General features: G+C 39.6%; 8 protein-coding genes, 2 long non-coding RNA genes and 1 pseudogene across 34 annotated transcripts; 6 read left to right on the forward strand and 5 right to left on the reverse strand.

The window, feature by feature from the left end:
• Positions 1-21,418: 21,418 nt before the first annotated feature.
• Positions 21,419-700,350, reverse strand: LOC103061032 (tetraspanin-4). Of its 6 annotated transcripts, none has more exons than XM_088146072.1 (9): positions 700,221-700,350; positions 538,003-538,075; positions 272,420-272,499; positions 104,602-104,793; positions 85,006-85,080; positions 38,201-38,302; positions 32,434-32,565; positions 29,752-29,835; positions 21,419-28,072 (listed from the first exon to the last, which is right to left on the reverse strand). In XM_088146072.1, the coding sequence occupies exons 3-9, from the start codon at positions 272,480-272,482 to the stop codon at positions 28,004-28,006; spliced, it is 717 nt and encodes a 238-aa protein (XP_088002198.1). In that variant the 5' UTR covers positions 272,483-272,499; positions 538,003-538,075; positions 700,221-700,350; the 3' UTR covers positions 21,419-28,003. The 6 variants fall into 6 exon arrangements, with proteins under 6 accessions (XP_088002198.1, XP_088002199.1, XP_088002197.1 ...); XM_088146073.1 differs by lacking the exons at positions 538,003-538,075; positions 700,221-700,350 and adding exons at positions 345,197-345,301; positions 354,159-354,378; XM_088146071.1 differs by lacking the exons at positions 538,003-538,075; positions 700,221-700,350 and adding an exon at positions 354,159-354,377.
• Positions 698,889-707,100, forward strand: LOC107326199 (uncharacterized). 2 transcript variants are annotated; one of them, XR_015797119.1, is made up of 3 exons: positions 698,889-699,214; positions 699,327-706,274; positions 706,670-707,100. It is a non-coding gene; the product is annotated as an uncharacterized LOC107326199 (long non-coding RNA). The 2 variants fall into 2 exon arrangements; XR_003085017.2 differs by lacking the exon at positions 698,889-699,214 and having other exon boundaries at positions 700,701-705,145; positions 706,046-706,274.
• A 51,955-nt stretch (positions 707,101-759,055) lies between these two features.
• On the reverse strand, positions 759,056-802,782 carry CD151 (CD151 molecule (Raph blood group)). Of its 2 annotated transcripts, none has more exons than XM_007431057.4 (8): positions 802,572-802,782; positions 781,825-781,926; positions 780,371-780,562; positions 772,214-772,288; positions 768,782-768,886; positions 766,040-766,192; positions 763,838-763,924; positions 759,056-761,300 (listed from the first exon to the last, which is right to left on the reverse strand). In XM_007431057.4, the coding sequence occupies exons 2-8, from the start codon at positions 781,906-781,908 to the stop codon at positions 761,241-761,243; spliced, it is 756 nt and encodes a 251-aa protein (XP_007431119.1). In that variant the 5' UTR covers positions 781,909-781,926; positions 802,572-802,782; the 3' UTR covers positions 759,056-761,240. The 2 variants fall into 2 exon arrangements, with proteins under 2 accessions (XP_007431119.1, XP_015744072.1); XM_015888586.3 differs by lacking the exon at positions 802,572-802,782 and adding an exon at positions 802,224-802,412.
• LOC148214995 (heat shock protein beta-6-like) lies at positions 791,627-793,269 on the forward strand (annotated as a pseudogene).
• Positions 802,783-817,279: 14,497 nt separating the features above from the next.
• CRACR2B (calcium release activated channel regulator 2B) lies at positions 817,280-849,147 on the reverse strand. Of its 10 annotated transcripts, none has more exons than XM_088146078.1 (14): positions 848,817-849,145; positions 842,654-842,692; positions 837,346-837,377; positions 835,332-835,382; positions 834,603-834,679; positions 833,521-833,776; positions 829,787-829,898; positions 827,680-827,839; positions 826,953-827,099; positions 824,365-824,455; positions 824,134-824,226; positions 820,970-821,157; positions 819,569-819,640; positions 817,280-818,084 (listed from the first exon to the last, which is right to left on the reverse strand). In XM_088146078.1, exons 6-14 carry the CDS (start codon positions 833,740-833,742, stop codon positions 817,928-817,930), a joined length of 1,242 nt encoding a protein of 413 aa, XP_088002204.1. In that variant the 5' UTR covers positions 833,743-833,776; positions 834,603-834,679; positions 835,332-835,382; positions 837,346-837,377; positions 842,654-842,692; positions 848,817-849,145; the 3' UTR covers positions 817,280-817,927. The 10 variants fall into 10 exon arrangements, with proteins under 10 accessions (XP_088002204.1, XP_025024232.1, XP_088002205.1 ...); XM_025168464.2 differs by having other exon boundaries at positions 849,001-849,143; XM_088146079.1 differs by lacking the exon at positions 842,654-842,692 and having other exon boundaries at positions 849,001-849,147.
• On the forward strand, positions 848,990-865,537 carry LOC107326198 (uncharacterized). Its single transcript, XR_015797121.1, has 3 exons — positions 848,990-849,128; positions 851,594-851,638; positions 864,813-865,537. It is a non-coding gene; the product is annotated as an uncharacterized LOC107326198 (long non-coding RNA).
• Positions 852,913-913,313, reverse strand: PNPLA2 (patatin like domain 2, triacylglycerol lipase). Of its 2 annotated transcripts, XR_015797120.1 has the most exons (10): positions 912,822-913,313; positions 877,267-877,499; positions 876,988-877,053; positions 872,105-872,314; positions 870,478-870,538; positions 868,286-868,456; positions 867,015-867,147; positions 860,165-860,287; positions 854,578-858,309; positions 852,913-854,455 (listed from the first exon to the last, which is right to left on the reverse strand). XR_015797120.1 is itself a non-coding variant. In XM_088146076.1 (9 exons), the coding sequence occupies exons 1-9, from the start codon at positions 913,006-913,008 to the stop codon at positions 858,045-858,047; spliced, it is 1,449 nt and encodes a 482-aa protein (XP_088002202.1). In that variant the 5' UTR covers positions 913,009-913,313; the 3' UTR covers positions 852,913-858,044. The 2 variants fall into 2 exon arrangements, 1 of the variants encoding a protein (XP_088002202.1); XM_088146076.1 differs by having other exon boundaries at positions 852,913-858,309.
• An 8,821-nt stretch (positions 913,314-922,134) lies between these two features.
• Positions 922,135-931,992, reverse strand: RPLP2 (ribosomal protein lateral stalk subunit P2). 2 transcript variants are annotated; one of them, XM_088146087.1, is made up of 5 exons: positions 931,857-931,992; positions 930,599-930,722; positions 926,858-926,906; positions 923,457-923,552; positions 922,135-922,244 (listed from the first exon to the last, which is right to left on the reverse strand). In XM_088146087.1, exons 2-5 carry the CDS (start codon positions 930,719-930,721, stop codon positions 922,171-922,173), a joined length of 342 nt encoding a protein of 113 aa, XP_088002213.1. In that variant the 5' UTR covers position 930,722; positions 931,857-931,992; the 3' UTR covers positions 922,135-922,170. The 2 variants fall into 2 exon arrangements, with proteins under 2 accessions (XP_088002213.1, XP_007433233.1); XM_007433171.4 differs by having other exon boundaries at positions 922,135-922,247.
• A 1,548-nt stretch (positions 931,993-933,540) lies between these two features.
• Positions 933,541-961,832, forward strand: PIDD1 (p53-induced death domain protein 1). 4 transcript variants are annotated; one of them, XM_088146089.1, is made up of 17 exons: positions 933,544-934,094; positions 935,198-935,342; positions 936,164-936,516; positions 937,912-938,325; positions 938,832-939,035; positions 939,986-940,040; positions 941,245-941,446; positions 943,540-943,662; positions 944,386-944,565; positions 945,884-946,031; positions 946,412-946,547; positions 949,518-949,668; positions 950,503-950,626; positions 951,431-951,549; positions 952,800-952,907; positions 956,254-956,459; positions 957,650-961,832. In XM_088146089.1, exons 3-17 carry the CDS (start codon positions 936,252-936,254, stop codon positions 957,885-957,887), a joined length of 2,673 nt encoding a protein of 890 aa, XP_088002215.1. In that variant the 5' UTR covers positions 933,544-934,094; positions 935,198-935,342; positions 936,164-936,251; the 3' UTR covers positions 957,888-961,832. The 4 variants fall into 4 exon arrangements, with proteins under 4 accessions (XP_088002217.1, XP_088002215.1, XP_007433236.1 ...); XM_088146091.1 differs by lacking the exon at positions 935,198-935,342 and having other exon boundaries at positions 933,541-934,094; positions 957,655-957,851; XM_007433174.3 differs by lacking the exon at positions 935,198-935,342.
• An 8,101-nt stretch (positions 961,833-969,933) lies between these two features.
• On the forward strand, positions 969,934-1,043,904 carry SLC25A22 (solute carrier family 25 member 22). Of its 4 annotated transcripts, XM_025169802.2 has the most exons (11): positions 994,591-994,650; positions 1,000,019-1,000,134; positions 1,003,583-1,003,785; positions 1,005,590-1,005,715; positions 1,010,151-1,010,206; positions 1,015,298-1,015,388; positions 1,024,272-1,024,390; positions 1,027,723-1,027,894; positions 1,028,537-1,028,691; positions 1,029,837-1,029,912; positions 1,031,753-1,043,904. In XM_025169802.2, exons 4-11 carry the CDS (start codon positions 1,005,702-1,005,704, stop codon positions 1,031,904-1,031,906), a joined length of 837 nt encoding a protein of 278 aa, XP_025025570.1. In that variant the 5' UTR covers positions 994,591-994,650; positions 1,000,019-1,000,134; positions 1,003,583-1,003,785; positions 1,005,590-1,005,701; the 3' UTR covers positions 1,031,907-1,043,904. The 4 variants fall into 4 exon arrangements, with proteins under 4 accessions (XP_025025569.1, XP_088002218.1, XP_025025570.1 ...); XM_025169801.2 differs by lacking the exons at positions 994,591-994,650; positions 1,003,583-1,003,785 and adding an exon at positions 969,934-970,149; XM_007433172.4 differs by lacking the exon at positions 1,003,583-1,003,785.
• Positions 1,043,905-1,047,107: 3,203 nt separating this feature from the next.
• Positions 1,047,108-1,062,811, forward strand: CEND1 (cell cycle exit and neuronal differentiation 1). The gene is made up of 2 exons (XM_007433173.4): positions 1,047,108-1,047,397; positions 1,060,523-1,062,811. The coding sequence occupies exon 2, from the start codon at positions 1,060,736-1,060,738 to the stop codon at positions 1,061,156-1,061,158; it is 423 nt and encodes a 140-aa protein (XP_007433235.1). The 5' UTR covers positions 1,047,108-1,047,397; positions 1,060,523-1,060,735; the 3' UTR covers positions 1,061,159-1,062,811.
• The last annotated feature ends 9,757 nt before the right edge of the window (positions 1,062,812-1,072,568 follow it).

A 1,072,568-nucleotide genomic window follows, 5' to 3' on the forward strand; every position in this document is an offset into this window, starting at 1 on the left:
CTGAGTTCACACCTTTTTCCTTGTGTGTGTGTGTGTGTGTGTGTGTGTGTGTACCTTTGAGTCAGTGTTGATACTTGGTGACTGCCTGGTCTAGTCCCTGCAACTTTCTTGGTAAGATTTTCAGAAGTGGTTTGCCATTGCCTGCTTCCTAGGGCTGAGAGAGAGTGACTGGCCCAAGGTCACCCAACTGGCTTCATGCCTAAGGCAGGACCAGAACTCCCAGTCTCCCGGTTTCCAGCCCAGTGCCTTAACCACTGCACCAAACTGGCTCTTGAGTTCACACTTAAGATTGCTAAATAACAGAGAAGGTGAAAGTGGTGGTCTCTTCCATTATCTTGCCTGCATTTAAAGGTACAAAGATGAACTATGATTGGCATGGCAAATTATAGCATCCTTGCTGTTTGTGCAATCTCCTTAAACTGTTTCTAACCATAGTAAGTCTAAGATTATAAACCATTTTGTCGAGTTAAGGATAAATTCTGTAAGCATTTGTCTGTAGCTTTGTTCGGGACCATTTCAGGCTGCTTCAGACTGTGTTAGTCGTAAAGTATTTAAGGAGGACAAACATGTTGTAGAGTCAAAATAAACCTTTGGTCAGTTGAGATGGTTAATTGGACAAGGGGAAAATAAAGGACGGAGGTGGCAGACGCTGCAAAGCTAATAAAGCATATGAAACTGCTGTAGAACAAATCAGCCTCTTAATTGTTCCAGCCATTGATTACTGTCTTCTTGATGGGCAGGGGCACCTCAAGCTCTTCCTCACTTTTCTAGTCCTGTGATCAGTGTCTTTTTCTGGACAGAGAGCGATAAGCACCAGCTCTTCCCCTGCCCCCATTTCTAAATTGAGCTCATACTTGGCACAATTGTAGTTCTTTTCAATGATATACAGATTGAGCCTATAGCAAGCAGAACTTATCAAGATGTACCTATCTTTGTTCTCTTATATATTGACTCTTCTTGTCAGAAGCAAGCATTTATAACCATTTAAAGGGAGAGATGGAACTGGGAACAGAGATGCCCTTAATTCTAATCTTAGCAATACTATAAATTCAGTTGATAGCCTTAGGTAAATTCCTTTCTGTCCGCAACATTGTCAGCTTCCTGTCTGCTTTATAGAGATAATGCTGAAGCTATCAAAAAGGGCTCTTGCGAGGTATATTGAGATCATGGGTGGGAGTTGCTTCAAATATTTTCAAGTGCTACATACATTCCAAACAGCAATTATTTGTAGATAGCTTAGTTGTAAATTAAGTATTTAACATGTCTATTAATGGGGGTGGGTGGGTGTCAGATATTACAGTTCAAAAAGCTTCCAGACTTAAAGGAACCAGCAAGATAATTTATAAGCTTCATTCCCATGTTACTTGTCTCTGGAGAAACTTACAAGAGAAAGGGCCATGTTCTGCTGAGCCCACTTTGATGGTGCATCCCAAGTCTTGAACACTCCAGTGTTTGTTGAGAGTAGAGGTCTGCCAAAGAAATGCTAAGGAGTAAGCTGTTCCCGCATGTGAGATTTTGCAGGGTCTCAGTTATTGAGTGTGAGCTTTTTGAAGTTAGGCTTCATTTCCAGGTGAAGAGTGAGGGAAGCTAGGAAGATGACAATCAAGAGAAGAGCTAGCAGGTTGGTCCTATTGTTTTTCCTTAATGTGTAATGAGCTCAACTTGCAGTATGTGACCAGCCAATGAAACCAGTAGGAAGTTGACCACCTAGAGTTGCTGGGAGTCGGGCAGCATATACATTTAATCAATAATAAAAATAACATTATTATCATTTCCAGAAGACGAAGAAAAAATCGAGCCACTGCTATCTTTTACACAGCACAGAAAAAGGAAGGTGAATGTTATGGATAGAGTGCTGTGAAACACACACACAGCTAGATATTTTAAATTTAAACAGGATTCCTGTAAGGAGCAGCACCTTATTTTTAGCTCCAGGGCTTGAATAACAACAGATAAAAGCTTTTAAAATATTTATTGTGAGGCTTGCTTTTCTTAAAAAAAACCAAAACCCAAAACTTATCTAGACAGAATGAATTATTCCTTCATCTGGAATCTTATTTACACGTATAGGACTAATAGATATCTTGGAGGGCTTTGGGAATTGTATTGAGAGGGCTCCGTACAATGGACTCTAAAACAGGCAAACATCCCTATTTTCACTCCCTCAGACACAAGGGAAACTACTGCTTTCAGTCTATCAGCTGCTGCTTCAACAGACACTTTACCAAACTGCTCTGACGTCACCTTTCATGATGAGGACAGAATAGAACTGGACGGTTCCCCTTCCAACACCAGTGTGGAAGACGTGTGCCAGGGCAGTAGCATCGACGCCTCTTTTTCTCGCAGCCCAAGTGCTACTGATCTGTCAATATCAGCATCCTTTTGCCCAAAGGGAAATAGATAAAATGGATGCTAGAGACTCTGGATCAGCGGAAGCCCTTCTGCTACCAGAACCAAAAGGTGGCACCTCTGAACTCTCTTGAATGTCAGTGAAAGGGCAGCATCTTCTGCTGTATCTGAACACAGCAGCAAGCTAGCTAGAGGAAAGGGGATACCCAGCTCTATCCCCCGAGGCTTCACAGCAGTCCTGCCCCACCTCTGTTATCTGAGGCAGCCTCTTTGCCTAACAGTAAGGCTGGTTCTGAACAAAAGCCTTTCGGGTGTTGAAATGAAGGAGCAGCTGTTTCAGCAAGAGAGAATTTTAGGGGGTGAGCCATAACACATGGTGAGGTGGTTCAAACTGATGACAGTTTGAAGCTGCAGTCTTGTGTGACATAGTAGTACAGGTAGTCCTTGCTTACCAATGGTAATTGGGATTGGGAACTCTGTGTCAGGTTTAGCCCAGGGAACTCCAGGAGACCATGCAGATTCAATCCAACAAGGTTTATTAGCTGCAACCTCTATCAAGAATCTTCCCAGACTGAAACCTCAGTTCCCAAAGTCAGCCAGTCAAAACAGAGTGAATTCCTCAGGGAGGTGCCAGCCTCATCCGCTTATCTCTCCCCCGCGCTTTGGGAGATGAAAGAGCATTCTTTACTCCCCGATTCTGGCCCCCACAATTCCAGTCCATCACACTCTGTCACTAAGCAATATAGTCATAAGGTGCTACATCATGTGACTGCATCAACTTATGACGGCAGTCCCAGCAGTCCCAGTTGCTGTCATTAGGCAAATCCCATGCAGTCACAGCATCCCGTGGTCACATGATCACTGTTTGCGACCTCCTGCCAGCTTCCCCATTGACTTTGTTGGAAGTCAGTAGTGAAGATCACAAATGGGGATGCTGCAATATCATAATTGTGAGCCAGTTGCCAAGCACCTGAATCACAATCAGGTGACCATAGGGATGCTGCGGTGGCTACAACTATGAGGACCCATTTTAAGTCCCCCTCGTTCAGTGCTGTCATAAGTTTGAACAATCACTGAACGAGTGGATGTTAAGCAGGGACTACCTCTAATGGCAATTAACCAAAAAAGGATGTCGGCAAATAGTTCATGTGGCAAATAGGAATGATCAATTAAGTCTTGCCAATGGTCTCTCGCAACAAAATTTGTGATTTCTTTTTCCTTTTCTTCAAGCTTGCTGTTATTTTAAATCTACCTTTCCAGTAACTGTTTAATATTTTACAGCTGTATATGTTATTTTCTTCATATCAGCTGCACATGGATAACTTATGTTAACAACAGCTACCATATTCAGGAACTTTTGACAGTTTTGAGCCTCCTTCACTGGCCTTTGTGACAAAATCTGAGCACAAAGCTATGCATTTTACAGTAGCTGCCATAATGGGATACAGAAAATGAAATGAAATATGAATGCAGAGGAAGGTTGAGCTATGATGGATTGATATTACTGAATCCTGTCATCTTTGCTAGCTGTTTTGTAACTAAGTGAAGTGACAAGATCATTATGGATGAAATTTGCTTTTAAAATCCCAGTGCTGTCTTTATTAGCAGGGGTCAGTTTTGACACTTGCTTTGATGTCCAATTTTCTGTTTGGACTGGATGGTGAATTTTGAAACCTTTAAGAAATGCCTTGGTGCCTTTGGTGACTGCAGCTGTCAAAAGCCTGAATACAGGAGTCACCAATTCAGTGCAGTCTTTGGAACACATCAATAGTAGACCACAGCCAGTGTGTCAATTCGGTTGCATATAATTAGCATAAGTTAAATAAAATCACATAGCACTTTTTCTTCAGCTGTAAACTCCTATGCACAAAATTCCTCAATCGTTCAAACATATAGCAGGTTAAAACTAGGGCTGCTGATTCAAAAACTTAGTATGGTTTGAAATGTGGAGATCTAAAAAAACCCTAACAATCTGCATATGTTGGACATCTAATAGAAGTCAAAATGTTTTTAGGTGCAGGGGTGGGAAGAGTGTTTCTGGTTCCTTTCTTCCCACAGCAAAACAGAGGCTGATTAACAGTGAGATCCTCAAGCTCTTGAAATGCCTCTTTTTCTTCAGAACTGAACTCAGGATACTGTCTGACACAGATTCATATCATTGGCTCTTCTAGCTTAGAGCTCTCTATACCAGAGGTGGATAACTGTCTGAAAATCTCATGAGCTGTTGCGACCTGATGCCCTTCAGATGTTTTGGACTTCAACTACCATCAGCATGATAAATGGCAAGAGATTATGGGACTAGCAGACCAAAACATCTGGAGGGCATCAGGTTGCCTACAGTTACTAGCAATTGCTCATTGAATTTTCAGAAAAAGAGTATTTCTCAGCCAGTGCTGGAATTATATAAGAATTCAGATGCGCTGCCTCCTGTTTATGAATAGTTCTGCCTTATATTTTTGGCTGAATCCATTTTATCCTAGAAAGAGCATCAGAACCTTAGATAGTTGTTTAGAACAAAAGTAATATCTTAAAAGACTACGTAAGAATCGGAATGTCATTGTTTGTATAGTTCCTTCCGTGATGAGATTCAACAAAATCTATCTTGGCAGCTTTACTTACATCATGTTTAGAATCCTGAAATGTGTTTTGTGAGGGATTAGAAAAAGATCTGGAAGCTTCAGATGGTGTAAAATATAATCTTCTAATCATCACAGCAGATGGCAGCACCTAACCAACTTCGGCTGATCTCAGGAAAGCTAAGCAGGGTCAGAATTGTTACAACATGGATGGGAGATCACTAGAAAATCCTTGAGCTGTAGATAAGACTGGGAAGTAAAAAAAAAAAAAAAAAAATCCAGAACAGACAGCTACTTCCATATTGTTGCCAATAAAACAATATAGACACCACAGACATGTCAACGTAGTTGCTAAAAGTCAAAAGAGAATTTACTTTGTCTACTAAATGAAATGTAAAGAAAATACAGAAATGCTTTCACTCCTATAATGGAAGATCTGCACCTACTACCAGTTGTTTTCTGAGCTCAATTTAAGGACTTGCAATAAAGCTCTAAGCAGCTTAGAGCAGTGTTGTCCAAACGTGGCCACTTTAAGATGAGTGGACTTCATGGCTGGCTGGGGAATTCTGGGAGTTGAAGTCCACTCATCTTAAAGTGGCCAAGTTTGGACAACACTGGCTTAGAGCATGGCTATCTGAAGGAATTATGGTCATAAGCTTACCCAGGTTTGAAGATACTTAGAAAAGGCTTCCTAGAGATTTGTCTGTAGAGGATCCACTTGCCAGATAAGCAGGGGACAGCTTTCTCCTATGGTGCTTCCAAATTGTGGAACACCTCTCTTTGGAGTTGTGATTAGTTCCCCACTCTACTTTTAGAAAGGCTGACTGCCAAGACATTAAAAAAGAAAGCAGCATTTGAAGCCATCTTAGTAGTGTTCATGTTGCTTTTAATATTATGGGTCTTTTGTATGATGGAGGATACTGTCTCACTGCACACCACTTGATCGTTTTCAGAAAGGAAACATGGAATATTTGAATAAATAAAACAGACTTGGTGCTTCCATCATCGCCAAATTAAAGAGAATCAGACCCTGAGAACTAATGATCCAGGTGGCTATCTGTTTTAAGGCTCCATGTTGGTCCTTGTCCTTGTTTGTGGGACCAGAATCCTTGGCTGATTTCTATGAATCAGCATGTTGCCATGTTTTCCTAGCACGAAAGAGAGATTTGCACTGAACATTCAGAGAAGACATTTCATCTCCTGGGAAAAAGCTTACCGAATCCAAATTCTAATCCCAGATAACCTAACACTATGAGCTTTCTGCTTCTACTTTTGATGTTCCACTGGCTGCAGCTTTATTACAGTTATTTAAGTCTATGTTTTATGAGTCACCATATAGATAAATGCTCCCAGGATTATGTATTATATAAACAAAACAAAATCCATACATATAGAAACATCATAAAAGGGCAATACATTAAAATAGCAGTTAAAGGCAACAAGGACAAAAACAGGCAGCCCTGGAAAAAAAAAAAGAATCTAAGACTATCACTAAGATCAACTACTTAAAACCCAGCGTAACAGCAAAGGTAGATAAACATTGAAAGATCCAAAAGAATAAGAAAGGTATATACATGTGCATGCATGCATGCATGCATTTATAAGTCAATAATTTTGTGTCTAACATGGAGGTCAATATGTTTACACTGATCAAATGAGAAATTTGAACCATTTAGGAAGTTGGTAGTAAAGGGCTTGAGGCAAGGGCAAAGTCTATCCTTGCTCAAGAGTCTAGTGCAGTGTTGTCCAAACTTGGCCACTTTAAGATGAGTGGACTTCAACTCCCAGAATTCCCCAGCCAGCATGGCTGGCTGGGGAATTCTGGGAGTTGAAGTCCACTCATCTTAAAGTGGCCAAGTTTGGACAACACTGGTCTAGTGGCTCCAGTAACCTAATAAAGAGACCCCGTTTATCTTACAGAAGAACCTGTCGGGTCAGAACTGTTTCTCAGATACCTCATTCAGGTGCTGTTTCGTTAGATTAGTCTCTACGTTGCTTGAGGCATTTGGCTTCATGAAATTAATAACCCAAACCTTGGAGACAACAAAACAGTCTCCACCCAGGACATCTGCAGTCTATCTAGAAGAATTTTGCATGCCTCCTACTCTAAGACGGGTAACTTCATCTACTTCTGTTTTCTTCTTTTGCTTCTATAATGCATCAGCAATCAACCTTCCTTGCAACACTGTATCCTAGTAGAAATGGGTTATTTCAAAGATGTAGTCATAAACAGAACAATCACTTCAGGCTATTGTCTGAAGTTAGCTTCTAGCACATTAAGATGGGATTTTGCTGGTTGTTCTTTTGAGTCATTTGCCAGTATCAGATAGCACTTGTCACTAAATGCAAGAGTTACCAGCTGATGGAACAGAAGGTTTTCAGAGGTGAGGAAATACACAGGTTTTCCAGTATGGAGAATGGCAAACACTGGAGATCTATTAAAGCTAAGAAACTGCAAATCGTGATGTGAACGTCCAACAGTGAGCAGTCAGCTGACTCACAAACTTCAGCTAATGCACATTTTCTTCGCTTTGCTCTTTCTTACTCTCTGTGCTTTTTATAACCCTGCTTACCCCAAAAGGGAATAGCGTGATAGATATATATGTATGTAAAACAAGCAAGAAGTCCTTTCTGTACAGAAGATGCAATCAGCGAAATAAATTAATTGCTTTATAGGGTCGTAATGTCATGAGACTGGGGCAGATTTAAAAATGGCTGAAACATTGGCCTGTAATAACACTTATGCTTGTGTGCTTTAGCATAATATAATAAAAACACATGCTTGAGGGGGTTAACTGATTTGTGCCAGAGTGAACAATGTCTTCTCTGTCACATTTATAGCGTTGTTCCTTTGCTTAGAGTCTAGCCATGCTCCAAACTGCATTTTTAAAAATGGACGGGCACGATCATGTTTTAAAATACAGATTTTTGACAAATTTGTTTAACTTCTGTTAAAATTAAACGCAAGAAGCTCTGTATCATTATCCTATTTTTATCCTGTCTTTTTTCATATATAACTCAAAGCAGCAAACATACCTAATCCTCCTGCCTCCTATTTCCCTCACAACAACCCTGTGAGGTGGGCTGGGCTAAGGGGGAGCGATTGGCCCGAAGTCACCCAGCCGGCTTTCATGCCTAAGACGGGACTAGAACTCACCATCTCTTGCTTTCTAGCCTGGGGCCTCAACCACTACACCAAACTGGCTCTGTGTGGGATGGGTTTACTAAAAGAAGAGTCGATTGATTGATTTTGATGTACATTCTGCTGTCTAGCCTCAAAATATCTCCAGGCTGGTTTTAATAACACAAGAATTGAAAAGCAATCCATTGAAAAATTCACTCCAAATCAAAACTGCAAACCTTATGTATAAGGAAGTGAAATAAACACACGCAGCTACTCAGCTTGCTTTCCAAATCCTTTCTGAACTGGGAACTCCCTGACTCCTCTTCTGCAGGTGAGCAGGCAATGAAGTCTTTCCTCAGAAAGGAAATCCACTGCTCTTGGTGTGTTAGCATTAGAGAGTCAATGGGTAATTTGCACAGTACTGAGTCATAACCAGGACCCTCGATGTTCACATATTGGTCTTAGTTGTATTCCACCCCTCACACCTATTATCATATCCAGGCAAGGGAGGGACCTGAGATTCCATCTCTATATGAATGGTCATTTCATGACCGTACATTTTCAAGGAGTACAATTTCTTCAATGATTACTTTGTACAAGTCATTTTTTTTTTTTGAAACTTTAATTAGATAGGACAGAAAGAAATGAATCTGGAAGTACTCCTTTGTGTTGTATTAAGGAATCCAATAATTTGTTAGTTATTTATCACAGGTAGTCCTGGTTTAGCAACTGCCTCATTTAGTGACTGTTCACAATTACGACATTGATGAAAAAGCCATTTTGTGACTGATCCTCACATTTACAACCTTCGCAGGTCTATAAAGCAAAGGAAAGCTGAAGTAAGATCATAAGCACAGTTGCAGTTTCACCTGGAAACCACTTTGCTTAACGACCAAACTGCTAGTCCCAACTGTGGTCACTAAATGAGGACTACCTGTAATTAGATTCATAGCCCACCTTTCGCATAGGAACCCATGGCAGGACAAACACATTCCCTCTTCCTATTTTTCTCCACAACAGTCCTATGAGGTAGGCAAGATAGAGAGAAAGTAATTGACCCAAAGCCACCCAGTGACCTTCTGTGACTGAAGGCAAACTTTAACCTGGCCTCCCTGGTGTCAGTCTTGCACTTTAACAAGGACACAACACTGGTTCTTTTAAGGATGTATTCTCTTTCTCTTATCCCATTTTATGCTAAAGTTAATTTAAAAATCATTTTCATTTTCATTTTTATTCCCAAAGTGCCTTATTTGTGGAAATTCATTTTCTGATAACTTCCCCTGCATTACATTTATTTTCACTATAAAGAATTCATAATAGTTGATCATGTAACATTCTCTTTATTCTAAGAGTGATTCATTGATGTGATTGCTCAAGTATTTCAAGTTTTGGCTCTCTGAAAGTTGAGGAACATGCTCTTGATTATAACTGAGAATTGGTCTTAAAGAGTAAATTCCATTTTGTTTCTACTCTTATCAGCTGTCAAAGGTGCTGAAACATCAAGTATTTATCTTCTTGATAAATGCTGCCCACTTGGATTTGAGCTGAGCTCTTCCAATTTATACCTGCCAAGGTGAAGCTAGATATCAACATCTAAAGCGATAAGAAAATGGAATTTCATTATGACTAGAAAGGTCTTCCAAACCTTGTACAAAGGCAAACAAAGAGATGTTAAAGCAAATTTGTCTAGCTGTTGTTGAATGTAGATTGTAAAACAGTTCAATAGTTGAGATGCCAATAAAGAAATGCTATCGTATTTCATTTGATGTTTCAGCTGTGCTAGTTTTTCAAGATAATTATTTTTGAGAGCTTACACAGTAATGTGATTTTGTCATTTCATGTCTCAGAAAGATTACTATATGAAAAAAAATTCAGATAAGATTTTAAAACATTTTTTTGGCATGAAACTACCTTAGTACATATCTAACTTTTAAAATTACAATCCAAGCTTAGAATAATTTTATCATGAAGTTGTATGTAGAATTATCATCCTCACCTAAAACTGCAGGGACTGTAGCAGTTTTTAAGATTAATATTCCTTAAAGAGAAATCATATTATGTCTAATGAAGATTAGCTATTACTCGCGCTAGATTGACATAGTCGGTTTTCTTCCAGTATAGCTGAAAGTGACAAACCAACACGATGCAAGATGAAAGTGGGCTTTGTAAGAGTAGCCCAAATCTGACTTGGTTTTGTTGTAAGTTAATATTTATATATTATTTAAAAACACTGACTACATTTCCATGTTGTAAGCACATATGCAGAGTTACAACAGAAAAAGATGTACATAGAGTACATATATAAATATAATTCATACTACTCAAAGAAATAAAGCTATGGAAGTCCAGCGCTGCATTCCTACAGTCAACTGGCAGCTTTGTTTAGAGTAATGAACTTCCTCTTAGAGAGGGATGACCACAAAGATCTCCTACCTGACTACTGCGCCTGTGTTTGAGCAACACATTGCTGATAAAGCCACTGAGATTTGCCAGTCAAGATTCTTGATTCTTCCTGGGCACAGTCTGTTGTGGTGACCAGGGCATGCGTTAATTACACAATTCTACTTATACAGTGATATACAATAATACTGTTCTGGCTTACATACAAATTCGACTTAAGGACAGACCTTGAGAACGGAACTCGCTCTTAAACTGGGGACAACCTGTACCACTCTTGATCCTATTGGACCTCTTGGTAGCTTTTGATATCACTGACCATGATATCCTCCTGGAACACTTGTGTGGAGGCTGGGGACTGGAGGACTTTTTTTTTTTTGCAGTGTTTCTTTTTCCAGATCTGCAGGTGATTCCAGTCAGTAGTCGTGGGGAAGGAGTGGTTGGCCCAGTGACTAAATTTGGTGACTAAATGTGCTCACCATCTGTCATCCATTAGCAAAGAGAGGGTTGCAGCACTGTGCATCAGCTTAGGCTTCCCATCGACTTGGTGCTTAGATTTTGCCAATGTGCTTATAATGAGATGTGGCTAAACTGTGCCTGCGTTCCAGTGTACTGATAAATATTTGGCCTGTGGGGAGGTTTTCTCTGTTTAGATTAAATTCAATCTTAACCCTTAACTAGTACTGCATTAGTAAAATGGAGCCAGTTTCATAAACAATGATCTAAAGTTGCCTTCTCTCTATTAATCATCATTAAAATTGATCATGAATGGAATGAAACAAGTTTTAAAAGGAAGGAAAAGCATAAGGACTCCTTCCTGTAGCAGTGCTAGAGTGGAAGAAGAAATGGATGAGCCCAAGGGTTCCTGCAGTTCATTCTCATAAAGCTTAACTGGGATTTACTTTTCCTCTGTCCATTAAATGAATTCCTAAAATTCTGAGCAGAGCAGATCTATTCCTCCCCACTCCTACCTTTCAATACAGATCCCATATGGTATATTTTACCATATATGTATTACTTGGTGTACTTTTACTGTACCACCAATTCTGTGAAGGTGGATCCTATTGAGTACCATTAAAGTTTAATATTATTCATTTTCATTTCCCATAAATTATTATCAAGGGGATGCTGGTCTCCTAATGGGTAATAGTGGCATAGCTGTAAATTTTAATGCAGGTGCGATACACATGCAGTTTCTTCAGGGACCCAACTATCACCTGCTCTGTGTCAGCTGAAACTTTACATCAAATGATCCATGAGTGCAAAGGAAATTGTTCAAGAAATATTCATGAAGTAATTAACAGTTATTTGCAGCTGCTGTCTCCTTTGCTGCCCACAAGGTCGCTCAAATAACAAGAGGAGAGTTTAGGACTGGTCCTAGCAGTATCTTCAGTGCTTCCTCTCCATTTGCCCAACTTTTAAATAACGTTTTCATTGTCTTTGCAACCTATTTTACAGATCATATGCACAATCTGTATGCATGATTTATCTTGCCACAGGATATGATTATTTTTCATCCATGCGTGTGATCATAATCACTCACTTGGACACCATTGATTAAATGGACATTGATGTAAAGTGGTCCAGGAATTTAAAAAGAAAAAGAAACCAACAGTTTAACAGTCTCACATGAGATCCTGGTAGAAGATGGCACAATGGATTATGCCTGCAGTTAGATCGCTGTACTGCTGCCTGAACAACTGTACCCAATGAGTACAGCGATGGCTGCATATCAAGCTAGAAGGGAAGGTTGAGTGGCGTGCCTCATGGCCCTGCATGTTCAACGTATTTATGAATGATTTGGTTAAACACTTAGAAAATATCATTTGCAAATTTTGTGGACACTTCTAAGATGGTGCCAGCTGCAATGCCTGCATCAACACAAAGGTAGGAGGCAGAGCAAACATCTTGGAGGACAGGACCAAATTTCAGGAGGATCTTAACAACCTGGAACTATGGCTAGGAACCAGCAGGATCAATTTGTAACAAGAACAAATAGAAAATCCTTCATTTGGGTAGGAAAACTCAAAAGCACGATTATTAAATGAGGGAGACCATAATGGGCAGCAAGACATGTAAAAAGAATCTGGGTATCTGGGTGGATCAAAAACTGAATAGGAGCCAACAAGGTGATGTAGCTGCAAAAAAAAAAAAAAAAAAAAGCAACACAATCCTATGGTGAATGAACAGAAGTATGATATCAAGAAAAGAGAAGTAATAGTTCTTATGGTGGGTTGATAAGATCACGCCTAGAATATAATATCTAGTTCTGAGCATTGACAAGCTGGAAGATGTAAGATGTCCAGAGGACAGCAAACCACGATGATGAGGGGTCTGGAAGGAAAAATAAGGAGTGGTGGTGGAGATACTGAATATGTTTACCCTGGAGAAGAGAAGACTATGGGAAGACATAGTAACTATCTTTAAATATTGGAAGTGCTGTCATTAGAAAACAAGGTAGACGTATTCAGTGTGGTTCTAGAAAGTAAGAAAAACAAACAGTGGCTTAAAAATACAAGGAGGCAGAATTTGACTGGATATCAGGATGAATACACTAATGGTTTAACTGTTCAACAGTGGAACTGGCTGCCTCAGGAGGTAGTAGACTGTCCTGCCCTGGATGTATTTAAGCAGAGACTGAATGGCCATCTTTTGGGGATGCTACAATAGTAAATTCCTGCACTGGCCAAGGGTTGGAGCAGATGGTCCCTTCCAATCCTTTCATTTTCTGATTCTACAGTCTTGACCATATAGGACAGGGTTGCTAATTGTAGATGTCACTGAACTGTCCCTTCTTCCGTCCCTCCTTCCCTCTGCAGGTAATCTCATCTGCCTGTGATAGACAATAGGAATGCTAATCACACTGAACTAATTCCCTTATGCTATATGCAGCAAGACTTCCATAATGCTGGAGACACCACCAAAAAGGCCCTTCTGCCACTTGATAGGCTTTTATCTGAAGTATGCAAATCCCAGACCACTACATACAGAAGAAGGTGTTTCTTCAGATAACGTGTGACCCAAGCCATTTAGAGATGTAGATGTAATAATAAGCATTTTGAATCTGACTCAGAAATCTATTGGGAGCCAATATAGTTTAGCCAGAACAGGAGTCACATTCTCCTGCCCAAAAGAAACATGACCATTGTATTTTAGACCTGTTGCAATGTCTGGCTCTCCTTCAAATGCAGCTCCACAAAGAGCACATTGCAATAATCTATTTGGTAACCAAAGTATGATAATGGTAGCCAGATCAGATCTTTCCAAGAAGGGGAAAAAATCATACACAAAATCTTATGAAAATAATACACAGATGGATAAAGTCACTCCTAGCCATTGTCCTGACCAGTGCACTCAAGGGTAGTACAAATTCCAAGAGTACCCCCAAACTACCGACCTGATCCTCCATGAGAAAAATACCCCCTTCCAGAGCAGGAGTTGCTCCTTCCAGTCACTGGAGACCACTCCAAACCACCAATCCCTGCAATTTGTCTGGTTTGGGTTTTAACATGTTGTTCCTCATCAAGGCCACAGTCTGATCCAAGCAAGAGTCAGTTTAAGGAGCTCAGCACACCTGATAATGATGGAAAGGAGAGGTAAACTTGGTGTCATATGCAAAAAGGTAATACTCAGTTCCATAACCACTGACCAATCACTTCCAGCATGTTCATATACATGTTAAACAGCATGGAGAATAGAATGGAACCCTGTGGCCCCTCAAAACATAAAATATGGTATAAAAGCAAAAGTCCTCCAATGCTATCATCCAGAATCTATCCTCGAGATAGGAGCAGAACCGCCATGTCTCTGACCTCCAACACCTGAAGGCAGTCCAGGAGGACATAATAGCCAATAGTATAAAGGGTTGTGCAAGCAGAGACAAATTATCTATCTTGCTCCCTCAGTAGATCATCCATCTACACAATCAATGCCACTTCCACGCCATGACCCAGGCTGAAACCAGATTGAAATTGAACCAGAAAATCCATTTCTTGCAAGTTATTCCACCATTACCATGGTCTGAACCACCTTGGCCAGGAGTAGTAAATTTGACACTGACCTACTGTATAACTGTTAAAAAGGAAGGATCTAAAGACTTATGACAATAAATTTTGCATTCGTAGGAATAAGGAGGAAAAAATAGTTTGCATTTTGTGTATGGATACAAGGTTCCTTCTCACATTCTGCAATGCATTATCAGGCTGGGGGAAAAGCACTGCATATTTGATATTGAAAGGGAGGAGAAGAACAAACCTCAACACATAACAAGCTAATCCTGCAGCTAAAACTTTTTGCCAGTCATGGGACTAACACTTCCCACAGGTTGTAGGGATCCTGATTAAAGTGAAAGAGATAGTTCTTGGTGGCTTGCTTTTTGCCTTCTCTGGAAGATAACTTTTTGGGTAGTGGGAATATGTTTGCTGCCCTTGCAGTGTTTAGAACTCTTCCATCCCACAGCAGTACTTAAAATTAAGGCTCTAATATTTAACAAAGCTGTCTTTGGCACATAGAGAGTGTGTTAGAGTGAGATTGGGCCAGCAGCTCTGTGGAATAATGGAAATGTAAAGTAGGATTTAAAAGCCCCCAGTGATAATCTATAAATACGTTTGGACACTGTTGCTCTGTAATACCTCTAAGGAATCCTCTCTTCTTCATAATATAAATCATTGTTGCAGTTCCTCACCTTCACTACTTGTTTGTGGAGTGGGATTTGGAAGTGCTGTGAGTACTGCAGCATCAATCTAGCCTGGACATGTGTTTTACATTAATTCTTCATCTCCCAACCTTATTTTAAATGGTGTCAGTATAACTGGAGGAAATGTGGTGAGGACACTTAGAACAATTTCTGGGATTTTGGAATAAGTAGACCCTGTCTGTTTGTAAGCAAGTGGGAAATCTGATAAGAAAGCTAAAATAAGTCTGGACAAATTTGAGACACAGAGGTTTTAATCCTTCTACAAAGAATGTTTATAAGAATGAATCTTATAAAGATCAAGAATAAATGTTGCATTCTACAATAAACAAAACCCAAATTTTCAATGACGTTCTAGCAGCAATTAAATTTACATTCCTGACTGTGTTGCCACGAGATTAGCTTGCCCATATTTATGGGAAGCCCAGCACTTTCAATCTTACTTTCAATTTGGGGGTTGAATGTGCAGCAAAGCATTGAGGGGAAATGGTTCCATCAGTGAAGAGCCAACCAGATCAAAACACAAACACTTTGAGCACCATCAGTAATGACAATAGAAGTGTCACATCTGTATACAGCAATATGTCTTCCTATAAACAAGGCACTGATGCATTCGGTAAATCAATAGACCGGATTGGCTGTACATCCTTAGATTCTCTTTTGTAAGAGTTTTGTTTGTCAGGTTTCTCCTTCCTGGTGCTGTAGAGTCTGACCAGTTTGCAAGAGCAGAAAGTTGGCCCTGCACCAGCTTATTTTTTATGTGTGGTCATAGTAGGTCAACACTATATTTGGCAACTTCCCAGTATTACCTTAGTATTTCTTGCTTACCTTCCACATTGACACAACTTTGGTCTCTTCCATTTTCTCTCCCACTTTCTTCCTTATTCCACCAGTGAATCTGTTTATGTGTGCATTTCTGCTATGGAAATGCACCTGTGAATCTACATAGAGATTCTTCTCTAAACATGTTAAGTAGCACCAGCAGAAATCCTGTACTGGTGGCCTACAACCTTCTCCTTCAGTGATCTGTGTGAATCTATGTCCATTATAATGAGTTTTGATGCCATTTTTAAAACCATTAGACTCCATTTTGGAGACAGCATATCTGTAAAATCACTAGTAAATGATGAAAGGAATATTATCAATGGAGACTGTGTCAGATCCTACTAGGATCTGTCACTATCCCCCCTGGAAAATTGACCAGCTGGGAAGTTTGACCTTTTTATCCTTTTAGCAGCTCAGGATAGATAAGGTGCAACTTTGCCAAACAACATACTATGCAGAATCCATGGGGGTGAATTGAATAAAAGGTCTTTAAGTTTTCTGAGGCATTGCTGTTGTTAAGATTTGGAGACTCCCCAAAGACTCTGGGCAGCTTACAACAGCTTGGCAAATAGCCTTTGCTAAATAAAGAAGGTGGCTAGCTGGAAGCCGTGATTATGAGTTATTACACAGGGGCATAAAATATTTTTTACTTATTAGAAAGAAAAAATCTTTACCATGTCTCATGAACATGTACCTTCACTGTACCAAAAACATGGATCATTTGTTTGAGCATGTTCTAGTAATGCAAGCAATTCTCCTGCATATCCCTGGGGCTGCTTCCAGAAGTAATAGGAAGATGCAGAATGAATCAGATGTTCCTGCCCCCATAGAATGCAAAAGCAAGCTATTTAAGGATTAAATCTATCCATCAGGAGTATGTCTTGTGCATCACATTAGAGGAATAAATTAACTATGTGCTAAATAAGAAGGGCACTCAGCTGTCTATATTATGTGAAGGTGGCTTTGAAGCTCAAGAATCTATTTATTTGTTAGATTTATATCCTGCCTTTCCTTCAGAGTTCAAGACAGGATACATGATGCTCCCACAACAACATCTGGTGAAGTCAGTTGGGCTGAGAGGGAGCGACCTTAAATCAGCCAGTGAGCTTCTATGGTTGAGGAGGGACTTGGAGCTGGGTCTCCTACTGCCAGCCTGTCCCCTTCACCACTGCACCACCCTGATTTGTGTTACACTTCCCTGAACAGTTTTTGAAACTCTTTAAGCTCTATCCAGAAGGGTGAACACAAAGTAACCTTTGATTTTCCAAGCTTTTAAGGCAAATTTGACCAAAGTAGCCAAGCTCTTTCAAACAACCAAGGAAAAACAGCTAAAACAAAATGCTGATCCATACAAGAGCAAATATTTTGTCCTCCCCCGCCAATGCAGTAAATGGGTACTATATTATGAAACTGGAAAAATCCAGATGGTAATTTATAATCAGTCAGACCTTAAAAATGTGTAATTAGTTTGAAAAGATCAATCATATTTGGGGAAAATAGCTCATTGCCACCACATTTAAACATCACAGAAGCTAAAACAACTTTCAGTTTTAGCTTTTAAAATTATGAATTTTAATCAGAGGTCATTCAAGCCACTGGTATTTTTACCCAATAGCCAAGCAAGTCTGTAACTGAAGGGATCAGAGTAACAATGATGGGGATTGTGTCCTGGATTGCAAATACTGCTCCTCACGAGCAATTTTATTCTCTGCTTTTTTACTTGATCAGCCTTCTGAAGTACTAGAATGAGTATGTTAACAAACAAGTTAACTTTAAAAGGTTGTGGGCAAGTATATTTGTGAAATTTGCCACAGCTGAACTCATTTCAGAAGCAGCAGGGCCTGAATTTCCAAGGCAGAAAATGCTCCATGTTGTTAGCTTCCCGATGTGAGGATAAATTATGATAGGCAACTCCGTTTGTCTCTTTGCATTAATGAAGTCCAAGCTTCTTCCATGTTTCTCTCTCCTTTTTTAAGCCTTTGTATTGAGATGACTAAAGATAGGTTCAGTAAGCAGCAGAACTATTCAATTCATTTGAAGGAAACAGGAGTCATAAACTTGCATTTTTAAAATTGAACTGTAAATGCCTCAGATAATTTGAAATGTCTCTGGGGGAGCCTCTGAATAAGACTTACATACTGGTGCCTTCCAAATGTTTTAGACAGCAGCCTAACCATTGACAAGAGGTTATTGGCATTGTCCAAAACAACTACAGGCACTAGATTGTCTGCTTTTTAACCTAATGCAAACCTTTAACCATTATCCACAGAGGAGAACTGATACAGAAACAATAGTATACTTAACATTATTTCTTTGTGTTGTACAAGCCCCTCTCCTTTTTTCAAATTAACTATGGTTTAACTGCCATGAAATGAAGTTATATTGCAGTTCTGGGCAAAAATGCATTTAAAAAATATCAAAAAAGGATTCTATCTGAAATTAGTAACAGATAAAAGATATGCCTACATTAACATAACAGTTCTTCAGAACTGAATGCATACCAAAACGGTGCTGTTTTTATAGCATTTTACATTGTCCATTAGCAAGGATTCTGTAAAGCAGTCTTTATAGCTTTTGAACCAAAGATCCTCCACTTAAACCCAGTTTACAACATTTGTTCTACATTTAATTTTCTACTACACTCTTTTTTCTTTCTTTATATCTATACATTAGCTTTTTTCTTTTCAGAAAAATAATACTCTAGATGTGACTTGGAACAAAGATAACTCATTAATTGAAAGTCACAGATTGCTTTTACTAGCTGACCTAATATGACAGATGTAAAGGCAATTCCTGTGCTATTAAATTGTTAATATGCATTTTATGATCTGACAAATATGCATCTTTGTTGAAATGTTATATATAACTGTTAGAACTGAAGGGCAATATACTGTTAAGGTCTTGCTGATTTCCAACATCTCTCTCATAATGTCAATATGCCCTTGAAAGTGTACATAATGCTTCTTATTATGCCTTAATAGTGGAGATTTTAAATCCATTTAAGTATACTTAACAATGTATAATAAATTTATCATTGAAACCAAAGGGGAGGGATTCTGATGTTTAAAATGGAAAGTCCTTATTGGTTTCTACATCTTACTGACTTAGGAACATCCCTAACATCAAAACCTGGAAAGATGTTAGAGCAGATACTAAAACAGGCCATCTGTAAGCCCCCTGAAGACAAGGATATGATTGGTGTGTACAATTCTGGGTACACATTTCCACAAAGATATTGACAGGCCAATATCCACAAAGATATTGATCCAGGGGTGGGTGAAAAAAGATGATACAGGGACTTGAGGTCATGCCCTATAAGGAACGACTGAAGGATCTTGAGCTGTTCAGCCTGGAGAAAAGAAGACTTTGGGAGACATGATATCAGTATTCAGGTACATAAAATATTCCACGGAGAAGATAGTCAGGACCTATTTTCTATTGCCACAGAAAATATTTTTTGTTAACATCTCTTCTTAATCTTAAAACTTAGTGTTTCTACTCCCTCTAGTGGATCTTCCAAAACTAACATCAAATTATCTGCAACTGCCCTTAACTTATAAGTTTCTTTTTTAATCTTAACTCCCCTTATTCTCTCATCTTGCCTTATGTCTCTATTCAGTACCTCAAAAACTAAAATGAACAAAAGTGGAGACAGCAGATATCCTTGTCTTGTCCCTTTCTGAATCTCACAAGGTTTTGTTAGTTCTCCATTAACAATTATTTGTGCTTTCTGAGAAGTGTAAATCAATCTTACCCATTTAATAAAATTATTTCCAAGGTTCATATGTTCCAGAATTCTAAACAAAAAACTCCAATTCAAATTGTCAAAGGCCTTCTCTTCATCTAAGAATATAAACACAGCTTGTTTTTCATTATGTTGCTCCAAGTATTCCAAAATATCCAAAACATTTCTAATATTATCTCATAATTGTCTTTTAAGTAAAAGACAATTATGAGATAATTGATTCATTGATCTTCATGAATAAAATCCTGTAAAATTATCTTCAACCTTTCAGGCAACATCATTGTAAACAACTTATAGTCATTATTCAATAACAATATTGATTGATAGTTTCTTGTTAAAGTCAAGTCTTGTCCCTCTTTAGGTATTAATGCTATATTAGCCTCTTTTCAGCTATCCATTCTGTAGAATAATATTCACTGTTTGTTGTAAAGGTTGTAAAAGCTCATCCTCAAAACATTTATAGTGAGAGGCTAGAAACCCATCTGTACCAGGTGTTTTTCTTGTTTCAGTCTTTTTGATAGCTTCACACAGTTCTCTTATTGTTATAGGTCCCTTCAAAATTTGTCTCTGATTCTCTGTAATCTTCAGTAAATTCTGTTTATACAAATATTCACCCACTTTTTCCAAAGAAATTTCTTGTCCTTTGTATAAAGTAATATGGAACTGATGGAGAGAACTGGTTTTAAGCTTGAGAAAAAAGTAAAATCATGGTCTTATCTTTGCTGTAAACTGCCCAGAGTCATTTCAGTGAGATAGGCAGTGACAAATTTGATACATAAATAAAAATAAATAAATAAATAAATAAATAAACAAACAAACTTCGGTATTACTATGACAAATATGAATTGTATGCTATTTCAAAATACTTATATTAAGACAGGAATGAAATTAAGAAGGACATGTTAAGATGGGAGAAATTAAAATTGTCACTGTTGAGGATTAATTAAATTAATGTTTTGCCAAGAATGATATTTTTGTTTCAGACAATACCTGTTTGACAACTGATGTGCCACAGTTAAACAATGGCATAAAGATATATCTAATTTTATATGGCAAGGGAAAAAAACCACAAGTTAAATATAAAGTATTACAAGATGCAAAAGAAATAAGAGGACTAGGTTTACCAGATTTGTAATTTTTTTCATTATATGTTTCTTTTCTCTTTCCTTATTATATTCCTACTTTTCTCTTTCTTCTCTTTTTTCCTGCACTTTTTACTCCTTTCTATTCTCTTTTCTTTAAGTTTAGTTTGTATTAGATTTTACTATTATAATCAAAATTCTTAATAAAAATTAGATGATAGATAGATAGATAGATAGATAGATAGATAGATAGATAGATAGATACTAAAGATTCCATTCAGTGGATTATGGGATCATAATCTAGTAAGCAAAAAGCTGATATATTCAGTCATCAACCATATATACAGTATTTGCTTATATTTATTGCCCTTTAATGCAATGAAGCTCCTAGGTTGAGAGATGGTACCATTTTCCATAAAGCTGCTTTTTATTTGGATGGTTGTATTGATATTTTTGTCTGTATAGTGGCTTCCAGGCATGACATACTTTAAATACCACACATATTAATTATATTAAGTTCCTGAATTATTCAGTTATGCATATATTAAAACCACAAACTTCTGAACGTTTGATTGAACATATAGCACATATGCAACCATATAAATGTCAGCACCAGAGCGGGCCAGAGAAGTTCCAAACCAATTTTATTCAAAGGTGTAAACAAATTCTTACAGGTTCATGTAAGTGCAGTAACCCAAGTTGTGTAATTTTTAAGCCAAAAAATTGAATTGCAGCAGGTTGTTTTTAATGAAAAATTGACCTCATACAAAACAATACTAATTATTGTAGCACCCCATCACACAAATAGGAATAAAATGAATATAGAGAAAATGTGCTGTGTACTTCCCCCACATAAATGTAACTTGAAAGTGTTTTTTAGTAAGAGAGTATTAGTATTATTGTATACAGAAATATTAAAGAATACAAAACACAATCTGCTGTAAACTTTAAAGAATATTTAATAAGCTTTTAAAAAATAATGTATAGCTTTATTTTCCTATGAGGTGCATGAAAATATACCATTCCTTTTTGCTGCTGCAAGAATACCCAAGGAACCAAGAAAAGCTACAATGAACAGGAACAGGTAACATTAAAAAAAAGTTATATTAAAACTGGAATATGAAAAGAAGTAGAGCCACATAATAAAAACGTTTTGTAAAATGGAGAGCAACATTTACAAAACTGTAAAATGGAGATACCAAGGCGCTCCAAACTCTCACATCCTCATTAGGACTTTGGGAATTCTTCATGTTATGTTTGATATCGTTTCCATGAGCTCATCTAGAAATACCAAATGATTTGCAAATATATACATAGCCACGTGTGAATGATTGCTGCAAATCTCTGACCTAAACTGGATGTGACTTGTATCTGAATAGGTGACTTGCCTGGGTCTTGTTTTTGTTGGGTTTTCAGATGTGAGAGGTCGCACATTTGAAGGAGTGACCAGTGTGTGTGCGGCAGTGGAGATCAGGGAGAGAGAAAAGCCATTCATATTCCTTCTCGCTCAGAATGTGCTTCTATCTTAAACAGATTTTCTTACAGAGGGTACATTGAGTGGATAATGCTGAGAAGAAAAACATTTGGGGTGGCACTTTGAAAGAAAGAAAATAGCTGACGAGGAAATGGCAGCGTCTTTCTCCTACCCCATGGTTTTCTTGTAGCTGCTTTTTGTGTTTAAAAAACGTGGAGGATAAAGCCAGGGATGGATTGATGATATGTCACACCTACTGTTGAGCTTTTGTCAAGGGCATCCACTGTAGCAAACTCATGTTTGCCTGATATAATCTGGAAAACAGCTTTCAAGATATGAAGGCTGCAGTCTTGTGCATCAGTTCTGGGGAGTAAATTCCACTAAGTTCTATGGGACTTCATGCAGGACATCCACTGAATAATTTACATGTCATTTGTGGAGTTTTAAAAACTTGGATTGCTATACACTCTTGTTCTGATGCTGTTTAAGCAGAATCTTATTACATTATTATGAAACTCCAACCCACCTTTTTCTAACTGGGTGCTTCTGGATGCCTTGAGTTCCAATATTCCACCAGCATGAAGGTTGTAGTTCAGGAGAACTGGGGAGTACCAACTTGCCCCAACTCTAGTCTTTCCTGGTGCCCTCCTGATGCCATTGCTGGTGGTTGTGTTGGCTGGAAAAGTCCTGGGAGTTAATTTGTGCTATCAGCAACATCATTGCACTATTTTAAAGAAATCTGTATGCTCCTATTTCTAAGGTGCATATTCTTCCATAGCATATGTGGCAAATGTACCTTTTTAGTACGGCAAATCAGCTATCCAACTGAAAGAGAAATCCTAATATAATGTACAAGAAAAACCATATTGTAAATTAGAAACCTATTATTTAATTTGTGCTGAATATTCTTTCTCCTAGCCACCCCCCCCCCCCAAAATAGGTAACAAAACCAGGTAGCTATTAATAGCTATTTTACAGTATATTAAAGCACACATCATTTTAGGAATATTCACAGTAGACAAAAGACACATTCCTAGCAAGTAAGACAGAAATATAAACTCACATCCCTAATTTGCATTGACTTTAATAGGATTACCACAAGTCTTTGGGACATGAAACAGAAATTAAGCACCCTGGACCCAAACCTGTATCTTTAGGGGCAGGCTTCACATGTGATTCTAAATGGCTTTGGTCATGTTGTATGTTTAAAAGCCCTGTGCTTATAATATAGAAAAGGAATTGCACTGGCTTCTTGAATGCTGCGTGAAATACACATGTCACTAAAGAGCTAGTAAAGTATCACAAACATTGCCTTGTTTCTTGTGGACTTGTAAGAATTGCTTACTGTTGCTTATTCAGGCACTAAATTATTTTCTGTCCCTAAAAAGAAAACCATTGAACAGGGATTTGAGTGGCCGTTTAATGAAGCATAATGAGAATATAGTAGTCCATTGTGTTAAGTCACTGGTATCTGGTTTGATGGCTGGTGGTGGTTTTCTAAATTTGTCTGGTTTCTGTGTTACAGGCAGTCAGTATTTGCTTTAGCACCAAGGTTTTCCAACCTGCATGAGGAGGAAGCTTCTGATAAGCAAGTAATTCCCCAGGTATACAGCCTTAGTTCCTTTCATTTTAAAGTAAAAGACTCTGTATGTTGCATTCTGCCCTGTACGCTTTCTTTTATCAGCTTTAAAGAAATATTTGTAAGTGCATTGTTATGTAACAATGCTCCTTGGATTTTCAGCGCCTACCTTCATCATGACAGTATCCTGTGAACCAAAGAGAGCAACATATTCCCTGGATAACGTGATGGTGATTCAGGCTTCCTAGGAAGATACTTAAAATTACTAACATGATGGTGTTTTTAAGGTTAGTGCTACTCAGTAGGTGTTGAATTGTTTATATTGCAGGTGTGCAGAAAGGGAGGTTAGAATCTGTTGCTAGGTATCTAGGTGACCTACAGTATACTGAAAAGAGGTTCCAATAATTTAACAATAGCAACAAGACAGTCTTTCCATGAAAATTAATCTCCTGAAACAAAGCAAGCTTTAGAGATCAAGAAGTGGCCTTTCAAATGCCCTTAGTGATTAAAACAGCCTATGAACTTAGAAAATAAATAATAAGATTAAATACGAAAACATTACTAGCTTGGTTCAGTTTGGGTACTGAAAATAAAATCCTAAGCTTAGAACTATCTTGGCCTTCTCAACAGAAAGAAAGATTCAACAAGCATGAAGCCCACCTATCTTGGTGTGATGGTGTGGAAACAGCAATGCCTCCATCTTCGCAATGAATGGCCAGGATGCACAAAATATATAGCAGGGCAATTCATCTACATTTCCAAACTATGATACGCATGTTACTGTTTGTTCTGTAGAATTCAGAAGGTCTTTGCGGTTATTGTTTATGTTATTGGGTTATGTTATTAGTTTCTTCCTTTTTGAATCCATATTATGAAATGATTAACTCTAACCCTACTGCCTGCTGGGATTCTCCCATCCTACTCACTTCCATGACTTAATTTCTGTGAGTAATTCTGCTGAGTCACCAGAACTACTGCTTTAATTTGTAATAATGGGGATTTCTGGGAGTAGATTTAGTCTGTCTTTAATCTTTTTAGAACCCATCTTTTATTTTTAGGACCCATCTTTTATTCATATCTTCATTGTTCTATGATACTGTTCTTCAGAGATGGGAATCTAGAAGCTATCAGTAGGTGTACTTGTCATACAGTCAATGGTAATGTATAATGATGAGTAACAGCAATGGAACTTCAAAGTTGCTTCTTATTCCTGTGTAGAGGAAAGAAGCAAAATCCACAAAAGAATTGGAAAACAACATATAAATTATTGCTTGAAGTCACAATCATCCATTGCATGCACATTTAATAAGAGAAGAGAAAGCAAAAGAGTCAACTGCAGGGTGGAATAGGAATTTGTACATGTTTCCCATAATTGGCTGCTGCTGGACTGTTTATGACTCTTCACTCAAGCATGAATATGGTAAGCAATATGTTAATTGATAAACTCTAGAGCATGGACACCAGCTGAGCCAGGGTTCAAATCTTAACCTCTACTTCTTCTTCTTTTGAATGATAGCCCTAAGGTAGTGCTTCTTTACAGAAAATGGTAAGAAAATTCTAGATTCCCTGTCACAGTCAAGATATTATCACATTTCATGTTCTTTCTTTGTATATTAAAAGTTTGTACTGAAGCTATTTATATAGTTCAAATGGATTATACTGTACCCTAAATTGGCTGCTTTGTCTTCAAATATGTGTGTCAGGTGTAAGTTAAAAAAACAGATCGCCCCCACATTGCATGGAATCATGAAACTTTAGTTTTGCAGAGGGACATATCGGTTATTTTAAAACAGTGTTCAGTATATGCCCTTCACTAGAATTCAATTTGAAACTTATTTGAGGACAGGAAGAGCAGTTAAGTTGGGATAAAACAGGATTTGTCATAGATCTGGGCATGTGTATTCTGCTTTATTTCTGGACTGCAAGCAGTTTGCAATTGTAGTTCCTATTAGAATTCTATCTACGGAGATGCATCAAATGGACCTTACACACTTTTATCCTATGAGATGCATTTCAAGAACACAGAGCTCATCCGCATCTCTGATCAAACTATCTTTGTGTACATCCATCTGATTTAAGCTGGAGGCTGAGTGCCCATCCAGCATTAGAAGGGTAATAGGTTTTACTGACACGGATAACCTTGATTTATATGTTGACCCTCCTTTTGCAGTTGCAGACTTTCATTCCTATATACTTCAAAAAGCTATGAATGCTAAATAGGGGGAAAATAACTTGTATAAAACCTACAGACCTCAGCACAGGGTTGCATGTTCTTGTCTTTCTTTTTGGGGGGGGGAGGGTACCTTTGAGTCAGTTTTTTACTCCTGGTGACTGCCTCGACAAGTCCCTACAGTTTTCTTGGCAAGATTTCAAAGTGATTTGCCCTTGCCTCCTTCCTAGGACTGAGAGAGAGTGACTGGCCCAGGGCCACCCAGCTGGCTTTGTGCCTAAGGTGGGACTAGAACTCATGGTCTCCCAGTTTCTAGCCTGGGGCCTTAACCACTACACCAAACTGGCTCTATTGTCTTCCATTACTGACAAAATAAACAGTGACCTACTGTATGTAAAAGGGTAGAAAGAAAGGGAAGGACTGAATTAAGTCCATTAGCTTTTTTGAGCAGAACTGACTTTTTTGAGTGGATTAATAATAATACATACACACCTATCTCAAATTCTACTTGGATATTAAGATCATGGACAACATATTCATGATCAAGGCCAATTTCAGTTATGACTGCCACAGATTTAATGGTATATTGTTTCTCTTTCAATATTGGCTTACAACTATGCATTCTAAGTCTGGTCAATCCTCTGTCAGCATGCACAATTTTATTAGTGCTCACCTACACTGATTACCCACTCATTTTTGATCATATATTATTTATTACAGCAGGACAGAGAGAGCTGACCCACCAAGCGTCTTGATCTAAACCTTCATTGTTGAGATGGAGGGCAAATATTCTGGAACTTCTTGTAGTCTATGCTGGCCTCTCACTAGCCTATGCTGGTAAGCAGTGATGGGAATGTACTTGAAAACATTTCCCTACATGTTCTTTCATCTATATTAATGCAGAGAAAAGAAACAGGGAAATGAATGTCTGTGTAAAATCTTTTTTGTTAGTGGGGAATTTCTTCAAACCTCCCAATTCCTTCTTGGAATAATTTGGTTCCTTAAAAATCAGCTACAAAGCATGTTTACAGAGTGGGCTTTTTTCCTAGTGAATCTATCCTATTTAAAAGTGAAAATACGACAAAGCAAATTATGGAGAAGGCGAAGAGCTGAAGTACAGAAACGAATGACACATGGGACACCAAAACTGGAATGACACTTAAAAGAAAATCCAGAGGACAGGGACAGAAAGGTGGCTACTTATTCACTGAAGAGTAGATCTGTTTGATGTAACTGCTTGTTTCTTGGTGGCCTAAATTTCTTCCCCAGGAAATATTTCCATTTGTCTCCATGGTCCCTTGGAATACAAAGGAAGAGAGGACTGCTCTGCTCCTATCAGCAGCTGCTAGAATGATCTGTGTGTGTATATGGATATGGATGTATGCAGACATCATTATTTGAACGCTGTTACACTGGTTTAAGCGTAAAGATTCCATTTCTGTTTACAGGCCAGATCTGACCTGACATCAGAAACCACTTCTTCGAGTAGAGGCTTTCCCCAAAGACCTCTCATTCCGTGATGCAATTTTGAGAGTCCAAAGCATACTCCTGGGCTGATGTGCTAAGCTGTCTAAAACCAAATGTTAAGAAATGGCTACTCCATATCCTCTATATCCATCTTGAGAAAGGGCTGTCTGTACTTTGAGGAATTTACTGGATTCCCTGTGCTAGATGGAACATTTCTATTTGTCAGCAGCCTGCAGGGAAAACAAGATTAAACTCAGCCTCGAACTAAACCATAGTCTGTGCAAAAGGGAGCCACTTCTTTCTTTGTTTTCTTGTCATTTAGAGAGAAGAATTTATTTTGTCTGAGCAAGTCTGAGTTCCATGATGATTCCTTTTGAGTGGTGTGACAAACTGGGGTGATCCACAATTTTTCCATAGAGGATTATACAGTTTATTTTACATAGAAAAAATATGACAACATGATGAAGAGTCCTCTCTCTTTCGTCTTGTGGAGAGGTGGTTGACGGACTCTAAAGATGTTTTTTATGCACAGTAGGTATCTGCCTTGACAACCTGACAATACATGGTCATTGCAAATGTCAGTCCAAGAATCTGTAGATACAAAAATCATTGTCAAGATTAACAGCATGCAGCATAATCTCAATTCTTGTACAATCTCAATTATATGTACAGTTGCAAACTATTGATCCAGAAGGAATAATGCATTTCCCATGCCGCCCATTGTATATCAATTCCATGCAAAACAGCCCTGCATAATCAACAGTTTGGAGCTAACCTACATGAGAAGCTGAAGGACAGTTATGAAATGTCTTTGCAATCAGAAAGAAAAAGGAGGAAAGAAACCTGGATTATAACTCAACCAAAGCTTTATTCAATATTGGTGAAAAACAATCTATAAATCAGATAATTGGAGGAGGTGCAAAAGGCCCCCTTCTTTCTACTTTTATCTAGCCTGGCTGTCTATGCCATTCTTGTTGCTTGCCCATCCTGTCCCCCCCCCCCCCCAGACTTTCTGTCTAGGGAAAAAGGTATTTAGGGGGCAATCATTAGGCTGGGTGTTGACTCCATCTGTAGCCATCACCAAAGATCAGCTGAACCCTCCATGTTCTGCCTGCCAAGCTCTCTCCTCAGTCTTTTGTCCCTGCACAGAAGAAGTAAGGACTTGTGCTGCATAACTGGTCCTCCTTTTTCCTCTTCTCTGTGCAAAGTTATGATTGTGTGCATCCATTATGGTTTATAGCTTTGTTCTTACTGAAACTACTGTAAGTAGTCTGCACAAGACTGTGTGCTACAGAAAGGCTGACGTATGGTACTTCCTTTAGCTGAGAAATCCTGGGAACTGAAATCTTCAGAGGCATGTTATGGATCTATAATAAAGAATAGCTAGTTCTGTATCTAGATTTCAGTTTCTACAACTTTCTGGGAAAACCATGACAATTAAGCAGGTATAAAAATAACAGAGAATTGTAAAGTAGAAATATATTTCCTCTACTTTCATTCTAGAGAGTTAGGCATACTTAAATCCACTGATTTCAACAGGATTAACCTTGCTTAATTCTGTATTAAACTGTGACATTAATTTGGAAAGGGTGAAAAAAAAATCTTAACCCTACAGGATTAGTTATAAATGGTGATGATAAGTTTAAATTGCTGGGGCTGTAAGTTAACAATATATATGCCTATTTTGGCTCAAATGTGGTACAATAAGCGGTTTTTCATCCTAGTTCTTGTTTGTTAATTTTAAGCAGCTTTATACTTTTCGTAGGATCTCAGAACAACTTTCTGGGGATTGGAGGAAAAGATTTAAAGTATAAGAGGCAGTGAAGTGATCAAGTAAAAATGTGCTAATTATTGAACAGGCCTACTGCCAAATAAAAATTCATTATGAGGGATCTCCTGTACTTTAGGCTAAGGCACAATAAGTCAGTTACTCTCCCCCATTAACTTAAGCGTAACCAACTTTATATAGAAACCATTGCCATTTTATATCTTCAGATACTCTAGTTAAACCAAAGAAAGATCATTAAACAGCCATGACTTGTTGATGTTTGCATGTATATATGCACATAAGCAGGACGAAACAAAACAGCATTCAAAGAGAAAGACAACTTCTCTTTAGATCAATCTTCTTGCAGGCCCGATACGTAGGCTATAATCTTGTACCCATTTATCAATGAATAAAGTCAATGGAATTTCCTTTTGAGAAGAGATTTATCTGTCACTGTGCTAATATAAACAGAAGCACTCAGGTAAATAAAGGGAAATTTTACCTGAACCAATGCTGTGCACAATCCAAAAATTCCCACTGCTAACAGGTTCTCCTGAAGCCATAGTTTCACTGTTTCATAGCAAGGCTAGAGAGAGATAAAAATATTTTGCTATAAGGAAGCAAAAGATGTAAGTAGAACCTACAAGTCATATCAAACTTGGTAATCGGCAATGTCAATTTAAGCTTTCCAGTGGAGGTGAAAAGTATCTCAGGGGACTTTCTTGCAATGAAATACGGCTTTAAAGACCTAGAAAGGCTGAACAGCTGAAGATCAAGTGGATACTTTGTGCAAGATTCATTAACCAAAAAAAAAAAGAAGAACAATGTCTGCTTCTCATTTAGGCATTCCAAATCAGGCCGCTGCATTTCTAAATCCAGTAGTAAATCATAGTGCTTGAAACAGAAAGGCAAGGCAAGAATGTGAGAAGGCAATTATAGGCCAATTATTGCTTAAACAAAACAAAGCTGTCCCCAAATACTTCACCTTGCTTTGTAGGAACCACAAAGTGGCAAGATGACATTACATTTGGTGCAAACATATTAGTCCCGCTGTCAGTATGTCAAACCTTAGCACTGATAGGTTCCTAGAAGGATTTGCTAGCTCACAAAAGAAATAGTTTTAAGAATAACAGTTGAATAACAGCAGAATTTAATTTAGTTTTGATACATTCCTGTGACGGATCACCTTGGACATATTTTTCAGCATAAGGTAACTGGTTGAGTTGGCCCGCCAAGGGTGTGGTTGAGCTTGAGTCTCCAAGCCCATACTCAAACTACACTCCGGACCTGGTACCTTTTTGCACTCCTGGATGGATGCCAGAGTCCTTCTCTGCAATGGCAGGAATGTTTCTTAGGAAAGATGCTGCTTTTTTTCCCCTGTAGAAAACTGTTATGGACTGATTATTTCATCAGAGCTGCTTCCGCAGTGATTATCACGGTCAGGGTTTCTCAACTTCAGCAACTTTAAGATGAATGGACTTCAACTCCCAGGAGTTGAAGCCCACCCATCTCAAAGTTGATAAGGTTGAGAAATGCTGGTATAGGGTCAGCCACCTCTGCAGACTGGATGCTGGGTATGTAATCTCCTGAACTGGCAACATAAACTAGGCAGCATTGTCTCATACCGTAAAGTCATGTTTTTGTGCTTCCTGGTGTCATCTTGGGGACATTCTGCAAGATGTACAAGTTTGACCCTACAACTCACTAAGTGAAATTCTGTCTCAGTGCTGCAGTTCTCTGGATCTTTTATACACACACACACACACACACACATGTAAGAAGGAACCTCCACCCCAAAACAATATTTGAAGAGGATTCTGGGATCCAAGGAGGAAAGGCATAATCAGAGAAAACAGCTATTCCCTCCCTTTCCTCCTCCACAGAACCTTTAGTTCCAGTCAAAGCAGCATTTTTATTTATGGAGTAGCTACTCTAAATCCTACTCTATATAACAAGGGTATTTTTCTTCATACAACTATCAATATTCAGCAAATATTGTTGTGGGAAAAACAAGTACAAGGAGTTAGCTAATAGGTTACTATATATTAGCCACTGCCATTTAAGGTGGCTGCTAGTTGTTGTAGCAATTCAAATTAGTGATCATAAAACATTTAGAGAGGCTCTGTTAGGGCCTCTGCTCCTGCTTATTTTGCATTTTTATTCTGCCTTTATAATTCCTTTCAAAGATACTTCAAAATAACCTTGCTGTCTATTCATCAACTTGGTGCTGAACTGAGGGAAAGGGGCAGTTTCAAAGGATTAGGAGGGGCCAACAAGGCCCTCAAGTCCAACCTCCTGTTAGATGCAGAAATCCATATTAAAGCAACCCTGAAAGATGGCGGTCTGCACACATACATGCGGTGAAGGAAGCCACTTGAGGAAGAATAAAACGGGGGGGGGGGGAGGGAACCACCAATGCAAAATAAAGCTTCTTCTGCCATCCCTGGGCTCTCCTCCCCATGAACCACCACCTCATTTCATCCCCCAAATCTCCTTTCACTGCCTGTTGCCTCCTTTCACTCTCCCTTTTCCAATCTGTCTGTTCAGTCTCCTCTCTCTCCCTTTGATCCCTGCACCATCCTCCTTTTGCCCCTGCTCTGCTCCGCACTTGCTCAGCAAGTGGCTTTTTATTCCTTGCCCATCCTTGTGCCCTTTGCCATCTGTTTTTATTCCACGCTTGGCTCCTTTTGCTCCTCATGATACTGTATATCCTTGCTTCCTTTGTGTTATGTTTGCATGTGAATTTGTAAAGAGTATATCTTGCACTTGTCTATTTATATTTTCCTTAATTAAAATGACCCTCTCCATTTTACCTTGGCCTGCCTGCTTTGGAAGTGTATCCCTCTCTGTGCCTTTCAAAAGCATGTGCAACCTTTAGATTACCAGAAGTTGCACACTCTTGCCTTCACTCACATTCCTGAGCTCTGTGCTTTTACTTCCCCTTCTAACATTTAAAGGTGAACTACTTATTAAAAGCCTTCTTCTCTTGATTGGTTGTCTGAGAAGTATGCCAAGCTATGATGAGTGAGTTAGAATAGCCTTTCTGATAGATGTTAATCACCCCGCAGGATGGCACAACAGCATGTAGCAAATGGGCAAGGCTATGACATTTTTCTTTCTCCAGTAGATTCTAAAAATTCCAGGCCATCTTAGCTGACTTTTGATTTACATTTTAACTACTCACAGCTTTCCACCAGGTCCCTGGGGAATGAAGACCACAGTTTTCACTGAATTCCAAGCAGCATGAATCTGGCACCCGTGTGGTATTGTACACTTCAAACCAGTCGGTGTAGTTGGAGACACCACAGCATCTGAACTGGAGGGGAATAAGAGAATTACAAGTCACCTTGGCCACGTGGCCCATTCAAGGAACAGGTTTAGTGGGCCCAGCATGGCAGAAGGTGTACGTCTTCTGGATTGCCCATCCAGAAAGGGGAAGTACAATATCTTTTAATAAAGTTCATTCACTTAGGATTAAAACATTATGCAAATTTCCAAAAATTAGCTAATTGACCTGAGAAAGTTAGAGTCTCCCAAGTCTATTACAGATAGTTCTCCCTTAATTACCCTAATTGGGACCAGAATTTCCATTGCTAAGTGAGGTGGTTGTTGGGGGAAACATCACATGATGGCACTGCTTAGGGACAGCAGTTCCGTTGGTCCCAGTTGTGGTTGTTAGACAAGGACCTCATGTTTCTCCTGCCCTGCCATGCTCACCTCTGCTTCAACTCCCTCTACCCACTTATCTCCCCCCCATCTCTGCCCTTTTGGCTGCCCTGCACTCTGCTTCCCCTGCTGCCCTGCTCTCTGCCCTGCACCCTCACCACCCTGCACTCTGCCACCCCTGCTGCCCCTCACCACCGCCAGTTGAACTTTGCCATCATCTTCCTCCCGCTGCTGACAAGGCAGGTCCGGCCTGGCCCTTCGCAAGGCAGATGCTGGCCACATCCAGCCTCAGGAAGGCCTCGCACAGCTTTGGGAAGGCCTTGTAAAGGGCCAGGCCAGGTGTGCTCATCAGCAGTGGGAGCAAGAAGATGGCAAAGTCACCTGGGGGTGGTGAGGGGCAGCAAGGGACAGCAGGGGCGGTGGAGTGTAGGGTAGTGGGGGTGCAGGGCAGAGGGAAGGGTGGCCAAAAGGGCAGAGATGGGGGGAGATAGGTGGGTAGGGGAAGTTGAAGTGCACCCTGTGGTCATAAATGCAAGCAGGCTGCCAAGCACCTGAATTTTGATCACATGATTGCAGGGGCTCCACAACAGCCATAGCTACAAGGACTGGTCATAAATACCATTAATTCAGTGATGCTGTAACTCCAAACAGTCACTGAACAAATGGTCGTTAAGCAGGGACTACCTGTATTGGTTACTCAGTTCCTTTGTTATTCCAGAGCAGAGAGCCCAGGGTCATCAGAAAGCCCTATGTCTCTTTACATCCATTGTAATATCAGAACAGATCAACAACCAATGGATAACTGTTAGATAAGAGGAAGATCACTTTGCTTCCAGATATACTATACCCCTTCAGACACTCCATGGGAGTATAGTATATATGGGGGGAAAAAAGAGTAAAAAAAATGGCTTTGCCTAAAATAATCACCATAATCCTAGTCATTCTGAAATGCTCCCAACAATTCAACATGGCTTGGAGAGTCACTGAAGGAAGCAGATATATCAGAAGCTGGAGGAGTCCTGTCCCATCTTTGTACAACAGAACAGCAACAGAACTAATCTTCAGTTGTGTGGAAACTAAATAAAACATGTTATCAAGATCCATGCATTTTACAACAAAAGTGAGGAGAACTAAAATGGGGAAAAAAGCCAAGAAAAATATTTTCACCATTGCTTCTCCTTGGCACTTTTTTTAAAAAAGAAAGGAAAACATGACTCAGAAAATTGTTTGCCATAAGAACATGATATTATCAGCAGTACAGAGTGCAGTCATATTATTTTTTGAGTATGCTATTACCATCCAAAAACTGTTCAGGTTACAGCAATGACACATGTTTTATTATATTTTGTAAAGATGAGTGGCTTCAAATTCATATATGCTCTGCTTTGAAATTGTCTTTGACATTTAGTAATAAAGTCATGATCTGGAAATTGAGACTGCAGGCAGCCAAGTTTTCCAAATAGCAGAGTGTTAAATGTTGATTTATATATCTTCCATTGCAGCTATTCAGCACGTGGATGCGAATCTTAGTTTTAAGAAAGTGAGAAATCTGTAGATTGTTGTAGGAGTTCAAGATCCTTTTGTGAGATCTCCTGTGCAAAGCTGAAAAAATGTAATCACACTGTGCAACTGGGAAGGTGAGTCCATAGATTGCTTTCAGATATGCCACCCTTGGGACCATATACAGTAGTATTTCACTAATGAGCAGCATCCACTGAATGTGGGTTTCTTTATTCATTACATACATACATACATACATGCATGCATGCATACATACATATATTGCTGCCCATCTCATACATATGACTCTGGACAGCTAACAATTACTGTGGTGTTGGGTTGTGGGACAATTCTGATTCTGCAACTCTTAAATTATAATGTGGCTGGAAATTTTAATTGCCTACTTGCACATGAATCTACATATATCTGGCAAATTAGCATTCCAAATTGTTCCAAATGGTCCAACGTGTTTTTTTGCTTTAAGGCTGAGAAAAATGAGGAAATTATGAAGCTCCTGCATTATTTTTGTTTCACACTTTTAAAGGACCTTGCCCCTTGTCCAAATGCAAGTAAATTTCTTCATGTACAAAACTATGCCCTCCAACCCTTCGGAAGCAACTACAGGCAAAAGCTCTACATAGCTCTATTTTCAAATGTTGCCCAAAGCAAGTTTCCTGTGGCAGAAGTGACTAAGGAGGATAAATGCGAGAAGCAGCAAATCTTTGATCTTGTCTCCAAGTATACTTAGATATATATGGGAAATTGGACTCTTTCCTCTGTAGAGATACCAAGGCAGTTATGTTATTTATTAACTAGTCAAGTCTCACAATGAACTGATTGTGAATGTGAATATTTGTGGTTCATAATCTTAGCCTGAAAATAGGTAAGCATCACAAGCTGTCTGCAATTCTTCTCCAGTTCAGGATTTTAATTGTACAGGGGAGGGGAGAAAATAAACAATACAATGGGACTCCATCAGAGAATGGCCCTTAATTGGATTGAAATAAACCGGGCTATTTCCAGTTTGAAGGGAAAGGACCTTCTGAACTTATCTGAGATAAAAGGTGGGGGTGGTTTTGCTTTGGACACATTAAGCACAGGCTGAATTGAAGATATGTTTAAAATAACCCTGAGCATCCAGGCCATAGCAAATTAAGGCAAACAAATTCTAACATATTAACATTTCTGATGGCAAGGCCCAATTGGTCAATTTAGATGAAAGTTTTTGAAGAAATTAGGAGAAAATAATTCAACAGATTTTCATAATGAAGCCTGTTGTTAGATTATTATTTGTATTTCCTGGCATATAAATTGATGCAACATAAGACATTGATTCAATTCTTGTTATTTGGGGCTATGTTGGTTATGACAAAACATTAGAAAATTAAATATACTTTTGATTGGACACTGGCACTTATAACTGTAGGAAATTGTGTTGGTTGAAAAATTAACACACATACAAAGGCACACACAAAGAGTCCTGGGAAAACTTACAATGAAGGGAAACATTATTTAAATCTGATCACCATTTATTGATTGTATTAATATTTTCCCCCTAGTTTGCTTTCACCTGCTGGAATATTAATCTCTAGACCTTTTTCATTTCTACTTAAGACTGCATATGGATTCATATATTCTCTTCTTCTTCTTTTTTTTCTTTTCTTTTTTCCCTGGTCTTGGTTTATATTAACTTTTTTAGTTTTGTTGTGAAGTTTTGTTTGTTCAAATAAAGCAGGAAAAGAAAAAAATGTGTAGCAGTTTACATGCCAACATAGACATATTGTACGCAACCATATTAGTCATAGAGAAAAAGAAACTCAGAGAATATCACATATTGGAATCAGATGCATTTAGTTCCTATCTAATAATTTTTCAGACAAGTATTTTAAGAAAAACAGCATACAGAGAAACTGTGAGTTGGAAAGTTTAGGTTGTATCTGCTCATTGAAATGAAGTCTTCTATTTCATGGCTGGAGAAAACTTTCTGTACTTACAAAAGGAGATCAAACAGAATCAATATTTCAACACTGAAATCTAATTGCATTGCTTAATAATTTAATTGTGCCAGCAAATTAAAGTCGTCTTATTACTATAATATATTTTAAATTCTATTTCTATTTTCCCCTGGGTCTTGGTGAACAGGTCACTAATCTTCTGTTACCTCCATATTTTTTTTTCTATCTTGGTGTTCATAAAATTAATGCCTTCTATTTGTGCAAAGCAACATGTCACAGCAATTTGGAACTGAGGATGTACATCCATACAAATGTAAAAGAGGCATTTGGACAGACAATGTAGCTTCTTCAACTGGAAAGAAAACAAGCCATTGGGATTGTGATTAACCATTCCTATTATAAGATTACAAAAGCAATATTTGAACATAGTGATTAACTGTATGAAAACTTGAGCAATTTCAAGTATCAATGGAAGGTACAGACTAATTCAGGTGACCTAAAATATAGCCCATAATAACAGGAATATTTCAAACATTTTTTTTTTAATCAAGAGAAAGAAATAGAGATGTCTCACATACATCCAGATGACTAAATTCAAAATTGTAGTTTCATCTTTTCAGAAAATGGACAGCTCACTGCTCTTAAGGGAACAACCAGAGAGATATTGTTGCATAATCAACACAATTTTTATTTTGTTTACTGAAAACAGTTCAGGGCAGAGATTCAAGGGTTTTAGAATCCTTAGTAAGAACTTTGGCTCTCTAGAAAAAACACATTTCTAGAGTTCTTGGATCCTGCATTCCAATCAAGCTTGCAGCATTCCCCAAGCATATTAGTACCTATAAAATTGCTGCCACCCTATGAAGCAGTAGTCAACTTTATTGTAAAAAAATATTTCAGTGGAAACAAATGGTATGGCAATCCTGGGGCAGAGACCAGGGCAAAGTTAACTGTGAGACCAAAATGGTCTCAATGTCTAATATACATCAAAGCCTCAAACTGTTGAAGTTCATTCTTCTGACTTCCAGAGTTTGCTAATCACTAAAATCTTTGGGATTCATTTGTATGCAAACTTTGTTGACCTGTGAAATGAAACAATATAGTAATAATATGTGCTCAGGGAAATGTTAACCAAAATATTACTTTTTTGTAGCAATATAAGCAGTATATGAAGTATATATACATGCCATATGCCAGAGGAAGACTGTCTTGATCTCTTATTTGTGGGCTTCCTAAGTGTATCTGGTGGGCCTTGTGTGAGATGGAAAGCTGATTAGAAGGGCCTAACCCTGATCCTCATGTTCCTGTGTTCTCAAATATATAGATAGAACAGCTATGTTCCTTCTCTTGACCCTGTCCTGTTGAACGGTGCCTTGGATGCAAAACAGGAGGAAACAAAGAAACAAAAAGGTTCTGTTGAAGAAAAGTGCCAGTGAGCCATTCTGTCTCACTTCTTCCAGTATCACTAGTGTTCTAGCATGATGATAGAAATGTGGTATCTCCTGTGCTCTGCAATTACTTGAGGGATTGTCTATGCATTTTGTCTGTTTGCATGTGTGCCTCTCTGCATGCTGATGAGCACCAAAGCATCAGATTAATCCCTTATCAGCAGATTTCAAAGCAGGCTGGGGAAAGACCCATTAAGCATCAGGGCCTTGACTACAGGTAAGATACAGTGCAGTGGTATTCTATAAGCATTTTTCAGGCAAATGCTTATAGAAAACAAAATTAAATTTTCTCCATTGAAAATTCAAAGACAGGCAGATGGGTGTGTAGGTGTTAGCACATGCCGGTGTTAATGGAAAGAACAATGAAGAAATACACGCTTACATCTGTTTGTATGATGCTCCATGCATTAGTTAAACCAATATTTCCATCAGTTCCATACAAATGAAGCCCTTTCTTCAGGTCCCGCTGAGCGTACTTATCAATCTGAAAATAAAGCAAGAACAGTTACGTATGTGCATCCTAGATGGTGAAATTGTGAAATGGCACTTTTTGGCTGACTTTTCCTCTAGGAGGCCATGACAATGGTTGAACTGAAAGCGAGGCACGTTAAAGCGACAACATATAAAGAAAAATAGGTATCTGAACAACATATTTTCCTAACTTCCCTATACAATTCTCCAACATTAAAAATGATAACTGAAAATAACACCTAGCTATTGTAATGACTTCCAGCTAGTCTGTTCATCAAAAAGTAGAGATTTGTTTTACTATATAGACATTATCATTATTTCACCTTCTTCTGCAAATTACATCCACTGCACTCATATTTTTGTATGTTTTTTTTTAATGGGGTATAGTGTTTACTGGAAATTTGAAGGGATAGTATCTCCTTTTTTATTATTATTATCTGTAGTTTTCTTTATCTGTGTATTCCTTTGGCTGAAAATCCACCCCAAAATCAATTTTACACAGATCTAAACATTGTTAGAATCTTATTACTGCTCACTTTTGTGGCAAAGCTGCTTTCTTCTATTATATTTTTATATAATTCCACAGTACTATAAGGAGAAAAGACTTCAACAAAGGGTGTATAGAGTAGCTTGATATTATGAAAGATTTAACCATACAGTAGAATGGAATGTATTATTCTTTCCAATTTATTTCCAATAGTCCTTATTAAAAATATTTCTTCAAAGAAACAGCAGTTTGTGATTTATACTCACTTCCATTCAAAGGTTCTTTTATGGAACAACTGAAATTCAGTGGTCACTTTTCATACAGTAAATATTTAGAACCTGTAAAAAGCACTAGTCTTAAAGAACTGAAAGGAGAGCTATGAATGGCGATAATACTTTTACAGCATAGTGAGATGTTATCTTCCTATTATATTATTACAGACAAATTTATTAATGAAGGGACTAAAGGTCCCTTTAGCGACTGCCTCAGACAGCGACAGTTCACAGTTACGATGGTGATGACAAAGTAACTTTGCAACCAATGCCCACATTTACAACCTTCACAGCATCTCTCTCTCAGTCGTGTGTTCACCATTACAGTCAGTTAGTTCATGTTATCCTGTATCTGACCTGTTTTTTTTTCTCCCCCATCTCCCAGGATGGAGAGATTGCCTAAAAAACTGTCTCTTCCTGAGCTGCTTTTCTGCACAGTGCATCCCTATAAAGTGCTAACTGCACATTAACAAGCTCAGCTCTGTGACCTTGATTAGAATGTTCAGTAGGCTTGCAGCTGCTGCCTGAAATTGACAAGACCCTAATCAGTTTCACACTAAAAGCTTTTGTTTGCCTCCTAAGCAAACTCACAGCCTCAAGCACTCTAGGCAAACAGCCAGCACTAGTGCATTCCTTTCCATATGCATTCCCCATTGTGTGCCTGCTTACTCTCTGGTAATCCCTTCCTCTTCAATGAATGTAAATACAAACATTAATCCCCTTGTTGCTAATTATCCAGTGTTGGGGTGAGCATTCCAAAGGGCGGGGGAGTGGAGAAATGTATCAAGACGATAAGATTTTCCCTTTTACCCAGCTTCCTCGTGAATCAAGTCTCCCTGCTGTATGGGATCACCCTGCTGTTTGGGGTCATATCCTTATGACACTATAAAACAAAGGAAAGCTAAAGTAAAATCAGAAGCCTAGTTGTGGTCACATGATTTTTCACTTAGTGACCATTTTGCTTAATGACTCAGTTGTCAGTCCCAACTGTGGTCGCTAAACAAGGACTACCTGTATAAAGCCAATTTAGGACAGTAACAGAAAATACTGCCTTTACATGCATCACTTCATGTTGAATTGGAAACAGTCACCTGGGATTACTCTGCAAACTGCACTGGGACCATGTAACAAAGAAAAACAAATTTAAAAGATGCAATGGGGAGAAAAGAAGTAGTGAAACAGAAAGCATTGGACAAGTATATATATGTGCTAATTTGAAAAAAACTGTTCTTTATAATAGATTACTACAATATTGGCCCATAATTTTTCTGCAAAATAATGTGTGACGGGTACATCCAAGTTGAAAACATTCTAGGAAAATGAAAAATGCCAGTACTGTTTTTCTTTGGTGAATTCTGCAGCCATTCTGTCATAGCTACATACTTTCAGGGTTCTTACCAAGACTGAAATGTTGCTCTACTTAATGTAATCTTTGTGACTTGTTTCAGATTAATATGTTCTACTAACAACAAATCAACCTTTATAAATTGTCTGAAAGGTCCAGAGGAATATTTTATTAACTCAGATATACCTTAATAGACTTTCACATTTTACCATAATAGTCTGCTTTACCATATATTTCTGCTCATTAGGGAATCATTGATTACAACTTACATAAATCAAAATCAGTAGCAATAAGTGAGAACTGCTGAGAGGCCTTTACCTAAGATAGAGGTGATCAGCAGATAATCTGACAATATATATCTTTCACGGGTAGAGTTAAGCTGCTTGTCAGGAGGGGATGAAAATTAATGGAGTATTTTCTAATAGAGAAAAAGATGCATGGAGTGATATCTGCCTCAACTCTCATGTTTCCTCTCCCTTCCACTGGCAGACAAAAAAGACTTGACAACACTGTTTTGCAGCAGACCTGATCCTTCTATCAAGCTGTATTCAGAAGGTGGTGCTAGTGAATATTTGACACCCTGGTTGGTGACCTTGGTTGTCCCATTCAGTTCCTTCTTGGCCCCAGTGCTCTTCATTAGCTACATGAATCTACTAAGGTGAAGGTCATCTGGAGCTTTAGGATGGATGGGGGAAAATAAGCAGAAACGGAATCAAGAGAAGTCTGAGATGTAGGGCCTTGACTGTATATGGGATTAATTCTCCTATCGTGAATCTGGCCATTAAAATTTCCAGACAAAATCCCCACATCCCCACGGTGAGAGGCATTGTTCTCAAGTGATGGAATGCACACACACACACACACACACACACGATTCCCTTTTCTCTCTGTATTTACAAATGCATCTCTTCTGCCAGGCACTTCACTGCTAACTGATTTTAGCTTTGTTTTCATTTTTTTGCTGCCTGGCATACTTGTTTGAGAAAAAAAAGTGGAATAGGCCTTCAGTTTGCTTCTGATCCTCCTTGCAGAGACATGTCAGTTCCCCTCAGCATCATAGGGTGCCTCCTGGAGTGTGTGGCTCTGCCCTGTCAAAGAATCATGGTGGGGGCCAATTCACCAGAAACACCCCATTTTGCTAGGGAGGCATTTCAGTCTGTGGCTTTACTTCGAAAGGATGCTTTCATTGAAATCTCAGTGAAGCAAAGCTCCCCTGAAGAGCTGCACAGTTCCGGGAGAAACTGAATAAATAAATTTAAAAAACAAGGCTTCCTTTGTCATATATTCCTCATTCCTAACTGCATTTGAGATTATATATGCAAAACTGGCATATTCTTGTTCAGGGGATCAGGATCTCATGAACAATAATGTACAATACATTTTAAGACACTCAAAAGAGGTTTCTATAGTAATACAGTTCATCTTCATCTAAGTAATGACAATTTCAGCCTTAGGTTTCATATTCACTTAGACTACGGGTAGTCCTCACATACCACTCATTTGTTCAGCAACCATTCGAAGTTACAATGGTGCTGAAAAAATAACTTTATGGCCCATTTACGACCCATTTAGACCTGATCCTTCTATCAAGCTGTATTCAGAAGGTGGTGCTAGTGAATATTTGACACCCTGGTTGGTGACCTTGGTTGTCCCATACAGTTCCTTCGGTTTCATATTTTTGCAGCGTCCCTCAGTCATGTGATCACCATTACAGTCAGTACGTATCATCCTGTGGTTGACCTGTGTTTTTTTCTTCCCCTCCCTCCCCTTGCAGGGCAGAGAAATTGGAGAGAAAGGATTTGCAAGAAGTAAGCTGTTTGCTCTTCTACACATCAAAAACAGTGCAATCATACTTGCATCCCAGGGCTTGGAGTCATGGGCATGCTATACAAACATCTTACAGCACTCCCTTGAAATCTCTTTCTCTCCAATCTCTCTGCTCTGCAAGGGGGAAGGGGAGAAAAAAAGCGATTTCTATAGGCAATTTCTCCTTTGCTTGATCCTTTCCCCCCTCCCGCAACAAAGCAATGAGACTGGAGAGGAAGAGATTTTAAGAGAGTACTGTAAGTTGTTTGCGTAATGCACCCGTGGCTCCCAGCCCTGGGCTGCTGGCATGATCCCACTGCTTTCAATTCCAAAGGATGGGGAGTGGTTAGGAGGCAAACAAAAGCCAAAGATGTGAAACTGACTAGTCTTGTCTCTTTCCAGCCAGAAAGCACAGTCACAGTCGCGTGATTTCCCACTTAGCGACTGCTTCACTTAGTGGTGGTGTTGCCAGTCCCAGTTAGGGTCGTTAAGCAAAGTCTACCTGATTTGTCAATAATGTGAGATAAAATTTAAAAATTTACCAACTGGCACCAATACTGAATGTCTTATTTTTCACCTGTTCAAATGTACTCATATGCTTGAGGCTTATTTTTAAAATTCTGCACTGGAATATCAATGTGGTTGTATCTTCAGATTAATTTGACACACACACACTCTCTTCAATCCCATGTAAAATTATTAGTCAATTGTGTTCATACTACCTCTAAACTACAATTTTTTTGTACAAGTGAACATTAATTGAGTTCACACAACATTCTAAGGCACAAACCACAAGCAAACAAATGACAGCTGAGCACATGGCATAAATACAGCCATTCACTGGACACAAGACATGAGTCATTCTCCTAGGATGCTTCAGTTGGAATGCTGTTGATGGACCAGACCTTGTGCCATGTTCTCATGTTTTTCTTCTTAACTGATAACTTTAAAGAATAAAAAGGAAGGTGCTGTAGGAAAATATGGAAGGGCTATAAATAAAAGATAATGTTATCTTGATCTCTTCCCCCCACCCATCCCCCACATAACATTTGGTGAACAAAGAGAGCCTCAGACAGAAAACCAGACAGATAGATTAAAATAATAAATCTAATCTAATCTAATCTAATCTAATCTAATCTAATCTAATCTTTCCTTATTCTGTTTTTTTTATTGCTACTTGTTTTATCTCTGTGGATTTGAAGCAGTTGACAAATATAGTTAAATAAATAAATAAATTCCAATTCTCAGATTGAAATTCTACCAGGATGAAAGAAGAAGTAAAAACTTCTGTACCTTTTAAAGGCAAAGATAGTTGCTGTTTAAATGCAAGAGTCAGGCTAGTTGCCAGGTTCTTTGCAATTTAATTTCCAGGGCTTTCTCACTCACACACACAGACACACACAGACCCTTCAGAAAGTATTTCCTAACAGCTGTTATTAGTACTGTCCAGCCCAGGGCTAAATGGGTTGGATAAAGAGAAGTGGAAGTGCCGGGGTTAATTGTTGTTGCTGAACTCCCCAGCAGCTGCCCTCTTATCTCCCTTTGGGCCCCAAACTCTCATTTCAGGCGCTACTGTCTCAACCACATCACACACACTTGGCCTTCCCCAGTTACCAAGATCCCAGGTAGCAATCATTGCATGCTGTAAAAACTGCCTAGGCAGCATCTCAATATTGGTAAATAAATATTTCTGACCTTTCTGGTGATTGCTTCTCTTCTCCCACTAATAAGGGAGAAGCAGCAATAGAGAAATGACAAAATATCCAATTGTTTCCCACTGGGTGAAACTTCTAATTTCATGCCTTGATAATCATTCTCTACAGATAGCGCAGAGCTGGAAATTGAATGTAAATACAGAGCACCTAATCTAGAAGGTCATTTACAGGAGCCTTGCTGCTTTCTGGGGGAAAAAATGTGATTGAATGTAGTACCAGGGAAGACACCTTAATGTTGGGGTGGGACGTTATTCAGTACATGAGTTTGCCATGAAGATGAAAGATGCCCAGAGTCCCATTTCAGAATGGAGGCTGCAATTAAGTCCTGGCCATGAGAAAATACCACATGCCTATACTTAAAAGGGGAGGCTAATTAAAGATAAAACTTTAATATTTTAAGCAAATTTGACCATATTGCTTGAAAGTCTTTTTCTTTGCCCTTAATCCAAATATTGACAGACAACACGTATCAACAAACCATTGCTGCAAATAAGGCATAGATTTCTTTCAGAGTTATACAGCAATTCTTTTAGGAATCCCCCATGCCTGAAAAATTCATAGTTTTTGATATCTCTTTTATATATATATATATATATATATATATATATATATATATATATATATAAATGTTTGATTATAATAGTAAAATCTAATACAAACTAAACTTAAGAAAAGAGAATAGGAAGAAGGAAAAACTGTAAGAAAAAAGAGAGAAAAGTCAGAATAGAAGAAAGAGAAAAGAAACATATAAAAAAGTAACTTCCAACCTTCATCACAATGAGTATAAACAAATTTAGTGAATCTTCACCCCCTCTAAGGTTACACACATTTATCTCTTCATCCCATAACTCATCTCTTATCTATGAACAAATCCATACAACATCATCTTTTGAGTCCTAGTGTCAGCAGAAAAGTCCATAAAAGGTTGCCAGAAGTAACAACATATCTTGTTTTAACCTTGATCAAATAAACTAACTTTATATTCCTTCGTTTTACTTCTAACAGACTTAATCTTTAGCTCATTCAAATATTGTCATAGGATTTGATTTCTCTTCATTTCTTCATTGTCCCATTGCACAGATTTCTTCAAGGCTTTATCAAGCCTCTTTTGTAAATCCAGTAGGAAAAAGTTATCCAGGTCACTCTCTTGGTTTGTCATTTGTATTTCCCTTTTAAATTTTAAAGCCTCAACTAGTTTCTCTTGTATATCCAGTGAAACATCCTTTTCTAAGTCATTCTCTTGGCCTGTCAGTTGTTAATCCACTTTTGATATCATCTCTATCTTGTCAACTAAAATTTTTCTACATCTGTCATTTCTTCAATAACATCTTTTGGACATAGTCTATCCATAGAAGCAGACATCATTACTAACATTGTTGCTACTGTGGCTACTATTTTCTGATTCCATTCTTCAAAAGTCTCTTTCAATATTTTCATTGTTATAACATTTTGCAACATTTTACAGGCTTGTAGATCTTTCCTCTACCTAAAAACTTTAGTCCCCTCTAGTGTCCAGTTTTTGAAATCATGAAATTGCTTATCTTTGTTGTGTCTTGTAAAAAACAAAGCAGAATCTATTTCCCATTAGAAGCTGTTTGTTCTTATAATTAATTCCAAAATCTTATTGTAAAAGTTTCAATATTCCAATTTTATCTGACCCTTAATCTGTTTATAACTTTCTAAGATCAAAATCTTATTTAGCTTATTGCTGTTTATTTCAGATTCTTTAAATTCTTAAGCTTATGATTATGATTTTCTTTCAGGATTGAAGGCAGACTCACCTGGCATTTTCACACTTGGTCCAAAGATCTCTAATAACTTAGAAGTAGTTAATGAGCAATTTCCAAAAGTGATTAGAACGTCTCCACCATGGTTGCAAACAAAATAGCTAATCCTGTCATCTCCCAGCACTCAAACCCAAGGAAAACAGCTTTTTTGTGGTCTCTTCATGAGAAGCAGCCATCTGAAGCACATCTGGGTGATCTCCTGTCCTCTCCTTATTCAGAGAGGTTCCAAGGAACTGGCCTACTCACTGGTTCCATGGTCTTTGCCATGGTTGTCGGCTCCACTTTCACAGAGTCACCTTCAGTCTGTCATACCTCTCCCAGAGGTCCATAGTTTTTGATGTGTCAGTTAGACTAAGAAGTTAAATCCATATTTCTCATTGGGTAACTGTAATTGGTCCAACAAAAATCTCACAGGATGACCTTGTCAAAATCAGTGTCCTATAAATTAATTTAAAATAATGTGGTAAAATAAACATAAGCCTATTAAAATGTAAATAATCTTGGATAGAAATTTGAAATAGGGGATAATTTCAAGTTTATGGTTGAGAAAAGTTTCTGGAAATTCTTATAATAACATAAACCAAGGAGTCAGGACATAGCCTAAAGACCCAATTCTTGTAATTTTCTAGTTTTTTACAATGGCCCACAGCATCAAATCTGATTTACTCCAATTTCTACAATAATCAGACTGAATCCCAATCTCATATAGTAATGAAGTGAGAAGCAACAGGATGCTGGCATATGAACATAACATATGTGTGTAGCTCCTTAAAACTGCCACATCTTTTCCCAGAATTGCACAGCCACTTTAAGGTGCAGGTAGTCCTTGCTTAATGACCACAACTGGGACCAGAATCTCGATTGTTGAATGAAGTGGTCATTAAGCAAGATGCCCATGTAACTGCTTTGCTCAACAACCACAATCTGGGCACTCCCAGTTGCAGTCATTAAGTGATCTCCTGGGTCATTAAACAGATGAAGTGAAAGGGCTGCATGCTGAAGGATTTCAGCTCCACACAGAACTGAAATCATCCTGGCAGGCAGCCCTTTTGTTCTCAAATGTTCCTGCAGCCCACCGAAGGGTTTCCCCTCCCCTCCATGAGCAGAGGGGAAATCCTTCATGGGGCTGGAGGAATGGAGCTCCAATCTTCAGGATTTGAGGTCTGTTCCTGCAGACCGCAGAAGGATTTTAGCTCCCCTTATCCCCTCCACTTGCAACCTTCCCTGCCAGCTTCCCCATTGACTTTCTGGGGAAGCTGGGAGAGGAGATTGCAAATGGTGATCACAGGATCACGTGGGGCTTGGCAACTGGTCATAAATGCGAGCCAGTTGCCAAATGCCTGAAATTTGGCCACATGACCACGGGGAGGGGGCAGGGGGGCATGACATTTTATGACTGTCAGAAGTGCTTTATGAGCCATAAAGCACCCTTTCCAAGGCTGTCTTAACTTCAAACCATCGTTAAACAATCAGTCATTAAGCAAGGACTACCTGTATTGCAAACAGATGCTATGTTTGCACTCTGAAGCTTTTTTTTTTTGGTAGATTATATCCAAAGTGCTGCATAACCTGAGTGTTTATTAAAGTTACTATTATGTGAATTGGGGAAGGGAAAGAAAGAATATGCAGGACATACCAATATATCTGGCCACTGTGTGCTTCAGACCTAGAGATAAGGAAGTTTCAAAGCCTAGATATAAGTAAGCATAATAGCAAAGCTTATAGAAAAAAATAAATCCCCCTTATTCATCAACAGTTTAAGGAGGTGAGATATTTTTGTGTCCTCATGATTATGAAATCATTTCTGATTACTGAATTATTGTTTTATAATTTCAAAATGAAGTTGGCCAGAGACCTGGTGAAGTACTAAAGATTTTTCTCTCCAGCAATATTTCTCACAGTGTGTTGTTAAATGTGCTAGTCGCTTCAAGGGAAAAAAAATTATGATACTTATATCTTCCCATTCAGGTACAATGAGCAGCTCCAGTTACTTGTAGAATTTCATTTCTTATGATAAATCTAAGGAATTTCACAATGAAAAGCCAGAGCTTATTAGCACAAAGACTACCAACCACATTTGATTCTTTACATTATTATCTTATAGATGAGGATGATGAGGATGATTGACTTTTCTTAAAATATTAATGTGTCTCTGGCATTTCCACCAGCCTTGCATGTAGTAGTATATCGATGACCTTTGGAATGTTTGTAGAAGTGTACATTTTAATGAAGTTTAGTATTTTTAAACATTATTTTAAATTTCTAACCTTTCAAAATGGAGAAAAAAAATCTTTGGATAGTAAGAGAAAAATTAAACCAGCCTTTAGTAATGCTTATTAAACTTTGCAGGACCCTATTTGTATAATTCAGGCTTTTCTACAGTTGCTGAAATAAAGAGTTTATATTGGTCAAAAATAAATGCGGAACAAGAAATGAAAGCAGTTGACTCAAATATGAAATCCAGATTTCCGGAATTATGCAAGGAAGGAAGCTCACCCTTCCCATTAAAAATGGTCTTAAATTAATTTATTTGTTGATCATATCCAATGACAGTTTTATTTTGTAAAACTCTAGTATTTTATCATTATTGTATTTGATATATAAACAATAATTATTGAAAGTAAGTGGCATATTTAGTTCTTGTCCAAGTGTAGCCCCAATGAAGCTTTAGTTAATTAAGGGCGGGAGAGAGAGGTGCATTAATGTATCATTTTAGGAGGGGTCACAGTTATATAATATTTTATGGGACCCCTTCACAGAAACCATACTCCTGAACATGAACACCAGCGCACACCAATTGGAGTATATTGTCTAATCAGGAATCTCTTCCAGCTGAAACCAAACTTGAAGCATACACAGCAATGGCAAAACTAATGGTATACACAGACAACAGAAGCTTAACTAAATTCAGGCAAGAATGCTTTCTTAAACATCATATATGACATAAGGCAAATCCAGATATTTAGAATATAGTTTCTAAGAGGGAAAAAAACCCAAAATAGATGAAAGGACTTAAATATAAATCAGAAACAACCCTAATGCTTTCAAATATATTGATTGTAACTATCAGTTGGGTTACAATGGGAAATAAGATTATAACTTGTAATTAAGTATTTTCCTAATGTTTTTATTGATTTTTTTTCTTTTCTTCTTTTTCTTTTCTTTTTATATCAGTAGCCATTTTTCACTCCTTTCTACATGATTGTTTGTATTTACTTTCTGAATAATAATAAAAATAGAAATGTAAATTATCTTCCAGCTAATAAATATAATTTTCCTAATTTCCTTACCCTCTCCCTGATCCCCAAATGAGTTCCACATCTACAGTATGGTTCAGAGGTGGGAAACTACAACTAAATCTAGGATGTGCTTTCCAGTGGTTTCTAGTGGTTTAGAGTCCTACATTATCCAGCAAGGTGTTTTGGTATTTCACATAAGATATTTCACCCACCTACTACTTTTTTAGCTGTTATAATTTTCTTCAGGAAAATAATGCCCTCTGTCTAACTGTACACATTATTCTCCCTTAAGTAGTGTACATTACTTTTTAAACTTGGTCTTACAATAAAGTTTTTGTGCTTTGACCTGTGTGTTTAACCAATACCAAGTAAAACAGGGTGTTGGTTTTTTCCAAGATTGCTGAGATCAACTCATCCTCCTATCTGTAAAAAGAACAAGTCATGCTATTAATTAGCAAACTGTATCATTTTTCTGTGCAATCAAAAGCTTTAATCTGATCAAAGCCATTTCAGCTGAATCCCAAACTTAAACTGAATCTGAAACTTAATCTGAAAAGATGAAATAAATACATTTCTTATTTTTAAAAGGCTGAAAATTAATGTGAACTGCTGCTCTGAATGAGTGACAACAGATTTGCTCCCAAGAGAGATCATTAGTCTATCATCAGCTTTGGCACATCAAAACCTACACAAGGTGAAGCCATGCTATATATCAGTTAAACACCAAGCAACTTGATATGTCAAAAGTACAAGAGGAAATACAACAATCCATGATAAATATGTCAATAAAGAGAACATTCCAATTAGCCCTCATAAAGGCTACATGAGGCAGAAGCAAATCAACAGGGTAAATCATAATGTCTACTGTTAAACCTAATGACCGCTGTATGATTTTAAATTGAGCAGAACAAAAATACTAACTGGATAATCCTTAGCAGGAATTGTCAGCTAGCAAGAAAAGAACTGTTGGTTTATGGAGACATGAAAGATTTGGCCATATGCCTGCAGAGTCATTCAATGGAACAATCTCCGGAGAATAACTTTTGTATCAATTATTTGTATTATTCATTTAGCTAATTTGGAAGGAAACGAGTACTAAAATTGCCTCGTCCTTTTTTACTGCAGATCTACATGCACAGTGTAAATTGACCTAATTCTATTGTGATCAGAGTAAACAGTGACATTTGCAAGTCTTTGTGTTTCTACTTTCTTCCTGATTACTGGTCCCTTCCATGTAGATTTCACCAGTAATCTAATCTGTACTGCTGATCTCCCTTGGTGATAATTCAGATGTGTTCCTCATACCTGGATGCAGTGATGCATTATGTGCAACAAAAAATGAGGGCTGCTTTTGTGTAGTGGGGCTCAAAGGAGCCAGGGGTCTAATTTAGGGATGGATTATGACAGTGTTGTCCAAACTTGGCCACTTTAAGATGAGTGCACTTCAACTCCCAGAATTCCCCAGCCAGCCATGCTGGCTGGGGAATCCTGGGAGTTGAAGTCCACTCATTTTAAAGTGGCCAAGTTTGGACAACACTGGATTATGACAAGGTGACTGGGTAAGATAGCAGTGGCTTGACAATGACAAGAAGCTTCAAGTCATGGTCTTTTGTGGAAATGTCATAAAACAATCACAAAGTTTGTGTCTTTGGCAGAAGTGTTCCTACTTTATCTCTTTTGCTCCTGTTTCGGGAAAATTTATATTAATATTTTATCCCTTTTGCTTCCAATTGGGGAAGATTATAGAAGATGATTGATGAAGAGGAAAAGAAAAATGGCAGAGTCCTATCGTCATAGAACAAAGTCATGTGTTGAGACAAAGATAGCATTCAGGTTTTCTGTCATGGTAAGTACTGAAACAGGAGGAATGATCAGTTCACTGCCATGTCCCCTGAAGTCACTTTCAACCCTCACCTGCCCCCTTAAAACAATTTTAAAATGCAGCTCTTGGTTGTAAAAAGGTTGCCCCCTGCTATACACACTTAACTAAGAATTAATCCCACTGAAAACCAGTCCAATTATCTATTTCTTCCATGCACCCTACTTAAAAAAGCAATCAATGCTAAGAGCTTGATAGAAGTAGTCTAAAAGTCAATAAGGTCATTCCACCTCGGAGCAAATAGGAGAACTATGCCAGTCCATGATATACATTAACTCATGGCTGGTAGCTAAGTAGAGCTGATCATTGTTTTTTCTCAAAAGTTGGTTTCTTTTCCCAAAGGGAAAAGAGTGCAGCATGAAAATCACAGGTAGGACTACCTCCAAGGCAAAGCAATGGCAATTTCTTTTGTGATTCTGTCAGGACATCAGTGCATAGCAGCCCATGAAATTCATGCTCAAATTCTGCATGGGTCACGTATTTCAGATTCAGATCTGTCTCATGCAAGAGGCCCTATGAAAAGAGACAAGATGAAATTCACATTCATAATGTGAATTGACACAGTGTCCTAAATAGGGGAGAAAGATAAGCTCTGGAGATTCCAACTGCATACCAAAATCACTTGGGGACTCTTTCACTAGACACACAGCAAACCAAACTGCTACCCTGAAAGCAAATAAAACCAAACAAAAAGCCACTATAACAGGAAAAAAAGCCCACAGGTTTTTCCTTTCAGATTGTGATCAGGAACTATGCCTGCAAGACTCCAGTCCAGGTGTACTGATGTAGTTCACTGAATTCTCACTTCTCTGCCTTTTGCAGAAGTGCATAAAGTCCCCATTATTCATTGACAGGAGGGGAGGGGAGGGGAGGGGAGGGGAGGGGAGGGGAGGGGAGGGGAGGGGAGGGGAGGGGAGGGGGAGGGGGAGGGGGAGGGGGAGGAACCAATTTCAACATTAAGAAAAAGGAAGACATGGATTTGCATTAAAAGCTTCACATTCTCTTATGGGGCAGGGTAAATTAACTGGAAGTTAACTAAATACATTAAGGCTAAGTCCCATGGAAATAGACTTTTTCTAATTAACAATATTGCAGTTTTCCAATACCCTGGATTTCTGTCACCAAAGCAGAGATAAAAGATATATAACTATGTTATATTAATAACATGCATTTTCAAGAATCAATCACCATCTATGGATATTTGTTGGGACTTAGATGGAACAACACCCAAAGAAGAAGATATTTCTCTGTTACAGAGAAGATTTAATGGAGTTATGATGTCTTTTGAAAAGTTTCTATTTGGCCATAACAAATGTAGTACAGATAAGCTGGAACTGATTTGGGTCACATTAGAAACCCAGCAATACATCTTAGTTTGTTCACTCAGAGATGCCAAAGTTCATCAGAAAAACGGAGCCATCTAAGGGCCAGTAGGCAAACAGATTTGCGTGTGATCAACACTAGTGGTAGCAAATTAAAAATGATGAGCACCATCTGGGAAAGCTGGCAGGGAAGAAAAAACACAATGGACAGCTGCTTTCACCCAGTAATGAACACCTTTTAGATTTCAGATGCTCAGCCAAAAAGGCGTGCGTAGCATGCTATGACATTAAATATGGCTCAGACAAAAGGATCATTGCTTAGGTCTGCTTCTAATATAACCTGGGTATGCTCTTCCTTTTTTCCTGCTAATATGTTTGGAAGAAAACATGAGCAGCAGTCTACGCAGATCTCCTAAACAAATTGCTAGTTTATAATGCCAGTCAAGAGAATTGGATTTTTCTATCACTCCCAACCACCTCCTTTGCTTATTCATCCGTATAGCAGTTAAGCAGACAATTTTAAAATCCTCTCAAACATCTGAGAAGGTTGTAGCTCATTGTATACAAAACATAATCATATAAAAATATAAAATATATAAAAGCATGAAAATATAAGAGCCATTGGGATAGGCTATACATCGATCTAATCCAGCATTCTGGTTTCACAAGGTCAAACAGATGCCTAAGTAGGACATGAGTATAAATGGTTAGAAAGGAAGGGTGGTGTGGTTAAGGTGCTGGGCTAGGAGTGGGAAGCCCCAGATTCTACTCCACTCTCAACCACAGGAGGTCACTGGGTGACTTTGGGACAACCTCTCTCTCTCATCCCAACCCACCTCACAGGATTGTTGTTGAGGGGAACATTTGGAGGAGGAAGACCAGCATATACTACCTTGAGCTCCTGAATGAAAAGCCAGGAATAAAAACATAAAGAAATGCAGATAACCATCTTTTGTTTATATAATCATTCTGAATGCCACCAGCATTGGTACTACTACATAGACTAGAGAGGAAATCAGTAGCCCAAGGCTTATATGATGCCTCCCAGACTGTTCATGTTCCTCCCAAATCATGCTACTGAAATCCAGCTGCAAAACACAAATCTTCAGCAGTGCAATTTAAAAAAAACAAAACATAGGTGCACTAAGCTTATTCCTAACCTACGTTTAGTCCATCTGTCCCCTTATCCAGCCCAGTTTAAAGATTTCACTCTAGAGACATCACCTGCTATTCTTCTGGAATAGCCAAATAATTAAAAAAATTCAGCAATGGTTACCCGGAGATTTGTAATCCCCTCTCAAAACTTGTGGCCTTCATGACATCTTGTAGTAGCAAATTTCAGAGATTAATTATGCCCTGTGTGAAGCTTACCTTTTATCATCTTGAAGCGTTCCCTATTTACTTCCATTCTAGTATTTGGAGAGAAGAAGAACTTCTCCCTCCCCATTTTCTCTACGCCATGCATAATTTGAGATGCCTCTGTCATGGTCCATCTTGCTCATCCTTCTTTGGTAAAAGCCTAGCAGTATCATTGCATTAAGCTTATTTAGAATGATGCTCTAAGTTGCTGAACAAGCGGTCATCCCTGGATCCAACCATCTTGAACAACTTTCGTCCAGTCTGTAAATTTTCCTTTTTGGGGAAGGTGGTGGGCACTCACCTTCAAAGGACCTTGGAAGAATCAGATTATCTAGAGATTTTTCAGTCAGGATTCAGTACTGAGTGAGTACTGAGAATACTGTAGTAATGAGACCACATAGTACTGGGACAGCATCACTCATACGTGTGGATGGGAGTGGTGAATCTGTTTTGCCCTCCTGGATCGCTCAATGGCTTTCTAAATCATTGACCATGGTATCCTTCTGGATTGGCTTAGGGGGCTGGGAGTGGGGGATACTGCTTTGCAGTAGTTCTCCTTCTTCCTCTGAGGCTGGTTCCAGCTGATGTTGATGGGGGGAAGAGATCTAACCTTAAGCCCCTCCTATATGAGGTGCCTCAGGACTCAATTCTCTCACCACTCCTATTTAACATCTAGATGAAGCTGCTGGGTGACATCATTCAATGGCATGGGGTGCAGTATCACCAGTATTTTGATGATACTCAGTTGTATTTCTCCATCCCCTGGCCAGACAAGTAATGCCATAGTGCCTGACGGTTGTGAGGGTCTGGATGGGGATGAACCAGCTGCAAGGTGGAGTAGTTCTGGGTTTTTGGATCTTGAAAGTTGTAATCTTTAATTCTCAACAGGGTAGCACTCCCTCAAAGAGCTGGTACACACTTTGGGGGACAAATAGCGCCCATTCCTGGACCAGAAGGCCCTGCTCATGGTCACTCATACCTTAGTCAGTCCCTGACTGGACTACTGCAGTATGCTCTACATGGGACTGCCCTGAAGACTATCCAGAAGCTTCAACTTGTCCAGAATGCAGCATCTTATAAAAATGGCCAGCATCCCAAGAAACTTCAAATTAAGTTCTTTATTTGCTTAAGGGATTTGCACCAGACTAATTAACTAATCACCTAATTAACTAATTAACTAATTACCAGACTAAGGGATTAACACCAGGGATTAACACCAGACAAACAATCAAGCAGAAAACAATACCTAATCAAGGAACTACCAAGGAGAAAACCACACCCCCATCAACACTGGCAGGGCAAGCTACTTTATATATACACAGGGAGCAAACTCCACACTCACTAGCACTGATGATGTTACCTAGTCGGTTAATGAAACATCTACAAGAAAACAACTAAGCTCAGAGAGCACCAAGGACTCCATAGTAGCCACTCACAGCCCTATCCCCCAAGAATTAGTGATCCCCCCGAAAACTATTGAAGTATTGACTGCCATTGCTGCATTTTATAGAATTCAATTCTATAAAATGCATTAAACAGTACTTCCTTTTATCTTTCCTGAACCTTCTACCATGCTCTTTATTGAATCATCTAATGTTTTAGTATTAGAAAAGAGAGGGGGATATACAGGGGATATCCTTTGTCCACCGTACATACAGAAAAGAAGTGTTATAGGTGGAAATAAAAAAAAAATCTTATACATTGCAAATTTGATTTCTTACATTTCTTTCTCTCTCATCACACAGAAAACTGCAGCAATAAAATTATTTCAATTCCTTTCCTTCCAAAGGTTAACTGCAATTCTTACAGAGCAAGTTTCAACCACTTTGTAATGCTTAGAGGGGGGGAAAAAAGCGGGGGGGGGGGAGGTTGCTGCTGCAGAAGGTGCTACTGTTGAAATTACTTTGGCCCTTTGTTTTTTAACTGTCACAGGCAATTCCTCTGAAATGTAATTCCTGATTTGCTGGCTTCATTAAGTATTCACAAGTAATTTTAAACTTATATTATCATTGGCAAATCCATCATTTATTGATAGAAACATTAGGATACTAATAGACTATGACTTGTGATGAAATAAGACAGGAAGGTTTGAGAGTTGGATGCAGAAAAAAAATCCCTGTTTTCCTCACTGAAATTTCCCTATGTGAGATCACACAGCTCAGCCTGAGCCTTTTTACCTGAGTTCAAAATGATGCTGTAAACCTGCAAATGGAGATGGGGTGTGTGTGTATGCGTGAGAGAGATTACTGACTTTCCAGCATGTTTAAAAGCTCCTTCTCAAATATGGTATAAATAACTCCAGGAGAAATTACATACTCAATTTTTATTAAAGAAAAATCCCATATACACTAATGCAAAACTAATCTGTGCCTGTTTCTTTAACACCATAATCTGAAACTGATGGGAATCTGCTTAAAGCAATGATCTCATCTCATCAGGTTCAAGGTGGCTCTCAATACTTTTGCAAAATACCAAGTCACTTTTGATAAACATATGGAAAACCCAGTTTCTGTAAAGCATGTTTGTAATAGCAGCACAGCCTGGTGAGAGGTGTGGGGGCAGAGAATTTGGAGCAATAATTATACACAATGAGGCCAGAGTGGATTAAAGAATCCATTTTTTTTTTAACCAAACCTAAGAATCCTAATTCTGGTCTGCCTGAACCTATCTACCTGATAGGTTCTACCTGATACCAACTGACCAACCCATGTGATGGGCTCATGCAGATGGGAGAGACAAGAATCTTGGCCTCAGCAGGGTGTAGACTGGTTCACAGAAGCCCATCCTGCAACAAGGTATGATTCAGACATACGGGGCTGCTCTGCTGTCCCATGTCCTTGAAGCCACACACTTCCACAATTCATTATGGGAATTCCTCCTATGGACAAAGGGAACCATGTGCCCTGCATATGCCCTGCTTACTCAGTTGAATGGCCTGTTCTATCAGTGACAGAAGCCAAATAAAAGCAATTTAGTAGTTCTGAACAGCATTAAGTACCTGGAGGGGAGAAATGATGTGGAGGCAGGAAAGTATACAAGTCCTCCAAAATATCAGCTTACCACTGTTCACTATATTTTAAGCGTAATTAAAAGAGCTGGCTCATCCTCTTTAAAGCTCTAAGGGGATCAACATGTGGACCCTGAAAGTCTTACCTTCACCCACATAATTCTACCTGTCCACTTGGGATGACCTGGCAAGCCATTCACCACCCAACCAGTAGACGGGTGGGCAGGCATATGAAAACATTGCTGGCAACCATGACAGCTAAAGCATTTATTCCATCTGCCTTTTAACTTGAGAAGTAAGTGAAGGCTTCTGTGTGCTCAGTTCTACTGCCTGAAATGTTATATGTTCCTGTGGCTCACAATGGATAGATTACTCAGTGGAGACATTCCTCTCCCATAAATGCTTTTCCTTACATGTCCTGGCAAAAGGCTGCAAGAAAAGTGAAGGAAGTTTACTGAGAAATTTTCAGAACAAAAGTAAGGTGACATCACATAGCTTCCCTAGGCCAATTCCTGGCTCTAGGCCAGTGTGTTTCTCAATCTTGGCTGGAGAATTCTGGGAGTTGAAGTCCACACCTCTTAAAGCTGCCAAGGTTGAGAAACACTGCTCTAGGCATAGCTGGTGGAGTGGGGAGAGGAGAAGCCTGTGCAAGTATAAACCAGAGTTCCAGTCAGGCAGGATTCCAGTAATACAAGAACCTCCATCCATACGCAAACTATGGGCATTAGAGATTTAGAAAGCCACCCAGCATCAGGTAATACAGGCAATGACATGGCTGAACTTCCTCTGAATCTTGTGAAGGCAGCTACCTCCCTCCAAAGAAAAACCCCAAACCCCAAACAACACCGAAAACCAGGTTGCTTAATAACCTGAGGATTATCTGTACTGATATATGAAGTAGGTATAGGAATTTAATGACATGCAAATACGAGCTTATTACAGTATGAAAAATGTGCAAACTGTTTACCATTTTTAAAGGCTTGTAGGGAAAAACAAAATCAAAAACCAGAACTTCAGGAATCTGCCAGGGCTTGTTTTACTGAAGAAATGGAAATATATCATATAACATAAAGACCAAAAAAAAAAAAAAAGGAAAATATTAAAAAGAATGAGGCTTTCTGTGTGGATAAACAACTGGACAGTAATCAAGTCCATTACTGATTTTAAATGAGCTGAGATTGAATTCCCTCAGCCAAACCATCTATCTAAGCAAAATTAGCTGCTGGACAGGAGTTTGTGCTACTTAAAAAAAAAAAAAAAAACCTTTTTAAAAAATTGACATCTGTACTTTCAATAGCTATGCCTGGAGCAAAGTCAAACAAAGTTACTGATAAGTTCTGAGAGAGATGTCCTGCAGAAGGTCCTGCCTCCAAGAGCCTTCCATCTACACGGACCCTGTAGCAGGGCCTTCTCAGCATGCCCCCCTTCTTATAAAAGACCTTCCCTTTCTTCCTCCCCAATGAGTTTCTGTGAAGAAGTAAACACGTGGCTCTAGGAGAGAGCATTTGAGAGATGTTAGATGTTGGTATCTATACACTTTAGTCAGTGCAATTATAATGCATACTGTTGGGTCTTGTTGTGCTGTTTTTGATGATTGGGTTTTGTTTTGTTTTTTTTCTGTGTGTGCTGGTCTGTGCTGTTGGATGTAGAATGGCAGGAAAATGTTAGTAAATAAATAAAGGAATAAATACTCAGACTGCCTTAGTGAATGGAAAAGAACAGAACAAGCAAGAACTGTTGTGGAGCGATTTCACAGTTAATATCCAACAGATAATGCATAGTCCAATGAAGCTTTATTTACAGGCACAGCCTTAAAAAAAAACAACAGAGACAATATTTCTGCCACCCATTGCTATACAATAGGAAAGATTTCCAAGAAGCATTGCCCCAAATGAAGACAAACTTTTTCATTTCTATAACATAAATAACAATACATATTGATAAATTTATGCTTATATAAATATAAATAATACTTAGAAATAATGTAATATTTATTATACATTTATAATAAATCATCTCAAATTTACATAATTCAAAGAATTGCTATGGTTAAAAGAGATTTAAATTCAAGTTTCCTTTAGGTCCAAATATTTACTTATTTACTTTGTATGGAGGAGTGAAATGTTATGTATGCCACTTTCAGGTCCTGAAATAAAAGGTTCTCTTAGTAATCTTACCTCATTTCAGTATCTAAGGCTCAAGATTTTATGTTCTAACTTCTTTTTAGCCGTTTTATACTTTTCCTGTTCTGTATAGTTTTACATTGTTCGCCTTTCGTGTTTATACTCCAGCGCACTCTGGACTGGTCTTACCCTACTGCAGTTTTAGCCTAATCCTATTTTAGTATGTATACTGGTCCTGGATTGCAATAATATACATTTGACTAACAATCTTATCTGAATATATGTCGGAATTCCTGCAGAAGGTAAGTGGCAACATTTTTTGAAGGTGAGACAAAATGCCAGTGCAGCCACCCTTAAAAATTTTCCTTTTAAAGACAGCAAATGTTGGATAGATTTTCTTCCACTTCTTCAATGAGTGCACAACAACATCGACAACAAATGTGGAGAGCATGTTGCCTTCCGACATGCAGACATGATATAATGTGCATGCAGATGTACTCTAAAATGGCCATTTCTCTCATCATCACACATCCATCTGTTTTTAGTGGTTCTTAAGGAACATGTACCTGCTTGAAAGACTGGCTTGGCTAGTCTCTAAAGAAATGGCATACAAGATAAGTCATACGCACTACATAATCATCTATGAATCCATCTCTCTTGCTGTTGCCATCATTCATTTTATTGGAGTGAGATTTACACAGGAAACATTGCATTGCCACAAAAATTTGGATGGCAGGAAGAAATGTGGGGAAGGATAGTGTGTCAGGATGCATGCAGGCAACTTTCCTGATACCACATGAATAACAGACATCTGAAATACACAGCTGTTAGACAGAATGGGCGTGACAAATTACTGCTCATGCTGGTAAAATACTGGAGCGGGAGCTTCTCTGGGTGTGAGGTGGTCCAGGACAACATGGGGCTCTTCTCCTCTGTCAGTATGCTCTAATGGACTTACCTAATGGAAATGGTGGACAACAGAGTGTCCTCAGAAGCATCAAACACTTCTGTCTTGCTGTCATTTGAATTTCCTCATTGCCCCTGAAGTAGCATTAATCTGGGGAACTGTTTGAAATCAAAGTGATGGTTAAATGTAACTGCCTTTTGCTGCTTCAAGTGCTGGTCCAGGAAAAAATTAGCCCCCCTGTGTTTCAGGCCCCAGGCACTGCCACTACTACACTGGAGCAATATAGTTATACAGTATCTTCTCTCACCAATTATAAATCAGAAAAGATATTTGAAAATTAAGCTATGAGGAAATTATTACAATGCAATGCAGTCATGGATTCCACATCTCCACTTCGCAGTTGTCTGCTATCAGAATTGGGAAAGTTTTCTACTGAGATCTACTAGAAAATACCCCAAGATGAACAGGAAATCAACAGGCTAGCTCAGCTAGTGGTCTGACTCATTACAAGCTACCCCAGAGGTTGGTACCAGCTAGATGGGTTGAACTTTAATTCATGTAATACTGTGACCCACCTATGCTAGCTGAATACAGTATATATAAAGGACACCAGATTGGGGAAGGTTGCTCTAAATCCATCACATACACACATATTCTTGAAGTGAGCAGCTTATTGTGAACAGTGTAGACTCATGTTCTATATTTTCTATAAATCACTTGAGCCTACAATATCTTAAAGAGTTAATCTCATCTTCATTTGTGTCAAATAAACCTAAAATGAAAATCTTGATATTAATATCATTTTATACTTCCGCCTGCTCTGGGACTTTGTTATGTTAAAAATGTAAAATGAATTAAATTTGGAGGATTCATTTTCTTAATTGATAATTTTTCATCTAAAAAAAGGAAGCCTGCTTAAGATTGTGCCTTCAAACTCATAACTGCTGAACGCCTCCTCCGTTCTCCCTCCCTCCTGTCTCTATATGTTTAGAGAGATTTCACAAAACTTAATTGCAATAGTTTGCTTTTATGAATTTTAATAGTTTTTCCCTAGTCAGAAAAGCAAGATCTTTTACCAATAGGGTGAAGGGATTCATGAGCAGACCTGCTCAAGATTAATGAAGAATAAGTAGAAAATGCTCATTGGCACTCTCTTGGGAGAATCTCACTTTTAATCACACACCATCATTTTGATCTGTTGTCAGTCCACACTGATGTAGATGCAAAGGCTATTAATGTAGCAAATGAGTCCTATGAATTGAGGACAGACTTTTTTTTCCTTTGTGTCATTTTTCAAAGAGCAGTCAAAGGAAAAAAAAGTCATTTCTGCAGCTAGCAGCAGAGTTGAGTAAATGTTTCAAAGGGGCTACTCCTACACTGATCTCCTCTGGGAATGAATTTAGGATATGGTCAAGCCCTTCAAGGCAGAACCACTTGGATTTCTGGGATGGTCTTAACTGCTAATAGGGTAACATAACAGAACACTGAAAGCCCACCAGAGCATTTCTCCAGACCAACTTATACCTAGCAGAATTCAGGCAGAGTTACTCTGAGTTCCTTTCTTATTCCCCCTGCCTCCCCTGGACTAAGGAATCTTTTCTGTAACAGTCCCTCATTCTTGTTCCCAGGCTCTGTTAGACATTCCAACACAGATGTTCTCTTATCTCCAGTTTAATCCCAGCAAGCATATGGCATTCTTCTCTATGACCCAAGCACATGGGGAAGATATAACCAGTATAAAATACGGTGCTTGCCTGTGCAGAAAGATGGGCTGAATATCAAATACATAACTCAAAATTCAAGTCATACTTGCAACTCCCCCCCCCAAAAAAACCCCACAAAATAAATCACAATAAAACAAAGACAGAAACAAAGAAACAGGTTTCCAGAATTAATACAGTGGCTTAGCAAGGATAATGGACTTCGTTTTTCTGACTATTTTCTCCTCCTGCCTATTGTTTTGACTTGAGAATTAAGTTGGCAAAACTGAGAATTAACTTGAGAGTTAAAATGACAAAGAGTAATTGGCATCTCAAGAAACAAGTTGTGGTAGAAGCTCTTGAGAAGCACAGCCCACTTTGATGAATACATGAAATGTCATTGATGCCAAGGTACCAGAGGGCTGTGCTGTGTTGGCTGTATCAGATTAAGATGGCACTATCTCTTGAATGCTGGTTAAAGAAAATATCAGCTTTGTCCCACATTATAAGTATAGAAATCATTTCTCATATATTGTCAGGTTTAGCCCAAAGAACTCCAAGAGACAATGCAAATTCAGTTCTGCTGTGTTTATTAGCTACAACCTCTAGAAAGAATCTCCCCAGACTGAACCCTAGCTCCCAAACCAGCCAGTCACAACACTGTGAATTCCTCAGGGAGGTGCCAGCCTCATCCTCTTGCACTTCCCATGCTCTTGCGGTGAACTAAGAACGCGCTTATCTCCCTGAGCCTGGCCTTCGTAATTCCATTCCATCACATATATTCATCAATCTATCTACAATCATGCCTTTCTATCTGGCTATGCTATGATTTTGGTATGATGCCCCTCAAATCCCTACAAGACATGTGTGAACAAGAGGGGGAAATGGGCAGAAGTGTTCCCCCCCCCCTTCCCTCTAAACACTGGGACCAAAGCCATCCAATAAAGCTGATTGAAAGGAAATTTAAAGCTGACAAAAGAAAGCACTTCTTCACACTGCACATAATTAACCTGTTGAGTTCATTGCTAAAAGATATAGTGACAGCCCCTATAGACAAGTCTATCAAGACAAGTCTATCAAGAGCTATTGGTAACTCAGTGTTACTTATAGGTTAGGAATACCATACCTCCACTTATCAGTTGTAGGGGAACAATAGTGGGGGAAGACCATGTCTCTGTCTCCTGCTTGTAACCATCCTTGGAGTATCTGGTTTGCCACTGTGAGAAACCAAATGCTGAACTAAGATAGGCTTTAGCCTGCTCCAGGTAGGCTATTCTAATGTTCTTGTGATAAAGGCAACCACAAGCCTTTATAGGCAGACCTTTGGGGCCACATAGTTCAACCTGTTATCTGTTGGTAAATTACTGTCTAATTTCAGTTTAGTTAGCACCCAGCACCCTCCTAATCAGTCCCTATACCCAGATCAGAGCAAGCAGACACACCGCTCAGTTCAGCTAGCAAAAATATAGTGTCATGTTTATTAATTAAGCATCATCAAACATCAAAACAGTTAACTGGCAAAATGGGGTAAAAGGCAAAGTCACACACACACACACACACACACAATAGGCAAGAATTTACATTATCTATTTATCTAAATAGCAAAAAGCACAAAACATTCCAGAACCACTGAAAATAATTCTGTGGGTAATCAGCATTGATAGTCCCAAAGGGTTAGCCTTTGGTTACTCCAGCCTTAACCCTTTTATGTACATAATAGCAGCAGAATAGAGATGTGAAGTAGGACACCAGCTGATCCCTCCTCTATTCTGCACCATTAAGGAAACAACTTGGTGATTGGGGATGATGTATCCAACTCTATCAGTGTAAAAAATCTGCAGCTCAGTTATCCCCAGAAATGGCTCTCCAGCCTCTACATGAAGATCTCTAGTGAGGATAGTTTACCACCACAATAGATAATTGATTCTTTTTCTTATCTTAATGTTCAAATGAAATTGTTACTTAAATCTCTGATGTCTAGTCCTGTCCTCTGGAGTATCAGAGAACTAGTCTCTGCCCCCTTCTTTTGCATCAGACTCAGAAAATACTCCACCCATTACTCCTCAGCCTTCTAACCTCTTTGTATCTCTTCATACAATATATCATCTAATGGGTAATGCTGGAGAAACCACTGCCACATTCAATGGGCAAACAGAACACATGGGGCTATTCACAGGATACTGTGCTGAATTTCTTCTTCCATCAGTTGATTAATTTCTCAGACAAACTGTTGCAGAAGGTAGAATACAAAAACAAGAAAGAAATAGGACTTTTTTAATGGCAGACATTACAAGATGGTGATCAGAACCCTGGAGTCAGGGACAATTTTGCAAAAATTCAAGGACCTGCAAAGTGTAATCCATGACTAATGATGACTGATTGGATTCTGACTCAGTACCCAAGAGATATCCAAAAACTGATGTCATACAGCGGCTGTTTACTAGTGCTGAGAAACAGGAAACAATCCATCATTCCTCCTTCAGCTACATAATTATCTTGGATAAGCAAAACTGACACTTTCCAGAACAGGGAAGAGAACACATTGTCATCCCTTTTATTTCTTAAAAAAGCCATTCTCCATCACCTCTTTGTGTTCATCTGCGATAACAACCATCATTATGAAAATATTGCCTGTGCTACCAGAATCTCAGACAATCAGACTCAGACAAAGCTGCAGCCTCTAACAATGAGACAGCTTTTCACTAGGCATTTGTGGACTGGCACCTGATTCCTGAATGGCTTAAACTCCTGGGGGGTAGCAGCAGGGGTAGCATAGTGGGCATTTACTTATATGTTGTGATATTTCCAATACATTAAAAAATATATTTTCCTTCTGTTTTCTTCTTTTGCCTCCATCCCTCAGTCCCACTGCCAAATAATGGCTTGTCAATTGCTTATCTCCTTTGTTTGACTCCTCTGCCCTTGGAAAGTTTTAAACTCTACTTTGTTAAAATGTATCAGGTGCTTCTCTGTTGACTGCTGTTTTCATTAATACACAAATCGTGCAACCTTAGCACACTCTTTCCTTTAGCGCTCTGAAAGTACATTACTTTTCCTGAATCTTCAATTGCATGTCTGCATTTAAATATCTCTTCAATGATTTTGGTTAATTGCAGTCTTATTATAGTTTTTTAAAAAGTCTAAGAAAGAAAAACCAGTGCTTTTAAGTGGAAGATCGAACTAACATCTGTTTCCCTGTCTCTTTCATTAATCTCTGAGGGTGGGGGAGGGAGAAGGGTAGAGTAATCTATTCTTTTTCCCCCAAAGGACTTTAGTGTTTTAATTTTTCACCATTTCTTCTAATTTAAATATTTCCCAGCTTTTATTATTTAATGCTTTAATTTGCATTTCTTGTAGAATCTGCCAAGTGAGAATCTTAAAGTGCTATTGCCTTAAAAAAACATTAATAAATGTTGATTCTATGTCATTTGTGGCTAGGAGACATTTTAGCAAAAGGAATGAGAAGGTAGTGGTTGTGTTCATATAATTCTCTTAATTTAGTTAACTTATTCACACATGTTTTTCTGATTCTCACAATATACTGAACCATAAATGAACCAAATGGATGGATTTCCACAACCTGCTGTATCAACCTAACCCAACTTAGCATATTGTGTGAACCCATCTCACTCTTCTCCCAGCTGGAACCCTTCAAGTGTCTTCTCCAACCTGGTGCATTGGGCATTTTTGGAAAAAAATGTAGTGGGAGCAGGTCTGAAGTTGATTCATTAAAGATTGGAAGGATTTGTCACAGTATTAAGAAAGGCCTCAAGATCTCCCTTCTCTTTGTTCCTCCATGGGATTCTTCCTCTTTCCTAGAGCCAGCCTTGGTGTTCCAGTGTAGATCAAGTGGCATAACATAGTTGAAAGAATTCAAGGCAATCCTTTATTTATCCAATTTATCTACTGTCTTTCCCTCCAAAATGGCACTCAAGGCAGCTAGCCTTTCCCAGTCTGCACTTTGATTGACCAGGAACATCTCTGGCTTAACAGCATTAAGAACAAGGTGTTTTTTTAATCTAGGGACTGTTTTAGAACTTAATCACCTTCTTTAGAAGTGTGAGGATTTTAGTCACAGATAGAAAGTGATTACTTTGAACACAGGTTGGCCTGTTGAAAGGAAGGGGAGCCCTAGTATACCAAGACCAAAGTTAGACCTATCTGTTTTGATAGACCTCCTCTCAATCACTACATGTAACAGAAATATTACACCTGTACTCAAATGTTATTAAGCCTCTTTTAAAATGTAAAATCAGCCATTCCAAGAACAAATATGTAGTCCAAGAACACTTGTGGAGAATTGTAGTGGTATATGGGAATGACCTTGGGAGACAGGGGGAAGAGATGCTGCCTAGGGAACAATCAGATAAAAGGGGAGGGGGCCTGCAGCTGTATAAGAGAGCACAGAAAGCAACTCAGAAAGGATCCTCCCTAGCTTATCAGGCTTGAAAAAGAGATGGCAGGAGATTTGTACTTTCAGACTTGCAAGATAGATGTCAGCCTTCCCAGGTAGACCAGACAGGAAACACAACAAGATGAGCTAATTCTACTTTATTGAAAGGCTACATTAACAGAATCTACATCAATTTTCCCCTATTCCCTCTGCAAAAGACACCCATTGCTACTCTTTCCTGAAAGCTTATCAATGTTTCCATGATGAAGGGAAGGGCTGCAGATCAATGGCAGATCCACTGGTTTGCTTGGAGAAGGTCCTAGGTATAACTGGCCTCTCCATGTATGGCTGGGATAGACTCCAATCTGAAGCCTGGAGAACTCTTGTCAATGTGGACAATGCTGAGCTTCATGGATCAATGGTTTGACTAATTATAAGGTAATTTCATAAGTTGATATCCTACAGCACAGGAAAAAGTTTGGTCTTCCTCTCCACCCCCCAAATACAACTTATTCTTAAGTACAGTACATTGTGTTCCTGTAATGGAATATAACACATAAAGCACAAAGTACACATATAGGAAAAATGGTCAGGTGGGTTACAGCAGCATATGCTACACATGTGCACACTGCAATCACATCCTATACTGTAGCTCTGCCTGCTCACACCTATCCCTGTAAAAAAATTTCTGTGAATGTCTCTGCAGAGATAACAGAAATGCTAACCAAAAACAAGCTCTTGACACTCCTGCAGTTCTTCATTCAACAGAACATTCACAAACATGTTACTCTGAACTCAAACATTATGCCTTGGATAAAAGGATCTATTGGTGAAGTCTAGTGGAAAGTACTATGGCAAGTAAAGAACTTCCTGACTTTTCAATAGACGATCTTGCTTATCTAGCCACAAAGCACAAAATTAAGCAGAACACCTGGAAAACTGAGATCCAGGAAGCTGGAGATATAGCTTACCATTCAAAAGCTCCGTCCTCAGCACTTTCAATAGCTACCAGCTCTTTTAGAATGTCTCCATGGTCGCTAGCTAACTTATGCTTCTGCATCTCTGAGATAGCATTTAATGACTTTTACTGTCATGGTTCATGGCGGTTGACATAATTCTCCACAAATCCACTCAGACAAGTCCCACTGAGTTCAGAGGCTTTACTCATAAGTAACTGAGTAAAAGACTGTAGTCAAAATAATATAAGCTACAGAAATCTCCTACACATTTATAATTCAGGAACAGTAATAGAATGTCTCCCTTCCCCCCCCCCCTTTTTTTTTTTTTATAAATCAGACCAAACGTCAAGGGAAACCTTACTAAGGAATGTTTAGCTGATGTCTTAAAAATATTAAATAGTAGACACAAATATGCAACAAGGATTAGTAACAAATCTGTTCTTACGATGTAAAGGAAAGGTACTTAAACTGGAATCATATTGATTTGGCCTAGCATTACCATTTTTAATTCCTTTTGTTATTTTTCAATTAATCAAAATGTAATTGCAGTTTTACAGTGGCCATAGATAACAGCAGTCAATAAAAAGCAAGTACTCCTTATCTCCACAGAATGTTAGTTGAACAAGGAGATAATTATATTTTTACAGTAACAAATATTGCAATATTGAGTGTTATGAAAATGTTGTTTCCTTGCTAAGGGGAAAAAACCCAGAAAACTAAATCTGGATCCCACATGAAATACCCAAGCTAAAATTACAGAATTATTGTTTCATAACCACCACTCCGAAATCTGAAAAAAAAATTGCAATTATGTGTCACTGAAATCAATGGGACATGTTAGCTAAAAATAATATGTTTGATTAATTTTAATGGAGATGTGTATGCTTATGGAGTTTTAGCTTGGACCTATTGATCTTAGTTTCCCTTTCTAGAGTTACTAAGCTGTCATTGAAAACACCTCTAGTCCTGGTGATTCAAAGGTCTCCAAGCTAAACTGTGTTTATTTGTGTCTATATGTTATATATCTCATTCATTTATTGTCTTTTGTTGCATTCTACAAACACTACTGCATTCTGGCTTTTAGAAAAAAAATCTGTCAGCTATTATATTTTCTTACACACCTATTTATTTTAAGAAGTCATTGGATAAATATAAGGGTGAGAGAAGACAGGGAACCATTACCATTTCCCTTTGTGGGTTTGCATCAAGGATATAGTCACACGTTCCTTGTGGGGCAGAACAGCCCAGTAAATCTATTGCGGCAATTGCCATCCAGATTTGCTAAAACTTGAACATGTCCAACCAAGCCAAATTGGTGGAGCTTCATTCATGGAGAAGACAGACTGACAGTATGTGGTATTTAATTATCTAACATCTTGAAGCAGGGACAGAGGGTTAAGACAAGAGAGTGACACCTTACATCCTGTTTTGGCCAACATGCTTGGCAAACAGTAGTATATAGTAAGTTTCCAATTTGTAATACTTCTGTTAGAGTTAGTCCAGAAGGTAATATGCAAATAAAAAAGAGCACAATCTAACTGATTCTTTTACTTACATGGATTATACAGGATCTGGGGAGAAAATTAACAGTGTTTCTTCAGGCAAAACGAGCAGCACCCACAGCAATTATTTTATCCATGGTGCATCCTGATTCCAGGAAGTAACCTAGGCAAATGCCAATATTTAATCAAGTAGGATTCTGCATTGTCTCAAAGAGCCCACTGAAGAAAAAGGGCCAGCAGAAAACTAAGCTCTTCTTCCTCCCTTTTCAGGGGTTTAAGAGTAATTCAAGTGACTTATAGTCCACTCCCTGTTGATGGACAACCCCAGGGTAGGCAAAGGATTGTCAAGAATTTTGGCATTAGTCTGTTACAGAGCTATATCATGAATTTATATTACATACACATGGTAGATACAGACTGAGAGTTGAATAACAGCAGACTACATTACTCATAATTTGAGAAGTAGTGAAAACAAATAGAAACTGCAAATGGAATTCTCATACATTTCATTGTTGAGTTAAAATAAAGGAATACATTGGCTTCAAACTGGATTTTTTCAATAGTTCTAGTTAGAGCATAACATTTGCACTAATGGCTGTCAAGTGAGAGATGATGGTTACTCTCCATGGGTCCATCTATATTTTCAAAACATGAGTATTCATTTTATAGTCTGTTTTGTGTATGCAAAACTGTTAAAGAGTTAGTTCACTGTCAACACATAATGTTGGCTTAAATATATAGTGACACTTCAAAAATGCTCTTGGAATCAATAAAAACATGCTGTCTGTTTCAATATATAATCCTAATCATTCCGTTTCATTTTATGCATTCAGATCATCCTGTTGGTGAATTCGGTCTCAGTTATTAATTTATTTCAGTAGGTTGCAAAAAATTGTTTTCATGGTAGCTGCTTCATGCTCTTGGACTTGACTACCTAATTTTGAAGAAGGATGTGAGAGGAACAGCCCAGATAAAAATGCAGAATGATGTGATACATCTGCTAAAATCCATACAAATGAGTTTTTGGTATTACTGTTGTTTTTAGTATTATTTTTCAGAATGCACGGTAACATCAAGAAGAAGGACTAGTATTGCTCAGCCCAATCTATCTCATAGGTTTTTGTGCATGGAGAATGAAGTATGCATGTTATCCTGAACTTGTACAGCAGAAATGGGTAACCTGTGACCCTCCAGGTGTTGTTGAATCGTAACTCTCAGCAGACCAATCAGGCAGGCCAGTGGTGAGTGATGAAAAAAGTTCAACAACATCTGGAGAACTACAGGTTGCCCAGCAATGTCTTAAAGGAAAATTCAGATATCACAAACAGACAAGAAGAGGAATAAGGGTAGATTAGCCTGACCAAAATAGCTGAATTAATCTGAATACAGGTTATGCATACCTACATTTCTATAAAAAATATAGCTTACACTAGTCAATGCAGATTGCATTAAGTTTAAGACATTACCATAAAATACATTCTATATCTATACCTAGAATACAGCTAGCCCAAGTACTTGATTTGTTGAAGGTTGAGCACACATGCTCAAATTCTTTAACGGAATATCTTGTTCTTTTTAGGATATGATATCTAAGTCAAATGCAAGCTTGTATACTTAGCCATGTAAAGATGGTTTTGAATTTCAGGAACATCATTAGCCATAAGATAAAGGAATGTCCTGATGCAGTAAAAAAAATAATCCCTCTCTGTGATTATCCCACACAGCTCTTAAACTTTAAATGCAGCCTCTGTATGTGCCCAGGAATTTTATTTTAATTAAGCCATGACTGATTCTGTTGATAATCTGACTGGCAACCAGCTCCCCCCCCACCAACCCCCCCCCAAAACCCTTTAACAGCTGGCTCACACAAACTTCTAGACTAAACTGGCTATGCAACATCCCTGCTATTATTAAAAGGATGATGCTATACAAATTGAGCTGCAGAACTCACTACTCTTTCCCACAAAAACACTTCTATGTTAAAAAAAGTGTAAGCATTTTGTAACAATCATCATGTGCCACTCGACTATATAAACATATTAATGTGACCTTCATATGGTGTAAAAACGTTTCTATGGCTGGCCCTACCATTTCACAGAGTTAAATAGATACCACAATGGCAACTTTCTAGCTATTTTCCCCTACTGGAGGAAACAACTGTGTGTACTGTGTAACTTATCTTCCACCCCCTAAACTATCTTAGTCCCCTTACATATAGCAGTGGACACCCTCCCCACCCCCAGCTGTCAGTACAGATGGAGGATTCAATTGTCAGTCCTGCTTGTTTCTATGGGGGACACAGCACCATCTTGTTTTTTTTCCTCTCAGTAGTCTACAGAAATGTTTTCCCTTTATGTAACTGTCAGAAGAGCAAAAGTGGGAAACACTCCGGAGGTTAGTAAGTAGAAAGGAATGTAGAGCTGACCTTGGGGATAGGGAAGGAATGAGCAAGTGGCTTTGAGGAAAGATAACTGAGTCCTGAGAAAGAAGAAACTCAAAACAACCCCACTTGGATTTTGTTTAGTATAAGATGGGACACAGAAACTTGAACAGGCTTTCAAGGTTGATGTCAGTATTTTAAGGTAGGCCAGCTCAAGAACAAGCATGGCAGGGATTCAGGAATGTTCTTTATTATAGTAGGGTAGAATAACAGTGGGACGCAGTGGCGCAGCGGCTTAATGATGCTGAAAGTTGCCGGCCAGAAATGGTCGACGCTTCAGCGGTTCGAGTCCAGCCTTTGCGTTAGCAGGGTGAGCTCCTGTTTCCTCCCCAGTTCCTGTCAACCCAACAGGTCGAAAACTCACGTGAGTAGATAAATGGGTACTCTCACTCCGGTGGGAGGAAAAATGCTGGCAGCGCCTTACAAAAGGAGTCAGGAGCAGTTGCTGGTAAGCGCGAAACCGCGCTCACCCGAAAAGGGCGCGAAGCAAGGGAAACCCCGCCTCCTGCGCTCGCCAGATGGGCTTTGCTCTAGGAAGGAGGCTCTGGAAAACCACTTCTGAAACAACTTGCCTTGAAAACTGCAGGGACTCGTCCAAGCAATCACTGCAGAGTCAGTAACAACTGAGCGCAGATTAAAAAAAAAAAAAGAATAACAGAGTCTTGAAAAAGTCTGATTTGAGCAGCAGTAGTGAACAAAAATGCTGAATGAGTGCTGGGTTGGAGTCCATGACAAATAAGACCTCACTGAGGAGCAGGGCCATCAGACGTTTGGCAGTAGCTACCTAATTGGCCCATTAGTTAAGGATATTTCTCAGAGAGGCAACAGCTGGAATGGAATTCACTGCCACTAAAGATCTGTAATGCCCACAGGTACCCAATGTTCTTCAAAGTCCTGTAATCTTTGTAATAACTACAGTTAAAAAATGGCTGGCAATAGCTTATATAATCACACATTTATGGCATAAAAATTGTTATTGATCCTTGAGATGCCAAAAGACTCTCGCAGTATCTCTGAAAAGAACTAGCCTCTCTAACACATAATGTCATGGGGATTTATAAATAATCTAAGAAAGCAATTCTGAATGAGACTTTTTCCCAGAATAGCTGCATCCGCATTTTTCCAATGTAAATATGTTGCCACTGAGATGTGTATTTTCTCATGGGATCATTGTCATTTCAGCCTTTTGCTGATTAAACCTCTGACTAATTTGTAATCTGGCTTATTAGACACCATATCCTACTAATGTTTCAAATAAACATAGTTTGGAGCAGATTATGGGGAAAATCTTCTACAGGGCACAGCAAACAATATTTTCATTTCCTTTTCTTTAACAATTTAGTCATTTAGATTACTTAATCACCTTCCCACAACAAGAAGTTTATTAGGACAACTCACAGTGTAGAATTCAGGAAATTAAAAACAGCAAAAAGCAACAGTTAAAGCACCAATTAAAATGAAAGCAAGTAAAAGAAATTTTAAAAGTAATAGAGTTAAAACAAGAAATGCTGTGAGATGATTGAGAAGGCCTGAGAATGAAGACTTTGCCTGTTGCTGAAAATGCATTAGAATAGGTATCCAATGCATCTTCTCTGGGAGGGTTGTGACAGGGTGGAGATACGTGACCTTTCAGACATGCACACTCTTTTGTACTGTGATAAGGACAGGCTGCAAAACTAGCCTGGGAAAGTGCTAACTAAGGAGATAAACGATTATACTTACACAGAATCTAGGGGGAGGGGAGGAAGTGAAAAGGAGCCAATGTGCAGGCAGAAAGGAGAGCTAATTTGCTGCAGTGGGCTGGAGATGTGGAGGAAAACAAGATAACTAGGGAACCATGAAGGATTTAGCCAACTTTAGTTATGTTCTGTGTGAGGCAAGTTCACTGAAAAGTTCCAGAACAGCATGAGATGAGACCACACAAGAAAGAAGATGGACAGCAAGAGCATCAGGCTAGGGACGTATCTACTCTGTACTCTGCACAGACAGACTTGATGGTGAACATCCAAGACAGCAATATTCTTCTAGCTGAGAGATTGCCAGCAAAGCATAATTAATGCCCTTGATTAACTCTAACAGAGGAGTTAGAGACAGCTGCACACACATAGTCACAAGCTAAAGCTAAACATGCTGCAGCCTAGAAATATTAGAACAGGTCATCATAAATTACTATTTTTGTGGCATTTCAATCTTTTTGTGGCAGAAGCAGTAAGGGAAGGGAGAGCTGGAGAAAATCTTTATATGTTTTAACCACTTATATGAATAGTTCTGCAGGGTTAAAAGGGAAAGCAATGGTTTCTAATATAAACCTGGGTTAAATTCAAATAGAGAAGAAAACGTCACCAGAAGGTTCTTGTAAGCTGGACTTACCTAATGAATTCTCAAGAACCTAAAGGCTTGTGACATGATTTAGAAGGCCTGAGAAACAGACGACTTTGTGTTCAGTGCTGGAAATGCATTAAAGGATCTCCCTGGGGAGGGTATTTCACAATTAAAAAGGCCCACTTGCCATATCCTATCTGATAGGGGCACTCAGAGAATGGCCTTTCATCAAAATAGATATATTAAGAAAGAGGCAGTCCTTTACATGCCAAGGTTTGAAGTTCTTAAGGGTTTTAAAGGTGAAATACTCACTGAGTTCCATCTGTAAATAGACTGGGAGTAGTGAAGTTGATAAAGTACTGATGTAAAATGCATGTCAGCTTCCAAATGCAATGTACATTGCCCTGCTTTAAATGGGAGCTGAAAATGGTGTACAAGAGGTTTCCAGTGGATTATGATCATTGTCTTGATCATTGGGATGAGGAAATGGAATAATGTAAATGAGTAGCTTTAACAGCGTAGAATATAAAAATATGAATGGAAATTATACTGCAAAATAAACATGGAAAAATGTCAATTTGACTTATGTGTCTACGCGTCCAATGTTTAAACTTCAAGAGTGTATGATCCTCTAGGAACTTTAACAAATTTAAAAAATGGACACTGAGCTATATGAATGATAAAGGCACACCTCTCTGAAGTGGGATACTCGAACATTTGATATGGAGCTGAAATTTGCCTTTTAAATGCATTAATGCTTTTTTCTACTAATGCTTTTAATGAAGATCCTGTGAACTTCCAAAGACAGACATTCCGGAAGGAGTTTCATGCATATTACAGATCTATTTCTATTTTTCTGTATTTACGTAATACCTAATTGTACTATACATGCACCCTTCCTTCTCTCTGATATTCTCACTTCTAATGCTACAATAACATTTCATAGTGTGCTGTGCTTTGTATGAGTGGATATATCAAATAAACCTTTGCCTAATGCATTTGGGAAATAAAACCGATTTTTCTTAGGTTCATACAAACCACTAAAGAATCTTCTGTTATTAAATTAAAATATTAATTCTCACAACCACAGGAATATGTCACAGAATTTACCTCATGAAGCACTTGCTTAATAAAGTTCTTTTTCTTTTTATTGCAGAATGAAACAAAAAGGCAAATACAGACCCAAACATGTAAAAAAAGCAAATAAAAACAATAAACTAAGAATATAATTGTATATACATATGTAATCTTAAGGAGATCTGCAAGCATTTTAAACATCCTTACTGAATATTCAGTACTGAATAAGGATACATAAATATTGAATATACTTTTAAAAATATTTATCCTGAATATTTATACAAAGAATTATATTAGGATAAGCACCGTTAATACAACTAGGAAAAGTAGGTGCAAGTAAATCTACAGTATACTTTATTGTAAGGTTTTTCAATTTTGTTCCTGTGTCAGTTTTTCAGTCAGATCAGTTTCCCACCCTGATCGAATCAAAGTTGTATTTTAATTTTCTACTGTTCTGCAACAATAAACCTGACAGGTAACAACAGGAATTGGGTCAATTTCTTATGTGAGATCGATTTATATGTTTTAGGTATAATGACAATACATCAATAAGTAGGATTCATTTTGTAAGACTGATGGGTTTTCATCCCAATTTCTTCAAAACCTGACAGCCTAAAGAGCTAAGAAACCTATTATGTACCAATTTGTCTGCAAGTCCACCAATGCAGCCTAGAAAGCTTACAATTTTTATTGTTTCATTTCGGTAGAGTATACTGCAATCAAGGGATTATTTTCTAGTCAATTCTTGATTACTTGCTGAAATAGATTTAGAAAAAATTCTATGTCACAAAGAGTTCTAATGAGAATCACTGCATTCAGGTCTTAATGTATATAACTTGGATAGATTCTCTTACTATTAAAAAAAGTAGATATACCCCTTTGTTCAAATGTTGTTAATGTCATAACTGGTAAGATCTAAAGATCTGATGAAGGAATAATTGAACTTAACTCATTTGAAACTGGGTTGGGTGTTGTGACCACTCCTTTTGCAAAGTATTCAGCAGCAACAGGGTTTCCTTCAACACTTAAATATCTAATTAAAAAAAAAATCCTCTATATTCTCCTACGATTGAACAAATTTAGTCTCATGCTTGAAAAGAGAGTGAAAAAGGAATGAGAAAAGGGAAGGAAAGTCAACAGCCAAAACTTGTCTTTTACCCTCTCCAAGCTTTTAAATTAAGCCGTTCATATTAATTAGAAAAGAATTCTTTGCTTGGCAGGAGGCAGCATCAAAGATTAAATTTATCAAGAATAAGTCATGCCAAATCAATCTGCTTGTCTTTTTTGACAGAGTGACCAGTTTAGTTGGCATGGGAATGTAGTAAACATAGTATACTTAATCTTCAGCAAAGCATTTGACAAATCTCCCATGAAAACCTAGTAGAGAAGATGGGAAAAAATGGGCTGGATTATTCATGGATCACCCATTAAATGGATGAAGAGCTGGTTAAACAGTTGTACACAACAAGTCTATGTCAATGGCTGTGCCTCAAGATGGAAGTAAGTGTCAAGAGGCATACTACAGAGCTCTGTTCTAGGCTCTCTGCTGTTCAACATATTTATATATGACTGGGACAATGGGATAGAAAATATGATTATCTGATTTGCAGAGAACACATAGATGGGATGATAGCAAACGTCTTAGAGAACAGTATCAAGATTCTGAAAGATCTTGACAAGCTGGGTCAATGACAAGCTGGGCCAACCAGCATGATGAATTTCAACAGAGACAAATGCAAAGTTAATCATTTGGGGAGGAAAATCAAAGACATGCATGGAGATGAAAGAGACCATACTAGGCAACAGTCCGTGCAAAAAGGATCTGGGTGTCTTGGTGGATTACAAACTGAACATGGGTTAACAAGGTGATTTAGTTGCAAAAAGAAAAAAAAAAACACAGATGGCAAGAGATGGAGCGCAACACTGAGGAGGAAGATCATGTTTTATTGCAAGCAGTGATGATTGGGTTCCAGTTCACAGAAGAAAGAGGAACAAGAACAAAAGAAAGTAAAACATTTTATAGAAGTTGGGACCTGGAGAGTGGGAAATTCTAAGACTTTGATTCGCTGGTCTGTTCCTATGGCCATGGGGGTGGGGGTGGTGGATTGTTTTTATTCCATGTAAATGAGAGGAAGGATTGCATCTTTTCAAAGGAGGGAGTGGCGCTGGCAATGGTCTTTGTTCTCATGTTAACAAGCAGTGGAACATCAGGAGATTAGACACCTGTCCTCAGTTTAGGATGGAATGTCTGCAGCTTTCTGTCCAGCTACACTGTTGCAATTCTCTCATTAGTTCCGCTGCTGGGCAGTTGCGAGGGCTGAAACATTGCTGTCTTTTGTTGGTTTCATCCAGGTGAATAATGCTCCTTTTCTTCCTGCCTGGCAAGTTTAGGGGGACTTTATTTTAGGGCAGGAATAGTCTCTTCAGGTCTGATGGGATTATGTAAAGGAGGGGGTGGTGGGACTGAACTTGGCCCGGATCTTGTTCATGAGGTTCTAGGAAAGATCCTCCAGTTTTAGTTTGCTACAACAGAAAAAAACAAAAGAAAACAAACAACAACAACAACAAAAAACCCAAACTTACCAAATGTAATTCTAGGCCACATCAGCAAAAATATAGTGACAAGACCAAGATAAGTCATTGCCTTCTCTATTCTGTGTTGGTTTTAGAACACTGAAATATGTGTTCACTTCTGAGCTTTGCATTTTAAGAAGGATATTGACAAACTGGAGCATGTCCAGAGGAAAGCAGCTAAAAGGATTAAGGAGCTGGAAGGAATAAATTTAGGAGGAACATTTGAAGATGTTTTAAGAGCCAGTGTGGGTTAATAGTTAAGGGACTGAGCTGGCAATGGAGAGACCCAGGTTAAAGTCCATCCTCAGCCACAGAAGTTCACTGGCTGACTTTGGGCCAATCACTGTCACTCAGTCTTAATAGATAAGATCTATTAAGAATACATCTGTACTCTGTCACTCAGTCTAACCTACCTCACAGAGTTGCTGTTGTGCGGGAAAATGAACCAAAGGAGGTCTGCTACGCTACCGTGAGGTCCTTAACAAAAGGTCAGATATAAATCCAACACGTAATTAAAAAAAAGAAAAGAACCTGGAGAAGGCTGCAGAGAGACATGACAGCTCTCCAAGATGGGGTAGACTTGTTCAGTGTCGTTCCAAAAAACAAGGCATAAATAGTAGGCTTAATTTACAAGGAAGCAAGTTTTGCTTGGACATCGGGAGGTTCTAACAGTCAGAGCTGTTCAACTGCCTTGGGAGATGGCCGTTGTTCTTCACTTGAGATATTTGTCCATAGGCTGAATGCCATCTGTCAGGGATGCGGTAGTAGTAGATACCTGCACTGGGCAGGGAGTTGGATAAAATGATCCTCAAGATCCCTTCCCTCCTTTACATTTTATGGTTCTATGATTTTAATTTCTTAATATCAGAGGAACAGTTTCATCCTAACCAACAGAGTCCAATGCAACTCAATTCATACTCATTGAACATTATAATTCATAATAATATGAATAGATCCTATTACCATATTCTCTAAAATGAAGACGATCCTTAATTTAAGACAATCATCCCAAGAGCGAACAAGAAATGTTACCAACCCAGTGAAAATTGTTCTTCACTTGAGATATTTGTCCATAGGCTGAATGCCATCTGTCAGGGATGCGGTAGTAGTAGATACCTGCACTGGGCAGGGAGTTGGATAAAATGATCCTCAAGATCCCTTCCCTCCTTTACATTTTATGGTTCTATGATTTTAATTTCTTAATATCAGAGGAACAGTTTCATCCTAACCAACAGAGTCCAATGCAACTCAATTCATACTCATTGAACATTATAATTCATAATAATATGAATAGATCCTATTACCATATTCTCTAAAATGAAGACGATCCTTAATTTAAGACAATCATCCCAAGAGCGAACAAGAAATGTTACCAACCCAGTGAAAATTCCTAAGCGATGCTTTCTTAACCTGTCAACCTAGGATTGCTGATTCTAGCTGAACACCATCTTCCCCTCAACAAATGCATGTTTATAACATGCATATATATCGAGATACTTATGTGTGTGCATAGAAACCTAATGGTAGCCACACTTCAAAAATGGCTGGCCAGAACAAAACATATCTATTAACTGATTCCCCATCTACAAATATCAACCATTCTTTTTCACAACTGAGTCAAGGAACGAGAGAGAAATAGAGGAAAAAAACTGGATGGAATTGAGGTAGGAAAAAAAGCAAAGGAAGGAAAGCAAAGAAAGAGAAGACAAAAATGTCAATTTTAGCAGGCTATTTAGCTCTACCAAACTCCGGCTAATCTTCAGGCTAACATTTAAAGATATCCAAGCTTTTAAAAAATGATATTTCCAGCCCCTTACAACTCTGCCCAGCAAATTATCTGGGCAAAGAACCTATCCAGAAAGTGCAGTGCTTGAAAGACACTGACACATTTCCAATTTGGTATGCTTAATAAACCTCCGACAGGGTTTTGTTTACATTGCACAGTTTGCAAAATTATTGATTTTAATTGTTATGTATACATGAAAAAAAATATATTTACATATACAAAGCCAAGTAGTAGGCAATAGAATCAGAACTGCTGAAACATTAACAGGATTTGAGGGAGAATGGCCATTTTAACTTCAGTCTTACTAAGCCATAATAATGAAAAACGTTGCCATGATTTACGTTCCATTTTAATCCTGAGCAGAGGAGGGTCATAATATGATGCTTTAACTGGTGCCAATCCTCTAGAATAACTACTTCTCCATGTCTAATCCAATTGGACTTACACGGAGTTCTGTAATTTTTCCTGTTTCTGTAATTCTTATTGGTAGTAATTAACACAGTGGATTATTTGTCCAAGTGAACTTCTAAACCTGCTACTCTATGAAATCTGAAAGTAAGCCGAGAAGCCTAGGGAAGCAGGCATCTGCCAGGGATGAATGGCAGGAGCCAAACTTGCAATCCTTTCCTGTCAACTACCTTTATCCATTTTCTTATATTATTCTGACTATATTTGCCAAGACAATGTTTTATTCTGTTCTAAGTACAGTAATCCTTTATTGGATTTCCAATCTACTAAGTTCATTTGCAATTTTTTAATTCTGAAACCACAACTTGGGTCCAATAATATGCATAATCTTCATAATGCAGCTACTTTCTGATTACTTTTGACCTTTTTTGTTTTTGTTTTTAACTCCTAGAATTATGATTCCCAGTTTGCAGCACCAAAGTCCTTTGTATAAATCAGATGAAGAAAGGGAAAAATCTGAATAAACGTATCTATTGAAGAATGATAAATAATGTTGCAAAGGCAAGTAAATCTGGCCTTTATTTTTGCCTTTGGGAAAGCATACATAACAGAAATATAAATACAGATGTGAAAAGTGGAAGAGCAGAATAAGTTATTACTGATGTATTATTTAGAGAGTTAACATCTGAAACTATGTATTTCTAATATCCTTGTTACTGTGAAAATATAGCACTCACACTTGCCCTCAGGCAGGGATGGAGACTCTCCACAGGTCTGAGGTAGGTCTCTTAAAGTGACATGTGTTTTCCTCTTTGTGGAGCAGCAGTACATTTACCACAGGGCTGGGGATCTGTCACCCTCCAGATTAAACTGGACTGGATTCCAGTTTTCCCTATCCGCCATGCTGGATGGGCTGATAGGAGTCTACCATCTGTGCTATATACCCAGTACACCTCGATCTAGAACAGGAGCCTCCTTCACCCAGTCCTCAAGAAAACCAGCAATGATGGGTGAAAATTCAGAAGATGAAGAGACATAGAAATGGCTATACCAAGAAACAGCTGAATCAGGCAGGGGTACATGGGGGTAACCTGCTGAAGGAAATTACATCTGACCAGCAGCATAATTTGAATATTTAGGGAGCAATCTGGAGATGGCAAAGGATGCTGAAACAGTGTTGATCCATAGAGGTCAGCCTGACTCCCAGTTCAACTGGTTCCTTGCTACAAAGACACACCTAGCATTTGACTTTGGATCATCTCATGTCTTCTCAATTTGTTAACCTTTACAGCTGTTTTTCAGTAAGCTTGCTTTTGTGTTCTGAAGTTGGACAGGATTTACGACAATGTGATTAGTTTAACAGATTGGTTATTGCAATAACCCAAATAATCAGCTGTTATTCTGAAACTAGGACAGCTTGCAAGAAGGAGATATGTTGTACATTTGACACCAATTTTCTATGTGTGTAATAGACCTCATAGTCTAGATGAAGAAAATCAAGCACGTGGGTGTGGGGACAAGATCATAGAAGACAGCTAGATGTGGAGAATAAATTACGATGAAAATGGTCATTAAAACTTTATCTGGAACGGAAAGGAGCTGAATGTGGAAAAGAACTTTGTTTAAAAAGCAGCAAGATTATTGTATGCAAAAAGTCAGAAAAGCAATGAAATGCCCACAGTGGAAGATTACATTATTAAATCAACTGAACTTGCAGAAATGGTAAAGCTGACCAGTTTGGTCAGAGAAAAAATGATAAAGACTTTTTTAAAAGACTGGAAACCTTATATGGACTTTTTGCTGACAGAAGAGAAACATGAATTGATGATCTGGGGATTAAAAATGAGGCAAAGAGGTTGGAGAAAAGTTTGAGATGATAATCATTTGATAGAAAAAAGGGCAGAAGGCACAATTACATTTTTTTTCTTTTTCAATTCCTTACTTGTATCTCTGTTTCTTATTTTCTATCTTTGTTCTTGCTTGTTTTGTATCGTTTAGTATATTAAAAAATTCTAACCAAAAAGAAAAAGAAGCTTCCTTGGGATTGGGTGGGGCTCTGTTTGACAAATAAGGAACATGGGAGATTTGGAGAAGAAAGTGGGAAGAAAATATAATGGCACAACCGTTCTCAATTTGGAGCCATCCAATGAAGTTGGAACTAAACTTTGCTCCTGGTGATTATGGAAAATCAAAAATCAGTAAGAGTTCAATATTCAAGTTGACTGCTGCTTTCTGAGGCAGAATGAAAATTTATTTTGTCCATAATCACAAGGGAAAGCTCTGGAAAACAATCAAATTGAATGCAGTGACCTAGAGAAATATTAATTACTTTTATCATTAGATCAGAGATAGCATACAGATGTTGCATGCATGAAGCCCCATCCTAATTTCTAGTACTTCTAGTTAATGGATTTCCTGTAAACTATCCGTGACTCAGATAGTCACAGAACTATCTGTGACTCAGAAGAGCTGAGCCTTGTGAGTGATAGTACCGATTACAACTGGACATTGATCTGGTTCAGTGTAAAACTCAATTTCTTACTTTCAAGGAAATAAATACCTAAGTCAGAAAAGTTCCCCAATAAAAAAGAAGATATTGATGTAAGTGGACAAGTCTTTTTTTTTCCTGTGCTCCATTTCTTTAGCTTCAACATCTTCTTTTATTCTTATCAGGGAATGTAAAAATATGCCATCAATTCATTCAGGAGGAAAAAAAAAACACCTAAATACATTTAAACAAGTGCATACCACACGTTAGTTGAAATGTAAATATTTATGCTCTGTACCTGATGTTTGTTTAATCCTGGCACCCCTGCCTACCTTCCTTTCTGCCAATGGGGCAACAGTTTACATTGCAATGAGGATTAGTCTTTGTTTAATTCCATCCAATATCCTATAGACCAGCGGTTCTCAAACATTTTGGTCTCAGGAGCCCTTTACATTCTTAAAAATGATTGAGGACCCCAAAGAGCTTTGGTTTATGTGGGTTGTATCTATCAATATGTAGTGTATTAGAAATTAAAACTGAGAAATGTTAAAACATATATTTATTTGACCTCATGGACCCCCTGAAAGGATCTTGGACCACACTTTGACAACCGCTGCTATAGAAGAGTGGGATACTATGTCTGGCCAAGATAGGCCAAAACCTATACAACCAAGACCCATTGCTGGTCTTGCTCCCTCCAGTCTCCACTGTATCTTCTGCCAGATAACCAAGATAACAATTTGATTACGGATGCTTACTTATTATGGATATGGTACAGCCTATGATACTACCTTGAAATCTAGAACCTAGATTTTCTTTGTTTATTTGGCTGGAATTTAACAAGATACATATTTTATTTCTTGCAACTATTCTGATCTGGAGAAATTCCATGTTGTTGCTTTGGGCCTCCTAGGAAGTTACATATAGCATTATTTGTTTATTAAATAGATATATCTTGCTGTTCTGCTTATATAAGCACTCAAGGGAACTTACAACAATTAAAATATAAACACAAATATGAAATATTCTCTTCTATTGGAATAAAATATTGCCTTAAAATCAACACAGTTAAAATCAATTAACAGTTAAAAGCATGATGGAAGAGATCCCCCCCCCCCAATTTTCCTTATACTAGAAGAAGAGGAGCCCAACACATCTCCCTAGGAAAGGCAATCCACAGCCTGGGAGCCATTTAGGAGAAGACTCTCTCCCACAAGCTTCTGGCAGTAGGGGCATTCTCCTACTCATCTAAGAAGCTAGCAGGTTCATAGTGGGAAAGGTGGTTCCTTAGGTCTTAAGGGGAGCCATCAGGCTATTCAGGGGAGGTATCCTTCTATATTAAAAACCCAACTGCTTTGATAACTCAGTAGATAGTGATAACTTTAAGGACTATCAACTTCTACTGCTAACCAAATAAAGCTATAGTTTCCCTCAAGTTGAGCTCAGCTCCTGATAATAACATGAGCGCATCCATACGGCTTTCTTGGCAGTAACAAAGAAGTGCTTTGCTGTTTCTTCTTCTTCCAGGATTGCACTTTTTGTCTGTTTGTGTGTTTGCTTTTGTTTTAGTTCCCTATCTAGTCTACAGCTCTGGAATCTCCTGGTGATCTCTCATCCAAATACCACTTAAGCCCAATCCTGTTTAGCCTTTTTGGAGATCAGCCAAGCTGAAATAGTTGTTGCCCCTTGCTGAGAACAATGGGCAATAAGTCATTCCTTAAATTCAGCAGGCCAAGTGAATTTTTGCAGTACCTGGTTACAGAGGAGGATAAGAGTCCTCAGAGGATCCAGGTGTGTCAGACAGGATGAGGATCTTGTTCTAGCCAACACTGATCTTAAATCTAATATTTAACTTGAGGTTTTGGGGGGGGGGAGGGGGGGAGCATTTCATAATGAAATTTTCCACCGGCTAGTTATCTGTACAGTGCTTGTCTTTGTCAGTGGCACACATGAAGACAAGTGAGCCATCCAACCGTAGCTTTGTTCAGGCAGGAAGACTACCAGGAGAGGATAAGAGAAGGAAAGGGCACAGTCTCGGCTAATCTCTGGGGTGGGAGTGGGGATGGGGTGAAGTGTCATAATGAATCTCTCCCACTGTTCCTGGTCAGGGGCATTTGTACACAGCAGCACAGTACAATTGGAACTGCAACCACCATAATGCCAGGTAGCAAATACTCAAATAGACAAATATAAAAAAAGGTTTAAAATCCATTTAATACTTCATGTGTGATTTATCACTCAACGTCATTTTAACATTTTATTTTCCCAAATAACCTCAATGAAATTTAATCCTTCTAATATTGTTCATTGTTTGCACAAAAATTCGGGTGAGAATTGGTACATGAGAAGGGAGGGATCACTAATTTCCCAGTACAAGTGATATTATAATGTCCTTCAATGTTTCCTCCTCTTTTTAGCATACCATGGGTACTGTTAGTTTGTAAAATATACAGATTCATACTATACAGAAACCTATGTTAATCTGTCTTCTATTATGCATGTTTCTCTTCTTAAGAGGGTGCAATTTATTCATATGCCTTCATAGCAGATGAAGTTAAAATGATCACTGACAACATAAATTATCTTCCATACAACTTGATTTAGTACTTCCTTTTGGCACAAAGTTAATCTCTTTTTATCATTATTGCCCATTATCTTAAAAGATATCAGGGTGTACATTTTCTACCACTGTAACAAACAATTCTGGCTTTTTCATAACTACCAGTGAAATTCAGCAGCAAAATTATCCATTTTGAATGGGGGAACCATCAATATTTACCAACCTAACCTGTTTAAAGAAAAGGAATATAAAAATCAATCAATGAAATTTAAACATTATTATCCTATCACTCCCAAGAAAAAGAGAGATGATAGGCTGTTTCCTTTTGTTACTCAATGGAGCTTGTTATGAGATGTGGAACTTAAGTGGTTACTGAATCTTTGCTTCGGGCAGGTAGTGCCAGGTGGTAGGGAAGAAAGCGGGGATCTTAGCCTTTATGCTTGGGCTGGGAAAGGGAAATGAAAAGAAAGAGCAGATAACTGAAAAAAGAAAAAAACCTTTCCTTAATCACAAGGAAATTGTGATTAAGACTTACCCTGACATTTCTGGGAAAACCCTGTTCCCAGCTCTGTAGGTAGGAGACATCTACGGAACATGATGGGACCCTCTCTTCTCTGGAATGCCATCAAAGCAGCCTTCTCTGTTCAATGCTAGCAAGTATTATCACCACTACCAGTTACCTATTGTCAAACTTTATTCTTGCCTATCACAACATCTAATTCATTAATTTCATATTTTTTAATTTGTATCTACAACATCTTTCCTGATTTGCCACCTCTGAGACGTGCTAAGACTGTAATTCCAGAATTCCTTAGCTGAGATTATGCAGTCCCAAAATCTTTGGGAAAGGCTGATTTTATTATGGCCAATTTGGGATTTTCAGCACAACATTTATTTCTTACTAATGAACTTCTTAATGTGATGATTATTATCTGCTTTTTAGTGCATGAGTTTTCATCAGCCTTTCCTCATTAGACTGCTCTATATTTAAATAGCGACTGTGTTGCCAAGATGCCTGACCTTGAAATGGAAGCAAGCGCTAAAGAAGGGAAAAGGAAGAGGGAACCCAGAGCATTAAGTATTTAGGTATTCAGAATAGATGATTCCTGAAAAGCGGGGGGGGGGGGGGAGGGCGGGAGAGTCTGGGAAAACATGATCTGCATGCCAAGGGAAAGACTTCATGACTTACTGATGAAGGGAGAGGCAGAGGCATTTGCCGAAAGGGACAGAAGACTGTGAAAGAAAATCTTTTGACGTACCTTGTCGGTGTAGACGAAGAAGAGAATCACGACCATGAGCTCCAGCACAAATATAATTAACAGCATGATAAAAAACTGTCAAGAAAAGAGGGAGTGGGAGAGAAACAAAAGTCCAGAAACATCAAAATCTGGTTTGTCTTCCTGACACTGAGCAACACATAAATCCATATACAAAAGTACTGGGCTCATGCCTAGCTCTGCTTGGGGAGAAAAACTTGTATCTGGCTAGTACCATTTTAAATGCAAGTGGAGGATCCACTTTTTGGATGTTCCTCCACACAGGAAAACTAGCATGTCAAACAGAAGGGTTGAATACAGCTTTTCTTCTTGCCACACCATATCCTAAGTGGAGAGAACACTTTTAAAAATAGCGTTCAGTGATTTGATCCTCATCTATAGACTGAAACAGGACACCTAGACCAGTGAGAACAAGGATGAGGTCATCTAGATGCAGACCAACATTCCCCTATCCAGTGGGCTTCCTTCAGATGTGCAAGGACTATAATCCCCAGAGTTCCCAGCAAGCATGGCAGTCATACTGATTGGGAATCCTGAGAATTGTAGCCTCTCAATATCTGAAGGGCACCAGATTGGTGAAGTCTTATATTTACATAAGCTCAATGCCAGCTGTTTGAAGTTGTATGAAAAGAGACCATACAATTGAGGACGAACAAGGATCCAAAGTCACAATGGACCTGCTAGCACAAAAGTTAAGGCAGTTAGTTCCAGCAAGAACGCAATTAGGCCATTTGTGGCATTTACATCAGTAGCATCCTTGACTAAGGCTACTGCATTTTCCAAATTCACAGGGGCACTTGACCATCTTGCTTTACAGCAGTGTTTCTCAACCTTGGCAACTTTCAGAGGTGTGGACTTCAACTCCCAGAATTCCCCAGCCAGTTTGGGGAATTCTGGGAATTGAAGTCCACACCTCTGAAAGCTGCCAAGATTGAAAAACACTGCTTTAAAGACAGGCAGGTGTTCCTTTATGCATATACACATCTGCTACACCTTTCCCAACCCCCAATATATGGCTTTAGGGGGAAAAAATAAATGTCTTAAACTTCTAAGATAACAATATGCAGCCAAAGACATGTGATAAAAACTCCCCAAAACACTAAAAACATAAGATAGTTTAAAATATGCATCCAATATTGAAATAAGCCTAAAACTATAATGATAATGAATCTAGAGACAAAATCAGTTATTAAAAACTAGCTGTGTGTATCGTTCTGCTGATTTATTTTGTTTTGCATTTTTTTGGTAATGAAAAACAGTCTCAGATGACTTTGAGCTGAACAGATGAGCCAAGTATTTTTCTACCCCAAAAGAATTTCCTTTATTTATTGAATTTATATTCCTCCTTTCCACTAACAGTTCTGCAACACACGTAATACTGTCCCTTCCAGCCATTTTTCTGCTTAAATCACTATACATGTTGTTCTTTTTCCCCTCCAGGGAAGAAGGTATTTCAAGGAAACAGCTGCAGAATGGTGCTTAGTGGCAAAATAGATTAAGAAAGAATTAAGCACCCTTGCTTTGGCTTTATCCTCCACTCAAGTCTGTAGAATGTCAGGCTTCGGATTTTTTTAAAAAGAAGTCAGCATAAAGATACAAACAACTGTATCTAGGAATGGGGAGAAAATTGTTTAGATCATTAATGATTAATTAATTCATATTATCCAGGCATATAAATACATAATTCCCAAATCTATATGTTAACCAGAAAACAAGAACACATTGATACTTGCACTGTTCCTAATTTTGGGATACAATTTGCCATTCAAAATTTGCACATAAAAATGTATCTGTTACAGAAAATGAGCACAAAAATGCATTATATTAGAGGAAATCACTTACAAAAATATGAATTTTAGGGAAAAGGTGCATGCAAAAAATGTATACCTTAACAGAAATGTGCATTAAAAGGTGATGAATACAGACACAGGAATAGGACAAAATGAATTTAAGGATGGAAAAAAATGAGAAATGGAGGGGAATTCTATTTGACATCATCTCAAGATTTAGTTTAGCCCTGAAAGAGCTAAAAGGTAAATTCAAAATGATGTGATTTAAAATATTTTCAGAGTCATGGCTTCTGAGCACACTATATGATTTAAAAAGTAAAGATATAAGAAAAAACAGAGTTTTATATCACATAGGGTTTTTTGGTTTTAATAAGTTTTAAGATTCATCTAAGAGAAGATGAAGAGGCTATATTGCCAGTATTTTAGTTTCCTGTAACTGTTGCATGGTCTCCTGGCTTCACAATAATGAACTATGAACATATCCTATCTATATTTTAAAAATCATATGCACCTTGAAATATGTTTAATTGTAGCTTTTCGCTTCTCTACAAGTTCAACAGTGGTACAGAATCTATAGCTTGTCAATTTCTGTTGAACTACAACTCCCAGCAGCCCCAGCCAACAGTGAGTTATGGTAGAAGTTGTAGTTCAGCAACAGATTCCTATCACTGCTCTAAAAGATCCCATGGTGTTGAGCAAAATCTTCCTTCCTGTTTCAAAGACTTTCTGAAAGGCTTTAAAAGTAGAAGCAATCTGGACTATCTCTATGGCGGTATAGCCAAAACTGACTTCCAAAATAAAAGGCAGCATAAGTTTAAACAGCAGTGATAGTAGATGGTGACGAGCTAGAACAGAACGGGACATCCCAGATGCTGATGGGGACAAACGGTTCTGCAAATGTGACATCTGTAGTTCACCAGTTGCCTATTTGCTTCTAGATTCCATTTAAAGAAGTATTGAGTTTGGTTTTCACTTTGAAGGGTTAAGCCTAACCCTTTTGCGTTTTAAAGACCAACAACCATTACTTAGAACAGAGCTTAGGTGCACTGCTCCTTGTGTTTATTTCAGTATGCCCTTGGTTAAGAAAATGGATTTTTGCCATTCATGTTCAGGCTGTTAACAGCTTTTACCAATTCATTTGGCTTGAATATGATTGCTTAATGCTTTAAATGTTTAATAGTAAGTGCAGAGTTGGGCTTTTCTAAAAAGATCTGCATTATTTTTTAATGTAAAGATGGCCGGGGGCAATATCTATATGTCTGCCCGTCTGACAGTTTGTAGAAATCCCTTCCTTACCAGGGGCAGTCTGGATTGGTTTCTCTGTCCATCACCTGCCCCCCGCTCTCCTTCTCAAAAAGTGGATTAGTCTGTAAGATGGCAACTGCCACAAGACCACCCAGTCAGTGTCATGAATGAGCGCTGACCTGAACCTGGATCGCCCTGCTTTGATACCAACACCAAACCCCGCACCGTTCTGGCTCCCACTATTTTGCATGCAGTGTGTGTGATACGTAAATAGACTTTCTCTCTCCTCTTCCTCCTCCTCCCCCTCCCTCTCATAGATTTGTTTGCTAAAATTATACTGAAAATATAATGCATAGAATAGCTAAATCCATCACAATAGGATATATGGAATAAGGAAACAGCATGGGAAAATGACTTTTTGTTATTTAGAGCTTTAATTTCTCCCTTAGGCAACTCAAGTAATACATGGGTAACAAAATGGATAGATTATCTTCCCTTGCATTCAGCAACAGAGGAAGTTGTGAGCAAAGGTGAGTTAATCAGATTCTTAATTTAGCCACTTGCTTTAAAGAATCTGAAGCAATTTCATATTTGGTTCTCCCTTACTCCTGCTCATCCTGTATATCCCATACCCTACCCTCAGCCCACCACAATTCTACACTTTCTTCAGCCACCTCTCTAGTCTTTTTGCTTGTTCTGTAGGGAGCCACTTTTGCTAAGCAAGCCACTTTATTTCCATAAAAATAATATTGGAATGGATCCATTGGAAAGAAAAGATCTACTATCTTTCTGAAGGCCTCACTTAACTACAATTCTGCACTGAAGTATCTTTTTTCCAGTTCAGCTAACACACTAGGAACCTGCTTCCCTGAACCCACCAAGACTAAGCCAAGAAGCTGATTGCTTGTCTTCACCTGTCCTGACTAGCCAGGACTTGATCGGGTTTAACCAGATGGACTTGCCTTAGATCTGATTTACAATAGCATGCTTCAATCTGCATTATTTTAATTGGATCCATTCAACACAGGCTACTTCATCCTTCACCAACCAAGATGCATTATTAATTTGCAGTCTGATTCTTCGTGCTTATTGGGAAGCAACTTCCCCTGATTTCAGTGAAATTACACCTCAGTTTGAAACACTGGAATTTTTCTGGGGAGGGTGAGAAGCTGCAGTGGAGAATGTGTTTGTAAGTTGTATACTCAGAGAATGCTGCACAACACACGTGCACATTCTTTCCTTGCATGGTGCTCTTGGATAGTTTTGCAAACACCATCATTTTCCTTCTAAGTTTTAGAACTTCATATGATTTATTAGGGAAAGGATCTGGTGCTTTAGAATTGTGCATACAGAATATGCCCCTTGTCCATCTAGTTCAATATCGTTCTCATTGGCTGCCAGTAGCTCTCCCAGGCTTCAGAATAGAAACTGTCCAAGTCAGACATGGAGATGCTCAGGATGAAATCAGGGTCTTTCTGCATGCAAAGCTGTGGCAGGAGGGAGAAATTGGTCTGCTTGATTCCTTTATAGTTCCTTTGTGTCCACATTTTTGATCAGCCATGTTTTCAGCACTAACACAACTATTGACAGAAAACTGCAAATATGGCCCAAAATATATTTTTTTATTGCAGATATTTACATTGTTTATTAAGCTGGCTGACAACTAGCTTATAGATTCAACTGTGCTAGTGGCTACAGGGGACAAAATACAATCAACTGCATATGAAATTTTCTCCCAGATGCATAAATTGATAGAACTAAAGTCAATCCAGCAGTGGCTAATCTCTTTATTTAACAGATTCACAGTATATTTGATTGTATCTATTAAAATTTTACATCCTATTCCTAATATAATAACAATATAACTCCTTGTATTTAGGAAGCTAGAATTGCTGTTGATGAGCAAAGGAAAGGAATGGGGAGGGGAGTTAATAAGAGACCAATATTCATAAGCTTGGAGCAATACTCTAAAAATTGGGAATAAAAAAAACAAACTATAAACACATTTATCTGAAAGTAATCCTCAAAGGACTTTGTGGGATTTATTTCCAAATAAGCATGCATAAAATTTGGCTATAAATTAACTTTCTAGAGCAAATGTTCTTATTTGCCAAGGTCTTCTCAAACAAAAAAGAAATCTGAGCAGGTTACAATGAATTACAATTCCGAACCATTCAGAAGGCAATAACTCATTTATTCCACCAAATGTCTTGAAATCTCAGCAGAGAATTTTCCTTTGTGAACTGCAGGCCCTTAGGAGGGAATACATGTGTTCACGTATGTGTGCTGCAGATGTTTTAAATTATGTTGATATTGTACACAGTTTTGCATTCTCTCTCCTTTTTATTGTTTTGCTTTGGCTTTGGGATTCACCATACGAAAGAAAAGTAACACATAAAGCTGATTAAATGAATGTGACCCGATTAAAATAAAGTACACAATGGAACAATGATAGAAGAATAATGAAATGTTCTATAAAGATTGCAAGTGGATATAGGAGCATATTTGTAATGTTGCATTACAAGAGTATGCAAGTTGTTTATCTTGCATTCTTATATTATCTATCCCTTTCAATATTTTATTTTATTTATTTATTAAATTTCTCCCCCACCCATCTCCCCCCAATGGGGGAACTCTGGGCGACTCACACAGAACATTAAAACCACAACTATATATAAACACATAAAACATTAACTTAAAAACATTTCTAAAAAAGGGAAAGGAGAGTCCAAGAAAATATTATATATTTATGTCATCTCCAGTAAGAAAAAAAAAGAATACTATTTTAAGAAACAAAGAGAAGATGATATCACAGTACCAAGACAATAGATGGCTTACAGCAAAGTTCTACATGTACAAATAGCCTTCAGAAATGTCTCAGTACCACACTTTTGGGCAATTAAGCATCTACATACACTGAAGTAAGTGTTAAAGAACTGTTCCCTCCCTCCAGTGCCAACACCCATAAATGGAACCATGCACCAATATAGTTCAGCAGTATATTTTAAACATGATGGAATGGCTTGACTGAAACTCATTCCTGCAAATTTAAAACCACTGCACTTTCATTTTCAAGCTCCCAATTTCAAGCCTGTAGAATTTCAATGGCTAAAAAAAATAATTTGATGAATGAAAGTCTAATCTTTCAACCAACACATTTTCCATAATAAAATAAAGGTCAAACAATCTGGAATGAAAAACAGGACTTGCCACTATTCCAACTGTGATCTTCTCCAACTCTTATTATTAAGAGGCTTAAATTAAGGTTTATCTTTTTTCTACTAGGTTTGATGAGCAGAATATTCTCCTCTGGGTAGTATCACCCAATTGCATACAAATTGGCATATAAGTGTAATCATTTCTCTATTATCCAATTGTCTTGATAGGTCACATGAGAACATTCTCTTTTTTCTACTAGACCTACCTCCAGAAGCTGTGCTAAATTCTGTTTGTAACTACTGATCTTCAGGGGGAAGAGAAAATAATTATTAGGTGTGATACAGATATAGATATTGCTATTTACACAAGTTAAAGATTATTTCATTTAATTGTTTGAGAATGTTATTTTCCTTTTTTATTATCCTTTTGATTATGTATAATATATAATTGATGGCTGGACTTTTTATACTAAATCAAGGAATAAGACTAGGAGACTGCAACTCTAATAGCTACAAATATGGACAGCCATGTTACTTTTAGTTTGTGGAATCCTTGGGGTTCTCTGAGCTTGGTTGTTTTCTTGCAAACGTTTCATTACCTGGCTAGGTAAGATCTTCAGTGCTAGAATGGAATGGGGTTTGCTCTCTGTTTATATACTGTGGCCTGCCTTGCCAGTGTTGGTGGGGGTGGGGGTTTTGTTTTGTTCCTCTGGTAGTTCCTTGGTTAGGGTATTGTTTACTGCTTGATTGTGTGCCTGGTGGTAATCTTGGTGTTAATCTCTGCTTATCTGGGTGATGACTGCTGGTGACATGTTCTGGTCCTTTGTCTTCCTTTCTATTGTCTCTTTTGAATAGTGTGTAGATGTTGCTTATCTCTGTGCCTGTTGATGGCTGCCTTGTCTAAATACCAAGCTTCCAAGAATTCCCTCGCATTTTTGGATTTAGCTTAGTCTAAAATGCTGACAGTTTCCCAGTTGAAACTATGGTTAAGTCTGTCCATGAGTTGTGAGATTAAGGAGTTTTCATCATGTCTTCTGACTGCTAGTTGGTGTTCATGGATGCGCTCTGCAAGCCTTCTGCCCATCTGTCCTACGTAGTGATTGTTACAGTCCTTACACTGTATGTTGTAGATGACTCCTGTTTTTTCTTCTTGAGCTACTGGGTCTTTTGGTATGCTTAAGATGTTTTGGGGGGCTTTAGTTGGTTTCTGTGCTACAGCGATGCCATGTAGTTGTAATAGTCTGTTGGTAGTTTCTGAGACATTTCTGATGTATGGCAGTGTTATCCTTCTGATGTATGGCAGTGTTATCATTACAGCAGGCTGAACAGGGTGGAGGGTGGCTCCAGATGTGTAGTGTTACCAGCCAAAGAATATTGTATGGGTATTCTATCTTTTGTGGGAAGACAACCCACACTAATCAAGTACTCCATTACCAAAGTAACAACCCAACCTCCCACAAGAGGAGGTGTGTAAGAACATTATTCAAATGAGCACAAATGCATTGCAGCAACCTAGAACAGCAGAAAAAGGAAACATACAACATCTTCCAACAAAATGGATATCTACACAACTTTATCAAAAAGTGCCTGAGCACTCAAGCTATTACAACACAACCAACACAAGCTATGAAAAGAATAACACTGCCATACATCAGAAACGTCTCAGAAACTACCAACAGACTATTACAACCACATGGCATCGCTGTAGCACACAAACCAAATAAAGCCCTCCAAAGCATCTTAAGCATACCAAAAGACCCAGTAGCCCAAGAAAAAAAAACAGGAGTACTCTACAACATACAGTGTAAGGACTGTAACAACCACTATGTAGGACAGACAGGCAGAAGACTAGCAGAGCGCATCCATGAACACCAACTAGCAGTCAGAAGACATGATGAATCTCACAACTCATGGACAGACTTAACCATAGTTTCAACTGGGAAACTGTCAGCATCTTAGACTAAGCTAAATCCAAAAATGTGAGGGAATTCTTGGAAGCTTGGTACTCAGACAAGTCAGCCATCAACAGGCACATAGAGATAAACAACATCTACACACTATTCAAAAGAGACAATAGAAAGGAAAACAAAAGACAACATCTCCTCACCAGCAGTCATCACCCAGATAAGCAGAGATTAACACCAGGCACACAATCAAGCAGTAAACAATACCTTAATCAAGGAACTACCAGAGGAAAAAATAAAACAAAACAAAACCCACATCCCCACAGCATATAAACAGAGAGCAAACCCCATTCCATTCTAGCACTGAAGATGTTACCTAGCTGGGTGATGAAACGTTTGCAAGAAAACAACCAAGCTCAGAGAATCCCAAGGACTCCACAGTTCAACCCTGAGCTACACATATTCACTTCTATTGGTATTTTTAGTTTGGCATGGTTGAAAGCAACCCTACCAGCTTCTGATGGTCTTTGATCAGTGTTTGTATCTAACTGATCCCGTCAAATATATTCAAACAGACAATCTCCAAGTTAGATAGCAAATAATTCCGGAAGATGGGAAGCACTGACATATCATGTCAATGTCAATTGAAAACTGATCTATAATTGACCTTTCATGCATCAAATACTTTTTTCTGATTCAAATCTGTTATACTTATGATCTATGTTCAACACAGGAGATTCACTGTTTCCATCAGAAGTTACCACTGATATTGGAGAAGGTTTTTATGATGATGACACATCACAGAGCATTTGATGTTAGATGTTTTTCCAGAGGACTTGAAAATTCATTACAAGTGGAGTAATAGTCAAATCTAGGCTTACGCCAAGGTTACATCACCCAAGGCAGTCATAGTGATTTATTTTTATTTTTGAGGGGGAAATCAAATAACTTGTGGATGAAGGTTGGGAAACATATATTTCCTTAATTTTTCTCTTTATACCTTCAAGAAATGTGATAGTAAATTTGCCTGGGTAGGATTCTAAACTTGTAACTTCAGTCATTTCCACTTTAAAGGAGTTCAAGTAGAAAGGATGAGAAATACTTCTGCTACTGCATTCATGAATCAATAGTCCAGATTGGCACACACCAGTTTCACAGGCATTAAGTAATTCAGACCCAAACTACAAATGCCGCTACTTCTGTCTGTTATTTTCTGACAACCATTATTGTCAGAATTAGAAACTCCATTATTTCTGTTTTGATCTGACCTGAAATACGCAATCCCAGTACCCCATCCCAATTTTATACACAGGTTCCATGTTTAAATGGAAGGAATAAAAGGAAAATCAAGATTATACAGCTCATGGAATAGCGCAGTTAAGTAAGCTTCCCAGACGAAATGCTAAAAATAAGGAGGAGAATAAAAATGAGCTTTGCTATGGTTCCAGGGGACTGCAGACAGCTGATAGAAGAACGATTTATGTCCTGAGACAACACAATCCCAATGCAAAGCGTTCACACAGAACCTCATAAAGAAGATTAATCTTACATTGCAGTGAGTTATAGTTCACCTTAGAAGTTTTTGGTAGCTAAGACGGTATCTGGACGAGGTTTCTGAGGATGAGAATCACTATGCTACTTATTTTTCAAAAGACTTATGTATGTTAGGAGAAGGAAGGGAAGAGGAAGTATACTGTTCTTTAGAATCAAGTTAAATTTCTAAATACTAAACTTTGTACCTTTTTCTATTAGGAATGTTTATTTGTTTTTTGTTAACACACTGACTGATAACTGGTAATGGTAAAACATAGTTAGTGCAGTCTATGTGCACCTTAGACTTTCATATATTCCTTCCTCCAGTGTAGGTATAGAGAGGTCAGAAGATTCTGCTTCCATTTTAAACAACTCCCCCTGCCCCAACTGATATCTGCAGTTTGCTAAAGTTATACAGTATACTTGGCAGAACCACAACTTGATTCTGACTGAAACGCCGAATCATTCACCTTAGATCTTATATCACCACTGCAAACATTCACTCTCATTTTCCCTCTATATTTCATCCCTTCCTTCTTAGGAAAGAGATGTTTTGTTCAATTTCCAATTTTTGACTGACAACCTTTTTCCCAACACCTACTTGGATATTCTAATCCAGGACATGATTAGAATTGCTTGAAGAAAAGCAGAGGTGAGCAGACTTGCTTTGCTCCTGTCATTCTTCCAGCTGTCCTCTGTAAGGTGGAGAATGGAGTCTGCCCTAATCATGAACAATTTTGTATAAAATGATAGCCAGCTCCCCACTGCAAACATGCAGCCATTTACTCCCAGACCTGTGGAAAGTGACAATGGAATAGAACTACTATACTCATTTCAGTTACCCTCATGAATAACTGAATAATTTGAATAACAGGAAGAGGGGATTGTAAATCTCCAACTCAGCTTCTCTTTAATCTGTTCATCTAGTATTTAGTCACTTACTTCCTGAGCCTCATCTTTCTCTTCCTTGGTTGCTTGTGTTCCTGAAGGTTAGCCTTTCATAGTTAGATCCCCTGGCTGCCCTGGAATTTGAGTTAGAGCAGTACGCTGCTAAGTCCAGAATGAGCACTGCTATTCTACCCAGATAATGCCTCTCTCTTCTGTGCTCCTGTGACATCCTATCTCAATGCATGGTGTCTCCTGTATATTCTTTTCTTTCTGAATTTGGATTTGATTGCTCCTGTGCATGTAGCCATAAGCTGTTCTCTTCCCATCACCAATGTACTCCTCCCACAAACATATTCAGAAAGTGAAAGCCTTGGCATCAGGGATGCCAGCCAATGTCTCTATCTGCCCACTACTGATGCTTTACCTTCTGTTGCTTAATCTTTCTAATATGCCTTCTGAAGGGCTTAGACAGCAAGTTCCTTGACTAGCAGTTTCAAGCCACATTCATGTAGAGAATGTAAATTTTAGGTCTCAGTCATGTCTAAAGCATATGTTTTCCCAGTCTAACAGAGGGTGATTAAAGTCACTTAATAAAGTTAATATTTCTTTTGTTAACATTTCTTAGATTTCATTTCCACCTGAAGATTACCCCAAGAATCATGTCCAAAGCATAATGTGACAATATACCCACAGTTCCTTTCGTTTAACATTGGTTTCAACATCTTGAATGATTCTTTGTAAACTTCTGCCTCCTTTGCTACTTCTAGTATGCTCTCTTTGACATACAGGGTAGTACCATTCTAGTGTGTCTTTCTCTGCAAAGTATGTATCCACAGAAAATTGCATTCTTTTAGTCATTTCCATTTCACAAGTTTCTACAGAATTCCATTTTGAACAGAGTCATTTTCACTCTCATCCTCTGAGGATGATTCTTTGCCATTCAGATACCCCTCAACTCTTGTCTCCTTTCCCTGAACATCAGTTCAAAAGTGTCTTGCCTCCTTTTTAATGCTAAGTGCTAGCAGTCTAATTTCATCCTGATTCCAATGGAGATTGTACTTTCTGTACAGAGTTGGCTTGTAAAGATACCCCAGTACCTAATAAACCTACTTCTCTCTTCTTTATTCCATAGCAAGATCTCCATGGAGTTAAACTTTCACAAAATTTACATGGAAGCAAGAACCATTGAAGTCTTAAGAGTTAACATGCTGGAACACTGGAACTAGAAGTTAGGCAAAGTATAATTTACAGCACTACCCTAAATTATGCAGTTCTATACATTTTGCTTTAATCTTTGGCATTACTGTAAGATGTCAGTCTTCACGTGTTATCTAAAATGGTACAGACCAGTCAGATTTACACCTAGATATTCATTGGGAATGATACATACCTTTGCCAGATCAGGAAGGATTATTTGCACAAATGCCAGGGCTGAAGTTCTAGGATTAGAACATCACAGAGAGATTGCGAACAAGTGCTCCAAAGTTGGATATACGCTAGGAATGTGTAACAGGACACCAAAAGTCTGTACATTAGCTGTTATAGTATAAGGTCTATATCATTTATTACTAGTTTCCCAAGGCAAAAGGAAAGAAAAAAGTGTTTCTAAAATGCAAAAGCCACATCAATCAAAATGTATGCTTTCAGAGAGTAAATTCACACCTTTTCTCACTTGGGCTTCTAACATGAATCATTTGGTAGCATTAGTCCAGCTAGTGGAATGAGAAACGAATGGTCCCTTGAACTGTATGTCAGGCAGCTGATTTAATTAGTATTTTATGGCATTTTCAGTACTTTATGACTTTTGGAAGAAAATAGACTCCTAATCAATAAAATGTCACAAAATACCAAAGCTACAGATCTCTGTCACAATCTCACTATGATCATTCCAGCTTTTTCTAGGTAACCATAGGCACAGACCATCAGAATATCCTTTCTCTCTTTTTTAAAAAGGAATTTGGCTTTAGCATTCATCTCCCTTAGTATAAACATTTCCCAGGACACAAAATCTCTAAGAAGCTATAAAAGTCTTGACCTCCTTGAGCATACAACTGCTATAACATCTGCCTCTCTATGCAAGGAACTGGTGAATTAGACATATAACACCAGTAGTACATTTTTTTTTTTACCCATCTCAAAACCTACAGTTAGGATTTTTAAAAGAATTAAAGGAGGTCAAGAAACTCTGGCATGTTCAGCTAGGTATTTCTTTGGAAATAAAAGATAAAAGTTTTCAGTTCAGTGAAAAATGTGCCTTTCAAAAATGTCTGAAACATCTACTCTGAAGAGGCAGTTCTAGGAAATGTTGATGCCTAGTTTCAGTCTATTTGTCTTTTAGTTTTTAAAAGATATTTGAATTGTTGTATAGAGATACTGTTGTTTTATTGTTTTGCACATAGCCCATTTTGCTGGTCAATGACTGAAATAAAGGGCTGACTGATGAATTCGCTTTGAACTCTTTTAAGAAGATACTAATAATATTGGTAGCAGTAATAATACATGACAATAGTTATTGCAGAAAGAAGCAAACACCTTCAAAAAATGCAAATCAATGATGTTATCCTTCATGCATGTTCATGCACATACGAACATGCATATGTGCATGTGTACACACACAAATAATTACTTCAATAGAGCAAACAATCCAGTACTTCTGTAGAAGACTGTAGTCAGTATGCCAAATCTTAAACATTCTTTTTCTGAATTTTATGGGGAGTTTTAGGCTTCAAGGCATGTGAGGGGTGTGGAAGGCTGGTCTGGGACACATATCCAACAACAACTCTTCTGTACCCCACAAAGTCTCTTCCCAGAAAGGGTGAGATCAAAACTTTGCTTAAGATATTTCTTTCACCCATAAAAGCTTCTGATAGCCCATCCCTAAATGGGCCCATATTCTGCTCACTTTTGCTATGCAAAGACTAATATGACCTCAAGCAAGTGGAAGTGGCACATCTCTAAAGTAAAGAAAACAAAGTTGTTGTTTTTTTCATGGATAGCCCTAAATGGTTGTATTGATCCTACACCTGAACTTAATGGAAACGCTGGCTGCGATACGTAGAATGCCATTTCCCAAGAGGCATTTGCATATCAAACTTCTGAAACACTTGCACAAAGGCAGAGTATTCTCTGAAGTAAAGACGTGTAGAGGCCAGGATATGAAACATCTGACTGAATCCCTCTTCCTGCTGCAGAATTTTAAAATCCTGAACTGAAAAAAGATATAGAACAAGAAGTTGGCAGCTCTGGAACAATGTGTCTCTCTGCCAGAGTATACAACTCCTAGGCCAGGGAAGAGTGCCAGTGAAAATGTTAATTATGGCAACTGGCCATGATCATTCATTCATTCATTCACTCACTCGTTCATTCATTAAATATATACACCACTGCAATCAGACTCTAAGCACTATGCAGTATATACAACATATTCATATATACCGCAATATATACAATACAATATTCAATATTATGCATGAACGAGATCTTATTGCATGGATAGATTTTTTTTTTTTAATAAGCAGAGAAATCACAAGGGGCAGTGAGTAGCCTTCTAAAAATAATCTTTAATAACTTCCTCTAAATTTGCCTGAGGATTTCACATCCTCTCTTCTCCTCTCCTCCAAGGCAGCAAAAAATGGATTTAATATGTAGAGCAAAAGATGTTAACTTCCCACTGACTCTGTTTTGTTAGAAGTTTTGACATGTATAACAATTAGAATTGCTCTTCAAATCCTAGCTTAAAGGTCTGAGTTTCCATTACATTATTCAGGTCAGTCAGAATAAGTGGAGGGAAGGTGAACAGGAAAAGAATACCTCAAGAATACTTGAATTTTACATTTCCTTATCTGACCCTTCAGCAATGACCCCCTCCACTAATTAAAACAAATGAGGAGTTAAAAAAGGATCTTAGTTTATTTGGCTGTGAAAAATAAGGATCAGGGAAACTTAGATAATGAGAAGTGCAACTTAGTAACATTAGAGCTCCATTTATAATTTCTCATAGAACCTAGTCTTTGTTTTTTAACAATTCGATCTTTACCATTTATGTCTAACCGAGAAGAAAACTACAGTTGAGAAAAAGTGCATACTTCACACAGACAAAAGTCCCAGTTCTGTCTCTGATGTCTCTAGGAAATATTTGGGAATGTCCCATCTAAATCCAGAAGCGGCTGCCTAAAAATTGACTAGATAGGTTTGACTCAAGAAAAGGTATCACTAGGAAAGATGTATAACTCGTTGTGAGAAGAGTACCCTTACCCTTCTTTCCCTTTTTATATTTATTTAGTCAAATTCCCTGTTGCTGGTGGAGTTTGGGGGTGTCAGTTTTTCAGTGAAATCTAGAAACAATATTTTTCATGAAAGTTCTTGCAATACATCTGCCACAGATAAGCCTTTGAAGCTTGCACGTTTTTTAAAAAATTAAAAGCCAGTTTATACAATTGGTAGACCTGAGTTGCCTTCACTTTTTTTATCTGAATCATGGCATTGCCTTGTTTTTTATTAGCAGACTGAAACCAAAGAACAAATGTTCAAGCCAAAACATACTGCAGTCTTTGAAGTGCTGTACAAAAGAACTGTTCAGCAACATGGCCAATTACCAGAAAAGGAAAGGATCTCTCATTTGTTGTCAAGAAGGTCTGTCAAACAGTCACATTGGAGATGTTCAAATTTTGGACTTCTGCTTAAAGATCTTCTCCAATTCTATATTTCTAGGGACATCCCTGAGTCATAAATCATAACTAGAGAATGATCACTAGCTAAAGAATTATGTTGCTGTGATATGTAAAATAACAGGTGTTGAACTCTGATTAAGAAGTTCATATCCCCATTCATCTGACCTCACTATACGATCCTAGTTTAAACCTAAACTTTTCAGTTTATCCAATCTCATAGATTTGTTATTCAGGTAAAAGAGATACTTTTTTTGGATCTAAGTTCCTTAAAAGAAAGACGAGAGACATATGTAATAAAGAAACAAGTAACCAAGTCATCAGTCTGGCAAATAAAACTGACCAAATAAGTCTGGTTGAGCACACTCCGTAAAGGATTATTCCGCATGTTCTTTATTTAGTAACATATTTAGTGAATATGTGACACTAAATCACTTCTAGCAAACAACATTCCAGTAGCAAATAACAAACAAAGAATCAGAAGCTTGCATTGTTCCATTTAGCATGAGAGCCTTTTCTTCTCCAATCCTGGCTGTTCTCATTAACAGGGCTTATATTATCCAAGAATAGATACCATTTTATTGTACTGTAATGACTATGACCTGCTTAAAGGACTTTTTCTTGAAAAGATCCTATGCTCCTTCCATCCTGGGAAAACTTTTTACTCTGGAATGATTCTGCACAATTTCCATGCATGGTCTGGGCGACTAAGGACATGGAGGTACAAAGGCTCTTGGTCCAAGTCATGATGACATCATGTACACCATGACATCATCACACAACACACACTTCTTATGTCATTTCAATTTCCATCCACAAATTAGATAAATGACACAATTCACATCATTTGCATAATGACAACATGGCATATGTGACATTATTTCCCCCACTCCTTGCCACACCAAGTGAAAGCCCATGGGGAAGCATTGTATGCCTTTGCACATGTAGGAAAAGAGGTACAAGGTTCTGGATGCATACATGAACTACCAATCAGTCTAAAATAGGATGCAGACTTATATTTGAAGAGAGAGACTTTTGTGAAATAAGCTGGTGGTAAACCATATGAAAAATTGTACAGTTTTCCCCAAGATGTTTTATGCTGGGCAAACATCTTTCAAGCGTCTGAGCTATTCTAATCCCAACAGTGCTAATGAGATGCAAGTAGTCTGGGACCGAGCAGTCTCCAGGATTAGTCCAAAAAATCAAAAGCCAAGGAGCTATCCAACTAGGGAAAAATTGGAAGCACAAATCTCAAGTTCTCCTTTAATGTGAGATTTGAGGATTGCAATGCAACTGGAAGTGAACATTAGCAAAAGCATTTGAGAGGGCTGCTGAACTTTAAAACCAACAAATTAGAAATGACTCTATGGAGAGAATTTAGCTCAATTTTCTATTTATAAGTCTGATTAGAAAATGCAAGCATTCCTCATCTCGGCTGTGTAGGAACTGGATTGTCTACATTTATGTACTTTCTAACTAGGGATTTACACCCTCGTGTACTGAAGCCAATCTTATTATAATATCTATATAGCTGAATTTCAGGAACCGATCTAGTGCTACTCCAAGGAAATTCCTAAAATTATTTTTGCTATGTGAAGGAAGAAAACAGCACATGCTGCCTTCATATCAATGCACTGCACTCTTTACGAAACACAGGAGAACAAAATGACAGCTTTCTTTTCTTATATGAAAGAGTTCAATTTAAGGTGTGCCATATTTCAAGTGTACTTTAAATTGTGCTGACCGAGACAATTTAAAGTGAACATCTGCTCTGGAATGAACAGTTGATTTCAGTGTTTCTTTTTCCCCTTACCTCAAAGCAGGCCAAGAATATTTAAGATCTCAAATACATAAGACTTGATGCTTATCCAGTTCATCAATGAGGACAGTTAAGCTTATTCCCAAACACTAATGTTGATCTCCTATCAGAAATGCATTTCTTAAAATACAAATACACTTCTTACATACAGTGGGTGATTCTGCAATAAATTATGGACACAATATCACAAAGGTACAACAGAAAATAGAAGATTGCCCCTTAACGAAGCCTGCCTTGTCTTCTCCATTTTTAAGGAGATACTTCTTAACGATCTTTAATTTCATCATGGTCAAACATTTCAGTCGGTCTCTCATATTGGTTTCAAGGCTACACAGATATTCTCCTGATACTTGATATCATTATTATTATTGGTAAACAAATGGAAATCGTTATACTGGGTTACAGATACAGACATTTAAATTTTGTAGAAAAATACAATGGATTGGATTGGCACTGCTCATGCTTTAATCCCACTCACATCAATGAGAGAAGCTTGCTAGCATGGTTGGGGATTTCTTTACAATACCCTACTGATTCACGAAAAGTGACACTTTATTTGCTCTTCCAGGGAATCAAACCAGAGGATCAAAAACAAAAGGGATGAACATTTGTTACAAGTACCCTTCTTGAGATAGCACCGGAAAAAAGTATAGCTTATGGTATTTTAGGGAATGTGCACATGCACCATCTTCCAACAGATGGGAACAGGGAATAGCAAGCAAATTTAAAAATGGCTTGCTCATTTACAGAATGGGATGGCAAGAGAGAGAATAGATGGATAAGGACTCCGCTTTGACCAGAGGGTGGTGGAATACATTCTCCTTGCCAGCAGGCAGACTCAGATGCTTAATGCACATAGAAATCACATCTTCATAAGGGAGAGATGTTCTGTGTCATATAGGCAGAGAAAGATACTCCTAACTCCTCCATCACATAGAGAGAAAATTTGAGTGGTTTTAAAACAAAGGCAGAATTGGAAGAGGGATGGAGGTTGGGCACCAAGGCTGAGAAGATGAATAGAATTTTTTCCATCTCCCCACAGCCTCAGAATTAATTTACTGGAATCCTCAGGGAAAGGGACATCTATAAAAAAAGGAAGCAGGGAGTTGTTGCTTCAAGAAAATTGATATTTCTGTAGACATAAGTAAATATGTTGTGGCTAGGAACTGTTGATTTTTTGTTTCTCTGTGCCACTGCCTCAAAATACAAGAGGAGGAATTCTTTGTTTTGTTATTGGGACAGTGGGATGGGAAATCCTAATCGTAATTGGTGCCATCTTATGGGCTACTTGGAGCATTAGATTGTCTACTGGGTTTCTCTCCTTCACCACTGAGTTGAAGGGAAGGGGTGGAGAGATGGGCTAATTCTCTAGCCAATGCCTCAGTGCTATATGGCTAGGAGATGGCAATATAGAAATGATTTCCTTTCACTTTTTAATGGGCAGAATGGCAGTACAGGGTGTGACAGTCCTCTCTCTCCTATACACCTGATGCTGGAGAAGGATGCCAGATGAGACTTCACCTGGAGGATAGGTGGTAGCTGCAAGAACTACCAAGGTATTGCTGTAAAGCAGGAGGTGGGGCCACGATTTGAAGACCAAGAGGGTTTCTGGGAGAGGTCTGAGACCTCCAGCCTTCCAATCTACAGACTCACCCAACAATTCCTTTACATTTCTCTATCATCTATCTATCCCCACATCTGATAAATAAATCAGTTCCAAAGCAAGCATTCATGCTATTTATTATCCAGACGTGAATTTGTTTCCATCTTCTATTTTCTATGTTAGTATTGGTCTAGGGCTGGGAATATCACATTCAAGTCCACCCTCAGCTATTAGAAGCTCACTGGGTAACTTTGGGCCAATCATATTTTCACAGCCCAACCTACCTCACAAGCTTACTTGGTAGGAATAAAATGAAGGGAGATTCCTTTGTGAGCTGCCTTCTTCTCCTGGAGAAAAGGCAGGGTGTAAACCTAACAACCAAAAACTAATACATTATCCACTGCTGTGTCAGACAAAGTTCAAAATGTCTCTCCGGTCTATTGCTAAGAGGAGAATATACCTAAAAGTGAAAAATAGGACCATTAGTTTTGCAAACAGAAATCTGCTTATAACAAGGGGACTGCTCCTCACTCTCCTCTCCAATTTCCTGAGCAGATCTGGGGAAGGAATCTGTCTTGCTGGCAAATACCATTCCATCAGCAAATAAAGATACCGACTGTATCTTTAAAGGCATTAATATATAAGGTCAAGAAGTAATAGCTTTACCTTTGACACTGTTATTTAGTTATTTTACATGGTTATTTGGTCTACTTGATGGCTGCCTCAGGTGTTCATAAGCATGCATCTAATTTTTTATAATCAACACATAGTACAAAACATTATTAAAGATTCTAGATAAAGGGGTCTTACTCCAGATGAAAACAAGTAGCAACTTTCAATACAGTGCAGCAGGGGAATTGCTTGTATTAGATGCTGGTATATACTCCATGTGAAGTTGGCAATCTGTTAGGCATTAACGTATGCAAAATCCCTCTGAAGTCACAAGTAGATAAGACATGTTTCATACTCACACTGAGCAGGAGGCACTTGTTTTCTTTGATGGCTCCTATGCATCCCACAAAGCCAATGATCATCACAAAAGTCCCTGTGATGATCAACAGGTTGGCAGCTGACAGAGAAGGGAAGGAAGAAGAGAGGGTAGCGAAGTTCCCTTGAGTAACAGCTAGCCATATGCCAACTCCAAGGATCCCACAGCCTCCCAGCTAGAAAAAACACACAAAAACAAAGAAAAACAAGCTCAGTTATACTGTTAAGCAAGTGTTATCATGATCAGCATCACTACTGCTCTTCATTAGCAGCAGCAGCAGCAGAAACAGCATCATCTAGAAGAGTGTGATTATTTTTGAATGCAAGCATATTTCTGTCCATTGAAGTTACGCTGGGTACCTAAATTGGGAGAGGAGTGCCCATAGAACCACTGATGCACATTCACCTCGGGGTACAGATCACATAAACACAGCATGGAACTCTCTGGTCCTCTAAGCCTTTTCATAAAACAGCAAGGAACAAGAAACAAGGTTAAGTTCCTCTGGGAAGAAATTAAAGTAATTTAAATCAGCATCACAAAGCGAGCTGCCACATAGTTAGGATTAGAAATTAAGCTCAATGACCTCATCCAAGTGCCTTTGCTCCAACTGACATGCTTTTGCTTAAAGGAAATGCACCCACCGCAAGAAACTAATAAATCCATGTGTAGCTGAACACTAAACAAACCAGGGAATAATTTAGGCGACTCAGAGATTTGAAAAGTGGAGTCAGTGTCAATTGTAAAACTCCTCACTGCTATAGGCAAAGAACTGCCAGAGGCTTTCTTAGCTGTTCAACTTCAGCTGCAATATATGTTAGGGGCAATTTTTCAAAAGTGTTCTGCCTTCCTGTCTCCCTTCCAATGGGAGGTAGGCTCCCAAAAAGGCATCAGTAGGCATGTCTCTCTGCTTCCACAGCCTTTAGCCATGCCACTGTGTATGTGAGTTGTAGCTTTGCACTGCAAACATGTGGCTTTGAAATACAAAGGTTCCTTCTGGGTGCCAAGACTCCTGATTTGGAGTAGGGAGGAATTCAGGAGCTAAGAAAAATCAGGGCAGATATGCCAAAAACAGGCATGTGCAAATGGCCAACACTGCCTCATCACAACACGAAAGAGTGGAAGGAGGGAGATCATCATGGCCCCTGACTTCCTCTTTGCCAATCCACCAAGGAGCTGGTTGACAGTATATATTACAATTCCAAAAGCTTGCATCTGCTAAGTAACAAGCAGGCTTTGGTTCTAAGCCCAGACCACAATTCAATTGGCTAACAGTACGAAAAAAAACCTAATTATTTTCCCGCAACTGCCTTGTCCCCAAATATACTTTCAGTATCTTATAACAACACAAAACAACTGTAAAACTGACAATGCAAATATCTACAGCCCAATTAATGAATATTCTTGACCAGCATGATCTATGGGCTGGCAATTGCTAAACCTAATTTCACTGAACAGGAACCCCATACATAGTAAATTATAATGTACAATTGTATGTATGCTTCTAAACGGAGTTGCCTTCAAAAGTCCTTAGAAATGTCATTTCAGAACAAAGCAGCAAGATTGTGGGAAGTGAAAGATATCTAAAAATGGCAGCTGTGTTGGCTTTCAATTCATTTTGCGTGCAGAGTTTAAACTGCTGGTGATTCTGCAAAGCCCTGGGTGGCTGAGTCCAGATTTGGTAAAGATTTGCCTTCTTCCAGATCTGTATCCTAATGTTTTGAAGCGTTTTTGGGGCACATGCAAGGGTACAAACAGCGCTCCTGTCCTTGACCCCTTAAAAACAGCTGTTCTTTTCCCTGAATCCCATGGTATTCTGTGAAAAGTCATTTGGTTTAAAGAACTGCAAACAGCTGCTAAGTTTATATCCACCCTAAATGCTCCAAAATATTTTTGTTAACTTCAAATCCAAAGCCCTGCACAGCCCTATGGTATTATTTGTGTTGAGATATCCTAAATTATTTATATCCCTAAAAGTAGATTAGGCTGCTAACCAAATAAAGACATGAACACAGATATAAGGAAACAGCCATCATCAAAGAGCAAGCATCAAAGTAGAGCAAATTAAGATCCTTAGGAATGAATGAAGAGGCAGGTTATGATGGCTTTGAAACTAAGAGCCTTCCCCAAAATAAGTTCATCTCTTTTCACAACTTGGCAGGTTTCACTACAGCTCCATGATCAACATATAGCAGCCGGCTCATAATTTGATCCCCCTGCTCTGCATCTGGTGCCTGCAACAAACAGGGCAGTCAAACACCAGGGAGGTCATAATATGATGGACTGCATTTGACTTCATGGGTCACAGGCTTGATAAAGACAGAAGCATTATAAAATATAGATCAAACACTAAAAGAAAGGAAGCAAATGACCTGACAATATAAAAAGGTCTGCTCTCTTGTTTTATTCTGCAGCTTTAAGTATATTCTCCCAGAGCGTAGTCAGCAGAGCCCTTTAGATTAAATAATGGGCTGTTTTTGTTTCAACAAAACAGAGCAACATAAAGGGGAGCATTCTGATCGGTAACTTGCTTGATAGCATGGAAATGTGGCATCCTGTATTAGGATCCAAAAGATAAGTATTTTGGGCATTCTTTACCCAACCAAGGGCACTTGAGATTGAATGAGGAGCACTGAGCATAGCTTTAAAAACTTAGATTGGATAGCTTCCAAAATAGAAATATCCTTATATATACAGAGCTTTCCATCGCCAATTGTTTTAGATTTTATTTTCTTGCACTTTTAAGTATTGTATTTGTATTTCATTGTTCTGGGACAATAAATAAACAAGTCTGCAGACATTAGTACTGTCAGTTGATACTCATTTCTAAAATGCAGAAGCCTCTAAAAGGTACAGAAAGAATCAAACTCTCCAAACAAACCACCAAGACCGTCTCATCTGGTTTATCAGCAATAAAAGAGAATGTTTTTGCCAAGGCAGTGGGCTCCTGAGACAAAACGTGGCAACGAAATGTTGCTTCTCTTCAGTATTCCAACTACCTCATTCCATTCTTTCATTCTTGCACCCCATCCTCAAAAGAACACATATATGATTGCATTGGATTAGATCCACCTAGCCCAGCATTTTGTTTCCAAGGATGTTCAGACAGATTTCTCGGGTGCACTCCTAAAACACGGTATAAATGTGCTGCCCATCCCTATTGTTCCTCCCTTGTCCAAATGAAACAGAGACCACTATATTATACTGAGCCAGAAGGCTACAGCACTTAATCCACGACTGTTGAAATTGACTAGCAGTAGCTCTCCACAGAAGTCAAAGAGGACTATCAGGAGATGCCCTATCAGGAAAAGGAAGATACTGAACTTGGGAACTTCAGCTTGCAAGCTAGAGACTTGAATCTTGAACTGCATCTCCTCAGATCACTAGTATATTAAACAAAAAGGTACAGTTACCTCAGAGGATATTGAGATCTGCAAGGCTGGCAAGATCTGGGGTATAAGATCTGAGCTGCAAAAATCTAGACCATCGCTAGATAGTAGCAGAGAATCAGTTTTCCCTTTCAAACAAATTGCCCTCAAGGGCCCTATAAACATCATTCTGAAGGGTGGAACATTGTGAGTTGCCTATGCAAGTCAATAGCACAAACTTCTTACAGTGCAACTGGTCTAGCAAGCAGTACTGGAGAACTGCACACTTCAGGCTAAGTGAGGCCTTGTCTTAGGCAACATGTTGAAAAGGTACCCAGTAGAAGCTGATCCCCAACATATTGTTGTCCAAGCCCATGCCCAGGGTAGCTGCTTTCTTCCTCATAAAGGACAGGTTGGTCCCATCTCTGGGATTGTTCCAAGAAGGCCACATGTAGCCTTCTGATTCCATCCAATTTCTTAGTTTATTGTATAGTCTTAAAATTGCCATCTTGAGTGGATTCTCTGGTGAGGAGGGAACATATAAATAAAACAAATCGGGAATAAGGAACAGACATTAAAGTTTTGCTTCTGCTGCTGTCAACTACTCACCTATTTCCCTCTATCACTTGACACCTAAATATTTATAATCCATGGCATTACTGCTCTTTTAATGGGTTGCTCCCCCACCCATCCAAGAATTTCCCACCACTCCCTTGTGCTGCCAAACAATTCACAGAACGGTGATGAGACAATGATGCCTGTGAGTTTTCAGAGCTTGCTACCGTACAAAAGAGAACAAAAACAGAACTCCTAGCATGGGCTGGAACTGATAGCTTTACTATCTCAGGGAAGGCCCCCCAAATTGTCAGAGTGAAAGGAGACACTAATCACTGAAACAAAAGAGTGACCAAAAAAAAGAAGCCAACACACAAAAAAGGCCTTCAGAAATGGCATGATGCATTAGCAAATAAGTACCAGGCCTGTATTGATTTTGTAGGAAATGTGTGAAGCAGGGCTTGTTTATCAAAGATGACACCTTCAGCTAGTTTCCTGATGACGGCAGCATTTATCCACCTTGAATTAAAATGAAGCAGGTCCTGAATGCTGGTCCTCAGTAATTATTTTTGACACCTCCTCTATCCCACACAATTACGACAGATACATTACCACCTCTCTTCCTTATCTTTATTCTTGAGCCAAAACGTAGAGGGATAATGGGATGTGGGTATTTATGTGAACAAGGCCATTCTTATCAATTGTGAGCCACCTTGGGGAGGCTGCAAGATGAAGGACCAGCTTCATTTTGACAAAGTGGTCTTGAGGGGTGGGCAAGGGCAAGCTTCACATTTTTGAATATTCAAAACTTAATCTGTCTTCTGTTGGACATAAGCATACATATCTGTTTTAATGCGCTCATTTTTTTATTTTTTATTTTTTTGCTGCCAGATGCCATCAATTTACATCTTTCTGTCTTCTCTATATGCTGAATGACATGTATAAATAGGCAGGACAGAAACTTCCCACCATCACACCCATTATGCCACATGCAGGCTCCATCAAAAGTCTGCAATGTCAGCCTCTACAGATGGGCAAGAACACCTCTCTGTGCAGTCGGGAACCATGTACAATGATCCACAAGAAGAAAGGGAAGCTGCCACCACTGAATAAAAACATGCAGAGGAGAACCTGAATAACTGGAGAGGGCTCCTGGGCACATTACAGTTGAAACCTTTGAAACTCCCACTGTGTCTCCATCCAAACTGGAAGAAGGTGTAGTTATGAGCATATATACTGTATATCTAAATCCATCACTGCTCTGTCAAATACAGATCTACACACAAATAATGTAAAGTGACATTATGAGTAAGTATGATACCTTTCAAGGATTCTAAATTTGCTTTTATTATTGAGCTGTATCATTTTTACTGAGTGGTTCTTCTCCTTCCCTCCTTGTCTTGCCTGTGATGATTGAGGTGGCCAAGATAACAGTCTTCTCAAAACCTCCTGGAATGCTGGGAATCCGATTTCTTCATAACTCTGCTGTTTCCCAGCAACCCACATGTCTGAGAAGGAAGGGAGGGACGGGCAGAGAAAGGAGTAGGAAAAATAGGATGTGGCAAAGACAATTCCTTCCTTTCTGTTGCCATCATTGGTGATCAAGAACTGTTTTCTGTCACCTCAGAATACCGAAATGGAACGTAATACTGAAGTTAGAAGAATGCAGATTTGGGTTGCACGTTAAATAAAAATTCCTAACTACTATGCATTATTTAAGCACTGAGCGGGTTGTCCCCTCCTGACTCTACCATTCTGTAAGTAGGGATGGTAGAGATGTATAATTAAAATCCAAACCAAATCAAACTAAGATCCTTGTGTTTCAAATAGGTAACTAGGATTTATATTCTGAATAGGATGGCTGTTAAAATGCCTTAGAAAGAACATGTCAAAAAAGGAAGGGCAGTGATGAGGAATGTTTTTTTTAACAACTAAACGCACCTCCAACTAAAAATCTACAATAATAAAGAGTAATGTTAGATGTGTAAACACCAAATCTATACGAGCTACCATTGTTATTTATGCTCTTTCCTGGCACTCCATTCTTTCCTGTTGTCTCAGAAAATTTTGTACATGTCTTTACACTCTTCTGAAAATTGAAGCAAATTTGGATTTTTCCTTTCACCAAATCCACCTTGGGTCTCTTCTCATTTATCCACACCATCCCCTTTATTGAAAAAACCTCTGTGAGAGCATTGCTTCTTGGTATACAAAAAGAAAAATGGAGGAGCTGATCATCTTCATGCTCTTTAATGGAATCTGGACCACTTTGGGGTATTGCTCCACACTTGTCTAGCAACAATAGTTCAGAAGAGCTAACATCATGTTCTGCAATACCATCTTCCTAATGCAGCACATCCAAATCAATTTGTTTTACGCTGTATCTTGACTTCATCAAAATATAGATCTGAAATCTTAGCATTCCAGCATAATTAACACATATCATTCCATGTTTTTCTTCTAGTCCAAACTAATTTTATTATATATGGCTAGTTTAATCTGAAGACAGTCAATTAACCATTATATTAGGATGCAGACAAAGGTCCTGTCAGTTTGTAGCATGGATGAGATGATGAAATGATGGGTAGATTGCAAGGGAATACACAAAATGAGGTTTAAAAAAGTTGTAATATACCTGGCACAAAGAGCTGCTGATCATGATGATCACATCTCAGTAAAGGAGGGTATCAGATGTCTGTTACCAGCACAGAACTCTTGGCTCTCCTACAGTCAGCTTGTTCCAAGACTTAGCTAATTGGAGGAGGATATAGGATTGAAGTGGTTGTGATGTGGATTGCCATACATGGGGCGATCTATGCTAAATAGCATACATTAAAGAGTCTGAGCAACATGGAGACTAAAAGACAGCAGGTAAAGAGGCGTTGGAGACCGAATGGATTGCAAGCCTGTAGTACATTACAGCATTCTTCAAAAGGAATGAGGTGGCCCCCTGGAAATTTTCAGAGAAATCTTATCTGCCATTCAGGTATTTCTTGGCTTGAAAAATTATGAAGAAAATTAGGAAGTTACCGTCATTTTTTTTTTTTAATAACACCTTGTGTTAGGTGTTTGAGTTAGGTATTCCCTGCAAACCCACAGAAGCAGTTCTTAACTCTTATTTCAGGTTTCTTGTAGATACCAGTGATGAGTTCATACACTTGAGATGCTGCTGAATTACTGCCAACAGTTCAATATAGTCTATAAATAATTTCACAGTATGGCTGCGGGCAGGGAAAGGTAACATTTTGATAAATTAGCTGCGTATACCTAATCACGGAAACATTTCTATAGTGTCCTGGGATATTCCCTGTTTCTTAAAGCCTGCAAGTAACTTGCCTAGGGGTACCAGAATTTTAACAATTGGTCAGTAGCTACAACACGCTCATATACATACACCCCTTTGCTTGTTGCCTTTTTCTCTCCACAGATTCTCTCTCCTGCGTACACATACACAGAAACACACACACAGAGGAGTTTTATCTTTTTTATTAGCGGGGCACGGCAATATCAGTTGACCTGGTAATAAACTTTTTAAATTTCCACTGGCAGCTGTCAAGAGAAAGAAGACTGGCTTGGAAGTTGATCTCAGGGCTTTTTTCTTCCACCCTGCCTACTTCCTTTCTACTCAGACCACTTCTGCCTCACCCCATGCAGACTTCCTGGAGGCCAGCCAAGTCAGCCTTGCATTATGCACAATCTTAATTCCTCCAAATCCTCTCCATGAGATGTTGGGAGAGGAAACAAAAGCAAAGCAGACAAAAAAGCAGACCATTCTGGATGGAAGGAAACCAAAACATCTGAACGGTCTGGTATAATTTTGGACAACTGGCTACTTTAATCCTAAACTACAGTTTAAATATTTACATTCAACTCTAAATATAACTATGAATTCAGTAGACATTCCTTTCACAGTTACACATAGACAGAGGTACACTCCGGAAGATGAGGAGAAGAGTGGTGGAATTAAATATGTTTGGAAAATAAATTATTCAGATTTAGAATGCATATTTTTCTGTTGAACTTGCATTATTCTAAATAAGATAATCTCAAGTAACATTAAACAAAAGAACACAGTTGAAGGCTTTGTTTGGTCACACCCCCCCCATTGGATAACTTTACCTCATTGTTAATTCTAACTAGACAGCCTATGATCCGTTGGGTCGTCCTTTATCAATATTTACTTACCTAAAAAGATAAACAGAGTGACCATGGGCAGGGGAAAAGGCAGTGGGAGTGGGAGCGATTTCTGACTCTCTGCTGGCTTGACTTTGCTTGCGGCAAGCTGGCAGGGAGCGTCGGAAATCACGATCATGTGACTGCAGCTCACTGTGGTGGCGCGGTGGTGCTGCAGTGCCCACAACTTTTCCAATACAACTGGTCTGAAGATCCCTGAAGTTTCAATTCTATGGGAGTCATGGGTCCCATATTTTGGATGCATTCTTTAAGTTAGCCCATTTGAGGTACCTTGCTTCAAAAATGGTTGCCCTATGATGCACCATTTCAGCCAATTAAAGGTTACAAACAGATAGGAGAGTTTAGTAGTATATAGATAGTGGCTCTGAGTTATTTTTATTCATTGTTGAAACATACATTTAATCAACCATTTTTTTACTTTAGTCCAGTGTCCAATCTTCCCTTTCTAAGGAAAGTTGTAGAGAAGGTGATCTTGCAGCAGCTTCAGAGGACCCTGGATGAAGCAGATTACCTGGACCTCTTTCAGTCAGGATTCGGGCCCAGATAAGGGATGGGAACAGCACTGGTCACACTTTTGGATGATCCCTGGTGGGAGCAGGATGAGAGTAGTGCATCCATCCTTGCTCTACTTGACCTCTCAGCAGCTTTCAATATCATTAACCATGGTATCCTTCTGGACTGGCTTCAGGGATTGGGAGTGGGTGGCACAGTGTTGTGCTGGTTCTCTTCCTTTCTCTGAGGCCAGTTCCAGTCGGTGTTGATTGGGAGCAAGAAGTCCCGCTCTTGGCCCCTGTTATGTGGGGTGCCACAGAATTCAGTACTTTCTCTGTTCCTGTTTAACATCTACATGAAGCCACTGGGTGAGTTCATCCATCATCATGGGGTGAGGTATCATCAATATGCTGATGACACCCAGTTGTATATCTCTGCCCCTGGTGAGTTAAGTGATGGTATTGATATCCTTTCTCAGTGCCTGGAGGCTGTAGGGGTCTGGATGGGGAACAACAGGATTCAGCTAAATCCTGGTAAGACTGAGTGGCTTTGGGTTTTGGGGCCTTCTGTATCTGGGGATTTATTGTCTTTAGTCCTGGATGGGGACTAAACAGACCCAGTGCACAACTTGGGGGTTCTTCTGGACTTGCGACTCCTCCTTGAAGAGCAGGTGGCAGTCATGGCCAGAAGGTCCTTTGCACAGTTTCATGTTGTATGCCAATTGTACCCATTCCAAGATCAGGAGGCTCTACTCACAGTCACTCATGCCCTAGTCACCTCTCGGATGGATTACTGTAACACACTCTACCTGGGGCTGCCCTTGAACAGTATCCAGAAGCTTCAGCTGGTGCAAAATGAAGCAGTGCGGATAGCTATATGTGCTTCAAGAACTGCACACCGTACATCTTTGCTTTGCAAGCTGCATTGGTTACCAGTTTTCTTCTGGGTCCAATTAAAGATGCTGGTTTTGACCTGGCAGGGTAGTAGGTTATTTGGGGGACTGCCTCTCCCCAGTGACATCTACCCATCCCATCAGGTCTGGCAGGAGAGGCATGTTGCAGTCCCATCAGCTGGGAAGTTTTGTCTGGTGGGTCCTAGGAGGAAAGTCTTTTGTGCCATAGCCCCAACCTGTGGAACATCATTCCCCCCAAGGTGAGGCTGGCCACAACCCTGTGGGCCTTCTGGAAGGCCCTCAAAACATGGTTTTGTCAGTGAGCTTGGGGATCCCATGGTAGAGTGGAGCCTGTTGGATGGTTATATGATTGTTAACTGATACACTCTCTGTATGCTGGCTGCCATTTTGTTTTTATGTTGTTTTTATTTTTAATTTAAATCATGGCTTTATTGGCTTTTATGTATTTTACTTTTACATATTTCATTTTATTATATATGCATAGAGTCACTATGTGAGATGGGTGGCTATATAAATATGATAAATAAATAAATAAAATTCACCAATGGAGAATGTAGACCACAGAATTCTCACCCATCTTCTTTAAGACTCTCATAAGCCCTTGCACCAGGAGAGCTGTCTTGACATCTCTCACTTCTTCCCCTCTGACAAGACAGTGAGGCAGGAGTAGGCAATCAATGATCAGTGTGGTTTTTGTGTATGTGTGTGTATGTGCATATTATGTGCTTCCAGGCCTTGACAATACATGCTGTAATTGTAAGAATTGTCTTTTCTGCCACTCTTTCTCTCCAACTCCTTTTCCTGGAAAACTAGATAGGCAAAATTAGTCAACTGACTAGGATTAACACCACTATTAACTGGGTGATGTCAGTCTAACCTAATACATGTCTGTTTGAGGTTAAATTTAACATCCAGAAGTTAACTGGGTCAATTGACTCTTTTTTAAATTTCTACCTTCCCCCACAAATGTGCTGTGGGAAAACAGCTACAGTTGATAGGGAAAATCTATCTTCTATTGAGTTGTATTTTACATTGACATATAAATCCTAGCTTAAAAACACTAAGCTTGCTGAATAATGTTAATCAATTATCAGATACCAGATGAAAAATTACTCCAATGACATCAATAAGATTTGTATCAGCAACAACTGTCCCAGTTTGGCTATTCAGAAACCCTAAGTTGTTGTTCCTTTAATTTCCCAGCTTCACCACATACCCTGACAACAATTCTAATGGGTATTAGAACATTTTAAGGCAACGGCTCGCTTAGAAAAAGAAAAATCCTTGGAAAATACAAAGACAAATATTTGGTTCACAGAGGGAATGGAAAACAAATAAAAGCTGCCTCTTTAAGCTCTAGCCTGTTTTCTAGACATGTTATCAGTGACTTTGTCCTAGATCTTGACACCACCATTTTAAATTATAACAATCATATTCTGAGCCCAGGAACAAAACTTTTTTCTTTTGCCCCATTCAACAACTCAAATTAACTTATCTTCAAAGTCTGTAAAGAGATCAGAGTAAATGATATGAATAAAGCAAAAAAAAAAAAGGCAAGTAGCATTTTTTTCTGGCGGCTATTCTGTAGACCAGGAATGAACAGAAGATATATTAGAATCACTGGCAGGTACTTGGATCCAATAAGGTTTTTGATTCCAAACAGCAGTCATTGAAAAATTTACCTTACCCCCATTTAGGATGCTGAAAAAGAATGTTTGACTAATGTGTGAAATTGTTGGATTAGAGATGTGCTCAGAGGCACCCCGATTTGAGCACATTTAATCTGATGTTTCACATATGGCCCACCAGGCTCCATTCACATTTAAGAAAGAAGTACAAATGGGAGATTTTGCAGATTAATTTAAAAAAAAATTTTTCATTTTATTTGACAGCAATAAGGGTAATTAAGAGATGGGGACAAATTAATCAAACCATCCTCAGAGTTACCTTTCCCAACTGAATTCAATTTTTATTACTATATAAGCAATGATATAAATCTTGCATCCTTAATTTGCATCGTTAAAACCTTCCTATGGTTACTTAAGATGAAACCATTTTTTTGCACTTTCCCCTCTCCAATGCAATAAACATCTAAACCAGAGTGTTCTTTAAGTAGCCATAAGGAACTTAATCAAGCTTGCCTGATTTCACAGTCATCATGAATAAGTAGCTCTTCTACAGCTCTTGTGTATTGTGAAGCTTGGCAATAGATGTGGATCAAAAGCTAAAGGTTACTGAACAACGAGATCTGTATTCTCGGCTCTTAAGATTCACTCGGAATTAGGAACTGAAGCTGGTTGCTCTAATCCATACTGAAGAATACAGTATGGATTATACAGGCATAATTAAATAGGTCGACTTAATCTTTCTTTTTTGGTGTTTACGTCACAAGTTAAATCCAAAGAAATGGGAGTTTACTGTGGTGTATTTTACAAAAAAGATGCAGCTGCTGCAATCTTGCCCCGATGAATCATGTATATGGAATAGGGTTAAGGAACACAGGTCCAATTCTGTGCCATAGCTAGAGTCAAGGCAGCAAGAACAAGTGGCAGTGTCAGACACAAGTAGGAGGCACCACTGGCCTGATTATGATACAGTGGGGTCAACCTGGGACACAGGAACTAGGCTATATTAGAAGTTAAATTAAGGATCAGTAAGAAAACACAGGCAATGTCTGGGCATAAGAAAGTCAGGGAAACGTAACTCTGAAAGTTTTACACTTTAGTTATACCTTGTTTTAGTGATTTCCTAATAGTATGTTCCATATGATGAGCTTCTTTTCAGTCATAGCTTCTTGCTGACTCTTCACATGTCCATGCAGACACCCAAATTCTGTGTACTAACTCTGTGTTAAGCTTTGCTGATAAAGAGCTGGGAACAGAAGGTAGTTTAAATTCTCATAGGACAGAAGTTCTCATAGAAGCAGGAAGGGAGACAGAAATAGGGCTGGCAAAGGGGGAAGTTTTAAAATACCCAGAAGGCTAATAGAAAGGAGGAGGATGGAAATGGAGATGGTAGTTGGCAACTAAAATGGGTGAAATGGACTTAGACAATTCTAGGGCTGTGGAAAATAGCTTGCTGGTTTTAATCTGGAGAAAAGGTGGCTAGTCATCCTAGAATGGAGTTTTTGTGCTGCTGAGGACTTGTGTTTGTGAGTGTTTAGAAGTCCACGAAGCATTCAATGATGAGACCTGGGAGAAGACTCATTAACGTTGAAAATCATTGTGGGACCTAACATACCAATGCAGAGGGCATGGTCAGGTGCCAGAAGATAAAGATCATCAAAGGTTTTACCTATCAGTGGACTACTTGCCAACTCATCTGACTGAGAGAGGAAAGAAAATGGTCAATGTTCTGCAAATCCTTTCCTTAAATCTGAATAAAACTAGTTCTAGCAGCACATATGTTAAGCTCATATCATAACTAGCTAAGGTATCCATGCTTAGAATTGCATTGAACTGATAGCTGGAGTGCAAAACCCCACTCACTTGGCTGTCTCTTGTACTTTTACAACAGGCTACTGCATTGGGAGGGAGATGGAGAATGATCCACTGTAAAATGCAACGCGATTAGTGGGTCATGAATCACTTGTAAAGCTTGGTTGAAACTGCTTATCACTGTCTTTTAAGTTAAATAACTTAACACTGCCTCTTTCAATCAAATACTTTGAATGCATGTATGCATCCAGTGACATTTCCCTTCATGTATTTTTAGCTCTTAGTGATGAAAGGACTCATGCATTCTGGTGACACTGTGAGTTATAATACTGGGAGTGTATACTCCCAGAACAGTCTCATATAGGTCATAGATGAGGGGTTAGACTAAATGTGAAATACTGGAGAAGATAATGGCAACTCATTCCAGTTTTCTGCCAAGAAAACCAAATGAAGCAGGAGACAGACGAACAGAGTTCTACCAAGAAAAACTGATGACCAGAAAACAACAGTTAGAATGGTATGTGGTTCAAAATTGGGAAAAAGTGTGCCATGTTTGTATACTTTTCCCTTTATTTGAAGAATATATCTTTAGTAAAAAGTGAAATATTTATGATCTGAAGAGATCCAGAGTCTTTGACCATAAAATTATGTATGTACTGTATGTATAAATAAATAAACTAGCAAGGAATCTGGCATGTTGGACCAGAATAAATAGAAATTGGAACTAAAATTGCAGGGGAAAACATCAATAACCTCTTCTATGCTGAGGGCTTTGATGGTGGGAAGCAAGGATTCTCTGGTTGAAGGTGAAAGAAAAGAACCTAAAAGCCAGATTGCTGATCAATATTTTAAAAAAACAAACCCAAGATTAGGTCAATCCAATGCAAACAAGTGGAAAACAAGTTGAAATGAGAACAGATTTTATTTTTCTAGGCTTAAAAATTCACTGAGAGGGTAACTGTAGCCATGAAATAAAGAGACATCTGCTATGTGGGGAAAATAGTATGTCAGATCTAAACAAAAACATTCAAGTGCAGAGACTTCACACTGGCAACAAAGGTACAGTACATACTGTTAAGGCCATAGTTCTCTTAGTGGTACACATAACGCAAAAGGAAGAATCACTGAAGACCCTGATCCTTGAAAAAACTGAAGGCACTCAAAAAAGAAGTTGACAGAAGACAAGGTGGCTAGATATTATTGCTGATGACACAGGCATGAGCTTACAGGAACTCAAAGAAGAGGTTACTAACCAACAATCCTGGAGAAATTATGTCCAATGGGTCACAAAAAGTCCAAAGGGACTGAACAACAAATGTTGAGTTATGGGCTTCACCCACTTACTGATTTCAATCAGTCTGCCTGTTTGTGAACAGTTTGAATAGAGGGATGATAGTAATTCTGGAGGGGATACATAATGTGGTGAGATTTTAATTTTTGGTTTTAAACTGTATTTTATATAATATTTATGTTTTTACATGTTACTGTAATTGACCAATGGAAAAGTGAGTTATATTTTCATAAATTAAAGAAATAATTAGTAGGAAATGTTACTCAAACTAAGCAGAAGTTACATGCAAGCTGTCATGATACGTTGTGCCAAACTAAAATAGGATAATCTGCCCCCTACAAACTGTGCTCTTCCTCTTGCCTATTTTGCTTCCAAGCCACACAGAAATTTCTGTTCAGACTAAGGGCAGTTCTGCCAGGACCTAGTAATAAATAATAAGACATCATGGAATAGGTTCTCTCTATGGAGTGTCTCATGCCATTACTTTACGGCCAGATTTGCTCTGGCCTGTATTTCCCTCTCCCTTTTAACATTTTTATCCTGGTGTCACTTGTTTCTCCTTTGTCCTATTGCACTGAGATTTGTTATAGCCCTGAAGAAGAGAAAGCTTCTCAGAGGCATGGGATTTACTAAATTACAGAGAACCACAACTGCCGCTCCTTGCAGCTCTGAAGATGATAAACAGTGAAGGATGATGAAAAATTAAAAGCTCTCAGGAACTAATTGTTTAGCTTCCCATCCTATATCCTTGCTTTCTGCTTCAAAAATTAGTTGGAGACACCATGCTACAATCTTCAGTCTTAATATAACTGAGAGCTTGGAAATCAGCACAAATTGAAATCGTGCAAAACAATCCAATTGCCTGCAAAACATAAGCATGCCAAAATATTATTAATAATAGTTTTCTACTTATCTTTCCACCCTTGAGGAATTACTATAATATTTTTCTATCCTCCCAAAAATATTGGAGGCTATTCCCCATTTTTTTCTATCCACAGGAGAACCCTTATAGGTTGCCCAGAGACTTTCATGTATATTTTAGTAATTTGGACATGAGAAGTGTACCATGCCGCTGTTATTTAGCCTGCAGAGTGATTTTTTTGGAAGCAAAAACCAGCAGCACAGGTCATTGGACTGAAAGATCTGGAAGGAATAGGGTGGAAATTCTGCCCTGGATTCTTCTGCCTCTGAATCATGCCTTATTCCTATCTTATTTCTTGCTGAGTCAGTCACAGCCCAATTAGTCACTTGTCCAACTTGGCAAGTCTTCTGGGAAATACTGACAAACTTTACAGACAAACTCCACATTTCTTCAGAAGATGAGGTTTTTGATGTATTCTTCAAGGTGCTTATGTATATCCATGCCTTTCCAGTCATGTCTTTTTTCTGGAAATGTTGTCTATCTACCTGAGCTGTTTCCCAGCCTAATGATTCAACTGGGAGCTGCAATCACATTAATCAAACAGCTGCTTGGAGATCCCAAGATACTAAGTTGCAGTTTGTTGGATTTGCTGAGAAATTACATATACCAGCATACCCAGCTAACTGCAATATTGGGTTTGGTTTCCAGTCTAATTCTGATTCACAGTTCTGGGACTAAGCCTTGCCAACACACCTCTAACATAACAGTGCAGGATGGCAGACCTGTCTCAAAACCATTGTCTTGTCTCTTTTTCCAAATGTCTGCGTATAATCCATCTCTGCTATAATGCCAATCCTGGGTTTTATTCTGTTTATCCATGAAATAATATTACCAAGACAAACAAACCTTCATTAGGTTTGTCTAAAGTATTTGATCACTATTTTTACTCACAAACCCACACAAGGACACTTAGTAGTGCACATACTCTCTTCTGAATGCCCTGTCATTTGCTGAAGATAAGAAATGGCTATTCTCTGGCTATTCCTCCCCCATAACCAATTTGGGCCTCCTTTTCAATCCTTGTATCCCTCTGAAGGATTGGTAGAGAAACTGAGATGGGGTGTTTATCATTTGCACTGATGATAAACAGTGAAGGAAGATGTTTCTTACTCTTCCCAAACTGCAGAGGAAATCCCATAAAACAGTGTACCCTCTGTAAACAAATGCAGACAGTTTCAGAGAGAAGCATATTAAGATTAAGGCAAGAAAGAAGTGTCTCTTAAACCTTTCCTACCTTCCTATTCACAATGAGATTTGCATTCTTCATTTTTCTTGAACCCATATCTGACAGAGGATGGGAAGGGCTGGCTACAAGATCAAATACAAACCCAGATGTTATACGAGATTAGTGTTAGTCTACGGTAGGCAAAAATCAGAAGGGATCTGGTAGCACCTTTTCAGACTTCTACCTATAGATGATGTTCAGTAAAGAAAGGCTGAAATTCGGCCGTGTAAACATGCTTTGTGTGGCTATCTTCCCAAGTGAAATCTTAGCATTTCTAGTTAATGGAACAACTAATGGTGGGAAAGATCTTAAGATAACTGAGTTATCCAGGAGATCCTGCTGCCTGTCAGGATGTGAGACCTTACCGGTGAAGTTGGGTGCTAGGGATTAGATGGGATCGCTGCTGTCACGGCAGTCTCCCTACCAGTGCTGCTCAGTTCTTAGGACAGGTTGGCAGTGGAGTTCTCCAAGCTATTGGGTCTGGAGGAATTTAATTTGCCTTCCTTGGGCCACAGATGGCTTGGAATCCCAGCCCAGACTGTTGAAAGCCCTGTGTGTGTGTGTGTGCATGTGTGTATCAGTCACACATTAGATCTGTTGTTGTTGTTGTTGTTTTATCTTGGGTCAGTGGCTATGTAATCTGGATCTGGGGGATACTACCATCAGTCCTTTGTATGGACAGATCAGTTCCTATTAACCATGGAGTTTTCTGTGGCTGTTCTCTGTCATAGGGAGGAAGGGTGGATCTAGCTGAGCTGCAGAAGGAACTTGGGATTGTCACTGAGGTTCTGATGAACTGAAGCTTTCTATAAATTTTTAAGGTCTCTGTTGGTTTTGCTACAACGGCTAACACAGGTACCTCTCTAGAATAAGTACTCTGAAGCTACTGATTTAATCTGGTAAGACTGTTCATCTTGCATATTCTTAAACTTTAATTAAAATGAATTTTCAATAAACACATGTATGTGTGTATGCACACACACACACACATGGAAGGGGAATATAAAGCTAAGGGAAATTCCGCATCTGCATAATTTTAAACTATGCCAAATAGAAAATGTACTCATCTATTTCTGAAATATAATTTCTCAAAATACAGCTGGGATTGACCATTATTAACACAATATGATCAAGAGGAAGTTTGGGTTTATGAGCTCTGAAACCAAGTTCAATTTGTGAAATGGCAATCAGAAGTGAAAGGTTGCTGGCTATCTGAAGATTTCTTATGCCTTATAAGAGCTCCAGAGACTTTGTATCAGAAAGCAAATTGATGAAACAGAACCACTTTAGTTTAAATCAGGGATGGCTAACTTGCAGTGCTATGGGAAAATCTGGCCTTTCAGATAATTTTACCTGCCCATTGGGGATCCTATCACAGTTACATTTTTACAAAGAAAAAGATAATATTTTCCAACTGTAAGTTAAAGTGATAGTCCAAATTCTATTGTTACAGGTTTCTCAGCTCTTTTTTTTCCCCCCCAGATAGTACATCATCTTTACTTTGGTTTCAAAATGGTGAAGCTATGCAATATCTTACTGCTGTGTAAGATTAATCTTATTATGGAACTTTGTTCTCAGTAAATTATGTGCCCAGCAAAATACTCTTCTGACCTTTGACTACTATCAGAAGAATAAAAAAAAAAAAAAAAAAGTTGGCTGCATCCTAATGGTAAAATATGCCTTAAAATAAAATATAGATTTTAAATAATTAGATTATAAGTAATAAAAATTCATTAAATGCAAAATATTCCAATGTTTTCCAAGTAGTTCTGGTAGAACAAGGAAATATTTGTCTGGAATACAAATCATCCCATTGATCTGCTTATGAAATCTAATAATGTGCACATCGTAAATAGCCTGACAGTAGAGATTATGCTTTAAAATGCTGGGAAAAAATAAGAAGAAAAAAAGACCTGTCACTGCAGACATGTAAAGAAAGTAAATGTACAGCCCAACATGATCTTGAGAGTCATTTAATTAGCTTTAAGAGTTATTTTACAGACAGAATATACAAAATCTCTGATTGATTGATTACATGCCATAAGTTGTTGTGAACTCTTAGCGACCGCATAGATTTTCTCCACGAACAAAATCTCTGACAGTGTAAAAATGAGAGACTTACAGGAGTCTGTGTTGCTGTCCTTGGTGCTGAAGTACTTTGAAAGACAGTGCATTGCTGCCTTTATTATTATTTTTAAAACCTCCAGATGGGTTTCAAAAGCAAATTTTCATCTTTAGCAGACTGATTTATGACTTTATACTTATGGATAAAGGAAATTTAAAAGATTCACTTCATTTGCAAAATAACTTTCAAAATGTAGTAAGATATTTTCTGGATCCCTGAACTACAAAAGGTTTAGCAGCTTCTATGGCAGCAGTATCCATTAGAATGTCTTATGTAACAATAAAAGACAATACAATCCTGGAAATATTTATAGCCCAAAAATATGAAAAGGATCAAGGGATTAGAAAGGCATCCGTGTTAGCATGTTTTGTGTATATTATTCAAAGAGACATCTTATTCTTTTACTGGGTTGGAGCCAAATATTGTAATTCCATGAAGGGAAGAAGTTTTCATTTACAAAACACTTCATTCTGTGAACACAACTCTAGTTCTCTGAACGAAAGCACTGATGCAAATCACATCATAATTATACTAATGGAGAGTGGAGGGAGGAAGGGATAGGAATGGTAGTTCCAAAAGGAGGAACACTGGTTTCTGTGGCTTGGTAACAGACTGAGTTTACAAGTAGTGATTCATCAGTACTTGCCAGAAGAATGTAATAATACTTTGGCACTATAAAAATTCATTGCCAAAATCTGGGGTCTTCAGAAGCCACACTTAAACCGTGGTGGGTCAACATGCAGATTGTGTGTGTGCACATGCATGCATTTCTATTGTATATAATGCACTGAATGGAAGTTGCTGAGTTTCTGAATGAGAATTTTATACCCATTTGTACTTAATTTTCCTATAGAAGGCAGCATATATTTCTAGCAATACACCTCTATCTGTATAAAAGTAACCTCTCCCTATTTCTGAATAGAGATGATCTAATCTGTAATGTTTAATATAATTGGGAAATATACATCAATAAAACAGAAATAAATTAACGTAAGGGAACATATACTCCATTTGCCTTCTCAGATCAGGCATTGTAAGCCACACTTTGCAAAATACTGTGAAGACTTAAACATCTTGTTTCTTGTGAAACAACATGGAAACCAGGGTTTCCATGTTCAAGTGTTGGACTAGGACTGGAGAGAAAAAATAAATAAATCTTCACTTAACTATGGAAACTTACTGGGTGACTTTGGGCCAATTGCTTTCAACCGAACATACTTCAATGGGACATTCATTCAGTGATAAAAATGAAGGGAGATCCCCTTGTAAGTTGTTTGAGGGAAGGGGGAATATAAATCAAATAAATAAAACAAATAAATACCTGCTAATATGTATTTTATAAAACATATCAAAGATTGTCTGACAAAGCAGCTTCACAGAATAGCAGTCTTAATAGTCTAAAAGAAATGCACATCCATGAACACATACAATTGTAAATTCTGTCTTTTTGTATATTTACTAATAGAGTAAAACTTTATTTTAACAGATCCTACTTACTGGACTTTGGATGAAACACACAACATCTGTGTCCAGACAATACACCAACATAACAGACTGTCTTCTCTAAAGCAGCCCAGATTATTCACTTAAATTTCAATTATTTTTGTCAATCTGTATTACTTGCATTTGGATGTAAGTATGCAAATAACACAATTTGTGCCATTTTGCATTTATTTACATGATTTGTACAATGGTATCATTATGCAAATGTGATAAAAAGACATAAATTGATGCAAATGATATACATTTGGACTTAATGTACATTTGAGAGTAATGGACAGTCCCTTCCTTGAATGGTCCATTAAACTTAGGTTTTACTGCACACTCTTGAAGAAGCCCTCTCTTGCAATGCAAATGTTGCAAATGAAAATGATTAGTGAAGGACCTCCAATTTCTTCTCCTCATTATTATTATTTGCTAGATTTGTTATGGCTGTGCACTCCAAAAGACTCTGGGGCTCTGAACTCTACATCTCTCTCTCTCTTTCTCTCTCTTACCTGCCAACCATAGGAATGAAAAGCATACTTCAAGAAAGTGAGGGTCAATCACTTACTTTCCACTCCAAACACACGAACATGTTTTGTTATGACTGCAATTATTCATAATGATAACATATGGAATGCTAATGTGCCTCCACATATGAATAACATTCAATATACCCATGAAATAAATAGGTTGATAGGAACTACTTTCTACATCTCCTGTATGAGGGCAAACACTTTTATGGGGGAATAGGTTTAACACAAACTCTTCAAACACTATATTGCTTCCTTAGCTTGTGACAGGAAACATCCCTGCAGCAGGAGGCATTGATTGACTTGATCAATAGCAGTCTTCTGAACAACAATAACACTGTAATAACAAGTAGAAACATTTCACAAAGCAAATACTTTGTCTGAGTGCTTTGAACTGCACAAAAAAAGTTAAGAAATATTAGGAATCATTTTCAAATTTCTTCTTAAATTCTAAAGATTGATAAAAAATAAAAAGGCAAATCACTGGCATTATTAGAACACATATCATTAATATGTAGCCATGTTATTTGTCCACTCTGAAAGCCATCCATCCAAGAAGGAATTCAGTGACACTATGAGAAAGGTTAGATGATGTGATCATCATTACACTCTACACCGGCTGCCCTCAAATATATAATAACAAAACAGTGAGAGTATAATTCTTCTTTGTCCAGTGTTCTGTGTATTCTTACTAAGGAAGCAGTATACTACAGATTTGGACACTTTGCCCTTGGAACAATTTCAGGGATCTTCATGTATCCCTTTCTTCCAGAAAATATTTTGGGGAGAACCAAAAAAGGAAGATAAATAGCCTTAGATTCACACAAGATTACTTTCATATGTGAAAGTGAAGGCATAAGGAAATTCTTTAAAAAAACAGGAACTGACCAAATTAAATCAGAAGGAGGATACACATTTTTTAAATCAAATACTATGCACTTTCTTAGATATTCAACAGTGGAAAGGTACAACATCCAAGATATTACATATGTTCATGTAATTTTAGCAGACATTTTTGTAATAAATCTTAAATACAAAGTCCAGGCATTAGAATAATATCCAGGTTCCTTCTCAAATTTGATATTTTATACTGGTATATTAAAAACAGCATCTCTTTTTTGCACTCCTTTTATGTCATGCAAACAAAAATCTGCAGTATCAGATTCTCTGAAGTGCTGCCACAGTTATCAACAGCATGCTTCACAATGTACATGCATTTGCCATCACTGTACCATCAGTACATCAGTACCAACATTCATCTGTGCTACGTCTGGTTTTGGCAACAGAAGGAGGACTAAGCAAATGCAATTTAATGTTACAGCTTGAAGTAGTAAAGTTACTAGAATTAGAACTTTATTTCTAGATGGTAAGAAATTTAGACTTACTCAAAACTCCAGTGTGCGCTTCTTTTAGATACAGCTTGCTTGTTTATCTTGGGATTGTTTTCCAAATGGATTATGGATTATCAATTAATGTCCTTCCTATCTATACATATTTCTGTATTTCAAGAGCTGGAATCTAACAACCATTGAATAGGGGCAATTAAATAAACTGGTTGACCAATTTTAAGATGTATATAGGAAAATAAAATATGAACTCAGGTGGAGGGAGCATCAGCAAAGGAAATAACGTTTTAGTCTTACAATATTTGTCAAGAATCAGATAGTTTATGGATTTCCTAAAGTGAAAACATAGAAGATTTGGGGAGTTTTGTTCTTTTGGGTAGGAGTGGGAACCCACAATTTGTTCCAGGTTTGGTGGATGGAGGTCCATGAAAATCTGAGGCAAGACTTGGTTTTCATATATTTTCAGTCTGTTACTAACTTCCCACTTCCTTGATTGCCTTTTACATGTGGTTCTGATAAAAAGCTGCCCATGGAGGGTGAATATACTTTAATCCTCTTATCACATTGTTTGATATACATACTGTTTACACAGACTGATAAGGGATCTTGACTGCAATGAAATTTATAGCTTTTTATTACTTTACTTCTCCATGTTATAAATTCATGAAACTGTTCTATTTTATTGCAATTTTTATGTTTGCCAATTTTATTTACATACTCTTCCTTACTGTCTGAAGAAGACAAAAACGTGGAAAGAATTTTTGCAGATTTTCAATATTACATGGTGATCCTCCTCTTGGGTGGAATTTCTGTAATGAAAATACTACCCTAGGAGAAATTGATATTATGTAACTTTCTTAACAATATCTATATCTCTATATCTATATCTATCTATACACACACACACACGCACACACACACACGTATATAATTATGGAGGTATATTCTGGAAACATTGACAGATCCCTAAAGCACTAAAACAGTGTTAATTCTGCATTTTTGGGGGTTACAGTTAGCTGGCCACCTAACTAGAATGGGAAACTTCTAAGGTGATATAAAGCCTTGGTCAATGCATTTCAGTTCAGCTATACTGAACAGTCATTGCAATAGCAAAGAATGAAACGCCCACTACATGCCCCCATTAAAGCCTTTCCATATGACTTGAACTCTCTCCCCAAAAGGTCGATTGCATGAGTAGCATACCCACTAATGAATCAGCATGCTATTTCCTCTTTATAGATGCAGTATGTGAACTAGATAAGATCACCACCACCATTACTGCCTATTATGGCAGCTTATACAAACTAGCTTTGTTCCATTTATATAACTAGTTTGGATCTATTGAACTGAATTCAGTGCCACTTCTCCACTGTCTTCTCCTTCTACTTTCTTCAAGCTCACCAAACACAATCATCCATATTGTGTTCATTTCACATGCCCAAAATATGCTAGTTTCTACTTGGTGATCATCAAGAGACATCTTCTTTCTCTCAATTTCTAGTTCTCACATCTACTTATTTATTACTGGAAATACCATTGCTTTTCTAACCTACATCCTTCTTCTGTTACTGTCCTCTTCCCTAGGATTAATCTCCCATTTACTTCTCCAGCATGTTCCACCTTTGTCTATTCATAAGCTGTAGAAGACAAAACTGCCTATCACCACCACGTTTTCACCATCAACTAAAGTTCAGTTTCACATTGTCTGAAATTACCTTTGCCTCCTTAATATTTAACATTAAATCATACATTTCACTTTCCATTTTTGCCATCATAATGAGTTCTTTCACTTTCGATAAAATGGTACTGTCTGCCTATCTCAAATTGCTAGTTTTTTGGCCTTCTACTTTGATTCTAGCTATCATTTCTGCTATTTTTACAATATATATGCTGTATTATCAAATATATATGAATTCTTATCTTACTCCCTTCCTTATTATCAACCGTTCTGTTTTTCCATATTTAATTATTCTAGTAGCTTCTTGTTTATTATAAAAATTTCTCAGAAGAATAATCAAGGGTTCCAACGTACCAATTAGTTTTAGAATATACCACATTCCGGTACAGTTATAGAAAACTCTTGCTGTAGTCAATAAAGCAAATGCAAGCCTTCTCCTTGTATTCTCTTGGTCTCTCCATTGTCCACCTTTTGTGAGTGATCCGATCTCATGTTCTCTGCTTTTTCTGAAACCTGCTTGTGCATTTAGCATTCCTCTCTCCATATATGGAACTATTTTTCTTTGTAAGAATTGAAGCACAACTTTACTTGCATGAAGAAGACATGCAACATTTCAGTAATAACTCACCACATATAAAAGAACAGGCTGGCATGCTATTACCACCACCATCATCCATTTCAGTCAGTTTAGGAATCAAGCATACTAACTGTGTGAGATGGATTTTTTTTTTTTTACAATTGTCTTTGCTGCCTGGAGAATAAGAAACTGTGTGCAAAAGATCAGTTTGTATCAAAATGCAAGACTTGAGGATTAATACAAAAGATGTAAAGCAACTGGAATGTTCATACTTTAAGAATAAAGTGCAAATTAATTAAGTATTGAGATAATCTTTTCTCTCCTTAACTTCTATTTGATCCTTGGATTATTATCTGTCTGGAGATAAGGACCAGGCAAATAACTTCTGTGTTTGGCATGTCTGAGCCCTTCCCTCTCATCCTTTTTGATGAATTATTATTATGCCTCTTGAGGATTATTATGAATGTTATTTTCTTCTTGGATGTCCTAAATCACTCCTCTAACCACCCCATCATTAATGTGATTAAGGAAAGAAGGACATTTAAAGACTAGGGATGTCCATCTTATCTTCTCTGCCTTCAGGCTGTGATAAGCTCAGTTTAATATCAATCCAAGGACTCTGATGTGATGAGAAGCCAGGGATATGCAAGTGATCTTTAGATATGCAAGGCCCGGAGGCTTGTCCTGGAGGCCAGCAGCTATTAGCACATGCCCTGTTGATTGCAGAATCCATTCTTGGCTGCTTATAAACTCAAGAGGAGAATCTCTAAGTGAGCCCTATTGGGGTTCTTCTTCATAATTAATACTAGTGCAAAGGCAAACTCCATGGAGAGGTAGGTCCCTTTAATGTAATATATGCATTGCTGCAGGAAACCTTGGGTCTGTAACCTTGCTTTAGGGAAATGTTTCTAATTAATGACTCTTTAAGAACCTAAGTGAAAGTGAATGTGAAGTGCCTAAGGCAAGAGGGTGGGGGTGGGGGTGGGGCTTTCTGAGTGCTCCATTCCTATAGCATCAACTATTTAACAGTTGAAGCTCTGCAAAAGATATAAAGAGGTACTTCTATGTTGGCTTCCTTCTAATAGCTCACTTTCTGATTACTTGAATTCTCCCCTGTGGAGCAACCATCTCAATATTTTGTCTGAGTTTACCCCCCCCCCCAAAAAAAATGACCTGAGTAAAAGCAAATATTCTGAACAAAGGAGAAGATAAAGGGAAAAGAGTCCAGCACAGAAGTAGCAATGGATTGTTCACCTCCATTAGGATATGTGCATTGTGCTGTTTACCAGAATATAATTATTCACATGAAGGGGCATTCCAGATTGGTTCAGAAACATTGGTACCAGTATTGAATCTAGATGGTATTGCACTCTCCCTAAAAGAGCAGGTCCATGACTTGGGGGTTGTCTTAGATTCATGGTTCCTGTGGCCAAGAAATCTTTTGTCTAGATTTGTCTGGTATACCAGTGCATTATTTGGATGAGGAAGCCCTGGCAATACTAAACTGCCCTTACCATTGTGTGTTCTGACTACCACAACATGCTCTATATGTGGCTGCCTTAAAGCTACAACTGGTATAGGATGCAGCTGCTAAATTGGTAGTGGGTAGAATTGGTTATTGAAAGGCAATACCTCTTTTTATGGTTGTTACATTGGTTGCCAGGATGCTTCTGGGTCCCATTAAAAGGTTGAAATTGTGTAGTGCCAGATGATATCAGGAACTGTCTTACCTAAAATTATCCTGGCTGCACTATACGAGCATTGAGAGAGGGCTGATTCAAGATCCCATCAGGGTAAGAGGTAAAAGGGATGTGGGCCAGAAGGCAGGCATTCTCCATGGTTGCTTCACATTGTGGAATACACTGCTTCAGTGATAAGGCTGACCCCTTCACTCTTGGCATTCCAGAAAGCTCTGAAGACTCTCCTGTTTAGGAGGGTGTTTAATCATTGAGAGTGACTGTGCAACCATTTTTGTTACCTTGTAATGGTATAAATGTGTTAAGTTGCTATTCATAGATTGTTCATCCATGAGTCAAATAAAAATGTTGTTAACTCAGTAGACCCAGCTGTCCACAGGTTTGGTTTCATTCTGAAATTTAAAAGCACAAGCAAATACCTTATTCTATTTCAATCCTTTGAAATTGTTTTTAAAAAGTGAAAGCCTTATGGTATAGGGTCATGCTCCAAGCAAATTATTAAACTTTTTCTTCAGAGCCAGAAACCTATGAACTAAGTAGAGTAAAGGTACTGATCCAACAATGACTGGTATTATATGCCAAAACATCAGTTGTTGTTGTTGTTCAGTCGTTAAGTCGTGTCCGACTCTTCGTGACCCCATGAACCATATTGCGCCAGGCCTTCCTGTCCTTCACTGCCTCCCTGAGTTTGCTCAGTTTCATGCTCATTGCTTCAGTGATGCTATCTAACCATCTCATCCTCTGCCGTCCTCTTCTCCTTTTGCCTTCAATCTTTCCCAGCATCAGGGTCTTTTCCAAAGACTCCTCTCTTCGCATTAGGTGACCAAAGTATCTGAGCTTGAGCTTCATTATCAGTCCTTCCAATGAGCAATCAGGGTTGATTTCCTTTAAGATTGACTGGTTTGACCTCCTAGCAGTCCAGGGGACTCTTAAGAGTCTTCTCCAGCACCACAGTTCAAAGGCATCAATTCTTCAGCGCTCAGCCTTCTTTATGGTCCAGCTCTCACAGCCATACATTACTACCGGAAAAACCATAGCTTTGACTATGCGGATCTTTGTCGGCAAGGTGACATCTCTGCTTTTTAATATGCTATCTAGGCTTCCATAGCTTTCCTCCCAAGGAGCAAGCGTCTTTTAATTTCATGGCTGCAGTCTCCGTCTGCGGTGATCTTGGAGCCCAAATAAATGAAGTCTTTTACTGCTTCCACTTCTACCCCTTCTATTTGCCAGGAATTGATGGGTCCAGATGCCATGATCTTAGTTTTTTTAATGTTAAGTTTCAAGCCAGCTTTCGCACTCTCCTCTTTCACCCTCATCAAGAGGCTCTTTAGTTCTTCTTCACTTTCTGCCATTAGGGTGGTATCATCTGCATATCTGAGGTTATTGATGATTCTCCCTGCAATCTTAATTCCGGCTTGTGATTCTTCCAGCCTGGCATTTCTCATGATGTACTCTGCATATAGGTTAAATAAGCAAGGTGACAGTATACAGCCTTGTCATACTCCTTTCCCTATTTTGAACCAATCAGTTGTTCCGTGACCGGTTCTAACTGTTGCTTCTTGGCCCGCATACGGATTTCTCAGGAGACAGGTAAGATGGTCTGGTACCCCCATCTCTTTAAGAATTTGCCAGAGTTTGTTGTGATCCACACAATCAAAGGCTTTTGCATAGTCAATGAAGCAGAAGTAGATGTTTTTCTGGAACTCTCGTGCTTTCTCCATGATCCAGCGAATGTTGGCAATTTGATCTCTAGTTCCTCTGCCTCTTCGAAACCCAGCTTGTACATCCGGTAGTTCTCGGTTCACGTACTGCTGAAGCCTAGCTTGTAGGATTTTGAGCATAATCTTGCTAGCATGTGAAATGAGTGCAATTGTGCGATAGTTTGAGCATTCTTTGGCATTGCCCTTCTTTGGAATTGGAACGTAAACTGACCTTTTCCAATTCCGTGGCCACTGTTGCGTTTTCCAAACTTGCTGGCATATTGAGTGCAGCACTTTAACACCATCATCTTTTAGTATTTTAAATAACTCAGCTGGAATACTGTCATCTCCACTAGCTTTGTTGTTAGCAATGCTTCCTAAGGCCCACTTGACTTCACTCTCTAGGATGTCTGGCTCAAGGTCAGTGACCACACCAGCATGGACATCAGGGACATTAAGATCTTTCTTGTATAGTTCTTCTGTGTATTCTTGCCACCTCTTCTTAATCTCTTCTGCTTCTGTTAGGTCCCTGCCTTTTTTGTCCTTTATCATGCCCATCTTTGCACTAAACGTTCCTTTGATATCTCCAATTTTCTTGAAGAGATCTCTAGTCTTCCCCATTCTATTGTTTTCCTCAATTTCTTTGCATTGTTCATTTAAGAAGGCCTTCTTATCTCTCCTTGCTATTCTCTGGAAATCTGCATTCAGTTGCTTATATCTTTCCCTTTCACCCTTGCTTTTCACATGCCTTCTTTCCACAGCTATTTGTAATGCCTCATCAGACAGCCATTTTGCTTTCTTGCATTTCTTTTTCCTTGGGATGGTTTTAGTTGCTGCCTCCTGTACAATGTTACAGACCTCCGTCCATAGTTCTTCAGGCACTCTGTCTACCAAATCTAATCCTCTAAATCTATTCATCACCTTCACTGTGTACTCACAAGGAATATGATCTAAGTCATACCTGAGTGGTCTAGTGGTTTTCCCTACATTCTTCAATTTAAGCCTAAATTTTGCAGTAAGAAGCTCATGATCTGAGCCACAGTCAGCTCCTGGTCTTGTTTTTGCTGTCTGTATAGAGCTTCTCCATCTTTGGCTGCAAAGTACATAATCAATCTGGTTTCGGTATTGACCATCTGGTGATGTCCATGTGTAGAGTCGTCTCTTGTGTTATGGAAAAGAGTGTTTGCTATGACTAGCTTGTTCTCTTGACAGAATTCTATTAGCCTTTGCCCTGCTTCATTTTGTGCTCCAAGGCCAAACTTGCCTGTTATTCCGATTACTCCTTGACTTCCTACTTTAGCATTCCAATCCCCTAGGATGAAAAGGACATCTTTTTTTGGTGCTAGTTCTAGAAGGTGTTGTAGGTCTTCATAGAACCGGTCAACTTCAGCTTCTTCGGCATCAGTGGTTGGGGCATAGACTTGGATTACTGTGATGTTGAATGGTTTGCCTTAGATACGCACTGAGATCATTCTGTCGTTTTTGAGGTTGTACCCCATTACTGCCTTTCCCACTCTCTTATTGACTATGAGTGCAACTCCATTTCTTCTAAGGGTTTCTTGGCCACAGTAGTAGATATAATGGTCACCCGAATTAAATTCACCCATTCCCGTCCATTTCAGTTCGCTGATTCCCAAGATGTCGATGTTCAATCTCGTCATCTCCTGTTTGACCACATCCAGCTTGCCTTGGTTCATAGATCTTACATTCCAGGTACCTATACAATATTGTTCTTTACAGCATCGGACCTTCTTTTCGCTTCCAGATACATCCACAGCTGAACGTCCTTTCGGCTTTGGCCCAGCCACTTCACTCTTTCTGGAGCTACTTGGAACTGCCCTCCGCTCTTCCCCAGTAGCATATTGGACACCTTCCGACCTGAGGGGCTCATCTTCTGGCGTCATATCTTTTAGCCTTTTAACATTGTCCATGGGGTTTTCTTGGCAAGGATACTGGAGTGGGTTGCCATTTCCTTCTCCAGTGGACCACATTTTGTCAGAACTCTCTGTCATGACCTGTCCGTCTTGGGTGGCCCTGCACGGTATAGCTCATGGCTTCACTGAGTTACGCAAGCCCCTTCGCCACGACAAGGCAGTGATCCATGAAGGGGAAAACATCAGAACCTCCACTATTTTGCCTGCAGACAGAAATCAAATAATGTGGAGGAAGACGAATCTGTAATTTGCCAGTTCTTTCAAGCCAAGAGGGTAGGTTGACAAATGGGTACAGATGGCTTTCAATTGAGATATGGATGAAATAAGATGACAGGCCATACCTGTCAGCCCCACTAGGTAGACCAGATCAGGAAATCAACTCCACAGGAAAGCTAAAACTATTTTTATTGACATGGGCTATAATAACCCAGTCAAGCATGTCTGATTGTGCTGCACCTCCTCATCCTTCTTATATTCCAGTGAATTGGGGAGGCATCTGCCTGATCCACTTCTGAATGTTATCTCATTGTTCTGGACTTAAAAAATGTTTCATCCCCTTTTGCCATAATGGTTCCTGCGTATTGCCATCAAGATGACCTTCCTTACTCTGTACAATAACCAATATTACATGAGGAGACTTCTGCTCACCAAATGGGACATCCTTCTTCTCTCCTCTCTTGTCTTCTAGAAGTACCTTACAATACATCTGGCAAAAGATCTCTCAAACTTCACAAGTCGACTTGGAGAGAATAAAAATGGGAGATTTTGATTTAGCAGCAGTATCCTTTTTGCTGATATGAAGAAGCTATGGGATATCCTTTGCTGATAGGCAGGCAGGCAGCAGACACGTAGATACAAATAGATATCTTAATGAAGTAAAAATGGCCCCTTCAGGAAATTAGTAAAACTTGGTTCTTCCATGAAGCAATCTGGGTCATTTGACTATAATTATGCCTCGTGAGGAGGAATTGCTTTCAGTTTTTTGAGTATCTTTCCCAGCTTTATGTTACCATTTATGTTATTATAACATATGCTTTGTTTTTAAATTTGATTCATATTGTTTTTAACCCAGTTATATACTGGGGAGTTTTATACCACCCAGAGTTGTCTGATTGCAGCAGACTATAAGCCTTGTAAAAAAAAAAAAAATGAATAAAATTTGAGAGATTTTGCAAGGACAAAACAAACGAACAAGCGAAGGAAGGAGATGAACAGAAATATTCTGGATGCTGGCCAATTACCCTATAACTGGCCAAGAGAGATGCCAAGGGTAAAGGAATAATAACAATAGTCAGAAAAATGGGCAATTCTTATATCAACTTGTAAGATAGTCAGGTTTGCAGATTTGCAGATAATGATGTTTGATTGCTCAGTATATTTAAATGTATTGGAATGCAAGAGCCTTTCAGTAATTCTTATTCATTTTTACAAACAACAATATTTTACTGTGCTGAGACCAACTATTTTCCTTTAATAACACAAAATTAATCATGTCAAAATTTCATATCTGTTGAAATAAATGTATTTAATATATAAACACCAGCTCCTGAGTCACACACAAGATAACTAGATGAAATTAATAGCAGCAATATCGATCCCTTATTTCTGGAAAAAGAATTTCCCTACTGAACTGGTAGCATGGAGTTTGGGACCTCACATTGATGTTTAAATTAAAAAATGTAATTTGTCTGTAAGAAAAAAGATAATGCTTATAGAAAAGTTAAATTCATTTACTGCTCGCTGAAAAGAGACATTCAAGAACAGGGTATATTCATACCATGTATATTCAGATTATAACAGGAAAAACAGGCTTTAATTTACATTGTAAAATTATCATTTGATTTATTATGTTCCCAAAATCATTTTCAATCTTTCTTGAAATGTTCTGGTCCTAGATATTTATTATCTTGTTCAAATTTGCACTCTAAGCAACATATTTACATTCTGATTTCTAGTTGTCTGTTTTGCTATAAATCACAGAGGATTAAAAGATAAAATATTGCATTGATAAGAAAAGACTTGATGGAATAGCAAATTGGTTAAAGGTAATTTCCAGGAGAAAGGAAAGTATTTTGCAGTTCAAAGAAATTAGTCATAAAGCTAAAGTAAAGACAGTGAGAATGAAAAATAAGGACTTAAGAGCCAAACTAATTGTGTTGAAACCAGAATGGTTCTGTTAATGCTGAGGAACAGGAAAAATATTTTTAGACTGTAACTTGGTTTAAATAATTTATTCTTGGGAACTGTTCAAATCAATGGTTCTTGCTAAAACATGAGAAAGTAGGCTCTAAATTTGAGATTGTGCAGCCAGAAAGATTAGGAAAGTACCATCAGCTCCTCATACTGATCTCAATCAGACTCTTAATACCTATTATGATAAAATTGGGTCATACTATTGGTTATTTAGCGGAAAAACTGACTGGTTAATATTGTTGAATTTTCTATAACTGTATTTTGGTAAGGTCTTTTTTACACACAACCATTCTTCTTATTTTTCTGAAATGTTTTATAGTCCATTTCATTTCTCAAGTTTTTAATTTTAAAACTGATTGTTCATGCTCACAAAAGAAGCTGTCTGCTCTCGTAATGAGAGATTCACTTAGTTAACTGAATAATTTAAAATTGATCCTGATATTGGAAATATGAAAATTTATCACAGGATTCAGCAAAAGTACTCCAGAATTCACATACATACGACTTTAGCACCTCCCTGTTACTTATGAAAGCAACCATGTCTTTAATTCTCAAACGCACCTACATTTTTTTTTCAGGCTCACATGGAAGTCTGAAGAAGGATATGGTTATTTTAATGAGGGCAAAGAAGTGCTGTATTAATTTAGGTTCCAAAGCTCTTCTTCTGAATCATTTATGAAGCAGGCACATCTGAGATAAATGGTGGAAGGCAGAAATAAGGCTATGGCTACCAGAATATGAACATTTTGGGGTATTTCCAAAAATGCTGGATCTTCCAATGGACAGAAAGCTGGATCTTCCAATCTGAAGCTGTCAACATACTGACATCATGCAATGGGTCCTTCAGTTCAGACTTCTAGCAGATCTCTACCAATAGTAACCTTCATAAATGTTGTATTCCTTGACTTGGAAAACTGCTCCTAGAGTTAGCTAACACTCCACTAATGTACTCTGGGCACAAGGTGGAAGCCACTTTGTCTTTCTAGGTTCTTTAATGCTAGTTCACACCAGCATATGTATAAGGTATTCTACCTTTTTAAAACCAAGCTGTTGATTTATTGTATTTGTAAGTTTTTTTCTTCATTAGTATTTTGAGTGTTTAGAGGTTGAAGCATAGGGTAGAAAGTTTCAGGATAAACAGAATTATTTGCCTCATAATAACAGAAAGTTGCATGTTCAAGAATAAGTATTTATGTCTTCCATAAATCTGAATAAAGCAAAGCTTTAAGGGCAACCAAGTTTAATCACTACAAAATGAATGACTTCATAATAGTATCAGTGTCTGAAACATGGAGATTCTGTTTCTCATTTATTGTTGTTGTTGGTTGCACAGACAGATGTTTAGACTGGATTTGGCATTTTTATCCACCTATCGAGTCCTTCCCAAGGACCTGGGATAGGCAGATGTTGTTTGATTGTGTTAAAGGTATCGTCGCAGGATAGAAGCTGTTCCAAGTAAAGCTGCCTTTTGCAATTGACTGATGGTGATTTTGTCAATGCCGATGGTCTTCGAGTGGTACTCCAGATATTTTAGGATTGCACCCAATGCACCTACAACTATTGGTACTATCTTTACTTTCTTCTGCCATAGTCGTTCTACTTCTGTTTGCAGGTCTTTGTATTTTGTGATTTTCTCCAGTTCTTTCTCTTCAATTCTGTTGTCTCCAAGTATTGCAATTTCCACTATCCAGACAGTTTTGTCTTCTTATCAATAATTGTTAAGCCTGGGGTGTTGTGTGGCAGGTGCTTGTCTGTTTGAATTCTAAAGTCCCAGAGCACTTTAGCTTCTTCATTATCTATTCCTTTGTCTGTTTTGTGGTCCCACCAGTTCTTGCTTGCAGGCAAGTGGTATTTCTTGCAGATATTCTAATGCAACATTGTTGCTCTTTTGTTATGCTGTTGTTTGTAATCAGTCTGTGTGATCTTCTTGCAGCAGCTAACTAAGTGGTCCACTATTTCTTTTGCTTCTTTGCAGAGGCGGCATTTGCTTTCTGTTGCTGCCTTCTAATTTCTGACTTTATCTGCATTTGTTCTTAAGGCTTGATCTTGTGCAATGAGAATTAGCCCCTCTGTCTCTTTCTTCAACTTTCCTGCTCTTAGCCATTGCCAGGTCTTCTTGTTATCTGCTTTGCCTGCTCATATTTTTGTGTACTGGCCATGTAATACTTTGGCTTGCCATGTCTCTTTTCTATTCTTCATTTGGTCTTTCTTGTAGGCCAGTCTGGTTTCTTTGGTATTCAGTAAGTGTTCATGGCATACTAGCTTCAGTGCATCTTCTTCACTGTCCTTCAGATATTCTTCCAATGCCCTTTTTTCTTCTTCAACTGTCTGGTGTACTTGCAACATTCCATGTCCACCTATGCTCCTTGGTAAATAGAGTCTGTCAATGTCATTGCATGGATGAAGGGCATGATTCATTGTCATTATTTTTCTACTCTTCCTATCCAAGGCTTTTAGTTCAACTTGAGTCCAGTCCACTATTCCAACTGAATATCTAATGACTGGAATTGCCCTGGTGTTAATTGCCTTGATGGTATTTCTGCCACTGAGTTTGGACGATCTTCTTCACTCTCATGATGTATTCACTACTAACTTTCTTCTTGATTTCAGTATGCTTGATGTTGTCAGCCTGAAGGATGCCCAGGTATTTGTAGTGATCTTCTTCATCCAGACTCTTGATGTTATTTCAATAGGACATCTTGATTCCTTCAGTTTTCACTATTTTTTCCCTGTTGATGGTAAGGATGGCACATTTGTCCAGTCCAAACTCCACTGTATATCTTGGCTGTATATTTGGACAGTGTTGAGCAGCAATTCCATTTCAGATGGTGTTTTTCCATACAGCTTCAGATCATCCATGTAAAGGAGGTGGGATTACCTGGCAGATGTTTTTGATGTTTGATAGCCATGGACTGACTTGTTCAGTATTGTTGACAGAGGAATCAATGCAATGACAAACAGTAGTGGTGATAGTGAGCCTCCTTGAAAGATTCCTCTCTTGAAGTTAACCTCTCCCAGTCTATCACCATTGACCAGCAACTATGTCTTCCATTGTGCCACTGATCCTTGCACAAAGCTTCTAACGTTTCTACTGACTCCTGTTATTTCTAGGCACTTGATGTGTCATGTGGCAGGGAGTCAAATGCCTTCTTGTAATCAATCCAAGCTACATCCAAGTTGGTCTTCCTTCTCTTACAGTTTTCCAAAATCATCTTGTCAGTTAGGAGCAATTATTATTATTATTTAGATTTTTTATTACATGCATCAAGTCATTTTCAACTTCTAGCAACCACATATATATTTTCTCCATGACAATCTGTTCCTAACCTGGTCTTTCAGATCTTCCAAAGGTGCACCCATCATCACTGTAACTGAGTCCTTCCACCTTGCTGCTGGTTGTCCTTTTCTTCACTTTCCTTCCACCTTTCCCAGCATTATAGCCTTTTCCAGAGAGCAAGGTCTTCACATAATGTGACCAAAGTAGGATACTTTGAGCCTGGTCATTTGTGTCTTGAGTGAGAACTCTGGGTTGATTTGTTCAATGATCCATTGGTTTGTTTTCTTGGCTTTATTATTTAGATTTATATCCCACCATATGGACAGGAGCTCAAGGTTGCATACACATGCTCCCGCCTCCCATTTTATTCCCCACAACAACAACTCTGTGAGCTAATTATATAAATCTCTATTAGGAATAATGTACTAATTAAATTCTAAGCAATCTGTGACAACTATTTTACCACTAGGACTAAAATAATTTTAATGCCATTAATGGGAAAAGTTTAAATCCTATGCATTTTAATTTAGAAAAGGGACACCTGTCCCTTGTCTTTGCTGGTTCTATGTTTTCAGTGAATGTTGAACATAATCCATGCACATCTAGAAGTGGGAAAAATTTTCACCATGTATATTCACCAAAATCTTTTTAGTGTGATTAATTTTCAAAAATACTAAGCTTACTTTCATAAACTGTATATATTAAAAAGGTTCAAAGAATAGAACATTGAAAAGTCTAAAATATAGCTGACTGACAGAAAGAATAATTGTTAATAATTTTTCTTCAGTCATCTTCAAAAAGCATACAATAATTCTGCATGCTATTTTACATGCATGTCATTCATGATACAATCATTTCATCTGCTATTAAGGGAGGCAGTTCATTCATTCTTTGCTGTCTTCTTTGGAACCAAGATTTTAAAACTAAAACTAAGCACCACACTGCCAGAATTGTAACTTCTATAGAAAGACGTATACACAGTACCAACACAACACATAACTACTACTCAATCTGATGGATTTAATTAGGAAGAAAAAATCTTTCCAGGGTTTCATTTGTAAAAACTGAATTGCCAAAGCTCAACTGTGCATGGAAGCCATACCCCTGAGCTTGGAAGCCAGTTGCCCTCAAACCAAATGCTGCATGGGCTCCATATATGCCAATAGAGCTTCCCTGTTTTATTAAGATTAAAGTATTTTAGGGCAGAGGAATATGGTTTTAGTTATTGCTTTTGGTGAATAAAAGTTGACTTTTAATCAGAGGTATGTGTGCCAATCCAAGGTCTTGGATGAGGCCTTAAAGTCCTTCCAAAAGTTGCCAATGTAATTTTTTACATGATGGTAGGGGGAAAATTGCTAAATACATGCAAAGTAATCACTTGGAATGTATTTAACTGATTTAATATTTGTCTTGGCTCCAATTACTATTGAAAATAAGGGTCCCAGCATACTATTCTCAATTGTCAAATGAAGCCCTCGGGCTCAAAAAGTCGTGCATCTGTGATTTAAATCCCTGACTTCCAACTCTTCTCCCTAAATTTAGGAGAACTCGAGTTTGGTGTTTGTTTTGTAACATTCTTTCTGTGCAGATCAACAGGTGGACATAACTGGCAAAGAACAAAGAGGAACAGAGACAATTGTATGCACATCACATATCATATTAGGTTTGCAATTTTTTGTTCATTGGTTTGATACTGTGAGCTGCCCAGAGTCATTTCAGAGTTGGCTGATGCCTAAATGTAATGAAATAGAATAATAAATAATTGGCTTTCTACCCGTAATGGAGTTCCTTCGGTTTCACTATCAAATAACATGGTCAGACAGACTGCCATTACTTTTTTGTTTAGAAAATGTACATGGCCACCCAGCTTAAATGAATAACTGTTGGAGGCCAGTAATCAGTTTGCAAGGAAATCGATATAAAAAGAATCCCCGTCACCATACACAGGTTATGCACCTGTGATCTCCATATACAATATATCCATAGTTATTGAATTGTCTATACGTGTTGAAGTTCAGCATTTTTATCCATGTTTAATTTCTAACCTTTCAAAATGAAAACGTTTCTGTTGAGCATTAAGAGAAAAATGAAAGCAGACCAATCTAATGGAAGTGCTGATAAAGGTAAGCCCAAATCGAGCAAGTATGATGAAAGTTACGCATCTTTTTGTAAGTAGACATTTATTTCTTGCCCAACCCATGGGGGTCAGGTACTTCAAATTCATGTATCATTTCAAAAGGATGCCCTCTCTGAGAACCTCTGGCTTAGAGAATAGTATCTAAGTTCTGTGTCTGAACAAGGTGTTACTCAAGACTCCAACTTCTTCTGCTTAAGAAGGAAATAAGATTGCAATGCATTTCCTTCTGAGGCAGTTGAATGCCAGGGCATTACAAGAGAATTTCTAGAAAAACCGCAGCTGCCCAATTAGTTGGGCAGGGATTATAAGCAAAAGAATGGGCGAAGAGCCAAGCCACGTCCCAGCTATGTTCTGCAGCACCTGCCATGCACACCTGCTGCCTGGGAACAAATGCCCTTGCTTCCTGGCTAGCTTGATTGAAGAGCAGTTTGCTTGTTAGAAAATAGAGTGCTCTTCCCTCCGTGAGTCAAGTTGGCTGTCTCTGGATTCCTGCCAACACTTAAAATCAGTTCTATTTGCTGATATAATTATGCAGCAGGCAAAAGTTAATGCCATATCAGTCTCAAAGTCCCAAGGCTTCTAACCCAATGAAAATGAAGGTTGTGGCAGGTGCATCTTACTCAAGTGAAAATCAGAACAACAGAGCAGATAACGATGGTTGGATAAGATAGCACCTGCTGGATCCCCCTACAGTTTGGTTGATAACTCAAGGAATGCATGACATACAGCTGGATACATTTCTTCTCCTATGCTGGCTTTATAGAAAGTATCCACCTGGAAGATTTTTAAAAAGCCAGCAAGATCTTGACTTTTTGTGTGAAACAGAAAAAAATGAACTTATGACTTATGGTTTTGATGATTAGACAGGATAGATTATAGAGAGTTATGTTGTAACCAAAGAGGAAAATTTATAATTGTACTTATAACTGCTGTAAAGAAGATCAGAAACTACTTCTTTGTATCTTTTTTCTCTCTTTTCTATTTTTCTTTTACTTTTCCCCTCTTTCTTGCACCTTTAGCTTTCTCTATGATTTCCTTCCTTCCTTCCTTCCTTCCTTCCTTCCTTCCTTCCTTCCTTCCTTCCTTCCTTCCTTCCTTCCTTCCTTCCTTCCTCCCTTCCTCCCTCCCTCCCTCCCTCCCCTCCCTCCCCTCCCCTTTTTCTTTTCTTTGTATTAGTTTGTGTTAGATTTATCTTCCTTTTTAAAAAAATCTTTAATAAAAATTACACCACACACACACACACACACACACACACACACACGGAAGCCATACTCCTATATCCAGCAAGATCTTAACATAGCTGGAGGCAATAAAACCTGACCTCCTGGCTGATATTTTGAAAGTTTAACCAGGCTTCCTATAGATGGCTCAGTCCTTGGGTCTTCAATACTGTAAGCAAACCAAAGAAAACTACATGTCATATCAAAAGGATTGTCTTTTTATAACACCAATTTGAAACAAAAGCCAAAGAAAGCTTTTCAATATATGATCCACAAGGGAGAAAGTGAAAAACTGGGTGGTAAAGACCCAGGTTATGCTCCTTGTGTTACTCAACAGTATATCCATTGAAATTGCTCAGTTAAGTAGCTGGAAGACAAAGTGAGAATATTCTGGAAACATTTAATGATAATTTCTAGGGCTTTGAAAAGCATTGGAAAGAGTGTTTTGCAAAGCACATTAGCGTCAGGGAAGCACATCAATTGGAAGCATTACAGTAGCTGTATCTTTTGCTTCACTGACTGTCTCAGTGGAAGTGCAAGGGCACACGTGCACAGACAACTAGAGACAGCTTTCAAAGAGCTTCATGAGTCCTGCAAGAAATGCCAGATGTTTTGAAGAAAAATGCTGGTTTCATACAACTGCACTTTGTGAAACAACTCTTTCAAGTAAGTGCTGTAGCCCTAATCATTTCACATGCTGTAAGTCTGTTTAATATTTTACCCAGCTGTTAAATATTGTTAGATTCAACAAACATGAAAAAATTAATAGTAGTAGTCAGAATTATATTGTGCCAATTCTGCAGAAGCTCAAGATGACTTATATGGGTATCGCCCTTCATTTATTCCCATGGCAAGAAGTTGGGCTGAGAGTGTGTGTCAGGCCAAAAGTCACCCACTGAATATCCATTACTGAGGAGAGATCTAAATTTGGGTCTTCATAGTCCTAGTTCAACATCTTAACCCCTATACCATACTGCTCTTACTGAAAAAAAGAAGAAAAGTGTTTAAACTGGTGAAGCACTGTCAGTGTTTCTTTTCATTAAATTATTTTAAAGTTCTTTCAACAGTTCTTTCATCGAAATCATTAGCAATGTGCAACCAGAAATGTGATCTAGTTTTTTCAGCAACCATCTGTGGTAAACCAACATCAAGCCATGTCTGGAAATGCTCAGAATGGATAACTACTGCAGAAGCATTTGTGGTCTCATCACTACCATTCCCATGAATATGCTCAGATGCTATACTTCCAGATACCACTTCTCAAGAGGCCCATTCCTTGCCTGAATTCAAGATGCATCATTTCCCTACCTCTTTGATAGGGCCTAGCAACCAGGCAAAAGGAATACAGGGGTTTTCAGTTTGCACCCAACCCAAGTGGCAGCAGCTGGTGCACGTCCAATAAAAAGATGTGCCCGGCATGTTGAAATGTCTTACCACTTCCTCCAGTGACCAACTTCCACCAAGGAAAGAGGGAGATTCTGAAGAACAATGTTTCACAGGATTTTCCTGTACATGTTATCTTATATCCTGCTACACACCGTACAACAAAAGGCTGGTAGCCTGGCAGCCTTTGGGGAGAATTGAAACATATTTCATAACATATGAAACGGCTCTTATTGGGTAAATGTATGTGCGCTTTTATCTTCCCCTGCAGACTTGCCTTGGCTTGCCTTCCATGGTGCACCTGCTCTCTGACTGTAGTTACCCCAGCCAGCCAACATCATATTGGGGGAGAGGCTGATGAATGGATGGATGGTTCTGTTTTTTCAACAAGACAGGCTTTCTTCTTTTAGCTCTATGCACCTATTCTTAAGTTCAGTCCACTAAATTAATCTTTTGGGTGGAGAAGCAAACCTGCCCTTCCACCAACACAGATAGATTGTGACAGGGCTTCATGCGTGGGCTCATGAGAGGAAAATGTAATCTGCATCGTTCTAGGAATGTCTGGCAAAGCAAACAGATGCCAAAGCTGAATCCTGCCCATATGCACGGAGGCCCAGTTTGAATAAAATGTCCTTTTACAAAATAAGAAAGGGAGAAGGTGATCTGAACCACAAGTCACATGACAAGATGCACATCCTATCCTGGCTGGAGATTATGGGAGCACATCTGGAAGGGACCAGGTTGGGGAAATCTGATAGGAAGGATAAGAGAAACCAAGAATCTTCTAGGATCTTAGCCTTAAAATAGCAGTGCTAAACTTGCTTTTGCTTTGAAAACAGGTCAGGGTTGGATACTGGGAGCAAATGCCAAGGCCAACAGGAACGCTCCCCGGCAGACCGAAGCAGGCAGGACAGCATTTAACATTGAGGCATATTAGATTTTATTATTCAGTTCATTTGGATTTCCCCTCTTCTTTCTACTTGGGGTCAATTTCATTTTAAAAAATCTGAAAGCCAGATATTATTACTACTATTACTATGACTATTGTTACTATTATTAGAATGTGTATGCAAAGAATACACATTCCACCATTTCTTTTGAAGTTTCCAAATTCAATCTCCCCCTTAACTCAATAGAGGATAAAAATGAAATACCATAAGTTTTCTGTGCACAGTACATTTTATGCTGGAAAGTAGTCTACTGCAGAAAATAAAAGTTTAAAAAGACTTCTGAGTAGAAAGTAGGTTTCCCTTAATTATTTCAGGATTGCTGTCTTGGGGAATTATTTTGGAACCTTATTTACAGTGGTCTAATTTTTAAATGTAATCTTGTTATAGTCTGGAGGTTGAGTCATGGCCACTGGACTTCTTTTCCCTTTGGTTAGAGACGTTTTGCTACTTGTCCAAGCAGCTTCTTCAGTCTGACTGAAGAAGCTGCTTGGACAAGTAGTGAAGTCTCTAACCAAAAAGAAAAGAAGTCCAGTGGCCATGACTCAACCTCCAGACAATTCCACCTGGATGACTAAGAATCTTCATAAACCTAATCTTGTTATAGTATTGTGGAGAAGCATCTCCGTTAGACTGTGTTTGTTCAGAAGTCCCCTTTATACTTCATGGAACTTCACAAGAGATCAGCGTAGTCATTTATATCAAAATAGTGTTATTCTTTCCCAGGGGATGTTGCGCAGGGGGCAGGGAAATTGAGAGAGAAGGATGTTTGTCTCAGACGCAAGGGGGAAAATACACATTGTAAGCTGTTCCTGAAATGGTTACCAACTAGTACTGACCATTTCTAACACCTTAATATTTGTGTATATAAAGCTACAAAGGAAGAGCTTGGCTCTATGACCTGATTCCAACTTCTGCAAATTCCTTATGGAACCAACCTCTTTGCTTAAATTGTAAAATCAGCACAGAACTGGAAAGCATTACAGTGGCCACACATTTATGGCAATCAGCAATCAAAAGGGGACAAGTCTCAACAAACTCTTAATCTTCAGGAAGCATCTCTACAGCCTCAGAGATATCATACTTCTTTACAGAAATGATTATACGCAGCCCTGGATGAGCCATTAAGCAAAAGAAGCACATGCATAGGGCACCAAGGGAAGGGGTGGGGGCACAGAGCTTTTCCTCCTGACTATCATACCCTTAACTCTTTCACTGCCACTCTCAACTTTAGTCCATTTTTAAAAATAATTGTCCTTATCTGTTATGTTCAACTTTAATCTGCATTTTTTTTTGGCATGGTGAGTGACTTGGTTTGGTTTGAAGGATTTTCAGAATTGACAAGTATGCTCTTGAGATCACATCATTTCAGTAGCGATAATATCAACTCTTATTTTGCCTTGTCATCTTTGGGAGGGTGATGATTAGAATAGTTTTCAATATATTTTGTATTTGCATTTTTCTACTTATAACAATGTTATTAAAAATGCATTAAAAAGTGTCGAAAATTTGCATTTTTCTGTTGCCTTAATAATAAGTAAATAACTTGCTTATATTGCTTACTGCTATTTTTAGTGTTAAATTTTTTTTTTTAAAAAGTTTACATTTAATATAGTTGTGGGGTCAGGCCTGGAGGATGACCTGGAAGAAAACTGAATGTTTAATCTCTTATTTCACCTTCAGCACTTATTGGGTCTTAATGTCTTGTCAGCTAAGCAGTGGAAAGGCCAAGGGGCACTATTGTTGGGCTGCACTTAGGGCATCAGTTGGCCTTAACCCGGCCCTGATTATACAGTCCAGATTTCATAAAAGCTGAACTTCAGAAGAATTAGTATTATCAGTTCCAAGAAGTAAGCCAGCTTTTCCAACACCAGCACACATGAAAATCAAATCACTTCAGATCAACTAATATGGAGGATTTATTTATTTTTTTATCAATCCGATTGGTATCCCACCTTTCATTCAGGATTGTGTATGTATCTACAATAACATGGAAAATGACTGCATGAGTACAGACTTCAACTATTATTGTGTCAGCCTTGCAAGGTAGACCAGACAGAAAACATGGCCAGCTGAGCTAATTATACTTTATTGTAAGGTTACATTAACAGAACCTTGCAAGTCTGAAAGTACATTTCTCCCCCCGTTCCCTTTAGAGCCCAAGAAACTCAGGAGGGTCCCTTCTGAGCCTCTTGCCCCACCCACATGCCTGCTGTGAGCTACGTTGCCTTTTATCTGACCATTCCCTTGGCTGCATCTCTTCACCCTGTCTCCCAAGGTCATTCCCACATCCCATTACATACTGCAACTGAATAATACATTTTAGAACACATCATATGATGCAGAAACTGCTGGATCACAATTATCCACACAGTGGAGCTATGTCTGGCTGGTTCACAATTATCTCACCATGGATTATTGGAAGATGACATATCGGGAGCCAAACAAGCCCAAGTATTACCCAGTAACTGGTGATAGCTTAGTGAGCTCAATTCCAGGAAAAGAGACTCATTCAGTTTTATCAACCAAGTGCTCCAAGGAGAGTCTTTAATTCCATTTCAGAACACTCACAATTAATCCCCAAAACTTCCAAAAATTGAATTTATACTTGCTAGATGTGATTTTTTCCCTCTTTTCATATAGCACTAGAACAACCAACATTTTATTTTTTAGTTTTCTGGCTTATCTTATCCCAGGCCTGATGAGAAAAGGTGAATAGATGTCAAAAGCAAAAAGAGCTATCCACTTCCATGATATTTCACTTCCCACTGTAGTACAGTACTATGTTTATAATAATATGGATTGAAAAACAAAAACAAAAAGAGCATCATGAATCCTAACCAACTACCTGTAGGCTAAAATGGCCAGAAGAGCGATCCCACTGTTTACTACCAGAGCATGGAGTGAGCTATAGAAAATAATATGCTATGCTTTATCACTGCCCTCTTCTATGATAAACTTCCCCTTTGGCATATGATACAGGTGGGTCTCAGGAACAGGACTCAGTGAGGCTGCTCTTCTGTTAAAACAGACGCACATACTAACTGGGCAGATGGCAGCTTGGCCCTCGCTACTTCTGGAAAAGATCGTTTTGTATTGCTCCTGGAAATCAAATGTCTGATTCTGCATCAGCAGTTAATGCCACTGGAGGATGCCTGGCAAGTTTGAGGATTGAACTTTCATTCCATGGGGGCCTTAAAGAACTAGACAGTTTCCCTCTACTTGGATATTTCCTTTAAGACAGAGAATCTGTTTTGCATATAATGATCAAAAATATTTTGATGGGAGGAAGTATTTTCTCATAAGGACTATAATGGCAGCTCACTTTCTTTGTCATTAAAGAAAAATCAGAATTCATATTTTAATGACTGGCTTGCAAAATAATTACTTCTCTGAGCCTACATCAAAGTAGTTATCTATGTGTATCAGAAAGAAAACAAGAGGCAGCAATTTAATTACGTGGCAGCTGAAGAATTAGGGTTAATGCTTCTTATTGTGGAAGGCACACTGTTTCTATAATAATCACCATTGAAAGGGGGGTTAGGAGAATTTGGAAAGCAGTATTAAAATCACTGACTGAAAGAGGTTCTTGAGCCATGTTTAGACCACCACTCTAGTCACATTGTCTCAGATGGAGAGTCAAATCAGGGTGGGGTAGAGTGGAGAAAGATCTTTAATCTAGCCAAGGCCAACTGGAACTTCCTTGAATGAAAATAGCCACATCATGCTGCTATATTCATCATAATTTGTCCAAAGAATCCAATATATAGGTATATAAAGAAACCAATTTTAAAGAGGTATAGCTCAAAACCATCAACACCAATCATAATGAAATGTAACATGCTTCACCACCTCATAATGTCCTAGCTTGCTTGCAAATTTCATTATATTCTGAAGAAGAAACAGACATACAGGTATGTGTGCTTTGATCATGTGTTCTATGGCAGGACAGAGCTCCATTTTTCAAAAACACAGTTTGGATTGATCTGTTGAGTCTGATCAGACTACCTTTGAAGGCTCCAGATGGGATCTAGCTATTTTTGAGATTTTCAGTAGCCAGCCCCCGCAAGGTACAGAAAGAACACTATATTGTGCATATGAATGTATATTACTTGAGAAGATATCTCTTGAATGATGATATGGATCTATATAGAAGCATCTGCTTCCCATAATAGTGTATTTATGTATAAGGCATTCTGGCATTTATGTATAAGTCATTTGAAAAAAACACTTTTTTTTCCTGTTTACCCATGTAATTTTATTCATATCACTCAAGGATGCTTCCCTGCTATCTCACGATCACTTCCAGTGCTACTTCAGCAATTAGAAAACTGCTGTATTATATCTCTTGGTGAAAACATCAGGCATCTTTGTACACCATCTTATAGTTCCCAGGAATCCTCCCATGTGACTTGGGATTTCTAATTTATCATCAAAGATAACGTCCTTATTACCAGTATAATGTCAGAAGGGGTTACCAAGTCTTTGAAATGGTTTTGTTCAATGCCTAGGTGACTAAAGGAGTAAAAAAATAAAATGTGAAAATTTCTCCATCTCCTTTAAAGAAGAACAATATGCCTCATTTCTCTGTGACTATGCCTAAATGTATTTCCAGTGAGTGGTTCTATCAGAGTGTAGTATCTACAGTTTAGATATATTTTAGACTTAAAACAGTGGATAGACGCTATTAGAATTCCTGAATATCAGAAGATTCCATTTATTTTTTTACTTTAAAAAAAAAAACAACCTCCCCATAATCAAAGCTCTCTGAATGTTTTACAATAAAACAAACTAAAAAAAAATGAATAAAATTTTTTACAATAAAATGCAAAATAAAAGCACCATATAAACTAGGCAGCTGCAAGGCAGTTATTCAAAAGCTAAAGGAATATGAACTAAAATGTAATTAAAATACAATTAAAAAACTCTCTTTGTTATTCATGAAAATAGCAAAGCAATTATCAAGTGAAAATAGAATGGTAATGTGTAGTTTGTGCCCTTCAGATATATGTATATCTACATACAAACACAGAGTAATTTCATATTCTAGCAGTGAAAAGTCTTGAAAACTCCATGTCAAAGAGAGACCAACCAGCATATAAAATAGTTCAGAAAAAAATAATTAAGTAGCCTTGTAAACTAGGTGCATATTTGAAGCTTCCTTGGTTTTCTACTACATATTTATGCAACAGCATTATCTCAGAGGTACCTGAAATTTAAAAAGATGACAGGTTGCAACTTACAAGTTCAATTCTATATGCCCTCTGGGCATACACAGAACTGCATTATAAAGCTATTTTGCCAAAAAGAAAACAATTAAAGAACAATATATAATTAACAGTTTGCATTTACGAAGAATGGTTTATGTTCGTCACAGAAATATAATGCAAAACGCTTATGCAGGAACATTCCTATGTATCTATCCTGGAAATATAGCGACAGTGTATTTAAACATTACGCATACAGGAGGTGAATCAGCGCTTTGGCAGTCTGCAGTCCAGAAAGCATTCTAATTAGAAGAAACGTTATAAATGTTACTCAGTGTTTTAACATGATGCTAGACTATGTGCTGTATATGTCCATAGAAATAATAAGCCAAGTCAGCTGTATATGTCTACATGGCAGTGGACCCATTTCGCTCCCCTCTCCCAAAGCAGACAGCGTTACTAGCAATTTCCAGGAGGCCAGTGCAGTGCAGCATTTGTAATAAACTGTGAGAATGTCATCACGCAAATGCTGCAATTACATACTTGCACTGTGATGTTTGATGCAAGCAGGTCAGTGGTGGCACTTGTGTCATGACTTCATTTCCAAGGTATCATTTCTTCCCTTCCCTGAGCAACCATGGTCTAATGCACGTGCTCAAACAGCAGTTCAGTCATGAAAGAAGAAGGTGGGCTACTCCTATTGGAAATTGCAGTGCCTCACCTAAATAGAAAAAAGTAGGTGTCAATATCTATTCATTAACTAGTTTGGCCAGTTTCACATACTTTTCTGTGAATCAAGAAGAAGAAGAGAAGAGAAGAGAAGAGAAGAGAAGAGAAGAGAAGAGAAGAGAAGAGAAGAGAAGAGAAGAGAAGAGAAGAGAAGAGAAGAGAAGAGAAGAGAAGAGAAGAGGACAATTTGCCTGTTCTTCCAATTTCAATTTCCAAATGCCAAACCACTTCATTTTTGTTTATTCTTGTTGCTGAAAGTCAGAATGAGAAAGCCAATTCAATTTACTCCAGGAAATTAGTCAAATATGTTGGGGCAATCACAAGAATGGTTCAGCTTCTTTCCAATCTACTATTCTCTATATATTATCATATTACAGTTCAGCTTCTTTCCAATCTACTATTCTCTATATATTATCATATTACAGTTTCTTTGGTCAAAAGGCATGACTGTTAGTGACAATAGCAGTCTGCATGTAACAATATGGGAAAGCATCAGATTGGAGAATATACAGATGCTACCGCTTTCAAACTGGGAATTCTCAGAGGTTTTGGGGGAAAAAGCATCAGTTGAAAGAGAATCTCCTCAATTAACTACAGTTGGCCTCTGTGATTCAGAGCCCCCACCCCCTCCATTCAACATACTATTTTCCAGTATGTGGACCTCTTTTGCTTATATAATATTTCAGAGGAAACTCTATGGTGATATTTTATACAGTGAGAGCACAAGTTGCAAATATGTGCAAAAATCTGTTCTATTTGTATGGAGGATTCCATTTTTCCTCTCCTTCATTGCAAATATTCATGGAAACCCCACTGCTGCTCTCAGAGAGATTTTTTTAGCCATAAACATAGGCTGGATGTATATCTGAATGCCTACCCAAAGATAAATGCTGCCTTTTGCTTTTGCTCCAATGCTCCTCATCCTGATGCTGGCCATCAGACAAATCTAAAGTCCAATAAATCTGAAGGGTAGGCACATACAAAATGTGCGTACATAGAAAAGCCAGTGCTATCTTTTGTTTTAAATGGGACGTGTAATATATGCAGCCCTACTTCTCACACATATTTGATATACACAAACACACAGAGAGATGGTAAGCACAGGTACATATACAGGTGCTTTCCAGTATACTGGAAGAAAAAACAGGAGGACTGAATCTATGTTAAGAAACTGCATTTAGAATACTAATCCATATCATCAGTGGATTTGGTCAGAAATCAGAGTTGCCAAATGATTTCCCCCTGAAAATCCTACACTCCTGCCAATATTGGTACAAGTAGAAAAGGTTGGACAGACATAAAGAGAGAAAATTGTTACTGAATGAGAGCCAATAACATTAAACATTTCACTCTGCCTGGCGAGTATTGGGTATTTGATCAGAGATAAATCTCCTTCACTTCAAACTTTTCTTTGTTACTGGAGGGTAATGTTTTACCCCCACACACATTTAAAGTTAGAACTAAAAGAGCCAAGAACAGTTGCTAGTGATTGTTTAGGAGCCCTTTCCTGATTCTTTTTTTCTTCAAGCATCATATCAGCCCAAGGACTTGATTATCAGCAGCTCATACCTTTTTTAAAAAACTGCCCCATAATAATGCACTCAGTATTTTCCTTTTGAGTGTGACAATCATTCTTGAACTAGTCAGATCCATGGTGCTGATTTCCATATAGCCCCATCACTAGGACTGGATAAATGCGTGTATCTGTGAAGCTGACTCTAGTCTAGTTCTCTTGCCCTGTGCAGCCAAATCACTTACAAAATCAAATCACAAGGTGCTCAAAATAATCTGCTGCCCAACCTCTTTCAAAAAGTGCTCAAGGCCGAGAGGAGGAGCTGCACGCTCTTCATTTCTAGCACCGTACTAGCTGTTATTGCTTTTCTATGAAAAAGAGGAGCTGCTGGATGGTGTAAATGGTTAATATCACTCATTTTTTGCTTATAACAAGGCACTGCTAATGTCTGACTGCTGTGCCTCATGGATAATTCATTGTACTTCTTAATGCACAAGACTCTCCTCTACATTCCATTTCTTAAGATTAAAAAAAATTACCTGTAAAAATTAGATTCCTCATGAAATATGAATATGAACCTGAAGTTTAAGGGAGACCCTGGTTACCTTCATTCATTATTGTAAAAAATAAAAACAAATCCATCAAAAGGCCAGAATGGAAGTAGAGTCCTGGAAAAGAAGGACAGAGCTGAGTACTACTTTTTATCCTCAAGCTTCAAGAATTGCTGCAAAGAAAACAATTCCCAGCTTGGCCTGTTGGGACAATCTCTTAGAGTTCCCATCAGCAGCACTGGTAATAATATAAAAGACTGTCCCCCATAGTATCTCAAATTGAAAACCTTCAAGACCTCTCTCCCTGCAAGATCAAAAAATGTACCACTCAATCCTTCCTTTTCCTGCACCATCATAAGTAGTCAAAGGCCAACAGATATCAACCACACTTTGAGCTAAAGCCCAGAAGGAAGCATGACCAATTACAAGTTAAGTGTAATGGACAGAAGGAATAACCTTGACGAACAGGAGGAAGAGCTGCAACCAAGGCAACAGTCAGATAAAAGAAATCTGTGTCCAGGTCAGAAATCTAACCTGAGTAAGTGTCTCAGGCAAGATCCTAATTCTCAGGAAGATCAAAGGAGGTGGGGAGGGGCAGGGAAGCACATTCAGACTTGAAAGGTTCTGTACTATAACTTTATAATAACAGTAGTGTTAACATGTATAACTGGTTTCCTAGTCTGGTGTATTTTGAAGAGCTGAAAGTTAATACTAGAACCACTAGAACTAGTCACAGTAATAACTACAGTCCCTGGTCAGGAAAGAGTCTTTGGTCCATAGCAGGCACTAATCAATAGCCACTGTGACCACTGCTACCATTGCACAAAACAAGTTGTGATATGGATATTTTCATAACTCTATACATACTTGGTGTCCTTCCAATAGCCTGCTTTTCATCTAACCTGCATTGAAACAGATGGAAGAAAATTGCTTCTGTTACAGTTTTGAATGAATGGAAATGCTCATGAATTGAGTCATTTTCACTCACTGATCCCCCACCCAAACTCATGGCACATCATTCTTTAATCATATGGATAACACTGGCAACTAATTTCAAAGATAAGTTTGGTCTGCTTTTAAAATATTTTGCAATGCAAATTATAAACTGAAAAGGCAAAGGAGAAAAATATATATAGCAAGGGAGGACACCAAACGTGGGATAAATTAAAGCTGATATAATTTAAGAAGTCAGATGCTCTCCAATAATTTGTAAGAAAGGCAAATGCAACAAGGGCATTTGAATGCTATATTACAACAGGAACTGAAAGGAAAAAAGAAATAGTCACAAAAATCTGCATTTTGTTTATTATAATAAACTGTCTTAAACTGTCAATCCGAATTGGCTTTTTGCCTTCAGAAATTAGAAAGCAAAACTTTTAAACAAAAATATCCTCTACTGTCTCAAGATTGATTGTTTGCTTACATGCCATCAGGTCAATTGTTGATCCTTAGCAACCACATAGATAGATTTTCTCCATGATGATCTGTCCCTAATCTGGTCCTTCAGCTCTTCCAATGCTACTGTAACTGGGTCTATCCACCTTGCTGCTGGTCGTCCCCCTCTTCTCTTTCCTTCCACCTTTCCTAGCATTAGAGCCTTCTCCAGAGAGCTACGTCTTTACAAAGTGTGTCCAAAGTAAGATAATTTGAGCCTGGTCATTCGTGCTTTGAGTGAGAACTCTGGGTTAATTTGTTTGATGATCCATTTGTTTGTTTTCCTGGATGTCTGTGATATTCTTAGGAATCTTTTTCAACACTAAAGTTCAAAAGCATTAATACTGTTACTATCTTGCTTCTTCAAAGTCCATCTTTCGTTTCCATACAGTATCACAGGGAATACCATAGCTTGTACAATTCTGATATTTGTAGATATAGATACATCGTGGCATTTGAATATCTTTCCAAGGTCTTCATGGCTGCCTTATCAAATGCTAGCCTACAACATGTTTCTTGACTGCTGCTTCCTTTACTGTTGATAGTTGATCCTAAAAGGCAGAAGCTATCCTCCACTTTGATATCTTCATTGTCAATTCTAAGGCTGGTTGTTCTATTGCTGTCATTAGTTTGGTCTTTTTTAATTTTAGTCCCATTTTTTTCACTGTGCCCCTTGATGTTTATTACTAGGGCTTGCACATCCTTTGGATTTTCAGCTATCAGGGTTGTATCATCAGCTTTGTGCAGGTTATTGATGTTCCTTCCTCCAATTTATTGATGTTTCTTCCTCCACTTTTAAAATCACACTCATCTTCTTCCAATCCAGCTTCCTTAATATATATTCAGTGTATAGATTGAATAAACAAAGAGAAAGTATACAGCCTTTTCTCACTCCTTTGCCAATCTGGAGCCAGTCTGTTTCACCCTGTTCTGCCCGTATTGTGGCTTTCTGACCTGTATATAAGTTTCTCATGAGGACAATAAGCTGTTCTTGCATTCCCATTTTTCTGAGCACTTTCCACAGCTTGATGTGATTGATACAATCGAAGGATTTTCTATAATCAATGAAACACATAGTGACTTTTTAAAAAATATTATTTGGCTTTCTCAATTATCCAGCGTGCATCAACAGTAATGTCTTGTGTTCCTCGGCCTTTTCTAAAGCCAGTGTGAGAGATCAAGGCTGTCAGGAAGGAGGGGGTGCATTCCAGGAAGAGAAGGGAGACAAAAAACAACACAGTCCACAGAGGGAGTGTGGGAAGCAGTTCAAGATAGCCACTCCCTAGAATCTCCCAGGGTATACCCACTTGTTGCAGTAGTATAGATTTAATCTGGCAAGATTCTGCCTATAAGGTGTAACCAAATAAAGGACCTTGACTCAAACTTTCACCATTGTTCTTGGGCTGGGCCTGACAGCCAGCTTGAACATCTGGCATCTCTTTTTCCATGTTGGGGTCTAATCTGCTTTGATGATCCTAAGCATTATTTTGCTAGCATGTGAAATTAAGGAGATTGTATGATAGTTTGCACACTCTGTTAAGTCTCTTTTTTTGGTATTGAAATTAAGATTGACCTCTTCCAGTCTGTTGGGTATGCTAAAGGACTCTAATGGACAGATAGTTACTGATTCAAAGGAGACCAACAAAGATGGAAGGAGTATACTGAAATACTGTACAGTAGAGATGCCAAAATCCAAGGTACCTTAGAAGATATTCCCTACTTACAAGAACATCTAGTACTAGTTAGATCGAAGGCTACAGGAACCGATGGAATCACCCACTGAAATATGGCAAGCAACAGAAGAAGAATCAGTCAAGGTTCTAACCAAGCTATGTCGGCAAATCTGGAGAACGACACAGTGGCCAACAGACTGTCTCAAGTGATCTAGCAAGTATTTCAAAAATATTTGTTTTAAAGATGCAGTAAATCATTAAGCAAATGGGTTCTGTGAAGAAATCAATTCACATCAATGCACTGCATGCTCACATTCATGTACATACAGTATATACACCTTTCGCAATTTTTTTTTAACATTTGGACAGAGCATTTCTCTGCCTACAAGGAGATATTCTTCTGTAAAACCTACATGCATATCACAGATGGACAATTCCTAGCAAGACAACTTTTGGAGGAGGAAAAAAAAACCCCTAATACATGCCTTTTTACATGCATAGTTTCATAAACAGCTTCACAGTACTTCAGTATCTAATTGAAACAGAAAAGCATTTTGCCCTCAACTGCCTGTGACCAAAAAAGAATTATGGGGATTTAGATAATTATTGTGTCATTGCTATATAAAACATTATAGTAATTTCATTCAGGTAACCTGACTGTGATGTGATCAAAGAAACTAGTAGATAAGAATCTCTTGATTTAGTATGAAACAGAGGATTCTCCAAAGGCAGATTTTTTAAAAAGGGCCTTGAAAATTACCTTGTCTGCCTGTATTAATAATAAAGTGACTCCATAAATGGTACAAGCGTACACATTTTTGCAAACTTAAACACATAAAGTCTCTTTTCCAGTCTTGATTTTAGTATGAAATAGAATCTCCAAAGACTGATTTAAAAAAAAAAAAAGACCTTGAAACTTACCTTGTCTCCCTCCATTAATAATGTTATCATGTTAATGTCATGACTTGTTATAGATGCTGCTTTTAGAACACATGCATTTTCTTCCGGTTTCTTATCCAGGTACTGCCCAGATTCAACCCTGATTACCTTTGTTTGATCAGTCAAGGTCACCTAAGTATTCCTGTCACCCATCTAGGCTTAAATTCATTTTGCACTTTTATAAAGAGTAACCAGTCTTCTTTATATTTAATTTTAGTCCCATTTTTTCACTGTGCTCTTTGACTTTTAGTACTAGTAACCTTTAAATTTATAGAGCTACTATAAGTAGGTCTAAACCTTCTCTTTTCACAGCAATGCCAAAGATTGCTTTGGACCATTCACACCCTTGATTCTAACCACTTAGACAAGACAAGAGATATTACTTAAACACATTTTTAATTATCAGTCACAATGACATTTGCATACTAAATCATTTTCATTTTCTTTTTTTTTAATTACTGTTAATTACTTTGAGGTATATTTTGTTTTTAGAAGAATAATAGGAAACAAACTTACAGTACGTAACAAATGATAAACACACACACACTGTGTGTGTACTGTAATATAGCAATAGACTGTAGTACTAAACAACCAACTATGTTCTGCCCTTTAAGTGGATAAAAGCTGGAAAAAAAAATCCCTTTAGTCATTGTTAACTAATGACTAAATGATTTTGATGGACTCATTAAAACAAGTATCAGGGTTTTTTTCCCCCCTTTATTTTAGGAATATGCTTCAGATCTGGCCAACTCATACTGATTCAGACAGATTTGAGAAATGAATTATTTTAAAGATTTGAACCTCAGGTTTGCAGGAACTCAGAGACATACAAATGAGATTCACACATCAAAGTCAAAATGTGATTTATTGGTTGGTTTGCATATGGTATGAATCTAGACAAATCATGGATCACAAAACAACCAGCCAAATTTGGACTTAGAATAATTCTACTAGCTTCTGTTGGTTCTAGGAGTCTTAGAATTCTTAGAATCTCAGAATCTTCTTATCTTGGAAAACATAATGGCACATCACTTGGAATTCTCTTAAAGTGGATCTGATCTTCTTGAAAAACATTGTGAGGGTGTCTGGCAGTTTGCTAGACTGGTGATTTGTCAACCTCCAGACCCACCTGGCTCAAATTAGCGCTCATGTACACGAATACCTCAGAGTCCTTAGAAAGGCACCAAAGCTGCTGACTCAGGGATATCAACCTGCATTCACTTAAAGATGCTCTTAAAAGCTATTCTGCTTTAATATTCAGAAATTCTCATTTACCTAATTATATTCATGTAAGCACTAATTTCCAGGAACCAATACAGGTTTTAAAAGATTTAGTAGCAAGAGGCTCTGCAGTCAGAATGAAAAATTGTAGCAATGGCTGCCCAGAGGAACACTGTACACCGATACAACATCTTCCAACAAAATGGATATCCACACAACTTTATCAAAACGTGCCTGACCACTCAGCCTACTACAACACAAGCAACACAAGCTATGAAAAGGATAACACTGCCATCTCAGAAACTACCAACAGACTATTACAACTACATGGCATCTCCGTAGCACACAAACCAACCAAAGCCCTCCAAAACATCTTAAGCAAACCAAAAGACCCAGTAGCTCAAGAAGAAAAAACAGGAGTCATCTACAACGTATAGTGTAAGGACTGTAACAACCACTATGCAGGACAGGCAGAAGGCTAGCAGAGTGCATCCATGAACACCAACTAGCAGTCAGAAGACATGATGAAAACTCCTTAATCTCACAACTCATGGACAGACTCAACCATAGTTTCAACTGGGAAACTGTCAGCATCTTAGACTAAGCTAAATCCAAAAATGCGAGGGAATTCCTGGAAGCTTGGTACTCAGACAAGTCAGCCGTCAACAGGCACATAGAGATAAACAACATCTACACACTATTCAAAAGAGACAATAAAAAGGAAAACAAAAGACCAGAACATCTCCTCACCAGGAATCATCACCCAGATAAGCAGAAATTAACACCAAGGTTATCACCAGACATACAATCAAGCAGTAAACAATACCCTAATCAAGGAACTATGGGGGGGGGGGGGTTGAACAAAACAAAACAAACCCCCCACCCCCACCAACACTGGCAGGGCATGCCACTGTATATAAACAGAGAGCAAACCCCATTGCATTCTAGCACTGAAGATGTTACCTAGCCAGGTAACGAAACATTTGCAAGAAAACAATCAGAGAACCCCAAGGACTCTAGAGAACACTGTACAGTAACATACTGTAGGCCAGCCATTTTCTCTCTACTGCTTCCAATGTTCCTGTGTCTCCTGCTCTCTTGTTTTGGATAAGCTTTAAAAATCATTTTAATGTCAAGCGCTTAGTTATACGTGTGTGAATGAAAAGTGGCTTAATGACCATTAAAAGTGGATCTTCCCCTTTTAATTGTGTCACATATTCCTAAGTTATGAAAAAAGGGCCTACAATTTTCACATCTTGGAAGATGCAGAAATAGCTTCTCCATCATATCTGAGGAGGTTGAATTAGCAATAAAGAAAATGGTTTTGGTTTTTTCTTTAGAATAACTCTCTTACATGCTTACATGGAATAGTGGTTGCTAGGAAAAAGCTAGGAAAAAAGGTATATTTGCTAAGGTAGTAAAAAAAGCATATTTGATCAAAATACAGTAGATCTCTATGTAAAGGCACAGCAGATAAGCTCAGATGTTTTCCTTTTTAGGGTAACCTTGAATTAAAAACTTCACAATAATAGTTTTATATTAGATAAGACTGCATTATTTTACTCTAGTTTCTTGATTTGCCTTCTACATACTCCCACTGGGAAACAATATAATCCCAGCAAATATGTTTGCAGTGTATCATATCACTCATAAGACAATCTGCAGATGTAATTTCAAGAAACAACGGGTGATGGGAAAGTTTGAACTTTGAAACACTTTTTTCTTGATGTGTACAAAGTCTCCAGAACACCGTTTAGCACATATATTTTAAATTAGAATATTCATGTTCATATTTAATCATGTATTTAATCACTTAAGATAAAAGTATAAAACAGACCCCTGGAATAGCCTCCTAGTCCTCTTTATTCATAGCCTTCTTCAAAACATATTTGAATAAATAATATCCTATAATCTGATTATTTTAACAAGTTTCTTAAGAGGCTCTTACCTCGTTTTTTGGGACAACTTTAATCAATATGTAACTGAAGCCACTGCTGTGTTTCGACACCTGAAACATCAGTTTCTGTAATCAAGGGACATTGCAAACACTTAATGGCATTCTTTCCATGATAAGGAAAGAAAAGGAGGGTCTGACTTAGTGTTGTATTGATCACTATTGACATACAGTGCTCATGGCAGCCTACCCAATCTGGAGCATGTCTATTTTGTTTTTAGAACTATGGATTAGGTAACTTTGACCTGTATCTTTTAAATACAACTCAAAAAGGATTTTCCCCAAATGCATGAAGTAGAAGAACATCAGGGTCCTCACACACTGCACTATCTTTAGCTGCAGGAGAAAGGGAGGAGAAAGCACAGCACTCAGGCAACTGCTGTTTTGTGCTCACCAATGAAAGAAGCACTGAAGAAGGCAGCATTCAGTTCCTCTCCATTTTGTCTCCCAGCATTTTAAAGAATTCTATACTCATTAACCCTGGGAATAGAAGCCTCCATATGGCTGCCAAAGATTCTCTGAGGACATGAAACTATGTTGGAAAATAGTGTGTTGGGGGTGAGAAGATTTAATCTTTTGATTTATAGCCCACCTACCTATACCAATGAGACAATGACGAGAGTTTTCCTTCATTGGTTAGAAAATAGTGGATAGGTCACAATTATAAGATCCTGGGGAGAGGCAGAATGGACTATAGAACTGGAACCCAGGAGACAGGTTAAGAAACAAATGGAATTTGTGTGTACAGTATGTGTACTGCTTCTAAGCAGGTTTTTTTTTTTAAAAAAAAAATCAGAATGCTACAAGCTGCTTTGAGGACCTGGTGGTTAAAAAGCAGGATTTTGGGTGTGTGGGGGGGTGTCTTTAAGTCAGTGTTGACTCCTGGAAGTTTCCTGCAGTTTTCTTGGCAAGATTTCAGTAGTGGTTTGCCCTCCTTCCTAGGCCTGAGAGAGAGTGACTGGCCCACGGTCACCCAGCTCGCTTTGTGCCCAAGGCAGGACTAGAGCTCACGGTCTCCCAGTTTGTAGCCTGGTGCCTTAACTACTACACCAAACTGGTCAGTGCAATCCCCTAGTGGACTTATATCCTATTTATTAACATTAACATTTGAATTCTGCAAACATTCTAAATTCCATGTTGGCTTAGGTAAAATCAAGCCAGGAAGTACAATATACTGGTTAAGGTAAGTTTGCCAACTCTGTAAGTAAACAAAAATAGTTCAGCAAAGATAGCAAAGGACAAAAACTGGATATTCTTCAAAGCAAAACATTTGAGTGTAATTTAAGTGTGTAAGTATCTATGGTGTTCCATCTATACAGGCCACCTTTGAAGACATACAATTCAAAATTCTCTTCACTGTGTGAGTTTATTTTCAACTTTGATGAGTGCAGTTGGTCTATAATTCTGTGAAGTGTTATTCATAAGACACCAATTACAAAACAAGCCATAAACCTCAAAATTGCATTTTTAGGAGTAAGTTGGTTGTTCTCAGTGCTACTACTTTAAAACAAGTGATTTTAAAGCTATTTTCACATTCTCATCACTTTACAATCTGTACTATGTTCACAGTTATATGAGATAAGAAATAGCTATTATCCCATTTTATAGCTGAGGAGCTAGACTTGCCACCAAAGGTCAAATAAGAATTCTGTTGCACAAAAGTCAGTAAAACTGGAAATCCTATATATTCAACTATTATTTATTAACACTTCAATGATGCCCTTACTTTAAAGTTAGAAATAAGCAACATCTCCTTGGTTCAGACAAAGTTGCATTGTGTTAATAGAATTAATTTTCTAATCCTTGCAGCAACTAAGATATTGATCAATTCCCTAATTGATGCTTTTGAAAAAATACAAATAGGCCATCTGTAGCTGAAGTACACATTTACTTACTATTTGTGGTATTTAGCTTGTGTACATTTCATTCAATGTTCAGAATAGTTTTTATGTCAGTAGGAATAAACTAATAAATAATTAAGAAACTATTTTATTCCATTTTTAATCTACTGCTAAGATTCAGGTTTCTACTTCATCTCGATTTTACCTTTTAGTTATCATTTACATATGACACACTTTTTTTCCCCCTCCCTCCCTCTCAGATTTGCCATATTATTGTTTTAAGACAAGTGTCCTCCAGTTAGGTTTCTCATTTAACTATTATCTTTCTATGTCCATTAAACATGCAAAGCTACTTTTCCACTGAAAAACTGCTCAGAGCCTTGTCCATTATTTTAATTATTTTTGCCTTAGGGAAAAGAACACCAGTGTGATAATACAAATTGTGCACTTCACTTTATCCATCCATGGAACTATTAAGGGCATTTTGATTCCATTTTCATAGGACAGATCCAATATATTAAATCATAATGGAAGTCAAGATAATAGCAGAAGTGGATCTCAGTTATAATTAAAAGTTGCTGTCCCAGCAATTACTACCTAGCTATACTATCACAGAGTGTTCTTATAAAAAGATTTCTTCCTGGTGTGATGAAGAAAAGATTATCCTAACGGCATTGCCCACACTCATAATTAAGCAGGATGAACGACAAAGATAACAGATGCAACTAGCCATACTGGATTTTGTTGCCAGCAAAAGGGGAAGAAAATCAATGCAAATGTTTTATCCTTGAGTATTCCATGTGGCAAAGGTCAGATTTATGGTAAAATATGTGTCCATTTTTGTGTAGAGCCCACCCAGCAATACAAAAATTCCATATATATGCTTGGAATGCCACACTTTTCAAGATGACACATTGAATAATCCAATAAATGTACTTGGGGATCTGCTTCAATGTCTCTCAGGATTTCTCTTGCTTACCCCCCTGGAATGCTATCAAGTAGGAGAAACTTTTCCAGACTGAGAGTCTAATCTCAGTTTAGAAATGGTCCAGAAGGCTATATTTTGGTGGTGAGTGGAGCCAAAATCAAGGGAGTGGAACCAAACCTAAAGTATCACAGGTCTGACAAGTTAGTTTTAGGTTAGAGTAATACTGAACTCTAATGCAGGTATTTTGTCTTTAAAACATTTCAAGGACACATCTCAGGAGCATCAACTAAAAGTCCAAGCATCTACCAAGCTTAAACTTCAGTCCTATACATTTTTACCCAAATGTAAGTGCAAGAAGGCCTGTATATATGTATTCAGAAGTACAAGAATCATTTTAAAAATCACACCCTATGTACCTTTATCTAGAAATACGTGGGAGGGGAGGGCGGAGCTGGCGTCACGGCGATATGGCGGGCGATCCTGGGCTCCCAGGATCGCAGCCGATATCTCCCCCCCCGGACAGTCCCGATGGACCTAAGCCGTCCTGTAGAGATGGCGAACGCAAAGGGCGCGTCCCGCGGATCTCAGGGACGCCGCAAGTCCCAGATTGATCCCAGGAGAAACTCTTGAAGCCGGCGGAGAGGCAGCCATTTAATGACTGCAAAAGCCGGGACAGCTCCAAAGGAAGAAGAAGGAGAGGGGTGTCAACTGGGTGAGATGGACCTTTACTATTCAACTATTTTTAGAGAACACCTTAAGTAACTTAAAGAGATTTTTAAAAGTGAAGAAAAGTGGATTAAGCGGCGACATTGAGCCTTATAAAAAAAAGGGGGGGAAAATCTTTTCTTTCTAACTTTCCCTTTTTAGTGGAATTGGCAAGATGTTTTTCTTTTAAAAAAAAATTTTTTTAATTGGACTGGCTTTTTCTTTTCAATACTTAATAATCTTTTATCTTAAGCTTCTTTTTTGACTAAGATTTTTCTATTGTTATAAGAAACTTATATTTTTTGATTTCGAAATGGGGAAAGTGGAGTTAAGAGAAAGTAAATGAAAGAAAGTTGCACTGCCATCTAGAGGCTCGATATAGTGTCTTTTTTTTCCATTGTGACGTATGCTCAAGGACCCTGGGCTTTCTAAAAAGATAGTGGGATGTGCATGTTTATACAGGTGCCATCCGAATAACTATAAACAAGAAAGCGGAGTTGAAAGCGACTTTGAAAATATTCAAGATGGAAAGTTTGAGTTAGTCACAAGAGCCTTGATTAGTGGCAGTAGCTCTTCCTTCTGCTAGAAGCTCTGCTTTGCTCTCTATCCCCCCCCCCAGTTGGATTTTTAAAGAGACCTAGCCTTTCCCCTCCTTTTCTTTTCTTTTCTTTTCTTTTCTTTTCTTTTCTTTTCTTTTCTTTTCTTTTTCTTTTTCTTTTCTTTTCTTCCTTCTCTTGGTAAGAATAAAGATAAAGAATCCTATGACTTAATGAAGGTTTATACAAGATAACAGACTATATGAGAAACACAATGTAGAAAAAGATTTTTAAACTATCGAGGATGACTATAAAAAACTGGAAGAAGAGTTGCAGAAATTCCCGCAAAAAAAAGAAAAAAAAAAGATATTAAAGCTAAAATGGACTTAATTAAACATAAAACGGGATCAATGGAAAAGGAAGAAATAGCACAAGAAATCAGAAACATTAAACAGAATTATTTTGAGGCCTATAAACCGAGAATTAAAAGGGTTAATCAACTGATAAATGAAGAGGGACAGACTTGTTCTTGGTACTGAGGGTGAGAAAAAGATTATTCAAGATTATAATGGAGAATCGTACTAAGAGAATGCATAAAAAGAAGTAAAACAATATTGAAAGAAACTACTCCAGATGCCTAAAGAAAAAACGAGGGGAATACAACAATGATGGAACTGACAGAAGCTTCAAAAAGCAGAATGTTTGAAAGGACATTTATTATTGCTTTCTCTTATCCAATAATATAGAAAAAGGAATAAACAGCTAGATGTTTTGGGATATTGAATGAAAAGGGTGAACTTAAAATTATGCAAGCGTTGCAATAAGGTATAAAACTGAGATATATAGTAAAGAATTGTATTTGATTGTAAATGTTTTAAGAGATTAGACTAAAATTCATACATGGTTGGATATAGTAACATATAGATTTTAAACTAGAGACATTTTTGTTGAAACATGTAGTGAAGAATTAAGTATGTTTTGATAGTGGTTAGAACTGTAACTTTTAAGAATTGGAAGAATGAAAAAGTACCTATGCAGGAGGAAGTTATTGAAAATTATGGAACGTGCAGATATGAGTTAAATTGATATTTGAAATTAGAGTAAGAAGATAAGTAATTTTATATGACACAGGATTTGTTTTATTAATGATTGGATGAGAAAATATAGCAATGTAATGGATTAGGAAATTTTATAATAGAAATTTGATATTAATTATTATATATATATGCATATAATCGATGGATAAAAATGTACTACTAATCCTATTGAAAGTTAAAATTTTTTGTAATAAATGATTCTATAGACTAGCTATGAATGATTAATAATTGTCAATTGATAAGTATACAAGTATATTTTGAATAGATGATAGGAGAATTTAAGACTATGAAAGGGGCACCAACGAGTTGGTAACTGGTTGACACATGGTATAAAATGGAAGATGGTTTTTTTTATGCTTCTGTATGTTTTTGTTTGTTTATGTATGTTTTGTGTTTGTTGTAAAGAATAAAAAATTTTATTAAAAAAAAAAATAGAAATACGTGGGAGAAGCCAAGTACCCTGCTTTACTTAAAAGTAACAGTAAGCAAAAGATCAAACGACTAGCTCTATTTAGATTTACTCAGAAAACAAAAGAGACATTTTTCAAAGAACAAATTCTATGCATACATCTTTAGAAAAAAGGATAATAATCAAATTGAAGGACAATATGAAGTTCCTGTTGTTCAGCAGAAGCAGCACCCATTAAAAAATTAGACAGCTCTGCCCTGGAGAGCAATGAAGAGCTTTTTAACATTAAAGAAAAATAGCAAAGCCACTCTAGATCCTTTTGAGAGTTGGATAACAATTACGAAACAATCTGAAAGTCTCTGAAACCAAACAAAATACTTTGGAGATTAATGAAGTCACCAAGGAGCTGTGTGAATTTGCAATATGCCTGGAAATAGCCCATAGGTCATAGTACAGCCACCAAATTAAGAAACAGCTCTATGTGAACTGTACAAACCATGCAAACTAGAACATATAATGAAAACCAGAAGAAATTGCATAGAGAGGCGCACAGAAAACAGGATCAAAGTGGAGCTCATATAATAGGAGATATGGCATACTGGAAGTCTACAGGCTGAACTGAGAGATACACCTTGATCTCAGAATGTGCAGATGATCCACTATCTAGATGGAGGCTAATCCACAAGTGTAAATACGTTTTTCTCCAACACACAGTACTGGAGGTGGAATGGTTTTGTAAATCTGGTAATTTAGAGGCATGTAAGGATTCAAGACAGGAACTGTTGATCTAACTTTATTCTCAATCCTTGTTACCAGCATTTCTGGATTGAAACATTCAATATATCAAAAGGAATTATCATTTTACCGGCAAACATAAGTCTAATTTATTTGTGGATTAAAGAATTCATGACATTGTATTATTATTTAATTAATATATTGGATTTGCATGCTGCCATAATCACTTCTAACTCCTCTTGGCTAACAAGAAAACCGTACAATACAAATAATTAAAATATTCATGGTAAAAATATAATTTAAAAAACAGAGCAGCAATAAAAAGCAAACACGGATGTGACATCTCATTAATTCCCAAATGCCCTCCAGAAGTTTTTAACTAACTTCCAGAGTTAGGAAGACCCAAGGCTACTGCCAAAGGGCTAATCTAGCTTCTAGGCAGGCTGTTCTAAAATACAGGGAATGTTACTGAAAAGCATGCCATGAAAACAGGACACCACCAGCAGTTTTTCCCCGGATTAACAGATGAGATGAGTCAACTGTGGTTGGAGAAGGTGATCATGGGCCAAGCTTCAGAGGGTCTTACAGGTTAGAACCAGCCTTTAAGGTGTTGGATGAATAGGAACAGGGAGACCCAGGCTCTAGTCTACCCTTGTCAGGCCTACAAGGTAGACCGGACCAAAAAACAGATTCCACATCTGCCTAAAACTATTTTTTATTAAGACTGGCTATACTGTAGTAACAGAATCTTGCAAGTCTGATTGTGCTTCTCCCCCTTGCTCTTTTATCTTCATGTGAATTTGGAGGGGTGGGGGGTGGGAATCTGCCTGAGATGCTTTCGTACCCCTCTCCCCTCATCTAGGCTTCTGCAATGTTTGTCTGTTCGTTGCCTTAGTAATGGATCTCTCCATCAAGATCAGCTTCTTTACTCTCTGCAACCCTCAACCACTTAGTAGCTTTGGGCCAGTCAGTTTCTCTCAGCTCAACCTACTTCACTAGGTTGTCTTTGTGGAGAAAAATGGTAGGAGGGAGCTCTATGTGTCCTCTCTTGAATTCCTGAATGGAAGTAGGACATCAATCTACCAAATAAACAAACTGCACTCAGACACCTATTGGTTGTCAATGCAGAACACACAATACAGGTGTAATATGCTCCTAGCACCGAGTACCAGCCAATACTGCCTCTTAACCAGTTTCCTGGTTGTCTTGAAAGGCATCTCCATCTAGAATACATTGCAATAGTACAGATGAGTATTTTCTAAGTTACTCCATCTGACCTTGAAGAGCTCTGTGAAAAGGAATTAAAGTGTAAAAAAATCCAACACTTCAACATTCAAGAAAAAAACACAACTACTCCTGCATTTATCTTTCATATACATGCGGTTCATTTTATTTAGGGAAACTTATATCCCACTTTTTCCTGCAGTACAGTACAAGAACTGTTGCACCATTCATACAAAATAGGGGTTAATACATTCCCCTTGGAAGGTTGTTTCTGGAAGTAGTTACATTCTTCACCACCACTCTCCTCTTCTATCTATATATGGCTTCCAATGTCTAGAGTAGCCTTTTCCAACCTTGGCCCACTGATGCTGATTGACAATCTCATCATCCCTAACAATACAAATATGAAGGGAATGGTGATCCAGCAGCATCTGAGGACCTAGGATGGGGAACAACAGCTCTGAAGCAAGGACTAATGCTTCCAGAAAGAAAGCATGCCTACTGGCCATTGAGTGCTTTGAAGCTGATACATCTTACTGCGGCTAATATGTTTGGAATTTTTCTTGTCTTTACATTGTGTCAGCAGCCCTATAAATTGTATTGAATAATTAAATATAAATCCCTCAAACACTCTTTGTCATTGCTTTAAGGAAAAGCTCCCCTGTGAGGCAGAATACAGTTATTCACATCATAATCATGTACTAATGAAGAGTCATTCAGCCCGAAAAATAATAATATGGCTGTCATTATTTCTATGTTTCTGCTTATAATAGCTACCATTTTCAGACTGTTCCTTGTTTGTAAACTAAGCATAAAGAGCCATCACAGTGAGACCATTAAAGAACATCTTGAGTTTATATTTGCTTTAGTATATATAATTTCCCATGGAAAAAATCCTCCTGCTTTTAGGACAAGCTAGTTTCATGATGTATTAGGTAAAAATATTATAAATAAAAGAAAAAAGGCAAGAAAGGCAAGACATCTAAGCAGCAAAACAAATAGGTTTTTGGAGGGTGGGGGGAGAGAACCTTGACGAATAGGGTATTGAAAGACTCCACTGCCTCAGCAAAGTATTTAAATCTATATATTGTTCTGTAAAAAAAAAAAAAAACAGTTTTGGAAAACATGGAAACTATTTGGAAAAAGCTTTGGATTTTTTAAATTTTGCAGATCTTTGTCATTTAATATTATCAGAACTTCATATGGCCTTACTGAAATATAAAGGGAGTCTAAGTGAACTCCAAAGTTTCTCTGTTTGCAAGCAACAAATTCTTTCTTTTTCCCAGAAAAAAAACTAAGAAATAGATGTTTTTGGTCTCTACCTGCAGTACTTCAAGTATGTTCCACTAGCTATTAAGTTAGAAGATATGGCCCAAATGATGTAAAGTCAAAAACTGGGATATATCCCTCAAGTGTATCTTAATCTGTGTAGCAAGCATTCAAAACCAATGTCCTACCTACATTTAATCTGTATTACTTGGCTTCTCACAGAGCACAGTACAGTACCTAGAACCCCTGGACGCTGGCTTCAGGGTCTTCCAAAACTTGGTACCAGACTATAATTTTTCATGTGACAGAATGGAGAAATTATTATATGCATAGCTATAGAATAATCTTATTAATTATACTGAATTCAAACAAAACTGAAATACAAATGAAATCAAATTTAGTTTTTTAGTTGGCCTCAGCATTTTTTAAAAGTATGATCTCCCAACATGCTCCTAAAGACCAGGGGTAGCTCTCATCTCAAAATTAAACACTCCTAATCACAGAGAATGTTTCAGATCAAAGATCATCCCTACCAAGAAAAATGATGAAATCTAGGAAAATTAGCAAGTTCTCATTGTGACCCTTGTGTGAATATTGGCATATTCAAGTGAACAACAAGGCGTACATCACATGGTGTCTCCATGACATTCAACTGTTGTTCTGAGGACTTCTTTTTAATAAATTCAAAAGGAACTATTTTAGATCTCTTCATTGCATATTGTTTTAGAAATTCTGATCTGACAGTTCTCACAAACAAATGAAAGGCAATCAACCTGGTCACCATAAAAATCTATTCCTAGGAAAAGTGGTTAGGGTATATGTGCCTAACACTAATATAACCATAAAGACTTTAGCAATAAACAATTATGTCAATAGGATCACCATATTTCAAAATAATGACAACAATGTAAAACCACAATGGATCAAATTATAGGACCAGTTAGCATTTGTTTCTTCCTCCTCCCAAAATTTCTCAGTCGCCATTCTATTTGGTAGCAATATAGGGAGAGATGACCCATCATAAAGTATCGTAGAGCACTAACTGCTCTCCTAAAAAAGACTGCTAAAAGATACTCTGTTTTAATATACATTTTCCCTTTCCTTCCTTACACTTTTCCCCTTTCCTATCATGTATTTTGGATTGCATAACTGAAGATAGAGCCATGTTGTTGATGTTATTGTTATTATTATTATTTTAATATTTGTACTATGCTTAGTAATTCTAGAAATACGATTACTACTATGAAAGATAATAATTACAATGGAGTAAAAATTGAAAGAAGGCTGTGGTAGGTCAAAGAGATTTAGAACAACTGCTCCTCTAACAGGCCATTGATAATCCTCTAGGACAGCAAGCAGAGCCTTGTTCCTGTGAGTTCTGCTGCTCCCAATTAGCACTGTATGCACAGATGGCTAATGACTACATTGCATTACAGATACATCAGTTTATTGCTTTTCATTCACAGTGAAAATATACAATGGGGTATTTCTCCAAGTAAGGTATATCTCTGGGAAATATTAATGCTAAAGGGAAGAAAAATATTGATAACTTGGCAACATAAGGCAAAATGCGATTGTACAGAATAGCCAAATATTTCCATCTGCTCTGCAAACTGGGATGCATTAAACAACCATCTGGTCCAGCACTTTTATTCTGTATGGACACAGAAATGCTGGCAGAGAAAGCCAGGCTTATATTGATCCCACAGAGCCATGGGATACTTGTTAAACGCTGGCAGATGACGGAGTTCAAAGAACACATCTTCTTGGTAGACTTAGTTCTGTAAGGCTCTTCAGATGAAGGAACGTTCTCACCTACCTTGCTGAGTTACAATAGTAGGGCATCTCTCTCAATTATCTTTCTTGTATATTAGGATGATGGGAATACACAAAATGAAAGACCGGTTTAAAAACCTTTTATCTTCCAAAACATACAACAGTATATTACAGTAATTGGGCAAGCTCCACAAAGATATTTTGTTAATGGCAGAGAGAAGTTTGCATTTCCTTTGCATCCTTGAAAACTGTAATGTTATCTTTCTGTATGGCACTTTTATTTCCCAAGTTTCAATAAAAAGCCAATAAGAAGACTTGAGATGAGACTTCTGATGAATAGCAGATGTATTTTGATCAAGACACAGCTGGGTGACCCCAATCAACACATTAACAAGAGATGTTGATGGAATCACCCCTCACAAAACAAACATCAGAGGCTTTATAGACATTTAAATCTGTAATCAGATAGTACATCCCCTCATACCCATACAAGGGATTTTTGGGACGGTCTGAACAAGTGAAAGGTGGTTCTTAGGAAGGTAAACTTAAATGTAACTTTTTCTTCTGGTTACCAAGGGAATGGCATACCAGATTCTTCTTATCTTTTTCTAGAATGTAGGGCCTCACAACTGTTGCAAAAAGCTTGGTACAACAAACCCTGCCAGCAACAGCCTTGTATCGAATTAAGTTATGGCTTGCAGCATCTGCCTAGTTCTAAGGGAGATGGGGTGGGGGATGCTGGGCTCTTTAGAAGGCAACTTTTATTGAGCTTGTACTCGGCTAATTGCTTATTCAAAGACAATCGGGCATTCAGCAAAGAGATAAAGGGGGGGGGAGAAACCAGTGCTCTTTACAAAACAAAAGCAAGTTAACCCTTTAGAAATAAAATAGAGTGCACTGTTACAGGTATGGTTATACATTATGTGAAGCATATATATATATATATATATATATATATATATATATATATATATATAAAATATAAAATTGTGTATATATAGAATATAAAATTGTGTATCAAAATAATGCCCTTCATTTCCAAATGCACATTTGTGGTCCTAATGCAAACATAGAAATAATGGTAACCCTTTGTCATAAACAGGGTGGTTCATATAGATTAATTTCAATCTCTACATTTAGATGAACCCTTGCTGTTTTATATATCCTTTTTCCTATGGAAACAGTTTCAGCCATATACACATGCTCAACACACCTAGGTACACACAGTTTCATGAAAATATTCTTGTGTGCTGGCTTCTGTTCGCTTAAAGATTCATTCAAACATACAATTTGAGCAAGAGTGCCTGAACTTCTACATGAACTATACTTACCCATCATAATATTCCCTCTTTGATTAAGCAACATTATGCACAGCACAGAAAGGAATTAAGAGGAGCAAGAAAAAGAAGAAAAAGAAACATAACTAACTCTAATTTATACCAACAGTACATTATAACTCTCCATACCTTTGTATCCTTGAAAATCACCTTTGCTTCTACCATGTCCATGTGCCACATTATACATTGCCTTTTTCTCTTCAAACTTCTCGTTTTTCTTATTTTGAGGATCTCACCAAGTCTATCCAAACACATATTTCTGAAACTTCCCTGTCCTCTTGTTGCACTCAATCTTCTTTCATATGTTTGTTTTGCAATTTGATCCTCATTCATTCTCTTTATATGAAAAAAACAACAACTCAGCACACTTCTTTCCTACCAGTCCTTCATTCTTGTATTCAGTCTACATTACTTCAGCATCCATTCATTCTGGTCCCTCTCTCTTCTTGTTTTACCGCATATCCTTCTTAAATATTCCATTCTTACTGCATTCAACCTATCTTTAGGTTTTTGTGATATATCCAACTCTCACTTTCATTTAGCAAACTGGGTAGAAAACATCCTTAAACACAAGTCTTTTTCACTTCTTTGCCAAACTTTCTTTGCAGTAAACCACATAGTACTTTCTACCTTTCTACCAGCTCTTGTATATTTTAGAATGTTGTCATCCATTTTTCTAGTTTTAATGAAACAAAATACAAAAATTCATCTACTTCTTCTAATTATTTGCCATTATATGCAAAATGGAATCATCCATTTTTTCTGTCAAAGAGGAAAAATTTACCTAGTCTTTCATACCTTAAATTTTAGATCAATACTCCTTGTTGGATCATATAATCTATCCAACATTCACAACAAATTAATCCAGGTTCTCAACTAAAAAATGTAGCATTGTCTGTATATAAACTACATGTATATTCACATACCCAGCCAACATATTTCTAACATTCCAAGCATTCCTTATATATTTCCCAACATTCATTATACAACCAGGAGATACCACAGTCAGTATTAAACTATTTGTTGAGGATTCCATTTATATATTACTCTTAGGGCATTTAATAACCAACTTTCAACACAAAAATTCCAAAATGCAAGCCTACTGACTTTATCATATGCTTTCTCTAAACCAATAAACATACAGTAAGCTTACTTTCTCACATTCATACATGGCTTAGTAATTTACTGGAGAACACAAATCTGCTCTGCACATCCTGTGCCCATAAAGCCACACTACTCTTCTAAAATTTTGTAATGTTATCTTTTGTATCCTTTCAATCAGAATTCTGGCAAACACTTTCCCAGACACTCTTAACAAATTAATCCTTCTGTAATTTTTGCATTCACTCTTACTACCTTTTCCTTTGTATAGGGGAATAATAATTGCATTATTTCAGTTCTCAGGCCCAGTTGCAGTCTTCACACCAACGTTAAATAAGTTGCACAGCCATTCCATAAATAAACCAAACCCATATTTTAACATTTCTCCAGTTATTCCATCAACACCTGCAGTGGTATCATTTTTCAACATTCTCAAAGCATTTAGGACTTGCTTTTCGTGGTTTTTTCCTTGGAAACTAACACTTATAGCATCCATTTTAATTCTTCCATTCAGCATATTACTATCATTCCCATAAACATCTCTAAAATACTCCATTAAGCATTTCCACACTGCAGTTTCATCCCAAATCATTCCATAACTTTTATTTTTAATTCTATTCACACCATTGGAGGCTCCTTTTTGATGCTTCTTTATCCCCTTCCAAAACAATTGTTTATTTCCATCACAACTGTCCTGCTTGTTCTTTTAATCTTAACGGTTCCTTGTTTTCTTTGACTACATTTTTGCTATGATCTTTTCTGTCTTTATCTCATCCTCTTTTCTTACAGAAATCATTCTCTTCTATGAATGAAGTAAATAAATAAATACACAATTCTTTCTCATCTGCAGCTTCTTTCACTTCCTCATTCCACCGAGCATCATTTTTCATACTTCCAATTAACATAGTGCCATACGCTTCTGTGGCACCCTTAAATATAATTACACCCTCTTTTCTTACATCCATTTCCCATTCATTTTGTTGGAAGATTATTTTCAGATTTTTTTTCACATAATACTTGTACTTTTTCTATCTGTAGTCATTCTACCTTCACTCATTTCTTTCACGTCTTTCCTTTTTTTTATAGTGACTTTTTCTGAAGATCTGCTCTTGACGCTACCCCAAAAAAGGTCTGTCCTGCATTCAGAACCTTTCATCAGCTTTGTCTCTTTCACTAATTCTCTCAATCAAATCTATTACATGTTTAGAGTAATATTTGTTCCTTTGCTATGTATACATATAAACAGAGTTATGGTTGACCTTTTTCTAAACAGCTTCACACAAGCAGTCAACATTCACATTTAGTTTTGGGTCTCCATTTTCTCTGTACTTTCTTGTTTCATTCACACCCAACCATTCATGCCTGTGGAAACTTCTTTTGCCCTGCATCTCATCCTTTCAGAATGTTGCACAATATTCCTCCAAACCCATCCTGATTCTTTCATTCATTGAGCCTAACATGAACTATCATAAACTTATGAATTCCTACTTTCAAACAAATTGATAGTTACCTTGGAGACACCAATTCATCTTTATGACATAAAAGTTAGCTTTCTCATTTATAATTAAACCAATAACCTGCATGTATTCAACAGTTCTACTCTCTAAGACCATTCATTAAGATATATTACATCTAACCTTTTTTTCTTGGTTTCACAGTTACACACTATCTCCATTTTTTACTCTTTAACATTCCAAGATACAATCTTCTATTTCCTGTGGTCATCACCAGATAGGCCCACAGATATTGATCTCTAATACTTATCCTAGTTTTGCTTCATCAAGGATTTCACCTAATGCCTTTTTAATAAGATAGAAAAAGTATTGAGAACTTTACCAGCTTTCCATGTCATACACAGCTTTTCTTGTTAATGGTAAGTACAGTACAAAGTAGAACAATTTGGCATAACCCAGTATGGACCCATTAACCAGTTTGTTCTCAAGCATGTCCATATGATTCTATGCAATCTCCAGAATTTATTGCAAACTAAATTATTGTTGTTCACATCCCACCAACTAGGAGATATATGCAGTGGACTGTGACATTCAGAATACAACTCAAATTATCTAAATAATAAAAACTGCCCTTGTAGACAGCACAGATTAGATATTGGCATTATAGTGTATATATTATATATTGGCATTTGTAAGCAAATTATTTTTATGTGCAATGGTCCCTCAAGTGGATATGATGTCTATGGCTTTCCAAACTAACTATCAATAGTGCCACTCAAGCAAATTCCCTCAGACAGCATTATATGTGGGTTCAGATATTAGGGACATGGACATAGCTGCAAATATTCTAAGTGTGACAGATGGCCACCAAGCCATCTGTCACTATATAAGATTATGATTTCTTCAATAGCCAGATTCATAGTTGACTTTCAACAAAGGCAAATGTAACTTGCAGTAGAAATGCACTTTTTCTTTCTTAATTCAGGGAGAAGTTATGAGAAACCATAAGTGGACAAAATACATTGATTAACAACCATTATTATTATTACTACTACTATTATTATTATTAAAATGTGCATGCCCTTTAACATAGACCAGGTCAAGAAACAGATACAACAAGGATTCCTGGAATGCTACTTTATTGTTATAGGGTATAATAACAGAATTTTGAAAGCATGTCCAAGTTTGTCCCATTTTATACTAAACAAAATCAAGGCAGGGTTATTCTGAGTTTCTATCTCATGCTTCCTTCAGTCTCTGGACTGTGTACAGTAATCTCTTGTCCAAGTACCTTCTTAACTGCTTTTTCATACCTTCTCCAAGATCAGCTCTAAATTCCTTTACACACGGACTCCTGGTGACTTACAACAAAATAAAATATGGTTAGAGTAAGAAAAACAAAAATAAAATCTCCATAATAAGAAAAGGGGAAAAAAAGAATTAAAATTTTACTCCACAATCCTCATAGCGCCAGCGCCCAAAACAACTCAATAACTGAAAACCAACATTAACAACAACAACAATAATAATAATAAATGATGAAGGATCACATCTCAAACACCCTCTAAAAGAATTCTGTAGCTTCTGGGAGATCATTACCAAGGGGCCCAGTTTAATTTCTAGAGGGAAGCTGTTCCAGAGAAACAAAGATGAAAAAAAAATGCTTTCTAGCATCAGCCCCCTCACCTCATAAAAATGGGGCATTACCAGCAGCATCTCCCAGAAGGACCTTCTTGGATGGGTTGACACTGGTTGGAGTAGGCAGTCCTGCAAACACCTCAGTGCCAAACCATGTGGGGGTTTATAAGTCAAAACTAGCCCTTCGAATTGTACTTGGATTAATCACATCTTTACCAGTTCCACAGAGCAACTTTCCAACTGAATTAAAATATTTGTTTTTAAGGAACTGAAGCATACCCCAAGCATGTGCATGCACTCGCACTCTCTCTTTCTCTTTCTCATGGGAGGAAAGATCTGATTAATGGTCCAACCAATGCTATTGCTCAAAAAATAAACTCCCACTATTTTTCAAAGAAACTCTTTTGTTTATTCTTTGAAATCTATCCTGTATGTTTATCCTTGGCACTATGTTATCTGCAGTAGCAGCAAAATATCAGACAAACAGAACATCCATTATATCATGTACTGAAGTAAAGTTAGCACATAGTTTTAGATGGCTTAATATAAGCTGATAACATCCAACCTAGTACAATCCAAATTTGGACTCTAGGTGGAATCATCAGAGTTTTAGTTCAACATATCTGGACTGCAGGGCATTCGACTGGGGGACAATGCAGACAATCTTGAACTATTTGGCCATCACCTACAAATCTTTCTGTCTTTCCAAGCACTGTGACTGGCTGTACAAAATACGACTGGAAGAAGCAAAGATGAATTGTTGCATTACAATCCTGGTAATTTTGCAGATTTGTCAGCATGCAATGAATCTTGTTTGCAAAATTAAAAATGATTGACTTAATTAATATATTAGGAGGAAAAAGCTTTACCGATCTCACACCTGCCTCCAACTTGAAAATGCCAGAAGGTTTCATAACATGATTATGCATCACATACCACAACAAATTCAGCAGTTCTACTAATTAGACTATTAATTAAGATTATTTCCTGTTAATTTTATTGGTGTAAATAGTATTAATAATTCTACTAAGCATCAACATTAACTGGCACTAAGTATGCTAATCTCATTTTAATAACTTGTTATGCTTATGGCACAATATAACTCCCTTCCAACTGTACTTTGTGTGTTTTAGACATTCTTGAATTAATTATTTTGCTTCTTGTCAAAATAATAATGAACTCCTGCAGGGCTTTGAGGGAAATCAAATTCTTAGGCTGAAAAAGGACATGACGATGAGAAAAAAAAAGTGACTAAGATCTCCCCATGATTTATTTGCTTAGATTAATAATGAGTAATCTTATATGACAAATGAAGACTATAGCAAACACTACCTTTGGCACCTGTATGGCAGAGCTAATGAAATCTTTCAGAAAAAAATCAGGGTTGTGTTATAGAATTTATAAGGAAGGGAAGACTTACTGCTGTTTCTGAGTGTCACCTCCCAATTTGCAAAGCATTTGAAGAGGGTTTTTATTTAATAAACAAACAAATATTTCGGCTATAATCCTCTATCTGCCAACCAGAATCCACTGAATTCAATGCAACTTACCTTTGATAGTTATGTGTAAGATTTCTTGTTAATATTGCTACAGTTAAATATTGAAGCTCTTTTTATTGCTTCAAGATGGAGCTAACTTCCTTTTCATACTGACAGTTCACTAATTAACTCATTACTACTAATTCATTCACTTTTAATACTACACTATGAAATTTGTACAGGTCATAAACCTAGGCCCCTTTTTGAACATGCAAACATACACTGTTTTATCCAACTAATCACCATGAAAGTGATTTGTATAACAAATAGGAACAATATTTAGATTTTCTATAGCCCTCAGTCTGGGGGAAACAAAGGAAAACTGAAGGCTTTTAAAGTGAGTCAAATGTGGAAGATGAATAAAAATAACTTACCCTCGCTTAACCCAAGGAATGGTCAAATCACTGCAGGTTTTATCTGCTGAAAACGCAGGTTTTATTTGTTGCAGGTAGAATATTGTTAAGTTTAGGTACCCAGTGCACTGAAATTATCTCTTCTTCCCCCCCTCCCCCCGTAGTCCATCCTCATACTAAAATACCTAAGATTATTCAGAGTCTAGCAGGGATAATTTCTCTGCAGAAAAAGAGATCCTTGTATATACTCAGAGAAGATACAAATACTGGTATTCTGAGTCAATTTTCATTACCTAATTTTTCATTTCCATTTCTTTAAAAACAAATGCAGCCATCTAACAGCACTGACATCGGCATTAGCAGAAGCCAATCATCTCTTTTGTTACCTCTACATGCTTTGTGCAAAATATAAATAAAGATGGTCCTTGCTATTTCTTATAAAATAATAGAATTGTATGATTCATATCTTTGCAACACTGAAGTTCAGGCTGCCGGACTCTAGGGAATATTCCACAACCTTTTCTAACCACACAGCAAATACACTACCTTCACCCCAAATAATAATGAAAGTCTGCCTCTTTTGAGAAAGAGCATTGTCTGGCTTCCTTATTATCATTCCATAGTAACTGACCTTTAGAATCAGAGACCTTTAGAGTCATTGTTGCAAGGCTCTTAAAGAATTGGGGCTTAGCACCAGGATGTCTCTGAATTGTTTCAAACATCTGTGCCTGAAGATAGATAGATAGATAGATAGATAGATAGATAGATAGATAGATAGATAGATAGATAGATAGATAGACAGACAGACAGACAGACAGACAGACAGACAGACAGACAGACAACAGATGGATGGTAAAATATTTTATCCTATGAGTATTATCAAGAGAAATTATATCAAATGAATCAAATAACTCATGAAGTAGTCCAGGGATTTCTGTTATATGAAATGGTTTGCATTCCTGGTGCATGTTTTAATTTATCCTGTCTTGCAATAAGAAAAAAATAATAAAATACAAAAAGTGTGACTATGTTGTTCTAGGGCTTTCAAACCAATCTGCATCTGTATCCTATTATGGATAAAATTATTTAAGATTAAATTGCGTTACAGAAAATGCATATTTGATGTCTTGCCAAAACTTAGATGTCAGAATCAAAGATATTTAAACATCACACTGCGAAGAGGAGATACGTTTAGACTTGGATTAATGTGACCTCATATACAATACAAATCATAACTCAGCTATCACTCTTGCCTTCAAAGCAGCTGTATCAATCCTTCTAGAGGACACTGCTACTTTAATGCTTCAAGGAGAACAGATATTATTTCTTGTGTGTTCTTTATTGCTTGAGTAACATAGACACTCCAGGAATTGATCACAAAAATTGACATTTCCTCCATCAATATGCCAATTCTAAAGTTAGCACCTCCATGTTCAGCCTCCAATTACATGCCTCGTTATTTAAGTGCTATGGCAGATATAATGGAAACCGTCACAGGAAAGCAACTCCCAGACAAGGAAATATTTAAGAACCTCTTGTAGTACACATCAAATTGAAAATTCTTCATAAATGCCAGAGATTAATTTAATGTCTTATGGCAGTGAACCTGGGTTCCAAAAACCAAGATGTCTTCTGGTGTTCTATATTTTAATCATGGTTATGGATGGACAGGGAAGATTTGAACACAAACTGTAATTGCAGCTAAGAATGGCTGCAGTGCTCCATGTGCTTGGGAATCCTGTGCCCTCAGGGTCTAGACTCTATGCAACATAGCAACCGCATTCACCCAAATGCAATTACAATCCTTGTTCAGATCTTTCAATTCAACATGGAAAGATCAAGAGAGGGGGATCTGGGCAGGGTTGGAATATGTATATCTATCTCTACTCCAAAATTAATAATTTAAATGTTATGACATTGGTTAGGATACCTACATTTGTTGATATAAGATGAGGTTGCACCCCTAAAAATAATTGTTCCCAGCAATCTGTCTTCAACTTTCTTTAAATTATAGTATTGTTTGATAATTGTGGAACATTTAAACAATCTGAAACTAAAATTCACTTTATAGATCAGTTAGTACTTTTCTTAGTCCCTCTACAAACCCCTAGCTTCGATATATTCACAGATCCGTCAGGTTCAGAAGCTTCATTTCAAAGCAACAGAAGCAGGAATAGACAAAAGATATATAGGAACACTTCAACAACCTCACAGAATTCTATAATCTAAGCATTTACATGAACTACTAATGCACTGACATGCTGATCCAGACCAATAGAGCTTTTAGCACGTCGCCGTGTTGATAACCCCAATAAAAGAAATGAGAAATGCTGATCATCACTAATGCACTTACTTCATCACACAGTCCAATAAAATACTAATGTACTAATACTGCTGATCTAGTCCGATTGAAGTACCTTTTTCTTCCACAGACATTTTGTGCTCCTACTCCAACATCTTTCTAAGTTCTAGGTCAGACTCCCACAGTCTGATGACTCAGATACATGGGCTACTGTTCTTTTAATTAAGGTATGCGATCCAATCATACCTGGAAGGTGAACAGGTTAAGTCTGCAGAACAGAATTTCACCCTCAGTCATGAGTGAAAGACACAAAAACCAAGAAAAGGAAATATGTTTCTTGCCAAATGACATCAAACTAATCTGATATTGAAAAAGCTAAACAAAGCTGAACTAAGTGGAAACTTGGATTATACAACACCAAGTAAATGTAGTGCTTCAGACTAGACTTGGAAGTTGAAAAAATATATCTGGAACATAATAATAGCACTGTCGTATCATGGCAAGGCAATCTTTGTATAGCATTTTGTTTCTCAAATCCCCAACTAAATGCTAGAGGGTGTTCACAAGCTGAACACATACGCCACTCATACTATTGGTCCTCTGCAACTACAGTATATGTGGAGATATGCTGCCCTGAACCCAGAGATAACATTAAGTCTTCAAGAATGATAGACCCTGATAGACCATCTTCAATGAATTTATTCAAGACAATACCAATACCAATACCAATACTTTAATGGCCAAGTATAAAACATACACAAGGAATTTATCTTCGGTGATAACAGCAAAATCAATGGTGCGTTTGGATAAGAGCAAAAAAAAGATCACATGGTATTCACCAAAGCAATGGCACGAGGGAAAAAACTATTCTGATGTCTGGATGTTTTAACATAAGGAGCTCTATGGCGCCGTCCTGAAGGAAGAAGTTGGAACAGATTGTACCCAGGATGAGAAGAGTCTGCAGATATCCTCTCTGCCCTCCTTTTGACCCTCACTATAGTTCTTCTACAGAAGGCAGATGGATTGCAATGATCCTTTCTGCAGACTTAACTATTCGTTGGAGTCTGAGTCTGTCCTGTTTGGTTGCAGAACCAAACCAGACAGTTATAGAGGAGCAGATAACAGACTCAATAATTCCCCTGTAAAACTGCACCAAGAGCTCCTGGGATAATTTAAACTTCCTAAGTTGCCGCAGGAAAAACATCCTTTGCTGTGCCTTTTTAATAATAGCTGTAATGTTATACGTCCATTTCAGGTCTTGGGAAAGTATACAGCCCAGGAACCTGAAGGACTCTACCACTGATACTAGACTGTTAAGTATAGTAAGGGGAGGAATAGGAGAAGGATTCTTCCTAAAGTCCACAATCATCTCCACGGTCTTAAGTGTATTCAGTTTCAGGTTATTACTACCACACCACAAGACCAGCTGTTGAACCTCCCGTCTATATGCTGACTCATTTCCATTTTGAATTAAACCAATGACAGTTGTATCATCTGCATATTTCAAAATTTTAACAGAAGAGTCCTTTGAAATGCAGTCATTGGTATAAAGGGAAAAAAGCAGTGGAGAAAGCACACATCCCTGAGGGGCACCAGTACTGATTAACCGAGTACTGGAAATAATTTTGCCTAACCTCACATGTTGTTTTCTGCCTGTTAGAAAACTAATAATCCACCTACAAGTATGCACAGGCACAGTAAGCTGGATCAGTTTGTTGTACAGAATTTCTGGTACAATAGTGTTAAATGCTGAACTGAAGTCCACAAAAAGAACTCGTGCATAAGACCCCGAATGTTCAAGATGTTGCAGAATATAGTGAAGGGCCATATTAACAGCATCATCCACTGACCTGTTCCCCCGATAGGCAAACTGCAGTGGATCTAACAGGGGATCCATGATGGCTTTCAAGTGAGCCAACATGAGCCTCTCAAAGGTCTTCATGACCACAGATGTCAATGCAACCGGTCTGTAGTCATTCAGCTCACTAATGGGGGATTTCTTAGGAACTGGGATGATTGTAGAACTCTTAAAACAAGAAGGAACATAGCCCGTCTTCAGTGATTTGTTAAAAATATGCGTGAAAACAGGGGCCAGTTGTTCTGCACAGACTTTCAGACACAAGGTAGTCACACCGTCTGGACCTGGAGCTTTTCCAATCTTTTGCTTTTGAAGCAAACCTCGCACTTCTTTTTCCAGGATCACCAGAGGTAAGGGACCCGGGGGACTGGGGAGAGGTAAAGAAAAATTGAGTACTGATGATGTATCCGAGATACAATTGGCAGCCGCAGATATCAATTGATCATTCTCAAACCTGCAATAAAACCTGTTGAGATCGTCTGCCAGTTGATGACTCTCTTCAATCAGGAGAGGTGGGTGGCTGTAGCCGATGATGTTCTTCAGGCTCTTCCACACAGTCGCAGGATCATTTGCTGAGAACTGACTTTTCAGCTTTGCTGAATAGTTCCTCTTTGCCGCCTTAATCTCCCTCGTGAGTACATTTCTAGTCCGATTATACCTAATCCTGTCCCCACTTCTATGGGCCTCCTCCTTGTCCCGACGCAGCTGTTTGAGCTTTGCTGTGAACCACGGTTTGTTGTTGTTATAAATAAGTATGTTTTGTTGTTATAAATAAGTATGTTTTTAGTGGGCACACACATGCCCTCACAAAAGCTAATGTATGAAGTCACAGCATCAGTATACTCATCCAGATCTGCAGACAATGCACTTCTCTAGTGTTGCCAAGAAAACAACATGGACATACAGTATCCAGTCATCAGAGTCAAACTTGATTTTAGGGAGATTTTACTTTTTAATGATAACACAAGTGAATCAAAGAAATGAGATATGTTTGAAATGGAAACTGAAACCTTTAGATTTGAGGGTATGTCCATATGTTTCCAGCACAATGCACTTTCTCAGAACTGTGCAGGTTTTAAAAAACAGAGACTACAACCTGATTCTTACATGTATATAACTCATTTGATGGTATCAAATATGAACTTCCACCTGAATATATGAACTTCCTCCCACAGAAATGTGTTAAGTTTAAAGGTGATGAGATAAGTTTGTTTAATGAAGAACAGGGAGGTTCCTTTCTCTGAAATAAGGCTGAATTTTATACAGAGTTCCCTTGGCTGCTTTTAGACATACTATTGATTTTCTTATTCAACATTACAACCAGAAATAAAATTGACGTTCCATCTAAAATACTGCACTTTTGTTTAATTTGACCATCCTTCTGTCTTCTACCTAAAGCAGTGGTGAGAAAGAGGAATTACCGATAGTGTTGTTTTAAATATCCGTTACTTAATGCTAATAAAAAGGGATCTAGTAGCATCTTTTCCATAGTATGATTAGCATACTTACATTCTGAAGTATGCAAAACATTCATTTAAATAGTGTTTTTAATATTTTGATTAGAAATTTAATCAAAGCATTTAATGAAGAAGAATGCTAAAATGACAGTGAACAAAAAGGGGTTTTTTTCCAAATATTTTTAAACATTTAAGTCATAATGTCCTTTTGTTTAAGTAAAATTTTGAAAATCCACACCTCTTTAATAAGAAAACAGAATTGTGAATCTAAGCATTTATGCCTCTCCCTCATCTTTCACCATGACTGTGGCTAGTTCCTAAGGTAGTATTTCTCAACCTTGGGAACTTTAAGATATGTGGACTGGCTGGGGAATTCTGGGAGTTGAAGTCCACACATCTTAAAGTTCCCAAAGCTGAACTTTAACTAAGGTAAGAGATGGTAAATAGTAATTGGTAAAGAGGGAAAAGGAACAGAAGAAGCAAGTGCCCCAGGCAGTGAAACTCAGCCTGTCCTGAATTCTTCTCCCTTTGGATTTGTTAGGGCTATTTAGTCAACATAAAACTATTATGACTCTTGACATCTGTTCTGCTTTCCCTTGCAGGTATTGGCAAACTGCAGACTGCTCTAATATTGGAGGGAGCTCAGAGCCTTTGGCTGATGTGAAGAGGACATGGCTCCAAGACCCAGGAAGTTTAAAAATTGTACTGATCAAGAGGCAAGCAAGGAAGTGGAAGAGAGATAACTGCGGCAAAATTGAACAGGAACGCCTAGAAGGAAGAAGGAAAAAGAAGGGCTGAAGGAAGACCTAGAGCAGATAGGAAGGAGAAAAGGAGGCACATGAAACTGTCTCAGGAAGGAGAACAGAGAAGCATGGGTAGTGAAGAGGATGAAAAGCTAGAAAATATTCAAGCATCCTGGCAATGGTGCCAGTATGGCCAGACCTGAATATAGGTGGAAAACCCAAGGTCTTCCACAAGACTGGAATTCTTAAAATGTGCTTAGTTTTTCTTTTCTCTTTTTAAATTCATTGTATATTTAATCCATCCAATAATACCCATTCTTTGGGTGGGTTGGATAAAAATAAAAACACAGAAAGCAACATCAACGCATGTAGAAAACAAAATATTAAAAGTACAAAATAGCCAATTCAGTACACAGTATTCTCTGCAGACTCTACAGTATAATTTATATTACAGTACGACATTTTTAAATGGCTGAGAGGAGGAATGTTTTTGCTTGGTACTGAAAAGATAATCATGCGAACGTCACAGATGAAGCAGTCGGATGGAGAAGGCTGTTCTCTTATGGACATCCACATAAACTCATTCAGATAGAACATCTGAGAAAGATCTCCCCAAGATGACTTGAAGGTATGAACTAGTAAATTTCACTAGAGAGAAACTCTAAGCTATTTAGAACTTATCTGAACCTGGTTTGGGAATCAATTCTGTTGGCAAAGCAAGAGCATCATATGATAATAATATTTTTTTTCTACTAATACTAGTTTTCTCTACTAGTTGTTCTTTTACAACCTATCTGAAATTTCCAAAATGACTGTAGCGCTATATCCAAGATAGACATAATGGCCACTTTAAATGAAGGTAAAGTGATCTTGGCTCCTCAAGTGCAACTAAAGCCATATTAGAGGAGCAGTAAAGTCCTTCCCCTTTCCTATAAATGAGACCAGCTCAGTCCTATCAGTAGAGTATCTTATTCACTGTTGAGAGATTTCTTTTAGAGATGAATCAGAACTAGGAACACATTTCAGAAGAAATGCTTCTGAAATTTCCTGTCTATTTGGGGCTACAGGGTCCCATTTTCCAAGAAAGACATCTTTGCTCCTTTGAATGAGAACACCTTCTGGTAGATCCCATCACACTGCAAGTCACCTGGTCAGCTTTAGGATTTGGTGCTTCTGCTAGGAATACATTATCAGTCTATTTCCAGTCTACATCATTCATTCATTCCATTCTGTTTCTGTTTCTGTATCAATTACCAGGTTTTCCTTTTTTAAAAAAAATTAATAACTGCTTGAAAATACTTACAGTGTAAATGTATTTTTTCTACTGCGTATTGTGTTTTTGCAACTTAAAATGCAGATTTTAGTCAAAAATTAATACTTCAAAATGCCTGCCACAGGATATATGTATAGATTCTGGGGATTTGACTAAACTTCAGTACAAAACAACATTCTAATATTTCCCATTTATTCATATTACTGATGAAGCAGACTCAAGAAAAGAGCAAAACACTTCAAATTTTTTAGCCTCAAAACTTATTTGTCTTTAGAATGCACCAAAACCTTTTTATCCTGAACTCAAGATTTCAGTATAAAGCAACTCTAACCTATTTGTGTGTGTATGTGTGCACAGTGTATTATACAAGCTTAATATGTGTATAACTATTTTTAAACCAACCTATGGCTTAATTCTAGAGTTAAGGAAGGGCATATAGAGATTAATGGCAATTCTCTCTCTCTCTCTCTCTCTCTCTCTCTCTCATGATTTGGCAGCTGGCCGTTTTCTAGCTGGTCAGCTTTGATCTTCTGGTTTTCTGCCACCTCTATCATACTCTCTGCATTGGTTAATAATTGTTCCTCAGCATTTTCAACCACTTTCTTGTCTCCAGCATGTTTCTTTGGACTGTGCCCAGCAGCTCTCTTCGGCACTACAAAGAATGCCTAATCCAACTCAGGATTACCAACCTACACTATTCTTTACTAAAACCAACAAGTAATCTTCAACAGCCACTGATGTCTCCTCTATTTTAGTTGCCAGACACTTTTTAAAATTTCTGTTCCAGATATTCCCTTATAGTTCCACATGATGTTTTTTAAGACATTCCCTTTGATTCCAGTCCAGTGCAGAAGCCTCTCCTTCTATCTCCTATGAAGAATCACATCTTCAGGGCCCTTCAAAATCCCAATAGAGTGGGCCATTTGAAACTTGGGGGGAACCTCATTCCAGAGGGCAGGAGTTGCTACAGAGAAGGCATGCTTCTGGGGTCCCAAAAGTTGACACTGTTTAATCAGTGGAACCTGGAGCACACCAACTCTGCCAGATCAAACCATCCAGGTACATGCTATGGGAGGTAGGCAGTCCCTCAAGTAACCAGGTCCTATGCCATGTAGGGCTTTATATGTAGCAACCAGTACTTTGAATCCCACCTAGAAGCAAACTAGCAACCAGTGCAGCTTGTGAAGCAGCGTGTTACATGGGCATACCAAGGCATGCTCATTACTGCCCGAACTACTGCATTTTGGACCAACTGAAGCTTCCAGGTGGTCTTCAGGGGCAGCCACATGTATACTGCATTGCAATAGTCAAGCCATGAGGTGACCAGGGCATGAGTGACTGTCTGAAGGGCCACCCAATCTAGGAAAGGGTGCAACTGTTGCACCAGATGAAGCTGGGCAGAGGCCATCCTGGCCACCCTGCCAGCTACTCATCAAGGAGGGCTGTGAGTCTGGGAAGACCCTCAAATTGTGAACCACCCTTGAATGGGGGTGTGCCATCCTATCCAAGGTCAAAGTTGGAATAACCCCAGTTCTGGGCAGTCCGAACACCCACAGCCACTCGGTCTTGGTCGGACTGAGTCAGAATCAGTTCTTCCTCATCCAAACTCACATAGCCTCCAGGCACTGGGACAGAACTCAACAGCCTCACTTGGCTGGCCCAAAGTTGAAATATATTGTTGGGTATCATCAACATACTTATAATACCAAACCCCAAACCAGCAGATGACCTCACCCAACTGTTTCATGTAGATGTTGAAAAGGAGGGGAAAGAGACTAGAACCCTGTGGCACCCCACAAAGGAGGGATCTAGGAGATGATCTTTCCCCACCAACCAATAACAACTAGAACTGGACCTGGGGAAAAGAAGAGAACCACTATGATACACTGCCCCCATCCCCAACCAATGGAGCCAGCTCAGAAGGATACTGTGGTCAATGGTATCAAAAGCCACCAAGAGATCCAGGAACACAAGGATGGATGCACCACCACAATTTCAGCTTTGCCACAGGTCATCAACAAGCATGACCAAAGCTGTCTCAGTACTAAATCCTGGCCTGAAACCTGGCTGAAACAGGTCTAGATAAACTGTTTCCTCCAGGGTTCTCATCAGCTGCAGGCCAACCACCTTTTCAACCACCTTCCCCAGAAAGGGAAGGTCAATAGTTAGCAAACACCATTGGTCCCAAGGATGAACTCTTGAGGAGGAGGTGCATCATTGCCTCTTTCAAGGCTGGGGGTACCACCCCTTCTGTCAAAGATAATTAAAAAAAATAAAAAATAAATAAAATCAGTAAGTTATAACGGTACATTTTCCCCAAGCAGCTTAATCACCAGAGCCTTTTAGAAAAGGCTGGAACTATTCTCTGGAAGGCCATAAAAGTGGGGGCCATTCTTACCTCAGGAATAAGCTGTTCCAAAAGAGGGGAGCAGCCACCAAGAACACCCACCTCCATGCCTCTTCAAGTTGTATCTCCTGATGGGGAGGATCTTCAGCAGGCACTTCCTCTTTACCAAATCAGGCAAGCAGGATTTACTTGGGATAGTGAGGAACTCTTCAGACATCCCTAGTCCTTGCTTGGTCGCTCTTTTTAGTACCATAAAGGTTCATATAGTGTTGCACAAAAAGCATGCATATGTCCATGTGAAGGGATCTATTACAAAACATGAGACGAATTCATATTTTGCACGAGCGGATAAAATAATTACTTCCTTCTGTTCCTAAAATAACATGTGAAAGCAGCTTAAAAGGATACTCTGCTTCTTCCTTCTCCCTCTCCCCTTTTTCTGCATAGCCTGATGGTGCTTATTGCTGTGTTGATGATCATTCACCATTATCTCTCAAGTCCCTTACCAAATGTTGCCTAAGTTCAGCTAGTTCCCATCCCAACCAAAACAGTTCTTTTTACTCATTTGAACACCACTAGCACCATGCATTCCTTTTCAAACATGTCACTTGTTAAAATATTCACATATATTTACTATAAAGGACTAAACTTTCCTCATTACATGTTAATTATTTGTTTAATATGCAGAGACATAGCTTTTACGAGAGCCAGGCCAATAAAACTGCCTGCCTTCCTCTACACAGGCTAAATGCCATTATTCAGCAATGTACTAATTGCTACCAGGCATTTTCAACTGGATGAAAGCCAGGAGTGATACACAAAAAACTTGGACGTTTCTCTGCCCAACCACACAGAATATAAAACACCCAAACGCAGGATTATGCTCAAAAGCAATGACTAAAAACTAGTCAGGATTTTGATTAAAAAGTTGGATTTTAAATATATTTATAGACAAAGGAGTTCTTAAATAGCACCATCCATGTAACAACTCAACGTTCATTTGATTCAACAGAACAATATTTTTAATTATTCTGGTAAATGGTTTTTTATTGATGTCCAAAATAATTTGCCTCAATTTTCATTTTTAGATTTTTTTTCAAGGACAGAAGTCAAAATCCAGTCATTTCATTTTTAAAAAATACTGACGTTCAAGAGTCAAGGTTACCAATCCATGTCATACTACTGTATGCCATAACATTATTTTCTGCTCCTCTGTGAAAGCATATTATGAGAACCCCAAGCACAGAACTCCTCTTCCTCTCTCATGTACAACTTGTACCTGTTTTCTGAGGACTCCAATGTTGTGCAAAAGGGATGCCATTTTGAAAAGTTCTTTTCAATGGTTTGTAAAAATGTCACTGAATAACTCCAGGAGACTAACAGAACACCTATGTAAGTCCAAACTATGCAACACTGGCCATGTTAAATTGGTCATTTGGTCAGCTTAGTTTCTTTCTGGGGATTTTCCAACTTAGATGCCTTAAAATATATACAGTGGTACCTCTAGTTACGAACGCCCCTAGTTACGAATTTTTCGAGATACGACCAGCTCCAGCCCCAAAAATTTACCTTGACTTGCGAACTCGCCTCGACTTACGAACCGGATCCGCAGCCATTTTCCGCCCGTTCCACGTGGTCCGCGGCCATTTTCCGCCCGTTCCACGTGGTCCGCGGCCATTTTCCGCCCGTTCCACGTGGTCCGCGGCCATTTTCCGCCCGTTCCACGTGGTCCGTGGCCATTTTTCTGCCCGTGCCACATGGTCCGCAGCCATTTCCCGCCCATTCCATGTGGTCTGCGGCCATTTTCCCGCCCATGCCACGTGGTCCATAGCCATTTTCCGCCCGTTCCACATGGTCCGCGGCCATTTTCCGCCTGTTCCACGTGGTCTGCGGCCATTTTTATGCCCATGCCACATGGTCCGCGGCCATTTTCTGCCCGTTCCACGTGGTCCACAGCCATTTTCCGCCCGTTCCATGTGGTCTGCGGCCATTTTCCCGCCCATGCCACGTGGTCCATAGCCATTTTCCGCCCGTTCCACGTGGTCCGCGGCCATTTTCCGCCTGTTCCACGTGGTCTGCGGCCATTTTTCCGCCCATGCCACGTGGTCCACGGCCATTTTCTGTCCGTTCCACGTGGTCCACAGCCATTTTCCGCCCGTTCCACGTGGTCCGCGGCCATTTTCCACCCGTTCCACGTGGTCCGCGGCCATTTTTCCGCCCATGCCACGTGGTCCACAGCCATTTTCCGCCCGTTCCACGTGGTCCGCGGCCATTTTCCACCCGTGCCACATGGTCCGCAGCCATTTTCCGCCCGTTCCACGTGGTCCGCGGCCATTTTCCACCCGTGCCACATGGTCCGCAGCCATTTTCCGCCCGTTCCATGTGGTCCGCGGCCATTTTCCGCCCGTTCCATGTGGTCCGCGGCCATTTTCCACCCGTGCCACATGGTCCACGGCCATTTTCCGCCCGTTCCACGTGGTCCACAGCCATTTTCCACCCGTTCCACGTGGTCCGCGGCCATTTTTACGCCCCTGACACATGGTCCGCGGCCATTTTTCCGCCCTGCCATGTGGTCCGCGGCCGTTTTTCCACCCCTGACGCGTGGTCTGCGGATGCCGGAACGGATTAACGGTAATTACATTGAACCTTATGGGAAAATTTGCCTCGTGTTGTGACCAATTCGAGTTGCAACCAGAGTCACGGAATGGATTAAATTCATAACTCGAGGTTCCACTGTATTGCAGAGTGCCACAATGGCCTCCTTAATGGGAGATTTTGCTTTTGAGTCCTATGCTTTTTCTTGCGGTACTGTTTCTGGAACACCTAGCTAGAATAATTTAGGCAATATGCCGCTTTCTATGGCAAGATTGAGAAGATGTTTTCAAAATCATGGAGACTATAAAATATATATTTGCCAGGGTTCAATAAACGATCTACCAACCTCTGCATACAGAAGCTGACACAGCATTTAAAAATTGCACCATTTATCTGATAGTTCAATAGATAAATACTGAAAACTTTTCAGTATATATCCTGATATTTTATTATTTAAGCCTCTTCAAATGTGTAAATGTTTTAAAATAGAAGAATACACACACACACACACACACACACACACTGGATATGGCTTCCTCTGTTATAAAAATAAACACTTTTGTGGGTTGATAAGAATATTTTTAATATCAAAAACATATTGTAGTCCCACCATAAAATGGCAGTTATGGGAGGAGTTCATCGAATCACAATATTTGGTTTACCATATTTGAACTTCCTAAAAGGCAGCAGTATGAAAAGCATGTTGTTTTATCTAATGTGCTCCACAGTTAGTTATTTCTACTCCTTTCTCCTACCCTCCGTAGCACATATTCTGTCTCTCAATCCCCAAAGGGAAGGATCCAGCAGAAGAAATTTGTAACTACTGCTGCAGGGAGAGCAGTTTTCCATAAACTCACATCAAAAACACCATATCATAATGCTTTTCTTCCTTTATTCAGGACTTTTTGGAAAAGAGGAAAAATGAGAGGGAGGAAAAGGCATCTAAGGTCTGTCCAGTGGTTCAGACTGAACGTCCACCTACCCAACATATTATCTCCTATGATAGGCAACTACATCCTTTGAGAAATCCACAAAACAGGTATAAGGGTAACAGTAATCGGCAGCTTTCCCCCCCCGAATGTTATATTTCCAGGTATATAGCTTATGTACAAGCACTAAAGCAGAGATGTAGTTGTGGTAAAAATCTTAGAAATGGGTCCTATGTGCAGGTTGGATATAAACATGGGGCTGGGGTCTGTAGAAGTTGAAGATAACAGCAGTACTTCTCTGGGGACTAAAGGGGGATTTAGTCTTTGTGTTGTGTTTCCGTACCCCCTCTTGTTGCATCTATGTATCTTTGTGTATGTGTGAACCAGGAAACTCAGGGTGCGCTCCATATGATCCACTCTGGATCACAGGACCAGGAGGGAAGGGGCCTTGGAAGGGAACAACCAGCAGCATTCTCAGTTGCTACCCTACTGCATCTCCTATCAGGATGCTCTGGAGAAAAAAAAAATGTGGATTTTTTTTTCTCCACCACCCTCGGCTGTATCCAAACCATTTTCAAGCTCAATCTTTCTTTGCCAATTGCTGTCCACACCAAATCTGGTTCCATTCTGTTGTTTTTCAAAAGTTTAAGGGTTGATTGAGATAGATGGCAGGCAGGCAGGCAGGCAGGCAGGCAGGGAGGCAGACAGAAAGACAGACAGACAGACAGACAGACAGATATCACTGTGTGTGTGTGCGCACACATACATGAGATTATGAGATACAGTACAGGGCTTAAGTTAACCCTACAACCCTAACATGGCTGCCATGGTAGATTTCTGCCTGTCAGCCACTCCAGTGTCTCCAGGAAGCGGTCTCTCAAGCTTAGATGAATATATTTCTTTCTGGGCAGAAGGGCCAAGTCTTCCAGACAAAGCACTGGGCTGCAGCCACACACCATTTTTATATCCAAGAAGGGTCATGAGGCTCATGTGGGCTCAGAGGCATTACTGTAAATCAAGATGAAGTTTAAGGCCAGTGAATTGCAATGTTATAACCTCCCATTCAATTTATTTTTAATGAAAAGAATCTTGGAAAAAAATAAGTGAGGTTGGACAGGAAGCCCCGCTCTATTACTATTTTAATATAAACTCAAAGTATTAGTTAGATGAATCTAATAGTACCTAAAGGCTTTTAAAGAAATTAATGGAAACATCCTTACATGATCAGTGCAAGCTCATTTGGAGGGTAAGAATAAAGAAAAGGAAGGGCACACTTATAAAGCACACTGCTGGAAAATTTCCTGTGCAAATAAAAGGATCGGCTTTTATCTGCATAGGTAAGAAAAAGACTAAAAAATCTTGTGCAAACTGTTTATGGTTTCTTTTTAATTGCTTTGCTCTCTAGCGCAATCTTCTTAACACCATTGTGAACAGCAGGGAGAGGTCTAAATATTGTCTCTTAATTCAAGACAGACTGCATGTTCCCCTGTGAGCCCTTCAATCTTCAGACTAACAGCTGATATCGCTGGGAACAAAGACCAGGTAAAAGTCAAAATGACAGCTTTCTGCAAAAGGGCAATGTGGTATTTAGCCTTCGAAACTGAAAGATCCACAGCGTTGTAAATGACTTTACCTAAAAACCTCTTCCATCTCACCAAATCATACCTGCACCTACAAATTGATTCATCAACAAATTAAGTGCTCCAGAACCCAAGGAACAAATGCTGAATACAGTTTTGCAGCTTGCATGCTTGGAATCCATCCTATTACAGCAATGCATTCACATATCATTGAGGGAAGAAGCGGCATTTTATTTCCTATCATCATTTGTATCTGCTGCAATGTTACTGTATCTTTCCTACTCCTTTACCACCTTCAAACTCTAGCTTCCTCCTCCCTTGTTTAATGGCCAACTACTGACCTCTACTGCAATTATGTGTCAGTCCCATCTTTTCTTCCCATCCTGCACTATATTTTTATTGTAATTCAGGGATCAAAAATACTGCCTCAATAGAAGCAAGGAACACACATCTCCTTTGTCTGAACACCCTTGGTTGGATTCAGCTCTGCTGCTCAACTTCCTTATGTGTCTAGTTTTACAGCTATAGCTGACAAGAAAGATTTGCTTTTGACAGCAGGAAAAAGAGAGGTTTCATACGATTTAAAAAATATGTCCTGCAATGTTTTTTTGTTACACTTATTTTTATTTTAACAGGAAAAAAAAAAACTTTCAAGGGACATCTGATGAATACAGTCATCCAGTGTAGTCGGTAATTCAGCATGCTGCTGCCACCACCAAATCTTTCTGAATGGCTCTTTCTGAATGGCTGTCAGGTTATCAGGCTGTTTCTTGATGACAAAAGCCATGATATATGCTCCCCTTATTCCTTTCTTTTCTCCTTGCTATAAGATATGATACCGATTCCCCACGTGAACTTATTTTTTACTTGGTTATATACTTCTGCAACAGTAGCATATCTGTATTAGGTACTTTCAGGAGGCAATGAAGATATGAAGACTAAAAATATGAATGTTCCTACAAACAACTTGTATGCCAGGTCATTGAATGAACCAAAGTCAAGTAATCAGTGGAGATATCCTTACATACACTCACATGAGCATATACTTAGTCTACTTTTCATGCTACTTCAGCAATTCTGATTAGAAAAAAAAGCAAAAAAAAAAAAGCAAAAAAAATTGAATTGAAATTCTAACAAGGGAATCAACGTTCACAAAACGTTGCCAAAAACAAATACAGTATTTTCTCTATTCTCTCACCTTAAACAAGACATTTATTAAGGCATGGCCCGATGGTCCAGGTCAATTATTGTGAAAAGGCCAGGGCAGCAGAGGTCAAATGAAAAACTTTCTGCCTCATTAAAGGTGAAAATCAAAGAGATTTCAGCAACAAAATACTCTTATGCGTTTTCTGATGGGATTCGAGATTTGCTATTGATTTTCAGAGTCAAGGCACTTAGTTCTTCTTACTACTGAAAAGTCATTTTATCATTAAAGCAAAACCTACCAGTTAACAGAAAAGGTTCTCATCTACAGAAAGAACTATTAAGATTTTAAAAGTTGCAGTAAATGTAGTTCTAAGGTATTAATTGCATAGCCTTTAAAAAAAAAACCCTATAATTTCATTTCATAAAGGTTGTAAGCAGTGAGTCACCTGCATTCCCAAGTATTACATAGGGTGAAAACACATACTGAAACTTGGAAATGTTCTAGAGCAGATATAACAGAATAAAGGGCCAGCAAAGTATATTTGGTCTGTTGTCAGCCCTCCATGGTAGACCAAACTAGGAAACCAAAGTTATGCATGCTAATACTACTTGTATTATAAGGTTATAGTAACAGAATCTTGCAAGTCTGAATGTTCTTCCTCCCCTCCCTCTCTAGGGAGGAAGGGTCTTTTCTGAGATGCCTACTTGGGTTACAGATCTGCCCCGGACTCAGATTTCTTTTATTTGACCATTGTCTTCATTGCAGCTCTTCCTCCTGTTCCTCAAGGTTATTCCTTCTTCCCATTACACCCATTGAGGCTTGTACCCTTAATCCACACAGCCTAGCCTCTGCACCCATTCCATAAATGTGATCTAAATTGTGCAAAAAACAGTTCAACAAATGAACTTCGTTGTCCTCTTCTTGCATTTCCCACCCTCTCGTTTGCAAGGAAACTGCAAAACTTCATCTAAGCATCTACACACACAAGTCATTAAACAGTCAATGGCTCCTGTTCACTCTCTTCCTCCCACTTCTAAGTCCATGAGACTATGTGTGCTGCTTATTCCCACCCCTTACATCCTACACTTAACAATAAGGGGACTGTTCGCTCTTCTGCAACCTAATAAAAGTGTGATTACTCCAAGCTGCACAGAACCCTGGCCTTCCACATGCAAGTAACAGAAGAGAAGCAAGAAGTGCAGCCATTAGGCTGCCTGAAGTAGCCCTAGGAACCAGTGTGATGCCCCTCAGGAAGAAGCCTAAGAAGAGCAGGAGAAAAAAGTTAACAATGGGTTCTCATAAGCCAGGCCAAACTGGCTAGAGGACACCCTTCTCTATCTTGCATTTCTAACACAAATGACTCAAAGAAGTTAACTAGACATCTCTATTTTAGCTTTTCAAAATGGATTTAAGACACATCTCCTTAATTTGGTCATTGAAATTGCTTGTAGTGGGTTGAATGTTGTTTTATTATGTTTGATGTAGTTTGCTGCACAGGGCTGTGGTCATCATAGCATTCAAATGTTATTAATGAACAGCAAAAGCCCAGAATCTTTGAAGAATGGGAGTCTTTCTCCAATCTACTATGACCCTAACCATGTTACCTACCAGAATCAATAAATAAATACCCTATAATAGTAAAGCTCAAACATGAAATTATGTTCCCGATTCATTTGCATTCTCTTCATACCATCAGCACTCATCCTAAACTCTGTATAAAATCTCTCCTTAAACAGTTAGAAATTATTTAGCAACTTCATAATGATCGGATGACCCTTTGTACTTTCCAAAAGCCTCCAAGATTTTTTTAGTACCTATATCTCCTCCATATTTCTCTCCCCGGTCCTTGTCCTCTGCTCTTTATTTTGCTTCTACCCCTTGCTTCTACCCCTTTACCAGTTGTTTCTTACATTGATTATATGGATTTACAAACACAACATTTGAACTAACTTTAAATCTTTATCATCTCTTCCACTTACAAATACCCCTTCTCTATCTTACTCACATTTCTAAATCTCTAGATCCTCCTATAAATGATCATATGGAAATTGGGAAAAGTATTTAAGAGAATGACCCAAGAATTAGTAATTTTCTTTCCTACACCAAAAAAAAAAAAAAAGGCAATTCCAGTAATATTGAATGAATGCCTAAAATTTCAAAGTGCATTTTCAAAATTAACAGAAAAAATAAAGCAATCTTTTAAAAAATCCACAAAAACAAATGTCCTCGTATTTTCTTTTCCTAGCTTCAGCAAAAAACAGTTCTTGCAGGAATCTGAAATAATTTCTCCTGACAAAGCATATCACCAACGTTTCAAAATACATTGTTTTACAAAATAAATCCCACTGAAGTCAAATTTTATTTCCATCATGGCCCATAATACAATTAAAACAGTAAAGATGTAGCAGAATATATCCCAATGAAAACTACACTGGTAAGCATCAATGAGGAGAACACAATTTTGGCAGCATTTTGATAAAGTAGGTTTATTATATGATACACTACAGTTAAGGTTTCTTAGCAAAACAAAAGTGAAGCTAAATGAAATAGAAACAAAACATGTGTAAGGCTTTAAACAGTAAACGCCTTAATGGGGAGAACAGGAAACAGCCAATAGTCAATGAAATAATAACTGTGGTCATTAAGAGCTATTATTGTCACAATTTGTCATTTTGGCTATTATTAGTGAAGATGCTCATGAAGGTTACCTCATGCTGAGGCTTGGAAGAAGTTTCTGCTCACCTGAAAGAGTGAGTCAGAAGTGGCCCTGTCTCTCTGTTGGGGGAGGCCTGACACTGTATGGCTGCAACTCCAAGGGAGGCTAAGTGGAGAACAACAGTCACACATAGACCCACAAGTATAGTTCTCAGATCAGTTGGCTCTGGTTCAAAACTAATATTTTTCTGGAGAGGCACTTTGCATAGTTGTAGAGTAAGCAATGAGGCAATGAATGGCATGCCTATATATATGAAATCAGCCCTAGATAATGATGATGGTAATAACAACAACAACAATAATTTATTAAACTTGTATACCGCCTGATTCTCAATGACTCTGGGCAGCTCACAACAATTCATCAAAGAAATTACAATAGAATCAATAAAACATAAAACATAAAGATAAAAGATGGCAAATGCGATGAAGTGAGTGGGTCTTACTCTCCCTCAGTTCTAGACAATGAACTGCTGCCAGAACTGACTTACTGAATCAGACAGATGAGATTACTACTGGATTCAGAAAGGCAGCTGTTCATGTTCTAACACTGATAGTAAGAGCTGTGTCAGCATTATCTTACAATCCCAAAGCAAGCAGTAGTCAAACAAGCTTGGACATATGAAGAAAAAGCATGCAAACTGTAACAATAGTAGTATGTAAAAATTGAAAGGAACTAATACTGCTTTGTTAGAAATAACAGTAGTCCTCTAGAGTCTGATCTGATCCTAGATGCCTTTATTTTGGCCTATTAGTCCTTTTGGAGCCCTCTGTTACTACCTACTGATTCCCAAAGTGTACTGGTAGGAAGGCTCCGGGACATCAGCATCCATTCCAAACCACGATGATGCCAAAAAGACAACATTTACAGCAGAAGATCCACCATTTTCTACTTGTATCACAGTTTTGCATGCAAATATCTAAGGAGAGGAGTTTAACATAGCAATGCATATTTTGTCACATGCAAGTGGGAACATGTCCTATGCTCCCCCATGTCTATGCTCCAGGGAACTTTCATATTAGTAGGACCTTTATGATGTAGGCCCTGGGGACCATGGAAACCTCTTACGGTTGCTAATCAGCTGGATATTGCTTTACATGCCTATAACTGTATTTATTTACTTACTCATTTTTTTTCATGATGCAATTGAGAGACTCTCAGCAGGTTGCATTCACAACAATAAAACATCCACAGTGCAATTACATAACAATAAACAATAAGCAATTCCCCCTGAATTAAACCACAGATAAAATCTTAAGACAAGTTGGGTAGTTACGACCTTATAAGGCTTCCAAACTAACGGTAATTATGATTTCTTTGGAAAGTTTTCCAAATGCCTTTTATGAGAAATAAGTGAAGAGCTGAATTAAATTTGCATAATAAATTGTTTAACTTATACTTTCCTGAAACTGTAGTTAAAGATTCTACAAAACATGTTCCTCATAAAAAATGAAGGAATTCTTTTTTTTATTAGACATTTCAGGAAAAATATATAAACAGGCATAGAAAAGAGTAAAATACAAATGAACAAATAAGTTATAGAGGTTATAATTTTCCAGTATATCATTATTTGATTGTGGAAAATGAATATATTATATTGTTTTAAAAGCTTATAACTCATTATTAAGTTCTAAACAAAGCATAAATATCAGGAACCACAGTCAGCACAGTATAAATCACAGAATGAGATTATGGACTACAATAAATTTATCCATATTACAAAGCCTATTCTAATTTAGAAATCCTATAATCAGATTTAAATATAGACTGTGTATATAGAGAACCAAAAGTTTTGGATGTGATACAAATCCATGGATTGGCCTATAGTCTAGGAATGGTTTCCAATCTAAATTAATGTTCATGTCAAATTTACTTTAAAGATACAAAGTTACAGTATTCCGGATATCAAAGTATATCCCTATAATTTGTTTAGCCATTGTTCCATACAGGGAATGAAATGTCCTTTCTAATAAAAGGTATACAGTATCTTTGCAATAGTTAGCACGTACAAAGCTAATACAGTATATTTTGAGTTTATGGTTTAGTAAAGTTTAATAAAAATATTGCAAGTTGAAATGGGAATTCAACATTTAAGATTTGTTTCTTTTTGGTATGAATAATTTTCCAAAATTGTTGAGTTTTACATCACTGCCACCAGATATGAAAGAATTTTATGACCTGTTCATTACATTTCCAGCAATTTATAGAGAACAAATTATCCATTTTAGCAATCAGGACTGGAGTAATATATCAATAATACATCTCATACCAATTTTCTCTAAATATAATATTCAGAGTAATTTTAACATTCTTTTTCCATTGAAATTCTAATTGTTGCATATTTATTACTGCATCTAAATTCTGCATCCATTTAATCATACAATCTTTGAATTGTTCAGTTTCTGAATCATACTTCACCAGCAGTTTATAAAGAAAAGTGTTGAGCCCAAGAATAAATGAGTTCTACAACTCAAACCAAGTGAGATGTGGCCTTTGCATTGATTATCATAAGATAAGGATGAAGGTGAAGATCATCACCCCAGTTCAGAAGTTAACACAAAATAACTTCCTCATTCTTTATTTCTGGAAAGGCTCCATGCATCTACCCTTACTTTGCACCCATTTCTTCATAAATTAGAGCAAAGTTGCAACTTTTTATTGCTACACATTATAAACAGTCTAGGTATGACCACACAAATGGAAATTGAGATTTTTGGGGGGGGGGCAGCCATTGCATAACTACCCATTTCTATTCTGCTCTGTTTTTATCTGTTTCTATTTGCATTTTAGATGTCCACTGAGAACATTTACATCTGCTTACTGACCATTAGAAGCCATATTCCACAGATCATTGATTTAACACATTTATTGAAATTTCTTCAAACAAAAATTCTACCTTTTTAATAACAAATTTATATTAATTATAGGAAAAAATCAGAAAATGCAATATAAGTTAGGAATGAGTCATTGCAAAGTCAAGCTAAGCATAACAACGTGTCTTATGCCACGTCCGACCATTGGTCCTTCCAGCTTAGTATTGTCAATATCGACTGGCCATCTCTCTAGGGCAGTGTTTCTCAACCATGGGAACTTTAAGATCTGTGGACTTCAGGGAATTCAGGGAGTTGAATTCCACACTTCTTAAAGTTCCCAAGGTTGAGAAACACTGCCCTAGAGAATGTGTTCCCCAGCCTACCTGAAAATTCAAGGGACTGAATCCACAAGTTTCCACCTGCACAATATCTGCTGTCCCACTGGCTTAACCCTGAGATTCCAGTGCCCTGCTACAAAAGCATTTCAATATCTCTTTTATAGTTCTGCTCCCAAAATGTCTTAGATGTTACCTAAAACACTCAAATGATGGGCTAAATGAAAAGGAACAAAATTAGAAGAGTGATTCAAAAAGCTCTTCATTATTTTTTTCTGGTAAGTGATATAAATGTGGACTGTAAATGTAGAATTTAAAAGGGACAAAAGCAACATTGTGGAAACTGGGAGGGAAAGAACATCTGTAAAACAAATCTGTTTCCACAAAGTGAGGAGACCCAGATGGAGTAATGCTTTCCTGGAATGTTCCCTCATGTGGGGCCAGTTAAAGCTGGTTCCAGGCCTGACATCACTGATAAAGACTGGCAACGATCAGTTGCCTTTCTGTTATGAGAAGGAGTAAGATGAGAAGGAGATGAAAGGAGGTGTCGAAGCTGGGTGTGCCAATTAGTGCCACAGATGAATTAAATCAAGGGAGATTTGGATTACAGAATCTGCATACAAAAGTAATTTCTTCTTGGAGCTCATTGTCCATCAAACCAAGAAACAAAGCTATTGGTGGGAAAAGAAAAAGGGGGAAGTAAGGTTAAAGAGAACATTTCAAGTATATTAGCATCACATTTCAGATGGACAGCTAGAACAAAAGAACTGCCTGAAAGAGCTTTTTTTTTTTTTAATGATTCTTCTTAGCATTTAAATAAACCAGTGTTTCCTACCATCTACAACAGATGAGCAGTTAAGCTTTAGTGTAGCAGTAAAATGCAGTAGCAACTGCAACTGGACTGCAATGTAGCCTGTAGTGGAATGGGGAGCCCCCCCAGATGTTGCTGAACCTCAGCTTCCAGTATGCAGCTCAGTCCACAAAGTCCATGGTAAAGAATATCAAGAGCTACAGCTGAGCAGCAACTAAGGAGTCATCGGAATATCCTTCCAAGATTTAATACTCTTTCCCCGCATTCATAGAAATGCATACTAAGCAAGGAAAGAACATACGTGCATACATTTTCTCTCTCTCCCATTGTCTATAAAGTACTCCCAAGCCATAATTCATAACTCAAACTGCAAAGGGGCTTTGTCTTGGCTTTGATTATGATAAGTTACTTCTGCTTGGCAGAGAGGATACAGCCAAACTGAATAAAAGTGGAGTACCAGGGAGATTGCTTATGCATATGTTCCCCAAATGCCCATTCATATGATCCCATGACAATCTACAAATGCTGCAAGATGTGAGCTTTGAATTCTTTAGGAGAATTAAAAGAAGTCTATCTTGACACAGCCTCCTCCTGAATTACATGAAAGAGATATGAAAGAGGTGAAAAGACACATTTAACTTAAGTAAGAGGCATTTAATGCTAGATATCATCATGCAATTAAATTTAATAATATCTATAGCTTGCGTGTTATAATTTAAAATTTATCTTAATGAGATAATTTATATTATTTAATGTATATTAAGTGGTTCATGGGCACCATAAAACTATTTACTCTACTTTTTCTTGCCCATTTATGATTTCCTAGAAATGAAATCTTGGCACTGCTGAGAGTCAAACTAAAAGTTATATGGGAAATCCAGGACTGATTCTCCCAATGGAGTGTCTTGAATCTGAGAGCAGCCATATTGGGAATGGGAGGATATGTCATCCACCGAGGGAGAGAGAAGGGAGAGAGAAATGATATCATGTGGATCATGACATCATCACATCAATGGCATGAATTATGTAATCATATGACTGATGGATATGACAGTTTGTATACTTTGTGTGATGACATCAGGACACATGTGAGGTCACTGTGGCCTATGAATCTAAACTATCATTGCACATTTGGAATATGTACACACATTCTAAACCAGTGTTGGACTATTGTGTCTCTGGCCAAAACAACGCATCACAACTTAAGATCACTACCGGAAATGGAGATCTCTATAATCTGATTCATTCATAAAGTATAGTACAACTGAATCCATATTCTGATGTGGTTATAACTCATACCTGGACTCTTTCTCCTTGTCACTAGAGGGAAAAAAAACTGGCTGATGACATAAGACGAAACAACCAAAGGTAACAGAAAGAAGGCAGAATTTCATATAAATTTCCCCTTTCCTTGTTTTCCACGTTTCTGGCGATGTGTGGGTTCTAGCATGTCAGATATTACCTGGTTATTGGTCTTATATTTCCCTATTAGATGATCAAAATAGGTAACAATTTGCAATACTTTTTTAAAAATTATCTTTTCCCCTTTAATCCAATACAGAAAATATTTTTTAGAAACATATGCTGCCCTTATTATCACCCTTAGCATGCTATATGATAAGGTTGCATTGGGACTTAAAGTAATATAATGAAACTGTCTTGTCTTTTAATTTGTACCAAGTACAAGTGGCTGGGGAAGAACACTAATATTCCCTGTCCTACCCATTATCCCAGTCAGTACTGGGATCACATACTCTTCCCAGAAAAACACATCCACAGACAATGTTTTGCAATGTGTATATTACTTACAGTTTGAAACTAATTGTTCTTAAGCAATGTAAGCATTGCGGCTTAACATAAAACTTGTTAGTTTAAGCCAATTTTCATATATAAATTTCTCAGACTGAGATACTTAGCCTATTCTCTTAAGATCAAAAATCACATTTCAAATAAAGAGGTTCTGGCTATTCAAGCCTTTGAACCCAACTGGCCTTTCTTTTTGTGATGAAAATTAGACAAAATAAATAACAGATGACTGGGCCATTCCAGAAATATATCTGAAATCATCCACATAACCTCATATTGTGCTGCGTGGAAAAATAAATTCTTTGCTTGTCCAAGTTAATAAAGACGGAGAGATCAAACAAAATCTGGTGCAGGAAATGATGCAAGCTGCCTGCTAATGTTTGTACGCACGCATTTTACTGGAAGGCAAGTCCACTGCTTCTGCATGGAGACCCTTTGTGCAAATGAGGTGTGAAGGAGACACTTGCTATGCTCTAAACGGCACAGGCGCGATTGCTTAGGTCATACAATCCTTATCCTGTTCATGATCGTGGAAGACAGTTCTTTCACTTGATTCCCTGTGTGGAATTTGTTGCACAGTCCCACATCCACTGACTCTTTTGAGGCTGAATACAGGCTTAGCAGAGACACACAATCGAGCACAAATGACTAGGGAGAGGACAGCTGCTGAGCACATGACGAACCTTGGCTGCTCCTAATGAAACATTTAAATGCTGATTTCAGGGAGGAAAATGACATTAGGCATTTTTCACAGTTGAATGAAGAAGAAGAAGAAGAAAAAGAAGAAGAAGAAAAAGAAGAAGCTCCCCAAAGTCAGCAATGCATCTTTCACACACTTCACTGATTCCCCTCTAATAGCACAAACCTCTTCAGCTTGAAATACAGATTCCCAGCAGAAAGATTGAGCCAGTCAGATCCCATTACTTCTAAAGGCAGAACAGATTTTTCTTTGAAGCTACAGCCTTAAATTTTTACTGGACCATAAGGATCATCCAGTTGCCTTTCAAACTCTATTCAAATGATTCCAGCTCTTTCTTGTTAGCATTCTAATTATGACCAAATAGATCATTTCCGAGATCTATTGTCATCTTTCTCTATTCTACCACTCTCCAGCTACTTGGACACAAAAATAAATGAAAACCTTTGAAACATTTCTCCTCCCTGTTTTGAAATATCTACTTTCTGGAGCCTCCCATGGAACATTTAACTACAGAAGCAAATTCCCTCCATATTAAAAGAAAACTTCCTTAAGCAATGCATCATTAATGGGTAGTAAGAAGACACCACTATTGAGTAAACACCAACAAGGTGTTAGATGGCAGACCTGTTTGGGTGACCTGACTTGTCCTGCCTTTTCTAAGAAAACCCTGATGGTTCTGCTTCCAGCATTGAAGAAAGTTTTAACTGCCAGCCCAGTTGGACTCTACATATAGAATCAGAAGGGAAGAGGTCATCGTGTTCTTTATCTCAGACAGCAAAATATTTTAGGAGACGTTTCATAATGATTGCTAAAGAAAACACTCAGATTCAGAGGCAGTATGTCCTGTCTGTGGACCTTCCAGGAAATATCTGCTTGGCCATAGGGTGCAGAATGGTGGGTTCCCATTATTTAACTTGTGAGGGATGGTGTCTTTCTTAGGATGTTACAAGGATTCATCTAACTTCAGTATGAATTCCAAGAGTCCTTAAAAACATACTCAGTGGTGAAATGACATAGAAAGAACTGATACACTTTAGCAATAGTTATAGATCACATCTTCCAACCAGATCCAAAATAAGAAACTGTAGCTTCAGAAAGATCAGAACTATTATTTAATTAACCTAATTAATTATATATTACAGCAGCTGTTGAAAAGGAAGGTCACATCCCATTACACATTTCTAACCTTAACTTCCTTGGGAGCACAACCACTGAACGTCTAGAGGGGAAAACATACTGGCAGTCTGAAACATTTCTCAACTATTTTCTCAAGGGACTAACCAAGAATATACAATTTGGCTGTTGTTTTGGTATCTTAATCCCAGTAGACGTTTACATCATTATTTGGAAGCAAGTTCCGTTGATTTCAGTGGGATCCCTTCCAACTCTTCTAGAAGAGATTAACATGCTCTCTAAAACTACCATGCTCAGTTCTACAATTAAACGGTACAATTTCAGACTAAAAATACTACTCTGACCTAGATAGTTCAGAGAGATGTGGACAATGGGATTTTATCTATTTGATGTATAGAATTACTTAAACCCGGCTTTATTGAAATAATTATTAAAATATCTATAGAAGAATAATACAGTAGTGGCTGAATGTGACCCTGTTAGGATATTTCTTTCACTTTAGATATGTTCTAATCCAGCAGCAGTTTCCTAATGTCCAGAAACTTTACATGAATCCTAAAGGTTATAAATGGTTCCACTACAAATTCACTCCCCTTTCTGATATCAATAAAATACCCATAGAATTCTCTGTTAAAATGAATCTATGACTTTACTAAAAATACTTTAAATAACTGTGATTTTTCTTTTAGGTTTCAATCCCCTACAGCTTTCAGGTTTCAACCTCTCCTAACATGGTGCTCAGGAGCTTCAGTATGGTTCCAGTTACATCTCTTAGCATTTATAAGTCTCTCTGCTCTTCCTGACCTTTTACATTGTTTAAAACATATTTTAAACAATAGGAAGCTGGCATGTTGGAAAGCAAAGCACCAGCCTATTGCAGCTTCTTCTGTCACAAATACCAGTTCAAGGCTGCCAGATCCCTCCCTGGGAGCTCTGTCTTGCCCTTCCCCTGTACCAGAGTTCAAGTATATTTTTGTGTGGCTATCCCTCCAGCTGAAAGGGTTTCACTCAGGCAACAATTTATAGTGCCACCATTTGTTCTGGAATGTGAAGAAGCCCCCCACATTTGGAATCTGGAGAGGATAGAACAGGAAATCCTCCTTCTCCAGGACTAAATTTTTAAATAAATGGCTTGTTTTCCCTTTTTGCCAGGGTTATCAGGTCCTAGCAATTCCAAACTGAATGATGAAAGTACAAGCACAACACTGGAATAAAATCAAAGATGGTATTTTTATTTTAGCAAAAACAGCAAAGTAGGGATTTAGCTACACCAAGTTACATGAGTCTAAGGGCTGCATACCAAACTAGCAATTGTGATCTGTAAATAGTCTGAGCAAACAAAGAAAGAGATAACAGAACAGAGAATGGAGGCAGATGTAATACAAACCAAGACTAAGGAAAGCAGCACTGTGAACATTCATGTATTTACCTATCCCTTCTCTGCCAATGCTATCTTACTGGTTCTGGTTCTCCCAGAACTTTTGGGCAGAGTGCTTGAATTCTAGGCCCAATCAGATAAAATCTGTTTCTTAATTTCCTGATTTCTCTGAGGATTTCTAACCATGTCTCTCTGGGGACAAAGAAAGTTCTAACTTCCTCTCCCCCCGAATCCCACCCCCTGCCTCTCACTGGGAGAGAGAAGTGATTTAGGGTTATAGTGTTCTGAGATTCACCAGCTTGACACTATTCAAAACCTGCTTTATAATCATATTTATTTCTAGGAACACTCTTTGTCTCCACTGGATCATACAAACACGCGGTAGTCATCTGTGCTGTAAGGGGAGGAGGGAATACAACCAAGAAAATAACTTGGGCGTGTGCATGTAATCACCAAGTGTTTAAAACTCAACTTGAGAATGACTTTACCTTTTAAACAGGCATGAAGAACCTGTAGACAGTAGAGATTTGGGGAACAGCAGGAAACATCTAGTAAATCAATGCTCGGCAAATGGGCTTTTGCAGCTGATTTATGAGAGCATCCATAGTATGTCTTCAAAATTTCAAATGTGCTGACCAGCCCAATACACCAATATATGTTCTTTTGCAGGGTCAAAAAAAGAAGGTGGAAGGCGAGTTAATTTGCAAATACAATTTTGATAGAAAAGAGGTCTTATACTAGTTCTTCCAGATACATATCTTGGTTAGCATTCTAAAACCCATATAAAAGATGACCTGATCTGTCAGTCAAAGGAACTGATTACAGATTTATATTTAAAAAGAGCAGGAAAGTTAAGGTGAAAGATATCAAGGGCAAGATGGGAGTAACATTTCAAGGCTAATCACCTAAAATGTGCATCTGTATAATGTATCTACACAAGGATGAGCCTGTCTTCAGAATCTAAAGACAAGAGGCGATGGGGTGAAACAAATATTACTTTAATCTATATTCTTTACGTAAGACACACTATTTCCTTCAAAAATATTCATTCCATATCACATACATTTATCTTAGCTGGGATGATCACCACCCACTCTTTCAACCTGCTTTAGAAACTGTTTCAGGTTCAGGAGTAATTACAGAATAAAATTGCTAGATTCCTGTTGCCTAGTATTTCCTGTTTCCTAGGCTATCTAGTTAGTTCCAATAAATGGCTAATTATTATCAAAGCTTTTAAAAAATAAATGGTCCTTGACTTGCACTCTGGGTTACCTCCATTCTCATCCATGAAAGAAAATGACTCTTCAGCACCTCCCTGTTCCTCTTGTGTTGATGGGAGACAGCATTTTTTTTTCCAGACCCTCCCTTTGTCTTTTAAGAAGACATATGAAAATAAGCCATAAGCCACTGAAAAATATTGGTCTTTAGTACTGGAACACAAGGAACCAAAGATCCATAAATCTTACTCTGTTTAAGTGTTTGAAGCATAAACGAAATTTGAGCATTTGTACCAAGATCAAACATAATCTGTCTAGGGATAATAAATTAGTCTATTTCTGACTGGTGAAACTATAGTCATTCATTAATTGATAATAGCTCTATGCTGCCCAAAAACGAATGCTCTTGAGACATTTATATAAGAAACAAAATCATAAAAATAAACACACATATACAAAAAGCAAATAAGATAAAACTAAATCAAATAATCAACAGCAACACATAAATGCTATGGAACTGAATGATCTTAAAAATAAAACATCCTGAAGAACTTAAAGATCTTCCCCTGACACCAAAAAAACTATACTATGAATGACAGCCAAGCCTTTTTGGAAGATGCATTTTTCATAAATCCACCCATACATTTGTTTCATGAATTAATGCATGATTTCCCTATGTGCCCCCTCCCCACCCCCAAAGACTTATACAGCAACCTGCATGTAGGTGAGTATTTAAAAGCTATTTTTGAATCCTATTTTCTCACAAAACATGCATCTTTAAACATATTTTCTTTCAAAATAAACATTTTAAATGCATTATTTCTCAAACTATACTTTGCAGCCATATTTTATTATTTGAGAAAATTATTTTGATTAATTAAAATCCAATCTACATATTAATTCAGTTTCTATCAGAATTCATTAAAAAAAAATCCTCAAAAGTATCTAAACTCAGAATACTGCTTTCATAACCATGTATTCAAGCATAATACTTGTATTAGTAACTTCACCTCTGGGCACAACGGCTGTTGCACTCTTTTCTCTTTGCACCCTACTCTTCTTCTACAGATGGTTAATGAACCACACTTATTCCTCTGTCATTTATTTCTAAAAGGCCAACTTTTGTGAATATGAAGTTAGTTCTCTTTTGTGGATTAGAAATTCAGACTCGTGTTAAAAAAATTACCACAGGTTTTATTTAAAAATAGTGATAATTACTTCACTCTCAGTGGTCAATTGCTTATCAAAAAGTTCTATAAGATCATAGCTAGTTTGTATCACTTTTAAATTCCAGGTTCTTCAAGACTTAGTATTTGACATGACTCCTCTGGGCAATATTAAATCATGTTTATTAGAAAAAATCAATATAAATGCTAAATTGTCATCTGCAATATTCCATCAGTGTCACACCGAGCCACACAGTGCAAAATCATTATTGTATTGCAAGAGCATCTTGTGCAGAAAAGCAGATGATTAGACTGGTAGTGCCAGCAAATCTTTGTCATTCATTCACATTATACTGATTATACTAAATGGGAAATGTCAGGCAGTCCAAACCTAACCGTAGATCTGTAAATTACAAGGTTCACATTCTCCCACAGAATCTTCTGCCTGAACCACACGGTGATGAGAAAACTGATCCACATCTTATGATGAAAAGGTTCTTAAGTGTAAGTTTGGCTTCTAAGAGACATGAGCTATTGCTCAATAAGGAAAGAGGTTTTCTCATTGCCGAGGCTAGAAACAGGCGGCTTGGGAATCAACAGCATATGCTTGTTTTATGCTAATCTGAGCTGGTAGTCTTAGACATCATGTCTCCAGCAGAAACCAAAACATTCTGGATGCCACTTTACCCTGGCTAATATATCCCTGAGCAAGACAATACCTGAATTTAGGATAATTCTCTCAAAGAAGAATGGGTAGGTAGGGGGAGAAAGAGAAAGAGGGAGAGAGGAGAGAGGAGAGGCCCAATGTTCCCACCTAGTCAACCTAGACTTCAAGCTCCAGCTTAAAATCAATCTTGAATATTCCTCCACACACCAATAAATATGTATATGTGATGCCCCTGTGTATATATCAGCATATATGTACAGATCTGTAAAAAAGTATTCATCACCTTTCAGGTTTTCCAAATTTTTATATAGCTTTGCCCCTAAATTTTATCAGAGCTTTGCATAGCTCCTTGACAGCTTCAGCTAATGGATAGATGGCCTGATATTCTCCTTTAGAATTCCCTGATACAAAAGAATTCATGCTTCCTTTAATGGGGGCAAGTCATTCAGCTCCTAATGTTGTGAAACCATAGTTTGTGAGATTTTGATAGGGCAGAGTTTGCCCAAATCATCTCTGATGATTCACACAACTGCTTCTACTAATCCCCTCAACTGAATGATTGAACCAGGAAGGCGATTACTTTTTTCATACTGGCACATCTGAAGTTGGATGACTACTTATGAAATAAATCAAACAAGCACCAAACATTGATGTTATGTCTTCACTTAGATTCCTTTTATATTTCAGTAGGACCTACATCAAGCTTTGATAAAGTTGCATATTTGTATTCATACCTGCCACCAGCATATATCCAAAAGGGGCAGGGCCAGGAAAAATAAAAAGGAAGGTCCTAATTAAAATGTGCTTCCTAAAATAAATTATCCCTTCAATAAAATCAATTAATCCACCTCCTACATATATCATATATCCACTTGTCAATGACTCCGGGAGTCATGCCAGATCACTTTGAATTGGCCTTTGTCTGGCTCAGCAGCGGGCTGGCAACAAGATGGAGGCTCTGTTGGGAGCACATGTCCTGAATAAACAGAAAGTGGGCCCTCTTGGTGCCAGCACAATGAGTGTAGAGAGAAGAGATCATAGGACAGGGAAGGGGAAAGACAGAGAGAGAGGAGCCCTTCTGAAGGGTTAGACAAGGGTTAAATTCAATAGATAATCTCGAATGTCATCCACCTTTTAAGAAGGGAAGTCTGCAGCCACACAATTTCTGTGATGGAATGGAATTATGAAGGCCAAGCTCAGGGAGATAAGCATTTTCTTAGCTCACCGGAACCATGTGGGAGGAACAAAAGGATGAGACTGGCACCTCCCTGAGGAATTCACACTGTTGTGGCTGGAGGACTTTGGGAAGTGGGGTTTTAGTCTGGGAAGATTCTTGCTAGAGGTTGTAGCTAATAAACATAGCTGGACTGAATTTACATGGTCTCCTGGAGTTCCTTGGGCTAGGGCTGACAATTTCTTTATTTTGAGCAGAATCTTCTTCCCAGTGAATGTAACATAATTGCTCCAATCCCAATTTTTTAAAATCTGTTCAATTGTGTCTGATTCTCGGAGACTGCCTGGGCAAGTCCCTGCAGTTTTCCTGGCAAGGGTTTTCAAAAGTGGTCTGCCATTGCCTCCTTCCTAGGGCTCAGAGAAAGTGACTGGCCCAATGTCGCCCAGCTGGCTTTGTGTCTAGGTGGGACTAGAACTCGTGGTCTCCCAGTTTCTAGCCTGATGCCTTAACACTACACCAAACTGGCTTTAGGTAATTATTTATGTAGAGTCTCATTTTTGTATCAAATAAATATGGTAATGCAACTAAGTACAGATAGTCCTTGACTTATAACCATTCATTTAGCAACCGTTCAAAGTTATGATGGCACTGAAAAAAGTGATTTATGATCGGTCCTCACAGTTATGACCATCGCAGTGTCCCTGCAGTCACAAGATCAAAATTCAGGTGCTTGGCAACCAGCATGTATTTACGATCATGTGATTGCCATTTGCAACCTTCCCAGCCAGCCTCCGACAAGCAAACTCAATGGGGGAAGCCAGATTCACTGAACACCCACGTGATTTGCTTAACTGGAGCAGAAAAGGTTGTAAAATCAGACACGACTCAATGACTGCATCACTTAGTGATGGAAGTTCCAGTCCCATTTGTGGTTGTAAGTTGAGGACTACCTGTGAGAATCCAGGTCTACTAAACTGGTCTTCTGATTATTTCCTTTTACCTAGAGCTCTAACACTGATCATGACTGTCTGAAGAAAAGCACTTGGGAAATTGGTTATTGGAGTTCATCCTAATGCAGCCAAAAGATGCCAACTTCTTCCTTAGCAGCACACAAAGACTTGTTTCCCTTGGGACGGAGAGAAAATGTTGCCTTTTTTAGTTTGTGTTAAGGGTCCTTGATTCTAAAAAAACAAACAAACAAAATAAAATCCTCCTGAAGCATTAGCAAGAATGTATTCCCTGATTGGAGAAGAGGTCAAATAAAGGATAAAAACCTGAGAAACTGCCAGTTACTGTGCTGCTTCTCCATGCCAGTACACGAGGAGTAAGAGAGACTGACATAATCTGTCATAGACAATGCAATCTTCATGCTGTCTGTAAGCCTCACCTACCAACAACAGATTAGTAGTGGCAGTTTCATAGCATTTTCTCTCTTTCTCTCTCTTTAAGAAAGGCAACTTCACACCAGGCACAGCAATAAAAATCAATTCTCCAAAACCTCAATTCCATATTCAGTAACATCAAAAGCTTCACAGAACATTATAGCTAGATTAAGTTGCTTCACAGCAAACCAAAAAGAAGTCATATATATGCAGATCTGCCTCCCACAGAACCTAGAAATCCAGCTGTGTATAAAGAGAAAAATAGCCCCAGGGCTTCAATCCTAGGCCTTTTCTCACAACCTTTTGAGTCAATGGACATGTAGGCTATTCTTTTCCTGGCTCTGAGAGTCAGAGGCATCTGTTGCATGTTTTATAGCAGTTCTATCTAGCCTGAGAATAACTGATAACTGCCTTGCCAGCTTCTGCCTTTATAGGTTGGGAGCCCCAACTGGCTCCTCCAATCACAATTTAATTTAATTTAATTTAATTTAATTTAATTTAATTTAGGCACTGTCTGAATCTGAACCAACTCTGGGTGGTATGCAATAAAACCAAACTGAACTCAGTACAATAATTATGAAAGAATACAATGCAATAATTATGAAAGAAATAAAAAATGTCATCAGAAGGATGGTGATATCAGCATAATGGGCAAGGCCAAATTTGTCATCCCTTTTTCTCTTTTTGGGGGTGGAGGAAAAGAGTGAGAATGGGAGTAAAAGTCATCTGGTGTGCTTTTTCCCATTTTTATAAACTACCACCATAGCCAAATGTTCCAAAACACTGCACAAGAATTTAGCTGCAAAATGGCCAAATTTCAGCTATATAAATTTGGACCATAGTGGGGGGAGGGGTGTTTATAGGGTTTTAAATGTGTAAATTGGGCAGGTTGCTTTCTGGAGGCCTCCTATACTCATGTCACATATACACCATCAAACTGGGAGACAGAGAGGGAGAGGAGATCACAATGCCCCCCCACTATTACTGTGGGGCTGCAGCTGGCTACAACACATGGGTTGGCTGCCCCAGTCTTAAAGAATCATTGACTTCTGGGCCATGCTGCCAGGCAATAATGCTGTCTGTCATTTTAACTGAATTACCCCATTCATGAAACTGCTAAAAACATCAATCAAATATTTTTTTCTAGGAAATTATACTAAGATATTGTATTTTTGTGATTTATTTCCACTACTATAGGTTTCACACAATCCTGTGTGAATCATTCCCAATTCAATCCATATTGGCAACATGAAGGAAACTGGTTCCACTTCAGTCACTGTGGAAACTGAAGATTCAGCTGAAAAAGGTTCATCCAGAGGCTACAATGCAAAAGCAAAAAGACTATGCTGCTTCTGCCTTTTTTGGGCCAGAGTGGAATGAAAACAGAAGGAATGGTAGGGCAGTAAAGAATATTAACTTCACTTTGCTGAGATGGCCAAATTGACTTCTTTGATCAGAGAAAAGACGATATCTATGTTTATTGCTGACTGGAAACCCCTTATTGGATTTTTTGTGTAAAACAGAAAAAAATGAACTTACGATTTATGGTTTTGATGATTAGTCATGTTGTAACTTTAGAGAAAGTGATAAATTTATAATTGTACTTATAACTGCTGTAAAGATCAGAAACCACTTCTTTGTATCTTTTCTCTCTACTTTTTTTCTTTCTTACACTTTTAGCTTTCTCTCTGAATTCTTTCTTTTTCTTCCTTGTTTTATATTAGTTTGTATTAGTTTTTATCTTCCTTTTTAAAACATTTAATAACATTATTAATAAAAAGAGAGAGAATATTAATTTCACCCCATTTCAGCTGGATATCTTGAAAGGTTTTACTGCAACATAAAAAAAGCATTGTTCTGCACCTCTTTTAAGGCAGAAATAGCAGAGATGAGGAAAGAACAGTACAGCGGCCTTCAAATTGTCTGGCAGAAACCCTGCTTGCACTGAACCAATGCAGAAGTATTTTATTCCAACTTTAAAATGTTCAAAAAGGGTTTAGAAACTAAATCCTCGCTTTTCTAGGTGTGTGTTCCTGAAGTGTGGCTTACTATGGCACTGAAGCATGACCACAGACTTACTCTCCTGCAGTGCTGTGCTTTGCTCATTCGGATTCCTGGGTTTTGTGGGGTAATTGGTAAATTTAAGGGCTTCCTGGAAGGACCCCTTTTTCCCTGCAGGATTCAACTGTGTCAGGGGTGAGGTTCTTAGTTAATTAGCAGAAGTAGAAGGAGGCCAGCCAGGGAGATATAATGTAACAGAGATAGGCAGGCTGCAGGAAAAGAGGGGGGTCTAGAAAAGGTGGCATTTGTAGCTTTGCCAGCTGCCTTTGTTCTTAAAAAAAAAAAAACGTTAATGAGGCGCTAAAATTCATTGTCTGGCTACTAACATTAATACCAGAGAACCCATCACACCAGATAACTTCTCCTCAGCATTCTTTATTTATGAAAAAGAGGCCGCAACATTGGACGTCGTCTGTAACAAAAGCAGAAGCAGCAGAAAAGCTATCAAACTTGAGAAATACTTGGCTTCATCAAAGCAGGTCCCTGCTTCGATGTCTAAATCTGCTTCAAAATCTTCTTAGATCAAATCATCATCACATCAAAGCGCTCTTTCAGAGCTTTGCATAGCCCGAGCTCTTATTGCTTTGTATCTCTCATTGCTATCATGGCTGGTAGATGTGTTCCGTTTCATCAGTAATTCATTACTACTATTGTAAAGTTACTTTACATATCTGAACTTACTTATTGAACAGATTTAAAATATTATATTTTTTCCATGAAATGAATCATTTGTGAATAATTTCATGTGTTGATGATGATTTTTATTTCTTTATTTTGCTGTATACTGCTGTCTTTATTATTGTTTTATTTGGATGAACAGTTCTGACAAAAAAGATTTGAGTGAAGGAGGAGGGAATCAGCTTTCCTTAGCTACATGAAAAAGCTGTTTTGTTGGGAAAATGTGACTTTATGCCAACTTCCTCTTCTCTGTATCACTGGGACAGTTTGGCTTATAAACTAATAGCAAGGTCACAACTAGCTTGGTCCTTAGAAGGATATGAACACTTACAGAAAAATTCAATTTGTTTCATTCCAACTCTTTTGTAAAATCCAACAGTCTCCCATAGGTATTTTTAATGGAATAGACTGTCTCTTCCACCTATATAGAAGTGGGAACCACCAAAGCAGAAAGGCAAATGGTGGAAAATTGGGCTGCTTGATTTGGGCTGCAAAAGTATTTTATGGGTTAGCTAACTACCCCTAAATGCAGAAAAGAGAGTGTTTTGTCTCTCATGGTTATCATCTAGTGGTCAGTCAGATTTTTGCAGCCCGGATCTGGTACTCTTAGCGGAGAAGGAATAGAAAACCTGCTTAGAGATCGTTGGATGGCACTTCTTTGGGTGTTTTATTAAGCAGGAGTTTCCAAATATATCTCCAATTTTGCTTATGAAAAAAAATGGTGGTTCAACCAGGAGGTAGATGTAAATTTGTCCTTCTACGTGTCATTGATTTTTATTTTTATTTTTGCTTCCTCTGTGTATGTGCTATTCCATGGCTGGCTGACTTCATTATTTGTGGCTGCTCTTTTTCCTTTGTGTCTTTCTCATTATTCAGAAAAAATTAGGCTGAAATACAACAGAAAAAAATATTGATCTGTTGAACAAACAAGGACAAAAAGAAAGGCACGAAAATTTCTGATCAATCCAGATGCTTTATAGTGCCTGTCATCTGACCTCTCCAGATGAGGAGTACATGGTGATCTCTTGCCTGAAAAACCAGATGTACAGTGAAGTTAGCAATGGAACAAATCTCTTCTATCCCTTCAGTAACAACCTCCCTGAAGTTAATAATTCCCTGTACTAAACCTATGCTCCATTATTGACTAATGAAAACTGGATGACTCTTGGTGTTTCCAGTATAAACGATTCTATCAGAATCACAAAAGTGATGGAAATGACATTTATGATAGCCTGGCTTTGTATTCTAATGGTTGGAACCTTGAGCTTGTTTTGTGAAGCCAGACTGTGATGTCACAGTCTGTCTTCTCTGCGTTCCACTTCTAGGCCTACAGCACTGTGCATCTTCAAACCTTGGAGTAAACCTGGATTGCTTTTCTGCTATTAGCCTCTGCTGTGTTCCCAACCCATTTCACTATGCTTTCTCTGTATATTGCTGATATAGGACAAAGCTAACTCTTAGGAATCTCAGTTCCTTGTAAGCCCAAATGGTGTTCTGATGCCTAAGTACAATGTCTAACATAGATTGTTAGGATAAGGTTCCAATCCAAAGTTAAAAGACCCCTATTCCAAATTCCAGAGTACCCAACATGGGATAGCCAAATCATATCTCAATTAGACTAATGAATAGCACAACAGATCCAGATCTCACAATGCAATGCAATTAAAGCAATGGCTTTTGTTCGCTTGCTGACTATTACAAGACATCTCTCTTAGGATAATCAATGTGAAAACTGGCTATTTGGCAACCTTCTCAGAACACCTCCCCATGATAATGAAATGAATGTGCTAATGTGCAATGGTAAGGTATTAATTCACAACCCCAAGCCAACCAGTTCAGTTGGAATAGTGTAATTAAAACAAAAATTCACAGAAAATTCAAATCTGGAACCACATTTCAGAGGAGCAAAGCCACAGGAAGGGGCTTTGTGTGTTTAGAAAATACACAAAATAGCTGGATAAATTGGCCCAAACTTTATGCAATTAGCCTGTAACAGCTTGGCACTACCCATGGAAGGTACAGATAATTGGGTTCAGTTTCTCTGTAAATCTGCCATGTTCCTCATGACAATAAGCTGTTTGTACTTTGAAGCTGTAGCCAATTTCCTAAATTCACTCTAACTTGCAAGGGCTACCAACCCAATAATTTGCTTGTCAAAAATTGTTAAGTCAAGACAGAACAAAAGCAATGAACCACAGTATTAATCTGAGGGACTTTTTTTTTTAATGAAATTTCAGGGCTATTGTTTTTTCTGCTGGAGATCAAGAGAAATTTTGAGATAAACTGGGCATAGCAAATAGAGGAACAATCTAGGAAAAACGTATAAGAAAACAATTATATTTAGTTGATTAAGACAGAAAGAGGACAACAGAGCAAAATTCCACATGACCTCTAAGTGGCAGCAAACAGGTACAGCTTTCTATAACTTTTCACAATGACTGTCTGAATTTTTGCAATCCAGTTGCAGTACCCCTAATACATGCACAAAGATCAACAAAAAATCAGATTATGAAAACAGTTTTGTGTAGAAGCTGCTATAAATTAAATTAGAAACTAATGAGGAAGGATAAGAGACTAATCTTTTAGAGCACCAAAATAAAAAACCAAACATATAATCAGATGCCTGTCCACTGCACCAACAGTAGACAACAAATTATGGGTCATGGAGTAGCCAGGTCTGAATGCCTGAATTGTAAGGCCATAAGGTATTAAAAGTGTGTCCTATGTCCAAGAGTACAATCATGTGATTAGTGATGTAGTGAATAATACAATAATCAAGATCCCAAAATCAACCATGGAAGAGTAGAGGACAGAGCAGTCACCAGGAAGGGCATATACAGATTCGTAATTGTCAACATATGCATATTATAATAAAGATGTTGCAAGATTCTCAGCCAGATTCCAAATATGTATCTGCAGACAAGATTCCAGGATTGAAGATGCTGAAGATTAGTTCAGACATCCAAGGATAAATACTGATCAGAGGCAGGAGAAACAGTAGCCCATCCAATGAGGGATGACTTTGGAAGTGAACAACGGAATTCTTGCCAATATATCCATGCCTGAGAACCTCTATGCCTTGGATTTTAGCCCTGTCAGTATTAAAGGCAATTGTCAAGTTCATCTACCATAACTGTTTAAACTTGAAGAAGCTGAAAAGATTTATAATAATTCTGGGATAAACAGTTTTACAAAGAAAGCTGCTGTTTATTATATTTTGATGTGCACAGTTTGATCCAGTTGCACACACAATCCTTTTCATAAGTATATTCTCTAATTGCATACTTGAAAGCTTACTTGTATAAAAGAATAAGACTTAGAAATATTAACACCAAATACTCACATAATAAGCATTCTAGGCATAGAGCACACATAGAATTAAATGTTTTTCTGTTCTGTATACATGTGTAAAAAGGTGGAAGTAATTCTAAATGCATTTTTCCTAAAAGACAAAAACAATAAAGTTTTTTCAGAGAAAGCTCTCCCCCAACCCTTAAATCCATTAGTATTCAAGCAGAAAAACATTCACACAGGAATTATTAGCTGTTTTTGTTTGTTTGTTTGTTTCAAATGAAAGGCTGTTTATTTTCTTTTAGATAACTCACTTGTTTCTCTTGTTCATTCAGCAGGCATTTGTACTTTAAATAGCTGAAGTCCTAATAAGTGGACATTAAAAGCCTTATCCTAATGATGTCCCAATCCACAACTAACCCATCTATTTCAGGCCACGTATTGCTCAGTGGTTATACTATTGTGTGTTATTTGTGGCACAATCAGGGAATTTTTATGTCTTACCTTGTCTTTGTACCAAGATCAAGGCTTTGACCTCTACTGAATTAGGAAACTGCCAATAATATGAACATTCACATTAAAAAAGCAGAAATCTTTATCATTGACATGCATTTGTTTTTTCAGAACTGAATCAAGAAGCAATTGGTTTACTGCCAACAGGAATTAGTGATAGCCTTAATGCCAGCAAGGAAATAACAAAGATTAAATTAGCATTTCATGCATTTCCAGTGAAAGGAACCAAAAGCAAAACAAGCAATTAAATATATGCAAACAGAATGATCTGAAGGTTCCTGAAGCTGTTTACTTAAGGATGGGGGGAGGGGTGAGTTATTCCATAACATTTCATGTTAGAATATACTTTAAAATGCTTACAGTTCATAATAACTTGAAAAACCATAAAGTACCAAGAAAAAAAACCCCCACTTAAATAACACAATTTGAAATCAAAAGCATTATCTCAGAAATAACATACCCATTTAAGGTTCTAAGTTGGTAACCAACACCAAGTGCTACTACAAAATCTTGCATTTTAGTAAAGTCAAGGAAAAAATTCTCACCCTGGGGAATATCTGGATATCTGACAGCCTGTCAACCTCCTTGAGCTTTCTGAAGGAAGAATTGCATGCGTGTATATATATGAGGGGGGAGGGGGGAGGGGACATCTCCAGGGAATACAAAGAGATGAAAATTAGACTGGAAAGTCTAAAAAATATCCTGGAAGAAAGCAATGGCAAGTCATTTTTGTATTGCTGCCAAAAAAACCCCAACCAACCAACAAAAGCCTCCACTGATGTGTCCATAAAGTCACTAAGAGTCAAGCTTGAACAGAACAACACTTTCATCATTGTTGCGTGTGAGTACCCACAAATACAAATAACAGGAGATATAAAAAGTGCTATTGCGGAAAGATAATACTTTCTAGGTGATTAGCGACAAAAGTTTGTAAAAGGGTAACCATTTGCTCCCTCAAAAACTGAGGCCCTGACTCACTAAGCAAGTTTTCGGAACTCAACGTGGGATGGTTGAAAAGCAACTTCTTGTTCATTCTATCCAGATTTTTCCCATCAGTAACAGCCATTTCCTTTTCTCCCAAGCATTTAAGAACAAGAAAATATATACTGCCAAGCCTTTCTTCCTCTCAAATGATGCGGAAGCAAAAGATTATTTCCTAATGTAAAAAAAAAACAACCAACCCCTATTTAAGGTAATAATATTCTGACACTTCCATATGCTTCACAGCCACCTTATTACTACTTGTTTACAACAGAAGCATGATGAGATAAAGTGAAGTCATTCTCTGCTCATTAGACTTTCAGAAATGGTTTCAGACGAAGTTTCCAGCCTGTACTACAGTTTCTTCCATTTGCAAAGCAGCAAAATAATGGAATCATATTAGAATTCATTATGTATCACACTCTCAAGGTTTAATGTACATCCCTACTCAGATTGAAAACGCTTTACAAGAAGGAAAGGAGTAATAAATTCTAAAACAGGGGAAATGTGTTAGGCTGAAGTACATTCAACTAACGTACTCCACACAATCACTGGACTGTTAATTTCAAATCATGCACAGAAATTCAGTCTATCCATCACCTTCTTCAAACCCTCATTCTCAAAATCACTGAAAGGTCATTAGGCTGGCCACGCTTTTTCTTGACAATAACGCTTTTTCAGCATTTTCCTCTCTACAATATCCAGTATCTCAACCCGATATTTCCCTTTTCATATTTTCTGAACTTTCTGTTTCTCAGATCACTGTCTGTTGCATTTCAATTGTATATATTAACACCTCAGTTTTAGCACACACATATACAAAACCTAACGTAGGAGTCTGTGTTAATCAAACAGTTGTAATTTTGTTAATAAATTTTGCACTTAACCAATGACTTGGTACAAATGTAGGATTTTGTTTTGTTTTTCATATTTAACTCAAAGGTTAAGAAATCACAGGTACCCAACAAGCTCCCACTCTCTGCACATACACACATATTCTTCCTATATGCAAGGAAACAACTTTTTGCTTGGGCTGTATATGAAATAACCAAAATTTAAAAATTGTTAGGATTTTGGAAAAGAAATATCCCCACCATGCATGTTTTGGTTTATATACCACTAGAACAAAACTCAAAACATCTCAAACATTCTGCCACAAAGAAAAATGATAATTTGAAGCAGGCTACTTACTCCTTTATTTTTCATTACCATCATTGTAGATGCCATCTATCTATAGATAAATTAGAGAAATGGATGATTCTTGACTAAGAAAAAAGACTTAAAAAAAAATCCATAGCAAACAATGAAATTAACTATTAAATGTGTTTTTAACACCTTAGCCTTCATGCATAGCCCAGCCAAAACAAAAACAAAAAAACCCAAAAGCAACAGTATTAAATACTGTTTTATTAAATTGTGTATTACTAAATACACAACAAAAACATATTTCTCTGCCTGCAAAGACGAACAAACAAATCACTGTGGGATATCTATCTATCTATCTATCTATCTATCTATCTATCTATCTATCTATCTATCTATCTATCTATCTTGAAAGTTTAACAGCAAAGCAATACCTCAAATGCATGTATGTTGAACAATTGGCATTTGACAAACAAATTTTCCTTATGTCCAAAGTAGTTCTCAGTTTCTGAACAATATATCTGCTTAACTGATTTTTTCTCACTCCTACTGCATCTTCCACTTAACTGGCTCCAGCTAATGACCGTGAGGACAGAATCTCTGCCCACTGTTTTATTGTCTGATCTGTCTCACATCTGTATAGCTTTGAAGAATTTAAAAGAAAATCAGCTGATCCTGGGGCATCAAAACACATAAAACGATGTGGAACAAATCACCTCAATTTGTCCAAAGCTCAGGGACATTTTTGAAGATGGAATAGAGGAGGAGGAGGAGGAGGAAAAAGAGGGGAGGAAGAAAGGGGCATCATACACAATACAACTTCTAACTTACAATAATTTAGGCATGGGGCAGTGACTCTAAAATAAGTTATTAATAGAGCTCCAATAAAATTGACTATATTGTTTGAAAGTCTTTTTTCTTGGCCCTTAAGTTAAAAAAAAATCTAGTTCACATGTTAACAAACAACATGTTTATCAATAATCCTCTGATGCAAACCAGCGGTATTTCTTCTACCAGGGTTGTATAATGCATCTTTTAGCCAGTTCCCATGTCAGAAAAATGTACAAATCTTGAAATCTTTATAAATTCCAAATATTGGGCATATAGCCAAGAAGAAGAAAAGTGTTTTTTTAACCCAGAGAGACCAGCCTAGTGTCAAAGTAACAATCCTGCTGAGGTCAACACAAAGTGTGGCAGTAATAGAACAGGAGCAAACCATATGAGTCACTATTCCAACTCCTGAAGTGCATCTTGAATAGCAAGGTGAATGCAGCCAACCTTTAACATCCTCTGAAGTGTCCAAAATACATAAAGCATTTTTTGTGGTTGTATTTACCTCATTTTAAAATAATGGGAAATTTATTTAACACAGTTTTTCAAATGACCCTCAGTGGCATATTCCAGGTCATTATCTCAGAGGTCATGTAAATAATTATTAATTTCATCAACTCCCTTTAACTTCATATTCAAAAGGCTTAATGGCTTTATATTCAAAAGGCTTCCAGTTAACTCCTTCCTCCAACCACTATGAAACATCACAAGTACTGATAGTCTGAAAAACATACATTTAAGTTTAATAAGCTGTCATGAAGCACTCTGATGTAAACTAAACCTGTTTACCTGTTTTTGCATTTAATTTTGCAAAACTTTTAAGAATCTCTTCCTCAGAACTGGATTATTCCAAACCAATACATTGTGAGAGGACCACTTTGTTTATTAAATGTGTAAAGCCACCCATCTATTTGGGTGCCAAACATACAATATAAAACATCACCAATAATTACGGTGACCATAGGCTCTTAGAAAAAATAAAGGACCAACCTGAAAAAGGGGCCAATCTGAAAGAGGTTCACAAGGATTAAAAAAATTGTTTACATTTATAACTTTGCTTTACAAAGGAAAATCCAAGAGCAAAACCACAAAAGTAAATAATTCAGTTAAATAAATCTAAAGGACAGCTTTCTGAAACAAAGGACTGTCTTTTATAATATGGTCGCTGTAACTATACTGCCCTTCAGGTGGCTTTCCTCCACCTGTCCCAGAAGAAAGAGGGGGACAGAAAGGCTGGTCTCACCTGGGACCTCCCTGCCTGTTAGATAGCCACTTTAGGAGAGGAGGGCAGAGGCAGGAAGCAGCACCAGCAGCAGTCTCTCTCTCAGCAAATCCCAATGAACTTGGCAGAGAAAAGAGCATGCCTCCAAACGTGAAGGAAGGCAGAAGGAGCAGGAATAGAGGGTATTCCTGGTGCAGCTTCTGCCAGCTGTGCTCGGCAACATGGGTCTGAGGTGAAGACACCGCTTCATCCTCCACTGACTCGTCCCTCCAAAGATCTGCTCCCAGGGGGAGGCCCAGTGAGCCTTTGCCTCTTCCCTTCCTAGCACCACATTATGCCCTCCCCCCCCCCATGAATCCCTAAGGAGCTGGGCCAGGTTTCTGCCTCAACCTGGTCACGTTCCCCCCACAACAGCCTGCAAGGTAGGTGAGGTTTATGCTCAACTCTTAAATCTGATTTAAAGCTGCAAGTCTCCACACTTCCCCATTAAGTATAACTGAAGAGCACCAAATGGCACTGGGAGGGGGCATCATAGAGCGTTATTATTTATTTAATCATATTTTAGCCTGTTTTCATTAAAAGTAATCTCAAATGAAACAAAATCTGCAGGAATTATAACCTCTTATGAGAAGGTGACATATGCCAAATTGAAAATAAAAACATGTGGGGTTTTTTTTCCCTTCAAGAACTGCCAATTTTTATTTTTTAATTTCTTGGCAGAATTAGACATACTATTCAGGCATGGTTGACTCTTCTAAAGGGATAATGCCTGCCAGGTTTCAGATGATTAGGTTCAAGGGTTTTATGCTGTTATTCAACCACAAGTATAATAAATATTGGTGTTCTGGTTAATGAAAAATATTGCTGGCTAAATAGCCAAAGTGAAATGGCTGCTTCACAGCTCCATTTTGCAGCATTTTTTAATTCAATAAATTTATGTTTAATGGAATACTGTGATACTCTTGAGTGTTTTCTGTGATCTTCTTTTGACTCACGAGAGACTTTTGTACTAATAAATTATGAGGCTCAGTGTTACAGTTCTTGGGCCAACTTCCTAGTTATGATGACCTCATGCCAATTTAAGTGGGAGACCCTCTGCTGTAAGGCTTTCCTGAGGTCCCTGATGCTGCACTGTTTCAAGACAACAGAGAATGTGATCCTAACAATGGATGGAAACTGTATTCCTTAAGTGAACTGAACAGATGAATAACAAAGATATTGGTATTTATTTTGGTTTCTGCTCTAAGACAGTGTTTCTTAACCTTGACAACTTTAAGTTGTGAGGACCAACTCCCAGAATTCCCCAGCCAGCATGGCTGGCTGGGGAATTCTGGGAATTGAAGTCCACACATTTTAAAGTTGCCAAGGTTGAGAAACACCGCTCTAAGAGCACATCACTAAATGTCTCTTAAACCCTTGAATGTTCTATTTAATACATGAGAGATTTCATTAGCATTCCCCCTGATCTTTGGAGTGACTTGAAAGTTTTAGGAAACCCAGGGAAAAAAAGCCCTTCAGAAAACAGCAGTTCATCAAGGCTACTGGGATCCGTAGAGAATCAACAAATAACATTCCCACTCCCTTTCAAGCCACAAACTGCAGCCCTGTGGTATGGAAATGAAACAAAATCTACAAGGAGGAGGGGGAGAAAAGAATTTTAATTAAAAAGGAAAAGAACAGCTCTTGGTGAGAGGTGGGAAGTAGGGCACTTTTTGAGATGAACCAGGAAAATCTTGGTTCAGTGTGATTCATTTATATCCAAGTAATTTTAATAATGTCTGAGCCAGCAGTTAAAAATGACCTTGAAATGTGATAGCCCAGGAACAGAGAATTAAATACATAGAAAATACCGCACATGGTCTTCCCCCACTTAACATATAATGCAGAGCAGCTAACATTTGGATAAGTGCTCATTTCATCAAATGTCTTTTTCTTCTGTTCAACCCAGAGGTGGGCTGGTAAGTGTCATGGCCCAGGATTCAGACTCTGAATCTGAAGAAGCTGCTCCAGCTGAACCAGTGGAATGCCAGCCTCAGGAGACACCAAGCTAGGGATCACCTGAGTCTGATCAAACACAGGCACCATCCAAACAGCTGGAGCTGTCAGGTGATGAGGTACAGCCTCCAAGCCCGCGGACTTGGCGAGTACAGTGGAGAGCACAGCAAAGACGCTCAATGAGGCTCCTTGCCAAGCAAGGGAGTGACTGCCTTAATTAAAGACAGCTGGCTGCAGCCTGGTTTAAGAGGTAGTCCTGACCCATGTTTCTTTGTTGAAAACAACTGTCTGATCTCCTGCTCTGGCATGTTGTCACTATGTATTCTGCATGTGTAAAAAACCCTAAAACTCTGATCTTTGGGCTATCTGACAAATCTGGTTTGGCTCTCTGAACTTTGGACTGGATTTTGACTTCTCTTCTGCATATTCCTGTTGAAAGCGAAACTACCCAGGCAAACTTTCTTTCCAAGAGACTCTGTTTTGATTTACATACCTTTCCTTGTCTGCCATTTATCTACTCAGCCTTGAGTAAGTTGCTATTTCATTTCATTTCATTTTATTTCAGTGTCTTCAAGTCAGTTTTTGACTCCTGGCAACTTCCTGGAGTAGTCCCTGCAGTTTCTTGGCAAGATTTTGGAAGTGGTTTGCCATTGCCTCCTTCCAGGGCTAAGAGAGAGTGACTGGCCCAGGGTCACCCAGCTGGCTTTGTGCCTAAGGCAGGACTAGAAATCTCAGTCTCCCAGTTTCTAGTCTGATGCCTTAACCACTATACCTAGCAACTATGTGTGTGAGTTTGATACCTGAAACAGGACATTAAGACAAGCTCTTAGATTTCATTCTTACCCCCTTCTCACAACACCCTTCTTGTGTGTGAAGTAATCTTTTTTAAAGTGGCTATTGCAATTGTAGCAGGTAAAGATGCTGTCTAACTTCATGCTAGAATACCCAAGTTTTGGTCATCCAAATTCAAGAAGAATTAATTCAAATTAGAATAGATGTAGACCAGAGCAATTACAATCAATGAAAAAAAAAAATCATCTCATAAGCTGTCACTAAGGGCTGTTGAAGATATAACATGAATAGAAAATGTTTGTGAGGAGTGTTCATCATATATTTCTATGGCAAATGCTGCAGCTTCTGAAGAGAACTCTGCATTTGTAGTCATGTGAAAATGACACAACAAGAACTGAGATTGATCCAGTTTTGGAAATATACTTCTGGTATATTTGTGATCATGTTGGTTTGGAAGGAGGACAGACTGGAAATATTTTGTAAAGTATTGTCCATGAGACATTGATTCTGAAGCAGTTACAAAAAATATTTACCTCACTGACTTCCAAACAAATTTAGAAGTTCTTGAGAGGCAGAGGATAGTGTTTCCATTTTAGTATTTCTTTTGAAAAATACTAGCTTTCCTACTCTATTTCTGAAACAAGTAGAGTCAAGACCCTGGGATGACCTGATATGAAGTTCAGTGTTGTTTTTTTAAAGAAGAATATGTTTTTTAAAATTTTGTTGATATACACGGGATTCAGGAATGGGAAAAGCATTCTTTCTTGATTGCACTGATTAGTTAATTAGTTTCCCCTTAGCTGATTGGGCCTTGACCAGGATAACTGGATGCTTATTCGGGAGACATTTACCTGCTTTTGCTACTTATTATGATTAAGATTATCATAATTATGATTCTTGGTAGCAAATACAGTTTAAAACATCAATATAACAAGAAATATAGAAATACATACATTGCCAGAACACAAAAGCAAAATAATGGCAACCACAAATAAACCAACAATAAATTAACAATACATAACAAGCTTGACTGACCTTCCAAACCCCATGCTTTTATACTATAATCTAGATTTCAAAGCTGACTTTAAAAGGAGAAGAGGGAAAACCCAACTCACAGATATATTTGTATTTTATGATGTAATCTGGGGACCTTTGAGATTACCTGATACTTCCAATCCCATCATTTCAACCTTTATCCATAATTAATTTTCCACCAATATACAGCCATTTTGACATCACTTTGAAGTAAGAACCACCTAGAATGCAAACTTGTGAAAAGGTCCAATCTGGTTTGGTTTTAGATTACACATGTATGGTTAGTATTCGTAGAGGGTTTGGAAGCTGTGTACCTGCTAAACTATCACACAGTAAAACTATGCAAAGCATTTGAAAGAGTTGGTTCACGTACAAAGCACCATTTTTCAAATTGCTAAAGAAGCTGCATTGTTTGCAAGGCTTGGAAGCCACTACTGGCTATCTCCACATAAAGGTACACACCCTAGTACACCTTGCTTAATGACTGCCCTGTTTTATGACCACTTGAGCTGAAAAAGTAATTTTACAACCAGTCCTTGCATTTATGTCCCTGCGGTCATGTGATCAAAATTTGGGCATTTTGCAACTGGCGGGCACTTATGACCATCACAGTGTCCTATGGTCACGTGATTGCCATTTGTATATTTCACAGCTGGCTTCTAGCAAGCAAAGTCAATGGAGAAGCTGGCAGTAAAATCACAAGTCACAGTCACATGATGTCTTGCTTAACAACCTGCAGGCGGTTTGTTTAATGAACATGGCGGAAGTGAAGTAAGTCCATCATGGTCACGTGATTTTATGCCTAATGACCGCATCGCTTAGCAACAGAGTTGCTGGTCCCAGTTCTGGTGGTTAAGTGAGGCTACCTATACAGCCACTTTCCTTTGTTTCCTTCCTAACAACGTGGAAGTAATTTCTGCAGCTACTACAACAAGCTTTGGTTGGTACACACTACAAATGTGTAGTGCATGTGAATGTGATACATCTTCAAATTGTAAATTATGTAATTTGCATCACATCAAAGCTATGACATATTAATGAAGCTTTCTGGGAAGCAGGCTCATAATGCTTTGTCTTACCAATTTTGTATCTGTGGAACTTTCTGTAAGCGTACAAAGTTCACTTTGCAGACTTGACTAATATAACCGCTTGCTTATGTACGTCTAAAATTGGATCATAGCTCTAATAAGCATGGGCTACCAGATCTGGGCTGCCAGTTAGTTCTGCCAAATGGGTTACATGAATCATGAAAAGACACCAAAGAAAGAGAGCAACCACAAATAATGAGTCAGTCATGGAATAGCATGTACACGTAGCAACCAACAATGAAAATATCTTTTATAGTAACTTTATTAAATTTTTAATAAGAAACAGTAAAAACTAACACAAACTAATACTACATAAAGAATAAGAAAAAGGAAAATAAAAATAAAAAAGAAGATAGTAAACATCAGAAGTGCAGAAAAGAAAAACAGAAAAAAGAAAAAAAGAATTGACTTCTGACCCTCCTTGCAACAGATACAGTATAAGTAACAATACACATCAAACTCGCTCTGTTAAATACAGCTTAACTTCCATTATTTCTATTAACTCATGTTATTTCTAATAATCAAATCCATACATCAATTTCATTTTTTGTGTGTGATTCCTGCAAAAAGTCCAAAAAGAGGTTTCCAATTTGCATTAAAATTACACAATATCTTTTCTCGAATCAAAGCCATCAATTTCACCATCTCAACCAACTCCATAATGTCATATCTTTCTACCCTTATCCATATAAAAACATTACTGCTGTTATCATATGTAAGAACAAAAATTAATTCAGTTTAATAACAAATATTTTTTTAATTTTAATCCTTATACACAGATCCTTAAATCCTCATCATTTAGTCCTGGCCAAAAAAAAAAAAAAGTTCCCATTAATAGCTACCAAAAAACCCCAATGTATATATTAACCATAAATCAAATAAGTTCACTTTATAAACCTTGTTTACTTTTAAAAAGCTTAATCTCTAATCCTTTCAAATATGTTCCATCATTCTCTCCTTATCTTCTCCCAAAAACAGCTCCAGTAGTTTCTCTTTGTCTCTTCCCAAGAACAGCCTTCATCCATTCTGGCATTCTTTTCCACATCACTCTTGTCCTTTGGCATTTTTAAATCCATTTTCAAATCCACAGCATCTTTATTTATACCACCTTCATAGTCCTACATTTTTTTGAACTCCAAATCCACTTTCAAGTCAGTCTCCACCTCCATTTCAAAATTAACCATCTTTTTTTCAAGGGACTTAAATTTAGCTCCTAATTCACCAAACACTGATTGAAGTAAACTTAAAAGAGCCATTTTATCTTCTAATGGTTGCCCCAAGAGCCCCATCTTCTAACTATTTTCTTATTATTTTTCCCCCAAAGCAAGCAACTATAGGTATTATATAAGTGAAAGTAAGCAGACAGTTCACACCTTCTGGTGCCTTTCACACTGTAACTGCAGGCCCACATCAGAGGAAACACATAAGGATCATATTACAAACTTCTTCTATTTTAAGAACTCTGCCAAATAACAGGTACCATCTAGTGAAGCAAGAAACTTTCCCATGGAAAAGGCAAACCTCATTACTGCAAATGGAGTTTTGTAAAAAAATAAACTAACAAATAAATCTTCCCTTTTCATAATAAGTAATGTTTAAGTCTCTTTTAAGTTCCAATTTTCCTCCTGCTTTTTGCAAATTAATCAAATTCAAATTAAAGCTCTATTTCTTCTTTTAAAAATATAGTCATAAAAATAAGGATAAGCCCTAAGATAATTACTTATCTTTTGTAAAGGAAGGTCTCCTTTACATTAAAAAATAGTTACAATCCACAGTGTTTAGAAATGAGGTTTGGTCAGCTCTAGTATCCATAAAAGGCTGCACTGCAGTTTCGAACAAAGATGGATCCCCCACCTCCTGGCTGCTCAATTTGAAAGCCATTCGCTGAAGCTGCCATCTCCGTGATTAGCATTTGGAGACTGTATGGGTTGATTTCCTCACTTCCTCCTTAGTCTGGAGCAAGTTGGGCAGCCAACGCTTGCTGCCAGCCTCCAATCCAGCCTTGGTGTCATCTCCCCTCTCGTGGAGAGATAACTAAGCCGCCATTGTCCCGACCGGAAGTCCTCAACAATGAAAATAAATATCAACACATGGAAGGACAAATTTACATCTGCCTCCTAAATAAAGAACCCAATTGGGGGAAAGGGTGGAATAAAGGTGCCATCCAATTATCTGTGAGCAGGTTTTCTACTCCCTCTCCATTAAGACTACCAGATCTGGGCTTCATATAATAATTAGTTGCTGGCAAGGAGATACATAAAATTCTAACCCTTTGCTACCATCTAGTGGTCATCCAGAGTTCTGCAGTCCAGATCTCCTAACCATAAATAACTTCCAATTAGCTATTGGCTACAGATGATGGAAGTTATAGACTAATGTAGCTTTTCTTTTAACATTTAGAAATGCTCCTTCTTAATGTATTATAGATATGTTCAAATATATTAGTTACATTGCATATGTAAGGTTGTTAAGCATGTGCATGTGTGTACAAGACGATGTGTCTGGTTGTGTACAGATGTTGATTAGAAGTTACATTCTGTAGGGAAAGTACTTTTTTTAAAGTATGAAATAAGAATGGTTGGCGGAGGTTCCAAAGGCACAGATGTAAAAAAGCCTACATATTATCATTATGCTGAGCGACAAAATAAATAAATAAATAAATAAATAAATAAATAAAAGTCAATTAAATAAGGACATTTCTGTGAAAGTTATAAAATAGTTTTCAGATTGTGCAAAGCCATGATTTGTTTAACTATGGTTTGTTGAACAAAGGTACAATTTGGCAGAATTCCTACAAAACCAAAGAAATCATAATATGGTTTAATGTGATGTGTGAACCCAAGCACTATGAGCTATAGGCAAATCTACTGTACAACTATAGCCAAATTGATTTATAACAGATACAGCTAAGAATTACTAAGCAATTGTGTCCCAAATTATACAAGAAGGCATTTTATGCAATGGAGATAAGTCAGGAAGGTAACGTATGTTTAAAGGTTCTCGTTAAAAGTTTATAAAAGGTTAATATCAACCAAGGAGGCAATTGGCCAACAGGGACATTGGAGGTATGTTAAGGAGGGCAGGAAAATTGTAAAGAAACTTAACAAATTCTTTGTTTCTATCTTGACTGCTGAGGATATAACAGAATATATTCCTGTTCCTGAGCTAGATTTTTCAGGAGGGGAATCTGATGAGCAGAGTGAATAGAAGTAACAAGAAATAAAGTTACATTTTTAACAGGCACGTTAAACATGAATAAATCCCTGAGTGCTGACAATACCCACAATGGGCTTCTTAAAGAAGTCAAACATGAAATTACTGATCTTTTAACAAAAATATGAAACTCCTCTTTCAGATCGGTGCCTTTTTTAAGGACTGGAAAACAGCAAATGTAGTTCCTGGCTTTTAAAAGGAATTTCAAACTTCATATATACAGTGATGAGATCTAATCTAGCGGTGACTAATAAGAAAAGGGATCTTGGAATCATGGTGGATAGCTAAATAAAAATGTTAACCCCGTGTGCAGATACTGTAAAAAGGCAAATGTTATGCTTGGAATCATTAGGAAAAGAGCAGAAAATAAAGCTGTCAACGCAGTAATGCCTTAGATCAATTTATGTATGACTGCACTTGTAATACTATGTACCTTTCTGGTCACAGCACTTCAAAAAGGACAGATACAGCTGGATAAAAGCAGCTCTCCCATGAGGCAGAATGTAAAGGATAGTATGATCTTTCTTTTTTTAGAAGGAGTATTCTCATTTTTGTAGCTATTCGTCTTAAACTAATATTTATTTATGCAATATTTATATAGCTTCAATCACACATGAACCATGTCAAAATCATGTTGTAAAAAATGAAAAAACTAAAACAATAACATCTCCTGATACATAACCAATGGGAGGCGGAAAAAAAACCTCATTTTATTTCACCAGCAACTTCTGACCATTGAGTCATAAGTGGTAGAACAGACAAATAAGACAACGGCACACAATCTGAAGAATCAAAATCATGTCTTTGACATACCTAGAACAAGACCTTACCCATTCACAAAGAACACTGTCCTCATCTCCCAATTCTTCTACAAACATTAATGTTTAGGTCTTAAAGTGTGGTATTTATTGTATCAAATCAATGCCTTCAGTATTACATTTAAGAACCAGTAGGTACATGGTAGGATAATAACATTTGGGATTTGAATTGTGTGTCACAAGGAGGAATATTGCACTTCTCTCAGTTCTGTTGTCTAGAATACACTATATTCATTGACTTGTTATTGCTGCCGTTACCCTGTCATGGTTCCTGCTCAAGAACCAGAATTTGACTGTAATGAGCCCTTCAGGAGAAACAAAGCAAACATAAAAGCTGACTCAGTAAAGAAGACGGGGGATATTTTCTTACTCAGCCACTTCTGTATCCTTCCCTGCACTTTGGTTAACCAGCAGCCAAAAGTATGGTATCAAGCCCTAGGCAAAATCAACTATTTTTCTTGTTCCACTGAAGGTGAAGGATGGATATAGGTATAGGTACATACACCCACACCCACATATACCAACATATATGGCGTAGTTAAAAAATCCAAGGACTTATATCTGCATACAAAACATCTGAAAAATGAATTAACAACAGCACTGCTGTTGCACAATGCTACAATTAAAAGTGAAAGCATAAGTACATTTCAGCTATTATTTTCCTTTCTGGGAGATACCCTTTATTTTCAAAATACTGGTTTATGACCCAAGTTGCCATACAATATTAGGAATGTCAATGATGCAATCAAACCTTCTGATCAGTGCAGGTTCTGTTATAGGAAGTAAGACTGATCCATCCCCAACTACCTACAGCATGATACAAAATATTCAGTAGGAACCAACCAGCCATTTTCTGAAGGCACAGGGAACTGCAGAAGAAATACAGGCTGTGCTAGCAATCTTCTATTACGCCTTCACTACCTGTATGTATGTATCTCCAGCGTACAAAGTAAAATGGCAACGAATGCTTTCAAAGCAACTGCAATTTGAAAAGCATTCATTTGTTAAGCTTTGTTTAATAATATTCATTTCGTACTTTGCTCATTGCTGAGTAATAGGAAAAACAAATCTCAGAAAACTGCTAATGATGCCAGAAAAATATGAGAGGCATTTGTGATTTAGAAGCTTAAGATAAAAGAAAAATAAATAAAGATAGGAAAATAAAAAGCCATTCAGCAGTTGCCAGTAATTGACTTCAGTCAATTTTTCAATAAATCATTCTACTTTTGTGTTTTTCTCCAATGCCTCTATTAATTGGTTTCCATCACTGAGTTTGTCTTCTTTCTATGGAACTTTCTTTAGGTGAAAAACTCCCTCTCAATCCACAACATCAGTTTTGCATTTTCTGGTAAAAAGCCTTTTCTGTTAAAAGATCTGCCTGCTTTCTTCACATACCAACCTTTATTTATCACCCTTGTTTTCAATGGAGCAATATACTCCATCATCCAACCTGAAATTGGATCCAGACTTCCCTCATACATTTCAACAAGGCTTCGTGTTCAAAATGTATTTAAAAGTTGACAGAAGTTGTATAAATTCTCAGTTTAACATTTAGTAGCCCCAAAGGATTATTAATTCCATTCAAAGGACCAGGGGGTATTTTATTTCACTTCTTCTAGTTTAGAATTATTTTTTAAATTTATAGAATCAGCAAATGATCATGCAAATAGAGACCATTATTCATTAGGTAATTATTTTTGTTGTTAGAAATACAGGTCATCCTCATTTAATGATGGCATTTGGGACTTGATTTTCCGTTGCTAAGGGACATGGTAATAAAGCGTGATGTCATTTAACCATGCTGCTTAGTGACAGAAATTCTGGCACTTCTGGTAGCCGTTGTTAAGTGAATCACCATGAGTTGTTAAGTAAGGACCTCACGTGGTTGCCATTTGTGATTCCTGCCAGCTTCCCTGTTGACTTTGCTTATAGAAATCCGGCAAAGAAGGTCACAAATGGCGATCACATGACTGTGGGGACACTGCAACTGATGTAAGTATGAGGATCAGTCATAACTACCACTCATTCAGCACTGTTGTAAGTTCAAATGGTCACTAAATGAGTAGTTATTAAATGAGGACCACCTGTGCACATACACGAACAGAAAAAAAATCTCACCACTTTTCATGATGTCTAATCTGGATAGTCAGATCAGAGAAAATGGCTTGGCATGCCCAACCCAAACTACAGAAGTTGGCCTGGCAACAGTTAATCGTGATCCAAGCAAAGGCTAATTTAACTCATACCAAGGCCAAAGCAATTCAATAAACAGACTAAGAGTTGCTATTTTTCTCAGTGGAGTACTGCTTTGCCTTTATGTATACAAGATTCACTGTGGGCTTCAACAGATACCATTTCTAAGATTGGGAGAGCCTTCTTCCCTCTACTGTACTAGATTGAGTAGATCTATATCCTCTGCGTAGCAACCTCTTATGGGACCACATTTTAATCTTTTCCTTTAGATCACTAGGTCACATTATGCTGCACTCACAACAAGGATCCGTAGAAATAGTTAAAGCAAGATGGCAAATATGGACAAATCACTATGTTTCATGATTAACATTAAGATTAAGAGATTGTGAGGATCCTAGACTATCATCAGGAACTGTGAATTGATAGGCTCAAGCTATTCCATAGGAATGAAGGCAAAACTGAGCTTATCACAGGCAGTTCTAGGAATTCTACAATCACATGTATTGTAGGAGTAGGCAGTCTCCAGTCCTCCACTTTTCAATGAACTTGGTATGCCAGATTTTATTTTTATTTACATATTTATAAAACATATAGCCCATTTTTTTCATTATTAAAGCCCCTCACAAACTGTGAGGTAAAACATGGGCCAATAATAGCAGCATCAAAACTCATTCACACAGAGCAACACCAGTTTATCAAAAAACTTGGGTAATCAGGTATGCATTAAGCTCTACTTGAATAAAGAAGAAATTTCAGTAATGGGCTGCTTGTACTGCAAATGCCTTTTGTCAGGTATAACATAGCCGACCTGATCTGAGGACAGAGGGAAAAGATGCTCTGTGAGATATATAAGTCTTAAGCCATATAGGATTTTATGTAATTGTTTGTAAATAAAATACAAATAAACATTTGTAAATTGCCCCAGTTGGTAATTCTCTGTGAGTGAATTAGAGCAAGAATAACATAACAGTCAGCTAACACAAAGGGCTTGCACTTTGCTAGTGTGTCTTTCAGAACAGGTGTAACATATGAGTGATAAGCTGCTTCTCAGAAATGTAGACATGGTAACTTATGCTAGCAAAATCAGATGTTCTCTAAAGCTGGCAATAAAGTTGCTGCCTTGACTTTCATTTTTGAAAATCTGTATAATTTTCTGGTTTTGCACCTGCTTGCATGTGCAAATTGGGGATAATTATGGGAATATTTCTCAGCCAAAGCAAAATCACAGGTGGATTTTATGAAAAGTTTAGAATTCCTTATGGGAATAGGAATTATTCCCCATGGAAACTAAGGAACTAGTTTCCTTCATACCTATCTATATATATTTCAAAAAGGATTTAAGGAGGAAAGCTAGTATGCTCAGAAAATCTTCAGCTGAAAAAACTCTGGATACAAGCAAGAAAAGTTTACTTATTCCAAAAAGAAAGAAAGAAAGAAAGAAAGAAAGAGAGAGAGAGAGAGAGAGAGAGAGAGAGAGAGAGAAAGAAAAAAGAAAGAAAGAAAGAAAGAAAGAAAGAAAGAAAGAAAGAAAGAAAGAAAGAAAGAAAGAAAGAAAGAGGGAGGGAGGGAGGGAGGGAGGGAGGGAAGACTGACTGACTGACTGACTGACTGACTGACTGACTGACTGACTGACTGACTGACTGACTGACTGACTTTGTTCCATCTCTATTACTACAGGTATATATCATAAGAATGGGAGGACTGGAAGCAATGGCAACTAGATTCAAAACTGACACCAAAACACTAACAGTTTGAGATACGTAGTTGATACTTCGTTAGCCAGAAGTAAAGATGATTTAGAAGACCTCATTACCAAAGTAAACATTTTAAAAAAATGAAAAATACAGCTTAAAATTAAAAATATCAAAGTAATGTTTATCTGCATGCTTGGTGAATTTTGTGAAAGTAATAGTTTTGTTTGCTTAGGCTCAAAAATAAAGATTGTCAGCCCTTTGAGGTAGGCCAAATCAAGAAATAGGCATGGTGGGAATTCCAGGAATATTTTTATTATAGAAAGGAAGAATAACAGAATCTTGAATGTTTGTCAAAATTTCTGTTTTGTTTTATACAAAACAAAATCAAGCTGGGGTTGTTTTGAGTTTCTTTTGTATGCTTCCTCCTCTCAGGATTGTATAATCTTTTCTCCAAGTTCCCCCTTAACAGCTTACTCTTTCCTTACCCGCAATGGCTCTCTCATACCTTCCCCAAGAACATCTCTAAATTCCTCTATAAAGACGGACCTTATGCTGAAGAAGGAAAGATGCTGTTAATTCTAAGGTGGAGGAACAGGTGGGATTCCAAGCAGGCCCCTCCGTGACAGATCACAGACTGATTCCTTCCCACTTGATTGTGAAATACACTTAGCCACCAAAAGTAGCTCTTTATGCCCTGCTTGTTGACTTTAAGCAAGCCTTTGATCCCATTTCCAAGGAATTTCTGTGGAAGAACCTGAAAATTTCTACCATTGATGGATGGTTGCTTACCCTAGTATATGTACTACATAAAGATACCAGTTAGGGAGTAAGATGTACCACAGCCAGGCATCTCTCAGACATAGTGATAAACAGCAAGTGGGTTAAACAAGGGTGTATTCTGGCCCCATTACTCTTTAATTATTATATTGATACAATGGCTAGCAACAAGGGAGATATTCATTCGATCACACTGGGCAGAAGACTTGTACATATACTGCTTCATGCAAACAACGCAGTCCTACCACAAATTCCAGTAGGCCTCAGAAAGGCCATGGAAACTCTGGCCTTTTCTGTAAAGAACGTTCATTACAGATCGATTAGAAACAAACAAACAACGGGCATGAGTTTTGCAAGGTGTTTTTAAAACTTGTATTAGACTCTCAAAGGACATAAAATAGAGCAGGTTTCCAACTTCAAATACTTGGGCTTTGTGTTGCAGTACTCTGGGAAGCATCACATGCACACTGTTCATGGTGCTTCAGATGCCTAGAGGAGTTCAGCAGCAATTCATTCTTCTTCTCCAGAGGTGCCCAATACATACATATCAGCTGCTCTCAATCTTTTTAAATCCTTTGACTTATGAATCGAGATGGTTACCTTGAGTACCATGGACTACTAGAAGAATTAGTCAATATTGGACCAAATAAAAACTGCTCACTTTAGGCAATTACTAGCAAGCAGACACTCCCATTCTTTGGGCATGTGATGCAAACATGTTATGAAGTAGGAAAAATTATTATGCTTAGCAAGGTTGATGGAAACAGAAGGAGATGACAAAAGATAAGGATGATGGATGAGATGAGATGGATTACTGGAATGTTCTTGGAAAAGCTACAAGATATAGGAAAGCTCAAGATGTCAAAAAATTGTCCATATAGGGACCTAGCTTCTTCCATTCAGTTCTAATGATCTGCACTAATTCTATGATTCATAAGCTTCTACTTATTTCCAAATAACAGAATAGCCAAAATCCAAAGACAGAGAAATCTGGGTAAAATTATTTATCAAGCTTTATATTAGTTACAGTGACAAAGGACACTATATTAGTTACATTGTATTACACTGTATTAGTTACATGGACAAAGGACAGTCTCATTTTTTTCCCCAAGCTAGACCTCTATAACATATTAACTACTTATATGAACTTGCAGAAAATTGCTTTATATCAGAAGCACGTGACAGGACATCCCTATAGAGCACATCACATTATCCATTCATCTGGTCTATCTGATCTGTCAGAACAAACATAGTTACAAGGATTAACATTATCCTAACTTTAAATAAGAATCAACTCAGCAAGTGAAAGGCAAGATAATTTGCTTTTATTCTACTGAAAAAGAAAGTAATTCTTTTAGAGACATAAAATCTGGAGTTGAAAAGAATTCATATGGCTGATGTTTATTTTAATACCAAAAAGCAGATAAGAAGATCTGGGAGCAAAGGGGATGGTTATAAGGAACAAGGATGGTATATATGAATTAATTAAATGTGTATACTGTATGCTGTCTTGATACAAACTGCTTGCTTTATGATCTATTTATAGCTGAAGGGCATGGGGAACATGTATATTTTGAAAAGATCCAGTGAAAGAAGGGGAAATCATGCAGTGACTCAAGAGTTTGCCTGGAGAAGAGGCAAAGTTCATTCATAAAGAGCTGGATGAGTAGCTAAGTGCATACCATCTTTTAAAGAAATATGTTTCTGTAGTGTGAAAACACTAATTAGCAGAAATAATTAATTGGGCATATTTAGGCATTTGTTAAAAACTTTTTGTTTGTTTGATCATGTAATTTTGCTTGGAAATAAAATTAAAAATACAGATTACAAGCAAATTGCTTTATTTATTTATACAGTTTACATCCTTTCTGCCCATAAAGCTGAAATTAACAAAAACAAAATAGAACAGAAAACTGAAAATGATGGCATTTTTAAGATGTCTTCTACCTTTGACTCTAATGTCCAGTTAAGTTCACATGGGGATAGACAACTTTGATACCACAACATTCAAAAGAAAGCAAAAGAAACCTCATCAGTTACACTCTTTAGTATGTCTTGCTTAAGTATACAGAACAAATAAACCAAATCACCCTAGGGAAAGACTCTTAAAAATGTTTTGGAGTGCATCATCAGCTAATACAGCAGAGTTATATTTATGGACTTTAATCCTTGGTTCATCAATATGATTCACTAAGAAATATTATTTTGCAGTGACAGTTGATATATAATTATTATCTTCAAACTTAATATAATGAATATTAAAACCTAAATTTTCCAATATAGTCACTTATTCCAGGTCCTTTCATTTCCAGATGAGCATTGCACCCAAGTTATCACCTCATCTGAATATCCTCTGAGCCTTTATAGAGATCTGATTCTATCTTTGATATACTCTGAGACTTTCCCTTTGGAGAAGTCCACCTGCATAAATTATCTTCTGGAGGCAGGAATATGGTCAATAAGCATTAAATGAATATGTATGACAGCTGAAATACTAGCTTCTGGGCAGTCTTATTAATTATAGCTTATAAAAAGATTCCAATTAAATGGAAAAGGCAAGGTAAGTGACCTGCTTCATTGAAGACCTTGGTTCCAATCAAGTCAGGTGGTCTATTAAACAAGAATCTATCACTGCTTTCTAAGTTTCTAGGTGCTGAATGTTCAAGTGAAATAGCTTTTATGTTTGATTCTTAACCCAAATATGAATAATTTCCCTTCATTAAGAGCTCAGAGCATCAGGAAGAGATGGAATATTGGAAGGTAGGCCTCAAGATTAATTATACATCTTTCTCCTTCAGACTAGGTCAACATTACATTTTGGAGCTACAGAAAATGTATCTTGGTAAAGGAGGTGCAAAGGAGTATTGATTCTTTGCTATTACTACAGCTACTCCTGGCCTGCAGAGGAATTGAAGGAATTAATGAAGCACAGGACAGCACATTTTGCAAAGTTAAACAGGCAGCAGTTGAGAAGATACATACTTTGTGTAGCATGTTGTTCCAACTGCCACACTGTGTTCCAGTTAACTTGGGCACAAAAACGGAGAACAGCAAAACCTAGATGGTCATAGTATATAGAAATCAAATGAATTAATAAAAGTATTTTCCCCAAGTTTTTCTACAGTACTGGCTTGGTTGTGAGAAATTTTGAAAATGGGGCTGGCTTATGTTACAATAAAGATCTAACACAGATATTACAAAGATTTTCTGGAACAATTCGGATTGCTATGTAAAATGGCTTGCTGTCAAAAAGACCTCTCTCTCTCTTCATCCTGATAGGACAATAGCAATATCATCCTGTGTTACAAAGGATTACAAAAGAAATTATAACAGCTATGCAACTACCACTGAAATGCCATTATTGCTATGTTTCAGATGGAAGCTACACAAATATAATAAATGTATTCAAATAATTTCAGCTGACATGTGGTCAGAACCAAACTTGTGAACATGGCACTTTTCAGAAGTCAACAAGGATTCACTTAGAGATCAGCAGGATTCACCACTGATCTTTAGCCAGAGCACAAAATTGCAAGATAACCAATCAGATATAGAAGAGCCATCAAATCAGCTAATTGGTCAAAAAAAGACATCCGAGAAGCTTGGACCCAACAAGAACATCCAGGCAAGGCCTATTTCTTTGATAAGAGATACTTTAGTGCTAATCATATTGCCTTCTAATGTAATGAGTCTCCTTTAGATACTCTGGAGTACAGAGGCCACAGTTGATTATCACTGGCCATATTCGCCAGAGCTAAGAGAGTTTGTCCAAAGCATCTGGAGGACACTAAGTTACCTATTCTTCTTCCCACACATTTAACAGCACTCCATTTCCTTTGTTGTAAAAAAGCAATAGTTCCAAGGAAGGCAGGCAGGCAGGCAGACACACACACTAAGAGAGCCAGTCTTATCCATTATTTCTTCACTTCAAAATTCCATTAGCCCAAGTAATTCCTCCTCCACCAGCAATATTCAAAATTCATATCTTAGAGTACCTGATAGCAAATCAGTGGTGGGTGAGAAAGAATTAAGTGCTTCCTCCCCAGTGTTTCTCATTTATAAATCAGGAGGAGGAGCCTAGAAGGAAGAAAGAAAACAGCTGCTGATCAAGCCACTGCATATAATTCAGTTTAAGTTTTAAGTCCAATTCATCTCCAACTGGCTTTAGTGAAACAAAACCTGTGATTAACTCTGCCACAATGAAATCAATGGAATGGCAAATGATTGTTATGGCAGAATGGTACACAAATTCTACTTTCAGAAAGTATTGTTTTAGAATATGTGGATAACAGCTCCAGCTGCATGTGGATTTGGTTTTAAAATATTAAGCATTTGAAATTTGGAAATAAGTTGTCATCTGCAGTTCATATGGGTTCTGAATTTGTGGTTAACGTAGCAGCAATGTTCTTTAGGAAAACCATGGCATGTCCATATATTATTTAGAAGCATGAAGAGCATTATATATCCAAGTATATCCAAATTGGTACAAGTCAATTAATAGTGCATAGACTGGTTCTGAAGATTATGCAATGCTCTCTTCAGCAGTCTTGCTGTTAAGTGTGAAGACAGTACTTCGTCTTCAAAATACACCTGTCCCTCTAATGCTGAAATGGGCACAGACTTCATAAGTGACCATTCAAGGTCTAAATCACAACCAGAAGATCTAGTGGTAGAGTATTCATATTTCCTCCTGGTATGCTTCAAAGAAAAAATGTAAACTTGGGGGAATGTCACTTCTTCGTCTTTTGTACAGTCATCATATTCTTTCAGTCAATGCAAATGAAAATGGAATACTTACTATTTTTGCTTGAGAGAAAACCTGAGAGGAATGACAGGAATTTATTTACCACTGAAGCAGTAGCATGAATAACAGAGAACTTAACTTTCCCTGACATTAATGCTAGCAATATAATATATTGTTCTTTAAAAAGAAAGGCATGAAAACAAGCACTAATAACTTCCCAGTAATATTTCATACTTGACATTCACTGTAGTGAAAGTACCTAGCTGATCTTGAAAAGCTAAGCAGGGCTAGACCTAGTTAATAGTTATATGAGAAGTCACCAAAAAATGATCAGGACTATAGAGTAGACCCATAAGTTGGGATAAAACAAAAATTCCAGAAGGCAGACCTTGATAGAATAGTTTTTGCATGCAATGGACCAAATTTCTGCAGCTATTTACATAATTTGCATAATGATATCATTACACAAATAATGTAAATGATATAATCTGCATCCTTTGTATAAAATATGCAAATTACATCATTTTGTGTCAATTGACATCCTTTGTGGAATTACTCAAACGATGCAAATTGACATAAATGATGTCATCAGGCAAATGATGTCAATTGACACAAATGACATAATTTGTATCATTTGTATAATGTCACTGTGAAATAACCTAAATCTCTGTGATGATGAATGTTCATTTTTGACAGGCTTTCATGAATAACCTCCTCCCCCATCAGTACATTAAAACAGCATTTTAGTTGTGTCTGTGTGTGGATGTATAATATATATATAATGCACACACACGCAAACATCTAAAAGAAAATGCACACATTTCTCTATGATGCTTTGTGAAAAAGGAAGAGATTCCTTTTCCTATCCCTGGCCCTCGCACCAATGTGCTATATGACACATCCCTTGTGCTTGACAGACTGATTGTTCCTACTAACATTGACCATATTTTTAATTACTTTAATTTTAAAATAGGAAGCCAGCAAAACCTTTAGAGATGTTTGTTTCCAAGAATGCCACTGGGCCTCTTAGAAAATAAAAATACTGGGTCACTGCGGCCCAATCCTTTGTTTGGAACTATACCCACCAGCCAAGAAATGATATTAAGGCCACCTGGGTGGTAGAGAACCGTCTGAGATCTAGAGATGGGGAACAACCTCAGCAGCTTGTCTTCTAGTATATGGATATTTTATGACTGGCCATATTCACCAGAGCAGCCATTCTGTGAGTCCAGCAACAAAATTGCTCTCAAATTTCCAGCTGTGCCCACTTGCCCCAAAAGATTGCTTATCCCATGGTTCAGAGAGAACCTTTTTAGAGGAAAAATGGGGGTATGGATAGATTTAGTGAAACTATTTCTGAATTAGTTTGATCAGTTTTAGGGAGAATTTCATCCACTGTAGCCCTTTCATCTGAGTTAAGCGTCAAGCCTGGCACTGATTTTTAGGAGCATAGCGAGGGGTCCAATTCCCACAATCCCCATTCTCTGCACTTGTGCAAAGTGTTTTCCTCTTGCCGTTTGAGTGAACTTAGCCTTTACCCAAACATTTACAAGCAGGATTTCCATGTTAGCTGGACCAATGGCATTCCCGTTTAGAAATTATGCACTTCATTGGGATAGCTAGATATTTGATTTGTACTCCTTTGTTATGGTTATGTGCTACTCCTGCCTCTCTTTTTGCATTTACCTTTGCAAACTTGTCCATTTCTACCCACACCCATCATAAACTGCAACTGAAGGCATGAATATATGCATTTCTTTTGAAAAAATGGAATCTAAATTGATTCATTATTACATCACAGGCTTGATACACAATTTGGGTAAGTCAGAGTGATTCTGTTCTCCTAGACTCATAATTAGTCCTCAGTTCATACACACATGCACAGTGTTGGACCTCTTACAATCCAACTGTTAAAATTTACATAAAGGGAGCCAGGGACCCAATCTGCATGATTGCAGTATTAAAAATTCAGTTATAATAACAGTATCTTGTTAAAGTGAATTAGTATCTAAAGACGAATTATAAAACATAATTGATGATGTTATTCTTGTAGTACAGGGAGGAATGGAAACAGGGCAAACAGAACATTACATCTGAAGTGGGAAATTCCTAATCCAAAAAACAAACTGATAAAAACTCTAACCGAGTGAGAGCACCGCTTTGGATTATAAATTACTCAGATCATTTGGGATGTGCCAACATCCCAAAATACCGCAAGCTCTTATGCATCCTGAAGGAGGATAAAGGAGGTCATAACTGAAGGGTGTCCTGCAATGATTCTTTATAAAGGATTGATTTCAGAGAGCTGCATTTTAATGAACAATAAAAAAGACATTCCCAAAACAGAATACAGTTATAATGTAGAACCCCAAACCATGATGTGAGAGGAAAATTTTAGTAGCCTTCTATATGTTTTAATGTTAGTTTTGACTGCATTTAATAAAGCCAAGTTAGCTTCTTGTGATCTGTAGGGCAATGACAGGAAAAGTCAAATGCAAGACTAAGCAACTTGCTGATGGGAATAGAACAGGAAAGTATGGTAAAATTAGCACCAAGAACGTTACGAATCAGTTGCTAAACCTAGGAGTCATGTCTGTGGTTTGTGGTTTTAAAGGATCAAAAGGATTGCATCTGAGGGGGTCAGTACTGTTTTGGTCAAGCTGTCTACCTGACGGCTCGATTAAAATGGTCATGACATTGCAATGTGAATCTAAGTGAGTACCATGTATGCTATTGGTTGAACTTTACTTGCTTGTTGAACTAACATTTAATAAAGCTTTTAGAACTTTGAAGTAACTTGTTTTATGGTGTGTCTGCCTCCTGTGTTTAACGTGGTTTCCCCCCTCACAATGACAATAACCTCTAAATATACTCTTATTCATTAATTATATCTCTTCTTGGCCTTATTTTAATTTCAATTCCATTCCATGCAATTTCATATCATCGATAAACTAAGTTCTTCCAAATTAAGCATACTGATATGCAATCTGTATTTGGATTTCCTTGATTATGTCAGAGTGTAATAGACTAGAGCAGAAATGGCCTGAGTCATAGTCCCTTGGAGGGGAGAAGCACTGGAGCAGGTTCAAAAAAAGATGGGGCAACATACTCAGTCTCATTCTCATATTGCCCTTTCTTTCTTTTTCTCATCATCTTTCTCTTCCTGAGATTCTTTTCACATTTTGTTTGTGTGTAAGTCTGTCTCTAACTCCCTCCCATGGAGTAGATTAAACTGTTCCTGCCCAGAGCCCGACTTTATTGCATGCAGTCTCAGGCCTGAAGGCCAAGAGAAACTGCTGAAAGCATTGTGTATGGTTCTCAAATCCTCCAGTACTGGTTACCAAAAATTCCAAAATGGAATTTAGTTGGACAGAAAGAGCAATTTTTTCTGTCAGTTGTTTTACTGGGTTTACCCTTAATAGCCATTGCTGATTTTTTATTCTTCGCTAACATTGTTTTTTTATTGTTTTAATGTGTTGTTATCTGCCCAGAGTAACATTTGATCATATAAAATAGATTAAATAAATAAAACTTGTATTATTATTAAAATGGCTGGAGATTAACTATACTATACTGCTGTTCATTTACATTTACATTTCAATGTAAATGAAATAAAGTTAAAGATTTTATTTGTCCTGGCCCTTTATTTATTTTGAAACGTGGCCCCTGGAATGCCACTCAAAGACCAAGTCTTCGGTCACCAAAAAAACAAAAAAACACCTCTGAATTAGACTGAAGGCCACAGGCAGCCCTAGAGCCATAGTCTGTCTACTTTTAGAATAAGGAGAAACAGTGGTTAATTGAATAAAATCAACATTTTTGTTGTTAATAGGGATCATGAAGAGCCAATGAAGCAATGCCATGTGACTCCAGTAACCTGAATCCAGTGGAATCCTGAAGTGATTGAAGTGTGTATTGAGCCAGACTACACATTACTTTCATTTGAGAAAGGGCAAGGTAAGAAGAGAAGCCCAAGGACTGTCCCATTCATTATCTGTTTGAAAGCTAATAATTGTCCAGAGGAGGTGGAGCTGAAAAGATTAACACTGAGTCTCAATTTCTACTCCACTGAAACATCACTGCTTAAGATAAGAAAAGAGAGACAGGCTGCCACTGCATAAACATCAGAAGAATAAGTAAGGGTGCTCAATACACTGACAGTTAAGGACATGATAGTCTGAAATCTGTATCAGATTTAGCCATGCTGTCACCTTTGAGAGTCAAACACCAGTGACAACTGATAAAGAAAAAGGACAGAAAAAGGTGCTCCAAGTACTGATGGATGAGGAGAGAAAGGAAGGCTTGAGGGAAGAAATTAAATGGCTCTAAGTAATTTGCTTGCCCTTAAGTTTCTTGTTTCAATTTTAACTATTTTCCTTAGAAGTGCATAAAACAGTATTTTACACTTCTCTAGATAGGCCAAAACAAAGTTTTAGTTCTGCTTCTTTTCACACCAGTGATAACTAAGTTGATCTGTTTGATATTTATCTTATTAAGACCTGCATCCCTATCATGATTATCCTATCCCCCAGCAAAATGCAGAATCTGGACGTATCACACACTGAGCTTCCCATTAACACTGGCACTGCAGGCAAATTTGATGTATCATTAACTGCATTAACTGCAATTAATATGGATACTTTTTATTATGGAAACAGCAATCACAGGGAAGTGTAAACAGTTTTAAGATTGTAAAGGATGAGAAGGGAGGAGCTCCTCTCACAGTAGTATCCCAGAAAAATCTTTTTCTCTAAACCTTCCATTTATGTTTTAGATACAGGCTGTGCTGTTGGTATAAAGTCTACTGGAGTTGGGTGGCTATAACACATTGGAATAAATAAGTAAAAATATAGAAAGTGGAAAGAGTTACCTTCCCTATACACACTCCTCATGATCTGACAGCTACTCCATCTTCCCCATGGCTGCTATACATACAACAAAAATGTGCACAGTCATAGATTCATGTCACATATAATTTGGCCCTCATGGCTTATGCTTTTTAATTAAAGGGATTACTAGGCAAAGTTTCTCATCAATGTTTATCAAAATTTCCTTGCAAATGGAAGATGCAGGAGAAATTGAGAGCGGATTGTCTATGAAATCTCCAAATTTTGGGGTGAAGGTATCAGTCCTTATGATTTATAATACAAGTTGATCTAAAGCTTAATTAAATTAATTAAAACTTAACATTCTTGATTTTCTCTTTTTTAACATCCAACCCAAGAAATGAATGGATTAATGCCAAGTGACATGGGACAGCAATGGGCCATAGCGCTAATGCCACTAAGAATATACTAGGTGAATGTAGTGGATTTTCTCAAGAGTTCTCAAGAAAGAGCAACTGAGAGACAAATAGTTATTCCATTGTAGTTATATTGCCAGAGGTTATTTTAGTAAAGTTTTGACTTTTAACTATCCAAAGAAGGAAAAAGGAAGGAAAAATAGGAAAGGACCCCCTAGTCATTGATCAAGTCTGAAGAATCTCAGATGCTTCAATGGGATTTGTTGCTGAAAGTCTCTGCATCAGAAGCGATACCTAGTTATTCCAATCTGGGACTCTCAGCCTAGGATCCCCATCCTATACAACAAGGTGCCACTGCCTACTAACTCTGAGAAGTGCTCCTCAGAAGAAGCCAGAATCAGTGGGGGAAAAGCCAGCCTATTAACTGTGCTGGAGAGGGTTGAATTTCCCAAAAGACTTTCCTGGCTTGCCTACAAAACCTGTCAAAATCTTCCGGTCAGCCCTGAGGTAATCTGTATTCTAGATGCATGGCTGCTCTCCATGGTCCTGACACCTGACCCAAAGTCACCGTCTGATATTTGCAGTATTGCTACGAGCCAGAATCCACTTCATCTCAGCTTATTCCAAACAAGATTCCAGGGTGACATCTGCTGTTATCAGCAGTCTCTTTGGCTAGTCATCTTCACTGTCCCAAAAGCTTTATTAAAAGTTATAGCTAAGGTTATTTTAGGGATAGAGTTAACTTCTTTCTCTGGAGGAGAAGGAGTGCAGACCACAAATCACCAATGAAGGTTGGTTCTGGCATATACATATCAAGCTGTTCAAATACAACTCCTTGGCAATTAAAGAAAGAAGTCCTCCTAGCCTACCTCTTAACATTCCAACTGCATAACAAGAGGAAAAGTAATCATAGAGAAAGAGAATTGAGATCATGGAGAAAAGATTGAGGATCTCAGCAGAAGCAGAGATACAAGGCAAGTGAACTCTTAAGAACATAAGGAGAAGTAATACGTCCCTGTTGGAGAAATAGGCAGAATTGATTATAGAAAGAACAGTATGACAGAAAGCTAAAGGATTCCCAGAAGCATTTCCTACACAAGGCTTTGGAAATAGCAACAGCTCTTTGCCCTGAGAAGGTTTTGCTAAGCAATGGTCAGGCTCATTAATTTTGGTTCCCACTATCTGGATACTGCTTTTAAGAGCTACAGAGGGAGAGAGAAGAGATTGATGGAGCCTACTAGTGTGTGGAAAGTCCGGTGCCACTCTCTGCAACTATCACTGCACCAACAACATTATTCCCAATAAGGCAAACAACCTCTGCTGCAGTGTGCATATAGGCACATATTACTTCACTTTAATGGCACGTAACTTTGGAAAGAGTGTTCCCCCATCTGTTCTACCTTCTAATTATAAAACATAAGATGAGCATAATGCACAATAGTACCATAAACAGTGAGGATGATCCATGATTTTAATGCATGGTACAAGCTTCTTATTTAATGCAGAAGGCATCTGTTAAAATTCTCCCAGCTCCTCTTTCAGACATTTGGTTAGCAGTCCTCCTCTGTTGATATGGGGTAGATGATGTATTTTCTCTGTCCCAAGTCTCCCAGTTGTACAGTTACAAAACTTTAGAGCTGGGGATGGGGGGGGGGGAAAGGCCAACTAGGCAAATAAAGCAAACATGCACCATACTTAAATGAGGGTAACAAATATTCATCTAGTCTTCTCAGTGTCTACTGTGTTTATCAATATATAAATATATCACCTCAAAAGCATCAGAGGTAACTATGCCTATAGACGTAATATTATTTCTTTTGGCAAGCAAAGACTGAAAAGACAATTAACACAAGAAGCCTTTTTAAACTTGGAGCTAGGAAATTTTAGTTTGCCAAGCCAAATGCTACTATGGTTTCTCTTGCTTCAGCAAATGTTAAACCTAGATCTGTGAGGTTGCTTTCCTTTGGTACATTCAAAGGGACAAGTGACAAGTATTATTTTGAGTCATACTCCTCTTTTGCACTATACATCTTCCATGTGAGACTTCCACCCTCATCTCCTATGGGAAACAGAAGGAAGCTGAATTTCTGGATATAAAATGCTTCCTCTTCAGACTGTCCTCTTCATAGTTCTGATATTGCTGACTCCTAAATAATATCAAAATCAAGATTTCTGTTCAGAAGAAACCATAACCTCTGCAGGATCAGCTGGGTCCTGTCAGAGACCTAATCAATTACAATACAATATGTGAACATATAGCAAGAAATTCATACAAACACATAAAAGCACCAGAGAACATTATTATAGACAGGATTTGGTATAAAGTTCAAAAAGCTTCATTCCTTTTAAAATTCTTCTAATCCAGAGAGTAACCAACACTACTGCAGTCACAAACACAAGTATTAAATCATAAATCTGTACTCAGAGGAGCGCTTTAGAAACATCAGATTTTAGAACATAATAAAACTGGTGTTCTGATTTATCTCTTTTTAGTTCCCTAGTCCTTCACACATTCTGTTGCCACAAATACTATGTAATTATCAAAGCTGGCAAATGAGGTTCTCAGGATTTTAACAGGGTACCCAAGGTTACACCCACACATATCACTGAAGAATCTCAATTCAGCGTAAGAATGGTGGTAAAGAAAACATCCTTTTCCTCCTCCCCTGACAGAAAGCTCAGAAAGGCCTGTAAAAAGCCACATTCTGAATAAAAGGGGCTCAGGCAAATTAGGAGCAAAGGCAGAGTCAGTTCACAGCAAGGTGTTCAGAATGTCCAAAACAGTCTCTTACTGATGGAAGGAGACAGACACAACCTAAGTTTTCATAGTTACAATGATACAAATTGTCCTCAGTATTGTTCTCCTTGGAAAATGGTTCATTGCTCATGCAACTCTAATAGATAACTCCAAAGATCAAGCATCTGGGGAAACAAATGAAAAATCCTCTAAATTAGCTCTAAATTCAGTACAAAGTTGTGTCAGGGAATATCTTTAATGTTACTGAATATTGATGAATCTTCAAACTAGCCCAGACTGAAATAGCATCTGAATCTTGGCTAGTTTCAAATGAGGATGTTGCAGTGAGGAAAGGTTGTTAGTTCTCCTGAAGGTCGAAGCTCATGTAACCTATCAAAATGTGAGAAGTGCAAAGGACAAATTTAAGATTAGTAGGAAGGGCTCCCCAAAGTAACAAATGTACGTGGTAGGAAGCTCAGAGGAAGGAAACTCAAAGAAGCTGGCAAAGTAGGCAGCTGACAGATTAAGGATGGCTGCAAATTCTGTATGGTTCTTTATTTATTTTTACCCAAATCCCCAAATTTCTCCATCTATGGGATGGAAAGTATGGGGCTTTAAAAAACTGAAAGTAGAAATATAAAACTGACAGATTGATCTACTGTATATTTTTTATTCAGGAATCAGAGCAAAGAATAGGTAACTGAAAGCTGGAAATCCCCACTCCTAGCCCAACACCTTAACCATTTCACCTTACTGAACACATTTTTCCTCATCTTTATCAACATCATACGAAGAACAGAACTTTTACAGTATTTTTTACCTAAGACTGCGGAATTTGTCCCAAATAGAATAAAGTATGTCTTGCAGAAACAGAAGTAATAATGGCAGCAAACTTCTCTTAATGTACTTACATTACATTACAGCACAGGAGTGAGCAAATTCAAGAGGGTGAGGAGCCACAGTTCAGTTTCCCAGCCTTCTGGAAGGCCAAAGGAAATCAATTACCAAAGGAGTATCTGTGAAATTATTTGGTCCTTGTCCACAGGCGAATGTATCTGTGTGGTGTTTGGAGAGGTTTTTAAGAATAGGAATTGGAGTGGGAATCAAGCTGCTTCCATTCTTTTGCTTAATCCCTAAATGGGGGTCATTTTGTACTGTAGCATGATCTCTGCGCATTGGGACTGTTAATTGCAGGGTACTGGGAGAAGCCTAGCCCTGATTAATACTCAGTAACATATTAGCATTTTTTAATTATTTCAAAGTGAGAACTGAGGGCAAAGTATACAAAACAACTCCTTTATTCAAAGTGTTTCCTGGAGGTCTTGATGGGTGAGGGAACGTTTAGACTACCTGTTGCCAATACTTTTGGCTTCAAGATCTCTTTGTGAGGTAAATATGGGTTCAGAATAGTAGCAGGGGCGAAAGCCTACTAAAGCAATAGAGTTCAGGTTAAAAAGCAAGAGGCAAGGATGAAACACATCCCACCTCCTCTTCCTTTCAGTTGGATGGCAGGCAATGGTATATGATCCAGTAAAGATATTTAAGCTACCTCTAACTTCCAGATCAGAATGCGCTTCATTCTATAATGATAATGCCTCTAAAATTATTCTGATTCCCCATATTGGTCCTCTAAATTCTGGGCCCCAAAGTGGTGTCTGAGAGCACACATGTGATCCTCATCAGGTTCCCTAATCCACCAATTTTTATTTTTAAGGGTTTTTTATTTTTAAAAATACATAGGAAGGTACATACTGAAAAACAAAGTACCAGCCTCACATACTATATTTCCAACAATACCTCACAGGTATTCCTAGAAAAAAAATTAATTGTGGGGGCTTCATGAATTTCAGAGGGGAGGGAATTGCTAACTGCAGGTCCCACAACAGAGAAGACCTCTAATGAGTAACTGCAAAATGACACCTTGGCAATCTCGACAGATGCAGCAGGACCCACCCCAACGTTCTTAGGGAATGACCAAGTCTGTAACAGTAAAGTAGATCTGCCAAGCATCCTTGTCCCCAATGGTTTTGGAACTTGTCTTTTTCTAATTTAACATTTTATTGCTTTTTAATCTATAAGAAAAAAGAAAAAGAAAACAATAACTGAGTAGCATAATAAGCAACAAAAACAAACTGAGATAAGACAGTAAATAATCATAGATTTAAAAAAAAGAAATAAAATAAAAATCTAAAGTTAATATATATTAAATGTGCCATAGCATCACCTTTTAAATAAATTAAACCTTGACCGCACAGAATCATAGTGTCCCATAACATTGCTGGAGTCTTGAATGTCATGAGCAAAACACTGAACCTGGCTCAGGATTTACCAGGCAGTCAGTGCAGATGCTTCAATATGGTAGGTAGGTAGGTAGGTAGGTAGGAAGGAAGGAAGGAAGGAAGGAAGGAAGGAAGGAAGGAAGGAAGGAAGGAAGGAAGGAAGGAAGGAAGGAAGGAAGGAAGGAAGGCAGGCAGGCAGGCAGGCAGGCAGGCAGGCAGGCAGGCAGGCAGGCAGGCAGGCAGGCAGGCCCACCCATCAGGCTACTGCCTTGTAGGATAAGTAACATTATGCAAAGCAGAGAAAAAGGAGGAGGAATAGAAAGCCATGTAAGTTAAAGGCATCAAATAAGAAAACACTTCAAGCTCTTTACAACAGTACAATCAATCAAACTACGACAAGAACCTCCAGCCTGCTTTTTATAGGGTGTTCATTAAGGCAGACTTTTTGAAAGTTTTTAATCTCCTCTTTTGGGACTTTCTGGTCCTTCTGCAACCCAGGCTGAGCTTCCTTTTACTAGGGAAACCACTAATGAACTCTTCCATCTGTTGATTGTTTATATCATCCCATTTCTTGCTCAGCTTCCTTGCAATCTCTCACAATACAACTAAATCTAGATTACACCAATCCCATTCACTCTACACCTTCATACCTTTCTATCCATGCAAACCATTTCTGCTTCCACTATATCAATACACTGATTGTAAATTATCTTTTGTTCTTTAAAATAGTCATATTTCTCTTTCTAAGGATCTTACCAACCTTTTTTAATCAAGATTTCTTAGTCTTCTCCTTCCTCTCAGCCAATGTATTACTTCTTCATATAGGGACATATGCAGGACTGGAGACTTTTGTGAAAATGACATGTCCTGCGGTTGCAGGCTTCATTTCAAATGCAAGCTCTGCTCATTTCTTATGTGCATGCAACATCAAAACACATGTTCAAAAAGGGGGACTTCCGAAGGAAGAAATGGCAGGCTGAAGACAGCTCCATGAAAAGAAGATGTTCTCCATGAAGAACAAAGAGCTGGTGAGTAGACTGGCTCTTTGGAACCTCTCCGGATAAGGAGAGGATGGGAGATCACCCACATGTGCTCCAAATAGTTGCTCTTTGCAAGGAGATTGCAAGACAGCAGTCCCTGGCAGGTTTGGAGCACTGGGAGACAACAGAAATAGCTATCTTGCTCACAACTATGATCAGAACCTTTTAAAGGACACTAAATTCACAAACTTCCTTTTCTAATCACATTTGGAAATTGCTTGTTAACTACTTTTAAGCTATTAGAGATCTTTGAATCAATAAGTTTGAAAATGCTGGGCAAGTTTTCCTTCAATCCTTAATGAAAGAAAATTTTAATCATAAGTTTAAGAATTTTAAAATGTTGAAATAAACAGCAAAAAACTGACTTTGATCCTAGAAAGTTATAAACAGATTAAGGGTCCAGATAAATTAAGAAGATTTTGGAATCAATTATAAAGAATCTTTCCTATGGGAAATAGATTTGTTTGGACTTTTGCAAGACAAAATGAAGATAAACAATTTTAAAAGTTGGACTCTAGAGGGAACTAAAGATTTTAGTTAAAAGAGAAAAATACACAAGCCTGATTAACAGCTAATTAACTGGAACGTATGAAATGAACATTATCACATTGAAAATACTGAAGGACACTTTTGAAAAATGGAAGCAGAAGTTAGTATCAATAATGTCAACAGCAATGTTTGCTTCTATGGATAGACTGTGTCCAAAAGATGTTATGGAAGAAATGGCAGATGAGGAACACGTTTTATTTGACAAGACAGAGATGGCATTGAAAGTAGATCTACAAATGACAGGTTACAAGAATGACATGAAAAAGGATGTCTCACTTTTTCATACAAAAGAAACCAATTGATATTTTAAAAATCAAAAGAGAAATACAAATAATAAACCAAGAGAGTGACCTGGATAATTCTTTTATATTGGATTTACAAAAGAGGCTTGTTAAAGCTTTGAAAAACCTTGTGAAAAGGGACAAAGAAGAAATGAAAAGAAATCAAATTCTATGAAATATTTGAAGGGACTAAAGATTAAGACTGCTCAAAATAAAAGGAATGAATATAAAGTTGGTTTATTTGATCAAGGTTAAAATAAAATATGTTATTTCTGGTAACCCTTAATGGACCTTCTGCTGACACTAGGACTGAAAAGATGATGCTTTATGAATTTGTCTATAGATAAGAGATGGGATGTGAGATGAAGAGATCATTGGTTATAAACTAAGAGGGGGTGAAGGGTTACAAAAACTGTTTATACTTGCTGCGATGAAGGCTGGAAGTCACTTCTTTATATATTTCTTTTCTCTGTCTTTACTATATTCTTTTCTTTTGTCTATGTTTTTTCTTCTCCTTTGCACCTTTCACTCTTTCTTTCTATTCTTCTTTCTTTCTTTCTGTTAGCTTGTATTAGATTTTACTATTGTAATTAAAATCCTTAATAAAAATGATATGCAATACTAAAAAAATGTTCAAAAAGGGTGGAGCTTGCATTGTGATGGTGCAATGCTGCTTTCATAATTTGCCCGACTTGTTCCCGCTGCAGATGCCTCTGTGTTTGTATCTTTGTTTTGCTGTTTGCTATTTGATTCTCATTTATGGCCAAGTCACCTCAACATGCTTCTTTTGCATTGGTTACTTGATTTCTTCTTGATTTTCCACACATACCATTCTTACTGGACACAACCTACTTTTCCTTCTAGATAACAAGGAGGTAAGATCACACTGCTATACATAAGACATTTTTGCTTCTTTTGACACATGTTCATTCCTCACCGCAAGCCATACACAGTCCACTCTCTTTCTACCAGCATTTGCACATCTTGGAGAACTTCTCCATCCAATTTCTCATCTTCAGTAAACGTTACCAAAGAATACAAATTCAGATGTTTGCTATCACAGTCCTTCACTCCATTTTCCCTATGTAATTCAACTAATTTTGATACATTCACTTTCAGATCCATACTTTTTGTTACACCAACAACACAGTTTTACCTACATTTAAAAGTATACATACAAGCATGTCCACAATGAACACACTTCTACCATCACCTCAAGCATTCCTTATATATTGGTCCATAAATAGCTTAAACAACCATGGGGACACAACACACCTTTGATTTATTCCCTGTTCAATGTTGAATCATTTGTTAAGCATTGCATTTATTCTCACGCATGCTTTACTTTCATCATATACCACACTTACTGCATTCAGCAACCAACTCTCAAATCCATATTCACATAAAACACTCCATTATTCAAGCCTATTTATTATATGCTTTTTCTAAATCAACAAATGTATAATAAATTTTCTTTCGTATATTCATACATTTTCTCAGTGCCGTGCTAAAGGGCAAAAATCTGATCTACTCCCAGAATAAAGATACAGTGGACTTCCCAAATTTTGCTCATTATTTTTCAATCAGAATTCTACCAAACACCTTCTCAAGCATGCTTAAAAAACTATTCCTCCTGTAGATTTTGCATTTACTCTTCCTATCTTTCCCTTTGTATTGGGAGGAGGGGGGGACAAGAACAGCAAGGGAAAGAGCTCATAAACATATTAAACTAAAATATAGAATTTCACAGTCATTCTATAAGCAACTTCCTTTACTTTCAAACTTTGCTCCAATTACACTATCTGCAACTGCAGCTTTGCCAGTTTTCAATGTTTTCACAAAGGTTTTTTTTACTTCATTTTCCTTAATTTTTTACTGAATTCTAACACTTAATAGTATTAATTTCCATTCCACTGTTCAACAGATTCCCACAAACATCTTTAAAATACTCTTTCCAGCACTTCCTAATTTCAGTTTCATCCCAAAATATTTAATTGCTGGTATTTTTTAATGCCATTCATTCTGCAGGATCTTCACCCACTTTCAAAACAATTCTTTCTTTCCATCAAAACACTCTGCCTTTTTCCTGCCTCTTTTAATCTTAACTGTTCCTTGCTCTCTTTGCTCATATTATGTGTGTGTGTGTGTGTGTGTGTCTGTTTAAAATCTTTTTCTCTATATACACATTATATACATTTTATACACACACACACACACATTATACAGTATCTTTCTCTCATGCTCATTTTTGCAACATTCTCTTGTATGCATTTTTACAGTTTCTTTCTTAGGTGCATTTTGCCTCATTACCTTTCACTTCACCTTTCAACCAAGCTTCCTAATTCCCATTAGCATCATTCCACACACTTCTGTGACATTCTATAACACAATTCTTTCCAAGCAGCTCCTGCATACTCTTTCCTCACCGCACCTTTCCATTTCTTTAGGTGGGAGATTAATCTAGCTGCTAATACTTATTCATAAAGGATTTATATTTTCTTTTCCTGCAGTTGTTCTACTTTCACTCTTGTTTCTTTCCCTTCTTTCTATTTCTTCTATTTTCACTTTTTTCCCACCATCTGCTCTTGACGCTACCAAATAAATGGGCTAATCTCACATTCGGAACCTCTCATCACCTTTGTATCCTTTACTAATTTTCTCAATCTTTCATCATAAACAACCAAATCAGTCATGCTTTTAGATTTATATTTATTCTTTCCCATGTATACATATGAATAGATTAATGCTTAAACCACACGTTCAGAAGAGATCTTTCCTAAGCGGATGAACAACAACCAATCCCTAATCCCTTTCATTCTTGGTCTCTGAATGACCCAGTCACTTATTCTGCATTCTTATGTCTCATTCCCATCCATCCATTCTTGTCACCTAACAGAGTAACACATCATGCTGACAACATGGTGCCTTGTATTACCCCCTAGCATAGCTGCCCCAGCCCAGGGGAATAGTTACCCAATACTCTTCTTCATTCCTGTAAGTAGGAGCAGAACCACTGTAATATAGGACCAAACTCACACAGACAGCCCAGAAAAAAATATTCTGGTCAACGGTATTAAATGAGAAATCAAGCAGGATTAACACAGTCAGACCCCTCTCTTCCTCTTCTGCAGGAGACATGGCTGGTCCCAGTTCTGATCCAAGAACAAATATGGTAGGGAATATTGGTGTCCTCCAAGAACATCAGCAGCTGATGTGTTAACAGAAGAATACTCAGAAATCACTAAGTACTTTTTCAGGAAATGTGAACATTTTTAGTATTTATCCTGGTCATAGGATATTTGGGGTACTCAATAATTTAGCCAACAATTTAAGTGGTTTAATGCCATGGATCTCCCTGGACCTATTTTTCAACACTGTTTTTTTTACATGGAACATAAAGCAACACTGTTTTTGGTCCAACTCCTCTCCTTCAATCCAACCTCCTCCTACAGTAAAAACATTTGGGCTCTGAAATTGCCAGCTTGTCAGGCAGTCTCTGTGTTCCAGTGGCTCAGTTCACAGTGCCATCTACTGCTGCTGAATAAATTATATACCGGACACAGGAAGATGGATTACTTCCCATTTCATATATATTACAAACCAAAGGAAAGCAATCTGAAAGAGGGTTCACATAATTATTTTCTCCTATATTCAAGCAACCCCCATCTGTCATACAGAATAATAATGAAGAAATGTACAGTATGACTTCTGTCACATTTTTCTAGACGTCACGGAATAAGGTTCACAGTGGCTATATGAGAATACCACCTTGCTCCCACTTAATTTGCTCATGCAATATTAACTTTTTAAAGCAACCGAAGTCTAGATGCTTGTGGAAGTAAATACCTGTGTGCACATATCCTCACCTTTGAGACTGAGAAATTTTTGAAAGAATGTGAGATGCGATTTTTCACTCCTGGCCCTCAAATCTCTTGTCTTTAGTTTTCAACAATGAAATCAATTATTTTCATTGTGTGTCTTGAACTAGAACATTTTGACTCACTTGTATTTTTCAAATATAAATATAAATTCTCCTGTAAATCTCTCCTCAGCAGAGAACTGTTGAAGTAAAGACAGGGGAAAGTCCTATGAATGGATGGCTTCTCCAACATTCACTTCTGTCTCTTCACATGGGTGTCCAATGGCATAATGAAGAAAGTTCCCTCAGTTCAATATTCTACTTTAGTTTCACAACGTTGTGCTGCTATTATGAAGCAAATTATGTCCTGAGTTTTGAACTTACAACATTAAAATGACCCATTTTCAGAATGTTCTAGCAGTCAGCTGGTATAAAAGCATCCTAACTACTTTCCAGGAGATAATATTTCATGCTATTATTTCAGGAAAAAACATGCTCATTCTTATTTTCAGACTTTTTTTATCACTATATCTCAGAATATCCATGTATATCACATTTTAGCCTTCTAGTTTATAGGGAAGTACCCAAAAAGTCAGTGGCACCCAAATCCACCTTCCCAGTTGGTACCCAGATTAATGGGAAATCTGGAAATGATCATTCTAAAACTGCATATCTTTGAGAAATAAAGAAATTCAATTGAAAACCATCAACCCATCAACACCAGAGGTATTTCTCCTGTACTTTGATTAGCCCAATGGAATCAATGATGAGATGTAACTTTGCCACTCAACTAAAAGAACAGTAATTAAAAAAGAGAAAAGAAAAAGAAAAATGAGCACACAGCAGTACATAGAACCTGGTGCTTCTCCCACTTAACCCTAAGTGATTTCAGAGGATGTAAGTGATGCCTCTCTATTGCCACCCTGTGGTTATGTGCAAAAGGACGATACTCAGCACATACAAGAGTGAATTCTTTATCCATTCCACAACCAGTGAGCTATTGGTTTTAGGATTAAACTACCCCCTACAGTTAAGCACAGAGTGGATTGCCTCCACTTTTAGAGGCTTTTTCTGTCCTAGAGATTAAGGAGATCAACCGTGACATTTCAACACAAATCCTAATAAGGGCAGCAGACTGGCAAGCCATTTTAAGTGACGCCCAAAAACAAGATCTTCCCACAATCTTCTATTTATTTCACTTTCTCTAAAGAGGAAATTGATATAGTCCAGACAAGCTGAGTTGGTTAATATATTGTGAGCTTTACATACAATCTCACACACATTTCTTCTAGTTGGACAAAGGGCTATACATCACACACCACACTCTTTGATCAAAGCCAAATGGTAAATAAAGAAGTTTACATTACTGGAAACAAGGTCAATACTACAGACTTATCTAATCTGATTTGACATGAGATGAAGTGGTATTCCCCAAGAGATGGTAGGAAGGCAGGTTTCTGGCAGTTAGAAAATATGGGCCACCTTTTCACTTATACCCATCCCTCTGGCCCAAAATATTTGCTTTCCTATTTGTCTGTTTATGTAAGTTTCAGATAGAAGCAGAAGACTTCCATACAAACAGAACACCTCCATATTCCCATGGAGATGCACTACATTATATTTTCATATAAATGTTTGCTACATCTTTCTTGTGGAGTATCTAGAAAGTAGGGTTGAGACAGTATTAAGCAGCAGTGCCAAATCACAGCATTGACTTCATTACAGCAAGCTTCCAGGTTCAACACTTTTTCGTAGCTATAAATATGGAAGGAAGTAAAGGAGCCCTTCATTGCATCAGTGGGAGTGGATACTAAGCCTAGTCCCTACCAGGACAATAAAAAAGCTATTAAGAAATAAAGCTTTTAAATCTCTTCCATCGTTATTTCATTTTTAAACAAAATTATACTATAGAGTGACAAAAGGTTGGGAAACTGTCTTATTCGGATGCATGGATGGACAGATGGACAGATAAACCGGAGGGTTATAATATACAGACTGGCTGGAAGCTTCAAATTTCAACCCATTTACCAAGAAGCAAATGTTTATTGCTTGGTTATTGCGACACACTTTGTAGTCAGGATCACTCGAAATATTTCAATTGTGTTCTCTAAATACATAATCTGTTTCTTCAGACTCAGCAACATGGTGCTACAAATCAGTGTCTACAACTCACTTGTGTTTGCTGAATTATATAATTAAGGCTGGTATATTATTCTTTCTAGAAACCAGAAAATAGAAGTATTATACCCTTTTTCACAATTAGTATTGCTTAAGATTTTGACAGTTCATGCGGCTAATGTATATTTTATAAACATACTAATGGAGTGAAATACTATTTGCTCAATCAAAAGAAGTTAAAAGAAAGAGAAAGAGGGATGGAGGAATAAATTTACATTAAGCTAAAGTGATATATTCTGAAAACAGATTGGGTCTTTCCTCTCTAATGGTACCCAGCCCTTATTGGGGCAAGTGGTACCCAGCCCTTATTAGTAGTACCCAGCTGCGGTGGATAGCAACAGAGGTCAAGGCTATCAGGAAGGAGGGGGTGCATTCCAGGAGGGGAAAGGAGACAAAAGACAACACAGTCCAGAAAGGGAGCATGGGAAACATAAGAGGTACAGGATAGCCACTCCCTAGAATCTCCCAGGGTATATCCACTAGTTGCAGTAGTATAGATTTAGTCTGGCAAGATTCTACCTATATGGTATAAGCAAATAAAGGAACTTAACTCAACTGGACTACTTCACTGTTGTTCTTGGGTTGGGTCTGACACCGGTCCTTACTGAGGTAAGAGTAAGAGACCCCTGCATTGTCCTGACTCTCTTTGCTCATGCCTGTGTTTTTGCAGAATGGGAAACAGCTGGGTAAATTATGGCCTGGTGTGATGGACTGGAATTGTGGGGGCCAGAATTGGGGAGTAAAGAATGCTCTTTCATCTCCCGAAGCGCGGGGAAGAGATAAGCGGATGAGGCTGGCACCTCCCTGAGGAATTCACTCTGTTTTGACTGGCTGACTTTGGGAACTGAGGTTTCAGTCTGGGAAGATTCTTGATAGAGGTTGCAGCTAATAAACCTTGTTGGATTGAATCTGCATGGTCTCCTGGAGTTCCCTGGGCTAAACCTGACACCTGGGGACAAGAAGACCAGAATCTTGAGAATAATACTGGGTTTGCCAGGCTGTTTCAGAGATATGGTAAATAACTAATGAAGAATGGCAAGCAGTGACTATTTATCTATCACAACCCTGATGAGGACAGCAAGTGGTTCTATACAACATCAAGAGAAATGCTACACAGAAACATGGAAGATGCCCCTTCAGGTTCTTAAAGTTATTCAATGCAGTTTCATACACTACAGAGAAGCAACCATGCTTTTGCCACCAAATAGTCACTGAACAGATAAAGATTGCCAAACCTGTCTTACATCTTAAATAAATGTTGACCTTTTAAGATACATTTTACTTCAGAAGTAAAAATACCGATAGAAACAGTTAAACCATGTTAAACATACCCTAACATGTTAAACCATGTTAAACATACCCTAAGAATGGACCAATTTTTATCTGTTTTCAATCACTGGAGTCTATTGCCCTATGGGAACTTGCCTTGGAAAGACTCCTTAACTTCAAAGGCAATGAGTTTTACAGTACGTAGAGCTGTTGTTCAAAAAATACATTCTAATGTCCCTTAGGTAGGCAGAATAATCTCTACAGTTTGTTGCATCCCAGCCATAACCTGTAAGGAGTCTCTCTGATGGAAATTTGGCATGCATTAATAATAAATATAGCACTACTAAGACAATAGAATTGATATAAATTATACATTTCACAAGATGTTTCAAGGTATAAGTAGCACTCAAAGTAAAGCAGGTTCATCCAGTCTAGGATGAGTACCACTAGTAATTTCAGATATCAAAAGAATTATTGACACAATTATATCTGATTCTCCCCTTGATAGGATCTTAAATGGAAAGGCTTAGAACAGCAAATAACAACAGACTTGAGGTCTCCAGTGTGATGCCCAGAGGTGCCCATGTGCCTGCAGATAACTCCCAGGGTCCTTTTTCTCATCCAAACTTTGCTTTTTTAGTCTTTAAAAAATGATAAATGGATATTCTGCGAAGTCCTAGTTTCCAACATCATCTCTATTTCAAAGGATGCCTCTTTATCCCCAATGAACTTAGTCAGCTTTTTCAGAACAACAGACAGATGGAACCTAGTCATTTGTTTGGAAGTGTGCCCACCTGCCCAGAAAAAAGGACAAAGCAAGGGGAGCAAGGAACATCCTATGTGAGGAAGAAGGTTAGAGGGTTACTCAACAACATTCCAGTAAATTGGTGCTTTTAAATGAGTATATTTCCCATGGAATTTGTGAGACAGTAAGACTTCATAGCAGTTATTTTGGGAAAACACCTATAGCATGTCCTCAAAATTCCAAATAGGCCCACTATCCTCCAGAGTTTAGCCCTCTTGAGTTAGATGTACTATTGAACAATACATGCTTATCACTGTTTTTCCCCACATAAGTATCTCTGTTAACAATTATCAGTGCCACATTACTGATATCTTTGCATATGTTTTGCTAGCAACAGACTGGGTTCACCACTTCAATTGGTGCGAAAATGGGAGAATCAACCATTCTTGAACCAGCAACCTTCTCATCTGCAGAAAGGTTTGAACTGTATTGTTCCATTGCAACCTTCCCCAACCTGATGTAACTCCCAGACTTTCTAGCAGAAGCCTGTTCTAGTCAATCTGACAGAATTACTGCTATGTTTTAAGGTTTGATAGCCTCTTTGAAATACATTCTGACTGAATGATAGGCTTGCAAGCCTTTGTAATAAAATAATAGCATCTTTGGCAAGGAGCTATCTCTGAGTTAAGCAATGAAGAGAAAAGAATCAGCATTCTATTTCCCAGGCACAACATGACCTGCATCTCCAGGCAGACCACTGGTCTTCCATTAACTATAGTAGCACTTTATACATCTAGGCTGGCCTGATTCTCTATTTGGACCAGAACCAACTTGGCCTTATCTTACTTGCCTGACTATCTTTCCTGGTACTGCATCTTACTACACTTACCTTAATTTGCTGTCTGCCAACAAACTCCTGTAGCATATTTCTCCCCAGCTTTGGCCAGCAAAGATCTTCTTTGGGGCTACACTTAGCAAAAGATCTGTTAACCTTCTAGCCAACACTTGCTGGAGATCTCTGCCACTACTCTACCTATCTCTGCTTTAGCTACAAGCAACCTACCACTTATAACGCAAATGTCCCTATAGTGAGACGAATTCCATTAATATGTTTTATTTCAAAGAAATTTAGCTTAACCATTGACTGTAACTTGAAGACTCTCTACTTCTAAATCTAAACTCTCCTATACACCCCCATGCAAGTCTTAAATATACATTCAGTCATATGCATATGCAAACACATATATGCACAAAAAATTCAACAGTGCCATAACCCTCCCCAACAAAACAGTTTGCCCTGCCAATATTAATGCTGACCTGAAAAATACAGCAAAGTTTTATTCTATACTTTGTCTTGATTTCTCTAGAGAAATCCAAAGCATTGCTATATAAAAGCATCACTATATAACAAACAAAAACTAGAAACTGAAAGTAGAGTGTTCCCTGAAGATATGAAATTTTCATATTGTACAGTACTGCAGAACAGCACCAGTACTGGAGAAAATATGTATGTTTTAAAAGAAAAGGAAATCTCCCAGCTATATATGATAGTTTTTATATGAAACCCATCCTGCTGTCTGAAGTGTACATTGTGTATACTCTGGGTACCCATCAACCCAAAATATTGTTCTGGGTATACGTATGTGTATGTATGTATGTAGGGGGGGGGGTGTATCCAAGTCCAAGGTGTACTCCCAATTGCAGTACAACAATACAGTAACAGTAGAGCCACTAACAGCAGAAACTGAACAGTACTGAAAGAACATATGGAAGAAAGAGAAGATCACTGCAAAGTGGCTGCAGGACCTGAAAGCAGACCACAGCAACCTCCCAGAACAGGAACCAGTCACCATCACAGTAACAAACACCCAACAGCAGGTCAAGAACATGAAGAGCTGGAAAGGACCTGGCCCAGACATGATCCACACCTACTGGCTAAAGAAACTAACAGCAGTGCATGAATGCCTAGCAGCACAGATGAACCAGCTGCTAGTAGCAGGCTCCTACCCAGACTGGCTAACACAAGGAAGCACAGTGCTGATCATGAAAGACCCCCATAAGGGAACAGCATTGTCCAGCTATCAGCCAATGACCTGTCTCCCCACAACATGGAAAGTCCTATCAGGCATCATAGCCGTCAAGCTACAGCACCATATGGGCCAGTACATGAGCACAGCTCAGAAGGGCATTGGGAACAACACCAGAGGCTCAAAACACCAGTTGCTCATAGATAGAGCAGTCGCATGAGACTCAAGTTCTAGGCAGACCAATCTGAGCACAGCCTGGATTGACTACAGGAAAGCCTACAACTCAATGCCACACTCATGGGTCTGTGAATGCCTGGTGCTATACAAAGACAACAGGACACTAAGGACCTTCCTCAGGAACTCAATGGGACTGTGGAAGACAACACTGGAAGTCAACTCAAGACAGCTTGCACAAGTGGCCATCAAGTGCGGCATATTCCAAATTGATGCACTGTCCCCACTGCTGTTCTGCATAGGCTTAAACCCCCTCAGCCAGATAATCACAAGGACTGGATACGGGTACAAGTTCAAGAGTGGAATCACCATCAGCCACCTCCTCTACATGGATGACATCAAGCTGTATGCTAAGAGTGAACGAGACATCGACTCACTGATCCACCTGACACGGATCTATAGTGAGGACATTGGGATGTCATTCGGACTGGAGAAGTGTGGCAGGATGTAGTAAAGAGAGGGAAGGTGGTTAACACTGATGGGGTGGAACTACCAGTGGGCCACATAGCAGACATAGAGACCAGCTACAAGTACCTTGGTATCCCACAGTGACATGGGAACCACGATGAGGAGGCAAGGAAGACAGCAACATCCAAGTACCACCAAAGGATAAGACAGGTCCTGAAGAGCCAGCTCAGTGGGAAGAACAAGATTCATGCCACCAACACGTATGCCCTGCCAGTCATCAGATACCTGCCTGTATAGTGAGCTGGCCAAAGGAGGACATGGAAGCTGCTGATGTGAAGACCTGGAAGCTCCTCACAATGTACAGAGGTTTCCACCCCAAGTCCAATGCCCAGAGATTGTACGCCAGCTGCAAAGAGGGTGGGCGGGGTCTGGTGAGTGTCAAAGCCACTGTCCTGGATGAAACCCAGAGCATCAGCTCATCAGTACATCAGTAAGATGGCACCCAAAAATGAGCTGCTGAGAGAATGCCTGAGGCAGCAGCAGACATGGGAGAAAGTTCAAGTGGTGGAAGTACCATGCCAAGACAAGCCTCTGCATGGGATGTACCATTGACAGATAGCTGAGATGGCTGACATTGGGAAATCCTACTAGTGGCTGGAAAGGGCTGGACTAAAAGACAGCACCGAGGCACTGATCATACCAGCACAAGAACAGGCACTAAGCACCAGATCCACAGAACCAGGAGTCTACCACACTAGACAGGACCCAAGGTGCAGATTGTGCAGAGAGGCCTCAGAGACAGTCCAACACATAGGGGCAGGGTGTAAGATGCAGGCAGGAACAGCATACACTGAACAGCATACACTGAACAGCACAACCAAGTAGCTGGCATCTGCACAGTGTATTGACTAGTCCTTCCCAAATTCAGATGGGAGATTCCACAGAAGGTCATGGAGAATAACAGGGCTAAGATCCTGGGGGACTTCCAGATCCAGATGGACAGGCAGATACTGCCTGTCTTAATGCCAGGTTGGTTAAGAACAGGCCCCCTTCATATGTGACTTGATCACCGAGGAGGGGGTGGACCTGGCATGTATTACTGAGACTTGGCGGGGCCCAAGCGGGGGGGTGCCCCTCTTGGAAATGTGCCCAGCTGGGTTCACAGTGTGGCACCAGCCAAGATACCAGGGCAGGGGAGGAGGGGTGGCTGTTGTCATCCGAGAGTCTCTGGTGGCCTTCAGGGGCATTGCCCCACAAGTCTCTGGCTATGAGACATGGTTTCCTAGGTTGGGCTCCCATGAACAGTTGGGAGTGCTGCTGTACCAGCGTCCCTGCTGCATGGCAACCTCCCTGCCTGAGCTGCTGGAGGCAGTCTCGGGGCTGGTGGTGGAGTTCCCCAGGCTTATGGTTCTGGGGGACTTCAACTTGCCATCCCTGGGATGGACCTCAGAGGCGGCCCGGTAGTTCATGGCTACCATGGCAGCCACGGGCATGTCGCAAATTGTGCGGGACCCAACCCGAGACAGTGGCCACATGCTGGACTTGGTTTTCTTGTTGGAGCAATGGTAAAGTGATCTGAGGGGAGATTTACAGCTTTCCCCATTGTCATGGTCAGATCATGTCCTGGTGACCCTGAGTTTCTCCTATGCCAATCCCCTCTGCAGGGAGGCAGGACCCATGCGATTGGTCCGCCCCTGGCGTCTGATGGACCCATCAGGGTTTCAGAGGGAGCTGGGGGGTATTCCCATGGATCTGCTGCATGGTCCAGTGGAGGCCTTGGCTGCTGCTTGGAATAGGGAGGCAGCCGGGGCCGTGGACAGGATCGCGCCTATGCAATCTCTCTTGCCTCATCGTCTCTGACACTCCCCATGGTTTATGGAGGAGTTGAGGGTGCTGAAGAGGGTTAAGAGATGTCTAGAGTGTCGCTGGAGGAAGACAAAGACCATATCTGACTGAACACAGGTTAAAGCTGCTATTAAGGCCTACACTGTGGCAATAAGAGCAGCGAAGCGTCAATACTTCTCCGCCCTTATCGCGTCCTCAGTGTGCCGCCCGGCGGCCCTGTTTGGGATCACTAGATCCCTCTTTGGTAAGGGGGATCTGGGGATGCATTCGCAGGGCCATGGAGAGGAATTTTCAGAGCACCTGCAAGATAAAATCACTCGGATTCGTTCCAAGTTAGACTCCGAGCATGGCCCAGGGTCTGGGGAGATACCAGGGGATCATTCTTTCCCAGCTATCTGGGAACAGTTTGATCCAGTTGTTTCTGAGGAAGTGGACAGGAGCCTTTGGACTGTGAAGGCCACCACTTGTCATCTGGACCCATGCCCCTCCTGGCTGGTGAAAGCAGCTCAGGAGGTGACATGCCATTGGATCCAGGTGATAGTTAATACATCCTTGCAGGAGGGAGTGTTCCCAGCTGCCTTTAAAGAGGCATTGGTGCACCCCCTCCTCAAGAAACCCTCCCTGGATCCTACCATGCTGGACAATTTTTGTCCAGTCTCCCACCTCCCCTTTTTGGGGAAGGTGGTTGAGAAAGTGGTGGCATCACAGCTCCAAAGGGTTCTGGAGGAAATGGATTATCTGGACCCTTTTCAGTCAGGTTTCAGATCTGGTTATGGAACGGAAATGGCATTGGTCGCACTTATGGATGATCTCTGGCGGGAGCGGGATGGTGGAAGTGCGACCATTCTTGCTCTCCTTGATCTCTCAGTGGCTTTCGATACCATTGACCACGGTATCCTATTGGGACGACTCAGGGAATTGGGTATGGGCGGCACAGTCTTGTGCTGGTTCGCCTCCATTCTCCAGGGCCAGTCCCAATTGGTGGTGATAGGGAGCGAGAGGTCCCATCCTCGGCCCCTCCTTTGTGGGGTGCTGCAGGTTCAGTTCTCTCTCCGCTCCTTTTCAACATCTACATGAAACTGCTGGGTGAGATCATCCGTCATCATGGGATGAGTGTGCTGATGATACTCAATTATACATATCCATCCCAGGTGAGATAAGTGATGCCATGACTGCCCTCTCATGGTGCCTGGAGGCTGTAAGGGTCTGTATGGGAAACAACAGGCTTCAGTTGAACCCTGGCAAGACGGAGTGGTTATGGGTTAATGGCTCCTCTGTATCTGGGACTTTGTCACTGTTGGTGCTGGATGGGGGTAGCATTGCCCCAGACAGACCCAGTGCGTAATCTGGGGGTCCTCCTGGACTCATGGCTCCTGCTCAAAGAGCAGGTGGCAGCCATGGCCAGGAGGGCTTTTGCACAACTTCGGGTTGTGCACCAGTTACGCCCTTTCCTGGATCGGGATGCCCTTCAGTCACTCATGCCCTTGTTGTCTCCCAGATAGACTACTGCAATGTGTTCTACATGGCGCTACCCTTGAAGAGTATCCGGAAGCTTCATCTGGTCCAGAATGCAGCCACGCAAGCTATTTTTGGGACCCGAAGAAGGACCCACATAATGCCACTGCTTCGTGAGCTGCATTGGGTACCAGTTTGCTTCCGGGTCCAATTCAAGGTGTGGGTTATCACCTTTAAAGCCCTACATGGCATGGGACCAGGTTACCTGAGGGACCCCCTCTCTCCCATGAGTTCATCCTGTCCCACCCGATCACACAGAGAGGGCATGTTCCAGACCCCTTCGGCAAAAGAACTCTGACTAGCGGGGTCCAGAAGACGGGCTTTCTCTGCGATAGCCCCCGCACTTTGGAATATCTTGCCCCTGGAGGTGAGATTGCCCCCCCTCACTCCTGGCCTTTTGAAGGGATCTGAAGACCTGGCTCTGCCATCTGGCCTGGGGCAAGGAGGGGGATCATCAACTGTGGGGTTGGCTAGTCCCTTAGCGGCTTGGCGTTGCTGCCTTGAACCATCAGCCTCCTGGATTTTTTCCCTTTTATTTCTGTGAATGTTTATTGTTATAGGTTTTAATTGTATATTTATTTATTGTTTTAACGTGTTGTGAGCTGCCCAAAGTCCCCCATTGGGGGGAGATGGGCAGGGGACAAATTTAATGAATAAATAAATAAATACTGGCCAATCAACCAGACATCGTGGTAGTAGACAAGGACCAGAAAACAGCAGTGGTGATAGATGTAGCAGTGCCAAGTGACAGCAACATCAGGAGGAAGGAGTATGAGAAGCTGGAGAAGTACCAGGGCCTGAAGGAAGAACTAGAGAGGATGTGGAAAGTAAAGGCCAAAGTGGTCCCAGTGGTGGTAGGAGCACTCGGGGCTATGACTCCTAAGCTGGGAGAGTGGCTCCAACAGATCCCAGGAACAACATCAGAGCTCTCTGTGCAGAAGACAGAAGAGTGCAGTGCTAAGAACAGCTAAGATACTGCACAGAACCCTCAAACTCCCAGGCCTCTGGTAGAGGACCTGAGATTGAGGAAGACACATACCATCCATAGGGGTGCGAGGGGATACTATTTATACTTATACTTATACTTATACTTATACTTATACTTATACTTATACTTATACTTATACTTATACTTATACTTATACTTATACTTATACTTATATTTATTCATTCGTTCTACTTTCAGTCATTTTCTCTCCGTTCCATTCGTGCAGCACGTTTCCTTTTGGATGGTTGACATTTCTTAGAACATAATCCATATGAATGGCATTGACCACCTTCTAAAAATGTCTAGAAAATCACTAACCAACACTGAGTAAAACCATTTTCCATCATAACTGGTTAGAAATGTTAGCTTTCATGCAACCTGTCTTAGCTCAAAAAATAATTTATTGAGCTGCAATCTGATAGGTATAATTCAGACAAAATGTCCATTCCATCACCTCTCACTTATTCTTGAGCCCAGCTGCTTGACTTCATTTTTCCTCTATTTCAGAAATATAAGGACACATGCACGCATGTCTCTCAATCCCTATTAGAATATGCTTTTAGCCTTGCGAATTGTCAGTTAGCATGTGGGTGAAGTTGTTGTTGTTGTTTAAAAAAAAAGGGGGGGAGGCAAGTACAGGAGAAGCAAAAAGATGTGTGCCTTTGGAATGCAAACATTGGAAATAGGCCAATTTATAGCAATGGTCACTCCTGAGTAGAATTAGTGAGCTGGCTAGAGCAAGATATAGAAATGGAAGGTCTTCTGTCTTCCCTAAGTGACATAACTAGGTACAAAAGTACAAGTAGGGTTAAAATACTCTTCACTTTGAGTGGATGAGAGATGCATAGTAGGCATAAGTGAATATATGGCACTATGAAAATATGACATTACTCCTAGATTCTTCTAGTGCAAAGCTCAGTTCAGTTTATGGTCCAAGACTGATCATAAAAATACATGAGAGAGAGAGAGAGAGAGAGAGAGAGAGAGAGAGAGAAAGAAAGAAAGAAAGAAAGAAAGAAAGAAAGAAAGAAAGAAAGAAAGAAAGAAAGAAAGAAAGAAAGAAAGAAAGAAAGAAAGAAAGAAAGAAAGAAAGAACAGGGAGGGAGGAAGGGAGGAAGGGAGGAAGGGAGGAAGGGAGGAAGGAAGGAAGGAAGGAAGGAAGGAAGGAAGGAAGGAAGGAAGGAAGGAAGGAAGGAAGGTCGCTGCCCATCACACCTAAGTGACATAGGTATGTAGGTAGATAGATAACAACCTGAAACAGTTAATAGTGTAAAAAAAGGCCCCAAACACCTTTTATAAGCCATTGCTATTAATTGAAATTTTGCAACCTTCTTGGAGATATCTGGGAATTGATCATATCAAAGGAGAACTGTACTCTCCTGAGCATAAGAACAGTAAAATTTTCTGACAGCTACTCATAAGAGATCTGTTCACCATTGGGTGTACAGTGGATACTTCAGCAGTACATGTGATACAGATTCAATCTCCATTTCAGCACATACACAAGTGCAATTTTTGTAAGAGAGGCCGGTGTGTCTGCCCACTGTCTCCCTAGTGGGTAGTGCGGCATCATTGGGCCAGAGAGGACAGTCTCCTGTGTGGAACCTGTACAATATTAAAAAATTATCTAGGAATAGTCAAGGAGGAGAAGGAGTCTGCACTGTAATGGAGGTGGAAGCTCTGCACTGCGTTTGCACTAGATCCTTAAATATTGCCCACCAAACTAACAAAACATAAATCCAGTCCCTAAAAAGGTTAAATTATGAAAATGGAAATACTTTTCATACATGGTATACTACAAATATGGCTTAGTACCACCAATAATATGTTCCCTGATCTAACCTTGGGTCACAGGCAGCTCACCGCATCATACCTTTCTTCCCAAGAGTTTGAGAAAAAGAAGATATATCAAAGAGATAAGTCTAGCTCTCATTTTCAAGGAATGCCACAATAGCATTTCTATCGTTAATTAAAAAAGAAAGTTTGTAGTATTCCCGTTATAAGTACAGGCAGCAAAAAGACATGCCTTCTCTGCAGTGCAGGATTAAAGGAAGAATTTCAGAGAATATCCTTTAAGTCTCTGCTGGGCATTATTGTTAAAGGAAGGCTATCTTAATTTTTTTTCTGCATATGCATCTCAGCTGGCTGACTGAGCTATATATTCAGTAAGAGATGGAGAATAGCTGATGGATGAAAGGTCAAGAAAACCATATTCTCTGTCTTTTCAAGAAGCTTGAGGATAAGCTGGCTACACACTAGGACCCTAGCTGTGCAAGAGAATTGGGAGCTGGAAAATTGTCTGATATTTTCTTTCAGCTTATCCAGAGCTTAAATTTACCTCCCTTCCTTGTGTTTCAAAAATTCTATTAACAACTGAATAAACATATCCTCACTGAGGAACACAGACACAAAAGAGGAAAGTATGCTGGAAAAAAAATGGGAATGCTGGGTCAATCTGAGCCTGACCTTTTTAAAGTAGCTAGCAACCCCACCACATACCTTCCCCTCCCCTCCCCTCCCAACAAGGCCACAGCTGTTGCTTTTTCTCCTTCCCCCCCCCCCCATTTAACCTCATTTGTATCTGCTCAAAATGTCTGTTCATGGATTAGTTTTCCAAGCAAACATCACTATAGGCCCTGTTTAGGCCCTGCCAATTTCTCAATCTTAACATTTTTATTCTTTAATCAAATTCTGAGTATTTGTGATGAGAGCTAATATAAGATGCCTTTATCTTTGCTTCATGAAAAGAAAAATCTTTGAAAGAATGCGATACTTGTTCAAATAAACTGCCCCTTTCAACACCTTCTAAAGTAAATTTACCTATGCTTCTCTATTTTTATATAAAAAATATGCTACACAATTGTGTTAAGAAGCGAATTGTGTATTCCATGGCCAAAATAAATTAGCATGCAATTAAAATAACAGCAATACCACTCCAGTTGCTTTAAAAAAAAAACAACTAATATATTCTCCTATAATGAGTTCAAACAGAAGCCGGAAAGCCATCTGTTTGGGATTCTTTAATTTGGATTTCAGCACTGAGAAGGGTATTGGGCTGGATGGCTCCCTTTCACATCTATGAATCTAGAAGTCTTTTTTTAAAAAAAAAAAAAAAAGTTCATCAAGACTAGTGAAGGATTTTCTACCAACACAATATTTCCATACAGGAAACTGAATGAATAGCATAAAAATAAAGCCACTTTCAATTCAGGATTTTCAAATACTGTTTGGAAATAAAGGAATATGACACTTTATCACAGGACTGGAAGTTACTTACCAGGATGTGCAGTTCACATTTTGCCCAGTAAGTGTACTTCTGTGCTGTAAAGTCTCTTCTTACTGCAGAAAACCAGGTACTAGCCTGCTAATCTCTTGAATTCCACCTGCAGTATCACTAACATTGATGACACTATCAGGCACAAGGGCACAACTTATCTTCATATGCACTCCCACAATGTACACATTGATTCAGATTATTCCTGGTCACCACAGAAGAGCATCATCTTGTGGCTTAGTATTTCATGCCAAGAGCCATCTTTAAAACAGACTATGCAAATCCGAGATTAGCTACATGATCCCACACAGCAATTGACAAAACATTTGAGGCTTGAGCAGGGGCACAAATTCATGTGGAACAAGAAATGCAATGAATTCCCAGCCTCCATAACAGTATCTGAACATGCATGCAGGTTAACAAGACTGATGAAGAACACAGAAAAGCAGAACAAGTCAAACACCAATATTTTCTTGGTCCCTGCTAACTCAAGCAATCTAGACAGGAAAAGCCAGACTGGTTCTACCATTATGTAGAGCATGGGGGCCAATGGACATGGCAGAACTCTGGACTCTACCACTTCAGACTAAAGGTTGGGATTCGATCTTTTAAAATGCTCCTTCCCATTAAAAGCTGCCTGCATGCAACAAGCAAGCACATATGCCAATTTCTTGCCGATGTGTTGGCATTCTCTATAAATGACCCTCTTTCTCTCTCATTCATGTGGCAGAGCATTCAAAGACATGAGTTCCACACCCACAGCCTCAAATGGTGTCATCCAAAATTGAGTCACTTCAGTCTACAACTTCAGCGTGCGTGATGTATAACGCCTACCCCAGCTCCCATTTTCCCCATAACTTGCTGCCCAAAAGTTTGAGAGGAAAACTATCTCCAGACTTGTCGAGATACCCAAGGGCTACATAAACCCATGCACACAGATACATACTCACCCAGAAGAGCAAGTTGAAGACAAACATGAGATACTTAATGCACTGCAGGCAGTTGTGAGCCATGCTGCACCTCTTCAGTTCTAGAAGAAAAATAAAGGAGAGATCCAAGTAAAAGACCACATACTTGTTCCCCTTGGGGGATGTGTACTTAGCCTTGGTGGCCTTAGGGCCCGGGTTGGTATGGAATCCAAAAAAAGAGTTACTTGCGGCTCCAAATTGGCCGCCGTACATGCTGCTGTAGCGACGGAAGGCGCCATTGGGAAAACTGTAATCCTTGCTGTCCACTGAAGGGCTCCTGTGATAAGTTGATTCATCGGTGCTAGATCTGCGCATGGTGACGTCAAAAGTGTTCCACAGTTAGTCCTGACAAGAATCTTTGCAGTTTTATTTGATTGGGAGGGACAGGCTTTCAACAATTTCCTTATTTGGGTCCCCCCTAATGTTTTCTGCCAGCTGTTCTTTTGCCTGCCATGATTCTGTCAAGGAATAAAGTGAGCTATAAAAGCAGCCCGTTGGCTAACCGAAGCCGGCTCAGCCAGGAGTTAGGAAACCCCTGCACTTACTTGTTGAGAAGTCTTTCCTGCTCAGAAAACATTGTCTTTGGTGCCACAATCTCCCTCTCCCCACAATCAAAAGCGGGGGAAAGAGAGAGACACCCAGAGAGAGAAACGGTTTGGTTTGGTTTTGAAAAGGAGAGCGGCAGTCTTGCTTATTATCCCAAGTGCCATATAAAACCTGGAATCCACATTGTCCCTAAAAAGACACAAAAACAGTAAACCAGGGATGTTGCACAGAAACGAGGCTAAAATCAGAGATGATCCAAACAGCAAGCAGCTCTCCTGCCCTGCTCCTCTCGGTCACATCACATCGCTCTGCCCGGAGATGGCTCAGCTCACTTTAAACGATTCCCTGTCTCCCCTCGGACAGAGGAAGCCTAGGACAGACGGAAGAAGTGGATGGAGCTTCATTCATAGCGCTGTCACTCTCCTGAGATTCCAATCCAGGCATGCTCCCTCTCCGTGCTATTAACCCAGGCACAGTGCTCCAGCCTGTCCTTGCATCTGAAGTGGGAGGCAGGGGGAAAGACGCTCGCCTTACCGTATCTCATGAATGCCTGCTCAGCACTCTCTCCAGCTCAAGCCCCCTCCTCCAGCCAATCAAATGTACTCTCATGCTCCCCTATTCCCCCCCTCCACATCACCACCTTCTTTAAAATAAAACCCTCCCCTTAGCCTCTTCCCAGCAAATCCAACATGAGCTGCTTTTAGCCAATCAGGCTACAGGTGGGGAAACTACCATTCTGTGCCTAAGCTCTAACCCAGAGTCCTTCCTCTTAGGTAACTGCATTCTCCATCCATCCTGGGCATGATGGTACAGGGGAAGCAAGGGTTTTTTTTTAATCATCCCAGATGACAGTGGTTCCTTGGATTTATAGCCCCTTCAGAAGAGGCTACAAAATTGATGGCTGTACTAAGCGTAATTGCTCCTAAAAAGCAGGGAGCAAATGAATCTCTTGCAAAATGTTGGTTTGGGGATGAGAGATTCCTAAGTTTTCTTGGAGATGTTTTTTGCACTCTTATCTGAGATGTCTGCACTGACACCGTGGACAATTTCCTGTTTCATTTTTGCATACATCTCATCTGACACAACATTCACCCATTCAGTGCTACTGCACCCAATCAAGAGTCCTAGAAATTGTTTCTGGAAAGGGCAGGTATCTTCCCCTTTGCATCTGGGGCATTTCATCTTGATATATGGGGTATCATTTCATCCTCATTTAGCTACGAAGTCACAAGGAAACTTATGCCAGTTATTTTTTCTCAACTTAGCATACTTTTGGGAGGGGAGTAGGGGAAGTGGGGAGGAGTACCTGGAGAAAGGCCAGATTATCAGTGTGTTGAATCAATAAAATGACAATTGGAATGCTAAGGTTAATTCAACCACCCAAGTTGATCCAACCTCAATCTCTATTGGCCAGTACTAATGTCAATGGCAAGTGCACTAAGAAATTCTAATAAAACCAATAGGTGGTTTTCTCCTTCATTTATATATGAAAGAATAAGCATTTCTGCCACTTACTGTCTTGGGTAACCTCTGCATCAGATCACAGAGACTTCATTCATGCTATCATGAGGGTCTACTTTCTCTACTGCCTCACACAGCAAGTCATAGTGATTGTTCACACAAAGACTATAGCCACAGCAATGCTGACAATCTCTGGAGCTGGAATATCAGACAACAATCTGCTGCCTGCCACAACAGTATATGCTGTTCAGTCTTCTCATTTCCTAACAAATACTGCTACTCTTGGGGCTGTGATGAACTCTGGTATTCACTTGCAGCCTTCCTCACCTAGCTCCCCAAACGGCATTGAATTACATTTCCCATCATTCCTAGCCAGCCAATATGGGAACTGTAATCCAAACCTTGTAGAGGATGCCACATTGGGAAAGTTGAAATAAGATCTCCATTCAGAAACTGAAGCACACTAAAACATTTGAGAGTTGCAGCAGAGTACAGCATGAGAAAGCAGTGCAAGTGAAGCAAAAACCATAGGAAGTTAAAAATGGAAACATACTGTATATACAGGTGAAACTCGAAAAATTAGAATATCGTGCAAATGTTCATTTATGTCAGTACGGCAACTCAAAAGGTGAAACCAATATATGAGATAGATGCATTACATGCAAAGCGAGATATGTCAAGCCTTACTTTGGTATAATTGTGATGATTATGGCGTACAGCTTATGAAAACCCCAAATTCACAATCTCAGAAAATTAGAATATTACATGACATCAATAACACAAGGATTGGAAATAGAACAATATCGGACCTCTGCAAAGTATAAGCATGCATATGTACTCAGTACTTGGTTTGGGCCCCTTTTGCAGCAATGACTGCCGCAATGCGGCGTGGCATGGATGCTATCAGCCTGTGGCGCTGCTGAGGTGTTATGGAAGACCAGGATGCTTCAATAGCGGCCTTCAGCTCCACTGCATTGTTCGGTCTCATGTCCCTCAACTTTCTCTTGGCAATGCCCCATAGATTCTCTATGGGGTTCAGGTCAGGTGAGTTTGCTGGCCAATCAAGCACAGTAATCCCATGGTCATTGAACCAAGTTTTGGTACTTTTGGCAGTGTGGGCAGGTGCCAAGTCCTGCTGGAAAATGAAGTCAGCATCTCCATAAAGCTCGTCTGCAGAAGGAAGCATGAAGTGCTCCAAAATCTCCTGGTAGACGGCTGCGTTGACCCTGGACTTAATGAAGCACAGTGGACCAACACCAGCAGATGACATGGCTCCCCAAATCAACACAGACTGTGGAAACTTCACACTGGACTTCAAGCATCGTGCATTGTGTGCCTCTCCATTCTTCCTCCAGACTCTGGGGCCTTGGTTCCCAAATGAGATGCAAAAGTTGCTCTCATCAGAAAAGAGGACTTTGGACCACTGGGCAACAGACCAGTTCTTTTTTTCTGTAGCCCAGGTAAGACGCTTCTGATGTTGTTTGTTGTCCAGGAGCGGCTTGACAAGAGGAATACGACATTTGAAGCCCATGTCCAGGATCTGTCTGTGTCTGGTGGCTCTTGATGCACTAACTCCAGCCTCAGTCCACTCCTTGTGAAAGTCCCCAACACTTTTGAATGGCCTTTTCCTGACAATCCTCTCCAGGCTGCGGTCATCCCTGCTGCTTGTGCACCTTTTTCTACCACACATTTCCCTTCCACATAACCTTCTATTGATGTGCTTTGATACAGCACTTTGGGAACATCCAACTTCTTTTGCAATTACCTTTTGGGGCTTTCCCTCCTTAATGAGGGTGTCACTGATGGTTTTCTGCACAACTGTCAGGTCAGCAGTCTTTCCCATGCTTGTGATTCCTACTGAACCAGCCTGAGAGACCATTTAAAGGCTCAGGAACCCTTTGCAGGTGTTATGGATTCATTAGCTGATTAGAGTGGGACACTTTGAGCCTAGAATATTGAACCTTTTCACACTATTCTAATTTTCTGAGATTGTGAATTTGGGGTTTTCATAAGCTGAACGCCATAATCATCACAATTATACCAAAGTAAGGCTTGACATGTCTCACTTTGCATGTAATGCGTCTGTATCATATATTGGTTTCACCTTTTGAGTTGCCGTACTGACATAAATGAACATTTGCATGATATTCTAATTTTTCGAGTTTCACCTGTACATTAGGAAACACACAAGTAATTGCAAAACCACTGAATGGACTCCCCTTTTCCTGCACCCCTCTACACACACACCTTTTGAAATGTGTTGTGAAGGTTTGAGGAAGCCATGGCACAAGACTTACAGGATGCACAGAACAGATAAGCACTGGAAAGCTTCATTTTGTGAGCAGAAGTAGGCGTGCATAACCTGGAGGAACCCATAATTTGCTCTGAATTTTCTTTATCTGTGAACCTCTGGAGTTGGCAGCAGCACAAATGGCGTTCTGCACCCATTTCTCTGCCCGTGACATTGTCAGCTCAAGATTTCCCCTCCGCTTTGCCTACTTTAGCTCACAACATTCACTAACATGTATGTCCACATATGTTTTTAATCAGACTTTGGCCCACTACCTTCAAGCAGGAAACAGTGATTCCAGAGTCTCAGTCTACAAAGACTTTCTTTCTTTCAGATGGGGAGGACTCATATAAGATTCCAAGAATATCACCCTGGTAGACAGTAGCAAAAACTCCCAATGGATGCTGCAGCCCCTCAGTTAAAATCACTTTTAACACACACAGCTTATGAAATGTATCACCATCAGAAGGAAGAGGTGACTGGTTAGCAATTTAAAGTCTTTGCTGCAGAAACATAATACCGAATACAAAAGGTGTTTTCCTGCCTAAATCATCTTTCTTGAGGAAACATACATCAGGAACACTATTCAATTAAACAGGAAAGCAAAAAACTAGAATTGATGATGTTGCAAGCCATCTTTGCAAGGTCACCTCTGCAAGCCATCTACTTACTTGAACAACACAAAATGTATAAACATGACAGGCTGTAATCTGTTTTCTCACAAGCATCCACAGTGATTCTAGTTCTAGTGCCATTCTTAATTGTATATGCAGAATAACAGAGCATTGAGAAAGTTCCTTATTAAACCTTTCACTTGTGGCAGTTGTTCAGCCAAATAATGCTAGTGAAATGTTCCTCTGTGGCCTCTAGCTGAATTTGAATAAAAAATGTAACTATATAAATGGATGCCTTTTTATGGGTATCTCACTCCTCGTGCATGTCAGAAAGTTAGCCTGCAGTACATGGCTTTATGGTATGCCATCAAGTTCACCCCTAGCCCTCGGGCAATCACCATTCTTGGGCTAATCTACCCAGTGGGGACGTTGCAAGTGTAAGGCAGAGGGAAGACGAGGTATCCTCTGAACTTGTTAAGAGAAAGAATGGATAAAATCTAAATTCCCACTGTATTTTGGGAGGGAGGCATTCCTGCTTACATAGAATTGTTGCTTATATTATTTAGCAATCCATTAGTTCTGGGATTGGATCTTTAAAAAGGAAAAATGTTGACAGTTGTCTTTAGAAACATCATTTAAGCCAGACATAAAAAGGATTATTACTTCTAATGAGGAAGGACAGCCTTTGTAAATTCTGTATTAAAGAAGCAAATATCACTCCCTCATCCAAATAGCAATAATAAAGAGAACAAAGGATCAGAAAAGCAGGTCATATTTGAAATATGACCGATTTAAATTAATTAATTAATTAAAACGTAAAAATATAACGAAAGCCGTTTTTGCTCAAAAGAATTTCTTTGCCAAGCATTTCCATATTTTGGCTGCCAGTTATGATGCTGATCAGCGGGCGCGTCCTCTGATCTGGATGGCTCTGCTGAAGTTCAAAGCATCAGCAATTCAAACATACACAGACTGTACAAGCCCTACCACTGCCTAGGACAAAGCATTCAATCAAGCACAACAATCGGTGTTAACTCCCTAAAGGCATGGTACCTTGAGATGGCAGCCATTTTCAAGGAATCTTAAAAGCAGAGGTTTAAAGGAGAGGGAGGTGGAGAAATTTATTTCAAACAAAGCTAGAGTAGCTGGTAAAAGAAATAACATGCTAGTGCAGAATCTTTACTGCCTTTAAAACAGTCTGATTCAAAATGAACTGTGTTCCTTCTAAACGGGGGATGGGGGGAGGACAGGAGAGAGAGAAAAGAAAAGTTCATAGACAGAGTTTAGATTTCAAGTGTGATGCATGAAAAAGCAGGTAAATTGCTAACTTAAGCCAAATCAGAATATCTGCACACAACTGACACTGAAATAGTCTTCTCTCTGCTTGCTGACTTACTCACTTACTCTTTCTCTCTGAAAAACTGGCAAACCGCTGACATAAAATATGTTTAATAAATCCACAAACCCTGCTACAAAATGAAAAGGCTTGCCTTCACGTATGTGAAGATAGCTTCAGAAGGCTCCACGGTGAAATAAACAACCAAGGGCTGAGTTCACCAATGCGAAGTGTATGTTTCAACCATGGTTAACCAAACAAGCCATAATACTCAGATTCAAACGTAACATTAAACCATCAACCATATCTTAAAAATCATAATGGCTGGGTTATTGTAACTTGGTAAGCCAAAGTCCAACAAGCTGCATTGTGTTTTAACACCTTGCTCGAAAGCACCCGCAACATTCCTAAGCAAATGTACTTAAAAGCCCAGGGATTTACTCATATATAAACTCTGCATAGGCTACAGCCTCAAAGTCTTAATTTTGAATACAAAATGCCTACATCAAATGGAGTATACACCCAATAGGACAAGGTTTAGGAAAGTTGAGCTCATAGATCACCTTAAGGCATGTTGTGACTGGTTTTGGCTTTGGGTAATACATGAGCCCAGCAATTATGGCTTACAAATGTATAAAATTAAATAAACACAGTCATATTCAAGAAATCATGGTTAAACAAATCTTGCTTAGCACAATGTGTGAACCAGACAAATAAGAGTCCAATCAGATCTTAGAGGCTGCTGTAAAATGGGAGTTCGATTTAACTGAACTAAGAATCATTGAATGGGTTATCAGCCTTGGTACAGAAGGCTCTGCTCTTGAAAAGAGCTCTTAAAATGTAAACTCTAATAACACCAGTGTTTCCTGTGTTTTGTTTTAAAAACATCTATCTCTTTTGAAATGTATAACCTGGTTAGAAGTAAATAGCCCATGACAATACATCCAAAGAACATGATTTTAAAGATAAATCCCACTGAATTATCATGGATGTTGCAAACTCTAATGAGGTTATAAATAAAGCCTCAGTGGAGTATTCAGCACTAAAGCAAAAACATGAAACAATCCAGCCCTAGCAAGAAACTAAAAATCAAACCCCATAAAATACTATTAAACATAAACCCTAAAATTAATGTAACTGTATAAAAGGGAAGAATAAAATAAAACAAGTCTCCTTAAAATTATTTTCAGAACATAGCTGGGGTTCTTTTTCTTCTGGACATCTCTGGAGCTTCCCGTATGAAAGAAAAGTTGATCTTCCCTTAAAGAATGCTTTAATTTGCATCTCAGGATACACAAGCATCTACATGCAGACTTCCCTGGATTTCTGTACATATACATCCTGCTTGGAGAGCATTTGCTCCAAGAAATGTAACATGTTACATAAATAGATCATCCCTATGTAAATCGTATTTGCTTTACTTTATTAAGGCCACAAAGTGAAAATGTATTTTTAAAAACTTGTTTCTTGGAAAACATTTCTGATGAAGTGCTATAAGTAGGTAGATTGCATTCATATTAACCTCAGTTGTAGCTTTCCTGGCAAAAAACAGATTTTTCACAGCTGCAAGAGGGCATTAAGCAGAAGTAGTACAGAAATCATTCTTTAAGTGTCATGCAGAAGTGTGATGAAAAGAAGATGCAACCTTACAAGCAAAAAAGTATCTGTGGGACAAGATTTGGATTAAAGAGTAGGTGGTAAAAAGATTAACTCCCATAATTTCTCTTCTCAGCTTCAAATTCCCTTCTTCCTGAAGTGACTTTTCTTATCTTGTATAACAATTTGGATATATTTGTGTACAAAAAGTTCTGTATCTCTTATGGAGGGCCTTAATTCTTGTTTGCTTTTTTTTTTAATCAATCTTTATTACAGTCATAGACCAGTACAAAACAGAAGTTTATAAAACAAGCATAGTCAAACTTGGAATGTTAACAACTTGTAGTGGGAGGCATATATATTAGAATACACTTATTACCTGTTCAGCTCAACGAGTGAGGTCTAGGATATAGCCTATGTTGTTTATACTAACTATGTACTAACTATGTACGGATTAAAAGTATATTAAATGTAAAGTATAAAACTTAAAAGTCTACACTGTGACTATGCTATATGTAAAAATAAGTATAGGCAAAATTATAAAAAGTTTTCTAAGTATACAAGCCATTACAGAGGATAGCCTTTCTCAACTTTTGGTCTCTTGGTGAGGTGGATCTTCATTGCTGCTGCGCAGAATCTTGCTACCCACTCTGTTACTGTAGGATATTCATCTATGAGAAACAGTTGCGTGTGCTCGTGGTCTGTAGGTCCGGGATGTTTGGCGATCCATGGCATTATAAATTTGACACGGGGGTCTTCGTAAAAGGCACAATGCAGGAGGACATGTTCTATAGTTTCAACCTCCCTTGAGCCACATGGACAAAATCTAGCAGCCAGTGGAATTTTTTTATACCTTCCCTCCAAGACAGCAGAGGGGAGGGCATGGCAGTGTGCTAAGGAGAAAGCTCTCCGATGGCAAGTGATTTCAAGGTGGTCAAGATAGCTGGCGACCAAACTGTGTATTTTTTGGATGCAGGGGACAGGAAGAGTGATGTCTTTCCTATATCTTCTTGTCTCTCAATGTCCTTTATTCTTTGTTTTAATTCTTGCTTTGCTCGATTAAGATCCATCTCCAGGAGAGTAGCTGGAGAGTATCCTAATTTTAGTAGATTTGCGTTAATGGCCTTAATCCATGACGATTGAAAGTTATCTTGAAAGATAAAAGGTATAAGACCCTGGGGATGCAATTTAAACTTTAACCAAGGGGTTAGAGACGCTAACCACACTCTAGCTACAACCCTAATCATACCAGTTTCAAGTCGAAGATGAGCATTTGACACACATCTAGGCATCTGAAGAAGTACTCTAAGAAATTTGGCTTGCACTTTTTCCAGCGGCATGAAACAGGAAGAGGAGTTCTTGTATGTTTATGAGAATACTCACGGACTTCCAGGGAAGAAATGGCAAACTGAAGACAGCTCTGCTAAAAGTGGGGTCAATGACCTCAGCGGAATGAAGAGCCAGTGGGTAGACTGGCTCTTCCTAATTCCTCTCTGGACAAGGAGAGGATTTGAGATTGACTACAAGTGCTTCATTCAGCTGGTCCTTGCGAGAAGACCACAAGAGAGCAGTCTCTGGTAGGTTTAGAGCTCTGGGAGATGAGGGAGTGCCATCTTAGCCCAAACCATGGTTGGTGCCTTCAAAAGGACACTGGGTTCTCATACTTCCTTTTCTAACCACTTTTGGAATTTGCTTGTTAACTGCTTTTCAGGTATTTGGTATAGGAACCTTCATTGTGGCAAGTCTGAAAACACCAGGTGAGTTTCCTTCAATCCTTAGTGAAAGAATTTTTAAATACAAGTTTAAGGACATAGATAGATAGATAGATAGATAGATAGATAGATAGATAGATAGATAGGAATAAACAGCAAAAGGGTGACTAGAACAATGATTCTGGAAAGTTACAAATGGACTAAAGGTCCAGATGGATTTGAAATAAGATTTTTTAAATTAACTATAAGAATCCTTCATGTGGGAAAATGCTGCTGTTTTGAATTCTCTTTAAAAAAAAACATGATAGGATGAGACTTTGAAAGTTGGAGACCAGGTGGAACCAGAAGGAACTAAAGATTACAATTAAAGGAGAAGAATACTTAAATTTGACTTACTAATACAGGATGGAGCAAAATACTTTAATACTGGATGATATGTTTGAACAATGGATCCAGAAGTTAATTTTACCCATTATAGATAGACTGTGTTTAAAAGACATTATGGAAAGGGAACAAGTTTTATCAGACAAGACTGAGACTGATCTGAAAGTGGATTTAAAAATGACAGGCTAGAAGAATGACATGGAAAAGGATGTTGCACTGGACATAAAAAGGGATCAATAATTAAAATCTTAATTATTTTTATTAATTATTAAGACAATTAATTATACTTAATTGTCTTAATAATTAAAAGGGATATACAAATAATAAACCAAGAGAGTGACCTGGATAACTTTCCTATATTGGATTTACAAAAGAGACTTGTTAAAACTTCGAAGAATTTAGTGGGAAGGGACAATGAAAAAATGAAAAGAAATCAAGTTCTAGGACATTATTTGAAGGAATTAAAGATCAAGACTGTTAAAAGTAAAATGAAGGAATATAACGTTGGTTTATTTAATCAAGTTTAAAATAGATATATTGTTATCTCTGATAACCCTTAATGGACTTTTCCTGACCAGGACAAACCTTTAATGATTTGTTTATAGATAAGAGATGAGATATGGGAAGAAGACATCATTTGTTGTAGTTTAAGAGAAGGTGATAAGTTACTAACATTGTTTATACTTGTGATGAAGGGGGAAGTAATTTCTTCAGAGATTTTTCTTTTTCTTTACTATATTCTTATTTTTTCCTTCTTTTCCATTTTTCTTTCTATTTTTTCTTTTCTGTACTTTCTATTTTTTTCTTTTTATTCTATTCTTTTTTAGTTTGTATAGTTTTTATCTTTTTGCTGTAATGTTTAATAAAATTACTATAAAAAGAAAAAATTCACTTCTCTATTAACAGTCTTTTTGAACACGATCTTTATAAAGTCCTATTTTCTTGCCTTCCCACGGTTATTGTATTCAATGTTTATCACTCTCTTCTTTCCTCTCAATTCACTCAAGGTGGTATTTCAGTTGTTTACATATGCATCTTGATGTGAAAGTAAAAACTTCAGCATCTTTGGTACTACATTTGTCTTCTTTGAGGAAGAATGTGTATGTGTATATTATTCACAATATTAGTTTTGTGAAGGTTTAATCTTTTAGTATGGCTAAGCCAATATTTCTATCTCTTGACTTTTATCTCTGGAGTGGTCAAGAAGGGGACAGACAGGCAGAAGTTCAAATCAGGGAGATAAAGTTCAGATGGGGGAATAACAATGGTGAATAAGTGTTTATCAGAGGGGACGTAATGGTATGTGGGAAAAAATAATAAATAATAAGTTCTTGTGGAAATGACCTTGGGAGACAGGGCAATGAGACACAACCAAGGAAACAGTAAGATAAAAGGCAGCTGAGCCCGCAGCAGGAATGTGGGCAGGGGAAGAGGCTCAAAAGAAACCCTCCCTAGTTTTTTAGGCTGTAAAGGAGTTGGGGGGAGAGATGTATCTTCAGACTCATAAGATTCTGTTAATGTAACCTTACAATAAGGTAGAATTAGCTCATCTGGTCATGTTTCCTATCTGGTCTACCTTGGAAGGCTGACAAGGAGTGATGCTGCCAGCCTTGAAGGAGGCAGTTGTGTACCCCCTCCTTCAGCCAAACCTTTCTTGGTAAGGCTGGCTGGACTCCAACTGCAGAGGGCCCTGGATCAGACAAATTATCTGGATCCTTTCCAGTCAGGTTCCAGACCATTCTAGGGAAAACCCACAGCAGGATGAGGAGGGGAGTGGAGCACACTTTCTCATCCTTCTCAACTGTGTTCAGTAACATCAACCCTGGAATCCTTTTGGGATATCTGTGAGGGTGGGGCATTGGAGGGATTGTTCTGCAGTGATTCTGCTCCTTTCTGAATGGTCATTCCAATCAGTGTTGTTGGGGGAGGAAAAATGAAGCCCATGCTCCAATGTGATGTGCCTCGGGGCTCAGGACTCTCCCCTGTCCTATTTAACCTTTACATGAAATACCTGGGAGAGATCATCCCTCAGTTTGGAGTTGGATAAAATCAATATTTTGGTGATACCCAGCTAAACATCTCAACCTCAGACTGAAAAGAAGATGGGTTGAAAGACTTGACCAACTAAGACTACAAACAGACTAAGACTGAATCAAAGGAAGACGGACACCCTCTGATTCCATGAGTGTTCCATATATTCTTCTAGAAGGAGTTGCCCTGCCCATGAAGGAGTTGGTGCTCATTTTAAGGGTTCTCCCAGACTCAGAACTCCTGCTGCAACAGCAGATAGAAGCTGTGACCAGAGGAGGAGGGCACGTTAGAAATAATAATCCAATTCTTTGTATATAGGAGGGAGAGTAGAAGTACTGTATGTATTTTGCCATGGAACTAAGATCTCTTGTAGAATTGAAAAAGGTTAGATATACATGTGACAGATATGCCTGTTTTCAGAAACAGAAAACAGAGGAAGGCTCAAACAGCATCTGGCTTTTGAGACCTCTTCGTTGGTCTGCCAGCCATGTGGAACTGACACCAGCCCCAAGAGGGCAATGTGATACTATATTCCACTTAACTTAAAAGTGCTATGGTTAGCTAAAATGGCAACCAAATATTTTTCTAGTGACAGGGCTAGCCAAAATAATGTATGCAACAGCAGAACTATCAAACTTGCATTCCAAACAGTTTTGTAATATAAAAATCTTCCCTGTCCTTATTTCATATACAGTTTTCATCAATCAGATCTAGCTCTGATCAGGAAAATACACTTTTGCAGTTTCATATACAAGATCATTTCTGCATTACAGTGGGGATGAATATCCTTTTTGGAGCAACACACTTGGTCTCTGAGTGGCATATGAGGTGCGTACTGCTGTGAGAGAACAAAACTATGCCAAAACCCCCAATTTAAATAAATATAAATTTTATATTAATTAAATAAGTTAACATGCTTATGCCTCCCGTGTCCCTCTTATGTAACTGAAATGAGAGAAGGAAATAAACTTAACAATTTTACAGCAAATTGGGAAGGGGCTACAGGGAATGCTGCTCTAACAGGTGGCAGCACCTAGCACGCTTTAGCAGGGAAGCTAAGCAGGGTCAGCCTTTGACAGTATTTGGATGGGAGATCACAAGGTTGTTGTCCAGGCTAGAATCTTGACAAACCACCCTGGAAAAAACAATAGCACACCACTTCCATATCATGCCAAGAAAACTGATTAACTCAAAGGTAACTTTTTTTTCCCCAGTTTCAGGATGCACCCAAGAATTGAGGGATAAATAACTGTTCCTGTTAGTAGTACTTCTGTTACTATAAACTGGTGAATCCAAAGGCCATTTCCCTCCATTTATTAAGCACTTTTAACATTTTATTACTTTAGCTGAATGTGTGAGCTGTCTTCGCTTGTTCAGTTTTCTATCTGAAATATAAATATCTTGTATTCCAATCTTTCCCTCTTCCCCTCCTGCCCTGTGTCTTAAAAAATGATAGTCCCTCTTTAAATGCCTTTTCACTCTCCAGAAGATAAGCCTTAGGAAACTCAAGCCTCATAAGAGTCTCTTAATTAAATAAGCACATGGATGAAAACACTAAAATGAAAGAGATAATGAGGTGGGGAGAAAGAGATTGAGAGATTGATTTTCTGACAAATCTCCCTCTTTCCTTCAGCTGCTCAGGTAAGTGTGGGGGGATCCATCCTCCATATTTAATTTTGGGGTTTTGTGATGATGTATTTTTGTTTTGTGTGTTGCTGCACACCTCCTGCAGGAAATTGGGCCAATTACAAGCATCGTAAGCAAATGTTTAAGTAAAGAATACTTTCTCAATCATCAAGGCGCCTGAGGAAGCCTCAGTAAATGTAATGAAAAAATGTTGTGAAGGGGAGCAATATGCTGAAATTATGAAATAATGAACAGGCATACTTCAATTAACCCTAACATCTCTAAGTGGAAGCAGGTGACCCACTTTTTCCTTAGGATATAGTGTGACCTTTTCTGGCTTAGTGCATTCAACCACCTGGTAACAACCAAGCACACAGAAACAAATCCTCTTTTAGCTATTTAACTTTGGCAGAAAGAAGGGCTATCCTTCCCCCCTTCAGAATAGGTGATGGGGAGATTTCAGATGTTAGCTCAGGCATCCCAGTCTCTGGGTGCAACCCAGAGTAAAAATAAATACATCACTGAAGTTGCATTCAGATGGAGCTGAACTCCACTTGTGACTTATCCTGGCACATCCAGGCAGTTCTCCTGGCATGATGTAGAAGTGCTTTGTCAATGGGCGCATCTGACATTTTGAGAGCATGTTGTGAGTGCTCATGGCTGCCTCACAGAGATGAATTCAAATATAAAACTCCAATTTAATGGAAAGAACATTGGATGTTCCCTGACACCCTCTTTAGCCCCCCCAAGATGCTTATTACTAATCCCCACATAACAAAACACCCATTAACTATTGTTATGTTATAAAAGCAACAGGAAGCCATTGGGGAACCCAAGAATTTCTTGGAACTGAAAGGTGATTCTGGAGACAGGTGCTCTCTTTCTCTTTCTCTTCTGTTTAAAATAGTATTTTAAAGATTTAAAAAGTAGAGTAGAGTAGGACTTGTGGTAGAGGCCACTCTGGGAACCCAAACCTTAGACTCTTTGAGAGAAGAAAGAGTAGCAGGTGCTGCTATTGCCAAACATGCCTCGGCCACTGGTCCCCTCTAGCTGCAAGTGGAGGTGTCTGCTAGTGGAACAGCCACTTTAAGAGGAGGGCTGTCCTCCAAATTTCTTTGTAATCCCCAGAGTGCCCCAGAATGGGTTTGGCCCTGTTTGAATTTTTTTCAAATGGGATGAATAAGGGTACAGGAAATGCTTAAGCCTTGCTGAAGCTTAAGGCCCACTTTCTGCTCCTTAACTTGCCACCTCCAAGCCAAAACAGATTCTAGCATGAGCACATCCCTTGACATGCTATGCAACATGCAGTGTAGCCCTCAAGCTAATGGAAGTTGACATCCCTCACTTTAAAGGAGCAGTATCAGCAGCCTTTGCTCTTTGGTCTCACAGTTAAATAAGGACAGCTTCCTCCAGAATAAAGCTCGATTCCTGTAACTTCATGGACACTTTAATGCCATTTTCCTGGCAACAGTATGAAAGCAGCTTTCTTCTGCCTTCTTTCAGGATGCTTTTTGGCTTCCCAGTCTAGCCTACGATCCAACGATCCCTTGGTCTCACATCCAAATACTAACTAGCCCAACTCTCCTTAGCTTCTGAGCCCAGAGAAAGACTGCCCAATACTGTCCGCTGCTAAGACAAATTAGTTAGAGATGGGTAAATCTCCCTGCTATACTTGATATAAGATTCACATTATTTGAAGCTCAAGTTTGTTCTGTCTCATTTCCATGAGTTGGAAGCTTTTTGTAAGTCTGCATGAAAAGTTGTGTACATTTTCATATGTATTTTTGTATGCAGGAACACTGCCACACATTTTCCCCTAACATAAACAGTTTTTGTATCCATATATTAATCAGAGAACTGTACTGTAAAATTTGTAGTGGAAAAAATGAACAACAGTTATGCTCTAATTTGCATATTAACTCAGGAAGGAAGTATTAGATTGGATATATGAAAGCCACAGATCCTCTTCTGTTCCTAGTGATGTCAAGTTATAAGGTGACCCATTGCTTGTCCCCAAAAGTGGTGAATTAAGAGTAGAAAGGATCAATCACAGCCTTGGATCAGGAACTAAGAGGACTTCATCTGGAAGCAAAATGACAGCCAGTGATGTTTGCCAGGTAAAAAGGGGGAATGCTGACTTCCACAAAGCCAACGGTGAACTTAATGTCTTTTATAGACAACACTTGGTGGACAATGGGGCAATACTTCAAGCCCTGGTCATCTGTAAGAGCTGAATACTGAGCACAGAGGGCCCAAGACAGCTCACAAGGCTAAGTCCTGGTCTCTGTCTGTGACATCTCAAGTTCGTAATTGCTATAGAGAACCATACAGATGGGAGGGCTGGTGACTTTGAAAACTGATTCAAGCCCTTTGAGGTCAGCCAGGTCAGGAAATAGACTCTACAAGAAATGCTGGAACTCTACTTTATAGGCTTAATAACAGAATCTTGAAAACCTCCCAGTGTTTTCCCTTCCCTCCACCTTATGCCAAAGAGAGTCAAGGTGGGGTCACTTTCTTTCTAACATCTTTTTCCCTTCCCAGGCTTAGGTTATATTTTGCTAACCACCATCCCATTCCTTCTCCAAGGTCATCTCTGTGGTTCTCAACAATTACTAGATATTTGACAGCCAGATAAGCAGAAGCTTCTCCTGTCTCCATGTTATTCCTTCCAATCCCAACAAGAACTATCATCCATTGGAAATGAATAAGAAATAATAATAATGGCAGTTTGGATGCTCCAATGAGAGTTGGAAAGATGGTAATCTGTGATGGAAGACATGAGCGAGGAGGTCCAAGGTCATAGGGAGGGGGAGAAGAATCCCAAACATCTCCTCAGCCCTCCGCCAGAGCATGTGAAAGTGAAGAGGAGGAGACTGGTGGTACCACCCTAAGGAATTTGGAGTGTTTAGTTGCTGTCATTGGGGGTTAGAGTTAGTCTGCCGAGATTCTGTCTACTAGGTATAAGCTAATAAAGTAACTGAGCTGTTCCTGGATTTGTCTCGCTGTGGTTCTTGGGCTGAACCTGACATCAATCTCGCCAGACTCCTACTCCCAATGAGAGGGAAGAATTTTTAAGCATGGCGACAGATCCCCAGGGGACTAATTTGACACTGCAGCTTTTGGCAGTGGCTGTGCTACAACACTCCTTCATGGATCACTGCCTTGTTGTGGCGAAGGGGCTTGTGTAACTCAGTGAAGCCATGAGCTATTCCGTGCAGGGCCACCCAAGACGGACAGGTCATGACAGAGAGTTCTGACAAAATGTGGTCCACTGGAGAAGGAAATGGCAACCCACTCCAGTATCCTTGCCAAGAAAACCCCATGGACAATGTTAAAAGGCTAAAAGATATGATGCCGGAAGATGAGCCCCTCAGGTCGGAAGGTGTCCAATATGCTACTGGGGAAGAGCGGAGGGCATTTCCAAGTAGCTCCAGAAAGAGTGAAGCGGCTGGGCCAAAGCCGAAAGGACGTTCAGCTGTGGATGTATCTGGAAGCGAAAAGAAGGTCCGATGCTGTAAAGAACAGTATTGTATAGGTACCTGGAATGTAAGATCTATGAACCAAGGCAAGCTGGATGTGGTCAAACATGAGATGACAAGATTGAACATTGACATCTTGGGAATCAGCGAATTGAAATGGACAGGAATGGGTGAATTTAATTCAGGTGACCATTATATCTACTACTGTGGCCAAGAAACCCTTAGAAGAAATGGAGTTGCACTCATAGTCAATAAGAGAGTGGGAAAGGCAGTAATGGGGTACAACCTCAAAAACGACAGAATGATCTCAGTGCGTATCCAAGGCAAACCATTCAACATCACAGTAATCCAGGTCTATGCCCCAACCACTGATGCCGAAGAAGCTGAAGTTGACCGGTTCTATGAAGACCTACAACACCTTCTAGAACTAGCACCAAAAACAGATGTCCTTTTCATCATAGGGGATTGGAATGCTAAAGTAGGAAGTCAAGGAGTAATTGGAATAACAGGCAAGTTTGGCCTTGGAGCACAAAATGAAGCAGGGCAAAGGCTAATAGAATTCTGTCAAGAGAACAAGCTAGTCATAGCAAACACTCTTTTCCAACAACACAAGAGATGACTCTACACATGGACATCACCAGATGGTCAATACCGAAACCAGATTGATTACATACTTTGCAGCCAAAGATGGAGAAGCTCTATCCAGACAGCAAAAACAAGACCAGGAGCTGACTGTGGCTCAGATCATGAGCTTCTTACTGCAAAATTTAGGCTTAAATTGAAGAATGTAGGGAAAACCACTAGACCACTCAGGTATGACTTAGATCATATTCCTTGTGAGTACACAGTGAAGGTGATGAATAGATTTAGAGGGTTAGATTTGGTAGACAGAGTGCCTGAAGAACTATGGACGGAGGTCTGTAACATTGTACAGGAGGCAGCAACCAAAACCATCCCAAGGAAAAAGAAATGCAAGAAAGCAAAATGGCTGTCTGATGAGGCATTACAAATAGCTGTGGAAAGAAGGCATGTGAAAAGCAAGGATGAAAGGGAAAGATATAAGCAACTGAATGCAGATTTCCAGAGAATAGCAAGGAGAGATAAGAAGGCCTTCTTAAATGAACAGTGCAAAGAAATTGAGGAAAACAATAGAATGGGGAAGACTAGAGATCTCTTCAAGAAAATTGGAGATATTAAAGGAACGTTTAGTGCAAAGATGGGCATGATAAAGGACAAAAAAGGCAGGGACCTAACAGAAGCAGAAGAGATTAAGAAGAGGTGGCAAGAATACACAGAAGAACTATACAAGAAAGATCTTAATGTCCCTGATGTCCATGCTGGTGTGGTCACGGACCTTGAGCCAGACATCCTAAAGAGTGAAGTCAAGTGGGCCTTAGGAAGCATTACTAACAACAAAGCTAGTGGAGATGACAGTATTCCAGCTGAGTTATTTAAAATACTAAAAGATGATGCTGTTAAAGTGCTGCACTCAATATGCCAGCAAGTTTGGAAAACGCAACAGTGGCCACGGGATTGGAAAAGGTCAGTTTACGTTCCAATTCCAAAGACGGGCAATGCCAAAGAATGCTCAAACTATCGCACAATTGCACTCATTTCACATGCTAGCAAGGTTATGCTCAAAATCCTACAAGCTAGGCTTCAGCAGTACGTGAACCGAGAACTACCGGATGTACAAGCTGGGTTTCGAAGAGGCAGAGGAACTAGAGATCAAATTGCCAACATTCGCTGGATCATGGAGAAACCACGAGAGTTCCAGAAAAATATCTACTTCTGCTTCATTGACTATGCAAAAGCCTTCGATTGTGTGGATCACAACAAACTCTGGCAAATTCTTAAAGAGATGGGGGTACCAGACCATCTTACCTGTCTCCTGAGAAATCTGTATGCGGGCCAAGAAGCAACAGTTAGAACCGGTCACAGAACAACCGATTGGTTCAAAATAGGGAAAGGAGTACGACAAGGCTGTATACTGTCACCCTGCTTATTTAACATATATGCAGAGTACATCATGAGAAATGCCAGGTTGGAAGAATCACAAGCCGGAATTAAGATTGCAGGGAGAATCATCAATAACCTCAGATATGCAGACGATACCACCCTAATGGCAGAAAGTGAAGAAGAACTAAAGGGCCTCTTGATGAGGGTGAAGGAGGAGAGTGCGAAAGCTGGCTTGAAACTCAACATTAAAAAAACTAAGATCATGGCATCTGGACCCATCAATTCCTGATAAATAGAAGGGGTAGAAATGGAAGCAGTAACAGACTTCATTTATTTGGGCTCCAAGATCACCACAGACGGATACTGCAGCCATGAAATTAAAAGACGCTTGCTCCTTGGGAGGAAAGCTATGGCAAACCTAGATAGCATATTAAAAAGCAGAGATGTCACCTTGCCGACAAAGATCCGCATAGTCAAAGCTATGGTTTTTCCAGTAGTAATGTATGGCTGTTAGAGCTGAACCATAAAGAAGGCTGAGCGCTGAAGAATTGATGCCTTTGAACTGTGTTGCTGGAGAAGACTCTTAAGAGTCCCCTGGACTGCTAGGAGGTCAAACCAGTCAATCTTAAAGGAAATCAACCCTGATTGCTCATTGGAAGGACTGATAATGAAGCTCAAGCTCAGATACTTTGGTCACCTAATGCGAAGAGAGGAGTCTTTGGAAAAGACCCTGATGCTGGGAAAGATTGAAGGCAAAAGGAGAAGAGGACGGCAGAGGATGAGATGGTTAGATAGCATCACTGAAGCAATGAGCATGAAACCGAGCAAACTCAGGGAGGCAGTGAAGGACAGGAAGGCCTGGCGCAATATGGTTCATGGGGTCACGAAGAGTCGGACACGACTTAACGACTGAACAACAACAAAGTGCTACAACATCAACAAGTGGATGCACAAATTAATAATTTACAGGCCACTATGGGTCAACTAGCACAACAGCTTGGACAAGTTGGCCAACAAGTTCCGGCTCCACCACTGGTGTTGTTGCATTCTCCTGGAAGCATGCCGGAGAAGTATGGAGGTAAGGTCAAACAGATGAGAACCTTCCTGGCACAGTGTGAGTTATTCATGGATGGCAGGCCGGCGGAGTTTCCTACAGACCACACAAAGGTGTCCTTTGTACTGAGTTTATTGAAGGGAGCTGCTGCTAAGTGGGCAACCCGCCTAATAGAGGCGGCCGATCCGGTGCTCAACAACTACCAAAATTTCTTCGGCGCCTTTAGGGGGCATTTTGGGGATCCAATATGGAGACTAACTGCCTGTTGGGACATTCGCAAGCTCAAGCAGGGCGGCAGACTGGTAAGGTTATACACTGCAGATTTCAAGTTGTTGGCGGGGGATGTTGAGTGGAATGACACAGCTCTCACTTGACCAATTTCGGGAGGGGTTGGACCCCAAGCTTCAGTGTGAGCTGATAAAGCAGGGCATTCCAAATACTCTGGATGATCTCTATCAGCTCTGTATAGTAACTGATGCCAGACTGGAGGACTTAAAACAGCATTTGCCTTCCAATCCTCTTGGTGCCTTGCAGTCTCCTCTGGCAGTTCTCTCTGCTCCTCGTGTCGCAACAGCCGAATTAGTGGAGGGGGAGACGATGCAGATTGGAGCTGCTAGAAAGGCAGTTTTGGGGGAGGAGAGGCAAAGGAGGAGAGATCTGAACCTCTGTTTTTACTTGGGAGCCCCAGGGCATATGGTGAAAGCACGTCCAGCGAAGAATGTGCTGGCGGGAACCAAGTATATACAGCAAACCTCGACCAAGCGCGCAGGTTCAGTCCCGGTGCCACAGCAGGGAAACTTTCAGAGCCCCTCTCTTCAGAGCTCATCGTTAGTATAATTGCCATCAAGCAATTAAGGAGAGCTCATTCTGGAGATGACAGGCAGGCATTTATACTAGTTCCCATCACAGTAACCTTGGATTCTGGCTCCAAGATAGAGTTGGAGACTCTTATAGACTCAGGGACTACCACAAGCTTCATAGATATTCAAATTGTGCATAAGTGGCAGTTGCCTATGGTGGATTTGAAGAAACCCGTGGAGGTAGAGACTATAGATGCCCAGCCATTGAGGGCAGGTCCGGTGGTGCAGTCTACAGTGCCCCTGCAGTTGACCATCAGTGATCAGACAGAGCTTTTGCCCCCGTATGTTACAGCGTCTTTACAGGTGCTGGTGGTGTTAGGCACTTCATGGCTTAGACTTCACAACTCTACAATAGACTGGACTGTGGGAACAATCTCATTTTCCTCTCCTGACTGTCAGCACCACAAGGCACAGGGAGCCATCCTCCCCATTTCCAACATCCAGGAGCGGGGAGGGCGTTTACCTGCCAAGTATGCTGATTTTGCAGACGTTTTTGGAGAGAAGGAGGCCACAGCCCTACCCCACCATAGAGACTGTGATTGCACAATTGATTTGAATCCAGGGGCAAAAATCCTGGCAAAGAGGCAGTACCCCATGTCTGCAAAGTAGTTGGCTATTCTCAAGGAGTACCTGGATGTGAATTTAAAGAAAGATTTTATCAGATCATCAAAGTCACCAGCTTCAGCTCCCACTTTTTTTGTGCCAAAGAAGCCAGACCTGCAGGCTTTGGGAAGTGGGTCTAGCGGGGGAGCTTTCACGTCCACAGTCCATGATTACAAGGATCTAAATAAGGTAACCATAAGGGATCATTATCCACTGCCGTTGATATCAGATCTTTTAGATCGGCTACAGAAAGCTCACATTTTTACAAAGCTAGACCTTAGAAATGCTTACAACCTCATTCGTGTCAAGGAGGGGCATGAGTACCTGACTGCCTTTGATACAAGGTAGGGAAAATTTGAATACACATTCGGGCTTTCTAACTGTGGGGCAGTGTTTTCCAGATTTATGAATCAGATTTTTTCTGACATAATTGATTCCTATCTGGTTATTTATTTGGATGACATTTTGATATATTCTGGAGATGCTGAGTTGCACACGATGCACGTCAGAAATGTATTGCAGAGGCTGAGAGAAAATAAGCTTTTTGCCAAGCTGCAGAAGTGTGCATTTGATTTGCCTCAATTGGATTATTTGGGATTCAGAATTTCAACAGAGGGGCTGCAAATGGACCCAGCTAAGGTGTAGGTAGTGTTGTTGTGGCACCCGCCCCATAATGTGAAGGATTTGCAGCGTTTCCTGGGCTTTGCTAACTTTTACAGAAACTACGATATTTTCAACAAGGAGTTGCTGGCAATTAAGGCAGCTTTCCAGGAATGGAGGCAGTGGCTGGAAGGGGTGAGATTTCCTGTGTGAGTGTGCATGGACCATAAGAACTTGTAGGCGATGCAGAACTCACAGTCTCTCACCCCCCGGCAGGTTAGGTGGAGGCAATTTTGGACTCTCACGGGAGAGGTAGGAGACTTCAGTATTTGGTTCATTGGAAAGGCTATCCTGAGACAGAGCGTTCCTGGGAGAAGGCGAAGAACGTCCATGCCCCGGAGTTGGTCAGTGACTTCCATTGGCGTTTCCCCAGCAAGCTGAAGCCTCATATGCTGCCCAGTGCTCCAGAGGTTAAGCAGCAAGCAGAGGCTGTTGACAGTGAACTGGAGGAGGGTTTGGTCAGGGCCTTTGAGTCGGAGAAGGCTGGCGCACAGAGCCTGCAGCCTTCCACTTCCGGGTTGCATTGTATAGGGGGAGGGGGGCTGATTCTACTAATGCTGTAGCTGTTTTCCAGGACCAATCGAATGACTTGGGGAAGGCGCCAGGAGATGCAGACAGAGCCTCATCACCTGCGCTTTCATCTCTGCCACCACTACCCAGCCCCCATGAGAACTCAGAGGGAGAGGCTGAGTGTGAGGAGGGGGGTGATGCGATGGAAGACATGAGCAAGGAGGTCCAAGGTCATAGGGAGGGGGAGAGGAATCCCAAGCATCTCCTCAGCTCTCAGCCAGAACATGTGAAAGTGAAGAGGAGGAGACTGGTACCACCCTAAGGACTTTGGAGTGTTTCGTTGCTGTCGTTGGGGGTTAGAGTTAGTCTGGTAAGATTCTGTCTACTAGGTGTAAGCTAATAAAGTAACTGAGCTGTTCCTGGATTTGTCTTGCTGTGGTTCTTGGGCTGAACCTGATATAAACACAGGATGCAAGACTAAATCTAGGTTCTATTTCAAAAGGCTGCATAGACACAAATTAGAAAGTAAACATGCAAATGTTGAAATAAAGCAAAAGGAAATGAGTATAATCTTGCCTGAATACTGTTTTTAATGCTTTGGTGGGAAAGAAGTGATTAATATTCTTCATAAATAAAAACAGCACTAGAGGATCATTCTTCTACCACAGAGAAATTATTCTGTGGGCTTCCTCATTCAATACTGTCACCATGCTATTACCACATTTACATAAAACCTATGGGTGAAATCTTCTAAGGATCTGAAGCATGGTGGTCTCAGTATGTGCTGATGAGAGACAGCTCTATTTCTCTTTTTCTTCAGCTGAAGATGAGGCTGTGACCTCTTTAGCAAGTGCCTGAAATTACTGATGCACCTGAACAGAGTGGAAAAATTGATACTGAATCCAGATGACTGAAACAATTGGACTGGGAACTATTCTTCCTTGGAGTTTAGATTTGCATTGTTCCTGAATGCTCAGATAGTGACGATTGCTCAAAGTAATATTTTCAAAAAATAAATACTAGCACTATTGGGGGATAAAGATCTGGCTATCATCATTCATGTTTTGATAACTTCTTGATTAGATTATTGTGATGTGCTGTGCCTGGAACTGTCAGCTGAAACCACAGCCGCTTCCAAATACAATCCCCTTTCAGTTTAGTAGAAAGGCAATATAAATATATTAACAATAAATACATTTGCCTGCGTATTTTCTCAGGTCTATAAACCACCTAACCTGAAATCTTCACTAGCTGCCCATATATTCAATCTCAGGTTAAAGTGCTGGATTTGAGTTTTATACCCTTAATGTTCTGGGGGTATTGTTTTAAATTTGTTTTTAGTGTATAACTTCTTGGGAGTGATTACATCTAAAAGGCAAATGTATAAATGTAGTAAATTATAAATAATAAATGAAGTGACGTCTTATACATTTTCCTACAATAGGCATGCTCTGATATAGTGTAAATTAGTAGCAAAGAAGATATTATGTGTCATCCATGTGTCCTTTTTTTCTAGGTCAGTCATTCTGCTTCCTGGGGCGGAGGAATGCTTCTTGCTTCCTCAATTTGCTTGTTGTTTAGACCAGGTATAACAGCTCTAAGACAAACCACCACCATATTTCTTATTTATCTGTCTCCTGCCTAACAACAATAACAGCAACTCCAGTGAAAGAAATATGATCATTGGAATGCAGCATTGAATTCCTGGGAGAGACTGAGATATTGCTAATGTGTAAGCAGGCACTAAAAAAATAAAAGCACTCTGCAGCAATAGTGGTCAAACATTTAGGAGGCCTTAAAGACTCCTTTTTATTACAAATTAAATTAAAAAGTACTCTCCATCAACCTTAATTTCCTATAAGACATCTTTAACAACAGAAAAGTAATTCAATAGACTACACCCCGGATAGCAACAACTGAAGTATGAGAAACAACATGCTCCCATTTTTCCCTTTTTCAAAAAGGAGTGGGAAACTCATTTTCATCATTTCTAGAACAAATTACGAATTATGTTTTGAGAGGTTAAACGCCTCACTCAAAAAAGCAAGGTAACATTTCTGGGAAATACTAACGTGGTACAAACCTTAAGAGGCTAGTATATTCTAAAGTGTGGTAAGAGAAATCAAAGCACATAAAATCATAGCATGCTAGAATGTAAGGATTGGAATCACTGGAGTTCAACTACTCCAACCCTCTGCCCGGTGCAGGTATCTTTTACTAGAGCACATCCAACCATGTCCATCTGGCCTCTGTTTAAATACTTGCAGTAGGAAAGAGTCCACTAACTCCTAAGGTGTTCCATGGTTGAACATCTCTGGACACAATCCAGTTTGTCAACATCCTTCCTAAAATAAGGTGCCCAGAACTGGATGCAACATTCCAGGTGAAGTCTGACCAATGCAGAATGGAGGGGAATAATGACTCTCTTGATCTTGACATTGTACTTCTGTTGATGCAGCCTAGAATTACATTTGTACATTTTTGCAGCTGCATGACACCATTGGCTCATGTTCAGCTTCTGATCCTCCATGACATCCATATTCTTTTTGCAAGTACTGCTGCCCATCCCATACTGATGTCTTCAATTTTTATTACCCAAATGAAGGGCTTTACATTTGCCACTATTGAAATCATTCTTGCTGGTTTCTGCCAATTGGTTTAGCTTGTCAAGGTCCTTTGAAATCTCGTCCTCTATGGTGTTTGCTATTGTCCTACATTTGCATTCTTTGCAAATCTGATAATTATATTTCCCAACCCCTCATCCAAATTAAATATAAATATGTTGAACAGTACAGGTCCCCTCTCTTACACCATTTGATAGGAATTTAGTGACATGCACTCATGGTATGATTGTTCAATCAGCTCAGGATTCCTTTAATGGTGGTATAGTCCAGCCCATATTTTGCCGTCTCCTCTATGAGGATTACACAGGACACTTTCTTAAATGCTTTGCTGAAGTCAATGTACAGTATGTCCACTACATTCCTGTGGTCAACTAATCTGGTCACTCTTCCAAAATAGATCAGGTTGGTTTTACATGACTTGTTCTTGATAAACCCACACTGACTCCTGCCAAGCAATGCATTATTTTCTAAATGCTCACAAACAAACCCCTTGATAATCTATTCCAGAGTTTTGCCCAGTATCAACATCAAGTTGACTGATCTCTAATTACCCAGGTCCTCTTTTTTTAACATAGGAACAATATTTGCCCCTCTCCAGTCCTCCGGCACTATACTCATCCTCCATGATCTTTCAAAGATTGCAGAAAGATGCTTCTAACTGACATCTGCAAGGTCTTCCAAGACTCTCTGATGTAACCGATCTAGTCCTGGAGACTTAAACTCATTCATGGTAACTAACTGCTCCCTAACTACTTTTTTTATTTACACTGAGGTATTATTCCTTATTTGCAGCAATTGTTTTACTTAGTTTATTTGAACACAATCCCACTAGAGGAGAAGACTAAAGCAAAGTATGAACAAAGTAAGGAACCTTTTTCCTATCCTATCTCCATGCAGTGGACTTACCCGTCATTTTTAATCTTCTTACATAGCCAGAAAAGCCCTTTTTGTTGCTTTTAGCTTTCACTGATTATACCTGTTCCTTTGCCACTGTAGGCTTTCACTGATTACACCTGTTTTTCATTTCTATAAATATTCCTTTTAACTCTTACCTCAAAGAAGTCAATATGTTAATTCTGCAACACAGCATTTGTATGAATTAGCCAACAGCTTCTCACTGAACATCACTCTGTAATAGAAAATGATTTCCTTTTCTATTTGTGGCTGACTCCACAAATTGTGCTGAGCTATAATGTGGTTTGTTTAGTGCTGCCTGGCAAGCAAACGTCTCAACCCAGCCATTGTGGTATATAAACCATGGCTTATGGCTTAGCAGAATGTGTGAACCTAACCAACTGTAGTTTAATCAACATACAATGGTTAAATAAGCCAAAGTTTAACACAATGCATTAACATATTCTGTGTTTCAACAGAGGAAAGTACATGTTGCTCACATATTAGCAATGACTGGCCACAATATACATTAAAAAGGCAGTCAAATACCAAAGAACAAAACAAAACAAAAACCCTAGTGATCCAGTGTGATTTAAATGCTGGCTGGGGAATTCTGGGAGTTGAAGTCCACACATCTTAAAGTTGCTAAGTTGAGAAACACTGATCTAAAGGAAGAACTATACAAATTTTCTGTGGGTAAGCCTTTTATAACCAGTGAGATAGTATACCATCAATGCTTTCAGAGAGCATCCCCATCCCATCTGCCCAATATTCTACACTGAATGGTGGCTATCTGATATCTCACGAGAAAAAAGCCTTGCTGGAAAACCCTAGTAGCTGACCCTTCCCAAGGGCAGTTGCTGAAGCCTGCAGTGTCATAATCTATCCCATGGGAGATGAAATTAATAAAACTACTCAAGCTTCCCCCCCCCCTTTTAGGAGGTCTCTAGTTTGCTCTCCCAAGGTCAAATTAAATCATGCCATGCGCAGCTCTAGCAGAGCTAAAGGCATCCCGTCTACAAGTTTTAATCCATTTAACTCTAGGGTAATTCTAAGGGCTTCTTTTCTTTTCTATTGCTCTAATGTCTCCTACAAATGTCTAGATCCTCAGTTTTATGATTGGCAATACCAAATATTTATTCCCATTTTCAGTCAATAAAAGTAATTCCTTTTATTGAAGATTGTGCTAGTGTCTCATCTACATTTCTATGGATGATTGCAACCCATCATTCCATCAGAATCCTTGTATTAGTTGCAATTCCCAGCCCTCTCATTATCTGAAGCCAGCCAGCACACCTGCCTCCCTTCAGAAAGCAGATTTTGCTAGATACTTAATATCCATTAATAGAAATTGCCAGAAGGGACACATCTTTCACACAGCAGCTAATATTTTTACTAATAGCCAGAACATATACATAATCCCCCTTTTTGGAAGAGCATAAGATGAAGGGCAGGTAAGCCACCATTTTACTTTAGAGTCAGGCACAGAATTTTTAAGGTCTTGAAGGACTGTTCAGGGCAATTGTTTTAGTGGAAAACTGATAAAAAAATAGAAAAAAGTATTCTTTGACCCAGCATACAGGGACTGTGATAGCAGACCTTCCACTGTTACTGTAGTTAAGCTTCGAACTCAAGCTGATTCATTCTGAATAGAATGAAGAAAACATAGTCATGCATACACAATAAAAACACAGAGTAATCCCAGAAACAAAGCTAATATAAATGTGACTCCAAACAATCTTCTAAACCTGCTTCAAGCCAATTCCTACTGATTTTTTTTAATATTATGGCAAACCTCTATTGTGACTATTTTTCAATTCCACAAAAGCCAAGGTATTTTACCAAGACTATCACTTTGTATCTGAACTATTAACATATTTTCACATTCTTTCCTAGGAGTGTTCGTCTTTTTTGTGTGAATATATTTGTGTCTATGTGTTTATAGAGGTATGTCTACATATACGTGTGTTAATGTGTTTGTGGGGCCCCTCATTTAATTTGATTTGTTATTGTTTCATTGTTTTAGTTGGGGCTGCCTGTGGGGTTGCATGTTTTTAACTGTTTTTATTGTCTTGTATTTGTATTTTTCCCCTTCATGGATCACTGCCTTGTCGTGGCGAAGGGGCTTGCGTAACTCAGTGAAGCCATGAGCTATTCCGTGCAGGGCCACCCAAGACGGACAGGTCATGACAGAGAGTTCTGACAAAATGTGGTCCACTGGAGAAGGAAATGGCAACCCACTCCAGTATCCTTGCCAAGAAAACCCCATGGACAATGTTAAAAGGCTAAAAGATATGACGCCGGAAGATGAGCCCCTCAGGTTGGAAGGTGTCCAATATGCTACTGGGGAAGAGCGGAGGGCATTTCCAAGTAGCTCCAGAAAGAGTGAAGCGGCTGGGCCAAAGCCGAAAGGACGTTCAGCTGTGGATGTATCTGGAAGCGAAAAGAAGGTCCGATGCTGTAAAGAACAATACTGTATAGGTATCTGGAATGTAAGATCTATGAACCAAGGCAAGCTGGATGTGGTCAAACATGAGATGACAAGATTGAACGTCGACATCTTGGGAATCAGCGAACTGAAATGGACGGGAATGGGTGAATTTAATTCGGGTGACCATTATATCTACTACTGTGGCCAAGAAACCCTTAGAAGAAATGGAGTTGCACTCATAGTCAATAAGAGAGTGGGAAAGGCAGTAATGGGGTACAACCTCAAAAACGACAGAATGATCTCAGTGCGTATCCAAGGCAAACCATTCAATATCACAGTCATCCAAGTCTATGCCCCAACCACTGATGCTGAAGAAGCTGAAGTTGACCACTTCTATGAAGACCTACAACACCTTCTAGAACTGGCACCAAAAAAAGATGTCCTTTTCATCATAGGGGATTGGAATGCTAAAGTAGGAAGTCAAGGAGTAATCAGAATAACAGGCAAATTTGGCCTTGGAGTACAAAATGAAGCAGGGCAAAGGCTAATAGAGTTCTGTCAAGAGAACAAGCTAGTCATAGCAAACACTCTTTTCCAACAACACAAGAGACGACTCTACACATGGACATCACCAGATGGTCAATACCGAAACCAGATTGATTATATACTTTGCAGCCAAAGATGGAGAAGCTCTATACAGACAGCAAAAACAAGACCAGGAGCTGACTGTGGCTCAGATCATGAGCTTCTTACTGCAAAATTTAGGCTTAAATTGAAGAAGGTAGGGAAAACCACTAGACCACTCAGGTATGACTTAGATCATATTCCTTGTGAGTACACAGTGAAGGTGATGAATAGATTTAGAGGATTAGATTTGGTAGACAGAGTGCCTGAAGAACTATGGACGGAGGTCCGTAACATTGTACAGGAGGCAGCAACTAAAACCATCCCAAAGAAAAAGAAATGCAAGAAAGCAAAATGGCTGTCTGATGAGGCTTTACAAATAGCTGTGGAAAGAAGGAATGCGAAAAGCAAGGGTGAAAGGGAAAGATATAAGCAACTGAATGCAGATTTCCAGAGAATAGCAAGGAGAGATAAGAAGGCCTTCTTAAATGAACAATGCAAAGAAATTGAGGAAAACAATAGAATGGGGAAGACTAGAGATCTCTACAAGAAAATTGGAGATATGAAAGGAACGTTTAGTGCAAAGATGGGCATGATAAAGGACAAAAAGGCAGGGACCTAACAGAAGCAGAAGAGATTAAGAAGAGGTGGCAAGAATACACAGAAGAACTATACAAGAAAGATCTTAATGTCCCTGATGTCCATGCTGGTGTGATCACTGACCTTGAGCCAGACATCCTAGAGAGTGAAGTCAAGTGGGCCTTAGGAAGCATTGCTAACAACAAAGCTAGTGGAGATGACAGTATTCCAGCTGAGTTATTTAAAATACTAAAAGATGATGGTGTTAAAGTGCTGCACTCAATATGCCAGCAAGTTTGGAAAACGCAACAGTGGCCACGGGATTGGAAAAGGTCAGTTTACGTTCCAATTCCAAAGAAAGGCAACGCCAAAGAATGCTCAAACTATCGCACAATTGCACTCATTTCACATGCTAGCAAGGTTATGCTCAAAATCCTACAAGCTAGGCTTCAGCAATACATGAACCGAGAACTACCGGATGTACAAGCTGGGTTTCGAAGAGGCAGAGGAACTAGAGATCAAATCGCCAACATTCGCTGGATCATGGAGAAAGCACGAGAGTTCCAGAAAAATATCTACTTCTGCTTCATTGACTATGCAAAAGCCTTTGATTGTGTGGATCACAACAAACTGTGGCTAATTCTTAAAGAGATGGGAATACCAGACCACCTTACCTGTCTCCTGAGAAATCTGTATGCGGGCCAAGAAGCAACAGTTAGAACCGGTCATGGAACAACCGATTGGTTCAAAATAGGGAAAGGTGTACGACAAGGCTGTATACTGTCACCTTGCTTATTTAACCTATATGCAGAGTACATCATGAGAAATGCCAGGCTGGAAGAATCACAAGCCGGAATTAAGATTGCAGGGAGAATCATCAACAACCTCAGATATGCGGACGATACCACCCTAATGGCAGAAAGTGAAGAAGAACTAAAGAGCCTCTTGATGAGGGTGAAAGAGGAGAGTGCAAAAGCTGGCTTGAAACTCAACATTAAAAAAACTAAGATCATGGCATCTGGACCCATCAATTCCTGGCAAATAGAAGGGGTAGAAATGGAAGCAGTAACAGACTTCATTTATTTGGGCTCCAAGATCACCGCAGATGGAGACTGCAGCCATGAAATTAAAAGACGCTTGCTCCTTGGGAGGAAAGCTATGGCAAGCCTAGATAGCATATTAAAAAGCAGAGACGTCACCTTCCCGACAAAGATCCGCATAGTCAAAGCTATGGTTTTTCCAGTAGTAATGTATGGCTGTGAGAGCTGGACCATAAAAAAGGCTGAGCGCCGAAGAATTGATGCCTTTGAACTGTGGTGCTGGAGAAGACTCTTAAGAGTCCCCTGGACTGCTAGGAGGTCAAACCAGTCAATCTTAAAGGAAATCAACCCTGATTGCTCATTGGAAGGACTGATAATGAAGCTCAAGCTCAGATATTTTGGCCACCTAATGCGAAGAGAGATCTCTTTGGAGAAGACCCTGATGCTGGGAAAGATTGAAGGCAAAAGGAGAAGAGGACGGCAGAGGATGAGATGGTTAGATAGCATCACTGAAGCAATGAGCATGAAACTGAGCAAACTCAGGGAGGCAGTGAAGGACAGGAAGGCCTGGCGCAATATGGTTCATGGGGTCACGAAGAGTCGGACACGACTTAACGACTAAACAACAACAACAATTTGTATTTTTATTTGTAAGCCGTCCATAGTCTATGAGAGTGGGCAGCTATAATAAATTTAAATAAATAAATAAAATACACATTATTAGTTGGTTGAACTCCATAAATAATCATTCAATTTTGTTAGTCCACATTACAACACACAAAAGAATCTCCAAGAAAACCCCTCTCAATACTTCCAGGAAGAGGTATGAGCCAATGTGTCTTCTGCGCATTTGAAAATCACTGCCAATCCAATCAATGCTTAATGCAAACATTTCTTCCCATACTAGCTTATAAATTATTCAGTACTATTGCAGCTTCAAGAATTCACTTTAGAAGTTTCAATTCTCTCCCTGTTTAGGTCCCCAAAGTCACAGGGAATTTTCTTTCTGGTCTCTGAATAGAGAGGATTTTCAACCCCACCCACTTTACCCCAAAAGGTTTAAAGTGGATGTACTTAGAAGGCACATAATGGTTTCAAGGTGTAATATGTAATGATTCATGGAATCTGGGCATATTCTACTACCTCAATATGCCAAACACTGTAGGACATAGTGCTGAAAATGATCAAGGCTTTGCATGCCAGACATACCAAGTAAGCACCCACAGAGGCAGTCAAGAAGGGCCAATCTGCTGTTATCTCCTTCCAACTCAGCATGTCCAGTTCAGGACAAGGTGCTTGGGCTCACTCAGTGCTACTAGATTTGGGGAATGAAGAAGTAGCAAGGTTTATTTGGCAAGACTACATGTGACAGATTTTTGGAGCAGCTGCAGCCCATACAGGAGTCAAGGCATTAGAAGTTCAGTCCCTTTCTGCACACTCTGAGTCATAAAAGGCCAGTAGATCTGCCCCTGCTGGAGGCAGAGAAGCTCTTAACAGACAGAGGGAGTGAAGACTGTAAGAATAATATCCCACTAACTTTAAAATCTCCTGTGTTGTTTTAGTTGGAAGAGACATATAGGCTTTTGCTGCATTTGTCTGAAATCAGAATGACAAGAGCAATGTTGCAGCATCACACCACAAGCTCCACCACTTTGAAAGCTGTGTGTGATGTTGCAGTGCATATACAAATGAAATGGAGCGGGACTTGCATCACAATACTGTAACGTTGCCATAGAGGGAATGGCCTTGAGGGACAGGAGGAAGAGCTGCTACAAGGACCACAGACAACAGTCAGATAAAAGAGGACTGAGTCTGGGGCAAGAATGTAATGTGAGGAAACATCTCAGACAAGCCCCTCCCTAGTTCTTATGAAGATAAAGGGAGGGAGGGGGAAAACACATTCAGACTTGCAAGATTCTGATATTATACCTTTCCAGTAAAAGTAGTGCTGACCTATATGACATTAGATTCCTAGCTGGATCTACCTTGAAGGGCTGACAGTTGCTTAGGTCACTCTAATTCCCCTTCCCCCTTCCCCCTTCCCCCATAGCTGCCACTGTCTGATGGGCCACAAAAAGATAAAATGTGGAGTTAGAATGGTCAGGTTTTTCAGTAAGTAAAAGTGTGTATGAAACACATTCAGGACATTGACAAATTGGAATATCTCCAGAGGACAGCAAGCAGAATGCAAAGGGTCTGGAAGGAAAAACCTGTGAGGAACGCTTGGAGGAATCTGGTATGTTTAGCGTGGAAAAGAGAAGACTGCATGGAGACATTAGAGCTTTCTTCAAGTATCTGAAAAGCTATCATGTACAAGATGAGCCAGAATTGTTTAAAGTTGTCCCAGAAGTCAGGTCTAGAAACAATGGATTTAAATAAGGAAGCTGCTTTTAGCTAATTTTTTTTTTAATGCCCTAATGGTAAGAACTATTCAACAATAGAACAGACTATTTTGAGACATGATGGACTCTCTTGGTGAAGGTGTTAAAACAGAGGTTGGATGAAGATGCTGAAGTAGTAGACTCCTGCACTGGATAGGTTCTTGAATTACTTGTATACTTTATTGATTAGTCAGTTGACCATATTAAAGTGTTCTTGAATTAGATGAACTCCCTTTCATCCCTTAAATTCTATTATTCTGTGATTCTAATGCTTGATATAGTGTATTTTTTAATAAAAATAGTAACAACTTTTTGTGATGCTCTTACTAATGTATTCTTTTTATTTGTAAGCTAAGCAACTACTTTTCAGGACATCTTTGTTTTGTTTGTTCTCGTTTCTTAATTTTCCAAATGATTGTATCACACGATTGCTTCTTGTTTGAAATAAATGTAATTATTTAGCAAATTTGTACTTTTTAAAGAGCGACGTTTGTTAGGGTTTGCTATGCTGGCAGTGTGGTGTAGTGTCTAAGGTGTTGGACTAAGACTAGAAAAACCCACATTCTAGTACACCCTCAATCGTGAAGCCCGCCGGGTGTTACTATCTCTTTGCTCACAAAGTGATTGCGAGAAGAAGTGGAGGAGGAATTGCTATGTGTGTCACCTTGACCTTCAGGAGAAAATGTGAGATACAGTATACAGTAAAATCTATAAATAAATGAGCAGCCCCTTCCTCACTTGGTGAAGATGAAGAGATCAAGATAGGCTGGCACTGGGCTTGGCACTGCAATCAATATTATTTTAATGAGTTCTGTGCTGGTTGTATGCCAATATGGCCATGCAAAGAATGGAAGAGTCAGGCCAGGACAGCTGGATAGGTAAAGCCAGTAGGAGCGCAAATGGAAGCAGGAGAGGGAAAGCAGGACAAGAGACACAAGACAGGAAACTTTAGCCTTGGGGATTCTCAATTCAGCATGAGGAAGAAGTGAGAGGCCAAAAAAGCAACTCTGAATTGCAACTTCTAACCAGAGCTATTCCTGCTTTCCTGAAAAGTTCCTAAGATGGAGCCCCTTCATAGAGGCTCCTTCCTGGCAAATTTGTTTACGGGCCAGCCCAGCCCAGCCCAGCCCAACAGACATATTGAAAGCTCATAAAGTTGCATAAGTGAGGGCCTTTAATGGATGGCAGAAGATCCAGAGCTGTAATATGGAAGCTATGTCTGAAGTATATAATTAACTTCTGGGTACTCTAAACTGGAATATAGATACCATAACGTATCAAACATATTGGAAACGAAGCTCTTTTGTATGCTGGGTGAAGAGGCATGAGGGGAGTTTAAAGGTCCTATTCCAATGGAGGAAGATGACTCAGACACATTACATTCTTATATATTAGGTCTTGCACATACAGTGAATATAATTAAACATTTGTCCTTGACTTTTATTAATTGTCACTGCAAGTGCTATTTTATAAGACTTTTTTTTTTTTTTTTTAATTTGAAAGGAAATAGTGTCTGAAGGAAATAAATCCAATCTTGGAAGTAATATCTGAGTCACAGATGCTTCCCTTGGGATTATCTTGATTTCTAACCTGTCCATCTGCACATTCGGTTATTGCAATCAGGTTCCCTTCATTAATCCGCTATTTCAAGTTATATTTCTAAGTAATACAAAAGCATTTCAGTTTGGGTTGGTGTTGGGTTGTAGTACTGCTTTCCAATAAATTGAGATATTCTGTGCAGTAATTAGTTTACTCACTAATTTCTTCTGGGATTATTCTAAACAAACTATAATGATCTTTATTTGGTCCCTCTGTTTTTATAAGGGTACCGGATGACTGTTACACAGTGCATATTTTTGGAGACCAAAGTGCAGGTGTTGACTGTGCCTGTCTCAATTCTTCTGATCTCACCCTTCCCAAAGTCTGTTCTACCAAGTCTGTTCTTCACCCCCATTACAGTTACTACTGATGGCTATTCCTTCCATGTCAACAGCATGTTCTTTCCTTTTGTCTGGTGTTTGGGTTTTTTGGGGGGTGGGGGTAGAAGGCTATGTATGAGAGGCTTATACCAAATAACAACTGATGGAATACATGAAAGTCAACCCTCAAGTGTCTTACAATCTATAATGTATGCCTTTGGAAGCTCCAGGGTAATCCACATGCTTATACAATAGGTGTTCAACATTATAACAAGAAATAGACAGACAGATTTCTAAGGCAGCAACCATGGCTTGGCCACCTCATTGGCCATTTTCACTGAAATTGTTCACTTTCATTCTGTTCAAACTTATCTTCTGTTTGGTGGTGTATATAGAACAGCATAGCCCTTCCAGATATATGGCCCAACTCCTAAAAACAAGCAGCCAACGTGGTTATTTCTGAAAATTCTGGAAGTTGAAGTCCACGTATTTAGAGGGCTCCCAGGTTACGGAAAGCTGATCTAATAGAAATTTGTTCATATCTTTGCAATAGAAACGGGATCTATAAATATCATTGTTAGAAGAAATGAATCTCCCTTCTTGTATCTTATCCACTGGAAAAGCAAGCCTGCTCTTGACACAAAACATGTGACACACCCCGAATGTTTGGTGCGTGAAATAAACATTCTACTCCTTTATTCTATTGAAAATATTAACAGTGACTTCCCATCTGATGTACAAATTTTGTTTCATTACACTAAAGCCTGAATCCTGCAGTGTAAACTGATGCTCCAGCAGCACAGAAAAATGTATTTTTTGTGTCCTCTACCTCTTGGCCTAGCAGGTCTTGGACCTAAGTCAGCTTAACAGCTCATATTATTCTGATACAATGAATACCAACGAATCTCAGGTGGCCTATGGTTCAATCATGAATGTTCTTTTTCCTCCTGCACTATTACTCTGGCCCCATTCAACCCCTTTCTTCTTGAAAACATGCTGCTGAGGTGTACCAGAAGCCATCTCATACTGTTATCTTCAGTTTCCAATCCATAAACACAATGTCGTTTCACTGCAATAGAAAAAAGGCTAATTTTATGTTTCACTATATTGCTTCCTAAGCAAAACTAGGCACTGGATGGATATTGCTGCCAAGACTAGCTTTCTTATAATCTTCACATCACTGTATTATGCCCAGAAAGGTAGGAAAAACCATCAATTAATTGTATTAATTTATATATGGAAGTTTCATCAATACATTTATCAATAAATACTAATACCATCTCCAAACAGGGCTATTTTATATTCCTGCCTTGCCAGCTATGACTCTTGGTGCTCTGTCTAATCACACAAGCAAACACTTCCAAACACAAATCAGCTTTTGCTTGTGTTTGTGGGGGAAAAAATTAATCCATTAAAAAAATTCCTAATTGCATAACAGGTATAATTTTATTGGTTCAGGGATTACAGTATATAAGCTTTACTAGAGATGCTGATAAAGCATCAACTACAATCACATTCTGATAAAAATTTAAAAGTTTAGAGGCCAAAATATTTACATGCACATTATACCGTCCTAAAGGAAAACTATCCACCCACACCACTTTATGATTCTGCATATTATTAGGCACAGTATATTTAATTTCTTCCACCCAGACAGATTCAGAAAATAGTTTTTTTTTGTTGTTGTTGTTAACTATCCATATACAAAACATTCAGCAGACAGATAAAAAATCTAATTTGTTTTCCATCAAATCCTTATCTTTTTTTGTAAAGCTCTGAGTAAAATTTTTGCCATTTTAAATGTATGTATGCATTATTATCATCTCGGTCACTGAAATAGAGCTCTGAGCTGGTTGCTACTTTTACTGATATGCCAAAACTTTACCAGGATTGATCTTCATATTTACAAAATATCCCCTGTTATAATGCCAAAAGTGATTTATTCCAGTCATATTTAGCCTTTTGCAAATCCTGTATTTCCTTTTTTTTAATCTGAAGCCTTTACTTTCTTCCTTTAATTTATATACCACTAAATTCATATGACTCATGGCAGTTTCTTTAGCTTGCTGTTTCTTACTTCTTTTCTGTGCCTTTAACATTGGTTATCCCTAAAGAGAACTGCATGATAGATATATATGTATGTTTCTTCAAATCCTTACAAAGATTTGGAGAGAGAAAGATAGCAAATTGAGATAGTAACAGCTGAGCACCCTGTTTATTTTTTCTTCTTGCAGTGTTCTTTTTTCCAGTGTAGAACATAGGAATGATATGCTTTGCATGCTTTCCACTTAATATCACAAGAAGATGCACAATCTTTATTCATACTAAGTATTTTTGAAGCAATAGGCATTAGCTTTCAAAAACTATTGTCATTCAGCTCTGTTGAATTACATGAAAACACCATGTATTCTTTATTTTAGAGAAATTCTTCAGTTGCAAAGAAACTACAACTGGGGCATGATCAAATATTGCAATATGTAACCCTCTGAAGCAAAGATATAGAAATTAAAAACCAGTAATTCAGATGAAAACAGTTCTAATGTATAAAAGAAAGGTATAATTGGTTTCAGGAGATGTAAAAGACCCGTACCACTTTTGCTGGGAACCCTTCACAGACACAACATAAGGACCTCCAAAGCATCTCTGGCCTGACCTTGGATGCCAGAGTACAATTGACTACTATCAACATAGTAATTTTTTTTAAAAAGATTTTAAATATTAGAAGATTGTACATACATAATAAGAAATACATTCAAAGAAAAAAAATATAGTAAATGTGAAAAAGAAAAAAAGAAAGGAAAGAAAAAGACAAAGAAAAAAGGAGATAGGAAAATGAAAAAGAAAAAAAAGAACAGAAAACATGAGAGAGAAGGAGAGGGAGAGGGAGGGGGGAAAGAGAGAGGGACAGAAAGAGAGAGAGAAGTGGCTTCCAATCTTCCTCTCGGCAGTTATACATACAATTCTAATCAAACCTCTCCAAGATTGCATCATAATCCCTTTCTTTCTATAACCTTTTCTTTCTAATCACCAAAACCAAAAGTCACAACATCATTTTCTTTTTTAGGCAAAAAGTCCATAAGGGGTTTTCAGTCATTGATGAATGTCAATAATGACCTTTCTCTAATCAAACAAGTCAGTTGGCCATCTCAGCAAGTCCTGTCAATTTCACCAGCCAACCTCCATGGTGGATAATGCCAAATCTTTACATCTTTGTTTGTATAATAATCTTGCCACCATCAACATATTAATGAAAGTGCACTGCAAATCTACAGATGACCTCCTCCAGAAGTTTCATGTAAATACTGAACAACATGGGGAAATGTTCTGGAATGTCTAAAAGACCATGGGAAATCTGAGGAGGAAACAGGACCATTACAAAAGAGATACCTCAGTCCAGGGAAGGTGGGAAGCATGAGAAAGAGACTCAGAGAAACTCCACTTTAATTACCCTAGGTGTAAGTTCAGTGGGAGAATTGCTATGGCAGGTTTTCAAGATTCTGTTACATTACCCTACTAAATAATAAAGATGTTTCCAGAAATACAAGTTGATTTCATTACTACTCTACCAAGTGCTAATCTGTGGTGTACGTCTTGACTGCTGGTTCCTTTATTGTTTATAATTGATCTTAAAAGGCAAACGCTCCCATCACTTCACTATCTTTATTGTCAGTTCTATGGCTGGCTATTGTACTGGTTGTCATTTGTTTGGTCTTCATATTTAATCTTAGTCCATTTTTTTCACTCTGCTCCTTGACTTTCATTGCTGGTTCTTGCAGATCATTAGCATTTTCAGTTATCAGAGTACAGTAGTGTCATCAGCATAGCACAGGTTATTGATGCTTCTTCCTCCAATTTCAAACCTGCCTCATCTTTTTCAACTCCAGCTTCCCTCAATATTTATTCAGCTCATAGGCTGAATAAATAAAGAGAGTATAAAGCCTTATCTTACTCCTTTGTTGACCAGTCTATTTTGCTATGTCCATTTGGACTTTGGTTTCCTGATCTGCATAAAGACTTTGCATGAGGGCAATGAGATGTTCGGATCTCTGTTTTCCTAAGGACATTCCACAACTTGACATTGTCAACAAAATTAAAGGACTTCTGAAGCAAATATTGACTTCTTTTTTGTATTCTTTGGTTTTCCCAATTATCCAGTGTGCACCAGCAATAATGTACCTTGATCCCTGGCCTTTTCTAAAACTAACTGGAACATCTGGTATTCCCTTTTCCATGTAAGGCTCATCTCTGTTGGATGATCCTCAGCATGTTTTTGCTGGTGTGTGAAATTAAGGATATTCTATGAAGGTCTGCACACTCTGTTACATCTCATTCCCTTCTTTCCTGTTAGTATATAGATTAGTATATAGATTAATTTCTTCCAATCTGTTGGCAACTGCATCCTTCTCCAGATTTGATGGGATAGTTTGGCTAGAATCTTTACAAATGTTCTTGTTAAAATACAAGAGTGTATCTTCCCCAGCATAATATGAAATTATGTCTTTGCCATTGTCAGAAAAGTGATCATCCGCCTCCAGCACCTTCCTTTGTAGCTGCTACCCAATATCGGTGCCTGCTTGTTTTAATTGGGCAGCTGGGATGACCTTCACACCTTGGGTGACTCTGCTGGGAATATATATTCTTGGTGTTCACACACCATCATCCCCATGAGGAGGCATCATAGCAGCACTTTGGGTCTGTATGTTCATATTAATCATAGAAACATTAGAATAGGCTTCCAGTTTACATAAAGGCTCATATTAACAAAACCCAGAATGACTGACCAAGATTTGAAATGATACAAAGAACCCACTTCTATTGGCAAATGAAGAGCCTTTACATTGTCTGCCTGGTAGCCCTATCTCCAATAGGTATCATGCAAAAGAATTTAAAAACAGCGTATTGTTGCCCAGGAACATTGCTAATCAAAACAGCCTGAACATATTATAGCTCCTGACTACTGTGCCAAGAAATGAATGTTGAATTCACCTCTGCTAACCACAGGCCAATCAGTAAGATAACTATCTCAGCCCAGAAGCCACAATTTTAAATTTGAGGTTCAAGAGCGATGAAAGAAAAGCTAATTTATTTGAGAGTTAATTCAGGAAATATATAATTAAAACATCATATGTTTGCAAAACTGTAATATTTTGTATTACCTACTAAGCAGAACTTCGATAGTGACTTCAAGTTTCCAAGTTGCTTAGAGAAAGGATTCATTTTTTTGGTCCTGCTTAGCTCCTAGCAGAAGTTGTATGATGATTCCAATGACAATGAAATTAAGCACATCAGGCATATTGAAGAGATCCTACAGTACATTTATTATATGCCAACATCTGCCCACACACAAAACATGCTGCCAAGAGTATTATGTGCATAAGATACTTTCAAGTGCGAACAATGTGGAATGAAATGTGTGCACTGTGGCCAGGCTCATAGACAACAATGTGCCCACTAAATCTAAGAGAACAGTACCAGATGAAGTAGTTGAGTTTTATGGGGCAGAAAGCCCTGAAAAAGGTGAAGCAGTCTTATAACATATTTTCTTTTCAGTATGATGAGCAAAACACTTTTTAAAGTAGTGTTTTAAAGAAAGATTGTTAAACCAACTTAGGTTGCTATAAAACTCTTATTTCCAGGGTTTAAACTATCTTTTGCAGTACTTCAAAAACTAACAAATGTACTGTGGCATATGGTCCTCTGGGCTAGAATCCACTTCTGCAAATAGAAACCTTATTATGTGCAGAGAAACCAACTGAAAGAAAGGCAGCTAGATTTGAGCACAGGCAGAAGCCAATGGCCATGGAAGGTGGTTATGAAAATGAGGCTCCTCTTCTTAAATGAACTTAGATGCTCAGCCAACTGGAAGGCTATAATGTTAGAGATAATGGCACTGCTACCAGACCTCAGCTGTTTATTAAACAAGCACATCCTTAGATTTGATGCTGAAAAGGTACTTTAAAGGTTGCAGGATACATCCAAAAGCCCTTCCAGATGTATTGCAGGAATATCATTGTACCAGTGGATTTATACTAACAGCCATCAACTCTCCTTGTTTCACATTTCCCTCTGGTACTTGGTCTCCATCAAGTAAAATAACCTGAAAATACACATCAAATACAGTTGGGGTGTAAATTTAAGTTTATCAACCTCAGTGTGAACATTCCAAAACAGAAGCTATCATGTTAAATATTACTTTGAATCATATAGCAATTAATTCAAATACGTTTCTCTCTGGGAAGGCCAGATATTTTAAATAACGCAGATTTGGGATCACTGTTTTTTTCACTAGTTACCATGATCACCAGGGCTTATCCAACACATATTTACCCAGAAGGACACTAGGTTCAAAGGGTTTACTTGTAGGTAGGCCTGCAAAGAGCTTAAGCCTCTTCGTGTGATGTTGATGATAATTATATTATTAAATAATTCAAAGCCATTATATTAATGGTACATATATTTTTATGGGTGCTCGTTTTCTGATATGTTAGATCTAATGGTTATACATAATGTTGATTTTCAATGCATGGAAGCCTCTTTGGAACAGTACAGGGTTCCAAGAAGGGAAGAGAGAAAGGTTTTTTCCCCCAAATTCTCATTTGTTCACTATAGCTACATCCCATCTTTCCTTTAAGAGCTTATATGGTATATATGAGAGCATCCCTCATTTCAATTCTAATGTGGTAGGATGGGCTAAGAGAAAGCAGTCTGGATTTTCTAAGCCCTAATTCAGCTTCAATGGCCACTGTGGCTCTGGTTTTCTCCTGCTGTAGCCGAAAGAAGGAATAATCTCTCCCTATTCCATTTTTCTGGTTCAAAGAGCTAGCTGAGAATGGAAAGACAATATTGGATACAACCCTTTTGCTTCCAGGAGAGTTGGGTAACTTGCATGCATCCCAGACCTCTTTTTTCTACTTCCTAGGGCCATCTCTAATCAATTGCCAAAAATCAGTTGGGGGGGGGGGTTTGCTGAACCATACATGTATACAATATACACCCTAAGCTCTAACATAATCTTAACACATTTTAAGGGATTTTTTAAAAAAAATAACTTCTCACAGGTAAACTCAGGAAAACACAGAAAAAAACATGATTCCACCAATATGCAGGACCTGTCTGTGACAACAAAGTCTATACCCATCCAAAATGCATTAACTATAGTCTTCAACTGCTAGAAGATAGCTTTCCCTGATTTAATTACCATGTTGATTTTTTTATTTCCAATATTTAATTTGTTCCTATTTTCAATCATAGATAGATAGATAATTTAAATAGATAATTTAGATTTATAGGGCCACCCAATTCAATACTGACCCTTGGTGGCATGCAGATTAAAAACTAGGTACTGTGCCTAAAACAAAGCAAAAAGTAAACATGATGGGAAAAACAACAGGTTTAAAGAGATAGTAACAGGACAGGACCATGCCTTGGCTAACTTAACAGGACTTGCCCAGTCAGAGTCTAACTCTGTCAGCTTTATTTGCCAGATGAATATTCTTCATAGTGGTACTGTAGATATTCTTGTGACCATCCCTTCTCAGCAGAGCATAGATCACTTTATGTAAGGCCACCAACCTGCTACCCATGGATGTGATAAGAGCAGAAAAATAACTCTGTTCTGCTGCTCTTATCACCACAATGTAATTCCTAATGTGAGCTCTTAATGTTCTCAGGCAAGCTTGCTCTTTGCTTCAACAGTGCCCTAAGCCTCTCTTCTGTCATTTCATCACCTGAAACTCTTCAGAAAACCAGGGAACTCCACAAAATAAATGAACAGGTAGAGGCTACATAGGAGTAATTTGATTGAAGACCCTCATCATGCACCCATTCCAGGGAGAGATTAAGGCCTCAGTCAAACTGCCTTCTAGATCCCCAAGAAAACCCTCCAGCTCCCTCTGTACCCATTCAGGTCCATTAGTTGCTGGGGTAGACTGAGTAAAAAGGTCCTACTTCCCTGCATGGAACAGGGCAGCACCAGCAAGCCAAAAAGCAATCAGAGAATGATCTGATCATGACAAAGGATTGATGCTAATGTCCCCCATCTTCAGATCACATTGCAACTGTCCCAAGATAAAACACAATCTAGTGTATGACCACTTGTGTGTGCTAGGCCCTCAATAATTTGTGTCAGGGTCATGGTGGCCAGGAACTCCTGACCGACGTCAGACTCTACACCACATGAGAGCAAATTAAAGTCTCCCAGATCTATCAGTCTTGGAGACTCCACTGCCAGCTCAGCAACAGAGTTCAGCAGCTCTGACAGACCAACTTCTTCTCTAGGGCCCAACTTCAACCAAAGGGGCTTACATCCAGCTATCTGCAGCACAGAGCCTCTGAAAGCTATTAGGGCTTCCCAGATAACAGGTATAACCCTGTCACTCTGCCCTGGGATTGTGGATCATGCCAAACCCACAACCCAGGTGAGCCTATCTCAGAGAGTGGGACACACACACACACACATCCCAAGCCTGCCCAATTCTCAGTTGTACACAGTAGGTCAGCTGCCTCATCCACAACAAGGTCATGATACAGATTTGTGATTTTATCTTTGCACAGAATACATTAGTAATGATTGTCTAAAGTTAGGCATTTATACACCTACATTTTGTAAATATACCAAATTATACATGTTATATGCTAAGCTAGAGTTTTTCAAAATTTGTGATACTCTGACTTTTGACAGCACTCCCGCTTGCCTATGAAAGCCTGATCAGGTTAAAAAAAAATGTTGCAATTCCCCCCTCCCCTTTTTTTTTAAGTTGCTGGTGATTCTCTGGAGGACCACAATCCCCAGTTTGAGAAGGCTTGTGCTAAGCTACACTATTTCATATTTTTGAGGTAATAAGGTTAGTTTTGATAAGACAGTTAGTACTGCAAATAATCCCATTTTAAAGTTCTCAATTTGCTATAGTTTTCAGATAGAAAAAGCTTCCCACAGGCATCCATGATTTCAGTGTTTTTTGTTGTTGTTGTTGTTGTTTCATTATAACTTTCTGTGGGATAGTCTTTCCTCAAGGTATGACTAATGACATACCTTGAGGAAAGACTATCCCACAGAAAGTTATAATTAAAAAAACCCAAAAAAAACATTGAAACCATGGATGCCTATGGGAAGCTTTTTCTAGAATAACAACATTATTCTAATTCTCTGGGTCAGGGTATGTATATACATGTGTGCATATACAGTATGTGTGCATGTGTGTTGTTTGTGTATGTGTGCATGTTTGTGTGAAGTAAGAAGAGAGAGAAAGAGAGACTTCAGAAGTAAAGAAATGGATATGAGGACTGAGCTCTTAATAGGCCTTTCATGGAGCTACTATACATTACAAGCATTGCTTTTATTCTTGTATCTTGATTGAATATTGCATAATTCTCATTACTGTTAAACCCTAGAGGTATTTTTTACTGATCTGAGAACAATGGACTAATTACAAAAACACTAATAGTCCACTGTATTACATTTCAACTTGGAAAGTGCCCATGAAAATGGATTGGTCTATGAAAAACAAAGTGGAATTTGAATGCAAAACCATTATTTGTCCAGTATAATGGTAATGATGATGGGCCAAGACAGAGTGTTGGCATGCTACAGTGCTGCAGGCATAGCAGGCTGACAGTCATTGGCCAAGGGTTTTTCAGGAGCAAATCCTTTCTAAGATGAATTTCACTAACTCCAAGATTTTCTTTACTTCTCTTGGCATTCTGAGATGCTATTTGCATTTTTTTTTTTTTTTTTGAGGCTCCCTGCTTAATACCCTCTTATACACAACAGTTAGAAAGATAAATTCTATGGTTATAGAAGACATTTGACTATAAATTCCCAGAAGGCATCAACTGTAGAGGGCAAGCAATTTGATAGAGCTAGAATCCACCTCCTGTAATAAAACTGGGTCTGGAAACTGCAATTAAAAAAAAAAAAAAAAGATTTAGTCCATAAAGTCAGTGACTTATTTAATGGTATAGAATACAAAGACAAACGGTCAATGAAAAGTCATTTTTGGTACCATAGCAAGAATAGGGGCAAAGCAAAAAAGGAATGGACAAATTTGTGAGAGAGGCAGAGCAAAGCAAAGGAAACAAACGAAAAAGATAGAACGCCAGTTCATGGGACAACACAGGAAAATTTGCATTTTTTAAAAAAGTCTCTATATGGACACACACATGTATTTCCCTCCATATTTGTAATATGCACTTCTCTGTGTGTGTGTGTGTGTGTGTGTGTCTGTACGTATATATTTAATTATTTAAATATTAAATATATTGAATTATTACCATATTTTGACAAATGGATTTGGTTCTTGTTCACATATCAGTTTGGGTAATTTGGTAAGATCCTATCAAAATGTAAACCAAACGAAATTTCCCCCATCCCCAGGAAATCAATGAATGGCTAAAGAGATACCAAGGCACTGCAAGGCACGTGATCCATCCATAACCTGCCAGAGCCTTTTCCCTGGCCCCCAAATCTTCTCACTTTGTGAAGTAATCTCTGTGTATCAGTTATTCTTGTGGTAAAACAGTGGATTCAGCTCACAGGCCATACACTGGGAAATAAGAGGCACAATGAGGCCATGTCATACAATTTTCCCTACAAGACTTCTACATTTCAGTAAGTCAAAGCATTGATGTACTATGTGGGTACAATGAATTATCACACAGACTCAAAGTATTAGTAGATATTATAGCATTAGTACTAGTCGATGCTATGGCAGCTCAAACATGTACAACATAGAAGCAGCTGAATTGCATCTTTTAATATTGGGTGCACATCTGATTTTTATAAGTCAGTAACTGACTTTTGGAAACATTCTGCTTCCTCCAGTACATCAAGCATTATTCATAAATCATGTATGACAAATCACACAAGACACAAATATTATTTATATCAGAAGATAATGCAAGAACCTTCCATTACTTTCTCATATAAAGGAAGGAAAATGGGGCTCATCAGTGGGTACAGGTGAATACAATTTATATAACTTTCCATTATCAAAGCTGAAGCTTTCCTGATAGGGTCAATTCACACAGTGAAAGATAAGTCTAAAATTCATCTGTCTTTGCAAACAGATTGGAAATTAATTTTTAAGGGTGCATACAGTATTCTGTTTTTAAAAAACCAACAGAATACTTGTTACTTTTTGTTATAGTACTTGTTTTCCCCCTAACTTCTTTCCCCCTAATAAAGCTTTTCCCATTAGAATATGGAGTTTGAGATTTGGTTGGTTCCCAGACTGATAAAGATTCAGGAAACCATTATGAACACCCACCTGGAAGTTTTTCCCTTATCAAAGACCCACCTCCTTACTGGACCCAGGAAGGCTGTTAGAAGAAAATAAAAAAGTTTCTACCCTAATGGAGATGGGGATTTATTGGCTCTAATTCGGAAATAATCCAGCAGTTGAATTCATGTAAGCCCATACCTTCCATCTCGATAAATCTTACTAAAAAGAACTTTATGAGATTTTTGCTCGGAAAGAATCACTTTTGGTAGCAGCTGTCAAAGAGTCTAACATTTGACAATTGAGGGATCCTGCCACCCAAACATGATTGTGTGATGTGTTTTAATTAAAGGATGGAAAGAAGAAAATAGGCTGATCTTGGTGGTTGGGAAAGGTACTGCAAAAGTCATCTTCCCCAGGTTTTCTCACTCAGTGAAGTTGCTCGGAAACCTGAAAAGTGGTGGTCTTCCTAAGTGTGGAGGATTACAAGCTAGTCTTGCCTTTAAGATAACTTAAGAATCTTCCCACTGCACAACTGTGCAATGTTTTACTTGTGCAGCCATGCTCTCAACAAAAGCTTCTACTTCTGCACATTATAATTTAGCATGGGGGGCATCAGGCAACATCAGAAACAAGCATGCCTAATCCCCCAGAGTAACTGGGAGGAAAGAGAAAAGTGTTTGCGTTCTTACAATGCTTGGGATTCTGGCAAGAGGCACTCAATAATGCAGCTTGAAACATACCACTGAGGAATGGATTGTATTTTACATAATGTTGCTTATGAATTACTTTTAGAGCAATGTGATGTAGAAAAGAATCTCTTCTTCATTCAACAAACCAAATCAGATGAGATCATTTTCAATAAAATCCTTAGTACGCAAACACAGTTTGGGAAAAGAAATCCAATATTCTTTAGAGGGCAGTACATTTTGTAAAAAAAAAAAAGTCAATCCTGAGCTGTTAAGAAAAGCACCCCACTGCAATTAGTGGCATAGGTATATATCACACAAACATTTTCAAGGGACACATTGGCATTAGGGATGTTCATATGTGTTTGGTATATGCAAACCATTATGGTGGCATTCTGCATAACTATTCTTTTTTGTCACATCAACCCCTTCCCTCTTGTACCTATTCCCAAAGGCAATCAATTTCTGACACTCCTAAGTCTCAACTCAGAGCCTGTTGTGATTGGAGGAGTTTATAAGCCCAGTAAAATACATACATACATACACACACACACACACATACATACATAGGAACAGAATTAAATAGGACTTAGTTGCCATGCTTTGGGTTCTATTACTTAGACAAATGTGCTTTCTCTGTTGTGGCTCATACCCTTTGAACAGCATTCTCCCTACAATCCAGCTGCCCTGATCTTGCCTTCCTTTTGAGAGGCATTAAAGACCTGGGGTTTATTTCTCAGACATTGGGTCTGGGAGCAGCATGATTCTTTCTCAGCACTTACGTATTTGTATGTTCCTCTTTTTGGATAACGTTTTTATATTTTGTTTTATTAAATGATTTTTACTGACTTAATACTGTTTATTGGAAATGGGCACCACCCTGAGTCATGTGTTCAGTATGGCAGCTATATAAATCAAATAAATAAAAATCAGTTGCAGCTCATAATAAGCATGAAACATAAACAAGGGTAGGACTTTCTCACTTCTTCACGGATACCCAAAATAGTCATAACCACTATTAAAACTACAAAAAGGATGAAATCATCACTTGAAGTCAACTTGTTGAATATTATTTTAAAATATCAGAGACAGAAATTGTATTCAATCTCTCAATTGTATTATATATACAAACACACAATTCCTACTCATAATCTATTTTCAGAGCACCAAAAAGTAAAACCTTCATGAACATCTAAGATGTTCAATTCAAATGAGCCCTTAGAAAAAGCAACTGCACCCCTCAAATTTGTCTCTTTCCCTGAGTCTATAAGACAATTTACACCTTAATCCCTACTTTTTATATGTCCCACACCTGCTTTTGGGGCAGTAAAATGGCAAAATTCATAGTTCAGTAACAAGAGTTTGGACACAAACTAACAGGCCATAAAATTATGTTGAGTAAAATTATTTAAAGTTGAAAAAAATGCTTAGCATGGAATGCAAACACTTTTTATTGGATAATTAGAAACAGTGTATGTACTGTAATTCAGGAATTGTATGGTTTAAAAATTGTTTTATAAGCTACACTTAAACAAAACACAGATAATAATGTTTCCTAAACTGATCAAGATAGACAAAGATCTGCTCCAAGTATTACACAGCTCTGTATGCTGAAGATGTTTGTATGGTACCTGACATTCCACAGTGACCTTTCTATCATTATCTTAGATTGGCAGGCCACCTCTCCGCTCAGCCCAAAGCAGGATCCCTTGATGCTTAAACTGCCTTTTAAGAGGAATTCCTAACATCTGCCACTTTGGCCAAGGAAATTCCACTAGAAAAACAGTAGATAAAACAAGGCAACACAAACAAGATGAAGGAGGAGGAGGAGGAGGAGCAGCAGCAGCAGCAGCAAAAAAAGACTGTTCTTGCCTCTGTCCTGCTCTTTCTAGCCAGTACCATTTCTCATGGTGTATTAACTATTGGAACATAGTCAAGGAGAAAGTATTTTTGCCTGTTGTTAGAACTTCCAAACTTCTCCTTTCATATGAGACCACTGCAAAGTCCAGTGGAGGCCTTGGCAGCTACCTGGAATAGGAAAGCGGCCAAGGCCTTGGACAAGATCGCGCCCATGCAACCTCTCCTAACCCATCGAGCCCAACACTTCCTGTGGTTTACAGAGGAGTTGAGGGTCTTGAAAATGATTAAGAGATGCCTAGAGTGCCACTGGAGGAAAACAAGGACCAAACACGACTAAACACAGGCTAGAGCCACTATTAAGGCCTATCTTGTGGCGGTAAGAGCGGTGAAATGCCAATATTTCTCCACTCTTATTGCATCCACAGAATGTTGCCCAGTGGCCCTGTTTAAGATCACCTGATCCCTTTTGGGAAAGGGGGGGCCAGTGGCCCATTTACAGGGCTGAGCAGAAGAGTTTTCTATCCTCCAGATTTTATCTGGAGGATAAAATCACTCAGATTCGGTCCCAGTTGGATGCCAAGCATGGGGCATGTTCTATAGAGATGCCCAGTGTACAGACTTACCCTGTTATCTGGGAACAGTTTGATTCTGTTGAAGCCGAGGAAGTGGACAGGGTCCTCTGGACAGTCAATGCCACCACTTGTCAACTAGATCCTTGTCCCTCCTGTCTGGTTAAGGAAGCTTAGGAGGTGACATGTGGGTGGTCCAGGCGATGATGAATTCATCCTTGAGGGAGGGAGTGTTCCCAGCCACCTTTAAAGAGGCATTGGTGCATCCCCTCCTCAAGAAACCATCACTGGATCCCACCATATTGGACAATTTTCATCCACTCTCCCATCTTCCCTTTCCAGGGATGGTAGTTGAGAAGGATCCTGGAGGAAACAGATTATCTAGAACTTTTTCAGTCAGGTTTTAGGCCCAGATTCGGGACGGAAATGGCATATGTTTTTTTTTTTTTAATAATTTTTTTTTTATTTTTAACAACAAACACAAAACATACATAAACAAACAAGAACATAGAAAAGCATAAAAAAAACATCTTCCATTTTATACCGTGTGTCAACCAGTTACCAACTCGGTGCCCCTTTCATAATCTTAAATTCTCATATCATCTATTCAAAATATACTTGTGTACTTATCAATTAACAATTATTGATCATTCATAGCTAGTCTATAGAATCATTTGTTACAAGAAATTTTAACTTTCAATAGGATTAGTAGTACATTTTCATCTATTGATTATATGTGTATATATATATAATAATTAATATCAAATTTCTATTGTAAAATTTCCTAATCCATTACATTACTATATTTTCTCATCCAATCATTAATAAAACAGATCCCGTGTCATATAAAATTACTTATCTTCTTACTCTAATTTCAAATCTCAATTTAACTCATCTCTGCACATTCCATAATTTTCAGTAACTTCCTCCTGCATAGGTACTTTTTCATTCTTCCAATTCTTAAAAGTTACAGTTCTAACCACTATCAAAACATACTTAATTCTTCACTACATGTTTCGACAAAAATGTCTCTAGTTTAAAATCTATATGTTACTATATCCAACCATGTATAAATTTTAGTCTAATCTCTTAAAACATTTACAATCAAATACAATTTTTAACTATATATCTCAGTTTTATACTTTATTCCAGCGCTTGCATAATTTTAAGTTCACCCTTTTCATTCAATATCCCAAAACATCTAGCTGTTTATTCCTTTTTCTATATTATTGGATAAGAGAAAGCAATAATAAATGTCCTTTCAAACATTCTGCTTTTTGAAGCTTCTGTCAGTTCCATCATTGTTGTATTCCCCTCGTTTTTTCTTTAGGCATCTGAAGTAGTTTCTTTCAATATTGTTTTACTTCTTCTTTTTATGCATTCTCTTAGTACAATTTTCCATTATAATCTTGTATAATCTTTTTCTCACCCTCAGTGCCAAGAACAAGTCTGTCCCTCTTCATTTATCAGTTGATTAACCCTTTTAATACTCAGTTTATAAGCCTCAAAATAATTCTGTTTAATGTTTCTGAATTCTTGTGCTATTTCTTCCTTTTCCATTGATCCTGTTTTATGTTTAATTAAGTCCATTTTAGCTTTAATTTCTTTTTTTCTTTTTTTTGCGGGAATTTCTGTAGCTCATCTTCCAGTTTTTTATAGTCATCCTCGATAGTTTAAAGATCTTTTTCTGCATTGTGTTTCTCGTATAGTCTATTATCTTGTATAAACCTTCATTGAGTCAAAGGATTCTTTATCTTTGTTCTTGCCAAAAGAAAGAGAAAAAAAAGCAAAAGGAAAAAAAAAGAAGAGGAGGGGAGAGGCTAAGTCTCTTTAAAAATCCAACTGGGGGGGGAATAGAGAGCAAAGCAGAGCTTCTAGCAGAAAGAAGAGCTACTGCCACTAATCAAGGCTCTTGTGACTAACTCAAACTTTCCATCTTGATATTTTCAAAATCGCTTTCAACTCCACTTTCTTGTTTATAGTTATTCGGATGGCACCTGTATAAACATGCACATCCCACTATCTTTTTAGAAAGCCCAGGGTCCTTGAGCATGCGTCACAATGGAAGAAAAAAGGCACTATGTCGAGCCTCTAGATGGCAGTGCAACTTTCTTTCATTTACTTTCTCTTAACTCCACTTTCCCCATTTCAAAATAAAAAAATATAAATTTCTTATAACAATAAAGAAATCTTAATCAAAAAAGAGGCTTAGGATAAAGAGTTATTGAGTATTGAAAAGAAAAAGCCAGTCCAGTTAAAAATATATTTTTTTAAAAGAAAAACATCTTGCCAATTCCACTAAAAAGGGAAAGTTAAAAAGAGAAGATTTTCCCCCCCTTTTTTTTTTAATAAGGCTCAATCTCGCCGCTTGATCCACTTTTCTTCACTTTTAAAAATCTCTTTAAGTTACTTAAGGTGTTCTCTAAGAATAGTTGAATAGTAAAGGTCCATCTCACCCGGTTGACACCCCTCTCTTTCTTCTTCCTTTGGAGCTGTCCCGGCTTTCGCAGCCATTTTTGGCTGCCTCTCCTCCGCCGGCTTCAAGAGCTTCTCCCGGGATCAATCTGGGACTTGTGGCGTCCCTGAGATCCACGGGACGCGCCCTTTGCAATCGCCATCTCTACGGGACGGCTTAGGTCCATCGGGACCGTCCGGGGGGGGGAGATATCGGCTGCAATCCTGGGAGCCCAGGAACGCCCGCCGTATCGCCGCGATGCCAGCTCCGCCCTTCTCCGGAAATGGCATATGTTGTACTCATGGATGATCTCTGGCGAGAGCGGGACAGGGTAGTGCATCCATCCTTGCTCTTCTTGACTTCTCAGTGACTTTCGATACCATTGACTGTGGTATCTTTTTGGGTCGACTTAGGAAGCTGGGAGTGGGCAGCATAGTTTTGTGCTGGTTCTCTTCCTTCCTTCAAGGTTGATCCCAACTGGTGTTGATTGGGAGCGAGAGGTCCAGCTCACAGCCCCTGCATTGGGGGGTGCCACAGAGTTCAGTACTCTCTGCACTCCTTTTTAACATCTACATGAAACCACTAGGTGAGATCATCCACCTTCATGGTATGAGGTATTATCAATATGCAGATGATACCCAGTTATACATTTCCATCCCAGGTGATTTGAGTGATGCCGTGACCACCCTTTCATAGGCTGTGGGGGTCTGGATGGGGTACAATGGGCTTCAGCTGAACCCTGGTAAGACAGAGTGGCTGTGGATTGGAGGCCCCTCTGTATCTGAGAATTTACCATCTTTGGTTTTGGACAGGGTGGCACTGCCCCAGACAGACCCGGTGTGTAATCTGAGGGTCCTCCTGGACTCACGAGTCCTGCTTGAGGAGCAGGTGGCAGTCATGGCCAGGAGGGCCTTTGCTCACCTTCTTGTAATATGCCAGTTACAACCTTTCCTGGATCAGGAGGCTCTCTGGTCAGTCACTCATGCCCTGGTCATCCCTTGGTTAGACTATTGCAATGCGCTCTACATGGGGCTACCCTTGAAGTGTATCCGGAAGCTACAGCTGGTTCAAAATGCGGACATGTGGACAATAAGACTTTTACTGCCAGTTTGCTTCTGGGTCCAATTCAAGGTGTTGGTTATCACCTTTAAAGCCCTACATGGCATGGGACCAGGTTACCTGAGGGACCGTCTCACCCCCATCACATCAACCCATCCAACCTGGTCAGGCAGAGAGGGCGTGTTGTGAACCCCATCAGCGAGAGAATGTTGGCTGGTGGGGCCCAGGAGGAGAGCCTTCTCTGCCGTTGCCCCCACCCTTTGGAATATTCTCCCCACAGAGGTGCATCGGGCCCCTATCCCCCCAGCTTTCTGGAAAGGACTAAGGTCCTGGCTCTGCCAGCTTATGTGGGGCAATAAGAATTTCACCCAATCCTGGGGGTGGCTGGTGCCCTGATGACGCTCCCTGAGCTACTTGCCAATTCCATCAATTCTTGGAATTTATTTATTATTTATTTAAGACTGCTTTTATATTGTATTTTAATTGATTTTAACTTCTCTGTAACCCGCCCAGTCGCTTTTTAACAAGATGGGTGGTGACAAAGTTGATATATAAATAAACAAACAAACAAACAAATCAATCAATCAATAAATGTCATGTTCGCTTACTATAACTGTAATTAAATGTATTGTCGAAGGCTTTCACGGCTGGCATACGATGGCTGGTGTGGGTCTTCCGGGCTGTGTGGCCGTGTTCTTGAAGTTTTGTTTCCTAACGTTTTGCCAGCACCTGTAGAAGAAAAAACCCTGCCTAATCCCTAGGAAGATACACACAGATGCTGACACCAAAACAAGCAGCCACTCAGTAACTCAACCCCCCACACACACCCCAATCCCCCCTTCCCCCCCCCTCAGATCTCTATAAATACCCACAGAAGGGTCACATCACCCTGGGCACAGAGAGAACTGCTCCTGTCTGTGCTCCTGCACTCTGAAGATGCCGGTCACAGGTGCTGGCGAAACGTTAGGAAACAGAACTTCCAGAACACGGCCACACAGCCCGGAAGACCCACACCAGCCATTGTAATTAAATGCCTACCACTGCAAAATGTTTTCCTCCTTTGTCTACTTGATACGCAAATCAGCCATGCCAGAGAATTCATTTTTATTTTGTTATAGTTAGAAAGGGAGGTCCTATATTGTCTTAGATTCTACATGGCAAGAATCCTTCTATCCTTTAGAAACTCCAATGATCATTGCCTTTTGATCCTAGGCAAGCTTTATGAATGGCTTCTTTGATCTTTCACTTTAGTTATATTGCATAGAGCATTGTAGGCAGTATGGTGGGGTACTACTGGTTGCCTAGGAAACCTACTCCAAACCTTGTTTACTGAGAAAAATTAACTTGACCTTCACCATTTCATCAGATAGGGCCTACAACTCAGTAGCCATTAACACTACACTACAAAGGCATTTGTTATCTGACAAGAAAATAAGAGGGGAAAATTGGCACCTTCACATATCAGCATCCATGTAACATCGGGCACTTATGTAGCATTTGCTGTTTACACAAAACATTATTTGGGTGAATCAGAACAACTTTCTCTTGAAAATTCTTGTAGCAAAAGGCTGATAAGACAGAAACAAAACTGCAGGGTAGGACTAAGATAACTTGCTGTTTGTGATGGAGCAGCAAACAGAATTCACCCCTCCCTGCAATTCAAGCTGGGTAGTAGCTAAGGTCAATCAAAATATTGTGGTATCTGAAGCATATACCTCAAAATGGCTCTTTCCCCACTTTCTTTCCCCCAGCCCCCACACAAATAATAAACTAAAATAACTAAGATTTTGCTGTCTTTCCATGACATCAAAATCTATTGCTTCAGGTAATTGCTTCACGTGCCTCATCATACAGTTAGACCTATAAATTGCTCACAACCAAACTGCCTGAAAACTATGGCTTGTGGTCACACTGTTAAGCAATTAGACCATGAAGAGAAATTCTAGTTCTTCAAAATATGAATCCAGAATTGCCAAAACTATATTACATCTAAGGAAAACTTTAAAAAAAACATAATGAAAGATTTTTTTACTGCACAGGTATGCAGTAAATACGCAGCTACATAAAGCCCATCCATTTCAACCACTTTTTCCATTTTTCCCCCCAGCATTGGTTTTTATTATTGCAGAGTCCATTATGCCCCCCACCCACCAAAAAAACCAAACAAACCCTCTGAAGCAATGTTGTAAACCTTTCATAAACACAGTTCTGGAAAAGTGGCTGAGGAAAGTCAGTAGCAAAGGTGCGACTGGAGGAAACAGCAAGGTATCAAAGCATAAATGTTCTGGGAGAGTTTCCTGAAATTAGAAGTGCCATTTTCTGTTGAGGTCTTGGCCTTCCTACCGATTGGTGTGGCATGGCAGACCGTGCTAAACAATTGTCCCTAACTGCCCCTCTGACCCACCCAAAAGCCTCCATATTTTTCTAGGAAACCTGGGTGATATGACAGGTTAGACAATAGCTGGACCCATTTGACATTGGAGTGACAATGAAAATGCCTTTGTAGATATTATTGTTGTTCTAAAGGTTCAACCATAGCAGTTTGGGTACCAGAATTTCTAATAAGTTGATTGAATATTTTTACTCCATTTTAGAGATAACATGTTAATACACATCTTTTGATGCTAAATATAGTGGATTATACACATATCTAGCTTTGATCTGAATTAACATACAGCGCAATGAGGAAAGTGGTCAGTCTAACATTTTGTGACCCACTGAAGTCTCAAAAGTGAAAAATGTTTAACTACGGTTCATTCCTTAGAAGCACCTTTCCTTCCATCCATTCTTCCATCCTGGCAAACTGGTTCCTACAAAACCCACTTTGCAAAGGAAAAATGGCAGCCAGAATTTCATGACATTATTAACACAGAACAGTTTTACTTTCTTCTCCATCTTTTGTTTTTGTGTTGTACACGTCTGACTAGAACAATTCTTTCCAAATGTTTGAAGTGGGGAGATGTCATCAAACACTTGAGAAGAGCTCACTTATACAGTATTAGATGCCTTTCCATTTCCTGAGACATGAAAAGTTTGATTTCTCAGAAGTCTTCAGAAATCATATGAGTTTACAGCATCAAACACAACTTGAATACTGATTTTAAAATGTGAGGTGTTTCAGAGAATCAAACCTTGCAGTATTTCAAAGTCTGATCCAAGCTAATACATGGCTTGGTTGGGGGCTCTTTGAGCATCATCAGAGAGTAAGATCTGTAGCTGATAGCAACCTATACCAGAGCAAAAAATGTTTGGTGCCTTTTTTTTTCATGCTTCAAGCATCACCATAGGATCTATATAACACCTTCAGTGGTGGCAAGAGATTGAAAATCGAGATGAAAGGCTGCACAAAAACCACAGATGAAGAGCGGCGATGATAAGAAATGTGTCATTTAGGAACCTTATAGAAGGCATTTCAGCCAGTGTCCAATAATGTTGCCTGTTATCTGATTACGGTTTTCTTAAAAATTACTGAAGGGAAAAAGCCCACTTGGCAACTACAATAAGGCACTCACTTTTTTACAAGGAGGAAATGAGCCCTGGCATATGTTAGTTCTGTATGCTCAAAAGAGCCTTTGAATATTATCCTCTGATAGGATATTGACCGGAAGACAATGTGGGTTTGTCAGCATGTGCATATTCTACGAGGCAGGCCTTTGTTAATTTTCAGGGTCCCTGCCGCTTTGTTTTCCTTCTTGCTGCCACTGCATCTGTTCCTCATTGTCTGGCAGTGGCAGCACTGTTCTTTTATGCGCTGGCTTTTCTGCATAACTGACATTTGTTAACATTCATGCGCAGATCTTTTGTAAATGTCAGTTGTACATAAACAAAATTGTAGTCCAAAAGGCAGCAATTTCTTATCTTTATTTTAGATCTCTACTACGCTCTAGAGAGACAGTGCAGCCACTGTTGGATATAATACCTGTGTGGGCTTACCCACAAGCAAGAAAGCTGGAGTGGGGGTCCTTCTGGTGTGTACTTGCTGAAGGGTACCTGATGGAATGGAGAGAGAGAGAGAGAGGGAGGGAGAGAGATGGAGCTACAGAGAATGGGCGGGGTTCTAAAGACATCATCAGAGAAGATGAATATAGGGTTTTCAGGCCTTTTTTTTTTTTTTTAACTTTTAGGTGGTTTGGGAACTTTTCTGAAAGAATGCTAGCTGTGTGAAGCCAGAGAGACAAGAAGAAGTGGTTCCCAACCATTATGCCATGCCTTCCACACCCCTGAAGAGAAGAACCAAATATTCACTGACTCAGAAAAGCTGGAGGAAGAAGCTTAGAGTTTAAACCCTGAAGCATATATGTATGCTTTGACTGCTAAGTACTGTAGTAGCCTGATCTTCTTTGTGTCTGTAGCTGCTCTTTTGTCTGTGAAGAAGAAACCAATCTAGCCAAGTCATGCCTGTGACACAACTCTTGAATAAGTTCCTGAATAAGGAATCTTAAAAGCTGACATTTACACCCATACCAGTGAGAAGCCTGATAGTGTGATCTGCCTACTTTTTACTCCTATCACTGCAGCCCTTGTCTAGAGAGACAAAGGATAAGCTACACAACGCTGCTAACCAGTGATCTGGCTGCCAATCTTGTGCTCTGGTAGCGGAATCAAGTGGCAGCCCAAATGGACCAGTTAGCCTGGCAGGCAGGACATAATCCTACACAATCTGTATTATACTCAGAACCCATCACATATCATACTGTACCTCTACAACTCACCATCAGACTCTCAATCCATACATTAATTTGGACCAGGGTAACTTCACCTTGGTAGTGCCAGCATGCAAGACTTACAGTCATCAGGGACACCACTATCCCTGAGCGACAGTTCCTTCTTACTCTGCCTGCCAAATTTTCAGATTATGATACAGGTAGTCCTTGACTTACAACCACAATTGGGACTGGAACTTCTGTCACTAAGCAATCCGGTCATTAAGTGTGTTGTGCCCAATTTTACAATCGTTTTTGCCATGGTTGTTAAGCGAATCATGCAGTTGTTAAGCAAATCTGGCTTCCTCCATTGACTTTGCTTGTCAGAAGCCAGCTGGGAAGGTCACAAATGGTGATCACATGACCCAAGGATGCTGCAACTGTCATAAATGAGCAATGGTTGCCAAGCACCCAAATCACAATCACGTGACCGCAGGGACACTACAACAGTCAAAAGTGCGAGGACCAGTCATAAGTCACTTTCTTCAGTGCCATCATAACTTTGAACAGTTGCTAAATGAATGATCATAAGTCAAGGACTACCTGTAATATGTTTGAAACCGGGGTAACAGGCCCTGCCCCATATCAGTTTTGTTTGCATTCCAGGAGATCAGATTCCTACAAAATGCCACTATCAGCATCAAATGCACCCTACCTGAAATAATTTGTAAATAAGAACTTACCCACAGGCATTATCTGCCACTTCTTCTTGCCCTCTAGTGTCTCCATCTTTTTTGTTATGGAGAAAGATGGCTCTGTATGTGTAGTTCACAATTACAGCTCTTTGACTTTGTAAACATTAGGGGTCATTACCCTCTTTCCCTAATTTCCAAACTTTTGAAACAGCTGCAGAAGGCATGCATTTTTACCAATCTGGACCTCAGAGGAGCTTACAATCTGATTCACATGAAAGTCAATCATTCTTATTTAACAGCATTTTATTTTATGGGAAGTTTGAACACAGTTCTGTTGTTCAAACTGGTAAGTAGTCCTTCAATTTTCATGAAATGTATTTGTATACAAATAAAATACAAATTTCTTATATACAAATAACAAACCAAGAGAATGACCTAGATAATTTTCCTACATTGGATTTCCAAAAGAGGCTTGTTAAAGTTTGGAAGAATTTTGTGAGAAGGGACAAAGAAAAAATAAAAAGAAATCAAGTTCTAGGACATTATTTGAAGGGACTAAAGATCAAGATTGTTAGAAGTAAAAGGAAGGAATATAAAGTTGGTTTATTTGATCAAGGTTAAAATAGATATGTTGTTATCTCTGGTAACCCTTAATGGGCTTTTACTACATCAGGACTGAAATGACGAGGCTTTATGGATTTGTTTATGGCTAAGAGATGATGGGATATGGGAAGAAGAAATCATTTGTTGTATTTTAAGAGAAGGCGATAAGTTACTAAAATTGTTTATACTTGTGATGAAGGGGTGTGGAAGACAAATAAATTAATAAAATTGCTATTAAAAATGAGATTTATTAATTACATTCTTCATGATTTTTGGGGAGAAATTTGTGGCTGTGTATCTTGAGGAGTTGCTGATTTACTTGGAGGATCCAGCTTTCCTTACCAATCAAGTTCAAGCAGTTCTTCAGTGCCTTTGGGATGACAGTGTAAGAGTTAATTCTCAGACTGAGATAAAGATTCATGAGATCATTACATAAACAGCCAACTGCAAGGTTCTTCATTATCCATCGAAAGACATGTGTCCTTACTGGATCACAGGAAGACTGTTAGAAAGGATTTTAAAAAATATACATCCATGGGGATGTATTAGTTCTAAATGGGAAATAGTTCAGTTGCTAGAATTCTTGTGACCTCATCCCTTTCTTCTCAGTAAATCTGCTAAAAAAATTCTGTGATAAACATGCTTGGAAAGCATCAGCTTTAGGGAGCTGCCAAACAGCCTTATGTGCAGACTGTCTGCTAAATTAAAGAAATGCACTTTTGATCTACCTGTCTTATACTATCTGGAATGCCATATTTCTTCCAAAAGAATCCAGATGGATCCAGCTAAAGTGGAAGCCATTCAGTCTTGGGAGCCTCTCCTCCTATATTATCACAGACATACAGCATTTGGCAGGCTTGTTTCTACTATAAATTTATCCCCAATTCTCCTGCACTAATACTGTTGTCTCATGTTAGCAAGAAGTGGGTCACTTTAAAGGGATTTGGATGCCAATAATCCTTCTTTCATCTAAAACATTCTCAGCCCATCCAGGTCCTACCTGCCCCATTTGTGGTAGAGACTGCAATTGACTTTGGAGTGTACTTTTACAATCCTCCCCAGCATTTTGAGATCTCCACCTCCTCTGCCCATTTTTCCAAGCAGCACCTTCCAGCCAAAAGGGACTGACTTTTTAACAAAGGGGTTTTGGCCATCATGAACATATTTCAGCATTGTTGTCATCACCGTGAAGGTGTGGAATACCTATAGAGATCTGAACTGATCCCAATATTTTGGAATATTCACAAAATTCTCACAAGCTCCCACAGCACCGGTGCTACAGTAGGCAGAACCTTTGTGTGTAGAAGTCTTCATTTGTCTGGAGTAAAGAAACCCATCTAGCTGAGGCAGGGTTGTGAGACTACTGCTAAATCAGTCAGTTTCCAAAGAAAGGTTTAGTACCTAGAAAGCCAAGATTTACAGCTGTGCCAGGATGAAGTCTGACACTTACAAGAATTAATACACCAGTTTTTCATTGTTTTTTTTCCCCCCAAAAAAAATCCAAATTAGAGAGAAATTGTTTTGCTACTCAATTTCAGCAGTATGATCCTCAGGGAGTTCCTGAATCTGAGTTCCCTATTCTTCCCTATGGCAAGAGAGTCATTGAAGATATGCCCCCAAACCTGAAACCATTTTTAAGTCCTTTTAGTGCTACCCTTTACAGAATACTGAAGAGGCAAGAAATTCCCAATGTTGCTTTAATACCATCCACCTTTTATGAATTTAAAAACAGATTGGAATCCAGTAAGTTATTTGAATGTTATTAAAATCCAGTCCCTTCAATAACCTAGAAATGATTGGCAGTTTCTGAACAGTCTTCAGAGACTGTTCAGTGTACAACACATTAGAGAAATCACTCCTAGATATGATCAAATATTATTATTGTGGCGAGGCTGTACATGAGTAGTTGGAGCCAGGGGTACTGCAGGCAGGAGGTACTGTTTCCTTTACTAGACAAAGACCAAGCTCTTAGCATTTGTGCTTGGCCTGACTAATCCAGAGACCACTTAGTGGCTTTTTATTTATATTTTTTCAGGAGCTGAAGGTGGCATACATAGCACTATCTCCACTCATGTTATCCCTATACTAGTACATGGGGTAGGTTGGACTGAGAGAGAGGGACTGGTCCAGAGTTATTCAGTGGGCTTCCATGATGAAGGTGGACTGTAACCTGGATCTCCAGTCCTAGTCCAACATCTTAGCCAATGTACCACACTAGCAGCCAATGATTTTGAAGAGTACATGCTGTTGAAGGCAGCCTCATAGTCCAAAGCTTCTGGTTGAAGCAATGGGGTCCCTGAGTTTCTTTACATTGGATTTACAGGCCTTACTAAGGTTTATTGAATCTCAAGGCCTGGCAAGAGGAATATGAGTTTCCAAACCCAAGAGCATCTTGATACGTAGAAAGGGGCAAGGGAGAAATCAATCCAATATTTGTTTCTGTATCCTTGGCAAAGTGGCAGGGGGAGCAAAACAATCAGATACTACATTCACATGTTGTGTCCATGTTTCCAAATTCCTTTAGCACAATGATAGGTTAAGTTTCTTTTTGGGCCACATTCCCACAAGATTAGTCTGCTGGGAACAAGTGACAGATAGTTTTTTGCTCTTATCCTAAGTCAGGCACCCATTACCTCTGTTTTGGACAACCCTTTTTTTGAGGGGGGGAGTTGCATTCTTTTCTAGCTTTCTTTCTGACACTATCTTTTCTGTCTCCATCTCTACCCAACAAATTGCAAAGGAAGGACAGACCTCTTCTTCCAAGGTCTAGATTAATTGTTTAGAAAGGGCTTGTGCTACTAAACTAAAGTCCACATGAATTAGGCTGAAACCTTCCTGTGGCCCCAGAGTTCCAGGTTTTCAACCCTGCCTTGGAATATCTCCCATCTGATGATAGTCTGAATTCTATTATGGAAAGATGGATTATTTTCCTCATCCAACGTAATTCTGGCAATCAGAAGGAAACCTGGCAAGTAACCCTAAAGAGCAAGGATGACATAATCTGCTCTTGGATGTCTGCTACCAAGAGACTACTCTGAGTGAGATTCCAAATGTGATCACCTTGTCCTACAAGCTGAGCAAACCACTGAATTGTAAGCCATCTGCAATCAACATAAATGGGGTGGGCAAAGGAATCTAAGATGAGGCTGGCAAAAGAAAAACCTTTGTGAATTGTCTTTGCTGTATCTCTTGGCACTTCTCCTTAGGCAAAGACTGTAAGCCCATCACACATTGGTGGATGAACAACTGAACAGCAAGCTTTTAAGAAAGCTGGTACTCCACTTAATAGAAATTAAACTATTTTCTGTGGATTTGTTCTAGAATAGCTTAGAGCCAATTCATGAATAATCTGTTCCTCTCTCTCTCTGGAAATATCCTGAGTTTTCTGACATTTGCAGCGACTGAGCACACTGGCTTGAAAAGAGCACTCCATTTGCTAGAGGATGATATGCCAAGAAGGAGCTGGCTTGTGCATGTATGAGCATGTCTTCAGAACTCACATGATCATAGGAAGCAAAGTGGGCAATGGCCCAGGAGGCAAAATTCTGGTGCAGCTGCCTCAGCTATGTAAGTGTCTTGGGAAGGCAGCTCCTGCCTGCATTTTTTGAAGCAGCCTGGCAGCTCATCATCTGAGCAGCATCTCCCACATTCCAGAGCCTTCTGATCTCTACCAGCTGCTAAAAGAGACAGATAGAATTGCAAAGGGAAGGAAAGAAGTGATTGGAATGAAAAATGCGACATGGAAACATGATTTGGGCCAACTCTTCATCATTCAATTTGCAATTGTTGGCTCTTCAATACTTAGTACTTGAAGTAGAAAAAGTATGGGAGAGTAGGTGGCATTTAGATCAGTCATTGCAACAAACAATATTCTGGCTGACCTTTATTTGATGACTCACAGTTGAACCTCAATGGATTTTGCTGAAAAGTATGACTGAATTAAACAAGTCTAGGCATGTCCTTCAGAAGCAAGCCTTAGGAGCTTTTTTCCCCTATAGTAAGTACGGTTAGGAATACTGCTGTCATCAGTCAATACAGTTACTTTAGACCACAACTCCCAGCATCCACAATCAATATGACCAACCAAACTAGAGGTCATCAGGTTGTGGAAGATTTCTCTCTGAGAGGACCAAGGCAAATACATGAGGTTCCTAGAAAAAGCTCTGAATCTTTTTCACTAAGTCTTACGTCTGAAAGTAATTCTTTGGGATTTTTCTGACAGAGATGTTATGTTGTCCCTGTTGAAACAAGAACTGACAGAATACAGAGTGTACATCTTATTCCCAGAGATGTAGCAGCTAACTATCATGAATACTTTCAAAAATATTACTAGCATGTTGAAAGCAGCGACATACTGCGCACTTATGAATCAAGATTCAGAGCTTACAATAGTTAAGAACAAATGGACTATGATAATAATACTAAATTTGTGCCTGTGTCTATGCTACCTCTTTATGAATCAGATTCAGACTTGTCCAGTGAAGCAATCTGTGTCCCCCAGGAACTAGTCAAAGGCTTTCAGGAACATGGAAAATGATAGAAAGACCCTATTCAATTTTGTACCTAGTACATGTTTATCAATATACATTGCATCTGAATATTTAGGGCCCATTTTGGGATATTTTAGCTAAATAACACCGAAATATTTACACTTCTTAAATTTGCCTACCCTTTTAAGCTACTACAGGACAAGCATATATTCATATAGCTCTCCTGCTTCGTATTTCTAAAATAGAAAAAAATGGCTAGGTATCATTTACATTCAATAGCCAAAAGTAAGTAAGTCAGCATGTTCCTAAGTCAGGAACATGAGGAGTATAGTTGTCATCAGTTAACAGAGAAAACTATGACTTCCATCATCCCCAATAAATATGGACAAGTTGTGGAGGATGGCTTCCACATGAGAACTAACAAGGGTTCTTTCACATCACCCAAAGAGAGGAACTGCATGAACCATACCTGCATATGCTAATTTGTACATATAGAAATAACTACTGTAATTAGAGCAGAAATACAAATAGATCTCATCATGGTGCAGAAGGCTGTAGCTATGTGATCTGAATGCACATTCAAGGTGCTGTCCAGGTGCTAATTCAAGATCCCTCTCCTTTTGATTTTTTATTTCTTAAAGTGGGGCTCAACTGGGCAGCCCTTCAACCAGAGAACTGTTCTTTATAAAAACAACTCTCTAGTTGATAGGCTGTCCAATCCAGCTATGCCCCATATCCTTCTCAATCTTGGCCACTCACAGCTGTCTCTGTTCTACCGGGTCATGTAATACTAGGTTTTGTCAGATGCATTTTAGGAATCCACTCTCAAAGAGAATTACCCTTCTTTTATTAGAACAAATAAAAGCTGTTGGAAAATGCTATTTAATGCAGAGTGCACTCTGAAGTCCTCAGATCTTCCATAGCCTTTGAAAGCCTTGGGTGCAGCTCCTACAACTTAAAAATTTACCATACAGATGTCATTTTTAATGTGGCATGGAGAGTAATTGCATTGCCTGAATTTAATTTCTTCAAATGGATTAAATTTAAATTCAAACTAATTTAACTTTTGTCCTCGCCTCTTCCATATTTTTACTCTAGCTTCATCTACGTTTGGAAATGCTGCTCTTGACCTGAAAAAAGTGTGCATCTCTGATTTAATGCAATACTGTGATTGCAAATACTCTAGTATACAAGTATATAATTTATCCTAGTAGAAGTTAAATATACCGGTAGGAAGGAGAAGTAAAAACAAAAAGAAAGATACGTTGCTTATATAGAAAGCAGAAATATGCTTTAAACTTTAGAAAGCTGAAGATTTCAAGAATTAAGATAAATTAATATGACAAAACCTCAATCTAGTAAGTTATTAAAGATAAGTTTCTACAATATGGAACTTTAGCTTTACTTTCCCTGGATTTAAAATATATGCCACCTGAGCCACAACTGAGACAAACTGAATTGACGGAATCTAATCCTCTTTAATCTAAACCTTTAAAGATAGAGAAAAAGAAGGAGTTTATATATGGGGCTTTTTTCTGGTAATAATATTACATCTCAGTTGATGTTTCTGGGGCCAATCAAAATCAATTCTCTTTGGTCTATTTTGATGGTACCTTGAAACAATACAGTATCAAAGCTTGAAAGTAATTAGAGATATATCTAAAGCCATTACAGTGGTACCTCTAGTTACAAACTTAATCCGTTCCGTGACTCTGGTTGCAACTCGAGTTGGTCTCAAGTTGAGGTAAAGTTTCCCATAAGGTTCAATGTAAATACGGTTAATCCGTTCCGCCCTCCGAATTTGGTCGCACCACGAGGCAAATTTCCTCATAAGGTTCAATGTAAATACGGCTAATCCGCCCTCCGAATTTGGTCGCACCCCGAGGTAAATTTCCCCCATAAGGTTCAGTGTAAATACGGCTAAACAGTTCTGAAACATATGCATTTTATTTTTAAACCTCAAAAACCTTCCAAACGCCACAAAAACCTTCCAAACGCCACAAAACACACCACAAGCCTCACCGAATGTCTCCTTGCTACCGCGATCTCGCCCACAGGAAGCCGCGGCCGCGTGGCAGCAGGGAAAATGGCCGCAAATCCGGTTCGTAAGTAGAGGCAGAGTTCGCAAGTAGAGGTAAATTTTTGGGGCCGGAGCTGGTCGTATCTTGAAAAATTCGTAAGGAGGGGCGTTCGTAACTAGAGGTACCACTGTATATGATTTAAATATCTTATTAGACATAGCAAAGTTTTAGGTAGATGTGGGTGGGGTTTTTTTTGTTTTTTTGTTTTTGCTGCCTTCAAGTCAGTTTTTGACTCCTGGCATCTGGACTAGTCCCTGCAGTTTTCTTGGCAAGGTTTTTTGGAAGTGGTTTGCCATTGCCTCCTTCCTGGCTCTGAGAGGGAGTGATGGGCCCAAGGCCATCCAGCTACCTTTGTGCCTAAGGTGGGACTAGAACTCATGGTCTCCCAGTTTCTTGCCTGATGCCTTAACTACTGCACCAAATTGGCTCACTTAGGTAGACGTGCTTCACTTAAATTGAGAGCTCTTCCACCCAGCAGAATTAAAATATTATTCAGTGTGGGAGCCAGCCCAAAAGTGATGGCTGTACTTTGGAGCCCTAGTCTACCTACCAGGGAAGCAGGACAGGAGTTGTATCTGCTTTGAGTCCCTGGAATGGCCCCTTTGATTCCAGTTACTGGCAGCAGAAGACTTGTAGGATCCCATAGGTGGGATCAGAGAACTGGAATTCTCTGCAGCTTCTCTCCTCACCACTACTCTTGTCATGAGTGGCAAAAGAAGTGACAAAGGAAGGTTGGTCTTTTCATCCTTTCCCACAGAAATGCAGGCTGCAGAGCTCCTCCAGTTAACACTTAGGTAAAGTTTTAGTTGTCCAGACTTACATACGAGGCCTACTTTTTTCTCAGATTAATTAGTAGAAGGTTTTGCCTACTGGAAATGTGCTCTCATAAGTCATATTGGAATCAGCAAGTTTGACACCCATCCTAAGTTATAGGTTGTTAAGCTCCAACTACCTTGGTGAGTGTATATTTCACCTTCCAACTATATTAGCCACTACAGCAGTAGGCATGCAATGGCGTGTCAAACCCTGTTTGATCTTTATGATCATGCTAGGTTAACCTAAAGGAAACCAACCTGAAAATGGCAACAGGACTGAGTGCAGAATTCTTAGATCACTTAATGATTAATTTTAGTTTTCTGAGAAGCTGCAGCACAAGTATTATTTATTGAAACACTCAAGGCAATATCATAATTAAGACATGCATTTTACAAAATGACAAATCTCTAATAACTTGAAACAATAGCAACTAGAATACACTGAAATGGCAGAGGAAGGCATAGAATGAAGAACTGGAGTGTACAGTATATAAACAACAATGGAAGTTTCTTTTGCATTGACAGTATGTGCTACATTTCTGTAAATTTAAAATTACAGTTAATTCAATAAACATGTTATTTCATGTCTGCTGGACACATTTATGCATCTTTTCAGAAATTGCAACATTGTTTCATGTGACAATATTGTCTAATAGTGGGTCATTTTTAACAAAAGTTATTTTATACATTAGTTTTATTCTGGAAGAGTCATTGGCTTTTATATACAGCAATGTTCTTTTTATATACCAATGATTTAGACACTAATAGAAGGACACAAAAAATGAATAATGCACACTTTTATAATCACACACACACAAAAAATCATACAAGAATGGAAGAACACCAGTTCTGCAATTAGTAAACAGTTGGTTAACGAGATTATCTCTCATTCTATATTCATACAAATGTTTAACAATCAGGAGTGCTGATCCAAGGACTATTTAGAAATTAGGGCTCCATTGTGTTTACAGCAGACAAAGAGACTATGATACTGGGAAAGCAAACTACAACTTTTCCCCTTCACTTTGTAGGGGAAACCTATGCAGGTACCCTTATTTCTAAAGCTTTTCCAAAGGATTCTCTTTGCAAAGGACTAGCTATGAAAGCACATATACATGCTTTGCTCAAATAGCAGGGGGAGTTATTCGCATAGGAAGTGTAAGGAGTACGATGGGCATGTCAGTCCTGGACTAATCAAGATCTAAGTGTCACTAGCACCCACCCTTTCTACAGATGTCTCACAGCAAGGCACAGCTTTCCAGCGCCATAGTCAGAAGTCTTTGCTAAAGATATTACTTGACATCCTTTTAAACGGAGATGCCAAATATAAATTCCATTTGACAAAGAAGGGTCCAAATGGTTAGTCTTTGGACAGGAGAGCATCAGAAAATACTAGGGCTGCAGATAGATTGGGAAATTAGAAAGGCATACCAGAGAAGGCAATGGCCAGCCACTTATGTGTTGTTGCCAAGCAAATGGCATGGATACTATATTTCCATGAAGCTGCTAGGAATCAAGTTAGATTCAAAATGTACTTTAGTTACCATGCTAACTTTCTTATGTTTGCAGAGCATGTGTCCTACCACTGTATCACTATCCCTCTGCATTCCCCCCATAAGGAAAGCATTAAATAAGTCTCCCCAAAGTCTTAGAAGATACATTTTCAGAAAGTACTTATTCTCTTTCCCTCCCTCCATTTTTCAGAACATTACAGTTTATTGTAAAATACAATGATTTGCCAATAGGCTTACAACTCTGGAAGGAAGTGTTCCCTTTCACAATGCATAACAAACCTATGGAATGCATTGCTCTAAATTGTGATGATTACTGCTAGCTTAGATGGGCTTTAGAAGAAAAGTTTTTAAAAAATGTATGGAGGACAAATGTATCAAGGGCTCTTAGCCAGGAAAGCTAAGAATGGAACATCTATTTTGAAAGGTCATATATTTCCGCCTATCACATAAGCTACATAAAATAATAGAAGATGACGATTTGCCATCATGTCTCATTTATAAGCTTCCAATTGGCTTCTGGCTGGCTAGAGATGCAGACAGATTCCTGGATTTGATTTATAGTTGATCTGAGAGCTGAAAAAGACAGCCAAAAGAAGGGATCACACAAAGTGTCAATCTTTATCACAGAACATAGCCTGTAATATCACACAGAAAGTGAGGTTGTTTTGACAACAAGTTTTCCACCTCCTCTACAGAAATCAATTTGTTCATCCCTTTTTTGTGATATAGTTTAAAATGACCATTTCCAAGAACCTCAAATTGAATATAAACTAATGATTATGAGAAAGCAGTATTAAATACCCAATAAGAAAATATACAGGAGAGAATATTGTGCTTAATAACTCATACTGTTTCTGTAAAGAGGAATTTTGCCTATGCTAATTTTCCAGAGCTCTGTAATAGTGTCAACAAGCATTTGGGTAAGAACGTCATGACTCCTGGCTCTTGGATCTTTCCAAGTGCAGCAGAAGACACTGATGACCATGTGGCTCAGAGTGATCCATCAAAGAAAGATATTCAGTCCTATATTCGGAGTCCTCCAAATCAGAGCATACCGCCCTCCTATTGTCCTTCAAGGAAAAGCTCCTGGCAAAACCTTCATTTCCATAGCCTTGCAGAAGACAGATTATCAGTTCCTGCATAAGATTGGTGTGAATTCTCCTTTGCTCCTGAGGTGGTATCATATATAGGAAAGTTTGGGCAAGAAATGCTCACCTTCCTACTTCCATTTTCCTGAGCTGAATTATCTTTTACAGAAGAATGGGGTTTTTATTATTATTGTTCCTACTTGATGTATTGGTCTTGACTTGATTCTACCAACTTTGCCTATTTCATTTCACTGTTCTGATGTAATGGGCTGTGAGAATAACCCCGAGAAAGAGGAGAAAGAGCTGCAGCCAAGGCAATGGTCACATAAGAGAAATCTCAGCCCAAAGCAGGAATGTAATTTGAGTAAGCATCTCAGACTGGACTGTCCCTAGTTCTCTTTAGGATAAAGGCAGGGAGGGGAGAAGCACATTCAGAACTGCAAGATTCTGTTACTGAAACCCTATAATAAAAATAGTAGTTTTAGTATTTGTGACTTTGATGTTCAAGTCTAGTCTACCTTAAAGGGTTGACATCTATTGAAAGACTGGAATTTTCTTCTCAGGTCCTTGCTAAAGGATATTATGGGTTTCCCCTACTAACCTCCTGTGATTGCAGAATAGAAGAGGGAATGATGATAAAGAATATTATTTGGATTCTCAAAATGTTCTTGACAATATCATCAAAGTGCCTGAATGTCAGTCACAGGATAAGAGGACGGTTCTCCCAATTATTTGAAGAATAGACAATTCTCACAAAGCAAGGATTCAAAAAGTGGGGTCCTTCCAAACACAGAATCAGTATTTTTTAATTTGTTCATTAAAAGTCCTAAATGCGTAATGGAGTGTTCACATTTATGGATTACACCAGATTATTTAGGGTGATTAAACATTAAAATGGATTGGGAAGGGCTTCAGAATGATATTTCCAAACTAAGAAGATGGCTGTCAGACCTTCAGAGTAGGCCAGGTCAGGAAACAGACACCACAAGAAATATCAAAACATGACTTTATCAATATAAGCTATAACAGCAGAATCTTGAATGCCTGACAGCATTTCCCCTTCCCTCCCTCTTATACCAAAGAGAGTCAAGGTGGGGCAATCTTGAGTTTCTTTATCATAGTCCTGTTTTCCTGGGCTAAGCTCATGTTTTACTAATGGTTGCCACATATTTTCTTCAAGGCCAAATCTATACTCCTCTACACTGGCCCCAAAGAGCAGTTCAACGTAAAGAAGTACAAAGCAATGGTGTGCACAACATTGCCAGATCTGAAACCATTGTTTTGCATTCAGAACAGGCTTTTCAATCATTTGGAAGTATTTTAAAATAACTAGCTCAAACTGGAAATGAGGTACTTTGAATTAAAAATGGTTTAAATTCAAGATGCTGTGCCCAACCAAATACACAGTGACACACTGGGGTAGAGAGAAAATGTTGAAGTTGAACAGAAATGAAGCGTGCGTCTGTGTGGCAGCTATTAAAAATGGATATTTTTGTGGATGCTAGATTCAGTCAGTGTACTCTATATATTTTTTAAAGATTTTTTTTATTCTGCCTTTATTATTGAGTATATTTTTTATATATTATATTATATACTCAAGGTGGTGAACATAGTTAATACTCTTTTCTCCTCCTATTTTCCCCACAACAACCTTGTGAGGTGAGTTGGGCTGAGAGAGAGTGAGAAGCCCAAGGTCACCCAGTCAGCTTTCATAACTAAAGTGGGACCAGAACTCACCATCTCCTGCTGTCTAGCCTGGTACCTTCAGCACTAGACCAAACTGGTTTTCCTAATATCAGATTAAAATGTTGTGTGATGTACTGATTAAGGTAGTGAGAGAACCAGAGAAATCCAGGTTCTACTTCACCATCAATTATAATGACTCCTGGCCAGCCAGTATCTCTCAGCCTAAATTACCTCCCAGCATTGTATCATGGGGAAATTGGAGGAAGAAAATGCTAAGAACGCTGTCACATCATCTGGAGGAAATGTGAAATATAGATCTAATGGAAGGATGAATGAAACTGATTAAAATGTAAGGTTGCATTAGCCACCTTTTAATAGTATTCCTTTGTTCTGACTTGGGATTCAGAGACAGTGAGACTACTCACTTGGCAGTTTCCACTGAATTCAGGAAAAACCAACTGACAAAGCAAGAGACTTGCTGAATCTGACCAAACATCTGTCAAACTTAGCATCTTTCTAGCCACGGTACCCAGATGATTATGGGAAATGTGTAAACAGGGAATGAGGGAAACAACTTTTGCTGGCTTTCATCCACAGCATTTGGAATTTAGAAGTTCTTAGCCTCTGGACACAGAGGAAGTTAATTTAACTATCAGGATCAACAGCCAGTCATCAGCACAATGCCTACAAACACTCTCCTTACTGAGGGCTGAAGCTCTAAAAAGTACTATGTCCAAACGTTCTTCCTTCTTATACTCCTTTGGTAACGATATTCATGTTCTGTACTTAAGGAAGGATTTGCAACTTCCTTCTCTTCAAACATTTGTGCCAGTCATGCACAGAAAAAGCAAATAAAACAGTTCAGACATATTGGGTAATTCTTTCATTTTTTCCCCCCAAACCTTCAGCTAATAGGACTGGCTCATTAGTTATTGCTACCAAAGATGGTAATATGTGTCAATTGCTTACAGGTTTTCGAACAGAGTCTGGAAGGGTATGAATACAAGTCTTTTATAATAAATCCTGCTGTTGGTTTTTTTGTTCATATTCCATTCCTGTTAGCTACTAGCTGGGTATCACAAAATACTGGAAATGAGAGAGAGAGAGAGAGACAGACAGACAGACAGACTGACTGACTTTCAATGAATCAGGGGCATTTAAGCCGGGGCGGGGGGGAGAGGGGAATTGCTCTGGCTGAAAATTTAACAAACAGCATTCAAAAAAAGCTCAGAAAAACTTTAAACAAAGGATATAGTTACTCAAACCTGATCACTTATTTGCTACATTAACAATATTTTCCCTAATAGGTTTCCTTTACCTGAACAAATGCCATTCTAGTCATATATACTGAATATGGATGATTCAAATGTATTAATATATGTACATACCCAATTTTTATTCTTTCTTTTTTCCCCCTTCAACTACTTTTCTTTTTAATTCTGCATATACTTTTAATGTTTGTCTTTTCTTTAAGGCAGGAAGTGCTACTGAAATCCACAACATGAATATAGTATATTTAAGAGAAAAGGCAATTTCCTAGCCTTCTTCTACTTTAGGTAATATCAAGCTAGCAAGTATCAAAATGTTCCACTTCCCTTTGCTTCATGTCATATGAATGAACAGAAGCGTAACAATGTCCCAGTGAAGGTATTCGATTGTGGGCTGAGATCAACAAAAGTCACAGACCCTTTTATGCAGACACACCAGAGATGTGAAACCATGCTTATACCCACAATAAATATGTCTCTTGATTTTTCAGGAACCAGTAGGCCTGGCAAGGGAAATAAAATCTCAAAGACTTTGCTGACAGGTATATAAGCCACTAGACTCTCAAAATCAGGAGAAGAAATTCTCACCAACTGTAGATTTAATTTCATTCTAAAACAGTTGGTAGATGGTCATCCACTTACAAATGAACTTTTACTTCTGTCTTCCTGAGACAAGCCCCCACTCCACATTCAGTTTGTACTGTGAGGTGCAGGGAGGCGTCTTTTTATTCATATGTATTCCCCACCAAGCATAGCTGGAAGGTTCCTCTGAACCTCCACCTCTTTCTCTGTCTCACACACACACACATACTTACACGTGTACAGGTAGTCTTCACTCACCGACTGCTTGTTCAGCGACCGCTCAAAGTTATGATGGAGATTTACGATGAGTCCTCAAAGTTGCAGCTGTTGCAGTGCCCCTGCAGTCACATGATCACAATTCAGGTGCTTGGCAACCAGTGTGCATTTATGACCATCACAGCATCCCGCGGTCATGTGATTGCCATTTGTAACCTTTACTGCCATCTTCCGACAAGCAAAGTCAGTGTGGAAGCTGGCAGGAAGTCACAAGTAGTGGACATGTGATGTTGCGCTTAATGACCAAGGGTGATTCATTTAACAACCATAGCCAGAACTGACAAACTGACATTGTAAGTTGGGTATAGTCATGTGACATTTCACTTTATGACCACATCGCTTAGCAACAGAGTTGCCACTCCCAACTGCGTTCAGTAAGTGAGGACTACCTGTACATACACATACAATCTTCTTCATTCAAACTCATGCATTGCAACAATACAAGAAGTCCAATGTCTTCTATGCTCCTTAGATATCACTCCAGCATTGTGCAGCTGTCTAGAAGTAGCATCTGTTGCTAAAGCTACAGATGTATATGGTGAACTGAAAGGCATCCACTTCTGCAATTTCTACTGAAATACAATGTAAAATTTCCTCTCTCAAATTATTTTCAGTTGGATTTTACACTTTTAGTAACTCTCATGAACTACCACTAACCTCATCTCAGTAATGAGCTCAGTTACATTTTGTTAACATAAAAACCAACTTCTGTGACTTCTTTCCAAAGAAAAATTTACCAGAATTACAAATATATTTCAAAATAATGCATAAAGTAAGAATAATAGGTCTATCATTCCTTCTATAAAAAAATTGGAAAAATTCTCAGTCAGATAAAAAACAACAAGGGGCCCTAATTGTATGTGATAAGTCACTGGCAGATCTCTAGACCATAATATATAAAAGTAGGTGTAGATTAAAAAATATATTCTTTGCCAACTTCACTCCCAGAAAGTTGAATCTTAGTTGCAGAACTTCAAAAGTTGAAACAGAAAATGTAGGCAAAGCAACTGGAAACCTGACAGCAGAACTGAGAATTTTGTCAATTATTTAAAAAGAGGTGTATCTGCGAAGGAGGAATGCCTCAAAATAAATGAGGTTTACAACCACAGCTGCTTGTTCCACATTATGATATGATATTGGCCATATACATCACCATGTGATATTGTGATACTCACAAAAAGTAAAGGTGACTGGCAAGATAAGCGTAATACCCTGACCCATCATCTCCTCAGAGAAACTTGCCATACAAGATTAGAAAGACATTGGAAAAATAAAGATGGAAACTGAAGGGATGCGGCTACTTCTGCCTCAATTTCACCTTGGAGCATGAACTGCAAGATTTTGTGTTTCATTTTCTTGCCTTGCAGCATCCCTTTACAAGACAATTCATTTTAGTACCTGCCATCTGTATTTATTACACTAGGATTTCCAAGCAAATACTTTATGTGGCATTATATAATTGAAGCAAAAACGATTACCAAGCATCTCTGTGTGATAGATTTCCACATGAACTTTTCTCTGAATGGCATTAACTTTCAGTTCTGCCTACAATTTTAGAAATGCAATAGACTTTTGTTGCAATTCCTACTCGTTATTCACTTTCAAGGAAAGCTCATCATCTACTCTTAATATTCCATTAACTCATCATCCAGCAGATAAAATTTTCATTTTTACCCTGGGCAGCTTTTTCTCTCTTTCTGAAAAAGGTACTCATCAGGATAAGCCTCTCCAACTATTAGTTATGTCAACGCCTGATAGAAAATGTGAGGGTGAGCACACTTGTCTCATGTGATGCATTTCTTAGCTCATGATCCATAACAGGATCTTACGTTCTGAGATGAAACTTCTAGCTAGAAATAGCATATCTCCTAGACAGCATATGTCCTGAGATTGCTGATTAGGAGAGGAGGTAGTTGGGTGCTCCAAACAAATCCTTCCTAAGTCTTGTGCTTTCCAGCTGTGCAATTCCCAGAATTTGCAGGTTGCAAATCTCAGTTCATTTGGAGGGCATCAAGTTGGAAAAGACTGCTTCTGTGTGACACATGTTAAAATTGGATAAGGCAACACAAATGCTTGTGGAACCTATCTCCGTAGTTCAGTATCACTACTTGAAAAACCACAGTCAGTAGAAAAACGTATTATCAATTATGGCAAAAGTTGCTTTGAAGATGACTTGTGTATGCATAGTACAGTTTAGTGACTAAGGCATCTGATTCAGGAGCATATGCAGGCCAGCTATTATCCACTTAGTGGCAGGGGGAGAGGTCTTCAGCAACGTACAGTGCTGACCAAAATGCTCAGGCAAAAAGTCCTTCCACAAGAAATGTTTTTCATGCATATGTGTATCCTTGTTTTCATCTGTGAAGTGCAGCAAGTACAGTCTTATACGATAGCAACAGCCATAAACACCAAGGAGTCAGACAAGGAGTCCAACTTCTAGCCGTAAATATCAAAGATTACCTCACAGAATAAGTTGACAAGAAAAAACTTAACAGCACTTTGCATGTTACAGCAGAATGTTATCTGAAATAGCTCTTAGGAAACTGAAGGATATTGGCAAGGCATATGGGTTTCTAAAGAAAAGTGCTGAGATGCTGCACTTCTGGATTCATATTAAAGCAAACACTGAAGTACAGTAATTTAGATAAAACTCAACATTTACCTGAACAAAGCATTGCGATTAACCCAAAATGACCTTAAGCTAGTTAAGAAACATCTCATTTCTTGTTTGACGCATCATGCCCAAAGCAAGCATAGTTCAGTTCCCATTTGTGAATGTGAAGTTTCTGAATACTCTTGGCTTCCAGTTCAACACCTAAGTAAAATAAGAGCTTTCCTAAACAATAAATCAATGTGGAACTCAAGTACAATTTCTCTTAATACAGTGCTATTCCCACAGATGTTTATAGAGATATCAGAAGAGTATTTGGTTGATGCACAATGGAAGGTTAAGGGATGTGATTTTATTGATTTTGATTATGTGCCATCAAGTCAATGTCAAGTCTTAGTGACCACAGGATGATCTGTCTCCAACCTCAGCCTTCCGATCTTCCAACAGTACATTCATTGCCCTGTAATTGAGTCCATTCACCTTGCAGCTGGTTGCCTTTTTTTCTCTTTGCTTCCACCTTTCTCAGCATTATAGACATCTCCACAGAGTTAGGTCTTCATATAATATGTCCAAAACATAATAATTTGAGCCTGGTCATTTGTGCGTTGAGTGAGAACTTTAAATGGATTTGATCTATGGTTCACTTGTTTGTTTTCTCGGCTATCCATGGTATTCTCAGAAGTTTTCTCCAACAACAAAGTTCAAAACTGTCAATATTTTTTTTATCCTACTTCTTCAAAGTCCAATTTTCACATTCATAAAGTGTCAAAGGGAAAACCATTGCCTGTACAATTCTGACTTTATAGGTATAGACCATCACAGCATCTGAGTATCTATTCCAAGACCTCCATTGTTACCCTACCAAGTGCTACTCTACAACAAATTTCTTGACTGCTGGTTCCTTTACTATTGATAGACGATCCTGAGACAGAAGCTATTCATTACTTCAATATTTACATTGTCAATTCTAAGTCTGGTTATTATACCTGTCATGAGTTTGACTTTCTTTATATTTAATCTTAGTTCCATTTCTTTACATCTTCTTTATTTTCATTACCAAAACTTGCAGATCATCTGCATTTTCACCTATCATAGTGGTGACATCAGCAGGTTATTGATATTTCTTTCTCCAATTTTACACCTGGCTCATCTTCCAATCCAGCCTCCCTCAATATATATACAGCACATAGAATAAATAAGAAGAGACTATACAGTCTTATCTCACTCCTTTGCCAAACTGAAGCCAGCATGTTTCACCATATTCCATCCAGACTGTGGCTTTCTGTCCGGTGTATAGGACAATGAGGTGTACTGGGATTCCCATTTTCCTAAGGACATTCCCATTTTTCCTAAGGACATGGCTGAGCCATTCTATGATCAATGAAGCACACATTGACTTCTCAGTATTATTTGGCTTTCTCAATTTCAGTATACATCCACATATCTCGTTCCACAGCCTTTTCTAAAACCAGCTTGAACATGTGGTATCTCCCTTTCCATGTATGTCTCTAATCTATATTGGATGATCCTAAACATTCCTCCTCCTCCTCCTCCTCCTCCTCCTCCTCCTCCTCCTCCTCTTCTTCTTCTGTGAAATTAAGGATATTGTATGATAGCTCGCACACTCTATTAAGCCTCCCTTTTTTTTTGACATTGCTATGTAGATTGACTTATTCCAATTTGTTGGCAACTGCATCATCCTCCAGATTTACCAGTATAATTTAGTTAGAAACTTTGTCAATTCAGCTTCTGTTGCTTGCCATATTTCTGTAGAAATTCCATCAATTTCTATAGCATTCAGATTTAGTGCTGATCTAACTTCATCTTCTAGTACTAAAGTTCTTGGAAATACAGAATATCTTAGATATTGACATCTCCTCTGTACAGAATGTCAGTATACTCCTTCTATCTTTGTTTGATTTTCTTTGAATCAATTACTATTTATCCACTGACACTTTAGCATACCAATTTGAGGTTGGAATCTCCAGAGATCTTCAAGAAGACTTTGCTTGTTTTTCATTTCTGTTTCCCTCTTCAATGTTTTTGCAGATTTTGTTGCTCCTTATTTCTCTATCAGCTCTCTGAAGTCCTCTGTTAAGTTCCTTCCTGAGACCTCTGTCTATCTTGGCTTTGGCTTCTCTTCTTCACAAATTCCACTGTTTGTTCTGACATCCTGTTTAGTTACTTCTGTTTCTTGGTCTTTGGTAGTCTCTTTTCACATTCATCCTTAACAACTTATTTGATTTCATTCCACAGCTCCTCTGGTTCCCTATTAATGAGGTTCAGGACTTCAAAGCTATTACTGATCCTCTTTCTGAAAATGATGGATATGGAAGAACAGATAGTATGTTACTATTTCACATCCAATACCAGGCTATGTTCAGTGCAGGAGAGAAGAGCACACTGCAGGAAGACATAAGAAGGAAACTCTTACCACAGGTCCAGCAACTTTGAGGTTTCCAAAGAACAACAAATTACATCATACTTAAGATGTGTGGTTTTTAAAATGTATCATTTATAATCATAATATTAGTGTTGTGGTGCAGAGAACAGAGAGGAGACACCCATTATAAAGCCTTCAAAACTGAAGATCCCTGTTTCTCTATTTACAAAGGAGTACAAAAATGTGTGCAGTAGGAACCAGTTATTCAAAGACTTCTTATCCACCTTGTTTCATTCTTGCTGAGACTCCTGTGAATAAGTTTGTCAGTTTATTATAGTTGCATATAAATGTTTAGGCAGCCCTGGTCAAATTGTATGTTCCATACAATTTATATGTATGAGCAAAGTGAACAAAAGTTGACACAATATCCACATGGTACAAGGTTACAGACAACATCTTTCTGTAAATTTGAATTCATATCTACTATTTATCTGCAGTTGTTTAGAGATTCAGAATAAAACAACAGTGAATACAGCCAATTAATACATTTGGGTACCATTTCAGTCAGTAGTTTGTAACACTCTCCTTTGGCAGAAGTAACAGTTTCGAAACATTTCCTCCAACCAGCTAGAAGCCTTTCTGTTCTTTCTTTCAAAATTTTTCCCACTCTTCCTTGCAGAACTCTTTTAGTTCAAAAATATTCTTGGGTCTCCCAACACGCACTGCATGTTTGAGGTCTCTCCATAAAATTTCAACATGCTTAGCTATAATTTTTAAATTCATTTTCAAACTTTTCAGTAATTTGACAGGCCTATACATTACCATTAATACATTGTATATATCATTAGAAATGTGTACATTATAACGATTTCCTAAACTCCAAAAATATTCAGTGGCCTGTTCCAGTTTGTTTCACCCTTATTCGTTTTTTATTAACCTTGTAGCAATTTAATAAAATTAGTAAACTTGTCACGTTCACAATATTCTAGATTAGTTTTGTCATGAATCATTATAATAAGGACAAGTATTTAGCATTTTAAATGCCACAGAAATACTGCTAATCTGTCATATTTATCTGTGATGAAATCATTTAAGGAACCTAATAAGGTGTTTAGCAAGTTCTCCAGTTATCTCTAATTGTAGTATCTGTCTAATTGCCTGGATGATTACTTCTTTCCAAAAAAGTCGGCCACATGTGGAGATAATCTCTTGCTTGTTTACAGCCTCTCCAACAACTAGATAATATAGCAGAAGTGCCTATTCTCAAGATATTCTTAAGAATTAAATATATATTGGCCATAGTTCAGTGGAAGGATTTCTGTCACTTTAAGTATGCTGATTAGTGTTGTGTTATAGTTTATTTTAAATGAACTATTTGCTTAAACACTGTTGCAACTGGAAATCATAGAATCTTTTTTTAAACAATTTGAATATTCTGTCCATTTCATGTATGCAAGGCAAATGCTTTTCTTACATGTTAGAATTTCTCTCTCCTAACAGATAGAATGCATGGATGTATGATAAAAACCTTAACTAACTTCTGAGAGAATTACAGATCATAAGGAAAGAAAACATTCCTGATCTTGCCAATGTCACTAAACGTAATAACTTTGCACCAGACCCCAATTATGCAAAATTTAAATTTTGTGTTTTACCTTGGACATACAAATTGAAATAATTGCCATGTGTTTAAAAATAAGCATCTGCTCAGTGCTTTGCAGATATGGCAACAGACAGCTGAATGACAATCCTCTAGTTATCACTAGTGGCAGTATCTCTAATTACAGTATAGCCTGATAACCTAGATGACTTCTGCTTTCCAAAACTTCTCGGTGAGCAAGTCACCCATTGGAGAGGTTAAGAAATACCAGTATTTTACAAGTGAGGTGTGAAACATATGGCACCCGAGCAAAGTTTCCTAGGTCTGAAGGTGCAGGACTGACTCTGAACATAAAATCATGACTCCTCCTTTACACTGTGGATATGAATAGAAAAAATCTGAGATAGATGAAACACCCACACTAAAACTGCCATGCTTTGCTTGTCCTACCATATAGTATTTCAGGGCCTAGGGGGAAATTCTTTGGTGCTGTAACAGAGTATCACAAGAAATAGTGACCGGGGGTGGAGGTAATCTCCTCCTCCTCCTCCTCTTCCTCACCCATCAGTAGAAATGCTATGTGTGAGACTCTTAATTCTGTCTTCGCAAAGCCCTATGAAATGACTACTCCTAAATGAAGAAAGTTATGACAATATCATGTGTCAGTGGAGTTTTTCATAACATAAATGGTTGCTATGACTGCACTATCTTCAGACGACCAATAAAAACAGAAACCATCAAGCACCACATCTCCTGAACTGCCATCAGCCATAATGAAGTAGAGCCATATTTTAGAGCAAGTGATCAGCCTGCTCTGTTGCCTTAATGTGATATAACTTTACCCTTGGTGCTGTTAGGAAACCTTCGTATGATTCACTATTTTGAGGACTGCACGCATTCATGCACTGCACCCCATCATGCACTGCATACAATCCCTTTACATGCAAAGCAAATTCTACGCTGGTCCCTTCCTACAGGACAGAGATGACCACAAAGACTGAATAAAAAATGTTCATTCGGTAAATAAACCCTGGTGGCAATAGAGAAGAAGAGCAATCCGGAAAATACCGAAGGACAGAATTCTGGGTCCTGGCGGGTTGCTAAGGGGATCAACCTGCAGGGCATGTAATTAAAGATTCATTAAAAAGGGGCTCACTGATTAGGGCGTTGATTATAGTACTTGCATTCAGATATGACTATGCAGACTCTCCGCATACCCAAACTGAACCTCATGTCTGACTGCAGGTCTTTCAGCAGTCTCCATGTGTATTTTTCAGCAGTCTCTATATATTGTCCACAATACGTGCTTTGCAGTCAGCCACTCACCCCTGGTAAGATGCCAAAGAGAGATGAACATCCTGTAGAGGAATATATAAGAACGGCTCTGGATTTGATGATAAATGTCTCACTCTACCAAGTCTAGGAACATAGTCTGTTAAGCTCACCCACCGCCAAATTCCCCACAATGATTATTCACAAATCACTGTGTCTTCCGTTGGACTGGGAATTTCTTATTACTCTATCTAATTACTGTAATTTTACCAAATTTTATTTTGTTTGGCCTCAGTCTTAAGTAAATACAATTTCTTTCCTCCACTTGCAATCTCATTTTAAGTATTAGGAAAATAGCAAAGGAAACAGTACTATTTTTTATTATGCTCTGGGGTCTTTTTGGAGGGGGGATTATCTCAATCTTGTCCAACCTCAAAAACAAATAAACAAACATATAAACCCCACTACAAGGAATTTTTATCAGAGCTACGTGCATGAGAAGTAAGAGGAATCTCAGTCTCTGATATGATGCTACAGCCTGAAATGGTATTTTCCTCTGTTGTTCCACCAAATATTTTTGGCACTTATCTGCTACCTTATACCATGCACTAGATATTTCTCATACCCAATTTAGAATCTGTTTCTCAAACCAGTCTATCACTTTCTATTCTAACACATACTGAAAATATTTCTGGCAAATATTTCTCCAGAAGTTCTCTTGCTTAAAAATATTTCGAGTAACCTTAGTAATTGCACCATGCTTTCGATAGAATGAGAACGGTTGGGAATCTCCAAGAACAGAAAAACATACACGCAGTCCTCCCAAGGAAGACTGATTATCTGAAAGCATTCTCCAAACCAAGCTAGTAGTTAGAATACATATCGAAAACAGGCCTCCATAAGGCAACGACACAGACCCTACAGAATAGGACCAAAGGAGAAAAAAAAATCAAACAGTTCAGTTCAGACTAGGTCCTTTGCATTATCATTTATTTTTAACAAGATGGTATGAGGTAGAACCTACTCAGCGTAAACAACATCATCTCACAGTACCTTGCTGGGAATGCAAGAGCAGGACAGGCCCTTCCCAAACGATTAATGAAGCTGTGGGGAGACTCATTGCAGACCTAGCCGGTTGTTGCCCTCCTGCCTTCTGCAGCACAGCTCCCTTGTTCAGTCCTGTACAGTCTGAGTGCTAAGTCCTGATTCATGGTTTCAGGCTCCAATCAGGAATGCAGCCATTGAAAACAGAACTATTTTTACTCTTGACCAGCCACAGCCTCTCTGTTCCATAAAGACTTCTAAAGATAAAACTAGTTAAGAGAGAGAGTATGTGTGTGTGTGTGCATGAACTATGGTTCCCCAGCATTCATGAAGCTTCTAAACCATGGAGCTGTTTACAGGGAAAATTGCGATAAATCAAAAGTTATATATTTGATTCATATTTGATTTGTATTTCTAGCTATAGAAATCATCCTAGAAATAGATAGCAAACAAAACATTTATTTCCCTTTCCCTTTGTACATTTGAGATAAAGCTTTTTCAAAACAAGACATGTCCTATACATAAAGCTGACATATGCAAAATAAATACATAAATAAACAATCCTCTACCTCCCCTTTTTGGTGGGGCACGCATAGCTTACAATATGAAGTAGCAACCCTAAGAGTAAAGAGATCCAAAGTTGGCATATTATGGCCTGGTTCACATTTTCTTCAACTGAGAAGAAACTCTGCACTCTTACAATAACAACTAACCTTTTCTGTACTTCAGCTTCTCTTCTCCAAATTCCTGTTTTTATCTGTCTCTCTCATATGCTGTTTCCCCACAACTCAAGGGGTGTTACCTTCCCCGAGCTCTGATTGTTGTATCCTTCCTAAATATCAACAAATAAAAAACTGGCAGGATCGTATTTTACAAAATAAAATAAATCAATACTTTCAGAGACAATACTTTTCTATCAACTAGGATGCTACAGTCCCTGAAGATGACACACTCACAAAATGCAAAGGCGAGAAACAAAACTATCTCCCAAAAACTCATGGCCATTTGTGAAAGGACAATATAATGAATTCTTATCAGGAGATACATGGATTCTGTACGGCAGAATGGATCCAAAGCTGGGGTCATTGCAAATTCCCATGAATTCTATTGCATTAGAGGCATTGCATTTTGCATCTACAGCATTTTTTCAAAAAGAGTTTCTGTACAGATCCCAAGTCTCAGACCCTGAGCTGCTTCACAAGATAGTCTGCTTGCTGGATGTACAATGTTCAATTACTTTTTGAAGTTCAATTTAAAAAACAAACAAACACGCTTTTCATCAGTGCTTATAGACAAAAAAGAACACATCAGGGACCTCAATAACAACGTGTGTGTGAAACATTGTTCTTTTTTTAAAAAAAGGTCTCCACACTCCTCTTCTGTGAATGCTTAGAGTTATAAAAATGAAGGAAATATGTGGGCCAGCTAAAATTTCCATGGCTTCAAAAGCACTTTGCTTCCAGCTGCTTTCAAAAACTTTCCTCTTCATATTAAAAAGTCAGACACTTTAATCAGAGTGGAACAAGCCTCTTAAAACAACAATAACAAAGGCTCCCCAATACATTGCTCTCCTTATTCATCCCAACTCTCCTGAATGAGGAGCTCCTTTTTATTTCAAAAGCAGCCTGAAAGTAAGTGGGTTATATCTTCCATGCCCAGTACTCTCCCATACCAGAAAATGTCTGGAGTTCACATCCAATCTCAGTCCAAGAAGAAAAGCACTTTCAATTCTGATGCTTCATGAGGGATTAAAGGGATAAGGCACCCCACACAAGGGGTGGAGGGAGCAGAGGAATTCACTTTCTACTGAGTCCAACTATTTGTCCATTGCCTGGCAACAACTATCCATAGTTTCAGGTGGGAGTTTTTTCTAACCCCACCTAGGGATGCCTGAGACTTTCTGCATATTGTATTGAACACATGCTGGATTATGGCTGTGACCCAGAAACCATATGGCTCTGCTTACCCACTCTCTTTTAGGCTTTTAGGCAGCACACTCATGTACCCACAGCCTTGGAGTCCTCCTTCTCACTCAGATAGGCACAAAGATTCTCCAAAGGTTGTAAGATCAGCTCCCATCGTATTCTGAGGAAGCCTATAGAGATCGCAACCTTGTTGATGAACTCCAGACATTTCACCTTTGTCACTGTAATTGCTGGCCAGTATCATGTGAAGTGTTTGTGGCCAAGGTTTGTAGCAGCAGGACAAACTGAAAGTAGAGTTGTTTTATGGTTTAATATGACTCCGAATCTATGGCTATGTGTTAAAGATCCATGCGTTTTCCCTGGCTATGTCTTTTTTTGGTTCCTTCAAGTCAGTTTTTTGTTGTTGTTGTTTTAACTCCTGGTGACTGCCCGGACAAGTCCCTGCAGTTTTCTTGGCAAGGTTTTTTGGAAGTGGTTTGCCATTGCCTGCTTCCTAGGGCTAAGGGAGAGTGACCGGCCCAAAATCACCCAGCTGGTTTTGTTCCTAAAGTGGACCAGAACTCCCAGTCTCCCAGTTTCTAGCATGATGCCTTAATCACTACACTAAAGCTCTTGGCTCTTATTATGAATGACTAATCCTATATATTTTGTGTCTCTACATACAACCAGGTAACCATTTAATATCTGAAGCCAAAGGCAACCATTAAACCGCATATTAGGTAGAAATGTAATACAAAAAACAATGTACCTTATCTTGTTCCTGCTTGCAAATATTATGGACTACAATTCCCATAATCCTTGATCACCGGCTACTATGCCTGCCACAGCTTATTGGATTGGTAGCCTAAAACATCTGAAGAAGACCCAGTTGCAGAAAACTGTTGCAAGGTGAAGCCATGGCCAGTTTGAGGTGCTGCAGAGTACAATCAATGCTTGTTCTGCTTTCCATGAAGCAGCTTTAATGATACACCTGCAGCCCAAGTGAGGTGTATGAATTGAAACGAAATTAGAAACTGGCATGGACATGATTTGTTCAGACTATAACCTAAATAAAATGATGGTTCTATGCACTAGTCTGCCCAGCTAGTATACTACAGGACACTGTTCTAGTTGTCAATGTTGCTCTTCCCAGTTCCTTCTCCTTAATTCATACTCCAAATTCAAATCTGGCATCTTTGGAATGCTAACCATGTACTAATCCACTGAACAATAGCTCCATTTCTAGACTTTTCACAAAGCTGGAGAGTACAGCTGGGACATCAGGGTCCCACTCACGCAAGAAGGCCAAAGAAAGGATCTGACTTATCAAGAGTGTCACTATTATCTGTTACCATACAGTTAAAGTGATGCTCCCTCCCATTTACGGACTGAGTTCTACTTCAGTTCCTTTTCTTTTTCAAGCTAAAACTACCATAGCTGGAAAGACTCCCTAAAGGCCACTTTGTCACCTTGCAGTAACTGGACTCAAAGCTGTATTTCATGGCTTTCTCAGTGCACTGTTCTTTCACGCTGAGCTCAAAGTACTGCTTCCTATGTGGCCGCTATATTTCTCCTTTGATGGTCTTCTCCCACAGATTCTAATGGGAACACATTATGAGATGTACTAATGTACTTAAGGTGGACTTGTCCCTCCTCCAAAAAACAAGAATCCCTTTTCAGATTGATTTACAGCTATGTCTTCTACATATATCTTCTTCTGACCACTCTGCTATGGAGACCCATGGCACAGATCAAACCCATGATAAACTGGGATGATTGTGATGGAGCTAAGCACACACATTTTACTGGAAATCATCTTCCATGCTTTTCTGAAAGCAGATACTAGTCCATGGGTGGTTGAAAACTAAAAAAAATGCACACACTAATTTACTAGTGCACCTTTTACAAAACCCTAGCACAAAAAACATAAGCACATGTTTCGCCTCTGATTATTTCTAAGATGAACATGGCTATCACCTTTCAACCTAATCTATCGAAATCAGCTTGTGCTGATAAAAATGAAGACGCTTTCACTTTGGAAGACAATGTAATCATCCGTAATACATCAATGTTTTTAAAAGTACCTGGAAAATGTAACTAACTTTCTTCATAAATGCTCAAAATGAGCCACCCTAGTGTGTAAAATGGGCTGCAGCATATACATGTGTCAACATGGTCGTGTATGTGCAGCAGAGACCAGAGACATCCATTACATTATTGCAAAGGGACCTTATGGAGATTCTGGGAACAGATAGCCTAGCAGCTAACTCCTGCTGAAATGTCAACATTTGAAGGAAAAAAAAAAGGCTTCTGATATAGCCCGACCATTTTCTATATCACCATCAGGACTGAAGCATCAGAAAAAAAATCAAGTATCAGGTAAGTAGGAATACAATTGCTCTTTAAATCTCTCTTCCCCTGTCCCTTTCCCTATCCTTCAGTTGCTAAGTAATCTTTAATTTTACAGCCCTTACCCACTTCCCACACCCTCTGCCAGGAGACTGGATGTCAGCCTTGAACTGCCAGACTGCACAGATGTAATACGCTATTCTTCCTCTCTCTCAGCAACAACAGTGAGCTACTTTGCAGAACTGATGTAACCCAATTGCCAGCTGCAGTACAACCTCCTGCCGCTGAGCAAAATATGAATATATGTATGTATATTTCTATTTCTATTTACTATCTACTTCTATCTCTACTCTATCTACTTCTATTTCTACTGGGTTTTTTTTCCCCCTCGTGGGAAGGTAACCTCCAGATCCAATGGCTACAATTACTCCACAGATTTTTGTTATGTACACAGACAGTATGCAGGAATCCAGTATTTGCAACTACATATATTTTTTCTAGCATCTTATTTACCACCAAAGAATACTACCACAAATCTTGGCTAAAACATTGTCAGAATTAATTTGCTCCAATGTATCCTCTCAAAGCACTAAAGGCCTTGTGTCTAGCACCTTCAAAATAGTAGAAATAACAATTATGTCCATCCAACGTAAGCATTTGCCACATTAATGAAAGCCAAAAAGTTTGTACTAAATGGGCAAGTCAATTTCCTACTAGAAACTGACTACTGATTAAAACCGTCCTTGCAAATTGCTCTTTGCTTCCCTGTCAACAAGATCGGTCAGTGATCAGTCTTGGTCTGACTTAGATTTACAGATAACAGAATCGGGAGTTGTAAACATTTATTACTGCTAATACAGCCTTTCTATTATGAAGTGCCAATTGTGTGAGATTGTGGGGAGGCTGGAAAAAGAATGGAAGGGAGCAGACATGAACAATCAAGAGGTAAAAGGCAAATCAAGTGGCAGTTTATTTCATAAATGACAGCTCAGCCCATGTGGCAGGGAATCTGGGAAGAAGCATTTCAAATCATGCAAAGAGACTCCACCTTAATAAATTCACTATAAATGAGAGTTGGAAATCCCCTTACAGTTTCCAAGATCGTATATTTACCTCCAAGGTAGTACTAAATATATCTTACCCGAAATCTTTGTAGTTCATGCTTCCATGATTTTGCCCGACTGCTTGGGGCTTGACCAAAATAGTTGCTGCTATTGAATATTTGAACTGGCAATGTCCCAGATAATTTTGTTTCAACAGGAAACATTCAAAAACACTAAAGGCAGGAAAACTAAGCATTAAATTTTAAAACGCTTAGCTAGCATAATGCTAACGCCATTCTATATCAAATCACATGCATATTCTGTACAAGTGTTTTGCATACAAACCTTTTGAGGCTGAGGCATTGTAGTTTCCCAGCACATAATTAGGAACATAAGGTCAGTGGGTGAGAAAGACCCACATAGAACTACAGCTGGGAAAGAACTACAGCTCTGTCCTGTCCTGTGGAGTATGTAGTGTCCAAATTAAAAGCCCACAAAACATTAGCAAACTATCCTGGGATTTTAGCAAACTACTGCATCCTTGGCAATATGAAGGGTGAATTACTGTGCTACTTACTCCCACTACAAATCATTCACCCTTCAAATGAAACATCAAGATCTGTAACACTAATATTAAATTTATGCAGATAGTGTTCTCAAGTATCTTAGACAAGTCATGAGGATTCTAGTCTGGTTGGGCAGCCCCAATTGTACTAAGTACAACAGTATCATTTGATAGAGCTCTGGAAAGCTTTAGATTCGGTTCTAAAAAGCTGCTTCAGAGTATGTGGGGTGTACAGCTAGTCCTTGCTTAACGATCATGCATTCAGTGACCATTTGAAGTTACAGCATGGCAGAACGAATGGTATATATGCCCAGTCCCTGAAGTTATGGCCGTCACAGCGCTCCTACAGTCATGTAATCAAAATTTGGGCACTTTGCAGCCCACCTGCACTTACGACCACAAGGGTGCTTCAACTTCCCCTACTATCTCCCCCCCTCCACCAACTCTGCCCTTTTGGCTGCCCTGCACACCACTGCCTCTGCCTACAGTGGGCTCCACTGGCTCTTATTGAAATTCTGCACGGCCTTCTTGCAAGGCTTTCAAATTGGACAAGGGCTGCACACAATTTGAAAGCCTCACAAGAAGGCCACATGCGATTTGGACAAGGCCATACATGGCCTCAGGAAGAAGAGACAATGCCAAAGAAGACACAAGTAATATGTGAATGAGCTCTTATTATTATTAAACTCGTATGCCACCCAACTCCCAACCACTCTGGGAAAGATGACCCCCCCCCACAAATAAACACAAAAGAGAGCCTTTTATTACTTTGGATCCTGTAATAAACACTGAGAGTTTGGACTCCGGAGGAATTACACAGTGCAGGGAAAGGGCAAAAGGGACACAATAATGACCCGGGGGAGTGCTCAGTTCTGCCCACATTAATGAATGTGGGTTGAGCGATTTGCCAGCACAAAGCAAGGCTTTCGAGGCTCAACCTTATGGAGACAATGGATCAAAAAGGAATGTAAAATGGACATATTTTTAAATGAATGGTCTCTTAGGGCAGCTGACTGCCTATCGGGGGATGAGGACAGCTCAGAATTGGCCTTATTTCCCACTAGGAATCAAAGTGACCTGTTAAAGTTCCCTGTCAGGTTGTTTGAAAGAACGGTTTTTGCATTTATCCAGGGTTTCCACTGTTTGCCTATTCACATGAGGGCAACTCCAGCTAATTCAATTACAGTAGGAGACACAAAGCTTATGAACTTTAAATTCTTCAAATACTAATACCTCACGCATTGTTTTGTCATCACAAAGCTTGGTTCTTGGCTGCCTCCAACATTCTTGTTTTTGTGGCCCCCCAGAACAGAACAGATTCTTCAGCCAGGGCACCGGAGCAATGAGGAAAAAAAAGGAACATGAATACTGCAATGGCTGAGCTTCTTGGTAACACGGTTGAGGTGGACAACAAACAAATGCCAATGCTACATTTGTTGCTTTTCACATGAGGAGTGATGGTTAGAAGGCTTTACCTAAGCCACATATAATACCCTGCCCTCACAAAAACCAATGTTCTCAGTATGTTTCCCATACTTAGAAATGAATGAATCCGTCCTATTCTATGGGGAGAGTAAATCATAGGAAACTTTCCTTTATCTTCTATCCAGATAACCTCTCATCTCCTGCTCGAGTTTAGTGGAAACTTCTTTCCTTCTGTGGCTTGGGTAGATAAAATGGCAGTAGCTGCAGTGCCCATTACAGAGAATAGATAAACCATAAAATGATAGCTGTGGAAGGAAATGGTCTCCCACTTCCTCCTTAAGGCGTAAGTTCCCCAGCAGGATCTTATATTTGACAAACTGATAGAAAAAGGAAGGTGGCTGTGTAAGGATTGTTCTTTATCTCAACTAGATTCTAATTTAGAAGTTGGAGGTTTTAACTTCACAAAATGGAACTGGAGGGCAGAATGCAACAGTGAGCAAAAATAAAAACAAATCACCTTTATCTGCTAGGCATTTTAATTGCATTTTCAGCAGTATATTCAAGATCAACATTTTTAGATTCATACGTATGAACGGTAATATGCATCTTCCTTATTGCAATATTCAATATTCAAGAGATAAACAGTTTTCAACAACATTCACATTTAAAGGAATCAGAAGAGGTGGGAAAATCCACTTTATCAGGCAAGACAGTCAACCTAATAAAACAAAGCAGCTTCTGCTTGATAAGTAAATTCATTTCTACAATTGTTTGCTTTATATTCTGTTTTTTAATACCAAGTGCCTATAATGAGGTAAGCTTCAAGATGATAAAGCAATATTCACCTTTTGGCTAAGCAAACTCTGGATTAGCCTTTTATTTAAAATGAAATAAAGTTTACAGACTTCTGATATGGGCTGCAGATAAGCCATGACATTCAGCTAGAGCTGTTTCCAAACAAGGCCTTTGTTCTGAAATCATAGTCCTTTGTTACTTAATTTGTAAGGAAATCCACAAATATCACAGCCCAATTGAATTCTCTTTGTTCACCCATGTTTTTCAGATCTGATTTATGGCTTTAAAAAAATAAAACTTCCAGCCTATCCAATAAGGGCAAACTGCTATTTACACAAAGAGAGAGAAAGAGAGAGAGAGAGAGAGAGGTTTAAACTGAAAGCTGCTTATTTCAATTTCATCCTGTTTTATTGTTTTCTTGTTCAGGGCAGCTGGCAAGTTAGTGATCAATTATTTCTTAGATGACTACCTTTTGTTCCCCATGTACAGAGATTATTACATTACAAGCATCTTGCTACTATTTTTGACTTTATTCTGTGTATTTTATGGAAATGGTGCAATTTAACCAAATGGAAAGCAACAGCACTGAGGGGGGAGGAAAGAAAGTAGTAATTACATATCCACGGAAAAGAAAGCAGTCAAGTATGGGGCAATTCAGGGGTAATTTTATATTAATCCTATAGGTATGCCAAGTAGGAAAGCAATAAAATGAGCTGAACCTTTGAATATGAAAGTCTCAATTGGTATTTAAAAGACTCTTGACTGAATGAAACATCCTTCTTGTAGGCATTATACAAGGATGGTAGTCATGGGAAGGCAATGGTGGGAAAGACAGTGTTGTATTAAGTGCTTGTGAAAAGCCATCATTTTAATTCTATTTCTAGGGATTGTGGAAAATCAGTACCTCACTATGAGATTATAGGCTTCAATGTGGATGAACTAAATTTATTTAAGAATACTACTGAAACCATTCTGAGAATATGATTAGAGATTATTCATAAAATGTTTCACCCTTTTGGAATTTCATTTCACTACTTAATTTAAATCGTTCATAAATACTTTCTTATCACTTTGATGCAACCTTTCTGTCTCCTCAGTGATGACATGGGACCTCTCTTAATGGATCTTCCAGATACATGCCAGAATTCTGATATTTGTTTTTTAGAATTTTATCTGTAGAGAACCATAGAGATGACCTGGGAGAAGGAATGCAGCAGTTAGCAAAACATGGATTAATCCTGGAAAAGGAAGAAGACATCAGAAAGAAACTTTAAGGGATTCCAACTTCACTCTCTTTTTGTATAAGAGGGAGGGAAGGGAAAATGCTTCAGGCTTTCAAGATTCTGTTAGTATAGCCCCCACCAGTAAAGCAGAGTTCCAATGTTTCTTGTGGAGTCTATTCCTGACATGGCTTACCTTGAAGGACTGACAATATCTGGCTTTTCCCCTGAAGTGTATACAGCACTCACTCCTCCAATTTAAAGCAATAAGGCAGGTTGAGCTGAGCCAATGTACTGGCTTAAAGTCATCTAGTAAGTTCCCATGACTGAGGGTGTAATGGTATCTGGGAATGACCTTGGGAGACAGGGGGAAGAGCTGCAGCCAGGGCAATGGTTGGATAATGTGGGTGTGGCAAAGAAGGGACCCTCCCTAGTTTCTTGGGTTGTAAGGGCTACAGGGGGGAAATGTATTTTCAGACTTGCAAGATTGATGTCAGCCTTGCAAGGTAGTTCAGATAAGAAGCATACCCAGAAGTACCAGTTCTACCTTTTTGTAAGGTTACATTAACAGAATCTTGCAAATCTGAAAGTACACGTCTCTCCCGTTCGCCTTTACAGCCTAAGAAACTAGGGAAGGTCCCTTCTGAGATGTTTGCCATGCCCACATTCCTGCTGGGGGCTAAGCCAGCTCTTATCCAACTGTTCCTCTGGCTGCAGCTCTTCCCCTGACTCCCAAGATCATTCCTACATACCATTACAGAGAGTGAGCCTGAACAGAAGTCTCCCCAGTCCTAGACCAACATCTTAACTGCTCCACTCTATATTTAAAGAATATATCATCTTAAAGGATATCTAGACTAATGAACAGGTCTTCCTAAACTTCCTGTTAATGAAAATTTGTCTTTAGTTTTAGATATAGATTAAATACCTTATTTACTAGGACTTTTCAGGATCCTAAGAAGTGCTTTGGAGCTTGCACAAGGTTGAGCACAGCACCTCTCTACCATTCATTAAAGCAGCTCCTCTTTTTTTCAGGCTTACAGCTTCTTTCAAGCTTTCCTCTGAGCCTAAAAATGGGGCTGCTTTAATGAATAGTAGAATTATCTCATTAAAGTTAATGTAACATTTAAAGCAGCTCCATCTTTTTTTTCCAAACCCACCTATAAGCATGGTCAACAGAGAGGTGCTATATTCATCCTCACACAAGATCCACTTCTGAATCATTTTTAAGCCATGTACAGCCCTAATGTTAACCAGAAAGAAAGCCAATCAGTCACTCATGCCCTGGTCACCTCACAGCTTGACTGCTGCAATGCAGTGTACATGGGATTGCCCTTGAAGACCACCCAGAAGTTTCAACTGGTTCAGAATGCAGTGATGTCAGCATTGATGGGCATGCCTTGGTACGCCCATGTAACATCTCTGCTTCGCAAGTTGCACTGGTTGCCGGGCTGCTTCTGGGTGTGACTCAAGGTGCTCGTTGTTACCTATAAAGCCCTACATGGCATAGGGGTTGGTTACTTGAGGGACCTCCCAATAGCATCTGCCTGGTCAATTCAATCTGACAAGGTTGGTACACTCTGGGTTCCTTCAATTAAACAATGCTATCTATCAGGACCCCAGAAGCAAGACATCCCTGTAGCAGCACCTGCCCTCCAGAATGAGGTTCTCCCTGAGATCTGAGCAGGACCCACCCTGCGGGTGTTCTGAAGGGGCCTGAAGATCTGGCTCTTCACCCAGGCCTTTGGTGAGGATGACTGAAGCCTCCTTTTAACTTAGGTTGTTTTCTTTCTATTCCAACCAGTTTGTTATTTTGTCATCTCTACCTTTTTTTTTTGTTTTTTGTTTTTATTGTCTTCTTTTTATGTTTTAAATTATTTGTAAACTGCCTAGAGTCACTGGGAGTCAGACAGCATATAAATTTAAACAACAATAACAACACTTCTCCAGCACAATTAGAGTAAATAGGAAACAATTGTAAGCACACACACAGAGAAATCCTCTGAAGAGCCACTTCCGGGGAAGCAATGGCGGACTGAAGATGGCTCCGCAAAGAGTGGAATTGACTGCCGCAGTGGAAAGAGGAGCCGGTGAGTGAATCAGCTCCTTGGAACTCCTCTCCTGAGTAAGGAGGGGACTAGGATCACCCACAAATTTGTTCCATACAGAGGCTCCCTACAAAGAGATCATAAAATACTGATCTCTGGCAGGTTTTTTGGTACCTGGGGGGGAAATCATCTTGCCTAAGCCGTGGTTTGGTGGCTTCAAAAGGACACTGGGTTCACCACTTCCTCTCTTAATCATCTTAGAAAATTGCCTGTTACTGATCTTTTGGATGTTAAGGACCTTCAGAAGGGCAAGTTTCATTAAGCCAGGAGAATTTCCTTCTATCCTTGATGAAAGAAGTTTTATGTAAGTTTAAGGATTAAAAAGAAAAATCCTTACTTTTGCAAAAATAGTAAAAGGGGGACTAGAATGTTGACTCTAGAAAGTTAAGGGGCCAGATGGACTTGAAAAAATATTTCTTATGGGTTGTTTAAAATTTTATAAAATATATACTGTATATGAAGATTTTGAAATTAACTGTAAGAAATCCTCCCATGGGAAAATTTTGTTGATTGAAAAGTAAACATATGATAAGAGGGGATTTTGAAGGTTGACTAGAGGGAATCAGAGAGAACTAAAGATTACAATTAAAGGAGAAGAGACCCATTAATACAATGGAGCAATACTATTTGGCTATAGAAGAAATCAAGGATATTTGGAAACAATGTACCCAAAAATTACTCTTAAGATTGTCTGCCACTATAAAAATGGATTTAACAGAGGCTACAGAAAAGGAACAGATTTTACTAGACAAAATAGAGACTGAGGCTGATCTGAATATGGATTTGAAAATGGATTTAAAAATGCCAGACTACAAGAGTGATATTGAAAAAGATGCCACATTGGATTTACCAATGAAACTGGCTGATGTCTTTATAATTAAAGGGGATGTACAAATAATAAAGCTTTCTAAGTCATTCTTCTGATTTATTATCTTGGATTTACAAAAGAGATGTGTTAAACTAGTTAAGAAGTTCCTGAGATGAGACAAAGAGAAAAAATAAGAAATCAACTTATGGAACATTATTTGAAGGGATTAAAGATCAAGCTTTTTAAAAGTAAATGGAAGGAGTATAAAGTGGATTTATTCGAGCAGAGTTGAAATATATATGTTGTAGTTTCTGGTAGCTATTGATGGAACAGGCTGCAAAATCCAGACTAATCCTGGAGATCTTCACTCGATTATTGTGTGCATATATCTGTATCTCTCTGTATGTGTATACACACACGCACACACGCACACACACATCTGCCAAAAACCAGTCTGTAAAAAAGAGCAGGGCCAAGAAAAACTTTTTTAAAAAATTAATAACTACATATTAACATTAGTTGCTTATACAATAAACTACCCCTTTTATAAAACCAATTAGTCCCCATCAGATGGGAAGAAAACAGAACCGGGGGGGGGGGGAACTGGATATAGATAAGTGAAAGAAGAGGTAACTGGCAGTTCAGGAAAGAAAACAGAGAGAAGCCCTTTTGAGACATGACAATTCAGGCAAGTAGCCCAAACATGGAAGAGGCTTCCAGACCACCCCTGCTTTTCAACAATGTCCACCCCTCCACCACTCACTTCTGTTCAACAGTATTTCCCAGTCTCCTTATTAAGTAAAATATGCCCCCACCCCACGTCAATTCATAGATAATAGTTTGAGAAAATCCCTTAATTGTTTGGGAAATGTTTCCTTTTGGATAAATATGGTAGGAAGTAGCATGAGCAAATAAAAAGTGTGTGTGTGTGTGTATGTCCCATATACAAGCCAACATTAAACCAAATTAGTTATATAAGATTTTTAATTAAATTTGATCTCTTAAGTGCCTCTCCATTAGTATCACCTCTTTACTATTATGTGTCTAAACTGTAACATTTAATTCATCCTGTTTTATTAGTTTATCTTGTTTTATGGATTATAGCCCACTATGAGATGAATGAGCTCTATATATTAAGCAAAATAAACTGATAGATACTACGGCAACAGTTAAATACACTTTAAGCCTAAACGTGGATTAAAAAACACAGATGTCATGTCTACATAAAATGCTATGTCTAGACAGATAAAGCATAACATGATGGCCTGGTTTATACTGCAGGCTAAGATACTGTCTGAGTTTCCCAGCCAAAATCTGAGCATTTTTAACTCCACTGAATTCAATGAAGTGTTCCTATGTAAAAATGTTTAACATTACCATCATAATGCTACTTTAACCATTTTATCTAATTTCACATTCATATCCTGTTCTATTTCATTATTTTATTTGCATCTCATTTATTTTATTTTTTACAGTTTATGCAAGATGTAACATCCCTACTAGGTAAATAAACAGGAAGATACTGGAATGGTTACTAGTAAACATGTCTTAATGACTTCACCAATAGAAGAATGTCTGTGCCACACTGAACAGTAGGAATTAAAAAGAATTCTGCTACAAATATTGCTTGGAATGAATTCATATTTTGTTTTCTTTGGATCTCAACAGAACAGTCTTTCCCTGGGGGAGAGGGGAGATTTGGTGGATGGTGATTGCCAAGAAATCACAGCTATCTTTAATTTTTTAAAAGCCAGGATCACTTGCAGTAGAGCTGGAATCAATAGAACCATGTGACCTTACTCTGATTCACACATGTCTATCTAACATTGAATAGCCACTTGTGAGGATGGTAATTATCATTGTACCCTTACTGTATTGCTCTCTTTGACTGAGTTCACAAAACAGTGTCAAGCCAGCCATATTTTAGGCTACTGTGTTGCCAGGGTTAATGGAGTAAATATATATTGTAATTTTAGCCTAACCGCAGCACTTAGGAATGGGTGAAATATCCATTGACAAACACCATACATTTTCCATAATTAGATAATCAATTTTTACCAAGTGCCAATATGTATTTGGAAAAAAATAAACAAAAAACAAAAAAGAAAAGAAAAAATAATAAAGACCACTATATAACATGTTAGGAACATGGTATATAGTGGTCTTACAGAGAAAAACATTTAGAACACTTATATGTAATACTTATATCCAGAATGAATTTTGTAGAGATGAAGATCATCTATTAGAAAAAAAACAAGTAGGTGGTGATCAGATTTGAATAAATGTTTCCTTTGTTGTAGGATTTTTTAAAACCTCTTGGTCCTTATGTTATTTTTTCAGCCAAAGCAATTTCCTACCCCTTTAAAATATCATTGATCCAAACAAAGATATATTTTCGTTTTCCAGTACGTATCATTTGCAAGCAAATTGTTCTCTCTCTAAATAGGCTACAAGGCTAGAAAAGCCATAGGATATGAATTGCAGCATAATATACAACCAAGGAATATTGTGTCTCCGGAATAAGTTAAAAAAAAAAAATCCAACTTGTGCACTGTCACTTAAGTTGCCCCATTAAGGATCCAAATTAACCTCTTACATGACTCGTATCTTGTATGTCAAATAGACCCAATACATTGGAAAACTGTAATGTCACAATCATTCTGGCCAGTGACATTACCCTTTCAGTAGTGTGAAAGATATTTACCCTTCATTTAACAGCTACTTTCACAGAAGATGCTTCCATTATTAATATTAGAGCTGGCTCAGTTCTAACCATGGTCTCAAACCCACTGAAATACTGGTTTGCTGAAAAGAAGAAAACATGTTAATGGTTCAATTTTCTCTGAAATGAGTAATTGTAGAAATACTGAAAGAGTTTATTTATAGAATGTGTCATCCCATTTACAGAATTATATTTTGTTTAAAAATATATACTGATTTATCATATTCTCCTCCCATTATCTTAAAATGTCAGAAAATATTCTTGTTATTGTTATCCTTGATTCCTATACAGTTTTGCAATTCATTGCTTAAATTCTGAAAAGAAGAAACTATTTATTCACAATCTCATTTCCACAAATGATAAGTATGTTTGAAAAGTGGCAACAGCTGGATTCTACCGAAGTCCTTCAGATTATTGGAATGGGGGTCATTCGGGCAGGAGACTGCCTCTCATAGAAAGTGAAGGGAATATGCCAACTTCCACATGAGTTTATCAGTATCTTCAGCCTACAAAGTAGGTTTGGGGAGATGAAGAGAACTGCAGCCGGAAGAGGGAATATTTCCATAAGCAAGAACTGCTCTGCATGGATCTCTGCTCACAGATAATCTGGGTGCAACTCAATGTTTTAATTAATTCTATTTGATAGAAGAACAGAACAGGAGAAAATATGAAATAAAAATGAGGTGGTATCATTGAAAGAGGATTAGGTTTGAGTCAGGAGATGCTTTTTTAAAGCTCTTGCTCAGCTCCAAAGTTAATTGGAGTTTTGAATTGAATTGAATTGAATTGAATTAGCCTTTTGAGCAAAACTACTCATGTTACTGCAGCACCCTATGGTGAAAATAAAAATAAGATAAGTAACTAAATAATATCCTATTCCAATAACATGAGAAAGACATCTTAGAGACATCGAATTCAGCAAATGAGTATTTCATACACTCAGCTGAAGAACTCTGAAATTATTCATATGTTTTCCAGCTTTAACATTCGGTGATCTTTATAGGTATTACTTATTACCCAAAAGATTTTTAGTAATCTTTCAGTCTTGTTGTTACAGCGTCATCATACTGTGAACTCTCAAAAGTTAATAAAAAATTAAAATCATGCCAAACATGGTTTGTGCTGACTAATTTAGAGCACAAACTACAGTTTAATTTTTCTTACCTACTTTTGTTTTCCTCTTGTAGGGCCCCAGTCATATGGCTGACTTATTTTACAGCAACTGAAGTAACTGAAGTTTTGTCAATCCAAACGTGTTAGTGTATCAATTCAGACATTAGTGAAGCAAGAGGGCAAAACTGACTGAAAATTTGTGATGCCCTTTAGAGACACCGAATGTTTAGGTTAGCTTTGAGTTTCTGCACATTGATTCAGTGGTAAAGTTATCAAGAATGACACATCACTCATGCCTTCACTCCTAAATAGCATCAGGTAACAAATGCCTATAGATGACTACAAATACTAGTGGAAACTAAGAAGATAAATTAGACTTACAAAGCAAATTGGAAGGGAAAATCTCCAAAAAAGTATTTATCATACAACATTCATCTTCACCACAAAAAACCTTAACAAGGCTTAACAAGGAATTTAATATTTATTCTAATATAGCCTACAGTCTTCCTCTACTTGTAGCCAGCCTCAAGTTTTTAAGACTTTTTTAACTTAAAATTTTTCCTCAATAATGGTAGTTCCTCTTACCCGCCAATACTCTTTTAATTCATGGATCATTAACTTGAGTATTTCCAGTGCAGCTCATCACTCAGACTGAAAAGACCGAACCCAAGACAAACTGGTCTATCAAATGACAACTATATAGAGGTAATATGATTATAGTTTTAATCTAAGATAACCCACAGTGCAAGTAACAGAACACTTTCTCCAATCCAGTACTGTCTGTTAAAGATAATTACTCCATATAAAAACACCCCTTATTTGTCCACTTGAACCTTGCAGTCCTAGAGAAAACAGTCGGATTATTGAATCTCGTTATCATCCCCAGCCCCACTTTTAAGGCTTTGGATGAAAATTATATACATTACACAAATATGGCTGTTAAACAGAGATATCAGTAGTATTAATGTAATTTGATAACATGGATTGTATGGGGGAATAAAGATGTGCCACTGCAGAAGTTGTAATTTAGAAAATAATTTTACATGTTATCTCTCCTATCTTGCCCAGAAATCATGGGTTGATAATTACGTTTGATTTCTAAGATTTAGCCCAGATTTGTAAAGTAGCATGGGATGAAATAAAAAACATGTTCATCTGGATGTACTCTTATTGGTATTTATTCTGAATTAAGCCAAGGCATCACACCAAATGATAGTTAGGGAGCATCTGTTGTCATGACTTCTGATCTAATTATTGTTTGCCAGCAGTCTATAAACAAATATCAGAACTCTGAACCTGCTGATCCTGAGGAAGCAGGCAAAATCCTTGATGAAATGAGCTCTGTCACCTGAGGGATGCATTCCTGTCCCATCTGGCTTGAACGTGGTACCAGGGAATGGATAGGGACCGGAAGAGCTGTTGGGAGAGGGAGACATGCAGGTATCCCCAAAGAGGGTGCTGGTGTAGCACCTTCTCAACAGGTTTCCCCATAAAGTTGCCCAATGTAAAAAGTGCAACTACAATTGACAACAGGTGGTAGGGCAACAGTTACGAAGGGCTTTGGAAGAAACCAATTATCTGGACCCCTTTCAGTCAGGGTTCAGCCCCAGATATGGGACTGAAATCTCACTGACTGCTCTTGACAATGATTTATGATGACACTAGGATGGGGAGGGGGTGCAACTGTACTTGTCTTCCTAGATCTCTTAGTAGCCTTTAATAACACTGATATAGTATCCTTGTGCAACTTCTATGAGAGTTAGGAGTTGGAGGCACTGTTCTATAGGGGGTTCCACTCTTTCCTGAGTGGTCAGATCCAGTCGGTGTAGGAATGAGAAGAGATCAAGCCCCCAGGCAATATGGAGTGCCTGAGGCTTGATCCTCTGCCCTATCTTACAGTATTTAAAATCTACATGAAGTTGCTGTGGGAGGTCATTTAACATTTTGGGTTATAGTATCACCAGAAAATAGATGATACCCAGCTATATACCTCTACTGCACACCAAATGGGAGATGCAGTAGAAGTCTTGATGTAATGTGTGGAGAGAGTAAGGATGGGGATGGGGAAAAACAGGATGAACTCACCCCAAGGAAAGCAAAGTAGCTGTTGATCCAGAAGCCAACTGAGATTGTGACAGCACTAACTTTGCTCTAGATGGGCTTTTGCTCCCCCTAAAAGACTGATTCATAACTGGAGGTACTCATGGACTCATGCCTTCTGTTGGAACGTTAGGTAGAAGCTGTGGCAAGGAAAACCTTTGCCCAGCTTTAGTTGGTGCTCCATTTGGTTTGTGGCCATTCCTGGAAGAGGAGGTATGAATAACTGTCTCTCATGCCCCTGTCATGTCATCTTTGGGCTTAACTGTAACTTACATTCACTTTTAATATTTAGAAAGCTAGTCAAGACAATGTTTTGAAGAATATTTGGGGACTGATGAGTTGACAAAGTAATGGAATGAGTGTATTGTCGAAGGCTTTCACGGCCGGCATACGATGGCTGGTGTGGGTCTTCCGGGCTGTGTGGCTGTGTTCTTGAAGTTTTGTTTCCTAACGTTTCACCAGCACCTGTGACCGGCATCTTCAGAGTGCAGGAGCGCAGACAGGAGCAGTTCTCTCTGTGCCCAGGGTGATGTGACCCTTTTGTGGGTATTTATAGAGATCTGGGGGGGGGGGGAAACCTGGCTACCAATCCTGAAAAATACAGCCTGCAAAAGGTCAACGAACTCAGCTCAACCACCAGGACATGTGAACAGTTCACACAATGAACTTGCTAATCACCCCCAGCAGCCCCTCATTAACAATTCAATAGAAGAAAAAACCCTGCCTAATCCCCAGGAAGATACACACAGATGCTGACACCAAAACAAGCAGCCACTCAGTAACTCAACCCCCACACACACACCCAATCCCCCTTTCCCCCCCCCAGATCTCTATAAATACCCACAAAAGGGTCACATCACCCTGGGCACAGGGAGAACTGCTCCTGTCTGTGCTCCTGCACTCTGAAGATGCCGGTCACAGGTGCTGGCGAAACGTTAGGAAACAAAACTTCAAGAACACAGCCACACAGCCCGGAAGACCCACACCAGCCATCTAATGGAATGAGTAATGGGCGCTGTATACCACTGAATGCTTCTATAAAATTATTGCATTTATATACTGTACAATTGTTATGTTTAAATTTTATTTGGAAATATTGTTAAAATGCTTAGATTCAGATAATTGGAGCAGACTAGGAGGACTCGTAATCAATCAATCAATCAAAGCATGTTTGGCAGCAGCATACAAATTAGTAAAATTCTGTCAGGCTTATCATGGAAACAGAGGCACTGTATTCAGCAGATGAAAAGGAAAGTACAAAAGCAACTCAGCAGCAACCATAGCCCAAATCTCACGGTTGATTCTATATATATGAGAGGTATCTCAGAGGGATTCCCAGTTCTAGATTGGACACATTCACACAACAGTAAATTAGGCTGGTTTAAGACAGAGCATCCTAAACCATGACTTAAGACACAACACACCTATTCTTGCCCACGTTCTCCTCCCTGTCCATCATTTGAGTTTAGCTTACCATGCAGCCAGAACCAACCAAAGAAAATAGCAGTCAGCTGAAAAAATAGCTCGGTTTTTTATGGCATTGATCCCATGTTAGTTCTGGGGGCATGCCCTGCATTCATACAGTAAGCTTAAAAACAAATCATGGACAGCTGTTTCCTAGCCTCAACTAGTGGAAAGAAGAGGCAAAAATTCCAAAAAGTGATACCTGAAAAGGCAGGAATGTTCTTAATAATCCAGAAAGCTAATTGAAAGATAACAAGCAGGCTCATGATCAAGTAGTCAACCCCCACAGAGTAGCCAGAGTATGAAAATGTGGTGGCAGAACATGTTTTGCTAGCTGTCAGACAAGGCAAATGGAGTTATGAAATGATTATGTTTGAATTCTTTACTGGATCTTGAACTTCCAATAAATCTGCTGTTTGTTCACCTAGACAAAAGGAAAGTGGGTCAAGTGCCCTTCATTTGCCATGATAAACCCACAGTAATCCACATTAATCCATCTTTCTTCCTTTACAGGGAGTCCTCAACTTATGGCCACAATAGGGACCGAAAAATTCGGTGCAGTGGTTAAGTGAGGCATCATGTGAGTGCACCCAATTTTACAACATTTTTGTGGCAGCTGTTAAGCAAATCACCATGGTCGTTAAGTGAATCACATGCTTAAGTTAATCACACAGTTGTTAAGTGAATCATGTGGTTCCCCATCAACTTTGCTTGTCAGAAGCTGGTTGGGAAGGTTGCAAATGTCGATCATGTGACCCTGGGATGCTGCTACTGTCGTAAATAGAAGCTGGTTGCCAAGCGCCTGAATTTTGATCACCTGACCGTGGGGACACTACGATGGTCGTAAGTGCGAGGACTGGTCGTCACTTTTTTCAGTGCCGTTGTAACTTTGAACAGTTGCTAAACAAATGGTCATAAGTTGAGGACTATCTGTATATTTCTGTATAGAGCCAAAAAAGAAACACTTTTCATGAGAAAAAGCTCCAGGGAGTGGATAATGTAATGTAGAAAAGATGACACTCATCCCATCCATCCCAGCACAACGAAAGCAGACTAGCTCGTGCATTGGTTGTGGCTGCAGGCTAACTTTCATCCATCTCCTTTCTGGATGCTAAATGCATTCATTCATCATTCTATTCTGAACCTGATTGTGGGCATCTCTTTCTTTCACAGGCACACAAAAACATCTCTGTCACACGCAGGCATATTCTCAAACCTTCTCCCTCTCTTTTTGCTTTAATGGTGCACAGAAACTAAAGGGCAAGTACTCCAGTTTCATTTTATTACCCACCCAACCTAATTGAACTCAAGGCATATTTCCCTGATGATTTCCTTTCTTATATTCATCAGACCTTTCTTTCCCCGCAGAGAACAAGCCTTGAATATTGTGTTACACTCCTTTTGTTTATAATTTCTTCTCCAAAATGGAGCTCTACATTAATTTTTAATTGCTTGGCCAAGTCACAGCAGAAAAAGGAAACTGGCCTCCAAAACTTTGGAAAACATTTCCTTTCTTTTTTCTTAAAAAAAAAAAAAAATCACTAAAACACAGCATTCAAGAAATTGCTTGATGCTGCAATTTGTGGAGATTTTTAAAATAAGAATGATGAGAGATGATGACCATACTGAGAATTCCTCCATGCCCAGATCAGCCCCTCTTCACTAAGTTATCTCACTGGCAGGGTGAAAAAGCAACCATGCCATGAAGTGGCACAACTGATGCCGCATTTACAAAAGCAAGTCTCTGGCCTCTTCTTCTCTCTTTTTTATTGCTCTGCATGCTACTTAAACCTGCATTCACAAAAGTACTCTTGAGTGTGAGGGTAGCATCAATACAGACTGCTCTTTATCCTTTAAATGCATGATAAATTGAGAAACACACAGCATTTGTGTTTAAACGTATGGCAAATTCAGACGGGCAAACAATTTCTAGGGGGCATCATCAGCAATGAATATACAGCTCTCACAGTCACCCTAATCCAGTGGTGCGCTGGAGCTGGCTTGTACTGGCTCACGAGAGCTGACTGTTAAATTCTGGGGAATTTTGTGAGCTGGTTGAGAGCTAAGCTGAGTTACAATGCCTAATTCACCCATCAGCTGTTCCACAGCAAGTGGCATGGCGTGGCAGCAATGGAGCTAGCAGAGCCGGTTCATAAACATTTACCAGCACACCACTGCCCCAAACATATCACCATAAGACTGGAGGCTAATCAGGGGTGGGAAATGTGCTTGAAATTTTTTTAAAAAATGGCTCCCTGGGGATAGTGAATTATTACATCACCAGAGTAACTTTGGCCAAATGTTTGAGTCTGGTTCAGAGGGGTGGGGATCTGGGGCAAGGATCGCTGCAGGTGGAAGAACCTGGCAGAACTTGGCTTCTCCTGAAAAAAAATAAGCAGGATCAGACCTAGTTAGTACTTGGACAGAAGAGCACCACGGCTATGGGCTAGACTGGGAAGTAAAAAATAAAAGAATCTCAGGAAAAGGCAGTTTATTATAGCTTCCCAGAAAACCAACAAGGTCATGTCCCTTTAGTTGCCAGGAGTCAAGCTAAACTCAAGAGTGATTTCACTTTTTTAAAGCGTTGTGTGATTAAAAACTGAACTGACTTGCAAGCGCTCTGCTTATTGCAGCTGCCCTTTCCAGTTTAAACTTTTTCCAAAGTTGGATGAGATGTCTCAGTCAAAAGGAATGAACAGACTCTACACATGTGGTGAAATTGTATTGAGTGGAATCCCCAGCATTGAGCAGGGCACAAGACAGAGAGAGCTCTCGCAGCTAAGGTGATCCTCCCTCCTTTTTCTCAAATACAGGAGTTCCGCTTAGTGGTGAAATGAGGTACCCCAGTTAGAGAGATGGAAATAATGGTTGATCCTAATCTGGGCAGAACTGAAAAGGTTGTAGGCAAGTCAAGATGTTAATTGTTTGGGGAAACAGGGATGCACAGAAAATAAAATGGCCCATTTCAGGTAACGCAGTAGTGGAGAATACATGGAAACTGAAGGTTGAATTGTGGGCTACTTAAGGATGGCCTTACAGATCTTTCTTTACCAGACTAGATAACACTGCCAGAGCAATAATGCAGTAACAGCCACCACCACCCCCAGTAATGCTTACCTCTCTAACTGAACTGAACTGAACAATGACCATTAATTACAGTACATTTCAAAGTTATGTGTAGGTATTAAATAAATAATTAAATAATTACAGTGCTATATTACAAATGTTTACTTTTTTAAACTCTCACTTTAAACTCTCACTTTTCTCTAGTTTTTCAAATCCAAAATTCATTTTATAAGTATTTTATATAAGTTTCCAAAAGCCATGATATCAGAACTGACATATTTGTGATTCTCTCTGCCTAGGTTAGAAACTTTCCAAGTTCGTGTTCATTCCCCAATCCCTCCAAATCCTTTGGAAGCCAGTTGTTTGATTACTTCACCTTGACAGCCTTGAAATGCCACAAACATGCTCATATCACCGCCAGCCAATCAGCATTGTCCTTCAGCAACAGCACAAAATAAACATAATCCAGTCCCACCCCCAGACTTCTGCATCTCTTTCCTAAAAAATAATCCCAAATCCAAAACTCCCCCCAAAATAAAGGTTTTCAGTACAGGGTTGCATTTTCTGATCATTTGATTCAAGAAGCTACCTAAATGTGATGCTACAATTCCTTCCTTCCTTCCTTCCTTCCTTCCTTCCTTCCTTCCTTCCTTCCTTCCATCCATCCATCCATCCATCCATCCATCCAATCACCTATCGCCCCCTCAATCATGAGTTGTACACACAAGCCAAGGTGAGCAGTAGCATATTTCTTTACAGGTATTAGCAGGACATGTTGAGTATTGCAACCGTATATTCAGCAGTTTGGATAGGGGGCAGTGGCAGAGTTGAGATGGGGTTCAGGATGGGCTGAAGTGCACAGCTGTCACCACTGCCAAGAGGTGTGAAGCTATGCTGGGGGGCTGTTGCTGCAGTTTTAGAAGGGGAGGGAAAGGCACATCATGTTTCAACACCACTAGCACACAGCAGGACAGGGAGGCACTTGCTAAAAGCTACTGCAATTCTCACCTTGCCTCATTTAACCAGCAATCTGATCTCTCTGCCTACTGTTTACTTGACCCCTCTTGTCCACCCATTCTCCTTTTCTTTCCATAGGTAGGATGCAGCAGGATATGAGCTATGATTTGCTTGAACCCAGGACCTGCGATGCATAATGAGGTTAAGTGCTGTGGTTGACAAATAGATCGTCCATAAACTACACTGTTGCAAAACAAGTAAAAAGATATCCTGCTTTGCAAACCGAGCAAGAAAAATGTAATATAGCTCACCTAACACACCATCATGATGTGGGCAGGCAGGTTAGATACCATTCTCACAACTTTATGAGATCCAGTAACCTGTCAGCAATTCTCATATATATGTAAAAAAAAAAAAAAAAAAACCTGCATGACTCAGTACCATGGAAGAATGCAATCACATGGGTTTCCACATCACTGGCAGCTCCTTTATTAGTATAATAATATGGGCAATACATTTAAGCATCCTCCCAAAGTAATCAGAACTGCTGATAAATGGGACTTTCGGGGAACAAATGGTGAACTGAAGATGGCTCTGCTGAAAGTGGAGCCAACAACTGCAGCAGAATGAAGAGCTGGTGAGTAGACTGGCTCTTTCTAATTCCTCTCTGGACAAGGAGAGGGCTTGGGATTGCCCACAAGTGCTTCAGACAGTTGTTCCTTGCGAGAAGACCACAAGACAGCAGTCTCCATCGGGTTTAGATGAGGGAATAGTCATCTTGCTCAAACTATGGCCAACAGTTTCAAAAGGACACTGGATTCACATACTTCCTTTTCTAATCACTTTTGGAAATTGCTTGTTCACTGATTTTTAGCTATTAGGTACCTTTGGATTAACAAATTTTACAGCACCGGGTGAGTGTCTTTCAATCCTTAGTGAAAGCAGTTTTAAATACAACTTTAAGGACTTTAAAAAATTAAATTTAAACAGCAAAAAGGTGATTAGAATTTTGATTTTGGAAAGTTACACATGGACTAAGGGTTCAGATGGATTTGAAATAAGATTTTGGAATTAAGTATAAGAATCTTTCCCATGGGAAAATGCTTTTGTTTTGAATTCTCTTAAAAAAAGAAATGATAAGATTGAGACTTTGGACACTAGAAGAAACCAGAAGTAACTAAAGATTACAATTAAAGGAGAAGAACACTTAAATTTGACTTACTAATACAGAATGAAGCAAAATATTTTAACATTGGACATATTGAAGGATATTTTTGAACAATAGACCCAGAAGTTAATTTTAAGAGTATCTTAAATAATTTTCCTCTATTGGATTTACAAAAGAGGCTTGTTAAAGCTTTGAAGAATTTTGTAAGGGAGAAAGAAAAACTGAAAAGAAATCAAGTTCTAGGACATTATTTGAAGGGACTAAAGATCAAGATTGTTAAAAGTAAACAGAAGGAATATAAAGTTGGTTTATTTGATCAAGGTTAAAATAGATACGTTGTTATCTCTGGTAACCCTTAATGAACTTTTGCTGATCAGGACTGAAATTACAAGGTTTTTACAGATTCGTTTGAAGATAAGAGATGGGATATGGGAAGAAGAGATCATTTGTTGTATGTTAAGAGAAAGTGAAAAGTTACTAAAATTCTTTATACTTGTGATGAAGGGGAAAGTCATTTCTTTTTTCTTCTTTACTATATTCTTATTTTTTCTTTCTATTTTTTTTCTATTCTGCACTTTTTTCTTTTATTTTTCAGTTTGTATTAGTTTTTATCTCTGTAATTGTAATTTTTAATAAAATTACTATTCAAAAAATAAAAAAAGAAATGCTGACAAATAAGCAGTTTCCAAACAAGTGTGAGAATGTCTAAAGGGTGTCAAGCAAAATGTCTTGGCAGAAAGAAAGGTGTGTCATGCCTAAGAACCAAGGTGCAATGAGTAAAATTCTCACACAAGAATAACAAATGAAAAATGTATTTCCAATCTGGTCATTTTTATACCTTTCTAATGGTATTCTTTCTTTAGTGGAACTATAGCCTTTTCCCAGATACCATGGATCAAAAAAAGGTATGGTTTTGGTCTAATATCTGTTTCTTAACAACTGTTTGAACTTGCGACAGCACTGAACAAGTGGAAGTTATGACCAGTCCTCGAAGTTCCAACTGGCACAGCACCCCTGCAGTCATGTGATCATGATTTGAGATCCTCCCTGCCAGCTTCCAAGAAACCTCTCCTTTGCAAGCTGCATTGGCTACCAGTTTGCTTCCAGGCCCAATTCAAGGTGCTGATTTTGACCTTTAAAGCCCTTCATGGCATGGGGCCAGGTTACCTGAGGGACCACCTCTCTCTGATTATATCAGCCCATCCCATTAGATCTGGTAGGGAAGGCATGTTATGGGTTCCATTGGCCAGGGACTTGCATTTGGTGGATCCCAGGAGGTGGGTCTTCTCTGCCATGGCTCCCTCCTTGAAGTTAGGCTTGTTCCTTCCCTGCTATCATTTAGGAAGTCCCTCAAGACCTGGTTATGACATCAGGCCTGGGGGTCTTTGGGAACCAGAGACATTCTTAGATGGCTCCACTATGATTAATATTCTGCTCTCTCCACGGGGTTTGTATATTTTAGAACTTTTAATAATATTTTTATTTTAATAATTACTTTTTATCTTTTTATAATTATTGCTTTTCATCTATTTGCTGTTTTATTAATTTTTGTACACCACCCAGCTTGTGTGAGACAGGCGACTATATAAATGTGACAAACAAACAAACAAGCAAATAAATAAAGCAAAGTCAATGGAGAAGCCAGCAGGAAGTCAGAAGTCGCAACCACGTGAGGTCCTTGATTAATGACAGTAATTGGGGACTGGCGGAACTGCCATCGCTAAGTGGCACAGTCACATTACATCATGCTTTATGATCGCATTGCTTAGTGATGGAAATTCTGGTTCCAGTTACGGTTGTTAACCAAGGACTACCTGTACTTTAGACACCTTCCTCATTGTCAAAAGACAATATTAGTTAACAGAAAAGTACCACTTCCATAACTTGTACATGCAACTCATGAGCAGCTGATATTTTGTATCCATCAAGGTGTAGCACTAACTGAAAATTGTATTGTTGAAAATATTCAAAGCTCATTTTTTGTAACACACACATTTTGCTAAATTGCTACACCAAGGACCACATCTTTTGGTAAGAAGAACAGTTTTGGTTATGCCATTCTAGGTATTTAACAAAGTTGGCATATGGTATTAACCACAGTCCACAATTGGATCATGGCCAGAAAGCAGTTCCTTTTAGCACCCCCCCAGGTTATTGGACACAAAATCATCATGAAGAGAGAAGTCAATTAAATAAATGATTTCTATTGCTGTTACTCAATAGTGCTGGACTTATTAATTGATAGTTAAGAAACTCTTAATTTACTTAACCCAGCTAGTCAAATTCTTTGCCAAGAAAAATTGGGGGGGGGGAGCTGCAAACTTTGAAAGAGCTTTTAATTGAGTTAACGTTAACTTAGAAACTAATTGGATCACTGTTGGCCCGTTTCTCATAATCAAGCAAAAATGAAAATGGTCCATTTACCCTAAATGGAATTTTCTTGGCTACTGATGGTCCCCTGCCATTATTAGACCCCAGATATATCAGGATGGCAGAGCAGCTGCTAAATATGGCTCCTATTACTCCCAAGCCAGGTCCAGTCCCAATACAGCCATTTGCTCTTGGATTTAGCAACTATACTGGAGACACATCTCCAAAAGGACTTTCAATTTCCTGGTCTCTAAACAAGTCAGAGGCTCCTCAAAGAAACCGTGGAAAGGACTTTATGTGTAACTGTCAAGCAAATAATGTGAAATGCACAAAAATGTAACATCTGATGGAAAAACTCTGAAGTGGCTGGTTTGCATTTGACTTTTCAGTAGCCAGTACAAATAAATCATACAGCAGCATGGCCTACACTTTGGTGACTGGCTGTGAAAGGAGTTTTCCTGAAGAGGGAAGATGCTTGTAATCTATAATTTGTCAGATATGTCTAAAAATATCCATGGGTATCAGGTTCCTGGGAAAGGAAAATTCTCCACTATTTTCACTATGCTAATCATTCTGAAAACTGCCCTATGTGCCAGAAAGATCACAACGTGTCTTAATTTAATAAAACTGCAATTTAGAAATAAAAAAGCTGCAGTCATTACAAATGATTTATTAGAATTTTAAAAATGTGCTATGGGCACTACAACCAGCGGGAGTAGTTTTGTTGTTGTTGTTGTTTTGGCCATTGTTTTAAATCTAGTATGGCTATGCAGAGATTTAGACTCAAAGGGGAAAAGGTGAGCAGGAATGCTCACAGACATGCATGTTGCATCTGTTTGGAAATCAACCACATTTTTGCCTGAGACTGTGCAAGCTCAAGAAAAGAACAGAGCTTTTTTAATGAGTTACTGATAGATGTAATGTCATCACTTTTTCCCTTCCAATGCAGATCTCTGCAGAACCCTAAAATCTAGGCCAATTATGTTAGGGGGAACTTGTAGGAGAAACTTTCAAAAGTGATACATAAAAGGACAGTTTTCAGCAAGAATGCCATTAAAAGATCTTAGGGAGGTGGGTCTCCTAATATGTGGATCAAGCTATGTATGAAAGTTCTTAAGCAAGGACACACAACTTTTGGGCAGATGGAGGGGGGTGACATTTAGTTTCTGAGTAGTAAGCCAGAAGCCCCATTCCAGAAAGTCAATGCAGTAGAATAAGAAACAAATAGGGTCAGAAGTGAAAGGAAATGTCATTAAATGAAGCTCATAAAATACAGTTAATGTGACTATTTCCTAAATATAGGTGACATGGTTATTGCTTAATTCTCCCATTTGGAGAGGCTCCAGGACCCTGGGATCTCTGAACATGATGCCCACAGAAATGGAGCTGTAGCACTTTACAGTCTTCAGGCCAGAACTCAGACCCAAGTGACCTTCTCTTCTCCTTATGGAAACAGCAAGGCCTAGTGCTTGACCATCACTGAGCAAATAGCCCCAGAGGCCACCACCCAATGAACTTTTCAGATACAATATGTGCAGAAATGGCATGGGCACAAACCAAGACCTGGATTGAACCATGCTTTCAGTATTGCTCTTAATTCTCAGGAGCTCTGAAGAATTGGGTAGCTGTATTAAATGTATTTTGGAAATATATACACATTTGTCTTACTTGAATACAATTAATTTCTGCAGGCACTAGAATTTTACACAGCACTGACCGTGTGTTTGGATAGCCAAATCTTACTTTTGTAGGTTATTCGTTTTCTTCTATCCTGTACCAACATAAATTTGTAATTTCCACTTGAAAAATTAGACAAGAACAGATTATTTTTTTAAACCAAATGCAAGCTTTTGTGCTTTCTTTCCCTTAATATAGATGCTTCTGTGCACTTTTTTCTAATATATGGATTTTTATGCATACATCTGAGTTGTCAGGAATTTGGCAAACTGCAGATTTCAACATAAAACTGCCTTCTGATTCACACATAGTTTTGATAGGTGAAAATTAGGTAAATTCACATTAAATGCAAGCCAGAATAACTTTTTTCTTCACCCCTAGATGTGGCTTGAAGCAACTGCACAGACTAGATGTTGACTTAACCACAGATGTGCTGGCTTTGATTTGTGAAATATGTACACACACACACAATCACACACATAGTCTATACAATTCATATACAAACTTTCAACTTGTTATATTCTCTACTAAGCCACTGTAGGATTTCTTTAGGGAGCCTGATCTCTAACAAGAAGGATTTATTCAATGAATATTCAGAGGAACCTCTGAAAAAACACCTGTAGGCAGATACAAAATCCTCAAGGATGAGGGAAGATTTTGCAGCTTGTAATGAATCCATCGTACATTTCTTTGCAGAAGCAATGTTACTGCTGGTATATGAGTACACAGAAAGAACTGTGTCTCTGTATGACATTGAGGCTCTCTTCAGTACTATATAATGATGAACGCTGCTGTTTCTTTATTGAAACTCCTTTGTAGAGACACAATACTCGTGGCAACTGACAGTTCTAAACTAAGTATAAGCCTTAATGTTAGGGAAATGAACCAGAAAGGCCTGAGAATGTGAAGATTTAGAAGAGTAATGGTGGGCTGCAGGGCTGAAGAGAAAACTAGTAGCATTGTCACAAACATGGGAACATGAGAGAAAAGCCATAATTGGAAAGGCTGTCACTGAGAGCTGCCCGCGTCAGCGGCATTCAAATACCACAGTCCATCCAGCTATAGCCTTGAACTGTGGTATGATGCGGTCACAGGAACATTTGCAAAACACAGAGGTATTCAAGCTACATTCACACTCCTGTAAAAAATAAAAATTAAAATGGGGGGAGTATAAAAATAACCGGCAACCTATTAATTTAAATTTCATCTCTTATTCTTTCCTCACCCATTTTACAACCCTGTTATTGCTTTTATCCATATGCTGCTAAAATTACTCTGAACTAGGATTTATATTTCCCCTTTACACATCTGGAAAAGCACAATGTCGTGCAATGTGGGTTGAATGGATTCCCTACTTAAGATGGTATTCATTTATGCAATATTTGTGAAATCAAAGTCAAGGAGTCAGCAGCACTAGTAGCAGAAAAAAAGCCCGCAGTTACAGCAGCAGAAGCAAAATGTTGACAAGTGTAGAGCCTCAGAGTGCCCCTGGGAGGGGCCCTGGGGGAAGGGGAGCAACATATGGTTGAGAACTGAAAAATGATGTGATCAAGATTTTGAACCAGCAGAATCCTCAAGACAAGTGATGAGGAAGACGCCAACTACCCTATTTCAGCACAGGCACTAGAACTTGGGGAAACTGGATAAAGCTATTTCCCATCCAACCCCTGGGGAAAATAAAGGCAGGCATAATTCAGATTGAATGGAAATTAATTCTAAAAGGCCATCTTTTAGAGAAAGGCCCATAGTTATTGGCAGGAACTGCTTTTGGTCAATGTGAACACAAAAACATTTGGATCCTATTTTTATCCTACATATCTTGGATTTGTGGAGTACAGTTCCTCTAAAATAATAAGTAATAAATAACCACTTCTCTGCAAGCCTTAGGGGATCATACTATCTGCTCCAAAGTGATACAATGGGGTATTCTGTGTTTTTAATCGTTTGATCCAAGAGACCACTGGTATCAAGATAAAAATGTGGAGATGCCTCTATCATCACAAAAGTAATCTGTTGTCTTTCTCAATAGTATGCATCTCTATTGTTCGCCCTTTATAAAGAAGGGAACACAAGCTACATCAAGGGGGAAGAGAGGGAAAGGGGGGAGGAAGAACAGACTCTTAAAGAGTCTGAATGAATTTGACTCCACAGCAGCTTTTTTTCCCCATACTATCAATATGGAAATGGAAGATAAGGACTTACAACACCCAGGAGCTGCATTCTGTTCTAAGCATGTGTCTTGGAGGAATGTACACAGGGGAAACTCTCACCCACGCTATTGGAGCTGAAGACTCACAACAAGAGAACAGAGGTGATGTGCTTTTGCATGACACTTTAAGAGAAGGAGGCACTCACTGTTTAATTTTTCTCTGATACCTTTCTGGGCATTCCTTTGCCTTTGTTCACTGGGAGAAAATAAAATGTAAGGCAAATGCCAATTATCCGAAGCCATTCACAGTTTAACTTCATTCAACACACTCTCCGCAACCGCCCCGTGCAATGCTGTTTTGCCTACCCTTACAAAGAAATCTGGCTGAATCCATTCGAAAACCACAATACCAGGGACACCAAGAAGACTTAAAATGAAAACCAGGAGAACGCCTGGCCCCCAAAAGAGGAGGGAGGAGGGATATAAGCGGGGTGGGAAGGCACCTCACAAATGAAAACAAAACTGCAACCCCGAGAGGAGTCCGACGGGAAAGCGACAGGCTGACTGCAAGGGTCAAGAGCATATGGTCATGGCTGGAGATGCACTGAAAGCCTTTCCCCAGAGGGAAGAACACATGTTTCAGCTACCAGGAAGGGATGGAATTGCTCCCAGCTGGGGCAGCAGCAGCATGTGACATTCTCAGCAATGCAGAATGCCCCGTGGATGATGCTTGATGGATGACATCAGCAAGACACCCGTCTCACCCTTCTTTAACCCGGAGGCTCATGTGTGCATTTCTAGCCTGCATTCCATCTATCAATCTATGTGGGAGAGGCATGGGGGAAGAGAGAGGCAGAAGGGAGCCAATGAGGCAGGAGGCTCAACACAGCCACCAGCATCAACTGGCCGGATCAGTTCTTCTGAATCCCATCTGCAAAAAAGCAATGCCCGCTTCCCACCCCATCTGTTATCACATCGCATCTCTTAATAGCAGCACGCAGCATTTTATAACAAGCTGCCCCCTTTGCATTTTAAATCCTAGGCTATTCAAATAGAAGCACATAGCAGAGACCATTCTAAGTAGCTGCTTAGAAATACCATCTTATCATGCTCAGGGTCCATTAGCAAAAGTGGGGATTCAGACAAGGGCAAATTTATCCTCACTTCAAAAAATGTACATAGTCTCCAAAAAGCCAGAGGAAAGCCATCTGGAAGCCCATTGGAGGGCATAGTGGGAGATGCAGAGGACAATAATCATGCAGAGCTTTCCAGATAACATTAAAACCATATTAATGGACTGTGTTCTACTTCTATAAATAAATCTTTTTTAATACAAAGGAAGCAAAGATGATCTCAGATTTAATATGATATTCCTTTCAATCTGTATTAATATGGGGAGAGACCGTCTCATTATAAAAGTAGTACAGATTAATAATCTTCACCCAGCTTTCATAAGGGATCGTAAACACAAAAATATCACAAAAAGATATTTCAATGCTGTGCTTGTTAATGCAGCGGGGGAGGGGACCCTTCAATAAACAGGAACTATTGAGGTATTTACAGAATGTATGCACAATTTAAAAACCATCGAAACTGTAAATTTTTTAAAAAGTATCTATTTAGCTTCTACATCCTTTAAGCAATAAATATAGCCTTCATGTTCACGGGATGTGCTTGTTTACATCTTATGCTCCATACATTTTGCCTTGAACTTTCAGCCCTCCTTCTCCTCTTCTACAAGTTGCGGGACAACAAGGAAGTGAGGGTGCTATTAGGGCACGCTAATGTATACTTTTATATTCTAATGCTCTAATTCTGACAACCAGAATTAGAGCATCTCCCAGGCTCTGGGCTAGGGGGTTGAAGCCCCTTGCTGGGGGTATGATATGTTTGTTATTGTTGACCAGTTCTACCATCTTGTTTTATGTTCTGATTGTATACTTGTGATTTTGTTGTTGTGAGCTGCCCAGAGTGGACTGAAGTTGGGCAGCGTCTAAGTCGAATTAAAAAAATGAATAAATAAATCAAGCTCTTCTATTGTAATTGATCTTAATCTGCAGATTCAATCCCATATGTATTTAATGATTTAATCTGTCATAGCGATAAAAGCTAATTTTTTAAATTCTGACAACCAAATCCATATAAAACTTACTTTCAGGTGCAGAGGTTTGTTATATTTATTGGTAACTTCCAGTTCAACTGGAAGTATCTTAGGTTATCAGTACATTGGATTTCTACTGATTTGCTTATAAATACTAAAGATGTAATGAAGCGATTTTAAACAGACCTAACCTCTTGTAAAAGCCATTTCTCTGTTAAGTTACTCATTAAAAATGGGTTGACACTCATATTCCTTTACTTATTTCATCTTGTACTGGAACATACATGTTGCATATGAAAGCTCTCCAAGTTAATAGCAGTGCCTTTTGCATTATTGTACTACATGTGCCTTCCAATCAATGTTGATTCCTGGCGACTGCCTGGACAAGTCCCTGCAGTTTTCTTGGCAAGATTTCAGAAGCGGTTTGCCCTTGCCTGCTTCCCAGGCGAGAGAAAGAGTGACTGGCCCAAGATCACCCAGCTTGCTTTGTATCTAAAGAGGGACTAGAACTCATGTTCTCCCAGTTTCTAGTCTAGTGTCTTAACCACTACACCAAGCTGCCACTCCACTATTGTGCTACTTCAAATTAAAAGCTGTTCTTGTCTCAGAACAGTTCCAGAATTGCTTTCATCATAATTCTATAACCACTTACTTGAGAATAAATCTACTGAATTTACTGGGGCTTTTTAGTAGATTAGGACAGCAAAGTGTTTTTAGATTGTTATGGATTTTTTAACTGTTGTGTTATACCCCGCCCAGAGTCATGTAATTGTGAAATGGGGGGCTATATAAATATGCTAAATAAATTAAATAGTGAGTTGTTCCCCACAATAAGGCCAAACCATCACATCTCTCACTTATCCATATTCTACTTTGTAACAGCCAAGGCTACTGGAAGTTTTTCATGCCCTTGAAAGCCACGACACCAGACGATGTATCTGCAGACAGGGTTTGCATCTGGTTTTAAATTACAGTCCCTATGAGCAATGTAGCTAAGAAACTTTGCCTAGAATTTTCTCTGCCTATGAAAACATACATTTCTAAAATAAATGGTATACTGCTAGATACTAATATATGGACTTACTGCTCATCATAACCATTTAACCATAGTGAGTTAGACATCAAACCTCATAAGAATAGCCCTGGTAGATCTACCCAAGGTCCTTCTTAGTCCAGCATTTTGTTTCTGGCAGTGGCCAACCAGATGCTCCTGGAGTGCTCAGAAGCAGGAGACAAAGGCACACACCCCTCCTGCCATTATTCCCCTGCAACTGATATTCTTGGGGGAAGGCATGTTATCCCTAACCCAGAAATAACCCTGAGATTTCAAGACCAATAGTCCATCCTCCATGAATTTATCCAATCCCCTCTTTCAAGCCATTGAAAAAGTTAATGGCCATCGCCACATCCTGTGGTAATGAATTCCTCATCTTTGTCATTTCAAATCACAGAGAACACAGAGCAGTCTGGGTCTCTCATGAGTGCACTCTCAAAAACAAAACTCTAATAATAACAACTTTGCTTTAGGCTTTAAAGAGTAAAGAAAATAAATGCTTCTCTAGAGAGGTACCTTTGATCAGCATTACCTCAAACTTTTAAATTTTTTAATCATCTGAGAAACACAAAAAATGGAGGGGATCCTTTTGGAATATAATGTACTTTTTTTTTTTTTTTAATCTGCACTCAGTCGTTACCAACTCTGCAGTTACTGCTTTTGGACGAGTCCTTTGCAGTTTTCAAGGCAAGGTGTTTCAGAAGTGGTTTGCCACGGCCTCCTTCCTAGAGCAGAGCCCAGCTGGCGAGAGCAGGAGCGGGGTTTCCATTGCTTCGCGCCTTTTTTGGGCGAGCACAGCTTCCGCGCTACCAGCAACTGCTCCCAACTCCTTTTGCAAGGCGCCACCAGCATTTTTCCTCCCACCGGAGTGAGAGTACCCATTTATCTACTCACATAAATTTTCGAACTGTTGGGTTGACAGGAACTGGGGGAGGAAGCAGGAGCTCACTCTGCTACACGAAGGTTGGGCTCGAACCGCTGAAGTGTCGACCATTTCTGGCCGGCAACTTCCAGTGTCATTAAGCCGCTGTGCCACCGCGTCACCTATAATGTACTTACAATGACTAAATATTAGTATGAATACCTATAAAAGCAAGCTTCAGTACCTCTGATGCTTGTTATTTGCTCATTTACCTAATGTAGACACAATTTCTGGCCAAAGACAAAATATATGTCCATTTATCTAGGAAGTTTTCTAATCAATAAAATGGTGTTCCAAAGGCATTTTATTGTCAGTTCACCCCTTTTACAAGTCTTAGAATAGAAAACCTGCCATCCCTTATATTATGCATCTATGTTGGCTGGAGAAAAAAAAAAAACCCCAAACCTGACTGCTGAGACAGAGATTAAATTATATTTGATTTCCAGTAGATAGACTCTGCCACCAGCTGGGGAAGATGTCCATCGTTTCCTACTTGCAATTAAAGCAGTAGGAACTTTTGCTTAATTAAAACTGTAAAACTGTTGGGAGTTGTAAAGTAGCAGTTCAAAAGTGTAATGCTCATGCTTGCACTAGTGGTATATAAACTCATTTCAGATATATTAGGGTGACAGACAAATTAATGATGCATTCCACAATCATCCTGAAAGATACAAACTTGGCACCTTTACTACTATTTATTGGGTGCAAAATAAAGTCTGTGCTATTCCCTCAAACTTTTAGCGGTACTTTTAAGGTGTAAAAGGCTCCCAAGTCAAGCTCAGCTTCTCATAGCTTCATGGGTATAGCCAGTAAAGTGTAGAGAAATGGCTTGCAACTAACTTCTTTTAGGATGTTTTCAGACTCCCAGTCAAGCCTATCAGTTTTTCAATTGTTCGTTTTTCACTTTTTAATCAAAACTCTAACTTAGCAGTGATTACTAACTTGTTTTTTTATCCCAGTTATTTTCACAGTATGATATTATAGTATTTGTTTCTTGGTAGATACTGTAACCAACTTCAAACATCTCAAGAATCATTCTAATGCACATAGCAATTGTCAAGTGCAACACCTATCTCTCTGCTTTAACCCTGACTCACAATATGTACACTCAGGGCACATAAATAAGTTAAGACATGCTGCAGATAATTTATTTCACTTCTTTTTAGCATTGAGTGGGAGGGTGAAGGGTTTTGTTGCTATTGCAGCAAGTCCTGTGGAAAGAATGATTTTTGCTCCTTGTTCTCAGTAACACGTGGCACTGGCAGTGAAGTCAGATCATTTTCAAGCAGGGCTTGAGAAATAAAGATGGTGGCAGAGAAGTAGGAATCTCAGTTCAGCAACGCTGTTCTGGCAAAAGTACATAGGATAGGTGTGTTCAATTGGGGGTTTTCTATAACAAAAGCATAAGCTTCACATACTTGTGCAATTAAAGGTGTTTCCATTAATTTTCCCTTCCTTCCTTCCTTCCTTCCTTCCTTCCTTCCTTCCTTCCTTCCTTCCTTCCTTCCTTCTCCATCTCACAAACACACACACAAACACACACACACTAGTACTGTAGCCTTTATTTTAGTTGCTACTAAAATTCAATGGTTGTTTTTATATCATAAGCCTGCCTCACACTGAAAACTTCTTTATATCTTCTTTTACTGCCCATCTACAGTGAGCTGAAAATAGCATAGATCATTTGTCAACAAACATTCACCTCTTCCTCATTCTCTCCACCCCACAAAGTTTATGTGTTCTATACCTTTTTACAGTTAATTCTGAATATTTTCAACCAAGCAAAAGTGGGACATGAAGAAAGCTGGTTTCTTTTCTATGTACCTTGAGATCAGACAACTGAGATGGGAAAAAGAAGATTCCTTTATCCTTTGCAAGCTCAATTTAGGCATGGCAAAGAGTTGAACTTCATCTCATGTCCTGAAAAGCCCACATATCTAAGTTCTGCACTCCAGAGGCCTCTGTTACATCTCAGTTCCAGCCCAGTTGACCAAGGCTTACCCAGGGATATCTGCTGCCTAAAGCAAATGACCTCATTATGCCCCTGCCTCAATGCCACCTAAAGAAGGCCACTGACCTGGCAGCTGATTCTTACTTCAAGGAAGACAATGTCCTCTACCCAGCCTTAGAAAATCAGACAAAATTAGGGGCATATGCAAGTCTTACCTCCAATACTTTGCTGCTATTCACCTACTGCTCTTGCCTAGCAACTACTTGATGCCTTTTAAACAAATTCTACAATGTAGCAGCAGCAACATATGTACTCCAAATGAGCAGAGCAAGCTGAACTACCATGTGAGGAGGACAAAACCCAACAAGGTCCAGTAGCTCTAAGGATGGGAGGGGAAAGGACAATATGTTCTCCAGCATCCTTGCCTGTGGCATTTGTATCGTCCAGCTTAATATTCAATCTGACCTTGAACTGATCTTACCACTGCAGCTCATGTGTTACTCAAAAAGTACAACTTTAATGCTTTATGGGGTGCAGCTTCTATAAGCTATGAAACTGTTTGAAACAGTCCTATTTCATCTGAGGTGCTGGAACACTCAACTAATGCCTGCTTATGCAATGGATCTTCTGATTAGTGTCCACCCATTGTAATCCCCGTGTGTGTGCAGCAAGTCTGCTTTGAGAGTTCCCCAATCTTTTGGACACGTGGCTGGTTACATGGCAAGAAAGTCACTGACAGAAGTTAGTCCATTAGGACACATTTTGTTCATGGAGGTTTCCCAAAATATTAAGATTAACCAACTTTTCAGAAGCTGATATTTATAAAAAGGTATAAAAAAATATTTCAGGAGTACAGGTTACAGTTAAGTAGAAAGACAAGCTTTACAAAGTAGCACTTGCAAGTTCATCAAATATTGAATATAGAAACAGAAAATATTAAGTCTGCTGTGTTAACTAATCTGTTATGCTAAAAAATATGGCATCATATTTGGCAACCAGGGACAAAATACCATGGAGCACTCATAGCATGGGGATGAGATATAGCACCTGTAGGACAGGAAGAGTCTTAAATCCCTCTGAGTAGACCTTTCACACTCTTTGATTTAATCTGAGTCACCATTTTCCCCACATGAATCAAATTAGTGAAAATGTATTGGAAATACATGATCATTTAAATAGATAGGTTCGTTAATACTCATTCTGGTAATCCATTCTCATCTACTGCTTGATGTCTGAATTGGGACTCTTCAAATTGATGCTAGGGTAAAATTTGGACTTTTGTAGCTTAGAACCAGGTTATGACCCAAAATTTGGTATAAAAATAAACCTGCATCTGTAATGGATGATAGAGATATTGCCACTGACAACTTCAAATTATTTTCTTGGGAAAAAGGGAAGAAAAGCAATCTAGGGCACTATGGATTGGAGCCTGAAAGTTTTTAAAAAGGGTACATTTAATGATTTAATAAATAAAAAGTTTCTCTTGAATCAATTTCAACTTCTAGACATACCCATGGCAGCAATACAGAAGTACAGGTAGTCCCCAGTTTAAGAACGAGTTCCGTTCCCAAGGTCTGTCCTTAAGTCGAATTTGTATGTAATCCAGAACAGTATTATTGTATAATACTGAATAAGTAGTATTGTGTAATTAACTCAAACCATTGTGCATTTAACTCGAATCATTGTGTATTTAACTTTAATTTTGCTACAGTAGGCTCTGTTCTTAACTATGGGTTGTCTGTAAACTGGGCATTCTTAACCCAGGGACTACCTGTAGTTTGCCACTGCCATCTTTCAGAGTAGGTTTTTTTCCCCCTCCTTTCAGTTTAGCCTACAGCCCTGGATTTCCCAATGGATTCCCATCCAAGTAATAATCAGGTCTGACACCACAATTCTTTTCCCTCCTCCAAAGATCAAGCCAGGTCAGCTAAACACTGCCATCTGCTTTGATTAAAGATTTCCTTGAAAGCTTGAAAATATTGTAATACTTGAATATTACATGGAAAAATTCTCAGAATTTTGCACAAAAAAATGGGGAACAAAAGGTGCATAAAAGTCATCTGAACAATTCCTAATCTAAAAACAATATAAGAGCAACTATTGCATAATTATTTTAATTGAACATTATGCGTAATTATTTCATTGATCATCAGTTCTTAAAGTAATTTAAGGGTATTATTGCTGGTTGCACAATCAGCCAGATATTTAGACTGCATTTGGCATTTTTATTCACCTATCGAGTCCTTCCCAAAGACCTGGGAGAAGCAAATATTGTTGTTGTCATTATTATTCCACCGCTATTAGTACAGTTCTTGCCTGCAGGCTTACATTCTAACCACAAAAAGGGGAAAAAATATGGAGAAGGAAGAGGAATTCCCAGCCAACGTGGGAATTTGGGGAACCAAAATCCATGCAACTAGAGTGCAGTCAGGGGTTGGGAAAGCTGCTTTACATTAGTGCAAATCTCTGTCAGGAATTATGCAGCTGATGATTTCTGTGCAATATAGCAGCAGGTTAAGCAATCAATCAGAGTTTTTCTTCAAGAGAACTCTGTGGGACAAACATAACATGTAGGCCAGCCGTTTGTGTTTTAAAATAACAGAGTAGAACAATGTAAGTCTTGGTTATTGTTCCATAATGTTAAGTACGGTGATATTACAGCATGTGGGCATGCCACACGCTATGGAACTTGACATTTTCACTGCTAATGTCATCAACAGCTTAAGGCTTTTCCCCTATAAATCAGGCAATCTCTTTCCCCTACAATTGGACAAGGTGAAGAACTTCTATGGTTGGCATTATGATAAAACGAACTTTGGAAATTGCCAATCCTACTTGACGAAAAAAATTCAAGTATTTCATCTATGAAGTTAAACATTCCTCACATGGAATGGTTTATCATGTCTCCGTCGGTGGAAAATCAGGAAGTAAAGCTCTCTGCCATCTCTGGGTTAAAAGGCTATACTGCTTGAATTTCTGCCTGACACATACCTTCAAAAACACACACGCCCTGCCAAGAAAGAGAGTGTGGCCTTGCCAGGTCTAATTTGCTTCCCTTCCTGAGCTGCTCTGATTTCAGCATTTGAATCCAATGCCTCTCTTAGGAGTAATCCCAAGGCTAATCCTAAAAAAAGCACCCTTCTCTCTTTCCCTTTTTAACATATCAAAAACTTGCCTTCAAGGCGTTTTTTTCCTGTGAAGAAAGCAAAGAGAAATTAAAGTGTAATGGCTCAAACTCACCTTCTGACTCTGTGTGATCTAACTCCAGTTGCTAATAATAAGCCCAAGTTTATGAGGCATGGAGGTGTTTTTATATATCAGCCTAGCTCTGTCAGCTTACACAGCTCTTCCTTCACCTCTGCTGCCGCATTAAATCACTTGTCTTTATAGGCAGCCGGGTGGGGTAAGGCCTGAGCAAGCAATGGGCTGGAAGGAATGGGAGTGGGGACCGTTTAAAAAAGCAGAATGGGAAGGACAGGACATCACAGCTCATTTCAAACGGTTTCAAGAGTTTGACAAAAGTACTACAACCTGGATGCTCTCCAGATCTAACGCTGAACTTGCAGCCAATATGCGGGGTAATTAAGGGCTGCCCTCTTTGTATCAATCCAAAGAGGCTCTCTGTGCCTCAGTTATATAGAGGAGCGACCATCCTAACATAATAGAAGTTCTCCAAAGGTTTTGCGTGTTGTCACACTGTAGATACAGGGGGCACTAGGCGAGAGAGAACAGATGGGAAAAGACTAATGAGTTACTACAGACCACGAAAGAGGAACGTTGCTTAGAGCTATCAGGGACGGACACTTGGATAATGTGAGAGGCTTAAAAATGGACACATCTCCTTGGCATACTGCTGAAGTTGGCACCCATATAGATGGAGGAGAATACCCTTTTTTAAGTGAATTTGAAATAGTAAGGAAAAATCATTTCCATTTTTTTTTAAAGCTTTATTGAATAATTGTTTACAAAGTTAAAAAGATAAACCCAAAACAATATAAAGAGTTAGAAAAGAGAAAAGAGAAAGAAAAAAAGTGTTTAAGAAAGAAAGGAAGGGAGGGAGGGAGAGAAAACAGAAAGATAGTTAAGGAAGCAGCTTCCAATCTTCTTCACAGCAGTTATAAACATATTTAAACTGCTTCTCCCCTTCAAAATTACATAACATGGTTCCCTTCACCCCATATTCTGCCCTTATTAATCAGTAAATCCAGAAATCATCAGTTCATTTTTAGCCATTTTCAGCAAAAAGTCCATATAGGTAGTCCTTGCTTAACAACTATTTGTTCAGTTACTGTTTGAAGTTACAGCAGCGTTGAACAAATGGTACTTACACTCGGTCCCCAAAGTTACAGCTGTTGCAGCACCCCTGGGGTCACATGATCAAAATTCAGGGATTTGGCAGCCCACCTGCACTTACAACCACAGGGGCACTTCAACTTCACCCACGCACCTGTCTCCCCCATCTCTGTCCATTTGGCCCCCCTGCACAGAGGCACTCCTTGGCGATGGCAGTGGCAGCGCTGGGGCTGAAGTAGAGGCCCGGGGCCATCAGCAGTCTCAACTGACCACCACCACCCCCGGGCTTCTACTCACGCCCTGTGCTGTGGCCAATCACCCCAGCACCCCAGCGCAAAACCCCAGTCGCTCCCACTGCCCTGCATTCCACAGGTCCTGCCATGCTCAGCTGAACTTTGCCAACAAGTAGTCCCAGATAGACTACTGCAATGCGCTCTACATGGGGCTACCCTTGACGAATATCTGGAAGCTACAGCTGGTCCAGAATGCAGCCGCATGGGCTATTGTTGGAGCCCAAAGGAGGGCCTATATAACGCCTCTGCTCCGTGAGCTGCATTGGGTGCCAGTTTGCTTCCGGGTCCAATTCAAGGTGTTGGTTATCACCTTTAAAGCCCTACATGGCATGGGATCAGGTTATCTAAGGGACCACCTCTCCCCTATGACTTCAACCCGTCCCACCTGATCACACAGAGAGGGCATGCTTCAGACCCCCTCAGTGAAAGAACTTCAACTGGCGGGGTCCAGAAGGCGGGCCTTCTCTACAGTAGCCCCTGCTCTTTGGAACATCCTGCCCCCGGAGGTGTGATTAACCCCCACTCCTGGCCTTCCATAAGGCTTTGAAGACCTGGTTCGGCCACCTGGCCTAGGATGGGGTGGGAATACCTCAAGCATGGGGATGGCTAGCCCCATAGAGGCCTTCTGCCTTCAGCCTCAGATTTTTCATCCTCTTGGTCTCTCCTTCTTCTTTTTAGTAATGTTTTTAATTAAGGTTTTATGTATTTATATATTTTATGTTTTTAATATTTGTTGTGAATCACCCAGAGTTCCCCCACTGGGGGGAGATGGGCGGTTGAAAAATTTAATTAATTAATTAATTAATTAATTAATTAAATTTCTTCCTCCCGCTGCTGATGAGGTGTACCTGGCCTGGCCCTATGGAAGGCAGCTGCTGGCCATGCCAAGGCTTCTTCCTGAGGCTGCTCACGCCATTCTCCAAATCGTGCACGCCATTCTCGCAATGTTTCCGAAGGCCTCAGAAGTTTTCTGAAGGCTTCCTGAAGCATCACAAGAATAGTGCGCACTATTGGGAGAATGGCATGAAAGCCTCAAGAAGAAGGCCTGGCATGGCCAGCAGCTGCCTCGCAGAGGGCCAGGCCGGGCACATCTCATCAGCAGTGGGAGGAAGAGATTATTTCACTGTAAAGCTGAATATCTGGCCTATCATGAAAGCCTATTACTTTCAATTATGTAAGTTGTGAGAGGCATCCTTGTAACCTAATGTTAACATATAGTGTCATAAAAAGTATGTTACAGATCTATTGATATATCAGTGTCTTTTCCAGTACTTTTTTGATCTAGTACTTTTCTCTAAAATGTTTAAGCAATTGGGGGAAGAAGTAGATAGCACACAAAGGCTTTTCTCTTTAGATATGAAATTCAGACATTTTTGCTTTGTGATTTACAACAATCATTATGAATTAGAGCTTTACTAATTGATGACTTCATTTCACAATAAAATGCATTAGATTACTGAATATTCTGACACAGGTGCCAAGATCTACGCAACAAACATCCTCTTAAAGCAACACGATTTCAGTGAAATTATTACTTATAATGTTCTAGTTAGCCCTGAGTAAAAACATGAAAATGATGGAGCAAATATATTAGCCATTTATGTATTTATTCCACAGTGGATCAGCTATTGATTTAATTTTTCTCTTCTACCTCTTTGTAGTCTCCTTTGGGAGTTTGGTACTTGGACAGTAAAGTAATAAATAACTTCTCATACAGTATTTTCTAACACAACTGTTTGCCAACAGTTCATTGCTCTGTCTAGAGTTTTTAATATATATACCCTCTGTAGCATACCCCTTGACGTCTATAAAGATGCAACCACCTGGGATTCTCCTGACTTGGAAACATCTATATCACCTATAAATTGTGAAGTGGAATGATGCCAACTTTTTTTTAAAAAAATATTTCATTGTTTACAAATAGAGAAGAGCCACTGGGGATGGAGTCTACGGTCTACCTTAAGAAATAATTATTTCCTATTTTCTGGAAAGCTGAAGTGTAGCTTTTATTTATATTATCTATTCTAGTTCTAATCTGCCAAAGACCTAAAGCTTAACGGGTCTTCAAAGGGAAGAAAAAGAGGGAATATTCTGTTTTTATTCAGACATAATAGAAATTGTCAATTCACATTTTAATCTTCAACTGACATGTGGGTCTCTCATATCTGACACATGACTATGACTCTGGAGATGCCCCATTACTAGTTTAAATCTCCAAATAGCAGAAGTGATTATATTCTTTCTAAACAAACAAAATGTTTCCACTAGAATAGTAGAATACAATAAAAAACTGAGGCTTCCATTTTTATAAACGGGCTTTCTTTTTATTTCAGCAATAAATAACAGAATGCAATTTATAATTATGTTCAACAATTTAAATTATTACATCAAAACTAGCAACCATGACAGACTACTCTTACTATCCTATAGATGCAAAAATTATATCAGAATTAACTATCACATAGGTTGCCAAATCCTGAAAATTTCTTACAGTATCTAATATGCTCAAATGTATTAATTTGTATTGGATGAAAAAACAAAAGTACCAGTATGGAAACCTTAATGGGTTACAAGTCTGTACTGAAGCTGTTCAGAGTGCTCGAAAATACATGCTTCATAAAGCACATTAGCCGAAATGAAGCCTCCCTCTTTGCAGTGTTAAAACAGCTGCATCCTTTGATAGAATCACATAACAGCTTTGAAAGCTGTTTGCAGCTGTCTCTCCATGTTTGTGCATGCACAGCCATTTTGCTTCATTGACAGTCCTGGTGGAAATACTGTCTGAGGATACCTGCCTGTGTACTGAGAAAATAGAACTTGACTACAGCATTTGAAGCAGGGACACCTAGTTTTCCAAAGGACGCTAGTTTAACGCCTCAAAGAAAGATGTTCCATTTGTGAAGCACCTCCTTGAAACAGCTTGCACAGCCTTAGTCTCATCCCTGACAAAGTAATTCAGTATATGCATCTAAGAAAGTGTGGGACAACACTTGATATCCGTTGTTCAGATGAGAATAATTTTAAGAAGAAAAAGCATTACTCATAAGAGAGAGACGTGTGCAAGCCATCATTGGGAAGAGGTTTTTCATTCGCCCTTCATAACATACATAGCCCAAGTTGCAGCTCCAATAAAATGTCCAAATTTTCACACTGAAAATGTGGTCTTTCTGCTGAAAATAAACGCCACCTGCCTGACATTTTGTAAATTGAGTCTTCTTGCAGATTCCTCACTTATTACCTTTCTGTACTCTAAAAGAGATTGCTTTCAAAATGGAGCTTGTCGAGTCAACCAGTTCACTTTTGAATGATTGCAGGAATGTGTGCTTTCTGAATTAATTGGTTGCACTTTCCCCCAATTGTTCAGCCATCTTAGAGCAGCGCAACAAGGGGGAAAGGAATGGTAACTCACTTCTTGTATAATAATAGTTGGCATTAGAAACAGCAATTGATCGTACTGGCTTGCATATTTATTATGCATATATACATGTGCAACTATCTGTATATCTATAAATATCTATGCCTGCCATTGTCACCGGAGAACAGATGTTAGCCGATCTGAAATGAAATCAGAAAACCAGATGAAGTGTAATAAAGACCAGTCAGTAAGATAATTGGATGAAATTTCTGTTGCCAAGTCCAGAATTTATGCTGCAGTTTCTACACCATCCAGTATATTGAGCACAACAGGACATGAGGAGAATATGACAGCAAGAAACTAAAATTGCCAGGACTTTACTGCAACTAAATGTTTCTCTAGTTATTATACTTAGACTTCTTTAAGAAATGGGAAAAGATCCAAAGAGAGAAATATTTAAAATGTTATTCTATAGTTCCACAATTAAAGACCAGCTACATTAAAATGTCTTATTCTTTATTTTGCTCAGTATCCAGTCTACCCTTTCTTCCCTCAACTGAACCCCTTCAGTCATTGATAAGATTTCACTCATATCTATATCTATTGTAACATAATGATTCCTCTACCCCAAAAAGAGGTACAAATAAAAGTGTTCACTCCAAAAACTGAGCATGAGTTCAGGCAATGGCAAATCAGTTTATGTAAATGCAAAGAAAGTCAATGAGTCTTTGATAAGGGACACCACTGAAAAGGGTCTATGGAATCATCACTTCACTCATTGCCATCACTCCGTAAAATTAAGGTTTTAAAAAATGCAGTACACCAAGGCATTTGAACTCAGACAATATACTTTGCATGTCCTTAGCAGTACTCGGTTATCAGCATTAATAATGATTTAGACCAACCATCCCCAGAGGGTATCCTCAGTGCGAGAGGTTATGAATGTGTGCTTCAGAAAGCAGATTCCTCCTAAGGTCAAGATTGTCAATGTGGCATTCATAGGTGCCATGACACCCTCAACATTCCACCAGTGCTCCATCACGGGAGTCCCTTCAGTGCTTCACCAAAGTTGATTTGCTCCCATCTAAACAATGAGCCAATCAGCTGCTGCTTTTAGACTAAGAAAGTTCGCTTTAACTTAAAATGGCATGTCTGTGGCCACAGTTCTGTAGTATGTCTGGGTACAACTGGAAAGGTAGAAGTGAGTGGGGAAGAGGTACGATAGGAAAAGGAGTCTACTTCCCAAAATGTGATGGGGGAGCAGGGGGAGACAATATGTCTAAATGTGTATTTGGGGGAGATATGTTTATGAGATGTATGAGTGTTGGTGGGTATATATACATGTAGGGGAGGGTGTGGGGACAAAAGGTAGACTATCTGTGCATGCATGTATATACTCATTTGCACATGCTCAGATGCTCCTTGGCCAATTAGGACCTCTGAGGACCTTACCTAATTATGCCATTAGAACTAATTATACCACTTATATCTCTTTCTGTTCAAAGAAATCATTTATCTCTTCCTTGGTATAATGCCTTTCATCCCAAGATGTCCATTTGTGAGAGCAGAGAAGTTGCTATCCACCAGCCTGCCTGCCTCTTTCTGCTCCTCTAGGCCAGCAACCTCAGCCTCAAATAAATATGTTTGATTCCTGGGAACTGGGAGCAAATTGTATCAAGTCTTCCCCTAATGATTTTGGTCCAGATGATGGACAATCATGTAGTATCCACTCCCTTGTTGGCTTTGTTCATTTAATGGCCTGTTGACTTAGAAAATTAACTTACGAAATATCAAGGCAAAAGGAGCAGGCCTTGATTGCTTCTCCTGTTGTAAAACTTCTACCCATACGTAGGTTGGGGAAGGAACATTATGGAAAGTACAAAAAAGGAATAAGTAGCAGCAGACAAAAGAAATGAAAGCAAGCGATAACAGAAAAGAACTCTACTTCAATATAGTTTACACCAACACTATTTACTGTATCTCTCCATAACTTTCTATTGTTGCAAGCCATCTTTGCTTCCACCATATCCATACATTGATTAATTAATGACCTTTTGCTCTGCATTAAAGTGGACAGCAGCACTCTCTTATATACAGCCATTTCCACTTTCAACATTCATTCTTCACAACAAACTACATACTATCTACTACCCTTCTTTTAGGATTTCCACCTCTTAAATTTCTCCTTCCATTTTCCCACCTTTAGTAATGGTTCTGCCAAAGAACAGAAATCTATCTGCTTGTCGGGTTTTTTAAAATTATTAGGGTTAGAGTTATTATTAGATTTTTATCCTGCCCTATATTATTTATAAAAATAAATAACTCAAGGCAGAGAACATATCTAATACTCCTTCCTCCTCCTATTTTCCCCACAACAACAACTCTGTGAGGTGGGTTGGGCTGAGAGAGAGTGACTGGCCCAAAGTCCCCCAGCCGGCTTTCATGCCTAAGGCAGGACTAGAACTTCCAGTCTCCTGGATTCTAGGCCAGCACCTTAACTACTACAGTAAACTAGTTCTTTATATTTATATGGGAAATTTGCTATTTTTTGTGCCATTTTCCTTGTGAAAAACTTCTCCAGATGCTTAATACCTACCTCTTTTAACTGTTTATCACTGGGATTGAAGGTTCTGCCTAAAAAAATAAAAACAAAACCCAAGCACATAATTTAAGATAGATCACTGATTCCTAAAAAAGAACATGAACACAATAGCACTTTCTCACCATGATTCCTATTTGGCCTTGGAAGGCACATTGTTGATATTAGAGGTAATATTCCGCCATCATGAACAACAAGTATTGACATATGACATACAGAAGTCATTTATTTTTTGTAATGTAGCTGACTATAAAAACTAATGCATCAGCACTGATTTTAAAAAGTATAGTTGTTATCTAAATGTAAGAAAGCTGCACTTAAAAACAGTATTTTCAGAACACAAAAAACACAACAGTGGAGTTAATAACAAATTTTTGGAAGATATTACTGTAAGGTACATAGACGAAGGTGTAAAAGCCAACTTCTATAATTAAAGAAAAAAAACAGAAAAAAGTACAATAAAACAGTGGATGCATTATTTCAAAAATATAATAAAAATGCTGTTATTGAATATCATCAGTGTATTTATGATACCACACTCCAAACAGATGGATGATTTCATCCAGCAGCTTCATGTAGATGTTAAAAACTAGGGAAGAGAGGATCAAACCCTACTGGAGCCCACAAGGAGGAGACCACCTGGCTGATCTTTCCTCCCCCACAAGAAGCCACAGAGATGACCTTGGAGCAACTATTCAGAGATAGCTCCAACAGTAGGTTGCCAATGCTTGCATCTTTAAAACATCCAGGGAAAAACGTAAGGAACTGAAGTATTGCTAGCAATACAGGAGATAACTATGAATGGCCAAAGAGGATCAATACCGCAACTCAGTTTTGATACGGCAAGAGGCAGTTCTGAGTTATAGTCAGAAACATGCATTGAGCCTGGGAAACAGGGAAAACATTAAGAGACCATTTCCTCCCTGGGGCATAGGAAGGAGGGAAGGGAAATGCAGTCAGGCTTCCAAGATTCTGTAGCCTAAAGTATCATTCTAGTCATCTTGTAGAGTGTGTTTCCTGATCTGGTCAGCCTCAAAGAGCTGACAGCCACCAACTGGAATCACCCACTGTGGAAGGAGCAAAACCAGTGTAAAACAGTGCCTCCAATCCTCAACCCCAGCAGGCAGTCCAGAAGAATACCTTAGTCGCTGCTACTGAAGTCTGTTGAGACATCCAAAAGAACAAGGAGGGGCAAGCCTACTTTCCCCATTCAGGTCATAAAAAGGGTCTTCCACTGTTCTCTCAGTTCGAGGGCTGAACCCTGACAATTCTTCTAGGATTACACTTAGAATGCCACCTTATGAAATGCAATTGTTGGATGATCCAGGGGTTGTAAAGTTGCCACATCTTATGGTAAGTTATATGCTGGAACAAAAAAAGAGCAAACCTCTTTCAAAAGTTAAAAAAAAAAGTCCCTACTTTTCTTTTCTACCAGGATAACTATAACCCTAACTATAACAAAAATAAGAATGCATTATTGCTGGCGTATAGAAGAGAGTGGAATTCAAAATGAACCATAATGGCTAGAATAATCCGAAATGTCTTTGATGAATAAGGGACATTAATGCAAGAGATCAATCCATTACCCTGACCCAACGCACCCCCATTTCTGTGAACACGATGGCTGACTATAACTCAGAACTGCCTCTTGCCATATGCAAAACTGAGTTGCAGTATTGATCCTCTTTGGCCATTCATAGTTATCTCCTGTATTGCTAGCAATACTTCAGTTCCTTATGTTTTTCCCTGGATGTTTTAAAGATGCAAGCACTGGCATCCAGGGTGGGGATGGGGGTGGGGGCACAAAGTAGGCAAGATGGCAGATACTGTGTCATGTTGCAAACATTTGTATGTGTGTTGATGTTGCATGCATGTACAAAATGGCTGGGATTTGTATTGTGATGGCATGTCTATCATCTTGCCTGTTTTGACACTATCAGCCCCCACAGGCATCTTAATACACATTCATGTCATTCTAAACCATGTTCATTTTTCTATGTGGCATTTTCTGAAATCCCACTCCATTCCTCCCTCCCCCAAAACACAAATAGAACCAAACAATTAGAATCAGAATTCTTAGAATGAGGATAGGAAACCTTTTCTGGTCCTTGCATTTTCTTGTTTCATTACATGGAGATAGAAAAAGTCCTTGCAGAGAAATCTCCCTCTCACTTTCACAGTCCTGGGGCCAGCAACTTTTTCAAATGGCAAGTATTATTGTGCAATGTTTCTCATCAACATAGGCACCATGTAAATCAATCAATGAATACTGTAAGAAACAAATATTAATAAATAATTCAGCAAAAATCTTGTGAGCCCCCACTTGAGATCTTGCGTGATTCAGCTGTTTACATCCCTGGGTGTCTATTACTGGAACATGAAATGCCAATCCTGATACATGGATACATACATTCTTCATGAATTAATGACTGAATGAATACCAAGTCTACTTAGTGCTATCTTTTTACTCCAACTCCTTTTTTACAAATATAGAATCAGACCAGGAACCTGGGGCTGGTAGTTAAGAGGGAGAAATTGTATCAGGTTATCTGAAGAAAGATATCATAAGGCAAGAGGGATCTAACAGACCAGGGGGAGTGGTTCAAATTAGGAGGAAAAGTAAATGCATAAATATACCCCAAAGATAAAAAGAAAATAGTGTTGTTGTTGTTTTTTAAACTGATGCTGTATCTTATGAAAAGGAACGAAAAAAGCCCGGCAAGTTATTATGCTTGAAATTCTTAGGTGACAGTATGAAGAATTTCTATCACTAGAATCTGTTCCAACTTCCTGACTGGATACCAGCCCTTTATAGACAAGTCTATGCACAGCCAAGTGCCTGCAGGATTTGTGGCTCACGCACATCTGTATTTCTGTAGACCAAAGAACTTGATTTTTTTTTCCCAAGCTTCATTTAAGTGACTACTGTTGTATGTCTCTCCCTGTGTTTCTCTGCATATTGTTTCGACCTGACTTTTTCTACACAAATGTGTCTCCTTCCACAATTAATAGGCAAGAGAACAACAGTAATTTCCCAAGCTTTAAAGCACAGACATGCATTCATGTCAGCTTGTAGCTAGATCTACCCTTGCATGAGGTAATATATAGCAAAGGAAAAAAAAAAACATTTTATGTATCTTTTTCATGGGTTTCTTTCATAGGTTCCATCAGTATAATGGTAAAATTTATAACAGGTTCAAATAAACCAGACAAACAAGTTGCAACCGAAGAACTATGTCAACAGAGCCATTTAGATGGGCCTAATTTAACATGGAAACAACCACTGAGATATCAGTGGCCATACCAGCAAATATATCTGAGACATAATTACAGGTATGAAGACCAAGTAAATGCTGGGTGAATTTAAAGCAACTGCCCTCCATCCCCAATAATTAAAATGTAAAAATGATGAATAAAATGGTTAAGATAAAAGATTCCAATATTGGCATCCTATATGCCTTCCAAAAGAATTTCTGGAACCATACAACAGGAAGACTTTTCTGCCAAATACCATTACAGTTCCAAATCTTAGTATATGTGGCCCTTGAAACAGCAAGATGTTTTTCTGCTTTCCAGAAGGCACAGCCAATGTCAGAAGAAGGAAGAAGGATTCCATGCCCTCTTGGCTCACAGATCACTGTTGCAGAGCTGGGGGAATTTGTTCCTGTTCTCCTACCATACTGACCTGGCCTCAGAAGACTGAATGAGCAGCAATTCATTAATTCCTGTACAGATTAGATTAAAATCAAGGAACTGATTGCCTACCTTGCTCAGGACAGAATCAAGCTAAAGGTTTTAGAAATGGAAAAAAACTTTCCTTGTGAGTTTGCCCTTGAAATTCACACAAGGACAGAATAGCACAAAGGACTGAAAGAAAGGACAGTCTGAAGCAAGCAATTATTTATAGAAAAATCCAGATTCAGTTTATTACACTCAATTTCCCTAAATTATATGTTTATAATGAAAGTAAATTACATCTCAATTCATAAGAATGGGATAGGTATTTAATATGTGAACTATGATGGGGTGTTCCTAAAGGAACGACATGGCTGAGTAAAGACAACATGCTGTAAAGGTTAAGATGCCAGAATAGGGACATCCAGGTGCAGTTCTCCCTCAGCCATGAAAGCCTACTGGCTGACACTGGACCAGTCACTATCCTCAGCCCAATCTACCCCACAGGACTGTGAGTAAAAATGGGAGGTAAGAGTGCTAGATATCTTTCCTTGGGTTCTTATGGCAGGGATGTAAACTCCACACCCTGGAAGCCATATGCATTTTTTTTGTCAGCCCTCCCCCCTTCTAACTGAGCGGAACAAAAAATGTGGGACTTTTTTGTAGTTTGGGGCTTGGGGTAAGTTTTAAGGGGTAAAATGGTGCCATAAGCCTTGCAGTTGCTTAAGGCATCCATTTCATGCCTAAAACTTCCGAAACAGCCCTGACCCCACCCACTTTTGGAGTGTGGTTTCTCTACTCAATTTTTTTTTAAATTTTTCAAATGTATATATGTCACCCATCTCACTATGCAAAATCCTGTAAAAATGCAAGGAGGAAGATGAGTTGCTGTTTAAAAAGCAAACATGAGAAAACTGTTCTTGCCCCTTTCCCATTCACAATCCTGACTATACATGATGTGCAATTCTGCAGCTACATTATACTAACTTGAATGGGCGCAACTCATCTGAAGTACCTTTACAATTCTGATGATGATTTAACTTTATAAAATAATAAAGGCACTAGGTTATTCAAATAGGTTCAAGCTGGAACACCTAACCTGATTCTAAGAATACTGCTGTCTCTCTTATGGCCCAACAACAGAATTCTATACATACAGGTAGTCTTCATTAAGCAACCACTCGTTTAGCAACCATTCGAAATTATGGTGGTGCTGAATTAGGAGACTTACAACCACTCCTCAAAGTTCTGGTCATCACAGTGTCCCCTTGGTCACGTGATTGTGATCCAGGCACTTGGTGACCAGCTTGCAATTACAACATTGCAGCATCCTGACTGCCATTTGCAACCTTCAGTGCTGGCTTCCAACAAGCAAAGTCAATCAGGAAGTCAGCAGGAGGTAAAAAATGGCGATCATGTGCCATTGTGCCTAATGACCATGCAGGATTTGTCTAACGATGGCAACTGGGACTTCTGGAACTGCCACTGTAGGTTGTTGTTGTCACATGATGTGCTTTACAACTACATCACTTAATAATGGAGTTCTCAGACCCAATTACTGTTGTTAACTGAGGACTACCTGTACTTACCTGGACATGACACTCTCTGTTCCAAAGGAACTGATTCTTGGCCACTTATTGCCTTGACTGAGTAGTAAACATCTCAAGACCAAGTGGTCCTCTGGTGTCTTCTACCAGGACCTGCATATCATGAGGACTGTCACAACAAGGATCTATCCTACTCCAAGATGATAGGGGAATTAATATTCCCAAGCATTTTCTGCAATGGTGATCAGTAACATCCTTCATATTCTTTGGAAATAAATCAGGTGACAAATTCAACAATATTTCTCACTCATTCTACAATATTCCACTTTATTAGATAGCAATAAAACCAACCCTTTGTAAAGAAACAGGCGAATCTAATACTGAAGTAGCATGCTAGAAATAAGCTATTCAGGAGACCAATAAAAAAAATTGCATGGGCATTTGCTTAGCTGCAGTTTGAAGCATGTTTTTTATTGTTTTATTTAAAATATTTATATTTCACCCATAAGCCTGAATGGTTCTCAGACATTACCTGTCTTGAGGCTTACAATATAAAAATGCAGGTCACAGAAAGGAAAAAGGAAGGAAAAGTGAAAGCAAAACCAGATAATTTAAGTTCTTGACATTTCAACATTCCTGTAATGGCCAGCCGTGATAAATATGGGCTGCTTAGTGGCAGCAAGCCAAGATTTTGTCAAAATGACAAAACAGGTCATGAGGTTAGGACACAAGCTCTGCCCCTTACATGCATGCAACATGACAATGCCAGTAGAAAAAGGGTTGAACTTCTGTTGCAGTTTCACAGTGCACTTTTTGTCATTTCCTTTCCCTTGCTTCCCAGCACCACCTCCCAGCTGAGGGAGGCCAAAAGGTTGCTGGGCAAACTTACCAAAGGATCTGGTAACCACTGTTGCAGCTAGCCCCAGGAATACTGAAATTAAATGGGCAAAACCTGCTGACTAATAATGATGAATTACTGTGGGCAATCATAACCCCAGAATTCTGCTTACCCACATTTTTCCTTTCCCTGACTCACAGGACATTTCAATCAAATGCTCTGAAGTAGGATCCTAGAAGTAAACTTGCTTGTTGGTTTTAAAATAATATTTATGACAGTTTCATTTATACTTGTTTTGATTGCCTGCAAACTATTTTAGGAAGATTGCTAGCCTAAAAAATGTGGGGGGGGGGGGAGAAAGAGAGAGAGAGAGACTTTATTCCAGGTAGACAGTAAGAGAGAGGGACACAGCACCATACCATCTGGCTGTCTACCTGTCCATTTATCTGATTACTATGTGCAGAACAGGCCTTGTGAGATCAGGCCTTGGAGTATGTGCTCCGACACAGGCCATTACGCTAAGACTTCATCAGCTTCCTAGGCCTGAAGCTTAAAAGGAACTTTCCTTGATGTGACAACATCACTGCTGGTGGATTCACCACTGAAAAGACAACTCAAAGGTGAGAAGTTCCTTTATTTAGGTTTTGGGCCAAGGGAAGCTCACTTTTTTTATGTATATGCAGCAGGAGAAGATAGGGAAGGTTCTGGTCTGCTAAAAAGGGGGGAGAATAAGTCATGGAAAATGACCTGGGAGAAAACAGTGTTGTAGCAAATGGCAGGGATAGATATCACAGGCTTTGCAGGGAAGGAGAGCCCGCTGAAATCTAGCCTCTTTTCCTTAAAGGTTGTGGCCAAACCAAGGAGGTGAAGGTGACAGCAATGGTTCCTCCCCCAAGCTGAAAATCCTGTTTAATGCCAAGTCAATTGCTGGCAAAATATCAATTATCCAGGATTTAATCATAGATGAAAGTGCTGACCTGGCTCTCATGAAGGCCCAGCTAACAGAAGAGGGGGAATTTTCTCTTTCCCAGCTTTGTCTGCCTGGCTAAAGTACAGCTACAATTAGAGGATGGGGAGATGGAGTGGCTGTGATCTACAGAAACCCCTTCTCACTGACCAGTCGCTCCATCTAGCAACCTGCATGCTGCTCTGTTTGGATGCCTGAGATTATTAGGCAACAGGATAGACAGTACACCATCTGTATCTTACACTAAGCTATCTGTCTATCCTGTTAGCTAATAATCTCTCTTTCTGTACTAGCTAGGATTATCTTAAGTGTGGAGTTCAATTTTCTAAGACTTCTTGTCCTGGAGGATTTTAATGTCCATGCTAAGGTTGCCCAGTCAGGAGCAACTCAGGATTTCAAGTCTTCCATGGATCTGTTCTAGGTAAGATCTGTCCCCATGCATGTAGCCAGGCTTACATTGTATTTGGTTCTGTGTTTGGTGAAACTGGTATTCTGAAGATGGAGGAATCCAATATGATTCTGCTGTCACAGGCAGAAAACTCCCAGTTAAATTTTATATTGAGAATCAGTATAGATCTCTACTATCATACAGAAACAAGTAAAATGTTCTGATTTTACTTTTTTTTTTTTTTGGAGCCAGAACAATCCCTTGGTTTACCAGGGAGTTAAGAATGATGAAATGGATGGAAGTTCAGCTGAAGTGAAAGAACACTCAGGACAAATTTGATTATATACAGAATAAAGCCCACTCAAAATAAATAAAGCCCACCTGAACTCCTACTTCACTGCAATAAAACTGGACTCAAGACCTAAAGTTCAGACTCTTTCAGAAAGGGTTACACTTCCCACGAAAGAGCAGGTTCACGATTTAGGAGTACTCCTTAATCTTCAGATGTCAAGGGATTTGCAGAAACAAGGAGCAACATTGCAGAATTATATCTAGTGGGCCAAATGAGAAGTTGGTGGCAAATGTGCTTGTATTTAACAAAGCGCAAAGTTAGTGAAAGACTTTTGAGAAGCAGTAGGACTTACTATGGTAGTGACCAAAGCCTCAGGTACTAATGTAGTACAGTTAGTTATTAATTTAGCACAGAAAGGTTCTGTGGATTTTGTTTGGCAAGTCACAATGTGTTCCTTGCCTGAACAACAGCCACATGCTCAGAGATGGGTACTAAATAGATTACTCCATATAGGACAATCTTGAAGACACTTTCTGAATCATATCCCTGTTATCACCCTTTACCCCTCTTTCACACTTTTGATCTAACATAGTGTATTGTGATTTCTTTTTTTCCTTGAATATCAAATGTCTTTTATTGCTGTCAGAGCTGAGCCTGAGATGACGTTAAAGACAGAAGTTTCTCTGAGCACACTATTTCACCATCTTCTTTTGGTAACATCAGGGAACCTGGTACAGGAACCAGAAAGCAAGGCTGATTATCTATCCATCTAGCTATCTACCCAATTCCCCCATGTAATATTACCAGGAGAGTAAAACAAAAAGACAAGAAAGCTCAAACCACTAGATTCTACGCACATCCACAATCTTTTTCTTTCTCCCACTCGTTACTTACTGTCGACAGCCCAGCTTACATTCTTTACACTAAATATCTAGTGAATGACAGGATGGAGGCATCTGCAATCTTGCTTGACAGCAGTAATCAATAGGTAGTGAAATCCTCACCAAGCCATTCCTCTTCCTTCTGGCTACAAAGGCAAATGAAACTTCAGCTGTAAAAGTGAAATACTGATCAGAGAGGAAGTACAAGCAGCAGCCTGAGTCAAAATGCAAACTTTCCAAGTTTCATATGTTTGTCTCTGCAGTCCTGTATGCCTCCTCCCCTAAACTGGAAAGATGCTGCAAGCCTAATCAATTTAATATACATCTCATCAAACCTATATACTCCAAGGAAACTGCTTATCTGGTCCTATATATTCTATTAAGAAATTCCAGTTGCCAGCTTGATTTCAATAGGATCTTCTACCCATAGTCAAACAGCTAAGAAATTGGGGCATAGCAGAAATAAGATCAGGAATCTCCTTCGTGATGACTCCTTGTTACTCATTATCAGTGTGGGAAACCATCTGACTGAGAGTCATTTTTCATAACTTCTGGAATATTACTGTAAGAAAAATAAATGAGAGAAGGGGGTATTTCATACGTATATATTTTCCAGCTGATGACCAGTTGGAACACTGTACATTTAGAGCTACAAGTGCATGCATTGTTCTATCATGTGCAAAAAAACCCCAAAAAACATAACTCTTAATTGTTAGGTTTCAACCTGGAGAGTCACCACTTCATCTCATTAATGTCCTCAAAAGAACAAAAGGAATGGCAGCCACCTTTGCTTCCACCACTGTGGTTTGGCAGAACTGCTTGCCTGAGTTAAGGAGAGGAGGGCAGTGACCCGGCCAAGGGTGGAGCAGGACAGAACAGCAAGGGAGTGGCTGCACCTTCAACCGCAGCTGTGCAGCCATTAAAATGCAGCCTGGATGCTCTGCAAAATGGTGGTCCGTCGCCTAGCTGGTTTCATTATCAATTTCTATGAAACAGACTTATGAACTGCTCTTCACAATGGGAAAAGTCTTTAGTAGTTGTCAATTTCTGCAGTAGATAGGTTTTCTACACAAAACCTGTACAGGTCCCATTTTTTGAATTCATAAGAATTTAAATTGCAAATATAGCAATTAATGGCAATTCAGTATAACAGGAGATAACAAAGGAGATCCTATAGTCCCTGATACAGACTACTTTACAGCATACTGAATGGAATACAATTCTTTTGAAATGTATTAATTTGAAATACATAGCATTTCACATGAAGTGGGCTTTGTAGAATGAAGTGAGATTTAATAGCATGTTATGTAATAGTGATGGTGAACCCTTGCATCATTCTGTTCAGTGTATTTTGCAAATTTCAGCTAATTTAACCATATAATGTCCTGAGAAGGTATATTTAAAACAAAAAACCTAAGATGCAGTGGATGCTCTCCAAGGGCTCACTTACAACCCAGGCAACCAAAAGATTTGCAATGTTAGCAGCAAGTCTGGAAGCACAATTTGTCCAGCAGAGCAACCATTCAGGAACACTTATTTTTCAGTGAAAGCAAGGATACATAGCAGACATAAAGCAAAGGCTGAATCACTGCCAAATACCTAATCTAAAGTGCCAGGGTTGGCACAAAAGCTAGACAGAGTGACAACAGTAGGACCTAACAAAGTTCAGATAAATATAGGATATGAGGGAAGTGAATGATAGATACAGAATAGCCCATTCCAAAACTGATGTGGGCCATCACTAGATCAAATTTCCTTGCAAACTTTCCTCATTGTAAACCTGGGGAAAAAAGAATTCTCCCACATTGGGGAACCAGAGACATTCCAGTTCAAGTGGTAAGTAATGGTTCTCTTTTTCATCAAGCACGTTCCCTGGTCCAAGATGAAAAACACTACCTCAGAATGGATCTGAAGCACACCAAGATGCATTGGTCCCATGAAAAGGTATCATAAGCTAGATTCTTCCCAATTTAAGAACTGTTTAAGAGCCAGTTTTAGAACTGACTGAAACTGGGGTAGATTGCTTGGTGGGAATCAGGATTTTTTTTTCTTTTCTCACATTTAATGTAAAAACAAATAATGACTAACAGTTTAAAAACTGTGGAGTCCTAAGTGTTCTCTGAGCTTGGTTGTTTGCTTGCAGACGTTTCATTACCCAACTAAATAACATCATCAGTACAAGTGTGTGTGGAGCTGCCTGCTTATATATAGTGGCTTGCCCTCCCAGGGTTGGTGTGGGTGTGGCTTTCTCCTTGGTAGCTCGATTGGGGAATTGTTTTCTGCATGATTGTTTGTCTGGTGTTAATCCCTTCTTGTCTGTGTATTGGCTGCTGGAGAGAACATGTCTTTTTGTTTCCTTCTTAGCTTTTTTATTGTCTCTTCTGAATGGTGTGTAAATATGGTTTATTTCTATGTGACACACATATAAGCCCACACTCCCTCACACTGATGATGTTACCTAGTTGGGTAACAAAACATCTGCAAGAAAACAGCCAAGCTCAGAGAGCACCAAGGACGCCACAGTTCAACCCTGAGCTACAGATATTCTCTTCTATTGGAGTTTAAAAACTGCTCCTGAGTTCTTGTACACTTGCAGCATCCAACGTTGACCAGGAAGTAAATGTACTCAATTATAAATGAATCAAAACAATTATAAATGAATCAAAACACAACACATCTCCGTTACATGCAAAGTTAAGTCATAAACTCTGAGATATAAAGACAACTTAACTACTAAAAGCAAGGAACTGAAAATTTTACCAGTTTCTGCCTCTCAGCTTGCAAAATAGACTTACCAATAGAAGAGAATATATGTAGCTCAGGGTTGAACTGTGCAGTCCTTGGAGTATTCTGAGCTTGGTTGTTTTCTTGCAGAAGAAGGGCAAATCTCTTCTTTGGGAAATTGGTCAAACAATGGTCATTTATTGTGGTAGTTTATTTTCAAATGATTCTCTTCCAGGACTAAATAGTTCCACTACTCTGGACAGACCCCAGCCGATGTTATTTGCTATTGTTTCTCTGCTGTTTCCATTCTTTTTTCAAATCTGAAGCTTCTTAGCCTGCTGCTTAGCCATCTTTTTTTTCCCCCCTCCCATTGGGTCACTGGGGAATTTCCAGCTTTTCTGCTGGATCTTAGAACAAATCTGATAGACATACTTTCTAAGAAGTGGTCAAATGAATTTGCATTTGTTTTTATTTTCCAGCAGACTTAAGAATTCCTTGGTGTAGCTACAAATTAGGTACTTACTTTGTTTCTAAAAAAATTTCAGAACTAAAAAGGTTTTTTATTTTCCTCTATTCCCAGATGATCTTTAAATGGTTTTTAAAGAAAGGAATTGGTGTTCTGTTTTTTTAAAGGAACTTCTTTGTACTGGAATTATTGTATGGTCACCAGAAACAAAACAAATACTCTGTCTTGTTCAGTTGGAAACATGTTGTCCAATGTACATGTTCAATCAGCTGAGACAGTGGAAGTCATTGTAATGGTGGTCTTTAGGTCAGATAGATAGGTTTGTTGTTTAAAGTTTAAGCTTTTTGATGGCCAGTGAGAATGAGAAGCGAACAAGAAAATGGATGAAGGGCCATGATGAAAAGAGAGAAAAGAGTGACTCTTTTTTACACTATATTCCAGTATATGATATATGTTTCAAAACTATGAATCACCTGGAAATACAGTTATGCTTTTATTTCTGCATTTGTAAAATTACTAGCATTCTGAAAAATGTACCTCATGGGACCGGTCAATTTTGTGAAGATTTTTATTTCTTTTTATTACTTTTTGCATTAAGTCTATTTTGGAGTCCTTGGGGTTCTCTGAGCTTGGTTGTTTTCTTGCAGACATTTCATTGCCTGTCTAGGTAACATCTTCAGTGCTAGAAGGGAGTGGGTTTGCTCTGTTTTCACAAGAGTTTAGTTTTATACTGACCCCAGTAGGGAAGGGAAGGAGATTAAACAAAACAACCATCCATTAACCAAGAAGGTTATCCATTGTCGTTACCCTTGATTTCAGTCTTCAGCAAATAAACCCCAAAGCTGTGCTTCCTAGAAAGTTGAAACTTAAAACTAGGAGAACAGACTTATATAAAAACTTTGAATTCTGTGTACAACAATGAACAAAACTATGTGTTTATAACTTTATCCTTGACTTCAGTAAAGTGACTCGTCTTGATGTCTTGATTGTGAATTTTCTGCCAAGTAATATGATTTCTGAATAAGAGATTAGGTGTCTGGGGAAGTGAAATTTGCAGTCATTCCCATGAGAAGCCCAACACTAGAGCTGAGGGTTTGTTTGTTTTTTCCCCTAGAATTGTGATCTCTGTGTAATTTCAGTCATAAGGTAAAACTTACAGTCAAGGAACTGAAAGAGGCATAGTTACCTCTGTTCCTTCCAACAGTGGGGACAGGCATCGATTGACAGTAAGTAAATTAAATTACTATCAGTTGATAGTAAGTCAAGTAAATTAATTCAAGAATAAGCATTATTTCAGGAACTTCAGTCCATGGCCAAGTAAACTTTATTTTTTCAGATACACACTAGTATTTCAAATTGAGTTCAGGGAATAAAAGGTGATGGTCTTTTAAAAAACAGCCTAAACACCACCACTCCCCCCAGGTTAATTTTCTAGAAGCTTTAACTTGCACTTAAGCTTCCAGGTCATATTTACGTTAAATTTATTTATAATGTGCTACCGAAATCAGGTAGGTATGCATAAAATCAAGTTTAAAATTGGGTTCCTTTTTTAGTGTAATAATAATTTAAGAATTAATACATGGAAATAGTGTACTGCTGTCATGTTCATTACTGAACAGTGTTAGCGAGCTCCTCTAAAAAACAGAATTCCAATGTTTAGAAATATTTAAAATAAATGTCATAGTTCTTGATGGATTGAAAGAAGACTGGAACAGACTAAGCTAACAGCCACATCTTCCCCTAGAAAGATCTACTTTCCAATTTTAAAGTAGATCCACTGGTTAGCCTTATATTATTTAATGTTCTCCAAACAAATAATATGTTTTTTAAAAAACTAGCTATAGGGTTTTATCCCTTAATCTCTTTTCCACATACAGTTGGATTAGTTAAAGAATAATGAAATAGATTGTTCTACTTTTTCAAAGCTGCAGTACAGAAATCTAATATGAAGTGGGATGAGGGGCATCTTTCTTGAAGTTCCTGGGGACATGTGTCAGCTCTTTGAGGTAGATTAAGTTAGGAAACCAGTTGGAAATAGCAGAACAGTGGTGGGGGACTTAGGGGAGGCACATACCCCCAACCCAAAAGGACTTCTTAAACCTTGTAGCAGCTCAGATCTTAGGTATGTAACGTTTGATTAAACCAGAAAAGACATTTCCTGATGGACAGTACCATTGTTTTAGAGAGCAAAGATCTTACATATTTCAGTTTTTAAAAAGTTGCCCATTGGTAAAATTGAAGTACAAAGAAAGTGATGCCAAACTTCACTAACTTACAGTATTTTCTAATGGGAGTACACAAGTTTTAACATTTCAGTAAAATGCTGCATTCTGCCGCTTGAGATGGTTAAGGCCAAAGCATAATACAATCCCCAAGCTATAATCATGATTAGAAGCTTTGAAGTGACAAAATTCTCCATACGGGGTAATACACAAATAAGAAACTCCGGAAGGTAAGATGAACATAATACTGTAAATGTCAGTAATATATTAATATTGAGCCAGTATTGAAAGGAAAACAAAGCATTAAGGGAAATTGAGTTTCAAATAACTCCAAGTAAAGCAACATAGATTTTTAGTCCCCCTTCCCTGCAAGATTAGTGCATTGGGTTAAATTTAAATGAACAGAAGCAAATGTATACACACGTATATGAAGCAGATTGTCAGAGTTAAAATACCATCCTCCTAACAGTACTATCATAGTGCATAGTGCACCAGAGTACAATATATATTTCAATTTTCCTTTGAAATTCACACGAACACCATTTTGCTCTCCAAAAACCTCTGGATGTAATAAGTTACAGGAGGGGGTAGCCATGTTTGTCTGATCCAATGAAAACAGTAAAGTTTGTAGTATTTTAATGATAAGCAAATTTATTATGCCATAAACTATTATGAATGATGCCTACTAGAACTGAGGAAACCACAACAAATGTGGTTTTGTTGAACCTAACGCCAGCCATGAAGCCCTCATGAACATCCAACTCACAGGTCTCATGGATGGTACCAAAGCTAATTCTGAGTATACTGTACAGTAGAGCTTCACCAAATCCATTAATTAACTAGGATGATTACATACCTCATAACTAAGCTAGGCCTTCAATGGATTGAAAAAGCATCTTACATTCCAGCTGCCTGTGCCTAAAGTATACCTAGAAGATACAGCAACCTTCAAAGTGCACATCTGGCTCAAGAGATTGGAATATGCAATTGGATTCTACTCCTCCAGCCATCTTTAACCCCATCTTCTTCTAGTACTTTCATATCCATTCCAGCTGCATGCAAATCTGAAGGCAATTTGCAACGTATCAATTGTCCCCTGCCTCCAGTGTTTATCTGGAAGGCTTATGTGCCTTCCATCCAAGTATAATCCCGGAGGAAATTAGTGGAGATCCAAGCAACAACAGCAGCTCCCATTTTTTGAAAATATCCAGGGAGCAACATTAAGTCTAGAAAATGCTCAGAAGACATCGCTTTGGAATGATTTTGTGGTATTCCCAAGGATGTGTACTCAGGTTTCCAGCTGGTATTAGATTTCATCCCACTTCTGCTAACACTGATCTGAGGAATAATTTGAAAATGGATTTAAATACTTGTATTTATCTGAGGAACTGCCTTGCCCCAGTTACATCAGCCTGTCCTACCTGGTCTGGCAAGAAGGGCATATTGTGGATGCTATTGGCTAGAGAATTGCAGCTGGCAGGGTCTAGGAGGAGAGCCTTTTCTGTCGTTGCCCCTGCCCTGTGGAATATCTTGCCCCCCAAGGTGAGATTGGTCCCTACTCTTTTGGCCTTCCGGAAGGGCATTAAGACCTGGCTCTGCTAACTACCTTGGGGATCCAATAGAGGCTCCCAATACTGGGAGAGGTTAGTGCCTTGAGGATGCTCTCCCTGTTTTTTAACTTCGTTTTGTAGTTTTTAAACTGTTTTTATGCTTCTTATGCATGAGCCACCTAAAGTCACTTGTATAGTGAGATGGGTGGCATATAAATTTGATTAATAAATAAATAAATAAATAAATATTATGCACACAATAATTACGTTTTTTGAATAAAGCAATAAAGTGTTCTAAAAAACTAAGTGTTTTTAATGAACTATCCAGGGACACATATGTACATTAATACGGAAGTCTTTTTTACTTTGACCACAATTTTTAAAGTTCAATACATTTGGTAATTGATTCACACTGCTGATGGAATAGATGAAGAACTAATAGTTTAAAAATATTCTGACACAATGAAGCATTATTTTGAACTAGATTTCCTGTACTTCTTGTTAGCGTTTCTGCCAATATTTAACAGAGAAATATTGATCACCCACTTTAGAGGGTGTTTCAAAGGCAAACATACTCATCACCAAGCATGTTGCAAGATGTAAGGCAAACAAGACCTTATAATATCATCAAGTGATTCACAAAAATATTTGCAAACCCTGATAGATTTAGATGCTAAATTCTATTCTAAAAAATACATGGATCAATGCATCTTACAATTTTATTACAATGCATCAGAAATAAATCTGATTTAGCACTTGCAGGGGCTGGAATCACTTACCACGATTACAGCTGAGTTCATCACCCACTTATCCATAGTCAGACACATATACATGCCTACCACATTACTTTAAAGCCATTAATCTAATACACTGTATGATGGAACTAGCATTACTTTGTAAAGAATTAAGGAGAGTATGATAGAAATAATCAAGAGTAGACAATTCAAGTTAATCTTCAAAGACAAGATACTTAGAGGCTAATAGCCTGTCTTAAAATCTACACAAAGTGGTTTAACTATTTTAGAAAAAGCAAGTCAGGGGAATATTCTGTCCCCATCACATTCCCAGAATTAGCAATTTAAGGAACAAATGCAAGTATCAGTTTCAGCTGAAAAGTTTAGACTGCCAACCAATACATTTTACATCTTTGTATACCCCCCAGAGTCACTGTTGTGCGATGGGCAGCCATATAAATTATTCAAACAAACAAACAAACAAACAAATAAGATCTGACCCATGTGCAAATTTCCAGTTTTTGTGGCTCCCAGGTCAGTAAACATCACAGAATGAACCATGACTTGTTTTCCAAAAAAGGCAAGTCAGATACAGATCCTTTTGATAAGTTATACAGTATGCCTAGGAAAGCTAAAAGATCAACATTATCCTCTTCGGCAGACAACCTCAGACGGTTACGCAGGAAAAGAAATGCTCAATATCAATGGCAAAGGGGTGACCTGATACAAAGCTACCTAGTGTATCTTGAAAGCTGTTATAGATATAAATTCCTCACTAGTGATACACCCTTAAATGGAAATTTACCAAGGGAGGACAGGAGAGGAACATCTTTGAATCTATTGGATAAAAGACTCCTTCAACCTTCCTATCAGGCCCTTGTCTTCCTCACCTCATGCTAGCCTAGGTAATCCCTGTTCTGTTCTTCTACATTGATTCTAGCTCTTCAATATCCCTTTAGGAATGTAGTGTCCAGAGCCGTACATAGCGTTCCAACTGTTTTATCATTGTTTCCTTTCTTCTGGTCCTTCAATATAGACAAGGTCAGGAAACAGGAGTTGGTAGGAGTCTTGAAATGTACTTTAAAGCGGTTAGGACATTGCCATAAACTCTTAAAAGCCCATCAAAACCCATCTCTACTTCATTTTATACCTAACACAATCAAAGTAGAGTTGTCTTGAGTTTCTTTATCACACTTTCTACTTTTCTAGGACTCAGATATATTTTCTGTAATGATTCGGCATTCTTCTCTCCTCCTTTGTATCAAACCCACATCTCATCACCTGTTCTTAATGTTCCCCAACAATAATTTGCTTACTCTATAAACAAGCAAAAATAAATAAATGTTATAATAATTGCCCAGCTATAAAACAAGAGATGTGCAAAATTCCATTGTTTGGCCCTGTCCAGACTATTGCAAGTCAAATCTTGTTCTAAAAAAAAAACTACTAGAAAATGATGAACTGTTCCTAGAACAGCCAGACTGACTCGAAAATTCCACCAAATACTGGAATTATTTCAGTCCTTCAGTAAATTCAGACGGTTACGCAGGAAAAGAAATGCTCAATATCAATGGCAAAGGGGTGACCTGATACAAAGCTACCTAGTGTATCTTGAAAGCTGTTATAGATATAAATTCCTCACTAGTGATATACCCTTAAATGGAAATTTACCAAGGGAGGACAGGAGAGGAACATCTTTGAATCTATTAGATAAAAGACTCCTTCAACCTTCCTATCAGGCCCTTGTCTTCCTCACCTCATGCTAGCCTAGGTAATCCCTGTTCTGTTCTTTTGTGACTTGACCATACCATTTTACACACAACTGCTAAAAAGCCACACAGCAAATTCCCAAGTAAAACTTGCTGCAGTTGCTGTTTTTATTTATTTGCTCAACCCTTTTTAAGGAGAGAAAAAGAACTTTGAAAACAGTTACCCCAACTCCCCTTCTCTCATGTCTTGGTTCACTCACTTTCTAAGCACAAATTTAAGTTCAGTTCAAAGAATGAGAAGTTTAAAAAACCTTTCAGAAGATGATATGGGGTCATGAATCTTACTCAATCTCTCTCTGATATAGAATTCCTTTTATATCTATTTCAGCAAGCCATCAAGATTATGGTTATGAACATAATCTACAGGTGGTAGGGTTGTGTAACACTTTGGCTGCAATGCTGAAAAGGTGTTTTTGAGCAGGTACAGTTGCCAAATAATCCCAGGAGAACACATGACAGAGTTTAGGAGGTACTAACTGTGCACCCACATCCACTTCACAGCACCTCATTGCCCCTGCTGTCACCTCAAACATTTTCCAGGGCTCATATGGGTACCATGTGAGGTCAGAAAAAAGACACCGTTTCTTGGAGGCACTCAGAGATACATCTCACCCACACCAACTTCGAGGCAACCTTTTGGCTTTAGATCCAAAGTGCTGTGCATCCTTAACAGATGGCATTACATTATACTCAAATTACATCATATAAATTCCTACATGGCAACTCTACATTGAAGAGCTGGAGTGCTAGACCAATTTGTTCATATTATCTTTAATGGGAATGCCCACTAAATCAGAAGTTTTGTTTGAAAGCTTTTGAAGAAATTGGGAAAACTCTGTGGTCAGTTTAGTGTCCAAATACCATAATGTATGTACATTGATGCAGCATAAGAAACTGATTTCCTTTTGCCACAAGCAGCTAGATCAGTAGAGATACTAAAAAATGTGGGAGATAAAAGTGATAGTCCCCTTTGAATCAAGCTCAACATTGGCTATTTCCAGACCACTCCCCTGCCATTTTCTTGCATCAGTACAGAAATGGTTTGCCACTGCCTTCTTCTGAGATGCTTTTTGACTTCTCAATCTGAGAAGCCTTGAAATTCTCTGGAGGTCTCCCACAAAGCACAACCCAGGCTCAAGCCTCCAGCTTTTGGAATCAATCAGGTAATGCATTAGTCAGAAAAGTAGCACAAGTGTAATGGTATGTAGGAATGACCTTGGGAGATGGAGGGAAGAGACGTTGCCTAGGGAATGATCAGATAAGAGAGGACATAGCCCACAGCTGCATAACGGGAAGAGAAAGAGACTCAGAAAGGAACCTCCCTAACCTCTTAGGCCGTAAAAAAAAGACAGGGGAACATTTGTACTTGCAGACTTGCAAGATTCTGTTAATGCAGCCTTACATTAAAGTGGAATTAGCTCATCTGACTGTGTTTCTTGTCTGATCTACCTGGGAAGGCTTGCAATCTGACAGTACAAAATTCCCCCTGTCTCATTTACAGCCTGAGAAGTTAGGGAGGTTCCTTTCTGAGTTTCTTTCTCTGCCCGTTATGCAGCTGTGGGCTATGTCCTCTCTTATCTGATCATTGCCTAGGCAGCCTCTCATCCCCCATGTCCCAGGGTCATTCCCACACCATTACAACAAGTTATGCAAAAACCCACAGTGAAGGATAAATTTATCAAAATCTGGTCTCCCTGTATTAGTTATTTGAACAATGTTTTACCCTTAATACAAATATCAGTTTGGATTGCTATGCTGAATATGGAGGACTAAAATGTTTCTATGTCTCCCTGAGATTATATAAAAATTCCCCTTTCACCCCTATGGGTGGTATGTGTCTTCCTCAATCTCAGGTCGTCTACCAGAGGCCTGGGACTTTGAAGGTTCTGTGTAGTATCTTAGCTGTTCCTAGCACTGCACTCTTCTGGACAGACAGCTCTGATGTTATTCTTGGGGTCTGTTGGAGCCGCTCTCCCAGCTTAGGAGTCAAAGCCCTGAGTGCTCCTACCACCACTGGGACCACTTTGGCTTTTACTTTCCACATCCTCTCTAGTTCTTCCTTCAAGCCCTGGTACTTCTCCAGCTTCTCAAACTCCTTCCTGATGTTGTTGTCACTTGGCACCACTACATCTATCACCACTGCTGTCTTCTGGTCCTTGTCTACTACCGCAATGTCTGGTTGATTGGCCAGTACCTGCCTGGCCATCTGGATCTGGAAGTCCCCCAGGATCTTAGCCCTGTTATTCCCCATGACCTTCTGTGGAATCTCCCATCTGGACTTGGGAGGGTCTAGCCCATACACTGTGCAGATGTTCCTGTACACAATGCCAGCTACTTGGTTGTGCTGTTCAGTATATGCTGTTCCTGCCTGCATCTTACACCCTGCCCCTATGTGTTGGACTGTCTCTGAGGCCTCTCTGCACAATCTGCACCTTAGGTCCTGTCTAGTGTGGTAGACTCCTGGTTCTGTGGATCTGGTGCTTAGTGCCTGTTCTTGTGCTGCTATGATCAGTGCCTCAGTGCTGTCTTTTAGTCCAGCCCTTTCCAGCCACTAGTAGGATTTCCCAATGTCAGCCACCTCAGCTATCTGTGGATGGTACATCCCATGCAGGGGCTTGTCTTGCCATGGTACTTCCTCCACTTGAACTTCCTCCCTTGTCTGCTGCTGCCTGAGGCATTCTCTCAGCAGCTCATTTTTGGGTGCCATCTTACTGATGTACTGATGAGCTGATGCTCTGGGTTTCATCCAGGACAGTGGCTTTGACACTCACCAGACACCCCCCCCCCCGCTCTCTTTGCAGCTGGCGTACAATCTCTGGGCATTGGACTTGGGGTGGAAGCCTCTGTACATTGTGAGGAGCTTCCAGGTCTTCACATCAGCAGCCTCCATGTCCTCCTTTGGCCAGCTCACTATACAGGCAAGGTATCTGATAACTGGCAGGGCATACGTGTTGGTGGCATGGATCTTGTTCTTCCCACTGAGCTGGTTCTTCAGGACCTGTCTTATCCTTTGGTGGTACTTGGATGTTGCTGTCTTCCTTGCCTCCTCATCGTGGTTCCCATGTCACTGTGGGATACCAAGGTACTTGCAGCTGGTCTCTATGTCTGCTATGTGGCCCACTGGTAGTTCCACCCCATCAGTTTTAACTACCTATCCTCTCTTTACTATCATCCTGCCACACTTCTCCAGTCCGAATGACATCCCAATGTCCTCACTATAGATCCGTGTCAGGTGGATCAGTGAGTCGATGTCTTGTTCACTCTTAGCATACAGCTTGATGTCATCCATGTAGAGGAGGTGGCTGATTGTACTTCCACTCTTGAACTTTACCTGTATCCAGTCCTTGTGATTATCTGGCTGAGGGGGTTCAAGCCTATGCAGAACACCAGTGGGGACTTGTGGCCACTTGTGCAAGCTGTCTTGAGTTGACTTCCAGTGTTGTCTTCCATAGTCCCAGTGAGTTCCTGAGGAAGGTCCTTAATGTCCTGTTGTCTTTGTATAGCGCCAGGCATTCACAGATCCATGTGTGTGGCATTCAGTCATAGGCTTTCCTGTAGTCAATCCAGGCTGTGCTCAGATTGGTCTGCCTAGGCCTTGAGTCTCGTGCGACTGCTCTATCTACAAGCAACTGGTGTTTTGAGCCTCCGGTGTTGTTCCTAATGCCCTTCTGAGCTGTGCTCATGTATTGGCCCATATGGTCTTGCAGCTTGGTGGCTATAATGCCTGATAGGACTTTCCATGTTATGGGGAGGCAGGTTATTGGCCAGTAGTTGGATGGTGCTGTTCCCTTGTAGGAGTCCTTCATGATCAGCACTGTCCTTCCTTGTGTTAGCCAGTCAGTGTGGGAGCCTGCTGCTAGCAGCTGGTTCATCTGTGCTGCTAGACGTTCATGTACTGCTATTAGTTTCTTTAGCCAGTAGGTGTGGATCATGTCCAAGCCAGGTACTGTCCAGCTCTTCATGTTCTTGACTCACTGTTGGATGTCTGCTACTGTGATAGTAACTGGTTCCTATTCTGGGAGATTGCTGTGGTCTGCTTTCAGGTCCTGCAGCCACTTTGCACTGGTGTTATGCGTCTTCTCTTTCTGCCATATGTTCTTCCAGTACTGTTCAGTTTCTGCTGCTGTTGGCTCAGCTATTACTCTGTGGTTGCACTGCAGTTGGGAGTACACTTTGGATGGTTCTTTGGAGAACAGGGCATTTACCCTCTTGGCCTCTGCTTCTCCAGTGTATCTCCTTAGCCTGGCAGCCAGTGCTGTGAGCCTTTGTTTAGCAGTCTCTAGGGCTTCAGATGGAGTCAGGCCCATGTATTTTTTCAGTAGCCGAGTCTTATCCTTAATCTCCACACCCTTCTGTAGTTCCACCAGCTGACTGACTTCTCTCCGAGTTGCCTTGATCTTAGTCTCCAATCTCATTTTCTGGGGGGGTATGTACTGCTGTTCTTCTTGATTGTGTATGTGTGTATGTGTGTGTGTATCCCCTTATTGTTATATTGGCTTTTATAGATCTTTCTAACCTCGTAACATTATTATTCTTTTTTTTTTGCTTAAGTTCTATAATTTTGTTTTATATATTATAAATAAGAAGACTTTTAAAAAAAGAACCTGTCTTTTTTACAGTAGCTGCACAGTTTCAAGGTGACATAGCAAACTCCCTTAAAGAGTTAAGTGAAACTTACTTATGTGCTTTCAATCCAGTCTCCTAAGGAGCAAAAAAGGGTCCATATAAACATTGACCTATTTTTCCAAAAGCACTACAGTAGTCATTTGCTTAACGCAATTACTAAATTAACTCATTTCTTGATTTGCAGAGTATGCTGAATCGTAAACTAAATAAAGGAGCTCAGGTGGCACATATTAAGGAACAAAAAGACTAGCCAGGTTTAAACTAGCCAAGTTTACTATATTGTGCATATGCAAGCACTAGACCTTTAACTGGAGGCTGTAAGGGACTAGATGGGAGAGAGCAGGCTAAAGCTGAACCCCAGTAAGGCAGAATTGCTGTTTGTCCATCAGGGCTCACTGTTGCCACCAAGGCAGGCCCCATTTGTAAAGGAGCAGATCTCTGATTTGGAGGTGTTTTTGGACTCACAGCTCCTGCTTGATCAGTAGGTGGAAGCCACGGCCAAAGGGACCAGTGCCCAACCTCAGCTGGTGTGTCAACTGTGGCCATACCTAAGGAAGAGGACCTGACTACTGTAATTCATGCCCCCATTACCACCTTGCCTGACTTGCAGTGTGCTTTACATGGGGCTGCCCTTAAAGGCGACACAGAAAGAACTGGTCCAGAACATGGTGGTCCCCCTGCTTACTGGCTCTCATCATGGGGAGCATATAACACTGATTCTGCCAGCCCTGCCTGGGGATTACCGATTAGATTTCAGGTACAATTTAAGATACTGATTTTGACCTGTACAACCCTTTATGGCTTGGCACCTGGATACCTAGAGGGCCATCTGCTCCAGCCAGTATTGGCCCAGCCTGTTAGAAAAGCTAGGGAGAAACTACTTATAATCCCTCATTGTCTAGAGGTTCAGGGGCTGAAGCTAGATGACGCAGCTTTTCCATGGTGGTGCCCATACTCTGGAACAGCCTCCCAAAAGAGATCTGTCTGGCTCCCTCCCAGCTATTTCAGAGGGCCTTTTCTTAAGTTTAACCCTGATGCCATCTTGTTTTTTTAATGCTTTTGGTGCTTTTATGTGGGGGTTGATGTGCTCGCTGTTATATTGCTGTTATGATATGATTCAGATTGGCTTCAGTCTAACTGTAGATGTTTTAATATTTGTTTTATATATACTGTAAGCCACAGAGCGTCATTTTAATTGTGGTAGGGTAGAAGTATGATAACTAACTAGCTAAATAAATAAATCAACTGACCTAATTGTGCTGGCAAATCAAATCAAGGGCAAATTGGGAGAACAATTATTGTTTTATGTATAGCACAGTAGAAGCAATTCTGCCATCCCTAACCTACAAGATGTAAGAACCTTGGCCAATGAGAAATACAGCTGAGTTGATTTTCGCTGTGAACAAGTATCTTATCTGCCTGACCAAGATATGGCAGTGTTATGCAGAATTTGGCATCTACATTAACAACAGAACACTCAATTCTGATTTAAAATGGGGTGGGTATGGTTGGAGATTAGCTGTAAGGTACAAAAAGAAAACCAGTAAAACCCGCAGCAGATGGTAATCTGGAAATCTATCAATTTATTGGGTAAGCAGGAAGATACAGAATTCAGTATTCTTCTGGATTGTGTGCTGCATTTTATATACATCATTGACTTTAAATGTTGAGGATTATGCTGTTGTTCAATGTACTCTTCCCCATTGTTACAATATAATACATAGGTATTAAGCATCCTGGATGGAAACATTTTCATTACTGGGGCTTATTAGCATTTATTATACTGTAAAAGGGTAAATGAATCCTGAATCAATAGTAATATACTTTCCATTTTCTCGTGAGGGCAAGCCACTCTCCAGCTTTAGCTCTTGCATAACGCTTGAAAATGCATCCATATAGTCCATTAACATTAACATATGGTGTCATGTTCTTGCATAATCAAAACTGTCAGAGCAAGGTTAATCCTTTACTTGGGAAGCTTGATAGAAAACAGCACTTTTTAAATTTCCACACATCAATCACACTGAAAGTTGCCTTTACATCCCATAACGAATTACAGACTCTCCTCTCTCTAATAATTTTCAAAGTCTCATTAATTACACTCACTTTCATAAAAACCCTACTATAATGAATGGTGAGTGTTCAACTGTGTACCTCTGGTAAGGACATTTTTGTTGTAACTTGATTGATCATTTGATCAATTTTACAGTCTCATTATAAAAGTATTAAAAAGCCAGAATACTAAATCTATAGGCAAACTGCACATTTTTCAGCTTCGGAGGGTATCAGATGAACAGAAGATTGTGGTGTTTATACTGAAATAACTTGATAGAATAATGAAACTATAAATTCTGCCATAATTTCAGAAACTAATGATTGATTTAGCACATAGAAATCTTAATAATAACAAGAGGCTTGCCACTGTGCTGCAACAGAAATCATGATGGAAGGATAAAAACCTCCAGGAATGATCTTTGATAATACAAGTTAGTAATTATCAGACAAATTGGGAGAGGCTGTAGTTAAGAAGAAACCAATTAACAATGGATAAACAGGTTGTGATAGGAAGTGACAGCTGCAATTTTTGCAATGGGAAACTTGCAGATCAGAAATCGACTGATGCCAGGAAATGGACTGTAGATATCAAAGACTTCTCCACAGTTAAAAGATTCCTTTTTCCAAAATTATTGCAATCCCAGACTGGTATGCCTTGCTGTCCCATCAGCAGTTTAGATCATAACATCCCTGATGCTGTTTTGACAAAGTGCTAAAGGTTCAAAAACCTGTTCCCCATTCCACCTCCCTGTTCTGCATATTCACAAGAAAAAGACTGGAAGGATTTCTTTCCATTTTCTATTAACAATTGTTTGCTTTTATGTTCAAATCTGAAACTGCAACTAGTTTTAACTGTTGTTCATTCAATTGAGCCAGGATCATAAATCACTTCTGAAGTTGTTTGTTTGGATATGCAGTACGTAACTAATAACAATGATTTTATTTAGACAGGCAACCCCTTGGCTTAATAAATCAAACCTGATTTGGAGACTCAGTACTCACATCTGTACCACTCCAGGAAAAGTCCTCAGCTTAATAGCCTTCTGAACAGCCAAATTTAGCATAACCACAACAGCTACCCATTTCTGAACAGTGTTGCCTACATCGCTTGAATATTTCACCCTTTATTTACTATCATTTATTCTTAAATAAGGTACCAAATATGCCCAACCAGCCTGCAGAGATTTTGACTCATCAGCTTGCATACAGCCGCTAATAAATTATGAGATTTCAGGTGTTTCACATTTATATATGCAATTATGCAAAGGTACATGTATAGATACATTTCCTACCTTTAGGGCTGGCTCATAGTATAAAATACATTTTCAAATAGCTTGAAAAGCTCCAGAGTAGCAGTAGCAAAATATACTAACCCAGAGGGTACTTCTACTCTGGTGCTCCATGGAGTACTTCATTGTTTTTCCCTCTTTTCTGCCAGTAGTAAACAGAAGTCTCAATGTGAAGACAGAGTAGGATAGTTAGGAAACAGGACAACACCCAGTTCAAAGCAGAAAATACAACAGAGAGAGTTAATTGCAGTTATGGTTTAGCAGCTAAGTAGTTACTGGGTGTACCAGTGCCAAAATAGTGAACTCCAGATATATTTTGCACTTATTCAGAGTTTAAGAAAAAATATGCCAATTAAATCTTTTTTTTTTCCTTCATATGATGATCTTGGGAGTTCATGATGCAAAATGAGATATTCTGCACACACACACACACACACACACACACAAAAAGATTTACAATATGTTCATCTTCTAAGGCACAACCTATAAGGTTTTGATAACATTGCCTGCTTGAATGTAACTCTTAACAGCCTGCAGATACATCTGACCTCCAGTTAATTGACTGACAAATCATTAAATGTCTAGGGACAGGAAATTTCTTCTCTCATTTCCTATCACCTTCACCAGCAAAACATCTAATGGTCCCAGGGCTGCATTTTACAGGCTACTAAAAAAGGAAAGGCACCATTTTGAAATTTATGAGGAGCCTGGGAAGCTACCAAATGACACCTTTTTTTTCTTTTCTTCTTCATGCCGCAGGCATAAATTTGGTTCACAGCTTGTTCCTGCACTTAAGCAATTGTGTCTATCTAGCACAAATACATCTGTCTAACTTCCTGCTTCAGAACTATTCACCAAGAGGACTCATTCCTTCTCTGGTCTAGGAGAGAAAAGTGATCAATGCATAACCTGAATGAAAAGAAGGAAAAGAAAGATGAAATGAAAACTCTTCACATTTTATTTGCTCCCCACTTTTCAAAGTGATAAAAATATTCCAGGAGACAGTTGGCTTTCTTTGCTAGAAGACATCACTGGGTTTCTTTACAGATATATAAGATGAACAGAAGTGAATATGCACGGGTTAGCATTCTTATATATGGTACAATTGCTCTTCACACTCCCCAGAGAACAAACCCTGATGCTCAAAAATGCATTTGTAAATCCAGAACTACCAAAGCATACATCTTTAGAACAGACTTCTTTTGCACCAAATTTGCACAACCACTATTCTGACAGGTAATTCTGTTTTGGGAATTGTAGTCCCCCAAAAATCTGGTGAGTGCAAGCTGGGGAAGCTTACTTAAGTTACAGGAAGGAAATCCTTTGCCAAGATGGCTCTCACCTTCCAGAAATTTCTTCAAATAATTCCCAAGCCATTTAGTCTGTAATTGTTTCAGAAGAAAGACGTACCTGTGAGACTTCCTGTCTGTCCATTAAGGAAGGTTGATTGGTGCCTTCTGCCTCCATTAATCCTTTTCCAACCTTCCAAATCACAACAGTCCTTAGCCAACTTTTTTACATATACACCAGTCAGATTTCACATGGACTGCACGGGTTTGATTGCTTTACAACATAGTAAGCCAAGCAGCAAATGAGAATATCCATATTATTTCTAGCTAAGGTGAGTTCTTGTGTAGCCTCTACTTAGGTGGAACCGAAGTCCTCTTTCACCTACTGCCACCTACTATTTGCTGAATGCATCATCGCTGTCCACCAAATTGTTTCCTTCATGGTGCAAAATAGAGGAGGTGTCACCTGGTGTCCTATTTTCCATCTGCATTCTGCTACTGCCATGTACACAAAAAGGCTGAGGCTGGAGCAACCAAAGGCCACTCTCTTTGGGGCTGTCCATGCCAATGACCCACAGAATTGTTTCCTGTAGCTCTGGAAAGATCCATGTCTGTTGATATAGAGATATTGCTAATAGGGATATCAAGTCCTCTTCTTTTTATCTCTTGTCTGTTGTTCAGGGCTCTTTCTCCCTGCTTTTGCCTGCTTTTTGTCCACCTTGCCAGGTATCTGGTTTGAAGTTTACTGAAGTTTAATTAATAAAAAAGAGAAAGATAAGAGTTTATGCAATCAAGGTCCGCTTTACACACTGATCTGGCTAGTTAATCCTTGTGTGTGGAAGTACAGGCAAACAATCTGCTCCTTTGCCATGCCTCTGGTCCAGTATATAGAGTCTTATGTGTACAAAGGTACTTTTAGAGAAATGTACAAAGTTTATATAATAGTCTTCTCAAAAAAGAACAAGGTACTTCCACATTATCAGCCTCACTAAGTAGACCAGACTATAAAATCAACTCCACAGGAAGGCTAAAATTATTTTCATTGAGATTGGCTATAATAACAGAATCTTGCAAGTCTGATTGTGCTGACCCTCCTCCTCCTTCTTATAGTTCAGAAAATTAAGGAAGCGTCTGTCTTAGCTGCTTCTGAATATTATCTGGATGTTCTGGACTTAAAAATGCTTTAGCCTCCTTCGCCTAGGCAACAGCTTTTGCATATCTCCGTCAAGGTCATCTTCTTTACTCTTTACATGCATGGAGCACTTACATCGCATTCTGATACACTTTATGGGAAAGGATCCACCAGGTAAATGTCTAAATGGAGATGAAGTTAATCAATATGTAGAATCAGATGTTAGCACTTTATATGGTTTCAATTACAGCAATATTAAACACAGACAAACATTAGGCTGAAAATGTCTAGAATCCACACTACATATTGATTTTCATTCATCTGAAAACTGATGCACAAGACCTTGAGTATTAAAGGCTGCTCACTGGAAGGACAGCAGAAAGCAATGGAGCATTTTAAAAATTAATTTTATTTTTAACAGTGGAACACAAACGACTACAACACCAACAGGAAAAAAAAATACAGCAGTGCTTATAGAGTGAGGAAAGAATCAATATACATTGGTGATGATTAAAATAAACATAACAAAACAAAACAAAAATTAAAAGAAAAAAACTAATTAAAGAAATGGAAAAAAGATCCATATAGTATCTGTTTAACATCAATATAATATTAATTCAATCCTTAAACTTATAATTAAATCGAGACCATATGGAAACATATTGCTTCACTGTCTCATTTTTAGAACATAAAGATTTTTCAACAACAGGTAACAGACTCATATCCTGAATCTATTCCTTAGTATCAGGAGCATACATTTTTTTCTTTCTCTTTCTTTCTTTCTTTCTTTCTTTCTTTCTTTCTTTCTTTCTTTCTTTCTTTCTTTCTTTCTTTCTTTCTTTCTCCATCCATCCATCCATCCATCCATCCATCCATCCATCCATCCATTCCTGAGGCCAGCCAACTCCACAGTGATTCTGGGCAACTTATCATTAAACAACTAAAAAGAAAACAGTATGTATCAAAGAAACGAATACAGCTGTCCGAAAGATGTAATCAGAATCAAACACCAAAGGGGTTCAGCCTCCATCCTAACCAAAGAGAACAGTCCTTCATGTAAAATACCGAGCCCCAAGCACAGCAGAACTTCATAAAATTACAACTTCCATATTTTAGGAATATAGTTTAACATCACATTTACACACTGAACTATTATATTTCTTTCTAAAAATTATATTACCATATGCTGTAAAGAACTTTCAACTTTCTTCCACCACAGCACAAAAATCTAATTTCCAACCCTTTTAAAACATTCTTTGGGGAATCCAATAGACACAAAATAATAGTTTCTGGTTAATTTATTTCAATCTTAAATCATAAAGAGCATGTTTTACATTTCTTAAAACCTGGACCCACTGATTATCCAAAACAAGATATCCCAAATTCTTCATTCCGCAATTCAGATATGTAACTAAGGCTAACCTTCATTCTGTTTTTTAATTCCTGATAAAATTGAATTGCTGGTTTTAAGTCAAGTGCTCCATCTTTTAAGGATCCTTTGCAGGTCCTTTGGAGGCTGCTAAAGCAGTTGGGCCATATTGTTTAATAGCAGCAATGAAACACTGACACTAGAAAGCCAGACAAGAACGTTTGTCAAAAAGTGCAACAGCGCTGAAAAGCATACTGATCTGGCAGCTTCCAGTGCATCAGTCAGATGAGAGTGCTGAAGGCTTCCATCTCAAATACCGCATTATTAAGGAGTAAGGTCCAATGATCACAGTGGAATTTATACAGCCAAGTAAATATGCATAAGACTCTTGCTGTAAAACTATAAAAATTAAGCAAAATATCACTGTAATTCAAATCAACATTTGTCTAATGTAGGAAAGAGGATGAACAATACCCCCTGCAGGAGAAATAGATTGTTAAGTGTAAACAAAGCTATTAGAAGCATAATCTGCAACAAACTGCTAAAATACGATTAATTACTGAAATTATCCTTAAAATGAGCAATTTTAACAATAAATTCTCCTGGAGATGGACTGAGGAATGCTGAATATTATTTCCTTACCCCTTTTATAACAGACTAATACTCATCCCAAAATGCCAGGTGGCATTGGTCTAAGATTTATCTGCACATCTGGTGGCTTTACCTAGCCAACCTTGGCTGATCTCAAAATAAAACTCAACAGGGTCAAGAAACTCCAGGGTTCTAGCTTAGACTAGGAAGTGTTGTTTGTTTGTTTGTTTAAAAAAAAAAAGCAAACCAGAAGGCGTCAATGGCAACCCACTTTTTTATTCTTATTCTTTATTCTTATATTTTTATTCATTTTTATTTATTTATTTAATAGAATTTGTTATTATATTTGTGCGTCCATGTAATTCCCGCCTTGAGCTGGGCTCAAGTTCAGGGAGACTTTACTCATTCTGTCTCCATGTGGTGGAAAGCCATGCTAATCATTAGTGTTTGGCTACTTTTACATGTATAGGTTGCCAAATCTCAGACCCCAAACAATTTTGGGAGGTATTTTATGCAAACTGTTTTCTAATTATGAGTTTAAGCACATAGCTGCTTTTTCTACCCCTTGTTTTTCTGTCCATTCCTCCTAAGTATCTCATAATGTTGGGGCTTAGACCCTTTCATAGCTCATGCCCTTAACAATGGCCATTCCCATTTGTCCTGTCTCTTTTTCTTCTCTAAAAAGCCAAAAAAAGCATCTTAGAAAGAGATGGGGCTGCCCAGCGTGCTCCATCAACCCCTTTTTGGCTTCTTTATAATTGCCTAACTAATGTGCAAGTAGAACTTCCAAGAATCAGGGATGCCCAGTTTTGTTGGCACACATATTTCTCAATATTTATTAAGGCTGCCTTGTTAAGTATTCATTTAATTTATAAGATTAATTAGTAAATATTCGTACGACTTTGCAGTCTGAAATTCCTACAGTCTAGCTTTCGGCAGTATGGAATACTGTCTTTGAAAAGTTGCTTTAGTCAGGAAGTAACGTCAGGATCACAATTTGGACCAAGGGCAGCCAATCATTTTGGCCCGAGGATCGCCAAGCCAGAGGTAGCACATCTGCACATGCATCTAATCTCTGTCTCTCACTCACTTTCTGACCCTCCTCCATTCTCTCTCTCTCTCTCTCTCTCTCTCTCTCTCTCTTTCTTTCTCTCCACTTGTTTCTTGTGCCCTTCCCTCCTAGTAACCTGCTAAGGAAGAGGGAAGCCCTTACCTTGCACTGATTTTCAGCCTGCTCACAAGAAGAGGAGGGAAGCTTTTTTGATCCTCCCAATAAATCAACTCAATATGGTTGGTCTTTTCTTGCCACAGCTATGTTCCAGCAAGCCAGCTGGCCATCAGGCCAAGTGCCTTCGTGCTTTCCTACTGACTTACCAGCTTGCCTTTTCTGCAGCTGACAGCATATGCACTTTTCAGTGACCTGTCTAGCAATTCAATCACTCCACTGAGACTTCCTCTTCGCACTCCATTCTGCAAGCAAATATCTATACTGTATTATACTTCAGGCAGTGAAACATGCATCTTACATCAACTGGTTGCGCTGATGTGAATCTATCTTGAACAGTTCATTGTCAAGATGCTCTGAGGGAAAAGAATACTAGCAGTTTGGCTGGAACAAAAATGTTCAAAACAGATGCTTAAATGGGCATCAGATGGAAGGCTTGCAATCCAGCAAAATTCAGCTACCCAGATCACAGAAGCACATGCAGTTAAAAGAAGATGCAACTTCACATCTGGCTCTACTGCTATCTAACAGGGCCATGCACATTTCAAAAGTGATTCTTCATAATCATTTTTTTTTTCTGTGCAAGTTTGAAAAAGGCTGCCAGTGTCAATTCATTAAAGTTACTACAACTCTAGTGTGGAAACCTGGAAAAAAGCGGGGGAGGCTACTTTAAAAAATAGTAGAGAAAGGCTATGATTGTATTTGCACAAGCTCCAAAGTACTTTTTCTAAATCATTTTCAAAGCATGCACAGCTCTGTTATTTAGCCTATTTCTGGTTAATTCTCTCCTCTGTATCTAGTGAATCCTCTATTGTGAATCTCTGAATTGCCTCTATTACAGGGCAGAGTGGGCAACCTTGGGTTTCACTTAACTCTTTTATAAATCATTGAATTGCCTTTATTACAGAGCTAGATTTAGTGGGGTGATTAATACGGAATGAGCAGAGCATGTCACATATATAGGTGAGTCTGGATTTTCTGTTTTTTTCCTGGATTGGTAGGGAGGGAACGGTATTAACATTTAGCAATATTCAAACTATTTTATAGCTTATGCTACAGCTTTTAATATGTTTTAAAGATGCCAGTTGTGGGCCTACTTGGACTAGGAAGCCCTTACAATGGGCTTGGAATTGTCTAATTATCACATGATTAGACAACTGCAATGCCCTCTATATTGGGTTGCCTTTGAAGACCCTTGGAAGCTGTAGTTGATACTAAATATGGTAGCTCATCCACTCAATGGTGAGAGTAAAGCTAGTAGTATAAGAATGGTGATTCAGTCATTGCATTAGTTGACAATAAGCTTTTGGGTTCCATTCAAAGTGCTGGAACTTAGTTACAAAAGCCTTTATTTGGTGTAAAGGTGTTTAGAGATCATGCTATGGAACACCTTGCTCATCAAGGCTCATGGAGCCCCAACTCTCCTTCTTTTCACAAGGTGGCTAAGGCCTTTTCATTCCCACAAATGTATGAGTGCTAATGATTACCTGAATGGCCTTGTTTGTTTTTTTCAGATTTATGAGACAACAAGGGGGCGGAAATTGTGGTTCTACTGTTGTGGGTTTCATGATCCTTGTAAAAAATCTTGAGTCCCAGAAATCAGCATTTATACACACACATCAAATAAATAAAATGGAAGCCATCATTTGGATGAGGATTAGTTCTAAGGTGGCAATTTGTGTTGCTATTATTGTATGTTTTATGACTATTTATGGCATATAATCTGCCTAGAATCTTTGAGTGAGAGTGACATACAGACAGCTGTATAAATGAATAAACAGAGATGGAAATTCTGTCGCTTGTTGGAGGAAGTTCCAGAGGTAGTTCACCTCTGTTACAGGACTTTAGACCAGTGTTTCTCAAACTTGGGAACTTTAAGATGTGTGGACTTCAACACCCAGAATACCCCAGCCAGCATGCTGGCTGGGGAATTCTGGGTGTTGAAGAAGTCCACACATCTTAAAGTTTCCAAATCTGAGAAACACTGCTTTAGACAATGCATGACAACACAACAATGTAACCATTATGAAAAAGCTGACATACTTATCTTCAGTCAAACACGTGAATTTCTGCCAGAAACTCTGTTTTGATCCAACCACACAGTTCTTATATGCCTTTCTTCTGTGTTTTAATTACAGTCAATAATACTGCTTATTCAGTAACAACATATAGCATTCCAAACTTCAGATGAAATTAAATATAACAATAAGAAAATGGGTGGGTACAGATATGATTGAAAAGGTAGTAGCAGAGAAGGTCGCTTGCAACAGCAGAATTGGGAAATAGAAGCATGCACGTTCACAGCAATCACTCCCTAACCAGGGTTGATTCAAAATGGCTTTGAATATGACAGAGCTCAAGTTCTTCTTAGGAGCAACGTGGTGATGATGATGAGTAACAGCAGCTTTTGGAGCAAAAAAAGCTTTCCCCTTCCCTCAACTTAGCATTCAAGCTTATTGCTTTGAACTCAAACCTCTTTTACCCATAAATCCTTTTCACTTTTAACTGTCACTTCACTCCACAAAGGAAACAAAGATGGCAACATTAAAGATATTTCTATGCTCAAGGCTCAAAAGCCATGCAATTAGTTTTCCCCTCATTCAGCCTTTCTAATCTGTACTGACAGATAGCTCTGCCATAAATCCCATTATTATTTTATCCCACTGACCAAAATCTACATCCAGCAAACATTTATCAAATCCTTTACAATAAAAAAGCAAGGCAACACACAAGGTGCTCTCTTTAAATGTTAGATTGTTTTTGTCTTACATTAACTTTTGAAGCAACAACTGCAGATAATGGGTAAATTGACTGTAAATTTTAAAAGGAAACAACATATGAAAATTCATGGTGACATTCTTGTCAGGTAAAACTTGTTCCTCTTTCATAACATCTTTTAAACACAGTCTATTTATAGAGGCAGACACTCTTAAAATTAACTTCTGAGTCCATTGTTCAAAAATATCCTTCAGTATGTCCAATGTTAAAATATTTTGCTTCATTCTGTATTAGTAAGTCAAATTTAAGTATTCTTCTCCTTTAATTGTAATGATCTGAAAGTGGATTTAAAAATGACAGGCTACAAGAATGATATGGAAAAAGATGCTACACTGGACACACAAAAGAAACCAGTTGATGTCTTAATAATTAAAAGGGATTATACAAATAACAAACCAAGAGTGTGACTTGGATAATTTTCCATACTGAATTTTCAAAAGAGGCTTGTTAAAGCTTTGAAGAATTTTGTGAGAAGGGACAAAGAAAAAATGAAAAGAAATCAAGTTCTAGGACATTATTTGAAGGGACTAAAGATCAAGATTGTTAGAAGTAGACAAAAGGAATATAAAGTTGGTTTATTTGATTAAGGTCAAAATAGATATGTTGTTATCTCTGGTAACCCTTAATGAACTTTTGCTGATCAGGACTGAAATGAGAATGTTTTTAAAGATTTGTTTATAGATAAAAGATGGGATATAGGAAGAAGAGATCATTGGTTGTATGTTAAGAGAAGGTGATAAATTACTAAAATTGTTTATACTTGTGATGAAGGGGGAAATCTTCCATAAAAAGGGTTATTTAAAGCAGGAACCTGAAAGTGTCACAGGGCCATAAAACTATCTTACCTATATATAAATGCCTTCCTGCTGAAGAAATACAAGACAAGATACAGCAATCAACGTTCTCTGAAACACATTAGCACAAGTCTTTGGAACTTCTTAATTATCAGATAGGTGTAATTTCAAACACTCTGCATATTCCTATACCTGGAATTCCTCTTTGTATTAATTAACATGAATTATTATTTATTACTTAATACTATCAAATGATTATTAAGCAAGCATCAGCCTAGGGAAATAAAATAAGACCAAATTCCCCCAGGTATCCATTTGTCTTACCTTTAAAATTAGAAGGAGAAGGATTTTTGAACAAGTCTCAGTATTTAGGCATCCTAGTATGGGATCAACCTGGAATCAATAACCAGGGATTCCCCTTCACTTGATGTAATCAGGAAAGGCTAAACAGTCAACTGTTGTGGATGAAATAGCAGCCATTACATTACATAATTTGATGCTGGAGATCATAACATAAATATTTGCTCACATTAACTATGGCTACTCAGGTCTGGGAAAGAACAGACTGAAAAACTACACCTTGGAGAAATAATTTTATTATGGTTCCATATATGTAAAGACAATAATTTTCCTACAACCAAAAATTAACATTGCTTTCAGATAAAAAATCTTTCCAAAGTAATGTCCTCCCTATGAAGTCAAAGAGCTCTGGAAGGGAATGAGGATACTCAGCTTGTCCCTACAATCTAATGTTACATACTGGTATTTGCACCCAATCACCTACAGACCAGAGCCTCTGGTCACAAATAAAGTGTCTCTAAGAATCAGTGCTGCCTCCCCACCTGCTGCAGGACCCAAAACCCAGGGGGGCAGATTTCTGAATGGGTGACATTCCTCCCCTCACACAATCAAGTTTTAATATGCTCAGGTCTGCCCAACTCTGACAACTAAGTCAGGGTTGAAAGTCATATATTAAATCTAGTGTTTATCAGCAGCAACCTGAAACCAAAGTTTCCAATGATCTGACCACCAGGATCCAGGATCAGAGCCACGGAGATGGAAGGGGGGTTAACACAAAATTATTGATTTCCCTTTTTGGGTCACCACAATTTATGTACACGTAAGCTTTGATATTTTACTGATGTTGCATCTAAATAACAGATGTTGCACATGGAGACAAATTCTATTGCCCATGGCTTTAAACACAATAAGGAAGTCAAAGGAATAAAGGGCTAATTTAGAGAGTCCAGCTCCATCACTGATTACCATCATATTGCATTCCTTATTTTGCCATATGCGACTTACTGCATTCCAGTGAAATCATTTAAGTGTGAATGAAGAAGAGCTATCAGCAAGACTCAGTGAAGAAGTACAGAAGGAAACAAAAAGCCAAGGATCAAAGCAGTGTAATGAAAAAGGAGTTGCTATTTTCATGCAAGGGTTGCAATAGCCCTGTAGTTACTATTTCTAAGAGGAAGGCAGGATTGTCAAATAACGTTTGTTATGTGTGTATATATGTTTTGGGTGCATATAGAAACACAACATCTGAGAGAACATTTTCTGCTGTTTGTATCAGTATTTTTTTAATACTCCTTATTTCCAATCATGAAATCACATTGTGTCAAGCAATATGGTGCAGTGGTTACAATTCAGTAAGGATTCAAGAGACCTGGATAAGGTTCTACTCAGTTATGAAGTTCAATGGATGACTTCTGAGCCTAATTTATCTTACAACTTATTGCAAAGAAAACACTGGGAGGTGAGACATTATTCATGAGTTCCAGGGAAGAGATGTTTTGATATAAATATAATCAAGAAACAACATATTTTGTTCTTCATTTCATGCATTATGCTTCCCAGAGGAAGGGCTGCAGAAAATATACTATATTGTAATAATTTTCCTAAATCTTCTGTGTTGCTAAATGAAATTATCTATACATGTCTAAGGATTTGCTGTTGGGAATGACAGTGGAGACTTTCTTGTAACAGAACAGAAAACAAGTAATACAACCTCTTGAGAAGTATTTTTCAGTACATGCACTCTTTGTGCCAATTTCTGTGGTCACCTAATGTGTTCATCTACAATTCTAAGACTTCTACCAGATTACTGTACTTTATGTGTATTAACCTGAATCTACTTTGATTTCACAAAAGAAGGCAATTAATTCTTCCCCAAACAGTTCCACTATGTAAAAAGCTGTCTCAAGGAAACGAACAAAAGTCTATTAAAGATAATTATTGCTTTGTTCAACGTTCTCAGCACAATCATTATTCTTTTGCTCAAAGATCTCTTCCTTTAACTAAAGCTAGAGACAAATCTCAGCTACTATAGTCTGACAAATATTTCCAATAATCTTTTGGTAGGTCTTCCACATCAACCCAACTAGTACAGTATCTAATATAAAGGTGCGGGGAATGAAGACAGATACCAAATAGCTGATTATTTAATTCTGCTTGCTCTATCAATACAATCTAGTCCTACTAATACTTACTAACCAAGTTGCAATTGCTGTCTTGCACACTGGAATATTAGTTTGAAGACCAAGAAAATGTTATGCTAGAACTGCCTAAAAACTGGCCAGATTTGCAAAACAGAACACATCACTGCAAATATGCTGATAAACAGTTTGGATGACACTGGGGTAGCTGTCCATAGTACAACATTCCTTATACAACAATGATCTGCATGGGAGAATTGTCAGAAGGAATTTTTTTCACCAAACTCACCACAAAAGACATTGTCTACAGTATGCAAAAGAAACTTCTGATAATTTGTTAAAATGTTTTGGACCAAAGTGCTTTCGCCTGATGAAACAAAAAGTGAACTACTCAATTCCAAATGCATTTGGAGAAAAAAGGAAGCATTTGAAGATTAACATTATGCCAGTTATGAAGCATAGGGCTGGGTCTATTATGCTATAGGATTGCATGGCAATCAGCAGTACAGGAAATACTGTGTGGAGAAGGAAACATGGATTCAATTAAATATTAACAGATTTCAGAAGCTAATATCCCACAATCAATGAAGAAATTTATGCTAAAAGAAGTTAAGCTATTTCAAGAATGCAACAATCCAAAATATATCTCCAAATCCTGTATTTTCCTGAAGGAAAGAAAGATAAAGGTTTTAGAATGGTCTTCACAGACTCCAGACTTGAATATTATCACACACTTGATCTTAATCAAAAGGCCGAGAAGCTTGATTATTGAAAATCTGTGGGGAGATACAAAACATGCAGTACATGTAAGGAGACCTAAGAATATTTCCAAGATAGAAGAGATCTGCAAAGAAGAGTGGGGAAAAAATCCAAAGGGAAGAATAGAAAAATTCTAAGTTGACCACAGGAAAAGTTTGGAAGCTATTATTTTTGCCAAAGTAAGTACTACAAAATATTGATAGAAAGGACACCCAACTTTTTCATTCTGCTATATTCATTGTTTTCTTATTTTGACTAGACAATTGCCCATAAAGAGTATGCATGTATTTGTATTGGCAAAACTTTATACCACATAGAGATTGTGTTAGCCTGTATTCACTTAGGAATTCAGTGAAATATACATCTGACCTGAGGAGCCTGTACTTTTGCTTACAAGTATATATGGGCTAAAATAAAAAAGCAACCAGCAAAAAAGTTGGGAGTACCACTTGGCATGAGATAATTTATATGGGTTTAAAATCAAATATATTTATTTTAAATATTCATTTTCTGCTTCTCATATTTAATTCTGAGGGTAACTTTAATAACCCATTAAAATCTGTATAAAATAATTTTAAAAAGAGCAACAAAAACATCATCACAATGAACTTTGTGGTTAAAAAGCACTGCCACTTGGTTCCTCTTCCCTGAAGCATTTATGCCAGTGCCGTGATCAAGAATTTTCCCCATTTCCTCCCATATGGATAACCAGAAGGATAACATATTGGCTTCCACATCTAGTGGCTGGACACTGCTTTCAGTTATTCAAATTGGCCTCCAAAGCCTATTTTAAAACTTTGGCGCTTAAGAGCATCTTTGTTCTCAAGAGCATCTTTGTATTAATTACTTCAAACTGAAGTAGGAACTTCTGCTAGGCAATTGAGGATGCAGAAATGATCAAATTACAGGCATGAAATAGAACAAATGATAGTTTTCTAGTATATTGTGGGCCATTTTCATCACTCTATCTTTTATAATCAATCTTCTTTCTATTAAACACCTACTACATGTGAAGCAAAATTCTTCTTTCTATTAAACACCTACTACATGTGAAGCAAAATTCTTCACATGCTATATTCAGTTTCTTCTCAAACCAAGAAGAACTAACGTTTCTAAGAGGAATGCAGTGGCATAAATATGGTATGGAACAGCCCAACAATGGGAGGGAAATATTAAGATGTTAAAGACCCTACAAAATATAGACTTCTACGAGCTCTGCCCCAAATTAGTAATGAGGCTATATGGAGAACAGATATGGGGCTGTCCTTAATTATGGTTGGAATCCCAAAATGATTGATTAGCTGCAGACAACTGAACAATTCATCTAACAATTATCTTCTATATTTTGTTTTGCAGAACAAATAATTACTGGAGACTATGCAGACAACGTCATATAATACAATATAAGCAGGCTAGAGTTGTTTCCTTTCATTTTGAAGGTGATACGCCTTTTTCAAATGAGATCAACAAATGTGTACATTTTTCTTTATTTTTTCATTTAAATCCTTCCATACCCTATCCTCACTTAGAGAAGATAAAGATTCAAACAGTTCCACTTTGATAGACTTCAGAGATTAGACGTAGTTCCTTGAGTATGGTAGAAGATATTGAGGATTTTATATGATACCATTCAGCATCCTTTTTCTGCATTATTTCCTTTTATAGCAGAATATAACTTGTAATCCACTGTCCAATGTGGATAAATTTATAGAAATTACCATTAATGTACTTTGAAAGATCCATTAAAAACATCTCCAAGTATAAGCTGTAAATTAATAAAAGACTATGATTGTTTTGCTGGTGGGGGGGGACTTCAATTTAAGTTCTTAGGTATTCTTATAAAATATTCTTATGTAAAAAGTATATGTCATGTATTTCTGCTCAAATTACACTGTAACAGCCAAGGAAATGACTGATTAGATCAAGGAAACAAATCTCAAGTTTGTCTGCAGCTTCTCCTACTGGAACAACTGTATTTCATAAAGATATACAACACCCCATTAAGCTGCAATTAGGCTCTAACAGGGACTGTCAACAATCCATTTAGCAAATAAACTATTACAGTGCTTCACACTATAGTTTATAACTGACATCCATATAAATAATTTTGAACGTAGGATTTCAAAAGGGTGGGGAGAAAGATCTACATTCTTGTCCAGAATCATCACTTTCAATTCCACCTGAGCAAAACTTTAAACCTTCAGTGTCTTATTGCTGTCCTTAAATCTTCTGGTGCTTCCTTACATTTTCCAAGAAAGTGGCCCAAGGAACTCTAGAGAGTGATCAATCTGAAATCAAAATCCAATGGCTAAGCAATGGCTTTTTGCCATTGCAAATAGCAGCAGATTTTACTGTATGATTTGAAACAAGCCTTCAGATGTTGTTTTCCTGATAATTTTAGATCAATACATACTAAGACCAGTTTAGACTTAGAGGTACAGGTAGTCCCTGGGTTAAGAGTGCCCAATTTATGGACGATCCATTGTTAAGAACAGATCCTACTGCAGCAAAATTCAAGTTAAATACACAATGGCTTGAGTTAATTACACAATATTACTTATACAATATTATACAATAATACTGTTCCTGCTTACAAACAAATTTGACTTAAGGACAGGCCTTGGGAACAGAACTTGTTGTTAAACTGGGGACTACCTGAATTACTTGCCAGTAAATGTTTTAATACATCATTCACATTAAACATAGCTTCTCATAGTACATAGCGTTAATAAAAGGAAGAAAGGCAGAGACAGAGTGGCCATCGTGGGGAGGAAGTCTTAAAACTTCCAGAATGACATGCCAAGATCAGAGAGGGTTCTGGGGTGAAGAAGCTGAGCAACAGAGAAGCTGGCTGACAACTAGAGGTCCTACAATGGTTAAAATAGACTAGTCAACTCTAGTAGCTCTTGAATTTTGTAATGTTTGTTTCTATCCAGAGTAAGATTAGCTGGTAAGCCTCATAAGGACTCATAAGGACTGAGCAGTCAACATACAAATTTAATAATAAATAAATAAAGATTTATTTATGAGTGAGATTGGGAGAAGACTCACCAAAGCATTCAACAGCACAACCATTGGAAGAAGAGTGCTGAGAGGAGGTGTTATCAGACAAGTATTGTGGGACAACTTAGGATAAGCCTAAACTTTGGCTAGGTTTGAACATGAGAGAATATGGCAGTAGAAAACAAGAACAAAAGTTTGCCTATTAAAGCTGGTCGCCTATCAACCCTTCTGCTGGAGAGTGGATAATATAATGCCAACTAATTAACTAAGCCATCTTCTTAGATCTAGAGTGGTAAGAAGGAATAGATATAGGAAGTAGGACCTGGGAGAGGTGCACATACATCAGGAACATGCATATGTTAGGTACACGATATCTTGTGTTAAGATTTGCTTCCTTAGAATGTTTTTGAAATTAAATGCAAGCCTGGAGGTAAAACATATGCTCATCTGGTACTTTTACTCTAGATTGTCTCAGGCTACAGTAGAAGTGGGAAAATGCCCACTAAAAAAATGCAAGCAACAATGTTGGAGCTGGTGAAAAATGAAACAGCTGGCATACTCTGATAAGGCTTGGCTTATATCCAACTGCTTATTTCTGTCTCTTTTTCTGAATCAAGTAAGAGAAAAAATGGAAATTGTGCGGTCCTGCCCTGTCCCCATCAAATCCTGAACTCATGTCTCTGCATTCTCAGTGACAATAAAACACTCAGGTAGTTCTCCAGTTCCTCATATAAGTGGAAATTAGACTTAGACCTAAGAATAGGCAAACATAGAAAGTTGCCAGAAACTGAAAACATAACCCAGGTATCTGTGTGGATAACCCAGTTATTCTAGTTTAGCATCGTGCAACTGCCAAGTGCTGAGCATTCACCATACACTCTTCAGTACAGAAGGATGTTATCTCTACAAACTAGCATGCAAAGTCTGGGTGCCACAATGCAAAATAGCATAATCTGTCACAAGGAGTTTATAAAGCCGCTGGAGCTACTCTTCGATGGACTTTCTTACATTATATATGGCATTTCAATTCAAGCTATGCATGAGGATGCTGAATACTGCATGGCAAGGAATTCCCACTGTTTCTGACCTACCTCCCTGTGCACCAAATAAACCTACTGCGATACTTCCCACTAATGTTTCTGTTAAACACAGGTCATAAGACAGGTACACACAAATATATGTTTCCTGCAACTATGTCAAATGAACCAGAATCTGATGTGTCTATTTAGTCGGTTATGAAAGAGCACTCTAGATGCCATCTATATATACTTCGGGGGAAGCAAATATCACCTTGGGGATTTATGAACAAATACGCTGGAGGAAAATCAAGGAGGCATGCTACTAAATCACCCGGGAATCTTTTGATTGGTGTCTGAAGCTCTTGATAGGCAGCTATCATGCCACATATCGTGTGTGTGTGTTGCAACAGTACTTGCTACTGTCAGTAAAAAGGCTTTATAGTGAAGGATGAAGCTAGTAATAGAAAAAAATCATTCTCTTCATTTCCTTTCTAATCAAGGGGAAGGGGATGTAGGGGAAAATAACAGCAAGGCTAAAAATCTGGAGAGAGGGTGACATCTGAACCAACTAAAGTGTCGTTTACTTCCAACCCAAGTCAAGAATAGAAATCCTTGTTAGTCCATTGGGCAATTTAAATGGGGGTGAGTATTCCAGTTATTGGTGGACATCTAAAACCAGCATATAGATGGACAGGTGGGGAATCAGCCTCCATGGGGCATAAGGACAGCATAATTTTGTGCACTGATTCCCTTTCTTTCTCCAAACAGTGATTGACACTTTCCATCCCATGCTTAGTTCAGTATCATGGGCACATGGTAGTTGTGTTACTGAGAATTTTTTTCTTCCTCTAGCTAACTGATTTTTGCACAAGGTGTTGCTCACCCACTCCTCGCCCCATTTTCATGGCTGCTTTCAGGAAGGCAAGAAGGAGAATCTCCTCTAATCAATTTGCTTTAATTAGGTTGTCATGGCTAAATGGCAGAATGTAGCAGAGTTGTTGGAGATTATTATTTATTTTACTATTTTCATAGACTGCTGCATTCTAACAAGACTCATGGTGGGTTCCAACATTCCAACTAAAATATAAAAGGATGTATAAAAATACAAGAATAAAATCATACCTCCCTATCATCCATAATCTGTCAGCATGCTTAAGAATTAAAAGCTCTCCAAAAAGATGAGTCTTAGCTGCTTTCCTACATGTCATAAGGGAGGGTGCCAATCTCTGGAGATAGGCTATCACAGAAGAATGGAGACTATAACTGAGGAAAATGGTCTCCTGCCCCCCTAAGCCTCATATAGGAGCCCCTCAACATCCTTACTCAAGCTTTGCCTAAAGGAGATCTTGATCTCTAGTAAAGTTGGTGAGGTGAGGTTGGTAACAATCTCTCCTGAATAATATTTAAATACTTGGGTCAGGGAATCTTGATCTGAACACCTACTGCAGTGCTGAGAGGTACTTTCCCTGATCTGAATCCTTGTTCTCTGCCTGGTTGTTGGGAGATACTTCACCATGTTAGCCTCACGTGGCATGAACAGCACATGCATGGAGATAAGCCTGGATCCTCTTCACTACTGTGATGATAAGTAGCCTCCTTTGGGGATGCATGCTGCAGCCTCTAAATAGTCACACTTTAGGTTCCTAGTATCTCTCTTTCCCTCTCAATTTCACCCATTTTCCTATTCCTTTTAAACATTTAACTAGCATAAACATTTAACTTAATTAAATACAGTAAATATTGTAAAATATTTACTAGTATAAATATTTGGGGGAGGGGGTGATAAGCAAAAGCTACTAAGTTGCTTGAATAAGACTGATCAAGTTTTGCAACTCTTCCTGACATTCAGTGAACCAAGATTTTAAACAAATATTACCATTTTAACCTGAACTACTTTATGGAACACAAACATATTAAACTGAACTGCACCAACGATTCTAGACTGAAAGGGAGATTTTTCTGCTGCCAACTGAAACAACTGATTTATCACAGAAAAGGAACACAGTTGCATTGTTCCTTTCCTCATGTGGCAAGTATTAAACAAACTTCAAAGTTCATATTGTCTAGATGATGGTTACAGGTAGTCCTCATTTAATGACCACTCTTTCAGTGACCATTCAAAGTTGCGACAGCGCTGAACAAGTGGCACTTACAACCAGTCCTCATAGTTGTGGCCGTAGCAGCATCCCCACAGTCATGTGATCGTGATCCAGGTGCTTGGCAACCAGCTTGCCATTATGACATTGTAGTGTCCCACAGTCAGATGATTGCCATTTGTGACCTTCACAGCCAGCTTCTGACAAGCAAAGTCAATGGGGAAGCTGGCAGGAGGTTGCAAATGGTGGCCGTGTGATGTTGCACTTAACGATAGTGCAGGATTTGCTTAATGACAGCAACCAGAAGTGCTGAAACTGCTCTCACTAAATGGTGTGGTCACATGACGTTGTGCTTTACGACCATGTCGCTTAGCAATAGAACTTCCGGTCCCAACTACTGTCATTAAGTGAGGACTACCTGTACTATCCAATTATGTGATTTTACTTCTTCCAAAGCATCAGGGTAGCCTGATGTAGAGTAATCCTATTCTCAAATCCAAGATGCTGTCACCTGCCATCTCCTTGGGTCTCTGTGTTATGGAGCCATTGTTTTATGAGGCTGTTGTTTCTCCTACTGGCATAGCCTGAAAACTCACTAGGGATTCAGGGGGTGGGGGGGAGACAGGAAATAGCAGGAGACATTTCTCAAAGCAAGATCTGTGATGAGGGAAGCCTTGGTTTTGCTGTTGCAACATCCCACACAGTGGGCTTTAGCCTTCAATTTCTGCATTCAGTTGAGACTCATCAGTTTTGGTATTAAACAGTGCCTCCCAATGAAACAGCAAGTGTTATAAAGTCATATGCAAGGATGTTGATTTCAGCCATGCATGCTGGAAAGCAGGCACTCTTATTAGCTGGGTAGTGTGAGTTTCCTAGCACTGATACAAGGGTGTGCATTTCTGTCAAGGAAAAGCTTGCTGCTTCCTAATTCTCCATTGTAGGAAAGTCACTAGGGATGCCATTTTCTCCCACAAGAATAGTTGCTACCAAACTGCATATGCTTGGTAGTTTGCAACTCAAATGCCAAAGCAGCCATCAAATATCTGCATCCCATGGAATCTAGTTTGCAACCTTCCTTGTCAACGGGGCTGAATTTACTCATGCTCAGATCTTCCTTGTGATGCCTCCATTTAAAAAAGAATTGGGTAGAAGTTACAGACCTTTTAAAGGATTTCTGAGTACCATGATGTAGATAGTCTCATTACCAGACATTCCCAAGCCTCTTTTGATGTCTTCAGTAATAAGTGGAGAACTGGCAGTGCTACTGGATCTCAGCTGTCATAGCTGATGACCTGGAAGACTTGTTCCTGGAAGACTGGGCACAACTGCTGGATGCTAAGAACCAGTGCATCTGCCATGGACAGCAACTCTCCTGCATAAAGTTTAACCTTGCCCAACGGGAAGAGAAAACAGTAGTCTCCCAAAGATGAATCTGAAGAAGAGAGGAATGACTAATCAGATTGAAATGGGATGGAGGAAGCATCCTCGTTATGTGAATGAGAAGCTCGTTTGAGAAAGGGTATTAGAAGAGTTTGATGGAAGAGGAGTAAATTAGTGAATCAGATTGTGGTGAATTCTTTGTGGAAGTCAAAATGGTAAGAACCAATGCTGCAAGGAGTGTGGATATAGTAGTACTATGCACTTTTGGTACTCTATGCGGCATCACTTCATCCAGGAGATTGGAAACCTCTCTAGAAGGTTGTGTTGGTGAGGCAAAACAGTCTGGATGCCAACATCCCTTACAACAGAGCAAAAGATTATTACCACATCTGATGAAATGGGTAACACCAAGATGGGAGCAGCTACATCCCTATAACATGACCTTGGTCCCAGCCTGGCAACAGAATCCAGAGCTCAGGCAGCAATCCCAACTGTTCCCTAGAGACCAACTTCAACAAAAGCACCTCACCTTCAGTTATCTGTGGAGCAGAGCCTCTGGGAGCCTTCAGAGACTCACAGATGAGATCAGACAACACCCCCCTCCCTTGAGGTTTCAGCTGATGCAAAACCCAGTTGGCATAGTTCCAAGAAAGGTCCACACACACACACACCCCTGGGCTCACTCAGATCTTAGTTATGCATGCCAGGTAGCTGCCCTCATCCATGATAATTATACACTCATCTTATATAATTAAGTTACACAATTATACTAACTATCTATCTATACACATAATTATCTGCATCCAGTTACAGGTTGAGTAGCTATCCTGAAACCAGTTACTATCCACCATAGCACTTGTGTATCCTCTTATATAAAAGTTGCCATGACTGATCTCAACGAACTTCTCATTTTCCCATTTCCATTTTTACTTGATGTCTTTTGTCGTAGAACTACCAGCACCATCTCACCTGCATTCATTCACTAATTTCTTTTTACAAAAGAGAAACCTTCACAACTCCGCTTCAGAACACACATACCCACTTCTCTATATATATACAGTATATGAAATTAGTGATTTTTTTGTTAGGATCAAGCCTCACCTGGAAGCTTTTGAAGAAACCTGACAGCACCACACAGTTCCCTGTTGCCTATCCCATTTATAAGCCTCCTATGTCGACCTGATTAAATTTTTTTATTTTGCCCTGTGTTTGATGATGGTCCATAGGCTGAAACCCTACTGAGCATATCTCAAGTTTCAAGAACCAATGGTCCTGCATGTCCATTTTGTTTGCAAATTCTTCTGCTATATCAATGCCTATCCAAGATAGAAAACTTACTACTGCCATGATTTGACAATGCTAATAATATCAAGCAAAAGGTACAAGAGATGCTATTTTTCTAGTATGGTATAAGATATTAGAGATTTATGACCTTTCATTTAGGATTCAGAGAGCAGAAAAGAAAAGGTTTCTCATAAGGCATAGCTGTGTGGGAAAAATCACCAGGGGCATTTTTACTTTAAAGAGTAATTCTTCATTGAAGGAAAACAAAAACAAAATCATTACTCCACACACTATGCATATTCCGCAAATACAGCAACACAAAATATATCACAGACATAAGTTATTATGGATCAGCAGAATATTTTAAAGAATTTCCTCATAATGCATAAACACAGACCAGTTGTGTACACATGAGTTATTCTTTCACATACCCACTTCCAGCTTAATGTCAGTCTATGTTATAAATCATACTGAGAACTTACTTTAGTAAATATACATTAAAAAAAGAAATCATGGCCAATTCCCATGATTTCTGTTATGACTGAATAGGGTTAACTAATTTGATCTTTTGAAAAGTGTGGTATTTTAAATGAGAAATAGTAATCATATCGTTTGTTGTCACCTAGAGAAATTACAGTTAATGGACAGTGTCCCTAATATACTCAAACCTGGGCAAAATTGCAACTTTTCTTTTTAAAAATTTTATCTACAAGCAGGTTTTTAAAAATTTTGGCTGTTTTACCAAGAAGTAAATGCTGCATTTATTTAGTGAGCTGCAAATGTGTCATCCTTAAGCAGTAGCTATATGCTAGTCACCAGAAGTAAGAAAGAATCTAAAACCTGTTTTACCCTCTTAGCATATGGAACAGATGACAACCACTTCAGATTAAAAATTCATTCACTGCAGGATGAGAATCACATGCCTTTCTTCCAAGAGCTCAAGGCATCTTACATGTGGTCAACCTTTATTTTATTCCCACAATGAGCCTGAATGGTAGTTGGACCAAGAGAGTGTGTGATTGGTCCAAAGTCACCCAGTGAGTTCCTATGGCTCAGGGTGGTCTTGAATCTTGGTCTTGCAATCCTAGCCCATCCCCTTACAGCAGTGTTTCTCAACCTTGGCAACTGTAAGATGTGTGGACTTCAACTCCCAGAATTCCCATGCTGGCTGGGGAATTCTGGGAGTTGAAGTCCACACATCTTAAAGTTGCCAAGGTTGAGAAACACTGCCTTACAGTATTCACTACACCACACCAGCTCTTCCTCATATATTTCCTTAAATCAAGCTAATATTTCTAAAAACCAGAAACTGGTATTAATTTTTTTTTTTTTATCAGTGAGAACCTGAGTTCTTGGTTAGCAGTCAGCAAAGAGCAAGCTTATATTCAACAAAGAATCAAGTGATTTCTGTAAATGTGATTTTCTAGCCCCACGGTTACACATTTCAAAATATTTATAAACAGCCCAACACATTTGACTTAGAGTTATATCATTTCTTGACATTTATTCACTGAGCCACACAGCATTAGCAAAATAAAGTGAGACGAAAGAAGTGTTTCTTTAGAGATGTTTTCTACTACCAGTAATATACTAGCCCAGATTCTCTCAGGATAATCTTCTGTGGTTCAACAAGCCTCTTTTTTCCCCTTGCCTCTCTTTTTGTCTTTGCAAACTGATCAGACCAGGGTTTTTCAAACTGTGTTCTGCAGAACCCTGGGATTCCACAAGCATTTGATGGGATTCCACAAGAGACCCGGGGGGGGGGGGCGGAGTTCATTCAAAAGTGGCCTGCCTTCTATCACTTGAGCTTTGCCTCTTGATCAGGAGTTCTTGATATATTTTTTTTAAACTAACAAGTTCTGCAGTCGGAAAAAAAAAATTGAAAACCCCTGGATTAGACAGTCACAGTAGATTTGTTGGAAATGGAGGTGTATTTGGTCAGAAGTGGCCAGTTTATTTGAGGAAACACTGCCACCAGTCCACAATGATAAATTAGAGTCTTTATAATAAAGTTTGTCCTTGTATGAATCTTACCCCCTCTTTTATCAGTTATTTTCTGATAGTATATATGTGCATCAGGGGCCGTATTACATTCTGTATCTCTCTTGTCAGAGGACCAGCAAAAACAAGCCTGAATCCAAATTAGAATGGATCCACAGACACATTCCTCTAACACATGTGATATATAAATATACATACATACATACCTCTCTCACATTTTAGCTCTTTAAAATCCACAATTAATTGCCATTTTAACATGCAAACTATTGCAATTAATGCCAATCCAGTCAATCCTAACAAAAGAACATAGCTCTCACCTGCTAATAAACACCAAAATTGTACTTTCACACTGCTTAGTTTATCAGCTCTAATACTTATGATTAACAGCTCAGGGGAAAAGGAGGAAGAAAATGCCTTGCGCTCTCTATTAAGTGATCAGTTGGACACCATTATTTTCCAATTCAGTCCTGGGCATTCCATCTGCCAAGAGTATGTGCGACTCGGCACAGAGGCCTGTCCCCTGAGTGAAAGAAGAGCTGCTTGGCAAGCAGTCTCTCTCCCATTTTAAGGTTTAGAAAGAAATCCATAATTTTAGCAGTATTGTCTTTTGAAAGATAATCACCTGCTTTCTGCCCTGAGAACTTTGCAGAAAAATCATTATATAATTCTAGCTGCTGTTAATATGCTTCCTTAATTTCCTTCTTGAGACACCCTCTCCCTCGTTCATAAGTTTATTTATTTACTGCCAACATTTATATGCCACCTTGATATGCCATAGAAATGGTGGCAACAATGACAACAGGTAGAGATTTCTCACAAACTGTCAAATTAATTACCAATGACCAGGGTGATAGTGCTTTAGGATCACCTTTGCATATAAAATCACACGGTTGGAAGGGGCTTTTAGGCCACTGAGTCCAATCCCTGCTCAGTTCAGGAATCCAATTGAGACATCCCAGATAGACAACTGTTTAGGCTCTGCTTAAACATATCTCAAGAAGGGGAGCCTGCCACCTCAAAGGTCACTGGATAATTGATTTCACTTTGAATTCTTAATTTCTAATGTATGACTGGAATCTCTGTTCTTGTATGTGAAAACCATTATTTTAGGTACTGTGCTTTGGAGCAATACAGACATTTGATGAAGCCTCCCTCTCCCTGGCCTTCTCTTCTTACAGTAATACATACCTGCTCACCTGGATATATAGGTGGGGTTTTTGTTTTGTTTTGTTTTGTTCTGTTTTATTTGTTTTTTGTTTTGGTACCTTTGAGTCAGTCTTGATTCCTGGTGACTCAAGTCCTTGCAGTTTTCTTGGCAAGATTTCAGAAGTGATCTGCCATTGTCTGCTTTCTAGGGCTGAGAGAGAACGACTGGCCCAAGGTCACTCAGCTGGCCTTGTGCCTCAGGCGGGTCTAGAACAATATAGTTACTTCTTAGATAAACTGTGATTTCAGTTAACTTTGTTGTGTTCCTTAACACCCCACGCCAAATTATTTTATTCATCTTCTGTGAATCGGTTATGAAACAATTGCGCCAATTCTTCAGGAAAAATCCGGCCATGTCAACAGATTTCTACATTTGTTGTCAATGCAAATGAATATCTGGATGTGCAGCCCTCACCTGCAGAGCCTATTGTCTCAACAGACTAGTCTTTTGACATGAATGGGGATGTGTATCGGCATCCAGAATTGCCTAATGTTTTGCAATGACAGTGGGATTTGAATTCGTAAGCTTAACACTGACATCATCTCTTGTTCTCCTGTGCCTTTGAGAGGCTTGGAACAGGGAGCAGGACTTACCATTTTCTCCCATTGTATAACCTGTTATCTCTCTTGAGCAGGTTGGATGGGGAGGGCCTCAAAAGATTACCATTATGGGACACTAATTTGAACACAGCTTTACTTGGATTCCATCTGAATTGAGCTGTATATTTTATTATTATTATTATTATTTGGAAATCAAGCTTGTAATTTCCCAGGTGCTTCAGCAATTGATGTAAAAGGCAATCCACAAACAGTTTGATAACTAAATAAAAAGATACTATATGGTTCATGATTGCCAATAACTCTCTAGAAAACTGGCAAAGAAGAATCAATAATTGCGTCAAGGAATTATTCATATGCAAGCATGTTAGATTTTTGCCACTGAACTTTCATGTTAAAAATAAGTTTCCTTTCACCTCTTCGACACAGATTGTCTATTTCTGTGCAGAAAAAGGGTATCAGGGAAAGGATCCATAAAACGGGTTTTACAAAGAAATACTGTGTCAGCAGAAGCGAATCATGTGCAGACAGACACCTGGAGAAACAACTGTTATTACCACCCAGCAGCTACACAGCCCTTCTCCTTATTTGTTAGGGCTGCAGTTTAAAAGGACATGCTTGGCAGCATATTTTCACAGCTATTTTCCAGCAGGCCAACTTGTACTGGCACAAATTGTCCTCATTTCCTCACCTTGTTTTCTTGTAACTAGACAACAAAGGTTGACACGCCGAACATTTCCTCTCATACAGATAAGACCCCATTTTTAGGGCACTGAAGGTTACTTGCTTCTGTTCAGCCACGTACCTCAAGACGTCAATTCACCACTGCCAGTGGGGTCAGAATGGGATCGCCGATTCGCAATAGGTAGGTGCCAGACCTGGAAACTCAAGCATGCCACAACCATGATTCCCCTCCCATTGGGAAAGACACCCAAAGATACACCATGGATTAGCCTGTAACTGCAGTCATGACACATATACCTGAAATCAAGGCTGGGTTTTGTTTTGTTTTTCCTGTTCTCCATATCCACAGAGCTCTTCCCGTTAGCTAGCTCTCCCATAGTAAACTAAATCAGAGGACAACTGTGAGTTGCAAAGCTGAGCACACAGGTCATAAATACTTGGTCATGCAAATGTATTTTGGGCATGATGTATTCATGGTAATATATTATTGTATTAAATAAAACAAAGGATAACTCTTATGTAAAAAGAGCAACTTTTTTTTCAAATATTGCTTGGATACATAAATCATCTCGATAAAAAATTATTTACAGTGCTGCTTCAGAACTGGGGTAGGATAAATACAGCACGCTTAATATGTAAAATATGCTCCCATCACCACACTCACTTCTGAGAGCTAATTTAGTGGCATTACTCCTTTCCAAACAGAAGACAGAAGTACAGAAACTAGATTTGGAAGGTAAACCCTAAGGATGAGATTTCCCCTTTGATAATACATGCCCTAAGGAAAACAAGAAACACAACATGAAACCTATCACAACTGTTTTTTTGTTTTTGTTTTTTACCACAGAGCCAGGCTGGCATGTTATACCAAATCTTGAAGTCCAACCACTTAAACAGATACCTCATTGTATCATAGGCCAAAATCCCAGAGAAGAAAGTTGGTACTGAATACATTTTGTAAGATCAGGGGAATTCACCACGTGGACCACACATGCTAATTAGCATTGCAGATATAATTCTGGCCAGCCTGAAAGATTTCATCTCTTAAAATCTAATTAAGCAATTACCCTTAATGCTTTCCAGGTCCCTAGACCTGTCCAGTGGGTGGCAAAACAAGTTCTTAATCCATTTCAAATGTAACCTTCCCATTTCCCTAGCCTAGCCACTGATATTTTTGATCTGTCTTTTCAATATTGTTCATTATCTCTAATCCAAACCCCATTTTTCTTTTCCTAAACCGCTTTTACATAGAGTCATGTAAGTTACATAGAGAGAAAACCATTTCCACACTGGCTTCCAAATCACAGAAGGTATGAAGATAAAAGTAATAACCACTTAGGAAAATATAAGCAGGAACAATTAGCAGAGTTATCCAACCAGAGTCTATTCAAACATTTTCTAAGAAAAGGAGAATATGTTAATCCAATCCCTTTTGTGGGGGAAGCTGGCCTCTTAGGTATTTCTTCACATTCATAGTCCAAGCAGGCAGGAAACACATTACTGGGAAGAAACCTGGGGAAGCATGAAATTTAGTTTCTCTATCAGACAAATATGATCATTGTTTTTCCTTTACTCAAAGGAGTAAGCGGCAAGACTATCCCTAGAAGAAGGATTAACAAAATGTATGTTCAAGTGCCTCTGGAATCACTCTGTAAAGAAAAAAATTGCTGGGATAGCAGATGAGATTAGAATGTGAAAGGAAATTACTCCAGAGGCAAATGTTTTCCATGTGCAAAATGCAGCTACCAAATGTCATACTATCTAGCATGGCTGTGCACATCCTTTGAAAGAGATGCTTTGGAACATGCAGGAGCATCTTCCCCCAAATTATGAAAGCAGCTACCTCATTTTCCAGGCTCCTTCAGGTGTTTTGACTATTTCTATACATCCATGCGAATGCACAATCATTTCACTTCTTTGGGAAAAATGCAAAGCAACGTGGCTATGTGTGCACATATGTAGAGACAGCTGGAAATTGCTTCCAAAGCAGTTCTGTGAATCTGGAACCAAGACAAGGCTGCTTAGCTCGTTAAAAGAGATGCTTTGTATGTGTGCCCATGTCCTGCTTTCAGCACTTAATTTTGTAGTGAAATTTATCATCGGAAGGAAGAATGACATAATGCCCTTCAACAAGTTTTAATATTAACATCATATGAACTATTACATACAATCCTGAGCAAAATATTTGAGAATATACTCTAGTGGGTTCATTGGGACTTGCTTTTTATAAGCATGTACAAGGCTGCAGGGAAAGAAGAACAGAAAGACACTGAGATGTCTTGAGCGTGAAAACTGTAGCACTTTTTTCAGCTATAATCTTTCTACTCTCTCTCACAACTGTGGTTATTATATGGGATCTGCAAACCTACTGCATAACTGCTTGGAAAACAAAATACCACTAAGAGTCTATAAGCAATTAGATATGTTTTGCAAAGCTGACTTAACCCCTTTAAAACCCTGTTGTATCACAATTCTACAACTTATTAACATTGGTTGGAAATCTGCAACCTTTAAAGTAAAGATGTATCACATCAGATTGCCAGATGCCCATTGTTTTAAACAATTTTTAATGGAGCAAGCTCGTATCATAATGTTAATTTTGTTTGAATCAATGGTTTGAATAAGAGCTCTGTCCTCTAATCCCAGATGTGCCAAAGCAGGACATACTTCTCCAGGAGCGACAGTAATGGTGCTATCTAAATTAGGCAACAACCAGTTCTGATGCTAATTTCTCGGGTTAACCCTTCGTGTTACCTAATTTAGATAACAGTACCATCTCTGTCTCAGAACCTGGAAGTGTTGAGCTCAGCAGAAGAGATGATACAGCATGAATATTTCTGCTTGGCAAGAAAGTGTTCTTTCCCTAGCTGTTGCTGAAAGTTAAGGTCCATCCACTGCATTAGACGATGAGTTTATACAGGTAGTCCTTGCAACCACAATTGGGATTGGCAACTCAGTCGTTAAGCAAAGCGGTCACTAAGTGAAATTGTGACTGTTCTTATGATTTTGCTTCAGCTTTCCTTTGCTTTACAGACCTGTGAAGGATTGGTTGCAAAGCTACTTTTTCATTCCCATTGTAACTGCAAACAGTTGCTAAACGAGGCAGTCGCTATACTGTAGAGGAAATCAGCTTTCTGACCAGAGCCTCTGTAACAATCACAGTGCAGAGTTGCCAACCACTTCTCACTATGAAAAATCAACAGTGCTTAGTCCAGTACTTAGTAAGGGCAAGAGAAAGAAACAGAGGATTTGAAACTTGGGACTGCATTATAAAGGGCTTGAAGCCGAGAGTCTGCAGAACCTGTCTTTCTTTGTTAAGAACGGCTTTCCTATTATTTGCAATACAGGTAGTCCTCGACTTATGACAGCAATTGGGACTGCATTGCTTAGCATCACTTAGCGATGGCAATCCTTGCAATCCTGGTTGCCGTCATTAACCAAATCCCACAGTCATTAGGTGAGGCAGCTTCCAGCCAGCTTCCCGCAACCAAAGTCAGTGGGGAAACTGGCAGGAAATTTCAAGTCCCAGGCCAGCAAGCAGGTAAGTGGATGCTGCTGGGTGGGGGAGGAAGTGAGGGAGTGCGCTGCCGTGTGCGAGAGATGTGGCATGAGTTGGGGAGGATGCACAAGGTGCACAAGGGTGCAAGCAAGGCACGGTGAGAGCTGGGAAGGGTGCACAGGGGTGCACAAGTGGCCAGTGCGGTGTGAGCAAAGAGGGGCTGGGGAGGGTGTGTGGGTGGGGGAGACTTACCCCAGCGACTTGCAACCTCCCTGTCAGCTTCCCCATTGACTTTCCTAGGAAGCGGCAGGGAAGGTTGCAAATGGCAATCACATGATTGTAGGGCGCTGCAACTGGTCATAAGTGTGAGCCAGTTGCCAAGCATCCAGATCACAATTACATGGCCATGGGGGTGTTGGGATGGTCAGAGCTCCAAGGACCTGTTGTAATCACCATTCATTCAGCACCATTGTAACTTCGCTGTGGTCATAGGTTAAGGACTACCTGTAAAAGTATCTTATCAGAGCTGTGTCCTTGTTCTCAGGATATAAGCCTTCTGGTTCAAGTATAAATCTGGATAATTCCTGACACCCATAGGTTTGCCCAGAATCAGTACAGCCCACAAACCAAAAATAAGATTCTCAGCCCAAGCTTGCATCTGGATGAATACTGTATCTCCTTCAAGTCAAACTTGATTCCTGGTTGGACTGCATGGAATGTTCATGCCCTTTGCTTGACAATACAGGCAGTCCCTGGGTTAAGAACATCTGACTTATGGACCACTCGTACTTACGAACAGGCTGCCTATTACTAAAAATGGCGGATGGCGCTCTCCTTCCTCGAACCAACAAACTGCTGAAGCCACACATTATTTTCCTGAACTGCTGAAGCTGGACATTTTTAATATATAGCCTGTTTTCAGCAGTTTTCAGCAGTTCATGAAAACTTTGTGCAGCTTCAGTGGTTCGTCAGCTTGAGGAAGAATACTGCCTTCCCTCACTTTTAGTAATAGGCAGCCCGTTCGTAAGTATGAGTTCCGACTTACATACAAATTCAAGTTAAAGACGGGTTTAGGAACAGTTACTCGTTCTTAACCCAGGACTGCCTGTACAGAAACGGTTTGCAATTGCCTTCCTCTGAGATTTTCTTTTCCAATTTTCCACTCTAATCCACAGCCATACTATTTTCTGGAAATGTCCCATCCAAATGGGGCCATGCTGTTCAGACCAGTTCAACCACACAATGCCACCTGCATGATAACAATGTATTATTGTTGATCACATAGTCAGCCACGTGTTCAGACTGGATTTGGCATTTTTATCCACCTATCGAGTCCTTCCCAAGGACCTGGGATAGGCAGATGTTGTTTAATAATATTAAAGATATTGTTGCAGGATGTAGGCTGTTCCAAGTAAAGCTGCCTTTTGCAATTGACTGATGGTGATTTTGTGAATGCTGATGGTGCTCAAGTGGTGCTCCAGATGTTTTGGGATTGCACCCAAGGTGCCTATTATTATCGGTACTATCTTTGCTCTCTTTTGCCACAATCGTTCTGCTTTTATCTGCAGGTCTTTGTATTCTGTGATTTTTTCCAGTCCTGTTTCTTCTCTTCTATATTATTATTGTTGGTCGCACAGTCAGCCAGACGTTTAGACTGGATTTGGCATTTTTATCCACCTATCGAGTCCTTCCCAAGGACCTGGGATAGGAAGATGTTGTTGTTTGATGGTGTTAATAATATTATTATTTTACAGTGGGATAGGCAGATGTTGTTTTTTGATGGTGTTGTTGTTGTTGTTGTTATTATTATTATAATTATTTTACAGTGTCTGCATTTTTGCTATGGGCTATTGTTATATTCTACCTTGTGAACTGCTCTAAAAAATTAGACAGATAAAGGAACAAAGAAGCCCAAATCATTGTTATTTCACTTGAGCCACCGGCAAAGGAAGCCCCTTCCAAAATCTCATTTATTCTGCAAGTGTCAATCCTGCTCTTTTGATTGCTAATTAGCAGCTATAGTTCCCCTGCTGCATCTTCTGAATGAAAGACAGGCCTTACAGTCATGCCAGCCCTGCTAACCACTGAGCCGTGTCAACAGAGCTAGTATTAGCATTTGGAGGATTGTAAGGTCTCTACATATGTTGTAGTGTATAATCTCTCTGAAAAGGCACTCCAAGGAGAAATACTTCTAACAGGTTATGAAAAGAAATACAGGAGAAGCTTAGAAGGGGATTTACTCCTTTCATTATACCAGGATGTAAAACAAAAGAAAAATGGCCATCTTTAGTTTAAATAGCTGGTTACGGTTATTTTCTACAATTGATAAATTTATTTTTTTGATCATCAACATGCACAGGGACATCCCTTGTCCTAAATGGTTTACCATCTAAGTTCAATATGAGAGAGACAAACATGGAAGAAACACCAATTTAACCAAAGGGCAGCTCCAAAATTATTACAACCTGGCACATTTCCAAGACATTATTAAAATAGTCCAAGTGGCCCTAATGATAACAGAAATGAGCAGTTTTCAGAAGATGTTATTTACATGTTTACTTCCTTTTCAGCACATACATGCTTACTCAGCCAACTTAATTCTCTGGATGGTCCACAAAATGAACATAACATTATAAAATACTAACACCTAAATCAATGAAAAATTCACCACAGTAAAAAAAAGAAATAGATAAAATAAAACTAGCAACAGCAAAACAATACCTTCAGTACACAGTCAAACTCTGATGATCTTAAAAGGTTTACTTATCAAATAAGTCAATAGGCGTCCTACTGGACACTACTGAACAAACCTTTCACAAAATAGTTTTCTTAGAGCTTGAATTTCATTGGAACGGAAACAAAATTAGAGCCAGGGCTCAGAACTGATCAAGCAGCAGGCTAACAAATGATAATTCACTTCACCTTCCTTCCACTGCTGTGTATTTCAGGCATGGGATCCTTGTGAACCACTTGTGCACACTGACTTCAACTCCCAGAATTCTCCATGCTGGCTGGAGAATTCTGGGAGTTGAAGTCCACATATCTTAAAGTTGTCAAGTTTGAGACGCTGCGTAAAGGATGAAAGCTTGTCATAGTGGAAACTGGGCTGCACTAACCTTTTCATACAACTGAGCAATCTCATGTTAGGCATGGCTATCAAGTCATTACTAAGAAAAGAGGGAGAGCAGGAGCTCCTAAATCATAATTTTGATTTTAACATATTCCTCTTGAAAAGGATTCCATAGTTACTCATTTTCACAGACTTCATGCTCACAGATCCTATCTGGCACCACCAATCTCTACTCTGTTTTTTCTATGTCTGAACATCATTTTCACAGACAGACCATTTAATGGACACTTTGTGTTCCCAAAACCTTAACCCATTGCTCAGGACCTTCTTCCAGGGAAAGACATGTCTACAGCACAGACAAAAATAAATTGAACTGTCATTGTTCACTGCCACAACCCCCTATAAATAACGTCATACTTTTTTTTAATTTATTAAAGTAAATAAATATATAAATCATAGCTCCCATTCTGTCTTCTGTGGTGGGCCATAAATTCCTGTGTCACCCATTGATTTATTTGTCTTCTGCAACCTTGTTCTGACTTATACTCTCTCAGCATGAGAATCCAACAATAATAAATCTAACACTACTATAGGGAATTCACATGAATTAAATGCAACGCTACCTTCCATGACTTCTGAAATCCCCCTTTTCAGATGCCTTTTCTGTAAAATAAATAAATAAATAAATAAATAAAAAAAACACAGATGAAAACAAAAACTGACAAATATAAAAGAAACTTTCTCTCACTGTTCTGATACGACAATTGCCAAAACAAAGCTGTAGCAAGAGCTTTCTTTGCTCACAGTATAATTTAAAAGATTCTACTCACCACAGAAACATCAATGGAACAAATATCTAGTACACAGAAAGATGACATCTTCACAAATTCTCAGCACTTTGTCATTGTTTAGAACAACAGTCATGGCTGAATATGCTTCAATTCTCTGTGTTTTCAAGTTTTCATTAGGGATAAATGTTATCCAAGAAATATTTCTGATTAAAAACAGTTGGAGACAACATTCTTTCCTTGTAACTCTTGCATCATCATGCAGCCAATAAAATTTAGCTTCTCACTACATGAAAGGGCCCAAAGCTAACTGTGCATGAGGACTATGTTTTGTCTAAATTGACAATCTAATGTCCTCATTCTGAGTTAGCTTTTTTGCTCATTTCTCCTTGGGTGTATGATTTTGTTACTGTTTCTGTGAGGGAAAACAGTACAATACAACAGTCTTGCAGCAGAATATTACTGCAACATAAATGTCAGTATGAGGAGTCTCAGATGGTGAGATACTGTAAGTGTGAAAATCATTTACCACATGGAAATAGATGAAGAAAGACATACCCAAAGTCTCCAAATATATGTATGTTTTGCACACAAAACTTTTCAAGGGGCAGTGCTCCAACTTGAGGCATTGAACTAGCTTTTACCTTAAATATAAATGTGTACCATATCAAAATACTACTACATCAACATTCATGTAACAGGTTATCTTAGCCAAGTTAGTCATCAGGCTATATTTTCAAACTGTACACACCTCTATATGAATATGTCACAGCAGTTTATTGTTCAGACTCAATATTACCAACGGCTCTTAATATATATTTATAAAGATATCAAGTTGAGGAGTATATCAGAATCTATAGGAAATTCACACATGAACTTTCCCTGGTTAACATAACTCAAATTTAACTGATTTGTGATCTGTCTGTGATGACCCATTCATATAAGTGGAACAGCACCAAAATGTCATATCGCTTCAGGTAAAAGATATATGCATTCATATTTAGGTACTAGTCTTTTGGCTTCAGTTCAGTTGTTCGCTGATCACAATGATCATTCATAGACTGCCTGGTTTGAGGTCCAACAAAACCTGGGCATTTTCTGGAAGTGAACCATTTCTCCTTTCCACTAAAGAGATTAAAAGAATGATTTGATGTACCCATAGACAAAATAAGTGGCAACTGAGGCAGGGAGCGTTCCATGAGATCCAACTGGTGAATCATATATAGGTGCATTTTAAGAAGCTGCTTCATCGTAACAGCAGCTGGGTCTCCTGAATAGGACAAGTCAAGGCAGAGATGAGATGAAAGGCTGGACTGCAACAGCTCTTAACTACTGAACTAGAATAACAAGCAACATGGGTGTGAGATTTCCTCTTATTCAAATCCCACTGAAATCTCAAGATGTTTGTTCCATAAAGCTTCCTGAACATTCAAAAGAACATGCTTAAAACCAGTCAGGTGCTTTATTCAACTATTACAAGGGATATATTTCTCCAAATGTGTAACAGAGCTTTGTATTCACAAGTAATGCATGAATCAGCCTTTAATTATATTCAAATGTGTTACAAAGAAATCTCGTTTCCAATAATACATCAGATTAAAAAGTATGTGTGTGTGCATGCATGCCCATACATCTGCATGCACACAGTATGAGGACCACAGCCATTTGTGTATTTCATATTCAAGTCCAGTCCCTTTAGACCAATGTTTCTCAACCTTGGCAACTTGAAGGTGTGTGGACTTCAACTCCCAGAATTCCCCAACCAGCATGGCTGGCTGGGGAATTCTGGGAGTTGAAGTCTATACACCTTCAAATTGCTAAGGTTGAGAAATACTGCCCTAGACATATGCTATATATTCACAAAGATTCTTTGGACTTTTTAGGCAGACTTCAGTTTCTAATCACAGTAAAAAAGATTATATGGGATGGGCAGAGGCATAAAGCCGTACAATATTTAAGGATTATGGTAAGAAAAAGTTTATTGAAGCACATTCCATCTTTTATATTAACGAACTCCCAAAGCAAGTTATAAATGAGCAGTAATAATAAAACAATAAAATGACAAAAAAGAGAGAGAAAAAGCAAAGAACTCTAAGCTGCACAGCTCTATTCTTATTGAGAAGGTCTCACTCATTATTCACAAAACGAGCCCATAAGTTTCCCTACTGAGATATTCAGATTTTATTTCTATTCATACAACATCCTCTTCATATGTGTTGTTTTCTGCTCAAGTGTTTATGACAAACATCAGGCAACAAAGCACAGAAGTTTAACTAGACAGAGAAGCAGAACTCGGATACCAGACAAAAGACCTTAGTTTTCACCAACTGAAGTTTTAAATTAATACCGTAAAGGACACACATGCAAGGTGAACGAGATTCTTCCTTTTCACCTATTTTAAGTCACAGCCTAGTATCAAATAAGCCATAAAAATATACCTTCGCCAATATATTGTGATAATACTAACAATATTGTGGCTCCAGTAGTTTCTGAGCAAGAAAGAAGGTTGTATGAAAAGCTTTTTTCTCCTCATCTTCCTTCTAGGTCTGAAGAAGCCCCATTTTCTATCATCTGTTGATAGGTGGGAGAGAGGAAAATTCAAAAGTGTGCCTTTGAGCATATGTATTTATATGCTTGTGTAATGGATGGCATGAGCGGGGAAGATTCTGGAATGGAACTTCAAGGTTGTCAGGAGGGGGGAGAGACATTCCAGGGCAAGCGCCTCCTCAGCCCACAGCAAGAGTGTGGGAAGACGAAGAGGATGAGGCTGGCCCCTCCCTAGAGGCTCACGGGTTATAGCCACTAGTTGCGTTAGCATAGGTTTAGTCTGGCGAGATTTTGTCTATTAGGTGCTGGCTAATAAAGGAACTGAACTGTACTGGATTGCCTCGCTGCTGTTCTAGGGCTGGACCTGACAGCTTGCTTAAGATTGCAACATATTCCAGGGCAATTTTCTTTGAGTTTCAGAGCTCTAAAAACACGCACAATTATATCTAAATATTTAGAGCTTTATAGAAAGCATTATTTTCTCCTACTTTACCAACAAACTACTATATTGAATTAATTTGCATTCATACAGAATAGTAATCAAGATCAATACGATTGCAATCAATTCTGTTAGAAGTACAGCCAGATGCATGAATCTGAGGTACTGGGTTTTTTGCCCCTTGGTCTTCTTTACAAGAAAGTTCGGCTTCTATCTATTTTCAGTAGATTCTGCCCATGCTTGAAACTTCTTCACCAGGCAGATGTGTGTAAATTAAATGTATCAAGCAAGATGAAACTGTTCAGGCCGTTTGTCTCTCACAAGGCCAAGCAGCAAGAAAACAATTTTTATCTGATCAGCAGAAAACACATTTCACATGGAAGCCTGCATGTTCTGACTAGGAACCCTTTCTAAGGCATAAGAAATGGAAGCTTAGCTCACAAAAATGTCAATAAAACCCATATTCTGTGACACAATGGAGGAACACAATTTTAATTCCAACATTAAAAGTCCTTTTGTGCATGAAGAAGGCCACCTTGAGCTCTCCGAGCATGAAAGAAAAGAACTCTGTTTCAAGTTTGTTTCAAGGTAAAAAGAAACCCAGTTCTTATTTTGTGGTCAGAACATTTTGAGTGTTCTGAGCATTTCTACTGGACCTTTCTGTTGAGGTTTGAAATTAGGTTATTTTTTTAAAAAAGAAAATTTAGCTTTCTACCACAGCAGGCTAAACCTGTTGTTACTGGGTAGGCATGAATGTGGAGTATCACAAGAATATTTGTACAGCAGGTCATGACAGCCACCATATTTTGTGCAGTTATAGGGATTTCTGAATACAAACTGATAAAGTCTTGGTGCATAACACACCAGAATTAACTGTGGTTGAAAAGAAGAAAGTGTGGATAATTAATGTGGCAATACCAGGGGATAGTAAGTACAATACAAATTGGAGAAGATCACAAAGTATCAAAATTTGAAAATTAAAGTTGAAAGATTATGCATAAACCGGCAATGGTGGTCCCAGTGATTATCAGCACACTGCATGCCATACCAAAAAGCCTTGGACGACACTTAGAAAATCTGCACATTGACAAAACTTCCATCTGTCAGTTACAAAAGGCCATACCACTTGGACCTGCACATATACTACGCCGATACATTACATCATCCTAGGTTCTTGAGAAGAACTCGATGTGAATGAAAGGCAACACCAGCTAAAGAACTGGCAGCTATGATTTCACATTGATGATGATGATGATGATGATGATGATGATGATGATGATGATGATGATGATTGCAGCCCCTTCCCCTCTTCCTGCTTTTCAAACCAGCCCTTTTAAAGTTTAAAGGACAAGCATGTACCCTCCCCAAAAAATTATCCCTCCCCAAAGCCCCACTGAGAGAATTACTTCTTTCATTTAGTGTTTGTGTATTAGTAGCAATAGCACTGTTGTGCTTCTTACCAGGCCACAGGTATACACGCCAGAGTTCTTGTTTCTTTTTTCCTTGTCTTTATGGATTCCCACTGCCCCCTCTCTGTTTGAGACTAGGCATAAGATCTCACTCTATTACTTCCTCATATATAAAAAAGTATATTTAAAATGCTATGGAACTGGTAGAGCAAAGGAGATGGTCAGGGGGAGGGCCATGGATGGTGACAGTTGTATGGAGGAGATACTTTAGTAAGATCCCCACTTCCCTTAGCACAGTGTTTCTCAACCTCAGCAACTTTAAGATGAGTGGACTTCAACTCCCAGAATTCCCTAGCTAGTGTACATCTTAAAATTGCTGAGGCTGGGAAATTGCCTTAGCAACTCAGAAACAGAGGATGAGGTCAGAAGCAGCAGCTATCATTGAATGAATCCAAGCAGCTCCTCTACTACGCAGCTGGTGATGCTGGAAACCTAGTGGAACCAGAAGACAACTCATCATCACCAAAGGCAGCCCAACAGCTGCATAGTATATGAGTGCTACAAGCTTAAAACCCCATCCTCTGTTTCTTATACCCACTGCAAGCATGGGTCAGCAAAGGGAAGAAGACTAAACGTCTTTCAATCTTGGAGAAGTTGGCATTTGCTTAGGCAACATCCTGATGTCTTTAGGCAACCCGTCCTGTCAACTAGAAGCATGATATATGCTCTCAACCAGAGCCAGGTGATTATGAAATGCTCGAAGCAGCCATCAATGATCAAGTGGCCAGAAAAAGGCAACACACTTAATGCAACCCATTTCACAGATGATAATACAGACAGGCCTGTGTACCGCCTTTAACAGTCAGTCAGTAGCCTTCCTGGATTGCTAGGACAGGGAAGAAATGACAGAACTACTTGAAGCTTACAGCTTCTTGGCATTGCCTGCTTCATCTTTAAAAAATATCTACTGCCGGTTATTTAAAAAATTTTGCTATGAGGAAGTTGGAATTTATATGTTGCATAAGCAGAACCTATATACAAAGCAAGCAAGGAAGGTACGTAGGGAGGTGGGAATCAGGTACACACACCTGTTTGTGCACAACTTGCTTTAAATACAGGTATGGTTATAGCTGTTGAGTTTGTAAATGCAAAGTCTGCTAATAAAGTTAGTTCTGGCTGGTGTGTTAAACTTTCAAGAAACTCAACTGTGCATCCTGCTGTGTCTCCTTGATGCTGAGTATCCACACTGCATATAGGAATGCAAAGCCTCTATGTTTAAGAGGGGCTGGCTTATTCTGCTTTTGTGGGTGTACCTTGTGCATCCTCTGGGGCCCTGTTGTGCTTCCAGAGTGCATTTTAAAACATTAGGACTGAAGACGCTATTAGGGATTGTTTGATGAGCTTTTGTTCATGCAGTACTCTTCTGTTTCTCTTCTGCTAATTCATCTGGGGGGGAGGTGTATAAACACACGAGTCATGCTCTTATCAACGCTTTTCAGAACAGAGCACTTGGCTTAAAAAATATTCTAAAAATTACTGAAAACAAAACAACAAACATGATAGGAACTGAACACATAGATGTATACCTGTGGCTAGCTAGTTGGCGTCCTCTCAGTCTTAAATGCTGGCTAAAAACAAGAGAGACTAACTGGCTCTTTTGTGTAATTGTAAAGTGTTGGACGAGTGTCCCAGGAGGCTTTTTTAAAGGAAAAAAAAAAGACGTCTGATTTCTCTGTTGAGAATCATCATATGTCTGAGATGGAAGAGACTTCATAGATCATCTTGCCCAGGGAAGGAATCCACTAAACTGGAAACCTCCAGTGAGGAGAATCCAACATTATTCTAAGCAGCAGTTTCACTGCTTAGCAGCACTTACCATCACACTGAATCTCCTTTCATTTAGCTTCAAGCCACTGGTCCTTGTTTTGCCCTCGGTTTCCACAGAGAAGAGGTCTGTCCCCTTTTGTATGTGACAACCTTTTAGGTATTTGTAGATCACTAATATATTTCCCCTTTTCCCTTCTCTTTTGCAAGCAAGACATGCCCAGCTCCCTTAACTCTTCCTTACAATATTTTGTTTTTTGATCCCTCATCTTCTTGGTAGATGATTGTTCACGTTCAGCTCATCATCCATTAGTCCTCCTACATCTATCTCATACTCACTGACATCAAGGTCTCCCTGATCCTGGTTGAGATAAAGTACTTCTCACATTCATTGCCACCAAGTAAGTCTCCCCAATCCTGTAAATATTCATGTCATTTTTCCTTCTTAGATGCAAGTCTTTACACCATTCACAGCTGCTGGATTTGACCCACTATTCATGCCTGTCAAGGCGATTTTGAACTGTCATTTTGTCCTCTAACATGTCAGAAATCCACGCAACCCTAATGCCTTCCTTAAATTAGATAAGCACCCCCTCCATTCCATCCTATAGGTCATTTACTAAAAATGTTGAACAGCATAGTATAAAGAATGAAGCCTGGGGGATCTCACTTAATACTTCCCTCCCAAATGATCAAATAGCATACTTGGAGGGTAGTTGTTTAACTTGTTGCATATCTACTGGACTGGAGTGCTATATTCTCCACATTTATCCATCTAATCCACAAGGTTATCATGGCAGACAGTGTCAAATACTCCACTGAGATCAAGGCACACTACAAGGTATACCATTTCTTAGGTCTAACAAACTAGTCACTCTGTTGTAAAGAGACAAGGTTAGTCTGGCGTGACTTTCTAACAAACCTATGTTGGTCTCTGGTAATGGAAGCATTCTTTTAAGTCTTCACAGACATGCCTGTTGACAATCTGTTCTAGTATCTTGCCCATTACAGATGTTGGACTAAATCATCTATAGTTTCCCAAATCTTACCTGAGGGTTTTTTTGTTTCTTTTGTTTTTTCTTTTAATACTGGGATTATGTTTGTTCTTCTCTAGGAGTTACCAAAGATTATAGTCAGTCATTCTGAGACCACATCTGTCATCTCCTTCTATACCCTGGGATGTAATTAATCTGGCTTTGGATTCTTAAATCTGTTTAAAGTTCATAAACAGAGAGAGAGAGAGAGAGAGAGAGGTCAAGTCAGTGTTGTCTCTTGCCTACTTCCTAGGGCTGAGAGTGAGTGACTGGCCCAAAGTCACCCAGCTGGCTTTCATGCCTAAGGCAGAACTAAAACTCACAATTTCTGGGTTTCTAGCCTGGTGCCTTAACCATTACACCAACCTGGCTTTCTTTCAATTCTCATTATATCTTAATTAGTTGTACACTGCATTTCCCATCTTTTCTCATTCATATGAAAAAGGTCTCTCTCTCTCTCTCTTTTCTGAGAAGACAAACTGAAAAAAAAAATGTTACACAGTTCCAACTTCTTATTTGTTATTGCTTTTCTCTTTTCCTGCACAATGAACAAACTTACTTGACTCTTCTTTTATTTTGGATAGACTTCCAAAACACCCCTCTTATTATATTTTCCATTCCTCATCAACTTCACTTTATTTAGCCTTCCTGTTATCAGCCCCTACTTCCATTTTCTATATATCTCCTTTTTGCTACTCAGCTTATCAGTCCACTTGCTATTCATCCATACGGGTCCCTTAAATTGTTCCTTTTTTCACATGGAGATTGTATGTGCCTATGTTTTCAGTATCCTATTTTTCAGAATCTCCCATCCCTCTTAAATTTACTTAGACTTTAGAATTTCAAGCCACAGTTTGCTTCTTAGTGACTTCCACAGGATGAGAACAAAGGAGGCAAGAGGGGGTCGTGGCCTTGCAACTAAAGCCCCACCCCTTTGTACATTCATGCAACATTAAGACATGTACAAAAGGGGTGGGGCTCTGACTGCAATGCCATCACCACCATCTTGCCTTTTTTGACCCCCCCATACACTCTGTTCAGATTTTCACTCAAATTCATTAAAATCTGCCTTACTGAAATCCAAAATATCTGACATCTCTCAGCTTTCCCTCCCTTTGTTATTTATTTTCTGCCTTAATCCCAGAGGACTCTAGGCAGTATATAAACAGAAGACAGAATAACAAAATGTAAAATAGTACTGTATTCTGGTGCTGATGACTCCACATAATCAGCCTCCAAAAACCTTCAGAAAAAGTCACATTTTTACTACCCTTTAGAGGGCTATGTAAGAGCCACCCTTGTCATCGGTGTGCAAGCTGTTCCAAAGGTGAGGAGAACATCCACCATCACACCTCTTCTGTTGCTCCTTGCGATAGGAGCAGACTTTCAGCAAGTGCTCCCTGCTCACCTGGGGTAGATATGCACAATCTATCTGGGAAAGGGGGTCTCTCAGATACTCAGGTACTGAGTCTTGTAGGGCTTATAAGCAGTGACCAGCACCTTGAGTTCAGAAACCCACTCTTAAATTCCAACATGATATGGTTCTTTCCCAAAGGTACATGGCATTTTTATTTCACCAAAGAACAGGATGGCTGATTCCTCTTCTACCTGCTGAAAAAAAAATGATATTTCTATTGGATCTCCCACTTCTGAGTTAATTTTCAGGGCAGTTGAAGTCTCTCAATGTGCTTGCCTACTTGAGAACTTTAATGAGTTGATTTAGGAAAGCATTGTCCACATCATCTGCTTGCATAGTAAACTTCTATAATGGTAGAAGTTTTATTTCTTTCTCCTTTTAATTTTCCTCAAATGCTTTCAACAGGATTTTCATATTCAGGGACTTGAATTTCACCTCCCTTTTTGTTGGGTCTATTTTTTTTGAACAAGTAATGTCCTTCAAATTCTATGTTCTAATCATGACTCATCCACCAGATTTCTTTTTTTCAATTATTTACATACAATTTTTATTACAGAATTTTTAAAAGAATAAAAACCATACAAATTTTGAAAGAAAAAAGTAAGGAAAGTAAAGAAAAGTAATAAGTATATGAAAAAAGTGAAATAAAGGGGAAGGGAAGGGAAGGGAAGGGAAGGGAAGGGAAGGGAAGGGAAGGGAAGGGAAGGGAAGGGAAGGGAAGGGAAGGGAAGGGAAGGGGAAAGGTTATAAAGAACCTGCTTCAGATCTTCTTAACAGCAGTTACAAAAACATTTATATTTTACCCTCTCTCTCTGAGGTTATAACATAATTTCCTTCTTTCCATAGTCTACCCTTTCTAATCATCAAACCCATAAATCACAAGTTCATTTTTTTTCTTTTTTCAGCAAAAAGTCCATAAGGGGGTTCCAGTCACTGATAAATGTAGTTATTGTCCTTTCTCTAATCAAACAAATCAAGTTTGCCACCTCTGCTAATTCTGTCAACTTCACCAGCTATTCCTTTGTTGTGGATATTTCAGAGTCTTTCCATTTTTGTACAGACAGTCCCCTACTTGCGAACTTTCATGTTACAAACTTTCACCGATACGAACAAGATGGATTCAGAAGTCAGAACCGGAAGTCGGGTCGGAAGTCAGAACCGGAAGTTAGGAGAAGGTGGGAAAGGATTAGCTTGCAGCGCACTGCAAACTAACCCTTTCCCACCTTCTCCTGCCTTCCATTTGCATCGGAGGCTTGTACTGGAGTCAGAGTTCCCAGAAAGGGTTACGTTTATGGCATGCAAGGGTTACGGCATGCTCCGTTGCTGGGTGAGGCAGGAGAGGGGGCAGTGGCAGAGGACAGGGGAGAGGAGGCGGAGGTCTCCTGCCTCGCCTGGCAACAGAGCATGCCATGCCCCACCAGCTCATTCTTTGCTCCCCTCTACTCTGCTACCACCCCCTCTCCTGCCTCACCTGGTGACGCATTGGCAACAGAGGGCTCCTCTGTCCACACTGCTGCCCTGCCTCCTACCTCCTCCTCTTTTTTTTTACTTTTTACTTGGTTGGACTTACAAACAAAACGGACTTACGAACAGTCTCTTGGAATGTAACCTGTTCGTAAGTAGGAAACTATCTGTATATATAATAATCAACCTCATATCCTGCTAACAAAAGCACAAAGACACCCATGAACCACTTTAGAGATGTGACTTCTTAATTCAGGTTTTATCTCATCCTCAGCCCACTGTGGATCAGCCTAAACTGATCCTTACTTGTTCCAATTTTAAAATAGTGTTTTCTGTATTCTCTCAACATAAGTCTTGGCGTATTAATGTTCTGTGACACCTCGTTCACTCTCTTGGTGATGAGGTGATCAGGAGATGGCATCTGCCAAGCTCCTTTTAGCGGGCTGAGGCTGCTCTGAGCACTGCTTTCCATTGCCAATTTGACCTGGACTGCATGAAATACTGAACACCTGGTTTCTACAGAGGCATCTGCCCATGTAATCCTTAACCTGTGCTTCGCAAAGCACCATATATGCATAAGAAGGCGCCTTATGTATACTGGTATGCTAGTCTTCTGGAAGACAACTAGGCCTTTTATTAAATAAACGTTCATTGGTCTCTCAATAGACTCAAAGACCTGTCTATGAAAAACAAAAAAAGGGGGGGAGGGTTGCTAGTCAATTTAACCTGGGAAAGAGATGCATTTCTGGTTCTGTCCCAAATTAGTGTATTAAAGCTTTTCTTCTGCTTCTGCCAACAAGCAGGCATGACTATGCTTTCTACTGTTATTCCTGACTGGAGGGGAGAGGGAAGACAGTGACCTTTTGCCTCTTCTAATGCCCATTTTAAATACTTCCAAAGTGTTGCTACTTGCAGACAGGCACTGTCAACACTGCCAATTCGTTGCAGAATTTAATGATTTGAGATATTTGGGAGCTGGGGTGAAAGGACAAGTGTTCTGCCAGTTTCTCCCTCTAGCCCAAATGACAGGAAAACTGGTAAACCTATTCTTAGTCCTACAGGGTAGCCTAGACTAAGAAACCAGTGCCATATAGGCCTAAAACTACTTTTATTAGAACAGCTATTGTAACAGAATCTTGCAAGTCTGAACGTGCTTCCCCCTCCCTCCCTCTCTCTATCTTTGTGTCAGTTGGGGAGGAGCCTGTTGGAGGTGTTTTCTCAAATTAGGTTCTTGGAATGGACTTAAGCTGCACCTGTCTGATCACTGCCTTGGTAATGGATCTTCTCACTGTCTTTCAAGGCCATTCCCTATTTCCTCTATACCTACATTCAAAGTAGCTCACCTGAAAGGCATGGGACAGAGGATGGACAGGGATGAAGCAGGAGGGAGCTCTCTCAGTGCACTATGCAAATTGCCTCCCATTTCACCCTGCACCCATCATCTACCCCACTGACTTACCAGCCAAGGTCTACTGTCTCCAAAGAACAGCTCATGCCAGGAATCTATCATTCCTGCAACCTGAAAGGTGACCAAATCCTCATCCCAGATACCTGCCCAAACCCAACCCACTCCACTTCAAGGGGAGCAACTGGTGATGGGTTTTTCCTGCTGGTTGATGACACTGGATGAGAGGAGAGCCAGGTTTTTCCAGCAACTGCTGCTCTTAAATTGACCTACAGTAAAACCATAAGGATAGGACCACTCCACAGCCTTGTTCTTAGGGAGATTAGAGCTCAGCCATCAGATTAGAGCTCAGCACAGATTACACTGGCATATTTTTTTTCGACTAAAGGAATGGAGGAATGCACATTAATGTGTCAGGAGGAAGACGCTAAGCCTACGTCTCTGTTTTCCTCCAATTTCTGATTTAAAGTGCTCCTGATGAGAACCCAGAGGGTTTTATAGATGATTGAAGACTACGCAATTTTCCCACAACTTTTTCAATTTTATTTTTTTTTAAATCATGATTACCCTTCTAGTCCAGAGTACAAACTGAAGACTTCCTACTGTTTTGTATGGCTGGAACAGTCAAAGCATCTCAATTTTTATTCCGAGCTTGAAACAGGTTTTCCATTTAGTACATACTGCTAGCATGAAACATTTAAAAATGAAGGCCTTGCTCTTAATACAACTATTTTAAAATCGGCATCAGGGTTACAAAATAAAAGAGCTGGCATGCATGTTAATTTAAACAGCTGTTCTGAAATAACACATTCACATTATAAAACAAGGCTTTAGCTTTTAGCACTGCTTTCAGATCATTAATCTGGATATTCTTGCATTCATTTTTACAACTCTTAATTCTTTTGCCCTACTGATGAACCAAATTTCATGCAATGACAACTGAAAAGCTATCATAACAGATATTTTTTCCTAAATGGAAGTAGCATCACAGTTGGCATACTGTAAGCAAATATTTATCCGAATCAGAGCAGATAAGGAACAATGAATTAATCCTTTCCTGTCCTGCCATGGACCTGAGAAATGTTAGGCTTTGAAACTGACATTTGCACACAACAATGGAGGATTTCTTTTCCATGCAAATATTAGCTTCAGAGAGCAGATTTTTCTCAGAACTGCAGCATGGGTGGAAAAAAGTCAAATTCCTATTTCTGACTATTATGGTTCCAATCTTTAGCACTCCCCAAGCTATATTTTTAAATACTGCAGACTAAATGCAACTCTACAAATTAACATCATAGGCACCTGGGCCCTCTCTTTCCTTCCTTATATTCCCTTTAACTTCTGCTCAGCATCATTGACTTGCTCTCATACTCACCTCCTTTCCCATCCCATCCGTGGGCTCTTTCTATAGAAAAGCCTCCTTTATAAAGAACTTCAGCCTTAACTCACTTGCCCATTGGCTCTCCCATCTTCATTAAATATGATTTCTTAATTGTAAGCTGAGAAAAGAAGCACAACCTTAGAAGATATATCCAGGAATTTGCCCTACCACTCCTCTGTTTCCAACGTCATTAATTGCTTACATCAAAGAAAACAGATTTCCAAAGGACATAGAAAACTCGAAGTTTAATTTTACTGAGGAAGAAGTCAGGAAGACTCAGCAATGGAATTGATTTCAAATGCCTAACTTTACAATACTTGCATAAATGCTTAGGAAAAATGGCAGTACCTTCTTTTGTAAGTGAATTAAATACTAACTGCTTCCAATCAAGAAGTCAGGATAGACCTGGAGGGGTTTGGCTTATCAGTAATGGGAACTGCATTGTCACATTACACCCCATTCCTTAGGTCATCAAGAGTGTAGCAAATGGACATCTCCCCCCACTTCCCTCAGTCATTCACTCAAAGAGCATCAGACAATCAGTACACATATGCAACCCATGACCAGAAACTACATCCTGCTCTTGGGCAACAGGGAGGTGGGGCCAAAGGTCACAGCTGGAAAGATTGAGCGCCCTCCTGCCACCACAGCACCCCTCCTGTGGCCTGGATTCAGGTAAATCCCCAGATTATTTTCAGGTGACACTTTTGCATTTCTCAGCCATTACAACTAAATGGTTGCTTGGATTTCAGTGCAACTCTAGGTTTCAAACCCAATGAAAAAGAAGCATCTCTTTCCACATAATAAAAGCCTTCTCAATTTTTAGACTTCAGTTTTTAAAACAAAATACTCAAAGCTAGCAGCACCTCAAAAAAAAAAAAAACAAGTTGGTGTGGAAGGGAAAATGAAAAGTATACAGGTAACAAGACTCTAATTAAAGGGATGGGGAGATATGAATCTTGGGAAGGATGGTTTTCACGTACGGTATGTAAATAGCAACCTGTCAGGAGATCAGTGATAGCCACCTGTAATAAATGGTTATTCGAGTTAGCAAGTACAGTCTTTCCTATCATCAACCACGATGGAGACCAAGAGACTTTGTATCTGCATCTATTTCTCATACAATTTAGAAACACCAATATAAGGATTTTTTCCCCTGTCAGCTCTGGATTACTGTTCTGAGATTACCATTCCATCCATCTAGATGCACAGATGGCTGCTATGCTACAACTTCCAACTGCTTTGCTAACATTAATTAATCCTCACAATATACTGTTTAAAAAGTACTTTATGGAAAAGAAAACAAAACACTGAGCAATATTCAGCCTCGTTCATAAATCAGTGAGGCCCGAAGTAAAAAATCAGTACAACTAAAGCCATTTTAAATTCAAGTATATCCAGATTAATTGGTTTGGGGAAAGCTGCCTCAAGGATTTTATTCAAGGTCATGAAAGAAATATGTCTGAGAAAGACTGAATGCCCAAGGTATTATTTTCCTTTTTTTTTTTCCCAATGTATCTGCCTATATACCTCATCTTCAGTTACTTCCAAACTATAAAATATGCGTTCAGTGCAAAACAAAAATAAAGAAGAGTTTACTCTATATTTCATGCTGATGCAGAGAGTAAAATTCTCCTATAGAGCAACCCTAAGCTAATCATAAATTGACTTTTCTAGTTAGAGGTGTCTAGAAATTTCATGAGTATCGATAATCTGCTTGTAGCCCACTGTGAGCCGTATTCCTAAATCCTCCAGAAAGAGACTTCAGTGTGAAAGTGTAAAATTAGATCTTAATGGGAAAATCATATTCATTGGGGGACAAATTAAAATTATGATTTCCTGTTCCAGTTGAAGTGTTAATTGGCATTGTCATATTAAGGTATAAGAAATTGTTGTGAATGAAAACCAACCCTGTCAGCATACATACATATTTATTCATCACGCTATTCCCTAGGTGACAGTGTGCACCGTTTAGAAAAGGAGTAAGAAATAATTTTAAAAAGCAGAATTTATTTGCTAGAAATGCCACCAAATACATTAAAGGCATGACATAAGGAAAAGAAAAGGAAATACAGTTAAAAGTAGTTTACCACCAACACCATTCATTATAACTCTCCATACCTTTCTAGTCTGCAAACCATCCTTGCTTATCCATATACCATCAATTTTTGCATTGGTTCTTTAGCTTGCCTTCAAATTTTGGCTGAGCTGTTACAAATTACATTTCACGCAATTTGGGCACACTCCCATTCTTCTCAAGAACCCAGAGCCCCATCCTGAGGGCATCATTTAATGTATGTTAATTCTACTTTATGAAATTTACAATAAATTTATTAGTGCTTACATTGATACAGAACTCATTATTCTCATAGGCATTTCAAATGTCCATTCAACATACATTACTGGATTGGGAATTTTACAAATTACAAGGGCCCAAAATACAGAACTACACTTATCAGCAGCAATAACTGAGAGTTGCAACAGCATTTGCTGGAAGAAGATAAAAGGGAGAGAAATTCAAGGTGGAGATTTTAAACAGATGAAGTAAAAAACCAAATTTTAAAGGAAAAGATATGTTCTGTGGGGTGAAAATCTTTAACCAAAATTCAAATAAGCTCTTGAATGGGAGTAAAAGAAACAGAGGCAGTTCCTTAAAATACACACCTCCAAACTGTAATTTACATATAAATTATAGGCTATGTTTCCTTTGCTTGAATTAGTGAAGAAAGTAATCAGACAGAAACAAATTTGAGTCTTGTAGCCAAGAAGCTGCAGTAATCAGGCACTGCCATCTTAAATAATAAAGTAAAAATAAAGAGCAATTATCAAGGATAATTTTTGGACACATTTTGTTCCTGTTCTTCCCTAAAATGTCTGTGTACCTGTTCTTGCAGTGTCTCACTGGATTCTGTTTTTCAACTTCTATTTTAATCATCATGTTCAGCTTCTGGAAGAGATTTTCCAAAAATTCATAATGCGGTTTCTCCAATTATACCAATGACACTTAATTCTACTTTACTTTTTTGAGATTAAACCATGGCTTCCATTCTGAATCAGAACTGGTCATTTGTCATGTGGCCAGAAGTACCATAGGTTGGAACAGAATCCAAATGAATTCAAGGAAAAAAGTAATGGGATACCTCTCTGGCAGTGTTGTCCAAACTTGGCCACTTTAAGATGAGTGGACTTCAACTTCCAGAATTCCCCAGCCAGCATGGGTCATCTTAAAGTGGCCAAGTTTGGACAACACTGCTCTATGGTATATGAAGCGGAACTGTTTATCACTAGTAGGTATCTCCATCTCTGGTGAAGCAGATTTCCAGCGGAATAACAAACATCTGTATGTAAGCATTCTTTCTTTAAAGAGAATTATATTTAGCTGCAGTTTTTTCTGAGCTGCAACAAGTGATACACAACCATCAACACACTTGTCAGCTCACGGCTGCAATACACAGTGTGAACAGGATTTTCCTTTAATGATAGTGCAGCTAGAAGCTGCAGAGAATGCAGAATGTGGACCTTAATCTCCTTATGGATACAAAGAAAAGGCCGTATATACAATGCACTAACTATATAGAATCATGTAACATCTGTTCAGGGTTCTGCTACCTTTGGCCCACTTCAGCACCTTTATTCTAGTAAACTTAAATAGGTACATAATGGGGACTTCTTGAAGAAAAGCCTTAGTTCTTTGGCAATTGCTAATATCTGATATTCTGAGATCCAAATGAGATTTACTAAATCTAATTAATATGCAAGAGAGTGAAATGCTAATAGTAATTGATGGCAAAAATGGTTCTATGTTTTTGTCACCTATAGAATAATACAGTTGCACGAAAAGTTACTATTAGCTGCACAAATGAAACTGTCAATATAGTGACCCAGTGGCTGGAGGCTGTTCAGGTCTGGATGGGGAGGACAGTTCCACTGTTGGTCTTGGATCGGTTTGCCCTTCTCTATTTGAGACTGGTGCACAACTTGGGGGTCCTCCTGGATTCACAGCTACTGCCTGATCAGCAGGTAGTAGCTGTGGCCAGGAGAGCCTTTGCACAGATGCAGCTTGTGCGCCAGTTGCACCCTTTCCTCAACTGAAAGGCCCTTCAAATGGTTACTCACGCCCTGGTCATCCCATGACTGGATTATTGCAATGCTGCCACTGAAGACAATCTAGAACAGATGGTTCAACATGTAGCAGTGCACAAAGTAATGAGCACTTCTCGTTATACCTATGTATCATCACTGCTGTGTTGGCTGACAGTTGGCTTCCAGGTACAATTCAAGGTGCTGGTTGTTATCTGAGGGGAGGGAGGGAGGGAGGGAGAGAGAGAGAGGGAGGGAGGGAGAGAGAGAGAGAGAGAGAGAGAGAGAGAGAGAAGCTATCCAGTCGGCCAGCTTTTATTACAGTCTTAGACTAGTACAAATAAAACAATAAGAGCAATAAGAGCAGTAAAAATGATAAAAACAGTGAATCCTATTTGCCCACTAGGTCAGAATTAAAATGCAGGCCCCTATGTCTAACCACAAGCTAAAATACAAGAAGCAATAGAAAGCATCCAGAAATGGGTGGACCCTGTCAAAGTTAAAAGGAATGAGGCTAAAATCAATACAGTAGCATAAGAAAGGAGCAAGCATAAAATCAATGTATTTAACTAGTGCTATGCTCAGTGTGTGCCTGTCGAATTTTGCAAACAGCTGTGTAGAATGAGCCATGATGCAGAATAGAAATCAGGCATGGGCCAAGCCTGGTCTGTCAGCGTACTTACTAATCGGGGAAGAATAAGCCTACCCCTTCTATCTCTACAGAATGGGCAATGAAGGATGACGTGTTCCCACATTTCTACCTCTCCCGTGTCACAAGGACACAGCCTTCTAACTACTGGGGACTATTGCCCTCTAGTACAGCATAGGATAGTGCTCACCACCTGGCCAGCCTAAAAGCTTTTCTATGGTGAAAGGTACTCCATGGGAGACACTAACTCAGGGGTCGGGAACCTGTGGCTTGCGAGCCAGATGTGGCTCTTTTGATGGCTGCATCTGGCTCGCTGCCAAATCTTTAATAAAAAAAATAACGGGGTAAGGCTTAGAACACGTCTTCTATCCGCCGAGCGCAGGCCACACCCTCCTCCACATCGCATCCGCATCCAGCATCCTTGGGACTCACCCTACCTTGCCCCGCAGCATCCGTGGCCGAACGGGCCTGGAGCCGCATCGTCCTCCACAGGCAGCCACAAATCGAGGCCCCGGCTTCAGCCTAGCTCCCATCGGGGGCCCACGCAAATGCGATCCGGGTGCACCACTTTGCATCCTGCTTCCGCTGCCCCTGCTCTGTTGGGTGAGTCCTCCTCTTGGGCTGGCCCCGTTTGTGGCCCCAACGAGGTATGAGACATATTTCAGGCACGGTGCCACTTTCCACCAGTGGCCGAAAATCGAGCCCCTGGCTTGGGCCTAACCTCCTTGATGGCCTGTAAGGGTCCATCCCACCAGCTACACCCGCAATTGGCTACCCTGCCTTCATTACCTCTGCCCTGCCCCACGGACCACTACCTGGGGTGGTATCCTCCTCACCTCAGTCAGCTAGCTAATTGCAGAAACCCTTTTATTGAAGAAGATGCCTAAAAGAAAAAAAGATGAGGAGTATCGTACTTTTCAGCAGGAATGGACAGAGGAATTCGCCTTTGTGGAGAGAGCAGGTTCTGCAGTGTGTCTAATATGCAATGATAAAATTGCATCGATGAAATGGTCAAATATAAAGCGGCACTTCGACACACGCCATACTACATTTGCATCGAAATATCCTGTGGAGGACAGCAGGAAGAAAGCATGTCAAGAGCTACTGTGCAGAGTGCAAGCTAGTCAGCAGCAACTCCGTGTTTGGACCCAACAAGGTGACTGGAATTCGGCTAGCTTTGCTGGCGCTTTAGCAATTGTGAGAAACGGAAAGCCATTCACAGATGGGGAGTATGCCAAAACATTCATGCTTGATGTTGCCAATGAACTTTTTGACGACTTTTCGGATAAAGACAAGATAATCAAACGAATAAAAGACATGCCTCTGTTGGCAAGAACTGTTCATGATCGTACCATCATGATGGCAAATCAAATTGAGGCAACACAAGTGAAGGACATAAATGCAGCACCATTCTTTTCTCTTGCTTTGGATGAGTCAACAGACGTAAGCCATTTATCCCAGTTCAGCGTGATTGCAAGGTATGCTGTCAGTGACACACTACGTGAGGAAAGTCTTGCTGTTTTCCCTATGAAAGGAACAACAAGAAGGGAGGATTTATGCAAGTCTTTCACTGAGTTCGCTAAAGAACAAAATCTACCGATGGATAAACTTATTTCGGTGTGTACTGATGGTGCTCCGTGCATGGTGGGGAAAAACAGAGGATTCGTAGCGCTTCTTCGTGAACATGAAAAGAGACCCATCCTAAGTTTTCACTGCATCCTACATCAGGAAGCACTTTGTGCTCAGAGTGTGGCGAGCAGCTTGGTGAGGTGATGTCGCTGGTCATTCAGGTGGTCAACTTTATTGTTGCCCGAGCTTTAAATGATCGCCAATTTAAAACACTGCTGGATGAAGTTGGGAATAATTATCCTGGTCTGCTTCTGCACAGCAATGTGCGTTGGTTGTCAAGAGGGAAGGTGCTCAGCCGTTTCGCAGCTTGTCTGAGCGAAATCCGGACTTTTCTTGAAATGAAAAACGTCGAGCATCCTGAGTTAGCTAACATTGAGTGGCTCCTGAAGTTCTACTATCTCGTGGACATCACTGAACATCTGAACCAGCTCAATGTGAAAATGCAAGGCGTTGGAAATACAGTCTTATCCCTTCAACAAGCAGTGTTTGCATTTGAAAACAAGCTAGAAGTCTTCATCGCCGACATTGAAACAGGTCGTTTACTACACTTTGAAAAACTGGGAGAGTTTAAAGATGCATGCACAGCAAGTGACCCTGCTCAACATCTTGATCTTCAGCAGCTAGCGGGCTTCACAACTAATCTCCTGCAGTCATTCAAAGCGCGTTTTGGAGAATTTCGTGAGCGCACTCGTCTTTTTAAGTTCATCACCCATCCACACGAGTGTGCAGTGGACAGCGCCGACCTGAGTTACATCCCCGGTGTCTCCGTCAGAGATTTTGAGCTACAAGCTGCTGACCTGAAGGCCTCAGACATATGGGTGAATAAGTTCAAGTCACTGAATGAAGATTTGGAAAGACTTGCACGACAGCAAACAGAGTTGGCAAGCAAACACAAGTGGGGAGAAATGAAAAAACTTCAACCCGTGGACCAGCTGACTGTCAAAACTTGGAACGCGCCTTCCGTCACATACCACACACTGCATCGTGTGAGTATTGCTGTACTGACAATGTTTGGCTCTACGTATGCATGTGAGCAGTCTTTCTCACATCTAAATAACATTAAGACCAACCTACGATCACGTTTAATGGATGGAAGTCTCAATGCCTGCATGAAGCTTAACCTCACCACGTATCAACCAGACTACAAAGCCATCAGCAAAACCATGCAGCACCAGAAGTCGCATTAATGGTAAGAAGTACTTTATTCATCATTGGTTAGCAACAGCATAACAACATTATTAAAAAGAATTCAGAGACTTATTGTACTTTAAAAGTGTTGGTCTTACATAAAATGCACACATTTACTTGTATTTAGTTTTAAACATACTGTATGGCTCTCACGGAATTACATTTTAAAATACGTGGCGTTCATGGCTCTCTCAGACAAAAAGGTTCCCGACCCCTGCACTAACTACTTGAGCCACTCCGAGGCTAAAAAATCTGGTACCTCCCCAATATCTTCCTGACATTCTACAACAAGGATTCTTTGTTTAATGGCTAGCCTGGAGCCCTGTCAGGGCCCATTGTTAGGGCTTCCAGAGGGAAGAAACCCAGGAGGCTTAGTTCCAGTTTGATCACCTTGATCCAGGAAGATTGGTAGATGTCTTGGAGGATCAGGGGACCAATCCCCTGGGGTTATATACTAATTTCAGCCACAGATTTAGGGAGGTGAGATACACCCTAGCCTTCACTTCAGTCATGCCTGCCTCCAGCCGAAGGGTGGCATTTGGGACACATCAAGGGAGTTGTAAAGAAACAACTGCTGTAAGAAACTTATCCTGCACTCATATTAGAGGGGAAAAATAAGGGAGGCAGGGCCTGCCTCAGTCCCATTGAGTAATTGCACCATCTCCAATCATTTCTACCCATCCAGTGCATTCAAGCAGAGTGGGTGCACTTTAGGTCCCTTCAATTAAACACCGTCATCTTGTAGGACTTAGGAAGCATGCCTTCTCTGTCACTGCCCCTGCCCTCTGGAATAGCATCCCCACAGAGATATACAGTACATGGCACCGACTTTTCTGAGATTCCAGAAGGCTCTTAAGACTTGGCTCTGTGCACCCACCAAAACTGGCAGGGCAAGCTACTGTATATAAACAGGGAGCAAACCCCACACTCACACTGATGATGTCACCTAGGCAGGTAATGAAACGTCTGCAAGCAAACAACCAAGCTCAGAGAGCACCAGGACTCCACAAATAAATAACTAAAATCCTATTAACAAAACCTGCCATGACTCATTGATGAAATTTCTTACAGGAATGTGAACTAATGTTGATAACCATAAAGCCCAGTTCATGGGCATCACCTAGCTGATCTTGAAAAGCTAAGCAGGGTCAGAGCAGATTAGAATTTGGTTGGGGAATACCAGGGCTAGTCTGGGAGGTCAGAAAAAGTCCTGAAGAAGACAATGGCAAACTACTTCATGTTGTTGCCAAGAAAACTACTTGACTCTGTCCATGAAGCCTCCAGGAGTCAAACTTGGCAAGAATAACAGGGGAAAAAAGGATTCTAATGTTCGCCAAGTGCTAGCAAATAGGCAACACCATTTTGGGAAGCCTCCTATTCATGAGATACATTTAATAAAAATGCAACCTGTCATTTAGGGTAATAGAAATAAAGCTGCCTTAGTAAGAACACTGCCACAGGCTCAACTTCCCCAATATGATATAAGAGCTTTGAGGATTTATGATAGACTTTATCTACCAACAGAGAAATTATCTCCCAGTGATACTCAATTTCACTGACACACTCTTCAGCTTATTTTGATTTAATATATCTTCCCCTCTCCCCAAACTTAGCATTTCTGGTCACCTTTGCACTTTTCTACATGAATTAAGCCAAGGAGCCCAACTGAAGGAATAATGGGAAAAGGCTAAAGGGAAAGATTAATTCAGAAAGGGATCCATCAGTTTAGTGGTAGAAAAGATAAAAGTAAAGACTCTCTCAAGTCAAGCATAACTCCATGTAGTTAATTGGCAACAATACAGAGGTGGCTTGATACTTTTAAGATTTTAAAAAAGAAAATCCCAGACTTAGTCTATAGCCCTGGCATTTTCCTATGGTCTCTCAGGATCTGGACTGTCTTGATTAGGCTCAAGAGATGGACATCTTGTATAGGGTACAGAAGCAGAAGCAAAAATCCACCTAGCTTGCATATCTGATACACCCAGTTCTATTTTTCAATATCTCTTTTTGCCTTGATAAACTGTGGATAACCTTGGAAATGTACGTTTGCCATGTAATAATGTGTCTCATTAAAATCTCACAGAATTATGGAGTATGACAAAGAATGCCTAGAGTCCCCTCTACTATTTTGTCTTCTAATCCTTAGCTTTCTGTGGACCATCTTCCCACTGCATTACATAAGCCACTAATTATCACCTTCAACCCCAGGACCCTTCCTTACAATATGGAAACAACATATCTGACAACACTTTGTGGTAGTGTATATATTTTAGTAATTCTGAACTGCTGTATGTATGGTAAGCAGTGCTGTGGTTATCATTACATTTTTGAACTTGGAGGGTAATGATTCATTCATACAGCATGGTTTCCTTGTAGAAGAACCATACAGAGTGGGGGTTGGAAATATATGCAAGCAGGTTAAAAGCTGCCCCTGATGTGTTTATTCTAACTATGTGATTCTGAAGTACTTAAGGAACAAAAAAAGGTATTTTTTCTTGCTGGTTGCTTGTCAAAAATGTTGGCAATGACTTTTAACATTTATTTAAGCAAAGCCTGAAGCATGTGTAGTGAAAATTACATATTTATTCAAAATATTAATTAATCCCTTCTTGACACCTAGTGTACCTGAGACATCTGGCATTCTTCTCTTAATCAACACAAACCCCAAAGGCCTGGTGATTTAAAACACAGTTACTCTAAATAACTCTGATCATAGATTCCAAACAATGTATTGTGCCTTCAGATGGTTAGAAATATAATTATGAGACACAATCAATCAATTGCTAATTCCTGAGGGCAAATGTTGAAATGCATGGCTTTTTGTAGGAGTGTGTGAGTAATACAAATATACATTATTTAAGAATGTGTGTTTGCTTAATACAACAGGAGGAGGGAAGGCAAATTGAAGAGAGAATAGTTATAAAACACACTGGCACCAAATTCTCAAATGGAAACAAGCAACAGTGTGCAGAACATTTTCTTCAGAATTATTATATAATGCACACCTAGCTTTATTCATTGTCATTATTAGAGGACATTATAAAATGTCCTCCTAATTAGAGAAAGCTGTCTTCAGGGGAGAAAGCCTTCTAAATCATGGCTGCAGATGTGAAATTTCAGGGAAATTTATCTGATACCAACATTGTGATATTTTCAAAATGAGAGCACCTTTGTTTTTTTATGGACTTTTAATCTCCAGATTTATTTTCATTGTGTGTGCGCACATGCAAACACACACACAGACATGTCCTGTTATTGTGGTGGAGTATACCCCAAAAATGTATACACCAGCAGGGTCACCCGAGGCATGGAAGATATTCCAGTTCCCTAACACAAGCAAGCAGGCAGCTATATTGGGCAGCAGCAATATAGGAAGATGCTGGAGGCATCTGATCACTTTAGCAAAGGCATCATTTCATAATGTGCAAGAAAAGACAATGGTAAACTATTCCTATGCATTAGTAAGAAAATGTTATGGATAGACAAAATAAAGTGATTGAAGATATAGTGTCGGATGATAGGCCCCTCAGGTCACATGGCACTCAACATGCTATTGAGGAAAAGCTGAGGATCTTTTGAGGGTTCTCATTATGTTCATGACATGGCTAGATTAAAGCCTTTGGGATGTCTAGTTGCTGATGTTTTCATGCAGGAAAACAAAATCCAAAGTTGCAAAGACAGTATTACTGTGGGAACATGGAACATAAGAAGCATGAACACGGGAAAACTCAACATGGTGAAAGATGAAATGAATTGACTACACCTTGACATCTCAGGCATCAGCAGATTGAAATGGCCTGCAATTGGGACATATTCAGTCAGAAGATCATACTATTTACTATTCAAAACACGAAAAATAAAGAAAGAATTGTGCTGCTTTCATAGTCAGGAAGGAAGGATATAGCAAAGACAGTATTTTTTGGTACAGTGCAATCAGTGATTAAATAATATCAATTACACTCCACAGTAACACTTTAATATGATGGTTATCCATGTTTATGCTCCAACTACTGAAGCAGAAGAGGAGATTGATGAGTTTTATGATCAAGTTTAATCTGAACTCAACAGAATATGCAAGCCATGCTCATAGTTAGAGACTGGAATGCCAAAGTTAGTAGCAATAAGGAGGAAAACCTAGTTGGACTGTATGGCCCAGGAAACAGATATGAACCAAGAGAATGACTTATCAGTTCCTGCCAATCCAATAATTTCTTCATTGCTAACACATTCTTCAAACAACCAAAGTGACAGAGCACACAGAAATCAAATTGACTGTATTATTGGTCCAAGGACATGGAAGGGCTCAGTTATAATAGTAAGACATGGCAGAGGCTGCCTGTGGAACAGATCATGAATTGCTCATGTGTAAGTTCCAAGTCAAAGTAAAATGGAAAAAGAAAGTCAACCATTTTCCACAATATGATTTTGAGCATATACCCACTATTTTCAAGGAGAACATAAGGAATTGCTTTGAAGTCCTGAATCTCATTGAGAGGGAACCAGAGGAACTATGGAATGAAATCAGTTCTTATGGATGAATGTGAAAAGAGACTGCCAAAGACCAAGAAATAGAAGAAAGCAAACTGGTATCAGATGAAATGTTGGAAATTGCCAAAAACAGAACAGAGGCCAAAAACAGGAAAGACAATCTCAGGAAGAAACTTAACCAAAAAAAAAAAAAAAATTCAGAGAGCTGCTATAAGAAACAAGGAACAGTATTACAGTGATATCTCTAAATACACTAAAGATGAAAACAGATATGGAAAAACAAGGAAAGATCTCTGAACTCAGGAGGTTCCAATCTCAAATTGGTATGCTGAAGAATGCCAATAGACAGGAATTTCTACAGAAATATGGCAAGCAACAGAAGCTGAATCAGTAAAGTTTATAATTAAATTATGCTAGCAAATCTGGAGAATGATGCAGTTGCCAACAGATTGGAATGGATCAGTCTATATATCAAAACCAAAGAAAGGAGACTTTGAGTGTGCAAACTATCACCTAATATCCTTAATTTCACATGTTAGCAAAATAATTATTAGGATTATTTAATGCAGATTAGAGCCCTACATGGAAAGGGATATGTCAGATGTTCCAGCTGGTTTTAGAAACGACTAAGGAACAAGAGTCATTACCGCTGATTCACCCTGGATAAGAGAGAAAGCTAAAGAATACAAAAAAGAAGTCAATACGTGCTTCATTGACTATAGAAATGCCTTTGATGATGTTGACCATGTCAGACTGTGGAATATCTTTAGAAAAATGGGAATCCCAGAACATCTCACTTTTCTCAGTCTGGATGGAACTTGGCAAAAGAGACTGGCCAAAGAGAAAGACTTTCTCACCAGGTCAGAAAAGGGGTGAGAAAGATTGTATACTTTCTCCTTATGTATTCCCTCAAATATATTCTTTACAGGTAATTTTTATAAGACGATTGTACATAGCTTAAAAAGAACTACAGAAACATAAAAGAAAAAGTAGGAAAAGAAAGAAAATATAAAAGAGTAAAAGAAAAAGTCAAAGATAACAAAAAAGAAAAAGAAAGGTATCTAATGCTACTTCTGATCTTCTTTGCAGCAGTTACAACATAACTCCACTCTCCCAAATTACATATCATGGTTCCCGTCTTCCCATAAACAAACCTTTTCAATCAATAAATCCCAAAATCACCAGTTCATTTTTATCCATTTTCAGCAAAAAGTCCATAAATGGCTTCCAGTTTTTTATAAAAGTAATTGTAGTTCCCTCCTTAATCAAACAAGTCAATTTAGCCATTTCTGCAAACTCAGCCATCTTCAAGAGCCATTCCTCCATTATGGGTGTTTCTGTAGTCTTCCATCTATAATAGCCTCACTGCAGTTACCATATATAGAACCAGTTGTCCATGAGCTTTTTCTAGTTGACTGTCTGTAAGTCCTAATAAGAAAAGTTACGGTTTCATCTGAATTTTAATTTTTAAAACTCTCTGCATTACCACATCTATTTGTGTCCAGTATCTTTTCACTTTTTCACAAGTCCACCACGCATGGTGGTTTTTCATTTCAGGTTTTTCACATTTCCAACAGTGATCGGAAGCACCTTTATACATCTTAGACAATTTCTCTAGTGTCATATACCAATGGTACATCATTTTTAAAAAGTTCTCTTTTATATTGTAAGACAATGTGAATTTCAAACCTTTTAATCACATTCTTTCCCATTGATCCATCTGAATATTATAACCAAAATTCTCAGCCCATTTTACCATACATTCTTGAACTTGCTCTTCTTCCATTTCAAATGTCAACATAAGTTTATACATTTTAGCAATCACGTGTTCATAATTTGTACATAATTCATTTTCAAATTCCATGTTATCACATTCCATCCCTGGTACCTTTTTTATCTATATTAAATCTTTCTCTTAATTGTGCATATGAGAGCCATTGAAAACTAAATTCCTCTACAGTCAATTGTACTCTTGATTTCATCTTAAGCTCCCCATTTTCCTGTAGTAGCAAATCTTTATATGTTAACCATTTGTCTTTGCCCACTGTTTCTTTTCTATAAAATGCATTTTGGGCTGAGGCCAACAGAAGTATTTTTGGGCATAGCCTGGGTTTGTATCTATCCCATATTCATAATATGGCATTCCTGATACAATGATTTTTAAAATTACATTTACTTTAACTTTATTATACCATAAGTGACCATGCCACCCAAACCTCAGATCACGATATTCTAATTCTAAGAGTCTCATATTTCTTAGCAACAGCCATTCCCTCACCCAAACCAAACAGCAGGCAGCAAAATACAATTTAAAATCAGGTAATCCAAATCGTTCTACTCCCTCAAATATATTAAGGGAGGATTATTGGAAAAACATAAGTATAGTTTTAAAACTGGAGGAAGAAACATCAATTACCTGTGCTATGCTAATGACACTACTATGATTGTGAAAATGCAAATGATCTGCAAGCTCTAGTAATGAACATCAAGAAACACAGCGAAGAAATAGGATTAAGATTAAATATAAAATGTATAAAATGATATACAAAGTTTTACTTATGGTATGTAACTCCATCAATAATTACCAAGATAGACAAATCATATAATAATAGATGTTGGAAATGCCATAACAAAAAAGGAACATTTTATCATATGTGGTTATGTAAAAAAATTCAAAATACTGGAACGAAATGCATCAATATATTCAGAAAATCTTAAAAATACAATTTAAATTAAACCACAAATATTCTTCTTTGGTGTAATTCCAGAAAATATAAATGAAAAATATCACAGTTTACTAAGATATATGCTGACAGTTGCAACAAATTTGACAGAACACTGAAAAAGAGGAACTTTGCTAACAATATCAGATTAGGAGACCAAAACTGGAGAATACACAATAATGGCAAAATTGATAATACGTACATATCCATAATAGAAGTCTAACCAAATGTAAGCAAGAATGGTTCCCTATACACTACACATTAAACAGCAGGTGAAATTAGACATTTGGAAGATGGTTTTTAGGAAGAAAAGTTATGAGATCAATACAAATAATAGATGAAAGGATTTAAATAGATGCTAACAATAATATTTAATGTTTAATGTAAAGTATAAATATCTAGGTCAGCGGTTGGGGAAATAAATGGAAAGAAGGAATGTGCTACTAGAAAGTTTTTGCATAATGTTTTTACTTATGTCCAATCTATCTGTGCTTAGTAGTTGTTTCTTTCTGTGTCATTCAATCATTATTATCCCATGTAGACCTTTTTTTCCTTTGTATTTCGTTATTCTAACAATAAAAATATATTTCTTACAATGTTTAAATATAAAGACCAAACTTATGACAACAGGTATAGCAGAACTGATAATGAAGGCAATGAAGCGGTGGATAGTCTTTGCCCTTTAGGATCAACTATCAATAGTAAAGGAACCAGCAGCCAAGAAATATGCCACAGACTACAACTTGGTAAGATAGCAATGAAGGCCTTGGAAAAAAATATGCAGATGCCATGACATGTCTATACTTACCAAAGTCAGAAATGTGCAGACAATAATTGTCCCTATGACACTCTAGGGATGCAAAAGTTGGACTCTGAAGAAGCAGGATAGAAAGAGTACTGATGCTTTTGAACTTGGAGAAGCCTCTTGAGAATACCATGGATTGTCAAGAAAACAAAGGTAGCATAGAACAAAATCCAGGGTTCTCACCTGAAGTACAAATCCCCAGGCTCAAATGGACCCATTATGTAAAAGCCCATCTCCCCTGAGAATACCATAACATTGGGAAAGTTAGAAGGAAAGAGAAGAGGACGGCCATCAGCAAGGTGGATGGGCTTGATTACAGTGGCAATGGGTATACTGTTGGAAGAGCTGAAGGATAAGGTTGGAGACAGATCATCCTCCAGAAAGTCTATATAACTGGTCACTAAGAGGTGATACTGATTTGATGGCATATAATCAATCAATCAATCACACATACATACATACTTCTCTAATCCACTGTTCAACTGCTTCCATCACTCATCTTCTTCTAGGCAATAGATGGGAGAACTGGTTTTCCAGACACATTTAGACTTTTATCAGCTGTTCAGTTTTACAGTTCAGCAGCATCTAAAAGTCCAAAAGTTCCCCAATTTTGTTCTGAGCCAACTAGAGGCCACCAGCCAACTGGAGGCCACTAGGCTGGGGAAGGCTAGTCTGGGAAGTACCATCATTACCAAGTGATGACTAACTTTTATGTGTTACCACTGTGACAGGAAGCTAAATCACACAGATAAAACTATCATAATGTCATTCTAAGACTGATCTTGTTTCTTTCAGTTCTAAACCCAACTGCCTCCACAGTTTATAACACTTAGGACATTATAATAGCTGAGGGACTTCTGCGGAAGAAATGGTGAACTGAAGACGGCTCCCCTAAAAGTGGAGCTGACGACTATGGCAGAGTGAAGAGCCGGTGAGTAGACCAGCTCTTTGTAATTCCTCCCTGGACAAGGAGAGGACTTGAGATCACCCACAAGTGTTCTACACAGTTGCTCCTCACAAGGAGACCATAAGACAGTGGTCTCCAGTGGGTTTAGAGCTCTGGGAGACGAGGGAATAGCCATCTTTTTGCTCAAACTGCGATCAGCGCCTTCAAAAGGATGCTGGGTTTGCATACTTTTCAAATCACTTTTAGAAATTGCTTGTTAACTGCTTTTCAGCTATTAGGAACCTTTGGATTGACAAGTCTGAAAACACCGGGTGAGTTTCTTTCAATTCTTAATGAAAGAAGTTTTAAATACAAGTTCAAGGACTCTTTAAAAAAAAAAATCTTTTTTTTTTTTTGGAATAAACAGCAAAAGGGTGACTAGATCGTTGATTTTAGAAATTACAAATGGACTAAGGGTCCAGATAGATTTGAAATAAGATTTTTAAAGTAATTATAAGAATCCTTCCCATGGGAAAAATGCTGTTGTTTTGAATTCTTTAAAAAAATAAAAAATGATAGGATGGGACTTTGAAGAGTGTACACTAGAGGGAACCAAAAGGAACTAAACATTACCATTAAAGGAAAAGAACACTTAAATTTGACTTACTAATACAGAACGGAGCAAAATATTTTAATATTGGATGTATTGAAGGATATTTGTGAACAATGGACCCAGAAGTTAATTTGAAGACTGTCTGCCATTATAGATAGACTGTGTTTAAAAGATGTCATGGAAGAGGAACAAGTTTTACCAGCCAAGACTGAGACTGATCTGAAAGTGGATTTAAAAATGACAAGCTACAAGAATGATATGGAAAAACATTCTACACTGGATATACAAATGAAACTGGCTGATGTCTTAATTAAAAGGGATATTGTAACAGAAGGCATGTGCAAGGAGGATACTGGAATAGAGGATCAATGTTATCAGGAGGGAGGGGGAGCATTCCTGGAGAGGTTACAGAGCAAGTGCTTCCTCAGCCTGCAGCAGGACCATGAGAATAGGAAGAAGCTGAGACTGGCCCCTCCCTAGAGTCTCACAGGGTATATCCACTAGTTGCTTTAGCATAAGTTTAGTCTGGCGAGATTCTGTCTATTAGGTGCAAGCTAATAAAGGAACTATACTGGACTGGACTGCCTCGTTGTCGTTCTTGGGCTGGGCCTGATAGATATATGAATAAAAAACCAAAAGAGTGAGCTGGATAACTTTCCTATATTGGATTTACAAAAAAGATTTGTTAAAGTTTTGAAGAATTTTGTGAGAAGGGACAAAGGAAAAATGAAAAGAAATCAAATTCTAGGACATTATTTGAAGGGAGTAAAGTTCAAGATTGTTAAAAGTAAAAGGAAGGAATATAAAGTTGGTTTATTTGATCAAGGTTAACATAGATATGTTGTTATTTCTGGTAACCCTTAATGGATTTTTGCTGGCCAGGACAGAACAATGAGGCTTTAAGAATTTGTTTATAGATAAGAGATGGTATATGGGAAGAAAAAATCATTTGTTATATTTTAAGAGAAGATGGTAAGTTACTAAAATTGTTTATACTTGTTGTGATGAAGGGAGAAATCATTTCTTTATATATTTCTTTTCTTTTTCTTTACTGTATTCTTATTTTTTCTTTCTTATTTTTCTTTCTATTTTTTCTTTTTCTTTTCTGCACTTTCTATTTTCTCTTTTAGTCTTTAATTTTTTTTGTTTGTATTAGTTTTTATCTTCTTAATTGTAATGTTTAATAACATTACTATTAAGAGGGCATCATAATAGCTGAGTTAATTTGCATTTTTACTTAGTGGCTATCTTCACACATCACACGAAACCATAATGAGCGGGTTCCAAAATTACCACAAAGCCAAAAAAACATTATTATTTCTTAGTATGATTATGTTTATCATTCTTGCCAGTCATTTTTGTTCATTGTATCACATGGTGTGACTTATTCTTGGCAAGCCAGTATCAATAATTTTTAAGGGAATGGGCTTATCCTCATAAGTAAAACAAACTGTTGGCATAATAAACTTGCCCTTACATATGATCACAAGTTTATTTTAGGTGTTAAAACATATATTATTGCTGTTCTACTTCCAAAGCAAGAGACAAGTAGATTAGAAGCATATATTTCAATGTTAGTTAGCAAGAATTCAGTACTCAGCAACATAAGATACCTTTTTATTTTAAACTTGATTTCTGAAAGCATTTCCATTGATAGTACCAGCAACAGAGAGCTAATACTAACATCAGTCCCAGGAAATATTGCTGCAAACAAACAACATTCATAGGGAAACAATGCACTGTCAGAATAGTGACTATATTTGAAATTTAAAATCCCTCATGGAAAAAGCTCTAAAAAGAAAAATATTATGATTTAATTAAGTACTGAGCATTTAAAGACAATTAAGAGCTAGAGCCTCTAGCCTTCTCTGTGTTTGTGTGTGTCTCTCTTTTTTTTAAGTAATTTTAGGGAATTATGGTCTTTTAATTTCCCACTGGGACTCTGCTTTTCTCTGAAACTGAAGAAAAAAACAACAACAACCCTACTGCTTGAGCAGTAAATGGCATGCAGTAAAAACTGCCGTCAGCAAAAGCAAACAACAACAGCAACTACAACAAAAAAAAGGCACGACAGATTTATGAGTGAAGAAGCATGCATTTTTAGCATAAAACAATCCATAAAAATGCAGAAGAAAACTTGTTCTTGTTCTTGATTTCCAGCTAGATGTCAATAAATATCTAGCAGCAGAAATACACACCTACACACCAATAAGAATGGCAATACCATATGAGCCACAGCCACCTAAATGCAGGAAATCTGCAACACACCAAAGCTTGTATATAATAGATGTAATCTAACAGAATAATTTTAAGAATCTGACTAGTTAATTTCCTCAGGAACATTACATTCTCACTGGCAATTGGTCCTTAAGTTACAAACCACAGGTAGTCCTCGCTTAATGACCGTTTAGTGACCATTCAAAGTTACGACAATGCTAAAAAAGTGACTTACAACTGGTGTCTGAAGTTTCAACCAACGCAGCACCCCCACGATCACATGATCGCGATCTGGGCGCTTGGCAACCAACTCACAGTGTCCCAGGTTCACATGATCACCATTCGTGACCTTCCCAGCCAGTTTCCGGCAAGCAAAATCAATGGGGAACCATGTGATTTGCTCAATAACTGTGGTGATTTGCTTAACAACTGCTGCAAAAAAGGTCATAAAATCAGGTCCAGTCACGTGATGATTCGCTTAACAACTGCATCGCTTAGCAACCTAAATTCCAGTCCCAATTGTGGTCATTAAGCAAGGACTACCTGTAACATAATTTCACGTGTGGGCAGATTTTTTTTCCTTGATAAAAACAAAACTTGAGAAGCTATCAAAGACTAGGCCAGTCTTCCCCAACCTGTGTCTAAAATGTGTTATAACTGCAATATCCACAGTCTCTAGTCCAATGCTGGTTAGGAATTCCAAAAGATAAATTCCGATAAGAACTAGAGTATGAGCTGGAAGAAAGCTGTGCTAGAGCCACAAGAAGTCTTGAACTAGGAAGTCATTCAATTTAGCCCTGTTCTGTTCTGTTCTGGGCTGCATTTAGGAATTAAAGTTGTGCAGTCCAAAGTTTAGTTCCAAAAAGGGATTACTCAGAGGCAAATAGGAGCAATCCAGAAATCAGAGCCAAGTCAATCTGAGTTCTGATCAAAGTTCTAGGGGGACATAGACAAGGGAGTAAGGATGGGATCAATGTCTTTGATACACTAAAAACGTCTGTCAGGCAGTCAAGATTCAAGGTGCAAGGAAAGCTGGTCACAGAAGTTCATATGAGAGAAACAATAAAAGAAATCCTGGAAAGTTCTGGCCCCATGCACTGTGGCCTCCAACCATCTAAAAGGTGTTTGTCAAGTGTGGCCCATGGCAATCAGAAGCTTGACCACCCCTGCTCTAAAGTATCTTAATGTACAAAGAATATTTTTCTCTGCATGCTGAAAGACAAAGTCTGCAAAGGAGCACAGGACTGTGTGTGTGTGTGTGTGTGCGCACGCATGTGCGCGCGCACACACACTTATGCACCATGCATCCACTAAGAATCTTCTAAATGTTGTGGTAGTTGAGCAGGACACTATCATATCACCTAAGAGTTTTCTGGTAGTCCTACATGGTGATCTTATGTCAACTGCCCTTCTTAATTTTTGTTTTAGTTTTTTGGTTTTTAAATAAATCCATGGCACTTTCTAAGTGTGGCAAGTTGTTCTGAAGTTTTTGGATGAAAGCAAAAATCTGCTACGATTACAAAATAGGTTAAATAGGCTTTGTAATCTCATTTTAGCCCTGCAAGTACTTTGGGCTGATTCGAACCACCACACTGTTTCATTTTGGCATTTATACCATAAGACTTATCATTCTCCTTCTCTGTCACTGCTACATTCACTTCCTATCACTTCATAGTCTCCCTGTTGGGCTTCACTTCATCTCTGCTGTATTCTATCTGCAAAAATGTACACACCCCTTGCAACCCCGCATCTTCCAAAGTGCCTAGTTGGCTTTCGATCCGAAGTACTGCCTAACCCCACTAGCTACAGCAGCACATTTGTTCCTGTCATCTCATATAGGTTGCTGTTCCTGGCCCAGCAACTGTCTACAACTGCTTATCAATATTCTATACTCCTGCATCTACCGAAACAAGGGGAGAGTCATTTTTGCCTCTGGCATTGGCTAGAAGACAAGGGTCACTGGGCAGCCGCAATATTCCTCAATCAAGAGACCCCCTTCAACTCAGTGCAAACCCTCAGCTCATTTCCATCCTCTCTATTTCTTCCTTCAATTTCCCTTCCTTTATGCATCCTCTTTTTAGGCTACAAACGTGACGTCAGGGCATATGTCTTACGTGATTAATGCACAGTGTCTTGCTAATATAAGCACTCCAAAAATATGTGACACTAATCATAAACTCTGCCCATCCAACGGAACTGTGTCTGACAGTCAGCTCCTTTACACACATTTAACAAGCATCAAACATCAAGGCTAACCTTCAATCTGATTCTTTTATAAGTAATAAGAAGAAATGTTTTTTCAGGGAAAGTCAGCATACCAATTTCAACTACCTCTAGACTAGGCTACAGGACCCACAGGCAACCTTTTGGATGGGGTGGGTGGGAATAATGTCTACTTAATTGTTTGCTTTATATTCAAACAGCTCCCCACTCAATGAATGCACAGCATTCCGCAGAATGGAAGGCTTGATCCTGCAAAGAAATCCTAGGTTATCCTTCACTTTTCCCCTTAAATATTAACAAACGTTGTAAACTGAAATCGTTTAAATGTATGGTTGTAATCTATAATAGACTATCCTTTTTCCAAAGTGCTGAGAAAGCAGCTGCCATTTATTACAGCTATACAAAGATTAGATATAGGTATCCAGGCAGCCATGGTCTAAAACTGCAACAGCTGAAATGAAAGTGATATAGGACATTCCAGAATCAGCATTAGATGAAGCCTTCATCAAGGCTTCGTGCTCCTAAGCTCTCTATGCCTTTTCAGGGTATTTTTTAAAAGCCCGTTGTGGCAATTTGCTTGACTGGTGGACAAGCAACTACTACCTTTATCAGAACAGAGTTGTTTGATCAGCATCCTTTCACATTTATCTTAACAGATTTCATGTCCAAACCTACAGGTGAAACTCGAAAAATTAGAATATCGTGCAAATGTTCATTTATGTCAGTAAGGCAACTCAAAAGGTGAAACCAATATATGAGATAGACACATTACATGCAAAGCGAGATATGCCAAGCTTTACTTCAGTATAATTGTGATGATTATGGCGTACAGCTTATGAAAACCCCAAATTCACAATCTCAGAAAATTAGAATAGTGTGAAAAGGTTCAATATTCTAGGCTCAAAGTGTCCCACTCTAATCAGCTAATGAATCCATAACTCCTGCAAAGGGTTCCTGAGCCTTTAAATGGTTTCTCAGGCTGGTTCAGTAGGAATCACAAGCATGGGAAAGACTGCTGACCTGACAGTTGTGCAGAAAACCATCATTGACACCCTCCATAAGGAGGGAAAGCCCCAAAAAGTAATTGCAAAAGAAGTTAGATGTTCCCAAAGTGCTGTATCAAAGCACATCAAGAGAAGGTTATGTGGAAGGGAAAAGTGTGGAAGAAAAAGGTGCACAAGCAGCAGGGATGACCGCAGCCTGGAGAGGATTGTCAGGAAAAGGCCATTCAAAAGTGTTGGGGACTTTCACAAGAAGTGGACTGAGGCTGGAGTTAGTGCATCAAGAGCCACCACACACAGACGGATCCTGGACATGGGCTTCAAATGTCGTATTCCTCTTGTCAAGCCGCTCCTGAACAACAAACAACATCAGAAGCATCTTACCTGGGCTACAGAAAAAAAGAACTGGTCTGTTGCCCAGTGGTCCAAAGTCCTCTTTTCTGATGAGAGCAACTTTTGCATCTCATTTGGGAACCAAGGACCCAGAGCCTGGAGGAAGAATGGAGAGGCACACAATGCACGATGCTTGAAGTCCAGTGTGAAGTTTCCACAGTCTGTGTTGATTTGGGGAGCCATGTCATCTGCTGGTGTTGGTCCACTGTGCTTCATTAAGTCCAGGGTCAACGCAGCCGTCTACCAGGAGATTTTGGAGCACTTCATGCTTCCTTCCGCAGACGAGGTTTATGGAGATGCTGACTTCATTTTCCAGCAGGACTTGGCACCTGCCCACACTGCCAAAAGTACCAAAACCTGGTTCAATGACCATGGGATTACTGTGCTTGATTGGCCTGCAAACTCGCCTGACCTGAACCCCATAGAGAATCTATGGGGCATTGCCAAGAGAAAGATGAGGGACATGGGACCGAACAATGCAGCGGAGCTGAAGGCCGCTATTGAAGCATCCTGGTCTTCCATAACACCTCAGCAGTGCCACAGACTGATAGCATCCATGCCACGCCGCATTGCGGCAGTCATTGCTACAAAAGGGGCCCAAACCAAGTACTGAATACATATGCATGCTTATACTTTGCAGAGGTCCGATATTGTTCTATTTCCAGTCCTTGTGTTATTGATGTCATCTAATATTCTAATTTTCTTAGATTGTGAATTTGGGGTTTTCATAAGCTGTACGCCATAATCATCACAATTATACCAAAGTAAGGCTTGACATATCTCGCTTTGCATGTAATGCGTCTATCTCATATATTGGTTTCACCTTTTGAGTTGCCGTACTGACATAAATGAACATTTGCACGATATTCTAATTTTTCGAGTTTCACCTGTATTTGCTAAGTTGGGTTTGTCTCCAAACCCACCTCCAGCAGAATCACCTTATAGCCCAGCACCATCCGGCTCCGTCTGGCTTTCGCTGTTTAACCTGTACATTCTGCCATGTTTGCTCTCTCCGCTTTCCTCCCTATAGCAAAGAACTAATCATCCCAAATATTTTTCTTCGCAGACCAAATATCTTAAGAAGCATACCAAATCTTTTGGGTCTTTATGTTTGTTTTTAATGTTTTATGTAGACATCCAAGTAAGTCCCACAGTCAAGGCAGTGGCAACGGGATGATTCTGAACCCCACCTTGAAACACACCATAAAGGCCAAGGTTTTACTTGTAGTTACTGCTGTCTCTGCAGATAAGAGCAGCTGCCTGCTTCCTTTCCCAACGATATTCCCTTTTCAACGGTAAACGAGCGACAACTAGTGGCAGTTCATATTACTGCACTTTGGTCTACATCCATAATCTTAATTTGGGGGATCCTTCGAGGGAAATAAATCGTACCATAAAACCACTACACAGGGAAAACTAAGAACATACAAAATATTCTAGATTTTTTTTTATTTTTGCATTTTAAATACCTGTTCCAATATCAGAAAATTGCTTTAGGAACCCTAACAGCGTGGATAGCAAGAACTGAGATAGTTCTATTTCAGTAGACATGTTTCAGATTCACATCTCACACAGTAATAAGTAAATAATGCAAAATCTTTGCCAGTCTTTTTCAAAGCTGTATTTCCAGGTATGGTGACCATCAGCTCCCATAATCTCCACTGAACACAGCTATTGATCAATACAACTGAGGGACTCTGAAATCCATATTTGCAGGGGTACCGTATTGGGAAAAACTGATAGAAAATAACCTCACCATATGTGATTCTAATTGCTGAATCCAACCAAAACCACCAAGTCTAATAGTCTCAGCAACCAGCAAGGATGCACTGGTCCACTTAGAAACTGGTTCACTTATCAATCTTAAATGTTACATTTACATCAGCAGAAAAAGCCTGCAATTACATTACTAATATAATATTAGCCCAATCATACTAATGGAAAACCTGGGACACAAAACTCAAGAATAGGCAGACATTTATATAAAATCTCAAAAATCTCTTTTGAACCTCCCCCCCCTTTTTTTTTTTTTAGCATACCCTGTATTCTAAGAATATTCAGCAGGGTCAAAAGAGCAAAAGTGCTTCTCTAATTTATCATTAGACAACCCCACATACATACATAAACAGAGTCAAATTATGCTTCTATTTAATAGAAGCAATTTCTGAACAAATAGCTTTCGTAGCAGAATTGTCTCTGACCTTCTCCTTTGTTATGGCTTCTTACTCATTAAGTGATCAAAGAGGGGAAGTTATAAAATTCTTTCTTTTCAGTGTAAATGGTCAATACAACTACATTTGAGTTGGTGAGTTTAGGGGAATATGCACAAACTAAGGGACTTTTGCCAATGCATTTACAGCTATGTTCCCAGTTTCTTAAGAAGTGAACCCTGCCTCCAAGATTTCAAAGGGCCCTACAACAAAATGGCAAAAGTAAAGCTGAACTGATCATTAAGAAACACAACATGCAATCACTACACTGCACTAACAAAAAGCAGCAACTATTATTTTCATTCAAATAAATCTCACCTATAGAACTGTTTCAGAGTTTTAACAAAATAGAAAATAAATCAGCCATTTCACTGAAGCAAGAGAAGTTATCAATCTAGAATCTAGTCGGGTTAAAAGCTTGTCTCCCCAAATCACTCTGTGAAGAGCAAGCCATGTTCCTTTCTTCTCATCCAATCTCCAACATGCTCTGTTGCATGAGTGATGCTCTGACTCACTCATCATAAGCATGACAACCATGATTTGGCATGTCAGTAGCTCAGGGCACCTAAAAAGCCTTAGGGCCACACAGCAAATTGGAATATGTGTTTCTGATATTTAAACAACAGATTTGTCCCATGCACAGATTACAGCACTGAGAAGAAAGGTTGGTCATGCAAAGTTCTCATGAGAGCTGGCATTGTACATCTCTAGTAAACATCCAAGAAAGATCTATAAGTGGACCTCTGCAAAATATCATTTTAAACAGGCTTTGTGGATTCCCTGTAGGTTCTGTCCAGGGAAGGGGCAAGCAAGGAATGTAGGCTCTAAGCCAGATCAGGTCCACAAGGATGTTCAGAGCAGAGGCAAAGCAGCAAAGATACTCAAAATCCAACAGATCAGAAGCAGAAGAGGCAATCAGAGCAACAGTTATAGAACATAGTCAAGCATTAGGCTGAGGTCCAAAAGCCCAGTAAGCAAGCTGGGTCAGAGTCTGGGCACATGGTACAAGAGACAATATATGTCTCTGGCATGTGACTGCTTTCTGCCCAAGGCATTAGGCCACATTCATGAGCTCTTAGGGGAGCAAGGTCTACTCAGGAGAAATTCCTTATTGCTGAATACACTTTTACTCCTCAAGGGTCCAACTCGGAAGCCTTGTACTCCTGCACTACTCTAATGGTTGTTTCACTGTTTGGGGGCAATGCTCTTCTTGTGAACCTGAATGGGATGGAATATCTTCATAAGCAGTTGCTGGGATACAGGTTTCAAAGAGGGGAAGGCACTGGTTCTGTTCCTAAATTCCCAGCTGGTCCTATGATTTCTTCTGACTCTGTGGTTTCTTCCTTCCTTCCACCATTCTTTCCCCTTTTCCTCTGATCACAGTTCTTCCGAGAGATGCATGACAGAGTGAAATCCTTCAAACATCATAATAAGAGGTTAATTTTCTGAAAAAAGAAAAGCTAAACATAAAATGTAAATTATCTGTATATGGTTCAGAAAGCCAGAAAATATAGATTCTCCTCTTTCAAGTCCCCACCTTAAGCCATAAATCATGTGCTTGGTCATTCTCAGAAACACATTGGAAAAAAGAGTCATAACACAAGGCATTTAGCAAACATATGTCCACTCTGAATCATCTGCTAAGTAGGGCAGATTTATACAAGTAGTCCCTGGGTTAAGAACGCCCAGTTTACAGATGACCCATAGTTAAGAACGGAGCCCACTGTAGAAAAAATTTAGTTAAATACACAATGATTTGAGTTAAATACACAATACTACTTATACTGTTGTTGTTCACTCGTTAAGTCGTGTCCAACTCTTCGTGACCCCATGAACCATATCGCGCCAGGCCTTCCTGTCCTTCACTGCCTCCCTGAGTTTGCTCAGTTTCATGCTCATTGCTTCAGTGATGCTATCTAACCACCTCATCCCCCTTCTCCTTTTGCCTTCAATCTTTCCCAGCATCAGGGTCTTTTCCAAGGAGACCTCTCTTCGTATTAGGTGACCAAAGTATCTGAGCTTGAGCTTCATTATCAATCCTTCCAATGAGCAGCCAGGGTTGATTTCCTTTAAGATTGACTAGTTTGACCTCCTAACAGTCCAGGGGACTCTTAAGAGTCTTCTCCAGCACCACAGTTCAGAGGCATCAATTCTTTGGTGTTCAGCCTTCTTTATGGTCCAGCTCTCACAGCTATACATTACTACTGGAAAAACCATAGCTTTGATTATGTGGATCTTTGTCAGCAAGGTGATGTCTCTGCTTTTTAATATGCTGTATAGGTTTGCCATAGCTTTCCTCCCAAGGAGCAAGCATCTTTTAATTTCATGGCTGCAGTCTCCGTCTGAGGTGATCTTGGAGCCCAAATAAATAAAGTCTGTTACTGCTTCCATTTCTACCCCTTCTATTTGCCAGGAATTAATGGGTCCAGAGGCCATGATCTTAGTTTTTTTAATGTTGAGTTTCAAGCCAGCTTTCGCACTCTCCTCTTTCACCCTCATCAAGAGGCTCTTTAGTTCTTCTTCGCTTTCTGCCATTAGGGTGGCATCGTCTGCATATCTGAGGTTGTTGATGTTTTTCCCTGCAATCTTAATTCCAGCTTGTGATTCTTCTGGCCTGGCATTTCTCATGATGTACTCTGCACATAAGTTAAATAAGCAGGGTGACAGTATACAGCCTTGTCGTACTCCTTTCCCTATTTTGAACCAATCGGTTGTTCCGTGACCAACTACTTATACAGTATTATATAATAATACTGTTCCATATTACATATAAGTTTGACTTAAGGACAGACCTTGGGAACAGAACTTGTTCTTAAACTGGGGACTACCTATAAATATTTAATTGATGAATAAAAATTTGAAAGAAAAGGCTCATCCTCACAACCCCCTAACTGTGGCCCTAATATGACCCAGTAACCATTTTTTATTGCTGTATCAATTGTCTCTGACTCATCCTCAGCCCCTAGCTGAGGCAGTCTAAAATTGTCTTTAATTGTTCCATTTTTAATTGCTTTCCCCTGAAGCTATTGCCATAGATATGATTTCAGCACACTTCACTCCTGATGTAGTTGCTGATACAGTGAAGAATGGAATCTGCCTGACTCTGTGGCCTCTTTCTGGTTGTTGGGATCTGCCTTCCATGGCCATTTTGGGTGGGGCTGCAGGAAAGACTGGGCACCCAGCTTTGGCAGAAGGATCTGCTTGTATAATGCCTGACTGTCAGTTTCTGGAGTGCTTTGTCGGGTCTTACACAAGCTCCTTAGAAATATCTGTTTTGTTTGTTTCAAAAACCATGGAATTGATACTCACTTGGCAGAGAGCTGGTCCTGTGCTGCACAGAAGACCAATTTAAACCAAGAAAGAGCTATGTTGTGCCAGCTGTGTGCTGCTGGTTCTGTCATAACTGGATGCATGGTAGAGTTTCTACTGCTTCTGCCAACAATGGGTTTTGCATGGCTCTACTTTTTATTATTATTTTTATGATGATTACTTTGAGAGGGAGCCCTATTTTGCCTGCTCCATTCCAGCTCCACAGATGGCCAGGAGGACCAAATGGGACTTCTTGCCATTACCACTGTTACCACTAATCAAGGATGGGTTGGTTCATTATCAAACATTCCCTCTTGTACTCCTCTTCTGTGCCTGTGGCCCCAAAATAAAAAGGTTATTTTTGGATGTGGGTTTAGTGCTCTCTTAGAGGTCTGCTAGACCTATGTTGAAAAATAGCCCAACTGAGAGGTCACAGGAACAGAGTACATCCAAGCCTGTGACCATCAGCTGGGCAACTTGACCAGTAGCTAAATAAGTTGGCATTCATCTATCCCCACCCTACTCCATGTTAAGAAGGACGGGTGTCATTTTTAGACTGGCAGACATCACTTGGTAGGAGGGGGAAACTAAGTTAGGGAAATCCACCAATTCCTTTCCTTAACATGTCTCACATTAAAACTGTATGGACAGCACCAATTGTTGGGTTTCTTCTTGGGTCAGAATAGGCCTTGGCAATAGGGTTTAGCAAATATTACGTCAGCTTACTTTTCCACCAGCTCAAGGACTGATGGGTGGCACTTGAACACAGCATCTGGGCTGTGCCAAAAAGAACCAATTAATTGAAAGAAAAAGTGGGTGGTGATAGGAAGGGAGAAATGAAGAGACAAGGACCTTTAAGAGCTGGGGATAGTTTTCTGAGGGCTGTGGTATCTACCAGTCCTGTTCAAACAGTTCTGGAAGCCCTGGGGTTCTTTGGAAGTTTCTCAAATGCTCCCCAGTACGAAGATCAGTAATAAGTCACAAACTTTCTTGAAAGACAGCTTGCTCAGCAGTGTCATTCTTCCTTTGCAATCTGTAGCTGTGAGGAAATGCTCAAGGCCTTACAGGATGCACTATTATTTATTTATTTATTTCAAATAAACAGATAATCATTTTTAAAGTCACATTCTTGCAAAGCACCACACACAAAAGGAATGCCATCAGATGCAATCAATATGCAGACACATTGGGAAAATGTTAAAACGCTGCTCTCGATTTACAAGAGCCCTTCCCAACTTTAAGGGCAGCTGGAATTCTTCTACCATGGGGCAAAGGGGAAATCAAACAGAGAGAAGTTCCATTGTGTGAGACGACTACTTATTATGTAAAATAGGAAGACACGAAAATCAATGCACAAGCTCCATTCCCTTCAGTGGCTGCATATGGTCAAGAAAAGGCTTTCCTACCTGATGAACTGGCTGCCCTGGGTGGGATTTCTACACCCTATAGACCCAAGACATCTGGAGAGCAGGGCAGGCCTAGCAAATAGTTGCATTTTATTTTATTTACAATTTATAAGTCACCCTACTCCCAACGACTCTGGGGGCCTTACAATTAAAAGTACAAGCCATAAAAAACACAAAAAAGAATCACGAACAGCCCCAGAACAACATGTGACCAAGGAAAATCCATCCAACAGAGGCTCAACCTTCACTCTGCCCGAGAACCTGGGAGAAGAGCCAGGCCTTTAAGAACTTTCTGAATGTCATCAGGATTCTCAGCGAGGGACAAGGATTGCACAACAGACAAAACTACAGAGAAAAATGTCCCTCAGAACTAAAAATCTGAAAGTTATCAGTATATACAGGAGATTGCAATGGGAATTCTAAGGCCAAGGAACAAAACTGTATCCCTAAATGTAGAATGCTATCAGGGCTATCTTCCTCAGAACAGATTTGAATCTCAGCAGACACATGTTGCTATTTGAAATATTTCCCCCAATGTGCTCAAAACACTAAATTGTCCGATAACAAAAATAATTGCAAGCCAATCTGCCTGTGTTCTAAAGGCAAAACGTTCCATTGAAATGCAGCATGTGACCACTTTCACAGGGAAAATGAAACATTGCCAATGCTTCGCTGTATGCAAAGAATATCAGAAAAAATTGCTGTGCCCTTTCCAAAGCACAAAAGCTCCATTCCAACTTACACAAGGTTAAGAGAATGGAGCCCTACTTAAAGTAAAAACAGACAAGTACAGCAATTTCCAACAGCTTTCCTGGGCTTTAAATTCCATCACCCATGATTGCCAGTTCCAGGGCTGGTACAGACTTTCCAATGTGTTGAGCAAATAATTTTTTACTTGGAAATTGGGGGATCCTGTATGTCCAAAGCTCCTCTCATCACACCCAAAGAACTGCAGTGGTCTTTCCCTTCTCCTACCTTCTCTGATATCCGTGGTCTGATGTTTGCCCAGAAGTTGGGAGGTGATTTTGAAGGCTGGCTCGCCCCTTCCGGGGTCAGGCGTCTCTCTTGGTTCTTGGACAAATAATCAAATCCATCCTTTTATTCCTGGGTTGTTTTTCCAGATAACCTAAGGCTGCATCCTAACTTATCAATACAATGCAGATGAATAAGACTGGACAAATAAATGAGTTTAAGACTATTATGACAATAATCATATGGATAAAGATATAAATGGATAATATTAAAACATGCATCTTCTAATTCTTTTCATTTTGCAGGCGTATATAATGCAGACTTGTTCTACCTAAATGCAAAAATCTGGACAATTTTAGAGGGCAGCAAAGCAGCCATCTGGGTGTTTGCAGATCAGATCTGGAAGCCCTAACTTTAGTCATATAAACAACAGAGCCTGCAATGTTGTTTTTTAATGTTCACTTTCAATAAAAGCTTCTGAGATTTATATTCTCACAAGGTATTACAGATTTTCCCATCAGCCACTATGCCAAGAAAATTAAAAATCATCTGTATATATGGAGACCGAAAGTCATTTACTCTCTTGAAAAAGTCACTAATCCTTCATGGCTGAGCCTCTGAGAGAAATATGAAAATGATTAAAATACACATTGCCTATTTTTTAAAAAGGCTGTTAGTAGCTTTAAGGACATGCTCTTCAGACAATATATGGGATCCTATCAGGAAAAGGCAACTAAACATACTGAAATCTTATTAGCATTATCATCTCTAGCCATTGATCACTCAAGTTAAGCAACAGGGTCTTCAAAATACTGCCATTAACCCAGATCTGTCGAGTACAGCAGGAAATCTGTTGCTAGCAGGAAAACACTATCTTCTCTGGCAAATTATCCTTCTAACACTGTCCAGACACTAGAGGGCCTCAAACACCCACACCGTTTGTGCATTCATGTGTAAATGTACACCTGTGGTTAATCATTTTGACTTTCATCCAATTATCATTTATGTTAACAGGAACCTTTCCAAAACTAATGAGAACCTAAGAAAAACCCCTTTATGCAATATACAAAAGGAAAATTACCATAAATAGGTAATCTGAGGAGAATAAAATCCTTAAGCAGAACAGCATAAACTCCTCTTCTGTCCTTTATAGATGATTAGATCAGGCGAGTACAGCTTTGTGTGGGCTGAGGGCCACACTTAACTACTGTGGTACCCTTTGGAGGTCCTACTCCCCAAAATAATCTAGGAGCCAAGACAATTTTTAAAAATCTATTTTTCATTTAAATGTAGTTGCAGTTAAAGGTGGCTCAAAGGGAGATGGTGGAATCTGGCCAAATTTGTCAGAAGACAAGCTAAGGGAAGTTGGCTCAGAAGCTATGCAGGCTTGGACCGGCTTGGTATTTGGATGGGATCTCACCAGGAAATCCCAGGGCTGCAGACAAAGCTGGGAAAGTGGGGAAAACATCCTGGAAGAAAGCAGTGACAGTATTTCTGTACTGCTGCGAAGTGAACTACACAGGCATGGGCATGAACTCACCAAAAGTCAAGCTCAGCTTGAATAAAACTTTACTTCTAAAAATTAAATACAGGGAATAAAGTTATACTATTATTATAGCAGCAGTAGTATACAATTTGGTAAGAGTTTGTGAAGGATCCCTGCGGGAGCTGCATTCAGCACTGATTAATGTGTGATGAGCACAAGCCCAACTTAGCAAATATGTCTGATACAGAGATACTGACCAGAGAGAGAGCGAGGAGATAAAAGGGACACGGCACCTTCTTCCTCTTTCTGTGTGCCAGGGACAAACCTGATGTTTAAAAGAAACAAGGAGGCACAACACCTTGTGAGACACTCCAGTTGCGTCCTAGACCGCACAAGGGATTTCATTTTCTGCAGCCCACAACAATACTTTATGGTTGCTGAGGATATTGTCCAGCAAGTCTCTGGTGCCGAGCACCACAAAGATACGCAGGCTGGGCTGTGGGAAGCGTTCTAGGTGGAGGAGCAGCCTGGCAGAGGCAGCCTTACAACCCGTCCCAGGCTGAGCCAGCAGGTTGTGTGAACTCGATTGATCTAGATTTCCTTTTTATCTCATGTCTTTGATTTCTTGCATCTACTATTTCCTCCTCCTTTTCTGCGCTTTGCATAATGTGGCTTCTCCCAAAAGGGAATAGCATGAAGGATGCATATATAAGTATATGTATGTTTGTGCTGAATACCTTGCTACAATTTTACCATTCACAGGGTTCTTGAGTTGCCGTGCTTTGGGTACCAGCTTTGTGCTCCTTGAGATACAGTTAAATTAGAATTAGCTAGTGTAAAGGCCCGCTCTTTGGCACTGGCTCTTCCTAATCCACTGTCTTTAGAGGAAAGGAATGGGAGGCACGGCTCAAAAATAACAGTGTCCCTTGATAATAGTGCTTGGTACGTAGCTGTCATTCCAATGCCTCAAATCCTGACTTCAAGGCTGAAAGCACAAGAAAGCAACCTCTGCCTCAGGAAAATGCAGAATGTGTGGTATCCGCATAGTGTTTATTTATGCTGTCCCTAGGTTTAATAACAGGCTGCTAGAAGGTGGTGTGTTGAAGTCAAATCCTTTTCCGAAACATTTATATTGACAACCTGATGTATATCCCCTTCAAAGTGAGCTTCATGGTCCTGAGAGCAGGAATACATGCTACATCCATCTAATTCCCTTGGGATGATACCAAAGCAGGTTGCCACTGCCTTCTTCTGAAATGGGTTGGGGGATGGCTGTCTGGCTGTCTGGCTGTCATCTTCCAGTGCAAGTTGGAAGAATCCAAAGCACTGAAATTATCCCTCTCTTGCAAAGACACAGAAAATGGGGGGGGGGGGGAACCCCAGAGCTGTTTCGAGACACTTCCAAAATGATTGAAAAGCCCATTTGAGTGCAAAACAGTCACAATTTCAATAGAAACCTGTTTGAATTCAAGCCATTTTTCACACCACTGATTTTTAAAATACAGTATACCATCAGGAATACAGGCTCTTCCCCCCAAAGAATTACCTGTGAATTGAACATGTGATCTTACGTTCACGGTTAAGAACAGCAGAAATTGTTGAAAACAAAAGAAGAGGCTGGAGGTGCTGCTGAAGAGCATGGATCCCTTGCCTTTAAAGCTTAGTGCTTGGAGGAAGTTGCTTACTAATGAATTTCTATTTAAGGTTTTTTGTAAACAGGGCTTCTTTCTCTTTGCTTTCCTTCCTTGTCCACTTACCACTTCTTCTCTCGCCATCACTGTCCAGTTTTGTTCCCTCTTCCCTTCCCTTCCTAATGCTGCTACCCTTTCCAGGTATGTACAAATGCACATATATGACACATGCACACATTAATTGGGGAGAGAGTAATATCCAGGAATTGGCAGGTTGACAATGTGGATAAATTGGCCATTGCCCAGGGGGCATTTTTTGGCCTGCTTAAAAATCCTTTTTTCCTTCTGGGGGGAAGAGTATTTTTAACAGCTCCTTATTCCCTCAATTTATCATTTCAGAGCAGGAGGACTAATCTGTTTTATTAACATTGAACCTTACTAACCACTACCTGCAGGATTTTTTCTCCCTTTTATCAAACTTTTAATACTTTTTTTATCTCTTTCCAGTGCTATGTGAGTTTTGTCCATTCCTATTCCTCCTTCTGAAAGCAGTATTGACTGGCCAATGCTTGCTCTCAGGACCACAATGCTATTTTTATGAACAAAGGACATGTCCGGCTGCTTTTCTAAGTCAATGCTATTGGAGATCTGCTATTCCAGAACTGAAGGAAGCCATCTTCCACCTCTGTATATTTTGTGGAGAACTAGCTATACCAAGATTGTTATAGACTGAAAACAAATTCTATGTTTCTCAGAGTGCTAAAGGCAATTTGAGAAAGACATCATTAATTCTGGCTTCTGTGTGTTTTCTTTTTCACCTAATACACTACCATTTCTTAAAATCAAAAGGGTGTCCTTTATCTCTTCTCTTTTCTACTCCCCTGCAGGAGTCTAGGTGTCTGCCCAAGGGTGAAAAGAGTTCTGATAGATTTTATATTTCCCAAAGGGGAGAATTTGCCATTGATTATTGATAAGGTACTAAAAAAAATCGTCTCAGCACTTGACAATTGTCTCATCTGAATTTTCTCAATCTACTCCCTCAATATTTATATTGTTAAATCAGTGCAAAACTCCCAGCTGGGGCCTCATGATCTCTCCCCAGTATTCACCATCTGACTTTTAAAAATAATATTTTTTCTAATGAGAAACAAGCACACTGCAAAAACAAAGCAGCAGCCTCCTACTTAATATACAAGAATGCCTCTGGGTTTTACATGGCCCCACAGGCAGTCTTATAAAATAAAAGAAATTGGTTGCAGCTCAGTGATGTATTTGGAAGTGTACCCAATTTTCCATTCTTTCCCAAGAAAAATCAAGCTGGGGATTTAGCAAGGAGCATCTTGGGGAGCTAAAATATGATGGGCAACATCATCAATTTGCCTTCTGATCAATTAGCTTTCTGAGATTGACTTTGCCCACTATGGACACTTCCTCATGACTAAGTTAAGGTGATACCTACCAGACCTTGCGGCAGGAGAAAATTATACCAGCATAAAATTTGCTACCTTCACTGGCAAACCTTATTGTGCCATATGATGCTTTCTTATTTACAAGTGTAGAGGGAACATTAAAGACAGGGATTGGTAGATTCCCTCAGCTTTGTTTCCTTCCCCTCCCACAATACATCACCACTCAAGGGAAAAGCATTCACTGTGGAAAGGGGACAGGGATGGGGAGGCAGTAGAAGTTGACAGATCGCTACACCAGCATGTTTAGCCATCTGTCCAAACTCACACTCATTTGGTACAGCTGTTTTGCATGGGTGCATTCAAAGAGAGTCCAACTATCATCTGACAGAGATTATTCTGGAATAGCACTAAATCCATGTCAAAAGAAACCCAACAATCAGTTGAATGCACCTGCACAGAATATTTGCACCAAGCCAGAACTGGTTGTCAGGCCCATTTTGGATACAGATTTAATGCTATTCTAGAAGAGCACTAAACTTTGTTCAAATGCACACGGAACAGCTGACAGACACAGGGAGAATTCTGCTGAGAAGCAGCAGAGAGACAGCTGGCTCTTGTAATCCACATCATTATGCAGCCCCACGACGACCACCACCACTGTTCAGGCTGATCCAGGTCTCTGAGCTGGGATTTGGCTCAGAGACATGGCACATACAGGAGGAGACTAGCTCTAAAAGAACAGCTCTGGAAGCCTGTGTCCAGGAGTGAGGCAAGGGATCATGCCTGCATGAGCCTAAAGTGGCCAATAGGCAATGGGCTAACCCCATTTTCCAGGGATCACCTGACTGCAACACCAACCAAATGGTTGGTGAAGCAGGTCAGATTATATCCATGGCAAAATTGCTACAGCTTATTGCCTGCTTAAAGGGGGAAAACACTGCTTTAATACCAGAACAGTAAAGAAGATTTTAAGATGGTTCATTCTTAAGTTTGGACAAAGAGATCATGAGAACATGGCAGGATAAAGAGGTTGTTGGGATATTTTTGTGCCATGGCTAGGTACATGTGGGGAAAGGCCCTGTGACAGCTGTTACTAATAGCAGTCATCCCACACTCTCAAACTCCAAAGGTGTACATCAATGCAAAATGATTGCAGTTTCAAGCCATTACTGTCTTCTTGGCCTTGGATTTGATTTGCCTGATGTTCTGGAGAACTCAATGTTGGTATATTATTTTGTGACTCTGAGTTAGTCTAATAAATATATTTGTCTAATATGGATTTCAAATTATCTACTCTATGTGAAGTCATCCCATTATAGCTTCCACTATATACTGTAGGTGTTGCAGGTATTTATAGCATTCAAAAAACAAACTAATCAATGTAACCAGTGGGACAAAACGAACAAATTCATATACCAGAGGTAATTATCTTCTATCATATCCTCATCACTTCTCCCAGAAAATATTCCTTTTCTCCAGTAAATATTAAAGAATTTGTGTGAAAAAAATATGATTTAAGCCCATTTTTAAGGAATCGATAGTTCTAAAACAAATTGCAGGTTTCTTTTCTCTCAAATTATTTCTCCAAATATCTGCAGACTTTTGCAGGTTGGACATGATCTGAATGTGTAATATAAAAGAGAAATGCATTTACAGACTATGCTTATAAAAGACAAAGTACCAAGAAGAAGAAGAAAAAGGCATAAACTCAACACGCACTTTATTTTCAGCAGATCACCTTTAGGACTGTAATCCATCTTGACATGAGGCACAGTTCATTTGCCAGTTTAAGAACATTTATCATTTAGCTAAAAAATCACTGCTGCATGAAGAAAATATGCTCCAAAAATATTTATTTGCAGACTTTTGCACATTAATTTACAAAGACTGATGTGTCATAAGAAAGCATAAACCTCTGTTTCAATTGGATAGAAATCCACATTTCTTTCAGAAGCCAAAATTTGCTGGACATTGCCAAAGAAAAAAATTATACAATGTATTATATCTTAATCAAAAATATATTGTTCAATTTATTAAACTTCAATGAATCTAATTTAAGTTTGCTCCCTTTAGCTATACAACATTATCAGATGGCTGACAATACTGATTTATTTTATTTCAGCATCCAAAAACATAACAACAGAATAAAAGAGAAAAGAAATTAACATAAGAAATGCAAGATTTTACAAACTGGAGGGGGGGAAACTTTACAGGGACTCAAATAATAACACCATTTCAAATGTAATCCTTAATACCACTTTCTGAAGATGTCCTGGACACATGAATGACTTTGGTTTATTTCTAGGGAATTTCTGTCAGTTTTAGAGATCAAATCAAGGTATGGGAAATGACCTTGATTTACTTAGGGCAGGAATTCTCAAGCATTGTGATACCATAACCCCCTAACATGATAAATGAATTTGTACAAGCTTCTCATGAATAAAACACTGGGGTTAGGATTGGCCAAGAAATAAATTTATCACTTGCTAAAAGATATGTGACTTTCATCAAACTTTCTTGACTTGGGCTTAGTTTTATCAGTACCATCTTTACCTTTTCCCTTACTGTCAGCAAGAACTTTCCATTTTGAAAGGCTAGAAATTCATTCAAATACTGATCTTTGCCAATATGTAGAGACTCTCCAAAAATTATGTGAATGCTACTATACACCACACTTGACATTACCAATCAGAGCCCACTGCAGGTTTAGCCAGCTCTTAATACTCGCTCCTTGGCAAGTGGGGGTCCACTGCAAACAGGCCCAGACAAAGCAGGGGCAAGTTTTCACAATGTTCCTTCTTTCCCTGCATACAATTGATCAGCTTTAAAAATAAAACACACGCACGCACACACCCAGTTGCTTGCAGCCCTCTTGGAGGATCACAATTCACAGTTTGAGTATTCCTGTCTTTGGGTATTGTTATCTATAATAGCAAGGAACACAGAGCCGTTACACTAGAAAAGCAGTATAGTACTAATGCACTGCAAATTGGAATATCACCTTTATGTACCACCAGAGGCTCATTTTATATGAAAATGTCTATACAAATCTCTCTGGAAAGACTTGATAGACTTATCTAAACCAATCCGATGGTGGCTGCACAAGACTGATGAATTCTAAGCCCAGCCTTTTGGTGGCTAGAGGCTGCTGTTAAGATTTGGGGGTAAAATAATCCCACAATAAGGATAATGATGCAACACAGGCATTCCATTTGGGGGCAGTTTTCTTCCTTTTAAGTGTGTTTCTACACATTAAGACTATTTTAAGCCTTACTTACCAACTTCTGTGTGTTTCCTGTCAAAACAGGAAGAATGTATGCTGCCATTTTTTGGCCATTGTCTTCAGAGATTTCCAAGGGCTGCAAAGAAGTTCTCTGAGAGCTACAAGTAGCTTCAAGGCCTCAAACTGCCCACCTCTGGACCAAGTCCATCACATCCCCTCTTGGTCTGGACCATCAAGAAATTTTATTTTAAATGCACTTTATTTCCTATCCACCTGCTGGCTGGAGAACAGAAGAGAATTCAAGCAGTCACATACTCAGTTTTTCTCTGTGCTTATTTTTGGTTTAGCAATATATTGCAAAACAATTTTATCTGAGTAGATTCAGTACTCTGGAGAAAACTGTACATTGTTATCCAAACATATAGTGTTTGCTAACCGAATGCATTAAGCTATTTACATTCATACTGAAAAGCCATATAGATCAATATGATTAAAATCAGTTCAGTTAGAAATGCCAGGTAACACACTAAACCACAAAGTACTTCTTACTTTGTCTTTCTTCATTATTATATTGTATAGGTAGTCCTCACTTAACAATGGTAATTGGGACCGGAATTTTCATCACTAAATGACATGGTTGTAAAGCACGATGTCACGTGACCATGCCACTTAGAAGTTCCAGCACTTCCGGTTGCTGGCATTACATGAATCCCAAACCATCATTAAGTGAGGACATCACATGGTCACCATTTGTGACCTCCTGCTGGCTTCCCCACTGACTTTGTTTGTAGGAAGCTTGGAAAGAAGGTCACAAATGGCAACCATGTGACCACAGGACACTGTGATGTTGTAATCACAAGTCAGGCGCCAAGCACCCAGATCGCAATCACATAACTGCCAGGATGCTACACTGGCCAGAACTTTGAGGACCAGTTGTAAGTACCACTTGTTCAGCACCGTCATAAGTTTGAGCTGGTCAATGACTGGTTGCTGAACAAGTGGTTGTTAAATTTACAAGGCCATATAGCAACAGAATAATTCTTTTTTAATCACTGCAAGGCCTTCATATTTTGATTAACTTTTTTTAAGGCCTAATGAATGGTAGAAGTTTTGCTCAAAACCAATGAGTTTATGAAAGAGGAAGTCACATCAGGATAAAATCATAGTCTGCTGGATTGGACCCTTGGCCCATCTGGTCCAGTAGTCTGTTATCACGGTGGCCAACCAATTGCACAAGGAAGCCCACTAGTGTCTCAGCAGATGGCCTTCAGAGGCTGTCACCCTGTCATCAAAGCTAATAGTCATTGATTCCCATGACTTTCATGACTTAATCGAAATTGTTTGAAGCCAGCCAAGCTAGTAGCCAGCACCACTTCTCATGGTAGCAAGTTCCAAAGTTTAATTACACTTTGTGAAAAAAAAACATATTTTTGCCTGTCCTGATTCTTCCAGGATTCAATTTCATTGGGTGACCTCTGGTTCTAGTACTTTGGGAAAGAGAAAATAGCTTCTCCTTGTCCACTTTGCATTATTTTGTACACCTCAATCATGTCCCCTCTCATTCGCCTCCTTTCTAGACTAAGAAGCCCCAAATGTTGCAACCTTTCCTTATAGGGAAGCTGCTCCAGCCCTTTGATCATCTTAGTTACCCTCCTCTGAACCTTCTCTAGCTTCGCGATATCGTTTTTGAAGTGCAGCAGCCAGAACTGCACACAAGATTCTAGATGCAATCGCACCACTGATTTATATAAAAGCATTATGATATTGGCATCTCTTTTTTCAATATTGTTTCTTATTATCCCTAATACATCCCTAACATCCTAGCAGTGGATGCATGCTGCGTCAGCATCTTCATTGAACTGTTTACTCCAAGATCTCTTTCCCCATCAGTCACTGCTAGTTCTGATCCTATTAGTTGAATGATATCTGCCATCTTGATGCCCACTCCTCGAATGCATGGAGATTCTTTTGGAGCCTTTCACAATCTCTTACCGTTTTTACCATTCTGAACAATTTAGTGTAACCAGCAAACTTGGCTATATCACTAGTCATACCCAATTCTAGATCATTTATAAATACATTAAAAAGTATTGATCCTAGGACAGAACCCTGAGGGATCCTGCTAGTTACATCCTTCCATTGTAAATGTCCATTTACTCCAACTCTTTGTTTTTTATTCTTGAGCCAGTTGCTTATCCACAAGAGGACCTGTCTTTTTATTCCATGGCTGTTAAGTTTACTCAGAAGTCTTTGATGAGTGACTTTACCAAAGGTTTTTTGAAAATCTAAGTAGATTATGTCTACTGGCTTGCCCTCATCCACATGTTCATTAACACCCTCAAAAAACTCTAGTAGATTAGTTAGACAGGACCTTCCCTTAGTGAAGCCATATTAGGTATTCTTGAGCAAGGCCTGTCTCTAAATGCTTGGTAATTTTATCTTTAATAGCATTTTCCACTATTTTCCCCAGAACAAATTTTAGACGATGGGCCTACAATTTCCTGGATCTCCCCATGAACTACATTGACGACCTTCCAGTCCTCAAAAACAGAGGCCAAGTACAGAGATAGGTTGCATATTTTAGTTAGGAAGTCCCAAATCTTAGCTTTAGGCTCCTTAATAACTCTTGGATGGATGCCATCAGGGCCTGGTGACTTTTTTATGTTCAATTTGTAAGTAAGGCCTAGCACTTCTTCTCTTGTCACCACTATATGGCTTAATTCATCTGATTCCTTTTCTGAGAACAGGAGTACAGGCTCAGGGATCTGCCCCAATTTTTCTTCTGTGAAGATGGTGGCAAAGAATTCATTCAGATTTTCTGCAATTTCCTTTTCTCCTTTTAGCACATTTTTGCCTCCTTCATCCAAGGGACCAATGGCCTCCCTGGCTGGTTTCCTGCTTCTAATGAATTTGAAGAACCTTTTATTATCTCTCTTCACAGTTTTGGCAACAGACTCCTCAAATTTTCTTTTTGCCTCTCTCACTTTGCATTTTGTTTGCCAGAGTTTATGCTCCTTTTTATTTTCTTCATTAGGACAGGTCTTCCACTTTCTAAATAACACTTTCTTGGCCCTGTACAATGCTAGTCAACCATGCCATTTCCCTAATTTTAGGAATACATTGTGCCTGAACCTCTATTACTCACTTTCTGGAATAATTACATCTATTAGCAAGCTTTCTGAAGTGAGCTTGCTCTTTCAACTTTCCCTCTCAGTTTCCTTTTAACCAGTCTTCTTAATTTTGAAAAATTCCTTTTTTTGAAGCCAAATATGACTATGTGGGACTTGATATGTAGGTTATCATTTATTTGAATGCTGAATTTTATTGCAATATGGTCACTAGTCCCAATCAATTTGATTACATATACTTCTCTCACCAAGTCCTGAGCAATACTTAACGGTAGGTCTAGTATCGTCCCTTCCCTTGTTTATTCTATGACCAACTGCTCCAGTGCACAGTCATTTATAGTATCTAAAAATTTAACTTCTCTGTTGTGATTTGAACAAACATTCACCTGATCAATGTGTGGGTAACTGAAATCTCCCAGGATGACTCCATGAATACCACCAGATTATAAAGTTGTTCTACCAGTCCCATCTAACTATTAGTAATGAAGGCTACCCAAAATTTATTAATGATCAATCAAGTACAGATTAACAAACCCAAGTAACTAGTGGGAATCCAGCGACTAGACTGCAACTCCATCCTTTACCATTGGCTATGCTGGCTACACTAATAAGAGCTGGACTTTAACATCCAGAAGTAACATGTTGCCCATTCTTAAAGTACACTTACTCTTCTTCATCTATATGATCAGCACTTCTGTTCTATTCCTTAGTCCAGCTTTCCTCTTCAAATGTTGGGGTTAGAACTCCCAGAATTCTCAGCTGATTGCTTTGATCCCAATACTAGGTTGGGGAAGGATGGCTTAGTTATGTCACAATCACTTTGATTCATCTTTAGCTTCTGGCTACTCCCCATTTCAGCTACCTAGGCTTTCTCGAAATCTGAAAGAAAATTGTTGTGAAAAAGAAGTCAAACTCCTTATGTTATTCTACAACTTCTGGCATTCCTTCTATAAAAAAAGGATATGATATAGTAGTGTCATTGCTATCATTGGAAACGTGTATAAACCATAATATTATTAGAAAATCTGAAATGGAATTTTATCCTTATTTATTCCTATGTAAATGTATATTTAACTCATGTAGTAGGAAAATATGATCAGCTACTTCATCAGTTACAAGGGGCCAATTTTTTCCCAAATCATTTTTGGATATCATGGGACCTATCACAGATACTGATTTATCAAAGAATTGGCAGCGGAGCAGAAACCCTTGAAAACTTTAGCTTCTAAAATTTTTAAACACAAAGGAAAGATTTCAAGATCAAGCCATGAGCAAAACCAAATTACTCATACAAGGATAGAGTACCAAAAAATTTAACAACCATCCAGCCAAAATCTTTTACTATTAAAAACATTCTTAGAAACATAACAATAAAAGTCAGCAAGGTCATTGTAACATTGAGCTAGCACATTTAGTCCAAGCAAGTGAAAGTAAAGTAGCTAGTAGAAACATCAAGCTATCTATATAAAAACACTATAGATGCAAAAAAAAAAAAAAAAGCATTTCTTTGACAGTCAATATCTCTCAAGGTTTACTTGAGAAGATTGGTAAATCTGCAAAAAGTGTTGCTAAAGGTTATTTTGTTTTCTCTCATCTTTTCAGGTCAGTCAATCTGAGGATTATGATTTGGGATTTACCTTTAATGTCAAAACGCACTCAAACTATTTTAAAATTGTGAGAACATCTTTTCCAGATTGTTCTGTGGCAAAAAAAAAAAAGAAAGAAAAAACCCCTAAATCTTTGATTACCTGAAATAATGCATTTATGAAATGGAATGTCCATAAAAACACATGCTACTATAATGGTATTATTCTTTAAGAATCTCAGGATTATTATTCTTGTTATGGAATTCATTCTTAGCATTCTTCACTCTTTCAAGAAAATCTAACCTTCCCCAAAGTGGCTGTATCATTTTCAACAAAATCACATTCATAATTACAACACTGAGGAGGATATTTATAAATTTGCAAGGCCTTCAGAGGGGAAATTTATAGTGATTGATCCTCAAATGAACTTTGCTCATTTTGTTGTTGATGTATTTCAAAGACCAAGAATGGGCTATGTAGGCCATCAAGTTCAACCCTCAGTTTCCACCAAGAATCCAGATTAAAAATATATGACAGATCTAATCAGTAAGAGTCTCTACCGCCTCTATTGATAACTGGTTTCAGTGTCAAACTGCTTTTACCAGGGGTAGGGGAGTGGGAGCAGAATGACAAATGCAGTGTTACAGCACAAGCCCTGCTCCCTTTTTGTTTAAATCATGACATCACCACACACACACCCCAAGGGGGCAGATCTAGTGATATTACAACACAACACTGTTGTCATTATTTTGGCAAAAGCAGCAAGATTCTGAGAATGTGCATCTTCTTCCATCATCAAAACTCATAGGTTCCAATGATTTAACAGATTAGCCAATAAAACTTTTTAACTTTCCAATGTCAAAATATGTGAATTTAACCTCTAAAGAATAATAACTTCCCATTTTACTAGAAGACTGAACAAATACATATGAAGTGACAAATTTACAGGAACAAATACCAGACATATTTACAAATGAAACCTACCACAGAGACTGCAAATTATTCCTTGCAATGTCCTACACTTTCATTTCCCCCCAACTTCTATAATTAAATATAGGTAATTTTTTTCTACTATTCAACAGAAAATAATTTAAATGTACTAGGTGTCAAGTACAATAGATAAATGAAGAACGCAATTTCAACTAAAAAGTTAAACCAACAGAGCAAAGATAAAATGAACATTTGAGAATAGACTAATTTACTCAATGTAAATCAAACTGTAAACAGGTTGTGTTGTGGTCAAGCATTCTGAAATATCAAGGAAACTAAAGAAAAAAATTAAAACATTATCAAGTGCACTTTGTAATCAAACTACGCTTTACTCAACTTTAGATACATTAACTACATTAAACTAGCTCAAACGGCTAACATGTAACCTCTATGAAATTTGCAACTTAGATCAAGACTAAATTAGACTCAATTGGCCATATTTTAAACCCATTCAAAACAGTGGAGAACAAGATAATGATGAGTAACAGGAGTCGCATTGGTGACCAGTAGGCTTTCAAGTGCAATTCAAAGTGCTGGTTATCACCTTTAACGCCCTTCATGGCATAGCGCAGTGCTCTCCAAACTTGGCCACTTTAAGATGAGTGGACTTCAACTCCCAGAATTCCCCAACCAGCATTCTGGGAGTTGAACTCTACTCATCTTAAAGTGGCCAAGTTTGGACAACACTGGCATAGGGGCTAGTTACTTGTGGGATCTATCTCCCATAGCGTCTGCCCATCCCGTTTGATCTGACACAGCTGGCATGCTCCAGATTCCATTGATAAAACAGCGTCATCTGATGAGACCCAACAAGCAGGCCTTCTCAGTTGCTGCTCTGCCCTCTGGGACAGTATTCCTCCTACATGGACCCCACCCTGGACTTATTTTTTAAAAAGCCCTTTAAACCTGGGCTAATTTGGATGGTGGGGTCCTCAAGAGCATTCTTGTCAATGTGGGGCTACTTGGATTCTTCTGTGTCACTTAGCTTTAGATGAATTGTTGTTGTTGCTGCTTTAACTATTTTTAATACTGTATACTGCCCAGAGACTTTTTGAATTGGGCAGCCTTACAAATCCAATAAATTAAACTCCGCTGATTACAATGGGATTAAAGCATGGCTAACAGTGTTACCAGACCTAGCTTTAATTATGCAATCATCCTTTTTCATTCACAAAATTTCACCTGGAAGACAGATGGGATGCTTCAGAAGATACCATCTTCCCACTGAAAGTTTCCCATATTTTTCCACTACCTCTTCCATTACTTTTCCTATTCAAAACCCATTACGTAGAAGAGACAGAATAATTGTGCAGTGTTTATGACTGGCAGCACAAGGAGCCTTCTATTAATAAATATCTGTAGTCTGGGCTCAAACAAATATATGTTACAACCCTCTAGAACAGCTCAGGAAACTCATGGATTGCACTAGATGCTCTTATGCAACCAGAGTGTCAGATATTGCACGGGAGAGACAAATGGCCATGAGTTGTGTTCCAATGATAAGAAAGCAAATTGCACGCATTCGCACAAATGGAAATAACCTACCAAAAAGTCTCATTATGTATCATTGGAAGTATCTGAAAACCAGTTTCTCTTTCTCTTTTATCCCATACCTCCTTCTACTTTTCTGTTATTCAGCTTGGAGGAAAATTATTCTGGGTGCACTTTTTACAGAAAATGCTTTTTTCGGATCAACCAAATGTTAATCCCTTGGTTGCAACAGGAATTGACCAACTGGCTTGTCACCTAAGCCTGACATGGGCTGAGAGCGAATGACTGGCCCAAAGTCACTCATGACTAAGGCGGAACTAGAACTCACAGTCTCTGATTTCTAGCCTGGAGCCTTAACCATTAGACCAGGGGTCCTCAAACTTTTTAAACAGGGGGCCAGTTCACAGTCCCTCAGAATGTTGGGGACTATAGTTTGAGGAGAGGAGGAGAGCCGCCGGACCCGGCATACCTGTCATATAGAATAGTCCAGCTCTGCGATCTCCCTCCTCGTGCATCGCCTGCAGCTCCCGACACAGCCCCGACACTTCTGCTTCTGACAGACAGCAGTGGCAGCCAATCAGGCGGGCAGGCCGGATAAATGACCCTGGCAGGCCATATCCAGCCCACGGGCCGTACTTTGAGAACCCCTGCACTAGACTAAAGTGGCTCTCACTTTTTACAGAAAATGCACAGCAAGAGAGACAAGTTCTTCTTAACATCCTGAAACCTTTTTCTGGGGTTTAGAGCACTGGAGAAGGACACCAGCAATGAGAAGGGTCACCAGCAGTTGGTCGTCCAATGAGAATACAGGGAGCATTGCCAAGGTGGAACGTGCCAGTCACTGGTATTCTAATTAGCAGTAAGAGGCTGTGGCAACTGAAGCACACATTACAGCTGTCAGCACCTGGAAGCATCGCTGCAGGAAGAGCCTGCAAAAGCCCAGTGCAAAAGATTTGATAGCGGGTGCTGGAGCCCAGGAGTCATTTTTAGCCATGTGCAGGTGTGTGAATCACCTGTCTGAATTAGGGGGAGGGAGGAAGGAGTGAATGATTTTGCTTTTCTAGACAATACCTTGCCAAACCATCACTTCATGTAATTTACATTTAAATGGAATTTGTTCATGGAGAATATTTTGCTAGTCATACTGAATATTGTTCTTTTCCCACTGCATCTCAAAGAAGTCTTCAAAACTTTTGGCTCCCCTCCTTACTTTTTTAAGGGGGTGTTTCTTGTTATTGCTGTTTTGGGTTTTTTTATGCTTTCCCTAAATTAACTTGATCAATCCCAGATGCTGTGAGGTGAAACTGCATTTTTTTATAGTAATTTTATTAAAAATTACAATTAAAAAGATAAAAACTAATACAAACTAAAAAATATAAAAGAATAAAAAGAAAAAATAGAAAGCACAGAAAAGAAAAAAATACAAAGAAAAATAGAAAAGAAAGAAAAATAAGAATATAGTAAAGAAAAAGAAAAGAAATATATAAAGAAAGGACTTCCCCTTTCATCACAATAAGTATAAACAATTTTAGTAATTTATCACCTTCTCTTGAAATACAACAAATTATCTATTCTTCCTATATCCCATCTCTTATATAGAGAGAAGTCCTTAAAGCCTTGTAATTTCAGTCCTGAAGTCAGTAAAAGCCCATTAAGGGTTACCAGAGATAACAACATATCTATTTTAATCTTGATCAAATAAACCAACATTATATTCCTTCCTTTTACTTCTAACAATCTTGATCTTTAGTCCCTTCTTTTCATTTTTTTTCTTTGTCCCTTCTCACAAAATCTTGAAAGCTTTAACAAGTCTATTTTGCAAATTCAATATAGGAAAGTTATCTAGGTCACACTTTTGGTTTGTTATTTGTATACCCCTTTTAATTATTAAGACATACTTCTGGTTCCCTCTAATGTCCAACCTTCAAAGTCTCATCCTATCATGTTTTGTTTTGTTTTTTAAGAGAATTCAAAACAAAAGCATTTTCCCACAGGAAGAATTCTTATAATTAATTCTGAAGTATTATTTCAAATCCATCTGGACCTTTAGTCCATTTGTAACTTTCCAAAATCAAAGTTTTAATCACTGTTTTGTTCTTTATTCAAAAAAAATATTTTTTTTAATCCTTTAAACTTGTCTTTAAATTTGCTTTCACTAACAATTGGAGGAAACTCACCTGGTGCTGTAAAACCTGTCAATCCAAAGGTTCCTAATAGCTGAAAAGCAGTTAACAAGCAATTTCTAAAAGCAATTAGAAAAGTATGCGAACCCAGCATCCTTTTGAAGGTCCCAACTGTGGTTTGAGCAAAAAGATGGCTATTCCCTCGTCTCCCAGAGCTCTAAACCCACCGGAGACTGCTTTCTTATAGTCTCCTTGTGAGGAGCAACTGTGTAGAACATTTGTGGGTGATCTCGAGTCCCCCCCTTGTCCAGAGAGGAATTACAAAGAGCTGGTCTACTCGCCGGCTCTTCTTTCTGGCACGGTCATCGGCTCCCCTTTTAGCGGAGTCATCTTCAGTTTGCCATTTCTTCCCCAGAAGTCCCAAGGTGAAACTGAAGTTCTAATAATATTTCAATCCAATGTCCAGCCTATTTTTGGAATATATTGCCTTGTCCCATGCTGGAAAAAGGACAAAAAAGTGTGACTGTATTAACTATCTTGGACTTCATCATTTTCAGTTATCACCATCCAAAGTATCTTTCCTGAACTGGCTTACCGAATAGGAAAGTGGGGGCACTTGGTATTGCATTGATTTTGCCTCTTTTGTGGGTGGTCAATTCTAGAAGATAATGTTAGAGCGTCACTGACATGAATATTGTACTGTGGGGCATTTAGGACATTAATTTACCATATGTTATCCTCCACAGCTTTCAACATAAACATTAAACTGCTGAGAGTGATTATTTATTCACTAAGGAGAGAAGGTACATGTATCTCACTAAGGAAAGATAGTGTCTGGCTAACCTGATCAAGAGGGATTAAACTAGAATCTAAGGGGGCAGGAATTTTATCTATTTATTTATTCCATTTGTATGGCCGCCCATCTCAAACTCATGACTCTGGACAGCTAACAATAATTAAAACAGCTAAAAAAATAAAACAATTTAAAAAATATACATAATCCGCAGCCGAGATAAAAACCGCCAACACAAATCAGCACAACCATTGCACAGGCTGTAATGGGCTGTGAGAATAACCTTGGGAGACAGGAGGAAGAGCCACAGCCAGGGCAATAGTCAGATAAGAGATGCCTCAGCCCACAGAAAGAATGGGGGCAAAAAAAGTATCTCAGAAGGGACTCTCCCTAGTTTTCTGGAAAGTAAAGGCAAGGGAGGAGACAAATGCTTTCAGACTTGCAAGATTCTGTTACTGCAAGCTTACAATAAACATAGTGTTAGTACTCATGGTTTTGGTTTCCTGGCTCAGGCACATACTGAGATCCCTAGGCCCTGTTACAAAATCATGTCTTTAAAGACTTGAGAAAGTCTGACAGGGTTGGGGCCAATATAACCTCTGGGGGAATGAGGTTCCAAAGGGCGGGCACCATGACAGATAAGGCTCTCTTCCTGGGCCCCACCAGATGGTACTCCTTAATAGTTGAGACCTAGAACATGCCCTTCCTGCTGGCCCTAATGAGACAGGTAGACATAACTGGGAAGAAGCAATCCCTCAAATAACCCAGCCCCACGCCAACTAAAGGATTGGTAAATAATGAACTGGCAAGTAATGGGTTTAATGCAGCAGCAAAGCGAAGTGTTTTGGAAATTACAACTCTAACAAAGAAAAGACAGACATAAAGGAAAAGGGAGACTGAACACAGAGAATCTATGTGGTGATAATCTCTTAATGTCTCTGCACTAAGGCACAAATTATGGGTTAAAGCAAGATGGACTGGATGTCATGAAGCACCAAGGCAAGTATAATATAATAAGGATTACAGAAATATGGCTGGATGAATCCCTCCAGTGGAACATGGGGTTTGATGGGTGCACCTCATTTCAAAGGAACAGGAAACACAAAAGACGAGGTGGTATAGCTCTGTATGTCAGGATTAAACTTACTTGCACAGACATCCCCGCAAGTGATGGTAATAGGAGTGTTGAAAGCAACTGGGTTAAGATAAAAGGGCAAGCTAACAGAAGTGGTATCTTGCCAGAAGTCTGCTACAGACCGCCAAGCCATTCAGAAAAGGTAGATGAAGAATGATTAAAGCAAATATCTGAAGTCATAGAAAACCATGAACTGGTTGTGATGGGAAATTTCAACTATCCAGATATTGGCTGGAAAACTGATTTCACCTAACGTAATATGTCAGATCAATTCCTGACTTGTACTGGTGATATATTTTCTTTCAAAAGTTTGAGGTAGGCATAAGGAATCTACTACCTTGGATTTGGTCCTTATAAACAGGGAGGCGTTGATTAAATACATTAAAACAGAGTAAACTTTGGATGCAAGTGAAACATGTTGTTAGAGTGCCTGATTTTAATAAAAAGCTGAGAAAAAAAGTCAATTGCAAACATGGATTTTAGAAAGGCCAATTTTAATAAATTAAGAGAAATAGTAAGGAAGCTGCCATGGGAATAAAATCTTAAAGGCACATTGTTGTAGCATGCTAGGCCTTCTGAAAACTAAGGATAGCACAGTCTCAAAGAATACCAGTGAGGAAGAAAACTAGGAGACATCTAAGGAGCTAATGTGGTTTAATAGGAAGCTCACAAAGGAGCTAAGAGTAAAGATGGATGTTTATTGTTAATGGAAGGATGGACTAACAACCAAGGAGATCTATGACGTTTCAGCTCAGAAATGTCAGAGTGAGATCAGAAAAGCAAATGTGGCAAATTTATTTTATTTATTTACAAGATTTCTATGGCTGCCCATCTTAAAACACAACTCTGGGCACCTCACAACCGTAAAACCCTGAACTATAAAAAACAAAAACATAAAACTGTAAAACGCAACCAAAACCTGGCACCTCAGTCATCCCTTTGGGATGCCCCAACAACCAACCCAAACCACCCTCACGCTACCGCAGCACCTGGGTAAAAAGCCAGGTCTTGATGGCGTTCTGGAATGAGCTAGGATAGCAAGAGAAGTAAAATCCAGCAAAAAAAGTTTCTTCAAATACATCAACAGCAGGAGAAATTGGGCTCCCTGCTTATTGCAAATGAAGACATCTTAACAGATGAGCCAGAGAAAGTGGAGGAACTCAACTCCTAGTTTGCCTCTCTCTTTACATCCCAAAACATGGTGATTTGAGTAGTGTACATTGAGAGTGAACACAAAGGATGGGGGTGGGGGTCGAGATTTGCAAGTCAAGTAAAGAAGTGACTTACTTCCTCTTCTAACTAAATTAAATGCCTTCAAGTCGCCGGGTCCTATACCCTAGAATAATGAAAGCTGGCTAAAGAGCTGTCGGGATTCCTGTCAATTATTTTTGAAGAGTGCTGGAGAGGTTCCAGAGGACTGGAAAAAAGTAAGTGCAGCTCCTCTTCTTTAAGAAAGAGAAAAAAGGGATCTCAGTGATTATCAACCAGTGAGCCTAACATCAAGACCTGTAAAGATGTTAAAGCTGATAATAAAGCATCTTGAAAGCAATGCTTGATTGACAAAACATGACTTCATAAAAAAATTGGTCATGTGAGACAAATCTCATCTCCTTCTTTGACAGAGGGAATGCTATGAATATAATCTACCTTGATTTCAGCAAAGCTTTTGAAAAGGACCTGACATTTTTATTGGCAACCTGTTAACGTGTGGTTTAGATGGCACTACAGAGAGATGGGTCCAAACTGGCTTGCTAACTGCACTCAGCTTTCTGTGGGAAACATCAAGTGGGAAAGCAATAACCAATGATCCTGCAGAGATCACTCTTGGGGCAGTATTATTCAACATTTTTATTAATGACCTGGGTTACTGGATTAATGTTCTTCTTATCAAATTTGTGGACTACACAAAATTGGGAGATCTAGCCAACATCCAGCATGACAAAATGTGACTGTAATCTAACCTGGATAAGTTCTCTCATTTAACAGGGAGAATTATAAAATGCTACATTTAGGGAGGAAAAATATAGCAAGTACATACAAGATGGGGGATTCATGGCTCAGAAGCACCGCATCAGAGAAAGACCTGGGTGTAGTCACAAACTGAATATGGCCCAGCAGTTTGGGGCAGTTGCTAGACAACTAACACAATTCTGGGATGTATTAGCAGAAGCACTGCATCAAAGATATGTGATGTCACTATTTCTATCCACTCTACACTGCCAGACCACAACTGCAGCATTATGTACAATTCTAGACACCACATTTCCAGAAGGATACTGACTACAATGCATTCCTGGGGCAACCTCTGAACTATTTTTGAAAATAATCTGGAAAAGTTACTTAGATAAACTGAGGACAACCAGACATTGTTAAATTGGACTGACCTAGTATTGCCACGAACACTGGTTGCCACTCAGTTTCCCATCCCAATTCAAAGTGCTAGTTTTAACTTCTGTTTTAGTTTTGTATTTTATTGTTTTAATAGAATGTACCACTGCCTAAAGAATCTCCATTTATTAAGCAGTCCAAAAGTGTAATAAAAGTACACTTGTTTATGTTTCCCTGATCCTGTTTTCTCCTAGTACTGCCCCTCCACTGAATCAATATTCGTGACAATCTATAAGACGTCAGAATTCTAATCAAGTGCAATTGCTCCATTAAGATCAGCTGGTATGATCAGCACACAGGCCTAGTTTCACCACAGAAGTGGGACGTTGCTCTCTCAGGTACCTGACTAGATGGGGAAAGGCAAAATGCTACTACTGGGTTCTATGTTATCCTCTCAAATTCACTTGCTCCAAAGCACTGAGCTAGATCCATGATTAGAAAGACGTAGCCTCACCAAAGCAAATTCATTTAGAGTCATGGAGTGGTAACAGCTGGAGGACCTAATGCTTCCTTTTCAGCTCAGTTTTCTTCAAAGATTCATACATGCATCAAGGAACTATCTTTTTAAAAAATTCACAAAGATAAGCAAGCTTTTGATTAGATTCTGAAAGATGAGGCTGTCATACACAGAATTCATTCAGTGCTCTGCATATGTCAGCACTGGCAGCAACTTTCCAGATATGAGTTTCAGGCATGAAGATCTTTTCCAGTCTGGCAAACTAGAAATCTCTTTTAATTGGAAACAGCAGCAGCTTAACTGGAGACAGTCTAGGGCAATATAGATCATGAATTATAGTGTCTTTAAAAAAAAAAAAAGAGGTCAGCTTGTTTATTTACATATAATGAATACCTAAAGCAATTCCTTTTGGGGGGTGGAGGGTACCACTGAACTCAACAGAGCAAAATACAAAATAAGCACTACATTGGAAATGTATTATAATTATTATTACTGACATATATATGTGCCAAGTTTTGTAATAGAGAAGTTTGCCCCAAGTTCATTCACGTCTAGGCTTAAAATTAGAAAAATAAAGTAAAATGAATCCATCACAAACCTAGGGTATATACAACTAGGCATTGGCCATTTGGTCAAGAAAAGGTCTGAAGGCAAAAGTGGTTGTTTCAAGTTTGATTTCTTCACATGTAACACTTTTTGGGAGAAAAGTGAATAAATGTATATACCAACCTTCCTCCACCTGGTCTCTCCAGATGAGTTAGGAGTACTAGTGATTTTTACATTAGTGGTCTTACACAATTAAGGAGCTAGGTTAGAGAAGGCTGGTCTACCCTTTCATATGTGATAACTACATCTTCCTCATGATTACTACAGACATTCAAAATAAAATCCATAAGGTGTATAGGACAGCACAAGTGAGTCCTCCATACATTCAGTGCAAAGATCTGGTGGAAAACCTTACAGGCTCTTTTAATCATGGAGAGGATTCTAAGCAAAACCCACTGAATGCACTTAAAATCCTGCTTCATGAAGAAGGGAAGTGGGTTGTAAGAGTCTGTAGGGATAAGGCATGTATGTGTGAGTCCACTTCTTAGTTGACTCACAAGCACATTATACACAATGTGGAACAGGACTACAGGAGGAATATGTCTTCATGTCTAATAACTGTGGATGAAGGCAACCATTTTAGAGGACATGTCTTCACAAGATAGTTACGTCTTAACCCCCACCCACTGAAGAGTGGCTTTCACTCATCTTCAGCTATTCTGCTATTAAAACAGATTTTTTTCCTCTTCTCCTGAGACAAGTCTTGTCATATAAACATTTTATGGTGCCTAACAGGTTATGTTGGCAATGACACAGGTCCCAGTAGCCACTTTTGCCTACTGTGGGCCCACCCCCTCCCCTCCAATTGCTGGCCATTTTGACTCAACTCTTGTTGCAGGAGAGTTTACTTGCCCACATCACTTCACAAAGCACCATTCAAGTATTACACAAGTTTCTTTGATACACTGGATTAATGCTGTTCCGGAACATGGGTTTAATACAGGAAGGTCACGATTAATGCACATTTGAATAGTGCTATATTCAATTTAGTGCAAATTATAAATTGATGCCAGATTAGTTCATTCAGCCTTCTTCATTAATAGACCTTTGAGTAGATACAAGGATCAACAATCTATCACTAAGACTATTACATAAAAATAAAGCTGAGCTAAAGAAGATCAACTGTGTCTAGTCCAACTACAACTAGGACAGGCTACACAAGTCCTTGCTGAACTACAACTTCTGAAAGCCTCAGGTAGCATGCCCAAGAGTGAAGGATGCTGAGTACTGTAGGTCAGTGATTTCTGGGAGTTATAGTCCAGTACCCATTTAAGAGGTCCCTGGAAGTGAGGGACCTTAGCTATAAGTATCTGATCCGCTCTCCTCTTATAGGTGTCAAGCCCTATGCAGCTGGGTAGAGACCAAGGAAGCAAAAAATACACAGCATTCATTAGGGTATGTTTAATGCTTGTCTGGAGTAAATGAAGAATCTTGGAAACTGTAATAGGAATTTCCCAGACTCATTTACATTGAGTTAGTTAAAGTAAAGTCTCTTTGAATCCTTTTCCTCAGATTTCACCCCACCTGGGCTGAGTTGTCTTTTCTGAGATAAGCTGTCAACCGATTCATCCATTGCTCTCTCTTCCATTCCTTTCCCAGTCTTCCCACAATCATTCACAACAGGGCATTTCAGAATACCAATCCAGTAATAAGTGAGTCATTTAGTCCTTTATCTTTTGGACAGTTGTTTTGCAGAATATTTTCAATAATGCTTTGCAAATGGGAGATTGGCCAAGGTATTGTGCTTATTTCTGAATCAGCCAGGATAGCTTTAAGCCAAACCTAGCTACCAATACAACTAGTTCACACTAACTACAAACAAAAATCTCAGCCCAAGTATGGTATATTTTGTTTATTCCTTAAAAACCTCTTTTCCTTGAGTTCAGCTTTTCCCTTAAATGTGGAGAGGCAAAAACATCTATACCAATCCTGAGTGTAAGTCCTAGTGATGAAGTGCAAGACTAGGAAGAATTAATCTGTAGAATATAAGCAGATATAAACGTGTTAATGTTTTCTGTCTTTATCGCATAGTTTCTGTAAAGGACAGGAAGAAAAAAATAGTTAGAATGTTCCAAAAATGTAATGTTAGTATTACAAGGCTTAAGTGTACTGAATATTATGAAAGACAGTTCTTGAATACAAAAATTGCTGCATCGAGCCCAAAAGGAGGGGTTTAATGACTATAAAAAAGAACGAAGAAATAGTTTAGTGCCAAACAGAAGAAACTTACAAAAAGAAAAGGAGAAAATCTTGTTACTATTTCAAAGCATTCATTTACGTTTTTCTGTGGGAAAGTATCACTTTAATGAGGACTTCATTCTATTTTTCTTAGTTTCTAAGGAAATGGAATATTAACTTACAGCACTAACTGTGCCTTGTAATTCTGTATAGTGCTAAAATATACAGGCCTTTCCTTCCTCCAGCAGTGTCACTCCTGGCTACCACTTGAAATACCCACTTCCATAATTTTAGGATTGTTAAAATGAATGAAGGGAACATTCCATGTTGTTTCCCTTGTTTCTTGCTGGAGCATTCTGAGTGAGAGACATCAAAATGCCTTTCTCTTAAAATGTGTTCTGGTAATCAGGCTGTTTTGGATTATGTGCAAACCAAATTTCTCCTTTTATGTGCTGAAATGCCTCAGTAACGTTGATAACCCTACACACTCATACATCTTTAAACAGAACAATTCCTTTCTGGGTTTCTGAAATCAATCTGCTTTTTTAAGATATGCAAACAATGATAAATTCTCAAGGCAACTAGAGGGAGGTTAGTTCCTGACTTAGGAATTCAGAGCACCACATGAGTAGAGGTAGTCCTTGACTTACTATCATTCATTTAACAACCATTTGAAGTTATGATGGTGCTGAAAAAAGTGACTTACAACTGGTCCTCACACTTACAACCATTGCAGCATTCCCATGGTCACGTGATCAAAATTTGGGCACTTGGCAACCGGCAGCATCCCAGGGTCACATGATCACCATTTGCGACGTTCCCATGCTTTGACATTCTCAAATTCATAAGACAAGAGAAACCATGGGAATAAATAGTACAAATTTACAACAATATTTAAAAACTAACATTGGCACCAATCACTCAGGTTTACTTACTTACTTATTTATTTAAATTAATAAATCTCAAAGTCCTTCCGGAAGGACCAGATTTTTATCATATCTGAAAGCCCATGAGAGAGGAGTCAGACTCACCTCCAGAGACAACCTGTTGCATAAGGGGGGAACCTCTGCAGAGAATGCCTGGTATCAGGCCCCTTCCCACCATATATCCAGGGCAGGGGGAACTTTTAGCAGAAGCTCTCTGACTATATAGATCAGGCAAGCTGGATCTATTTGGGAAAGTATGCTGATAAGCAAGCTAGTTATGTGTGGACAAGAAGACATGACAATTAAGTCAATACACAGTTGACTAAAAAAAAGTCATACTCAAGCAGGGCACTTCAGTGGTTCCTCATTAAATAGGAGAGATGCATCAAGTGGAATTCCACAAGGTCAGTTCTTAGTCCTCAACTGGAGAATACTGTTATTAATGACTTGGATGAAGAGATGGACAGAATGTGTTTTCACACTACCAGAAGATACAGTATTAGATGGCCTAGCTAATACTCTAGAAGACAGAAATAACATTCAAAATTATATTGATATAGGTTAGAAAATGGGCTGGAAGTAATAAAAGAAATTTAACAAAGAGAAGCGCAAAAAGTTTTCACTAAAGAAACAAAAATCAAATGCATAGCTATAGGATGGGAGGTCTTTAGTTTGGTAATGGTATTTATGAAAATAATGTTGGTATACTAATTCATTGCAAACTGAATATGAGCTAACAGTGTATCCACTGTCAGGCAGATTGTGTACAAATGGAGTCAATTCAACACCAGTGTTAACCTCCCCTGGAGTGGTTGACCAACCAAGATCACACCAAGAGCAAGGCATGGAATACTCCAGGAGGTCTCAAAGAAACCCAGGGTAATGTCTAAAGAGCTAAAGGCCTCTCTTGCATTGGCGAGCATCAGTGTTCACAAGACCACCATCAGGAGAACACTGAACAACAATGGGGTGCATGGCAGGATTGCAAGGAGAAAGCCACTACTCCCCAAAAAGAACACTGCTGCCTGTCTACAGTTTGTGAAAGACCATGTGGAAAAGCCAGAAGGCTATTGGAACCATGTTCTGAGGATAGATCAGCCCAAAGTAGAACTTTTGGGCTTGAAAGAAAAGCATTATGTTTGGCACAAGGCAAACACTGCATTCCAGCAAAAGAATCTTATCCCATCTGTGAAATATGGTGGGAGCAGTATCATGGTTTGGGCCTGCTTTGCTGCCTCTAGACCAGGACAGCTTGCCATCATTGATGGAACTATGAATTCTGAATTGTAGCAGTAAATTCTACAGGAAAATGTCGGGATATCTGTCTGTGAACTGAAACTCAAGACAAAGTGAGTTATGCAGCAAGACAATGACCCAAAACCCACAAGTTGTACAACCAAAGAATGGTTAAAGCAGAAGGAAGTTAATGTTTTGGAATGCCCAAATCAAGTCCTGATCTTAATCCAACAGAAATGTTGTAGAAGGACCTGAAGCAGCCATTTCATGTGAGGAAGCCCACCAACATCTCTGACTTGAAACTGTTCTGTAAGAAGGAATGGGCTGAAATTCCTCCAAACCGATGTACAGGACTGATCAACAGTTATAGGAAACATTTAGTTGCAGTTATTGCTGCCCAAGGGGGCACACCAGTTACTGAAAGCAAAGGTTCACATGCTTTTGCCACACACAAATATGTAGCTTTGGGTCATTTTCCTCAATGAATCAATGAACAAGTATAATGGTTCTGACTCATTTGTTTAACTGGGTTCTCTTCATCTAGTTTTAGGACTTGTGTGGAGAACAGACCACATTTTATGTCACATTAATGCAGAAATATTGAAAATTCAAAAGGCTTCACAAACTTGTAAGCACCATGGTACCTGAAAAGATGTTACCTAGAAGACCTATTCTCTCTCATTCTAGGGTACAGACACAGAATAGTAGATTTAAGTTACAGGAAGGCAGACTCCTACTGAATGTTAGAAGAAACTTCCTAGCAGTAAAAGTAGTGGAATCAATGACCCAGAGAGGTGGTGGGTTCCTCTTCACTGGATGTATTCCAGTAGAGACTAAACATTTTTTCTGGGATCTTTTAATATGGATTCCTGTACTGAGCATGGGGCTAGATTCCACAGCCTAAAAGGCCCCTTCCAACCTGCTGATTTCATGATATATGAACCCAGTCATAGAAAAAATACTGTAGAACTACCCTGCTACATTTCTAAGCTTTCAATATCCTCATTTTCAATTTTGAATTAAAGCTTTAAAACAGGAGCAAGGGGTATCTTGATCTTTCTGGAAGCCTAGTTTTTATTTAATTAAATCTTTGCATATAAAATACAAAGCTCTCCTATACAAAGCATAAATGTTAAGTTACATGGACCAGATTCCACTTGAAAAAATATACTTGAAAAATTATTGAAAATTGCTTCTAGTATACGGCTGGTGGATCCTCAACAGTGGCAGCACCAGGCCAGCCTGATATGGGCTCACAAGTGAAGCAGTGTTACTCCTCATTAATGCTTGGATAGGAAATCACCAGGAAATCTCAGGAGCTTAGGTCAGACTGGGGGATCAAAACATATCCTGGGAAAAGGCAATAGCAAATCACTTCAGTTCTGCTGCTAAAGAAATTACATAGATCTGGTCAAGAAGATACTATGAGTTGAGCCATACTTAGAGACTGCCTTTACCTCACATAGCTGGTATCCAAAGTCTTTCTTACTTATCATATCAGGGGCTCTCGTGACTTAATTTTTACTGGGCTTGCTTTAATTTGTGCATTTTAAATAGTGTTATATCCTTCCAAAAAAAAATAAAAAAAGGAAGAAGAGTAGAGTCTATGTATCAGCCCTTTCAGGTAGGCAAAGTCAGAAAACAGGAGCAGCCAGTGTTTCAAGATTGCTCTTTATTGCTGTAGAGCAGTGTTTCTCAACCTTGGCCACTTGGAGATGCGTGGACTTCAACTCCCAGGATTCCCCAGCCAGCAGGTTGGCTGGGGAATCCTGGGAGTTGAAGTCCACGCATCTCCAAGTGGCCAAGGTTGAGAAACACTGCTGTAGAGTATAATAACAAAATCCTGAAAGCTGTCAGAGTTTCTCTGTACTACATCTCACAAAACAAACAAACAAAATCAAGGTGGAATTATTTTGAATTTCTTTTTCATGCTTTCTTTCTTTCCAGGACTGAGTAATCTTTTCTGAAACTTCTCCTCCTTTAACAGTTTGGTCATCCCTTCCTCATTCCTAGGGCTGGGTTTACATTCCATCGCACTACAAGATCAAAATGGAAATATTAAAAAGTCATTCTAAAAGGGTCTCAGAAAAGGAGCAGAGCCAGCCGGAAGACCGTGCACATGGCAAAGATTCTAACCTTTGTTTTATCTGCCTGAAAAAGCAGGCTCCTTTTCATGTTTCTTCTGAACGAAGGCAATTAACTTTTGTTCAATACAAACTCAAGAAGAGTATAAGAGTCTGACTTGAAATGAAACACAGAAAATGATCTATCTAGTATCTGGCGCTTTTCATGTTCAAGTATGCTTTCCAATTTTGTTTCTCAGATGTTCTGTCTAGGCTTTTTAAAGCACCTGCCACCAAAGAATTAATTTTGCTGCTTTTGTATTAAAATACTCATTTGCATCCCTTTTGATTTTATGAAACGTATGATAATATCTTCCTAAAATCTCTAATCTCTTGCTGCACTTCCCCCCATTCCAAATGTGATTTAAGTGGGACCTGAGGAAGTTTTAGTCATGCAATAAGTTGGCCTGATTCACAGGAAGTCCACATAAGGTCATCTTTCACTTTACATGAAACCTCACATCATACCTTCTGCCTTGCCACACACACACACACACAGAGAGAGAGAGAGAGAGAGAGAGAGAGAGAGAGATGCTCCAAGGTTCCTTTTGACAGTTAGTGATAGGAGCTGTGAATGATGAACGATCTTTCCCAACAGCAATCAAAATATAAACAGCTATACTTTGTAGCTTAGTTCTATTAAAAAAAACTTGAAGATGGATCTCATGACCCTTTTTTCCTTTTCCTTTAACCTGCCCCATTATATTGTGTAAGCTAGAGTAAGAACCTGACAGAGCAAAGTATTCAAAAACGTTGAGATGGAGGAAAGACTCAATAAGCATCAAGATTAAATGCTCCTTTTATGATCTGCTATAGTTACCAAAATCAATAAAGATAACCCTCCTGACTAGATAATTTAGGTGCAAAATTCATGCATATTGCCTCCACGTGGCTTCCAAATTAAGCTCCTCCCATTAGTGATCTAACACAATTTATTATGTGGGCTTTTTTTTATTTATTAGGATTATCCTGGTGCTTGGTTAAGGTGGTTGGATTTAATTTTTTAAAAATCAAGTCAATAACTGAAAGGTTATTTTCTTTTAAAATGCAATAGTTTATACTACTTCAGAAATGTGTAGAGCTATGTTAATGGCATCAAAAAGGAGGCTTAGTGGAACGATGAAGTAAAATAGGCTTTAGATGACAAAAAGATGCATTTAAGAAAATGACTGGTGCAAAAAAATAAGGATGACAGAAAGATACTGTAATGTGTTTATAGAGAGAAAAAGGTAATTGTAAAGAACATAGTCTTTACAAGAGAGCAAGGAACAATTAAAAGAGGCAGAAAAAAATCAGAGCAATTTTGATGGAAATACAACATTGTTTTGGAAATGAGCAAAGAGGACTAAATAAGGAACAGAATGAATATAATTAAAAATAAAAATGACTAAATTCCTTGGGATGAAACCGAAGTGAGGGAAAGCTGAAAAAAGTATTTTAGAGATCTGTATGAAATGACAGTAATACTTGAAAAGTAGAATTGAAATAAATGCTGTATGTTATTGTTAAAAAAAAAAGATTGATGAAAAGGAACTAATAAAAGCTGAGGGAACATCAAAAAATGGTCAGGTTGTATGTATAGATGGTATAACTAGAAAATGTTCAAATAGGGATCTGAACTGATTATAGAGCAGCTGCATGACATATTTGAGTGTGAGGAAGATTGCATCTGTACCTGATACTGTATATAAAGAATGCAATTATTGTTCCCTATACAAAGGGAAAAGTAGTGAGAGTGAATGCAAAAAGTACAGGGGAATTAGTCTACTAAGCATGCTGCCCAGAGCTCTGGTTTTAAGATGGGCAGTCATGCAAGTATTTTGAATGAATGAATGAATGAATGAATGAATGAATGAATGAATGAATGAATGAATGAATGCCTGGAAAGTCTTTGGCAGAATTCTGATCAAAAGGGTACAAGAGGTGACAATCAGTACAATCTGGGAAATGCAGTGCATTCTTATGCTGGGCAGGTGGTACGCAGACCAGATTTTAGTTTTTCAGCAGGTAACTAAGAAGTACATCAATATGAAGAGACTTACTGCACCTTGGTTGATTTAGAGGCAGTATATGATAGTGAATAGGCTTGAATTATGACATGCTTTACATGAATATGGAATTGCTGGATGTGATAACAGGAGAATATAAAGGATGAATATGGAGTTGCTGAATGTGATAAGAGCAGTATATGATGGATGTAAAGCATCCATGAGAGTAAACTGAATAGTGAATAGTTCAACATTTAGCAGGGCGTAAGACAAGGATGTGTGATGTCCCCTTGGCTGTTTAATGATGGTGAAGGTAAAAGTATGTTGGTTAGACACATGAACAAACATGTACTTTTGTATATGTATATGATACTATATTGTTGGTTGAGGACCTGAATGTTTTTCAGCAAATCTTAGATAGTATGATGCAATGAGGACTATGGATCTGAAAATTAATATATCAAAGATCAAGATAATTATATCTGATAGGGAAAATGGAGTGAACAGTTGCATGTTATATGTTAATGGTTAATAAGCGGTATGTAAGTTTTTGTACCCTGGTAGAATATTTACTAAAGAAAAAAAATTTAGAAATTGTTAAAGGTGTGGAGAAAATTTTAGTCATACAAATGGTGGTAGAAAGGTAGTGGGTAGTATACCCACTCCTCGTTTAGCAACTAGCTTGGTCAGCAACCATTGCAAATACAGTGGTAGTAAATGGTAATAAAAAAATCATTTTCTGACCAATGTGCAAATTTATGACCAAATTTTGTATCCCTGACAACAACACATGCCAGAGTGAGAGTAAAACTAACATAGCTGTACGAGAGAATTTACCTGAATGAGAGGGCAGCAACCTGTGATCTTTGCAGCACCCCTCTCTCCCTCCCTCCCTCTCTCTCTGTCACATGTTCACTTTGCTACCATTTCACTTAATGACCTAGTCATTGGAACGGAACTCGGTTGCTAAATGAGGAGTGGGTATATGAGATATGCTGTGAGGAATGTTTGTTAAAAGAATCAAAAACAACTGTGTATAAGAGTGTGTTTCTTGTTATATGGACAAGTATGTCAAGAGAAATATTAAAAATACATTGAATAAGGTATTTAAGTGTTTGTCATAAAACAAGAGACAGGGTCAAAAATATATGTGAATGAACACAGATTGAATGTAAGTGAATGATGAACAGAAGAACTACATTGAAATGAATACAGAGAAAATGAATGAAGATGAACTACAAAATAAATATATGGAGGAAGCGTGAATAGGCTGAGAGGAAGGGGAAGACAGCAAAAGTTGCAGTTGAATGAGGCAGATGAGATCCTCAAGATAAAAGAGGCAAACAAAAGGCAATACATTAAGCAGTGTACAGACATGGGGGAAGCCAGGTGGGTTACAAAGATAGAAAGAAATAGAAAGGCACAGTGAATGCTATCTGCGTCAACTAGATACAGCTATGTTTCTTTTTCTTATCTTATGCCTTTATCTTACTCATTTCTGCACTTTGCATAACATTGCTGTCCCCAAAAAGGAATTGTGTGATGGGTACGTATATAGTTACGTATCATGACTCAGCAAAATACAAATACTTGTTTAGTGGAAACAAATACATGATGTACACCCTATGTACAACTTCATATATTTATGATCCTGCGTACATTCATACATTTTCCAGATCCTAGGCCAATGTGGAAGTATTATTACATGATTATGACACTAAATTGAATTTCTTTTCAATTTCCTCCACCTCTAGATTGCTCTCAAGATATCAACATTCTATAGTTTCATTCCTAAATATAAGATGAAAATGCTCCATCCTTAATATAAAGGGATGTTAGGGGGAAAGCACAGTAAGGAATTCAGCTCGAAAAGCACTATAATCCATATATGCATTTTTAAACCAGATAAAAGATAAATGGAAATAAAAGACAAAAGACACAGGTGCCTGGAGGAAAATTTTACCATTAAAAGCGTTTTTCACACAGTTTAGAATTTTACAATAGTGTTGTGAGTTCCATTGATTTATTGGTTGGGAAATCAAACTGACAAAGGTCAATGAATGACATCATCACAAACACTAATGAAAGAAAAAATGTCCTTAGAGTTTTCAAGTAAGTTAAAAGATAATTACAACACCTAACCCAGTGAAATACCCATGAGTTTTGGGGAGAAGGAATAATCAAAGGATTATACTTTTGATGATTTTGCTGAACAGAAACAATATTTTTCTAACAGAAAAATCTATTAAATATCTACTATACTAAATCCACTGCAGAGCTACTCACACCCCACCCCTTTTTTTTTCTTTTTTCTTTTCCCCACTTCTATTTCAGTATTTTAAGGAATGAGAATGCTAGGCACACATGCTCAACTTCTACCCCTGCATTATGAAGATGACTTGTAATCACATGAAAAGGACAGCACTACTGCAGATTAAGGGTGGCATTATGAGGACAGGCCTTGTTCAAAGAGAGTTCAAAGAAATACACAGAGAAATTACTTCAATCAGGAAGCTGCAAGAACAGATCATAATTAAGAGGTTCAAGACTGCAAACTGAATTGTCAGCCCTGGCCTTTGCAGATTGTTTAAGTGGGTGGTTATGGGAGAACAAATAACTAATCAGCATAATTCTGCTTTTAGAAACACTTCACTTGCCTTGATAACTGTAAAGATTAAAAAACTTACTAGACCAAACAGGTTTGCTGCACTGATACACTGTACAGTGGTCCAGAGCAATGCTGGTCCTTCCTTGTGGCACCTATTGAAAAAAAGGAAGGAAGAAAAGAAGGAAAAGAAGGTTAATCAAATAATGACATTAAAAAAAATTAAGGTCTACTTCCACATCTCTCTCTCTTGGCTTCCAGTTCACATGCAAATCCCTACCTTAAAATCAAAATATTTATTACCAACAAGTATTTCAAATTAACCAAGGGATAATTGTTCATTTTATACTGGTGGTATATGTTGGCACAGAACCTGGACTATCATGAGATAAAATATGGAAGGAGACACAGAGCTTGACTAAACCAAACAGTTTAAGTAGAAAATAACCTTTGTGAATGTGCTGAATGATTGTATACTCTATGACTAACCATCAGAGTAATGCAAACAGTCAAACTAGAATGATCTGTTCATTGGCAGACAGTATTAATGAAAGAAATCATTTTCATTATATTTATTGAATCAAATTTATACACCGCCCATCTCACTGTATAATCATGCCAGAAGGAGCAAGATAACCTTCCATTCCAGACCAGCATTACTATATCAAAGATGGGCATAGAGAGTGCGGAGAGACATGAGAAATGAGACCGAGGGACCAACAGCCAAACTGACCCTTCTGATGGATGAGGATATTGTGAAAGATTGATATCAGAAGATTACATGCCTGCAAACAGAAGAGAACAACGCCTCTCTTCCAAAAAGGCACTTCAGTTGTAATATCCAGATCTGGAGTAACTGAAAATTGCTGCTCACAGTCTAGCACTTTGCTCTGCCGAGAAGCGTAAAACAAGAGGAGAAAAAGAGCTTGTTACTTCAGCTCTACAATTCAGCTCTTCGTTCAGCTCCCCTCTCTGACAAGGCACCTTCCCATCGGCTTTCATTTCCATGGGTGGAGTGCGACGGGCCGTCCACTCTTCTTCTGCACCAGTGCCTAAACAGCCATACAGACTCTGCCATTTCATCATTTCTGAACAGGAACAATTAGGCAGGAAATTCAGGATTGTAAGTCTGACTTTTCTTTGTTCCTGTAACCTGTAACTGTAGAATTGGTATATATATAAAAAAATAAGTCTTGCTGGTGCAGATAATGCATGCCTAGAGAAGAGAGTGTGAATCACAGTCCTTAAAGGATTTTGGCAAATATTGAATAAGATAAGCTGCACTGGGAGTTGTACTGCAGCTGTTGCAGTTATTAGCAGTGGCTCACCCATCCTGGCTCTGCACAGTAATGATCCAAGGGCAGGAGTAGTCTTGGGGCCCATTCTTCCAGTTCCAAATTATGTTTACACAAGCACCATGGGAGTAAGAGTGCTATGTGGAGGGACGGTATGAATGAGTAGTCAGATTAAATAATTCTGTTCCATTTACTATTCTGAACTGACTTTCTGTGCTTACCCTTTCTTGTACTAATCTATACTAGCCTGAGCGTAGAGTCTCCCTAGAACAGGATGCATTCCTAGTAGCCCCAGTTAGGATAGAGCTAACTCTCTGATTGCCTTAGAGAGAAGCAGTGTTGATCAGCTGTGAATACAGCTGATGGTAAAACCAGACATGTCTGCATTAAGACTACATTCATATATGATTTAGTAATGGACAAAGAGGCAGCCATGGCATATATTACCAACACTTGGTTAAGTGAGGATGATAATGTTGTCCTCTCAAGAGACCTGCCTGCCCAGGTTTTGGGTCCATCAGCAACCCTGCCACCAAGGTCACAGTACTGCTGCCCTCCCCTTCCACTAGCTGTAACTAGCTATACGGACCTACAACTCTCATTACTCCTAGACAAAAGTGATCAGTGAAATGTAGACAGGGGATGTGTAACCTTTAGGGCAGTGTTTCTCAACCTTGGCAGCTTTTAGATGGGTGGACTTCAACTCCCAGAATTCCCCGGCCAGCCTTGCTGGCTGGGGAATTCTAGGAGTTGAAGTCCACCCATCTGAAAGTTGCCAAGATTGAGAAACCCTGCTTTAGAGGGTTGGGGCCATAAAACATTTAGCAGAGCAAAGACAGCAATGTGTAGAGCAATGATGCAAAATTGGCATGACCATATCATTCACTCACAAGGAGCAGGGCAGATATTTTCTGTTACTTTTTTTCTCAAGGGGAAAGAGGAAATTTAGGTTAATTTCTTTTTGTTATTTAAACTTGGATAAATTACTTTAGAGGTGAGGCTAGATAAAACAGGTCTAAGGGACCCAACTTGTTTGCCTGGGGTTAGGCATGATGGAAATTGAGGTCTGATATAACTGAAGGGCGCTAGATTAGGCAAGGCTGCTCTACCCTTTATCAATTCTCCACCTGTCCCTGCCAACCCACCTTTCAATTTTGTGTGCTTCTTCGCATTTCTGCTTGCCGTCCCTCCAGATGCCTGTTACAGCTTCTTTGACTCGGATCCTAGTCCTCCTATGTTAAACCTATATAGCCTCACATCCTACATTCTTCTGTGTGCTGTAAATCCAACTCTTCATCCTAACGGTGCTCTCAGCATCTTGAACTTCTAGCAATTACTCTTTCATCTTTTCAGAGTTTGATTGAAAACAGCTTTCCCACTTTAGTACACCCCTTTCTACAAATTAAAGCAAACAGGGGTGAAAGCCGTAGCACCATGAACACACCCAAATGCCATAGGCACAAAAGTACTAACAGATGCAACTGCTTTTTCACACTCCAGCACTGCAAGACTAGCAACAGGTCAAGCAGGGGGGAAAAAAACAGTTCTATGTCAGCATGTATAATTTTAAGAATAACTTAATTTATTTTGGTTATACTGGATGGACTAGCTGCAATTAGGGCAGGTTTAAGTTGTTGTTCTTTAATTCCAGGTTACATTTGCTATATTTTGTTTTCACAAATGTTTACCTGCTGCATCTAAAGTCTTCATTGTGACCTTGATAATTCAGAATCTCAGGAGACTGCAATTCAGAAGCATTCATCTCCTGATGGAGTAACTTCTGCCAGGAGAACATATTTCTTCTTTCTCTTTCCCTATGCACATATCCTCAAATATGCTCCAGAGGGCTGGGGGACTCTTCCAAACCAATTAAAGCAAAAGAAGAATGGGCAAACAGAGAGATTAAGAAAAAGCCCAATTTCATGTATGGCCTTCCCAATGTTTGGATTCACATATTCTTTCCATCTTTTGGGTCTAAATCAGTGTTTCTCAACCTTGACAACTTTAAGATATGTGGACTTCAACTCCCAGAATTCTCCAGCCAGCATGCTGGCTGGGGAATTCTGGGAGTTGAAGTCCACATATCTTAAAGTTGTCAAGGTTGAGAAACACTGGTCTGGATGGATTAAAAATATATGAAATAAATTAAAAATGCAGTTCAACTGCTTATCTTATAAAAGCATACAAATTGCTGCTCACTTGAATTAAGTGTTCAGGGGTACTAGCAGTTTCAGGTGCTAAAAATACCTTGTAACCATTTTCAAGGGTCTAGAAATCCAAGGTAAAAAGAAGGTAATGGCCTGTTCCCAGCTCTTGTTATCTGAAACCACATTGTCATCTCTGACATTTTGCCAGACTATAAATCAAACTAGCAGCAAGGAAAGTCAGTCAGATACACCATAAAAACATTTATTTTATGCAGGAAATTAATCAAGTTAATATCAAGTGTTTCTTGAGAAATAGTAGCTGACAAATTTTTAAATCCTTTGGGGACAGAAAAATCTTAGTGTCAAATCTCATGAACATAATCGCCTTTTAAGGCAGAAGGCAGCTGAAACCCGCCTGTTTTAGAAGTCATAAGGCAAAGGTATTTTTGTAAAAACAAATAAAGGGAGCAAAGGGAGAAAAAGATATAGAAAACAGAAGCTCCAAAGGATCCCTCTCTGCCTCCTCTACTCTTCATGCCCTGCATGTGGTTTGCTAATGCAAACATAATCATTTATCTGCCTCTAGAGAGCAATGCTAGATTAAAAGGACATTAGGTTGTTCTCTTATCGGGGGGGGGGGGGTTGTTGCACAGTGATCTCACACTTCCCTTTCAGTCATGAGAATGAAACTGCTCTCTCATATATTAATGTGCATTTTGTAAGAACTCAAACTGAAACCAGCTGAGCAGAGGTTAAGGGCCCATCCTCCTAGCCATTTCAGCAGGGGAATCTTAAAGTTCTCAAGGTTGAGAAACACTGGTCTATACTGTCCATATAATTTTCCTTGAGACAAGGAACAGTCCACCTCAGTCCTGCCAACACTAAGCTTCTTGTCTCAAGAAAAATTATATGGACAGTATAGACCAGTGTTTCTCAACCTTGGGAACTTTAAGATGTGTGGACTTCAACTCCATGAATTCCCCAGCCAGCAACATTGAGAAACACTGGCACTGTATAGACATTCACTTGTTGCCACAGCCGAAATGACGTAAAAGCCACATAAGAGCAAAACAGGCCAAAACACCTTTCTTCTTTGGAGGAATTGCCTTCTCCAGCATTTGAACTAGCCTGTGGACTGAACCCAAGTCTTGGGCAATGAGCTTCAGGAGACAAATATAAACAGACACAGTCATTCTCATCAATGACTGTTAAAAGCCCCAAGGCTCACCTGTTTAAAAATAATTTGTGAACACTTGGATTACTCTCCCCCAACAGGCCTGTGGTAGAAGGGGAAACAGCAGTTGTGATCTGTGACAAAAAATGTATTGGCAACTGCAAAACTCAATAACTGTCCTGCTTTTTAAGACGGTCACTTCTGCAACTGAATCTTCAATCATCACCTTCTCCTTTAGCTGAAGCATCTCTCCTACACTTCAGGGCCACCCTCTCCAATAACTCCCAGTTTGTCTTGAGAGAGAAAGCTCACAGATTACAGGAAAGCAGAGACCTCCTCAAGCTTCGGCTAGGTTGGTCCTGCATTAAGTTTATCTTTTTCCAAAGTAATCACTGCAATATTTTACAAATACTGTCCATCTCTCGATTTTCTGCCTACATTAATGGGTAGAAAGCCACTTCATTCCTATTTTTTAAGCCCAGGTGCAGACTGTAACTTACAGGAACCCTGGAGGCAGTACTATATTGGTGTCTTATCTGAGACTAAGATATTATATATCTTCCATTCCCACCATGAGTTGGTTAAAGCTGACACATACATCAAATGCATTTCTTTCTGGGTTTGTGTGGCTGCCACACATGAGACTAGGAAAAGATGGAGCTCCTTCCTTTTTAGGAGTTGCCAACACATGTGACATGAATACTCACTGGGCACTCCAAATAATCTTTTTCCTTTCAAATCCTGATTCCTGCTACCTAGCCCATATATAACTTGAGAGCCAGTTTGGTGTAGTGGTTAAGGCACCAAGCTAGAAACCAGGAGACTGTGAGTTCTAGTCCTGCCTTATGCACAAAGCCAGTTGGGTGACCTTGGGCCACTCACTCCCTCTCAGCCCTAGGAAGGAATCCATGGCAAAGCACTTCCAAAATCTTACCAAGAAAACTGCAGCAACTTGTCTAGGCAGTCGCCAGTAGTCAAAACTGACTCAAAGTCACCAAAAAAAAAAAAGAGGTGGCTTGCCCTAATATTGTATGTGGGGGTGCAAAACAGTGGTCACATGCAATCCACCAGCATCTGTTTTGTAAGTTCTATAGTCCCCTAGAGTGGGTGAGGCCAAATATGTGGACTCTTCTTACATTTCCATGGGATTGGGGTGTTTTAAGTGATAAAATGGGTGCTATCCACCCTGCATAGCACTTACAGTGTTCCTTTCCCTTCTTATAATTCCTGAAACCCCCTTCTGACATGGTCCTTAGCTTGGCTTGCAACCCTCAACACGTCAAGCAAAGTTTTTAGTGCAGCTTTTAAATGAATGCCCTGCCTTTAAAAAAATGTTCACCCAGACACCTTACAGTAGAGACAATCACAAGTACAATAATAAACAGTATTATAAAGTGAGAAACATAATGTTAAGTTACCCCAAAACATTTTCTGAGTAATTTTTGGCTCAATGAGCTATAGCAGTTAAGGTGTTGGTGTAGGACAGGGAAGGCCCAGGTTGAAGTCCACCTTCAGCCCCATAAGCTCACTGGGTGATTTGGGGCCAGCCCCTTTCTCCCTCAGCACAACCTCTCTCACAGAGTTATGAAGATAAAATTAACAGAGATCCTCACATTACTGACTTTGAGTTTCTGACTGAAAGGTAGGATATAAATATAATAACCAACCCCAACAAATAAATCCTTATTGTCCACTGTTGGTTCTGTTATATACAGTTCCTTATTATCTCTCTCTCTTGTGGCAGCAACACTGAGAAAACCTTTTCTTTGCTTTGGTAATTCTGAACATATTATAGCACTTTAGTTTTGTTTCTGTTTCTCTTCTGTTTTCTTTTCTTTTTTATTCCACATTCTGTCTCAGTCTCAAAAGGCCTCCTAGAAGACCATGTGGTGAATTTAGCATCAGTATCTGACTTCGAGAAGCTTATTACACAGGTCTCACTGGAAATACAGTTCTCTGTGGATCTGGTTATTGGAAAAGAGCAAATGCTCTTCCTTTCCTGCTTTTCTGCTCAAAAAGAAAAAAGAAACACCTTATAATAGTTTCCATCTGGAGTTTTCCTCCTACCCTCTCCAAGACAGCATAAGGGTTTTTCCTACCGATAATTTCATTGTCATCTACACTCATCTCCTTTTAAAAACAATGCAGCCAGCTATGGAAAATTAAGTGCTATAACTTTAAAAGCAACCACAACTGGCATGATGTCTATTTACTTCAAATCAACCATAGCATCATTTTGCCTAAAACCTGTCCATCAAATAATCTTGTGTTCACTGCTAATGGATCCCAGGCTTCTGAAAATGTGCAGTGTTAGTGAAAGCCAACTGGGTGGAGCTTCAAGGAACAGATTGGTTACTGAGAACAACATGAAACTGTCAGGCATGCAAACACACGCACACATACTTGCCATCTTTATGATGGGAAGAGGAGAGAAGACTCATGCATTAGCCTACTGCTGCTTCACTGAAGATCACTTAGCGAAAGCAATGCTAAAGGAAAAGGTTCCTTTTGCCTGCAAAATGTTTACATAAGAAAAGAGAAATTCACATGTCACAATCTAATTAAGAAGCCATTAAAAAAAAAACTGGAATTGAGGCTTCTAAAATACAAGTGTCAATGCTCAAGTCACCAAATTGTCTTCCAAGAACCTTGGACAGGTTAAGTCAATGTGTGGGCTAGATAAAGAAATGGCGTCCTGCTGAGCTGTTATAAAATGCTAATTCAATCACCTCCAACAAGCTTATTTCAAACTTCCTCCCTCTTCCACCCTACAGCAAAAGGTTAAGACATGCAGGAGGTCTGTGACTTAAAACCTACCCCATCAATAACAGCTAACAGAAGAGTCCTCACTATTGACTGACTCCAGATGAAGACCTCCATGTCTATACTTACAGAGAGCTATCTCTATTGATTGATTCATACATTGTCTGTGTGGATGAATAGTATCCATTCTGCTTATGGATACTACCTTTTCAATCACCTTCTAGAACTGACCTCTTATAATATCCTTAACCTTACTTCTTTCATCCCCCACCACTCACTGCTATTTCTATTTCTCCTTTACCCACAATATTTCCCAAATATGCCTGCTCATATCAGATTTTTTTTTCCTTCAGGGTGGGTCCTTGTAGTTTTCTTCCAGGGGCCAACAAGTTCCAGGGGCCAACAAATGGCTAGTATTATTACCCCAGTTCTCAGAAGGGGAAATGTTATTATAGGAGTTTATAGCTCCTTGTGCCATGGAACTTGCCATGCACTCCAGATATGTTAGGACTACTTCAAATTCCTAGCCCATTGTGGAGGATGCCAACTATAGAAACAAGATGAGCTCTATATGTAAAAGCACAGAGATCTTTGGAACTCACCTCACTTCTCTAGATCTTTGCTTCTTGCATCTGCTCAGTGCTGTGCAATTTGGGGATATTCCATGTGACTGACATATGAATTCTGCCCAAAATATCAATGTTACAAAGCCCTCTGAAAAGTTATTAATATAGCTATTTATGCTTTACTGTTTTTGAGCAAGCCGCTGCTTGTTGAAACGATTACAAAACTGTGGGGAAAAATGACAAATGTTTGACATGAATCGTCACAATGTAAACAGTGATATCTTTTTCTCCTAGAAGGAATAAAATTACCCAATTTCACCAAAAAAGACATAGGCATCTTACTCCAAATGTAAGACACACATAATGCTTGCAAAATTGAATTGTCTTGGGATTAAACAGTGGGTGGTGATTCCTGATCATTATAGTTGTTACTTCTTTAAAATAGAAAGTGGGAGGAGGAAGCTGAAACTATGAGTAGAGGACAGCCAGAAGGGAAAGGGAAAATCTGTGTACTTATCTGTCCCACTTTTTACTGAAAAGTCCAGATAAACTATTTGTTCTTCAGATGCTAAAAGGTACAGGGTACGCTATGCACACTGGAAGATGAGTTGCAATCTATGTTTAAAAAAAACAAAACTCTACAGAGAGAAAAAACAAATAAACCATGTTTGAATGAAAATGGTAGAAAAGAATATTAAGACAACCCTCTCTTCGGCAACTGCTTCCTGCACTGCAACAAGAAACCAATTGAAACCAAGAATCCAGAAGAATCCTTTAGCAGCAGCTCAACATTCCCTGAGGCCTAGCATTCAATGGCATCAGTTATAATACAGGCTTCCAATATCTCTATGTTCAGGAACCCTTGATTCATGGATTTTCCTGCCCCACTTTCCAAACAAATCCTGCTTCAAAAGGATTTTGCACTGGGGCCACATGACCACTGGCAAGGTTTGTTTCATCTCACCATCACTCACTGCTTCTGTTCCCAGAGTGCACAAAGCTCTAAAATTGTTTATGCAATTTTGGCTTAGAGCGCTGCACGAACTCAGCCTCTGTGATGGGTTTACTATGATTTCTGAACCCAGTCAGTGAACACTGAATGCACGTGAAAATATCATCCTCATCCAGGAAAACTTATCTACCATTATCAATATGAAGATTGTCAGCTAACTTTCCACAAATTCCCATGGTTCTCTGAAATATCATTTGGAAAGCCCTGAGTTGCAGAATAATTCTTGAACTAGAAGATGGGAAGGATGTATTATTTTGACTTTCTTTATGGTGGTCTATACAGGTAGCTCAATTTTCTGCCCTGAACCCACACTAGCATAACTGTTTGGTGAGTCACAAATGTAGAGTACTATTCAAACCGAACTTCCCCAATCTCGAGCACTTCAGATCTGTTGGGACTATAATTTCCAACAATTCCACCCAGTGCTGAAAAATACAGCCAAAGTATTCTGTGTCCTGTGCTGCTGATAAACAAAATCCATTCCACAAATGTTACAGGCTATATGCTCAAGCCTGTAAGTGACATTTTCTCATCTTTGCTTTGCTAACATTTGTCTTCATGAAAACAAGCTTATGAAGGGCCAGAGTCCAGAAGGGCAGAGTCTCTGTAGGCAGCTGTTCTTCCTTTCTGTTACAGCCAAGTACTAGACTCTGCTTAGTTTTCAGCAAACAGCTGGCATTAAGACCAAAATATATTTAAAAATATATGACATGATTGTCAAAATATTATTGGTCTTTTCCATGGTCATCCATAGTTTATAAAAGGTTTTCTTATACACTCCCCAGGCAGCCACATACTTCTTCAGCAATTGCCTTGTTACCTATTTTCAATGTCACTTTATTATGTTAAGCCCATGCTATTATGTCAAGCTTAGCTCTACTCCAGTGCATCCCCTTCAGCAATTCAACCGTGTGTGTACGTGATTTATCCGCAAAGGATATTGCCTAGAAAAAGCATCTGTATCTTTTTAACTACAGTATAAGAAAGCCCTGGCCACAAGATGTTAGATTCCTCTTAAGTACTGTTTCAATCACAGAATAATCAGTAGTTGAAAGTAGGGGCCGGGGGGCATTTCTCCCCCTCTCTTTAATTTTTTATTCCAGAGCAGAGCAAGAAGGTTCTTGCATCATATACAAGGGGTTGTATACAAGAGGATACTGAGCAGCCCATGGATTACACATAGCCCTTGGTCACAAAAAGAAAAAAAAAAACCTACGAAGAGAGCCTTATTCATTTTTCCTGTTGGCTGGATGATCAGCTGGCAGGGAGAAAAACATTACTGTTTTTCCACTGTTAATGTCATCAGAAAAAATCATCTGTCTTGAGCAGGATCAGTAAAGGGAGGAGGACGAAGGCTATTCCCCCCTTCTCAATGGTCCTACTCAAAGTAGCTGGGAAAGAGAAGGACTAGGTTTTATCCTCCATCCTTCCCTGGGTTTTGTAATCCTACAAGCAGATCATCAGTTGCAACAAGCCTTATGTAAAGTTCACACAATTCAAGTGTTTTCCATTTGACTCTTCCATTTCCAGTTTTGGGACAATCTGCAAGGGTAAATAATTTACAGTAACTTTTATAATTACGCTGGGCTGTTAACGTGGATACCTGTTTCAGGCAGCTCAGTCATACACCCAAGGAGACTTTGTCCATCTCCAACCCCAAGATGCTTCTAACTCTCCAGAGGACCCAACCCACACTTTGAGAACTCCAGCATTAGGGAAACTGCACACACAAAAAATGCATATTTAACTGCGTACTCAAATGTATGCATTTTCCCCAATGCTTGTATTTTGTAAGCATTAGGATAAGCACATACTTTTAGAAATGCACAACTCCTGAGAAATATATACCAGAATGGGTTTGAGTCCAAAAATTTGCAGACTGATGGAGAAACAAAATAATAGAGCTGTAAAAAATGAAAGATGGATTCATCTAGCCTTACTGAGGCATGCTGGCTTTCCATCCATGGGTAGTTTTGCCTTGTATTTTTCTTCCTGATCTTATTCTGACACCTTGCCTGCAGAATCCATTTCATTTTGGAATGATCAGGCTTACAAAATGGTCAAGAATAAGAATCAATCACCAGAGGATGCAAAGAGTCAGAACCTCATTGTTGATGCATGTCCACATGGGTTAAATGAAAGGGAGCTGCTCCTCCCTCATCCACCTAACCAACCATTGGCCAAATGTAGAGTTTTTGTGGGGGGAAACTGCTCTATCCTTAAGTATTCCTACCTCCAAATTATGTAACACAGGCCCTTTGTTTCACCCATCAGTAACTGCTTGTCCCTCAAAGTACAGATTTTTAATTATTGCATCAAACAGATCTAAATAAAATAAACAGCCAGGAATCACTTTGAGATTTCTCTTCATTTCACTGGGTAATGCTACTGATCCCATTGTCTTGTCCTTACCCGAGTTTGCTTTAAAGCCATTGAGTGGATTGTACACCTTGGTTCACACTCTGAGTCTGATGCCATTCATCCTTATTGTCCTTAAGTTTAGGTTTTTGTTTGTTTGTTTGTTTGGCTGAGTACCATTATACATAACATAGCTTTAAGATAGACACAGCATTAATTTGCCTTCAAAAGTGCTCCTTGTGATCTCTTCTTAGTTTTATCTCTGCACTATTTCGGTGCCTCCTGTTTTTGCAATCACAGTCTCCCATTACTCTCCCCAAACATCCTTATTGCCTGGCATGCCCAGAGAAATCCATATGGTCTCTATGCCCAAAGGAAAACTTATGGGTGACTGTATGATGAGTCCACAGCTTGATTCTATGCTTGAAATCACAAAGCTTTGAGCTTCCTATTTCCATTTTTGCAGTTGTGCATGGAGCTGAGTCTTATATACGAGCTGCTATATTGAAGCAATGATGTTACAGTCAAGCAGAGAAGTTAGGGCAATTGATGAATCATCTATCAAAGGTTTAGAGCTAAATGTAGCCATCTTTTAGATCTATTTTTGTTTGAAATTGTTGCAGCTCAAGTTTCCTTAATAATGGCTAAGCTTCTGTTCAGTCTACCTATTACCATCTAGGACAGCATCTTGCAATCTGTGGTATACACAGCATTGACAGTATGCCAACAAAGTTCTAGATGGGATACAACTCGCCCCTCTAAATCAGGAAAGAACCCACAGCAGAGAGGAGAGCAGAGAAGGAGGGACCGCCGGGCTCCAGTCAAGTATACAGAGGTAAGGAAGCTGAGCATTCGCAACAGAGCAAAAAGCCTCTGAATGTAGGATTAGGAGGCAAAATAAGATAACATAGCTTGCTAATTAGAGGTGCCTCATGATTTGGAAGTTGTAATTTTTTTTATTAGAGATTAGGGGAAGCTCCCATCCTAGCAAGCACTGCTTCAACCCAAGTTAGTTCTCCATTTATGATCTTACAATTATAGCACTACTGTCAACAGTATAGCTGCAAGATTTATAAGGAAGAGCCTCCAAACTTTTCACTACTGATAAGTATAATGACAGAGTGTCTGTGAAGTTATGTATGACCTGATCAGAAAAACAGGTCTTTAATGTCTATCTTGTGGGACCTATGTTCCTTGGACAAGATATGAAGTAGAGCAGGGTTCCACAACCTTGGCAACTTTAAGACGGGTGGACTTCAACTCCCAGAATTCCCCAGCCAGCAAGGCTGGCTGGGGAATTCTGGGAGTTGAAGTCCACCCGTCTTAAAGTTGCCAAGGTTGAGGAACCCTGAAGTAGAAAACCTACTGGGATTTCTTCTGGGAATGTCTTCTGTACAACCATATTCTTAAGGTCGACTGAAGGGCTTGAAACTTTCTTTCTCTTTTAAATTTGTAATCATGATTTGCAAGCTACAGGTTATCCTTTGCATGTGTACCTTCCACCTATCTATGACTAATGCAGAAGTAAATTCTTCTGTGTTCCCCTTATTTTAGCATAAACAAAGAGCGACCTGCACTCTATTCTCCACTTCTTTTCTGCTACTTCTCCAGCTCATTTTCATCAGCATTCAAGGGTTTTTTGGTGCATAGTTATTCCTGCACTGCTATTTCTATAAGAACTCTTTCCATTCCTTATTTAACAAATGCTAATTTTTCTCAAGTTTCATCACTGTAAGGACTATTACAAAACTTATGCTGTTCCACTCCCTAGCAATTGAGTGTTTTAAGCCAGGCTTCTCTTTGTAAAAATCAGCTCTGTAACTTAGATTTGACTAATCGTTATTCATACTAGAAGGAACTACACTGAAGCACAGTGCAAAAATCTGCTGGGTGTACTATACCTCTGGAAAAAGTTTTCATATGAATATAAACCACTTTTTATTGTTCTATAGCATATCTTGCATCATGCTATGTAGCTGGGCTCACTGCTGCGGAACCGATAACCGATGACTACCAGGTTGTTGTTTTTTTCCCTGGGGAAAAACTAACGAGTTACAATTCTGGAATCTCAAGTTATCAGACCCATTTAGTTACTCTTTCAACTAGGTCATTTCTAGACTGACTGGCAAACAATTATAACTTGAAATGCCAAACCTTAAACGTTGAGCTTGCTCAGAGTCATGGGAGTTATGGTCCTATTGATGCTTCATGCCCTTCATGTGATTTAGAGAACATTTTTGTGCCTCCATGAAATATGAAAAGAATTGTCTTAATTTAAAGAATTTAATCATTTATTTAATTATTGGGGATGCATTCTTTTCCACCTTTGACAGATGTTGGGTATTCTTGTAACTGAAGCTGTCCCAAGCACCGCAGGAGAGTGGCTTTTGCCATCATCTAGCAAAAGTAAAGTCAGAAATGTCATTTTTGAAATCCAGTAGGAATTATTACCATGAAGCACGGGCTTCAGTCAATATTTATTTTCATTGAACTTTCCAAGTACAAATACCTCTTTGTTCTTTACAAAGAAAACATTATGCACAGATTTTCTTTAATTCACTCCCGGATTTTCTAGAACTCAGACTATTAACCCTCCTTTCCAAAGCAAAGAATCTGCTCTGGAAATGGAAATTACTTCAGCTCCAAGTGGCGGTGCTTGATAACAAGGCATTTATTCAAGACCTCCGTCAAAATCAACATATCACCAGCATATATCCTAAGCAGCACCAGAGAAGAACCTCTCTTTTTCTGCCTGTCATGACAGGCAGCTATACAAATGTTATAACAGTTCCTGCCAAAGGAGATGGTTTTGTCTGAAGTGTGCCTTTTTGTCTGCAACGAAATGCTGGCACCACGGATCTCTCAGATACACAGCTGTCAAAAAGCTCCCAACCTTCCATTCATTCATGGGGCTGCAGAGCTGGGCAGTGATGGGGCTGGCCATTGCTGTCTCTGGGCAGCAGCACACCCACCCTGCCAAGCCCCGGTGAATGAACAAGGGGAAGCGTGGACGCAGCATAGCTCTTCGTCACCCTTTAAATCACCTTTGTGCATATGAAGTTCCCTGAGCCATGTGGCTTTTTTCCATTTTAGGTTAACACAATATGTCATTATGCACCAGGAAATTCAAAGAGCAACCGCTCTACATTTTAGAATGCATAATGAAAATGACTGAAAGCAGTTTTGTACACCCAAAAGGTTGTTTGACATAAAGTGACTGCAGCAAGGAATGCTTAAAGATGGTCCTGCCTCTCCATCCTGGAAATAAAAAGCTGGTGTCATTTTTTTCCACGCATTACTAAGTTCTAATTATCAACTGCTGGACAGCACTTAGCAATAAGCTATGGCTTGTTAAACCATGGTTTGTTACATTACTTGTGCCATGCCTCACAGCCAAGCAGAACAAATAGTGTTTTCCCCGCCTGTAAATTATTTCCCCACTCCACGTCTTCTGCCTCCCTTTATAGTATAGCAGCAGAGTTTCGTTAACGTTTGCTTACTATTAAGTTTCTTGTAGAAACCAGACATTCATATCCTCCCCTCAAGAAGACACCCCTAGGGCTCCTGAATGCAGCACTAGTTAACCCTTTCCTACCAGTTGTGGAAGAAGGAGAAATGTTTTCTCCACCAGAATTTTTTTTTTTTTTTTTTTGCAGTAATGCTGCCATGGTAACCTGAGACGCACCTTTTAATTACAAGGATAGGATTATGGCTGTGCTTCCTGTCTCCCCCACCTGTCATGGTTCTACACATTCCTCTCCCTCTGAACTGTACTTTGCTCAAATCCCTTGGAGGCATCAAAAATTCAGAGGTTATGACTGATTCCAATGCCTTCACATCATTAGCTCATGCTCTGAATCACTGACACACAGCTCTTGCCTTCATTCACCTGATTTCTGAGTTTGGGCTCCACTGTGCCTTCAGAAGGGGGGGGGTTGGGGAAACAAGGCACGTACCATCACTGCACCCCCGTGTCTGGGAAAACCATGTGAAAACCATCCATCCATCTGCATCTGAGGTAAACAATGCAACTCACCCTTGTAGCAGGAATTCCTGCTGAGCCTCCAGATCACCATTTTCTTGTCAATTCAATATTGGGCACACTGTGTCTGGGACAACAAAACCTGGGTTTCCTCAAGAGCAAACCACTGAGGCAGAAGTAAGGTACTCCTATGAACTCATCCAGGAGTCTCTTATGGCTTTCAGAGGCACGTGAGACCCTGTTCCTGAAGTTGGGCTCTAGCGATTAGTTGGAACTGCCGCTATTGTACCAGCCTTCTTGCTGTGTAGCAACCTCCCTGCTTGAGCTTCTTGACACTGTCTCAGGGTTGGTAGTGGAGTTCCCCAGGCTTATGGTCCTGGGGGACTTCAATCTGCTTCCCTAGGAATGGGGTCTCAGATGGCTCAGGAGTTCATGGCCACCACGACAACCTATCCTGGGTCACCCAGGCCCAACACAGGACAGCAGTCACATGCCTGATCTGGTTTTCTTGTCAGAGCAGTGGCAATGTGATATGGAATTGGGGGAGCTCTCTGTGACTCCTGTCATGGTCAGATCATGCTCTGGTAACCATGAGATTCTCTGGCGCTGCCCCTTGCTACAGGGAGGTGGAACCAATTCAATCGGTCCGTCTCTGGTGATTGATGGACCCAGATGGGTTCTAGAAGGAGCCAGGGGTTATTCCTGATGATCTGTTGCACAGTCTGACTGAGACCTTGGCCATTGCTTGGAATCAGAGGGCAGCTCAGTGGATCGCGCCCATGTGACCTCTCTCCTCCTGTGGATCTACCTCCATGGTTTACAGAAGAGCTGAGGGGGAGGAAATGGGAGGAAAAAAGTCTGGAGCACTGCTGGAGGTCAACAAGGGATGAATTCATTTGAACACCTCTGAGAGCCACTATTAAGACCTGCCTTGTAGCAGTAAGGGTGGCAAAGTAACAATACTTCTCTGCCCTTATTGAAACCACATTGGACAAAATTGCTCAAATCTTTTCCCAGTTGGACACTAGTATTGGAACAGGTCCGATGGAGAAGCCCAGGGGACAATCTTGCCCAGTTATCTGGGAATGATTTGAACCTGTTGGGTCTGAGGAAATGGACAGGGTCCTTATGACTATGAGCTCAGTCATCTGGTCCTCAGATCCATGCCCCTCCTGGCTAGTTAAGGTTGCCCGGGGGGTATCGTGTGGTTGGGTTCTAGTGGTAGTGAATCCCCCTTTGAGAGAGGGGATCCCCCCCTTAAGGAGGCATTCGTTCACCCTCTCCTCAAGAAGCCATCGCTTGACCCCACCATACTGGACAATTTTCATCCAGTGTCTAACCTCCCTTTTTTAAGGAAGGTTGTAGAGAAGTTGGTTGTGCAACAACTTCAGCAGGCCTTGGACGTAGCAGATTATCTGGACCCCTTCCAGTCAGGATTCAGGCCTGGACATGGGACAGAGATGGCATTGGTCGCACTTCTGGATGATCTCTGTCGGGAGCGGGATGGGGTAGTGCATCTGTCCTTGCTCTTCTTGACTTCTCAGTGGCCTTCAATGCCATTGACCATGGTATCCTTCTGGATTGGCTCTGTGGATTGGGAGTGGGCAGCACAGTATTGTGCTAGTTCTCTTCCTTCCTATGGGGCCAGTACCAGTTGGTATTGATTGGGAGTGAGAAGTCCCACTTTCAGCCCTTATTATCTGGGGTTCTGCAGAGTTCGGTACTCTCTCCACTCCTATTTAATATCTACATGAAGCTGCTTGGTGAGATAACTAGTCGCCATGGGACGAGTTATCATCAGTATGCTGATGATACTCAATTACATCTCTCCACCCCTGGCAAACTAAGTGATGCTGTGATGTCTTGTCCTGGTGCCTGGAGGCTGTGGGGGTCTGGATGGGGAAAATCAGGCTTCAGCTGAACCCTGGCAAGACTGAGTGGCCCTGGGTTTTAGGGCCTTTTGGATCTGGGACTTTAGCATCTTTGGTACTGGATGGGGTTGTACTACCCCAGACAGACCCAGTGCACAATCTGGGGGTCCTAGAGTTATAATTCCTGCTCAAGGAGCATGTGGCAGTAGTGGCTAGGAGAGCCTTTGCAGAGCTTCGTGTTGTGCACCAGTTGTGCCCTTTCCTGGACTATGAGGCTCTACTCACAGTTACTCACACCCTGGTCACCTCCAGAGCGGATTACTGCAATGTGCTCTACATGGGGCTGCCGTTGAAGAGCATCTGGAAGCTTCAGCTGGTGCAGAATGTAGTTACATGGACAGTTATGTGTACCCCTAGGATACAGCAAGTTACACCTCTGCTCCGCAAGCTGCATTAGCTTCCAGTCTGCTTGTGGATGCAATTCAAAATGCTGGTTTTGACCTTTAAAGCCCTACATGGCACAGGAACCAGGTTATTTGAGGGACCGCCTCTTCCCAATTATATCTGCCTGTCCCATCAAGTCCAGCAGGAGGGGTATGCTGTGGGTCCCATCTGCTAAGGAATTTCATCTGGCAGGACCTAGAAGACATGCCTTTCCTGCTGTGGCTCCCACTTTCTGGAATATCATTCCCCCCAAGGTGAGGTTGGCCCCATCCCTGTTAGCCTTCCAGAAAGCCCTTAAAATATGGTTTTCCAGCAACCTTGGGGATCCCATAGGGAGCCTGCAAGGTGGTTGTATGATATTAGATGATGGTTATTCTCCTGCAATCTTGGCTTTTTCATGTTTTTATTTTGATTTATGTTCCGTGTTTTAAGATTGGTTACGTTGTTTTAATTGTTGCTGTGTTTGTATGCCACCCAGAGTCACATTATGTGATATGGGTGGCCATATAAATTTGCTAAATAAATAAATATAAGCCATGATCTCAACTTAGGTTCTTCACCAGATATGACCAGAAAAGAAGCTTTAGATCAGGAAAAAATTCCCCAATGGGTTGTACAGCATCTTGTACCAATGAAATGAACTCTGGTCACTCTGTTGTTTTTAACCCTTTAGAAAGTCATAAAGGTAAGTTCACTCTGGAATTGAGTTCAGCTCCTGGCAACTCAGGGATATGTACAAATAGCAACAATATGAGATCCTTCTTCCAGGATTTCTTTTTAATTTTCCAGTCAAGCCTGGAGATTTTCTGGCAGTCTCCCACTAAATTATTAACCATTCTCAATGTTATTTGGCTTTCCAAGATCACACTGAAAGTGAAGTTTAATCCAGGGGAGGGGAGAAGTGTGGTGTGTTCAGAGTGCATCTAATGTCATGATAGAGTTTATGATCAGTACTTCGCAGACATTTCTTGTTTTACCTTACACATATTTGAGAAGACCTATACAAGCGGTATGGACAGATATGCAATCCTGCTGATTTCAGTGTTTTGTCAAGGAGGTAATCGTTTAATTATCTTCAGACCAAGATTAGCAACTTCCAAGGAAACATCTTTCCAGGAAGAAGGTAATGCAACCAAAATGGCTGCCCACTCTTGAGAGCAAGAGGGGGTTGTGTGGGTGCACCGAGTACCTCTTTTTGACAGGCAGAAAACTATCACAGAAAAAATCTCTATCAAGAGTCTGGATCAGTCTTTTTCAACCTTGGCAATTTTAAGACATGTGGACTTCGACTCCCAGATTCCCCAGCCAGAGCTGGCTGGGGAATTCTGGGAGTTGAAGTCCACATATCTTAAAATTGCCAAGGTTGAGAAACAGAGTCAAGGCTTAGGAGTGATTCATTTCTCCTACCTGGTTCCAAGTGACTAGTTTCAACTGTGCATGGAAACTAACCTGGGACAAACTATGGGGCTTTATTATTTTGAAGTAACAGCATGATAAAAACAAGCCATTAATAAACTATAGCGTCAGATGGTGGTTTCTTACTTGAACATGATTTGCTTCATGGGATAGGCTGGATATAACAAACCACAACTAGGCCACCCACAACATAGTTTTAGGTTATATGCTAATAGAACCAACATGTGAAAATACAGCTAACAATAATAATGTGGTCTTGCAAATACCAGCAAATATATAGACTGTTTTATTCCATTATCTTCATTATTTAATGTACAGTATAAGGTACTGACAGTGGAGATTGTCACGTTACATCTGATACATTTAACACGTTATATATAAAACATGCTACGTTTAAACAAAACACCTAGCAAAAAGATCAAGATGTTCCAGCGTAGTAATACTAATTAAAATGTCACCGTTTGTAGAGAGAGAAAAAAAGAAAGAACGCGATTTTAGAGAACCCATAAGAGCAAGATAGATAATAGGGAAAACAAAGCAGCAGCATAAGGGAAGCAACCTTGTCTTTCAAACAATTCACTTTAACAGGTCACTAATATGATGCCTTTCTTTCTCTTATTCCATTCGCATTTCCGTTTCCAAGGCTTGCTTTATACACATTGTCCTCGTCAAAGAGGTAAGATGCTAAAAGCAAAAGAGAAGGTGCAGTGAACAAAATATCTACAACTATCAGCAGGGAAAAGCTCTGATCCTTGAGTGCCCACTGGAGCAATTCCCAAAGTTAACCCCTTCAGGACTGCTTGTATAGCAAAATATTGCAGTAGGGGCCACAGGATGGCAGAGGCCTCTCTCCATGCTCTTCCAGGATAGACGCTGTGCACCAGTGAGACAGAAAGTGAGCTCTGAACCCTGCAAACCCTGATCCAGCATTCACCCTCCTTCAAACAAGCAATCACAATCAATGTGTGGGTAAATCAGGGCTGAGTAGCTGTTGGGGGTTGCAGACCACACTCAACTTCCTGTCTTCCTTAGAGAATGAAGTTTTCATACCACTGGAGTGGGTGGGGTTGAAATTTTCAAATCCATTGCAGGGGGGAGGGTTGAGCAATGAAATTCATGGCTTAAGGCAGTGTTGTCCAAACTTGGCCACTTTAAGATGAGTGGACTTCAACTCCCAGAATTCCCCAGCTGGGGAATTCTGGGAGTTGAAGTCCACTCATCTTAAAGTGGCCAAGTTTGGACAACACTGCCTTAAGCCATGAAGAGGGGTAAGATGACCATTTAAAATTCTCCCAGGCGGGATAAATGATCCCATGTTTTGGGTTGGGGAGGGCTGAGAGGTATAATGGGTGATTTAAAACTCTCTGCCCAAACACTCAAAAACTGGGCCAGAGATAGCCCACCCAATATGGATTGGTCCACCCCAAATCATACATCCACACTTCTAAGTGAGTGTCTGCTTCAAGGTCTGATATAATTCTGTTCAGCCCAATACTTGCCTGGTACAAAAACAACTTACTGTTATTTTTTAGTACACTCCTATTTTATTTCTATTTACCTGGGTTGTTATTGGCAAGGGGACACCATGATGGATCATGTCTTGCTCCTATGACAAGTATGATTGCCACTGTGGCTGATAAAGGAAAGAAAATATAAATTTTAACTTTAAACATTAAATATCCAAGGCGGTGTTTTTCATTATTACTGTGCTGATTTCAAACAAATTATCCTATTAAAAAACTGAGTGACCAGAACAAGCCATTCCTATTCCATTTCAGGAATCTTTAATGTCAGAGACTGACAGAATTCAGAGAAACATCAGTTTAACCCTGGCAGGGCAGAAGTGGGCATGGAAAGACATGTTGAACTCTACTGCACTTTCCTGATGGGAAGTTGGGTTTTTTGTTTTTTTAATGTGTTATTGTGAAGAAGTCGAGCTAGTCTGAGTATCTTTTTGATGGGGGAGGGGGCATGAAAGAGGGCTTGGAAGTTGAGCATCATTTAGATTCAAATTCCTTCCCAGCTCAGTCCCTGAGCAACAATAGCTGCACTTCCTTTCAGGCTAATTCCTGGGAACTGATACTAAAAATGCCATCCAGCTTCCTTTAACAGTATCCATTCTCCTTCTTCAGTTCTAAATCAGACTGATTTTCCTTTTTGCACTAAAATATCTCTAAATTTGGAGAAGACAATTGCTGCTATCAAATTTGCATTGCTCACATTCTGCCATGTTTCAAATATATTTCTCAATTGCTTGGTTAATAGTTTCTTCTTAAAATCTACCCACGCATCTCTAATGAAAACAAATGCTTTCAGTGATTTACAAGTACAGAATGTGCTTTCAAAATGACCATAAAAACATAATTTCAAGTTGTTCGGCACTGCTCAGTATCTGCCATGGAATTTGGAGGAATAATCAGTATATTATTAAAACATAGGACACATTAAATCATCTTTATGCAAGACAGGGACACTCAGATTATCACATGCTTCTGCCAGCCTAAAACAGAACTGAATTCAAACCTGTTTATAACCACAACTGATCTCAAGAGAAGACAAGCCTTTCCTAAGCTATGGTCTTACTGTAATAAAACACACATACAGTGAAACCTCAATTTACTGAACTCCGATACAGTATTGCATGCAAGAGACCAAATTTCTCTGGTGAGTTACTTCATTGACATAATAATGTAATGATGCAAATTGCATCTCTGCGTTTCCATCCATTTACATTAGCTGCCTAAATGATGCCATTATGCAGATTATGTAATTTACAATATCGCAATGATGCAAACAACATAATGTTGTAAAGATGTGAGTGATGTAATTTGCATGACATCATCCCACAAATAACATAAATCGCCACAATGACATAATTTCTTATCTAACCGATTTTCATGAAAAATAGGCACTCCCTCCTCCCACCTTTACTTAATCAAAACAAGGTTGCACTGTGTTGTTAGGATACAACAAAAGGAACTATATTTTATCCTCTGCATATGCAAAAAAGAACAGAATTTAATGTTGATTCCCAAGATATATGCATCTATACTTAGAACATCTCTTCGCCTCTCACAATCATCTTCCTAATTAAGGAGAAGTCTCTTTTAGGTTATCCTTTAATCTAACTTTCTCCCTAAGCTCAAGCACCCACTTTCTTTCCTATTCTGCAAAACAGTTGGCACGCTATGGCCAGGCATCTCCCGCTCCAAATTTATTTTTTATTTACCTATAAATGCATAAACTATTTCAGTCAAGGCAATTCAAATCACATTGTACGCAAACACACAGAAGAAGAGCATCCATTTTCATAAGTCAGCCCTGGATACCTACAAACACTAAACCCCACACAGAGATATATTCTCATAATCCCCTATTAACCATAACAGTGCGCTCTCCTGTAACTTAAAATCTGATTTACTTCTGTTATAAATACCAATTCCTATTTGAAGTCTGCTCAAGTATATCATTCAGTCTCTCCTATCTATCATGCCCTTTTTTATATATAGCTGATACTTCCCCTAACACAAATCCTTCCTCGTTGATGTTTTGGAAGATAGTGAACCACTTCATTTCTCACTTCATGGTTCATAAAACTTGTATCCCAACTTTTCCTTTCTCTTTTCTCTGTGTTAGGAGTAAATAAGCTTGCTCTCAACGGTTGCATCAACAAACAGATAAAACTGCATGAATGGAACAGAAACTATTACATGCTGCCTGACTTCAGCCTCTGAAACAGGTGCTCCTGTTGGATGGTAGTCAGGTACAAGGTGTTCCCTAAGAGAGCAGTTCCTTGTTTTACACATCCCTGCCCCACAGAATGAAATTCAGTAATCATGGGCTGGGTTCATGCATCACTGTAAGCCATAATATAATTTAGTTTATTATTTGGTTGGTTGGTTATTAAATGTATGAGGTCACCCGACTCTTTTGCAACTTTGGACAGCAAACAATATTTTAAAAATTGAAAAATACAAACAAAAGTGTAACAGGCATCCAGAAAAAAACCCACATGCTCTAAGAGGAAACAGGTCAGCACAAGGCGCCCACACCCAGTATAGCCCAAGCTCTTTGGAAAAACTAGGTTTTAAGAACTCTCTGAAGGTCAGGATGGGGGCCACCTAAAACTCAGGAGGGGGGCAGGCACCATGACAGAGAAGGCTCACTTCCTGGGACCAATCAGGTGACACAGTCTAATCAATGGGACCCAGAACATACCAACTCTGCCCAATCATTCAGGGTAGACAGAAACAATATAACATAGATCCCTCAGAAGACCAAACCTTATACCATGAAGGGCTTTATAGGGAATAACCAGCACCTTGAATTGCACTCAGAAGCCCACCAGGAACCAGTGCAGCTTATAAAGCTGGAATGTTACATGGCATGCCCATAACTGCCCGTGCTATTGCATTCTAGCTCAGCTGAATCTTCTAAGTGGCCTTCAAGATCAGTCCCACGTAGAGTGCATTGCAATGATCCACATGCAAGTTAAATGTCTTTAGCTTAGTGTCATGCATAAAATAACCACCTATTCTGGCTTAATGTTTTGCACAATCCAGGCCACTGCAACTGGTTCCACAAACATGGTTAAAAAAATTCCGGTTGAGCACTCTCGTAGGTGTGGATTCAGCCAATGAGTTGATTGATATTCTCTGTTAATTGATGTAACAGGGCCAAACTGCTTCCTTCCCTTTCCCTCGCATGCCTGCCTAGCACACTCAAAGGTAGCCAAGCTAAAAACTCCCTATTGACAGCAGAAGCAGGTCAGCACGATACCTGTACATTTCTGGCAGTTCAGGTGGATTATATGAACTGTGAATGAGAGTTTGCTTGCTTCACTGTAACAAAAATTATAGTTTGAGAAAAGTTCAAAAAACATGTTGGGTTTTTAAAATAATTTCTTGATAGCTTTTAGAGCATATGAAATAGCAGAGAGTAGCTACAATGCTTCCAGACTTTTTCCTCCCTCTCCCCTCTCCCTTTCTTATATAATTCCTTTGGGCAAACTCTGTCTTTTCACACTGGAATTTGCAATTGACCTGCTAGTTTACTTTTAAGTAAACATAAAGGGGAAGGGTTTGTAAGTGCTGCTGGTGTTTGCTTCTAAATTGGCTCCCTGCATTTTTTTAAAGCATACTCTGGATTTAGGTATGGCTTCCTTGGTTTAAATTTTTGAATTATATAAACTTTTCTGTAGATAAACAAAACTCAGGCACTTTTGTGAAAGAGGAGAATAACTTTGTTTTATTCATCTTTTCCCATTCCATGCATGCTTTTCTGTCTCTATCATGCCAGTTTCCTTTCCAAATGAAAAAGCTCCAAACGTTGTTGTCTTCTTTTTTCAAAGCCAAAGAATCTAAACTTGGGCTTTTTGTAAGCAGTTATAAAGCAAAGCACATTGTTTCACATTTAAGGACCTAAGCCAGTAACTCGTGGATTTGAAATGTTCCTTATTCTGCTTCTAAAGGCTCCAGTAAATTTCACAAGATCTGGACAGTAAGTACAGAGATACAGGAAATGTATTTTCAAAAATGTATTGTCAAGCCTTATCCATTATTTATTTAGGTTTAAGATGGGATCTGAAGCCTTGAAAAAATATATCCTCTCCTCTGCCATACTGATGTTTGCACCCTGAACATCTCTACTGTACACATCAAAAAAGATCTTTATTTTAAAAACACTAGAAGGTCAAAGTATTCCTTAGTTTAAACATTTAACCTGGCAAATAATTAGTTCGCCCCCTTTCTGAATTTTTCACTAGGTCTCTCTCTCTCTCTCTCTCTCTCTCTCTCTTATCCTCTCTGATTCCCAAAAGACTTATATACAGTGATACCTCGGGATACGAACGCCTCTGCTTGCGAATTTTTCGGGTTACGACCAGCTCTGGCCCCAAAATTTTACCTCGGTTTGCGAACTCCGCCTCGGGGTACGAGCCATTTTCCGCCCGTGCCACGTGGTCCGCGGCCATTTTCTGCCCGTGCCACGTGGTCCACGGCCATTTTTCCGCCCGTGCCACGTGGTCCGCGGCTGTTTTTCCGGCCCTGCCGCGTGGTCCGCGGCCGTTTTCGCGCCGCGCCGGGCTGTTTTCGCGCCGCGCCGGGCCGGGCCGTTTTCGCACCACGCCGCACCGCGCCGGGCCGTTTTCGCGCCGCGCCGGGCCGTTTTCACGCCGCGCCGCGCTGCACCCGGCCATTTTCGCGCCGCACCCGGCCGCTTTCCGTGTGGTCCGTGGACGCCAGAACGGATTAACGGTAATTACATTGAACCTTATGGGAAATTGCCTCGGGTTGCGACCAAATTCGGGCGGAGGGCGGAACGGATTAACCGGATTTACATTGAACCCTATAGGGAAATTTGCCTCGGGGTGCGACCAAATTCAGAGGGCGGAACGGATTAACCGGATTTACATTGAACCCTATGGGGAAATTTCCTTCGGGTTACGACCAACTCGGGATACGCCCAGAGTCACGGAACGGATTAAGTTCGTATCCCGAGGTACCACTGTAGTTCATTTCAAAATTTCAGGGTGTTGTTGCTGTTTTTTAATAAGTAAAACAGGCAACAAGAAATAAATGTGAGAGATTATAATCAGCAAAACATGAAATGGTCTTAAGTGCATTTTGAGAAATCAGAAATGCAATCAGAAAATGTAAGCAATATTCTAGTTGGCCCCTGAAATCACAATCAATGTAATTAAATATATTTTCTCAAGAAATATAAACTGGACTACAGTGACCTGTGTAATACCAGAGGTTAAACTGAGTTTTTTTTATAAATGTAGTTGCAATAATGCTCTGCAAACTCACGTAGATGGGAAAAAATAGAATTGTGAGAAGAATCTAAATCTCCCAATGGATCAAATCTGTAACAGGGTGTGGTCATTTTCAATCATTAATATTCCTTGTATTCATAGCTCAGCTCAAGGACTACTCTTGGCTGATTTAACAAACTAAAAAAAGCTAAATAGGATCAGGCCTGTTAGTATTTGGATGGGGGATCATCAAGAAATCCCAGGGCTCTAGGCCAGTTTGGAAAGTTTCTTTTAAAAAAAAACACACACACCAATCCCACAAAAAGCAAATCATGTCCATATTGCTACCAAGAAAAATCCACAGGCATGTCTATATAGTCACTGGAAGTCAAGCTCAACTCAAGGTAGTCTTTACCTTATCTGTATTCGCAAGGATGACTACAATTACTAGTACCATTAGTTAAAGGGAATAGTCCAATTGATCTGGGGAAATGCACCCAAAGAAAGATAGATGTGAGAAAATAAGCAACGTGGAGGAACAAATAGGACTTGCCACACTATGGTGTGATCCTGTTCAGGGTTCCAACCAACTCATTCAAGCAATTGTATGATCCTGGATGTGCCAGATTCAGATACAGTTTCTGACATTCCAAAGCACCTCTTTCAAGTGGAATCTGAAGCACTGTGCATTGTACATCTTCACTGAGCCCTGAGAAAGAGGGACTGCCCCAAGTATTTCCCCTAAAGTTGAAGCCAACTTTTGGAACATCTGCAAACTTCTGAGTTCCCCAGAGCATCTTGACTACTAGCTTCCACTCATTTCTCAGTGGCCCCTCTTGGTTCTGTTCTTTGAGCTCTCACCAGTTAAACTCACTGTTAGAGAAAGCAATGCTAGGGATCAGAGCAGGCTTGGGAATTTTAGCATATGATTGGATTTCTCTGTGGTGAACTAGATGAAAGGAATCAGGGGGATGATTTGGGCTGCAAGCTGCCTGTTAAATCAAGCAGTGGAATACAAATCCACACTATTTACCACTGGCATCTTGCTGCAATGGAACTTGGGGGATATTGTGAAGATGGATAGCTCCCTTTGTCTTTGGAACTGACAAGGAAGTGCTCTTTGCATTTCTTCATCATGTAATGAGATGACTTAAATGCGGCCTCAGATGCTTTCTATTGAACAAAGCAATTCAACACAAACAGGGAGGAAATACTCAAAGGCATGTTTAAAAACATGTCATGTGTGCAAACAGCCAATCCCATGCCTGTTCCTTAAAAGTGAGATCAACTGAATTAATTGCAACATTGTCAACACCACTGATTTTTACTGCAGTGCCCTACACCTTGGATATTCTGCAGGGGAATGAGGATATAATTAAAGTGGATCTTAAACTATCAAATCCAAAGCCTGGGCAAATCAATGCAATGCTAGTACGCATGCATTTTGGCAATTATGCATTTTTAATTTGCATGATTAACTGAGCTGCTTGGTTTTGCATATACTGAGCCAAAAACCAACTAACCCCATTTTAGCATAGGATTTTGAGGGAACCCAATCTAGCAGAACACCAGAGCAACGGTGATAGAAGGGATGCTGTCTTGCACCTGGTTCTGTTTTTGAAATTCTGCTTAGACTATGAATTTTAGAATGTAATCAGTTCATCACCAACAAACCCAGGAGGGGAAAAAAATAGAAATAATCAAGAAAAGGCTAATGGGAGTCTGGTTGACCTTGAGACAAAACACACAGACAGCGCACACAGAGTAGCAATGTTAACACGGTGGAGCAGGAAGCAGTGAAGGACAGCAGAACCAGGATTTCATGGAATTCTGAAATGGGGGAGATTTAGACTGTCTGATCCATATGGTCACATTTGAAAGCCCTGATGGGATTTGTGCTATTATCCTCCCTTCAAAGAGCTTTCTTATGTGAAAACCACTTTGTTAAGTGACAAAAACATTGCCTTCTAAAGACTGAGTTCTAAAACTTGTATTCCTAGTCTGATGTTGCAGATTGTTGTTTTGACAGATAAAGACCATCAGCAGCTAATTCCAAGAGTTATTTAAATCAACAAGATTCTTTCTGTTGACTCAAAACCAAGAGTATGGGGCACCAGAGATGGCTTAAGTGTTCTAACCAATTAATAAAATGCCAATACTAAGGTGCCGCCATCATCATCATCATATTCCCAAATTCTAGTTAACATGTGAATTTATCTTTTAATTCCTTTCCTATGGTATTAAATTATGAGCAGAAGTAACTATTAAGAAAACTCTATGGATAGTTAATTTATCAGAATTTTTTTTGAAAAACAAGTTCCAAACCATTTTTTAAGTATCCAAGAAAACTTACTGAACTAATCAGCCTTCCCCATCCAGTTGTGTTAAACTCCTATAATTCCCTAGCCATATGAGATTGTGGGAAACTGTAGTTCTTGCCTATTGATAATAGGATACCATCTGTGCCCCTAATTCCATCCACAGTAGGAAGCTCCATGCGAAGTTCACATCTGAGGCCAGTAAAACTTAAGACATCATCTTTAATCAGACATGTCTAGAGAATCTATAGATCCATATTGCTCAAAACTGAGGAAAAAACTTACATCCAATTGCCTGGCGTTCAGGGTGATTTCCAAGTTCAGCCAAAAACATTTTGTAAGAAATCTGTCCATGTAATATGGACAACCACCCACATTGATCAAAGGAGGACTATGTTTGCTGTGCATACAAAAAGTCCCAAATTCAAATTCTAATATCTCTCCCTTTTAAAAAGCCACCTGATGGGAAAGTGTCTCTCTACTTGAGACTCTGTTGCTACTGATCTACATATAGGGTAGGCAATCTTTGGCCCACAAGGCTGCATACAGTTTCAAGGTCTAAAAAGCAGACCATTTTTCCTGTTCTGGAGAATTTTAAGAGGCAAAGTGGGAGCCTTTAGCATTGCAGAAGCTCTTTTAAATCCTTCAAAGTACAAAAAGGCCTGAAAAGTTCAACCCCACCCACTCCAGCTCCAGGACAAACTTGGCTGAATTGAACAGTGGATGATTAATCCTTCCCTTGCTGAAATAATGTTGTGATGATTTTCATCCTAATAGCAACAGGTTTTGAAGGTCTTTGTGAAATGGCTGCCAGGGTCAAACGTGCTATGGCAGAAAAGAGCCCCAGCTACTGGTTGATAGGCAAACCATTTATTTTGATGCTTGGACCTCATGCCTCCATCACTTTTCTGATATTCCAGCAGGTCCCATGAAAGAGATGTGGAAACCAGATTATCCTTCCTTAAAATGGACTACCAGCTAAATGCTTATTTGTACAGATCAGATTCAGGAATGGGAAAAAAAGAGATGAAATTAATCCTTTCACATTGTAACTACAACTATTTGCTTTCCCACACATACATACATCCTGTCTTCCATAACTCATCACTCACTACTACTGTCAGTTCTTCCTACCCATCCTCACTACGTTGAACCTACCCGTTCTCTTCAAATGATGCTGCCTGAGGGTGGAAGGAATGTGAAGTTGCAAACAGCCTCAACTCATGGCTCTGCAATATCAATTTGAAGGCTCTGATTGGAATAGGTATGGTCTGGAATAGTGATCCTGGGAAGACTCTGTAGACAGTCCTGTGCTTCTCCACTGCTTCTATCATAGATACCAAACTAAACCATTCAGAGTGTGAGAAGCACCTTATAGGGAAGATACTGTGACGTCCAGGTCAGACCCAGAGGAGGGGGAAGAATATGATTGGGTGAATCTCCCCATCCCACCTGAGCCCCTGGGACCCAACATATACATAATCTCAATTAACCATTTCCATCTACGTCATAAGAGTATGAACTTAAAAGGGCAAGACAATAACCCACAAGAGGAATGCCATTATTGTGTGCAAATCCAGTGAACTGAGTGGCACTGGAATGTGAGGCTATAAGGCCAGGCTTGTTGGGAATAATGGGCGCCAGATGTGAATTAGCCACATACTAGCTGGCTCCTGACATGGTAAAATTTATTTATTTATCATATTTATATAGCCGCCCATCTCACACAAGGTGACTCTGGGTGGCGTACAACAATTAAAAAATAAATACATAAAAACAATTACACATAAAATACTGGATATAATCTTCAGACAAGACTTGGTTTACTCTATTGTTCATGTCTTGCAGTGCACTGACTTCTGTGCTCTAAACTCGGGATGACTTCTCACTGGCATCCCTGAAACAGAAGACTATGATTCTTGAAAGTATTGAAAGATTTAGAAATGAAATATACATTCTCTGTGTCTCTTCTTCACAGAGATATACACGGTCAAAATTAATGCATTAGTATTCAGCTTTTCAGTCCTTTGCAACCATTCTGGAACATGTTCTACAAGGCAGTGAGAACACCTTCTTTCTCCGATTAATCTCTCTCTTCTGTTAACACCTCCTGTGCATGAGATCAATATATGAGGTCTCAGTCAACTCAAAATTGCCTTTTTCCTCTAGAGACCAAAATGGCCTTTCAACGGGCATAATAGATTTTATCTTTAGAAGCCATTTTAACTGCACAGGTGGTTCTCAGATTTCAAGTGTATTACAATATAAATCTGCTGGTCCTCAGCAGGGAAAGTCAGCCCCCTCCCCTCCACCCCCCCCCCCAGGAAATAATCAAGTGGTATACAGGAGGAAAAAGTCCCAAGGAGAACCAGTTTTGCGAGTACAGTACTACTAACTTTAGCATTGTGTCAAGAGCACAAACCAACAAATCCTTATAACTTTTCCATCATGGGGAAAGGCCTGAAAAGCATTTTAACAAAATTCTGTTAACGGCTTCTCATTCTGCAAACTCCTTGCTCTTACTGTCGAAAGGAATGCCATGATAGAGCATCCCCAACACAGGCCACTATAGAGAAGAGAGTCAAAAACAGCTGATTTGGCAAAACTTATGAATTCAAAAAATAGCGTTAAGTGACAAAAACTTTAGTAGTGCCTCAACCCTCACTTTTCCAGAACCAGCTGCCTACAGAAAAAAGGGGGGGGGGAACCACACACACACACAGTCAAATGGTTATACTCTTAGCAACAGTTGTTTCTCGAGTCAGGAGAATTTCCTCCATTCTGCTGGCCTTCTTGCGACCATCCGCATCTTCCGTTCTGATTCCTGTTGTACTAATAGAATTTCTGTAATCAAATCCAGAACTAGCACCAGCAGACTGATTTTACTTCACCTTTCCATTCTTATTCATTGTATAACTCTCCTCTGCATTATTTATTTTTATTTTTAATTTCGTTGGCTGTCCTTTAAAACCAGATCTACCCAGGGTAACCTAAAATACATCAACTAAACTATGCGCACGATAGAATACCTTTTTTTCCTTTTCTGTACAACTGTGCACAAATGTGGACAATTTTCTGGTGCATTCTCCAATCTCACTATTCTTCTCAAATCAAATCCCCACTACTTTCAAATGGAATAAATATTTAATTACATAGACTATCAAGGTTTAAGTTTTGCTTCCTTCTCCTTTCTTAGAGTCAAATTAGTATTTTGAATTACATTCTCAAATGAAGCCAACAGAGGGGAGAAACTAGTAATCTTTGGCAGGAAACATCATCCCACACCCACCCACTTCCTGTAAGAGTCCTTAAGAATAATCTCACATGAGAAAATACACATGACATCATGGACAGATTTATAACTGTCAGAAAAGTAGGCAGAATTTAGTCTTCACCAAAATCAATACTCTGCTTTGTATCAATAGCCTTTAACAGTCAGTGTAATACAACAGTTGAATCATGATTAAGCCTTCAAGACTGCACTGTATTAACTTGATACTCAGCATTTCAGGATACATTCATATTGTTCCCAGCCATTAACTTTTGTATAGGTATTTCCCATGGCATTTAGTATTAATGTATAGTTAGTAACTATTATTTATTTAATGGAAGTATTTGCTCTGTGTAAAGCAAAAAGCAAAGATGCAAATCATTTTCTCCATTCTGAATTTTTCTGAAACAAAAACATCAGCAAAGACCACCCATTTATCAAAAACTCCTATATAATTTTCAGAGTAGAACATGGAGGTTAGATTAACTTTATTATTATAATCAGTAACCATATACTGTGTACAATTTTAAGGAAATATTAATTTAAAATTATAATTTTTGTACAAATAAAATGGGACATTATAAACATCTAAAAAAACAAAATACATAGAATTCATTTACTAAATTACAAAACTATTAAAATTTACTAGTTACTAAAAACACAACCAATGAAATACTTAAATTTTAATTCAACAGTGACTAAAATGGTAGGTTACTTAAGTGATAACTCTAGGATGATAGACATAAATAAATGAAGATGACATTATTAACTCACTATTACTTAACATAGTAAAATTATAAAATGGCCAAAGGACGTGAGGATTACAAACAGGGAAAACTGAATTATTGTGCAATGAACAGTAATGGCAATGAAGCAGAATTTAGCTACTCTCCAGGTGTTCCTCCCTGGAGGAAGAAGTCAAATCAGCCCGATTGGCTGTGTCTGGTTTTTAAAAGAGGTGTAACTACAGTGGGGCAAAAAAGTATTTAGTCAGCCACCAATTGTGCAAGTTCTCCCACTTAAAAAGATGAGAGAGGCCTGTAATTTTCATCGTAGGTATACCTCAACTATGAGAGACAAAATGGGGGAAAAAATCCAGAAAATCACATTGTCTGATTTTTAAAGAATTTATTTGCAAATCATGGTGGAAAATAAGTACTTGGTCACCTACAAACAAGCAAGATGTCTGGCTCTCACAGACCTGTAACTACTTCTTTAAGAGGCTCCTCTGTCCTCCACTTGTTACCTGTAGTAATGGCACCTGTTTGACCTTGTTATCAGTATAAAAGACACCTGTCCACAACCTCAAACAGTCACACTCCAAACTCCACTATGGCCAAGACCAAAGAGCTGTTGAAGGACACCAGAAACAAAATTGTAGACCTGCACCAGGCTGGGAAGACTGAATCTGCAATAGGCAAGCAGCTTGGTGTGAAGAAATCAACTGTGAGAGCAAGAATTAGAAAATGGAAGACATACAAGACCACTGATAATCTCCCTTGATCTGGGGCTCCATCCAAGATCTCACCCCGTGGGGTCAAAATGATCACAAGAACGGTGAGCAAAAATCCCAGAACCACACGGGGGGACCTAGTGAATGACCTGCAGAGAGCTGGGACCAAAGTAACAAAGGCTACCATCAGTAACACACTACGCTGCCAGGGACTCAAATCCTGCAGTGCCAGACGTGTCCCCCTGCTTAAGCCAGTACATGTCCGGGCCCGTCTGAAGTTTGCTAGAGAGCATTTGGATGATCCGGAAGAGGATTGGGAGAATGTCATATGGTCAGATGAAACCAAAGTAGAACGTTTTGGTCTAAACTCAACTCGTGTTTGGAGGAGAGAGAATGCTGAGTTGCATCCAAAGAACACCATACCTATTGTGAAGCATGGGGTGGAAACATCATGCTTTGGGGCTGTTTTTCTGCAAAGGGACCAGGACGACTGATCCATGTAAAGGAAAGAATGAATGGGGCCATGTATTGTGAGATTTTAAGTGAACACCTCCTTCCATCAGCAAGGGCATTGAAAATGAAACGTGGCTGGGTCTTTCATCATGACAATGATCCCAAACACACCGCCCGGGCAACAAAGGAGTGGCTTCGTAAGAAGCATTTCAAGGTCCTGGAGTGGCCTAGCCAGTCTCCAGATTTCAACCCCATGGCGTGTTGCCCAGCGACAGCCCCAAAACATCACTGCTCTAGAGGAGATCTGCATGGAGGAATGGGCCAAAATACCAGCAACAGTGTGTGAAAACCTTGTGAAGACTTACAGAAAACTTTTGATCTCTGTCATTGCCAACAAAGGATATATAACAAAGTATTGAGATGAACTTTTGATATTGACCAAATACTTATTTTCCACCATGATTTGCAAATAAATTCTTTAAAAATCAGACAATGTGATTTTCTGGATTTTTTCCCCCATTTTGTCTCTCATAGTTGAGGTATACCTACGATGAAAATTACAGGCCTCTCTCATCTTTTTAAGTGGGAGAACTTGCACAATTGGTGGCTGACTAAATACTTTTTTGCCCCACTGTAAATCTATACAGTACACCAATTTAAATAAAAGGGACAACAAGCAAGGACATATGTGGTTGATTCAAATTCCTCAAAGGGACCCAGGCATAAACAACCTGGTATAAATATGTCATCACAACTCCCTTCCAGAAGAGCTGAAGGTAAGGTATTGAGTCCAACTAATGGGAAATCTCTTCTGCGTTGGACTCTAAACCTCAGTAAGATATTTGGCCCATGATTGTCTCCTTAGCATCCCTTAGTCATATAGAATTTTTTTTATAGTAAAGCTTAAGATAGTTTGTAATTCTAAGTTGAGAGTATTTCTGACAAGGCTTTCTCATTGCCAATGGGTCAGATATTGCATGGAAAATCCAGACTCCTAAATCAGATTTTATTTCAATTAGCTGTGTGGGAGTAAAGTGGAAAACATGTGACAAACCAAAGTCCCATACCTCTGCAACCTTCCGAGTATCTTCTCCATTGGAGAAAAATCAACTATGGATGTAGCTTTAAAGTAATAACTAAGACCCAATTGGGGAGCTAAAGCTTGTCTAGCAAAAGGAACTGGGGTGTCTGCCATTTTTTTGTACTTGTTCACCCCTCTCTCTCTCTGTCACTCAGTTACTCCTCGGACCCAATGTAAAAATGAGATCTGCCCCAGCTTAGTACAGTTCCATAATTTTTTATGGAAACTGAATTAACTTAGAAACTCAGGGTAAGAATTCACTTTAAAATTACAGTTTACTTCTTTTGGGGGGGGGGTTCCTTCTGAATCAATTAATAATGCTGATCATACCCAACTATACATTTCCATCCCAGGTGCCTTAAGTGATGCTGTGACTACCCTTTCGTGGTGCCTGGAGGCTGTGGGGGCCTGAATGGGGGACAACAGGCTTCAGCTGAACCCTGGTAAGACGGAGTGGCTGTGGATACGGGGAGCCTCAAGATCTAGGACTTTGTCATCTTTGGTTCTTGACGGGGTTGCACTACCCCAGACAGACCCGGTGTGTAATTTGGGGGTTCTCCTGGACTCACGACTCCTGCTCAAAGAGCAGGTGGCAGTCGTGGCCAGGAGGGCCTTTGCATGACTTCATGTCATGCGGCAGTTATGCCCCTTCCTGGATCAGGGGGACCTCCGCACGGTCACTCATGCCCTGGTCACCTCTGGGTTGGACTACTGTAATCCGCTCTACATGGGGCTACCCTTGAAGAGTATCTGGAAGCTACAGCTGGTGCAGAATGCAGCGGCGCGGACAGTTCTTAATGCCCCTAGGAGGACACATATAACACCGCTGCTGCGCGAGCTGCATTGGTTACCAGTTTGTTTCCAGGTCCAATTCAAGGTGTTGGTCATCACCTTTAAAGCCCTTCATGGCATGGGACCAGGTTATCTGAGGAACTGCCTTGCCCTCGTCACTTCAGCCCGTCCCACTCGGTCCAGCAGAAGGGGCAGGTTGCAGACCCCACCAGTCAGGGAATTTCGATTGGTCGGGTCTAGGCAGAGAGCCTTTTCTGCGGTTGCGCCCGCCCTATGGAACATCCTGCCTTCTGAGGTCCGGTGTGCCCCCTCCCTCATGGCCTTCAGGAAAGGTATTAAATCCTGGCTTTGCCAGAAGGCCTGGGGGCCAGAGGGGGGCCCGCACCTGTGGAGATGGCTGGTGGGATGATGGGTTGCCCCCCCCCAGCATCTTACAGATTTTTATAGGGCCAAAATTAGAGGAGGTTTTTTAGGGTATTTTTAATATGTTCTTAAATTATTTATAGTTTTTAGCCATCTTGGAGAGAATTGTATTTCTTCTTTTTATTGTGAGCCGCCCAGAGTCACCCGTGGGGGAGATGGGCGGCATACAAGCCAAATAAATAAATAAATAAATAAATAAATAAATAAATAAATAGAACAAATATTTCATTGGAAGTCTGGAGTATTATTTGTGCACAGCTTCTACAAAGCTGCTCAGACTGAAAGTGTTTGAATCAGCAGTAAGCAGTTGACTTAGATCCTTCTCTTGCTCTCAAAGTTACTTCAATTCTCAAAGGTACTTCAAATCCCTACATAATAATAGTATGTAGGTAATGTTAATGCTACTCCTGTGTAAATTACATAAAGGATACTTTACACAGCTCAAAATGAAGATTGGAAGCATGTATCCTTTTCAACATATATCTTATTTGCATATTGGAGAGATTTTCCTCAGAATCTCTTCAAGCTAATCATACAATTCCAACCAAATCTAGTATTTTCACTGCATAGATCTAGCAAATTATGCAAGTCTTTTTTTATTTTATCTTTGAGTCCAAATGAAGAAGGAGAATACTAAAAGGAATTACAGACAAGTCCAGTAAAATATGAAAACACTGGGAGATGTGGAATGTCCATTCACATGATTAGAATAATAGATATATAAGTACAATAGATATATATATATATAGAAATAAAAGAAATACAGGAGGAACAACTGCTGTCTCCAGGCAGGGAGTAAAAGCTGCACATGCTTGGTCAAAATGTTATTTCTTTGCTTGTTGGCTGCTAGAAGAGGAGAAGACCCATTCTTTCCTCATGGCTCATAAGAGGCAAAGGAATGGATCACATAGACCACATTAAGCACATGAACAAGGTACAAGGGCAAACTCTAGCTGTCACTGATGTAGCATGAAGATCTCTTGGAAATGGGATGACAGCTTCTAGAACTGAAAGGAGAGGTCGAAGAGGAGAATGACAGCCCTAGGGATGGAAGAATAGATGCTGACACTGCAGCAATGTGCTCAGTAGTGGAATGGTGTGCTTTTTATGTTATTTCAAATAGCAATAACAACCACTGTAGAAGGATTTCTGAAAACTCTTTTCTCAAGATTCACTTTATCAGAGAAGTAACAAGTCAAGGATACAGGGCTAGAGATGCCTGTGCTGAAGCTCCACCCACCAACAAGTGCCAAAGAGAAAGAATCATCCAAAAGTTCAATACAATATGGTATGAAAGAAAGAGCTGGCTAAATGCCACAAAAGATGCATTGTTCTCTTTCCCTTTTTTTGCTTTTCAGAGGTAAAATGGTGTGGGCACAGATAGGAGTCCGACAAGACTAGGAAGCATGAGATCTCAAAGACTCACATGGAGACATGTATTCAGCTATCAATATTGGGCAGAACTAACATAGCATAGCAAATGAATGAAGGCTACCATGTGTGTGGAAGAAATCACAATCAAGATGGTGAAAATAAGTTACATCCTTTCCAATGTAACTGACTTTATACAGTTCTTTTGGAATCCAAGAGCTTTTAGAGAACTGTTTGACTCTATAGCATCCATCAATTAGCAATGGAACTTGACGTGAAGAATGCCACTGTGTTTAGAGGTCTCTCAAAAATAATTCAGAATTAACTGCTTAACTACAAGTTGACCCTTTCGCACTTCTTCTCTTTCTTGCCCTATATAACAGGCTACCTAGACCCCTTTTGTGCAGGAGCACGGGTTTCCAAACATCCCTAGTTTTTTGCAAACAGTCAAATTTGCCATCATACATTTTACTGACTCTGTGAGAACCCATTTTTGCAGAAGGTTAAAGGCAGAGTTTTCCATATAGCATAGCAGACAAGATGTACCTATATTTGCAAGGATGCACCTGCATTTCTGAGCCTGCTACTGGGAAGTTATCTGGACTCCACTTTGGAGCCACACTGACGTTGCTAAGAGTCCTAATCGCCACCCCAATGTCAACAGTAGAAGCAGAGCGGACATTCTCAGTTGTAAAAAGGATTAAGATTTTTCTTGGAATGCCAAGTCAAAGGACAGGCTCAATTCCTTGGCAATGCTATGGCCTGAAAAACAAATGATGAGGGAAATTCCAGACTTAATCACAGAACATTTGAAGTGTTTGTCAGAGAGAAAGAATGGCAGGGAAACTTCCTATACAAAAGATAAAATGAGAAGCAACAAAAGGACTGGGGTGGCTCTAAGAGATGTTGGAGGCCACAAACTTTTCCTCCCAGCATATAGCCCTTCTGAACCAAGGTAAAACATTATTCTTATATTTATTTAGAAATAAGTAACTATAATGTATGGCTTAAATATCCTTGGTGCTACACAAGGGAGGAAAACGGGAATAAAACCCAAAGCATTTGCCTACCATCTCCCCTTCTTCTGCCCCACCAGCCCCAATTTGTTCTAAATTTTCTTCATAAAATTAATTGTGGTTTTACAAAGAACATCTGCTTACCTATAATTTAAACATGAGAATATAAAATGCACACCCCATATTTCTAATGAACATTACACAAGGCTGTTTGCAGTATAAGTCATACTAAGACCACAAGCAGCCCTCAGCAAGTCATTTGCTCCAGGGAAGGTTGGAGGTGGCTGAATAAGCCTCCAACTCCTCCATCATAAACTTCATCCCCTTGTTTGAAAAAATGTAGATCGTTAAAGGGCCAATCTTCAGGCACATCTCTGAGACATCCATTCAGGCATGCTTTGAGCTCCTGGACAGGGATGATACAGCAGAAGGCACTTGAGTTCTCAAATTCACCAGAAAGTATTTGTAGAGGTCGTGGCTCCAGCTCAGCCATCTCCCCCCTTGCCAGCTTCAGGCACATCAGACTGTAAAACAGTCTTTCCCAACTTGGCATCTTCCAAAATAGTCCTATAGCTGGGAATTCTAGCACTTACAGTCCCGACACATCTGGAAGGTACCAGGTTGGGGGAACTTGCTCTAGACCATTATCACAGAGTTGGCATGATTGGGTCAGTTTACAAATATTGCAAATAAATAAACAAACAAACAAACCATCATTATAAGTTTGTTCCAGTTCTGGGGGAAAAAATGTCCTCTGAGAATTAGTCTCCTAGTTGTCTCATTTGGAGCTTAAGATCTAAAGTCAATATATTTGTCTAAACTAAAGTCCATCATTTGTCATTTATTTAACTGCAGAACCTTATTCTTCACCTGAAACTACAGAGTGCCAGAAAACTAAAGTATTTTTCATTACCATTTCTGTGTCAGCCGTCCATTTCCTCCATGTAGCTACACATTTCTCTAATCTTTCAATGTATTGTGGTTAACCATTAATCTTAAGCTATGTTTCATGTGATAGCATTATGTCCATTTTCTAGGTTTAGCATTACTTAGCCATAGTTTCTAAGTATGCAGAACCTTTACTAGAAGGATGTTGGAAGAGGACTAAGTGCAAGATGCAGCATTTGGAATGAAGCAAAATAAATACAATTCAGCTCTTTTAAAACTTTGTATAGTTATCTCATCTCAGTTGGTTATGGAAGTTTCAATTATTTTATTCCCTGAACTGCTATAAAAATCCTTTTAAAGCTGCTCCACTGAATATTCCTTCCTTTAAAAAAATACTAGTAACCACCTCAAATAATTAATCCAACGGGGGCCAACTCCCATGCCACTAGCTGTTCACCTTAGCAGCCATCTTGATACTTTTCAGCACCCTCAAGGGCCCCTCATAATGCTGGCCTATTGAGAAATCTTTAACATGTAGCACATTACTAAATTCTTTTTGCAATCTCACCATTCAAAAGAAAACATAAAAGCAACTGTGCTGCAACCCTAATAAAGCATGGATGGTGCATTATTCATTCAATTGTATCTTCCAGTAAATAAGAACAAAGCTACACATTAAAAAAAAAAAATGGAGGGGAAGTCGATTTCAAAAACAGAGATTTTAGGATTAGTACAAATCTTATTAATGGTGAAAGAACACAGCTGAAATTTATTTCTGCTAGTTAACCATTCGTTATTTTTCTTGTTCTTTATGGCTAATACCACTATAGGACACAAGTCATATTCTCTACTAAACTGAATTATGCCTGCATAATGCTTTATCACTTAGTGTCTGCATTACAGGTTGTTTAGACCTCCATAATATTTCATTTTTATCCCTCATTAACCACTGGTTATATCTTTGCATATTTTCTATTCATATTAGCATATTTCCCACGCTATTAAGTTTGGAATATCTTCCCTTAACTAATAATACATTAGAATCAATAGTTCAACAAAAGAATAAAAAGGCTTGACTCAGGATTCCATGGCGTAGCCATTTTTATTTTTTTAGTAGAACAAATCAGAAGAATAAATGTGCAAGGTGTTTACAGTATATTCTAGTATAAACCTAATGTAAACAGCCACTGCACTATGCTGAACAAGAAGAATGGAAGAAGGAATAGAATCGAATGAGAGACTGAATGTGGAAAAAGACGGTGGTTCAGGAGCAATTATTTGCTTTTCAATCAATTTGAGAATATCACATAAGAAAACCTGGACAGGAACTTTAAAACACATACCCACAGCTAAAACCCTAGACTGCAGTACAAACAGACTTACTTTTTCTGTTTATCAATAGCAAATATCTGCCTGTTTATGAATAAAATGCATCTAAATTTAGGGACTGATGGACACATTCTGGGTGCAAGAAGAACAATGGCCTTCTGTGACTTTTCTCTAGGTCAGCTCTAATTCTTCTGAAATAATCTTCCATGCAACCATATTCTCTCGGCTTGGAAATATGCAGCAGCAGATGTGAAGTCAAACCAAATCTTATATAATTGATGCACACTGGCAAATAACACTGATCTGATTGCTGCAGCTTAATTCTTCTACCTGGCAGACAGTTCTGGCAGCATATGTATGTTCTGATGCCAACAGAAGGTTTGGTTTAAGTTTCACAAGGATAACTACAGCAAATAGAATTTCAGGAAATAATTTACAGAACTCGGTGTCAAGAATATTTAACACTTACCTAAAACACAGAGTAGAACTTGGTGTAGTATCACTGCATGGGAGCAGTAATTACCTTCATAATTTAAATGGCTGCAAATGTCTAATATTGTGGTTATTATGCATTAGCATTCCAGTGTGACCTTTCTGCATTAGGAGTAAAACAATAAATTCCATCTCAAATTCTTCCTCCTCCACCCAGATGGGTAGTGGAGAGGCAGAGGTGTGCAAGGGGTAATAGAAGCAATCCAGGACTAGGTGAGATTGATGGAAGATTGGATGTATTTTTGCTGTAGCTGGAAGCTACAGACGAAAGGCAGTGGGATTGATCTGTGAAAGTATTGAAAATAGTCCAAAGGCTAAGGATCCAGGTTCTGAGATGATCATATAGAGAGAAGAATGATGGTCAGCAATGATGGCTAGCAGAGTTCAGGAGTTTATAATCATGAAGTACATATAGTGGGCCATCATTCTTTTTAACAAAAATGATAGAGTGAGGGTAGAAGATGGCAATTTGTCATAAAATCCCTTTAGGCTGGCCAGTTCAGTTTCTGATATGGAGTAGCAGCATTCTGCAGGAATCTGAGCCACAGAAATAAGTGTTACATTATAGTCACATGAAAGGTAGTAATGGTAAGCAGGTGGCAGGGTAGGGTGAGTTGAGACTTTGCAGATGCTGAATTCTGTATGCTTGGGAGTCAAATGTAATGCTATCTCAACATGAATGAATGGGTGGGTTGTGACCTTGAACCAGTTCATTTTCAAAACCATCAAAAATGTAATGGGGACTCTTCATGGTCACAGATGGCAAATAGGAGAGGTTCTGTGCATTCTGTGATCATGTAATGGTATGTGGGAATGACCTTGGGAGACAGGAGGGAGAGCCACAGATTGGACAACCAACACGTAAAAGGTATCTAAGCCCAGAGAACAAGGGAGGGCGGAGGAAACATTTCAGAAGAGACCCTCTCTAGTTTTCCAGAGAGTAAAAAGAAAGGAGGGGAGAAATACTTTCAGTTTTGCAATATTCTGTTAATGTAACCTTACAATAAAGATAAAGCTAATACCCCTGGCTGTGCTTCTTGTCTAGATTACCTTGCAGGTTTAACAGATGGGCCCTAACTGTTTCCACTTTCACACAGTGTTTGACAGGTTAAGTAGCCAAGATTACAGTATTTGTGTCTGATTGGAGATTCTATGCATTGACCATTGGAACAAAAGATAACAATAGTATCTTCTCCTCCTGTACAACATCTTACGTATGTTTTCAAAACACTGATTGCAAAACAGAGTTGAATTAATATAGACAAGATCTCTAAGTTGAGATCCTTCAATTGGTTAATTAAACCAGTATGGGGCAGGGGGGTCTGCCCCACTTGCCGGTCTAGTTGATTCAAGTGGCTCATCTAGATTGCCATGTGGTTCAGATATTGGAGCAAGGCTTTGGCAATTTGATCCATGCTCAATGGATTTGGCCATAATTTAACACTGGAGCCTTCAGTGTGTTTTTTCCTCCCATGAGATTTGGAGCAGACTTTCATCTAGGGCACTTCAAGGAATCTCTCCCTAGAAACTCAATCAGTATTCAGGAGCTAATAGTGGAAGAGTGAAAGTTAAGGCTCAAAAGGTTAAATTGTTTTTACAGACAGTCCTCACTTAACAACCGCAATTGGGACTGGCAACATTGTTGCTAAGTGACACGGTCGTTAAATGAAATACCACATGACCACACCAGATGTACAATGTCAGTTCTGCTGTGGTCATTAAGCAATCACTGCAGGTCGTTAAGTGAGACACCATGTGGCCGCAACTTGCAACTTACTGCCAGCTTTCCCACTGACTTCGCTTGTTGGAAGCCGGCAGTGAAACTCGCAAATGGTGATCACGTGACCGGGGGACACTGCAATGGTTGCAAGTTCAAGGACCAGCCATAAGCCTACTTTTTCAGTGCCATCGTAAATTCAAATGGTTGCTGAACAAGACAGTAAGTGAGGACTACCTGTATTACAGAAACAAGAAATCCTAATAAAAAGATCAGTTGTACCAAATCTAACAATCCAGTCCACTAAATGTAACAGTCCCAGGTTTAAATCTCACATCTTTGTCTCTCACCCTTACATGGAATGGACTTCTTCCTGCTTATTTCTCATCTTTGGATATGAAGAATCATGCCTGGATAATGGTCCTGTCAGCCCTCACATCTGCTGATAGATGTGGGGACAAATTAAACTGTAAAGAAAAGTTACAACTGTATCAGGACAGACTTTAAAAATCTCAGGATGAAGCTCAAGAATTTGAGAGCTCAGTGGTATTCACATCCATCTTTCCAGTTTGTGGAACAGGACCAGAAAAAGAAAGAAAAATAGTGCAATTCAATGACAGACTACACCAACAGTGGCAACAGGAGAGTTCTGACATCTGTAACTATGGCCTGAAGCATCCAGACAATACACTGCTAGCACAAGATGGGATGCACCTCACAAGAAGTGGGAAAAATGTATTGGCCAAATCAAGGTACGGTTGATTAGGAGGACCTTAAACACAGTCCTGTGGGGGACTTAAATGAAAACCCTAAAGTAACTCTAAAGACTTGTGGACTGTACAAAGTGGGAATGTTCTAACAAAAGGACTTCTAAAGGCATTCAAAGAAAAATCAGAACTCATAAAGTTCATGGCCTTTATTGTCTATACATTCATGCTCACAATATGAGAAATAAACAAGATGAGCTTGTCCCCTTAGTACAGAAAGTCAAAATGGTTTAATAGATATAGCAGAAACGCTGGGATTAATCTTACAGCTGGAAAATAGAAACCGAAGAACGCAACTTGTTCAAAAGTAACAAAAGCAATAAAAAGGGAGGTGGAGTTACATTGTTTGTTTAAAATATCCAGTCCTGCTCAGAAATCCAAATGAACGAACTTGGCCGCGCTATAGAAAGCATCTGAATTAAGCTAAGTGGAAGAGCAAATGAAAACAATACTGTTGTCAGTGTCTAGTATCATCCTGCCAATCAAGAAGATGCGGATGTTGCCTTCCAAAGGCCAAGTGCAGATCTTTCAAACAGGCATTAATTGATAATGATGGCAGACTTTTAATATGCCAACATCTGTTAGGAGACAAACTCTGCCAGATATGACTGCTCCAAAAAATCCCTGACTTGTTTTGCTGACAACTTCCTGCTTCAGAGGGTAGAGGAAGGTACAAGAGGTCCCACTATTCTTGACTTGATACTAATCAGTTGGGAATATTTAATTGAGGAGGTAGCAGGAACTGGGGGGCGGGGGAGGAATGATCGTGTAATTCAGGACTTCTGATTTTAAGAGAAACTATATATAAACAATCAGACATGTACCTTGAATGTAAAAAAAGATGTTAATAAACACAGAGCAATGATAAGTAGGATCCAATGGCAGGAGAAGCTAATGGGGAAAGAAGCTCAAGATAATTGGGTGTTACTAAAAAGGAGATGTCAAAAGCCTAATTGGAAATGATTCCAATAAGGAAAAAAAAAGGGGGGGAGGCAGAAAAAGAATCCAAAGTGGCTATACAAAAAGTGAAAATTTGAAAAGAAAATTTGAAAATGTGATTCCACCTTAATGAAAATTTGAAAAGAAAAAAATAAACAAAGCCATGACACAAAGGAAGAGGACAGACAAATATCCCAAAGCTACAGAATGGTGTCAGGAAAAGAAAAGTTCAGAATAAATTGAAGTTAGGGAAATATATTACAATAACAAAAAGAGCTTCTTTGGAGAAGTTCAAAATAAAGGGAAAATCAAGGCTTTGGGATACCAGCTGCTTACTGAAGAAGCCAAACTGCTGGCAGGTAACAAAGAAAAGGCAAAGCTCCTGAAGTCCCAGGTGAGTTTGGTCTTCTCCAACAAAAAAACTATGTGTTGCACCAGGAAATTGGGAAGAGCAAAAGGAAGAGGCAGGATTTAAGCCTGAAATGTAGAGGAACATGGTCAGGGTAAATCTCATTATTTTGAATAAGTTTAAATCTCCACTACCAGAAGCACTGCATCCCAGGATTCTGAAGGAATTAGCTGATGATCTAGCCCAGCCTGAACATATTATACATCATGGCGAACTGGGGAAGGGCCAGAGGATCGGAAAAGAGCAAATGTTCTCTTTACCATCTTAAAAAAATCTGGCTTAATGTCTATTGTATCATCACATATAATGCACTATCATGTTCAAACATAAATGAATAAAAGATGTACTCAGAAAAACAAGAAAAAAGTATATCTATAGCTTTAGTTAGAGGCCTATAAATGCTTAGGAAGTATATCTAGAAGTTCAAAGTGGCAGCGTCCAAGCAAAGTTGTACTTGGCTTTAAGAGAATCCTGTACCCTTAAAAAATTATCTGGGCCCCTATTTTATCACTGAATTAAATAATATCCTTCTACTGCCCACTGAGTAAAGAAAGGATAGATTTAACAATCCATGTCCAACCAAGGAATCTTCTTAAAAAGTTCAGAAGGATATCAGAGTTTGTTTGTTTGTTTACTTATTTATAAGACTTATATAGCCGCCCATCTTACGATTCATAATCTTGGGTTGTTTAATAACAATAACAGAAACAGTAGAAAACAAAACCTTCACAAAAGCTCCTAGCACCTGTAAAACCAGCATACTCCCACACATCAGCAAACAACTTTACTGGGCTCCAGCCTCACTCTACCCCAATGCTTATGGGAAAGGCCAGGTCTTCAAGGCTTTCTGGAAGGCTAGGAGGTTAGGGGCCTGCCGAATCTTAAGGGGAAGGCTGCCATTGAGAAAGTGTACCATCTAGGTCCCGCTTCATTTAAGGAAAGAGATCTGGAGTACAACCACCCTTGCTGACCTGGTGGAACAGGTAGATACACTCAGGGAGAGGCAGTCCTGCAAATAACCTGGTCCTGCACCATTCAGGGTTTTAAAGATGTTAAGCAGCACCCTGAATTGCACCCAGAAAGAAACTGGAAACCAGTGCAGCTCACACAGCTGTGGTATAACATGGATGAGCTGAGAGGCACCCAACACTGCACACTGCCACATTCTGGACAAGTTGTAATTTCTGGATAGTCCTCAAGAGCAGTTCCATGTAGAGCACATTGCAGTAATTCAGCCAGGAAGTGACCATGAGCAAGACCTCCCAGTATGGGAATGGGCACAATTAGGGACAGAAGATGAATCTGTGCAAAGGCCCCCTAGACACAGCTGCCACCTGCTCCTTGAGCAGGAGCCGTGAGTCCAGGAGGACCACCAAATTACACGCTAGCTCTGTCCAGGGGAGAGCAATCCCAGCGCGAGTCAGAGATACTTCACCAGATCCAGGGGGACCGAAGACCCAGAGCCACTCCATCTTGCCAGGGTTGAATCAGAGCCAGCATTTGCAGGGAGAGGTATCTAACTGAGACCCAGCCCAGATCTACCATTTTGCCAAACTGTGTGGCTTAAAAAAAGGAAAAAAGGAGGAAAGGAAAAGCACACACTCCATTAGATAAGAGTATCACTAAATTCAGCTCCCTAAAAAGTCCTCCATTTATTTACCTGATGCATATTCTGGAGACGTCAAGTATTCATTTTTTACTGCTGACAGAAAGATTTTAATTTCGCTCTGACAAGAAATATACAATACCTGTAGAGCAAATGTCAAGAGCAATATCACTATCTAATGGTGCAAATTTCAACGGAAATTATTTCTCTTCAGACACTTCATCATTTGTAAGGTCTCAATGGACAGGTCTAATCACTATTTTCTTTATGCTGTTGTTAAGCTTGAAAGTATCAAGAGGTTAAAAATGAAATACTGATACTAGGTTTTTTTTTAAGAAATCAATGCAGGAGAATTATTCCGAGAGCCTTTCCCTAAGCTGGCACCCTCCAGACATGTTAGATGGCTTCTCAAAACTCCTGGCTAGAATGATCCTTTGTAGTCCAATATATCTAGGGCGACAGGTTGAGGGAGGCTGCTTAAGAGCAGAGAAATTAATTAAACAATGCTACTATTTTAAATCAAAAGTGAATACTATACGTCATTTCATCTGAGGTATTTAATATTGTTAAACTTGTTCCAACTAGCTGAAAATAGTGCATTTATTTAATACATGGGTGGTCCTTGCAATTTCTCCCTCTCCTCTTCGTCCTCATCATTCTTCTAAGATTATATTTAGACCAAGGATCGCTTGTGTCAGCAATATGTTCCGATGCATCATAGAGACCATTTTACATAAAATATTACTAGATGCATAACAAAAATCATTGTCCCTTTAAATGTACAGCTGAGATAACCATGCATAAGTGTAGCAAAAAATATATACAAATATGCTAGAAGAGGCAACGCTGTCATAAAACATAGTTTGCAAAGTTTGCAAAACCACAAGTATTGACCCCCCATTCAGATTTTAACTGTTGCACATTTGCCACAGAATGTTATCAGAGCCTCACGCGGATCTGACTGCTATAAAAGAGAGTAGCCTAAATCAGCAAATAGCACCAAAGTTTAGTGCTTGTTTCATTTGTTTCATAAACCAGGTCGTTCAACATGCAATGTGCTAATGTGAAAAAACATTATCCCCCTCCTTAGTTCATTCAATTCAGTTAGAGAGATAACTAGGGCCAGTTGTGTGAGCCCTTCATTAAACATTCAGGACTGATTTGGGCCAGCTCTGCCTTATATACATTTCACAAATTTTGGTCCCCTTTCATCACAGCGAAGTTCTCAGTACCCAAAAGGTCTGAAAGCCTCTGTTAAAAAAAAAGTCATTGATACTTAACGGTCTGGGAAAAGTTACAAAATATTTCTAAAGCTCTGGGCCTCTACCAACACACGGTCACAGATACAGTCTTGAAAAGACTTGGGACGATGGTGATTCTTCCCAAGAGCAGCTGTCCTGTTAAAATCACTCCAAAACTGCGTCACAAAATTGTTCAGGAAATCAGAAAGAGCCCCAGAGCCTCTCTCACCATGGCTAAAGTCAGCGTTCGTGACTTCATGAATACTTCTTTTTTATTCTATCATAAATATTATAAACGTCATATTTAGTGGCAAATATACTGAAAAATTAAGAAAACCCAAGAGGAGATAAGTATTTTTCACAGAACTGTATAGTCAACGTCCATCCGCAGGCTGACCTCATTAATTCAAAGCTCATGATCAATATCTCTGTCCAGACTATGAAACTGAAGGATTTAAGTACTATGTCCAATTTCTCTTTTTACAACATTGCTTTCCATTCAAAGGGCCAAGGTGTATTATGTATGCAAAAGAAAGCATCTGTAGCATTAATGGCTACACCACAGTCAGCCTTGTCATATGAAATAATTATCCTCTGATATTTTTATTCCTATCTGCTACATAAAAGTTTAATGCAAACCAAGCCTCAGAGATTAAACCACTTTCAGTGACATGAGAGTCCTCCACAAAGTATAGGATTACAGTCCTAACCATTCATAAATTAGGTGCAAGCTTTAGTGGAAAAAAATCTGGTTGTACAAAGTTGTTTTTGCCAATTAACTGGGCATGTTTAATTCAAAGGACAGGCCCAAGACACGTAGCTATTTATTGCAGTTAAGTCCAAAAGGTGAATGGATGCATGTAAGAAGAGATACTATTTGAATGAGCTACTAGAGAAATTCACATCAAAACATACCTGAGAGGATTTAGCCTCACCTGCACAAAAATTTAGTGGTTTTAGTATTTCTGAAAGCACAAAAAGTTGACATTTTCACATGCATAATACAAGCCATTATGGAAATGTGAGAACCGCAACATGGAAACATAGTTTTAAAGGCAACTTGTAAAAGAGAATTGTCTTCAAAAGTGTGTTTGTATCATTTTATTTCATTGTCAGATGTGTTTCAAAAGTTATTCTTTTTCAGGGGCTCATCCTCTTTCCCTTCTCCCAGCAGTATCCTTCCTTGAAATGATGTGTCCAAAATGCATTAGGAAATTATAATAAACTTTTGTCAATGGACATTCAAGGACAATTTCTTTTCCTTTTTATTTGCTGAATGGTGCCTATCCATTTCATTTCTAATCTTGTAAAAGCAGTTTTCATGTATTTCAGATTTTTGGTCTAAAAATACAACTTCTTACTGGCTTTCATTTAAAAAATGCATTTACCTAAAAACAGTGGGTGAAAATTAGTGACTCTTTTCAGGATTTGTGCTCAGTGAAGTTCAAGGAAGACACATATGCAGCTTTTCTTATCAAATGGTAAGTAGGAATAGCTGCCCTTCCAGAAAGTTCTCCTATTTCGGATCCTTTACGGCAGTGTTGTCCAAACTTGGCCACTTTAAGATGAATGGACTTCAACTCCCAGAATTCCCCAGCCAGCCATGCTGGCTGGGGAATTCTGGGAGTTGAAGTCCACTCATCTTAAAGTGGCCAAGTTTGGACAACAGTGCTTTATGGCAACCTTCTCCATCACAGCTAGGGACGGTGAGAACTGTAGTCTCACCGAGTATCAATTGAGGAAAGCTGCTCAAGAGTGGCCATATTCTCATTTAGAAGGTGAGTGTCCAACTGAATCCAAATTACATAGAAGACGCTGGAATTCTTCACCTGCCACTTTATTATTACATAGATCAGAATGCCATGAGTCTTTCAAAAGCACAAATGCTAACATGATTTCATTGTTCTACTTTTACTTCAAATACCAATGACAAATTCCACCTCCTTGCTTCCTGACGGTAACATTTTCATAGATGGAAAGGAATACAGGCAGAAGGATTGCTTTCACCTCTGAAGGAAGAGTGCTAAACCCATTTTAATTGTGTAACTTGGTTGATGATGTGATGCTATGTTCTATAAACCACACTGAAGCAAGAAAGCTTGTTAGGGACAAAAGTCATATAGGAAAAAAATAGGCACATAAATGAAAGAGATGTATTTTAAGCCTTGCAAAACTTACAGTGTAACTTAACTTCTTGGTGGATCTGTAACTGGTTCTCCCCCCACCCCCCCCACCCCAGAAGCCTAGCTTTATTTCAGATGTCATTAAAACAAAATGCTCAACTGGGTAATTACCCATCCACTATCTTCATCGGAAAAGATGACCTTTAAGAATGCCAATTGCACAATATTTCAAACCACTGTACATGGATCATGAACAAAACTCTGAACACAAAAAACATTATTCTCTGATGTTTTCTATTACTTTGTGCATTCAAGATTTAGGAGCTGTGGAAATGCATCAAACATAACTGATTATAATAGTAAATTATAATATTTTGTTTGTTTGTTTAGGATATTATTAGCTACTCTTGCATTTCAGTCCCTTATGGGACTCCAAGAGCACTTTTTAAAGACATAGTAAAAGCAAAAATAGCAAGAAGTCAGGCAATCTATAAAAACTGAAATATATTTATGTTCATACAGAGGTATTTATGGGCGCTGAAATATGGGCGCTGCTCTGAAAAAAATGTTTTAAAATCAGCAAACCAAGGTTGAAAAGACTCTGCTGCTGCTGCTCGCCATTCACTTTCTCTACCTGTGTCTGAGCACCTTATGAACATGCCCTGGCAACTCCTTTATTCTGCCATGTCCCTGTCGCTGCCTTCATCTTATTCTCAGGCCATGGTTGGGAAAGTCATTTTCAGCTTAAGAGGAAAGTAACCAGGATCAGTTTAGAAGTGGGGACAATCTGCTGCAGTTCCCCATCCATGGCACATTCAGATCACTTTGGGCTGATGATGTGCTTACCTCCCTGGAGTTACTGGCTGCTTTGTATCTACAGCTCTCCACAGCCCTGAACAGCTGACAGGGCTGGAGAGTAGAAGGTATTAGCCTCATCTCAAAACCAGATACACAACAGCTAATGCATGGGAGGAGGAGGGCTGTCCTGTAAATAATGCTTCAGTGGGCATCGCCGCACCCTCCCCCTCCTATCAACTGTCAGACATCTTGCTTTGAGTGCAGGGCAGCTGATCCAAGGGTTGGAGGAGATGTCCAGGAAAGCAGGAAAAGCTGCTTTGCTGTGCAGCCCCCAGTCCTGGTTGCAAATCAGCTGTCTTGTTAGCAGATTTTGAGAGATGGCTGAACCAGTGGGTCGGCCATCTATCAAAGCCATCTGCCAATCACAGCAGTCTTGTGACTGGCAGACAGGGTTGCACTGGCTGATGACCTCAAGAAAAGAGAAGGTTAGCAAATCTAGAAGGCTGAACCAATTGCTTTGCATCCCATGACTTGCATACCCAAAAAATCAGGGCACCATCCTTCAGCAGTAAGCCAGAACTGAGGCTATAAAGGCAGGATAGGCATTGACAGTGGAGACAGCCAATTTTATGTTGATTTAGTATTCTGCCAGCTCAAGGTGAAGACTACTTTAACTGTGCCATGGGGGAAAAAATCTTGCAAATACAATTTTAATATAAAGGCAGATGATGATCCATTTCCAAACAGTTTTATAGCTTAACATTTAAGACTGGCATCTTAAATTGTGCTTAGAATTCAAGCATACACACCCTCCATCTAGCCTGCTTCAACAGGAGCAGTCTCCACACTCCCAGAATTCCACAGACAGCATAGCCCTGCAGTGAATTCTGGGAATTTAAATCTATGTATCAGGTTGGGGAAGGTTGGTATAGCTGCTATACTTTGAACTATCTGAAGCTCCCAAGTAGTCTTTAAAGGATGTTCCCTGTGCAACAAATCAACACTAACTGCAGGCCATCCCCATGTCCAAATTATGTCTACCCAAGAAAAGATGAAGCTGGCATTCCTGTTTTATATAATAACAGGTGTTGCCTGAGACCACTGGAAATCAAAGCACAAGGCTAAATCTAATAGCATCCCAAACTAGATCAGTTGTGAGGACATCTGCCCCACTGGCATTCTTTATTTTCCCTGCTGTCCTCATCCCTCTTCAGCTGGGTTCTCCTGTCTTTGTATTCCTTGCCATGGTGTCTGATGATAATGCCACCTAGCCTTGCAAGTCTTTGCTGCAGTACAAACGAGACCACATCCCACATCACTCCTTCTTGTGAAATGGGTCACTCATCTTTTCTTCTTGCTACAGTCTGGAAGCAAGCCATCAGTCTCAAGAAATCTCTGTTACTGATGACTGATGGAGGACATCAGATGGGAAATAGGCAGCTAGCAATGAGGAAGCAGGGGAACGAGAAAATCTGGATGGACATTCTGGTTCTTCTACCAGAATGACTCCTCTCTGGTTATTTCCAACCTCCTGAGTGGAGCTGTGGGTTCCTCCTCTTTAGGTAGCAACTCTCTGTGCCACCTTCTTTGAGTACCTAAACTTTGTTGCAAAAGGAGGAGACAACTATGAGAGGCTGTGGTATAATGGTTCTGGTGACTTGGACCAGGATAGTGAAATTCAGGTTCAGGTCCACCCTCAGCCATGCAAATGTGTAGGTAACTTCTGGGCCAGTTACTCTCCCTCAACCCAGTCAATTACTCTCCCTTACAGAGAGAGTATTACTGGGATAAAATGGAGAACCCCATTTAAGCTGCCTTGAGCTTCTGAAGGAAAGATGGCATGTAAATCTAGTAAATAAAATAAATAAACTAGTTGAGGCAGCCCCCCCCCCCCAATCAGAGAGACAAAACAGGGGTAACAGACAAGAGAAAAAAGCCAGCCACATTTTTCCTCCTCTTTGCCACAGGAACTTTTTGTCCAAGAGAGCAGCAGACTACCCTGTTTCATTGTCTGGCTTTTCCTTCTTGCTTTTTTGGGGGAGGGGCCTTTTCTTCTCACCCCACCCCTTGAGTGGATGGGGGGAACCTCTTCATGGATAGGACTGTAAAATGACCAATTCTCTCCTCCAATTTAGGTCATATCCATGGAGATCTTGCTTCCAACAACTGACAACACCCACTCACAGTGTATGGAAAAACATTTACCCATCAGCCCAAATAACATGGGTGTCCCAGCTGTGTGCGCACAGCCCCTTTGGCAAACCAAACTTCTCCATCCCAATCACCCTTCTGGAAAAGCCAGAAGAGGCTTCCTTTTTCACTGGGTTGTTCCTGTCTAAATAAAAGGGGAATAAATTGCCACAACTTCAAGAAAAGAGCCAGTTGGCCACAGTTACACTGAAGTAGACTACTGTAGTTTGCTGAAAGCACTGTGGGGAGGTGGCAAGAATGGGCTATACACGAGTGCTGCTTTGGTCCTGCCTGACAATGGCCCCAGAAGATTAGTCACCAAACAATGCAAAGATCTTCACTCTGCTCTTGGTGGAAGGCAACCTTACCTGAAAGGCTAAGGAAGTGGGATAATAATAAACAAGACACGAACCAACTGGAAATCTCCTTTCTCTACTGTGTATGCTGTAAAGGAAGGCTCTAGTTTACGTTCCATGCTCAGGTGGAAATCCATTTCTTGTGAGGAACACCAAACATGCGTGCTTGCTTATTCAAGTTATAAGCCTCCTAATTGCAAAAGCAATTCAAGGCAAAAAAATATGTAAAAGCGCATCAGAAAACCAACCCAAAAAGAAAGCAATAATATTAATAACAAAAACAGAACACCACATTGGGGAAAGACAACAAAAATGTAAAATATCAGATATCTAATACAGGCTCACCCTGCCCCTGCTGGAAAAGCCAAGTTTGTGGAGTTTTCCTAAAAGACAACAGGGTTGTGGCTTCAGAATCCTCTATCCTGGGGCCTCATCCTCCTAAGACTTTGGCCAGTGCGCTGCTGTTTTCAAAAAAGCTTGTTCCATGTTTCCCTCCTAGGATCGCCAGCTCCTAAGAAGAGCCAGCATGCAGGAACAGCCTCGCATGTTGCATCCCATTTCTTTTTTTCAGCCTCCATTTTCCTAACAACGTGGTATATTCCCAAACATTCCTTGTGCCCTGAATTTGGCTGATCTTTAATTACGTAATCCCACTTCGCTACAGAAGTGTGCAGCTGCTTGCCTGCAAATCACCCAATGCTAGGCGTAGCTGCAGGCTGCAGGCTGCAGGCTGCAAATGGCTCCATGGATAAGGGTCGCCCTAAAGCAGTGTTGTCCAAACTTGGCCACTTTAAGATGAGTGGACTTCAACTCCCAGAATTCCCCAGCCAGCCATGCTAGCTGGGGAATTCTGGGAGTTGAAGTCCACTCATCTTAAAGTGGCCAAGTTTGGACAACACTGCCCTAAAGGGTGGTTAGGACGCACTGAGAATCCTGACTTCGTATCCTTCTTTTGTTCATCTCGTGCTCCCAAACTCCCGGTCACTAATTTTTAATAATTTCAATTTCAATTGATTACTATCAAAGATCAGCCCAAAATAATACACTTCGTAAGAAAATACAAACATAAACATAAATAATATCTCCAAAGCCAATATTCACCATTAGAACAAGTTAAAACCTTAAAATCCTATTGTATAATCAATATGTGAGATAGCAAAATTTCACAACCTGATGTGTTATTTCATGCTTCGTATCAGCCAGTAGCAGAGAAACAGAAAGAGGTAGATCTGTCTGGATAATGGACAAGAATCAGCCTAATAACTATTATTGGCAGTATAGTAAGACATGGCCAATTGATTCTACCTCTCCAGAGCCACATGGGCAAAGTCAATCTGAAAAAGGAATGCCTGCATAACCACCCTCTAAAACTGATGAGGAGATTGCATCAAAGCACGATAGTGTAAATATCCTCCTCAGTTTAGCCTGAGTAAGTCCACAGAAATAATTTGCCAATTTATAGGGACTCTCTAAATTGCCAACAGTTAATGACCTTTTCATAAGTCCTCTATCATTCCGGATTGCAATATCCCACAGGCACTTTTAAATTGCCTTAGAATATCCAATGATAGGTTAAGATTGATTTATATAGGCCAAAGCTCGCCATCTTCTACTATACTTCAGATATGCAGCTAAAGGGTTTATTATGGAAAATCAGAGGAGGTAAGACAAGTCTATTGATATAGCAATCTAAGATAATACAGGTAGTTCTCACTTACTGACCACTCATTCAGTGACCATTTGGAGTTATGATGGCACTGAAAAAGGAGACTTACAACTAGTCCTCAAACTTGTGGCCATCATGATCACCATTTGCGACCTTCCCTGCCAGCTTCTAAGAAACAATCAAGGGGGAAGCCAGGAGCAGACTGCAAGTCATGGTCACATGATGTCTCATTTAATGACTGCAGGTGATTTGCTTAATGACTGATGTCATAAGTCAGTGCAGTCACATGTTTCACTTTACGGCTGCATTGCTTAACGATGGAGTTGCCAGTCCCAATTACAGTCATTAACTGAGGACTACCTGTATGTAATTTTTATTACCCAAGCCTGAGTTTCCATCATGACCTATCCCAGTTCTGATCTAGGGGCTCCCAAAGTAGTACACAAATTTTATTTATTACACCACCTTTTACCTTTTAATGGAACTTAAAGTGTTGTACTGTCATATATACAGGTAGTCCTTGTTTAGCCACAGTAATTGGGACCAGAAACTCCATTGCTAAGTGGTGCTGTCATCAATCACGATGTCACATCGAGCCAACTTACAGCAGCAGTGCTGGCACTTCTGGTTGCCATCATTAAGCAACGACTGCAGAGGTCATTAAGCAAGGACTTCATGTGACCACAACTTGTGAATTCCTGCCAGCTTCCCCATTGACTTTGCTTGTGGGAAGCTGACGGGGAAGGTCGCAAATCACGATCACATGACTGCAGGATGCTACAACAGTCAGAAATGCAGGCCGGATACCAAGTGCCTGAATCACAATCATGTGGCCGTGGGAATGCTGCATGGATTGTAAATACGAGGATCAGTCGTAAGTACCACTCATTCAGCACTGACGTAACTTCAAATGGTTGCTGAACGAGTGGTTGTTAAGCGAGGACTACCTGTAAAAGTTGCCAAATACTATGCTATCCAGGCAGCGATCAGAAGCACACCTGCTTAGCAATGGTAAGACTGCAGTCTGAAATTGCCTTCAAGCCAAGTTCTAAGCCAGTACTAAGATTTCTACTCTCACATTCCTTCCATTAAGGGGAACATTAAATAAATACAGCTGAAATAGAATCATTTTTATAATTGACATCTAGGAGCTGTACTTGTTTTTTTTTCTCTTTTTTGGCCAAGACTACAGTGGGAGTGGCCATGACACAATAACCCTGGCAGGGCAATTTTATCTAAAAGCATAGATATTTTATTCCTATGTATCAGAGAAGTCCTGAATATTCCCCAAAATACAATGCTTCTTTGTTGAACAGATGCTCTAAACAGTTTAGTCTAGACAGTCTAGATGCTCTATACCTTTTTGTCTAGTCATCTGAATGAAATAGATATCCCAGAGAAGTTGGATCAGGCAAAGCATCTAAGTGTGGGAGAAATCCAAATGACTGTTCTGCTGTGAAACATTACTTGGTAATCATCAGGTGCTGTCAAAACAATCTATATCAAAGATGGACATACGACATCAACAGTAGTATTGAACTCACGCTCTCAGAGCAGAAAAGTCACCATCGTGCAACACATTTATACGGAAGGAGCCTTCAATTAAATAAAATGACCATAACTGGAAAAGGATAATATCACTATTGATATTTAAGGACAGCACTCTCATAGAGATTGATAGAATGCTGTGGCAACAGGACTAATGACTTACTGAGATCAGCCGAGCCACATACTGGATTAAACACACAGGCTTGACAAATATATACTTAAAAAAAAAAAATTCAGTAGAAGCTACAGTGAGGCCACTCTTCCCTCCCTCTTTGCTCCTAAAAGAAATAGGATTGCCACCAACAGCAGTGTCTGTCCTTACTATTCTTATGGGAGGCTTTTTGTCATTACACAAATTGAAGGAAAAGTTAAACCCCCTTCCCAAGAGTCACCGTCCACACCTTAATGCCTCTCATGAGCACTACTTAAAACATTAAAAATAAGCACATCACCAAATATCATGTGCCATTTTTCAGTATTAGAGCATGTTGCTTTTCAGTTTTGGCCATATCTGACTTGAAATATGTTGAGTAAAAAAGTTGGATCTGGTGTGTGGCAAACAATCCTTTCCTAAATTTCTCTCAACTCCTGCACCACCTGAGACACAAGCGAAGCGGGCAAAACCCTCCATTGCATTCTCTTCCAAGAGTACGTGGACGAAATCATGCTATACCAGTACAAAAGAGGAAAGCCATTGAAAGCTTCTTAAGACTGCCACCTACATTTCCGCATCTGTAACCCTGCACTGAGACCCAGTATTTATTTATTTATTAAATTTATATGCCACCAATCTCCCTCAGTAAGGTGTAGCACTTAAGGCACCAAACCAGAAACTGGAAGATCATAAGTTCTAGTCCCGCCGGGTGACTTTGGGCAAGTCACTCTCCCTCAGCCCTAGGAAGAAGGCAGTGGCAAGGCACTTCAGAAAATATTGCCAAGAAAACTATAAGGATTTGTCCAGGCAGTCATCAGGAGTCTAGACTGACTCAAAGGCACCATCTCCCCAAAAACTCCAAACATATCCTATCCTTTATTATTAGTAACAATAATGTAAACTACTGGAACAGAGAGATGTATATCTTGCTGAACTATAGTCCAAATTGTTTCTTCCAGTCAGCATACACCACTTATTTTCTTGGTAAGATGTTGCAATATGCAATATATTGTACATGGCAATAATATACAATACCTATATTCCTGTGTATATCATGCAAATTGCCAGATAAATGTGGTTCATATAATTCTTTTTACTGAATACAGCATAAAACTTTAATATGTGTTTAATAATAGTTCTTGTAAATGTTATTTCTCAATCTGTTATGTGCAAGCATTACTACACAATATATGTATGTGTATACGCACATGCACACAGACCTTCCCATACATAAGCACACCCAGAGTAATTTACCAATTCACAAAGACCATGGAACCCAGCCACAGCCAAAACTTTCACCAGCAAGAAGCTCAACATAGGAGATCAAAACTAAGCACAATGTTTATGAATCAAATCAATGTAAAAAGGCCAAAATTAAGAGGGAGAGGTAAGAGATAAAGAAAATAAATGTCACACTGTCTGCATGAGTCCAGATAGACTCATATGATGGGAAGAATAAAATCAAAAGTATTAAGAATTGCATTTTAGGAAAGGTTAAGGATTGTAGGATCAGATGGGAGAGGAAAGAGGGATTTTAGGAAAAGATTTGTTGGAATAAAAACCTATCACTCCAGTTCTTAATGCTGCTGCTCAGAAGAGAGAGAACTAATGACGAGAAGATCTAATGAACATATGGTATATTACTTCCATTCTTCCCCCAAAGCATTGTGATTGCACAGCCCGTGGTATAACCATTTCTTGAAATTAGAACCTTTATTTTCTTACAAAACACCCCCTTCCTATAGGAAAACCTTGCTGCAAGGTCATCCCCCGCCCCAACAAACTGTCCCTCACTGCCTCTAAATCCTTCCTAAAATTTAGGAAGACACAACATGGTTAACTTGATTTGGATGACAGAGACGATTAGTCTATCATGGGAACACCATAATCATTGGGGGGGGGGATAGTTTTCGCTCCAGAGAGGCTGATCTAGAAAAAGCAAAGCAAGATCAGACCTGTTAGTAATTGAATGGGAGACTACCAGGAAAAAACAAAAACAGTCAAAGAATCATTTCAGAAGACAAGAAAACCAGAAGGATGCACTGGTGAAGCCACTGGAAACCAAGTGTCACTAGAAGGAGGCTTTATTTTTTTAATCTCCCCAGAGATATGTACTGTAACCACAAAAAAGGAAGATGACCCTCCGCCAGCCTCTCTTTCTGCTGCCAACACAGAGACAAATCTAACAGCTGCCCTGCAAAGATGCTGCTGCTCTGGCAACTCCATCTCTCTCCCCATTTTACCGCTCAGGAGGAGGAGTGGAAAAGAGATGTGCTTCTCCAGGCTCTCTCTACAGAAATGCCACTGCTGGATATTTTTTTTCCCTTCCAAAAGTTAAAAAAACATCAGCAGAAACTGAGAGAGTCCCAATCACATTTACAGCAGCTGGAAGGCCATGACAAATGTTTGCCTCCCTTCTAACCAAGGCATTTGTGATTGTGAATGCCAACGGATGGGGATAAGTGTTTCTCTAAAGGGACAGCAGATATTTGGGTCACCTGTATTGTCAAAATACAGGAACAGAATTAGGGACATTTTATCATGCTTGGTGGACATGTAAAAAAGCTAAAAAAATTAGATTCAAATACATACTTTGACACAGAGGATTTTAAAGATTAATATTCAATTGAAGCCAGAACTTTTCCTTTTAGGACTAATGGATAAACAGTTAGAAAAAAGCCATGGAAGATTATTTCAATATATGATTACTGCAGCGAGATTATTATATGCAGAGATGGAAAGATTTGACACTACCCACTATGGAGGAATGGTTGGTGAAATTGACAGATCTTGCTGAGATGGATAAATTAATTTCTTTGATTAGAGAAAAGACACTATCTACGTTTATTGGTGACTGGAAACCTCTTATGGACTTTTTGCATAAAAATGAAAAAAATGAACTTGTAATTTATGGCTTTGATGATTAGACAGGATAGATTATAGAAAGAAGAGTATTATGATGTAACTTTAGAGAGAGGTTGAAATATAATTGTACTTTTAAGTGCTGTGAAGAATATTGGAAGCCACTTCTTTGTATCTTTTTTCTTTTCTATTTTTCTTCAACTTTTTTTCTTTTCTTGTACTTTTTGCTTTCTCTTTTTTTTTCCTTCCTTACTTTATATTAGTTTGTATTAGCTTTTATCTTCTTTTTTAAAAGTTTCAGTGCAAATCATATTTAAAAACACAGCAATAGAATTCAGTTCTCTGATTTGAAGGAAGGTTTAACACTCCATCCTTAAAGGGGTGTGTACAAGGCACAAAAGATTTGTGGCATGTTACTGAAAGCACTACATACCCTTGGACTACAATCCTAACTAATGTAGTCAAGCCACAAAAGAGGAACAGGATACTATCCGAAGGAGCCACTTATACGTACAAATGCTTATTTTAAAGGTCAACCAGCTAAACATGCAGACGTGCTTTGCAACCTTACCCAAATGTTCTTATACATCACAGAAAATCTACAGTCAACAGTTCTAGAGCGCTAAACAGCATCCAACCCCTCTTTATACCAACTCCTGCTACTATACCTGGCATGAGAGGATCCCATGGCTGCTCACTTGCTCAAGAACCAAGACGAAGAAGAAGCCATCTTCAAACCTGCTACACTCCTACCATCAGGAGGGATCTTTTACTCAGCTTCCATTAATGGATCGGCTGCCCTTTCCTCCTGACTGTTACCATCCATCACTCATGCATTGTCAACCCAACTTTAATGCAAGGATGGAATTTGATGAGCAGTTCCAGAAGACTGGAGAGGAGGTCTGGCTCAGTTCCCATTCAGCTGTGATGCTAAAAGAAGCAAGCAATCATACAGGAAATATGTCCAGTCTTGAGTGAGCTGGGGCACTGCAGAGCAGGGCCCTGGACAGATTCAAACTGCTGCTACTGCTGTCCACTGTGCAAACTGGCAAGAGGCAGATCAGCATTCAAGGAGTTTCGGTTTCAAGGGCAGGTTGTCTTTATCTTTAAGCTCTTTTTAAACAATCACTTTTTTTTTTTTTTTGTATGAAGGAGCACCTAGATTGAGAGCACATCCATTCTGTCTTCACTGCCTTTGCTTTTTGTGCAAAAATGCTACCGTCCACTCATAGCTAGAATAAAATTATGAATTCTGTATTGTTTGTACAGGCAGCTATCAGTTCAGCCCCAGGAAAAATTTTAAAAACTGCCTTCAAAGGGTATAACAAATTTTCTTATCCAGACAATAGCTGGTTGTCTTGTTATATTTTTGTCATGCCTCCAGATCCCCAAATGTTGTTCACATCAATGGAAATGACCAAATGGTGTCTGTATATTATGGTACATACAGGTGAAACTCGAAAAATTAGAATATCGTGCAAATGTTCATTTATGTTAGTAAGGCAACTCAGAAGGTGAAACCAATATATGAGAGAGACGCATTACATGCAAAGCAAGATATGTCAAGCCTTACTTTGGTATAATTGTGATGATTATGGCGTACAGCTTATGAAAACCCCAAATTCACAATCTCAGAAAATTAGAATAGTGTGAAAAGGTTCAATATTCTAGGCTCAAAGTGTCCCACTCTAATCAGCTAATGAATCCATAACTCCTGCAAAGGGTTCCTGAGCCTTTAAATGCTCTCTCAGGCTGGTTCAGTAGGAATCACAAGCATGGGAAAGACTGCTGTCCTGACAGTTGTGCAGAAAACCATCATTGACACCCTCCATAAGGAGGGAAAGCCCCAAAAGGTAATTGCAAAAGAAGTTGGATGTTCCCAAAGTGCTGTATCAAAGCACATCAATAGAAGGTTATGTGGAAGGGAAAAGTGTGGAAGGAAAAGGTGCACAAGCAGCAGGGATGACTGCAGCCTGGAGAGGATTGTCAGGAAAAGGCCATTCAAAAGTGTTGGGGACTTTCACAAGGAGTGGACTGAGGCTGGAGTTAGTGCATCAAGAGCCACCACACACAGACGGATCCTGGACATGGGCTTCAAATGTCATATTCCTCTTGTCAAGCCGCTCCTGAACAACAAACAACGTCAGAAGCGTCTTACCTGGGCTACAGAAAAAAAGAACTGGTCTGTTGCCCAGTGGTCCAAAGTCCTCTTTTCTGATGAGAGCAACTTTTGCATCTCATTTGGGAACCAAGGACCCAGAGTCTGGAGGAAGAATGGAGAGGCACACAATGCACGATGCTTGAAGTCCAGTGTGAAGTTTCCACAGTCTGTGTTGATTTGGGGAGCCATGTCATCTGCTGGTGTTGGTCCACTGTGCTTCATTAAGTCCAGGGTCAACGCAGCCGTCTACCAGGAGATTGTGGAGCACTTCATGCTTCCTTCCGCAGATGAGCTTTATGGGGATGCTGACTTCATTTTCCAGCAGGACTTGGCACCTGCCCACACTGCCAAAAGTACCAAAACCTGGTTCAGTGACCATGGGATTACTGCGCTTGATTGGCCAGCAAACTCGCCTGACCTGAACCCCATAGAGAATCTATGGGGCATTGCCAAGAGAAAGATGAGGGACATGAGACCGAACAATGCAGCGGAGCTGAAGGCCGCTATTGAAGCATCCTGGTCTTCCATAACACCTCAGCAGTGCCACAGGCTGATAGCATCCATGCCATGCCGCATTGCGGCAGTCATTGCTGCAAAAGGGGCCCAAACCAAGTACTGAGTACATATGCATGCTTATACTTTGCAGAGGTCCGATATTGTTCTATTTCCAAACCTCGTGTTACTGATGTCATGTAATATTCTAATTTTCTGAAATTGTGAATTTGGGGTTTTCATAAGCTGTACGCCATTGTTGTTGTTGTTTAGTCATTAAGTCGTGTCCGACTCTTCGTGACGCCACGAACCATATTGCGCCAGGCCTTCCTGTCCTTCACTGCCTCCCTGAGTTTGCTCAGTTTCATGCTCATTGCTTCAGTGATGCTATCTAACCATCTCATCCTCTGCCGTCCTCTTCTCCTTTTGCCTTCAATCTTTCCCAGCATCAGGGTCTTCTCCAAAGAGATCTCTCTTCGCATTAGGTGACCAAAGTATCTGAGCTTGAGCTTCATTATCGATCCTTCCAATGAGCAATCAGGGTTGATTTCCTTTAAGATTGACTGGTTTGACCTCCTAGCAGTCCAGGGGACTCTCAAGAGTCTTCTCCAGCACCACAGTTCAAATTTATGTACGCCATAATCATCACAATTATACCACAGTAAGGCTTGACATATCTCGCTTTGCGTGTAATGCATCTATCTCATATATTGGTTTCACCTTTTGAGTTGCCATACTGACATAAATGAACATTTGCATGATATTCTAATTTTTTGAGTTTCACCTGTATATATCTGGTTTAACAGCTAGAAATTTGCTCAATAGCTAGCAGCCCCTGGGAATCTAGGCTGTTGGTAGCATTACTAGGGTTGGTGAGAAAAACAACAATAGCAATGTGACAAACCACCATATTGTAAGGACCCCAACTGTTTAAACTTTCAGAGCAAAAACACACCAAGGGGGCTGAAATTACAATAGTCTTGTCCATACTGGCTGAGCCAGACTTGTTTTCATAGTCCCAATGTGGCCTCCTCAAGATTGATTTAAAAGCATTACACTTCTTGCCAATTTAATAATATCCTGTGGGTCAGCAAGTGAGGTGTAGTTGCCTTGCCTCATTGCCCCAATTTCTCCACAAGCACAAGAGTTTTCACGTCATTTCTTTCATGGATTGGAACTGGAAGAGAGATATTAAGAAATGCTTGTCACTTATCTGATTTACTTCTTATGCAGGCTAAAAAAAGCTTCATAAGTGTTATTAATCAAACTGAAGGAGGCTTGAAAACAAAACACACATTAATAAAAGATTCTTGGAGGAAAAAACCCACAACTGACAGTTGACTAGAGCTGTGACACAGTTCGCTAGCCACAAGTGAAATAAGCTTTTCAACAACTGGTAGGCATAGTTAGTGGACAGACCTGTTCATCTATTGATCTAGATCTTCCATCAAACGTCAGCAAAAGGACTCTCTTCACTTTTTTTAAAGCACTTGGTAATAAATCATAGGGAAGCTATTTCTTTGCTAAACCAAATTTCGTACACCATTAGGGGGACTGAAAGCAGATAGAGCCTACAAAAGCATTTGAATATTTAAGCACTTGAGTAAAAAGAAACCACATATACTGAAGATAACACTGTGGGGCTGGGAGAGTTTCATAAGTTCTTTTTTTTATAAGGGATGATGGCAACCAGGTAGAAATCAGGCTTTCATTCCAAAAGGATTTAATTCCTTTTAGTTAGACTTCAGTTTATAACTCTAAAACTTCCTCTGCACTTACATCTTTCTCTGCCCACTTTTTTTTTTCCTCTTCAGCCCTCCCATTTTTATTCCTCTTTGATTACTGAACTCTGGTTAACACCTTTTTGACACTTATTATTTCACAACTCTTCTTGGACTTCTATCACTTTTACTTCCTCTCTTCTCTCTACCCCTCTCTTTCCCCCAGCCACTTCTCTTGCTTCTTCCAGTGTCTTCCTTCAAGGGTCTGCTCTGTGCTCACAAGACAATAGGACAGGATAGTGGTGACTCTTCTTCTGTTGACACAATGCCATCCCCACCCCACCCCTTCTCTGCCCTCACCCTTCTCCCACCAGCCTCTGTGGGAATTCTTTCTGTGAAAAGGATTCTTTTTGCTGGCCCCCTTTGTCTCAGCCCAGCTTTTCGGAGCTTTCTAGCTTCTCCTTTTTCTGGCCCTGGCAGCCATCATCATGCTTAATGGGCTCTGCATAACAAATAGTGAGGAAAGTGACTTGACTAAAACCCCCCTCCAGCAAATCATCTTCTCCTCCAGGTTTCGGAGGCTTTCCATCTGCTGGATTTCTGACAGCTTTTCTGCTCTCGTCTCACCTACACACACCTACACTTCCAAAAGCAATTTCCCTTCCACAGCTCACCACTTCATCCTTTTTCTCTTTGGACTGTCTTCTGAACTTGAAGGTGCTTATTTTTGTGCCTTCTGTTTTCCATCTTTTTTTTCCTTTTCTTTTTTTTCTCCCAAGCCATCTCCAGTTTGCCAAGCTGATGCTCTCATGGCTAGCAGCCCTTTTTCTAGCAATGGGGCTACTACACAACTGTCCCAATTTAGTGCTTCTCATCTCCACCTTCTCTGAAGGTGCTTGTTTATGTGCTGCAGGAGACACATTCCTGTGGGAGACACTAATGAGTGACTTAATTAATTAATTAAGGTGACCTTGGTGAGGGGAAGGCAGAGCTACCCTCTCATGGAAAGACAATTAATTTGCATAAGATGGCATTTTACAGCATTTGGGGGACCATATCTTTTGTATCACCAATTTCCCAGCCAATAAAGCACTTTCATGAAATTTACATATGCATCATAAATTTACATATGCATAATTCAGTATATATAAACATTGTGGTCTCAGTGTCTCTATAGAAAGGAAATGTTTATAAGGTAGCCAGATTTGTAACAGTCCTGAACCTTTAGTCAAATGCTTTGCAAGTAGAAAATGTCATGTTAGAAGCAATCACCTGATGTCAAGTCACGAGCTAAAATCTAGGTTTTCTGTTATATATCAGCCAGAATCAAGAGTGGCTTTCATTTTCAGTAATCAAAATGGCATGTGAGATTCAGCACTGTAATAGAGAACAGGGAGTCTGGGAAGCATTTCCAAAATATTTGCGAAAGGCTGCTCCAGAAATGGCATATTCAAAGTAAAGGTTCCCAAATACAGGCTTCCCCAACAGGTGCCCTTCATATGTGTTCATCTATATCCCACGATTGCCAGCCAGCACAATTATTGACTGTGCTGGCTAGGAATTATGGGAACTGTAAATCCACCCAAGTCTGAAGAGAATGTCACAATATTTGCAACAATGCTAAGAAGGACAATGGAGATGTACCAAATGCAGTTGGAAAAAGAGATCTATCCATACATGAAAGGATATACCAAAACTCAAAAAGTTCTTTAAAGGAAGAGTGATCTTTCTAAGAATAGCCTGGCTAACAATAGCAGGAAGACAATATATTTTAGTTGTAGCAAAATACATATTTTTCAGAGCTATTCAGCAGAGGACAATGTTCATTACAGCAACAATTCCCATATTTTACAAGCGTACAAGTATTAGCTCTCTGCTCCAGGATGCTTGCAATTTAGAATTCAGTATAAAGGAGACCACAGAAAGTGAATGGAAATGGAGGTAGGGATAAACAAGTGAAAAAAATCTATTTGCTTTAGTTATACATCCTGGAGACTAAGGCATTGTGCCAAAGACTTCATAGATTTGAAGAAAACAAAGTTTTTCATCATGCGGGAGATCTGGAAATACTGTACTAACTTTTCCTGCCATCTTTTTTTTTAATCGCTACAACATAAATAATCTAACCTCGCTGCTTCTCAACATTTAATTTTGATTGTTCCAGAGATGGATGTATATTTTGACAAAATTAAAACACTTTTTCCATCATGTTTATATAAATGGTTGTTGTTGCAAGTTGCCCAGAGTCGACAAATGGAACAATATATAAGTGTGATAGATGGAAGGAGGGAGGGAATAACATAGAGAAATGAATGCATGAAGATTATTTAAAAACAGTAAAAAGAGAAATACATCTTAATAGCAACGCACATTGTTTTCATGAAAAAGGTTCAGGGGTGGATTTAAGGTAACACGGCTAAGACCTGTTTGAGTCTGAGGTCAAACTATATATTAGCTTCCTCCCAGCTGGAACTCTTCAGATGTGGTGGCCTTTAAATCCCAGAATTTACAGATTCCATGATAAATGTTATATTGGAAAAGACTGCAATATAAGATGCTGTATCAGTGGGGGGCGGTTTTCCCCAAAAAGCAGCCATCATGGCTATGATCTTAAATGAAATGAAAAACTGGTTGGGGTCCATGCTGATTTATTTGTTTACTTATAATTTGAATTTATAAGACTGCCCAACTCACAACAACTCTGACTGACCTCTAACCTTTTCTATTCAAAGTGCCAACAGACACACCAGATTTTATTCTGTGGAGAAAAGATCCGGTTAGCTATGACTATCCAAAGGGAGGAAATATTTAATATTGAGCAAAAGCAGCTAAAAACAGTTGATGGATCTTTTAAACAAATACAAGGGGAAGAATTAAGTAATCCTTTCCATCTATAGGATCCTAAGAATATACAGGCTTAAATCAAATAAACCCATAATCTGAGTCAATATAAAGCAGCTTAATATGACCAAAATATTCTGCTTCACTGTTAAAAGGTAAAGTCTCCTGAAAGTCTAGCTCAATGTCTAGGGACTTAATGGAGAAGCAAAATACAATATGGAAATGGTTGCCAACTCATTCACCCCATGATTTTTTTTTTCATCTTCTGAGTTTGAACCATTGATATTTCTTGGAACTATCATCCAAGTACTAACTAGGTCAAATTCTACTTAGCTTTTCAAGATCAATCAAGATTGCCTTGATGCTGCCAAGCAGCTGGGTGAGCCCAAACAGCGGGGAAGGTTTCTGGAACTCAACTCATGAGGAAGGCTGGTAAAAGAGCAAATCTTATAGCCCATTTTCCCCCCTCTCCCACCCTTGGGAATGCTCACCCTGATGCTGGGATAACTAGCAAGAAGGGAATTAATGTTTGTATTTGCATTCATCGGAAAGGAAGGGATTACCAGACAGTAAGCAGGCACACAATGGGGAATACACATTAAAAGGAATGCACTAGCACTGGCTGTTTGCCTAGCATGCTGGTGGCTGCAGCCACAAGCCACTTAGGAGCCAAATAAAAGCTGTCAGGGTGAAACTGATAACCATAGCATACTAACTGATTGAAATGATGAACATGTGACTGAGAAAGAGACGCTGCAAAAGTTGTAAATGCATGCATTGGTCGCAAAAAGTTTTTTCATCACTGTTGTAACTGTGAATGGTCACTGTCTGAAGCAGTTGCTAAAGAAGGACTACCTATATTTTTTGTTAACTTCTCAAGAAAACCATTTTCATCATTTTTTAGAATCATTTCGTATTTCTGACTTCTGTTGGAGATGTCAACAAAAACTAACCTTTTTATTCTCAAATAGCAAATTGCCCAGCAAGGGGGGGGGACACTACATTTGAATGGGCAATCCAAAATACAATATGCAAGATCAGAGAAAACAGTGCCATCAATTCTGGGATACTTCTACCCAGTGTAGCAAATGTTCTTTGGAATAATCAGTCTGCTGGATATACCAGATTTGATGACTGTTACTGTAAAGAGATAATTATGCGAATGTGTTTATGTTATACGTAGTCTCATGGATTTCAGTGAGTCTTATCTTCTCCATCTGGACTGTATGAGTGATCGTCACCCAGGCAATGGAAAAGCTTCCATAGGCATAAAACCACCACCTGTAATATACAGCTGGTAGACAGAAGTATGTTATGCTCCTGCACCATTTTGGAAAATAATTAAATCTAAAGGTCTGCTGACTAACCAAGACAGTACTCAGAATTGAGTTAAAAAGATAGGAGCAAACCCAAACGAAAAGCAAGCTTTTATAAAGTGATATCACAACAAAGTTGCCAAAAAGTTGTATTGCTAATCACAGATAGGATAATTTTCACACTACGTTGTACCTCTCAACCTCTACCTCAAGACAGGCCCATACTCATGTTTTGTCTGCATATTATTCACATGCAGGCAAACAACAGCTCGTTCTACTCATAATCTCCTCATCTAATGATTATATTTAACTAGGATGTTATTAAAGCTTCTTCTACAACAGCTGCAGTAAATAGTCTGTAATTGCTTGTGCAGAGAAGAAAGACTACAAAGTTGATTTGTGCAGCAAGGGACCAAGCCTAACCTACAAGAATGTTACATACACATGGAGTTTCAATCATGAATAATTTGGCCAAGACTATCTCAATAATACAAACACCAATGCCTCAGTTTATTTCAACTACTGGAGAACCAGGTAGTTGAGCCATTAATAACTAAGGCTGTAGAATATTAGCATGATCAGCACAGAAGCTGACTCATCAGCTGGAATTAAAATTCCAGTTCCAAGTAGTGAACCAGGAAGAAAAAAAAAAAAGCAATGTTTGCAATTTCAATTAGGATTACCGTCTGCCAGCCTGTTCATTTGATGGGACACTGCAATCGCCATATTTTAGAACATCAAAACCAAAATCTAAGAAGAAACCAAGGGTCCATGTAAGAAGGCAGTGGCAAACTACTTCCATACTGCTGCCAAGAAAACTATACAAGGAAATAAGGATGACAATCTGCTTCAAGAACAGTGATTTGCATTCTGTTCCACAGATTTTTTTGCATAATCATTAGACAGACAACAAACCCCTACCTTTAATTAAGATTACTGAATATTCACAGCTAAATCAGTTAGTTTAAACTGAATAAGCCACAATTGGCGGGGTTCACACAACACACTAAGACCAGACAAGCCACATTCTAGTTTAGAGCAGTGCATGAACTCATTCAGAGTCACATACAAGTTTTCAAGTTCCTTAAAAAACATTCTTCCATAGACCAAATGACTGTACTGTAACTTAGAAGTAAATGTGAGCTTGTCATTGGGATTGTAGCCAAAGACCAGAAAATTGAAAAAACAAGAGTACAAGGACCAATTCCATGATAGCATGCCAGTATTACTGAAAACTATACAAATGCATATGAAATGCAAATTCATATTGCGTTTATATCCATTGTTATGGTTCATAATTCCTTCAATTGCTAATCTAAATTTGAACCAGTTATTAAGGAAGATAAATTCAACACAAGGAATAGCTACTGTAGGTCATATTGAACAACACAGCAGATTTATGGAAAATTCAGATGTTTTTTTTTATCAGAGACTTGATCAAAATAAATCAAATAATCTTAAAATAAAAAAGGGCAATCTGACAAACCCCTAGTCTTCAGTACAGTACACCAGCCTAAAGCATCTGGTAAACTGACCTTATAATTAACAATAGAAACAATGTAAAAAAAGAACAAGTAGGAGTTGCCTAACAACTTCTATGCAGAAGGCCCAGAAGATCTCTTTCCAACCTTCCTTCCTGCAATAAACTCTAAACATAAGCCTAAACCCAGTATCTTCTTCAGGCAGATAATAAATTATTTGTTTAGCTAATCTGGTTTTACAGACTTTATTTGGAATTCTGTCTTAATTACTTTCTTTCTTTGTTTTCCTATATTCCCCTTCCCCAAGAAACTTTTTTATATCAAGAGATTTTGTTTCATTCGTTTAATAAGGACATTTCTCTTTCAAATTTCCATGTGTAAGTTTGCATGGTTATCTCTTGTTGTTTATGACTGGCACATTTGATAATTTTGTTATTTCTAGGCTTTGGACAGGAACAGTACCTGGACTTACTACGAAATACTTTTCTGGTCACTGAAAAATGAACCCAACAGGAAAGGTTTCTGTCTTCTAGCTAAAAGGCAAGGCTTCAGACATTTTCCTATTCTATAGAATAAACTTGCTTACTTCAGTCACGTGCATCAACTTTAGCTGAATACAGTTCAGCCATTCCTTTACTGTATATTACACTATAATTATCAGACTTGGAAGTGATAAAACATACGGGATCAGAAAAACAATGTCTTATGTTTAGCATAACACAATAACTTGCATCTCAACTCTTGGGACACTTAGTTTTTCTCTTAAAATTCTGCCCCTCTTAAATAGGGTTGGATTGTTGAGTCCATCTTCTAATGATCAGAAAGGTACTTCATGGTACAGGTAGCCCTCAACTTGGGACCAGAATTTCTGCTGCTAAGCAATGCGGTCCTTAACTAAGTTGTGCCCAATTTTACAACTTTTGCTGCATGGCCATTAAGCGAATCCAGCTTCCCCCCTTGACTTTGCCTGTCAGAAGCCCCCTGGGAAAGTCACAAATGGTGATCATGTGCCCCTGGGATGCTGCAACCGTTGTAAATACATGCTGGTTGCCAAGTGCCCGAATTGTGATCACATGGCCACAGAGATGCTGCAGTGCTCATAAGTGTGAGGAACAGTCGTAAGTCACTTTTTTCAGAGCTGTTGTCAGTTTGAACAGTTGTTAAACAAATGGTCATAAGTCGAGGACTACTTGTAAGTCCAACTCCCATTCTCAGTTGCCAGAGATGGAGCCAATAGAAAAGAGATATATTCATTCCCAGGGTAATCAGTGTAATCCAGTAACCCAAGACTCTTTGTAACCCAATGTGAACAAGTCTAGTCCTGAGATGGTAAACATATATATTATATAATGTTTTATAAGATATCTGGCTCTGCCCAGATAACTGCTCTACTAATGTCCACCAGCGGTAACTCCTGCTATTTGTCGATGTAGCTGACCCCCCCTCTCCAGGTATGCTGTGAGAAGAAAGGGGACTGCCTCTTGCTGGCTGGGTACACCAAGACCATGCATTTTCCAACCCATTTAATTGCAGGAAGCTTGTTTCCCCTGATTTCCTGTTTTCCTAATTAGACTCATCTTCTGGCTAACCAACTAAGTTCCTCCCTGATACTCCTTCAGCCAGTCCCGCCCAGCAAAGTCATGTTGCCCTCTCAGCTGCATCTTCTGCTGGTGAACCAATCAGAAGAACCAAAATGGTTTTTCAGGAAGGCAGAACATAAGATTGAAGGAAGGAGGTTTCCTTCATGAAATAGAAAGAAGTCTTAAACTCTGTCTACTCTGGTTCTATATAAACATCACAATTAAAGTTATTGTTTTCTGTATCATCAACATTATTGGTATTATCTTTCCGTGCATTTAGAATACATAGGGTGTAAAACAGGTGGGAATTCTACTGTTAAAAAAATGGTTTAGATGGATTACAGTAACACAAATATCAGAAGATTAAGAACAAACTATGTGACATGAAGTCACTGATGGATCACTATTATCACAACAGCCTATAGGAATACACCATGGAATACGGGTGGGGGGGGGCACCCACAGTTCAAGGACATGGCTCCTTTCTGTAGTAAGCAAAACATTTCTCTTGAAAAACCAGAATCCCAGAATAGATGGATTTATTTAAATGGGCTAATATGTTGCTCCAATCATTCTAGACTGAGCAGTTTACATAACCTACTCTGTAAATAAGGTAAAAATGTACATAGCATTAAATTATACTTCCACATGGAGGAACAATACAAAAACTCCATTAAATAAACCCCAACTACAACAGGGAGCAAAATTCCTACCCCAAAGGCCTGTTGGAAAAGCCAGATTTTAATAGTGTTTCTTAACCAAGTAGGATTGGGACCCTACAGATGAAAACAAGAAGCCTATATTTCTGGAAAAGGCAACTCTCTCACAAATGTTCTTCCCATATTCCCACACAATGCATTACATTAGATAAACAACCACAAGAACAACAACAACAACAAAAAGGCCCCAAAATCATATTTCTGCAGGTTTACTTATTCGGAAATTGAGTTCATGCCTAAAATTATATGATTAGAAATCTGAAAGATTTTCATTGACCACCTTCCATTTGAACAGTAAGAAAGACATTGCTATAAATTCGAATAAATAAAATTAGATGTCAATTTAGGAAAATTATGGGAAGAAATACACTGTAATTTTAAATGCCTATGACGTTATAAAAGGTTATAAGGGATTGCTGGCTTGGCATTTCTCAATACATTTCAAGGAGATAACTATGCCTTCCCCTTTTTAATTTCCTTCACCCTCATATCATTTTACATCATCTTGTCTGTTTCAGAATGGGAAAAGTCATCAGTTTTAAAACATCACAACTCTAAAAGTTAACCATTACCAAATAAATAACCCTTCTAGAAAGTATTAGCTCCTGTTATGTTTTGGAAGTGTGAAAAGGAAGAAGGGACTTTTTATTATGCATGTTGGACTTGTGGAAAAGCAAAAAAAAAAAAAAAATCTGGGTACAAATCCATACAGCGATGCAAAAGATATTATGGATGAATATGATGAAACCAGAATTATTCCTATTGGGTTTTATGGACAAGGAATTAGAAAAGAAATATGGGAAATTAATATTGTATATGGTAAGTGTGGCAATATTATTGTATGCAAAAAGTTGTAAAAGTAATGGAATGCCTCCAGTGGAAGACTGGATAATTAAATTAACTGAATTTACAGAATTGGCGAAGCTGACCACTTTGGTCAGAGAAAAAACAATAAAGACTTTTTTAAAAGGCTGAAAACCTTATGTGGACTTTTTGCTGAAAGAAGAGAAAAATGAATTGATTATTTGGGGATTTGGGGATTAAAAATGAAACAAAGAGGTTGGAGAAAAGTTTAAAATGATAATTACTTGATAGAAAGAAGGGTGCAAGGCACAATTGGGTTTTTTTTGCTTTTTGTTTTCTTTTTTCAATTTCTTTCTTGTTTTTCTATTTTTTATTGTCCATCTTTGTTCTTATTTGTATATATTACTACACTGAAAAATTCATATATATATATTCATATTATATATGAAACATATATAAACAAACTTATGTTTCAAAAAATAAACTCCCTTGATATTAACTAAAGAAAAAAAATCTTTATCAATTTTTCTCTATGAATATTTTAAAATCTTTTTAGCATTGTTTTGACTTTGACGTTTTGTTCTTCAATTCCAGACCTTTGGGTTTGTTCTTTGTTTTTTTAATTGTTCTTTGATTATATCTGTTTAATTTAGCTATAGGGTAACTCATAAACTGAATAAAAATTTCAACCACTTATGCTCATAGAAATCCTCACAGGGAAGGTATTACAGATTTCCTCTACAATTCTAAATTTATCTAATCTTATCTAATCTTTATTTAATTTCATGGGATTTACAACCAAATAAAAGTATATTTGGATTGCAGCCTCAACAGAAACTCCAAATGTTCCCTTTTTCCAGGGATAATCCTGGAAATCACTATCCTTATTTTGCCTTTAGAAAAACTTGGAGGAAGTATGTAATAAAATCCTCACATGCTTTGTATTTATTCTTTTTTGTGGTATATTTGATCCAGATCCAGATTGATAAAGTAAATCTTGCTATTGATCTAAGAACTACATTTTTTTGCAGCTATACACATCGACAATAAAGTTATCATTCTTGTCAAGCTTCATCCAATAAGCAGGACTGTGGATCCAAGAATTTTTGATAAGTAATATTTATTGAAGAAAATTGGGAAGTCATAACCAAACTGTTGTGATTAAAGAATAAGTCCTACAAAAAATGGTTCAACCTTCTTGCATTGCGTATCCTTCCCCGCCTGACATAACAGAATGCTTGGCCCCCTCTTTTGAGAGGGATGGTTTGTTTCCATCTGTCTTCCAATTTTGCAACCCTCAGATTTGCTCTCCTGTTGTTTTTCGTTGGCTGTGCAAAAACTAATTCTCACAATTTGTGAGGCTTCAAGTCTTTTCCCTAGGTTGTAGGGGAGAAGTGGGAGCAGGAGCAACTATACTGACTTATGTGCATTAACACCAAACCTGTCGGGGTACAATACCTCCAGTTCATATGTTCAGCCAAGGGAATTCACTCTACATTGTTAAGCATTAACATATCAGAGCAAAATCTATATATCTATCATATCAGAGCAAAATCTAAAACCTGACAGTCAGGTTGATAGTTTTGTAGATCATGTGAACCACCCCCTCCCAAATCCTCATTTGGGCAATACTTTTATTATAAAATTGAGAAATTGTGAGCCAGTTTGGTGTAGTGGTTAAGGTACCAGGCTACGAGGTCTAGTCCCTCCTTGGGCACAAAGCCAGCTGGGTGACCTTGGACCAGTCACTCTTTCTCAGCCCTAGGAGGAAGGCAATGGCAAACCACTTCCAAAAAACCTTGCCAAAAAAACTGCAAGGACTAGACCAGGCAGTTGCCAGGAGTCAACACTGACTCAAAGGCTATATATGTATATTTATTAATAAACTTCCCTCAAGTAACAATCAACTTTGCATATGTCTATACTGTTTGCCTACAATCCTGAAATTTCCTGGTACTCTCCCATTCCAGTATTATTCTAAACTCTAATTTTTTAATGGAAAAAAATACCCCAATTAACAATCACCATTTTGTAACCAAATTTCAGCAGTATCAATTTGCTGATTCTGAGGATGGACTGCACATTGCCCACCATGATTAAGATAGAAGGTGGCTTACAACTGTTTTGGCCAACAGGACCACCTTCACTTACATTCCCAGTAAGAGTAGATTATCTCCATATTTGATTTTCCATCAAATGTACACTGAAATAAACCTTAACATTGGACTGGATCTTTTCTGGCATTTCTATTGTCCTCTGAGGTTCTGTCTGTAGCAATTAACAAAAAACAAGCCTTCCCTCAAACCATGCCCAAATTAAATCCCTGGAGATGGGGGCGGGGGGAGCAAAACTTCACAGTAGGATGTGACAGTAATATATGGGCACAGCACATGGTACTGAACCCACATGTTTTCCTTGTATGTATAGTTTCCATATTCCATTACATTTAGAAGCCAACAGAGTGGCAGAAATTTGGAAAAATTTGTTATCATTAATGCAGAAGGGGATTCTGTTAAATCTTCACACAAAATACCTAATGAATGGCAGTAAAACTTTATTTGGAGTGAAGGGTCTACAGCAAAGCTTCCAAAAACAAGGTGAGTTGGGAGAGCAAACACCCACTGTGCAACACCCTTAAGGCTAAACTGGATTTTTTCTGGCATTCCCACCGCTGGACCATTGACAACTTTTCAGGTCAGGAATAAGATTTCTGTATTCTAGCAGGCCTTCATTCATCATGGAAATTTTGATGAACTCTCTGCAGAGTGGGAGGGAAATGGATATACTTGTTCTACTCACTTTCACTGTCTACATCAGCCAACATAATACAGCCCTTGGCTCTTTAAATGTGGAACAGCACAAATGTTCTTTTAGAATTACAGTTACACTGGTTGCATGCTTTTAAAAAAGCCACGATAGACTTAGAGAACAGGTTTACCATTTTTGTTAGATGTGATGACTGAATAGTGACAAGGCCAGGATACTGGTATACTAAGTAGGTAGATCTGATCTTATAAATTCATATTTCAAGTGTTGTTTCTTAAAGCACAAAGTTGGAGCTTGAAATACCTTTCATAGGCAACTGAAAGCTACAGTTCTTTTCTTGATTCTCTTAATCCTTGTAACAAGCTTGGGGTGTGCTTAATATGGCGAATAAGCTCACCATTCACTTTGCGCATTTGGTCTGCAAGAAGCACATAAGAAACCTGGATACCTTCTTAACAGTAGTTTATGTTCATAACATTTGTACAGAGTTTACATTTTTTAGGTAAATATGCGTACTTGTTATCCAAGCTTATTCCCCAATCGATGGTAGACTTAGATCAAGGCTGTAAAGCTTCCACAGGCTGCTGACAAAAGGGGGAAGCAGGGAGCATATGTGACCAATTGGTTGCATAGCCCTGATGGAGATCAAGGGGACTAATCAGTACATCAGAAATTTCACTCTATTAAAATTGCAAAGTATATTGATTGACTGGAAGCACATGAAATATCAGAGAAGGAACTGCACAATATATCACAACAATTATTTTCCAAGCTCAGGCCAAAACAAAGCTTGACAGAACGGAAACTGTTCCTCACTTTTTACCAGATCTCTTGAGCTGTCCTTCTACATCATCCACAAGAGTCTTAACACAAAATGCATTCTAGCTAGTTAACAGGACCATGCAAGCCACCAGCTTATCTCAGGGCTTTTAACCAGGATCCATGGCTTACCTAAAGCTAAGTGTGTAATTTAAATTTGGAGAGGCAGGTATTTCTAGTTAATGTTAAGTGAAAGTGGAAGTAGGCAATTACCTATGATTTTAAATTCCAGTTAGTGCTAACCAGAAATGGTATTATTGCAGATCATGGCTTAAGAGATATCTAAGAGAGTAGTAAGATGATAATGTGGACATGATCTCGTTTAACTAGAATAGCTTGGCACACAGTGCTTTTTCTGCATCTCACCAACCTTGCTTCAGCTTGGAAAGCTAAGGAGGATCAGACCCGATTAATGCTTGGATGGGATACTACCAGGCCATGCCAGGGCTATAGTTTAGACTGCAAAATTAAACAAAAATTGTCAGAAAAAGCCAATAGTAAATCACTTCCATGCTATGCAAGAAAACTGTAAAGATATGTCCATCTAATCACTAGGAGTTGAGTCCAATTCAAGAGTATCTTTAACTTACCTTATTTCTTTACATAGCAGTATGTAAAGCAGTAGTCACTTCATCTCCAGAATTTTATTTCCAGGCCAGAAAAGGCTTCACCACCTTGTTTGAAGCAAGGCCAGGAGAAACACCAGCGAGTTGCTCCAGCTTTTACTAACTTGAATATCTCACAGGACAGATAGTCTAGGGAGCAATTTGCCCAGAAGGAACTATGGTTCCCTGAAGACTTCTGGTTGACTGGGAAAGAATATAATATATAAATGTCCTGCTGCTCTCTCAATCTCCTTTTTGCACATTGCCTCAAGCACCTAATTTGGTGAGTAGGCAATTAAGACTTTAAAGAATAAATATACATTCTTGTACCAGTGACCAGAAATATTTGTCTTGATCCTGAATCTCTCTACCCCACCCCCTCGTATTTAATCCACCTTTGCTTCTGCACTCCATGTCTCATCATTCTTAGCCTTGCACTCATGCCTCAAGTCAGATGAAATACAATAAATCTTAGGAGTTTGATGAAATTTTAGATCATATCTTCATGTAATAGGTTTTCCATGTAAGCCAGGATTTTCAGCTGATCTTTCAAGTGAAAATCCTTAAGCCAGGCAGTTTTAAAATGTTATTAAAATGAGAAATGTACCATTTCTAGAGCTGAATGTAAAGGAAATAAAATTCATTTTTGTAGTGCAAATAGATCCATCTGTTTTAAGAAATGCAGTACAAAGAAGTAACAGTTACAAGCACTAAATATTAATGCTGCCTGATCTGCAGTCCTTGAATAAATAGCCATTCGCTGTAGAATTCCTATGTGTGACATGAGCTAATAGACAATTGATAAGATGATGATAAATCACTATTTTATATTTTAACCTTATGCATTAAAGTAATTACTCTGATAAGCTAGCCAGTTAATTGGTGCACGCTACATATTTATACAGAGCAAGTCACATTGTTCTCACAGAGTTCATTCCCAGATAACCAGATACAGTGGTACCTCGGGATACGAACTTAATCCGTTCCGTGACTCTGGGCGTATCCCGAGTTGGTCGTAACCCGAAGGAAATTTCCCCATAGGGTTCAATGTAAATCCGGTTAATCCGTTCCGCCCTCTGAATTTGGTCGCACCCCGAGGCAAATTTCCCCATAGGGTTCAATGTAAATCCGGTTAATCCGTTCCGCCCTCCGCCCGAATTTGGTCGCAACCCGAGGCAATTTCCCATAAGGTTCAATGTAATTACCGTTAATCCGTTCTGGCGTCCACGGACCACACGGAAAGCGGCCGGGCGCGGCGTGGTGCGGCGCGAAAATGGCCGGGTGCAGCGCAGCGCGGCGTGAAAACGGCCCGGCGCGGCGCGAAAACGGCCCGGCGCAGCGCGGCGCAGCGCAAAAACGGCCGCGGACCACGCGGCAGGGCCGGAAAAACAGCCGCGGACCACGTGGCACGGGCGGAAAAATGGCCGCGGACCACGTGGCATGGGCAGAAAATGGCCGCGGACCACGTGGCACGGGCGGAAAATGGCTCGTACCCCGAGGCGGAGTTCGCAAACCGAGGTAAAATTTTGGGGCCAGAGCTGGTCGTAACCCGAAAAATTCGCAAGCAGAGGCGTTCGTATCCCGAGGTATCACTGTACAGCTACTGAACAGCGAAACTCTTTTTTGGTAGGCATTATGATAAATTCTTGGGGATCTTTTGCGGTATTGTATTATTAGAATATATTAAAATATATACATTATACCTCATTCATTCTTCATACACACCTAAGCCATCTTGCTTGTTGGGCAAATATGACAAAAGGGACCAGGGAATCTAGGAAAACTGTCCTCAAGTAGATCTTCATTTCGGAATACAGTGCATCCATATTTTATATCTGTATTTCACCCAATCAGAGGAAGGTCCGCCTAGTCTATACATCATCATCTATCCAATCAAGGCTGAGTCTATCATGTTTAATTGTTCAATCAGTATTGTATTTCTCATGTAAATCACAGTATCCATGGCTATGGCATCTTTAGTTATATAATAAGATGTTGTTCACATTCCATTTTGTTTTGATGTATTTCATCTTGTTTTCTTGTGCAAGGTTTTACCAGTTGTCTGGTTCTCATTATTCCCTTATCAATTCTGGACAAAGTCTTAAACATCAGTAAGATTATAACTGGCATCGGCTAACATCCAAGAATATAACGTGATATCAAAATAACATGGTATTGGCTATAATTGTTGGTCAGCACTGTCCAGTCAAAATCAAAAATCTATCTCTTCTTCTGCTCTTTTAAAATCCATACTTCCTTTCTGGCCTGCCAGTCCCAACCTAATACCTGTATATATGTATTTGGCTATGAATATGCATATGGTATTATATTACTCCCAAATGTAGAGGTTTTTGAAATGGTGGTTTCAACTAACTCCCCCAATCATCACAAAGAAGATACTGATTCTAAATGCTTCAAGATAAGTTTAAATAAATAGACAATCATAGATCAGAATCAAATCTTTTTCTTGTCTGCAAACACATTAGCAAGAGTAATAAAATTCTAAATTTCCATAATGTATAACATGTTCATTAAAGGGCAAGCCTAGAAGACCTCAGGTTTCTTTTCAACAATTCAGATAACTGTGGGGAAGGGGGGATCATTCTGGGTTTACATACAAAGAACAAAGGGAATTCCACAGTCTTTCACAGTCAAAGTGTATGCAATGTTTGGTACAGTTGTTGGGCCAGCCCTTCTCAGTCTGGTGACCTCCAAATATCTTGGTTATGATTCTAACCTCCTCCAGCTAGCAATCCAGGGGTCCTGAAGAAGGCTCCTTGAAACACTGGTCTTCCTTCTCATCTACTTAAATGCATTGGTGAACAAGAAGGAGTGATCTTGGCAGGGGAAGTCACAGCCAGAAAGAGAAGTATTAAACTACAGTTTTGATTCTGATTGGAAGACTCCCAAAGGGAAATATTCAATTCCTGTTTATCATAGATCTTGTAAACTGTTGCTTTCATAGGGACTGATAGAAGGAAGCCTTGGCAGACAATGAAGCGATGAGGGAGGAATGGCCCTGCAGAAGTCATTTATTTAAGGCAGCATTTGTGTATCCTGGATTCATGCAGTGCAAGCAGAAAATTTGGCATTCTGAGACTTTGAAGAAGTTCCTTGTGACTGCAACTGAGAAAGCTGCTCTGAAACTATATTAGCAACACCATGGCCAGATAGAATCTCAAACAGGGTGTCAATAAGGAGGTGAATTTCCCATGGCAAGAAGCAGACACAGTTTTCCTATGGCTATTTAAGATTATCAATTCTTAGTACATAGATTGAAGACATAAACAGCCTCTTTTCCTACCATGATTTCTAATGTTTATCTGAATATAATTCTGAGCCATTTCTGTGCAGAATTCCAGTTATTTTTTTAAAAACTTGTGTATATCCAATCCCATTGAATCAATAAATCAGACATACAGAAGCATTTCTGTCACGCTTATCTGGTCTTGGGCTGCGTTACATGCTCTAAAATAAATGCCATCCATCGCACCAGATGCTGATTTTCAAACATCATCAACTCTATTCTAACATGCTTGGGGCACATGCTTTTCAACTAACAAATGCCACAGATACTTGCACACGACGCACCCTAAAGTAACTTTGTGCAGAAGTTAGTCTGGAAAAAACACACTGTAAAGCCAGCAATACAACTTTTGTTCCATCAGTCTCAGTCCTCTAACACCAATAACCTGATCTTTCACAGGAAACAAGAGGGATGGGGGTGGAGAAAAGAGAGAATAAGTTCCTCTCTCAGGTGAAATTCCACAACACTGAATATGGGGAATCAGAACAAAAAAAAAATTGAAAGGTATTTTGACTGCAAAATTATTTGCTACAAGATATCAATATATTTCTTATGCTGATTATCAAGTATGTTATGTCTAGAAGGTAGATCATGCAAGCAAATTCTTCCCAGAGTTTCAATCAAATGATAAAACAGTGGCCAAAATTTGTGACCCAATTTCTCTTATCTACTGATTGCTTAACTATGCGCCCTCAAATAGATGTTGACTCCTAGCAACCATATAGTTAGATTTTCTCCATGACTTTCTGACCCTAACCTGGTCCTTCAGGTCTTCCAACAGTGCCTCCATCACCACCGTAATTGAATCCAGCCACCTTGCTGCTAGTCATGCTCTTCCCTTTCCTTCCACTTATACCAATGGCAATGGCTTATGGTAAGATCTCAGAGTCTTTGAGATTTGAGCAATTATATAATTTTGTAGAGAGTAAGGAAGATTACCTTGATGGAGATATGGAGCTCCATTACCAAAACAACAAGAGGAAAAACATATCTTAAGTTCATGACAAACAGAAAATATGCAGAATAGGCTCTGACAGAAATCTTCCTAATTCACATCAGTGTAAGAAAGATGAGGTACAGCATAAACAGACTTGCAGGATTCTGTTATCATAGCCACTCTCAATAAAAGTAGTTTTAGCCTTTTTGTAGAGTTGATTCTTGTTTGGTCTATCTGGTGGGGTTGACAAATTTGCTCAAATTCCTCTAATACAGACCATCTAAATAAATCACCAATCCCCTTATATGTATGCAAGAGTTTTTCTTTGCAATTTGCTTATGAATTCATGCAATTGCCTTTCCTTCCCCATTATCTAGAACAGCACCATATTCAATTGCTTCTGCTTCTTTATCCCCATTTGATCAGCTGGTACCATCGCAGCTGAGGGAATTGCAAAATACCATTTGTAAAAGCATGAGCAGTAACCAACTGCTTTAACTACTCAACCAGCACCAGGCATTTTCATGCTTTCCCTAGCAAGCACATACTCCCCAAGCCACACTCTATCACCCCCACAGCATTATCAGTATGGCAAGCCATATCCTCCTCTATCATCCTTAAGGGAGAGGAGACATCTGGGCCAATTTGCCTCCTGAATGCTGAGAAGCTGCCACTGTTCCTGGCTTCCTGATCAAGGAGCAATAGTGCACGGTTCTGAGCGCAAGCACTTTAGTGGCTAACTGGCAGACTATCACATTCAACATTTAATATCCTTTTTTTTTTTTTTTTTTTGAAAGGAGGCAAGGTCTGAGTTTCTAGCCCCTGGAAAATAGGGGCAGTGCCTAACTGAAAAAGGTAGAGAACAGTTGAGAAGGATTTCCTGGGTGGTCAAATCTATGACTTCACTTGTCCCCACAGAGGTCTTCTCTGCCTCTATGGCCTGTATAATCTGGCTAACTTTTACATTCCCCCCTTCCAAAACTCACACACGTATATAGATCCCCACAAAAAACACACTCTACCAAGTAAGAAGGCATATGAAAGTTGGAGGGAAAAAATTCAGACACTGCAGAAAGACTTCCAACTTCCCTCAGTAGAGTACCAAGCTGAAAAGGTGTTTGTTTGCTAGGGAGATAAAAAGAAATCCCTCTGGGCAAACTGGAAAGTGCCCCAAAGGAGTCAAAAACTTTTGAGGTGAATGCTCTTCTGAGCAATACCGCTGGCACAGAAATAAATATAAGACACAGCACAGCTAGATAAGAAACTTTATTGCATACTAGGATAGAGCCATTTAAAACAGCTGACTGCTTTCTGTCAACATGAAGGTGCAATTCTCCTTTTTTACACTAGTTTAATTCTGGCATTTTCCTGTCCTTCCCATGGTTTAATACAGTTTTTGCCTTGTGATTTTGGCCTTGAAGCTAGGAAATTGTTGATTCTTGACATTACTGACATCTCCTCCCTGAGAAAGTTGGGCTCTCAATTTCCACACACAAAGAAAAATAAATAAAATGATAAAGTTATCCAGTCTTTGGCTTTGTAGGAAGTGCCATGATCCTGAAATGAGCAAAACTGAACTCTTTTCTGATGGAGCAGCAGAGATTCAGAAATCCATACCAACCATAACTTTAAGGAGGAATCATAAAGACCTGACCTCTGACAGAAGAAACCGAAGTGCTGGCTCTTCCAGGTCCATTTTGCCCAAGCGATTAATAGATTTGACCATGTCTAACACCTATTCATTCAAAGGGCTAATTTTTGCAGGCTTTTTGCGGATTTTTTTCCAGATGAAAGAATGTTGCTTGACACCCTTCAGTTGTATTGGTGCACAATATGCAGAATCCCCATTCCCAGAATTCTGGAAATGGAAGTGTCAAGACATCCACAAAGACCCAAGCTATACGCACCATATATGCACCAATCTGACAAAATGGGACATTGCTTTATAAAAAAAACAAAAAAAAAAACTATTATTCCGCCCTTGCTGGAAAAGACCAGTGTCAAGAAAACGAACTGTCCTAAGAATATTCATTCACTGGGGTTAAATCAAAAGAAGCCAATGTCATCAATCTCATTCATCAAAGTAGTGTCTGAATGCAATATATCAGAAGACAATTCACTCGCAACTTTATTTAGAACAAAGAATATTTCCTTTTCTCTGCATACATTAGAGAAGACTGATTTACTTCAGAGTTCATTTAGTACAAAGAATATTTTCTTTTCTCTAGCCTGCAGTGCTGCATTAAGCCTTTCTTTGAAACCACTATCCTTTTGTCAAAACAACAGCCAGCTAAATCTAAATGGAAATGTCATTTAAACATCGACAACTGAAAAGAAGTGGGAACTTGAAGGTGTCTAATTCTAGGTCTCAGATCTGCTGTCAGACGAGTGATGGAGCCACCATTCCCTTTTGAATCTCCCTACACAAGGTGGTAGTCAAGCAATAGCAATGTAGAACAGAACAGAGAGTAATTGGGCACCATGCCACTCAGGAATGCGGAACAGAGCAGCATTTTTTCCAGTGGAAGTCCACTTCAGAAGCTAAGCAGAATTGGCTCTCAACAGGGCTCCAATGGGAGACTGTTTAGGAATTGTTATTTTATTCTCATGGAAGGAAGTATGCACAACACATTTAACAGCTGTAAGATAATCATTAGGGAGAAAAGGTGGCAGCAAAAAGAAATGCAAGGCGGTAGATGGACAAAATTAAGTCCATCTTCAAATGCAGGGTATTTTGCTTATAAACAGAAATGGAGTCCTTAAAGCAAGTCAAAAAAAGTCGTGCTGAAGTCTGAAAAAAATTACGCGGACAAAAAAAAAACCCTTAAAAAACAATAACACCCCTATCACTCAGCTGATTTTTTCTATTCTAGTCTAAATTTCTATAGTGAGATTTGTGTTCTTATGCTTTAGGTGAGTTTTATCTTTTTAAAAATGGAAACATAGCAACAGTTATTTATTTGGAGTCTAGGAGGGGAAAAGGTGTTTGAAAATGATGCTCCCCACTAGCTGAGCAATGATCCCTCCAAGAAAGGGGCAGGCATTCTGCATCCCCTATGCCACTTGTATTCTGAAGCCCCGAGGGCCCCCTCCAACCTTGAATGCTAAAAATCAGCAGTGTGAATTCCCTCCATGTTCAGGCAAGTAGTATACAAAAACTGTAGTCTTAAAGCATAACACAGTTTTAAAAACAGAAAAATGTCAACCTGATTTAAAAAAAAAATAGAAAAGCAGAATCATGCTGTATTGTGTGGTCTTGACCACATATCATCACTCCTCCATAGTGGCCCTCAAGCTCACCCAAAATATTTCTTGTAGCCTCAGTCACCGAAAGGAGAACCAACTCTGCTTCATATATACCCCAACTTAAGCATCAAAATATGAGAGAGATAGAGACAGAGAGAGAGACTGACTCACTGACTGACTGACTGACTGACTGACTGACTGACTGACTGACTGATTGAGAGCCTTTAAGTCAGCATTGATTCCTGGTGACTACCTTAACAAGTCCCTGCAGTCTTCTTGGCAAGGCTTTCCAGAAGTGGTTTGCCCTGGCCTGCTTCCTAGGGCTGAGAGAGAGTGACTAGCCCAAGGTCTCCCAGCTGGCTTTGTGCCTAAAGTGGGACTAGCACTCACCGACACTGTTTCTAGCCTGGTAAGAAACAGGAAGGAAGTATGCACAACACATTTAACAGCTGTAAGATAATCATTAGGGCCTTCTAACCTTAACCACTAGACCAAACTGGCTCTTGAGTATAAGATACCTTCATGTTTACTTTTAAATTAGAAATTATAACTATTATGTTCAATTATATTATTTGTTAAACTAAGCAGCAGAGAAATTATGTCATTTAATTGTCAGAAATTATGTTTTAATTGGAATGTCAAAATAATATTTCAATCAAAACTGAGGGGGAAAAAACAAAAAGACATCAAGATAAGTAGCAGACAGGCAATGCTGTATCTCTAGCCAAACACTCTTCGTTATGTCACTGATGGCTGATTCATGCTATAGATTTAGGACTGAGGATACCTAAGACTTTCTCAGAAAACTGGGAAATAGTTAAGTCATTTCTAAGCAAAACTAAGGTCAATTAAGTCCTGTCCCCCCCCACTCCTTCCCCCTTTCCCAGACCTTGACACATTAAGAGCCACACTTTCTGATTAGGCAGGTGGCAAAATTGATGGATCTCCTGCTGTAGCTTGAGGAATGGAGGTATTTCTCAATTCTGTTTTCTCTGGCTAGTGCCTGCATTTGATATAAAGCATAGGTTCTGCCAGCCTTTGGGGGGGAAAAGAACTTCTGAAATTGGAGTTCCCTTGAGACCTACTCAGCACACCAGCTGCAGCGACCACACAGAACAAATGACAAAGAGAGACCTCTCTCCATCTCCCTTCACTTTGAAGGAGGCTGTGGCTGTTGCCACTGCTAACCCAGGCATTATTACAGCAAAAAAGGTTAGACCTGGGGAGCTGTCTGGGAAAGACTTAGGGCACATCCACTGAGAACAAGCAGCAAAAATTGCTTCACCAGCTCCAACCTGACACAGGTCCTAAGAAGCAAAGGTTTCTTCATCCCCAGTTCATGCAAAAGGGAAAAACTGCTTGCACACACATCCTGATCCGCGTCATTATTTGTGTCCATTGATCTGGCCATATGAACCAAGATTCCATCCTTTCATGTGAAGGTGAGTTTAAAAAGTGCCAAGCCATCTTGAAAGATCTACAGCCCAGGAACCTAGAGGTGTGGTGAGGCAGGAAGTCCCACAAATGGAGAAAAAGGCTGCCCACAAGCTCCACAGAGCCATAGTTTCTTTCAAAAAGTGTAGTTTGACTTCATTTTCAAGTACACTTCAGCTGAGCCAAAAATGAATCACTCAGCTCACAAACACAGCCAGCTTTGTGGAATCACAAAGATCTGGAGCTGCTTTTAAACTGGCATAGTGACCTCATGTGGAAGTGTCTTCAGTGAAAACCTATGCTAGAAAATAATTGGAGGTGGAGGCTCCAAATACTCACTTTTTTGGGGGGGCAGGCTACATTAGGAGACCCCAGCACCTACAACAGTCAAGTAGGATTGCAAAGCTCTGCACAAGGAGTTATCTTTGTAGAAAGTGTCTTGGAGTCTAGCCATTCTTCTTTTAAAAGGAATCTCTCTCCCTGTGATTTTATCATTCAAAATGTGAACACAAGAAACCAGGAACTGCCTTCAGAGCAAACAAATCTCCAGTTAGTTTCCAAGACTTTCAAAAAAGCCACACAAAGTGTTTGGAGGGAATCTGCCCGTACTAAGCTTGAATTATGGAATCAGAAAGCTTGCACCTCCTGAGAACTTCAGGATAATGCCCTTTGAACACACAAATAGTTTACAATTTAGGAAAGCACAAAATGAATTATAGTCTGACTAAACTTTAGGGAAAAAACTGGTACTTTGCTATTGCTAAGATGATAAATGGGATCACCTATGAACAACCCAACAAGAAGCAAAGAGAAAAATCTTTCATGCATTCAACTCCCAAGAGCCATCTTTTGAGATCACTGCCAGTAAATATTATTTCTATAACAGCCTATTTCAGTAGAGGTATCAAGGTAAATGGAACTTACTTTACCAAATAACTTCCCTAAAGCATCATCTTCTCTCTTAAATAGAGACTGTCACTATCACAACTTGCATGTGTATCTAAGTATGGGTCAGGTTAGGGATAGATCACCCCAGAGAGCTATCTGCTAACAGTCAATACCAACTTAATGGCACATAATCAATCATGATGATTGACAGATAGATAGACAGACAGACAGACAGACAGACAGAGGTGTGTCTGTGCGTGATAAGAAATATAATACATGCAATATGCAGGAAAATAAGTGTGGTGTAGTGTTTAAGCTGTTTGGACTAGCAGTGGGAAGACCTAGTTTCTAGTCTACTCTTAGCCAGAGAAACCTATTGGATGACTTCGGGCCAGTCACTCCTCACAGGATTGTTGCTGTGGGAAACACATAGGCACTGAAGATCACACTTTGGTCCTTCATCATCTTGTACAAAAATATACTTACAAAAAGAAAACATCCCTCTTTGCAGCTTTCCTTGACTTCAAACAAGCCTTTGACTCAAAATCAAGGAAAGTGCTTTGGGATAAATTAAAAAATACAACTATAGATAGGCACCTCCTCTACATCATACAGAAATTATATTCCAGCTCCATCCTAAGAGTGAGGTGCAACCCCCTTGGGACCCTCTCCGGCTCTGTAAAAGTGCAGAAAGGAATGTGACAAGGATGTATTTTGGCCCCCTCCCTTTTCAATCTATATATTAACTCATTGGTAGATCTTTTACATAACTCAGATTTCCATGCACCCTTCCTAGCACAGTGCAAACTCCCAATATTCCTTTATGCTGATGATGCTGCTATAATCTCACAAACACCTGTTGGATTAAAAAGAGCAATAGCAGCAACACTAAGGTACTGTAGACAAAATCATTTGGTTCTCAATTTTGATAAATCGAAAATTATGGTATTCACTAAGAGAGCCATTCAACATTCCTGGAAAGTAGAAGGGCATAAATTAGGGCAGGTTAGCCCATTCAAATACTTGAGAGTAGTTTTCCACTCAAAAGGCATTTGGAATGCTCACCAGAATTATGTGATGCAATCAGCCTTCAGGTCAATGAATGCCATTAAACTTTTTTTTTATACGGGTGGAGGACAATTAGTTCCTGCGGCTTTAAAACTGTTTGAGCCCAAAACATTGGCTCAATTTCTTTATGGAGCACAAAGAGGAATTTATGTGAAAAAGGAGCTGCAGGAAATCATACAAACAAAATTCTTGTGATCAATTTTAGCCACTCCCAATGGAACTCCAAATGCCCAGCTAAGACTCAAGATAGGAATGCCATTAGTTCAGGTTAGGGCCTGGAAGATGATGATAATTTACTGGTTTAAAATACAATTCTTCCCAGCTGGACTAACTCCCTTAGTTTTAACAGATAATTTTTCTTCTCCCTAGAAACAGGCGGTGGAGCATAAGTTGGCTTCATATGGGTTCTTTCTTCCATCTTTGATATCAATGGGCTATGATCAAGCCAAGCATTTGACTATTCAAAGAATAAGGGATGCAGAGTTCCAAACTGAAGTTAACAGGCTGTCCCAACATGATAGAATGTGGATAAACAAGTATATGGGTACCAGCATGGTATTTACAAACCCTAACTTTCTCCAAGTTGAGAATAGCTCTTTTTAAAGCCAGATACAACATTCTTCCATCAGCACTATTTCAAGGCAGGTACATTAAAATCTCCATAGCGGAGCATATCTGTCCATGTGGTGATAAGGAAGTAGAAAACATCTCTCAGGTTTTATTACATTACAAATTTTATAGGGATATAAGGTCTATTTATATTTCACCCCTAATAAATAAATTCCCAGGGAGACCAGACAAATTTTATCTGAATCATCTTCTCCAGGAATTAAAACCCGCTATTACCTGTGTAGTAGCTAAATTTTGTGTTACTGCAATGAATACCTGGCAAAAATGGCTAAAGAAGTAATTGGTTTAAGATCATTCTTATTTTTACTTGTTTTTAATATCACCTTTGGATCAATATTTCTTAATTAATAAGTTGCTAGGGGTATATTTACTCAAGATCATACTTTTTAGTTTTTAAACTTATTATTACTCGGCTAATTAATGTATTAATATGGTTATAGAGGAGTGAGGGAAAGGGGCGGGAAAACGGCCACGGACCACGTGTCAGGGGCAGAAAAATGGCCGCAGACCACGTGTCAGGGGCGGAAAAATGACCGTACCCCAAGGCAGAGTTCACACATCGAGGTAAATTTTTGCGGCCGGAGCTGGTCGTAACCCGAAAAGTTCGTTAGTAGAGGCGTTCGTATCCCAAGGTACCACTGTATAGTGGGAAAACACTACTTTAAAACTGGAATAGCTGGGAATGACTTAAGGTTACCTCCAGTATGGACTGGGGACCAGATGAAGGCAACAATATGAGGATAGCTTAAACTCTAGGCTTTCCATCTTCCCACCTTTCCAAGATACTTGGAGGTTTGCTTGGTGGCCTTTGGCAGCTGAGAGCTGCTTCCATAAGGTAGCTATCACTGGTTTTTGCCGTGTCAGCTTCAGCCCTTAGTGTAACCAAGAGACTGATATGGAGCTTGATCTGAGGTCAAAGTGATGGCTAGCTTTAAGGGTCCTGCTCTCCCTTCTGATGGTATTTTATCTTTAAAATAGATGAAACTGCCTTTCAAACAGAGAACAGTCCTCTAATTCACATAGCCAAAGAATAGCACTCATGTAAGTTAATAGAGAAAATTGCTTCTTACTTCACCTTTTCCCTGCTGTAGTACTTCAATATAAGTAGAGGGATTTTGACAGTGGGAAGGGATCAAATGCATTTTCAAGCAGTCTTCCATGTGCATTGCTGCAGGGGTGTGGTCTAACCTCAAGCTCTGTTATTGCACAAATCATGCATAGTAAAGCAAAAGAATTTCATTTGAATCTGACAAAATTTCTTATTATTCCAATCATTTCTTCTCTGCCACCTATAGAGTTACTTAGGACACAAGCAGGTCTGAGGGGAAAAAAATTAATCTGATAACTTGCACAACTTGAAATATTGTTTTCCCAAAAACCAGCATAAAACCCAGCAAAGATACCTCACTGTGAGACATTTTAAAGACAAATAGCTGCTGATCCTCTTTCCTCCAAGCTTTTTATCTGCCAAATGTGAGACTCTGAATTTCTCATCTGAGCAACCTTGAAAGTAGCTTAAAAAACAACCTCAAGTGCCAGCTGAGGCTAACAAGCTAAGAATTTCAAGGCGAACCTGTCAGCAAGGCAGGAACAGGAAGAGTGGCCTGAAATGTTCACAGTGAGACCAGCCCTTTCTAGAAAAGGCCTTGTAAGCCATCCTTGCAGATTTGTAGGTAAAAGAAAACTGGGGGAGGGAAGAGATGCAAAGGAACTGTTGGCACCATGAAGAATTGAATTTCATGCCCTGCAACCTGGAACTATTTTTAAAAGCCAAAGGATGGAACAGAGGGCAAGGAAATGCCACCTGCATTAAATGCAGGGAATCTCAGAAATAAAATAGATGTACACTTTAGTGTGGGTACAACCGCCCCTTTTGTGCAGGTCAGATAGAGTTTCACTTCATCAAAAAGCAGCAATATTACTTGTAAGCCTCCTTGTGCTGTAATGTTAAGGCAGCAGATTCCCCAGGAAAAGTGAGCAGAAAAAAAAAATCTCAAGTGACTTGCCAAAAGTTATAGTTGCCAGAAGGAGAGCTGTGTTAAAGCCCATTGCAACAAAACAATCAAGAACCTCGTTTCCCCTACAGACTAACCAATGTTTTAATATACTTTAGCTGGGAAAAATATCATAACAACCATATAAATATAAAAAGCTGAATAGTATAGAAAATGAATGTCATACATGCATGTTGGAGACTGACACTTTAAAGATAGAAGTGGTAAATCTGGACGGAGGTATTCCTTCCTTCCACTCATATCTCCCTTTTTCTCCAGAAACTCAAGATGTAGCATAGTTCTTATTTCTCCCACCATTATATTATCCTCACAACCAACTTTTCCCAAGCTGGCACCCCCCCCCCCCCCGATAAGCTGAGATTCCAATACCCATAATGTCTCAGATAGCATGGCTGATATCCGTATCGGTACAGAGAATCCAGGAGCTGCAGTCTCAGCATATCAGGAATGCATACATCTAAGCACTTTTAGATGCTGTGAGTGAAAAACATAGGATGACAGAGCCTAGTAAAATCTGGACTGAACCAAAAAAAAAAGCTAATACAGACAAAAGAGAGGCCTGCATCTCTAACTCCAGTTCTTCAGCCTTTCTTCCAAGATAGAGTCAGGCCATGCTACCTCTTGAAACCCTTCAGCTGACAAAGATTTTTTTTCATCTTCAGAACATCTTTCTTTTCTTAACTTACCTAAATTTCTCTGGGTTCTTGGCATTTTTATTTGAACTTGAAAATCAACTAAGAGTTTTACATCTTCACTGGAATTGTAGACATATTTTTCATTATGCCTAAATGTTGCAAACAGTGAAGTATGAATGCTGAACACTGGTAATAGAAATTAATACTGGAAATAGCAAGGGTTAGAATTTAATATACTTTTTTTCTGATTTGCCACTGATTACTCCTTGAATAGCTTCGGATTCACTATTTATCATATGTTTTGTCAATTGTACTGCAATTCTTCATTTGATTAATCATTTGGTTCTTCATTTATTTTGTTATAAATACATTGGACTTTGCTTTATGTTTTGGCTGTTTTTCTATGACTTAACACCATCTTGCCTTTTGTTCCTACATTTTAAATCGACTCTTCCTCTTCATGCTATCTTGATTCAATGGTTATCGCCATCAGCTTGCTGGACCAACCCAAGGAAAGGGAGATAAAAGAGCCCAGCTTTCAGAAGGCACTGGACTGGGAAAAGCAGAATCAGGTAAAGAATGAAAGTGTTCCAATGAGCTTCATAACTGAGGCAGAATTGCATTTGGGTCTCTCCAGGCCTAGTCCTGAAGGATATTTGTTTTGCTGGCAATCATGATGCTCAAACTTTGAAAGATGTAATTTCCTGAGTTTCTGAGCAGCAGATTTAGGGGGCTGCTTCTCAAAGCATCCCTCCACACATACATAGCATTATGTAGTCAGAAATTCTTGATGGGACTGAGGAGAAATCTGACAAGAACTCACCTCCTCCCAAGTGGCAAAAGTTACACACACGCACACACACGTATATATTTATAATTTTTATAACACTGAGAACAAGTGCAGTATGGTAGCTAGAGGGCTAGATAAGATCCTGATTCATGTTCTAGCTCAGCTAGGAATCCTCCTGGAAGACCCAGGACTGTCCTTATCTCGTCAAAAGGTTATTGGAAGAATAAGAGGGCTAGAAGAGAATCTTTGGATTTACTCATAGTGGTATACTTGTGCTCAGCAAGGAAAATAAATAAATATATAAATAAAATGACCACGCATTCTTTCCTGTATCTGTGGAGCTACAAAGACAATTACCTGCCACCCAGTTTCTCAGTAAGTGAAGATGAACAGGTTAACTAGTAATTATTCAGTTGTCTGCCATATGCAACTCTTTGTTTAGGGTTTTTTGCAGCCTTTGTGGCAGTTTGTTTGATGCACAAGGAAAGTTTTAAGCATTCCTTCCACACATCACCACCTCCTGAAACCTCAGAGGGAATTGTATGGGTCTCATGCCTTCCCTCTTATCATTCTGTTCAAAAATTCAAAAAAGGTAACATGTCACTAGCTCAAGGTTGAGCCTAATACACTGCTCCATATCAATTCAAAATCCCTTGGTAAGACAGTTATCAAAGATTACACATAAGGTTTATGCCTTCTTACTATATATATTGCAATTTTTGTAAGTACACATTTCTTGAGACGTTGGGTACGGTGTGACTCAGCACCCAGCCTATCTTATCTTCCCAAGCCAGACACAACTGAAATAATGGGGTTCATTAAGGATCATATTCCAAAGCTCCATGTGTTGCATACTTCATGCTCCAAGGAGCACCCTATGAAATTAGGAAACTATGACAGAGGGTGTAGAAGCAACCCTGTCTGCAGAACTCTCAGAAACATCTTCATACTAACACTTCTTTGCCTAGAAAGCTAACAGATACATCACTGTCAACGTAATGCCCATTGCAGTAATTCTCTCTCATTCTCTCTGAACTCAAACTATTTTCAGGAGCTTTTATGGAAATGGCTTGAGGAGATAAGTTGCTTTTATTGCAACCAGGTAATAATGAAGATCAGCTTCTACTGAATCTAAAAATCTAGCTGTGTCTGTATGTGCATGTACGTACCAAGATGTCCCTTCTCCCACCTGTTCACCATAATGGACTGCTTGCAGTCTCTCTCTCAGGCTGGACTGTTGATGGCATCTGCATTGTGTTTATATAATGGTCTTAGATGGTTGGGACTGCCAGCACAAACACTCACCAGTCACAACTGAACTGCTCGGGCAGAGTTGAAGGGTTAAGGTGAGGAGCTGCTGCTGCTGCAATGGTCACTCATGTCCCTTCCTACGACCCTTCTCCAAATGTGAATACTGTATCTTGTCTGAACTGGGTAACATTAATACTTTCCCCCTTCCCTACTGGCAGAGAAGACACAGTTCTGAACAAGCAAGATTGTATTATCAACAGCTAGATAATGCCATTCCAACTACTGCTACTGTTGGCCAATGAAGTAGCATGCACATCAAATTCCAGAACAACACACTCACACCACAGAGAAAAGGGATACATAGCCCAGTATCGTTGCTTTCTTTCCATTTCCTTCATGCTGAAGATGAGGGGGAAAAGAGAAATGAATCCAAGGCATAAACACTGACAGAGGACTGAGGCAGATCTACTTCCTGTTTTCTACTACTCACAGCTACTGTGGCACCCAAAATAAAAGTGTAAATCCATTCCCTCATTCCATACTATGAAGGCCATATGGAAATCTCAATCCCAACACCAATAACTGGATGCTCCTGGCATTTAGATCTACTCCTTGCAGCTTCTGTTTCATCATCCCTGGCTTGCTCTTAAACAGAGCTCCCATAAAATAACACAAAAAGGGGTACCCTAACTCTTAGATTCTCTTAGACCAATATCTAAGGCCAGGAACCCTACCAAAATGACTGGCTACTGACTCTTCTCAGGATTCATTTATACCAAGGCTTGTTATTTCCTATGGCTGGGGAGTTGTAGACAGAATTTCAGAGGACCTCAGGATGAGACTTTGACAATGTGGGGGAGGGGGCTGACGGGCACAGAGCCAGCAGTCCCTCCCCTCTCATCCTAATCAAGTTTCTTATACTATAAGGGGAAAGGACTCTTAAGGCACACAAAACTGATAGGTCCTATTGCCATAAGAGGCTTTATATGGTCTCACCTAAGAGGCCAAACAGCAGAAGAATAGATTGATCGTGGACATTGTTGGTAAGGAGGCTGGTCCCATCCAAGAGTCAGGCTATTAGCCCACATACTGTCGCTCCTCTTCATTATCTTAGGTGAGTTTATGGGAGGGTTCTCCTCTCTTTCTGCCCTAACCGTCAAACCCATTATCTTTTGCACATGGAAAAAAAAAATATTCTGAAGTTCCTTTAGGTTTTAATCACAAACAATCTCACAATAATTTTGGTGTTTGACTACTACTTTGTGGCTCAGTGGTTAGGAAATTGCTTTGTGATGTCTAGAATCTGGGTTCAGTTCCTGGTGTCCCTTTAGTTCCCAAAATGTTCTTTTTGCTCCAGGCATGCCATAATGATCCATTATTGCTTGGCTTCATGGGGCTCTTGCTTTTCACTTGCATCTTATGCTGGAGATTTACAGCATTTCTTTGAAAACTGAACTATCTCAGCACATCACATGGAGTCACCGAAGACTAGAAAAAAATTGCCACCCAAAGACACTCTGTTCAGATGGGCTTGTGGCTCCTGTTGCCTATCCTAGTTTCTGCTAAGCAGAAGAGCCTTGATTTTCCTGTCTTCACTCAGTCCTTTGCACAATCTTTGTAGACCCCCTGCCCAGAAAGCCTTCTTCCTTTCTCTCAGCATCCTATGCTCCAAAACAGCAGTGTGCCTGGACATCAGTGGTTGCTCCAGTCATTTTTCTATCATTTGGGGACTGTGTGTACATAACACACTGCCTGAATAATTAACAAGCTGCTCTATTATCATGTTTCTGCACATAAAATTATATAAAAAGTCAAACATCCAAAATGCAGCAAATGCAATAGTTACAAATAAAATCACACAGAGAAATTATGAGAGACAGAACTGTGAATAAGTAAGATCTCAGCCAAATTATGCTTCAGTGATTAAAAGCGCCCTGATTGTTAAACTGATTGAATGTAATGGCTGGAAGGAAGGGAATTCTGGCAAATCATTCTTGTGAGCAAATTCCATCGTGTACAGGCCGCAGTTAGAAAAGAGCCTTTACCTGAACTTATATCAATGACTAAACATTTAAAAACACAGTGTGTGTGTATGCACACGCATGTGTGCGTGTATGTGTGTAAAATGATATCGATTTCATGTGTCTAAACCAAAACACCTTTTGCAACCTCCCTGTCTCTTCACAGTAGGAGTTGGGGGGGGGAAATTGCAATCCTTTGGCAGGATCAGCTAATAATCTATATAATTTTCCAGACTATACCTCCTTATAGAAACAGGAATTCATCCCTCCATGCACATATGTTCCTCAATGCCCATCCCTCAATAACCTGTAAATTCAACCCTGAACTGCCTACAGACAGAAAGGATTCTGGTTGAGCAGGTAGGTAAGAGAGTTGTGGCTCTGGGTTTGATGTTCAAATTACAGCAGGGAGGGAATGGAAATGTTACCCTAAGCCTTATGCTATGTGCTAAGCCTCAGCTCAAATTATACATTCGATTGCTGTATTTGTTTTTTTGTGCCAGAACTGCAGTAATTAGTTTTAGAGCTGCAGTCATTAGAATTAGTTACATTTCAAAAGAATACTTACAGACTGAGGCTTGTTGTAGGATGGTAAGATGGGATGTCTGGTGCATAGTGAGCCCCATAGTATGCTCTTGAAAGCAGGGGTGGACAAGCTTGAGCTTGCAGGATCTTTAGTTCTGCCCAATGGATCCAGGTACAAATAAGCATCTGTGCTGCAAAGGAAATGAGGGCACAGATTGCCTCTGAGCACATGCTCAGCCTTGAATCTGTGATCAGCAGCCAAACAGAGCTTACAAGTCCTTTGGTAGAACAGTCCACATCTGGTCGCCCACCAGTGTCCTCTGCCAGCAACCCAATTTTGGAGGTGGGGAGGAGGGACAGAAAACTAAGAACTGGAAACCCTTGCTGGTTGGACTGCAAGTCACCCAGAGATCTACCAGAAGAACCTAATCTCATCCACCCTAAGACATGCGTTTCTGATGAACAGCAGAATATGTCCTCATTCACGTGTTTCCTGCTTCCATCTCCATCCCAGCCAAGTTACAATGGCAGCACTAAAATAGGAGCAAACCCTTCCACGGTAGGCCTACATTTCCTCATTTACCAAGAGGAGCGATGAATGGAACAAGGAACTCCGTACTTCCTCATCTGTTTTGCATAACAGACAGTTGCTGTAGTTCTAACTGCAGTATTAAAATACCCACTCATCTATTGCCTCCAAAGCAATCAAGGTACATACCTAGAGAAGAAAAGTGCTTTTATAAATACATCCTTTTTTAAAAAATGAAACCAGAGATAATCCATAATAGTAACTGCCCCTCTTTCAGTCAGGAATGCTCCAAATGTGCTGGGGTAACAAGTGGTCACTCAGCACGGCCATTGCTTTGGAAGGCATCAGATTGGTGGCTGGACTACTAAACCCATTTCTAAGGCTGTCCTCACTCGGAATAAATAGCCACTGTTCTATTATACTTAGTTACTGCAAAAGGGTGAATAGAATTCGCTCTTATTCACAGGACAGCTTCGAATTATTCTTTATTATTATTTGTAGTGCACTGTTTTTACATTTGCAACCAAGTAGTTTTCTTGCTTGTTTATTGTTTTATTATCTAAACTGAATATCTGAATAAGACAGAGATATAACTGGACTTCAGGAAGGGAACTTCTAAAAGGCTACTCCATTCCTCATACAATCAAGCCATTAAACTCATCTTTATCATGTTAGAAATACAGTTAACCAAATACATTTGCATCCTTGGCCCTCAAAGTGATACCTTCTACCCTCAACGGTATTAGGCTGTAGATGAATCTCCCCATTCATTGGAGAGGGAGCAAGGTGTCTTAGCCAACTAGCACTCATAGCAGCTGTTGACATGCCTCAGCTAATCATCACCTGCTCACTGAGAAAATAAATGCATTTCTACATTCACACTGGCCACTCACATGCCTGAAAGCTACAGTTAATTGCAATATCTCAGGATATCTATTTGAGTTGAAATGTATACACTGTTTTCATGTCTTTTTTTATACTTGAAGTTAGAAAGAGTCATGGAAAAGTAGATGGCACACCTTGCTGGAGCTATCCTTGTGTTCTTGGGCTTGAGAAGCAATCTTGTAGAACTTTAGCCACTTACAGAGTACGGTGCTTGACTAGAAAGATCAAGGAAGGCAATTCAACAAGTTTGCATATGCCACAATAGCTCTGCAAAGTTTGCAACAATGAAGGAACACAAAATCAGAACATATTCATGCTACTGGCTCCCTGGTTCTTTTTTAACTATATACTCTGAGTGGCCAGGGATTAAACGATCTACACTGTTCTAATGCCATAGGTTGGAATATCCACACATTTTTTAGTTAGGGACATTCACAATGGAATCTCCTAAAGCAAAACTTTCAGGCAGCAGAGGATGAGAGTTTGTTGTTGCTGTAGTGTTGAGCACCACACAATAGATATGTATCTTAGATGAATGACAACTTTTCTTCTAGACCCTAGTGAGATCAACGGGCATCAAAACCTTGTATGTCATGCTCTAACTCTGGAAAAAAATAACATTTTAAAATTAGTTATCCAGCTACTTAGCCAAGTACCTTGTTGGTACTTTTCAGAAGCTCTCTGCAAGTGGCATCCCAAAGGAGAAGAGGTCCATGGTCTCTCCATGACTGAATTCCAAACTTCTGCTTCAAGTCCCACCTAACCCAGCATGCATAAAGTCTTCATCTAAACCCAGGGACACGGGAGGGCAAAGCTGGCAGCTACCAGAATCCTTTAGCTAGCTCAAAACAGCATAGATAAAGAATACATCTTCCAGTTGGCACCTACTAACAGTACATTCTTGCAGCTGAAGGACACTGTCCCTCTGGCAAGCTCAGGGACACAAAGTCTATTCAAGAACAAAAAAAGTGGCAACGTTTTCCAAAATTCTATTGGATCACAAACTGCTTACCTGATCTTCAATTACGTGCATTTATTTTTAAGCCACATATTAAACACTTCATTAATATGAGTCAAAATGTAATAATAAAAAAGACTATATTGTGCAGGAGCAAAACTGCAAGTAGACAGCTCAGCACAAGACCAATCTTCTCATTTGGGCCTATTATTCTTCACAAAACACTCTAATTAACTAAATGACAAATGGGGGGTAGCATTAACAGAGTGTTGTCAATATTAAGACAGGGCTAGCATCCAGATATACTTTTGAGCATCAGTATTAACAAATCTTCACAGGCCAGGAAAAAATTAAGGTAATAAAGATCTCTTTTAGTTTCAACCAGTTCCCTAACTTTCTGCTGTTGAAATATCCAAACCAGACAATCAAAAAACCTCCTCTTCCCACTCTCCTCGCAGGGATCCTTTAAATGTCAACAATTCTAATGGATGAAATCCCAGACTGTATAAAGGCAAGCAAAGACTGGTTTATGATCTTATTTGTTTTTACTCTGTTATGCGTCATCCTCATAAATTTTCTGACTCTTTCCATGGAGTAATCTGCTAGGCTAACAGCTTGGCCAACAGTCTCCAAACGCAACCAAGCTAATGAGTCAGGCTTCCCATAAGTTTCCAGTGTATCTTGCAGCCACTGTCCATACCTTCCTAGGAGACAGTATAAGAAAAAGAGAGAAAGCATGACATTTGGAATCGCATTCAGAGTTGTAGCTGGATTTCACTTTACCTACTAAGGTATTATGGGAAATTCCACCAGTTCATTTTATTCACTAAGAGCTCCTGACTATGGAATCTCCTTAGCAATCAGATAGTAAACCAACAAAACATATAATGTCAAAAAGCCAGGTAGGTCGAAAGCAATGGGGGGAAGGTAAGGACATTGGGCCATACTTGGCTTGGTTGTTCCACCATCCAAAAATGCTGGGTTGAAGCACTGCATTTCATTCCTGAAAGTGTTATTATTTTTATCTTTGATTAAAAAGAAAAGTTAATAGAACCCTAAGTTGAACTTGACTCCTGGTGATGTTACAGACAAATGCATGTAGTTTTCTTTGCACCTATACAGGATATTGTTCAATTTCCTAACCTAACCTACATCCCTGGGATTTCCAGGTGATCTCCCATTCAGGTACGAACCAGGTTTAATTCTGATGAGGTTTTTCAAGTTCAACCAAGTTAGCAAGGTACTGTCACCTGCTGTAACTTATATCTTTAAAGATGATAACAATTCTCTGTGTTAAGGATCTTACAGCTTTGTTATTGGTAGCAGTAGGGTTAGAGGTGGTGAAGCACTGGAAATTGGCCAACTCACCAATATTCTAGGAGTTAAGAGACTAGAATATGGGCTATTATATTATCAGCAAAATTAAAACATATGTTATGTATGAATCATAAAATTACATAATGAGAAGTTGGAAGGTATCTTGGAGATAACCTAGTCAAGTATCTGCTCAGTGCAGGAATCCATTACTACAGCTTCCTCAGCAGATGTCCATCCACCCTCTGTTTAAACATCTCTAGAGAAGGAGAGTCTACCTCTTCCTTAGGCACTGTTGTAGAGCTCTTACTATTTGGAGATATTTCTTGATCTCTGATCAAAATCTAGTTTCTCGTAATTTAACCCCATTGTTTCTTGTCTTGTCTTCTGGAACAAGTCTGAACAATTCCTGTCTTCTGCATGACAGCTTTTCCAATAACTGAAGACAGTTCTCACGTCTCCCTGAAATATCGAATCACAGTATAGTCAAAGGAGCTCAAGAGAGACAGTTTTACAGAAATGTGATTTCCTTTTATTTCTTTTTCATGTAAATTTTTTTAATATCAATCTCAACTTACAGTATTTTTTGAATAATGACCACTTTTCAAATGGCTATAGGATTGTGGATAATTGCAAACACTGATTATTGTTATTATTTGAATCAAAATAAGATGGGAATACTATAATGCAATATAAAGGCATCCTTTTATCAAGCATAACTACCATAATCTTCAGGGAAGCTTTTCTGACATCCCAGTTGAGCCAATAGCCCTGGGATTTCCTCATAGCTACCTGAATACCAACCAGGGCTGATCTTATTAAGAAACCAAACAAACAGAATACAAAAATGCTTGTTATCTGAGATATCCTTTTGGAAGATGTTCTATTCTTCTAGGGTGGCTAACAGAGAAGGTGGTACCAGTTAACAACTTGGCTGAAACACCAGACAGCTTGATTTTTCTTTTCCCCATTAACACTCTTCAGAATGTATCACTTGGTTTCAACAAAAAGGATAGACCCATTAGGAGAGTTAAGAACAGATGCCTTGTGACTGATCCAAACTCCATTGATTCAAGGATCTTTCAGTATATGCAGCAGGGTCCAAAATATGCAGTACATTTACATAAGCATTAGCTTGAAAGCTACTTATAATATGTCAACCTTACTTAGACATAATTTATGGGATCTGAGAAATATGAGGAAAAATTCGAACTGAAGCAAAATATGTTCTGCAGCATATAAACATGGTGAATTGGATTTCTAAGTGGAAGTATGTATTTGGGGTAAAAATAAAAGGAGAGACCAACAAAAATGACATCATTGTGGGAATTTATTATAGACTACTTGGGCAGCCAGAAGATACGAATGAAGCCTTTCTGCATTAGATGACCAGTCTTTCGAAGAGCTATGAGATAGCAATAATGGAAGCTTTCAATTATCCTGACATCTTCTGGGAATCTAACTCTGCCAAGAGTCAGAGGTCCAACACATTCATGTCCTCTCTTGGTGACAACTTCATCTGTCAGAAGGTAGAAAAAAAGAAGGGGGATATACTACTCACCAAGAAGGAGGAATTGGTTGAATAAGTAAAAGCTACTAGTACCTTGGGGGAAAGCTATCATTTCATCCCTGAATCCGTGATATCCAGGGGAGGATGAAATGAGAAGTCAGACCTACATACTGGACCTCAAAAAAGTGGATTTTGATGCATTCCAAGAGAAGATGGGGCTCATCCAATAGCTTGAACTCTTGAAGGAGAAAAGCATCCAGGAAGGATGGAAAATCCTACAAAATGAGATACCAAAGACATAGTAATAAACAATTCCTACAAGAAGGAAAATGGAAGAAATAGATGCATGCAGAGCTCTCTAAAATGCTGAACAGGAAAAACAGCATGTTTAGGATATGGAAGGAGAGCACATAACCAAAGAAGAATGCAAGTTAACTGTGTCATAAAGATAAAGCTCAAAATGAGTTGAAGCTTGAGAGAGAGAACAAAAAAAAAAAAAAACCCTACAAAAACAGTTCTCTGAGTACATTAGAAACAAAAGAAAAGCCAAAGAATGTAAGCCTATTGTAAGAAAAAAGTTTCACCTAATGGTTCATGGTGAGAAGGCAGGACTTCTGAATTCCTAGTATAACTATCCAAACAGCTGTCACATAGAAGGAGGAGTGGATTTATTCTCTATTGCCCCAAAGGGCAGAACCAGAAAAAATGGGTTAAAATCACAAGGAAATAGTTGCAGACTAAATACCAGGAGGAGTTTCCTGACTGTATGAGCTGTCAGCCAATGAGACAGGTTGCCACATGAAGTCATGAGTATTCCTAGAGGTCTTCAAGCAGCGGCTGGATGGTCATCTCTCAAAGATGCTGCAGTGGACGTAGAGCAGGAGGTTGGATGAGAAGACTTCTGAGATCCTTCCCACCTCTATGATTCTATGATTCTACTTTTCTTATACAAAAAGGAATGCTGCTATTGTACCAGCCTCTCTGCTACATAGCAGCCTCCCTGCCTGAGCTGCTGGAGGCCATCTCGGGGTTGGCAGTGGAGTTCCCCAGACTTATGGTCTTGGGGGACTTTAATCTGCCATCCTTGGGGTTCGCCTCGGAGGCAGCTCGGGAGTTCATGGCTACCATGGCAGCCATGGGCCTATCCCAGGTCATCGATGGCCCGACCCGGGACGGTGGTCACACCCCAGATATGGTTTTCTTGTCGGAGCAGTGGCAGCATGATCTGGTGGGGGATTTTATATTATCCCCCCTGTCATGGTCAGATCACTCCCTGGTAGGATTCTCCTATGCTGCCCCCCTCCACAGGGAGGTGGGACCTATTCGAACGGTCCGCCCCCGGCGACTGATGGACCCGGATGGGTTCCAAAGGGAGCTGGGGGTTGTTCCTGAGGCCTTGCTGCACGGTCCAGCGGAGGCTCTGGACGCAGCCTGGAATAAGGAGGCGGCTGGGGCCTTGGACAGGATTGCACCTGTGCGTCCTCTCTTGGCCCATCACCCCCGGCGCTCCCCATGGTTCACGGAGGAGCTGAGGGAGTTGAAAAGGGCTAAGAGACGTCTAGAGCGCCACTGGCAGAAAACTCGGGACGAATCAGACCGAACACAGGTTAGAGCTGCTGTTAAGGCCTACCTAGTGGCGGTAAGGGCGGCGAAACGTCAACATTTCTCCGCGCTTATTGCATCCTCAGAGTGTCGCCCTGCAGCCCTGTTTAGGGTCACCCGGGCCCTCCTGGGAAAAGGGGGGGTGGAGGACCACTTGCAGGGTCGTGCAGAGGAATTTGCTGAACACCTGATGAATAAAATCGCTCAGATCCGTTCTCAGTTGGAAGCCAAACGTGGAGTAGGTCCAGTGGAGTTGCCCGGGGAGCGCTCTTGCCCAGTTATCTGGGAACGGTTTGATCCTGTTGCCCCTGAGGAAGTGGACAGCATCCTCGGGGCTGTCAGTGTGACCACCTGTGGTTTAGATCCTTGTCCCTCCTGGTTAAAGCTACCAAGGAGGTGACTTTAGGGTGGGTTCTGGCGGTGGTTAATTCATCCTTGCAGGAGGGGGTGTTTCCGAAGCCTTTTAAAGAGGCTTTGGTCCGCCCACTCCTCAAGAAACCATTGCTAGACCCCACCCTCCTGGATAATTTTCATCCAGTTTCCCACCTTCCCTTTTTAGGAAAGGTGGTAGAAAAGGTGGTCGCGCAGCAGCTTCTGAGGATACTGGAGAAAACGGATTATCTGGACCCCTATCAGTCAGGATTCAGGCCCGGTTATGGGACAGAAACAGCATTGGTCGCACTTTTAGATGATCTCTGGCGAGAGCAGGATGGGGGTAGCGCATCCATCCTTGCTCTTCTTGACCTCTCGGCGGCTTTTGATACCATCGACCATGGTATCCTTTTGGGTCGGCTGCAGGAGTTGGGGCTGGGTGGCACAATGTTGCGCTGGTTCAGCTCCTTTCTCCAAGGCCGAACCCAATCGGTGTTGATAGGGAGTGAGAGGTCTGGCCCCCGGCCCCTACTTTGCCATAGGGGTCAGTACTTTCACTGCTCCTATTTAATATCTACATGAAACCGCTGGGTGAGATCATCCGGCACCATGGGGTGAGGTATCATCAGTACGCGGATGATACCCAAATATATATCTCCATCCCAGGTGCCTTAAGTGACACTGTGACTGCCCTCTCGCAGTGCCTGGAGGCTGTGGGGGCCTGGATGGGGGACAACAGGCTTCAGCTGAACCCTGGTAAGACGGAGTGGCTGTGGATACGGGGAGCCTCAGGATCTAGGAGTTTGTCATCTTTAGTTCTTGATGGGGTTGCACTGCCCCAGACAGACCCGGTGCGTAATCTGGAGGTTCTCCTGGACTCACGACTCCTGCTCGAAGAGCAGGTGGCAGTCGTGGCCAGGAGGGCCTTTGCACGACTTTGTGTTGTGCGACAGTTACGCCCGTTCCTGGATCAGGAGGGCCTCCGCACGGTCACTCATGCCCTGGTCACCTCCGGGTTGGACTACTGTAATGCGCTCTACATGGGGCTACCCTTGAAGAGTATCCGGAAGCTACAGCTGGTACAGAATGCAGCGGCACGGACAGTTCTTAATGTCCCTAGGAGGGCACGTATAACACCCCTGTTGGGTGAGCTGCATTGGTTGCCAGTTTGTTTCCGGGTCCAATTCAAGGTGTTGGTCATCACCTTTAAAGCCCTTCATGGCATGGGACCAGGTTATCTGAGGAACCGCCTCGCCCCGGTCATCTCAGCCCACCCCACTCGGTCCAGCAGAAGGGGCAGATTGCAGACCCCACCCGTCAAGGAATTTCGATTGGTGGGGTCTAGGCAGAGAGCCTTTTCTGCTGTAGCGCCCGCCCTATGGAACATCTTGCCGCCTGAGGTGCGGTGTGCCCCCTCCCTCATGGCCTTCAGGAAAGAGATCAAATCCTGGCTCTGCCAGAAGGCCTGGGGGCCAGAGGGGGGCCCGCACCTATGGAGATGGCTGGTGGGGTGAGGGGTTGTCCCCCCCAGCATCTTACAGGTTTTTTAGGGCCAAATTATAGGAGGTTTTTAGGCCATTTTTATATATGTTTTTAACTATTTATAGATTATGTTTATGTCTGGAGAGTCCTGTGTTTTTTTTTATTATTATTGTGAGCCGCCCAGAGTCACCCATTGGGGGAGATGGGCGGCATACAAATTTGAAAGAATAAATAAATAAATAAATAAATAAATAAATAAATAAATAAAATGTGCACAATACGTTCTTTCACATTTGCCCCATTTATCTTATGTCCCTTTTAGACTATTTCTGCCCAGCAATTCAGAATTTATTTAGCACTGTGCAGATATGATCACTTGAGCTACTCTACCATCTCCACAACGCATGGCAGGGTAATAGGAAGAAGCAGATTGCTCTAAGCCTTCATTACAGCATTACAATCTATTAAAAAAAAATTTAATGAGTTTATCCTCATGATAAGTATGGACAAGCAATTTTATTAGTTGGGACAAAATTTGACTAACAATGCACTCCAGCTCAAACGACAGTAAATGTAATACTAATTAAAGTATTCACCAAGAGGACGGAAATTTTAAAAAAGGACAAATTGAAAATGAGGAATGGAATAATCTAAATACTGATACTGAAAGGTCAGTCCTTGTTCAAATAGCACCACTTTATGGAAACTGCTTGCCAAGCATTCAAACATGAGAGAGAGAAGAAAAAACCATCGGTGTCTGAATGGACGGCTAGAAGAACAAGCTTGAAAACTGTGCAGTGATTATATTCTTATGAATATTCACTAGAATACCACTTCATTCAGACATGATACATGCTACAGCCTCTGCCGTGGACCTGTGGATTTACTGATCCAAGACAGTCTATCCTCTCTGTATTGCTGAGCTTTTATGCAATTCAGCATTTTAAGCAGGCATGGGGAAAAAACCCTTGAGTTGGCCCATGGGCAAAGCTCTAGATTACACCCTTGCTGAACTTTTTAGCAGTTTTGGACATACTGTTCTTTTCTCTCCTTCTGCTTGTTGATAGCAGAGCTCTTCAAACAACACCTGCCATGCTAAAGCCCAAAGTTTATGAAATGGGGCAGGCTGGAAGCAAGCCACCACCGTGGTGCCCTCTGTGTTTAGACCTCTTCTCCCTTGTCCTTTTTAAAATCGGTTATTTGACACAGTGCCTTCCATACGTTTTTTGTCTTACGTATACAAAACCCAGTGAACCATCTTCAAATGAAAGCATTAGCCTTTACTGCTCTGCTTTTAAAGGGAAAAGGGTAAGATGCCTACATATTAGGCACCCTTCAGCCGGCAGAAAAATAAATTGCCACAATTGTTCCTCAACAATCAAGGAAAGCCACACGGTCAGCGGAGCGCTGCAAAGTAACGCACAGTTACAAAGTAGTATCCCTCGACAGATACCATTCCCAGAACATACCTGGAGAAGAAAAATGTTGGATCCTGGTAATTAATTTTAGGACAGGTTCCCAAGTTACAAGTGTCAGAAAACGACAGACACGGGTTCGGTTGTCCAGTAGACAGAAGTTTTTATTGGGCACGTTTGCAAAGGTGGGTCCCTCCCGCAGCAATGGAGGAACCCCGAAGCAAGGTCTGACAGGTTTTTATACCCCCTATCTGCCCTCCCCCTCCTACGAGGGCTTGGCTCACAATCTCACCTTTTTTACTGCCCCGGAGCGCCGCTAATTAACCGCAAAACCGCAGACATTCCACTCAATCAGCGCAATACACATTCCAATCCCCACTTGACCCGACAGCCGCCCCCTGCCGTTTCTCTCCACTCTGGTGCGAACGTGCCTCTTGCCTGCAGTCTTTCCTCCCTCCTGCCGTCCCTCTCCACTCTGGTGCGAGTGTGCCTTCTGCCCATCCTCCCTCCTGCCGTCCCCCCAAGGCTGCCCCATGGTGCACAGCGCTCTCCCCTAGCAAACATGGTTCGTTTGAGGCCCTCACTTCTCCCTGCCTTCTCACAATCCCCTTTTTTCTTTTCACGCCTCTGTTGGGCCTCAAACCTGGCTAACAGGATTGCTCCCTCGTCCCGGACCCGGGGCTTCACACACTGGGACAGGTAATTCCCACAAGCAGGGAGGCATTGCATTAAGCAACATACTAGGACCAGTAAGGCAATGAAGCCAATGGCTAGTACAGAAAGTTGTTTTAACCAAGCAAAGTTAGGTAACCAACTAGTGAGCCACGACCAATTCCATCCCTCTGGATCCTCGGATATGCGAGAGGCTAAGGTCTTCAACTTGGCTAGTTTTGCTTCAATATAATTCTCATTGTTGGTTAGGTTAAAGCAACAAAGACCTTGAAAAGATTCACAGCCTTGTCCTGCCCTTAATAGGAGATAGTCTATAGCTATCCGATTTTGAATGACCACCCTCCTGATCTCAGTGACTTCTTCAGTGAGGGCTGCAATGAGAGAGGATGTAAGGTTGACACTTTTAGCCAGGAGGCAGGCCACCTTCCTTAGGTCCAGGTAAGCCCTTCCACTTAGTGCAGGAACCCCTACTAAGGAGAGGGCCAGAGCCATGGCTTCTGTTTCGGACAAGAGTGTCACATCACTCTCACAATCAGATGGCAGCTCCCTTTTTCTTTTTTCTTTTGATGGGTGCGCTTGCATTGGAGGCAGGGCATATAGAGAGGTCAGGCGCCCTATGGCACAAGGGCCCCTGAACTATAGGCTGGAACATAGGTGTAAGCTTCATGTCCACATAACAAAAAGAAACCTTTAGGTAGGTATAGAGGGGTTGAGGCGTAAGGGATATTATAGACCCCTCCACAAGTGAAAGCAGGACCTTTTGAGGGCAATGGGGGTACGGTTCTGGGTATTGTTGAAATATACACATTGAGTTGCATTGGTTGTCCCCAAGAGATTTAGAGCCATTTGCCTTTGATTAGTCCAGGGTCTTGGTATGGGAGAAGACCCAAAATGATAGAACATCCCCCCCCCCACGGGGATCATCCCCAGTGATCAAAGCTGTCTGTGCCAATTCTACGCCTTTATGTTGGTCATCTCCTCCCCTGCCTTAGTTCAGTTCCTTTTAAGTTTTACTTTGAGTCCGTCTCCCGGTTGGGCAGTCCATGGTCGGGGGTCGGGAGCTCACTTAACCCGATGGTAGTGGGTCCAACCCCCCTGTCGGGTCCGAACCGCTGATTCAGTTGTCAGGAGAACTTGGTATGGTCCCTCCCAAGACGGCTTCAGCTTCTCATCCTTCCACGTCTTTATCAGAACCCAATCCTCTGGCTTGTGGGGGTGTTGGTCTTTCAGCAAGGGGGCCGTTGAGCGAGGAGTCCCTGTTTTCTTAGAGACAAGAGAGATTGTGACAGTACCAAGAGATACTTTCTCAGGAAGGCATCCTTTAGCTCGGGGATAGGCTCTCCCATTGGAGCCAGGAAAGGTCTTCCCATCATCAGCTCGAATGGGGAGACCCCCACATCCTTGCGAGGGGCTGTCCGCATTCGAAGCAGGGCAACCGGAAGTGTCTTTGTCCAAGGTAGCCCTGTTTCCAATCCCAGTTTGGTGAGATGTTGCTTCAACACCCCATTGGCCCTTCCCACTTTCCCACTGGAGTCAGGATGCCAAGGGGTGTGGAGTTCCCATCGAACCCCCAGGCTCCAGTACCACGGCTTTACAGTGTCTATCAAAGCCTGCACCCCCCGTGAGACCCTTCGTGCAGTTTCTCCACCATCCCCCTCATGTCAGCACGGCTCACTACTGGGGTCCCCTCAATTGTAACCCAATGACCTGCTTCCTCCCTGCAACCTTCCCTTTCCAGCAGCTGTGAGTAAACCCCGTTCCAGCCAAATTTTCCTGAAAGTGTGCACTACTCCCCAGGCGTATCGCGAGTCTGTGTAGACGGTGAGGGACACTCCCTTTCCCAACTCTAGTGCCCGTTTCAAAGCGTGCACTTCACACAGCTGAGCCGACCAGTCCGCTGGTAGTGCCCCCTTCTCTATTGTCTCTCCCTCCGCAGTCACTATCGCGTACCCTGACTTCCTTTGTCCCTGCTCTACTCGGCTAGACCCATCCACAAACCAGACCTCACCCTCCTCCAGCGGGACCTCCTGCAGGTCCTCCCGGGTCTTTGTTTGCAGCTGCAACAGGGTGGAGCACTCGTGCTCCGCCAGCTCCCATTCTTTCCGCTCCCCCGCAAGAAACTCCGCTGGGTTCAAATTCCTGTCTGTTCCTACCACCACATCAGGACTTATCTGGAGAACTGTCTCATATTTCAACATCCTTCCTTCTGTCATCCAAGCAGCCGCCTGCTGACTAAGCACACTTAAGATCTGATGGGTTGAATGGACAATCAAGGGGCTCCCAAAAGTGAGTTTTTTCCCTTCTGTCACTAGCACAGCAGCGGCAGCCACTGCCTGCACACAAGTCGGCCATCCCCTCACCACCGGTTCTAGGGCTTTGCTCAGGAAGGCCACTGGTTGATATTTCCCAGCCCGTCTCTGAGTCAGCACTCCAATGGCAGTTCCCCCATGGGCTGTAACGTATAGGTGAAAGGGGGGGCCAAGTTCGGTAGAGCCAGAGCCGGGGCCGTCACCAGGCTCCTTCGTAATTCTCCCCACTTCTCTGTGTCCCCGTCTGTCCATTCTACCCTGTCAGATGATCCTTTCAACTTCTCATACAGAAACTGAGCCTTGCTCATGTACTCATCTATCCATAGCCGGCAATATCCTACTAGACCCAGAAACCGCCGCACCTCCGTTTTAGTATGAGGTGGCTTCAACTGCATTATCCCCTGTATCCGAGAAGGATCAATCAACTTCTCGCCCTTCCGGAGTACATGTTCTAAATACTTGACCTCCCTTTCCACAAATTGGACCTTCCCTTTTGACACCTTCAATCCTTCCTCAGCCAACCAGTTCAATAAAGCCACTGAGTCTTCTCTCACCTTTACTTCCTTCTCTCCAGACACCAACAAATCATCCACATACTGCAGCACCCGAGAACCCCCAGGGGCCCGGAACCCCTGGAGTTTCTCTTCCAATGCCTGTCCAAACAAGAGGGGGCTCTCGGTGTACCTCTGGGGCAGCACCGTCCATCTCAGTTGTTGCTTCAGCCCGCGCCTCCCATCCCGGGACAGCGGGTATTGGGCTTGCCGCAAACCCGTCACCCCCGGTTTCAAGGGGATGCTAATTGGGGCTATGCGAAACCGCCCCGCCCCCCCTCCCCTGCCCATACCTCAGGGTTCACAACCTCCACGTCCGCCTCTCGCAACAAACACATCCTTTCTGCCTGTTCCACATTCCACAGCTCCACTACTAGACTACCCATTAGATCCCTTTCCAGCAGGTTCACTCTCGCCTGTGGGATCAGTAACACATCTGCAGTTACCTCCTTCCCATTCCACTCCAGTCTCACTCCCTCCAGTACGTCTGCCTTGACCGGAGAGCCTCCCACCCCCATCACCGATACCGACGTGCCCCGGGATTTCGCAATCCCTGGGATCGGTTGGCACAGCGATGTTCGAGAGGCTCCGGTGTCCACGAGGAACTGCTGTTCCTCGCCGGTGGGACCCACCGTGATGTTTACCAAGGGTTCCCCGTGGGTCCCGGTTGGGGAACCATAACCCCCCTAGTCGTACAGGGGGAAACTCCTCTCATGTTCTCCCGATGTTCAGCATTATTGGGATCCCAATTTGGGTCTGCCAGAGGGAATTTAGTATTCGCGGCCGGGGCATTTGGGACATTTGCATTCCTTCGCTCCCAAGCCCCGAGCGCAGCTCGCCGAATCTGGCCCCTCTCTTCTGGCGTATAGAGGTGGGCTAAAATGTAATTCAGTTCCCCCAGGAGTATTCCACCGGGCCGAGAAAAAGTTCCAATTGTTCGGCGGCGGTATGGGCGTTCTCTTGCATACGAGGGAGGGTCTTTTTTTAATTCCCTCAACTCACTGGGTTTGATGGGAACCGTTACGTAACTGGTGACGGTCACCCCCTGTGCGTTCGTTCCGTTCGGGACTTCCCGGACGGGGAAGGCACTGGCCGACCTTAGAATAAAGGGCAAGTTCTGAATGTCTTGGTTCAGCTGGTCCAGCTCTTTCCGCAGCCCGGGATAGGGTGGGGGCGCCGGAGGGGGAGCGGTAGGAAGAGGAGGAGGAGGAGGAGGTGGCGGCCCCCATTGAGGTCCAGTCAGCCAGAGGTCCTCCTCATCCTCCTGTTCTTTTTGGACAAAAATTTTGGCTAACTTGGGTCGAGGCCCCTCCCAATGAACATGGAACCAGACTTCTACATAGAGTTCCTGTGTTAACATTTTATGCTCCACAATGTAGTTTTTTTAGTTGGGTCACCCAGTAATTACTGGGGATTCCAAGAGTATCCCAATGGTAGGGGAATTCGGGGTCCACTAGTGGATATTTTGGCCATTCTTTAGTGCACAAAGTTATCATGGTCGGTTTTTCCAGACCCCTGGTGAATGGACACAACCAGGGTGTCTCCCATTGTTGCAACAATTGTCCTAATGGAGAATCCGTGGGGATTCCCCCTACTGCGTTTTTCCCACTGGCCCCTGGCCTTACACTCTTACTCTGCGCCTTACCCATCCTTCCTGACTACGTTTCCCACCTTACAGAAGGTCCCGGACTCTTCTGTCCCCTTGCGGCGTCCAACGTCTCGTAACCACGCTAATCTCCCCGAGATTATGGGTAGGCTGTACTCACCAGACCTCCCGGAGGTCCCCTCGTCGGCCGACTTCCTCTTTACTTCTGTCTGACTGGCGATTGGAGTCCCGTCCTGGACCCAACTCCGGGGAAAACGGGAGACACCTCAACGGGGTGTTACGGCCGATTACTCACCGGTTCCCCACAGTCCGGTCCACGTCGAGGACTCCTGCCTGGCTCGCCAATTTTGTCAGAAAACGACAGACACGGGTTCGGTTGTCCAGTAGACAGAAGTTTTTATTGGGCACGTTTGCAAAGGTGGGTCCCTCCCGCAGCAATGGAGGAACCCCGAAGCAAGGTCTGACAGGTTTTTATACCCCCTATCTGTCCTCCCCCTCCTACGAGGGCTTGGCTCACAATCTCACCTTTTTTTACTGCCCCGGAGCGCCGCTAATTAACCGCAAAACCGCAGACATTCCACTCAATCAGCGCAATACACATTCCAATCCCCACTTGACCCGACAGCCGCCCCCTGCCGTTTCTCTTCACTCTGGTGCGAACGTGCCTCTTGCCTGCAGTCTTTCCTCCCTCCTGCCGTCCCTCTCCACTCTGGTGCGAGTGTGCCTTCTGCCCATCCTCCCTCCTGCCGTCCCCCCAAGGCTGCCCCATGGTGCACAGCGCTCTCCCCTAGCAAACATGGTTCGTTTGAGGCCCTCACTTCTCCCTGCCTTCTCACACAAGGATCACACAAAAGGCAGATTTTTCAGAAACAACAGAAGGCAGCATTCTATACATCTCAGCACACAGACAGATGGAAGTACCTGGTACAAGATTTAGCACTGTGAAGCTATCTTTTTTAAGAGGCCAGCTTTTTGGAACAGTGGAAACAACAATTGCTCAAAATTTAGCCCATCACTGCAAGCTCTCCATCCAGAAGGAATGCTATTCTTTTTGTCTCACTTCCCCTCTTCTCTGCTGAGCAGATTTTATTTCTTTATCATTTTCTTTTTTCATGCTTTCTCCTCCCTCTATAACTTCATTCCCCAAAGACTGCATGTCTCAAAATACCATAATCAGGAATAGCAGCTACTGGAAACATGGAAGTGCTAACATCCAAAATACTATATGGTTTTTGCCTTTCTTCCTTCTTCCTATGATAAAATCACACACATAAATACTCATAGAGACAGTGAAAAAAGATAATGCTAAGCTAATCATCTAAAAACATGCAAGCCTTCAATTGGTATAAAGTTAATATGTAGGGAGAAGGAAGGTCTCAATACAAGATCGGGCTATATAAGGAAGGTTGATGGCCTTCTACAGACACCTGTCCTTTGTCAACTAATGCCATGTACCAACAAGCCAGAGCAGCCAGTCCTAAAAGGTGATGGTGGAGGGAAAGGGGAAAGGACTTTAGAGATCAATTATACAAGGAAAGAGTCCTTTGATAAACCACACTGACGTGCAGGGCAAAACTCAGAATAAATAAAGCAAAATCCAGATATCGAACATTGTGGCTCCTCTCATAAGGACAACCTTCTCTTGCTCCAGAACCAAGAATGCAGTAACCCAAATTCATCAGTAGCATTCCTTGATGACACAGAACAAATTAACAAAGAAACCAGTAAGATTTGTCTTCTGTATCTTAAGGGATGGGTCAGATTAAAGCCACACACACAAATACTAAGAATTTCAGAAAAACATCCCAAGCTAAATTATTTTTTTCTGATACAGAGCATGCACTAACACAACCAGCTTGTAGAAAGAAACCCTAAAATAAGAGAAATATGTATTTTAATGAGGCAAGATGGTGTTATCTAGTTGAATAATAAAACGTCTGCAAGCAAACAGTCAAGCTCTGAGAGCACCAAGAACACATTGACAAAATTATTAGAAAACAATGATTAAGTGGGCATGTTAGATTTGGAGCAGGCGGGCTTGAAGATGGCCAGGCCCTAAGCCATGCAGGACTTTAAAGGTGATCACTACCATCTTGAACTGTGCCCTTATTTGTTCTACACAAATATGGTTTGTTTTTTAAATTTCTTCCCGCCCATCTCCCCCCAGTGGGGGACTCTGGTCAGCTCACACAAAACATTAAAACCATAAATATATATAAATATATAAAACATAAAAATTTAAACAAAACATTACTAAAAAAAGGAGAAAGTCCAAGAAGATGATGGATCTTGGGCTGAAGAGAGCAGGCCTCTATGGGGCTAGCCATCCCCATGCTTGATGTATTCCCTCCCCACCCCAGGCCAAGCGGCAGAGCCAGGTCTTCAAAGCCCTCCGGAAGGCCAATCTCACCTCCGGGGGCAGAATATTCCAAAGGGCAGGGGCTACAGCACAGAAGGCCCACCTTCTGGCCCCCGCCAGTCGGAGTTCTTTTACTGAGGGGGTCCGAAGCATGCCCTCGCTGTGTGATCGGGTGGGATGGGTTGCAGTCATGGGGAAGAGGCGGTCCCTTAGGTAACCTGGCCCCATGCCATGTAGGGCTTTAAAGGCGATAACCAACACGTTGAATTGGACCTGGAAGCAAACTGGCACCCAGTGCAGCTCATGGAGCAACACCATTACACAGGCCCTTCTAGGGGCTCCCAAAATAGCCCATGTGGCTGCATTCTGGACCAGCTGTAGCTTCTGAATACTCTTCAAGGGTAGCCCCATGTAGAGTGCATTACAGTGGTCTATATGGGAGATAACAAGGGCATGAGTGACTGTTCGAAGGGCATCCCAATCCAGGAAAGGGCATAACTGATGCACAACCCAAAGTTGTGCAAAGGTCCTCCTTGCCACGGCTGCCACCTGCTCTTTGAGCAAGAGCCATGAATCTAGGAGGACCCCCAGATTATGTACTGGGTCTGTCTGAGGCAGTGCTACCCCATCCAGCACCAAAGATGATAAAGTCCCGGATACAGAGGAGCCATTAACCCACAGTCACTCCATCTTACTAGGGTTCAGCTGAAGCCTGTTGTTCCCCATCCAGACCCTTACAGCCTCCAGGCACCGTGAAAGGGTGGTCACAGCATCATTTACCTCACCTGGGATGGAGATATATAATTGAGTATCATCAGCATATTGATGATACCTCATCCCATGATGACGGATGATCTCGCCCAGCGGTTTCATGTAGATGTTAAAAAGGAGCGGAGAGAGAACCAAACCCTGCGGCACCTCACAAAGCAGGGGCCAGGGGTGGGACATCTCGCCCCCATCACCACCAATTGAGATCGGCCCTGGAGAAAGGAGGTAAACCAGCACAAAACCGTGCCGCCCATCCCCAATTCCCTGAGTCGTCCCAAAAGGATACCGCAGTCAACAGTATCAAAAGCTGCTGAGAGATCAAGGAAAACAAGGATGGTCGCATTTCCATCATCCCACTCCCACCAGAGATCATCCATAAGTGCGACCAGTGCCATTTCTATTCCATAACCGGGCCTGAAACCTGACTAAAAAGGCTCCAGATAATCCGTTTCCTTCAGAACCCTTTGGAGCTGCTATACCCACTTTCTCAACCACCTTCCAAAAAGGGAAGGTGGGAGACTGGATGAAAATTGTCCAGTACAGTAGGATCCAGGGAGGGTTTCTTGAGGAGGGGGTGCACCAACGCTTCCTTAAAGGCAGCTGGAAACACTCCCTCCTGCAAGAGGCAGGATCCAACCTCATGTTACCTCCCAAGCTGTTTTCACCAGCCAGGAGGGGCGTGGGTCAAGGTGGCAAGTGGTGGCCTTCACCGTCCCCAGGGTCCTGTCCACTTCCTCAGGATCAACAGGATCAAATTGTTCCCAGATAACTGAGTAAAAATGGTCCCCTGGTATCTCCCCAGACCCTGCCCCACGTTCAGAGTCCAACTTGGAATGAATCCGAGACACTTTGTCCTGCAGATGCTCTGAAAATTCCTCTGTGCGGCCCTGCAAATGAACCACCACATCCCCCTTACCAAGGAGGGACCTAGTGATCCCAAACAGGGCCACCGGGCGGCATTCTGTGGACGCGATAAGAGAGGAGAAGTAATGGCGCTTCAATGTTCTTATCGCCACAATATAGGCCTTGATAGCGGCTCTAACTTGTGTTTGGTCGGATTCAGTCTTTGTCTTCCTTCAGCAGTGCTCTAAACATCTCTTAACCCTCTTCAGAACCCTCAATTCCTCCGTAAACCACAGGGGCCGATGTGGCAAGAGAGGTCGCATAGGCGCGATCCTGTCCAAGGCCCCGGCTGCCTCCGTACTTCAGGCAGCAGCCAAGACCTCTGCTGGACCGTGCAGCAAATCCATAAGAATACCCCCCAGCTCTGTCTGAAACCCCAACGGGTTCATCAGGTGCTGGGGGTGGATCAATCGCATGGGTCCTGCCTCCTTGTGGAGGGGGGTGGCAAAGGAGAAACTCAGGGTCACCAGGATGTGATCTGACCATGACAACAGGGAAAGCTGTAAATCTCCCCTCAGATCACTTTGCCATTGCTCCGACAAGACGACCAAATCCGGCATGTGGCCACTGTCTCAGGTCGGGTTTCGCACAATCTGAGACAGGCCCATGGCCGCCATGGTGACCAAGAACTCCCAAGCTGCCTCTGAGGTCTGTCCCAGGGATGGAAGGTTGAAGTCCCTCAGAACCATAAGTCTGGGGAACTCTACCACCAGCCCCAAGATGGCCTCCAGAAGCTCAGGCAGGGAGGTTGCCACGCAAGCAGGGAGGCTGGTACAGAAGCAGCACTCCCAACTGTTCGCGGGAACCCAACCTAAGGAACAGTGTCTCACAGCCAGAAACATGTAGAGCAATGCCCCTGAAGGCCACCAGAGATTCCCAGATGACAACAGCCACCCCTCCTCCCCTGCCCTGGTATCTCAGCTGGTGCCACACCACTAACCCAGCTGGGCACATTTCCGAGAGGGGCACCCCCCCCCTCAGGCCCCAGCGAGGTCTCGGTAATGCATGCCAGGTCTGTCCCCTCCTCAGTGATCAAGTCACATATGAGGGGGGCCTTGTTGTTAACCAACCTGGCATTAAGCAGCAGCAGCAGCCAAAGACCAGGGCCCCTATGAATCTGCTGACCAGGGCCTGGGAATGAGCAAGGAGGGCCGGAACACACCACCAGAAACACACACTGGGGGTGTCGTCCCCGAAGATGGCCTGCCCTCCAGCTCCCACAATATCGTCCCCTACCCGTCACCACCTTAATAGTGTAGCTCACCGCATAGTACCCAGGGGTTCCGGGCCCAAATGCCTCCAATCCTGGATCTCCGGGGTCCCTAATCTGGGGTAAGGGTCCCTCCTTCCAGCCAGTCATCCTCATTTGCAACCAGACACTCACAGGTGAGGGAGGGTCACCCCAGCACACCAGCTCACTCTCTCAGCGCCGCTAAGACCCATCCCCCACCAAACCTTACCCTCCCTCAAACTGCCCCCCCTGCACCACCTCTCTCACTAGTCGGCAGGGTGGGCCTCTCACTCACTCCCTCACACCTCCTGTCTCTCACCCAGGAGGTGGATCCTAGTATCCTCATGCACTCCCAGACTCCCTCCCAGATTCTCACTCCCAGGAGGGAGTCCCAGACTCAAACTGGAGGGACCCTGTGGTTCTCCACTGACACTGGGGGGGGGGGGGGGTTAAATGGGAGTGGTTAGGTTCTAAGCCGCAGTTCACCAGTCCTAAAACCAAGGGCTGTTGGCTTCATATGCTGTCCAACTGCTCCCCTGTCCGGCTGTTCCTCTGGAGCCGAGCAATCTTCCTCCACAGCCAGACTACAAGTCCACTACGGCCTCGGCACCCCCAACCCACCCAGCATCCTTGCGCCAAACCACCAAGCTCCCAGGACTCCAGCTGCCTGTAAGTTCCCACATACCTAGAGTTTGCCACATTGCTCCGGGCTCACTAAAGCACATGTAGCCCCGGGGTCATTGGGACTCACAGCACTGCTCCAGGGTCCCCTAGGGCTCGCTGTGCCATGTGGGGGCCTGCTGCACCTGCTGGACCTGGGGTTGGGTCTACTGTGTCCGGGGCTTGCTAGGCCTGCTGGGCCTGGGGCTCGGTGTGCCGCGCCAGGACCCACTGGGGTTCACTGCGCCATACTGGAACTCACCAGAGCTTGCCACACTGCGCTGGGGCTCACTAGGACTCTCTATGGCTCATTGCACTCCCCTGGGGCTGCATCATCTCAGGGCTCGCCCTAGGTCACCCCCCACACCGAGGTCCACGAGGGCTCTCCCTGCCACTCTGAGAATAGGTGGGCTCAGTAGGCTCGCCGCACTGCACTGGTGCCCCTTGGGGTTCGCCACACTGTCCCAGGGCGAGCCCTCAGATGACCGCTACGCCAGAGACCAACAAAGCTCTCTGCTCCGAGGGCTCGCTGCACCATACGGGAACTGCGCCACGCCGGAGCTTGCCCAAGGCTCGCCCAAGGCTGCTGCTCTCCGCCGCACACTGCCGTGCTCTGCCAGCGCCCTGCCGCTCCATCCAGGGGTTGCGCCCAAATCGACACATTAAAGGGGAGTAAAACCCCCTCACAGTCTCCTCTGCACCCAGTCCACCTCTAAAAGATGGTAAAATCCCAGGGAGGGAGGGAGGGAGGGAGGGAGGGAGGGGTCAAAACCGCAAAAAAACCTTAATGCCGCGGCAGTGACCGGAGTTTGCTGGTGGCTGCCATCTTCCCATCATGACTGCTAAATGGAACCTCCAAATTCAGCTGCAGTATGCCCTTCCCTATCAGCAGAGCAAAGTGCCTGCTATATCAGCACTCTGTCTAGCAGCATTCCAGGAGGATCCTATTAGCCCCAGAAAGCAAATGCTGGACTCAAAACCGAGACATTAGACTAGGTTTGTGTCTAAAGCCCCAAAGTGACTCAAGGCAAAGGTCCCACATGCACCCCAAAGTCCACTTGGCTATCCCCACAGCAGTGGCTGCCACAGCCCTTTTCTAACTCTCAAGACTGAGAGATGAGCAATTATGGGAAGGTTGTGGTAGATCACTGCCTTCTCTCGAGAAGCTGCTGGCTGTCTGGCATCAGAAAGACAGACAAGACAGCCTTTGTGCTGCTCCAGTAAGTGACCTCTTCTGCTCTTAAGCATCAGCCAAGCCCAATTGCTACTCCTTTGCTTTCATGGGAGGACTGGCCCCCTCTCCCCCTGCACAGGCTTTTCAGGTGGGCTGCAAAAACATGTTTGTTCTGCCAGGCTCTACCTTGCCCTGAGTTTTATCCTCCTGCTTTTGGCCCTGTCATGTGTAACTGACCCAGTAATGTGGAGTCTGATTACTGCTGTTTTAATGGATGTTCTTTAATACTCTTGGTTGACAAGCCTGATTGGGTTTTGGCAAAAAGTTTATTGTGAATATACATGTTGGAAGTCACCCTGGGAGATCTCTGTTAGGAGCAAAGAGGCAGGGTAGAAATGTGTTAAAGAGATAACATCCTGAAAATATGTGCTTCTCTTCCAATTTAATTTCCTTTCCTGATTCTCTCTTTTATTAATTTCTTATGCAAAGTTGATTCCCCTCCCGACAATATTCCTTCTGCTTCAGTCTTAAATTACCAACATTTATTCTCCTATAACACATTCACAAGAAAAAGAATGGTTTTTTTTATTCATGTTTCCAGCATCTTTCCTTTCCTTTCCCTTTATCCCAATATGCATCTACTCAATATAATGGATTCATAAATCACTTTAAGGCAGCATTTTTAAACCAACATTTCTTGAGTAAGCCAAAGTAGGCTGCTAAGCCAAAACATGATGTGTGAACCAAACCAACGTGCCAATCCTCCTCCAGCCACACCATCCCCTCCTCCACAATCCTGAAACAACAGCACAGGTGTAAGTATGGAGCTGAGGTTTCATCCTTTGAGATAAATCCCCAGCTTGAGCACCATCAGGATCTATAGACTTCAACTCCGAGAATTCCAAACCAGCATGGCTGTTAGTATGAATTCTGAGAGTTAACACCCATTCATCTAGAGGGCACCTGGGTTGGGAAAGGCTGCTTTCAGGTTTGCAGGGAGCAAATCTTGAGAGGCCCACTGGCACACCTATGCTAGAATTCTGTAAACTTAAGGAGAGAGTTATTTAGGAGCATATGAAGCTACATTACCCAAAGTCAAACCCATGGTCTATCTGGCCTAGTATAATCAACACTATAGTACTTCCCAATTTCAGGTAGATCTTTTCTTCCAGCCCTATCCAGAGATGCTATGATCAAGCCAGCACCTTCCTGCATGCAACTCATAATTTTACCACTCACTATACCCCCTCCTATTCCAGGAGCCATAGGCTGCTTGGTTAGGTGGTTTTATTCAAATCATCATCACTACTTTTCCATCTAACTGATGAATAGAAAGTCAACCATTTCAGAAGTTTTGTATGTAGCAATACAGGTATTCTGCAGGGCCTTTCAATCACATTAGAAGCTGAAGAAACGCAAAGGAAGAAGAGCTCACCTAACATTCAAAAATTATGGCAAAGGAACTACTTCTGTCTTTGAAGCATTATCTCAGGCACTCTCTTGGTATCGGATATATAGTGCCATAACACATTTTGTGGGAAGAATGCAAAAAGTGGGGGGGGGGGGGAGTCCAACAAACTTGGCAGAACCATGGTTTGTAAGAAAACTTGTCAGCACTTTCTGGAATGCCAACCAACTTCATTATGCCCACACCTCATCTCTTCCTTCTCCATCCCTTCAAATTATGAAATAATATAGATTGAATCAAATTAGTTCAGATTAGAAAAAAAAAATCAAGTCTCTGATAGAAATCCAGTTTTATGCCACTTATGTTTTGTATTCCATTGCAATCCCTTACAGTTAAAACTACAGAGTATTTTGAGCCCATATTTTATTAAAAGGTAGAGTTGAACATAAATATAGCACAAGTAGATTTGATGATTTGTGGTTTAAACAATAAACAGTTTCACCTTTAAAACTGTTCATTTTATGCAATAAAGAATACAGGTAATCATCATCTTCTATTACAAGAAAAACTATTCAAATTTCCATTTAAAGTACTTCTGAGTCTCTTTCTCAATATTGATATGCATATCTGAAAGACTGAAATGTCTTTTTAATCACATTTTTAGAGTTTTAAAAATTAATTCTTGGCCAAGCAGGAAGATGGAACTGCAGTGAAACCAAACCACCATCATGTATTTTAAGTCACCTATGAACAGACTAACATTCAAGTCCATGTTTGGATCTCTCCGCTAATCTTTTTTTTTCACAAAGTAATGTCACTAGCCCAGTGAAAGAAAGGCTAGTAAATCTGTGTCTAAAAATAGCTTGGTGATAAGTTCTCTGAATGCACTGTGCAAGCTCCTCCTTATTTTGCACACTTCTCCTCCATCTCACTGATTGTCAGGCAGGTAATTTTTTCATCTGAATAGATCCTTATTTAGAAATAGTCTGAGTGACAGGTTGCCAAGGTGGAGCATCTCCATACCAGTAACCTGTCACTTGGGCAATCTGAAAGGTAACTAAAGCTTCTACTGTAGGCCCTGCCCACTCACCCAGGTCCCAGAACACTTGAAGGAGAGGAATTGATGGTGTTTTTTCCTGATGGCTGGTGACACTAGGGGAAAGGGGAAATGAAACCAGAGGAATCCATCAATCCCTGCCCTTAAACTGTCTGGTGGTAAAACTGTAAGGAGAGGACCACTTGCTTGCCTAGTTACTGAGGCAGATTAGAAATCAGCCATCAGGGCAATAGAAACTACATCAGCATACTTTTCTGCTGACTCAAGAAATGGAGGAATGGACATTAATACGGCCATGAAGAAGATCCCAGAGCCATGCAAAAATGGAGCCAGGGCTCACCAGAGACAGAGGAACTTGGAGAAACAAGTAACTTCAGGATAAGTGCAGAACGAAAGGTAAGGTGGTAAGCTGATCCAAAGAACAATACAAAATAATGCCCAATATAATAATACAAAAGCACTCCCCTAGAACGTGTTGTCCTATTCCCCCATAATCCATGAACAGAAAAAGGCAAATAATTTTAAGATCACAACAGCAAAACCAAACTGAAAAATGCAGGGGGCGGGGGGGGGGAAACACTGGAAATTCAGAAAAAGAAACAGTAAAATAAGAAGATAGTTGGAGTTGATCCCACACCCTCTAGATACCATTTTTAAAAGAAAAGATCATATTAAAAATTATCAAAAGATGGGGGGTAGAGAAAGTTTGGCAAGGGAACCCCAAAAGTCTTACTGGTTTGGAATTACCACAAACTACGCAGAATCCCACCAACTATCTCCTGTGCTAACATATTTCTATGAACTAGCAATTGCCAAGTCCCATTCAGTTGGATATGTCTTCTTTACCATTCAGTGAAGATCCAACTTAGCAATTCAGCATAAAAGTGAAGAGTTTTTATGGTGTGCTTCTCATTAAGAAAAGCAAGAAGAATGATTCTAGCTTCAGGCTGAATGATGCTGAATGTAAATTTCTTTAAGAAAAAGATTGTTTAGCCTGCTTTAAATGCCCATTTGATTGTTTTCTCCATTTCACTCACTTATACTGAATTTACCAAATTAAAAATAGCTGTTCAATCTAACTAGAACAGACTACCAAGGGATGGGGGGGGGGAGTGTCAATAAGTCAAGATGGTGGCCACAACCACACAATTTGTGATGCACACAAAAAAGGGACAGGGCTTCAAACACTGGCCACCATCTTGACCTTTCTGACCCCCCACGCAGATGCCTCAGTAGACGGCCATTTGTCTTCCACATCGATCAGCTCCATTCAAGTGCCTCAACCATCTGGAGTCATGCTGCCTGCTTAAAAGAAGAGGTTTTGGAAATGACAAATTGGATTCTGGATGCTTCAAGACAGGCAGGAGTTGGTTTACGTAACTAACATCTCCGTTTCAGGTTTTTCTTTATGCATATCTTAGACATTGTGTTTTCTTTACCCGAATCTTAGGCAAGTTAATAGATATTAAGGGGGGGGGGTATGGGTGTGCACACAGACCTGTGAGCATACCTGGAAGACATCAGTGAAACTGACAGATGTTCCCCTCAATCTTAAGTTTCATCAGAGAAAAAATGGTAGTATGATGAAGAGAAAGGCAGGGAAGCAAGCTACTGCAGAACTGCCTTGAGCTTTCAGGGAACTTCTAGTCTGCCTGTAAATTAAGCAGATGGGAAAGGTCTGCTCCCACCTTAGCTGTGGCTGGGTGACAAACAGGAAAAGCACAACTTCTGAACAGTGGTGAAGCACATTAATTGAACTGGAGAGCGAAATCCTAAATGATAATTAAGCCTTTCAAGTTCACGCAATTTCAGCCTGAGCCTTTCACTTGGTGTTAAGACATTCTGTAATCTCTTGCTTGAACTGGGGCATCTGCATGCTTGAGATATGACACATTCCCCACCCTTACAGTCATTCCCTAGACAATCTGTACGTTAATTAAAGTGCTTACTGTTTGTGGCTCTTTTCCATGGCTGCTGCTATAGCTCAGTAAGAATATGGGAAGTAGCGGCAACAGTGAATGAACCAGTTTTAAAATGGCAGTAACAAACCAGTTTGGGATTGGGATTGTTTTTATTCCCACCAAATTTGAGAAAAGGATATTTCCTGGGAAACCAAGCCAATCCAAAAGTAAACCTAGGAAAAGGGGCTGGAGTGATCCAAATCAGACCAGAGGAAAAGATATGTGGCATTTCCCACCTTTTTGCATTTATATTACTGAAAAACAATACAATCTTCTTTAGATGAAGTCAACTGAGATCTTGCCAATTAAATTCAGCTGAAGAAACTAATTAGAACAGATGCAGGAGGGAAGAATTTCTGTCCTTACAAAAATGAGTATCTCTTTGGTTAGGAAATATTTTACACGCTCTGCAGTTTTATAAACATTTTTAAACCATTTGCTTTTCATTCAGATACTTTGTTTAGGAATTGTAATTACTATTTAGACAGGCAATTGTTGACAAAAGAAGGCTTTAAAATCCACTTCTTCAAGGATTAATATTTCCCTGAAATTTTTCACCAACCCAATTGTTTTAGGAAATGAGTTTTAAAAGACCATTCATAATTGTAACTAAATTTCTGCCCTATTCAGTTCATTTCCTTACACCACGAAGCATTCCATGTAACCCAGAGGCATTAATCAAAACAATTATTCCATTACTACAGGTTGCAACAAGCTTTTAAATCAGATTGTAATTGCAACTATCCTGTAAGAGGTGTTCTGAGGAAAAGGGCAGGGCATTTTCCTCCACCACTTGATTTAAGCAAAGCTTCTAAATGATGGCTCTTAAGCAAATAACTGCCGCCATCACACTGCCAAAATATACAGAGACTCTAATAATTCTGATAGCTTGATATTCAGCTGTCAAAGTGAAATGTTTAGTTTATTTACTGAACTGGTACCAACTGCATTTATTGGCAATGTTTATAGAGTTGAGAAAGATTTCATAACCCTTTGTTTAGTTTTGCCACAGACCAGAAATAGTACTCCTGCGTGTCAGATCTACTTAAAGCTAGGCACTGGGTTTAAATCAGCTGTTTTAAATAGTCACTATCACCACCATCCAATCTATATCATCCTTTAAAAAATAAATATTTTTCCCCATTTTGAAAGGGATGTTTCCTTAAGAAGCATTCCTATCTGGTTGCTAACACTGAAAGCACCTTGGTCTGCAACTGAGCAGAGACTTTATATAACCTAGGAGTGTAATTTAAAGCCTTTGGTCATACAACTCTCATGACTTTTACTCTGCACGTTTATTCCAAGGATGGATCAAACAAGCCTCACTGTTAAATGTATCTTTCTTCCACCTCTGCTCCAAGGGAAGAAGCTGAAATATTAAATTATCTCTCCACTCACACTGCACAGCAAGAATGACCAATCCTCTGCAGTTAATATTATTCACACTTTTCAAGGTCTCCATATTAAATACAAAGACACTCTTAATATCAGAATCAGTTTGCTCCTTGGACTACTTTCTGTCTCTCTCTGCTCCTGAAGAAAGATACTAAGCAAGATCATTTCCCTGAAGACAGTGGCAAAAGAAGCATTTCAAACTCTCTGTCTGTAGTTTTCCCCAGTCTTTCAAGGAAGCATTATACATTTCCCTTCAAAATAGATCTTTGATTCTCTTTTGTGTCTGTATCACTGGAAACTGGTAGAACATTGGTTTGCATGTTGTGGTACACTTTAACAAGAGACAACCCATCCTATTGCTCTGTGTCTCCATCCATCTGTTCAACAGCAGTCAGAAAAGGTCTTCTGCATGGCTGGGCTGTTCTTTTCAAAAGCATCTTAAAGAGGAGCCTTTAAAAACAAAGGCCATTTTTTAATATGGGCAGCAGCCATCTTGGTATGCTCTTCACAGGATGGAAATTGAATTTGTAGTATGTAACCAAAGCAAATTTCCTACCACACAGATAACACCTCCACATTTCTCATCTCCCCAACTCAAGGTGTGCATCCAGGGGAACAGTTCCTAGCACTACCAATCAATAGGCATCGTGCAGCTATTCTTTCTTTTCCTCTTTAATGGATTTCTGCGATAAGAAGCAAGAAACAGAGGGGAGAGAAAGAAGATTAGAAGAGAAGACAAGCAACGCTTGGAAACTCCAGTAACACTATGTGAATGCAGCAAGCTAACTGCATAGGAGAAGCCTTATCAAGAGGCATCACAATGTATTTTCAAAATGTAGCACGGCTGCCAGTAAAGAAAAACTTAAAAGCAGATGTAAGCAACATGGGACTTATGGGCTTCATTGTGCCTACTGGACTCCCTGCTCCACCTGACCTTTCATTTCTTGGTTTCTTTAGATTCTGTTAGTAAGAATATGGGCAAGTAAAAGTCTTTCACATCTTACTTGTTTCCAGCAATGTTTCTTGTCCCACTTAGGGCCTGTGGGCATCCTTAGGAAATAAGAATGATGGGGATGGTGAGTTCCTGCAGCACAGTACCTTGCTTGGAAGTTTGTCCACCTGTCCCCACCCCCAAAGACCATTTCCCCCCATTTCCAAAAATCACCCTCTACTATCAGGGGCGATAGTCTTTAACAGTCCGTCTACAAGCAAATGTGTATTTTGTGACCAGCTACATCAACTGTCATAGCCATTTTCTGAGAATGCCCACAACATACACTCAAAATTCCAAGTGTAACTAGGAGGAGAAAAATGTGGTCTAACTCTGCCTTACAGGATGACATGTAAGATGTACACAAATAGGAAATCAATGCAGAGTTATCAGCAGTGCCAAGTGATACCCCCTAGGACTGATGAGATGACGGTCAGGACAGCAACTTGCAAGCAGAACCATGTGTGGTTGGAGTGAGGGTCCAGTAGATACAGTAATTTTAAGAAGCAAGGGATGTATGAGTACAAAGTAGAATGTTGGGGAGGGGGAGATGCTAAACTAAAATAAAGTTGTTCATCAAACCCACATATTTCTGCTTTACCAGCAACTCTTCACAGAAAAGAGCAGTAAATTGAGGCAAGTAATTACAAAGTCATCATTGTAAAATAGACAGAAAAAATAGAGGGGGAAATGGAGACAACCTCAGAAAAGTTAGGAGAGTTGGTCTGTCTACTAGTCAATTTCTGATTTGCTAGCTAGATCCAGGACATCAGGGATGGAGCATTCTTTCTGATTAGACAAAGGAACAATCAGCCTCTTCAAAGAGGTTGGCTTTCTATTATGGTCCACATTCTATAAAACTGAGGGTAGTACTCAAGGAAGATGTTTCTAGGAAGACCCATCTATCAACACTTAAGCAGAAGACCCAGATGATCTCTCTCCATCTAGTCTTTCTGCAGTGTGTACTGTATTTGAACACGTGCTGAAACCCAAAATTTCAGACAAGCAGGTAGGTAATTCATTTAGCTAGGTTGGCTGTATTTATTTCATTTATAATTCTGTGTGTCTTTGTGTAGTTGTTTTCTCCCCTTGTTTTTCCTGTAATTCCCTTTACCCAGTAAACTTCTTTTTATATCTAGAGATTTGATTTCATTGATTTAATAAAGGAATTTCTCATTTAAACTTTCCTCATGTGCAAGTTTCCATATTTCAGGGATTGGCAAAGATTTATTATTTATTAATTTATTTATTTATTTGGCCACCTAATTTACAAGAGTGACCCTGAGTGACTTACAACTTGAAGAAGCATGTAACCAAAAATAATATAAAACATAACAGACCTTTAGAACATAAAAAGAACACGATGGCAAAATAACAGAAAGAACAATAATAATAGAAGGAACAATAATAAGAGCAACTGAGGTCGACCAATACATGTCTTGTTCAAGGGTCTTACGTTGTATATGGGCTCATCCGACAGGGAAAGAGTCAAGGTTTTAGGGCCTTGTGCAAAGCCAGAAAGATTGAGGCTGTCTGAATTTCAGGGGGAATGATGTTCCATAAGGCAGGTGCTTCAACAGAGAAGGCACACTGCTGGATGCCATTAGGTTTGTGATAGGCACCCAAAGCGTGTCTACTTTGCTGGATCTCATGGGATGACCAGAGACAACTGGTGACAGGTGGTTCTGCACTTCTGGGCTTTAGCAGAAAAATCCAAAGTATCTCCTCCTCCAGACAAGACTAGGATATGTTAGAAAGTTCAGCTTGATTCCTGATAGCCAACTATTATAGTACTCTTTTTACTGGGAAACTCTTGGAAGAAGGGCTCTGCCAGTGAAGTTTTAAATTAGGCTGGTTTGCAACATCCTCTTACTCTACTACTGAGCTGCAGTACACATTTAATTTCTCTTCCACACTGCACTGGCATTCACAATTAAGCCCTTTTTATTACAGTATGCAGAAATCCCCCACAAAAATAAATTAAAATTGAAAAACAGGAGACACTAGGAAGTGGAGGCAGAGGGCATTTTATAGAAAGTTTTCTTTCATTAAAGAGAATAAATTCCCATAGGATTTAAAAGAATACATATTAGTTTTGGGTTTTTTACAGATAAAGCAGGATATCCCCCAGCCATTGTTCTGAAACTGTGAGCCATTGGAGGGACTACGTGTGGCAGCTGAGTGATCTCTAACCGTTTCCATAGTCCAGTGGGAGTAGAAAAGAAGAAGCTTAAGAGGAAACCTTCAGATTGAGGACTTTGAGGAATGACTGGATTACTGCCTCCATTCAGCTCAGCACCTTCAACAAGAACGTAAGTGAATTACCAACAACCTTCTTTAGAATTCAAAGAGCTTTACCTCTGATCCCTATTACTGGTTGATCTAGCAGTGGCTATCAGAATCATTGTGCACACTACTGCATACTTGTAAATAGCAAGAAACGGCCAGTCTGCAAAAACATGAAAGAATTCAAAAGCCGTAGAGAATTCCCTTCTTCTGCCTAAAATATATTCATGAGTCCTGGCCTGGCCACAGCTTTTGTTAAGCAGATTATTGGCTAAAAGCTTAGGCTGGCCAATGAAATGGGAGCTGATATTTGAAGCTCTCCATCTTAAATTATTAAAAGCCACCAGAGCTTGGAGGAAATGGTGTGCATTCCTTGCATTCTCCAGCAAAGTCTATTTACAGAACAGAAGGTATGCAGAGGAGGATCTGTAGGGATAGAAGGAGATCAACTGAGGATGAAGGACACCTCTGGGAAGGATATGGGGCAATGGATTTATCAGTAGCCTTCACTGTACATTTATAGATAAATCCCAATATTAAGAGCAAGACTGTAAATATCCACTGATCTCTCCTTACAAAGGAAGCAAACCCTCTCCCTGGATTTGCAAAGATAATAACATCGGTAGGGTAGGTGGTTTAAAAAAAAAAAGGAACAGCAGCAAGAGGGACAGGCAGAGGACAGATGAAAAGAAGACATGAGAGTTTTGATACTTTGCCCTCTTTAGGAACTGGCAGAAAACACCTAGTCTGTACAGCAGGGGGAAAGCACTCAGTAGAAGTCAGAAGGTATGCTTGCTTTTAAATGACACCTTCTTAAATCATTCTTATATTTGCAGCTTGGCCTCATTTGCTGCAAATTTCATCTCTTGCTGAAATAAATTTGGTGACACATCAATTCCAGTATACAATGGAGGGCAGTACTCAATGCTCCTTACTGCACAACAGAAGAAGCAAAGTTGATACAAACTCTCCTGGACAGGACAAAGATCACACACTGTCAGCTGCAAGGACAATCCAGGCCAAAGGTAGGATAAGAAAGAGGTTATGGAGACCATGTGAGCTAAGCATGACACAAAGTCCTGCCCTGCCATTTTACTCCACCCATGAAATGATTCAAGGTGATAAGAACATCACTGGACCACCTTTTTTGTCCTCCTTGAACCTCCTCATATTCCTTTTCATAGCAGATTATTTTTATCCCATGACTGGAGGATCACTCCAACCTGTTTTGGCCTCTGGTGACAAAATATCTGTCACGTCACTGGAGATACACTGGAGTATCAGAGGGTTCCAGTACCAGAGAATAACTAATGCTAACAGGTTATTAAGTTGTAACAGCAATCAACATGAAGATAACATGAAAGGATAAACAGCTCTGTGAGTCACTGAAGAACATCAGGAAAACTTTAAAATGTTACTTTTGTGCCAACATAAATATGGGAGAGGTTTTCCATTTCCCCCATATATGGGGGTCAGAGGCAAGAAGACACATATTCCTTGGGAAGCCACTGAAAGGAAATGAAAAAGAAAATGCAGCATTCAAAAATCAAATTGATATCTTATTCAGAACCCCGTATCTATAACTTTCACAGCCATTTAAAGGGGGAAAAAATGCAAAAAAGTATTTTTGTGTGCCTATCCTTCATAGTTATCAATCTTTTGTCAGGAAAGGGACTCTCAATTTTTTCACGGTTTCTTTTTTAAATCACATGGCCTTCTGATTAGAATATTATTTTATTATTCCTACTCTCCACAGGACAGCATCACTGCAGCCGCTATTGGATGAGGAAGAGTAGCTGGTGCCCTTAACGAACTGCTCCCTGACACGCTGTGCCAAATGATTTAATCAGGCACTCCAGGCACACCAGAATTCGAACATACTGCACATATCATTTTACTATGCATAGAAAGACGACATGATAGTATGGCACAAACTGTCTACAGACTAGAAATGAAATGTTAAACCTCCTGCTCCTAGCAGGCACTGTAAGGGCTTCCAGACATGCTGCTTTCAAATCAGTTTTGCTCAGAAGCAAGCCTCCCAAATTCAGTGATCCTTACTTCCAAGTAAGTCATTTATCAATGCGGCTTTCATGCCCTCTTTACCAAATGCCCCCAAACATCCCCACCCAAGTATGATCCTGCACACTGCTCTCAGCTCCCTCCTAACATGTACTTCTCCAATAATACAGTACACCTTAGAAGCCGTCTCAGATTACATTAGTAATATGGTACAGAACAGTAGGAGCAAGCCAGATTGATTTCAGAAATCTTGCCCTGTTTTAAGGTTTTAATAACAAAATGAGCTACTTGTCCACCCCTTCCCTCAATATATTCACTTTTACTATTTCACTTTTCTCCTGCCCCAACTTTTAGTAATGCATTCCCAACTCCCCATTTACTCTGGCAGGAGGAGGAGGGAAGTAAGCAAATAGGGATGGGATCAGATGTAGACACTCCACCTGAAGAAGCCACTGTTTTAAAGTCTATAATGCCAGTTATGTTGTAGGAACTTTACAATCAGAAGCTGAAGAGAACTTATGCAAATACATTTCAATCATAAAGACACCAGAGTTTCAATCATGCCAATAGGATAATGTAACTTCAGCCTTCTTTCACTGATTTCTTTAGAGTGCATTTGGGTGAATGTATCATCCATCCAGCCCATTCTTTCTCACCTGCAACCATCATCGAGTAACCAGCTTTAAATAAATTCCAGCAGAGGCACTTTTAATGAAAGAGATCCGCAAGAGACACAAAAGAACTAAAATCCATTTTTACGAAGGCTGTGGACAGGCTTAAGGGCTTTCCTCCTTTTTTACCCATTAGAACATAATAGTTTCTACTCAAGCCTAAACACTGTAATAAAAAACCTTTTGCCAAGTCATTACAGTGCATGCACAGTAGTTGCTTTAAGACCTAAAGAGTCCATTTGGAAAAGAGCACAACAAAAAGCAATTTGCTGTTCTACAGAGTACCCTGCTGCAAAAAAGGGAGAGTAATTTTAAGAGCAGTGCTTTAAGCATAGGACCCCTATGGTTACTGGATATGTAGAGCAATAGCTTCAGTATCTCTTGCGAGACCAAGCATGTCTCCTTAATGGATGCTTAAGGTGAGAGAACCACCATGCTGAGCATGGTCTGTCACCCTGGGGGACTCAGAAAGCCACACTTTATTTGCCAAAGGGAAGCCACGCCACATGACACACGGAGGTGCTTGTTTTTATTTATTAATTATTTTGAAAAAACAGCCGCATTATGGAATGGATCTAACAGAAAGTACATACGGGTGTGCGCGTGTGTTATTTTTACATACAGATTAAGCTGGCTTCAGACCAGACTCCTTTGAGTTCAACTTTCTCCCTTTCCTTTGTATCCCCACCTTGCCAAACCTTTAAGACCATTCAAAGGATCAGGCAGAGCTAGTCTGAATGGCAAATATTTGGAAAAGCGGGAAGGGAAAACAAGCCCTGTCCAGAAAGCCAGAAATTGGGAGATGTGACAGAAACTGGGAGACGTGACAGTCTTAATTATCAGGTATTATAAGAGTTTCTACCCACCCCTCGCAACACCATCACCTTTCTTTCTCTGTTTCTGAAACTATTTTAGAAAGGTAAAAGCTGCTCTGAACAATTAGGGAGAGCAGCTGCCATGATATGCTTGCCAAGCGATATCCTCTCACCTTAAAGATTCAGAGCAGCTTTTACTTTTATATAAATGCTTAAAAGACCAAGTGGTCCCCACAAAAAAGGTCAAGCGTTTTCCTCTTCTCCACACAGAGGCACATGGCTGTCACTGATTTTTTCTCTGTCTGTACTTTTGTTGGAGGGGAAAAAAATTCCTAATTTCAGGCTCTGCTGGCAAAGGCCGTCATTTGAGAGACTACTTGTCGCTCACAGGAATGCATCAAATCCATCACAAAAGCGCATGACAGCAGTTGCGCCCCTCTGCCACACGTAAAATTCAGCATCCGCCTTCCTGCTGAGCTTCTCCTTTAAGCAAGAGAGCAGAGGTGGGCTTGACCCCGCTGCACTTGCGTGTGGGTGGGCCACTATGGTTATATAAACAGTGGAGCTCACAGTATAAACCTCAGCAAAGAGGGAAAGAATGGCAGGTCATTCAAACAGGAAAATGGGAACCTTGGATTAAATGTGCAGTCTTGATTCCACAATGACCACGCTAAGGAGTTTACTTCCAAGGGTTGCCAAATGCCCTTAAGGAAGGAACCTTTTATAAAACATGTCAAGCATTTATTTGTTTAAGCTTCTCAGAGAACAAGATTTCCTTGGGCCATCTGCTGTTTCAAAGAGAAACTAGCTGATAAGGTTCTTCCATTGCTTGGTTGATGCCAATGGTTTCCCAGAAAATCAAGTCCTCCCCATCACTTCTCAGGGGCTACACTGGTAAGGTGGTGAACAGTCTACTTCAGAAACGAGCGTGGGCCCAACTGAACATCCCATGGTCACTCTTGCTGTGAAAGATCAGCATCGCAGAGTGGCTAGGAGATGACTTGCAGGTCCTCAGTCCCTCTGTGGCACAGCTCATTCTCCATACTGAAAATGCCACCCAGCATTCCTGAGACAAAGAGCTGCTCCCTAGGCAGGTAACACACAAGAGGATCTTCCTAAGTGTGACATGCCTCTGTTCACGTAGGCAGGAAGTGATTCCACCTAAACACTCCAGATTCAGGTGAAAAAAAGTCTCTGCCTTGAAAAACTCCGAGTCGGGGCGGGGGGGGGGAGAGAAGAAGACTCTTCTGCATCTCCAGATTTAAGCTGAAATTTATAGAAAGAAACATTTTCCAGGCAATAAAATTGGCACAGAAGTAACATCTGTTTCAAGACTAGTTTATGCTCCAGGAATAAAGACAAGTTATCTAAATACTGTGTTAGAATTTGATCTTTGATCTATTTGAGTTATGCTTTACGCTTGACTGTTTCTCTTATTTGTGTTCTCTGTACATGCTCAATAAATTGCATGTTTTTGTTCAGCTTGGAATCTCTTTAAACATTTTTTTCCAAATTAAGGGACAGATCAATATCAGCCCATAATCAGCCCAGAGCCTTACATATTCTGCTATGTTTTCCTTTCTGGAAATCCTGTTTAATTTGTTTTCTGTGATTTGAATATATCCTTATCTCCTTTGCCACTGCATGTTTTGCGCGTGATTACTTAAAGCAACTAATTTTCTATTCTCTTTGTTCCTTTTTTAAACACAGCTTAATATATTTAATGCTTGTAAGAGTGACACCTGGCATGGCATAGTGGTTAAGGTGCTGGACTAGGAGTAGGAAATTCCAGGTCCTAATCCCCCATTAAGCACTGAAAACAAGCTGGGTGACTTTGGGCCAGTGACTCTCTCAGCCCTAATCAGCACTGGGCTCTGAAACTAGCTGGCTGAAAAACAATATCCCTTCATTGCAATGTGTACTAATACCTTCATTGTGTGAACCAGGCAAGTGCAGTGAGAAACAGGTGGACCCTGCAGGCAAGCGGGACAAACGCTAGAAAAACAGAAGCATCTAACACCTATAAGACTGATCTATCTCAAATTGGGGGGGGGTGATATTTCATTTTTATTGTATTTTTCCTTCTATTTGGCATTAAGTTAAAGAAGATCCCTATCTGTCCCACAGGCCAGGGTTAAGGGAGGGGGATACCAGGTACAGCATCCCCCTAGAAGATAGGGTGTGGCATTAGGAACTACCAAGAGCTATACCAAAGCAGGAATTGTAGAAGGAGTCTATGGTAGCAAAAGGTCAGGAGGAGTCTGGTAGTACCTTTTCCAATTAATATTTTTTTAAGGCATAAGCTTTTGTGAGCTGCAGGTTGCTTCATCGGATAAACAGAGTGCTAAACTGATGTAGGGTTTAAATTGGGCTGAGGGAGGGGAAGACAGATTGATTATGCAGATATAGTTTACACATGAGACAGATTACCAGTACCTTATCAATTAACAACAGTAATGTGTAAAAACCCAGACAGGAAGATAGGTCAGAATGTGTAAACCCAAAGGACTTCTGGACAGGAGTTTTGAGACCTTCAACCTTTCATTCTACCAGCTCAGTTCTGCCACTATAGATGTTCTGCAAGACTTTGTGAAAGAAAACCACGTTTCTCCATTTCTATGTATGTAGCTACACACACATTTATATTATTATTCAACCATTTAATTGCCCTGGTTTCCCTGTGTCAACTGGGAAAAGTGCTGGAAAATGTCTTATTAGAGATTCACAGAATCTCTGGACTGAAGAACAATTCTTAGGTTAGGGGTGGGGAGAAGAGGCATTTTTAAAAAAAAAAACATCACAGAATCATCAAACTGAAGAGCACCTTTTAGGCCAGTAAGTTCAATACCCTGTTCAGTGCACGAATCCAAATTAAAGCATCCCAGACAGATTTATGCCTAGCCTCTGTTTGAATACATCCAATGAAGGAGAGCCAATCTCCTCTCTGGGTTACTGGTTCCACTGTCAAACTGCTCAGTTTTAAAGTTTTTCCTAACATTCAGTTGGAATCTGCCTTCCTGTAGCTTAAATACATTATTCTACATCCTGCACTCTAGAATGAGAGAAAGCTAATCTTGACCTTTTTCTAGGAAACATTCTTTCAAGTATTTGAAGACTGCTATCATATCCTCCCTCAGCTGTCTTATTTCAAGGCTAGATACATCTTTCAATCTTTCCTCCTAGGTCTCAGTTTCTAGTCCCCTGATCATCTTTGCTAACTTTCTGTGAACCTGCTCAAAATTCTCTGAATCCTCCTTACAGTGTGATGCCCAGAACTGGATGCGGTACTTGAGATAGGAGACTGACCAAATATTAATCCAATATTTTCCTGCCTCTCAACACTCCTACAGATCAGTCTTTCCAACATGATGTCCTCCAGATACAATGGTTTACAACTTTCATAATTCCAAACCTGCCTAGCCAATGGCTATGCTAATCAAGTATTAGGGAATCAGTTTAACACAACTGGAAGGCACCAGATTGGGAATGGCTGCCACAGACAGAAGTAGAGATCATCTTTTTCCCATTTGGACCTAATACTAACACTACAGCCAGGGCAGAACACCAAGTTATAAGAAGCCAGCCTTGCATTCTTAGCATGTACCACGAGAGGCAAGACTATAGATTTTCATAAGCACCTGTATTCTCTCTGCAAAGAAGAATACAACAGAGAGACTCAACTACTTTCTTTTCATTAACCCCAAGGAGAACCTAGTGGGAAGAGGAGATTGCAGCATAATGGAGGTAAGAAAATTGGTGCACTCAGCTTCTTGATTTATTGATTAAAGCTACAGAGAGGTATCTTGTCTTCTTCATGAATCAGCACAAATTATGGTCCCAATTAGACAGCAGTATACAGTGACGTAATAGTAGTTCTTCCATGGTAAAGAGCCTGTCAGGCAGCACAATATAATTCAGCCAAAGAGAAGTCAAAATGGTAGCTTTGATTTAAAACAAAGACCAAACATTTCCATAAAAGCTGTCTTTAAGCAGACTCCAGAGCTCCTGTGAAGATTTTATCTTTACCTCCTGCATTAGACAGAACCAAGCTTTACAAATTCGATTGCCAACCTACCTTTGAAATATGTATCCTAAAATATAGCTTTAAGCTTTTGGATTGTCAATTTATCTCTGACTGCAAATTATCACAAGATAAAATCACAATCCATTTCACTACTTTCCCCTTCTGCTTCTCAGTCAGCATTAAGAGTCCAAAGTTGGACACAGCAATAAATTATTAAATAATAGTGCCATCACCTTACCATACATTCAAGTCTTATCTTCAGCTCAGTCCCAGAATCTATGAATTCACCCTGGAGTAACCACAGTGCACATCTGGAATTAAAAAGCAGGGCTCCCAGGAGAGGAATACCAACCGATCATGACTTCCAGCACAGCCTTAAGAGGAAGAGCAAAATTAATTCTGGAATATATAACAACTCTCTTGGGGACAAGACTATCTGGGCGATTATGGCCGCCATGTATTCCAGTGGGGTCCAGCAAGGATACTAATTGACACATGAGCTTCTGTCACCGCTTGCCTCCCCCAAGCAGTGGAATTACTGGCTGAAACTAACGCCAGTTTCTGCCTTCTCCAGGCTGACCGACCTGGGGACAGCAATGCAACAAAAGTTGGAAAGGCAACAATTGGCTGTTTTATTCCAGACAGAGCAGGACAGAGACCAATTGTTATGCCCCACAATCAGTGGTGGGCTGGAGCCGGCTCACAACAGCTCGGGAGAGCCAATTGTTAAATTTTTTGGAATTCTGCAAGCTGGTTGACAGCAGAGGTGAGCCTCAATGCATGGTGTACCAGTTCTGTGGCCAGTGGCACAGCACGGGCAATGGAGTTGGCAGAGCCAGTTCTTAAACACTTAGAAGCACACCACTGCCCACAATATACTGGGTAGCACTTAGTAAGCTATCAAAATGGCAGATAACAGCCAAGATTCCCTCCCCCACCCCCCAAAATCCACCCTTTCTGTTAATTAGGAAATTTCTTTTAAAATCAGGCAGAAGTTGCTGGGGGGAAAAAACTAGAAATGAGTGGGATTTGTCATCTCCCATCAGAGTCAATTTTAAGTTGGAATTTGCAGGAAGCAAGATTTTCTAGGTAACAAGTTGGCACAGGTGTAACATCTGTTCCAAGGCTAGTCTATTCTCTGCTAATGTGCATGTTTAAGTCTGCTTTATGATCTTGGGCATTTAGGTTCTCTGTACATACTCAATACACTGTGCTTTTATTCAAGTCTGAATCTCTTAATAGCAGAGTTCCTCTAAATTAGGAACAGACCAGAGTTATCTTACATCTCCCAGAACCTAAACGGTCTCTGAGAATTTTCTATGGGAAGTCCTTTGAAGTCCCAATCTGAGTTGAAGAACTCTATATTTTTATCTTATCTACTGATGAATGTTTTGCATGTGACTACTTAAAATTAAAAAAGGACATTTTACCTTTTTTTTTTTTTAAAAAAAAAGCTAATTTTGTTTATATCTTGTGAAGTGATCTTAAACTCAAATGAGGGGGGATTTGCTTAGCTATATGCCTCAATTCTACAAGCAGGGAAGGTGGTGCTATAGAAAATAATTTCATTTTTATCAGCTTTTTGTTTCCTTACTTGTCAGTATGGCACGTACAGGCTATGAGGTCTGTACTGTCTCCCGCACTGGGGTAGGGAGGAAGATGCCTGGCACAGGGGTCCCCTGAAAGATGAGCAGTGTAGCAATAACTACCAAGCAGCTACATCAGGGCAGGAAGGTGGGCCCAAGGAGTGTAGAACCAGAAGGTGTAATGGTATGTGGGAATGACCTTGGGAGACATAAGGGAGAGCCACAGACTGGACAACCAGCATGTAAAAGGTATCTCAGCCCACAGAAGGAGGGAAGGTATAGGAAACATTTCAGAAGAGACCCTCCCTAGTTTTCCAGAGAGTAAAAGGAAAGGAGGGGAGAAACACTTTCAGTCTTGCAAGATTCTGTTAATGTAACCTTACAATAAAGATAGAGGTTGGTTGTGTTGGTTGTACTTCTTGTCTGGACTACCTCACAGGGCTAACAGATGGTTTCTGAGAGAGACCACCTCTGAATTGTCACCTCAGGGGCTCAGTACTGCCACTGTAGCTACAGGCCACTAGATGGGGCCACAACCAATCAAGTAAGCCAGGCAGATAGCCAGAAGGGCACCAGTTAGCCCAGGGTACTAGTGGCAGTAGCATCAAGGGGCCTAGCCAAGCTTAGCTCAGATGAAGCCAAAGCTGTCTGTGAGCATCATAAAACTTCATGGCAACCCAGATAGTGCAGCTGGAGTTTCTTGGAGGAAGGGCAGAATGTGAAAGAGAGCAGAAGGTTAGAAATGTAGACAATGGCTGGTTATTCCCTGGCCCTTTACTGTGGCTTAATTGCTTTTGTCAGGGGACACAAGAGCAGCAGAACTACCGTCTTCTTGTTTGTGTACCCTTCTGCAGGGACTTCTTTAGTTATGCTATTTTTATACTGCCTTCGTCAGAATTGGTTCCCCAGTGTTCTCTTTAATTAAAATATCAAAACAATATACACAGATACAATCAAGAGGAGAGAGTAAACTAACAATTTGCCTAAAACAGAATGAAATGGAGGTAGATTGATTAGATTGGGATGTTTTTCATTCTTAAAAGGCCCTCCCTGGGCTTATCACATGTCTGACCTCTTTTAAGAAAGAAACAGAAAAAAATCTCTAAGCTGATGATCTGAGAGAGCTGGCAGAATGATGCAGGAGAAGTTTTGTGCAGGGAATTGGGTTCCAAGCCATTTAGGGCTTCAGGTCAATGTTTAAACGTTGAATGGAACTAGGAAATGAACAGGCAACCAACAGAGCTCTTTTAATCCCTCTGAGGTACAATCCAAATAAAATGCACTAGTCAAAATCCTTTCGGTCCCGTTCTCAATCAACTGAAGCTTCTAGGTAATCTTTAGAGCACTTCTGCAGATAGAAGTGTTGCAGTAATCCAATAGAGAACACATGGGTATCAATAACCAAGATCCCTGTCTATGGAGAGGCTACAAGAGATAAAACTAGAGGATCCAGGAAAGAGCAAACTATCACCTTGATCATTCAGGGACAGTGCAGCAGCATCAAGAACAGTTCAAATGCCGCTTCTCTGAACCCAGAAACCATCTGCCTTAATACTTCCTTTTCACAAGGATTGAGCTTTGATGGGTTGGGTGATTCATCATTCGCCCAGCCTCATCCAGTGTTGATGACAAGAAGCAACAGAAGTGAGTTACCAGCATACTAATGGTATCTCTTGTCACCATGACTATGAGTGTGAAATTAAAAGCACAGGGAGGGAGGGAGGTATAAAAGCCTCTCAAGAACTTACCCAACAAGCAGGTTCTGGTTTTTATTTTATCAAATAGTTATCTTTACACATAACTGGAATGATGCTGATTACACTGACTCTTTTTTTTCCCATTTATTGGGGGGATCCATATGGGCATTCTATTTTCTCAAACTCTCCAAAAGCAATGGGTTGCCTGTGGGCAAAACTGAGCATTGCCCATTGCTATTCCAGGTAGAATATGAATGCATGAACATGACTGGACTTGGATGCACAGAACCTATGCTGCCAGTCATTATTAATGAATTAGCCTCCATTTTTATTATATTATGTTTAAAAGCTACTTTAGAGGCTGATTACTTTCCCATAATGCCAAGAGTACTCAACTAAACATTTTTAATTAAAATGTTTAATGGGGGCTCAGCCCCTGGCCCCATTAATTTTTTTTTTTTTTTTTTAAGTTTAACTTTACACTGTGTCTCAAATTGTGTATTCTCTTTTCCAACAGTGGAGCACATTTCTACTTTTAGAAGATGCAAAACCAGCCTTAGAGACAGCAACATACTTACTCCACACATACCTCCTCCAAACACACAGACAGATAACATACTTACTGCAATTTCCCTGCCCCCAGTCTTTCAGGAGAAATGGGAATTTGTGCTGTATTCCATTCATCCAAAAATGAAATAATCTGTGAAATAACATTCACAGATTCACTTGCATTCGTTTTCAAAATAAATATAACTAGGAGAGAGGGATCATTAAGATTTCTTTCCCAGGTAGGTATTCATTCTAATTTTACTCCATTTATAATTTAAGTGGTGCCACCAAGTGTGCCAGGAGGGATATGGTCATAAATTGGTTTTCTAATAAAATATATACTGTTAAGCATTCACATTGTTCTGCATCCTCTGCTGTAAAATGGGGCTTTTAAAATAGTTTATTTTTAAATCCAGCCATAAATAAAACACTTCTTCCTTAGCATGTATAGTTTTTAGAATATATCCATATCTTGCTTCTAAGCAGAATTCTAGAAGATCGTAATTGTAGTCTCATTCATATTACACCCAAGGTACCCCATATAACTTAGGAAGGCTGGAGCAGATGTGATATGCAGGGGACCCTGCCTACAACTTATACCTTTATGAACATTAGCAAATTGCAGGTGAGCTGGGATGACAGCCAGCCCATCTGCACTTGCCACCATGACATTTATATTTTGTTCTCTGCAAATCCTTGGTTACCAAGTCACAATTATTTGTTTTTTCGGAGGATCAGAACAGCCAGAATAGCAATGGGAAGAGTGTACAAAACTGCAATAAACCAAATGCCTTCATTTTCAGGGAACATGACATGTACACACAGAAATGAGCACACATGTACAACATGAGCCAGCCAAAATCCAACACCACCTGCACCCAGCCAATGTCCACCAAAGTTTATTTCTTCCCTGAAACAACTGTCTTAAAAACACGGTACTTAAAAACTCTGTCCTACACATTTAAGTGTTTCAATTAGAATTTTGCTGAATCTTTATGAAAATTATTTCTTTCTCGCTTTCAAGGCTGCAAAGTCATCAATGGTACCATAATTTGTTTGGCAAGTTTAAATCAAATGGTTCAGCCTATTCTCGCCAGTTGATGACCACAAATGGTTCTCAGTAAGTTGAAGTGTACAAAAGTAGTCTTCGCTGGATACAAGAGTCTGACAACCCAATGAGCATTCTTAAGGAAATGTATACTTGAATGAACAGAGATTCTAGGCTCTTGGCATAAATATGGTTAGGAAACTCAAATGTATTGCTCATGGCTCCTCCAGTGGTGCACAGATTTGAATCCTTGCTGATTTTATAAAGCTACGTTCTTCTTGAAGTTCTTCCTTGTTTAGATCCCTGTTTAGGGAATGTGGTAGACAGAGACTCTGCAAACTTTACAACTTTTTTTTGCTATGAGTGAGTGGGACAAGGATAGGTAAGAAGAAGCTTGCGAGTTTCTTCATGATTCAATCTAGAATTCATAGGTTTGAGAAGAGCATATCCATGGCTGAGAGAAATCTGAATTCATCCTTAATGAATAAAAATGTATGTTCTGTGGTAGCTGACACACCATGGAAATGCTTCCTTTTTCAGATTCCCCTACGTTTTTTCTTCAATTCTGTGGCAAGACCCGGTCCTTCAGCAGTAACTTCAGTTTCCCTGAGAAGATTTAGCTAAAAATAGTGGAAATGTTGGATTTCTTCCAAGAAGCTCTTTACATATGACACAACTTCTTCCATACTGATCTTGGATCCTTGGACAGGTTTGCTTAAAATATCAATAGACTATAATATCTCTTGTGAGAAGGGTGAACTCAATGGATTCAATAAAGCTTGAAACATCTGAGTTTCTGTGGTCAGATCCAATTGTTCCTCAATTTTGAAAGAGAGTCTAGCACCCAATTGTAATTTTTTTATAAGGGCATGGATAGCATCAAATATAAAATTCTGTGTAGATGCTGAAATGGCATGGAGAGAGGTTTATGCCATTTATTCAATTAGTCCATATCTTGCAGGCCTGCAGGAAAATACACCGTACAGCTACAGTATATTTCCAAGTTACATTTGTCTTCAGACTCCTCTCAGCATACTAATATCACACAGATTCTGAGTGTGCTGGGCAGAGACAATGAGGCAGAAACATGTTCATTGTCCATGGAACACTGATCAATAGTTGAGAGGAAAGATGAAAGAAATAGGGTAGAATTGAAAATGGATTTCTAAAGGGTAGAAAATTCACATCAAATTTATATTCTAGTTGAGATGGGCTAAATATAATGCTCTATAAGAGAGTCTTATAAATACAGATAATCAGCTTCTCCAACTTTTGAGGGCCGGGGGCATGCCCCATTTGAAAGCATGTTGCCAATGTCCAAGGAAATGGTTGGCACAGAGAACTTGCCCTTTCATAAAAGGGCTGCTAGAGCGATTAGGCCTTTACTATTATTCTTTATGCTATTATTTTCTATAGAAAGTATAATTAATGCCTAATTTAGAAAACTGTTCTACAGTGAGAAAGTATACAGATTTAATATTTTTACTAAGTATTTATACAGCACATTTCCCAGTGGCATCTATCTTTCCTTCCCCAGCTCTCAGGGAAAAAAGGGAACAGTGTCATTTTTTTTGCTCGTGCACCCAAGCCCTTGACATACCCTGGTGAAAACATTTCTCAAGGAGAGCCATGAAAGCTTTCAATCTACATTTAATGTAGCTGCAGGTTCTATTATGAGTTTTTGGCAGCATCAGCATAAAAGTAGAATGGCAGATGCAGAGGAAGACAGGAGTTTTTCACTTACAAAACAATATCCAGTAAACAAGTTAATTTGGGCGGGATTTGGCAAAAAGAGGGAGAAAAGTTGAACTTGAAACAACATTTTTATTCTACCGCTGCTCAAAAGAGTTTAAAAGAAACACTCTTACATTTTGAGGTCGCCCCAAGCACAGAAGTATATATTAGTACTACTACATGGTTTTAACATGTACTCTTTGCTTTCCGTGACGAACTAGAAATTTTAGGAAATAGAAAGCTATAGATCCATCACACGGGAAAAACAAATACTGTCTACAGATGGGCATCAAAGGCACCCACAGTTGGCTTGAAATGCAACAGAGATTTATACTGGAGACACGTTACTCACAAGTATGGGGACCACTGGTACAATCTGTATGCTGGCTTTCAAGAAACATCTTCACTTCTGTGAAAATTTTACACATTGTACTAACCCATGTTTACTTATCCATGATTTACTGAACCAAAGCCATGAGTTCACAGAACTTGCAAAGCCAATCTATAATATAACAAAGTATATGAAAGCTTAGTGCTTGGTGTAAACACAGCCTATGAAATATAATGGGGAAAATAGGAAGCAGGAGTATTAGATATGTTCACCGCCTTGAGTTATATATAAAAAAGGTCAAATAATAATAATGCTTGTCAATGCCTATTGAACTGGAATGTTTCCTGTAGGGGGAACTCAACACACTTTCCAGACTTTCACCATTTTACACCATCTCCCAGCAAAATCAATTCTTCTTTCAAAGCAAAAGCTTGCAGTGCTCAGTGGAAAGATGGCATACAGGTAGTCCTCACTTAACGACCATTCATTTAGCAACTGTCTGAAATTACAACATTGTTGAAAAAAGTTACTTATGACTGGTCCTCACACTTACGACTGTCGCATCGCCCCCGCAGTCACATGATTGAGATCCAGGCGCTTGGCAACCAGCTCACATTTGCATTGGTTGCAGCATTCCAGGGTCACGTGATTGCCATTTGTGACCTTCCCAGATGGCTTCCAGCAAGCAAAATCAATGGGGAACCGCATTATTTGCTTGACCATGTGATTCACTTAATGACTGATGTGATTCACTTAATGACCCCCACACAAAAGGTGGTAAAATTGGGTGTGGTCACGTGATGCTTCGTTTAACAACTGCCCTGCTTAATAATAAATTGTGGTCTATACGTGAGAACTACCTGTAGTCAATACATGTTAGGGTGAGATGATTCTTCCCTGCTTAACACTGAAAAAATAAATGAACAGCAGCAATTAACAAGGTGTAAAATAAACAGCTTGGCACCTGCCAAGTTCTCTTTCCTCTTTGAAACAAGTCAAGGTCTTTGCACTGCTTTCCAAATTGGCAATAGATACTATGTATGAATTTATTCTGCAGCTGTTGTTCATTGCACCCTACATAACAAGCTTACCAAAAATCCAGCAAACTGTTAAATACTAAATTTAATGAAAGTAGGGGGTATGAATTTCAAAATTGCTAGCCAGACTCCTAAGCTTAATTCTGCTCTGCTTCAGCCATTTCTAGATTTGCTTCACTAAACTTAGAAGCAGAGCATGGACTGGATGCTTCACTGCTTTATGAGAAATAGAGATCTCCTTCCAGTTCTGGAAATGACTTCAATGTAGTACAGGCTTCTGGCGGCAATTTTTCAACCTTTCTCCCTTTGAATCCAAAGGGCTGTACAGCCCTACTTCACATACTGTGAGCAAGGAGCTTGGTCACAATTTCACAGCTCCCCATTCCATGTACAAACAGAGGAACATCCCCACTTCACTAACGCCATGCAAGCGCTTTCTGTGGTGTAGGGCTAGGTTGGCAAAGAAAAAGGGGTGCAAAAGAGAAATAGGAGCACACTTAAAAAGCTGAAACTGTTTTATATTCTTACTGTGCATTAAATTCCCCTTTTGTTCCTCTTTCTGATCTCTGCCTGTCTGCCTTTCACTTTTCAAGACCCCCCGTACAGCAAAGCATCTGGAAATTTTGCTTCATACTGGAAAGCCTAAACACCTTGGCTACTTCATGATCCCAAAATCGAATTACTCAGCAACATTACCACTGTTTTCTCGGCAGGAAATTCATCCAACTTAGATTCAGTAGCAAAAATGCAATATTTATTGCATTTATTAATTTTGTTTTCAAAACATTACTACTTCCAGCTTGCAACTCCAGAAGGTTTACTGGAAATAGAAAGATGATCTCTAGGGCCAAAGCAACAAAATGGGGACAAAAATGCCAGAGGTGCAAACAGTTTTGCGGTAGATTGAAACTTTGGAAGAATGAGAATGGTGCAGACAGAGCACCTTGTCCCACAGGACTGCTCCTTTCCAAGGATCCCTGCATTTTTCTGACTCTCAGGATTCCTCAGTGACTACTAAAGTTATGTGGGAGGAGCTGCCAGACATTCACTGACAGTGACCGGGCAAGTGTCCCGAGTGAATGTGAGCCAGAATACAAACCCAGACTTCTTCACAGCATGCAACGTTCCATCGCAAGGGGGTAGGAGAGAGACTTTCTAGAAAATACAAGGCTTGAAAACTATAATCATAATCATAATCATAATATTAAAAAAAATAAGTGACCGAATAATATTGATTAGACTTTGTGGCCATCCTTTAATATGACGATTATTCGACTGTTGTACGCCGTTGTATGCTGCCCAAAGTCGCTTTTTGTGAGATGGGCAGCTATATAAATGTGATAAATAAATAAATAATTTCACATTTATGCTTCAACCATGGATGCACTGAAGGAACAGATTATCATCATGGAGAAAATCTATGCGGTCACTAGGAATCAAAAATGACTTGATGGCACATAATCAATTTATTAAATTTATATGCTGCCCAACTCTGGGTGGTTTACCATTGTTAAAAACATTTACAAAGAACAACACAAAAACAGCACAAGCCAAAGGAACAAAGATGAAAAAGAAAACAAACCTGTAAAAAAGGGATTATCATGGTGAAAAACCTAGAAATGTTTAAGAGAAATCTCATTCTTCAGCACCAGTTATTACATCAGAATGCCAAGCAAGAAACAGCTCCGTGTCACATGCCAAGTCCTCTCAAAAGATAACTTGTGAGATGGGCAGCTATATATATATTAGACAAAGAAATTAATAAATAAACTTGAAAACAGATTATTCAGTCATTCGAATCACTAACATGGCTGAACGTGAGGAGGAGAAATACCCTCACTGGTTAGGAAAATTTCAGTTGACAGAGAAACTCCTGTGAATTCAACTTGAACTTTGCTTCAGAAGCACTGCATTAGCCTTAACCAAGTCATCCCTACTGATGCATAATCAGGAAGAATTGTATGCAAAAAAAAAGTAAAAGTAACCATTTCAGGAAACCAAGTTGGTGATGATTTTGCTTCAAATTACAGATCAGGAATCAACTTATTTCAGGCAAACACGGCTGATAGTTTCATCAGCAAAACATACTTTTGTCTGAACACCACCTGGAAACGCACTGCATAATGTATTAACATTTTAAGTAAACAGAGTAAAATTAACTATATTTCACAATCTATCCAGTTCAAACTGATCTGTAACTGTCTCATCAAATGTGGAACAGATAATGACATGCCTACAGTGATTATATTTTCTCTGAAAAAATAAAGAACAAACCTGAAAAAGGGGCACATCTGAAAGAGGTTCATAAAGATAAAACCAATTGTTTATTTATTTAATTTTTGCTTTTAAAATAATACAGAAAACGAAAAAATAAAATACAAAAATAATTATAATGCAGATACATACATTCTCAAAAAAAAACCACTAAGAGTGCTTTTAAAAAAGAAAGTGAAAAAAAAACAACAGAAAAAACCAAAGTATAATGTATTACTATAACAGTTAAAGTTCTATATATACTTATCTAATATTATATGTTATTCAAGTGCATATATATATTTATTTCTAATACATTTATATAACTATCATTCATCTTTAACCTACTGTATTTTGTATAAATGAATTCCATATTTCATTATACTTGTCCATACAAAGTCTATGTCTATAGGCAATCCACTCATAGGTGGCAAGTGTAATCAGATCTTCAATCCATTGAGTGAATGAAGCCATACATTTATCTTTCCAATGCTGCAATATCAGTCTTTTGGCCATAGTAAGGGCACAGAGAATCCATTTACATTGTCCAATTGTCAATTTCCATGTAATAGGTATGTAATTCAAAAGAACATTATCCTCTGAAAATTTTAATTTTTGTTGCACGGTCATATTTATATAATCCACTACTTTCTCCCAAAATTTAGTAAGTATAGGACATTGTAAAAACATGTGTTTTAAAGAAACATTATCCTTCTTTCATCTCCAACAAAATGCTTCTTAGACATCTCTTTTCCATTCAAATGTAGTGAAGTCCAATAAATTCTAAATATTATTTTTTTGTTGTCTAAGTCGTAGTTTAAGTTCCACTGACACTCTTGGTATAGAAGTTAAGACATTTTCCCATTGTCTAGGCAATATAGGAACCTCTAATTCTCTATTCCACTCAATTCTTAGCATCTGTATATCAAATTGATTTATTGATAACAAATATCTATAAAAACTAATAGTAGGTTTCGTAATTTTAAAGGATTTAATAAGTTGTTCTAGTATCTCAGGTGTCTCCATAGCTGAAAATGCTGCTGGTCCAAGCAATGTTGTTAACAAATGTTGTAGCTGTAGATACTGCCATTGGGCTATATCTGATAGATGATATTTATCTCTTAACACAGAGAATGTTAAAAATTCATCTTCATCATCTATCACTTGGTCCAAAGTCAATATCCCTACTTCCATCCAATTTTTCCATATCACCATCTTTTTCCCAATTTTTAAAGTTGTGTTTCCCCATAAAGTCAATTTAGCATGGGAAAGGGGGTAAAATCTTCTCTTATTAGACATTTCATTTCATAACTTTCTGACACAATTGTTTCCAGAGATACTAGAGTTCTAATGTATTTTGATCCTAATACTGTCCATCCAACCAAAGGTGCTATATATGTATATTTCAAGTTGCCCAAATCGGAAAATTAACACCAACTGTTGGTTTCCAGTATCGTAAAACTGAATCCTCCTTCATTAAATGGTAGTTGCATTTACTGTAAAGATATTCTCGGAATCAAAAACTTCACAGAAATTTTCTAAACAAGACAGCCCGGAAGACTCACACCAGCCATTTCTAAACACGAATTTATTTTCTGAAAATATTTTCCAGATATATGAACTGGGATTCCTCTCAGAATATAATTAATCTGGGAATAATATTCATTTTGGGAGCGTTCACTTTTCCCCAAAGGGTGAAGTTGAATGACTCCCGTCTATCAATATCTGAAGAAACCTCTAATTAATTGTTTATGTTTATAACTTTGCTTTACAAGAAAATAAATAATTAAACAAATCTAAAGGGCAGCTTTCTGAATAAAGGACGTATGGTCACTGTAGAAATGCCCAAAGCATCACTGAATATAAGATCCACGATACATTTAGTAGTCTATAAGAACAGTTCAAGATTATAAAGAACAGGAAGCCATCACTTTGTGTCCAGAGATGGCCAAGAAAACAGGAAACCTCTCTAACTCATTATAAATATTGTCAATGAGCACTCTTGCACTACAGAAGCAACCGAAAAACAGAGGTGGCTTTTGCAGAAATCAATTAATAGATGCAATGATAAATGCATCTAAAATACCTCCAGTTACCCCACAAAATTGCCCCAAGAACACAAGCTCACTCAGGTCTTCTCTATCCCACACACGCATATGTGGGGCAACTGCCAGCAGCACTGAGGAGGGTTATGTTTGATTCCTTTTGAGTTGCCAGTCAGACCAGCAAATGCACGTACCCCAAGACACATAAGCCTGTGTTCATGCACCGCAACCCATTTCATATGCGGCAAGAATCCCTACATTTTAAAGGCCTGCAGCAATGCCAAGTGTGACAAAACTCCAAGACCTTATACTGCTCACCTCAGAGTAGCAGGGCTTATGCAAATAGATCAGACACTGAAAAGATGTGTTTACTGAGAAGGCTCATTACTTGTAGCAATTCAGTTTCTGAATAGTCCTGGGCGGATGGAGGTGCCTTCCCATATATTCAGCAGGTCGTATTTCCAAGTAAACACGCATATGATCTGACTGTCACGCTACCAATATAATTCTTGACAAGTAACTATTAAAATACTGATTTATGTCAAATATTATTGCTGCATTACAAGGTTACAAGTACACCGTTAGGAGCAGTTGCTTTTTTGCCTTGATCAACATGAGCAAGCTTATTGTAGTTTTGTCAGATACTCTTCATAAGTCATCGGAGACTAAACAAAAGAATGGATACCCCTGGATAAGTCTAAATGGATTTAGATTCCAATACTGTACTAAACCAGAATTTCAGATATTAGTAGGTAGGACTGGGGTTTGAATCACCCAAGCAGCATAGTGGTTTTATTGCACTGTAACATAAATTGATCTTTCAAGGAGCAATTGTTAGATGTCCAGTCAGTTACATTTTATGAAAGAAAACTACAGAAGCGTCTGGAATTGGAGTTTGGGCAGAGAGAGGGAGTGCTGTGAGTTGGGACAGAGCAAAGCTTAAGATACAGCTGCTCTCTTTGGGGATATGATGCAGGAGTAATAATTATGAGTCAGGTTGCTTCTGTTATATGCTATTTATAAGAGGTAAGTATTACAAATTCCAGAATCTGTTTTACAGCAATTCCTTTATTAGGGCCACTGAAGCCCACAAAAATAATGTACAAACTTTCAAACACCACAGAACTCTTTCTCTGGCAAGAAAGCAAGCAATACTTGGGGGTAAGGGGGGAGCAGCCTCCCATTGTTATTCTTCCCAACCCAAATGAATGTTGGAAAAATATGATGAAAAGGGGCTCAGGACTCCCTCAATCTGTCTGTCTGCCTGTCAGCAGGACAATTCTCCAAACACTGAGGGAACGGGAGCCAAGTTGGGGTTGAAACAAGAAAGACTGGAGTCAAACATGGGCTAGATCCAGCTGGTGGCTGCAGAGAAAAACATTCCAAGGAAAAAATTCCCCAACATGCCTTCCTGGCCATGTAACCTGGAGCTGCAGTTTTGACCTTTAAAGCGTTTCATGGCTTGGGGCCAGGTTATCTGAGGGACCGCCTCTCCCCGATCACATCAGCCCGTCCCACTGGATCTGGAAGGGAAGGTATGCCATGCGTTCCATCAGCCAGGGACATGCATTTGGTGGGTCCCAGGACTTCTCTGCTGTGGCCCCTCCTCGTGGAACATTCTCCCCCCTGAAGTGAGGCTTGCCCCTTCCCTGCTGTCCTTTAGGAAGTCCCTCAAGATCTGGTTGTGTCATCAGGCCTGGGGGTCTTTGGGAACCAGAGACATTCTTAGATGGCTCCACTATGATTAATATTCTCTCTCTTCATGGGGTTTGTATGTTTTAAAATTTAAAATTTTTAAACTTTTGTTGATGATGTATTTTAATAATCACTTTTTATCTTTTATGATTGTTTTTATATATTTGTTATTTTATTGAATTGTTGTATGCCACCCAGAGTCACTTTGTGCAAGATGGGCAGCTATATAAATGTGATATATAAATAAATAAATAAAAATACAACTTTTTATGTACTGTATAGAACTAAACCTCCTATGCTTTAACCAGGGACCTGCTCTCTTGTTAAGATTCCTTAGGATTACAGCCTTAACAATACTTAACTATATATAAATTAAAAGATTCGTGAACCATGTGGTATTTGCAAGACAGGTACAGTCCTGAGAGAGAATTACAATACTTGGGCTTATGAATACTTCAATGGCTAATGAACATGATAGTTTTACAAAGGCTTCACAACAGCAATTGCTTTTATAATAAAGTGCCAATTCTATTCCCTCCTTTCAAAACTAAAGAAAATTACTGTCCTTGGGAAGGCAAAGATAAAAACTATTTTCTTCGTTAGCACTCAGATGTCATAAAATCATGTCTCAACTACTGTATTTAACTTTTACACAAAAGAAGAGGGTTTTCTTCCCCCCAATATAATTACCTGTGCAGGAGGGAGGGGCTCACATTTGCCAAGAGGAATAGAAGAAACTCTTGAAAATAAGGAAATAGCAAGTGGGCACAAGACTGCAGACATCTCTGCTGAAAACTGGGTGCTTCTGAAGATTAGCAATTGCTTGGGAGAGGCTGTTCTCCTGGTGAATTCAACTACGGTACTTTTGTAACATCCAATCAAGACTTTCTTAGTGGTGACATCAGCATTATGGAACACCTTCCCTTGGAACTGAAGTTGCCCCTCCCTGACTTCTTTTATGAAGAACTTTGAAAAGTTATTTCTATACTCAAGCCTTCCCCTCTAGGAATCCATGATTTTAAGATGACCAACCAGGATTTTATAATTGTAGCTGTAAATTTTCATTGCATATTTCTTGCTGTTATTTATATATAATGTACTGTGATATTTTATCATATTTTAGCATTTGTTAGATTATTATTTATGATGTTGGATTTATTCTGTTTATACAAAGGCTGGTTTGTCTCGGGAGCCTGCAGGACATAAATATGATAAAGAAATAAATAATTTTTCTTGCCTTCTCCTTGCCTCATATTTATTCAATTATTTCCTCCTTTTCTATTTTCTTCTCATTTCAACAGTTACCCCTTTCTCTTACCCCATCTCCATCCCACTTTTTTTTTCCCCTGTTCTTTTTGCTGAAATAAGGAAGCAGGACTGTGTATGTAGTGTTTTTGTGATGAAAGTAATTTGTATGCAAATAAGAAAATAGGTAGCCCATGGAGATGAAAGATCAATTAATAGCATACCTTATTTTATGGGCAATTAATTTAATTAGTTATTAATTCAATTAATTTTTTTTGGCCTGGCCTGGCTTCTGTCAGGAACATATGTATACATATATACATGCCATAATGTACAAGTGGGTCACAAACACACATTTATGTGGGGAAAAGAAATCTCCAGAACATATTTTAGTTGGATCTGGCAACCCTAGATTGACAAAGAAAGGAAGGTGGACATTACAGAAAAGTTTTATTTATAATTTTTTTTTATTTAGCCTTCAGAAAAAAATCCTGTATTCCCCTATAAGTCATACTGCAGGTGGAAATACTAATCCATGTTTTCAAAATCCATGTTTCACCTCTACTGCAGGTGGAGATCAGAATCCATGTTTTCAAAAAAAAAAAAAGAAGAAAAAAAATGAAAAATGCATTAACCTAAACTGTGCATTAAGGCACAATTATTTATACCCAGGGCAGTATAATGGTTTGAACAGGTCCCACATCAGGAGCAGTGGAAATTTCATTTTTGGGAAAAACTAGCACTTTAAGATATAAAAGTCTTGCAATGCCAGCAGGGATAATAACAAGGAGAGCTAAGACACACATTTTCTCCCTGATTCTGATACAAGAAAAGGCTAATTCAACAAAATCAACAAACTGGAAAACCATAACCCATAAAGAACACAAGGATCTAATGGCCTTTCCCACGCATCTGCCATTTTGACTTGCCCATTCCATTCTCCCCACATAGCCAACTTTCCTAATAAGCTACCCCGCCCCTCCTTTTGGCTACTATCCAGCTGTCATTTTCCAAGGACATCCAGGATCAATTCTCCCATGCAATGCAATATCAGAAGAACCTAAGACACCCCACCAGCAAGGAGAATGTGACAGACTATGAGATGCTATTGGCTATTGCCTCAAAAACCTGGTGAGGTAGTGAAGGGACTTCTATTAGGGCCATATGCTCCAATATGTACGTGTACAACCAACTGAATACTGTAAATCCTCAGATATAATACTCTCTGGTGGCTCCAAATCTTACCACTTGATGTCTTGCTTGCAGGCTTGAAAGCAAGGAAGATGGAGCTTCAGTTGAATCAAACAGAGTTCTTTTTAAAATTCAGACTCTTCATAACCGCAACATCTCTTTGTAAAGTACAAAACAGGGCACCATTCTCAATTCCAGACACTTCTAGCCCAGAAATGGAATGAGACTCCATCATCCCACGAGGCCCATCATTTTTTTTCCTAGCTAGTCTATTCATGGACACTATTTTTGGCAGAGGGAGGGTGTACATAAGATATGCATGTGTGCTCCAAAACTACTCTTTACTTTCCATGTTCAGGCACATTTGCTTCCCATTTGGATCCTGATTCTTGCAAGAAACGAGTGCAGAGATAGTGTGAGTGGCCAGCAGTGTCAATGGACTAAAGATACACAATCCCCATAAATTACCTGGGTCTGAGGATCCCTGAGCACTTTTAGACCACTTTCCTATTGAGCAGCAAATATTTTTAGATGAAATCTCACGCTCTCAGACTCCACAACTGCCACATTCCACTTTCACTCACTTGGGATGTTTTATCTTATACCCATCTTCTGGGTATAAGAATAATACAAACCCCAAGGTGACTTGATCAGAATGAGTCTATTATATGGGGCTACAAAACTACACTAAAAAAAGCTCTTCATAGACTTGGATAGAAGTAAAGAAAGATAGCAGCTGTCATAGCCTGTTAAAACCAAGAGTGTGCTGCTTGTTCATAACAAGGGGCTTGCTTGTTCAAATTGAGGGGGGGTCTTTCACACCACCCCCAAACCTCCACTTCCTCCTTGATCCTCAGCTTTGCTGGTTGAGTCTCCGCTCAAGCTGCCTGTCCATCTGTAATGGTTTGTGGGAAAGACTTTGGGAGACAGGCTGAAGAGATGCTGCCTAGCGAATGGTCAGATGAGAGACAGCATAGCCCACAGCTGGATAGTGGGCAGGGCAATCCTCCCTAATTTCTCAGGGTGTAAGGAGACCGGGAGAGAATTGTACTTTCAGACTTGCAAGATTCTGTTAATGTAGCTTTACAGTAAGGTAAAATTAGCTTATCTGGTCGTGTTTCCTGTCTGATGTATCTGGTAAGGCTGACATCATCATTCAAGGCTCATTCCACAAGCCACATGGGGCTTATCACAGTTGTTTGCAGCATCTAATTGTGATGCGGTGTCAGTCCCACAAAGGCAAAATGATTTTTTATTGAGATTGACTATAATAATAACTTTCTTATATTGGACTTACAAAAGTAAGTGTTATAATTATGAAGGAGTTCCTGAGAAAAGATAAAGAGAAAATGAAAAGAAATCAGTTTTTGGGACATTACTTAAAAGGAATAAACATCAAGATTTCTAAAAGTAAAAAGAAGGAACATAAAGTTGATTTATTTGACCAAGGTTAAAATATATATGATGTTTTTTTTCTAGTAGCTTTTAATGGGTTTTCCTTGACCAAGACTGAATGACAGGCTTTAAAGATTTGTTTATAAATAAGATACGGGAAGAAGAGATTTTTTGTTGCATTTTTAGAGAAAGTGATAAGCCATGGTGTTAAAATATTGAAGGAAAATGTTGCGAAGGAGTTTCTGAGAAGGGACAGAGAAAATCATAAGAAATTAAGTTGTGGGACACTATTTGAAGGGATTAAAGATTAAGATTTTCAGTATGTTGTTGTTTCTGGTAGCTTTTAATGGATTTTTTCTTGATTAAGCTTGAATGATAACGCTTTAAAGATTTGTTTATAGATATGAGATAAGATATAGGAAGAAGAGGGTTTTTGTTGTATTTTTAGAGAAAATTATAAGGTACTGTTTAAATGAAAGGAAAGGAATATGAAATTGATTTAACGTTTATATATGTGTGTGTGAGTGGGTGTTTGTGTGTCTGTATAGTTATTTCTGGTAACTCTTAATGGACTTTTGCTGATTAAGATTGAATGATGAGGCTTTATTTGTTAATAGATAAAAGATAAGATATGGGATGAAGAGATCTTTGGCTGAAATGTTAGAGAAGGTGATAAGTTACTGAAATTGTACTTGTTTTGATGAAGGAGGAAGTCATTTCTTTATATATCTTTTTTCTTTATATTTTTCCCTTCCCTCCCTTTTTTTCCTCTCTGCACTTTTTTTCTTTTTTATATTTTTCTTAGTTTGTATTAGTTTTTTATCTTTGTATTTGAACTTCAATAAAAATTATTTTTAAAAAAGAGCCTGGCTCTTTTGTGCAAGTCTGAGTGCGCTGTATCTCCTTCTCCTTCTTATAGTTCAGTGAATTAGGGAGGTGTATCCCTGATCAACTTCCAAATGTTACCTCGTTCTGGACTTTAGAAATGCTTCAGCCACCTTTCAGTGATGGCGAACCTTTTGGGCTTGGCATGCCAAACATTTGGAAAATGACTAACTTGACTCTGCTGGCGTGTCACACACATCCCAAACAAAAGAGAAACAATTCTTTACATATTTATTTATTTTAAAAAATACAGCCCAATCATGTGTGGTGCTATGTATTATATAAAGGAACCTCAAATAATTACAAAAATGAAATATGAGTAAAACAAACTCAGTTTCTTGGTAACTCAAACAGGGAGAATATTTGTTGTTGGGTGTTGGTGAACACTGGCATGTCACCCAAACATCATGGCATGTCACCTTTGACATGCATGTCATAGGTTTGCCATCACTGATCTAGATAATAGTTCCTGCATATCTCCATCAAGGTCATCTTCCTTATTCTCTGCAGTGGATCCCTACATCTTCTCATACTACTTGTTTGTTTTTTGGCCCTCAAGATAGAGCTAAGAGGAAAAGCTTCTGGTTCTTCCAGAAGGCAGAGTTAAAGCTGAAAATGAGAGGGTTTTTTTTAAAGCTTTGCTTTCTAACTAGAAAAGGTAGAATTGGACTTTTCCTGACAGCTCCATCTTTGCTAAGAAGAGTCAACATTAAAAAAAAATTGAGAAGAATTTCAGCTAAGTGTCAAAATCCTGGATATAATGTTGAATCCTATCTATTTAACAAGGGAATCAGATAATTCCTCAACATTTAACTCCCACCAATCCCCCACCAGCACACCACTGGTTTTCCAATTTTGTCACATGGGTTTTTCAGCTATTTAGTATTATTCATCCCAATACAGCCATATAGGTATAAAACTTAAATTCTACCAGTATCAGTGATACTTATTTAAATAAGTGTAAACCAACTACAATCTTCCATCTATACCAGGGCTCTTCAGTATTATCCTTCCCACTGGAATTGTATGCTTTTTCACTGTTAGCTATTTTGAGTACTCTATGGGGAGAAAGGTGGGGTATAAATTTCAAAAATAAATAAATGTTTTGTAACAGGATCGAGAAGGAAGCATGATCATTCTGCAGTTTCATCTTATCCCCATGACTATCCTGAGATAAGGGATATCAGCTCTACTAAAATTAATAGAAATAGCCTAGTAGGACTGGAGAAAATGCTCAATCTCAATGCATTACATTTCTCAGTGTATCAGTTTATTTGGTTTAGAAAAGGATGCAATTCCCTTTCCCACAAAAAGTATAATAGCAAAATTAAATATCTGCCTGTTTTGTGAATGTAGCACAAATGTCATTATGATGACATGGTATACAACAAAGAATGTCTTAGTCCTAAAAGAAATATATGAGAAATCATTATTTTCAGACATTTGCCTCAGGTAGTGCAGAACCTTTTATCAATACAATAGCCCAACATTAACTAGACTGACTAGACACAAGGAAATGAATCAAGACTGGTATGTCCAAGTCTTGCATGTTAATGACTGCATGTTTTTACCTACGAATAACATGAATATTTCATGTAGTACTCTAAATAGCTACTTAAACTTTATAACTGGTAGTCCACATGCCGGATTTGGTTTTCTTGTCGGAGCAATGGCAAAGTGATCTGAGGGGAGATTTACAGCTTTTCCCGTTGTCATGGTCAGATCACGTCCTGGTGACCCTGAGTTTCTCTTATGCCTCCCCCCTCCACAGGGAGGCAGGACCCATGTGATTGGTCCACCCGCAGCGCCTGATGGATCTGTCAGGGTTTCAGAGGGAGCTGGGGGATATTCCCGTGGACCTGCTGCACGGTCCAGCGAAGGCCTTGGCTGCTGCCTGGAATAGGGAGGCGGTTGGGGCCTTGGACAGGATCGCGCCTATGCGACCTCTCTTGCCACATCAGCCCCAACACTCCCCGTGGTTTACGAAGGAGTTGAGGGTGCTGAAGAGGGTTAAGAGACATCTAGAGCACCGCTGGAGAAAGACAAAGACTGAATCCGACCGAACACAGGTTAGAGCCGCTGTTAAGGCCTACACTGTGGCAATAAGGGTGGCGAAGCATCAATACTTCTCCACCCTTATTGCATCCATAGAATGCCACCCGGTGGCCCTGTTTAGGATCACTAGGTCCCTCCTTGGCAAGGGGGATGTGGTGGTTCATTTGCAGGGCCGTGCGGAGGAATTTTCAGAGCATCTGCAGGACAAAGTGTCTCGGATTCATTCCAAGTTGGACTCTGAACGTGGGGCAGGGTCTGGGGAGATACCAGGGGACCATTCTTACTCAGTTATCTGGGAACAATTTGATCCTGTGGATCCTGAGGAAGTGGACAGGACCCTGGGGACGGTGAAGGCCACCACTTGCCATCTTGACCCACGCCCCTCCTGGCTGGTGAAAACAGCTTGGGAGGTAACATGAGGTTGGATCCTCCCTCTTGCAGGAGGGAGTGTTTCCGGCTGCCTTTAAGGAAGTGTTGGTGCACCCCCTCAAGAAACCCTCCCTGGATCCCACCGTACTGGACAATTTTCGTCCAATCTCCCACCTCCCCTTTCTGGGGAAGGTGGTTGAGAAAGTGGTGGCTTCACAGCTCCAAAGGGTCCTGGAGGAAATGGATTATCTGGACCCCTTCCAGTCAGGTTTCAGGCCCAGTTATGGAACAAACAGCATTGGTCGCACTTATGATCTCTGGTGGGAGCGGGACGGTGCGACCATCCTTGCTCTCCTTGATCTCTCAGTGGCTTTTGATACCATCAACCACGGTATCCTGTTGGGACGACTCAGGGAATTGGGGGTGGGCGGCACAGTATTGTGCTGGTTCACCTCCTTTCTTCAGGGCCGATCCCAATCAGTGTTGATAGGGAGTGAGAGGTCCCATCCTTGGCCCCTCCTTTGTGGGGTGCCACAGGGTTCGGTTCTCTCCCCACTCCTTTTCAACATCTACATGAAACCGCTAGGTGAGATCATCCGTCACTATGGGATGAGGTATCATCAGTATGCTGATGATACACAATTATACATCTCCATCCCTGGTGAAATAAGGGATGCCGTGGCCGCCCTTTCTCGGTGCCTGGAGGCTGTAAGGGTCTGGATGGGGAACAACAGGCTTCAGCTGAACCCTAGTAAGATGGAGTGGCTGTGGGTTAATAGCTCCTCTGTATCCGGGACTTTGTCATCTTTGGTGCTCGATGGGGTGGCACTACCCCAGACAGACCTAGTGCGTAATCTGGGGGTCCTCCTAGACTCATGGCTCCTGCTTGAAGAGCAGGTGGCAGCCGTGGCAAGGAGGGCCTTTGCACAACTTTGGGTTGTGCATCAGTTATGCCCTTTCCTGGATCGGGATGCCCTTCGAACAGTCACTCATGCCCTTGTTATCTCCCGGATAGACTACTGCAATGCGCTCTACATGGGGCTACCCTTGAAGAGTATCCGGAAGCTACAGCTGGTCCAGAATGCAGCCGTGTGGGCTATTTTTGGAGCCCCGAGAAGGGTCCATGTAACACCATTGCTCTGCGAGCTGCATTGGGTACCAGTTTGCTTCTGGGTCCAATTCAGGTGTTGGTTATTATGATGGCTGGTCCAATTCAAGGTGTTGGTTATTACCTTTAAAGCCCTACATGGCATGGGGGCAGGTTACCTAAGGGACCACCTCTCCCCTATGACTTCAACCCATCCCACCCGTTCACACAGAGAGGACATGCTTCGGACCCCCTCAGTAAAAGAACTCCATCTAGCGGGGTCCAGAAGACAGGCTTTCTCTGCAGTAGCCCCCGCTCTTTGGAACATTCTGCCCCCGGAGGTGTGATTGGCCCCCTCACTCCTGGCCTTCCAAAGGACCTTGAAGACCTGGCTCTGTCACTTGGCCTGGGACGGGGAGGGAATATCTCAAGCAAGGAGATGGCTAGCCCCATAGTGGCCAGCTGTCCCCGGCCTAATTTTCCATCTTCTTGGATTGTTCTTTTTTAGTATTGTTTTAATTCTATATATATTATGCATTTTATATATATTTATAGTTTTAATGTCTTTGTAAGCTGCCCAGAGTCCCCTGTTGTGGGGGAGATGGGCGGTGGAGAAAGCCAATAAATAGATAAATAAATAAATAAATAAATAAATAAATAAATAAATAAATAAATAGCTGGAACCTGTGGGCCTTCCAAGGTTCATAAATCATAGGTGTGTATGCAGGTTTTTGCAAGGCCCAGTTCTAGAAATGTTTACTCAAAAGTCATCCCTCTTCAGTTCAATGGAGCTTACCCTTATGGTAGGCACAGAGAGGACTGAAATCTTAATCTAATGTCATACGTAATGAAATTGCATTGGAGCGAGGCTAGATATGGTTATATCTGGTTATATCTGCATGACTTTTCCCTTCAATTCCTATTCTTTTGGAAGCTTCAACTGCTGAACATCTGTAGTTCCCGCACACATCTTCTATTGAGCTTCTTATTTTCCCCCTGGTTTATTCCTAATGCACATTTCATGCTGAGATAAGCATTACAGCTATTCCATGAATAAGGGATTACAGAAAAGGCTGCATTTTGAAAGAAGAAGAGGCACTGTACCTAACTGTGTTCAGTATGGCAGAAATAGCTGTTGGATCCTACAGCTGAGCGTGCTGTCATTTTAACATGCACAGTTCTTAGCTTTCTCTAAAGAGTTTTGACTCTGCCAATCACAACCAAATCTGAGGCAACCAAAAACTATTGCTGGTCAAATGAAAACTCAGGCTCTGTAATAAGGAAGTGCAATAAATGTGGAACACCACCATAATCTGATGGTGAACACGGGTAATAGGATTTATTTAGGTCGTGATCATCCAAGACACTGAACCACAAATGAGTCAACTACAGTTTGGGCAAGCATGTTGTGTGAATCCAAGCCATATTGTTAGTTTATGGTTCACAGTGTACCATGCAAACCCAGAAAACTGGATTAGTTCAACTACGGTTTGGTTAAACAAGCAAATATTAAAACAGTCTTAAAGTGAATGCGGCAATTTGCCAATGTCCCAGCACACCATGATTTTTGTTTATACACACCCATTTCCAGGAAGCCATTTGCCACTCCAAATCTATGAAATATTAAAGTACTTTCAATGTACAATATTCCCTCAGTCTATAACATTACCTAAACAATCAAGTAAAGAGCATCCATATAATCTGTTATCTTTTTTCAATAACAGCATGCTAACTATTTCAACCATAATTTTCTAAGACATCCAGACAGAAAAGATGAAAGAACTCAACAAGTACAATCTTTCCATATCAACTTTGCTAAACTGATAGGTAAAAAAATCAAGATCTCAGATAGTTAAATGGGCAGAAGAGTTTTAACTGTCATCTGCAGACCATCAACCAGCATTTCCTAAGCCACGACATTTAGCCCTATATTTTTTTTTTCTGAAGATAAGAAGACGAGCATTTAAACTATACCTTACTCAAAACAACCTATCAAGACCTTAGCGTTATTCGTCAATGGTTCTCGTAGTATAACACTGATGCAGTTTATTAGTTTTTCTAAAAATAATTACTTACAAGGCCTATGATTGTCATAATAAGGTATTTGATTTTGACAATGAAGTTGACATTAGTGTTTGATATTATATTTGACATTAATGAAAAGCATTGAAATACGAGTGATGTACAGTTTTTGATCTGTAGAACAAAAAGACTGATTAGGCGGTCTTCTGAGACCACCATGATTTTCAAGTAGATTGCAAAACCAAAAAAGGTGGCACAGAAATGCTGGCATAGGAAATTTTGTTATTTGCAGAAACCTAAGAAAAAAGTACAATACTGGCAATATTCATAAATCAGTGGTAGAACATTTAAATCTACCCAAACATTCTGCTACTAAATTGTATGTTGTCATTTTCCAACAACTAGATTTCAAAAGTCTCTAGCATAAAGTAGCTAAATTAGAACTATTTTAATTTAAATGTAGACTTTAGGCTTGAATACAGACAATTATTTCTTGTCTTACTAGAGACATTCATTAACATAGCAAAATGGAAAGAATTATAGTTACACATGCAGTTGCAGTATGGAGTGTCCCTATTCCAGCCAACCAAATCCCTTTCCAAGATAGTTTGCCTGGTTCTCTTTTCACACAACAAATAGTCAACATTCTGTGGCCATAGAGCATGCTCTACGCTCAGGGGGCTATTTTGTCCCTTTCCCATATTTTCCCTAAAATCTTTTCTATTTCTACAGAGTCTGGGATTCTCCCAAGTGTTTTGACACCTCTCTCTCATGCAATGACATAACTGTTTTGCTTACACTGAGATCAATCCTTAGAGGAAAGGAATCAATCATATGTTAACATATAGTTGTCACAAAATATCTCCCTGTTACTTTTAATTTATGTACTTAATTTATGTCAAGCCCCACAAAGGTAGCAAACAAAGGAAACAAGTTCACATTACTTTCAGGAAGGTATCTTTAATGTTAGACTGGGATAAAAACATAATATTGAAACTCTAAGAGTAAAATCCCAACCAGACCCATACAGTAGTGAATTCATTAAAGTGAAGTCTTTTTTAAATGTTTGCTTCCCACAGCTTTCACATCCAAGCTGTGCTGCCTCTTCTCCCCTAAACTGCGCTTCTCCTCCACTTTCTTCCCACACTCTCTCACAATTTGCCACTACAGAAAAGACCTCTTTCTAAATTACTATTAGATTAGAACAAATCACTTCCTCTGTGTTATTTATTGAAAGAAAGAACAGGACATTTTTTTTTCTCCCCAAATAACATACTGTTAAAGTGGAATGGTCATTTTAGATTAGCTGAGAATCTGGTAATAAAAGAAGATAGTTCCTTCTATCTAATTTTCCTTTTGGGGAGGAGGGAGGAATAATTTAAAACTCATTTTCTTTTTGAAAAACTATGTTAACCACACAGGACTATATTCAGGAATGTGATCCCCCAAATAACCTTCATGATTGCTTAGATCCATTCATTTCCTCCAAATTCATGTGCAGATGTATATCTGCCTACTTAGCATCTAAATTAAGTATACAAAAATGTGCCATCATAAGTGTATGGTCCTGAAGTTATCTAACCATAATAGCACAAGTCTCTGAAACTAAGAGTCCTGCTACAATAGATCAAAAGCGTATCTAGTCTAGCATCCTATTTTCCCACAATAGCTAACTTCTAGAACTCTAGAAGTTCTTACCACACCTACAAAAAAAGAGTAAGATTAGCATACTATTGGATTTTCTTTTCTCCAACAGTTCATAAGTAGCATTAATTCTACAAAATGGGGGACATACAAGACATGGGGAACATGGAGGCCTTTCATTTCAACACTTCTTCTTCAGGCCTTGCAACTCTTCTTATCATAGCAGTGAAGGACATCAGTGGGGACATGGGGAAAGAGTCTATCCTTCAATTTCCCAATAGGCTGGATCAAGTTGGCCAAAAAAGTTAGATCTGTAGGCCTCCACATACTGCTGAACTAGAGATAACTATTAATGCTGTGCTGTCCTTCAGATTTGAAGACAAACAGGTGTCTTTGAGCATGGGGGGGCACAAACATAGCACCTGACTCCATCTCCTTAAAGCAAACATGCCTTTTCCCAGGACTGACCAGCAGCTGTCAAGAGCAACCACAGAATCTAGGAAAAGTTGCAGCTATATCAAAGAGTTGCAAGGTGAGCACTCTTCCACACGTGCACCAAAGACCTTGCTGCCTTTGAATGTGAAGCACTGCACAACTCTATTAGCCATAGTAGTGTGATGTTGAATCCAAAGGCTTCCAAAACCCCATAGGTTCCCTGTCCCTGTTACAAAGCCATCCAAAAACTTCCATCATTCATCCAAGTTGTAGGGAAGAGCTCCCTCATGCCCTCTTTCTCAGAAAGACTTCAGTTCCATTCTGACATTCAAAGAACTACCATCACCTTTCTTTCAGCATTTGTCTAAAAATGCAGACACAGCTTGAAGGACAGAGACTTAATTGCAGACCTAAAATCCCACCTTAGGTTATTCAAATCCTCTCCTCTCCCCCATGATTTATAATTCTTCCCCAATACAATTTTGCCATTGGACACAATCCTCCCAAAGGCGGAGGATTTTGTTCTAGATACACGTGTGAATAACTCCCAGCCTTTAGACAGAAACTCCACAGCCTATTCAGCACGGATGGCCCAGAGGGGGCAAGCCAAAGTTACTCTAGAGAAAGTCAAATGGACCACACCCAGTTCCTTCAGCCAAGCTCACAAGTGCAAAAAAGTTCTAGTCCTGTGTCATAACCAGCAAGACTACACACTGTAGAGGAACGCTATTAATTTGGATTGCAGGACCAGGAATCGGCTATACGGTCATCAGCTCTTTCCCCATTTATTTTCACCAGCGTTCACATCCTTATCACACGCGCACACACCGCCCCTAAGTTTACACAGGGTGATCTTAGATCCGCTACCACCACCTCTCGTCCTGAAAAAGATTTCTGCGAAGACAAGAGGAGGCCGAACGACGTCGAAATGCTTGGAGGAAGAGCAGGGCGGGCATAAATACGGGTACGTTTTTCAATGTGCAGCCTTATCGGGAGCAACGTCCAGCTGACCAAATGGGACTTGCTCCACTGATTTCAGTCAGATGTTTGCTTAACAGGCTTGCTTGCCTTCACAGTCTAAACGTTTCGCTTCAAATACTTCTCGGGGCGTAAGCCCACTGACCCCCGTGGGGCTCCTTCTGAAGAAAGGGGCACGGAGAGAAACCGGGATGTGCCCACCAGAAACAGCGGCTGATTTGCCTCCTCGAAGCGAGGCGCGGAAGCTTTTCCCTCAAGAGGCCGGAGAAATTAAATCAGCTCCTGGAGAGACAGAAATCTATATTGGGCAAGTTTTCGCGTGACGCCAACATAGTCACTGGCTCCATTAACTTAACATTCCGAAGGAAGGAAGGAAAATTCCTTCTTTCGGAAACGAAAAACGTCTGAGCAAGAACAGCCGGAGTAGCCAAAGAGCAACGCGATGGAAAATCACTGCCTTCTCTGCAACTCGGTCTCCCAAGTTAAATGAGGACGGTCTGGTGTTATTCTATCAGCACTATGTTTCCATTTAAAGTTCTCTCTCGATGTTTAAAAATACACAGCGCCGAGATCGCAACCACCTCTCCGGCATCTTTTCCCCGCGCATGCAAACACGTACGAAACAGCGCAACCCTCTGCCACCTCGAGCGGTTCGGGGCAAGGCGAGAAGAAATCGCTGCTCAGCAGCAGAGGAGCAGACCAACTGACCCCCTACGTAAGATAACACTAGACCGACAACAGCAGCCAGCAGCGTCTTCTATCGACTGCCTCCCCTCCGCTTTTTTTCTTTATTGCTCCCGTCAACAGGGGAAAAAAAACTTGGTGGGGCTCAACTGCAACACCACCAGTTGCGCTTTCCAATTTGCAGAGCAAATCAGCGGAGCAGGGAGAAAGCCTTTCATCCCTGTCCGAACTCTCCGTCGGAAAAACTCTCAGCAACAAAGTGTCGCCCAAAGAGCGCAGCGGCAAAGCGAAAAGAAGCGAAGAAATACCTGCCGCTCCGCCGCTGCTCCCAATGAGCCCCGGAATCCAGCCGCTGCCTAAACTCGGTGCTCCGCGAGCCGAACGCTCCAGCAGATACTCTGCGCGTCGCGCACGAGAATCGCGAAGCTCTTCAGGAACGCAGTTATCTTGAGCCAACCGCGGCGCCGTACCTTTCGGAACGTACCATTTTTTATCCTTGGGAGGGTCGACTTGGGTTAAAAAGAAAATAAAAAGAGTGGCGTGATGTTTCAACCTGCCGCAGATCACACCTATATCTATAGATACATGTCGCTATTTTCTCTTACCGCCGTGGGAGGCTAAAATAGACTAGGAGACACTGGTCCTCCCCTTTTGAGGAATAGTAGAGCCCGCGGGAGTGGGCGTGGCCGTGCGAAAACGTGGACCGGCGGCAGCTTCGTCGCTCTGCTTTGAACGGGAGAGAGAGCCGGTGGCGGCTTTGGGTGGTAACTGGCTCGAGCGAGGGGGCGAGCGGGGAACTTGCCTTTGGTTTTTAAGCTTCGGAAACCGGACGTGCCGTGTCCTACCTATATCGCCCAGCCGTGGCATGTTTTTCCCAGCAAGGACCGACACCAGTATAATTGCAGCCCATATCCTTTCAGTTTGGTTTTTATTCTGTTTCGTGCCTGCCTCTTCTCGAAAGTGACCTGATGAAGACAGGACGAACGCTTGCTTTGGGGATGCAGTCCTGGTTTTCAGGGGCTTTCCCACAAAAGCGTTTTAGCGGGGAGCAAGCCTCGTGCTACGCCATCGTTTATGGAGTTGCCTGGCTTCACATGAACCCGCTGTGCTGAGCTTACACCAGGCACACTCCGTGAGAACCTTATGTGTGAAGCCTGCCGTGGCTGGGTTGTGTAACATATTGAGCTTCACGCTCTTAAATTTTGGTCTAGAGTGCTGTAGGAATGCAACCTGCGTGATTAATTTATGATTCACTGTGTTGTTAGGTTACATTGAATAAATTATGGTTAATTGGATGAGCAATGTCATGCAAACAGCCAGTCTGAAACTATTCCAATCTTTCCTCCTCTTTTCCTCTTGTTTTTTTTCTAGAAATGATGGAAGAAGTAATAAGGGAATAACAGGAAGGTTACAAATGGAGGATGACAACATTTGCACGCACCCCAAATTAAATTCTTTAAATGAGCTATATAGCTGTCCAGAAAGAAGCCTTATCTAGAAGCCCCAACTCACCACAAAGATGTCTTGTAGCTATTACATCTCTTCTTCCTTAGTTTTTTTCCCTGCAGTAAAAGAGTTGGAAAGAGTGATGGGAAAACAGAATTACAGATGGAAGTTAATACTGTCTGGGCCTCTGTGCAGTTCCTTAAATGAGGCTAAATATTTACATAATAAAAGTCTCATCTAGAATAAGTTTGATCAGATAAAACGTTTATTGCAAAATGGTCCTTGCAGAATTTTATTAAATATCTAGACAGCATCTTTCATTATATTCCATTCATATTTTTTTTTAAACCTAAAAAATCAATTAACAGAATATAACAAACAGAATAGAAATAGAAATAACAGAAACATGCTTTTTATTGGCAATAATGCAAGCTCTTTATCTGGAAGCATCACCTGTTTAATTGAGAAAAGTGTGGGAAAACATCACCTGGACCCTTGCAAAACATTTCATGAATGAGACAGGATAAACTGTTAAAATAGTTTAACAGTGTTCCGTTTCCGACTAGTTTCACTAAATAGAAGTAGTTTCATCACTTAACTTTTGCATCTGCCTTTCCTTCAGGACAATGTCCATTGGTAAGCTGATTTGTTAATTGCATTTGAACATTCAGATATTTTGCACCAGGTCATGCTGATGCAAACAAGTTCTATCCCCTCTTCACCCCACAGATAATACTATGAAAAATGTTCAGAGGGTAGATTTATTGAGAAATGAAGGATGTAAAACAATACTATTAGATAATTTGGCATTCAGGCTAAGAGAATGCAGTACATTTGTTGGTTACCCAGAGAGCTCCATGGTTAAACAAAAATTTAAAGCTGGGTTCCCATAAATCAAGATTCAGAATCAGCTATAGTAAGGAACCTCTTGCTCCAGGGGCCTTATCTGTTAATTTGCAAGTTGCTATGAGCCAAAATGTATCCTGGAAGTATCCAAGCACTGATTCTTAGAGGAGATGCTTAAAAATATCTGTGATGCCGTATGGCAGCTCTTCTCAGGAGTTTGGTGACCTTGCTGAAAGAGTAGTGGACTTCGAGATTTGCCTGGCCCCTAATGACAACATCTAACCAAAACAGAGTCTGAGGAACAATCCAGCCTTTGAGTCTGATCCTATTCTGCACTCATGTTTTAGATCAGACAATGTAGATGTTGCTGTATTACATGTCCTATTATTCCTCACCATTGGCTATACTGGTTAGGACAGCTGGAAGTTGTAATTCAGCAACATGTGGAATGCCGTACGTTGCCTATCTCTGTTCTAGAAGGCAGTGATGCCTGGCTGATGTTGAAGCTAAGCATGGGCAGTTCTAGTTAGTGCATGCATGTGAGACCACCTAGGAAGTCAAATCATCCCAGAAGAAGGTCACAGCAAACTACTTCCATGATGACAAGAAAACTACATAGATTCCGTCTCCAGGAGTTGAGCTCAACTCAAGTGTGTCTTTATTTTGTATTTTTATTTCTAGATCCTACCTTGGAGTTATCTAATTAAAAGTGCTGCTCAGCACCAACTGAAATAGGGTTTCCAATATGCAGCATGCACCTACAAAACAATTTTCTGTTCTGCTTTGTCTGTCTCCTGGTTGGTTGGTTTGTAACCTGGTTGGAGATAAAGAGTGTTAGTTGATTCCATGTGCTATCTAATTGAAATAATGTTCACTTACTATAAACAGATAAAAAATTATACTTTCTTAAAAGGCAATCTAGGGTTGTTGTTTTTTTCCAGACTGTGGACTTGTAACAAATGCTGTTTTCCTTAAATTAATACATTCAAGCCGTGCAATGTTATAGGTCATGCTGGTAACTGCTTAGGATTGCAGCCTGAGCAAATATGTATATAAAACACCCTAAAAAATGGAGCCAGTTTTATTCGGATGGTTTTTTGCATGTGTGTTTGATCCTACTTACTTGAGATTCCCAGACATCCCATATTCAGTCCACACTCGCTTCAGCAATTATGCCCATTGTGCCTCCACCCAAGGAAATACCTTTCGGGCTGGGTTATATGGTTAATTCAGGCAAACAATAGGCTGCAAAACAGGAGTTCAGCTCAGATGAAGTTAATTGCTTTTAATTTCTAAATATAACTTGCACTGTGAGTTTAATTATGAAGGGGGGGTTTATATATATATTTTCATAGGTGAAAATGATTACACCTGTGAGATGCTTCACTTGTGGTAAAATTGTTGGAAATAAATGGGAGGCATATCTTGGCCTTTTGCAAGGAGAATATACAGAAGGGTGTGCATTCTCCTCAATTCCTGCACTTTCATAACTATTTTATAAGATAAGTAAGAATTTGATCAATATAACAATTTAGGATGGAATGTAATATTTAAATATATTATTTCCATGCCGCTGAATGAAAACGTTGCTAACGAAAAATGCTGTGGGTTTTAGTTTTATGAGGGCTTCAGTTGATAGCTTATACAGGATAAGGCATTGCTTAGCTGCTCGCTTGTAGTGTCCTATCAGAAGTATGTTTCTGAGTAACATTTTAGTTTATTATATCACCAAAAAAATCAAGTAATTTGATTGGTTTTTAAATATTAATCTTGTTCCAGCAGCTCCTAATATTGATGTGCTCTTTTTTTAAAAAAAAAAAAAGCTTGCTTATTTGGGCAGTCATATACCACTGTTTTTCACATAGTGGTAATTAAATAGCAGGTTATGTTGAATCTCCATTATATACTAGAAAAGGCCTGAGAAAAGTTTCTTTCATTGACTGACTGGTATTTGAGAAGCATTGTCAATTATTCTCTTTTGTGCTATATCTACCATTTTCCTTATCTTCGTAGAATTGTTTCTGGTTGCAGTTAATCATGCTGTGATAGCCATTGATTTTTCATTGCAAATACAGAATTGGAAATTACGGATCTAAAGCCTGAGATTAAATAGTATATTACTACAATATTTGCATGATAAATATGTCTGAGTATATGCCTTGAGTATAAATCTGATTCTCTTGCAATTTATTGTATGATTTTATATTAACCAAGTGAGCATACAATGCATAATTGAATTCCTTCTAACATCAGAGTTGTCTGTAGTAACTAACTGTCTTCTGACAATTTTCAGGACACATAAGTATGTCAGATATTGTTAAAATCATTTCTTGTAATAAAAAAAGGTCATGTCAGCTGAATAAGCTAGTTGTCCAGAGATGCAGAAATTCTGCAGTATTTGGAAATGCTACTTTTCACTTATGTTGAGTTTCTTCAGATAGCACTGACTAGAAACAATATTGAAGAAAAGAACATAATCACTTCTACTTAATTGTTTAGCTCCATATTATCAGATGTAGGGTTTTTAAAAGCTGGAGTATGGGTTCATAAAAATCAGTATATGAGAATTCTTTTGCAGTACTCAGCTTTTCTGCAGTTTTTGTGGAAATTAATGTGTTCATATGCATATCTGTTCAGAAAAAAACTCCTTGGAGTTCAATAAAACCATCTCCATATAAGCTTATACAACTTTGCAGCCTATGTATGCTGGATTTTTCATCAAAACACTACTAAAATGAATACAAAAATTATGATATACCACTATTAAAATGTTTAATGATCTATTTTTAGTTTTATTGTTGTTTGAATAGATTTGAGGTTGAACGCTATGAAGAGGATTTCATCTGATGTGGAAATCTAGAACTTGTTGGGGAAGCAAAGATTGTCATTTTATGTTCATCAGTTCTCTGCTTATATTTTTTAGATTCCACTTACTTGATCTGTGAGTGCCTGTCACCCAAACTAAATGTTAAATGCTCTAAACACTTTATGTCTATGCACATCCTTATGAGCTATATTCTCCACTTTAGAATGTAATATTTCCTTACATATCAAAATGTACAATAATAACACTTTAAAAATGCCAACTTCTTTCATAATGTTTCTATCCTCGTTAGTGCCTATGACTCTGCCATGTGAAAGTTGCTAATTAGTCCTACTGAAAACCTGGATTTATATACAATACAAACAAATGGAATGTTTACCTGAAAGGTCAGGGTTAAAGCCAGATAAGCTATTTCCACAAAATAGAGGCTGAATAGCAAGACCTGATCATGGGGATGACAGAGCCTAATGAACAACGATCCACCTAAAACCAGCATACAGTTTCCTGTCCCCTCCATCTGAATAATCCTCTGCATGCATCAGAGTGATGATAAAAAAAAAAAAAAAGTCCAGGATGACACAGCAAGGTCAGATGGTTGAAATCATCACAGAGCAAGAAGTTTCTCCCATGCAGCATTTATGCTACTGGGGAAAGAAAAAATGCTCTTTCTTGAGAGTGACATTACACCACTACACACAGCACTGCAACATGTGCACTGTCAATTAATTTGAATGAGTAGTTATTGATTCAGTAAATTATGTTCGTGTTTCAATCCTGCCCTTTTCTTAGAATGGGGATTCTGGCAGGCATACTCATATACGTGTATTCATATGCAAGTGTGTCTCTTTTAAGCACAATGCACATAGCAATAGCATGAGGAGAGGAATCTCCAGGGTTGGTTTCAAGTAGAATTGACAGTCCTGGCTTGAGAAGGAGGGGACGCTAAGAATTGCAGAGGGTTCCTGTCTTTTTTCCCCCATCTACTCTTCTGTTTTGAAAGAGGACTTTTTTGTTCAGTCTTCCTTTTAGATAAATACAATATTGAACAGTTGACAAGGAGAAAAAGAGGATGTTGCTGAAAACTGCTAGAAGCCAACACTGTGTGACTTTTGTGATGGTGAATCCCTAAGCATTGGGATGGAAAGAAAATAAGCAAATCATAGATCTAATCGTTTCCCACATTTTCTTTTTACATTTTTCTGGAGGCCAGAAGCCATCTTCTACATCTGGCGTCTTTGTTAAGAAGGTAAGATTTGAAGTAGTCACAGCCATCCAAACACCTTTTTTCCCCAACACTACAGCCTTGGTTCTTAGATCAAAACAGCAGTCCCTCTCACTAGACTATCAAGACACCAGATGTGATTTTAAGTGGGAATGCTCAAGGCAATCACATCAGGCACATGTTTATGGCTAGAAAAATCTAAAAACTAGTAATTGATCCAAGTAGAATTTACAGAACATTTATGAGGCAACTTCTTCTACAACTTTTTTTTACCTAATGATCCCTAAGTAGTTCTCAATTGCACCAATCTCTGTTGCAGATGCTCACATTGTTTTTTTCTCTCCTATTTGTTTTTTCTGGGATCTGATTTAAGCATGATGCTTTTGTCTGAAAATACTATTGCTTTTGTTTCTTCCTAGTGATGCCTTGGATGCTTTGGGTCTGAAAAGATACTGCTGTCGCAGAATGCTGCTTGCCCACATGGACCTGATTGAAAAGCTCCTGAACTATGCCCCACTGGAGAAATAAATGGGAAGAATTTATGGTGCTACAAGTACATGAACCAAAGTTTTTACAATCCTTAAGCCAAACTACTGGGGTTACAAATGCAGATTATGTTCAGAGGGAATTTCCTTTTGGGGGATATCCTACCACCTTAGCCACTTAGCATCCCCAAATAAATGACTTAATAATGAATTCCAGCTAGACAGCTGGGGACTGTACTTTTAATTACAGCAGGAATCTTGTCAGATTCTGAGCATATTAGAATCTCATGGATTTTCAAACATGGCAATTTGAAGAAACACAAACTTTGACTTACTGTCAGCAATTCTAATGAAGCTTTAATAAAGATCTGTTTGTTAAAGTAGTTTACCATTGTCTTCTGTTATTCTAAATCTCATGCATGGACGGGGAGAATATGAATTGCATTTCAGCCTCATTCAGATTGTTCACTTGGGCATCCACCCATGTTGACGGTGAATCCCATTCCAGTGTTCTTCCACATTACTGCATGATATTAACTTAAAAACTAGGTCTGGCATAGTAATATGTGCTATGGATTGTCAAAGGAAAAATTAGTAAAAGTAGGAAGGAGTGTCCTGCACTCAGCCTCTTCAGAAACTACCTTTGTATACCAATAATTTCAAAATATATTTTGCCCATGTAGGAAGTAATCTATATTTTGATTAACTAGATAATAGACTTTTTCATTTCATGTGCCATAGTGTAAAACTGACCATCCATTTTCTAGAGCTGTGGCAAACACAAAGATGGAAAGTGAGCAACTTCAGAGCAATTAAGTATGTTTTATTGAAATCATTACATCCAGGAAGGAATGGATTTTCCAGATGCAAGTCATAAGGAAGCTAAATAGATACATGCATGTTTTCAAATTCTCTTGTTCGTCCCTACTTAATGCAACTCAGAATCTTTGGGTCTGTCGGTCAAAAGTTGCTGCCTCATTTTGTATATGTTTGTACCAATTCTGGAGTCAGATTTTAATCATTAGAGTTGAGCTGGAAATCGGAGCTTGTATCTTCTGTTTTGGGACACTTCTGTGGAACTCAGGAAACAAATATATGCATCTTGCTGAACAAGTACAGGAGAAGTTATTTATTTATTTTATTTATTTATTTATTAAATTTATATGCCGTCCATCTCCCCCAGAGGGTGACTCTGGGTGGCTCACAATTAAAATCAAACACTAAAAACAGTAAAAATAAATATCCATATTAAATTACCTAAAAAATAATACTATATAAAAAGACTATATAATTCAAGATGATGGGGGGGGGGGACAGAATCAATTACCATACCAGCCAAATCCCACAAGGTGAGCCCCCATAAGGCCCCCAGGCCATCTGGCACAGCCAAGATTTCACACACTTCCTGAAGGCCATGAGAGTGGGGGTGCACCACACCTCAGGTGGTACGTTGTTCCACAGGGCAGGGGCCATGGCAGAAAAGGCCCTTTTCCTAGACCCCGCCAGCCGAAATTCCTTGGCTGGTGGGGTCCACAATTATTCAGCTTACTGGTACTGTAGAAAACAAATACACAATTCAATAAGATGTGAAGACGTCTTGTTATTAGCAACATACTTTTGGATGTCTTCAATCACATGGAGTGCTGCTATGGTACAAGTACAAGCCAAAACCATCTTCAGAAAGAGATTTCTTGACTGCGGTTATCCTGGTTTGCCATAATGGCCTTAAGTTTCAACACAGCACAGCAATATTTTAGAAATGGCAAACAGCTTACAAGACGTATTTATCCACTAAGAACTTTATTCTATTTTCTTGTTTCCTTTTTTAAAAAAATACTAAGTTTTCCTGCAAAGGCAAAATAAGGTTTCCCTTTCAAACACTATCTTCAGCAGCTCCAGGCCATTTAAGAAAGTCATATAATAAAGTCTCAATTTAATAATTAAAACTATACAAGAAAAGGTTGCTTCTCTATATACTGACATCAGGGATTGGTAAAGCTTCTATGGAATAATAACAACAACAATAACAACAACAACAAAGCTGAAGAAACAGTGGACCACCTAGTCAGCTTGCTGCAAGAAGATTGCACAGACTGACGACAAACAATGGCATGACAGAGTAGCAATAGTGGTGCGTTGGAATATCTGTAAAAAATACCACTTGCCTGCAAGCAAGAACTGGTGGGACCACAAAACAGACAAAGGAATAGAAAACGAAGAAGCTCAAGTGCTCTGGGACTTTAGAATTCAAACAGACAGGGACCTGCCACACAACACCCCAGACTTAACAACTGTTGATAAGAAAGAGAAGAAAGTCTGGATAGTGGATATTGCAATACCTGGAGATAGCAGAAGAGAAGAGAAAGAACTGGAGAAAATCACAAAATACGAAGACCTGCAAATAGAACGACTGTGACAAATGAAAGCAAAGATAGTACCAATAGTTGTAGGTGCCTTGGGTTCAATCCCAAAACATTTAGCTTACCACTTGAAGACCATCAGCACTGACAAAAATCACCATCAGTCAATTGCAAAAGGCAGCTCACATCCTGCAACAATACTTTTTACACTCTCACACAACAACATCTGCCTACCCCAGGTCCTTGGGAAGGACTCAATAGGTGGATAAAAATGCCAAATCCTGTCTAAACAACTGTCTGACTGTGCGACCAACAATGATAATAAAATAATTCAATTCATAAAGCCACCTAATTAAAAAAAATGTCTCAAGGCAGTGTACAGTGGATTACAAACATAAAAAAACCCAAATACAGTAATAACTGCATAGCAGGAAAACACACAGAAAAAAAAAAAATCCAGTCAAGCAGGATTACCAAATGCCCAGGCCCAGGGCCTGCTAAACATGTCACTTGTTAACCACCCCTTCAGCTTTACACTCCCTCAAAGTATCTGAATCCCTTTCATCTAATAATAAATGCAACATCTATGCCAAAGGAAAACTGCTTCCATAAACGAAGTTGTGTGCACATTACATGAAGGAGTGTGTGGTCCAAGCACCTAAGAAAATCAGTCTGGGCAGTGCTTGAGTTGGAAATAATCAAGCAAATCCATATATGATGCTTTGGTCGCATGAACATAATAAATAAGGTAACATCATTCTCAGGTTTGATACGGAAATCTTTTGGAGAATGTATGTTTCTTAGGTTCATCTACAAGCAAGAAATGATGGTTATGTAGCTTGTACCAAAGAGACAAGCAAAGACAACCAGCTACCGGTGCATATTTAGTTACTGAGTCTAGCTGTTTTCACCTTCCTTGTAGAACCCCATTTTTTCCAAGGCTCTACTGGGTTTTATGAATTTGCTTTTTTTAAAAAACATATTAAAACTTCTAGGCATTATTCTCATCCCTTCTGCAAATCTTTACATGTTAACCTTCCTTTTTCATATATTACTGGGTTGCAAGAGACTGATTTCTTTTTCTTCCAGTCTTTAGCCATTTAAAATTTTAAACCGCATGCTTTATCCTAAAGCAAAGGGCATTAAGTGATTAATTTTGGCATTTGTGTTTCACGGTTGGTTGGAGAGCTTATGTTTTTGTAAGATTGTAAATTATCTAGGAAAATAGCTGTTAAAAACAACATTCTGTTTCAGGCCTCATATTTCTGGAATCCATCAAGTTACCGTTCCTTTGGTTTTACCCCACCAGAGTTACATTTTTAGGGTATAAAGTTGCACTAGTTCAGGGTGCTACACTTGTTTTTTCCACAATCTCTGCCTTCCAGAAGAAAATCCTGGATTATTCTGCCCTTCAATCCAATGTCCCACTAAAATGGTCTCCACTGTGTCCCAGTTTATATTGCTAGTATCACACAAGGCTATTCTGACAACACCAGAAGGCACTGCTTATGTAGTTTAAGATACCCACTGTGGCTACCACACTGAAGCTGTAGTGGGGCTGAGGAAAATAAGCACCATGATATGAGCAAATAAAATGTTTAAAGATGGGCATTATCCTGTGATCAGACTGCAACACCTGATCCAGCACAGCAGGATGGACCAGCGATTCTCAAACATTTTGGTTTCAGGAGCCCTTTACATTCTTAAAAATGAGTGAGGACACCAAAAAGCTTTGGTTTATGTGGGTTATATCTATCAATATTTACTGTATTAGAAATTAAAACTGAGAATTTTTAAAATATTTATTTGACTTCATGGACCCCCTGAAAGGGTCTTGGAGACCCCCAAGGGTCCCCAGAGTACACTTTGAGAACCACTGGGATAGACGCTTCTACATACATGATGTGGCTATAAAATCCATATATGTAACCGCACCAGATAAAAAATTTGATCAATCATTATGTGCTTTGTTAACCATTCCTTGATATGAAGATGAAAATCTGACCTGTAAAACTTAAATATGCAAATCAGAATTAAAAAAGTGTTTCCACTGCAGACGTTAAGCAATAAAAGTAATTAGTACTGAAGACATGCTAATGTGCATTTTCAGAGCTACAAGGATTCGTCAGTGAGCATGTGCTGCAGCTATTTATTTACCATTTCAACACGGTTGTCAAGATTTTAATTTCAAAACCAGGAAAAGATCATTTTCCCTGTGTGTTAAATTTGCCGAGTATTTTACTATAGGTTTCAAAATGAAGATTCTTACCTTTCAGACAACAAATGCAGTACTACTCCAATAAAGGGAAATTTTCCCCTCTTGAAATGAAAAACCTAAGATTGAGTCTGTCACTTACCTTCCCTGTTGTGAGGGGTCCTTATTTTGCTTTCTTTCTTCAAAATTAAAGTGTAACTCCATTATTTCAGAAATAGCTCTAAAGGATCTATTGTTTTTGCTGCCGCCACAAAACCATTTCCATTTCTTTTGTTTTTCTCATATTTATTTATAAATATCTGAGGTAAAGTAACTAGGTAGAATGTGGGAAGGATATAGAACAGGACAGTTATTTTGTTAACATTTACCCAAGTACAGTAATAGATTTTTTTAATGGTAACTTAATAATATTAAAATAACTTAAAATAAGTGGTAAATAGGATCCCTTAATACAATATATCTATTAGCTGCCCTCCTTGCCTTCCTCAGCACTAAATATATACCCATAAATCTGTCATTTTGACAGATGTGGTTTTTTTCTAGCGACCATGACCTTCCCTCTAATCTGTCTTTCCACCCACACCTCCCAAATCCCTCTGTTCACAATTCCTCCAGAATATAAACTGGGAGAAGTGCTCTGGGTTACCACCCTTTGAGTGACAGTTCTAATACCCAATCATTGTATTTCACACCTTGTGCTTAGCAATTATGCAACTTGTTCCTTTTTTTGTTCAGTGTGATAAGTGAATGATGTACCATGGGTTTTCGTTCTTACAGGACAAATTGATACCCACACCAAGCCATAAGCAAATGCCTATATCATAGCTTAGTCCTATGTGTGCCAATCTGTCAACTGGAAGAAGATCTCTAAACATATTCATGAAGAGCAGCTTCACCTTAGAGGAAAATTCACAGCCTGCCCTCCTGACTTGTGAACTAGAATGAAAGCTGAAATGATGTCCCTGCAGGTGGTGAAATTGGGATAGTGGCTGAATAGGTAACCAATGCTCTTGCCAAGTTATGAACCTTGTGCCTGCGTACCACACAGGGCTCCCCAGAGCTCCATATATGTACATAAGGTGAGAGAAAGAAAATACAGCCATTTGCAAGCCGTAAGATTATATTGTTAACCAATATGCATCTGACAAATTTCTTTAGGTTAAAATGTTGATGAAGATTCTCGGTCATCCAGGTGGAATTGTCTGGAGGCTGAGTCATGGCAACTGGACTTCTTTCCTTTTGGTTTGATACGTTTCACTGCTTGTCCAAGCATCTTCTTCAGTCTCCCGGTTAAACAGCTGGTTTAACCTGGAGACTGAAGACTTTAACAGGTTAAAGCATCTCCAGGTTAAACAACCACAAAAATGTTTCTGACTTCAGATACTATCTAATATAGAAAAGCAGTAAAAGGAAGTGTTCTACATTCCCTGACAGTGGCATCCAGCAGGTTATCCTCAGTCTATTGTATTTCACCTTGTTATCAATAGGAGGATAATATGGGATACACTGCTCTCACATTTCCCCAAACTACATTACCCTAACTACAAAGAAGGCTAGAGTTAGGATTAGGGCATCCTGCTATAACCATCTGCTCAATGTTGAACCATTCACTAAGGATTCCATGTATACTCACACATGCTTTACTTTCACCATCTACTACTCTTATTCATTCAGTAACCCAACTTCCAATTCCACTGAGTGCAGAACATTCCATAATTCAAGCCTGTTCACTTTGTCATACACTTCCTTTAACTCAAGAAATGTACAATAAACTGTCTTACGTTCACACATTTGTTTCCCAATGATCTGCTGAACAGCAAACATCTGGTCTACACACCCCATGTTCAGCATGAAGCCCCACTGCACTTCCCAAGTTTTACTCTTGATCACCTCTCATACAGAATTCACTTCCCAAATGACAGACTAATCCCCCTGTAGTTTTTGCCTTCACTCATGCTGTCTTTCCCTTTCTTTCAATTGTGAAAGACACAGACGCGGTCTTCACACCTGCATCTTTCACATTTTTTCAGTTCCACCATCAGCACCTGCAGCGTTAGCATTTTGCATCGTGCTCACAGCAATGTTTGCTTCCTTTTCATCATTTCAGTCCCACTCTTTAACATACTGCTATCATTTCTATACACATCTCCTTATAGCATTCTCTTACTTCAGTTTCATTCCAAATCGTTTCACTTCTGTCAAAGTTTCCTTGTTTAGCCCTCTCCGAAAACAATGATTATTCCCATCAAAGTAACTGCATTTTCTCTGTTCTTCCTTTGCCCGCTTTGCCTACATTCTTGCAACCACATTTCTCTGTACCTATTATGTAGTACCTCATCCTCCCTTTTGCAGCAATCATTGTCATCTATGCATCTTTTTCTCCTCCAGAGCCTATTCACTTCATCATCCCACTAAACATTATTTTTCATTCTTCCCATTAGCATATCTTCAAATACTTCTTGGCAGTCTGTGAAATAATTATTTTCACTCTGCTCTGAACAGATTTCACATCTTTTTTCCTTATATCCACTGTCCATTCGTTGTTGAGAGAATAATCTGTCTTTTATTACTTTTTTCAAACAAGGATTATACTTTCCCTACCTATCTACCTCCAATCTATTCTAATCCTTTTGCTCTGATTTATTTCACTTCTTTTGTTTTCTTCCATGTCCATCTCCCCCCAAATCCATTCTTCACATTACCAAAAAAAAAAAAAAAAATACAGAGGTCTGTCTCACATTCTCAGCATTCTTGAATCCTTCACTAATTCTCTCACTTTTTCATGATAAACAGTCAAATTAATCATGCTTTTTGATTCATTCTTTTCCCATGTGTATGAATGAATAGATATATACAGTACTTAGATTACATATTCAGAGCCAACACGTTTTCTAAGCAGAGACCTACCAAATAATCACATTTCTCACTCATTCTTGGGTCTCCAAATAACCTAATCACTTTACTGTCACTTACCTTGTTTCCACCACCCATCCAAATATTGCATTCACACAGAATGTTGCATACCTTTTTCTAAAATGTGTCCCTGTTTTTTGCCATTATCACCCTTTACTGCAACATAGCATGCCACAGTTATCAACCTAGTAATTTCTACTTTCATATGCACCCACAGCACTGTAGATGATGAATTCATATTTGCTTAGTTTTTATATCTTTCATTCACAATTAAACCTATGCCTTAATTTCCCTACATGTGTTCGTTGACTCCTCTCCACAACCTTCATTCAGACTGTGTCAAAGTTCAAAGTAGTTGTATTTGATAGGAAAAATGATAACTGCAAGTTATACATAAAAGGTGGCAAACTAGAGAAAGTCAATGAAATTGTGTCCTTTCATAGAACATTCACTAAAGCTGGGGAATAGATGTAGAAATTTAAAGATATGCAAATGTTGGTAGAAAAGTAATAGTAATTATAAGAATGAATGGTTGTCCAAAGAAGTGAAAATGCTTGTGTATAAGAGCATGCTCCTTCCCACTTTATTATATGGAAATGAGAATTAAGTATGTCAGGAGAAACATAAAGGAAGTTGAATGCAGGGCAAATGGGATACTTAAGGTGTGTCTGCATGAACTGAATATAAAGAGTGACCAATGTGAAAAAAATATGTTGAGGTAGGTGGTCATGTAGAAAGAATGAATGAGAACTAAATCATAAAACAGGTGCATGAAGGAAGATGAATGGGTTTAAGAGGAAGACGAAGACTGAGAAAGTCATGATTGGATGGACCTGAGATCCTCAAAAAGAGGAGTTTAAAGAACAAAAGGTAAAGCACAAAATGGTGTTTGAATGTGTGGACAGGATGGAAGCAAGGATGGTTTCAAAGATAGAAAGATATGGAGAGATACAAGGGTTGATGTAAGCAGGTTTTTGCAGAAATTTGATCATTTTGTTGCTGAACTCTGGTTGCACAATTTTGGGCTAGGGGCAGTGGTGGTAGAGTTTTTAAACAAAGAAAGGGGAGCACACCAGAGATCTTTCATTCCCATTCCCACTCTTAAGCCCCACTCCCAAAGGAGAAAAAGAGATGAGAAATTTGTTTGAGTCCTTTCCAGTGATATCACCACTCTTTTGATGATATAATCCATGACCCTTTATGTATACCAAAATGTAGATAGAGCTTATTTCCTTTTCTTATCTCAAGCTTTTAATTTCCTTTGTTTACTATTCCTTACCTCCAAGGTTTTCAGTCTCCCCAAGATGAAAGAAGCTCACAGGCCAGTGAGGGAGGGTGTACTCCATTCTGCTCTGCCTTTCCTAAGCTGCTGGTGCTGGACTGAACTATGCATGGGATCCAGGCACTGGGGCTCTTCCGCAACCTTTGCCCTCCTGGCAACAGCTTCTACAAGAGCCCTAACATGCTCTTGAGCATTGCCCGAGGTGACCTGGCTAGGATAAAGGTGCTTACCATGCCCCCTTCCAAGGGCAGCTCTTCCTGGGCTTCTTCCTACTGTAGGAAGCATCACTCTAGATCCTGGTGCTGAGCCTTCATGCTCACTCTAGAGCAGTGCTTCTCAACCTGGGGGAATTCTGGGAGTTGAAGTCTAGTCATCTTAAAGTTCCCAAGGTTGAGAAACATTGCTCTAGACAACCCAAGTGTCTAGCCTGCTGCAGGAAAACAGTTCCTTGCAACAGGCAGCCTGTGTGCTTGGGCTGCCTGCGGTAGGCATGCAGGCTCAGTGCAGGACCTGAGGGAGGTCACATAAATTCATCCATTATTTTAGGGTGTGGCCGTTTGAAAACCCTTGTCTTATTCCTCTTTTTGCACTTCACATAATGTTGCTTACTCTGGAAGGGGACAACCAGATGGCTGGGTGTGTATGTATTCAAGATTTTAAACATGTATTTAGAGTGTTACTATACTGTTTTTATTTTATTTACTTATAACTGCCTTTTAAATGACATGTATACCTCTTGGGAAGTTGTTTTGATCATGAAAAAGTAAGCTAGGGATTTTATAAATAAAACTGAATGTGTCAGAACTGGATCCTACAGTGTTGCTAGCCAGCAGAAGGAGGAAAGGAGGGGAGCAAGAAGAAAGGTGAACAATTCCCACCGATGGGGGTGATTCTTGGATGGTGGTTGCCACCACCATCCTGAAGAGATGCATTGCATACCCCGATTGTAAGCTTCCAGATTTAATTGGACTACCACATATTATTTTATCTTCTATGTATCATTACATGCCAATCATTCTAAAGTATCCTACTTAAATTAAGTATCTGCTGCTCCACGGTTGAGGGGAGAGGCAGGAAGGAAACCATGGCAGTTTTTTTATAGTTTCTGCTTTTATTCCTGGAAAACAAAGAGGTATTTATTTATTTATTCAGTCATTCATTCAATTTGTATAGCCGCCCATTTCAAACAAGTGACTCTGGCCCTTTGCCACAGTGAATTAGAATTTGCTGAGCATTCCCTCTATTCCTCCTGCAACAAGAACAAAAAATTTGCTGAGTCTAAGCTTATGGTGTGCTGTGTATATTGATTTTTTTTCTTTTTCCCTAAATGGAAATAATTTCTCAAAGCCAGATTTGCCCTTGGATAGCTAAGTAGTTAGTTCAAAATGCTTAGGATTGGGATTGATTTACTCAAGAGTAAATACAATTAGAGCTAGAAATCAGTTGCTTCTGGACTACATTAGTCATCATTCCCAGAGCAGTCTTAACCCCCAAATCTGCTACCTGGAAGAGATTACAGGTAGTCCTCGCTTAACAACCCTAATTGGGACTGGCAACTCTGCCGCTAAGCGAAGCAGTCACTAAGTGGGAAATCACCTGACCACAACTGTGCTTTCCAGTTGGAAAGAGACAAGACTTGTCAGTTTCACACCTTCTGCATTTGTTTGCCTCCTAACCACTCCCTGCCCTTTGGAATGCTGGAGTGCCTGACTTCTGTGGAAGAAATGGCGAACTGATAATGACTCCATGAAAAGCGGAGCCGATGACCACAGCAGAATGAAGAGCTGGCAAGTAGATTGGCTCTTCAATAAACCCTTTCCAGACAAGGAGAGGACTTGAGATCCCCCACAAGTGCTCCAGACTTTTAAGCAAGAAGATAGAAAACTAACACAGACTAATATAAAGTAAGGAAAAAAAGAAAAAGAAAGAAATTAAAGAAAAAACAAAAAGTGCAAGAAAAGAAAAAAGGTTGAAGAAAAATAGAAAAGAAAGAAAAAAGATATAAAGAAGTGGCTTCCGATATTCTTCACAGCAGTTATAAGTAAATTTTAATTGTAATTTTTAATAAGATTATTTTTAAAAAAGGAATGCTCAAGTACCTGCTTACTGTCTTGTACACATTGACAGCAATGCAATCATGTTGCAGCCCAGGGCTGGGATCTGTGGGCATGCTATGCCAACAGCTTACAGTACTCTCTTGAAATCCCTTTCTCTCTAATCTCTCCACTCTGCAAGGGTGGGAGGAGAAGAAAAGCAAGCGATTTCTGTAGGAAATCTCTCCTTTGCCTGACTATTACCCACTGCTGGCATGATTGCATTGCTTTCGATGTGTAAAAGAGCAAACTGCTTACTCTTTTGAAATCTCTTCCTCTCCAATCTCTTTTCTCTGCAAGTGGGATGGGGGAAGAAAAAAGCATAGGTCAGGCACAGGATGATACATACTGACTCTAATGGCAATCACGTGACTGAGGGATGCTGTGAAGGTTGTAAATGGTCGTAAATGGGCTGTAAAGTTATTTTTCAGCACCATCATAACTTTGAACCGTCTCTCAACAAGTGGTGGGTAAGCGAGGACTATCTGTAGGGCAAAGAAGCACCCATGTTGGTAGAGAAGAGCTCTGCCAGTGGGGGGAGGGGGAGACAAAACCATCTCAGCAGCCCTGCTATTTGCCTGCCAACCTGGTGCCTGGCCCTGAAATGGGATGCTTGTGATAGATGGAGGCAGTCTTAGTTCCAAAACTCTTTCCAGTCTGGAGCTGGCACAAACATTTTCCCTACCATTAAAACGAAAACAAAACTGCTAGAGAAAAAGTAAGGTTGTCCCCAAGCCAGAGTGGTTTGGCAGGCTTTGGAAAGCTGCAGACAAGCTGCTACTTTATCCCTCTCCCCTTTTGTAGGATTGTCCTAATAGTCCCAACAAGTTAATAATGACTAATTTAATTCCACCAGTTTCCAAGGGATTAATGCAAGACTCATTTCATCTGGCTACAAGCCTATGTTGAATTAGGAGGGCATGATTACATTTGCTTCCATCTGTTAAATGTTATTAGTTGTTTAGGGCAAAGGCAGTCTTGGGGTGCTTTCAGATGCCACATTTAAACAAAGATAATCAAAGATACCCAAGGTATAATCATGGGTGAATGAGGATGACTGCTTACCAAGCAGTCATCGGGTGGCAAATTAAATATGACAAGATGCTCAAACTTGCCACCAAAGTGATAGTCTTTCTATTGCATTCACTTCTCCATACTATATAGTACACTTTCCCCAGCCTGGTGCTTCCAGATATGTTGGACTACAAAACCCAGAATTGCCATGTAGTGTGATGAAAGCTGGGGTATTACAGCTGCCTAACATCTGGACATGAGATGTTTCAAACCCACATCATTGCTGCTATTAGAAAGGTGGGAAAGTTATCAGTGTAATAAGGTCATGACAAAAGGTAGATTGAACTATGAGAGTTGTTCTCATAGTTGGGGGGCAGAGGGGAGAGAGTTGGGGGCCAGAGGGGAGAGAGAATGTGACTAAAAGCTGCCAATGTTGCCAACAGTCCCATGGTCCCATATGCCTGGGACTCAGTTGTAATATACATCAGATGAAAAAGTAACTCTGTTCTGTGACTATACCTCATCAGTGGTGATGGTAATGATGGAAGGTTCCTTCATGCTAAAAAAAACTCCCAGCACATAGATAAGCACCAAGCCATGGACCACAGAAGGCTAGGCTAGGGCCTTGTTCCCAAGAGAGGGGGGTGTCTTTTCAATCAGCCTCCTTTTGCAGTCTGAAGGAGTCTGGGCTTGGAAAATACATGGGCTGGACTTGGGAAACTGACTGTTTTAGATCTTGGTTTGTTGGTTTGTTTTTTAAGGGAATAAACAACCTACTTCATGGAATGGTTGCTGGAGAAATAAGGACGGATGGACATAGGAAGTCATTTTACAAGTTTTAATGCTAATTAATTACACTGCCATTCTACACCAGAAAGCTGTAGAAAACAAACCCCTTAGGAGTAGTTGGAAGATAAAATGTTCCTTAAAATGTGTTATGATTTACAAGCCTTCCACTCTAAAAGTGCTCTCTGGTATCTTGTTGGCAGCCCACCATAAAACATTCCAGGCCATCTCCAGACACATGGTTTCCTGAGTGCATTAGCAAAATCTTTCAAGCAGTGGGCTTTTTTCACCAATCCCCACTGATGTGCACCAGGAATGAGCAGTGCAGTAATGATCACACTGACTGAACTTCCCCTACCCGCAAATCACCAATACTTGTCAGCAGAAGGTCAGAAGATGCTTAGATTATATAGGAAAGATGCTTCAAAGAGAGCACTGCTAATAAGATAGGTGAGGAAAAGCAGCTGTAACTGAAAGATGAGCATCACAAGCTCCTGTTGTTTCTCAACCTAGACACTGCACAGCCAGATAATCAGGGGGCTTTTTTTACAATCAAGTGTTGTTCAGAAGACTTGGGACCCAATAACCAGTGGACTGGTAGCTTTGAAAACCTTGGGGATTCTCCTCCTTTGCTCTGATGGCTTCTTGCAGCTGGCCTGTCTTCAGCTAAACACATCTCACAGCTGCAGTTCCCCAGAAGCAATTTGGCATGTCTCTCTAAAACAAGACACAATGAAGCATCTACTATCACAAGCTTCTCTTTGACTAAGAGAAAATAATATAATCTAAAGCTTTTGGGAAAAGAAATCACAATCTGGGTCAAGAGATTAGACATCTACTTGGAGCTGGAGCTGCTCCCAGCCATCAATTTGGCTACCCTGCAAGATGTGAAAGGGTGTACTGCTGATGTAATCACTGTTCGCCATTCACTGGTGATGGTAACCAGAGCTTAACTATGAAATCCACAGTTCTTTTACAGTTTTAACAAATAAAAGCAGTTTTGAGATTGTGTGTGTGTGTGAGTGTATGTATGTATGTATGTATGTGCTATATAAAATATTATAGTACCTACAGGTTTTAGTCTACAGTGCAAATCATTCTGGAAGCCATTGATGAGAGTCCAGTTAAGGTGTTCAACTAGAGGGAGGAGACCCACATCTACTCTCAGCTACAGCCCTGGGTGACTCCAGGTTAGTCACTCCCTCTCAGCCTATCAACCTCTCAGAGAATTGTTGTTATGGGGAAAATATGAGGAAGGTGTACTGCCTTGAGCTCCTGTACAAAGGTGGGGCATAAATCAAATATGTAAATCCATCTTAATTATGGACATTGGGAAAAGGTAGCCTCTAATATCCCTGTCTTCATGTAAAAAAAAATAAAAAATCTGTAGCCTGCCCCATTGTTCCTGTTAACATATTTTGTTCTTTTTTCTAATATACATAGGACAAATAAGCATGATGCTCAGCACAGCATCTCCAGCCAGAAATATTCTAAAATACACCAGGAATCCTTCTCATAGATCTCCTGCCTCATTTTTAATTGGATTCTCGGGGGAGCCAGGCTATAAGTGGGAGCTGTACTTTAGTCCTTGCTGTGGATATGGCTTCTAGGGCAGATGGCTCAGGTCAGGCCGAATCCACACCCCCATGAGGGAGAGGTGGTTCTCTGTCATGTACACAAGAGCAGCCTCTCTTTCTGGGACACAGAGAAAACCTGGTTCTTTTACACCCAGAAGCAGAGTGCCAGGAGCTATGAACTAGAGCTCAGAAAAGCAGAAGACTAATGTTGTTCTCCCCAGCAGCCTCAATATTAACTTATCAGAATCCCCAGGAAATGGGAAGTCTAGAAAAAGTAAAGCAGATCAACACATGTTTCAGATATTATCTTGGAAGAAATTGGCAATGAGTCAAGCCACACATTTGCATTCGATCTTTTCTTGTGTGTGTGTGTGTGTGTGTGTGTGTGTGTGTGTGGTGCTAAGTCTAACTGGTTTTATTTCTCTGTACAAGTAAGAAAAAATGGGTATGTCAGTCTTGAATCAAACCTCAGGTTATATATAAGATCTACTTTTTTTTTTTCCTATAATATAATCTGTATTTTTAAAAAACAACAACTCTCCAGTATTTTGTAGAAAGGTTCTGGCAGGAAACAAGCCATTTATAGCAGATGGTTCCTGCACAAATGGCATTCGGGAGTATGCCAGTCAGGAAGATAGGTGGTGGCAGCAGGAACCATCTCTAAACAAGAGGCAGGGCCAGTATATGAAGACCTTCCACCCAACAGGCCAAGCTGCTCTGATATGGGCTTCCAAGATACTAACTTAATGTTGAGACATGGAAAAGTTCAAGTTCTTCAGATGACTGGGGCAGAAATCTCAACTCAATGTTGGGCTTACACCTAGTTTGCCTGGTTTTGCTTAGGGTGCTATATGAACCTAGCATTGTGGTTTGTTAGTACCTTAGTATTTCACATGCCCAGCCAATTCAGTCTAATTCATTAAACCATGGTTAAGCAAACAATGGCTTACTGCACTATGTGAATCAAGCTACTGTATCATAGTCAAGCACTTCTGCAGAAAGTATTTGGCTATGCCTAACGGATGATTAGTCAAGGACAAAAGCAGTTATAAGCCAATGAGTCCATACGCCTCTGTTTATACCCTGCAAGCTTCATACCTCACTTGAGTTCAATTTTTAACTATGTGTTTATTCATTTCAAAAATTTTATCCTGTCCTCATTCACAAGACTCTGGGCAGTTCACAGTCCATAAAAGCATACAGATAAAAACACAATTCCAATAAAATTTAGTTTCATTCCACAAAATAAGACATGCCTGTTAACATAATTCCCAGGTCACTCAATCAGCTGGGCTCTCCCATCACATCAGTATGGCAGGGGAGCTTGTCATAACATCCTCCCTAAGTGCTTCTTAGTAGTAGTCAGCTCTTTGGAACTTCAGGCCCACCGCTGGTTTCCAGAAGAGTTAACCATGTCTGTCCTTTGCAGTAAATAGAATCAAAAGTCTTGCAGCTCTTTATCATCAAGGGATCAACAAGCACTTAATCAGTAATTAATTTGATAAATCTTTAAAAGGTTTGTTGTAATTCCTTGTAGGAATGGGTTGAATGAGCTGGGTATGTTTAGACAGGAGGAAATAAGTTTATGGAGAAGTATGTTTATGGTTTTCAAATACTTGGAAAGCAGAACATTATATACAGTAGAAAAGGGAGCAGGCTTCATCACTGCTGATCCAGAAGCAGACTCAGGAGACCACAAAGGAACATAAAGTAGGATAAAAAATGAAAAAGAAAAATCCAAAAGTGGGCAATGATGCCACCAAAGCAGGAGTGGAGTGAGCAAAATGGAAACATGACCTCCTGCAAGGGCTGTGAAAGTAACCAAGGTGTGTTGCACAAATGGCCCCAGGTACAGCAGCTGCATAAGGCTGGTCCCGTGAGCACTGGCCAATCAAGGTGACACTTCTAACATATTAGATTGTCTCACAGCAAAAACTGTCACAAGAAGAAAACAATCTTCCACTTTTAAACTAAAACTAAAAATGACATTTCTAAGCTAGCATGACACACAGAGTCATAAATACACCAGACTAAATTGTGATTGGTGCATATGTTGTGCAAAGACAACCAATCAAATCTAGGCCATCAATGAGAACCCAAAGCAATTGGCCACAGCTGCCTTTTCCATTGCTCTTCTACGGTGTTTCTCAACCTCAGCAACTTTAAGATATGTGGACTTCACCTCCCAGAATCCCCCAGCCAGCATGGTGGATGGGGAAATTCTCGGAGTTGAAGTCCACACATCTTAAAGCTGTTGAGGTTGAGAAACAGTGCTCTTCTATATAATGTTTGCATGGCAAAGTTTTTTTCTGACTCTGGACTGCACGGATTTCTATTGTCTGACCCATTTTCCTTGTGCTATTCCTACTTTTCTGTGCTGAATGTAATCATAATGCATTTAAAAGCATGAAGCAGAGACATAATACAAGGACATTTTGTATTTATCCCCACTCCAGATTGGAATAGAAGACACGGGCCTTAGTAAACCAGTGTGCTCCACCTTTTGGATAGCAATGAATAATACAGTTTATAAATATTAGCTTCCAGTAAAGTTTTGTAATCTTTACTGTGTGCATCTCTCTGGATTCACAAATTACAATAAGCCATGGTCTAGTTAAATGTGATTTATAGAATAAATTAACAATTTGTTAGCTTTATGCAATACTCTAAGTCTTCAGCTTTATAAACTATAAGGGCCGAATTTGTACAGTACGTGAAACATATTGCACAAACATACAATTTGTGCAATATGTGAAACAGTTGCTTTGTCTGTCACTTTACTGCCTTTGGCTAAACCTTGGTATTCTTGTTTTAAACAAAAGAAAAATAATTGGGTAAGTTTGGATATCCATCCAGAACCATCAAAAGAGCCTAATTTGGGGGGCAGGCTTTCTCAATATATACATTTGAGTGAATAAACTGCCACTGGCTGGGGGTACACCACACACTAAGCCAGTGCTTCTCAACCTCAGCAACTTTAAGATGTGTGGACTTCTTCATGCTGGCTGGGGAATTCTGGGCGTTGAAGTCCACACATCTTAAAGTTGCTGAGAATGAGAAACACTGCAATACCTGTAAGCCAAAAATCAATCAACCCACATTAGGGCTTAGTGTTGTATTTGGATCTAGGTGACCAGTGTGCGAATCAAGTGACACAAATCTCTCTGGGTTAACCAAAAGTAAAAAGTTTATTGGAAGCGTTTGCAAAGGCTGGTGGGCCTCACTGCAAATAAGAAGCCACACCCACATACAAACTCTGGCATAATTATATACATTCCCGATCACAAGTCCCTCCCCTTTTCCCCATTGGCTAAGGTACTCAGGGTGTCCAGTCTTTCTGGCCGCTCTATGATTTTTCCCTGGTCCCTCCCACCTCATCCATTGCATCTATGGTAATTTTCTCAAGGTTTCAGCTAATCTGCATTATACTGATAAAGATTGCCCCAGATTAAATCAATTTAAATTTACATTGTCCCTCGCAAAGAGGCAACTTCCTCTCCATCTGCCACTACTTGATGACCATAACACTTAATACTACTTCTTTATCTCTCACACCAGTCAAAAACTGAAGGAGCTGTTGAGTACATTAACTTTTGTCTTTGCCCTATTCCTCTCAAAGAGTTCATGGGCGCTTTTATTAACCCTCCATCCTCTATAGCAACGCCATAGCACACTCCCCCCCCCCACACACACACACCTTCTTGCACTCCATCACTGTAACAGTTCCAGCCTCCACCCCACCAGTCTCCCTCCTGGTCATGAAGGCCCTTAGCTTGGATGCTCCTCTTCTAACCTGGTGGGAGGAGAGTGTAACAGAGTCCTCTTACAAAGAGCAGCATTTCCATCCCTCGCCATGCCGTGCTTATTTCCACACCCCAGTTACACTCAGTAAGTGATGGGTGCTACATTCTCCCAGGCCCCAAGGGCTCCAAATGCTACTGTTCCAACCATTCTTCTGGGCCTTTTTATTGCTCTATCAGTCACCTTGACACCGCAACCAACAACTTCCTCGCAGCAGGCTTTAGACGCTGTTTTCTTGCCTCCAATCCATTCTCCCAGATAGTTAATCGTTTTTTCAGAGAAGGCAGTGGGGGATGGCAGCTGGAATCTGCAGGACCTGGAAAAGCTGGAACTTCTCTATTAAAGGGCCAGATTCATACAGACCATTAAGCTGCTCAGATCAGACTCTGGTTTTTACAGAACATAGTATCAAAATGTGATTTGTTTTCAGCTTCAGGAGATGTGACCTCACACAATATGACTTAATACTCTGTGGGAGCCAGGCTGCAATGACTTATTCAACAAACTATGATTAAAAATAATCCTGGCTCAATGCCATAATGAAGCTGATAAAATTGTATGCATTATTGTTGTGAATAAATTAATGTGTTCATAAAGATATTTTTAAAGACATGGAAGTGCAACAGCAGAAACAGTTGGAGCCATATGATCTGTCAATCCCTGGCTGATTATTTTTCTCTCCCCATTATGCTATGCTTGGTTGGGCAAATTACTTTTGCACTTCTACTCAGTTTTGGATAATGTGTTGGTAATGTGCAAAGTTCTGCTTTCAGAGGAGCAAATCAGTGACCACAAATTTCACCATGCCAATGGTATCACCTGGCTGCATTTAGGGCAGCTGTGCTCCTTGCCCCATCTTTTTAAATAGTCTCAAATATCCCTAGCTTGCAAATCCAATCAATTTAGGGTTCATCCATGGTATCCTTTTGAACTGGCTCTGGAGACTGGGATTTCGGGCCACCATATTATGATGATTCTCTTCCTTCCTTCACTGCCAGTTCCAATTGGTGTTGGCGGGGAGAAGAGGTTACTCCTTGGTGGTGTGCCTTAGAGCTCAACACTCTCTCCCCTCTTGTTCAACTTCTACATGAAACTACTGGGTAATGTCATCTGCTGGTCTGGGGTCCAGCATCACCAGTACACTGATAATACCCAATTATATATTTCAACCCCAGGCCAGCCAAGTGAGGAAACTATACAGGCCTGGAAGGGGAGAAACTGACTCCAGCTGAATCCTGCCAAGACCGAGTGGCTGAAGCTGTTGGGCTGCCTACTGTAAGCATAGGAATCTTCCATCTTTACTCTTGGATGGGGTTGCACCTCTCCATTCAGAAGCGATATACAATCTGGAGGTCTTCTTGGACTCACAGCTCCTGCTCAAAGATCAGGTGGTAGCTGTGGCCAAGACGGCCTTTGCACAGCTCCATCTGGTGGGCCAGTTGCACGTCACTCTGGATGGGGTGGCCCTCCAGACAGTCACTTATGCTCTTCTCACCTCATGGCTCAACTATTGCAATGTGGTTTATATGGGGCTGCCCTTGAAGACTTCTCGGAAGCTTCAGCTGATCCAGAATGCAGTGATGCTAGTAGTTATGGGCTTGGCCATATGATACCTCTGCTTCATGAGCTGCACTGGTTACTGGTGTGATTCAAGGTGTTAGTTATCACCTATAAAGCCCTACATGGCATAGGGCCTGGCTATTTAAGGTATTGCCTGTCTCCCATGATTTCTGCCTGGCCAGTATGATCCAACAGAGTAGGTGAACTCCAGGTCCCCTCAGTTGAACAGTGTAATCTTTTGGGAGCCAGGAAGCATGTTTCTTGCCCTCTTAAATGAGGTCCCTCCTGGGATCCATACATCTCCCACCCTGATGATGTTCCAGAAGGCCTTGAAAACTTGGCTGTTCTCCCAGGTATTGGGGTAGTGTAGATGGACACACACACACACCCGTTTAAGATTGGTGTTATCTGGACTGCCATCTTACAATTATTTTGTAATTCTTTTTGGATTAATTTTACAGTATCCACATTTACCTATTGTTTTTATGTTGTTCTTTACTTTGTGAACTGCCCAGAGTTGGGTAGAATTGTGTGGCATCAAAATCAAATAAATAAATAAACAATCACAACAGGGCTATTGCACCAATCAGTTATGTCCATGGCAGGCAAAAACTCTTTGGACATGAGTTTATAACACTAGGGGTGGGCAAAAAAGGAGCAAGAGTCCTACAAACCATCTGGTTAGTCAGTACAGGTGGTCCTTGGTTAATGACTGCCTTGTTAGTGACTGTTTGAAGTTACAACAATGCTGAAGAAGTGATCGCTGTTCAGGTACTTCACAACCAGTGTGCATTTATGACCGTCACAGAGTCCTGCAGTCATGTAATTGCCATTTGTGAGCTTCACAGCCAGTTTCTGACAAGCAGAGCCAATGGAGAAGCCGGCAGTGAAATCACAAGTCACGTGATGTCTCACTTAATGACTATGTCGCTTAGCAATGGAGTTGCCGGTCCTAATTGTGGTCATTAAGTGATGACTACCTGTAATTCAATGTGCTGGCAAACCAAGAAAATCTGGCTACTTGAGTTAACCATAGGCAACGGTAGGTAAGCATGTTGTGAGCACAGCCATTGTGTTTTTCTTTCGCTGCATGATTATGTTCTAAGCAAGCTCTAATAGCTTTGGCAGGTGTTCTATTTCTTCACTGCCCAGTTATTATCACATTATCCTGCAAAAATATAACTGGGGACAGATGAATTCTAACCTGGGTCGCTTGCAGCTCCAGCTTTTTCTGATGCATTTCAGAGAGTGTAACTTATGTAAATGAAATGCCAAACATCCACACTAGGGCTGCGAAACAAGCAAGAGGTGTTGCTTAAAATTCAAAAATAAAAACATAATTAGTGCTGAAGACCAGTCCCTGTAATAAGTTCTGCAGTCCATGCTATTATTAACTTTACTTTTCTAACTCTACTGTTTGCACTATAAATTCTACCTCCAGGAAAGATCTATTAAATTAAAACATTAAGCTAATAACAGCTTGAGTGCTTCACATTATTAGCAGGGAAGGCCCACGGCTTAGGCCATCACTAACTTTATTTTTTCTTATTGTCAGCTGAGTCAGAAAAATACCCTTTGGTTTCAGTCTTTGTTAAGAGCAGCCTTAACAAATGGATCCACATCTCCACAGTGTATAATTTCCAGGACTATCATAATTAACATCTAGTGCTGAATTATTGTTCTCTGAGCAAAATCAAACCAAACCAAACCAATAACAAAATAATCATGGGGCTTTGTTTACTGTTGGCAGAAAATGGAGTCCAAGCATGCAAAAAGAATGGAAGAGAGAAGATAGGATTGGCACAGGGATATTTCATTGTTTTGCTTTATTTTGCTTTTGTTTTTAAGCCACAATATCTATTTGAAATAGTAATTCAGTAATTTTGGGAAAAATCTCCAGAAAGGGGGGGAAAAACACAACAATGCAATCATGGCTAGTTAAAACAATAAAAAAAGGAAAAGAAACCATTTCCCTAAGTTAGAGACAAGTACAAATTTGGAGAAAAGGACTGTTTGAGAGTCAACGCAATTGGATGCCATTGGCACCCACTGAGAGTCAGCAGGTGTGATAGCCAAGTCAAGCTCAAGTCTTCTCACCAGGCCTCAGCCGAAGTATCTCTTTCACTGACCAGTTCAAAAGCTAGAATATAGGCACTCAAGTGCCTGTGAGCAGTTGTGGGGGAAGGATCACTGACAGCATCCCCACAAATCAAGGGCTAGGCAAGCTATTTTGCTTACTCAAGCAAAGGACGCCACCCCTACATATACAGTGGTGCTTAAAAGTTTGTGAACCCTTTTGAAATATCAATATTTCTACATACATATGATCTAAAATGTAATCTGTTCTCCACACAAGTCCTAAAACTTGATAAAGGGAACCCAATTAAACAAATGAGTCAAAAACATTATACAGGTAATCCTCACTTAACTATGGTAATTGGGACCAGCAACTCCATCACTAAGCGACATAAGTTGTAAAACACAATGACACATGACTGTGCCGACTTACAACAGCAGTTTCAGCAGTTCCAGTTGCCGTTGTTAAGCGAATCCTACACAGCCATTATGTGCAACATTACATGGTCACCAATTGCAACCTCCTCCCAGCTTCCCCATTGACTTTGCTTGTCGGAAGTGGCACTGAAGGTCACAAATGGTGATCACATGACCATGGGATGCTGCAGCCTTTGTAATTGTGAGCCGGTTGCCAAGTGCCTGAATTGCAATCATGTGACCGCAGGGATGCTGCAACAGCCATAAGTCCCCTCATTCAGCAGCATCGTAACTTTGAATGGTCACTGAACGAGTGCTCATTAAACGAGGACTACCTGTACTTGTTCATTGATTCATTGAGGGAAATGATCCAAAGCTACATATTTGTGTGTGGCAAAAGTATGTGAATCTTTGCTTTCAGTAACTGGTGTGCCCCCCTTGGGCAGCAATAACTAACTAAATGTTTCCGATAACTATTAATCAGTTCTGCACATCAGCTTAGAGGAATTTTAGTCCATTCCTTCTTAGCTTCAAGTCAGGGATGTTGGTGGGCTTCCTCACGTGAACTGCCTACTTCAGGCCCTTCCACAACATTTGTATAGGATTAAGGTCAGGACTTTGACTTAGCCATTCCAAATACTGTCTTCTGCTCTAACCATTCTTTGGTCATAAGACTTGTATTTTGGGTTCTTGTCTTGCTGCATGACCGACTTTCTCTTGAGCTTCAGTTCATGGACAGGTACCCTGACATTTTCCTGTAGAATTTGCTGGTACAATTCAGAATTCATAGTTCCATCAATGATGGCAAGCTGTCCTGGTCTAGAGGCAGCAAAGCAGTCCCAAACCGTGATACTGCCACCATCATGATCCACAGATGGGATAAGGTTCTTATCCTGGAATGCAGTGTTCGCCTTTCATCAAACTTAACTCTTTTCATTCAAGCCAGAAAATTCTATTTTGGTCTCATCCATCCACAGAACATTCTTCCAATAGCCTTCTGGCTTATCCACATGGTCTTCTGCAAACTGTACATGGGCAACAATGTTCTTTTTGGGGAGTAGTGGCTTTCTCCTTGCAATCCTGCCATGCAACCATTGTTGTTCAGTGTTCTCCTGATGGTGGTCTCATGAACACTGACATTTGCCAATGCAAGAGAGGCCTTTAGTTCCTTAGATGTTACCCTGGAGTTCTTTGAGACATCCCAGAATCTCACACGTCTTGCTCTTGGTGTGATCTTGGTTGGTCAACCACTCCTGGGGAGGGTAACAGTGATGTTGAATTGACTCTACTTGTACACAGTCTGCCTGACAGTGGACTGGTGGAATCCAAACTCTTTGGAAATAATTTTGTAACCTTTTCCAGCCTGCTGAGCATCAACAACTGTTTTTGGAGGTCCTCAGAACTCTCCTTTGTTTGAGCCATGACACACTTCCACATATCTCTGTTGTGAAGATCAGACTTCAGTAGTGAATATCCAGAATTCTGTTCTTTAAATAAGACAGGCCCTCCCACACTCACACCTGATTATCATCCCATTGATTGAAACACCTGATTCTAATTTTCCCTTCAAATGAACTGATAATCTTAGAGGTTCACACTGTAAACACCAATGTACAGCACGACTGTAATCCAAGGACAGAAGCTGACAGAACTGGGTGTCAGCTCTCATTTTGACATTGGTTCCAGCATCAATCAATGCTTCATCCAATGGCAAGTTATATGGTGGCCACATGGCTCTGACTTCAAAAGAGGTCAGGGGTTTCATGGTTACCCCCCTCCACTGAGCTGGCTGGGATCTTCAGTGAGACTTTTCATATTTCCATTAAGAATGGGAAGTAGATTCTCCCTCCCCCATATACAAACACATCCTCAAGTACACATAGAGATGTGAGGTAATAAGAGAGCTTGGAGCTTGGCCACTTGATTTGAGACTTCCCCTAACAGCTATGTGAGATCCTGCCTTGGCTAGCAATTTAAACTATCAGTCCAGCATTTTAAGAAAGTAATAGACCAAATGACTAAGACCACCTTATGACATACTGGAAAACAGCCTCCCTGATCACAGAGGATCAGAACAATATCAGCTGGTCAAAACTAATATTCTTTCTGTGTCTGTCTCTCTCTCTCATTCTCTTTCAGATGAAATGCTGGAGTATGTGATGGCCAAACAACTCCAGGCTTTCTCTAATGATATTGATGCATTTTAATTTGGTTACTAGCTTGGTTTCAGCACAAAAACCACCTTAGTCACCATGATGGATGGCTGAGAAAAGGGCTAGGGGAAAGCTAATTCCCCTACAACTCCCAGCAACTTTCAATACCATCCATCATCCTATGCTTTGGGTACTATGCTTTCTGCATTGAGAATCAGAGATGCGGTGTTTGGTGGTTCCATTCATGCTGAAGGGAGAGGATTCCAAAAGGCAACTCTATGACCTAGTTCATAGAGTTCACATGTTTTGTGGTAATATGTTGTGTGAACCTAGCCCTTATCACTGATCCAACAGATTGTAATTAAGTAAACCATGGCTCAGAAAGATAAGTGAACATAGCTAGTGTGCTTCATTTTGTTCTAGGTGTGGTTACATCCATCCAGTCAAATTCTCAGTCTCGGTTGCCATCTGTGACCATATGTCTCCCATCATCTGAGGCTGATGTGTCAACTATGACTCCTCCTGGGCAGACCAACTAGGCCAGTGTTGTCCAAACTTGGCCACTTTAAGATGAGTGGACTTCAACTCCCAGAATTCCCCAGACAACATGGCTGGCTGGGGAATTCTGGGAGTTGAAGTCCACTCATCTTAAAGTGGCCAAGTTTGGACAACACTGAACTAGGCCAAGCTAATTCATATTCTGAGAATTTCTAAAATGGACTCTTGTAGCAAGCTTTTACATGGGTCAACTAACTAGGACCAGACAGTGGGAAGGTGTCATGCTGGTGCTTGAAATATTCTCCTGGTTTCTGGACAATTTTCAAATGCAGCCAAAAGTGCTGATGCTTTACAACAACAAAAAAAAAAGCCAGGAGAAAAAATAGGCAGGCAGTAGAAATGAAACAAAATGAGAAGTTATATGTTTCCTATCCTAACCATGGAGCTATGTGTTCACATATTTTGTATAATTGGCAACAATTTTATATTATTGCTATACATTTCTACATAATATGCATCATTGGTTTTTATTTTGTCACACTGCATTTCATTTATTTGGGCTATGCTCATAGTTTTTATATATATATATATATATATAGTTTTGCTCTAATTTGATTTTAGATTTTTTTTTCTTTGTCACATTCTTTTGGTGGTTAGTTCATTTATGAACACTTTGCATTATTTCAGATTGCTTGATGTGTGTTTCATTTGTAGTTATTATTTGATATATGCCTTGTAAAGATATCACTACTAGTATTCACAGTCCCCCGAAGTAGAGGTTTTCCTCAAAATGGATTGGACTGAGACTTGGAATAAAGTGTGTGTGTGTGTGTGTGTGTGTATGTGTGCCATATTCCTTTCTTTTCCATGTCTAAAATGAGCTAAAATAAAACTGACATCAACACAATATGGAATCAAAGGAAGCATATTTTGAAGTGACCAATAATTTATAATTCTACTTAGTTCTATCTCTAAAATACTAAAACAAGCAGGCCAGTCAAATGTCTTGGAGCAAATACAGAGGGGTGTTATCCAGATAATTTCATCCAGTTTGTGCAAACTGGTTGTTCAATGCCAAATGTGTTGCTTGCCTTTTTCCTTCTCTTTTTCTCACTTTTTCCTCATGCCTCCTTTTGTCCATGTTCCCCAGCTTTTCCTTATTCTAGGCAACAATGCACAGCAATAAAACAGCTCCTGCAGGAGAAAGACCATGGGGGGGGTCACTTGGATTTGCACTTTCAATGAGAGGGGCCGCAGAGGGATCAGGCTGCACATGGGCCAAGTAAGGGGGACGGGAAGGGAAGAACAGGCAGGCTCACAATCAGGGGGGCCAAGGGAATTCAGGAAAGGGGAGGGGTGTTGCCATACAGGAACTCCTGATGGTCGTTGATGGGGAGGAGAAGAAGATCAATCTATGGGTCCTGAGCAGAAGAGCCAGCCATCAATAGTTTCAGCCCAAACTGGCAGATTGATAGACCGCATAGGGAGAGCATATTTGTGTGCAACAGAGGATTCAGTGAAGTTGCCAGTGGCATCGGAGTCTACTACAGCCTGCTGTTTTATTTCTGAATCTGTCTGGGTCTGTAATGTAAGAGGAATAATTAAATGAAAGCAAATTATGCAACCTGTCTGGCTCCATTTAATTTCTGGGTGTCCCAACCTCTGAGCTTTTGAGATCTAGGACTATCTCTTTTCCTGAAAACCCAGATCTGGACAATTTACAGCACCTGCTTACAAAATGTCCCTCCTTTCCATAGACATGACACTTGTTTGATGCAAATCCAGGCTGTTCTATATCAGAAAGGCAGGTGCCCATTCTGCAGCTCTCTCAGTCATTAAACTGATTATAATTCCTACTCAAGTTTGGTCAGTGGGAAAATGTTCAGCTCGTAGGGAGATGAATAATTCCCACTGAGCAAGGAAGGTAGTAAATACACCAGTGAACCCATCATATAGTCAAGCAGGAAGGAAAGTCCTTGGTCTGCAAGGGCTGCTGCAGCATCTACAGCTGCTACACGGGCAAGACACAGGAAATGCTGGTGGTGGCAAATATTGTCCCACCTTCTTGGTTAGCTAGTTCATCACCTGGGCTAATGGGACCATCTGACTCACAGTTTGGTGCTGATACTGGAACAAGATGTTGGTGATCTCACTGACAGTCAATGGGATTGAAGAAGGATCTATAATCATTGCTTAATCTTGAGGTGAGAACATGAGCTGCCCTCCCATAGTATTGGGGGTAGTGAGACAGAGAATTTGCTGTCAAGGCTTCATGCCAGGCATGGCTATAAAAATATGCTTTATAAAAATTATATTGTTTGGAGCCAAGGATTTTTTTTCCCTATGTGAACTTAAATTCGATGGTTTTGACTTCTAAACAATGTTCTTTAAAGCAGACTTCCCAACTGGCACTTTCCATGATGTCTTGTCTCCCATAATTCCACTTTGGGATTATGGGAGACAAAATCCAGCACAAATGGCAAAATCAGGTTGAGGGAAACTCTTCTGACCATTTTCTTCCTTTCTTCTTCTTCCAAAAGACAGTGGAAAGTTTTGGAAGGATTCCCTGCCTCTTTTTCATAACACCTCAGTGCAAAGCAAGCTGCTTGCATGTTCTTTAGCAAATGTTCAGCCTCTGAACAGAATACAGTATAATGCAGACCACAACACAACTTGGCTGCAACCCCACAGGGAGTTTTTGCAGCTCCTCTGAAATGAACTAAGACAAGATTGCTGAAACCAGCTTCAGATTGATTGTGCTTTCAGCAATTCAGCTTTGGCTCAGCATGTAGTTCAATCCAAACCTGTCTGTATGAGTTTTTCCTTTAAGTCCTGGTCTCCTCTAATGCCCAGCTAAGTCTAGGTTTTGGGATCAAAGCGCTTTCGGAAAAGATCCAAAGCACCAGGTTTTCAGCGCTTGAAACCTTCTGAACCTCCTGGCTCTTAGAATTTGCTGTCTCCCACAGAAGACAATCGTGAACTATAGTTCGTAATTGAATTGTAGTTTGACAAATAATGTACCCCTTTGTAAGCAGTCTGTCTTCCTGTTCCCATTATACATCATTCTCCAGCATGCTTTGTTCCTTTGTAGTTTACAGGAGGATGTCAACTGCTAATCCTCAGGCTTTGTCTCTTTTGCTTATCCTATTCAGCCTTTTGGTGCTGACTCTGGCATCAATGCCCCGATGTAGAAGTCTCACTTTCCTCGTGTCTGTTTGTTCTGCTTTCCATGAAAACCCACAGGCAATTCTGTTAAATCCAAAGGCGTAACACCTATGTTGCTCCACAGGCTGAGAAATACGTAGGAAATGAGGTGGTCTCTTTATTTGACCATGTCATATACAAAATATTGGCATTAATATTCTCTAAATATGTTTGGATTTCACCAAATGACAAGGCATTTTTGCAAATATCAGAGAAGGAGAAATGTACTGGTACTTAGCCTTTTTAATTTATTTGCAAAGACTTCATAGCAACATTTGCATGTTAAGAACATGAGATGGAATGTACCCAGTATCTGAAGACTGTTGAAAATTTAGGAACTGAAGAAAGCTGCCTTATTTTGACCTGACTCCTACATCTTACTAAATTAGGGTTTGTTGACTCAGCTCCAGTTGGCTGGGTTCACATGTATAGCAAAGCCATGCACCATGGTTTATAATCTGCAATGTCTGGGTTCATACAATACACTCACTAAGTCAAAAACCAACACATTGCATCATGGGTTCTTCCAGTGTGTAGACCAACCATTCTTTCATTTACCCTAGTTTTGTTGATAATAGTTACACTTATATGACATACTAGTCAACCATATTTTAGCCTAGAGGGTGGAATGAGCCATGCTCCTGTGGTTCAGGCACATTGAACCATACACTAGTGACACATTAACCTAAAAAATGGCTGGCTATTGTTTGTGCATCATGTGAATACAATGCTGGTACATCATAAGAATCCAGGAAATTGGGTTAACTGAGTAAACGCCTGATTTAGTCCATCATGGGTAATTAAATGGGTGAACAGAATTGCTGACTGGGCAATGGTTCCCCTAATTGTCAGGCAGTACTTTCTGTGGCATACCCAGGCGTGGACCTGAGATTCTTGAATCCTAAGGTTCTGGGTTACCATATAATGTTCCACTATTCTTCCATCCTGAATGTTCTATAACAGCACATAGGAAAGTGACAACTTCTACTGATCATTAGCAGGGAAGGCACGGGTAGTTTATAGTGTCATGAGCATTATGCATAAATGCCATGATAGACGATAGGACTTGAAGTCAAATTCCAGTTCCAAAAGATACACTAGCTGGTTGGCTGTGGGACAAAGCTTGATTTTTCTAGATAGAAAATATTATTATTTTCCAATCTGAGCAAATGTAGTTCTTTGGCATAGATGGACTAATTCTGGCAAAGATACCTGGATCTTCTGCAACAAATAACAAGACAACATTGTGCAGAAATCACATGATCTGGAAAAGCTGTAGCTCAGTTTCATTGTGTGCTGCAGGTCAGATGGTAAGAAATGCACCATTCTTTTGAGTTTAAATAGTCAGATTTTCATGACATTCTGAAGACAGGATCTTTACAAAAGGCTGGCCATAAATTTATTTCTACTGTAGATTCTGGAATCAAAGACAGGTTAAAAAAAACTTGGCAGCTGTTGCAGAATTCTTGTACAAAATGTTTCAGCTACCAAATTGCTCAAGCTCTTCCTTCCTTCCTTCCTTCCTTCCTTCCTTCCTTCCTTCCTTCCTTCCTTCCTTCCTTCCTTCCTTCCTTCCTTCCTTCCTTCCTTCTGATAAATGTGATACACAGTTCCAGATCTTGCAGTTATCTCATATTGGCCCCATAGTAAGCATGACCAAATATTAACATTTGCTCATGGTCTTAAAAATATTAGCAGCTCGACTGTCTCTGTAGTACCGGAAGTAGTCGCTTCCTAAACTCCAAGAGAAACAAGATAACTGGTTTCCTGCAAACAGAGCCTTTGTCAAACCCATTTGAATAACTTTGTGAGTTTCCGGGAAGAGGAAAATCAGTGACCCTTGGTCCATTCCAGTTAAATGATCCTATCGCTAGGAAGGACCCATTTAAATTAAAACAGCTGCTTCTGTATTATACACCATCTCAGGCACATTACCATGTTGGGCTTGCTTGTTTATTTCTCAGAAGCCTATTCCAATCTCCTTTCGGCCCACTCAGAAAGCATCAGAGTCAGAACAAGCCTGCGTTTTTCTGCATCACTTGTGACGGCGCACTAGGCACAGCAGCTGTCGCCAATTGAGAAGCTCAATTAGCAGAGCCTCCATACCTGCCTCTAGAGACACCCATTAACTTGGATCACGCCTGCAGTGCTGCTAGGCAAGGCTTCTGGATAGCTTAGTGATTGGAGGGGGCTTCAGGTTTGGGGTCAACTTTCCTAATAAGTGAGGGTATTTTTCTAGTCCTGGCACTTCCTCCCAGGAGCATGCTTCATGTTTATTTACATGGGAAGAAAGCAACTGCATTTGTGCTCCTGCACAATCCGTGACAAGGATTAAAAATAAAAGTATGGAGAAAATTTGCCACAATGCCAGAGACAACTTCCTCAGGCAATCGAGCAAATTTTAATCAATTTGCTGTGTTTTCAGAAAGCAATGGTCTTCCAAGCAGCTTGCTACAAAATAACAACACTTTATGCCAATAGTAAAATGTGTGAGCCCAGCCGATGTGTTCCAAGTTGGGTAAAAAGGATCCGATTTTTGCTGAATCCTAAATCTCCCATTATGCTGGAGCTACCTCAACTATCCTGTGAGTGCTCTGAGGATAGTAGTGACAGGTGGAGAAGTGGCCCTCCAGCACATTTCAGGTCGCAGGGCTGTGTGTACTTCAGATGGGAAAAGATCCTCCTTGAGAAGTCAATACTTAACTGGGAACAGCTCACCAATACAGAAGTTTCGTTCAACATGCCCTGGGCAATCTAGCCCAGTGTACCATCATGCTGATAGCCACTCTTTAAAACACTTTCATTTCTGAACTCCATGCAAAGGCAAGTCCACATATGATATTTCTCAAGAGCCAACTCAAGAGATTACTGGAGCATGCATGTCACTGACTGTCCTACTTTTTCCATCTCTCTCTAAAATCCGCAGTGCAAACTCTAGCTGACAGAAGCACATTAGGATGTAATTGTGGAAAGAGCAGTATAAACCAAATTCAACTGCACTAACATGTTCTAAATATGCTATTCAGATGCAACTTCAATGCTGGGAACTAAACTCAGAGAAGCAGCCAATCTTTTGGCTCCTCAACATTAGCTCCAGTCTGTTATCCCTGATGCTATCAATTATTGTTGTGCAAAATTAACACTCAATTTCGCCCATTAGTGTAATGTCCATTTATTATCTTTTAACCTTTTAAGAACAGAATAACATTTTCCTACATTAAGGTTTAAACTTAACACTGACTTCTCCACCACTACTGTGTCCATGGATTGTGCCTCAGCAGCACTTTTTAGGGTAACCTGCTCCTTGTTAAGGGTTGGGAAGCAGGAAGGACAAGCAGAGACCTTAGGGCAACATTTTGCAGATAACATTCCATGACTTTGTCCTGGCCTAGTTCTGCAGGGCAAGGTTATAAGAGATGACTGGGATAGGTGATTACCTGGCATTTATTTTGATTTGTGGACTCTGAGGAAGTGGATAGTCTGTGGGATAAGCTTTGCCACTTGTGTGTTGAACCCAGGAAATCTGGAGGAGGGAGAAGAGCTGGATTCAGGAGGTGGTCAAATCCTTTTTAAGGGAGGGGACTATGCCATCCACCTTGAAAGACACGATGATGCATTCCTTTCTGAAAAGGCCCCGCTCAAGTCTGGCAAATCTTGGCAATTATTGGCCACTCTCCCACTTTCACTTGTGGGGAAAAGATTGTTGCAGTAGTGGAGGGGCTCCAACTATAGACTGCCATAGAGAAAGTGGATTATCCACAACTGGTCAGGGCATGGGATTGAAACCACCTTAGTGACCTTATTGGGTGACCTACATCATGTGGGTTTGGCCCCTTCCTCTTGATGGTGTTTGATACCATCAACTGTGGTACTTCTTGATTGCCTACAAAACTGGGTACACTGGGTGACAGTGGTTCCATTCCTACCTAATTGGGTGGTGCCAGTCTGTCAGGGGAGAGAGAATTACCTGTCAGTGGCTCCAATGTGGGATACTGCAGGATTCTTATTTCCTTCCTGACTAGTTAAGATGTATATGTAGTCAATGGGAGAGGTCTTCCATCAGTTTGGGATGTGGTATCATCAGATATCTAGTTTTACATCATCACATGAGGCTAGGGAAGTGTGGAAGTTTTGGCCTGGTATCTGGAGGCTGTAAGGATCTGGTTGGGAAGAAACAAGCTACGTAGATTGTATCTCTGCAGATGGAGGTACTGTTTATTGAAGGACTATAGGGCATTCAGCCTGTTCCAGTATTAAGTATGAATGAGGAGGCACTTCACCTGAAAGAGCAGATGCATGACTGGGGTTCTCCTAACTCACAGCTACTGTTAGTTAGGCTAGTGGAGGCCATGGCTAGTGGAAGCTTTGCCAGTTTCAGCTAGTATAGCCTTTCCTGGAATATGATGCCTTGGAAAGAGATAACTATGCCTTCATCTGTTAACAGATCTGCAGTGCACTTTATATAGGGCTACATTTGAAGGGTACTTGGAAGCTGCAAGTGATACAAAATAAAGCAGTCTGTTTGCTGGCATGTAAGTGTCATATAACACTGGTGCTGCAGGCAATGTATTGTTTACCATTTGGCTTCTGGGTACAATGTGAAGGTCTATATGGCTTGGCCTCTGGGCATATGCAGGACCACTTACTCCAGGGAGAACCAACCTGTTCGGTGTGGGTGGCCCAGAGAGAGAGTTGAGAAACCTACCCCACTTGAAATCATGTATGCCCCCTGTTATGGACATCTTGTCTCCAGTGGTCTGAATAGTGCCCTCCTTTACCATATTTTGGAAAGGGGTCAAAAGTGTATTTTTCTGCAGAACCTCTGATGGATGATGTTCGGTTATGGTGCTTTGACACTGGGGAAGGAATGTGTTTAACTGTTGTCTTTATGCATTTGCAATCCTCCATGATTCAATTGGTCAGTGGTATAGGAGAACACTATATAAATTAAAAAATTAAAATAATTATCTGCTCGCAATATCAGCAGGCCACTAAGAGTCAGTTCATAATATATCAATGAGTTGAACAAGAGAACAATCAAGAGAGATCAGATAGTCACCATCAAAGTATTGATATCAGTATGAGAATGAGGGGGAGTTGACTCGAGAGCAGGCCTCAGAGACAATCAGATAGCCAAGGCCTATTGTTCAGCAGGCTTCAGAAAAGCAAGAATCTCAGTCAAGCAGAAGTCAATGAAAACATTGCGCCATCACAGACTGTCAACTTCATTTTTCTTCCTATTGCTAATGGCTAAGCAAGGCCATGTGCTAAACCAAAACCTACGTAAAATAGGGCTACCAGATGTGGGATGCAAACATTCAGAAAACCACCAGATGTTACTCCAGGTTTGGTAGCCCTAATAAATATGGTATACTCCACCAGATGACACCAGCCAGTCAAAAACTGCAGGTTTATAAAGCTAAGATGCCCAGGTGTCAGTTGATAGCTTTCAAGTCCTGAAAAGGACATTGACACAAGAGAGTAACTCTTATGGTCTTGAATAATGTCCTGCCCCCAAAGAAGCCTGTTTTTTGGAAGTAAACTGCATCTTGTGCTTACCCAGGAAAACATCAGCTTTTCTTGGATCTCAGCTATTTCTCAGCCTCTCCCTCTAAATGGGTCTGATGTTGTTGTGGAAGCCATTCTGAAGCCATCCTGTTTGATCTTCTGGACGAGGGAGATGGCTGAGGGACCTGACCTTCCTTCTCCCATTTAATGAGGAATCAGTAAAGTTCCTTCCAACACACACACTAGCAGTACTTTAAGATATATTGCAGTGGGTAAAGAAAAATTTCCAGAGCGCAGCTATAAAACATCAATAAAAGAGTGGCAGTGTAACAAATATGTATTTATTTTTTTATTTAAAATATAACTTTCTTCCTTTTGGAATGAGAGCTCTCCCCAGGCAGCTTTAAACAATCAACTGACAATATAAATAACAATAAACTTATATAGTGCTAAATTTAAAAATAAATAAGAAAGAGCAATAAAACCCAAAGACAGCTCAATAAAAAGAAAAATGCTAACCCCCAATAAATCATTCTGGCTAAATCCATTTTATAAATCCAGTGACTGAATATAAACTTATCTAAGAATATTCACCAGAAAAGAAATGAGTCTTAAGGCACTTTATAAAGGCTTGCTGTGATGGAGCCCAATGTGCCCCTGCTGGCAAACGTGTCACGAGGTTACGGCTAAAACAGCTCTTTCCCTTGTGGGTGGCCTTCAGCCAAAAAGAGCAAAAGAATACAACTTTGGAAGATGTGCTGGCCCGACATACTAAACTTGCCATGTTACACCACTCCATTCTGTGTACAGGTTTGTGACTTATTGGCTGTGTACACACAACCCATTAAACCTGTTTACTGAATTAACCTATTTTCTGGGTTTATACAATAAGCTGAACCACCAATAAGCTGAACCAGATGGGCAGAATTCACACAACTTGTGAAGCCCCAGGAAAAAATGAAGCAAGGTGAACCCTAGTCAAGCCTTGGGCATGTTCTGTGAATGCCTCAGTGAAACAGTTATCTGACTAGCGAAGCTTATGCGTAAATGCAGCCATTTTGGAATGTAAAAAAACTCATCCATCCCCGGTACCAGGATTAGCCCTTAAGGTACAGATAAGGAGGATCCTCAAAATATCTTAGTCCCGAGCCCTGTCAGTTATTAGGGCTATCTTCGAGTATATCCTCGCCTGAGAAATAAGTCCCACTGAGCCCAGTGGGAATTCCTCCTACCTCAGTAGGCCTGGAGTTGCATGTCAGAGCTATGCAGATGGATCAGGGGTGACCTCAAATGAAATAGATGCAATATTGATGTCCCAGAATCCCACCGCTTTGTCCCATCATCACCAGGGCAAATGCGGTCTGCACTGATTGAAGTTTCCAAAGAGTCTTTCAAAGTGGCTCCTTGCTAAGCTAGACAAAGTGAGCCACATTTTGGCTTAGTATGTGTGTGTCCCTAACCCATTGTGGTTTGTAAGCTGAGGCTTATGGGTAGGAGGTTGACTGAAGATAGCAAATGGTGCTTCTTCAGCAAAGCATGTCAGAGTATTATGGGTAAACCTCCTCTTGACCTCTCCTTCCCTGTTTTGTTCATTGTGTGTTACGGCAGGGATGTTCCTTCTTGTTCGTTTCTCACACACATACTCACTCCCACCTCAGGCCGCACTATTGATATTGATCCTACCACTGCTTGCCAAGAAGCATCTTCTCCCTTCTAGAGAGGGGGAGCAACCCAAGTCTTGTTGCCTATTTCTGTTCAAAATAATGTGTGGTGCACCCTGGGCCTGTTGGTTTCACTCACTTAGAGAAATCAGCATTTCTGAGCCAGGCAAGTGAGGTAGAGGAATCAATATGTCAGCCTTTATGAAAGAACAACGCAGTGAGCGATAAGCAGCTTGGGTTCATAAAGAACAGATTGCACCAGGCAGACCCAATAGCCTCCTTTGACATAATTGTAGATTTGGCTGACAAAGAGAATTTAATATAGCTACATACAGAAAGGCTTTAGGCAGAGTTTCTCACAAAACAACTTTTCTAATCAACGTGCATTAGAGTTTTCCCTACAAAATGTTGCAGAGATAAATATTAATACAATACACAAGGCAACACAAGGTTAGAAACTCCAAAGCCAAGATACAACACTTGTAAGAAACTGCTGGGTTGGAGAAAGATTTCGATTGCAGGTTTTCTACAACGTGCAACAGAAAAGGAGAACCTGTGATTCTAACCACCAAACTCCAAACAGCCTCAGAGAGTCTGATCAAGATGGTGAGAGATGCTGAGAGCTGTAGCTCTGCAGCGTGTGAGGATCTCAGCTATGTGGCCGTGTGATCCAATCCCACTTCCAAAGGTTGGTGTTGGACAGTAGTGTAGCCCAAGGGTGTTCAGATTGGGGGTATGACCTCTGGGGAGTTCACAAGCAACTCAAGGGGAGTCCCATTTTTTTTTCAAGCTGAACAGATTTATGCAGGCAAAGTGGGAGCACTGTCAAAACTCACTGGGCCCAGACTTGCCCAGAAGCAAAGTTTCACAGGTGGTTAAACCCAATCACAGCAGGATTGTGATTGGTGGATGGTTTTGCGCCAGCTGGCGATTTCCAGCATGACCTAAAGTAGTATATCCATAGTCTTTGGCTTGTTGGTACATGTAAGCCAAGGTCAAAATTGTTTATCCCTTATTTTCAGTTTCTACCCTTTCAAAATGGAAACGGTTTTGCTGGATGGAAAGAAGCTAAAGCTGACCAAGCTACTGCTAGTGCTGATAAAAGTAAGCCCAGGTCAAGCACGTATGATGAAATTTAGGAAACTTAAGTGGTATGTACCCAGGAAACCATTAATTTCACTGATGGGAATGGGTGGTCATACAAATTCATTTATCGTTTTAGGAGGTCCCAGTATCACAGTATTTGAGAACCTCTACACTAGCCTAAAATATGATTACTAGTTTCAGCTCAGCGTGTTGTGGGAACTCAGCATGTGAATTTAGGAGACAGTATGTTGTACAAACCCAAACAATTGGGTTAATTCAGTAAACTGTGGTTTAGGTATATTTAACCATGAATTAGTATGAATACAGGACATATATCAAACTGAAATAGCTAGATTAGCTCAACCCATACATTGTGTTTTGCTGTAATACAGTGTGCCCCTTAGTATGAACTATGAACCTGATGGATATTCAGTTGCTAAACCATGCCCACTTGTTCCCATCAGCCTCTCCCACCATTTTATTTTATTTTATTTATTATTAAATGTATATCCCACCCTTTCTCCAAGAGTTCAAGGTAGCATATACAAAGGTCTTCCTTCATCTTTATCTCCACAATACCAACCCTCTAAGGTACCCTGAAATGAAAGACAATCACTGGCTCCAGTCATCTAAAATCCCCATTTAAATTCCCATTTGGGGCTAAATGGGGATTTGACTCTGGATTTCCCTAGCCTGAGTTCAGTACCATCATCACTATACTACACTTTTACCAATAAATGTGGAGTATTCAAGGAATAAGAGAGGCTTCTGCAACTTTTTTGTAAAGACACCATTATGCTTGCCAACCCTGGAATTGTGACCAATCATTGAAATGTTCTGTTTGAGAATATTGCCCTGCAACTAGAGAGCTGCTGACAGCCCATCAACAAATCAATTTCGCTGAACGTCTTCACAACTGGCCGTGATGTATGAGGCATAGGCAGCACCAGGTAAGTCTCAAGCTGGCTACCCTCTAAAATCTTCATTAGTGGTTTCAGAGACAAAAATACATTGCAATATCGATCACCTTTGCTAATCAAAAAAGAAGGGCTTGCAAAAACAGCACGTAAATGGAATCACTTAGAGATGGAGGGACCTCAGCCAAATGGATGAGTTTAAATGGGATGAGATTTAATTTAGAGACCGTAAATGTAAAGCACTCTATAATACCACCCAGCATGGAGATGCAGAATGGAAGAATATTCCCTTCACTTTAGCTAGCACAGAACGATTGGCTGGGAAAGTAAGAGCATGCTGATATCTGCAAAGGACAAGTCCCAGTACTAATATATCAATCCTAAATGAGTTGGACAGAAAAGGATGTGTAAAAAAAAAAAATGGAGCACTTGGATTATGTACTTGTCTACTTTCTTGATAGAGCAGAGCAACTACATATATGCTCTGACTCTAAACTGTATGGATTTACCCAGAAATCTATCAGTAGATCTTGTCTATCTTTAGTGTCTCAGTCTGACCCTTCTCCAGCTTCTGCTTGTCAGCTCTGAGCAAATATGGGGATTTGCCACTGTTTATGTTGAGGCGGTTAATGCCCCTCTGCAAATGCACAGTATGGTTTGAAGAGCAGCAAATAGCAATACGAGGGTTCATTAATTTTTTTTTTTTAAGGAATCACAGAACTTTTCTTAAGGCATTAAACTCTGAACCAGCTCATTGCTCCTTCTCTCTTGGGTTTTATTCACATGAGATGCTTAATGTATCCATATTTTTCTCAACTATCCCAGGTTTTTGGGATTGTACTTAAAGTGGCATCAAACCTCCTCTCCCATAAGCTCTCTGGGTCTTGGGTCCCACCTCCTGCTTTGGGGTGGCTGACAGATAGTTCCTGCTACCATCACCCAATGAGCGTTTTATTTGATATCCTCCTTTTCTGTGCTGGCACTGCTGGCTGATAGCCAACAAGATAGAGAGCTGGATGCCTGCTACAGTCCAGTGATATGCAAACCCAGGCAGAATTTTTAGAAGTGAAGAATCCTTTTTACCTATAGCTAAAGATGGCAACTGTAATGTAGTCCAAGGCTTGGTGCAGGTCAAGACCAGGAATCCAATAAACAAGCAACAAATCCAGGGGATAAGACCAGAGGTATGGTAAGATGGAATCCAGAGTTCACGGCAAGGCAAACACGACAGAGCTAAAGCTTGAAAACCTGTTATCAGTGTTTTCTCTCATGGAGTAAGGCTAAGCCAAGCTGAGCCAACACCCAAATGCTAAGCTGAGACACATACTTACTAGAGTCTACTCTCCTGCTGGCCTGATTTTTGGCCAGTCTGTGTGACCTATGGAGCTCAGTCCTCTGCTGTTTAAAGACTGCTTCTGCTGGGACTGGGTGGCTGGACTTCAGAATCTTGAAGGGGCTGTCAGTGGGTACAGGCAGGGACCCCTGGGGGCTTGCTGGATCTACCTCAGCCAGAGTAGAGTCATAGGCTTCTATACCGCTGGAATCATCCCCTCCAAGACTATTATTCCTAGAGCCCCAGGCTCTACTTCCTCCTCTTCCTCCTCCTCATCAGAAGACGAGTCCAGCAGAGCCATAACAGCTCCCCACATTCTGGCATGTGTGAGAGAGGGGGCTCTCACACACTGTGCTGTCTTCCTGGTGATTAAAAGCTAAACATGGAAGGAAAAGACTTACTCCATCATCTTATTTTTAGAATACAATATAAAGTCATTTCAAGAATTAATAAAGAACACACATCTTGAACCATTATTTCATAACAGGCCATGCAGTTTGGAAGTGTGCAGCTACAGGATTTCAGCCTTTCCTTGGGAGAGATATCAATCTCACAAGAAATAGACAAAGTCACATTTAATTATAAAAACCAAGAGATAAAATATAAAAGTCATTTATAACTATACAGGTAGACCTCACCTAATGACCACAACTGGGACCAGAATCTCAATGGTTGAGCAAAGCAGTTGTTAAGCAAGATGCCCATGTGACTGTTTTGCTCAATGACCGCAATCTGTCCGCTCCCGGTTGTGATCGTTAAGTGATCTCCCAGGTCATTAGGTAGAGCGAAAGACCTGTCTGCTGAAGGATTTCAGTTCTGTGTGGAGCTGAAATCCTTCAACAGACAGCTCTTTTGCTCTGTTCTCTTTCCCCTCTCTCAGCAATATGCAGGAACGAAGCTCAGATCTTCAGAATTTGAGCTCTGTTCCTGCACACTGCTGAGAGGTTTCCCCTCCCCTCTGCAGACGGAGGGGAAATCCTTCGTGGAACTGGAGGAACAGAACTCAAATCTTCAGCATTTGAGCTCCATTCCTGCATACCACCAAGAAATTTCCCTCCGTCCCTTCTGTTTGCAATCTTCCCTGCGTTGACTTTCTGGAGAAGCCGGCAGAGAAGATTGTGAATGACGATCACATGATCATGGGACACTGGGCAACCAGTCGTAAATGCGATCTAGTTTCCAAGCACCTGAAATGTGGCCCTGTGACTGCAGGGGGGAGGGGCAGCACGATGTTTTACAACAGCTGGAAGTGCTTTATGGGCCACAAAGCACCCTTTCCGAGGCCTTCGTAACTTCAAACTGTCATTAAAGGAACAGTTGTTAAGCAAGGGCTACCTGTAATCTTTAAAATGTATGCATTCAACATAATAGAAAAGGAGTTACAGACTTCCCTTGATCATGACCAGCAGCTAAATGAAAAATGCAAAAGAAAAGGCAAAAGAAATGCTCCAGGCAGTTCACAACATGACAATGATTTTCTACAATTATGAATTTCTGCGGCAGAATCTCAGAAGAGATGCTGCAGAGAGTTCAACGTACTACAGTTCATAATATAAACGATGTCCTCATTCTCTATGCTCAGCCTGAAGGATGGGTAAATTTTAAATTAAAGAGAATTCATTAGCTTTGGAAATAATTATAATCATCCAAACATTTCTGATCATGAAAGACAAAACAAAAGAAACAACACCAAACACATTTTGTCCAGTCGTTTGTCTGTCTATAACATTCAAGCTGTTAAGCAGAATCAAGGCCAGACACATATATATATATACCTCATCACGGCTCCATACTGTAGGACAAAAAGGGGATTTCAAAAATTTTACAGATACAGAAGACCAACTTTTGATTGATAATGCAATATTAAATATGCTAAAAGGCATAAAACAAACATTTACATGGCTTAGATTAATTACAAAAAGCATTAGATTCATTACACAATAATTGGATTAATAATATTTGGAATTATTTTAATTCAATGGGAAAAATTATAACATTTCTAAATAATGCAGTGAAAAAATGGAAAACAACTTTGATGGCAAACACAAAAGAACTTGGAGAAGTCAAAATCATAAGATGTATTTTTTTAAAGAGATTCTTTGCTCTCTATTGAATAAAATGTCATCAGAGTCTGAATTATCTAAGTTTTATATATGCTCTTCATATATGATTTGAAACTATATGCAAAATCATCTGGAGAAATACATTTGCTTTTAGATACAGTTCACATCTTTAGTGATGACATCAAAATGACATTTGGATTGGATAAATGTGCAACAGCAACAATAAAAAAAGGAAAAATTGAATACTTAGATGGAATTGAACCATAGAATGGCATTGAAATGAAAGCACTGAAAATGGAGGAAAGTTGTAAGTATGTGGGTGTTTCAATATTTGCATACTTAAGTGAAAAAGAAAACCAGCACAGAATGTGTAAAATTAGTTTTAAAAGTTTTCAATCAAAGCTGAATGGTAGTAATATAAAGAAAACCAAATAATTCAAAGTTGTCCCTGCAATACGCTGCACAGCAGATATTGTTGACTGGATTCAAGTGGAATTAGATACTTTAGACCGCAAGACCCGAAACGTATGACAATACATCATGCACTACACCCAAAACCTGACATTAAGTTGCTGAACTCAACAGAATCCACTGTGACTCTTAACATTCCAACCACTACAACAAGCAACATTGATTTTTTTTTTTTTTTTTTGGTATTTACCAAGGAAAATGGGTGTTCATGGTTTGTTGCAAGTGAAGCAGACAGCGGAGGATGAAATCAAAGGTCTCAATTATTACATAAAAGCAAGCAAAAAGAGGATATTAATATCTGCAAGGAAAACATTTTGAATGTGACAGAATCATACAAAACTGAACAGGTGCAACAGTAAATGAAAAATTAGAAAGATAAATCTCTACATGGTCAATATCTAAAAGAAATTGAAGGCAAGATGAATAGAAACAAAACTTGGCAATGGCTTCAGGTTGGATCCCTCAAGAAGGAAAGAGAAGGTTTAATATTTGCAGTGTAACAACAAGTACTACCAACAAATGCCATAAAAACAAAAATTAGAAAAATTGGAAACTATGGCAAATTAGATTATGCAGAGAAGGATGAGACTGTTGATTGTTGACTATCAGTGGTTGTAGCAAAATAGCCCCGACAGATTATAAAATGAGACATGATCACATGGCAAAAATTATATACTGGCATTTATGCAAAAACTATGGATCTGATGTGCCAAAGTATTGATATGATCTAATGCTGAAAAAGGGCTCTAGAGTGAACTTGTAAAAATTTTATGGGATTTCTGAAATCAGACTGACCAACATCTAGAACACAACTTGCTAGATATCACAGGTTGACAATTATAGATCTGGCAATACCAAATGACAGTAGAGTAGTTCAAAAGTAACTGGGGAAAAAAATGTAAAATATTAGGACTTACCAACTGAAATAAAGAGAATATAGAATAAACTGGCAAAGTTTTCCCTATAATTATTGGAGTCTCAGGATCTATAACAATGGAAAGGTCAAACAGCTGACAAAATTAGAATTATCTGATTCACCACATTTAGTTTACAACAAAGAGCTCTGCTTGAAACCACATATATATTACAGAGGCATTTGTATAATTCTTAGGCTTTGGCTTTGAATTAACCTTAATTTACCAAATTTACCAGCATTTGCTGAATATTCTTCAGAAAAGACTTTATAACAGTAACAAATTTGGAGACTTGCCACCACACAGAATAAAAAGAGAGAGAAAGTCAAGACTGTTGGCCACCTAATCAGCAGCTGTAGCAAAATTGCTGAGACTGGGTATAAGATAAGACATGATTGTCTTGACTGTTATCAGTGTTGTTTTCCATCTTTCCACTGCATTATTTAGAAATTCTGGCTAGAATATTTCTTTCTACAGAAATAGTTATTTTTCTTGAAGAAACACACACACACTCGCAAACACTTTCTTTTACCTGGACTTGCCTTTTCCTGGGAAATACCAACTTTAAACTGAGGTTCTGGGGAGCAATGTTGGTCCCCTTTTTCTCAGCCTCAGTCCACAACTTCTCTTTTAGATCCCTCCCCCACTTATCCCATTGTTCTTTTAAAGGACTCAAACTTTCTCTCCCAAACACCGAGGGAGGAGCTGGGAGCATCTCTTCGTGTTTCTACACCAGGGGAGATCCCTCCCTCTGAATGTCTACTGGGAATGTCTGAACAACTGCAAGTATCTCAGCCTATTGCAAAGAGGATTCATTCACAGCCATTCATCTGTAGAGGGCAGAGGGAATGGCTTTAAAAGACGGGAGGAAGAGCTATTACCATTCAGATAAAAGGGGTCTGAGCCTTGGCCAAGAAAGTAACTTGAGGAAACATCTCAGGCTAGCCCCTCCCCAGTTCACATGAAGATAAAGGAAGGGAAGGAGAAACACATGCAGACTTTCAAGATTCTGTTACTATAACTGTTACGACAAAAGTAGTACTGACTTACATGGCACTGTTTTTTTTTAGTCTGGTCTACTTTATAGGGCTGATATCAACATATTGAACCAAACATTGTGAAGGGGCTAGGTTTGCACAACCTGCTAGGCTAAAATGTAGTTGCCTATGTGTAGTTCATTGGGGCACGTTGACCCAATCTTTATGTCATTTCCCCAACAGCCTCCCTCCAGATGTTACTTTCTCAGGAGAAAAACTGCACCCTTAATCATGGGGGTTAAGAAAGGGAGAGGTTAGATGATAAACCTTTCATGGCACGGAGCCAAGTTATTTGTGGGATCACCTCTCTACAATTATTTCTACCTGCACCACTAGGTCCACTCAGTCCAATAGATGCTCCGGGTCCCACCTATTACGGAATGTCATCTGATGGGACCCAGGAAATGGACTTTTCTGTTGCAGCGCCTGCCCTCTGGAACACCATAGTACACTGCCCCCCCCCCCCCCCCGATTTGGTCAGCCCCAACTCTACTGGCATTTCAGAAACCCTTAAAAACATGGCTGTTTTCCCGGGCATGGGGGTTGGGAGGTGAAGGGGGCCCATGAGGTGGATGCAGTTGGTGTGATTGTTATTGTCCTCAGCTGCCATTATATGTATATTATTATGATTGATTATTTTTATTGATCTTTTACATTTTGTTAGCTGCCCAGAGTTGCTACTTCTGAGATGGGTGGCCATATAAATTGATTGAAACAATCGAATAGATGTTGGATATGTTCATACAATGCACTAAGCCATAGCTTGCTTAGTCATATTTTATTGAATAAATGGCCATTAGCTGGGGTCACACTACATATTACATTATAAAACAGGAGTGAGCAACTTGTGGCCTCAGGACACAAATGACCCCCCCCCTCCAAGATCTCTGTACATCCCAAGATTTCCTCTGACAATAAGTGATAAAAAATAGGGGCGAGGGGTTTTGCCATTTTCAGGGAGGAAATGCACAAAAACGTTTGCTTTAAAAAACAAGGAAAGATATCCCAACCCCCCAAAAAACCAAAGCAAAAATTCCAGCCCCACCCGTCACCCTGCCCAATGGGGATCTCAGGGCAGCCCTTGGCTTAGCCACCAAATCTTGCTCCCTCTGCAGCAAATCAAGGTTTACAAAGGCTGAGTGGGTTACACAACATGCTAAGCCATAAACAAACCACCCATTTTGACTTAGTGCACTGGTACATCACATTATGTGCTATGTTGGAGGCCTCAAAGAAAGGGGATTGTCACATAAATACAGTAAAATGGAGCAGAGCTTAATGTAGAAATGCCATGTAATAGCAAGATGCAAGATGCTTTTGGCACATCTGCCTGTGCCCCTCCAAATACCAACACAGAAAAGGTGGAACTACATTAATTCTACCTTCACAACAACCCTGTCAAAAAGGAGAAACCGATCTGCCCAAAGCAGCCTAGTAAACTTGATAATGCTTCCTGAGAATTAATTTATAAGAACCACTTTACACAATCATAGTATATTAGCCTCAAGTAGAAAAACTTAATGGGACTGTGATATTTCCTGTTGAGGGGAGGAGGATTGTATGTTTGAATGCTCCATTTCTAAAAAAAAAGATCAATGCACAGAGAAAAATAGCAGAGGCTGCATTCGTAGGGCATTAAAGATCTCTTAGAGCATACAAGTCCAGTGCATTGGGAAAAATGCGGTTCAAGTGGAGCCCCTTAATCACACTTTGTTCCCAAGATCAGTTGTTGATATATGTAACTGTTCCTTGTCAACCCGCAGCATAAGGAAGTTAACTTAAAGCTGGTCTTCTCTTACAGCCTTTGGCAAGAGACTAGAACAGTCGCCTTTTTTTACTCCCCAGAAATAGAATTTCAATTAAAAGTTGCAAGTCCTCTCTTAACACCTTATATTAGACCCATAGACAGGAATGCACTTTTTTTCCTGCTTGTGTTTATAGGGTTGGCAGATGAAAGGAAAAAGGTGGTGGTTGTATCTTTCCATTAGGGACACAGTGCAACAGAAGTGAGAACACTGGTGGCTACTGAAATTGCTTCTCCCAACACAACTGAGAAAGAAATAGGGGCTTTGTTACTTTTGATACCGGAGCATCTTCTGATTTTTGTAGCTATTGATAATTCCCCTCCTATAAGACAAAACAAAACAAAGGGTAAGGATACTATGGCTGGATCCAGTCCACTTCTTGAACACCAGCATCCTGGACCGTTCTAGCACAAGAGAGAATTCCTACCAACCCAAACCTAGGCTCTGAATCCTGACAGGTGTTTGCCTGTGGAAATGCAGTCTTGGTGGGAGCCGAAGTCCAGAACATCTGAAGGGTGCCAGATTGCCTGTCTCTGTCACTGCGTAACAAACCTGACAGAAAGCTCTCCCTTGAGAAAAGTGCTCTGAGGATTTCCTCAGTCTAAGCATCCCTTCTTAGCATTTTGTCCCAGCTGGAGGTGGGGATGGGGGCAAGTTTGCTTCAGTTTCCCTGAAAAAGAGATAGCAAGAGAAAGTGCTCTCCTATAGTGAGGTGGTAGAAGAGCAAGAACAAAGGGGGGAGGGCGGAAGAGTCCTTTCCAAATTGGAGAGACCTTTATCCCCCTGGTCCAAATGTGCTCCTTGCTGCTCCAAAGGTTGTTTGTCTGGAATGCTAGTGAGTAGGCAGGTGTGAGGCAGAGAGCTGCTGGCTCTATCGGCCTGGGTGTAGGTGCATTAGGCTGCAACAATAGCCAGAGGGAAGATGCTTTCCCTGCAGCAAATTGGAGGGATCTTGACGTTCCTGCCAAGCTGAAAAGCTCAGCGGATCTGAGTGGTTAGTTGCATCTGTACCTTGGGAATTAATCATCACTGTATGATTTTAATTCAGTCAAGACAAGAACCTCTCCATGTCTTTCACTCTGGCAACAAAGACTTCTCTTTGGACTTCCTGCCTGCCTGCCTGCCTGCCTGCCTGCCTGCCTGCCCGCCCGCCCTCCCGCCCTCCCGCCCTCCCTCCCTCCCTCCCTCCCTTCCTTCCTTCCTTCCTTCCTTCCTTGTATTCCCTATACACCACGGCACCTTACAAGTAGTTCTACTTCACTTCCCCTTCTCATTTGCCCCCTTCCTTTCCCAGCACCTCCCCTAGACCCTGCATCTTTGTGATGATGTGGGATTCCTTTTTCTCCTGATAGAATACAGCTACTGAATCCGGGCTGCAGAAATTGGGGTGGCCACTAGGTGGCAGCAAAGAAATATCCAAAATTCTAACTTTCTGCTGCCATCTGGTGACTGTTGGGATTTTTGGAGTCCATATATGGAACCCCACCCAGCAGTCATGCCAACTGCAGGTGCCCTCAACTTTAAGAAGTAATTTGATGTGGGATTTTTGGGATGGGGACAAAGATCTCTGATGTGTATAACTTCTGATGATGCCTTGTTGATTCAAAGTTAACCAATAAAGTTCCTTTTCGTCTACCTCTGTGCTTATTCATGGAACTATCTCTGGATTATATACTCCTAAGGCATTTGGAGGGTCATGTGGGACCTCTATGCAATATGGGAGCATAGGCTTTGTGCTCTGTCCAAGGTGCTGTGTTTTCAGAAGATAGCCATTGGTTCCCCTCAAGTCATCCACTCTTGCCATCTCCTGGAAGCACCAGGTCATCAGGAGAACATCCATGCAATTGTCATAAGACAATGCTCATCTCTGCTAGGTCTGTATATTCCCCAGGTATGTGCTGTCCTTCCTGCTGGCCTGGTGTTGTGTGTCTGCTGCAATCGGTCAGCAGAGGCTACTTCTGCTGTAGCCTTCATGGGTTGCATTCAGTAGGCTGCAGCTATAGAGAAGCAGTTGACTCTGACCCAGTACAAACTGGTATTCAACGCTGGCTGCCCCCGTCCCCACTCCCATAAGCACTGTGCTTGGCATGCGTAAAACTGCAGCCTGTATAGTCTTCTGAGACTGGAGACATATGCTGGATGGACTTCATCTGCAGATAATGCCACCTCAGTGGAAGATGGGAGAGAAATCACCTGGGTCTTTCAGAGGCTGGGGTTTTCCTGGCTGTGGGGCAGGGGCTATGGACTCCACCCATGTTCCTCTCCTGGCATCAAAAGAGCATGTCCCCAGTGTTTTAGGCCATGGGGATCCCAGAGACTTCTTATGAATATAAAACCTTTCCCAATTGCAGCTGAACTGCAGTAATTCAGTAACTGAGACCAGCTTCCAGATCCCTGGTCTCTGGCCCTCCCATAATAAACATCAAGTGGATAGAGAGCAGGGTTATCTGTCAATCTAATCTTCACAGGAATGATATCAGACATTTGCCACTTCCTCCCTTGAGAATCCCAGCAAGATTCATCCCTTTCTTCTCTAATTTCGGTAGATTCTGAAAACTGGATTAGGATTATCTCTGAATCTGGTTCCTGGTCATGTGGCTTTGTTACTGCTTTAATTATGCCTCATTATTATACAGCTCTAATTTTGTGTGCTTGTGTGTGTTAAAAAGTGACTCATGGTGAAGATTGACAAGTGACTCTTCTTGTTAAGCATCCTGCCCCTTCCTGGCTTTAATATTTTCTGTTTCTAAGTAACAGTTGCAGGGATGTTGTGAAGAAGGGCGCTATTTTGCAAGAGGGCAAGCTGCAACAGATGTAGCCCTGAACAGTCAGCACTAAGACCTTTTCAGTGAGTAACAGTTCTTGCTTAAATAGGAAAAAAAGGTAGGGCCTCTCCTCATTTGGCCACAAAATGGCATAACTCACAGAAGAAAGTACAATAGAACAAAGTGGCTATATCCAGTTTGAGCTATCAGGCAAGAAACAAATGAGATCTAGGTCAAAAAATGTGTGATTTCTGGTCCTAATTTTAAAAAGGACTGTTTTCAGTCAAGATTTTCAAATTACTTTGATGCCACTTCATTTTTACTGAAGCATTGGCTCTACACAAATCCATATTGAAATAAGAGTCAGTATGATTGCCAGTATAACGTAGAGCAGTGTTTTTTTAAGTGTGGTCCTAGGACTACCGGGGGTCCCCCAAGACCCTATCAGGGGTCCCTGAAATCAAAATTATTTGCCAGCCTGTGTTGAAAAATAATACAATATTAAAATCCCATCAAACAATTGTGAGAAGTGGTAGTGGCAGTGAATGCATCCATTTTAATTTTTAATATGGTAAATATTGATAAATGTAGCCCATACAAACAAAAGCACTTTGGGGTCCTCCATAATTTTTAAAAGCGGGAAGGGGTCCTGAGAGAAAAAACGTTTAAGAAACAGTGGTATAGATGGTCAGTATCATGTAGTGCAGCATTCTGTGCTTGATGGTCTGTAATGTGTGGACTTCAACTCCCAGAATTCTCAGTTGACATCGATGCATTTGGAAGGTGCTCAAGTTGGGGACAACTGATGCAGTAGTTAGAGCTTGGCTTCCCAATATTCAATAGTACCGCCAGAGACAATTTACCTCCTAACACACGTTAGGATATTCACCAACCTCCCTTCCCAATTTTGTTAAGATTCTTTCATACAATGAAAGATGCATTATGTATTTTATATATATTTATAGTTTTAATGTTTTTTGTAAGTTGCCCAGAGTCCCCTATTGTGGGGGAGATGGGCGGGGGAGAAATCCAACAAATAAAATAAATTTTAAAAAATGGGACACAAAACAAAGCACTAGACCAGTGTTGTCCAAACTTGGCCACTTTAAGATGAGTGGACTTCAACTCCCAGAATTCTGGGAGTTGAAGTCCACTCATCTTAAAGTGGCCAAGTTTGGACAACACTGCACTAGACTCAAGCTAATCCATGTTTGCACCAATAAGCAGGCCCACCTGGATCCAGAGCCATTTTGAGAAAACACAAATGGGTGACTCAGCTCAGCCCTTTGCTTGCTTTCTGGTATGTGGCTCACTGTAGCAACCTTTCAGGCCACAACATACCCCAAAGGCTCCAAACTGGCCCTCTGAGATTGGGGAGCTCTGAATTAGTTTGTTGGACTAGGACAAAAAGCCTTAATTTGAACCCACCATGTTCATGTTGCTCATTCACTAACTCTGAGCCAGACACTCACTCTCAAACTACTTCACTGGATTGTTGTGAGAATGGAATTGGGTGAAAAAGCAGTGTAAGATTCCTTAAACTCAAGGAAAATCAGGATACACACAGAATAAATAAATGTCAGAGGGGGGTTTTTTCCTCCCTTCAGGAGCAAAAAATGGTTTACACGGTAAAGTCCTTAGAGTCTTTCAAGACAAAATAACATTTTACTCTTTTAATTTAAACCCAATGACGAATGCCTTTTATATCATATTGAAGAAGTGCTCTGGTTGTCACTACAGTGTAATGTTTATACATTAGGAGTTTGGACTTGAATCTCCCTTGGAGGCTTTTATTTCTTCTTTATGCCGCTAGATCTTTATACACTATGTGTGAATGATGTGATTTTTAACATCAATGGCTTAATGAAATCCTGGCTCGGGAGCAGCGTCAAGAAAGTTACAGAGTTATGTCCACATGAAAAACAGAATGGCATTCTTATTGATGTATCCATGGAGGACCCCCTTGCTACCACCGAGTTGGTGAAACGCAGAACAAAAACATTTTGAAATGTTATTGATTTTAGGCTTTCGTGAAGTTTTCAATTGTTATTTCTGTTTCCCATTGCCTGGGCTTTTAAATTTCACAGGAAACAGAAGGCCTATGAAAGAAACTGCCAACTTGAAATGCTGAATAAATGCCCTCATTTTCCTCCATTATCCAACTGCAGTATTTTGTCGCTGGAAAATTGCTTCATGCTGTATAAAGCAGAGATTGACACCATAACTGCAGGGTTGAAATCTCAGGCTCCTACTGAATAAGTTTGGTGCCTTTAACTTGGGTTAGTTTCTCCCCATATTCCATGGATCGCTTTGCATTCATGCAATAAGAGGTTTCAAAACTTAGGAAGAATGCAAGGGACCTCTGATTACTTATTCATGCTTTGACATGAACTTGGTCTTTCCTACTTCCATTAGTTTTTTTTTCCATAAACAAAAAACACTGTAGCAATAGAACTCTGTTTACTCAGAAGTAAGTCCCATGTTTCCATGTGAATCTAAAGCAGTGGTTCTCAACCAGCGTGCCGTGGCACACAGACATGCCATGGGCTTGTTTCTAGTCTGCCACGAGATTTCATGTCGTTATTTTTCTTCAATTTTTGTTTTGGTGTTATATGTATTCTGTATAATCCGTATATTCAATATAGTGCAGATATTTTAAAAAATTGTATAACTTTCCCTCAAACCATGTCTTACATATTTAAAAATATGTATATACGATCACTAATTTTCTGGTGTGCCACAGAACTACTGTTGTAATCGATAACGTGTTGCGGATTCAAAAAGGTTGAGAACCACTGTCTAAAGCATGGATCTTCTGTGTTGCTGCTTAAATGAACAATTTTATTTGAAATCTCAAATTGCTCCAAACTAAGAGATCTTGATATAACAGATGCTAGACATGGGCAATAGAGAAAAAAAGTATGCAACACATCTAGGACTTTAGCTTTCTATCAATTGATCCGTCAAATTTTGAAAACATTCGGGAATAAATATAATTAGTGCAACTGACAGTGCAAGTTTCAAGTATTTTCCTTCCATCACATGCAACTTCTGCTTCTTTGTTCTTCTTTGCAATTTCATCAACTTTTGACTGAAGGAATTACAGGTAGACCTCGCTTACTGACTGCCTCACAGCAACTGCTCAAAGTTACAGTTGTGCTGAAAAAATAACTTTGCAACCAAGATGCGCATTTACGACCTTCACAGCATCTCTGTCACATGTTCACCATTACAGTCAATTAGTATGCACTGTCCTTTGCCTGACCCAATATTTTTCTTCCCCCCACCCCGCTCGCAGAGCAGAGAGATTATTTAAACAAGCAATCTCTTCCTGAGCTGCTGTTCTCTGCAGTGCAACGCTTCCCCAAAAGGTGCTAACCACAAGTTAACAAGCTCAGCAAGACTTTAATCACTTTCACATCTTTGGCTGGGAGCTACAAGTGCACAAGGCAAACGGCCGGCACTAGCACATTCCTTTTGAAGTGTATACCGCACTGTGTGCCTGCTTACTCTCTTGTAATCCCTTCCTCTCCAATGAATGTAAATACAAATATCAATTCTCTTCTTACTAATTATCCCAGTGCTGGGGTGAGCATTCCAAAGGGCAGGGGAGCGGGGAAAAAGGAAAGCTGAAGTAAGATCGTAAGCACAGTTGTGGTCACTTAGCAACCGAGTTGCCAGTCCTGATTGTAGTCACTAAACAATACCTGTACAGACTAGAATGAAAAAGAGGCAAGACAATTTCATCCTTAGTGTACATGCAGTGTATTATCACTACAAAACAGAGGTGCACATCCCAAGCCCCAGGGCCACGTGCATCTCCTCAAAAAAACTTGGGCTGGGTAGTCATCAAATTGCAATCATATTAATGGTATAATTTAAATATAACTGAAATGAGATGGATGTTTTGACCTCACCCCACTTCTTTTTCATTGCAGCTCCCAAGCACCCCATTCAAAGCACAAGTGCAACCTTCACGCTGGAAAGAACATTACACACCCTAGACAAACTCAACTCCTGTCGATTCATGGACAAATCCATGCAGCTTTCTTGGCAACAACAGGGAAGTGATTTGCCATTACCTTCTTCTAGCATTATTTTTTTACTTCCCAGTTTAGGCTATGGTTTCTGGGATTTTCTGGTGATCCCTCACCCAAGGCCAAACCTGTTTAGCTTTATGAAATCGCCCAAGGTGAGCAGCTACTTAGACCTACCCTGTGATGGAATGGAATTATGAAGGCCAGGCTCACAGAGATAAGCATTTTCTTAGCTCGCCGCAAGAGCATGGGAACTAAAAGAGGATGAACCTGGCACCTCCCTGAGGAATTCACACTGTTGTGGCTGGCTGACTTAGGAACTGGAGTTTCAGTCTGGGAAGATTCTTGCTAGAGGCTATAGCTAATAAACATAGCTGAACTGATTTTGCATTGTCTCTTGGAGTTCCTTGGGCTAGACTTGACATACTCCTTGATAACGTTACAAATTAACAGGAACAACAGATGGTTAGACTCTGCTCCAGTACATAAAACCTGACTTGCTTTAGTGTTTATGAAAAATATTTTAATGCAGATACTATTTCAGAGGTGGAAATCAGGCTCGCTCATCAAGCTGGATTTCTGGAATGCACGAGCAGAGGATAGCAGTAGGATCTGTTTTTATTAACCCAGAAGGCAATTGTATTTGAGCTAAGGATGGGACTGGGCAGCAGGAAAATTGAGAACCTCCCTTCTGCCCAGTTTTCATCCTGTGAAGATGTATTGCTTTTACTTTCCCATTGTATAAGAGATCAGTTCAGCATTACACAGGACAAATACAGACACGTTTAACTTTATTGGCCAGCAATGTAAACTGCATTTAAGCATGGTTAATATATACATATATATTAAAAAAGAAAGAAAGAAAAGAGCAGGAACAGCTTACCAATCAGCATATCTGGTCTGCTTTTACCATGGCACTAGATGACTCCCAGAAGGGGGGGGGGGGAGCTAGCCAATGTGCATGTATATTTCAGTAGTCAAACATTTCAAGCAATCATAGCAGTAGTTTCTACTTCAATTAACAATCCATTTCTCAAGGAACGCACCATGTCATATTCAAGAAATAATTCACCCTTAATTATAGAAATTAATTTCTGCCATAATTTAAGACCTGTCATCCTTTATAGTGAGAATACCTTTTGTTCCCCCTCCTGGGTGAACATTTACACAAGGAAGATTTGTCTTCTCATCTCCCCATTTGCCTCCTGAACAATCCTCTCTTGGACTTAAAACAACATGAAAGTTCCAGAAAAGTGTGAGTTAATGTTAGGTGTTTGCAGTAAGGGTCAACAAAGAGAGAGAGAGAGAGAGATTCATCTGGATTTTTAAAAAATACATTTTTCCACCTCTCCTTTCTCTGGAGAGAGTGAATAATCATTTGGGGATGGGGGGATGAGGAAATATAACCACTCATAGTGGATTGGTCCTGGCTGAAAAAAATGCCTCAGATCACATGACTTCCCTTGCTGCCAATTCTGTCAAAAGAACCAATAAGGGAAGAGATGGGGAGAAGGGACAATGGCAGTAAGAGCTTCCAACCAAACCACACATCAGCTGCCCTGCTATGCTCCAAAGCATCATTGACCTTATAGACAGCAGGCTCTTGACCCAGGGTAGGCAATATGGTGCTCCCCTTTGACTATGGACCACATCTCCCATAAAACCCAACTAGCATGGCCAATGGTCAGGAACTGTAGAAACAATAATCCAAAGTGAAAACTTAAAGGGTCTCGAGCATGCTCCTGCTGTTACTGCTGTAGATGAGCGGCAAAAGAACATTAACTGAAGAACTTTATAACTGAAACCCAAAATGTGATGCAGCCAGGTTAAAGAAGGGGTAAGAAACTGGCAAGGGCTATACCAACTGGACTCTGAAGAACTACAAAGGATAGGCACCTTCTCTAGGAAGCCTCCATGTAAATGAATTCTTGGGAAATCTAACAAATCTAGTGGTGGAAGCCAGTGTCTGGTCAGCCTCCTGTAAGGAACAGGATGGAGTATTACTATGGCTGCAAAGAGGTACTGATCAGTTTTCATTTTTATTCTTTGAAATATTTTAGATCTCCTTTATGCCTTATTTCCAATTTTAGAAAAGACATCACCTACTCAACATTTCTGAGACTTTGAAGACTGATATATAAAATTTGGTAATGTATTTTACCCCAATGAAATGAGAGGTCATTCTGGAAATGGATCTAATTCTATGAAGAGGGACTACTGCATTCCACACAGTGGGATTCTCTCAATAGCCTTCCTCAGGCAGAAAATCAGTGTTTGATTTTTTTTAAGTTCCAAAGTTTCTAATTAAGTGAATAAAATAATGTCTTCCGATGCCTGGCTTGAGAGGCACAAAGAATATTCTTCTCCAGGGCAAAAACTGCTCCTTGAGGAAAAAAAATGTGCAGGAAACCTTATTCATCCATCCCTAGGATGCATCCTGTAGGAGATCAGGAGGAAAGATTCCCCAATAGGAACATCTATTGGGAGATAAAGCTATCCTTTTGGATAACTTGTCATGAGAACTTCCATGTAGACACTGCATTTAGGAAAAGGAAGAAAGTAGAAGCAATCTACTGCACGCACGCTACGCTCAGTTGTAATACCTCAGAGCTCAAAGACCTTGATTGATGGTTCGGGAAGGGAAAACACAAAGGCACCATGTCCTTGGGAGCTCTGATGATCTCTTTCAGGTTGTATGCTTGTAAATACTTCAACCAGACTGCATTCTATAGCTCTGTTACGTTGGACTGGAAAAAAAAATGACAGCTGAGCACTGAGTTCCCTCCTTACTGACTCAAGGAGGACTACTATTTCTGGCAGAGGCACTGGGTGATCCCAGAATAAATTCCTTGAAGCAGCAAAAGTCCTGGAGTGGTTGATATTTCTGTGCTGCTGTATAAAGGCCAGGGTGATGGGCTGGAACGTGGAGGAATTGAGCAGGTGGGTGATCCGTGAGCTCTTAGTAAGGCTCTAACTTCAAGCTATTATACAGACAGCAAGTAAAGCACATCCCAAATATCTAGGAGATAAAGAGAACAGAGGTAACCATGAGGAGGGCCATAAGTGTAATATTAAGCCAGAAAGTACAGCACCCCTTTGGTCCCATGTAGTTTAAATCAGTATTTTTCAACTTTAAGACATGTGGATTTCAACTCCCAGAATTCCCCAGCCAACCGTTTAAACAGTTTGGTTTAAATCAAACTGTATCCCATAATCCGAAATGCTGAGGATCTCAGGTGGACCCAGAGGAAGAAGTTGGAGAGTTCCCACTATCCCTTTCTCTTGGTAAGTCATGGTGTAACTGAGCAGGCTGGCAATTAGTTTTTAAGGCAAGCAATATATTATACATAGTGGTATTTCTTTCTACTGGTATTGTAAGGAAAAGCAAAACATGGATTGTGCCACAGTGTGCAGATCCTTTTTAACAAAAATTCCCAAGTGAACTGTACTGTTCTTAGAGGAATTGGACTTTCTCCAGCATTAATCTCACAGCACGTTTCATTTTTGACTAGGAGCAAGAAACTGACACTCTCCAAAGTTATTTGAAATGTGCAGGGATGAGAGAAACACCCAGTGATGGAAAGCTACAAACAATTTCCCAGATACTGAATGTAATTGTCACAGGGGTCACGCCTCTGATGATGGGAAATTCTAGAAGCTGTTCAATAACTCTCCTTCCCTCAAATTTGCAAACTGACTTGTTGTTGTGCTACATTAACATCAGAGGGTGCTGTTTGACTGCTCTACAGATTTTCACATCTGATATCTAGTTCCTCCCTCCCTCAACTCCTCAAAAAGAAAAAAAGAAAAGAAAATGGGTTACTGGAACTTCCATTTACACATTTAGAGAAATGTAATAGTTTAAAATAACTATTAGTTATTTTATTAGTTAGTTTCAATAGTTTGAAAACTCAAGAGTCTCTTTTTTCTCATTGAAATCTAGATTGAAAAGCAGACTCCAATCCACAAACAGGGCTGCTTGTATCATTTTTACTCCAGCATCCAAACAACTGAAATCACATGGCTATTCATATGCAGGAGAAATCTTCTTTAGGCAGGGAAGCTTCTAGATGGTAAGAGAGTGTCAGTCTTCAGAGTCAATTATTCTCCTTTAAATACTAGCTGACAGCTACTTAAAAAAAAAAAAAAAAAAAGCAAGATAACATCTTTGCAGGGTTTGTTTATAGAGTATTTTGCCCTGGAGGAACACACAGCCTTCAAGAATAGATGACAGCCATATATCATGAGGATCCAGAAATACTCAATTTCAAAAAAAGATACAAGGGTGAGAACATTCCAGCGCATATATAGTATACTGTAAGATGAGGTTTCAGTTTAAACTATTTGCTGTTGTAAAAAAATAAAATTAAGGTCAGTGCTGACACCTTTTTCTATGACCGGAGGGTAGCTTGGGGCAAAGATATAGAAAACAACACATCTGTTTCAATATTTTAAAGCTTTTTTTTGACAGGAATGTGCTTTTGTTTACCTGCTAAATCATCATCTATCTGTACCTCAGTATATTTTGGCCCCATAGACCCTAAAACCAAAGGTGGTAGCCATGATGGGTAAAAACAACTCCTTAGCGGCATATACTTTTTCCTTCAGTCACTCTTTTTTTACAAAATAAAATGCTGTTTTAGTTGAGATACATAAGAGCCACAATGAATCCTGAAGTTCTGTATGGTCAGCAACACAACATTGCTGGTCTGTAAGCTGTCATTTAATCTTGGTTTTATGCATATCTTGCAATAATGACAGCACTCTGAATTGGCTGCCATTCTGAAGTTTTTTACTCAGGCTTCCAAAAAACTTTTGAGAGAAATGTAAGGGCCCACGTTAGCTTCTCCTTGAAATTTTATCAAATTCAGAGTATGGTCCCACTGGCAAGTTCACGCTGATAAATGTTTGCTTTGTAAATTACTAATATCATGGCTGCCAACCTTTGTCTTTGAATCAAAGCTACAGTGACTTAGGTCAGACAGACCTGGATTCAGCAGAGAAGGTTTCAATGCCAGCAAATGAATTGCTCTGAGAAAGCCACAGAATTGGGGAACTCTTCCTCTCTCTACTGTCTTCTTATATGCTCAAAGCAATGCCTCAAAGTGGTCCTATAGTATCTCATTGATCTCATGAAACTAGTATCTCTTATTCAAGAGATAAATTAGAAGACCTTAACTTCTCTTTGTCCGAAACAGAAACTGGTTTATTCTGGCTTTGTCCTGTAGCAGAAAGCCACCAGCCAGTAGGAGTGGATTCATTTTAGCCACTCTGTCCTCCACCCTTCATTCCAGTAACTGCTGAGAAGCATTTTCCATACAGGTTTATTTTTAAGGCAGGGGAATAAACAAGATAAACCTTTCCCTTTATTCCCATGAAATCTTCTGCAGGTTCTAGTTTAGTAACTTTCAGTTAGGGGTAAGTTGGATCACTGGGCCTCTTGTAGCTCAAATTTTGGTTACAGCCTTCCAGTCACCAACCACCATGACAAAGTTAGTTTACAAGTGGCTTGTCCAACTCTGAGTGTGCATAATTCAGTCTTTCCTGATTACATACCTGTACAAATGCAATGCTGAGCCCCACCGCTCCAATAATTATCAGGTGTTCCTGGATAAAGTTTCCCAACTTAGTGATACAGCCACCCTGGGAAAAAAACATAGACCTGATGTTACTTTTCATACCTATCTTCTTATGCTGTGCAATGTCCCATCTTTCAAGACACAAACATACGAACGGATGAAGTAAACACGGGCTGGTACTTGTGGCAAAGCTGTCATCTGTTTGAGAATCATCCCACTGGCTGAATGTCTCATCCATATGGTGACGTCCATGGCCCAAACACAGGCTTCCTATGCAGCCTTGTATGGAATAGGCATATGGAGGATGAGCAGTCGCCTTTCAACCAGGAGTAGATGGCACCCCTAACAAACAAAGCCCAGCACATAATCTGGGATCAACCAAGCCTGGCTGTCATTTCTGGAAAATGTTGCATTTGGTCTCTTGCCTGCCCCTCCCTCAGACCTGCCAAGTCCCAGCAGACACAGAAGCATTACCTGGATAAGTGGTTGTGTAATCTGAGCTTTCTTTTTCTACAGAGAGTTGGGGAATGCCCCCATGTTCTTAGAAATCCCTCTTCTTTCATTATCAATAATTAACACACGCCCACACACCCCAACAGTGACACAAAGTTATGTCCCATAATTTTAAAATTGAGCCCACAGGAAACACGCTGAGACGATCCAAGGTCAGATCCTTTTTCAGTCATGAAGCTCCTGACTGCCCTCAAACCCATTGCTAGTTTAGCCTCATGTTTCTCACGGTCTAGTTCTTGCAAGGACAAAAACAGGTGAGTATGTTTATGAGAGGAAACTCATGACTTGTCCCTTTCCACTATCCTCCTTATCAATTGCCTACCAGGACTGTATAACTGCAGTGGAATAAATTAATTAGTATAACAGAGATGCTCCCCAAATCAGTCTTTCTCCATATGTTCTCAACCTATTTACAGCAAGTCAGATTCACATACTGACTGGAGGGAAATATCACCAAGAGAAAATGGTTCATTATCCTTTCTAAGTCTTTAGGAACTTTGCTTCTTTTATGGATTGTAGGGGAGTTGACCTTTTGAAGCAAAAATAACCAAGAGTCTTGTGGCAGCTTAAAAATACCCCATTTTATTATCATCTAAGCTTCTGTGAATTGGAAGAAGTGGCCTGCAATCCACAAAAGCCTATGCAATAATAAACTGGCTAGTCTTTAAAGTATCTCAGGACTCTTAGTTATTTTATTAATTATAAAGCAGCAATGATAGAAGGAAGGCTCACAATTTAGAGAGACAAAAAGGGAGAGAGGAAACAGGTGCAGGGAAAAAAAAAACAGGAAAAACTGAGATGTGATGGGACTTTCCTTCAGAAGAGTCTCGTCTCCCAATATTTTAGATAAGAGGCTAAAAAAACCCATCCCCTGGATTCAGCAGTCAGCAATTATGCCCTGAGGCAGAGAGTTTGGTCTGTCTCTGCCCCACCAAAACAAGCTTAGTTGCAGAAGTTATTCATGTGCCTTAATCCTCCCCTGAGCCTGAATGAAAGGGACTGCTTCATCATCATTGTCCAGAAAAGTATCTTAGAGGCCCAAAACATCAACTGGCTGGATGGAAAATGGAATTTTGGACTTAAATCAACTCTAAGGGATTGGAGTAGAAATGGGCACTTAAAAAAATATACATCTCCATTCTTCACACTGAAGAGCATATATACACCATAAAACATAGAGGTAAAATACTCCATTAGGTTGAGCTCAGTTTCTGATATTCCCATTTCTTTTCTTAACAACAGTACAAGAGTAGGTTACCATTGCTTTCTTCCAGGATGTTTATTCCATTTCTAACTATAGTTCTGGGCTTCCCTGGTGATGTCCCATTCAAGTACTAACCACACTGGCTTAGTCAGCCTTCTGGTAACAGTCAAGATCAGAGAGGCGCAGCTACCTAACTGGGCTAAATATCTATACTTGCCTCACATGTCAAGGAGAGCTGGGCCAGCCCTGCCAAGGAGTATAAATATCTATTTGCTTATATGTTTACTTCTCTAGAAAAACACAAACAAGGTAAATACTGCAATATAATTGTAGATGGAGGTTGTTATGATGTTCCAATGCACAATGTTCAAGGTGAGGCTGCTCAAAGAGCATAATCAATCAAAGGTCTCATCAGATGATAACAGGATACGGCTCAGGTTTGTTTGAGTTTAAATTTTTTACCTCTTTGTAGATATTTGAAGGATGATCTCTTTTACCACATGCATCGGTTATTGTCTTGCAGCAGCTGTCCGGGACCTTCCTTCCTTCCTTTTCAACTTTGTGCCAATAGCTGTCACTCCAGTCTGTGTAATTATGGCTGCCACAACACTTAAACTGAAGACACAGGCAACAAGACATTATGAGAAAACCAAATTTGTATCACGTATTGGCCAAAATTACACAATTAAGTCTCCTGCCTCTGACAGTACATCCCTCAGGTATGCACAACTTGTGCCCACTTTTCCCTGAAAAGGTCAGTACACAACAGCCCACCAGCCAGACAACGAAACAGCAGTTTTTACTAAGCTTTTTGTTGCCATATGTAGCTAGAAGGCTGTGCCTCTCTTCCCACAAGAAGCAGTAAAATTCACTTTGTTTCTAGAAGCTTAAAATTTCTCTCTTCACTTTTGGGGCTAGAAAAAAGTGTATCAGTACAATTTAGGAATCAAATGTTTCTCAGGAAAGTGACTTCTTAAAAAAACACCCTGAAGTCAATCCTCTTCACCTCCTTTTGCAAATTCTCAGTTATTCCATTAAAGATAGAATTAACTCCATACAAGAGAGGTGTAAGAAAAAGACTGAACCACCCCTTCGGATAATTCATCTTTGTAGAGGTATCCCTGGAGTTAATGAAGACTTGAGCTTGATACAAATATATTAAGAGTCTCTTCCAGTAATGCTGGAGGATATTTGACCGTACTTGTGAGAAAATGTTAAATATAAAACCATGTTTGGTAGTGTCACTTCTGCTCTGTATGTGTATATGCTGGCCTCCACTGGTTTGTTCAATCAATGAACAAGTTACTTTAGTTGTTCTCACTATATCAATCTACATTCCCTGCAAAGGAATCATATATTCAGCTGAGTGTGGAAGAATCATTGCTGAGAAAAGTAATTCCCTATAGAGGCATGGCATGCTCACACATTTCTGCTCAATTACAGTCAAAAGGAGTCTCCTCCCTTCCTTGTATTTTTCCATCTGATATCATGCCTATACAGAAATATCCCAAGTTTCCAGTTTGTGGCATAAATCCAGAATCTATATATGTTTAATCTCTGAATAAGTCCAATTTACTGCAAAGTATCTTACTCCCTGTGCATACATATTATACTGTTAGGCAGCAATGTCATGTACGTTGGGAAGTTAATTATACTGAATGCAGCTAGATTTACTCCTGAAGAGTTTGGAATATATGCTGAGTGATCCCCCTACAGTAGCATGATGGGGCACAAATCATTCAAGTGCAAGAAGTAATGCAAGGAAACATATTCTGGAGGAGCTAGTCTACTCAACTTCCATTTGTCTTGTCTGATACATGTAGGGCAGATCTCACGCCCTCTGCCATACTGTCCAGCAGGAGAACCTTTCAGACTATTGCAAATCTTCTTAGAATAGGAAGGTGACAGAGTAGCTCCTGTTAGGATGATCGTGTTTGGACTTGAAATACTAGCAGCTTATACCAACACACACATCCATAGGTGTTGAAATAAAATCACCACTACTGAGTGATTTTATAAACTGAAGAGCAGAAACAACAATTTTCCTATCACCAGTTTCTAAAAATAAAAGTAAGATTCATAGAACTTTCCACCATTTTGGAGAATGCCCCCACTCCTGTTCTTTTGAATGAATTATTCAGTATGTTCCCAAATCACACCCATGCCTCTTCCATGCTTAAAGTATCTAGCCACATCCAGTATGATCATCTAAGTTCTAAAACAACAAGACATATTGATCTGGAACACTGCTGCACTGGTCAAAGAAGATGAAGCACATTCCCTTCTCTCTCAGAGAATTGTGCTCCTCTGTTAATTACTTTTTATGCCACACTTCTCTGTAACTGGAGAATAATAGCTTCAAGAAAAATATGTGACAATCAGGAAGTGAATTTACCATTTTTACTCAACAAAGACCCATCTGTTTTCCCACTTTTCTCTTGCAATGAGGTTATTAAATTGGTGATGGTGAGAATAAGAAATGGAGAGGTATTTCAGTGACGTGATCACTAAATAGGGCCAGCTGATTATTTTAACTAGCTACTTTTGTGTTTCTCCTTTGGGAGATACTGTTTCAGGCATGAGGCAAGAGTGCTAAAAATACATATGCCCTGTTCAATGCCTCTAGACCAGGGAAAGTCAACACAGAATGGAAGGCGTGGGAAAGGGATCTACACATGATCCATTTACACCTTAGGAATCTGTTTCTGCAGCCAAGTGTTTTGCATATATAAAATATCATTCAGACACAGTTATTTGGTGGAAATGCTGCCCCCTTCAAGTGATATTTGCAGACAAGTAGACCTAAAGCTACCTCTTTTCAAATGTACACGTAATATTCTGGCTAAGCAAAGGCCCCCTCATTTGGCAGTAGTCAAGCCCACCAGCACTCTTTTGAGTAGCACTGTTGGGCTTTCATTTGATCAATCCTTTCATCTGCAGCTGTCTTGAAAGGAGGGACTACATTATGACTTCTGCTCAGGGGAAATCTCTAGGGATCCAGGATGAGTGGGATCAATAATCTGGCAAAAAACAGCTGCAGCCCAATTTTGAAAGTATCTGTATGGATAGAAACATGCAGAACAGAATTCAGAACAGTCTGAATTAAGGCAGGGGAAAAACACTATTTTCTGCCATGATTCAGCTTTTCCCATTTCTTCCCCTAGATCTTCATCTCTATTTAACCCCCATATTTCTTAAACATACCTCCTGCTGAAGCTTGTCCACCGCACTGGTCACACTCTCTTCTCCTGCCTTCTTATACTTCTTGGTCATCGTGTCTCTCAGATTTTCCTTCAGCTCCTTATTCAGCTACACAGAACAGGACATTAGCAATGGGGACAAAATAAGATACAGCGATGACTGTTCTTCAACCCAGTTCCCTGTATAACAATTGTTACCAACTATTCTGAGAGAACTGTCATGTAATACAAAATGGCTGTCAGGGTAATTCCATAGAGTTGGGATCCAATTTTGCAAATATAAATTCGGCAAACTGAGCAAGTTGGGTAGCTTGAAATGCTATGCAAACTGAATGCTCTAGAACAGGCTTCCTGAACAAAATGTCAGTCTTGGAGAGTAATTCTCACCATCCTCTAGCCAACATGAACATTGGAGAAGACTACTCAAGTTCTCCTCCAGCTTCTGAAGCAATGCTCAAGGAATGTGTCAGTATGCCCTGCTCCTGTTTCTTTTTTAATATATTGCAGGACTGCTCTGATCTTTTCTGCACATCCTGCCTCATGCTTCGCAAACCAAATAAGACAAAGCACTTAGATTCACACTCAGTTAGAACTCTAGAATCTAAACAGGATTAAGACCCAGTACTCTTGGCTGACTGGGTTGACTTTTAGAAGTACATTGTGGGCACTGAGAGCTACAATCACTCATTCACATGATCCCCCACAGCTGAAAGAGGAGGGCTGTGCCATCAAAGGAAGCTACCTTTTACTACCCTATATGTTGGAGGCAAGGAGTAGCTTCATCTAATGGAGGACCAGTGGCTCATCAAGTTGTTCATGTCCATTGCTAATGTGACAAGTTCCACAAGATCCATAATTTTTATTACCCTATCAGCCAACCCTATATCATTAAATATAGATGTCAAATGCCCAATCTACAACTTTACTGTGTAAATTAGTATACTATCATACAGGCACTTGAGGAGAGGAGCAGATATCTGGGGGAAAAAACGAGAGCCAAAATTCTGCACCATCAACCCAGCAATAAGCCTTAAACTCCACTTGTACAATCAGGTTAGCGTATCATTTTTGTTATGTCCAAATCACCTTTTTATTTGAAAACAAAGATTATGAGGTTTCAGAGCAGAATAATCAGCAAAAATACAAAATAGAATAGCCTAACCATACTAGAAGAAAACATTTTAAAAGTCCCTCCATTAACACATGCCATACAGAAAAAGAAAAGCAATTACCTGTGGGTTGATAGGGAAGAACTGCAGCATGACAAAGAGGCAGCAAAAATAAACACACACACAGTTTATAGGCATTTTGGAAGAAAGTGCCAGCAAGGGGAGAAACAAAAAAGGCAGCACAAAAGCCCAAGTTTCTTGAGTCCTTGAGGAGAGGACAGGAAGCTTGCCCAAGCAGGACTAGCAGACAGAGAAAATGAAGCTTGCAAGACCAAGAAGATTCCCAGAGTCACTAGAAACCCACAAAGAATATAGATCCCAACATGCCATACCTCCCCCGCTCCCTGCCCCCGCCCCCATCAACGCTTGCCACGCATTCTTTAGCTTCCAGTCCACTTTCAGATAGAAGTAATAGGTCAGATTCTGCAACCTGCAGATTTTACAAGCAATAGAAGCAGACTTTCCTAGTGATTCCAGCACTACTGTATTTTATTCCACCAGCATTCAACATATTTATCTTTTCAACACCTGACATTTTTAATCCTGCTAATCCCTGTATAAATCATAGGATTTTTTATAATCCATATTTAAGTCATATTAGAGCCTAAGGTGACAGTTCACAATTCCAAGTCAAGCCATGACTAAGTTATCAAGCACCTACAGGTGGCAAACTTCTATGCTCTTCCACCTGATTTGACCCATTGCATCGCATCACATTTGCTGGAAAAAGCTAACACGGAGTTGGCTAGTTTGTGGTTTAGCATGCTGCGGAAACCTGGTCACTGTGTTAGCCTGTGTGAAACTATGGCATGGTTTATTAGTCTGGGCACAGCTTGTTATGCAAACTGAGCAAACAGGATTTAGCCTGTTGTGTGAACTAGACACTATTTCCCTCTTGCAGTTTGCCAAGATAGTCAAGTCAGGTCTTCTGTTCAGGTCACATACAAGTCAAGGCCTGTTTAGCTCTTAGGTAGTAAAACTGTTCAAGCTCCCTCTCTGGGATTCCAAGAGCTATTGATTAGATCAGCAGACTATATGGTTATTATGAAAACACACATCAGTCAGAGACAACTGCCCTTCCATGATTGCATTATTTCATCATAAAACCAATGTACAAATGTCAATAAAAGCATTACAGTCCCTTAAAACAGAGCAGCAATCATTAGTTCAGCAGCAATTAATAAAAACATCAGTAACAAGCAGACTGAAATAAATGTCTGTTAAATGTTTTAGTTAACATGTCCAGTGATGAAGCCACAAGAGAAGCGAGTTTCATAAGCAAGAATCCATCACTGGGATTCTAGTGTATTTGTAGTTGAATGTGGATATCACGAAACACTTATGACTTAAAAACAGGTTTAAGTGTCATCCATTCACACCTTCCCTCCTCCCCTTGCTTCTCAGTTCTCTGGGTTTAGTATAGATCATGTAAAGAGGCAGAGATACTGCAGTGACAATAACCTTTTGTTTGTAAGAAGAGAATGTGTTAACTACTAAACTATTGTAGAAGCAACTGGATGGTCAGTCACTCCATTTTATATTACAGCATCAGAATGAAAGAGAAAAAAGCAATGTACAGGATATTTGCATTCCTAGCACAGATGCAGTAAGCTGAGTATTCTCTTAGATAGTATTTTCACAATTCACGAAAATTGCTCCAGACCAACTCACTGCCAATCAATTTCATATTATATTAAATTGGCCAATACATTGGTCTGGTGGGCAAAGATCTTTCCAGGTGTGTGAGTGGGTGAACTACTGAACTACTCTAAATCATCTAGAGCAACATATTATGTACTTGGTTTACTAAAATTTACTACATCATAAAAGTTGCCTTGCTTGGGCCAATGGCTGTATATCAATGCCTACATATGGGGTTTATAATCAAATGCATTTTAAATTGTAGTATTGGAACAAAGTTAAGGAAAGAAGTGTTTGCACTGCAGCTTCAAATCATAGCACGGCCCTTGAGACACACAGACAGCCCAGGATGTCAGTCTCTTGTTCATAATAGGTTTTTAGTCCAATGCACAAATCTAAAATAGCCTAGGAAGTCCTATGCATAACAGATGTGCTTACAGAGCTTTATGGAAAGATGCCAAAAAGCCTCATGACTACCACTGTCACAGTAGTGCTGGCTCACAGTAGGCAAGAATGAGTCAATCTCTGTAAATAAAAGTGGTATATATTCATTGTGTTGAGAAGACCTGTGGGGAAATGAAATGTAGCTTGTCGTACCAATCACCCTCTTTTCTCATATTACCTACCTGCTGGTAATAGACACAGGCCAGGATTCCAGCAATTATCTCAAGCAGGAAGATGCACAGCAGCAATATGAAATACTAAAGAAACAAAATTAACAAAGAAGTTAAAGCAGAACATCGTGCACTATAGAAAGATAGCCCTGGAATTTACTTTTCCCATAAAATACACTGTTGACAAAACAGGTAGACTTAGGTACCCAAAGTCGAAGACAATGGAAATGGCAAAGCAGAGGACAGTAGCAGATATTATGCACTCCCAGACAAGAGGAACTGGATTTGGAGGGTGTCCTTCATTTTGGGGGTTCTCAGCCAACTGCTCTATCTAGGAGTGGAAGAACAGCTTTCAATTTTCCAAGCCTTGTTATTTTATTAAATGCATCTTACTCAGAAGCGGAACAAGATTCTACCTTGTCTAGAAGGTAGCTTTACTGATACATTATTGAATAAATAGCTTCACTGATACATTAAGGGGGAAGGGAAAAACAGGTCTTTACTGCCATATAAACTCATCAAAATGAGATTTGTTTGATTTTGGTTTAGTATGTTGCATACTTCCAGCCATTCTGCTCTATTCCATAAATCATGACTAAGTAAATCATAGTTTATGACACTAAACCAGGCCCATCTATGTTGAATTGTCTACTGTGTGGCAATGAGTTTCCAAAATAATAGGCAAAAGATCATTTGCAACTCTGCTAGCCAAGATCCTTTTAACTAGAGAGCCTGGGGACTGAACCGTAGATCTTCTGTGTGTAAAGCATGTGCTCTACCACTAAATTATATTCCCTTACCCATCACTTTCACAGCTGTGACTCCTACTCTTGCCAATACTACTTGTTTTGAAATGCAACCCCTCCAGCTGACATCAGTAGAAACTCATCACAAGCTTGTTAGATGATGGTGGAATGCTAAATTGCTCAGGGCAGAAAGCATTTTGAAATAGCTGAACTTCTTGTAGTTTCTAACAGTACAGAAAGTCAACAAAATGTGTGCAAGCATTCTGGGCTGAATTATCAGGCGTGAACTTCAAAAAAGAATAAAACAAGGAGATAAGCTTTTTTTAAAAAAAAATCCAACTACTCAGAGATCTCTAAAAACATAACATTCAGATTAAATTAACACTAACACTGGTGTAAAGCTTAAAACAGCCACACCAGAAAAAGCTGTTTTATAAACAAAGAACAGATGGAGAAACTAGGAAACAAGCAGCTACATAGCCATTGACTCAAAAGGGTAGGAGGAAAAGGGCCAAGATATAAACCCAGGGACTAAAAGAGAGAGAGGGAAAAACAGAAGACAGGATTTGAAAGTGCTGTTATACAGATAACTTCTTCATATTTATGGTTTCCTGACACGACTTAATGACTGAACAACAACAATCTTCTGCAATTAATCTACTTATCTAACTTACTTCTGTCTGCTTGGGAAAGTGGAGTTAGGAGGGAGTTTAACTGCCATACCTCATACAAAGTCTCCATTTCACTACTCACAACCCTATAGGAGAACAGCTCCTACCCCACTCCGGCAATAAAGCCATGGCTGCAGATCTTCTGGCAACCCAATCATTTGCTTTAGTATCAGAATCAAGTTGCAATCCAACGGACCAGTTAATCAAGACAGTGAACCAGTTCTAGCCCGACAGGTGGGAAAGAATTTGCCACAACAGCATCTCTGGTCATGCTTCCAACTCAAGTCCCCATAGCTGTTGCTGCTGCAGCAGCCCTCCAAAGTCAAAACATCTGCTTCCCTGCTTGAAAGGAAGATGGACATCTTAGCAGGTTCATTACCTCCATATATGAATTATCCACTGCCCTGAGGATTTTCCCATCAATCAATCTTGTGCAGGATTTATAATTGGCCTGATTACCAAAAGAGCAACAGAACCAGCAGTCTCACCCCCACACACACCTCTGGCCCAGGCTTAGACAACTCCAATTTTATGACACTCTTGGAAGCTATATTCAACAATCCTGTCAAACAGGTGACTGCATATACCTACTCAATTCATCCCTCCACAGATATGTTATCACTTCAGACCACATAGAGTTACTACCCATGACTGCTCCCTACTGTTTTCTGGCTCTCTTCTACCAGAGCTCTCACATTTACTCCAGGACTAGTAGGCTGCTCAGGGCCTCCTCAAGGATCTCCCAAGTCATACAAGGCCTACTACAAGCACTCTGTCACCACCAGTGGGCTCTCCACACTGCTGAGAATGCGTCTGGCTTCCTACAAGCTTTCTTCCCTCTACACAACCATCTAAGAAGCTGGATCCAAGTTGACTGGACCATTTCCCATTCTTGCACATTCTTAGCCTTTTGTCTATAGTTTCCCCACACTCTGAAGATACACCCTGTTTTCCATCTTATGTTCTGGAATGCTTCCCTTGCTCCCTGTGCCGGTCTGTTCTACCATCCCATCTCAATGGCAAGGAGGAAGAAGACTTCCAATGTGGGAAGGGCAATCTGGAATATCTATTTGCTGAAAAGGCTACCCAATCCTGGGAATTAGCAAAGGATGAACCTCTTTCAGCGGTTCCATTTGCAGTATCCCAAGAAACCCAAACTTTCTGATGGGCTGCACATTCTGACTTTGGCTTTGGATTGACTCTGAAGATGAAGGGAACTTGCTTGGGGATGGGAGATTGATATTACAGTGAGCACCTCATCTAGGGAGGAGTGGGAGACTTTTGGGAATGGAGGAATGTCTGACAGAATGGTAGAACAGAGTATACAGGGAGAATCCTTCCCAATTCCACTCAAAGAATAGACATTCTCCTTGTTCCTGAGATCTCTAACCAAGTGGAGAGAGAGGTTGAAAAAACTGAAAGAAATGAAGGGGGTAATTTTTTTTAAAAGTCCAACTGTGAAAGAAAAGCAAATCCCCTGCCCTAAGATGCCCAACTTGCAGGAAAGAAAGGAGGAGACTTTGTCAGTTCCAGCTGAGAAATCAATGGAAATGGAAGGAAAGATACCTTCCAGTCCCCCACAACCAGAGGAAAGCAGTGCTGGCACCTCTACATCTCCAGGACAGAGGGAGGTGAAGATAGAGACAGAGGTAGTGTAAGGGTGAAGCTGATGAGATGAGAATCTTTTATTCTCATAGTTTCAGAGCTTCATCCAAGACTCAACCATAAATCTCTCTCTAGCAACTCAAACCCACATTCAAGAATTAGCAGGACAAGGCAACATACATTGCTTTTATTGCAGAAACAAGTAGCACTAATAACAAAGAAACCCAGCTATTGCCAATCAAGCAATCGAACTCTCTATTGCTAATAGCACCCAGATTAAAGTTTTACACCTCCCCCATCTTATATAGTAATGGACTTGCTGCTCATTTGTCAGCCCTGGAGCTGGAGAGATTTATACCGTGTTTTAATAAATGTCTTGTCTGATCTCAGTGTCTTTGCTTCTGGCCATCAGCCAGAGCAAGCCCTTTTGTTAAAAAGGGGTAAATGGTAGAAACCTTCAAAGTCAGGAAATGAGCAAACATGGCCTTTGACTCAGAAAGTCTGGAGGAAAAGGCCAGGACTTAAATTTGGGGACTAACATATATAGAGGGCAGGACTTGGGGACAATGTTAGACCAAGAACTTCTCCACATTTATGGCTTCCTAATTCTCTGCTACTTATCCAACCTTCTTCAATTTGCTTGGGAATGCACAGTAGGGAGTAAGATTTAATTACTGTGCTCATTATGATGCTTTGACAATTGGGGTGCTTCATCTTCCAGATACCATAACACATTGCACCACTGAATATCACAGCTTACTTTGATAGTAAAAGCACATAGTTAAGATTAATTTAAGTATAAACTTGGATTCAAATGTTTAAGTCTGCTACCACCTTCATCTATCTTTCCATAGTTGTAGTGTTACAGGATTTTTTTTCCTAAGATACTGAATAGTCTTTCATGGGATAGTTTAGGGAAGATAAAACTCAGTTTTTTGAGAAAACAGATTTAATGCCACAAAACTTAATCTCCCAGAGGGAAGTAATTCAGAGACGTATTAGAGCAGATTACTTCTTTATTCTGCAATAATGGAACTCTTTTGGTAGCTCGATTTCTAACATCACTGGTCCAAGACATTTTTCTGCCTGCAGCAAAGGACAAGGTAACAACAAGACATACTCATTTCTTTACATCCAGAGCTGTCTAGACAGCTGGCTAAGTTTAACACTAGAGATGGATGAGCCCCCTCTACTACACTTTAAGGTAGCAGACTAATTTAGAGGCAAAGAGTAGACTTTATGGGATGCACCTGTCTTCCAACACACTCTAGTTCCTGGTTTCTCATTCTGCCCAGTCCAGCCCTCATCTCAGCAATTCGGTCATTGAACAAAACAGCTCAGTTTTGACATGATGGTGGCACCATTGCTGAATGTCTCACACTTCCTGGAGCCTACCAATTTTGTTGATATGGGACAACTTATATCAACCAAGGGTGACCTGTCATCTGCGGCACCGATAGGATAATAACAACCATGTGCTGACATCTTCAAGTTAGATTGCTGCAGTAGAATATACATGAAGCCATCTTTGCAGAATGCTCAAGAATTGAAGCTAGGTTGTAAAGTAGAACTGGGAGACTAGAATGTGTCTCTTCTGGAAGTGGAGATTTCACTCTGAAAGCTCCAGTGGCTTCTAGTTTGATCCTGAACAAAATCCAAGTTGTTGATACTTACCCTTAAACCCCTTCATAGGCTTTCACTGCCTTCTGCCATTTCAACCTACCTCGGCTCCTAAATTACCTCCAGATCCCCTTGTGTTAAAAGGAAAATCAGATTCTGATGGAAACAAGTGTTTTCTTGATTATGGTATTTCTGTTCTAGAATCCTCTCCCAGAAGTACTTGGTACTTAAGCATTTCTTCATCTAGCACTAGATGACAATATTAATTTAAATTTGTTATGAATTTAATATTTTTATTTCATATGTGTTTTATGACTAAGCACAATGGAAGACCTATTTTTCTCCATAACAGCCACTCTGTGAGGTAGGCTGGGTTGTGAGAGAGTGACCACCCCAAAGTCACCCAGTAAACTATTCAGCCTAAGGGTGGACTAGAACCTCAGTTTCCCCACTCCTAGTCCAATGCCTTAACCACCACACTACACTGGCTCATAAATGTTGTGTTATGTGCTATGTTATTATAAGATAGCGGAGTTCATTTAAAAAAAAATATATAATATGAAACTGCTGTATTGGTAGTTGTGGTTGTTCCACTGTTTCCTAATTTCCTCTTAGCTTCCAATTTTATTGCAGCTAATTTTATTTTTATTTCCCCCCTTTAATTTATACTTTGGGCCATGCTGGTAATAAGCACAATAGAAGGCCAGGATCTAAACACATTTATTCTGCTAAAAAATAAAGCTCAAACTTTTTTCTTTTTCTTTTTCTTTTTTTTTGCTCTTGGCTGATCTCAACCCTTCACATCCCACAAAGTTTGTTGAAGCCTCTGACCATCTGTGTGCTTGGACAAGATGTTCTTTCATACCACAGGCATGAGTAAACAAAGAGGAAGCTAGCTAACCCAAGACTGGACTTCACACTAAAAGGAGCTGGAAATAGAACAGAAACACGCCTTAACCCGACAAGTCACTTTTGTTGGAAACAGAATAAGTAATGTTACTGACATCATCCCTCTACCAGCTGAGATCTTAAAAAAGGAAACAACTCACCAATGAGCTAGAAAACCAGTTCCTATGTTTATATTCCTCAAGTTCTCCCCCTCTATTGTACAAACATGCCTCAATTAGATTATATTTTCTTTCCATTCACAGATGATCAGAGCCAACAGTTCCCAAATTAAATAGGCCACAGCTCTTTCTTCCCTAGAACACCAAAAGTCCATAATACTCTTCCCAAATGTGATGCCTTCTAAACATGTTGATCTAGAACTGTGATCATCCTCTGCCAGCAGGAGAATGGCTGATCTTTAGAATCACAATACATTTATTATTCCCTGTCAGTTGTGACCTAGCAATTGGACAGTTGCAGATTGGCACCTGTGAGCCACAATATCCCTACAGATACCTCCCTACTGCTTGCTAGCCTTCTTGGTCTGCTCTACATTTTACTTTAGATGTTTTAAAAATTATTTTAATTTGAAACAAAATTAAAAAGGAAGCTGGCAAGTTGCAAAGCACCTTTCTCTTTTTTCCAAGAATGGCCTTGGATTCTACAGAGGCCCCAAATGTTTTAAGAAAACAAATATGGTAACTGACTCTAGAGCCAGTTTGGTGTAGTGGTTAAGGCACTAGGCTAGAAACCAGGAGACCATGAGTTCTAGTCCCGGCTTAGACACAAAGCCAGCTGGGTGACCTTGGGCCAGTCACTTTCTTTCAGCCCTAGGAAGGAGGCAATGGCAAACCACTTCCAAAAAACCTTGCCAAGAAAACTGCAGGGACTTGTCCAGGCAGTCGCCAGGAGTCAACACTGATTGGAAGGCACCAAAAAACAAAACAAAACAAAACCTCTGGCTGTAGCCCAAACCTCTGTTTGCAATGTGCCAACCTCCTCCCAAAAAAGACCAACGTACACATCTTACTAATATAAATGCTCAGATGTGGGTGACAATTTATCAAAGCTATTTCTGACAGAGGGAAAAAGAGGGAAAAAAAGAAGTATCCACCAGGTCATTATTAAAGTGAGGTGGAAGAGAGGAAGAATATTCATCAATAGGCTTAAGTTCCACAGCAGGAGAAACTTAATTTTGAGTTTATTTTGAACTCAAGGACATGGGGAGCATGCCTGATATCACTAGTATACAAGTCCAAACTTTGTTGTGGTTGTTAAGAGTTTAAGCTCTGGGTTTGTTTTTTTTTAAGCTCTAAATAAGTGCCTTAAGTTTCACATATGCATCTGTTAGCATTTTTTAGGGATGTAAGTAGCTGAAAAATCATGTTGTCTGATTTCAATGGGGAGATCACAGGGTCCTCTCCAAGTTGCAAGATGGGGCCAGAAGGCCTATGTGCAGCCCACGGATTGCCAGTCCATTTTATAGGGATCATAAGGACTTCCCCTTCAACATCCCACTCTTGGAATGGCAACAAATGACATTACAGACCGACTCGGTGGGAGGGGGGAAGCAGGAGAGGAAATGGGAATTCATCATCAGAGGTGGAGGAAGAAAACATTTTTTGAAGTCTGTGCCTCCTTCCCAAGGCAAGAACATTTGATACTAGATTTGAAACATTAACCCCACAAGAGATGCACTTCTCCTTTGATGTTCACTCACCATGGTGGACCACAAATCATCATATCCATTCATCTTAATGTTCAGTAAGAAAGAAATGGGGATATACCAGTGCACAGCTCGTTATTCTTGTCACTGAGATGCTTGAAATATGGGCTGAGCTCAGACTTGGCAGAAACAGCTGAAGCCAAAGCCAGCCTGGCTGACCAAATGAACTGCAGGCCACAAGTCAGGAGACAATCGACCTGTCACAGCCAGCCACTTAGAGAAGAAAAAGCAGGAACAAATGGCTCTTTTCTTCCCCAAGAGACAAGTATTCATTTTCTGTGGCAAAACAAGATAAACGACTATACCAATTTTTAATCTGTAATTTTTGGCTTTGGAGAACAGAAACAAACAGGGATAATTTCCCAACACACTGAGCTCTTGTGTGCAGCCAGAATGGAATGGTCTGCTTATAAACCATGTCCAACACCAACATCATCTCAAGCTGCTAGAAGAACTTCAAAAATATCCTAAGGGTGACTTGGTATTTAAGCTATACCAACCTTCCCCAATGTGGCACCCTCCAAATGGTTTGGGACTGCAGCTCCCAGAATACCTCAGCCAGCCTGGAGACTGCAAAGTTGAGGAAGACTCCACTATCCTGCCCTTTGTCATATCACATGTACATCAAAGCAACTGGTTCTGTACATTTGTTTTTACTGTATCAGAAAAAGATGCTAGTTTTTCCCACCAAATAATTTTACTGGAGCAAAACTGATTTGTATTTTGCCATTCCATATTTAGAACTTTGTACAACAAATGAACTAAAATATCCAAAACAGAAAGGGTAACTCTTCTTTCGAGCCACTCCAAATCTTGATTTTGTTTCTAATTTATCTTGCCTTCCGCTGACTAAACATGCTGTCCTTCCCATTCTGTGTTCCAGATGTAGTCCATTTAAGTAAAAGAAACTCACCACTTTCAGCAGGCTCCGTTGTTCCCTGAAGGTTGCACAGCAACCCAATATGCCAGTAATCATGACAACAGCACCTGCCACCACCAGGATGTAGGCTGTGGCCATGTATATATTGGACTGCAGGAGGCTGATGTAGTCACTCTTCTCAGCCAGAGTCCAGATGCCCACTGCCATCACAGCTCCACCTGCCAGCTAAAAAGGGAGAGACACACACACAGGATGAGTGAGATGTATCTGCACTCATAATTTCCCAGTGCAACATTCTTCAATTTGATGTCCTCCACATGCACTGGACTACATCTAGAAATTCTGGTATGGTAGCACAGTGTTTTTCAACCTTGGCAACTCTAAGATGTGTGGACTTCAACTCCCAGAATTGAACATATTGGCCGGGGAATTCTGGGAGTTGAAGTCCACACATCTTAAGTTGCCAAGGTTGAAAAACACTGTTGCAGCAGAACACCTCTGAAGAGCACCAGAAGGCTCATTTCTTGGGCTCACATACTGTAAAGATGGTTCACCAAGGGCTGACTCCTCAAGGAAAGGGCTCTTACTAATTTCAACACGAGACTGAGCAATTTTTTACTTTCACTCTTTTCTGTATTATGTTATAAATTCTGGTGATTTATCATAACCCAATCAAGAAATCAAGATTGAGAATTTTGTAACATCTCAGAATGCCTGGCAAAGGCATTAATGTTCCTTAATGGATATAAAAGGACATGAAACTCAATTTAGGAAAAATTATATGAGCCATACAAGCACAGGAACAATTAATTAAATAGCCTGAACACAAACACCCTTTATATTTCCCTTTACATTTCGTTAAAGGAACTTCCAATAGAATGGCTACTAAATGTTGTCTCAGACCCCATCATTAAACTCTCTCAGTGGGCTTCCAGACTAGGCAGCAGGTATCACAGGCAGTTCAAACAAGGAGTAAAAAAAACGGTAACTCCTGATCCAGTGTAGGGACATAATCCAGGGGCTTAAGGTCAGAGGAAGAACTACCTTCTGAGAAAATGAAAGGTTGAGATGCCACCTTCTTCAGTCACCAATATTTCTAGAAAGTTTCAAGCCTCTTGAGTAGAAACGGTACATACACTCTAAGGCAAAAGATTGCTTGAATGACTTATCTCAGTCATTCTTAAAAACAGAATAAAGGCCAATATATATCATTTATTTATTCGATTTATATCTTGCCTTTCCTCCAAAGGCTCAAGGCAACATACATAACTCCCTCCTTCCATTTTTTTCAATAGCAACAGCCTTATGAGGTAAGCCAAGCTGAAACTGGCTGAGGGAGGACTTGAACTAGGTCTCTGCAATCCAAATCTAACACTCTAGCCACTACAGTATACTACACTGAATGAACCCTAATTACTCCCGCATCCCCCAAATACCCTAGATTTAAAGCAAGATGCAGGGAAGTACCCCAAATAGTGGCTCCTTACCCAGAAGAAGAAGTTGAAGATGAACAGCAGGTATTTGAGACAGATGGTCACACATGTCTCCTTGCTTTCGTTGTATTCACGCATGGTCACAAGTCAACAGAACTGTGAAGAAACAAGAAAGCAAAAGATCAAAGCTATGAAGAGTCCTTTCTTTTCCTTTTTTTTTGGTCACCCAAAGCGCACCCATGCTCATTCTGCATTTCTCTATGCAATGACTACCCACCTGGCACGGCTGGGACACACCATAAGGGAAACATGATAGGGAAAGCATGTAGAGCATGCTTGTGGAACCCCAACAGTGGGCATAGGGTGTGTCTGTATTTTCCTCTATAACAAAATAACACACTGCACGCGTGCACGCATGTGTGTGTGTGTGTCTGCTCTCTTCTTCCATAGCTTCTGTGTATGTTTGTGTTATGTGCATGCTGGAAAACGCAGAACAGATTGCAGGCACTCTACTTCGGGTCACATTAACAAGAGAGAGGCAGACTCGTGCTCATCTACATGGCAACCTTCAGCTGCTGGACTCCTGTGGGTACAGTTTTCTCCAAAGAAAGGCAGGTTAAAATTCCCTTTCCAGGTTTCACCCCGTCCTCCACTTTGGCCATGATGAGGACTAGGAGTTCTGTCACTGCCCCTGATCAGGGTATTCCCCTGCTTCTTTACCCCTTCCACCCATGCCAAGAAAACAAGGAGCAGTCCTTTTCCTTTCTGTGGGCATGTCTTTTGAGAAACACTGAAAAGAAAAACAACCACTGTTTTAGAATTCTTGTCTCTGCAGCTAGAAACTGGCAGAACACTTCTCAATTTCAACCAGAAGAAAAGTTCATCTTCTTAAAAAGGACAATCAGTTTTACTGTTCTTCCTATAAATTAGGCTAGAAGGGGACACTAGCAGAACTCTTGTCTATTTCACTCAAGCAAGCAAGAAAGGAAAGCCCACCTGTCATTGTTCCACTGTTTTTTAAAAAAGAGTCCAGACTTTCTTTGGTGCATTGGTGGACCAATGAAACTAAGAAAAAGAAAAAAAATCAGAGGCACACTATTTACCAATGAAATAAAGGGGGGAAGAAGAGGTTCACCAAATCCATCAGCTTAGGAGGAAATGGCCACACAGGGCAGCTATCAGGAAATGGAGGGTACTGTCAGGCCCAGCCCAAGAACAATGGTGAAACAGTCCAGTTGAGTCAAATTCCTTTATTTGCTTGCACCTTATAGACAGAATCTTGCCAGATTAAATCTATACTGCTGCAACCAGTGGATATGCTCTATGAGATTCTAGGGAGTGGCTATCCTGGACCTCTTATGTTTCCCATGCTCCCCCTGAGGACTGTGTTGTCTTTTGTGTCTTTTCCCTTCCTGGAATGCACCCTCTCTTTCCTGATAGCCTTGATCTCTTACATCACCCTCCTCTTCACAGATACATTCCATCACAGGTACAAGGCATTCCTGCCACAGCGCCCACTTCCCAATCAGAGAGAAAATATTGCCCACAAGGGAGTGAAAATGTAGCAGGTGGACCAGTTGGCACAGCTTGTGCGGGCAGAAGTTTGAAGGCATTACTTCTGATTGTCCTTTCACTGGGGCAAGCAGGAAATCTGGATCAGCCTTTAGAGTGGAGCAACTCCCAACTTCGCAGGCCTGCCCAATGGCTTCTCCCCTGGGGATGTATTGGGAGAACTGGGAGAGATTTTTTTCTCTCTAGCCGCAGCTTGATCTGGCCTCTTTCTGAATTCAAAGTCCCTCCGACTCCCTACATAAACATACAGTAAATTTCTGTTCTGTTCCATTTTCAAGATTTACTATACTGACAGACTGATTGACAGAGTCCCAACACTTCTTTCTAACGCTCTGCTGGGTTGGAAAGACTGAAAGTTGAAAATAAATGCAAGACTGGTAACCATGCAAGTCCAGTGTGCAAACAGAAGGAATCAGGTGCAAGTCATCTCTGACATTAACATTGTCAAACTCCATGACCTGCAAGATTCTAAGTCATTTCCCTGCCAATCTATAACCCCAATTCCGTGGTAGGGTAAGAAAGCTGGTTGATCTTGGTAGAGGTGGACAAAAGCAATCTTCAAGGTACACGGATTCCAAGGACACAGGATTTTGTAAATTATTACCAGCATCTTGAATTGTTCCCAGACACTATACACGCACTGAGTATAGTGCAAATGTATAAGAATGTGCTCTCTTAGGTTTCACATGATGGCATCAAGTTAAAGAGGCACTCTGGATTTACTACAAATAGGCGTTTGCAATACAAATACTTTTCTTTTCTTTTTTTTAGTCTCTGACATTTAGAAAGCTCTGCCATCTCCCAGGACATGGGGACATTTTTCTACAGAAAAAAATGGGAATGCTTCCATCTCCAACCCAATCTGTTCCTTTTGCCCAACTGCACACACACAGAGCAAATTATTTTTCTCTTAGAATAGGTGACGGTATGGTTGGCAGATGCTCTTGTTCACAAACAAAAGGAAAGACTGAGAGATGACTGCATGCATCCAAGATAGTATCAGGGACAGAATGCTCCAGTCTTGGCTTCCTGACAGCCCAATCATCATGAAACATGTCCATGCTCTCCTGTCAAAAGGATCTTTATATGCATCCCTTCACCTTCCAATATCCCGCTTCTATTAAGTTTCCTAGGGATTTATTGCTTGTAAATTGTGAGAGATTTACTATTCCCAGAACAGAAATACTATAGGACAGATTGTTGTCAAACCCCACATCACTAACAAATCCAAGAAGCAAGAACCACACAGATTTCAGGAAGGCATCTGAGATAAAAACAGCACAAGCTTTAAAACTGTGAGAGTAAATTCCCAGCCAGAATTATAGCAACATCCTCTTTATTGTGGAGGGACAAACCATCGATTGAGCCCACCTCTAAGCGCCAAACATACTTTACAGATATGGATACCTGACTAGATTTCTGTGGACAGTATGTCAAAGCTGCATTCTGGAGTTTCTAGTAAATTTTGGTGCACAATAAACTATACGCCTATTTAGCTGAAGTGCTAAGGAACATGTGGATAGCTGTACAACTTCCTCACTCATCCATTAACAAGGTGCATCCATTAACATACTATTTTAATAGTATGCCATAAAATATTAGTTTTAGGGGAAGAGTCATATCTTCCTTCCAGAACCAGACCTTCTCTCCAATTCATCCAAATTAATTAAAGAGTATGCATATAATTCTATACAAAAAATATTCACCCTTTGTCAGATTTTCTGAATGCTTGCATACTTTTGCCACTAAATGTTATCAGAGTTTTATGCTGGCCCTAAATATGATATGATACATAAAGGGAGTCTGTAGGATTCAATAGCCAAGAATGCTCAAATGAATATTGGGAATAGATGTTCTTTTCTCCTTGTCAGTTAATAAGAAACATTAACCAAGAACATTAGGACTACAACTCAATAATCTCCAGACAGTAAGGATTTAAAGAAATAAAATTCATTGGGGAGGAAAATCTTTTAGACCCAGCCAACCCTAGATTTGAGCCTCCAGATGTCTTTTTTCCCCTTCCTGAGCATCATAAGAAATGAGATTTCAGATCTGATCTTTACTGCAAACTGCTCCATTTCTATTACCGCTTCCCCTTTTCTACCACAGGAAATAATTCAGCACTGCAAGGGATATTGTTACATTTCTTCTATATTTTCAGAACATCAGATGCTTCCAATCCAGCACAGTTCTGCTTGTAAAGTAGGCGGGATTTCACAGACACAGTTTTAAAAAGCAGTCTTATTGATTTTAATGCTGTAGCCAGAAAGCAGCTGGAAATTCATGAAGCAGAGTGATTAATGAGAGGTTAATGGCCAGTGAATCACAGAACTACCATTGCTGTCTCCAGTTGTTCTGGCCAGAAAGCAGCATTTCAGAGCACAACAAGACTGTTCTTGCAATGAAACCGGCAAGCCACGGAGGATACTGCTGAAGCCAATCATGCTCTGAAGGCAATTCTATCCCTGCATGTTCATGCTTTTCTTTGCCATCAGTTGGAACAAGCTAGGTTTTTTCATGGTGCAGTAGAGATGCAAAGTACATTAATCTCTTAAGTAGAAAATCTGATATTTGGGGGCACCTTCCTTGGTGCCCATCAGGTTCCTTGCTCTCCTGAAGCTAGCAAAGTGCCGGACTCTTACAAAATATTTATGCCAGAAGCATTTTTAGTAAATAAAAATGGTGGATGGCTATAGTTCAGTGCTTTGGAAGTTTGCATGGGCAAAAGTGAAAAGCTGGAATGGTAGAAAACATTGTGAAAGGACTAGATGGACTGGTGGGAAGAAACCTCACCAGCTTGTTTTCTAATAACTTGGCATCCTGTGACTGATCACACCTCCTGGGATAGCAATTTGGTGCATAGGCAAGTTTTCACGGTAGACATTTTGTGAGAACAACCACAATATGCACTTAAAATTCCAAATGCCTGAAAAGATTGTCTACCTCTAAGGTAGCACTACAATTCTGTATGCACCATAGTATCTTTCTGATCCCAGAATTTGCATGTATATGTGCCAAGGAAACCTGGATTTTGCAATGTCACATATATGAATTAGACAACCTAAACAAGAGATTATTTTGTTTCTTTTAGTGCCTCTTGTTTGCTTCTGCTAAAAGCCATGCTCATGATCTCTAGAAATTATGCTCATACCTAACCACTTGAATTCCTCCATGTTATGGCTTGGTCTTCACAATTATAAGAACTGCCAAAGTACCCATAAGAAGAGGTAAAATAACAAGAAAGTTCTTAAGATACTGAATTGCTTACCAAATAGAAAACTATATAAAAACATCTGTAAAATATATCAAGTTCTGCACAATGCTTACAGGACTAATCCGAACAAAGGCAGAATTGAGTGATTTGTTTCAAGTTGCAAGAAGACGCCCTTTGAGCTTTAGGCAGCAATCACAGGAGATGAGGTCTGTTTTAATCTCCTATTTGTGGACTTCCAAGATGCCATCTGGTGGACCACCATGTAAGATGGGATGGTGACTAGAAGGGCTGAGGCTTGATCCAGCAAGTTTATTCTCACATTCACATAGCTCATGCTGAACTATGCACAGATAATTTCAAGAGATAATCTCAGTAGAATACACCAGTTTGCTTGGATCATCTAATCCTGAAAATGAGCATGTAAATATTCTGCTATCCTCCTTTGTTAATCCAATACAGTTCACAATGGAAAGGAAAATACACCCAACATAGGATCATTTTGCAGATCACCTCATCATCACTATTTGATGAATTCATTCTCTCCACCAGCAACCATAAAGCTGTTGTAGAGAGATACAGCACCTTCCTGCATCCACTGGAATTAAATCTAATGAGTAGTTTCCTGCATCCATTTAGGAGTTCAGTACTCTAGGGTAGTAAAACATTGCTCACAGCCAGGAGGAAAATTACTTTCTCAGCATCCCCTCCAAGCTTATGGGAAAGGAAATTGAGAATGAAAATGACAAATAGAGGGAAACTTCTCTGCAGAGGGTGGGGTGATTCATCCTTATATCTAAGCTATGCCCTACAATTTTGTCATCCAGATTGTGGTTGATTTTTTAGTTCAAGCCCCAGCAAAACATTGGAGTCATTCCAATCTTCTGCTGCAGATTTAATGTTGGGGATCAAAGGATTGAAAGAGGTCCCACAGAACAACTGTTCCAACCTCCATTTCTGAGAAGGACAATAAGCCATCATCCATCAAATGAGCTCACTCTTCCAAAGCCACAAAAGATAGCTCTCTAGGGGGTCCTGCAATGTCTTGATGGCTTGTATGTCATTCCAAACCACCGTGTTCTCATTCAGCACATAAGGGCTGAGTTTAGCAGCTACATGGCACAAGATCATGCAAAACATAACATGTAGAAGTATCTGGAGTTGTTCATACACATTTCAAGGTGTGTATCTCCAGGAAAGACTGCAAACATCCTGCAGGCAACATTTTCTTGCTATTTAGACATATGTTCAAAGAGACTGCAATACAATACAATTAATTACCAAATGGTTTCTTACAGTTATGCATAGGTGCATGGTAGAATCATTTAGCCAAAGGAAGCCAAAATGGGGAGCTAGGGAGAAGATATAGCCATAGCTCATTGCCCAGTTATTGCTATTCTTATGAGGCTTCAGGAAAATCTCTTAGAGAGTTTTTCCCATTTCTCCAAACAGGAGGCCTTTTCATAAGCATTTCTATCTAATTCCAAAACCAATTAGACCGATATATTTCCAAACAGTTTGTTCAACTTAATAGGCACCCCAAAGATTTTTTAAAAATGCATTAAAAAGTATTTTAAAAAGCAAACACCAAACACTAGCATAGTATCGTAATAATTTTCTCTTGCACTCAAAGCAAGATAAAAGGCCATTTTCAATATTATGCCTGATGAGGATGGTTTCTTTCTTCAAAAGGACTCAATTTTTCTGCACTGAAATCAATTTATTTTAACTGATTCTGAGTCTATCAAGTAATAGCACCATTTGTCTCATAACAGCAAAATGCTGAGACTGGTATATCTAGTGAATTTTTGACAAGTCACCTGGTTGCCACAAGAGACCAGCAATTCCATACAGGAGAGTAAAGAGGCTGGCAGAGAAACAAGGGCTTCAATTCTTCCTCCTCGTCCTCCTCCAGTCTGCTTAGTTTCACTATTAGCTTCATAGGAAGGGTGCATCTACCCCACTCCTCAGCCTTCCTTTTACTAACCAATTCAGCAGAACACAATTTTTCTACTGTCCTTCTAAGAAACTAGCATTCTGAATTTCCCCCTGCTTTGTGCCAGGATAGAAATGCTAGTGATTAAAAACCCACAGAGAGAGACACAAAAAACTGGCTATTGATTTCTTTGGACTTATTCACACAAATCTACCAACATTAAATATAGTTTACATGTACCTTAAGAAAGAAGAGAATAAGAGAAATTGTATCTCAGGGACAAGGAAACAAAAATAAAAACTTAAAGGCTATTCAATAGCAGATTTGCTGAAGCACCTGCACTCATTTTTTTAAAACCTTCTCGTCAATGACAAGACCCAGCAGTTTCACTGTGCCTTATACCGGTTAATTGTACAGGCTTTTGTTCTTGAGAATACTGTAACCCATCTTGTGCTTTAGAAAGCTGGGAGGAAAGGGAGTAGCTGGGTTCATGCTTGCTAATCCAAACACACTACCCTCTGGCAGTGTGTGAACCCAACCAGAGATTGTCCCAAGGCATAGATGCAGAATTGGGAAGAACAGCTGTTGGACTTGGGTTTTCTTATCTGGCATATGCTAAGCACTGAATTATTAATTACAAGAATCTCAACAAAGTCATCTGCTCACATCATCACATAATTACAGCCATATTTTTATCCACACCCTTTGCCCTTTGCACTTGTCTCTACTTGTATCGTAATAAAGAAAGCAGCTCCTGAAGTTACTTGAGGTTAGATCTAAACCCAAAGTAGGAGTTTAGGAAACAAAGGCCAAGCAAATCTTACGTAGATTTAGAGGCCAAGGTCAAGCAAAACAAGAACATAACAAACACTGCTGTCCAGAAATAAGAAAGCATTGTTTTTCCAGTCTTAGGAATAAGAAGTACCTGGTGGCTCAAAGCTTAATTGTTGCCCAGAGCCTTAAAAACAGGCAATTATTCTTCCCTTTGAGAGACTGGAAGGAGGCTCTTGTCAATATACCATTTTGCTAAATTTTCTTAACAGGTAACAGCCTACAACAGCCTTCTGCAACCAGGTGCCCTTCAAATTTATTGGATATCAGTTTCAAAATTCTCAACCAGAATGATTGTGTGCAGATCTGCTTTCTTGATGTACTGGACTACAATTCTCACCATCCCATGGCTATTTTGGCCAGGATCATATCTGGGAGTCACCAGGTTGGGGGAGTGTGATGTGTGGTTTTATTCTGTTAGTCTCCTTTACCTTTTCCAAGACAGGCAAGCTAGACATTTACTAAAAAAAAGAAATCAAGGTCCGTGCAGTGAGTGTCCATCTTGCAATTAGGGAAAACATGTAAATAGACACAATATTTTCAAAGGTTTCTTATGTTTTCAGAGGATGTACTTTTAAAGGAGTCAAATTACAGGGCACTACTTTAAAGAACAGGGAAAGGTGCCAGAAAATGTTGCCAGTCCGTTGTCCAAGGATGATGTAAACCTGCACTGAAAACATTATTGCTGTATTTCACAGCTAGTGTAAGAAAATGGCTACAAAGCATTTCATGGAAGAAAATCCAGATGGATGGGACTGGACCTCAGCCAACCAGCTAAGTGAATGCACTACATTAAAACACACATCCAAGCCCTGGGCAATGCAGATATCCCTCTTGTTTTAGGAAGCTCATAAACTCCTACCATGCTCATGATACAGCATATGATATTTGATGTCCCCTCTCCATTTCTTGGCCAAATATGTATTTTGCATGATTACTTTGCAAATTCCACAAGAGTGATTTTCAATACGGGTAGTGGTAGTGAAGAAAAGGTAGAAAGGGTCCTTCGAATCAAGCTTCCTTGGCAGATGAATATACTTCAAACAAAACAGCAGGATATAATCATTCTTCATTTTATTCTTGGAGGGAAAAGTCTGATGTTTTGATTTATGGCATGGCAATTTCACTTCTTTTTTAGAAATCAAGATAATGCTTTAAAATGTAAATGGTCAAGTGGGGCAGGAAGATTGGTGATCATCAAGAGAGATCCCTGGAGGCCGAAGGGTGTCACACTGGGGGCTCCAACTCTACTCCTTCCTGTAACAGCTGTGTGAAAAATCCTTCCTATGGAAAATAAACATCTTTCATTTTGCGAATGAAAGTTGAGTGCAGCTACGTTGGGTTTGGCAGACTTAGACCAGATTTAAAAGAGCTCTCTTCTAGGGCCCTGCCTCTTGACACTTCACTGAAAGATGTGAGTCCTTCATTTCTTATTGTTCCCCCATTCATCTCAATGGCTGCTGAAGTGGCTCCTGTGACTCAATCACGCAAAAAGCTTTGAGAATGAAAGGAGTTTTAGTTAAACCCATTATATTCTGTCCACTGGCCGTATCATCCACGGGTTGGCTGCCTTCCTAATATAAGCCCCACAGAGTTGCCTGCCCCTTTTGAGGCTTCTGCTGATCTTTTTCTGAGATAATTTTACTGGAGAGTGTCTCACACACACAAGATTCTCTCCCTCTAATGTACAGAAAGCATACAATTTGCCCTATGGTAACTTAAACATTTAAAACTTCCTCTGAATAGCTGAATAGCTCTCTAAGAGTGTACATAACTGAGATTCTTTTTAAACTTTAAAGATTCTGAATAAAAATCCTTTCAAGTATTTGACTCATATTACTACTTAGTTATCTATGGGCCTTTTTTTCTCCCACTCCTTTCCTGGGGCTCAATTGTAGGACTCAGTAGAAAGTGTATAATGTATTTTGAGGAAAACAACTGTAATGAGAGTGTAATAAATGAAGAACTCTTACAACATTGTGACTATCCTAATATTTCTTGATGGAATATGAGATATCAAGGAAGACAGGGGAACCTGTAAAAGGAAAACATCTACCCACCCACTTGTTACTAGAAATCTAGCCCACCATTTCTTGCTAACAATTAAAAGAAATGGGGAAAATTCACAGGAGGCTGGAGTGCAAAATGGGATTTTTAAAATGCTTTTAAAGCAAATAACATAGGGAAACATCACAAGTGTTGCAAGAAGGAACTGGAATTCTGTCCATTTTATTATTTATCTATTTCATCAAATCGAATCAAATTTTAGGTCACTAGGCTGAGTGGAAAGATCCTCTCAAGAGCTGATGGTTGTGAAATCACAGAGGTGAGAATGGCATATTAAAATGGAGACTGAGTGATAATTATCTACAGTTTCTTTTCTATCCTGGAGACAGCTAAAGGGTTGATGGTATTTTGATGATCACAAGTGTTAGATATGCAGATAGTAGAGTTTACAAGTTAGATTGAGGAAAGCAAAGAAAACCTTTGAAATTTCTTCACACAAACTTATCCTGCCACTCAGATAATGTTTGCTGGTATCAAAAAACCAAAGGAGGGTCAGGCCTGGTTAGTACAGTGGTACCTCGGTTCACAAACTTAATTCGTTCCGTAATTCTGGTCATGAACCGAATTGGTCGCGAACCAAATCAAATTTTCCCATAAGGTTCAAGGTAAATATGGTTAATCTGTTCTGAACCATATGTATTTTTTTTTAAACCACAAAAATATGAAACAAAGTACAGTACAGTACAGTATGAAGAGAGAGAACACTAACCTTGCTCGAGGCGACTTCTGGCGTGGAGGACAGGAAGGCAGGTGGGGAGGTGGTTATTGTTTGGAAGGAGAGTCCCCCTCCCTACAGGAAGCCACGATCACGTGTCACAGCAGGGAAAATGGCCGTGGGTCGTGTTCGTCACCTGATTCGGAGTTCCCGAATGGAAGCAAAATTTTGCGAACGGTGCTGGTCGCGAACCGAATTGTTCGTGAACAGAAGCGTTCGTGAACCGAGGTACCACTGTACTTGGATAGAAGACCATCAGGAAGCCCTGGGGATATATGCTAGAAGGAAACTAAGAGCAGCGACAGGGCTATTCAAAAACCTTTATTCAATTTAGAGATCAACTTTATGTGCCCTCTTTACTTCTTGGCCCCAAACATTTTTTGCATTATTATAATTTCCACAACTTACATTTGATTTGGTCATTTTAGAGGCTTGTTTCAGATTGCTGTCTCAATGAAATACCAAATTTCTTTTCAACTTCAGTTTCACAGACCTCTTCACTGATTCACAGAAGTAACAGAAGACAATTGGTCCAACAAATAACCAGACCCTTGGCCATGAAGGTCTTTATTGGTCATAACCAGCACCCTGAATTGAACCCAGGATTGCATCTCTCAGTGCAACACTTGCTAGGTTTGTAGAGTTCAGCTACTGCTCCCTGCCCATGTCAAAGACATCACCATCCACCACCCTGGTTCTGCCAAACCATGGACTTTCCTTCACTCTTCCTTCCTTGCCTTTTCAACCAAAGGTCTGAAGAGGCACTGCTGGAGACCAACTTGAGGTCAGCCACCCTCTGTCCATACTACATGTGTTTTCCAAACCTACAGATGCCAAACATGGCAAACACAGGGCCCCTAGAGATGAAGCTGGACAAAAATAAGTTCTTTGTCTTGCTGGACATCAAGCATTTTTCATTTGAGGAGCTGAATGTGAAGATGGTGGATGACTACACTGAAGTACATGCCACTTCCAGATAAGCATAGCTACATTTCCTGGGAATTTCACCTTCAGTACATTATCCCCCAAGGGGATTAATCCAGCAGCCATCATCTCCACCATGTCTACAGGCAGGTGTGCTCCATCACTGCCCCCACTAAAATCCCAACACTGGAATGGAGCAATCCCATCAGTGGCCAAGAGGAGGCAGCTGTCACTGTGACCTAAGAAGGAAGCAGCTTGACTCAGCATCTTTCTCATGTTTTTTCCCCACCAGATACCAGCATTGTGGGTTTGCACTCCCCTTGCTTGTAGTTACAAGGCTGTTTGCTAGGAATCCTTTAAGAAAATGACGTTCTTTTCCTACCCGCTTAATTCCAACTGGGATGCTGACAGCAAAGATTCTCTTGTTTTAATGTTTCAGTCCTTATACTGGAGTAGGGATAGCCATTTTCTTCCTCTGGCTACAGCTATCCCTTTCTTTGCTAGCTTACTATGTACGACTCTTCATGCTGAATTCATTTGCTTATATTAATACTTGCAACTAAGTGCTTTTTGCTTAAAAGCCACATGTTATGTGATGGATGTTTGCTAATAAACTTGAAGTTATTACCAAAAAAAAATAAGGATTGTATCCAGAAGCTTACTGGTAACCAATGCAGCTCCTGAAGCAGAGGTGTTATATGGTCATACTGAGGAATGCCCATAACTGTCCAGGATGCTGCATTCTGGGCCAGCTGTAGCTTCTGAGTGGTCTTCAAGGGCAGTCCCAGGTACAATGCATTGCAGTAATCCACACAAGAGGTGACAAGGTACTGATGAATGTGAGTAAGGCCTCTTGATCCAGAAATGGGTACAACTGGAGCCCAAGACAGATTTGTGAAAAGGCTTCTGAGCTGCAGCTGCCACCTGCTCTTCTAGATAGATTTTACTCAGTGCCACATAGAATACAATTCCAAGAGTGTCACCAGTGCCCACTCAGAATTGTCTGTTGTGATGTGATTTGGAACAACTGACACTTAGCCCTTTTAATTTCACAACAACTGGAAGGCCACAGCTTGCCACTCTTCTTTAAAACCGGGTTTAAAATTCTGTTCCAGGGCGGAATCCAGCCTCTCATCTATCCATATATTGTCAGAGAGTGGCCCTTAATGAAAGTATGTAGTTCCCCAACAGTGTCAATTTCTCCATGCAGGAAAGAACATAAATATTTACCTGAAGCATTCTCGTAAACAGCAAAAAGTGTCAATGGAACTGAATAGTTTGCCACTGTTGGTTCTCCCTCATTCTCAGACATATAAAGACCAAATCAATCACATATGCAATATGTTTCAATAATGACTTTTATTTCTAAGAGCACATTTCATTTTAATTCTATATAAAAATATATTTCCTACCCTTCTAGTGCACATGCACCACTGCATATTCAGTGAGCTTTGCAAGTTTTACAAAAACAGATTCATTTAAATAATATAATCACAACTGGGTTATATTTCTCAACTAAAGTTGCTTAAAGTCAAAGCTCTTTCAAGTCAGTTTTAATTCCTGGTGTCTTTGTGAAAATAGCTATGTAGGTCCCTTGGTTGTAAGGCAGAATTGGTTGGGTACTGCAGGATATTTTTATCTACTTCTCACTGTAGAGCATAGCCCTAGTATCTCCTAGTGGTCTCCCATCAAAGTATTAACAAGGTCCTATCCTTCTTAAATTTTCAGATCACCAAAGTTTCCAATATGTAGCACTTTTTCCCTCAGCAGTCATGTATTGGAGGGCATTTTATGCAGGGTTCGCATCAAAGACCAAAGGACATGTCTTACACTGAGGAAAGCAGAGATCCACTGTTTTCCCTCTAACTTTTCTGGCCAAATCTCTTTTCCATCATCTTTTCCAGGTAACCTCTATCTAAATTCAATCTATATGTTGTATATATAGAACAACAATCTCTTGTTAGGAAGAATTACCACAGTAATTTCCCTCAATGTTATTTCTCATAAAGAATAAACTCATTTGTAGTCGTGTGTCCAACAAACACAATTTATTTCCCATTTTACAAATCTTAATTCAATCCAATTCTGCATCTTCCATGTTATGTAGCTTCCTACTTCAGATAAAATCCAAAATTAGATGCCTGGATATCTGCTTGCATGATGGGACTTGCTTCTGTTCCTGCAAGTTCCCATATATGAAATGGGAAGAGCTGCAAAGGAGAAATTGTTCTCCCCCAACCCCTTGTTTTTGCAGAGGTCATTCCAATGGCAGGAAAGATTAACTAAATACTGTACCATCATTTCATCATACGGACTAAACACAGGATAACCAATGCAACTGGAAAGCAGTTTAATACAGGTCTGGGGTTTCTTCCCACTGTGCTATTTAAATTTACAAGGATATTACTTTTCCTTGCAATTGTTTTGATTGTGTCCTCTAGTAACCTGCAATAATATTCTCACTCAAACTAAAGTAATTTCTCTTCTGCAAACACCAAATCTCTTTCTCACAGGGAAAGTCAGGTACTAATCAACTAAATTGTATGCCACCCAGAGTCACCTGTTGAGATGGGTGGCTATAGAAAGCAAATAAATTTTATTTATTTTATTTATTTATTAAATTTGTGTGCTGCTCATCTCCCCCAGCGGCTGACTCTGGGCAACTAAATAAATTGAGCAGCTTCACAGTATACCTTCCAAGTTGAACATTGCTGCAATTTGAAGAAAACCTGCCCTTCAATGCACCCCTAAAAATAAATCTACCCCTTTTAGCTGTTACTGCTTCCAAACATTCCAATAAAATAACATGCTTTCTAATATTTATGTATCTTTTAAACAACCCTATGGTTGAACAAGTAGGTGGAAGGGATTTTTTTCCTAAGTTGTTAAAGTGTTTTCCAGGAGATAAAATGGTAAATGTAAATGTTTGTGAATCATGTCATAAAATACAGCCACACAAAAATCTCAGGGAGCTAACTGGTTGGAGTCCTATATTTTATTTCAAAAAGAAAAACTATCTGCAACACTTAGGTTGAGGTGGGGAACTAGAAGACTTTTTGTTTTGTGTCAGAGATCATTTCACCATACAAATTACACCATACAAATAAACTCACGTTGGGAAGGATGCTTCATCAGCAATGTCTAGAGAACCAGGGCAGGATTAAAATCATTGTAGGCTCTCGACTCTCCTAGACCCCAAGCTCATCCTACCAAAAAATGTACTATATACAGGTATAGGTCCCATATCATGATAATAAATCCACAAAATACACATTTTGGAGGTTAAATGATCTTATAGTCTCAGGGCACTGTGTCCAGTGGAGAATATAGCCCTGTATACTGACAAGAGACACAAACTACAGAAAGAAATGCAGATGTGTTCAAAACTCAAAGAGCTGCAGGAGATGGGAGAAAAACCAGGACAAGTACAATGAGCCAAATGTCATTCACAGCCATGGAACAGTCCTGATGAAACAGCGGTCAAAATTCAAAGCAGCATGCAAACAGAGAAATAACTACAGGTAGGGGTGTAGACTTTTTCAGAAGAAAATGGGCTCACATGTTACTTGGCTCTGACTTGTGCAAATGCAACCACCATTCACAAACCAGCCATTCAATGAACTGGCATCCAATGAGTGTTGGTGTGATATAGGCAGAAACAAGGAGCAAAGAGACCTGCCACTTTTGAGAAAGCAGCACGGTGCTCAAAGGCCATGTGAAGCCTTCAGCACCCACCCGCCTGTCAAAGCTGGTCACCCCTAGCGTAGACTGTCTGTAGAAACAGGCTTGTTGTTTTTTTTACAACATCCCATTTTGGACAAAATCTGCCACCTTGGGCTGCTTTCAGGAGCCTTTAGATACAAATGGCTAGCACAAAGTCTGTTGTGCCCACACAAGCAGCTCCTCTTGGATGCCTCTGTTTTCATTAGTATCGCCCACATTGTTTGTGGGAGCACTACTAAATCCTCGAGCAGCAGCATCTTTTCTTTAGGACCAGAAGGAAATAATATTAGTGTCTCAAAGGAGCCATCTGGGAGGCCAAGAATGGAAAAACACTTCCTCCAGGCATATTTCACAGAGCAAAACTGGCCTTGACTAGGCAACGATACAGAGCAGGCTGCAAGACGGCAGATGCCAAGGGAAATACCATACAGCCACACCTTCTTCCCCCCAATACACCTCTGCACATCATTACAAAAAAATTAGATCATGTGACATTTGTCTTTCAAAGTTAACAATCCAAAAATAAAGACTACGATTGTTATCCAGATACAGATGAAACGAGATACAGGCTTTTATGTCCTATCACTCCCACTTTGGCACCTCAAACAATCCAGCTTGAGAAATGATATGACAGAAATGCTTGCAAGAGGTTCTGCTTACTCCATGAGGAAAACTTGGCTCTCCTACACATTTGCAGATGAGAGGAGGGGAGGGGTAGTTGGCTGTATTTCTTTTAAATACACACCTAGTGTTGCTAACCCACACATTTGAATATATTGAATTTCAATTTATTACAGCCATTAGCCAGCAAATAAATACAAAAAAACAAGAAAAGACTATATATCTATATGCATATATAACACTCAGGCTTGTATTTCACAGTGGATGCCCTTCCACAGTCTTGATGCTAAGTAACAAAATTTCACAATATTATAGATTCCTTAAAGACCTTAAAGACATGCGGGAAGGAAATCAACACAGAAGTCACCTTAATGGCCAGGGTGGCCACTAAAAGAGGAAAAATAAGGTTTTGGCACATGGGCAAATAAAGTCTACACTAAAAAAGAACTTGTGTGATCAATTCAACCTCTATTATGCTACACAAAGTGTTTAGGAACATTATGGTATCTGCCCTCTAATAGCAGAGAGAGGAGGACATTTTGCATATATCAATATATGAAGGTAGGAAGCCATACCCCTCCCATTAAATATTTTTGGCAGCTTGCAGAAGCTGGGTAATTGGTTCAGGTTATACTGTAACAGAATTTTGTTGGGTGCTCAGTCTCCACCCATCTCCCTCCTACTACTCAACAGGCTGAATCTCCAGAAATGAGTGGACTTGAGAGGGGATTTAACTCGTTTAAATTGTACTCCAGTTCACCATCTGAGGTCACCCTTAATTCAGTTAAAGGCATTTCCCTTTTAGTAATCTTAGTCTTGATAAGCTACATTTGATGAAAGATAGAGTAGAAGTCAGGCCTAAAGTAATATAGTCCTATTGATATTTACTTGGGAGTACAAAAAAAAAAAAAAAGGAGATGTAGTTTTTCAAGACTGAAATCTTATTCCAGATCTGGCTGCAACAATGCAGATGACCTCCAGATGGCAAAAACAACAATTCATCTGGAATTCTGCAGCCTAGACCTGGTACAGTAGTCTTAGATTACACTCTACTAACTCAATTAGGCTCTATTAAATTTTGAATCAAGAGTATTACAGAAGATTTAGGCTTCTCATTACTCTCCCAAACTTACAGAGGAAGGCAAGGTTATTCAAAGCAACATTAGTATTTATCTACTCTTTTAAAACAGACCAATGAAACAGGTTTATTGACATAGTTTTATTGACTAACCCTTTCATTAAGTTTAGGTTCTACTTCCAAAGAGCATAATTAACATGCTCTTTTCTCAAAACTATTTTAAAAAAGCACAATTTCAGAATCTGATGCATTCTTTTAAACCATTTTCTGGTAACTTTTCTATGGTTTGCAGCCAGCTTCCACCAAGGTGGTCCCCTTCGTTTGTGTTGGATGAAAACTTGCCATAATAATCAGTGAGAGAGCACTAGATTACAGAAGGTTGCTCCGCAGAATAAGAAATGAACCTTGTTCCTTTAAGGGTTAGTTCCAGCTCTTTTATAGCCAATGCCAGCAAATTCCACTACAGCCTTTCAGCTTTGTTTGTTCCTAAGATCCTAGATACCATTGCCCAGAACTGCCTACAGGTCTGGCTGCCCTTTTCAGATCAGCAGTTGCTTTCTCATTTCCTTAAATCTTACTGGCACCTTTTCTTGCTGCTAGACCACCACTCTCTCTTCATTCTTCTACCTTGCCATTGCACACAGCAACTTTCTTCCACATCTAGCCAACCGTCCCTGATTTCAAAACACTAAGCAGGGTTAGTGCTAAAAAGCACTTGTGTGAGAGACCACCAGGAGACCCCAAAGCTATAGGCTAGACTGAGAAGTTGAAAAAACATCCCAGAAGAAAGGAATGGCAGAACAGGCTTTATTCTATTACCAAGACAATCACATATATGTGTCCACAAAGTCACCAAGGGTTAAGGTGGTTTTGAGGGAGTCTTTAACTTGGTTTATTCTCCTCAGCTACTGAGGAAACAAATTATACAATGGTGCAAAAGGCACATGCTCTTTGACAAAGACAGTGTTTACAACACATTAGAAAATTAAGAAGTGCTATTTTGTTATCTGTATTCTTTTTATTAGTTAATATGGTACAATGCAAGGTCATTCCTATCTAACCAGTATGCAAAGAAAATGCAACAACACGTCTGTAGCAAAAAGATATCCCTAGGGTTGGGCAACCTAGCATTCTCCAAATTTCTGGACAACTCCCACAAGACAACCCCTCTTTCTTGTGCAAGCTGGCTGGAGCTGATGGGGATGAAGACTGAAACATCTACAGAGTAGCAGATCAGAACACATTCCCACAAAAGTAAAGCGTGTTTCATCCCATCATGTTACTATTGTTATATTACATCCAAAGGGGGGGGGGAAAAAACTTGGCATCTACCCCAATGACGACATAAACAAACTTTTTTTATTTCAGAAAAGATGCCCAAACTCCTTTTTCCTGTTACATTGCAAGTGTAATTCCCTTAAGCTTCTTCATTACAGGTAGCCCTCACTTACCGACCACTCATTCAGCAACTGTTTGAACTTATGACAGTGCTGAAAAAAAGACATACGGGTCCATCCAGTTGCAGTCATTGCAGTGCCCCCAGGGTCACGCGATCGTAATTCAGGCACATATTTACGATGGTTGCAGTTTCCCACACTCACATGATCACCATTTGTGACCTTCGCTGCCAGCTTCCAACAAGCAAAGTCAATGAGGAAATCAGTAGGAAGTTGTGGTCACGTGATGTCGTGCTTAACAACCTGTGATAATTCACTTAACAACCACAGCCAAAACTGACGTCATCAGTTTGGATTTTGGATTCAAATACAAATGTTGATGCAGAGCATACTACAAATACAGATTCCATTTAAACCAGAATTATTCCTGTTGGGGATAATGGACTTTCAAATAGGAAAACATCTTATTAGAATTACTCAATACATGATTACCACAGCAAGACTTCTTTATGCACAATTTTGGAAAACCCAGACACTACCAACAATACAAGAATGGTTGTTAAAACTGATGGATATGGCAGAAAATGATAAACTGACTTGCCTATTAAAAGAAAACTCAAACAACTACTACCTTAAAGAATGGAAACCATTGATGGACTATTTGCAAAATGCAGGTGGGGTGAAGCTTACATGGGGATTTGAAGATTAGATTATAAATGTAATGGGATATGTTTAGACAAAGAATTATTCCTATTTAATGTATTAAAAACTAGCACTTATGATAGCTTTATTATTTCTAAGACCAGAGATAGATCGGAAGTTATCTATTTTTCATATCTTTTCTTCTTTTACTTTACCTCACTTTTTCTTTTCCTTTTCTTTATATTTTGTATTTCAAATTTTCCTTTTCATTTCTAACTTTTAAATATGTATCTTTAAAATCTTAATAAAATATTATTAAAAAAAATAAGTTGGTGCAGTCACATGACATCACGCTTAATGACCATGCCACTTAGCAACAGAGTTGCCTGTCCCAACTGTGGTTGATAACTGAGGAATACTTGTATATGCTGATCAGAGCAATCAGAAAGTTGCAAACATAAACTGAAGGCACACTTCTCTGGAGTTTTGACATTGATTCAGTCTCCCGAGCACATCAGTGCAAATAAATTTATGAAAATCTTAATGTAGAAATACCTCATGCAATCTAATATGACATCTTGACAATGGGATTTATTACATGTTTCAGTGTTTTCAACTTTATATTTCAAAGGCTGAGATTGCATAGCATGCTACACTTTATATGGTTAGCTAGTTTTTGACTCAGGTACAAACACAGCTAATTTAGTTCAGTTAACACAGATTATCAGTCTGTGCAAACAGAACCAAAATACTATGTTAGAATTCAGAAAGCAAACCTACACATTAAAGATGAATAAAACAGCCTCTCCTAACTTTTACATTTCAGAATGAGAATATTAACAAAAGGAATCACCCTTTTTCCAATTTGGGCATTCATCACTGCCCATATTTTAAAGTCTGTCATAGAATAAAAAAAATTTTTTTGGTCCTATTATATACTTGGGTCCAACACACGTTGCAAGTTCCTGAACCACTATAAAAAAGAAAAATCAATTCTCTGAAACCCATCATCTGCACCCGCCTTCCCTAAACTGGAGTCTTCCAGATGTGACTGGAATTGTAACTTCCAGAAATTCGGAACTACAACTTCAAACAAGCCAGGAATTTTGAAAATCATAGTTCCATTTGGGAGGCAACAGGCTGGGGAAGACTGATCTATATTTACTCCATCTAAGTAAAATACATTATGTATTATCTGAGTGACAACATTGGGTAAACCACCAAATGCAGGATATTAAGACACAATAGGTACACCCGCGCTATCAAGACTAAAAGCAGAAAAAGGAGACGTTGCGTCCTACCACCCGCACACAACACTTTCTACCACTACCCAGAGTGTCCAAACGAACGGGCACGGACCTGACAGCTAATGAATTATGATTAAAATTATATGCAGAAATAATCACGTAACAGAGTTAAGGTTACCTTTCCATGAAAAAAAAATCAATAAAGCGATCAAGTGTGCCTATACTGTGCGCGCGCGCGGCTATCGCGTAGTTCCACTTTCACAGAATTTTGAACCCTTCCCCCACGTGGATTTCAAGAACAAAAGTTGATTTCCAACAAGGCTCGGGCTTCCTGCGGCTCAAATAAAATGCACCTTCATCTCCCCCGCCATCGCCTCTTTTCCAAAACGAGACCCGAACAGAAAGTGGGGGGGTTCCAAAGCACGGACCTTCCCCACCCGCCCGCCGGCCGCTACAGCCAACGCGACCCTGAGCTATAAAAACACGTACAACGAAGAACCGTCCTTTCACGCACAGCCTCCGCTCCCGCGCGCCAGAGAGTCACTTTCAGGAACTCTGTGGGCCTCCAACGCCGGACGCCTCCCTCCTTTTTCCCCCCTCACGCGAGACAAAGAGGACGGCACCCAGCAGCAGATGGAAGGGACAAGGAGTTGTGCTTCCCCGTTGAGTATCTCAAGGGCTTCCTTTCTTTGCGGCCGCTCGCCCAAGTAGACTCGCGCGCCCGCTCGCCCGCCCGCCGCCCTTCCCCCGCGAGACAGACCAGCCTGCAACCGCGCGGGCGCCCCTTGGCACGCGCGGGCGCCCGAGAACGCAGCCGGGGCTTCTTCACCGCCCTACCTTCGCCTGGCGAGCCGGGTGGTCCTGGCGCTGCTGGCAGCGAGAGCGGCTGGGATCGCTTTTACCAAAGCGCCGAGACAGCGAACAGCCGCGACTCCTCCCGAAGAGACCCCTCCCAGTTCTCTCGTGGCTTCGGCAGCTGATTCAACGCGGTTTGTATAAACGCTGATCTTTCCGAGACGCCTAGCGGAGAAACGGGACCACTGGCCGCCTCGGTGAGGCGTAGTGAGGAAGCGGAATTCGGGTCCCGGGAAGGGAGGTCTGTGCCTGTTGAGCAGGGGACGCGCGAGGGACGCCGTCCTGGGATATTTTGCTGGACGTGGGTGGTGGTGTCACCGGGTGGCATTCTGGGGTCGCTGTTCCTTGCGTTGCCTGTAAGCACATGGGGTAACAAGGCTTGAAAGAAAATCGAGCTTGACTCCGATGACTGGAATTCACCCATGTAATTTTCTCAAAACCAACATGGAAGTAGTTTCCCAGTACCTTGTAGTAAGATTTTGTTTTGGTTGCAGTTTAGCCTACCAGGTTGGGGGCTTCCTGGTGGTCTCCCATCCAAGAACAAGCCAGGCCTCATCCCACTTAAGTTTTCAAGATTAGCCAGGGTCAAGTACATGCTGCTGCCTAGTTGGAGTAACAAAGTTGATGTGTCTTTTTTGTAGTTATGAGTAGTTCAGTTTGTACAACATGGTTACTCTTGGTTGACTGAATCAGAATTTACTTAGTTATCCCAGTCTGGTAGCTTTATACAACCATGAACTAGACTAAAATATGTGTTGTGGCTTAATGTGTTACACAAATACAACCACAATGTATCGTAGAGGAAGATAGAGAATGGAGGAAATAACCAAGCAACTGCTTTTTTTTTTTTTAAGTACAGTTCATAATGTCTTAAAGGTAAAAAATCTTTGCGGGATCACTAAATTTTGAATTAAAAAAAAGAACTCTGAATATGTCAATATAAGCTGCACCTCAGACAGCAAAGAGGCAAAAAATTTGGAGCAATTTTGATGGCAATAAAATACTGTTTTGGAAGTGAGAGAAGAGGGCAAAGTTAGGAACCTCCAAAGAATAAGGGCTGCAGAGGTAGCGTGATAGTTTGCTTTCCCAGAAACTCTGTTACAACCTAGTTAATTATTGTAAACATGTTGTAATTATCCACAATAATGACACACTCTTGATTCCAAATTGCTATAACCATGTGAACAGTGACAAATTGTCATTTTCTAGGAATCCTGCTTCAAAACAGTTGGATTTACAAAAGACTGCTTTTATTTGTTACCTTGTTATCTTGCCCTTTTTTTCTTTTTTTTTGAGAACTTAAAGCTAGGAACAGAGAGAGCAAACATCCTGGGGGACTGACATGTTTTCGCACTGCTATTAGAAAGTTGCTATAATTTCCGATGTTGAATTTGTGTCTTTCTGTTTTACAGACAGGCAGGCCTGTTCAGTGTATGGAGAATACAGAGGGGAGTTGCTGACAGTTGCTAAAAATGCCGTCATTTAAGTGCTGTTGTCCACCCACCATGGTGTGGATTTGCTCCTTTCATAGCAGTAGACCCCCAAACCACCAAATTTGATTAAGTGGACAGGAATCCATGAAAATTAGAAAATCATACATGCATTAGTGGCAGGATTACAAGACTCTTTGTTATTATTCATGCAACTCATGGGGGAGGAAAAATTAACCTGTAACTATAAACTTTAAAATTTTCCTTTCTGTAAAAAAATAGCACACACACACCTGCTTCTGATCTACTTTACTCCTTAATCCTTAGCTTCCACTGACTGATTAAACTATGATACTATACCTGAGCCCAAGTACTGTCATGCTGACTTGCCCACCCCAGTGCAATGTCTCCTGTTCATTGATAGTGTCCTGCAAAAGCCCTGTTAGAGATTATAGACTTGGGGAATCTATTTTCTTTGCTAGAAGCCTCTCTTTTTAGAATGGGAAATGAGTCATCATTTTCCTATTGAAGACTCTACAGCAGGAATTTATTTTCTGTGTATTCTTAAGTAAACAAAGCCCAAGGGCCCAAATAGATGTAAAATATGTCCTTGCTTTGAAGCTATGGTGCAGCTTCCTTTTTGAAAAAAATACACATAGCATCAGCTGGTGGGAAGAAAGGTGTCTGATAATTTGCAGCAAAGCTGGAGGAAGAATTTAATTCTTACTTTCCCTGTTCCTTCATTGATTTATCAATTATCACACCTGCTTCCTGAGCTGTTATTTGGATGTTTAAAAATTTACACATTAAATGCAAAAACACTTTAGCTTCACATATAACATACAGTGCATTCGGAAAGTATTCAGACCACCTTCACTTTTTTCAATTTTGTTATGTTGTAGCCTGATACTACAATCGTTCAAATTCATTTTTTTCTCATTAATCAACACTCAGTACCCCATAATGACAAAGTGAAAACAGAATTTTAGAAATGTCTGCAAATTTATTAAAAAGGAAAAACTGAAATATCACATTGGCATAAGTATTCAGACCCTGAATTCCTGGCAGAGCTTTTTGAGGAGAATGTGTCCAAACCCATTCAGCTGATGAGGAAAGCTTTGCTCTCCACCAGAGGCTTAAGAAATGAAAGAACAAGACTAGATCAGAAGCACTGAAAGCTGAGGCATTGCTGACCAAGCAGGGAAATTCTCTTCATATGACAAATCAAAGGAGTAACTTCTTCCTCACCCTGTCCCTCAAATGCCTAAAATAGGAATGCTTTCCCTTTGCCAAAGTAATAGCGTTTGAAGAGGTTGGTGTAGGATCTATGTCGGTGGATACTGGTAAAATCAAAAGTGTTTTAACTTCCTCTAGCAAAAACAAAAAGATAGCATAGCTAAAAATAATAGGCTAACGATTTGAAAGGAAACTTTTCCTCGTATTTGCATGCTGTTTGAAGTGCTCATATCTAGAAATACTTTTTTCAGATCATATGATTAACATAAACCAGCAGGCATGAGCTATGAAGATTGTCTGGCTTTCTCTTCTGGTTGCCCAGGGAGCATCTGAAGAGTTTATTTGTATATGTTTTATCCTGTAGCTTAGGCGCTCAGGACAATGTACATAATAAGACAGTAAAATCAATGCAAAAAGTAATTCCAAAAATACAATCACAAAGAAAATGCTGCAGCCAAACACAGTGGAAAACAAAGACTAGTACACCAAGGAAGCACAAGCACAAAACACATAAAAATAATTAAGATATTGAACAGCTCAAAATATTACTTCAGAGTTTGAGAGAGAGAGAGAGAGAGAGAGAGAGAGAGAGATGGGTTACATGCACTGAACAACATGTTTGATGAAATAAAAAAGGATTTGCCTGGTAAAAATATAAAGTAAAAATTGAACAAGAAAGGATCATGTGAACAGTTCTAATTTATGGTTTTGTCTATTTTCCGAGAACCTCAAAATATATACTCCTCCCTGTCTTTCATTTTAGCCTCATAAAAAAACCCAAGAGATGCAAAATTATAGAGGTGAGGCATTTGGCCCATCGAGTCTAACATCCTTATCAGTCCAAGGTCCCTGTTTAAAAGCATCCCCATGAGATTACTGTGTGGTCAAGCCTCTGCTTCATTACAGCATACATAGCAAGAAAGAAAGGATCACTTCTCTAGGCAAATGCTGCTGCTTCAAGCTGCTCTTACAATTAGAAATATTTTCCTAATGGTCAACCAAATCTGCTTATAAGAGCTAAAGCTGGAGAGGTGGGAACAAGCATTGCTCAGGCCAGGCAAAACTCTGGTATAAACATGAAGCAGAGGGAGTTCTAATTTTAAAAAGACTAGCCAAAAAGTCCATTGACTTGAAACAGTGGGAAGAAAACCCAAGATTTAAACACTAGTACTGACAAATAGAAAGGGAGCTTGATTTCTGCATTCTGTATCTTCTGCCTACAGTATATGAAATGTATTTGCCTGCAATAATGCAACTTCAGTCCTGACTCCCTGAAGCTTCTGCTGTTATGTAGTTCTTAAATGTGGGAATATGTTTTTGGAAGAATTTGATAGCCATGCCTTGCCTGAAGTCTGACGCTGCTTTCTTACAACCTAAATCCATTATTTTGTATCCTGAACCATGGAATGATTGAGAACAGATCTGTCTTCTTCTATGTAACATTCCTTCAGGTATTTGAAGAGTGCTATCAGAGCCCCTCTCAGTCTTCTCAAGGATAAATATGCCTTGCTCCCTTATTTCCTTCTTGTACAGCTTAATTTTCAATCTAAGATCATCTGCATTTCAACTGTCTAAATCCTCCTTAAGGTCTAGAGTCCAGATCTGGATACAATATTTGAGATAAGGTCTGACCAGCACAGAATAGAGTGGTACTGTTACATCCTGTGATTTGGACATTTTACTTTCATGATGCGACTTAAAATAGCATTAGGTTTTTTGCAACCGTATTCTATGTTAACACATATTTAGCCTGAGATGCAACTTTCAGTTGGGCTGTGAAAGAGCAACGGGACTCTGAAATTACTCAGTGAGTTTCATGACTGTGCTGGCCTCTTTCCTTCAGGCAGTGAGATGACGACTTGAGTTAGGAGATCCTGGGAAATTGGGAGTGTCAACAAATTTTTGGAGGTGGGTGCATTATGTATCTGATATATGACCAACTATTGCAGGAGCTGGACTGCTTTTCTAGGTGTAGCATTTGCTCATCTAACACTGCCCCCTGGATCTGCCTGAGGTCCATGGTCCACAGCCAAGTCATTCTCAGGAAGGTAGCCAGGCACATGCAACTAGTAGTACACATAAACAACAGGAAGAACCCCACAGAAGGGGATGCAGTTAATATAGTCAATAACATTAATTAGATGTATTCAGGGCACCTATCTACAGGGGACGCGGTGGCGCAGCGACTTAATGATGCTGAAAGTTGCTGGCCAGAAATGGTTGACACTTCAGCGGCTCGAGCCCAGCTCCACGCAGCAGAGCGAGCTCCTGCTTCCTCCCCAGCTCCTGCCAACCCAGCAGCTCGAAAACGTACGTGAGTAGATAAATGGGGATTCTCACCCCAGTGGGAGGAAAAGTGCTGGTGGCGCTTGCACGGGAGATGGGACCAAGTTGCTGGTAATGCGGAAGCCGCGCATGCCCGAAAAAGGTGCAAAGCAACGGAAACCCCGCCTCCTGCGCTCGGCAGCTGGGCTCTGCTCTAGGAAGGAGGCAGTGGCAAACCACTTCCGAAACACCTTGCCTTGAAAACTGCAGGGACTCGTCCAGGCAGTCGCCACAGAATCGGTCACGATTGAGTGCGGATTAAAAAAAAAACAAAACCTACAGGTATCTAATGACTCTCCTTAAAAGCATAATATTCATATGCCACACTAGGCTTTGGTGAAGAACATCAAATTTATTTGATTGATTATTGCTGTGGTTGCTGAAATACAGATTGATTGCAAGTTCAGCTGGCTGTTGTAAACTGAATGGGAGACCACACCAACTTGTTATTCATTTATTTATACTTCCTCTGTGCTATTCCAATCAGAAGACTCTGAGCAGCTTACAGTTTGCTCACACTAATAAGCAAACGGCTTTAAAGGTGACAACCAGGATCTTGAATTCACTCTGGCAGCAAAGTACCTGTGATGTCACAAGAAAAAAAATATCTTTGCTCAAGACAAGAGCCCCTAAGGTCTCATTACCAGAATCCTGAATCAGAAACAGAGTTTTAGGGAATTTTTTTCAGCCACTTAGGAACTGTCTCCATCATCAATTTGAATGCAGGCATATACAACATCTATCTTCACTTCTTTTGGCATTCTACAGGTCTCCCTGTATTTGTAAAGATGTTGCATGAAAAGTTTTATATTGTATATTTTAAATTTTTTCTTGCAGAGGTGTTGAAATTAAGCATGGCTAAGCACTATGGAACTGAAGCCCAACATATTTGCAGAGCACCAGTCTGGCCAATTTTGTGCCCTATTCAAATTCAGGTCACAAAATTAAACAAATTGGAGAGAGAGAGAAATCTAAACTGTTGTGTGCTTCGGATTAGAGTTGTCACATGAGGACAAGAAAAGGGAGGCAATATTGTTCATCTGATTAAGTTCCATTTTGCCCCAGATGGAGCTTAATTTTAAAGTATAAAAACAGCAATAAATCCCAATGAATTTTGTTGAACGGATGCAGTCTTTAAATCCCTCCCATAGTTCCTTTCCATTAAATCTTTTGCTGATATCTTAGTGGATGTTATACAAAAGTGCACCATCCAGTGGTGTCTTTTGTTAATAGCAAACGTGTCAGAAAGAAAGGTAAAACAAGCAGGATATGTTTACTTCTTGCATGTTTTCTATCCTGGTAGAAACACTGGCAGTGTTGTGCATATAAGGCCTGCTAATGAATTTATATTATCGGCTGCTTCATGAATCAGCACGATTAAAAACTGGATAACAATAGGCATCCATTCAATATCATCACTGTATTAACATGAATTTTATCCACTTGAGCGTTACCATCAGTGCAAAGCTTACTCCAAGAATTGGAGATTTGTTGCAGCAGTGGCAGTGTTAACATGCCACACACACAATTCCATTTCAACTCAAGGCTCTTCCTTGTTGCCCCTAATTGTAGCACAAACATTCCCCAATAACCATGTTTTTAAAAAGAAATATAGACGTGAAATATCCTCATAATATTGTCTTCATCTCATTCCATCCCAGAGCTGAAGCCCACATCTTTAGCTGTTCTAGTTTTAAAGTAGTTTTCCCACTTCTTTAGACAGAGTTTTTGTCATGGTCATGATCTCTGATGGTATGGTTGCCAGTGAGATCGAGATAAGCGTCCCCAGCTCTTATTGGCCACTTTAGGCTTCTGCAGGCCTGTCTCCTCCTCTTTGTGGCCATTTGGCTTGAACTGCGGGAAAGACTGGTCATCTGTCTTCCCCAAAAGCATCTGTCTGCAAAATGCCCAACTGGTTCTTTTCTAAGGTCTTCTCATGTCTTATAGAGGCTACATGGGTTTAGTGCTGTTTTGAAGGGGAGAATAATGGCTGGATTTGCACAGCATACTTACCGATGGTTAACTCGATTAACTTAATTTTCTAGGTTCACACAACACACTAAACCATAAGTGAACCATATAGTCGGGATTTACACAACCCACTTGACTAAAATGTGATTGACAAATTTGTGATTCAGTGTATAATGTGAGTGCACCAACTTTAGAAAGAAGCAATACAGACCAGAAAATTTGTGTGGTGCTGGGAAACAGGATTCAACTCGTCATTCTGCATCAGATTGTTTTTTTTTAACCAGTTTTTGAATTCCCATCCCTCACAAAAGTTCTCTGTCCATTCTAAAAGATTATTCATAATACAATCACCACTCATTTTTCTCCAAAGTAATTATGATTTATTATACATATTTGTATGTAAACTATTGTTCTGCATCTTAAAATTACAATATTTGGCCAGAGATCCCAAAAATGTCTGCGTGGAAAAGTACTGGGCATCGGAACTGTTTCACATGTTATTCATGTTGCCTGTTGAAGAAATTCTGGTGTTTTCAGAGTTTATTATTATAAGCTTAAGATTGTAGTCTTGGTAAGGGAGAGTGTATTCTTTCTTTTAGCATTGTGGCCCAATCTATTATTTAAATCCTATACCTGTTTATCAGGAAATGAGCTCTATTGTCAGTGAAGTACTTGACCATGCACTAAATATAATGCAAGTTCTCTTATAGCAGACTTTTTGAAGCAGAACTGGAAATATATATACTACAGCAGGCATAGATAACTGTTCATGAACTACAGCCCCAAACCATCCAGAGACGTCTTACAGAAGAGCAACACCACTAAGCCAAACGTTCCACAATCCATCCTGATGTCACAGTGAAATGAGATGGAGGCGAGCACGCAGCCTGGAATCCCTAGCTAAGAAGCAGCACAAATACACATCTAATGGCAACAGAATTGACCCCTCCAGATGCAAACTACAGAGCTATGAGATGCTTTGAGTAATTTTCACAAATATGAAATCCAGAATTCCCTTTTATTACATTAAGCCTGTCTATTCTTGGAAGAATGCTTCTAGATCCAGCTCATCACCTGTAATTCCCAATTCAGCTCTAGTTATGCATGAAAACTAGTCCTGCAGAAAAGAAAATCATCCTCCTCTAGGTGTATCTGGTCAGTACAGAACTGCTCAAATACTTCAAAATACACGAGTCAATAGCCATTATATTACAAATATGTGAATAGTGGCTTCCATTTATAAATATCTTTTGCTGAATTTGGGTGATCCAACCTGCTAACTTCCAGATTCTCCAACCTGCTAACTTCCAGAATACAACTTCCCATCAGTCATACTTTATGGAAGTTATGAAAATTATAGCCATACAAAAAATACCAGGTTGGGAAAAAACTAATCTGATATTTAAATGTGCTCCGCAAACAATGCAGAGAAATCTTCCATTATAGCAATTACTCTCTGGAGAGGTTTGGAAGAGTTATCTATTACTATTGCTCGCTCTAATAAACATGTTATTTATTCATTTATTCTATTTCTATCTCAACAGTCTAAAGATTGAAAAAAGATCTAGCATACCAAGATACAAACATTCCAATCTTTATTTTAAAAAAAGGTAACTATAGCATCTGTCAGTAAGAAATTTCCCCAGTAGAGACTTTTGTGAATCACAGACAGGCTAAAAGTTTAGCAGACGTTTTTCTTCCAGCACTTCCTGCTTGGTATGCTTGGAAGCAGCTTCCCAGAAGCGCCACACTTTGCTTGAGAAAAACATGCATCTGATGCTGCCCCCGTGTGTGCAGTATAGGTTCTACCGTTGCAAATTACTGGTGTCGAGCAGCTGCTAATAGTAGGATTGTGGCTAACAGAATGCAGCATGTTTTCCCTGTAATTTGAAGAAAATAATGTGATCTATTTCACTTCAGTTTCTACAGTTGCTGCATCCTGATGTAAGCTAGGCTTTAAAACAAACAAACAAGGATTATTCCAATATAGATTCAGGTATACTATACCCACTCCTTGTTTAGCAACCACATTCTGTTCCAACAACCAGGTCGTTAAGTGAAATGGTTAAGTGAACACATGACAGAGAGAGAGAGAGAGAGAAAGAGAGAGATGCTGCAAAGATCACTGGTTCCTGCTGTCTCATTCAAGAAAAAGTTCTGTCATACCACTACGCTAGCGTTGCTCCACTGTGCATTGTTGTCAGGTGCGTGACATTTGCACACATTGGTCGGAAAATGAATTTTAATTACCGTTTATTACCGTAGTATTTGTGAATGGTCACTAACCAAGGTAGTTGCTAAACGAGGAATGGGTGTATTTGACTTTCAAGGACTGTGTAGTCACCCACCCATGCCATTAAAATAGCTGAAATCAGATCATATTTGTCTGCAGGAGGGCTGTAGAGAGATAAGATTAATGATTTGCTTGCTTTTTGTGTTCCCGCATCAAGAGTTTTAAAAAATTCTTAACCACTGTCTTTCCTGGTACAACAGATACAAAGCTCCATAAACACTGGCAAGGGGGCAGAACCTTTATACTCAGCATCCATGAAATCTACTTCATTAAGATTTGATTTTCAAAGAGAAGCCAATAACAAAAATCAGGAAACAAAAATAATCATACCTTCTCTGAAAACCATATTGCCTTTGGGAACAAAGTTAGGAGAAAGTCAAAGAGGCCACACTGATGTCCAATTCATAGAATCCAGTTCATGTCCTGTTGGACTTTCCCTTTCTTGCTATTCTTGGGAAAAAATAGGTAAACATTCCAAATAGCAAAGAGTTCATGGCATAATTCTCTGAATTGTTACAAACCAGGGAGAAAATGGCCCTTTTCTCCAGTGGGATGCAATTTCTTTAAACATCTGCTACAAAATAACCAGCCATGTTTCAGATACATATAAATCTCTGTTGGCCAAATAAACAGCATATCTACATGCCATGCAAAACAGAAGGAGTGGTGTAGCACCATAGAGACATATTTTGGAATGAGATACATTTTCCCCAAAGACTACTTCAGTTAGATTCATTATGGTTGCAACCCTGTGCATTCTTATCTAGAAGTAGGCCCCGCTTAACATAATGGGGTTTTTCTAAGTAAAAGTACATAGATCAGACTGTAACCAGTCCAAGGCAGACACTTAGGGTAGTTACACCAGCCTTGTCATCCTGATTTCTGACCTTTTAATTTAGCATCATCCTCTGGTTTAATTTATCTTAAGGCAATCTTCCCTAGTCCACCTGATTTTTCAAAAAGTTGTACTCCAACATATCCAGGTTAGGGAAGGTTAAAAGAGCATATTTTACTGCCAAATACCAACGTGTTCACATTTATAAAACAGTATAAAAAGGGGATGCGGTGGCGCAGCAGCTTAATGACGCTGAAAGTTGCCGGCCAGAAATGGTTGACGCTTCAGCGGTTCGAGTCCAGCCTTCGCGTTAACAGGGTGAGCCCCTGTTTCCTCCCCAGTTCCTGTCAACCCAACAGTTCGAAAACTCATGTGAGTAGATAAATGGGTACTCTCACTCCGGTGGGAGGAAAAATGCTGGCGGCACCTTGCAAAAAGGAGTTGGGAGCAGTTGCTGGTAAGCGTGAAAAACCGGGCGCACCCAAAAAGGGCACAAAGCAACGGAAACCCCGCCTCCTGCACTCGCCAGCTGGGCTCTGCTCTAGGAAGGAGGCACTGGCAAACCACTTCCGAAACACCTTGCCTTGAAAACTGCAAAGGACTTGTCCAAAGCAGTCACTGCAGAGTCGGTAACAACTGAGCACAGATTAAAATAAATAAATAAATAAAAAGTAGGCCTTTTGAAGTCAGCTCATCATATGGATATGGATATGTATACGTATATATGGTGTACCAAAAATCAGTCCCCATAGGCCAATCACAATATGTTTTACTATTTTTGCTAATTAATATTTTTTTCAGAAAAAAATGTTACTGTACTTAGGAATGTTCCAAGGTCATGCATCAAACAAATAAGGAAGTGTTTAGAAGAAAATGACAACCAATTCAAACATTTAATGTAATTTATATAATAAATAAATGGGGCCTGACTTTTGGTACACAGTGTGTGTATATGTGTGAAGCTGCTACTTGAAAGTACTTTGTAAGTTCAGGTAAGGCATTTATTTATTACAAAAATGCTTGCACTCCACCTCTCTAAGACTAAATGTAGCTTGCAGTAGAAAGCACACAATTGTATAACCACAGTAGCAAACACAATGAAATAGACAATAATGTATAAGACATTCATTTCAATAAAATTGTACTCACTGTTCTTTTATCTAACATCAACCAGCAGCAGCAGCTCTACAAATCTTTTAGCTGTTTTACATTGAGTAACCTCTACATAAAACCCTAGAACTGTAAAGGACCATTTAGGTCATTCTCAGGAATCATAGGATCAAAAACTTCCTAGATAATAGAACAAGATCATGCTCAGTCAAATTGACTGGACTTGCCCAGCGGATCCAAGCAATTTTACTCAACAAATGCCTAGAATATTCCTTACAGCTGCCCTATAAGTGTTCTTGTGGCCCTTCCCTCAACAGGGAACAGGTCACTTTAAACAGGGTCACTCTTATCACCACAATATAATCCCTACAGATTCACTCTTCATCCTTCTTGAACAACACTCTAGGCCTCTCTTCTGTCATTTCATCTCCCAAGGCTCCTTAAATAATCAGGAAGTAATCAGGATCAAAAATGTTCATCACTTCCCCCCCCTCCATATTCCTTACCCCTCTTGCTAGACCCCAATTTCAGCGGGGCTCATAGCTGGCACAATACTGTTCTACCTGCCTAGTCTCCAACCCCTAATGCAGAATAAATCCAAGATCTTAACATTCCAGGTGTAGAGGAGTACAGAGATGCTTTGTAGCACCTCCCACTTGCCCACAATCCATAGCGTGCCTGCCTGCAGCACCCCCTGCCCTCCCGCAGTCTCTACCAATCCTCCCATGGCCTCAGCTGACCCACCCAAGATCTTTGCCGGCCCACCTGCAGCCCTGTGGCCCTGCCTGTGCTCCCTAGCGCCTGCCCGCTGGGACTCCCACCTCTTCCCACTTAATGACCAGCACATCCTGGGGTTACAACAGCAACTGGGATTGCTGGGATTGCCATTGCTAAGTGATGCGGTCACGTGATGTCGTACTTTACGACCACATCACTTAGCAATGATAATCCAGGTCCCAATTGCCATTGTAACCCTAGGACTATCTATATTTTCACTGCTCTAAAGATGTGGATGCAACATTCTACTTCTTGACAAACAGGTCTTTATTTTATGTGACTTGGAGACACAGAGCAGGAATAAACAATAGAGAATGAAAATACAGCCCCTGGGCTCACATTGGAAGACTAGGAAGAAGAGATGAGGAACACTATGGCTGCCAAGTACCTTCAAGAATTGGTATTGATTGTCATCCTCTCTGGATCTTTCCAGCAAAACCCTTTACAACATGTAAAGAGGCAGATTGTGCAAAATATGACTTCACAATGTTCTTTAAATATTCATATTTAGCTTCATTTACTGAAATTTCTATTTGCATTATTTTATTAATCCTTTGTCTCTGTGCATGCTCCAGTTTCATAGATCACAGGATTTGGGGAACAACGTGCAATAGTTATTTCCCTAGGAAACTATAATTACATGAAAATATTACCAAAGCAGAAGAGACACCTTGCACTATCTACAATAGGGTGGTAATATGCATTCTCATATATTCACCTGGAGATACTTCCACAGACCAATTAATCACTGAGATAAATAGTGAAATATTCAGTCAAACAACACACATTAATCTACATGCAGAAAACAACACATTACACAGAAAAGACCCCTCTCTTCCTCTATACAAAATTTTACTTAGCAGCTTCAATAAATCTCCAAGTTTAAAAAACAAAACAAAACTCAAACCACTGTTTGATTGCCCAACAGAGCTGATCAGAGATGTTAATCATCTTTTTTTAAATCCTTCTTGATTCATGCCTTCATTTATGAATAAGCAAGAAGAATATCCTTCATTGAAAGCATATGAGTCTTCTTTGGCTCATGTTTCATTTATACCTCAAATGTGGGTTATGTCTGTACAGTGGAATCTACTGGGGATATACTTCATGAATGCATACATGTCATTTCCCTGAAAGAAATGTACAGTACATTCCGAAAGTATTCAGACCCCCTTCACTTTTTTCAATTTTGTTATGTTGCAGCCTGATACTACAATCGTTCAAATTCATTTTTTTTCCTCATTAATTTACACTCAGAACCCCATAATGACAAAGTGAAAACAGAATTCTAGAAATGTCTGCAAATTTATTAAAAAGCAAAAACTGAAATATCACATTGGCATAAGTATTCAGACCCTTTGCAACAACACTCAAAATTTAGCTCAGGTGCCTCCCATTTCCATTGATCATTGCTGAGCTGTTTCTACACCTTGATTGGAGTCCACCTGTGGTAAATTAAATTGATTGGACATGATTTGGAAAGGCCCACACCTCTCTATAGAAGGCCTCACAGCTGACAATGCATACTGTATCAGACCAAAAGCCACGAGGTCAAAGGAACTGCCTGCAGAGCTCAGAGACAGGATTATTGCAAGGCACAGATCTGGGGAAGGCTACAAAAAAATTTCTGCTGCACTGAAGGTTCCCAAGAGCACAGTGGCCTCCATAATTCTCAAATGGAAGATGTTTGGCACAACCAGGACTCTTCCAAGAGCTGGTAGCCCAGCCAAACTGAGCAATCAGGGGAGAAGAGCCTCAGTAAGAGAGGTGACCAAGAACCTGATGATCACTCTGACCGAGCTCCAGAGATCCTGTGTGGAGATGGGACAAAGTTCCAGAAGGACAACCATCACTGCAGCCCTCCACCAATGTGGGCTTTATGGCAGAGTGGCTAGACAGAAGCCTCTCCTCAGTGCAAAACACATGAAAGCCCACTTGGAGTTTGCAAAAAAGCACCTGAAGGACTCTGAGGAACAAGATTCTCCGGTCTGATGAAACCAAGATTGAACTGTTTGGCCTCAATTCTAAACGTTACGTCTGGAGGAAATCAGGCACCGCTCATCACCTGCCCAGTACCATCCCAATAGTGAAGCATGGTGGTGGCAGCATCATGCTGTGGGGGTGTTTTTCAGCAGCAGGGACTGGGAGACTGGTCAGGGTTGAGGGAAAGCTGAATGGAGCAAAGGACAGAGATCTCCTCAATGAAAACCTGTTCCACAGCGCTCAGGACCTCAGACTGGGCCGAAGGTTCACCTTCCAACATGACAATGATCCTAAGCACACACCCAAGACAACATAGGAATGGCTTAGGGATAACTCTGTGAATGTCCTAGAGTGGCCCAGCCAGAGCCCTGACTTGAATCCTATTGAACATCTCTGGAGAGACCTGGAAATGGCTTTCCACCGATGGTCCCCATCCAAGCTAACTCAGCTTGAGAGGATTTGCAAAGAAGAATGGCAGAAAATCCCCCAATCCAGGTGCGCAAAGCTTGTCACGTCATACTGAAAAAGATTCGAGGCTGTAATTGCTGCCAAAGGTGCTTCAACAAAGTACTGAGTAAAGGGTCTGAATACTTATGCCAATGTGATATTTCAGTTTTTTCTTTCTAATAAATTTACAGACATTTCTAAAATTCTGTTTTCATTTTGTCATTATGGGGTACTGAGTGTAGATTAATGAGAAAAAAAAATGAACTTGAACGATTGTAGTATCAGGCTGCAACATAACAAAATTGAAAAAAGTGAAGGGGGTCTGAATAATTTCCAAATGCACTGTATACAAGTGTGCATGTCTGTATGGAAATGTACACACATGCATACATAGAAAAATGGGGGGGGGGAGAGAAAAGTCCCATTGCAGGAACAGACCTAGGTAAGATGCAGAAAGGGATATGCATGCACCCTTTAAGTCTTTAATAGAGCTACACAACTACAAAAACCTTGAAAGGTATGGTCATGAATAAATATGGCAAAAAAGCTAGCACACAGCGTTGTTAGCTATGGACTGGAGCAAGGCACAGGGCTTGCAGGTACAAGTTCCCGAGGTGTCAGGAACAGTGACAACAGAGGAAGAGAGAAAACCACTGTGTATTTTTTTAACTCCATGAGGAAGATTCAGTTTTACATAGATTCAGCTAATGCATCCTCTGCATTTTACCTTTAGTACAAAAAGTGCAAAAGATTCTCTGTGCTTTCCAGTCCAACAAATGTCTGTTTAGAGAGTCTTTCTTGTAAAGTCAGGAATAGGCAAGCTATGCTGATCTTTTGCAATGACCCGGGTTTGCAAAAATGCAGTCCTTGCTCCATTTAGACTCATGAAAGAAACGCCCTTACCAAGGAACAGTTAAACCCAGTGTTCCTGTTAGTGTCCCCCAGGTAAATGAAATGTCCCCAGGTGATGGCAGCAACAACAGCAGGCAAAGGAGAGGTGGCTGGGGATTAATTTTTTCTTTTTCAGACCGGCCATCTTCTTAGCTTCAACGGTGTCTCTCTCATCTCGCAGCTTTTTGTTCATCTCCCTGCTCCAGAGGAAAGTAAGACAAATGCAAGTGTTATGGCTACAGTATTCCCATTTGTCCTTTCCCTATATCCAGACAGGTAATTTCCATGCTAGTGACTTATAACATATTCATAGCATCACCCAGCCATTGTTGAAGTCATATAAAGCCTATTCAGATTACTGTTATTTTGGCAAAGTGATGATTGCAGCTCTCAAGTCACTAGTGTGAAAATGACCTAACTTCCCTACTGATATGATGTACTACAGCTCCCATAATTTCTGGTCACATTTTGAAGGTGCCAGATTGTAGAAGATTTCATCCCCAGTGACAGTCATTAGCAACTCTTAAGATGTGTTTGCATTACCTGCTTACCTATGATTTACTTAGTGATTTATGTGATTAATCAAATGCTCTGAATTTGCATAATGCACTGAAGTATAAGCTATAAACTAACCACACTGGGCTTTAATAGCAAGCTAACTTGTGGATCAGTTTGTTGTATGAATACAGCCTTAGCAGACAGAGAGGACAAGTAAGGTAAGAGACTATTCTTTGTACAGCCACAGAAACTAGTTCAAACATTTCTTTGGCACCTGGATTGCATTTAATGGACTATTCTGGAGAGCATGTGCTTGTGTAAGGTAGCCATCATATGGGATCAACCCAATTTCAACTAGTCAAGAAGATTCTGAGTTCAAACTTCACATTTTGGCAATGAGCCAACAAATATTTGACTATAGTTAATTCTCTGTCAAATATTTAATTATACTAATTAAATTATCAACAACATAATTCATTGTGTTATTCTGAACACAAAATAGCTCATTTTAATAGCTGTAGTTTATGATTTAATACAATGTATAAACCTACCATTTTGGCTTACTGAACATGATTAAAACAAACAGTAGCTTAGTACATGACATGAGCCTAGACTATTGTATCTGTTAATGGCCTATTGTTATGACAGATTGATAAGACAGAGATATTGCAAAAGAAATGGAGGAAAAGAACAGTAGTCACACAAGTCAAGATGATTTTGTTTGTCTGCATGATAGCTTTTTGTTTCCTCTATACACCATGATCAAAATAAATCTTGAGTAATTGTTATCTGTAAATGAGGTCAGTGACTCTAACAGCTGATTTTGCTGTAGGCCTCTCAAAACTCAAAGAACTGTTTTCTCCTTAACTACATGTTAGGACTGTATTATTCCTTTCCCATGGAATTGCATCTCCAAGGATGAAGACTGGGGCATCACAAGCATGCTGGCAGAATTGGCCCCAGGCAGAGGAAGAGAGCATTTCCATTTCTTCACCCCTGTAATTCAGTCAGAAGCCCCCAACTGCAAAAGTCCATTTCCCTTCCCCCTTTTTCACCTTTCATTTAATCTTCTGCCATCATGTAACACATTAGAGGCTCCCTAAAGAGGTCCGCCTTCTGTAGCTGCTTTATTCAATTAATTTCCAAGTCACAGACCGGGGAGTCTTGGAGATGCTTTTCTTACCTGAGGAGCTCCAATTGACGCAAGAGGCTTTGTTTTTCTTTCTGCATATTCTTAGAGGCTTGAAATATATCTCTGGGGTAGAAGCAAGGAAAAGAGGGATTCAGATATTGTAAACTCATATTTTATTCTTTTGCAAACATTAATATTGCCTATTAGGTACTGGTCCTAAACCTTCTGCCAATAACTGTGTATGCAGAATGGTCTAAGTAAATTAGTTCTAACTGGGACCGCCAACTTCAGTTCACATGTTGCACAAATGGCATAATGTGGCTTGTGTGTTTTTGACTTAATTCTATTTTTGAATCAAGCCACAGTCATTTGTAAGCTGTAGTTTATGATTTAATACAATGTATAAACCTACCATTTTGGCTTACTGAACATGATTAAAACAAACAGTGGCTTAGTACATGACATGAGCCTAGACTATTGTATCTGTTAATGGCCTATTGTTATGACAGATTGATAAGACAGAGTTATTTTACCTAGCTGCCTTATCTCAAAATGCAGCAAAGGCCAAAATATATACATCCTTCTTACATCTACTTCTTCCATACTGATGGCTGCATAGATGCGCAAGGTATAGTTTGGCCTTAAGGATACAAGCTAAGTGATATTATCTTTCACAGAGCACACCCAAAGCAGCTTTTAAGTATACTTATTTTTGAAACAGCCATCTCATCTAGAATTTCATATCTACGGATACTGGGTGGTGATTGTTTCTCAACAATCACCAACTTTGACCCTCCAAATAAGTTGGATTTCAACTCCTGTCATCCCTGAGCACAGGCATTTGGGATTTAATGCTCAACATGTTTGAAGCAGACCACATCAGGGAAAGCTGCAAGAAATTGTTGCACAGACAACAAAGCCGATCTCTTATCCCTGTTTACCATGGAAAGCATGTTTTGGTTAATTAAGTACTAACAAATAAATTATTTACTGCTTGGTAATGTAACCGCTTACCTGACTGGCAGCAATGATTTTCAGATGACATCATATTTTTCTAAACATTAAAGTAATTGATTTCTGTGGAGATATTTGTTAATATTTGTTTTGTTCCAGAACTGTTATGCCCTGTGAGTTTTGACAATAGAAGACTTTATATTTAAATGCTGGAATGTTTGGCACCAAGCTAATCCCTTCATAAGCTTCTAGAAAAACGTAAATGGAAAAAAACTTCCATCATTAGTTCATCTCAAGGAAAAGAAAGGCACTATGTCTTCTGTGTCCTTGAGATTTGTAAAGATTGCAATAGAGTAAAGAAAACAAAATACCAGAAGATGTTCATCCTTACAGAGCTTATCAATTTGCAGCAGCCACATACAATAGCATTGCTTTTCCAATATTTACATTCTAACTAGCTGATGCTGTTCTATATCCTGCCCTGCTCCCTGGTCATACCTGTCCTTCTGTTCCTGCTCTACCTGGGCTTCTTTCTGCAATTCTTGCAAGCGACTTCGAGTTACTTCCAGTTCCCATTTGGTCCTCTCCAGCTGATCCAGGAGATTTTCACTCAGTATTCGTAATCTCTCATTTTGTACTCGCAATTCTAGCTGCTCAGAGTTCTGGCATTGTAACTGATGTTCCAACTAAATATAGACATTTGTAAAACAAAATAAATATAGTTGAAGAACCAAGAAATCTGAAAGAAATCTTGGATTGTAATAAGAACATTTAAAGTAAGAATTTGTAAATCAAAAATGTATAGTGCAATGCAATCATACCAGTAGACCCGGTTAGTTGCAGTATTAATGGACATGAAAACATGACAAGATTGGCAACTGTTGCAACCAATATTTGCTGTTTAGGAAGCACAAAATGAGTAACAGTTCCTGAGGTTGACTATGTATCACAGTCTGCCATGACTTGGGCCATGATCCCCATGGAAATATAGATAGTCCTTAGTTAACAATGGCAATTGTTAAGCAACACAGTTGTAAAGTGTGACATCACATGACTGTGCCGCTTAGTGATGGCAATTCCACCATTCCTGGTTGCAGTCGTTAAGTGAATCACCACAGGTCATTAAGCAAGGACATCACATAGTCACCATTTGTGACCTTCTGCCTGCTTCCGCATTGACTTTGCTTGTCAAAAGCCTGCAAAGAAGTTCACAAATGGCAACCATGTGACTGCAGGATGCTGCAACATCATAATTGTGAGCCAGGCACTGAAGGCCAGGAAAGATCATGTGATTGCAGGGATGCTGTGAAGGCCAGAACTCCACAGAACCATTTATAAGTACCACTCACTCAGCACTGTCACAAGTCTGAATGGTTGCTGAACGACTGCATGTTAAGCAAGGACCACCTCTGTCAAAGTCAGTGCAAGAAGAACAGAAATATAAAATACATGGCCAGAATGTCATTTGCCTCAAAACCTAAATAACTACATTTACATTTTAACGATATGGAATAACAAATGCATTAAAAACCTTAAAGCAGTTTATTAGATGTCCAGGTGACAGGTTCCCATTTAAATTTTATGCAATTCTTAGTTTATTAGGAAAGTCTTAACAGTTGACAAAAATCCATAGCTACACAAACAACTCATTAAAATATATCCAACAATAAACTTGTTAAAGTGCCCAAAGTAAGCCGAGAGTAGAATCTGCAAGCTTAGGTGTCTTATCTGCAAAACTGGAACATAGTAGCCTACTTCAGAAATGTTTCTTAAAGAGAGATCATGCAAATGAATGAAAAGCAATCTGCACATTAATATTCTAGCAAATAATTTTTTCCTTTTCTAACAGCACTTAGGTAATATTTAGTGGTCCTCCTAACCCCTTAAATGTACACTAAAAGATTGGAGAGCTGGATTTTAGAAATCATCATTTGGAAGTGTAGTACTCTGCTGACTTCTGCCTGATATTTGGCAGGTGGAAGAAACCTGTAGAGGTCTGTGGAACCTGTGGAAGAAACATACTAGGCAAAGCTGTTTGGGCCCAAAGGATGTACTCATAAAAGATTCAGAAAAATCTGGTCCAAACTCCAGATAACCCTAAGCCTGCAATGCTGCATTTCTGGTTTAAAACCAAAGTAATTTAGGCTCCTGAAGCAGTTAAGATATAGAAGCAAAACACTTGCCTGTACAAAAGAAATGTCTTTTTGTACTGTGCATCTTCTAGAAAGCCATACTATATCATTTAAATATTTGATATAAAAATTCTTAGACACAATCCTGTGAGAGAAAATCCCTAACTGCAATAGCAAACTAATACTGGAAAATAAGGAATAATCCGTAATGATTAAATATGCTCCTATATTAAAAATATTTAATTCCATGTATAACTTAAGAACCCAGTTATTACATGGATTGAGAAAGATACATTACAGAAAGCTTAATCTCTTTACTGTTTTATCCTAAGAGTATGTTTCTTTTTAATTTATAAATTAGCTACAGCAACATGGGTAGAATAATTATCCAAATAAACTCCATTGCTCCAACTCTCAAATGCATTCCTCCAAGAGCCATGACTATATGATTGTGACATCAGTAAACAGGCTGGTGGCCTTTCTTGCTTCAGTGGTGATTAATGTACTGGACTAGAGCTAAACATGAATGGAATTGGAATCCTTCCAAAGTTGTGGGCCTGGAGGTAAAAGGAGGCCAGCAGATACGTATTCAACAGCAGTTGGCTCAGGCCATTCCAGAAGAAACTTGGCCCACAGTCACTGACTCCTACGACAGGAATTTTACGAAGTCTGGTATATCAAGATTATGTAACTGGCTCTCAGACAGACACCATTAAACTGTTGCTTAAACCAGTCAGGAATGGTGAGAAGTATTCATAGATATCCCCACCCCAAATGTAAGGAGTCTCTGTGAAAATTATCTGCTCTTTATAAGATATAAATTTCTTAACAGAGGTAGGCAGGCTAGGCTACATACTCATACACATGCCCATTCAACCCTGAAGGACCTCAACATTTTTTTATGCTTTGTCCAAGTCACAAGCCAAGGACTGCCAAAAAAATTTTTTTAAAAAAACCCTTCATATTATACCTTTCAATGATCAGTCTGCACCTTGGTGTAACATGGCAATGAAAGGACAATATATCTAAGGCCTCCAGATGGGAACATTGGTGCCTACAGGAACCAAATGCTTAGAACAGACCAAAATGATGATGTAATAAATAGGACAGAAAGCATTTTATTTCAAGGGAATCTTACTTTCCCAACAGGTCTACACCTCAATTTGCAATCTGCACTATGATCTCTTGCACCCTAATCCAGTTCTAGCCCTGCAAAAAATACTGCCAGCCAGTTCAGGGAAGATGTACTTTCCAATACACATTTGCATCACTTGTGCTAACACAGAAGCTTTTTTTTTTTTTTTTTTTTTTTACCCATGGGTTTCTCTTGATGGATTCAACAAATAATCTGTAGCAACCTTTCCCTATTCCATGTCCTCCAAATATTTACCAAAGATTCTGGAATTTATAATCCAGCATACTAGGGAGCACTAGGTTGGGCCAGGCTAGCTTATAATAAAAATTGTTACCCCTTTACTGAAAGATAACTTTGGTTGTCATCAGGAAGGATGAGAAGCAGGCCTCAGTCACCTTTTTCTGCCGGTAAAGCATTTTCTCAAATTCTTGCTCTTTGCTCTGCAATTCTTTCTGAAGCAGGTTGCTTTTCTCAAGCCTTGTTGACTCCTGCAAAAAGCAGATGAAGATATGTTCCTTTTTTTCCCTGCCTCCATAAAAAAATACATCCTCAGCACTTGCCAAACGTCATAGGCGTAATCAAGGTTTAAGTCACTGAGGAGCTAAGCATGCAGGTCAGGAGTTTACCTGGTAGAGCAGCCGCTCCCTTTCAGCTTTAATTTGTTGCTCCATTTCCTCATAGAGACACTTGACTTCTCTGTCATGGTCTGTCTCTCGCCTAAAAGAATGGAACAGGAAGAAGGAGATGTGGAAAAAGTATATATCAGTGTTTTTCAAACTTGATAACAATGCTGGCTGGGGAATTCTGTTAGTTGAAGTCCATACATCTTAAAGTTGCCTAGTTTGAAAAACACTGATATACACCGTGTGCACAATTATTAGGCAAGTGAGTATTTTGCCCATATCATTTTTATGCATATTTTCCACCTCCAAGCTGTATAAACCTGAATGCTTATTGGATATAAGCATATCAGGTGATGTGTATTTGTGTAATGAGGGAGGGTGTGGCCTAAGGAGATCAACACCCTATATCAAGGTGTGCATAATTATTAGGCAGCTTCTTTTCCTCAGGCAAAGTGGGCCAAAAAAGAGATGTAACTGACTCCGAAAAGTCAAAAATTGTAAAAAGTCTTTCAGAGAGATGTAGCACTCTTGAAATTGCTAAAATATTGGGATGTGACCACAGAACCATCAAACATTTTGTTGCAAATAGTCAACAGGGTCACAAGAAACGTGTTGAGAAAAAAAGACACAAATTAACTGCCAAAGATTTGAGAAGAATCAAACGTGAAGATACCAGGAACCCATTATCCTCCAGTGCTGTCATATTCCAGAACTGCAACCTACCTGGAGTGCCCAGAAGTACAAGGTGTTCAGTGCTCAGAGACATGGCCAAGGTAAGGAAGGCTGAACCTCAACCACCACTGAACAAGACACATAAGTTGAAATGCCAAGACTGGGCCAAGAAATATCTGAAGATAGATTTTTCAAAGCTTTTATGGACTCATGAGATGAGAGTGACTCTTGACGGACCAGATGGATGAGCACGTGGCTGGATCAGTAACGGGCACAGAGCTCCACTTTGACTCAGACGCCAGCAAGGTGGAGGTGGGGTACTGGTATGGGCTGGCGTTATTACAGATGATCTAGTTGGACCTTTTTGGGTTGAAGATGGACTCAAAATCAACTCCCAAACCTACTGCCAGTTTTTAGAAGACACTTTCTTCAAGCAGTGGTACAGGAAAAAGTCTGCATCTTTCAAGAAGACCATGCTGTTTATGCAGGACAATGCTCCATCGCATGCATCAAAGCACTCCACTGCGTGGCAAGCCAGTGAAGGCCTCAAAGATGAAAGAATAATGACATGGCCCCCTTCCTCACCTGACCTAAACCCTATTGAGAACTTGTGGGCCCTTCTCAAATGGGAGATTTCCGGTGAAGGAAAACAGTGCACCTCTCTGAACAGTGTCTGGGAGGCTGTGGTTGCTGCTGCACAAAAAGTTGATCGTCAACAGATCAAGAAACTGACAGACTCCATGAATGGAAGGCTTATGACTGTTATTGCAAAGAAAAGTGGCTATACTGGTCACTGATTTTTTGTTTGAAATGTCAGAAATGTTTATTTATAAATTTTCAGTTGTTTATTATTCTCACTTTAACAGATGAAAATAAACGAGTGAGATGGGGGAATTTTCGTTTTTCATTTAGTTGCATAATAATTCTGCACACTAATAGTTGCCCAATAATTGTGCACACATAGATATGCTCCTAAGAAAGCCAAAACCTCACTTTTACTTTCTTAAATATTCAGGTTTGAGGTTTATTAACATTTTGGATTGACCGAGAGCACTGTAGTTGTTCAATAATGAAATTCATCCTCAAAAATACAACTTGCCTAATAATTGTGCACGCAGTGTATACAGTATAATGAAGAAAAATAAAAACAAAATGAGAGAAGGGGGGAAAAAATCTTCTCTTTAAAGCACAATAAATACATTCCAGTTCATCACACATGATGCACCCTATCACTTTTCACTTACTCAAGAAGATATGGAAATCTTCCAGCACTACAAAACACCAGAATGTTTAAACAGTTGTTGCACATAAAAAACATTTCCTAAAAAGAAAAACTCAGATTATTTGTAATATACTTGATATGTTCTTTCTGGACCTTGACTGTTTGCTGCAAGTTTTACAATCCTAACAGCAATCCTTAACAGCTGTAGATAGGCCTTGGAAAAATTATTTGAGAAGCACTAGGAAGCTGCTATTAATAGAACTGGACTGTATATACCAACAATAAGATTCATTGTTGTAAAGCACAAAATATACCAAATGTCTATAAAATAAAATGTTATGTTAATAGTGTTTTATAATAAATTGACACAATGACTATTTGATTTAAATTATTGACATTTTATCTACTTTGTTTTATTCACCAGCAGTAGGTCAATGTTGGCATCAGTGCTAAGCCCCGTATTTTACTTCAACCATGCCTTCATGCTGTGCATGAATTTTTTATTATCAACAAGATTTAGCAGAAAGGATGCCTTCTAACTAAAACATTAGGCACTATCACACCTGTTATATCCACAACTTATTCCTTCCTCTAGATTCCCATATTTTGCTAATCCCTGTTGATGGTCCAAGGGAAGCCAATGCCACACCCTTCATCTTCGTAAAAGAGGCATTAAGACATTCTGGGAACTGCTTACCGTTTTAATACCAGTTCCATGGATTCCTTCTCGTGGTGCATATCCTTGATGTATGAGGAAATACGGAAAACAAACTCTTCAAAGCTGGCTAGGAGTTCTGGCAGTTCTTTCTGGAGTCGAACCCAAAGTTCTTGAATTTCACCCTGACTGGAGTAAAGACAAGTGGTGATTCTAGGAAAACAGCTGTAATGACATTACCTTAAGTTCTACTCCTAGCTACACTTCCTTATGATAAGAACAAGCAGGCAACAAGGGGAAAGACATAAATCTTAAAATCTGAGCTTCTTCTGAACACAGGTCTGCATATTTCCCCCTTCAAAGTAATTTTGGTTGAATCTTATTATGTTACTAGCCCAAATTTTCTCATTTTCACTATTCTTCCTTTACTAACATTGTCATAGAACCATTTATTAGCCCTTCTTGGCCTATCAACAGAAAAGCATTTAGGAGTTACTATGAGAAGAGTTAGCAACATTCTCCCATGGGCATAAGTAATCCGTGGCCTTCCAGATTTACTACAGTTCTCAGCAGTTCCAGCCCATGTGACCATGTAATCTGTAATTCTACAGATTAAAGGCAATAAATATCGCTCAATAATTATATAGCAAAGAGACTGTCATATGAAATTCAAGGCAACCTTATTTGAAAGTAAAGCTGTTGAATGGAACAGCAATTATCATAATTATATTCTAATGGAGAAAAGACATATTGGAGAGTCCCATCTTACTGTTCAAAGACCTGGGATGCTTCAAGATGCTCCAGCACAGAGCAAAATTGTTTCTCCCCCTCATCTGTCTTGTCCAATTCCTCTGACCAGCTTGACTCAAATGTCTCCTCGTGTCTGGCGCTTTCAGAGTTCTGGTGCTGCTCAATTCCTATGAACTTGCCTATGAAAATAAGCATAAGAATACAAGATCACCTTACAGCCCACAGAAAAAAGCTTTGCTTTAGGCTTCCTTATGATCTGGGCTAGTTTGTGAAGAAAGAAAAGTACAATATTGATTGGAAGCCCACTGAACTGACTAACTTAGAGACAAAGTCCTATAAATCCCAGATTGTGGGCAATATTAGTACCTGAATGACTGAAAGGGGAAGTAAAATTAGAGACCCTTAATAAAATAGCAAATCCCTACCCCCATCTTAGCTTAGAAAGTAGCTTTCTAAATCACATTATCTAGGTGGATTGTCATAAAAAGAAAAGGATCGGCCATCCTTAGCTCACCCACATAATTCATGCAGTGAGTGTGGTTACTCTGTGGCAAGGAAAGGTAATTCAGTACATGACCTTCCTCCACCTGGTACTCGTAAGTATGTTGGATTATAAACCTTAGGATCCCCAGCCATCAAGCTCTTTGGCCTTGCCAGCTGCTAATTCTGGAAACTATAGTCAATCATACCTGGAGGGCAACTTCACATCCCTAAAGACATTCTTCACTATTCCATATTATGTTTGTTGTTTCCAGGACTAAGCTCTGGCAATCCAAACACAGACCATGACTATGTTGGGTTTTTAAAACTTTGACTTGTTGAATAACCCATAGTGGCCTGATTTGCTCATAATGCTAAGGCAAAAGCAAACAGATATTATGGTATAGTGTTATATGTGAACTAGTGCCAAAATATGGAAGTTGCTGCCAGGGAGAGTATATTACTTTTTTCCATTACTTCTCTCCCAAGTGCTTTGGATGTCTTGCTTGGATCAGAAGATAAAGCACAAGGCTGCCTCCCCCTGCTACCACCACCCAGTACTTTAATCAGTGTGATTTGCCTGACTGGCTTTCTCACTTGTGATAGGCTAACTATGGCGCTCCACTTATCATTTGCAAACACCTTGTGGTTTCAGGGTTTTTTTTAATTCATCAGTCTGATTCCTTGATAGAGAGTCAGCAATTAACTATTCTTGGCTTAGGCCAGTACTGGTACCATCCAATATTGTCATTCCTGCCTCTTAAACGTGTTGCCCAGGTCAAGTCCCTGAACTGTCTACTCTTAGAACACCAAGACATTTACAATTGGGACAAAACATACTATATCATGCCTATGTTCTAGTTCATCAAATAAGAATCTCTCATTGCCTTCCTACCCAGTTCCCCATATCTGATTGCTTTAGATCAGCCCTCTTCACGTCAGAGTCTTAGAACTGTTGACTTAAGTTGTTTTCTTAAGTAGAGGAACTTGGCTTCTAATCAGCACAAGGATATGTCAGTAGCCTCCCTCCTTTAGACCCAGCTTATATCCAATGGATCTTTTTGCAGTAGCTGCTCTGTGATGCCTGCATGGGGGCTTCATGCTTGCTGGGTATTTTAGCAGTAAATTGGAAGTGTTAGAAGACTTCTTAATAGGACAAAAGGGTGCCACAGGAAAGCCTCATCCCAACATGACTCACAGTAAGAGGAAGTACATTCCATACTCTGTTCTGCAAACATGAAATCTGGTGTGGCTTCAGATATTCACCACTCTGAGAAACATGTTTATGGAATAGATGTGGGGCAAAACAATTCCTGAAGGTACACTAACATTTGTAAGCAGTGTGTGTTTTATACCAAGCAGTAAAATAGCAAAGATCAATGTTTCACCAGCTTGGATCCACTCCTCGCCTATCCATTCCTACCTCTTTGCTTCAGAGTAGAGCAATTCTCTGTTCTCCATGTATCACTGCCTTGCCTGCCACCGTAGATTCAGTTCTCAGTACTAAGTATGGTTCCATTCTCAGCTCTCAGCTGTCTGCCAACTAAAATATGGATTTCCTGTGTACTGTTTGCTTACAACAGGAGCAGCCATCATTGTATCATATGTACTCATCAACTTCCAAACTCTCTCTCTTCTGCTCTTACCTAGGCCTACACTGAATTCTACTGGGGTGAGGTAACCATTATTATCTTGCTCCAGACTGTCAAAAACAGCTTCCAGCTGTTCAGTAGTGAATGGTAGTTCAGTTTGTAAGCGCTGTGGAAAAGAAGAGAAAGGAAGAACAAATTCAGGATTTTGGTCTATAATTAACAGAACAAATAGAAAACATTATTCTCAGCTCATTTTCCCAATTGCCTCCACTGAACTAAGCTTACCAAGTAATTGTATAAGGGCAGCTGATGGAATGGGAAGAAACCTTTCCTTGAATATGTGGATCTGACCGTTTGTACTCTTGAATTTTCTGCACTATCAGACTCATATAATGGATAGGATTTCTAGTTAAGCCAGATCTTAATAATCATAGTCTGTTCCTATAATTAGCATTTAGTAGGATAAACCAGGGGATGTAGTCCTGAATAACCTTACCGGTATGCAATTTATGGAAAATTGGCAGAAGTCATATAATAATCTACCCTGCCAGAGCAAAGATTGGGTACACTCTAAGTGTAAACTCTGCTCACTTTAGCTGCAATTCATATAGCCACCATTCAACTGGAATTTCTTCTGTGTGTTTAGCAGCAGTCTGATATGCACAAAGTATGCACATGAAGGGACCAGGATAAGCTTCTCTCAGCTGCATATCCCTCCAGTAGCCTTCACTTGCTCTATTTCTTCATGCACAGAAAGACACAGAAAGATTGCCACCGAAGCCAAAATTGTGTTTCTGCTATGACAGCAAGGCATCACAATGCCTATACTTCCTTTCAGATTTATGCGGAAGACTTCCTGGCTTTTGGGGTGACTTCCTTAGTAGATGCAGACGCATGTGTGAATTAGCCACCTCTATTATTTGGACCTACCCTTCAAGAATCTGTGTGAAGAATGTTGCTGTCCCTTGGTAAAATAGTATTGTTATTGGGTTTTAAATATGCTCAGATACTCTTCTAAAAAGATAACTGCAATAGATGATACTCAGGCTCTATGTTACTCCATAAACATGAATTATCCCTTGCTTTCCTCTAATCCTCAAAGTACTGTCAAGAACAAGTCTGAACTGCTATCCCGCTTCCTTCTCCCATTCCTTCAAAGCTCTCATAGAAGTTCACCTGCTGAGTTTTCCATAGCTTTATCCTTTGTGCCTAGCAAACAATGCAGGCAATCTTTGTGCAGAAGGGCAGACTCCCACAAGCACAATTTAGTTACTCTTTCAACTTGTGAATTATATTTTCAAAGTCTGCCAGTGAATACACTGATCATATTTATTCATCTGTTAATGAAACTACTTTAACTTGGTAGCAGGAAACCTTTTTTGAATCAATTGTGGGACATGACAAGTTGAGTTTTAGAAGATTAACTGAAACAGAATCTTTGTCCTTCCTTGAACAAACATACATTCAGGATTGCCTCCAAAGGGCAGGCTGTATGGTAATCTATTGCATATTTCATGACCAAATATGTGAAATACTGTCATGAATTACAAGTGTATACACACACACTTGGATGGGATGGGCAGAAAAATTAAATGCTGGATGTATAAGCTGTGACAGTCCTTTTATTAAAAATACTCATTCACAACTCTTGATAACACAAACATTCTGCCAACAGATAAGCTAATTAACATATAAATATCTGGTTGACATTTCAGATTAAGCCATAATATGGTCCATTTATTCTTTATTTTTAGTAGGAGCTCAGTATGACTCAGTTGTTATATGCAAAATGGTTCAAGATAGTTCAAGAAACTATGACTAAATAAATCTGGCTTAACATTGTGACTAGTCATGTGATTTTAAAGAGTTCTAATTCATTAATTGAATGTCCCAGTGTTTTGCAATTTGGCACTTTCAAGTTGTAGTGTCTCACTGAAACTCCTTTACTCAAAATTGGTTTGTGGCAAAGCATGTTGGGAGATAAAATGTACTCCTATTGGTTTTTCATATTGCCATCTCTTATGTGAGATGTGTGTCCATGTATTCTTATGTATACAGTGGGGCAAAAAAGTATTTAGTCAGCCACCAATTGTGCAAGTTCTCCCACTTAAAAAGATGAGAGAGGCCTGTAAGTTTCATCATAGGTATACCTCAACTATGAGAGACAAAATGGGGGAAAAAATCCAGAAAATCACATTGTCTGATTTTTAAAGGATTTATTTGCAAGTCATGGTGGAAAATAGGTATTTGGTCAATATCAAAAGTTCATCTCAATACTCTGTTATATATCCTTTGTTGGCAATGACAGAGGTCAAACGTTTTCTGTAAGTCTTCACAAGGTTTTCACACACTGTTGCTGGTATTTTGGCCCATTCCTCCATGCAGATCTCTTCTAGAGCAGTGATGTTTTGGGGCTGTCGCTGGGCAACACGCCATGGGGTTGAGATCTGGAGACTGGCTAGGCCACTCCAGGACCTTGAAATGCTTCTTACGAAGCCACTCCTTCGTTGCCCGGGCGGTGTGTTTGGGATCATTGTCATGCTGAAAGACCCAGCCACGTTTCATCTTCAGTGCCCTTGCTAATGGAAGGAGGTGTTCACTCAAAATCTCACGATACATGGCCCCATTCATTCTTTCCTTTACACGGATCAGTCGTCCTGGTCCCTTTGCAGAAAAACAGCCCCAAAGCATGATGTTTCCACCCCCATGCTTCACAGTAGGTATGGTGTTCTTTGGATGCAACTCAACATTCTCTCTCCTCCAAACACGATGAGTTGAGTTTAGACCAAAACGTTCTACTTTGGTTTCATCTGACCATATGACATTCTCCCAGTCCTCTTCTGGATCATCCAAATGCTCTCTAGCAAACTTCAGACGGGCCCGGACATGTACTGGCTTAAGCAGGGGGACACGTCTGGCACTGCAGGATTTGAGTCCCTGGCGGCGTAGTGTGTTACTGATGGTAGCCTTTGTTACTTTGGTCCCAACTCTCTGCAGGTCATTCACTATGTCCCCCCGTGTGGTTCTGGGATTTTTGCTCACCGTTCTTGTGATCATTTTGACCCCACGGGGTGAGATCTTGCATGGAGCCCCAGATCAAGGGAGATTATCAGTGGTCTTGTATGTCTTCCATTTTCTAATTATTGCTCCCACAGTTGATTTCTTCACACCAAGCTGCTTGCCTATTGCAGATTCAGTCTTCCCAGCCTGGTGCAGGTCTACAATTTTGTTTCTGGTGTCCTTCAACAGCTCTTTGGTCTTGGCCATAGTGGATTTTGGAGTGTGACTGTTTGAGGTTGTGGACAGGTGCCTTTTATACTGATAACGAGGTCAAACAGGTGCCATTACTACAGGTAACAAGTGGAGGACAGAGGAGCCTCTTAAAGAAGTAGTTACAGGTCTGTGAGAGCCAGACATCTTGCTTGTTTGTAGGTGACCAAATACTTATTTTCCACCATGATTTGCAAATAAATTCTTTAAAAATCAGACAATGTGATTTTCTGAATTTTTTCCCCCATTTTGTCTCTCATAGTTGAGATATACCTATGATGAAAATTACAGGCCTCTCTCATCTTTTTAAGTGGGAGAACTTGCACAATTGGTGTCTGACTAAATACTTTTTTGCCCCACTGTATAGACTAGTGCTTTGTTTATCTGATAAAGTGAAGAATAGTCTTTGTTTATATTGTATAACACTTGTGGATGACTTTAATACATCAAACCACAAACAAGCAAACCACATTATGTCTTAACACAATGTGAGAATCCAGCCAGTGTCAGGTCCTTACCCGCATGTCAAATTTTGTTATGAAGCCCTTCTCCTCCTTGTCACAGAGCCGGAAGAGCTCTTGGGCTTTCTCTAGCATTTCCACCTGCATGTTTTCCCCACCATTCAAGCAGAGAAGGGGAGAAGGAAGTGAAAGGGGGCAAGAGACACCTTCAGTCATTCCATTTACTTCCTTGTCTTCCCAACAGAGAGTTTTAGAAAGTTCTTTCCCAGATCTTTCCATTGCTTCACAATTTTTTCCTTGGTAGTGCCTCTCACTGGAATGAAAAAGCATTGGGAAAAAAAGTTGAATTTAATTACTTTTCTCCTTGAAGTACTGAATGAGAGACTTCCAAACCTGTTCTGCAATGAAACTAACTATTGAGAACAACCATTTATATTACTGAAAAACAGGGAAGGGAAAGTAATATTCACAGTAACAGCGAGTTAAACATGCAGCTTTCCTGCTGAAATCTCCATCTCAAAAGCAAAACGTAGCTTGCACATGCTTTGGAGGAAGAGAATGAGTGCTCTTGAACATTACAGACAGAAGTATATCCTACTCTCCTTGTCTATGTTATTGTTAAAGCAAATGTAATCAAGATGAAATCACATCAAATTAGAAGAAGATAGTATAGAAGAGAGAGATGCCATTATTCTAGACTTTAATCTTTGAAAGTCTTTTGTGTTGTGCTGCCACTGGTTTAGATTCAAGAAAATTCAGGTTTTGCTTCCTATAGCTGCAATCAACTTCTAAGTTGTTGGAAGCTGCTTATAACTTACTTCCATTAACTATTTAGGACACAAAAGCACAGGCTGAGGCTACAACCTTGATAAAAATTTTGTTGTTCAGTCGTTAAGTTGTGTCTGACTCTTCGTGACCCCATGAACTATATTGCGCCAGGCCTTCCTGTCCTTCACTGCCTCCCGGAGTTGGCTCAGTTTCATGCTCATTGCTTCAGTGATGCTATCTAACCATCTCATCCTCTGCCGTCCTCTTCTCCTTTTGCCTTCAATCTTTCCCAGCATCTTGATAAAAATGAGTAGTGCTAAATTCCATGGGATGTACTTCTGGAAAAACGTGCCAGGAAGAATGCTACTTACATATATATTACATTGCAGGCTTATTGATGTAGAAGAGTATCTTGTACCTTTGCCCACAAATCTTGTATGAAATTTATCTATTGTAAGACAAAAATGGTTAGGAATTCAGTACTACTACATGGCAGACCTGACATAATTACAGTTACTAAATAAATAAGACCAAACTAAAGCCTTTTTCATTCAATTACACATGCTCCCATCAAAACAAGAGTATCAGTTTCACAGATATGACTGATAATTTTAACTTGTCTTCTAGAAAAGACCTTCTTTTGGATCAAACTCCATTAAACTAAGTTTTGGATCCATATCATCCCTGAGTGGTAGATATGTATTAGAAGGATGGGATAGAAATCTTTATATAAAATAAACATCACTTATCTTTGGAGGATTGTATAGGTGCTCTTCAATATTTAACCAAAAAAAAGAGTTAAAAGCAGATAAAACACCTTCAAATACTTTGTTTCGATAGCACAGATCATAAATCATTTGCTATCAAAGTTCAGAGGCCCTGGAATAGTTTTTTGCAACTCTTTGTGAGCTGAAGAGTTAACACAAGTTTTCCTCAAATGGGGCAGATTTCCTCATTTTATACCCAAAGGCCTACAAAGACAAAACATACTCAAATTCATTATGTAGTTAAAACCATAAAAAGAATCCATGCTATTTGAAAGAAAAATTGAAATAGCATTACTGTAAGTCAAGACAAGGAGATATAAGCAGGTATGTTACCTGAAATGTTTAGTTCTCTTTTTAGTCCATTCAGTTTGTCCATAAAGAGCCCTTTGACAGAAAACAGGAAAGACCAGTAAGAAGACTTTGTATTGTCTGGTATGGTATTGTATGTTCAACAGAAGAGATTAACACTCAAGGGAAAGTAGCAGGTTGTACTCACACTATCACAATGCTTATTGCAGCTCAATTGGTTCAGCATAGCAGAAGTCTAATTTTAAAAAGTCCTTCTATAATGTGATAAACAAAGGCTATCTAACTCTTCCATTTAAGTACCACTTCCCGAGGATTACAAAAAGCTAAGGAGAAACTACTCTCAAATACAGTGTAGCCAAAGGCACAGAATTAAGTTTCACAATGAGGGAGACAGAAAACCTTGCTCCAAAACATCCAAACACATTTTGTGAGAGATGCAGAGGAATAACACCCAGTTGTTTTTTTATCCTAGTTACTTTGTACAGCCGTGTTCTAGCAGAACTTTAAAATAATTTAAAATATTCCCTCTTTTTCCAGCAATGACCAGAAATATGGTGTCTGCAGGCAAAATGAGTCTAGGCTTTGTCCAAATTGTGGAGTCCTTGGTGCTCTCTGAGCTTGGTAGTTTGCTTGCAGATGTTTCATTACCCACCTAGGTAACATCATCAGTGCCAATGAGTGTGAGGTTTGCTGCAAACAACCAAACTCAGAGAGCACCAAGAACTCCACAATTCAAGCCTCAGCGACATATATTCTCAGCTTTTGTCCAAAGTGTTACACAGAAATGCTGGGATGGTAAGTCTTCACACAGGCTCTGACAAATGGATACAGGTAATGTAGATGCCTAAGTCACACATACAGTATATCTGTGACTGCCCCTGGGAGAGAGGGAGGGACAGTCTAGTTTATTGCCATCACTCAGAGTCAATTAAATTTATTGCTTAAATAGCTGAGAAACATCTTGCTAGTCATTTAGCATTAGTTACTTAACATCTTCAAACAAGATAGATTATGCCACTTGGTAGATTGTACAAAGACATTTTAACTGCATGAATATGTCCATGAAATAGTAAGCTTTGAGTGTGACTTGAGAGATACTTTGCCTTAGTAATTTTATTAATTTCCTGATGGGGAGCTGGGTATAAATAAAAATGGGAATACTAGTATTAAGTGAGAGTGATAATATACCCAGCTCCCCATCAGGAAATTAATAAAAATACTAAGGCAAAGTATCTCTCAAGTCACACTCAAAGCTTACTATTTCATGGACATATTCATGCAGTTTTCTGGTGGCAGTAAAAAATTGTTCGTCATTGTCTTGCCTTAAAAAAAATTCCCAGCCAAGTTTACAACCCTGGAATTCCCCAGAGGCCTCCCAGCCAAGTACTACCCAGACCTAACCCTGTCTTGCTTCCAGGTTCAGACAAAGTTGGTCAGGTGGTACCTATTGAGACAATGGAATACTGACTATTATCAAATGCATATTTAAACATACATGTATAAATAACAAATGTACCTATTTATTTATGCACAAGACTAATGATTGAGAGATATCCATGTAAAGAATGGCCTGGGAGCAGCACACACTACTTTAATTTCAAATATGTGGAGGCTTTGCAGTTGCATTTGAGCGCTCAGCATCACCTTCCCTTAACCTGGTGCCCTCCTTAGAATTCAATTTCCATAAATCCAAGCCAGAAAGGCCAACAGCTGGAATGAGTCCAAAACAACTAGAGGCACAGTTTCTCAGGGGCAACTCTCTATGTGGCTCCAAACTACACCCACTCACCAAATAACACCCAAGTATAATTAGCTTTTTAACGTGCTGATATTCATTCAAATGCAATAACTCCTTTAAAGCAGAACATTATCAGTGCCTCTTTATTAAAGGGATGGGAATGAAAGCCTAACTATACATTCTCTTAGGAAAAGTATAATTATCACATTTTAATTTAACTTCAATCCTATGGATTGTTTAACAAAAATTTCACTAAAATTCCCTTTCCTGTGAAGCAGTTTATATTAGGAAAAGACTCACCATTGGCATCACTAAGAGATTGACACTTGATCCTAAAAAAACAATAACAACCAAGTTTAGACAGAACACACAGTCCTGAACTCCAACCTCACTGCTCATTTCCATAATCACATTATCCTATAATAACATCCTCTTCATGGTCGCTTCCTTATGCCCACGTGAGCCAGCCTAAGGCTTCCACTTTAGAGGGCTCCCAAAGAGATAAACTGTATGCTTAGCAAAACCACCTTGCTCACTGTGGTCAAAGCAGAAAAGGCATTACAGGTAAAAGCTTTATACAGTGCAATTGCCCTGTCTCAATTACAGAATGTTAGGTAAGTTCTGCCTCGTTTTCTCATTACATCTACCTTTTTACTTTCTTGAGAAAATACAAAAGGGAAAGATGGGGTAGATGCACAATGTCCTTTGATGGCAATGCTAGGAACTATCATCTGGAAACATCCTCTGCCTGGTTCACACAATACAGTTCACACGCTATGCCGAAATCTGGTTTTTGGTTTGGGCTTATCATGATGTTTGAATGGATTAGCATTAAGAATGAAACAAATCACTGTGGTTTGTTCAACAAATGGTAAATAAAGCAAACTGTGGCTTAGTGTAGGGATGGACTACAACCATTCCTGGCAAAATTCTGTCATCTTTTTTTCTCGGCCCTTCAAATCCCCTTTGAACTAAATTGTCAAAAATCGGTAGGAGGATTTCCCATCATTTTGACATGGAAACATATGAAATCTGTAATGTAATCCTTAAAACAGGTTCAACATAATTAAGAAAGACTCCATGAACCTTCCCACTTATTGAACCCAATTAAAAAAGGAAAATCTTTCCACCAGCCCTTTTATTGTTCCATTCAATGTGGCTTTCTCTTTCCAAAATAGAAGTGGCCTCTGGCAACCAAAACATTGCCTACCTCTAAATTGGTGCAGTACATGAATTCAGCCAAAATGAAGCTTTGAACGCTGAACCTTCAAACCATAGAGCTTGGTTAAGCAGTTACTAGATTTACCTAACAAGACAAAATGGCAATTGCTGTGCTCTATTTATGGTCTCTAAAAAGGTTCTTAAATTGCCCACTTTTCTAATTGGAAGAGGAGATGTTTGAACTAACACTTAGCTCCTTTCTTTCGCTATTTGAAATGGACTCTCCATCTTGAGCAGTAACTAAACATATATAGTCCAACTCAATTATTTGAAAAGTCAGAAAGATGGATAGACATCTTATTCTGCAAAACTTAAGAGAAACACATAAAATAACAAAAAAACAGAAGCTCACTGGAATCCTTGATTTGCCAAAAAGAAGAAAAAGGATATTAAGTAATAAAAACATAACTGTAAACTTGTATGCTAGACTTCTTTCTGTATGAAGTTCCTGTCAATTTATTACCCCAACCCCTTGAAATCTCTGAAATCAACTCACACAGAACAAATTTACTGTGCTGTTTGAAAATGGGAGCAAGTCCAGTTGAACAAATTGGGAATTACATTGAGTATACATGCATAAGACAATACATTTTGTGAAAGATATGTGACTCGCTATACATCTCGATCTGCTGGTATCCACAGAATTTTTTGATGCAGTGCTGTGGACAGATCATAGGAACAAGGAAGTATGCAGAAAATTTTACCAATTTTGCTTGGCTGCATTGCTATTTATTTTAAATGTAAAAAGGACAATTTTGCACATGTTCTTGCAGGAATGCTGATAAATAGTTATGACAGTGCCCTGTAATTGCTACTGGGCATGTATTTGTTTTCTTTCCACTAAGTCAGGAGGAAGCCAAAGTTACCCCAGTCTGTATCGGAAATGTCAAAGTAGGGTGCTGTTTGTTTTGAAAAGCAGATCGCTCAGGGCAGCAAGCCAAGACAAAATTGCCCTTGGCCTTCTCCACATCGTCCAAGGGCACCAGGCTTTAGCAGAGCCACAGAAACTCTGGCACACTGGAGACCCTCAGAGGCAGGGTCATGGGAGAGTTTAACAGCCTTGGGTAATGTTCTTCACTTATGGATCTCCAGAGCAACCCTCTAAGGTAATATTTACTTAGCAAAAGCAAACTTTGACATACAAATGCCGGAAGGAACATTTGCTCAGGTAAGGGGGTCAGGGTTGCTTGGAGATTTTCCTTCCTCCTTCACTTTTGGCTGCTTCTTTGCTCCAACTGGAACTTAAATGGATTTTTTGTCTTCTACGCCTTTAAAATCACTCCAGTGACTAGGAGCTTGAGAAGGAAGATGCTGTACATAATTGCTGGGGTCCTTCTAACAATTACAAATCGCATGAGATGAGTAAAGGCAGACACTGTAAAGTCAAACGGGAATGGAAGATCTTGTCAAATGTTTTATTCAGGTACATAAGCTGATGAAAACTGGAACTGTAACACACTGGAGGTTAATGTAAAAAGGGAAGTTAAATTACAGTACAAATACTCTGAAAGTATCTGTCAAGCAAACACTACAGCCAAAAGCTAAAACGTTGAGGAGTTCTAGAGCCCAGATGGTTAAAAAAAATAGGAAATTAACTAGGTTAGGCTTTTGGTTACAATACTAAGCTCTTTGCTATGCTTTATCATACCAGCTTATTAACAATTGTGTCATGTGCAAACCTCTAGAAAGCCAAAACACATGGGTAGGTACTATTAGACTATCTTGGAGCCTCAAGACTTAAATTCATTTCCCCTCTTTGCTGTTAATTGGTTGCATAGCTTGAAATAATAAAGCTTGACTTTTCCTTGAACTACCTTTAAACCCAAGTGGAACATGGGGCACTAATAATTTTACATTTTTACTCCTGGTAGATATTGTATGCACCTGTATGTACCTGTCTGTACCTGCGCACATGTATGAGAACCTCTGACTATTTTTCTTTGAAAAAGTGATGCCATCCCTGGTCCAATCCATTTAGGTCAGGTTTTGCACAGGCAGCCTGATATTTAACTCTCCCCATTACCCAAGGGTTCCCCTAACACACACTGAGCACAGCTATTTACCAAAACTCTGGCATAATTCCTAAAACTAACTAAAGCAGTGGACAAAGGATATCCACCTCCATGTAAGAATAAACATATGTTGAAAAATGAAAATAATTATGGCAATATTATTATGCAAAACATCCCACCTATGGCTCAAAGAATATGAATATGTTTGAGTCTGACCCACTTTGTGTGTTGGGAGGGCAGGTTGGATAAAACTACAGCATTGAAAAAGCTGAGAAAAACAAGCATTCCTCAACTGCTCTCCCTATGTATGTAAATATATATGATTATAAATGCACACTTCAATGATAAATCAGAGCCATATACTATCAAATGCTCACAAAATAAATATCCACTGGTTTTTGCATGATTTTAAATGACTTTTCACTGGGATATGTACAATACTGTATTTTTCCTTCTTCACCAGCTGTTGCAAAATTAGTTAATAGATGTTGCTATAACATTTCCCATATGGTTAAATACATAAGAGTTAACATTACTATTTTAAGTGCTAAGGATACTACAAAACATCAAAAAATTAGCATTTCCATCCTACTTATGGGTAACAATTGTCTCAATATTTGTAGATGGATTCACATATTATGTAGCCACAGGCAACGGAAGTCAAAAGTGTCAAAATGGCAGGCATGTCTGGGCAATCAAAACCCCACTCCTTTTCAATATGTGTTGCATGCATGTAAAAAGGGGTGGGGCTTTGATCTCCCAGTCACTCCCACCATTCGGATGCTGTTGACCCCTGGCATGGAGACCCCTGCATATAATTCACTGAGATTTGTAAGCAACAGTTCAGATTTAGTGTGTTGCGAGAATGCAGCCACTTATTCTTTCCAACCTAACAGAAAGCTGGAAAGAAATTATGTAAAGGGGGTCAGGGCTCTGTTGTCCGTCTGCCTGCTTGTCTGCCTGCCTGCCTGCCTGCCTGCAGGCTAACTCTTTGAGAATGGAATGGGCCAAGTTTGGTGCGGGAGAGAAATCCTCCAAATTTCCTCCAATGCACTCTTATACATCAGAGCAGGTATCAGAATGTTGGTGATCGTTCCCTTCCTCCTTTCATCGGGAGTATATGTAGTTTGTCCCATGCTTTCTAGTGCCCGCATACACTCAAATATATGGCCATTGCTGGTAAAAGGATAGGAAAGAATTCCAGAATCCATGTTCTGTATAGCTCTCTACCTTGGTTTTTATTCAGTAAAGACGGGGAGCTGAGTTAGGTCTAGTCTGAATATATGATCTACAAAGAATGAATACTCTGTATGGCTCCTTAAATTCCAGAAATAAAGTCTGCACCCGGGGCAATTTTCATATGTCAAGGAAATATACCAATTATTAGACAGAAATTGGATCACTGGACATAAGTCACACTTCAACTTTGCTTTGGCAGAATATTTAAGCACCTTTTAAGTATCCATCAAAGCACCTGAATGCACAACACCTTAAAGTTTTTTGTGCCAAATTATGCTGCAAGTGGAGGGCTCCTGTTACTTCACTGCTGAGCAACAAATCTGGTTCACACAAACAACTGACTGTCTATGAAAACAGACCATGCACATTTTGAATAGATCAAATATTGGGGAACCAAGTTCTCACCCAGTTTTTTGTCCAGTGTGATAATTTTGCAGTGTAAGAAACCAGATGAATATACACTTTCTCTCAGACTGATTGGTGCCATTTAGAAATAACATTACCCCTTGTTGCTTACATGAATTAGGCCAAAGAGCGCTTACAGATAAAAGTCTCTTAGCAGTCAATCTGAAGCTTCCTGCAACATTTCTAAAATTGAGTTGGAGGAGAAGGAGGAGGAGGAGGAGGAGAACTGGGAAATTAACAGCTGGGAGATTATATCACCTGGATGGCCATATATTCTGTGATTTTAAAATAAAAACTGCGTCTGGAAGCAACCTTTCTTTCCAAAGGTACCCACAGTTATCTGTACCCACATTGCAATAAGCCATCTTGTGGTTTGTTTTGTTTTGGCTTAGCAGCTTATGAGAACCCAAACATTGCGTTTTGTAAACTATGGTTTATGGGTTAACATTACATGCGAACCCAGCTAATAATGGCTTATTCCACAAACTATGGTTAACCAAACAATGGACTGGTGATGCATGAACCTAGTCAATAAAAGTATGGAACAGATATGAGTTTCAATCTACCTTCCTGCCCTAAGACAGTATATTTCCATGCCCTCTCTCTTTTTTGGCAAGGCATACTTTTAGGTTTTGGCTATCATTTTGCCCAGTCAGAGTGCTCCTATATAAGCCCAGATAAATCCTCTGGGTAAGTTTCTTTGGTTTTTCATCAAATTTCTACCAACTTACTTTCATTCACACATGAGTGGGCACTGTTTAATTGAGAGCCTGCAGGGGAGAGAAAACAGAAAAATCATGGAGGAAATATTTCCAAGAAATACATGCCGACATATGCATTTCAGTAGCTTAAAAGACATCAAATGGAAATATAATCTGATGTGCAACTAGGTTTTAGTTGCTTTTCCTTGAACTTTTGGAGGGAAAATATGCACTTTCTTTTATTATTCCCATTTATTTTTCTAGCATATTGAAAGCATTACACCTCAACTTTAATCAATTCCACTAAAGTAACATAACAAAAATGACCAGTTACAGCAAAAGGATCATTGAAGGAAACAGAATTTTCTATACCTTGATTGTCACTTTCCCTTTTAAGTAACAGTTGGATGAATACATCCAAGGTGTGGTTTTATTATACATTTCTTTCGTATTTTTAGCATGCAGAGAAGCAGGAAGAACCATTTACATGGATCAAATGCTTGCAGGAAAGAACCAAAAGGAGAAGAGACTTTGTTGAATAAATAGCTGTATCAGATGCAACATGGTCAGCTCCCCACCAGGAGCATATGGCTCCATAACAAAATTTCCCATATCTTAAAATATATTGTTCCAAGGTTTCTCTGAAGTAAAGATTGTGCAGTATATTGTAAACCTAAAAATAACTTTGCAAGCATAATCAAATCTGCAACAAGTGAACAAAGCTGTGTTCTGTCAACAGGCTATTCAGTCCATCAAGTTCCATACGCTCCATCCTAATTAGACCCTGATTCTTTAGGAACTGATTTAGAGGCCCTTCCCATCATCTTTCATTGGAGATAAGCCTGGGACCTTCTGCATTTGACGTATACAGTGGTAGATCCTACCACTGACTTCCAGGCTAAAAGCCTCTTGGTACTTTAAGATGAGAGAAATGGCTATGGGGAAGAAGGTAAGCAAGCCCCAACACCGGGTTAACATCACTGACTGTGTTTGGCCCACTAATGTGGCTAAGTAATGTTCTCTCTCCATTATTATCCATCCTGAACTCAAAAAGGTAAGGCACTGTCCACTATGCTTTATAGAGTCTGAATGATGACAAGGATATTAAAACCCAGTTCTGGTAAAACAAAATCTGTCGTCTCTTTTTTAATGGAACATGACCATACCTTTCCATAAAATATTCATCTTTCCCTACCATACATCCCTCCTTCATCTATGACAGATTCAAGTATTTCAGCAAGTGGTAATATTTATAAATTATCATCCAAGCTAGACAGATGGACAAGAGTAGAAATCTGGCACAGTAAAGTAACTGAGCTTTCCCGTGCATGCCAGCAACTCAAGGCAGAGCTCATCAATGAGTTGAATCACGAGCCGGAACCCTTGGGCCAAAGCCCAAACCACATGTAAGCTTAAATGTGCGCAAAGAGTACCAGCATGGACAGATGTTTCTCTTGCCCCACTGGAGTGGGCAACTTCCTGAAAGTGTGGGAAAAGCAGGACCTGCAAAATAGGGAACACGCATCAGTAGATATGTACCTAATGGAGTGCTGTCCACTGAGAACTAGCATTGTACACCTTCAAGTAAAATCAGTTGGGATTTGTGTTACAAAAGCACATGGTGACCTTTACTTTTGGTATAGAATGTTACAAAATAAAAATGCCCAGTACTGCCAAAGGAAACCACCAACATCTCACATTATTGATATACTGACAAGATAAGGAAATACTTGACTGGAAAAAAAACTTATTGTAGATCTTTGAGGGTGACTCTCAGTGGCATATGCCAAACTCACAGCTGACTGCTCTGACCTTCCAGCCATTTTCTCTTTTCCTTAAATGTAGCTCAACCCCAAACTTGAATAGGATGTGTGTGTGTGTATATAAAACTTCAACTGTTATTACTCAAAATATATGTGACAATGCATGATTGAATGTTACCTCTTATCCCTGGCACTCAAACCATGCCAGGGATAAGACTAAGATGAAATTCATCTCCCATTTCCAGCACCCAACTGCATGCTTTTAAAAAACATATGCTTTATTATCCTCTTGTCAGCAGTGTACAGATCAGGAACAGATTATCAATGGACTGATGTTGAAGAACAAGGATGGTAACCCACTGCCCACATGCCATATGCAACTCCAGAGCAATAATTTTGTGGCTCTTGGGGCCCCATTTCCTGAGTGTGCTACTAACCTGTGGAGGTAGTCATTTACTCCTGGCTTGCTTTAATACTGGCTTAATGGTTAGGAGGTGCAGGGTTCATTTTAAAAGACGATCTTGCTTGTAATTAATGTTGCCCTGGCTGTAAATACTACAGCAAAAGCACATGTGGCCCTTGGACACTAAATATTCCCCAGTCCTGCCTTAAAACAACTACAGAAAGATAGCGTTGCAAGTTCTCTAACAATTCTAAAACAAGCATTATGGAGAAAAAGAAACCTCTGAAATTCATGTAGTTACAACATATTCATTTGAGTGGGAATGGAAACAAAAAATATTGTGGCTTTCAATAATTAGAATCAAAAGGAAATTGTGCTCTCTGATTAGGCAAAGATCAAGCACTGTTAAACAAGATTATCTACTCTATAAATATATGTTCCACTCTTTAGAGTAGAGAATTTAGAAATAAAGCTAAATTTCATTCTATTACTAATACCAGAACTGAGTGAACAAATCACAACCTTTTCTATCTTGTAAGTAGTTAAATTGACACTGTTATCTGCCAATTTATGATATGCTAAAATCATTACATCTGTGTAGCAATACAATTTATTATGATGTTAAGTTTTGTGAATCAGAATTTACCTCAACAGATGAATTAAGTGTAAGCCTAAACTGGTGTTTTTAGGGTGTGTGTCACAGACACTTTTTTAAAAAGACAGACAGATGAAGAGAGGGATGGAAAATATGCCAGATTTTATATGGAACCAAAGAGATACAGGTAGTCCTTGTTTAGCGACCACAACTGACAACTCGATCGTTAAGCGAAACAGTCACTAAGTGAAACCACAATGGTGCTTATGATCTTACTTCAGCTTTCTTTTGATTTACAGACCTGCAAAGGTCATAAATGCAAGGATCAGTTGAAAAGTTACTTTTTCATCACCGTTGAAACTGTGTACAGTCACTGCATCAGGCAGTTGCTAAATGAGCACTACCTGTACTTTCATAGAACAGACACTAAGATTTCTGTATTTTCTGTAAAAAAGGGAAAATACATTATCATCTTCTCTCAAACGAGCATTAGATCCCTGCTTCTGAAATAGTAAATTTTTGGCAGAAAATACACTTACTGTATATTCAAATAAATTATACTGTCCTGCATTAGACTTCACAAGGAAGCCAGCATTTGTACCTGTCACATTGGTCTCAAAGTACCTTCCCCCATATAGCTCTGCAACAAGGCCTTCACAATCCAACGAACACAAAGTTATAAATAGAAATTATAGAACAAGCAAGAAAAAAATATTATACATTCTTCAGATTGCACATGCAGAGAACTAAACCTAATAGAATGTATGCTTTAGCAACTTTGCTTAGAATTATACTACAAGAATAATAGTGCCTCAGTGGTTAAGTGTCCTCTCTCATAAGGGATACTTTCAACAGAACAAGGATTTCCATTCTTCATAAATATGGCGCTATGATCCATCCCTTGGTTTCTAACATTCTGCAAACCTACACTGTTTTCTGCCTTAATTGCCAGGACTTTTCGTTCTGGAAATTAGTATGAACAGGAATGTGATGAAAAACAGTGAAATATCCAAAAGTCTAATTACCATATAACTTGTTCACTAAGAAAGGCCCAGGCAATTTGTTCAGACTCAAGAATCATGCTGGAAAAGTACTGTGAATGAAACGCATACAAGCATTTGCACATTTATTTGCACGCCGTTAGACAAATCACATCTTCCGAGATAAGTGAACTGGGGGGGAGGGCTCTAAGTTGTAGTTGGCTAAAATTAAATTTCAGGTCCTCTACCTAATCCGTTAACTTAGAATCTTGAAATTTGAATGCAAATCTAAGTTAAATATTACTTTCCTTCAGGCCATCTAACCTTTTGATAATATTGCAGTTATGTTTTCAAGCTCATCCCTATAGCTACAAGGAACAGAAAGCATGTCTCCTTTAAAAGAAAACAAAAAAACCAAGCTGAAATTCTGAAAGATTTCCAAGGGATTCATAAAAACAAATTGGAACCTGCATAAAACTATAGACTGTTACTCCCTATCCCAAAAAGCGAATAACATACTAAATTATTGGGATAGAACTAATTCTAAACTATAACTCTGGGAAGAGTCACAAAGATAAAGCATGAGGCTCACTGCTAAGATGTCACCTATGGTAACCTATCACTCATCAGCGGTGAGGAACTGGTATGTCACAACAATTATAGTTCGTTATCTGATACAGGGGGTGGGAGGGAGGAAGTTTTAAACACATCTGAATGTATTTGCAGGCAAAATACATGAGTGTTTATGTATACATGTACATGTGTAGAGAGAACTGTTACTCTGTAGTTGATTAAATATCCTGATTCAAAACCAACAGGTTCCGTTCTGAACTCCAGGTAACGTTCTCCTTAATTATATACCTATTCATGGAGCCAAGAGAAAAACTCCAAGAACACAGGTTATATACCCCTACAGAATCAAAGAAGCTGATCAGGCTGTCTGGTCAGAACACCTATCTTCTTAAGGTTAAAAAAAGTTTGTTTCAAGTAAAGCTGAAGTCCTGCATTTTTTTGAGGGGGGGCACAATAATATGGAAGTGGTTTGCCATTCTTTGACTTTCCAGTCTAGCCCATAACTATGGATTTCCTGGTGGTCTCCTGTCCAAACATTAATCTGCTCTGATCACTCTTAGATTTTCAAGACCAGCCAAATGTGGCTAGGTGCTGCCACCTAGCAGTGCTTCACCTAGAAGGCAGATGATAAAATGATTATGCAACAGTTCTCAAGTTCTACAGTCATCAAATAACAACAAAGTTATGAGAGAGTAGAATCTGTAAGTTACTGTTATATAATGCAGTACCAAGAGATCAAAGTCTTTGCTCACTTGTCAAGAAGATTTCCACATTTCCAATTGCAAATGGACACAAGGAGCAACCTACCTCACAAGCATGATCTCTAAAAGAGTACAGCAGTTAGGACAATTATAAATTATTTGCAGGATGTTGAGACATCACAAAAGAGGTTTATTCATTCCCCAAGGCACAGTAAAAACTCATGTTATACTCACAGTAGCCCAACCAGAAATTATTAAGAAGAAGATACAATGGAGATTATTTTAACTTATTTTGTTACTCCATTAAGGGTCTGTATCTTTAAACAGCTGCATAACCAGCATAAATTAAACAGCTTTCTCAAAGACAGAGGTGAAATGATGGAAGGAAAATAATGTCTTATAAATCTACTTCTGCTAAGCAACTGCTAATGATACACAGTCCTTCATAAGAGAAAATATGGCCAAGTTAAGACAGCCTATCCCAGCCTGGCCCCACAGACTTTTAGAATTGAGGTCCCAACACCTCTGCAAGGCTGCACTGAGAAGCATATTCTGCACATACCAACATCCTTAGAACTGTCACCTTAAAACATACACGTACACCCTAGTTTCCTGCTCTTACATCTTCGAGAATTACCAGATCCACGGCACTTCCCTTCATTGCTATTTTCCTACTATGAAAAGGATCACCTGCTACCTTTCTATGGTTTTAGGACTCTTTGAAAGCCCCAAACACACTTAGCTTAAAGAGAACTTTTCAAGCAAGAGAAACAGACAAAAAATCTATAGCAGCATATTTTTTCAGATGGAACTATGGTGGTAAAGCATAGTTTGTTAATTATTGCCCGTTATAACTTAAAAGCTACACCAGGCTCGAGAGAGGAAGCAACTGAAATTTCATAAGTTATGTTATCCAGAAAGAAAGCAATGCGCTTGTGAAAGTTGAGGGGAGTCAGCCTAATTCCTTTGCTCTGCACAGGAATACCACTCAATAAGTGTTTGCAGTAGTAGATAACCCGCTTCTAACCATCTCCAATTTCCTTCCTTGCCGAGATCCCCCAAAGAAACCCCCATTCTGAGAAGCCCTGGATCCTTTTACGCCACTTGGCTGGGAATAAGACCAAATGCCCACCGTGTTATCTCCCGTCACTCTTTCTACAGCGCCCCTTTCCACCTACCTCGTTGGGGAGCGAGAGGTCAGGTGCAGAAAACACGCGTCCGGGAACACTTTCTAGCGCCATTGCGCTAATCCCGGTTTAAAGAAATGTGTGCCAAGGTCAAGTTGCCAGTCGTGGAAGGAAAAGAACTTCTTCGCGGGTTTCGCGGAGAAGAAAAGGCTGCTAACGTCTCCGACAGCCTTACCTGTTCTTTCCAAGCCGAAGGAGCAGCTGGAAGAGAAAGTCAGCCACAGTCCAGCCCAAGCGTGCAAGGCGCGGAGAGGTTTTTGGCAACCCGGAAATGACAGAACACCAACTCGCCGCTCCGAAAAGGTCAGCTGGGGGAACTCTGCGCTTGTACCTTTCCCTCGCGCGCCACGCGTTCCCCCGCAGCCGCTTCGCAGGTGCCGGGAAACGGGGGGAGGAGGAGGCTGTGCCTGCAGCGACGCCGCCCCCTTGAGGCGCCCGCGCTGACTCTCGCCTCTCGGCAAGCCGGCCGGGCTTCCAGTCCTCGGGCAGAGGCGCCGAGACCGGGCGACTTCCGAAGAGGTGGATGGCCAGAAGCGCGGCGCGGGCAAAGGGGGGAGCTGGATAAAGGGATCCAGCGGCGCTCCTGAGGGATAGAAGGCCGCGCGAAGAAAGCGCCCCCGTTGTTTGGGGAGGTGGGTCCCCACAATTAGCAGATAAATCAGGTTGAAACCAAGGGGAAGAGGAGGAGTTGCTTAACCTATTGCTTCTTGGGGGTTTCTAGACCAATAACCCTGAGAGCTCTTGCTTTTCCAAAGTCATGAAATCTTGGAGCCACAATCTGATCCTCTTATTTATAAAGCCACGATTTGGAGGCGCCCTTCACAAAGCGAGCCTTCAGCTGGCAAAATGGCATGGGAACGGTAACGAAAATTTTTGCACTGGTGTCACACCAGGTCACTACTGTATTCTGAGTCTCAGCACCCTTTTCTGTATACTGATGCATAGGTGACCATGTATCTCCAGCTGTCTTTGGTCTCACACAGTGTTGGATTAAAGCAGGGGTGAGAGACTTCCATTGGCTTCTGCAGTACACAGTGGTAGCACCAAAATGATGTGTAATGATGTATTCATGCAAACACCACAATTATGCACTTGTTTCAGACTGTGTAACGCAAGTATGTCAGTCACAGCATGTGTGGGATTATCATATATGTATCAGTTGCCCCTTTACCCAATCCCCCATAGATGCCCATGCAGTCATCTTCCATTTTATTTTCCACAGGAAAATTAAAGCACCATTCAATGAGTATTCACTAATATTAACGAAAGTATAGGTTCATAATTGTATTCTAAAAGCCACGAAGTGTAGAAAGATGCTGCTGTTCTCTGAAATCCTTGCTACTGATACTGGGTTGCATTAATTAACCAGAACTTTTTCTGTAAATAGGCAATAAGTACCATCTTCCAGAGTCCACCATCTTCTGTTTGCAAGGCAATGAAGGGGTCTTTGGAGTTCTCTGAGCTTGGTTACAACCAAGCTCAGAGAACTCCAAGGACTCCACAGTTCAACCCCAAACTACATATATTCTCTTCTATTGGCTATGAAGGGGGTTGGTCCCATCATTTCACTGTTATGCTATGTCAGCTTGTTATTCCATTCTACTGCTATTGGCTATGATACTGTTCTACTGCTTTGCTATTTAGCTCTTGAGGTAAACCAAGAACAGCCAGGACTGTTGGCTGAGCAGCAGCCTAGCACTGTTGCATACTTAGGGTAGATCAGCTGCCTAGTGGTATTGTGTCCAGCTCCTTATGGACTCAAAAGACAACTGCAGAATGATGAAGATGCGGCTTAGAAAGGTGTGCCCATCCCAGCTTGAAATGGTCAGGAAATACTGTACAGCTCTGAGCCCTACCTTTCATTGATCTTCACCTTTATGTGACAAAAGCAGAAACACTGCTAACACCAGCACAGCTAAGACAATTCAGCAGTGTCTGCAGGATCCTGCTGCTTTTGTCAGGATAAGGAAAGCGGCATTGTAGTGTGCTGCAAAGTCCACCCATTTGGGGCATGTGCCCAACATCACAATGCACATATAAAAGGATGAGGCTTGTATGGTGGTGCTGAGTTTGTCAGTCTCATTCCTCCTGCCCCACGGATACTGATGGGAGAACTGTCTCGTGCATGAGACGTGAAGGTCACGTTATAGGGGCACAGCATGATTGTATTGTTAGGTACAGATGGAGAAAGACCTTGAAGCTAAACAAGGAAACGCATCACAGGTATTTAATTAGTTCCAACCTCACTCTGTATTTTACTCAGACCCTAGCGATTTGGATTGTGGCCTTAATGTGATTCAGGAAGGTGGATGGAACAACTGATACACCTCTGTCAGAAGGTAAACTAGATATTGTTTAGCAGCTCAAGCCAAAGAAGGAGCATATCCCTTCCCAGAAAGACTTGTTGTAAAATTAGTGTACAAAATACTTCCTTCTGGCAAAGAAATGGGTATGTTGCAAACCTTAGTTACTACAGTAATGTAAAGCATGTCTTTAAAAACTTTCTTCTATATTGTCCTCTGGCCAATTTGTGCGATTCCAGGATCAACATTAAGAAAGGAAACTGAACTAAGATAGAAACATGATAGCCTCTTGGCATATTTTTTTCTGCCAAGATCCTGCCAGCTTGCAGATTGAATGAAGGAGGGGCTGATACCAGATGCAGCAGGAGAATCTTAATGGGTCTCTAGGCTTCCCATCCTGGGCTCTGTTCTTTAATCCCAAGAGTTGCTCTTTTAAAACTTTCTCTATATTTGCCCCTTCCCCAGATTACTTCCTACCAACGGCAGAGGAAACCTGGTCATCTTTCTTAGGTAAGCACCACGTTGCATCTTCCTAAGTGCTGCCAAGGCCAAGCTATTTTCTTGAGCAGTTAGTTTCTTCTCACTGCAGAGATGAATAGCCCCTGAAAATACAAGAGGCCAAATGAAATGAAGCAGAGGGCTCCAGAAGCTCTTAAATTAAGTATTCCTTACTCCTGGATTTCAGTGTGCCTAAAAAGACTGGTTCACAAGTCATCTCCATTAGAGTAGACTTTCAACTAGACTTTTGAGGTGGCATTTAATTGTGCTAACCTGCTACTGAAATCTATACCACTGGCAGATCTTAATTCTCTCCTCAGAATTGATACTTCAGAATAGAATGAGGGATGATGTTGAGAAATTTAGGAGTCTAAAGAGCACAGGAAGTCTCTTGGATACTTCCTCTAGCTTGTGATGTAGTATAGCCATAATTAGTGTAATGTGAAAACTAAACCAATTGTGGTTTATTCAGTGGCCCAAGGTTGGCAAACCATGGTTTTGTGCAAGGTGTGAATCCAGTTTATATGAAAGCTGGTTTTGCAGATACTGATGTTTTCTTTGTCCTGTGGATGAAAACATGTATGTCACTTTGAAACTTTAGTGGGTTTCTGGAATCATCTTATCTTCTGCATCTAAGTCAGGATAATGCAAGAGCTTATTTACTTTATATATAAACACAAGCTGCCTTTCCTAAATGTTTTTTTTCCATATAGCACTGTCTGTTTTGCCATAATTTAATCACACATTTAAAAACTTCCTTATATTGAATCTGACCATCAGTCAAGTGGCCATGGCTTTCTAAGGTTTCAACAAGGTATTTCACAATCCTACCTGGAAATGGTAGGATTTAAACATGGATATGTTGCATAGCCACGATAAGCACCTCACACCTACCCTATTCTACCACCCCTCTCTCCTGATAGGTTGGAAAAGTCTTGGATTGAAAAGGGAATGGATCCATACCTGGCTCAGGTGGAATTCCTGCATTTATTTGATCTGGCTAATGCAAACTTAGGAGTAACATGGCAATAGTGACTTGATGAGGAATCCAGTGAAGCTGAGTAACAAGTTGTGGCTGTAAGTCCTAATGGGTGACTGTGTTGCAAAGAGCAACTTGTGAGAATGGCGTAGTGCTGCAGATCACACAAGGCATCTTGGAACCAGCCAGATTTCTAGTCTTGGTGTTTGCTTCTTGCCAACTGAATCAAACACACCTGACTTTCAGAAAATATCAGCTGACTGCAGCTATGAACACGAAGCATGAGTAAATACAAATCACATTTCAGTTCAATAGGTTTAGAAAGTATTTTATTAGGGAGATATATATTTTAAAAGAATAAATATTTAGCACATTTCCAGTAAAACACACAGAAGGAAGGAACTGAGGGTATGGATAATGCAAAGCATGAAGAAAATTAACTTTCAAGAATGACAGTCAGAATGCTACCTAATTATGGTTGTCATATTTTTGATTAGCTTTCCTCACTACACTTGTTGCTTCTCTAATGCAACGAAAGTAAAGACCTGTATTATTTAGTAGCAAGAGCTAAAAATGAGCTATTACAATCTGACCAACAGCATTGGATCATGACCAACTCCCACTCCCAAAATAGAATAGAGTTCTTGTGTGCAATTTTTTTTTTTTTGGGGCTACATTTTTTGCAAAAAGATTCTCATTCTCTGTTTGGCATGTTAGCTTTCCTATGGCTTACAGAAAGAGCAAGGTAAATCAGTTTGCTTTTCACAGTGATTAGTTCAGCCTTAGTGGTGTCAACAACTTAAAAGCTATTACAGAATCAAGAAGGCTGGGCAGAATGTGAATAGCAGGGGAATGGGTGCCATAAAGATGACAGCAGTAGCAAGTTATGAACTCCTTGGCATTCTAAAAGAAGGCACTGTGGAATCTTGAACGTGCTGCTATACTACAGCTGTGTGCAACTTATCAAGTCAAGCTTCTCTTCCATCAGCTTCTGATGTAATCAGATGCTGCTTCTCATCTTGAGCAAATATCTATCTGCCAAGTCAAACAAGGTGATGTAAATTGTTATCAGTTTTTGTTCAAAAGAGTTTCAAATCTGACACATCAAATTCCTTTTTTAAAAAAAGAACTGGAGGTGGCTGGTTGGCTTCACCCTATGGGTACTTTGCTGGGTCTAGCTTTTGTTTTATTATGACTAAAGCTGAAATCAGCTTGGAACACTGCCTATGAACCAATTTTAAGTTCAAGATTTTAAAAGAAAAGCAATTTGTGTGTGTGTGTGTGCTGTCAAATTTCAGTACATATTGCAATACTAGTTTTTGGCACTAACATTTGAACGTACACTTTAAACATAAAATTAAAATCAGATAGTTTGATGTTTTGTTTTATAAAACCAACTACTTTTAAAATCCTGATTATTTTCAACCTGTAAGATAGCTAGCTAAGAAGAGGCTCTCTAAATTACAATACAGTGTATTAGCAACAAATGGAATCCCAGCATTACGGTAAACTGGATCTGAAGCAGCAGTAGCAGCTTAAAATGAAAAAGAAAGTCTTTATAATTATGCAATACATTTCCAAATAGAGTATAGTGTTGAATAACTTTGTGGTTATAGACATGCAAACACCAGCACATTTTCATCTTAGAGACAAGTGACATTTACATTACAGTTTTAAGGGAGGGGGGAGAAACTTGGGTGCCTGTTGGAGCTTAGTATACCAAAAGCAGTCATGTTTTTCCAGTTATTTCACAATACAAGAACATTTTCCTCTAACAGAAGTTACTTTGCAGGTTAAACAGATAATTGTTTGCTTAACAAAGAGAAATATCTAGGTCAATGTTTCTCAACCTTGGCCATTTTAAGATGTGTGGACTTCAAATCCCAGAATTCCCCAGCCAGCATGCTGGCTGGGGAATTCTGAGAGTTGAAGTCCACACTTCTTAAAATGGCCAAGGTTGAGAAACACTGACCTAGGTACTGTTGTCTTTTATGTGAGAGAGCTGAGGTGATGGGATATACAGTAATACCTCGGTTCACAAACGCTTCTGTTCACAAACAATTTGGTTCACAAACAGCGCTGTTCGCAAAATTTTGCTTCCGTTCGCGAACTCCGCATCGGGTGACGAACACGACCCACGGCCATTTTCCCTGCTGTGACACGTGGTCGTGGCTTCCTGTAGGGAGGGAGACTCTCCCTCCAAACAATAACCGCCTCCCCATCTGCCTTCCTGTCCTCCACGCCAGAAGTCGCCTCAAGCAAGGTTAGAGTTCTCTCTCTTCATACTGTACTGTACTTTCATATTTTTGTGGTTTTAAAAAAAATACATATGGTTCAGAACAGATTAACCGTATTTACATTGAACCTTATGGGAAAATTTGATTCAGTTCATGACCAATTCGGTTCGCGACCAGAGTCGTGGAACGAATTAAGTTCGTGAACCGAGGTACCACTGTATATGGAACTCATTTGGGTTAAGATACTTATTCCCTCCCCAACCGAGTTTTACAAGGGGTCTTTTGCTCACAGCTTTTCTCTTAGAGATTTGCTACTAGATGAGGGATGGAGAAGCACTGAGGAAATGATTCAGTTTTGCATATCTCCTATCTTCATTTATTTTACATCCCTCTTGTAACTATAGGAGAGTAGGCAGCATGAGTCTTTGTATGCGACAGCTCAGTCCAAAGCAATTCTAACAGCATTTCTTCCTCCCAAGAAAACTTCTGCTTTTGGTTCAGGCTCTTCATTTTAATGTTAGTGAAGTGGGACAGGACCTCTGTTTTCCTCTGCACTAACAGTTGGTGGCTGCTGTGCTTACTCATCCAAAGTCATGTGGAAGAAATTATCAAAATTCAGTAGTGATCTCAGAGACCAGGAACTGGATTCTATGGAGGTGCTCTGAATCTTTTGTGATTTGCTACACAAAATTTAATTGTTCCTTGAATTAAAGGAAATGTTTGCAGAGAGAGCAGTGCACTCTTTCCACCCTGTGTTTTTATGTAAAGTATAGGAGGACCACTGTTCAATTATCCAGTGCCAAAAATTCACCACTCCCATCCTGCCTGGTTGCAAAGAGCTCATTCTTCAGAGCTCCGCTTCTCCCAATGATGTGTAAAAGGAAAGACTGGTGTGGAGATAAAAAAGCAGGCTGTTGTGCCAAGGGAGTAGATAGTGAAGGATTTTTTTTTCCTGGCAATGAACCTATTTTTATAAAATAACTTCATTCCAAAGTATTTTTAACATTTGCACCAGAAATTCTACATATGAAGGCATTGCTAGAAATGCTGTAATTGGCCATTACAGGTTAACTCCCAGGTTGCTTTTCCAGGAGCAATGCTATTATGCTGGTTTCAGCCACTTTTAATAATTCTCTTTTTTCCAGAAAAAAATAAGTTAAAGCATGTGTATTTCATGGGCTTTGCTAATATACAGCCACATATTGCTCATAACACATGAACACAAGTCTGTTGCAGTCTACTAAGAGCACAAATACACTGTATAATAAAGCATTTCTACCCAGATTTATCTTTATTATTCTCTGGTGCATTTAAAATTCTGTTACTATTAACTTATTTCTAAGCAATCTTTTTCTTTCCCTCTCCTTCCATCCACTGTGTTATCTTTGGCATTCAACAGATTGTTTTGTACTAGGAAAGAAACAGAATTCTGGTTGAAGTGCAAAGAAAACTAACCCTTTCTTCCTCCAAAACAAATGTCTGATGTTTGCTCCTGCAGCATCAAACACTTCAGTCTATATAGTACAAAATCATAACAGGCACTCTCACATGCAGTGACTAGAAATGTGCCAATATCGCTATATGAATGCAGTTCCTGCTCTCTGCCATCATAATGCATGTTTGCCATGCTATATGGTAGCAGGAAGAAAGCAACAGCAGTGAAACATGAGATCAAGTTTCGTGCTGGTGATAATTAACAGTAGATACAAGACAATTGGTAAAGGGCTATGGGAAAAGGGGTTATGCATTAACCAGAGTGCTTCATCTTGTGCATATATTGCAATGGGCAACTGCTATAAAGCAGGCTTATGAAAAAAATGAACAATATATACCAAATATCCTTCTGGGGTTATATGTATGAGGGGCAAAATACTTCTATGTTAACCTACCAACATGATTTTTTTCCCACAGAAATTGAAGGAACCAGAATCACTGGTTTAACATGAAGATCGAAATAAGGATATTCAATTTTGTTCAGCTGACTTACAAGCCAATCCTGTTCCTCCTATTTATGCAATACCCATAACCTTCAATACCTGCAATACTATTACCTTCTTTGGGGCCTTCAACTTCAGACCATGCTTATTTCCATCACACTCCAGAGCAATTAACTTCTGTGATTCTGTTGAGCAGTCAACAACTTCACAAAGGGGCCACATTCACCACTGATACAAGTGGATGTGGATCCCACAAACCAAATGAAAACCATTTAGATCAGCGCAGATTTTGGCTTTTGGATTTTAAGAGCTTCATGCTCCTTTGCAACTAGAATCAAAAGCCCTTTCCTTCTTTCTCAAATGGCCAACTAACCCAGTTAGTCACAAACCATTTCAAAACATACTTTACACTGACTTAGCTATTGCTTCCCTCTATCCTTCTTGACATCCTTCTGCAATTGTACAAGTTAAGATTTCAGATAACTAAAATTACTGGGGGGGGGGGGGGACAGTGCATCCAAATGAGATGGGTCTTAAGAAATACACATTTCAAAACTTCTAATTTTTTTCTCTTCTCTCCAGAATAGAAGGTCTTAGAAGGTGGTAGGCCAGTGTAGTATAAAGGTTAGTTTTACAGTTCTGCATTCCTTGTGTATGATATGGAGGCATCCACCCAGATTTCCAAGAAAACATGGGACAGGAATTATAAGGTATCTCTACCAAGAGCTGAAAATTTAGGACTACATTTGGTTTAAGAGCTGATTTGGTAGCTCTTGCTGGCTTTTCTTTTACTGCATCATAACATAGAAGGATGATCCCAGAGGACTCAAGTCTTTAAGAACAAAAACATGTTACCGTATTGATTTAAAGCAAAAGAGGGTTAAAAACAAAGAAAAAGTAGAGTCCTGATGATGTCTCAATCTTATTACAGACAGTGCAAGATTTCACCTCCAAGAGGTGCCCTGAATGAAATTCTTTTCAGTTCAGCCCAAACATCAACCACTTCTGTTGCAGTTGCCAAGTTATTTATATACCACTATCTCCCACAGAGTATGCAACACCCAACACATTTTAGTGGCTATTAACACTGTGCCAGTCACCAGCTTAGTGGTGACACAATTGCCTATTTTGTTATCAATACCCTGTCTAAATGGAGGGGGGGCAGGGGGAAACTCCTCTGTGATTGTTAAAAAGTTCCATTAGGAAACTGGTGAAATGCAGTCACTGCCCACCCTCTTTCCCCCAACCAAATTCTGATGATTGTATTAAAAGAGCTGAAGGCTCTCTTGCGTGCAGCTTGCTGGTGGATGTCTCATCTGCAGCCCTTCCGATGGGAAGATGGAGGCCTGCAGGTCCACGTTGATGCAGAACAGCCCTAGCATCAGCTGGCGCTGGTATTCTTCCCATTTTGTCATAACGTCCGCCAGTGAGAGGCTGCTCCTTAGCCACTTTGGCAGTGCTTCCCCATAGGCAGTGCTCAAAGGGACAGGCAAACTCTGTGTTTTTCGGAGTTCAAGATGGTAGTACAGCCTGAGAGAGAGAGACAAAGAATTAAAGTTTGCCATGCTATTTTGGTAAACATTATTTAGCACATTTGTGTTTCCAGTGTGGACATAAAAATAAAAATGGGAGGGGGATGGAGAAGGAGAGAGAAAGAGGGAGAGAAAGATGTAATGCACATCCTACTGAAACTGCCCCTTAGCATCATGTAATGACACAAAAAAGTCAGCAGGGTGAGCTAAGGTTGCAGAGAGGTGGAAGTGAGCCATGGAATATTTTTCCTTGAAGACCTCTACTGACATCCTCTGGCTATCCTAGTCCTGCCTTCTTGGCCCATTAGGAGAAAATGCCACTTGAACTGCATTACCTTCAGAAGAAGCTTTAGGCTTCTAGAATCCTCAGATTCATGAGCATCAAACTTCTAAGTTTCACTGAGTCTGAGAAAGGGAGTCAGGTGTACAGGTAAGAATCCAATGAGCCCATAGGTGCCTCTGGGAAAGAGATTCTTCACTGATAAAGTGGATACCAATCTCCCAATAATGCTGTCAACCAATGACTTGACAATAATGGATGTCTCTAGCTGGAACTATGATCATTGCTTGTCAAGTGATAAACCTAACAGGAGTAGGGGAACTGTGCATATCCCCTGAATGGTACTGAACTACAACTTCTAGCATCTCTCACCATTGACCATGCTGTGTGGAGAACATGGGAGCTCTCATTCATAAGTATCTGGAGAGGACATGTTCCCAATGCTTGCAGTAATAACTACATTGCTCTTTCGTTATATACTGTGATCTATGTAAACATGGCCTTTGACAAGGAACAGGCATGAAAATAATGGGCTGAATTTTTTATTTTCTCACCCTTATACTTGGGAACCTCTTTGTATTATTCTTCAGTGATATATCTGAATAATCTGCTTTGAATAATCTGCTTGAAATGGTTATTTCATTTCATTTCAATCCAAAATGTTCCTCAAAATATAAACCTTTGACTTGTCACCTCCTATAACTGTAGGCTTGAGGAGTATCTTCAGTGTATCTTGGACAACAGGGTTCAACTTTGGCGACTTGAAGATGTGTGGACTTCAACTCCCAGAATGCTGGCTGGGGAATTCTGGGAGTTGAAGTCCACACATCTTCAACTTGCCAAGGTTGAGGAATCCTGTTGTACAACATTTATGGACCTTAGCCATTTTACACTTTACAAATTTAAATCAAATGTAAAAGTGGATTCAGTTACCTGGTTTTGAAATGAAGCGGACTCTACTAGGTTTCTTACATTTTATTTATGTATTTTTATTTATTAGAACAATGATAGCCTGACAACTATCTTAAGGATGTCAGGATAAGTTACAATCCATAAAATCTATAGGCTCAAACAATAACATGAAATAAAAATAAACAATACATTAAAAATTAAAACAGCAACAACTACTGTATATCACAGTAAGAGGACAATCACAGAGAGATAGGCTGTGATTATTAAAGCATTTGGCCTCCAGAGAAAAGGCTGGAATGCCACAATAGACACCATGTTCATAACCATTGTTAGATTATAGGAACATAGCTATATTCAAATTATCCTGACTGAGGAATATGTTTCTTTGTTTTTTATTTGCTCATTATACTTACTTGGGTTTATATGCTATTCCAGTCCAGAAGAGACTGGTTTTAACAACAAAGCAAATTAACACAACACCTTAAGCATGCATACCTGGAACATAGTCCAAAGGAACTAATTTCAATGTGAATATGGGCAAATCCATGGGAAAGTCTCCCAATTCAATTATTTGATGGCATCAATCATGTGAAAACATAGCATCGTGCCTCACAACATTTCAGTATCTTCAGAAATGCAAGACAAGAAGCAACTATCCTACCTGGCTGAGAGATGGCTTCCTAGCTTCTTCTTGGCTTTTCTCATGAGATAATGACAGACTTTCCGTGTCTGTTCTTTCATCCACCTAATGTCCTCTGGAACATCTGGCAGCCATTCAAGCAGCCTAAATGAGGCAGGTGCAATGCACAAGTAGTTAGTTGAAGAAACTCTTCCTATATTATAAGCACACACAAATACCAGCAGGTTCAGGCACTTTACTGAACTTTCTAACTAACCATCCCAGGATTGCTATTTGTATCAACAGCAAGTACATACATAAAAGCCACTCTGCTGGAAAAGAGCAAAGGTCTATCTCAGAGTTTCTCAACCTTGGCAGCTTTCAGATGGGTGGACTGCAACTCCTAGAATTCCCCAGCCAGCCTTGCTGGCTGGGGAATTCTGGGAATTGAAGTCCACCCATCTGAAAGCTGCCAAGGTTGAGAAACACTGGTCTGCCTAGTCCAGCATTCTTTTTTCCACAGAGACCAACCAGATGATTCCTGGAAGAACACACAGAAGACCTAAGGACCGTAGTCTTCTGTGCCATATTCCTCAGAAACTGCTATTTAAAGTGACTTTAGTATTAGACAGAATATGTAGCTACTTTAATTAATATCCACTGAGTCTTATAATCTGTGGAAGGCTAGAGTCTTATAATCTGTGGAGACACTAGTGATGCACAAAGCTGTGAGAAGCAATTCTGAAGTAATTAGAGCAACTCTTAAATTAGCAAATGCCAATTAAAACTCGCAACACTTTAATTAAGCCTCTAAACAATAGTGCTAGCATGATAACTGGTCCCCAGAATTGGAAAGATATACTACTTCCCCATAGCATTCTCCCCATGCAACTGCAAAGTTAGTCAGGTGCCATCGAGTCAGACTCAACTCTGGGTAACTTCAGGAACTTTGTGATCTCTCTGCAAGAACAATTTTTAGCTCTTTCCAGGCCTGTTCTGTAATTTCTTTGATCTCGCTATTAATTACCCATTGTCTTCCCTTTCTTCTAAAAGCCACTAAGCAACAATGAATACTATCAGATCAAGGGACTCAACCCTTTCTGAGTGTATTGTAGCAGGCTATCTCAATGCATGCCACATTCCCCTGAGGTGACCTTTTCCTCACATGCTTTATAACATATCAGGCAGTCCCTTAGCTTCTACTTGTTTTCATGTTTGCTCTCGACTGAAATAACTGCCTCAGCTGCAGTGTCAGAAGTTAAAAATCTGATAGCTCAGCTGGAAACTGGCAGGGCCTCAGAATATATCAGGATCCATAAGACACTGAGGGTGGACTATCTTAATTGGTCCTTCCCTCCAGAAAAGTCCTAGATAGTAACAAACCTCAACTGGACCAGAAATGATCCAACCACAGCAAAAGATTTAGAGTAATGACCTCCAGCTTTGGGACATGTATTAATTGCTCTGAGGCAAGAATAAAGTCAAACACATGACTATCTGTGTGCATCAGGCTAGAGACTATCTGGACGAACCCTTAGCTGCCACAGAGGCCATGAACAAGTAAGCCTTTCCAGAATCCATCCAAAGCACATAAAGTCCTCTGAATCAGTAGTTGGGAGGACTCAACACCAGCTTGATAATGGTGTCTAGGACCTCAGGATCCTGCTAGTGCAGCTGGGCTGCTGGCACAGGAGCCAGATGCCCAACCTGTCCTTACGGCCCAACTGCCACTCCTAAGAACATACTCATGGTCAAGCCAAACTGTCTCTCAAAATCATCATCAACATTTCTCCCTGGCCTTGGTATCATAGCTGCTATAGGACAAAAATTTGAGTGGGCGTATCTCTGAAAGGGCCATATCTGTGCTATCACCCAACCGGATTTCAGTAATATTTGCCAGATCCACTTGCTCATCATCACCAAGTCATGGTTAAACACAGTCTTATTTTGAATAGACCTGCTTGTCAGACTTCCCTTGTAGCCACCTGAACCAGAATCAGTTAAACCGGAGAACAAGTATCTCAGAGCTCTACTTAGTGAGATTTCTTAGGAACAATTTAAAGTAACAACCAAAAAATTCCAATGAGTACCCTATGAAAAATCTATATTTAGGTAAATCAAGGCAGCAAGGTTCTGATTTTTTTCTCATGCTCTTCCCAGTTAAACAGGAGGAGGTGTCTTTTGCAAAGGTGGGGCAGTATGTACCTGCTGAATGTTTTGGAAGTGCCTATTAAACATATCTATACAAGAACCTGTTTTCATACAAATGTTTACTATTAAGGACTCTTAATTAAAGGAGTATTAATTCTGACTCAATAAATCAACAGTTGTTTTTTTATTCCCCAACTTACAGTACCAAGTCAAATGATTATTTATATTATATAGCTCTTCCTAAGATTATTCATGATTAGGCTGCCTTTTAAGTCACACCTTTAAGTCTCCAAAAATAATAAACATCATTAAATGTATGCAAACAAGAAAAGATCCCAAAATATATGGTGCCCCACTGAGTGTTTTAAGGTATATACTGAATTTTTTGCTCCAATACTATTGGAGGTCAATAATGATGTCTTTGTAAATAAAGTTACAAAGGCTTTACTAGGCTCAGTAAGACTCATGTAAATCTGATTTTAAAGGCTGGAAAAGATCCCACTGACTATGCATGTTGCTGTTCATGCTGTCCAACTTCTTTGTTAAACATGGACACAAAAACACTGACAGCAGCCCAAGCATCTAAATTTCAAATGATATTATCGGTTATCTGTCTTGAATAACCTAGTTTTATACAGGGTTTTATCTGTCTTGAATAATCTAGTTTTATACAGGGTTGCCAAACATCTGATAATATTAGATTATTCAGATTAGATTACTCAATGTATTCTGATATACATTCAGAAAAACTGAAATCAATGGCTGGTGGTTTCACTGGATGTAGAATAGGCCTTTGATATGATGTAGTGGAAAACGTTCCCTAAATATCTATTTCTTCCTTTTTTAATTAATTGGACAAATAGTTGGACTCTACTTCCTTTGTGAAAGTTATCACTAAATAACTATTTATTTGAATGGCTCAGTGCAAGCTCCCCCCCTACCAGTGGTTGTTTTGTGTGTGCTTGGTTGCCATTTTACATTTTCTATTTATATATTGTCTGTTTATTGTTTTCTTTCTCTTCCTCCTCCTCCTCTTCTTCCTCTTCTTAATTTATTGTGTAAATTAATTTAACCCTAACCCTAATTTATTGTGTGTTTATTTTGTATGCTGCTCAGAGTCACACTGTCTGAATTGGGCGGCCTTGTAAGTCTTGGAATAAATAAATAGATAAATAACCAATGGAATTATCTCTTCATCTGTCGCGGTGCCTGCCCTCCTGAATGAGGTTCCTGCTGATACCCCTGTGGCTCCCACTCTGATGGCATTCCAGAAGCCTTAAAGACCTGGGTGTTCTTCTAGCCCAGTGCTGGCTGGGGAATTCTGGGAGTTGAAGTCCACTCATCTTACAGTGGCCAAGTTTGGACAACACTGTTCTAGGTCTTGGGTTAGGGTGGCTGGACCCCTGCTGGATTTCTTTGGAGGTGCAGGTGTTGTCAGACAGATTCGCCATCAGTTCTTGTTCTCTTTTATAATTTTATTATATTTATTTTCTATTTTGTTTGGCTTTATTATACAGTGACCAGGGTCACTTTGGAATCGGGCAGTGCCTAGATTAGATTAGATTAGATTAGATTAGATTAGATCAGATCAGATCAGATCAGATCAGATCAAATCCACCTATCAAGGTATCATATGGAATCTGTCAACAATGTCCTTTATCTCCATATACATTTAATTTCATATTGAATCCATTAGTATGGCTTATTAGAGAAACAGGGGACACTTAGTGGCTGGATTTGACCCCAAACTGTTTGAATTCTTTTACATACTATATCTAGAAGTACTTTTCCAAGGAAGCTTTCTTCATCTGAGGGCATTCATATATCAATTTTTAAAATCTCAGATCAAGATAAACTTAAACAGATGGTTAAAATCCAACTATGTCTATCATAAATGCTAAGTGGTGTTAAAATGAATATTACTTCAACACTTACATATTTACTTGAATTCATTTCTATGCTAATTCCTTCAAGTTATTTTAAGCAGATTGATATTAATATTTTTAATGGGACTGACAAACCCCTAGATTTTCTTTGTATAAATTATGCCTCTCATATGATGATAATGTTTTAACTTTCTCCTTAGGCCTATATTTTGAGTTCAATCTCTCTACGGAACACTAGTAATCAAGTAAAACAAACAAACACTACAGTACAATTAGAGAGTTATTACTCTTTGACATCTTTGGGCTTGGCTCCATATTTATTTCTTTGATTTGATTTCAGTGCTGCCTATTTTCAGTTATATCTCTATTACATTTCCTGCATTAAAGGCTGCAAGACATATTTGAAAGATGTTAGGACAGAAGTATAATTTTGACTTTTATCCATGTAATGCACATTCTAGGGTGAATCTGTTTGAAAACTGCAGGTAAGTCTTTTTTTAAAAAAATCATAGGCAAGTATGCATAATAATACTTAAGATGATCTTATTGCCATTCAATTGTTTATTTGAGTTAGTGCAAGAAGAATTTGGATTGCCTAAAGTTGCAAAATAGCAGTATATTCTATTAAAATATTTATTTCACATTTGTTCCAGATGCATTAGCAGTGACTAAAATTCTTCAATCAATAAATAAAGACTGAATTCTAACGAAGAACCAATGACCAGATTATTCTGAGGAAACTATGTGGTTGCTAACAGTCAATACAATTGATGGCACTTAATCAAATAAAACTCTAAAATTACTACCAGTATTTGAATGCATTTTGGATTATTCTAAAGCTATAATGTTATTATAATCAATTAAGGAGCATCTCACAAAAACAAGTTGGAATATTCCATGTTAACAAATTGATGGTTAAGGGTCTTAAAAATATTAAGTATATTTGTTATGAACTCAAGATGAGACTAATTCATTTATGAGACATCCCAGAGAATGTTTAAAAGGGATTGGCTGTCAACCTGGAAGTGTAAAATCTGGGAGTGAGAATTATTGATATGGTATAAGCTTGTCCTATTATTGTCCTGTTTTGGTTTAATATCCATAATATGGTGTTACAAAGTTCAATACAGGTTAAAGAAGTGAATGTATTTTTAATTATATACACAGACCTTAGAATTTCATGAAATGAAGAATTATGGATTTAGCAAATGGAGATCAGCAAAAGAAACTATTCCTCAATATTGGAAAGATAGTGTGACGCAAGATTTAAAATCTTGGATTGCCGTATGTGTTTGCTCTCTGCTTATGACTTGGTTCTCTTCTGATGTCATGGAAAAACTTATCAATATTATTCCGTGTGGCCAAGGTTTAATGAGGTGTTTAAAAATTAGGCTGAATCATTTCCTATATATAGCATCTTATGCCACTGTTCTTTTCCTTGTTTCCTTTCTATTTGTTCCCCCTCCTTTTTCCCAATACTAAAACAATACAAAAAAGATGTACAGCATTAAACAAAGAAGTGAAACATTATAAAAAATAACAGCTATAGTCTGCTTTGTTGTCTTTTGTGTGTTGAAAAGCCAATCAGGACCCTTCTGCAGAGCTTTTGATGCAACAGCTCAATACTCCTTTAGATACAGGCCACCTCTTAAATTGCTTGTTAATTTTCATTTTGTAGTTGTGTTTTTGTTGTTGTTGCCTTGCTCTTATGTATTTTGCTTAGGAATCACTTCTGACAAAAAACCAACATGTAAAAATGTTTTAAAAGGAAATTAGCTGGAGTTAAAATAGCTCCATGTGATTTATAGCCAAAATAATACACATTCAGAATGTGCAAACAATTGTACAATATCCTTAATTTCACATGCTAGCAAAATACTTAGGATAATCCAATGCAGAATAAGAAAAAGGAGATGCCAGATGTTCAAGCTGACTATTAAAAAGGTTGAGGAACAAGATATTTATTGCAGATGCATACTGAAAAATTGAGAAAGCCAGAGGATAACAAAAAGAAGTCAATATGTACTTCATTGATTATGAAAAGACCTTCAGTTGTGTTGAGCATATCACATTGTAGAATGTCCTTAGGAAAATGGGAATCTCAGAATATCTCATTAGCCATGAGAAACTTATATTCAAGTCAGGAAGCCACAGTTTGAACAGAATATGATGAAATAGACTGGCTATGAGTGAGACAAGGCTGTATACTGTCCCCTTGTATATTCAACCTATATGCTGATTATATATTAAGGGAAGCAGAATGAGAAAGCCTTGAAAGAGAAAATATTCAGATGCCAAGATATTCAGAATGGTGCAAGCAATGGTTTTCCCTGAGACAAGCTATGGAAGTGAAAATTGGCCAGGGTCAGGGACAGATTGTCCTGAAGAAAATCTGACTATGTGGTCACTAAGAGTCAACACTGACTTGATGGCACATAATCAATCAAAATACACAGTTATTTTGCAGCATAACAATTTTTGATTCTGCCTTGCAGTGAGATCCTCACTAACAGTTACATTTTTAATTGAACAGTTACACCCAACTTTCAACTCACTTGTCTCTCTAATCATGTTAATTACCTACATGATTTCAAGCTTTACAAGCCACCAGGACTCAAATCTCTCCCAACCCCAAATCTTAAAATGCAAATTCTGTGTTCATTCCAACTACACGAAAGGAGAGGTCACTGACTCAGAAGGAATTCCATCTAAATGATTCTACCTCTGCTTTATTAGCAAGAAATGCAGCTAAATACTAACTTCTTAACTGACTGCTGAAAATGCATTTAACATCCAGTGCAGGTCCTACCAATGTTCTTTGCCCCCACAGTCTCAGAAGCAGATTCGGAATGTACCTGACTGTAAAGGAGAGAGCAGACTCTAGAGGAAGAGTATATGGCAGCATCAAAGTAGAGGCCAGACGCACAGGTAGAAGGTTGGCAACACAAGTGAATAATCCCCTCCTTTCAGTACAGGCTTCCAAGAGTGCTGCAGGTGGAGAAGATACATTAAATCAATGTCCCTTGCCAAATTTTGAGAGCAGAACCCAATTACTCTTTTAAAATTCAACCCGTTTATTACATTTAATTATTGCACTTCTAATCCAGCTGCAAAGGATTGTATTCTTCAATGCTAACCCTTACCTTGCCTGTTATAGGCCCTCCCCAAATTTGCACTTATCCACGACTTAAATGACACCCCTATTATTACCTCATGAGATTCTAAATAAAGAAAAATTCAGTTAAAAAACCAACAATTAGAACTCTTCTTGAATTGAATTGATTTACATTTTTGGTCCATAATCTTTCCAAGACATTTGACAGGTACCCTGTTGTTCTCACTTATTCTTAGGACAATGAAGGTTGTTGTTGTTATTATCATTATCATTATCATTATCATTATCATCGTCATCACCATCATCATATTTTTATCCCACCTCTTTAAAATATAACTCAAGGCAGCAAACATACCTAATACTCCTTCCTCCTCCCATTTTCCCCAGAACAACCCTGTGAGGTGAGTTGGGCTGAGAGAGACCGAGTGGCCCAAAGTCACCCAGCTGGTTTTTATGTCTAAGGGAAAACTAGAACTCACAGTCTCCTGGTTTCTAGCCCAGCACCTTCACTACTACACCAAACTGGCTCTCTTATATTCATAGATATCTTGCCACTTCACAGCAAACCAAAATGGATCTTAAGAACTTGAATTCCAATCACCAATTGTGTAGTTAAAATCAAGGAACTGTCAGTTTCCTCAGCAGAGCCAGGGAATTTTAGTTTAGTCTGTGATTATCTTGAACAAAGTATTGGGTACAAGAATTATATGATCTTCTCCTTCTCCTTCTCCTTCACCACCACCAAGGGCAATGACTATGTCTATGTTTGGACACATTTTCCTTTGCTCAGCTTATCCAAATTCTGAAAAAGCATACCTAGAACAGCCATTCCAGTAGATTTCAACTTCCAGGATTCTCAGCAAGAGCCATGTTGGCTGGTAATCCTGGGAGTTGAAGTCCATGGATCTGGAGGATGGCCAAATCAGGAAAAACTGATCGAGAACATGAAGAGCTCAGATAAAGAGGAGATAAAGCAATACAGCAACTTTCCTCTCCAACAAAAGACCTTACCTTGATTCAATTTAGGAGGCAAGTGTTCAAGGATGTGTTCTTCAGCCTCTGCCAGTTCAGCACTCTCTCCCAGCTGATCATCCTCATCTTTTTCTTTCTCAGAGTCCCTTTCCTCAGCAATGCTGCTAATGGCTACCAGAGGGAGGGGGGGTCTTTGGCTCTGGAGGAGAGCTAGAGAGAAAAGGTAAGTGGCAGATTTGTGAGTTCACCAGAAAATGTAATTAAACTTGTGAATTATCTCTCTTCACTCCTTCTCCTTGGAGAACAAGGTAGTAGCAGACAAAAAGATCCTTTGCAAGAAAGTCATCTTATTGGCTATTATGTACAATAAGCAGAGGACAAGAAACAGCCAGACAAAAATAGCCACAAACCAAAATAGTTTTTAAAGTGAATCATGGCATTTCTGTAATGAATGCCCTTTGGTGTTTCATAAACATCAAACTGCTAGTATGTGTAGATCCTTTTGTGAAAAAAATACAGATGGAGGGGATATTCAGATGTACAATTTTCTCCACCTGTGTTTGAAACAAAACAGTTCAAACTTAATAGCTTACAATTTGTCTTTATATAAAAATCAGACCTGAACATTCAGCTGAGTATCACTCAGTTAGTAACTCTATAGCTCTACTGTAAGAGGACAGAAATCTATCTATTTATATCTACAACTGTAAGAAAACTTTGGACTTGACAGAGGCAATTAGACCGAGGTTGTATCACTATGATTGCTTAATCTCAGTGTAGAGCGATGAATTGCATGAATCCCTCTGTCGGTATAAGTAACACGCTGCCATGACTGAAAACAATTCAGTGGATAAATGGTTGCATGAGAAATATTGCACCACTAGGTGATGCTACAGAGACGGACAATATGCTCCAGTTACAGAATTAGCAGGACAACCTAACAGAGTTCTACAGAATCACATGACTTTCAGTTAGAGAAGATGCTATTTTAAAACATTCAACATGACCTAGGCACCTCTGGAAGCAGACGGTACCTCTGCAGAAGAGTGCATCATGTGGCAACAAAACAGAGAAAGTGTTTTCTTTGTTGTGGCTGAAATTCTTTCTCCATGGAGAAGAGATGGAAAACCAGATGTTGCTGAACTATAGCATCCCTCAGTACAGTGGTACCTCGGTTCACGAACTTAATTCGTTCCACGACTCTGGTCGCAACCCGAATTGGTCGCGACCCGAATCAAATTTTCCCATAAGGTTCAATGTAAGTGTGGTTAATCCGTTCTGACCCCTCCGAATTTGGTCACCCTCCCTACAGGAAGCCACGACCACGTGTCACGGGAGGGAAAATGGCTGCGGATCCTGTTCTTCACCTGATCCGGCGTTCGCGAACGGAAGCAAAATTTTGTGAACGGTGCTGTTCGTGACCCGAATTGGTCGTGAACAGAAGTGTTCGTACCACTGTATTAGCATGTTGGCTGCAGTTTCTGGGACTTATAAGTCAGCAAAATCTAGAGGATTACATTACAGCCTTTAGCTGGCCTATTATTTGAATTGTATATATATTATTGTTTTTATCAGTTATCATTAATTTTGGTCATGTTTTTTGTATACTGCTCTGTATCTTTAAGAATGGCTTAAAAATATTTTTGAATAAACCATACAGCAAAAGGTACACATCACCATACTTTTCCAAAGCTTCCATTCATTTCAAGGCAGTTTGTCCAAATTTCATTGTACTTTGATCAGTAACATTCTCTATTGTAACTCTATGCATAAATATAAAATTATGCAAATACCTACCATTCAAAAAGAAAGTTTTCATTTAAACAAATCTCCATTTGGGCAAGAGAATATAAAACACTGAGTTAAATTCTTTAATAATACAGAATAGAAAAGGAGCTAAACTTAAATTAAACAAAAATATTGATATCGGTAATTCACCTTGTAATAATTTAACTGATCTCCTCCTTCCATTCTACTTAGTAGGAAAGTTTTTATTTTTGAAATTTGAACACTTACATACTTAATTCAGATGCTGCTTTCATTAAAATGGACTACACGTTTTACACATTTTCCACAAAGCAACAAGTGACTAGACAGGGCGATATACAGCCATGACTGGAATGCAAGATTGGCTCCCCTTTTTAATGCTCCAACAGAAATAGATGGAGAGGAAAGAACATCCCACACAAGATTCACTTTTGCTAGAGAACGCAAAACTAGTAAGAGCCTACCATTCTTCTTCAAAAAGTGAAGAGCGTCCTTGTACCCTTGCTTGCACATCTCCTGTAGAACCTGCAGAGAGATAAGATGAAGCATGTTACTTACGGTTAGCTCTAAGACATTTAAACATTGCACTACCAGCATGCCTATGCCAACGGACTTCAGCAGGGGGAAGAATCCATGTCTCAAAACGGACTTCCAGCTCAGAAGTGGCAGCAAGAGAGACCTTCAACGGAGACCTCTGCATCAGTCTTAGGCAGGACAAGCAGACTTGGTCAGTGCAATGTTGATACATATCACTGTAGACTGGGCGTGATCAGACAGAAACACAGTAAAATTAACACATCTCCAGTTATTCTCTATGTTGCTAATTAAAGACAGGGCCCTATTTCATTCTGTAAAATGGTGCTAATCCATATTCTCCTGCAAGCTGGGATAAAGCAAATGCCATGATTAACAGAATCTGAAAAGCCTCCTGATGCACTGGGACTTTGGAGAAAGGAGGGCTGACATCCTATTTGTTGGTGTTATTTCTTTGTATATGGCTGTTTCTCTGATAATGGATTTCAGGGTTCTGTCAAAAAGCTCCTCAGGTCTGGTCCTGAAATGGGTTTCAGAGTGAAAAGGGGGAATTGGTGAAAGTCTCCTTTCTCCATGGGGAAAAAAGAAACTCCATAAAGTTCCTGCCAATTCTGCAGAAATCTTTTCCCCATTTTTCTGCCATTGGAATGAAACAGCTGCCCTCTAGCTGTGATGTTTCCAAACTACTGAAAACTTATTGTCCCATGACTTTTTAGCATGAGCCAGCTTAACAATGTCTGAACAAGTTATGTTAATCTTCAGCACTTTCTAAAAAAGAAGAAGCTGAGCACGGCTTCTGGAATTCTTTCCAACCCCTCTGCTAGCAATAAATATAGGAGGAATCTGTATTTTCTTCTTGTAACAAAGTCCTGTGTTGAGTCTGCTTTCCCAACATATTAATTCTGTGTGTGCATTGCCAAGCACAGGTGAGCTTTGCTCCACTAAAGACAGTGGGACTTACCTCCAAATAAATAGTAGAGGATTATGCTGTTACAAAAATGCAAGCTAACTGGGCTAGGAGGCCATGAGAGGGAATGACAGTAGATTATAGCTACTTCCTATATCAGAAATTTTACTAGCTATGAAAGGTGGTGAATCAACAGCAGCAGCAGCAGCAGCAGCAGCAGCAGCAATAATAATGAATCGATCCACCACAGGATGAAGGGCTCTTCATTGAAGATTACTCACCATAATTTACCTTGCTGGCCCAGTGCAGGTTGGTAAATAGTAGGGTTTTTTTACTTTCTAATCTAGGACTGAGAGAGAGTGACTGGCCTAAAGTCACCCAGCTGTCTTCCATGACTAAGTGAAGTTTAGAACCTACGTTTCCCACTCCTAGTTTAGCACATTAACCACTATACCAATGTTTCTCAACCGTGGCAACTTTAAGATGATACTTAAAGATGATATATGACTGGCTGGGGAATTCTGGGAGTTGAAGTCCATTCATCTTAAGGTTGCTAAGGTTGAGAAACACTGCACTATACCATACTGGCTCTCAAATTATTGAAATAAAAATGACACTATCTGTCTTCTGGGGTCATGATGAGGTCTCACCTGAGCCTCTGGAGGAAACAGGGCTTTTGAAAGGCGGTACAAATTGCGCAGATTAAATTGAATGCTGGTATTGGTGACTCTCAGTTCATGAATGTTTGTGGAACTGTCCCGTGGACAAATATCACTCTCCCCAGAGAAAGGGGATACGGTGATGGTGTTCTTCAGCTCATATTGAGGCAGGTTGTCAGTAATTCCTCCATCAACATATCTCTGGGAAAAGAGAAAATTTGATGTTAGCTTTTTTTTGTCTTTCTTTTAGTTTCCAATCTGTTCTTCCCCTCTCAGATCTCTAAATGCACGTAGATAGCTGCAAATGCAATGGCATGTATAGTTACTTGGTTATATAGTGCAGCTTGCTAGACCATCAAGCAAAACCATCTCTGGGGGGGAAGTAAGAGTGAGCAAATGACAAAACATTGATTGCAATGTCATGACACAAACTTCTGCTCTTATGTCCTTGCAGGGTACATTGCAATGCAAGTACAGAAGGGCCTAGCTTGCATCATCACATCACAATACATAATTCATCATTTGGTGTCATTGTGGCAAGAAATGTACACCTATGGCATCAAGAAATCAAGGGAAGTTGAAGTTTTTTTTACTCCCTAATAAATCACTACATATTTCTGTAATTTTAATGAATGAGATCTTTGCTAACCCCGCTTCATCTAGTAAGGTGTAGGACTGGGCAGCTTCTGAGTTCTATTCTGGAATTAAAAATAAGCTGAGGAAGAGGTGATGGAGGCATTTTTCTGAAATAAAGCTAGTCCCCATACTACTCTTATTATTAGCAACTTTATGTAACAACAGCAATACATAAATAAATCCATCTTTTTTATCTGTGGCCTTTTACTTATTTTCCAGGAGGGAACAAACAGTTCATGGTGACCTCCTCTGGAAGCTTCCAGGCCACAAAAATGAAGTTAAACAAAGAAGTACAGTAGTCTTGTGCTTTCTTTCCCACAAACACAGAGACACGATACTTTTATACTGTGTGTGAGCTTCAGATTTCTGTATACCCTTCCTGTAGCCCCAGTCTTTTCCTCCATTGTGACAGCACAGACTGAAATTGGGAAAAAAAGTATCCAATCAACCATGGTTTGATGCTGTGCGTGAACCTCACATTGTAGTTATTCTTGATTGGGGTTAACCAAAACAATTCAGGTTTGTAAAAACAAAATGTGGTTAAGATTAAACTCTCAGCTATGACTTGTTTAAACAGAAGCATAACCTTCCAAGCTCCTCTTCCTGGTTCAAAAGAGAAGGAGCAGGCAGATAAGCAGCGTGTGTGTAAGGCTCAAAACCAGTTCCTTTGTATATTGAGCCACATTTGGTTTATCACGGCAACTGAATGAATCACACTGGGCTCGGAGGTAGCAGAGTTCTTGTAGCTCCACACAAACTTAGTTCTCTCTAGTTTGGGTGGGTGGTTATTGGGCAGTTGCCACTTCCAATGGCATTTAACAAAAGAGTTAAATGCCATCAGGAGTTGCACTGATGCATTACAGAGTACAATCACATGCAACACAGTTAGCTAATTGCTGGCTTCATCTCTCGTAGAAAAAGAAAAACTGATGCCCAGAATATGACCACATGAAAAACAAAACAATGCCAAGCTTGGAGAGAAATAATTCACATGGAAAAAAACATTCTATGTAGTAATCATAATTTCATTATCTAAATGCAAGAAAAATAATTTTGTTCATTATTTTGAGATGATTTACTGATGTTATAACTTCAAAAGCAGATCAGCTTCTCCATTATATACAGTACATTCCTGCAGCCCAGGAACGATAACATTTATTGAACAATAGATGTCCCATTCTGAATTCTAAAACTCACTTCAGAAAATCAACAGCCCGGCTTAAACATGAAGAGCCACCAATGAGCCATCGGTGCAGCTAAGCCTGCCAAAATGACCAGGACCCCTTTAATTCCAAATGTCCTTACTGACCACTGGAATAGATTAACCAATGACATCAAGAGGTTTGACAGCCAGAGATCAAGGGAGTGTTTTCACAGAAGGCAAAATATAACTTGCCGTACTTAACGGGCTACGGAAAGAAAAGAACCTGTCCGGCAAATATTCAGTAAGAACTTTTCCCCACTGCTGAGTTAAAGTACCATCCATCCATTCTTGAGGCAGCAGAAACATATACAGACCGCTCCCTGCCCTGCCTCTATTGTCTCTGTTCTGACCCACTGCTAAATAAATGGCACTGTTCAGATTCTGAATAGACTGCATGGGATAGGCAAAGCAATTGACTGAGTCTCCCGACTTCACTGCCCACCCTCTTCAATACATCACCAGCTTATGGGAAGATCATCTGCCAATCATGGTACTGCTGCAGCAGAAAAGGGATGTGTTTGGAAATAATGTTTTGCTGTCATCTCTAGACTCCTTTTGCGCTTTTCCTCCTGCCCTTCATTCTGTGATAATTCAAGTTGAATTAATTTTTTTTAATGGAGTCACAAAAAGATATGACTAAGCAGCACTTTTATTTAGAATCTGTCTCCCCTTCTTTTCCTTTTTTTCCCTGGCAACGTTCTAAGCAGAGAATTGCACAGGGCGGGTGGTGGCTTCCATCACTCCACTGTTATGCAGTTTGAGTTAGCAACTTGTTGCTGGCTAAGCAGTCTAGTGCTACTGAGACCAGAGGGGAAAAGGTATGCCTGCGACAGTCTAGAACAGCCTATAAGCACCTCTCTGATCCCAAATAAGGACAAAACACTATCTCCCTAACCTCAAATCCTTCTAAAACTGAAAAGAACTAAGAGGTTCATTTTCCAAAACTTATCTGTCATCTCTTCTCACAAAAGATTCTCTAGAGCCAAACTGAATCTCAAGTGTATGAAGTGATAAAAATATTAAAAACAGAAGGAAGTTCAAAGTTGAGTGGAAGCCAATTGGCAAGAGGTAGGAGAAGCACACCACGTTCTTCAGCAACCAACATGTTGATATAACCTTCTGCAAAGCCAATTCCAGGAAACTCAGTACTGTACGTTGCTATACGTTAGCTATGTTGGATAGACAATTAGGCTGGGACATCCATTATGCAAAAAGTCAATCAAGCTTCTGCTTTTCTTCCTTTATACCCTTTCACATCCTCTACATTTCTACTTTAATCAAAGAACAACAGCTGAATAGATAGAAGAGGCAGCCAATATTGCAATCCTGTATTATTTTTCCTTTACTTCATGCTTTAGACAAAGTTGGGAACAGAATTTGGCTAGATGGTGAAATTGCTCCTCAAGCCTGCTGAAGGTTGGATGATGTCAGTGGATGGGCCCAGCTGCCCTTCCCAAGCCCACCCACACTGGCATCATGCCAGTTATTGGGAACTGTCTTTTTAGGTTGCCGGAGCACCTTGAATTATGAATCTGACTTTGGTTCCCACTTAGACTATACCATTGACTAGTCAAGTCCCAGTGAGCTGCATCTTCAAGGCACTTCAAACATCCTTAAAATAGTGGCTCCCCTAGAATTCTGGTGCAAAGATCTGCTGTCTGCCTTCATCTCTTCCCTCCTGTATTAACCCAAGGTATCTGCACTATTCACCCTTTCTTATTGCCATAGAAACTAACTTGGAGACTTCAGAACAGTTATGATCTCTCTAGGTAACCTACCTCACTGGGCTTTTATTGATGGGAAAATTTAGGGAAGAGAGTGCTACGTAAGTTTTCTTGAGCTCCTGGAAGAAAGGCAGGATACTAAGTTAGCCAAATAAAATGTAAGATTTCTCTTTGTTTGTATATGTCTGTTTGTATGAATTACTACAACAGAGTAAATAAGAGGTTGAGCTACGAACTGAGAAATCCCTGTTTCACTTCTGCCTTCAGTGATTTTATTTAAAATACTTTTATCCAGCTTTTCTCCCATAAGGTTCTTAATGTAGCTATGTAGGCTTAAGCAGTCTAATGTTTTCAAGCTTCAGCTGTCCATTTTTAATGTGGGAATAATAAAACCGATCATCCTTGGAATGGCTATGGCTTGCTTAGTATCTGTGCTTTACAGACATCATTGATAGGAGAACACTGACTCTGCAGCTAACAGTGAAAAAGCATGAGGATCCTAATACCCTCAAGATCTCTCTTCAAGCCGAAGGACTGGAAATGGAAGTGGCTCATTGCTGTCTGTGGCCCAGCCAGAGAAGCAGCCCAAGAATCACATGGTTTCTCTCCAAGTCCTAGCAGAATATATTTTCTCCTCTGCTTTGGCACCCCCCCCCCAAATTTACAAAGTTTTAAAACAAAGTCTGACAGCAACGCTGAAGAATATTGTATGGTCTGTGAGGGATCACTCTGTCACATCAAAGTCCCAGGTTTGGTCATGGACATCCTAGTCCAGGCAGCTCTTCAATTTCAATCCAACGTTGTGAAATTTCCTTTGTAGCAGCAGATGTTTTCTCCAAAATTGTTGTCAATACTTAACCAATATAGAAAAACAAACACTGGCAGCAGTACATTTTGGTTCCATTCTATTAAACCCAAATGAAGTTTTGCTAAGGATACATTACGTCTATAAATATTATGATCCAGAAAAATAAATGCTGATGCTACAAATAATACTATTGCTTTTTTTCCTTCCTTTTTTCCTTCCCTTTTTTGGAAAAAAAAGTCATTTTCCCCCTTAAATTTTCTGTACTTCCCTCTCCAGACTTCATATCTCTAATTAGATCTCATAAATAAAAATAAAAATCAGTCCTTTGAGAATAATTGATTACAACTGTATGTTGTTCCAATCACTTTGTGAGAATGATGAAGTATATTACGTCACTTTCCCCAGTCTGCGTGTTTCCTCTTTCCCTCTTGAGGAAGCGGGAGAGACTCCTGTAATGCACTACCAAACACCTGAAAGTTAAAACAGTCTCTTGCTGACTTACCACTCCTTGAAGACTTGGAGGGATCAGGCCACAGTATATTGGGATGAAAGTACTGCAAACACATGCCTGAGAGATAGATGGGAAAACACCATGTGAAATAAGTGAACTAGCTAGAGAAGCCTGCACTATTTACAGAAGATAAATCTAGGCAGAAGATGAAGCAAGAAAGGAGAATTTCCATGACCAGAACAGGTCATGTCCACTCTGCTGGTTCCTGGGAGATAGGCACTTATAGCTTCACATTCAAAGCTACTAGAAAGCCCAAAACTTACTACTTGCCTGGACAAGCTCTTCTTTGGAGTTGAACTCGGATAATATGACATTTTCTCCATCCGAAACCCGGGTCAATGAAATACCTAAACGTCCATTGGCCAATTCATGTCCATTGCCTGGTAAGGTTTTGTATAAGCAGGCACGGATTATTTTCACCAGGTTGAACGATGGGTGCAAAGGGCCAAGAAACCTCTTCCGGGCTTCTTTAGAGACATGAATGATATTTGCTCCAGCATCACCTAGTATAAAGAAAACAATATAAATTATAAATGATTAGGGATAAGGCTGCAACACATAAGTTTTAATTCACAGATTAGTTTATTCTCATTTTTATTCTTAAATTATTAGATTTATATCTCACTTCTTTTTCTACAAGTTCATCATAGCTTACATGGGGAAACTCCATTTAACGACGACTCTGCAGTGAAGGTTGGGCTAAGAGATGGTGACCGACCCAAAGTCCCCTAGTGACTTTCTCTGTATCGATAGAATCCTTTCTGCAGCCAAAGTTTTGCCTTTAGGCTCCCTCACCACAAAATGTGGCCTCAATATTGATAGAATATTAATGTGACAAGTGTAGCATTTATAATTTTCTAAGGGTTATTCATTTAACCTAAAAAAATACCCAACAGGAAGCAGATTACCATATAGCTCCCTTTTATCCTATCCTCAATCACAGTAGATGCCATTCTGTTCACACTTTTTGATACCCAGTGTATAAAGAATTTTGTTTATAGTTCTACATTATACATGACAAGAACTACCTAGCCTGTGTTAATTGGACATGATATGAATTAAACATCTAGATTAGTGTTGTCCAAACTTGGCCACTTTAAGATGAATGGACTTCAACTTCCAGAATTCCCCAGCCAGCATGGCTGGCTGGGGAATTCTGGGAGTTGAAGTCCACTCATCTTAAAGTGGCCAAGTTTGGACAACACTGATCTAGATAAACTGCTTTGGGGAAAACAGTAAGAACACGGTTTCCCTAAAGGTCTGTACCACTTGTCAGGTTCTCCATCCTGGGCTCAGGAGTACATCACAGATCTGATCCATTGACAATGTGTTAACTATTAAACACAGCACTGTTTTCAGGACAATGTTGTTGTGCTGCCCAAAGTTCTCTTTATCAGCCACCTCTAAGCTGGGAAAATTATCTCATTGCTATTTGACCTTTTCCCCTAAGACCAAAGTTGTTTACCTTATACTGTGTTTCCTGCTCATCACAAAAAATATACTCAAGGTTAAGCAGAGCTCAACTGACTGTGTTATAATGGGTTATACTATTTTTATTTCTCTTCTTTTATTGGTAGCCAACTTGCCCAAGGCATATGCCTTTCAATCAAATACTACTCCTAATAGTCAGCAACAATTGCCTAACTTGAAACATGACTACTTGGTTTTATTTTTGAGTTTTGGGCTTTCAGGTCAATCTTGACTTCTGGCAACTACCTGGGCAAGTCCATGTACAGTGGTGCTTAAAAGCTTGTGAATCCTTTCGAATTTTCAGTATTTCTGCGTACCTATGACTTAAAACACGATCTGCTCTCCACACAAGTCCTAAAACTAGATAAAGAAAATCCAATTAAACTAATGAGTCAAAAACATCATACTTGTTCCTTTATTTATTGAGGAAAATGATCTAAAGCTACATATTTGTGTGTGTCAAAAGTATGTGAATCTCTAGGATTATCAGTTCATTTGAAGGGGAAATCAGAGTCAGCTGTTTCTGTCAATGGGACTGGAAGACTGAGTGAGCAAAACCCTGTCCACCCCACAAGCAGCAGGAGCCACATCCCTCTCTGAAATCATACCAGAGACATGCAATCAGCAAAGGCATCCCACATGTGTTACTTTCCCATAGGAAGAAAAGCAACACATGTTCAGCTATACATGTGAATACCTCCTTGGTGCAGACGTCCTCATTGCATTACATGGCTGTCATATCCTGAATCAAGCATTGTCTGCATGACTTTGGAAATGGTAGGGTACTTATGATTCCCATGGTAAGAACTAACACCTGAGTAGAGTTTGTATTACCTCAGGAAGTGCCAATGTGCTTCTCAGAACACCCAAATCTTGCCTTTAAGCTTCAAGCTCTAGTTTAGCTATATACATTCTAAATTTCCAATTCTAAACAGAAGTGTGGCCAGCAACTCTATTGCTTATTCCACTCTGTTTCTCATTGGTTACAGCAAATCTCAAATGATTTTGAAATTAGGAAAAGGAAAGTTTCCATGAATACTCAAGGATGATCCACAATTTAACACCACACAATAATGATATTGCAGCATCCTTCTCAACACCAAAAACTGGGCCTAAGTTTCTGTTTTTTGAGATGGAAACTAGCAGCAACTTTTTATGTGAATCTCCACAAAGGAATTCCCAGGTTAAAAAAGAACACTTTTTAAAACTGGGGTGGTTGATGAACAAAACTTAACTGCACAGCTTTTTATTATCAAGCAATTCCAGAAGTACATTTGTGGAAATCAGAGAGCAATTGCTTCATTCTTGGCCTCCCCTCTGAATTGGAGTAGGTCAGAGGCCTGATGACAGAAAAACAAGGAGACACTCATTTTCTCATTTCTTCTGGGGCACTCTAGTTAGAAAATATTGCTGAAGAGGGTGTGTGTATATCCCCTTCAGCAAGATTTTCTACACACATGAGGGAGAGGAGAAAAGCTGGCAAATATAAGCCTCTAGAACACAAAAATCAATCCAGCTTGAACCATGAGAGCCTGTATTAATTCACCTGCTAGCATTATAAGCTTTAGTCAATCAAAACCTGGACATCAGACAATGTAGCCATCATACAACACCTACAATGAAATGCTGGGAATCAAGGAGACCATTCCTACTGAAAGGAATGGGGAACTTCAACAAGGTCCTCCCTATTCTGCTGCTTGCTCACCTGACAGGCATCTGTATTACTGGAGAGAACGCAAAGCACCACGTATAAGTAAAGATGCTACAAGAATACTACATATTGTAGGGCATTTGTATCAATACTGAACTCTAGGAACATATAACAGATAATCATTTTAAAGCCCTTCTATATTCTGCTACTTGTAAGAGAAAATATCCAAAAAAGGAAATACCCTGATTAGGACAACTGAAAATTTACAAAATAGTAACTAGTTTTTATGTTTCAAAACTTTTAATGTAGTATATTATTATTCTATTTCTCTCTTCTGCTATAAAGCAGATTGCTAAATGGACCATTATGAGTGCAATATTAGTATACAATTCATAAGTAGTGATTTAAGCTACAACATATATACAGATCAAAGTTGAAGTCCCTTGTTCATTAGTAAGCTCCTTATTAATACCTCTATTCCTGAACCCTTAAAAATATACACTCAAAACCAAATTGCTGGTTTTGTTTTAAAAAAACATAATGTACAATTCAGAATTCATAGTTCCATCAGTTTGCAAGCTTATCCCGGTCTAGAGGCAGCAAAGCAGTCCCAAACCATGATACTGCCACCACCATGTTTCACAGATGGGATACGGTTCACATGCTTTTGCCATACACAGATATGCTTTGGATCATTTTCCTCAATAAATAAATGAACAAGTATAATGTTTTTGACTCATTTGTTTAATTTGGTTCTCTTTATCTAGTTTTAGGACTTGTATGGAGAACAGATCATATTTTGGGTCATACTCATGAAGAAATATCTCCTGTTGGGGGAGATGGGCGGCTACAACTTTAAAAAGAAAGAAAGAAAGAAAGAAAGAAAGAAAGAAAGAAAGAAAGAAAGAAAGAAAGAAAGAAAGAAAGAAAGAAAGAAAGAAAGAAAGAAAGAAAGAAAGAAAATTCAAAAGGGTTCACAAACTTTTAAGCACCACTGTATGTCTAGGATAACAAAGGTCAACTGAATTCTTCATTTCAGTCCATCAAATCATATTGATTATGACGCATACATAAAGGTATTACATCTACTGCGAGCTGGGTGAATATACATTAAGGTATCTAAATAAATACTGTATCATTTGGGCAGAGCTGTGTGCAACATCTGGATGCATAAGCATGACATATGTCATGTTAAACAGCCCAACCCGTGTACAGTAATCAAGTTACACTTTGCATTTTAATAGCTGGGTTGTAACACAAACCTTTCACCAAATTAAGACAAGCCTGAAGAGAAACTGAATAGCTCTCCTTCAATGTATACGCTGGAGGGAACATGGCTTAGCAAAACACATAAGAGATGCTTCATTTATTGAGAGCACATCATCCTGCAACCTTGGCAGTGCCAAAATAGCCTTTAGAAAATGGATAGTCACATGTTGAACTTCAGACTTCCTAGAAGAGAGACCAATTTTGATGTCCTTCCAGAAGGGGATTGGATTTATTCAGATGGATCCAAAGTGAACAACAGCACTGAAGATAACTGAACATACGTAGTAACCTTGGAAAATGCTATGTACACACACAAACAAACTTTGGCTGGAAAGACCATCTGCTCAGCAAGTTGAGATTTGAGAATGCCAGAGAGGATTATCAATGAAAGTTAGACAGGTCAAAAGAATGGTGGAGCAGGAAGAAAACACTCCTAGTATTAAAACATCTTAGTAAGTATGCCCAATATTTTAATTAGTCCACATTCCTAGTGGATGACTATTCAAAACAAACAGAGTTTTGTATTTGCCTAATCTCTCTCCTTCCCAATATTATTATAATATTATGGGGCATCCTTTCTGTATTTTAAGCCACGTTTATCTGCCCTGCTCCAAGAACACCAGAGGCAGCCCTGGTTCCCACAGATTCTTTTCTCATCTTTCACACTCCTTTAAGTATGCAGATGGTCTAAGCTGAAGCCCTTTTCACTTTTTACAATTTCCTGAGACTTAAATCAGTAGACAGATGTTTAATTTGAAGCACCAGAAGCTCCCTTGTCAGGAAAGGTCAATTTGATCTGCGACAATATTTTGGCAGAAAACAACAGAATTAAAAATATCATCATACGGATATAAGATTTATCTGGGCGGCCACTGACAATACACATTTTGGAATCTATAACTCTTCTTGGAAATGCTCCACTACAGAGTAAAGGGTGCTACCTCAAGCCAAGGACATTCCAGTTTCATTTGGAACTCCAAGATCTCCTACACAGAGGACATTTTATTATATGAGGCTTCAATCAGTCCAACAGGAAGATAACACTGTATTGGTGAGAAAACACACAGATGCCCCCCCCCCAAAGTTATGTAACTTCATGTGATACATGTAAAAGTATCACATGTAATTATTCATATGTGAAAATCCTGTAAGAATGGCTATATTCATGAAAGGGTGTACAAGTTTACATTTTATATTTCCATGTCTACTTAGAATACAATTCCAGTACAAGCCTGAAATATATATCCAGATTTTCAAAATGTCCTCTGCTTTACATCATACATTCATACAGAGGGCACATTCATGACCATCTTTAAACCCAGGATTTCCTTCAGAATATAAACAAAGAACTGAATATGAGAGTAATTTTTTTAAAGACTGCTTTAAGCAGAAGTCATTAGTTGGGCTGTATACACTTCAAAGAGAGATTCAAAAGTGCTTCAGACCTCAGAAGAGTATGTGGAGAGTACTGCTCTGCCAGACATTAAAAACACCTGACTTTTTCCTGACTTCCACATGAGTCTGAGAAGGAAGTTGCAGCTGCTTTAAGACTCAGATTAATTTTAATAAATCCATTCTTTAAAGTAGCTGCTTTTTTTCAGGCTCTTCCCGGGAAAGTCTTTTTTAACAAACAGGAGGGAGCTGCTATGCTTGTACAAGGGTCAAAGTGCTTTTTCCAAATAATTTCCAAAGTGTGTCCAACTCTATACAGTAGCATTCTTCAACATCCTGAAAACTTGTCACACAGAAGACAGCAAATCACCCCAGAGCATAGGACTGAGAACAACAGACTGAAGTTGCAGGAAGGCAGACTTCAGATCAACACTAGGAAAAAAATCTAAATATATTGAAGCACGCATTGGCCAGTCTGGGATGGTGATGTTTTAAAATGAGTTCTTCCACTGAATATGGAAATTGTTGGACCAATGAACCAATTGCCTGAATGACCCTTTGCAGCTTGATGATTTTGCCTTTTGTTTTGTCCCTGCTGGAAAGAAAATAAAAGCAGGCAGTAGTTACGCTGCTGGTGTATTCAGGGGAGGAAATGCAGTACAGAGAATAAATCCTTATTCTTTGCCCTTTAAAAAGTGTAGCTTTGAGATATCAGAGATCCTGGCATTACTGAACAGTAATGTTTTGCAGGGCTACCAGGGCCATTATTGTAAACTTTAAAAACAGACAGTCCAGGGAGCAAACATGTGGTTGGTTCAGAAAAGCCTCGTGTTGCAGAGAATGTCTGATCTAATATTAGCCTAGACATGCACACGATTCCAGCCAACGTTCACAGGTGACCGTGTGATTGTCCAATGGGAAGTTGCATTGGGATGTAATGGTGGGGTAGGAGAAGTCATCCTATAAATTACTGTATTCCTCAAAACAAAACCTTCATGCCTTTTTTCATAACTCATCCGACTTTACATCCAGGAGCACCAAAAAATCCAGGAACCATCCTCAAACCATGTGAATTTTGCAAATTTCTTACATGCTCATTTTCCAAAGTATCTTCCGACCTTCCCAAGTTGGCTGTGTCAACTTACTCCAATGAAATATGGCAAGGCTATCCGAAATTACTTGATGATCTTTCTCTGGACTATTTGGCAATTTGTTTTAGATGATATCCTTCCTCTTTTCACATACCTCACATTTGTTCTAATTATCTCTTACATAACCCAGTCTTTGTTTTCACTGAGCTGTCGTCCTCACCCACCCCCACCCCTGCTGCTTCTGCAGCAGCAAAAAGCAGCAACAGAAAAAATAAGGCTGCCACTGATGGACATGAAATCAACTAAACACGGCCTGGAAATACTGCCTGCAGGATGTGCCCCAAAGGCAGAGGCTGGCTTCTCCCTGGGAGAAGTAAGGGACAGCTTTCCTTTAAAATCCTTTCCTAACCATGCAGTCCCAGTGTCCTCATGCAGGTCTCGTTTGCTAATTTGGTGGATTATAAATTTAGCAGAGGGGAAGAGACTGTCCGTGAAAAGTTGAGGCAAAACCTACTGCAATTATTAAAATCTAGAAGAGGGAAATGAGCTCAATTTGCTTTAAAGGATTGTCAGCCAGTGAGCGTTTGAGAGCAGGAAGTGGGATGAAGCAAAATGTCACCCACAGGCAGAAAAAGATACTGCTGGGAGTGTGACACAATCACTCCCTTTTCTCCCAACATTGTGCGATTTCTTGGAGCAGAAATCCCATAATGCACCACACAGAATTCAAAGAATGCAAGTAATTGGCTGCAGCAGATGTTTGCCCTGCAAGCAAGAAATACGCGATTGCGGATAATACTTGTACCCACAAATGTTTGGACCAGTATGCAGAGTCAGTAGAGCAGTAATGAAAACTGCCATTAAGAATGTATTTATTTATTCATTTAACAATGCATACGCTGCCCCCCTCACAATTTGTGACTCTGCATGGTATACAACAATAAATATAAAGAGAAAATCAAGATCCAAAAAAGAAAAACAAAAGTAAGTACCGTATATAAGAGCCTGGTGATAACAATACACACCCCTATCACAAAACAGGCTCATCTATCATCTGGCCAATGCACTGGAGCAGAGTTTGGTCTTCATGGTTCTATGGAAGCCTGCAGGGTTGGGGCCATCCAAACCTGGGGAGGGGAGCTTGTTTCAAAGTACAGGTGCAGCAACAGAAAGGGACATCTTCTAGGCTTTGTTAGATGGCACCACCTCCACGATGTGACCTGAAGCATGCCTACTTCGTGTGACCTCATGGAAAGATCTGGGAAAAGGTGGTGCCACAAATAACCAGGTCTTGTGCTATATAGGCCTTTACAAGTTATTACCAACACCTGGAACTGCACCTGGAAGCCTATTGGGAGCCAGGGCAGCTCACAAAGTAGCAATATTACAGGGGTGTACCAAGGCACACCCATTACTATCTGCACTGCTGCATTCTGGACTAGCTGCGCCTTCCGGATGACTTCAAAGGCAGCCCCATGCAGAATGCACTGCAGAAATCCAAGTGGGAGGTGTTTAAGGCATGAGTAACTGTGAACAGGGCCTTCTGATCCAGAAATGGGCACCAAAGACAAAGTTGTGCAAAGACCCTCCTGGCCACAGCTGCCACCTGTTCTTCACGCAGGAGCTGCAATCCAGGAAGACTCCCAAATTGTGTACCAGCTCCAAATGGGGAAGTGCAACTCCACCTAGAGCCAGGTTTGGAAAAGCCCCAGAACTGGATCTGAGGGACCCAAAACCCAGAGCCATTTGAGTCAGAGCCTATTTTTCGACCTCCAGACTCTCGTAGGCTCCAGTCACTGGAATAGAACTGAGGCAGCATCACTTGACTGAGCTGGGCAGATACAGTGGTACCTCGGTTCACGAACTTAATTCGTTCCGCAACTCTGGTCGCAAACCGAATTGGTCGTGAACCGAATCAAATTTTCCCATAAGGTTCAATGTAAATACGGTTAATCCGTTCTGACCCCTCCAAATTTGGTCGTCAACCGATTTTTGATCGTGTCCCGAATCAAATTTCCCCATAAGGTTCAATGTAATTATGGTTAATCCGTTCTGAACCATATGTTTTTTTTTTAAACCACAAAAATATGAAACAAAGTATAGCACGAAGAGAGAGAAAGCTAACCTTGCTCGACGCGACTTCTGGCGTGGAGGACAGGAAGGCAGGTGGGGAGGTGGATACTGCTTGGAGAGAAAGTCCCCCTCCCTACAGGAAGCCGCGACCACATGTCACGGGAGGGAAAATGGCCGCGGATCCTGTTCGTAACCCAATCCGGCGTTCGCGAACGGAGGCAAAATTTTGCGAACGGAGCTGTTCATGAACCGAATTGTTCGTGAATAGAAGCGTTCGTGAACCGAGGTACCACTGTATATATAACTAAGTATCCTCAGCACACTGATGAAACCTAACCCCCACCTAACAGATGATCTACCCACAGCTTCATGTAGATGTTAAACAAAAATGGGGAGAGAAAAGACCACTGAAAACTAGACCTTTCACCCCCACCAACACTGACTTGGAGCCAACTTTGGAGAATAGGAGACAACCACTAGAACTCTGTGGATACCATAGTCGTTGCTATCAAAAGGCTGCTGAGAAAACAAGGAGGGCCAGGATGTACTTCCCTATCTTGAGCTCATCACAGGTCATAAAAACGTGCAACCAATGCTGTCTCAGGACTATGTCCTGGCCTGAAATTTGACTGGAAGGGATCCAGAAAATCCTATCCTCGAAAGTCCTTCGAAGTTGCAATTTGACCTCTACCTAAGGAAGGAAGGTTGGAATCTGTACAAAAACTGTCCAGTTCTGTTGGTTCCAGTGTTGATTTTTCGAGGAGGGGGCAAAACCATCCCCTCTCTCAAAGACACATTTTCACCACCACATGGATCCAACTACATGCTGCTTGCCAGGATGACTTAACCAGCGTGGAGGGACATGGAACTAAACCACAGGTGGACAAGCTGACAGATCCAAGAACCCTGTCCACTTCCTCAGGGTCAAACTCTTCACAGGTAACCAGGCTAGACCTGCATAAATAGCATCCAACTCAGAGTGAATCTGAGTGACTTTATACAGCAGATGCCAAAAATAATCCTCGCAACAGTCTTGCAGGTGCTCTTTCAGCTCCTTACCCAGGAGAGATAGGTCACCTTAAATAAGGTCACTGGCTGGCAATTTGCAGACTCAGTAACAGCAGAGAAATACATTTGGCTGCTCTTATACCAAAGAGCTCTTCAGGATCACCAAACAAAGAGAGTATACACGTCTCCAATCCGATGTAAGGCTGCTGTTGACTGGCCATTCCAGCCAGTGACTAAGACCTCAGTAGAACTGTGTACCTCAGGGATAACCACAAATTCCCTCTGAAATCCAGTATTGCCAATCCAGCTATGGCATCCAGCAACTTAAGATAGAAAAGCAGCTATGCAGCAGGGAGGTTGGTGCAGTAGCAGCAATCCCGTCTGATTCCTTAGAGCCCAACTTCAAAAACAGGGTCTTACATCCAGTTATCTGCAAAGCAGCAAACCTGAAAGTCCCAAGAGTTTTCTGGATGACACTACTATGCCCCTGCCCCTACCCTGGGGTCACAGCTGATGCTACACCCAAAATCCAGGTGGTCAAATTTCTGACACAAGCAACCCCCTCCATCCCCAATCATCCGTAATCAAATCATGAATGATGGAGGCCTTATGATACGCCAACTTGACATTGGGCAGCAGCATCTAGGGACCTAAGGTCTTAAGGTCTAATGACCAGGCACTAGGGAAGTGACAGGAGGACTGGAACAAAGGGTTAGCACTAAACACAGAAGCAACATTCCCTGAGAACAATCTATCCCCAGGCTCCTGCCATATCTCCCTTTGTCCATCAGATGTTATTGCCTGCCCTCCACCCCCTCTTTCTAGTTATGAAAGATGCAGGGGAGGCAGCAAATGCATTACTTCAGTACTAATTAGCTAGTTTTCCATTCCACTTCTCAAAGGTACCTGAACAAAGGGAAGGCAGGCTAGGATAAGCATATAGACATAACAGAAACTACTGGCAGTCTTGCCTGTCCACCCATTCCCTGGGCTTCTCTTCTGTCAGTTCCAAGGTGAGTTATTGTGCAGCTTTCTCATCCAGAACAAGCCTCAGGAAAAGAGCAAAAAGTTCATTCAGACCTCTGGCTTGAGTTATGGAGGTCCTGTTTTGTCTATGGATAGCCATGCTGACTGGAGGTTAAGGCTACTAAAGTCTAAAATATCCACAGGACACCAGGCTGAAAAAGCAGCCACTGGAATTTGTAGATCTAGTTGCATATTCCCCTTCATGGATCACTGCCTTGTCGTGGTGAAGGGGCTTGCGTAACTCAGTGAAGCCATGAGCTATACTGTGCAGGGCCACTCAAGACGGACAGGTCATGAAAGAGAGTTCTGACAAAATGTGGTCCACGGAGAAGGAAATGGCAACCCACTCCACTATCCTTGCCAAGAAAACCCCATGGACAATGTTAAAAGGCTAAAAGATATGACACCAGAAGATGAGCCCCTCAGGTCGGAAGGTGTCCAATATGCTACTGGGGAAGAGCGGAGGGCAATTCCAAGTAGCTCCAGAAAGAGTAAAGCGGCTGGGCCAAAGCCAAAAGGACGTTCAGCTGTGGATGTATCTGGAAGCGAAAAGAAGGTCCGATGCTGTAAAGAACAATATTGTATAGGTACCTGGAATGTAAGATCTATGAACCAAGGCAAGCTGGATGTGGTCAAACATGAGATGACAAGATTGAACATTGACATCTTGGGAATCAGTGAATTGAAATGGACGGGAATGGGTGAATTTAATTCGGGTGACCATTATATCTACTACTGTGGCCAAGAAACCCTTAGAAGAAATGGAGTAGCACTCATAGTCAATAAGAGAGTGGGAAAGGCAGTAATGGGGTACAACCTCAAAAATGACAGAATGATCTCAGTGTGAATCCAAGGCAAACCATTCAGCATCACAGTAATCCAAGTCTATGCCCCAACCACTGATGCTGAACAAGCTGAAGTTGACCAGTTCTATGAAGACCTACAACACCTTCTAGAACTAGCACCAAAAAAAGATGTCCTTTTCATCCTAGGGGATTGGAATGCTAAAGTAGGAAGTCAAGGAGTAATCGGAATAACAGGCAAGTTTGGCCTTGGAGTACAAAATGAAGCAGGGCAAAGGCTAATAGAGTTCTGTCAAGAGAACAAGCTAGTCATAGCAAACACTCTTTTCCAACAACACAAGAGACGACTCTACACATGGACATCACCAGATGGTCAATACTGAAACCAGATTGATTATATACTTGGCAGCCAAAGATGGAAAAGTTCTATACAGACAACAAAAACAAGACCAGGAGCTGACTGTGGCTCAGATCATGAGCTTCTTACTGCAAAATTTAGGCTTAAATTGAAGAATGTAGGGAAAACCACTAGACCACTCAGGTATGACTTAGATCATATTCCTTGTGAGTACACAGTGAAGGTGATGAATAGATTTAGAGGATTAGATTTGGTAGACAGAGTGCCTGAAGAACTATGGATGGAGGTCCGTAACATTGTACAGGAGGCAGCAACTAAAACCATCCCAAAGAAAAAGAAATGCAAGAAACAAAATGGCTGTCTGATGAGGCTTTACAAATAGCTGTGGAAAGAAGGAATGTGAAAAGGGTGAAAGGGAAAGATATAAGCAACTGAATGCAGATTTCCAGAGAATAGCAAGGAGAGATAAGAAGGCCTTCTTAAATGAACAATGCAAAGAAATCGAGGAAAACAATAGAATGGGGAAGACTAGAGATCTCTCAAGAAAATTGGAGATATCAAAGGAACATTTAGTGCAAAGATGGGCATGATAAAGGACAAAAAAGGCAGGGACCTAACAGAAGCAGAAGAGATTAAGAAGAGGTGGCAAGAATACACAGAAGAACTATACAAGAAAGATCTTAATGTCCCTGATGTCCATGCTGGTGTGGTCACTGACCTTGAGCCAGACATCCTAGAGAGTGAAGTCAAGTGGGCCTTAGGAAGCATTACTAACAACAAAGCTAGTGGAGATGACAGTATTCTAGCTGAGTTATTTAAAATACTAAAAGATGATGCTGTTAAGGTGCTGCACTCAATAAGCCAGCAAGTTTGGAAAATGCAACAGTGGCCACGAGATTGGAAAAGGTCAGTTTATGTTCCAATTCCAAAGAAGGGCAATGCCAAAGAATGCTCAAACTATCGCACAATTGCACTCATTTCACATGCTAGCAAGATTATGCTCAAAATCCTACAAGCTAGGCTTCAGCAGTATGTGAACCAAGAACTACCGGATGTACAAGCTGGGTTTCGAAGAGGTAGAGGAACTAGAGATCAAATTGCCAACATTCGCTGGATCATGGAGAAAGCACAAGAGTTCCAGAAAAACATCTACTTCTGCTTCATTGACTATGCAAAAGCCTTTGATTGTGTGGATCACAACAAACTATGGCAAATTCTTAAAGAGATGGGGGTACCAGACCAACTTACCTGTCTCCTGAGAAATCTGTATGCGGGCCAAGAAGCAACAGTTAGAACCGGTCGTGGAACAACTGATTGGTTCAAAATAGGGAAAGGAGTACGACAAGGCTGTATACTGTCACCCTGCTTATTTAACATATATGCAGAGTACATCATGAGAAATCCCAGGCTGGAAGAATCACAAGCCAGAATTAAGCTTGCAGGGAGAAACATCAACAACCTCAGATATGCAGATGATACCACCCTAATGGCAGAAAGTGAAGAAGAACTAAAGAGCCTCTTGATGAGGGTGAAAGAGGAGAGTGTGAAAGCTGACTTGAAACTCAACATTAAAAAAACTAAGATCATGGCATCTGGACCCATCAGTTCCTGGCAAATAAAAGGGATAGAAATGGAAGCAGTAACAGACTTCATTTATTTGGGCTCCAAGATCACCGTAGACAGAGACTGCAGCCATGAAATTAAAAGACGCTTGCTCCTTGGGAGGAAAGCTATGGCAAACCTAGACAGTATATTAAAAAGCAGAGATGTCATCTTGCCGACAAAGATCCGCATAGTCAAAGCTATGGTTTTTCCAGTAGTAATGTATGGCTGTGAGAGCTAGACCATAAAGAAGGCTGAGCGCCAAAGAATTGATGCCTTTGAACTGTGGTGCTGGAGAAGACTCTTAAGAGTCCCCTGGACTGCTAGGAGGTCAAACCAGTCAATCTTAAAGGAAATCAACCCTGGGTGCTCATTGGAAGGATTGATAATGAAGCTCAAGCTCAGATACTTTGGTCACCTAATGAGAAGAAAGGACTCTTTGGAAAAGACCCTGATGTTGGGAAAGATTGAAGGCAAAAGGAGAAGAGGACGGCAGAGGATGAGATGGTTAGATAGCATCACTGAAGCAATGAGCATGAAACTAAGCCAACTCAGGGAGGCAGTGAAGGACAGGAAGGCCTGGCGCGATATGGTTCATGGGGTCACGAAGAGTCAGACACGACTTAATGACTGAACAACAACAACAGTAGTTGCATATTGGGTAGATTCTCACATTAACTAAGTTTTGGCTCAGCATGATGTATCAATATTTCTGACAACGTAAAGACTCCTTTGAGTCAAACTCAAGTCCTGATGATTTCATGGATACATCCCTGTAGTTGTCTTGTCAGTGATCTAGAATGGGATGTCTTCTAGGATGTTTTTTAACTTCATGTGCTAAGAAGGAAATGCCATTTAGATCCCAACCACCTAAAATCCTATGACGCCTGAGTTTTTTGAGCTGCAGGGACTGAGTGCCATGATTCCAGAATAGAATTTAAAGTCCAGAATTTAGACCAGTAATCAATATTTTAAGTAAGAGATAAAGGTTTTTGCCGTCCTTGTTATTTAAGTTTGCCAACTAGCTCTTTATCACTCTTAAGGTTATCAGGTGAAAACGCAGCAGCTATATCACCCAGTTAAATCCTTCTCAGTTCCCTTGTCTCAACCAACTTGCTGTATAATGGCTATTCTAGGCTAAGGCAGCAATAAAGCAGCAGGATAGGAAGTGCTATATCAGGATCTATCCCCCCCAAAAAATCTCATAGATCCTTGAGGAAATTGCAGGAGGATCGGAGCTATGTTCAATCTGGCCCTGAAAACAAGTTCCTGGACTTTAACGAAGAGATAAATGTCTTTAAAACAAAGGGTATAACTTTGGCAACTGCTTTAGTTGTGGGAACATATGTTTCTAGTGGAAAATAGGATAAATCTGGCTTGCCCACCTCATGTCTAGGTCAACACAGGTCATCTTATCATCAGCAGTCTGAACCTCCATAGAAAGACCTGCCTCAATCTGGAAAAAAAACACTAAAAAAATATTCTAAAGAGTTTTTTTTCCCCTCCTTTGGGAAAAAAAAGAAGCTTACAATTTAATATTGGAGAAAAGCCTCCCTTGTAGGAACTGATTACTGTCTCACTGCATTGTTGTCAAAGGATGTGTCTTTGTTGCTGTGGAGAAATAGTACGTGCTGGTCTAGCTTGTTCTTATTTTAATAATTCCTCCCTTGAAGATCTCCTGTGCTCTCAAGCCTGTAGGCAGGGGAGGAAGGTGATGGAAGAGATGTTCTTTTCTGGTCTGATACAGGAAAAAGAGGAAGGGAGGCTGTGGCATACACAACTCTCTGTAAATCCTACATGCAGATTGCCTTTGCCATGCAGGGAATTACCTCTGAATAAAAAATAACCCTATGCAAATATTCCAGATAGAGTTCTATGAAAGAGAGTTCTTAGAAAGCCTGGCTCAGAGCCATCTCTACATTTCTGTGTTCCCAGAGAAGCTAACGCAAGTGTTATCAGCACAAAGCAACTTTCGCCAAGCAAGAGCAAGGGATTTCAGGAATCCCAGTGAACAATTTGGGGGCTCTTAGTGAATTAATTCTTCTCCCTTATCAAAACTGTTGCCATGCTAAACAATCTGCAAATAGTTAACATCTGGAAAAAAGTAGTAAGATGCAACTGAGCATTTCTCGCAGACTGACAGTTAAGACTGTGCACCATGTAGCAATGAACTGCATTTCATCATTTTTGCAGGCCCTTCTAAAGGGTGTAGCAATTATAGTATATGTCATCATTTTGGCATTCCGAGGCTGTTTTCTCTTTAAAAGATCTGAGTTTTCAAAACAATCTAATTGCCTGGCACTGCCTAATCTGACCCCAACTATTAATGAACATATTTAGCAATTACTGTACCACTTCAAAGGGAATGTATGAATGTGTGAACATACCTGTATTTATTGAACTGCATCTGTTATAATAATTAAAGAAAAATGAAGTAATGCATACAACTATTATATAATTTATGCATAACAAACTCTTTGGAGAGTGATTATCCACCACATTATACAGGCATCATAACTCCCACTTCCTTTGAGGATCAATTTCCACAATGCTCTATCTGGATCACATCTAGTACACAGAGTAGATACCATTAACAGGATAAATTATTATTAGTTGTGCCTTTTGCATGTTGCTCTAACTTCCCTGTTTAAAATTCCTCTATCCCACACAAAAGTATACACACATACAATGTAACATTTCATGCATCTGGTTAAGTGGATGCATTTATAGCAGAGTTCCTCAAAGTGGTCAGTATCGACCCCCAAGGGTTAATGGGACTATCCAAGGGGTTGATAAATGGCTGGGGGTCAAAAGGGATCAGTAAATGTCTGGAGGTCAATAGGTAGTCAACAAATGAGGGAAGGTCAATTGGGGTCAATTAATCTTTTGGGGTCTCTGTAGAGCTCCATGCCAGTCCCTAGTCCTGAAGGTGAGGTGGCTAGTGGCAAGACAGTGTTGCCCAGGGTTGGATGGTCAGCCGCCAGTGAGATCAGTCTTGAATTGTCTCCATCAGCTGTGTGTTGTTACTGCCTCGTTTACCAGCATGTTGTGCTGTGTCTATGACCTTCCACCCTTCCCCTTGTCTCTCTCATCTCACCTGTCCCGGGAAGGATATACGTACGTGTAGTTTTCCTGTTCACCTCCCATACTGAGCATACTCCCTCACCTCACCAATCTCCAACTAAAGATCAGTGCCCTGTTGACGCTCATCAGATGCATCCTTCCTATTAATGATATCAACATTCAGTAAAAAAAAAGGTATGTTAAATTTTATATTTTAAATATTTTAAATATTACCTATTTTTATGAAATCATTATCTATTATTGTGGTTGTTATTCATAGTACTGTTAAAGTAGTGTTTATTAAATTATTTTAATATAATAAATAAATGTTTGGGGTCGATGAACAATCTGAAATTTCATGAAAGAGTCAATGAGCTGAAGAGTTTGGGGGCCCCTGAGTTAGAGCCACACAACTTCTCTTTGGTGCAACAGACTAAAGCCACTGTAGCACTGACATTGTAATGCACTATTGCATTTTGCAATAAGAATGTGTTGCACTAAGCCATGTTTTGCTTAACCATGGTTTACTGAATAAACTATAACTTAGGAGCTTTATAGTAAAGCTATAATAAACAGTTTCCTCTTCTCAAAGCAAATCACAGTATGGCTTTATGTTGCAATCAGGCCATTGCAAAGGCCAGTGTGACCAAAGGTGTACATCAACAAGGTTTAATTACACATGCTTATAGAGCAGCATTTAATAGAAGTAGACATAAAGGATGCTTAAGGGAATACTGATGGAAGAAGCCCTGATTTAAGGCTTCATAGGCTGTCCACGTGCCTAAACCATGTGGAGTTTGTGTGAATCCAGCTAGCCCACTGAAAAATCAGGGTAGCCTTGGAGCAGGCTGAAATGGCCTAGATCTATTTGGAAGAGAGAGGTGGACATTTGGTTATAGATTCTGTATTAGCATTTTGCAATCAGTATTATGGTATGATTAAGAGGATTCAGCCAATATAAACCAAGAAGTTCACCATGCCAGTTTGCCATACTGCCCTTTTCCTTTGGGTTTGGATTTGCTGCCTTCTGTGAAACAGGATAACCAAAATATCTGTTATGATACAACATAACATAGTTTATTGAAAAAAGAACTAAAATCAATCTAACTCATGGGTCTCTTTAATCATAAAAATATTTGAAGGTTGCTTAACGAAGTTATTAAGCAATGTTGCATCAAGCCCAACATAGAAACTACACCGGAATATTACATTTTAATCCCTCTTGGGTTTGTTTGTTCTTTTAATCATCAGGTTTTAGCACGCACAATATAGCAGATGCAGTAAAACATTAAGGCATACTCCAGCCATACAAAATGAACGTTCTAGTTTGATTCTTACTTTAAAAGGAAACAGTTACATCCAGGGCCCCTTTAAATGAAAGGATCGAGCAGGGTTTCTAAGCTTCAGCAGCTTTAAGATGTGTGAACTTCAACTCCCAGAATTCCCCAGCCAGCATGTTAGAGTGACTGAATAACAAATACTGATAGAATTTCACGTACGGTAGAACCTACAAAAGTTTGCACCCTCATGTAAAGAAAGCACTGCTGTTGGGGAGATGAACAAATATATGCATTCAGTACAAACTACAATGGTGAAAAATGGTGACTTCATGACATCCCAATACAACTTCAGTTTTTCATACTCAAGTTCTGATGACATATTGAAGTACACAAGTCACAAAATTTGTGTTGTGCTCTCACAATGCATGTTTTGTCCCTTGCCTCCCCTTGCCACTCCCTACAGCAGTGTTGTCCAAACTTGGCCACTTTAAGATGAGTGGACTTCAACTCCCAGAATTCCCCAGCCAGCCATGCTGGCTGGGGAATTCTGGGAGTTGAAGTCCACTCATCTTAAAGTGGCCAAGTTTGGACAACACTGCCCTACAGCAAGATAATGCAGTCTGCTCCCATGCTGCCCAATGCTAGAATTTTATTTTACTGCAAAATGTTTGGGATTTTTAAAAATAGGATGTGGTATACTTCATTAAGCAAAGCTTCATTAAGCCACCTGAATGGGCTGATAACCTCTACTGATTCTCAATGCATCAGAATCAGGACTGATTTAGTCCTACCAGACACTGGTACTTTATAGCAGCATTTCGCAACCTTGGCCACTTTAAGACCTGTGGACTTCAACTCCCAGAATTCTCCAGCCAGCAAGTCCACAGGTCTTAAAGTGGCCAAGGTGGAGAAATGCTGCTTTATAGGAAGAAGAAGAAAACACCCCTTTTCTTGCTTTACAAAAACATTCCTGCACATCAAAGAAACATAAATCCCCTACAGTTTAAAGTGCATTTATTTTAATTCCAGGAACCCGCATGAGTAATAGGCAAAAGCCAGATAATCTCGGGAACAGTTTGCATAATCTTATTGTAAACCATACACTGAGAGTAACAGTAACAACAGAGCAATAATTCTTTGGGGAGATGTTGCAAAGGTAAATGCACTATAGGCTAAAGATGTTGGATAAAACAATATTTAAACCAGACTACCCCAAACAATGCATGAGATTGCTGCTCCAGAATCTCAGAGGAAAAGCTAGGCCCCAGTGCCAATAACACTGATTAAAAGATAACTGATTTGTTTTTCTGGGTGTCATATGTAAGACACAGGAGTCTTTGATTTTTTTCACCTACGTGGTACCTATCAAATATAAGGAGTAAATGCAAGTAATGCCTCCACCTCCATAACTTTAGTTTAAATAGAAATATTTTAATAAATGATACAGGAAAAAAATAATCCTTGAAATGAGGTCTTTTGTTATCTGTATTTATTTATCCACATAGTTGCCATCGTTTGCTAAACACGTATGCTAACAATGGACAAACTTCTGAAAGAACTCCACATTTTGTCTCTTCAACCAGGCAGCCCTTTCCACCTCTTCGTTCAAGTCAAACAGATGCCCACAAAGATATTCCTTCAATTTTAGGAAAAGGGGGAAGTCACATGGCACCAGGTATGAAGCATGTTGTTGGTAGAATAAGACAGTGAGATCCAACTTCACCCATCCTCTTGGGTGGTTTGTGAAGTGTGAAGCTTAGTGTTGTCATGCTGCAGCAACATTTCCTTCTTGTGCTTCCAAAGCCTACTTAATTGTTCTTTCAAAACGCTGAATGTTGCAATGTAGCACTGAGCTAATAGAAATGCCAGATTCAAGGAAATCTATGTGGGTAACATCTGCATACCCATTTCCAACTGTAATCATGAGTTTTCCTGCCAAGTCTGGGTTTTGGATATTTTTTTTGCAGGTGAAACTTTGTGATGATATTCCATATGCTGACACTTCATTTTGGAGTTATAATGATGAGCTATGTTTTGTTGGTTGTCATGATGCTGTGAAGAAATGCCTCACCTTCCTGCTTGTAACAACTGCTGGCAAGTTTCAACTCCTAAAGCTTTCATCTCCGCCATCAGTATGTGAGGAACCCATCTTTCACAAACCTTCCAATATTGAAGAACATCAATAACGTGACCCACATGTTTCTGCGAAATGTCAAGCTTGACAGCAATTTCCCCTTCAGTGATCTCCAACTATCTTTAATCAGTTCATCAACCTTTCTCATGTGAAACTCATCAGTTGCTGTCAGAGGTCATCCACTTTGTTCTGGATCATACAAATCCACCCTTCCCAGTTTACCATCTAAACATTTTTGGCCCAACGATGTACAGTAGTCCTATCAACACAATCATCATCATAAGCAACCTGCATTTGGAGGTGAATTTCAATTGGAGGGATTCCTTCAGCAATCAAAAATTCAATTACGGCGTATTGCTTAAAACACATTGACAGTACTCACTGCAGGCTTCCATTTCACAAACAATAACAACACAACCTTTTCTCACAGTGACTTCCCATCAACTGAAGTAAAAGAAGAGATGCTAAAGAACATGTCAGAGCTTCTAGAGCATCAGTAGTGTTATTTGTTGGTGACTCGACATTGGAGGCATTACTTTTCATTCAACCCTCAGTAGATTTAGATCTATGTAGAAAGACTTTTCCCCATGTGCCCTAAAATGATGAAGGTATAGGACCTGAATAATAACTACACAAAAATAAAAAGGAAGCTCAAATCTTTGTTCATTATGAACAAAACCAATAGCAGTCAAGAAAAAGCTTCTAATGAGTTTGATTAGTTTTTTACATTGTCCTGATTTACACAGGATACAATACCCTACTGTTGGATTGTTTTTGGCTAAGGATGATAAGGAAATCACTTATAATGGCACATATTATGCAAATAGTTAATGTTACCTTGGCCATCCCTTTATTCTAAGTGCTAATACTGTAATTGCCATTCAGACTTTGGCTGGCTTCAAATATTGCATTAAAATAGTTTTAACAATGGTTTCTTGAATAAGCTACAACGCCTGAGTTCACATGTAATGTGAATAATGTAGTATTTATTTAACAGCATTGTTAGGCTGACCCACTCCAAACAGACTTTGGGCAGCAAACAACAGAACAATACAGTACAATTAAAATGAGCAAGTATTACAATAAACGTTCTACCAAGAACAGACTTCATAGCATCCCTATTCAGGTTGGTCAAATGACACAATGAAATGAAAGTTTTAACTTGCTTATGAAAAGTAGAAGGTAGATCTGCACATACCTATGGGGGGGGGGGAGAGTTCCATAAGTGGAAGCTATGTACTTCAGAAGGAGTGGGTGGGACTTGCAGCAGGCCCCTCAGGATGATCAAACCAGGCAGGTAGATTATATTTTGGCAAGGTGTAGCCATGGGTAAACTAGTCCTGTGTTGTGCAGGGCTTCAAAAATGTGAATCAAGAGATCAGTCAGCTATTTTTATGATGATGGAAGAGGAGACCCTACGTTTAAACATGCACCCCCATCTTAATTCTGCAGCTTTGCCAAAACTGATCAGTGGCTGAATTCACCCTTGTCTTAAACCATAATGGTTTGTAAACTATGGCTTGGCATTGTGTGAACCAGTCCACTATTTTATTGTCTGTTCAATAAATGTCTAAAATAAACCATGACAGCTTGATATATGAACCTAGCTTTTCTGACTGAGAAATATGTATGTTACAAAGGAAAATTTAATGAACTAAGTTTCAATAATAACATTAATTTAATTTTAGAGGATTGAGAATATTGTACTCAGTGGCCATTTTTTCATGGCATAAAGCTCTCGCGGCCATTAAGAAATAAGTTCTTGGTCCTTGCATTACAACTCATAAGTGTCCTCTTCAATACAGTCTTCTTTTCAGTGACAACATACACAGAAGAGACTGATTTGGTTCACTATCATGCTGAGACATGATTTTCTTCATGTTAGTTTGTTCTACCAGTCACACTTGGTTTAGTGTTCCAGAAAGACATAAGCCTTCATTTAAAATACATAATGATTGGCCTGCAATACGATCCTAAATCCAAAATAAACTTCTTTCTCAATAGCGAGGCCTCAAAAGACCCCTACCTCTGAAACAGAGACTTTTACTGCTAGGCGATGCCACATCATCTTGCCAAAGATACTTAAAAAGTGAATCATATATCACTTTTTTGATAACATCTATTTTATAACATGCTTATAGACCAATGTACATGGTTTATGGCAGAGGAAAATGTATTTTTCAGTAAATGCCGTGCCCAGCCTCTGATTGCAGAAGCTCAGAATTCCCTCTCTCCCCATCTGCCCATGTATACAAACTTTCAGATGAGTTTCCCAAGCTGCTGCATTGGAAGATAACACTTATCTAAGGTAGCACAAAGCTGCTTCCAACCTACAGACAGGAAGGCGTGTGTCTGGGAGTTTCTAGAGAAAGTCCAATGGTACAATCAAGAGAACTGCTTGATCTTTGCATTTTTAACTACCTGAAATTCAGGGTCCCATTTTAAGCCAATGTGCAGCAAAGGACTGACTTTATCACCGTCTGTTTACATTTATTTTTGTTATACCTTTTTAAAAAGGAAGACTAACGATAGAAGTAAAACAATTCACTTGTAGGCTGTGCCCCAACAGCAGAAGATCAGTGCCAAAGGGGCCTCTGGAATCATCTGGCTGGGAGCAGATTAGATGGACCTTGAGTCTGATTCTGAAGGACTCTCTTTATAGTCTCTATACCTAGCATCCTCTTTCAATGCTTGTTCTTGTTCCTGACATGCTTGAAGAGCTTACCTTCCACAGGCTTTAGCAGTTTCTTTGTTATATTCCAGAGCTTTTTAGAATGCAGTGATAAATGGGCAGGGCACAATATTTGAAGCAAGAGATATTTAAAATTTTAACAAGCTTCAGCTTTGTCTTGGGCTTAAAAATTCTACCCATTTTGAGTCATCCTACATGTCCAGACAAGAGATATTTAAAAAATGAGCTGCAAACACAGATCTCAGTGTAGATACATCAGTTGGAAGGTCCTTCATCCTAACTTTTTTAATGCTCCTCCCCCACCCCCTTTCATCAGATTGTTGGTGGAAACCAAACAGGCATATTCCTTGGCACAATCAACTCTGCTAGCTTGTTTCATATATCAGCTTTCTCTCCCCCTGGAATTCAGTCCTCTTTGCCCTTACATAAAGTGCTTACACTTACATATTAAGTCTTACAGATTATATTTTAACTTTGACCCAGTAGTGCTGGGTTGCTGAAGTTGAGCTGCCAACAGTGAAGTCATAAAACACTATTTTAATTCCAAGAGATCTCTCCCATGGTCAGTGTAATTTAAAAATAATTGTAACATTCTGTTGTCCAAAGATTTTATTTTTCCAGAGGCCCTTGGTTAAGCCTCTGATATACTCCATCCCCTTGGGAGTTCTGATGTCACAATATTTGATAGAACAGTTGGAGTCTTCTCATCAGATTGCCCGTGGATTATTTTGCTTTCTACAAATCAGGCCTAGGAAATTGCAAATTACAAACTAACCATTTATAAAACGAGACGTAAGCTGCTCCAGACCATACGAGGAGTAGAAAAAAGTTCATGTGTGAATTGTAACTTTACAGGAAAAAATAATGTAGCAATGGTTCCGAATTTAACTTCTTGAAAATGGAACGGTTGTTGACTTTAAAAACATATTTCTAATTCTCACAGTGCAACAAAAATCAGCATTTTGAATTACGTCTTAAAAACAAGTGGGTGATCAGTGTGAATGCTACAACATTAGAATGCTATTACATGTATGTTTCACCTCAGTGAGCAGCTCGACAACCATGTTCTATAAAAATTGCTGCTTCTGAGCAAAAGATGTTTACAGTATTTCAGGATATAGGCATTCAGGGAGGATGTCTATGTGACAAAATATGCATTGTGATGTAAACTCCATCTCTTATGTACTTGCATGAAACGACACAAGTACCGGAGGGTAAAGTTTGCATTGTGATGTCATGACACACATTGTATCATTTTGGCATAATTGTGGTTAGAAGCAGACACCTATGCAAGGTAGGCTATATAACTTTGTTCACTTCCTACATCAAGCCTTATCTATACAGTACTGAACAATTCATATAGCAATGTCCAAAACTGGGCTAGTCCAAAACTGTACAGGTAGTCCTCAGCTTACGTCCATTCATTCAGTGACCTTTCAAAGTTATGGAAGCTCTGAATGAGTGGTACTTATAACCAGTCCTCAAAGGTCCAGCCATTGCAGCACCCTCACAGTCAAGAGATTGCAATCCAGGCACTTGGATATGCAGCTCATGATTATGACATCACAGGGAGCTGTGGTCATGTGATTCCAATTTGTAACCTTCCCTGCCGGTTTTCCGTCAAAGTCAATGGGCAAGCCAGTAAGGAAGGTTGCAAGTTGCTCCAGTAAGTTGCTCCCACTTTTTCTCCTGCCCACAGTACTCCCTGTCCAACCTGCGGCCTGAGCTGGCCCTCCCCCAGCCTCTCCAGTCTCATGTGCAGCCTGTGCCAACCCTCCTAGGGCCTCCTCTGACACATGTGGCCTGCACCGGCCCTCCCCTGGCCCACCCCACTTGCTCACGGCCTGCATCAGCTCTCCCAGGGCCTCCCTTGGCCTTTCTTGACTCATGTGTGGCTTGCCAGGGCCTCCCCCAGCCTCCTCCACGCTCCTTACCTGGGATTTCCACCTCTTCCCACTGAACAACCCACATGTCTTGGGGTTATGACAGCAACCATGACTGCTGGGATTGGTGTTGTTAAGTGATGTGGTGACATGATGTTGTGCTTTAGGACTGCATCACTTAGTGATGGCAATCCTGGTCCCAGTTGCCATTGTAACTACCCGTACTATAGTTAGACTACCTGTAGCTGAATTTTCACTCCCAGTCACAAAACAACTATATACAGTACAGATTGCAATCTGGATTTCCAACCATACTAGTTGGAGATTATAGTACTTTTATCTAATCCATCAAGAGGGCATGAGGTTGGGAAACGTTGGCTTAGAATATTCCGAAGCCTTGATAAAGTTAAATGAAACCAAAATAACGCTTCCCAACTAGTCATAAAGAAAACATAACTAGCAAGATGTACATGATGATCCCTAATCTCTTATCCCAATTCATGTTGATTTTCCCAATCTTCCATTCATAGAAAAACATTTTCTATTAATTCTAAAAAAAGGGAAAAAGCAAAAATCAAAGAGTAATCCAATATGAAGTATAAGTCATGGTAGTTATGTAATGTTCATGCTGTTGTGCAAATATTTTAATATTTTAATAATATCTGCTCATGATGTAATCTTATCCAATGTCTTTAGTTGCTGAAGGGACACCAGCAAATATCCTATGTGAACCCTTTTTTCTTTGTTTGGTTATATGGAACATTAGGAACACACATTCATGACTCACTGTTCTGTAAACAGTACTACTTGTAGATTCTAGTTCTTGGAAAGACTTGTATCAGAAAGAGAGGCAATGCCTACAGTGAAGACTGCTTGTTGCCTGCATAATACTTACACAAAAGCCAAAAAGCATAGGGCCTGGATGTCTGAGAGACCGCTGGTCTCCAATTGTTGCTGCCCACCCAACATGTTCCAGCAGAGCGGGTGCATTCCAGGTCCCCTCCATTAAACATTGCCATCTTGTGGGACCTAGGAAGCGTTGGGCTCCCACCCTCTGGAAAAGCATTTTCCCAGGAATAAGGATGGCACCCTCTCTCCTAGGGTTCTGGAAAGACTTGAAAACCTGGCTATGGTCCCAGGCCTGGGGTTGATGTTTATGATTTATTTAAGGCCCCTGTTTTGTTTTGTTGATTGTGTTGTTTATTGGAACATTTTAGTCTGGGCTGTCTGTCTGATTTAATGCGTTTAGTTGTTTTTATGGTTTTTTCTAGTTTTGAACGTCGCCCAAAGTCCACTGGAGTTGGGCAGCCAATAAATAAATAAATATTAATAAATTAATCTATTTATGAAAAGGCTGTTAAAGGAAACTAAATCCCATCTTGCTTAGCTGAGCATCACTGTGAGAAGAACTAATACTAGAAGAAACATTCTCATTAGGTTCGAATATTAATAAACTATAACCCAGCTTTCAGTGTTATACTTTTTAGACTGAGTAACAAGTGGTTTATTACACTAGTGTTATATTCTTGACATTTATTAAGGACACTCTATATTCTCTATTCCTAGCACTAATGACCTATCAACTTGAGATATTCTTGAAAATAAACATTTTCTCAATTCATTTTGATCTGTTTTTTCCCTGGGATTTGCAAAAGAAACTGGCTGGACACCTATACCAGGACAGCAAAGTTCAGGAAGTACAATCTTGCTTCTCCATATCATGAGCACAGGAAGTGTGGGCGGGGAAGAGCAAGGCATTGCTGTGAAGTGATTCAACTCCTATTTTGCAGAAGTTTTCAAAATGTGATGCTGAAGAATAACTCTGGAAATTGTTTTGTGCATTTCCAAGATTCCATTTCATTTATGTCAGCCTTTCCCATATAAAATATAGGTTCTACTGTTGAAAACTACCTTAAGACCATCTTAAGGAAAATCAGCATATAATTTTCTTTATAATGGCACACACACAAACATATAGGGTAAAAAATACATTTTGGATAGGAAACTGGCATATTTTGCAGGGAAAAAAACAGAAGAACCAGATATTAGGTTCCTTCCCAGTCAGATACAACCATGTTCACTTCTGCCCAGAAGTTGAAAGTACATACCCTTTTACATCTTAGATTTTATCAAATCTTTCCAATCTCTCATTTCCACTTTACAGTATGTCTGTCAACTAAGAAGAATAAAATTCACCCAAATGTCACATTTATTTCACCCAAGACTGAGGAAATGTTCTGCTCAGAAATAAAGCCACGTCACAGGTTGAATTCCCCCCCTCCTTAAAGTCCTTGATTAAAGCGGGAATTCTTAAGCACACGTAGTTACTAGGTCTTCCTAAAGTCAGTGAGCCTTGCTGCATTTCAAATTAAAGCACTAGCACTTGCATTGCTAGTCTTTGGAGGCTTCTCTAAAAGCACCAAGAATTCTTTTAAGGAGAGGGCAATAATGATTGTTAGCTTCAGGTAACCAGAGCAAAAAGCACAGCTAATACCAGCCTTATGAGAGGGTCTCCCATCAAACCTGGTGGTCACATGGAAAATTGCTTCCTTATCTTCTGATGACATAGACCTGATCACCGAGTAGCCAGTACTGAGTCCTGGATCAAGACTGGAACAAAAGGTCTTGAAGAAGGCACTAATAAAATCTTCCTTACGCTCTCTAAAGTAAATATCTGTGGAATGTTCAAACAACCTTATCACACCAAGCAAATATGCAGCCTTCTCTGTTGCAGGGTGTAGAGACCATATATGCATGAATTCTCACTACTGAGAATGTCCTTACATGCTTTAATGGTTTTGCTGACCACCAAAGATTAGAAATGCTTCAGAAGGCTGGTGAGATTCCCTCAAATAACTTCTTCTTGACAATGTCTGGTTGTAGTAAACAGTAACTTGCCTTTTCCTCAAAAAGGACTTGAACAGTCACATACGGTCCTTTAGAAAAGGGATTATTCCACCTCATCAGTGTACTATGGTTATATTTGCAACTGAATTGCCCATCAACCAACAAACAGAAGGAGCAAGGCTTCAACAAACATCAGCATGCACAGGTGCTCTTGAACTGAGTCAAAGAGCTGAATTCTATAAGCTTGTCATGAGTCCAAACCATGTAGTTTATAATGATACCTTAATGTAGTAAGCATAGTTCATAGACAGGGAATAGGCAACCTGGTGCTTTACAGAGTTCCCAGCCATTGCCTATTCTGGCTAAGCTTTTAGAGCTCTGTTTCTAAACTTCTAGCAGGCACCAAATGTCTATCCCTGCTACATACTTTCTCTTGTTGGGCAATTGTGTAAATAATGTTACTCATCTTTTGGGGGGAACACCTCAAATGGGTGAGAGCAATTGTAGGGTGGAACAAAAATACTTTTGAGAGCTTAGGAGGATAAAACTGGGTGCTGTGTGGAAATACTCTCGGTCTGCAAAATAAAAGATCAGATAAGACAAAAGATATGCAAGAAACATAAGAGGCATTTTAAGTCTTGATTCAGAAAAGAATCTGATTCAGTTTGGATCCTGAGTTCAAGACCAAAGAAAGATTTGGAAATCTAAGTTTTATGTTACTTAGTGGTTAAAATATGAAACTATTTGCAGCTCTACATTTATTTATTTATTTTACTTTTCAGCAGAAAGGGATGGATTCTGCAGGAATACTGTATTTTTTCTGAGATGAAACTTGCTTAATTTCAGAGAAGCGTCTGTCTAAGAGGTTTTGACTTGTGATGAGAATTGTAGTCTAGCACTACAGAGGCTAGCTCTAACAATCTTTTCTGCACTAAATAATTCATTTTCAAAGATTATGAAATATATATAAAATTCCCCTCTCACCCCTATGGGTGGTATGTGTCTTCTTCAATCTCAGGTCCTCTACCAGTGGCCTGGGAGTTTGAGGGTTCTGCACCTCAACAGTATCTTAGCTGTTCCTAGCACCGCACTCTTCTGGATAGAGAGCTCTGATGTTGTTCCTGGGATCTGTTGGAGCCACTTAGGAGTCACAGTCCTGAGTACTCCTACCACCACTGGGACCACTTTGGCCTTTACTTTCCACATCCTCTCTAGTTCTTTCTTCAGGCCCTGGTACTTCTCCAGCTTCTCATACTCCTTCCTGATGTTGCTGTCACTTGGCACTGATATATCTATCACAACTGCTATCTTCTGGTCCTTGTCTACTACCACAATGTCTAGTTGATTGGCCAGTACCTGCCTGTCCGTCTGAATATGGAAGTCCCACAGGGGGACTTGTTATTCTCCACAATCTTGTGTGGAATCTCCCATCTGGACTTGGGAGGGTCTAGCCCACACACTGTGCAGATGTTCCTGTACACAATGCCAGCTATTTGGTTGTGCCGTTCAGTGTATGCTGTTCCTGCCTGTATCTTACACCCTGCCACTATGTGTTGGACTGTCTCTGAGGCTTCCTTGCACAATCTGCACCTTGGGTCCTGTCTAGTATGGTAGATCCTTGCTTCTATGGACCTGGTGCTTAGTGCCTGTTCTTGTGTTGCTATGATCAGTGCCTCAGTGCTGTCTTTTAGTCCAGCCCCTTCTAGCCACTGGTATGATTTCCCAATGTCAGCCACCTCAGCTATCTGTGGATGGTACATCCCATGCAGGGGCTTGTCTTGCCATGGTACTTCCTCCACTTGAACTTCCTCCCAGGCCTGCTGCTGCCTGAGGCATTCTCTCAGTATTCCTGGATACTCTGGGTTTCGTCCAGGACAGTGGCTTTGACACTCACCAGACCCCACCTGCCCTCTTTCCAGCTGGTGTACGGTCTCTGGGTGTTGGACTTGGGGCATATATTTCTATATATATTTCTTCCTTGAAATCCTAGAAGGGTGGGTCCCCTATGAGCCACACAAGACTGCTCAGCCAAACTACTGAATGACAGTAATGCCAATTCTCCCTGATTTTCAGTAGAAAATAGGAGTCTTAAGCCTCTCACAGGCTTCAGGAACCCATTAAATATTTAAAAAACAACCCCAATCAGTGGCAAGTTCTCACCCTATGCAGCCTTTTGCAGGTAATAATATAAGAAAAGCCTAATGTTTCCCACCTCTACTACAGAGGGAGTGAGGGGGAGGGTGCAGTAGGAATATATGGCAATATGACAGTGACAGGGCTCACATATGATAATGTGACTTGGTTTGAGTTTAGGGTCTTATGTGCCAAGTGTGGGTTAGGACAAACTATGGCTTAATATAGCTATGAACTCAGATATTCCTTTAATCAAGTAGCTATGAACTCAGTCACTCCTTTACTCAAGTAAATTCCTGGTTTATGCTTGCCTATCTTCACTAGATCCAAATGCACACATGTTTTCTTTCTCTTACAATCACAGAAGCATAGCTCAAGGGCTAATTCCACTCTGATGCCCTTTGCTATTTTTTAAAATCTTGCTTATATAATGCACATCATGTGGATCAACCCGCAAAGTTTTCAGCAAGAGCTGCCAAAAATTCTGTCAGCTGCTCATCAATTTTAAACATCCAGGACATTTCCTCACATGTATGTATTCATAAATAACATACTCCTGATTGGGAAAAAAAACTACATTCAAGAGATAGACTTAAGCAAATGGTACCTATGGAAATACAAAGAGAACAGGCGACAGTTTTACCATCTGTGCTTCATCTTAATTATGAATTTTCTTCCATGGGCAGCCGCTAAAATTGAATATACGTTTCCATTTATTGTGGCATCTCAAAAACATTCAGGTGAATATCCAATAACCAGTAAGTCATGTTGCTCATTGGGAAATTACATATGCCTCCCACATATGCAACTTAAAAAAATAACAAAATGAAGCTATTTCATTAGGGATGCTCACTTTACAGGTTCCTATTGTTAGTTACTATAAGCTTGATTCCTGCCAATGCCTCTCCCTATTCAAATTTATATTCGTGCTTCATCTCTCATTAAAGACAGTGTGGTGTAAGTTGTTGGACTAGGAGTGAGGAGACACAGGTTCTAATTCTCCCTTAGGCATAGAAACCAGCCAGGTGATCTTCTCAAATTCAGTCCAATGTTTAATATGGCATTCCAAGCTAATGCCTTTAAATATTATGAACTACATCTCCAATCGCCCCCAGCGAGCCATTAACCCAGCTCCCTGGGAATGACAGAAGTTGTAGTCCACCTTGACTATGGGATGTACATACAAACTCCCCTACTATTTTAAGCAGTACTGCAGCAGTTAGGCCGTGCATGAATGGAGATTGCTGCATTACTGGTACATCATGTAAACCATTCCTATTTGCAGAGGTTAATTCCCTCTCCTTTTCCCCAGGTTTCAATAGCTTAACCAAGATGAATAAGAAGCAATTCTGGAGAAGAAAACTCCCTAGAACTGGCTTTTCCTAGATATTAGATAGCCGAGGCTATTCTGGCAAGGTTCTATCCTATGCCTGCTTAGCACGTGCACTCAGTCCTGACAGGTGGAGGAGATGGGAAACAGGTAGAGATCCTTCTCAGTTCTGAGAAAAACCCCACATCATACCTGAGGCCCTCCATTCCCATCAAAGACAACAGGAACTCACCTGTCTTCTTTGTTTCAGGTTAATTGAGCAATAAAAAATTATAATGATGATGAAGATGACATAAAGATCAATGGAACTTGCATATCACAGTTCTAATGCTACATGCTTTCTGGTGAATAAAGTAGGTCACACCTGGCATTTCAGGATAAACAGTCTTTCTCCAGGACATGTAGATACAGGTGATACCTACTACAGTATAATGGGTGGTACCACAATATTAGAATCAGTAAACAAAATTGCTTGCTCAAGGCAATAAAAAGAGCTAGATAGTTGTTATCACCTAGACTAAGATAGGTTAACCTCCATAACTCCTGACCTCATAATCTTATTAACTAGACTACTGCAACATGTTCCACTGGGTCTAACTTAGAAGATGGTCCAGAAGCTACAAATGGCGCAGTCCGCTAGATTGGTAAATGGGGCTGCTAAGTGAGGCTACATTACACTGATCCTTAAAACACTGTACTGGCTACCTATGAGGTAGTGGGGCCAATTCAGGGGACTGACACTGTCCTATACCATTGAGGGCTTTACAGGCTAAACATTTCAATGATCATTTCTCCTAATACCATGGATTAAATCAGCTGGCCAGGCCTTGCCCACAGTTATATCTATGAGCTTGGCCTATAATGCTAGGAAAGGGCTTTCTTGGTAATTGCCCCTGTTTAATGGCACTCTCTTCCTGAACCATAAGTATGGCTGGTCCATATACTATATAGCTTCAGGAGAAAGCCCAAAACAGGGTTCTTCACCCAGCATTTGCTGAATAAAATAACTCCTGGGCCACAATGTCACCAAGATATTATGGATTTTAAATGAGTGTTTCCAAAGAACCATTTGATATTCTTATTGTGTTTTCCTCTGTATGTGTATTCCTGGTTTTGTGCACTTCTCTGGGCTCCTTCTGGTAGGAAAAACATATGAAATCAATAATAGGTTAACCCAGTAGCCACTATGCAGCCTCAAAGAGGCTATGCCACAATATATTTAAAGTCCTGTAAGACATTATTTGTGCCATGATGAATAATGCTCTCCTCTGTACTTTTCAGGAATCATGAATTCAAGATGCTTCTGGTGTTTGCCAAGGTCCCCTTCCCCACCCCCCCTTATGACAAAGGAAGTTAGCATGCTGAGAAACTGCAGGCTTCAGAATCCTCCTGCCTTGGATTCCAATAGGCCCCACAGGTATACAAGGAACCAATTTCAAAATAAGACCTTTCCCTTGTGAGAAGGTTTTTCTTTCATGTCCTTTAATAATTCTCAAATTGAGGAATACGAGGGTGTGGTGAAAGGATACTTTGCTCTCTATATTTGTAACCCTCCCCTTATAGTAGAAGGATCGCATGTTGGCGTCAAGCATTCCAGATCATCCCATGACAAATGGGCAACTTGTCAGCAGGTTGGAAGTTAACCACATCAAAGAAAAAATAGAACATCCTGTGATCTCAAAACATAGCAGTAGCCATGGGAGATAGAGGGAAAAGTTCAGATCCAGTTGTTTTAGAGGGGAAACAATGCTGCCTGGAAGTGTAACCATGAAGAAGCTCCTCAAAAATCTAGCTACAGATCCTGCTAGTAACTTCCAAAATAAATGTTTTTTTTTCATAAAAATTCTTAACCAAGACACTTAATGTTCCTTATGTCTACCTCATCTTTCTCTCAAAGCAAAGAAAGACATATAAACATAAACTCTTGAGCTATAAATATGTACTGTACCCAGTTCCTTAAAAAACAGTGCAGATGGGACTGATGTATCTATTCACCAGCCTCATCCAGATATTAACTAACAAACCTCAACCTCTCCTTTTTGGTCATGGTAAGACCAGAAACTTTTGCTTCTGTTTTCAAACAACCCCACTTCAGCACTGTGTCTGAATCAAAGCTAACCATGTTTAGTCAATTAACGTCTAGCCAAACAAGCTAGCTTAAAAGACACAGTTTATTTACTTTTCATCAGGAATTCAAGGCACAATACACAGTAGTTCTCATCTAAATTTGCCTGCAACCATGAGCTAGAAGGAGCTGAGAAAAATCAGCCAGTGAGTTTCTATGGTTGTACGTGGACTCAAACCCGGATTTCCCCAGTTCTAGTTCCACAACTTAATGCCAACATTACACCGATTTATTAAACCTAAACCCACCCCTTATGGACTTTTTGCATAAAAAAGAAAAAAATTAACTTGTGATTTATGGTTTTGATGATTAGACAGGATAGACTATAGAAAGAAGAGAGTCATGATGTAATCTTAGAGAGAGAGGTTAAAATATAATTGTACTTATAACTGCTATGAAAAAATTAGAAGCCATTTCTTTATATCTTTTTTTTTTACTTTTCTTCTTTTTTTCCTCTTTACCTTCCTCTTACTTTTTCTTTTTGTGCTTTTAGCTTTTTTTTATTTCTCCCTTTCTCTTTCTCCTTTCTTGTTCTACTTTAGTTTGTATTAGTTCTTACTGTTGTTAAAACTCTCAATAAAAATTACACACACATACACACTAAACCTGTGATTAATTGAAAATGAAAGCAAATGTTTTTGATCCCTTCCCTGGAGGCACTGGAGGAAGAGAAGATGACTGGAAGTTAATTTATATAATGGTAAAACACAGCAATGTTTCTAAGAAAATAATGGAGCAAAACAGGACTAAATCCTCCTCCCACTGCCACACCATGGTGCTAAGCATAATATTTTTTTTAAAAAAAAATAAGAATATGGAGAAAACTGGCTGTAGAACCCCTTCATACAATTTGGCTCTCCAGATTTTGTTGATTCCCATGTTGTTTGTGAGCCTACTGAACTGCAGTCCCTCAAAACTGGTTAATCCCAGTAAGCAGACATCTAAATTTTTAAAACATCCACTAAAATTGTTCTGCTGGTTCTGCATATGTCAGGATATATACAGGACTACAGTTCAAGACTCTCTAGGAAAACATAGGAGAAAACATCAAAGGGGAAGAAAGGAATTGAACAGCAAATAGTAAGATGGGAAACAATTAGGGTTGCCTCCCCCCACCCCACAGACACAAACATACATTTACATTAGCTCCTACTAATGTAACCATTGCAAACTAAGGCTCCCCCTGCTGCCCCCCCCCCCATATTCCAATGTAATGCAATGCACTTACATGCCTGTTTCTTGGCATGTAAAACACGATGCCCAAGGTCAAGGCAATGGGAGAATTAAAGTGACAAAAATGAATCATGTTCAGATTTCTGCCAATGCAGCATGTGCACAACCCATGTTTTGTTTTCCGCTCCATACATTAAATGGCACGTTCTGGACAGGTTCTTACAGTCCAGTGCTAAGCATTTTTACTAAGGATTATGTCCTGGTGACTAATGCAGACATAGGTTAGCAGCCTTAGAAAACTTTTTAGAAACACACTAAAAAGCCCTTCAGGGATGTTTATGTGAAATTCCAAAATGAGAAATTGCAAAGCGAAAGAAAGAACCCCCCCCCCCCTTTGAAAGGACAGTTTTTGCTGCCCATTGCTAAAGGTTTGGAAACTAACAGCAAACAGTTTAAAGCAACCAGCATGAAATCTTTTTGTACCCCAGACCTTAGGAAAAGATCAAAGACTCATACACTGAGGGAGAAGACACCATATCACACTTGTGGCATATGACATAGATTTGCTTCCTTAGAGCCTACTTATAATGAGCATGAATACAACATTGGATAGGAATCTAACCTATTATTAGCATACGTCAGTTAGTCTGGGCACTTGGAAGAGATTTATTCTCTCTCACCTATCTCCCCTTGATTAAACAGAATAACTATAACAGTGTACATCTCCCATCACCAGATCTGAGGAATTATATATATCCTGTGTATGTATGCATACATTTCCATTACCTTCCTCAAGTAACACAATGATTCATATACGAGTGGGAACCATAGTATATATCACAGGACAGCAAATATCTTTAATAGACAGTACTTCACTGGGCATTGCAATGGTCTGACTCAATAGCTGGATTCATCAATCATCAATAATTATAATGTATAAAGTATAATTTGCTTGCTTCTGATTTGCTAGTCTGTGAACATAACAATTATGATATGTCAGTCATGGTTTATAACATGAGACAGTGTGAACCCAGTTAACTTCGCCTTTAAAAACAGGCTAAGTTAACAAGTGTAAACATCGCTAATATAAGGAAAGTATTAAAACAAGTCATCCTTCTGCAAAATAATTTTTCTATCCTGAGTTTATCTCGTTTTGAAAAAGCGCGCCTACCTTGTGAATCACATGCAATTCATACTTCAGCGCTAGAGTACACTAGAGTCTTTCCTAAACTGATGCCCTCCCGACCCAACCCATCGGAGAGCAGCAGTTCCTGGAGGAGGGGAGCCGGGGGAGGGCTGCGGGATTGCTATCCTGGCAGCGCCCAGGAGCGGGCAAGGGCAGAGAGGGGGGAGCTGCCCTTCAAATAATGGGCGATTTCACTTTCCCCCACCCGGCAGGAAAGATGACCCGCGCTCCCTTACCTAGGCAGGCACCAGTAACAAGGGCTGTAGCCGTCAGGGCTCCGGCCGAGGCGCCGTAAATCTTTTTGGCATTCGCCACCAAGAAAGGGGCATGCTCTTGAAGGCAACTGGCCACACCGATGTGATAGACCCCGAGGAATCCGCAGCCGGCGAAGGAGATATTCCAGGTGGAGCCCGGCGGGTACATCTCCTCGCCTCCCCGCCACCAGCTCCTCGCTCGCCCTGGAGGAGGCGGGTGTGGTGGGGGGAGACCGCGGCAGCGAACGGGAGAGCGCTGTGCCCAGCAGTGTGTCCACAGGCGCGGAGCTGCGCGGGCAGGGCAACGAGGAGGTCGGAACAGCTCCCAGACGGGCTACGGGCGAGCTGCCCTTCTCGGCCGCCGCCGGACTCCCAGTCACCTCGCCCTCCGCACCGGCTTTTTTCGCTGTTGCGCTGCCACCCGCCTTTCCCCGGCTCCCTTCGCTCTTCCTGCAACCGCTCGCGCCTAATCGGCGGCGGCTCGCATAGCAAACGTTATATGAGGTGAGTGCCTGCTCGCGGCGTGGAGGAGGAGCTCGGGGGTTGTCACAATCTCTCCCACGCAAGCAAACCAGCAGCTGCAGCCCCGGCGAATGGCTGCTGCGTAGATAACACCACCCCGCCCGGGGCGGAGTCCGGATGCTAAAAGCCTTCGGGAGGGGAGGGGAGGGCACCTCGGGGACTCGCCAGCGGGTGGGCATAACAACAGCGGCGGAGGAATTCTCAGAAAGCCGGGGACGTTCCGGAACGGCAGCCAATAGGGGCGTGCGTGCAGCACAGCTGTGCAACACACATCTGGAGGCGTGTGGCTCGGAGCTGTCGCTCTAGCAGCCGCACCTTGCGACTCAGATAAGTTTATTAGTGGAACCTTTTATCTCCTTCCCCTCCCCTTGGTTCTGTTTCCTATTTGAAAGGTTTCCACTGCGATGCCTTTGGCGCATTGTGACGTCTCTTGCAACGTAAGCAGTGGAAGATAAAGGGTCCGTGCAGCGGGAGGACTAGTGTTTTTGTGGGCGATTTGAAAGAGGCGGGGATTCTAAATGTGATGAGGCAAGGCAGACCTTGTTTTATGCTTCTCACGTTGAATTAAGTAGGGCATACTCTCCCCAGTACGTGCAGGCAATCTCTAGTTCCCCAAGCTGCCTTGAGCCATCGGCCTCCTGGATTTTTTTTCCTTTTATTTCTGTAAACGTGTGCTGTTATAAATTTTAATTGTATAGCTATTTATTGTTTTAATATGTTGTGAGCCGCCCAGAGTCCCCCATTGGGGGGAGATGGGCGGGGACAAGTTTAATAAATAAATTAAATAAACACTGCTGACATTTGATTTCTAGTAGCTCTAGCAAGTGTGGCCAATAACAGTGCAATATCTGTAGGTCAGCAATATCTGGAGAGCTGCAGCCAGAGGACCTCCTGGATGGACGAGAATTGGCCTTTGAGCAAAATCAAACCATAGTCCTGCTGTGAGGACGCCAACCCTAATCAATCAAACTGCATAGACCATGGTTGAATGTGCTCCTCAGGAAATAAACATGCATCGGTTAGCTCTGCAAAGCAGTACAAGATCTTCTAGCATACATCATATACTTGACATTGGTTAGAGGAGGTGGGGGAAGAGCTGTGTTAGTCTGTGGCTATAACACAGACTCAAAGTCTAAGTTGCATAGTCTTGAAGGTGCTACCAGACGTGATGTCTTCTTTGCTGACATATTTACTGTCGCTAGTGTCCATTTATGTCAGATAGAAAGACATGACTAACTGGATATTCTGGGAGGTCTTTCCAACATGGTAGTGGAAACAGGTAGGAGAAGACCAGCTCCTTTAAGACTAAGAAGTGACCTCTGCATTTTATAGACCAGCAGCCAAATAAGGCATGATTGAAAACAAAAGACTTCTTCCCTTTCCTGGAACTCAGAAGAACCAAGCTGATTCAGAATCCTCATGCAGCCATGAAACTCACTAAACTATTGTTTGTGGAAGGAACCACAGTTATCACAGTTCACATAATTCAGTTATCCAGAACCAAGCAGAAGGATTATGGCTGAGTGAGATATGTGAACCACCAATAACAGTCTCTTAGATGAGCATGCTTCAAGTAATTGTGAAGGTGAAATCGGAGAGACAATCATATATACCACTTTGAGGCCCTGGAGAAGATCGACTGAAAGTATAGTATTTGTTCCAATTTAAATATTAGTTCAATTTAAGAAAAAAGAAATATCTTGCTATTTTACCCCAGCCTTGGAGGACAAGGTTTAAAAGTGGCTCCTTAAACTGGTTCTACATCCAAACCCTGAGACCTGAAATCTTACTAGAAACCAAGGTTTGGGAATAGGGGATAGCAAAGGGTCATTATGCTTTCATTTTCATTCAGTAACTGAAGATTGATGCCCTATGCTATTATCAAACCATTTGTTTTATTCCTTAAAGGAAGAATAAGTTCTTTTCCTCCCAAAATTGGAACATAGTCTTTGATTTGTTGAAAATAAGACAATGAAAGATTATGACAGTTGGTTTTGTTTTGCTATGTTCTAATCTTCCTTTGTTGTTGTTCAGAGAAATGTCTGTCAGAGATGATGTATTTAGAACAAAAAGCTACTTGGACAATCCAGAATCTCGAATCTCTCTTGATAGTTTACCCCACTTACCCTTCCTCAGGGGATTGTTCCTTCACAATCAGTGGGGGTGAAATGGGGATCTATAATTTCAGTGTAAGCCTATTCTTTTTTTTTTCCTAGAAAAGACTGAAATCCAAGGGGATCTAATTTTTATTCTATTTCTTGAGGCTTATATAGGGCTGAAAGCCTAAGATGGCACAGTTCTTCATGACTGAATAGATTTGGGAGAATTGCATTAGTGAATTTTTGAGAAATTCCATACTTAAACCCAGGTAGAATTAAACTAGTTACAAATAAGTAGCATTTAACTGAAGAAACATTTCCATGATATTTTATAAAGTATTTTTGAAACTCCACTGTTTTAAAAGTAATTATTGAGACTCTAACCATCTCTCTTTTCAATTGGGCCTTAATAAAATGAGAAGCTATGGGGCTAAAGCAGGGGTGGACAATCCACAGGCCACATGTAGGCCACTAATTCCATGTTTGCACTTTTTAACCTGGTACCAAAAATACAGTGCTGGCAGTCAGCACTCATTCTGTGGGAGGTATTCCAGCATTGGTTCAACAATAGAAGAAGCCTTCTTCTAGATGATAAATAAACGTTCTATTTATGGCTTCAAATATAACCCCAGGAATAAATTATATCTGAAGTGAAGGCAGGAAAACAGTCAATTTAGATAGTGGGCAGAGGTCTGGCAAAGCCCAGGAAGCTCAACATTTTAAGCAAGTAGGATTTTCCCTCTTTCTGACATGTGCTTTTAAAAGGTGAGGGATCATCTCTACTTGGCCTGGGCCCTTTCTCTCCCATCACAGGAGAAAGGGATCTCCCTGGGCTGGCTTCTGCAAGATCAGGACCAGTCACCCCAGTCCTACCTGGAATGAGGATGGATGAATCAGAAGGAGTAGCTATCTAGGAAAATGTGGAGATAGAGGTGAACCAGGATAATTAAAATATTACATTATGGATCAATCTTAGCTGTTAGTTTGTATCCTTAGTCTTATTTTGTTTTATATCTATTGTGTGTGTGTGTATGTATATAGGGCCTTCTTGCAGGCAAGAAATTTTCCTTTCTCCTTTCCTTTTTGTCATTTTAATGCTAAACTGGTTCTTTAACTGTTAATATACATAATAAGTACACATTATACTGGTACATAATTCTGCGAGGGAAGGAGCCTAACAAGTCTTGCAACTCTGACTAGAAAAGTGAGATGGAATAAAAGGATCTTCCACTTTCTGCACAGAAGGGCACACTGAGAGAAGATTTGCCCCTGAACGAACATGTTGATGACATCCTATTAAGAGATACCCCCCTCGGTTGTGGAAGGTTGCAACAATAGAGACTATGGACGAAGCACTTGGAGCCTTGGTAGTCCCTGGGGTGGGGAAGGAAAATCAAATGCAAAGGAGATGTAGATGTAGGTGCTGTGCGTGCCATGGTAGCATCTCAAAGGGAGGAGAGGCAACAACGGGAGACAGTCATAAGAGGGAGCTTAGAGGGGCCAACTCCCCTTTCTCATGCATGAAAATGCTCTGTTACGATGTCCATCTAGTAATAAAGGGACTGACTGAACCAACAACTAGTTTTTTGGAAATGAACGAGCACTCGCTGTAGCTCCTAAGCTGAGGTAATATGGCTCAACCTAAACAAACCAACCAGAATACCGCATCAACAGGCACCATGTTACAGTAATGGAAATGTAGCCAGTTTGTTTGTATCTAGAAAAGGTCACAGCAGATAGAAGATGCTGTGGGCCACTTGGACCTCAGGAGACAGTATTGGATCTAAGAACACTTCCAAGCTGAACACTTGGTCTTTCTGTGGTATTTTTGGGCTGGAGAACCATGTATCTGCCCTGGCTCAGTACTGACAGGTTTTCACTGCATGTTTTGACTCTCATCTGGCCTATTTCTCCATCCAGAAGACTCCTGAAAATTTTGAAAGATGTTAGGGCTGTTGGGATGTTTGCAGACTAAATGAATTCACTGTCATTATGTGCTTATGTGAAAATTAGTACAATTAATTGCCAAGGACGTTTTAATCCTTCTGATAAAATTATCCTAGGTTAATTTTAATGGGTCATTACCTAAAGTATATAAATTCATAGTACTGTAATCTGATCTTTCAAAGTCACATTTGCTATTAAGCATTTGAAGAAATAATCCATGGGAATGGACTTTCACTTTTCTACCTCTTTCAAGCCTACAGAGCAGATTTAAGCAGCTTGTTTAGCCAGAGTCGGAGAATGTTTATCAAAAGTCTAACATGCTCCTTTTAGAAATAATTGCTCATAACATAACTAAAAATATTATTGTGGCATTTTATTTTATGTTATATTTATTAGCATTTATTAAAGTGTGTATGCTTTTTTAGACTACAGTTCATTTTAGTCCATGACTGAATTTATTCTAAAACAGTATTTGGCTAACAGTTTTGTTGCTGGTGGACAGTTTATAAATTGACTCATTAAATCTTTATGATCATTGAATGATTGTCAAGGTACCAGCTTAATATCTCTTCCATTAAATCCTGAATATATAGCATACTGTAGCTGCTTATGCAAAATCTCCTAGTGGTATTTACATCCCAGTTTGCTTCAAGATTTCAATCTCACTATGAAGTGTGGGAAGAAAATGGATTCACAGTGGTTGTTGGACCAGTATGAATGCTTTTTTATACAAAAATAATGTAAAGATAATTGGGTATGCCTGAGGAATTGTCAGGTGTGGTTGCTTGTATCTGGGTATCTTCATGAATGAAGCTGAGACACAGTAACTTGTATCTCTGAAGTGGATTTTAGTAACTTTTCTATGGGACACTTCATTTCAAGTTCTTTGATCCTTGCATGGAGGTGCCCAATATGATTTCTTTTGAATGACGTGTCAGGGACCAAATAGCAGGTGAAACCAGGGCAAACACTAAAACAGATTGAACTTAAATTTAATTAAAACTTCATTAAATGGAGACACTGTGAAGGCTCGCAATACATTTAGTATTTCCACTGTTCTATCACATGAAAAATTACAGTGATAAATGTGGGCGGAATGTCACCGGTCACACCCATGCCTTTAGAGGAGGGTAAAGCAGATTATGCACGCATATTAGGGCCAGACTGGTACATAGAACATGATGTCTTAGATCAGTCATTTTCTCTCTTAACCAAGTGAACTAAGGATTAAATGTGAACTCATCTGGAGCCTTTAATAAACCTCTGGAACTGAACTCTGATCTCCTACAGCCCAAGCTATTGTTTTATAGCACAAAGATGGAGTTACATTTTTACTTCTGTTCATATATTGAAGGTTTGTACTTATTCTGGGCTGATTCAGCGTGTATATAGGCATCCTACGCAGAGCTGTTTTAAGAAGGCAGAGGGGATAGCTGGTCCGGTTAAAATCATGTTGTGCTTTCTCCTTCCAAGCAACCATCAACCCCTTTAATATCTTTCAGAGTCAGCAATTGCAATCTTGTCCTCTGAGCACTGGATAAGAAATATTTATCACATATAATAATAAATCACATATGTGTTTATGAGCCAAAAAGTAGGTGTTAATGGCAGTTTACAAATTTGCCTTGGTAACACCGGGCTTTTGCAACCAATGCATTAGAAGTACAAACAGCTATCAAGTCTTTCCTGTATATAGTTTAGCTGTAGTTTTTTTCTCACCATATTAAAAACATGATCCCAAAAATCTCTCCCCTTCACTGTGTGTCCAAATTAACCATCTTTTATTCCAAAGCCAAATAAGTCCATAGTATAGTAGAGATTTGCCTTTGCACTTCACCCAAAGCACCGTGTACTCATTTGTTTCTCAGTATGCTGGCTTTTCCCAGGCTGTGCATTCTAGATGTGCTTACTTACAATTCCTGGCTAGATGAAGATGGGAGTTATAGTCCATAAAGCTGGAGAGCACCATCTACAGAAAAGGTGCCATTTTTCCTGAGGAGGCTATGACAAACATTCTTGTATAGCGCTTGAGTTTTTTCATGAGTATTAAAGTTTTTTTTTTTTAACTGTGATTGATCTGTATATACATAACTATGATATTTTGTATAACCTTTTATAACAAGATGCAGTACTTGTATTCTAATGAAATTGAACTATGACCAGCATGCGGCTAATTAGATTGTACTCTCAAAGTTTTAGTTTCACTTCAAGCAAAAGGTTAACATTAAATATGAGAGAACTTAAAAACCTAAGCAGGATCAGACTTGGCAATACTAGGAAATTCCAGGGCTGTAGGCTAAACTGAAGTAGGAAAAAGAAATCCATAAACAAGGCAGTTGAAAACCACTCCCATACTACTGCTCAGAAAACTACATAAACGTGTTCATGAAGTCACCAGGAGTGAGCTTGATCTGAAAGCAACCCAGTTCTTGTCTAAAGCATAGTTTTGGGCTAGTTTGGAAACTGATTCATATTTGGGATGCAGTAACAGAAAAGGATCTATCTTGAGTCCATACCAACTTGTAGATACTGGAATATATAACAGGGCCTCTAATGACATCTACATTAGAAATGCAGAACCTTACAAATAGGTTCCTAGTAATTAATCCCTCAGTCTGACACCAGGTAATTTAGTTTTATAGGTAAAAAACAGCTCTTTGAATTGGCATGGAGACCAACTGGAAGAGTTATTTAAAATTCCATGGCAGCAACCTCCTTGTCACATTACATGCTAGCTGTAATTTCCAGAACTTCTGAAGGTCAACACTGTATAGAGCACATTACATACAATATTCTGAATTCATTATACAAAGACATCGCTTTCTTGAGAAGTCTCTAATGCTGGGAAAAGTGGGAAGAAAATGACGAGCAGCAAGGCAGATGGACTTCATTGGAAGATCTTAGACTTAGGCAGGATATAATTAAAAGCTGATTACTAAAACTAGGTCTCCTTCCCCAAGGTGCTCAGTTGAAGATGCACAAATGCATTTCTAGTCATTGTTGCCACCTGACCTATTAAAAGCAGCATTCCCCTCAAATGTACATGCTTGGTGCTTCATTAGGAGTGTAGCTATCCCAGAACAGGTTGTATTCTTAACTTTGGAATGGCTTGTTTACTGGCCAGTGGGCCCTTTGTCTTGATTAAACCCCAACTTGTTCACCACATCCAGTCTATCACTGTGTTCCTGAACAGGAACTGCAAGGTTATCTTTTTAGATGCAACTATTTGTTATTAAAGATCTGATTATATCAACTGTATTTAGGCCAATTAAAATATAAACACTATAAATTTAAGGAATCCTTTACAGGGAAAAATACAGTCTGTATATAACTGTTGAGAATATGCCTCAAAGTCAGATTATCTGTTGCAGTCAAATGTATTTGAGATTCAGAAAATAACCTCAGAAAACCAGTAACCAAAACAAGCTTTTCATGTAGGCTCCTGGAATATCTAGGTATGCTAGAAAAAGGAATTCTACTGACAATTTAGATATTGCTCTGATTATAAACCACAGTGTGCAAACCAGAGAAACTGAAAGCACGTAGCACATTAAGCAAAACCCAAATAAAGCATATTATGGCTTGGCTTATGTGAATGTAGCTAACATTAACTAGACAAGCTGTACCAATAATCTGATTCAATGTAAGATGGCTTCCTATGTTTTTAAGGAATTATTCTCTACTTAACCTTCCAGGAATGGCTTAATCAAAACCTTCATAGCTAAGTGCCACCTACTTGTTCTTCATATGTCATATTCATATAGGTCACCAAGTGCCACAAATACTTATGCCAGGAATAGGGCACAGGCATGGATGTCCGTAGGTACAAAACATTACATGCAATTGGGGTTTTTTTGCTTGGCCATACCATATTTAATATAGCTATTGCATATTTATGAAGTAGAGACTAGAAAAAAATTGTGCTAAGTAGCATGTAATTTCTGGGAAAAGAAAGCAGCTTTTTCTGCCATGACCATCAAGAAGAATCCAATTGGGCACCACACATTATTTCTCCCATCCAAACCTTTTATGTCTGGCCTTTTTTTTTTGCTTACCTTTACCAATCTATTTAAAATATAGTAATGTTATATTAGTCCTCTTTTCAAGTTAGCACATCTTCTATCCATTTATAAACAGTATTAAAACAACTTGGTAGGATAGCAATGCCAACTTCTGTCATATGGTCACATGATGACATTTTGGAGCTGGCAGTAAACAGGGTCTAGGAACTAATTCATAAAGGAATACTTTCTCATGGACTGACCACCTTAAGATTTTGGAGTACACCTAGAACATACTGTATATACAAGATATCTCAAATACTGGTTCAAACATCACAAGCTATAATGCAGCTTGGTTTTAGCTTAGTGTGGTATGTCAAGCCAGCCATGGCGGTCCATAATCCATGGTTTACGGCTAAATTCTGTGAGAACCCAACCAACTGGTGGCTTATGCAATAAATCATGGTTAAGTACAATAGTTCTGTACAGTGTATAAACCCAAACTAATTATATCATAAATGTAACAAAGATAAGAAGGATTTAACTTATACTAGAAAGCATTTTAAGTTTTAAAATTGTGATAAACTTTAAAATGTGACAAAATATTCAAAACCCATCATAAGGAACACACAATAGCAATATTCTAGTTTCCTTTGCACAGGTCCAACTTTTGAAGCAGTATCAACCAAGAATATTCATGCTTATAAATTTTCACAACAATGCACAATCTTTGAAAAATATTTATTAGATTAACTCATAATTTTAGTCAAATAATCCAAATCCCATATCATCATCAGATTCTTCAGACTCTTCTTTCTTTTCCTCTTTCTTTTCTTCTGCTGAAAAGATAAGTAGATAGAGGCAATTAGCCAAAAATGTTGAATGCTACAAATGCATAGGCTTATTCTAAGTAAAGCTGTCTTCAACATAAGGCATAAGAATAGGCAATAATTAGGAATTAGGAAAAAATGTATCAAGCCACAATGTGGACTTGCTGACAAGATTAAACTCAAGCAAAGAATGTACTATATATGAATTTATCTGCTTTTTACATCCATACACCAACAAAAGAGCAACAGAAGTAACAGTTGGATATCTATACATTCAAAATAAAATATAGAATATTAGAAGTGAAGAGCTTAAATCGCTAAAAATTTCATTGATACAACTGCTGATAGAACAATTATTCAGAGATTAGCATTCTCCTAAAAAATAGCTTTTTATATAGAACTAGCTATTGTTGTTATTGTTCAGTCGTTAAGTCGTGTCCGACTCTTCGTGACCCCATGAACCATATCGCGCCAGGCCTTCCCGTCCTTCACTGCCTCCCTGAGTTGGCTCAGTTTCATGCTCATTGCTTCAGTGATGCTATCTAACCATCTCATCCTCTGCCGTCCTCTTCCCCTTTTGCCTTCAATCTTTCCCAGCATCAGGGTCTTTTCCAAAGAGTCCTCTCTTCACATTAGGTAACCAAAGTATCGGAGCTTGAGCTTCATTATCGATCCTTCCAATGAGCAGTCAGGGTTGATTTCCTTTAAGATTGACTGGTTTGACCTCCTAGCAGTCCAGGGGACTCTTAAGAGTCTTCTCCAGCACCACATTTCAAAGGCATCAATTCTTCGGCGCTCAGCCTTCTTTATGGTCCAGCTCTCACAGCCATACATTACTACTGGAAAAACCATAGCTTTGATTATGCGGATCTTTGTCAGCAAGGTGATGTTCTCTGCTTTTTAATATGCTATCTAGGTTTGCCATAGCTTTCCTCCCAAGGAGCAAGTGTCTTTTAATTTCATGGCTGCAGTCTCCGTCTGCGGTGATCTTGGAGCCCAAATAAATGAAGTCTGTTACTGCTTCCTAGAACTAGCTATATTTGTCTTTAAATGCAACAAAGGCATTTAACAGCAAGCTGGATAGTTAACAGGCTGTTTCATAATAAACAGTCATGCTCTGTAAGAATACCAAACTTCAAGAGACTTATTTGTGGAAGGTAAGTTCAGTTTGAAGTTTGCCCACTCAAAACATGTGTTTTCATGATCAATTATATTTACCAGCAGCTGGTGCAGCCCCTCCAGCTGGAGCAGCAGGCCCTCCAGAAGAAACCGCTACAGCCCCACCAGCTGGCATGCTAGCAAGCTTGCTATTACCTAGAGGAGAATAAACCAGAAAGATGAAGTATTGCACGTAAAACAAAAGTCTTGCCAACCGAAAGTGAAACTAACATCCCAAGACCATGAGCTACACACTAATTAAATTTACTGCAGTTCTGAAAAGTCAGTCTTTGTACTGGTCAAAGTCTGTGCAGATTCTACCACTCCTTCCTCAGCTTTATTCCACATCTCCCTCACCCATGCTGCCTCAGTTTATTTCTGACGATGGAAAGTGACAATGATGGAACTCTGCAACTGACAGGTCAGTCAGCATCCTTGTGGTTTGTTAGACCTAGACAATAACTTCTAGCGGTAGATATGTTCTCCATTTCTCTACTGCGACTTATTCATTTGCAGTAGCAACACAAGGCCAGGCTTAAAACTGGCAAGGAGTACCATGCAATTGCAAAAATAACATGATGGATGGGCCGTTGAGATATAAAGATTTGCTACTGATTAATGCCAACAGTTCCAGGGAAGTTGGAAATACAGTATTTCCCTTGCGAGCAATGAGAGTATCTTGGCTTTCAGAAGCACGTCAATGAGGGCAAAATGCCTGTTCTTTATTTCTAGGAATACATATCCAAAGTGCTCCATAGTGTTTTTCAGGCCCCCAAAGTAAACATGTTTTATTATTAAAAATAATATAATAATTTAGATATACTTAAACACATATTCAGAACAAATAGAGCACATTTTATTACAATTAAGTATTTACCAGCACTGACAGTTTGTTGTATTAGTCTTCCTAGAGACAAATCTAAATGCATTGACATTATCAGATGGCTGATGATACAGCTATTATTATTATGCTCTTGTTTATTCAGTACCATCAATGTATAACACTATGGCATAACAAGTCCTGCTGCAAGGTATTTCCAACATATGACATATATTTCAGCTTTGAAATGAGAACGGATAGTCAGTCAAGCTTTACAGGAAGTACAGGATGCCAACCATGCATTCAGAGAGATAATTCCATGCAGAAAACTTATTAAAAAAGAACAGATAATGCTGTTTAAGTGGGCAGATTCTGGGGAAAGCTAAAAAGAAAGTGACAACTGGGGCACAGAAGGCCAAATCAAAATATTCTGCAGTGCTGAACAAAGAATACTGTGTTGAATATGGTGTATGTGTATTAGTAGAATCCTTTTAAGTCAAGTCGGAGGTTAAAAGAAAAATTAAATCTTAGATATCAGATGTTTCAGTGATATGTGAAGAGAATACCATGGAACCTGAAGGATCCTCAGAGATGGGAAGGGGATTTTGTCCAGGATAGAAATATTGAACAATTAAGACAAGCTAAAAACAGACTTCCATTATAAAGTACAGACATTTCAAATTAGCAGAGCACATTTTCAGGGATGTGCAGAAACTAGGTTATAAGGCAGAAGCAACTCCCCTAGGGGCTGCAACTTATTTTGTCAGTCAGCTGGAAGACTGCAGGTGACACAAAAGAATGACAACATCACAGAAAGCACTGGGGCCTAATTTTATTTTTTGTTGTTTTTTTAGTGACTATGGATGAACTTAAGGATAAGGATGGGTGAAGGAAGCCTCTAGGAGATAAGCTCTGTTTCTGCTGATCAAATGGCACAGTTCTGGCACCAATTTCAAGCCATTTTGGAAGGTGGATTCAAAGATGAAAAGGGAAGTCTTTCTTTCTAGAAGCTTCCAGTCTCTACAGATATGTTTAAAATTGCATCTTCAAAAACTGGCCATTTTGTTAACAAATGTTGGCAGTGCAAATGTGGAATGCTGAGGGCCTGCAAATGGGGTGCAGGTGCCTACCCAATTCCACTGGAAAAGCCAAAATGAACTGTAAGAAAGAAACTAGATTATCTGGGAATAAACAGCATGTTTCAAGAATCTGGAATCAGAAGACAGGGTTGGGGTGCAGTTGCAAAAAGCAAAATTTGTCAAACACTTGAGCATGGAAAAAAACATGCTATGTTTTTAAAACAGTATAAATGCAAGAACACGCATGAGAAAGGGATTATTAAAACAATTATATATTCCAGATGTTGAAGCATACAGGAAATGGCAGTAACAGAGGGCATGTTATGAAAGTGAAATAGCAAAAAGAGATGAAAGGGGAATACAGTAGATGCTTTGAACACTTCAAATCTTTTATGTGAAGAATATTAGGCCCAGAGTATGATGAAGCCAGCAACAGAACATAGGCCTTTGTACAGCAGAGGAGCATCAATAAATGTTATAAATGAGAATAAAACAATGACTTGTATTCCAATAATTAACATTAGTTGAGTTTTCAAAATAAAAGCTTAATTTTTCTAGCAATTTGTTGAGAACATCCTCTATATAAACAGATTAGCAACCAAGTATCTGTTTTTAAGAGGGTTCCTCTAAATTAATGTGGTCCATCAGCGAAGCCCATCAGGTAACAGTGTAAGCCTGTGAGAATTAGGAATGGACCTATTTCATGTACAATACAGCCCCCCATTGCAACATGCATGTACTGATGATGCTCTCGGGGCCTATTTTGATTGCAGAGTCCCAAAAAGGTCTAAACACTGCAGATCCAAGGAAATTATGCTAGTGCTCTTGTCGGATTTCCTCATGTTGGTTTTACCCATACCTGGATCTTTCTCAAAGGGAAATAAGGGGATATAAGCAGCCAAAATGATTTTACAGATGTGACACCAGGATCAGCTCATTTTCCCATCCCTATCTTTCCACTCGGGGAGGACACAGTGCATATCATATCAACAACAGCTAATTCTATCAATGGTTCTACAGAAACAGCTTTACCCACATCATGTATTTTCCCCCTCAGTCCAGTCTGTGACTTTCCCAAAGGGACATGCGCATTAGTTGAATCACTTTTCTTAATGTCAGAGAACAGAGGATGCTGATTCCCTGTTCTCAGGCAGAGAAAATGAATGACATTAGGGGTCATACTTAACAAAGTGACTGATAAACTTCACTTTTTGATGTCATTCATTCTGCCAGGTTATGCTTTAAATACATAATAATATTTAAGTCAAATCCATCTGAATGTTGAATGACTCCTCTTTTAAAAACCCTTCTGCTACAAAATTTATTTCTAAAAGTAATTAATCCCCACCAATATATTTTGTACTGATATGCCCCAAGCTGGACCGTGGAGACCAAAATTTGATTCTCCAATTGATCAGGGAACTCATTGGATGATTTGGGGCCAATCACTATTTCTCAGTCCAACCTATTTTACAGATTTGTCTTTGCAAGGATAAAATAACAGAAGACTGTCTTTAACATTCAGAAGAAACACAGTATAGAAACATAATAAATCAACTCACCTTGGGCAATGACATCTTCAATGTTTTTCCCATTTAACTCACTAATTACCTGTAGAAAGTAAAATTAAAGAGTTAATCCAATAGCTAAACAGTTAGTTTGGGGTAGTGATGAAAGTGTTGGCCTAGAAACCCGGAGACTGCGAGCTCTAAACCTGCCTTAGGCATGAAAGCCAGCTGGGTGACTTTGGGCCAGTCACTCTTTCTTAGCCCAACCCATCTCACAGGGTTGTTGTGGGGAAAATAGGAGACAAGAGGATTAGGTATGTTTGCTACTCTGAGTTATATATTAAAAAGGCGGGATAAAAAACTAATAATAACAACAACATGGTGCTGCATCCATGCTCTTGAAGAAAGTGTGTTTATGTCTCCTGTTAGGATGGGAGTAATTACATGAGCTACTTGCACAAATTGCAGAACAGTACTTTGCAAACTCCTGACATTAAACTCTATAAAGCAGATTACAAAAATAATCCCAATAAACAGAAGGACATGATAACTCACACCAGATTCAAAACAAGCTACTCCAATTCATACCCTCTGCTTTTTTCTTAATCAAAAGTATTTCTATAGAACTATATCTTGTCTGAATCTGAGCATTAAGTATTATCACCCTTTGAATTTCCCCCCAAAACAAGCAATGTCTACATTACTCTTGACTATCTGGACTACATTCCATAATAACAGTGTTTAGTTAAAAAATTCATTGCTACTTCAGAGATGAGCATTCATCAGCAAGAGCCCTTGAAACTAGCATATATAAGGAAGAAAAATTGTAAAACATGGAAATCATAAAATCATATCCTATACAAAACAGTGCACGTTCAGCTCAAAATTATATTTAAAATAATACTGTTCAAAAGGATAAAGTAGGCAGCAACTAAACTATTAAATGTACTCTCAAAGGCCTTAAGGGCCTTCGGGCCTTCAGTTTGGAAATATCCAATAAGTAGAAACAAGGCAAATTCTAGGGCAACTCTGGGGGGAAAAAACCTAGAAAGAAAATTCAGTGGTACAATCGACTCTGAAACATATTACAGAACACAACAAAATATTTAAAGTATAAAACAAATTATAGTTTTTAAAACAATTTTAAAACAATAAACACTGCTTTTCTGGAATTTTTAAAAATTTGAATTGATATTGCAATATTTAAGAGAGTATATTACAGATAGTCCTCACTTAGTGACAACTGGAACTGGCAACTCTGCCACTAAGTGAAACATCACGTGATCGTGACAGACTTATGATATCACTTCCCATTTGGTTGTTAAGCAAGTCATCACATGACTGTGACTTAGGCTCTTACTACCAGCTTCTCCATTGACTTTGGCTTGTCGGAAGCCAGTTGCGAAGCACACAAATGGCGATCACTGTAATGGTTGTAAATACGAGGACGGGTAGTAAAGTTACTTTTTCAGCACCACTGCAACTTCAAATGGTTGCTAAACAGGGCAGCCGTTAAGTGAGGTCTACCTGTATTCAATTAAACATGCCAATTTAATGGAGAATAATTATTTAGCCTGAACACGGAAACAGAGTCACTTCAAGATGAAACACAGATTCTTTCATTGTCTTATGAACCAAGGCTGCAAAGCATCTATATCATGCTAAAAAAATGCAAAGTCAGTTGGAAAAATAAATAACAATGATTATTGAATTAAAAAAAAATCTAGACATACAAAAGTACAGCTATTTCCTAATCAATACTTTGAGCAAGTTGTTTTGCTTTACATGACATTTATTCTATATTATAAAAACATGATTACAAATATTAAAAAATAATTGGTCTTCACTGTGTCAACCTGGGAGCAGCTGCACTGTGCCACAATAAACTTGTCATCTCCCTTGGATGCATTATGTAATATTGAAATAGTACTTAACCTTAAGGTACTTTGGCAGGCCTTTTCAGTAATAGCCCCCTGTTCTGGAACATGCTCCCTCTGGGGGCACATTTGGCCCCATCCTTCCAGGCATTCTGTAAGACTGTTATAACCACCCTATTCTAACGTGCCTTTGACCTTGGGTAATAGTGGTTGGCCATTATATCGGTTATACTATTTCATATTTGTACACTTTAAAAAAAAAACTTTTACTCTACTTTGTTCTATACCACCTGGAATCTCCACTGATCATGGATACTGCAAATAAATTAACTAATTCGAATGATCACCTTTTAGTAATAGAATGAAAACACAACACTCTAATAAGCCATACAGATTTTAAAACAGAAATTAAAATCTTTGTCTAGTGCAACGTGTTAAATGGTTTCCTTGACACTTATTTTTTTATAAATATGACAAGGTATAGAGGAAAAATTCAATCTACTTTAAATAGGATTTAAATAGACTTATAGGATACAGCAGAAGCAGCTGTCACTGGCTATGTACAGGATGCAAGATCTGATCTCCTAAGTTTTTCCCGAACTGCCCCCCTTTAAGAAAAGGAAAGTTTTCACTGTGCTGAGTAACAAAACCAGCCCCATCTTGTTTCATGGAAGGACAGTTAGTGTCACTCTGAACTGCTCTTTGGAGAAGGCATTTGCAGTTTATACGCTCCAGCCTGAAATATCAAATGGGAGAGAAAATTTCCTCACCAGAGCAGAATTTAACAAGCAGAAGCTGTTTTGGAGGCAGTAACAATATTGCACTTATTCTTCTATAGCTTTTCTTCCTCAAGTAGAAAATCTTTTACATTACAAGGATAGAGTTATTAAAAACACACCTTTTTGTTAACTTAAGTGCTATCCATTTATTTCTAAAGTAAGATCTAAAGCAAAAGTAAAGGTTAGAAAGTTGTATAATATTATGCCTGTTAGTAGAATTGTAACACATCTTTTGGAGGTAATTTCAACAGACCACCACATTAAAATAAATTAAAAATCCAGTGGCACAATTACACTGCTTTAACAGTCTTCCAACCAGAATGACAGCTATAATGAAACCAAGGATTTCAAAAGTCTGTCACTAACTGATTTATAAACCATAATAGGTGAATTTCCTCACCATGCTAAACTAAAATCAAACCACATGATGATTCAGGATCATGTCAATTCAGCCAACTGTTGATTTTGAAACATATTATAATGAATCAAACATAGTTTAGTATAACGCATGAATGTTGGATCCAGGCAAAATCATATTTAAGGCTGCTGAATCAATGTGGACAGCTGATCATGAATAACTCAAGCACAGTTGATTTCATCAGGCCTAAATTACATCATAGGCAATTCTATTTCATCTACTGGAAATAGCTTTGATTGAACTCAAAGGAATTTATTTCTGAATAACATTTAAAACTACCCTAATTTATATCCAAGCAACTCAACTGAAAGGAGTTTATTTCTGAATAAACATTTAAAACTGTCCTAATTTATATCCAAGCACCTGATCAGAATAGGCAACCCAAGTCGTTTTTGCTTGGGTACACACAATTCCAGTAAAAGGAAATTAGGTCTAATGTTTCAATGTTTCATTCCAAAATGTAGGGAGATATCATTTAATTCACTGCAACAATATACATAGCATTATATCTAAATTACTCCAAATCACTAATTCTGAATAGCGGAAGTCAGTTATAATGTGATGGCTTTGAGACCTCAAGGAGCTTCTACAAAAAATGGGCCATGATAATTACCACTAGGAATATCAAGTTGTAAGCTTTCATTTTACCCATGATAAGTATCAAGATTACACTTACAAAATAGGTGCTTCATGCATATCTCATACATATATCTGCTCTCACCTTATTCACACGTTCATCATCTGTCTCAATGCCTACACTATCAAGAATTTTCTTTAAATCTTTTGAGCTTGGAGATTCATTGCCACCAAGGACAGCAAGAAGGTAAGCTGCAACGTAGCGCATTCTGTGAAGAGAAAAAGCAGGATTTTCAACATCTGTGTATTTGAACAGCAACAGATATTTCTTAAAACTAGGACATACTGTCTCCATTTCCTGAAGAACATACACACCACCCTCATAATTTTGATTCTATTCATACTTAAAATCCAACCCAAGGCATTTCACATGAAGCACTACAAGTGCATATGACCTAAGCCAACCTTTCCAGTTCAGTCTCCTCTATGTATATCAAATTAAAAATAAAATCTGGGATTTTTGTGCAGTGAAGATCCAACATACCTGGAGTATAAGTACAGCATATATTTTGTAATTTCTGATGTTACCATTTTTGTTCTTAAAGAATCACGTAACAGATGTTTAAAAGAATAGAGAACTTAGAAAGCCACTGCCTATTAACAGTATTAAAAACTGGCTTAACTAGACACATGTCTTGCCAGCCATGAAATAGAAAGCATGAGCTATGCAAGTTCAAAGGGAAAAGATGGAAAAGGCAGTACATACTGTACTGATCTTGATCATCTTCTATCACTTGCTATGCTAACGATAATACAAATTATACTCGGGCACATTTAAAAAGCAGCAGCTTGAAAAAAAGTTGATCTAGATACAGTATTTGCATCAATTTACACTCTCTGATGAAGCTCTGGCTTTTAAACCGGAGGTTCTGTTTTTCAAAGTGGTATTTTTGGAAAACTGTACCTCTCCCCAAAAGAGGAGAGAGTACAAATCCTCATGGCCAAGCACGAATTTATACAAGCTTTCCCTTATTTAAATATTGTTCCCACTTTTTAAATTCTATGGGCATTTTGCTTTATTTTTCCAACAGTACGTTTTTAATATCCCATTTTCAACTATAGTATAAATCCAGTGCTTTAATCCACTCACTTTCTATAACTGTTTGTACCACAGCTTATTCTTTTTATTCCATAGGCCACCGTGATTATTCCACCCGGTTCCTCACGCCAATTCAAGAAGCACATGGCCGCCATTTCACCCCTCCACCCAGGCCCAGGCTACATTTCTTGGCCCTTTTCTCCAGCAGATATATTCGCGCAGCGGAACAAAGCCTGACCCGACATGCCTTGTAAGCATACCGCGGCCAAGGGCGCGCCGGCTTCCAGCCCACCACCCTACTTACTTCCCCACGTTGTTCGCGCAAAGGCCAGGCCTCAGACCACGGGCATTCGTGCACGGCGACAGCCAAAAAGAAAGGGCGGAGCCTGAAGGGTAAGGTTCCTCCCCGAACTCTGCAACAATCGGCTCTCACATTGGGCGCACAAAGCAACCAATCCGGCATCACGTAGCTGGCCGAAGCTTCGAAGGCATCCCGCCAATGGAAGAGCGAGTCTTCAAAACGCCGAGACCGGCATTGAATGGGCGGCGTTTTTCTGAAGGTGTTAGTCCTCGCGCCGGTAGGCGGGGTCTGCTGGTGAAAAGTGACGGCTTCATGTAGTTTGACCGCTGTAAATGAAATACTTTGGTGTCGTTAACCTATCTGCTTGAATGCAAGTTCTGTTTTTATTCCTAAGGAGAGGGGAGCGACTTTTAAGGGTGATATTTCTAGGCACACTTATTTAGGAGCAAACCTCATTGAATTCTCTAGGGTTTAAGTTCTGATAAATATGCATGTGATCCTGTCCATATTTTTGAAATGATTAAACCTGATTCACATATCTTGCAAAGACATTGTTTGCATAACCATGCGTTGCTGAATACATTTAGTTTTAGTCTTACATTATTAAAGACCGTAAAACTGTCCATAGTGAACAAAAATGCATACTTTGGAAAATTGCAGAATGCCAATATCTCAGACTCTGGCGTGGTCAATTTTATTTTAAAGGTACCTTTCTCAGCCTATTCAATTACACAGGAGCTCTTATGCTGTCCCATTTCCTATTAGTTTTGAAGCACACTGCTGGAATGCTCTGAATCCTAAACCTACAATATTAGCTTAATAATTACTTAGCTTCTACTCTTAATAAGCTACAATATCTCCTGAATCACAGGCAGCATACTTTAAGAATTAGCAGCTGCTGGGTAGGGAAAGTGGAAGAAGGCCCTCCTATCCAAGCTTCTGAATGCATCTGGTTGACTACTGTGGGACACCAATAGCTACAGTAGACCACTTTTTGTCTTAACACAGGAAGACGCTTATGGTTCTGTTCAAACAAAGGTTTTTTGAAATTTTGCAGATCTTTGCCACTGAATCAGAGATTATGTGATAAGCTTATTATGTATCTTACTGGTATGCAAATGGAGTGTGACCAATTAACACTTAAGTGTGGCCACAAAATTGGGAGTCTGGTAGCACCTTTTCCAACTAATGAATTTTATTAAAAGGCATAAGCTTTGAGAAGCTGAAACTACCAAACACTTAATTTTTTGCCACCATAGACTCACATAGCTCTATTAAATTTGGCCACGTGTTTCATATACTTTAGCACATCAATCAGCTCTGACAACATTCAGTGGCAAAGATATGCAAAATTTCAGAAAAGTGTAAAAGGAGCAATTTTTTTTTCCACAGGATACTGGCATCCACAGTCCTAAGTTCTAAGACTTGGAAATAAGTTCAAAAAGTTCAGATTTTACTTCTGAGTATAGGGTAAAATTGAGCAAAAAACCCCACACCCTTTTATGACTTATACAGCGGCCAGACTTCCTAGTGGTGAGAAAATGGTTTTAGTAAAAAAGTTTGCCCTATATTTGTTTCATATTATATTATTTAAGGAGTGTAGTGTAGTGAATTTTGATTTTATGATTGATGTTTTTTACTCTTTAAATTGCCCGGAGTCCTTAGGATTGAGTGGAATAATAATAATAATATGCTTGGGAAGGATTCGACAGGTGGATAAAAATGTCAAATCCAGTCCAAACATCTGGTTGACTATGCGACCAACAACAATAACAATAAATCTGAAATCCTCCCTGACCCACAAATCGCATCAGCAAAATTAACCCTTCGTTGCCAAGCATGAAAAAGCAAAGATCTATTCTCACACCAGCGAAAGGTGGTTTGGCAAACAGCAGATGATTGTAGAGTTCACTTAACTAGATCCTCGGTATGCAAGTTAACTGCTTCCTTTTTGCGTTAAAACGCAGTAACCCTTAGTTTGCCGGAGTGAGAGGAAAAGTGAAGGAGCGGAGAGAACGAGACCAGCCGTTCCTTTAACAAAAAAGTCCCGAGTCTTGGAAAAATGAGGCCTCTCTCCGCAGCGTTGTGGAAACGTCAAGCGATCGACCGCAGCTGTTCCGAGCCTTGAGCACGCGTATTTTCCTCCATGAAAGTAGCGTGGCTTCTTTTTAGCAACGGCCGGAAGGGGCGAAGTAACGAAATAACCTCGAAAGAGCAACAGCAACATGACCTTCCTGCTGGGTAAGATTTTTTTGGGGGGGGGGAGTCAGTGAGAATTGAGGAGAGGGTGAACCGCAACAGGTGGTTCAATCGGAGGGACTGGTAATCCGGATGGAAGTTTCTGTTAAAGCCTCTCTTCTCTCTACGGGGCTTCACCATGCTTCTTTATCCGGTCAATTTCCTGCTTGCTTCCTGAAAACTGCCTCCAAAGTTGTTGGGTTTCTTCTCCCCCCCCCCCCGGTCTCTTCAGAACGTTATGACAAAATAAGTTAATAACATCTAGTTGCTTCGCCCTAACGCAGAACAAAGCGAAAGTATAAACATAAAATCCATACAAAGCACCACGTCTGCCGGCAATTCTCTTCTCAAAAGCGGAGCCCATTCCAGAACCATCGGCTGGCAATGCTCACGCTACCGAAACTCTTTTGGTTGTGGTGGCTTTTAAAGCTGCATTTTACAAGAGCAAACACTTATTTCGGAGCTGTATGCGGATAAGGAAAACACTGAATGAGTGAACCTGAGGCCCGGAACCCTTCTAAAGAGATCAAGAAAGTAACTGAACGGCCTCCCGATCTTTGCTCCTTCTACTCACAATGTTGCCGGTCACCCCTTTTACTAACCTCTTCGGAGGATCTCACCAAGAGAAACTAACCTTGACTTAGACCAGTGTTTCTTAACCTTAGCAACTTTAGGATATGTGGACTTCAACTCCCAGAGTTCCCCAGCCAGCATGCTGGCTGGGGGACTCTGGGAGTTGAAGTCCACATATCTTAAAGTTGCCAAGGTTGAGAAACACTGTCTTAGACCCTTTCAGCACTGGCTCTGATTGTAGATAGATTATGTTTCCCTGAACTCCCAACTTCCTGGTGCTGGTTGTAATTCTCAGTATCCCAGTGAATGATCCAATGCATCTGAGGGCACCAGGTTGAGGAAGGGCATCAAAGAAAAAAGCAAGAAGTGTATTTACATAACCAAAACTTATAATGAACTTGTAAAAGGGGTCTTGGAATTTATTTATTTATTTATTTATTTATTTATTTATTTATTTATTTATTTATTTATTTATTTATTTATTTATTTATTTATTTATTTATTTATTTATTTATTTATTTTTGTTCCTTCAGGTCAGTTTTGACTCCTGGCGACTGCCTGGATAAGTCCCTGCAGTTTTCTTGGCAAGGTTTTTTGGAAGTGCTTTGCCCTTGCTTCCTTCTTAGGGCTGAGAGAGAGTGACTGGCCCAAGGTCACCTGGCTAGCTTTGTTCTTAAGGTGGGACTACAACTCCCAGTCTCCTGGTTTCTAGCCTGATGCCTTAACCACTACACCAAACTGGCTCTCTTGGATTAATTAGACATACTAATTTGAAACTCATTAATAAATGAGGCTTTGGATTCTTTTTCTTTAACAATTTCCAAACTGTCTAATGAAAGAAGCTAATGCTTAGAAAAGGAAATAATAAGTCATGTAGAAAACGAATTGGGGCTTTAGCGCTGTGCAAACCTGGGATACATTACAAGAAACTCAGTTGAGACTTGTTGCTCAGTAAATATTATATGCATATAATGTGCAATATAATGTAATTATATTAATTACTGGATTCATCCTGGCACTGTTTGGTGACAAGATGACTCTGCTCTCAAATACAAAAGAAATGTGATAAAAGGCAGCATTGCTGTCATATGCTTTGTGGTTGGGATAGAAGTCATGCTGATAAGAGAAAAACTGCACCTAATTTTTTTTAAAGTATTTCCTATGGCTAATTTCCCTATCAGTTCCTCATCTGTAAAAGAGGGCTATTTTATGAGATTTGGCTGTGTGAATGTATTAGGGAGATCGTCCTTAAAGCACTGGGAAGCTTGAAATATACGGTAACCAATCTTGCCCACAAGAAATTCCCAATTTAAATGTAAAAGCAATTATCACTTAATAAATGCCTGCTTTATAAAAGGATAACTGGTTGTAGAGACAGGACTTCTCAGTGACAGCTTTTTTGCTCAGGTGCAATCTCTGTGGCATTCTTCACCAGGCTAATTGTGCGGTTCCATAATTTCCTAAACTGTTTTCATGTTCTTCCCATCTCTTCTCCCCAGAGGCTGCCTCACTCATCCGTCTTTAATGATTTGTAGTACCATTGGCAAGTCAGAACATGTACAGCCCATGATGATGTAAGACCAGAAGATGGCAGGATTGCCAGAGCTCAGGGACCCTCCAGGGGAGGGCACTTTGGGGGCTGGGGCATTTTCTGTTTCCTATTTGGCTGGCAACCGCCTGAACCTAGACGTCTATCCTGAGAGCTGCCGTTTGTTCCTCAAGCTGCTTGAGAGCAGGAGAGAAGAAGTAGAACAGGTGGAATTCTTGAGGCTGAACTGCAATGAGGACCTTATCACTTCCACCCTGAGCACCCTTCCTGCTTTGACAGGCTTGAAATCTCTTGTGCTGAAAGGTAACTGCATGTTTATTTGGCTACTTTGTTCACCTGTTTCTAATGCTCTCATTCACAGCTTCTTCTTCTTCTGTCCTGATGGGTTGGTTCATTTTCTTGTAGCTTGTACCAATGTCCTTGGACCACTTTCCTTCACAAAGGTGTGTGGCAGAAGGTGTGTGCATTTACTTAGATGTGGTTCATGCTTCTTAATAGGGCTTAGTTGCAAATAAGGATGTGAAAGATGCCTTAGCATTCTTCAACAGAACAAAAACCACATTTTCCTACAGGATTCTTTCTTGCCTGGCATGGAGCACCACTTCAAGCATGATGGAGGATTCTCTGATAGCAAGGCTGCAATTTGTGTACAGCACTCCTGGCAAATACAGATGCTTTCACATCTGGGAGCATCCAAAAATACTAAATCAGTGGAGCTGATGCCTCCAGCTTCTGTCTTCCTAAAGATTATATGAATCTTGATTTCACAATCATGCAGCATATTCAACTCATTTTAACAGAGTTGTGTAAAATTTCTAAACTGTTGTGGAAGATAGATTTCTTCTCATCCCTCATCTTTTTACAGCATTCATCGGATAAAACCAGCAATATTTTCTGTAATGTTGCTCAACATGTAGTGGGGTATATATGTTTGTAAAAGCACAGTAGATGATGTTTGATGCTGTTCTTTACAGTATATCTTACTTATTCCCTCCCCCCCCCCTTTCATTTGTACAATGGAGATTTCAATATATAATTAAGTCTGGATTCTTTGTCCTATTTTTCCTAGAGTAAAGCCATTGTAATCAGCAGATCTTAATTCTGGATGCATATTCACAGAATTACACTGTTATTTCTGAATAGAATATGGAGAGGTTAAGTCTACAAATTTGGTATCCTATTAAAGTTAGTGGCACACAGCTCAGTCCTATGTATGAGTGTGAGCCTAATATTTTTGCTGTTATGTAAATATATAGCCAAAAAAAAAACCCCTTAGAAACATAGTTGTCATTAATATACGTATTAATAATGGTTAGTTAACGCTGAATATAAACCAAATAGCTCTCTCTTCTCAATTGCAGCTTCCCAGCTTAGTAATTTGTAGTCACTGGAGAGCTACTGTTAGTGAACCAAGAGGCCAAAACAGTGGCTGTGTGTTCCCTTTCTGGTTTTCATGGAGAATTTAACCATCTCTGCTTTGGCCTTTTATTATCACTGTGCCCTGAAAGCAAGCAGCAGAATTTCACCAAACATTCACTCACTACAGTTGTATCATATTGTTGTATGCATTCTTTAGCTTCCTGTGCATTCCTTAAAGTTCCATTCTGTCTTGCTAATTATTTCAAGAAATATACCTATATTTATATGAAGTTGCTATGGTGCAAACTTCTTCCCTTCTTGACTTTTGTTTGCCTGCAGGTGGACACTTCAGGGATGAAATTGGTGCATGTCAGAAAGGATTGCTAGCATCTTTGCCACAAGACTTTGGGCAGCTAAAATGCCTTGCTCATCTAGATCTCAGCTTCAATAGCTTCACCATTTTACCTCCCTGCGTTACGAAGCTGGCCAGTCTCAGTTTTCTCTTAGTCAATCACAACAACTTGCAGAGGCTACCTGAGGACTTTGGCCAGCTTGCCAAGCTGACTGTTTTCTCTGCTATGAAGAACCAGCTCAAAGGTCTGCCACAGAGCATTGGGGGGCTGGCAGCATTGCAGACACTGAACCTCTCTGAAAACGCACTGGAATCACTTCCGGAAGAGATTGGGAACTTGCACAGCTGCACAGAGCTTGATCTCTCTGGAAATGAATTAACAGAAATCCCCAGTTCTCTTGGTAAGATGTTCACAAATTAAAGAAAAAGGCATGGATTCCTTCCAGGAGCACTGTAGTGATGGAATAAGAAGTGCTCTGGGTTAGGAAAAAACACTGAGCCTACACCCTGTGGGCAGAAAAATAGGATTTAAATTTTAATAGTTGATGGCATCTTTGCAATCAACTGTAACCCTGAATATATAATAGGCTAAGCCTGATTTCCTTTATGCCTTTATTAATTAGATGTTCCTTGTATATATTCGTTTTGATTTGCATGGGTATTTCTTTATAGATGGTGTGGCAGTGTGCATGTACAGAATAAGAAATCAGGTATGCAGTGGTTTGTTGGTTGGTTTTGTGTCTTTAACTACTAGATTGTGTTGGGTCGGCATGAGACCCCTGGTGTTTTCCAAAGGGATTTGGAATCTGGGCAGGGTAAGAGAGGTATGTGCATGTATGTGTTCATTTGGTTTTACCAAGGCTACGTTTTCTTTCTTTTAATTTTTAATCTGTGTTCTGACTTGCAGCCAATTTACAATCTCTGCAGCAGCTGCATCTTCACAGCAATCTTTTGACAACTGTTCCTGCTTCCCTTGCCTGCCTGCCCAACTTGTCCAGGCTTGATCTGCAGAATAATAGGCTTCGAAGCATCCCTCCAGAGATCCAGAGTTTTCCTTTTGTGCGCCTCCGGGGTAATCCTCTAGGAGAACTGGAGGTGCCTCTGCAATCAGGTAATTGCTTTTTTCTACCTGATTTGTCTACTGAACAGCTGTTCTCTGGCACTCTCCAGTCATCATGGGAGTTAGCATCTGATCAACTATTTTGGCTAGCACAGAATAGGGTGCTTGCTTGCTTGCCTCTCCTCTCTCCTCTCCCCTCCCCCCCTCCTCCCCCCCTCCTCCCCTCCTCCCTGTTAGATGCAGGTCCCAAAGTGAAGACAGGGCCATTCTTCATACAAAATATATACTATGAAGGCATAATTGGAAAAATCACCTGAATTTCTTGATGGTGTTAGTTATTTGTTCCACTTTATCAGCTGCCTAGTCAAAATAACTTTCTGGAAGATATATAGCACTTAAATAAAAGTAACTGTAAACTATAATTCCTTTAAACAGAAAATCAAAAGGCAAGAAAATGGAAAACAGTTTTAACAAATGGAAAACACTTCCAAAGCAAGCTGGAAATTAACCATCTTATGGCAGAAAGGCAAAAGAAGAAATTTTCACAGGGCTAAATAGCTGTGCTGAAGCCACAGTGTGTGGAACAAATTAAACTTTTCAAATAAGTTAATTAAAAGATTTAAAAAATGTCTAGGAAATAATAACACATTGTTTATATTATGCCAAAAGGGTATTATAATAGGTTAGTTGAAGAGGGCATATTCAGTTGGATGACTACTACGAAAAGGTCCTTTTTCACGTGACTACCTTTCACTTCTCAAATGCAGCTGCGCTTATAAAAGAAAAAAGTTGGGTCACGGGTATCAGGTTCAATCATTATTTGTGATTTCTTTATTCATTTTTGCTCTTCCTTTCTTCTGAGGGCTCAAAGTGGCTCATATGAAACCCTCTCCGTATGTTTTTGCACAACAGTCGAGAGAGGTTAGGACGTGAGCAGGTCTCCCTATCCTATGCCCACCATCTCAACCCCAGACTAAAGGAAGTCTTTTGTTTTCTTGCAGATGACTCTAGTTCGGAAGAATTACAGAGAGTGTATCTTAAAGCTGATGAAGACAGGTATTTCATTTAATGTTCAGCTGACAGCTTCCTATCCTTTGCTGATCATCATGGCGATGTGTCCTCCTAACTCCCCATTGATTTAGCATTCATAGGCATTCAATACAAGCCATAATGACATCACAGGTATCATAGTGTCCTCACACAAATGATGCAAATTACGGTCTTGTCATTTATGCTGTGACATTCACGTTGTATGTGATGTCACTAGCCTCCAAGGGTACCCCTGATCGTATCCATATTGTACCCCAAGTCTTTCTTAAACAATCTCATTCATTCAAATATGGCTTTCTCAAGATTTAACGTCTCAGCTCTTACAAATGAGCCAGATTTTGTTTCTAAAGAGTAGGTAGTTGCATACTAACTACTAATGGCTGAGCTTGTGCAATGAAACCAGGCATAGATTACAAAGTCGCATCCTTGGGCAGCCACCTAGAACTTGCACTAACATGGGAAGCAAGAATGGGAACATCTGAGAATGGTGAGAAACAGCTTCATTTTATTTTGTCATCTCAGCTTACATGTTTGTATATAGAGAGAGAGCGAAAGAGACAGCGGAAGGAAAGGAAGGAAGGAAGGGAGAAAGAGAGAGAAAGAGAGAAAGAAAGGAAAGAAAGAGAGAGAGAGAGAGAAAGAAAGGAAAGAAAGAGAAAGAGAGAGAGAGAGAGAGAAAGGAAAGAAAGAATTTTGCTTTATTCATTGCTTGTTCAGATAGCTATGTGTATCTCCTTTAGGATTTAAGGAGGAGAAAATTATATCTAGGACCTCTTCAGCTCCCTTTTTGCAGTCTTGGTACATTCTTTGATCATGGCTGTGGGGAACTGACAGCATAGTTTGCCACCTCAAAACAATATTAAGGTAAGCCTTAATATAGGCATATTCACATTTAAAACAACCTCCCCACAAACCCAGCCCCTCCCCTCTGCAGAGCTCACCTTCTGCAAAAATATGGCAACTAAAAGGAGGCCCACCCCTTTTTAGCCCATAGCTTTAAAAAAAACCCTAAATTTCAGATGAAGCAAAGACAAACAGGTTGGACTCCAGCCCCCTATGATCCACGACCAAATGTGGTACATTGTTGTGGTTTATGGAAGTTGTAATCCAATCCAGAGTTATTTGTTTTTATTTTAACTCTTCCATCTGAACAAGAATGGAGAATTATAAAGTCACAAAAACACTGTTGTTTCTTTTTGCATCTTCAAAGCTTTACTGTGACTCCTGAAGGCTGCCGCGTCTTCTTGGCTTGTGGCATTCAACTCCGTTTCCCACGGGGTGCTGCAACTACTCTAGTAACTATTCACTTCCAGAAATGCTCCCCTGAGCCTCATTGGGTGAAGCTGAAGCACCATGACATTGTGCTAAGTAAAGTCCTGGAACTGCAGCCCCATGGGATTCATTTCCAGCAGGTAAGTGCAGATAGGTTAAAGGAGATTAAGCTGGAATCTTATAAATTCTCTCAAGATTTACAATTTACAGACTAGCATGAACAAGGGAGGGAAAACATGCAGAGAATGGCTTCTGGAAGCTCTTTACAGCAAAGTATTTTCTTGTGTGACAAAGTAATATGGTTGCTGTCTCCATGTGTGTTTCTGCTGTCGCCTCTGGTTGAATCCATACATGTGCACTGGGAAGCATGCATATACTCCATTTGGAACAATCAGCATTTTGAGCCACTGTCTGTAATGGTATGTGGGAATGACCTTGGGAGACTGGGTGAAAAGATGCTGCCTAGCGAATCATCAGATAAGGAGCTTAGCCTACAGCTGCATAGTGGGAGAACAAGAGGCTCCGAAGGGACCCTCCCTAAGTTCTTGGGCAGTAAAGGTGACGATGGGAGAATAGTACTTTCAAACTTGCAAGATTCTGTTAAGGTAGCCTCACAATAAAGTAGAATTATCTCATCTGGTCATGTTTCTTGTCTGGTCTACTTGGGAAGGCTGACATCAATCTTGAAAGTACTATTCTCCCATTATCACCTTTACAGTCCAAGAACATAGGGAGGGTCCCTTCTGAGCCTCTTGCTCTGCCCACTATACAGCTGTTGAGTTATACTCCCTCTTATCTGACCTGTTTCCTAGGCAGCATTTCTTCACCCAGTCTCCTGCAGTCATTCCCACATACCATTACATCGCTCAACTTCCTCTCCCGCTGGGGTGATTTTTCTTCTCCACAACCCCTGGCTGGATTTAGTCATTTTCGAACTCAGTCTTTCTTTTGACTGGTTTTCCCTCCACATCAGATTTGATTTTCTGATCAGTTTTTAGTAGTTCTGCTGAGAGACAAACAGACAGAGTACTTATTTCCATTGGGTTGTTGGATTGGGTGACCATAGATTAGCTGCTTGTTAAATAGGCTGATGGCTGGATTGTCTGCTGGGCTCCTACTAAACAGTTTAGGTTGAATTTTGAATTTAGTGTGGATTTCCCCTCTCCCCCTCCCCTCCACTCAGACACTAATCCAGCTTAGAGATCTGGGATTTAGGAAATTAAGGAGAGAGTGTTGTTGAGCAAGTGCAGGCTGTCTGACTTTTTTCACATGTCCCAGTACATTTTCCATCAGATATGCAGAGGCTGTTTGTAGGAACAAAATAATGTATTTCCTAGTTCAGAGAGAATTGATTAGGACAAACTTGAAACTAGACTTCCCCCATTTTAGAAAATCCACTGAACGTATTTATTTTAACAATGTACGTGCCCATCTTTTCGGTATACATAGAATGATTGAGACATGGATTTGCAGACAGGATCAAATATTATGAAATTACTGGGAGTTCCAAAAATTACTATAAGATACAAGGTGCTATCATATCCCTAAAGAGCAAGTAGCTAATTGTCTAGAATGAAATATCTCCCTGTTAGATATCTCCGTTGCTTTGCTGTTGGATCCCTGAGTCCCTGAAAGTTGGCTGTGGCATTCCAGTCCACAGGCTGTGTTATGCACTGAGCAGATGGTGCTGCCAGTCTTCCTGACCTTGTTGCAGGCAGGGGCATCCATGTGAGGGAGAAGAAGTCCAAATGATATGCTTCATGTGACAACATCGTCATGCCTGCCGTAACTTACATACTTGTATCCAGTATCAGGATGCAAATATGCAATGACAGTCTTTGTGTGATGATATCATTGTGTATGTGTTATCATTCTGAGAGATCATGGATGCTGCTGTGTGCAGGCAGCATGCCCAACTAGGCCAATAAGTTATGGGTGGAAAAGGATATTCGTTCCTTTTCCATTCAGTGTGAGACGTAAACCTTTTTGAAGCATGTCTGTGAAAATCTGTAGCTTTTATGTATGGACAGCTGCCCTTTTGATGGCACAGTATGCTGACTTCCATATGATCACATCCCATTTTCTATATTGCCTTCTTAGTGTCCTTTTTCTGCTTCCTGCAGTGAGTCTGCCCTTGAGATCTTTCTCTTGCTCCATATATTGCAGAGCTTGAGTAAGGTTGCCTCTCTGGGATGAACTTGTGGACACCCTCTCTTCTATCTTGGGGTGCTAGGAGGTGCGGATCTGGATGCCCTATGCCTCTCCTCGCAGCCTGCACGACCGTGAGCTCATAATCCGAACCTTTGATGGGCAGAAGTGGAGCGATTTGGGAACCAGAGTGAAGTGCAAAGGCAAGGTACGCTGAGGATGGCTGTGATACCCATTTCCTCATTCGTCTTGTGTCAAATGATTGCCATTCATTTGAGTTCTTGCAGGAACTTGACATGTAAATTATGTCTGACATGAATGATGTCTCATAGTTTAGAAATTATCAAGCTCTTTGGTTGGCTTTTAAAGAAACATTCAGCATATCTGTATTTCTATGGACTGGTTCAGATATAAACTCTTTGAAGAAACAATAACCCCTGCTCTCACGTGCTGAGAGACAAATGTCCTATTTTTTTAATTATCTAAATCTGATAAGTAATTCAACGCATCTTGAGAGTACCAAGTTGAAGAAAGCTGCTTCTACAAATCAGCATGAGCCTTCTGTCCTTCTACCTATCTACCAGGGCTTATATGCCATCCAATCCAGCAGGAATCTGAGCATTTTACATTCCATATTATAGTAAAAGGGATAAAATACAAAAATAAAATAACATAATAACTAGGAAAGAAACTAAGGCTACTAAGAACAAAATCAAACGCAACTCAAGTTATACTAGATTCCCTCCCAGGGCCTTCTTTAAAAGCCAGATTTTAACAGCTCTTCTAAAACACAGTAGGGTGAGGGCTGGTCTGACCTTACCAGTAAGCCCTGAGTTATGACCTGCTATGGCAATGAGTTGGTGTCTTTGTATCTTTAAAGTGCTTCCATATGTTCTGAAGGTTCTGTTCATTCTTCCACATTCTTGGACAGAAGCGCTTGGCCTGCTGCAGCGTCTCTCACTTCTCCTGGTTCTTAGTTGTCTCACGCCTTGTGGAGAATGAATGCGAAGTCTCTCAGGAAGGGGGCTTGCTTGTTTCAACTGTTGATCCCAACATTAAAGTGACCTTTCCTCCTGGTGTGACCAAGGAGGCGAGGACAGTGAAGCTTCAGGTAAGGGGAAGTCACCTGTTTAAACAAACACACACAGACAAACTTTGTCTCTGAGTAATCCAACCTTCCAATAAAAAAATTTTCCTATGTTACAAGGTTGAAAATCACCTGGTTCAGGTCACACAGTTTGGGTCATGTGGATTTAAAGCTATAAACTTAAAAGACATGTCTTGAAATAATTGTTTAATCTCATGTTTGACTTGTATAGCCAGCCCTTAAAATTATTTTCTCAGTAAGCCCACATTGCTAGTTTATAAAACCTCATTAAGGATATTGTTTAATTTCAGCTGGAAAGGATGGTGAGATGCAAATAAGCTGAACCCGATCACAGTCTGCAATTCTGCGCATACAATTTTTACATTAAATATTTTTTATGAAGACTGCCGTATGTTACTTGCTGCAGAAACCATGAGAAAAGTGGCATTCATTTTTTTTAAAAAGGGTTCTAGTTTTCAAATCCACAGAGACAAAAGAGAAATAAGGTTCAGGTTTGCAACGAGAACCAACTGTGCAGCGCCTGCAGGGCTTTTTCAGTGCATGTCATTTCTTTAGAGTCTCCAGTTAATTCACCTTCTCCATCCAGCTCTGTTGTCTGCCACATATTGTCCCTTTTTCTTGTCATTCATCTCTGAGGAATTGCTTAGATAAAATGTGTGCTTATATGTATCACATTCAGAATAAGACATACTATTTGCATAATAGTTTGGGTTCTGTGCAGAATTTGAGTTTGGTAGAGCAGTATTTGCTGCTGTTTTTTTAAAAAAGCCAAATGTCACCAGTCCCTGAGTCAAGGAACTGAACAGTGTTTCAGTTTTTGAACAGTCCCTCAGAAACGAAGGTGCTTGTCGTGCTCAATTTTAATTCCATAAATATTGAAAGAGCGTTTCAAAGCCAAAGGCTACCACCTCTTCCCCTTCAGAAAAATTAATCAGAACACCCTTTCCCTGCTTGAGAAGACTTTTGAGCATATCTTCTTTGAAAATCAGACACCTTTACACACTGGAGATTTTCAACAAAATCAAGAAATTGCTGAGCTGTCTCTGCCTTTAGTTCTCTGAGCCAGATCTGAGAAGTAATAACTGGGAAGGCTGACTCAAGAGACCCCACAAGGGTCAAATTACTGAGACCTGTGGCCAGAATCCAAGAGATTTCCTGGTTATATTTTCCAAAGGCATTCCTTAAATCCAGTCAGACTCCTCTCCAGTAAGTTTCTCAATGTTCAAGATCAACTTGTGGGAAGGGGAAGCCTGGAAAGCTCTCTTCACACCTGGAAGCCCACACATTCTTGAATGGGCCCAACCATCTTTTTTATGCTCAGGTGCTGCTTGTGTCAACAAAGGAGCTAAGAGAGATTACAGGTGATTCTGAAACGGTTGCCAGCCCTCTCCTCTGCCTCTCTCAGAATTCCACTGTGGACTTCCTTCAGCCTGTTAAAATTCAGCTTCCGCTGCCTTCTGGTGTCACAGGTCAGTTTCCCAATTGTTTTAAAAAAAATATTTTCACAGGATGGGAGTACTTCTCTAAAATGCAGCTCCCTGAATTTCAAGAGCAGCTCAATGTTGAATGCCTTGATACAGTTAAATGCAACTTTGAGTGAGGCCATCTTATTTTCTGTGGAGGAAATAGATTAAGTTCTTAAGGATAGGCATTGCACACGTTTAGGGTGGTTTAACTGTATCCTGCAGAACATTCAGTGTTTACATTTGGTCAAACTATCATAGTCTTCTCCAAATGTTATCTGTCCCATTGATGACATAAGCCAACCTCCATCCCCTCTGATGCAATTATAAACTGAAAAGAGTTCAGCCTTTAGGTTTGCAGCTAACATATTTTCATTTTTTCTTAGGTCTAACCTTGGATCGTTCCAGGGTACATTTGTTGCACAGTGACTGGGATGCTCAGAACTGGAGTGACATCACTGATCAAGTGGTACTGGAGTTCACCCACCTCTATGCCTTATTTGAAGTCACACACTTCTCTTGGTTAGTGGGCCAGCGATCATAATTTAACCTCAATAGTACTTAAGTGATTGTGGACTCTGTGGCTAGGCATCATTTGGGCCAGCAGTTTTCTTTCCATGGTAAGCAGCAAATGTTCTCAGCTGGCCTTTCCACCGTATGTACAATTGATATGTACTTGACCATAAGAGCTGAAGCCCTGCTTTTTCAGTTCTTTGCAAAACAAATGATGGGAAGCAAATTGTTCCCACATTTCGCTCAGACTGCTTTTCCCTTTTTAGAATGCTTTAAAAGTCATGACGTGGTGGACACCAACCAATCCAGATACAGATGGCCTTTGTTATCCATGACCTCATTATCTACATTTGCTAAGCAGAGGCCAGACCTCAGTATAATGTAAAGGTTTTTGCATATCCAAAATTTAGACTTTTTTTTTGGTTACTTTATGCATGCAATGGCAGATGGGATTTTGTGCATGTGTAAAGTACATTTTTTAAGATTTAGGGCAGTATATCTATTGTATATTTGTTCCTGCTCCTGCAACATATCTTGCTGGGTCAGCCTGAGGACAAGGCTCCACATGGCTTCTTCACAGCAGCTGGCTTTCTTTGACTTGCTTGGCTGTGATGGAGGGAGTCACCCCATGTGTACCCATGTGGCTCAAGCTGACTTTTCTGCTCCTCACAGTCAGGGTCTCTTGATCCTGCTGCTGAATGCTCAGGCAGACTCTAGAACACTTGTCCTCTTCCTCATAGCTGGAGCAGCGCCAGCTATGATTGCCAGCACTGTGGTTGGAGGCTTTGTGGAAACAAGACTTCTCCAACTGTGGTTATTGTAGTGAGCTGTGAGCACTCTGCAGGTAACACTAGTATCCAGCAGTGTGATCAAGGGGCACATCTGTTGAGATCACGAAAAAGCCATGCAAATTGGAGAAGCCAGTATGAGCCACATGGCACAAGTGGGGCAACTCCCTCCATCACCTATCAAGACAGTTGCTCCAAGAAGAAGGTGGAGAGCTGCCACAAGGAAACCATGGGGAACAAGGAGAAGGATAAACAAATACAGGCATGTTGCACAGACAGTTTCTTTGGGAGGTAGAGGACAATCATAAGCTCCAGAACCTAACCCACAGTTCCCATAGATTCAAAATCCCATTGGTCGCAGTATTGTTATCCAGAGTTTTATGCTGGAATGGAACCCCCTTGAATAACAAGGGCCATATTTATCTCCATTTTGTTTGTAGAAGTGAACTTTTCATCCTTGTGTGTAAGGTACAGTTGATGTAGCCACTCTGAGTTGCATCTCTTTTCCTGCATGACATTTCAGACTCTTCCTTTTTCTAAATCATTCCTCTGATGAAACTTAAATAAGTGACTGGGAAATGTTTTCTTTTAGTATAAGTTAGTATACATTTAGTATACTAGTATACATTTAGTATAATGTTTTCTTTTAGTACATTTATCTCCATTTTGTTTGTAGAAGTGAACTTTTCATCCTTGTGTGTAAGGCACAGTTGATGTAGCCACTCTGAGTTGCATCTCTTTTCCTGCATGACATTTCAGACTCTTCCTTTTTCTAAATCATTCCTCTGATGGAACTTAAATAAGTGACTGGGAAATGTTTTCTTTTAGTATAAGTTAGTATACATTTAGTATACATTTAGTATAATGTTTTCTTTTAGTATAAGAATCATTCTGTCGGGCAGAGTGAGGTATATAGCTAGAGAGCAAGCAGCCAATGCACCCCCAGCAGATAAAACAAGAAACGGCAGCGGAGGAGTTGCCAGCTGAAGCTGAGCAGTTAAAGGCACAGGCAAAAGAGAAAAGTGAAAAACAGGAACAAAGTGTTTTTGAGATTCCACGTAGGTCAACCCGTATAACAAAAGGGGTTCCACCTGAAAGGTTTGTTGTTCAACAAGTGAGAGTATGTCACATCACTTGCGAACCAAAAGATTTCAAAGAAATGTTAGCTTTACCTGTTGATGAGCAAGATAAATGGAACATTGCTATGGACACAGAATTTAATTCATTGGTAAAACAAAATGTTTTTGAAATTGTTGATTTACCTGTATCAGAAAAAGCCATAGGTTCCAGATGGGTATTTAGAAAGAAGCTTTTACCTGATGATACTGTGCAGTATAAAGCTAGGTTGGTGGCACAAGGTCATTCACAAGAGCAGTTTGTGAATTACAACCTGACATATGTACCCACAGTTAGGCCTGAATCATTGCGTGTAATGTTGGCCTTAGCTGCACAAAGAAACATGGTTGTTCATCATTTTGATGTGGATACAGCTTATTTAAATGCTGATCTTCCTGAAGGTGTTTACATGAAACAAGCGCCAGGATATTCATGTGGAGATTCCCAGAAAGTTTACAGGTTGGTTTACTGGTATATATTACAGGTTGCGTAAAGCACTGTATGGATTGAAACAAGCTGGGAGATGTTGGCATCAATGTTTAGATAAAGCTTTGTTAGAAATTGGTTTCAAGAAATCATTAGCTGATTCATGTGTGTACACCAGAGGAACTGGAGAAAGTTATACAGTCCTTATCACTTATGTTGATGATTTCTGTCTTGTCACTGGTTCTTTAAACTTGGTGAAAGAATTTGCAAAGCAAATGGAGAAATATTTTAAAATGAAGGATTTGGGTATGTTAAGATACTACCTTATAGCTCTATGCCACCCCCACTGGGTAACTAGCATACACACGCCAATAGGTGGCAGTAAATAGCACAATACACAACACACAATAACAGGTGTTTTTCACATGATCTCTGTAGCCAAAATATTATTTGTTATTGTTGTAAAGATAACAGGATGAATCCTTTCCCATGAGAATGAAAATCCTGACACATTCATACCACTTGCATTTCTTTTCATTAATGAAGCAATTGTTTCAGACCTCATACGCTCATATTTTCAAGTGGATGAGTTGATTAGGGAAAACCTGGATCAATCAAAATCATTTTACAAATCTCTCTTTCCCTCCAGGTACTGGTTATGGTGCACCACAAAAGCCTACATTGGTGGCTTTGCTAAAGAAGTCTATAAAAGGTTGCGCATGTACCAGGTGAACTTCATAGCACTACAGAGAAAGAAAGATCCAGAGCAAGTCTTGCTGCAGTGTCTCCCAAAGCACAAGGTGGGTGTTTGTATGTGTGTATGAACACATGCCTGCACACACCCACAAACACAGATGAATGTACATGCCTACATCATAGGAAATATGGCTTGTATTCTGCAAACAGTATTCTGCAAACAGAGTTGTTCCTAGTAACCACTAAAAATCCAATTCTAGCAACAGTGAGGAATATAGCTATTTTTGGGCAACTTTTTCTTCATTTATAGCTGCACTTGGCCTTTAAGCTGTGTGTCTGGAGCCAGACTTTAAAAAATAATATATACCAGGACAAGACTAAATTCAGTTGTAATTACATGCTGTGTATAATAGTTCATGGAAGATAAGCAGATCTTTTGGAGTTTAAACAGGAGACCATAACTGCTCCAAAAAACTCCAGTTCGAGGGAACGATTTGCAGGTTTCAGTACATTTTAGAAGAGGTAAGATTAGTAAGTATGGAGGGAGGAGAGGAAACTTTGGCTGATGAAATCTATTAGATGCTGCAGCATTGGATGTGTGAGTATTAGAATTATGCATGTTCCAAAAATTGTTTCGACTTTCTATGAGCACATACCTTTCTGCTGTTCATTAGATCAGCCTCCATTGCGTTGACTCTTAAAGCACAGACATATTTTCTTTCAGTCTTGCACGGAATTGTTATTAGTTATGTGAGACTCTATAATTAAAGATACAGAGGCAGCTCATATCAAATTTATTGCATTTAAGCAGATCTTTAGGAGCTTTGTTCCTTGGAAACTTGAATCCTCCCATTGAAAAGGTACAAGGATAAAGTAAAGGAATGAGGACTGCAAAAATAATATTCCAATTTCTTTATTCCTTTCTGATGGTCTTGTAGGTGGATCCTGTTTTGAAAAAGCTCCATGACCGATATCGAGGCCCTGAGCCATCTGATATTGTAGAGATGTTTGAAGGAGAACAGTTCTTTGCAGCTTTTGAACGAGGCATCAGCATTGATGCAGGTGAAATGTCAATCAGCTTGCCTGTATTTATGCAGGTGTTTCCCCATGACCCAAGTTTAGCCCTGCAATTCCAAATCCGCTCATTTTAAGAGTATATCCAAAAGGCAGCATCGGTCGCACAGGCGGAACCTGGATGCATCTTAAGCCCAAATTACACGGTATCATAGTGAGGTCTATAATATGTGCAAAGCAGGAAATGTGAAGTTCTCCTGCATCTGACTGTAGAAGTCCCTCCTCTGCCCTGGGGCTATTTCCTAATTTCTAGTTTAACCATACTGAGGAAATTCCTTTTCTGAATTTCCCAAGAAAAGATGCAGCTGCTTTCAGCTATTGCAGCTGGATGTTATATATGCACTCTCAGGTGCTTGAAAGGAGATCAAAGGCAGAGTCCTAGGATGCAGGGCCCATTAAATTAATGTAAAAAGGCCTTTAACTGACAGTGGCTCTCTTTGCCTCCTTAACAGGATCCTTAAAGTGATCATTTGAGGAGTGAATGTGGGATCCTTTGTATCCAAACCATGTGGTTTACCAATGAATGGCAAAATTTACAACTCACTTTGAGTCTGAGGATGGGAAAAAGGAAAGTTAAAATGACTTAGTTCCAAAACTTGGTTTCTGGTTGGGATAAAGGTGTCTAAAAGAAGCTTAGTCTTCCGAACTGCCTTCCCAAACCTGGTGCAATGGCAGCTGAGAATTTCAGAAGTTGTGTTCCACCCCATTTGGAGAACCTAGCTGCAGGGAGCTATTTTATAAAATTGTGATTTAAGCCAATCCAATAAAGCTGTTTTCTCAAACTTATTTCAGACCGCCCAGACTGCGTTGATGGAAGGATTTCGTTCAATTTTTTCTCTCATTTGAAAAATGTGAAGGAAGTCTACATTACCTCTGAAGTGGACAGAAAAAGCAAGGCTGTGAAAGGGCAGGTACATATGTTTCTCCTCCTGTCCAGAGTAAAACTTCCCATAACAGTTTGTACCTTAATCAATGTATATTAGCAAATGAGTTCCTTTTCCTCATTGTGTCTAAATTCAATGACATAGCTATTTATCTTCTCTGATTCCATAATTCAAAAGATGTGTGTATACATTTGATTATAATAAATGCTATTCCCAATTATTTTTGCAGAATGTACTTCATGGATGGCTGATGTTCACAGTTTAACCCTAAGTCACCATACCTCAGGGTTTTTTTAAAGTATCTTTTTAAGGAGATATGTTCCAACTGTGCAGGTTTTGTGTCAAAAATTCTACAGCCTGGGATGCTGTCTTCTGGTTCTCAGTAATATTATTACTTTCTCTTGTATACCAGATAGCTTCATTCCTTCAAATATTAAATGGCTGTAAAACCTCAGATCTTGCGTACATGCAGAATTGATGGGGTACATTTGCTAAGCAAGCCCTTTTGAGCTACTTGGCAGACTATAACTAGCTTTACACATTGCAGTGATCATAACTTGGTTTGTTTGCTTTTGGCTTCATGTCTGCATGAACACAGCTGATTACCGCTTATTCAGTCAAGCACAGTAAGCAAATTGTGGCTGATGTGTGAACCTTGTCTTTATATTTGATATACTGTATATGTATTTAACTTTTTCTAAATAAGGAAGTAGATATAGATTTAGTTGCATCATTATGCATAGATAGAACTAGAACTTACAAATTCACAGTTTGCAGGGGCAAAAGAAGAGAGCCAGTTTGGTGTAGTGGTTAAGGCACCAGGATAGAAACCAGGAGACCATGAGTTCTAGTCACACCTTAGACACAAAACCAGCTGGGTGATCTTGGGCCAGTCACTCTCTCTCAGCCCTAGGAAGCAGGCAATGGCAAACCACTTCTGAAAAACCTTGCCAAGAAAACTGCAAGGGTGACTCGAAGGTACAAAAACAGAGGGGGCAAAAGAATGAGCGTAGCAAATCCCAGGTAACCAAGAACATAGCAATAATCCTCAACAGAACAGCCTTCTATTGGTTTGCTAGTAAGCAAGGAATAATATGACAGGCTGGGCGATTTGCTTTGCACTTATCTGATGCTTCACATGGCACTGAGAATGCAGATTACACAAGGAACCTCTGTAAATAAATGCATAAGTAAGTAACCTCCCAAATGATAGAACACCAAAGTCTCAGCCAGCTGTGGTTCTTGCAAACCTGCCTAAAGCTGATCTCTTTTTGAAGGTTTCCTTTTATCGAGGAGCTGTTCCTGAGAACATTCCTGAAGAGATTGCAAGGAGGAGGAAGGGTCCCGACTCTCATTGGCTAGCCACATTACCAATCAAGTTGCCTGTAAGTGCTGTACTCTTCACAGAGAAAAATAGATAAATGCGGCAGCTTGGATTGCTCTTCTTTTTTCCCCAGCCTTGCTGGCTGGATTGGATCAGAAAGTGTCTTGCATGGACCGCTTTTGCTTATGTAAGGTAGTCACCCTACATCTTGCTGGTTTTCCAGTCCCCTTCTTGACCCTTGAGACCAAGTGTAGCACTCCTCTTATGTAGCAGGAGGGAAGAGTGGAAAGGAGAGCCCTGCTACGTAAGAGGAGTGCTACACTCACTTCTCTGCATTCAGCCCTGGATCTGCTTCATTGCTTCAGATTGGCCTGTGTAAATTCATTGGAACAAGGCCAGCAAGGAAGGCAGCAACCCCAATGGTGTGCAAGTGACATGGAGCAAAAGGCATCTGATACTGTGGCAGAACCAGCTTGGTCAAGATTAACCAAGCAGAAAAAAGGGAGAGTTCTCTATATATTTTGAAAGGATGAGAGGAGGTGCAGTTCTGTTAAGCAGTGGATGTTTATCATATTATATTTATACAGGTAGTCCTTGACTTACAACCATTTGTTTAACAACCGTTTGAAGTTACAGCAGCACTGAAAAAGTGACCTGTGGCCAGTCCTCGCACTTACAACCATCACACCATTCCCCACGATCACATGATCAAAATTCAGGCGCTTGGCAACCGTCGTGTATTTACAATGGTTGCAGCATCCCAGGGTTGTAGAACTGTCATTTGCAACCTTCCCAGGAGATTTCCAACAAGCAAAGTCAATTGGGGAAGCCAGATATGCTTAACGATCGTGGCAAAAACGGTTGTAAAATCAGGCGTGACTCACTTAACGACCACATTGCTTAGCGATGGAAGTTCCAGTTCCAATTGTGGTAGTAAGTTGAGGACCACCTGTATTCCTGCAATATCCCAGCCAGATAAAGCTACAGCCAGCCAGATAAAGCTATTTTTCTGAGAAGTATGTACAGTTCAATGCTAACTTTTTGATGCCAGATCCTTGATACTTATCAAGAGCACCCTCGCTGTTAAGACACAGTACAGATTGTCTGGAGAATATGCTCATCTGATTTCTATGTCTAGTTGGCACATTGTTATAGTGGTGCCTGTTGGACTGCACAGCTAAATCTCACATTCATATTATTTCTCCAGCCTGGCCTGCCATTTTTCTGCTGGGGTCCAGCAGAGAAAATGTTAGTTACTCACACAGCCATGTGAAACAAGCAAGCAGATAATTCAATCTTATGCGGTTACTCTTTCATGAAATATCTTTTTAATCATGATGATGGCATTAGTGAACAGTGTATCAGAGAGAATATAGAATTATTGGTTGATTGTTTTAATAATTGCTGATTTTTAAAGACATTGTAGTGAAACAGAAAAGGGCTTTCCTGTTTTAGTGATTTGTACTTACATTTGTATTGTTTGTGCTATCAGCTTTATAAAGTCATATAAAATATTTTACATAACTGGAAATAAAATATGTGGGAAGGTAGACTATTAAGAATAATTTGTACATTAGAGCTGGATGGTTGGCTCTTGAGACATTTTCTAAAGTAGGAGTGCCACCTGGCTAAAAGCTACACAAGGATAGTCTGTACAGTCTCTGAAACATTCATTAGGTTGGCTGTGTATGTTTAGTAAAGTAATTCCATTATTTAAAAAGCTTTTGGCTGCCAGTTAATAATCTATAAACAATTCATATACTTCCAATAAAGAATGCGCCAAAGTTGTTGTTGGGCTCATTTGGTTCAGTAAGGGAAGCATGTTTTAATCCATTGTTCTCTTTAACAGATAATTTATAATAAAGCATAATGTGCAGATATACTATGTAATAATGGTTTAATGGAGTTTTTCTAAAATAGCTTGTTTTATAGAGGAAAACTTTCCTAAGTCCCAAATATTAAGATATTTCAGCTCACAGCTATGCACTCCTGATGGTAAGGGTACTGTCTAATTTATAAACAGGAACACACTCATATTTTAATAGCAACTATGTCATATAATTATAATAATTATACTATATATTTAATATAAACTCATAGTCCAGGCCATTTCATTGCTCATAACATTCCTAAGAGATTAGATGTAAGCAAGAAGACGCCTACCTTTCATTTAGATAAATATTCCAAATCAGTGCCCTTTATTGCCCATTCCTAATTCAAAGTTTACTGCTACCTTCTTACCATAACATACGCATCAGCCTTTACTACCACAACATACATGAATCCAGTTCAGATTTTTATGCTTTCCGTAACACAAAAGATACCACCTTTAATTATTAACCATAAACCAATAAGCAAAACTTTAAGTATATTTTTGACCTTGTATGACAGATTGACCCTTCAACAGATTTTAGATAACTTCTGACCAGGAGAGTTTTATAACGCATCGTTACTCAAGTCTCTCTCTGGCTCAGGCTGATAGGACCTTAACAAGACGGTATCTAAATCACCTCGTGTGTATGAGTTCATATAAGTTTCCCAGAATTCATGGTGAACCAATTTGTGCCTTTATGGTTTTTCCTTTTAGTATAATCCCTACTTTTTGTATATGAAGTCAAATACCATTTTAATTTTTACTTTATATGTAATTCATCTAAGGCAGGCCAGAGGACTGTGTTCCAGCTGAAGGAATGTATTGTTCTCTACGCTCTTTTTGAAGAACTGGTTAATATTAGTGAGTAGAAACGTTCCTCCCTTACACTTTAAATAAGATGTACCTCTGAACAAGGAACACGCTATATTAGCACAAAAGCTAAATTACTAACAGCAAAAGTTGCTTATTTTTCCTAATTATAAAATCAGAAGCAAAAACAAGATTAGATAAATGTCCCAGTCAGCAATGTCTGTGATCAAGATGATGGATGTTGAAGTCCAACAAATCTTGGAGCCTTTTCCAAGTAGGGAAAGAATGCCTTTCTCTAAATCTGGGGTAGTTGAAAAAATGTCTAGAACACACCCAGCCAGTTAGTTTTTTTCCATGACTCAGTGCAGAATGGGATCTTTCATTCACTTGACAAGAAAATTGATCATAATTGTATATTGAAGATGGTTGGATTGCAATATTTTATACACTTACCTGAAATTAATTCTGAGTCAATATGCATAACACGGCAGTATCCGGGTCTCGGAAAGGTTAGATCAACTGAATTTAAATGATGAGGCTAGATTTCAATTAAAACTTAGTTGAGGACACAAGAAACTTCATGCTAAGACCAGTTCAACATGAGAATCAATTATCTGGAGGGGCAATAGGTTCTCTCTGATTCAAGATCCAAGGTGGACAGTCAGTCATGTTTTGTAACATATGTCATGAATAACATAACTTCTGTTACCTTCTGTTCCACCAGAAATTGAAAACTCAGGTGAACAAGCAGCCCACAACTCCAGATGGCTTCTCTCTTCCTCCTCTGAATTTGGGGAATGCTGAAACTGGCTACTTGACACAGTCCAATCTACTTGGCATTGCTGGGCGCATAGGAGCTGAATGGAGAACCATTGGTTTAAACCTGGGATTGTCCTATCAGCAGATAGAGCGCATACAGTACAATAACAGGTGAGAAGTGAAAGGACCAAAATTAATACAGGACTTGGAGCATTGATAATCCAGCTGCCTACATCCCCATCCGTATCTAGTATGATGATTTTTTTTTTCTTTTTCCTTGGAATTGCTGTACCATTCAGGAATCCTATATGTTTGTTTCTTGTTTATTATTTATGACATTTGTCTGAATGCCAGATACCAACTAAACTTTACATGGCATTACTCCAGGTACCTCTTTACTCACTTTATTTCCCAGAGCTCTTCAGTAAACTAAGGGGCTACACGGGTCAGCTGGCAGAGAAAGGCTGCTCAGGGATGATCCAGTCAAGTATCCTGGTTTCCTTTGTATTCCAGTAGTCAACAAGGCACCCCACAGAAATGCTCTCCAGATTGCTGGGAAGCTCCCCAAGGATCACCAGGAAACCTGCTGGATCTATTACTGTTCCTCACTGCATGGACTCAATACCTTCATTTGATGGAAGAAATATTGTAATGGTTGAATGGAAGAATAACCCCAGTTCTTGTACCCCAAAAGTGTATGATGAATACATTTAACAATTAGTTTTAACATTTCACCTAAATAATGTATTTGATTTATTTAATTAAAAAAACACCTTGCATAGTTCTCTAGCTTGTGTATGTAATTTAAAATGAGGTGCAGACCTGAACATCCACTACTTTGGATGCTTAGAAACCAGAGTTTATAATTTATGCCAAATCTTGGGTACAAAAAGGATGCTAGGGCTCTTTCAAGTCCACATGGCATGGTAAACAGCAAACCTGACTTAAAGAGCTAACATGGTGGCATGCATGCAATTGTTAACCAATCCTTGCAGTTAATATTTCATGCAAGTACAACCTGTGGGATTTACATGCCCCCCATAAGCACTAGTATTGTAGCTTCCTTGCCCCTTGGATGCTGCTGGATTTAGCATAAGAATAAGTTTAGGTTGCTCTACTACCTTTGTCCTCATGTCATAAGGATGCTTTTCCTATCCAGAAAACATTAGAGTGGATTGCTGCTGAAATTAATGAGCTGTTGCTTATTACTTTTTCACATGCAATCATTTTATGCCTTATTATCTAAATTGCCTGGAACATATTGAAAGATATGATATTGATGCTTAAAGTGAATGGGACTTCCCTAGGATGGTTATTTGTGATGCAAACCTATTTCTTCACTGTTGTCTTTTTCTCCCTAGGGAAGATCTCCATACTCAGATCCTAGATATGCTCTTCTCCTGGGCTCAGCAAAATGAAAAGAACCCAAACTGCGTAGACAAGCTGATTACAGCCATGGAGGATAGTGGCCGCCAAGACATAGCTGATGAGATCACTGCCATTATTGGACTGGGAAGGCAGAAATATACTGAGTCCATCCGGAGGGTGGGCCTGGACCGGAAAAGTAGCACAGAAGATTCTGCTATTGTTTTGGGATAATTGCTGACAAAGGAATGTCACCTTTTTACCTTGAATGCTGAGACTGCACAAAAACCTAACAGCTGAGGTGTTTCTGGCCATTACAAGAGCTAAGGCCATTGATATTAAGTTTCTAGTCCTTCATACGATGTAGAAATGCTTGAGCTTTCATTGAGCTCCCACACACTCATACTTGGGGCTCCTGGAATGGAAATGGCTGACTGAGACTCTGGATGGTGCACTGAAGTTCTAGGAAGCTGTGAAATACAATCATGCTGAATTCTAAGTGTTGCTGTATTGGTGGCATTAATCTATAATAACACTATCTCTGTAAGGGGAAAAAAATTGTAATATAGTGCCAAGACAAAGGAATAGAGTTGTTTGTCAGAGAAGGACTGGACTAAAATGCTCTTGTATTCTGTCCTGGTACATGAGTTCAGATGTCTTTGAGCCTCTGAGTTTACAATGTGAGAAACACACAGCTCTTCTCTGGTATCAGATTTACCCTGAATCCTTTGGGCTGTGGATTTACTTCTTCACGTCTCTCTTGGCTTTAGAAAAGGAGTTGGAGCTACTATCATGCTTTCTAAACCTCACCCTTTAATTAGCATTATCCAGTTCACACACGATGCTAAGCCATAATGTAATTTGTTCAGTTTTGTTGGAAACCAGAATGTGTAGATTAGTGTTTTGTATTAATCCAACCAATTATGGATTAGTCAGATAACCAGGATTAATCAAATCCAGGCTATTTCTTCTTCAAGAATTGGTACTGTCCAATTCTTCTCTTTAGGGGGACGCGGTGGCGCAGCGGCTTAATGACGCTGAAAGTTGCCGGCCAGAAATGGTCGACGCTTCGGCGGTTCGAGTCCAGCCTTCGCGTTAAACAGGGTGAGCTCCTGTTTCCTCCCCAGTTCCTGTCAACCCAACAGTTCGAAAACTTACGTGAGTAGATAAATGGGGACTCTCACGCCGGTGGGAGGAAAAATGCTGGCAGTGGCTTGCAAAAAAGGAGTTGGAAGCAGTTGCCGGTAAGCGCGAAAAACCGCGCGCGCCCGAAAAGGGCGCGAAGCAACAGAAACCCCACCTCCTGCGCTTGCCAGCTGGGCTCTGCCCTAGGAAGGAGGCTCTGGCAAACCACTTCCGAAAACAGTTGCCTTGAAAACTGCAAGGACTCGTCCAAGCAGTCACTGCAGGGTCAGCAATGACTGAGCGCAGACAAAAAAAAAAAAAAAATTCTTCTCTTTAGTGTTTTGCTGCCAACTAGCCATGTTTCTGTGCCACCATTGGCTTTTACTAGATACTTGTAAGCAGCCATTTGCAAGTTCACCTGGGATAGACCCCCAATGAAGTTTTACTAAAGTTCTCTCTATTTTCTTGTAGGGCAAAAATGACCTTAAGATACATAAGGCAGGCTAGTACACAATATTTTCTATGGACTCTAAGAGTTTCTTTTTTGCTGGTTGGTTTGTTCCTTGTGGGTAGAACTTCTGAGTCTCTCAAGTTTTAAAGTGGTTTGGCTGGTCTGTCTGAAGGAAGATGCAGTTTTAGAAACAAACTGCCCACTGCCCAGTTTTGAACTGTTGCTTGGTGTGATCCTTGGCTTTACTTCAGCACTTGGACTTTGCAGGACCTCTTATTTTTTTGTGTTAAGAAAAGACACTGTACTAAGACTTTGGCTCCTTCCTCTCCTGGGTAGATAGCGGTTCTTTGACTGATACTGTGATGGGGAATCTCACAGCAGAGTTTCTAAAACACAGTCTTAAACTAGGGCTCCGCTGTTGTGATTTAACATAGTGGTCTCCTGCATTCTGTTTCATCCTTTTGGATGTTATCATCTGAACAAAGGAAAGCGGATTTTGGCACCCATAAAATTGAATCATTCTTCCATTTTATTTTGCACTTAATCTATTTTTTCTTCAGGTATTTGCAGGAAAAAGGAAGAGCATTGAAGGATATTCTGTTTGTGACTTAGCATGAAGTTTAAAACTTAACCATTGTGATTTCTAAATTGTAATTTATGGCTTAGCATAATAAATGATCCCAGTCATTTTAAGTTACTCAGTAGGCTGTTGTTAAAGCAAATCATAACCAATGTAATATGTCAGATCCAGGGCAGATTATTCCAGGTGGTTCCACACTCATTTATCTTGGCTAGCTAAGACATAATCATAGCTGTGGTCAAAGTCATCTGATCACTAGGACAATTTTTGTTTAGGTTTTTTTTTTAGATGTTTCTCCAAACATTTTTGTTCCTCCATCACTTTATGCACTTTTAGCTAGATTGGCTAGATTTTTATTGCTAGATTTTTATTGCTTATAAAAGGAAAGGTTAAATTTAGAATTGTGCAGATTTAAAAAAAAATAATTTTATTATAACAGACTAAATGGAAAAAAATCTAGTTGTTACTGCTGTTGAAGGTTGATCCTGATAGTAGGAAGCAGGTTTCTAATCATTCTGTGTCATTGCTCTCAGAAATAGGAAGGCAACTTTCTATTTACCACCTCTCCACTCTTACCCTTCAGCCTTTGCTTCTCTTTTCTTGCCATCCTCTTTTCATCCCCCATCCTCTCAGTCTCAGCTCCCCTTTAGTATCTGTCCTCATATAAAGTGAACAATTTTTCATTGTTCTTTTTAAATACTGGTCATCTTAAAACTGTCCTAGGAACTGGAAGTAGCTTGATCATTCTTGCTGTAAACCATCAAGCCAGTTCTGATCAAACTGACACAGATGATCCTTTTCGCAAAAACAAATGTCTTTTGTAAATGTATTTCTACTTTTTAATCCTCATGTCCTGTCAGCAGTTTCAGAGCTGCACTATTTGATTGTAAGTGCTATTTAAAAAATTGTGATGTCTCTGAGTAAATACCCAGGATGTAAAGCTGTTTGATATTTTCTGCAGATGCTGATAAAGGAAGTTTTCCCTATTTAGAAAGCTGCGGTACTTTATTCAGTGTTTGAGATGTTCATTTTTACAATGGACCAGAATTAAATAAGCACCAACTGGATGGATTTTTCTTGGTCTTGCTAACCCTTCATCTCTCTTCTAACAAGAACTTAAGTGCTTTGCTCCCTCCCATCTTAATAGGAGTTGACAAGGGGGTTGTTACTCCTGCATTCTTCATGTAGTTGAAGAGATGGGGTTTACATTTAAGCACGAGGAATGATACGTTTCCATTTTAATGTCTACTTAGAATGGAATTGAAACACATCAAACTTTCTGGATTGGAGTCCTATTAATTATTCCTTCTGTGGCCCTACCAAAAATAACTACTTTTGAGATTTAATTGTCAAATACCTCTTTTCCCTCTCGTTTTGGTGTATGATTTTTATGCTTGTCTGTACAGACAGTCCTCTGTTTATAAACAGGTTATGCTCCAAGAGGCTGCTTGTAAATCCATTTTGTTTGTAAGTCCAACCAAGTATAAAAAACATGCACATGTAAACTAACCCTTTCCCACCTTCTCCCGCCCTCCCACCTTCTAGGTTAGAGTTGCGGACAGGTTTGTTCATATTGGTGAAAGTTTGTAACTCAAAAATTCGTAAGTACTGTATTAGAGAAATCTTTAAGTTTGGTACTCCAGTTCTGGAGAGATTAAACAGGGCATATTGCCTTTATTTGTAATACATAGAATTTTGTTTATTCTTATGTAACCTAATAATGTAGGTTGGTGTAATGAAATGTGTCAAAGTTGTGCCTATTGCTCTTAGCCCCAGACAATTGAAGATGGTGGTAGTCAGTACCAGGTAGCATGCTGAAGGTTGCAAAGTGGTTTGCAAACTGCTTTCAAAATAAGATGTCCCCATTTTGTACCACAGTCATTCTTTGCAAAGAAATAAATTCTGCGGTCTTTCTAAGTAATACAAATATTCTGAATTTGTGTGCTGTGTATCATTTATTTCTCTTCTGTGTACTTGGATTCCTCTGCAGTTTTGAATATTTTCCTTTCAAGCCTACTGAACTTTACAGGATAGAAGTGATTTTTTAGTAAATTTTAATAAAATGTGTTTGTCTGAAAAGGCATACCATACTCCTGATTTTTGGCTATTATTAGCTGTGTAGATTTAAGACAAAAATGCTGGCTTCACACACAGCCTGATTTACGGTAGGTGGCAGCAGGGCTGCTCCAAAGGTCTCCTTGCCAAGAAAAGAGAACACAGCTTGAGTCAATCTGATTTTTTGGCCAGGACAAGGTGTCCGTCAACATGCAATAAAGAACATGAAGTATTTTGGCACAGAGATAAGAGTAGAATAGATTATATTACTTTAGTCCACCTTTTATGTAACAGGTTGAATTGTGCTTTGATAGTTGCTTTAAAGCAAAAGCAATTTAATTAATTGGCAAAGATTAATTAACCTTTTTGGTGCTGGGTAACTGATGAAGCTGTAGAAACATTGTTTAAAATCATTTATAGGTCACAGACTCTGAAGAATAATATTTTGCAGTATATACAATTACAATATGGATGTCTTCTTCCAGTTGGAAAACAAGTGGTTATTTTAACATTGGCCATCGTAATTCAATTTTATTTTACTGAGAGTAACATTTAAACGCTAGTTTCCATGCCAGATCAACTACACACAAAGCAACAAAGTGTATTGGAAAATGCTGCCCTTATCTGTGACCTTACAAATTGTCTCTCGTGTATTTTCAGGGCAACATTTACCTAAATCTTCCTGGTCATCTTGAGCTATTAATTTGCTGATGTCAATTAACACATTTTCTAAAGGGCCTTCTGGAAGCTGGTTGGCATATTATAAAGTTTGGTTAATATAATATTGGATGTATTTTGATCGTGTTAGTGTTTATGCTTTAATGTATTTTTATTTTACTGTATTTGGAGAGTCAATTTTAAAGCAGTATAGGAATTTTATAAATATAATAAAATAATGGTAAAAATGAAGATTTGAGGGAAAAATTACATCTTCGTTGAATTGAGAATACAAATAATATTTATACTGTTATAGAAGTGGGTCTTGCTTGTCTTACCTGTTTTTCCTAGCAAGGACAGAGTTTTGTAGTATCTTTTATATATCAGAGCTGGGCAGAAGGTAGATCTGGATTTGCCTATAGATCTTCAGATAACCTGTGTTAAGTCAACACAAGTGTATACTTTTCCAAATGTGGAAAGAAGCTTTTTTCCTTCTTGAATTGGGTTCCTAAAATCAACATTTGGGGCAAAGAGGAAAGTTTTATATAAAAGGATTTGTGTGTGAGTTCCAGTACCGGTATCCTAAACAAATTTACGGGCTGCTGTTGTACATCTGACTTCTATTTTGAGATTGTAAAGAAAACCTCAATAGAACCTGTCTCTTCTTATTGTGTCTCCTAGGACATGCTAGTCTTCATTCAGAAATCCTTTTACATAAGCTCTTTAATTAAGATACTTATTATCAGTATCTAATATCTAATATGGCCCCCCAAGTGTAACTTTATAATACTTTTCCACCCTGGAGCCTTCTAAATGCATTAGGTCTGCAATTCAGAGATCAGCTGGCTAGAGAATTCTAGGAACTGCGATCCTAACAGATCTAAAGAGCACAAGAATAGAGAAGACTATCCTATGGGAAAGCGCTCTTAGCATCAAAGCATTACCCAACAAATACAAATGGATCCACCGTATGCTCCCCCCTCCTTTCCCCCCCTATATATTGATATTGTCAAGCTCTTCAATAATGACCACAAGTGAGACACGTTGGGAGAACCACACATTTGGTGCTCTTCTGCTCTGGCAAAAAATTTAGGCACAATTGCCAGACATCATTTTTCCCAGTTTTATCTTCCTGTCAGTTTTTAAGCATGCTTTCATATGGCATGATTTCAGTATGCACTCTTTCCTGTTCTAAAAGATAAAAAAACCCACTTTGAACAGGAAACCTTGGTAACAACCAGTGTTGCCTGAACATGAGTTCTTTCCTTTTAAAAAAAAGAAAAGGAGAAGTGAACCTCTTTGCTGCCTGCAGGATTGAAGCTGCTCTCAACAGCATGGACAATGTGTCTGAAATGCAAACGCTGCCGCTGTCTACAAGGCTTGATTTCTTTCCTGTTTGTTGTTTCCTGATCAGCTGCAATCAAACTAGCGTAGCAGATTCTGGTATTGCTTTAAGTTTCACTGAAACACCAAGCGCCATGTTTTTGTACTTTTTATTGCTTTTCATAGGCTAGCTCTTTAATAGATTATGAGAATAACTTTTAAATAATTATTATATAGGATAGGTGGGTGGCTTAGTAAGAAGGGGGAGAAAAGGGTGTTGGGAATTGCCAATGAGTCCTAGTGTATTAGCACAGGAATGGGGTGGGAAAGCTTTCCCAAGGGTAGGATAGCAGTTGTACGTAGCAGCCACAAGCAGTATGGTAGAGGTGGGAACTGCTGTAGCAAAGAGGGTTTGCTCTTGGCCTAGCTAGCTGGCTGGACATATCTTCCCCTGTAGCAGGTGGCCTGGTGGGGCTGAAGCTGCCTTTAGGCAACTTTAACCAGCTGATATTAGATGTCTTGAAAGGATGATACCACCACCACCACTGCTGCCATCAGAAAGCAAGAGAGTGTGTTTAGGATTTTCTTTGCTTTGGATGCAAAGAACCCTGATTTGCAGGAGTGACGATACTGTACAATCCGACAAAATGGCTGTGCTTTGAGTCCCATCAATCAATGTCAGTCATCTGTCAGGACCCAGGAAGCGTGACTTTTCTGTTGCAACATCTGCCTTCTGGAACAGTATCCCCCCAGAGATCCATAGGTCCCCACCCTGATGTTGTTTAAAAGGTCCTTGAAAACCTGGTTCTTTCCCAGGCTTTGGGTTAGGGTAGGTGGCAAACCTTTTACAGGATTTTACATGCTAGTGTGAATGTTTTCCTTTGGATGTACATCATTCTTTCTTAGTTTTATTATTATTACTGTTTTTAATTTGTATGCTACCCAGAGTCTCCATGGAGTTGGTTGGCTTTCTAAATTTAATAAACAAACAAAAACAATTTTGCTCAGGCAACAACCTGCTTTTATTTGGCTTTTGCAACAGATGTTCCTTTTGGTCTGATTTCTTTTCTTACCAACTGAATAGGAAAAATGTATCTACACTATAGTAGAGGAATATAAACACTAAGATATTGCTTAGCAATTGTTATTATTTACATTTCCAAATTGGATGTAAGGCAGCAATCACTAAGTGATTTACAACACTAAAAATAAAATATCAACAATGGAAAATTAAAATTAGTTAGCTGTAATTTAGCAAAGGATTATAGTTTGCTGGAAGAATATGAATCCCGCATATTCTTATTCAGGAGATAGGAGAGCAGCTTGTCAAGTCACATTCTTTAATAGGTCATGCTTTATTAGGGGTGTACCAGGTTGCAGCTGTAGTCTGCAAAGTACTTCCTGAATCACCATCTTAAGACTGCATGGCATTGTCAATATCTATTTCCACCATGCTATTTATCCAAAATATGTATTTATTTTGTCTGCCAATACTTCTTCTGCATTGAGGCTTATCTATCTTGTGGAAGAATTATGTGAAAATCAAAAGCTACCTCGCTCCTCCTCCATGTCTCCAAGTTGGTAGGAACATATTATGTTGATGTTTGGATTTCTAAAATCTTGTGTTACCCAGAAACTATTTGTATTCTGAAATAAATATAAGGCCACAGAATAATCCTTTTTTATCTTAGAAGTCTGACTGCCTTTGGACTGTGCAAAATACATCAACTCAGCCTTTCCTCACCTGGTCCTCTAGACACTGCTGACTTCCATTCTCTAACTGGGGTCTGCACCACTACTACAGTGGAAGTTTCTGAAGTCCAATGCAGTTGGACAGCACTGAGTTTTGGAAAGGTAGAGGTGCTAATCATAATGTTTGAGGAGCCCATCTGAATAATAATCAGTGTTTTATCCCGAAGTTTACATGTGACAGATTGTAAATGGCATATATATCCTTAGGATTCCTGATCTTTAACCTTTTGACTTCACCTTGAATTTGGTCTTGCCAAATGTATAAACATATTGCAGCCTAATTTTGTATTTGCATATTCTTAATGGGTATTCTTCCTACCCATGCAGCTTAATTCCAAAACATGTTGTTGGTTGATGATAATGGCTGCCATCCAAACAGGGAGGTAAGGAGATTTTCCAATTCTGGAGTGCCTTGAGCAATAAGAAGTATCAATCAATCACTTCACATACAGTGAGGCAAAAAAGTATTTAGTCAGCCACCAATTGTGCGAGTTCTCCCACTTAAAAAGATGAGAGAGGCCTGTAATTTTCATCATAGCTATACCTCAACTATGAGAGACAAAATGGGGGAAAAAATCCAGAAAATCACATTGTCTGATTTTTAAAGAATTTATTTGCAAATCATCAGCAGAAAATAAGTATTTGGTCAATATCAAAAGTTCATCTCAACACTTTGTTATATATCCTTTGTTGGCAATGACAGAGGTCAAACGTTTTCTGTATGTCTTCACAAGGTTTTCACACACTGTTGCTGGTATTTTGGCCCATTCCTCCACGCAGATCTCTTCTAGAGCAGTGATGTTTTGGGGCTGTCACTGGGCAACACAGACTTTCAACACCCTCCAAAGGTTTTCCATGGGGTTGAGATCTGGAGACTGGCTAGGCCACTCCAGGACCTTGAAATGCTTCTTACGAAGCCACTCCTTCGTTGCCCGGGCAGTGTGTTTGGGATCATTGTCATGCTGAAAGACCCAGCCACGTTTCATCTTCAGTGCCCTTGCTGATGGAAGGAGGTGTTCACTCAAAATCTCACGATACATGGCCCCATTCATTCTTTCCTTTACACGGATCAGTCATCCTGGTCCCTTTGCAGAAAAACAGCCTCAAAGCATGATGTTTCCACCCCCATGCTTCACAGTAGGTATGGTGTTCTTTGGATGCAACTCAGCATTCTCTCTCCTCCAAACATGACGAGTTGAGTTTAGACCAAAACATTCTACTTTGGTTTCATCTGACCATATGACATTCTCCCACTCCTCTTCTGGATCGTCCAAATGCTCTCTAGCAAACTTCAGACGGGCCCAGACATGTACTGGCTTAAGCAGGGGGACACGTCTGGCACTGCAGGATTTGAGTCCCTGGCGGCGTAGTGTGTTACTGATGGTAGCCTTTGTTACTTTGGTCCCAGCTCTCTGCAGGTCATTCACTAGGTCCCCCCGTGTGGTTCTGGGATTTTTGCTCACCGTTCTTGTGATCATTTTGACCCCACGGGGTGAGATCTTGGATGGAGCCCCAGATCAAGGGAGATTATCAGTGGTCTTGTATGTCTTCCATTTTCTAATTCTTGCTCTCACAGTTGATTTCTTCACACCAAGCTGCTTGCCTATTGCAGATTCAGTCTTCCCAGCCTGGTGCAGGTCTACAATTTTGTTTCTGGTGTCCTTCAACAGCTCTTTGGTCTTGGCCATAGTGGAGTTTGGAGTGTGACTGTTTGAGGTTGTGGACAGGTGTCTTTTATACTGATAACAAGGTCAAACAGGTGCCATTACTACAGGTAACAAGTGGAGGACAGAGGAGCCTCTTAAAGAAGTAGTTACAGGTCTGTGAGAGCCAGACATCTTGCTTGTTTGTAGGTGACCAAATACTTATTTTCCACCATGATTTGCAAATAAATTCTTTAAAAATCAGACAATGTGATTTTCTGGATTTTCCCCCCATTTTGTCTCTCATAGTTGAGGTATACCTATGATGAAAATTACAGGCCTCTCTCATCTTTTTAAGTGGGAGAACTTGCACAATTGGTGGCTGATTAAATACTTTTTTGCCCCACTGTACTATCTCCAGAAGATCCCTTAAAATCTTCTAAGTTTCAATTAAGTGTACTTTAACCTGGTTCTGTTCCTTTATTAATATTTTATCTGCACATTTCTTATTCTGAGTGTGTGTCACTATATTGCATGTGTGATAGAATGTGGGGAACAATGTGTTGATTTTCAGTATAGTCTCTAGATTAGATATCCTGGCTTGCCTAGAACAACATGAGAAAGGTTGGAATGAAACTGGACTTTGGTTATATTTGTGGAACATTGGCTAGAATGTGCCAAACGGACCGTTAGCAAGGACAGCTGCATGCGATAGAGGTACAGTTAAGGCTAGTAATTTGGTCATCATCTCCTCTTACTAAAAACTGTCATTTGAAAGGATGACCTGGTTGACCAAAGATATGATTGGTAGTGGAGGTTGTTATCTAAGGGCCTATCTGGTGAGGAAGATTGTGATGTGGAATTAAGAATAGGAAATGATAAAAGAGCACAAGTTAAATAATTAAATAGTAGGAAAACAGATATGTTGGGTGTTTGTGAAACAAAGGAGAGGGAAGGAAGTAATACATGTTAATGAAGTTGGCCCAAAATTCTGCAATGTTTATATACATCAATACATGTAGGAAAGTGAAGATGTTGGTTAAATTATGCAATTGTGTTGGTTTAATTCTGAAATGTATGTCAGAAAAGATGAACAGTTAGCATCTAGATTGTTGTGGGTGTGGAGGAAAGCAGGAATTTATAAGTTGGTAACAGTTGTGGTGAAAACGCCAGTCTCTTTGAGAGAAAGCTTCATCAGCAGGGAATGAGTATTTTCAAACTCAGTTCCTGCTGAGCTTACATTTGCATGTTATACTTCAATGAAAGATGATAATGGAAGAACCAGGGAAGAGTTTTGGGGAAAATTGTGCAACATTCTGAATGAACGCAATCAAGAAGGTGGAATTATTCTACAGTAATAGGTGATAGGAATAGGTAGGTGGGAACATGACGACAGCAGTGGAGAAAAAGTGTCAACTGGGTCATTCATACTCAGGAATGAATAGAAATCATTATTTGGTGTGAATATCTGCTCAGAAAAACATATATTTGTTTCTAGTATATGGTTTAAACATAACTCACTTCTTTCACACACATGGTCAAGAAGTGAATCTAAAAGTATGACTGATCTGATAGTTTATGATAGAAGACTGAGAGAATTAGCAAAGGACACAAGAGCAATGAGAAGTTCTGAACACGGAACACATTTTTTGACTGTGTCAAGAGTGATTCTTGAGGGAAAAAATGACATGAAAGGAAAATAAAAGGAACTAGAATAAATAGTATAGTGACTGCACAAAGAGAAAGCATGAGTCCTGCATTAAAGAGAATTAGAAGATAGATTTGTCTCTTTATAGAATGGAAAGTGAACATAAAGAGTGAATATGTAGAAGTTTCCTGGTACAGAATGAAAAAAAAATTGTACTGAAGTGTGTCACGTTACACTATTGGAAAGTATGACAATGGATGCTTAATGGAAAGAATTGCTGAAAGAGAATGTGGAAGAGAAAAACTGCATAGAAGATTGATTGCCCCAAGAAATGAGGTTGAACGAAAGATATACTATAATACGTATAGTATATCCAGGGAAAAAGATACCTGGAAAGGACATAGTGAGAGCAAAGAATGGGTTGACATTCAAAGAAGAAGAGAGAGCGTAGGCTCCTTTGATTGGAATTTTTAAAAATGCAAGTCACGTAAATGGAATTAAAATTAAAAACAATGAAAGAGGTAAATGACTGCTATGGGAAGTGAGGCTTTGGATGGATGGATGGATGGATGGATGGATGGACGGATTTTTCAGTATCACAGACTGACAAATGCAGCCTAATCCTGTGCAGGTTTTCTCCCAAAGAAATATCCATCCATTGCAAAGGGACCTCACTCCCAAGTGGCCTTTGCATGGTACTGTATGATTAATTTTTTCCGTACCACGCGCTTTCCAGATCTGAATATGTCTCCGTGGTATTTTTTGCCAAATCCCTTTGTTAGTAGCCGGTGCTGGCGAAGGCCAAATTTCTGCTCTTCCTCGATTAGACCTCGACGACCTTCTGGAAGCGAGAGGCTTGCGCTAATGTGCTCTGGCAGGGAGATGCCTCTGACCTCAGCTCAGGAAGCGTGTGCCGCGACGGGAGCAGGGGCGAAGAGCGGCGCGGGTCCGGCGAGGGCGAGGGCGAGGGCGAGCTCTGACGCGGCCGGCTTCACGTGAGCTCTCTGGGGGCCGCGAACCATCGTGCGTAACGGGGAGAGCCGGCAGCGACAGGCGCTGCGATTCCCGCCAGCCACCGAAGGCGGCGCGTGAGCTGGAGCTGGAGCAAAAACTCTACGGACATCCTGGTCTGTACCACTTGAAGGAAAAGCCGGAGTAGAGGGAGGGAAGCAAAGCGACACATAACCCAGGAGGACGGGTGGCTTCTCGGCAGTTTCCAGGCAGAGGCGGGCAGCGTAGCACCCCAACGGCTTGGTCGCTCGGTGAGTGTTGCCGCCGCCTTTCACCCCTCTTTCTTTGATGCAGGTGAACTGCCTGGGGAGGCTGGGCGTCGTGCAGATCCCTCGCTCGGCTCAAGGACGGGCGGAGGAGCGCCCGCAATTGTTCCGCCGATCCATTCCGTTCGTGATTTGCGAGCGCGGCGGGGTTGGTTGCAGCCCCTTCCTGCCCGTTGCAGCGCGTAACTTGCAAGCCGGCGGGGCTCACCCACCCACCCACATTTCTCGCTTGCGTCCTTCCCTCCTGCAGACTCGCAGAATGAAGCAGCCGGATGAAGCGCTGGCGCCTACGCGAACTCCCCTCTTAATCCAGAACGGCGTGAGGAAGGGCGGCTTCTCTCGGCGCTCCACCGGAGAGATCCCCTCCTCCCCCCTATCTGTTGCATCATGCCCCTCCTGGCCCGGGAGGCCGGCAGGGTCCCTGTCCTTACGGCATTCTGACTTCCTTTCAGCAAAAATGCGGCTTCCTTGGAGAAACGGGAAAGTTTGAATGAGGCTCGGCGTTGTCCCCAAGCTGTGGGGAGCTGGGAGTTTTCTCTCTCCTTGGTATTTCCATAATATCCTCCCAAGAATACTATGACAGTGATGCTCTTCCTCCAGTCTTCTCCCAGCTGGTGACCTCCTGCTAAGTTGGTCTGCCACTTCATCAAAGGGGAGAGTAAGAGTTGAACTGTAGTTCGCAGCATATTTGGGTGGCTGCCCCCCATAGCAACTTGTATTTGGGGTTGTGATTGGTTGTTGTTGTTTTTTAATGCTTTTGTTTGGGAGACATGGGCAGAAAGGAGTATCAGAAAAGACTTGACAGTAAAGGAGGAGGAGGAGGAGGTGCAGTAAACATGGAGGCTGAAGAGAGTAGTGGGTATAAAAACCTTGCCAATTTCTGCTGCTTCATCCTGCAGTGTTTGAAAGTCTGATTTTAGTGTTTACTCAGCACTATATCCAAAGTTCAGTGGGGCTTACTGCCAAGGTATCATGTAGGTTGGGAGCCTAAGCTGTCCTCTGACCTTTCAGATGTGGCTTCTTAGTTATCTACCCACATTCTAAAATGTGTTATTTTTCTTTTTCAGTGTGACTCTTGTTTCTTGTGTTTAACATTTGAGGGGTGGAGTATAGTTTAAATATGCATTCACAAATCTCGAAGCCTGTAGGGATGAAAAAAGGTAACAGAATTTAAGCCCATTGAAAAATTGGATTATTCCCTGCCAGACATCACTTTTTTGTAAATAAAAACACCTGTAGACACTATACTACAGAATTCAGGATATTTGAAGCTGCCGGGTGACACCTTTAAGAGAGAGCACATTTTAAAACAAGACAAGACCCTGGTGCTTTCTGTAGGGAGCTTTGCAAAAACTGACCAGGTAAAATGTGTTTACGATATGTCCTTCTTACAGAAGCAATCTGTCCTTTAATCTTCTTCCCAAGTTCCCTTTGATGCAGCTTCCTCCATCCTGGAAGACAATGTACCACATTCTTATACCACAGTCTCTTCTCACATTAATGGGGAAGCTGCAGTCTTGCCTGGTGTGATCAAATAGCTTGCAGATTCATGTTACGTTTTAGTATTAGAAATAGAGTGAGATACAGGCACTACATAGCACATAGTTAGTGAGGGGGTGACTTTAGCAAATGTGCTCATATGCATTTAGACTGAGTATTCCCTTAGCTTTCTTTCCATTTAGCTTTCTTTTGGAGGACAGACTTGGATATTGTAACCACTGATCACATTATTGGTATAAAAAGGATGTGAGTTAGGAGCACCATATATTAGGGCTATGGTTGGGAACTTGTGAAGTTAGAGTCTAGTACACCTGAAGGATGCAAGATTGGAGAATGGTTGTTGTAAGATTGTCTTTGGCAAGCTGAACTTCAGTGTTCAATCTATAGACTATTCAGATCTTAATAGTGCATTGTGGCCTCAACAGATAGCAAGGTCTGGCTGACCTTCACAGATCAATCCTTGGTTTCTACCTGAATGAGGGCATCCGGGAAAGTCCAGAGTTACAGGCTTGACAGAGAAATTGAAAAAAATATCTCAGAAGAAGTCAGTGGCAAACTACTTCTGTACTGTTGCCAAGAAATCTGCATCAGTATGTCCATGTAAGGCACTCTCCGTTGAGCTCAATTCAAAGGCACCATGCTTTTTAGCCCATCTTGAAGATAGGGCATCTTGGAGTCCTTTGTATACAATCAGCACATATTTTTGTTTTATTTGGGATCTTTTGTAATTTGCTGGATTCCTAACTAATACATGTACTTAGCCACCAGGTCAAGTTGGGCATTTTGGACCTCTGCACTTTCTGTTCCCTTTTATTGGTGTTGTCTGTTCAGATGTACAGCCCCACAGTAATCTGTTCTTTGCTTATTGTGACATCTACTCATTTAGGATCTAGCACAAAATGATGGCAGCCAAACGTATGGCTGCTGTGCGGCTGTGAGATAGTGGTGGATTTGTAAAAGAGGGCTGGGTGAGTACTCTTAGGTAATACTCTTTGAATAAGGCTTATTCAAGGTTATCTTACATCCTTGCCCTAGGCACCTCATGGAAATGAAGTGATGAATTATACATAAAGTGGCTGAATTATACATAAAATTTGTCTCAGTGAACAATCAGATAATAACTTGTTTTTTCTAGCTTTATGCTTTTCCTTTCCAGTTTATTTTGGTGGCTAAGCAAAGCACACAGCAAGTTCCTAGCAGCATTGTTCAAAAAGGGAAAATAATTAATGACATCTGCCACACACGGCATTTGGGAATACTCACCCCCAAAAGAAAACAAACAAAAAAATCCGTATTCTTTAGTCTTTCCAGCAACCCAGTGAGCTAAGTTAGACTGCAGTGATGATCCAACATCTTTGATCGAACTAATAGAGATTTCAAATCAGGTGTTTCTACTTCATCTCCAGCACTAGCTGTAATACCACATTGGCCCATATTCTTAGTTTTGAGGTTCGTCTTTGGGCGGTTGAACCCTATCATTATTATTATGTCCAGATTTCAAACTGAGTATTTGCTTCTCCTTCTGTGGTTGCTTCTTGACTGTAATCCACCTGTCAACCAATGAAAGAATCACCTGCTGAATTTTTGCCTGAAATTGCAGTTGATAGTGTATGAAACTTAGAGGACCTGCATGCTGAAACGTGTAAATAGAATTATTGATGTGACCCAATGAATGAAGGAATTGGATTTCAGAATGTGCCCAGGCATATGATTTGTCACAGCATGTTTGTTAGCCTATTGCTGTCCTGTAGTTACACTTTCTTACCAGTAAAATGGAAATTACAACATTTTGTCTCAGAGTTGTTGAGAAAGCCAAATATACAAGAATGTAATAAATTTCCTAGGCAACTACATAGACATGAGATTCTTTTTAAAATGTTAGGACAGGCCCCAGACATACATATAAAGCAAAGACATACGTACACAGCATGATTCTAAAGAGTACGTTATAGTATTTAATGTTTGATAGGATAGTTGTTAATTTACTGACTTAGACTGGATTCATTGTCGTCTTTGTTTGACATTTTGGAAAGCGAGCTTCGCATTTGTGCGTTGAATTGATTTTCTATTTTGAGGTGTTGTGCTTGCTACAGGAAAAATAGGTTTTCTAAACCTTTGAAAGTCAGATAAACATAATGCAGAAGTAATGTTTTAGGTATATCATATGTTCTGCCTAAATCATGAAAGTTTATGCTGTATACTCTGGTTTTGCTGAGTGTTGCACAATGTTTCATTTTCAAGGAGGCCAAGCAGAAGGAGAATATTTGAGCAGAAAAGGAAAACTAAGAACTAAGAAAACAAAACACAGTTGCAGAAAACAAATTAAGTTTGCTACCGTGCATACTTTGTATGGCAGAACTAGCACGTATTTATTAAAAATCAAATAAAAGGCACATAGTAATAATAGAAAAAGCCTACAAGGAAAAATCATATTAAAACACATTTGTTGGGTGCTAGTGTTAACTGCAGCATATGACTAGGTTCACATGGCATGTTAAGCCATGGCTTGCTTAACCATGATTTCTTTATTAAACTACCATTGGTTGAGTTTCAACAACACAGCAGTCAATGCCAAAACAAGCTATATTGCAATTTGACGGGATATGTGCATCCTGAGAATGGCAAACTGAAGTCCTGAGAGAATAGAAAGGCATTTCATAGGATTTTAGATTGGGGAATCTGAATAAAAAACTAGTTGAGCAGGAGGAGGGCTAGGTTTAAAGTTTGGGCCTGTGCTTCGTTGTCTGTGTTCTTTATGTTTCTAAGGGGAATTTTATGAGAAAGTTTCTGTATTGCACCATCACATGACTTCAGAAATAATATGGCCTGTTCTCTCACTTCAGATTTATACCCTCTGATTCATTTGCATGCGTAGAATCTCCCCTTTGGATTATATTCCATTTAACCAGATACAGAGTTTCCAAATAATTAAACAAAAATAAGAAATGAAGCAAGCAGCTAAACCTCTTAAGCAAACTGTAGGTAGGTATGCTGAGGGAGTGTAGATGGTTCTGAGGGATGCTGAGCAGCTGCAATAAATATGCTTTACCATCATACCACTTTTTTTTTTCCAATGAAAATGCTGACTCTTAGATCTCTAGTTTTTAGTGCTTCCTTTTTATGTTGCACTGTTAAGAACTGCTGTTTGAGAAGGAGGAAATACTTTAGGCAGCTTGACTTGTTTTGGTCCTAGCATTTTGCTTCAGTTTTACGTATCACAGGAAGTGCCGTTTCAGAGGTACATACGGGTAGACCAACCGAGGCATTTATTGTCGTGAAACCTTGGTTTTGTAGTCTTAACACTTGAATCCCTCTGCTGCTTAGTCTTAGAAACTGATCTCCATCTCCACTGTGAGCAAAGGACTCTGTATTTGTACAAATTGATGAACGTGGTTTTATCTGAGAGTTACCCCGGAAGCCAGTACACTATAATGATGCATCAGGAATGGCTATATGAGAATCAGATTTATTTACGGACTTGTACAGCCATCCATATTACAAACCACAGCCCTGGGTGGCTCACAGAAAAATAAAAACAGTAAAAAACAAACAACCACAATAAAAACTCCTGACCCCCTGGAACAATACTCTCCCACACATGAGCGTACCACCTTGTTGGGCTCAAGCCTCATCCTACCCTAACGCTTGTGGGAAGAGCCAGCTCTTCAAGGCCTGATGAGGATAGAAACAATACGAGAGGATGGAGATGGTGTCAGACGAAAGGGTGAAGGATGAACTGCTTAATTCCTATTTTGTACCTGTTTTTTTCACAAAAAGGAAAAAGTGGTCCAGCTTCTCAAAAGGTGCACCATGGGGACAGAGGAGAAAGGCAGGTCAAAATAGGCAAGGAGATGATGAGAGAATAGTTAGCTGCTCTGAATGAGTTCAGATCACCCAGCCAGGTGAATTACATCCTAGGGTACTGAAGGAACTGGTGGATGTGATCTCAGAATCACTAACTTTAGTATTTGGGAACTGTTAACATACAGTAAACAGTAAAGCCGGAGACAAAAGAAACTCAGAAAATCTAGGCCGTGATATTCACCTAAAAGCAGTCATTCGGATAGAATCGTTTGGGATGCTAATACAGTCATGTTTATATATTTTGATTAACAAATATAGTGCAGTGTACCAAGAGAAGTGAATATGTGTAGCTCAGGGCTGAACTGTGGAGTCCTTGGGGTTCTCTGAGCTTGGTTCTTTTCTTGCAAACATTTCATTACCTGGCTAGGTTACATGAAACGTTTGCAAGAAAAGAACCAAGCTCAGAGAACCCCAAGGACTCCACAGTGCAATGTAAAACAAACCAATCCTTAGTCTGTTCAAACCACAGAGGTAGATAAAATAATGAGGTTCAGCTGTGAGAACTTCAGTGTTCTGGATTAGTGAAGTAAGGAAGAAATAAAAACACCTTTAAGGGCAAAATGTGAATTAACAATTGTCAGGTGATCTATCAACTAACAATGAATGGAGTTGGTATTTTAAAGTATCTCATTAATAGCATGATATTCTCTTTGCAACCCTACTTTGAAGGCTGTTTCCTCTTTTATGCAAGAAAGAAGGAGATGATCTGTCCAGTTCCATCATCTGCAAAAGTTGCATCGTTACTACAAAAAAATCTCCCTACTATTCAAGGTCACAAGAGAGAGGATTTTCACCTGTCTTCCCACTAGTAAAGTGTACTATTCCAGAAGTTGTGCTCAACCCCTGTTCTTTCTGCTTTCAGAAAAGGAATCAAGACTTCTTTCTTGTATCAAACTCTCTATATGAGTTAGTAAATAGTAGCTTTTAACTGCCTATATCACATTGTAGCTTTTTAAAATTTGTTATTTGTTTATGTAAAGGGTTGGTTTGTTTATCAAATTTGCATGCCACCCAACTGCCAATAATGGATGGTGTACAAGGATTAAAATATGAATCATAGCATACAACCTGCAGCACCCAAAAATAAAATAACCACCCCAGTCACAAAAACATATCAGTGGCAGCAGAGTTCACTTAACCTCCTGACCCCAATGCCTGGGAAACAGCCAGGTCTTCAGCACCTTATGAAAGGCTAACAGAGTTGGGACTATCCAGATCACCTCTCTTTTAATTGTTGGCTGTCTTCTGCCTTGAGTGTTCTCTTGGTAGAAAGGTGGATATAAAAGGAATATCCACAACAGTGGTAGTGATTTAAATTATTCAGTTGGTACCCTGCCTTTCTGCCCAGTGTTGTCTTAAATCATAAACATGTGGCACCCCCATAGTAATGCAGCATAATTAAAGTATACAATTTCCCCCAAGTAGTCCATTTCTCTTTTTACATTGTGATGGATGTGAGAATCTCAGTTTGATATAACTCAAAACTCTACTCCAGAACCATTGAAGTGCCAACAATGAGCCTACCATTCTAAATCTTCTTTTTTCTCTTTGAAAAGGTAAAGACCCTTGAGTTTGATTTCTGACAGCAGCATCCATGTAGTTCTCTTGTTGGTATTATGGAAAGTAGCTTGCTACTGTTTTCTTCCAAGGTATTATTTTATTTTTCAGTCCAGCTAATAGCCCTGGAATTCTCAGGTAGTTTCCCATCAAAATACTAACCAGGGCCGACCTTACTTAGCTTTAAGATCAGCCAGGGTCAGTTAGATGCTGTTCTGATGAGGTTTACTTCTCTTATCAAATAATCATGTTAGGATTTCAGGATAGAATCAGCTGAGAACATGGTGAATTCATGGTGAGTTTAAAATGTCTGGTTAATTTAATATTTGTGGGCATTCTTTCTTTGTACCAGCTTTGGCCTGCCATTTCCCCCCCCCCCCCGATTGATTATGTGTCATTAAGTCTGTGTCAACTCATAGTGACCACATAGATAGATTTTCTCTATGATGATCTGTCGCTAACCTAGTCTTTCAGGTGTTCCAACAGTGGGCCTATCACTGCTGCAGTTGACTCCATCCACCTTGCTGCTGGCCATCCTCTTCTTCTCTTTCCTTCCAACTTTTCCAGCTTTGGCCCACCAGTTGGCTTGTTAAAATGTTGTGCCCCAGTTATCCAGGAAGAAAAGAAGAGGAGAACCTCTCTCCCCAGTCACCATTGTCCTGTTGGGAGAATAGTAGAAAGCCAGCAAGGCGTTTAGGAGTGTGGTTGTAAGCTAATTGGGAGTGGCTTAGGGCAAGAAGAATGACATGTTCTTTTGTCTTTGAGTAGGTGTGTATGTGAGAGAGAAAGCATGTATGTGTGTTTAGTAGTGGTAGTGCAGAGAGAGGGATACTGAAGGTATATGAGAGAGTTTGTTATGTTGCAGTTAATGGATCTTATAAACTGGGAGTATGGGATGAAAAAATGTTGGATGTTGAGAATATAGAATGAGAGTTTGGAAAAACATCTTTAAAAAGGGTAAGAATGGTGCTTTCAAAGAACCATTTGTGTTTTGGAATTCAGATACCATCTCTATCTTATGTGCCAATTCTTGGGCAACTTACTGGTTTTACAGCTTCCTTTGAGACTACTGCATCCTTCACAAAAGCTGGTTTGGATAGCATCTGTATCAGCTTGTCCAAATTGCCCATTGATTCAAAAAGGTTCAAGACAAAGATGGTTGCACAGTACATCCGGAGATTCGTGCATATGGTACATGGATTGGATTGAGCTGCAGGATCATGTATTTTCTTTCCTCTGCAATGCAGTTTTGCTCTGTTCAGCCCCTTCTGCTCCGTAAATGCTTTAGTCATATACAAACAGACTGAACCATGATCGAAATATAGAGCTCTGAAATGTTGTATACGGAAGCCATGCTAATTCTGTTCTTTAGGCAGATTTTTCAAAGGAAATTGTAATAATCTCAAAGAGGTATTTGTATGTGACATATGTCAACACAGCAGCTAGAACTATCTTACATTCTTTGCAACAGCATGTTTGGGGGAGGCAGCGGGTTATTCTCGCCAAAAGAAAGAATATAGACTTTTATGTATAGAATGAAAGGGATTAATAACTCATATATTTCTTATTTCACAGAAATAAGAACTAGACTCTTGAAACTAGACTCTTCCTGGCCCCTTATATTTCTCTCCCCTGCAATGATGAATACATTTTTAATGTGCATTCTTGATACTCCTCTACTATATATGTGTCTTTCAGTATGTGATGCTCATGCCATGCTGCTGAAAAAGTAACAGACCTTATTCAAGCTCTTGCCCCACAAATAAGTCTTCAAAACAATCTCCCCTCACTTTATGCTTTGTGGATGTCTTAGCTTACAAGTCCCATCATTCCCAGGTAGCATGACCATTGGCTGTGTTGGCTAGGGCAGTGTGGTTTGCCGTCTGCCAAGCCCAATATAACTGAGTAAGATCAAGAGAGCAAGAATTACCTGGGCTTTAGGAAGGTATCTGTAATGCAAATCTGGGGTAAATACAGAATCTTGGAATTGTAAAAGAAATTTCACACCCTCAGTTATAGTGAGTTTATTAAGGTAAAGTCTCATAATTTGAAATTTTTTTTTCAGGTTTCTTGCCACGTGGGCTGAGTTGGTGTTAATGAGATAAGCTGCCAGCTGACTCATCTGCTGTCTCTTGATGGCTTATGTCTATTCTCCCTTCCATTCCTTTCCCAGTGTCCCCACAATCTCTCCCATTGTCCAGGACCTATGGAGGGCAGCAGATCCGGAAGGGCTGTTTCAGCATGCCTAGTGTTGTAGCTCAGCATGATTCTTCTCTAGTAGACTTCCCAAAGTATCCCATTTCTATGAAATAAGTTTACATGTTGTCATCCTAAAGTTGAGAAGATAAAACATATTGCTGGGAATAATAGATGCTGTTTAGAACCTGGGAACTAAGACCAGAGCTAGAAATGACTCTGAAAGAGTTCATGGGAGGTAGGTTTATGGCCACCTCTGTTTTCCTGCTTCTAAGCAAGCTCCTATCTCTACTGATTATGCTTTTAAATATTATATATAACCACAGTTCATGTTTCAGGGAGCTCTAAAGACAAGCTCCTATAGGCCAAGAACTAGGTTTAAAATGTTTTATAGTGGAAAAAAAGAAAAGCCCTCCTCCTTTTTTTTCCCAGAGAAGAGCATGACTTTCACAAACTGTTTCACAGATGGACTGGATTTTGTCATGGGAAGCTGGGACTGTTGCGCTTTCAATAAGCTTGCATATGACAGTTTGCTTGTATGTGGCTGTCTTGGAACATGAAGCTTCCTGGGTTTCAGTGCAGGTTGAAGAGATTTGTGCAATTTTTCTGTTTCCATGGCAGGACAAATGCAGATGTACTGGTTTTTGTAGGTTGATCATGATTATCGATAAAATGGGGGCAGATGGAGTAATACAGCAAACGTACATTTGCAGGCAAAACCATTTACTTTGATAGACATTTAGCTGAACCAACACATATCTGTTATGAAGGGGAGCCTTAAGGCTCTGACAAAGATTACTGTTTGGCCAGAAGGAGGGGGAAGAGAGACGAGAGGGAGTTGGCCAATACAATCCCGCTTTTTCCATTCTCATTCATTGGAATTCTGTGCCGTAAGCCAGTGGAATAGAAATGCGGAGGTGCTCTCCTTTGCATGATGGAAGGACTGAAAATGGAAGCCGATTATCTTTCTCTCATTGCTCAGTTCTGCATGTTTAGCAGACTAGGAAGCCAGAGTTATGAATGCTAATACTTTTATATAAGGTAACTGACTCTTGCAGGTCTGAATGTACTTCCCCCCCCCCCACTTTCCCTTAATCTTCATGAGAACTAGGAAGAGTCGTGTCTGAGACACTTTCTCAAATTACATTTCTGCCCAGGACTCAGATTTTGTTTATCTGACTATTGCTTTGGTTGCGATTCTTCCTCCTGTTCCTCAAGGTTATTCCTACTTCCCATTACAATAGCTTGGGAAGAGCTGAAATGTATCCAGGCAAGCACAAGGTCCCATCTTTTCCCTAGTGTTGTTCAACATTGATGTGAAAGTACTGGGGGAGATCATTTGGAGCTTTGGACTTGGGTACTACCAGTATGCTGATGATTCCCTACTCTATTGCTCTTTACCATCCAATTCCAATGAAATAGTAAATACCCTTGAATTAAATTTAATAATGCAATAATGAACCCACACATGACATTCTAGCAGTCTCTCCACAATTGCTGAATTTGCACACCATACTAAATTATGGCTTACAAATTGCAGTGGCTGGATTTGCACAAAGCCAAACCTGTCACATTAAGGCTTAGCCAAGGCAGCATCATATGTCCCTTTGAAAGGTCTCCAAATAAAGTCATTTAGTTATGTACATATAACAGTAGTACCCAACTATATTTAAGGGGAGAGAGAAAAATATATTAAAGTAAAATCTCCTTCAAGCTGGGCTTGACTCCTGCTGACCTCATGGACGTGTCCCTGTAGTGTTCTTGGCAAATAAAATTCAGAAGTGATTCAATTCTGCTTAATGTTTGAGATCAGCCAAATCAGCTACTTCACCACCTAGTTGGACAAAATCTGATTCTGCAGAAGCATTTTTAAGGACATCTCAAGGACACCTGGAATGTCATGTATATGAATCCTGGCTTGTTTCAAGAAAAGACAGAAGGGAGCTTTTCAGAATTATGTATCCTTTTTACATGTTGCATTGAGGGGAAATGTTATCACATACAGATCTAACAGCCTCTATTTGGCATCCTGCAGGTAAACCCAAATCTTCAGATTGAACAATTTCAAACCATTAGCTTTCTACTATAGAAAGTTTAAAGCAGTGTTTCTCAACCTTGGCTACATGCTGGCTGGGGAATTCGGGGAGTTGAAGTCCACATGTCTTAAAGTTGCCAAGGTTGAGAGACACTGCTTTAAAGTATAAGAGGAAATAAAATGGCCCTTTTTCATCACAGGGTAATTTTATTTATGTTTTTCCAATTAAATAACCATCGATCAGAGGTGGAAATTTAAGTGGTATTTTAATTAAAGAAGTCCAATTTGCATTTTGTGATGTGAACTGAAACCTTCAGTAGGTGGAGGTCAAGGACTGAAACAGAGCAAACATATACATCCATTTAGTGCTATTTATGTGACAGCAAAAAAGAGACTTCAACAAGCCAGCACAATGATAGATGCCTAACCTTGCGATGTACATCTTGAGCCTCCTGTCAATCAGCTATTCTTCTATGTGCCTCGTATCCACTCTTATTTTAGGAGCAGAAAACCAAAAAGCTTAAAACCCATACAATTTTTAAAAGCTCACTGAGATACCTAACTGCTACCTAGCTCCTGTGAGAGGAAGAGATTTTAAATAATTGATATGAAATTCTTCTAAAAGTTAGTGGCTTGCTTCTATAGGAATAGGCTCACTTTTCTCTTTCATGGAGCATTTCATTGGGCAGAACAGAAAATGGCTTATTTTCATTTCTCATGACCTGGGGCTGCTAATAAGCTGAGCCTTGCTGAAACTCAGTTTCCCTCAGTGTGAAAAACACAGAGGCGGGGTCACTCACCATCATCAGTTTTGCTTGAGTAAGTTGCCACAGAGCAAAAACTCCCTCATTCACAAGGGATAGGCCTTTGCAGTTATAGGAATTAATCTTTACACGTTTAAATGCTGAACACCAGTCACTTTCATCTATCACTGGTGGCACTTTAGTTATGAAAGTAATCTTCCTTCTGTTTTCTTATTCATTAATTAGACTTGATTATAGCTCCTGGTAGCAACTGAGAATATTTGGATAGAAGTGGTGTTCCTTTGGCTTCTAGAGTATTCAGGATGAAAGACATAGAAGATTCTGAAGGTCCCCTGAGCAGTGTTTGCAAATGGGTTGCCTAACTCAGAGTTGTGGGAGAACATGTAGCAACATATCAGCCCCTCACCCCACTCCATTAGTCTTTATTTGCTATTCATGGAACAGAATAGAGTCAACACATCCACTGAGGCAGAAGCTCTCACCTAAAGAAAGCAAGCTTATGGCTGAGCATCTGTCAAACAGGAAATGGAGGATGCTTGATAATTGGCATTCACACCTGTGAGATGAATTGCAGTTTATTGTCCCCAGGAGAGGGAGAATACCTAGGCAAATTTGCCTGGCCGCTTCTAGGTTTCTACCATCATTAGGAAAATCTCTTTTGGGCTTTCATGGAGCGTTGCTTCCAGAATGCCAACAGGATGTATTGGAGGCTGAAGAGAGGTCACTGCAACTCAGGAGCAGGAAAAAAAGGGACTAGTGTGGCACTATTTTATATGCTTGTTTTACTTGGTGTTCATATCCCATCTCAAGCGGGTAAACAGTAGTGCCAAGAATGGGCAAGCATACTCTTGACAAAAAATTATGATTAAATAAACCAAGTTTTCTTTCCCCTGCTACTTAGAGTTTGGCTGTGGCCCCATCAAAATGCATGACTTGTATCTTCTTGAGTTTACACAATTCACCGTAGATGGAGATGCTACTCTCAGGCTAGAGGTGCGAGTCATTGTAAAATGTATGTGCAGATTTACTTATTGGATTTAAAAGGCTGCCCAACTCCATAAGACTCTGGGTGGCATACAGCAGTAAATGCAACTGTAAAACAGTAAGAGATGCAAACCATGTATGTCTAAAAAGTGCAATTCCTCAAAGAGTTAAAATTCTATAGGGGCTCAGCACTCATCCTAACCCAAGACCTGGGGGAACAGCCAGGTCTTCAGAGACTTCTTGAATATTATCAGGGTAGGAGCCATGAGAATCTCTGGGGGATGCTGCTCCAGAAGTTTATTATAGGAGCTTTGTGGCGGGGGGAGGGGGCTTTGAGTCAGTGTTGACTCCTGGTGATTGCCTGGACTAGCAGTTTTCTTGGCAAGTTTTATTTGGAAGTGGTTTGCCATTCCTGGGGCTGAGAGAGTGACTGGCCCAAGGCTGCCTAGCTGGCTTCATGCCTAAGGTGGGACTAGAACTCACCATCTCCTGGTTTCTAGCCTGGTGTCTTAACCGCTACCCTGAACTAGCTCTCTCAGTATAGGAGCTAGACCCTGCCAATAGAGTTGAAGAAATGTCAGACCTATGAGCCAGCTAGGATACTAGCTGCTAAATTTCTGCAATGGCAAGAAACAAGGTTGATCTGAGCATGTATTTTGGAACTTTTTATGTATGCTTTCTACTCACTTTTTTTTTCTTCAAGGGTGACAAGAAATGTCTCCTGCAAGGAATAGTTTTTCTTAGCATGATGGATATATATTTCCAAATCTGAAAAATATAGAAGAAACATCACTTAAGATTTGGTATAGCATGCTGGGTCTTTTTTTTTTTTTTGGCAATTTCTCCAAAGCTTGAGAAGAGATTCACTTGATAACACGTTGTCCCAGGAAACAATTCTCTGAGGCTGCTAGAAAATGTTACTGCCAATCCTGAGGATATTTTTCCTAAGCAGAGCTTGAAATCTCTCTTTTTCCAGTGAAACAGCCAACTTTGAGAAAGATCTGTATGTTGCTATTCACTAATAGGGAATGAATAGGACTTTTGAAATCCACAGGAGGCTGCCGTGGCTTTGCTGTATAGTATTCCCACTAAGTAATGAACAGAAACATGTTGATCTATTTCTCCTCACCCTAGTTTCTTTGCAAGGTTTTTTTGCAGTTGCTTTTAAGGTTGTTTAATTAATGTTTGTGTTAAAACACAGACCATGCCTGTATCCCTTTTGCCCACAGAATAAGGTGTTTTGTCTATTTTTAAAAAACTATTTTAAAAATGTATCTGAATAAATGGTGACACACAGACACTTGCTGTTCTTCGGTCCATGTGTTAAACCAGTATCAAATTCGCAGATGCAGGGCTGAATCAAGATGCTTCACTGCTTGAAGCAGAGCCCAGATTCATCTCTTAACCAACATTTTAATCATTCTTGTTTTCACCGGTCAGACATTAATTCCTGTTTATTTATCTCTTCGCTGTACCTGCGCTATTGCCTCAAGCAATAGCCCTTATTCTGCCAAATGAGCCAACCTAATTTGTTGCTAGCTTAACTCTTGGGTATCTCATCAGTTTATTAATAATTTGTGATTATTAATAAATAGCTAAGAGATGTTTCTATTTGTAACTAGTCTTATGAGCCCTCCTTTTCTGAGAAAGCTGGCTGCTTTCATATTTGGCCAGGTGAAAAATGCTATGTAAGTCAAAAATGTGCATACAGATACCTTTTAAGTTAAGCCCCTTTGTTCCCTTTAACTGGAAATTGATGGCTACATTGCTTCTAATTGTATATTTGAGTATTTCTTTAAAAAAAAAACCACAGTAACATGCTACAGGCTGGGCAAGAAAGGAACATGCTTCCTGATAAATGTTTTGTCCATGCAAGACTTTTTAAACACTCAACACATAAAAGAATTCAGCCCTGACTTTTCCCATCTATAGTCTCAAGTGATGCAGTCTGACAAAACTGGCAACATGATGAGGATCTCTGTGTTGGGTATTTTAGTTCCCAGTCTTAGTGGGTATGGAAATTTACCAAGTCTAGTGGTTGCTCTTTCTGATTACGTATAAAAATTAATCAGCATCTGCACACGTATCTAATAATGATATGAGAAAGAATGTTGTTTATAGTGTATGCAAGACGTCTCTGTTTCTGTTCTGATTTAGCTATGGCTGCGGAAAATCTGATGTACATGCAGAGCACCCATGGAACTACTTTTTGGATTGAGGGATTTATTATCGTGTTGTGCTGACCGTTGCTTTGAGACTGCTTGCCTCCTGAATGCCTTGTGCATCCAAGTAACTGCTTGGATTTTGGCAGCTCTCTTGCAGAATAATGGGAAGGAAAACAGTTCAGGTTTCTCAGTCATCTGGTTTCATCTCATTTGCTCTGGGGAGAGCAGATGTGTGAAATTCCCAAGATAGCTGGTGAGGGCCTTCATTGGACAATCCCACAATTGGATGAGTGGTTGGCAGGTCTCTGACTCTAAACTTCTGTGTTAAAACTGTAACCTGTCCTTGCCCCCAACCATGACAAGATTTTGCAATGCAAAGTACAAATCCTTTGTTCTTGGTGTATCAGCACCTTCTGACCTCATGATTTCAAGTTTCTCTTATAAATATTACCCAAGAGTGAGCTGTAGATTATTGCTACACATCTCTGGGTTTCTTAAAAGTCTGTTTGCCATCATTGTAGATTGTTAATCTGCCTTCTGTTCTCAGTGGGCCAAAATTTAAGGCTAGCTTTCCATTTTGCTTTCCATTCTTATGAAATGCACAGTGGAAGAAGTGGCATTTTTTTCTCATCCCAGATAGACAATGTGGAGGCAAGGCAATTTATCCAAAGCAAGCGGCAGAGTGTGAACGTTCACTCCTTAGATGTGATCTTGAAAATCCAAACTGTGTCCAAGATGAGGTGGATTGAGAGGTTACAATTTTTCAGGATTACTGCAGAACAAACTGGATTTCTTTGAGAAGCTCATACAACCATATGTTTCCTTTTTTAAATCATGACATAATCTTAGGCTATCTTAACAAAGTTCTTCCAGAAAGAACATGCAAGACTCAGGCATTGATGGCCATTGGTAGTCCTTACCTTAATTGCTTTCTCATAGACCTAGACCAGCAGTAGCTAATCTAATTTGGGCAATATGTCATTAATCAAGTGTGATTATGAGCAGGTGTACCAGTAGCATCTATTTTGCCAGATTAAATGGAGGAGAGAAGTACAAGAAATACAGGCCTTTTAAAATACGGTCAACTTGAAAACTAAGTCTTTGAATTTTGCTGTGAGTCATGAACAGTCTATCTGAAATGGCATTCCAGTAAGCAGCCCCAACTTATTTAGATATGTGGTCCTGCTGAGCTATGAAATAGACCATAATGTAGCATTGAAGAGATAGGAAAGCACAGGCCTGCCTATCCTGTGGCCAGGTTTACATATCTACCTAATCCTGTTTGATACATGTGCCACATTTTAGCTACCTATCCTCTAAGTATAGCTCTTGTTATCCTAAAAATTACAAGGTAACTACTGGAGGTTAGTGAATAGTAAACATACACTCAGCTTTTGGAAGAATAACCAGAACAGTCTTGTCATTAGAACTTTGTTCTCTCTGCTGCGGATTCCAGAATTATTTGCCCATCAGGTTACTTTCTGCAGGATGGCATTCCTCAAATTGCTACAATTTTGAATATCTTCTAGGTCTTGGAACTAATGGGTATATTATCTTCCCTTTATTAAGCAACACTGTAGAGTCTCCATTCAGTTGACCTTGCCACCTGGTGACTTCATGGACACCCCCATATGGTTTTCTTGGCAAAATATGAAAGTGGTTTGCTGTTAACTTCTTCTAAGAAGCCAACATTGCATTATTTTTCAAAGAGAGAATAATTAAGGGAGGATATTTCCTTAATGGAGTTAAGTGCTTGTTTGGGCCATTGGGCAGTTAGGTTGGTAATGTAAAGCTAGAAGACCTGTGAGCTGATACTGATTTACAAAAATGGTGGTATTATTTTATCAGTAGCTTTAATGGGACTGTAGACCTTACATTTTAGAAGCTCCCATATATGCAAGGCAGCTCATGTAGTTGTTAAAGATAGTGGTTGCTAGGCAGCTGGGGGAATGGATTTATATGACTACTCAACTAGAAACACTTTTTCATGGGTATACAGACAATAAGCAGCAGGAGAATTAGGGCTTGAAAGCATAGATTCGTATCCTGGTCAGGTTCTAATGAGATATGCAGATAATAGATCCAGAGGAATTAAGATAAGAGAGCAGAGAATTTTGTCTTAATGTCATTACCTCTGTAGAAACTATACAAGTAGAACAGCATGTCCATAAGGCTCTTGCCTTGCAAGAGGAATCTTGTTTTTCTAGGATTCATGAATGTTCAGCAAGACCTCTGCATGTATAGAATGCTCACAGATTTCACAATAAGCACATTTGTTTTCTCTGATAATAGGCAAAAGCGGTTTCAGTAATTCTTTAAATACAATATTTGGTTTTGTTTGAAGATTAGTGTAATGATTTCTAGCATTTGTAGAAATGCTAGTGCAAACATTCCCTGTAATTGGTCCAGTGAAAGTCACTTGTCCTTCCTATCTGTAGGTTTAATCAGAGTATGTACGTTGGTGGAAACTGATTTTTCATCACCTTTCTCCCTTTCAGTCCCCATATTTTCTCCAGTATTCTTCCCCAGGATCAGGAGATTCTGTTTAGTAAGGATAATCTATGGTATGGAGGAGATTGAGGGGGAGGAGAAGATGCCAGAAACCTCGATAGAGGCATCTCAGATCTATTGTCCAAAAGATATAGTGAGGCTTTATGTTGGGGAAAGAGAACCTGGGGTATTCCCTAACAACTGATAGAGAACGAGAAGCTCCTGATGCTTCAACTGGCGCTTAACTGTGACATTCAGTCACCAAGCAAATGGTAAGGGATTTTTGAATGTCAAAGAATGGTAGAGTTGGAAAGGACCTTAGGGGTAAACTGAGAGCCAGTGTGGAGAAGTAGTTAAAGTGTAGGACTAAGAGTTATTAAAGAGAAGATCATGAAACACCCTGTCAAAGCTTTGCTGAGGTCTAAGTGCGCTGTGCCTGTGGCATTCCCCTGATTTGCTAAGCTGATTGGTCTGTCAAAGAAAGAAATGCTGATAGTTTGGCATTATCTGTTTGTGACAAACCCATGCTGTCTTCTGTTAATTGTTGCATGCCTATCCAAGTGCTCATAAGGATGCTGTTTCATAATCGCTTGAGGACTTTATTGAGTGTAACAGTTAAGAGGACTTTAGTTTTCTAGATACTTCTCCTTCCCCTTTTTGAAAATAGGGTCAACATTTGCTTCCTCCAGTCTTTTTGGACCTTGGAACTCCAGTCTTCTCAGACCAAAAATTACCAAGAGCAGTTCTGTGATCAGTTCTGTTATTTCCTTCAGTACCCTAGGATATAATCCATCCTCTAGTGTTCCTTTAACAGTACTGTATCAGTTTTGTTTCTCTGCTTTTATCCTTACCCACTTTCAACAGGATTTCCATGCTCTGATTCCTGGATTTCTGTGTAAGTATTCTTTCTTTATATATTGTGCAACGCTCCACCTTTTCTCTTGAGTCTGTTCCTTTTGAAGAAATTGTGGCCTTCCAGTTTCATCTCACTAATTTGTGAGTATCATCTCACCAAATTTCAGTGATCATGTCAGTGATCATGAGTTTTCCTGAGTTAGGATCTCTGGTTTTCCCTGTTTTTTTCTAAAATTCTGTGCATTATTGTAGTAACATCTCAGATTTTGCATGGCATCACTTACAAGTCTCTTTGTTGTAGTTTCCTGTGAAACTCTGTGCCCCCAGCCTCCTGCTTCCCCCTTTGTCAGGTTAACAAATATTTCCTTCTCAAGTTTTGTAAGATATGTCCCATGTCATCCCAGGGGTCTTTCATTAAGACAGCATAGGCCATTGTTACAGAATTTGATCCTTTCTTGATGACATCATCTGTACTACCGGTTGTTCATTTCCAGGATCTTGTTTTCTGTTCTTGTGCTGTGACTCTCAACTGGATGGATTGATGAAAAAACTACTTGTACTCCCTTCTCCTTCACCTTCCTGCCCAAGGTCTCAGTCTCTAGAGATTCTTTCAAAGTATTTTCTGCATTTTTCATTTAACTCCACATGAATAGAGAGGAAAGAATAGTCCATCATATCCAGGACATGATGGAGAGGTTACCAAGTATTCAAATATATGGACCCCTAGAAGACAATACACCTTCTGTAACATGATATCAAATCTACATATAGCCACCTTGGTTTCACTCAGCAGGGAACATCTTCCCACCACAACACACCTCTTCATTCTCAAGGTGGTCTTGGATTTCTTTGATCTGTGCAGACTCTGGTGTGTTCCACAATGTCCTGTAACAAGATTTGTTGAGCTGGCTGTGGATTGTCTTCTAGAGGGAGAGCCTGGAACCACTTCCTGAGCTCCACTGGCACTAAGTCCTTATAACAGAGAACTCTGAATCTGTCTCTTTATATTCTTCCTCACATTGTTGGGAAATGCACACTTTGAAGCACATAATCAGACTATTAATAAATCTGTAACTTCATTTAGTTGATAGTTGGATGACCAAACATCCTTCTAGCTGATGCTCGGGAATCATTTCCAACTATTCATATTCTCTCTCTCTCTCTCTCTCCCCCCCCCTCCACACACACACACAAACCCATCAAAATAATTTTGATTGAGTGCTTACAGTTGTAGAATCAGAGGTTAACTTCTTAAACTGTCACTTGGTCTGTGGACATAACATACTATCCCACCATCGCCTTTACCATCATCCCTGTTCTTTTCTGGTTGAAAAATCCCCCTGAAGTGCAAGCACCACAGCATTGCAGGTTTTAAGTCTTGTCTGCTCTGCTCCAGTACACCTCCCTTTCATGCTTTCAGACCCTTATACTACTATTTAAAGGGAATCTGGGAAAGGCTGATGCTGAGTCAACTCTCTTGCCTGGTAAAGTCATCTCTCTGTACTTCCTTGAAGGTGGTTCAGTAATTTGTATAGAGACTGTAGGGATGCTTAGGGCTTCACTAGAGACTCCTAGGCCATAAAAGCATGTCCTTAGGTAAAATATTGCCTGAATCTTTTTTCCTCAATTACAGAGTTAAAACAGCAGCTTTGTTACTCTTTTGGGCAACAAGAGAGAAAGCACCACATTGTAGTACAGTGGAGTAGCACCTGGTTTAACTTATTTCCTCCTTCAGAGATTTTGCTCTATTAGAGACAGATGGCAACTATTCTCCTTTCCATCTTCAAATGTCTTAGTGGTACTGTCTGGACAAAGTAGCCTCACCTATAACTTGGCCTCCTATGTCTCAAAATTACCCCCAGCATTGTTGGCAAGTGTAAATCTGTATTGCTGGCAAACTTTCAGTTTTAATTCAATATTTTACAAAGATGGTGTTGAAGGACTGGACTGTGAATAAGGAGCAGCTCTGTTCAGCAAGTGATTGAATTTCATTTCAGGTGAGGGAAATGTCTATATTTTTCAAGCAGTAGTGATGCAATTCTGTGGTAGTTTTCTGCTTATGATTCTGATTAGTTACTGCTCCAAGGAATAACACAACAGACAGGAAGCTACATGTCTCCCCCTGTTTATCATTATATTTCCCAGACATTGAACAGAACCTTTAAGTAAGGAATTGTTAAGTTAGTCCTGGGTAATTTTAACCTTGCCTTCTAAGGTCAGAAGTGGCTGGAATTCATGGTCACAATGAGAACCATGAGCTTGTTCCAGGTCATTATGGGCCTGACTCACAGATCTGGCCACACATTGACCTGGCTTTTATTTTGGAGCAGATTGACTTGATCTGCTGCTAAGAGACATTTCTATTCTCTTGCCTTGGATCTGATTATGCTGAACAGCTATCATTCTATGACCAAGCTTCCTTCTGTAGGGAAGTTTGTGGAGAATATGGAAGGGCAATAGTTACAGAGCATCCTGGAAGAAGTGAACAATCTAGACTCATGAAAGTCAGGATTCAGGCCTGGGCATGGAACTTAAAACTGCATTGGTTGCCCTCATGAATGACTTTTGGCAGCACTTGGATGGAGGGGTGGCAGACATTCTCATTTTGCTACACATCTCAGTGGCTTTTGATACTGTTGACCACAGTATTGTCTGGACTGCCTGCAAGATTAGGAAGCACTAAAATACAGTGATTCTACTCCTTCCTGTGTAGAAAGGTCCGGTCAGTGGTTGCAGGGGAGCGATGTCAGCCCCTCAGATACTCCATTATGGAGTACTCCAAGGCTTGGGCTTCTCTCTACCGTGTTTTACAGCCTATATGAAGCTGCTGGGTTTTGCATTAGTCTAGGATGAAGTATTATCAGTATGACAATGTTACCCAGCTATATATTTCCATCATAAGGCAAATGGGGGATACAATGGAAGTGCTGACCCAGTGTCTGGAGACTGTCAGTGGCTCAGATTCAACACTAGCAAGTTGGAATGGGTATTCACTGAAAAATCCACTGATTTCTGGATTATGCTCTCTTTGGCTTTCGATAGAATTGTACTCCTCCATGGAGAGCAAGCCTACAATTTAATGATCCTCATGGATTTCCAGTTGGAAAAGCAGGTGGAGGTCCCAGCCAGGAAGCCTTTGCCAATTTTGGTTGGTGCGCCAGTTGTGGCTTTACCTAGAACAGGGGTATTTATGATTATCCTTTTCATCTCCCATATGGATTACTATATTCCCTTAAAGACCACTTGGAAACTTCAACTGGTATAAAGTGCAGTGGCCCATGTTCTCACTGGACTCAACGTTGCCATGTAGCACAGTTGCTGTGGGAGATGTACTGGTCACCAGTATATTTCTGAGTGCAATTAATGAGGGTTATTAATGACATCTGGGTTATCTTCAACATTATGTACCTAGCATAGATTCTGCTTGCTCAGTGTGATAACACAAAAGATGCTTGCTAAGGTCACCACCATCAAGAGGTGTAATGAGAGAGGATCTGAGAGTGGACATTCTCTGTAGAGCCTCTGTCCTCTGGAACAGCCTTTTCCCTCCTCTCCAGGTGAGGGTACTTCCTATTCTCAGGGCCCTTCAGAAGCTTGTAAAAACGTGGCTGTTCGGGAAGGCCTTTGAGACTTGATTGGTCTGGAGCTCCCACTGCCCAGAATCAGATTGGTATTGTTATGTTGCATGAGGTTTTATTGTATGTTACTGTGTTATTTATTGTTCCATTGCTATGGTGGTGTGATGGACTGGAATGGAGGAAGGGGGGTGAAAACGGTGCTCTCGTCTCCAGAGCAATGCTCTGGAGATAAGCGGAGAAAGCTGGCACATCCCTAAACATTCCAGAAGATAGTAGAGACTTGTGACTGGGAACTACTGGTCAGTCTGAGAAGGTTCTGTAAATAAGTGCTAGCTAATAAATCTTGCTGACTGAACCTGCACGGTCTCCAGGAGTTCCTTGGGCTAGCCCTGACAGGTGGTTGTTCCTGCACATTGCTTAAGGCTATTTGGTTGAAGTGGCTTACAAACTCTCAAATACATACATACATACATACATGCATACAAATTCTTTGACTTCATATATCCTTTGTGATCTATATGTATAATGCCAAACAGGGTGGCTGATGTTCTGAATCTGAATCACTTCTAATACCTCCTTTCCTTGCATTTTTAAAATGAGGTGGTGATACCCTGTCTGTTGGTGCTGCTTATTCCAATATTATTGAAAAGCTGTGTGCCAAATGCCAGAGAAATTCATTCAGAGTCATAGGTATCTGATGCAAGTCATGACATCCTCACACAAATGGTGCAAGTTATGTAATTTGTGCCAATCATCACTGGCACGACAACATTGATGTGACATCATCTCGCCTCATCCAGCGGACACCTCTTTTTAGAACTTCAGTCTCTCTGCTTGATTGTAAAAGAATCAAGACAAGCGTGGAATTTTGTAAGACCTGTTGCAGATTTTGGCAAAGCAGCCAATTTCCTGTCTGTTCATTGTCTTTAAACCGTGAAGTTACTGGTGTGCATATCACTGGAATAATTTGAATTTTTTAATATTCCCTGAAAATAATTTCACATTTGAAGCTTGCATCTTCTCCCTTTGTTTCCAATATGTACATTTGTACTTGAGGGTGGCACTAGAGATGTATCCTTTGTATAATTGTTCTATTAATCTCTAGCTCAGGCAGGGTATCAATAATGTGTTTTCATATTGGTAACTCTTTTCTAGATTCTGCCTCTTGCTATTTATTTAGGATATAATTCTACTTTCTCATCTGTTTTTCTTGTTGATGAATGTGTGAGAGGTAGGAGATGGAAAAAAGACATTTGCCTTGGATTTAATTATGTTCTAGTTAATATATTGCTGTCTGCTTTGGATTCTTTAAAAATGGCCTTTAATTAAACGAAAACAAGGAAAATTCACACACATACAGAGGCATCTCATACATTCATGATTGATTGATTGATTGGATTCAATTTCAGCACTGCCCCACTCCAAACTGACTCTGGGCAGACAGACAGACAGACAGACAGACAGACAGACAGACAGACAGACAATCTTTAAAAAAAAAATCCTAACAGTTTCAGAGAAGGATAACCATATTTTGCTATAATGGTCCATACATAGTAAGCAACTCATTCATAAGTCTCATTTGGTCTTTAGTCCATTGAATAACTGAGGTCATAAATGTATTTTTTTGAAGGACAAATCTGTTAACAATAGGGAGGGTGCAGAAAATCCACTTCTCCAGCCATCTGTTTCGATAGCATATGAAGATCTGAAAATCTGAAAAACCTGTCTCTAATTAATTTGTGTAATGACTTATTCCCAGAATAGTGTGATTTTAGGATATCACAAAAACATTTGTTTGAATGAAGCATTTTGTAATTCACAAATAACTGTATACAAATTTCCAACTCAACTGTTTTGGGTTCTGCATTTAAGAAGGCTATTTCATTCCATTTTGTATATTCTTATCTGATATTAGTTGCCTAGATTTAGGCAGCAGTGGGTCACGTTCAGCTCTGTTGGCTTTGCTAACCAAAACCAGTGTTATCTGGCTTTCCAATAGCAGAGAATGGATCTGATATTTCTGAAAGCCTTGTTATTTTTTGGCAGTCACCCATTCAAATGCTAACTAGACATTGGTCAGGTGCTGCCATCTGCTGAGATAAACTCCCCTTCAGTTAACTGTAGAAAGAGAGGGTGTTTGCCTGGGATAAGGGACCAAATGGACTGACCAAATCCAGAAAAGAGACCTTGAACTTGGTAACTTGTTTCTTTTTTTTTTTTTTTTTTAAGATCTTCAGTAGTTGCACACAAAGCATTTGCAGTGGGATTTCCAAACGAATATTGTAACAAAATGGACTGTGTTTCTTTGATAAAGAATGGGCGGCTATATAAATTGGTTAAATTAATAAATAAATAAATTACCTTCCTTTGTGTAATAAAATGGGGGCAAAGGTTAATCACTCCCCTCTAGTATGTTATCTCAGAAAAGTTCTGGCGGCTGATCTTCCTGCTGTGTGGAGACTGAAGAATGTGGAGGAGCTCCTTTGTAGAACTGTGAGGTAGGAAAAGGAAAGTGTGCGAGCACACAAGAGAGCAACAAGGCTAAATAAGAATGTTGGAATGCAACTATGGATTCTTGAATCACTGAGTTGCAGTATGAAGAAGTGGGGTTACTTCCAAGCTCAGGGGTGGACAAGCTTTTTTGCCTCAAAAGCAGCAGAGCTAATTAATGGATCGATTGCAGGGGTGATGCAAGGAATATGAACAGAGCTGAAAGTAGGCCGAGATACTATTTCTCTCTGACACCTCTTTTCTTTTTCTGATACCTCTGCTTTTGACCTACTTTTTCACTTCCTTTTCTCGACATCGTCTTCTTTCTCTCCCAAGGAGAAGGATGGGGAGGGAAAGGGAGCTGTAAGCAAAAGTCTGAAGTGATTCCTGCAAAGGGCTGTTGAAGTTAGGCTTTGGGACATGTATCCTAGCTCAAAAGTAGCGATGAAAACGAGAGGCTGAACATGAACTAGAGAAGAAGGATTTGCCTGGTGATTTACTGATTAAAAGTGAAGTTCATCTAAATAAGATTGAGCTTGGAATGTACTGATTTCTAATTATAATGCTGTAAATAAAATAGCTCTAGTCCATTGTGAATTAAAATGTGCTGTACAGTTAATACCACAGGAGCTTGATTGGACAATTCACTGGATTAGAGCTTGTAAATGGACTAGTTTGAGATAAATTTAGCTGTGATCATGGATCTGTTCTGAGATATTGTCAGCACCTCCTAGAAGACAAGAGTTTTATACTTGAATCACAACAAGGGAAGTTACTGTCAGATATTTCTTCCTTAACATGTGGGTAGGGGAAGTTCAGCAGGAAGAATCCTGGTATTTTAATGTTGGGAAAAGTTACATTTCAAAAGTTTATATACCAGTGCAATTTAGATTTATTTATTTGTTAATTTATTAAACACATTTCTCTGCTGCCACAATCAAAATTACTCTAGGCAGCTTATATTGAAGAAAATATAATATAAAACATACCCAGTTCAAAAAAATAAAAACACAACAGCACTGTAAGTAAATCCAGATACATTTTTTACTTTATTGCTGTTTTTGTTAGTTTGAGCAACCATTTTATTCACTTTCTAGGGATGAGCATCATTTAAAAAAAAAAAAAAGATTTTCCCAGCCTCCAAAACAGGAAATCAAATCTGGAATAATTTTGAAGACGTCTTAGTGTCAGCAAGATACTAAAAGGCATATAAGTAAATTAAATGTTTGGCAGTTGTAATACAAATGTAGGTATTTGTGTTTGGCTTAAACCTATAGAGAAGGACAGCACTACCGAGAAAAAGATTCTGATGGATATCCAGAAGCATCTTCAGAAAAGGTTGCTTGTGAATCAGGTGATTGTCCTCCAAGATGGCAGGAAAGCAACCATATAGGATATGGGGTACTTTACAAAGAACAATTTTGATAGGCCCCTTCCTATCAAGAGATATTTGCAAACTAAGAACTGTTGACTAAACAGTTTGCTACTTTCAATAGTCTGCAAAAAATGTCTAGATGTTAACATAGTTAATAGGCATAAAACTGATAGTCTGTTATATGAATTATCGAACAATTTGTCCACCGTTCATGTTGAATAATACTGTAGGTGAGAATTAGTGCCCTAATCGCTGTAATGTAATTCATATTTCTTAATTGGGCAGCATGCCAGCTTTTTCCTTCATGAAAGCTTTTGCCGTTATGTTCTTCTCCACTGCCTTTGAAGCATCTCTCTTGGATGAAGCAATTTGTTTGAGTGGATGAAAGCTTGGGGCATTTGTATATAGATCTTTATTAGATTAGGGTTTTCTAATGTTTGGGAGCCAGGACACAAATTTGTAATGTTGAGAACATGTTATGCATACTGTTGCAAAACATCTGCCATTCACAAAACACTCATTTTTCAGAAAGTAAGTTGAGATTACTCTCTCAGAATGCTTTCTTCTAACTTAACATTGCCATTTTGGAGGACAGGTAGGTTCATTTTCACAAAGGCTCTGAGCAATGAGTATCTATTATTTTATTTTCTAAAAATGCCTCTGGTCACATGGGATATAAAATATTTGTGGCTGGTGCATTACTTTAGCACAGCGTTTCTCAACCTTGACAGCTTTAAGATGTATGGACTTCAATTCCCAGAAATCCCCAGCCAGCATGCTGGTTGGGGAATTCTGGGAATTGAAGTCCACACAACTTAAAATTGCCAAGGTTGAGAAACACTGCTTTAGCAGGATAAAGGCTGTGACTTGCTATCTCCCCATTTAAGATGTGATCCTAGACAACCTGAGAGTAGACATTGACTATGTCATGTGCCATGCTAAGTATGTTAACCATAGTTTATTAGACAAGCTGCAACTTCCTGGCTTCACAGGATGCCCTAAGCCAAAAATGTGGCAAGAAACTGTAACAAGAAGGTTGCAACCCTTGTAGCCTTTTCCAGAACGTATGAAGGCCCCCTCCTTATCATCACCATAAGCAACCTCCACATTCTCTTTTAGAATATATTGCGGCAACTCAGAATTTCCTCACAGCATTGAAAGGGAGCAGTGTGACTAATTCCAAAGGTGTGATTGTGAAGAGGCTCTAGGAGAAAGGATGGCTTGCTTAGCAAAGCTAACAGCTGGTTGCTAATGTGCCTTCTGGCTTTGCAGCTCTTTGAATGTGAATCTTTCTGAGAATAAATGAGGGGCTCTGAATCACCAGATGGGAACTGGTGGTTGAGTTGCAGTCCTGACTGTAGAGCTGAGAAACAATACATAAAAAATGATGCAGATAGTTCAGATTTAACCCTGGAAATGCTGGCCTATAGTTCATTGTCTCTGCCTTCCTACCTTCCCATGAACTGAAATACTTATAATTTCAGTTGTAACTACCAATGGACTCTAAAAAGCAGGCATAGATTTCCTAGTTACTAACAGAATTATTGTTTCTGTTCGTTATTGGTGAAGAATGTAGCTGTGCTATGCAGGGAACAGTTTTGAACACTTGCATGTCACTTTGCCTTTCTGATCTGTGGGTAGGGTTATTGGTCAAGAGAATAAATCTTCAGCCTAAATTTGTAGTTGGCTAATTCTCCAGATAACAATCATCCCTAGCCCAATTATGTGTGGGAATGCAAGGGTACAACAGGGCTCTATCTAGAAGGATCTCTCTTAAGAGTGAATCACTGAGTACTTCATAGCTGTCACGGTTGAATATTCAAAGGGAGGTTTTCGCAATACGATTATATACAAACTGAATGGTTTTGTTTTGTCTTCACTCATTGCCTCCTTAGTACAGTGTTTTCAAGGTTGAATTCTTCAATTTTGTTCTGTTTTGTATGCTGTGCTTCTATTATCATTTTGTAGCTAAAAGCTAAATTACAATGGTTATGGATGGCGAATGAATGAATGAATGAAAAAAAAAAATATATATATATAAAAATAACTTGGTGGAGAACAAGCATGGTATAGTGGTTAAGAAGCTGGACAAGGAGCAAGGGAACCCAGGTTCTAGTCCCCACTTAGCCCCAGGAGTCAGATGGTGACCTTGGGCCAGTCACTCTCTCTCAGCCCCCAAGCTGTGTCAGGCTCTACAATAAGCTGGCTGAAAAACAAACCCCTCGTTGCATCATGTATTGATGACTTTGCTGTGAGAACTAGGGAAGCTCACGCAAACACATGGACCCTGCAGCCAAGCAGGACAAATGCTAAATAAATGAATAAATCACTTGATGAGATCACTTGATGGCTCAAATGAATATGTGGACTACTTCTGTTGATACGTTTTGTGATGTTCTTTCTGGTGTCTTGTGGTGCACTACTTCTGTAACATGCTGGATTTAAAACAGCTGTTCACTTTTATGTGTGAATCTCCCAATGCTTAGTTATTAAGAACAAATTTATATATGAAATTACTTTCTGTCTTACCTAATCAAACAAAACAAGCATCATGGTCACACTTCACTTATGAGAAACTCTATGATTGTTCAAAAAGTGTAATTATTGCTGCAGAAGTAAGTTTTGAGCACCACTTTGTACATAGAACTTACAAAATTATATTTTCATTCTTGCCTTTTGGAAAATGTACTTTCCAAAGGTCCTGGTCTGATACCAATATATTTAGAGGGAATAGTTAAACTCTCTTTTTTTTTACAGTAACCTACCCTTAGACCCAGAGAGATTTCTAGTACCATATAGGAATGTTGTTGTCTGCTATACGATCTTGGAGAGAGCTGAAAGACAGTTTGGCATATTTTTTTTAAAAAAAATTATCCCACCTTTATCATTTTTATAGAACTCAAGGTGGCAAACATTCCTAATACTCCTCCTATTTTCCCCACAACAACCACCCTGTGAGGTGAGTTGGGCTGAGAGTGACTGGCCCAAAGTCACCCAGCCAGCTTTCATGCCTAAGGCGGGACTAGAACTCACCGTCTCCTGCTTTCTAGCCTGGGGCCTTCACCACTTGACCAGACTGGTTATTGTTAAGGTGTTCATCCTGAGGAATTAATAATTTCTTAGCCAAAGTCTATTTTTGTAGCCCAGTTCTTAAGCATAAACAAACTTCAACCATAGTCATTTTTAGATGGTTTTTAGGTATCATGCTCTTTTTATTTCAGGAGACCACCATGGTTTGGGTTTTGAGAGGTACTGAACTTGGGTTTATGTGAATTAGACCTGGAAATCCAAGCAGTTACATTTCAGTTATTTTTCTGGATTTGCATAAGACTGTTGCTACTTCTTTTGCTGTATAGTTGCTTCATGGGAAGTTCATCTGAAGAAGAAATAAACAACCACATTTTTTTTTCTCTCCCTTTATTTTCCTTGTGTCCTTTGCATCAAATTTTCTTCTGGCAGACGGCCTCACTTCTCTTGTTATCCTTTCCACATTTGGCAAATGCCTTAGTGCAATATGGGAGGTGGGCGGGTAAGATTTTGCTGTCATTCTTTCAGCTGAGCTTGTTGACTTACTTCAGTGAGTAGCAGAAAGAGCTTGAAATGTCCTTTCCATGAATATGTTGAAAAATATCTTCACTCCATGTGGTAAATATCTGAAATATCTAAATGATGTTTCCATATGAGTTAAAGTTAGCAGTACAAAAGGAAATGGTTGCTTGTGACTTTGGTATAAATTGCAAAATAAAAAGAATGGTCAGGAGTAAGATTAGTAACATGTCTGAAGTATAAAAATAATGATCGAGGATATATTTCATCTTACTATTCATGGCCAATTTGAATAAGGTGCATTTTTCTTTATTTTATCCATTTTGTATGAAATTTCAGCAGATCTCTCTTGGAAATATGTGGGAAACTTTTATCAAAACATTCTTACTGTGTACAAAGAGCTGATAGCCGTGACTAAAAGTAATAATGTTGGTGTTATTTCTATCTTCTTCTAGAAAACCAACTGCAGGAATTAGGTGATTGGAGCTCCAAAGATTTAGAAGATTTTTGGAAGAATAAATCTTGTTTCTACAAGATCAGAACTAAATTAAATGGCTGATAAACAGATTAGGTAAGAGCTTTTTTCTTTCCTCTCTCAGCTATTCTCTCCAACTCTTTCCTCTGTGTTGTCACTACATAGTCCATTTCCTTATTCCCTGTCTCTAACTCCAAAATAAATCTTCCTTTCTCTGTCCTTTTGCCTTTACTTCTGCTTTCCCTAATCTGGCTTTTTCTATATATGTTGGACTGCAGCCCCGTCATCTTCAGCAAACATAACCTTTGGCAATATTGGATGGAGATGGTGAATTGTAATCCAATAATCCCCAATGAGAAAGCAGAATTTGAGGAAGGCTGCTTTGTTCTTGCCTTTGTTATCCTTAATATGCTTCTGTTGGGAGAGGACAAGAGGAATTAGGGGCTAATTCGAACAGTGGACATTCATGAAGTACACTCGTCCCATGGTACAACAGAACTTCTATTTCCACATGGACAATTACATGTTTGAAAACATATCCTCCCTCTGTAAGTGGTTCCTGCCTGAGAAACCAAGGTGTGAGGTTTCAGATTATAATCTTAAATGAATAAATGTTTGGACTGAAGTCCAGAGGATAGCTGAGCAACTGTACAGTCTTACACATGGGAAGATTTTAATGACAAATTGCCTTATTAAACCAGCAGAGCCAAATCTCTAGATATGAAAAGGTATTTATTAGGAAAAGGGCAATGCAGGAAAATAAAGGAGGGTAGCAATCACACATAGTTGAGAATTCCAGAATAAAATCAGCCAGCCTAGCTAGACAAATTTCTTATTACCGGCTTGAGTAAGATCTTGGGTTTCAGCTCATCTTCAGAAAGCATCCTAGGCTGGTTTATCGAAGAAGGATCAACTGGAACCTCTGCTGGGATATTGTTAGGCAGATCCTTCCCACTGAGACTTCCTCTTTTGTCTTTTTCTCCTACTTGAGAACTGCCCTTAGTTTTGTAAAATGTACAGATTAAGTGAAAATCAGCCTCTTGTGCAAAGTAATAGTCTTCCTAGTGAAGCATACTTCTCCATTTCTGATGTCTTGGGCTACCAGGCAATCAGACAAGTATGCAGCATATGAATCTGTCTTCCTAACAATCCTCATTTTCACTGGCCATTGTATGAAATCCCATCTAGACATTAGATCAACTTCCCAAAGGGTTTAGGGGACACCATTGGGCCATACCAAAACCCAGAATGTGTTTACATCTTCTACATCTGAAGATGTATGGCTATAAATATGGGGATTTCTGAATACCCAGGAGGTTGAGATTTTGTTTGAAATGCTACTTGTATTATTTGCTGATTATATGTTATAGTTCCAGAATAAAAATAAGAGGAAATCCTAGCCAGTAGCTGCAATACAAAGGAAGGTTCACATCATTATTACTGTATCTATATCAGAATGATGTGTAATGCAAATGTGTATATTTGTTCCCTGGATACAAACGGAAAGCAGCATGACCCTTCAGAGGATATTGCAGCTATAACAGATGAGACTGGACAGGATGATTAAAATGATGGAAAACTGTGGAGGGTGCAAGATGAAGAAGAGATTACATGTGTATCAGGAATATTGATAGTCCAGGCCCTTGCGTATACTTCTTCCAGTAGAGGAATAAAAAGGTGATTGAAATAATGTATGAAATAATATAATGTAATATATTCCTTCAGTTTCTCTAGATTTTAAAAAAAATCTTTGTTGCATATTACATGTAAAGTAAGTGAATCCTTTTTGATAGTCAGCATATATATATATATTGGGGTACGGTCATCAAGCTGTGTCCTCAATACAGTAATATTACTTACGGCATAGCAATTTCCTTAATAAGTCACAATATTTTGTATTGTACAAATTTACAGTTGATTAGTAGATAAAATTATTTTATTTTAGGGTTTAAACTGAGACAACCCTTTAAATACTGGGTTGATTTGTGATGTCATAATAATGAATGATGCTCAAGTATGTCTGTTAAAAAAAAAAAACTTAGAATGGAACTGAATTCCTGCTTGCATTTTGTTAAACATATACTTAGTAGGCCATTACAGTCAACGTTAGCATGCTCTAGTGAGTTGCTAGGCATGGATTCGATTTTTCTGCTTTGCAGTGCTCCCTAAGGAACCTTATTCCCAATGAACCTCTGAATCCACTACAAGGCTCATCCTCAACCAGAACACAGTTAACAGCTTCCAAAAACTTGAGCCAGCTTTTACTTTTTATTTCTCTTTGTTAAAAGACATTCTAATTCTTCAGTTCTGCTTAGGTTCACCATTATAATATTGTCTTTCAAGAATAGCTCCATAAATTAATTTTCTCCCAAGACAAGCATTGATGGATCAACTTTTGATTAGACAATGAATGCAGTTTTGTGTCAAAAGATGTTAGGATTCTGAGGGATAGATGAGCAAATTTTAATTCCCTTGGGAGGAATCTGTAGAGGACTGGATGTCAGTGGTAGGTGGGATTTAAGCAGTGGGGGGGATTTAATAGTGTGTGAGGCCACTAATTCTCTCTCTTTCTCTCTCTCTTTTTTGTTGCCTCCCCCTGTACTTCTCCTTCCCTCATAGAGTAAGACAGATTTGTCAGGGATCTGAATTGACTACAGCTGACTGTAAGTAGTCAATTAGTGCCACCCCATCTAATGTTTTCAGAGAAGAGTTCTTCACCATGGTCTCTGTGAATCATATACAAGGGTGATGTGCCTATCTAGAGCCCCATTCTAAAACTTAAAAATTGGCAGGAGTCCCAGTCCCACCCATCCCATACTTTTTGTTTGATATGGTTGTTTGACTAATGAGTAACCAATAAACTGAAGGAAAAAGAACATGTGATCAGGCAGGGCTCCCACCCAGGAGTCTTTAGTTTGTTTTGACTAACAGAGTGTTAGTTTGCTGAGGAACTGATTGTCCTGCTGTAGTTTTGCTTTTTCTTATTTTCTTTAATCTCTCAATTTTCTTCAAAATTCCTTAGAGCTTTTTGTCACAACATCTTCTTTTCCTATCCTAGGCAGTTTCTTAATGGATCCCACTCTACATGTACCAATGTTGCAGGGGCAAACTCTTCCCCCATGTGTAAATGCCATGCATTTGTTAAACAGGCTTGTCTCATTTGAAAACTACTCTCTGGTTGCAAGCTTTGAGGGCAGCAGACACAAAAGCTGTTATAACTACTTATTTCTCTAAGAGTCCTACTGTGCCCCCAAATAATCTGGCAGCTTTCTCATCTCTTCAAGAGATCAGTTGAATTCCCCACTGCCTGCTGAGGCCTCTTAGATCTCTGTTGTGCCATTATTTGCCTCAAGCAACTTGTCAATTTTCAAGGCCTTCTGAGAAGCTTGTCTCATTGAATTCCAATCTGGGACAAAACAAAAGGATAAAGGCCCTGTTGCCTTACTTTTTCCAGCTCCAGTAACCTCAGATTATTCACCAACTTTGCTACCATCAGTCTAGCTGTTGATGAACTCTACAGTTTGTACTCTTCATTCCTCCCCAGCTGCTTTTCAGACACGGAAATCATCTCAGGAGAGATTCAGGACATATCTTGCTTGACATCTATTCCTCCATAGCACACTCTTATGCATCTTAGTTCTTCAAGTGGTCATCTGGGAATTCCCACAACCTGCCCTCTGACTTGGCCTATTTCATGGTGACTTTATTGTTCCTTTGGATCCACTGCATCAATCTTAGGAACTGAAGGTGGGTGTTGTACCTAGTTGCTTGGGAGGTGAGTCCCCACCAAACAGGCTCTAGAAAGTTCTGAATGAAACAGAATGAAAATAAATATATATTTATGAAAATAAAATGAAACAGGCAAATCACCCATATTTGTAAATGTATAGATGACCACCAGAAGAGCTGCAGTTGTAGGAAAGTTACCAATTTTTTTTTATTGGCACCTTTTTTGATTGGGGTAGTTTTTAGAAAAAATGCAGAATATGAAGATTCTCTGGAAAGAACTATCGATTAAATACAGAATTGCAGGCTTGTCATATAGTGGAGTCTTAAACAGTTCCTGTCTTTGATTCAAGCACCAAGTGCTCAAAATAAAAACAAACATTGCTTTACTTTCATTTTAAATAAAGATTAACAACCCCACATTGTTTATAGGAATATTTTCTGCATCAGCTTTATAAGAGTTCAGCAGCAGAATGGGATTTGCATTGGATTATGTACTCTGAGATGTTTCTCTAATCTTCTAAACTTCCAAGGTGACCCAAGGTAGTTCAGGTGGTATAGCGGTTGATCTGGAGGAAAGGTCATCGCTGACTATATTTTTGAAGCACGTATTTGACCTTCAGACTCCCACACGTTTTGTCTTTTCTTACAAATCCACATAGTACACCTCCAACTGTCTGTCTTTTGAAAATCCTCAGAGTTCTTTAACCAACTGGCTGAATTGGTTCTCTTGTCTCCCTCTTTCCTTTCCTGTCTAGTAAGCATTCCCGGTACAGGCTGAGCAGTATCTGCTGTACTTTCTGAGGCTGGATACGGATGGGTGTTTGTGGGTATCTGCCTTTTCCTTCTCCCTTTTAGAAATTGGCCTTCTAATTTTGGCCGTTCTCCTCGAAAGTCAACGATGCTGTTAAAACAAGGACAGCCAGATGAATTCCATACAGGTCTTATGCAGTTGCAGTTCTTGTAAGGATTCTATAAATCCCCGATTTTCCTTTTTCTTTCTTTCAATTAAGTGTGATAAACATGGGAATCCTGTAGATTTGAGGGTTACATGCTTGTCTGACAGCTAACTTTCATTGAACTCAGTGAGATGTCTTGAGTAAAAGCTATAATTCACAGCACCTAGCGATCTTGGTGAGGTATCTATGTTATTAGTAAAAGCCAAGCTTGACTGAAATAAATTTTTATCTTTTTGAAAATTAAGACTCTGAGTTTTATGATTTTTTATCTGGATTTACACATTATATCAAGCTGTAGTGTTATTTATTGAGTTTGGCTTAACATGTTGCCATTGTGGGTTGTAACCTATATAATTTGTGGCACAGCACTGTATGAACCTAGCCAGTTTTGGCTTATTAAACTAAAGTTAAGCAAATTATCCTTAGTGCAGTGTAGAAGCCTAGAGTTGCCTAAATTATGAGCCGCTCTGGACTTGTGGAAATAAATGTGAGATGCAAGCTTTATATACCATTGGAGAGTGGACTTTCAGAAGCGTTACAAAAAGACTTCTGAAAAATAAAGATAGAGGAAATGACCACACATACACAGAATAGAAAGTGTTCTTGAATTAACAGGAGCAGGGTTTGATCAGTTCCAAAAGAGTTAAATCTTTTGCAACACAGTCAGTTTTGAGTCTAGTGATAAACTGAAGTAGCACAACCTACCATGAGTTGGTCCCCCCTTCAACTGATACAGTCAACTTGCTCCAAAAGTACCATAGTTTTAAGATGCTGCAGCAGCCTGGCATTTATCCACATTTCTCTTGCTTTTTGTGGCTGGGTTGCTGTTTTCTTGGGAATGTACCTCTGTGCTCTTTTTTTTACAGTTTACCTGCCAAGCTGATCAATGGAGGCATAGCTGGTCTCATTGGGGTTACCTGTGTGTTTCCTATTGACTTGGCAAAAACACGTTTACAGAACCAACAGAATGGCCAGAGGATGTACACCAGTATGTAAGTACCCTGCACATTTAAAGACAAAAGAAAGGATTCATTCATTCTTATTGTTTCATCACTTGTTCTTTTGCGTGAACTGCTTATGTAATATTTGTCTGCACAGAACTCCTGTGGAGCTGCTTACTGAGATTCCCCAGGCTGCCTATTTTTAGTGGAACCTAGATTTGAAGTTAGTTCGCCAACACTGCATCACAGTGTTTCTGTTAACTGGGGATTTTTAAGCGCTATTATTAATAGTAGTTTATAATAATCTAAGAGTTGGGTGCTTATGAGAGATATTTCTGCATCACCACTCAGAGGAACATAACTCATATAATACATTGGAGTCGGGTTATATGGACTATAATAAATTTAAATAAAAAATAAAATAAAGTAACATAAAATGATCATGGAAGCAGCCATTCAGGCCATTGCGTCCAGCCCCCTGCTTTGTGCAAGAATCCATATTAAAGCATCAGTGACAGATGAGCAAATCCAGTGCTTGTCATTCACCATTAGAACACTTGTGAATGCACGTGCGGTGAGGGGGAACTTACCATCTCTCAGGGTAATTCATTCAACTATGCTCTCAGTGCTAGGAAATCTTTCCTAACATTCAGTTGAAATGTCCCTTCCTGTAACTTAAATCCATTGCTCAAAGCTCTAATCTCTGGGATGATATGGTATAATTGTTTATTTATTTATTTAGACTCCTGTGCCCTAACCCTTTTCTCTAGGAGCTCAAGGAGACTTTCACGGGAATGTTCCTTCATTCTGCTCCCACAAAAATAGCCCTGTGAGGTAGTCTGGGCTAAGAGAAAGGAACTGGCTCAAAGTCATCCACTTTCACAGCTAAATGTGGACAGAGCTTGGGTCTCCCCAGTTCTATTCCAAACTCCATGATCCAATACACGGATCACTAGTGGCATTCTTCCACTTGACATCCTTTCAGGTCCTTGAAGAGTACTATCATATCTTACTTGCTGATCTGAAGCTTTACCAGCTTCTCTGAATCCTCCTTAAAGTGAAGTGTGCAGAACTGTACACAGTACCCAAGGTAGGGTTCAACAACATACAATGAAATGAAATGCCAGTTTGTTGTGACTTGGAAAATATACTTCTATTGATGAAGCCTAAAATTTCATTTGCATTTTTTGGCATCAACCCTATCAAAATAATTTTTAATCTTATTTCCCTCCTCTAGGCTGTTCAATTTTTTATTTGTTTGTGCTTTTGAGTCAATTTTGACTCCTGGCGACTGCCTGGATAAGTCCCTGCAGTTTTCTTGGCAAGGTTTTTTGGAAGTGCTTTGCCATTTCCTCCTTCCCGGGGCTGAGAGAGAGTGACTGGCCCAAGTCCACCCAGCTGGCTTCGTGCCTCAGGCGGGACTAGAACTCCCGGTCTCCCGGATTCTAGCCTGGTGCATTGACCATTGCACCAAATTATTTTATCCCCCTTTTATTTCACCTACAAATTTAATAAGTATTTTCTCCACCTCATCATCAAGTCACCCATAAAAAGAAAAAACAGTACAGAGCCCAGGGCTGAATCTTTAATGCCACCCTCCAGTCTAATGAGGAACGGTTGTTGAGCTTTGTTAGTGCACTCTGGAGCCAGCTATGTATTAGTATATGCAATGTGTTGTGCCAGGCAGCACACACTTCATTGTGTGCTAATCTCTATGTCCTGAAGTACTGTTAAATGCTTTTCTGAAATTTGCCTACAACAATATGTAATATTAAATATATCTATGGGATTTCCACAGTCTACTTAAGGAAGTTATATGGTAAAAAATGAGATAAGATTAGTTTGGCAAAACATAGTCTTGACAAATCCATTATGGCTTCTGATAATCACTGTATTGATTTGATTTGTAAGCAACTTGATTTCTTTCTGATCTTCTCTAGAAGTTTCCCTCGTATTGATGTCAGACCAAGTAGTTGTTAGTTCCTCAGATAGGGGCAGTATTTGCCCTTCTCCGGTCATTTGACATTTCATCAGAAAACTCTGTTCTCCACATTGTTTCAAATGTATAACAATTCAGCCATGGAACAATTCATCTGACCCTGACAATATAAACTCATTCAAAATAAACAGATATTGTTTGATCATCTTTCTATCAATCTCAAGTTTTGATCTTGCTCATTTATATCCTTGTCAGACAATGCTGAACCAAAGTCAGAGTTGCCTAGTTCTGCCTTTTCTTTGTTACCTGTTAGCATTTTACCATCTTCACTGAATAGTTAGTATACTGCTTGTTTTCTCTTCCTTTTTTTAACATACATGAAAAGCCGTTTTTATTGTCCCTGCGCATCCTTCAGCAACTTCCGCTCCTTCTGAGCTATGATGTTTCTGATACCATCTCTAGAATTCCAAACTCTCTATTTAAAATTTTCCATGATCACTTGTCCCTCTTTTTACCTCCTATAGTCCTTCATAGGTAACCCTTCCACCTCCTTTTTTCCATTCCTTTCCTGCTATGGAATCTTCCTTATCTTTGCTCTGAGTTTGTTAACACTTATATTCTTGAGGTCTATGATGTACATTTGGGTATGCTCAGCTTTAGTATCCTGTAATATCAAGAATTCTAGGGTTACATGCTCATTTTCCCCCAGTGTCCCAGTTGCTTCCGCTTCATCAACTGAGCATTCCCTCTTGGTTGGTATATGAGTTTTAATAACCAGATCAGCTTTGGCCATGCTGAAGTGGTGAGAACTGTAGCCCAACTTGCCTAGAAGACATTGGTTGGACATGCCAATTGGAGTTGTGATCCTTTTGCATCTGGAGAAAATAGGAGGATAAAAGTTTCCAGTTTGGACTGGGAAGATCTGTTTCGCACTCAGTCATGAACATAAGATCACTGGGTATATTTTGGGCTACTCATTCCCTCAGCCTGATTTATCTCACAGGATTATTGTAGGATAAAAATGTTAAAAGCATCATTCCATTGCCTGGGTATTGCCCTTTCATGTTTCAAGCAGGAAGGTCACTGAAAGATTAATACAGTAATCCTTACTATCAAAGATGCTTAATACATAACAGGAGAGAACCAATAGAATGGGAATGCTAAAAGAGCCTTGTTTATTCAAATCTGTTGGCTACAGCTCCCCTGACACGTGCAAGTGGCAGCTGGGAAGATAAATTTCAGCCTATGTTACAAATTTTTATGTTATCACATCAGGCATTTCCAGGCTAGAGAAAGTGGTCTTCAGGCTTTATTATAAAGTTGATTTTGGAGATCATCATTTCTTTGCACCAAGAGCCTTTTGAATACTAAGGCAGAGAGAGAGGAGGAAAAGAGTCTTCACACACTGCCTCTGGGTCTCTCTCACCTGGCCTGTCCTTAGTTAAATAAGTCTCTGCGATTATGAGACAAAGGGAGCTTCCTGTCTCTTCCCTTCCCTTTTCTCTCTGCCTCCCTCCCAGATTGTTTTCTTTCAGCACTCTGCTTATGTTCAAGAGCCCACCTCCAACAAGAGTCCATGCTGAATTCAAATCTCCAGCAAATAATTATTCTCTTACTACAGAAATGGTCAACTTGTAAAATTAGTTTTTTAAAGAAAGAAGCATCCTGCTTATAATATATACAACATGATTGACTTAAAATTAGAACACTTAGCATGCAAAGGATGTTTGAAGTCTACGTGTTTGAACTCTACTTGAGTATGAAAAGAATGGTTCGTCAAGGTTGTTTGCCTCAAAGTTTCAGCAAACAGGTGGTTGAGGAAGTATTTTGCTTATGACTTTATATTTAGCTTCAGGTGTTTCTCAAAGGGATTGATGTTTCTTGTGAAAAGCAAAATATTCTTGAGAGAGAAATGTTCTTATTTTTCACTGTACCTGGACTTGATTTCTCTCTCTTATTTTTTTAAGGGCTTATATAACTCTCTTCTTGTCAAAGAAGAGCTGTTTTTAAAAAGTTTGGAATATGAATGAAATTCTGGCACAGTGTAATGCTAGAGAGTTTTCCGACGTAGGCATCTGCTGAGGGGAATCAAGAGGTGGCAAGTGACAAAATGTGCATTGTGACATCATGATGCAAACCCTGTAACTTACAAACTTGTGTCCAATGTCAAGACATACATTAGGAAAGGGTGGAGTTTCTGTTGTGATGTTGTGATGCAGGGTTTGTCATTGGTGGTCAACTTTGGGGCTGTCAAAGCATGCCTTGTAATGACTTTTCGTGCAATTTAGAGTCTGAACAAGTACCCCTCTTTCCCTCCCTTTCCCTACCCATGACAGCTGTACATCTAGATCCTGAAATGGTATTGGCGCAGCCTTTCCAATCTGTTTGCTCTCAGCTGTGCTGTATTGTAAGTCCAGTCATGCTGGTTATGTTGATGGGAGTTGCAGTCCCACATATCTGGAGTACCCTGATTTTGAGAAGGCTGAATAGCTTTGTGGTGTGTATTAATGGTCTGATGACTCTTTGCTTCATCCATCTTTCCAACAGGTCTGACTGCCTTATTAAAACAATCCGGTCTGAAGGATATTTTGGGATGTACAGAGGTCAGTATAACATTTTGTGGTCACAAATGATTAATTCCAGAAGGAAATCTTATTGAAAAAGTTGCATCTAGATTAGAGGTTGCTAGGCTTCAGCCATATGGCTGCTGTGCATTTAGCAGTTGCAATTGGTATTCCTCATCATTGAAATGAGATGATTTAGAAGGGATTCTGGGTGGCCAAGAAAGATACAGCCAGGAGAAGAGAGGGACTATCATGGCCTAATTTTTCAAATGTGAAGTAAAGGTCAACAGACACTTCTTCATGAAATACAATTCAATTTTTTGTCTCCACATAGATATGAGAAAACTTTATAAAAACTTGCTTCAGCCTGGCAATTGGGAATGTAGTTTTTTGAAAAGAAAATGTGTATTTAGTTACTGTCATTAATATTAATCACAACTTTAGAAAGCAAATTAACTTGCAGAAACTTCCTATGGAGGAAGGAATGCCAGCACTAAAAATAGTGAAATTTGAAAGTTGTAAGTCATCCTAGTACAATATTCTTCTAAATATGTGTACTCGATAGTGGACAAGTTATTTCTTACTACAAAGAATGTGTAGAATTATAGACATTTGACAGGTTTAACTGAACTGTTTGTAAGTGTATCTCTGTGTATGCTGAGATTATTTTCCTTTAAAAGTAATAGGTTTGCATGTGCACATTTCTCAAGCAGCAGGTTGTGTGGTGTGTGCGTCCCCATTTTTCATTAGACAGAGCTTCTCACTCTCTTCGCCTCCTAAAGTTGGATGATGAATGGGGAAAGCTTTCTAGCTTTATTTTCTTCAAAGGTTTCCCCAAAAGAAACAATTTCCAATTAACTTAATGGAAGGAAAAATATTTGGTCTGGGTTTACTTAAAGTAGTCATATTCTTGGTTTCAGAATAATTTTTCAGGTCAATATGATTGGAATTTATTTGTGAACTGTTTCTGCTTTGTCTTTTTAGACTAGTTTTTAACAGAGGGCAGGAGAAAAAATATAAATCCTATGCAGCTTCTTTCTCTCTTTCTCTTTGTCTCCACTCTGCCCCCGACACATACTACTTCTTGATAGAATTATTTCATATTTGTATTTGTTATAAAAAATTATTTGTTGTTATAAAAAAAAACCCTTGACTTTTAAAAATGTGTCCGAATTCGCACATGTCAGTACAGAGAATAGTTGATTGAAACAGCAAATTCCTAGATTAATTCTTGATGTTAGAAATGCTGTTTTTTGTTTTATTTTGTTTTTTCCTGGCTGTGACTTTTTACAGCCTCATAAGAAACTGAAATCTGGTAAATGAACATTTTCTTACCCTTCTATCTGCTGATCTACTTACTGTACATCTGTTAAAACTAGAAAGGTTTTGCAGCAGCAACGACAAAAAGACATTCATGGATACAGAGCAGAAGAAACATTAAATTAGCTAATTTACCTTTGTCTGTCTTGGCACACCTTCATTTAACGGTATAGCCTGAGATCAGAGGCACATAGTTTCAGTTCAGACAGCTATAAACCTTGAAGTTATTCATGTAATGAGAAGGGCGTAGCTACAGTTGGAATCTCATTTAGTTTATCTTAGTATAGATTTGCAAGAGTAAACGTTTTTTTATCTGTTTCTCAGAAGACATATGCAGCATACCAGAATAATATCACTGGGTAGAATAGATAAAGTTTACTTGCCAGACTTGATTACATAAATCCCTGTTCTGGGCTAATGATCTTGGAAACAATGCCGCACCGGCTCTTTCATAGCTTCTCAGAAAAGAGAAACAGTGAGTGGCGTTAGGGGTACCTGCTCACTGGTAAAGTCAAACTTCTTTGACTACCTGGAGGGGTGGTGCATACAGTGAATACTGTATTTTTAATGGACAGTTGAGTTCAGAGCAGTTGTTACTCTCTAGGCTGACCCATTGTGCCAAGATTTTGTGTAATTTGGGTTTGGTCTTGTGCATTGTACTGACTGACCATAGTTTACAACTTGCCATGATCTGTGATCAGGGCAGTGAAGCAACTAGCTGAGGGTAGAAAAGTAAGCTCACTGTAATGCAAACAACAAGACTTGAACTGATTAGCTGAGCGTTCTCTTTTAAAACTGGGAAAGTAGAAGAGTAAAAACTGGAAACTTCCTTCCGTGTTAGAAAATGCTGGATTCCTTTGCAGCCTCTTATGCATTATCCCAGTGCTGTTCCTGAATAGCAGCTCAGAGAGTGGCAGGTCATCCGTTTGGACCAGCCTGCAAATAGTAGTGGCATGGAATTTGCTCGGCTTCTTTTCCTGCCTTCCTTTCGCCTGGGTACCCGCCAAAGACTTATCTTTGCCAAGTTGTTTCCACAACGCAGAACTGCTGCAGAGCAGACTTTGCAAGACAGACAGCCGTCTTACTAAGAATAACCCCCTCCTCATCCCTGGGTTTGCAGTGAAACAGGCAAACAATTTCTAGCCCCTGGGAACAAAGTGAGCCTTTCTTTCATTCAGAACGCGTGTGTTTATATACTTCATGCTCTTCCAGTTGTGCCTTTAAGGAGCCTGCAGCATAAGACAGCCAATGCCAGGCCTTTTCGACATAAAGGGCGTGTTGGCTTTGCTTAGGGCTTCTGTTTTGTTTTTTACCCCGAAAGATGCAAATAGAGGCAAAAATTGGCATAACCTCTCTCCACACATACATTCAGTGATGTTGAGAATTATGTAAACTAGGAAATTGCACACTTTCTCAGCGATAGGAGGTTGGGAAGCAAAGCACCAGCCCTTGTTCACTCCTGAGGCAGAGAAATCTGTTTTGCTCCATTGTTAGTTTTCTCCCCACTCCTTCCTCTAAAGCTGGATGGGTCTATGGCCATTGCAGCAGAATAGCTTTAATGCCAGTTCACCAGCCCTCATGGATCAATGGCATTATTGTATCTTGCTGAGGCAGCAGAGCTCGCTTGTACTGTAAACCTTGAACTGCCTGCATTTCTAGGCAAAGGGTTTAAAAACATTTCCTGTCTGGTGGCCTGGACTTTCTCTTGAGGATCACCTATGGTGGTCTTAGCTATTCAGATGGTGGAAATGGAAGTATCGGAACAGAGAATACTGTAACAGAATGATTTGCCACTAGCTGGCAACCCCAAGGGCATCCTTAACAGTTCTAACCATTTGTACCTTGTTTTTGTGTTCATCCCAAAAGAGCCAAACACCTCTGTATTCTATCAGTGGCTTAACTTTTGGTATAATCTGCTGTTGCCGAAACAACAAAAATGCCACAAAGTAAGAAGCTGGCGGTATTAATGGCACCAGGTATAGGAACATGCAGATTTTTAGATTATGCCAACTCTTCATAACTCATTGTTAAAGTATGCTAACAACCAATTGAATTTTCTTGGGTTGACTCAGTAACAGAGACAAATGGGTTGTGCATGCCAAGAAAGATTATGTAACCATATCTATTTTAATTAGAAGCATTAGCAGGGTTTTTTTGTGGGGGGGAGGGCAAGGGCTAGTAAAAGAGTGAACGTTGCACGTAGCTCTTCTCAGTTGTATAGCCAATCTGTCAACGGAAACAGCAGCATCTTTCTAAGTAACAATTGCCTTAGAGACAACAGTTGCCTTGCAGAATGCCAGCTTCCCATTTAGTTATTATGGCCCTTTGTGAAACAGTTGGATAGAGCAGATTAAAGATTAAAATGTTCCAAAGGCAAAGACAGGCTTGGCAGATGCTGGACTCTCTTCCTTGAGTGAATTCAGTAAAGTGGGTCACTCTAGCATCGCTAATACCCCTTTCCTTTGTTCTCCCTGAGCCATGCACAGCTTGGGATCCTCTCTGGAGCCCTGGGATTTGTTCTTAGGTTCTCTCTGTATAATAGAGTGCCTCTTTCCCATGTCCGTAACAGGCGCTGTTCACATGCCGGGGAGCAGAGCTGGCTGAAAATGGTGCTGTTCAGGGAGAATTTCCTCTGAACAAGATTTCATTCAAAAGAAATAGGTGTCAGGCCTGTATCGTCAAGACACTGTTGCTGATAAATATAAATATTTATGCAGAGTTTCCTGAGGAATAAAAATATGTGAGCCTTACATGCATGATTTTGGCAGCCCTTTAAACACCCTTTTAAAGGAGGCCTTAAGCATTATTTGGAAGAGAGGAATGGAGTCGCTGGAGGTGGCTTGCCTAAGGCGCCCAGATAAATACATGACAAGATTTGGACGTGTTTTTCCAGTTTGCATTCCCACCTTCTTAAGGAAATTGGAGGAAGCTGCCATTAACATGCATGGATTTTGGATTGGGTCAAAACATTTTGAAAGCAGTAACAGCTTCAACATGTGGTGACAAAGATTACCTATTTTGTAAACTGAATAAGTCAAACAGGGCAAAGAGAAATGTTTCTGGAATGCTCACTGGCTATTTCTGACTTTGTCTAATGAAAAACGCTGGTTTTTTTGCCAGCGATTATTGCAACATCAGTTGGATTCTAAATCGCAGAGCTTGATTTTTGAATGCACATCCTGAAAAGGTGTTTAAATTCTTCAGTGCAGTGACTTCACTTCAACCTGATCCTCTGGGTATGCCCTAATTCAGGGGTGTGGAACCTGGGGCTCTCCAAATTTTGCAGAATTTCAATTCCTATAGCCTCCATCTGCTGGGCCAGTGGGGAGGGATGAGTGAGTTGTCATTCAACAATATTGGAGGGCTGCCAGTTCATAAACCTGTTCCAGTTAGATGCAGTGCAAATATCAGTTTGCATTTCTGCAGCTTAAGCAGCACCTGATCAGTGGCACTGGGGACAACTGGCCCTACCCTGTCCAAGGATTAACTTCCCTTTCCCCACCATCAGCTGTTGGGAAAGAATTGTACCCTTCCTCTTTTTAAAAAAAGTCCTAACAAAGTTCCTCCACAGTTTAACTGTCTCCCAGTCATTGCTGCATGAAAGACTGTCTTTATGTAGCACAGTTACAAACACAATATGGGAAAGAGGATAAATACCAACACAGTACTTGCCACTATTTGCTGGCTGCCAATCTTAACATGCCTTTTTCTGTGTGTGGATACCACTCCTAGGACTGACTTTTTATTTTGAGCACAGTTGATTGTCACCATGCAGAGATGAATTAAACTTTATGTTCTCTTCTTGTCCAGGGGCTGCAGTGAATCTAACACTCGTGACTCCAGAAAAAGCCATCAAGTTAGCTGCCAATGATTTCTTTAGGTACCATCTTGCTAAAGATGGGTAAGTGGAGTGTGGGGCACTGAACAAAAATGGGAGGATTTAAGCTGGAATGTGTCACTGTTACCCCATTGTTGTGTACTGTATGTCTCCTATTAACAGTGCACGGAACAGCTGAACATCAGTATCTTTCTTGATTTAGCTGCTATAATGTTCAGCCGCTCCACTGTGCTCACAATATAGAAATGGACACATCTCACCTCTAGCACAGGCAATTTGTATGTTTTTTGGAGTGGGACAAACTAATTTTGTAGCGTTTGACATGCCCTATTTGGTGGAGGCCAGAAGTCAGAGTACGATATCCTTCTCATTCTAGTCCAGGAACGATTGCTACTTACTTGGTGTTCCAAAAGTAATGCCAAGGGTAGCTCATTGCATGTTTGTTGTTGCATCATATTGTAGTTTAATGAAATTTCAACTTCCATATTAAGACAATATCTGTAATAGGCCAGTTAATATGAAATAATTTACAAGTTTTCTAGTTCACCAAAACTCTTTAAACAGTATACCAAGGTCACAAAGCCAGCTTGGAAGCCATGGAAACTTCACATTGTCATGGTTTTATGGCAAAATGTGGGAGAAGATTGCAGATATCCAAATTGTTTGACTACTATAGGTGCAGGGATGATTTCTGCTTAGTGCTTTTCCTAGAACTCCTTACTTTTTAGAAATAAAGTGTTTGCAAAGAAAATAATACAGCATTGACCAAAATGTAGTTATTCAAATCTAGGTGTGGAGCTTATAATCATAAGATAACAATTGTTATCAATTGTCAGAGGGAATTCCTTTCTCAGGGACAATTAAATCATCATATTTGGTTGATATTTGCATGACATTGCCTTTACTTTTTGATATTTAACTCCACCTATTAGCAATGGCAATCTTTTGAGTTCTTTTGGGGAACTCAAAAGTTTTCTTACTTGTTTATGACTTTTTATGCCAAGTAAATCAGTTAAATATGCAAATGCATACTTTCTGTTTTCTCCTTAGAAATAATAGCTGGGGGCAGGGCTAGAAGAAATGCCAGTGCTTAACTCTTCTCCATGCTTACATACCATACAGTCCTTTTAAATATCTTCCCCCTCCAGTAGTTGCTATTCCCTCAAGAGAAAATCTGACATCAGCACTAAGATTTGGGATAGAGAAATTAGGGGAAATAGACCCCCCCCCATTTCCCCACATGTCACAATCCTAAGCAGTCCCCTCTATTTTATAACTGTCATTTTTACTTGCACTCATCTATGATTATCTTATTGATGATCAAAGTGAAATAGTCTATAAAAGAAACATGCAGTTTTTCTTGACTTAAGTTTGGATTGCACAGAATATTTACAGAGCTATAAGATGTCATTCTGCATACCTGATCAAAATGATGCATGCAGGAAATGAAAATGAAAGCCAGTCCCCAGAGGACACTTTACAGCTTCCAGAAATAACCTAATATTTCTGTCAGGGTAACTGAATTCCCATGGGAAAATCTCCAGAAAGGAAGGCAGTACTTGCAATTATTACAGCTAGTGTTGATCAGTCATTTATTCCCATCACAAATTTGAGCTGCTAAAAATGCTGTGTTTAATAGTAACAGACTGAACTGAACTGGCTTAATTTTTTACAACATGCAGTAGATGGTGTCTCTGTGTCTTTTATCACATACCTTCTCCAAAGACGTTATGAATTTGATTAATGTTCATTCCATTTTCTTCACAATTCCTGGGGGATAGGAGACTGAGCACATGTCATCTTTTCATGACATCCAATATGCAACCAGTGGGGGGTGGGGTGGGGAGCAGGTTGCAAGCTAGATCTTGGCAGAAAGAGGGGCTTAGCCAGTCCTTTTCTCCCAAGATATTTTTCCCATCAAAATCAGCTCCCTTACCATAAATGCTATTACATTTACAGGTGATAAGAGAGAGGGTGAAATTTCTTAGGTCCTCTGGGTTAGAAAGGAGCTATAAAGCCCATCTTGTTTGGAAGAAGGGGCCAAAGGCAAAGGATTACATATACATTTGTATGCACTCCTGGAGATACTTCTGCTCTGGTCAGATTTGTAAGCCAGAGAGAGAGGGGCTTTTCAGGTTTGGAGAAACCATCAGCCTTGCATTTCCTAGCCTTCAGTCCAGATCTATCCTTGTGCTATTTGTCAGGATAAATAACTGCAAAACATTATGATTTTTACACTTAACTTCAGAATTCCTTCATCCTGGGAAAGGCTTACTAGAACACTGAATGTGAATCCATAGGTGTGAAGCTTTATTATTTTTGCATGAAGAGTAATTGTGAAGCAATGCATTGAAATAGAAGCCTTTGCAATAGTGAAAGCTATTACCAGAAATAGTGCTTTGATTTGGGATGAAGCTATTTGTTGTGGGGCTCTGGCCATATTTTCTCTATGCCTGCTAGATACAGTCCTCTGCTCCTTTCTCATGTCACCTAAAAAGATATGAAATGTTCAATTTATAATCATGCCATCTGAATTTTATTGGCCAATGTAGAAGATGAATATTGTTTCCCTGCAGAAGGGGGCTGGCGGCTTGAATAAATATTAGCAGTTGAATCAGTATTGTAGCACATGATAAATTACTATTAATTTTGTAATAAATAAAATAAGCCCTAAAAGCATCTATGCAAAGATTCAGTGTCTGTTTTCATCTGAAACTCTGATTGCTATAAAGCAGCTGCAGATTATTTCTTTTTTTCGGAGGGTTGCATAAGTAATGGCAGGATTTTTGTTGTTTAAGCAGAATTGCTGGGGTTATTAAACTCAGTATTGTATCTGCTTTCATATTGAAGGGCATTGTTTTGATACACAATTTTACACTCTCTCATAATGTGTGGGCATGCATGTGATAGTGCACTCTATCTTGAATGCCTGATTGCCTTCTAAGAGAGCACAGCACCACCACCCCCATTTCCTTAGAAGCAATTAGCCAGATGCCTGAAGCCATAAATTAGATCCGTACCAGGCAAAGAAGTTGCAAGGAGAGAGGCCCTACATTCCAAAGAAGTTAGGTATTTCCTTGATAACCAGAAGAAAAAAATTAAACTTAGATTCACCTCTTTAGGCCCACCTTTACTTTTCGCTGGGTCATCCCAAAATTCCCTTGTATGGATATGAGGGGATGTACTATCTGAAATATCTGAATATGCCTATAAAATCTTTGTTGCTTGCTTTGCAAGGTGTGGTTCTGGGCAACACTCCTTGAGCCATCCAGAAGGTTTCCTTGGCCAATAAAACCTCTGTTAATTAAAAGCCTCATCTCAAGTCTTCTTATCTGGCTTTACTGAAACTTGGGAAATAAAAGGTGCCATACAATATGTTGCCTATATGCATTCCCAATCATGAATCTGTGGACTGATCTATAGGACCTTTACAAACCTCCAGTGTTGCGGCCCCTGTATTTGTGATAACCTAAAACTGTTGAGGATGGGATGGGCCTCAGAGTCAAATTCCTTGTGGAATGCATGGAAATGCAGTTCTTGACACACATAATTAGCATGTTATGGGTGTTAAATGGCTTGTTGATAATAGCAGAACCAGGTTTGTGGAACTGGTTTTACCTGCTGTAGACATCTGGCTGCAAAGGCAGTTTTGTAGCATCATAGATACGTTTGTGTTAGAAATAGCAATAAACCCAGTAGAACGGAATTAGTTCCACTGTCAACCTTAAGTGAATGTGCATTCACATGTACCTAGATATAGCAGAAGTATTAGCACTCTGCCTATTAATACATGTGCTGCTTTTGCAAATGAGTAATTGCAGAGGTAGCAAAAATTCAGCGGGTACTATAGTTGGAATTTTAATGATTTGATTAAGCACTGCAGCACTCAAGTCAGTGCAGCACTCAGGACTACAGAGCTATGTTTTTGAATTTCAAGACCAGATATAAAATTGCTTCAAGGGAACATAAATGCGGATGTCCGCATCTTAGAACCTCCATTGTGACAGTTGGAAAAGCAAGAAAAAAGGTGGGAGGTTTTCCTATCTTCTGTCCCTGGGGTTGTGTTTGGAGAGGGGAGTGATGATAGTCAGCATACAGCATAGGGGACCATGTGTGGAGGGGGGTGGAGTGGGAGGGCTGCTGGTGGGGACTTCGTATTCCACAAAGTGGCACCTTTTGATCCAGTTGATGTGGTCATGTGCTGCCAGAACCAGTGGTAAGGAAGTTAACTGAGTTAGTGATTAACTGGGTTGAGCATGTTGTACAAGCTATGCTGTAATATCAATTTAAGAATAAAATTGGAGAGTTATATCTTGGAGTTTTATACGCCTAGCTATTCCCTGAACATAATTAATCCCTTTATTTGTCTGCATAGTGTGCACTGTGATGCATGTGCTGTCTTAATTTTAGAACTTGCTGATTTTTGCCTATAAGAATTATTATCCTATTCATTATTTTTAATGATATCTCCTCTTCCATTTTGTGTCTCTACCAAGCACTGTGATTTACACATATCCAAGAATGATAAAACAAATAATTAACCACCAGAAGCATAAAAATACTCTAAAAGATCCAGTTAAAAGTTTAACAAGTTAGGGGCCAGCCTTAACTCCAATAGTCTGTTCCATAGTCCATCCTCACCACGAGAAAATATATATAATTAGCCGTTGACATCAAACATAAGATTTAAGAATGTGGGGTGGACTGTTAATTTAAGTGGGAACATTCAGTTGCCATTCAGGTAGGGGTAAATTAAGTCCCAGCAATTAAGACTTAACCATGTCCTTCTCTGGGTAATTTCATTTTTTAGGTTCTGTTTCTTCCACTTAGAATCAGTTTCACTTAGCGACAGCTTCACTTAATGACCGAGTTGCTGGTTCCAATTGTGATCACTCAACAAGGTCTACTGGTATTACTGTTTCCAAAGGAACTTTATCTTCATTAATATTGACTCCTTCCTGTGGTGCAATATAATCTTATTCTTTTTATCTTGACCTTCACATTGTTGTTTAGAAATGGCCAAAAAAGTTGCTGAGCTTTGTTCTTTCTCTTCCTAGCTATTAAGCATGGCTGCATTAGCTGTTTCTTTATGCATGCTATCCTAATCAGCAGGGAAACATACCTTTCCCCCTCCCTTTTATGGGATACTGTTTTGCTTGATAAACAGAAATGAAAGAGACCTTATGTTTATGATGCCTAGTTTCTCTGTGGTGTAGCATCCTGGAAGCACATTCATCAATTCACTTTCTGGTAAAGGGATGTTCTTTGATTGGCTACACACATTGTAACAGCTATTCTGCTGAAGTGCCCATGACATGTTTTCCAAAATCTAAATGTGCCCACTGCCCCCCTCCCCATATTTGAAGTCCATTTTACCAGGTTGTAAAAGCAATTCAGATTAATTCTGTTGAAAGGGTAGTAGCAGAAAGCCATGGGATGATGGGAGATGGGATAATCAAAGAGAAGTGGAGTAGTTTAACATTGATACTGTAATGGTATGTGGGAATGATCTTGAGAGACAGGAGGAAGAAGCTGCAGCCTAGGCAATGGTCTGATAAACGAAATCTGAGTCTGACATAGGTGTGGAGGTGGAGAAAGCATCTCAGAAGGGACCCTCCCTAGTTTTGGGGAGAGTAAAAGTAAGGGAGGGAAGAGGTATTTTCACACTTGCAAGATTCTGTTACTGTAACGTTACAATAATGGTAGTGTTAGTACTCATGGTTGGTGCTCTTGTCTGGACTACCTCAAAGGGCTGACAGATACATAGACTGGCACAGGAAATTCTGAAGATCAACTGGATGCCCTTTCCAAACTTTTCTTTACTCATCAGTTTGAGAGCCTAGAATATGTGTTTGTTTTAGTTACGAGAGATAGAAAATTATTTTTTTTTAACATTACACTTATTCTTGGGAAATTGTTTCAGTTATTACTGAATGTTCAAGTTTGTTTATTTTTAGTGCAACTGTAATTATGTACATGTTTTTGCCAAATATGATATGATCTCTTTTTTTTAAGGGTCTACCATGGGTCTTTAGTTTATTTACTTACTCAAGACCTCTAAATTGTAAAGGCTTCTTTAAGGGATTTTTGATTAGTGATGATGCATTCTTGAGTACCTATGAATAGAAAGGTGGTTTATAAATGATGATGATGATGATAAAAAATGATTAGAAGATTAGATAATTTTCATCTAGTCAAGCATTCTTTAAAACAGTGTTCTTCAGAGCAGCATCCACTAGACATCAGCTTCCAGAATTATTTCAGCCTTGCTAATTAGAAATGCCAGATATTGTGGTTCCAACATATATGAGAGTTTTTCCAAAGTAGCCTTCCACTAATCAGGAGATAACTCAATGATCTACCAAAAATAGATACCACAAGCAGGCCATGACCTAGTTTCTGCCCACCCTGATCTGGAAAATAAGATTATCTCAATCATGTTTTGGGGAAAAAAATTCAGAGGCAAGTCACAAACTAACTCCAATTTTTAAAATATTGTAGCTCATTTTAAAAGGGTTAAAAGTGTTTTTAAAATACCTAGTGCCTACTTCACAGTTTTTGAGTACTCAAAAATAATTTTCAACAGATATTCAGAAGAAAATCTAAACCTAAGAGATATTTTGCGAGAAAAAGTAACAGAGAAAATCAACCCCTTAGAGAACTTGATTTCCTGCCAGTTTCTATTCAAGGAGGGAATCAACTACTTTAATGGATTAAAAAGGATGTTGCCAACTCTCTGGTTTCCTTTTGTACCAATGTGACTTTGATACAGTGAAAATTCCTTCCTGTGTTCTCAAAGGAGAAATCTATATTTAGTGATTTGATCATCTTTCTGTGGCCTTACACCTATAATCTCCTCAGATGACAGAACACCGCACCTAAGCAACAATCATGCAGACTGAGGAACTGGCTGCATGTGGTTGCCTGAAGCTATTATTCTGAACTGGAGAGGAAGCTTGAAGCAGTGGCAGTCCCTGTAGGTAAGGGGATGAATGTTATGCTACTCCACGCTTCCCACAGGGTGGAAGGTGTTGATGGATCACAGTTGCTAAGCTTCAACTATGTGGTGTTGGCTTTGAAGAAGTAACTGGATAATGCACCACCTCCTTTCCAGCTCTAACCGGTGGCTGGTGGCCAAGGTCTTTGGCTGCTCTGAATTCTCTGAGAAGTGACAGTTAACCCTAGTGCCAGAAATAGGCCAGCCTGTGCATTTGGAAAGAGGGTTCTTCTATGGATCTCTGTGTGATTTCAGCTAGGCTTACCTACATTATTTTTTCTTGATCCTCTTTATTCAGTGTAACTAAAGTGATTTAACAATCCCCTCTCATTTTTTCCATCATGTACAGTAGCAGATATCATATGCAAAAGGATGAGCAAATTAAAATGTGGAAGTATTATTTCAAATTATTCTTTCTGATTAAGACTGGTCATTGGTCCATCATGGACAGAAGCTGGACTATTTGGATGCCTAGTTTAAAATCCCTTTAAAAAAAACCATATAAACATCATGATCCTGGAATTTACCAAAAATAAAAATGTTTCAGAGCATGAGGTCAAATATGTTGAAAGAAAAGAAAACAGAAATTCTCTGAGTTCTAGAAGGAGGCATGAGTGAGGAAGGATTTTGTTTCTTAAGCAGATAACATATTCTTTTAATTCTGGCTCTGAAGTAACCTCTTGATGACTTGAGTGTGATGGGATTTCAGCCTCTTCTGCTCCAGATACTATGAACTGCCCTGCTTTTGCCTAGTATTACAGGCTAAGAACTTGAGATTTGATCACTTACTTTATGCTGAGTTACCAAAAGTATGTGGAATTTTCTGACCTAATCCTGTTTGTTTGCAGCCAGTACTGGAAAACAAATAATTCAATATTTAATTCAGTGAATTCCCATGTATTTAATAATTTTCCTTTTGTCCCATGAAAATCTTCCAATATGGTCGCAATTTTTAGAGGTACTCTGGAGTTACCTATGAGGCTTTCGAGGTCAGCAGATTACAGACCCCTGTAGCAGCAGATTAAATACCTCTGTGTTAAAAGGCAGCTTGATGGAAAGGGCTAATACCTAAAGATAACATGCCTCAAGGTTAAAGGGAGGACCCATGACGCAGTTGCTTTTCTCCTTCACCCCCCTTATATTTGCCCTCTTCAAAAGTTACTTCTTTTCCAAAGCGTTGCCTGACTAAGAAGACCAGATCCCTTTCTTGTCATCTTCCTTTGCTCTGACAGCGATGACACTCCTCATGGGTACATCTCCTGCTACATTTTGACTTTGTAATGTCATCAGGTGTTGACAGCAGTATGTGGCATTATGCACTTCTGCAGAAGCGAAATAAGGGAGAGATTTAGTGCCTAGCATGGCAGTGCCTTTATTTCCAAAACAGGATTCTTGTCAACCTCTTAGGGACTTTTGCCTTTTGCCTATTATAGATGAACATAATTAATTCCCTGGATTCTTTCCGCTTCCTCCAATGTTTGTGGTTCATTTGTTTGTGTCTCCAGTGTTTGACCAAACAGTATGCTTGGATAAATTTGCCTGTAGTTTTTTTTTTTTTTTTTTAATAACAACATAGAAATGGTCTTTGAATAGAGCAAGGACAATGTACCTGCATTCTTCTGAGTGTTGTCTTCGTTCATTAAAAAAAGCTTTGGTCCTTCAAAATTGGCCTGCAGTGCTGTATTATTGAGTTGGTAGTCTTCAGATTTCATATTTTGTTGCATTCGCTATCAAGAAGACCAAATCTGGATAGGTTTGATGATTCTTATTCCCCACAGTTTGTCTGTCATTTGATTCCTTAGCAGCAAAAACTGGGCGTTTGACTAAAAGAACAAAACTGGGTTGGTTTGTTGTTGTTGCCTAGAACCAGGGTATGCCAGTTGTCTGGATCACTTAGCTGACTTTCTTTATGTGCTTGTTTCTTTCTTTCTTTCCTGTCTTTTTTCCAGGAGGAATCTGACGCTGCTAAAAGAGATGCTGGCTGGCTGTGGGGCAGGGACCTGCCAGGTGATTGTCACCACTCCCATGGAGATGCTCAAAATCCAGCTGCAGGATGCAGGCCGAATTGGTACCTATTTGTCTCTCTACTCTCCTTATAGTGCTCATGTAGTAATAGAAAATGCATGGTTCCCCTAATAACGGGAGAAGGCTAAGACTGAGTTACCCCATGGTAGAGGGACTTGAGGTGAGCTACCCTAGCTTAAGATTTGACAAAGGGAAAGATACAGCTATCCCAAACCATCCATCTTAGTCTGTTTTTTTTATCCGTTCAGTTGTATCCGATTTTTGGAGACCGCCTGGACAAGTCCCTGCAATTTTCTTGGCAAGGGTTTTCAGAAGTGGTTTGCCATTGCCTCCTTCCTAGGTATGAGAGAAAGTGACTGGCCCAAGGCCACCCAGCTGGCTTGGTGCCTAGGCAGGACTAGAACTCATGGCCTCCTGGTTTCTAGCCTGATGCCTTAACCACTACACCAAACTGGCTCTTGTATCTTAGACTTAGATGAAAATTCCCACTGTGTCCTGCAAATGGTCAGTAGTCATGGAGATAACAAGAGGACTTCTACAAAACAATGAAAGGATGCCAGATTGGAAATACTGAGTTAATTTGTTACTCTTTTTTTTAATCCATTGCAGTTGATAAAAGTCTTAACAGGTTACATTCATGATGCTAATAAAACATCCATGTTACAAATATACATCCAAATAAACAATCCCAAGATTAAAATCATTAAAATAAAGATCACAGAAACAACTAACAAATAAGCAATAAATACAAGAAATGGATGATTAGATTAAGAATCAAAGGCCCTCTTAAATAGTTCCATTTTTAATAACTGAATTCAATAATAAGGTCCGGGAGTGAATTTGGAGTCTGACACATTAGTTCTATGATGACATCAGTCCATCCCCTTTGTTTATGCAGAAGTTTTTTTTTCTTTTTTTCCAGATATGGGTGATCTATCTCATTTATAGAATCCCTTCTTAATGAAATTGGATCTCTAGGTATTTAAATAGTGGAGAAGAGACAGGGGAAAGAATAGCTTTCTTGGATGGTAAATTATTAAACTGGAGAACTCATGCAAGGAGGAGGATTAGTCACTCTTGATGCTTTTATTGAAATCGATGCTTTTGTTGAAATTTTCTCTTTTCCCTCCTACAATCACCTTCCCAGGCCCTGGAGCTGTATTAGTTTTGCCCTAGGCAAGTTTTATGTCCCACTATTATATGCCCTCCCTCCCCACTTTTTTTTTTTTTTTGGTGTGTGTGTGGACTTGTCTGGACTGGTCTACTTCAAAACAAAATCCAGTACTGAATCTGTGGGCGAAGTGTGAAAAGGATGAATATGTGTGCTCTGAAATGGTATAATGCACTTCAGCTAACTACTGTATGAAACATTAATTTTAAGGATTCAGGAACGGGACAGTCATCTCATCCCCAAAGCCAACATGGGGGATGTTAGTGTGGGACATAGAGTTGAATGAAGAATGACTGCTGTTGCTGGAGCTGAGCCAGCCACACTGTTCATTTCATAAAGCTCCAGTATAGTATAGATGTTATGTCAAGCTGGACTGCTGTGAATGAGCCCTAGTTTGTATTATCTCTTTATACTTTCAATTGCCTCTTTTTTCCCATGTCTGCATTTTGCAGTTCAAATAAGCTAAACCAGATGTTGTTTAGAAAATTCTCACTGTGGCACAAAAGTACCTTGTGCTGCTGCAGAAGCTGCCTTAACTCTGTGTATTAGCTTTGGTAGGGCTTCAAGCAGCCCCCTCTATGGAAAAAACAGGAGGATTGCAAAGGGAGTAGTTAATGGGAGAAAGCAGAGGGTGTAGATCTTAAAGATAAATTAGAATGGTTGCCCCTGTTTTGTGCCCTTGGCTGATGACAGCAGATATTCAGAGGGGGGAAAGTAAAAACTTTTAGAAGCTAAAGATTGAGATTAAAGGTAATTTTCTGGTCTGGCAGGATTGTAAGTGACTGTTGACCCAATACAGTGGCCTTTTCTTGCTGGAAGTCTACCATTCTTTGTATAAACTGACTTGTTATTTTCTGTTGAGTCTGATCTAGACTCTTTTCCAAAGGGGCTGCATGGTGATTTCTCCTGAATGAGGTCTAGGAAGGCTGTACCATATTTAACATTAAAAATGAAAGAGTCAAGATGTTTGGGCTCAGCTTTAAAAAGGTGGTGGTGTGTGAGATCAGTCCACTATACGTCATGGTACTGGGGGGAACAGAAGCAGCATATCACTTGCCCAAGTCTTGTCAATTTGTTGTATTGACCATGAGAAATGATCAAAAGCACTCTTACAGTGTTAAATCCATGCTAGATATGATATTAGCCAGTCTATCATATGAGGGATAGACGTGTAGAGAGATCGCATGCTCCCCTAGTCCTTTCTTCTTTTTTTTAATACTAGAAAGCCTTATTGGCCTTATAATAGGATGCATTATATTTTGGTGTTATGAGTCACTATGCATTTATTTTATTTAGAAATAATTAAATTGCAATAGCAAGAGGCTAATTGGCATACTTTGATGAGAGAGATTAAGCAACACTCTTTCTCTTGCTGTTCCATTTATTTTGATGTCAAAGACAAGACACCTTAGTTATTATTTTTATGACAAATTATTTTACTAAAGATTACAATTTACAACAATACAAACTAAAAAAATAAAAGAATAAAAAGAAAAATAGAAGGTGCAGAAAACAAAGAAAAATAGAAAAGAAAGAAAAAATAAGAATATAATAAAGAAAAAGAAAAGAAATATATAAAGAAGTGACTTCTCCTTTCATCACAAGTATAAACAATTTTAGTAACTAATCACCTTCTCTTAAAATAGAACAAATAATCTCTTCTTCCCATATCCCATGACTTATCTATAAACACATCCATAATTCCTCATCATTTCAGTCCTGTTGTCTGCAAAAAACCATTAAGGGTTACCAGGGATAACATATTTATTTTAACCAACTTTATATTCCTTCCTTTTACTTCTAACAATCTTGATCTTTAGTCCCTATATAATCATCTCTCGAACAACAATCTGAGCTTGGTATAGCAAAAGGTAGATAGAAGGATTCCAGATTTTTGGAATATAGTTTAACAATACATTAGCATGTTTAACCCTTAATGGCCTCCAGAAACCAGGTTCATCACAGTGGTAATAGCTAACCAATAAGAAATTACAAGTGAGTATACCCCTAACATACGTGCCAAAGCAATATGTGTATGAGAATAAGCAAAATTCTGTCTTGTGCTGTTGTTCTCTTTATTTTGAGGTCAGAGAAGGATACCTTATTTAACGGTTTAACCCGCCTGTGGTGGTTTCCGCTTGTGGTGCATCCTCAGGCTGAAATGGAAGAATCTAAGTGATTTTGTCCTTTTGATTCCTCTGCAGCTGCTCAGAAGAAGTCCATGATAGCACAAGCTCAGCTCAGCCCATCCGCTGGCACTGGGGCCGCAGAGTCAGTGGTAGAGACGCGAATGACAGCAATGCAAATCACAAGAGACTTGCTTCGAAGCAAAGGCATTGCAGGACTGTATAAGGGACTTGGAGCCACGTTGCTCAGGTTGGCACTTTCTCCAGATGCAACACAACCATCTCAGTTGTATGTGGGTGGATGTGTATGTTTGTGTTTAGGTAAAAGGTCCTGGTGTATAGACCAGGTGTATGGACCAGGTGTATGGACCTGCCTTTGGCTCCATCTATATTGTTCAGATTAAATAATGTAGTGTTGCTGTCTGTCTCAGAAGTGTTGCATTTAATATTTCTCAGATATTATTAAGACTATATTAAGAATCGCTGCCGCTGCTGCTGATTTTATTAGTTATAAGCAACTTTTAAAAAAAAATTCCCTGAGACGGATCTTAGTCCCTTAGAAATTTCCTTTGCGTGTAAACTGGAAGTGAGAAAATATTACAGGAGAGAAGAAGGGGCGTGGCTGGAAAGGAGTGGATCTGGCTGAGTGCCGTTAGCTTCACTTAGGTGTTCATTCAGCTGGGAAGGCCAGAAACTTGCCAGGGAGGCTCTGTGGAGTCAGGTTTATGGAGCTAAACGCAGCTGCATTCCTAAATTGAGAAACAGAATTACATTCTCATTGCACGCACCAGATGGTTATAATGAACAAGTGTGTGGCCAGCCAGTGCTATTACGAGACAGAAAGAAACAGCTCTTCACTCATCCCGTTCATTGCTTGCCTCTCTTCTTGCAGGGATGTCCCATTTTCCATTGTTTATTTTCCACTGTTTGCCAACCTGAACAAGCTGGGGCAGAAGAGCCCTGAAGTCAAGGCTCCCTTCTATGTCTCCTTCCTGGCTGGGTGCCTGGCGGGCAGCACAGCAGCCGTAGTTGTCAATCCTTGTGATGGTAAGTACTGCTGTAACACTCAGTTGGGGTTTGGGGGGCAGGTACATCCATCAACATTGCTGGCTATGGATGCTGAGGGAAACAGTCAAACCAAAACAAAAGCTCTAGGACAAATGTTTTAAAAAATTAAAAACTATATTAAATTTTAGTCCCAAAACATCAAAGACAAATTTACAGACACTGGGAAAACCTTGTCCTTATTAGTAGATGAATATCAGAATTCTGCTATGTTAACACTGTCCAGTGTATTAACACAGCAGAATTCTGATGTTCATCTGCTAATAAGGACAAAGTTATTGGGATAATTTATTCTATTCTGCTATTTCTGAGAAAATCAAAGAACCAGCTAAGGCAACCCATGTAGAACAAAGGGTTAATTCCAGGTCATCTGAAAGCTCCACATGGCTTCCTCTGAAGCATCAGAGATTTCTCAAGGAGTTGGTTTACACATATTGAATATAATTCTCATGAATCATCCTTTTGGAGATAGTTTACTGAACATAATATAGATCAATTTTTAAGGACTTCGAGGTAATCCAGACAAGAAGCACCAACCATGAATACTAACACTACCTTTATTGTAAGGGTACAGTAACAGAATCTTGCAAGTCTGAAAGTATTTCTCCCCTCCCCTGCCTTTACTTTCCAGACAACTAGGGAGGATCCCTTCTGAGACACGTCCCACACCTCTTTTCCTTCTGTGGGCTGAGATACCTTTTACGTGATGGTTGTCTAGGCTGCGGCTCTTCCTCCTGTCTCCCAAGGTCATTCCCACAGTCCATTACACAAATTGCCCATTACCAAGGAATGTATGATGTCCAAGGAGACCCATGAGTCATGTCAAAGAATATGACTTAAGGGCTCTTCTCCCTCCCCAGAAAATGGTTGCTGAGGGCATGCACAGATACAGTGGAATGTTCTAAGAAGGATGTGGGTTGCTGCTAATGATAGAAATGGTTTAGCAAAATCAAGATTAAATGGTGATATGTTCTTGGAGGGAGAATTGTAAGGAGCTCGTAAGATCTCTTCTAGTATAGCTTTGATAGGTTGCTTACAAGTATTTGTACAACTAAAAAGCTTGCAAAAAATAACTTGACACAGATTAAGGACTGATTGTAACAAACTCTGCTATCATCTTTCTCCAGTAATCAAGACAAGACTTCAGTCTTTGCAGAGGGGAGTCAATGAGGACAGCTATTCAGGGATAATAGACTGTGCCAGGTAAATCATCTCTGTCATAAGGATGTTGTTAATGAGTAATTAACAGTATTAGCAATGGAATGATAGTGCCTTGATAATAGTTGGAATAAAACTCAATCTGCTGCTGAAAAGAGCTATGATTGCTTAAAGAAATTGTGATAATCCTAATAAATTGTAAGGGGTTGAGATACACAGCTGGGTATCATCAACATAATGACAATACCTGATCCTGAACTGACAGAGGACCTCACATACATGTTAAATAGAAGAGGCAAGAGTGTTGAACCCTGTGGCATCCCACATATGAGGAGCTTTGGGCTCTCGTCCCTGTCAACACTGACTGCAACTGCCCACAGAGAAAGGAGGAGAATCACTGCATCCTGGTACCCCCACCCCCACCCCGCTTCCCTAAAAAGGGAAGGTTGGAGACTGGACAAAAGTCCAGAACTGTTGGCTTCTTGAGAAATGATTCACCACCACTTCCTTCAAGGTAGACAGAACCGTCCCTCCCTCAAAGAAGTTGACACTACAGCACAGATCCAAGCACACATGACCTCCCGCACAACCTTCACCAGCCAGGAGGACATGGATCTAATAGGTGGTTATTAGAGCTCTGTCCACTTTCTCAGGAGTTACAGATTCAGCCTTATCCCAGCTAAACATGCAAGGCTGAGTCTCAATCACCTCAATAGGACTTGCCCAGTGGAGTCCAACTCTGAGCAAATCTGAGTGACTTTATTTGCCAGATAACTAAAACATTACTTACAGCAGCCCTGCATATTTTTGCTGCTCTCTTTGCCACAGTGTAATCCCTAATGTGGGCTCTTACACACTCTTGGTCAGGTTCACTCTTTGTCTTTCTCCAGTGATACCCTAGGTGTCTCTTCTGGTGCTTCATCTCCCAGAGCAACTAGAAGAACCAAGGAGTACTTGGTTTGGGATTGACACACAGTGAGAGTCACAGAGGAGCAATCTGATCCAAGGCCCTCATTACATGCCCATTCCAGTCTGCAACTGAGGCTGCAGTGGAACTGCTCACCAGATCCTTAAGAAAAATCTCAAGTTCCCTCTGGAACCTCTTTAAGTCCATTAGTCTCCTGTGGTGGATCACTCTAACAGGTCCTACCTCCCTGCAAGCTGAAAAGCAATCATAGAGTGATCCAACTATGGCAAAGGTCTGATGGTAATGTCCTCCATAGTACAACTGCCACGAGATAAGACTAGATTTAGTGTGTGACCCCCAGTGTGTATTGGGCCCTCAATGACTTGGGTCAAGTCCATGGTTACCATGGTGATCATGAACTCCTTACCTGCCCCAGACTCCATGTCACTCAGCAGCAAGTTAACATCCCAAAGAACAATCAGCCTTGGGGATTGAACAGCTAACCCAGCAATGGAATTCAGGCAGAAATGTTGCTGCACAGCAGGGAGGCCAGTACAACAGCAACAAACCCAACTATTCCCTAAAGTTCATCTTGAAGAGTCTCATATCTGGTTATCTCCAGAGCACAGCTTCTGAAAGCCATCAAGATCTTCTGAATTGCAACTGCTACCCGCCCCCCCGCCCCCTGCCCCCACAATTCAGGGCTGGTACCAGATTTGAAACCTAGTTGGGCATATGCCAAAGGGGGGACTCCCTTCTCTGGGCCCACACGGGTTTTGGTATGTACACCTGGTGTGTAAAGTGGTTGATTTGATTTTGGTTTAGCATATTTGGCAAATCCAGACAGTGTGGTTTGTAAGCCATGGTTTATGGATTAATACAATGTATTCAACAAACCGTTATTAAAACCAGTCATGTTTTAACATGATATATGAAGCCAGCTGTGGTATCATCTTTTTTCTTTGTGTCCTTTTCTAGGAAAATCTGGCGTAATGAGGGTCCCTTGGCCTTTTTTAAGGGGGCATATTGCAGAGCCTTGGTCATTGCCCCACTCTTTGGTATTGCACAAGTTGTCTATTTCATCGGCATTGCTGAATTCTTCCTCAACATGCTTCCAGGGCACCGGGATTAACCCCCCAGACTTCTCCCCATCCAATTGGAATTCATCATAGTATTCTTGTCATTGTGATGTCAGAGCAACGGCACAAAGGGTTTCAAACAGTAATAGTGGGAATGAATGTGGTCTCAAAACAAAGTTATTTTTCCTCACATCAATATGCCCTGAGGAGAATACCTAAATAGTCATATCTGTTTTTTAATTATCAATTTTAAAGACACTACTTAGCACAGACTGTCTGGCTGGGCTGCTGTTCCTCTTGGCTAGGGGAAAATGAGCCCCCCCCCCGAATTGCCAACAAATCAAGAAGGAGCAAAAGAATGGGGTGTGTTTCCCTGCCCCTTTTCTTGGGGTTAGGTCTCTGGGGAAAAGAAGGGGCTGGTACCCCCCAAAAAGGGAGGTCACTTCGACCCAGGCAGTTACTGAGATCAAAATAATTGTTTTTAGATAGGTCTCCTAAACATCCCTCCTCCAAATTAGTTGGACTTAATGAACTTTTGAATATTGAGAGATGGCAAAGGGAAAGCTGCATCTTAATGTTTTGATTTTATGTAAGGGCCAGCCTTCATGATGGGTTTGGATGGACAAATGTACACAGGACAACTGTGCATTCGGCCTCTAAAGCCTCATCTGTGGAAATACGGTGATATCCAGGGTTATGAATTAGCTGTGAGCCATGACAGTTGGGAGAAACCAAATTATTTGGGGATCATTTTTAAAAAATAATATGCTGGATAAAACTCAAGCCTGGTAATATAAATACTCCTCTATTTCAGCCTGAGTTGCTGCTGTCCATGCTACTTTTCACCCCATCCTGGGTTTCACACGTCTGTCTCTTTCAAGATGTGTATAGAATGTGTGTATTGCTCCCTTATTTATGACTGGGATCACAGATAATGCCAAAGGCAACTGAACTCTCTTGTGGCTGGTCAGTGCTACAAAAGAGAAGATGGAACAGAGAAGCAGAGCTTGGTGGGAAAAATCGTGCATATTTCTTGAAGTTTAGGTGCACCAAAGTCAACGAAGTTAATCTATTTTATAGCAAGCTGGTTACCAGTTTTTCCCTTGAACAACAAATTGTATTTTCCAGACGCCAGTTTTAATTGTAAAGGGGAAGTTTGCATGTCTGTTACTTCCATAGAGTCATCCATGCATATATGTTCTCATTTCAAGCTGGTTTTCCTTTGTTTTTCCCCTACATTTCTGTTTCAGTGGAAAAAAACATTCTATTATTGCCTGTTGGGGTTTTTCCCCCCCCTTTTTTTTTCTTGGCTTTGGTTAGTTCAGTCAGCTGCTTCTCAGTGCTCTTTGAATATCCAACACTAGAGGGCAATTTTTTAAAAAGAAAATATTTCTCTTTAAAAATTGCAACACTTTTATTCTTGGGGACAGAAGGTCTAATTTTTGGCATGTAAGAGGGTTTTTGCTTGCATTTTGGACTTCTTTTTCTTGTCTCTGTAGATTGTTTTAGTTGTTATTATCTTTATCCCATTCCATAAAAAGGAATTTTATACAGAGATGTCTTCTTTATTCGGAAATGTTCTTGGATTCCAGATTTAAATGTTAACAATGTTCACATTCCATATTGGATCCTTTGAACAATAAGGATTTTTTTTTAATGTGGCATTTATTTTTCTACTTGCTCTTTCAAATTCAATGTTAAAATCATATCTGTTTTGGAAAGTCAGTTGTAGGGTTGCAGATGGTCCAAATAACTGTAGAGCTGCTAAGACTAGTTTAGAATAGGACCTATATTAAATAATTTGTTTCATTACACACAGATTTTTCTTTACTTTATATCATAAGCATTTAATCATGGTTTAAAACTTGTTTTGCAATATTTGTCTCACCCAGCTAATCAGATGCCACTTCAAAGAAGGAATGCCTTAAGGATTCAATGTTAAACCACCAGATATAATGGCACATAATATTTGAGCTCATTGCAACAATATATTTTGATATTTCTGAAACAGATATCAAGCAATGTTTTGCTGTTTTAGGAAGCACAAGCATTAGGATTAGTTGATGCACTTTAATAAGCAAAGATTAGATGAGACCTTGTTTTAATCAACCCTTGGTTAAATGAAAACTTTAAAAAATGCTTGTCAATTTAAAAACATATCAAATGTTTAATGTCATCTGGAATAGTGACTACAAGATTAATGGTCTGAAGTTCTATTTTAATTACAGGTGAACCTTTGCCTGGGTGAGAGCCTGGATAAAGAAAATTACCTGTGCCTCATCTATGCCCAGATTAATAAAGTTGTCACTAGATTGCAGCTGCATGCTTTATCAGGCAAATTTCCTGCTGAGTTGTGAGTCAGCACTACTGCTGGAAAAGGGAGAAAAAGCACTACTTTTTTTGAGACAAGCAAAACTTTCCTGTGCCCCAGATGTAATAAAATGTCATTATTTTGCAGGCCTTCCTATTATCTAGCAATGTAATGATTAATGCTAATATTCTTGTATCTATTTTTAAGGCATGCTTATGCTGCAGAGACAATCTAATTGGAGTTTAATTAATGTTTTTGATGTTAGTGTCTGAATGCTTGTCAGAGGGCCTTGTGTCTCCATGGGGCCTTAGTTAGCTGGGTTCTTTTCTTGCAGGGAAATTGTGAATCACTGCAGTATAGACAGCCTCTCTCTTGGAGCTTCCTAGGTTTCCTGATTCCCGAAGGATTACTCCAAAGTGCTCACATTAAAAAACCCCTCACAATGTGACTTCAAGCATATTTTAAGTTGTGGAAGTTTTCAGTCTTGTTTTAGCAGATTAGCGTTTTTCTCCTTAAAGTCCAAGGGCTTTGACAGACTCCTTGAGGTCTCAAGGGCCTATGGTGACTTTTCCACATTCCATGTAACACAGTTGTTGTTAGGATAATCTTGATAGAGCAAAAAGACTGAACTGACAATGAATTGCTTGGATGCTTTTTAAATATGTGATCCAATGTGCTACCTAGCCTGTGATGACCAACACTGGCTAAAGTTTTCAACAAGAGTAGGATGGTATCCATAGCTGAACTGCTTCTTATTTTTATATAATGAGCTTCCCATTGCTTCTTCTTATCAATGTATATTTAAATCTTGGCATGAAAGCACAGAAACTGTTTTGCAAGTAAAAGCTCTCTTAATTGCATGTTTGGAAGAAAATATGCTGGAGGTGAGCATCTAGAAATGGTCACTTGGCACAGTAGGGCTGGAGGCTGCCTTAGAAGAAAACCATGTAGGCCCTGCCTATAGCAATATCCACCTGGAGTTTGGGGTGGTGGTGGTGATAATTAGGAAGGGAGGTTGAGAACTGATGTTTATCAAACTCAGGTGGAATGGAAGTTAATGGTTGTTGGTTTTTTAATAGATTAATGTGGATGTGATTTTGAACTCCTTTCCTTTCACTTTGGACATAGTATGGAAGAGAACACATACACCATAAAATGCATATATCCATCCTGCTCTGCTTGATCTTGTTATCTAATACATGATATCACATTTTTATAGTGCTCCCCACCAGTGTAAGCATCAATATAAAGCTCAGTCCTAGGTCTAATCATGCACTGGTTGGTTGGTGTCATTTTTTAAATTGTCTCTTTGACCATATTTTTGTGTTATTAGGGTACACGTATGTTAGGAGCTAACATGTTTTAGCCATTGCATACTAACTGAGAAGCAAAAACTTTTGAGGACTCCATTTCATTTAGTAAATATGGATTAAATATTCCCATTTGTGTATTATCTCAGGTCTTGTACTCAAGAGTCCAGAAAGGGCTCAGGTTGACCAAATATTAGTACCATGACTGAACACAACAATAACAAATGGGGGCTCCTTGCTGATCCCTTCTCCAGTTCTAAAAATATAATGTTGTTTAATTAAAATGGGTATTCTGGATTAATTGTGAGAATTTAAAAAGTAGATGGAGGGGATCCATAAGAGATCTGAAGGCTCCAATAACCCCTCCAGAAAAAATGTTTGTGCCCTTTTATTACCCTCCCCTCCTTCAGAGCTCTTCTCTGAATGCAATCTGACATTAACTGCCATTATTAACAAATCTCAACTTAAACCTGGCTCTGTGGGGGAATATATTGGGTGACATTAACAGGGAATGGATATCACAGGATGACTTTTGTGTCCTTCTTTTGAGATAAAACCTCATTTCATGAACATTACCACCCAGATACTCATTTAAGGGGATTCATTTTGGTTAGTGCTTCAAAATATTTTAAAATAGAATCAAAGAGATAGAGTCTCCTGTAAATGATTATATAAGCTAAACTGAATTTACAATCTTTACCCTGCGAGCTTCTGCTGAAACCTTTTGCATTAGTGAAGTCTAATGCTGAAGCTAACAAAATACCAGAGTTCAATTCTACTCTTTCCATCTATCAACTATTATTTTTTTACCTTAACATATCATTAAAACAACATTTAAATACAAATAAAACCATCTAATGAACAAAGCAATCTAATAAATACAAATACCCATTTGTGTCAGGTTAGCCTCTCACATGCACTTTGCCCTCTGAAATTCTAAAAGCAACTAGATTCTGTGAAAATTACACGATTGTAATTAATGATTACAGTATAACATCTCTGGAACTTGGGAAAAGTAAAGCATTAGCAAATTCATCTAATTGGGCATGATTCTGGCGGTTTTTATGAATCAATGGTCTTTTATTGAGTAACACTAACAGAAGAAAATGTCTCATGTGGACAGTTTGTGTACTTTGAAATAATTCTTGGTTATGGTTGCTTGGTTATCTAAAGAGCTATTTTTCATAGAATCTAGGAGTCCTATCTGAAAAGTTATTTTCATTAGACTTATCAGTAGAGCATACCTCTAACTCTTAACCAAATCTAGCTTCTTTTGACAGAAATTATCACAATCAAGGTCCAAGATATTTATTATACAATCCTGTAAATTCATGTAGAATTACTTCTGAATTTAAAGGGACAGATAAAATCTCCCATACTTCAAATATATGTTTATTAAAAAATACGTTGTGCTGATTGCCCTTTCTTAAAACTCAGGCCTTGCTTTAACATGATTTTTCTTTATTTTAGGAAATAATTGAATCTGGTTTTAGTAGCTCCTATATGTAACATTATGTCAAAATTCTTGTCGGTGAAGGTCAGATTTTAGACTTTTTGTTTTAACAGTATAATCTTTAAAGCTAGTGGATGCATTGTAGCCAAGTAGAAACTTTTTCACGTGCAGCTTTGTCTTCCTACCATATTAGATGGGAAGGAGCTCTATTATTCTTACATCCTCCTTTGCAAGGGCTTGTGGTTCTGCAGCCCAGCAGAGTGTATTGTTCCAGGACAGCCTGCGCCCACAGGGTGGGATATAATTTCTAAGTGCTGGAGAAACTGGTGAGCAGATGGAGGGTGGAGTCCTGCTTTGTAGCTAAAAAGCCTATAGATATAGCAAACCTCTGCAGAGATGCTAATATCTACTCTAGGACATAGGTGCACAACAGCTTTGACCTTCAAAGGGCATGCCATGGGGCAGAATAAATATTGGGGGTCTGTAATAAAGGAAAAAGAACCTAGTAAAATAAAGAATGAGAAAGGCCAAGAGAATCAGTGGACAAAGAGTTTCATCTCAGTTTCTCTGTTCCAAAATTAATATATAATGGAATACATTTGTTCTGGGTTGACTTGAAAGACTTTCTAAGTGTTCAGTGGAAAAAAACAAGTCTTTTACTGTAAAATCAGTACAGTTCATTGATTACTCTTACCTTCAGACTCTCCGTTGAATTTATAAATTAGATTCTGGGTAGACTTGATAGTTTCCCCATCAAAATTTCTTCTGTAGAATCAGATGTAATGTTAATTAGGAAATGCAGACTTCCCCGATCAAATTCTGTGCTGTGTGCCATCTCTCTCTGTTCCTCCATTAAATGGATTTTATCAATTATTTCTCAATTATGGTCCCTTTGAATCTGGGGGTCTGTGTGCATTGAAAGGTACCTGGCGTTCAGGCTTCGATACCCAGAAAAAAGTGAATGGGAAGAAGGAGTACCACACTTAGGTATACTCAGAGGATAACAAAATCTCTGGGATCTACATCAGTGAAGGAAGGATTTGCTAATGAAACCTTGCAAGATTTCAGGCAGTTGAACACAATATCTCATGCAAGATACTGGCATTGTCATGTGAGATCTTGGATATGATATCATTGAACTTTGCAGATTTTTACCATTATTGTATTACAGTTGTTTACGTGCCAGTGCCTTTGTATGAAATAGTGCCTAGAAAAGTTTCCAGTTGATATGCTTCAGGAAGCAGCTTAACATTTTGATGACATGGCTGCTGATGGGACGGGTTAATTTGAATGTTGTTTTTCCAACATAACTCATTGAAATCCTTGAGATTTCAGTAGTCAATATTTGTTATCAAGCTTACCCTGTTGAAAAGGAAAAAATTCCAGTTGCTACTTGTATTTGACTTACAAAGTGGATGCTAATCTTTAAGGTGCTATAAGATTCCTTGTTACCTTTACTTCTTCAAAACTTTCTAAGACAGTGCATTATACTAGTACTCAGTAAGTCATTTGCTGCTATGAAATGGATTTTAATACTTGATATATATATATATATATATTACAGTTCTGATTGTTGTATAAAAACAAAAAATAGCTAATTAAGCTATTAAGAATCCTGTTATGTTACTGTGAGCTAGCTTACAGTATATTCTTATGACATGAAAAGGAAGCAATTACATAGTTATATTTTTAATTTGTATAATAAACTTGCAATTTTCTAGAGACATTTATGGGATTGGTTTTGGGAGACTAAAATTAAAAATTCCCATTTTTCTGGTGAAACCTGCCATGTAAGAGTGGGAATTAATATTTTATAGCTTGGTATCATGTAACTGTAACTTTAGAAGGAAGTCTAAGGAACCCAGCTGCTTGAACCACTGAGAGTTTGGCCAAAATGACAAATGGTGCATGCATTTACAAATTTAAAAAATAGTTATGTTTCAGCCACATTTTTCTATTGTTGCAAACCTTTTGCCCAGTGAATGTGCTTTGACTATGAAATTAAGGTGTACTTGAAGTCAATCTGAAAATTTAGATGACATGTGAAATATGGGAATTGTATTTCATTATTAAAGGAAGGAAACTTGTTTTTGTTAGAAGAAAAGGTGACCATGAAAATCAGCTGACTTTTAATTTTTAAATATGGATTTTCAGTTCCATCTGACCTGTCACAGTCCATACAGACAACTAAAGAGTACCACATTTGTCTTTTGTTCAGCCTCCTGCCTCTCCCCCCCCCCCCCCCCGGTCCCCAGTACTGGTGCCTGAGTGGAATGCAAGCATTTGTTGCTTTCTTGCTGTCTTGTCCTTCCTTGTGTCCCTGAACAGAATTCAACTGCCATTGCTCAACAATCTTCCAAGTGTCTATATGTAATTTATTTGCTGCTTCTCTGGCCTTGGATTTTTTTTTCTTGAAAAAAATATAATAGTGTTGGTTTTTTCTTTGATGCTCTGTCTTTTGATGCACCTGTTCGGAAGTTGCTCATGCCATGGATAAGTTTCCAGCCTATTCCATATAAGACACTTGTTTGAAAAGCAGGGCGATTATGAGATACAATATGGTTTTTTAAAACTGGAAGAAAATCATATAAGCTGGTAGTCTCTGCATGTAATAGACTACAGCTGTTATCTATAGCCATCATGGGCATTGTAAAGGATATTTGCTTGTACCAATGAGTATTGTTTTTTTCCTTTAGGATCTTGCATGATATTTTAAAAAACACACATCCATTAAAAGCTTTAAAATGGTAAGAGGCAAAGACTTAGGTCTAAGTCCATTTTGGAAGGCATGTCATCTAGCTTTGCTATAAGAAATGTTAGATGTCATAATTTTAGGCCAAATATAAGGACAAATGCCCACCATCTGTCCAAGTGATAATCCATAGCTTTTCCACAAATATTCCAGTGATCTCCTTAATCCTGTTCTCCCCCTTCTTCTGCTTCCCTCAGCTTTGCCAAGAACAGTTTTTTCCTCCAGTTCACCATACACTTGAATCACATGCCCAGCTTATCAAGTTTCTGCTTGTTGATCACTGTCTCAAGAGAACAGTTTTTATTTTCTTTAGAAGGATTGGTTCTTCTTGCTGTCCAAGGTTCTCTCAGTAATAGTCTCCAAACCCATAATTTGAAGGTCTCTATTTTCTTTCTTTTACTCTCAGTGCCCAGCTTTAACAGACATATATTATCACTGGAAAAAACACTGCTACTCTGAATTTTAATGGCATTAAAGTGTCCTTATCCTTCAAGAACTTGTTTAAATTTGTGATTGTGTTCTCCCTACAATTAATGTCTTTTTTACTTCTCTGACACACAGTCCGTCTTTATATATTCTTGAACATAAGACAAAACTATCTCCCACTTTCATTCTTCCCATCAACTATAAGTTCTCAATATGCAGAATGGCGTTACCTTTATCATAATATTTAACAGTAACCCTGATTGTTTACTTTCCATTTTTAATTTCATAATGAGCCCTTCTGTGTCTTCTTCACTTTCAGCACAACATGGTGTTGTCTGCCTATTTTAAATAGTTAAAAGAGTTTTGATCTCTAATTTTGATTCCAGCTGTCATCTCTTCCAAGCCTGCTACTTTTATTATTCATTAAACAAGTTAAACAAATATGGAGACAATACACATCTTTGTCTCAATCCCTTCCCTATTCAGACTCACAGTGTTTTTCCAAACTGAGTTTTCACACTAATGAGAAATATACAGGCAGTTAATTTCTTTAACTGATGCATAGGAGGTTGACTTCCAACTGTATGGATATTTATTGGCTGTATGATCGTGGGGGTGGGGGTGGGGGTGGGTGAGGAAAAAAACCTGAGAGATGGACCAATACTTGGAACACATACAGTTATTGAACTGAAGTGATCCTTACCTGGGCAGAAAGGAGATCTGTGCTCTGGGGCTTTGTGGACAATATTTACTTCCAAATCTGCCATACAGCAAAACAATACACTTGGTATCCAGAAAAATGACAAAAATGTAGAGAATACATTTAATTAGCAAACTTGTACCTGGTGCAAGCTTCTCTCAATAATAGAAATTCCTGTCCTATTAATTCCAAAACTAGCTAGACTGTAGAATCTTCTTTGGTAGAAACTTCCACAAAGTAGAGGACAGAAAATGTTTCAACAATATAAAGAGCTACAAGTTACCCAAAGAACATGCAGCATAGTAACTACTAAAGCAAACAAAACCTTTTCCAATCTCATAACAATGAGTTGGATTCAACGTGACAACTTTTGGTCCTCCCCCAATTCTGTTGTTTAAATACTACGTTGCTAACCGTGTGTGTGTGTGTGTGTGTGTGTGTGTGTGAGAGAGAGAGAGAGAGAGAGAGAGAGAGAGAGAGAGAAAAGGGGGTCAGTTTTGCATGCTGTTTTGCCTGCCTTGGAGGATAGCTGTAAGTTTTTGAATGCAGGGATGTATTGTAACTGAGTTACAGCTTTACTGAGAGATAACAAGCCCATATAAAGATCTCCAAGGTTGTAGTACTGTTAATTTCTGATCAGCTCTTTTTTGTAAGCTTTTTTTCTTTTGTCTTCACAATGTCAGAGTTGTTTCTCTGTCTAGAGATGAAATCAAATGTCAATAATTAATAGGCAACAGCACACTTCTGCAGGCTTGTTTGAGACACTTTCATAGAATTTTTTCTGGATTGTGAGGTGTGTTTTGCAAGGGCATGTGGGAAGCAGTTGTACCCACAGGCTTGCTCAGCTTCACTCTCACAAAAAAAATGTGATGGCTGATCATTATTGGAAGGATAAATAGCTCACTTATCTTTCTTGCTGCTCTTTCTAATCTTCAGGGTAGCCTAAGTGCCTTAAAAAATCTTCACCCACACCATGATTAGTTGTTGCTTAATTGTTTTGAAAGGAATATCCATTGTAAAGTCAGGGAGAGCGTTTGGAGCATGACTGCTGGAATTCCTTCCAGCCCTCAACAAGAGCTCCACCCTTGGTCACATGATGAGGGAGGGGCTTAGCATGGAGGAGTTGGCAGCTGCCCGGCAGCCTCTCCCATAGGGATGCATGGGGGGAGTTACTCCGCTCTGTTTTTCTCTGCAGCCCCTGCTTAGGTCAGGCCCATTTTCACACTCCATCTTTCTTTTGCTGGCTTATTTGCCTACACCAACTTGGGTCCCATCAGTTCTGTTTTTGGAGACAAAGTCCCAAGATCCTTTATATAATTTCTAACAGTCTGCTGAGTTGGAAAGTATAAAAAGCAACAATTGGGAAAGTGGCTTTGTAGTATCACAAGCACAAACTATGATCAATGCTGTGTGTGCCTCACTACTACTACTATTTAATCCTGGAAAATAGATTTGATGTCGGTATCCAACAGTGGGTTTAGGGGTCTCTGGCACCTGAGCCTTTTCGTTAGGGTATATCTGGACAAACTTTTTAAAAGGTTCTGAGAGAGCAGCGAACCCTTGTGTGTTCTGTTTTTTAACCTCTTTTTGTTGATCTGAACTGGAAAGAGAATTCTGGCTCATACTTATAAAAGAATAAAGCTGTGAGAGAGCTTCAAAATACATAATACAGAGTCTTGGCAGATGAATTGATCCGACCAATATTTTCAACATAAATTGGTCTGTTCTATCACCTGAAGTTGTTACAATGGTTTGTGGAATGTAGAATCTGCTTTCTGTGTTCCAGAAAACACCTTGAGGTATGCACAAAGGCCAACATCTATGCACCAGACAGTTCTGTGAACCAAAACAATGTTTCTTGCTCTCATTTGAAGCTAGGTTATTCCAATAAATTGAGCAAATACCGAGAGCAAGTGTGAGAGAGGGCAGATGCCCCTTCTTAAATCATGGTAAAAATGCTCATTTTGAGCCTGCCTTTGTGGAAACTGTTGGACCCCAGGCATCCATGTTGTGTTAAGCATGTATGCAGTGAACACTTTAACATGAGTTCTTAGTGTGAGGTCTTTTTTGGCATGCAGAGTTCAGCTTTTTGTATGGGGCTGTATTTTTGTGTAAGAATGTGCACTGCTGGATGTTCCAGATGGGAATGTTCTGACATTGTTCTTACACCATTTGCTTTTGTGGAGTGGTGGTCGTGGGGGTAATTCTTTTATTTTTAGAACCTGCAGATTTATCACCGACTCTTCTTGTTGCATTAGTGAGTTTGGACCCTATGTTATTCTGAAGAGAAGCAGCAGCACAGGTTCTCCTCTTTTTTGCCTAAACCACAGATGCTTCCTCACCCACTTTGGCTTTTCTGTTTCTTTGGCTGTGTTATTCAGCCCCCACAACTGTTTCTTTAGTGGTGCAGTTTAGTGTGTGTGTGTGATTTAGTGTCCAGTGCAACACTGGAGGGAAGTAGATTAACATGGTAAAATGGTTTTGGACAAACTCCCTCATTCTTAATCTAAGTTAGGAATGTACTTGTGACATCCTCTTTCTTCATCTGTTAGAGATGACTTTCTTTGAGAGCTCAAGGTCAGGTAGGCCTTCTACTTCAAAATTTCTTAGGCTGACTTTTTGGGGTTTAAGGCCTTCGTCAGTTTCAACAAAAAACAGGAAGGACCAATCAACTCTTCTGTAATGTACTGTTTTAGTAGTGGTAATTTCTGTTAATAGTATGTCAATTGACAACTTTATGTCATCTTATGTTCACTATTTATTTGCTGATATTAAAAGTTCTTGTTATTCCTTATGTTAAACACTCATTTGTTTGGTTAAATAACATTTCATGATTCAGTTCACAACATTGGCCTCTGTGTGTGTGTGTGTGTTCATGCACACACACAATTTTGTTTTGAGATGTTCCTGAATGAAGTTTCAGATTACATTTTTAGTATATCCTGTTGCTGAATAGGAATCCTAAACTACTTGTACTGTGGTTTTTTTAAAGTGCTGCTTAAAAGGAGAGTGAATTTTTTCTCCTGGAGAGTTTTGAAAATTACTTTTGTGTATTGTCATGTAAAATAAATATCTAAGTAGAATTAAAACCTGATTCTCCAGTGCTACATGATCTTTTTGTGTTTTTTTTACTTCTATTTGTGATCCTCATACTAATTACCTAAATTAAAAATGTATTTATTCTTCAGGCTGGAAAATCAAAGATAACAAGTTGGACTAAGTCACCCTCATATTAATAGGAACATAGGCTTTATTGAATTAAATCAGTGACTATTGACCTATAGCGACTCCCCACATTCAGTAGTGTGTTCAGAAGATATGTCCTAGCTGAAATTTCATTCAAGAAGTCCCCAAAAGGTAAGTTTGATTCCCCCCCAAAATACACTGTTTGGATACCGTATAAAGGACAGATGTAATACTGTAAGAGCAGTACAATATGCAACCTATGCAACCATGAATTTCTCAGGATCTGTGGTTTGAATATGTGGCTGATAAAAGTGAACACGTGCCTTCTTTAGTAACTCAATTATATTAAAGCTTTCTTGCTAGTCTTATTAATGAAAGTCAAATATATAAAGGTGTCCTCTTTCTCTGACATAACAGAGAGGGGGTCAACTGAAAATATTTTAGTCCACCTTTTATATTTGATCATTGTTCATCATTACAAAAATGTTGAACTGTAGAATGATGCAAAAGTGATTTTAAAATCCACAAAAGTCTGCTGGGCTTCCACAAAATGGAGTCAAACTCAGTTTTGAGCTTACTTGAGCACAGTTTGCTTAAGCCCCAAGCTGAATATGTATCTTAAAGGCAGGGTTTTCAATTTTTACACAGCATTAAGCAACATGACAACATATATTTCAAGTGTCTATTTAAGGTAATGTCTAATGAAATTTCAAATTGGAGTAGAAGATCAAGTTTCCTTTTGCTTCTGTGAAATCAAACTATTTCAAGTATTCATGGATCACTTCAATGCAGAAATCCAAATTTACCGACTCTGGAAACTTGTTAATGCAGTCTGGTTTATCTGTTTCCCTGAAGACCTAGTTATACACAAGATAGTTGGGTATGGGTTAGGGTTGGCTGGTTGTTTGATTGTCACAAATACAAGCCACCTACTTACCACTCCCTTACAGCCCCCACTTTTCCCCAGTGAGATCCATGTAAAAAGATTAAAGAATCCAGTTACATCTTAGTAGTTTCATGACCTGATTCTCATCATGACCCAGTGATTTTATTCAGTCTTCATTTTCTTCTTGTCTGAATTCTTAAGAAATTTCTGTCTTTTTGCACAAGCAACAGGGTCACCTTGTTCATTTTTTTTCTGTTTGTTTCACTCCCTCTGTTTACGATGCAGTTTACTACCATCTTGTGGCCACTTGTAAATTTCCCATTCCTGGCTTATCTTGCTCTACGTATTTCTTTTTATCATTCAGGCAAATAAAGAATAGATTTGAAAGGGGCTCTGTTAAGGTACCAAATTGAGTTGTAGCACCATGTATCAATGATAAAGCCGCAAGAGGAAAAGGAAGTGTGGCCAGATGCAAACCATCATTCCTTGCAGGAATGCAAACACACACCTGAAGCTTTTTGGAGAGATGCCAAATTTATTAGTTTTAAAAGGATGTCAATATTTATTTGTTATTGATTTGTATATCACCTTAGTTACAGAAGGACTCCAGGTGGCTCACACCATAGGGTTAAGATATTCCTTTGGAGGCTTACAACATAAATCCGAAACAAAACACAAAAAAATAGACAATAATAAAACCGGAATTAAAAACACTTTTTCCCCTAAGATTTGGGCTGCCAAAATAAGTCAAGAAGCCCCCCCCTCCCCCAATATACGGTTTGGATACCGTATAAAGGACAAATGCAATAAAAGCAGTACAATATGCAACCTATGCAACCATGAATTTCTCAGGATCTGTGGTTTGAAAACATAACTGGCTGAGAAAAGAGAACACGTGCCTTCTTTAGTAACTCAATTATATTAAAGCTTTCTTGCTAGTCTTATTAATGAAAGTTAGTGAGGATGGATGACCCAGAGAAGCTTCTATTTTTAACAATGAGAGTTGCAATTGATACAAAAGGGTAATATCTACCACGGAGAGCCAGTCTGGTGGAGAGGTTAAGGCACCGGGCTGGAAACTGGGAGATGCGAGTTCTAGTCCTGCCTTAGGCATGAAGGCCGGCTGGGGCATCTTGTGCCAGTCACTCTCTCTCCGCCCCGGGAAGCAGGCAAGGGCAATCACCAGGAGTCAGACTGTCTCGATGGCACCCCCCCCACACACAAATCTATCATGGTCAATCTATTAAGGTAAGAGTTCCCTTTAAAAGAAACCCAAAACTGATTTCTAGAACTATTAGGTAAGTGCAGAAGGTGATTAGTTACATTATGTCGTGGATGGATTTGGAGGCTCACCAAGCTGGGACATAATAAAACTGATGCCATTCAGATAAAATTAAGTCCAGCATCACCTTGTGACCACACCATAAAGCACCACTATTTAGAGGACATATTGGGACTTCAACAGGTGCAGCGTTGAAGCGCACTTCAAGTCTGTAATAAACCTTCGGTGTGCATGAACTGAAGCAACCTATAGAAGCGGAACACGTGGGGTGGGGAGCACCGAAGTTGGAGAAACGGCTAGAGGACCATCCCGCCGCGTTTCTTCCCATTCTCAGCTACAAGCAAAGCCACGCGAGGCCGCACGTGCGGGCCTTCCCCGTGAAAAGTGGCTTGAGATACACGCGCTTCCTCGAATAAAGCGATCGTGGAGATGGCTCTACTTTGCAAGCGGAAGCGGACAGCCACTGTCCCGCCATCCCGGCACGAGTCACCTCGCCCTGGCTTCCCCCTGCCGTTACATAACCCGTCCCTGTTCTAGGCCATCCCTTCGCCTTAGGCCGCACCGCGCGGTCCTGCGCGCGCGCGCTCCAGCCTCACGCTTGGCCTCTCCTGTATCGCAGAGAAGCCGCTTGATCCGAATACCGTGCAGTGGTTTTTCAACCGTCTGCGTCGTTCCGTTATGATTTTATCGCTGGCTTTTTAAAATGTCTGCTTTTTATTTAGTCATCTTGTTGACGTATGCAGAGAGGCGCTATTAAAAATAAACGCGTTAAGAGCACTTTGCTTTCTCATTGGTTCAGGCTATTTGGTGCATAAAACGTTCTGAAACCCCACCCCACGTCCTGCCTCCAAGATCAAATCCTGGCTAGTTAGCCGCCCTTGTCCAATCCTTGCAAGTAAACGCGCCCGTCACCGGACGTTCCCTGAGCAGGCATCTCCCACCCTGATGGCATCAGCCCAAACTCCTGCTTTCTCTGCGTGCGTCTCAGCGGAAACGACCCGGGAGTCTAACCAACGTTACCTCATCGTTTTCAGCCCTGCATTTAGCTCTTCCCCTCGCTCCACCCTTTCCCCGCCTCTCTTCGGCCCCTTGCTTCGGCAAAGACCTGCAGCGAGGCATTGTGGGAAACTCCCAGTCGATTCCGCCGCCCTCTCCTGTTCATCCGTTCCTCCTTTCTGCGGAGCATCTGGCTTTCAAGGTGTGACATCAGCAGCCGGGAGCCGAAGGTGGGAGTGAAGGTATGGATGGGTTTCCTCTTGCTTTTCTCGAACGTGATAAGACTCAAAAGTATAGGGAATGTATTTTACAGGCACAGCGGGAGGAGAATGGAGATTGGGAATGGCTTTGCACACAGGTGAGGACAGCAAGGGCTCCGGTGATGCTTGTGAAAGGTTGTGGGGAACAGCTCAGGGCTGCAGAACTCAGGAGGACCGTCAGATGAAAGCCAGTCATTAGGATCTTCTTCTTCTTCATCTCTTTGCTGCCCTCTAGCGGTGGTCTGGATGTTTGCGGCCTATCTGTGCTGTCTCTTCTCTTAAGCAGAGGTCACTGGACAGCTGCTGCTATGACAAAAGCATTTTGATTAGCGTCAGCCTTCTAGGTGCCATTAACCCGATCCTGGCAGCTGAGCACATTAAAATGAAGGTTGCGCCTCTGGTTGCTATGCCCTGCTGTCTCTCTTGAAGGTCAGACTGTGGGCGTGAGCAGGCACAGCAGCTGAAGACGAACAGCCTAACCTCCAGCTTAAATGGCTGAATAGCATCATGTGGCTTTTGCATTTGCAGCCAGGACTATTCTGCATAATGGTTTCCCTGAGTGCTCAGAAGTATTTCAATCTGTATTACTTTTTCCTGGGGAAAATGTTACCCTCCGGTCCTAAAAAAGAGAAGGCCAACTAAAGCATAATGTCAGAGTCTGGAAATATAGCTATGCTTAGTTTAAATTAAACCAGAAGGGGAGCGGGGAGAAAATTAGGATGTTGGGCAAACATCTTTAAAGGAAAAAAAAGGCACCTTTTGCACTGAAGCTCTCTCTCAGCATATAACAACTTTTTTCAGTCTTTAATGAGCAATCTGATCAATCTTATATTGCATTTTGCTGCAATTTTGTTGTTGAGGGTTTTTTTTCTGCCATTTGATGTGATGCCAGCCTGAATGCAGGTTTGTACAGAAAATATAATTACTTGCATCCTATCAAAAGTATCGTCTTCATTTGGAATTATAATCTATGGATTGTGTTCTTTCCCCAACTACACATAGATACACACAAGCATACTTTCTACTAGAAAAGAATGGCACTTTCATATGTATCATAGCTTTTTTCAGATTTACAGCTGAGTTTATAAAAAATAGGAAAGAACCTAATGACTAAGAAATAGTTGTCCATTGCTGTTTTCTGAAAATGAATTTACTAACTCTGGAATTCATACAGAACTAGATAGCATCTGTATAATGCTGGTAATGCTAGCATTTTATCCACTGCTGCTTTGATCACTCCTGTAGTGCTTGAAATTCCAGAGGAAAAAACCGAATTCAATATCAAATTTCTGGATTTGGGGTCCAGAAAAGCTTAAGCTTTCTTTCCAACCTTCACACAAGGAGTAGATGTTTTCCTATTCTGTCTAGGAAGGCCAAAGAGCAGTGCTCAGAGCTGTTTGGAGTAGAGTTGCATAAAAATATCAGTAATAAAATGAGCAAATAAATAAATAAAAATGTTGCAAATCACAACTGCTGTAGTTTTGTTTATGAATAAATGTTGGGGGTGTTGAGAAATCTATGCACTTGGAGAGTTTTTATCCATAGATTCACCAGGAGTTGTCTACAGTTTGACAGAGCATAAAAATGATTTGCGCTTAGACCAAGATTTCTGTTACAGACCCTTTCTTTGGAAGGACTGTTTTACTTGAGATTGAATTATAATTGCAGTATAATGCGTTGGATGCTCCTCTTGGTTTCCAGACTGTACACATACCCAGTGCAGTCAAGAAAACAGTTTCATCACAGACCCACAACCCAGATCAATGAAAAAAATGAAGTGCAGTTAAGTTTCTTTTATTCAGTGTACACAGAAGAACACAGGCTTTCTGTTGATTTTTAAACTTATTGGGGGGGAGTGGCTAATTCTCACAGGATTGTTTGTGCATTTTCCATTGGACAGCCTTATTTCGTAATTATGTGAATAAGATAATTCTTTTCCATGACTATAGTTTGCATTCAACATTATAATTTATTTTACGCAGGCACCAAAAGATTGGACCATTCACCTTTTTTCAGCTCTCATGGGTGGTGTTTTTGGAATGATTAAGGAAACACGTGGATTGAAATCAACTAGTTTCTATGGAGGCCTTCATCATGATTAGCTAGTTAGAACATGTCCTCACATCTGGAGGATGTTTTGAAAGCTCCTTGCTATAGGTGCGGTATAGAAATGTCAAAACTCATATAGAACCCAGGCCTTCTTTGACAGGTGCTTTCCTTTACCACCACCTACCCTCTTGGCATTCTGCCACTGCCATCCTGGGCAAGCTTCAGAGCTCAGTAGTATTCAGTCCTTTTAGCCAGATTGTTGACTGAAAGCTCACTTCAAAAGGAAGACAATTTTGCTCTCTTTCTTGGTTTTTCTTTTGTTTCTTGATCATTTGAGCATAAATCATCCATCACGGAAAGCATCTGGTGCTAAGTAGCTTAGAGATGCACAATTTCCACTACATCCCCTCTCAGTTTGCTCAGGGGAATGGGCAGGAGAAGACTGTTGAATACAGGCCCTCCCACTGGGTTGTGTGCTATTATTTGTTAAAGGTCATTGCTTCAAGCTGAGTCAGGATCTTTCTCTGCAGTGGCTTCTTGAATTTCCAGTGCGACACAGTAGCTTTGGACTGGTGCCTGTGAAAGACATCTTGCGAGGTCCTGCCCAATCTTTGCTTTCACCCAACAGAGCAAACAGAGGAACTGCTGGTGACATCTGGGCCATTGCATTGCTTGGAATCCAATCAGATGGAAAATGAAGAAACTAGTTACTGGAAATATTGATGAGCAAAAAAAAAAAAAAAGCTATCACTCTCTTTAGAATCACTGTTCAGTCTTGTGTCACGACACTGAAGGTTTTGTTCTTTCTTTGTGGTGCTCTGAATCTCTGCATTTGACAAAGAAAAGGAAACACCCAGGCACAAGCCATGGCTTGTATCAACCCCCTCCACCCCCACAATAGGATGGCAGTATTGTGGCTGATAGAATTCTCAACTAAGCCGTGATAATCCAACTTTGTCACACCTGGAATGTTAATAGTAGCTTTCTGCAGTTACTGTGCCTCTCTATGTGCAATGTTTGGGAGATAGTTAAACATTAACCCCAAAGAGTAGCATGAGATAAATCCACTTAAATGTATTGTGCAAAGCACCCTTTTGCAAGCTATGCAACTCAGTGGTGATTAGAACCATAAAAGCCCACTTGAATCTTGTATTCCTCTACTACCACTCTGTACAGTATATTTCTTCTTTGCTCTTCCATTTGTATCTAAGAAGGAATATAAGAGGGTATTGGCATTCTAAAGCATCTTGTTTCTCTTATGAAGCACAGTTTTATTGGGTACTGTTAATTACATATCCTCTTCTTCCTCCACAAATTGTAATTTTTAATGTGTAGTGGCTCCACTTGCCAAGAAAATTAATCTAGGAACCAAAGACTGAACCTTGAGACAAGATTTCTATATAACTGCATTCTTGGTTGTGAAATGGCTAGAAGAAATACATGCGCCCAGGGAAGGATATGAAAATGGGAACCAACAACATTCAGCTTCCATCTGTCCAAAGGTATTTCTCAGCTGTTTGGTGACTAAGAAACAGGATGGCCACAAAATCATAATAGGCTGAATTTGCACAAGTTTCTTATGTTGTAAACTCATCATTTGTAAGTCATGATGGCTGGGTTCAGTGGACACTAGGCCAAAATCAAATCAGCAATATTACAGCTTAACACAATGAGTGAATTCAGCCAGAACTGAATCAACCTTCTTCAACCTGGTGTTCTATATATGGACTAGCCATGCTCATTGAAGTTGATGGGAGTGAATCTCACATATCTGAACGTACATATCAGGTTAGGGAAGGCTGCTGTATAAACAAACCCAGGCATGATTTTTATTAGTTTAGTTCACTAGTACCAAGAACCACCTCATCCCGCTAGGGCCACATTCATACATGCACTTTGCTATGCTTCCCTCCCATCCAGGAAATCATGCCACCCTATTTCTTGCTGCCCCCACAGCAAACCCTTACTGTGCACTTGGGACAAGTGTGTGCTGTGGAGCTGTCCATACAGGTTTAAAATGCAGCATTCAAAGCCATGCGTAGTGGTTCCCTTGGCTGAAATTCCAGCCCTGCCAATGACACATGAAAAGGCACATCCAGTTGACATGCACAATGTTGTGGCCATGTGGTGCATTTTTTCTTTACCTCTGTACAGTAAAGACCAACTTAACTTTTTGTTTGCTTATTTGTTTCAGTCATCCTTGAAACTATGGGTTTACTGCTCAAATATCTGATCTAAAGACCATCTAGGTGGCAGTAACAAAATAGGGCTTTTTAGTAACTTGGCTGCCATGAAATGGTTATCAGCCAGTGGGGAAGTGCCAGTGAAAAGCTGGTGTTGAGAAAGGGATTGAGCTGTGGGAGTATAAACCATCTTGAGACCCTACCATGATAAGTGAAAGCCAGGAGCCAAGGCTTTCCTAGGAGCAGTGGCCACTGGGAAGGAATTCCCTGCCAGGAATAGACCTTTCAACTATTTATTGCATTAAACCAGGCTTAGGTTGGTCAATTTCAAGGCTTTGCACTTTCTAGGTCAATCAGCTGACTAGCCCATTAAAAAAAAAGTGGCTGTGGAAGCTGGAGTTCCAGTCTCCCATGCAACCAAAAGAGGACTGAAGGGTGAGCAAAGAAGTCAGGGCCCAGACTGAAAGGGCTGATCCCATGGAAAATGACTGGAGCCACAAGATTGCAGGCACAAAGCACGTTGCTTCAGGCCATCTCTGCGATGCACATTAACCCACCGTACCTACATTGCTTGCATGCAGCATCTTGAAAGTGGGATATTAAGGAAAACACCACTTCCAGAACCTAGCACATTCAGCTGTCCTCTGGCTGCCCCAGCTGGGGGAGGAGCCTGAGACAGGATGGAAGTGGAGGCATGTGGACATGCACTTGGGAAATGGTTAATGGGATGTCCTCCTGCTGGGGCAAGATGGCTGGGTGATTTGCCCTAGGATCCCAGTGTATCTCTACTTTTGAAAATGTATTTGAGTTGAACTTGAGATAGTAGTGCACTAAGATTAAAATCTAGATTTCACCCATTTAAGCACCACCTCCAAGTTTGTTCAGGTGTGTGCATGCACCTTTCTTTCTTTCTTGGAACCCAGAGGCCGTATTAAGCTTAGAGATTCAGAAAGAAGTTAGGTCTGTAAAATAAACTTGCTACTTCTCCTCTGTTGCAAGAGTCCCAATAATGGGTTAGAGAATGAAGGAAAAAACTCTAGATTGATAAAGACAGAGCAAAGTCTGGGGCCACAGTGAATCTGTGCACTTATTTATGCAATACTTTCATCTGAAACTTTCCTTGACCTCAACTCTGTCAAATGTGCCAGTGATCTTTCTCTTAGCCTCACTTTCTTGCTGTGCACTAACCATTTCAGTGGCGCTTCTCTGTTGTGGGTTGTAATAACACCAAAAGAGCTTTGACGTCCCCTTTCTGCCAGTTTGGTACCATGCCACAATTTTTATATCCCCTTTCTCAAAGTCAGTGAGATGGTGGCTGGGTTCACACTTCAAATTAAACCATGTGTTGTGGCCAAAACCTGGCTTACCTAAAGCAACCAAATCACTTTGAAGATGCAACATACTTTTATTAGGCATGCAAACAATTGACAGCCCTGGGCAAAAGCAGAACCATAGCTTATATGCCTTTGGCCTACTACATTTCAAAGACAAGATAAAGAAAAAAGCAGACACAGTGTAAATTACAGCATGACATTGAAATGTTTTAGATAAACCCATCTGGATGGTCTTCTCATGATTTATCCCTTTCTACTAGGACATCATGCTAGCTATACTATCTTTGTGATACGATCAGTGAATATAAACAATTTGGTTTACTGGGCCACAGGTCCCTGACTGATTCCTCCTCCTGTTGCCACTCAGGGTCAATTCAGTTTGCTGTAAATGTTTAATTACAAGAACACTTTAAGTACTTCACATGTATGGGGGGTGGGGCATCCCATAGGTTGGGTAGTGAATGCAGTTCACGTGTGTGTGGAGGGGTACCATGCATGCTTCAACAATGGTTTATAAGTTAAATCTTAATTGCCAGGATATACTTAATATGAAACCATAACTATGATTTATAGATCAAAATGGATGGATTTACACATTGCTAAGCTATCTTGTGACTTACAGTATTTAGTTTTGGCTTAGCATAATACCCGAATCCAAATTGTGTTGCTCCTTGGCAATTTTCCTTTTGCATTTCGTGAATGATGTGCCCCATCCTTTGATGGAACAGAGCATTAGTTTATGAATGAATGAATGAACTCAAGCAGTATTTTTTTTTTCTTGGTAGGAATGATTTTGCATGCTTGCATTTGATGCACCATGTGTATCATCTCCAGATCACTTAAAAGTAGCTCCTTGGGGGGATATCAAGACGATGCTTCCCCTGGCATGCCAGTTTTCCACATGTGAGAAATCACTATGTGGGCAACATGAAGGGATAGACATGCTGGGTAATCACTTCTGGGAAAGACAAATGGGAAGCATTTTATTTTTCTGATTATATTAACTTGCCCTGCAGAGCCAATATTTGGCATAATGAAGGAAAGGAGCCTTATTCCCTCACTGTCAGATTGGGTATTCTGGTGTTCAAGTTCACTGGGCCAGTACAGCATGGTGTTCAGCATGTTTGGTCATGTTTAGAGGGCAAGTTCTCTGTTTTGTGAGGAGGCTGCAGCTTGCAGAAGCACTAATATGACTCTGGACTCACAATTCCAAAGGAGGGGAGATCCTTTGAGGGGCTGGAGTTGGAAAAGGGAGAGACTAGTACTTTGAGAAACTGAGTTATAAATACATGTTCAGAAAATTATGGATCAATGTTGTTTGCCATGTCTCATGGGCACTGAAAAAATGTGTTTGCAAAAATATTTCTCCAGATGCGGTACAAATATATGTGATCCTGAAGGCTGCTTCGTTCATTGTATAACTTCTGTACATGAAGTGTTTCCAGTATAAGCACAGATGTACATGTAGATTATGTGTGTTCCTCAGCAGCAAAGCTTTCAGACCCTGTTCACATCACACACTTAATTGGATAATAGGGGTTGGGGGTGGGAAATAAGTATCTTGTATAAACATCTACCCCAGAGCGATTAGTTTTAGCTCCAGATTGTCCTCAATGACTTGCAAAGCTTCTCTAGGAATTCCATCTCTGTTTACATACTGTATATAAATCCCTCACAGCTACACGAGCAAAATGAAAAAGGCCAAAATGGGGAGGATATGGGTAAATGCTCTATAAATCCATCAGCAATTGCATTAATTACAACTGACCCTTTGCTTTTTAAAACTCACTCTGGTAGAGGGGGGATAAAAAGCCAGTTTGGTTTAATGATGAAGATGCTGGCCTAGAAACCAGAGACTGTGAGCTCTAGTCCTGCCTTAGACATGAGAGCCAGCTGGGTGACTTTGGGCCTGTCACTCTCTCTCTCAGCCCAACTCACCTCACAGAGTTGTTGTTGTGGGGAAAATAGGAGGAGGAAGGACTATTAGGTATGTTCGCCACCTTGAGTTATTTATAAATAATAAAGGCGGGATAAAAAAATCTTTTAAAAAATGGAAATGGCAGGGGGATTTAGAAAATGACTCTTCCCCACCAACTTGGTCAGAGAAGTGAGTCTGTTAATCAGGGAAACTGGAAACTGGTTCAGCTGTGTTGTGTGAAAATAGCACTGTATACATTTGAATCAATGGCATCACTGGAGAACAAAGAGGGTGAATGTGCTTTTCACATTTCAGACCCTGCCTGGGTAGGTATTTGAGCCTTCCTGAACTTGAACTGAAAGCTAAGACTACACTTCATATAAGCCAAATGTCCTAACACTTGGGAGCTATTAGATACTTGTGGAACTCTGTGGATGCATTATAGATGTTCTGGTGAAAAGGATGGTGGGAGGGATGGCCTATTCACATCATGGTTTTCACAGGGACTACAGCCAGTTACAAAGCACTGATTTACCAGAACATAACCTGTCATCACTTCTTGTCCTGTCCCCTGGGACACTCTTGGTTATTTTGCTTATCTTTGTTCTTTTCCAGGGCAGGCAGGCACATCTCCAAAACAAAGCACTAGCCTGCACCCACCAACAGTTTTGTTTTCTAACAAAGTTGATGGGACCCATTTGGACTCCAGAGAAATTCTGGGAAATAAAGAAGATGTTGAAGGCTGGCCCTTATGTTGGTTTGAAGCATGTCATCTTCCAATTCTTATAATTAAATTACTTTTAAAACATGTAATAAGTCATATGCGACAAAGAGCAAAGGAAGGCGTCACTGGCCCTCTCTTGCTGACTTGATGTCACATACTCAGTCAATCAACCAATCAATCAAAAAGACGTAAGCTGACTTTTCACTAGCAGGTTTACCCAGTGGTCTCTGTTAATGCAGGACTATACAGTACATTTTTACCCTGGTGCAAACTGGAATCTTGTTCAAATTTGCCGAGCCCAGAATGTATTAGTTTGGTTTTGGCTTAGGATGTTGCAAGAACACAGGCAGTTGCAGCTTATTCAGCAAAAGAAAATTAAGCAGGCCATGCCATAGCACCATGTGTGAACCAGGTCTCTGTCTGCAGGGCTGCATACAGAGGCACCCAGTACAAACCATGATGATATCATTTGCATCATGAACATCTCTTGTTCCCTTGCTACAAGAACTGTAGAACTTTTGTACAGAATAATCTCTTTGACATTTTGGCTCTTGAGCTATACATTTCTATCAGATTATTTCCAGTGATATATGTCCTAACAGGCAATGTCCTGTATTCTGATTTGTCAGTTACTTTATTTAATGAAATTTAAATTAAGTGTATTTTAATTGCAGCAAATTATTTAATTTTAGTCAGAAGTACTGACATTTCTCATACGGGTGGTTGACTGCATGTACTGAAAAAGATTTCTAGCAATGTTTTTATACACATATCGCTATATTTAACAGTACAATACATATTTATTTATAATAAAGAATGGAAAAGAAGGCCAAGCAGCATTGCAGTTAAAGGAAACAATGAAATAGGCACACATAAAGAACAGTCATAGCCATGTTGACTGAGCAAGGAGGGGGAATAATTTGACTGATACCAAGCATGTGAAAGCTTCTGAATTCTCCAGAACTTTTCATTAGGTAAGATGTCAAAAAAAAAAAAAAAAAAACAGAGCACAAGAGAGAACTGAGAAGGTCCCCAAAGCCAAATGTTTAAACCATGAAGCCTTCAGCTCAGCATCATCCTGAAGATGGAGATGGTGAACTGAATGTCTATTTAGTGCTGCAGGTCGTACCTAATCTTCAGGGGGAGAGAATTCTGAAAACACAAAGCCAATTAGCAACTCTGCCATATCAGGTTTGCAACACTCTAGATGACCACTAGGTGGATCAGTTTTGCAGTTCAGATACAGTAAGCCTAATAATAAATATATAAAATTATCTTCTTCAGGTAGATTGCATCCTACTTCTTGGCCATTTTTCTTGATGAACAGTTCTAGAGAACCTGAAAACCTACACAGACTTTTATGCCATTTTTAAAAATCCCCATAAAGTTATTACCTTCTGGTTTTTGAATTTTAGAATAAAAACATGGGAGGTAGTTGGATTATCAGGGTGAAGTGCTTATACAAGCAACTGTACATATAAGACATACATTTAATTTCCTTGATTTAACACTGAAATCCCCACAGCACCTTTGATTGTTGTCCTGGGTACTGAAATCTCAGCACCATGAAGAAGAGCAGATTGGGGACAGCTGACCTAATCAGTGAGTGGGTTCAACTGTGTTCTAAACTATCATAGTTTCTTTGGATTTATCTTAAGACAATGTGTAAACCCATCTACTGTACCTTGTAAAACATGGTTTATGGCTTAACTATGAATCTATCCACTGTGGCTTATTCCACAAGCCACACATACAAATCATGACTGAATGTGATGAGTAAGTATCTGCAGGAAAAAAGCTACTTTAAGCTTTATTTGCCTATGAATACCAAGATGATAGAGCAGGATGAATTGAGTGATTGAGACTTTCTAATCAGAGGGATCAGTTTTCCGGTGTTTTATCAGATATTGAATATTATAATATCCTTTGATTTGAATTGAATAAAATTGACAAACTGAATCTGAAACAAATCCTAACATTAGTGCAATCCAAAGTTCCTACCCTGCTCGATTACTGCGATGTTAAGGAGTCATGCCTAATAGTGTGCCCTGCTCAAAAGTAAGAATTTGAAGCACTCTGACCTAGATACCAAAATGCAGGCTAACCAGGAATCCTGAATATAGTTGTATGGAACAAGGTACAGTGGGGCAAAAAAGTATTTAGTCAGCCACCAATTGTGCAAGTTCTCCCACTTAAAAAGATGAGAGAGGCCTGTAATTTTCTTTAAAAATTCTTTAAAAATCAGACAATGTGATTTTCTGGATTTTCCCCCCCATTTTGTCTCTCATAGTTGAGGTATACCTATGATGAAAATTACAGGCCTCTCTCATCTTTTTAAGTGGGAGAACTTGCACAATTGGTGGCTGACTAAATACTTTTTTGCCCCACTGTATATCCCTGTTCTTAATCTGGTATCTTTTAGGGAGGAAATAATGAATGTTGAACACAGAAGGTGGTACTTGTAGAAGAAAAGCTTATTTATAATGATAACTCTTTATAAGAAAAGTAGAGTGATTCATCCATTTGTTGCAGGGTAGATGTGTTTCAGCAGTTGGTCAAGAAAAAAGTGAATATGCTTAATTTCTATTCTTGGGGAAAGAGGAATTTCTGAGAATGGAAATGGGATGACGATTTGGGTCAGTTGGGAGAGCTTAAGCAGAATAACACTTCCATCAAAAAAGAAAAAGCTGGAATTGAACAGGTTCAATAGACACAATTTTATGAAAAGCAGGAAAAAATTACAGAAGCTGAACAGGACTGCTCTATCCATATTTCTCTTCTTCTCTGATATGTCCCCTGTACCCATTAGCTATTTGCTTCTTTAAAAAATCATCTTCACCCTGAAGATAGCATTCCACTGGGTTTATTTATTTTTTTCCTTTTTAATTATCTGTTCTGTAAGCTCTGTTTCCTCTTTTTTGCAGAAAGGCTAACAGAACCCAGTAATTTGGCAAAAGTGAATATTACTGCAGAATACTAAATAAAAGGAAAGTGGGAAAGGCTAGCTTTGTAAGCCATGTTTGTGTGTTCTCTCATCAGTACTGGATGCTGAAGCTATGGAGAAAAAGCATGGATACATTATTTGTCAGCAGATCTGAAACATGGAAAAATTGACCAGAGTAGGAGTTATATGGGTAAAAAAAAAAAAAAGAAGTTTTGTTCCATAATTAAAAATCCAGCTCTAGTCTTCCAAAACTAAGAAAAAGTAGAGAGAAGTGGGTTGAAGCTGGTACAAAATAGAAAAGTGTAGTTTAGTTTAGTTTAGTTTAGTTTAGTTTAGTTTAGTTTAGTTTAGTTTAATCTTTTGCCCAGATGCAGGAAAAAGTAGGTTTTTGGAAAATCAACTTTTGTACAATTTAGATCGTATTCTAACATCGTTCCATAAAAAAAGTTTATCAAGTATTGGATTGGTTTAGGATAGTTACCGGTGAGACAATGATTTTGGCAGTTTGCTTTGTGATGATTGACACATTGGGGCCCCAAAGACATGCTCAGCTTATACATTTTGGGGATTTTGTTTACAGTACTCATTAATATGTTCCATTATCTTTTCATCACATGCAGTTGAATGCATGAACTGATCTGATGCTTTTCAGTGATGCTTAAGGATTGGTGTACATGAATAGTATTCACATTTACTTGAATGTGTAAGGAATTATTTCTACAGTCATCATGAGATAACCATACAAATTATAATGTGCAGCACATTAAAAGAGCTTGCTAGAGTTTGACTGAAAATGGCCATATCCTGGTTTTGCTGCTTACTGAAGACTCAGCAGATCAGAAGGAAAGGAGTTTATGGAGAAGGAGCCAGGAGATACATAGGAATGTACACATCAGCTAGTTCATCTGCCAAAAATCTGTGTGCTTATATGGCATATTACACAAACAGAAAGGTGGGATGATTGAATGATAATGTGCCAGCTCTTAGTGACCACACAAATAGTTTTTCTCTATGACAATCTGTCCCCAGCCTGATCCTTCAGGTCTTCCAATGGTGAGTCCTCCACTTTGCTGCTGGTCATCCTCTTCTTCTCTTTCTTTCCACCTTTCCCAGCATTATAGACTTCTCCAGAAAGCTAGGTCTTCACATAAAGTGTCCAAAGAAAGGTGGGGTATATATTTAATAATAAAAATAAAAAGGATAGTGTATAAAGCTTTCCCCAGCCTAATTTCCTTCCCAGATATATGAATCTCTACTTCCAGAATTCCCAATCAATATGGTGATTGCTGAGAATTTTGGAAACTGAAATCTATGCATCTGAAGATACCCCAAGTTAAGGAAGGCTGGCATATGAACTGACATGTTTATGAATCAGGAGAACTGTAAACAATTTGCATTATTATGCCCTCATGAGCCTTCAGAGTTTCAGAGCCCTGTGAAGAGCTTTTGTATGAGGCAACTTAAATATAAGTTTATTAATAGATCCAGCTAGCATGGGGAGTTTCACATTTAAGGATTGTGCTGCTTGTCTCTTACAAATTCACAATAACTGTCAGTGTGAAGTGATTATCCACATTTTATTAGATTCAGATTCCTGATCTGATACTAGCAGTATAAAGATTTTGGAAACTTTGTGGAATGATCATTGAGTTGTCAGCAGGGATTCTTGAAACCATTATGCAGGAGACTGAAATGGAAGGCTTCAGTTATGGCCGAGGGCTTGAAAGAGAAGAGCGAAACTTGTCCACAGACATAATGCTGTTAATTGGAAAAAATGTTGGTGCATGACCCAGCCTGTTGTAACAGCAGCTATACCGCCATACAGGGGCATAGCATAAAAATACCATGGTACAAACAGAAATTAAAAAGGAAAAGTGTCCAAATGTATTGTGTGAAAAATGCTACTCTATATGGGGATTATATTCTGACCGGGATGTTTCTGCTTGATCTTGCAGGATTTGTACTATGTTCAGGCAGGATATCATTTGAGCAAGACACCTTTTGGAGAGACAAAGCCACAGCTTTCCCAAGGTCCAGAAGTGAGAGGCGGGTCCTCCTTTTGGGCTAGTAAGAAGGGCCAACTGAAGAGAGCCATCTCAACAGCTGGCTTCACATCCCTCTGCTTTGGTTCGAGCTGAGTTTAGGCGATATCCACCTTTGCCATTCCCATGAGCAGAATGGAGTCTAAAGAAAGCACCCGAAGTGGAAACAAGACTGATAGCAAGACTGCTAGCTCAGCAAAGCCTGAGAAGCCTCATTCTGGGCCTGCGGCAAGTGCTGATAAGAAAGAAGCTCCTAAGGAGCAGCCAACTCCTGCTGCCACTACCCCTGCAAAAAAGGGAGCCACAGCAACCAGCGAGGCGGCCATGCTGAATGACCACAGCAACCTGAAACCTACTGCAGTGCCAGCAGCTGAGGGGCCTGAAGCAACCACCCATCCTGCCAACTCTGAGCATAAAGGGAACAGTGCAGAGGAGTCACCAGGGAGCAGCATCTTTGAGAACATCAAGCCCCTACTCATCTTTGGAGGGGCAGCAGTAGCTGCCATAGCTGTGATCATAGGAGTAGCCATTGTAGCTCGGAAAAAATAGAAAACCTAAGGAACACAGGGGACAGAATTTCCCCTGGGTTGTGTACTGTTCCTTTTGACATCAATGCATGCGATCACTTCTATACATACCTATAAATATGCAGTATATAGCAAGAGAGAGGTAGATAGGTCTTGCTTGAGGCTAGCGCTCCAGGGTCCTCCATCCATTTGTGCTCTCACATGTAACATAACTTAGCTTTCACCACTGTGTATAGATAGTTTTTTCTGGTCAATAGATGCTATTCTGTGTTTTCTTTCCATAGCTCCTCCCATCCCACCTTTTGGTCAGCTTTTAAACTTGGTTCCAGCATCATTTTCAGAATCCTTTGCTTTTAGTTGGGCTGTGGAAGAGTAGATGAAATGACCATTTCCTTCAAGAAGACCATCTAGTATCCTGTAGTCCAGCTCACTGAAACTGCAAGTACTTTCAAAGATACATAAGATGGCAGCATCTTCTCTAATCTGAGGACCACGTAGTCCCATCCAGTATTGATCTACTTCAGTTCATTGTCAGAGCATCAAAGTACACTCTCATCTAAATTACAAAGCTCTCTTTGGAGCATGAGAAGCTATTAGAGTTCAAGAAGCAAACTTAGTCTACTGAGATTACTAACTGAAGTCCAGAAGGCAACATCTTGGCTTGCCATCCATCACACAATGTGTACAAAGCATGGTACTAAAGATAGCCTAGCCATTGATTTGAATAGCTTTGGAACTTAGAAAAGTAGTCTTTCTCCACCATTTAAATGCATGTTAAATGCAACCCTGGCTCTGCATTGGCCAAGTACCTCTGTAGAATTTAGATACCTTTAAAAGAGGGGTTTTTTTGTTGTTAAAAAAAAAAACTTCAAATATTTAAATCTATGTGATTTAAACCTTTGGGACATTGATGAGCTCATCTGTGTATAATGGATTTTGAACAAATGCTGGAGCTTCTCATATAAAGTTACATACCTTTTTGTGCTATGAATGGGAAATAAGAAAAAAAATTATAGGACTAAGCATGTGTATTTTCCTTCATCTGGAATATGGATTTAAGGAATATTTATATATGGAATATATTGCCCAAATGCAAGAATTTGAACCCAATGGATGATCTTCATCTCAATGATATTTTACAGCTTTAAATCAAGATATACCAGAGGAATAATATAATCTATAAGGAAAGAAATAACAAAAACTGATTCGCAGGAGTCATTTTTCCCCATAATATTTGAAGTGGGATGCTGAAGATGAGAGGAAATTCCCTGTTTTGAAAGAGCCTTGCTGTGTGGGTGGTCTTCTTGAAATAATTAAAACCAGATTGGGGGGGCAGTTATTTATCTTTGATAAATTTACTAAAAATGTTTCCCTGACAGAAAGAATTTGGACACTGGAGCATTGATTATAATGTAAGATGACTGAATGACCATCTCTTTCTTTAATAGATTTTTTTTTTGGCTTGGATCATGCCAGTGTGAAACAGGTATGTGTACGTGTATGTGTATTAATTATACAAACACACCCATACCAATTAGATTAGTTTTAGTAAAAGATTGACGTTTGTGGTATGTGTGTATGTACATATCATGTTTTCATCCCATCATATTCAGAAATTAACCTACACACTAGATTTTTTTTTTTTTTTTGTATTTTTAGCCCCACTAACTTTAAACTCACAAACCATAAATCCAAAAGTATGGTAAAATGATGGCAGTGCCTAGACTACAATTAATCATCTCTCTCTTGCATTTATGGCTGTGATGTCATAGGTTAGGTTTATAAGGGAATCATTCGCTGGCAGCCATTGTTTAATATTGTGGTGTCCCACTGTTCTGAATATTTTTTCAGAACCTGCTCCCCGACTGAAAACCTGTATTCTTGTGTATATGTGTACAAGCTTTCCTAACCCTGCCTTATTTGAGAATATGTGTATATACATTACAATTTATGAAGCCTTTGTAAAGCTACAAAACTTGTATTCTTTGTAGAAAAGCAGAATGCAACCATTTATTTGCACACCTGCATTCACACAAAGTGTCTGTGTTTGTGCCACTTGCATTCCATTGTACAGTAGCCAAAACCAAGATTTCCTTTCAATAAACAAAGATACATTTAGCTAATTGATGAATGTATAATAATCCGTCTTGTGCTTCTAAGGAATCCCTCTACAATTGATGGACTGTTGCTGGTACAAAAGAACTTTCCTTTCCCTGCTTGCCTCTAATTCTGGAGCATTTTATAAGCCTCTGGAGCAGAAAAGGGGCGGGCAAGGAAGGAAGAAGCTATTCTCCCCAAGGAATGGCATCATCAGATGCCCCCCAATACACTTGAGCCAATATAATTTGCTGGTGTAACTGTGGATCTGTGTGATGACATGTGCAAACTTATTCCTCTCTTGAGGTTTAATGTAAACCTGGTGGTGGTGTATCATCCTTGCCCCTACCCATAATTGGCCCTTAGGGAAACAGAAGGTCATCGTGTTGTTACCTCCTGGCCATAGCAATAGTGATGCAGAACCTGGGCTGATTTGCTACGTGTGTTCTTGTATACTCTACAAATACATCTCCTATTTCACTGCAACAATAAATAAGGCACATACTTGCTCATTCCTGCTTTGGACAGTGGACATCTGGAAAATGTGTTTATGTATGTAGGCCAAGCTCAATGAACTTGTACGTTAGGGAAATGTTCAGCTTGCAGTGGAAAGCCTAGTTATGTTGGAATTTGGTAAGCAATGTCATTGAAGCTTTTGAATATGCATCCTATTGACAGGTTGTTGGGTTTTTTTGGTTTATTTGTTTCTTTGAAAGCTCAATAAATCAGCATGCACTGCATCCTGATTTGTGTAACCCCTCATAACGTCTGTCTCCTCACTAGTGGCTTTTGGTTGCTGCTTATTGGCACGAGGGAGGTTGCTACTAGGTTTGGCTTTGGCATCTCTAATATTGGCTCTACTTTGTACAGTACAATGATCCAATGTAAGCATTTCTCTAGTTCCAGGGTTGTTAATACACATCGATTATTACTAGTGATAAAGTAACAAAACACTTTCTTCAGAAGGCTAGATGTCTTCAGCTGGGACTCTTCTGATAGTGATTGTTTTGAGTGGAGTCAAGATTACCTCTATTGATTTTTTAGATTCCCCCCCCCCCAACTTCAATCTTTGCCAAACTGCTACTAGCAAAATTGTATTGTTTCTGTTTATTGTTGCAGATCAGCTGGATTATTATACAACTCATCAACTAACTGTTTTTATACTTGGTATTTTTACTCTTTCCTCCCTCCCAAGTTCACATATTACCCTTCCTCCATTGTTTAGACTGAGAGTGAATGGACCAAGGTAATTCTGTGAGCTTTGTGGCTGAGAAAGGTCTAGAACCTCAGCTCACAAGATTCAACATTACACTACTTTTTTTAAAAAAAAAATTGCAATGCAATCCTCAGAAAGCATATTCAGGAGTAAACTGCACGGACTTTTAAGTTTTTTTCCAAATAAGTGAGTGCAGCTTTTTCTGTGGGTAGGAAATGGTCAGATAATACTAAATGTCTGCTCCAATTGGGCATTTCCTGTATCAAAAGGCACGCATCAGTAAGTGCAGCTGGAGCTAATGTTACGACATGGAGGATGTGAAGAATAGCTGGATTCTTCTTCTTAGTAATCACAGCTAATTTTTTTGCCCATATTAGAATTGTAATTCTTTCCCCCATCTTTAATTTTAATTTCATGGAAGTTGGGAGCAACTGATCTTGGGACAGTTTTTGAATACTGAGTAGACATGGTAACTTCAGCAAATTCATTAACAAACTGCTGTGATATCAAAATAACATGTGTCATGATATCATTGTACAAATGGTGCAATTATGTAATGACATCACAATATATGATGCAAGTAGCTAAGTCACAGCTTTTGTATTGTATGAGGATGTCATGATGCATATATCATCATCCCTCCCCCCCCCAGTCCATCCTGTGGATGCCCATGTATAACCTGCTAATAAAGGAATATACATTTACTGTAAGTCTATCATGCATTATCAAAAAACCCACATTCAGCATGCTGAACTTCCTGTATATGCTTGTTTGCTGGGAAATACATCAGCTATTCTCATTTCTATGGAGATGATACAAAAGTTTTCATTCTGCATATTTAATTTGGAAGTACAATTCCTTCACATTCCCTCTTCGGCATGTTGTGGTACTATATTGTACAACGCAGCCTCAGTACAGAATGTTGTACTAGCAACCTCAGTTTGGCCATAAACATGTATTACTAGAGTCAGGAAGATCAGCCCTTTATCAGTCTTGTGTACAGAAGATTAAAGAGGGTTGCTTTATTAAACATACTGAAACTTATGCATGAACTGAGTATTCAAGGTGACACAAATAGAACTGCAGCAGTGCTTCAATTGCATCAGTAATTCATGCTGATACTTTAATTCAACGTGTAAGGGTTTTCCCAGCTTAATGTTTTTGCTTGTTTTGCCTGAAGGAAAAACCCAGATTTCACTATCCAATGTTAAAAAATGAGTCAAGGGAGGGATGCTATATGCTGATTTTAAATGAGGTGTTGCCCCCATGCAGTTCACAGAAATGTAGTGAACAGAAATGGATAGTGTTTCTCTCTTTTGAGACTAAAGTATGAAAAAGAAAGAGGGAAAACTAGAAAAAGAATGAGAAACTCCTTCTCACTCCAAAAAGCCACTTTTGTTGTATATTATGGTCTGGATGGCTGTTTTAGGTGTGCAAGGACAATAAAATGTCATGATAAAAACTAGTACATAAAAACTAAACGTAATTTACAGTTTTGACAGATATATGTACAAACAGGCAAATGTGAAGACTAAGTTACTTCTATTCAAAATCCTGGCTCCATCCACCTTACATTCTCCCATTCTTCTTACGCCACTCCTTTTTCCCTGAACCCTTGATTAAGATGCACAGTGTGCAAAGCCCACTTCACCTTCTCCACATCACAGAACTTCCCACTGTCTGCCAAGCAGTCTTCATTTTAGTTTGACTCTAAGGTCATTTTAAATTATGATCGAATTCTACTCCAGGATGAATGAAAAAAACAGTACCGGCTACGTAATCACTTAATATTACTTCTATTTCTTAACATACACACGGCCCGAAGCATTTGGCATATGAAAGATAGCTCTGTTATAATTTTCTATTTCAGTCTCAAAGCCATGCCTTGATTATAAACAACCTGTTACCCTGGCAGCTACAGTTCCATCATTATACCTCATTGTGCAGAATTGATGAGTGCCTCATGAAGCAATTAAATTTGTCTAATCACTTGCTAGTTTTTCAATCATAGAAGCTTCAACCAGTTTCCCAAGCTATCAAAAATGCAAGGAGAATATCCCTTTTGTGATATACTTGTGTCCTTGTTTGTAAATGTACTTGAGGTGATCTCCCACCCCTCATATTTCTTCTGTCTTTTCCTATACTGATGGTTAAGGGAAGGCCCAAAGTAATACTTGTAGATGGGAAATGCTAGTTGATTCAATCTGAATGTTTGCTATCTGCTTCTAGATTCATTTGAACAAAACAACAAAACCATACAAAATGTACTCCACAGCAAAAATCATTTCTAAAAACAATGTAACATTTCTAAAAGGTCTCCCTATTAACTTGAGTAGCCTATAACATAGATTATTTCCCTTGGTTAACAGGCCCACTTACATGACCAACTTGAGGTCCTCCATATGTGCTGGACTATTGCCTGCCCAGTTCAGAGATGTAATCCAACAGAATTGGAAAGAACAAGATTGGAGAATGCTAAGTTAACATATGTTGGCCTATGTATAACAAAGAGATTTGGGTGTTTTTTCTATTTTTCATTTTGAAGTCAGCTGTTGCAGACTACCTTTCTTAAAGCAAATGTGAAATAACACCACTTTAATTTAGAAAATAAATTTGTACCTTTTAAATTTTCTGATATTGCCTATGCTTCTATGGACACTTTGTATGGGCTGCAGCTCAGCTCCTTAAAATGGCAAAGAATTTTTCCTTTCCCATATAGTATTCTCTTTTATTTGAATTTTAAAATGCGTATAAATGCAATAATGCAGGTAGACTAGAAATATTAGACTGAAATTTAAAGTAGTTTAGCTTGTCCCATTCGTGACCTACAGTGTTGTATGACACCCAACACTGTATCCTAGCATTCTCAAGGCTTTCCTACGTAGCTGAATCTAGTCTTAGCTTTGAAAATTCATTGTGTGAATGGCGGGGTGGGCTGACTGGGAATGTGTATGCTCTACACACCGTATGTTATTTGCATCAGAAGCTATATGGCCACTCCATTTTCTATGGAACTGTAAATGATTCCCAATATACCTGTAACTCTTATCAGGACTGTGTGAAATAAACTATATATATATATATAGATATACATGTATATTGTATAATTCCTACAGTTATCTTCATATTTTATTTTCAGTATACTCCTTTTTTTAAAAAAAAAACCTAATACATAGCTCATTAGGGTAAGAGTGTTTTCTGAACACAAAGAATGTTTATCAATTAGTACAGTGATAGGAATCCTGTTACTTAAAAAAACTATATATTAGACAAATGCATAATCAAAACTGATATTATTTATTTATACACCTATTTAAAACCAACAGTAAAAGGACCCTTAAGACAGGGAATTTGGGGAATGCAAAGTAATATGACTATTACTCCAACTTTACTCAGGCTTACATTATATGGCTATACTTTACTGTGCCCTGATATAATTTCAGGAAATAACACAGGGAAAATGGTAGTAAAGAATAATAGAAGTAGGTGAAGGGCCTGGGAATTATATAGAACAATATTCAGAACAATGCTGCTGGCAATACATTTTCACAGGGTTCTTTTTTATAACATAATCATATTTATTCAGGAGCAGAGGAAATCTAAGTAAAACCATACTGATTTTTTTTTTTATGGGCTTTTCTTCTTTTCTTATGCCTCAGGGAAAGGGATTTAGAATATAAGTTTCGTTATCATACATGGTATTAGACTATTGATTTCTCTAGTCTGTAAGGAAAATAGATTGGCAAATTAAATATGTCACCTAAATATATATGAAGTTTTTTGCATTTATGACTGAGATTTATCAGCTTGTACAGATACTAAAATATAGGGGACCATGCTAGTCTCCTGTGCAAGATAGTGAAGGGACAAGTGGGCATGGCTCACAACAACTCTGAAATATAATCAAGCTGTTCAAAGTGCTACAATAAAATCTTAAGAATGCTTGTTCTGGCTACTATTATCGCAAAAGAATCAGATATTTAAAAATGTTCCTAAAGAATAGCATATAGTATAATGAAAGGTTGGAATGTAGGGAGTGGCTTTGCTCCTTCTTCCCTAAATGGCAGCCCATTCAAGAAATACAATGAAGTACTGTGTTGAGACCATCTTGCAAGAAGAGTGATACCTTTGAGATAATTTCAGCTATATGACACTTCTCTAAATTGTGTACCTCTATTCCTAACTGGAAGGTAAAGTCTTCTTTACAAAACAAGTTAGCCTGGGAATAGGAATTCAGCTTTCACCCATCACTGATTTGTTGGCAGCTCACTTTGGAACTAATGATTCCAAGTGCAGGTCTCCTGCTAAATAAAAGAGCCAAGTTTTCAGTGCTCTTGAATTTTCTCATAATGCTTAGAAAGATACATGTGGTATCACATCATGCTACTGAAAAGCTGGCCTCTCACAACAACCACTACGAAGGTGGCATGGACTAAAGTAAATGGGATATGAAGATCAAAATCAAACATTTTTGGAATGAAACTCCATGGAGGTTAGGAGGAGGTGAACATTTGTCATGCCTTCTCTGTGGCAAACCAGCTTTTGGTGCAAATCCTAGAGATGGTCATAAATGGGAAATCTGGGAAAAATCAGGTAGAATTACATGTTCAGCTTTTGTTCTGTGTTAAACTAGGTTAGTAACCCATAATATCCTTTCTTTTTGACTTCATATAATGTGTGAATCCATTCAAAGAAATAAATAATGAATCTGGAAGTATACAAAAGACAGGGAAGTTTAGGCATATGTTAAGGCATATTGTGAGTCCTCATCCATAGTTGAACTGGGATAGCAATTTTGAGTCAACAGCAGAGTAACAAGCATTAAGATCTACTCAGATATGCCAACATAATATTGGTATAATCTTTCTCTGAAAATGCCTACATGTATCTCCGTTTTTAAATATTGGAGATAATTTCTAGGAATTTCAAGATAATCCAGGTCTTCTAAAATATTTCAGGATGTCAGTTCTAGGCATGAGAAATATATAGTCTTGAAAAATCAGACCCAGTGAAGAAATAAATTGGAGTTGCCAGGCAAATTAAGAAGTTTGGATTGATAAGCAGCTATTCAATTTAAGGTCTTTTTCACACGTGTTACTCTGTCTTTTTCCCTCTTGATTAAATTCCCAATTTATCCCTATTTTCTGAAAGGTGGCTGTCATAGCAAAGTTATTTTAAATTATAGTTATCTATGACAATAGTTATTAGTGTTGAGCTACTATGCAGTGCTCGAAAAAGACTTCTTTCTGTTCTCCATTAACTATAAAACCAAGGTTTTGAGTTTATACTGTATATTGACATTATAACCTAAAATGGAAAGATTTAAGTAGTAACAATATAAAAATTTTAAACCATGTATATGAATGACATATATATGTAAAAAAATGACTTAAAATGTAAATTAGGTCTGCTGTATAGTTTTTTATTTCTATAAAATTGACTGCAATTACAACTATCAAATAAAAAATGACTTACCATCTAAAGTAACAAGTAGATTGTGGGAGAACTTTTACAAAGCACCTCTTTTTGAATGATTAAAGCAGCCACATCTTTTCCCACATCTGAAGGATTTGTACAGCCATACAGTTTATACAACTGAAAAGGTATCCAACTATAATAGCACCTAATGTATTTCCACCTGCAAGAAAAGAACAAGAAACAAATATAGGAAAAATTGTTCCCCAGTTCCTAAAAATAACCTGTGCTAACTATACATTATTAAAAGAACATATTGTCTAATACCTCTCCTTGACAGTTAAAGTAATTAAAAGTATAATCCTATGCAAATAGATAGTTGGAATTTAATAGGACTAGCTTCTAGACAAATGAACACAATATTGCAATCTTATACTCAATTAGAATATCGTATTGCATTTATGCTACCTGTGCTCAAAGATAATACATGTAAATCTGACCATTTAAATAAATGTATAGAGTGTATCTGAGGAAGAGGGGTATTGATCTAGGACACTGAAAATGATGAGTTGCAATGAGAGTCACTTTGTTTGCTCGTGATTAACACAAAAGATAGTCACCCAGCCTTAAAATGTTCCAATTTAAGACATGATTTGGCGACTAATAGTATTGTGGCTGGAGAATTGCACCATCATTCTGTGCAAGATTTTTTTTTACTCTGACCAAATTCCTTGGGAGTTATTCCTATGTAAGTGTGCATAGGATTGTGTCCACAAATAAAAAAGTACTGTAGGCTGTATGTATCTTGAGTAGGAAACTACATCTTACAGACATGGAGCAACTTTCCATTCCCCATAATTTAAAAATAAATAATTTTAGGGTGAAAAAAAAAAGGAAAAGCAGAGTGTTTATTTATTTATTTGTGCTCGCATGCCCCATGCATGCTGCATCAGGAAAGCCAGCGCATGGCAACAATAAAACTACATTATAATGAGTAGGCCTATTAATAAAAAAAATGATAAAACCAATCATGTCACAATTAAAAATAGTGCAAACATAAATGAGCTTCAAGAAGAGAATATTGGTTTGTAAAAATAAATTTTACATTATGCCTGAGTCAATGAAAGAGATGCTTCACAAAGCAGAAAAACATCCTCAAAACTTTAAAAAGGCATGTCCTTTGGATGACTCTGAGAGCTTTCCCAGCTATCTTTGTGCCTGTCTGCAGGTGCGCATATACTAGGCTAAAGTGAAGCAGTTGTGCATGGATGCACAAATGGCTTTGTAAAGCAAATGCTTTGCACAGCTATATCATTCAACCCTTTCCTAGGGACAACCAAATCACAGGCATTTAATTTCTATGGATCATACACAGTAGAGAATCTGTAAACAGAGCGCTGTGAAAGAGTTAAATACCCTGTTCTCCCATATTGTTTTTATAATCTAAGTGCCTTCCTCTTGTTCCTTTAAAAGCAATGGTGGTCAAGTATCCTTTTAGGGCAGGGATGGCTTTCTTCTTTCAAACACTGTTTCTTTTCTAAAGGTAAGGGAATATGGGGAGAGGTATGTAATTACTTCTACATTTGTTTCTATACAGCCAGTTTGGCCTTTCCTTTTTTGGCAGGGCAGTTAGAGGGAAGATTGTATAAATCATATGACTGTGATTGTATCCAGGTGAAAAATCACTGGTACATGCAGTCCTAGCACCAGGAAATCAGCATGCATTCTGCAAGCACAGAAACATATTCCCAATGGAAACTGCAAATCTCTAAGGCTATATAAAGACCTATGGAATTCCCACGTCCTATTATTTCATTTGATACAGTTCTGGTTCCTCTGTGTAATATTATTATCTTATTATACGATAAACATTGCACTTCACTCTTTTATTGACTAGATTTTAAAACTTCTAGTTTTAAACGTTTTTGACCATTTGATGTATGACATACTAACTGTCAGTATTCTGGACTGTAAGAGGCTCCTTCACCAATCCAGATTACAACTCATACCTCATGTTCTGAGGATGGGATTTAAAAAGGTCCTCTTTCCAGAATGTTTTAGTCTTGTGAATATATTATTCCTCATACATACAGTACAAAATTTCAGCCTGTCCAAGACAGCTGACGGTGGTGGACTAACAAATGGTATTTATCTGCCCAAGTCAAGGTACAGAACAACTAAAGTACTTGAGATGGAAAATGCCACTGTCATTGCTGGGGAGAATTTCTGTGATAGAAATGAGTCTTGCCTAGAATGATGTTTTTGTTTCAGACAATACCTGTTTTGACAACTGATGCACCACTTAAACAGTGGCAGAAGGATATACAGTATCTAAATTTGTGTGGAAGGGGAAAAAAAACCACACGTTAAAATAAATATAAGGTGTTACAAGATGCAAAGGAAAGAGGAGGATTGGGTTTACCCAATTTGAAATTGTATTTTGCAGCTTGCTGTTTGGTTTGGATGAAAAAGTGGGTGTCACTGAGAAATAGAAGGCTCTGAGTTAGAAGGACATGATCTGAGATTTGGGTGGCATGGATGTTTGTGGTACAATAAAGTCAAGGTTAATATGGATTTTAAAAATCATTATGTTAGATGTGCCCTATTGAGAATATGGAATAGATACAACCCAGGTTGTGCCTGAAAACATGTTTGTGGATCTCAGCACAAGAAGCATTTTATAGGTGAGAAATAATAGGCAAAC

The sequence above is a fragment of the Python bivittatus genome, unplaced genomic scaffold (genome assembly GCF_059951505.1).
Source record: "Python bivittatus isolate LINGU-HERP-01145 unplaced genomic scaffold, Pbiv_v1 ctg000480_np1212, whole genome shotgun sequence".
In the NCBI taxonomy this organism is placed as follows: Eukaryota; Metazoa; Chordata; class Lepidosauria; order Squamata; family Pythonidae; genus Python; species Python bivittatus.

What these genes read in the sequence shown, in the direction of transcription:
- RPLP2 (XM_007433171.4), bottom strand. Translation starts at nt 930,721, where the DNA reads ATGCGCTACGTTGCAGCTTACCTTCTTGCTGTCCTTGGTGGCAATGAA. An exon ending in ATGATGAACGTGTGAATAAG is followed by an intron (nt 926,907 to 930,598) that starts GTGAGAGCAGAT and finishes TACTTTCTACAG; the next exon opens with GTAATTAGTGAGTTAAATGG. An exon ending in AGGGGCTGCACCAGCTGCTG is followed by an intron (nt 922,248 to 923,456) that starts GTAAATATAATT and finishes TTATCTTTTCAG; the next exon opens with CAGAAGAAAAGAAAGAGGAA.
- LOC103061032 (XM_088146069.1), bottom strand. Translation starts at nt 272,752, where the DNA reads ATGCGCAGATCTAGCACCGATGAATCAACTTATCACAGGAGCCCTTCA. An exon ending in TCTTCAACTTGCTCTTCTGG is followed by an intron (nt 104,794 to 272,419) that starts GTGAGTATGTAT and finishes TGTTTTTTCTAG; the next exon opens with CTGGGAGGCTGTGGGATCCT. An exon ending in TGTGCACAGCATTGGTTCAG is followed by an intron (nt 28,073 to 29,751) that starts GTAAAATTTCCC and finishes TTGTATCTACAG; the next exon opens with ATTCTTGGACTGACATTTGC.
- CRACR2B (XM_088146079.1), bottom strand. Translation starts at nt 833,742, where the DNA reads ATGGAAAGATCTGGGAAAGAACTTTCTAAAACTCTCTGTTGGGAAGAC. An exon ending in GCATCCCAGGTCTTTGAACA is followed by an intron (nt 827,100 to 827,679) that starts GTAAGATGGGAC and finishes TCTTTACTCCAG; the next exon opens with TCAGGGTGAAATTCAAGAAC. An exon ending in GAGCAGGAACAGAAGGACAG is followed by an intron (nt 819,641 to 820,969) that starts GTATGACCAGGG and finishes CTTCTACCCCAG; the next exon opens with AGATATATTTCAAGCCTCTA.
- SLC25A22 (XM_025169801.2), top strand. Translation starts at nt 1,000,115, where the DNA reads ATGGCTGATAAACAGATTAG. An exon ending in CAGAGGATGTACACCAGTAT is followed by an intron (nt 1,005,716 to 1,010,150) that starts GTAAGTACCCTG and finishes TCTTTCCAACAG; the next exon opens with GTCTGACTGCCTTATTAAAA. An exon ending in CTTGGAGCCACGTTGCTCAG is followed by an intron (nt 1,027,895 to 1,028,536) that starts GTTGGCACTTTC and finishes CTCTTCTTGCAG; the next exon opens with GGATGTCCCATTTTCCATTG.
- PIDD1 (XM_088146089.1), top strand. Translation starts at nt 936,252, where the DNA reads ATGGCAGGATTGCCAGAGCTCAGGGACCCTCCAGGGGAGGGCACTTTG. An exon ending in CTTAAAGCTGATGAAGACAG is followed by an intron (nt 940,041 to 941,244) that starts GTATTTCATTTA and finishes GCATCTTCAAAG; the next exon opens with CTTTACTGTGACTCCTGAAG. An exon ending in GAAGTCACACACTTCTCTTG is followed by an intron (nt 946,548 to 949,517) that starts GTTAGTGGGCCA and finishes CTTTCCCTCCAG; the next exon opens with GTACTGGTTATGGTGCACCA.
- PNPLA2 (XM_088146076.1), bottom strand. Translation starts at nt 913,008, where the DNA reads ATGTACCCGCCGGGCTCCACCTGGAATATCTCCTTCGCCGGCTGCGGA. An exon ending in CCAAAGAAGAGCTTGTCCAG is followed by an intron (nt 877,054 to 877,266) that starts GCAAGTAGTAAG and finishes TCTATCTCTCAG; the next exon opens with GCATGTGTTTGCAGTACTTT. An exon ending in GCCTCCTAAATTGAATCAAG is followed by an intron (nt 867,148 to 868,285) that starts GTAAGGTCTTTT and finishes CTCCACCTGCAG; the next exon opens with CACTCTTGGAAGCCTGTACT.
- CD151 (XM_007431057.4), bottom strand. Translation starts at nt 781,908, where the DNA reads ATGCGTGAATACAACGAAAGCAAGGAGACATGTGTGACCATCTGTCTC. An exon ending in TGGACAAGCTTCAGCAGGAG is followed by an intron (nt 766,193 to 768,781) that starts GTATGTTTAAGA and finishes CTGTGTCTTCAG; the next exon opens with TTTAAGTGTTGTGGCAGCCA. An exon ending in CTTCAAATATCTACAAAGAG is followed by an intron (nt 763,925 to 766,039) that starts GTAAAAAATTTA and finishes TTTTTTTCCCAG; the next exon opens with GGTGGCTGTATCACTAAGTT.
- CEND1 (XM_007433173.4), top strand. Translation starts at nt 1,060,736, where the DNA reads ATGAGCAGAATGGAGTCTAAAGAAAGCACCCGAAGTGGAAACAAGACT.